The sequence below is a fragment of the Cyanistes caeruleus genome, chromosome 1 (genome assembly GCF_971803275.1).
Source record: "Cyanistes caeruleus chromosome 1, bCyaCae1.hap1.1, whole genome shotgun sequence".
NCBI lineage: Eukaryota > Metazoa > Chordata > Aves > Passeriformes > Paridae > Cyanistes > Cyanistes caeruleus.
Genome location: NC_141701.1, coordinates 109,257,929 through 110,266,905, shown reverse-complemented (window position 1 = coordinate 110,266,905; position 1,008,977 = coordinate 109,257,929). Strand labels below are relative to the sequence as shown.

At 38.9% G+C, this 1,008,977-nt stretch overlaps 18 protein-coding genes and 2 long non-coding RNA genes across 94 annotated transcripts; 11 read left to right on the top strand and 9 right to left on the bottom strand.

The window, feature by feature from the left end:
- Positions 1–7,556: 7,556 nt before the first annotated feature.
- Positions 7,557–27,429, bottom strand: EAF1 (ELL associated factor 1). The gene is made up of 6 exons (XM_086849972.1): positions 27,269–27,429; positions 24,075–24,169; positions 20,506–20,642; positions 17,812–17,978; positions 11,131–11,361; positions 7,557–9,209 (listed from the first exon to the last, which is right to left on the bottom strand). The coding sequence occupies exons 1-6, from the start codon at positions 27,369–27,371 to the stop codon at positions 9,163–9,165; spliced, it is 780 nt and encodes a 259-aa protein (XP_086706098.1). The 5' UTR covers positions 27,372–27,429; the 3' UTR covers positions 7,557–9,162.
- Positions 26,471–36,719, top strand: METTL6 (methyltransferase 6, tRNA N3-cytidine). Of its 4 annotated transcripts, none has more exons than XM_086849962.1 (6): positions 26,471–26,614; positions 29,142–29,525; positions 30,216–30,350; positions 31,551–31,721; positions 33,427–33,568; positions 36,259–36,719. In XM_086849962.1, exons 2-6 carry the CDS (start codon positions 29,244–29,246, stop codon positions 36,414–36,416), a joined length of 888 nt encoding a protein of 295 aa, XP_086706088.1. In that variant the 5' UTR covers positions 26,471–26,614; positions 29,142–29,243; the 3' UTR covers positions 36,417–36,719. The 4 variants fall into 4 exon arrangements, with proteins under 4 accessions (XP_086706088.1, XP_023775080.1, XP_086706073.1 ...); XM_023919312.2 differs by lacking the exon at positions 26,471–26,614 and adding an exon at positions 26,654–26,799; XM_086849947.1 differs by lacking the exon at positions 26,471–26,614 and adding an exon at positions 27,269–27,486.
- Positions 36,720–70,244: 33,525 nt separating this feature from the next.
- Positions 70,245–121,779, top strand: SH3BP5 (SH3 domain binding protein 5). Of its 4 annotated transcripts, none has more exons than XM_023919314.2 (9): positions 70,245–70,702; positions 72,863–72,925; positions 82,984–83,112; positions 101,959–102,123; positions 110,108–110,238; positions 114,123–114,165; positions 116,030–116,249; positions 119,390–119,650; positions 120,321–121,779. In XM_023919314.2, exons 1-9 carry the CDS (start codon positions 70,622–70,624, stop codon positions 120,500–120,502), a joined length of 1,275 nt encoding a protein of 424 aa, XP_023775082.1. In that variant the 5' UTR covers positions 70,245–70,621; the 3' UTR covers positions 120,503–121,779. The 4 variants fall into 4 exon arrangements, with proteins under 4 accessions (XP_023775082.1, XP_086706061.1, XP_086706057.1 ...); XM_086849935.1 differs by lacking the exon at positions 70,245–70,702 and adding an exon at positions 72,581–72,776; XM_086849931.1 differs by lacking the exons at positions 70,245–70,702; positions 72,863–72,925; positions 82,984–83,112 and adding exons at positions 84,865–84,921; positions 85,191–85,293.
- A 2,909-nt stretch (positions 121,780–124,688) lies between these two features.
- CAPN7 (calpain 7) lies at positions 124,689–154,819 on the bottom strand. Of its 3 annotated transcripts, none has more exons than XM_086849902.1 (21): positions 154,569–154,819; positions 150,496–150,604; positions 149,740–149,897; positions 147,426–147,493; positions 146,156–146,356; positions 145,635–145,721; positions 144,811–144,937; positions 144,390–144,475; positions 142,611–142,704; positions 140,851–140,997; positions 139,129–139,235; positions 137,490–137,610; positions 137,092–137,236; positions 135,543–135,642; positions 133,773–133,908; positions 133,273–133,348; positions 130,902–131,047; positions 130,094–130,156; positions 127,576–127,706; positions 126,522–126,614; positions 124,689–126,441 (listed from the first exon to the last, which is right to left on the bottom strand). In XM_086849902.1, exons 1-21 carry the CDS (start codon positions 154,668–154,670, stop codon positions 126,297–126,299), a joined length of 2,442 nt encoding a protein of 813 aa, XP_086706028.1. In that variant the 5' UTR covers positions 154,671–154,819; the 3' UTR covers positions 124,689–126,296. The 3 variants fall into 3 exon arrangements, with proteins under 3 accessions (XP_086706028.1, XP_086706035.1, XP_086706043.1); XM_086849909.1 differs by having other exon boundaries at positions 149,699–149,897; positions 154,569–154,804; XM_086849917.1 differs by lacking the exons at positions 130,902–131,047; positions 133,773–133,908 and having other exon boundaries at positions 154,569–154,798.
- A 134-nt stretch (positions 154,820–154,953) lies between these two features.
- Positions 154,954–238,234, top strand: COL6A6 (collagen type VI alpha 6 chain). Of its 2 annotated transcripts, XM_086849881.1 has the most exons (34): positions 155,014–155,689; positions 179,448–179,527; positions 184,563–184,906; positions 187,842–187,920; positions 188,496–188,641; positions 188,738–188,830; positions 190,166–190,219; positions 190,707–190,778; positions 191,252–191,278; positions 193,741–193,785; positions 194,015–194,068; positions 194,299–194,361; positions 195,515–195,580; positions 196,648–196,701; positions 197,647–197,682; positions 202,024–202,086; positions 202,846–202,908; positions 203,589–203,651; positions 205,303–205,365; positions 205,803–205,853; positions 207,431–207,466; positions 207,594–207,656; positions 207,937–207,999; positions 210,179–210,214; positions 211,084–211,120; positions 211,803–212,290; positions 214,192–214,282; positions 215,798–216,469; positions 217,301–217,394; positions 217,601–217,872; positions 219,552–219,635; positions 226,069–226,139; positions 236,128–236,200; positions 237,645–238,234. In XM_086849881.1, exons 1-34 carry the CDS (start codon positions 155,652–155,654, stop codon positions 237,692–237,694), a joined length of 3,684 nt encoding a protein of 1,227 aa, XP_086706007.1. In that variant the 5' UTR covers positions 155,014–155,651; the 3' UTR covers positions 237,695–238,234. The 2 variants fall into 2 exon arrangements, with proteins under 2 accessions (XP_086706015.1, XP_086706007.1); XM_086849889.1 differs by lacking the exons at positions 226,069–226,139; positions 236,128–236,200; positions 237,645–238,234 and adding an exon at positions 165,543–165,642 and having other exon boundaries at positions 154,954–155,567; positions 219,552–220,304.
- Positions 238,235–248,218: 9,984 nt separating this feature from the next.
- Positions 248,219–270,086, bottom strand: PIK3R4 (phosphoinositide-3-kinase regulatory subunit 4). Of its 2 annotated transcripts, XM_086849496.1 has the most exons (20): positions 269,898–270,086; positions 268,955–269,736; positions 267,605–267,738; positions 266,848–267,430; positions 265,375–265,509; positions 263,251–263,472; positions 261,729–261,902; positions 260,468–260,613; positions 259,155–259,358; positions 258,150–258,351; positions 256,411–256,610; positions 255,211–255,421; positions 254,698–254,863; positions 254,074–254,238; positions 252,780–252,991; positions 252,367–252,498; positions 251,044–251,144; positions 249,957–250,045; positions 249,389–249,497; positions 248,219–248,448 (listed from the first exon to the last, which is right to left on the bottom strand). In XM_086849496.1, the coding sequence occupies exons 2-20, from the start codon at positions 269,682–269,684 to the stop codon at positions 248,278–248,280; spliced, it is 4,086 nt and encodes a 1,361-aa protein (XP_086705622.1). In that variant the 5' UTR covers positions 269,685–269,736; positions 269,898–270,086; the 3' UTR covers positions 248,219–248,277. The 2 variants fall into 2 exon arrangements, with proteins under 2 accessions (XP_086705622.1, XP_023775093.1); XM_023919325.2 differs by lacking the exon at positions 269,898–270,086 and having other exon boundaries at positions 268,955–269,812.
- Positions 270,042–367,072, top strand: ATP2C1 (ATPase secretory pathway Ca2+ transporting 1). 35 transcript variants are annotated; one of them, XM_086849507.1, is made up of 34 exons: positions 292,327–292,760; positions 294,995–295,201; positions 295,781–295,828; positions 296,675–296,828; positions 297,328–297,502; positions 298,388–298,483; positions 299,482–299,704; positions 301,022–301,105; positions 330,729–330,839; positions 331,729–331,845; positions 333,405–333,494; positions 336,244–336,279; positions 337,163–337,224; positions 337,581–337,689; positions 340,881–341,036; positions 341,564–341,632; positions 342,338–342,413; positions 342,921–342,987; positions 344,095–344,219; positions 345,473–345,570; positions 347,039–347,134; positions 347,245–347,334; positions 348,057–348,161; positions 349,845–350,001; positions 351,248–351,418; positions 352,417–352,514; positions 354,060–354,110; positions 354,904–355,070; positions 356,656–356,724; positions 358,441–358,557; positions 359,315–359,462; positions 360,099–360,194; positions 360,974–361,115; positions 361,992–362,820. In XM_086849507.1, the coding sequence occupies exons 7-34, from the start codon at positions 299,597–299,599 to the stop codon at positions 362,126–362,128; spliced, it is 2,952 nt and encodes a 983-aa protein (XP_086705633.1). In that variant the 5' UTR covers positions 292,327–292,760; positions 294,995–295,201; positions 295,781–295,828; positions 296,675–296,828; positions 297,328–297,502; positions 298,388–298,483; positions 299,482–299,596; the 3' UTR covers positions 362,129–362,820. The 35 variants fall into 35 exon arrangements, 34 of the variants coding, with proteins under 34 accessions (XP_086705669.1, XP_086705672.1, XP_086705633.1 ...); XM_086849546.1 differs by lacking the exons at positions 292,327–292,760; positions 296,675–296,828; positions 301,022–301,105 and adding an exon at positions 270,046–270,195; XM_086849535.1 differs by lacking the exons at positions 295,781–295,828; positions 296,675–296,828; positions 301,022–301,105.
- On the top strand, positions 364,111–468,900 carry NEK11 (NIMA related kinase 11). 15 transcript variants are annotated; one of them, XM_086849785.1, is made up of 20 exons: positions 364,111–364,286; positions 366,991–367,223; positions 368,701–368,764; positions 369,777–369,840; positions 372,445–372,531; positions 375,340–375,513; positions 388,890–389,055; positions 393,906–394,024; positions 399,094–399,158; positions 399,628–399,754; positions 405,752–405,901; positions 405,984–406,062; positions 406,562–406,647; positions 410,283–410,402; positions 412,045–412,138; positions 412,990–413,125; positions 428,677–428,801; positions 434,100–434,160; positions 440,790–440,886; positions 454,006–454,911. In XM_086849785.1, exons 6-20 carry the CDS (start codon positions 375,344–375,346, stop codon positions 454,208–454,210), a joined length of 1,800 nt encoding a protein of 599 aa, XP_086705911.1. In that variant the 5' UTR covers positions 364,111–364,286; positions 366,991–367,223; positions 368,701–368,764; positions 369,777–369,840; positions 372,445–372,531; positions 375,340–375,343; the 3' UTR covers positions 454,211–454,911. The 15 variants fall into 15 exon arrangements, 13 of the variants coding, with proteins under 13 accessions (XP_086705911.1, XP_086705939.1, XP_086705918.1 ...); XM_086849813.1 differs by lacking the exon at positions 364,111–364,286 and adding an exon at positions 365,766–365,814; XR_015276023.1 differs by lacking the exon at positions 364,111–364,286 and adding an exon at positions 468,647–468,900 and having other exon boundaries at positions 454,006–454,271.
- ASTE1 (asteroid structure-specific endonuclease 1) lies at positions 366,675–371,685 on the bottom strand. The gene is made up of 4 exons (XM_086849766.1): positions 370,346–371,685; positions 368,529–368,739; positions 367,431–367,626; positions 366,675–367,170 (listed from the first exon to the last, which is right to left on the bottom strand). The coding sequence occupies exons 1-4, from the start codon at positions 371,657–371,659 to the stop codon at positions 366,876–366,878; spliced, it is 2,016 nt and encodes a 671-aa protein (XP_086705892.1). The 5' UTR covers positions 371,660–371,685; the 3' UTR covers positions 366,675–366,875.
- Positions 468,901–506,613: 37,713 nt separating the features above from the next.
- Positions 506,614–534,524, bottom strand: MRPL3 (mitochondrial ribosomal protein L3). The gene is made up of 10 exons (XM_086849487.1): positions 534,383–534,524; positions 532,435–532,613; positions 531,530–531,621; positions 530,634–530,732; positions 526,667–526,766; positions 524,805–524,865; positions 517,218–517,326; positions 515,433–515,510; positions 514,307–514,384; positions 506,614–507,238 (listed from the first exon to the last, which is right to left on the bottom strand). The coding sequence occupies exons 1-10, from the start codon at positions 534,454–534,456 to the stop codon at positions 507,089–507,091; spliced, it is 1,020 nt and encodes a 339-aa protein (XP_086705613.1). The 5' UTR covers positions 534,457–534,524; the 3' UTR covers positions 506,614–507,088.
- A 5,572-nt stretch (positions 534,525–540,096) lies between these two features.
- CPNE4 (copine 4) lies at positions 540,097–808,643 on the bottom strand. 4 transcript variants are annotated; one of them, XM_086849429.1, is made up of 18 exons: positions 808,599–808,643; positions 788,749–788,892; positions 726,270–726,419; positions 716,878–717,065; positions 650,176–650,355; positions 636,582–636,653; positions 632,978–633,052; positions 627,216–627,299; positions 626,182–626,271; positions 593,605–593,703; positions 584,628–584,714; positions 583,992–584,051; positions 578,581–578,714; positions 562,980–563,034; positions 553,910–553,961; positions 549,443–549,576; positions 547,184–547,420; positions 540,097–540,709 (listed from the first exon to the last, which is right to left on the bottom strand). In XM_086849429.1, the coding sequence occupies exons 3-18, from the start codon at positions 726,325–726,327 to the stop codon at positions 540,578–540,580; spliced, it is 1,737 nt and encodes a 578-aa protein (XP_086705555.1). In that variant the 5' UTR covers positions 726,328–726,419; positions 788,749–788,892; positions 808,599–808,643; the 3' UTR covers positions 540,097–540,577. The 4 variants fall into 4 exon arrangements, with proteins under 4 accessions (XP_086705555.1, XP_086705563.1, XP_086705572.1 ...); XM_086849437.1 differs by lacking the exons at positions 788,749–788,892; positions 808,599–808,643 and adding an exon at positions 765,291–765,453; XM_086849446.1 differs by lacking the exons at positions 788,749–788,892; positions 808,599–808,643 and adding an exon at positions 761,753–761,818.
- A 2-nt stretch (positions 808,644–808,645) lies between these two features.
- On the top strand, positions 808,646–829,390 carry LOC111923891 (prostatic acid phosphatase-like). 2 transcript variants are annotated; one of them, XR_015275914.1, is made up of 12 exons: positions 808,646–810,688; positions 812,164–812,259; positions 814,820–814,906; positions 815,525–815,677; positions 817,832–817,930; positions 818,960–819,055; positions 821,444–821,576; positions 822,802–822,884; positions 823,763–823,869; positions 824,335–824,503; positions 826,465–826,561; positions 826,739–826,865. XR_015275914.1 is itself a non-coding variant. In XM_086849466.1 (11 exons), exons 1-10 carry the CDS (start codon positions 810,575–810,577, stop codon positions 824,489–824,491), a joined length of 1,125 nt encoding a protein of 374 aa, XP_086705592.1. In that variant the 5' UTR covers positions 810,466–810,574; the 3' UTR covers positions 824,492–824,503; positions 827,540–829,390. The 2 variants fall into 2 exon arrangements, 1 of the variants encoding a protein (XP_086705592.1); XM_086849466.1 differs by lacking the exons at positions 826,465–826,561; positions 826,739–826,865 and adding an exon at positions 827,540–829,390 and having other exon boundaries at positions 810,466–810,688.
- A 4,562-nt stretch (positions 829,391–833,952) lies between these two features.
- ACP3 (acid phosphatase 3) lies at positions 833,953–852,379 on the top strand. The gene is made up of 11 exons (XM_023919334.2): positions 833,953–834,127; positions 839,900–839,995; positions 841,906–841,992; positions 842,930–843,082; positions 845,569–845,667; positions 846,118–846,222; positions 847,270–847,402; positions 848,793–848,875; positions 850,572–850,678; positions 851,226–851,395; positions 852,178–852,379. The coding sequence occupies exons 1-11, from the start codon at positions 834,014–834,016 to the stop codon at positions 852,294–852,296; spliced, it is 1,266 nt and encodes a 421-aa protein (XP_023775102.1). The 5' UTR covers positions 833,953–834,013; the 3' UTR covers positions 852,297–852,379.
- On the bottom strand, positions 835,239–871,287 carry LOC111923547 (uncharacterized). The gene is made up of 8 exons (XR_015275899.1): positions 870,887–871,287; positions 844,207–844,302; positions 843,893–844,024; positions 843,635–843,728; positions 839,237–839,313; positions 836,923–837,151; positions 835,944–836,543; positions 835,239–835,402 (listed from the first exon to the last, which is right to left on the bottom strand). It is a non-coding gene; the product is annotated as an uncharacterized LOC111923547 (long non-coding RNA).
- A 2-nt stretch (positions 871,288–871,289) lies between these two features.
- On the top strand, positions 871,290–928,684 carry DNAJC13 (DnaJ heat shock protein family (Hsp40) member C13). Of its 8 annotated transcripts, XR_002861150.2 has the most exons (58): positions 871,313–871,410; positions 879,635–879,715; positions 884,004–884,079; positions 884,557–884,706; positions 885,054–885,095; positions 886,157–886,357; positions 887,421–887,627; positions 887,713–887,808; positions 887,949–888,040; positions 888,798–888,964; positions 889,064–889,143; positions 889,223–889,392; positions 890,224–890,323; positions 890,579–890,686; positions 891,182–891,337; positions 892,084–892,140; positions 893,392–893,513; positions 894,667–894,742; positions 895,768–895,863; positions 896,004–896,147; positions 897,326–897,340; positions 897,850–897,932; positions 899,087–899,240; positions 901,358–901,461; positions 901,538–901,697; positions 902,629–902,691; positions 903,055–903,156; positions 903,305–903,409; positions 903,807–904,009; positions 904,447–904,531; positions 905,010–905,164; positions 906,084–906,129; positions 906,312–906,466; positions 907,071–907,272; positions 907,930–908,045; positions 908,887–908,965; positions 909,577–909,712; positions 910,810–910,994; positions 912,433–912,507; positions 912,712–912,831; positions 914,065–914,244; positions 914,593–914,760; positions 915,379–915,492; positions 915,828–915,944; positions 916,463–916,640; positions 917,673–917,764; positions 918,128–918,227; positions 919,114–919,188; positions 919,351–919,463; positions 919,912–920,081; positions 920,445–920,487; positions 921,425–921,598; positions 922,529–922,708; positions 922,960–923,100; positions 923,533–923,676; positions 924,526–924,625; positions 926,320–926,431; positions 927,841–928,684. XR_002861150.2 is itself a non-coding variant. In XM_023919332.2 (57 exons), the coding sequence occupies exons 1-57, from the start codon at positions 871,388–871,390 to the stop codon at positions 927,936–927,938; spliced, it is 6,774 nt and encodes a 2,257-aa protein (XP_023775100.1). In that variant the 5' UTR covers positions 871,313–871,387; the 3' UTR covers positions 927,939–928,684. The 8 variants fall into 8 exon arrangements, 5 of the variants coding, with proteins under 5 accessions (XP_023775101.1, XP_023775100.1, XP_086705399.1 ...); XR_015275861.1 differs by lacking the exon at positions 897,326–897,340 and having other exon boundaries at positions 871,290–871,410; XM_023919332.2 differs by lacking the exon at positions 926,320–926,431.
- A 1,390-nt stretch (positions 928,685–930,074) lies between these two features.
- ACAD11 (acyl-CoA dehydrogenase family member 11) lies at positions 930,075–959,196 on the bottom strand. 5 transcript variants are annotated; one of them, XR_015275863.1, is made up of 20 exons: positions 958,750–959,140; positions 956,859–956,958; positions 956,508–956,633; positions 955,002–955,163; positions 954,412–954,576; positions 952,580–952,727; positions 951,881–952,002; positions 951,362–951,468; positions 951,104–951,227; positions 949,351–949,428; positions 948,838–948,976; positions 948,618–948,725; positions 947,409–947,507; positions 935,888–935,954; positions 934,320–934,405; positions 934,053–934,124; positions 932,364–933,510; positions 931,419–931,535; positions 930,891–931,000; positions 930,075–930,435 (listed from the first exon to the last, which is right to left on the bottom strand). XR_015275863.1 is itself a non-coding variant. In XM_023919335.2 (20 exons), the coding sequence occupies exons 1-20, from the start codon at positions 958,884–958,886 to the stop codon at positions 930,321–930,323; spliced, it is 2,337 nt and encodes a 778-aa protein (XP_023775103.2). In that variant the 5' UTR covers positions 958,887–959,196; the 3' UTR covers positions 930,075–930,320. The 5 variants fall into 5 exon arrangements, 1 of the variants encoding a protein (XP_023775103.2); XR_015275865.1 differs by having other exon boundaries at positions 932,364–933,571; positions 958,750–959,108; XR_015275864.1 differs by having other exon boundaries at positions 933,356–933,571; positions 958,750–959,108.
- On the top strand, positions 940,358–945,498 carry ACKR4 (atypical chemokine receptor 4). Its single transcript, XM_086849405.1, has 2 exons — positions 940,358–940,650; positions 943,514–945,498. The coding sequence occupies exon 2, from the start codon at positions 943,533–943,535 to the stop codon at positions 944,592–944,594; it is 1,062 nt and encodes a 353-aa protein (XP_086705531.1). The 5' UTR covers positions 940,358–940,650; positions 943,514–943,532; the 3' UTR covers positions 944,595–945,498.
- Positions 959,197–959,207: 11 nt separating the features above from the next.
- UBA5 (ubiquitin like modifier activating enzyme 5) lies at positions 959,208–969,030 on the top strand. 2 transcript variants are annotated; one of them, XM_023919337.2, is made up of 12 exons: positions 959,208–959,427; positions 960,472–960,517; positions 960,611–960,700; positions 961,458–961,567; positions 961,983–962,069; positions 962,723–962,807; positions 963,610–963,714; positions 963,893–964,020; positions 964,608–964,743; positions 965,188–965,263; positions 966,029–966,135; positions 966,702–969,030. In XM_023919337.2, exons 1-12 carry the CDS (start codon positions 959,282–959,284, stop codon positions 966,783–966,785), a joined length of 1,200 nt encoding a protein of 399 aa, XP_023775105.1. In that variant the 5' UTR covers positions 959,208–959,281; the 3' UTR covers positions 966,786–969,030. The 2 variants fall into 2 exon arrangements, with proteins under 2 accessions (XP_023775105.1, XP_023775106.1); XM_023919338.2 differs by lacking the exons at positions 959,208–959,427; positions 960,472–960,517 and having other exon boundaries at positions 960,614–960,695.
- Positions 969,031–970,276: 1,246 nt separating this feature from the next.
- On the bottom strand, positions 970,277–994,872 carry NPHP3 (nephrocystin 3). Its single transcript, XM_023919848.2, has 27 exons — positions 994,291–994,872; positions 993,569–993,694; positions 992,171–992,321; positions 991,252–991,404; positions 989,785–989,918; positions 989,364–989,524; positions 987,826–987,973; positions 987,207–987,281; positions 986,542–986,721; positions 985,072–985,175; positions 984,293–984,407; positions 983,106–983,249; positions 982,467–982,564; positions 981,885–981,987; positions 981,187–981,269; positions 980,032–980,170; positions 979,041–979,205; positions 978,481–978,578; positions 977,519–977,641; positions 976,994–977,183; positions 976,610–976,851; positions 976,137–976,212; positions 974,873–975,000; positions 972,998–973,238; positions 971,852–971,977; positions 971,413–971,528; positions 970,277–971,254 (listed from the first exon to the last, which is right to left on the bottom strand). The coding sequence occupies exons 1-27, from the start codon at positions 994,642–994,644 to the stop codon at positions 971,074–971,076; spliced, it is 3,954 nt and encodes a 1,317-aa protein (XP_023775616.2). The 5' UTR covers positions 994,645–994,872; the 3' UTR covers positions 970,277–971,073.
- A 496-nt stretch (positions 994,873–995,368) lies between these two features.
- Positions 995,369–999,550, top strand: LOC111923551 (uncharacterized). The gene is made up of 3 exons (XR_015275906.1): positions 995,369–995,454; positions 998,347–998,388; positions 998,972–999,550. It is a non-coding gene; the product is annotated as an uncharacterized LOC111923551 (long non-coding RNA).
- Positions 999,551–1,008,977: the final 9,427 nt, after the last annotated feature.

Sequence of the window (1,008,977 nt, the reverse complement as noted above, 5' to 3'; positions counted from 1 at the left end):
CTCCTGAGGATACTCAGTTCCAGAAAGCAGTCTGTGTTTATCTTGTCTATCATGAGGAGCACAGCTGTGGCTGTCCTCTTTTGGTTTGGGTTCCCTTGCTTGGTTTTTTTTTTTTTAACCCAATGGTAAATGGAGTTGAGGAAAGAGCAAGAAAACTTTGAGGAATAATCCAAGCCAAGAACATGTTGTAAAGGGAAAGTGAGTTAGAAATGCACAGTTTCTCAATTAAATTATAATGTTAGTTAAAAATCTATATAGAATAAAGACCCTGCTGCTCCCACAAATCCTCCTTTTGAAGTCAGTGGTTGAACATCCTATTGCTTTGGCAGTAAGAACTTTAACACATAAATATGAAGATCTGGGCTATGAAAAATCCACTTGCTTAATTAGCAGCTTTCCCTGGTGGCATTGCCAGCTCCAAATTATGAGCTTAAATTTTTAAAAGGCATCAGACAACCCCTGCATCAGTTCTCCTCCTAGTCCCTGCTTTTCAGGAATAGGAAGATCATGTGTTAAATGTGAGGGAGCATGTACTGATGCACTGTCATCTTCTTGGTCTTGCAGGCAGGTGTTTTTGAAATCTATGTTGCTGTTGACATCCAGGCCAGCAGTATCACACCACATTGCTGGGTGCTGTGCAGGAACAGCACAGTGTCCCTCCACTGGTTTGATAGTGCCACGCACTTATTAGCAATGTTACATTTGTGAACAGTGCGCTAAAATAGGATGGAAATATTTGATGGCTCAGCAAGTGGAGGCTGATACGAGGCTGGATTAACTGGATCCCTTCACCTGAAGCTTTCCATCCATCTTCCCTTTATTCTGACCCTCAAAGCCTGGTAGAAAGCCCTCACCCTGCCACATGCTGGTAAAACCAACACCAGCTGATGTTGAATGAAGTTGATTTTTTTTTAAGCTTTCTGAAGCTTAGGCTGCATACACATTTAACATTCTGCGTCCTTTTGGAAACAGTGTATTTCAGACACAGACACAAAGGTAGGAATGAGGAGCTGTGAACTTTGTTTAGGGCTTGCTCAGCAAGCAAGCAGCCAACATGGCAAGACATGAGGCTTAGTGAGCCCAGACTGGATAGAGGGATGGAAGAAATTGGGAGCAGAGCACTGGATAGCTTCTGCTCTTGCATCTTTTTTGGACACAGAAGCTGGTACATCACAGTTCCTGCCTTTTTCACCAGGAAGTATCTGCCAACACTCTTGTTTATTGCTGGATCTGCGTATTCATGAGCAGACCGTAGCCAGGAAAGCCAGGTGGGGGAGACATTATGAATTGGCTTATTAAGAGCCAAAAGGTGACTTTTTAAAGACCTGAATGTCATAAGGCATAATCTCTTCAGGCAAATAAACAGGATTTTTTTTGTCAGTTTGTGATCCTTTATGATATTGAGAGGGCACAGAGCTGCAGACTGTCCCTGATTTTCAGATGAATTGCTCTACTAATATAAAAGATATTCTCATAATAGTCACAAATTAGTTGATTGCTTGAAGTGCCAGAATCCTTAATGCTCTGCTATTTTAACATATGGAAATTGATTCAACACTTATCATCTATTTAGAGATGTAAATTTATTGAAAAAGATGCCACTTCTTCTTAAGCTTTAGGCAAGCTCTGATACTTAGCTTTCTGGGCACAAGCGGGTTTTTATGAGGACTTATGATTTTAACTGCAGCGATTTACTTTCCTTCTAAAGGAGGGGAAAAGCAGAATAAAATTGACTGTATTGTCTATGAGGGGAAAAAAGAAGATACTGGTACAAGCACTGGTGTGAACTGACACAGATAGGGCAGTATCTGGCACATCATACCCTGAGGGTCTTTTCCCAAGCACAGCACAGGCCCAGACCTTGCCCTAACTTCTGCTGCAATTGCTCTGTGAAGTCCACAGTGATGCTGGAAGCATCCCTTATTTCTGACACAGTCACTTGCTTTAGGAGAAGAGTAGTGAAAAATCAAGCATGGGCAGTGACAGCAATGACATTGGCCAGGTCAACACCCCATGGAAAAGAAAGCTGCCCTCCTTTCCAAGGTTAGCCTAAGCTTCTAAAAGCAAACAGCCTCCGTCTCTTGGGACGTCTTCCTGCATGGGCAAGCCCTGTGCTGATGTCATGGGCATTAGGCTGCTGATAGGATTAGGTGGGAAAGTCTAGAGCCTGGTCCTAGCTGTGCTGCTGACAGCCTTCCTTTTGATTTGGCATAGTCACTTAGCACCTTATAAGATGGAGATTTGTGTGTATTAATTAGAAATACTGTTCGTGCCTTAGAGCTTGTGAAAATATGAGTTTCTCATGTGGAAAAAGATTTTTTTAAAAGAAATGGCTTTCTTAGGTATTTGATCCTGTGTTATTATTATTCAGTATGATTCATATATTAATGTAATACCACAAATGTTTCCATAAGGACTAATATTATGCTTCTGGGATTAAGCAGTATTTCTTAATGTGTTTCCTATCCCAGTATTTTTGCAGAGAAGCTGGAATGGGGCCAGTTCACGCAATGTGCCTACACATTAGTAGTTAGACCAGGTCAGGAGAGCACTTTCAAAGTGAATGCCCCAATCATCCCTACTTACCCTGCTGTGGTTTGCATCATGAAGAGGGCACAAGAGGTGGCTTCCTCTCAGGTGAAAGGCAGGCAGCGTGCACACTGCAATCTCAGCACTCTCCTGAATTATGGATCTGCTCCCAGGCTGTACTACTTGCTAGCACAGACACAGCTGCAGTATATTTATTGCACCTTGAAATCTCTTGATAGCATTTGGGAAGTGAGTTCACTGGCTGGATTAATTAACCACCAAGCCTGGTATTTTGACTGGCTAATGGTTAATCAGGGGCTTTATTTTCCAGTTTACACCACCTTGTTTATGATGTTGAGTCCAGCCTCAGTAGTATGGAAGAAAAATATGGCTCTGTTTCTGAGGTAAAGCATCTTAGTGTCTTGCATAAACCTGAAAAATTAATTTGGAGTAAGACAGGGTTGTAACAGAGCTGGGTATGGAAATCACTTCCTGGTGTCTGGCTCAATCAGAATCTTTACTCACAGTGGGAACTTGTGATGTCCCTTGTCTTAAGACTCACTAGCTCCACTTTGAAAAGAGTAGGAAACTACCACATCCTGCAGCTGCTGAGTGACCTCCATCCCTACCCTTTCCTTCTGCCATCACTTTCCAGCACACAGACCCAAATAACTCTCTCTCTTCCCTAATTACAATGGCTGCATACCCCAGTAACTCTCAGGGGCATTCAAAGCTTCTCCATCATAGAGGTGACCTCTCACCTTGGTTGTGCTGGGCTGCTATGAGGCTGTGGTTTGACTCAGCTGACAGAACACTGTGGCTGCCATCGCTGGATGATCTCTCACCTTTGTGTACTCTCCACCTGAGTTCCATCAATGGCCCTGCTGCCATCTCCTCTCTGTGCAAATCACTCCTAAACTTCTCCTCCCATCCAGCTTCCCAATGCACATGCAGCACAGCCTGTGGCTCCAGTGTAATTCACCATTCTGGTACATGTCCCACACACTTACACAACTTATTGTCATCTTTGTTATGTGTCATGAGCATGCAGGGCTCATATCACAGGCTCTGTGTTCCTGGCAGACTATCACAATCTTGACACTTATTTGAAGCACTGGAGTAAAACCCTTGATGCTCACTGAGGTACTTGATAGCTTTTTTGCTGAGCAGGTGCTTGTTCAGTTTTGTTATGTTGTTAATGTCTGGCAGTAGGAAAATATTAAGGAGGTGTCAGAGCTATGGAGGAAAAAGCCAATTCCCAAGTTATGGAGGGGTGATGGAAGAATTTTTGGGCTGACTGGAGTGGCAAAGGAGCAGACAATTATACTTTACTGGCAGCAAGCAGCACATGTTTTCCTTCAGAGCTGACCCTGTACAAGTGTGCCTCAAAGACTTTCACACAACATCCTACAACAAAGCTAGCTGGTCTGGGGAGAAACACAGTTCAAAGTTTTAATGTAAAACCTTCAACATGATATTTAGTGCATTTTGACACTCTGCCCTTCACAAAGCCCTATTTTTACAAAATTTTATGAGAATTAAAATCTCAGTCTGAGGTACCAGAAGCTACAGGTTCTGTGGGGTTTCAAGTTAGATTCATGTAATTCCTTCTGAGATATCCCATCAATTGCCTCATTTAGTCGTCAGTGCCATTTAAAAAGCATGCAACTGAACAAAATCCAGCAGCACACAGAAAAACAAAACATGTCAGCCTCACTTCAGTCCCTGCTTCCACCAGCATCTGCCTAAAAAGTTAGGGAAGTGTTGGTACCCCCACTACACAGGGCACACAAAAACTCACTGACAGAGCTAGACAAAACTTAGCAAGGCAAATCATCCCCTCAAAACTTGCATAAATTCCTTTAACAAGGTATTTTTAACCTAATTTTTCTCCAGCCTCCACTCCTCCCAGCCACAGGGCAATGGTAGCAATGAATTTTGTGTTCAGTTTACAACAATGGTCTGAGATCAAGTCAGGCTAGCTCAGGCCATGGCTCCATGACAGCATCCTCAACATATGCAGCATCAGCTTGAGGTCTTTCACCCTCTGTCATCTTGCTCTTTCCCTTGTCCAAAGGAATACTGTTTAGTCCTAATAAAGGCAAAGACAAGGAAGAGAGGAAGAAGATGTGTCCATTCACAAGGGTTTTGTCCTTTACAGTAAATTTAGAGCAAGGGTGAATAAAGCTGGTGCATTTGTAACGTTTCAACACCTACCCCTTTCCTGTAAATTCCTGCAGAACTTTTTGGCAGCAGAAAGCATAACTATGCTAGAAGTAATGGAATTACAAAAGAAAGAAAGGAAGGGAGTGTAAGCAGTGGGAAAAGGAAGCAACAGCTAAACAGAGACTTTTCCATTCATATACACACCCTTCTCACATAAACCAGAGGCAGCTATTGCCTGACTATTAGTTTTGTTGATCATCTTATCTTCTGAGAACAGGGTTTGGGTGTAGGACCAACAACTTCTAGTTCATCTGTCTCCAACATGGCAGCTTTTGTTTGTGAGGTAAGTGTCAGCAGTACTCTTTTCCTTTTGATAGCACACTTATTTGTGTGGGTATAACAAACTATAACAAACTAAGCTATCATCAGAAGCCTTTATCCCATAAAGATGCCCATTCCTGGGCAGCTGTGTTTTCCACAGGATCTCTCTGACTCAGCAGCTAGCACACTGAATAATGAAGCATAGGCAGTTACTGAAAATAAGTGCTTTCCAACACATGTGTTTCCAGGCTATGTTTCTCTTACTTTTCAAATGGGGGGAAAAAAAAAAAAAAGTTAGATGTGCAGAGATTGTTGAACTTTTTTGTGGTTTTTTGACAACTCAAGTAAATGGACTTCAAAGGAATAAAAAAACTGTGAAGCTTGGCACATCAAACTTTTTCTATACATATCTATAAGCAGGCCTATATGTAGTCTAGAATACAGGAAACTGTGCAAATCAACTAAGGCAGAGCATCTTCAAAATAGATGTACTACCCACAGTCAAATGCAGAGCTATTCCAAGACATGCTGAAGAAAAACCTTTTTCCATCAGTCTGCCTTCTCCACAAAATCAGTTCAGCCAAGACTTGTGAGAGGAGGGGAATGCTTTGGTGAACAAGAAAAGGCAGTGCCACCCGCTCTTACACATGTGACTCTCATCAGGGGACTGGGATACCTTTTGCCTGGAGGTGGCTGCTCCTGTGGTTTAGCTGGAACGACTCAAGCTGTGCCTGCTGGCAGGGCTGGTCAGCCCTTGGGGCTGGAACAAGGGCAGAGGTGGAAGTTTTTCTGCACATGACTAAAACCTGAAACATGAGCTTAGGCATTGCTGCAATTGCATTTTAAGACATCCCACCCAGACAAGCACATGACTGCATTTATCCCTTTGGAAATCAAGCGTTTTTATGGGGGGGGAAAAAAATTTGTAACAATATTTGAAATTGTGACAATCTACTTAGATCAAATCATTATTTTTTATTACTCCTTCAGCAATTCTAGATATGAATAGTCATAAGCAGGCCATGTTTGCTGGTGAAGTTTAAGGAAAGCCAAACCACTGAAACAGATGAAGTCAATGAACAGAAGAAACTGTCAAAAACCAAAGCTGCCTTGAACTGCTCACCCTGCCATAGCCAGCAGGCAGCTCTCCATGAATGCAAAGAAATCCTTAGTTTCAGTTAATTCTCTTAACTGTACTTCACATACACTGTTAATCCACATTTTAACTAACTGGCATATAAAAGACATTCCTGCTTTATGTGGAAAAAATACTGTGTGGTGGTAAGATGTGCTAGTGCTAAAATCCTGCAGGATTAGAACCTACCACGAATAATCAGGAAAAATTTATTTCATTAACAGGCTTAATCAAAACATTTTAGTCATCTTATTTCTCCAGCATGTTAAATATATTGCTAACTAATTAAAGAAAATTCTAAATAATTGCTTGGATTACATTTTCCATCCAAATGAAACTTACTGCAAATTATGGACCAATGAACAGGCATCTAATAGGAACAGACAGACAATGTTTAGTGTCTCTTAATACATGAAACATAAAATTTCAAGGGCCTCAATCAAAGTGTCAGGCTCACAATGGCTTTAAAACACACACGTGTATTCAGACAAAATCAACATATTGCTGCTGCCAGTGGCAGCCACGTCTTCTGGTCTTAGAAGTTGCCTACTGCATGGTTCACCTTCACAAAATACATTCCTAGCAGCTGAGAACTGTGGGAAGGGTGGAGATGCCAGAGGACTCCTCAGGCAGGAGATGCCAGGGTGTTTGGGACAATGGCAGGGAGGGAAGAGCTGCTCACACCCTCCAGCAGGCTGTGGTTGCTAACCTGGGTGTGGAAAAGGGCACATAAACAACTGATGAACAACAGGCCACCCTTGAGATGATGGGCCAAACAGACTTTAATAGTGGTGCAGTTGTGTGAAAATGTTAATTTGGTTACCAACAAACAGAGAGGGGTGGGGGGAAATCTGTCAGGGAGGGATGAGCATGAAAACATGGCCTAGAGCACAAAAACAAGGCAGAAATCGATTATCTGAATGAAGCTTTCCCAACTGCTGATCTAATCAGCAATTAAAGCAGCAATTCAAATCAATGTAGCCTGGTGCTATCTTACTCTCTATTTCTAAGTTTCGTATCTTTTATTTACACATAATTAATAAACTTCCTATGACATGTCCTGGATTTTAGAGTACATGAGAAGGCAGTGGATGGTAAGCAATGAAAATGCTGCACTCGGCTGCTTTTCCATTTGAGTGCAAATAGTATCAACAGAACTCAGGCATTCGCCCCAGTAATGGGGAAATGGCATCAGAAAAATGTCTCCTTGCATTATTCAGATCTTTAGCTGGGGGAGAGTCAGGAACAGCATTAACATTTATTAGACTGCAAACCATACCATGCAGATCTCCTGTACCAAAGTGTGAAATCCCAAATTGGTACAAGCTTGTTAAAACAGACCATTTTTACTGTTACATGAGGAATAGGGAAAGAGAAAAGAAAAAAAAAAAAAGAAGAGCAATTGTAGCTTTTCATCAAGTATATTTCATAATTGTCCATTAAAATACATACCTGCATCACAAAACACTTTAAAAAAACCAAGTATTTTTGAATGTATGTACAACAATGCAAAAATATGCCTAAATATGTATCTAATGCAAAAAAATAAACCATTTAATAAAATCTCCCTTCAAATGTCCCCTTGCTCTTCAACATGTTAAAAAAAGGACAGAACTCAGTAAACGAACAGGAGTTAAAACACAAACTAACAGATGAGAGCAGTGCAAAGCAGACACCTGAGAATGGAGAGGCATCTGATTCAGCTTCCCATTCCCCAGGATTATACACCACAACTATGGTGCAAGTTGTCCTATGTCAGCAGAATTTTAATTTTAAGAAGTCACCCTGGTGTTCAAGCTCCAAGAGGCTGCCTGTGGCGCTCATTTTCCATGTGAACAAAAAAGTTAATGATAATCCAACTAAGCACCCTTTAAACCCCCTTTAAACAGGGGTGAATTTCACCCTAGGCAAATGTTTCATGTTCTGTGTACTCCTGCCAAGCACAAAGAGGTCTTGTCCAATGAAAAATATGGACTAAGTCTACCTTGACAACTGTGGTGGGAGAGAGACTTCTGCTGTTTCATGGCTACTTGTTTAGTCACCTCTTTTTGCATTCTCTAGGAAACTGTAAAGAGGCCTCTACTCTTAGAATTTCAGTAAATCAAATAATTTGCATTTGTGGTGTTGCAATGTCACAAGTAGCTGGGCTTGTAAGTATTTCTGAAGACTAGGTCTGAGTGTCTGAGTTAAATGAGACTTTCCAGTTTCTAAAGAGAATGCTGATCTGATTCTTACTCGGATGAGTTTAGGTGATTGATGTGTATCCTTTATCTTGCTAGAGTCATCGCTGCCCTCAGAGCACAGAGGCTGTATGTAACACACAGCTCTTGCTTGCAGAAGCAATCTGAGGAGGTTTCAGTATTGCTCCCTACAGGGAAGGTGGCAGGAATTGAAGCATTATTAAAAAAACCTGCTTATAAGGCACTGGTGCAGCAAGGTTTGTGATGAACATGGTTTAATCATTCCTATTTTCCAACTGTTTAAAAGTCAGTCTATTAAATCAACCATAAATAGCAATAAAAAGGCATTAGAAAAGTCCCAAACCAAAGAAATCAATTTAGTATTGAAACTTAATTTATGGCAGTCCCACTTCAGTGCACACACTAGCTCCTGCATGTTTTTTTTAAACTCATTGTAGGCACATGCTCACACTATATACAGAAGTACCCTGACAAAGTCATGATGCGCTGAACATCTACAAAACACAAATTTTTAGATGACCTCATACAGTCACATGTTAAACTTACAGGTGGCAGACAGGAACATTGGTTCACCCACTGTACATATCTATCCAAAGCTTTAACAGAATAAGAATATACACAATATATACACATAATTCACACAGTAAAACAGTCCTCAACATCTGCTATTTTGTAGGCCTATGCATTTCTTCTATTAAAATTCCACACGTGGAACTACCACTGTGCCAGCTCCTCTTCATAAGCAATAGGATCACTTCAGGTAAATTAGTTCTTCATGTATATGTAACAGAAACAGCAAAAGCGCAGCCTCTAGTCATCACTGTCACTCCCAGACTCACTCAACTGCAAGTCATTTCCTATGGAAAACAAAAACCAACAAAACACAACTAGTGAGTAGGCGTTAATTCACATTTCATGGCAATCAAACCAAAGAACAGTCCCATTAACACTGGAAGATTTAAATAAGAATAACACATGAAATGAATGCAAACATCATCTATGATTTAATCAAACTGCCCAAGAACATCAAGAGCTGCATGGGGCTAATACACAGCTGGATCCAGGCCAAACCAAGCATCCTTGTCTCCAGAGCCACCAAAGGTGCTCCCTGGTGGGACAACAGCCCTCTCCATGCTAGCAGCTGCAGAATGCATTCCACAGCCTCCACCCATCCAAGTTCCCATATATGGGTCTGGGACAAGGCACTGGGGAATTCCTTGGCTTTCTTTACTGTTTAAAAACAAATTATTATTTTTTTTTAAGGCCATTTGGGTAGCCAAGGCAAGGCCTCCACATGTCAATAAACCAAAAGGACTGTTAAAGCCATCACAACTCAAGACTGAACTAAGCTGACACATGCTGTGACGGTGCAGGCTCCTCTCCAAAGTGCAAAGATCAGATGAAAGGCCAGGATACGGATCAAACCTAATGGCCCTGATCCCGTTTTGCAAAGCACTTGTGATTTGGTGAGGTGGAGGGGATAAAAAGGGGCAAGAATCATGTTTGTGTTGAGATAATTGAACCTAACTCTTCCAGCATTCTCCCATGGCCCTCCCTTTCAAAACAGCTGCAGGCCATCTATGCAAGAGCTATGCCCTGGATTTCTCCATCTCCTCCTCCCTTTTGCGAGACAGGAACATGGGTTAGGGATGAGTCTCCCCCCAGCAAAAGTATTTAAAACCCAAAGGCAAAAAGCATTGAATGAAGAGAGTAGCTACCCTTGTAGTTCGCAGATTCTCCTGCAGTCAGAGGCTTCAGATCCTTAAACCCATGCAGTATTGTCATGGAGAAGCAGGAGGCTGCTCACAACCAGAAACAGGGAAATGGACACAGTCCTAATGACCTTGCTGAACTTTGGTTTTCACTTAGTCCTTCATTAATGGCAGGAAGACTGACAGGCCTCTAAGTTCTCCAGCAGGGCATTTCAGTATGGTCTGTACAATATACCTATTTTCTCAAAGCTGGAAACCCTACACATATCTGCATTCAGACTCCACCAGCTCCCTATGAATGGGTGCCAAGAGATGTGTGCAAACATGCCTCAGGAGGAATTAAGAACAATTTACAGTAATTGCAAATGCAGTATTTTAACTCCACCGAGTTAGAATACACCTGATGTAGCCTAAGGAAAGAGCAACACAGATGCAAGCCATGTCCCCAGAGTGAGTCTCATGAGACAGAACTGTGCTTTAAAAATACTTCTGACACTTTTTAAAGGGTGAAGTGAGCTTGTACTGATTAATGCTTGCAACATCATAGCTGTACTGTTTTAACATAATGTTAATTTAAATTTCCCTTCCAAATGTGATATTTGTGAAAATACAGCTGAGACCAACACAATAAATATGTTGACAAAGCAATGCTCAAGACCATAGACTGCGCTTAGGAACCCAGGACAGTCTTTTGCTGTTCAGAGTTCTTTACAGATCTTTAACTGACATGTGTCAACCCCACTATTTCCATTTAATCTGTGCATTTACATGAATATAATTCCCATCCTCCAGTGCAGCCGATCCTCCCACACCAGTGGATACTTGCAGGCCTGAATCAAAACCCAACAGGACCAATGGGGGCCACTGCACTGATGCCCACAGGCTTTCCACACCTTCAGTCAAGTCTCAGCCCCTGTTCATAAAATCTGCTCATGTATTTCAGCCAGTGCAACTCCCTGGGACTACTATTTGGCAAAAGGCATTTCATGAAGTTAGCCTAACATGCTAAGTAAATGAGTGGTCATAATCAGCTTTCACCAGTGGTAAGACGCAAGCATTTACTTACGGAGCGTGTTCATGAGCTGATTGCTTCCTTGTGGCCTGCTGGTGCCGTTAGCAACAGCATTCCTGTTGTTATACTGCTGGTGTGGTGGCTGGGAAGGGGAAACATGTGCTGGCTCTTCCCCCTCGCTGCTTGAGCTTTCATCTTCACTCCCAGATGAGCTTTCTGAATCCGATGAGCTGCTTCCACTGCTGCTGCTCATCTGCTCAATAATTTCAACCTCTGCTCTCAGTTCTGAAATAAAAAGGAGTTCATCTGGTTGATAGCATAAACAGGGCCCCCTGGAATTTTGGAAAAGAATGTGCAAATGCAATAGTTTTATCAAGTATAGTTTATCACCCCAAAATACCTCACATGAAAGAGCAAGACAGGAAGGGAAACCAAAAGATTCTGAAAACCATTTTACTTATTGCTGTAGCTAAATTTAAAGAAGCAACAGCACAGGTTAGTATCATAAAACCTTCTCTTCCACAATTATTTTTCATGTACTTCACACTTCCAAAAGCACTTTCAGCTTCCTTATTTTTGACAAGCTATATGGTCTGCATACAAAGTACATTAGCTGATCAAGAAAATCTGAATCTGAATTGTTAGATGCTGGTGACATTTAAACTTTTGGAAAATACAAAAAATGGTGTGTGGGGGGCTCGGTACATGGACATGGGCAAATGATCGCAACAGAAACTGCCTTGATTTCAGATAATGCATGAAACTGCTCTAGTGCAGTCAAACAGCCCATTGTAAACAAACTTCAGAAGCAGATGGATGACAGGAAATAACTTTGCAGTAGGGCAGGTGAGAATTGCTGAGAATTTTCACATACTGGGGAGTGGCAAAAATACCATAACCTGCTACAGAGCTTACAAGCAGCCAGGAAATAATGAAACTATTCTGAAACTAGGAAGTTACACAGCTTATGACACTGCCCACTTCAGGGTTTCCAGTGGAAAGAAACACTAGAGCACCATGGCAGCAGCACAACAGCCTCATCAGCAACAGCCAGTGTCGGCCGAATGACCGGTTACTAAAGAGCTATTAAGGTATGCCACCCCAAATTTTACAATATTGTTAAATTTGTCATAATTATAACTGGCCTAAACACTAGCAGAGAACAACTCTTTTGCATCCACCCACAAGGCTGAGTATTTAATGACTCGGTTAATCTTGGCAGGTTTCCATGAGAGAACAACATCCACACATATATTAAGCATAGGATGTGAAACCCTCAAAATTTAGGCAAAATTGTGCTGAGTTCTATACCCATAGTGCTTGTCCTGGAAACTCACAGACTAAAGGGACAAGAATGAAAGAAGGGAAAGATGAGGTATTATCACCCCTATAACAAATAACAAATGGAGAACTGATGCTGGGAGTAATTCATGTCAGGTCAAATGTGCGTCAAGAGTTCCTTTTTTAATAAGACTCATTTTCCTTGGGCTGCCTAAAATAAAAAATAACAGCTAAGTTTTCAGCCTCCACAATATTTGCTGGAGAGAATTCCTCTAGCTCAGCATGAGCTTGAGAAATTGTGGGTTTTTTTCCAGATTTAAAATCACTTTTTCACTTTCAAGGTTTAGAGCTCAATTTCAAGTGCTACAGTTATACTCCAGCTGGGTATTTAAGGATAGCAGCGTTGTTTTTCCACTTTATTTCCTAAATCTAGATCCCTGCCTATACCATCTGTGCTCTGTGTAGTTCACCAGGATGCCAGGTAAAACCTACCTTTTCAGCTTGAAGACTTAGCATAAGAGACCACTGGAAGAGCAAGAAAGTATGACTCAACAAAATCATGTATTGATTCAGCAGGCCAACAGAAGATACTACTTTGTACTGTAATATCTTTCTCTCTTATTGCCTCTTAACACAATCTTTAAACACAGTCTTTAAACATACATTTCGGGCCTGGAGTCTCGTACACAAACAAATGAGCACCTGTGAGTCACTGCTCTCAGCCTACCCATAGGAGGATTTCAAATTATAAATATTCCTTGTGTTTAAGGCTAAGAAATTAATAGGGGAAAGCTAAAGGAAAGGTAACCAGGAAAAAAAGGTACTTTCTCTTTAAAATGCTCAGGTTTAAACTTCTTTTCCCCCAGCTCAATGATGTAAAATTTCTGCATTCTTGTAGTGATGGAGTTAGTTGCAAATTATAGTGATGATAGTAGTACAGTGTTAGAATACCCTGGACTGCAGCAAGCACAATCAACTATCACAGCCCCTACTGCAAAAAGATACAAGAGACAAATCTAATACAGGACAAGTGCCTGAGAATTACACATGTATGCCTACAGAGCTGGAGTCCATGGTTGAAATGGGGGAATGTTGGCACAGAGTCTGAGAACATAGAGTTCACATGTAAAATAGAGTGAAGAAGGTGAAATGATCTTAGGCATTAGTGGTGAGAGGGAAAAGTTAAAACAAAAACACACCGCAGAGAACAAGGAAAAAAACCCCAAACCTATGCAAGTAGTGAGGACTCAACACAGTAGGTGAGGAAATAACTGAAGGAAGTGATGTTGTCTGACCAACGGGAAAGGAAGATTAGCCTGGCCAGTTTTAAACAGAATTGGAGATTAGTGTGAGAATGAAGAATGGAAGGTTTCTGCTGGAGAAGCAGAAAACTAAAGAGCCCATAAAAGAGGCTTGATTATGAGAAAGGAATGAGAGAATGCCTTGGAAGTAGTGCTAAAGCCCACTATGATGAACAGAGGCAAGAAAAACCAAAACAGAACCAGTATCACGAGCTTCAAGGACTGGGAAGTTAAGGCTGTTGTCAGTGACAGTAGTCACGGGTAGAAACTTGGTCAGAGCCCATGTTCTTGTCAACTTTTGCCTCACAGGCTGATTGACAGCTTCCCCTCAGATCTCTGTTGTCTCTTGTTTCTTGAGCCCAGAATTCTAAATATCTTATCTGAGCAGATGAGAGAAAAGCAATTGTTTTCACTAATGTTCTGGTGGCTGCTGCACCAGTAGAAGTCTATCAAGAGAAATTCAGCAGGACCACTAAGGAATTCTCTTCAAAACACTCTTGTCTCACACTGTCAGTGACTAAGCCAATGATGACATCAAAGCCTTATAGGAAAAACACATCTGCTTTATGATGGTTCGATTTTGCATTTTCCCAACTGACTGCTATGCTTAGTAGAGTTACAGGTACTGAAGATGTGGGTTAAACATTTCTTTATGGTGCTTCCAATTAAAATAGCTGTGTGTGTATGTGTACATATATTCTAACCTGAACAAGGAAAGAATTTGACCTTTCCTAGATCTTTCTGCGCTGTAAGATCAAACACCTCATGTCGATGCGCCTTTGCAGTTTAAAAGATGACAAGAGCCAGGATGTGCAGCAGCTACTTTTTAAAAAGCTTTCCATACAGTACAGTTTCGAACACTTGCCTTAATTGAGTCTACATCATCTGAAAAGGCTGACACTGCTTTGGGAACCTTAACTTCTCTACATTTCATGTTACTGCTGTAAAATTTTTTTCAAGAAGAACCAAATGACTGTTTTACACTGACAGGCAATACAGGTTTTAGAGTAAAAAAAAAATGAATCCAAGGTCAGAAATAATTATCCAAACAGAACAGCCTTTCTCAACAGGGCTATCTTCTGTATATATTCAGCATCAAATACCATAACAGTGTTTAACTGCTCCTACTTCTTCTCTCAATTCCAATGGGTTATGCAGATTTTTTTAACTAAAGCCTTAACCTTAGGCTGCAAGAATACCAAGGACTTCCAGAAAAATGTCATTCAGCTTTAGGGAAAGATAAGTTTGAATGCCTATAGCAGAGCATTTACTGCTAATAACAGAATGTAAGGTGGAGAAATCAACTTGATACTGGCACTCTGAGCATGTGGAGATGGCAGCTACAACAGGCAGTATTTTATACTGATGCACAGAAAATTTAATTGAGGTGTTCTTGAGAGACAAATACAGTGCTATGGCATAATCTTCACACACCACAACTACATTCCAGGTAAATAAAATCTGCCCAGATTTTTAAGCACTGAGTCTTCAAACCTGAAATATATTTCTGTGGGCTTTTTTCTCAAATGTTGTAATTATGTCAATATTACTGACATATATCAATAAGTTGCATGCTGTAGTTTTTCAGTACTACTGACATATATCAATATGTTGCATGCTGTAATTATGTCAGTGGTGTTGAAAATATTTCTGGTGTGGTAAAATATGTCTGATAAATGTCAACTATTCTGTGCAAATAAATGGCTGTACTGTGGTATATGTGTGCAAATGTCCACAGTTTAATGAGACATTTTCAGATGTAGCTGAGTGTTCTAAAGAACAAGCTCCTACCCTCTCCTATGCTCCCTTCAGGCACGAGGACAATATAGAAGCTTGTAGAGGAAACGATTCCACTTGTGCAAAACCCTCAACACAGCCTCCCAAAAGCCTCTGTCCATAAAAGAAGGGACTGGTTCAATTCCCAGGTGCTCTGTCCTCAGACACTGTTGTTTAGACAGCTGTGTAACAGCACAGAACTGACCTACCTGAAAGTTCATTTCCAGCTCATCTGTAAGGGAGTGGTGGAAATGCACAGCTGAGGGTACCAGGGAAAGCAGAAATGTGCACTGGGTTACCTTAAAACCACTGTGCAACATCATGAGGGCTGTGTGTATCACCACACCCGTAAGTAGGGCATACTGGAAGCAAGAGAGTGTCAGCATGCCAGGGATTCTTTCAAGCACCTCCTTTGGGAATTTTAAGTTCTGTGCTGTGTTCATTAAACAAAATCCACAGAATTTCAGCTTTCTGTTTATCTTTCTTTCGTACAGAGGAAGTACTTCAACCAAAACGTAAGCTACTGCTTGAATGGAAAGAACACAGGCTCTTCAGAACTTTCAAGTCTGTCCTCATAAAAACACGTATTAGGGGAAGATAACAGGATTGCAGACTACCCTACAGGTTTTACAGGTCATTGTCTACATTTCATTGTGGGATGGTGCCATTTTAATTTTACCTTTTCTAAGTAGGTTCTTATGATATAAATGGTTTAGCAAAGCTGACACTCTAGATCATCAATGCTGGAAAAAGTTACAGACTGTAAGCAAAAAATACCCCTTGCCCAGGCTTTTGGATCTTCTGGGGCCTTGTACAGTTCTCCCTGTAAAGCACCAAATTAAAGTCCTGTTTTCAGTACAAGTCAGGTGCTCTAATCCTTGATTTTAGAAACAAAACCCCACAGGTTATTTATTTGGAGGCACTTTCATATAAAAGATAATCAGGTGGCAAAAAAAATATTAGGACAGCTCTGAACAATGTGACTTATACTTTAAACCACTAGAAAATTATCTTTTAGAATAAGTGTTACCCCAGACAAATGTAATTATTTTACAGTAGTACAACCTTTACAAATTGCTGTATGGATACAAATGAGTGCCCCAAAGGTTAAGTAACTTATTACACCCTACAGGAAAAGACATTTAAAACCCACAACTGATTGAATTAAAAAAACTGATATATCACCTATTATCTTTTTCCTTACCCCTATTACACAGAAAATAAAAATAACAATAACAATGCAGCTAAGGGAAGTGTAGCTAACAGAATTTCCCAGACGTTGATTCTGGCTGCTGACCAGCATCCAAGTACTGAAAACACTACTGCTGCAGAAAAGTGAGACCAGTCAGCACCTATGCAAACACATAGCTTAGCAGCAAAAATGTCACCTAGTGATTACCATGAACTGAAAAAATACCCTGCTGAGTAATTATCTTCATCTGGGCAATTAACACAGGCTAAGTCTACAGGCAAAAATAGCTATATGGGACAGAGAAAAATGAGAAAGAAACCCAGAAAAGCAGACAGAAAGAACAAGCTTAAAATAAAATAATGGTGCCAGTGCCAGAGAAGAATCAAACAAAAATTAAAATCTTCCTTATCCTGGCTGTATTATCCACAGTAAAACCAGGTATCACATCAGTAGGAAAAGAAGGCCATGGGCAAAGAAAGTGCATCCTACCCACAGCAGAACAGGAAGCCAAGGTGCTGCTTGAGCAGAAGAGTGAGTTGAGCCAGTCATTTCTTTAAGGTACTTTTTTACTAGAAGTTTAGCAGCCATATGGCAAGTGTGCCAAAGCTGCAAAGGAGTGGTGGTGGAAGAGGGTAAGCTGCAGGTTTGTTCACTCATTTCTCCCCTACTAGCACTGCTTGGCATGGTGCAAACTTGTCTTGTGCTGGGAACACAGCTGCCTAGCCCTTCCATCCCACCAACCTTAGTCAGTGCAGGGTAACTTTCTCCAAGTGACTTGACTGTGTAACAAGACCTTGGACCATCAGGCTTTGTCAGTGCTGTTGTGGTGGCCTAATACACCTGTGCAATAGGTCCAGCACTAAGCTGCTGGTTTTTGAATTCACATTATTTTTTTTTCTTCTTTTCAGAACAGAGGAATAGTTTGGAAGAGAGAAAATTATCCAGAAAGAGGAAGCTTTCTCATGTCAGAGAAGATGGCAGTATAAATATCTCTTCTAGTAGAAGAAAATAAATAATCACTTCAGTTAGATGAATAAAGAAACGAGATATAAGGAAGAAAACACAGCTGTCAAGTACCATCTTTGAATCCCCGAATGTTTTTAGAAATTGTACAGCCAACATTTTTATTATAAAGAAGAAAGACAAAATCAACCAAAACTTAAGAAACTACAAACCCTTCTTTACCTCTCTTAATATCATCCAGCTGAGGCTCTGGTGAAGGATTATCCTTCAAAGGAGAAGTTTTAGGTCCAGCTGCTGGCTTGGTTGGAGCTCTGAACTGTGAAGGAGGCTGAGATGCTCGGGCAGACTGTTGCTCTATTCGGGCTTGGATCTTACTGCTGCCCTCTGCTCTGAAGAAACAACCAGACACATTCAGTGGTACTGTGCAACTATGTCCAGCTTTTTCAGTATCCTTGTGCTAATGCATCATCTGTGACATCCTTTTGTACAGATCTCTACTCTGTTTTACAAAGATGAGGACTGTATTACAGCTTTCTGTATGCAACACTTCCTTTCAATAACAAAGAAACATACAACTACACTGCAACACTCTTACAAAATGTACTTTCAAAACCAGATGTGGTTCAGTGATGTCAAATTCTCTACTTGAAAAACAATGAAAGCTTTAATTTAGCAATTAGTACTTGTATTTTTATCAATCATAGTAATTTAAAGTAACTACAAATCCATTCACAACAAAATCCTGCTTAAAACAATCACAGCAAAAGAAACAATTTGCTCACTTGCAATTAAATCATCTCAAACTAAACTCTCTTAGAGGTCAACTTGACTAGAGTAATCATTCTTACTGCTAAATACAGCATACAAGCATTTAATTCATGGTTTTTATCCATTTGCTGTTGGCCTTTCAAAACAGTTCAAGCTGTTTCCTTAGTGGAAAATAGTCTCCAGAATAACACTCTACCAACCTGTTCAATTCAAACCAGGTATTTCTGCCATTTACTGAACTTCTGATGTGACTGAGATTGCAGAACAGTCAATACCCTTGGCAGAAAAAGAAACCCAAAAAGCCAACCACAAACCCAAAATAGGTTCCTTTACAGTACACCATAATAAGGTTAAAGGGTGTGGTGTATTTATTATGTAACACCAAAGCCTTTGGGGTTATGGCTTTATGCAGTGCAGCACAGAAGTAGCTTGTGGTTATTAGAGCTCAGTTTCTCTTTTAGGAGGGTCCCAGCTCAGCAATGTTACACTCTGTGACTGGAAATTAATCCCACTGCCAGGTAAGTTAAACTAGTCCAGGCTGAACTTCCTGGGAATTCATCTAAACCACCTGTGGTACTGGAGCTGGTACACGGAGAATTTGCTGGGCTATCCCTGTGCCTCAGTGAACTCTAGATTCAGCCTCACAGAGAACCCTCTCTTCATTCATCAGTGACATGCAGCTGTTGGATACCACATTAATGCAGTTTACAGTCAATCTACAGCAGAAGTGAGGAGTTGGGAAGATACTCACTGTATCAAGTGAAAGGTAAAAGCCAAAAATTTCCACTATTAATTATGCTCTTGGAACTACAGATGGTTTTATGTGGAGTAAGGTCAGTTACCCCCTTGTGAATGTCCTCAAGGTGTTAACACTAAAAGCCCTGTTCCCACAGAGTGTCAACAGGTCGTTAAAGATCCGAGTAGCCATGGAAAATAAAAGGCACTTCTGATCTAGAAAATCAGTGACTTTGCAAAGCACTGTTCATCAAAACAGGGATCCCCAAATTTTTTACTACCCTCCCTCTGCCTGAGAAAAATTGAAGTATTTTTCCCCACACCAGAGTCAGAACTCAGTGTAACCAAAATCTCACTGAACCAAGGCCCTCCTGCACTCACTTGCTCCCTTCCGACTTAAGCTTCACCAGACAAAGTCCAGCAGAAGAGAAACTGGGATCTCAAATCTCATCTCTGATGTGCTCATATCCACTGGATAAGATGAATACTACATGGATGAGTTTTCTCATTACTGACTCAGAGGAGTGTTACAGTCCATTTACCTTTAACTCAAGGTATTCTTGGCAAACATCCAGCCAACTAGTGATGAGCTGCAACCTACATTTCTAGTAGTTTTAGCAGCTAAGGATTCTACACTGCAATAAAATGTTTTTTAACATAAAACTTCTAAATTTATTTGAGTTTCTTCTTCAAGAAGGCATTTGAGTGACTGCTTTCTTTTTAGATCTCAACCTGTGGTTCAGTGATGCTGAGAGATCCAGACACTTCAGGTACTTGCAGAGCAGTAGGACTGCTATAAAGGTCCCAGCTGCATACTTCATAGCATTTGTGCAGCAAAATAAGAGTATTGGGTCAGAAAGGATTTCTAGCTTCATCAATTCTTCTAGGCAAAACACCATAACCATTATTTCTACAGCTCTGCCCACCTTCACCAGCTGGAGGCTTTGTACTTGCGTTCCACTTAATATATTGCTTGTCCAATATGGGAATGAGCGTTTCTTGTTCACCAAGATTATGTTATTGAAACATCATGACTCCCACAGGAAGATGTAGGGAACAAACCTAGAAAGTCCAATAATCCTTTTGACAGTCTAATATTTTCATGGGCTTTTTGGCTAAACAGAGATTCCTGAAACACATCCCATCCTTCAGCCAGCTTCTAAAGCCTCAAATCATACAGGTGTTTCACTGCAAACTATAATTATGTCATTTCAGCAGTGGAGAATTTACAAATTCTTTACTCTTGGATTCACACTCCTATTTGCATTTTTAGGCATGATAATTGGCCATGTAAAGCTAAGGCTTAGTAATTAAACATGACTACAAAGTAAGAGAGTTCTGTTTCAAAACCCAGTCTTAGTAAGAAACTTCAGCAGTAATTAATCCTGTGAAGAACCCTGTCCCCAGCTTTACCTTGTTTTCTTGACTTGAATGCTGCTACTAAGCTTTTCCAGCACATACTCCCCAGTGTCATGATTGATAATAAGCACACAGTCCTTCTGATATGGTCTTTTATTTCCTTTAAAGACAGTCATTGGTGGAGTTGAACCCTGGTAAAAAGAAAAAGCACATATTTGTTTGGTTATATTACCCTGTCCAAAAATTTATGAATACTAAGAGAAAATAACATATGAATTGTTCTGAAAAAGAGGCTAAGCATTTAATGTTTAGTTCCTACAGAAAATATTCATTCATGAAGAGAAAAATACAGAGAAAATGTGCAGTAGATCAGACATTTCCTCATAGCAATATTATGCCTTTCATCATTTTAAGTGTCTCTGCAGTGACAAAACATCTTCTCCATGGCTGCCTTTATTTACAACTCTCATTCCCAAAATGGCAGCGTAACTAAATTTGCATAGCTGTCCCTGACAAGTATCAGAAATCTTCTTGATGTTTCTGCCCTGGAAATCATGGGTTTGGATAAGAAATAAAGTTCTAATTATTTGCGTAGCAGAACTATTGCCCAAAGAAATATGTGGTCAATTGAAAAATAATTTAAACTGCATCGTATATTTTACATAAATATATATGACAGTATTTTCACTGGTTTACAAGTGGTTTACAAGCAATTGTCACTTACAAACTATGTAAGAACAGCTGCCTTCTTCAAAGTCAGATTATGTATATGCCCATGCAATTATACTGAAATGTGTTCTCAAAAGCAAATGGGCTATTTTGATGCCTTCCAAAAAGTCCCCAAGTCCACAGAATGCTGCATAGAGCCTTGAGAAATCTAAAGGCTTAGACTGAGAAGCAATAAAGGCCACAAACTCATGTGGTGGTGCACACTGGCTAACTGGGAATGCTGAGATTATGCTCAGCTGTACTGCATCCATGCACAGGCTGGTTCACACACTCAGTCTTGAGGTTACAGACAGCTGAATCCATGGTCTATCACCACATAAGGGCAGGGATACACCTGGCCTTGTCAGAAAGCTGTTACTCAAGGGATTATGTTCTCAGCTACAAAATATTCTCAGGCTTCTCTGTAATGTATAGATACTGTATAAAGGAATTTGTTTTTAAAAATAAATGTTTGTTCATATGCACCTTTGCACATACTGTGGGAAAGCAACCAAAATCAGGGAGAAAATGAAAAAACCCTGCACTCTCCTGTATTTTATTAAGAGTAACAAAAATGAACAATCACATTTTAACTACTTTGAAAGCAATTCCTATTCTCCATGTTGCTAATAGATTGAATATATTTGAATTTAAAGTGGGTTCTGAACAGTAAGTGTGAAAAATCTGAGCTCAGAACAAAGACACAGTAAGAGAGATTCAGAAATATGATTCAGAAAGGAAATTGTCTCAGGAAAGTCTAGTCTTCAAAGACATGTTACATTTTTATCGTTCCTACATTTAAGAGAGGAAAACAACATTTAAGAAAGTAAAAAGAAAGCTGAAAGTCAAATCCTGCTTGCTGTTGACAACTAAGCCAGGAAATGTAAAATGCAAACGTAATGAAAATTGATCAAAGTTTGTTGGCTACCATTCTGCTACCCAGAAGCCTCTTAACTCAGTAAAGACTGTGATTTTGGCTAAACAAGAAGTAGAAATATAAGTGCTTAAGCAAATTAAGTCCCACTCTTCTACTTAAAATGTTTAGGCTTTAGGTTAGTGCCTAAGTAACAGTGGCTTACAAATTTTGCTGATTACAGGAGGAATTGTTTTCACCTGTGAGGGTTTTTTGCCTGAGAGAGTTTGAGAAGTGCTTGGACAACGCTCTCAGGCACATGGTGTAATTCTTGGGATTGTTCTGTGCAGGGTTAGGAGCTGGACTTTGATGATCTTTGTGGGGACTCTTCCAACTCATGATATTCTATGATCTTCTTCTGTAGTATGCTAACAAACAGAAATTTTCCCTTCCCCAATCCAGACTGGTTTTCAGGTATTAAAATCACTAAATCCACACACAGAAATAGTACTTCAATGTATCCAAGCTGCAAGAGACACCACAGTATTTCCACCAAACAAATTATCAGAGATATTCTCAGGGATTAGGCAATTTCAGAAAGAAAACCTGAACTCAGAATTTGAATCTTATCCAATTGTTGGACAACTGGGAAGCAAAGCATCCAAGAAATTCAGTGAAACTTGTCAGGGATGAAATGATCTCAAAACCTCTCATTCTTTTCCAGTATGCCAAGTGTTTTCCAGCTCTCTGTCCAGAACACAGGCAGCACTGCCTTGGAACAACACACACAGAGTGTCTTGGCTGCCTCAGCCTTTGGAGCATACCATAATCTCAAGGCTGTTCATATTGAGGGGAAGAGAATCAAATTGACCTCCTCAGTACAGAGATTTGGAAAGGAACATTACAAGTGATTCCGCTCAACACAAAACATGAATAAGCAACACTGTTTCCAAATAATCCAAGATGAATGCTGCCCTTAGTTGTGTTGTTACCTACTCTCCAGTAGCACTACCACAGTCATCTTTTCTACAGACAAAAAACAGTATGTGACCTCCTGCAGCAGTGAAGGTGACCAAAGCCACATAAAGAACAGGAGCAGGGTGAAGCAGGCTACAGCTTCATTCAGTGAGAATTACCACAGTACCATCACCTACCAATTAAAACCATGGGCCTGCTGGGATGAACAATACCAAAAGGATCTGACACACGGCTTCCAAAATGACTGGTACCCCCCCTGCAGCTACCAGACCCATTGATGTCTGTGAATTGTGGTTTATTGGTGTGACACATAGCATTAACTTCAGCTAATAAACAAATCCAGTTCCAGCACACGAGCACTTCCTTTTGTTTTGGTAAGGAAACCACTGAATCTTCAATTACAAACCAGCTGCACCTATAAACAGATTGATCACTTGTTTTATTGCTTTTTGACCATCATCTTCACACAGCAGATTTTTATGGCATCATTAGGGAAGGAAGTGGATGGAAAACTACTTCATGGCAACTCACCAGGACCGCCCCCTTGCTTCCACTGATAAAGCTAAAGGCAGGGAACCCTCTATGCCCTATCTGTACATGTTTGACTAAGGGCAGGAACACGCTTACAGGTCAGCCTGGGGGTTCTGAATATCCAACCTTGACTGAAGCCCGAGTTACATTGCCTTTCTTCAGCAAACCATAGCACTAAAAATGGATGGGAAGCAGGTGTACAGCTTCAGCTAATAGTAAAATTCTCCTTGTCTGGGAAGGATGGGAGGAAAGGAAGGATGGGAGGAAAGGAAGGATGGGAGGGAGGGAGGAAGGAAAGGAAGGAAAGGAAGGAAGGAAGGAAGGAAGGAACCAAAAGTAAAGAAAATTTTGGCAACCTCACAAATACAGCCCTTTACAAGATCCAACTGTATAGTCCTTTCCTAAGGACTGCAAGGGCAAACTACAAGTCCGGCTGCTTAAATATTGAAGCCACAGTGTTAATAAAGAAAGTGAAAATAGCATTTACATTAGACTGTAACAACACTGCAAATTTACTGGAGAGTAAACAAGGGAACATATATAACAGACTTACTGGAATATGTGGCAAAGTGATGGTAACATCATCTCCTTTACCCACTTGCAGGTCTCCCTCACAAGACGTATCTATTGATGCTGGCTTAAAATCATCTAAAGAGGAAAACAAATGTGATTACATTTGTTAGAGTTGCCAGAAGAATCACTGTGCCCTGCAAAGAGCCACCACACATTTACTGTGATTACAGGGAATGGTAAAACACACAATAGTGTTTACAGCAGGGGTGGAATAACACACCAGTACATTGTGTCTATACGTAGCAACCCAGTCATGTGGTGGTGCCTTATTCTGAACCTTCTTTTTAAAAAGGAAATAAGGTTCTAGATCATGTGCTTGAACACCAAAAGCAGACTTCTCCAAACCCCAGGCTTTGAGTGGCACTTGGTTTTACAGGCCAGTGTAAAAAAACTGTACCAAATTCAAGAGAGTAACAACTTCCAAAATCCTGGGCTCTGCTTAGCTCTTTCCAATTCCAAACCTGAGGACTCTCTGTGATAAACACTAATTTAATGACACCCACTCATTTAGTCTTATAGATAGATATTTCAGGCTCTTTAACAGCCATCTCGCCTACACAATAGTGCTAAAAGCTACACATGGGTGGAGGAGATCTCAGCTCTCACTTCTGAGGAACGAAAGAGGTGCTGATCTTACTTCAGCAATCTCCATGCTGGTCCAAAGCATCACTAAGGAGAGGCACTGTACTGGCTTTAAACTAACACTTGTTTTAGGTATTTTTGCTCTGTTGTACAGAATGCTTTGTTTCCCAGCCAAGGCACTTCTGTTTAAAGCATGCATTTGAACTGAGGACATTTTAAGTTGAAAGTATTTTTCCGTCATTATTCTGTTGTGCTGGTGAGCCATAAAAAAAAAAAAAAACGAAAAAAAAACCTATCAGAACCTCTAATAACTTGAGAGAGGATTTAGACAAAGTGAAATAAAATCACACAGATATAGGCTAGTTTGCTCTGTGTTTGTTTTTAAAAGAAGCCTGCATTCAATTCTAGCAATCTTGCATCTGAAGAGGTGCAATTATATTCATGATCAAGGCTTTTAATTACTGCATTAGTTATGAAATTAATACCTCAGAACAAATTTAAAATATAATTCCACTATGAAAAACACATTTGCAGGAAAAAGAACCCAAACCCTGGCTTGTAATAAATTCTCGTTAAGAGGATGTTAATGTTTAATTGGGTTTTACTTTGACAGCACAACAAGCAGAATCAGACACACTTGACTTAATCCTCATGCCTTAACTGCCAGATCAAATCATAGCCTTCAATTTCATCTGAGCAATCTGTTTCTAGCTATTGTTTCCCACCTACTTTATGTGCAAGCTTGCTAAATAAAACAAACCAGCTGTACAAGAGCTAGTGTCTTTGCCAAAACGGGATCAAGAGTTTCAACAGCACAGTCACTAACCTAAGAGGAATATCACTATCAGTCTTCTTTCTTAGCTACAGCAATATAGAATTACTTTAAACAAACACTCAACTGATTGTTTTCATTTTGTTAGCACGTGCTTGCCTAATCCTCATGTAGAACTAGAGCACATACTTCCCTCCAAATATACCCACAGCTCTTTTCCTAAAAATCTAATGTTTTTAAGATGTGTTTTCCAAGGATAATCCAGTTTCTCAGTACGGTATTTCAAAACCATTATGATGTAAAGGAAGGAAGTATTTTAAGAAGGTTGAAACAAACGTAGCCTACAAAATCCTCTCACTGTAGCTTGTGTGAAGAGGATTATGGAAATAATATAATGCTGGATCCCAGAGGAATCATTTCAGAACAACAGTTAGGGGAAAAAAAACAAAACAACAAGACAATGAAGAAATCTCATTTGAAAGTCAGAGATGGAAAATAGAGCATTCAGAAATATCTTCTGAAATAAGACTGCATTCTTCCAGTTGCAGTCTGAAGAGCTTTGGCTTTGCAATCCCTTGGAAAATTGGTTATTGAAGCACTTTCCATTCTAGAAATCTAGTATATTTCCACCTGGATATGGCTTGGGTTTAACTCAAACAGGACCAGGCATGCAGGTGACCAGTGTGCCTGAAACTACTATTTGTGGTGTATGAATATGGACAATGAGACCAGGCCTATATTTATGCTTCATAAACCAAAATATCCTACTGTTGTCTGTATAAATTCCCCTTTTATAGAAAAATACTGAATTAAAAGTTCAGTATTCTTAACATTTAGTCTTGATGGTTTACCAGTCACTTTAGTAAAAAAAAAACCTGGATTCATTTTACTCAGATTTCTTGTCCACAAAATTCAATATATACTACAATATAGTGAGTTCCTCTTCAAAACGATCTACCTCAGGATTTATCTTGCACTTATTAGGCTTTACTGTTTGTGTCTGAGTCCTTTCTGCTTGCTTTCCCGGGACAGTGATTTACAACAGCTGTCTGGCATCGGGACAGCCAGGGACAGGTCTGCTGGGCTACACATTGCTTCATCGGGAAAATACCCAGTTAAAAACCAAACTCCGGATGCTCCCGCTGCCTCTCCAGGCCGGGCCTGTGGTGGGTTCTGTCCTGCAGTTAACTGCCAGAGAGAACAACACAAAATGGCAAAGCCACCCCTTTACGGGGGGAACTCTTTATGCTTCCAAGCGATTAATGACAAACTTTCTAAAGCTGCTCCTTCGCTTTGGCCTGACACGCTCAAACCTCCTCCCTGCCAGCATCCACCTTCCCCTTCTTCCCGGGTTAGACCCCTCTGTGGGGAAAACACTCGTGGAGAGGAAAGACGGGCGCTGAGGGAGCGGACGGGGGGGAGACAGGTGCTAGAGGGGCGGTAGGGAAAGGGGAGGAGAAGAGCACTGAAGGGAATAGGAGGGAAGAGGAGAGACGGGCCATGAGGGGACAGGAGGGAAGGGGGGAGACGGGCCATGTGGAGATAGGAGAGAAAGGGGGAGACGGGCCGTGAGGGGATAGGAGGGAAGAGGGGAGACGCGAGATGACGGGCCATGTGAGGACACGAGGGAAGGGGGGAGACGGGAGATGACAGGGCAGGAGGGAAGCGGGTAAGAAAGGCGCTGAGTGGGGACGAAGCCCCGCGATGGCGGAGCGAACGAGGCGAGGAGAGCAGTGGGGTGGGCGCGGCAGAAGAAGCAGCGCAGCCGGAGGACGGGACGCGAGCGGGGAGGAAGGGGCGGCCGCGGGGGAGGCGCTCACAGCGGATGGTGTGGAAGGAGGCTTTGGGCCGCCGCTCGAAGCTCTCGCCCAGCTGCAGCGGGTGCTCCTCCTTGTCCAGCAGCGAGTTCGCCGAGCCGTTCATGGCCCCGCTCCCGGCCGGGCCGGTCCCTTCCCTCTCCTCCGTGCGCTGCCACCCGGCGTCCTCCCGGAAATTCTTGACTTTCCCTTCCGGGAACCCTCTCCGGGGCTGGCGGCGGGTACGGCGGGACGAGGCGGGGGCCCGGGGCCGGGCTGGGGCTGCTGCCCCGGGGAGGGTCCCCGGGGAGGTGGGAGCCCGGCGCTCCCCGCCCTCGGCAGGGCAGAGCAGAGCACAGCAGGACAGGGCAGGGCAGGAGGGGCCTTCCTTTCCTTCCCTGCCGGGGTGTCCGAGCCCCGGCTAGGCTGGGACAGGAGCTGCTAGAGGGAAGCCGGTTCCGTGTGGGGGGACCGGGAGATCTCATAGGGGTGTTACATGTTCGTGGGCTTAGCTCTGGATTAAACACCTTTAAAAGGTTCTTTAGCTAAGCATGGGCTGTTGCAACTGAGGTTATCATCGCGCTGCCTTCCCACCCCAGCAGACGCGTCACTGAAAGGACTGGCTTGCGTGCGTTTGTTTTCCTCGCTCGCTCTGTGAGGAAATAATGGAGCGTGCCTAGAATATAGGCGTGTGTAGAAATAGGGCAGAAATTTTGATGATTAAGTTTTTGTTTGTTTGTTTCGAGACTATGGTTTGTTTGAAGAGACATCCTTTCAAAGGACCCTCCTCTCCATAACCTCTTCTGCTGTTTTTGGTGGAAAAAGGGGTGTGCCTATGAAACTGGACCAAATTCTGACAGTTCTTTTTTTCATTTACATGCTTACATATTTTATGTTTGTGTTTGAATCGTGACATGTATATATCATGATAGCATCATATCTAGCATATATAACATGTACCTAATTATCCATTATATGTCTCATAGAATGTATTTTATCATAAGACAAAATGACTTAGTGGAGTACTACTCTTTTTTGTTTGTTTGTTTTAGGGTGTGTGTTGTTGTGTTTTTCTCGTTTCCTTTTTGGTAAATTGACACCAATGCCTGGCTCTGAGCCCTGATGTATATGAGCAGTGTGTGTTTGCTACCTAGGCTTCCCTGGGAATCACTGGGCCATCCTAGAGGATTTGCATGCTTAGGACAAGGCAGATGTCAGAACCAGTTTAACATCAGAATAAATATCTGTGTCCCTTTCCAGCCTATGCTGGAAATAAAGCTTTTTGTTAACTTCTGAAAATAAAACCACCTGTGACTGCTAAAACCTGTGTGAATCCTCAGGAAGAGGCAGTGGGAGGGATGCTGGCACAGGCCAGCTCTGGGTGTTTTGGCCACAGTACTGATTTTGTTCTCTTCTTTAGGTGACATGGTGTTATAAATGCTGTTGTTTTCAGCAGTGTTTTCTCACAGAGCTGAGAGCAGGAAGGAGAAATGCTAACATGAATACACTTGAATTAACTTCATTAATTTTAATGTGACTTTTAAATGTCATCTGTTCTTCAGTAACCTTTTTTTCTAAAGTGTTCTAACTGAGGTTAATGAGAAACAAAGCCCTTGCTTTTCCTCTCAAGTCTCTTTTAGTGAAAATAAAGTTAGAGCTGCACCATCTTTTTCTTGTTGGGTAGCTTTCTAGGATGCAGAGGGAAGACCAGGAGACTCTGAAGTATCTTCTTTGACTTTGACATCAGTGTGATGTTGTATATGGTTCTTAGTTTAAATTAAGGTTTTCTGAAATTAGGAGAAATCTGGTGACATGTAAATCCATCAGGTAGGAGAGATCACTAAAGTTGTAGTAAGTGCATACTGTAATTATTTCTCATTTTTAATTCTGCTTCTAGATCCTCACTTATTTTACCTAAGTTAAGCGATGGAACCATACACTAAAGAAAAAAAATCGTCCTTGGGTCTTTGGTGTTCATGTTTGTGTGAAAGAATCTAGAATGTTCCAAGAAAAGGTGTCAGCCAATTGCTTAAATATGGTAACAACATCTACTGAAGATGGTGCTTTCCAAAAAAAAGGCCATAGTGCTCGAGTCCTTAGCCCAGAAGAAGCAGAAAAACTGGAAAAAGATAAGGTTTTGGTGTCTGAGTTCAAACAACTAAAACTGGAGAAAGAGGCACAGAAGAACTGGGATCTATTTTACAAAAGAAACAGCACCAATTTCTTCAAAGACAGACATTGGACAACCAGAGAGTTTCAAGAGTTAAAGGCATGTCGTGAGGTGAGATCCATACAATTCTGCTGTAAAAGATGGGATTGATTGTTTCCAGTCAGTTCTTTCCAGGGGAGTTAATAATACTTAGAACAAAGCCATTTGGGTAAGAGCTGACATACGTAGTTTGCAGTGCCGTGTGTATTTTCTTTTAATATCAAAGATGATTTCTCAGAATCAGATGCATCAGTTCAGTTTCAGTTTATAATTGGCCCTTACTGGATGGGGATGCTGTTCATAGAATCCTGCATGCTGAGAGTGAGGTCTGGAATATTTGGTTTTTGAGTCCTAAAGTAGACAGCTTGTCTCTCTGTGTGCAAGCTGGTGCACTTCAGTACACTGCTTTAAAGAAGAACATCCAGAATTGCAGGCTAATTGCTGAACACAGTTAAGGGGATAGCCAGATGCATCTGTTGTTCTTTATAGCTGAATCCAAGACAAGACAGAAATGGCACAAGTATGTTGATTACTTAAGGAGTAGATGACTGAAGAAATATTAATATGTTCTAAAATGATTTCTAATTTTGCAGAAATCAGGATGTCTGTGTTTAGTGTCAGATTATGCAGTGCCTGTCTACTTTGGTTTTTTTGAAGAATCATAATTAAAATTGATTATAGCTTTTAAAATGCTGGTTGAAGAGTGTCTCTGCTTATATGATGAGAAAACAAATGTTTTGTCTTGTATTGCTTCCTCCCTAGTTTGCAGATCAAAAACTGACCATTCTGGAAGCAGGCTGTGGGGTTGGGAACTGCTTGTTTCCACTCTTAGAAGAAGATCTGAATATTTTTGCATATGCCTGTGATTTCTCTCCTAGAGCTGTTGAGTATGTGAAGGTTGGTGTGACATTTGAAACTTCTTTCAGAGTGTTTTTTAGTAGCTTCTAAAATTCCAAATGACTGTAACAACAGACTTCTCTTGGCTTCTTTTTTGTAAGAAGGGTAGAATGTGCGTTGCCAAAAAAGTTGAGACTGATGCACTTCAGTGGAGATCCTATGTAAGAAGCCAAATCATTGCTCAAGACTTGGCTTTTCAGTGTCAAATTAGAGCATTGTTGTATATTACTTGAATGATTTATGAAGATAGTGTTTTTTGGGAGCACTACTATGTCTCTGCTGACTGTGCGGTAAAAGCAAAATTTGTTTGTCATGGAATTTTGCCCTTAATAGAGGGAGTCCCAAGGAGAACCCTGAAAACAAGGCTGGGAAAATTATTGTTAAAGAAATTTGTGACCTGATTAGGAGTAGGTGTGTTTACACTTAGTAGTGGGTACTTCAGTCCAAAGTTGAGCCTTGCAGCAGGGCTGGTGGGAGCTTTGGGCTTTAAAAGTCTTTAATAAGTTTGTAATGACAGGTAAATTTCTATATATCTATAATTGAAAGCATTGTTACCAAGAACCACAAGACACAGACAGCATTTTTCATGGGGAGGATGGGAAGAAATACCTGTGGCAAACAGAAAAGGACAGCAGCTCCCTGGGATGTGGCTGCACTCCAAGATGAGGTTGGGCTGAGTGTGTATCCTGGGTTTTGGATGACTTAACAGCATCTGCCTCCACAGCTCTTTCTGAATTTCTTTTTTGCCAAGACCAGGTTGTTTTTTTTTCAGCAGCAAAACTGAGGGCTACAGCAGCCCAGCTGCAGGTTATGTGACAGGAACCCAAATTGTTTGCAGTCTACCTGTAGATCAAGAGCTTTACTTTCATCACCCTGTAATAAGTAATTTCTTTCAGTAGTATTTATGTTTTCTTTAAACAGTAGAAGCAGGAGTAAAACAGAAGTGGTATGTTTTCTGAATGGCCTTAATGCACTTTCCGTCTTAAATTAACGGGAACAGACTATTCCACTAGTTGTAGTTTCACTATTGTAGTTAGCAGCAAAGAATTTCTGATTGCAGTAGCCACCTGTTGGAAGTTAATATTCTCTTGTCACTGTGTTTTATGTCTCTCTACTGATGAATTTCACAAGATTTTTACTTTATTGTAGCAACAAATGCTGTTGATTTTCAGTGAAAGCTTGCTCTTTTAATTTCCCTAGAAAAATGCCTTATATAGTACTGAAAGATGTAAAGTGTTCCAGTGTGATCTTACCAAAGATGATCTTCTAGACAATATACCAGCAGATTCCGTGGATGTTGTCACACTTATATTTGTGCTTTCTGCCATTCATCCTGACAAAATGCATCTTGTCCTGAGGAACATTTACAAGGTAAAACCAGCTGAATTTACTGCCTTTAAACCACTTCTTTTTAGCTTGAAAGTACATTTTTTTTCTTTGAGAAAATCACTCTCTTGCAATGGTGATTTTTCATATTATATTCCATGGATGTATTTTGTTAGTTCACCAAGTATGCAGGACTAAAATATGTTTTATAATGTCCTTTTTTCTTTTTCTCCTGGTATTGTGAAATGGTTTGGATTGAGGCTTAATTCATGCCATCAGTGTAACAAAAAGATATATAAAATATGGCCTTCATGTACCTGAAAGTAGCCTACAGGAAAGATGGAGAGAGATTTTTACAAGAAAGAGCATGTACTTACAAGGAAAGGGGAAATGGATTCAAACTGAGAGTGGGTTTAGATTAGATAGTAGGAAGGAATTCTTTAGGGAGGTGCTGGCACAGGTTATCCAGAGAAGTTGTGGATGCCCTACTCCTGGGAGTGTTCAAGGCCAGGCTAGATGGAGCTTTGTGTAAGCTGATCTGGTGGAAGTTGTCTCTACCCATGGCAGGGGGATTGGAACCAGGTGATCTTTCAGGCCCCTTCCATCCCAGGCCACTCTATGGTTTTAAAGCTGTAACTTGGGTTGAATGCTATGAATGATGTTTATATATTGCAGAGATGTCTGTGTTCATAAGGTATGAATGCTAGTGAGCCAGAATTAACTTCCAGAGATCCAGTGACCTGCAGTTAGGATGTTGCTGGTATTATTAAATGTATTTAACCTGTGGTGATTTAGAAGTGGAGGTTCAGAAGTCAACATTAATCTAGAGAGACTTAGCCCCCCAAAATGTCTTTGTCAGTTGATAGACTAGGATAGGCCCATCTAAAGGGTGGTTTAAACAACCTGAATTGTGATTGTTCTGAATTTCCCTGAGATGTCATGTATTGACTGCAGAGGAAAACAGTCAACGTATTTTTTTATTTTTGCATATGTGTGTATTAAGGGTCTTGTATTTTCTGATATTATTTGGCTTGTTATCAGTAGTTTAAAAAAGTAGTACTAGGGGGTTTTTGTATATCTCCACTTGTTTTCCAAAATCAGGATTGGTTCTTAGCTCATATAAATATTTAGATATCTAAAATCAGCATGAGCAATGACCATGTATATATAAACTTTAAACTCTTTATAGCTTGCTTCCTTTACAAAAAGCAATTAAAAAAAAATCCATGATGCATTTTCCTAGAATGTTTTCTTACTTATTTCTCAACATATTGCAACATTCTTCTTTCTCCATGAAAAAAGAAGTGTCACGATATTCTAAATTTGATTGTTTACCATCAAACAAAATCAGATGCTAAACAGGATAATAGTCAACAGAAAAAGTCGGGAATTTTTGTTAAACTGTATGTTTTCTTATTTTCTTAGTGTTTGAAGAGTGTTTCTAATTTAATTTATCAGCACACAAACAGGTATTCTAAAACTAGTTGTACTCTTTTGTTCATGGGGAAACATTTTTAAGAGTCAATCCAGTTTTTACACAACTTTTTTGTTGCACAGAGAATGAATTATATCTTTATCTATCTATATCTACATCTATATATAGATGTAGATATATTTATCTCACTGTTGTATTGACTGTGTTAGTCTACCTTGTCTTAGTTACCTGTGTCTGTATGTGTACACAAATAAATATACCTATATATGACTAAATCTGTTTAGCTTATTAAAGCATGTGTGTATTATGTGACAGGTGTTAAAACCAGGCAAGTGTGTCCTGTTCCGAGACTATGGCCTGTACGATCATGCAATGCTCAGGTTTAAATCTGGCAGCAAACTTGGGGAAAACTTCTATGTCAGACAAGATGGGACAAGATCGTATTTTTTTACTGAAGGTAAGATATACTGTAGAGTGCTTTCATTTCTGTGAAGCTTCTGCTCCAACTTTCTCCAGAGAACTGCCAATATGCCCATGGAAATTTTATTTTGTGTGGATGAACTGTTAAATTGTGGTTTATTTAATTTACCATCCTTTTTGGGAAGAAGCAGTTATTTAGACTGGCAGAACTTTGTGGAGCACTTTCTTGTTTACAAGCTTGTTGTATGTGCTGTAATTCTCCAAGAGCAGTAGTTTCTGAATTTGCTGCATTTCATTCAGATTTGTTACCTAAGGGGAAAAGACCTATGTTCAGTAAGAGGATTGATCATCTTCATGAAGCAAGTAAGCAGTTCTTTTGGCATCATTCTTTGTGCAGGGCTATTTCTGGTGAGCAGGATGAGGTCTATTGACTTCTAAAAGCAGAACCACAACTGCAGCACTGAGAAGCTTGTGTATAAATCTTGCTGGGATAGCACTGACTAGCTGTGGTCAGTCTGTCTTCTAGGGCTTGTTTTTTAGTGAAGACAATGCAAAAAAAACATTTCCATGTGATACAGTATTTAGTTTTTGTTCAGTGCTCATAATGGTTCAGGAGGAAGGGTGGTTACTGCAGTTTACTGGTGGAGAATTGAAGCACAGAGATACAAAGGAATTTGCTTAGACTCTCACAATGAATTTGGATTATAGCTTGGCTATAGCTTCTAACTCCCAGTTCCTCGTGCTAAACTCATTACTCCCCCCTATCACTTGTGGAGTGTTATGTAATAAGAGCTGTGAATTTATTTCTGTGGGGCTCTTTGTTCTTAGTCTAAAGCAAAATACAGCCACTGAAGAGATGAATTTGGAGCCAAGTAAATGTTATTCATATTTTATGCCATAACATATTACCTAATTGCTTCTGATTTATAAAAAACATTAATCTTGCCTGAGCTCCCCCTATTCTTCATAGGACAGTGATGAAATCTAAGATAATGCAGGCTGTGCTACAGCTTCACTGAAGCATTTCTACAGCTGTTATTTATTGAGTGATGTTTAGTTCTATTTAAACAATTAGCTGTTACAAAGAGAATGAAAGCTAAAGGGAACAAATAAGGGACTGACCTAGCAATGGAATTTTAAATCTCATTTTTATTGTGTTTTAGAATAGTTTCTGAATAAGAGTTCCTTGCTACTATGCATGTTTCCCTTGGGAGAAGAATTGAGATAGGGACCAGGAAGAGGAAGGAAGGAGAAAAGAGAGAATTTTTTTTTATATTGCTTGTGTGAGCAATTGTTTTTCCATGGGCTGGTCTGTGACTGTCTCACAGATCACCTCTACTCCCATTCTTAGTCATTGTGATCTTGTTCATTTCGCAGATTTTCATATAGACATTTCTTAATGCTTGAGAATTCTTTTGTTACTGGAGACATGACTCCCATCATTTCCACAGAGGCTGGAACCCTTGCTATTTTTCATTTCTTTTGCACTACATTGGTACACCAAGTAATTGCTACATGGGGTGATTTGAATTATACTTAGTTATAATATGTCTGGCCTCGGATAACAACACAGAATTTCTCCCATAGGGAAGAAAATCCATTCTTCTACTACTTCTAATTCTACTTAGTAGTACTTAGTAGTAGTAGTAGTAGTAGTAGTACTTCTACTACTAAATCTGTGGAGGAATGAATGGTTGTAGTTTTGTATTATGAAATACGTGCAACTTCCTTATAATAAGATTTCAGTAGGTCCACAATTGAGTGCTGCTTGTTTATATTTCATTGGTGTGGGTCCCCCATTTTACATGAACACACAGTGTTGACAGCCATGGTGGGCTTTGGTTGATAGAATCCTGCAGTGCCACCGAAGTGGGTGGTCTCATCTTCCTCAACATACTATCTCTAGTGGTGCTTCCTGTATCCACATGATCACTGTTTGATCAAGGTAATCCCCCTGGGCAGTGAAATATGGAATGTCTTTGTTTTCTATCAAGTAACACAAGTTTAGAACAGCTTAAATTTACTGTGAAGTTGCTGCCTGAGTAAGTGAATTGAGGTGCAGGAAAGGAAAAATGATGATTTTTAATTAATATGACTAGTCAATAGCATGAGCAGACCTTTCTGCTGCACAGGTCACCCTGTTAGTGAAGTGCTTCTGCCTTCCTTAAGGGAGATATGCTTTGAGTAAAATTTTTTTGTTTATGGAGAATACTTTCAGTTCAGTTTAGTGGACTCTTGGTACCACCATATCCTCTTTGCCATTTTGTCAGTTTTTCTGTTGAGCAATTGCATGTACCATAGGGTGTTATTCTCCCCTGAGCAGAAGTGCATCTGCACAGCTGGATTACCTTTGAAATATTTATGGTAAGTGATGTCTTCAGTTAGTGAAGGTCAGCTACACAAAGGGAAAATGCACTGGTATCAGTCACAATGAGAATGACAAGGCTTAATAAAAATAAAAGATGTAGCAATTTTTGGAAATTCAACTGAGTAACTAGCTTAAGCCCCAGTTTTACAAGCTGTTTTGCTTAGGTTGATGTTTCCAAAGGAGATCTTTATTGATTTTTATTCAGCAGTCTGCCCACATAGAACAGCTTGAAATCTGAAGGCCTGCGTGATTTTCATGCTGTAACACATAAGAACATATGCTTATATAAATGCTGTCTGGTGTTTTAAAAATAGCTTAAACATAATATTTAATTTATTTTTTTTTCCATTCTCTTCCAGAGTTCTTATTTCAGCTTTTCAAGGCTGAGGGATATGAGCAAGTGGTCAATGAATATGTGCAGCGAGAAACTGTGAATAGGAAAGAAGACTTGCGTGTTCCAAGAGTTTTTCTTCAAAGCAAATTTCAAAAGCCTTTCAGTGAGACAAGTTCTTGCTGATTAGCAACAGCATTGCTTGTTTGAAATGGAAGCTAGCACATCAGCTGTGTACTCATCTTTCTGGTGAACCAAAAATGACAGCACCCAGTATCTCTTGTTGGTTTCCTTCTTAGGATACAAAATATGAATGCTATTTTAATTCAATTTAATATTTAATTCCATTTTAAGACAGTTTAGTGATGCAGGCAGCCTGTTGAGCATCTGTATTCCTGGTTCTAAAATAAAACCTGTGCAACATTGTTGGAGGATGAGGTAAAGCATAAAAGTAAACTTCCATTTTTATTAAAAACTATTTTAAAATAAGTCTCCTGTATTTCCTGTCACTTGTGATTTTTGAGGCTTGTTAAATTTACGATATTTCACTTACTTGCAGTGCTTTTAGGACTTCTGAGTGTACTTCCTCAGATACAGAAATGAAACAGACTCAGTGAGCAGTGTAGTGTAAGCTGCCTTAATATTTTAATAATGGTATCTTTTTAATATGCTCAGCATTTAGATGTGTAAACAAATGTTTATATTCTAAGTAAGATCCTAATTTATCTGATTTCATGCTTGAAAAAGCATGTTTGTGGATCAGGTTGTATTTATCCCTAATTAATTTAAGATGTTCTTAATTTAATGTGCAGAAATATTTGAAGTTTTGCAAGCCAGTTTCCTTTTTGAAACTGAAATCAGCAAGTCAGGAGTATTTTCTTTGATATGAAGTGTAGTCACCTGCTTCTTTCCTGGGCAGAGGACTTAATTCTTTTCTGTCACTCTCAGGAAAGTTGTGTTGGTCTTTGTCCTTGCTGCCACTAAAAGCCATTGTACTGTTGCTGCTGCAGACATAACTGCTTGAAGGAACTTCATCTTTTCCTTACAGCTCTTTGCACTGTGGCGCTTTGCACTGCAGGACCTTTTCTGTGTTTTTGGATGATGTAGTTTCAAAATCATGCCTGGGGTCTTTAACCTGCATTTTGAACTGCTGCATTGCAGCAGAGGAAGTCCAGAAGTGTCCTGTGACTTGTGCAATAGCCTGCGTTGATCCTGTATAATGTACACAATTTGCAACAGGGGAAATTCCAGTGAAATACTAAGGGAAGACCAAATACTGGGCCAAGGCCCAGAGAAGTTGTGGAGCTTGCATTCTTGAGAATACTTGGAATAAGACTGGCCAAGGCCTTGAGCATCCTGTGACTTTGAGGGGGCCCTGTTCTGAGTAGGGATTCCATCTCTGGCTGTATATATGAGAATGTGATTGCTTGACTCAAGCTGTCATTCCACTGGACTTGTGTGCTGTTAGATGACCCAGTCATACACATCTGATGTTGACCAGAGGTGACTTTTTTCCTCTCTTTTTGACATAAGATATAATATTTTTTTTTTTTTCCACGCTCTTAACAGTGAGTGTATGTGCATGAAACGAAAGAAATAATAATTTTCCGGCCTGAAGCCTAATGTTACAAAATTAACCAGTCAATTTTTTTAAAAAAATTGGAGCTGCCAAAGGTCTTATTCAGTTGATATGGTTAGAAATAAATTTGCAACAGAACACAAGTCTTTGACCTCAGAGGAAAAAATGCCTAAATCACTCACAATTCTCCTAATGACTTTTTGAGGAGGGTTATTACATGTCATCTCCTTTTTTTATGGAGAGTATTATCCCAGAGATTTATGCATTGCTGGCCCCTGCTGTGCAACCCATTAGCTCTTTCTGCCATGCTAGTAATAAATATCTAGTAACATTTATAGTAAATGAAAAGCTGTGCTGAAAATGGATATAACAATGACAGCACTATTCTAATCTGAGCTATCATTATTTGCTGGCTTTCATCAGCACATGTTCATCTTTAGCACAGCAGTTTTCCAATGACTACAAGTAGTCAGAACTCTGTTGATATTTAGTGGTGTTTGCAGCCTGTAAATCCAAGTGCCTTTCAGGACTGGAGGCTTGGTCCTTTTGGAGTATTCAGTTTATAAATGAGACTGAAGGAATGCCTTGCCTTATCATAGTGCTTTGCATTTGTCATCATATGCAAAAGCAAGTGGAATGAACTGTTCATCCCCAAAAAGAAATGTGAAGTAGGCAAGAATAAAAAATATTAATCAGAAGTCAGCCCGATAGACTTAGCTTCAGACTGCCACTGAATTCCATTTTACACTGAACTAACTATTGCCAGAACAATAATACATGTTTTTGTGTGTGTCTACAGCTTCATTATTTCTGTGTACACTTTATTGTGTAGCAGCATGTTAAATGGAGAGCAGTATTTCTGACTTTTTTATTATATCTTACTCAGTCTCATTTGCAGTCAGACCTTCAAAATAAAGTAGCATGCATTAATGCCACTGCCAGAAAGATCTTCTGCTATAGTTCTCATAAAGCAGATGTTATTTGGAGATGAATGGCAGAAAGGTTAATTTGGTTTCTATGACTCTGCTTCTGCGGACTTTAAATCATGGCAATTTTTTGTAACTGTGGTAGAGTTTGAGGAAGTTGAGTCAGCTTTAAGAAATCCTTGCCTCATCATGTGAGACACAGTAACTGATGGGTTGCATGTGGTTGTTGTAGTGCTGAGTAAAGTGGATCTACTCCCCCCAGCTCTTCAGCCTGCCCAAGCTCAAGTAAGCTCAGCAGCAGCACAGGCCAACAATACCTGTGCCTTGTATCCTCACCTGAAGGATCTGCAGTGATAGGATAAGGAGTTACTGGTTCAGACTGAAAGAGGGGCAACTTAGGTTAGATAAGTGGATATAAGAGATATTAGGAAGAAATTCTTTACTGTGAGGGTAGTGAGGCACTGGAACAGGTTGCCCAGAGGAGCTTGGGATGTCTCATCCCATCTCATCCTCACCCCTGGCAGTGTTCAAGGCCAGGCTGGATAGAGAGACTCTGAACAACCATGGCAGGGGGATTGGAATTAGATGATCTTTAAAGTCCTTTACAACCCAAACTATTCTGTGTAGAACTGTCCTTAGGGAGATGTAGTCATCAGGGATAATGGTCTTAAAATTACTTGAAAAAAGCATATATGCACTGAATCATGCTCACCTTGCACGAGCAAGCTACTATGCTGTGATTGAAATAAATGTCCTCATTGTTCTTTGATTTAAGCTGTCTGCAATGAATGAAGGGTGCTGAGCTGACTGGATTGTCTGTAGAAGACCTGCTTTTTGTTCCCCTTAAGATGAACTAGCTGCTGTATCTGGCAAGCATAAGTAGTAAGTTCCTTTATGCCAACACCCTGTTCTGAGCAATATTTAGGATAGAGGAAAATAATTGTTGAAGTAATGGGACTGAAAAAACACATTTTTTTTAAAATGATTTGGTGCCCTATGTTTACATTTTCTGATGTTTAATAAAGTATGAACTTGGATTAAGGCTTTTCCTGAAGTCTGGGAATCCTAAATGCCACTTTTCAGTGGGGGATTTTCTGATGTCTCCTCCTGGAATTGGACAGCATGTATTAAGGAATGATGTTAATGAGCAGTGCTTCAGTGAGGACATGGGTAAGGTCTGACTGTCAGATAGTTTTATCAAATTTACAGAAGTATGAAGTCTTTGAATTATCTGACATTGTGTGTTCTTTCTGTCCAAGGATGGCTTCTGTCAAATTTGGTTGATATTGTCTGATGTCTGACAACAAGCTATGACTGGACAGAAATCCACACAAGAATTGTTTCTGTACTATATGGATGGGTGAGCTTTCTTTCCTTAGAAATATACACTACTGAGAAAAAAGCACTTGAACTTTAAGGTGATAGTATTACAGCAGGTTTTATGTGGTTCATTTGGTAGCTAAAAAGCTATTTCAGGTGTATCTTTCAGGTACCTGAAATCTCCTTGGGTTCCAAAGGCAGAATATTTAAGTAATACAATACTAGAGCCATGGTTGATTGTGCATCACTTCTATGAAACCAGCTGCTATAAAAGTGGGACCTGAAACTCCAGCAGCTGTAAGCATCAGCAGTCAACTGTAAAACATACAGCCTTGGTCTCCTAGGAGAAAACTGGTATATAAAATCAAAAAAGGTCACTTATATGCTCACCTGTTATAATATTTTTTGCTTGATCTGTTGAACAGGTCATACATCGGAATATACTGAGAGATACAAATTACAAATTAGGAAGTGCTTTATGAAAGAGTTGAAAGATATATATATATATATATATATATATATATATATATATATATATACATATTTGGAGAGGATATCAGTGTTGAGAATTAGTATGTGAAGGAAAAATGGTGAGATTATGTTTAAGTTTCTGGGGAAAAAAAAATACCTGTGTTTCATAGACCAGGGATGACATAATTGAATAAGCTGTTCATTTGAAAAGTGAAATTTTAGAAATGGAAGCCTGCAGGTTCCAAAACTAGACTGATGTTCCAGGGAGGCAGAAAGGTAGCATCTGATAGTTTGTGGTATTAGTAATACATACAAGACTCTGTGGGAAGCAGAATTTTATATTGGAAAGATATTGCTGAGATACAATTAGTGAAAATAGGTAAGTATTTTTTAAGGAGTTTTACCTTACCATAATGTAGCTGTGATGAATTTTTCACTGGTTATGATTGCTATTAGGAAAGACTGTGAGCCATTTCAAACATTTGCTAGTTATACATGCTGCAAAAACATTTGACCCTTGGGTGCAGTAGGCTCAGGATATGAGTATGTTTGTGCTCTGTGTTTGTAATGTGAGTTCATTTATTAGAGCAAAGGCAGATGGTGTGCCTGCACTGTGGGAGGCACACAGAGGCATTGCTTGCAAAGATAGAAGCTATTAGCCAGGTAAGATGTTCCATTAGAGAATCTTTTTCATTCCCACTTCCTAGGCTCATGTGCACCATTCACTGTGTTTGCAGCAGGGTGCCATGAAATCAGGGAAGACAAGGGCACAAGAAAAAGACTACATGATTCTTCCAAATGAATTGTGATTTTGTGTATTTCTACTTACATGATTCTGTTTGTGACCATTTACCCTCTTTCCCAGCAAATTTTAGGTCTCATCTTTGGAAAATTTGATTGCTTTTGAAGGTCTTTCCCAATGACATAGGCTTAACTTATCTGCTTGAAAAATATATGATGTGAAACATTTAGAAAGGCAGCTGCGTGACTGAAAATACAAATCCAGCTCTGTTTTCCTCCTTTGACTTGTAAGAAGCTTTATACTTCACTGTCACTTCAGTGCCTTTTCACAGTTCCCACTTTGAGGTGCTCTGCTGTCTTAAGTTAGATGGCACCAATCACCTGCATCTCTGGTTTCTGATGCCTGTAGCATCCAGAGAACTTAGAATGGAAATAACTGAGGGTAGTTACAGAGAAAAGTCAGAAAGCAGCCAAGCTACAAGTAGACAAGCCTAACTACTCTCTAGGCTCCACTCTGTATTTTTCCACAGCCCATTTCTCTGGACCCTTGGATTGCTGTGGTAAACTTGGTAGAGTAGAGAAGCTGCTGTTCAATGGGATAATGATATTTTCATACATACAGGATTGTTGTGCATCTGAAATTTAGGGATATTCATGTGTTTTTTGGGGGTTTTTTGCCCCCCAAATTTGGCTTCAAACTTTTCTGTGAAATTGGACACTTTAATTGGATTTTTTATCATTTAATAAAAGCCCCTTTCATTAAAATGTAGCAGACCTGTTGCTATTTTGCTAAAACCAAAGTGTTCAAAAGCAGGATGGAAGAAGATGACTAGGGGGGAAAGGAGGCTTGTTTTCCTTACAAAACCAAGAAATGTTCTGTTCTATTTATTTTATTTGCAAACCAAAATTCATAGGAACATGAAAATAGTTTGAAGAAGCCTCAAAACCATTGCCACCATTTTTTCAGAACTACCTTCAGAAAGTTAGTTCTGAAATCTTATACAACTTCATAAACTTGGCTGCGACCATCTGGGTGAAGTCTCTAATCACAGATCTCACATTCAGAATTTGAGGGTGCTTGGTTGTGTCCTTTAGGATCTGGCCTCAGGGAACATCACATTTGTGACCTCTTGACCAAATGAATCTGGTCACTTAGTGAAAGCTGAATGTGCAGGCGTTTGGACTTGCCACCTGATACAGCAGCATGTCCTGTTTGCTCCATACAGTGTATGATAATAAGACTTTTGCTGGCTTTGGATCAGCTTCCAGTAACAGTTTCAGGTTTTAGTTTTGTTTTTGAAAGCAGCTAATAAATTCAGGATCAGCAATTACCTATGTGTTCTTGACCTGTACTTGGCTGGGAAACAATGGCCAAGAAAAAGCCTGTTAGAAATAAAACTCAGTAGAGACAAGAATCCATCACAAAGTAAACTGAAACAATCAAGCTAATACAGAGCCAGAATGTATTTTAGAAATAGTGAAAAGTCTTCTTCTTACAGATTTTCCTCTACACAAAATACTAACCTGCCCTTAGGCTTAGAGGGTTTCTTTCCAAGACACTTTCCAAGTTCCAAAACCCATAAACCTTAAAAGAAAAGAAAATACCACAAACAGAGCCTACAGTATTAACCACATGCATCTTCTAAAGTAGGGCAGTGATGTTCTCAAAAGCCCACTGAAGAGGGGGTAAGCTTAGCAACTGAGAGCTTTAACCTCAATTCTGTAATGCAGTTTGTACTTCATTTTCACAGACTTCTGCATGGGAGATCTTTGCCTGTTCAACCACCAATAGTAGATCAGTGAGATAAAATGATTGCAGTTAGAACACATATTAAGATATATTAGTACCTCTGTAAAAAAAAGATTACCTTGTGAATGACTGATGAAGGAGCAAGACTGTTTTGTTAATTCTAGCAGCAACATAATTTGTTCATGTGCCAGGCCAGCCTATTGTTTGGCAAGAAATTCAGTGTCAGGCAGCATTTTGTAGTACTGTAAAAAAAAAAAATCCAAAAATTAATATCTTTGTCATAAAATAAAATAAAATAATCCTTCAAAAATTTTAAGAAAGGAGCTTGAATGTGCCTGGCATGTTCAAACAGCATGCAACTAAAACTGTAGCTGCAACAGTGGTATTATTCATATTTAAATACCAAACAAAGCTGAAGATGTGCAATGTCAGACTTTGCTCCAGTGACACTCAAATGGTTTTGCAGCACAGGTAGCAGTAGTGTAACTCTGTTACTGTGATGATACGGTTTTTGTTTCATGTAGCCTTGTAGAGAGTTGTGAATATGTTACTGCTGATTACATTCATAAATATGAGTAAAATATGAGGCATAAATATAAGCAAAGTATGAGAAATGTTCTTTTGTGGCTTGATTTGACAATTCCTGGAGCCTTTTATATCATATATCCTTACTTCAGCTAATTTTATATTGCTATTGATTTTTATGGTGCGTGTCTTGAATATTACAGGATGTGGAAAGAAAAATAAATTACTGGAATTGTAGACTGTACTGTTCGACAGGAGAGTCTCAGAAGCCAGGGTGAATGGAGCCCAAATGCCAAGTTTAACATGTCATCTTCAAACAAGGATTCTATTGACCAAACCCCTTTAAAAATGTTCATTACATACTTGTTGTGGTGATGTCTGGGAGCCCTTGAATGGGACAGCATTTTTCTAGGTGCTGTGGACTCAGTAAGAGACAATCCCTGTCCTAAAAATTGTAACTATTCATTTCTGCAGGATGGGTAAGAAGAGGAAGAAAGGACATCCCCCTTGTGGTAAGACACAGAGACTGATATTTTCTTTACTCCAAATATAAGTTAGTGTGAAAATGGAACCGGGGAAATTATCTCCTATATCTTGGTTCAGTATCTGACTAGCAAGCCATCTCAATACAGAACAGATCCTTTATTAATGAGAGATACTGGCTCTGATGATGGAAAACCTGGTTCCTGAATGACTTGTCATCACAATTTGAATGACGAGTGCCATTCCCAGCCTTGCTGTCGGTTTCCTGGGTGACTTCAGGCCTTTGCTCTCACTTTCTGCCTTGTAGGGAAAAGGGAATGATCTTAGAGTGAAAAACTGAAGAATCATAAAATCATTTAAGATGAAAAAAATTCTTAAGATCATTCAGTCCAAATGTTAACCCAGCACTGCCAAGTCTACCACTAAACCACGTCCATACATACCATATCTACAAGTCTCCAAAATGCTACTAGGCATGGTGAATCCATGAGTTTCCTGAGCAGCCTGCTCTAGTGCTTGACAACCCTTTTGGTGAAGACATTTTTTGCTTATATCCAAACATCCCCCGCTGCAACTTGATGCCAATTCCTCTTGTACTATCACTTTTTACTTGGGAGAAGGGACTGATTCCCACCTGGCTAGAACCTCCTTTCAGGCAGTGTTAGAGAGTGATAAGGTGTTCCCTGAACTCGCTTTTCTCCAGGCTAAACACCCCCAGCTCACCAGCTGCTCCTCATAAAACTTGTGCTCCAGACCCTTCACCAGTTTTGTTGCCCTTCTTTGGACATACTCCAGCACCTCAGTGTCTTTCTCAGGGGCCCAAAACTGAACACAGGTTTCAAGTTGTGGCCTCACCAGTGGCAAGTACAGGGGGATGATCACTTGCCTAGTCCTGCTGGCTCCACAGGTCCAGTGGTTCACTGACAATTTTCCCATGGATTATGAGATCTTCATTCTGCTCCCTGTCCCTGTCTTCCACTTCAGTGGGTACATGGAGACCAATGTAATTCAGTCTTAAAGACTGAAGCAAAGGCAGCATTAATTATGTCAGCCTTATCCTTTGTCACTATGTTTCCTCCTGCATCCAGTAAAGAATGGAGATTCTCTTTTTGTTGCTAATGTATTTATAGGAACATTTTGATTGTCTTTTTGTCGCTCCGATTGGGAACGGCTTGAAGGAACGACCATGGACTCTCATGGGAGTCACAACACGAGAGAATTCCTAGTTTATTGCTTCAGCTCTGTCTTATAGACAGATACCTGGAAAAGTACAGAAAGGAAACTCTTATTGGTTAACAAAGTACTACATTACTATCATTGGTCAGGGGCACTTGCCCCCCCTGACTGTCTCCTGCAAGGAGAAACAACAGGTTGCAAAACAACACCTGCAAGGCTGTTTAGTATCTCTGAGAATTGTTTTAATTCCTTCTCATGAATTTCCCAGGCTAGGCTTCAGTCAGGCCTGAGAGCTATGTGGCCTGCAATAACTACAGGCACTCTGGCTCAGATTTAGCATCCACAATTCACCTTTTTCGCTTTGGAAAAAAAAATAAAAATGTACTGTGTTTGTAATTTTCTGTTGGGCTCTTCAGAAAAGGAACAAACACAGCACAAGAGGTTTCTTTTACTAGAAATTGGAATGGATGCTGATTTAGAATTAATTTAGAATTTTGGTTTATGTTTTGGTATTTAGGATTTGTTCTCCTTGCAAGGATTTGATGGTTGAGTCTAATATTTCTAATTCAGTGAATTAATACACACACTATACAAAACTATATACAACATTGTTAGTCTGTTCGAATTGACAGTCTAACATGTCAATAGAGTAGTTTGAAGGAACACTAAAGTGATAAAAACAATGCACAATGCAATTTATATGCAATTTGATCCCCTCTTCTTATCCCGCTTTTTTTTTTTTTTTTTTTTTTTTTTTTTTTTTTTCAAATACAATTGAAGGATTTTTGAGGGATTTATAAAGTTTTCATAGTTGTTCCTGTTATTGTTCATCAGGTTTGAACAGTAGTTCATGAATTCCAGGAAGGTTTAGGGAATTTGAAGTTACCATCTCTTCACGGCTGTTTGTCAGTTCTGTAAACACAAAATTTAAAAGATACAAAATGAGTGAGTAAATTTGGGTCCCGCAGGACGCTGGCACGGCTCAGGCCGCTGGAGTTGACAGACTTCGTCGAGGCATCTCCTCGGGTCGATGCAGAAAGTCCCGGTGGAGCGGCCCGCCGTTGTCTTTCTCTCCCCCCGCCACCTTTATGGGTGCGGGGGGGCCGCTGCTAGAGCTCAGATCGGGAGCGGAGCACGGCAAGCGCTCTCTCTCCCTCCCGCACCTCCCTGCTGGAGCGCGGGGGGACTGTGAGGGCGAGCCGTCCCGCGCACGCGCGGGGAGAGCGAGGTCGCCGGCCCCCCCCGCCTGCGCTTTCTCGCCGGTGTTTCGGACGCGCGGGGGGGGCGATGCCTGCCACGGGCCTGGTCCCGACTCCAGATTTGGGTTTGAGTTCGGGTTTTTCGGGGTTTTCGCGGCCGGCGGCGGCGGGCAGGCACAGGGGGAAAGCAAAGCTGCTGCTTTTCTTCTCCCCGCCGCTCCTCCGCCCGCGGTCGGCCGGCGGCCGGCCGGACCCCGGCTGGTGGCGGCGGGCAGGCGCAGGGGGAACGCGGTTGCTGTTTCCCTTCCCCTCGCCGCGGCGGCGGTGGCCCGCCGCGCTCTGGAGCCGCGCTCGGCCTCTCCGGCGGCGGCGGCCCGCGCGCCGGGCGCGGGGGAGCTGAGCGCCGACTCTCTCCCCCTCCCCCGCCGCGCCGACGGGCTGCAGCGGGGATGTCTGCGCTTTTGTTCGCGGCACAGAAGGAAGAAGCTCGGACAGCGCAAAGGCGCTGGAGAAAGCAGGTTCTGCGGCGGCCGGCGGTAGCGCTTTTGGCGCCGGCGGAGGCTCTGCGGGTGGCACGGGCGGAGGCGGGCAGTCTCCCGTTGGCAAAGCCCGCGCGCCCAGCTCCGCGGATGGCGGCCGCTCAAACCTCTCTGGAGAGGGAGATGTCTGGGCTGCGGGTTGCTCTCGCTCGCCGCTAAAGTCTTCCGAGGGTCTGGGCAGAGCTAAAAGAGCACTATGCAGCTCATCCACGGTTTCATCTCCCGGTCCCTTATCTTGTACAAAGGAGGCACTCCCGGCATCTAAGTTTTTCCTCCCGGTTTCACTGTCCTCAGACTGGCTCTGTTTCAGCGCTTTAAAAAGCACTCCCCAGGTGGCTGCTAGGCTACACACGCTGATATCTCCGTTCATGAATTTTGACCGTAAATGGTTCTCTATTGACAGCCAAAGTTCGAGATTAAAGGCATTGTCTATAGTTATAACAAAACCTTGCTCTTTAACCCACTGGAATAAAGCACGCATGGCATCTTCAGAAACACTGAGTCCCATGCGGGGCAGGGCATCCTGCCATGCAAGGTAGACCAGCTGTTCATCAGCTGAAGTACAGTCCTTCATTATGAGGACTTTATCTTGGCGGCTCCGCGAATGCAGTAATGCACACGCTAACGGCTCGGACCCGGGGTTTTTGAGCTCTGCTTCGCCAAGATATGCCGTTCCAAACCCACTCACCGGCAGGCTCCACTATCCCGTTGGTTTCCAGAACCAGCTTCCTCTTGGAAAGCCCGGGAGAATTCCACTTACCCCTCTAGGGGGAAGGGCTGGCTTTTTCCCGCTCGCTGCTTACCCTCAGGGGATTAGCAGATCACGTCGGTTGCTTTCTGACCTCAGGGGTCGGCTGCAGTTTATGTCGGGTTACCGGACCTCAGGGGTCGGTTCAGCATCACGTCGGGGTCACCAGATGTCGCTCCGATTGGGAACGGCTTGAAGGAACGACCATGGACTCTCATGGGAGTCACAACACGAGAGAATTCCTAGTTTATTGCTTCAGCTCTGTCTTATAGACAGATACCTGGAAAAGTACAGAAAGGAAACTCTTATTGGTTAACAAAGTACTACATTACTATCATTGGTCAGGGGCACTTGCCCCCCCTGACTGTCTCCTGCAAGGAGAAACAACAGGTTGCAAAACAACACCTGCAAGGCTGTTTAGTATCTCTGAGAATTGTTTTAATTCCTTCTCATGAATTTCCCAGGCTAGGCTTCAGTCAGGCCTGAGAGCTATGTGGCCTGCAATAACTACAGGCACTCTGGCTCAGATTTAGCATCCACATCTTTTACAGTAGTGTCCAGAATAAGTTCTCCTTGGGCTTTGGTCTTTCTGACTTTCTCCCTGTATAACCTTAAGATATCCTTGTAGTCTGCCTGAGAGGCTTGCCCCTTCTTCCAAAGCTCATAAAACCTCTTTTTTTTTCTCCCTTGAGATCCAGTCAAAGCTCTCTGTTCAGCCAGGCTTCTCTTCTTTCACTCCAGCTTTTCTTTAGGCATGTGGGGACAGTGCACCTTAACTTTACGATTTCCTTCTTGAAGAATGCCCAACTTTCCTGGGCTCATTTGCCCTTCAGGACTGCTTCCCAAGTGTCTTTATCAACAGTCTCCTAAGGAGGCCAAAGTCTGCCCTCTGGAAATCCAAGTTAGTCATTCTGCTGACCTCCATCCCTCTCTGAGAATAGAAAACTCTATCATTTTTTTGTGTTCACTGTACCTAAGATGGACTCCAACCACTGTATCACCCATCCCTCCTCTGTTCACAAGCAACAGGTCCAGTGCCTTCCTTAGCTGGCTCCCTCACCAGCTGTGTTAGGGTTACCTTCCACACACTCCCATCACCCTCCTACACTGCTTCCTGTCTGCTGTGTTGTCTTTCCAGCAGACACCTGGTAAGTTGAAGTCCCCCAGAAGAAATGGTTCATAAGAAACCAGGAGCTAGATTTGGTGTGAGTTCTAATTCTTATTTTCCTACTGCTATAAACATCAAGTCTTTAAAGTGTAGGAGATGAAGAGTTAAACACAATGCAACCTTGAAAAGGAAAGGATTGGGTAAAAGGACAAAACTGGAAGTACTTTCCCAAATTAGAAATGGCCATGGTAAAAGGCTCCTTCTGTCAGAGTTGAGGGGGAAATTAATCTGACTTCCTTGAGAGCTGCTTGCACCTCTAGGATGGCAAAGGGGCTTGCACTTTAGGATGGCAGATCTAATGCATCCCCCTCCTTGCTGACCCTTGATATTTTGGAAAAGAGGAACCACTGATACAGACAAACCTGATCAAAAAAAATTATGAAGTAGGTACTCAAAATCCGTGGGATGGACTGGGGGTGTAGGAGAGTTGGGCAAGGAGGAGAAAAGTGTATTGAAGTGCCTTAAGTAATATGAAATAATTTTAGTTTTAGTGGCACAGTTTCAGTTACAATTGCATGGTGCCATTTGCACACCTTGTAATAAAAACTGTTTGGATGTTATGTGAAGTGTCAGTGCTGTTCTTTGCTTGATCTCTCCTGTCTTTCCTATCTGTTCCTCATCAGAACACTGCAAATACCACTCTTGTGGAGTCCATAGGGAAGCTGGAGGGTTGGCTGTCCCTGTGCTTGTGTTTGAAATGCAGTGAAAAAGGAATAGCTTAGTTTACCATCAGCTGTACTGTAAAATATTTATCTTTTTTCTAGACTGTCTCTATTTTGTCAAGCTCTTGTCTGGCCTGGTTGAGGGCTTAGTCTCATGTTTTATCCCTAAATATGGAGATCTTACCATAAAGTTACTTACTCGTGCAAAAGTTGGATTTTATTTTTTTACTCTACTTTGCTGCATGAGTAGTTTGGTTAAAAGGGTGAAGGAAGGGTGTTTGGGATTTTGTTCACAAGGTGGCACTAGCCACTAACCAGTGCTACATTCCTTTTAGTCCCAGAACTGAATTGTCTAAATCTTTAACGAGGTGATAGGAAGAGCAGGTAATAATTAGCTATAGACCAGACAACTAAGAGTATTTTCTTACATGCAGTCCTCTTTTTGTCTAAATAATTTGTCTTAAACAGCACTTGGATATCAAAGAAAGAAAAATTTTTATTTTTTTTTTTTAAGAAAATATAGTTGCATGTCAGAGATACTTATTTAGAGGGAATGTTCTTAGCACAATGTGAGGGAGAGTAAGGTGAAATACTATTACTCTTAGTGGCAGCTGGGATTCTAATTGTCTCTACCCATGAGGCAATAATTTGTTGCATTGACAACTTGCTGTTTCTTTCTGTTTCATTTGTGTCCCGTTCTATTAATACCTTAGAAACTGCAGTGCTTTATACAAATTTCAAAATGCAGTGCCTTAATACAATATTTCTTTAATTCCACAAAAATATTAGATATATCTCTGTTTATATTAGCTTCTTTCATTTTTTCCCACTTCTTTTGTTTTGTAGATGAGCTGCTCTCCAGTTGAGCAGCCGTTCAAGCAGAGATGCATAGGATGCACATGACCAGAGAGGCAGTATCTCCCTCATTAATTACTGTGTAAAGTCAGCTGCAGTTTAGTTTGCCATTTTACAGTTTCTCCTACTTTAGTAGTCCCCATTTTGTCTCTGGCAAGCCCTTCTCATTTCAAGGGAAAGAGGAAGAATAGAATAAAATTACATTTACATATTGCTGGCTTTATGTCTCACTTTAAGCGTGGTGTGTTCAGTATAATCCATTACTGCTAATAAGCTACATGTAAAATTGCCTCAACTGCATTTTATGCAACAGTAATTCTTTTGGATATTAAATGTTTGAATAAGTGCAAATGCTAATTAGCTGCCAGTGCAGAAACTGATTTGTAAGAACATACCTCCTCTCCTTGCCTTTCTTACACATTCCCTTCTCTTTATTTGGAGCTGGCTTCTCCTTGCCTTTTGCACAAGTGAGTGGGATCTGCCAACCCCAAAATAAGTGACTTCATGGAAAGGCTTCTATGAATGAAACTTACACCAAGCTAAGTGCAGAGCCTGCATCCAAATGGCTCCTTCCCAGCAACTGGATGATAGGCAGAAACAGAGCAGACTGCTTTTTCCTACTTCCCAGGACAGTGGTGAGTGGCACTAGCAGGTATGTTCAGCTCAGGAGAAGTGTCACAAAGGACCTGCTTCCCACAGGCTGCTTCTTCTGGCACAGTTCTTTCCTGGCCCCTCTCCAAGCACTGTGCCTATCTACTAATGCATCTGGTGGGTTTTCTTGCTCAGAACCATCTTACTTGTTATCAAGGGCCTGATCTTACAAAATGCTGAGTTGTGCCATCAGATTGTACTGACTCTCATGGAGGCCAGAGATTTGGGCCTTAGCACATTTCAAGGAAAGGTTACTTTGGTTGGGAACTACAGTAGGGGTTAACAAGTGAGTATTAATACCGTGATACGGGACTCCTGGTACATCATGTTATTCTTCCTTACCTTTCCACCAAACTTGTCCTCACTTCCACCATGAAGAAGTAGCATCTGGCCTACCACTTCCTCTATAAACACCCAGTGATCAAAAAGAAAATGTGTCCTTGTCATATCAAACTTTAATTTGTCTGTGCAGGCTGAGAGAGCAGCAGCTCAGAGTGTACTGGTGTATTTGGGCAGGGCAAGAGGTTAAGCCTTGGTTAACAGAGGCTGATGGGGTGTCACAGCTGTGGGGCTGTGAGGTTCCCCTAGTTATGTCAGGACTGTGCTCAGCCTTGGCATCTTTTTACACTAGACACTGAAACAGAGGTGCAGCAGGGACATAGAGTGTTACCCTGTGGTGTTTCTCACGGTAGGCTGGTCTGTGTCACTGCCTGTGGATTCAAGGAGCTGTGGCCAGCTCACAGGTGAGAAGGATGAGACTGGATGTTTGCATTCTACAGTGCTGGCATCAAGGTGTTCAGAGCCAACAACTGTACAGCCTGCCAGAGAGATACTAAAACTGGCATCTGCCCTTTGTTCAACAGGTTAGATAATCTTGGCTCATATTACTGTGGCTGCATCCAATACAGCACTAGAGACAACACTAGAACCCCAGCCTTCCTATTCCCCACCCCTCCAGCACACTTTAGCACCAGGCAGGGCAGTAGAATCACTGGGACAATTTCCATCCAGGATGTGCAGTGCTTTCCTCAGCTCCCAGTGTCCCAGCCTCTTCCTTTCTGCCATGTTCTCAGCGTGAAACTGAGAACAAAGGGCGTCTGGAGGCCTGCAGCGTGGCTGCTCCCTCCTGTCTCCACAGCAGGTGAGTGGGAGCACGACTGTTCCGTGTCGGAACTAATCGGTGGTCACAGCTGTCTCCGAGGCTGTGCTGGATTGTTGTACCCTGGAGAAACCGTGGCACGAGCAGTTGGAATGGGATGCTGTGCTATGTGGAGGCTCACATTGTGCCAGGCTAAGCAATTAGGGCTCGTCCACTGAATAAAGCAGACTGTGACCAGGCTTCTTGGCACGGTGTGACTATTGTACGGCAGATGGTACACGGGGTATAATGGACTAAGAAAATATTCTGAGTGGGGAAAATGTCACAGCTAAAAATGGCACCACAGCTGACGTTGCTCTGGAAAAGCAGAGGCCAACTGAAAAAGCCTTTTATGCAGACAGTGAGTACCAGCAAAAGATGAAGACAGTCATAAGACTTTTTCTTTCCTCCCATTCTGAATCAGTTGATATGTCTCAGACTTTTGAGTTGTGACCAAGTGAGGATAAGAGGCGAAGAGTGCATTTTCTTGTTCTGTTTTTAATAGGTGAGTACAAATTGAAAATTCAAACTGAGTCACCAGCTTTTTCCATCAAGGGAGGTGGACCATTCACAGGGTCCCTGATGCATTGCCATACACTGAGTGAGGTCTGAGACAAGGCCATCAGAGAACATTATTACTAGACAACACAAAACTGACCAGTTATATTGATCAGTTATAGTTTACAAGGCAGAGGGAATCCCCCAGGCTGGTTTAGGAAATTTAAGAAGGTTGAACAACTGTCCAGTACTGTGGAGGTACTAGAAAATGGAATCTAAAAACTACAAGAAATGCAGAAAGGCATGCCAGAACTCAAAATGTGCTGATGTAGAGACTTCAGCAAACATTGTTAGGCAAGACAATGCAGCATTTGAAAGAAGGATGCAAAACCACCCATGGGTTGTATTATTTGCTAGTGGAATGCAAAGAGTATGGGTTGGACTGGAAGCTAGTGAGCCTTCAGGAAGAAAGGAAAAGTGGATACTGCTTTAGCTGAAGCAAATCCCTCCTAAACCACATAGCTGCGTTTGCAAAGAGTTAGCCACTGAGTCACAAGCTGATAAGAACCACAAATATAGGAATATCAACACAGACACAGTGCTGATATGACTGAATAGAAACAGATAAAGCCTAAGTGATGGTGGTAAGGGATGCAAATTGACAATCTTGGTAAATTGTGAGTGGGCTCTATTAGTTTGCTGGTTAGACATGGGGAGAATACTAATTATGGGAATCTGGGACTTAGCTACTTGCTGATCTCCTCAGATGAATGTGCCATTAGAGAGGAAGGAGGCAAAAAAAAGAATTTAAAAAAAAAATAAAAATTGAGAGTGTGTGTTCACAGATCAGCAGTATTTGTAACAGAACCAAGCAGAGACATCCCCACTGTCCCATACCATTAGTACAGCTCTCCTTGCCCTGGGGCAGAAGTCTGGGGAGAGACAGGGAAATTGATTACACTGTGAATCACAAAATCAATAGGGAAGTTAACAGCATAGATACCCATTTGCTCATTGTTCTGAGAGAAGGCAGAAATCCAGAATTATCCACTTCATATATGAACTCAAAGAAATTTAATAAGCATTTAGAAAGGGAGAATTTTTTCATGACCTGGAAGAAAAATGCTTGAAGAATTAAAACTTTTTTTTTTTAAGCTTGGTGCACCAGCAAAGTTCTGAAAGCCTAAAAAGAGTGCATACATGCATTTAAACCTTGTGCCTTGGTGGTACACTGCTTTCTCAGATAAACTGTACTGGACCTGCAGCATGGCCCCCAAATGACTGAATGTTGGGATAGGCTTTTTTGACCATTTCCCCTTCTCTCTCAAAGTCCTTGTTTTCATTAAAAAAGAGAATAGCTGTGCAGGCAGGGAGAAAGCCAAAAGGGTCTCCATGGGTACTTCCCTGTAGTATGGAGTATACCCATCCTGATAGCCTTAAGATCCCTCTTGGGATTTTTTTGGCTACTGAGAAATTTCACCAGAAAGTGAAAAGAACAGTAAATGGTAAGGGAAGCAAATGTTTCTACAGAGCAGTGCTTTGGCAGCCTGGATCACTGCCTGGATCTCCTTCTGTCAGAGGCAGGGGTGAGGTGGGTATTCTACTAAGTGATGCAAGCTCTGGGTGATCAGGCCTGTGCAGTGTCACACACAATGGATGCTGAAGAGCACTGGCTGGGCATGGTTGGGAAGGGAGCAGTGCTGCACTTTTTGGGAGGTTCCTCTGCAGAGTCCCACATTGCACAGGGGTACACGGTTGCAGCCAGCAGACTGCACGAGGCAGACCTCTGTGCCTGCTTGGCTCAGGGTGATTTCTGAACCAGGAAATCAGGCCCATCAACAAGTCATCTCCTATCCAGCCCTTTTCCCCATTTTCCACAATGTCCTTCTTTATTATCCTCCTACCCTTAAGTAAATTGACTTGCCTGGCTTTCTCCCTTCCATGATGCAAGCTACCATGTAACTAACTCTAGTTATGTGTATGTGATAAACATTTCCTTCCTTCTCTAGCTTATTGTCTTTAGACTGCAAATATTTAAGGTTTGATTTCCTGAATGTTTACATGGTACTTAGAACAGCAGAATCCAAATTCGGGCTGAAACTATCAGGATTTAGTCATCCTTATCCGTATTTATAATTTATAAAAGATAAGTTCTACTGGTAAATGCTCTGTAAAAAGCACTGCTTCCTCCACTGGCCTTGGTTCCTGCTGTGCCTCATTTGCGTTGAGGATATGTTGGAGGAAATTGCTCTACACGCAATATGGAGTTAATTGCACTTTATTATACCCTTATTCAACATCTCCCTTTTATTTTTTTCCTTTTAATTTCTCCTTTTTCTGTTAAGCCTTCACAAAAATGTTGACAATTCACATTATTTTTCTTATATGAGCAGTAAGAGCCTTCTCTGTCATCTTGTTCTGCTGACTAGTGAGTTCAAACAGTTTCACATCACTCTTCACATACAGCTCAGCAGAGTATGTCATCCAGCCTCTTCCCTTCAGCCATTTGCTGCCATCTCAGCAAGTTCTTAGTCTAAGAAAGATCCTAAATTGCATTAATTGGTCTGTGAGCTGACATATAATGCAGCCTGGTTTGTGAGGCTGCACAGAAAGAAGGGAAACCTCATTCACTGCAATCTAATGTTCTAATTTCTTTTAGCCAAGTGGTGCTTACAGATATTTGTGCAAAGAAAGCACCTGTGCTCTGTAGATCCAGTCCCAGGGCTTATTTCCTAATTTTGGGTCATGTTCCCTTCAAAAAGTAGGTGTGAGAGGAAGAGCAGCCCAGCTGAAGAGAAGAAGTGAGAGATTTGAGGACAGGAGAATTATGTTTGAATTAATCTGTGACATGTATGAGAAAGAACACAGTGGCTGTTTGGCTCCTGCTTTGGCTCCAAAAAAAACCAAAAACTGTGGAATTTTAAACAGAAAGAGAAGCACAGATAGGGTAAATCATTGCCTAGAGAGTTGATTTGGTTGAGGATCCTTACTATGACATGAGCACAAAGGTCAACAATGGTGCAAGACAACATAGGTGCTCCTGCTCTCTGTTCTCCAAACAGTTTGCTTTGTTCCTTTGAGTGACCTGGACAGTACAGGATTTTCATAAACCTGGCTAGGAAATGCATGGTAGTGTCTTCCACACCAAAAATCTGTTTGGAGAAACTTAAACTGCAGGTCACATCCTCAGTTTCTTGAGGCAGAGGGGGATTAAGCAGTAGAGAGTGATGGACAGGCTCACTCGTGGGTTTGTACCACTGAGCTTGGATACTGAGACTAGCTAAGGCTAAATGGCTACATAACAAAGATGAAAATGCTGAGTTAAGCTGCTCTGGATGTAATTTGGCTACTCTTGCAGCCTGTTTAGGATATGAACAGAGCACCAGAGGGAGGTAGGCTCTGGTTTTCCTTGAGGCTGGAGTTTCAGCTATGTTTGCTTGCTTTTAGCTCTGTTCTCTGTGCTCTCAGGCAGAGCATGGCCTGCACACGAGACTCGGCTGAGAGCTTCAGGCAGTCAGAGGTGACTTCCTTCTTCTTGTATTTCCCAAGCATCTCTGTCTGACTCAAGGCTCTTGATATAACATACCGTACAGTAGTGTGAGGCTCAAACTCCTAATCAGTATAAATAATAAGGATTGCTCCACTTGGCATGACTTGGCTTTAGCTCTCATTGTCTTGCTTTGAGTTCCTTAAGTCCCTACAAAGAAAAGTTGCTCAGTTGGCCTTAAAGTAGGGAACTCATGCTGTAGAAGAAAAACTCAATTTGGACACCAGTAGAAGAGAAAGTAAGCAAGGAGTGTGGAAATAAGGCTTTGTGTGCAATGTCAACTCTCTATGCTGTCTTCCCAATATGCAGCCCTCTTTCATTGTTCCGTTTTTCTTCTTGAAGTCCTGGTTCAGGCTGTTGTATTAAAAACTCAGTTCTCATTACCAGAAACAAAACCTCAGTTCCCAATCCTCTGAGTTGCAGAGCTTGAAACAATGGCATGATAGTAAGAACCTTAAATGGAGATTCTACTGTGAATCTATTTTAAGCCATTTTGGGAGGAGAAGGAGGAGGGTTTGACAGGAGGAGGATATTCAGTTATATTATGTAGAAGCTGCAGAATTCTCTTCCTTCTCTTCCCCCACTTAGAGTTCTTGTAGATGAAGAGGTGGGAAATGTACCAGATTACCTGGAGTTGATGGAGGAAACCTGTCTAGGATTTCTTGATTTAAAAACGGCAGGAATTTTTGTATTGTGACAGAAATACTTTACAAAACTCTGCTGTGTTTCATGTGCTTGCAATTTTTAAAGATGTCCTAGATATAATATATAGTAGATAGATATAATAGATATAAAATAGATATGGGATACTGCAGACAAGAATGCATGTATGTAATGACTGTTAGGATTTGCAGGGTAGGAATCTAAGTCAATAGGTGTATTAGAAATACTTAGAAGAGAGGTCTGCTCATCTGAGAAACCCCACAGAACTACAGACTCAAAAGCAAAATGTGTGGCAGATAAAAGCAACTGGTGTCTTTTGAACTTCTCAGTGATTTTTTTTATTGCTTGTACATCTGTGAGATAACTGTGAGACCATTTTAATACGTCTTTTGGAAGGAAGGTCAGTTTTAAACATGAAGTCTTCTTTCTTGCTTGCATTTATTCTTCCCCTTCAGGGTGTACAGGTGTTCCTCTGCTGTCTCTGTACCTGCTTATTTCGCAATCTTCCATGGCAGTGCTTGGGGCAGGGGTGGCAGCAGCAGCAGCAGCCGGGCTGTGGGTCAGGCTGTGGCAAGCACACAAGGAGGTACCTGGCAGATCATACACTCACTTGTTCTCCACCTCTGCTTTGAAACAGGCAGTGGCATAGCTCTAGCCAGCATTCCTTGAGTTGGGCCATGTGGATTTGTGAAAATAGTAATTTAAAGTGCCTGGATGAAAACCATAATTTAGTAGAAAAGTGTTTCAGTGTTCTTACTGCATTATGCCAATGTAAAGAATTCTGGCAGTTCTAATAATAACCTTCCTTTACATAGCTTAAAAAAGCTCTCTAGTCTTTCTTTTCTAATTTTTTTCCTAGGCAGTTCCTAATTGTAAACTAAGTAATGCAGCTTTCAAGACAAACTGTTTCTATTTTTTCTACTGGCTAGAAGAATCAGTGTTCTTTTCTGCGAGACCAGACTCTAAATATCTAACTCCTGAAAGCTTGAAGTATATTTCTTACATGAAAAAGCAAATTCAGATTAAAAGTCCAAATTTCAAAGTTTTCCTTACCCTAAGTTTTGAAGATCAGGATTCTGGAAAAGTAGGAGGATATGAACTAACAACATTTCAGGGGAGAATTTTGAACTCTGAATTTGGCATTCATTGCCACTGTCCAAGTTCCTAAAGTTTTTCTTATTTTAAACCATTTATTTGTTTATTTTGTAGTTGAATTATCATAACATTAGGAAACACATTAGTCACACATCTGTTATCAGAGTGGTTCTATCAAAGTCTGATTACAGTAATTTTTAAAATCAGAGCCTGCTAGTGAAGTCTGTAGTATCTGTTTTCATCTGGATAAAAGCAGCACTTTTTTTTGAAGAGAAATTGATCTGACTGCACACTTGGATACCAATTAGGAAGAAATTTTCACTGCAAAAGCACAAGAAAGTGTGGGCGGAAGGTTGTACATCTCTTTAAAAAGAAACTGTAATGGTACCCTTTTTACAGTCATGTTCATCTTGCCATTTGAATCAGAGAATATATGATTGTCTGATGTCTGAACACAGGCTTTTGGGTATGGGAAAGGTGCACCAGAAAACAAGCCATAATTGATGAAAGGGTGCTCTGCTCTGCTCCAGTACTGAGATACTGTTAAATGTTAACGCAGTGCATTTGTTACAGGTGAAGGTGTGATATGCAGAGGTTTTGTACCCATTTATGTCTTTTTGGTAGAGAGCCTGTTTCCTTCTAATACAGCTGCAGCTACTGTAACCCTGGTGTAAAAGGTACCATTATCTTAAAAGGAGCTTAGAATGATGCTGCTGCTTCCTCTGTGGGTGTAAAGTCAGATCCATCTTGCACGTCCTGCATGAGACTTAGGTTTTTGAGTCTCAGGTGTCCTCTGCTGTGCTGCCTTTATCTCCAGCCTTGCAGCAGAGGAGAGATCACAGTGTTATGGTGCAGCTGTGTTAGGTTGTGGAGCCAAGGAATCTCTTGCTAGAAGGTGATTTTCTCTCATAACTTCATACCATGGCCTTTTCTCCATCCTGTGCTTGGGAGTCAGTAATTGTGTACCTTGCCACGTGATGCAACTGGTGAAGCCTTGTGTGCTGGACTGAAGGAAGATGGGAAAGGTGCTCATGGGCTCAGTCCAGCTATGATGTGTGAGTGGCTTGGAAGCAGTTGTCTGTGGGCATGCTTCTGTCCTTGGGGATATACAGGAGTATTCAAGCTAACTTTATCCTTTTTCTAAGTTTTGTTGTTTTGGCTTTTTTTGTCTGTACAAAGAGAGTTGTGCTACATTATATCATGATTTTTGCATGTATGCAAGTCATGACTAAACCCCTTGCTTCTCTATCATAAAATTGCTGATGACAAGGCAATGGGCAAGTCTTCACTGCCATAAGTGACCTGAAGGAGGTTGCTCTGCACCCTCACTCTCTGGGGCTCTTCCAGCTTCTGTTTCCCCAGCTCTGGCATGTTGGACTGGCCCCTCAGCTAGGAAAGAGGCACAACTCCCTTGAACTCAGGGGAGCTCTACTAACATGTGCAAATGGCAGATATTATCCATAATTGTTAGTGTTCCCAGATGGTGAAATGTGTGCAGATGCTGTTATTGTAGGCAGGGAAGAAGAAGCCACAGTTTTGTCCTTAATCTGTATCTTTGTAATGCTATGGAAGGGGTAAAAGGTGAAGAAGCATCTTGCCTTCTCATGGATTCTCATTTACTCATGGATGTGACAAGCTGTCATTTTCTAGTTTGTGTGAAAAGTGGCATTTATTTCCCTTCCCCCATTTGCAACCTTGCCAATGTATTTGCTGCATGCAGATATAGATTTGTGTTCATTTCCCTAGCAGATGTCACAGTGATTCAGTGCAAAATCTGCTTGGGGACATGATGATAATTGAACTGTCCTCCAGGAAGGGGAGATGAATGCTTCCGTTACAATAGTAGAGCTTTATATTTCAGATCCTCGGTTCAGAGCTTTAATTTTCCATTTTGCCCAAGCAGGCTGGGTGAGATGGACTGACATCCAAGATGATGTTTAAACTGTGCATTACCTAAACTGTTTAAGAACTGACTTTATATGCAATGACATTATGAATGATAATGTTTGATATTTACATGCAAGAAAGCATCTATTAGTAGAATGTAAATACTACTGTTATTTAAAGTAAAGTTTAATGAAATGCTGGCTCCTGATACTCAAAATTTACTGAGAACACTTATTCTTTCTTTCACTTCTGCATCCAATTTACATGTAAAAATCATTCACTGCCAAGGAAGAGGCTCAAGAAGGTTTGGTGTTCTTGTTATGACAACCCAGGGGCACCACTTCCCTCTTCAGAGTACAAGTTGATTATATAGCTGCAGCAAAATAATACAGGAGCCAAATTAAAATAAGAGTACAAAGCAGTAACTACCTGCTCACATTGCTGCTGCAATGCAGTTGTTTGATAGCTGTATAACTGATGTGTGTGGCTGTGATATGCAGTCTCCAGTTTGTGTGCATGCTTGGTGCCTGTATATTCTTCTGGGAGTTCCTGACTGCTATTTTCTGTTGTTATGAGTGGATGTTTACATGCAGTGCATCTCCAGCTGGCTCTTGACCAAGCCTTCTCAGAGCTTGTGGAAATACCCCTCCTTTAATAAAGTTAATGTCAGTGGAGATTGCCGTCTCCAACCATTTTGATATCCTTGGCACAAAGGAAATGCTGTTTCCTCTCTCTGGAGGATTAGATAGCATTAAAGCTGCTCCATCTGTGAAGATTAACACACTGCTGGGTGGCTGTTTTTTCTCCCCTTCCCCCCTTGAAAGAGTTACTTCTCCAAAGGGGTGCCTGCAAGAGGAGAGCTGTACTGCAGACTGCCTGACATCTGCTTTGTTCCTTTTTGCTCTGTCTACAGAAGGCCTGCACCTGAAAATCAGTTTCATCTCCTTCTGTTTGGAGAGGGTGTTCCTGTGCTGGTGTCCCACTGCTCATCCCAGCACTGTTCAGTGGCAGTGGAAATACTGATTCTGTCCCTGCTGTTATACTGGGGTACCCTCCCACTCCTGTTTGCTGGGACTGGGGAGCAGTGTGGATGCCAGACTGCACTCGAGCAGCTTGTGTCCCTGTGTGTCAGCATTTCGTTTGCATTACTGACACTTTTCCCAATTCGCCTGGGAAATCCGACAGACGTCTTCTGCGTCCCTGCGGTGTTGAGCACACCAAACCTTCTTGTGAGCAAGGAGGCAAATCCCTCTCCTTTCTGGTAGGTTGGCTGTTGGGAGATTGATATGCCAAACATCTTCTCAGCTTATTTTACAAGGTGTGTATGCTTCTCCAAACAAGGCCTGGATGAGCCCCACACACCCATCAAACACAAATCCCTTCAGCTACTTTCCTCCACGTTGATTTCCTAAGTCCACTTGATGAAATGGTCCTGACAGAAAATCACCTAGACAGCTTTTCCTTTTCAAGGCCTGAACACTTTTTTCACAAAAAGCAATGTGAAAAACTTAGAGAAATGAAGGTACGTTTTTTTTTTTTTTGACATATGAAATCATATTTTGGACATAAAAAAATCCCACTGTCCTACCCAGAATCTCCTCTAGGTATCCAACATGGTTACTACTTCCAGGAAATTCAGATACTTTGCATAACAGGAGATTTGTTTGTGCTTTGGTGGCTCGACAGAAGTGTGGGTGAAGGGGTGCATGTGTGGCTTCTGGTGTGAACAACTCACTTGAAAGGAGTTACCCTGTGGGAGGGTAGGAAATAAAAGGGTGGGAGTAAATTGGAGGAAAGGCCAAGGAGCTGAAAAGGAGACTCAGAGGTCACATTTTAGATCAGAGGAACACAGTCCCCAGTGTGGAGTGATTTGTGTTCATCTGCATCTTAATAAAAGGACAATCTGTCAGGCTCCACGTGATCCTTTTGGGCAGGATTTTCCAAAGGGCTGAACTGTGTTCCCTTATCTCTTCCTGCTGTTGTGGAACTTGCTCCTGACATAGGTAGTGGCTATTACATCTAGGAAATATACCTGTAATTTGATCTGGGAAATTGCTGCTCTGATATAGACACTGGAAGAGAATAAAGGAATTGTCATCTTACCTTTTTGTGTCAACAGAACAAGGAAAACAAAAGAATGAATGCCCTTTCAAACAAAAGGGAGTAGTTTTTTAATCCAGTTACCTTCACAAAGTGAATCCAACTCTGGACATCTAGAGGATATATAAAAAAAGTAATTTCTGACTGCTTGGGGTATTGCAGGGGCTCTCAAAGTAAAATATTTCATTTCTGTCATTGTGACCTCTTATTTACTGGGATTGCAAAACTGCTGTCACATTGGAGAGATGTCAGTGGAGAGGAATTTGCAGCTAGGGTCGAATGTGTCTCCTGTGGCAAAAGAGACTGTTCTGCTCTGGGGTAGATCAACATGTTACAAATAGTACTGCAAAAGTTTTTAGTCTCTGCAACAGATGAGCAAACCCAACCCCAAAGTGGGAGGTGAAATGATGAAGCTGCATCATTTTGACAAATGGTGGTGTTGAACCATAGCTAATGGCAATTGCTATGTAACAGGTTATACATGAAAGAAGGGAAAAACAGAAATTAAGGATAAATACAAATTAAGGAAGGAGGGAAACAATGGGTTAAGCAATACTTGCAGTGGTAGAAAGGGAAGGTATTGAGACTGGGGAATAAACAAGGCAGAGCTGGATGGTGAGGGAGAGGTAGAGATGACAGACTTGAGGAGTGGGGAGCAGAGGTGAGATCTGCATTGCTATCCAAAATGTTTATTAAGCTCTAGGAGATGTGAGGCATTTGGTCAGGTACTGCTGCAGTGTAGTTATGCCAGGAAGGCTTCAAAACCTGCCCTGTGTGACTGACTTTGGTTTCACAGTCTTGGTTCTGCTGCTGCAGGCTGCTCTTGGGCACCAAGATGGAACTGCAGGGATGTGGCTCTGCAGCAGCGTGCTCCTGCAGGTTATGGCATGGGAGAAGGAAGGAGAGGGATCACAGTTAATCACTACATCTTCTCCTGACATACAAAGCTGGGTGCTAAAACAGATTCTGCTTCACTCCTACACACAATGTGCTCAGTCATTCCATTTTTAATGTAACAGGAAACACTGAAAAGTATGATTCTGCTAGGGCAGAAAATCTAACTATTAATGCTGGGAGTGGGAAAAAAGGGGCTTTTTACACAGGAAGCATTTCACTTGTACAAATCAAAGACTGATATTTTTAATTCAAGTATTTTAAAGGTCTGAATTCCCTATATATGTGGAAGGGCACACTTGAAATATAGACACATCTTGCAGACATCAAATTCAGATTTGTTAAACTGGCATTTTTTTTCTGAATCTAGATACTTCATAAGCTCATATTTTCTGGCACAAGGTAAAATAGGGTTATAATGAATCTGGAAAGGAAACTAAAGAGGAGGGTATAAAAAAACATTTCCTATTTCTCCTGTTGCTGCTTATAGGCAGTCAAATGTTGTTAGGAAGCAAATAGACAGCGCGAAGACCTTTCTTAATATCTTGCTAATGAGACTTGGCTGTGGAAGGGCCTGTCCCCATCTCTGGGCTTCCCAGCTGTCTCCCTCTTGGCTGCCAGTCTGCCTTCACAACTCACAGGCAGGAGTTCCCCTTTGGTTGCTCATCCCTGTCTTTTTTTTTTTTTCCCTCTAGATATAGACCATGATTCCGCCTTTTCTCTTTGCACTTGAGCTGTTCATGATGATAATGAAATCCCAAATCTTCCTGTAGCTACCTGGTCTTCCCAGCCCTGTGTGGAAGCTTATTTTGAATAGGTATTAATTTCCCTCATCCTCTGGGCCATGCTTTTATTTGAAATGTCTATGCTGTTTCCCCTCTATTAATCAGTTGGCGCTTATAAGAAACGGGATTTGTGCTGGAAACCAAAGGGAAAGGTTCTTTCATCAGATAACTGATGCTTGAAAGGAATGCTCTGAGATCTCTGACGGAAGCTCAAGATCTTAATGTGGTGTGCTCAACAGCTTAAAATAGGGTATGAGTGAATTTCCTGCCTGATAACAAGATTAGTAAGAAGCAAAGTCTGTGGCTGGAGAGCCTTCAGCAGTCACCTGGTTGCCTTTGCACAGAGCACTGCTCCAGCCCGCACACAGCAGGTACCTTACTGCAGGAGATTACTCACTGCAGGGAGTGGGTGTCACAAAGCATCTGTCAGGAGCATTGCCTGGGACCAGGAGGCACAAGGAGACCCTTTCCTGGTGAGCTGGAATGTGCCAAATGCATAGAGCAGCCATGCTGCGAGAGGGAAGGGTTGTGGAATTGCCAGCTTTAAGCAGCCCTTTGGCTCTCTCACAGAAAGTGCACCAGACACATGAGTACCCTGAACCACAGGAACTTCACTACCTGGCCTTTCTTGTTTGTCCTTACATTTTCATAGGGACTCCTGCCTTCATCAGTGTTGCATTTGGTTTCATGAGCAGCATGGGCTGATGGCAAGAAACCTGTGAATGGATTTTATCCTTTAATTTATCAGTGAGAAACCAACTGATACAGTTAAATAGCCACAAATATGGAACCAGTCTGAACACTAAGAAAACTACTGAAAAAATGAGATGCATTCTTGCACGTGGCTGATGTTATTAGAGATTCAGAGGTGGTTCTTTAAATAAGTGCTTTAAATGTGGTTTACATAGATGTCTAAGTATAAAGAATAAAAGATGAGGGTGGGTGTTTTTATACTGAATAGTAATGATGTATCCACATCCCTGCAAAGTATTAGGGAATTGTCAGGCTGTGTTGAGGAGAATGGCACTTGCATCACATTTTGGCTCTCACGAGCCAATACCTCTTGTCTAAGGTCTCATTTTGGGTACAGACTAACACCTTTGCATTTGATCCTGCTGCCATTGAAACTGATGTGAGGCTGCTTATTAATGAAAGCGGATAGCAGGACTGGGACCCTGAAGTGGATATATTCAACTTTAAAGGGCACAGTATAGGGTTTTTCCCCCTTCAAGTATGAAGCACTGTAAAAGAGATCTTCCTTATCATTCAGCAGCAGATCTGAGGAAGAGGCTCATGTTATTCTGTTATTTTCTAAATCTGCAAAAGCAGCACACTCTGCATTTTGGCCAGAGGAGCAGCAGGACTGCTGCAAGTGTAGTGTCATTGCACGGATGGCTTTTTCCAGTGGGAAATTCCACCACCACCAGCCTTGCCAAAAGACAGCTTGGAGGAGGAGAAAATTGCCTGTGATGATGGCGGTTCTTTCACAATGAAATAAGAATAAGCAGGGAAATCCATCAAGCTGTTAGTCACACATTTTTTACACATATATATAGCATAGTGCATGTGAGTGTGTCTATGTGTGTGTATAAAAAACTATAGTGCACTCACACTCTCTGTATGAAGCATCACCAATTTCAGGCTTCAAAATGATAAGAAAAGTAGCTCATGATATGATGTGAGATAAAAGTATATGCAATAGAAAATGGCCCAGCAGATAATTTTGTTAATAGTCTTTGTATTTCGTTTTTATGGAAGATACTAAGATTAGTGTGGCTTGAAAATAGATTGTACCTCTTTAAAATGAGCCTTCTTTCTTTGTAGCCCTGTGAAGCCTGGAGGTTATTTTTAATTTTAAACAGCGCTTATTAAAGAGAAGTGAAATCAAAGGGTATTTTGGAATGTAGCCTTTTCTTTAAATACATTCCTTGTAGGTGGGGAAATCTAGAAGTTTTTTGTACCACAGATGCTCAAGCTCCATTAATATGTCTTTGTGTGCAAGTTCATAAGGCGATACCATCTTACAAACTGGTGTAGGAGAGATAATTGATTTTTAGTGCTTTCTAAAATGCAGAGCACAAACAGGCCACAACCATTGTGAGTATGGAAGCGTGAAAATTTGCTTGAGAAATAAGCCAGGGGAAGTTTTGATTCTGACCCCTTTGTGTTTAATACCCTGCATATGCATCCATGAAGTTTAAAATCTTCAATAAATGCAGCGCATATCTGCCATAAAAATTTTGTGCTCAGCTTTCTATAAAAGATTAAGTGATAGAGGCCCAGGTCTTCAAATGTACTATGACTGTGGGGGAGATCCCACTTAATGTTTAAAAATGTTTCCAACACATGCAGTAAACTTCTGAAAAACCAGGAAAGTACACAGGACTTGAACAATGACAGAGCAATGTGTTTGCTGTAGCTTGGAAGATAGAGATGGTGGCTCTGTGTTTAAATGAGACATTCCCTGAGTTAAATTAATTTCTGGTGTAACATTGCAAAAGTCAGTGTAGTAAACTGCTCTTCAGGGTTAATTCAGCTAAAAAGCTACGTGGTAGAATCTACTATGGTAGATTTTATGCTTATAAATGTATTTTGGGAACCTTGTTTGTTACTCCTTAGAATTGGACTGTTTATACTTCTGTGTTTGTTTGTTAGCAAACTATTTAAAACCAAATTGCAACAGCACTTAGACATTTGAAGCCAATTGGAAGTTAGCCTCTAGCACCATCATCAGTGGAAGCAGAAGAACTTTTAAAAGCAGAGCTGTTTCTCCAGTCCCCTTGAGAAGAGGTGCAGTATTCTGGAAGCAAGGCTCTCTCTCTTAGGCTATTTTCTCCTTGAACACTTCCATGAGCTGAAATGTGTGTTCAGTGATCAAATGTGCATTAATTAGTCCTGAACTCTGCTTAGTTTGCTATCAATGTTCAAAAAGAGAAGATACATGTTTATGAGGAAGGAAATGCAATTTTTGATTTGTATTTTGGGCTCTTGCCTCTAGTGCTGGGGCAGAAGCAAGCTTTGAGGGCAAATATGAGCAGAAATTTGAATGTAAAATGAGATTCGGAAAAAAAAAACCAACTCTTCCTTAAATTCCATTCAGAATCTACCATTATCAAATATATGTAAAATTACACAATCCATTCCCTTTGAATTTTATCCCTAAATTAACTATAGTCATTAGGATGTTTCCTCAGGCAATTCTTCACTGATGCATACTTCTTCCCAGCTGATTTTATTTAAAATGCAACTTCAAGTTCCCCATCGGCTGTTCAGCAATGTAATACTGAATCTACAAACCATCTTCCAGAATGAGGAAGAAAATTCTGCTCTGTATTCCTTCCTCAAAGTACAGACATTTCAATCTTTCCCTTGCCAAATCTTTCCCTTGCCTGTACACTGAGGATTTCTGTGGGACCAGATAATGTGGTTATGTAGCAACTTCCCCCAAAAGCAGAGCTGTAGCAATTCTCTCAGCCTGAACATCACCCTTGCCTAGGGATTTCTGAGCTCTAGGGCATGATGTTAATGATAAGGCTTATACCCTTAAACGGCTGCTGTCATGCCACAAGACAGGGGTGTTGCCTGGTACACTTAAATTGGTTGCTGAAGCAACTTGGATCGTGATTTTTCCTGCACCAGAACCTCTCCTTGTGCTTTTTAGTTGAGCTGTACCCTCTTCAGCATAGCTGATGTTAAGCTGCAGCCCAGCCTGACAGGTCTGGACTAATTCTCTGCTGTGGCCACTCTGGAATCCCATTAGTGAAAGAGCAAGCAGTTTCTTCCTGCCTTGGCTTCAGAGTGCTTTGCTCAAATATTGAATACTTGGGACTAGGGTTTTGAAATATTGATACAGGAGAAAGTACAGACTGTCTCGGTCAGGCCTCGTGCAAGCTTTGCTCAGACGCCTTGGCGTGGGGGGAGCGGAAAGGTCAGCATGACTGGCTTTCTGGGTGTGGGGTGGGGCTGGGGAGCAGTCTGGCCTTTAACAGATTGTGTAAGAGGGATTTGATGGGATGAGATCACTCATGATTTGGCAAAAGTAATACCCAAATGCCATCTACTGCAGTTCACGTCTTGCACAGTATTGACCTAAACAGAGCATAGAATCACAGAATGCTTTGGGCTGGAAGGGACCTGAAAGATCATCTAGCTCCATCCCCCTGCCATGGGCAGCAATGTCTTCCATTAGACCAGGGTGCACAAAGCCCCATCCAACCTGGCTTTGAACACTGCCAGGGATGGGGCATCCGTAAGTTCTCTCAGCAACCTGTGCCAGTTCCTCACCACCCTCACAGTAAAGAGCTTCATCTGATACACCATTCCAGGTGAGGTCTCACCAGAGTGGATCAGAGCGGGAGGATCTCCTCCTTCACCCTGCTGCTTGTGCTTCTCTTGATGCAGCCCAGGATGTGGTTGGCTTTCTAGGCTGCAAGCACACATTCCTGAGTCATGTAGAGCTTCTTGTCAACCAACACTTTTGTTCAGTACATTCTCCACCCAGCCTGAATTTGTGTTTGGGATGGCCCAGCCCAGGTGCAGCAGCTTGCACTTGGCCTTGTTGAACTTCAAGAGGTTGGCCCAGACCCACCTCTCACACTTGTCAAGGTCTCTCTAGATGACATCCCTTGCCTCCAACTTGTATCACACCACACAGCTTGGTGTCACCAACAAACCTGTGGAGAAGGTGCTCATGTGTGAGGCCTGCCTATGTGATACTCAGGTTTGTTCCTCGGGTGTTTCTTGGGGCCTGCTGCCCTTTGCACAGGACAGCAGTTTCAGCAAAAGCCATTCCATGGTGAAGAGAAAGAAAATGAACATGTAAATAATAGCCTTGAGTCTTTTATTGATCTTTATGTGTACTGAACAGTCTCCCTTTCCCTGCTGTCAAATCTTTTCCTTCAGGCCACTTTTCTGTTAATGCTTTAGTGATGTCTGCAGTAATGACAGATGTGCATTCTTCACTGATTTTATTATATGTAGATCTTCCCAATGTATTGGTTTGATATAAAATGATCTCAAATAGCCTCAGGGCTCTATGAGAGATTTCAGATTCATGGGAAAAGGGGCTTGTGTAGCTACACCATCTCTTGCACAGTGCTAAGCTCTGCAGGCAGCTCTCCCAGCTCTCTAAATCCACTGTGCAACTGAGGAGAGACACAGCTTGCTCTGCCTCGATGGTAGCAGATTGACGAGTTTGGCTGGAGGTTTTCAAGCTGCAACAATCACAGGGATTGTCACAGCAGTAATGGAAGAACAGGTTCCTTTGTGCAAACATAACAAATCCCTTTGGGAGTGCATGTGTGTGCAGGAGCACTTCTGTACCCCAAGCAGAGGGCAGTGCTTTTTGTGACATCACCGCGGGTCAGCCTGGGTAGGTTCTGGAGGAACATGGCATAGCTGCAGTAAATCTTTTAGACAGTCTTGCATTTTAGAAATCAAAGTGGTAACAGCAGGACTGTCCACATGAAGTCTTCCATGTGCAGCTTTGTGTTTTCATGCTGTTTTAGGATGATGGGAATGTTGGACATTTGACCCCTAAAGTCTTGATATGAGCCACAGCACACCAGGGAAGAGAAATGCCGGGGCCCTGGGAACCTCTGGCTGTGTGTACACATTGGATTCCCTTAATGGACAGCAGTAAGAGTAAACACATGGCTTTGGCTGACCTGGTTTTTGGTTTGTTTTTATTTTTTTCCTCCCCTTTACATGATGATTTCTTCTGCTGTGAGCAGTGAAGATGTTGCAAACAACCCATCTGCGTTTTTGCAACACCTCCTCTCTTCCTTGATTATTTTAGTTTGTTGGTGTCACTTTGCATGTTTATACTATTTTCAAATGTTTATGTCACTCTCTTGCCATATTTTATTTCCACCCCCCTGTTGCTTTATAGCATTTAAAAGAGCTTGACTGCTTTTCTTTTCGCCTCCTTTTTTACCTTAGTTACCTTAGCAATATTAATTTTATCTTCTTATTTTATCTCCCTCCTTTTTTAATCTTATATAGAGATATGAGATTCTTTTTCACCTTCAGTCTCACAAAAGAAGTTTTTTCTTCACCACATCAAAATTTTTCATTTTTTTATTACCTTTTGAGGATTTTTCTAACAAAAAAAAATGAGATTACATTAATAGCGATATTTTAGAAGTGGAAATATATTCCTCATCTGTTCAAAATTACTTGTTATCCACCCCTGTGATTAGGTAGACACTAATCTGAAGTGCTCTGCTAGACATGAGCCATGCATGTACATACTTCTTTTATGAAGTTCTTTTTTTACTGACAACAAAAGGATGTGTCTTCAGTATGTCTTCTTCTGCTGCATGCAGTAAGTACAATAGTTGCCCGCTTAGCTGCCACACAATAGAAATCTGGGTTTCATTTGAATTTTCAAGGTTGTTGAAAGTGCCTTTAGTATTTTTCTCTTCTCCCTTTCCCCCGATTTCTTTTTTCATTATTTTTTTTTTCTCTCCATAGGCATGTCAGCCTCCAGCAGAGCTTGAAAAAGAGGAAAGAAGAAGGGGGGGGGGGGGGGGGAAATAAATTAAAAAATCCAGCAAGGTGTCCTTAGCTCTTCCCCGCACCTGGAACTGCTCATCCTGGTTTCACGCAGCGCCGTTGCGGGGGGCACCCAGGAATTAGCACGCCAGAAAAACGGGGTGTGAGGGAAGGGGGTGTGAGGGAAGGGGTGTGAGGGGAGGGGGTGTGAGGGGAGGGGGTGTGAGGGAGGGGGTGTGAGGGAAGGGGGTGTGAGGGAAGGGGGTGTGAGGGAGGGGGTGTGAGGGAAGGTTAGGGCGGGGGGGGGAAAAATAAAAAAATAAAAGGCGGGGGCGGGTGTGAGGGGGGGAAAGGAAGGAAACCCCGCAATTTCGCGCTGCGAAGGCACAAAGAGACGGGGGCGCTGCGGGGAGGGAGGGGTTCCCCGGAGGCGGGGCCGGAGCGGCGGCCGGGAGCGGCGGAGCGGGAGGCGGCGGCGGGAGCAGCGGGAGCCGCCATGGAGCCGGGGGGCCGGCGGGGCCGCCCCGCCGAGGAACCACCGCGCCCCGAGGACGAGGAGGTGGACCCCCGCATCCAGGTGAGGGCCTGGCTCCCGAGGGGCGACTGCGATGTTCTGGGGGGGGGTTCGCTTCAATGTGTGCGTTGTGGCTCTGTGTAATAATGGGTGCCTTTTATTTCATTGCTTTTCAGGCGTAGGTGCATGCATATATATATATATATGTGTGTGTGTGTGTATATATATATACATACATACACTTAACGTGGACACAGGCATGCATATAGACACACATTTATTTATTTATTTATTTATTTATTTATTTTAATTATTTAATTCATTAATTATATTTATGTAGTTAATTATTTTCCCCCCGGAGCAGCCCCGGCTGTCTGGGCGCCCCAGCCCTTTGTTAGCCCGGCTCTGTTGGCTGTCCCTCCTTCTCCTCCTCCTCCTGCTGAAATTCACCCCCCCCCCCTCCCCTTTTTAGTTTTGACCATGACACCGTGACCTTGCTTGTGGAGCGGTGCTCAGAAATTCATAAATGCGGGAAAGCGTAGGTTTAAAAAATTTATTTCGTTGTTTTTATCATTGTTTTTTATTTGTTTTAAAAAGGAGCGTTAGTGGAATATGGTGCTTCCTCTCTGTGAATGCCTTCTGCAATGCTTTTTATTCTTGCGTGGTGTCTCAACAAAGCTTTTCACCCCAAAATCATGTCTCGACCAATAGCCTGGTGCAAACTTCAAGCATGCTGTGGTCCCTGAAATGAAATGTATTTTTAGGTCTCTGCAGATTTATGGCTTTTGCCTCCAGCATTGCTGGGACTGTTTGTCATGAATGAATATAACATGTGTGTACATTGCTGAGAGGTTCCTTGGCATAGATCCCTGCTCGCTGTAATTGTCATTCTTCTCTCCATCGTGAGCATTTAGTTTTCCAGGGCTGCACAGAGCAATTGCAAAATTCTCAAAACATGGTTACACAGAACAAGGCCCTCAGCCAAAAGCCATCCTGGTACTGCCCTGATTTTAAGAGGCTGAGCTTGGTTGGTGTCTATTGATCTAATTTTGGCCTTAGGTTCTTCAGCTTGCAACACGTTTCCACATATACAATTTGTGAATGGTCAGCAAAACAATTGTTTTTGTTAAGTTTTCTGTTTGGTTGGAAAAACAGGCTGCCGTGTCTGCTTCCATGAGAGCCATCAGGTTCTGAGTAAGCGATAGTAAGAGACAATTAGGTAATTTTTGGATGAGTGTTTGTTTCAGATAACATGGATACTCAAATAGGTATTTTCCAAATCCTAGGAGCAGGAAACGAAATCTGACCTCTGAGGATAAGAGAGCTAAACTGTTGTAATTAATTCCTTTCTGGTTGTAACCAGAGTCATTCTTGTAGTCTAGTGGGAAACTGCTCAAGTGACAATCAATTTACAGCGTTCGGTTTGTACGGCAGAACATTTCAAGACGTATTCTGTTACACATGCTGACAATTAAATAACATTTAAATTGGAGAACACTACTGTTAAAAATCTTATAATCTCTCATGAAGGAACATGTAGCTCAGATAAGGAAAGCTATCAGATATCCTCCTGAGGGTTGCTTTTTGTGGTAAGAAAGTCAATAAGAATGAGCTTTATTTTTACAATAACTTCATTCATGCCAACACTACTCTACTACATATTTATTCAAGGGATTTAACACCTTTGTTTCTGATCAGAATGTTGGCAGGAAGGCAAATTACATAGACATAACTGTATGTCCCATTGACTGGTTTTGTTATAAAATGATTTGCCAAAATCCAAAATAAAATGCCTCTCATGTGGCAAGATGTGTTTCTTATCGATTCTGTCCTTCCACTGCGTGTCTCCTGTGATAGGGCAAACTTTATGCTAATCTTTCGGGGTGGGTGTGTCTGTCTCCCCAGTACCTTACTGATACTGGCTGTAATGATTAAGGAGACAGAGCTTACTGAACCTTGTGTTTATTTGTAATAGTGAAGAAGTAGCCAGAATAGGAAATGTATTGCCTTAACATAAAACTATAGAGCTTCTCTGATTATTTTTTCTTTTCAGTAGTAAAGTAGAAGGCCGGTGGCAAAGTTAGGCTGAACACCTCAAGGTTTCCTCTTTTCACTAAATTCATTAGCCAAAGCCCATGTGAGCTTTCAGTAGGGATGCTGAATGAACCTTCTCAGACATGTTTTTTCCCTGATTTCTTACTATGCATCTGACTTTCCTTCTAGGGGGAGCTAGAAAAACTGAATCAATCTACTGATGATATCAATCGCAGAGAGACGGAGCTGGAGGTACAGAATTTATCCTTGCATTTTCCTTTTGTGCATGTTGGATTTTGTGAACAAAAGGGACAGTGTTTTTTAGTAGGTTGCCTCCTGAATGGTAATTTTGCAGTAGGAGTCTGGTGATGATTTTTTTAAAGGTATGAGTTGACCCAACAGCTGAAAAGAAAGGGAAAAGGCAGAGGTATGCTGACAGTGTAAAAACCCTGCGTGGAGAACCTCACACACAACCACTGCCAGAACTTATTTTTGCGTTTTGACACTAAGTGTAGACAGGTTTTATTTTTACAAGTCACTGTTTTGTGTTTGTTGACTATAGACAGGGAAAGTTTATTTGGTTAAGAGGTTTTTGCCATACAGCTGTCTGCCAGGATCTTCTCTTTGGTGGCTGTTTGGGTTTTTTTTTTAGCTTGTTATCTTTGCCTTTTTTTGTCATCACTTCCTGAGCAAGGAAGGTGGTGAAGGAAAGTTGAAATAGAAGACTTCCTGGTTATACAGTGAGGTTTTCTTGGATACTTAAAAATCTAATAGCAAGTTTTGAATACATTGTTTCTAAATCCCCAAATTTGAGCTTTATCTACTTGGTAATTATTCTGGAAGGCTCAACATTATTGATCTAATAGTGAAGCAAACCAAACTGTCCTATTTGTGTGTCTGAATTTTCTTCTGTTTGCAAAACAGAGAATATAAACCCGGTGGAAGTATAAGATGAATATGCTGCTAAAGAAAAACTGGCATAAAATATGACTTGACATCCTAAATAATTTTGGTATCATTGCATAGTTTTGAATACTGTATCAAAACAGTTTGAGATTGCAGTGAGGAACATACTATAAAAGTACATCTGTAGGTTTCTGTCTGTACCTTCAAAATGTCAAAGTTTGGTTTGTTTGTCTGATTTTTACTTTTTAAAAATTTATTATTTTTAAATTTTTTCTTTGTGCGTATCTTTTCATGAGATGGGCACGTCAAGCATGGGGTGGTTCTTGGTGGAATTTTAGAATTCTGAAATATCCACTGAGAGCACTGAACAGAAAATGGGGTTATGATCTTTGGAAACAAAGCAGCCTTGTCCTGTAGCTTTTTTCTTCTCCCCACTTGTTTGCATTTTCTGTCATTTGTGGTACGTAGATCATGAATTTATTGGTAAATAAACTTAGTTAAATGGGGAACTGTTTGCTGTACAAAATTACACAGTATTTCTGCGAAAACTGTTCAGTGTCACTAGCATGATTAAAATTTTATGAGTGAACTTTAAAAATCAGCATTCTGGTCTGCCACAGTAGCAATTAAATGGACTTCAGGAATCTTTATACAGATATGTTGAAAATAAAAAATCATTATATGTATCTTTTCAGTCTCCTTATTTCATGCTGAGGTACTGAAACTGAAAGATGGTGTTATGGATAGTTGCCTGGATTTCATTAATTTTGTCTTAACCTTGCGCTGAGGACATTTTATGAAGCAGATGGAATAGTAATAATAATGCAAAGGCATCCTCATGAAATAAATCCCAGTGACTTTAAGATGGGATTTCTCTGCTTGATTAAAATTATTCATGTGATTGAGTGTTTGTCAAGCCTGCAGATTTGTAGCTACAGTGTGTGTAACACGTGCTGAGCTGTAGAGGCTGACAGGCTCCTGGAAATATAATTGTAAATAAATGAGCAGAATTTCCACATTAGCTTGGACTTACCTTGTTGCTTACTCAGCCTAGTAAATACCAGGTAGGTTAGATAGACAGAAATCATATAATCATTCTCTGCACTTTGCCATTAAGTGTTTATTGCAGATCTGTGTGTAGTACTTACTGTAATCAGTTTTTGATGGAATTAAGGTGAAATACCGCCAAGAGTATGCTTTCTTGAATGTTTCCTCTTCACTTTTCATCCAAAAATCTTACTGGATGGATGCCAGTTTGTGGTATCATGCAGCTGCATAATTTTTAACCCATAAAAATTTTCATTAGATTTGATCTGCTTAAATATTGCGGACAAATGCAGTTAGATGATGTAAGCAAGGCTTAATTTATATACAGGTCGATAAATGCATTTTAAATGGACTTAAAAACTTTCTGGGGAAAGGAATAAAAAATCCCACAACACCCAATGTGTGTGGCTAGCAGAAAATCTGCATTCATACTCTGGACAAGAAAGAAAGACTTGCCAAGCAGCCTTATAGGATAAATCCAGAGTTTAGAAGGAGGAGTTTGGAATTGAGATCATTCTGTTTCAAAGGCTTTCAAAATCCATGAATAATGTTGAAAATGTGGGCTTCTGGGAGAGCCATGCTGAGTTTCCCTTTGAAAATTTGCACTTTTGGCTCTTATTAGCTGCTTTGGGTCCTTCTTGCTACCCCTTCCTAGTTTGTGGTGTTCTTGCTATATTTCGTTGGAAGAAAGATGTATGTAGGTGTTTTTTAACCAGACAATGGAGTTATATTTATCCTGTTTTGCTAGCATCATTTTCTTCATCTTTTCAATATCTTTAATGGGAACATAGATGTATCCTTCCATTATTTAGAGCACAAACTGCTGACTGCCAGCTTCCTGTAGCATTACTTTGTGGTCCATACATTCCCACTGTTGATTTTTTTTCCCCAGAATAATCTGGAAAAGCGATGGGAGTGTTTGAGTAGAAGGTATATTTCTTAGAAGGAACTTCAGAAAAATACACCCATGTTTTTGTGACTTGATGTACTCTCTGATAAGCAGGAAGTGTAACCTTGTGGCATCTGAGTTCTGCAAGACTTCTGGACTTCCTGCATATAGCTTTATGTAGGTTGTTCTAAGTGGGACTGCTGGCTGTCTCCAGTTCCCATTAACTGGAAATATAAAAGCTGTTAAATCCTTCTAAACCCATGCTTCTATTCTTGCTGTGCCTCAGGTCTGCATCTGCAGAGTGGAAGCAATAATGCTGCGTTACCCAGTGGAAAATGTTGTGGGGCTGAATTCAGTAGAGGCTTTTAGGATTTCGTGGCTACGCTGTCTTGGTGTAGCCACAGGAATGTCCATGTTTCAGCAATGTAGAAAATACCGGTGTCTACTGCTTACAGAGGTGATGAAATGGGGAATTCTGTTTTAAGTTGACCAGCCAGCCATTTCTTTAAGTTCTCCACTGAAACTGCCACATGATCTGTTTTTAAGTTGAACAGCCTGGGTTTTTTAATCTTTTAAAATATGTTCTGCACCCACACTACCTGTGAGAGCACTGGATGTACATGCATGGCATGACTTGAACAGATACATTGAAGTTGGCTACATCTATTCTTTTACTTGGAAGAATTACTCATTTTTTGCTCTTTTGATCTCTCCTATTAAACCCTGAAGAAATATCCTGACCTGCTGACGCTCGCAGCCTGTTCAGGAGTTGCGGAGCTGCTGAAGGGCACCGAGTGGCTGGTAGTTATATGTTGTGTTAATGTATTGCCTGTTAATGAATCTTTGATTAGACTTGATTTAAAATCCATAATGCTGCTCCTACTAAGTGCAACACTGAGCATTACTGACACAGCAGAAGGATGATGAGGGTTCTCTGAGGGATTTAACACTTGGCTTCTCTAATGTCCCTGTTTATGTTTGAAGTGTCTGTGAAGAGCTGGGGGAAACGTCTTGTAGGGGAGATACAAGTGTGTTTTGGCCAGATGTAAGAAGTTTTTTCCTGTTTATTGGAAATGCATCTCCATCTGAACTCGCATCAGGAGCTGCAAATGTACTTAACAAATGTGCAGGACTTGCCTGTCCAGCCAGCTCTGGCTCTGAAAGTACAGCTCAGATGTAACAAATTAACCCAAGGACCCTCTGGCAGCATTGCGGGGAGGGGAAATGCAGCACATACCATTAAAGTTACCACTGGAATCCCAGCTATCCCAAATGTGGTTTTTGTTGGAGTTTTTTGTGTTGCTGGAGCTACAAGCTTGCCAATGTATGTTGGGAGATACTGCACAGGAAAACTAGAGCTGAGCAGTGCTGCTTTCAGCCATGCTCATTATTAGAGGGCCTGGTTGGGATCCTTATTGTGTGCTTGCCTAGATTCTCCAGTCCTGATCTGCAAGACTTTGTTACTTTTAGTTCTGGATTTATCATAAAGGTCACCCTGGGCTGTTGTTGGATATAAGGACAGGGCTTTATTAGCTGTGGTGTTCTTCCCCTTGTGAGCCTTGTCAGCATTTGAACCCTTCTCAGAAGGGGGAGGACTTTTTCTCATGGTTTAACCCCAGCTGGCTGCTAAACATGACAGCTCCTTGCTCCCTCCCTGCCAGTGGGACCAGAGGGAGAACCAGAAGAATAGAAGTGAGAAAACCTGTGGGTTGAGGTAAAGGCAGTTAAGTAAAGCAAAAGCTGCATGCACAAGCAAAACAAGGAATTAATTCTCTGCTTCCTGCTGGCAGGCAGATATTCACCAGTTATTTAGATTGGCGTCTTACTTCTTCACTAAAATACGTGGTTTTAGGGAAAAAACTTGAGCTGTTGACCCTGTCACACATAAAACATGTAAGTAGATTTAAAAAAAAAAAAAAAATCCTGCATCTTTCAGGCTTTAGAAACATGACCTCTCAGTGTTTGGAATCTCATTCTGAGTGTGCCTGCCTGGCTTGAGGAAACATCTCTCTGTGGAAACATCCGCCACCTTATCAATATCCCTGTGCAGCATTTTCCAATGTCCACAAAAGAATGCAGAGATAAGGACAAAGCAGCTCACTGGCTGGTGTTCCTGCTGGCTTTTGGAGCAGGATACATGCGTGATAGATTCATCCAACGCTATCAGGACGTATCTTTCCGCATTTCTTTATGATCTACTTGCTTCCATAGGAAATGGCTCCTGTGTGTGAATTGCTTGTTATTTTGCCTTCTGCTTTCATCCAGGGATGAGTAAGGGAAGGCTTCTTCCTCTGCTGTGGCTCTGGAAAGATTTTGTCAACCAAATGAGTCAAAGGGCTTTACTTGATTCCTGTTCTTGACATAGAGAGGAGTTTCCAGCCTGGGAGAGGAAGGCTTAGGTGGAGAAATCTTGCTTTGAAAGGAGCACCCCAGTACCCTCCCATGGCTGCTTTCTTCTCTCTTCTTGTAAGAGAATTAAAAACATTTGTAGTAAAAAGTATTGGTAATCTCAATTCGTAACTGCAAACGGGAGGTTAGAGCAACTTTCAGGTACTGAGTTTTTAATAGTTCTTAGATGGCATATTAGTATCTGCCTGAAAAAACAACAAACCAAAGACTTTTGCCTTAAAAATTGAGATACTACTTATCCACTGCCTTGCACTTCGTTTTTAAGGTTTGGTTGCCAGTCTGGCTTACTTGAATTGCTCAGGTACCAAAGAAATGTTAAAAGTGTTTTTAACTGGTTCGAGGCTTGAGGGTAGATTTCTGAGCTCACCTTGTGCATCTGTTTGGTGTGGATGTATGATACTGGTGCTGGTTTAACTTGGAGGTGAGCTGCTGGTAAGTCATTGTAGCAGAGAAGGTGGGTATGGATACTGTCAGCCTCTTGGAAATAGGTGAAGCCTGTCTCTCAGTCAGCAATTCCACTTCCCGTGCACCTCCCATGCTTGCCAGAGGTTCTGCACACCAGACTGGCAGAATGGTCATGGGACAACCTTTGTAAATGAAATTTAGATGTGCTCAGAATGAAGACGATTCAGACATGGATGATATGTAATGCTCATTTAAAAAATAAAATAGTTTGAAAATACCTGTTTCATTTGATGGGCAGAAATAGTTATTTGCTTGTCATCTGGCATCTAACACCAGCTCATCACCGTCATTCAGGAGTGAGGAAAACAGACATGCTTTTTTCTCTGACAGGCGCAGTGTAGGTTGAAAATTGTATTTTAGTGTTTCCCCCACTTTTGAGGATGGATCTTCAAAATGCTGCTGTAAGGATGACCTGTCCTTAAGTGTGGTCCCTCTTTCTGGTGCAGTATCAAAAAGCTGCCCAACAGCATGGCATTACAAACAAAGTCTGCTTTTAATAATGGACTATTGCAGCAAAAACATAGATGGAGTGGAAGTCTGGCATGCTCCCTAAGATGGTGCTAGTGAAATCTCTTTGGAAAAAAAGTGCTAAGGATTTCCAGGAAGAAAGTTGATGAGTGTGGAGCTCTTGCAGCCATAGATCAAGATGTTGAAATATGAACTGCAGCTGTCCACGTGGTGCATTAAGTGCTCTGCCTGCTAGAGTGTGTGTATGACAAACATCTAGCCAGTGAGAGTCTACTTACTAAGGCTGTAATTTAGGTGAGAAGCTCCTCCTGCTACTTTTTGGTTTTTTAACCTTGCGAAACACATTGAGGATAAAGTGCCTTAATTGGCTTTTGTCCAGCTTGGAAAAGGTTTATCATCACCTCATTTAAGCAAAGAGGAGGGAAAAAATACTGAAAGCTGACTGGCTAACATTTTAAATGTTACTTTTCTATTTCTAAAGTCAGAAGCAAGGTGTTCTTAAAAATGATCACAGAAGATTAGGAGCGAGTAGATGGGAAAACATGCTTTAAAAGTGTCAGCATGTTTGAGATGTCTCATGGCAGTTGCATTGCTTCTGTTAGAGTCTGTGTATGTATTCAGTGCAGTGGTGAGAAAAACACAATGTGTTTTTAAAAACCAAAAAACCCAAAACAGAAAAACCCACCCAGAAATGATGAGTGTGACTCACATATTACCTAAGGCTGCATACTTGCTGTTATCAATGAATAGCATTTCTGCTGGAATGAATTATCTTTCAAGAAACTGAAATACAGAAACTAGAGATTGAGGACTATGCTAGAAAATTTCTGTGGCATATTTTGCACTCTCTTGGTTTTGCTCGTGACTAGTTGCAGGAATTGACATATTTTCCTTTCTCTGTTATCCCTGTGTGCTAGATAAAGGTCTAAATGAAGCAAGAGTTTGGTAGTTAAATAGTAACGCTAGTATGGAGGGGCAGGTCATACCAGAGGATTTGATAAGTAGCTTGAAAGTGTTGTGGTTGTCTTTCTAACATGGATGTAGGACTTGCCCCGCGCTGGGACCCTGGATGAGCTGCAGTGGTGTGCTGCTCTGAGCCTCTGAGTTTCTGATGTGAGTGTCCTTACAGAAAACACCATTAAGAGGATTTATAGCTATGAGCCACTTCACATGTGGGTCAGAGTGTCTCACTGACAGTAACATGGGAAGTCAGACATAAAGCAGTGAATTAAATCAGCTCCCAGGTTGCTGCCTTGACCACAGGCCCATTCATTTCCAGGAACAACAGATGTACTTCTCGTGTCCCAGAAGGAGTAAGTGCACCAAGCCCAGTCCTACTGGTGCGATTATCTTGATGCTTCTGACCTCCCCATTTTCACATGAAGCATAAAAATAACTGCTGCACCTGTAGCTCTCACTCAGACTTCCCCAGGACTACCTGCCAGGGGAGTTTTGCGCTGTTCCAAGGGTGATGACTTCTGCAGATGCTCTGCCAGCGCGTGGCCGGGTGTTTGCAGGGGGGAGCTGTGACCCTGCTCTCAGGAGGTGTTCCCGTGGCTCCCAGGTCAGGGGCATGGTCAGGAGAGCTGGGTCACTTTGGGTTGAGGGGGCTGGGTGGTGTGGAGGTGCTGCTTTGCCACAGGAACACACACTGTAGATAGACAGTGTGGGATTGTTTGCTTTGGTAGTGCAGTTGGGGCTGGTGGAGGGTAAAAGTGGCGTGTGGAGGGCTGCAGAGGGCATGGCTTTGGAATCTCACCTCAGAGACCTTGGCATCCTGCTCCTGGGATGGGATGGCTGGAAGCCTTTGGTGGGGGGACTGATCCCAGCAGAGAATTGAGCATCTGCTTGTTCTGTCATGCAGAAGGTGTTGGAGCCCGCAGGCTTGTATTTCTGACGGTCAGGAGCCTGAGAATAAATGTCATTTAAAATAAGTTGATGACACAGACACTAAGTTCTGGTGTGTTTTGGTTTTCATTACTGTTCTTCACTGCAAGAATGAGGGTGGTCAGACCTAAATGAAGCCTTAAAAGGAGAATCAATCATCTTTGGAGGAAAAATGATAAACTGGAATTTCTCACCAGTGTGTTTTTCAGCTGAAGCTTCCAATTCTGTGTAACTAACTACTGTGTGAAGTTGTGCTCATGGGCAGATGTGTATTTCACCATTTGTAAGACCTGTGCTTCAGGCACCAGTTAGAGGAGCACCTGGAGTTCAGTAATTTGCATCTGTTTCATCAGAGTTAAAGGGGGATGAATAGGTACAGAAGTTGCTGTTAATTTGACTGCTTTGTTCTTAGTGTCTTTTGGTTTTTGGTTTTTTTTTTTGTTTGTTTGTTTTAAACTCCTAGTGGGGACTAGTCAGTCATCTTTTTCCTATTGGATAGGACTGTATATAATTATTACATGAATAAATTTGGGGTAGGTCTCCAGGCACAGATTTATAGCAATGATTTCTTTGTTCCAAGTGCTTGTCTTAAAAACATGGGAACTGAACTTTCTGATGAATCACTGCACAAGGCTTTTTTTACCTAAACTGTTTGCTTTGCATAACTAGTATCCTTATATGCAGCTTTCACAAAGAGAGTGAAATCTTCCAGCTCATTCATTTAGAAATAAGCTTTTAATTCTGTTCCTACACCTGCAAAGAATTTTTCTCTTTGTTAAATATATTTCAGTACTTAATACTTTTCTTGCAATATAGTCATCGTACTTGGAATGTTTTTTTCAGTTACTACAAAGCTCATTTTGAGCAGTGAACCATGTATGGCCCAGTAATTTAATTGGAAGTATTCAAATTCTTCTCACTGAGACAATCATTGACTCAATTAATATTGTTTAAATGATACTTTTCAGGCTTTCACTGAGAAATGAGATTATTGACTGGATTTGAGTTAATGAAATAATAAGTTAATGTCCATTTAATTCTCCATTTTTGACCTTGTTATCCATTTGAATAATTCCTTAGAATAAATTGGAGTACCTTAAGAATCCAAAGCTATTTGCCCTGGACTAAAATAATGCTGATGCTGGTTCAGGTTTTACATAACACTAAAAAGGCAGCAAAGCTTTTGCAGAAATATCTTTTTTCTATAAAAACTGATATATTGTTGCATTTTTTCCACTTCTGAGAGCACAGTAGCAACTTGCAATGTATTTTAAATCCTCCAGTGAATAAGCAGTTTTGCGTTCTAGAAATCCTTAACAATAATGACAAAACCCTCCTGAATTAGGGCACTTCTTCAAGCCAGCTGCTTCCTGATTATCAACATGTCACTCCAGCAGTCTGCATAAATGCAGCACTCTAATTAGAGCTACAAGCCTTGTTGAGAGCTCACATGGCCCTTCCTCTTCATCTCCTTAAATCCTGGGCCAGGTCCCAGTCTGAATTTGCATCAATCTGCAATAATTTCATATATTTCAAGCCTGTGGTGGATTCTGAGATTGGAATCAGAATCACTTTGCTTACATGTGTGGAAATTTCACTGGAGCAGAGAAAATATTTTAATTGCTTTAGCTAATCATGTAAGGAAGGAGCGCAGCTCATCCCATTTGGAAGGTGCTGGATTTTTTAAATATAGAAAATATTACCAGTGAAGTGGAATGTAGGTGCCCTTCTTCACTGATAGAAACCATAGCTAAAAAGGCTATGGAATTGGGCTTTCTGTGCCAATTCCAGCTGATTTGCCAGCCTGCTGTGGGGATTTGGCCTGCCTGCTAGCACCATTCTAGCATTATCTATATGAGATGTCTTTGCCATTGAAGTCCCTCTCAGAACTTGTTACACTGCTGTTTGACTTCTCACCGAGTGAGTAATTTACAAACAATTCCTCTCTGAGAAACCCTGCCAGAGGTAACATCTAGAACAGGCTATTGTAGGCTTTATATAAAAGCTGTCACTGAAAGAAAAGATTTGGTGTCCAGGATGTTGGCTTTAGGATTTGGCTCTGGGTTCCAGGGTTCCTCTGCTGAAAAATTCTTAGTCCAAATGCCAGTAACTCTTTTGGATGTGTCAGCTCCTGTATGAATCTAAAGAGGAACCTGAAGGTAGGAACAAAAAGGTAGAAATAATTTTTAAAGCTCTAATCTGCCTTTGCCCTTTCTTTCTTCCCTGCAATGTTTTGAAGGATGCACGCCAGAAGTTCCGCTCTGTGCTGGTTGAGGCAACAGTAAAACTGGATGAACTGGTAAAGAAGATTGGAAAAGCTGTAGAAGACTCTAAACCATACTGGGAAGCTCGGAGGGTGGCCAGGCAGGTAAGAACTTTTTGCCTTATAAGCTTGTGGTGGTAGTTGGAGGGCACACACTGTTGGTGTTGCTTTCCTGCTATTAATAACATCCTAAGCATATGAACTTGGCTGACACTGCTCTGTGTCTTCAGTTGCATGTCAGCCATGGGAATTGATGGCAAAATGGATTTCTTCACAGCCACAGCTGCACATGCTCTTCAAACCCAGAAGAGCTACAGCAGACACAATAACAAAAGACTGCTTCTATTCTCTCATTATAAATGGCCTTTCAGAGCCCTGCTCTTTCCTATCAGTGGTTGTACTTATTTAAAAATACAGTGTAGACATTGTGTATCTGGATTTTCTTCTTAAAGCAAAATGTTCAGCAGCTAAATGGCTGCAGCTGGAAGCTGCAAGGAAGAAGGCTAGAGTGGAGCAGGTTTGGGGAAACACGCAGGGTTTGGTGCTGATTGGGTTGTGATGAAGTAGGAATGTGCTAAATGTGACTCTGAAGTGTTTATGGTTTGGGGACAAACTCTTTCTCTGTCATCAGGGCTTACTTCCCATGCCCCAGCTACTACTTGATTATTGATAGGCCTGTTTAGCTCAGGGGAGGATGAGGTGTGGAAGGAAGAGTGTGACCTGGTGGATGAAGAGAAAGCCAGAAAGCTTATGACATGTCAGGCAGCATCCCATTTTAGAGAAAAAGCTGTTGAGAGTTGGGTGTGTGGTGGCTTAGGCAGTGCTTCTGGTGGGTGTTTGTGGTGGGGCTTGCTGGTCTGTGAGGCTTTTTGTTTTTTCCCCAAGGGAAGTGTGTTCCTGGTTGCTATTTCTATTTTCTCTTGAGGCAGGAAGAATCAGGAAGAGCTGCCTAGAGCTGCTACTTCTGTGTTTGGCTTGAAGGATGTGTGGGGTGGCATCTGTGGCTGGGTAGCTGTTGTGTTCAATGGGAGAGTGAGAGATGGGGCGGCATGTGTGAAATACATGAAAACTGCAGAAGGATTTTGTTTGTAAAAGTAGGTAGAGGGATGAGAAAAGTAGAGTAGGTTTGTGCCAGGAGGCAGAGAGTAAACTCTCACAGTAAGAGAAGAGGAGGGAAGAGAATGCATCCTCAGAACAGCACACAGGAAAGGGAGGAATGAACAAGCTTTATTCCCGTGAAAGCTGATGAAGCAGGAACTGGATTGATGGGGTGTGACATACAGGATAATATGTGACTATTGTGATGCTTTAAATTGTATAACATTGTTTTGGAGGCATTGTCTCAGGCGATGGGGTGTAGGGGGTATTAGGCTTAGTCCTGCAGACTAGAAGTGGCAAATAGGTAAACTCTACCCTGCTTGCTGTGCTTTGAAGTATCCACCTCTCATCTGTAATTGCTCTGAAGCCCTGCTCATGAGGACTATGGTGTGTGCTAGAGATAAACCAGTGGTGAGCTACAGAAGTTAGTGATTGTGTAAACTAGTATGTGCAATTTGGAAAAACAATCCCTGTGACCCTGCCTTGAGCATGATCTTATACTTCTATTGCTATAAATAGCTGGGTAAAGCACAGCATGCATAGAACTTCAGGAGTTACACTTGGAAAAGTTAATGGTAGAAGCACACCCTTTGCAGTACAAAAAAAACAAAACCATCAAAAGATCAATGGACTTTGAAGTTTGTAACATCACAAACTCAGAGCAGTGAACTTTGCTATCTGTCCTGAAGCTGGCAGCAGATTATGTTCTGGAAATGGAATTTTGTATTGTTACGTCTCTGCTACCCCTGAAATCCATTCAGTCATTCTGGTTCAGAGATACTTTGCAAGGCCACTAAGAAACTGAAGTTCCTGGAGGTCCTTAAATTAGTAGAATCACTGTACCAGTAGTAGGCTTGTTAGAGGGAACCGTATTTTTCTCCCAGTCCATTCTGTCACTAGCTAAGTTTAATGCTATTTATCCCAGATCTGTTAATTTGCTACACGTTCAATTGTCTTTTAATTCCTTGATGGCATTTCATTTTAAAGCAGGGGTTGCCCTTCTAACCACTCATTTCACCTTTTTTTCATTTTGTTTAATGAATCTGGTCATGGAACAGAGTTTCCACTTTGTATCTGCTCAGCAGACAGAGATAGAAGATGGCCTCTGGTTTCCCTTTCACCCTTTGTCTAATAACATCTTAAAATGGAAAATGTGAGAGCCAAGAGGAGTGCAAGCACTGAACGATGGTGAGCCTATCTGGAAGCTGGGAGATTGATGCCAATTATCACTAAAGTACTGCCTGAAGAGTTTTTCTAGTTTTAATTTAATCTAGAAAAGTTCCACTTAACTGGGTGTAAATCCACTATGATAAAGCATGGAGAAGGGGTGAATAGGTAAGGAAATATGAAACTGGAGGAATGTACCAGGGTATTAACATGGATAGGTGCCAGTTTGCATCTCTCTCTCTACTTTGATTTGCAAAACTGTAGAGAAATCATGGGAAGGGCTTGTTTTTGTTTTTTTTTTTAAGTTAATAACAACATCTAGCTATGAGGAATTGTCTTCCTCCTCCTGTCTTTATAGTTATTTTAGAGCCATTAGGCTGCCTCCAAAAATATAGGCACAAAGTTCTTGGGGGCTGAAACAGCTTTAATTAAACAATAAGTGGAAAATGAGTGACTCTACTGGTAAGAGAAAGGGAAGTGTTAATTCCTGTTTGTTGCTCTCAATAAGGGGAAGTAAAAATATGACCTATACATTTTAAGCCTTTTGGAAATACAGAATTGCATAATTAATGACTCTTAGTTTGGCAGAAATGCAAATGAGTAACTCTGGAGTTGTCCAGAGTTACTTGAGTTTAAGATGTCAGCGGCAGGGTAAGTTACTTGATGCAAGCTGCATTAAGTCACATTGAGGAGCTTGCTTTCACTTGGCAGCAGCAGGAGTCTCTTTTGGAAAGACGTGTTTCATCTATTAAGATAAAAAACCATTAAGGAGGTATGAGGGCGGTGATGTGGGGTCATCAAAAATCAGGTGACCAGCTGAAGTATAACACTGGAGAAGCTTTAGGATCTCAAGCCCTTTTGTCTACTCACCCTTATCCCCATCTTGTGCAATCCTGTGTTGGCAGAAGATGGGGAATTGAAAACAAATTAACTCTCCTATGCAAAAGTCCTGTGGGATCTTGTTTGTGGAGTGTTTGCCAAGAAAGCCACGGCTTAGCCTATCTCTGGGTGAAACTTTGCTTTACCAGAACATTGGTCCCCTAGTGTTATGATCTGAGTACTTTGCCCTCTGAAATCGTGGCACAGGAGGTCAGGATGCTGTCTGTGGGTAACAAAGCAGTAATATTTGGCTTTTGCTGAGACTCAAGTGAGATCTAGCTAATGTTCTTGCTCAAGGAGATAACATGTGACTTCTGCCAAGACAGAGCTGTTGTGACTCCTCATTTGGTACAGCAGTGGGCCTTTTGTGTTGATTGAAGACACACCTTACTGTTTTGGAGCATTCCAATTTGTTGTTTAATCAGATTTTGAAGTACTTGTGCTGTGAGAAGATATTTTGTTTGGTATATTGTCTTTTCATGTTGTTCTTTGACTTACGCAGTAATGCAAATGTTCAGTGGAAGGACCTTGGCACACAGAGGATTGTGCATGTACACAAGCAGTGCCCACATTGCAGCAATATGAAATTCCTGTAATCCAGAAGGTGGCACAGGTTCTAAACGTTCAGAAAATCAAACTTTCCATGTCTGTTTGGTTTGGGTGGTGGTTTCTTCTTTTTTCTTTTATTTTTTCCCCACTATTAGCTTCTTCCTTAGTTGACTAGTCAAAGAATTAGACTTTTCTTGCCCAAAGCTAATGGGGAAGAAAGGTGAAGTTCCCAGGAAACATTAATAATGTAAACAGAAGTCCTGAGCCTCTGAGGTAAGGAGTGTCTTAAGCCACTGTTGACTTAACATTTTGCAGGGCTGGGGCTGGAAAGTGCCTACGCAATCGTGTTCACAGTAGTGTCTGAGCAAGTGACAGAGCTGGGAAGTGTGTTACCTCCCTGGTGACAGGATGCTGTGCAGAAGCAAGTGTGGTCTAATGCATAAATCACTGGGCTGGCAGGAGCTGATTTTGTGCTGCTGCATGGCACAGATGAATGACTTCATCTCTCTCTTGGTTCCCATGTAAAATGAAGCTGTCAAGCTACTGTGAAGCTGAGTTCATTAAGGGAAGTAAAAGCGCTTTGGGGTCACTGGGTGAGAGGTGCCATTAAAACACTGCTATCCATATATCATCACTTGTGAACCCATAGACAAATTGAACAGGAGATGTGCCTTTCTGTTTTGCTTCTGCTGGAAAAAGAATCTGATAAAAGTGTGTTCCCATCCCCACAAATGAAACAATCCATGCATTTTTAGTGACTCTAACCTGCTAAAAGCCCTGGGAGTATTGCTTTTTATTGAGTTTCAGCATTTTTTTGGTTCATTTTTATTTGGTGGTGGGCTGGTTTGGTTTGGTTTTGTGGCAGGGTGAGGGGTTACATTTTATTGGTTTAGATTGGGAGTAGGTGAGGACAGTACTCAGCTTCGGTACTGAGCCTATTTGGGAGAGACATGGTTTTGCTTTGTGATACTCCCGTCACCCCTCTGCCCCCCCTGCCTCATTTACCTTTTACAAGAAAGTGTCAAAAAACTTGCTTCAGGCAAAAATAGGTGAAAGATCTGTGCTAGGTCATACCTGTCTGTACCACTCACTAAAGGACCCACCTGAACCACGTGTTCATATGGCAGTATGTTGGGGGATATGCATGTTCTGCTTCCTCTTGGGTCAGTCTTCCTGGGTTTTAAAACTAATTCTTTTTTTGTGTTCTTGGCATACTTAAGCAGCACTCTTTTATCTGAAAAGGCTTGGGAAAACCCGCTGGAATGAATATTTACAGCAATTCTTTTCCCTTGATGTCCAGGCATACCCAAGAAGAAGTGCAGTTCATAGACAAGTAGGGACAGCTGTCCCATCCTGTTCACTGCAACTTTTTATGTTGTAGAGCTCCTTTCTCTCACCTCACTAATAATCTTTTACTCATGTAATATTTTGTAACTGGATTGCCACATCTGTGTGAAGAAATCAGCTGAGAGAATAAAGAATTAGAGGTGAGCTTTCAGATATTCAGATCCTACACCTCCATTCTGCTTGTCTTCACAGAACTGAGGGGAGCCTAGTTACCACTGGGAAATTATTTTCTCTCAAATGTGAGTTTTGATATGATTCAATGAATTTTTTATTCAAAGTGAATCAGGATGAAAAGCAGCTGCTGTAATCTTGCAGAACAGGAACGGAGGAGGAACTGAGCCACTTCATGGTGAAGGTGGGAGGGGTGTGAGCAGATAAGAGCACACCTACCTAGCTGGAAGAGTCTTCCTCAGCAGATGAGACTGATACCCTTCTTTGTAGAGATCAAGCCACTAAATGAGCAAAACTTTTTGCAGTGGCCATCTCAGCTTCTAAGTGTACAGCTTGAGATGTCTGAAAATAGTGTGGCAAGTATGGAAAGTTACAGATAGTAACTTCCTTAGCTCAGAAAACAAAATCTTTTTAAATTCATGTAACTTGGAGGTTCAAAACTGCCAAACATGCTTAAAGATTAATTAGGAACTGGCAACTGTGGTCTTGCCAGTGTCAATTCCTGCAGCACCCAAGTTTTCTATCCAAATTCACTCAGTGAGTGAGAGCTAATGGGATCACAGCACCAGCTGGCTCTGCTGGGAAAAGGAGGGCAGCATTGAGTGTAGATGACAGCTCCTGGGTCCAGTTCCAACAGTCGTAGATATCCAGGTCTTTCCCTCTAGTTCCTAGAAACTAAATGTTTATTATTATTATCCATCTATTACAGACATCTTTAATGTCTTTTATGATTATCCATCGGTATATTGACTTCCCATCTCATAAGGAGTCTCCTTATCCGTCCTACTTTTATGAGCTGAAGTCCTGATGCTCATGTTTAGGACAACAAAGAGTTAAGACTGATTTATCTAATCTGTTAAGCTTAACTTGGCAAAAAAAAAAAAAAAAGGTGGAGGGAGAAGGAACTTGAGAAGCAAAAATTAAATGTCAGCAGAACTGTGACAGACTTGCATTCTTGTTTGGAGACTTGCCATGGAGCTAGTAAAAAGCAAAATTACTGGCACAGTTACAGTGGAACAACCAGCTGACCTTTCCTGGCTGAAGGAATGTTTCTGGTTAACTGTTCATAAACCAAATAACTATCATGTGGATTCACATTTTGAAAGGAAGGAATACAGAAACTTGAAAATAAACTTTGCCAAACCTTCAAATTTTTCCAAGTGTTTAATGAAAAAATCAAGCACCCAGAGCACTTGACTGCTTTCTGTGGCTGAAGTTCCAGCCCACCTGCCATGGGCACAGGTGCCACCCACTAGACCACGTTGCTCAATGCCCAAGTCCTCGAACACTTCCAGGGATGGGGCTTCCACAACTGCTCTGTGCAACCCGTTACAGTGCCTCAGTACTCCCTGAGTAAATAATTCCTTCCTAACACGTAATCTAAATCTCTCCCCTTTCAGTTTAAAACTGTTTCCCTTGTCTGATCACTAGGACTTGGGTTTTTTTTTGCATTTTGTATTATTTGTATTTTGGATGGATGTTGGTGCTCTGGCCTTTTGCAGTAACCAGTCTAGGCTGGCAGCGTAGGTTGTGTTGTTTGTGCCCTGCCTGTGCTGTTTGCCCTTTTAACTGAGGATGCTGTCTTGCAGCTGCCCAGGTGGGTCTCAGGAAACCTCTTGGCAGTGGGAGATGGGAGGGAACGATGTCTGGATTAGGAAGGTGGGGTGAATGGCTTGAGAAGCGACTCACTCTCCAGGTCAGTAAGTCAACCATATGGAAATGGCTGTGATTTTTAGATTTACTTGGATTGGTGGGATGATGATGCAGAGGAGCAGCTCCCTTCCTGAACTGGGACTGTCCTTGGTGGTTGAGAAAGCTGTCTGTGGGATGGAGGCTGATGTGATGGCCTTGGTTATTAGAGCTGCGGCAGGCCAGGCACGGGAGGGAGGCAGGCAGCATGAGCCTTGCCTGGGAAGAGATGGCTGGTGTGCTCTGAAGGGAAAAAGACGTGGAAATTTCAGTGTGAGCAATCAGGAAGCTGTGAAGAAATGGTAAGGGAATGAAACGTAGGTGAGCTGTGCAAGAAGTGCCTGAAAGTATGACGCATTGAGGCTGTCTGTTGTACCTGTTTGCCTACAAAGTTTTGTGTGTCCTTTTTTCCTTCTTGCTCCCTATGGGCCTGCTCTAGGTCTGAACCCCTTCTTCCCACCAGTGTTTTTGGCTTTTTTATTACAGAACACATCATTAAATCTTGGGGAAGCCATGTCGATGTGACGTCAGTCCTGTGGTGAAATGTGGAGTTCCCACTGCTGTGGTCCCAAAGGGCATTCCCAGTATATTAATCTCCCTTCCCACATGATGCATGGCTGAAGAGGGCATTAGCCAAGCAAGGGAATCTGGAACTTTATTGTTGAGGGTGATGAGTCACTTCCTGGACTTTCACCAGGGAACCCACTGAATTTTGTAAGCTTTTTCTAAAGCAGGATATACTTTGGATTCAGTCAGGCAAATGTTTTGCCATGCTCAGAGTTCGATGGAGTGCCTCGGGTGCTCTCCTGTCGTGTTTGCACAGTTGCATCTGAAACAGGGTGAGCAGTGTGTGGGAGTCCTTACCCTGCCATCAGCACTCAGTGTCTCAGTGCTGCTGCACAGAGCTTGTGCTTGGTGTGCTCTCGTTGTTCCACCTGAATGCTTAGAACTTGAAAACTGTATTTTAAGTCTTGAATCATGGTTCTGCTGCATTTTCCTTCAGGCCAAAGTAGAGACAAAGCCTAGGAAGCAGGGAACTCAGGGTCATTTACCTGGGTCAACAAGCTCTAGGTTTTGCCTGGTTGATTTAACATTATTTACTTAAAGCCTGGATCAGTGTGACTTTTGTATTCTGGCTCTGTCACCTGGTTGAGCAGTGTGATACTGGAGTGTATCAAGCTGGGTGTCCTTAAACTGCCAAGAAGATGACAGATGTTGCCTGGTTGGCTTGGGAAAGTTATGCCAAAGATCTGATCTGTGAAAGCAAGCTCCTTAATGTGTTTGTCTTCCCATCAACCCTACTAATGCAGGACAGTAGGTCAGTGTGGCTAGCAGGGTTTTACCCTCTTAATCTGTCCCATGTTTGGGAACACTGACAACTGCTACTTCTCAGATGAACAGAAAAAAAAAATCCTTACCTGATTCAAATTTACTGCTCTGTAGCTTATATTTCCTGCAGAGGAGGTGGCATCTGTAATAATATCCTCTGCAAGTACCATGTTCCTGGCACATTTGGATACTGGGAACTAATTTTAACCACTTGCTTGTTGAAACACCTGTGTCAGTAAGTTCTGTGTGTATGTGTGTCCCCCTCTAAAAGTTAGATCACCTGTATCTCTGAGCCTCTGTGGCTCAGTGAATGGGTCCAGTTACTCTGGGTTGGTATTCCTACATCTTACATTTCTGCTTTGTGTGAGCACTATTCTGTTGAGGGATGGTTGTATAAGCTGTTGATACAAAACCTGTAATTGGTTTTCTAATGGTTATTTGCTGATATGCTTTGCACGGCTCCATCATGTAGATTTGTTGGCTGCACTGTAAATTAGAGGTTCTTCCTTCTGCTTTTCTTCGCTGAAGTAGAAGAAAATACTTCTAATGAAGTATTATGATTAAACTGTTTTGAAGTATTTATTTAGGAAAGATGAAAAAAAGTTACTCTTTCTTTAGGGATCTCTTTCTCTGACTTTTTCCAACCCTACAAAGCTTCCATCAGTTCTCAGCCATAGATGATGGCTGTAGTTCAAAGCCAGATGCCTTTTCAGCCTCTTCTCCATTAATTGTTGGGAATTAAATGACCTAATTATTTTTCCTACCTTCAAGAAAGCTTTGGGGTTTTTTTCCTGTTGTGAAATACTTAAAGTATTGTGCAAGTAGGTCTGAAGTAATGGAATACTGGGTTAATTTGGTGTGGAAATACCCTCAGTTCTTTGGAGTAGCAAGGAGAAGGCTAGTGCAGAAAAATTTGGGGGGTTTTGATATATCTCAGATGATTTAGGCAGAAAGAAGTGATATAGGTGGTTTGGCTATTATGCTTAGCCACAGATGCAATAACAGATGCTGGAAATGGCAGGAAGGTGTAAGCAGCTCTCAAAGGATGCTGGAATATGAAAATAGAATGGAGCCCCTTTTTTCCTCTACTCTTGTATGGAGATTTGAGTAACACCATTTTGCACCCTTTTCAGTTTGGAAAAACCTGAGAGATTAGGTTGTGCATTCCTTTGTGTGGCTGTAGCACTCGCACAGCTATTGCCAAAACACAGAACTACAGGAAAAAAACAATTTAAAGGAAAGGTTGCTTTCCTTTGTTGTCTGTCACCATTTCCTCCCCTGATTTTTTTTTCTGGCCTCTAGTAAAGGCTATTTCAAGGGATTGTAAACCACAGACAGGATAATCTGTTAAAAATAGTAGTTGTCATCTGAGCCTGGGTGGCTTGAGGTCGGGGTGATATCCTAAGTACCTGTTTTGTGTGATAATTGCTCAGGGATGACTGCTGAAGGCAGCACAAGTATTGCAACTTTGGGGAACTTTTTCAACCAACCAAGTGTTTATTGTGTACAGTGGTCTAAATAGGTGGGAGTTTATTTTGGAGTGATAAATGCTCATGCTAAGGTCTGCCACCAAAACAGATGTGATATGGATGTTGGTTATTGCCTTCTGGATGTGTTTTGTTGTGACTTCTAGTAAAACAGTTTTGTCCGTTCTTGCTGGAAAAGATGGCTCTGCATTTACTTAGTTTCTGTAAGAAATACATCTCAATAGCAGCAAACAAAAAGTTGTACTATTAGACAAGAAATTTTGCTGCCAGGATGTGGAAGAAATGTCTGCCTCTTTTAGCTGTGTCTGTTTCTGGCAGTTGTTTGTTTATTGTTTTGTTGTTGTTTGATTTATCTTGGTATGTTCTTTTAATTTGGTGAAGTGTGCTAATGGCTTGTTCTCAAAGGAGGATTTTATTGCTCTGAAGTGTAATTGACATATTCCCTATTCCTGCTGTTACCTAGACTCTTTCCTTCGAGGAATGGACTTAGCCCTTCATTAGTCCAGGATACCGCCTGCAACTTTTTTGTTTCAGTGAAGCAAGCCTGTTATTCACCTGTGCTGTGGAGTTGTGCAGTTTGACTAGGAAAAATATTGAGGGGTCAGTAGTTACCTTCAGTGTGTCCCTTCGGAAAATTACTGTCTCAAAAGTATCTGTGAGCATGCAAAGGCGGACAAGGTCAGCCTAGAACTTTCTTCCAGAGCGTATTCCTGGTATTGAGGACAGGCAGTTGCTGGTGGGTGTGAGGCTTTCTGGGAACTGGGAGAACACATCCGGAACAGGCCATCAGCCAGGTGAAACTCATACCCATGTGCCTTGTCTTTGCTTATGCCAGTATGCATGCACAAGGTGAACCAGAACCAGGCTGCCAATCCATTGCCAACACTCTGGAAATTTCTACTTAAAAACATTTGTTGCTTTGGTGGCAGTTACATGAGACAACGATCCAGATGTTTCTGCTGAACATACCTGTTGCATCTGTATGTGCTGAATGTTGATTATCTTGGACAGTTAACAAAAGCCACTAAAGCAGGTGGTGTACCTCTTGCAGGGTGTATTTGTGGGAGTTGTTCCTTGCTTCTATATTTAATTCCAGAAAAGCAGGCTGCTGCCAGGTGCAGATGAGCATGTAGAGCCTCTGTAAACCTAGAAACCGGCTGTAAGCCCTAGCCTCGCTGACTCACTGCCTAAGCTGTCAGAATGCAGGTGCACAGAGCAGGGAGGATTATCTCGGTGTTTTTCTCTCTTAATAAGATCTTTTACCTTGGAGATCAAAACTGGGACATATTCTATCATCCCCTCTTCCAGAAAGCAACAGCTTAATAGTTTCGGCCACAAACAATTGACACAAGTAATAAGCAGACGTCAGTGAATGCCCAAGAAGGCTGTGCCTGGATGGTTCTAGACTGAACCATTTGTCATGTTCTGGTGCCATAGAGTGGTTAATTAGCGTGAGTAACTCCAGGCACACCAGCATCTCTCAACAACCACATGAAAAACAAAGGAGGGGCAGAAGGCTTGGTCTCCCATGCAACTTCTGCACCCAAGTGAACACTGCCTCCCCATTCCTGTAAGGGAAGGAGCTACATCAATTAAAACCAGTGAGGAGACCAGCAGGTTTCAGATGACTGACTTCACTGTGGCAGTGATCAGCTCAGAGGTGATATTCTTGCCCTCATTTCACAAGATCCTGGTTACAACCTAGATGGGAGCTGCCAGAGAATAGAGAAGAGCTGGCAGCTGATTGTGCAGTCCAGTCCTGGACTGGCCTTAACGGTGTTTGAGGGAACTGTGTGTTCAGGTATTTTCTTTCTCATTTCCTTCCACAGCTCCCAAAGAAGGGAGGTGGGATTCTGCCTTTGAGTACTCCAGCTGTCTGCATGCTGGTAAAAGATGCAGCTAATGAATGAACTCTTGGTTGTGCCCTGAATCTTCTGGGTCTTCAAACACACTCGTGATCCTGTGTTAAAGGAGTTAAACATACAACCTAACTTTAGCACAGAGCTAGGTGTCTCTTGAAACATGCTTTGTAGGTCTGCTCATATTTCCTGTGCCTCTTTATAGACTACAGGAATGTAACGCAGAACCGGGAGTCAGGTCAGTTCTACAACAATCTGCTGTTAGAGGAGAAGGGCTGGATGAACGTAGGGGACCAAAAAGCCCAGCACAAGAATAAGTCACCTAATCAAAAGCAGAGGCTAAGGGACACATGGTTTTGGTGTTTCACAGGCATTTCACTAGTTATGCAGCAGGGAGGAAATGGTTTTTATTTCACAGAACTCTAGTTAAAGTCTTGTTTTCACCTTTTCCTCCCCTTTGCCTTCTCCATCTAGTTAAAAATCTTTGAATCTGCTTTTGAAAAAACAAATTCTAACCCATGTTCAATTGCATAGCTTCATAATAAACTGCTTAGGGAATACAAGGGAAATTCAGACTAGACTCTTCATAGACTATTTTTTGATGCAAGCAGTCATTGTAGATTATATCTATAGCTCAGGCTTTGTACATCTGTCAAAACGGGGTCACTCCCAAGGCCTTGGATTTTAGAAGTTGTGTATAAAAGAATAGTTAGAAGGGGTTTTGGGGTGTTTTTACTACTTTTCAGTTTTGGTTTGGATCAGAGTTTTTAGGCTGTAGGGAGAGGGAAAAGGAAGGTCATGGTCCTTAAAAAAAGCAGACAGAACCCTTAACCTCCCCAGTTGCACCATTAGTCTGTTTATTCAGTAAAATAAATGCATCTGAGCATGTAGGAGAATGTTCAGCATCACTGCAAAGTTTTTGCAAAAATATTCTTCAAATTTTGAGAAACTAAAAAAAATATGATGGTATGTGATAGAAATACTGGTTGTACAGGACCTTTGGAGGTCATCAAATCCCAACTTTCTGCTCAAAGCAGAACTGTCACATTGCTGGATTGCATCAGCCATGGCTTTGCCAAGTCTTGAAGACTGCCAGAGATGGGGATTTGAAACCTCTGTGTGTAACCTGTCTGCAGGATTGGCCAGCCATGGCTCTCTTCGTTTAGCCTAGGACATGGTTTGCATTACTCCAGTGAGACTGCTCCTTCTCAGCTTTCTCAGCCTGACACCTGTTGTAACGTGCAGGCCCTTTTTGACAGGGCTGACAGTGGGATTATTCCACCCCAAGTGCAGAACTCCACAGGTCTCCTTTTAAAGTGTCTCTTGACCCTCAGGTTTCACAAGGCCCATCTAGGTTGAGGTTCTGCCTTTTCTACCACGTCCTCTGACTTAATGTCATTTGCAGATTTGCTGTGGATGGAGCTGTGCCAATGTGAAGGTTGTTGTTATTTGTTTGGATGTTGAGCATTATGGACCCCTGACATCTGGGCTGCTGTTCTTGTTCCTGCCTGCCAGCTAAATTAAAACAGGTTGAGGAAAACTGAAGCCGAAATAGCAGCACTCAGTGGCTGGTTGCTGAGAGTGGTGCAGCGAGCACTCAAATGCTTCACCTTGTAGACTTCTGAACTACTGAATCTGCTGCAGTGGTGGGTAAGATGAGGATGCTGTGTTCAATGAGTGGTGATCTTGCCATCCTCATCCCTGCCAGAAACATGTGCAGAATGCTCTGGTGCAGTCCCTGCAATTAGAGGGATCCCTGAAGACGGGCAGTGCTGCAGCAGCTCTGGTGGGCGATTGATGGAGTAAAGTTCCTGTTTCAAAATGTGTTCCCTGTTGTAATTTGCACAGCACATTAACGTGGGATGTTGATAAAAGAAGGAAAAGGGGCCAGAGAAAAAACATCTGAAACTTGATTCCTTCTGAAGAGTGGAACTGGAGCACAGATAATCATTGTCTATTTGCTAGTAAGCCAGTACATGTTTGCTGGTAGCAATTAAACTATTGTTTTAAATATTAATGGGTGGGAGAAACATTGATTTCACAGTAACAAACAAGTGCTTTCTAGAGCAAAGGCCTTGGGCCAGCATGTGGTGTGCTGGTGCCTTGTTCTGAGCAGCATCTGTGTGTTCCCTTCCTGTTCCAGCTTATGGTGATTTCATAAACTTTATTTTTCATTTTTTTGATTTTTTTTTTTGATGAAGATTGTTCATGTCTTTCATTGGCAATAACTCAGAGATGCTGAAATAAAGTGGATGTCAAGGCCTTGGCAGTGCAGGATGAGATAAATTCACCTGGATAAATGAGAAGCCAATTTTGAAAATACCTGGTCTTTGCTGACTGATGTTTCTAATGGGAAAATTTCTAGTTGTGTTGTGATGTCCTTTTCATTTAATATCAGTACTTGAGGTCTGGTCCTCTGGTGAGGCTGGCCAAGGGAAGACATTCTGCATAGTCTTGTCTCCCCAAAATAAACCCTCTGCATCTATTTGGGGCAGCCTGGCTGGGCTGTTAGCTGTGTGCAGGTGTGCTCATGTGTCAGAGGCTGAGCAGTGCCTACCAGGGTACACTAGATGCTGGCTAACCTCAGAGGAATGTTGTATCTGTGTTGTACCATGTTTCAGTGTCAGTGATACTGTGCAGAAACAAAAACAAAAATCAGAGATGAAGTGAAACGCAGACATATCATGGCTTCAAAATATATACGGGAGGGTGGGGGAAAATCCTCTATTAGCAGCTGGGCAAGGGCTTGGGTCAACAGAAGCTATGTGGACTAATCAGAAAATTGTATTTAATAATAAAAGAGTGCACAGTTCTCTGCTCTGAAAGTGGACAAGCAGATGTCTGTGTGCTGCTGCTGGTTCCAGGAGGACTACATTTTAAAAAGTGCCTAATTTTGTTTTCTTGTTAGCTTACTATGGCCTAGCACTTATTAAATTTCCAGCTGGTAGCATAATCTGGCTGTTGTGCATGTTTCCCTTCTGTGCAGGGCCCTGTGTAGGGTGAAAGAGGACTGCCCATGAGGGTGCAGCTTTTATTCCCCAAAAGGGATTTGTCAGGACTGAGCACCTTTCAGCAATATATTAATAGCTTGCAATTATGAACCCTGTCAGTAACCCTTTAATTTTACATAAACATGTCATCTTAGAAAATAAATTTATACCACAGTGCACGATTTATTTCTGTGAGTGGTGCTACTGCATGTCAATTCTGAGTCTTTGGGGGTTGTCTGGGAAGTTCAGAGCTGTGCCTGTCAGAGCCAGGGAGATCAGGGAGACAGATGAGCTGATGAGAGGAGGTCACACATGCGGAACAGCACAGGGTGGGCAGAGGTGTAAAAAGAGCTCTTGGCCATGAGGAGGGTGCTGAGTGGGCAGAGCAGGACTTCTGGATGTGCTGCTGGTTGTAGGGAAGGGATTTACTGTTATGGGAGATGTGTTTGTGGCTGGTTGCTTGTAGAAGTCTGAGTTGCAGAGGAGGGACAAACAGAGTGGCGGAAGAGTTGATGCTCTCTGTGGACGGTGTGTGACAGATGTGCTGTGGCAGTGGGATTCTCCTTAGCTTCAATCTCTGTGGCTGCCTAGTCGTGTTTCTTAAGGACTTCCATTTTTTATTTTATAATAATACAGGAAGGGTCTGCAGTGGTGAACACATTCATTTGAGTTTCCTGGCAGAAAGCACTGATCAGGAACCACAATTAGCAGTGTCACTGTGGCAGTGCGAGCTGGGGCACAGGTCACCCAGTTCCCAAGATGTCAGGAGTCACTCTTTATCAAAAAGAACTTTCACTGGACTGGCTCTTCTGACTACAATGAAAGAGACTCTCACTTCTGTATTGGGTAGTCTTCATCAAGCACCAGCCATGTGGATGACAAGCTAGAAAGCTGACATCCTACTTGCCTCCAACCTCCCTCAGCAATTTTTGTCCTCATCCCTAGTACATGGTCTCTTGTTCTACCCCAAGGCTAAACCTCTCTCAACTCAAACACGAGTTTGTGATGAAAGACAACCTGGTTTTCAGCCATTCATTTGAATTTTGGATTTTAGTCTTGAGAGAAGCAGCCACTGTCTAAAGTGGTAAAGTTTATGTGCAGTATAAGGAACTGGATGGAGACGCGAGCTCCTGTTGGTTTCTCTGTGGTTTTAAAAGCACATGAAGAACATGACTGCTCTTTTTTCCACCAAATGGAGTGACTTGTGGGCTTAGGAATGAGAGCAGCCTGTTGGTGATGGTGCAGAACAACTTGTATGCGCTGTAGGGAGTTTTAAATGAAGGGTAATTATTGGGTAACTGTACAAGAACACAAAAGAAAGTGTTTGAGTATCCTTTTTCACATTGGCAAAGCCACAAAATTGTTGATGTTTTTCTAATGACAAATGTGACACTCTTTAGCCTAGCATTTTTTTTTCTTTCTCAGGCTTCCAGTAAGCTGCTTAAAGTCAAGACTGCAGACTGACTTCAGATAACTGTTGAAGTTAAATTGCTATTTGGACTATGTTGCTCAAAAACAGAACAGTGGTTCCAAATTGCCACTGCAGAGCAGGTATTCAACAAATGCAGCTGCGAGGGAGTGTTTAAGTATGGCTTTGTTTTAGTTTTCCATTTACCCACACAGTTAGAGGGCATGAAGCTGAATGGATTATGGGCCTAGACTTGTGGTCCTGCCTGTTAACAGCTGTGTTAATGTCCTACAGGTCCAAGTGCAAGCAGAAATCTAAATTTACAATTTACAATTCTAAATGAATTGTAGATTTGGCTTCTGGTTTTTTATCATAAAGGCAGTTTTCCTGTTTTAGAGTCAATTGTCTTTTAAGGCCTTCATCAGAGGAACTGTGAGTACTGCAAGCTGCCACTAAATGTTTTTTTCCATGGGGATTAAGTATCTCAGCTTCTAATGCTCTGCAGGCTTTTTGCTGGCTTAGATGTCTTGATCCCTAACCCAGGTATCTGTGCCAACAGAAACTTTCAAGTGCTGATGCAGTTACGGTGAGAAAACCGTACTTCCGTGCTTTCTTTGCCCCTGGGATCTGGTTGTACCGAGTTTCCAAAGCAGTTACTTGCTGATGAGGTTCTGGCTGTGCTAGGAATGGGTCTCTAGTCTGTTTTTAAGTTATTTCTTGCATGGGCAGGCCTGCTCATGCAGCCAGGGCAGCCATGCAGCTGAAGCTGCCTTCACAGCCTTCTTGCTGAAAGCTACTGGGACCTGGCTCCCTCTCGTAGAGCCTTCCATGAAAATTGGTCTTGCTCTTCATCCAAACATCCTCAGCGTTGTTCTACAGTACTTGGTGCAGCCTCTTACTGGAGTCTTGCATTTTATTTCCCGTCTTAAAATCCCATCTTAGACTACTTCTATGGGAAACTTTTGGCCTTTATTTGTATTTGATTCCTTTACTAGCATAGGTCAAACTGACTGGATGGACAAAAAAAAAAAAAATGGTTATGAATTTTTAGAAAATTTAGTAGATATTAGGGATGAAGATTCAGGCTTTTTGCTTTTCTTCTTTGTTGGAAGCCTAGGTTGAGCCTTGTTTAAAGATCCTCAGATGGCTTTTGTTTGCCATGGCTTTTGTTTGCTGGGTATCATGGTTTAGGTTAGTTAGTAGCTAAATAAAAATATTCTATAGTCAGGCTTATTCTGAATTAATAAAATGTGTTAATACATTTGAAACAGGGAGCTGGTGAGTGGGGTGATGACGAGATGTAACGTGGGGGTTTTTGCAGAGAGAAGAGATAATGTTGGCATTGAACTTGTATGAATGATGCTGTGCATACACTAATCTTGGCCCAAAGATCTGTGCTGCCTTGGAATGTGCAGTTTTGCATGGAAATTAACACTTTAGTGCTCTGGCTCTTCACAGAGGCTGTAGGCAGGGTGATATGGTGTAAACTGCCTGAAAACAGTGAAGGGCATGGTTAGATGAACTTCTCTGTGGAAAACACTGCCAGCCACTTCAGAAGGAAATGCATCAGGGACCTTGGTTGGAAGGAAATTACTGCTCTGATTGTGATGACTTTTATTTCCCTCTCTAGCTAGTAACTGAAGGACCTCTGACACATAACTCCTATTTTTATATGGTTACCTTGGGGTGAAGTACTGCCATGTGAGAGAGGAAAGGAAGTAAGAAGAGCTTGCTGCTATTTCAGGACATGGTGAAGGAAACTTAGTGTGCTTTATTTCCCTTTGAGACTTGTGTTTAAATTAGGAGTCCATCTCCCCTGCCATGGGGCAGGGAGGGAGGGGTTTTTTCCATTACCTGTACAAATAACTGTGGTGTCTCAAGTATGGAGGTATTTTCACGTGTTGAGGGGGTGTAGCCAGCTGTTTGCTGAAGAAATGCATTGTTGTTCAACTAACTTTGTATCAGGCATTTTTAGCCACTTCCCAAATGACCACCATTTCTTCACACTAAAACCTCTTCCTTTATTCATACGACTTTATCTTCCTCAGTGTAGTATTCTGTATGTCAGAGTCCTTTCTCATGTTTGGGTCTCAGACTCCTTCTGTGTATATCATGATACGTAAAGTTTTATTCATTATTTTGTTCAGTCAGTCATGTCTGGTCAAAGACATTTTTCATAGGTAATTTCATAGACATTTTTCATGGTCTGGATGATTACGGTTTATTTTTGAAAAATCATTGAAGTATAAATGAAAACTGTCTTCACAGTGCTGGATGTTCAATTAATTGAATGTGAGGCTTACATTTGAGCAAAGTAGCTCAAAAATACTTCTTTAAATAAAAATCTATGAAATATATAATGTAGAAAAATACAGGTAAATATTTTTTTATAAAAATTGCCTTGATTATTCTTGTGTCTCTTTGCTGGGGACTTACTGCACCAGTTGTGTTCCAGGGATAGCAAAGTTAAAAACTGCCCAGAGTTAAGCAGTCGCCATCTCAGAGAACTTGTTTATTCTTTATAGCAAGGTAATAATTCCAGCATATTTCCTCAGCATGATTAATGGCGTATCAGATAAAAATCCACCCTGACTAAACTCAGGGAGTGCCATTCTCAGTGTATTCTTGACATGCCACTAGTTTGCTATTTCATTTTCTTTTGATTTGTTTATCAAGGATTAAACCTACATCATTAGGTATTATCTCTCAGCCAGGTGCTTATTTGTAGGCCATTAGCTGTGAGTTTTTTGACCAGGAACACCATGAGACACTTCTTGGCAGATGACATCTTTGGGTGGGGACTGCTGCCTTAGCAGGACTTACTACATTGAAAAATGCGTTATTTCAAGTAAAAGTTTGAGAAACAGTGCGTGGCTGTTTTAAAAAGTCTTGGGATCAGTGTCATAGGTCTTCTAAATGTGACTGTGAGGGTTCCTTTGTCTTACTCTGATCCCAACATTTGGTTTTTTTCCCTTTAGGCGCAGCTGGAGGCCCAGAGGGCGACTCAGGACTTTCAGAGGGCCACTGAAGTGCTGCGTGCTGCAAAAGAGACCATTTCGCTTGCTGAGCAGAGGCTGCTGGAAGATGACAAGCGTCAGTTTGACTCAGCCTGGCAAGAGATGCTCAACCACGCTACTCAGAGGGTAATACAAACTTCCCCCAGCACCTGCCTTTTCCATGCTTTGTGTTCTCCTGTGGTGTATCAGGCCCAGTTTCTGAAAGACCAAGTTTTTCTTTTGGTCCAGGTACATGACATGTAGGAAAATGAAGCTGTGAAAATTATGAAGCCTAAGGTTAAATGATCTGGACCTTGGCTGCTTCTGGGACAACTCTAGTTCTCTGTCTGGTGGCGCTATACTTGTGGAGTAGCTCTCTACAGAAAATGAAAAGAAAGTTACTGCCATCTATTTTACAGGGATAAACAATGTCTTAAAGGCATGTCTGCATTTGGAGTTGTGCCAGAATAATTGCATGGGGATGCCTGTTCCTGAATATGTGTGTTATGGGAGTGTTTACCCTGGAAAAACAGGGACATGTTCCTGTTTTATTATAACCTGTTCTCAGTATGGACTATATTGAACAAGTCACTTTGCTTCAGAAATGTGTGTTTGAATGTAGAGTTACTCAAAGTTGTGTATTACATTTAAAGGTTGCATGCTGCTTTATCCTAAATTAACTTTGTAAGTTAGACAAGGTCCTACCTCCTTTGTAAAGTCTTTTTAAACCTACAGAAGAGATGCACTAACAAAGAAAGACAGTATTCTTTCTAGCAGATGTCAGGAAGACTTTTCCTGTCATTTGTCTTCTCTCTGTTAAAAAAAGAAAGGCAGAAAGGCTTACTTTAACATAAAAGAACCAAAAATTGAAGTTAAAAACCTTTGTTCTGTCATTTCCTTAATATGCCAGTGAAGCTGAACTTGCTATTCCAAACATGCTATCATGCCATACAATGCTCATATTGTCTTTCAGTCCTCAGTGCAACAGCTCTGTTCTGTTGCAGAAGCTTCTCAGTCACAAGAAAAGCCTCTCTTTCAGAGTGAATTTTAAAATCCAGCTGACTGAACAGAAGGGATGTTGACTGTGTGTAGAGGAGAGATAGAAAACCTGGTATATATTAAAGAGAAAATGAACTCCAGGGTACTGTTTGTGTCATTGTCCCTGTTACAATTTGGTATTTGCAGATCTGGTGACCTCTGTGTTTATGAGGGGAACTCCTCCTTTGCAGTGTGTGTGTGCCAGCTGTTATTTTCCTGAGCTGTAATCCCTGCTCAATATGAACAAAGTTCTAAAATAGATAATTTTTGATTCTCAGAATTGATAGGTGGGAAAACCAGAAGTGTCTAAGGAGCTGCTTAGAGAACCTGACTGCTGAACTGCTGAGTTTTAGTGAACAGTGACAGCAATCCCATCTGCCACCTACTTCCCTCTAGCTGGCATAACAAAAACTTGTGTTGGGTGGGTGAAGAAAGAAACAATGGCAACTTGAGAGTACAAACGAATTCTTTTTTTTCCTTGGCTATTTCAAAGGCATCCTTGTGTCCTCCTACAACCCTTGATTGTTCCCTGACAGTCTGTGAGAGGTGTGCACCTGAGATGAGTAAACCCAGTGATTCAGAGCAGCAGATGGCTGCTGGCAGTGTTTGGTGGAGTCCTGCTGGTGGTGTTGATAGGTATCATCACTGATTGCTGGATACCTGCTTGTTGGGGGGCTGATTCAAGCCTTAATGTCTCTGGTTTGTTACAGCTGAACAGTAAATGGGGAACTTAGTGTACTTACTGCAGCTGTAAAATCTCCTAGGCACTGGCTGGAGTGTATAGAGCAGCTGAGGGCTCCATGAATTGAAAACTTGACCAGCAGTTCCTGGTGTTTAAAATAGTCTGGGTAAACTCAGTTCCCACAAAGCACCCATCTGTGCCTTGCCATGGTGCAGCAGGTTTTGAGTTCCATGGAAGCTTGTCTTGGGATTTTCATTGGCTGTGGTGGAGGTCTGAGGGCTAAGGCCAGAGCCAAAAAAGGGTGAAAGTGGTGTTGGAAGTCTTGACTGAACACACCCAACTTGAGTTAGTTTGGAGTGCTTAACTGAGTTTTATATCTTCTCTAAGAGCGGAGTGAAAACTTCACTTGGCTTCAGTGCATGCAATTAATGAAGTGCTTAGTGCTCAGTGAGGCTGAACTGGCATCTCAGGGAGCAGAAAACATTGACATTCCCCACCAAGCTATGGATGAAAAGAGGTTAGAGGATGAGATCTTTTAGAACAAAAGTTCTTCTTGACTGCCACAGTGTTGCTGACAACTCAGATCATTAACTATTAATTATGTTTGAAATCACTAATGGAAAAACTGTTTCTTGGGGTGAAGGCTGAGGATTAAGAAATAGACAGCTTCTATTTGCACATATTGCTCTTGGAGAAAGCTTTTGCACTCTGGTTATTTGGATTTTCTAGCTTTTTTTGCATGCATTTATAGATGATAGTTTTATGGGGCAGAAAGTGACCTTGCAGTGGGTCTTTTGCAGCAAGGACTCAAGTGCAGAAGAGCACCTTTGAGCTAAATCTTAGGACTGGCCTAAGATTCATTTGTTTCTCCTGATAGAAATGTCAGGCCAGAGTAAAGTGTTTTTATTTTCTGTTCTTAGGCAGAGGGAGCAGGCTTTACTGAATTAATCTGAAACTTGGAACCAAACCTGAGCCCTGTAGCAGCTTGGTAGCTGACAAACACCATAAACAGAAAGCATAAAGAAAAAGGGCAGGCAAGAGAACAAATGCGAAACTGATTTCTTACACAGCTATGTGTGCAAATGCTGCCAGGTTACATCTGCACTTGACCTAATGGATATAGACAAAGACTTGGGTTCCAGGGTAGCAAACAGGAAATGCTGTTTCCAGACCTTCATTGAGAGGAAATAGAAATAAGGGTTGTATGTTGTAATTGCTTTTTGATGTCTTGATGGTCTGAAAAGCCATTAACACTATTTTTAAAGTGACAACCTAATGGGCTTCTTTAAGCAAGACTTTTGTAGCTACTGATCTAGAAAATCATGCAATTCAACTGATGTGAAACAGGAGAGGTACTGAAATTTTATTTTTCCTGGGTGAGCTGGAAATATAATGTGTAGAAAGTCGTTTCATGGAACAGATAGAACCAGCATGAACATGTACATGGAGTATAGGCTGTCACTTGAGAATTTCTTTGCACCTTGCAATTTGAGCTGTGTTTCCAAAGAAGGCTGTGAGCATAAATAGGAGCTGGATTCCTGCCTACCTGCCTGTGAAGATGCAACTAATCCCTGCAAATGTCTGTGCTTGAGCTAAGTGTTCACAACAGAGAAGCACTGGACTATGGTGCAATCCTTGCAAGTCAGGCAGCTGCTTTGCCCACTTCTACTCTTAACTTGATGTGTATTTTGGGGTAAAGTCCTGTGTTTTTTTCCTAAATGTCTGTTTTTCCACAGATCTCAGAAGTGTAATGACACTTAAATTGGAATTTAGCTCCTTAGTGTCTAGAACCTGACTGTGTATCAAAATTACTTGCCAAAAGCTCCATTGTGATGGAAGGCAACTTGATCAATAAGTGGTGTCTGGAGAGCAATATATGTGTCCAGAGGGGCAAGTTCATTGCAAGATAAATTCTCTGTTGATTATAATGGAAATGTAGACAGGCTTGATGAGCTCTTAAGCTGCCTGGGGAAGAAGAGTACTGTTCCCTCTTAGCCACTGGCTTACCAGGATTTTGGTAACTGCAGTGTCTCTTTAAAATTCGGAGATGATGTTTTTGCTAGTGGGTTACCAGCCTTTTTGTACCTCGAATTGTAATGCTGCAGTGTGGGGTGCAGAGAGCAGGGCTGTGAAAGAGAGTCCTGTGGAAGGACCAAAGGACGTTGAATTTTGGATGGATGGAGGAAAAAGATCTTCACATTTATGCTCCTATTGAAAATAATTCATGAAGATGTACAAAAGGAAAGTACTGACAGATGTGTTACCTCTAGTTTGACACAAGCTGGAGCAGAAAGGAAGACCCTTCATGAATTTCAAGAGAAATTGCTAATTTCTAATTGCTGATGGAATCTGCAGTCTTAAAAAGGTCCTGTTTTTGCAGTCTTCCCTGAGATATGATGAGTTCATAAATTCTGGCAGGAAGAAGAAATGTTTTGGCTCTTGATCATGAGACATTTTAAAAAGAAGAGGATGAGGGGAGAGTTAAGAGGGAGGAGGCATGCTCCCTCTTGGATTAATTTGGCTTGTGAAGCTCTCTTTGATATTACACTGTGAAGTACCATCTGTCAGTGTAAAATGTGTGGGTGCTTTCATGATGTAGAGAGGAGAGATACTTCCTGCAACTAGAAAAACTTAGGGGAAAAAGAGGGAGAAGAAAAATTCGTGAAAGAAACAACAAAACCCCCCCACATCTTTCCTTGTCTAGATCTCTCTGTCACTTTATCCTGGAAATGCAGTGGTTTTTTGCAATCCCTTGTATTGTTGATTCTCTCCTCCTGGTTTACAGATACTGCATTGTCTCTTTCCTCTTTTAATTCTTCCCCTAGAAGAACAATCAATTTAATGTTTTGTGAAAGAAACAGTCCCCCAGAGTAATTCTCTGGCTTAAGTGGTCAGCTTTGCTCAACTCCACTGAGAAAATGGGTTTTTTGCATTTGTTGTTGTTGCTGAAATTTTGCCTGGCGTCCATTTTTACTTCATATGTAAACATAATGGAAACATTTTGGGTGGAACAAAGCTACCTGTACAGACTTACTGATGGTAAATACATACTCTACACTGACCTTCCTTTTCCAGACAACTGTGTATGAAATAGAGGGTAGGGGGGAAGAGGAATTGATTAATCCCTGTGTTGTGGGGTTTTGCTTGCTTTGTTTTCCATTATTTGTATTTTATAGCCTGTGCTACCTGGGAGTATGTGATCCAATAGTTAGGGACAGGCAAGGGCTGCAGGAATGTCTGGTGGTTGTGTGGGTATCCTGGAAATTCATCCATTCTGGGTGTTTTTGTCCAAGAGTGTGTCCCCTCCTCACCCCAAGGGTGAGCTGGAAGGCAGGTATGATGTAAGGAGGTGAGATGTGTCTTGAGCAGCCTTTGTCTGAAAAGTTGTCGTCCTCACTTCTTTTTCTGCCTTTTTCTGAGTGATGCTGTTGCATCTGTGATGGCTTAGGAGCATCTACAAGGGAAGGTGGGTGGTAGAAGCACTTGGGTTAGACAAACCAGCTTGTTTGGGAACGGTGACCTAGAGCTTGATTACAAGTCCATATGACACTGCAGTTTTTTCAACAAATATATTATTAGCTCTAATAAAAACTACTTTCCTACAAAAGCCTGTCTTTTTCTAAGCCTTCTTAAGGAGGTGAGGGGTTTGCCTAGCTGCTCTTGCATTGAACTTGCCAGCTGTAGATCTGGCAGCATCGTTTGTAGTTTGTTTCTGTCCACCAGCCCTGGTGGACAGCTTCTCCATTTAAAGGCTGTTTGGCTTTTGCGGAGGGGTGGAAGATATCTCTTGTTTCTTCTTGTTTAAATGAAGTGCCTAAATGCATCCTGGCAAGTGGTGGACCTCTGCAGAGGTACCTTACAATCCCCCAGGTAATATCCTCAGCTTTGGGCATGCACCTTGAGCTGCTGCCTCAGGGAAAGCTGCTGTCTCTGCAGGCTTGTGCAGATAATGTGAGCATGAGGACAGAATTCCCACAGAAAAACAAGGGTGTGGGGGGAGAGAGAGATTTTCTTACATCACTGATTTCTCAAAAGGATGAAGGATAGCCTGTTTTTCCTCTTTCTTTCTGGAAAAGGGGGTGGATTCATTTCCTTTCTGGAAATGAATGTGAGTATATATGGCCAGCAGCAAATTCCACGTTTTGTCAGATATTTTGAGGCGATTGCAATCTGTCATCCTCAAATCCCAGTTCTGCAGGGTTCAGCATTTCTGTGGTGTTTGATATGAAACATTTGAAAAATCAGCATGATACTGGACACCTAACCTGCTTTATGACCCTGGTGTTGGTTGTACTTACTAAGTGATTTATCCCAGATATCAAAGTTTATGCTAATTTTGCCCCAAGAAGGGATGTGAGGGACTGGCATGTAACTGAGCACTGGCAAGTTCCAGTTGCTCCATTATTTTGTAGCTTACGGCATTTTTAAATTGCAGCTTCCTTGCCAGACTAGAAGGAAGATGAACCACCTTCTGTGCAGTCTTGGGAGACTGCAGTTTAATTTAAGAGACTTCCACGTTAAAACCAGCCTTGTCTGACATGTTTCACTAAGGCAAGTCATTGCACCAACTGGCTTTAAAACAGTTGTTTGAGATAAGAGGCTGCAGTTTGTTTTTCAGGATGCAGGAGAAAATATGTTATGAGCCTGATAGATTATTTTTTTTTTTCCTTTTCTTTGAAAATGGATGCCTTATGTATATGAGAAGGTTGAAGGGTGTTGGAGTTGAGTATATTATTTTGTATCTTATCAGAAGATCCTTTGAAAATCTTTATTTCTCATAGGAATTTCTACAGGATTTTAAATTTTCTTTAATAATGAGTTGTATGTGTGGATAAGCAAAAGGTGGCCTCCAGTTGTGGCAGCTGACAACTCTGAGTTGATGCTGATGGCTTTAGCAGTTTCACTCCTTCATTTAGGCATCAGAAAGGACAATATGACAGTTTTCCTGAGAGGAGCAGTGATCCAAGTGAGTCAGAGCTGACCATCTCTTTTCCTTGTTCGCTTCTGCCTGAGGGTCATGAGAACTAGCATGGTTTTTCAAAAAATTAGAGCTTTATGGGTGGGGTTATTTAAAATCAAGCTATTTTGAATATTCTCTCTGCATATGAGAGCTCAGATGCACAGTCTGGTGGTGGGAGCCAGGTGGAACTAATTTGCATGAGGTTGCAGAGTAGTTGGTATCACAGCTGAGGCATTTCAAAACCCAGTACTGGAGACAATCAAGTCCTACCATTTTTTGTATTAATACCTTCATAGCTGCAAAACAGGAAGCTTAAAAAAATTGCCTAAAAATATTGACTTTAAAAAAAATCAGTTGCTTCCCTGTCTGGATACTGACTGCTAATGCACTAAATAAAACACGTTTTCTGACTTACACCTCTAACATCTCAAATTTGGACAACAAAAGTACCCTGCATAAAATTACTGGCGAAGTGTGGCTATGGGATACTAACAGTGCAGCTAATGGAGAGACATTTACCTTCCTTCTCCCAATGCTTGACAGCCTTTTTCAGTGAAAAAATTTTTCTTAATACTCAATTTAAGCCTCCCCTGGAGCAACTTGAAGCCTTTTCCTCTTTCCTGTAGCTTGTTGCTGGGGAGAAGAGGCTGATTCCCACCTGGCTACACCCTCCTTCCAGGGGGTTGTGGAGAGCAGTAAGGTCTCCCTGAGCCTCTTTTTCTCCAGGCTAAACACCCCCAGCTCCCTCAGCTGCTCCTTATCAGACTTGTGTTCTAGATATCTTGATACATGAGGATAGGGGACTGGTCATCAGCATAACTTTTCTTGTCTGCCTAGTGGGGGTGTCAGCTCAGGGCTTGAACCTTTGCATTTTCAGTATTGAAATTGTGATTTCAGGCATGTCAGCTGTTTTAAGAGAAGAGCCATCTCGGACACAGTGTTTTCTAGTGATTGGTTATTCAGGCTGAACTGTATTTGAGTCCTCCCTCTGCTGTGGCTGGTGTTCAGTCCTTTCCAGAGTGATGGGGCTGCACTGGGAGCTGAGCAACCAGCAAGCTCTCTGCAGGGAAAGCCAAGTTCCCGGGAGAGACGCAGGAGGAAACAGAAACATTACTGTTGAATGTAACTGGGTGACTTCTGCTAGTGTTGCTCCACTTGTGAGTATCTAACTGGATTAAAAAATGGATGGTCCAAAAGCTGAGGGTCTTCTGAACTTCCTGTGAGAGAAGACTATGCGAAAAGCTCTAACACTTTTGTCATAATTTACAGTGTTTGAAGACCTGCTGTTCTTTTTGGGAAAGACTTTTAAGTAGGTTCACTGGGAATATTTTTTTCTATACCCTCACTTTCCTGACATGAGCTGATTGGAGAGATTATAAAGTTGTTGTTAATTGAAATAAGAAGTCAATCATTGTGCCTTGCTGCTCAACCTGTTTTTTCCCCTCTTGAAGGTCATGGAGGCGGAACAGACCAAAACGAGAAGTGAGCTGGTTCACAAGGAGACTGCAGCCAAATACAATGCTGCCATGGGAAGGATGAAACAACTGGAGAAGAAGCTGAAAAGAGCCATCAATAAGTCAAAGTATGTTTTATGTTTGGAGAGTAGTTTAGTGGTGAAAACTGTTTGGGGGAAATACCTATATTATGGGGTTTTTGAACCTGTGAAAGTGTACTGCTCTTTGGGTTCCTCTCTGTGTGTAGCAACCTGACAGCACAATTGGTACTGGTATTTGTCCTTGTCCTCCTAATGAAACACCTGCTGAACTACATGGGATAAGAAACCTTTTCTGAGCAGCACCTTGGTCTTGTTCGAGTGCACTGAACTCTTTGGTGGTGTGTGATTTGAGGAACAGGTGATTGGGATCCACACAGGTGCTGACTGCAGAGCTCTGTGTGGATGTTTCACAGCCTGGGATTGTTCACAGTTCTTATTTTTAGTCAGGAGAGCAACAAAGCAAGTGACAGCTGAAAGGTGTGAGACTGCATGGGTGAAAGCTACTGTACACGAGGCTTGTTTACTTCCTGCCACTGCCATAGCAAAGCTGTGTGAGAGCCGTTCTTGGGGAAGGAAACACCCTTTGGAAGGCATAGCTAAGCAGCTTGTGTCATTAATAATTGTGTCTGCATTTGCTGTGCAGTTTGGCTCTGTTGCAGAGAAGGGAAACAGCTTTTTGCTCAGAACTTGTTTAAAATTTTGGCCCTGTTTACAACCAATTCTTAATCCTCTTTATATTTCACCATCTTTTTTTTTTTTTTTTTTAATATTTCCAGACTGTGGCTTGTCTAAACAATCTGCTTGCTGTACTTAGCTTTTAATCCCTTCCATTTAAAAATGACTTTTTGGTGAAATCGGTCAACTGAAAATCTATTTTGACTGGTGTTTGCTCAATTCAAGAAGGGATTAGCACTTCTCAAGCAAGATTCAAGCGTATTTGCTGAAATAGTGTAGTGGTGTGACTTCCTAGAATGAGCTGCATGCTGTTTGTCTAGCACTGCACAGGGGCTGTGAAAACCATCATCAGATCACTAAATGACAGATTCCTCTGGATAAGGCCAATATCTGAGAACAATTTTGGCTGCCAGGAGTTCCTTCCCTGCAATAAGATTTAAAATAAAGACCATGATTAAGTTGTCAGTGGGGTCCTACATAGCTTTTTATGGTGGTGTGGAGTCTGGTGTCCCTGCTGCCTCTTGTGTGACATGCCTTTGAGTTTCCATTTCTCTGCTGGAACTACCTTTGAAGGGGTGTCTTGTGTCGTTCTCTTTGGGCCAAGCTGTTTGCCACTTCTGTGGAAAGATCCCAGTGTATTCATCTGTCTCACAGCAGGGCTGGCTGCAGCATAAACCATCTAGGTAGGGTGTTTTGGAGATCCTTTAATAAAGGCTGTACAGAAATGCCGCTTCTAACCTAGCACTGATGTGAAAGATGCCTGGTGGCACAAATAGTCATGGATGTCTTTAAAGTTATGCTACATAGGGATGTTGGAAAGGTCAGTTGTCTTCCAGCATTGCAATTTTCACATAAAGGAGAATTGCAGCTGAGCTGAAAACATCCATGATGTCAACTGGCTACAGAAACTGGGAAATGAGGATTTCTGCTGGATTTGCAGCTGTTTGTATTGTAGGGTGTAGCTGGCCTCTAGCTGCTTTTCAGGAAGGATTTAACACCAACATCCTGCTCTGACCTTCTCCCTGGGTAGTGTGGGAGCACTGGCTCTAACACCTAGGCCTTTTTGGCCATTTTTTCATCTTCTCTTTAAACTTGTGTATAACTCACTGTTATCCACAATTAAACTCACTGAATGAGTTGCTCTCTTCCGGGCAGGAAATGATTTGCATTTGCTCCTTGCTTCAGTTGGGATTAAGACGCTTAAAGCCTTATTATTTTGAAAGCAAGGCTGGGGCATCCTGGAGGAAAGTAATTTAGATGATTTGCCCTGTAAAGTTGATGAGCAAAGGATTATTGGATAGTTTTGTTTTGGTTTTGCTTTTAATTTAGTTTTTGGGTGCCTACTTGCTTGTGATCTGCGAATGTGCATACGGCTGCATGTTCTTAACAGTTACCAGATCTTCTCAGTGCCTCTGAGCTGTAGGATAATGAACCCTCCTGTGTTAGCTGTTTTTGGGAAGTCACTTTCTGCTCTGGTGGCTTGGGCAAAATGCCTTTCACTCTTCCTGTCATCTACTTGAAAAGCACTTTGTCTGTGCAGTGCCCTGTGCTCAGCCAGCTTATGATGCTTGTATCAGTAAGCAGTTCCTGCCCTGCTGAGTTCCAGGCCAGCCCACAATGGTTACGGGGCCATGAATGTCATGGAATGAAGGGACCCTGGGACACGGGAGTGCCTCCCCTGCCAGTGCCCTGGTTCCTGCTGGCATCAAGTGCCTGGCTGTGTGTGAGCCATGAGTGAGCAGGAGCGTTTATTGCGAGCTCCTGCTCTTGGTCTCCTTCCAGTGGCTGAGGTGGTGTTTTTCCTACCTGTTGCAAGTAAACATTCCTGTTTGTATGTGCACATATGCGTATTTGTGTATATACACACATGCACGTATGTATTGTTTTTTCACACCATGCAAACACACATATGCTTGTCACTGATAGAGAGGGGATTTTTCCCAAGGCTTGTGGAAGCTGATAGGAAGTTAGGACTCGAGCCTGGGTTGTTCCTCCCAACTGGCACCAGGGTAAGGAAGGTTGAGAATCAGGTCCTTTGAGGTGAGTGGTTTTCACTGCGTTCCCTGTGCGTGTTTCCCTGCAACACCATTCTGTCAGTATCTGTCTGCTGCCATTGCTTTGGGGTACAGCTGTAGCAGTCCTTTGTCTGTTGGATCCAAATTCTCAACTGCAGTGTTTTATTTGGCCTGGCAGGTGCATCTGTGTAGCCTTTGGCAGGGTGATGTCCCACTAAGGGAAGGCAGAGGTGCATTTTGATGACACTGGAAGCATCAAGACTTGGCTGTGTGCTCCTGGTGATGGTGGGAGGGTGCTTAAAAACATCAGAACTGTAAATAACCTACTCTGATGGAAACACAACTCAGTTATTTTGTGCATGACTGTGTAGTGAATTCAACCCTTCAAAGAACGTAGGATCAGAAAGCCACATTTTCACACTCCTGAATTCCAGTGCACAGTCCAAAATGCAGCTGCAGGAGGGCTTACAGCTCAGAATGGCCTTGCTGTCAGGGTAGAAACACAAGGGTGGTTCACATTCTGTTTTGTGTAAAGCCATATCCGATTGCTTATCTCTCCCCTACTTTCCACGAGAGCTGCTGAGTGGGGAGGAGGGTAGTGAGCCCTGTTGAAATTACAGTTATTTTTTTTTGTATCTTTTTTTTGTGTTGTATCAGTTGATATTGGTTTGTGGGCTTCAAAACTTTGAGGGTGGAAAGTGGTTTCTAGGCTTTGTGCTGCACCTCCCATACCCCTGTCCTCTTGCAACCTTACAAGCAAGTGTAGGGAAGTGCCTGGTGGGCCACTGTTGGGAACTGCTGTGCCCTTGTGTGTGGTGCTCTGACTTCTCTTCACACCCTCTCCTTCACTGAAAAATCCAAGTACTGCCCCACCACCCCCCACACTTGAACATGGAGCAGGTTCACCTTCTGTAGGAATTTACATGTGCTGTGGGCTCAGAAATTAGCTGGGTAGGGAGAGGATGTGTGTGCCTGAAGCTGGATGTTACATTTAAATATCTTGCAGAATGAAGGCCTGGAGGAATTAGACTGTGAACTCCAAAAACTGGAATTTTGCAATTTGAATTTAGGTCAAAAGACTCCTGAGAAACAGATGCATTAGGGAGTAAGAGAGAGACACTGAGAGCATATGTAGGTGTTCCATCATCTGGATAGTGGTCTCTTGGGATTGCAGTGATACACAAAATAGCTGTGTTAATGCTACACAGAGAGCAACTCCCACGCCAGTACACTGCGTTCAGTCCCAGAGATTGTAAACAACTGTTCTTTGTATTTTCACAGACCTTATTTTGAACTCAAGGCGAAGTACTATGTCCAGCTAGAGGTACGTATATAATTCAGATCCATCTGAAACTCTTTACTGCTTACAGTAAATACTGAAATTACATCTCAAGTGCTCTGACAACTATGTTGTGTTTTTATTCAAAACCTCTTGAGCAATTTGCTAAGCACATTTTAAAGATAAAAGTCTAAGATAGTCTTTGTTTTTTTTGTGTGAAATAAGAGCGTTTGAACTCTGTCAGAACCAAAAGAGTACAGTTTGACTGTCTTTGCTTATTGTAGTTTAATGTGTCTGGAATTTATTTGTTTGTTGTGGGTTTCATTTTTCCCCCCCATGCTTTATGCTTCAGACTGTTTAACTGTACTTGGGGTGCTCTTTTATGTTCACTGGTTGGATCAATTAACAGAATAAGTAGCCTGCTTGCAGTGCTCAAATATTATGCAGATGTGAATTTCTGATTTGGGGTTTGCCATAAGAGGAATTTGGGATTTGGCTGGATATGCTTTCAGGGCTTTTTGGCATCTCTGCACTGCATTCTGTGTGGTGCAATGATGTCTGGCCATGCTTGGGAACATGCATTGCAGAGCACAGTGGCCCTGGGGCAGGCATGGCAGTTCTGTGTGGGATGGCAATCCCTGCTATTACAGCCAGTCTTGGAGCTGCCAAAGATGGGGGCAGGCAGAGTAGCCCTAGAAATTCAAATGCAAGAATCATTCTCTTTCTACTCGAGTGAATTTTGCTGCATGTGGCCCCCCAAAACTGGAGCCTGGCTCCTCAGAGTTGGAGGGTAGTGGCTGGTGCTGTTGTGTGGCGCAGGGTTTAAGTGGAGCACATTGCCTTGGACTGCTGGCCCTGGGTGCAGGAAGGCTCCAGTGGGGTGCTGGGTCAGTAGGATTCTACCTAGAAAAGGATTCCCATTCATTTCTGGGGTTCAAGGCATATCCCACAATGGTTTTGTCAGCCCTTCCCTGGGCCGCCTGAGACTGAACAGCATTTTGTAAGCCTCAGAGACTCTGGTGTGCACCTTTCTCCTTGCCTGGTTCCAGGCTTGGGTGCCCTCTCCTCCTCTGCCTTGCCTGCCTGCAGCTGCTGCTGCATCAAGCTGAACCCTTGCCTGCCCTGGGCTGGGTGCCAGGCCAGTAATCCCTGCTGCCTAGAAGCATCTTTTGAGAAATTCCCTTTTTTCCATGGGCAAATGCACTGTTTGTGGGCCTGCTGCTTCTCCATGGCAGCTGCTCAGTGCCCTCCTGAAGCAAGGTAATTGTGTAAACTGTATGAAAAAAGCACAGATTGCTTTTAATACACAAAAAAACAGCTTTGAGAGAGCTACAGACAAACAAGCAGTGTTTCCCCTTTGGGAAATAGGATGTACAACACTCCTGTCCTTGCTGTAGGGTGGTGTTTGTGCCTGGGGACACAGGAACTGCTGTATTACAGCTGCCAGAGTTTGGGGTTTGCTGCATTCTGTTCTGCAGGTTTAGTGAGCAGAAGTGACAGGTTTGGTGCTCAGCAGAGAGTGAGGCTCAGCCCCCTCGGGCTGCCAGCAAACCTTAGGGGTTCTGGGATAAGCAGTGACATAGCTGAGAGCTGCATTCCTGTTAAGGAGACATCCTGCAAGTTCACATCTTAGCAGGGCCTCGGCTCTGTGCTTAGCCAGGGGCCATGACCACACTCTAGAGGCAATCCCAGTCCCTAGCTCCTGTGGTTGGCCTTGCTGTTGTCTCCTTCACAAGTGCCACTACTTGTGCTAGGGTGCTTCTGAATTCTGAGCTCTCCCATCCCACAGATACCAGCCTCGGTTTGTGCTTGCCTGTGCAGAGCCAAGGCACCTGGACACATAACAGGCAACTGTGTGCTGTGTCTTGTTTGTAGTGAAAGTCCATCTAATACCTGTCTCCCTTGTCAGCAACTGAAGAAAACAGTGGATGACCTGCAGGCCAAACTGGCCCTGGCAAAGGGAGAGTATAAGACTGCCTTGAAAAATCTGGAGATGATCTCAGATGAGATTCATGAGAGGAGAAGGTCCACTGCCATGGGGCCCCGAGGATGTGGCGTGGGTGCCGAGGGGAGCAACACCTCTGTGGAGGACCTGTCAGCGAGTAAACCGGAGTCAGACACCGTCTCCAGTGAGTACAGAGCATTGTTGTGCTTGGGAATATCCCATGGGCATTGTAAGAAATGCTGACATTAGGGCTGCTCTGCGTATTCTGCAGTTTTGAAATTTGCTGGCTGTTGTGGGACTATGGCTGAGTTGTGACGCTTCTTGTTATTGCAGGAGTTGATTACATTCTTTAATAGCCAGTTTTCAAGGGAAAGGGTAAGGAGTTAAAGTGCATCAGCCATTCCCTTAACATCTCAGTAGTTTTTTGTATGGTGCTGTATGAAAGGAGCAAAATGAACAGAGTTCAAAGTGTTTGTCTAATTTTATGCCAGTGGTGCTGCTGTCAGTGACTGGCCTGGGGTGGTCGCAGGCTGTCACAGATGATTCAGCCAGTGTGGGAACAGACCCTTTGAATCAAGTGCTTGTGTTCCAGTGCTGGGCCTGTGGCAGAGGGAGCTGAAGTTGTGGCTACAGTAGTACAGAAAGGTGTGATGCTCGCATGGAAGCGTGTAAGGATAAGCTCCTTTGTGCTGCAGAGTCTTTTGCCAAGGTGTGATTTCAGCAGAGCAGGTGGGCTGTGAACAAGGGAAGTGAAGAAGCAGCAATATGCTGCTGCAGTGTGCTGAGGGGCTCTGTAGGAGAAATGGGTGACAGCAACAGCCTCCAAGGAAGCTCCAAACAAGCAAAGTAACCTCTGCTTTCTGATGGCACATGGGGACCCTGTGCTGCAATGTCTGTTGTGTGGTGAGTTTGCATTTGTCCTGGCTCTGAGTGAAAGTGGAGAGAGAGATTACATGTGGCCTACTTTTGCCTCCTTCCTGGACACTTTTTCCCCTTCTTGATGCAGAAAGTCTTTTTCTTGCTCCCCAGTCCCACAACCACCAGTTTTATTTGTATTTCAGCTTTGTTTCTGCAGGGAAAAGTTTAGGTCAGGATTGCAGGCTTCTGTGATTGCACAGCCCTGGTGCCCAAAGGCAGAAGATGCAATTTCCCTACAGACATCAGTGTGTACTGGCACTGAGGCCTTGTAGGTCCTTGTGTGAACTGGGAGGCAGCCCTGGGCTGGCCTCCACCCTCTGCAGTGGTGGGAGTTTCTGCACAATGTGTTGGAGCTCTCTCACTCAGTACTGCACAGCTGGGACCTGAGTTGCAGCAGCAAGTGGGTGCTGTGTCCAGAGAGCTGATGCAGCCAGGTTTCAGTATGGCTGCTTATCTTCTGCCACCCTGAACTCCTGAGGCTGACCCTTTCTGACCTAGGCAGGAATTACCTCTTGGATACCTGCAAGTCCACCTCCTTGTGCAAAAGGCCTCGTGGAAGCCTTAGCTATAACTGAATTTTAGGGTATTTTATGCTTTAGGAATTCAGGGATCTGGGATATAGGGGCAGAAAAGTTAATATTAATTAATTAATTCATTAAAAATTAATTAATTTTAGTTGGTGGCTCCCCTGGCTGCTGCTGAGGCTGCAGGCAAGGACCAGCAGTGTGGGCTCATCCCCCTCTTGAATTGCACAGTCTGACATGAATGGAAGGAGATCAGCTTGTATCTGGTGCCAACACAGAACTGGGTTATGACAGGGCAGCACTAGCAGCCTGGATTAAATAATAAAATAGCCTGGATTAAGTTCTCATTGTAATGTTGGGGGAGCTTTCCACCAAGGTCCTTTTATATCTTGATTTCTGTCTGCTGGAGTTGGATAAAACACCTCATCATCAGCAAGTTCCTTGGCCCTTGCAGATGCTCTTGTTACAGTGAATTTAGATTGTGAAAAGGAAGCTACAGTTAAAGCTGTGCCAGTTGTATACTGCCTGATGTCACTGCTTCTTGCCAAGCAGAGGACTCTAATTAGAAACATTTTTTGCCAGATTTTTTATTGCTTTTGCCCCCCACAGTTATCTGTACTGCTCACCATATATTGATGCACAGCAAGTGAAAAGGCCCCTCTGCAGACTTAGATTTGAGATAATTAAAAACAAAACAAAACCCCAACCACAAGAAAAGCTGTGTCAATATGAAGTGCCCTGGAGAGGACTCAGGAAGGTGAATAACGTTGTTATCCACTTTATGTTTGAAGCCTTTTGGGTCAATTGTGCAATGTGTAAATGCAGTTCTGCAATGTGCAAGTCCAGCAGAAAAAGGTTGATCATCTCTGCCATAACCATGGCAGTGGCAGCCTCTGTTGGCACCTTTGTGTCCGAGCAGTGGCTGCGAGCCCCAGGTTCCCAAGGTGACAGAAGAATTTCTTTGAAGCTTCTCCTTTGAGCCATTTTGTTAACGCTGCTGCTTTGCTCCTGCTGCTCTTCCAAAGCGATTCTGAGCCTCACAAACAATGGCAGGAATCACAAGGAAGAGGAATTGAAGATAACCTCAGGTCACTGTGGATGTCTTGCTGTGTCTGGGACTTCTTCAGGTCAATGTGATTCCAGCACACACTTGTGTGGTGTAGAGGCTGATGTGTGTAGAGAACCTTCTGATCCCAGTGGGACTGCTTGTGTGCAGAAGTCTTTGGTCCCCACCCTGCAATGAGCCTCTGAAGTGCATTTAACTTCAGCAAAATCTACACCCTTGTGTTGTACAAGATGGAACCTTCTTCAATGGGTCCCTCCTCTTCTCCCTGCAGCTTAATCTGGACAGACAGTTTTGGTTTGCTTTAATTAGAATTCAGATCTGTGCAAACACAAGCAGGGAAAAGAATATGTGCTTTGTTTTGTTTTGTTTTTTTTTAATTTGGTGGTGGTTGGTGATCCTCATTCAAAAATAAATCCTGGGACCTTTGTCTTTCTAATTAGTGCCTTAAATAACCAGGAGGCTGCGCTGGGATCAAGATAGTGCTGGGGGAGGCAGACACAGGGAATTAGGCTCTAACCTAAGTTGTCTGCTGAAGACCACAAGTAAGCAAGGCCAGCAGAGCCAGTAAAATCTAAGAGCTTCTTAGCATGAGGCGCGGTAGCTGCGGCAGAGCTGGCCTTGCATGGCCTGGCTGGCAGGTATGCTGCTCCTCTGGGCAGAACCAAGCTAAGGCTTTGCACAGGGGACAGAAAACTAGAGGGGGCAGCCCATGGGTTAGCAGTGTGTCCGTGTATGGAAGATGAAAACCTGAAAAACTGAAACAGGTGCAGGAGGGGAGGCTTAATTACTAACTGGAATATTCTTTGAACATTGCAGTGGCTTCAGAAGTGTTTGAGGATGATAATGGCAGCAGCTTTGTATCCGAAGAAGATTCAGAAACTCAGTCAGTATCCAGCTTCAGCTCTGGTCCTACGAGTCCCTGTGAGGTGCCCACTCAGTTCCCTCCTGCAACACGACCTGGAAGCCTGGATCTGCCCAGCCCGGTCTCCCTCTCTGAATTTGGGATGATCTTCCCTGTCCTGGGCCCCCGGAGCGAATGCAGTGGGGCCTCCTCCCCTGAATGTGAAGCTGAAAGAGGTATGCACAGCTGGATACGCCCTGGGCCAGTGCTTTTCAGCTTTATAAAGGGAGCAGGAAAACCTTCCCAGCCTCCCTAGGCATATGCCAGGGAATGCTCTGCGTTGCTGGCCACTTCTTTGGGGAAGGCCCAGTGTCTCAAAGTTAACAACAGTGTTTATAACATTATTGTTCTCCTGGCTGCGAACTTTCCCCAGTTTTGTCTTAGTGCAGGGGTTTGAGATTTCGTCAGTGGGATTCTCATGGTACATTTATTTGGAGGAAAACTTGAATTTATTTATTTAAGTTACTGCCCTGCATTATTTGAAATTTTGATTGATTTGATGATTTTGAAAATCTTGCGTTCCAGGGGGGGAAAAAACCCCCCACAAAAAATAACATGCCAGAAGGAGCTTCTTGCAGGCTCTGCCAGCCTTGGCTGACTAATTCAGACTAGAGGATTACCACTGCCCTTGTCTGCTCCATCCTAAGGCTGTTCTCACTAATTTGCTGATGCAGTGCACAAGACGAGCACGGCTTGGAAGGCCAACTTGGTTTTGTTAAAGCGTCTTGCTCCCGCTCCTGTAATTTCTGTGTGCTTTGGCAAAGGAAGCTGCAGAGGCACCTGCTTGAAGCTTAGCTTGCAGAATGAAATCCGGGTTTAACGTCCAGTCTAATCCTTTCTTTGCAGGGGATAGGGCAGAAGGGGCTGAGAACAAGACAAGCGACAGAGTGAACAAGAACAGGAGCAGCATCAGGAGCAGCTCCACTGAAGGGCTGGCTCTGGATAACCGAATGAAGCAGCTCTCCCTTCAGTGCATGAAAATCAAAGAGGGAATCTGCGCGGGCAGGAAAGCTGCCCAGATTGGCTGAGGCCTTCTCGTGCCCCGTCCTGAATAATGGGAATCTAAATATTTATACATGAACTTCTAAGTGTTTGAAGAACGTTGTGCCAATAATATATGCCAAATCTTAAGCGTTTACTCTGAGAATTTAAAAATGCACTAAGAAGTTTAATTGATGTGGAGGGCTGAAGTTTTTACTCAGTAAATCCTTTGTAGGCCGGACGAGTTATCAAATGTTTAAGCTGTGCTCATATTTCACAGACTTTGTAAATTGTTTTGTAGCAGCCTGGCTGAAGCAATAACTAGTAATGTTCCCGTGTAAATTCATGCCAGTCGGGGGTTTGAAATTCAAGCCAGACTTTTGCAGAGAGCGGTTTGGCTTCGGTTTTATAGAATGAAATGCTCTTTAGATACAACCAATCTCTTGAGTACAAGTGGCATAATCTTTGAACATCTGTATTGGTCTGTATTATGCTGAAACTGTAGAAATATTTTGTATACAGGAAAGCTGTTGCATGTGTGGGGTCTGAAAGCCTTCACTCTTCCCTTGGTGCTCACAGAAAGGATAAAACGAGTCATGCCTCTAAAAGCCTATAAAACAGATGGATGTCAGGAAGGGGATGGTAATGCCCAGCAGTGGGAGGCCCTTTCTAGACACCTTCCTGAGTCTGGCTTGGACTCTGCAGGTGATTCCAGTGACCAAAAAGAGTTGATTGGCCCCTTGCCCTTCTGCTTCCCTGAGAAGTGAAGTATTATTTTTCAGCACTTTAAGTGTTTTTTGTTTTGTTTTTTTCCCTCAAAAATGGGAGTCATAGATGTTTTCAGGACGATTATGATAAGGGGTTTGCCCTTGAAATATGCATGAAGAAAAGGAATTGCCAGTGTAGATTGACAATGTGTTCTTAAGCTTCTCTGTAGGTTGTACTGTGTGGGGGTTTATAACTGTTAAAGGGACTTGGGATTTTAGTATGCCCTAGACAAAGTGTTCAATAAAACTAGAAAGGGCACGGGGCATGTTTTGCCAGCAGCTGTTAGGCAGTAGTAGTGTCTGATAATTATGCTAATAAGTGGTAGTAAAAATCCTAGGACTCTTCAGTTTTGGTGACTAAGCATTTCTGAAAGCACCATTTTATCTAAAATGTCAGTTTCTATTGTTAATTTGATGGGAATCTTAGTATTGCCCAAAGTATTTTCTATTCTATGTTTTTGCAGTCCTGTTGTATTTCATCCCTGCCACAGCTTGTGTATCTATTCTCAAAGTTAATGTAAAATTCTTCACACTACAGTAAACATTTTTGTTTTCCACCTTTTGAGTCTGTGCAAGTGAAGTTTCTCTCAAGTGCTGGGAACCAAATCTTCTCCCACAGCAAGTTGAGCCTCCAACTATCCACTTCCAGCTGGAGACTGCAGGCTGAGCTCACATATGTTAGAATCCATTGCAGTACGTGGGCACCTCTTTCCAGCTTTCCAAATCCCTGCATATGTGGCTCACTTTTTATTCTGAACTGTGCCACAGGACCAGAGCTTTAGTCAAGTTCTCCAAAACCCCCTTAGTGTGCAGAAGGAGGAGAGGTATTCTGTTACTTAAGACCTCTGTACCTAATGATGCTGAAATTGGCTGTGCAGAATTGGAGGCAAAGAATCCTATTTTCATTAAAAATTAGCTTCCTCACATGATGGGTGTTAAGCTGTAACTGTGTTAGACATTTATATGTTTACATCTTCTGAAGACCTTAAGGCTGAAACCTTCTACTGCCAGCAGTTCCCAGGCCCAGAAAATGCTCAGGAAAGAAATCTGTAGTTCCAAGTTCTGATGTAACCATTACTTGGGAAAAAGCTGGGATAGACTGTATTAAATATGAAAAGCAGTACAGGAGTGCCACACTGTATTAAGTGTTTTTACTTAAACTTTCATAGTTGAGCTATTGTCTGTGCTGCATTCTGTTAGAAAAACTAGCCAGAGGTCTTTGTGGTTGAATCTCACTTTTGCAGACCTCCCCAGTCAACACCTGTTACATTTCCCTGGGTTCTCTGGATGGTTGTTTTGGTAGTGATTTTTTTTGTCCTTTTTTTTTTTTTTTTTTTTTTAACCTCCCTTGTAATTAAATTTCTTCTCATCTGCCTGGAAACCCAAACTTCCCACAGCTGGGTGCAATGAATTAATATTGTGGGTGTGCTGCCCTGCGTATGTCCTGATTGGGTAAAACCATTGATCTGGAAGTTTGAAAGGGTGTGGAACCCACTCTGCCCTTCCTTTTCTACCACCCTGCTGCAAGATTTGCTGGAAGATCATGGTGCAGGCCTTCCTCCTTTGGGGTGAGCCATGGATTTGGCAGGTAAATCACCCTTCAAACATGCAAGCAAACAGGCAGAACTGTGTATCTAATAAATTAATGGAAAACTCTTTATTTCATACTTCATAAAAGCCATAATTATAAATATGACAGACTTAAATGAACATACATTGCTATGGAGTACAAGCAAATGAACAAGCTTTCTCCAGTTACTTTTTAGTTAAGCTCTTCATGGATTCTGATGTGTAGCATGATGGTAGCTGCATTCATGGGTATAAAAATAAGCCTCTGGTGTATCAAAGTATACATGATTGCTTCAGCTGCCCTGATGTGAGGATGTATAAAGCAAATTTTAACCTAGAACTTCTACTTTTCTTTGGTATTATCAATCAAGTTCTGTGTCCTTTTAGATGAAGCGATGAAAACCTCTACTGTATGTACACAAATGTAATTCTAAATAGGTGGCTCCTCAGAGGCTGCAGAGATTGTGTGGTTAAGTGCATAATGACTGTACAAAATAGTTACGTGATGTTGCAGCAGGACTGGACTCAGACTCACAGTCTGGGGCAGCTGGGCTAGAAGCTGTTGATAGCATTCATCCATGGTACTACATCTCACTGAATCTTTGAGAACTGAGGGATTGGATCAACCAAGGGCTAACCTGTATCTTCCTAACAAAACAAACAGAACAAACTATGTTCTCTGTCATGTGGCTCAAAAAATACTACACAGTACAGGGGAAAGAAAAGTTTAACTTAGTGACCTGAGGTTGTGTTAAAATAGAAGGATCAGTTCACTTTGCAGTATTTTTTCCAGACTTGTGGAAAAAATATAAAAGTATCTATTTGGCAGAAAATATGAAAGCAAATCCTAAATGCTTACATCAACGTTTTTTCTTAAGAAAAAAGGGCAAGAAAACTTCATTGCAAAATAAATTTGCCAGAATCCCTCGGCTACAATTTATATGGATATTGTGTAGTACCTCTCAAATACTTCACCTGAGTGTTCTGTCCTATAGCTGAAGGGAAGTGCACAGTGATGGCATTCTAGTAGCCTATGCAGGTGCAATATTTGAATAGAATTTGCTATATATATATATATATATATTTATATATATATAAGATTGACGCTAAGCCTAAATCCTGTGCATTAATGGGGATGAGCCCAATCCACCGACTGTTCTGAATGTGTAAGAAATATTAAGTGTATCCTGGTGGGGACAGGATCCTTTGGCCTTAATGCCTTTGCCTGGCATTAGGAAAGTGAGTACATTTCTTACTTTTTAGTTCAGTGAAGTTCAGCACAGTACGGAAGCTGAGCCTTATGCTCGTTCCACGCAGCATAAGTTTTGGCACTAACTTGTGCTCAGGGGAAAAGAGAAAGAAAAACTCCTTCCTGCCGAGTGGAAACCAGCTACTGAAGAACAACAACAGATTTTCCTGTAGGCAAGTCTACCAGCTTGATCTCAAACAGCAGAGAGTGTGCAAGAACTTGGTGCTGAAAGCCGGCACTTCTGGCATCTGTTTTTTGTACTGTCAGAAAGATATTCAGTTGAGACTTCCTCACTACCTCTGATTTTAGAGGTGATAAGATACGTGGAGGACTCCACTGCTATTCTGGTTTAGCCTCAGCAAAAAACTTAACAGAAGCCTGTAGGGAAAATGGGAGTTGAATGAAATTTTCATATTTTAGGGATGAAGCAGTCCTTGGCACATACTCCAAAAGCAAAGCATAACCACAAAGAACCTAATCTGTTTTTTTCTCAGCTTGTGCCCAGGCTGTTCCCTCTGTTGATTTATTGCAATAATCATCAGAAACTTCCCTGCAAAAGAAGGTAAGTCACTCTGTGACAAACTTGTCACAAATTCCCTAGCCCAGATGGTCTCAGAGAACTGCAGTCAGCAAGGTGTGTGTTTCCCAAGACAGGAGCTATCACTGCCCTTTCAGCACCACACGCTTGTTAAGCAGCTGTCTGACAAAGCAAATGAAACAAAAGGTTCTCCTACTTTCTGGAGAGGACTTATAGCAGATTTCTGTTGGAATAATTTTAGCCCACAGATATTTCTGTGGGCTACTGTAGAATGTGTGTTCAGTTTCCCAATGGCCAAGTGACACTTGGAATCTAAAGCAAGATTTAAGTGCTAACTTTTTGCTTGAAAACTACCAAACCAGTGTGAATGGCAGAAAAAATTCCTATGGCTGTTTTTAAAATACCCTTTCCCCCAATGGTGAAATATTGTAAATTTTGTGAAAATTACAAAGTTTAATCCATTTCAGGATTTGTGAGGCAGTTGGCATTAAATAAAAACTTACCATGAATCCTCTTCAGATACAATGTATGCAGATCTAGAGGAAGAGCAAGTAGAGGAGGGACACTTCGAAAAAAGTAACTTGTTCTGCATTAATCCCACCTCCACTATTTTCTTAAGAACTCTGACCCTGCTTCTATTGATGAGAGGGGCTGTGTGCTCAGTTCCCTCACTGGCTTCAACTTACAAGGAAAAAGGTATGTTTTCAAAGATGTCTTGCATAATGGAAGCAGCAAGTGCATTCCTTGCAGCTGTGGTGTATTGGGGGAGAGGTTTAAATGATCCTTTCCTACATGACGTATACTTACAAAAGTGATGAAAAGAAAACATTTCTTTGCTGAGTTGCTGATGGTGGGCAGTTCCCCAGCTCCTTGCACCAGCAACTGAGACTACCCTCAGTAGATAAAGTGAATCTTACAGGGGATCTTCAAAGGAAAACCTTTCATAGCTGCTCGAGGAAGGCTGTGCTGCACTGCCTGGACACTGCTGCTGGATAAACTCATGGCGTTCCTGCTCATCAGGATCAACCTAGGTCTAGCAGATGGCAGGAAGAAAGCCACAGAACCTCATACTCTATTAGGTACTAAAGTCAATTGCTTTACTTTTAGAAATAGCTAAAGCTGGAACCTTCCTTTTCCTTTACTCCTATATACATATTCCAGATAAGATGACACATGGAATACTATTGGCTCAGCAGTAGTACATTTACATTTAGATGTGAGAACCAGTTCCATGCTGAAACATTATAGATAGCAGCACAAACATGTAATAAAAGCTATTTGGTCCTGAGACTGAATAAGCAGAATACACAAGAATATTTTTTTTCTTACATGTTTACTTTTAAGAATAGAATCTTTAGCCCATATACCCTGTATGTTGGGAGGAGGGAATTTCAATGTTAGTTTTTCTGATAACTCACTAGACTTTGATTCAAAGTGTGGAAAAATTGAAATAAATCGAGTTCTGCTGGTTCATTTGAATATATGCATTTTAGCCTATTCCCAAGCCTGTTGAACAGTGCTCACTCCTGGACCATAGCAGCAAACCCACAGCTAAGTGCCCGCCACAATTAACTGACAATCCACGATTCTATGCTTTTGGCTATAACTCAGGATGTAATTTTCTTTTGTGCATGTGTAGTAAAGGTTCTTCACCTGTTCTTAGGCTGTTGGATAGATCAACTCTATCTCCTTAAACAGCACTGCACAGTTCTGTCTCCTCACTGCAGCTGTGACACCTTAAGAGGAGTAGTACTGTTAAAATCTAAGAAAAAGGGGCCCTCTTGTTGAGGCAGGAATGTGGTGGGGATAATGTTGTAAACTCCAGCAAATGTGTTCTCCACCTCCAAGTAGCAAAATCCGCACCTATGATAAAGAAAACTACCTGTTAGAAATGAGATCTAAAGCATGTTTCAAACCTCTATGCAGACTTCATTAAGTGTTACCTGTAGTCACCACTGCTTTTTTTCTGAAAGCCATAGGACCCAGGATCTCCCACTGTTGAGACGGTGACAAGTTCAAAACCAACACTGTATTGCCTGCAAGTGACATGACAGACTTTCTTTAGTTATTTGTGCTCTCAAGCAGAATTCAAATAGTTAAGCTTGTGACACACTCCTGTGCCACATGGCAGAGATCCTGTGTGATCAGATTGCTATCAGAGGACTTGGTGTCAGTGATCCCAGTATAATTTCTCATGTTGCAATACAACTTGGGACACTTTGTCTGTTCCTGTTAATGCATGTGACAGGCACCGCTGCCCCTGTCCTTCAAACTACCCAAATATGATGTCCAAATGCAGGAAAAAATGCAAAGAACTGTTCAATTAATGGAATCATGCAGCCACACCTCTGCCTTCATCTTCATTTCATGAGAGGAGTTTCCTCAAAGAGGGGAGGAGAAATAGAAAAGTTCTGCCATTTTGTGGGACTCACTGTAAAGATTTGCACAGGATAAACACTTGACTGCAGGTCAGGAGATGTTGCAATTCAGAAGTGCTGAATACTGGTATTTTGAGGTAATCATTAATTGTGCCAAAGCAATTTGGCCTGCATGAGTGTACTTTTTTAGGACATTGTCATCCAGCACTTCTTCTGGCCTGCTAGTGGCAGAGTAAATGCACATGCAGAGGTGTTTGAGAGCTGTAAGGGTTTAATCTTGCATATTAGCTCTACTGCAAAGTAAAACGAATTATGATCATAATAGTTTTAAGAGGAAGCCCTTTATACCTTCTTCCCTAACTCTGCTCAGACTCCAAAACTAAAGAGAAAGGAAGGCTGCTGCTTTCCTTATAGGTCAAGAATTTCCCTCAGTAGTTAATGTGTAGATTTAAAACACTATTGATGGTAAAGATAGAAACATAAATAGTACTAAATCTGAGTCAACTCCCACACCTTGTCTTCTGGATTTTCCATGAGCTTCCCACCCTCCCAGTGGATACCAACAAAGCTTTATATTTGGCATGCAATGCATATTGATGCACAATTATTTTCTACAAACCTTGGCCCCCGTAGTTCAATTAGTAATGGTCCATTCTTGTCTAGCTGGAATTGATAAATGGGGTTATTTCTGTAAGTGTCTCTGAAGTTTCCACATCCTCCAGCACTGTGACCTTTCCACTGTCCATTAACCTGAAAGAAGTCAAAAGTACAGAAAACAAATCCTGAGGATTTGTATTGCTTATATACATACACAAACAAGACTAGAAGGTCCTCTCATCTCACTTTATAGGTTACTGACTTTAGTGACCTCTCCTGATTTTTAAAGTGAAATGAAAGGTGGTGTTAAGCATTCACAAAGTCTTGTGCAGGTCCCCATCGCTCCTCAATCAAAGCCTTAAATCCCTGAGACGTAGTGTGTTTTTCCAGCCTACATGAAACAAGCACTGAGTGACTGTTTCTGACTGTGACAACTGCAGCTAACAGAAGACCCACATTCCCATCTCTCCCACGCCTACTAGACTACACAGATTTTTTTTGTCCTCAGACACACCTCTGTTGGGTTAAATGAGAAACAGCAGTGATACAGGCAGGACACTAACAGTGTTATAACCTTTTCCTCTAAAGATCTCTGCCTCCAGCCCTGTCCATCACCTCCATGCACTCTAAGAACCAGCACTGCAGTGACAAGATAACTATGTTCTGCAAGGATAAGACACACAAGAGGAAAAATGCTGCTCAGACTTTGAGAAGCAGGCCATCTGTTTCCAAGTTCCTCTTGCTAGTCATTAAACGGAAAGGTTAGACTCGTAAGACATGCCAGGCATTCCCACAGATTTATAGCTGAGATTCCTCTCTCCTATTACTTCTCTCTTGTCTCCGTCAAATCAGAAATGGGCAGCATTTTCTCTTGTGATTTAATTTCTTCACTCAGTGCCCAAACCCCTCAAACACAGTAAGTATAGAAGCAAGGGGAACTTATCCCGCCTGCCATGCTGCTACCCAAGAAACTAAAACTGCTGTGTGCTGTGGAGCTTTCTAGCCCTTTTCCACTTCTGTTACACTTCATTCCAGGAATCACATCAGGGCTTGGTGAGCTCCAGAGGTGACAACTTGACTCCAGTACAGGACATCTAACAGAACTTGCCTTTACTGCTGAACTGTGAATTAGTTCTCTGCTTGCTTTTGAGTGTGATGACTGCTAAGCAATCACCAAATGGGCATTAAATACAGGCAACTAACTTTTTGTATTCAATCCTAGAGACAGAATTGGACATGGATAGATAAAACGTACCTTTTTTATTTCTTTGAATACTAGACAGAGATGTTCAAATGAACAGGAGTTTTCTATATACTTAATTCTCTTTTCAGACATATTACAACATAAAATGGACGTCCCTCCTCAAACAGGTTTTTCACCTTGAATGTGTTTTTGACCTCTTAAAGCACTTCCTCCAAGTAAGCCCAGTTTTTAATTGCTGTATAGGACAATGGTTTCTGGCAGGACCAAACAAGTCATCATGCTCTTCCCAGGCATCTCTATTCACTCACCATTCTCTAGAACAGGCTTCAAGGGACTGTTCCAGAATTAACAACTGGTATGGAATATTGTCTGAACTTGAGAGCCAAGCTGCAAGCCAGAATCTGCCCCTGACCACACAAAATAATGTAATCCTGGGCTTCAGGCACGAGTGTCCTAGAAAATGGACTGCTTCACTGTGGCTCAAACTCGCTTGTTTCTCTCTTCCTCAGTATGTTACTGTTTGGACAGAAGACTTCAGACTATAATAGGATTCCCCATGGTATGCATGGTAGGTACAGAGATAAAGTTAACAGCTGCTGGTTTATTCTTTCCTGAGAATAAAATTGCTAAAACATGAAAATACATGCAAGTTAATTTTCCCTGTGAGCTCTTGGCTATATTTATACTTCAGCTGAAGGTACAACTGCTGCTCATGTTGACAGCTGAAATATGAACAGCAGCTGGCCCCAAAACTGCCTGAGCTTCTGACTTAGTTTCAGTCAAGTTTTTCACTCTCCCCCCTGTTCCTATACTCTCAGGGAGCATTTCTACAGGAAATGTACAATGGATTTACTTTCTTTTTATCCTGTCTGGCAATGGAAGTGCTTATTCCAACTGTTACTGACCCTTGAGGTATCTTTGCAAAATTTAAGAATGTGTTGTGATATTGCCATCCTAAGTTTGTTTCTTACGGTCTTATTACTGGTGCCTTTGGTTTGGCATTGCTGATTTTGTCCCATCATGGCAGGAGTTTTTCCAAGAAAATCATGCAATTCTCCCAAGAGGAAATGAGCAACACTTCTGGGGGGTTTTCACTCTGCACCATTACTAGCATAACCTGATTTCTGCAGAGTGATGACTTACTAGGGTAGGGGTTGTTGTTCCAAAGGCCAATCAGTTCTACAAAGGCTTTGCAGCACGTCTGCAATGGCACAGCTGCAACAACACACTCTGTGGTGGAGGTGGGGCAGTAGTATCAAAATATATTTAAAAACCTTGTATATCTTAAATATAGAAAAGCCAAACCAGTGACCTATAAAAGAAAATGTTTCTTTACCCGTTTGGAAATGGTGTAAGGTGTAGGAATCTTGGAAAAGGTGAACTTGCACAGGGAATACACCTATATTGTAAAAGATGCAGCAGGTTACACATTCATCTTAAACTTTTCAAATGGAATCATGACAAATTAAAAGAAAGCAGAATTGCTTACACAACATTATTAGATAGTTGTTCGCTACATGCCTGTATTACCCATCAGATGACCCAAACACAAAAATTCAAACTAAGGGACTGGGACTAAGACTTAGTTTTACTTAATTTTTCTTAACAACCCCTCCCCCCCAAAAAAACCCCACAAACAAACAAACACACACCCCCCAAAAAAAAACCCTACCAACAAAAAAAGCAAAATGGAAACAAACTTTTTTTTCAGTGAAAAAAAATCTAGCATTGATCATTGTGTGACTCACCAGCTAAGAGAAAAACCCAAATCCTAAATCAAGACCTAGAGATGTCAAAAGTCTTTAAATCTTAACCAGGATCTAAAATGGCTTTATATAATAGACTTTTGGATACAAAGAGAGACAATGTATACAGATACTGTATACAGATACTTTTTTATTCTAGGAAATAAGAGTATTTTTCAGCTGATTTTGTTACTAAAATTTTGTTACTGAAACCACATTAATGTCTTAACTACAAATAGAGAACATTATCAAACACTTCATCCAGTGGTTCTGCTCCATCATTCATAACTTCCCTCCCCAAAATAGCAATATTCAGAAATACCCTTTTTATCAAATATAAAAATAAAGGACTCTTCACTGTTCAATTGTTTACCTTCATTGTGAAACAACAGCACCTACCCTGATGGTGTAATGGATGGTGTTTTGTTTCTCATACTGGGACACCACTAAGGTGAATGTATGGGAACCTGGAGAGGTCAGCTTTATCTTGGTCAGATAATGAGGACTGTTGATCCGAATACCATCAATATAAGGAGGAGGATCAGCTGAAAAAGGAAAGAATGATAATTTTTCCCTGACTAAAAAATCCATCAGCTTGGTAAACTTCTAAGATTAGACTGAACAGACCCAAGTGCTCTGAACAGAGGAGAGCCTCAAGACTTACCCATAAAAAGGACAGTCTTAACATCAACTACTGTTTTCAAGAGAGGTATATCACACATAACAAGACACCAATTCTGTGCTTGAAAGTACAGCTTAAATCCTAAGACTTGCAAGGACTGCTTATCCATCTCCCACCAATATCACTACTCCAAGAAGACTACTGTACTTACGCTGAAATTTCAAGAGAAAGATAATGAATGTTTAAGCATTCATTTAAAATCTCTGAAGTGTCTGCTCTTTCTTCATTGGCTGGACAGTTCCAGAATGCCAGCTGCCAAAATCTTTGGCCGACTCGTAAACAATACTTCAAAACATTAGTTAATTCCTTTAACTAAATCACGCACGCTTTCTCCCCCTCTCTCTTCAAATTCTGTGATCATTACACAGATGCAGTTGCATCCCAATACCAATGCACATGTGGTACTTAAAAAGATCCCAAATGTTTGCTTTTACAATTAGACAGTGTAATTTGTTACTTGGCCTCTAATTGGTTCTTTCCAGACTTCTTTTAATTTCAGTGAAGCAGGACCAAGTCTAGCCAATTACTTCAATAGGTCCAGGATCAGGTCCTTTTATTTTCTTCCACAAAGCAACATGGGAGAGGGGAAAGGATTAATATAAAACAATAAGAAGCTTAGGAATGGGAAGTCTCGGCCTTGCTGCCAAAGGATTAGGTTGCTTTGTTCTCATCTTATTTTAACAGATGGTTAAAAATAATACTGCAGCTTGACCAATCTATTTCTACGGAAAAAGGTTTTAAACAAGTTTGAGCTCGTGAGATCAGAAGTTTTTAAAAGAGTTTGTGTAGCAAGACAATACACATCAATCATTCAGTTTTTGCTACTGGTCTTGCTAGGCTGTCTGTTTCAAGCACAACTGAACAATTCCCTCTACTATACAATTGTGTTTGGTTTTGCTCACTTAAGAACGTTTGCAGTGAGACACACATGTAAAATAAGCACTACTACAACTACCAAGAACACCAGAAGCAACTTGGGCAGTTGCTTCTCCTCACAGAGAAGCTCTTGTAAAAACAGATGATGATTTGGTCAGGTGTCAACAGATCTTTCCACAGAAAGACAGGTCCTAGGGGAAGTTTGGATTCTGGGAGAATTGGTCAGCAGAGTTCACTGAACAAGATCACATGTGAACAATGCAATGCTCATTAGCCATTCCAATAGAAAAAGTCCCACAAATTTCATTCTGGTGAAAAAAAGCTTTAAAATCTACTAAGGGAGTTGTTGCATGAGCAGCTACCTGAATGCAAACCTGGTTCTAAAGAGGTTCCTATCTGTAAAAGCAACAGGCCAAATCCTACTTGTTTTAGGATGCACCTTCACTAAATAATTCCAAATAATATTTTTAGCAATCTCTAACTTAATGGAAAGAATAAATAAAAATATGATCTTATTAGCTCTACCTTAAAGTTTCAGTCTATCCATTCAACCTGGGCATTACCTTTACACCCTGTGTCTCAGCCTGTGTTTCAGACCTGCTATCTCTCTTGAAATAAAGCATACTTGGCTACTTCACAGCTACAGCAAACCTCTCCTCAAGGTAAAAAGAATCTGACATATAATGACCAAGAGTAAGATTTTGATAAAATTGGAACATTTTAAACATTACATACCTGATACCTGGAAATATGCTGTTCACCTATATTTCATAAGCTTACTTAGGTAATTTACTAAGCTATGTTCATGGGACAATTAACCCTGATTCTTTTCATTTTGTGGAACCTGTAGACCTTTAAATAATTTCACAAATGGGAAATAATTATGCTATCAGAGAAACTAACACAGATCATCTTCTAAGCATTAACTTCTGGCACTGAAAAATAAACAGAAAAAATAAAGAAAATGTTGCATCAAAGTAAGTGTCAGCAGGACTATGTAGACCTCTTGAGAGTGCTTATAGCATGTGTAGAATGGCCTATTCCTTCAGTGTGGACTTTAAGTAGGATCAAACAGAGCAAAACAATGATTTCAGAAGACTGACCCCTTAATGTGACATCTAGATTTAAAGCAAAAAGTGCCTTTCCACAAAATTCTGTGTGCTTCTTCATTTATTTATAGCATCAGTTTCTTGGCAATTAAAGTACACTAACCTGGATAGTAAACTTTTTTGCCATCAGTCTTGTATACAACCATTGTAATGAATTCCCGATTGTGTGCAAAGTCATCCTATAAAAACAAAACCCACAAAAAAAAAATAAATCAGAGTTGTGCAATTCTGTGAAAAATCGTGAATGCTTAATCAGCGTCAAGTACACCTTCTACCATCCCTTTTGATTACCACACAGTATGATCTGATATTTGTATTTATTTGGATACCCAACAGCATTCTTTTTCAAATGCTTGAAGTAAACAAACATCCACTAATTTAATTTATTCAGGCTCCAGGAGTCAAAGTTACTTCAGAACCTTTATGGTGGAATAGAATCACTTGGCTCCAATTTTACTGTTTCAATTGGAGGTACATGTACCTGCTGAATTAAAGAATTCTACATGTACACAGGCATACACACCTGAACATAGGCAGTAATATACTAATAAGAGAAAGCCATATAGAAAGATTTAGAGAAGCTCTGCAGTGCAGAACCAGCACCTTGTCAGTGATGTGCCTGCTGAGCAGGACCCAGACAGCAGCACCACCCTGTGGACACTGCACCTCCAGCTTGTACTGAGGGTTGTTGGCCAGGCTGTAGGCATCCTTCACCGGGCCCTGCTTTGCATCCCACGTACTGAAAGTGATACAGACATGTTATTAGACCAGTAAGAAACTAATCTGTGCTTTGAAACCAACTCCAAATCCTACACATACACAGATATTATCAGTAACAAGTTACCAAAGCCTAGTTTTCTACTGGAATCTGTGGCAGTGGTTACATAACACAGTCACATCAGAAGCATTATCTTTAGAACCTTGTTTTGTAAATGAGTTCATCACAATGCATGTATGATAATAAAAAATGCTAAACATAAATAGTCTGGCTGGTGACTGCAACCACACAAAGGACAGAAAAAGCCGAACCATTTAAGCAGCCTGGGCTGCACAACCATATCCATGATTGCACACACCAGTATTAAATGAAAAACACCTACACTTTTGTAACTGTAGAAATCTATCTTTCAAAAGCTTGCCAAATCTTTTCCTCCACTAATTTTTTTTTTTTCCTGAGGCAATTTTTATTTTAAAAATTGCCCTGTTTCATGCTTGGAAGGGTGTACTGCCAGAAATGTTAAAGACCTTTGAGGTGCCCTGCTGCAGAATCTGCCTGCTGCCTTTTGAAGTGTCTAGACAAGAAAAATACAGTGAAAAAAAAACCCAAAAGGTGCTGATGACTGAACACAAAGTGTGGCACACTGGAAACAGAAGTGTATACAGCTATTCCTTAGTCTCCTTGTCCCTATCACACTTGTAAAGCTGAATAGCATGTGTGGAAGGTTGCATTAACAAAGCTTCAAATTATCACTGTTGTTACTGTGCATTTTATGGCAACTGCCACTGCTAAGGCTTTTCCCTAGACAGAGGGAAGACAGTCACTGATGATGTAAGGACAGACAGACCAGTAGGTGAGCTCTGACTTTAGCATACACATTATCTCATCTTGCTACATCACCACAGTGTATTTTAGAAATAATTGGAGCACAAAAATGGAAGGAGCCTTTACAGATAAGCTCAGCAGTCACGCTGTGGATGAAGGAGCTTGTGCAGAGCTAACACGTGCAGGGACAGTGTGGAAGGAGGGGCAAAGTGCAGCCTAGTGGAGTGGAAAAATATAAAACCCCTTGCTTTCCAAAACCAAGACACAGATACACACACTTATCTTCAAACTGGGAGACAAAACCCCTGAATGTAATAGATTTTTGGTAAGAGACAGATATCCCATTCAGAAAACAAATCAGCAGGCAAGGAAGATTATTTATGATAAATACAACTGCTAAAACACATAACTGGTTAAACTACCCTGATGTCAGTGAACACACCCTATAAAGACAACATATGCCACACAACTCACTTGCAAGTGGCCAGAAAAATGAATTCCAAATAATAACTAGGTCACTTAAGTTTCTGGGCACTGCTTAGAGATAGACTGCACAAAAATCTGATTTTTATTCTGACAGGGAGATGTGGGACTGAGGTCAGAATCTGGTTACACAATTACAGTTCCACAGCAACATCACAAGGGTCACTGAGCTCCACTGATGTTACAGAAGTAGTCAAAAACAAAGTCTGGGCTGAGAAAGTCAGGCTCAAAAAAACAGGGTTGGAATTCCAACCCCTAGCTGTAACCTGGAAGAATGGAAGGAAGGAAACATCACATCAGAACACTTACTGAGATTTTGAAACAAAAAATTTATCTTTTGGACCAACCTGTGAATACATGTAGATTCTTTAAAAAGACTTGGGTTCCAACTCAAATAAATAACATCATAGTACTGGCAGAGGTCCTCCCAGGAAATCCAGAAAATGCCTAAAAAGGAAATGCTGTTATTATTTTATTAACAGATACCTTGATTTTACTTGCGTCTCAAAAGTCTCTTTCTGAGCAAATGGTACAGCTTTTATAAGCCAACATTCCTGCAAAATGTAGTAGTAATGTCTGAACTGCCAAAATTGCTTCATTTAAACTTGCCCCCCATACCAAATTAAAGCAAGAAAACACAAGCTAATATCTTCTTATTATCAGGGACTTTTTGAAGCTGTCAGAATGCTTTTCCCTTCTCAAGCACTAAGCAGAAGGTATGAGAAAATCTGCTATTTTGAGACATCATTAGGTGATTCTGACCTGATTTCCCCTTTCCTAGGTTTCTTAAAAACAAAACAAAACAAAAAACACAGTCAAACAGGTTCCAGAAATTCAACAACTTACATCAGCAGTCATCCAGCACAATCAAGTATTCAATCAATATGTGAGTATGCTTAAATGTATTTCTAAGATACTTCATCCAATACCTATGTCACTTGTTTTTGCACCCTAAATTTGCTCTATCTTTGCAACATTCTCATGCATTTATTCTAGTTCTCCATAGCTCACTTAATTGCAACTCCAGCCAACAACAGTGCCTGTTGTAGCAGCCTTATAAATGATGTCTCTGACACAGGCAGTTGCAGGGCTTGCAGCACTAAAGAACAGTCACAATAACTACACAGAAACAAGAAGACCAAAGTGTAAATCCACTTTGAAGGAATAACTCCATTAGAGTAATTTCATATAAAATTTTAACAACTAGATGCTACAAATTACTTACAAAATTAATGGGTAAATAAATAACAAGCTATTATCTCGTAACTGTCACAAATCCAGGGCTGCTATTTTTATGTTTGAATCAGAAGTTCTCATCAGGCATCTGCACAAGGCTTATCAATAAATGCTATAATCTAAAGGATTTGGAAGTAACGGTGTTGTAAAAACAGTGGCACAAAAGAGCTCCCTCGGGGATTTGCAGACAGCAATGAGGACACAGTGAAAAAGCAGAAACATCTTTCTGAAAGTAAAATGCAGCTGTTGCAGCAGAAAGACTGATTTAAATACTGATTACAGTAAGCATGTGGATACATATTTGAAAATGCTGGAGAGGAAAAAACCCACAAAAAGTCCATTCATGTATTAAAAAGCAGCATTACACAGTTTATTGTCAGAATGTTCTCTTTGCACAGAACTCCCACAAATTGAGACAGCACACTTAACCAAGAAGGTACTTTCTTGTCAATGAATTTGAGATATATATTTAACAGTCTAGATTACCTAAATCTCAGAAAAACCTGAAATGACAGATTTAAATACATAAATACTTCCTAAACTTTTGGGCTATTTAGTTTCTAGTATTTGTTTTACTCTCCTTGTGTGTAAGCATTCCTTTCCACCTTCCTGCAGGGGATACACCACAAAGATCTATAGTAAGTTTTAAAACCTTATTACCATTGTCTATTTTTTGAGCTGTCCTGGGATCAAAGTTCAAGTATTTTTGTAAATCTGGGGTCCAGTTTCTTGTGTCATTTTCACTGTATCGTCCCTTCCAACGTAAGTGGCTCCAGGGATTTTTTAGCTGAAGAAATCGAAGTCCCTAAAAAAACCACACAAAGTAAAATTGTCAGTTCATCTTGTCACAGTAATTTTTACATATTGAAAGTGGTTTTTGTATGGATCATGAAAACACAGAATCATCAAGTTTTCTGAAATTTCCCAGTGGAGTCCAAGACAAAAAACACATTAGCCATTAGAGAAAAAAAATCAGTAGCTACCCATCTAGGGTAAACCTAGAAACACATGCAGGTTTAAAACAGGAGTTTAAAACCACCTTCAGTTTCACTTGATACCTTATATTCTCTTATATCCAAGACTGCATATGCATGGGTTGGAACTAAACCCCACTTTTCTCCTTCCTCTTCAGACATCACCCCTGTTGCTGTTGTGATAAGGACATCTCCCTTGTGAAATCTGTTGAAAAAGAGGTGAAAAAAAAGCTTAATTAAATCTCACAAGTTGCAATCTAACATTTTCCAGACACTGCAATAGCATGTTTGTACACTGTCCATTATCAAGATCCTGTTTTATAAAAACTGGGATACAGGGGTTTTTGTCAGCAGAAATCACTCCTGAAGAAAATTTGAGAAAGTGGAACTATTTTTCTTTCAGAATTAAGTATATAGTTTAAATTTAAAAAAAATATTATTTTAATATAATTTCATATTCTCTAAAACAAAATTCAGCACTTATCAACCTGAAGCTCAGCCTGTGTCAGTTTTAAGATACTTCACAGATCCACAGCTGAGCACAAATGTGCTTCCATCACCACTTACTTGATGACTATAGATAGCAAATTATCAAGTCTGTCATAGCCCTGGGATCCTGAAGAATGAGAAATTCTGCAGCTGTTTATACTCAAGTTTAGTGTTCTGAATAGCAATTGTTAATTTTGGAACAATTACTGTTATGAAAACACACTAACATGTTTCCAGCCTACATTAAAAATGCAAGTACATACTCAGTGTCCCTAGATAGATTACAGGATCACGGGACTATATGGATCAACACATTTTCACTCTAGCACAGATGAACAACAGCAATGCTCCAATGGCTAGATCCCATCCTAACTTCAGTCACACCTTCAAATTACAACACCAGAACATGTGAAAAATTATTGACAGCTCTGAGAGCTCCTAAGCAACTGAAAAACACTGTAGAAAGACACTTCTATTGTGGATGCAGATGTTTCAGTCAACAGAATAATCCCCTTCTACTGCAGTGAAATATATAAGACACTGGCTGCACAAAACTGTTTTGAACGAAATCAAAGTACTTGGTATACTTGGCATTTATAATTTACAGCTCTTACACCATAAGCAAAATAACAGAATCATTTACTTCGGACCTTTAAGACCATCAAATCCACCTACTGTTGCTGTAGGTCTGAAAACCAGTATTGCAGTTTTGATGGACTTTTGTTGCTCCTCCAGGAGATTTACTGATGGGCCATAATCTTGTGATACAACTAGAAATACTGTATAATATCTGCTTGCTAAGGACAGCAGACATAATACAGTTCTGGGGAACTGTGTGGAAACTCAACGCACATATCCTTCTTCTTTTTAAACACTTAACTGGTATATATTATAACTGGTACCAGATATAACTGGTATATTGGTTCCAAACTACTCTTCTCTGACTCTATATTCTGTTTTCTTTATCAAGGAAACGGTTATTTTTTTATTCATACATAAAGAAGAAGAATTCTGTTGCACAAAATTCCCCAGGATTTTAATCTTCTGTTCTGTCAAAGCCACCAATACCTCAATTTTTCTTCTTCCAGAAAGCACATGGAGGTTTTAAAAGCACAATTTGTAGCAGTACCAAAATGCTGTTGAAGTATCTGTGGTGACTGTACTTCTCTTACAATGGTAACACAGCTAATACACAGCAAGCATTTTAATTACTTAGGAAAGAAAAAATGTTTACCTCTGATAAAGCATTCTGAAAGTGCTGTCTTTATTGAAGGCTTGATTGTCAGAGTGCATAGCAATTCTTTCTGGTATCCAACCTGTCAGTGCATGAAGATCAATATTCTGAAATGAAAGTATTCAAAAGAAATCAGAACAGATAATCCATATATAAACATATGATGTCTGTACACAGCTTATAAAATGCCTTGGAAGGAATCAAGTACACAGAAGTTACAATACAGCTCTGCACATAAAAGGGTCAAGATTAAGACTAACAAACAAAAATTCTTTGATTAGACAAGGACATCATTTCCAAGTAACTTAAAAAAAAAAAAATCAACAAACAAGCTGAAAAGAGAACAGATGAAATTCCAGAGCAATGGAAGCATATCAGAATCATCAGTCATGTTCAACTGTGTGATGTGTTCTATTTATTTCATTGATTTACAGATTTGGAAAACATATCTCAGAAGCACTGTTTGGTACCTTGCTATTAGATATGCATTTTAAATAATTTATGGGGTTTTTTTCTAAAGCTCAGGGTTTGGGTTTTTTATTATTTTTGATAAAGCTGACACTGACATGTATTTCCATAACAAGGTGCTTTAATTTCTCAACTCCTTGAAATATTTCTTAATTCCTATTCTTTTGCTTTGTACTCCTCAAAGCAAAAGCAGAGACTGTAAATGCTTGAAGTGTCAATAATCAGCACTGTGAGGGTGGGAATTTGAGGAATTAAAAGTACAAGACAGTCTGATTGTAAGTAACCCTGATTACAGAAGGAAGCTGGAATACAGTAGAAAGTGGAGGGGGCAGGAAGGGTGGAGATTAAATGTCACCAGTCAAGCTGCTTTTCCAGATAGCAAGTTAGAGGATGACAATGGGAATAAAACATAGTTATTTTCACCAGCTTTTGGCCTTCAAAGCAAAGCAGCCTGACACATAAAAATGTGTGCTACATTTACCCCTTATACAAAGTCACATTTGTCTCCATAACAGTTTTTCAAGTGGTGATGATTACCAAGTATACCCAACAAGAATGTGATTGTCAAGACACCAATTAGCACCATAAATTAAAAAAAAAAATTAAAATTTTAATAGTATAAAGGAAGACTTTCTGATTTTAACTAAGTAACAAATTATGTGGGCTACTCATTTCAGCAAACCCTCTTTAAAGAACAACCTGCATGTCACTTGTATGTAATATGCTGTTTCTTTGGTAACCACATTATAGAAACCCAATGCATATTTATGGAGATGAGTGGAACAATCTGATAAACAAACTTGCACAGATCAAAGTACTTGCTCCCTCTATACAGACCTTCTAAATGACTAGACTCTTCCTTTCCTAGCTGACTCCATTAACTAATGAGGGAGAACTGTCCTATTTATTGAAAGAGTTAGAAACCAAAATCAGCAGTATTGGCATGGCCAAAGAGAATTTATGACTTCACCCAACACCTCCATCTAGAATCTATACATACAAGCATCAATACTGAAGTCTGAGAACTAAGATTAACTTTGACCATCAAGATGTCTTGCTCATTCTGTTTTGATGGAATAATTTCATTAAGTACAGCTAAAAATATTTGTGAAAGAAACAGAAAAAAATTTAGAGAATGTCTAACCAAATACTTGTCTCCCCAAGCTGTTCACTTTGATTTCACTAGAAGGAAATTACTTTATCCATTATTATTTAAGTGTAATATTTTCCTCTTAGAAATAATCTCATACTTACAGAATTTGATCCAGGAAAATCGTATCCTCCCATGACCTTCATGTAAGCCTTTTCTATTAGTGACACCCATAATTCATTCTTATTATTGGAATAAGAGCAGAGAAGTTCCCCACTATGATCAACAGGTAACTGGTCATCTATGATTACCTGTGTGAAATGAATGAAAAATCATCATCAATCTAATAAAGTATTTTGAAAGTAATCAGAGGATAAAACCCTCATTAATACGAAGCTTTTCAGACACAGCCAGACCTGACCATTATTCTCACATATGGACACTTCCATCAATCCTGCAGTGGTTTGCCCAAGTGAACAAGAAATTCTACTGCCAGTTCTTGATTGCATTGGTCTAACTGTGTGACATGTGAGTGGCTGCCTTGAGTGATGGTAACAGTACACTCTTATAAAGTGTGCAATAGTTACTGCAAAAGGCACTTGTGGAAAGGTTCCATGAAATTACAAGCATAAAAAGTAAAGAAAAGCCTAATAATATTACTCATCTAATTAGGAATCAGAGCATGGACAATACTTGTTAGGAAGCAGAGAAATAAATATTTATTTATCTTTAAGGAAACAAATAGTGTCATGTCACTTTCATAGCCTCCAGTTCCAGATCTAAGTTTCTTCTCTCTAAAGAGAAAAAACACCTTAAAGCAGCAGCTCAGGCAGTAGTAACATTTCTTCTTTAAGTTAAGTACTATATACTCATCATCATTACATATTCTTACTGCATATTTGCAGTAATCTGAAACAGCTCCTGTGAATAGGAGTTTCAGTTTCCTGTTGGCACTGGTCCTTTACAAATGCAAGCTACCAACACAGCACATTCTCTGGTCAAATCCTATCTGTGCAGGAATGAATAGACCTTTTCATAGGAGAGTAAATGGCCATTCATCCTGACAAAAGGCAGCCACTAGGAGATATTTTGGAAAGAAAACTAAGAGCAAGGCAGACACAAAAATGATACTTTCCTGAAACATTCAGATTCTGGAATTTTGCAGCTCAAGGACTTCCTGACCCAGAGGTTATACCTTAACAATTAAGAGCCTTTAAGGAGTTTCCCTCTACTTTTCCACCCCATGAATATAACCACTCAACTTCTGAACTCTGATAAACATTCATCAGTCACTATGATCTATGCTACAGTTAAGTATTACAAGGAAAAATACATTATTTTATGTTTTTATTTATTGCACTGGAAAGAAAATTAAGTAGTTTGTGAGTTTGTTAACTTTTATTTTCATATTAACTTTTATATTCATATTTTCTTTTTATTTTTATTTTATTTCCTCTTCTTACTAGAAATCTGTAGTTGAGCAAGGCCTTGCTTGAGTTATCAGTTGAGTTATTCCTCTTTGGTCATTTCATATCCATACTCTTCCTCATACCTCCCTCTATATTTTTTAATTCTTTCTAAGAGTCAGTGGAAGAGTGAACATCTAATTTATAAATAGGGGATACATAGCTTTGTTCCTGTTTGGTTTTCACAATTCTGTTAAGTAATACAAGGCATTTAATTACATTAATTTAATGTAAGGCTACTTTTATGAACACCTATAGAAGAACAGACAGAAGAAGTATGTGGGTGCATACTTCAAAATGAATCTTAAAAAGGTTTAATAATTAAAAACTTTCCAAAACTTTCCAAAAAACACCTGCCTAAAGTTTTTGCTATGCAAGCACTTCATAGTGAAGCTGATCAAGCCTTTAAAACCCATGACTTATGCAGTAACAGTACTAAGATCCCCAAAAATATTTACCTTTCTAGGAACACCATTGATATGAAGCTTCACCATGTATTTACCACATGGATTATATTCTGGTTCTCCTTTCTTATTCTGAGGGTAAATTATACTGTTAATAGAAAAAAAAAAGAAAATGAGGAAATTATTACATAAATTATTTGGCTGTACACTTACAACAATAAAAGCAGGATTATCACAGTCTGTTTATGGAATTTACACTGAACAGAAATATGGAATTTTTAATGAAGAGAAACTCAAATTTAGCAAAAATAATCATGTTTAAATAGGTTTTATGTTTTTTCAGGCCCTACTCTTGCTGCAGCTTTCTACTAATACAGTAGCAAAAAGAACATAAGTAACCTAATTGTTTCACAAAGAGAAGCACGGCAAGCAAACTTATCTTATGATTAAACAAGCAGTATTTACAAATCTACAATATAAATACAATGTTTGTCTGAATGACAAGTCCAACTTTTGAAGGAGAAGGCAGTGCAGAACTTGCTGCTCTTGAAAATACAAGTTCAGTTCTAAAAAGAATAGGTTAAAATGAAACAATCAAAAACATTCACACACTGGTCTGGCAAGAGCCTCCCAGCAAAGTCCAGAAAACCCACGGCAAACTTATCATAGAATGCCAAGTGAGTGGAGGTGAGATAGTGTTGTTAACATTCATTCTACAGTGAGATGTAAAATGCACCACCTGATGCACAGCAGCTAACAAAGTAGAAAAATGAGACTAGAGAGCATTATAAATAAAGTTTATACTTAAAAAATCCCAAACAAATACAAAATCCTTCCAAACTAATCTTACTCCTCAAAGCACATCTGAAGTTAGATTCTATTGTCTGTATACATATGTATATTGACAGTGAGTTATAGGTTACTTAGACAGGAGTTTTGTGATTTTTTAAAAAAAATTTGTAATGAACTATGCTTAATTAGTCAAGAAATGTTTGACTGTGGTTTTAGATGGCTTTGATTTAGACCTGTGCTGGCTAAGTGTCAGTAGAAAACCCTGAGAAATTATCTCACAGCACCTGCAGAAAGGAACTCTGTGAACCCATACCTCTTAGAGAACTTAATCAACAGTTGAAGAACAAAATTCAATACAGAACTGTTCAATGGTTGTCATATAACTAGAGATGAATAAAATGTCATAGAAAAAGAAAGCTATCTTGAGCAAGTTAAGGAGTCTAAGGCCTATACACCCCAGAAAACCTGATTAATACACTGCAGGTACAGTAAGGGAGCCAATTCATAGGCTTGCTACACCCCAGAAAACTTACTCAGTGGTAATTGTCTAACCAGGACAGCAAATTTAATATAAAGTGCTGCTTAGCTGGATAAAACTTGGGTTATCCACTAAACAAAGACAGATGAGATGTTCTGGTGGTAATAAAGAAACAGAATACCTATACCATGATGCAATAAATTGGGCAAGACTTTTGGGAGTGTCTATAAAAAAATCTCAGATATTAGAGCATATATAAATGTCTGAAATTTGTTGTTTCTTTGAACATGTCTATGGTGAATAAATCCATGATCTGTTCCAAATTCTGACTCAAAATTTTTATTAGGAATGTTTGTCTAACAGCTTTTTGCTGTTAGACTTCAAATCCTTTGTTTCAATATAAAGTTGACTTCCAACTTAGAAGTACTGAAACCACATGAGTCCAAGGGAGATGAAGGTGAAACAAATGCTGTTTTTTCACTGTGTACAGCTGCCACAGAACATGCTGCAAAAGCCTGGCAGTATTAAGTCTGAAAAGATCTTATGAAGCAAGAGCTACTTACCTTGTGATCAGTTTTTTGTTGTATCTTCTTTCATATGCTGCACTGATAGCTAGTGATGCCACAAAAGAACAATCTGACACTATTGTCTACAAAGAAAAGAAAACCAGTGAGGACATTTATGACTAACTCAGATATTGAGAGATGAATGCAGTGTGAAGAAAGTGGAAAGTGGGAAGAAAAACAGTTAGTAATTCCCTTCAAAAGGGAAGGATTTAAACCAAAAGAAGCAAAGCCACTATTAAAGAGGCAGAAAATGTATGCTTGCTTGATATGAGCCCCCTAGAGAGCAAAATTTGTTCTAGTTATTTGAACTCATAAGAGCCAAGGAAAGCACTCTCATATTTGGGCATTCCTCTTTGAACAGTAAAGTTCCCCATGATAAACCACTAGCAGCACACAATTTTCCTTGGGAACAAATTACCTGCTTTATGCTGAAACTTGATACAGTATAGATCATCGTAGGGTTATTTGTTATGTCATCTGGTCGCACCCACTTGGCGAACATTGCTTTCTGTTTGGGGGATAATGGTAGCTTCCCACACTTATCACTAGATTTAAGAGAGAAAAAAAAAGTAGAGTCAACAGCAGTTTAAAAGAGCTTTTTATGGTATCTGCAGTCTTAAATATGTCTGATAGATGGTGAAAAATATGCACAGAACAATTATAAAGTTGTAAAACAATTTCAAGAACACTGCTTCTAATTTTGTAATTTTTAAGGCTGAAAAAGGCAAAAATGTTAAAAAAATTTAACCAAACCCAAATGTCTTTATCTATTCTGGCTGTGTAATCTTTTTATTATTGCTTATGAATAAAAGTCTAGCTGTTATATATCACTCTTCCTTAGAACAGCCCTTTACACAGGAAACAGCTATCACCTCCATATTACAGGCAACAGAGCTAAACTCATTAGCATGGAGCAGCATCAGAAAACAGACTGAAGCTGCCAGCCAAGCCCAATAATCCAAAAAGCCAAATATAATATTATCTTTATAGGCTTGAAGACGCAAGTGCAAAAGTACTACAGAGCAGGATCAGCTTAAAATAAAGTTTTAAGTTCAGAGTGGAAGAAGGAATTGGTAGTATTTAAATATCTCTGCCTAAATTATGCTTAAAAGCCTATGTAAACAATTTTAAACCCTGAAAAAGAAAATACAGAAATACTAAATATTTTGAAAATTTGAAAATATTTTGAAAAGTTTTGAAGATAAAAACAAAAATGAAGTTCAGCAATTGAAGTATACTTACGAAAAAGGCATAGGGAAGGCAAAACGTTCCCTCAGATCAACACTCATGAAAGGTACATATTCAATGCCATTAATCTTTGAAGTCTTCCTGCAAGTCAGAAGAAAAACAAAAAAGAAGAGTTATAAACCTATCAATCATCTTCTAAAGATTAACTTGCAGAAGGTAACAATAAAAGAAGTTTTTAAAAACTAGTAATACACAGTGCTTCTGAAAACAAGACAACTACCTCTTGAACATTATAAATTTGATAGTTTTCCAAAGTCACGATTTAGGTTAATGGTTTTATGGATTATTTGAAGCTTATTTCACCTCTAATAAAAACCAAAGTAAAAGGAACCAGATGTAATAGAAGGCGGAGTAATGTAAAATACTACGGTCCTTCAATTTCCAGTGAAGTAGCAGTTGTATCTTTACAGATGTATCAGTATAAATCTTTTTAAAGATTCATAAAAACAACTTTGCACTTTGGCTTCTCAGAGCCAGACCTTTCATGAACTCATTTTGAAAAGTCTTAGACTTACCTGAGTACTTCTATCTCCTCTGCAGTGTATCTCTGACGCTGAGATTCACTAGCTTGTACTGCTCTGATTGTCTGTGGTTTATCATTTAAAGAAAAATCAGGTCCCAGTGGAAAGAATGTTCTGACTGGCTGATTTGGTTTTGCTGCAGCTGGCTTTTCTTTCTGAGATGACTTTGACATAGATTCCTTCAGTGCTTCTGCTCTAAAGCAAATAAAGAACGCATTTTCTTTACAACAGTGATAAAAATATAATTACAGTTCTTTTTCTTGGTTCAGGTTCCCACATACATTAAACAGAATGAGCAAATGCCCAAGTTGACCAACAGTACTTTCCTCTAAAGAACAAAAATCTATTTCTGATGCTGGTACTTCTTTATTCTTCTGTTCCTGAATCAATTAAAATATAGCATTTCCAACTCATACAAGCTGCTTTTGACAGAACTCATTAGATTTTTACTGCCTCTAAATTATGCTGATAGGAGAATTTGTTTAAGTGTTCATTATGTGGAATCTCAGAACAAGACCACTGAAACACAGAGAGAAAACTGATCTGTATCCTTTCATACCTTCCAGATTTATTTTGTCTAGCAGGTACAATAATAGTAAAACCCATGGGCATTCTCACAACCCAAACTTTCAACTGCTTGAACACTGTGTATGCAGGAGCCATATTTTCTTACTGCCACATTAAGCTGCTGGATAGTCATACACATGCAAAATATAGGGATTTTTTTCCTTAATACAGATTGAGAAGTGCTAAAACCCAGTTTATACTGAAACTTAGCCCAACACAGCCTGGGATTCACCATTATAGAGCTGATTTAAAAAGAGGTATGCTGAACTTACACTTGTGTAAATTGTTTCAGACAGAGATTTCACTACACATATACCACGAAATTAGATTGCTATTGTAAAGAAAAGTGTTTCCCAGTTTCCAAGCTGTCTTCCTTATGGATGAACACTGACACCTTGACTTCATGCTAGCCTAAATTCAGCATCTTTTATAGAGGCCAATAATTATAGTACTCTGGATTCTATCTCCAAAGTACTGAATTTGTTCTAAGAAGCACACAGTTCTTTCCTGATTCTGCATGTCCCAAGATTCCCAGAGGGTTGCCAGCAGTGAAGCAGCTGGCAACTAGCTCCGAGGTGAACTCTGCAGGACATTAGTCTACACAGAACCCACACAGACATGTTAGACTGAGAATCCAACTCAGAGGGTGCACTCAGACCTGACAGCAAGTATGTTTACTAACAGTAGCAGTACTCACCTATCCAGTGCTTGTCGAGCCAGCTGTTTCAGTTTGGACTGGAGGCCTGCTTCTGAGGTTTCAGTAGCCTAAAGTACAAAATAAAAGAAAAATCTACACATCCAAAAACTACCAACATGTTTTATAACCTCAGTTGTCATACTTCTAGATTACAGCTAAGATTAACTAGCATTCTCTTTTTGAAATTAGCAAATATTTTGCTTTGTTTGTTGTTTCTTTTTTTAAAGTCAGCATAAAAAATACTATGTAAGCAAATATCATTTTGCTGTTCTAGTGAAATTTTGATAGGATGGAAGTTGTGACTAAAATTCTTCAGCATGGAAAACGGTGCATATACAAAAAGAATTACCAGAAGAATTAATTGTATTAAAACACTATTGGCAGAAAGAAGACAAAACAAAATGTTGCATATACTTCTGGACTTGTATGTGTTCCAATTCTTTTTCCCACATGTGTTAAAATGATCATCGTAACTGAGGAAGAAGATTTTAAGTGTTTACTTTCAGAAAATAAGTTTGTCTTCCAACAAACAAGACAAAGGTGTAAGAACAACATTTTTAACTTGCAGTCCAAAGCATTAAATAACCTAGGACAGGGTGACAAAGGTATGAAGTGTTAACTTCTGTTCCCATTTGGGAGGTCATCTATGACAGTTTATAATTTTCTCTTCCTTACAGATGAAGCAGGGCTTCTGCAGCCAAACAATGTGCAGGAGACACAACATGAGGTGTGGCCTCTCCTGTAGCACCCACATGCAGGTTTCAGGTTCTAGCTTTGTGCCTAGACCAATTATTCCAGGTCAGGGATGTCAACTGAGGATACAAAAAGCAAGCTACTTTCACCCTAAGAAACAAAACTTGAAACACCCTCTGTAAGCAACTAATTTCATTTGCAAATAAATGAAGGTTCCTGGTTGGAAAAGACTTTTAAAGATTTATGAAATAAGTAGTGGAGGTGGAACACCAGCACACTCATCTAAGAATCAGCCACAGAAGAGGAGTAATGGCTGCTCTCTGAGTACCTCAAGGATAAGGAAGAAACAAATCTCTCCCCTGAATATACTGAGGAGAAAGGAGAAAACCTTCAAGATAGCAGAGTTCCTTAAATCTCCTTTCATCCTGGGAAGAAGTAGGTACTTTTGGGTCACCCTGAGGGACAAACCTTACTGTCATGCCAACAAAAGAATATGCTAGTCAAGATTAAAAGAAACTTCAGCAATATCGTGTACCTAGTAAAATGCCCAATAAATGCAGTTGTTAATATGAGATATTTTCAGACTAACTTCATTTTTCAGACTAACTTCAGTAATATTTGCATGCACTGAGACAACAAAAGGAGGAGCACAGCAGAGGAAGAGAAGCATGCTGCCACAGTAAGTGTTATGTAATAAAATGAAAATGTTCTGCTCCAACAGCTCAAGTGGAAAAACTAGAGCAGCTCTACTAACTCTTGATCTGGTTACACTGTATCACCAGGGGTTTCAGCCTAGGTAAAACCTGTTAACATAATTCAGAGGAAAGGATTTACTCAAGCATGTAGCAACAGGAATACAATACCCTTAATAACCCACAAATATTTTTACAACATTGAAAAGAAGAGAAAAATAAAAACAGACTTGGTGGAGTTACATTATGATGGTGAGCTCTTCTTGTAATGAGTTAGTTAAGGCAACTGGACTTAAGGGAGAAAAGCAGTACCTGTAATTATATTCTTCATTGTTTCATGTAATGGCCAATTCATCCTGATTAAATTTAGTGTGAACTGAATTTACTCATAACACCTATGCTGTTGAACACTTGAGTAATCAAGTAGTATTTTTAATAGTTTTGGCATCAGAAGACTGTTATGTCTTCAGAAAATGTCACACACACCAATTTCCCTTAAATGATTTCTTTTAATGTCGTCAGAAATTAATACAGCTGACAAATTAGCAAGTCATCTTCATTTTCAACAGTTTTTAATTTCTGTTTTTGTGGTATTTGCTCCAGGGCAAAAATCAACATGAAAAATATTTCAAATATTTTGAATAATTTCAAAGAATATTTTGAGCTTTTAGTATAATCCAGTTCAGGAAAAAAAAACACATAAATGACAAGTCCCCAGAAATTTACAGTGTTGTATAGCAACATAACAAAGACTGGAAGAAACACTAAAAAAAACCCAGTGAAATAGACAAAAAAAAAATTAAAAGGTAGTTTTTACAAATACAGGTACTCCATTTTCAAGCCAGCTTTTATGAGTCAGTCATTTGTGAGAGTGGAAGAATTTCTTACCATCACATAATTCCACCAAGTTAACCTGTAGCTTAACATACTGTTTTCAAACAGAGTTCCACGGCTTCTGTGTACAACTCTATAGCTTCTTCTGCATTGCCTTTATCATCTTCATCAAAAGCCTGTGTAACTAGGAAGTGAGCACGCTCCAAGTCCAACTGTTGTTTTGACTTCAGAGGGTCTGTCTTCTGTGACTGAACTAAATGAAAACACAACTATTTAGCTTTCTACAGCAGCAGACATGTAAAAACATCCTGAACATGTCACCAAAACACTAGCAGCTCTAATCAGATGCAAACATCTACGCAAGGACAGGGAAACACCATCACACTTCCCCTGAAGCAGAGATTAGCTGTCAGGATATTTCAGAAGTTAAATTATGTAAATAAAATCTCTTTCATACTACATTGAGAACAAGGATGTTTAATTACATAAAATATTGCATCATTTGTGAAAATACATCACCTATGACAATATACAATTCCTTAGGTCCATGTCTCATAATACCTTTATTAACAGCCTTTCTCACATTTGCTCTGCAGTTGTGGTTCCTCAGAATATTTAAAATCAAAGAATACCCACACCCAAGTCCTTTGAAAGTCAGTCTGCACTTAATTTAGGATGTCTCAGAATTCAAATCATTGACGTGCTCATTGTATTTGTGGTTCTTCACAAAGGACAAGAAAATCAGAATAATAAAAACAGAGCAAACACCATTGATATGTATTTCACAGCAGCAAACAACTTTCCACTCAATTAATTTAAGCAGAGGTTTAATTAGAAAGCTCCTTACCCACCTGCTGAATGGAGAGCTTGAACTCTCTCCAAGTACTCATTTATTTTTTCTTGAATATTTTCCAAGTTGGACCCAGCCATTCCAGCATAAATCAAGGCTTGTGCAGCTTCCTGCAGGGAGAAGAATTGGAGACAAAGTTAATGTTTGCTGCCTAGAAAATTACTTACCATAAACAGAGGGCGTACAGCAGCCATGAGTTGCATGAAAGCAAGCCCTTATATCTGCAAAAAGACTCAGTGGCTGCAGGGAAATTCTGCTCAAAAGAAAAAGTTTCAAGTTATAAACTACATTATGTTCAATTTCTCACATCTGGGACAATCTATAAGACTATAAAAACATTCAGAAATTCTGTAAGACCAAATCATTGGCCTGTTTATATAGTAATGTATGAAATTAGGAGATCTTAAGTAAAACTCTTCAAGCATGCACTGAAATCAGTTTGGTTTTAAAGATGAAAATTTAAAGTTAGGAAAAGCATGTAGCTATTCCAATTACTTGAATTTAATCTGGTAATAATGAAAGTAAAAAAAAAAAAGAAGAAAAGTTTTTTAAAATCACACACCAATGATTCTTGTTTAGAAAGTATTTTTTTAAACTATTATTACTCAGATAAAGCTATCCAATCTGGAAAGTCTACAAATGTGAGGCTTCCTAGCTTCTCAAACTTGCTTTTTTAAATGTTTGTATGTACACAAAATACTGGATGGAAGTCTCCTTTCAGGAGGGAGCATAGGCCTCTGGCTCAGGAGCACAGTACATTACCCACATTAAGGCTTTTTCCATGTACAAATCTATTAAGAAAAAATGCCTTCAGTTGCATAAGCTGTCTATCCCTTCACCAAATTTATGAAAAACACCTAAGGTTTGGCAGGGTTGCAATAAACAGCCAGAGCTGACACAGTCTCTGAACCATATGGAGAATCAACATTTGTCACCCCACAAAAATGAGGACAGAAACCTTGTTTTGACCTCATTATTGTCATGAGAAAACCCCCCACTTCTGTGGCAGTGCTTGACTTCCCACCAGCAGTAGAGAGGAGGTGGTCATGTAGCAAGCAGGCTGTGAAGGCAGAAAGCAAAAGAGTAACTAAAGAGCTGCTTCACAGAGATGGTGCTCAGAGAGGCTAGATCTGCATAGATCTATGGCCAGAGCTCCCTTGTGTGTTCTATGGCCATTATTTTGGCCAGCAGTTTGCTCCCATATCCATCTGTTTACTTTGCCCAAACTTAAAACCGATCCTGATAAAGCCTATATTTGTTACCAGGATAAATTTTCACTGAGAAACATCACAGAACAAAGTACCACATGCTCCCTTGCCAGCATCAATCTCCATATTACATCACATAAAACATCCACAGACACTGAAGGCTAAGCAGAAGTACCTTTTGTACGTAGCAATCAACCACCATTAAGGTCTAGCACATAACTATTTTTTTGCAGGGGAAAAAAAAGCGCACTACAGCTACATGTTTAAGGGATGGGTATATTTGTCTGTGACATCCTGCAAATACAGACTGACAAAACAGGTGCTGTATCACAAAGGTATGTGGTCTATATACGATGCAAAGAACAAATGTGGATTTCCAAACCAGTGCTGCAAAACCAGTGTATAACTGATGTTGCTTCTATGATTTCAAGCACAATTGGTTTTGCCTGGTTTTAGGAAGCAAACACAATGGAAACAAGTATTTTATAAACCAAACCTGCAAAGGACTGAAGCAGTTGACAGAGTGCTTGTGAAGCTAGCATGCCAGCTGTTTCCAGTGACCAGATGGATGTGCAATTCAGACTTAGCATTTATGATCTCTCCAATGTCACTACCGTTTGTCACAAGTGGTGTGGCACAGACACACTAAGCTAAGTACTGATCATCAGCCTGCAAGCTGCTAACAGCTGGTCAACAGCCAGACTTAGCAACAGCCTTCAGCAGTTTTGGCTGAAGTCATCAGGGTCCAAATATGATCCTGACATTTCTGCAGAGCACCATTAATTAGCAAGCTGCTCAAAGCTGGTCCACACGCAACACTCCTCTAGGCTTCTATCAAAGCTGCATGGTAGCAGGAAGCCAAGCACACTTGCTAACCACAAGAACTCCATTCACACAGGTCTGTTTTGGTGCTGTCTATGGCAAAAACTGTAGCATTTTCCATATTTCATCCTTAAGCTCAAGTTCCTCCAGAAGCCAGTTCAGTACCCAAGCTTTCCCCCATGCTTACTAGTTGCACCAGTGGGCTTTGAACTTCTTAGAGCAGTTGGCAAGAAAGCTGTGACGGGCTGGAGCTTACTTCCACTGTGCTGGAATAAATAAATAAATAAAGTATCCCTGAAATAATAAATGGCATTTTGTAACTATTTTGTATAATCTAACACAGCAGATATCTTCAGGCAACATCTAGAAAGTCAAATGCATCTAGGTTACACTCTTGTCTCATGTAGCTTCAAGTGCACCAAGACTACCAGGGGTGCATTTTTCTACTATTTTAGCAAGAATATCACCTGTATACAGTATGTGAAAAAGATTTTCCACACACATGTAAGTTCAAAACCATACAAGGGTGACTATTTGCGCAAAAAGATATTTTTATTCTGAATAGCACTGAATAATTTCTCCCAGATAAAAGGAGAAATACACAGTACTAAAGCAGTACTGCACATGGTTATCAGACCATGCACACACACTGCTGCTGATGAACACAGAGCTTATTGGTGTTATTATGGGTAATAATAACTTTTGCATATATAAGGTTTACATATATAAATTTAGCCCCCCCAAAAATTAACAACTGAGTTGAAAAAAAAGAAAAAAACCACTCTTCTTCCTATTCTTTCACATGTGCATAGGCCACCATGATATTAACACCATACTTTTTACATTTCACAGACATCTCATGAAATAAAAGGCCAACTACAGATCCCTTAACAAGTTATTTATCAGGGTAATGGAATTTGTGGAATGATTACTGTGATAAGGATAAACAGAGGCTTCACAGAGATACCTTCTTGCAGGTGAGAAGTCAATGGGATACAGAACTTTAATGTAAATTTATGACACATAAAAACACAAAACGAGACAATTAGTTGGAAAATATAGGTACTATATTCATAGGTGGAAAATGCTTAATGGTTGCACAAACACTACTAAATACCAGTAGTAATCCTACAGATATCAAGCAAGACACTGAATCATCCCGTAGCTACATCAACCTGAAACTGTACGGAAATGATAAAATCTGTTTTCATATGGAAAGAATATTCACGCGAGGTTGAAAACCTATCACTGATAGCTTGTGATCTGAAACTGTCTTACTGCCGAGCATCTTGTATTTCACCACAAACCTCTCTATTTACTTGATGACTGTACAACAGAGTTGCTCACAGCTGTACACCCAGGAGCGGCAGTCTGACCACTTTTAGTTCTCCAAAATGCCCAGGGCTTACATCGCCAGCATAAAACTGATCAGTCTTTCTGGCCCGGCAGGGCTTGGGGACAGGCCAGGAATAAAAGTGTAGAACCAGCCGGGCCGAGACGTTTTTAGGTTATGATGAACCTTCCCAGAAGCACTACAGGGGCTGTGTCTCCAGCAGCTGGAAGAAGCGCCCATTCCCGTTTTTTAAGCGGAGTACCTGCAGTGCTACCCCTAAGCCTGTCGGTAAACACCAGCGCACGGCCAGCGCTCCTTCCCACCTAGAAACAGGACGCAGGGAAAAGGCGTTTCGCAACCCGCCCTGAAGGACGCGGCTCCTCCGGAGAGTGAAAAACTTTCGACGCTCACGCACGGCCTTCCGCTCTCGTCTCGGCGGGCACCGCCTCGTCTTCCCCGGGCCGAGCAGCTCGTCCCCGGCGCACACCCGCCGGGGGAGGGCGGGGGCGGCCGCACTGACCCAGCGCCTCTCTCTCCGCCTGCAGGGCCGTGCCGGGCCGCGGGGGTGCCCAACACCCCTCTCCGGCCCTCGGGGGACCAAGCAGGGAGAGCGAACCCTCCTGCAGCTCAAGACTCAAGAGCAGCAGGCAGCCCGCAGCGAGGGGAAGGAGACACCGGCGCCCCGAGGGAACCGGCGCGTCCCCGCCGTACCTTGTAGTAGAAGACCGCTTCCTGGTAGCGCCCGCTCTGGTCCCGCTGCACCGCCAGCTGCGCGAACTTCACCGCGTCCAGCTCCAGCGTGGTGGCGTCCATGGCCGGCGCCCTCCCGGTGCCGGCGGCAGCGGCGACAGCTCCCGTCGAAGCCCACCTTGTCCCTGTTCCCGCCTCCTCCAGCAGCCCCGCGCCCGCCCGGCCGCTTCCCCCGCCTCCCTGACCCCGCCGCGCCCGTCGGGCGCGCCCCCATGTCTGGCCACGCCCCCGTGCCCGCCTCGTCGCGCGCATGGCCACGCCCACCGGCTCCGAGAGCGGCCGGGGTGCCTCGTTTGGCCACGCCCACCGCGAGCCCTCGCCCACGCGCCCCGGCAGCGGCCGCCCCGCCCGGGGCCGCACTGCGCGTGCTCGGGCGCGCGGTGGCGGTGAGGTGGTGGGCGGCCGCAGCGCGCGCCTGCCTGAGGCGATGGAGGGGCGAGCGCGCGCTGGGAGCTGCGTGATTACAGAATTGCAGAATTAGTTCGGTTGGAAAAGACCTCTGAGATCATCGAATCCAACCCATGACCGAACACCACTGTGTCAACCAGACTGTCACACTAAGTGCTACGTCCAGCCTTAAACACCTCCAGGGGCATTGACTCTACCTCCTCCATGGGCAACCCAGTGTCTAATCATTCCTTCGGTGAAGAAATTCCTCTTAATGTCCAACTTTAACCTCTCTTGGCACAGGTTAAGTCTACGTTTTCTCGTCCTGTCACTGATAGACCTCGCCTGGATACACCCTCCTTACAGAGAGTTGTAGACAGCAATAAGGTCTCCCCAGAGAGAGGAGAGGCTCCCCTCCTCAAGGCTGAGTATCTGCAGCTCCCTCAGCTGCTCCTCATAGGATTTGTGTTCCAGACCTTTCACCAGCTCCGTCGCTCCTTTTGTCTGGACTCACTCCAACACCTCAGAGTCCTTCCTGAACTGAAGGGCCCTGAGCTGGACACAGCACCCAAGGTGTGTCCTCACCTGTGCCGAGTACAGGTGAAGAATCACTTCCCTGGATTCTCTTCCATCCCTTCTCTCCCGTGGTTGTCAGTCATGAGTGAAGGAAGCAGGTGCAGCTCAGGGGTTACAGAGTAAGGTTGTTCTTTTTTTTTTCCATTTCTCAGTTTTTAATAGAGATGGACATGGTTAATCCCCTTGAAGCTAGGTTTTCTAGCCTTTAAAAGAGAGCATTTTCAGTGTGCACCTGTTTGTCATATAGGTGTAAAGTAGAAAGCAAACAAAAAATCCTGGGTATTGTACTGATCCTCGTTAAAACAAAAAAATCAGGCTAGCAGTTTTGCTTAGCTAGGATGTTCAAAATTTTCTCTTTTTTTCTACCATAAGAGGCAGTTAGGGGAAATCTGAGGGATGGGATTCTTGAGGAGTGGGGAGCCTCCACAAGGAGTCACATGGCAAAGGATTATGGGAACAGGTTGCATTATGGGAACAGGTTGCACTGGGATAGGTTTCATCTTGACTTAAGAAAGAAAATGTTTATAGAAGCATCAACCATTCATTGGAGCAGCCTTCCTGGGGACATTGCTGGAGGTTTTCAGGAGGGTATAGACAGGGTGCTAGTCTCATCAATGCTCCTCTTTCCACAGAAGGTTTGATGAGGTTCCTTCTCACCTGAACAACTCTCTGATTCTACAGGCTTTTACTTCGGCCTGAAAATACAGTTTATTGCAATGCATTGTTTTCATGAGATATAAAAATACTGTCTGGCAAGTTATTATGCAGCTCTCCTTTATGTGTGTCTTTTCAGCCTGTCTTCTGATTATAGATTTAGTTCGAGGTACAGCTAAATGCAGGAGTACTAGGTACTGAAATACTGAAATCTATTATTTTCCCTATAATTTTCTTAAGTACAGAGTTAAGTGTTCCCATTCCATTTTCTTCTCTTCCTTATCCCTTTGTGCTTTACTGACTGTATTTATATAAATACAGTAATGTTTAGTGCAAAAAGGAACTCGGTTTTTGTGATCTGCTATGCAGGGGGAAGTTCTTGTATTCTTCATAACTTTCCTTTTTGGCTGTGCTCCTTATAAAGTTGGTAGTTTTGAGTTTTCTTTTTCTTTCAAAGTATATTTTATGGGTTTTGTCTGAGCACAGCAAAGATTCACATTACAGTAAAAGGTTTTTCTGAATAAAGCTCTATTTGTTCCATATTCCCTAATGATACCATGAAAATGAAAGCGTTTCAGTCAGGGTCTGCTTCAATTTGATGTTGACACATAGTGGTGTAACTTGCATAGCCTAAAATTAGTTTGTGTATCATGGCTTCAGACTAAACCATTTATGGATCAAATACAACTCTGAAGTATTCAGAGTGATGAAAAGGAGGCTGAACTGGGCAGAACCACAGATAATGCTGTTCCTTACTTAAATCTACATGCCAAAACCCCTTATTCTGTAACATAAGCTAAGGCCTCTTCCAGCTAATCTGGATTCAAAAATGTCACTTGGAAGAATTATTTTTTCACTATTTGATGGTTACTCTGATTGGCCCTTTTCAGGTAATAAATGGTGTGTGTGTTTCTGTTTCTTACTGATCCTCTGTAAAATTCTACAAAAGACTTTTAAATGTACAAAAAGCACAGTAAGATATTAAGGTCATGACTGCACCTAAGACTTCACACACATAAATTTTTTGCCTTTTGCTTGTAGTACTGTTTTACTTTTGGAGCCAGATATTAAAATTGGCCCATTTTCTTTCTAGATCAGGAAGAATAATTTCTTTCAATTGACGTTGATATATCCCAGACATTGAAATTTTTGTATGGTTAACTCTTGCCTCCCAAGATACTGTGCAGAAAACCGCTTCCACTAAGATTGTTAAACCCCTTTTTCCATTGTCACAATTCCACATCCAGGTCCTCCTCTGCCCCAGTTTTTCTTCCCTTTGGTAATATTTGCTGTGTGAGTATTCCTTACTTCCCACCTTTTACTTACGTTATGTGCCTTCCTTCCTAATTTCATCTAATGCTTGCTTTCTTTCCTTCCTGCCTGCCTTTTGCAGTCAATATTCTCTGGGAAGGTCATATATTCTATATGTTATCTTAATATTATTCCCTCCACCCCATGCCTTTTTGCAGAGGCAGTGTCAGATGATGAAATTCAGGTCTCTGTTTCTGTGTCATAGTTTTTCATTGCTAACAAGACAGAATCAGTTCATTCTCATTTGTCCTTCCTCTGAAGATACTTTCATCCCCCTTTTTCTTTTGTGTCACATAATGCTGTAATTTGCTGTCTCCAAGCTCCTCTTCCTGCCTCCTAGTTTTGATTATTGCTTTGCTGCCTTTTCTCCTCATTTTTTCAAATGTGTTATAGGGATAGAGGTTTGCATGTTGGTGATGCTTCTTACCTAAATTTTGTTTATTGCTATACCCATTTGCATTTGACTGAAGCCAAGGTTTTTTAATGCTTTATAATGAGACAAGGGAGTTAAAAATTTAGGCATTAATTAGGAATAGCTAACTTGGAAACATATATTATCTTTAAAATGTATTCCGTTTGGTAGAGAAATGTATATTATCTCTGTAACCTCTGCTATGCTTTCAAAAGCAGGATGAACATCTGCTAGCTGTGCTAGCAAAACAGTGTGAAAGAATGCAGGACTTTTGTGCAAAGGAAGGAGTAATAACCCAAACACAGGATGAAGGGAGGCAAGAATGCCAGAAGACTGAGATAAAAGGGTTGGTCAGACCCCAAAACTGGCCAGGACTAGTCTTGTGGCTTGTGACCATGACCAAGGGGCCAGGGAGCATGTGTGAAGAGGAAAGTGCTTTTAGTGATTCCCCCCTCACCCCAGGCATTGAAAACCCCAAAGATACAAACCTTCAATATGATTTGGTCTGTGAATTCCTCCACGATTTGTCACTCTATTGGGAACGGCAAAAGAACAACACAGACTCTCTCGTGGAGTCAGAACTGGAGAAGTTTCTCCCAGTTTATTACCACGGGTCTTTTTTATAGACCGATACATGAAAAGTACAGAAAACTCTTATTGGTTAGTAAACTAACACATCACCATCATTGGTCAGTGGAGTTCACCACCCCTCGACCTTCTCTTGCAAGAAAACAAGGAACAGACAAACAGCACCTGCAAGGCTGTTTTCTATCTCTGAGGATTGTTTTAATTCCTCCTTATGAATTCCCAGGCCACTTTCCCAGGCAAGACTGAGAAAGCTATGTGGCCTGTAATTTCCACAGGCACCTTGCTCCCTGCTTCACAGTTAGCATCCATAATTCCCCCTTTTTGTTTTAAAATAAAAAAGCAGTGTTTGTAATCTCCTGCTGGGCCTTGCAGGAAAGAGAACGAACACAGCACAAGAGGTCTCTTTTAACAGAACTTGGAATGGATACTGATTTAGGATGATTTTCTCTAAGGATTGTTTTCTTTGCAAGGACTTGATGGTTGACTAATACAACTATTTCAGTGAACTAACACACATACAGGAAATAAAACATCGTTAGTCTGCTCAGAACTGACAGTCTAACTTGTCAACAGGGAAGTTTAAAAGAATACCAAAGTGACAAAACTCTAGAACACCCAGATCCAAACTCAGTGAAACTCTACTCAATTCTACACATGCAAAATCCATAAACTTTTTGCAGATCAGCCAACAATGCAATTCACAATGCTTTGAATGATTACTTTCCCTCTGTTGAGGCAATACAGAGTCAGAATAGGAGTTACTCTGGTCCTTTATTCCTCTGACTGGAATGTAGTTGATGCCTGTTGAAGGAGTATAGGAATAGGAAAAAGCCAAAGTAGTGTTTTGTCTCAGCTTCCTGTAGGCTGTGAGTTGAACTCACATTATTGCCTCTGATACTACTTGCTGAGTTTATTTTCAATTAATTAGTCTAATTGTTGCTTTAGCACATTTTGCTTTTGACATTCAAAGTATTTTGTGGGAATGTTTAAATTTGTTGTATAACATTCCATTAAAACAAAACCAAAACCAATAAACCAGTTTCCATACTGTTTCTCAGTGCATTTTTTCACCTTTTCTCCCTTGCTTATAAAAAAATTATGATCCTATCACTCATCTTTTATTTTGCCCATAAATTTGTGTTCTTTACTATCTCTTTCTACCATTATTTATTTTGTCACACATTCAATCTCTTTTCAGCCTCACAGTGTTTCCTTTGACATGGAGTGACCAAAATGGTGTGCAGTTTTAGAGTTGTCTTATTAATTTTGTATCTTTGTGCATTGTTTTATTCTGTTTCATAATGATGCCTAAAACTCTGTTTGCACTTTTAACCACTGTTTAGCATTGACCAAAATTCTGAGCACTCTCCAGAGTGACTCAGCTTTTCTGAGAAAAGATTAATGGTTTAGCATCTGTCATTATGTACCTAATATGGTGTTTTTTCCCCTGTGATTTAACAACATTTAATTTTGCAGGCTGTTTACTACATACAGAGGAGAGATCCTTGTACAACTTTCTATAGCAGGCTTTCACAAACCAGACTATTTGTATCACTGGCTGTGGAAAATTGCCAGGCTTGCTGCAGAGAATTGTCAAGGCTGGTTGAGCCAACGTGAGCTGAGACGCTTGTCTTGCACCTGGCTAGAGCAAGGCTTAACAGCTCAGTGTGTGGGGTGAAGCAGAGGTCTCCCAGCCCAATGTTGTCTCAGTGAAGCAAGAAGAGCACTTGGCACCTCTGTACAGGGATGTTGACCCTGAGATGTGAATCTCCCTCACCCAGGTGTAACAGGGCACGTTAAAAGTGTGCATATGGTCCTTTGAGGAGACAATGGTGTATGGTTTTAACAGGTTGATGGAAGCAGACTACTGGGCAGAGATCAGACAGCCTTTACTGCTGCTTTGACTTTTTTGAAGCAATGCTGAAGTGTCAAGGTTCTATTCTACCTTTGATTCATCTGTAAGTCCCATAACTCAGCTTGCCCAAAGGTCAAAAAGCCCCTCATCATTCTTCCTTTGCACGTGAAAAAATACACCCATCAATATGAAAATGAGAAAGGGGCTTCCCCCCTACCTATGATAGCAGCAACATTTGACCAATTATATTTGACTACAGTCCACCCCCATTCACCCAAGAATATAACACTGACATTTGGAATCTTCCATGTAGAGGATGAAAATATGACCCCAGGTCACTGACAAGTTGTTGGGTTTCCTCCTCTCTCCACCCCAAAACAGGTAGGGCTTTTTTTTTAAGATTTGTGATTCTGACTGTGTCAGGACATACTCTGGTGAAATCAAACTGATTAACTGAAGTTAAGTTTAGTGAAAAGCTGATTTTGTTACTTTAGCTTGAATTGGTAATTTAGCTTAACTAATTGCCAGCTTGCCTTGATATATTTATCATTAATGCAATAAGTGCATTTATCAATGGCTATTCCAAATCTTTATTTCTGTTGCTCAGATAAACTATACCAGTCATGAATTTGTGATTGTGAAAGTTCTTATTGAATGTGACTGGACTTAGAGGGCCAAATTGGTTATAATCAGAAATTCAGCGTAGCTGCACCCAACCCTTCTGATCTCTGAGGACTAGCTGAAATGCAAGGGTGTTTATTTTCTCCCAGATTGCATGCTCTAATACAGCACTGGCTCTTCTCCTTATTATTTCTTGCCATTTTTAGGTTACTTGTGAATTTTTTCAATAGGTGACCACCTTGTTCAGAAACAGAAGTTGGATATGCTATGTTCAGGTTTGTAGGGGCCTCCCCCTTCACCGTTTTAAGAACTGGCATCCCATATATTTTACCAATGGTTACTTTTTCCTCTAGTTGTTAAAGAGGAACACTGTGTGGGAAACTTTATGTGCCCCTGTATGTAACTGCCTTCCAGATTTCTACTCTCTTATGAGTGACATAAGAGACATCCTTTCCCAAGTGCTCTCCTTTTATAAATTGCTTCCCACCTTCCACCTGAGATGCTGTTCATGTTTCTACACTGTTGCTTAGCCAGGACATTGTTCTCTTGTTGTTTCCATAGACTGTGCTGTTTCACATTTAGTCAGACTATAGGTAATCTCTTCCTTTTTTAGGTCCAAGTACAGCAAGAATACGGTAGTTGTCACTACTATAAAATAAATAAAACTAATCACTCTATTGGCCCCTTCCCCCTTCATGTAATTTGCATTATTTTAGTCATTTAAGTATGTTGAATAGTCTCTTCATCCTACATTAAAAGGTTGTCGGTTTGTGTTTTCCAGTTTGATTCACTACAGTAAATATCAGGTGAATATATTTTAGACATGTGATGATTAATATTTTAAAGAGTTGGGGAGATCTAGAACTTAGAGGCAAGGAGCGAAGTGACAAGAAGCCAAGGAAGGTAAAATAGCTCACTAAAGAATGGCTGCTGTTTGTTCAGAACATCTTTGAATATTAATATCTGTTTTGTCAATAACTTGTTGAATGTGTATGCACAAGTGTTAAATGGATTCTGCAATAATTTGGGGAAATGTTACCCATATTTTTCAGCTATGTAGGAGCAACTCCTTATATCTATATTTATGGGCCTGGTTTGCTTGGCTGTTCCAGAGCAAATCTGTTTATATGCTCCAGTGCATAAAATGTTTTCTTAAACAGACAACTGATCTGGGTTTATTTTTGTGCCAAGTACCACAAATTTATTGTTACATAGGCTAAGTATTGTATTTTCAGGACTGAACCACTACCTATTGATTATATTAAAGTCTTTTTGCTACAAAATTAATTTTTTCTTCATTGAAGGCTTCTGAATATTAACCCAGACCTCTGATTGCCACAGATGGTACTTTTATGAAAATAGGAAGTCAGGGAAAGCATAGGTGAAAATTTAAGCCTTTAAGTTTGTATATGATATTTTAATTTTTAATATGCTAGAAATCCCCTCTATTCATAGGGCTTTGGATTTATGAAGCTATTTGAATAAAGGAATCAGTTATATTATACCACTAGGTGTCCATCTATGATTAGATTGAATCTAGAATTTTTTGCATGGTTAAAGGAACGGAAATTGAAAAAGTACATTTTTAGTTTGGGTCTGATTTACCTATGAGTGTGGTTAAAGTTGCTTAAGTTAATTTTGATTTTGAAGTTTTCTTGACTCACAGAGAATTAGATTTGGTTTTTACAGTCAAACATCCAGTATTCAGACTGGTCACAAATTTTGGGTCCCCTTACCCCTGAATCACTAGAGAAATAGCAGTCTGAAATATAAAATCATGTTAGTATAGATTCTGTAGGGTTTTTTTTTTTTAGTTATACTATTTCAGCAGAGATTATTGCAGTCCTCCAAAATTTCTTAGTTTATTGCATAAAGTAATACAACTTTCTAAAAGTAAAATGTTCCTCCTTACACTTTAAGAACAGTTTCTCAGGTTTCTGGGCTGTAATTTGTGGCATCTCTTTTGAAACAGTCATGGTGATAGGGACCTTATTATAGAAAGAGGGAAGAAAAGAGATAAATTCATCTTGATACCAATATATCAAAATCTTTAACATAAACCTAGTTAATTTTCTCAATTTTAAGGGCAGAAAAGTTATAAAATAGATGCTAAAATGTGTCTCTGTCATCTGTTGAAAAAAACATTTCTGTAAGGAAAGCCTAATTCTTCATAGGATATCAAATTTTTACCAGAAGCAACTCCTGAAGGGTTACTATTGGCTGATATTTTATTTCCTTTTTGAAGAAAAATTAAAATTCAGGCTCTATGCATTGTGTGATATGGGCCTTTTTTAAAAGTGTTCCTTTGATGCTATTTATTTTCTCGTGTCCGATGAAGGCATTTTAATTAGCATGACTAATGTTATTTTCAAGAAACTTGAACTTAATCAAGGAAACCCTTTACTAAAACAACTTGTTATGCTGTCAAATTTGTACTCCCAGGTAATTAAAAATTTAAAACTCTTGACACATTCCTCAGTGTGATGGGTTGACTTCAGCTCGCAGCCAAGCTCTCACACTTCTACCTCCACAACAGGACAGGGCTGGAAGAGGAACAGAGAAAACAGGAGAACAGCAGTGGGAAAACTCATGAGTCAAGATAAAGGCAAGGAAATCATTCACCAGTTACTGTTGACAAAACGGACTCCAGCTGGGGATTAAAGTAATTTATTGTCCATTATCATAAACATTTAGTTAGTGATTTGGGCGTTGGGAAACAAAGATAACAAACATTTAAACACTTTGTGAAAACACTTTTCCTCCCACTTTTCCAGGCTTAACTTCACTCCAGACCCCTCCCCTCTTGTTACTGGTGGAAGTTACATGTAGTACTTTAAGAGAGGGAGATGTATGATGAAGGAATTAGAGGTCAGTATGTAACATTTTGTCCTTGCTGCTACTTGTTCCTCTATTCTTCTGCTATGTTTACTTGTGTGCTTTGTTCAGGTCTGGGTTCTCCACTGACTGTAGTCCCTTTGGGGTTGTACCTGCTCCAGCATGGACTGCCTTCTACTGTGACCTTGTTACTCTGTTGGTACCATACACTGTCCTCTCAGTCTTATCTTTTTCTGCCCTTTCTTGAAATATTTTTCAGAGAGGCGTGACAATCTTTGGCTGGCTCAGATTCAATATACAGTGGGTCCATTGTTGCGTCGGCTGTTTTTGACACAAGGTAGCCCCATACTTCTTTTCGCTGAGACCACTTCTGCAACCCCATCACCACTACCAAAACCCAGTTCTTTATACCCCATTGTATTCATAAAGGTATCAGCTTGAAGAGAAAGAAGAGATTATTACAAATAAGGATTTTTCCTCCTCAGATTTATTAACAGGCAACTCTGTAGAACTCAGCAGTCGGTTGGACTGAATTAGTTACTGCTTGATATTAGATATGTAAGGCACAACTGGAAACCTATTGGAGGTTAACAAGACCCATATAGAGGATATGTGGATTTCAAGTTCCCTTTCTAGGGTTACCCTCTTCTATTTGCAGAGGGCGTACCCTGTGGTGCTGTTTATGGGCTAAACTAAATCCATATCTGCAGAAGGAAACAATCCCTGCTGCCTCAGCTGATATTGCTGAATCTGGCAGGGAAGACCCTTGTTGAAGATCCTTGTTGGTGATCAGGTATAAGAAACTATTGATGCCTTCTGTGGGTTGTCCTTCATGTACAGGTTGTGTCTTTCTGTGGCTGCTGCTCTCATGAAGGTTTGGGTATTAAGAGTGCTGTCTTCTCCTGTTGGGAGAAGTTTTGTGTAAGAACGTATTTTTGCTATTTTGCCAGCAAAATTAAGTTTCTGAACTCGATTTGTATCAGTTGTGCTGTGCCAAGTACTGTGTGAAAGCCTAAATACTAAACAATGAGATCAGTGAGAAGGTAAAACTCCTTTGTGCATACTGTCTTTTGTAGGGTAATGTACACGAGGCAACTGCTCATTGAGTTTGTACTTGACCTTCCCAAACAGTAAATTTGTTTGCACATCATACTCTTAATTGAGACTGTGTCTTTCAGGTGCATGATTGGTCTCTCTTGATTACATTCTTCATAACCCCCACCCCCCCAAATCTCACACTGTAATCAAGTTCTGATTGCTCTCTCTGATTTGTTAGCAAGTTTAACAGTTCTAATAAATATAGATATATCAAAATGGGTTAAATTTCAACTTTCGTCTAAGTACGGAAATGTCCAGCAATGGGGAAAGTTTGAAGAACATCAGTTGGACTTGATTAAAAAGGTCAGCTCAGTGGACTATGGGGAGGTTGATTTTTTTGATTTTTTTTTGGAAAATCCTTGGGATCACTGTAATGGTTTCTGTGGATTATAAGTAAGATGGTTTGACACAGGACTGGGTAGTTTATCCTCCTGCCAATACTGCTAATGAATTAAAAATTCATTCTGATTATTTTGCTTGATGTGCTTACTCTAATTAAAAACTAAAATTTTGCTTTAATTAAAATATTGCTTCTCTATTTAACTACATTCTTGCAAGATTTCATCGAATAACCATACTCTTTATAACTGTCTTCCAGGGTGAGCAAGATATTGGATGCTTGAAAAACCTTTTCCTTCATGAATGAACTTCATTACTGTACTAATGACATCTGACTGAATTTTGGAGATAGCTTTGTGGTAAAAACATTTTCATGACCTTAAGCTATAAAATCTGGGTGAAAAGAACAAATGTATATGAAGGAATGATGAAAAACTGCTCAGAATAATTGTAGTGGGAGGATGGTGTACAATTGCTCCAAGGTAGTTTTGACCCATCTTGGTAATATACCACTTTTCTGAGAAAGCTTTTCCTCATGAATTGATGCAGAGGACTAATCTGATAGCATTTGAAGTAGATACCAAATGTACATCTTCAGCTTTCCCCAGTCTTTCCCTGCGTGCATAAATACACTTGTGCTCAGACAATCTGGTTTTTGCTACAGATTTTTTCCATTTTCAAGTCAAATGACATGATTTCATCTTTCATCAAATTACATGATTTGTTTGAAAGAGACCAGACATGTTATAAGCAGTAAGTAGGGAGGCATCAGGCAGATTCCATTACGAGTGCTAAAATAATGCCATTTCTGTTGCATAGGAGTGCAGCAGAAAAAAAATAATGACATTGAAGTCCTGAGGACACCAATGTGTATGTAATGGTGGACCTTGTTAGGATATTGCATATCCTAAACTTTTACTTTACCTTTGAAAATTTCACTAGTATTAAGTTGTTCATGGGCATAAGTGTTTGTACAGCTGGAACAAGATCAATTATAAGTACACTACATTTGAATCCCTTAACCTGACCATAACTCTCCAGCTATTAATAAAAAAATAGCATGCCAAAAATATTGAGTGTATTTTCAAATGAAAACCCAACTATTATTTTTTCCTTCTGCATGTAACCAGAGTCTCCCTTTAGTCCTGTGGGACCATTTTGCAGTATTTACCTCTGTGATAAAACAACACTGAATAAAGTCTAGTATGTAGTGGATTTTATAATCTGCATTGTTGCAGCATGTCTGCTCTGAGCTACCAAAATAAAATGGTTGAGTACAATCAGAAGGAATTAAGGACAGAAAACCATGACCTGGAAATGTCACTTCCGATCTGGCTGTCATGTTCCATAACCTTTCCACATGGTAATGTGACCTGTAGAGTCTCATTTTTGGTATGTTCTTACTTATACATTGAGGGTTTTAAAAGGCAATAAGGTATTTATTTTTCAACAAAATTGTGTCTGCCTCAGACACGTGAGCAGCATGATGATATGAAAGCATCCATCAGAGCTAAGACAAATTCCTGTGCTTTGTTTATTTTTAAAGTACTGCCAGCAAGGAAGTTGGCAGTGAACATAGTCTGGAAAACAGAGCTGGGGCCTCCACCAGTACTGGTGGATGAACATTTCTTTGACTCTTTTGCTGCCTAGAAACAAAGAACCAGTTTAGAACTAGAACTGGAGCAGCCTGGAAGTTATAGCTAAAATCCCCAGTGTATCTTGCAGGAAATTGTCTTTCTGCTGTTTTACAAGTGATATGTGCATACACTTTTTTAAAGTGGATCCTCTTGTTAGAGCTTAACTTCAGGCTCTCTGTAATGATCTTAAACTTGAGTCCCAAGAGGAATCCTTGTGTTCTGTATGGTAGATAAATTTTTCATCAAAAAAATGAGCCAATCCTTGGTTAATCAAATTTTTTTCAAGTAATTTTTCCAACCTCCCTGAAAATCTGTGTGAGAGAAGAATAAAAGAACCCAGCAGAAATGTAGTAATGCTCTAGGATCAGAGACTTCTAGAGCTAAAAGGTGGATTTTTAATGCCCTCTGATTTATTTGCTTTCAATTCATTGTCATAATTCATGGCTCTTTGTGCCTATCCAATGTTTTAGCAATCCCAACACACTGCTGCAAAGCATTCCACAACTTAAGCACCCAGTACTTGAGCCTCCATTTTGCTAGCAGTGAATCTGCGAGCATCTGGCTTCAGTTGATATCCTGTCCTTTTGTTGAAGAACCACTTCTTTTGTGAAGAGCACACAAATACAAGTTGTTCATGGCTTTGTAAACACCTACTGTATCTTTACTCAGTCATCTATCTTTTTGCAGTAGTCTGAATAGTCAGTTTATGCTTAGATGTCTTTCCAAACTTATAATTTATTCTTTTTACCCTGCTTTGTGCTTGGATGAATCTGCAGAGTTATTGCTGATCTCTGAAATCACTATTACTTCAATGGAGACATGGTTGTTTGATCATGTGAGAGAAAAAAAGAGCAGGAAAAGGAACACATGGGTTTGAAGGGTCTGTGTTGTCCAGTCAAATGCAGACATTGATGTTTCTGTCTGTGCCTCATATGACACCCTGCAATGAAGTTAGGCTCTTCAATAGATCAGGATCTTCAAAACCAAACAGCATGTCACAAGAACAGAAGTAAAACCCAAACAAAACAAATGTTTAGGTGAGAGTGATATATGTTATGAAGTAATAAAGGGAAATCAAGAAAAGTAGTAAAGGTGTGCAATTGTGCATGTTTTATTATTTGTTAACTTGATCTCATCTTTATGTATCAGCCAAGTGGGAACTATTCCAGTTTATAACAGAGCTCAATGAACCCTCCATTCTTAGGAAAATAGCAGAGTTCACTTTGCCAGATGTTCTAATTTCCTTTCTTTTGTATGAGAACTGGTGACTGCCAGAGGAGGAAAACATATTTCCGTAGAAGGTGAGTGTGTCTTTGAGGATTTTCTTTATGTGTCCTCTGATTGAAATCCAAATAATTTTCACTAAATACCAAAATTGCCACAGCAAGATTCGACTCCAGTAATGACCAAAGTGTCAAAGCCAGGAGAGTAGAGATAATGCAGACTCTATAGCCTTAAGGTTTTATATTATTTCTTTTGAGTGTTAAAGATTTACAGGTTTTACTTTTTGCAATTCCTGTTTTGAAATACTCAGACTTTTCAATATCTGTAGTAGGACACAAAATTAATCAAATGGAAGTAGAGCCTATTTAGAGCTCACTGTGTGTTCTTCTAGATAGTGCATACACATTCTCTAGACAGTGCACCCACATTCAGATCAAAACCCTGAAAACATGATGAAGATTTAAGCCACTGGAGTAAAAAATTAATGATGCAATGGTGGCATACTGGGACAGCAGAGTTTTCACCATAAGCCTGAGCTTGAACCCTTTAAAAATAATCACACAAAAAATGTATTGTGCGAAAAAACTACCTTCAGCTACAGCAATGTAAACCTGCTTCCTTTCCCTCCATCTCCTCAGTTTGCTGCCTTTTATAAAGTACCTTAATGATCCTAGCAATGCAAAAAACCCCAAAACAGGTTACCAAGAGACCTAGTTAAAAACTTTGTAGTTCATCATAAGAAAATAAATTATATAGTAGCTTTCTTTTGACCTGGAAAATGATCTTGTGCTTGGGTTTTAATAAGGAATAAAGACTGATCTTGCATTAAATTTTGAAAAGGTATACAGATGCAGTGATTGACTAGACTGGAATGGGTTTAGTCCTCAGTTTTGACTGAGCATTTTGATATTTTTTCTTTCTAAGAAAATTTCAACTTTATTAATACATGAAATTATCCACCTCTTGCTGGGGTTCTGCAATGCAGGTATAAAACTCCCTGTAATGATATTCATATGATGATTCAGGCTTCTTAAATTAAGAGACTGTTTTTTGGTTTTGTTTTGGGTTTTTTTTGAGGTTTTTTTCCTCCTTTTTATTTACTTGAAGAAGGTGGCTATTTAAGGCATCTATGTCTTGGCATGGTAGCTTGTCTGTGTTAGGAAGGGTAGGAATCAATTTTTCCAGCAGTTACTGCTGCTCCTCTGACCCTGCTCCTTAACTTCACTAACCCCTGCCTAGTTCCTTGTAATTTTATTCTCCACTTCCATTCCATCCTTTTATTGAAAACTGGCATCCTTGACATGGGATGCAAGCTTGTGTACAAACAGATGTAAGTACCCTGTAACAGGCAGCATAGTGTATTAGCTTTATTTGGGAGGATAAATGAGTCTGCTGTTACCACCTAATGGGGTTAGATTATCCCATAGCAGTGCCAGCTACCTTTTCTACATGCAGATATTTGAGTTCCTCAGTTTTGTCTGTGTTCTTTGACAGCATGTGTTCACTGCTGGAACTATTATGGAGCCATGAGATGTCACTGCAGTGTTGTAAACTGAGCCCAAGATATTTGTAAGAAGTTTAAAAAGTCAGGTTTTTAAAATGTGTTTTTATGAAGAATTCTCACCTTCCTAGGGAATGAGAATTTTTTATCTGTACAGGATTAAGTACACTACCTGTGTACTGTCATCATGTGAATGTCCTACAGGATCAGGATGATCCAGAAACTTTTTCAGATATTCTGCATGTAGGTTTAGTTTGAATGCTGGATCAGGCAAACATCCAGCAGTGTCCGTCTCATATTCTGACCAGTGTGTTCCCTACCCCCAGATGCAGGAGAGTCTATCAAAACATTACAGTATTTGATGCCTGAAATCAGTTTTTCAGTAAAAAGTTCAGCAAAATAGAATTAAAGCCACTACCTCCCTAAAACCACCCCAAACAGTGCCATTGCCCCATTAGTTGGTGTGGTCATCCATACTGTGTAGAGCTCCTTGTAACTGGAGCAGGGATAGATCTGCAGAAATTGTTTACTCACGTGATCTCTGTTCCAGCATTAGCCTTGCTTACCATGCTATTAGCTCATCCTGCTTTTAGCTTTTACATCTTTCTCAGTTACTGTGTTCAGAAGGGATGGACTTTCCTACTGAATCTTGCTTTCACTGGAAATAAAGCAAAATATCTCTTGTATCTTGACACTGTGTGACCTATAAAGTCACTGTTACAATAACTGGTCATTGCCTGTGCCAGGCAGTCTAAGTGCAATAGCTTTTCCTTTTCCTTCTAAGGAAAGACATTACTGGGGAGGTTGGAATGAAAGCCCCATCTGTACACCAGATCCTTATCTACTGTAAACTGTGCTATTGAAGTCTGTGGTTCATTGCTGATTTGTATCCCAAGGGATATGTTGAATAGGAAATAAATTGAAAGAAAAACGAAGTTGCTCCCTGTCTTTCCTGATACACCTGATTGCTATAAAGCAGAACAAATGGTGTGGGTTTTGAGACTGTAGGATACATAAAAGATGTTTCCTAGGGAAACAACAACAGCAGCAAAAAAGGATGACACAGCTGTAGGTTAAAGCAAATTAAAAATAAAATTAATACTGAAGAGAAAAAGTCAGGGTGCGTGGAGGCAATCAGGCAAGCCAAGACACATCTGGAACTGAACCTGGCTAGGGAAATGAAAAATAACAAGCAGGTTTTCTTCAGATGCTTAGGACAAAAAAAGGAAGAGAAAGAAACTGCACCCTGCCTGATCAGTGGGAAACAGGGGACCTGTTTATGACTGACACATACAAAACTGAAATACTCAACAACATTTTTTTGCTTTGGTCTTCAGCATTAAGTGCTGCAGTCATGTCACCCATTTCCAGGTTCCAAAGGTAGGGACTGGGAAAATGCCCACTTAAATGCTCCTTAAGAAAAGATCAGGTTTAAGACCAGCTAAGGAACCTGACTGTGCACAAATCCCATCTTTTCCAGGTGTCCTTGCCTTCTGTTCCCCGCTTTCCAGATTCCCTTGCACAATAGGTGGGAGGCTCTACAAGTGGAAGTGAACAATTACAAGGATGATGATTCATCTTGCATGGGGGTGTCCCTGAGGTTAAGTTGCTCTACTACCTGCATCAAAACTGCTTCCATACAGAAAAAAAGATGGGTGACTCCCTTCTGAAGGGAACAGAAAACTCAAAGCCTTGAATGTGGGCAATTGAGCTTTTAGCATTTTTTTTTCCCCATTTAAATTTGTGACATCTCAAACATTTCTGTAGCATGAAGAAGCATTTTTCTTACCTACAATGGCTCCAGATAAATTTGGTAACATAATGGTTGCTGTCTTCCTTTCCCTGAAGGGAAATTTGCTGTCTGTTGAGGCCAGTGTCTCTGGGTGGTAGTTCAACCCACTTCTCAACTTTCAGAGGATCCCAGAAGCCCTGCTTGCAGTGTTTGGAAGTAATTAGCATGTTTTAAAATGGGGCTGAATGTAGTTAAATTATATGTATGTCACTATGTTGTGCAAGATTCTACTTCTTTTTAGCTTTCCTGACACCAGACAAAGTAAAAGCATTTGTTTAGAAGCCCTTTTACATATGAACTGAACCTACAACCTTCAAAGGTAAAATTAGATTGTAGAAACATTATGGCTCATGCAAGAATTCTAATCAGTAAATAATTAGAGGCATATGGTAGTCTTGAACTGAAACATTGTCCAGGAAATGTTATTAGTGCTCAGGGAAAAAACATTGATATACTTGTTTTCTTTTGTGTGGTCCTAGGGAAACAGAGAGTTCTTTTTCTAGATGATGTTGTAAAAGCCAAATTCCATGACTATTATTAATTGAATATTATCTCAAAACACATTTTTTACATAGGTTATTCAGTGTGTATGGAGTGAATTTCAGTGGGCATTGTCAATATAAAAAGTATGGTGAAAGAATTTATGTGCACAATTCTTGCTGGTTTGGAACATCAGGGACAAAGCCTTGAAGGAACAGGACCCAACACCTTCAGCAGTAGTCTGGAGATTCAGATGATGTTCTTTCATCTGCCTAGATAGTCCTATGTAATACTGACTAACCATGTATGACAAAACCTTCATTTTGCAAGTGTGATCTAGCTCATTTCAGTGTTTAAAAGCTTGGTATTATAGTATTTAAAAAAAAAAATAAAACAGAAAACACTGATTTTTTTGAGAAAATGCAGCACTTGAGAGGTGCCAGATTGTATTCAAATTAACTTACCTTCAGGGAAAAATTTGAATTTTTGTCTTATTTTGGTTTTGTATAAAGATACATTTTAAAGTTTCTTAGCTCCTCACAAAACTGTTTTTCAAGATCTGCTGTAGTGAGATACCATTTCTGAGGATTATCAATGAACATTTGCATGTGGATTAAGTTGCATTTTATCTGGTGCATTCTGACTTTAGTGCATAGCGAATGTCACAAAACGCATTTTCTGTGTTACCAGCATAGGCACGCAGACACCTAAGAAAGTGTCAGATTTCCACACTTACTTTCCAGAATTTATTATGGGTTCTTCTCCCAGTGTGGCAATATATAAAACATGCTGTTTAATTTTCATTAGTTTCACAACAGCTGCAGTTGTAAAGATGATTGTCACAAAGTTACTCAGCTGTAATTGGCCTGTACACAATCATTTACATAATTCTTCCACATATTCAAATCCAAATACAGTATCATTCAGCCAAACAAATCTCCTTCATGTCAATGAATAAGAAAAGAGCCTTTGGATAAACAAAATGTATTTCTAATGATTCAAAGTAAAATATGCACCTAGTAAGAATATCAGGATGCTTCAGAAATGCGTATGTCTCTTTGCTTTGTTCATTTTACAAAGATGTTTTATTTGACAAGACAACATGAGCCTAGAACTAATTATGGGCGATGTAGTCTTGGGAAGATATTCACAAGCAAAAATCTTGATTTTTCCTAGCTTCATATTTTCCTGCCCTCAAAAGTGATAGATTCTGGTAAAGATGCATGATTTTCAGTGCTAGAAATGAGAGGATAATTAGGTGGGATTGTTTAAGCAAGTATGTTGGCAGAAGTTTTACTTCTATCGACTATTGCAAGGTAAGATTTTTTTAACATTAAGTTTTTATAAAGCAAGAATCTGCATCTTGCCACCACCAGTAAGCTCATATTTTTAGAATCCTATCTCAAAGGTACATCTAGCATATGTTAGTGAATAATTGATGGTTTAAAAATTGTGTAACGCTGCATACAAACTGTTGTCCTCAATTTTAAATTCCCCACTTTGTGGTGGCTCAGCATGAGGTGACTTACACTATTTTTTATTCTAGAAAAAGACTTTTTATAAAATTAATTTTTTCCAGATGAGTTGGAGTACTTACTCCTGTGGATAAGACGCCTTCCCACTCAATATTCCTGGAAGTAAGAGAGTCACATCTGCTGGTTTTCTTAAGAACTTTTGGCTTTGAGAAGCTGCTTTCATGAATGAAATGTTTGTGCTTAGTTCACTTAATATCCTTTACTAAATGAGTCAGTGAAGCACATGTGGGTAAGGTTTAGCCTTTATGCTGTTGACGTTTGTCTACTTTCCAGTCAAAGGGACTAGCAAGGATATGAAAAATTAATTGTATCATCCTCTGGGTTTAGCTGGCCCATTTTACAAGGTCTGTGAAATGGTTTTGGTTTCCTGCTTTAATGCTTTCTATTGATTGCTTTTATACTCTTTCCTGTATGTAAACAAACTTGATCTGTGGCACTGGCATGATACTACAGCAAAGTAAGTCTAAGGCCAGAACAGATAGGAAAGAGAGAGAGGAACAATAACAAATGTATCTCTAGTTCATAAGAACTTTCTGATGTGGGAAAACTACTCCTCCATATGAAGGAGCTATTCTTTTGGCCTCCTTTACCCCTTTTAACAGCTCCCTTAGTAGGAGATACATTACCTTCATGTGAAATACATATATACAGGTTATTGGTTAGAGTCCCAAATTGTCATAGGAGGTCCCCTTCTGCTCTTCTTTAATTGAGGCCAAAGAACAGAGTGTTTAGGAGTTTGAAAGGGAACTTACTCTGGGTCAAGATGAGTCATTGCTAGGTAAAACTCATTTAACAAGGTTTAAAGACTCTTAAGTTTCACAGCTCCATTTACTGGGTTTGGTTTTAATTTTTTTTCCCCCATCTGGGATGAAAGGTGAGATGTAACCTTTCAGCTTGACTTCTTTCTTAAGAAAACTAAGGCAAGAGTAAAGTCTAAAGCCATAGTAATGTGCACAGTTATGTTCATATGTGAGGTGGGGTGCAACATTCATATTTTAGTGACAATTTGGGATAGTCTAGTTGAATTCATACGCTTAGAGGCAAGCTTTAATTAGTTTTACCTGAGTATAGCAGTTTAAATTAGGGTGTGATTAGTAAACAGCTAATTACAGAATGTGCAAAGTGAAGAAGTGAAAGCTTATCAGACTCTCAGAAGAGCTAACTGTGGTTTTAGGTAGATGTTGTAAATATGCTGGTTAGAATTAATTTTTAACTAATGAGGTTATCAGCCATTTGTGGGTTTTTTTATTCTGTGTTAAAAAATAGCTTTATGAGGAAAAAAGCACAGACTTTTCAGTGAAGATTTCCCTAAAGCAAAGTATTGGGAGTTGGGACAGGCAACATAGCAGTGTCAGAAAATTTGTTATCTGAGTCTTACAGAATTTTTACTTCTGGCACCTGGCAGGCAGCAAGGACAGCTCTGCTTGTCTCACTGTCATATGTTATGGAAGTCACAGGTTGCTCATGCTGAGCTAAGGGAAGGTGCGTAAAATAGAGAAAGATTTTTAGAGGATCTCAGGACTTCTGAGGGAATTGTCCTAATCCTAAGGGAATATACATATGTACTTGATACATTGAACACATTTGACTTCGGGGGACACTAAAAGGGTATGGTTACAGATATGGAGATATCATAAATAGTTGGGCTTTCTGATAGAAGATTTGTTTTTGAGGGATCTTCTGGACTGAAGAGAGAAACTGTAATTTTATTTTTAATTTCATGGTAGGTTAGGAAATGTTTGAGGCTGCCAGGATACCAAGGTCTATTTATAAAATGTTGTTAATGTGTACTTATTGCAATTTGTTCTGTTTAAACCATCAGGAATATAGAAGTATGAATTATAAGGAATATCTACTTACAGGATCATAATGTGATAATTATTAAGCTTTACTGAGAAATGGGAAAATAGGCAAAAGGTTTATAAAAGGTACACCAAATACGGAAATGGAAAATCATTACATTTCTTCATTCTCTAAGATGAAGTCAGCAAGTAAACATCATCCCATTTGCTCAGAGACAGGCAGACACTGATTTTAACTGTAAATGAAACTGATTTTAAGTGTCAGTCAGTTTTTCATTGTAAGACTGGGTGTAAACTCCTCATGGTTGGTTGTGTGCTTATCTGTACTTACGTCTGTCTGTGGGGGTGTTCCTATCCTGGTGGCCACATCCTTTCCAGCTGTGTCTGCATGCCCTTCTAAACAAAACCACCCCTTGAAACATATTGAACCTCATGTTGTTCACATTGACTTCTTAAATCAGGTAAGTCACCTAGGGTCTCTTTGCTTGAATTGGTGCCTGGTCCTGTGATTCTACCTGGTATCATTAGGAAACTCCTTTTTCTCCAGAAAACCTGCAGCAACTTTCTTCCCGAGACATTTCAGCACTAACAAGAAGATAATGTACTTGTAGGAAAAAAATATGTGCCTGTAGAGAGGAGATAACTAACAAAACTATTTCATCTTTTACATAAAGAGCTGACACCTGGAAAGTATTTTGTATTATTTTTACAGCAACATTTATCTTTCTTCTGGTACAATGATTTCTCAGTATTTAAAGTTCAATACCTGGATGTATGAGGAGAGTGGTAAGGTGGGAAGGTGGGATAGACTTCTCCTGTTTTACTGTTAGGTAAAACTAGGAAATTCCACAGTGGAAAAATGGGCTTTAAATTAGCTTTAGTGAGAGAAAAGGGGATGATGGAGGAGAGGAATAACTAACTGGGGCATGTAAGCTGAAGCTTTCTGTCTGCTGTATTCTAGGACATGAGCTTATTTCAAAGACTTCAGAAGGAATAATGTCAGCATGTAGAAGTTGAAGTAATCTAACTGGAGTACTTCTGTAGGTAGGAGAAAATTATGTGATCACATTTGTTTGCACTGGTAGAGAGGGGATTTTAAGTTAAGACAAGAGAGATTGTGTTCCTATTGTTAGTATATACCAACACAAGAGGGAAAATGTCCTCAGTCAGGTGTGCAGGGAGATTCTGTATACAAGATGCTTATAAATCATAGGTGAAAAAGAGATGTTGCTTCATGATCTCCATGATGTCATTTTCACAGTGTGCTTAAAAAGCATATTATCATTTGAGAGTTCATTTTGCTCTGTCAACAAAAATCTACAGAATAACTTTTTTACCTGCCTAAAACTTTGAGGCAACTGAAGATAAGACTGGGACATTAGATGGTTAAAAAAGGAACACAAAATATATTGGCAAGTAAGCTTTGCAAAGCATTTAAAGTATTCAGGAATACTGTTGATCTTTTTCTTCCTTTGAGATTTATATACATATTTGTGCATCTCTGAGAACAAATAAGTAAAAATGCTGGCAGTAAAATGAGCTTTAAAATATGTATTATTTTATACTGTTTTCTAAGGACTTCCAATAATTTTCAGCTCTTGTCTCCTAAAATAGAATTAAAGTGGAAAGATGTCTTAGATTTTGGTGAATTGCTGCCTTAGCATCTTGCATAATTATGCTTATATATATTTATATAAGCAACTACAGATATGCAAGTATAAGTACCTTATGCTAAGACCTTGTATATACTATTTTACATTCAAATAATTTTTAGAATTAAGATATTGCTACTGTAATTGCTACTGTAGCACTGCATGTTTCTGAGTGAGTTTATTTAGGCTTTGATCCATGGTATCTATAAGCTGTATGATGTGAATTTTCCATTAAATTATTTCTCATTTTGTGTTAGTAAGTAATGAGGAATACACATAGAAGGCCTAAAGCGCCTATATCTATGCAGCTTGTAGTGCATGATTTGAATTTTGTATGTGAAGATAAGGCAAAATAAATAGTACAAGTAGGAAAATTACTCTGCACATGTTTCTAAATTGCAGTGTTTCTGAGTATTTAAAGAAGCTGCCTGATGTCACTAGGGACTAATTAAGGGAAAACCAAAGCAAGTGGTAAATATGTTCCCATCCAGCATTTACTGTTTAGGAAGAGTGGGAGAGATTTTTCAGGTCTAGGGTATCTGACCCAAAGAACAGGGAGCTTTCTTAGGGAACATTCTTGAGTCATGGGGCTGAAAGAAGCTGAAGGAGACAAACAAACCATAGCTCTTAGGAGGCATGGAAATAGATGCATAGCTAAACAGTCACAGATTATTTTGTATATTAGAATAGCAAGAGTTAGATTTTGATATAAAATCTGAATATTTAGGTAATTGAGGAAAGTCTAGCCCCTTGCTAAAACACCAACTGTATTTTATTCATCTAAGTGAGCAGCCATATATACCCTGGAAGCTTGCTGCTGTTTGGTGCTCTTGAGTTTTTCATATATTCATAGTCATGGAAATTTCTGGAGCAAAACACTAATTGGAGGCTTTGGAAATACTGGCAGCAATTTACTTATCTGCCCTTGAATATGTACGTGTCTAGCTGGGTCTGTAGATCTGTTGCAATTTATTCAAACAAGAGAATTCAAGATATTAATGCTGCTCTGGCATAATAACTGTGCAATCCAAGCAGGAACTGTGTAACACAGTAATGAAAATTAGTAAGCATTATTTTTTTGGCTAATTAATATACTTAATTGTCAGAGTAAAATGTTAGCTTATTAACAACTAAAAAATAGGCTCTTATAATTAGGTGTAGTAGTGAAAATAGATAACAGGATTAAATCTTTGTCAAAGTGATCAAGGGGAACTCTTAAGACAGTCATTAACTCTCAGGAATATATGCAGAAAACTTAGTCAAATCCAAGAAAAAATTTAATTGTGAAGATAGCATGCAAAATGGTTGCAAACCAGTTTTCTTTGTGTTAGTAAGGCTTATTAAAGAAAATTGTGATGTGCAGAGGCATGAAGGAGGTTTCCTCAATGCACCAACCCCAGCATTTCTTTTTGCTCCTCTTGAAGACTACATAATACCTGGAACCTCTTTGGTTGCCTAGGGACCTCAGTTGCAGCTGCAATTTCTGTGCCACTGCAGTTGTAATAAAAGTGAAAAGTTCCTGTATCTGTTAAATGTCTTGAAATACAAGAAATGTGGTGCTTTTTTTCGCCAAAGGTTCCAAAGAACTCTTCAAGAACTTCAGTGCAGCTTGGTGTAGTGATATTAGGAAATGAAGTTTTGCTCTTGCCTGAGGTTAGAATATAGATTCAATCAGATAATTTCTATTCATTGCCTTTTGTTATTTACAAGACCTAGGGTAATATTACATGCTGTTACCCTAATGTGCTATAATGTTAGATCAGCTGTAGTCTTTCTACTAAGTTGTCATTGCAGATCCAAGATACAGAACAAACAGTTTAATGGGTTGTTAAAGGCAGAATCAAGTGTGCTTTTATCCTAGAATAGAAAGTTATTCAAAACTGTTTTGTTCCCATTTGTTTAGTGTGCTTAAGCTCAACATGACTTTATTTTGTACTTCCTGAGAGATTTCATTCCCATTATCCACAGCACTGAGTTTTGGCTTTTGGGAAATTTTTATACTGTATTTCCATTTCTCTATGACAATTGTCTTTATTACTGGCCCACTGGTGTATTTCATTTGTAAATGAATGCTTGTTCTTATTTATGTGTATCATATATAGCTAACACCACCAAGCTTTCCATTAATTGATGTGGGGGTGGGAAATTTCAAGGCTAGAAGGGAATCTTAAAGGCATAACTCCCATTAATCTTACACTATGAATAGCTTGCTTTTAGTTGAGATTTAGATCATGGTAAATATAGCTGTGTGAATCAGAACAAAGCATGATTGTGAGAGCAAAGCATTGAACAGTTCCTGCTGGTTATATGCTGTACATCAGTGTCAATCTCTTACAATGCTGTGTTCAAAGCCTGTATGTTAAAAACTGAGGGGAAAAAATATGAATTTAAAGTGCTACTTTAATTTGCATACAGGTAGAAAGCCTGCATGTTGTTAATAAAATACACTTACCCAGATCCTCCACAATTAAAAGTCTCTTTTTTAGGGAATTATGCTCTGTGTTCATTTATCTTTGATTTTGAATTTTTTTTTTTCCCTAGGAAGGTTTTCAGCATGGATGCCTGGAAACCACTTCTTCTTCTCTACATTTTCACCTTCTCTGCAGAGTCAGAGGAAACTGGTAATACACTTAAGAAATGGCTCTTCAAGTTGATAGCAAAATTGTTTTTTTACATTTATACCCCATGTTAGAGAGGGATAAACAACTGATGAAAATTTTTTTCTAACTATGAATTCTATTAGGGATAATGTGGTATGTTTTTTATAAAACTTATAACTGAAATAAGAGAGTTTTCCTAAAAAAGTAATGCAAAATTTAATGCAACAGCTCATTAAATTTTGAGTTTGTTCACGCATGCTGTGGTTTCATATTTGCAAAAGCAATGTAAAGCTCTTACAGTTGCAAGACTTCCAAAAGCAAGGTAAGTCACAGTATTTAGCAGTTCCATTTTGGTAGTCAGGTCTTCTGGAAGATCTGTTTGAGAACTGTTCTGCCCAGATGAACAATATTTTCTGCATGACTGTCGATTTGAGGAATCTATTTGGAAAACTGTTCCATCTATGCTCTGCTAGTGTTATATGCTTCTGGAATTTGTGGAAATATGTGAGTTTAATACATACTACAAAGAAATGTGCTTAGTACTCTTTAAGTTGGTGTGAACTAATTTTTTTCCCCTTCAGAAAATAAATATTAATTATTAATGTATGCATATAGAATGGAGCTCAAAGTGCATGACTAACTTTTCCTTTGCTCTCTTGAGAGCAGGCCAACAATTCTTATGGGTATGTTTCACATACGGAACTGTTTAATATGCGTCTACTACAGATAATTTCTGAGCAGACTGCGAATTAAAATTGTGTTGTGGATTTCAGCATCTCTCCTTTTTCTACTAATGGTGTTGCAGAAAGATGTGTCTTCTGACCCTCTGCATGATCAACAGGGGAAAAGAAGGAACTAGTGGGTGATGGCAATTTAGCAGGATAGATGGAAGGGTTTTTCTGCAAAAAGCTAATCCAGTCTTGGATTCTGAAAAGCAATTAGGATTCAAAATTACTTTTTCATTAGATTACACAACCTGTAGGGAAAGAGGAAAGTTACAACATATTTCTTCATTCTGCAAGAAAATTTTCATTACAGGCATCATTTTCCTGGTAGATGGATCCTGGAGTATTTAGGGGGCAAAGAACTTCAAGATCATGCACAATGATCAATGGCAAGACAAAATCTGTGTTGGTGTGATTGAGCACAGTGATGTGGCATACAACGAATTCTTGTTGAACACTTTATATAACAAGAATGATTCATTATAGAAGATACAAAAGTTACATTACAAAGAAGGAGGCACCAAAACAGGGCAGAGCCTCCAGTGCTAGAGAATCACTTCATAGTAAGTGCTGGTAGCCAAAAAGAGGCTTGTGCAGAGCCTTTTTCAGTGAGTACTCTGCTGACAGGGAAGAGGATGCAGCAATGGCTTTGAGGAGGAATTGGATCTATGTTTTTGAAGCTGATATATCCCCCTTGAGAGCTGTTTTTAATGGCTGATGATGCAAGGAGATTTCACAGTGGAAAATCTTGATGCACTGAAAACCATCAAAAATAATGTCCATCAGGTCTATTAATGCAAACATCTCCCTGGTCAGGGTGAGGAACAAAACTTTTGTTGTGTGTACAAATATCCACACAGCTTTCTGCAGTCCCTGATAAAAGCACCTGAGCTAGCTGCACAGCAGTGCAATTGTTTTACCAAAGAATACTGCCCATGTCTGCAACTCACAGCTTGTACTTGGCTTCAGTCAAGAGCCACTACACTCCTTGGTATGGTAAACAGCTTCTGAAGTAAGACAGTGCTTCACATTAAGCCTTCATATTCATAGTTCCTCAGTGTCTGAAAGGAGCCAGAGCAGATACTTCCAGCAGGTATCTTAATAAAAAGGGAAACAGACAATTCAGTGATATTTTAAAAAGAACCTCCTAGAAACATAACTTTGCCATCTCCAGCTGACCATACTGCTTCAGTGGGTCTGTCAGCAGCCACTTTCTGTCAGCAGCACTGAAGTCTTACAGAGGCACTGTGCAGAGGGAGTGTGAGGAAATCCATCCTTGGATATGTGGGAGGTATTGGCAAGATGTGAACAGCAAATCCATGGTAATTCTGAGGTGCTACCCAAAAGCTTTTCCTAGATGAGAAACAGAAAGTGGTATCTCTTACTACATTTTTTAGATGGCAACAGTAGCTTGAATGCCATACAGCCTGAGAATCTGCCATCACCCCAAAGAAAATAAATGTTAGGTAATGCCTTTAGTTAACATCGACTTTTATCAAATGTCACATGCTGGTTTTGAGTCTGAGTTTATTCTGATTTGGTGCTGCATTACCAGGTGCCTTATCATTTTGGAACACTGAAGTACAGAACATACACAGTTGCTCTTTTACATTACATAGTCATACTGGCTATGTAGCTTGATAATATCATAGATGTGTTTGTTAAGTTGAAAAAAAGAAAAATGGAATGCATGACAAATCAAAAAGCTGATCTCTTCTGACTGTGGCATAAGTGCATGACATTGATTGAAGAAGAGACAGTTCTGGAGCCTTTCTTCTCTTTTTGCTCATCATTGTAAGGGCTGTGACTGTCCTTTAAGGCTCCTTGTTTTCTTCCTGTGTGTTGTGTTCTCATAGAGGTGATATTTTACATGTGTTGGATGTATGCTTTTTGTTCTCCTTTTTATGCCCTGACATTGATCCAACCCAGTTTTCCAGGTTTCACTCCCTTTGTGATCGGAAACTTACTGAGAAAGGAACACTGGGATGACCACACTGCTTGTCTAAGGCATTTTTAAACAACAGCTGGACCTCTCATGCGTCCTAGCCTACTGAGATCTTGAACAACCCAAAACTGTCTGGTGTTTGCTGGGGTGTTGGAGGCCAAAATGAAGGGCTGAACCTTTCTTCCTAAAGACAGAAGTAACTTGTGTGAGTTAAATCTGCTCGGCTGGTTTGCAGAGAGAACAGCTGGGCCTGATTCAGTATGAGCTCTGCACTACCACCCACTCTTTTCCCCATCAAGAGCTGAGCAGACTCCCAGATGAAAAAGCATTCTCTGACTCCTGCAAGCAGAGAGAGGGCTGCTGTGGAAGTGGAATATGCTGCCATGGAGAAACATGACTATGGCTGACACAGTAGCACCTCCTGGTGTTTCATGGCAGGGAACAGGGAGATTTAATGGGAAATACAGCAGTAAATTTAATATATATACAGGGACACTTGTTTAGAGAGAGAGAAGTCAAGGAAAGCATGTTGGGTTTCACCTCAGTGATGCATATATTTATTGCTAAGATCTGCATAAATTTATCTCATAAAATGAAGATCAACTTTCTGTGAAGCCTGTTTCATCTTGTCCTGTCATCTGTTTTAATATGTTCACTGACCTTCTTTCCTGTAATAAATCTATTAATTCCCTTTCTCCAGTCATCTTCTTTTAAACTGACAGATTTGTCAATTTAAAGAATTGAATTTCAGGGACAGCATGTTGTCAGGAGAAAAAAGATACCTTTGCAGCAGTAAGACAGGACAGTTAACAATGTGGATGTTCATAGGAGAGCAGGTGGTTCCTGCAAATAAATAGAGATTACCAACAAGGTATAGAATACCTACCAGATGATCTACACATTCTCATGCACAACACAGTAGCACAAAAAGTGAACTATTTACTGCTGTTTTGTTATTCTTGCTCATACACTGGAGACTTGACAGAGAACGTTTTAAGAGCTGAGCAGTGTGGGTGACCAATTGTCAGGGCAAAGTTGCTGAGTTCATGATTACCCTTCACACTGCCCCCAAACTATGTGACTAAAAAGACCCAGGTCTTAGAAGATTCTCCTTGTGAACACATAATCTGTGTTCTGTACAAGAACACATACTGGAAGAAGTATCCATTAGATTTTGTGTTCATGTATGTGTGTAGACATATGCAGGTATGCAGGTATAGATATATTTAACTGATTGCTTTGTTGTGACCTAAGAAGATGAGACATAGATTTTTGATGTTGCTCTGAGGTCTGAATGTCAGATTTTTTTAGCCATAAAATCGTGTTCAATGTGACCTTTTACAGTCAAAGATTTTGACACTGCTTTCCAGGAGATCATATCCTCTAGGGGGCAGTTTGTACCACAAGTGAAAATATTGAAACATGATGGTCCCTCTGAGATGAAATTATTTCTAGAAGTATTTGGTTAAAGAACTGAACACATTTATCTTTTTCATGAGAGAGGGAAAACTCAGAAAACTTATGTGGAATAATAGGAACAAGCCCAAACTAGCAAACACAGAAAGCAATCTTGTGATTGCTAAGTGTTTCAGAGTCAATGAGTGAAAAGAGAATAAATTTAGGTAGAGTTCTGTTTTACAGCTAAAATTGCATGCCTCTGACTTCCTTGCAGAGGTACAACAATGAATAATAATGCATCTAGGATCTCAGAATAATATTCAACATGAGAAAAAATCAAAGTAGAGAAGGAAAAAAACATGGGGTTTAGCTGAAGTTTTAATGATGGCAAGATGGTTGGGGCGGGGGAGGAATTAACCATGTCACACTATTGGTTGTTATTATAAGCAGCAATGCAAGCAATTCCATAACTGAGGTAGCCATCACCTTACAGCAGCTGTTTTTCACATTGGTTATGACATTTCATGTAGGCAATGCTGCCTCTCTCTCTCTCATGTTTGTTTCTTTGGCCTGTTTTTCTACATTTGCATGTTTCGCCTGGTCTTGTGACAGAGCACAGCCAGTCATCAAGGTTCCCTTCACAGCTGGAATTTGTGTTGAACATTCTTGGTTGGTAGCAAAGCTCATGGAGACATTTTCAAGATTAGGCCCTTTGAGGACACTGGGCAGCTGGAGAACAGATACGATTTGCAGTTTGGGTACGTGCAGGTGTCAGGTTATTTAGTTCTTCGTACTTGCAAGTTCACATGGCCACACTGAAGCCTGTGGGCTGATGGTGCTTTATATTTATGGAAAACCTATCTCACTGGTTCTTACTTCTGGCTTTAAATCAATCATGTCGAATTTTGTTCCATGATTCTGGCAGAGAACAAGATCACAATGAATTCATGTTTATAGTTCCCTATTTCCTATTTCTTTTTTTTTTCAGAATGCATCATAGATCTTTCTATAGCAATTGATATTTCAAGGAGCATGCAGCCATCATCCACAATGCTTCTGAAACAGAGACTGCAAGCATTCCTCCCCAGACTTCTACTCCAGATGAAATCACTGCCAAATACCAGCTGTAATGCTCCAGTTGACATTGGGTTTAAGTTCCAAGTATTGGCACAGAACAAACAATTAATCTTTGACTCTGGTTTTGAAGACTATAATGAAGAGATCATCCAGAAGTTCTTAGATACGCAGAGCACTGTGGACACCTACATGAATGCAGACTTTTTGCAGGCACTTGAGGAGAACTTCTTTAATGCGACCTCTGCTAAAGTTAAGGTAACTTAGTGGTATGAAAATACATCTTGGAAAAATTAGGCATTTTGATATTTACAGACTCTGACACTGAGTACTCCAGGAAGACAAAAAAGTAGTTTGGGAATAGATGATGCTAATATGCAGAATCACAGAATGGTAGAGATTAGAAGGAATCCCTGGAAGTCACCTTCTTCAATCCCTGTGCCCAATGAGGAACAACTAGAGTGGGCTGTCCAGGGCTGTGTCCTGATGGCTTTTGTGTATCTTCAATAGAGACTTCTCAATGTTTCCAGTCAAGCTGTGCCAGTGCTCAGTCACCCTCACATTTTCTTAAGTTTATATAGAGCCTCCTGTTTTTTCATGGATCTGATATAACTTGATATATCAATTCCAATTCCTTAGGCACTCCTGTAGTGAGATGGTACCTAGAACATTTGGTTTAACACATGTGATGATGAGAATTCATACAAACAACCTTCTTATATATACCATGGAATGATTGTACTTTGGGCAGTGGAAAGTGGTTTTCTTTCAGGAACTCCTATTCTTAAAAGGAAACTACATTCTAATTCATGATTCTGTGTCTTTGTCCAGAATAGCGGCAGCTCAAAGCAGAAGTTACAGAAAAAGGCCACTTGAGAAATTTGTTTACAGAAGTTTGTTCATGTCATTAACTTGTCAAATAATTTCAAGTAACAAAGCTAGGTTCTACTTACAGATAACTGATGATCAGGAAAATCTGCTTAGATACTGCAGTTAATTCATCCATCCTGAAGTGAGGTGAAGGGAGAAGCATAAAGCTTCATCCAATCTCTTCTGAAATGAATGGGGATTCTTTCAACTTGGGTTCAGGAAATTCAGATCTCATTGGACTGTTGCAGGGTCAATGCCTTAACGATTTATTCTTGATAAGGCACTGACTAAAGCACTGAGCATGTCCTGTAGTAATTGAATATTAGCACTTACTAAGGTCTCCTTGCAGGAAGACCTTCCTACTAAGGAAGGACTGGTTAGTTATTGCCAAATACATAAGAGGTTTCCTCATCCAACTTTATTTTAATTTTTGTAAAACACCAATTTTAATCTGGCATGGAGTGAGGAAGCCATATTACAAATTCCTCCTCTTTCTGGTGAAAGTTGGCATTCTATTTTTTACAGCATTTGCATAAGTGTGTGTGTGACTTACCAATTTAAGTAATTAATTTATTTACCAGTTTGCATATTTAATGTTTTTTTTCCAAAGATTTCTTAAAATGTCTGAACAGGGAACATGACCACAAAAGATTTTGTTTGTTCTGAGTCTCAGAGAAAGACCTTGTTTGACATAAAAGTAAAAGCATTTTTTCCTCCTAATTGCCAGTTCTGGAGATCAGTGTCAAGCAAGGCTTCTTTCTGCTTAGGCATTATTATTATAAATAAATATGCTACATATCTCAGCACTTTACCAGTGGATTAATATTCTTCTCTGACACTGTTTATATACAAATTGAAAGTACAAGAATTTAGAATGTGCATGAAATTGTAATTTAATCTTCCTAGGATCCTGAGCAATAACATGCTTGTTCTGTAAAGATTATTCATTATAAAACTCATCAGGGACTATGATTCTCTATTGGTTGAATTTCTTCTTTTCTTTTTTATTTGTTTGCTTAGCAGCAAAAAAAGTTGTACCTAATTCCAGCATTTTCAACAATGGATGTGTTCCAACAAGAGCTTGATATAAACAGATGCTTTGTAAAAGTAATATCTTTACATATATTTACATATAATGCCCACGATACCACCCCACATTTCCTGTTCCCCATGTTTTTAAAATGGAAAGATCATATTAAAAACAACCAAAACTGGGCCTACAGTGTTGTCTTTAATAATCTGTGATGAGTTTACCCATCCATGGTCCAGCTCTCTGCTGTATCACATGGTACTTGAGTTAGCATAGAATTTGTACCAGTGCCTCCATGTTGTGTATTTGGTAACTTACCAGTTTGCTCTAGCTTTAATTGGTGTGGCAGTCACTTCATTTGCTTTTGTCACTTGTGGAAAAAATTACTTTAACAGAAATAATGGTGTTTGCATTGGTCAAAGCCATGCCTTGCATATGAAATGTAAAATATGAAGGTAGGAGGAAAGAAGCTCTAGCTGTGCTTGCTCACTTGCTGGTCAGAGAGTTTAGGAGGATTTTAAGTCATTACCGCTGGGGAAAGGACACAATTTACTTGTGCAGCTTCTTTCTAGGAAAATCCACTGAGTGAGTGGAATCTGATCTTCTGTTGGTTTGAAGAGGGAATTGGAGGAGAAAAATGGAAAGGGACTGATAGCTTGAGGAAGAACTGTAAGAAATTGTGCTTTCCTGGAAGAGGTCTTAACTATAACTCTTTGGCCTGAAAAAATGGAAATGTAGCAAATATAAATTATGAACATGCTGAGGTGAGCTAAACCTGATGTCTTAGGAAGGAAACACAGGGCAGAGAACAGAGCAGGGTGATAACATGCCTATCTGCATGGGGAGAGGACTAGAACCAAAAAGGTTGCTCTTATTGGTGTGCCCCAGTTGACAGCCAACAGGAGCTGCTATTGGAGAAATGGGAAAATTTGTTTGCTTTAAATGATTCTCCACATCCACATATAAGAGAATTCTTCAGACATCAGAGAAAGTTTTTCAGTGGATAAGTTAAAAAAGAATTTGTCTCCTACCTTGCATGCTAACAGATATAATAGCCATGCTATATTCAGCAAGAAAAATCCCTCAAATAGAAGTGCTACCAAGGAAGAGAAGCTTTTGTGTTCTGTTCTCATTTTTCCTCACTACCATTTTCCAGCACACATTTCAGATCTACCACAGTCTAATGCAATTTGACTATCTCAGAGCCATTCCTCAATGTGAACTGTACTTTTTACAAAGACTGAACTTTCAGTCCCTTTGCAATTGATTTGTCATTACTCCCTTTCCTGACAGGTTCTGTTAGTATTTTCAGATGGACTGGATGATTCACCGGAAGACCTGAAGAAAGCAGCAGACTCACTTCGCTTTAAAGGTATTACACTACCACATGGATGTTCCAGCCTCCAACTACCACAGGCCTGATGTACAGCTCCCCCATTGCAACTTTTCCATGTAACACTGCCTCTCCATGCTCATGTGGCATTGCCCAGGAGTCCCTGGGAGAGTATTTACTTCTTCAAGTGAGTGTATGTGATGACTTGTCACTATATGGCAGATGATGCCAGAGACATGCCTAGGGGTGCAGAGGTTCTTGTTTCTGGAGTCTAGCTCCAACACCTGAAGCAATTCAGGATGAACTCCTCTCATCAGAGGTTAGGTACAACTCTGACTTCTCTAGGTAAAAAACAGGCTTGAACTTGTGTTTGGGCATCTGAGTAACAATCTGGTCTGACAGCTAGGGAGAGAAATCAACTGGAAAATTATGGTCTCGATTTTCCTCCTACAAATTTTTCTCAATAGCTTGATTTCTTTTAGCATTCTGTGTTGAAGCCATGAAATGTAAGTCTTGCAGGGAATTGCTGTTATTAAAGTTTGTATTGTTGGTTAAATAGTATGTTTTTTAATAGTGGTTAAATTCACTAATTTTAGTCTGTGCTTATGTTGAAGGTCTTGATGCACTTCTATTAGTTGGCCTGGACAATACACAGAACTTGACTGAATTTTGGGAAATAGAGTTTGGCAGAGGGTTTGGATACAATGAACCTCTGAGTGTTGGGTTTGAAGATATTGCAAACATCTTGCAGAGAAACCTTGTAAGTCCTTTTATGATACAAACAAAAGGAGGGGAAAAATCAGTCTTTGTTTTATGATTAATATATGTAAATGAAATGTTTCTTGTAATTTTTCAGGATACTGTTGCAGAAAGAAAATGCTGTAAGGTTATTTGTAAGTGTCTTGGAGAAAGTGGTGATCATGGTGTCCGGGGAAATCCTGGAAGGAAGGTAGGAGGTCTAAGATAGACATTAAATAAGAACAGCTTTATTTTTCAAAGTGTTTCTGGTTTTTGTAGTATTTGAGAGCATGCATGCATGTCCCCGTGATATTTTATGTTAGGACAGATGAAGGAGAAACACTGAATATGATCCTTTCTCTGCTTCATGCTCCTATGTAAAAGTATTTTTGTAATTGAAATTATTTGTACATATAAAAATCATTAAGCACTCTCCTGCACCAATTCAGCAGAATATGGAGAGGGATTAAAAAAATTAAGTCTGATTAACCAAGAAACTTATTATCTATTGGGAATGAGAAATTTTCAAATGACAAGCTGAGACTAGAAAATAATCCTTTTTCACTACGTACGAGCCTTATCCTTTTGTGACTCGTTATTCCAAATATCCTCTTCTATAAGTCTGTTTTGATCCAAAAGGATTACTTCTTTTAAGATTTTAAATTGTTTGTTTTAAGCCTTTTGATATATTACAGATATCACTACTTCTACAGCATACTTGCAGAAGTAATTATTAAGGTTTTAAATATATGTAGTCTCCATTAGACTACTATTCATTCCATTATTTCTACTCATTCCAGTAGCATGTGAGATAAATTATATCTGCAGTTCAGTTATGTGGTTGTAGTTAATGACTTTTTGGTTATCTCTTAACAAAAGTATAGTCTTCTAATACTTCTTCATAAATCAATTTACTGGTATCTTCCATTACTCTTGTTGATTTTCTTACACCTTTCTATTTTACTAAAAGTATAGATTAAGGTGCTAAGACAGTGTTGAGAATGTAAACAGGGTTGTTTTGCTACTAAAAATTCCCTTTGTTCCAGTTTCTCTCTGCTCAAGTTTTTGCCCTAAGGGTATGATATTTACATGATTTCCAATACAAAGTTGAAACATTCCTATGTGTTTGCAAGGCATTACAATAACTTCATCCTAACAAGTTTCCAACTCCTTATATTTTTCATTTCACCTTAGAATTTCATTACTGTATAATACTTTCTTTTCCAAATCACTGGAAAGATGTTTGATTTGATCAAGTACTCCAATGAGCTTTTTTATCAGAGAGTATCGTGAAAACACCAACTGAAATTTTATAATAGCCATTGGTATTTTCTTGGGGTTGTGTTTGGGGTTTTTTTCACAGCCATGTCAAACACATAGGACTGTACAGTGACTGTGTAAATGTGGGGAGCCTGTTGTCCTCAGCATAACCAGATCTAATTTTCAGGAAATGTTTTCTATCTCCATGTGCAGAATAATCTGATAGAGATGAACCCGGTGTGCTTGGATAACATTGTTACTTATCTTTTAAATTGTCATTTTTCAGGGAAGTTCAGGTTACAGAGGGTCTCCTGGCCATCCTGGTGAGGAAGGTGGGATTGTAAGTAAACATTTATCTTCCTGCTATGATGTTGTTATTTGGTGCCTGAACCTCTCTGCACTTACTCACTGAGTACTTATCAGTGTTAACCCAAAATATGTTAAAGGAACAGGTAGATACACAGATCTGTTTCTCTGTGCCTCTGCATCTCACCATAGATAGTTACTCAGTGAAAAAACCAACTCACCAAAAATGCTTTAGTTATTCAGTTAAAAAAACCAGCCCACCTTCAAATACAGGCATTTCAGTTGGAGATAGGTAATGCACTATAAACATGGCATGATACTGAGAGCAAAGAACCAGGTGCATCTCAAACTAGTAATTAATGTTCTCTTATGGCCCATATGAAAATTTCCAGGTGACTTTCTTTTGTGTCCTTTGTGCAGTGAATGGTGATGTAGCTCTGTCTTGCTTTAATCTTATGTGATGCATTAAGAGGTAATCATCATTTTATGGGTGAGATTGAACATTTTCTTTTGTTTCTTAGGGGGAGAGAGGCCCAGCTGGTTTCAGTGGGACTCAAGGAGGCAGGGGATGTCCAGGTGCCAGAGGCCATAAGGTAAGTATGTAACCTTGAAATGTTTCCTAATTTTGTTTTCCACAAACCTGTTTTCTGTACTGGGAACAAATCCTTGTGCTGTCTTCCTGAAGCATGGATGAACATCAAGATCCAGCTGTAGGAATGGCAGACAGTGTTTGCTGTCTCATTTTGAGAGTTATTTTGTGTAACCCAAGCATGGTTGAATGGCTCAGGATTTTGCTGACTAAGCAATTTCACGATGACTTCTTCACCACCAACTCCAGACTGGCCTTAAAGCTGTATAGTTTTATGGAGTGGGAATGAAAATTAAACCTGTAATGTGTTCCTAGAGGAAAGGAGGAAATCCCATACATGGAAGTAGAAGGTTTTACAGTAGGGACTACCAATAGTGATCTCAGCATACTTCTACACAGCAAGCTATTGTGCCCTGCTTTTCAAGCTCAATAAAAATACTTTTACCAAATTTCACCTATATTTATTTTAAATTTCAGGGGGCCAGAGGCTATAGAGGAACCCAGGTATGTGTTTTCATGTGTGATCAATTTTCTTTGAGAACAGAGTCCAGCTTCCTTTCTTGTTACCCTGTAAAATGAAATTATCAATAAGGAAGGAAAATAGTGTAAAAACTTCTCAGTATTTAATGTACTTTTGCTATGGTTCTATAAGGATGGATTCAAGATACCTATCACATTAATCAAAACCAGCAGTGATAATGGTGTTTTTATGATTGCAGTCATAGTTGATTTAGTCTAACTGATGGGAAAAAGATTTATTTACTGACTAATTTGATAATCTGTTAAGGTGGTGATTTTGGTCATCTGAATCTCATTCTAATTGTGAAGAGGAGCAGAGGGAAAAAAGGTTATAACTAATATTTATTGGGTGCTTGACAGCATTTTCACTAGATCGTTATTGATATGTCTTCAATATCCAAACTTCTCTTCAATCTGTGTTTGTCATCTCGTCTGCTAATATTTCAAGTCTGCTTTTTAACCTTTTTAATCATACCTGCTCATGAAGGGGATATGGTCAATAATTCAGTAATAAATGTGAGGCCTGGAAGACCATGATCTATTATGGTAATAATTTCCATGCTACAGTGATTAAAAATAATTAACTTGTATTGAAAGCTTTGATACAAAACCACTTCTAAAAATTACTTGTGAGCCTCAAAGATTCAGAAGATGTTTGATGTAACTGAGCAGCTGGGAGAAGTGTTTCAGAGAGTTTCAGAGAGTGTTTCCAAAACCTCAGCTTTATTTAAAGTACTGCTCTGTGCTAACTTTTTAATGTTCTCATGCGCTTCTCTTTCCTTTTCCATTTTCTGCTCTGTTCTCTGAAGTAAGTTGTCCTCCTTCAAATATCCAAAATATCTGATTGTAGAAGAGGGAGAGTACTTGCTGGTGATATTGATTTGTAAAAGTTAAATAGTGCAGTAGGTCTTACTAGTTGCACAAACCCTACTGAAATCCAGTGGATACGTGAATACCTTCATTATGTTGTGTCATTGCATCCACAGATTTTATTTTAAATAAAAATATGAAACTTTCAGCACATAAAAAATGTGATTAAATTGTGCCAACTTAGTAAGGTTGAAGCAGTTTATTGAAGTTATTGAAGTCTGCAAGGCATTTTATTATAGCTATTTGAATAAAAGGAAATACTGAATATTTAATAGAATGAAGTTTGGCTTAGGTTTTCTGAGGTAGGAAATGACTGATGGAAAAGAATAACACTTCAATAAAAATCATGATTACTTAGTGCTCAAATTTTTTTCTGGAATGCTTATTCAAGAAATTCTTGTTTGTGACTTATTAATTTAATCAAAATGTACAGTCAGCTGTTTTTTCTTGTAGTAGATACAGAACTATTTTAAATTAAAGAAGTTCTTCCTCAGGAATTTTAACTAGGTGGTTTTACAAAGTAAATTTAGCATCAAAACCTCCAAAGCAATTGTATCTGTGGTCTCTACCAGAGCTAGACTGCTGATTTTAACTTGTTCTTGTGCCACTTTCAGAGTCTGTTGAATATCATTTCATCTTTCTGATTAGTTCTCTCTGCTAATTTAATTTCTTACTACAAATTAAACCACCACAGTTAATCCTTTCATTTTTATCCTAGTAAAATAAGATGGAAGAGGTTTCAAAATATCCTGTAAAAACTGAGTGTGTTATTTGGCTGGGTCTGAAACATTGTGGAGCATACATACATGAAATAAGAGTTGCAAATTAATTTAGATTCCTCACACAAGTTAACACTGCAAAATCCTTAAGTCTGGGATGGGTATTTTGTGGGAAAATGACTTCCATAAATGTTTGCAATGTGCTGTATCATTTTTGCAGGCAAAGGGAAGAGAAAAGCAATGTAGATTTGAAAGGGATGGTGACTGACATTTATGTAGCATTGGTATTTATGTACTCTTCCTGAAAGAGTTATGAAGTTTCTTTAAAAATCCTAAAGTTTAAGATCAATCTTCTGTAATTATTTTTTAATCATGATTATTCTTTCTGGTTTTTACAATCCACTGTTCATGTTATAAAACTATGTAAAAAAGCAAAGCACAGTAGATACACATATGATGGTTGAAATCAGAATTACAAGGTTATCAGCATGATAGATCAAATACTAGTAATTTATTTTGGAATATATTTGGATTTTGAAGGTCCTGCAGCTGGGAAAATATTTGAAAGCTAAAAGAAAGAAAAGGAGAATTTAAATCCTTATGGAACTCTATAATTTAAATAGCTGTTTTCCTTAATAAGTGTTAATTAATTAACAGTTGTTTTAGACATTAATTAATGACATTCATTAAAATATTAATTAGTAATTAAAATTTATAGTTATTATTCTTAATTATTCTTGCTAATCATTAAAACCACAGCCCTTATTCAAGTTTCCAAATGCAGGGGGAACACTTCTTTCTTTGCTCAAAGACAAGTGGACTAATGCTAATTGGCTTTTTTTTTCTTTATTGCTACAGGGTGAACATGGTGAGAGTGGATTTGATGGCACTAATGGAGAGCAGGTAAACATTACTTTAAATGTGCAGTGCTGTTAAAGACACCAACCTCAGGGTTCAAAGGTACAGATATTGCACCTTGAATGGGCTTTAATGCTGAACAAAAGTTCTGTTGTTGGGTTTTTAGAATTGTATATCCGATTGAAGCTTGATTCTGCCAGAAAAAACTTGAGAACCTGATTTAGCAGAAAGAACAAACATTATTTTTTTTATTCTTTCCCCTTTCTGAGTCTAGGGAGAACGTGGACTTCCTGGACCTTCTGGAGAGAAAGGCAGCAGAGGAAAATGGGTGAAGTACCCCTTACAGTAATGTTTAGATTTTATGGAAACATCTTTCCAAAGTGTAATGGTGTCTGTAATGCATGTGATTTGTTTTTAATAGCTGCCTGTTCTCTAATATGCTGTCACTCTTGCTCTAAATCAGTGTAGCTCCACTGACTTCAACACATCTGACCTCTGCTGCCACAGATACTATTTATACTTGGACCTGAATTGTTTGTGCTCTTTTTATGAATTTAGGGCAGAAAAGGCCACAGAGGAGAACCAGGTGAACGAGGAGAATCTGGTCTAAGAGGAGATCATGTAAGTGATCTTTATTTTTATTTTATTTCACTGATTTGCACCTTGATTTTGTGATGGAGATGTCTGAAATATATGTGATTTGAAGAGTTTTTCACAGTCCTAGAAAATGCAGTACTCTGCAAGAAAAATGGCATATTCTAGGAGTCCTGAACTCTTTAGATGTAGATGGACTGATGTATTTTGATGTGTTGCTTGGAAGCAGGTGCTTAAGTGTCAGGTTTCCTGCTTGTTTATGATTTTTTGGTTGGTTTGTCTGTTTTCACTGTAGGAAACATATCTCCTTTTGGAGATACTTATCATAGAATCATAGAATGCCTTGGGCTGACAGGGACCTTAAAGATCAACTAGTTAGTTCCACATCCCTTGCCATGGGCAGGGATGCCTCACACTAGACCAGATGGTCTGGTGAAAAGACCAGATGGACTAGGTCAGTCTTCCCTGTTGGTTCCCACCCTACAGAGGAATTCTGGATCACTTAAAAACCCTGTGCACTGACTCTTGGTTAGTCATTTATAATGAGGCAAAGGAAAGTTACTTCTTCATGTTCACATTTTTCCCTTGCATGCTCCAGAGACCTGTATAAATGCACTGCCTGAGGACTAAAATTCCAGTGCAGACACCACAATTCTTGTCTTGAAAAGATACAACTTTGTCTTTTCACATAAATTTCAAAGACTTTGTTCCAAGCAGTCATATTTTGTGCTGACTTCTGTCTTTAAAGCTTAAATTGAATAAAAAAAATGCTCAAGTGTCATAGTAATTTGCCTCTTCAAAAGATTAGAATTTCACCTGATCTAGCATTAAGTGGTGAAATGGAACTCCATTCTAGTGTAACCCATCATCTGAAACTCATGAATTATGATCTTAACTCAATTAACTATATCAAATCAACCAGAACAGTTTCACATTTTAAGTTTAATTTGCTGTCCATTAGTAATTTTACTTTTAAGCTCTGTGGAAAAGAACTTTGTGGACTTTAAAGAACTTCTTATATCATGTTCTTACAAGTATCTTCATTTAAAACAGCCTTTTTATTTCTTTGCTGTCTGCAATTACAAATCTAATTAATTCTATTTCTGTATCCTTCTGCAGTAGTCAAAGTAATAAAGGTATGGTAATGGGAAATAATGAGCTTTCCATTGATCTTTTTCAGGGAGATCCTGGGGCTTACAATAATGTTAGTGGCCCTAAGGGTGAAAAGGGAAGCCTAGCACCACAGGTAAGCAAGTTGTTCTATTTTGTGAAGAGAGGATTTACCTAATTGCTAATTTCTATTGGCTGTCTAGTGACCAAGGAGGTTTCTGTTTGCATTTTGCCTTTAGTGTTTGTCTCCAACACAGAAAGCTTTAGGAACTGCTTGATACAGGAGGAAAAATAAAATAAAAGTTAAAATATTTACAAAGACTACAGAAATATTCTCATAATATAGGGTTAATGGAAAATATGGATTTAGTGTAAATGTATTATTCTACCACAAATTTACATTAGTAGCCTGAAAGGCTTCCAGTAATGGATTGTAAGAACACTGTTAAAAATCATGCTGGGAAAAATGCACAGGGTATCAACAGGCTGTACTCAGTATGTTATGGGACTGCTATTGGCTCAGCATGGTGGGTAAACTCCATTTTGATTTCTAAATAGAATATAAGAGTTTGGATATGTGCTTCTATAGTGATGCTTGAGTTTTTCACAGGTGTTTTAGCAAAACTGCAAGGAAAGAAGCATAAAAACTTGCATTACCATTACATTTTTTGGGGGAAAAAATAAGCAAAACTGACAAGTAATTGGGCAGTACAAAAATGATGGTGAATTAAAGTTTAAGAGGGTGGCAAACATGTGAGAAAAATTCACTGTTTTAGAAGTCTGATTCTCTCTGAACAAGTAGGGTTGTATGCATAGATGTATGTCTCTGTAGACTGCTTAAAGCAGTAGAAAAACTCTGAGAGTTACTTTTTGGAGAATAATTAGGTTTTGATTACTCTTTGGAAGCAAATATCATCTTAAGTAGTCTAACTGAAAGGCTGAAATCAATAAGAATGATTTCACAGAAGCCTTTACTTAGTATTGGCTCTTAGTTATTGGAAATCCAAAGCAGATGTGATCTGTCTGGTTCATAATTTTTGAATATAAATGATTTGCAGAAAGCAAGAATCAACATTAGTATGACACAATTGCAATGAAAATACTTAGAAGAAGAAACAAAGAAAGAATGTTTAAAGGAGAATGTGCATGTACTAGAAAAAGGAAAGAGTGTTTAAAGAGCATGGTCATTACTTTGTTTTTCAGGGAGACCCAGGCCCATGTGGACTCCAAGGAGAGCAGGGTTATGCTGGCCTAGATGTAAGAATAGCAATCAATATGGGGTTCAAATAACTGATAAAACATGCAGCGGCGCTCCCTCTGGGAAAACTAATTTTTGTGTTCTTCCTGTTATCCCACCCTTCAAACTCCTGCAAGGAGAAGGAACAAAAGTCTTCTAAAGTTTCATAGTGAAACATATTTGGCTTAAATTTAGTAGCTTATATATATTGCAATGTGTTTTCTTTAAAATCAGGAATTTGCATTCCTGTTAAATTCAGATCTGATTCATATGAAGTCACAAGCCTTAAACTCAATTTCTTTCTCAGTGAGCCTTAATTGCTTCACGATTCTACCCCAGAGGAATCTATCTCTTGTTTCTGCCTATAACTACAAGTTTTCCATGTCTGTTCAAGCATATAGATAAGCTCACTGGCAGCTGAGCTGCTCTTTTTTAGTTCACTGGAGACTGGAAATTGTGAAGGCCCCTCTTCTAGTCTGTCAGAATGGTGCCTAATGCCAAAGTGGGGCATGATCACTCCTCAGTCATGCTGCAAAAACATCCTAAAGGCCTCTGGTGATGTGAGGTTTAGCAGTAACATTGACTAGAGCTGCTGAGCAGTGTGCAGCAGGAAGTGGTGCAAACCTCTGGGCTCACAAGGAGAGGAGGGCACTTGTTCTCTTTAGTTTAGCCCAAGGGCAGCTGACTGGGAAGATGTTTTCCATCATTTTGTTGAAATGCCTTCTCTCTGCACTCATTAAAAATCCAAAATATATTTTCTTTTTGGAAAGACTTACATGTGTAAGAATTTCTGTCCCAAATCCACCTTTTTCTCATTTTTTTACCTTAAATCTTTCTGTGGAAATAATCTCTGCTTTCTTTAAGCTGCATTTGGTTTTATTGTATATATAATGTTTTATGATAAACTGCTGTTTCACATATTGCTCAGTATTCTGGATGTAATCTCTCATGCCATTCCTTCCTAGGGTGCAGCAGGTCGAAGAGGCCCTCCAGGTATAAAGGTGAGTGGCTGACACTGCTGCTATTTATATGCAGCTACATCTCCAGCCTGAGTGTTTGCTCCTCTTAAGGGAAAAACTTCATTGTGAGCCAAGACACAAGTATTTAACAATCAAAATCTATTTCAAGACAAGGCAGCCTTTGAATCTCAGGTGGATGTAATAGAGACCCTTCTGACTTGAAAGATTTAGAACTGTGAGTTTTCATCAAAATAAAAGGACAGTTAATTTTACTATTAGGGCAAGTACGGGAATGTATCTAGAGAAAAGACTGTCACTAAAGATGACAGGAATGAGTAGTCAGGCTGCGAAGCCTGACAGTTTATTCCTCCTTTGCTGCATGCACACAGAGATATGTGTCATGCACACAGAGATATGAGTGGATACACACATGCAGCACAGATAAAATTAGGGCAAGTTCTACACGATGCTTTGCTCAAAATAAACAGTGTTAATTGCGGCTCTGAGAATTGGCCAGGATTTTGGAAATAATTTCCCAAGTCAATATCTAGAAGAATATAGGATGTACTGAATATGTCAAACCCACTGCATGCTGACTGATCATTCCAGGAACAGCCTATTGTAGAAAAATCTCTTATGTTGTTGAGAGATGACAAAATCTCTCTCATTGTTGGGTGGTAGCCCTGCTTTACCTAAACTTATACTGCACAGAGTCACAATGAAAGAAAATTTTCCTGAGATGTACTTAGTAAAGACATCATTGCAATTCTCTTTAATGGTCATTCAGATAATGTTCTTGGAAAATAAAACTTGTTTGTCCCAGGGTTTGAATTACAAAATACTGTTATCAAAGCAAATCTAAAAGCAGCTATATTCTAGTGCAAGTAAAAATGAAATTCTGGGTATTCTCAAGTAGAGGTTACATGATCATTCTAGAAAACCTTTCTTTAGCACAAGTGGTCACATTTAATCCAAACTCTCTTCCAAGTTTCTAACACAGATAAGGAAGATGGTATATGCCATGATACAGCATTTCCCCCTTTACCTTAGCATATAAACCCAAGGAAAGAATACAATTTTGTGTAAACATTGTCAGTACCAACAGAGTGGAATATATCTTGAAGTCCTGCTGTGTGTTGAGTCTGGGGAATGGGCAGAGTTGTAGCTTCTGAGTAAAAGTGCCAACCAGCATTTTGAGTGTAAAATGTTAATAAATGATAGCAAGAATAACCATAGTGATGCAATATAGAACATAAATTTCAGTGAAGGAAAAAGATTGTCTTTTATGGCAGCAATATTTCTTCAGCAGCAATGTGTTTGATTTCTGAGCTTCCTGTCCCTCTCCTGTTGAGAGGTTTTGCTATACCTTTATTGTGTGACACCAGGTAACACAGGTTTTTTGCATTTAGAATGATTCAAATTAATATTTCACTAGGAAATGTCAATCAGAAGTGAGAATCCTGCAAGTTCCCTAAACTACAGTCTGGTCACTTCCCAGGTTTTTTCAATACACATGTATACTGTGTGCCAAAATCCCTGTTCCCACCTGGTTTCTGAAAGCCCCAATTTGGATTTCACTTTGAGAATACAAAATTTTCACTGAGGCATTGCAAATAGGAATATACTGGAAGGTTTTGATACTATTTGCAAGCAGGGAGAAAGCACCATGCTTTGGCTATTGCCAGGATCAGCATAACTTGAAAGAATATGAGCATTTTGCAACTGTTTCCTATTTCTATCTCAGAAATTCTTTATTAGGTTTATGAAGATATTTTAGATTAAAATATTGAAGAATATTCATCAAGTTTGCAACTTAATTAATCCAATTCTTGCGTGATAATCTCTTGATTGGAAATTAATTTCTTAGATAATTATGAAACTTTGTGCTTTTTTTTTCCTTTTTCCTGTTGGATTGCAGCTGGTATCTCATGAATGTTTGCATTATTCTGTCAGGTGCCAACACTAAGAAATAATCCAAGTAAGCTATGGGCTTAGTGGTGGTAACAGGACCAAAACTGAAGTCAGTGGAAATGGATCTGTACTGTATCTTGATTGTACTAACAAGCACAAGAACTCTTATGTGGTTAGAAAATAAGAATGTTCAACTTGTTTAGTAAATTCACAGAGTACAAAGTCAGTTGAACCTTTTCAACTAATTGAACCTTAGTTGAGACAGCCCTCTTTTGTCCATGGAGACACGCCTCAGCCAGTGATGAGGCCACCCTTTTGTAAAATGGCAGGGAACAAGAGAAATGACTGAAACTCACAGCAACAGAGAACTTTCAAACTGTTTTCATTCAAGTACTTGATGATCAGCTTTGACTTCTAGAAGCATATAAAAAAATTTGTCTGGGTCAATGAGCATTGAAAGGTAGGTACCAATCAGTGATCAAACACAGGTAATGTAGATATCCTTCCCTGAAAAGGTGTAAAAAGTGAAAGGCAAAGAGAATTGTAACTGAACTTCTGTCTTCCACATCCCCTGGTGAAACAAGATGGAATAGAAAACCCTGCAATACAACAGTGGCATCCATCATTGGGTGAGATTGTGGGTGTTGTGTCCTTCCACTGAGATCTCTTGTGTGGCAGGGTGTTACAAAGCTGCCACAGTGCATAACTCTATCAGTAGAATTTATGAGAGCTTTACTGTGAAGCTCTCCTGATGTCCCTGAGCCAGGAAGCAGATCTATTTAGCCCTGATGTTTGTGGGGTCTTCCTTCAAGGGTCCTTCTGTGGACCACAGTATCCTGCTTTGCAAGGAAATAGGATGTGATGAATAGGATATGACAAATCCCTCTGGAGGAGGAAGGCTTTGTGCTGAAAAGGGATAAAGAAGAATCCCTCTTTCAGGTAGATAAGAGGGATATTGTTAGTAATGTACTCAGAGACAAATAATCAAATTAGAGACAGTGAGCCAGACTTCATCCACCTAACACAAAAGGACTTGTTTCAGGTTTAGCTGTTAATAAAAGGCACTGAAATAACACCCTTATCAACAAAGTCATTAACTTCCCATGAACACACTGCTGTTCACCATATCCTAAAAAGGACTCCTCCCAAGACTTGTAGTTCCAATTGTCTGTGCCTTTCTGTGATAAAAGGAGACTAATTTTTTCAAATAGTTAAAACAACATAAAGAAGCACAGTTAGCCATTCTTAACAGTCAGAAGTAGTCAGCAGGCAGAAGGAATAGAAGGTGTGGTATCAGAGAGGTGTTTGTCACAGACAAGAACAACACTGCAATCTATGTGCTGGAAATAAAGCAAAATAGTGAAGAGGGAAAGGAGACTAACTTAAAGGAAGGCAAGAGAGAGAGGAAAAGGCAGGAGAGAAAAAAGGACAGCCAATTTTCTGGATTTTGATTCAAAGTAAATGTAAGTAGCTGAAAACTTTAAATTTGTTTTAGATTTTAATAGGGTGTGCCTAAGAAATATATCCATTTTTATTATAGCCAAAATTATTTTTGTGGAAATCTATTTCTATTTAATTTTTTTTACATCTGGCAATATCATATACTTACTGATGTACCATTTTACAGTGTTCTTTCTCTGGCTATAAATTAACACTGTTTTTTGCTTTTGGCTTTTTTTTTTTTTCTTTTTCTGTTATCTTTTGTTTAACTCATATGGTGCAGAATGAAAGTTCAACCTTTGAAATTCATTTTTCCTCAGAAGATTCTTTCCAGAACCATCTGTTTCCCAAGAATCTTCAGACATATATTTATTATTTCTCCAGTGAAAGGGGGTCTGCAAGGCCTGTAATACCTTGATGCTAATTGTCACCATTTTACTCAATCCAGAAGGCAGTGAGTATTTCTTGTGGACATCAACTAAACTGACTCATCCTCAGATAGCAGCTTTATGGAAATGGGAGCTGGAATTCTTTTTTTTTTTTTCCATCATCAAGGCAGATTTGATTTGCTTCACTGAATAACCAGAGTGAAAGATGGGGAGTAAAAAGGAGTCTAATTCTAGTGCCATTGTGAAGTCATTATTCCCCCTCAGAGCCATTACCCATGGAAAAGGGGAAAGAGGATCTGCCCTTGTGACCTGACTTTATGACTTCTGGTCTCCACAGAGAACAAGGGTAAAGCACAAATATGGCTGAGACATGGAGTAAGAAGTATTCAGCAAAATAAAACTGACCTCTTCTGCTGCAGCTTTTATATTCATCACACCCCCTAGAAAACCAAAGAAAAGCTATTCTTCTGCTTTTGAGTTTTCTTCAACAGGAATTTGAAGCTGTTTGAAAACTGAGTGCATTGAAAAGCATTCTATCAACTGATACTCTGTACAGATATAAAATTATTATCTTTTGATGTACAAATGAGAAATACTAATTTGTTTGTGTTCATTGTTGTTTTCTTGGGTTTTGTTTTGGCAGGGTGAGAAAGGACATCTGGGAGAAACAGGTTACACAGGAGAAACTGGTCTTCCAGGCCCACAGGTAACTAACAGAACTTCTGAGTTGATTGTATGTTAGTTATCTTGAAAAGGAATTGTCAGCCTTGATGTTTTGTTTGTATTTTGGAAAGCTTTGTTAATTTAAAGTAGTGATTATTATGAGTAAGACTCCTTGGAAATTTTTTTCTGTAACCCTGAGGAATTAAATGTGACAAGTTATATGGGTGCAACTTCTAGTGAAATTAAAAGAGGAACATGAGTAGCAAAAGTAAGTAATTTAGTCAACACACCTCCAACTTACATGATATTATCAAGCAGAAATCTTCAAAATTAATTCATTAGAAATTGTTATCAATAAATACATAAAATCTATTGCATAGATAAAAGCAATGGGAAAAGCTCTGTGTTGAAAAAAATATCTAGGTGGAGTAATTTTGAAGAGAATTATCATGGTAGACATCTTACAGTAGCTTCTAGTTTAAAGATGCTCTTAGATACTCTAAAGATGCTTTTAACTTTGCATTTTAGGATGGAGACAGTGTGCCTAGTTTATAGTAGGCTGCTTATGGCTCCCTTGTTATCTTAGACACCTCAGTGGGTCTCTGAATCAGGCTGGCAGGCAGTGACCATCTCAGGTGCTTCACACAGGGAAATCCTTATAACAAAGCAGCCAGAAGTTTTACCTGTAAAATAAGGCTTGTGAAACAGGAACTGGGTTTCTGGTCATTGCAGCAATGTGATTGTCATTGAAAAGCTGTCAACATTGAATTGACTTTTTGTTTCAATGGTTTCTTTAAATCAGGGGCCAAGGGGACCACAAGGGATCAAAGGACCTCCAGGACCACAAGGCATGCCAGGACCTCTGGTTAGCTTTAAATAATATATTCCAGCTGAACCCATGAAAGCTTTTAATTCTCAGTGTTGATGTTGCTCTTATATTAATTAAAAAAAAAGCTTAAAAACTAGAAATTTAAGGCTTTTTGGTGTAATATTTAGAAAACTGATTTGTAGTCTTGTATGATGAAATAATAGCCTTGAAAATAAATCTAGGTGCATGAATAGCAAGTGCTAGGGTGTGATGAGGTTGTAATTACTGAGACCTGTCTGCTGAACTTCTCACTTTTGTGATGCTCTTGATTTTGGGGATTCTTGTTCTGAAATGACACCATTGTAACTCAGGACTGGAATGTCCTATGCTGTCAGCCTTGGTCATCTCTTTCAAGTAACGATGCTCATGCTTACATAACCAATTATATATGTACACTAATATTTTTGTGCACATATGCATGTATTCACTAGGTATCTATGTAGATAGAAAATAACATTTATGTCATACTTGATAACATTTTGAGAATTTTATGGCAGTTGTACAGATGACAGGAGATAAGTAGAATGATAGTTTGACCGGTAACTCTAACTCGTGGTCCTCAAAAACCTGATATTTTTACCAATTCTGTAGTAATTTCAAATGGCAGTGTATCTTTGAGTGCAGTGAGCCCTTGATTTTTTCATGGTGCACCTTTTAATTGATACTTCATATTGCAGGGTAGTCTGGGGACACCTGGTTCACCTGGCTCTGTTGGAAAGTTAGGTGCAAGAGGAGCAAAGGTAAAGATTTTCAGAGTATCTAATTGCAGCAATCTAACAGTGTCATTCATTTAAGACTGACCAAAGAAGCATTGACTCTAGACTAACAGAGTTAGTTCTGTGCTGTGAAACATATGTAGAATGTTAGGTTTTTAAGATATTTTTAGCTTGCATGGCAAGACAAGTGATGTCTTAGAAGTGATTACCTTAAGAGGTAATCTTACACATATCAGAACGATACTAAGAAGTGCTTAGAGTTGCTATGACTGTTGTTGTAATTGCTCTTGTGGTAATGGTTCTGAATGGGACGTGGCTTCTCACAAAACAGAGCAGAAATACGGCAGTGCTGACCCTTGAGTTTATTTTAAGATTCCTAGAGTCTGTCCAGCCCATTGAAACTAGTCACCAGTGAATCACAGAATATCTCATCTTGGAAGGGATCCACGAGGATCATCAAGTCCAATTCCCTGCTTCTTGCAGGACTACTTTAAACCATGAAGAGCATCATTCAGATGCTGCTTGAAGTCTGACAGGTTTTGTGCTGTGACCTCTTTTCTGAGGAGCCTGTTCCAGTGACCAGCACTTGATCAGTGACTTCACCCTTAGGTGAAGAATTTTTTCCTATTGTCCAATCTGACCTCCTTAGTTCAAAGAAGCATAGCTGCTTATTTTAACCTTGTTTTTCTAAAGATTCCAAACCAATCCAAGGAACCTTGACTGCTATGATGTCTATTTTGGAGGAATGTACATGTTGAGAAGAACTGAATAAACATGAAGTCAAACAGAAAGGCTTATACTAACAGGTTGTTCACATTAGAGTTCACTTACTTATAATAAATGTTATCCTTACTTGACTTTTATTTATGTGTATTGGTATGTGAGATTTTATTTAATAAAAATAACTGAGTTTAAATGCTGTTGCATCTTTGAATCTAAAAATCACAAATAATACCAGCCAGCTAAGCCTTTCAAAGCTAACCCTTTGAAAGGTTGTAAACTTTAGTGACAGAGAGGTATCACAAGGTCAAAGTGCTGCCGTGAAAAGAATCACTGTCTAAAACAGTGACAAAAAATGGGAAGATTTATAGGAATTTCCATAATACATTCCATATTGTCAGTCTGGTTTTGTGCTGTTTAATATTAGGGTCTTTGTTAGAGGAATGTATAGTTAGATAGTGAAAACAAAAATGGAACTGAGGAAAAAAACCTTGCAAGAGGGCTAAGAGCACAGCACAGACAGCCTGCCTGAGAAATATCATTTGTTAACAGGTGCTTCTGGCTGGTAAAATTCCAGAATATGTCTTTCTACCACTAATACAATTTTTAGCAAAGCCCACTTTTTTTTTTTTTCACTTGTAATTCTTTATTACAATGTGAGTTTTATTGAACAAAGCCTTTGGGGTTCAACTGCATGAATGCTCAGCATATTCTGATTTGCCAAGTCCTTTCCAGTTCTACCACCAGGAACAGTCCATGAAGCACGGTATGTAATGGAATGCTTTTGCCCAGCATTAAGTAGTCTTAATGTATGTAAGACTTTAATCTAAGACTTTAATTTAAGTAGTCTTAAAATGTATAGGCATACTTCAGTTTAACAGGCAGGTTTGCATTTCAGAAAGAAGAATTCTCCTGAATGAGCAAACTTAAGGCTTTTGTGTTTCAATTGTAACAGGGTGAACCTGGTGACCCTGGAGAGAAGGGCTTAGCTGGACCACCTGGACAGAGAGGCATTCCTGTGAGTCCTATCCTAATTCAGGACCCCTGTATTTTAATACCTATCCATCTGACTCAGTAATGCTCATTCCCTTATATTTTCTCTATTTCATACAATTAAAATTATTTCACCGTTGGTTCTCAGTTTCCTTATGGACACCTGATTTTTTGTGGGCTAGAGGGAATATCTTTCCCCTCAAATTCTCTAGAAGAGAGAAAGTATGATAAAGGTAGGGCACACAGTAGAAAGGAACTGTGACCTCTATCCTTGTTTTCCCTCTACAGTATTTGCCATAGTTTGCTAGTGGTTTTAGATTGTGTTTTGATAACTTGTCCAGCTTCATCAGTCTCAATAGCTTGGGCACCTCATTGTAATGGGACATCTTGATTCCAAAATGAAATTGATATAACCCATATCCTCTATTAAAAGCTAACTCACAGTATATTTAACCTACACAGGGCATGGATGGCAGAGACGCCTATGGTCCTGAAGGAAGCAAAGGAGCAAAGGTATGTGCTTCATGTCAGAGAGACTCTCAGACTCCATTCTACTGTGTTATCAATCATGACTATCCATATTAGATTAAAAAGAAATGTAAGACATACAAAGTGCATTTCTAAGGTTCAGTGGGAGCCTCAGGCCTACCACAATCCTTGTGAGACATCCTTCTATAGGATTCTCTTTTGAGGACCACTCAGTCTTACTCTTTCCCTGATGCATGTATGTACATGTGGTGTATTGTTCTTGTAGTACACAACGCTTTCTTCCCACTTCAGCCCACCTGACTGAACATTGTTATTGGCAGGTACTGGTGGGCTAGCCACCATGGGCTCTTTTAATTTTTCTTGTTTCAGAGGAGAGATTCCCTAGCTACTAACGTGGGGGGTAATACTCTCCAAACATCCTCACTGTTCTCATGTGAAATATTTTTTTCTTGTACTCCTACAGTCAGCAGCAAGATCTGAGGATTAACCTCTGGATTGCTAAGAAGTTCTTATCATTCCCTTCACAATGCTGAAAAAAAACAGTAAAGAAATGCCTTCTTCTCTAAAATTGTGCAAAAATTCAGCTTAAATAAAAAGTATACAGAAAGTATGAGGTCAAAATCATGGCACCAGTGAATCAGCCCATGAGTAAAGTGGTCAGAATGTTGAAAACATCTTCAGTTCTCCTTTCAAAGAGTTTGCGCAGTATTGCCACACTAGTCCTTTCTTGTTGCTTGTGAAACAGAAAGGGTCCAGTGAATCTCACTGATAAGCCCATCTGTTTCACTCTCCCTTTCTGTAGGAGAAGCAGAGTGCTGCAGAAAGCTGCAGAAAAGCTATGAAAGGCTTTCTAGGAGCCACTCCAATAGATGAACTCCTTTTTCTTAAATAGCTTTTTTGTAAAATGGCTCTTGATACTTCTTATTTCCCAATCTCTTTTCTTAACTTCTTAGCTCTAACAATTTTCTTCAACTGCAGGTTTTCATAGGTTACACATGAAACCTATAGGTTATATGCAAGAGGACAAGGACATATATAAGAGCGAATTCCAATATTTAGGAAAGAACATTTCTGGTTGGTTTTTGTGAGAGTTTCCATATTTCCAGTGGGTAAACAAAGAACACACTAAAAATGGAAGTAACTGAAAACAGTTGATGAATTGACCTCTAGTAAGCCAAGAAAATACATGGTATTATTGTTTAGTCTGGGTGGTGTGAAATTTTGTAACTACATTCAAACACTGAGTTCTGAATCTGAATTCACATGCTACATGGGAATTCCTCTGTCTGTTATTAGGAGGCATGAATAAGTTTTGATAAAACACTTACTTGAGAAATGGAATATTCTTGAAAATTTAGAAACTGATGGAAATTCTTAAAATGCTCTTCCTTTAGATGAGCAAGGTATTAATCTAAAGTGGTGTCATTTGGGACAAGAGTAGCAGCCACTACTAGCTGCTACGAGCCAGTAATTGCTAATTGCTCGAATGAGTTGTAAAGCTGCGAAAAAATTTGAAACTGTTTTTTGTTTTAAGACATCCATCACTAAGCAGATCACAAAGTTCTAGATTCTTATGAAGTCTTTGTCCTTTCTTTTCATAGGGAGAATCTGGATTCATAGGACATCCTGGTCCAGAGGTACGACTAAATGGGCATGATCACTTTCTTTTTGTCTTGTTTTATGTTATTCTTATTTGGAAGAGGTTACCTGTGTTTCTATCTGTCTTCTTCTTTCCAATAAATTCTGGATTTCATTTATTTTCAGGGAGAAGAAGGAGATCAGGGCATTCCAGGAGGGGAAGGACCCAAAGGAATCAGGGGTAGAAGAGTAAGAATGATAAATCTGCTAACTCTGTGAGAATTCTAAAAGTAAAACCCTTACACCCAAAGTGTTTCTTATCAAAAGTTTTCAAACTGGTTGCCACTCTGATCTTTTATAGCCATAATTTGGGAAATAAGTCTTGAGAAAGTGCAGGTCTAAATCTTCAGAAGTGTTAGTTGCTGAAATGCAGATCCAACTCAAAGTATCATCACAGTTTTTTTCCCTGATGAAATTTGGTACCAGTGCATGCAACTCTAAAGAATAAAACTTGTATTTCTATTTTTAGGGTAATACTGGAGCACCAGGTTCCCTGGGAGATCCAGGTGACCAAGGACCATCAGGACCTATGGTAATTTTCTTTTTTAAATAAAATCTTTATTTTTAAAAAATCACCCTAAATTGTTCTTCAAATTACTATTAAATTGATGGAATATCTAAAAGTGTTTTGCATCATAAACTATGCTTCATCAGCCTGGCAGCTGCACAGTTACGTCTTCCCTGTAGATGTGTATGGGCAGGAGCACCTGCTACTGGAAATGGGACAACAATACAATGCCAGTCAGAATTTCTTCCGCAGTATTTGGTATGGTCTTTAGGCTGCATGCATATCTAATGAAAAGAACAGAGAATACTGAAATATAGAACTGAATAGATCAGCTGAAAGCCAATGCATTTTTTTTAATTTAAGAAGAAAAGCCATTTAAAATCAAACTTGCAGTGACAGGCACTTACTTAAAGCTTAAATTGACTACAACCCGTTAATCCATAATACAAGTAGATGTCTTGATGTACATTTCCAGTGTTCTGCATTTTATACAACAAAATGTTTTCTTAAAGAATTGTGGATTTCAATAGGATTTAGGACTAACCCTTTAGGTAGTTAGGAGAATCCCCGTGTGTGTCTATCTTTATCCTGTGGTAATTCTGAAAATTAGCTCCCTAGTGACCAGAAACAATCCCTACTGTCATAAATTTTCTTGTTAAACTTTCTTAAGTTTACTCTTTCAGTTTAAATGTGGAACATTATTGGTAACGTTGTCTTTACCTACATAACACAGCCCACAGGATGTGTGCAACTTAGGAAGCATTTTTTCCCTTCTCATTACATTGTATTGGTTAATGAATGTACCCATCCTAATTTCTTCTATTATGCTGGGCAAAAGAATGGTAAGAGTACCAGCTGCAGTACATTTCCCTCTCTGCTGCTTGGCCACTCACAAAATTTATAGAGTGCTCTTTTGAGTTGATGAGCCACAGCTGTAGGCCTTGCCAGTCCATGGTCCAAGAAGTCTTCAGAGGTATTTCAAGTTCAAGATCTCCTCTTCAAGTGAAAGTAGAGCTTGAGTTGTATGGGCTTGGAGGGATTATTGCTGTAGAAGTGCATCAGTGAAGTGAAAAAGTGGGAACCCTGTAAGAAGTGGAAGAGATAGAATGCAGGAGGGGTAGTAGGCAGGGCCAGCCAAAACAGGCTTGTTTTACCCATCCTTGGTGATTTGATTATCCATGTGTCAAGTCTGCACAGCTCAGTCACCACTGCTCAGCTGCTGTAGGTAGCATTCTTTAGGACCCAGACAATTCAAAATTAACTTGCTGAACAGTACCAAAGAAGAACATGGACCTGCTAGGAAACATAAGAAGAAAGCAAGCATGGAATGGCAGTGATGGTGCTAGTAGCAAGACAGCAGAGGAGGTGAGGAAGGTAGCTCAGGCAGATGGAGGAATGTAAGGTTAACTGAAATGGGAAAGAACAAATATGGAGACAGGCTGTAATTTGGAGAACATAAGGAAGTATATAATTTTGGTAATCTGTAGTGTTATGGTAGAGAGAGTGTGAGGAAAATAAGTGGGATGTTCAAGTTTTTCTGGTGTATCTCACTGTAGCTCCCTGGGAGTAGGGGAAAATTTTCAGTAGTCTTCTTATGCATCTGAAATGCACACATGATGGATACTCAAGCTCCCTTGAAAATTAGTTATCCTTGCTGTATTTCATTCCTGTTAAAAAGATTAAGCAATAGTTTTATTTGGAAAAAAAAAGATGCTTGGAGTGTTGTTTTTTCCACAGCTCCCAAGGAAAAAGTTGCAGAGTAGGCAAAGGTGTAATGATATGTGTGTGGTCTGCAGGATCTTTCAAGGTAGAACTGTGGGGATTGTACTGTGCAAGAGGAGAGGGAAAGCTTGTCACACGCCAGATGTTGGAAAGTGTGTGAAGTGCAAATAAACAGCAGAACCATAGGACAGAAACTGCTGTTTATAAAGGAACCCAATTCTGAATTATACTTCTCAAGGGCAACAAGTATTGAACATTTAAAAACCATTAAGGAAAATGGACAGAGAAATAAATCTGATGAGTAGCCTGCAACTCTGAGCAGGTCCAGAGATATCTATGCTGGGAACTGCTGTCTCCTCACAAATTCATAAATTACTGCTGGTAAACACTGGTTGCTTGCATTTTCTTTGGGCTACAGAGTAATACATGGAAATACATTATCAGGGTCTGATTTTTTGGACCTGTGTTTAATTTGTTACAGGGTGCCAAGGGACCAGTGGGCACCATTTTAATGGAAGTAAGTAGTCACCTTACAGCTAACTATACTGTATAGAATTATCTGGTTTAATATCCATTGATAATCACTGACAGCAGTGAGCACAATTAGCTGTTATAAAGTAGTATCTTTTCTGTGTGCTTGTCAGAGTGTGCAGTGGGTTCTTCTGTTCTGCAAGCAACTAAGGAATGAGAAACATTTGTGCATGTGGATTAACACCATGTCCAAACTTTTACAAACTGTTGGACAATTAATATTCGTTTATCTGTTTCTTTGCTCCTATCAGTTTACACACCAGCTCATGGCCAGGGTTACTTTTTCCCCTCCTGTAAAGGAAGGCATTTCTTCAGCAACAGTTATTTTCACTGGGAATGGAAGGATTTCTTAATAATCCTAATCACACGGAAAATGAATACTTCTGAGTAAAGGTTTTGTTAATTTTTGCAAGGATGACTACCTGCAGGCAGTACTATTGCAGGTGTGTTCTATGTCCAGAGGGCATCCTCACCTTCATGGACTTCTCACTTCCTATCTGAGTCACTATTGGAATGCCCATTGACTGGTGACATCTTAGATCAGTTTATTTCACAAAATAAAGAATGGATGGCACTCATTCATAAAGAATGGAATGATTTCTTAATACTTCAGAACATCATTAAGTGGCAACAGAGCATGTCTAAAAAATGTGCCTAGTTTCTGCAGCAAGGGAACAGAGTCCCTGTATTATCTGTTATAAAAAGGAACTGGACCATGTGATTCTGGATTTACTGTAATGAAAGTTATTTTAGGAGCTGGGATACAACCTTCAGCTCAAACTAACAATAAGATTCTCAGTTTGGGGTGGTCTGGGATTTTCCATTTATTCCTTTTTTTTTGTTTTGAACCTGCAGCCTTGTGAACTTGTGAATTTCACCCGAAAAAACTGCCGTAAGTGGGGAACATCTTCTTTTACCTCTGATTTCACCTAGTCACTCCTCCTAAATGGAATAGCCTTCCTAGGAAAATCTATAAACTGGTAGTTTGTATCTGGGTTCATTTTGGCTGGTAGTTGTTAATTGTGAGGGGGTTTCAGCAGGTGTATGAAGCAGACTTATGCTGTTTGCTCATTTTTCCTATCTGTTTATTACAAAAATCATAACAAATATCTCTTCCTCATTAAAGATTAAATGAAACTTTGGCATTGTGCCAACAGCCTTTGGGAAGCTCTCTGAGAAAAGACAGTTTTGTGTATCAGCTATCCCCCATATTAGGTGTGTTCATTCTCAGTTATGTGCTCAGCAGAACCCAGGACAAATTCAAAAATTCTTACGCAGTAAAATTGCACTGTTTTGAGTATTTGATTGTAAAAGAGGAATGTGGCCTTGCACTGACAGACTGTCAGTTGTTTGAACTTTGAGCCAGGCTCTTCATTGAAAGCTAGTGAATATGTCACTATTTTATTGCATGTGAGTTTAAAATAATTTAATTGCTCTTCCTCTCTTCCTTCCAGCATGCTCATCAGGTAAGCCTATCTGATCTCTGCACATCCATTCTTTGATAGACTTGATAAAACTAACAATGTTTGAGTTGTGTAGAGGTTCTCACACAACTTTTCTGCTTTGATATACAGAAACATGCCCAGCTTATCCAACTGAAGTGGTTTTTGCCTTGGATATGTCTGACGATGTTACACCAGCTGCATTTGAAAGAATGAGGAACATTGTTATGTTATTGCTGAAGACCATTAAGATCAGTGAAAGCAATTGCCCAACAGGAGCTCGTGTCTCAGTTATTTCTTTCAATACCAACATGCACTACCTCATTCGATTCTCTGAATTTCAAAAAAACAACTTGCTGCTACAAGCAGTCCAGAGAATCCCGCTAGAGAGATCCAGTGGAAAACGAAATATTGGGGCAGCCATGAGATTTGTTGCAAGAAATGTCTTCAAACGTGTTCGTCAGGGCATCCTCACAAGAAAAGTTGCCCTGTTTTTTGCCAATGGTCCATCACAGGATGATGTTGCCATCAGTACTGCTGTGCTTGAGTTGAGTGCCTTGGATATCACTCCAGTGGTTATTGCCTTCAGTGAAGTGCCAAATGTCAGACGTGCCTTCTCTGTAAGTAGACAGCCTATCGAAAACTGAGTCAATCACCCACTTGCTGAGCATCTGCTAGGATTTGAGTGAATCCAGCTCTCAAGCCTAAATTCCACAGGAATTGTCCAATCCCTTACTAGAAAGGGGTACACTAAAGGTTACTATTTTAACAAAGAAACAGTGATTCACTTGACCATAGTAATCACCATCTGACCTTTTTCTGAACATGAATAATTAATCACTTGTGCTTTTAGGGAAAAGCAGAGAATTTCCATAATGTGTTAATTTCACTTATTTACCTATGCTATTGTAATTCTGAAGTTGTGATATGTGACATTATTTAACTAACAAACTAACAAACTCTGGTTCTAGTTTCTAGAAAAATTAGCAGAACGCTTCAAGCACACTAGTTTTTTCAAAAGAAAATTAAATTAGCAAAACCACTTTTGGCATCTTTATTGCCATTTGTACAGGAAAAAAATATGAAATTTTGTTTTAAAATGTTACTTCATCTAAAAGATAGTAAACAAAAATAAACTGTGCATTTTACAAGGTACAAAAGGAAAGCAATTCTATATTTATTTAAGGTTTCATAATATAGATTGCATGTTCTCTGTCTTTTCAATTTAATATCATCTGTGCTCAGTTTCAACATTTCAAAAGAAAATTCTTTTCAGCTGCTGTTTCCTCAAAACCTTCCTTCTAAAAGGAAATATGCTCACTTGTACATGATAAAAATTGCAAAACTTGGAGTCTGAGTTCTGATCTAGCAACATCTAAGTCAGTCTTTTATTATTTATACTACATTTATTCTTATGCAGCCTCAGATTTATTAGTTGATTTGTGTATTTTTCTGTCTGAATGAAAATTTAGCAGAATAAAAAAATTCTGCTGATATATGACAAGGAAACTTATGGTTTATTGCCTGGGGGGTTCTATAGGATGAACAGTAGCAAGAATCAGTATTTTCTTTACTTAGTATAATGAGATTAAAACTCTGAATGCATGTGATGACATCTGGTGACTTTACATAAATCAGTTTTCAGAGCAGAAAAATTTTAAAGATCTGCTTAGCAGGGGATAAGGCAAAAAATTCACGGCCCAGCATTCCTTTAAATTTACAATGATGGCAAGGCAATGAATGTCACCACCACCCCCAAGTAAGCACAACTTCCCTTTTCCTTTCAGATGGACTTCTACCCTTGCCATTGAGAGATGGTGTAATCTTTATGATCCTACCAGTCTGTAGCCCCAGATACTTGCTGGCTTTACTTTGGTTTAGGAGCTTCAGATTAGAGACCACACACAGTCATTGACAATTCTAATTCCTTTGAAGAGTTCTATCTGTAACATTCTTTACAGATGTTAATCAGAAATTTATTGTGTGGTGTATAACACACAAAGCCAAAGTTTAATGCAAAGAAGTAATTATTTCTTTGCTTACCCTTATAGCTTATTCATATATGTTAATTTCCTGTAATGCTGTGATATTTTAGAGGCACTTTTATTTATCTTAGTCCACAAGGAAATGCTTTTCCATTGGATCACATCTGGAAGGGGTTGGGTGGTGGTTAATGAAATTGTAGAATATTGGAGCATCTTCAGAGTTCCTTGAGCATTTCTGTGGTCAAATCTTCCTCTGTGAAAAATTGTCTTTCTTCAGATGATCTCAGGAAACACATAGGTTTCTCTCAAGCTAAAACTTTCTAATGCTAAAATTTTCTCTCCCAAGAAATCTTTGTCCCAGAAACAGCTGAGATATCCGGCCATTTTCTGTTTAGAAAAACAGCACCCCATTAATAAAAGAAAAAAGTGATAATCCTTCCCTGGCAGAAAAAAAAAAAAAGAAAAAATAGAAAGTCTTCATATATTTTTCCTTAATGTCTTCTTAATTTTCCTTTTGTGTCTGCTTTAAAACACAGATTGATGACACAAGAAGATTTCAATTATTTGTCTGGGAAAGTCAACAGGATGAAAATTTGGAGGGCATCACATATTGTACTCTTTGCTTTGGTAAGACATTTTATGAATTGCATCTATTGTATTGGTCTATTTACCATTTCAATAACAAATTCTATAGCTTTTTTTTTTTTTGCAATGTGGTCCTGGGGAATTTTAATTTTTATGATACACCTTAAACACGTCTGTGCTTAAATATAAAAGAAAAATATTAGTGAACAATGCACTGGTCAGAATCCTTCTGCCATAAATTGTTCTACAAGGAATTTGCAGAAATGTGTTAAGAACTGTATGGATGGTTGTGTGGAGAAACTTGGCCCAACTCTGCGGCCCATAGGGATGTCTGAGTGTTCCCATTCCAGGATGGCTTCAAGAAAGTGTTGTGGATGTTTCTTATAATTTCCAAGAGAAAGAGTGGAAGTTTGCAGTGGAAACTTTACTTATTTTTCTGTCTCTGACATTCCAGCCAGTTGAACCGTTCTGCAACTGGGCCTTCTTGCCCTCTGTGACAGATCATTTTGTGGTTACAGAATACCACTGCTGAGGAGTTACAATTTTAACTTCCTCTTCAGTGGATGGTAAGAATTAGAATCTCAAAATCATAGAAGCTGTTTAATTAATTTCTGTCTCAGCCATGTGAAATTAATTATTGTGTTTAGCATTTCCCTTTTAACAGAAACACACTTAAAATAGAAATATGATTTTTGGAAACTAGGCTCATTTGCTGTAAATTCTACACTGTGAGAGGGGGAGAAGCTACTAAATTATAATATGTCAAAATGTTGAACAATGATCTGAGATGAAAAAATAGATTTTGATTCTGGGTCCTTTACAATGTTTAGATTTCAACAGAAGACAATTTCTCCAGGGAACTCTTACCTATGAAATTTTACTTTATGAACTTTTTTCTGCTCTCATGCATGAATAATTTCCCGTGGTATCTCAAAACCTTCTTCAGCAAGATTCATCTATTGTTCCTTACTCGAACAAAAAGATTTCAAGCTCCTGTTACAAGTGGAAGCAGGAGTTTAGAAAAGTCCTTGCCTTTTGCCCAGGCCTCTGTAATAGCTTTACTGAGGTGGCCAGCACCCCAAAACCCACTCTCATTCACAAGTTCTTTAATAAGGACTGACTCAGTCTATTATAGAATGAATTATTTACTTAACAGACAGAAGTCTGTTAGTTAACAGATGTAAGACTTAAACTAATACTACACAGGAAGAAGGACAAAAAGAGAAATTACTCATACAGCATGAGGTTGAAGGTACCTATTAATGTTACAGCTAGCAAAGAAATAATATAACTTAGGATTCAATGTACCTTACCATCCAGTTGTTGGTGGGGCACACACACATTGAGACTTCTTGGAGCTAGCTGGTATTGGTTCTGCTGGACATGGAGGAAGCTTCCATCAGCTTTTTACAGAAGCCACCCCTGTAGTGCCCCCCACTACCAAAACCTGGCCATACAAGCCTAATACAGATCTACAGGACTGTGTGAAATTTTTATAAATCATTGCTTTTATTGTATTGTTAAATAGTTCACTGCCTATTGGCTCTTCCTCTCTAGATAAATGCAACCCAAGAACCAACTGTGAGGTGCCTTTTTCTCCCCTGGTTCAGATGGATATGGATATAACATACATCATGGAGAGCTCTCGCAGCATTAGCAGTGAAGAATTTCAGAGAGCCAAAGACTTTGTGAGCAACATGTTGGATCAGTTTGTCATTTCCTCACAGCCAAATGAGTCATACGGAGGCATCAGAGTGGCATTGGTGCAGCAGGCTCCCAGGGGCTTCCTGCCTGACAGAAACCAGACACCTGTGGCCTTGGAGTTTGACCTAGTCACATACAGCAATAAAGATTTGATGAAGAAACACATCCAAGAGTCTGTTCACCAGCTGGAAGGGCCATCAGCCATTGCTTCTGCTCTACAGTGGACAGTTGAAAACGTATTCTTTAAAGCCCCCAGACAAAGAAAACACAGGGTGATATTTACAATAGTCGGAAGCAAAACAAGCACGTGGGACAGAGAAAGGCTGAGAGAGATTTCACTAGGAGCCAAGTGCCAAGGATTCACCTTGTTCACTCTTGCACTTGGCAGTGGTGTGAGTGACAGTCAGTTGATGGAGCTGTCAAGCTCCCCCACAGACCAGCACTCACTGACACTGGGCAGGGTTTCCACACCGGAGATGGTGTATGCTCAGAGGTTTAGCCGGGCATTCCTAAATCTTCTACAACGTAAGTATCACACAGAGGCATTTGCCTCAGCTGTGGAAAGAAAGGCAAATGTTGTGTAGAAAAAAGTAGTCAGTATATATGTGCTATCATTCAGTTCCTGGTCATAACTTTGCTGCTGATCTTTCATGATTAGTTTACCTCAGATGCTGGACAGTAATAAAAGTGCCAGTAATGACAGAACAACATTCTATTCTAGTCTTAAGTAGTCTTTTCCCCTTAAGTTTTTATTTAATATGTGGCTTTAGTACTCCACTTACACCAAAGACAGACCATTCTTCAGCTAAGAGAACACTGTCATATTCCTGATTAAGGCTCACATTTCTCCTCAGACCATTGGCAAGTCCAGATCTACTGAGCTGTATTTATGCCTGTTTAGGCTTTGGGACAGGTACAAGATAAATATTTTGCACATTTCACCTTAACCTCTCTACAGAGCAGAGACATAATTTACTTTTCAAGACACATTAATGCAGATTAGCAGGTCTTAGATGCTTTGACATGGAAGCAAGAGAATATCCAAAGGAAATTGCCACTTAGTTAAAATCCTCCTTAGAAGCATATGCTTGGAGATGTCAAAGTTTCTATAGGTTAATTTATTAAAGAGCAAGACAAAAGAATAAAATATTGGTTGAGGCATCAATCTCATCTATCTGATCTCTATAATAATTTTCATTTTTCTGGGCATAGTGTCAGTCACTCTGGGTATAGTTTGTTACTTATTGAAAGATGCAAACTCCAGTTCACAAAAACAGCTAGGTAGTGGGTTTTATTAACCATACTGCCATTTTGAGGACTTTAAAACTCACCCCTGCTACCTGTGCTTTCTCACAGAAGAAATTAACAGTTATCCTTCACCTGAGCTACAAGAAGAATGTGAAAACTTGGATCAGGGAGACATACATCAGGAAGCACCCATGAATGAAAGGTTGGAAATTGCCTACTTAACTTTTTGAGTGCATAACTCAGAATGTAGGATTTATCCCTTTGGGTTAGTTGTTACATTGGAAGTATTTATGACAGAAATGGGATTGGGGTCAAAATTTTTTTTCATGTATTTCAGAAGGAATGAACCAGATGCATTTTCTAAGGTCATATTGGTGCTTAAATATTTTTCCCTCCTCTCCTTGGAAGGATACCTTTTCCTGGAATGTCTGAAAGTGGTTCCAATCAAGTTTTAGAAGACATGGGGAAAAATGAAAGTAGAATCAAGAAGAGTATGAAAGAGAACACCAAAGAACCTCTATCTACAATGCCAGAAATGAGAGATGATTATGAGGAGGATGAGTATTTCACAGAGGAAAATGCTAAAAGGAAAAAGCCTCAAGAGTGTGAAAAAGCTCAGGAGAAGAACAAGAAAAACTTAGAGACAACAGTAGAAACTAGTGGTGCCTGTAATGATTATGGTATGATTCTAGAATATGAAAATCTTTTTTAATTCATTAAAGAGGCTAAACTGTGAAGGACTCAACTAAATATTTTTACAAGATGAAGGATTTCTAATTACATTTTTCCAAAGCTTTTGGTCACCATATTCTAGTATTCAGTCCAAATCTATATAGTAGTTAGACTGAACTACAGGTGTCATTAAAACTTCAGTTTTGATTTATAACTTTTTGTAATAATATTATATAAAGTTCTAATCCCCCTTACTAAAATAGTTGATCATTTTAAAATTCCCAAGTTGCACTGTAATTAGTAAGTTACTCCTGCTGCTAATTTAGCTCAACATGGAGGAACTAAATATATCTTTACTACAGTCTGTTCCTGTAGGAAGAACAAGATCCATCAGCAGAGTTATCAAAATACATATTCTTCATGTTTTTAACTGTGCTTCCTAGTGATACATTTTTCATCGCAGATTTGCCATTAGATATATGTATGGGAAGCTGAATATGAGATCATTTGTCATTCTTTTAACACTATCGAGTGTTTTTATTGTTTAAATTACAATTTGAGAGAATTCATGTGAAAATAAATGAAAACGTGTCTGCATAGTTTTGGTCATGGTAGCTCATTTCTACAGCTGTTATCTCTTTGTTTTTCATCCCTCTTCACTCAAGAATGGTTCTGAAAATGTCTGCTAGCCTCATTCAGGATAGAGAGGATCAGTAACAGGAAGATATGTTACTGTTTATACTTTACAAATAAAATAAAATAAAATATTTCATTTGAGGATGTAGTCATGGTCACTGCACTTAAGTGAGAAATTACCTAAATCACTCATGAGAGATGTATGAACTGCCTTCCCCAATCCTGTGTTGTAATTAGTGACCCAGCAGTTTACTTCTAAAAACATGTAGCCCAGGACCAGAATTTGCCTTTTGAGAGATGTACTTTGTGCTCATCTCTTCCTTGAGACTTTTGCTTTCCAGTTAATTAGGTCATGTAGTTTTATATCTTTAAGTTGTATCATTATATTTCTTTATATCTCAGTTCTTCCTCTTTTATGCTGTACTGACACCAAAGTCTAGAGCTGCCTTTCTGTCTCCTTTTGAGTAGCTCTGACTTTACATTGGTGATAGAAGATTAGATCTGTTCTTACTGAATACCAGATTGCTACTAAGTATGCTTCTCTCACCTACTTTGCTAATTTATGCAATTTAAATCTGTAATGCTCTTGGATTTGGCTAAGAGACTACCATGGATAGTTTAACAACCTATCTACACTAATTTATGAAATTTTATTGATGGATACCAGTATAAGAAGTTGGTATAAAGAAGAGGGGAATTATAAAAAAGTTTATTTTCCAAGTCCCTATGGACTAGGTATAGTTATTTTACAATCATTTTAATAAAAATTTTATGTTAGAAAACTAAACACCTTTCAGCAGTCCTGTTTATGGCAATGAAAATCTAGTTGTTTCAGACATTCCTTCTGGCTAAAGCAATCATAAAAAGAGGGTCTTCACACTGGCACTGTGAGGTTATAGATGAATACTTAGTGAATCTCTGTAAGACCTTGAACACTGGCTACTCCTTTTGTCTGACAGTTGGTACCGAATGTTATTTTCCCCTGAATTTACGATGCTGAGAAGGGTGGATTTTTCTTTCATTAAATCTGTCTCTTATTTCCCTTTTCCAGATGCATGTGACCTTGTTCAAGATAGTGGAGAATGTCAGAATTACATTTTGAAGTGGTACTACGACAAAGAGCAGAAAATGTGTGGTCAGTTCTGGTATGGGGGCTGTGGAGGCAATAAAAATAGATTTGAAACACAAGAAGAATGTGGATTCTTGTGTATGGAGTCCTCCTAATGCAGAGACACTTAAATTGCTTTTACTCTTCAGTTAGACTATCAGGTTGATTTGGAAAAGGCATTCAAAGAGGAAGCTTTACATACCCACTCAGCTCCCATATTTCAGTTGAAAGAAATGCTTGATTATAAAGTTATTATCTGGTAATGTAATTGTGCAAATAAAAATTAGGCTATTTCTCCATTGTTCTAACATTTATTGAGAAACTCTTGTTAGCCAACAGTGCATTGTTTAAAAGGCATAAAAGTATTGAAACTTGACTTTCTTCCATAAACACCAAAATGTGTACTTTCTGAATATACTGCAGAAAACAAAGCAGTGCCTCAGAGATTTACACAAAATAATATCAGATGCAAGACACTAACATCAAAATGTTTTGATTTGTTTGCTTACATTTATCCTGCTAATAGAAAATACCAGAATGCATTTAGATCTCAAATGACAGAATTCCTAGAACTTAATTCACTTAAAGGATTTAAAAGATGTATTACCATAGCATCATTCTTGGTTTGTTTTTGTTTTTTTTAATAATCCAATTATTAAAAATAAACGTGTGTGAATAAAATCAATCATTCTCAAATATTTTACTTCTGCTATTAGTTCTTGAAACAGGTTATGATGGTTTGGCATTTAGGAAAAAAAATAAGTAGAAAGCTAGTGTTTTATACCACAACACAGGTGTAGGTGTATTCTCATGGTGTGTCTTCCCACCGGTAAATATGCATTGGTGCCCTTTCCTTGTTAACAGATATTAGACCAGTGCTTTTATTTTAGAACATTAGATTTTCATGTTTGCTGGTGAGTGAAAAAAAAATCCTGAGGACATCTGATGAAGATAGCAAATGCAAAGCCCTAGAGAAGGGTAGGGTTTAGCTGAAATTTCATACTCTGATGACTTACCCAAATTCTGTTGTTGCCCATTTTATGGCTGTAGAAGTCACAGTACATTTAACTTTGTCAGCATAAGCCATTCTGCAGAGGTGGCTGTACTTACCTGGCATTTTATTTTTCTCTGGATTTACTTACAAGATACAAGAATAGATCTAGCAGTATCTTTCTATATGCTCCCTTGAAAAAAAAAAGAAAAAATACTAAACTGGAAGAAAAGCTATAAAAATTATGCAGAAAATGTTTCTTACTGAAGAAATAAAGTGAAATAATGACATATATTCCATACATGAAGATGGATGCCACTGGATATAAATCAATATGTGCCAGCTTTCTTTAAATAAAATTTTAAATTTCCCTTTGAAAATATAGGCCTTGCTCTGATTCAGAGTAATCTCATGTACAACAGTGAGCCCTTCCTAGCAGAATGGAAGAGTTGGTTATACTACTGACTCTATGGGAAGAAGTTCTTGTCCACTTGTAGAATAAATTAGCAGGGAATTTTATGAATGAAGTCATTCTGGTGCCATTGCTCAGTGCCACTGGACCAGACATGCTGAACTTCCATGTGGACTGTAGTCAAAGGCAGCCAAGTGCTGTACCACACTTGATACAGCTAATGTTTTTTCCTCAGTCCCTTTGGTGCCAGTGCCACACTTTGCTTCCACTTGGAGGGATGATTGTACACCTGAAATCAATTGCCCCAGGGTGGGAACAAAGTCCTACTGCCATGGATGGATCCAAACTCACTGGAACACAGTGAAGCTCCAAAACACCTACACTGATGATACCATTGTAGAGGACAATACAGCAAAAAAAGTTTTTGAGAAAGGGAAGAAAATAGTCCAAATCCTTTTGAAAGACAATTTTACTGTAAAAAAAAATATAGTGAAGGGACCTGCACAGGAGATCCAGATTTCTAGGTGCTTCTCCTGGCATCCTGATTACCTGTGTTGGATTGGATGTTCTAAGGGAAGCTTTCCTCGGCACATCATGCTGCAAATGCTACATGGAGTAAGTGGGTCACACTGATGACATGATGAGTTCAGATAAGAAACCCCAGTCATCCAGGAATCTTGGATGTGATCATGGGACTGGCCAGAAGGCAAAAACTTTGGAATGTCACCTGAAGAGGAGGGAGCACATGCTGATAATACCCCACTATATAATAAATAAGCAGAATGTGAGAAGCAATATGCCTTGTTTACTGCTGAGCCCTGCCATCCTATGGGAAGGCATCAGATATGGAAAGCCACTGTATGGAGTCCCTGACTACAAGCCACAGAAACTACTGAAGGAGAAGGTGAATCGAGTCAATTTGCAGAGGCCAAAGCCATCCAGTTGGATTTAGGTGCTGTTGAATAGGGAAGTTGATTTCTGGACGTTAGCAAGTATCCTGTGTGCCTGGCTGTAGCAAAGGAAGTAGAATAACTGGCACCATAGGGCTAAGTCCATCTGGGCTGTCACATTGTGGTAAAATATTGCTGCCTGTGTGGAGAATCTGGTTGTGCAGGTACGTCATGTAGATGCTCATGTACCCAAGAGCCAGGGCACTGAAGTACATAAGAATAACCAGCAGCTGCCAAGACTGGAGTGGCTCAGGTGGATTTGGATTGGCAACATAAATATGAATTATTACTATCTCAGTCCTTTACACCTCAGGACATAAAGGAAGAGATGCAGCATATTGGTGAGCTCATGACTGAGGAGTGGACTTAACCGTAGACACTATCCATGGATGTGAAAAATGCACTGCAATTAAGCAAGCCAGGCTGTTAAAACCTCTTTGGTGCAGAGGACAAAGACTGAAATGTAAGTATGACGATGTGTAGAAGATTGACTATATCATGCTCCTGCAAACAGCAAGAGCTCTGTGCTTTAAATGGTGGCAGCAACCACCAGATGGCTGGAAACACACCCTGTGCTTCATGCCACAGCCCATCCTGGCCTTGACAAGCAAGTCTTATGGGACCGAATACTCCAGAAATAAATGAATCATTGGAACTCATTTCCTAAACAATCTTACAGATGCTTGGGCCAAAGAACAGGGCATTTGAGTGGGTGTATCACATTCCCTATCATGCACCGGCCTATGGAAAAATCACACTGTGTAATGGACTGCTAAAGACTACACTGAGAACAATGGGTGGTGGGATCTTCAAATACTGGCATTTAGCATTTGGTGAAGGCCACCTGGTTAGTGAATACTAGGGAATCTGCCAATCAGACTGGCCCTGACCAGTCAAAAATTTACATACTGTAGAAGGGGAGAGAATTCCTGTAGTGCAAATAAAAATGTGTGGAGGAAAACTGGGTTATTCCTACCTCAGATGAAGACAAACTCATTCTACGTTAGTCCCAGCAGCTAGAAATAATTGCCATGGTTTAACCCCAGCCAGCAACTAAGCCCCACAAAGCCAATGAAAAGAACTGGGAATGTAAAAGGGAGAAAATTCAAGAGTTGGGACTAAAGCAGTTTAATAGGTAAAGAAAAAGCCATGCATGCAAAGAAAGTGAAACAAGGAATTCATTCACCACTTCCCATGGGCAGGCAGTGCAGCCATCCTTAAGAAGGCAGAGCTACCTCATGTGTAATGATTACTTGGGAAGTAAAATGGCATCACTCTGAACACCTCCCATTTTGTTCATTCCCAGCTTTAGATGCTGAGCATGTTGCCATGAGGTTTAGAATATCCCTTGAATCAGTGGGGGTCGGCTGTCGCAGCTGTGTCCTCTCCCAACTTGTTGTGCCTCTCCAGCTTTCTTGATGGTGTGGCAAGGTGAGGCCTTGATTCTCTGCAAGTACTGCTCTGCAACAGCCAAAACATCCCTGAATTATCAAGACTGTCTTCATCACAAACACAAAACAGACCTCCATACCAGCTATTGTGAAGAAAATCAGATTTACCCCAGCCAACAAACACCAGAACATTCTCCACCCCTACAGGTGGTGGGTTGACCATGTCTGGATACCAGGTGACAACCAAGCCACTCTTCATACTCTTTCCCTGCTCCAGTGTGGGGTCCCACAGCGTGCAGTCATTTGGGAAGAGGCTGCTCCAGCATGGGACCCTTACAGAGTCACCAGTCCTGCCAGCAAATCTGCTCCAACATGGATTCTTCTCTCCAAGAGACCAGCTTTCTAGATGTTCAAATTTCTGGTCTATTTCTAGACCAAATAGATTCTCTGTGCCCTCTTGACAGTCCTGCATAAAATTGCACTTCAGTAGATGGATTATGTTATAGTTGTCATCAGCTATTCCTGCCTGTCTCACCTGTCCCCCTGAAATAGGACAGATCTCTGAGAAAATTTCGAGTTACTGTGGAAATCTGGCAGCAGTCTTTGATAGAGTTTTGTAAGGCTGTTCATTTCATGCCTGGATAATCATAGTCCAGATCTCTGTCAGATGAAGGAACCGTCCAAGTGCCTCAAGGTGTTTTAAATGTTGTATCAGTCTGTCCATCAATGACAAATCCAAGAGTTTTCATGAACGGAGAAACTGATTTGACAGAATAACACCGCTCTGGAATCCTTGGTCAAAGGAGGCTTCTCTGCAGATGCAAATTCGTCTAGGAGACACCTTCTACTCATTGGTATCATCTTTGTTTTGTCAAGGTCAATGTTCCCTGACTGTTTTATCTTCATGGAGTACCCTTAGTGCTCATTCCTGCATGGTATGTCTCTTGGGACCTGACCTTTCTCAGGACATGAAAGAAGAGAGAAGAAAATGTCCAGCCTCTGAAACTCTGGAGCAAGTTTTTTGGCAACCTCTTGGCAGTGCTGCTCTCCAACAACTCTGCAGGACATTCTGTTAGCAGGTGTGTGTCACTGTGTCTCTGACAGGAAGCAAAAAAAGATCCCAATGACTTCAGAGGCAGCTGGCATACTCCAATTCACATCAAAGCTGAATGCACCTTCTCTGGACAACAGACACCTTTGCCATGTATATCCACTGTTTCCTGAGTCAAGTAGTGTAGCGAAGCATTTTGTGTGACCCTTTTCTGTCCAGATTGCTTGCTTGCTAGGTGAGTGCATGTTTCATATTCTAGGACTGTGTATCAGCAGTTTTTAAGATCTTAGGAAAAATCTTTTTACTTCCAAATCCCATTCCCGCTTTTTGAAAAAAAAAAAAAAAAGTAAATACATAAGAAAAATGAAAGTCTTACTGCTAGCTCTTAAATGTCTAATGGAAGGTCATATCAGTTTCATCTGAGAAATATGGTATTTAATTGTGAAAACCAGGGACTTCTTGATGCCTTTTTCAAATTAAAACACTTTTTAGAAGGAAGCTGTGTATTACATCTTTCCAGATAGTTATTGCTAACCTGTGAAAATATCTGAGAACACAGGAAAAACCAATTAATTGCAATCTACAGCAAGGGAGGTCAAGGGTTTACTGTAACAAAGATGTGAAGGACAATGTTCTCTAGCAGGATCTAAGGGGGAAATACCATATAACTCTTCTTCTTTAATTAGTTTTCTCATCTAATTTAATCCACAGCTTTAAGTTCTGAGATTCTCTTATCTTTACACTTTCTTTGACAAGAAATCTTTGAGCTGCCACAGAATTCCCAAGGCAAGGCAGTGCTAGCAGCCACAGCCCCAAGAAATGTCTGAAGGTCCATCAAGAGCAAACTCTGTAATTACTAAAATTGAAGTTGAAAGTTAGAACTGCTAGTGCTGTCAAAAAAGAAGATATTCTCATAGCTGAAGACCATGTTGCAATTGTCTTATCCCTGTTCTTGTCCTGCCTCCCTATCTCAGCTGTGCCTAGTATCTATAATGGAAGATTATAGATACCATCAGCAGAGGCTGAGCTCAGGAGGAAGTTAAGTGCTTGGCTGTAGCCTTGCTGAGGTTTTAAAAGAGCTATCAGCTTTATGTCCAGAAATATTGCATTGCAGTACTTTGCAATTGTTTCTTAATGACTTGAATACACATAGATATGCTTTTATATGCATATCTTTAGTAAAAAGTATACTAATAATCCTGAAAAATAAATGTTTTCTTGCAGCAAGTGTTCTGTCATCAGTAAACTCATAGGAATGGATTCTTTGCAGCTAAAATAAGTTTACATAAATCAAATATCAGAGCATAGACTTTCTCCCACTAAAATTAGTGGAACTAAAATTACCACTCAGTATTCTGTAAAAAGATTTTAATCACATATTACTTTAAAAAACAAGATGAAAACCTTTTTTTGAAAATAGTGGTATAGCAATATAAGATATCCAACCTTCCTGAAATCACAAAAATGCCTATTTATTAAGGGTTAATAACTGTTCAAAACACTTTTTGTTTAGTAGTTACCATTTGAATAATAGTGTCTAATTAAATGTTTTCCACTTTCCTTTGAATTGGGAAAAAAAATCGTCATGAATCTGGACTTCAATAGAGCTGGCTCTCTGGTTAAAACCAGCTTCTTCAGTTTTCTGATTGTTGCCAATCTTTTCAGCCCCCTCATGGAGGATGCTCAGAGAGAACCATCAGGACCAAAAGGAAAACAAGATAACATGGGATATCCAGGTAAAAGAGGTCTAAAAATTAAACAAAAATTCTGAAAATCCTGTTTAATTGTGATTTAGAGTAATTATTCAGTGATTTTATTACATGTTTTCCTAACTTTTGGCATAATTTTTCTTTTCATAGATGCAAGGATTTGTTGGGAAGAGGGTACAGTATTACTCTAGGCAATCTGAATGTGTGAATGCAGTATTCCTTAGGGTTCTCTCTTGCAATAATTGAAGATTTTGAGAGTTTTGCAGAGATGTCAGTGAGTATTAAGTCAATGTTACTTTTTTTTAAGCTGTGTGCAGATACCTGCCATGTGCAGATATCTGCTGCGATGCCCAGTTTGTGGTTTTGCCTAGGAAACACGTTGAAAATCCAACTGCAAACATTAATTCCTGTGTTTAGGGGTTTTTTCCTTCCTCCTCCTCCTCCACTTTTCTTTTCTGATTGGTTGGTTGGTTGGTTGTTTATGTGAAAAATTCCTTCACATTTTTATTATTTCAGAAACAATTGGGAAAATGGGAGGGATGGAATTAGAGGAGAAGAGATACATTGTTTCCTTTCTTTTACCTCCTTGACCTCAAAGTTACTGAGTGGTAAAAATGAAATAATATACCATATTTTGTCTCTAAGAGATCTCTTGGGGTTCCTGGAAAGAAAGGAGGAAAGGGTGACTTTGGATATCAGTAACACTTAGTCATCTTTTATTGGTCAGGGCTTGGATTTAAGGACAATAGTATGGCTATTTCATGAAACTGTCCCTGTGAGAAATGTCTTTAATAAACTCTTTAGCAGAAGGCAAAACTTTGTATCACAAAGTTATTTGTACGTCTTTTTGTTTAAATTTCTACCAGAAGAGATATTATAGGACTTAAAATACTTTTTGCTCCTCTGATAAAGAGCAAACTACTGATGAATAGCCAGTGGATAGTTTTGAAAATAGGGTATACATTCAGTAGAAGAGGTCAGTGTAGAACAGGGGGAAAAAACAGACAAGATTGTCATAGTGGTCTTTATCAGAAGGCAGTTTTTAATGCATCTGCAATGCTCTAAAATAACTACTTGGTACTTCACTTTCAGATAAAACTTTCTTACCCTTTTTGTCCTTATAGAGGTGCTGAAGGATACATAGAGCTATATATGTTCCAAATATTGCTCAGATAAAACTGCAAGTTGTAGGAGGTATTTATTGCTTGCATGTAAGTATTGTTAGATATATAAAATTTCTTCTTTCAGTTACTTGTGTCAGCTTCCACCACCAGACCTAGTGCTCAGCAAGTCTTTCCTGGTGACTACAGTATTGAATGATTTTTTAGTGTCAAGATTTTATTTCAAGAACATTACCACTGCACAATTTCAGGAGTACTGTCTTTGAATTGTTTTTGCTTTGTGGATTGTTAGTTCTTTCTGTGTCTGCAGTGTTCAGTGCTGAAATCAGACTGAATAGATAGATCCTCTGGAATCTTCATTGTCATCTGTAAATGCAAGAAAGTATGTTACACATAGGAGGAAGATGTAAAGAAAAAGTTAAACCTTTTTGATACAATGAATTACGTATTACTGCCTGTCAGGTCACACAAAAAAGCCTTAACAAAACAAAGATTTGTTGTCATTTAGAAAGAGATCAGTTGTGAACAGCCTGATTACAATGGTTTGCAATGAAAAAAAGGGTACAAAGGACCTGAGGTAAATATTTTTAATATTCACAAGCAATAAAAAAAAAAAACAGCCCAGAATTAATAATTTGTATGTGTTAACTGCACTTTTTTGTACACATTGATTTTTAGGGTCAAAAATGACAGAAAAGCCAGTAAGTAAGAGTCTTCCAATAATGAATATACTGAAAGCATGCTATGTTGTTTAATTGTAAGGTACTGGACATGTAACCAGCTGAGGATTGAAGTCTGAATGATTTTCATAACACTGATTTTTCAAAATTCTTATAAGTACATGATTTTAACCAGAGATACATATTGCTAAGAGACAAAAGCAATTAAAAATTTATAAAACTTCATTATTACCAATAAAATATCACAATTATAATAATGCCACTTTACTAGATAGTATAAAGCACTTCTCCTGCACCAGTACTTTTTTCAGGCTGTGGTAAATTCTGCAATTATACCTAATAAATTGCTGTAACAAGCTATTAACAGTGGCCTTGCCAGTTTTATTACAGTAAGATAAGACAGAAAACAAGATGAAAGGTCACAGATTTGGTCATGCAGAAACGATCAAGCATGAATTGGTGTTATTAATCTAATAATTATCATAATTTTAGTTTCTAGGAATTCTAGTTATTTCATTAGTGAAAACCCTCCCTAAAAAGGTTTTCTACCTTTGCTCCTTGGTCTCCTGTCTGTATGTGTCTCTGGTTCCAAGTGATGTGGCATAGGGTCTTTTGAAAGGATTTGCTTTCAAGAGCAGTTGGAATTTTTGTGGGTGTGTATTTACCTTTTTTTTGTTCATGCTCACACTTCCTACAACCTTCATGGCATTTTCAAATATTCTGTATGACTGTGGTTTAGTACTTAATTAAAAAAAAAGAGTAAATAACCTGATTTTCACAGTCTGATGGAATAATTTAGCTAGACAAAAGACTGACATTTATTTCAGGCTGAAGGTGAAGTATGAAACCCCAATCAATTCTCAAAACAATGAAAATTACATAAATAGGGCTGATCTGTGAAGTTGGTACTACACTTTAGGTTTCAAACAATAAGGCTGTATAACATCTATAGTCTGTGTGGATGCAGAGCTATCACCACAGAAAAGCAGGCTTGCTCTACTGAGCACCATGGTTTGGTGACACTGTGGGCAGACCTCTGACCCAAAGCCTCCTGGTAAGCTGTCATTTGTATATGGGGTAAAGAAGAACAAGAAATACTTCATGTTCCCATAGTTTGCTGACTGACATATGTTCTCCCATAGATGCAGAAAATCTGCCAGAGGCTTGCTCTTGTTGATATCTCTGGACATTTTCAATGTTCTGTGTACAGAAATTGCCTGTTAATATTTTCTCCAATATTTGTGCTTACACAGCAATTAGGGAGCAATTAGAAGTTTTGTTAAATAAATTGAACTGACAGCTCTCCACTGTTCTCATGGGAAATCAGTGTGCTTCAGTAAACAAGTAGATAAATCACACTTTGGAAGCAGCCCATTTCTACCACAGACAGTATTACTTGGAGAAAATACCAGCCAACAGGATAGCTGTGGCGGATTAAAAGGAAGAGTACTTTCAGTTGTGTGAAACAAGATGTTGCAAGTCTTTTGTTACCTTATGATGCAGCAGTAAAGTAATAGCTGCATCTCATTTTCCTTTTCTCCAGTAAAAAAATATTGACTGGTCATTGTGTAAATTTGGTTTGAGATTTTTACACAAATCTATGACTAATTTTCTTATTCCATACCCTTGTGTTTCAAGGGGAAAATGCTGCTATTTCTTAAGAAGCTTGCATTTTTGTCAGAACTTCTTGTCAGATTTTAATTCCATTTTTTCCAACTAACTTGGGTAAAGCTGGGAACAAGGGACTTGCAGGAGAAAATGGACTAAAAATATATTGAGGCAGAACGACAAGTACATCATCATCGATATTCTTTAATGGATTTTGTTAATAGGTTCCTCCTTTATGTGTGCTGATTTCACGCTTGCATTGATTTTTAAATATTATGTCTCTCACTTGCAAAAGCTGTTAATATTGTGTCCCTGTTTAAGTCACACTAAACAGAAGCAATGACCATCTCTGAATATCCTACTATATGTGTTCCAGTTCATCTTCCTTTTTTTGCCTTTTTGGTAAAAAAAATATTGTAGAAGAAATAAGCTGGTTTAAGAGAAGGGAGATGATCACTTTTATTCCATTAAATTCTTTGATCTGTTTTTTTCTGGCTACTTATCTGTTTCTTTCTCCCTTTTCTTCACAAGCTTTTCAATGGCTGAATAGTAACTTCAGATGTTCTATGCTATGATAGGGACTGACAAGGGCTGGCTACTCCCTGCCAAAGCATGTGCTAATTTTATTTTAAGGACTGTATTTTTAAATGGACTTTGAACATATTGGATGAATAACTCAGTTAACAAAGATGAGCTGAACTACTAGAAGAAAATTGGTGCTTTGATGTTATCCATCCAAGTTGTTCATATCTTATAATTGAAAATGGTGTCAGACCTCATGTTCTTCTTTCTTATCATTCATTTACCATTAATTCAGTGGAACTGAAGAATCTCTTAAGCATGTAGCAAATAAGGGAAGAAGGAAAGAAATCTGTTAATTTCAAATAGAAAATAAAATGTTTATGTTGCCTCTGTGTGTTGTTTGAATACCACATGTGTAACATGTAATTATTCACAGAACTATTCCAGGACCTGCTGGTCTGGAAGACAGTTGAAGTGACAGGGGATCTCCAGGATGCAGGGCCAGACCTAGACTCCAAATATTTTGCCATTACTGGAAACTATGTTTGTTCTTTTTCATTTTTAAGGGAAAATAAGGAATGAAACAGTGTATTTTCTTCCTGTTCTGGTGGTCTGTAGTAGTTATTTGTGCAGAGTTCTGAGGACTTCCAATGATGTGTTGCCCATATATTGTAAATTGCATGACTATATTACCCTGTGAACTTCAATATTTTATTAAATAAAGAAGACAGGGAATCCATCTGTATGTTAGCACAAATCAGATACTTCTGAATGCAAGTGGTTAATAGTGTACCTATAAATGTAACTTCCAGAATTCACCATCTAAATGCATGATTTTTGCATGTTTGAAAAGTGTTACCTGACTCATACTTTGAGCCTCTCCTTTTAACTAATGCAAAAGAGAATGATTACTGTAATTTTTGGTTGTCAGTAGAACCATAAATTTTGCTATTATGTATTTCTAACAAACTCTTTAGAAGTGTTGTGGGAATTCAACGGTATGTACCTTTAGTGTCAAATGAAAGAGACTCAATTTAGAAATATTTCTTTCCTCTTTGACTTTCAGTCAAAGACTTTGCAAGTCCAACATGGTATAAAAGTCAGATTGGGTTCATTTTCCTCTCATTAATTGTTACCATTGCTAAGAAGTCTGCAGTTCTTGCTAAGGTGATATTTTCCCTGTACATCTTTCTACAGATGATATACTGTGAATTTCTTACAGCTTCAAAATAGGATTAAAGGTGAAATGAATTGCAGCAGTCATGTTCAGAAATTCCTGTACGTACTACAGACCGGTCCTTGTAAACAAAAAAAATATGTTTTCTGAGCCTAAATGGAATGAAGATAATATATATACAAATATATAAATATATGTATATACACATATATATGTATATGTGTGTATATATACTATATATAAAAATATATAATTAAAATAGCAGTTGACAGCTAGTAAAAGAGTAGTATTAAGGGTATTATGTGGCAATAATGAAGTAGTATGAGTTCCTCCTTTGTCATTTCCCCCCCTATTCTCTATGTTCCTGTGCTTATTATTTTTTATTTCTTTCTACTTTTCCCTTAGAGATACAGTTTGCATTATCCTTCTCTGACCTTTCATAATTCTAATTGTCTTGCAGCTTCAGCACTGCAGATTGTCTTCCTTGTCCCTTCTCTGACCTTCTTTTCTGTTTAACTTCACTCCCACCAGTTCCTCCACTGCTTCACACTAAGCTGACAAATAATTTTATTACACCCATTATTTAAAACTTTCTCCTCTTTATTTGTTCTAATTTCAATACTGCTCTCCTTTCCTTTGCTTTGCACTTTTATTTTTTTCCCTAACTATATTTAATATTTAGTGTATTCCATGCCCAAATGTGTTTGATAACAGTAATGTACAGGAAATGATAATGGAACCCCTGTCCTATGCTGAATTTGGCTGGAATGGTGAGTCAGAAGTCTCCTCCCTTCATGAGTGCTAGATAAATGATCTTACTGTTACTGTAGTTATGCTGCCTGCTGTAGCCTGTGATTTTTAAAATTACATCTTTCTCCATGATGCAGCAGATTATTTTCTTCAGCACAATTTCTGCTTTTAGATGTAATGTAATGGCTGGGGTAATTACCAGATGAAATGTGTTTTACTACAGAAATGTCACATTCATTGTAAAACCTGAACAGTTCTGTTAGTAATAATGCAGTAATAATAGCTTCAAATCAGTATCTGAGCCACACAGCAGTACTTGAATTAGTGTAGGCCCACACTGTGCCACAGAGGAGCTTTGAAAGGGAATATTGTGTGCTGAAATTGCAGGGTGCAGCTATACACCTCAATGCAGAGTGTTGCAGGCTCAGTCTGCACTCTTAGTAGTGCAAATCCTTCCTCTCAAGGGGGCTCAGGCTGCAGCAGATTTGCATTACCAGAGGTTCAGAGTGCAGGTGAACGTGAGCCTGCCAGAACTTGGGCAAAACCCAAGATCATTTCTACCCCTGTTGTTGTCCTGTGTTTAGGAGGTGTTGAAAAAGCAACTCCTTTTCTCTGCTGCAGCTTATCCACCTGTGAATAGTGCTAATAGAATTCAGCAGTATTTTTCAAACATCTTTGTAAAACCTTTTCACAAAAACAATATGTACTCTTCTGTGGTTCACTTTCAATATACATTGGGCAGATTTTTGTCTAGCTCCCCATTTTTCTTTGATCTTCTATCAAGTTTGGGATCTAGTTTATCATTGTCTTACATAGCTTTCATGTGTATTACTCTCTGTGTCTGGGATGCAAGAGAACAAAATAATTTGGGGATGTTTTTTGTTCCCTGAAACTGTGTTACCACATCTACTCAACCTACTCCTCTACTTCTCAGTGTTTCACAACAAGAATATGATACTCAAAGCAGTAAAAAATATTTCTCACCAGAGTTCCTCCACTGAACAGGACACTGGATGTGCGATGAGATCCGTTGCCATGAGTGTTCTGTACAGGAGAACTGTACAAGGTGCTAAAGTGAAAAAAATTGCTGAGACTTACAGCCATGGAGCAGCTGCTTCTGTTAAACCAGCTGTTATGGAGAGCTGTTATGGAGATGAGTGCAGTAGAAGTCATTCCAGTAGTTACTATGAAGTTTCTTGTTTTGAGGGACTGCATGAAGAATGCATGGGTGTGGAGCTTCTGCTTCATGAGAAAAACTGCAAAATGCCTCTGCTTGTCTGTTCTGGTGCAGAGCCATCTTCTTATATGTAGATGTGTCTGACCTACTTTTGCCTATGAGTGAACACAGATTCACTTTACAAAATGAGCTTTCAGAAATGAGTCTCATTCTGCCACCTGATGTGCTTTCCTCTTGCGATTGAATTTCTCACTCTCTGTCATTTATTTTAAAGAAAAGGAATGAAAGACTGATAACTGGGCTTCCTCCATCTTGCTTTAGGAGCAGAGTTCAGGGAAACTACACTGAGAAAAGGCACCCTGTGAGGCAGTGAGACTGGCACAGTTCATGCAGTTTCCGCAAAAGAGTAACTGTGAAAGAGCATGAGCATAGGAAGTCTTTGGAACTGGAAGATGTGGACCAGCTGAGTAGCCTGACTACTTAGTTGGACATTGTAATCCACATTGCAAATCTCATCTATCCATTGTTGTAAAAATTCCATTAGTTACTTTGTTAAGGTAGACATTCCTTATCATCCTTCAAAATCCTTAAGCCAATGACCTGTTTCTCTTGTAAAGTTTGAGGTGAAATCAATAGCACCCATAGCACAGCTAATGAAAACACCAGACCTCTTTTGAGGTGTTTTCTACTTTTTTTTTTTCCTTATATTTAAAGTAATAAAACTCGAAATTATTAGTAATCATGTTGACATTGATATGGCATTTTGTAGAATTACTATAGGTACACTGTACTTCTAAAATAAATTGCTGCATGCTCTAAGTTCACTAAAGTATGGATTACTTTTTATTATTTTGCTGTTTAGTTTCTGGAAGGACTTCATACTGTTGTCACAGGCTATAAAAAAATGTTAGAAATGAGTTCATAACTGCAGTGGTTCATTTAATACTGACAAGTGGCCCTACAGGGAAATGTGATCTGTCTATTATAAATGTCCTAGTAAATAAAGTAATTTCATTTTAGATGAAAAAGACCAAGTATAATAACATATACTTGGCATTAAAGAACATGATGTGGAATCAGGATGTATTTCTATGAAAAAATGTACAAAATACTGTACAATAACTATAAATATTGTGTTGAGAGTAAGTTACTATTCTGTCTGATTAGGAATGGGTAAAAGGATATATGAAAAACTAATTATAAGAGGGACATGGAATATTTTTACATTCAGAAAATTGAGTTCTTGATTTAGAGTCAATGTTCACCAAAAATACTATGTGATCTTGCAGAAATTATAATAATACTGCTACATAGGAAGGATTTTATGAATTTAAAGGATGTATTCTTCCTTCTTGCCCTATATTATAGAGAAAAGCTTTTTAAAGAATTTATTAAGTGATGTTTCTCTAGCATGCAGTTGAAACTCATGGAGCAATGTCCAAGATTATTTTAAGCTATTAGATTTTCATTCTGTCTGGCATAATTAAATAATGTTATCTGGGAAAAAAGTCTTCCATGTCACACATAGTCTGTGAAAAGACTGTATTAGGTACAGTGTAACTCGTGTGAAAAACCCCAAAGGGGATCTGTGTTTCTCATTAAGACTGAATTATTTAGTCCCATTATGGTGGTTTCTATTGCAGATGAGTTATTTGAAATGGAAACCTCTTCCTTTTCCTCAAGTGTCATGCTCAGCTTAGAGGTTACAGGATGAGAGATTGAAGCTTACTGAAAATCTCTGTTCTTGTTCATATGCCTCAGGCCTCCTCATGAGAGCCAGTTCAGCAGAATCTGACCTGCCACTTCTTTCTCATTCACTGGATTTAACTTATTTTCTAAAGCACTTTTTGTCCTCATACAAAAAGATGTCACTTTTTTCTACAACCAAAATGCCACAATGAAAGATTATGTAATTTGGTAAATTTTTGTGTTACTCTGGAATTCAACACAATTTTAAACTTTGTTTACCTTGCAAAATCACCACAAGGTGCCAGTGATCACTGCTGCTGCTTCCTCTGTGTCACATCCTGGGCAGTTAACAGTCTTCTTTTTCTTGTAAAAATGTGAGGAAGTTAATTTCAAGCTGCATCTGCTAGAGCAGAGTCAGTGGTGTGAGAGCAGACATAGACAGGGCACTAGTTTTGCTGTTTCAGATCTTTCCATAAGGATAAACAGTTGTCTGGAGACAAAGTTCATAAGCAAGAACATAAGTGATCCAAAAAGCTGCCACCAAATGATCTGGAAACCTCACAGGGGTTCTGTCCCAAACAGGTGATATTCTGGTTACATTCCCTGTAGATATGATAGTGAACTCAAAAACATTGTCTTTGTTTATTCTGAAGGGTTGTTGGAGTAACTCCTGAAAGATGTTCCCTCAGATATTGGAGATTATATATTGTAGATTCATCATATAGCTAAAGAAATTCAGCCATCATCAGGATAGTTTAAATACAGAGAATGTTTAAATACAGGATTGTTAAATACAGAGAATGCAAATGGGACTGAATTCAGAATTCTAACACCTAATTTTCTTGCTGCTGTAAAAACATAAACTCTGCCTGTCAAATGAGAGAACAGTCTAGTGATTGTCTGTATCCTCTACAAAATGTGTTAAATTGTGAATATAGACCATATAAAAAGACAATGAGCAATAAGTCAGAACACTGTACTAAGGAAATAAATAAGCAAGGTATAAATATAATCCTCACATTCATCAAAATTTAAGTTTATTTAGGTCCTTTGGTTTTTTATTCAAATTTTCCTATTGATAAGTGCAGAATCTGACCACCATAGAATTCGTGTGTATATATATATAGAGAGAGACAGAGAGACAGACAGACAGACAGAGAGAGTTTGTTATAAGTGTATAAAAACAATGAAGTCACTTAACTTGCAGGTATTCTTGGATAAAGCGCAAAACTTTGCCAAAATCATCAAAATCCCATAAAACTAATGAATTTTATTACTGTTTTTGGAACAGGAGAGGACAACTACACAGCAGAAGAACCCAAGGAAAAGTGCAACAGACTCCACTTTCAGAATAAGAGAGCTGTGTAAGTCCATTAAATAATTATTCAGACATTAAGGGTTAATAGTGGATAAGATTTTATTTCAGAGCACTGTCCTTCATAGGTTTTTTCAACAAGTTTTTTGTTTGATTGGTAAAATTCTGCTTGATTTTCAAAGAGAAAGAGTGGAACTGGCTATAAAAAACACATTAGAAATTTATGTCATACCATGTTTGAAAAAGTTTTAAATTGTTGTGCATAATTAATGACATACCTTGTGTTATTTCTGTGTTTTAAATACAACTTTACAGTGGCATGAAATCAGTCATTGTGACTTTCTGAAAATTCCCACGTGCCATAACATTTTAATATTAAAATGATACCTTGTTGTTGTTGTTGTTACACAAAGGCATAAACAGAATGAAAAAACAGAAGTCAAAACTGAGGAAAATAGTCACTGGTGCAGCCAGTTCTGTGGTTTCTCCTGCCAAAGGCATTGGTTGATTCTGAACCTGATTCAAAGTGCAAAGGGCTCACTTTCAATGCAGAGATTCACTAGAGAACTGCCCACTAGGACAAACACTGGAAAGTGCTGCAGAGCCAGAGTTCTGATCAAAGAAAAAGATTAAGGCATTATGAAATATCAAGTTTCCAAGCCATTGTCCTTGGGGTTATTTCCCTGAAGCACAGCTAAGAACTGTGTGAAAGTTCCTAACATTTCCCTGGTTCCCATTACTACTGTATAGAAGGATCTCTGTTAGGTAGGCAGGCACATTGTCTTCTTACAGCTACTTGTTAAAGCAGCTTTAGCATGAACCGGAGAAGAATTTGAATTCTTGCATTAGAAAAAGTGGTGATAATAATGAGCAAAACCAAAGATTTTGAAAGCCTACTCTTGGAGGAAAATAGGTAGAACAACTGGTTGAGAGTTCTTGTTTCCATTTTCTTATGTTTAGAAACACCATCTCTTATTTGCAGTTACCCTGTTTTGAGTTTTCTCTAGCAGCAGCTCACATTACAACGGATTATGGCTGATAATAATACTATTATTGACTTGTAACAAACAACTTTGGTTTTGCCCCTGCTTCAAGCTGTTCTTTTCATTACTTTTCTCCTTCTCTATTTGCAAGTGAATGAGTCACATAAGCCTCTATCCATTTTGTGAGTGAATCCTCTCTAAGGGGGACAAAAAACCTGATGCTTTTCCACTCACCTGCTGAGAGCTAGCCTTTTAAAGTACAAGATTGTGTTTTGGTTTCTTTCAGCTGCATGCTGTTTCCAAGATTCAGGTGAATAAAAGCTGAACTACAGAGTAGGTGTCAGAATGGTCAATAGCTACTTAGCTAGAAGGAATGGATCTTCTTCAAGAAAAAAATCCTACAAATCATTCTTAGCTTTTTCTTGAATTGCATTTCCTGGGAATGGGTTTTGGGGTTTGCAATCAAATGTTAAAACATGCTTTGTAACTTTTATTCTGAATTCTTTCTAGCTTTCATTCCTTTCCCAAGGTGTGAATTCCAACCACAGATACTGCTATAAGAAGAAAATCGCGAGCGCCATAAAGAGATGAAATGTCTTTTCCTTGCAATTTTCTGCTATTCGTTGTCCCTTCACAATGCATCAGCAATGTTTGCTGAAATCATGATCTGATGATGGCTCTTTTAAAAACTTGCAGACAGTAAGTAATTTTCAGCAGTTGTCTATGAAAAAGGAGACCAGAAGGCAGGGATTTCAGGTCCTTCAAACAGAGTATATCAAATTAATTGCAAGTGAAGTACATGGATTCTCCAGTTTCCATATCGTCATATCTTGAACTTTTAATTTTTCTTTTCTCATGCAATATTAAGAGCAGAAAGGGGGGTATGTTTTGCTGTTAGGGACTACAGTGTTCCACAGTGATGAGCGATGTTTTATTCCCATCTATTTCCATCAGAGGCTCCTACAGGAGTGCTCTTTAAATCTACAAGTTCATTCTAGTACATGAATTGGGAAGAGATTCCCTCAACAAAATATTTAGTATCTTGAAAACAGAAGATGGGGAGAAATAACCAAAGAAATAAATTTCTGTCTTCATAAGCAGATGTTTGTGTTTGGTTTGTCAGATGTCTTGGAAGGGGAGAAGGAAAGTGCTTAAAAGGCACAGGGTAACCTGAAGACAGTCAGAAGCCATTCATGACTTTACTCTGAAAGTACCCTGCATTCCAGAGAGATTCTTCTTCAATGTTTCTCTTCAATGTTTCCAAGAGTTACAGAGACCAAGGTCACTAGAAAGATACTTTAAGTACAGTATAATTTGGAAATTATAGTACCTGTTCCTCATGCCTCAGAGATAACAAAATATCTCCATTGCTTTCAGAAACATGAAAATATACTTGAGCTCTGATGTTAATAAGTAGCTTCTGTACTGCACAGGTGAAACCATTGAGAAGCTGCACCCTACCACAGTGTTCATCCATCAGGGTTCTTTACTGGTATTAATTGATTTGAAAGGTGTTGTGAAGTTTGCTTTTTACTTTTTGCCTGGTTGTCACTGTTGTTAATAAACTACATTGCAGGATTTCCATTTATCCTGATGGCTCTGCTATAACATGTATATCCTTCACTATTAAAATCTTCTGCACAAAAACTATCTATGGGACAATTTCTTTCAGATGAAAGAAAATTGTGAATTAAAAATTAAATTTGGCATATTTGTGAGACAGTATGTGTGTATCCCCTTTGCAATTTACAGTCTCATCTATATCTCACAGTATGGAATTGTCCCCCAGAGGTATAGGAATCTAGGAAATTTGAGGATAGAGTGAAAGGAAAAAAAGAGGTTTATTTATCTTCCAGAAAACCTTGTGAGGAGTTGGGCTGTAATGGAGTTCTGAGACAGAAAAACAGAAGAGATATGCAGGGAGACAACACTGTGGTTTCATTTGAGTTTTGTAATTTCACATCATCATGAAACTGGAAAACACATTGAAAGCTCAAAGGTTGCACTTTTAATGAAGCTTCAGATAATTATTTTAATAAATTAACAGCAAGAAAGGAGCATGTACCATGACTCTTTAGAGCCTATTAATTATAATACATTTGACACAGAATATCAGCTTCTTCTTATATATTGATCAATTCTGATATCTTTAAAATTACCAGCCACTTCACATATTAAACTCTTTAATGTGGAATTTTGCTGTACCAAATATGACATGGAAGAATTTTACTACAAAACAAAAAAATATTTAACTATCAGTATTGCCAGTAAAAATACTTTAGATCTGTCATATATGCTGGGTTTCTTGCTGATCTAAACTTCTCTTAAACATAAACTACTGAGTCAATTTTACAGAAGGAGACTAATATTAACTTAATAGAAGAGATTAATTTTCATATAATTACTGTGAAAGAAGAATTGGATCTTGATATTCATAAAAGACTGGCTACTGTTTCCTTCATTAAGCTATAAGGTGAGTATGGGGAATATAAGGATACTACACATTCTCCCTTCTACAGTTCAAGAAATCTTTTCTGAAGTATTTATTATTTGTTCATTCAAATAGGGGGGGGAAAAATTTAGTACTCTTATTGAAACAGTTGTGTCCTTATTCGCCATGCTGGGCAAGTAAGGAGGAAAAGGATTGAAAGTGGGGCTCTCACGCTCTGTCCTCTGCCATCACCCCAGCTGTCCTGATTCTGCTCATGATGGTATCATCAGCATCCTTTCCTCTTGTCTCTCCTTGCTCTTTCACAGTTCAACATTGAAATCTATTCAGTTCTACCAGTTCTTCTTCAGTTCCATTTCAAACCTTTCTATTTTCTTTTCCAGTCAAAATACTTTAAAAAAAGAGATCATTTATAGGAAGAAATTTGCATCTAGTTTAACTATTTCACAAAAACCAAAACCAAACAAAAAAAAATCACCAAACTACTTGGAGACATCTTAATTCTGTGACACAGCTGAAGTTGTTTGATCCTTCTGCCACTTTCTTTCTGAAGTTTGCCTTCGATACTTACTTTGTGTGTCTTAGCAGGTTTTGCACAGAAGTATTTGGGCTTTCTTGGTAACAGTTGCACTGTAAAATATAAGGAAGTTCTAAAATGACATGGTTGCATTATCCGTTACCATGGCTGGGTATATGTGTGTATCTCCTGGACAGCACAGGTTTTATCTGAGCTCACACCCTGCTGTTCCTCTTAATAGACCATTAAATTTGTCTCTAACCTCTGTACTATTGTTATCTCGCTAAAATCTGCAGGAACTTCAAAACTTAGGGACCTCTAAGTTTCTGTCACATTTGGTTGAAATGGGCCAATGTATTCACAGTTCTACCGTGGCAAGAATAAACAGACACTGTAAGAATATCAACCTAATTTTCATTGGAAAGAAGGCTAGAAAAGAACCGTAGAAAAACAGGACTGGTACACTCCACCCTTCCTTCTCAAAATGGCCAGATTTTCATTGTACATGTGGAAAACTTGCTTTAAAAAACTTTCTTTTTAAAACTAGCCTAGATTATGAAATTGTGAAGAATTTTACAGGATGCCATAATTTTAAACTGAAAATGAAACAAGAAGTAAATTTCCAGCTAATCTTCTCTGACTAAACTGTCAAATAGAAGGTGTCCCAGAAATTTATTTCATAATTTATACCATACATGATTAATCGTGTGGTTCTGGATCTTGAGTCCTTTGTACTTGCTGTGAAGGTAACCACAGTACTACTTGTGGCTCTTACCAGTTCCTGTTGCTGCTTTGTACTGACTAACTCACTCTGGCTTTTTGATTATTTATTTTCCTCTTTTGAAAAGACTTTCACAAAATACAATACAGCATAAAATGCTCATTTTCTCCAAGCAAAACAGAAGTAAAGACAATAGGTGTTCCTGCATAGCCTGTCTTGTAGTATGATACACTGACAGGCATGGACTTCCAAAGCACATGTCACTTTTCAGTATGAGGAGTGAACTGGGCTTGTGTATGATGGAAAACTGCCATCAAATGCCAGGGGCCTTTTCTTTCACTCAGCCTTTTTATGGCCTAGGACATAATGGCCTTTTCCTGTCTCTGTCTGGGATTAAAATTTTGGCTTGTGCTAGTTAATACAGAGCTATACATTTATGTGTGTTACATTTTTATTGCAAGATGAGGATTTATGAATTTTAAAAGTCAAGTGTTCTGTCTCCCTTGGCAGTATTTTTTTCATTCTGCCCTGCATAGTTAACTCAGCTGGCATTTAGAAACAGATTATTTTCAAAATTTGCTTTGCATCCAGGAGAATTTCCTGACTTTACACATTCTCTTTATTTCTGTTTTCACTTTTGCTCTTTTTACTCTTTTTTTCTTTTTTCTTTTTTCTTTTTTTTTCTGTTCAGACGCTAAAGTGCTCTTGCAAATTTTGTTTGAGAAGTCAGTCTTTTAAAACCATGCACAAGTGAGATATCAAAAAGAAGGATTTAAAAAATGTAATTTGAAATAGATGCCTGTACTCACACACCCCAAAAATTGCAAGAAGTAGTAATTAAAATGGGAATGTCCAAACCTGGTTAGTAATATACTCAGGAGATGAAGCAGAGAAGAATAAACTACATTCTGGTGGCTGCTGCCAGCAGATGGTTATGGCTCAACTTTCATTTCCAACCTTTTCCTAGGCATTCTGCCTTCTTTGGCTCAAGCACAGATTCCACTGAGATCATATAAACTGTGCCAGAAGTGGACCCTCTAAACTGCATCTCACAGACAGATGTGATATTTATGTGGAACTGCCAATGTAAATCTCGTCTTAAAGAGATTAGTGGGAAGGCCAAGCTTCTATTTTTTAATGAAATTTTGACATTCTGAAAACAATAGATGATTTTGTCCTTGCCATCACCACTCCCAAATATTTACTGTAACTCATGTTGATTCATGTATTTATTAATTCATTCAGATTCAATGGTGATTACTTTAATGAGATAAATAACAAAAAAGTGTTTTCTTCTTGCAATGTCACCTTTTCATACGGTGTGTACATGAATGAAGTCAATTTCATTTGCAGATTAGCCCATCTGACCCAGTTACCTTCAAAGATGTAATATTCTTCTTCTGATCATCTGCAACAGTAACATCAACCATCCTTGATTTGGGATTTTAGAGCAAGTTGTTTCTTTTACTCAGCTTGCTTGCATAATTCTCAGGTCTTTGTATCCCCTGTGATTTTTAGACATACCCTTCTTGTCCTTGCTTTCCATAAATCCTTGAGAGACCACTTTCTTTGGCAGTGCCTTTCTTTTCTGTGTACTTAAGAATATTCACTTCTTTCTCCTTAATTATGCTAGCAAGGTCTCTTGTGATATAGTCTCTTCCCAAGAGACTGTACTTGGTATCTCTTATCCAATCACTTCTATGTAATATCAATGTAATGTATTGTAATAATATTCTGTTTCAGTTTCTTCTAGTCTCTGATTCACTCGTTCAAAACCCGGTTTTTACAGATGTATGTAGATGATGATTTAATGAGTAATTATCTCCTTTGAAGCTGACACTTTGAAGAAATCAATGAGCTATGGAAATAATAAGGTGAGAAAACGGGCTTCATTTCAGTCATTATCCCTACACTGCATTCTAGAGGATGGCTGCCAAAGTGGTGTCAGCTGGAATAGAAGAGTCTCTTGGAGGCTCCATCCGGCACAGCACAAACTCATTACAGTGCAGGATGAAAAACAGTGATTTTTAACACTTTGCTTTTCCCTCTCCTTCTCAGAGAAGAAAATCTGGACTGTTATCTTCACAGGTAAAAATAGAACTTTTCCTTCTACTTTCAGAGCTGGTGCCAGCTTTACTTTACTGGTAGTGCTAATGGTTTTCTGCCTTCCAGAACCCATGGCACCTTTGTGCCTTATGCCAGCTGGTCTAATTTTGACAAGTAAATCATCAGAGCAAAGCTAAGTCTTTGCTTTTTCTGCAGTCAGGATACACTACCCCATGAGAGTTTAAAGTAGTAAGGAAAGGGAATTTGGGATTCTAGCTGGATTTTTAAAATCTCAGAATAGTCAGGTCATTCACAACAGTCTTGCTAACATAAAACCATTTCTGTTTTCATGGAAACTGAATTCTGTTCAGGAAGTTATTTTAATAAAAATAAAAATTTCTCTCCCATTTTACAGAAACCTGTGTGCACACAAATAAATTTTATTATATTTTCACAGGTCACCTCTGTCAGAAAATTCATGCTGGAGTTATTGCAATATCACAACTTTAATTTTCAATGTGGCATTTTTGTATACAGCAGTTTTGTTATCAGCAGCCCTTAATGGATTCTTTTTTTCTCTGGATGTACTTAAGTACTATTTGAACACAGGCAAACATTGGTGTTCACAGAAGCCCAAAACAATGAGTTTCATCAGTGAATTACATGCTTTATGAAACAAAACCTTATTTTGTACATGTTTATCTCATTTTTTATGGGATACTCTGTAGTTCTTGCATTAAATGCATGAACAAAGAGTTATTGCCTATTCAGTGTTTCCTGCCATTGCTTATTTACAGATCGGCTATCTCTTCAGGATTCTGTTTCCCAGATGCTGACTCCGAGTCTGTTTAATGGTTCTTTATGTGGAAACCATTCTTTACCCACAATAGGCCTCTGTGTGCCTCCCACAGTTGTATTATATGTATTTTCATCATTAAGGGGAAATGCTACACACATTATTCATAGTAAGAGGGCACCATGGATTTGTTCACTGGTGTATTATCCAATTCTTTCCCTTATAATATCTAACATTTGTTTCAACTTCTGGATCAATACCAAGTACTGAGTTAATCTTGTTATAGGACTGTCTGTCATAATTCCAACATTTTTTCCCCTGAATAAGACTATGTATTCAGGACTCTTCATTATAAACACAAAGTTAAGAGTGGGCTGTATTTACCATGTACACCTATTTTTATCTAAAATTTAATTTTACTTGGGTTTGTTCAGCCATCCACCATAATGAAATCCTTAGGTAAAATTTTTGCAGCCACTTTTTTGTTCCTACTGCCCCTAATAATTTATGATCTTCAGCCACTTTGGGCATTTTGTTGTTTCTTTTCTAAGTCATTGATAAACATTGTGCAAATAGAGGTCATCTATCTCTACTGATAGCTTTACTCCACTGTGAAAACTGATCTATTTGTGGTATCACATATTGTGTCTTAACTAGTATTAAATAGTATTTCATTTAGCAACCGTCTTTAACAGTGTTAATCAGTGGGAATATTTTGTATCAGATGACATTAATTATTTTTGGAAGGCTTTCATTGGGGAATCTGTCCAAAGCCTTCTGAAAAGCAAGACAATCAGCCAGACATGTATTGTTCACATAGCTGGCAATTCTTTCAAAGATAAGCTTATGGTAAAAGACTCCACCTTACATGTTGACTCTTCCTTGATAGAGTACATTTATTGATGTCTTTACCAACTTTGCTTTTTTTATATAATTCATAATAGTTTGCCTACTGCATACATTAGGCTGGTCTCAAAACTCCCCAGGATTTTTCTAAAAGAAAAAAACTGCCAGTTTCAACCTTTCTAATACTAGAGCATTTTTAAGCAAGAGGCTTCAAACCATAGTTAGCAGTTTGGCCATTTCATTCCTGATGCCTGTTAAAATACATCATCTTGTAGATGAGAATTTTCTGCTCTTGGGAATTTACTACTGACTGAAACCTCTCCTACCAACCTGGCAGATGTTTCAGGCAAAGAGATCCAGTGGCACATTACATACATGTGCAGAAAAGGGACAGGATTTTAGCATAGGAACCCTCATGAATTCCTCCATGGTGAACACAGGCGAAGTACCCATCTAATTATCTGCCATGGCCTTGCTTTGTTTGAAATCTTCTTTTACGCCTTCCTCAATTATTGGCCAAACAGAAACTGTCAGATTCTCATTCCCAATGTATTTAGAAAGGAGTTTATTATTTGTTTTTATGTTTTGCAGAATGCTTTCCTGAAAATATATTTTGCCTTTCCATATTGTATTTTACACATGACTTCCAAAGTTTATTTTTCTGTGTTTCCCATTTAGTGTAACTTATGAAAGGTTTCCTTTACCTCATACTAGTCTTCAACATGCTACAGTGAACATGTTATCTGAGAACAATATCCTTGCTTAAATGCCACACAGCAGTAGGATGTCATCATCATCATCATGGCAGTTAAATGGAGTCTTTCACGATTGTGCTCTCCACCTTTGCAGCCTCTGTAATTTCCTTCAGCACAGATGGAATTGCCTTTCTGGTAAGATAATCCTTGCCTTCTTTTGATGGGATTCTGCTGCTTCAGCCTCCCTTTAAAGTTTTGCCAAGCTTTGCTCCAGGCCTGATCTGAGGATACAAAGCTTGTATTGACACAAACCCAGAGGAAACGTCACTGGAAATATCATGCCCTTTCACATCCGTTCTCCACTCCCCTTGTATTTCCTTTAAATATTTCACCAAAACTTGTTTAATTGTAACTGTCAACAACATGGTATAATCTTAGTTTAAGATCACCTTTCCTGAAGGAGCTACAAATGATTCCCCTGTACTCACTGAATCTCAGTTCTGCCTCTGTACACAATGTCCTGCATCTTTGTGTAAATTCTCAAGACAGTTTTGCAATTCAGGCTTTGGGACTGGTTTAGCCATCTGCTTGAAATGTGTTTTCAGCTGTGGGTGAAACACCAAGCTTCTGTGAGTTCTAAGATTCTTTTGATTAAATATTGATGAAATGGCTGAGTTTTATGTGCCATTTCTCTAGCTTTGGGAGGGAGAACAGGGACTGAACCAATATTGCTACTCTGAGAAATACTAAAATAAAGACATGTCCTGAATTATTGGGTAAATCAGCACTTCCACTTAGCCAGAAGCCTTCATTTTTACAAGGAACAGTAAGTCAGTTGTTGAAAAATCCATGCTACTAATAGAATACTATTCTATAAGATGTAAGAGTTTTGAAAAATATTGAATATAATTTTGTTTTCCCCTTTTTGCATCTCTATAGTGCAGCAGCGCAGCATGGTTGTCTTTTCCTCACCAGGATCTAAAATTCACCTAAAATATATTAAAAAACCCTTCATATTTGATCTAGATATTATTAACAGATTGCCATATCTTAAGCAAAATGCTTCTGAACTGTCTATAAACACCAAGAGTAAAAATAATCAAAAATAAACACAAAGGTGTATTATAACATCACAGATAGAGGAACTACTGAAACCATAACCACTGTGCTGCTTGGCAGTACTGTCATTTCTCAAGGCTGGGCCAAAGATCATTTTTCTACAAGTGGTCCCACTGAAACCACACAAAATTTCTTGTAAAGATTGACATTATTTTTTTCCTCTTCAACATTACTGTATATGGGCAAAAGCCTCACTCATAGTTTACTGGTTATGGTGGTTCATTGCTTACCCTGGTTGATGACTTTTTAATGATGACTAGAAATTATTGTAACATTGTGGAGATAAGATTATATTGCAAATTCTTTTTAATACTATATCCAGTTCAAGTGTCCTATGTATTTCATACTACTTAAAATGTCTTGTAAATTTCATATGGTGTCAGTGTATTATAACACCTGAAAATGAAAACCTGATCTGCTTCTTTCATGAAACTATTTTGTGGGCAGAACCATTAACCAAGCAATGCAGTCAAAGAGGTGATTCCCTTCTCCAGGTGTATAAGGACCTGTTTAGAATACAGCAGCAGAACAAGCTTGACTTACTACCCTCTTCCTTGCTGATCTGCAATACCAGTGGACTGAGAAAACCTTCCTTATTTCTGAATTCATACAGCATAAAGGGACAGCACCAGCTCCTCTATACAAAGCAAAGAAAAAACCTTTTTCAACATAACAGGGAGCAGCAATGACAAGGTCTGCAAAGAAGTGTCACATTGTTCTTGAGCTCAATTCCTCTTTTGCTACACTTGGGGCAATGTCTACTACACTAAATTACCCAAGTAATGCACTCACTAGGGAAAAGCAGGCAGTCTCTTTCCATTGAATTCTGAGACTTTTTAAACAATTCATTACTTCATGTGTTGTCTCTTCAAAGAGCCCAGTTCACAAGTTAAGAGCATTCCCTGCTTCTATCAGATACTCTGAAGAGAAGTAGGCTTACATTTTTTTCCAGCTACACTCAAGAAACACATGTCAAATTAGTGCTGTTTGCTGTAAGTGACCTTCTGAGCCCATCCATGCAGAGGGGGTCAATCACCTGTTCTAGGGGGAAAAGCAGGTAAGGGAATGTTAGTAAAGCTTAAGTCTGAAAAGTATTTGGAAACCTGAAAAGCTGGATCAGATAGTGAAAGAGTGGTGGGAACATTTACTGCACCTGTCTGACATTTAGAACTACGTCTCACATGAACATTTCATGATGAAAAAGTACTTCCTGCTGAAAGCCATATTTTGGCTATTTCTGACAACCATACTGAATAACAGAGATCACCATCCCAGTGGTGCTGCTTTAGGTTCCCAGGACAGCAGAGCTTAGCCTTAGACTCAAGTTTAAAGAAAGCTGGATGCAAGGCACAGTTGAGGATCAAGGACATAACTGTCAAAGGGCAGCTGAGGACTGACACAACACTAAGCTGATCTCAAATGACAATTAACAGCCCATTGGCTCTAGCATCTGAGAATATGGAATCACTGCAGTGTAACCATGGATGTAAAGAAACCCAAGTATCAAACAGGGAAGCTCAAGTGGACTTTATTATAGTTATTAGAATGTACAGGGACATCAGTGCACTGCTTCTTATTTCATTTCTCAGATTCAACACAGGAGCAGTTAGACACCAGCTCTTTGCTTTGTGCACATTTAGAATGTGTCATGTGGGACGTCCTTAAATAATTTTCTGAAAGGCTCTTGAAGTACAAATCAAGTCAAAACCAAACTTAGTGACTTCATATATTCCCTGATATTTCAAGGAAATGCTATGTATGCCAAAAAGCTTTAATATAAGAAGTGATTAGGATGTGCCAACAGGGTGGTAGGATACAGATACCTGATTTTATCATCACTTTTATAATTTTTAAAGTCCATTCCATTCCATTAACTGGAAACAGTCCTTGAAAACTTCATTATAACACTATTTCTTTATTACAAATATTTACATACTATATATTAGTACAGTTTTTATTTCCACACTTTAACGATCCCATCCCTTGACGCAGTCACTATAAACCCTTGTGTGGTCTGGAAAGTCGCGATATCTGTGATAATATCATGATGCCCAACCGGGAGAGACTCTGGACCCTTCCGAGGGGTCTCATCAGTGGGCCCCAGCTTCTGCTTGTTCTGAATTTCCTGTATAAAAACAAAGTGAGAAATACTATTTACGGAAGGGTGAGCACTTGCAAAGAGAGACTGTCATCCATATTAAGTTGTCAGTATAAGAAGACTGCAAAACCTCTTCCACCAGAAGAAACAAACAAACAAAAATGCCCAACCATACAACCTCCCACCTTTTGACAGTTTCTTTTACTCCTTGGTTCATTTCTTTACATCACACACAGCCAAAGTCTTAATCTGAACTGACATTAAAACTCTTGGATTAGGTTAAAAATGGGGGGTTTTCTCATATTTATTTAAATGACAGTAAGATTTGATATTCCAACAGGGGGAAAAAAGCTATGGGAACACATACATCTTGGCTTCCCAAAGCTTTTATAAAAACTGCTTCAATAGCATGAAAGTGATTTAGAAGTTTGAGAAAAAACACTAAAAAAACAGTGCATTGGGTAGACCCCTACTGACTTGTTTTAGTCACCTTTGAATCAGCACTCAATTTGTTGAACTGAAGTGAATATTGTGCTATTTAACAACCAGCAACACTGCTAGCTCCCAAAGTCACTCTGAAGGATGTAACAAAAACTTCAGCATGCAGCTACTGTACTATTCTGATGCCAGTACATCTCACATTGCCTGGCTAAGATGCTACTTAAAAGATATTCCAAACACTGATGAAAGCCAAAAGCATTAAAAGTCTAAATTTCAATATACCAAAAGAAACACATGACTCTGGCTTCTGCATCTAAGTAATATTCGTTGAGTCCAATTCTGTCAAAAACAAATTATGTTTTTCTTTTAAAGTAACTTCTTCCCAACTGCCCAAAAGTGCAATGCTGACACCATCCACAAAAGTAAGAGTGAGCGAGTTATAATTCAAGATATTATGCAAGGAATATAACCTATAGGGCCATCCAAAGGCAAACAGAATAGGTGTCTATCAAACAATGCAAAGTACCTGAACCACCTCTGTGCCCTCAATTATCTTCCTGTAGTAGGAAACAGATGGGCAATTAGAACTTCCAGCAACAACATATGATCTCTCAGGGTAGGCTAGATCCCAAAACCTAAAAATGAAGAAACAAAATCAAGGTAAGATGTTCAATTTTATCAGCTTAAAACAGCTGCTTAAAAGTGGTTTCCCCCTTATGATGAAAATGAATGGGCACAAATGCTATCTGCTTTCTACACTTAGCAGAAGGGAGCGATGCAGAGAAATCTACACTCATATCAAGTTCACACATTAATTATTTTTTGGTTTTTGTCATCAAGCTGATGAAGAATTTTACAGATGGATACACACTGTATTTCAGAGTACACACTGTGTTTCAGAGAAGCACCAAGTTCTGCATTCCTTTTTTTGTGAACAATTTCCTCAGCTCACTGATGTTCACTAATGAACACATGTTCAGTATTATTGTTTCAGCTTCTTAGAGATTACTTAGGCAATACTTGGCAAAATTTAGAGCACCAGCAGGGATGTGAAGAGGAGGGTGACAAACAAGAAGGTTGTTTAGTTTGATTACCTTATTTTCATGTCTGATCCTGCTGTCAGTAATATGGGATTACCAGAAGCTGGACTACAGTATATTCCGTGGATGCTGTGAGGAGAAGGCTAGCAGGAAAAAGGGACATATAAAAATAACTTCTCAGCAATAGCTGTCACCATGCTTCAGAAAGGAAACTCATTCCTAGCCACATTCATCCACCCAGTTTCCAAATATTTCTTGCAAATGCCAAGTCACTTTAATGGACCACATCTTATTATATTAAATTTCTCCCTTATGCTTTACAGAGCAATGCAACAGAGTTAACCCTCCATAATGCTCTTTTTTTTTTTTGAATCTTGGAAATTACATTCTCAGTGACAAGAGATTAATTTTAAAAGACTCAGGCAGGCAAATCCTACTGAAAAGCACATGGATGCTTAAATTTTTAGGCTATGAAGGCATTATGGGACAGATACACAACAGAAAACTAAGATCATGGAGCTACCTGTGTAAAAAAAGGCAGGATTGAAATGAACTCAACCTGTGATCCTTGTAGCACATACAAACTTAGGTTTAAGTAGATTTCAGACATGCATTTACAACATTTATAAAAGCAAATGGGTAATTTTTGTCTATGTATTTGTGAACGATATTCCAGGCTGCTCCTTTCCCAATTAAGTCCTTGGAGAAGAGCTACTTCATGCTTTAAACTAGAAGTTAAGTGTAGTAGTAGCATTATATTACAGAAAGGATGTGTAAAGGAGCAGCTACTTACAGAAGTATGCATAGCCCCAGGAACAGCAAGTAAAAATAAATACAAGAAGCCACACCTTGAATTTTGGCTTTCTCATAATTTTCACAAGAGTGACCAGTTCACTGGTTTTCTAGGAACATGGATGGGTATAACAAGTGAGTGTTACAAGTACATTCCATAGACAGTGGAAGGTACCAATGAAGATTCGGGTTACACTGTTGTTTTACAAAGGGGATTTAATTCTGACAAGTAAAACAGTTATAGTGCCAAAATGAATCCCAGGGCAAGTTCTATACTGATGCAGCATGGAGTCCAAGGTTGTTTTAACCCTGGCTACCCAACAGAAACTGGAAAAGAGAGAGACCAGACCTGCAGTTCTGAAAGAGGTGGTGCACTGCTGGCCCACAGAGTGAAGCGTCGATCACCAGTTTCCATATCCCACATGGAGACTTCATTGTTGCCTTGAACAGCTACAGGAAAGATAAAGCCAGTGTAGTAAGTACCAAACAGGTTGGCTGGCTCTTGCTATTTGCTCTACTGACATCACATGGAGGGTATGACATAGAGATGTCATATGACAGAGAGAAACACTCTCTGTTCCCTGCACCATTTGTGTTAGTCTTGCTATAGCAATTTGGTTTTACTGCTTGAAAGCAGCTTCACTATAATTAAAAGTGCTTGGTATAAAAGAGTTTAAAGGAAATCTTATTTAATTCCCAACCCTTTTAAAAATGTATAAAACCCTTGGTTTCCTCCCTAGATAACTTCTCAACCCTCTTTGAGAAGCATAGATGCTCTGTTCAGCATAGTCATCAGGGACTTCGGAGAATACCCCTATGCAGGTAAGAAAACAATCCAGTTAAGAGCTCAGTAGCTACAATGAAGTTCCACACTCATGTGGACAAGTAAAGAATTATGTTCAAGGGATTGCTTGCAAGCCTGGCAGCAACCTAACAGGCAAGGACTTTTTAATAATAATCCAAAATTATGAACTTAGTCATTCATTTAGTCTTTCACAGGGAGGAAACAAACTAGAAAGCACAGTGAAACTTGCTTTATTTGTATTTTTTTCCAAGAAATTTGTCTTTTCTCCCAGGGTGGTTAATAACTCAAAATAGGAAGTGAAGCCTAAGAAGTAAGTAAAATATGAAACTCAAATTACTCTCATTTTACAGCAACTTGATAAATGTAGTTATTTTAGGATTAGTTTAAGGTACTTGTCCGTTTCAGAATGTGTTCCTGACACAAGCATATAAAAGCCTATGACAATGCCACATGCAGTGAGGATGAAGCAGTCGTAAGCATATCTGATGAGGAATCTTGGAGATTTCCAAAAGTTCTAACCCATGATACAGTTGGCTTAGACTGGACAGGGAATTGGAATTCAGTCTCTGCTGTACAGAAGGTGGTGGCTGATTTTCCATCAGCTTCAATGTATGAGTTTGAGTTTAATCTTTTGTAATATTTTGTCCTTAAAAAGGGATGGGGTAGACAGCACATAGGGAGGGCCCCTCATGAGAGTTGCAATGCTCAGAAGATGAGAACTGTAAAGGCTGTCTGTCATTTTGACAATGGCCAAACCCTACGTTTTTTATTTTCAATCCCCACCGGGGCTTGAAGATGAAGCTGAAAGTAAAACTGCTTTAATCACAGCCTCTGGGAATTGTGAGGTAAGTTTAAGACATCTTTTACCTGCTATTACCCATGACTGATAGACAGGATGCATGAGCAGGCGTCTGATTCGGGCCTTGGAAGGATGAGAGTGGCTGGAGATAGGTAACTGAAACCTCATGTCCCAGCATGCCATGGTACCATTGCTCGTTCCTGGTGAGAAAAAGCTCCCCTTAGTCAGAGGAATAAATATATGAGTTTTTGTCCTTATCTTTGTGCTCTGTTCCTGGGGAGATGGCCTTCAGCCTCAAGCACTCGGCTGGCAGAATGCTTCCCAAAAATAGATGAGAAGATATTTCTCTCCTTGTTTGAGAAAAGCATATGCTAGTAAAATCAGATCAAGCAAAAGCTTGAGCTGTAGTTACTGTAAGAGAAAACCACAAGGAAGAGGGGGGCAGGGAAGAGAGAGAAAATAACAAGAAATATAGGCTTACCAATACACAGCCAGCACTGGTGTATGTCCACAGCAAATGAAGTTATGAGGCCTAACTTCAAATCATGTTTCAGCGTCCAAGCATTGCTGCTGGATCGCAAATCCCAGCCAACCAGAGATCCATTAACTGTTCCATAAGCCAGTACTGACTGGGCTCCTGAATTGAAGTGATGCATATCTACCACACAGCCATCATCCTTCAGATCTAATGACCTGGGTTAAAAGAATAAACTAATTTAAAGACAGGTATGACTCCCTCCAAGTTTAAGACTCCTTCCCACAGCTTATGCTGAGCAGCTTTTTCCTCTTTGTGTCACTTCTCAAGGCATCTGCCAGAAACAGCTTTCTGATTTTAGTACCAGGGATGCTTATGCTCTCTCAAATCTCTTTGCTCATAGATCCTGCAAGGCTGTCAGCAGCCCTTTGCAAACATAAACACAGCTCTGTGCCCTGGGTCAGGGCAATCCCAAGCACAAGTACAGGCTGGGTTGAAAATACACTGAGAGCAGCCCTGAGCAGAAAGACTTGGGGGTGTTGGCTGATGAGAAGCTCAGCACGATCCAGCAATGTGTGCTCACAGCCAAAAAAGCTACCCACAACAGAAGAATCAAAAGTGTGGGAAGTAGGCTGTGGGATGTGATTCTCCCTCTCTGCTCCACACTTGTGAGACCCCACTAGCAGTACTGTGAGTACTTTCTGAGGCCTGGATATATCTCTCGCTCAAACAGGAAGATTAAGCTGTAGCTTCAGTACCAAATATTCACACACTGCTCATATGGAGGTAAGAAAGAGCTAAACCAAGCCCAAAGACTCCTCTAAATAGTATCCCATTACCCATATCCCTACCCCTTACCACATTAAGAGCCTAGGAGGAAAAATTGCAGGTCTGAGGCCACATCATATGCAGTACCTCTGTAAAAATTTATCTAATCACCAAAAGAACCTTCAAAATCACTTTCTTAAGATCTTAACAAGGGAACTAACCAATCCCAGTACACAAATAAAACAACTAAGAACTATTCATAAAGGCTGTTTCAAGCTCATAATGTGTTTAGTGACACAGGAAGTACAAATATCCTATAGGTAAGAATGGTCAGCTCTGCACAGTGCATTTGAACCCTTCTTTATGAAGCAGGGTAAGAACATAGATTGCAGCCTTCCAGTCTGGGAAGGGCCAGCCAGCAGTCTGGGCTCAGCCAGCAGGAAGCCTAGATCAAACTTAATGATCTATCTGAGGAATACACTAACAGCTTGAGATCTGTGAATGGTGAGATTTAACCTCTTTAAGTACATACCTGCTTTGTATTGGATGAATTTTAGGAGATTTAGGGAGCTTTGAGGCTTCAATACCAAGAAGCTGGATGGCACCATTATCTGAAGCTATAGCCAAGTAATGTGAGCCTTGGCAAAATGTAAGTGTCTTTACATGTCCTCCAATCCGAGAGTATGTCAAAATTGATCTAAACAGTACAGAGAGAAATAGGGGGAGAGAAAAATGAGGTTATTTTTGGTGGCACTTAAAAAAAAAATTACTTCTCTTAAACACCTACTTGAAACAAATGGCTCCTGAGAGAGCTCTGAAAAGAACATTTTCTGGCTGTTTCAGAATGAGAAAGCAAAAAAGCCAGTGTTGTTTAAAGCAAAAAAGCTTTAAACAACAATACCAGAATATATTTATATATGTACAGAAATTAAATCAAAAGCCTGTAACTATTATGGCTACAAAGCAGTCCCTTTGTTTATTTTCTTTTATTAACTAATTGAAACAGCAATATAATATTATAGATGTAAGCCAAGAGGAACATATCTCTTTATTGATATTTCCAGCACATCCAAAAGTGATTCATATTCTGCTCCCTGCTCTACTTCATTTTTCACTCGAAAATTGCAGCCCCAAATACCACAGGTTTTTAAGCTACCTGGTTGTAGTTGTTTTTCCTTCCATTTTTTGGCTGTTCCAGACCTTCACTGTGCCATCATTTGAGCAAGTGGCAAAAATTGAGTGTTCATCAGAGACCCGAATGCGATTCACTGCAGACTTGTGTTCATGAAGGTGAGCTACCAACAACCCTTTGGGACGCCATCCTACAGGGAAAACAAAAGCACAGTCTAATTAGGAACATGCAAATTCCCCTAGATCCATACACTAACTATATCAGGATACAGTCATTACAACTGCAAAGCACAGACAGCACTGAAAACAGTGTTAAGGCATTTTAAATATTAAAGGCAAAAGCCTACTTGCTCAATTCTTAATTAGACACTAGGTCATAGGTGTTCTGCGCAGTAAACACATTTCCTAAACTAGGAATTTCTTCTTTTCCTCATCCTTTGGGTTTTTTTTACATGAAAGGATGATATCTTGACTCAAATTATACATATATATACACATAAAATTTTTTATGTAATAACCTCAGTGGCCTGTGATGTACCTGGAGGTGGGGGCTTGCTCTCCCACTCAGCATTCTCCATCATCTGTTTGGCAAGTCTCTCTGCATTACACTGCTCTCTCTTCTGCTGGATCAGCTGCTGCAGCTCAGTTTTGCAGGTGGTGATGCGCAGCTGGTGTGCAGATGGGGACATTGTGCTGCCCAGAGCCTGCAGGGTCGGTTTCCTGGGCTGGACAACTGCTCCATCAGATGCCTGTAAGTAATTAGCCCTTAAAAAGATGTGCCTTACATTCTATACACAGACAAATCCCCTTCATAAGATTTCTGGGTCACACACAGTGAATAAAAATGGAAAAAAAAAATCTTTTTTTATTCAATCAATTAGCAATTAATTAGCATTAAAAAAAATGCTTGCATGAAGACAATTAAAAATCATGAAAATTATTATTTATATAAAAGATTAACCATTCTCTTATTCTACTCTGTTTGCCTACTCTGTTCTCTATTCTACCTAAAGAAATTGTAATGTGCTGTGCACACCTATTAATGTGACTATTACAGAGGCAGTTATTGCTCTCAAGACTGACAAAACTAAAGGTTAGCTCTAAAATTCATTTACATTGGGCTTTAAAAACCAAAGTGTGAAGTGTTTCCCTTATACTTCAGGGTAGACACACTCATTTAAAGCTAGCAGAAGTTAATCTCCAACTAGAAGCCAAACAGAAAACAGTGTTTATTGTCAAGAGATGCCTCCACAGCCTGCAGAGCTCCCAGCCTATCCTTCTCTAGCCAGTACTAAGTATTACAGGTACAGGATGTCTAAATGCTGCTGTGATCTCTCTAATCTGCATGTGATTAAAACCATGATTTCTCTTCCTCACAACATGTATCAGGGCATGCAATTTGAGGAAAAGTCTTCCTTGCCAGAAAGGTTTATGTAATAATTGTCTAATCTACAAAAAGCCCCCACCTCTTTGTGCAAAGCATCTATTTGTTAGTGAAGCTCTTCTGTTCAAGGGCTAAACTTACTTCAGTCCTCTCTCAGTTCCTATTTTTAAAATAAGAACTTGAATGTCAGCAACTCTGCTGAAGAAAACACCAGCCAATAGCATGGCCAGTGTCAAATAACCTCCAAAACGAAACAAGAACATCCCATCCATACAGTCCCACTTGACTTTAAAACAATCAAATCATTTCAGTTTAAGATGAGAACATAGTATTTTTCAAGTATTTTCTCCTCACCTGTGGAGAGGATGACAAAGTGGCACAAATACCAGCTGAGGACTCTGAACGAAGTGGTTTCCCAGCTTGGATGGCTTCAGGATCAGTAGTTTGCCCATGTCCTTTGGATATTGGCTGGGAGATGTTTGTTGGTTCCAGAGACCCAAACATGCTTTTCCATTCTTCATTTACATTTGAATCTTGTTTTACATGCTTTCTAGCTATAAGTAGATTGGAGAGAGGGAGGAAAGGAGGAGGTGGCAGGAAAAGAAAAAAAAAAAAACAAACACCCCCCCAACATTACCATGACAACATTCACTCAGGATTGTCATTACTTTTGAGACTATATGGAAGTCTAATGTTTACACGCCAGATTGTTATTTACATACAGAGAAAATCCTATTGCTATGCTGTGGAGATCAGCTGACAGGCATTTATGAGGGAAACCAAAGCAAGCACCTGCCACAGGTATTCACATCTTCTTGATCCTATAGCTGACTCGTGATAAATCACTTCACTAGAGGGAAAGCTTACATCTAGAAGGCTGCAGGATTGGACTCCACCATATGATATATTTTTCCTATGGAATCATGAAAGGGTTTGGGTCATTTAGTCCAACTGCCCTGCAATGAGCAGGGACATCAAGAATAAATTTGTAACAGCACTGTACACAAATCATTGTTAGTGTCAAATACAATAGTTTTCCATCATAAGTGCAACATCACCTGTAGATTCAATTATGTGTTTTTTTTAAATAGGAAATGCATTTATTTTCAGCATTTCTTTGGAGTCACTTAGAACTGTAAAATATAGACAGAAAAACATGGGACAAATTAAATTTGGACAAAGTCAGTGAGGAAAAGTTAAAAGCATGAAGACTTTAAGGGTAACAGCTTTGGGTGAATTAGTTCAAGTATAGACTTCCTATACACTAAGTTTTAAATCATGTTGACTCCTGATTCAAGGATGCAAAAAAATAAAAAATCCTACACTTCTGTACTTTCCTTTACAATTATATACAAAACACCCTAATCCTAGAAAAAATATATTAATAGGTATAGGTTTTACAGATATTTTTGTATTTTTATATGTAAAAACACAGAACATACCACTGGTGTAATAGAGGAGGGAATTACAAGCTTGAGAGAATAAAGAGGAAGCTCAAACTATCTGGTAAAGAAGAATTTTGAGGTTACAGAGAACTGGCATAGTTAGTAGCAAGTGGATTTCACATCTGAACAAGGAAATGTAAGAGGGTTTTTAAGCTGAAAGACGAGCACGTAAAAAAACATAAACTGGGAGTGGATGAGAAGCTGAAAAACCCTAGGGCCAAAAAGCATGTACTTGGGTGAACAACAGTTGGCAACTCCTCAGTGCCAGCCTGAGGAGTTTTGAGTTTTCTTCAGCTGCCTCAAGAAAACACTATTTTCACAGTTAAAGAGCTTAGCACTTGTTAAGAGCAAAGAGCAGACATGAAGCCTTCAAAATTTACACTGCTGCCATGAGTCACTAGAGTCCTGTTTGCCACAACCAGCTGAACAACAGCACATGCAGTCAATTTAAAATATTCTCAGGGGAAAAAATAATCCCCATTTTTCAATGATCAGAGAACATTCCACCACCTCATATTTCAAACAGAAGTAGTAATTTTCCTATTGCATACTCAGTGAGAATGGTGAGGTAGGTGATAGGCTGATTTACTGAGAACACCCTGAAAGGATGGCTATACTTCAACTATATAGGTCACAAAATATACTAACCACGTTTGTCATCGGAATCCTGCTTTGTTTTAACAAGATCCACTTGTCTCCCAGTTATTCCCAGAGCTGACAAGTCAATCACCCCTTTATGACTGCTGTCATGCAGGTGGCTCTGATCCACAATATTGGCTTTAGCTTTATTAGATTTTAGCATAAAGTCTTTAAGTGCTAACAGTTTGTCTTCTTCCTCCTCAGTCATCCCCTAAAGAATAAAAGAAAAGGTAATATTACTCTCTTTTAACAATAACATGCATCAAGGCATGAAGATTTAAGAAGCAATAAAATTAATGACTGGCTCAGAAGTGCAAAAGAGCACATCCCCAGAATTCAAAGCATTGGTCCATTGCTCATACAAAACATAAGGTAAGCTACTGCAGCGTAAGAATATCTTTCCTCCTACGGAATGGGACAAGGAAAAGTGAAAGGGCGGAACAGAATTTAATGCTGGATCACTATCTGGTGCAATCTGCTTAGCTGCCACCTAGACCATGCTTACAGCCCACAAGCCATAGTGGGGAAATAACCCCACACAGCTGCAGTCCTTTCTCTTCCCAGGTCTCATTACTTTGGGTGGGTGATTCTTTATGTTCCCCTCTTCACACATAAGCCTCAAGACTTTCCAGCTCCATTTGCTTTTGGCACACAAATCTAGCATTTTGACAAATACATACTCCTTTATCCAGCACAATGCACTTAATCCAGCAATACTCCATAATGCTGCCACATCACGGATGCATCACATGTTTGAGACTTACGGCCATTTTTTAAAGACTTAGGTGGTATTTGTATGTCTCCATATCTGGCAGATCTTTTAAAAATCTTTAAGTTCTGAACAACTTGTCCAACAAGCATATACTGAAATCAGTGAAGTTAATGGCTTGGAGGATGAGAACCTCAGACTGGGGGAGTCCCTCACAGCAGCACTGCAAGGTCAGGGTTTATGGAGGTGTACAGAGCCCAAGAGTCTCAAGCCTGACTTTTAAAGTATAAATAAAACCCAATTACTTGTGAAAGAAGCTTCTTCAACAGCTGTGCAATGGCAGGATCCTCTGGGGGTGGGCATTCAGAGAGAGCTCCAGTTCTCTTCTTTTGACGCAAGTGAAGGTGACGGAAGAGGCTTGTGATATCCTTTGATCTTAAGACATAATCAAATATGGAACGGCTGACGGGCTCCTTAAGTACACTTAACAGGACTATTTCTTTGTCCACCTGGAATTCAAAACAACAGACCAGTCACCATGATGATATCCATATAGCTTGTACAAGTCATTTAGATTCAACTTGTCTCCTTTCTTGAAAATAAGTTGTGTGTTGGTCCTGTCAAACTTTCTCCATCCTCTTTCCCTCTTTCCTATAAAGTGCTTCTCATAGCTTGCTGTCTAGATGAAAAACAACTTCAAAATGAGTCTAGAGTGAGAACTTAATATTACAATCCAACTTAATGTTACCCACTTCTCGCTTGCTAAATACAGTGTTGCATAGCAAAGAAAAGATTTATATACTAAAACGAAGAAGAAAAGATTTATATACTAATATGGCACAGGAAGTGAACAAGACAAATTTATCAATCAATGCCTAAAAACCAGCACAAATAACATGTAAACAAGGAAAAATGTTATTATAGTTAAGTTCCCATCTGCCAGGTTTACAACAAAATGTTAAACATAGGATGCATTTCTCAATGTACATACTGCAATTATTTCTTATCTATTTATCCATCAGAACAACTAAGAGGTGCAATCTACAGGTCCTGAAGTTGTATGCAAAGATGCCTACAAGATCATACTACCAGCGTCATGCAGGTCATTCCTGGACATGCACTGATAGTAAATGACTTAACTCATCCATGCTGAGCATTGCACCCTGACCCTTGGCAAAAGCACTGAAACACAGGAGAGGTGCTGGTGAAATCACAAGCACAGTAATCACTGCTTAACAGACTGGTCTAGTAGATGAAAACAAAGAACATAAACCTACTTGTTTCACAGCCAACTTTTCATGCCTTTTAGACTCCTATAAACCAGCACAATATTGAGAGAGTTTGACTATAAACAAGGCAGAAAACCAAAAACCTGTTGATTTCAGGCTTTGTAAAATGTTTTGCATTTTGCAACAAATTTGAGACAACAGTCTTTAAAACATGGAAAGCAATGGCCATTCTATAAATCTGCCAGCAGAGATCAAAAATCTATAATCGCCTGTAATCTTAACTGAAAAAAGAAGTATATATGATCCTTAAAGCCAGACCATAGACAAAACAAACTTAAGAATTATGGCTAGACCAGACATATTCCCACTAATATTATTGGAAGTATTACCTGTATTATTGGTTGTGTGATAAAAGGATGGAGGTATGGCATTAGCTTGCAGTAAACATCAGCAATATTCAAATACTGTGCCACCACAGTGATAAATCCAACTGCTCCATAACATATCCAAAGATTAGGGTGACACAGGAACGGTGCTGAAAGAAAAACAGGCTGTTACAATACATCATTCATATAGGAGAGAGAAGATCATCCTGCATATGACAGCCTGTGATATAATTTCCTTCTAATAGAATTACTCCCAAACTGAGCTGTCTCTACTCCAGAACACCAAGGTTAAAACATTCACATGGAGGAAATTATTTCATGGATTTCATTGTACTCATGCTGCTCAATTTCCCTGCTCTTGCCAAAAAGCATATTTTCCTTATTTGTTCATTTCAATCCCCAATTGTCAACTACAGATTTGCAATGGAGACTGATCCAGAAATAAATCTCAATACATTCTAGCAATTACAGTGAATACATGATTTATTTTTTTTAAGTAAATACTCCTTCCTACTTTCTCTCTCTTCCTTGAAGAGTCACTACTTATATTCTAAGATTATGAGACTCAGAAGTCCCCCTAATTATGTGGGCTTTAAGAAGTTGTTCTCAAGGCACTGTATCTAGCCATGAGACATAATCACAGATCATCTGCCTCAAATTCTGAGTGCATTTGAAAAACTGTAACATTAAGAAGAAGCAGACTACATCTCAAAAAATCATTTGGTATTTTTTTTCATAAATATTTGTTAAATCTTGGACACAACTAAATTAAATTGATAAGCTTGATCAGGAAGGAGAGACCTACTCTACCACCAAGGGTGAATTGAGTTAATGGGTTTTTATGGTGTTAGTATAAGAAAGGATCCCAATTGTCTGAATTCTCTCATCTTCAAAGGCTAATGTGTAAGTGTCTGCAAGTTATGTGCCTGATAGACTACCAGAAGCAACCAGGATTTTTTATTCACAGCAGGTTGCCAAATAGACCAAGGAAAAGTCTTAAGGCAGAAAGTTTTTGGAGTGAATGTTTTTTTCTGCTTCCAGCCTATGTAAAATCCAATTTGTTCCACCAAAACTATTATTTTAGAGTCCTGAGCACTAACATGGTTCAACTAACAGTAGGTCCTTACCACAATTTTGTTTAGATTCTAAAACAGAACTACAGGTTTGTATTCTGGACAGCTAAGCTGACAGTGTAGCTTTATGTAGTACTGAGATTTCTTTTCTTTACTAGGAAAACAGGGTATTTTCCAGTATTCCAACTTACCAATATCACACGCAAACTCATAAATATGGGGCTTTTGCAAGAGCCCCAGCTGGCACATACAAGTAAGAGCATTGAGGGCTTTATAAATGACAAATTCTTCAGCATCACTGAGACCTTGTTGAAGCAGAGGTTTGAGTATTGATGAGCTTTGCCAGCCAACATAAGCAGCAACACCTGAAACATAAAAATACAAAACAAATTGATGAACACCAGAAAACTCTACGACTTCCTATCAGAATTGAGAGTAAACATAAAACAATTTTATCACTTCTAATATCATAAGGTAATAATCAATATACTTGTTCATGTCTTATTGCTGGACTTTGCAACTCTTTAATAAAAAGAAGGGAGGAAGAGGAGAGAAACAGCACAGGTAGGAGGAATTCCCTCAGCGCCACTGCTACAAGAAAGGCATCTGCTCACAGCCACAAGCAGCAGTGCCTGCATTTACTTAAATAACAGTTAGAGAGCTCAGTCTTAAAGATGTGCAAATGCTTGAAGTAAAATAAAAACGTAACTTCAGAACTTAATCTGAATTCTTCCGTAGATATTTTGAATGGATACTGGGAGAAGAGTTAAAAATAAAGGTTACATATCTTCACTTTAACTCTCAGTTGCCTCATGCATCTCTCAATGTCCTGCAAGAAGTCAGGAAACTCTGACCTGCACTTTGGCTGCTCCATTGCTCCTTCTAAGCAATTTCTGGTAAGTTATCAATATCACCTCTTGGCAGTTTGTCAGCACAGCATTTTGTGGCTTCCAGACACAATGGATTGTGTAGCTATCATAATGGCCCCTCTGAAAGTTTGATCATGATTGTTTTTCTTGCCATGCACCTGAAGCACCATTTTTAATCTCAGGAACTGCACTTGGGAAAGTTTTCCTAACCCACACATCCTGAGCACTGACTCTCAGCAATGGTCATATGGATTTCCAACATAGAGCACTAGATATACTTAAAACCTGATGTCATTATTAGTAAGATTTTAAAAATTGTTATGAAGTATTCTGAAGTGACAGGAATCTTTAGGTGAGGTTTTAAGGCATTAAAAAAACTTTTCCAGTTATAGCTTTAGTGTTAAACAATGCCTAGTTTTCATCATATGAACAGATCTGAAGTGAATGGGACCATGTGCACATGGTGAAGTGATGCATCTACTGTAGAGCTTACAGAAATCCCAGTAATCACTTGCCATAATTTAGCTTTTTAAGTTAGTGGCTGTAGCAGAGACTCAAAGAAAAAAAAAAGCATTTAAATCCCTATCTTTTAATGTTAACCTACCCTAGACTTAAATTACTTAAATATTTGGACTAAAAGAAGTATACATTTGTATCTACATTGTTTCATCTTCATTCCCTAATGAAACATTTCCACCCAATAATTCAGAAAGCTCTTTTCTTATAAATTCTAGAAAACTTCATAAGAAAAGACTTATACGACTTATTTTTTTATATCCTGGAAACTATTCATTTATTTACATTATTTTCTTTCCACTCTGTTTGGCTGAAACCAAACACTTACCAACAATGCTGTCAAAGAAAGCTCCTCGAAGATGCCAGTCATTCTTGTCATTTAAGAAAGTGATCATATGAGACAGAAGAACATCGTTGGCTTTTTGCCGTCCAAAAAAGACACACAGACGTGTTATTCCATTTTCCATCAAGGTTTGTTTCACAATATTCTCTGGGTCACTTAGCAAAGTCACAACTTTCTGCTGGACCATTTCATGCAAGGCTTGCAACTCTGCAAGGGACAACAGGATGAACATTTTGGCTGAGGAGAAACAGAGTGTGCATGTGTACCACCTGCTGCTAAAAGAGTTACAGTGACAGGTCATCCTGAACAACACCACACTCAGTAAAATTAACAATGCAACAGAACCTCCACAGTTCCAACCAGGGCTCAAAGACTTCAGGCTAAGCATGAGGTGATGACAAAGGTAAAGAGTAGAGAAATATGAGACATTTTTACCCATTTTACCAATTTATTCCAAACTTGTTGCAACTTTCACTAAGACAATTCCACTCATTTTATACATTTAGGTGATATGCAGATGTGAGGAAGCATCAGAAGGAGTCAGCAGCAACATTACCACAGTAAACAAAACACTTTGAGGGAATTTTGATTTGATATATTTACTTTACTACGAATTTCAAAATTTGTGAACTGATAACAGATCAAGAATATGTTTTCAGTTATAAATTCACTTCATTAAGCATACAGAGAGGAATATAAGAACACTTGAAAAAGGGAGTGCTTCCAGTTTCATTAAATTTCTGTAGTTAACGTAACAATACTGATGAAAAATTTGAAGATGACCTTGCCTATGGCTTCTACTTCATGATACAATTAAAAAAAATCTATTAAATGGAAATTACTGGCTGTTAATGCACTACATACTATTGAAAACTACAAGGCAGGATCTCAAACAAGCAACACAAAAATTTCAGCTACTGCTGCACCAGTTTTAAGGGGTGATTATCATTTGCCTGCAGTCAGAAGTCCAGCTAATTTGCTTTCTATCATGACCCTGTCTATCAGTCACATGAAAAATCTCCTTCCTGGGTTCAAATTTCTCATGCTTGGTTTCTAAAAGGGTGAAAAGAACAGAACTACTCAAGCTTGTTTCGTCCTTGTGTTACTTCCTTCATCTCCAAGCTATCTCAAGGCCTAGGGGACAGCATTTCCTAGAAACACAGCCCATACAATGGAACTTCCTCTCTGAGTCTTCAGCAATTCTGGGCACCCCACACCTTACAAGAAGGAATTTTAAAAAAATCTTTTATTTTTTGTTTTAGTAGATTCATTGTTGTTTTATTTTAATGTATGACCCTGCAACTACTTAAGAGATACCTGCCTCTTCCCCAAATGGAATATATGCAAGATGTTTACCAACTCTGATTAGTCACAGATGGATCTACTTAGCCCAGAAGAGAAATGCCAGTTTTTAACCACAAACTCTTCCCAGCTAGGAAGACTCGCCCAGCATTATTCTGGGAATTTATGCAGCACTACAAGGGACTGCATTTGACACACAGGTCACTTATTACCATGTGTCTTTCTGAAGGAAAAGGAAAAGAAAATCCATCCTTAGGATTTTAACTCGTTCTTTGCGCTAGTTATAATACAAAGTTACAGTAATGTTACTGGCAAATGGCATCCACACATTTAGTTTTGCCAGGCAAACAGACAGGAATTGGGAGGCACAGGGACAGAAAAGAATGACTGAAAAATACAGTACAAACACTATGCTAGAATTTGACAGGTTTTCCAAAGCTAATGCTGCTTCCCACTCCAACAGAAGCAGTATTTGGAAAACAGGCATGTTTTTGCAGCTGTCTTGTTTATGAGACAAGCTGGAAGTGAAGCTGGACATGCAACCAGGAAGCCAGCATCGCAGTCAAATACCTTGAGGACTTCTGGAGAACAAAAATATGCTCATTTATATACCTTTTTTATCTCTCAAAACATTCAGAGCAGAGGTGCCTGTTTTTCTGTGAAGCTGTAACACTTTGATACTGGTCAAGGCAAATCACTCTTCCTGTTTAATAGGAAGGCTAAGGTTTGAGAGATGAGATAGATCAGTGCTACCTCGGAGCTTTGGGCCATGATTTGCTATTATAAGCAGGCATTAAGTGACATTACCTGTGTCATAGTTATCACTAGGGTGAGATGTTTCATCCGTTTCTTCACCATTTGGTTCATTTTCCATATTCAGATTTTTCAGCTGTACTAACTCCAGAAATCTCAGAGCTGTTTCTGCCAATAACGCTATGTTTTCTGCAAAGGAAAACATTTTGGTTATGAATTGTTCTACTTTGCCAATTTACACCAGTCGGATGATCCCCCTGAAGAAAGATTACAGCCACTGACAACACTAGTCACCATGGGCATAAAGGAAATTACACAGCATGCTCTGGTCAACCCACTTCTGTTGACTCCCAGCAAAGCTGGGAGTTCATCAAATCACGCAGTACATTTGTCGTGTAAACAAATGGAAAAATCCGAATAATATTAGGTGTAACAAAAGCTAATTTAATTCTTCTAGAACTAGCTCTCAATTCCACTTAATCTCATTTTAGCAACTAAATAACTTGACAGAAAGTAAGGGCAAACAGACTGAATTAACTAACATTGCCACATAGTAGACTGCAACAAAATAACAACAAGCCATCACACCAGGACATGTATCCTAGTGAATAACAAGTCGTTACCCTGGAATTCACTTTTAGAGCATTTGTCAGGGTATCTATCCAGCCAATTTGGCACAGTTCTGCACCATTTGGAAGCTGCTGAAGCAACTCAGGCTGCATTATATGGGTCAGGCCACCGCTGGCACAGGAGCAATAACATCAAGGCAGAAGTCCCACTTAAGCAGTCGTTCTGAGTGTCATCCAAGACATCAGCAAATGCCAATGGAGCCTGTCCACAGCCCAGACCAAATCCTCTTAAGTCACCAGTCTGACCACTTCCAAAAGTGTACTGTAGTAACAGAAGCTAACTCAGTTAAACCACCTTTAAATACATTAATGTATTTGAAATTTAAATTGATCACAGTGACCACAAGCGACCGGTCCTATTCATTAGCTATACAAAGTCTTCAATAAGTAGTTTCATTAATTTACTTAGTAAACAAAAGAAAAGCATCACCTAAGACATTTTCAACTGAAAATGTCATTTATAACTAAAAAACCCAAAACTAAAACAACAAACCTGAAAATGTGCTAGTCATAGCATAGTAAATAGCAAACATGGGCATGACTACAAAGCTTCTTCCTGAACCATGCAGAACTCACACATCTGAATAACATCTAAAGAAAATGTCTGTTACAGTATAAACCAGTCTATTACAGAGTAAATAATCTCATTTCAGCTGCTGCATATCAAATTTCATTTTGTCAGAAAACAGCTCTGCAGCCCAGCAACACACTGATGCATCAAGTTAGTTTTGTATTTATTCAGTTCCATCGGGCCATTTTAGTTAAACAATCAGAGCTAATGAAATGTGAGTACAGGTGTCATTACCTGCAGTCACTTCTGGCGACTTTTACTGACAGAAACAGCAAAGAGATTACAGAAAAGCTCAAGATTTACGGTTTTGACTAGATGTCCTCTTACCAGCATATGCAAGTCTGACGATGGTGGCTTCATCCTGGGCCAAGTGTGCAATGCCTGGAAGAATGTATTCTGGGTAAATGTTAATATCGTTGCGTGGCACCTCTTTGACGAGAGCAAGAACTTTAGTTAGTGTCCTCACAGACTCTGCCCTCACCCTGGGCACAGAGTCATTGCTGAAATGTAGCAGATAAGGAGTAATACGATCCAGAAGAATCTCTACACTTAATCTTGGTGCTAAATGAAGAATCAGCTCCAAAGCAGCCAGTTTTGAATCACAGTACTTGAGAGTCTGTAAACAGGAAGTTATCACAGACACTAGAATAACCAGCCCATTCTCTTTTGTCTCTCCCTCGACCTTCTCTGTGCGATCCTGCCCACAGAGATTGTGAATGATGTTGTCCAGATCTTTACGTATGACCAGTATACGCTCATCTGCTGACACAAATGTTTCCTTGGCAAACTGGGCCATGTAAGGCTGAAGAAAAGTGTAAAATATTTCAGGAAATGCATTGTTACGTTGCTGTTTCAAATAATCTTCAGCTGCTAAACGTTTATCTGGCTCTCGATGGATCATCTGAGTGACCTTGAGAAAGGCAGAAGTAGGAGAGAGTGGGAGAGAAAAATCAAATGTTTAGATATTTGTAATACAAAAACATCAAATCCCAAACCCAAACAATAAGCAATCTGTCACCAAAGTAAGTGAAATAAACTGCAAACAGTACACACAGATGGTTCTAATTATGTAGTCCATCCTTACCAGTTCTCTGATACTGTGGTCTTCAATTTTGTTTAGGACTTGATCAGGGGAAAAGAGGCCATTTCTGTAAGCCAAAAGTTGAGATAAATCAAACAAGGGTACACCTTCTGTGAAGAGCTCTGCTATTACACAACCTGGGACAGAAAGAAAAAAAGAAGTCAAAGATTGCCAAAGGATAATAAGCAGATAGTTTAACTTTGTTTTCTGCATGTAGACAAGAACAAGCCCTAAACAAGCCTTTGCTCAATTAAAATAAGGCAAATGAGTTGCCAAATTCGTTTGCAGAAAGAAGACAGCTCAAACTCCAAAACCTGGCTTTTGTACTTGATCCCTGAAATATGTTCCAAGTAATTTATTTCAAGCAGAGGAGTTTGCAATTAGAAAACATGAGGCAGTGACTTCAGCCACCTGCCAGCTGGAAAATCCATCACTAGAAATGGAACCCACATCACTGTCATGTGTTAGAGTGTGGTAAGTCAGCACGGACCGGGTAGTAGCTCAAAATTAAGCAGCCCTTTTAAAGAAGGTAAAGAAATAACTTCTGCTTCCACAGCTGATGCTGGGATACAGCATATATTCACTCACACATGATTGCCAAAAACAAACCCCCAGTGTTGTGTACATGACACAAGTCTCTCTTCAGAGAACCTGCTCCAGCAGTTTGCTCCCAACAGTCTGCTTTATCAGTGGAATGTTCTGGAAGTTTGGCCATAAGAGCAACTTGTAAGATCAAGTAATCAGTTCCTTTAAATTCATATTTTTAATCACTTTAAGGGGAGAAAAAACCCAAAAAAATCAAGGGCTAAATTCATAACTTTCAAGACAAGGCCAAGACTCAAGGCAGTCTCCCACAGTCAAACTCTAACTAAACTGCTTGTGAATGGGACCATAACAGGACTTTGCTCCCATTTTGTGCCTGTGGGGAAAATGAGAAGGGGCTTCTGGAGCCAGTATTGCCAAATTACCCTGAAAGTTGTGTCAGTCCCCCCACAGCTGGACCACTGACTGGTTTCTCCTCTCAGGCCCCATGAGGCACATGCTTCTCTGCCAACAGAAGATGATGGACTGTGCCTTGTGCTCTTTCCTAGAGTATAGTTGAGCCATAACAGAATAGTTTGTGATTTCTCTCCTCAGATAACAGCAGTACACTTAAATTACGTAGCCTACTATGTTGTCTTTGTATTTTTCTGTAAATGAAAGAGGGTTGGGTCTTTATGTATAAATACGCAAGTTTTTAACATGCTGTTCTCCAAGCCCACTGTAAAATTAGAAAAAAAAAAAATCAAAAAATTCCAGTTAAGCTCTTCTGCACTGCATTAGTCAGAAACAACACCTGATAGCTCCAAGTACCTGCAGAAAAGATATCCATTGCACGTTTTAACTCCCCTCTTGTTCGCTGATTGCTGTTTGCCAAGTCTACCAAAGGAGTGGAAGGGTCCCGCATGTTTTCCAGCTCCGTGGCAAACATGCTGCCATCGACAAAGCGCTCGGGAGCGATGTAACACGTTCTTCTCCGGGATGTGTCAAAGAAGTAGTTAAAGTCAGCAGGATTGTCTTCAGGAAGGTAAGTTGGTTTAAAACTGGCAAAGTCAGTTAGAAGAACCCAGTTCCAGCTGGTCACCATGATGTTCTCTGTTTTAATGTCACCATGGCGGACTCCAGATTTGTGCGCTTGGTCCACCGCAGTGAGGATCTGGAAAGCGATCCACCTTTTCTCAATGTTGTTCAGGAATGGCCTGGTACTAATTCGGTCATAAAGGTTGTCCCGTACGTACTGTCTGAAAAGCATGGCGGCCTTCTCGGACAGGGTGGCTTTCTGGAAGGGGAGGCAATTCTGTGCCGAGTGTAACCTTATCTTCAGCTCCTCGAGCTCCTGCTTGTAGCTCGTCAGGGGTAAGGTGGGATCCTGAATGGCAAACACCTTCACCACCACCAGCCCCTCCCGGTGCTTAGCTCGGGCCACCTTGAAGAAGCGGGTACTGCCCAGGCTCTTGTCGTACTCGAAGTCGTGGATGTCCGAGAAGTAGCTGTCCACCGAGAGGATCTGCGAGGGGGCGATGCCAGCCAGCTGGTTCCCCATGGCGGCACCTCCTCGGGCCGCGGACACCGCGCCGGGGCTCCCCCGCGTCCGCCTGCGGACAAACACAGCGCGGATCTCACGCAGCCCCGGGTCCGCCCCGCTGCCCGGGCCCGCGGGCCGCGCTCCCCGCCCCGAGCGGGCCCGGCCGCCGCCGCTGCCCAGGCCCGGCCGCCCGGGCCGGCCCCAGGGGCGCGGGTCCCCCGCAGCACTCACCGGCCCAGGCGGAGCCGGGACCCCCGGCCCCGGAGGCGGCGAGAGGGAGCGAGGCGGGACTCGGGGCGGCGGAACCGGCACCGCCGGGCGGGCGGGGAAGGGGCGGTGCCGTGAGCTCACATCCTGCGCCCGGCCGGCGGCACCGGCTGTCCCCCAGAGTCCGCGGCGGTGCCTGCGCGGGGACACCAAGCCGGCCCTTCTGCCGCCCGGCCTCCTGATGAACTTTTCCCCCCCGCTCTGGCTCCGTTCCCTGGAAGGGTTTCTTTTTGTTCTTTGCTCTGCAATGGGAAGAGGCTAGGTGATACGTTCAGGCCGGTTTTGAGTCGTTTTCATCTATTTGTTTAGCCGCGTTAGGGACGGGCCGTGAGGGTGCAGCGTCTCCTGTGAGCCTGGTGCTGAGCCAGCTCAAGCAGTGCGGGTCGGAAGGTGCCTGCAGGAGATGGGGGTGCTGGTGGAACCAGGCCTCAAGAGCATCAGTCAGGAGCTTCTCTCAGCAAACGGGAGAAGAGCTGCCATGCTTCCTTCTACTGGTGCTTAGCACTGGGTGGCTCTAAGCTTTTTCAGGAGGCTTCACTTCTAGGTCTGTCCTGACAATGGTGGTATATCTGAAATATGAGGGAAAAGGCTTTTTGTGGCAAATAAAATTATTGCCTTTCTCACAGTTTAGTCTGAAAGTGCTTGAGAGCAAGGAGAAGCCCAGGGCAGAGTTTGTTCATTCTTCCCTTTGCCTTTTCCCTTTGCCATGATCTTTCTTTGCTATCCATGAGACATTATTACAATCGTGATATTTGAGTCTCACAGACCAGTGCCTATATACTCAAGACTTTCCTTAGTACAAGATTGCCACCAGCCATGTGTGAGGTCACTTAATCTTCAAAGTTGTTTGGCTTGTCCTAGTCAGGGTTTCTTGCCAGCAGGACTCTCACATCATTAATGGACACCTGGAGAGTTAGCCTGTCCCGGGGCAGAAATCTTAGTCCAGGCCTAGGATTAGGTTAGGACTAGGATCAAGGTGAGAAGCAGCGAACATTTTGGCATTAGACTGATGCCTAGGCACAGTTCATTCCAGGGTCATAACTGTCATGCCATTTTTTCCCTTGGAATCCCACGATCTGGACATAACTTCCATTCATGAGACCTTTTCCTGAAGGGCAGGTAGGGTAGGCATGAAATGCGTGGGGAATTTGGGAAAGAAGGCACATAACTCAGTTTTCTGCTCTGCTAGAAGCTTGGCAGGTTGGCTTCATGCTGCAGCACTGTAAATAGGTAGCACTGTTTAGCTCCAGTCATAGTGGATAGGGAAGGGAATGTGGAGTGGTGACTATTGTGCTTCCTTTTTGACTTTGAAACAGACAGTATGCTAATGGAACCCTGGTAATAATCCTTCCTAATCACCTAACACTTAATTCCCTCATTTTTAGGGCATAACATGGGTGGAGAAAGCTGTGTAAAGAGACAACTGCTGCTAAGAGTCTGGCTAAATCAGATGTTGATTGTCTTGTAAGTTACTAAAAGGGTAATCAGAAAATCCCCATGGACTTGTCTGCAAAACAGTTACATAGGTGTTGCTCTCTAATGGAAAAAGCAAATGGATTTAAAGCAGAAAGGTTTTCTCAATTGCATCTGTCAGCCCCTGCAGCTTAGCTGTGCTCTCCAGCCTTTGACCGTAGGAGGTAGGTTCCCTTCCCAAAAGAGGGCAGGGTTTTTTCATAGCCAGGGCTCTTTGTAGCTGCCACAGGCAGACTTTGCTCAGAGCTGAGCCGTTAGCTGCTGTCTCTGAGCTAAGGCATATTTATTTATTGCCTGTTCACACGGTTGTGATGGGCTAGAGTCAAGCTTCAAGACAGTTTTTCAGCCACCTATATCAGGGTGACAGCCTCCACAGTACTTCCAGGTGTACAGTGTGTGGAAGCACAGGTGCTGAGAGAGATACAGCAACACGTTTCCATGCTCTTTATTTGAAGTTTAGCTAAACTGGCCACAACAAATAGAGGAGGTGCATTTATGGCTTTGGAGCAATAAAATGGAAAAAAGAGTGAATTGTGTATATGCTCTCCTCTCTCAACTCCTCTTCTTCCTAGGTTATATATTGTTTAGGTGCTCCTCCAAATAAAAAACAAATGGGAAGGAAAACTTATCATTTCACTGTGGCATTTTTGGTCAGCATTTATTCAGAAGTATTCAAGAAGTAAAACTAGACACTTTGTTTTAGCTGTTGATCATGCTGAAGTTAACAAATTATATAGGCTGCCGAATATGTTGTCATCTTTTCCCTTGTTTCCCAAATCTGTTTCCCTTCTAAAGCAAACATCCTTGGGTATCTATGCAAATGCAATGCCTTTCATCATTTCTTGAAAATGTCAGAAGTCTGCTGCTTCTGCAGAGCTGAGCTTAGAAAAGCAAAGAGCATTGTCATATCAGAAATCTCCTTTAAATCATGGATGAGTACTGGAAATTGCCTGGAAACTGCTTGGGTGCAGTGGTGTGTCCTATGGATCTCCAGTGCTTTTGCCCCAGTACAAAGAATTCATCCCTATTTACTCATTTCAGGGCTTAAGGGAATGTATATGTTGTGTGAAACCAAAACTGCTTTGAAAAAAGAAAGGTGATTTAATAAAACTTCAATATAAAGCATCTTGGAATAAGAACAAAGCTTCTGAAATGCTCAAATTTGTATGTTTTACTGAAAAGGGCTTGGAAGGTTTTAATTTCTTACAATTCTCTAAGCCAGCATTTTGAGGTAGTTTTTTGCTTTCAAAACGGTTCATTAATATGTCAGTTGACTTTCTAGGAATGGTGCTTTTTTAATTACTAATTTGCAAAGGGTCTCTAGATCTCCACATGTCACCCCTGATTAGTATGTGTGTACATTTTAAAACATTCTGCAGCACCATTCTGTGCTATCACATCTTGTGACAGTCTGTCCTGCTGATTTAGCAAGACTTCACTGCATGCAATATGGCAGTGATCCCAGGGACTTAAATGGGTGAGAGAAATGGTTTATAGAACACTTTCTTTAAAAGTGCCTAAGGTAGGAGAACTGCCTCAAGTTTAGTCTCCAGACTGATATACTGACAGATTTGTTCCCTAGTCATGTGCTAATTATTTTGGAATGAGAATCACTTGCTCCTGGATCCTTCTACCAAAGCAGCATGTACAAAATTAATTTCACAAAACTCAGTAAGAGACCATATGGAAGGGGAAAATGGTATTTATTTTAAACAAAGTTGATTTCAGTCACTAACACATTGTGTTGTAGATGTCAGTCCCTTGCACTCCCACACCATGTAGTCAGAAGCATCCAGTCATGTGTGATACTTTCATACACAGTCTTCTATTAATGTTTCATTCAGACCAAGTTCTGTATCTCTGCCACACAGCAAGCTAAATTGCACTAGCACACATGCTCACCATTAGGTTACACTGGTGCAGTTTTCTTCTATGTCTGCAGCTACTTTCAACTTTGGGAATTGAAAATTGAAAGATGGAAATTGTAGAAGTGAGTTCTATTATATCCCTTAAAAACCTATGCCTTAAACATACCTGCAAGCTGTGGGTAGTTTTTATAACCACCCCCTTGCAGAAAGAGTGAAGCAGGAAGAATGTTTTGCTTTTTTTTTTCTTTTGCAGAACTGTGGAGATGTACTGAGGAAAATGTTGCTCTGTTTTGAGCTTCATAAGAACTTTGGGTAACTCTTCTCAGGATCTAAACTGTGTAAATTTCCCCTTTCCTACATTAGATTCCTCTGCCTGAGACTCAGAAGTGGCTCTTCTGTATTAGACACAAGTCAGCTAATGATCATCTTTTATTGGACTAAGTCAGCTCCAGTGCCAAATACCTCATGCTTTTTGTTGTCATGTATATTAGTTTAGTTATTCTAAGCTCCAATGCCAAACACCTTATAGATTTAATTAAATTATTTTAATTTAATTTTTGAATTATTCTATTTTACTTTTGTTTAGTGTATTATTATTTAGTTTGGCTTATTTTATTTGATCATTTCATTTCATTTCATTTTATACAGTGATTAGTTAGTCTTCCTTTGAAATCCAGGGTAGATATCCCAAACTGTGCTCTTGGGCACGGATTTAACATGTTCTTCAGTAAAGGTACCAGCCCTGTGCTAAATGAGCTGTTCTCTGCCAGATCCAGACTCAGTCTCGGCTGTGACCCCACAGAAATGCCAAGTGTTTCCAAGGAAGCAGGCCTCTGCTGGAAGCTGAGACGTTTGTGTGTTTCATCTGTTTATTTTGTGTGCTGATGAGAATTTGGGAGGGTCTAACAGAGTGGCCAGCACATTTTGGAAATATGTTTTAGATAGGCAGATTTTGTGGAATGCCTTCCAAAGTGATTATAACTCACCATTTCCAGGGCTTTGGTTTCCCATGCCCCACCTGTTCCTGTCTCAGTAGGAAATAATTTTACCAAGACATAGAGGACACTGTTCAAAGCATATGCTGACAAAAGGCTGAGTATCATATTGCAAACGCATGTCCTCATTTGTTGGAATTGTAGAGGCAAAAGACAGCAGAGAACTGCGGTTGAATATTAAATTTCCCAGTAAAAAACAGCTAGCAGGTGCTAGTTGCTGTGAAATCTGGATGAAATTAAAAGTGATTCCTCCCTTGCAAGGGAGATGATGATATGAGAATGAGCTCTTTACGAACAGGTATACTTAGGAGAAAGCCTCCTGAAAAAAGGTGTTAAGTTTGCCTGGCACACAACTGACAGGAGAATTGGAATGGCAACATCTGGGGAGGTGATGCAGGGCTGGGAATATCTGGCTGGTCGGTGGTGTTAATTATGGGAATGTCAGGTGGGAGGACAGTGAAATAGTTCAGTCAAAAGTTCAGTGAAATGGGTCAGTCCCATAACTGAGTATTATTGCACTCCAGGCCTGTGTGTGAGAGCAACCACAGTGATACTGGGTTTGTCCACAGGAGAAAGGACTGACAGCAGAATCACTTCTCTTCATAATCTCCTCATGTGGATATACAGCATTAAAAACAGTTGTACCTTATTCTTTCGATGACAACTTTCTGGCAGAGACAGAAGCAGTAATGTTTATACTGTGATATCAAACAGTGCCCTTTGTTCTCCACTCTTACTCTTCCCACTGAAACTGTAAAATATCAGGGAAATTCACTGCTAGAGTCTCTGTCTTGCTGCAGTCAGATTGTTTACCTTCAAATCCTGGTCTGAATACAACTAATATTGTCAAAGATTTTATTTTTTCAAATTTGAGAGAAAAATGATAGACTCAGGCCCATCTTTATCACATCTATTGTCAGATGTCAGGGTAGTTACATCAGAACATAATTACGTACATCAGTGCAGTATTCAGTTGTTAGTCATTCTTCTCTAATGGTGAAATGCGTGACAGTTTTGGGTTTTGATTGGCACCTCCATTACCTGCTCTCAGTAAACAGACTATTGGCCTTCTTTTTTTTTTTTTTTTAAATAGAAATTTGCCATCTTCACCTTGCACACGGTCTTGTTACCCAGCCTGCTCTAATGTGTGCTGCAACTAATAAATGAGCAGCTGCCATGGCTACTGTAGCCATACAAAGAAAAGCTCTTTAGCTTTTAAGGAGTGGCTGGAGGCAGGTAATTAACCATGGCTTCACTCCTTGCACGCAAAGTGCCTGGAAAGCCACACACCGGGCTTCCCTGTGGATTTTCCTTTTATCAGCACTTACTTCAAGGATTGCAATGTCACTGCCAGTTCTGGCTACAGCAAGAGAGTGAGAAAAAGCAAGGCAAATCCAGTTATAATTAAGCTGGTGATAGCAAAGGGGTCTTAAAAATATAATAGCAGATTAATCTCTGGAGAACTTCCTTCTCCTGCTTCCTTTCCCCCATTTCAGGCTTTATTCCTTTGTGCTGTTGTCTGTTCACTGCTTCAAGAAATGTGTCTCTAACGTATCCAGGAGGGTGCAGGAGGGTGTTCACCAAACCATCTTGGTTCTTTTCATATCAATGCATTGCCATTTATGCATCTTAATCCACTGCTCCTCCATTTCTGAAGAATCCCTGATATTACAGAGCTATTTAAACTCGTTTTTTAGGATGCAGGGCAAATCACATTCTGCTATATAGCAGATTGTTATTTGTCTGTCAGCCTACAGTAAGAGGTCTGATTTCTGCCCACTGACTTCACTGCAAAGTTCTCTGTTGCCTATAATTAAGGTAAAATTTGGTTCAAGAGTGTTAAATTATATCTTCTCTGGCACAGAGGAGCATACCCTGACTTTCAGCTGTATCAATCTGTTTGCATACAACAGTGAAATTCTTTTTGGGTCTCACTGAGCCATGACAACGTGACAGTCTCTTAGAACTATAGATTGGATTTCAGGACAGAAATTGCTACTATCAGCTAGTTTGAATTCTTGTAGAGAGAGGCAAAAATTCAGCCAGAAACTTGCTGCAAACCCATACATCCTGGGTGAGCTGTAGGCCAAGAGCTGCAGCCTCTTTGTCTTGATAACAAAAAATTCTTACCAGGAAAGCTACTGGTATTGGTTTATTGGAGTGTATTTTATCTCTCTCTCCCTCATGTCTAATTCAGAGCTTATTCACTTGTCTCAGAAATTCAAGCCATTAGTAGTTGCTCTTTAAAGGTCAACAGTAACTTTAAGTTGCTATAAAATTAATCTGGAGCTGAAGTTACAATTTCACTCATACTCTTACTGTTCAAGTAGTATATTTTAAAGTGTTTGGGGCCTTATAAATCAAAATAAATACTTGCCTGACTTGCTTGGGTATCTTCCTTTGGCAATCTGTTTCTAGCTCACAGTCTGGCTTTCTTTGCAGCTGAGATACCTGGTTCTTTTTCTGCCCGCTTTTTTTTTTTAGTGGGGTTTTTTTCTGTTGTTTTTTGTTTCTGATTTTGCATCTTCTCTCTGAAGCAAAAAATTATCTTGGTTCAGCAGTCTAACATTGCACTTTGTGATTTCTCAACGCTCCAGTCAAGAGTTTTCAAGCTTCCTTGACTTTTACCACTGCAATCCACGTGTTTTAAAAAAAATATTGCTTATTACCTATCGTATGTAGTTCTCTATATATAATTCATTTCTTTCTGAGACAAAGAATTACATTGATAGCTGCTGGCATTGAATCACACTGCTGTTTGTGCCCAGCCTGCCTATCTGTTGACTTCAGTCAGGCTGCTAATGTAAGGTTTGCAAGCCTCTGCAAGAAAATAAGCTTCTTATAGATGCCCTTTTAAAAATCCTCGTAGCCTTCAGTCCATCTTTGTCCTTTCCCCAACTTGTCCTGATTCCCTAACTGTGTTTTCTGTGGCTTCACTCCTAAGGCGTGTTTGAGCCTTGCATAATGCCTAACTGGGGAGGAGGGAAATAGTGATGAGACAGCCAGCTGCCTCAGCCAGCTGGGGAGCTGAGTGCTGGGGAAGCAGATTTTGTCCTTGGTCTCCACCACCCCCTTCTGCACCAGTACTGAGTGTGGGAGCCAGCTCAGTAACCAATGAGGAACTGCAGCTGACTTGGGATGACTGGATTCCTCTTGAAAGCTTAAGTTCTAGCTCTGAGCTTCTGCAGCCTTTAGAAAGGATGAGTGGGATGTTTTGTAGTCCTGTTGTTTTCAGCTGATTTAAGCATCTTTTAAACTTGGGTACACTTGGGGATAGCAAGTGAAGTGAAATAGTTGTCTTAGCATCTTTTGAAAATACTCTGAACAGCAGCGGACTGCAACTTAGAGGGAAAATATTTCCAATTTGGGGGTGAATACGTTTGCAACAACCCTGGGTCATTTAGAGAATCTCTCAGCATGCAAACCACCAGAAAAAAGAACAAAAACAGAAAGCAAAGGAGGAGCTAAGCATCTGGATTTTCTCCTGTAGTAGCATCCACTGGCTGGCGAATACAGTCAGTTTGAAGAACAGTTTTATTGCAACTCATCCTGGTCAAAATCTGAGTGGTGAAAGAGAAGTAAGACTGAACTGGTGGGTAGGAATTGCATCTGCATGGCTCAGTGCTGGCAAACTTGCTCCAGCTCTGAGACTGGGAGGAGACTTCAAGCTCCCCTTGGGCCATAGTTCTGTGAAGCCATCTGATGGCAAAAACACAGGAGGAAAGACCACTTGGAGAGTTATAGCAGGTTATTAAAAAATGTGCCTGTGTAAGAAAATTCCTCTTCTTTGCACCACAGAGCCAGGCATGCTCCTTGTCTTTGTGCTTTTTTGACTACAGGGACAGGTTCTGCTTCATACAAGAGCAATGCTGATTAACTCAAAACATTTGCAGAGGAGTAAAGCACAGCCATGACCCACTCTCCACCTTGTGCTGCTGGTCAGCTGGAACAACAGCACTGTACAAGGAAAACATCACTTCTTCCTTCAGTAAAACACCCATTCTTCCTTCAGTAAAAAGCCATTACATTAGAAGCAGCAGGATGAATTTTACTATGCTTCCATCTTATACTAATTGTGTATTAGAGTATACACAAGATAATTTTAAAGTGAGATTTTTCATTCCCAGCTTGTGAAAGATTTTGTTTTCCAGCTGCTGGAAAATAACATGAGCTGATCCTGTAATGAACTCTCTCATGTAAGAATTGCCTCATTACCACTAAATGTTACCAGCTCTTAGATTTGTGTTCTACTTCACAAATTCTAAAAAGGAGTTTAATGTATTTAGAAGCTATTTCCCTGTTTTAAAAGGAACCAGAGTCTATTCCAGGACCCAAGCCAGATCGCATACAGTTTAAATGAAGATAGATTGCTGTGAGCTTATTCCAAAAGATGAAGAAAAAGTTCTTGCAGAGCAATTTCGGTCCATTTTTTTCTTTTTTTTTTTTAAGGAAAAAGAACCTGTGCTTTTTGTGTTCCTGAAGAACAGTGAATAAATCCAACAAAAATGCACTATTGTCTGCGCCTGCTAGTCAAGTATGAATATAATTTTTTTTTCCATTGACAGAAGGCAAAAAAGGGCCAGAATCCATTCTCCATGATTCTACATACCAAGTCCATAGCGTTCAATTCACTCCAAAAGAAAAGGGAGCTGCTTTGGAAGAACTGATGATAAGGACTGGAGTGTTTCTCCCATCAATTTTTAATTTGAATATAATCCATGTCAATGTTGAGCACTTTAGGTCAGCTCTGTGTTGCTTGACTTCTAGGAAATAATGAAAATCTCTTCTAATCATGGTGGGTGGTTACTGTGATTTTTCATTTTTATTGGCAACCTGAAGTAGTGAATAAGACAAAGAGGCAATTTTATTTTCTTACCTAGACAGGTATAGGCAGAGCAGCACAACAAATTTTGTAACAAACTGTTATTCATTTTGCATATACTCCTAAGAAATAGAATGGAATTTGCTATAGGCGGCAAAAGTAGCTCACAAAAATGAAGTTGCCAAGGAGAACATCAGTTCTGAACTGTGCACCTTCCAAATATCTGGGAATTCTGCCTGGGCAAAACAGTAATGTTGGATCTTAGTAGACAGTGAGACACATATGTTTGGTTTAACCAATGGATCTTTCCAAAGGAGCTACAGAGGGGAAAAATCCATAATGCAGTTGGGCACATTTCTCATTTCCCATTGAAATCTGTCTGTTTCCACCATGTCCAGGCAAATTTAAACAGACGAAAACATCAACTAAATAATGATTCTATATGTACATAAATTAAGATATGAGAGTGTTCAGTAATTTATTTTAGCTATTACAATGCTGCTGTAATTTTGACTTTGAGAGAGTCTTAGAAGGATCACAAGACAGTATCTCATGGTAAACAACCAAAACTGGACAAGTTGCAAAGATGCAAGAGGATGTGTTCAGTCAAACATGTATTCAGTCTGTTCAAGAAGGAGCATGCAGCTGTGTCCTAATAAAAAGAAATAATTTGATATTAGATCTTCCAGGGTTCTTTCCTTCATAGTTTATCCAAGAGAACATTTTTTGATGTTCTGACTTCTTTTTTGCATAATGTCTTTCAAAACCAGGCCTCTTTTCCAAATGTCAGCTCTGACATTTGGCCATTGGTAAATTCATTGCATTGGATCCCTTCTGCACTGCTCCTGGAAAATTGCACAGCTGGGAAAGCCGTGGCTGGACCTGGACTGTGGTTTCCCATCCATATAGGACAGAAATATGCAGAGGAGGAAAGCACCAGGTCTGACATGACAGTGCTGAGAAAAGCTTCTAGCTAGGAAACTGTTGAGCTCTCTACATGGACTTGTTTTATTATCTAAACCCAAAATTCAATTTTACTTGTCATGTCCTAGCTGGAAGTAGAGTACATAAAACAGGCTGAAATTCCAAGCGTAGCTATAATGAAATATTTAACTCTAGTACCCTATTCAGCCATTGCTTACTGTTCCTTTCAGTTTGGTTTTTTTTTTAAAGTTGATTTTCTTACAGTTTTTCCTCAGAAAACCTGTTAACAGTTATCATTTCTTATTTCAAGGGCTGAAAAATTTGGTATCTCAACCTGATCACCTCATGGCATGTTGTACCTGAGCAAAAATTTACCCCCCCACTCTTCACAAAAGCAGAATGCATGGAAGAAACAGTTGTAGCACTTTGAAGTGCTATTTAGGCTGTCAGTTCTCTTTCCATAAATGTTTTTAAATCAGGGATTTAAATTAAGCACTCACATTACTCACTCTCAAACTAATCAGTGAATTGATTCCAAATCTGGCAGCTAGTCAGTGTTGATACAAGATTTGCTGCACGTATACTCACAAATTTTGTTTGCACAGTGTTTTATTGCAAATATAAAAAGGCAAATTCAGTTGTCAGTTATGAATGAAATTGAATCAGGATAAACTGAAGTATGAAAATGGTGTATATACACTCAGTAGTCTGTCAGTATGGACAAAACCACCTGTGATTTGACATCTTATTTGATAGATCTTCTTGTAAATAATAAATCACATTTTCTTTCTGCAAACAACCTGAACTGTGTTCATCATTTGAGATCCTTTACATTATTAACAGCTTGGCAGAGAGTTCAGAAACACAGCAAAGAAAATATTCAGAAGATCCTATATAGTTTATATTAAGATTCCATGCTGATCTTTTGTACATCGCCTTCCTATTTTACTAGCAAATTTACATAATTTAATATTAGAAAAGTCATGGTCTTCTGCTTCTTGGGGCATTTCCATACTGGAAGTATTCTGAAATATGATTTGAATGACAAGACTCACAGAATGTGTTGTTGAAAGAAACATTTAAAGATTGTCTAGTCCAACCCTGTGCCATGGACATGCCAAGGACACCTTTCATCAAACTGGATTGCTCAGAGCCCATCCAACATGGCCTTGAGCATTTCCAGTGACAAGACATCCATAACCTCCCGCAGAAACATTTCTCAGTGCCCCACCACCCTCATCATTAAAAATGCCTTCCTTATATTCAATCAAAATCATCCCTCTTTCAGTTTAAAGCTATTGCCCATGTCCTACCACTACTGGAAGGCTGGAATCTTTTTTACTGTATGCATTTTTACAAAATGCATACAGTTTGCTATATATTTCAGAAAGTGAGACATTCCCAGCAGTGCTCTTACATTTTTAAAGTTCCTGAAGCTGATGTGCCAAGAAACAAATTTCTTCTCGGGTGCAGTCTGGCTCAGCATGGGTCCTGAAGATTCCATGGCAAAACAAGGGAAGAAAGACAAAAGGTACAAAGAGCACACAGACAACTCCTAGGCTGCAAAATAATCCTATTCCTTCTCTGAAGACAGTAATGCACAAAAATGTCTTTGTAGCTAAAGCTGGTTACTTTCTAGCCTTGACATAATTCAAAATATTATTTCTGTGATGTAACCACCAATAAGATGCTGTTATATGTTGAAGACAATGGTACCTTAAAAGCCTCATTGAGTGATGAAGAGCTGGGCCTATTTACTCCCAAAAATGCCAAATGTTCCTATGCATGAAGGAAATTCCATATTCTCACTGCAAGAGTTTAGTGGGTAAAGAGAGGAAACCAAAAAATCTATCATGAAGGAAGGAAAGAATTCTGAATTTCAAGAAGCACAAGCCAGATAGTGTACTCCCTTCTCTCAATCCTTTTTGTTATCTGAACGATACATTCACAAAAACAGAGGATTGCTGAGGCAGGGGACAAAACTTGGCAGGAAAGGATTCTTGTCCATGCCTTTTTCCTGGTGCTGTAGTGAGCATGGGAGGGTGGACATGGAGATGGGGGACAACGACACAATCAGGGTTCTCTTGCACAATGGCCACTTAATCTTTGGCTTTAAAGAAACTCTCCTCATCCACTACAAGATCCAGGGTCCTGAGTGCTCTGGGGCAGGTGTAGGTGTTTCAAAAAAGATGAAGACCATCCTGTTCTTTCGCACCCTGAAAATCTTCATACAAACTGCCAGCTTTGGTTTTAGGTCTTTAAATCACACGTGGGCTGCTGAAAGTAAAGCTATCATTAAATATTCATTAATTCCTTTCTAGAAGTAATTTATTCTTCTTACTTTTTTTTTTTCCCCTGTCTCAAATAGACATCTCTTCCTCTGTTTTTTGTGAGAGATAACCTGCAGGGCTAAATGGAAATTGAGTTTGTGCCCTTATTTCTAGAGTGATTTGGATTAGGAGAGTATCACTGGAAAAAACAGCCGTCCTAGCTGCTAGGCAATTTTAATAGTGATTTAGCCACTTTTCCCTTATTTATTGTGGACTTCTTTTCTTAGTTTCATATTTCCTTGCTCTTTATCTAAACATCCTGTTCATAGATATATAATTATTTACTGTAAACAAAACATAGATTTCTTTCAATAGTGATTTGTAAATCTATATAAAATATAAAAGAAAAACAGTTTGGTACACTAAGGAATGTAAAATACCTACTACACATCTTCATTGCATCAACCTGTACTCTTCAACAAATAAGCTTACTGAAAGACCTGCAGGAACATCACAACTGCACATCTGATTAGCTAAAGCTAAACAAATCTGAGCATTAATTCAGTAGAATCCTCTGGACTGGTAGACAGCCAACTCAATTAAACATTTATCCTGATAAAGAGACACAAAAATGCTTCTGAAAAGACTTGCCATGACATAAAGTAGCCATCAAAGTAAAAGTACAGCAAAAAGAAGATTACTCACAGCATTTAATTTGTCTTTGGTATTTATTTCTTTACTATGACTGGAATCTCTGTTTGTGATGGAAGTTTGGCATTTCAAACTGATTTAAGAGCTTGAGATACTTCATTTCTGTACCACTAAATGAATATAACCCTGTTAAGCAGTTTCATGGTCATTAAGTATAATTATGCTAAATTAGCATCCATGGAGATGTCCTGGTTAAAATTTTTTTTCTGTACCAGTGATTGTATACAAATAACATAATCCTGATTAAAAAAAAAAGAAAAGAAAGAAAAAAAAAAAAGAAAAAGAAAAAGAAACCTGGGCAATAGCTAAGAGAAGGAATTTTTAGTTGCTTTTCAGAAGAGCAGTCAGGGAAGTGGCTTCACACCAGCCTCTACTGGGACAGGGAGGATTCCATTTCTCAGCTAAGCCAACAGAGTGGTCCCTGAGGACTGCTGTTTGACACAGCTGTTTCTCTAAAAGAGACACATGGCCATTGCAGTCCAGGCTTTGGCAGAGTCCTGTTTTCCACAGTGCTTGGCTCTCTTGCTAAATAGAAATTACCTGCAGTGCTGGTGTTTCTTGGGCTTCCTCTGTGAGCCCTGCACAGGAATGGTTTGCCATACAAGTTCTTCAAATGATCCTCTCAAGAATTAATGTTGGGAGAAGGCTTTTTCCTTTTTGAGCTGTTATGCTTAACATCTAATTAGTCCATGGAGTCAAAGCTATCATGAGAACTCTGCAGGCCAGACACTTTGCATGAGGAGTAAGGAATAATTTAAAACCATCATTAGGAGCTGAAAGGTCTTGAAAATAGAAATTCTGTTCACTTTATCTATAACTTTAGATAACTGTGCTACAGTATTCCAATTTAGTGCTCATTTCTGGAGTTACTAGGTAAAATAACAAGCTGACATCTGTACTGTTTCATATGCTTGATAATGTGTATGCAGAAAATGGCAAAGAACTATTTCAGATAACCAAGTGATTTAATGCTTGGAGGAATTTCCGACATAATTAATCAGCATCTCAGGACTTTAAACTGTTTGCTTAAGAAGGATTTTTGGTTAATTGAGGTTCACTAACTAAGGTTACATAGAATGCAGAGCAACTTTTAGTTAGGCCTTGAAGCGTCACAATGAAGGGTGTTTCAAAAGATTGTTTGAAAAAATGTTTTTCACATCTAATAATTTTCCTCTTAATTATCCTAATTACTAGCCATTTGATTATCTTTCTTATTGTGTAAGCTAAACTGAGAGAAAATTATCTTCCTTTTTTATGCAAAACAAAGAGTAAAGGTTGGTCCTTACCTACATACAGAGAAACTTGAGTAAAAAATCTTAAGATTCCATTAGTGCTGAAGCATGTTAAAGTATTATTGATTCATATTCATCTGCACAAATTGAACAAACATGTATTTCAAAACTATCCTAATACAATCTGTCTTTAGTTGTATGCTTCAATCAAAGCATCAGGAGTGTGTTAGAAGGGAAGAATGAATTCCAGAAGGAAGACTCTTCCCTCTTCCCAGCCTCTGCTCAAACCCAGATACCTGCAACCAGCAACTTCACAGCTAATTCTGACAACATTCTTGTTTTCATTTTCTTAAGAAATTGCAGGATGAATGAATCACAGGGGTCACATTTTGACCAACAGATTACTCAGTCAGCTTAACTGACCACTAGATTGGTCTGTGTGTTACTGAAGAAATCAGTATAATTTTCATCCCTGACAGTCTTTGGTTACAGAGTAAGCATAGTGAGGAATACTACACACAAAATTTAGGACTCAGCAATAGTCTGTGTTAATGTTTCTCAGCTTTTATTAGTTGAAGTACAAGCCAAAATTTAAGCAAATATTTATCTTACTTGTTTTGTCATGATTGTTTTCTTGTGTAACTAAACAACAAGTGCATTGAAATGGGATCACTTATGCTTTCATTTTTTATACCATAATTTTTATTCCCTTTTTTTTTGCTTGTATTTGGCTGTATATTTCACTAACATTATGGGACTTTAAATTGTTTGGAAAATGTGTCATCCGAGATATGATGAGACAGTGGTGAAAAGCTGTTGAGAAGCACTCAGCCAGGAAACTTCTACATGTCCTTTCTATCCATTTGGTCTACAGTTGTTTGGTATGTCATTGTTTGCAAGTAGCTGTTTCTTGGCATCCAACTTGCATTTTCACCTCTGAGCAGTACGAATGAGGATTCAAACTCTTCCCCTGCTCTGTTTACACTGTTAAGATACCAGGGCAAACAAAAATGTTTACTGATGCTGTCTGCAGCCTCTTCATCCAAATTTCATGATTTCAGTGACCTTTCTTATAGTAGTTGTGCGTAATGTTTGTAAAAGCAAATTTTGAGGCAAGGGACTGCTCTATAAATTCTTATTTGCTTCTACCTGTTTTATTTCTGATGAAAGGTTCTGATCGACAAATTAAGTGTAATTGCTTTAAAAAACAGCCTTGATACATGCTGCCTTACAACTAATACTTTATGAGGTGTTTGTGAACTCAGAGTCAGTATAAATGTCAACATGGGAAATATATTTAATCTTTCTGCACAGCTGTTTTTATCAACCTTTTCCTCAACTATTAACAAATAGCTGATAAAGCCCTCAGGGGAACTTGCCATGACACATGCTGAAATTGGTTTTCCCATCCTATTCCTCCTCTTGCCGAGTGGAAGGTTAATGCTTTAAATTGGTCAGAGAGTTTGAGAAGATGGACTAATTCAGGAGCAGTTACACAAGTGATAAGAGGTCTGACCTTGTCCCACCATCTGGTATAAAATTAGTAGGCAACTCATTTCACTGGAAACAAGACCCCTCTTCTAATGCTGGGATGAATTTTGTGATTTGCTAATTTATAGCAATGGCTCAGCTGCTCCAGATGGAAATTCTGACTCACAGCTAGTGGGGTTGCAGGTGAAATGAGGGTAAAACATTTCCCACCTATCTGCAAGCTCCAAAGGAAAGCTGTAACTTTGTGAATGTTATTCCTGATGCTATTCCTTTAAAAAGAGTGTGTTAAAAACCTTCTCTCAAAAAATTGATAAGAGCATTCCCATTATTTTCAGTACAATCAGAATTTTATGCTGAACAGGAAGAAATGTAATTTCAGAGTGACTTCCTTGACAGTAGAGACTATATGCCCATGATTTACCTAGGAAATGATTTTTCTAGTGCCTGGGAATTTCTGGTTTTCATTTAGGTCAAAATTGCTCTGTTGACAATGTTTATTCATGACACATTGCACTATAGGGTAGTCTTTGTTTGCTGTGTTTACCTGACAAAAGTGACTCAGTGGGACAATTGTGCTCTTGAGTAAATGATATTTAGGGCAGAACATCTGAATTGTCCTTTGGCTGAAAGGGCATGAGAGCGCTGCTGATTGTTGCTCATTCTGGCCATTTTTGAACTTAAAAGGTGCTGAGGAGTGCTTCAGTTCTGGAAATACATATGCTTTTGAGGGAAAAGAAGGATAATATTGTAAATTACCTTTTCATTGGAGTTCTGTGACCTAGGAAATAATATTACAAGAGTGACAAGTGTTTTCCAGTGAATTCATGGCCATGTTCATAACTGGCATCCCTCACAACATTGTTTGAGGTATTGTGGATTTACACAGAATTGTTTAAGTTTGGAAAAGACCTTTAAGACCAAGTCCAGTCATTGCAGACACATGCAGGAGCTGTAGAAAGTAAAATATTTTATTTGCAGCCAAGGTGTAACAAGTGCCATGTTCTTGCAAAATGCCTGTTTTCCCTTCACCTTTTGGTAGAGAGCTGAGTCTATGACTGGAAGTAAGGTTTGGTTTGCATGCTTTTTTCAGAAAATGCATGTGGCAAACAGTCCTTATGTTATCTGTATGTCTACTTCTATGCCACTTACATGTGACCTGTATATACGTGATCACCACTGGACAAAATATATCAGTTAGTTTTGCAGCTCAGTTACCTTTCATATTTAAAAGCTGGAATCTAGTGGGCAGAAAGAGTTTTTATATATGACTGTTCCGTCATCACTATGCAATGAATCAGTGATGACAAAATCCACTTTACGGAACACGATGTTCATCTCATGACAGTGGCCATGATGAGGCTGACTGGATACTGGGACTTAAAGATCCTCTTACCCTTGAGAGAGATTTGGCCTGTGTTTTTAGCTGCCTGAGATTCGTATCTCCTGTGTAGACAGCTCCTTGCAAATGCATCAAATAAATTATGCACAAACACTCTGTCTTGTGCAAAAAAACCCCAGATACAAATGCTGCTTTCCTTTCCCCCAAAAGTGCTTCTTTCTATCCACACAATCTTCTCCTATCTCACACAGGACATTTATTTTATTTCCATTAAAAGGCAATCTGTGAACTCATTTCATCAAGGGAATGAAACAACCCAGCACACTGTTGAATGAAATACTGATACAGTAGAAATAAATGCAGATGTTTCCTATATGTAGGCTTCCCAGCTGGTTAATTGACAGTCTATACAAATGTTATTTTCTGGCACTGTTAATAATTTTCTTTTGTGATTTGTGTCATAATCCATTTATTTACAGAATCTATCATTGCATTGAAGCAGGGAGTACAGTGTGCTTTTTGTAAAGTCAGTCTGAAGAATGTTATTTAAAGCAGAGTCCGTGGCTTATGAAGAAGATATCCCAGGAGGTGATAAGGGAAATTGCATTGAGACAACAGAGCAGGAGGTTAGCTTACTATGCTCTGGAACAGAGAGATATGAGAAGCAAAACAGGACTGTAGTAAATCCCAGGGTAGTGGCATCATGTTATTTCATGGAATGCCATGGAAAAACAAATGGAAGGAGAATAGTGGTCTTACACATGCACTGTAAGCATCTGTAGGCTAATTGAGTGACCCATGTGCTGAAGATGGGTTTTAAATAGAAAAATGGGGAAAGAGAAGGGTGAGATGGCCTGCTAGCTCCAGTTGTGACTCCACTAAATCTACTAGAAACCTTGTCTTGAAATGATCTCCTGAGAGTAAGAAATGCAGCTCTTCATTTTCCCACTCAAAAGCCATAGCAGCTCAAAAGCTCAAGAGCAATGTTCTGTGTACAGGAAGCCCTTGAGAGGACTCTTGAAAAAGAACACCTGTGGAATCATGAGGAAAATGGAGTCTTCCTTTTTCTTCAGTGTTTTAAAGCCAGCAGAGCACCTGGAATCAGCTTTCTGCATCAGATAGGGAAGTGGGTATCATCTCTTACAGGATAAGCTGCTGTTGGGGAGCAGCAACAGCCTGGAGGTGCTTCGAGCAGCTCAGGGTAGGCTGGGAATGCACAATATGTGCCACCTTAAGCTGGGCCCTGTGGCATTCACCTCCAGCTACCTTTTCCAAGAAGCTCTCATGCTCCATCCCTGAACAATTTTTCTTGGTGTTACAGGGTTTCCTGCACTTCAGAAGGCAATGAAACTAAGGTATAATAGCAGAGTGTCCTCATCCCATTGCACATTCCCATTGCGGAGACATGGGGAAAAGTCCCTGTGTTTGACAGCATCAGAGGATGATAGCATTCTGCTGATATCTTGATCTGCCTCAGCTCTGCAGTGTTATTTTTCAGGTTTCCCCACAATCCATAGAGTTAGTGAGCATTTCCCAGTTGTATGCTGCACTGGATACCCCAAATACAGTGACTGTTAGGTAATTTTCTTTGCTGACTGAAAAATTGTGTACTGTTTCTCTAACATGGAAGCTTGACTGAGTCTGGAAACAGCATCTGAGCATATTTGGTGTATTGTATCAATCAAAACTGAAAGCCAAAGAAGGCGTTCTCCATAGAAACACAAGGTTACAGTGGGAACACCAAGTCTTCTCTTGGTGATAAATGGCACTGACACTGTGATTGCTCTGCTTTTGTGGTCCCTGGAGGTGTCTCTATGCAATAAATTTTTTAGTAACATGCCCCTTACTTTCCTTTTTTAATCTGCTCAACATTTTGGCTGCCAGATTTTACGTAAGTGAAACACACTGTATCATTTTTCCCAAGAGTAGTTTTCTTAATATCTCTAAGCCCAAAATTTTATGTTTGCATGTGAGCACATTAGTATCAAATCATTCAAAGCAACTGATACTTGTAGATCAACGTATGTTCTCAGTTACCAGTAAGAATTCAGCAGTAATTTAGCTACACAAATTTATAGTTTCTGCTATGCAGGAACTCTGTGACCTGGAGATTGCTGGAAGCTGACCGAAGTACCTGGGGGAAGCAATGCTGTGTGCCTGCTCTGCTCTCAAGTATGTTGTGTGTGCATCTGCTAAAAGCCCTTGCAGGAAGCAGCTCTCAGGGGACATGTCCTCTGCCCTTGTGAATGGCTCCTGGCAAAGGGTGAGACCTGGGAAGAGAAACCCCAGAACTGTAACCTGTAGTAGAAGAACACAGCAGTATTCTTTCTGTTTGGCAGAAATGGATGAGGACAGTCTCTACCTCACATCAGGGCCCTGAGGTCACCCTCTGCCACTCTTGGGGGTTTGACTTCCAGGGCTCAGAGCTCAGTCTAATGATACAGCTACTGGTCTTAGGGAGAAAGTGAATAGGACTCAGTGAGGTCTCTCCTCACCTGCCATTCAAACAGGATCTGGTTTTAAGCTCAGGCTCTGGTTCCTTGGGTCCTGGCCAGTCTGCATTGCAGCTGCATTATGGCCATGTTTGGCTGTGGACCCTTCTGATGCACTACCCCTGACCCATGAATTGGCTTACCAGCCTGATCCCAGACCTACCTCATCACCCATGGACTTGCTGTGCCTGGCTGCCCCCTTCCATCCTGCCCTGCTCCCTCCAAAAGGACAGTGGGATGAGCCCTGGCTGGTGGGGCCATCTCCTGTGGCTCACAGCTACCCACCTCTTACCCTGGGAACTCACTCCCTTGCTGGGCCACACCAGTGTCCTGTGCCACACCAGCAGCCCACACTGGACTTGCCATGAACAGGTTGTTGACCTGGTCTGTGAGCCATGTAGGAGATGAAAGGTCGGTGTTTTGTTCACCTCTGGATTTTATGCACCTTTAGCTGTGGGGCAGAGGCACACCCTTCAGCTGTCACACACCCCCACTCCCTGCCTGCTTGCCTTTTGTCAAGTGAATCTAGCACATGTGGTCCCACACACTGGGAGAAAAAGTAATTGGTCTGACAGTAATATGCTTGATCATGTAGCACCATGATCTTATAATTCAATTAATCTTTACAGAGATTCTCTTACAAGAATTTATAAGGTTGAACATGTTAAACAAAAAGGTTAAGGGTATTTATTTATGAGCATAGATGCTCAGTGAACTTTAGTAATAATTGTAAAGTGACTCAAACATGGTTTGCCCGGGGTTTCTGGAAGTTTATCTGTGGGTCCTTTTGATTTCAAACAAACATAATAAAATGGCCTGGACTGAAACATGGCTTATGGCTCACTTGTAGAGCCATAAGCTAGGATAATGAAGGTCACTGCAGCTACCAACAGGTTGTGTATCAACATAGGCGTGTTCAGAGTTGAGAGAAGTTAACACAGCAAACTCTTCAACTAGAATCTGTTCATCTAATTTGCCTTATGAGACAGAAAATCAGTTGCAGGTTTTCTCTTCCTGCCTTCCTTCCTTGAGAATTCATTTGCAGAGGAAGCCAGTGTCAAACAGCCCTGATAAATTATCATTTCTATGCACAAAACACATAATTCAGGTTTCATCACCATTTCCTGTCAACAAGTTTCAGTCTGTTGGGGAATGATCATTTCTATGTTACCTTCCGCCTCTGCTAGAATTGAATCATGTTCAAGCTCAGGAGGAGAAAGTACATATAGCAAATCATTTAGACAAATTCCCTTCCTGGTAAACCATTTTGTTATATTAACAAAACTTTCAAACGTTTAATATTGCATCTTCTCTGAGATGTTTGTTTTAATAAAAAATCCATTCATTCATCTCTTCAATGTGTCACATTTCTGTTTCACCCTCTCTATAAATATGATGCTCTTTTACTCAAGCATTTGGAGCACTTTTCCTGTCTTTTCACAGTTCCACCTCATTGGGCCTAACCTCAGAACCTCAAGTTGTTTCCCTTTGTCTGGTTAACTGATGTTTCATCCCTTTCCTTTTTCTAAGGAGTAAGTTGGGGATTTTCTTTCTAAGTCACTACATGTTGATTTGTCTGTTTGCTAATTCCATTTCTATTTCTTTTTTACATCTATATCCTCCCCTTGTGTTTTAGGTCAAAGGCATTATAAATGAATTAATAATACTTTCCTTGCCTGCCAGAATAACTGCTTATAAAAGTCTGTTTTCTAATTCCTTAGAGTTGATGAGGGACCTTTGCCCTGAAGCATACAGTTTGATATCCCAGCCTGCACCCTTTCTAATGAATGTTCCCATTATACACTTACTGGTTCAATCTTCCTTTGAATCTGAGTAACATCTGACCCCTGAGATGGCATGCAGAAAAATAAAAAAAAAAATAAAATAAAAAAAATTCCACATTTTAATCACTTCCTATTTTATTCAAAAGAAAATCTGATTTAAAAACCAGACTTCCTTCCTGTGTTTCAGATATGCTCTACCTAGTTCTTCCACTGTCTTTCATTTCCCTCTGTGTCTGTCTCCTGCCAGCTCTAAACAGTTTGAATCTTTTCAGTCCTTCTTCATATAAAAGCTTTTGTAGGACTATTCATGACCACTGTCTGTCTCACGTCTTTCCATTCTCGTAGCTGGTTTTTGTGAGATGATGATACATCTGGCTATGGGTGCTCTCAGTTAGACACATCCTGAGCTTATAAAACAGAAAATAATACAGCCCTCTATTATTCTCTAGACACACTTTTTTGATCATCTGTGCATAATGTGAGCAATAGCTTCTTCTTGATGTCTTTAGAGTGACTGTATATCCTCTGCATAGAGTTCCAGGCTATCCAAAACTGACAGATAATTCAATCCTAAAATAATTTTTGGAGTGTGTACAAGGCAGAAAGAAGAGATTGACACATAGCTGCTAGGAAGAGTGTCCTTTGATATATAAACAGATAAAGTCTAAACCAGACACAATTTTTTCAGAATCCATTTTCTGAATGCCTTTTTACTTTCAAATACCTCAAATACCATTCTTCAAGTCAGATGTTTGCCAATTTACAACATGAAACTCAGAGCCTGTTGAGCAAGCTTTTATTCTAAATTCTCATGCTGGTTCTTGCTTTTAGCTTTCCAACACATTCTTCTTTTAATCTGATCAATAGATAAATGAACTGCCCTGAGAGATAGATATTTTAAAATGGAATCTTTTATAAATTAAGGTATGGGGTTTTTTTTCAGTAGATTCAGCTAAGCAGCTGAATTATTAATTGCACCTGGAGTTTCAGGTGCTCAGCAATTGGTCCTTACTCTCCACCAGCTTTCAAATGATATATGTGCTTTCAATTAGAGCCTTTACATCCTTTGCACTGGCAGGATTCACATTCTCCACTGTAGGATAAGGCACATTTCATGCACTCACACCATTTCCTCTCCTTGCTTGCTTAACTCACATGCCTCAAATCTGAGATCTGCACAGAGACAAGAGGCAAAAAATCTAGAATTGCCTAGCAGTAATCTCCTTAAACCATATACTGGGCTAGGTGTTTTTATATGAGAGGAAGGGAACCTAAGGCAAGCTTTTATAAAGCAAACATTGCAATCCTTTCCCTTTCCTCCTCTGTGGTGTGCAGTATTCCTGTAAGAGAAATGTTTCTAGGGGAACATTTGGAAGGGCCTTGGAAAAGGAAAAGAATTACAGACCATGAGAAGATGGGAAAAAAGGTTAGTTATTTTTATTTTTCAATTGTTGATTTGTCTTGAGAATGGTAGGTACATTCAGAAATAAAAAAGGTTTTGCATAGGAATAAAGTCACAAAAAAATGTAGCAAAAGAAATTGTGCAACAGGTTTGAGGAGTAAAGTTAAATTGCTAAAAGAGGCTACTTTCACTTGAGTCAAGAGACTCCTTAATTTTGAGTAGAAAATTGTATGTGAAATCTGGCAGAATGCATGTTGGATTTCCATGTTATCTTTCCCTAGTCTGATGAAGGGAATATTTTGAAAAGCTAATGCTAAGAGATTAAAGGTGAATTGCTGGAATCAGGCTCAGTTTGAGAAAGAATTTCCTGGTTTCCTACAGTCTCTTATGGGGCTCTTCGCAAGTACAAATCTTGTATCCCTAAGTACACCTGCAGATCTAGTCCTTGGTGTCCAGGATGTAATTTCTGTAGAGCTTGTACTTGAATAGGAGAGGGTTTTCTCAGTAATCTGACCCTGTGTGTCTTTGATTATGCCTTAAATAAGTGCACTTGTTTAGAACCTGGACTGTATTGTAAGTGTTCTTCACCTTAAGCAAACCTCCAGGGGAAGTACTTTTGCTTAGGGCACTTCTGAGTAAGATGTGGAAACTGTTCAGATGAGTCCTTTTTGGAGCTGGAAGAGCTGTGTGTCTGAAAAAATGAAAACTAATGAGTAAAGCCCCCCTCCTTCCCCCCTTCAGGCATTTTCTCCTGGCTAGGAGCTTAGTGGGTTTTTGGATGGGCTGCTATCTGATTTTGAGTGTTTGAAGGCAAACTTGAGGGTAGTAACAACACTATAGGAAGATAACCTGGGCCAGACAGATGAGACTGTGGTGATGTAATGAGTTAAACCTCGGATGAAAGAGTTGGAGGTGAGAAAAAGCTCAGCTGGCTGCCAGGTTCACAAGCAGTGAACTTCTGCCTTTCTAGCCCCACTGCTCTGTGAAGCACCCTAAAACTAAACCACAGTCCATCAGTGCAGTGAAGAAGAGGTTTTCATGCTCCTTTGAGACATGTGTGAATAATTAGTTGAACTTTTTTGTTCAGACTAAGTTAATAAGCTGCACTGTATTATGTGTTTAGCAGACAAGTGAAAACACAGTGGATTTCTGTTATCTAACTCTACCATGGCTTCTTGTTGCTATGTGTGGGAAGCTCCTTCAGGAAGAATTTGGGAGGAAAAAAGCCCTTCTCGGCTTCATCAACCTGTAACGTGAATACAGAATTGCTTGGGCTACAATGTGTCAGGATAATTAACAATGAAACACCCAGTGGTGAGGGAGCTATCAAATGGCATATCTCTGAATCAGTATTGGGTCTGGTATTAATTAATGAAAGCACTAATTAAGGTTTCTATTAAACAATCTGGAAGACAAAATGAAGCACGCATTGATCAAATTTGTAGAGGCTAGGCTGAAACTACAGAATGATTGATCAAGAGATTTTAGAGCAAGAGGCAAATTTTAAATAGGGTGTGATTTTAATTTAGATAAATTTAAACAGTGCACTAGAGGGTGACACTTTATAAAATGGAAGGCTGCTGATTAGAGCTCATTAACGCAAAGAACTAGGAGAGTGGGTAACAAATGGGGCCCAAATCCCAATACCATGGAGCTTTAAAAAGACAAATAGCTTTCGTGGCTTTACAGACAGTAAAAGGTAGGTCGTTTGTAGGACAGTGGCTATAAGAATATCTATTCTGGACTTCTAGTGTGGCAATAAGGGTAAAGCTTCAGCCTGTTATCCACGTGAAATTAACTCTTCAATTGTGACCTCGAGGTTGGATATTAAAGAAATTAAGTTTCTGAAAGCAGTGCTGGACTGACAGGTCTGGGTACACAGCCTCTGAGAGGCATGTGAGCACAGCGTGTTCCACTGACAGCCACCTCTCAGCCATGTGACACCTGATCACACACTCTGCTTATGATCCATTGACTCCTGATGCATTCCTTTGTTTGGCATAATGGAATGGGAGGAAACTGCTTTGGTCAAGGAGAATGCAGCAGGACATAAGCATAGAAGTCTCATCCTCTGTCTACCAGCTTATCAACCTGGTCCTTCCTGTTACTGCAAAACTGCAAAAAAATATTTGACATTATCTTCTGACTGGGAAGTGGTAAATCAGGTGAACATGAAGAGAATATCCAAGGAAAGAAATTTTGAGAAATGGGTGCTGTGTTTTGAGCTTTATTTTACAGATGGCGTCTCTCTTTTCTAGGAGTGACATCATCTAGATTGGAGCCCTGGTACAGCAGAAGTACTTTTGCAGTCAGTTGCTCCTCATGACTTTGTATTCTTGGGAATTAAGGAAGAAAAGGGGGAAGCTAACTGCTTCATGCATGCTTGGGAGAGGAAGAAAAAAGTCTGAAAATACTACAGCATCTAGGAGAAATTATGGACCAGTTATCTGGTCCAACAGTTTCAAGTAAGCTATTGGCAACTACAACTACCAGACTTGTAGTATATGTAGTTATTTGATGCCTGTGTGAGTATTTCTACACAAGAGTGCTGTATTACATCTGAGAAGCATTCTGGAAACTCAGGCAAATTTTCTTGCAATAAAATGAAATATTTCCTGGCACAGCACTAGCAATGAATTCATATATTTGGGAATCAGTTTACTGGTGACATTTCTTTAACTGTATCTTCTTTCTTTAAAAAGCACTTGCTTTTACACAGAATTAATGATGCCATTTGATATCCTTAGGGGTTTTTTATAGTAATAGCTTATAATTACACAGAAATATAGAGTAGCTGAGGTTGGAAGGGACTCTTTGGAGATCATGTAGTACAATGCCATGCTCAAAGCAAAGTCAGAAAGAGCAGACTGCTTAGGATGGATTGCAAGGCTTTGAACATGTCCAAAGTTGAAGACTTCACAACCTTTTTAGCAGCAGGTTTCAATGCTTCATCACTATAACAGTGGTTTAATAAACAAATAATTACACTTAGGTGGAACTTTCTGCATTTCAGTTTCTGCCCATTTCCTCCATTCCTTTCACAGGGCATTGCTGAGAAGTCAGGCTCCTCTTCCTTCATTTTAGCCTCTCAGGTATTTATGCATATTAAGAAAATCCCCCTGAGCCTGTCCAGACTAAACAGTCCCAGCTCTCACAGCTTCTCTTCCCATAATAGATATTCCAGTCCCTTAATTATCTTTGTGGCTCTTTTCTGGACATGCTCCAGTATAGTCATGTCTTTTTTTGGACTCGGGAGACTGTTACTGGACATGGAACTAAAATGGAAGCATTAAAATCCTAGAAAATCTAAATTAGTGATGCATATCAAATGTAAAGTTTGCATCATTCAAAATAAAAAAAAATAAAAATAAAAATAACTGGAACAGTTTTTAACTAGAATTGAACTAATAAATCCTGCTCAAGGGTACAGAAAATTAGATTAGTTGAAAATGTTGGACTAACAGCTCTGCTGGAGTTACTGTTATTTATCAAAGTAATGAGGTGGGGGGAGATGGGGGAAGAAGCAAATTCTTGTCCTGACAGTACACAAAGCCAAAATGCAATGCTTTATACATATAGGATATGCTTCAAGGACCCAAATGCCATGGCTTCCTTGGGATAGAAGAACTTTGCAATGAAAGGCTTTAGAAGGTGAAGGGGTCTGGCTGAGATGCCAAGATGGTAGAAGACAATTAAACAGATCACAGTGAACAAGAATTTCATGTTGCTGAGTGTCCTGCTGCCAGCAGCTTGCACTGAGTAGTAGGACAAAGTCTGTGTTTGTTTGCTGGCTCCTTAAATGTATTTTCAGGGTGGGGGCATTGTGTATAGATGTGGTACCTGCATCTATATAGACACATAACCTGTGTGGATGTTATGGTGTGGTTTTGGGGTTCTTTTGCTCAGTGAAAAGAGAATTATTTGCTACTTTTACACAGGATCTGGATGCTGTTTGTGGATTTTGGCTGCTGGCAATGTATTATATTCTGTCATTAGAAAAGCTTATAATACAGGGCAGGGGTTGTCCAACTGCTGTGTAGGAGATGCTCAATTCACCCTGACTGATACTGCAAGAATTAGTTGAACAAACAGGTTGGTGCTATTCTTGTTGTTACTGGATAGTTGCCAGGCCAGAGCTGAGGAATTTAGTCTCTGTTATTTGCTTTTTTCTGAGCACATTATAGATCATTATTTTAGTATAAATTTGATTCATTCCTAGGTAGAGTCAAAATGTTTAAATTTCTTTCATTTTCTTTTAAACGTAGTATGGCATGAGAAGTGAGGGGATTTCTTTAATAAAAACACAGGGCACAAAGAGAAACTGTTCTTTCAGGTGTCAGAATTCACGTTTGGAAATTTTGTCACATTATTTTACACCAGAGCAAGGAGACATTTTCATTAAAACCCTTAAACTAAAACATTCTGACAGCTGATATTGTATGTTGAAAGCTTGTCTTTGCTTTCCTTGGCTTATTACTGCTTTTCTTAAACAGGGTGGAGGGAGGAAGAACATTTGTGATATGTACCCACTGACTTTACCCTCGACAGTGCAAGTGTTTCCTAGCTAAGAAAACTTTCTGTTTCAATAAAGACTTCAGGTGCTAATCAAGGAAATGCAGAATTCTGATATTTGCCAAGGCCAAGGTATGGCTCAACCAGGTGATGTCATCCTACACTTCTGAGGCTCCATCCACCATCCAGCTGTCTCTGATACTGCAGATGTCTCCCTTTGTGCTCCCTAAGCACCTATATGCAGCACAGAAGAGGTGAGTGTACAAGTGCCTGCTTGAAACACTGTTAGACCAATCTGAAACAAGCCTATGGTACTCCATTCCTCTGAAAGAGCTTGGTCATGCACTTCAGAACTTTGCAAAGAGGCATCTTCAGCCTGGCATGATTTTGCAGGGAATGGCATAAACATAACACTGTGAATTTAGGTAAAAGTCTAAGGTTATACAAAACAAATGCATCCTAATATATGCCGTTTTTAAGGAACCACTACAGCAAAGTGGAGCTCAGAGTTTCCTCCCGCTTGACTCTTTTATGCCTGTGGCTTGTGTTTTTGACTTTATTATTCTTGTCCTTCTGCTTGGGGTGATCCTGGCTTTGCAGAACAATTAAAATTCTCAAGCTACGATGTGTCACTGATCTTTGTAACATCCCCCTGGCTTCAAAGTAACAAGTGTACTTGGCAATTTACAGTGCTGACAACTCCAGTTTTCTTCCTCTGCTGCTCAGGTGGTCAGAGTCACTCAAGTGCCAATGAATTTTATAAAGCTCAGGAGCAGTGTTTCTGACTCAGCAGGGCTTTGTACCAAAGTGAGGGCAGAAGAGGTATTGTGCCGAGAGCTCAGAATTGGCTGGCCTCTCTAGATAGGAAGTGAAACAGGAAGATCACCTTGTGAGCAGGCTTGGTGCCATCCAAACAGATGGGCTGAAGTATAAGCAGCCAAACAGTCATTTAGGAACACAAAAAGGATTTGTTGAAGGCACATTTCCAAGCATGAAATGTCAGAATGTTTGCCTGTGTCAAGCATCAAACCTGAAGGGAGGGATATGTGCAAGTAGTGTGGGACGAGTTAACACTGAAAACAAACATGTAAATCTGTCTTGGATTCTTTCCTGAATCTATTGAAAGATTTTTTTTGTAGCTGTGAGACCTAGAAAGGAAGAGTGGGAGAAGAGTCCTGCAAAGCAGTATTATTTCCCTACCATATGGACCGCTTTCCACAAACTGTGCTGACAAGGTAAAGAAATGATTTCTTTTGCCTCCCACAAATGTTGTTGTGCAGGAGGCACATAACATTCTCTGGCTGGTTAGTCTTTAGCAGCTGTATATAATAGCTTCAGGATAAATTCTGTAGTATTAGCCAAGATCTAAATAATAGAATCATAGAATGGCCTGGGTACAGAGTGACTTTACAATAATTTATTATACATGGAAACACACCTTAGGAAAGACTTAAAAAACTAGGAATTAATGGCTGTGGAGTTGTAGCGAGGACTGAATTGCTTTACTGTAATAAGAACCCAGCTCTGTGACTTCTCTGCATAAAAGGCCAACAACAACTAGAGAGGGAGACATCCACTCTAACTTCCATAACTCTGAAACTCAAGAATTTAGGATGATAATTGATGTAACTATGCTTTGCTGCTTTTCCGTCTGCTACAAAAGCCAGACAAGCACTTGTCTGCTGATCAAAGGTGCAAAGAAGAGAAGGGGTCATAAAGACAAATATAATGACTTGAAAGGAAATGTTTTTGCAGGTAAGATTCAAGGCAAAGCCCCCAGTTGCAAGCAAAGCTTTATCTGAGCTTGCACTGTTTTGCTCTGTAACTGGTGCCTTGCAGTTCCAGTTTAGAAAGCAGGGAATGAAAGAAAGCATTAATCTGAAATCCACATAACAGGATTGTGTGCGAAACAAAAGTGAAACCAGACAGTGCAGTCGGTGAAATACATCTTGAGGAGGAGGGGTGAATGTGCTGCAAACAGCAGTTTTCTAACCTCTTTACTGCAGCTGAACAAGCTTTAAGAGGCATCAGGCATTAGGAGGGGTAGTAAAAAAATCAGGACCTAAGGATGAATGTTCTTACCAGAAGTAGAGCTGTTTGAGCAGGCTGCCAGGGAAATGATTTGCATTTGATAGAACTGCCCCTCAGTTCTTGCAGCTCACATTGCCCTTGTGGCACTTTAACACTAGTCATTTGTTGGACGCTCTGCATTTGATGTTTTGATTTTCACCAGTTGCTCTGCAGGAAAGGATTGTGCAACACTCGAGGACTACGAGTCTTTGGGAAGAGGCAGAAAACATGCATTCAGAACTCCAGAAAGGGAAGCAGTAAGAGAAATTGCCTAAATTATGGATAATCTGCTGCATAAGTCTGTCTTCTCCTGTTTTATAAAGCTTCCTATACATGCAATTTGGAAACTTGTATCGACAGTGAAAGCCAAGAGGATTCAAGAAAAGGTAAAAGCAAATTTAAAAAAATAAAACTGCTTCAGTTGTAACCCTGGGGATGACCTAGCTATATCTTAAAGGGGAGGATCACAAGTTTAGCTGCACAGTTTTCTAAATGTCAGTACCTGTGAGTAATGATTCTATTTAGGATTTTATGAGAGCACTGTGAATTTGAAAAAATTTGCTCTGAGAACAAGTAATTTTTGATTCTGAGGAAAATACTGGGCACTTAAAGCGATTGGGGCCTGACACCATGAAGCTTTAAGTAGTCATTACCTGCCTCTTGAAGATCACAGAAGCCCATATTTCACTGCTGTCATGAGTTGTTTTCAGTGTAATTCCAGTTCATCTTGAACCACTCATAATAGCTGTGTAAAAAAACTGTTAAACTTCCTTGTGTTCAAGATAGTCTTGAATCTGCTTGTTAGGCTAAGGGGGGATATATTTGACAAAATTAACTTCTAAATAGGTATATAAAAGAAATAAAAAAATAAACCAGACTTTCCCTCTTTTAACTCTTCTCTTAGCCACAAGTTTTTGCTGTGCTGTTCTCTGTTTTGTAAGGGCTTTATCTTCGCTAAGAGATTTTCATTCTTCTGAGATCAGGTGTAGGCACTGGTCAGTATTTGGGCCCTTTGTCATGTAAATCTGTGTTAAATAAAAGGTTGCATTCTTGGAAGTAGGGCTTGTAAACAGATTTCTTTAATGTTTTGGTAGATCACGATTTCTTGACTTAAATGCAACATGAATATCCTTAGGAAAACAGAATTATAATCTGAAGCTGTTGCTGTTTCACAAGGAGATGGAAGCTGTTTAGCATGGGCGGGGGGAGAAGGGGTGAGCCTGGAATGAGGCCGTCTCTGCTGAGTTACTGTTCCTTTTCATCCAATATGTGCCGGATATTAAGCTGTGCGATGAGCATTCAGAACTCTGTAACAAGAGCTGGAATTCTGCATTCCTTTGAAACAGTTAAACTTCTTTGTTCTGTGTGTGCTAAATGATGCTGAATAGCATACTTCTCCAAATCAGAGGTCATCAGGCAAAGAAAGACACATTCCTTTGCCATGATACATTTTGGAAAAAAAAAAAAAAGTACCAGGGCTGTCTGTAAGAGGCAGGGGGTGGGTGGGAGGGAAATCTGCTTTTCCTGTTTTGGTACAGTAATGTTCATTATTTTCTTTCTTCCTCCTAATGTTTTTACAATGGCTAACATCTCAAGCACTACATGCTTAAAGAAACATCGTGTTCATTCTCCTTGGGTTTGTCAGATGTTGGCAGGGCTGATACCACATAGTAACACTTGCTGCTTTGACTCTACAAACACAGAGTGCAGTTTTGCTCTGGAGGCTGCCCTGCATGGTGTTGAAAATAAGCTCTATTTCTGAGGATCACATTCTTTTATTTAGCAGGGTAAGTCCTTGGGATGGCTTGCTTAATACTGACTGAATGTCATTTAATAAATGCTATCAGTAGATAAATGCTTTTTTCTTTGAGGGTTTTTGTTGTTTTCTCACTGTTTACCCTTTTCTAATCTCAGTGGGCATTAAATTAAAGTTCCAGAGAGCTTAGCACATTCTAACTGTGCTATTCTGTTCTGATAGATTTTGTCTGATGCACATGGACATGCTTGTCCAGTCACAGAGGAAAAAATTCACAAGTAAAGGATAAATGCAGGGTTAATTGGCTAATAACTTTTAAATTGTTCAAGATTTGTCCTGACAGCTGAACCTCTGAAGATGCACAGGCCAGTTAAGTTGTAACTTAAACATTCATTGGTGGAATTGAATGAAAGAATTAGAGATTGAATTAGAGAGCAACCTGTAACTTGATGCTAAATTTAATCATCCTGCTTGCATAAGGATGTGAATATCCTTAGTGCAATATACTTCTGGCCCTGCTGCTTCCACTGCTGGAAGAAATCCATTTAATCAAAACAAGTATTGATGTGGTTATTAGCATGTTAGTCCCGAGACACGAAGCTTTATCAATATAAAATGAACTGAATGTGATGCTACTATTCATTCTCTTTACATTGCTTGATATTGTGCATGGAATGTAATGAGGCTTGTTGAAGAACTGCTGTTCACTGTGATGTTCCAGAAAAGTTATGCATCCTAGGAGACTTGTTCTCTGATCAAACATTTTAAATTAAATACATTAAAATAAGTGTAATGGCTACAATCTGAGGTTAGCTTTGCATGCTCACTTTAATGAGTTGCAATTTCTTCTAGAAACTGACAACTAAAAAATCCTGTTTACCAGTTGCTTAGAAACTGATAATCAGTAAGAGCATTAGACATCAAATATTTCAGTAAAAACTAAAGCTGAAATAAATGTGTATTGTTCAGAAACAATAGATTTGGAAAATTGCCACAGATTTTCATGAAGTCCAAGACATAAACACATTATAAGAAGGACATGCATATAGATGAGAACTGGTACTAAGAAGGATAAACTTGCTTTCTTCAGGTATATAATATGGTTTAAGGAAAATATTTCAATACTGGCAGTGTATTAAATATTTCCTTTCTTGGATCACCTTTTGGAACCATTCCTTAACGAACACACAAGGCCCAGGAGCATGGACTTGAGGGAGTATGATCCAATAATGGAATTATTTATGATCTTTGAGATTTTTCTCTTATTTTCAATACAAACTTGAATGTTTTAAAGTAAAGAAATATGAAAGCTTTTTAGCAAGCCTTATAGAAATGGTATGAAAAATTTTGTGGCTACGTGGCAGAGTTTGAGACCAAGTGACATTTTAACAGCATAGTCAAGTTTAGGAGGTAATTCTAGCTAAATGAGGCTTTTATCTAGACCTCTACAGCTCTTTCTTAGAGGAATATGTATTTTTATGAGAACAATTCTTATCTAATTCTATACATTGAATTTTTCCATTAAAATTATTATGATTAAGTTCTTTGGAAGGTTTGAGGTTTATAATATTAATTCAGTTTGAGCAAGGAAATGAAACATGCCACTTATTTTCTTGTCAAACATAAAAGGCCTTTTATTTCAACATGTTTAAGCGGCCTCTCTGCTTAGATAAAAAACAATAGAAGGCATGTATGTGGCTTATTTAACGGTGTTGATGCTGGCAGGATTATCTCCTTTCCTTGAAGTCATTTTTCAATTCATTTGGCAGAGCAAGACATGATTTTCTTTTGCCTTTGCTGGTAGTTAGAGTATATCTCATTAACATTTGAGGAAATTACTTTTCAAGAGTATTGTACAGTTACCTCTTTCCAAAACATGGCCATAAAACTTGGACTTCCTGTTGAAAATTCCAGCTGGACTCAGATAAAATCTTTTCCTGGAAGAAACTGCAGGATACTTTTTTCATTCACAGTCCATTTCCAAAGGGTCTGGGACCAATGCTAAAGGAAATGGAAGAACCATCATTTTGTCCTGAGAAATGCCACCATTTTTCCTTCTGAATCCTAGCAGTAAACAGACATTTCTTACATCCTTTCCAGCCAATGCTTCTTTAGAATGATTTCTCAGCTACATACCAGCCACAAGATGAATGTTAAATTAATTTCTTTAGGTATTAATTCATGCATAAGAGTGAGATACCATCAATGAGGTTCTATCCAGGAGAATTAACAGATGGGGCATTGTCCTTTAGGGAACCCACCAAAAGAGCTTTGGGAATTCAGAACTGAGGCAGGACAGAGTGATTTGTACATTGTGCTTGGCATTGAGAGAATGTTTCTTTAATAGTTAACCCAGCTGCTTTGGCAGAACCCTTTTTAGCCTCTTTTCTGAAGGAAGTAAGCTGTATCTGTCCCTTTCCCCCAGTAACTGCAGAACTCCTGGATAGAGAGTCTCAAAGCTGTGAAACACCCACATGCTTAATGAAAATGAGGTTGGTTGGTAAGAGGGGAGGCATCCTATTAAAACTGCCTTTTAGAGCAGCATTACATCAAAGAGATCACGCAGGGGAGAATAATCAGCAGTACTTCATGTACTGGAAAAGCTCGCATTGGTGTTTGCACCTCTCAAGTATTCAAAAGAACAATTCCCAAAGCCTGCCCTGGAGAGCATAATTGAGAACTTCCTTGACTCCTATCCCTGGTAGTGGTTGACTGCTGCAGCTCAGTCAGTTTACAAGTCAGTCAACCAGAAGACACCAGAGGACACCAGACTTCTGGGGACCAGGCAGGACATTCCTCTATTCATGAGAGAGCTATTGACATTAAAGCATATTTGGTTTTTTCAAGTGTACCAATCAAATTAATTTAAGAGACAGTGACTGAATTGAGAGTCAAATTGGATAATAGCATCTATGTCGAGTGGCATTAAGCTGTCTTTCCTTTGAATCTCTGTTTTAACTGTGATGGGCAGGATTTGTAGGTCTTTCTAAGGTCTGAGTAGGAACAGTAAGTACAAATCCTCTTGTGAGGATGTTCTCCTAACAGAGCTTATCAGACGCTTGCTTGTTAGGGGCATTGTTCTTTTGCCTTATCTTTAGTTTTCCTCAAAAATGGCAATTCTGTTCAAGTCAAGGTCTTATCTCAAAGTAACTGAGGATTTAACACTATCTTTGAGGAAGACAGTGCTCACAAAGGATGGGTCTTTAATCAAGGAGAAAAAAGCTCACAGGCTGCATGCAAATAGGATATAAGGTGCCACCTTTCAATCTGTATTTAACGTTTGGAATAACTTTTTGGGTTGCCAGCCCATACTCTGAAACTGTGATTGGGAATGCTTATAAAAGACTTTATACAGATGAAATAGATGTTATAGTTCTTGTACATAATTTACAGGTGGAAGTTCTCTGTTACACATACAGTAGACTGAAATAAATAATTCCTTACAACTTTAAAATCTACATTAGTTGAATGAAACTGGTGCTGTTTAAGATTGCCTGTAAATGTAGCTGTTATATGCCAAGAAACTAATGTAGCTGAATCTGACATATATTTGACACACAGTTCCTGAAATTACAGGACTACAGGCATTTTAAAGTACGCATTTCATGTGACAACCTAAGACTTCTGCAAGAATCGGCTCTTCCAAGGGGAAAAGACTTCAGACATCTAGTTAGTTAGCCTGGAGAAGAGATGCTGAGGATGCAGCTAAAGGGTCTGAGCAGGACATGACTTTATCCATTAAAAGATCTGGCAGCTTTTGCTGAAATAGCTGGCACTTGATCTCTGCTCTGAGATGAACAATACCTCCCATTCCACACAGGTTAACCTCTAGCTGGAAGTGATGCTGTCTCTTAGTGTGGAGAAATATATCTCTCAGGAGAGATGGCATCTGTGGTTGCTAGTGTTGTAACACTGATAATGCTTTTATTATGGCTATGATAGTCCAAGTGCTACTGCTGGCTTACCAAAAGAAAAAAAAAAAAAAGGAAGAAAAGAGAGAGGCACTCTGGCTTTGTTTTGCTTTTCTAAAGATTCCTGTATCTAAAGATACATTTGGTGTAGGTGCCTCAGGTTTACAGTGCAAGTTCTCTATGAAATTCATGGGTATTACAAATGACATAGTACTTCTCTACTAGGACAGCTAAGAAATCTGTATAGCTATTAATGAAAAGTTCATTGTAATGGCTTTATTAACATATCTGGTTAATTTTATTTAACAACAGTGGTATTTTTACTTTTTGGTATGTAAAAATGAATGTATATGTTAAATTTGAGAAGACACTTTAAAACTGCTGCTTGCTTTGGATGACTAAGGCACTCTGACTTTTGTGGTTAAACAGAGGCTTGACTAATTTTTCTAATGAAACATTTTCCCTCATTTCTCTTATTTGTGTTCTGAAGCACAAAAAGCTCTGAGTGCTGTGTATCCCTGGGATGTGGTAATCTCCAGAATGGAAAATACTCCAGGGCTGACTCTCTGGGGCTGATGGATATTATGTTGTTTAATATTTTATATTTAAATCCATTGTGTCAGAACAATTACTATGATCTAACTGTTCCTTGCAGTTCACAAATTTGTTTGGAAAACTCTAAATCTTCTGATAAAGATGGGTATCTCAGGTATCTTCTTTGTCACATTAGCTTCTCCTAAGCTCAGATCAATATTTGAGAGACTGCATCAGAACAAATCCCCATTTGGTCCAATTTGGCTTTGTGCTAGACTTTCTCCTGTAGTCATATAGAAATTCCTGTCAGGACTATATGAAGTTTTCCAATGATGTGTAGATTCTTCATTTTTTTACCCAAAGCAGATTTTCTGCTTGAATTATGATCAGTGGCATCAAAGCTTGAATGTTTTGCCTCTTCAGATAAACATCTTCATTGAATCACCATCTTATACTTCAATCATAAGCTCTCCACTGCTTTGTGTCAGACACAACCAGACAAATTTTCAAGCATATGCTATGTCTATCTATGAAGACACATTTTAAGATGAGCAGGTCTTGGTGTTGCCATAAGAAACCAGCAACTAATACAAGCCACTTGAAGAAATCAGTAGGCTAAGCAAGGATCCTAATCATAAGGCACTGAGATTCTGCTTTTCACAAAAACAAAAATGAGCTGTTTTCCAAATACAAATCATTGAATTTATCTAGCTGCTGATGGACTGTGGCAGCTCTTTCCTAATGGTTTATTCAAATTCTTATTTTAATATGTTGAAAAAATATTAATCTAAATGGTCAAAGCTTATTTATTTTTGGTCTCTAAGTCTGAGATGATCTTCTGAAGAAATCTTATACCACTGATGTTTTAAATAGGATTGTAGTACATTTCCTGAAATACTTTTTCATTTAGGCACTTTCTGTGACACACATATCATATCATTCAGATATGGCAAGGTTGGATGGAGCTCTGAGCAACCTGCCCTGGTGAAAGGTGTCCCTACTCATGGCAGGAAGGTTGGAACTTGATGATGTTAAGGTCCCTTCTAACCCAAACCATGCTGTGTTTTAACAGCTTTTCAGTTGAGCCAGTATCAAGACTGAATGGTTGCTGCTGACAGCTGTTGCTTGGGAAGGGAGGGGAGTGGGGCAGGCTGACTGCCACTTCTCAAATCTAGTGAAATGAAAAACCTTAACAGAATAGGCTGTGCAGTAGAAAGCCTATTCTCTCTTTAATCCTTAAGCTCAACTTTTACAGCTTTATTTAAATATCTGGTAGAACAGTGCATGTAAACACAAGTATGTGAAAGATTGAAAACCAAGAGAAAAAATTTGAAAACTAAGATATATTCAATTACTGAAGCTTTATTTGATTACAAATGAAACAGATTATTTGTAACTAAAAAAAAATCTGTCTTATCCCACTGTTTCCTCTCTTTTTCATATAAGAATATGTCTGCCAGATACAGATGGATTAGATTTAATTTTTGGAGCCTTCATGTTAGCATTTCTAATGTCATGGAAAGACAAGAAACCCAACAAAGCTTAGGGAGCATTTCAAGTTCTGAGACAGTCAAAAACAGATGCTTGGTTCCTGTTTTCTTAATTGAATTTCCTCAGCTCTGCCCTGTCAAATTAACTTCTTAGATGTACCAAACCTGTGCTACAGTTAAGGGGTAGTCAGTAACACATATATTTATTTACGTTTCTCCCCAGGAAATCAGACAGAAATATAGCAGAGCTACTTTTTAACCATATTTTAAAAATAATCAGAGCAGAAACTGCTCAAGAGGCATTAAAAAGGGCTAGGTGAAAATGCTTTTGAGAGTTAGAAATTCCAGGATCATCAATCGCAACCATTACAAAAATGAATTACCCTTTCAAATTCTGATTTCTTTTCAGAGAAATTTCATTTGGCCTTTCTATTCAAGTTTTGAGGTTCATGCTTTCCAGATTTTCTATTCAACTAAAAGGATTAGAAGCTTTTTTCAGCATAGGCAAACTTCTTTAATATAATGGTGCCGTTCCACAAACCAGCTTGTAATATCAAACAATACAATATTAAAGCCCAGGAACTACAAAAGCTTAAACAGGCAGTGTTACAGGCATCAAGCTTTGGGTTGTAACCTTCCTCTGGCATTCATGCCATGTCAAGCCTCTTTATGGTATTTGCTTTGCATCCACAGGAAGTTTGTTATGAGCAGCTACAGCCTATAGCTGACGACAAAGCAGGAAACCTGAATTAGTAAAAGCAATCTTAGTAATAGTGGTTGTCTTTCATAGTAACACATGGCATTTCCCTGAGAGCTAAAATTAAAAATAAAAAAAAAATTGCAACCATCTTATTGCAGCTGGAAACTTTTAAACCTGACCAAATTTCATGTAGCTGCTCCTTCAGTTACAGTGCTGCAAAAGGCTTTGTGTTTGGGCAGGGCTAATTTCACATGGAAGGACAGGATGTCATGCCACAGCTATTTTAAAAGGTTGCTTGGAATTACTGTCACCACTGACTGAGCTACTTCAAAATCATTTAAATATATCAAAAAAAGAGAGAAAAGAGTTCTGCTTAAAGAGAAGTGATTGTGAAGCTTGCATACCTGCAATAAATCTGAAACTCATCAGAAAATATTTGCTAAGAAGTTCCCATTGGGCTCAGAAGCCATTGTGTGCAGGATTGCAACAATGAAGTCACTTGCCTTTTTTCTTCAGTGTAGATGTACCTCTTTAGGTGGCCTGGGGGTTGGTAGTATTCCTTTTGCTACAAACTGCAAAAGGAAATGCTGTTTTAGAGGTCTTGGCAAGTCTGAAAATGGACTTTATTTTTTCTCACAATTTTCAGCTTCTCTGCTACAGTTCTGTACTCTTTATGCTTTGACCCTAGGAGCAGTATCTTGATTACGCTTTGTAGGATGTAACAGCTGAATTGATGCAAAGCTTAATTTATTCAAACCTAGCTCTCTCTCTTTAGATATTGAAGTGAGGTTTTGGATAAAACAGACTTTATAAACAGGAAATATTGCAACACCAAGGTTAGTTTATTCTACATTCTCTATTATCTGTCCCTGGAAGTGAAAAACAGCATCACTGTACATAAATGTTGAAGATGTGAGGCTGTAAACAGACAAAGATCAAGTTTTCAAAAAGGGAAAATAATTTGGGGTGAAAACTGTGGGAGACATGAAAGATGAATTCTTAAAAGCACCTGGCTCATGAAATCTGTGTCTAATGAAGAAAATACTCCAGGAGTCCTGTTTTCCAACTCCAAGGGAAGCAAAATCAAGATTTTGGTTCTCAATGCATACACACGTAAGTGATTTCTGATTAATCCATGTTACTACTACAATGTCAGAGGCTTCCAGTGATTGTTTTGGTTTTTTCTCTGGATGGATGATTTTCCACACTTGAATGACTGATGAATCAGAAATGTTTACATCTTAGTATCTTTTTATTTCTGCATAATTAATAAGTCATAGATATATGGCTGGATAGATTTATTATTTGGTATAAATAATAATAAACGAATGATTAGCAGATATATGATTCAGTAAATCATAGATATAATAGTAATCATATAAATATAAAATGTACCATATATTTGATGCAATGTGATAGGTATGTTCTCATAACAGTATCTTAATACAACCTAAGATAATCCTCTGACCTTAAATTTATTATATGACATATGAAAGAAGTAGGATAAAAAACATGCCTCTCATTAGATATCTAAATATTCGGGTCAAGTTTTAAATTGTATATGGGAAATTCAGAGTTAAAATTTACTTTAAGCTGAACTTCAAATAGGAAACAAGATTTTTGCTGATTTATCACTACCAGTTTCTCTACTCTATAAATAGAGTTTTATCCTCAGAACTCCTCAACAGATATGGATTAGGCTGGAGGCCCTCAAAGATGGAATGGGAACTGCCTAATTTTTTTCCTGAATAAGAAATGTTTTTTTTCCCTTCCTTCTGAAAAGGCAGTTGTCATGCTGAATTGTACTGAATGTCCCCACTAGCCAGATGGTGGGGAGGAGGGCCTACGATACGAGTTTCAACTCTTTTTAAATTAAATCCTCCTCTGGTGCTTCTTGGCTTGTTGCAGATGCACAGAATGCAGCTGACATTAGCTGCTGAATTACTGGGAGACAGAGGGGCACCTCAGGGCTCTTTTAACCTTCCCGTTGCGACAGGCTGCTAGAATATACTTTCCCAATTCATATGATACAGCTGTGGGGTTTGTCCCTCCCATAGCCATTCCTGTCACTTTCAGCTGGGGCTGTATCCAACCTCTGGTGATGCATGAACTGAATATGTGATCTATTATTTAGAGTCAGTCTACTAAAGATGGTGATGTTGCTGGGTAATATTTTAGCACCTATTTTCAAGAATGACAGGAGCCTCCTTTGAAATGTGTGTTTGTTTTTTAATTCCCTTGCGCTGAAGTTTGATATTCATTAGCAGTGGTATGGAAATACTCTTGAGCACTTGCTCCCACCTCCACTTTGTCCTAGCACAAGCTTGTGCAGTTAGATAGGGAATGAGGTCACAACAACCTTGTTAAATTTGGGTATTTTCTCTAAGTGTACTTTACTAAGTTTCTAAATGTTACATAACCTGTGTGCACAGTTTTTATTCCTCCCCCCTGCAGCCTTATTGTTAACTTTGACTAAGAAAGCATCTGAATATAGATTTAGACTCTGATTTCACCATTTGGACCTATCTTAAAGTTAAGGGTCTTTATGACAGAGAACATAGTTGCAATAGAAGCATGCTACATTAATTGCTTTTATCAATAACCTTTACCAGCTTTAAAAATGTGACCTCAGACCACTCCTTTTAAGACATAAGGGAGGAAAAAATTCTCTGTATATTTGACGCCATTTACATGAAAGTTGTAGTAATACTAAAAATAAAAAAGTATATAGACTCTCCTGTAAAACAAAAGTTTGTAATGAATTCCTCCCAACCCGAAAAGCTGTCACATGCTTTCACTTGATAACATTTTTTGGCTCTGAGTCTGAATAAAATTTCATAGCCCAACATATTATGCTTAAGTGTGTTATCAAACAAATCATCATATTCTTGCCAGGAGCTGAAATTGTATAACTATGTAAACATCTGTTTATTAACTGCCAGCTCCTCACTGAGTATCACCTTTGCCCTTTTTTACTCTCACCCATAGTCTTGAAGAACAATTTCCAAGAGTCTTGGCAAGCTTACTTGTCTGTAATATATGCAGCATTCCTGAAATTCTTGGCACATTAACCTTGAATCAATTCAAATGAAAGTACTTTGCTATTGCTGGTTTTTTTAGCTGTTTATAGTTTCATTGCTGAAATGTCTTTATTCTCCACCACAGACAGCTTGCTATAATGTAACAGAAATAATTTACAAGTAAATGGGGTGCCTTCTTTGCCATGTAATAAATTGCAGTAATCCTTCAGAAAGACATAAACCTTTACTAGGGAAGAGTTTTCCACCTTCTGCTGTATTCAGGCCACAACATGATGGTAGCTGCAGCTGGCAATGCAGAGGAGTGCAGTCTTTGTCCTGTAGCAGACATCCTAGCACGGCATTTTGCTTGCCTCAGCCAAGACTCCCAATAGTAACTTGCTTCACAGCATATTCCAATTATAGAGCACATGGTTTTTGGCTGTCTTTTACAGTCAATGTGAAACTAGATCTTTACTTCACAAAATGTCTCTGGAAATGTGAAGCCTCCAGTAGATGGGATAGAGGCGCTCGTGAGAGCTTCCACATTAGCAGTGAAACTTTTACTGGAGTAGTTAGGTTTGAAAACAGCCACTGAGGTGAAAACAGAAGCAGCTGAAGAGCTCTGCGAGTCCTAAATAAAGGGAAGGGAAACCTCTCTGGGAAATGTGCAATTAATATTTTTAACTATTTCAAAATAGTGCAGCTGAAGGAAGAAAATAGCAGATGAGTATTGAATATGTGCATGAGATGGAAGGTATTAAAGAAGAAAAGTATGGAAGATGAAATGCAGGTTTGAGATAAGGAGATGAGTGCTATGGTCAGAAAATGAATTAACTTTGTCTCTCCCTGAAGGATAGATCAAACCTGATTTTCTTGAATGCTCTGAGTATACATTCACAACAGTTCAAAATGATTAAAGGTTTTAGTCCTGGCACTGCTCTACACTGCCTTACTCCACTAGTTCTGGGAGTTCAGCAGTAGAGCCTTTCTTGAAGTGGGCTTTCTTCTTGGCAAACCACTCCTCCTGAGCTGGGTTATCAAGAATGGAGAATGTCAAGGCCAGCGCAGAATCAGCAGAAGGGCAGTCACAGAAGCCTGATTTTATGTCAACTTTAATTGCTGTAGTGCTGCACCCCTTCTCTGAATGTACAATATTGGTAGTGATGCTGCCTAGGGATGGGATGACATGGTTAAATTCAAGTGTTTTAAAAATCAGCGAAATGTAATTTAAGACTCCCATAAACCAAAGTTCCTTAATTAGCATAATTGCACAGTGTCAAGACAGGGCTGAGCTAAGGTAATTTGAAAATGTAGTTATGTTTCATACATCTTAAGATGCTCAGAATTATAAAATTTAATGAGCACTTATTTCCTCTGGGAAAACTGTACCATTTTTCTTCTTTTAAACTTGAACTGATTTTACATACACACACACACACACACAAAAACATTTGAACTTTAGGTGGTCTTGCCTTGGGTTTTTCTCAGGAGAATTCAATTTGGAGATGAGGTGATTGCTTCAATCTGCTATCAGTTGAACAGCATGGATGGAAAGGATGTGGAGATGAAATTTGCAACACAGGCTTTACAAATGACTTGCCATTTAAAGCATCTAAATGAAAAGCTCCAGTATCATCCCTCCCCTGTCCTGACTCCAGTCATACAAGAACCCTATAGAGGACTGTAAAAGCACAGTGAGTTTTTGACTTCCAGATGAAAGACAACAAAAATTGTGATTAAATCAAATTAGTTTGTCTTACTAGAAACCAGTTTTTTTTATTCTATGAAAGCAAATTTATTCTCAGTGTATTGAGGGCTGTTTAAGTTACACCTAAAGCAAAGCAAGCAAGTAGTGGAGAAGCCTGTTTTGACAGAAGGATCATATATTAACCCTTTTGGACCCAAACTGAACTGCTATAGAAAGCTTTGTCCAGATTAAAATATTATCAATGATATGGCTCAGGAAAATACCTCTTGTTGTAATGTATAAATAAATTCTTATGAGATTAACAGAATTTGTAACAGATTTCAGTAGCATGACTCAACATTGACAGGCTTTAAGCAAATTCATCTTGAGAAGGACACTATAAAATAATACTTTAAAATAATCTGTAAACTCACTTCAGAGCAACAAGTATTTCAAGTGCTGTTGTGGTCTGACAAGTGACTTCAACAGAATTCTGTGTAATAAATCTCTAATCTGTGAACCATGCAGTTAAGGTATCCTTGTTATGTTTAAAATACATTTTACTGCTTTTGGTAGTGCTGTAGTACATGGGAGACATTGAGATGAAGCTGAATTGATTGAGACTAAAGCAAACCAAGTTCAGCTTCCCTATAAACAAGCTGCAGGTTAAGGCCTATCTGTTTAATGCCATTAGAGTAAATTCTCCCTTTTTTGCTTCCAACTGATTGATGGTACTTCCTGGACTGTAATGAATTTTCTACTTTTTAATTTTTCCAAGCTTTCCAGAGGCCTTTAATTCTTCTGAAGAAATATAAAGGCAGCTAAAAACTGGGGAAGAGGTGGTGGTGGTTGGGTGGCAGGAACTCTGTTTTATTGATGCAGAATACCAAGGTAGTGCTGTGTGGCATTAAAACCTGGTAACACAGCAAGAGAAGGAGAATGCCTGGGGCAGGAGGCTGCTTAATTTACCATTGAACACTCATGAAACTCTGCTCTCCTGAGTGTAAACCTATTTCCAGAAGGTTTGCTTGCTTTTATGAAGTATTTTCAGGACTGTGAACTAGAGAGAAAAAATGCTAACAATCACCAGTGTTCAGTCTTTTTTTCCCCCAAACTCATCAGTGTTGCATATCATTTCAAGTACTGCTTTTTTAAAAAAGAGATTCTAACTGTGTCAGTTAAAGACTGTTTGTGTATGTTTTTCTAGTTTGTATATGTATTTTCATTGGAATTCTTCTGTTTGGGCTAGACATGTTTGCTCACTGGAAATTCAGAGGAGCATTTCACTGCAAGATTTTTTTTCAAGATTAGAAGAAGTAAAACAAATATTATTGTAATTTGTGAGTGCAACTGGCTATGACAGGTTACCGTAAGCAAAGCCTTGTTTTAATTTCAGACTTATCTCTACAATCATATTTTAATAATGTGCTGTAGTTTGCCAAATAATGCCTTTGCCACACACTTTAATGAGGCTTCCTGAAGATATTAAGGCTGTCCTTATACTCTTGTGTATCAAGCTCACATTAAGGATGGGATTTTTTAAGAAACAACATTTAGCAGCAGTTGTAAACAAAATACTTTGAGCATTTTTTATTAAACAGCCACTGTTTGCAGGTGTGGAATATGGCAGAAACTGTACTATAATTTTCAAGGATGGATATAGTCCTTGTATAATGCTGAAGAGGCACTTCCCAGCTGTCTGGCAGCATCACAGGCTGTAATAATGGCAGATGTACATAATGTGAAAGAGATTAAGCCTCAAAGATGAAACTTTTTCAGTTGTTGCTATAGAGTATGACTTGCTTTTGACTTCTTATGAGATACCTGAACACAGAAAGCTTCTCAGTATGCAGACTTTGTCACACATATTTAGGTCTCGTTTGTGAACAATCTCAGTAATGTTCAGGACCTCTCGCTCTTCTCCCCAGAACTTTTCACAATGTAAAGAAGTCCAAACATCTTCTGGATGTAAACAGTATTAGGATCTACAGGCTTTGTTTTTTTCTTCCATAAAATATTTACCTAAGCTTTTAATATTTAATGATAGCATATGATATTGAAAGCAAGACCTACCTGTTTTAACAAAGTAACTAAATATTTTTCTTGTTGGGTGCATCGGTTTTGTGTAGAAATTGTGGCATTATAACTGTGGGTGTGTCATGAGTATCTTGAAAGGGTTCTTAGTATGCTTACATATAAATTAACAGAAGCACTGTCTTGGAGAACAGTCACTGCTACTTGTAGTGGGATACTTCATGGAGTAACCATGGAGATACTCAAGTAACATGGCAACTACATGGGACAGGCCAGGTAATCTCAAACTACTAAACCTGCCTGTCGTCGCCTTAATTTTCTGAATATAAATATTTGGAGCCTTTACTTTAGGGTGACACTTCTAACTCTACTGCTCAAAATATATTGACGAATCTATATTACATTAATACTCAAAGTTATCATCAAAAGCTTCAAAAGAAGCAAGGATGCTCTTTAGCTTCAAGAGGCACACTATTATGGGTTGTGAGATTAATTTGAAATGTTAAAATTCAGTTCTGTTAAATGCTGCTTATGAACTGACAAAGACTGAGTTTGGTTTCTTCTGCTGCTTAAGAAAAACAAAGTCAAGGTGACAGATCATTAATCATGAGATGTCAATGCAAGTGCTTTTTTCAGACCATGTTGTCACAGCTCCTTTAGAAATGGGATGTAAAGCCTACAATTAGCACATCTTCATTAGATTTTGACCTTGAAAGTTGAAAGGTATTTTGTTCTCACTAGTAGTGCACATCAGACCTTAAATTAAAATTAATCATCTCAGTGGAAGTTACTTTTACTTAAAAACTTCCCCAGCTGAAGAACTCAGCATTGCAACTATAATTTCAAATAATATTTCTTTGGTGTCTAAATGAACATAATTGAGTTGATAAAGCATTTTTTCCCTCCAGAATTCAGCTAGTTATTAGGGTTGGTGGTTCCATAATTGGTAGCTAAAATCTACCTTTAAAAGTAGTTACCTGATGTGTTTTAAGATTTTGTACTGAGTCGATTTTTTTTTTTTCTGCTAACATTTACAACAATATGATAATTTGGTGGCGCAAAACCAAGCAGGGTTGCCAGCATGTTCTGTAACCCAAATAGGAACTACCGAAGGCCTTAAGATGCCACTGGGGAGATTCTCATTATTAGAAAGGAAAAATTCACTTTTAGGGCGATCGGGCGTTCAAATAGGCTGCCAAGGGAGGTGGTGGAGTCACCATCTCTGAAGTGCTCGAGAGGAGTCTGGACTTGGCACCAAGTGTTACCGTTCAGGGGTCTCAGAGGTAGTGCTGGGTGCACACTTGGACTGGATCATCGAAAAGGTCTTTGCCAGCCTCGGTAATTCTGATTCTACCCCATGTGCGTGACCCCGGTTTTCATGGGAGGGCAGCAGAGCAGCGCTCTGAGGCCAGCGGGAATGACGGGGTTGTTTTCCCACGCCAGGAGGGCCGGCCTTGGCTCCCGGCGCTGGCGCCGTGCCCGGTGGGGCCGAGGGCGCGGGCCGGGCCCCTCAGCACAGCTCGCTCCCCTCGCCGGCCGCTCAACGCCGCTCCCGGATCCGCCTTCTCGCGGCACCGTGCGGCTGCTGCCCGGGCAGGGGGCCAGGTGGGCACCGGGCGGGCGCCTCCATGGCTCCCTGCAGGGGCCGGGCGTTCAAACGCGTTTATATTCCACCGCGGCGCGGTTGGGCTTCCGCAGCCTGCGGAGCTGCCCGGCGCTGCGGGTGAAGCCGCTCCGCCGTGCGAGGGAACCGGGGCTCGGCACCGCGCGGCTGCCAGCGGGGAGCGGGCGTGTGTGGGCTCCGCCCGCCCTTCCGCCGCGGCGCCCCGCCCCGTCCGCCGCCTCTGCCCGCGGAAGTGAGCGGAGCGGGGATGCGGCCGCGCCGCCCCGGCGCTCCGAGGTGAGCGGCGCGGCCGGGCGGTGGGGCCGGGCGGCGGCCGTGCCGGAGCCGCCGCTTGTCCCTCTCTAGGCCGCCGCGGCCGCCTCCCCCGCGCTGCCCCGCGGCCTGCGCTACGGTGCGGGCGGGGCCGGGGCGGCCGAGGGGGCTGCGGGCGGGCGTCGCTTCGGGCAGGCAGCGCTTCCCTTCGCCGCTCCCCTGTCTCCCGCCTGGCGCCGAGGATGCGGGGTGCGGGCAGAGCGGGGAAGGGGGGTTACTTGGGGTGAGGGTTTATTTTTAGGAGCGAACGCCCCTCCCCGGGCGGGACGAGGCTCTCAGAGGCGCTGGTGGCGAGGGGAAAGCGGCGGCGCTGCTCCTCCGTGTTGCTGGAGCTGCTGGGCGGCTAATTAATCCTAATTCTCATCCTCGGTGGTCTCTGACAGCTCTGCGGGCTTCATGTGTGTGCGTGTGCCGCTCTGCGCTGGGCAGCCTATACGGTTTTTTATTTATTTTTTAATTTTTATTTTTTAATAATTTTTCCTCTTTTAGCGTTGGTTTCTCTTGCAGATGTTGCTGCAGGTGGGGGCAAAGGGAGCACTGTGATTGCCTGGGATCTTGGGGCATTTCTGTCTTCACCTTTCTGCTCCCGCTCCAGCGCTGCTGTTGCTAAAGACTTTTGTAACTATCGACTCAAGTACAATTTCGATGGAAAATGAAGGTAAAGGTCTCATCAGACTCACTGACTTCATTGGAGCTAAGAGGATTTTTGCATGCAATTTGGTGACAACTCCTACTGGTGCGTGTGTATGTTTTACCGTTCCAGGGGTTCGCAGGGTTGCTCTCGTGTGTTAATCTTGTGGTAGGGATTTTGATCTGCATTTCGAGGTTTAAGATTTGTAGCAGCATCGTTTTTCTTTATTTGTGCTGCTGCTTGTTGAACTAATTGTCAGACAGATTTTATTGTCTCTTGACAGATACTCAAAGCATCTATTGTGCATTTCGTGCTCTGTGTGTTTGGAATAGAAATATTTCATTTAGACAGAAGCTTCCTAGTATTAGTTGCTTGGTATTTGCTTAGATTATATGATTCTCTGAAATTTATATTTCAGGGTGAAATTTAGAAACATTAGTTGCATTTTACTTTGAAATATTTTGTGTATTTATATGTTCTTGAAAATGACTCAAATTTGCTGTCTTGCACAATATTTAATTAAAAAGTGACAGTGAAGTTTTGAATACTGAAAGAAGTTGCTCTATTGTGCCTTCCCTTTCTTGTCTTGTTTGGAAATTACTTAACATGGGGAATGGTTTCAGTTTTTTTCCTGTTGGGCTTCACTTTATGCTCTGGGAACCTTGAAAGCCCCTTTGCATTGTGACAGTGACTGTGAACTTCACTGATTTTTTTCTTTTTGTTTGTTTCTATGTGACTCTGTATGTTAAAAATCTCTGAAATTTATTACTTTTATTACTAAAGATAAGAAAAGAACCATTGATACCCCTCTCCTTAGGTCATCACTGTTCTTTGAGGATGGGTGGAGGTTTAGGTAGCTTCTGGATTTCCTTTGCTATAGATTGTTACATGTCATGTTAGGTGCCTCTTTACCTCCCACTCATGTCTGAAAAGAGGAGTGGTTTTTTTATGGTTTGACTTGAATGAAGAATTGAACTGAGATTGAGAGGCAGACCTAAGTTATTTTTTATGGTTGGTTATTTTTCTGTTTCAAAATATGGTTGTCATGGATGACTGAAAGCTGTGGTAATGAAGTCCAACCCATGTTGAAAACTACATAGGTTGCTGTCACCTGGCATTTCTGAACTTTCTTCTAACTTTAAAATCACATTAGAATATTTTAAATTCTATTGATCATGGCCTCCAGCTGGATAATTGTAAAGAAGAGCGTTGACCTTTTTAGGTAGCAGGAATTTTGAAGTGCACAGAGCAGCTCTAGAATATTGGGGTTTTTTTTTAGAGGCTGGATAGCTGACAGAAGTGGGGTCAGTGCCTTTGAATTGCAGTCACTGTTGCAAGTAAGAGGGTTTTGAATGGGCAACGCCCAGGAGCGGGGGCAGGCAGGCAGAGATAATACCACTGAATAGAATTACACTTAAGGGGAAAAACAGTGTCTGTGTGCAAAACCCAAATGGCAGAAAGACTTTCAATGCCTTACAATTCTGTTACCAAATAAATAGTATATCATAGATGTAATGTACAGTTGAGTTGTGTGTGATAGTCTGTCTCTATTCTGTTCTTCCAAATGCACAAAGATGGCATTTCTTATGGAATAAATAAACTATATATAAAAATTAGTAATATTTGTATGATTGAAATATGCATTTGATTATATTTTAATGTATTTTCTCCTAGCTAAAGCTTTTTTAATATTATTTCTAAGACAGAAATAAAGGCTGTGATTTGTAGAGGGTTTTCAAAATGGGGTAAGCTTATGGGGGTAGGAGAAAATGATGTATGATAAAAAGACTGAAGTGGTTCTCTGAACACATGAATTACTTCTTCTCCACTATTTCTGCTCCCATATCCCTCCATCTCATAATTAATTGAGTCTCCAGATGGGAATGGATATTTACAACTGTGTACTGTCTGTTTTGGTGTTCTTGGTATTTCTGAACCCTTCTTTTTCTATCAGTGTGACATTTTAAGGCAGCTAGACACCAACACCTTCCGTATGGGAACTTTTCAGCACTCTTGACGTTGCTTAATGTATTTTTTTCCTGGCAACAGCTGAATAGTCTTTGTAATCTTGTAGAACAAAGATTGCATTTAGAATATTTTAAAGCTTTTTCTTTTTTTTTTTGCTCTTCAAGTATGTGTTTGGAAAGTCTCTTAGGTTTGGATATTGAGCAAGAGATGGCAGATTGTGGTTTTTTCCCTCCTGTATTTGAATGAATATTCAAGAAGGGGAAGTGATGAAATTGTTAGGAAAACTGATGTTTTTCTGTGTTAATTCAGTACTCATAAGCAGTATTATGTGTTTATGTCCAGGCTAGTTAATGTTTTGTTCTGAGACTTCGTGGTTCCTGTTGGGTTATTGAACTTCCGTAAAAATTCATGTTTCTCATGGTAAATGAGAAAGACAGAATTTCCCATCATAGGAGGACTTCTGCTTGATCATAAAACTATGAGTTAGAGGATTGATGTTTGTATTTCCATTTGGAAAGATGGAATTTTGTGACTTCTTTCTGTAAGATTTTTTTCTTAAACTGTAGGCAGTTAAGAAAATCTTGCATAGGTGAAACATAATTTTGTAATTTTTGGATTTCTCCATTGGTACCTCTGGGCCATTTAAGTAATTTTCTGTAGTATAGTCTTAAATTTTTTTTCTTCCTCGTATCAACATGTTTTACATTGTGACTTAGGCTGTTTGTTTGAATGAGGATTGTCTTGTAGAAGTCTGCCTTTTAGTCAAAAAGAACACAGGTTTCACAGGTTTTAGGTTTCATAGACTTTGAGCTCCTTTGAGATCAGACTGTGATGACAAATACAAATTGTTAAATAGGAGTACTGTTTTGTTATCAAGACCTTAGGTAGGATTTGTTTTCATATCATTGAGACCTGAATAGACGAGGTCAAAGTAACATTTTCCTGCAAAAAAGGTTTTCCCAAAATGATATGGAGGGTTGGTACAAAAACTCAGACCAGACTTGCTGCATGTAATGAAACATTGTGTGGTGATTCGAAAGTCCTCCTTAATCCTCATTGTTTTGAGTCCTAGTTAATTTTAGCTAATCTTCAAAGATGATGGTTGACTTCAGCCTATGGTCCATAGTAATTTCAGGATAATTTTGATGTTTGGATGAAAAGGGAGATGTAAGTGAAGACTGTTTTATTTCTTAGAAAAAGGTACTTTAGTTCTTCATAAAATCCTGACAAATTAATAATTTTTTGTTTGTTTTGCACTTGAAGTTGAATTTCCTAGTGAGTTTCATGGGTGGTGGTTTTTGGTGTTTTTGTTTTATATTATGGAAATGGGCTTAGGTGCTGAGCTATCAGATTGAAGATCAGTGCATAGATTTTGGGTTTTGGGGGCAGTGAGTTTTAACACCCTGGACTGGCTCATCATGGATTAGGCAGCTGTAATGAAAGGGTGGAGCGAGTGTACATGCAACAGACAAGAGGAGGAGGGGAGGGATGCCTGCGGCAGCAGTGGCTTGAAAACAAATTAAATGGTTCCAGAGTGGCATCATCAGTTGTTCATTAAGTAATATCCAAAATAATCAGACTGAAATTTGTGATGGAAAATGTCGGAGTTTCTGAAATGGACCTGGAGTTATCACAACAGTTCAAGTTCATTTTGGAATGTAGATGACTTAACAAATTAGTGGGTGAAGCAAGAAATTTCATATTCATTGATTACAGTTTTTTACTATTTACAGCTTGTAGAAAGCTAAAAACTAATACTTTACACTTACATTGGCAGAATTTACATCTTTTGAGTTTAGAGGTTAAGGTGAGAAAACAGAATTTTACTTTCTTTTTTTTTTTAAAAAGTGGGAATCTTCACTCAAGACCAATTCTATTCCTATAGTTAAACAGTACTTTGATAACTTAAATAACTGCTAAGGTAATATAACTCAGTTTTGCATTTGAAATACATATTTCCTTTTTAAATAACAGTCAGAGTCTTCTTTTAAAATGGTTGATAAAGCATCAGATAATTTTAGCCTTTTCTTTCCCCTTTTTTTCCCATGCAGATAACTTCGAAATGTTTATATATAGTAACCTGGAAGTGATTTAACATGGTGTCAGTTTGAGTTCAGATGTTGCAGAATGTATGTTTAGTTGCTTTGCTCCCTCTGTAACTTCTTTACTTGGAGTTTATGGCATAATATTGTGGTGAGGCAGGAGTAGCATTGCTGAAAGGAAAATGCAGACAAAATTCAACAGAAGAGAAAGAAACATTTTTGCTTGTGTTTTTGTGGGGAAGATTGGCAAATAGGTAGTGATTTTTAGCATCTTGGTGTGCTTTTCTGTAGGACTGAATAAAAGGGTCTCCTTATTGCTGAAAAAAGATCCTGCTTCTGAGCTGTGTTCCTGCACTAGAGTTGTGTTGACTCTTACGATTGTTGAGTTTGTCTGTTTGTTATGGTTGTTTGTCTTTTACAGGCTTGGCAGAAGGTTAGTCCAGCCCTTCCTTCCCCTTGCCCTTGCTGGGCAGCTTTCTTTTGAGTTTGAAAATTTAATGGGTTCATGAAGTGTTCAGGTAATGTTGGAAAAGGTGAGGGGCAGAGGAGTGAGACCGGTTAGCTTGAATCATAGTTCCTTATGTAATTATGTCTTCCATTCTGTATCAGTTCACCCACAGACCATGGTGGAATTTTGCAAGAGTGGCATAAGTTAATAAATAGAATTTTAATTGTGAGATCTGCTTTTGATCTGGTGAAAGAGTTCAGATGATACCTAATTGACATTGGGTGATAAAATTGACATTTGCAATGTGGTTTGTAGAAGCTGGAAGGAATGACAAAGTTACAATGAAGAGAAGAGAGGGAAAATAAAATGCAGTAATTAAGGTATAAATTTGGGACAAGCATCTGTTTCTAGTTATTTGTTTTGTAAACATTCTTCACCAAACAATTAGAAAGGATAAAGTGGATAATGGGTTAACAGATGCTATCTACAGAATCTTTTACAAAGGCTTTTAAAATATTTGTAGATCATAAATTTTCTGCAGCACTTTTTTCTGAATACATTAATTCACCAAAAAAAACCATTGTGAATACAGTGTTGCTGCTTTCTTGATACTAATCATAAGAAAATTTATTACCATAAGTAGAGTAATTATGCAGTGAGTTATGTTTGCATTTAAATTGACACTGACATAGCTTGGCCCTGAGAAGTGTTGTAAACAGTAAGTTCAGTATTTTTTTACTTAGAAATTTATTTTGTTACATTATGAAGAGACTGTACAGCTGTCAAAGATATCATCAACTGTGGGGTCTTGAAACTTCATTATTTTAAACGAATACTGAGAGAATATTTTTATTGGTGTTTTTGCTCAATCCCATTATATGGCAACTAAATTCTGCATGTCATGGATACATTAGTAGCATATCACAGGGTGATAAAATTCTTCATTTCAGTGTTTGCCATTCAAGTGCCATCCTTGATTCAGAGAAGCTCAGCACTTCAGAGTGTTATGAGATACAAGCAGGCTGTTGGAGAGCAGCCATATGATCTTATTTCTAAGCTTAAATGTTCTCTTCTAGAAAGTTAGTGACTCTCTGGTAAGATAAATTACTGATACTTAGACTCAAAGTTTTTTGGCCTTTAACTTCTAAAGGGCTTCCTGTGAATCAGGATTTAAGCTGAAGCAGAAGCTATTTATAGAGTCAAATGAGGTATGGCCAGCAGTGCTCTCTCTTCCTGGGTTGATGAGTTTCTGAACTGGTGAGCTTTGATTTCATCGAGGCACTAGCATTGATTTGATCATTTTAGTGTGTGCTTAGGATTGTTTATCTTTTTGTTCTTCTGAATGATAAGTAATGACAAATGTAATAAACGTCCAAGCAGACTTTTCCAGCGTTCAAGGAGTTTTTTTGAAACCTTTCTTGAAGAAATCTTTCTTGAAGAAAGATTGAAAACTGAGTATTTTGGCCAACCAACTACAGATAGGTCTGAGGTGTTTGTCAGTGCCTTCTTGATAAAGCTGATGGCATCTCCAGGCTGTCAGAAATGAGGCTTTAAACTCATCACAGTACATCCTCCAGAGTATGCATAAATGCTCTAAATGGTAAATCTTTTGTAGAAATGAAACAGAAAATGTGTTTGGCATTCTTAAGCTTCCCCTGCATTCTACATTAAATAACCTAAAGGAAGATAAAGTGGTGTTGGAGGTTTAGTTGGACTTTTTTTGCCATTACTCTGGCGGTCCACAGCACTGCAATCAGGTTATGGTATGATTATTTTTGTGAAATGTTTTCTCTAGCTAGAGAGTGGGCAGTTGTCACTCACAAGGTTTGCAAGATAACCACTATGATTACAGCAAACTGTCCATCTTTACTCTTTGCTGCTAGTCTCAGTTGAACTAGATGTCCTACTTTGTTTTTTAAATTAAAGAAGATGTGGGGAAACATCTTGAAAGAGTGAAATGTATTCCAGTTGTGGAGACATGTTTCTCAGAGACTGTTCTTGGAAAGTATTTTTAGGACTTGAAAATAGTTCTTGAGCTTTATAGACTATTGTAGAGTTAATAAATTGCATGTTAAATGGAGCATCTTAGTCTTTATTGCACTGCCTGAAGTAGATGGGGTTGGGGATGGGTCGCTTAAATATTTTATGACTTTTAAGGTAGGACAGACCTTGAGATTTAAAATGGTCAGTGCCAGTATTCAATTTCTGTTTCTTACTTGATCAGAAATGCTGAAGTGTTGTGTATCAAAGAATATGGTTCTTCATTATGGTTGTTTTGTGGCCATAGTGAAAGTCCTAAGCACTGCTGAAGTGGTACTGGAATATGAGGCAGGGGTTTTTTCAGGCTTACAGAACAGCTTAGCAGGTTGTTCTCATAATTTGGGTGTTTATATTTCTTTGGGTAATGGGTGGTGTCTTGCCCTTTTTCTAGAAAGTATTATGAAATGATACACAATAGCAAGGGGCTGAAACTGTGACCTCCCAGGATAAAATTACTCTTCAAGGAGAACTCATTAATGTAAATTAGTGTTTTTCTTTCCTTCTGGCTTTTTAAGAGTCAGAACTTTCTGTGTGAACTTCCTTTGATGTGGGGGCTCCTGGTAAATGTTTTAACTAGAACACTGTTGAATAGAAGCAAATGTTTTTTGACTGTTAGAATACAGGGTTGCTGCAGCTGTTTCCCCAGAAGTGAAAAATCATCACACTTTTCCAGGGGAGTACATTAAAAAAAGGACAGTAGACAGTAACTTCAAAGGCTTCAAAAAGTATTTCTTTTTCTGAGCAAACAGTGCCTGGTAGAAAACAAGAGGCTCATTAGTTTGCAAATTTCAGTGTCTCTTGGGGTGGGAAGGGACAGCTCTTTGCAGTGACAAGTAAAATACTATTTTTGCAAATTGGTCATGGTTTGTGTTGAATAAGTGCTGGCCCTTCTTGTTCTAAAAGCCTTACTTCCCATGGAGGTATGTGTCAGATTTTAGTGCTCTCTGACCAGGTTCTTTTGGATAACCCACGTAAGGAGAGTGCAACACTGAATTGTTGCACAAAGTGGGCAGCAGAACTGGTGAAGGTCTTGAGCACTAGTCCTGTGAGGAGCAGCTGAGGGAGTTGAGGTTTAGCCTGGAGAGAAGGAGACTCAGGGGAGACATTATTGCTCTCTAGAACTGCCTGAAAGGAGGTTGTAGCCAGGTGTGGTTTGGTCTCTTCTCCCAGGCAACTCATGACAGGACAAGCGGACATAGCCTCAAGCAGTGCCCAGGGGAGGTTTAGATTGGACATTAGGAGGAACTTCTTTACAGAAAAGTTGATTAGACGCTGGAATGGACTGCCCAGGGAGGTGGTGGAGTCACTGTCCCTGGAGGTGTTTAAGGAAAGACTGGACATGGCACTCAGTGCTGTGGTCTGGTCACCATGGTGGTGTTTGGTCGTAGGTTGGGCCCTGATCTCAGAGGTCTTTTCAGCCTAATTGATTCTGTGGTATCAAATGTGTGTGTTTGAAGCTATTTGATGTTATGTGGGTTTTTTGATTTAGCAGAAGGACACATTTATATTATGTTTTCAGTATATTTTGTAAGGATAGGTTGCAATTAGTAAAATGTAGAAATTTCAATACAGTTCAAACACAATACCAATGTGATTCCCATTTCCTGTCTCTGTAATATCTGTGCCATTGTCATGCTGGGCATCCCTCATCGCCAGAAAGGATCATGTGGGTTGAGACCCCTCTACGGTGCTCCTGAAATTTTGACAGTGGTTGTGTGCATGTGATCACTGAGCAACGTGAGCCTGACCAGCATGGGAGGGGATGCAAACTCAGAGATTAGCATTCGTTTGATGAAATCGGGGAGAAACATTCCCACTACCAGCGGATCCACTGAGCTAACTGAGGTGTTTATCCAAACACAACCCTTCAGTCCCACTGAGTAGAGGTCAAGTCAACCTCTTTGCAACAGTTGTGTTATTTCCTGAGCTTCATGGGTGCTTCACCCTTGCTCAGCTCCTCCTGGTACAGGGTTTTATTGGTCAATCACCTTACTTGAGTATTTATCATATCTAAATTTACAGGAGTTAGAGGCTCATTGGAGAAGTTACTAGTTGCTAGTAAGTCATAGTTGGTCGTCATGATTTAATCACGTTTAAGGTGCAAACAACTGTAACAGTGCAGTCTATAGAGATAAAGCCTTTTTCAATGTAAATTCCAAATTTATCCACATAATTAAAATACAGATAAATTAGTTCAAAAGCCAAGAATAAGACAGTAAAAATCAGAGTTTACTTAAGGTAAATTGTAGCTTAACTGTATTTATAGTTTGCGAACTTGATTGCACTGGATTTTATTTCATTAAGTCTCTATTTGCCATACTCAGCTGCTTCCATGTGCTTCTTCTGTTAGCATAACTGGTTAATTTCTCTGGAGATTTAATTCCTGTTAAAATCTGGTGGAATCTCATAGATAAAATCAAGTCATAGTCACAACCATGTTCAGTATTTCTGGTTTCAAAATGGTCTGGTGGCTCTTTGTGTGTTCCTCTCTGCCTTTCCTCCTCTTTTGGAATCCTGCTGTTGCTTCAGGGGTTTGCTTCTGGCTGTACATTTGGTCTAGGATTTACTGTAACTATTAAGTGTGCCTAATGCCTCTTTTTTTTTGTGTGTGTGCTTGGCTTTTTATGTCTTGTCATCACTTGGCCATGGTTCTGTAGCTGGGACTTGGATTGAGGTTCCAGAAGCACTTTGCCTTCTAGACAAAAGGGGGATGAAAAGATGGCATAAACATCTAGTGAGATAGGTATTTTTAAGGTCATTGTTAGCTAGTGACTCTGTGGAATCACAGTTCACTATTGTGAGAGAGAACTGTGATTCTGAGCAATTACCTTTTGAAATAGAGAGCTTGATGATACATAAAACAGATAAGATAGTTATGCTTTAAAGAAGACAGTTAAAAACTTGCATCTCCAGAACCTCTAGCCACAATGTCATAATCAGCAGGAGAGGATTTTGGAGTGCTTCTTCATATCTGATGGAACTGATGGAAAAAAATGGATTACTTATATTCTGGCTAGTCCTTTCCTTGAAGCTGCCTTTTGAATCTAGACTAGATACCAAGACTAGAGTCGTTGCCTAGTGGGAACTGTGTCCAAAGTCTGTGTGCATCCACAGGGAGAGTCAGATATCTGTGCCCACTAGTTGATCTCTAGTACTGTGTGCTTTCAGGATTCCAGGCAGTGCAGAAAAGGTAAGCATTTGGTATTTAAGTATCTTACTGTATGCATGGGTGTCTGTGTTGCCCCTGTGCACCTTCTTATCCTGGTTCTGAATTATACAGACTTGGAGAAGAGCAGGCTTTTTAGGATCTGAGCTGTTTAAATCTTTTAGTATCACATAGAGTTTGATCATATAGAAAGTTCAGGAAATAGGAAGCTTGTACATGTCAGTCTGGTGTTCAGTGTAATACCTTTTATTATGTTGAATGTTACTGTTTTTTTCAGTGTGGGGAAGGTAGATAAAAAATGAAACCTAAAACATACAATGGGTGAAGAAGACCTTGTTCTTTTGGGATCCCAGTAAAGAAAGGTGTGAACACTTGAAAAGCAGATCACTACTAATAGCTGAGAAAAGGCAGTGGCAAAGTATAAAATCGTATGTCCTTTCTGATGCTGGGAATCCCCAGATGATATGGCTTTGGAAGGATCTCTGGTCAGGGCATGGCACATGGCACATTTTTCATTAGTACTGTTATGGGGTTTTACAATACAGAGTCATCCATCACTGATAGTAGTCGAGTCTGGAATGAGAGCTTTGAAGTGTCCCGTGGACTACGTGCTCTAATATCCTTACCTCATTAATAAAACTGCAGTTCCTGAACAAGGTGCATATAATATTTCAAGTGGGAAAGACAGCATACTGTACACATACTGAGAATGAAATGCACATTGATTAGTTACACATTGATTACGTGGACATTCATTAATTGTGCTATTGATTAGACACAGCATGACTCAGTAACGATCACATGGTATCTGCGATAATCATGTACCTGAATGTGGATCACTGACTGCTCACACAGTAATAATCTTACAGGCGGCTCATTACAAACAAGTTGAAAGGTCTTTGTAGTACTTGAATTGGCTTGAAAGGGGTTCAGTTTTACAGGGATTGATGGGACAGATTCAGACAGCTTTAATGAGCTTTTCAAATGGACCTGAAGATTCAGAAGGAATCTCAAAGAATCAGAATTTCTTTCAGTACCTCAACTTAAATTCCATTGTTTTGTGAGCATCTGGGGTTTTTTTCACTTTTGTTATTCTCTGTAGATTTCTTTTTCTACTACATTTGTATTTCATACTTGTAGGTCAGTTGAGTAGCTTTATGTAACATTTGCAGGGCTTAATATTAGCTAATTAGCCAAAGTGTTTTGGTCACCAGTTTGTCTAAAAATAGATTTTGCAATGAGAGTGTTCTAAATTTTTAGACTGTCCCCAGCGAATGTGGGTCCTGCCATTTGCATTCTCTGAGCAAGAAGAGCTAAAATTCCCTTTAAAGATAATTTTAAAAGTATATCGATGTCAGTGAGCCCTACTAGTAGGTAATGGGTTCATCCTGCTAAGCTGAAAAAAGCAGTGGTAGAGGTAAGCTGTTGATATTTCATATTGGTCCTGGTAGAAGGAAGTTAGGTAGGCTCTTGTAGCCTATGAGGAAGAAGAAACAGTAACACATTGCTGTTAACTAGAATTTTCTTCAGAGAAAAAAGAAGGGTACTCTGGATTTCTGGTAGTTTAAGCCTTCCAGACAAATTTGTATTAATTTTGATAAACATCCTTTGGTCACAGTTCCATGGTCGTATGATTGATGCATATTTCTTGGCCTAGAAATTATGATGTGTACCTTGGAAGTGGTCCAAGAAAAGCCCTTCCTGAGGCAGTGATTTATTTTTGTTAGTTAGCATCCTGCTGCTTTGTTCCTTAGCTACAAGTGGGGAATAGAAAGCTGTAGGCATAGAAGCTTCAGTGGTGATGTGTGTGCTCCCTATCCAATACTTGACATTGGCCAGTATAATTTCTTAGCCTGCATTTTCTTTATCCATAAAAAAAACTTGGCCTGCAATGAAATACTGAACTATTTTAAGGTATCAACCAATGAATGATGGAAAATTAATTGCAGCATGGGACGGAAAGGAAATTTGCTCTATGTGGGTTGTCTCCTTTAATGCAGAGGTTCTGGGAATAGCTTCTGTTGGATATCTTAAAAGGTGTTGCGGAGGCCCAGATATCTGGTGGGCAGCAGTGCAAAGGACTGTAGAGACTGCTTGCCAACAGTATTGAATAAGTCATTTTTCTAGTTTTGTGGAAGTAAAAGTAAAAGATGCATAGTAAAAGCAAAACAATTCGCTTGAATACAGTTATTGTGGTCCAGCAGATAGCAAGCACAGCTGCTTTTTGGCCCTAAATCTGTTGGTATAACCCACTTCATATTTTGTGAGGGGAACAGTGATTGATTTCTCATTGGCTAAGCAATTGAAATTTAATTTGTGGCAGTGTTAGATATTTGAAGCTGTTCTTTTCTGAACTACAAGTATAGTTTAATCTACAAAGATTGTAGAGGGTTTTTAGAAATTAGATGGGGATTCACCCAGAATTATTGTACAATGTGTAATTCTGCTCTGGTGAAAGGAGGTTATAAAAAGACTTTCTGAGCCTTTATCTTTCTGATTCTGTATCAATTTTTTTTTGTAGATTTTTTTTTTTTCACCACATGCAGTACAGCATTCTTCATAAAAGTGGGGGATAATATGAATGAAATAAGTTCAAAATGACTGTTTTTTTTGAGTCTGTCACAAAAATGTCAAAATAAGCTTTGTTGTTGCACTGTAGTTTTGTGTTAATGGAGATTTATTTGGAAAATAAATCTGGTCTCTGAGAGAACCTTAACATTTCTTTTCAAGGATATTTAAATAACCTTAAACATGTTATTAGACTTCGTGAAGTCCTAATTGATAATAATAGGGAAATGACCAGTTATGTGTCCTTTTTTTTGGAGTTGTTGTTTGTGTTTAGCAGTGCTGTCAGTTGCTACAGGGAAAAAGATTTTTGTCAGCACTAAAATTTGTAATGGCTGTCAGTTCATTTCTGCCTGCCCTTTCTGGGAAAGCATGGTTGCTCAGCATTTTTGTTGAGAATGTGGAGTCATCTTGGCCAAAGTCATATATATGTTGGTGGGCTTGTTTTGGAACAGCACTTAGGCTTAATGGTTTTCTGCCCTAAACTGGTGTTTGGTAGCTACAAAGAAAATGAGCTATAGTAGCAGAGTACATGGCCAACAGTGTGCATTATAGAAAATTAAGACTGCCATACCTTTTTTGGGACATAAAATGCTGGAATCTTTTAATGTGTTGTCATCTTTAGGTACTTGTATTTTAAGTCTCAGCTCCCATAGAGGAGATATATACAATACAGTAATTATTTCCAAAAGCATAAACCCACTAGTTGAAATTCTGTGCAAGTATAATGTAAATTATACTGTGGCCATTTCTGTGGTCTGCACGTTTGCATGTTAGGTCTCTTCCAGTTAATGGTGGGGGGATGTGTGTGCAGCATGATGTATTAATTGTGAGTGCAGTGAGACACCAGGAAAAAAAGACTATCACTCCAGCTTCTCATGAATCAGGAACTCTGAAGTTTCATTAAATATCAAAGCAGTGCTGACCTATGCAATCAATGTTGCTATTGTGCTCTACTGCAGTTCACAGAATTTTAGCTTCCTGAAATTACAGAAAACATTACTTTTTATAGCACTGATTTGAAGCTTTTGTACTGTAGTCAAGTTTTATGGCTTCACTTGCATCTGTCCTCTTGTTTGAGGTTTTCTTACTGGTGTTTCTCCTTTCTTTATGTACAATAACATGTAAATAGGCCTACTTAGAGCACCTTCATTAATGACTAGAAAGTAGGAGCAGGAAGTGAAATTTATCTGGAGCGACTTTCTGACTAGATATTGATGATAATGAGCTAAAGAATTATTAAATTAGTTTGCTGTTGGGATCTTTGATTGTTACAGAAATTAGTGTTCTCACTTGAATGTCCAGTGTTTCATTATTGCAGGTGGTAACTGCATGAAAATAAGCTGAATTGTAGATTATTTAAGTGTGACTTTTATAAAAAATTGCCTTTGAGTGGTATTAATACTTAATTACTCTGGCATGTGTTGTTTAAAATAAGAAATTAGCACTGTCCTTCCCTTCAGACTTTGGTTTTGTTTCTAGGTTGCACGTCTTCAAAAAATCCCTGATGGTGACAATGAGACAATGATTCCTGTACTGTCTTCAAAAAAAGCAAGTGAATTGCCAGTTGATGAAGTAGCAAGTATTCTGCAAGTAAGTAACTTCTTCATATCTAAAGAATTTCCTGATGCTGGCAAACAAGGACAGATCTTGTAATTGAAAGCTGATGCATTATCATGCAGTTTGATGTTAGCTTTTACCTCCTTCTAAAAGCAAGTTGATTTTTAAATTGTTACTAGAAACGCGCTAATCTCTTAATATTTTTAAAAAAATTGGGCATTTGCAGGGGGAGTGAGATTCAACTTGAAAATGTTTGGATTTGTTTGCTTTGAAAATTGCAGTTTGTTAATAAAAATCCTAGAGCCAATCTTGCTATAAAATTCTGTTCTGTGTTTTTCTTTTTTTATTGCTTTCATTTCTCTAAGGAATCTTTAATGTTCTTAATTTATTTTGGTAGCCTTCATCTTAAGTGGAGAAACAGGACTGAGAAAGCTACCCATTGACAGATTTATGAACCATTCAATCTGGGTTAATTTTCATGATAGATGATCTTTTTTCATTTTCTGTATGCTTGACTGCTTGAGGAGTACACTATGATAAATGTTGGTCACTGACAACTCAAGATTTTTTCGCTGTTGCTGTCATTTGGCTGAGTCACTGAACTCCTAACATAACCCTCAAGAGTCTGAAGGATGCCCACAGTTTGGTTTGTGGTAGAATTTTTTGCAGGGAATATCAGCAGTCATTTACAGATGTGAAGCAACATCTGCTTCTGTAGTTCTTCTGTGAATTTTTGATTGAATCCCTTAAATACTGCCAAACAGAGTTTTAAAATAGTAGTTAGTTAGCTTCTGTTGTCATACAGACATTAGTACCAAGCTTGTCTCTCTGATGTTGCCCAAATTTGTATAATCTAAGGCTTTGTATTTGAGTATTTCTCAGTGTAATTGCTGAGTGTTTTATTCTTTGCATATTTTAATAGGCTAATCTTCAGAATGGCTTAAAAAACTGTGAAGTTTGTCATAGACGGGCATTCCATGGATGGAATGAATTTGATATTAGTGAAGATGAACCACTGTGGAAAAAATATATATCCCAGGTGAAGATTTTTGTCCTTTCTGCTTTTAGGTTTTAATACTTTTCAGTAGTTTCGATCTTTATTTTGTTTTGCTTAGCTTTTGTGTACATGAACATATTTTGATAAAAGTGAGAAAAATCTAGTAGAGTGGGAAACTACAGCTTATATAATTTATATCTAATTTACCTATTGAAAAAGCTTTTATTTAGGTATATACCTATAAACATCATGGTGTTTTGATTGTGATTTGTTCTTAAATGTGTATTCATAGCTGTCCAAGGGTACCATTCATAACTAGCCTGAGGGCTATAAAAGCAGAACAGACTTCCCTGTAGTCAAATGTGGTCCTGAATTGTACTAAGGTCAGAGAACAATTCATGTGACCATTGGTAAATATTTAAATGGAATGTGAAATATGAAGAACTTGATAGGAAATTTCAAAAAGCGAAACCGCTGCCTTTGATCTGAGGGTGGAGGTGGGACCGGCCTTGATTCTGGTGTTAAGCAGAACTGGCAAGAGTGAAGTGTGAATTTGTTTCTTACCAGTGTGATGTATCTCAAACACATATATACATACCTGATGTGAAGGTGTCACTACTTTCTCCTGCCTACCCATTCTGCTCCCTAGCTGTACAAGATATTTACACAGATGATTCTTCTAATGAATTTGTAACATTAAACATTTTGGTCAGTGTTTGCTGCACCTTGGCTGTGCAGCAGTGCAACCCTGCAGCTGGAGTCTGTGGTTGACTGTGTTCCTTGGGAGAGATTAAAAAGATATTCAGTGCTCTGATGATGGTAGTAGAACGGGAACACATCCCATCCTGGCTGTACTCTGGCATTAATTCTTTATTTTCAAGAGTGTAGGGTCAATTACTCAGATACATCAGAACACTTCTAAGGCATATTGCCCAGGCTATTTTCAATGGGATTTATTAAGATTCATACTCGCTTTGAGTGTGCTTATCAGATCTGCTTTTGGAATGTTCTTCAATTGAATCGTAGCAATGTTCTTTTTATGTAGTGTTTCTCAAAAAAATCACCACGTTAGCAACCAGCAGTCATAGAAGCAAGATCATTCATTGTTTTACCCTTAAAAATCTGTGGAAATCATATGATCTGAAAGGAAAACTTTTATCTCGGAAAACAAGAAATCATGAATTGAAAATTAAGAAATATATTGCTACCTTAATAGTGATTAGTTGCTGGAATAGGATCAATCTTTTACCTCAAAGACATTTTGAATGTATTTCAGGCTTCTTTTTGTATGTTTAAATGCAGTATAAACAGTTATAGGAGATTATTCTTTTTGCATTTAAAATGTGAATCAAGAAATGTAAGAAACATTTTCTTCCTGTTACATATTGAACACAGTCTATTCAAGATCTTTGATATTTAAAAGAAAATGCCTCAAGTAAGCATCTGAACTGTAGAGCTAGCTTTTCTTTGCACTGGTAGGTTATAAATATTTTAATAATAGAATAATATGTTTCAAAAATAGATCTGGTATGCTTTGAGGGGTAGGTAAAATGGCCTGTCTGTCAAGAGTGTGGCTGAATTATTCTTCTATTTCATTTCAGTTTAAAAACCCCCTTATTATGCTTCTCCTGGCATCTGCAGTCATCAGTGTTGTAATGCATCAGTTTGATGATGCTGTCAGTATTACTGTGGTAAGCAACTAAAATTCTGCCTTAGCTGGGAGTACTTGGGAATGTGTGACCACAGGTGTGTTCAGCATCATGTGCATGCCAGTGTGGGGTGGGATCACTTGATTGCAGTTACTGACTTTGATTTGTGTGTTATAATTAAATCAGTTTAGTTCGAGACTGGATTTTGTTGTTTTTTTCTCCTTGATTGATAGCAGCAATACATATCAAAATACATCCATGAATAATTTTATGGCTGCTTCTTGCATCTTTTCTATTGGTTAAAATGCCTGTCTTTAGCCATTTGTTCAGAGAAGCAATTTTTGGCATATTCTGTGTACTTCTAATCTTAAATTATGCTTTAATTAGCAATTAAACCAACAGAAACCACCTGTGAATTTACTTGAAAGATGTAATCTTTTAAAACATGAAGAAGTAAAGCCTGAGCTGTCTAGAAACCCCAGAAGAAAGATAGAAGCTGAAATAACAGATTTTTTGTAGAAGGTTGCAGTTAAATAGGATGCTAAACTAGTGAGCCAAATATAGTACTCACAACTGTTTGTCGCTGCAGTTGGCACAGAGAGGAAAACTGTAACCCTTTGACCTTCTAGGGGTGATAGGTGGTGACTGAAAATGACTGAAAATCATGATTTCTGTATGACTAGAGGCCAGTTCTAGCTGGCTTGGGTTTTTTCTGTTTTGTCTTATCTCTGCACTTTCTGTGTTGACTTTACTTTGGTACATAACTCAGAGTAACTGGATATTTGCTCCTACTCTAATTTTTTATGAAGAGTAGTTGCCTTTGAAAGATAAACTGTGTGGCCTCGTAAAGATAAAACTTGCATTTTTTAATTTGAGTGTAGTGTTGGTTTGGAATAGTTCACTGTGTTCCTAAGTTGGATGCAAGTAAATTGTTTTATTATGAAATATATTTAATTATTGGGGCTGAAAATTGAATTATTTCATGTTTTTTCCCCTTGGTTAGTGCCCTTAACTCTATTTTTTAACCCTCTTGAGCAGGGCAGTGAGAAAAAAACCAAGGCAGTTAGTATAAGAGAGCAGTAATTTCTGTGTTCTTTGTTACAGCCTGGGAAGAAGTCTTGTAATATCCTTGTGAACATTGCTAGAAGTATCTTAAAATACAGAGAAGAAGTGTGGTTGAATTGAAGTTATCAGCTGTGGGTTTTTTCTAACTTCTGACTAACTTGTACCATTTAGTCTTGTTATTATCAATAATGCTCACTTTATCACCAAGTGAATATTTGTTTTACTCCATTTTCAAATGATAGTGCAGCTTTTCTGACTACATTTGTGCTCAGAGCCTTGGCAACAAAACTTGTTTGCTACTAAAGATCAATGACATATATTTCTTTTGGTGACACTGCTATCTTAAGCTGCTTCTGCCATCTTTTTGGCTCTGCTGGTACAACTTCTTGATCTGGAGTGGGAACTGGTGAAGATTAAAAGAAAAATGAAATCATTAAATACGTTCCATGGCTTCTTATGCAAGCAAATGGCTTCTTAATGCAAGCCATTACACACAGACACAAGCTGAGACACTGATGTGAGGCTAGGAATGCAAAACTTTTTCAGGTAGCATGGTCTGTGGAATATACTACAGCCTTCAAAAAACCATGTAGCTGTGGTGGAAATATTCCATGGAAAGATTAAATATATATAGTTATTTCCTCATATTCAGTTGGTGAGGCTAATGTTACTATCACAAGTAAGGTGGATTTATGTGGATTTATTGAAGAATTCAAAAGAGTTTTTCACTTGCAAAATGGTAATATCTTGGTTATTTTTAGTAGCTGCAGTGTGTACTTGAAAGGCTTAATTAATGGTTGTTGTGTTATGGTTCTGGAAGAAATCACTGTAACAGCTCAGCTTGAGTAACCAATTCAGTTAATGTAGCAAAACTCAATTTGAGAGTGTATTGAAGGAGAAGATGAGACTTGCTTTACAGCAAACTGATCTTAGTTGTTTCTTGAAATGGATTTATTTCATTTGCTCACTTTCACATCACATGCTTAGAAGCCCTATAATGTTCAAGTTGAAGTGTTGCATCCAGAATTGTATGTGATAGAGGGGATTATGAAGGCTGCTCTTGAGGCCTTAGTACTTATCTTGGATTCTTCCTAATGAGCAATATTTTTTAGCTTTTTTTGTTTGGGGTCTCTGACGTCCTGTCTGTTTGGGTTGTGCCCAGTGTCCTGTTTCACTCCGTGGGTGCCTTGGGCAAAATGTCTGAGGCTCATCCTTCTCTCATTCTTGCTAGGATGTTTTATGGCTCCATACAGGTTCTTCAGCTTGCTGCCTCATCTAGTCTTTCTGTTATCTTGGTATTTGAATGAAACCACATCTGTGATGCCCTGTCTCAGCAGAACACCTTTGTTCTGGTCACAGAAAACACCAGTCAGGTTTTCCTTTTGTGTCATGGGTCTCTTTCCATTGCTGTCTCTTATTCACTGTTCAGAAACAGGAAGCAGAGGCAGTTTTTCAAGTTTGCTATCTAGTTATTAATATTATTTTTATTAAAATCATTTTATTGCATTCTTGGACATCACTGAAGCCGGTGTAAATAGATAATGGCATTGCTTTCATGACAGACCTGAGAGATACCAAGTGATTTTGAGCATGGGAGAATTAGTTTGTTTCCAAATTATCTTGTTAATATGTAGCAATAAGTATGACTGAGCACCATCAAATATGATTGCTTACTTTCATGGTCATTTGGAATGCTTTTATCTCACCCACTTCTGTTCTCTTTCAGGCAATAGTCATTGTTGTTACAGTTGCCTTCGTTCAGGTAAGACAGCTGTTGTCCAAGTAAGATCATTGCTTTTATGTAAACTCTTTTATGAAAAAGATTGAAGTGGCTGTCTTGGTGCATTGTGCTGTGAATGCTTGAGTAATGTGCTTTCATCCAAGTCTTTGCCTTTTCTAAAGTGCATGATTTGTCCTGCTTTAACTGTGTTGACATTTATGCACCTGTATCAGTATTATACTCAGCAATAAGAGTACTTGTAAGGAAGCCTTTGTAATAAACAGTGTAGGAGTACTTAAACATCTAATTTCATTGAAAAGATTTTGAAAATGTAACTCTTGCTTTAATTTTGTGCAAAAATGGAAAAAAGGTTGTCTTCATTTCCCAAGTCATAAAAAAGTTGTTTTCATTCTGTAAATGTCAGCTTTAGGAAGGGTGTGCCTAAACCAGAATTGGTTTGTGTGTTTGTGCTTTTTATCTTTAATTACCTTAATTTTGTAACCTGTTAATCAAGTTAAAGGTGAGCTGTGTTACCTTGGTTCTCCTGGGGCTAAGAGCATGAACACAGTATTTTTGGTACTAATTGTTAAACTGGAGCATTCAATAATGTGTCTGATCTCTGAATTTAGAAGCATTTTAGCAAGTATTACAAAGACCTGAAGATGTTGAAGGAAAATGCAAAGGATCTCTGCTGTTTTTTTCAGAAGAAACATGTGTAGGCAAATCTGTAAATTTTTCAGGGTTTGGACCATATTTACTTTTTAACGTAACACAGAACTGTTGAAAGTCATATTTTATCTGCTTGGAATATTACTTAATACAACTTTTTTAATGAAATAAATTTCAGTAACTGTATTTTATGTTGTGTAAGTCTTCCCAGTTTAAAACTATGATCTGCTTTATTTTTAAAAAAATGTCTCCGCAGGAGTACAGATCAGAAAAATCTCTTGAAGAGCTTAGTAAACTAGTGCCTCCAGAATGTCATTGGTATGTAGTTTTGTCCTTTGAGTCCTAAAGTAAATCATAAGAAGTTTAATCTGAAATGAGTAAACAGGAAAATTTTACTGAACTTAACTCCTTTGTATCAAGTTCTTACGCTGACATAGAACACACTTCGCTTTTGCTCATTTTTAAGATTGTTTTATGAGCCTAAAAAAATGACACTGTGTGGATGTGTGTCTGAACCCTTGCAATGATGTTACTGATCTCAGTAACATCAGGTCTCAGAAAGTAGCAGAAAATTAGAAATGTTTTGCTGAAATGTGTAGCATTGCAATGTGCAATCAATGGTGGGAATGCTTTTCTCAGCCAAAATTCACTCTTACTGCTTTTTGTGCCCACAGTGTGCGAGAAGGTCGGGTGGAACACACACTTGCAAGAGATTTAGTGCCAGGTGATACAGTCTGCCTGTCAGTGGGAGACAGAGTCCCAGCTGATCTACGATTATTTGAGGTATATTCCTAACTTGGATTTAATATGTAATAACTTTACTTATTGTGGGACAGAGGGGAAGGAAAGATAGCCACTGAGTACTGAAGTGCAGTAACTGGGCTTGTTTGGAGTTCACAACTGTCTTGAAAGAAAATTTGCAATAATTACTTTCCAAATGTCAGATACGTTCTTAACCATTGTGTGTAGTTTCTTACTGTAGGACAGGAGAAGAAAGAATTTTTCAATTTTATGTATAATGTATTGTTGAAAATGCTATTTTCTTTTCCCTCTAAAGTTAAATATATTCTAAAAACATTGTTTTTAGTCTGAATGCCAAGATATTTTGGCATCTGGTCGAAGCTGGTTTCACTCTTTATTTGCATTAAATTTTAAGATATAGTTCCAGTTTTCTCCAATAGTGGAATGTCAGAAAAACTTGTGGAATTGTGCAGGTGTAATCTTTTCTCTCTGACACTTTTTCATCAGTGTGTGTCGTTATATCTTCTTGTTTACTAAATAATTAATTTGTGGTATTAGGTGGAAGTACTTGAGTTGAAGCAATTGCACTATAGCAGTACTTGAACATTCTCTAAAAATTAAGTGGAATGTGTATATATATTCATCTGTCATATTTTGGTGGTTTTAGTTAATGGTTTTATATCAGATTGGGCATCTTGTTTTGCTCAGTATCTGGGCTATCCTGTTAAAGTAGTGTCTGGATCTAAAAATCTGTGTGTCCAGGTTATCCACAGTTGATAATTTATTAATCAGTGTTCATTTCATAGACAATTTCTAAATTAACTAGTTTTCTGACAAATTTGTTTGGATTGTGTTGTTAGCCTCTGTGGTGTAGTTGGTACTTCAGTGGGTTTATTTTTTATGACTGCAAACACTGCTTCCCTTGGCAATTGTGTAGTCCCTGCATTGTTATGAAACTACTGTTGCAGCAGCACCTACTTGCTCATATCTGATACCATGCTATGATAGCAGCATGCTCAGGCCTCTTGCAAAGGAAAGCAGAAATGGAATTAAAAGTTTCTCAGCTGTCTGCAGCCCTGCACTGGATGAGAATTTTTTCCATTGTAAGCTACTCTTGCAGCGCATTTGAAAATAAGAGCATGTAATCTTATTTCCCTCTTCTGTCTACTGGGCATTGCTACAGGGTGGTGTGTTTTAAAAAGAAATTATATGGAGATCATCTTCTCAGAGAAAGAACAGATTTGTTCTGTATATTCTTAGTGATGCTGTCCTAGAAAACAGTAGAAGTGGTAACTAAGCACTATTTGTTTTGGGAAGGCATTTGTGTAAGTGAAAACTTTTCTTCACTGATCTGATTTTTTGGGGACAATCTTGATTTTCAAAATGAATTTGTTTTCTGGTCTAGGTTTTCTGTATGTTAATGAATGGTCCATCAAGTTTCCTGATCATTTTCTCTAAAGCCAGCGTATTGAATCAAGAACTAACATACCTATAACAGTGTAGACTTGAAACACGATTTCTTTTTGGTTGTAGCGGTTCAGATTCACCAATTTGAGTTTCCTGGCCAATGCACCAAATAATGTTTTAGTGCTGGCTAAAATCGCCAGTGCACTTACTCATTTTTTACCATGAGATATGGATTAGGAGAAGGGCAAAACAGGCTTAAAACTTAAAAGGTATAAAGAAACTTTATTAACAGGACTTCAAGAATAAGAAGCATCAGAAAAAAACTCCCAGAACACCTTTCCTCCCCCTGCCTAACTTTTTCCTTTCCCAACTGACCATGTAGAGGCAAAAACTGGGATGTTAAAGCAGTACCAACTATAAAATGGTCTTTCATGAGTTCTTGTAGGGACAGTTTTCTCTTGCCATGCCATGGAGATACCTCCACAAGAAACAGTTTTCTTGTGACTTTTCATTTCCATGAAAAGAAGCTGCCTGGGCAAAAAAGTTCTCCACTGTGAAATTCCTCCCATTTTCACAGTCCTGCTAGAGGTGTGTCCATGGGCCATGAACTCATTGGGTATTATTTTAAGGATGAGTTGTTCAAAGGCAAAGATTCTTTCCATCTGTCTCTGTTATCATGTCTGGGAACAGAGGTTTTCTTCTCTCCCTGGGGGCAAAGGGTCTGCATCACTCTCTTCTCTCTCTCTGTTCAAGCTTCTCATGGGACCACAGCTACTCCAGCATCTGCTTGGCTTCATCAATGGATACTCTCATGAATTAAAGGAGTTATTTCAGTATATCATTATCCAACTCCATGGCCCTACCAAAAGAATATTTCAGCCCCATTCAGCATCTCCTCATTCTCCTTCCATCTGAGGCTTGACTCCCTCTTTACTGACCTTGGTGTTTTCACCTTGTCTTTCTACGTGTTGTCACGCTGTCCTTTTCTCTCCCTGGAGAGAGGAACAAGGTCTGCAGGTCTCATCTGTGTAGTGAAAGTGTTAATATTTCACCCAGTGCCACAGCAGTCACGGTGTTGGATTTCAGGCTGCGCTGGGCCCCTCCCTCTGTCCGGCAGCCGCTGGGAGCGGGGTCTCAGCTTGGGGCCATTGGTTTGGGCCAGGGCAGGTTTAGTGTCAGCGAGATGCCAGCAGCCATGGGCCGGCCCAGCCTGAGCCAGGGCTCCCCCAGCCTCCATCCCCTGCCCGGGAGCCGCTGGGGTCCGGCCCGGCCTCCCCCAGGCCGTACAGGCCGCGGGGAAGTGGGGCTGGCCCCACCAGAGCTGCGTTACCTTTCGAGGCTGGAACAAAAAAGGAGAGAGTTCCTAGGCTTGTGTTTTTAAAATGCGGATCTCACAGAGGTGGATCTAATTTCTAAATGGTGCAAAATGTCATTTCTCAGAACTAGCCAGGTATTGGCCTTTCCCAGGCACAGAGGAAGCTCCCAGCAGCTTCTCTCAAAGAAATCACTTCTGTGGGTGTTTTTTTTTACTTCTTCCCAAAATGTCAAACAGTGTGAAACCACCATGTTGGTAGTGGTGTTAAATATTTCAGAGCTCATGGCTAAATTTGAATAGTAGCAAAGTGGCATCTTCATCTTCCATCTTTGATTCTGGTGAGAGTTTTGTAGGAGTGCTCATTGCTTTGTCGATCCTTAAAATATTGACATGTTTTCTTGTTGTATGAATAAATTGGTTATGTTTTATTGGCAAAATTGTGAAAGTTACCTTTACACTTCTGAATACTTACAAAATATTGTCATGTTTTTTACCTATTTTGTTTTCAAAGGCTGTGGACCTTTCTATTGATGAATCCAGTCTCACAGGTGAGACAGCTCCTTGCTCTAAATCTACAGCTCCTCAGCCAGCAGCAACCAATGGAGACCTTACTTCTAGGAGCAATATCGCTTTCATGGGGACATTGGTCAGATGTGGAAAAGCAAAGGTAAAATCATTGTTGCGAGAGAAGACTATGTTCCTTGTTTCAACTATTTGAAGGCATTTCTTACTTTTTAATTTTACCTCCCAGTAATTAGTGTGATACTTTGAAGAGCTTTTCTCACTTGCTTTTTCATACACTAGTTTAATAAAACTATGGCCATAAGAGCTCAAATTCATAGGGATGTGAAACTCCTCTGTCGAGGTTGTGGTGTTTTGCTTCTAGAGCTACATTCATGTGTTTGAAAATACAGTTCTGGCTAGTGTTGGGTGTTAGCAATTTGAGTTTTGCTACTGGTTATTAGTAAGTACTTTAGCAGTGCACAGAAAAGCAATTTGTTTCACTAAGGCAAAAGGTTTTTTAGGAGAAATTCCCTACTTGTGACAAGAGCTAATTCTATAAGCCAGGTTAAAATTTTTGTTGGGCTAAATGGTATTTGTCCGTGATTGGAGTCAAATCTGTCAATGACAACCACTAATATTACACCTCAGATTTCATTTGGCTTTATCTTTATGTTTTTTGTTTCTTTTTAGGGGATAGTTATTGGAACAGGAGAAAACTCTGAATTTGGGGAGGTTTTCAAAATGATGCAAGCAGAAGAGGTAAGAGAAGATATTTAGCAGCAAAGACATAGTTTGAAAGTGTGTTTCATTCATTAAAAGTTTGAATTTATTCCACAGGAACTTAGTTGAACATACATTGCTTTCAGTATTTTCCTTTCCTCTAGTGAAGCAAATCTTAGCTCTTGGACATGAAAGTAATAATTGAATGCAGTGCAACAAAATGTCTGTAGCTGACCCAAAGATACTAACTGTGAAAATAATACTCTGCACCTGTCTAAATATTTACATAGCTTTCTATTTTGCTAAATTGAATTTTCTGTAGATCATTAAAAACATTCATTCTGAGATATAACTGGCTTTCCAGGGCTCTAATGCCTCTGTTTTGAAAATCAGTTTTATTCTTGCTACCAAGAACTTTTTTGGTCTTGGAGGAAGTGCAGTGGCTTGTAGTTGGCATGATGTTTTGTTTTTTTTAATAAAATTTTTGATAAGACCTTTTATATTAGATTTGTTATTGCTATCACAAAGCTCTAGAAGAATATTTCTAATAAATATTTCATTTCATTGAAGTATTTTTGAATCTCGTTGAATTCTGTGAAAGAACAGTCTGTTTGCCTAAAGTAAATATATGGAAATATGGGGTATAACTTCATGCTATTCCCTGACTGTCTTGAATTTTGCATCTGTGAAGTAAAATGTGATGCAGTCCGTTTGTTAATTGCTGCATGTTTGCCATTCTTCAAGGCTCCAAAGACACCTCTGCAGAAGAGCATGGATCTCTTGGGAAAACAGCTTTCCTTGTATTCCTTTGGTATAATAGGTAAGATAATTTCTGTAAAATAATTGCAAAAGATTATCTAATGGAAACTAGTGTGTGTAGGCCTAGGAAATAGAAAACTAAATCTCTAAAGCTCTTTTGGCTCCTATTTCATTGGTGACTTTGAGTTCATGTCACTAATCATCTGAAAATTGCATAATGTGACATAACTCTAATCATAAAGGTGTTTATTTGCTTCTTCCTGCAAATGTGCTTTACTGACTTTCTGTCCTCCAAATATTTCCTTTTAAATTGCAATGCATCTTGGATTCTGATTCAAGGTGTGCATAAGTGAGCACCTCACTTAGAGATGTGATTGGGCAACTTGACTGGCTGATACTTTCTTCATCTTTGCTGTACTAATGGAATCATGACAGTGAAATAAATAATATATTTTTATAGGTAGCACAATGGAAAGCTATGTTCTGGTTATTTGAGTTTTTTCTTATCCCCATGAGGCTACAGTACATTCTGGTTTTACATTAATCCCCTTGACTGTTTTCTTTATAGGAGTTATTATGCTAGTTGGCTGGTTGCAAGGAAAGCATATCCTTGATATGTTCACAATTGGTGTGAGGTAAGATTTATGGTTTGAAATAATGTAGATCATGCATTACAGCAAGTGTTTGAAATCTAGTGGTCTGTATGCTTGCATACACTGCTCTTAACTTCATGGAAGTAATGCAAAATGAAAATAAAAAAGCAAATTCATACATATTTTTAATGATGCAGAGTGTTCCTGTCAGTCTCTTAAACTTTACATTCATATGGTGATTTCTGAGTGTCTTGTGGAACATCTGCAAACAGACAGTAGAGTTGTACAGTTCGAATTTTTGTTGCTGAGTAAATAAAGTAGCTGTAATTTTACAAGGCATATGAAAAAACTAAGTTATTGCAAGCTTTGTGTCATGTAGTTCAATAACTCATCTTCTGCTATATTATGCAAACTTAATCCCAGTGTGTTTGCTGAGAACAGCACTGAATTTAGATGGTTTAGCTCCATACTCCTAGAAAAGTTGTTGGGTTGCTGATTACATGGGTAGTGCATAAAGCAGAAGGGTTTCTTTAAGTGACAGGATCATTCTCTGAAGAATTACACATTTGTGGAGGGGAGAACAGAAACCCAGGAACTGCATCTTTGAGCATTGCCTAATGAGTTGTGATCTTGTTTACACTGCATCAAGTTTTTTATTTGTTTATTTTTTAAATGACCTTCAAAGCCATTCCCTCACTTAAATTGCTGCCACATCATGATCTGACAGTAGCAATTGTGGATCAGTGACGGCATTTCTCGGTTCTGCTTAGTGCTGACAACACTTATTCTTCACAATAAGTAGTAGTCAGCACTAAACTGGGCTCCTTTGCACAGCCCTAATTAGTGTTTTGTGTAGGCAAAACAGATGTACAATTGATTTCTCCCTCTCCCCTACATTTCTTCATACTTTTGCATAAATAATGAGTAGAAATTATCTAATTTATTTCATTTGTTGCTGTCTTCAGCAGATTTCTTATAATGAATGCTATTCAACTAGAATCACATGGCAATCACATCACTCCTTCCTTTCTGTTTTAATCTCAGTGACCAGTCAGCTACAGAAACAATTTTCTGAACTGTAAATTCATCACTACTGTGTATTCCTGTATGAAATTCGAAAACACATCTGTGTATTTACTTTCATTACAGTTTGGCTGTAGCTGCAATCCCTGAAGGACTCCCAATTGTGGTAACAGTGACACTGGCCCTTGGGGTGATGAGAATGGTGAAGAAACGGGCAATTGTAAAAAAGCTGCCTATTGTTGAAACTTTAGGTATGACTAGACTAACTTAGAGATATAAATGTTTTTGATATAAATGTTAGGAAATACTGATGACTAATGAGGAAAACAAAGCAGTTATTCTTATTTTGTTAGCAGTGTGGTGGTATCTAAAACATTCTTAAACTGAATGTGTGCTACACTGGAGCAATTCAGGGAGAGTTTCTGTGGGCCTCCTGACTACTTTTTTTTGAACTAAAATAAAGAATCAATCTGCCAATTAATAGCCTGCTGTGCTATTAATACAGTAAGCTGAATGTTTGCTGTAAGATGTTCCTGTTAAATAAGACTTGTAAAAGGGTTTTTTAAGTTAAAACTTTCTGGTGTAAATTTAGGGGTGATACTGACAGCTGAAAACAAATCCATATTTGGATATTAGAAAAAGTTTTGTAATCATAATGCACCTTCAGATTTTTATGCTGCTCACAGTAGAACATAAAATCATTTAAAAACTTTAAAGCTCAAAGAATTTTTATATGCAGGTTGAGTCATAAAACATGTAAAGCACAGAACATGGAAAAGGAATAGAAATACGAAGTTAAATAATTTTGCTGCATCTGAATTCCTTTTTGCAATTTGAAGATTGGGAATTTTTTTTTCCAGTGCCTCTAGCAGAGTTTCATTAGTGTTGCAAGGTATTTTGTTGCTGGTACAAGTCCTGCTGTCATGTCCAGAAATGTCAAGATACTGCAAAACTCTTTCCATCTCCATTCCAGAATTAAAACGGCACATACACATCTCACATTTTTGTAATCTTTTCAAACTTATTAAAATTTGCAGGTTTATTAGTAAGTCACACTTGTGACTTAGTGGTGTAACACTTGTGTGACACAAAATACTGTGGCTAGTGTTAAATGCATGTTGTAGTTTTTAAGAAAGAGGGGCGATTCCTTTAAAGCAGGCTCTTAGTTTTTCTCCTCACCAGGAATCACAATTGAGATTTCAGTAATGTAGTTTGAGGTACAGCAGAATAAAATAGAGATGAAGTTGTGGGTAGACACATTTTGTATAAGTTGCCAATTTGGGATTTAAATTAGTTTGGAGGGGTTTTTTTTATTTCTTGGACAAACTCAAAGAACCTTGTACAATTATTCATTAGTAGTTGAAAATTTGCTGTCTCTCCCTTGTGTTTAGTCACAGACAGCCGCAATATTTCGAGAACTTTGCTCAGCTTGCATACTTTTCTCTTTGTTCCTCAGGTTGTTCTAAACAAGAATTGTTTTATAAATGTTAATTTATTATTTCAGGTTGTTGCAATGTCATTTGTTCAGACAAAACTGGAACCCTGACAAAGAATGAAATGACTGTTACCCATATTTTTACTTCTGATGGGCAGCATGCTGAGGTATGTAGTATGACACTTAGACTTGAATTTGCCTTTTTATTTTGTTGTGTGTATCAGCTGAAACAGGCTGGACTATACTGCAGGTAAAGCATCAGTTAAGAAAGCATAAATTTGTTGTGTTAAACTCCTGTCTCTCAGTTCATTTACTATGCAGCCTTTGAGCTGTGCTATCCAAGCCTTCTCTGGTTACAGAAGCATTTTTTTTATATATGTTAAATTCTTAAAAAATTTAGTGACTGTAGGTTACACACAATGAGAGTCAGATGCTAAGATACACAGACAAGTTGAGAGATTTTTTTTGTCAGTATAGAAAGTTGAGACTATTTTGCTCTTTTAGGTACAAAGAAAATCCCCTAAAATTTACATTTTCCAAACATTTAAAGATATCCAACTTTTTGCCTAAAAGGCAGTTTATTGTGTGAACTGTTCATACTGAATATGCACTGTCATTCTTGCTTTTTTATAATGGATGGACTTGCAAGTAGGAGCAGGACATGAAACAGTGATAGTTGAGATTAGGGAGTTGCTGGAAAGACTGATGGTGTAAATCCACAAAAGAGGAGCAAAAGCAGCAGGAATAGAAAAGCAGTGAGGTGTGGAACTGGATGTGGGTTCATAGGAATGTTTTAATCAAGTTCTTAAATTCTCAAACTCCTTAATCATGGTTTTATTTCCACAATAGAGTTAATAGATGGTCTTGTAATTTTGTTCTGTAAGCAAAAATACTGGCATTTTTTTCAGGTTTTTTTTTTTCTTTATATTATTTGCCTGTATTTTCTTATATAGCCTGATACTTGTTTTTTTATTGCTAGAAGTCTGTATGAGTACAGCAACTAGCATGGCTGCATCTGGGTCAAATAATCTCCTTTTTCCTAATGGAAAGAGAACTTAAAATGACTGTGAAATATATTAGTTGTTAATGGTGTAGATAGGAAGACTTTTTTGGGATCCTAGTAGGATGCCTGCTTTTTATGCACTAAAAGTACAGTTTTATTGGTTTTAACACCTTTCTGAGGTCTAAACTGAGAGGCTGTTCAACTGTTTCTTTTTTCCTTTTTTTTTTTTTAATAATTTGATGGAAGTAGGACTCTGCTCTCTAATTCCATTCCCCTGCAGGGGGTATGCATTATTAATCAGGGTAAAGACAAATAGGAGGAAAAAGTTAGAAAGCAAAAAGAAGAAGAAAAAAGAAAGCTTGCCTAATACTGTAAGGAAACAACATACTACATTTTTTTATGCTAAGGAATAAAATTGATACTGTTTAAAGAAATTAGTCTCTAATATATTTTATTGAACTCAGAGCATTGCTGCGTTAGAAGCTGAATAAGAAGAATTCATGCACACTGAGTAAAAGCCATTATGAATGGCCTTTTGAAATTCCTCTGTAGTTTATAATAAAAAGCTGAGAGCAGTTAACCTGGTGAACACTACATTCATTGCATGCTGCCTCTGGCTGCTTGTCTTGCAGGTCACTGGTGTAGGTTATAACAGGTTTGGAGAAGTGATGCTCGATGGTGAGGTTATTCATGGTTATAACAACCCATCCATTAGCAAAATTGTGGAGGTAAGATGTTAACAAAGAAAGGTGAGTTTTAACTGATGATGTAGCATGAGAGCTTTGTATGGCATTTTACTTTGTGTTCTTTTTCTCCCCTTTCCTTCCTCATCTTTTAGGCTGGCTGTGTGTGCAATGATGCCTTGATTAGAAACAACACATTGATGGGGAAGCCAACAGAAGGGGCTTTAATTGCACTTGCTATGAAGGTGTGTACTTGATGGTGCTTTTTGGATTCATGGCAGGTGGGAAATGTGTAGAAATAAGTTGTGGCTTTATTTTTCTCATTTTCTTCTCTTTTGGATCTCCTAGATTTGTATTGCAACTGCTCATCTCCTATGTTTCTTTCTTGTAAATCTTGGGCGTTCTGAAGGATCAGAAAAAAAATATTTACGAGTGAAGTAAAATCTCTATTTTCATCTTTTTGCACTTAGTACTGTCTTTTTACCTGCCACAAACTGATTTACCTGTTGAATATTGACTGTGCCATCTTTTTCCCAGTTTCACATCAGTAGCAGAGGGAAGTTGTTAACTGATGTATTGGTGACTGCAGAATTTATAGTGCCTCTCAAGTGCAGGGCTTTTGAATTGTTTTGAACTGTGCTGAAGTGTTTGGTTTTTTTCTTTTGGGGACGGAGGGGGTTGTTGTTGGGTTTTTGTGCAATGCTGTGACACACACAATTACAGCTACTGAGAAATGTAGCAAGGCTCATGCTGTAGCCTGAAAGAAGTTTCTAGGTATTTTCAGTGTTAGTTTGTCAAGAAGTCTGTCTAAATTGGAACAGTGTGCTCAGAAGGCAACTTTGAATATGAAATTGTCCTTTAATTAAGTGATGTTTGCTAACTAAGGTGTTTCAACAAGTCATTAAATTTCATACCTATTTGAAAATAAAAGATCCTGACATTGTGGTGGTATTTCTGTTTTATACAGATGGGTTTAGATGGAGTCCAGGAAGACTACATAAGGAAGGCTGAATATCCCTTCAGCTCAGAACAAAAATGGATGGCTGTTAAATGCATTCACAGAACGCAGCAGGTAAACTTCAATCACTGTTTCCATGAGCACTAGCTCTGTAGGATGGTTACCTACCTTGTTTAATATCTTCATTTTTCGCTTCAGATGTTTTAGAAGGCTGGCAGTAGTGTACAGTCCTAGAAATACGGTTTGATAATAGACACAGCTTTAGTTTCAAGCTCTGAAGTAGAGAAAAGGAATCACAATAAATAATTTCCATAAAAGGCATCCTGGGATATTATTTTAAGTATTTTGAAAACTGAGACCTTGAATGTATACTTAGCTATTTTTTCTTCCTTCTTCCTTCTCAAACATCTAGAGCAGTTCTGCCAATCTTCTGCTGTTCCAGTGCTGCATAGTTACATAATGAGTTAAGAGCAAGAATATTCATTGGTGTTCAACAGTAAAATTTCATTTGTTTGAAAATACAGGGTTTCTGGTTTTGCTGCAGGCATCACATCCCCAGTGTTGACAAATTTTATTGATGTCAACACTAGCACAGATTATCAATAAAACCTACTCTTTAACCTCTTTTTCTGTCTTCTGGTACTTTCACATACATATATGCATTCATGTTTCATTTAGATCCATATGAATGTTTTTGTTACAAGTATTGACATAATCACTGCCAGTCTGATAACTGGAGCCTCCTAGACAATATGTGCAACACCAGACCTTATATTGGATTTATGAAAAATTGTCCAGTGCTTGGACAATTTTTTTTTCCAGACCAAAACCAAGCTTGCTGACAGTGTTCCAGTATCACTGTAAAATCTTTACTTTGGAAAGAAAGTATTTGACTCCTTTTAGCTATATGGGTTATATTGTTGATTATCTTTGTGTAAAGAACAGTGAGCAGACAAATTGGTATAAGATTTTAATCCATGTAAAGACTTACTATGTCTGTGTTTTGAAATCAGTAGTTTTAAAAAGAATGTTGAAAAATTGCTAACAGATTTAAAGGGAGCATAAATTTTTTGAAGACTAAGAAAATACTGCAGATTTAGAAACTTGGAACTCTCATCAGTTAAGCCTGTCATGAAAGATTGAGATAACTTGACTTCTGTGCATATAAATAACTTAACAGAAAAAAATAGGTATATTAAAAAAGAGCTTTTTAGTTCTGCTGGAGAGAAGATGAGTGATCAGTGATTGGAAATTTAGCTGAGGCAGCAGTTCTTAATGGAAAGGATGGAAGTGAAGGAATGAGTTGATTTAGCATTGGAGTTAAGTGTTAGAGGTAGGTGGTGGACTCTCAGTCCCATGGTATCATATCAAGGCTAGATGACTATCTGGAAAATATTAGAGTGATTAGGCCTTGTACAAGAATGGAGGGGCTGTTTAATGACCGGTAGAGCTTATGGTCTTTCAGTTCTGATGTCCTGTGTAGCTTGAATTTCTGTCCTTTGCGTGGCCTCTTAATCTGTAAACTGTGACTTACAGTGCCTGTGCCTGATATCTGCTGAAATGAGATATTGATTATTATCTTGGCTCTGTTGACTTTACCACTCCTGAATGTACACTGTCTAGAGACAAAAGAACAGATTTTTATGTTCAGAAATGTAAGTTTCATTTTCATTATGTTAGTAAGATCGTTAACAAAAGGACATGTCTGTCATTCTTATACATCCATGTGTGTATACACTTGTGTATGTGTAGTTATGCATATACACACATGCACTCAACAGCTCTTTTTTCTTTTAGGACAAACCTGAGATTTGCTTTATGAAAGGTGCTTATGAACAAGTCATTAGGTACTGTACATCATATAACTGTAAGGGACAGACCCTACCCCTGGTGCAGCAACAGAGAGAGCAATACCAGCAAGAGAAGATGTCTATGGGCTCTGCAGGGCTTAGAGGTAAGGCTGTTTCAGTCTCTCAAAATAACAATTTCATTTAAATGGCACTGCTTGTTGTTAAAAAAGAAAACCCTAAACCAACGACAACAAACAAGAGCAACCCAAAACACTAGAATCTTCTTTTTTTTTAGATGGTTGGTTTTTTTTTTTTTTGTTCAGTAAGTGCCACTGTGTTGTTTAGTTTTTAGGCCTGTATAATAACATGATTAAACTGCAGAGGGTGAGAAAGGGCACTGTTGCTTCCTTTTGTCTCTTGCATGTGACCATAACTGAACAGTACCTTGCTACTTAATGGCTTCCATACCTTATTATAGATGTCTGTGGGTTTGTGTTGTTCTTTTTTTAATCTGAATGTGTTTATTTGTTCATTGCTTTGGCTCCCACCACCTTCATGAGTTAGGCTAGCACAACTGATTGCAGGTCAGGAGATGTCATTAGAATTGTCTTCTATGTTAAGAAGCTGTGTAGAATTTTAGATAAAACAAAGTATTTTTCACAAGATGATTGACAGAAGTTGATTATGGGCCAGGATTATACATGACTGGTTTTCTTTGACCTCTGTAAAGAGATCTCTAGGCTGTTAAGTCCATGCACAGCTTTTAAATTTAAAACAAAAATTTAAAGGGAGGGGTACTGTGTCTCAGGAAATTCCTAAGATGCAAATTATTAGAAGCTGCAAGAATATGCTAGGAGTGGTATTTTTTTCCCGTTTCATTTGAACAGTCATTTTTTCTGTCTGTCAAAAAAATCAAGGGTAATGTTTTGAAAAAGGCAAACTTGCTTTTTCCTTACAATTAAGAATCCTGCTTTGAAAGTCATTCCAGAAAGTATTCAGCATGTACTCCATGAAGTCTTCCTCTCTAAAGGTAAAAAAAAAAAAAACAAAGCAGAAAATAAATACATTAACTGATCCTCCCTTTCATCCTAATGCATTAAAGAAATGCACAGAGAAATCAGAGCTAGATGTGGTTCCCTTTCAAAATATAAACACTTTATAGTGAGAACAAATAGGAAAGTTATCTGTAAAACCTGGTTGTTTGGTAAGAAATACTTCAGAAGACTAGAGTGTACATAAGTAGGCTATTGTGAATGCTCAGCAATGATACTACGGAGGTTTAAAAAAAGGAAAATGTCAATTCCAGCCCTTTGCTTTATGCTGTCCTGTTAGTTTGAAACAATTGTTTTAAATGCTGATGTAAATGTTAATTTCAAATCTTAACATGTTTATTTCTTTTTCTTCTTAAAGTTCTGGCATTAGCTTCTGGTCCTGAATTAGGACAGCTGACTTTTTTGGGGCTTGTGGGAATAATCGATCCTCCACGGACTGGTGTAAAAGAAGCTGTTACTACACTCATCACCTCAGGGGTTGCAATAAAAATGGTTACTGGAGATTCACAGGAAACTGCAGTTGCCATTGGTAAGAAGAGTTAATTTCCTTTCATATTTTATTGTTTTCTGCTTAGTTAATTGTTATGAAGTGTGGGTGCTAAATCTTTAATGTTTGTGAGTTCTGTATTTTGGGTTAATGTATGGCACAGTGGAACTAGCAGGGAGAAAGACCCAAAAAAACCAGGACTGTTGCCTGAAGTGGTACTTTGGTTTCAGCTGGAGCAGTGGCTTTTCTAATTTGGTTAGCATATGACTTTGGCTGTTTGAAACTATTATTTTATGGTGTTTCCTTATTACGTATGCTTGATTTCTGATTCTTCCTGTTACATCACCGGTTTCATTACTACCCTCTGCTTAGGATGCCTCTCTCTGACAACAGGAATAAACTAAAAGAGCCAGTGATGAGGAGTAATGATGTATGCCACTTCAGTGCTATCCAGTACAGTTTTGTCCATGTAACTAAGTTTGAAACTTAAGTATTATTAATAAATATTTGAACAAACTGTTTTACTTCTTTTTACAAAACAATGCATTAAATAACAAGCGCTTTAGTTGAAATATGAATGCTTTACGAACAGGATAATGAATAGCTGAGTGGGCATATAAAAAATATACCCCCAAATTCACAGTATTTTATCAGAGGTGTTTTTTCTTTCCTTTGTCTTTCTCTTGTTATTTTTCATTTTCTGTCATGTTATTTTTGAACTTTAAATTCTTTGAGAGGGCTGAATTCCTCTATTTGTTTATATGACACCTGACAGAACCAACTACAGACCTTTAGACCTAAAAAGACTAAGCAAATAAATATCTGATTTAGGATAGACTTTGTAGCATGTTGTTATTACTCAAGAGTTCATCTAATTTACTCCAACATACCGAATCAATAATGTAGTAAGATGTTCTGCTTCAGGTATTTCAAACCTGAAATACTGCAGAAAATACTAGGACTAAAAATAATAATTGGGTACTTATGTCTTAAAAGGATAAATTATTATAATAAGTTTTTTTTTATGACTTTTTTTATAGCTAGTCGTCTGGGATTGTATTCCAAAAATTCACAAGCAATCTCTGGAGAAGAAATAGACGATTTGGATATTCAGCAGCTTTCTCAAATAACACCAAAGGTTTGTTTTGATATACTACTTACTGAAATGTGGCACAGGATACATTTACATTCTGAGAAATGATTTTTTTCTGTGCCAAGCTAAAATATAATTTCTGAGTTACACATAATGTTGTTGTAATAAGTATCTTTTGGTCTGACATAATACCAATATGGAAATCTATTTCTTTCAACTTACACAGTTACCTTTTTAGGGAATTTATTACTTCTGTCTCTTTTAATGATTCAGGCTTTTGTCTTTAACTTTCATTTTGTCACCTCTTGGTGAACATCACCTTTTTGTATTAGGCCATTTTATTTCTAAGCAACTCAGTTCAATTATATAATTATAGTCTGCTTGTTCAGACAGTCCATTCTTTTGCAATTCATCAGAGGATTTGTGTTTTTAATGATTTTGATTGATCCGAGGTCACTAGTTGGGAATTTTGAAAGGGTCTATTTATTAAGTTACTTCTTAATACTTTTTAGTTATTAAATAACTAAATGGGTTAACCAATGTCCAAGTTATGAAAGTGAAGACATATTCAAATGCAATAGAGGTTCAGGTTTAGCTATGTTACAAAATTCATGCATCAAAATGCTGCTCTGTTTCCAAAGGACTGCAAAATTAGACTGCAGCATTCTTGAGTCTGATGTAAGCAAGCCAAAAGCCCATGTTTGCAATCAAGAAATGTGCATGTCAGCTTTCTGTCTTTTCTTAGTGACTCACAGAAACTGAGAAAAAGAAAGAATTGTGTGGCAAATAGTAATTTTTGGTTTATTTGGTAATACGTGTCCTTAAGGGTTGTCTACATTAAATAACTGAAATAGATTCAAATTTACTCACACCATTTTGACCTTTGACCCAATTGCTTTTCTAGGTGTTTGCTTAAAATCTTATTATGAATTAATTAAAATCAACCAATAAGATTGATAGCTGTATACAGTCTAAACTGATTGTTGAGAAATCTAGGTGTTTTTCAGGCATCTTGAAAAATGGAAACCGGCAGTTATAGAAAACTAAATTCCACATGCTCAATTTTCAATTTACAGAAAAGTCGAGAGACCAAGAAAAATCTGGGTCCTCCCGAGTCGGAATTTTTAATTAGCTTTAAAACTTCAATGGTTGATAATATGCTATAAACTAGTAAAATTGAAATATCCTGAGTAGCCTGTCACTTGTGCTCACAAGGGAAAAGGATATTGATTATAGAGTCAGCATCACAATTGTCTGCGTGAATTTAGTCAGGGAGGCCAGCAGCAAGCCGTTATACCTCAGTTGCTTCATTATTTTAGAAGACTTTTAAATTGCATGTTCTATCTTGAAATAACTTTGTTTACTAACTAACTTTGTTTGCCAGAATAAACTTTGAATCTTCTCTGAAATTAATGATTTCACTCAATTAAAAACACAGCTCACTGGCACTTCACCTCAAGAGCTAACAAGAATACAGTTGGCCTTTGATTGTATTTTTTAACCTCTACTTTAATAGAATCCAGTGCAATTCTTTATATTTCTGAATTTTTCACCTTCATTATTCAAATTACTTCATTATTCTTTTAATAGGTTGCAGTGTTCTACAGAGCCAGTCCCCGACATAAACTGAAAATTATAAAGGTATGTCTTTTAGAGGCTCAAATGCTGGACTGTTGCTATGAGTATTGCCTGTGCTGCCTTTACTTAAAGCATAACATGCTACAGTGTGTCAAGATGAAATCAGAAATACATCTGATTTAACAGTGAAATGTACTTGAAAATACTACCTAGAAAAATGCTTAGTGTCCACAAGGATTAGGTAGGTAACATTGCACTTTCTTCTATGTAGGGAGCTGGGGATTGATTGAGATTTTGTGTCATGTTGCAGTTGAATTGACTAGGAACTTGAAAGAACCATATTTCTGATACTTATCAGATGAGATAAAAGGGCATGAATTTCAAGACATGTCTGTGGCAATGCCTCTATTCAGAAGTTAACAAAAGAAGGTAGCAAAGAGGGACATACTCAGTTTAACAATTGGAACAATCAGAAAAGTAACAATAAAGAGAAGTCAAAACACTGAGACCACAGGGATGCATGCAAGACTTATAAGAAGGTGATAATGGAAATATGTAAATATATCTTCTCTGTCTTTCTCTAGAGTTTTTTCTTTCACCTAAAGGCAAATTTTATATATCCTAGCTTTAAAATTTAGGTTGTCTGAAATACACAAACTGAAGTTTAACCCAAAATATTGCATAAAAATTATTTAGAATAGAAATAGAATAGAAAACCTGCTTTTTTCTTTAGGATATTAGAGTACAATTATAAGAAACGGGGGAGGGGGAGCAATGACACAAACCTTGTATCTAGAATAATTTTATAGAATGGGTTATTTCAATCCCTGATTTAAGCTCTTTTCCCTCTCTTTAGTCCCTGCAAAATAATGGTGCCGTAGTAGCTATGACAGGAGATGGAGTGAATGATGCTGTTGCTCTGAAGGCTGCAGATATTGGTGTAGCAATGGGACAAACTGGAACAGATGTTTGTAAAGAGGCAGCAGATATGATCCTCGTGGATGATGATTTTCAGACAATAATGTAGGTGGCCTTTACGTACATATCTTGTACTATATAGCTTCAATGAGATGTTGCCTGGTTTAAAACCAATAGAAGTTTCCCTGAACTTGTAAGTGTAGCAGCTGTAAATGAGTTTTCTGCTCAGTCAGGAGTATTAGCATGATTGAAAACATAACTGAGGTGAAATTGTGAGTCTATTAGCCGTTAGTAGATGTCATTCAATTTCTTATTTCAGAAGTATACAACTAATGAAAAAATGACAGAGCATTCCACTCAAGGTTGAAAAAAATTTACGTAGTTCTCAGTTTGTTTTCAGCTCTTAAATGTAGTGGTTTCAGAAAAGGAAAAAAATATAAACTATTTAGATGTCACAGGTGAAAATAGGTTGTTAGTGTCTGGTAACCAGCTGTTTGTACTTGTTTGGTGTTTTTGGTTGGTGTATTTCAAAAAGAGATTAGCTAAACTTATCCTATTTTGACTTTAATTCATCTGACTTTTAAAGGTAGTGATTGTTGACAGAGCTGACCTGCTGTCTGGTGAAATAGCCTTCATTTTGAAATTATGCATCAGTCTCAGAACACTTCAGTTCCAAAGTATGACACTTAACCCTTGGGAAGAAGTGAAGTGGAGGAGTACAGTATAAGAAAATGTAGCAGTATGTCAAAGGATGATCTGAGGTTGTCACACTAATTCAGCCAACAGAAATGTGCTGTTATGCAAAAACATAACACAGAAGGGAATCATTTTAACATAGTCAGAAGAGTACATAGGAAGGACATCTGTAGTAAGTACTTTACATGGGCTTGGTGAGGTTTTCGCTGGAATGTATTATCCAGTTTTGCTCACTTCATCAGGAGAGCTCTCAACAGGAGAGAGAGAAGAGTGGTGAGTTCTACGGAAAAAAAGAAGTATGAACTTGTAGTTCTGCATCTTTTTCCCACCTTTTAATTTTTCTTTCTTTTAAGTAACTGAAGGAATGCTATTTAATTATCGGGGGAATGGAAGAAAAAAGTTACCTTTATGTGCAGCAAAGTAGGTCTGATTTGGGTATCAGAAAACCCTTTCTTGCTGCAGTAATTGTGATAATGTGATTGGCAAGTTGTGACACATGCTAGGGGTTTTGAAGATGTTCTGTACGTATTTCATTCTGGTACAGGAAGAATACATGCTCCTCTAAAGCCATGCTGCATTTCTGTGCCATTTTAAAAGTGAGGGTGGAGGGTGGGGGGGTTGTTGGCTTTTTGGGTTTTGTGGTTTTGGTTTTTTTTTTAATTATCCAACTTGATTTAGAAGCTCTTTTCAAGGATGGGGGTGAATTTTGAACATAGAGGAGATCTTACTAATAATTACATTTTGAAAGTTAAGCATCTGGAAAAATAACTTGTGATTATTCACAATCACAGAATAGTTTGGGTTCTTATGACTTTGGGTCAAGTCGAAAAACAATGACTGCCAAAGTTAAAAGAACCTCAACTCCATTTGTTTCCTGCTGTTTATTTTCAGCTGTTTATTGCTGCTTAAATTAATAGCTTTTTTGGTTTGTTTTAAGCTTTTCTTGGCAGTAGATTCATTTGTCTAGTAATGAAATCTTTGTTTTTAATTGCAGGTCTGCAATTGAAGAGGGTAAAGGAATTTATAATAACATAAAAAATTTTGTTAGATTTCAACTGAGCACGTAAGTTTGAAAAGCTATCATTATCAGAAGTTTCTTGTGAATGAATCAAAGCATGAAGCAGATGTATAAATTCATGTTAATACTGTAAACTTCAAGTAGGATGCTGATATACTGTGCTTTTGAGTTTTCACTGGTTTGTATTTGGTGGCTTGGTTTATTTTTAAAGACCCAGAATAGTGCAATGAACAGACATGTAATTTTGTCATGGTTAATCCTGTTGGAAGTGTGTAAAGTCAAAGGGATATATATATATATACCAAAGGGATAATGAGAAACAGCATAGCTGCCTTTGGGTCCCTGTTTAAATGAGAAGCTTGTAGTCAGTCCCTCCTTAACCAGAACATGTATTCAAATGGAGAAAACTAGGCAAAGAGGAGGTTAGTTTTTCTGAAATCCGTGTACTGGTTTGTGGAATGAGCTCACTATATGAAGCTGACTTCCTTTGCTTGCACATAAGGATTCATGTGCTAGCTATATAGTGTGTGTGTAAGACAAGAGGATGAGAGTTTAGTAAGCCTTAGTTTCAAATTTTTTGTGAATTTGTCTTATTGGATCTGGATTCAGGGACATGGTTTTTCTCTTCACCATGTCATTCATGTACTTTCTTGAAGCCTTCATGACATTTCAGAGTGGTCTGAAATTTGCAGAAGTGAAACCTAAACAACCAAACCTAAAACCTCAAATAAAACAAGCCCACAAAATCCCCACAAAAACCTCAACTCACAAACAACTACAACCCAAAAAAATCCCCGAACAACAGCAAAAAAATTCTCCACAAAAAAATCTCAACACAACAAAACCCAGAAAAAGACAAATTTGTTTACCTGCATAAACACTGTAAGAAGTGGCATTTACTTTCAGTCTTACCAAGTGTCCTGTCTAGTCTTACCAAGACTAGAGTAGGAATCTGCTGCTGAAAAATAACTAAGTGTAGATGTTCTAGGAAAGTGTGCTTACCTGTTTTTGATGAATCAGTTACCCTTTGGTTTTTTTCTGTCCCTCTTTGGAGGGAGAGCATAATAGGGTTAACAGTGCTAAATTTGGAATTATTATAAGCCTTGCTCTCTTCTTCTTGGTTATGAAACCTCTTAATCTTAATCTTAATCTTGCACTGAGAGCAATTAGTGCATACTTGTTTACAGAGGTTTCTAATGCTGAGCTTGCAGCCAGCTAATCTGTTTTTCAGTCTTTGGCCTGGCCTTCTCATGTTGGTAGTAATGAGTAGTGGTTGTAGGTATTTTTAGGGAGCCTGAGTAGTACCTTGCCTTGACTGACCAGGCAAATCAGTGACAGGTACACAGAGTGAGTTTGTTTACATCAGGAATGGAAAAGCAGTATGTTTTTCAAAACCATAATGAGAAGTTCCACTTCTGGCACAGGAAAAGTATCAGAACCAGTTCCCTATAAAAAAATCAATTAGGTGATGGTGAGTGATAATTCTGAAATGTTACCTAAAAGTTTGGGGGCTTTAAAATGCAAATTTTCTGCCTTTTTATTGCTAGAAGGAAGCTGTTTTAAGTACAGACTGTGCCAGAATGAATATTCTGAAGGATTTCATGCTCTACGTTTTAAGTTCAACTTAATGTCAGTCATGATTCACACTGACAAAATCTGTATCTACTCTTAAACAGTTGAAGTGTTGATTACAAAGCAGTTATCAGTGGATCTCCAGAAATGTTCCATGCTGACAGTTGTAAAAATGGATTCTTTCAACAGGAGTATAGCAGCACTGACTTTAATCTCACTGGCTACATTAATGAACTTTCCTAATCCTCTCAATGCCATGCAGATCTTATGGATCAATATTATTATGGATGGACCTCCAGCTCAAAGGTAAGTAATTACTCTTAACTCTTTTAGGTTCTGTAGTCCTTTTATTTCAACAGGGGAAATGGTTGCTCATACAGGAAAGTATGAAGTATTAAACTTCAGTGAGATGTTTCAGAAATAGCAAACTTCTCTCTACAACTTCCTGAAAGATGGTTGTAGTCAGGTGGCGGTTGGTCTCTTTCTCCAGGCAACAGCTGACAGAAAGAGAGGACACAGTCTTAAGCTGCACCAAGGGAAATATTGGTTGGATGTTAGGAAAAAGTCTTTTATGGAAAGAGTGATAAATTACCGGAATTGTCTGCCTGGGGAGGTGGTGGAGTCACCATCCCTGGATGTGTTTAAAAAAAAGACTGGATGTGGCACTTGGTGCCGTGGTTTAGTTGAGGTGTTAGGGCTGGGTTGGACTTGATGATCTTGAAGGTCTCTTCCATCCTAGTGTGAACTTCCTCTGTGAACTTCACTATCTGCAGTATGTTTCTGTGTTAATTCTGTTTAGTTTGCTTTAGTATCTAACTATATGAGGGCAGCAAGGATACCTAAAGATCCACGGATATGCCCATGAAACTTGCATGCAGGATTCTGGCTTCTCTCTGGGTTCTTCTTCTGACCCTCTTCACTGCAAATAGATGGTGGAGGGAGAGATGGTGAGGAGCTAACATTAAATCCTCTTTTGTTTAACTCAGAAAATTTAATCCTTAAGTTAGAAGCAGTGAATTAATTTTATTATGATAAAAATATAAGATGTTCTTTTAATTGAAAGCCTTGGGGTGGAGCCTGTGGATAAAGATATTATTCGAAAACCTCCAAGAAATCTGAAGGACAGCATTCTTACCAAAAACCTGATTGTTAAAATACTGGTTTCATCAATAATTATTGTCTGTGGAACACTGTTCGTCTTCTGGAGAGAGGTACGACAAAAATGCAAAATTAGAGCAGTAACAACCTAATTTAAAAGAAATCCTTTTTGTACCAGCAGTTGAAATTCAGAGTTAATATGAACTTAGTCATGACTTTTGGTCATGCTTGTTTAATAATAGCAGAATAGAGAGGAAGATTTTCAAAATAGTGTTGAAATGATAAATACGGTTTTATTCCCCAATCTGTTTTAACATAGATTTTTTCAGCTTCCAAATCTACTTTGGAAACTTTACCCATAGAAAGTAATTATGTAAATTTTCTAACCAGATTATTATGAAACAGCCATTTGACTTTGTTTTCCCAGTAGAGAAAAATGTTGTGTGAACATTTGGTAGTGCATCGTAGAATTCCTGCTATTCCACATGCTTGAATAAATGTTGGTCAGGAGGCTTCATTTAATCATAGCTTGGAATTATAATTTTTTATAAGTTACAGGTGTGTAATATTTGATGTAGATTTCATAAACCAGCTTCTTGGGGCAAACAAGTTACTTTTGCTTTCATTTCCTAACTAGTAATACTTACCCTATTCAATTTACTTACTGTAACAGTTTTGTTTAATTGACCTTGTTTAATTGTGAAGGGTTTAAAGCATGCTAAAGCCATTTCATTTTATTTTGTTGGCAGTTAAGAGACAATGTAATAACACCACGAGATACAACCATGACTTTCACCTGTTTTGTATTTTTTGATATGTTCAATGCTTTGAGTTCTAGATCTCAGGTAAGTCATTCATATTGTCCATTTACACAGTAATAACACAATAATCAGAGTTTTCTTTGAGGGAAGATTTTGCTGTGTTTGTTTCAAGTGTTTTCCTGCAGATTTACTTCACATCTGCTATTAAGCTCAGAGTTTCATGGATTTACTAGGTAGAATTTCTTAAATTACAGGTAAGTTAAGTAATTAATTTGTTATATGGTGGTGTCCTGACAAAAGCAAGCAAGTTGTTACTAAGAGCTGAAGTGTGATGGGCCTTTGTATTGCTGCATATACTTGGTTGTTTTTTTTTCTCTTCCTGGAAATTCTGCCAGTTCAGCAGCCTTACCAGAATATGAACTTTCTTGAAGGCCTTTGCTTTTATATTTTGTAATCCTAAACCCATAGTCCAAGGAAAGTTTCAGAAACTGTTCTGTATTTTTTTATCTGTGTATATTTTTTTCATTTCAAGGAAACAAGTCTGAAATTTTGAGATAGTACACATTACTACATTTACTGTAATTTGCAGTCTTACCTGTTATGGAATAGTGTAGGGGAAACCTTTTCCTGATGAACTGTACTTCTGGAATAGTGAGCTCAGTATGCAAGTTGTTGACTATGAAGACAAGACTTGTACTCTATTTACCAGGGAGAAAATGCAATTAGCCTGTTCAAGAAGTTGTTCTGGATTATCAAGGAGGTCAACAGTAATTTTTCTAAAAGTCTGGATGAAAAGAAGTTGTAGTTTCTTGTCTAGATAATTAAGATTGCATGTACATTGACATGTATTTTCTTTTTTACAGACAAAATCTGTGTTTGAGATTGGACTTTGCAGTAACAAAATGTTCTGCTATGCTGTCCTTGGATCTATAATGGGGCAGTTATTGGTCATTTACTTTCCTCCACTTCAGAAGGTTTTCCAAACAGAGAGCCTGAGTGTCTTGGGTAAGAACAGTTCCCTTTTCAAAACTGTGCATTAAGGATTAAAAATTGCGTTAAGGATTAATTCATAAATGTGGTGGGTGGTGGTTCTGTAAGAACACTTTCTGACTGTTTGTATACAATAGGAATACAAAGCCTGCTGATACTTCTTGTTTTGTGGGTAGGGTTTTTGGGGGGGTTTGTTTGTTTCATTGATTTGGGTTTTAGTTTTTTGAATTGTTCTAGCTATTTTCTTTGGGAACCATGATTTAAATACTTATGGTACATAACTGATCAACGTGTTCTTAAATTTTTATGAAGGTGCTTATTTATTTAGGAGTTATTAATATAAATTTTGTTGCAGACTTCGTAGGTTTCTGAGCACCGTTAATTTAACTGCTTCACAAGTTTTTTCTCTAAATATAAACACCTTATTTAGAAATCCTGATCCTTTGATATTGATTGCATTTTCATAGGGTAAATAAATAGGAGGATTTTAGGAAGGTATAGATGCATAATACTGTTTGCCTTAATAAGACTTGGATTTATTACATTCATGGTTTTCTGGAGTTAAGTGATTGTAATGAAATACATGTATTTATTGTAGCATAATTTCTGATTCTATTAATATTTTTTTTTCAGGATTAAGTTAATTATGTTGCTGAAAATAAGCTTATGAAATGCTTTAAAAGCTTTAAATATCTTGTGTGTAGTTGCGATTTGTACGTAAACCATGCATGTTAATCTTCTGGGCCTGCAAAAAATTGAATTTTGCTTCGTTTCTCCCAAACTTTCCCAATGACCGGGAGAAAATTTGAAAGTTTTCTAAGTCTTGTTCTTTTGTAAGTCACCCCTCAGCCTTAAATAGCAATTTTAAAGAAAGCTAATTATCTCTTCCAGATTTACTGTTTCTTCTGGGACTCACTTCCTCTGTGTGCATAGTGACTGAGCTAATAAAGAAGTTTGAAAGAAGCAAGGAAAAGATCCAGAAACGTGGAAGTACTTCTTCATCAACTTCGTCTTTTCTTGATGTATGATGCATATTGCATTCTTGTGTTTGCAAACTTAGCGATTGCTGTCTAAAGATGTTGGAGAAAGCAAAACAATATCTGGAGGATAAAGAAATCCTAAGGGCTTTTGACAAGTCCTTTGTTCCACTGGCTAATGACGAACTTCATGTTTCAAGACTGTTTAGAATTTAACTTCCAGCTGTGGAAGTAACAAATGAAATTATGCAACTTTGGTAACATTTTTCCTCAAACATAAATTTACTTTTAAGATTGAATGGTATTGTGGGGGGGAGGGGGCAGGGGTTAATTTAAAGGAAGATCTAAGCCCAAGTCCCATTTTCTGCACTTAAAAGATATAACTGTGTAAAATCCTTCTCTTAGATATTAATATTTTAGTTTGTTTTTATTTAAAGCATTGTACTATTCTACTTTTATGGTGGTGGGACTTTGCTACTAATACAAGGATAAAAATATTTCAGAGGCATTCCACTGGGTTTAGTCTGTCACAAGAGTGCCATATTCTAGCTACTGTATTTATTTACTTTATTCTGCGATGTATAAGCGGCTCAAGTACCTTGTGCTACAGTTTTTTTGTATCCCAAGTTTGGTTTCTTTTTGCACAGGATGTGACCGCTGTCGGATCACTGTTTTTCTTTTCTTTTTCTGTGATTGAAAAGCCTATACTGCAATTTGAAGTAAATGTTTGCTTTTCTTATAAATGTGTTGTCTCTTTGTTTTAAAAGAAACTGGCATTTACACCAAATGAATGAGCTTGTTCTGATATGATTGCAGTTGCAGGCTTTGTTTCATGTCTTGTTCCAGATTTACTGTAGCTTATGACTGTTAGATCACTTGAGTGATTTTAAGACAGTAGTTATGGAAATAATTTGTAGTGCACTGAATTAGAAAATTAATGCAGGCAAAAATACCTCATCCCTCTCAAAGAAGCTTCATTTTCCATCCTTCTTCCTTCCTTCCTGTTCATAAAAAAAAAACTTATTCCTGGTAGGTAACTTTAAATTTTAACCCACAGAATTACTTTTGGAGCTAGAAAAGCATTATAATAGATTTATTTTGACATTGTAAAAGTATTTTTAATCTATTACAATGTCTGAATACTCTAATATTCACTAATTGGAAACAGTATTTTTCTTCAAAATAGTCTTGCCCTATTATCATCAGTGTCATCTCATCAGAGAAGAGAGTGTCATCGGTGTCATCTCATCTTCCTTTCAGGAAATTCAAGGAACTATCTCCTAAAGAATATTTAGAAGAGGATGTCTAAAGATCTCTGGGGGGAGTCAAAGACACACTGGTATCCCTTGTAAACTTGTGCATGTGCATCTCTCCGCACTGTAGCCTGAAAATGTGGCAGTGGCGTTGGCTCTGGCCCATGCTGTCACAGTGGTCATCCTGTCACTTGAGGAGGAACTGTCATGAACAGACACTGGGATATTTCTGCATTTTCCATTGTGACTTGCCCATGTGCCATGCTCAAAAGTGCAGTGTGAATTTCTCTGCTTATGTTACTGGAATTGTCTTCTACTTTTTGCCTGTGGGATTCCTAGACTTTGCCAGGAAATGGGGCTACAGAAACAGGGCATGAGTGCATGCTCAGCCTGCTTTATATATGCAGTTCATCCATGGCTCTTCCTGACCCTCAATAATACCTGGACTACCGATGTGCTGAGATGTGATTGTGTAAAGACAAAGATCCTGCAGCACCTGGCTCTCATCTCTTCCCGGGGTTACCACTGAGCTGGGAGGGCCTGAACAACATGACCTCTTACAGGAATGTTCTCGTGTCTTCAAGCAACAGTAAGTTCCTTACTTACAGCAGTTCTGCCTTTCAGAAGTTGGACAAATTTGACAGTTTTTGAACAGTTAATGTCTTTGGCAAGTAAGTCTTTTGGCTGGGGCTGTAGCTGTTCAATATTGTAGTGTGTTCAGTACTTCAATACAATTTCAGAACACTTCATTAATAAAATCCTTAGTATTCATTAATAAAGACAAATAGCAAAAGCTGACAGTGCATGCTGATGAAGAATCTCAAAGAAACTTTGATTTTGGGAAGAGACAGCAACTATACCTTTCACATAGTAAGTCTTAACTTGTGGTTGATACTCTGCCGTGGGATTCGACTGCTTTGTGCTCTGCTCTTGCTCTTGGAGTCCCAGAAATCTAGGTAAGTACAGATAAGTACAGATGAATGCTAGATTATTGTCTTAGCTTGGAAGTGCCATTGCAAAGTGTAAACAAATGTGTTACCAAGTGTCCCTTTCCCAGCACAAGTCCCACTTTCTGAATAAGGTGTATCATTTTAGACAAGTAAAATAAATTTCAGTCTCCTAAGGACAATTTTGCCGTATTGCAGGGTGGGCTTAGTTTAATGTAATTCACTTAAATTTGCCAGAAGTTTTGCTGCTGTGTTTTCCAATGGAAAGCAAAATACTAACAAGTAGTAAATCTAGTTCAATGTCATTATATGTAAAAAATGTCTGGACTGAATTCCATTGTCATTATTTTGGTTCCTCTTGTGATTCATTACCACTTTTACAGCATGTTTCTGAGGTTTGTTTTTTTTTCCAGAGCAGTTGAATCAATAGTGGGAACTTTCCATAACAATTAAGAGGCATTTCTTATAGGGTGGAAATAAACAACAACCAAGGAATTTACAAAGAACTTTGGTTCTAATAAGTAAAGACCCTTTTTAAAAAAAAATTCCTACAAAGACAATGGGAGACCTATAATGAGTCAAAAAGAAAAACTCTAACACTTTAAATTCTGCATGGTACCTCTAGAATCAGTAATTATTTTCTTCAGCCTACAGGACTGGGTTTTGCAATGAGTGTGTATAATTTCATCAGCAATAAGGAACAGCTGAATTCTGCATTGCGAACATATTTCTCCTACAGTAATTCTTAATAATTGAGGCAGCTTTCCCAAAGGTATTCTCAAAATGTCACGTGGTCACAGCAGTATTTTTATCCCAAAGTGGAATATTTGACCTTATTCCAGTCTTCTGAATTATCTAATTGAAAATATGACTTAGCAAGTCTCAAGAATTTTTATTATCCAGCAGTTTTCTGATGTGGGATTCAGAGTAATGAAGATCTCTTTTCTCACCAGCACTAATGATGTGGAATCAAACACACCTGTGTTTTTATATTTAAGACCTATTTTGCATGTGACTATTTCTGATGATTAAAAACTCCAAGGAATTACAAACTTGGGAAAATAAAACATATGGGATCATAATGGAGAAGAGGATGATTTGGACAACTAAGAATTTCAGTTTTAGTTAGTAAAATCAGTAACTTTAACCCCTCTCAACTTTTAAATAAAAGTAATCTGATGGAAATGTACATAGAAACCTAGAGAAACGGGCTGTGAGGTTCTGGCTTGTGGTGTGGTTGGGTGTATGTGCCATCTGCTGGTAGTTCAGTAAGCAGCAGCTTTTGTACTGGGAAAAAAATTACATCTTTCTAGGACAGGCTGTACCTCAAAACTAGTTTTCTCTTTAATGTAACTTCTTACAGATTTTTTTCTCATTGACTACACTTGGGCAGTATCAACACTCACCTGTACGATATAGGAGATCTTTTCTCTAAATCCTAAGATATGGTGAGTTACTTCCATGGGAACAGTTACTAGGGAGCATAAACAGGACTGAAAACTTGAGCACACAAGGCAGGAATCAAGTTTGAATTCTGGTAAGTTATGGGCAAAACCTGGATGATTAGAAGAGGAAGTCAGGATCTGCCTACATGCAATACAAGGTTTGTGGATTCTTGAGAAGAAAAAATCCAAATGTAACTGTATATTACACAGGGAAAACCAATAGTTTCATAAGAAAAGCATTTCTAAAAATTGACTAATTATGCTGGAAAGTTTGCTAATACAAAGCACTGAGAAGTAGATGATGTAGGATTCCAAAAAAAATTATAAACTGTTTTTCAGTATTACCATGTTGATAGCAAGGGTTTGTCAAGTAATTAGTGTACATAGGGGAAGTCAAAACAGATCTGGTTTTTAATACAGCCATTGTTGAAAAAATAAGAGTGACAACAGCTTAATAGCAGAGGATTATACACATTACTGTGACAACTACTGAGAATTAGCAAACCTGTAGAAACTTGCTCCCATGTGACAGCTTTGTGTGTGCATGTAACTCTTTCTTTAAACATATTAGGGGGAAGGGGGAGAAATAAAATCTGATGTTTCTCCCTGAATATTGACAGAACCTGTAATATTTCAAGCACAACTTAGTTATCACTGAGCAAAGCTACCTCTCCCTGCAAGTAAAAGTACTCCACTAGTAATGACAGATTTTACAGTATTTTTAAACCTGTCAATTTCTGTTTTAATCTCAACTGTTAGACTGTGACCACTGTGTTGTTCCAAGTTTAAAGTTGGATTTTTTGTAAATGAAGTATTCAGGGAGATGAGGCAGAGCCAACCAAATGATCATGAAAAGAACTCCTCTAAAATAGTCCTGCTTTGAAATGCTAAACAGCTTTGTTCTAATTTTCAATTAGACTGATGCCCTTAAAGAAAAACAAAACAACACAACTTTTATACGCCATTTCTTTTATACAAATGTTAAGTTACAAAAAGGTAAATAATAAAAATAATCCCCTGAAGCAAGTTTTTTGGTGAAGTTTGAATCAAGAACTTGTGTGGAAAGAGTTGAGCAAATTCCAATACAGTCACATATTTTAATGTTACTTCTTCCATCAGCATGGCATTAGAAGTTATTCCAAGAATAATGCTTTCAGTCATCCACTTCCAGTGATGCAAACCTATTAACACTGCATAAATGCTGAGTTTCTGGCACAGCACATTGGGTGGCTGTTTTTTTCTTATTTGATGCTTTCCTCTTTTTGCAGGACTCTGATCTGGTCTTGGTCATCTTTTGAAAGAAGTCTGGAGATACCACTGACTCCACTGTATTTAACAAAACCAGATAAAGATGAGCCATTTTTGGAGATAAGATAAACAGATTTTCCACTGAAGGTGCTGATTTAAGCTCTTGATACAGTCTGTGCACAAGGGTCCCAGTGTAAAGCCTGCTCAAAAGAAGGAGATAATCTGCATTTAGAATTGCACCTCAACAGGACAGGTACAGAAACATACTACTTGATGACAGACACATACAGCATCCAACAGTCAACTCCTATACTAAGAGTATTTTTCTTAATAATTCCTTTAAAGGAGGGTATTCTACTGTAAGTACTGGCCAAAGGAGTTTGACAGAGAAAATGGAAACATGTTAACACATCCCTTCAGGGGCTTGTGTGGAAAGCAGATCTCTGGAACACAACCTTACCTACTTAGGTCTGGCTCAGAGAGAGGAGTACCAAGTAGCTGGTTGAGATACAATCCCATCTGAAGACAGCACTGCCATTGGCAAAAACTGTGTGCAGCATCTAAATCAAAGTCATTATTTTGCAATTTCTTTTCCTTCCATTTTAGAAATTCGTTATATGCCACGCTGTCATCTTTGGCAGGTAGAACTGTGGGATCTAGGTTATAAATAAAAAAATAACTTGGAAATAAATGTTCTGCTGTGAACAGTACAAAACAGTACAAAAGGTGGGTGGAGCCAGGTGGGGTGGTCTCTTCTCCCAGGTAACAATTGATAGGGCAAGGAGAAATGGCCTTAAGTTGCATCAGGGGAAGTTTAGGTTGGACATTGGAGGAATTTCTTCACAGAAAGGGTTAGTAGACACTGGAATGGGCTGTCCAAGGAGGTGGTGGAGTCACCATCCCTGGAGGTGTTTAAGGAACACCTGGACGTGGCACTCATGCCATGGTCTGGTTCACAAGGTGGTTTTTTTTCAGTCATGAGTTGGACTCTGTGATCTCAGAAGTCCTTTCCAACCTAATTGATTCTGTGTGATCAAACCCCAAGGTATAAACCCCAACAGGTATAAATATTACTGAAGCTTGAATTACTGAATTTCTGTGATTGTTTAATACTTTCAGATTTGCAATGCATAGGCAGGGAAAGTGTGCCTGGGCAACTCAGCATTTTTAAGTACAAATGATTTTAGAAAAACTCAAAAGCAAAAAAAAAATAAAATTAAAACACTTCAAAAGTAGCTTTTTAATGCCTGAGTACATTAAGCTTACTTTTTGTAACTTTTATATCTGAATTAATATTTTGATCCTAAAGAAAGTACTTATAAATGCAAATTAATGTTTTACATTGTGGTAGTGGTTTACCTATACAAAATGCTAAATTTATGGTAAGCACTTTTTCTTTGTGTATATCACTGCAAAAAGTGTGACACCTCAGAATATAATGTAAATCAAGGCTAATTCCTCTAAATTTGGACAACTCCCTATCAGGGCAGAAAAATTAATTATGGTCTCGATTTCTGTAGCAGCTGAACACCTAAAACTGTATTCTTTAGAGACATACCTGGATCTTCAGTTATCCTCTGCAGTTCTCCAGAAACTATCATTAGAAGCAGAGCCTTTAATTGGTTCAGCTTAACTTTTGGTTCTGAACAACATATCCAGTAACATGTTACAGCAATAGGGAGTTGTAAATGACTTGGGATAGATTCTAAGAAACTCATTTTCACTCCCAGAGTCTCCAGCAAAAGCATCTGGCGGCACAACACAGGCACCTGAAAATAAATTTAAAAATTGAAGGTAAGAGATTCACTTGTGAGCAATTTCTAAAAGGCCAGTAAGTTCCTGGTTAAATTAGTTACTGCTTTAGGTTTTTGACAAACAATTATTTAATTTTCACAGGTATTCTGAATAGGAAATATTTTTTTAAATACTACTTAAAACTTTAAAAATGACATAGTTAAATATCAGGTGGAAAGACAAAAGTAACTAATGAGTAATTAATTCTTAGCACATGTTTCCTTTTTGCTGAGCCATTTAACTTCCACGAAGTGGTGTTAAAAACCCTGTCCATAACTTCATGCATGCAGAATTACAGCAGGCTGCTCAGATGCAATCTGAGCGCTTTGTAAACCTTGATTAGGATTGTTTTGCCTACTCTTAGGCAGAAGTCAGTTTTGCCTGGAGCACTTTAAATGCTGAACAATATTTAGTTCTTCTAACCTTTTGCTCAATTGATAATTCCCATATATTCACTAAGGAAAATTGTTGTAGTAGCAAAGCTCAAATTCATTAAACAAACAGCAGACACACACCAAGGTTGAAGTAAGGTGTCATTAATGTCTCTGAATACGAAACTTGATTTTTCAAACTCATAAGTGTTTTGTATTGTTTAAAAGGCGTGTGCCACTAACCTACGTAAAGTAATCTGTACTTTGGACTAACAGCTATTGTAGCATTTAATGGTGTAGCAGTTAAGACAGACTAACTGTTAACTGATAGACTTGGTTCCTTTACAAAGGAGCCAGCAGCAAGTGATAAAAACATTCAGCACTGTCCACACACAAAGATGTGTTAACAGTCAATCTGAACTCCAGAACGGATAGAGCATAGAAAAATGCAGAATTAAAACACACGGATTGTATTTCAAGACGTCGCAGATATTTCTGCATACATAACCTCAGTTATGCAGCTTCGAGAATGGGAGACTACTTCCCATTATGGCAACAGTTACAGTCTTAAACATTAGAATTTACACAGAAGTGCTACTGGAACTGGAACTAACCTAGGACAACTTTCCTGTGATTTTCAGGTGCTGTTCTGCTCTGTCTGGCAAGCTTCAGAGGTTCATGTTAGCAGGAGCATATTTGGGACAGGTAAAACTGCTGGGCAGCTGCAACATTCACACGTGGAATATTGACTTCTAGTAAAAAGGCATAGGTCAGATTTTGTTTCAGAACACTGCTATGAACCATTCCACAGCTTGATCAAATACAAATTAGATTTTGTAATGTTAAAATTGGACTTTCCTAAACTGCATGAAACTGAATTCCTTCCCATAAAAAGCAAGTATTATTGTTACAAAATACAAAGGATGAAATAGGGCCTTCTAATGGAAAATGCAGGGAGTATTGCATATATCCACACTACAACTTCTCATATAACTTGTCTTTGTACTCTTGGAGGGGGGCAGGAAGGGAGATGAAGACAACCTGGTATAATTTCTTAAATATCACAGACACTTTTGTGTTAAGTAGTTACTTACTGAGGTGGCTTAGTTCAGACATCACATTTAGTGGCCAGATGGCAAAAGTGAGTCCCAACTATTTTTGTGTCACTCGTGGAACACTGTTACTGTGATCTGTCCTGACAACCATTTACCTCCATTAACTTGTCCAAAGGAAAACGATCATCACAAAAATCTGGGGGTAGGCTTGCTGCTTGAACAAATGATTTTTTAAGTGTCTTTTGGCATCTGTCAAATTCACATACAGTGGGCAGCTCGTTGGTCTGCTTACTTGGAGAATCATCTTCGGTACTGTGAGACACTCTCAGCAGCAGTCCATAGATAACTTGTCGGATGGGCAAAGCTGTGCTGTGAGCACTGGGTCTCTGCATGTTCTCCACCTGAACGCGGAGGAAGGTGCTTCTAAGTATCAGGGCATTGATGACGAATGGGGCCAGCTTACCTTTTGCCAAAGCATCGAACACCCACTGTGGTACGTCTGCTTTCCTGGCAGCCTCGCACTCATAGCTCCCATTCTGAAAGAAGTCCTCAAGATTCACGTCAGACGGAGCATAATCCTCCATTGAAGTGCACAGAAGCTCCCGTATTTCTTCCCTCTGATGTTTCTTGAGGTATTTCAGCACGTTGTCGACGGCCTCGGCGGGCTCCGCGAACTGCGCCAGCCAGTTCAGCAGTCCCTGGAGGCGGAGGTGCTTCCCGCCCCGTCCCGCCGCGCAGCCCCTCGGCAGGCGCACCTTGCTGAAGAACGCCTCCAGCGCTCCCAGGCCGATGTAGTCGTTCCCGTTCATGACGGCAAAGAGCGGGAGCAGCGCCTTGCTCAGGTGCCCGAAGTGCCCGCAGAACCTCTCGGCGGAGAAGCAGCGCGCGGGCACGTAGCATCCCTGCGGCCCGGCGGCGGCGCGCACGCTCTGCCACTGGAAGTGGGACAGCGGGCAGTACCCGCCCGCCAGGTCGAACACGAAGAAGTCGCTGTCTAGGGAGAGGACGGGGCAGCCCCAGCGGTTGGCCAGCCCGGCGATCTCCCGGTCGGCCTCGGCGAAGCACTGCACGAAGGGCACGGCGAGCCGGCCCAGCGCCTGCACGAAGGCCTCGCGGGTCAGCAGCGGCACCAGGCAGCCGCCGGCGCCCCGGGACAGCCCGTGGGCCGCCCGCAGCTGCTCGGCGGCGCGGCCCCGCAGCGTGGGCAGCTTCCTGTCCTCGGCGCCGCGCCCGCCGTCCAGCACCACGAAGGGCGCGACGCCGCAGGCCCGCAGGACGCCGAAGAAGTCGCGCACGGCCGCGGCGAACGCGCCGTAGTCGCCGCCGCGTCGGAAGTCGGCGTCGGGAGCCAAGCAGAGGCGGTGGTAGAGGCTGCTGCCGTCGATGACCAGCTTGGTATCCCGCACCCGCAGCTCGGTGAAGAACACCCCGCGCTCCTCCACGAAGCCCGTGAGCCCCTGCACGCCCATGGCGCCGGAAGCGGTGCCGGCAGTGACACGCGCAGCCCTCCGATCCCGGATCCGCTTCCTCTTGCTCCTCCAGTCCGCCGGCTCCCGGGCGCGCGCGCGCCGTCTCCTGGCGACGGGGCCGCCAACGGCGCGGGCCGGGCCGGGAGCGCCGCGAGCCCCCCGGGAGCGCCGCGAGCCCCCGGGAGCGCCGCGAGCCCCCGGGAGCGCCGCGAGCCCCCGCCGCTGCCGCCCTGCCAGCGCCCGGCCTGCCCTGGGCCAGCCCCAGGGGACGCGGGACACCCTGAGGCGCCACAGCCCCGCTGTCAAGACGGGAAGCGGCGGGGACGCGCGGCACAGCCGGCTCCCGGGGAGTCCCGCAGCCCTCCGGAACGGGGACGCCGCCCTCGCCCCTTGCTGTGGTGGAATGTGGGTGCTAACTTGTGTTTTGGGTCTTACACGGTCTTGTAACAAGGTAATAACATCGTTGAGGTTATCCTAGGGGATCTGGGCTTCCCGAATGTGCCTCAGGGAGATACTACATTTGATAGCCGAGTACATTTGACCCCGTTTTACCGTCACCCTCAAGTTAGATTGCCTCCAGCACTAATAATAAAATGTAGTTATCATTTCCCTAGGAACAGTAAAAAACCGAGCTAAGTGACATGATGTCACTTCAGTCTTGGATAAGTTTCTAAAGATGTTGCAGAGAATAATCATGGAGCCAGTGTTAAAAAGTTTTTTTTTGTTTGTTTGTTTGGGTTTTTTTCGGTTTTATTTGTTTTTTGGGGTTTTTTTTCCCTATTAAGGAAAAAACAAGGAAAATCTCATTTTTTGAATTGTCAAAACATTTGAAGGAGTGGGCCAGTGAAATCATCGTCAGGAAAAATATCAAGGTAGTAAATACTGAAGATACTTAGAGCTAAATATAAAGACTTTAGAATTTGTGCTGCAGGGGGTGGAGGCTTACAAATGTTAAAAAACACCCGATAAAATTGGAAAACGGCCTTGACTGGCAAAGAAGTGATTATCTTGGAAGCAGAAAATGTCAGAGTATCACAGCTGTTGCTAAAGAAACCTGAAGGTTAATTTTTCTTACAGAAACTAATAAAGGTCAGGAAAGAAGTTGAGGTGGTTTGCGCTTTCCATGTGTAGGTGGATCTATGAAACACTAACCAGCAACGTTCCTTTAGTTTGCAGCACAAAAAAAGAAGATTTAACTCTAGCCAAGGAAAAAAAAAATATTAAAAATGGTGATCCAGACAATGTAATTGCATTGAGTTAGCAGCAGCCAGCTGCCTGGCTCTGGGATGGGACTTGGGAATGGTGGATGGGACTAAGGAAACTCCTTCCCAAAGGTACTGGATAGGGAATACTGAGATTATTTTTTAGGAAAAGAGAGCTGCAGACGTGATTGCTTTGTGTTCAGCTGTTTTGAACATTAATGAAGCAATTGATGTTGCTGCTTGGGAAACAGCTGTTCAGTGGGAGATGGACACTGGTGCAAAAGGAGCACAAGGAAGGTTGGGCTAGAGGTTTTAGTGAGGTTGGAGAGCCTGTACTTCATATACTCCTGAAGAATCCATCAGTCTTGTGGTTGAGTCAATGTTTCAGCTCTGTTGGCTCTTAAAAGGCATTTCTTTCAGATGCAGTGCCAGCAATTCACCTCTTCTATTCCATTAAAATGCACCTGTTGCTACAATGGCAGTCACTGACCCCTGCCTTATAAGACTCTTCAGCAGTAGCCTGAAGAGTGTTAAATGCTAAAGCATTTCACAAAGTTACATGATAATTATTACTATTATTATGTAGGGAGGGAATTTGAAGCATAGAGAGTAAAATATGGGAGGTATTATTAGAAATAAAGCACAGAAGTTAAACTCTGTGAGCTACTTGATCTTAAACATGGTTTTGTGGTCTAGAGGATTGTCATACATTCCTAGGTAGGCCCAAGAAAGTATGAAAATTTGAAGGTGAGCTGTGTTGACTTCAGAAAGAAGAAAAATAGGTATAGATGGCTCAGCAGTTTTTCTAAAGGAATTTATGAAGGCATGCATAAAACAGAAATTAGGAGAATAGAACAGTGAATGAAAATTGCATAAACTTTATAGAATTGGTAATATAATATTTTATGGAGGTCATCATTCTGCCCTCCCCTTCTCTACACCTCAACATGATCCATTTGGGCTCCTTCAGACAGATTTGGAGTTACAGAGAAATAATTTTATAGCTGGCATTATTTCCTTAGCATTGGCATTTCAAAATTTTTGTCAGTGTTGCTGAAAGAGAAAAAACAAACACTGTTAGGAGTGCTGCAGTTTAAGAAACATGCAGGATTTGTATTATTAAGATGTCTTGTAGTAATTAAAATTTATCTGTTTAACATGGTGACAGGCTTTTTGGTGTAGTGAGACAGCAGCTCAGCAGATGGGTATGAAAAGAGGTTCTTGTGCCTATACACAAATACACACACACAAACAGAGTTTGTTGTTGCAAGATACAAATCTGTAATCTTAATTTAGGCTCTGCATTCATTTGGAAGAGAAGCCAATGACTTGGAACCTAAAGTTGTACAGCTTTTAAAATTAGGCAGTTTATCTTTGCTCTTCCAAAACCACCACCGCCACAACGAAAATCCTGTTTATGTGTTTGCCTTGGCCTTGAAATAATGTGAACAAGGCCAATGTGGGCCTGCTGCTCTGCAGTACTGATGGATGGTGACAATAGTAGCACTGACCTTGCAAGACCTTTACTTGCTCCAAAAGATCTTCATGCAAAATGATGATGCACGTAGCATTATATAAAGACAAAGTAATGAAAGCAATATTGTTTTGTTATGAGCAGTGAAACACCTCCCCTTTTTCATTTGGAATGAGGAAGGCTGGGTTACTCTAAACAAAGTAAACAAAGTTACTCTAAACTCATGAGTTTATATTGAAAACATAAAAACAAAAAGCATAGAAATGCTAGAGCTTGGCCTTTGCAGACCTTTTGTTTGCAGAATTAGAACCTCAGACTAGAATTCCCGACCAAAGCTAACTTGTTGGAAAGGTGAGTCATGGAAGAATACAGTGAAAGAGAAACGAGCTTTAAGGAGAGTTGGGTTTTATTGAAAGTCTTGCAGATTTTCTGTGAAACTAATTTGCAGAAGATACTAGTAGTGAGTCACAGAAGAGCTGTGAGGTCAGCACTGGAACAGATGGTGAAATCTGAGGGGTAAATGAAAGAGGAGAGAAAACAGAGATGGGAAAGAAATTATGGGTGGAGGTTATGCTTCAATATGTACAAAAATCTTGAATTTAGTATCCTGAAATGCAGATACTTTTGGTGTCAGGTACTGTGGTGGTATAAAGACAGGTGGTGAGGAAGAGTGCCATATCTAGGGGAACTGTGCTATTAGTTCAGTGAATTAATTTAGGCTTGATTTAGAGAAAGACTGACTATGTCACATCTACATTATCTGGAGTTTGTTTATCAAGTCTGCTGCCTGCAGTTTAACAGCTAATGATTCCACTTAATTTGTGTTTGCTGCAAGCTGGATGCTGCAAATACTGCCACAGAATTAAATGAGAAGTTTAATAAGAATAATACATTGACAAATCAATATATTTCTGTTTGAAGTGATTTCTGTGAACGTCCATGGAAGAATAAAAGGATTTGAAAGCTACATCCTTGAGAAATGTGTGTCATTTTTTTTTGCACAGAGAAATGCTGAAATTTCAAGAAACTGCTAAGCATGTCACTGTTGCCAGATTTAATTCTGCTTGCTCAGATGCTGTGATTGCCAGAAGATACACTATTCAGAGGAAACTTGGTAATGGAAGCTTTGGAAGTGTGTATTTGGTTAATGACAGAAAAGCAAAACAAGGAAAAGAATTGTAAGTAAACCCTTCACATGCTTTAAATAAAAATGTTGGGAAGATATTTCTTGCATTGTAGATATTTTATTTGTATTTGTGTCTCATCTCTCAGTTTGTTGTTATGTTGCAACCTTAACTGTCTAACTTTAGTGAGTATTTAAGGTAGAAACAGACTTTTTTTGGTAACATTTAATTGGATGCCTTCAGGAATTGATTCTATGTTACTGTAAAGATTCAGGTTGTTAGAGGGTCTCAAAAAAACTAAAACTGTACAGTATTGATGACTGAATTTTTATAACTGAGTTTTCTAAACGAAACCTGAGAAGGAAGAGTTACAGAAATTCCAGTAAACACCTTTCTATTTGCTGTATACCTAACTGGTAGGAGGTTTGATTTTTGTTATGTTGCCAGCAAAACTTGATTTTTTTTTAGCTTGCCTGAATTTGGACTACTCTCATCAGTTTTACTGATAAACCCTTTGGGATCCTGAAGCCACAATGACAAAAGAACATTTTCAGTGTTGACATTCCTGTATGTGGGTTTGATATTGGGTTTGTGGCTGGACTTCCAGTTGTGTAGAACCATGTTTGTCTACCTTGATACTTAGACCAAGTGAAATTTAACTATAAATATTTTTGTTTTATCCAAAAATATTTGTAAGGCTCTTTGTCTAAAGTCAGAAACTTCTAATCAAATTGCTCCTCAGCCAGAAATACATAATTCCTTTAAATAGGGGTTCTATTGGTCCTTACTGATGGACACATTAATGAGCACTTAAATGATTAAAGCACTTTTTCTGATTCATATGTGCCTCACTTTTGCTACTTATGGCCGCACATTATTGGCAATATTGCTTTAATAAGTGTGCAACTAAGACATAATTGGATTGCTTTCTATCTACATCAACTGACAGTTTCTCAGGACCTTGAATTAGGGTTAGGTTCCACTAAGCTTTTAGCTTTTTTCACATTGCTTAAACAGTTTTGACTCTCTCATTGCCTTAGCTATACTTTTCTCAAAAAAATGAAATACTTCATTAAAAGCAATAAAGAGTACTTTTCATTTTATTTTTATATTATATATTTATTTATATTATATTATAATATATATTTATATTATATTAGTCTATCATGCACATGGGGTGACAGGAACTACCTGAGCTTCTAAGATGCTTCAGAATTCAGATGTTACTAAGCTAATTCTTGGAATATTCACAGTACAGTGAAATGTGGGTCTCACATATTTGCTGCTATAGCACAACCTGCCAAACCTCAAAAACAAGGAACATGCCTTAAGCTTTTAAGTGGCTATTTTAATTCTTTTTCTGAAGAATTATGAGTGAGCACTTTGAACCAACATTCACTACCTGCAGCATTTCATGCCTGCATTTTGTTAGGGATGAGCCTGAGTGCATCCTCTGCTATCTTCAGGACAGAGACTGAATATCAAATGACATATTTTTGGTTTTATTTTAAATGTTTTTTTCAGTTTTTGTGACCACAGTACAATAGAAATACACCAGTATTTAACCAGCCCAAATGCTCTAAGGTGTGCAATGCTGTATTTAAGCCTTCCATCACGAGGTGGTGCTCGCCTATCACAGTTCATTTCTTCCACGCCTCAAGCGTGGATCAAGGAGGGGATCCCCCTAAATATCTTTATATAAATATCTATATATAAATATCTATATATAGATATCTATATATAAATATCTATATATAAATATCTACCACTTATATGCTAATGGATGACAAAAATACTTTCCCAGGTGAGCATGAAAACACAGGTAGCATAGTGATATTGAGTAGGATTTAGAAATACTGGTTTCTTAGGGTGGTAAAATATGCTAGAAGTCACATTCTCAATGCTGCTTTCAGATAATCTCATATGGAACTGTACTGGTTGCTAATTGTGTTTTATATATATTTTTGAATGAAAATTTACATGGTTAAAAAGAATAATCTTAGTAAGCTCTAAAGGCACTTTGACAGAAAAAAACCACAAACAACACAACTGTGACCTCAGCAGAGTTAGAATTCTATTTTTATTGTTTTGGAGATGATTTTACAAAATGAAAGGACAGAGTCTTAAGCTGTGCCAAGGGAAATATAGGTTGGATGTTAGGGAAAAGTTTTTTATGGAAAGAGTGATAGAGTACTGGAATGGTCTGCCCAGGGAGGTGGTGGGGTCACCATCTCTGGATGTATTTAAAAGATTGGATGTGGCACTCGGTGCCATGGTTTAGTTGAGGTGTTAGGGCATGGGTTAGACTCAATGATCTTGAAGGTCTCTTCAGCCTAGTCACTCTGTGATTCTGTGTGATCTAGAACATGCTGAGACAAACGTTATGTACAGTGTAAACTCAACCACAGATAATTTCCTGAAAACTGCTATAGTCTAAAGCACTACAAAAAAACATAGGAATAAATCATAGGAATACAAACTCCCAAGAAAAGTGACATATTGATACAGAAACTGTTCAGGGATATCTTTCTTGATTTTCCATTAGTGCAATGTCTACAGAATGAGTTAATGCAGAGACTAACAGTGTAATTTCAAGTATGCTCAGCAAAACTTCTGCATCATTCTAGAAGCAGTTTTAGGTTGTGCTTTGTATATTGTTACCTCTCAAGGATCACACCTGGAGTGAGTGAAGTGTTACATACAGAACTGCATCAGCTGGGAAGGAGAAAGAATTGTTTATTTGGGGCATACCTCAAACTAACAGATTTATTTCACATAAAACTTTCAGGGCTGCTCAGTCCAGCAGTGCCTGTCTTTCTAAGAAGTACATGCCAGCTTCATGCTTCTCTCCAGTTCTTTGTATGGATGAGATCAGGACTATTGACTTCTCAGATCATACTAGATCAGTATGATATGGTTGACTTGCCTACCCTATAAACAATAAGGTTATGAAATACCACAAGTATAGTAGCATATGTAGATCCCTTACTATAAGTCCCTTTTAAGTGTTGAGTGTTGCATTGTATGACACATTCTTTGCCTGTTGCTTTAACTTCCTAACTGGTGGTATGGGTTGTTTTGTGGTTTTTTTTTTTTTCTTTTTAATTTGTTTGTTTAGTTTGTTTTTTTGTGTTTGTTTGTTTAGGATTTTTTTGTACATTCTATTTTCTGGTGCAAGAACTTTTGATCCTGTTATATGATTCTCATTGAGTATGACAGGGTTAAATATCTCAGATAGAGGTCCCTGCAATTTATGTGAAAGCAGCAGAGAACAAAAAGAATGCCCTCAGAGACAGAAAGGTCAGAACCTGGGAGGTTCTTCACTATGAGCAAAGCTTTTTATGTACTAAACAATCTATACAGGAGAGAGATTATCAATTTCCCGGCTTCTTTTGGAAGAAACAAGAATCAGAATTCATATCTTAAATCCTGAAGTCAGTTAAGCACCAGAGACATATCTGTACAAAAGCGAACTTCTTAGTTCCAGTTTACTTAGTTCCACGATGTCTTAGTTTGTGGATTACTTGATATTTATTTGTTCCTGGACATTATGGACCTAGACCTACCCAGAGCAGATAACTTGGCTTATATAAAGAAAGAATCAGGATTTACCAGCATTTTTATAACTAAATAATATTCCTGCAGTCACTTCTATGCTTGTCCACCTGAATATCTTCTCAGTTAATGATAACAGGTAATTCTGGTTAAAGAGAAAGTTTTTTACAGCAGACATAATTTCAGCAGTAGTCTTGAGGGACAGTGCCATCACTTGAAGAAAATGAATGTCCTAATCAATTGTGCCAAGGGAAGCTCTGGGTTAAGTGTCACTGATTCATAACCATGTATGGGCAAGCAGCTGAAGTACACAGTAGGCAATAGGGACTTCTAGCTCATAAATATTCACATGGTATTTATGTGTCCCTGTGGAGGAAAGGACACACTGGCAAGTGCCAAACTCCCTGTGGGGTGTCAGCTCAAATGCTGCATCTGACTTGCATTATAGCTTTAATCCAGACTCATGCTAGGATTCCTTGGAAACTGTGCGCTTAGCTGAATAATTTATCACGTGACTTTCAATTATTTATGACTTCTTATAACAAATGGTATAAAATCTAAAGGTGGGAGAGATTTGTTCCTTATGAATATCCAAGTGACAATCAGCAGATTACTGTGTTGTCAAATCCCTGTGTTTGCTACCTGTTTGCTTCTCTGAAGGTATTCCAAGGAAATGGTCATTCGATGCTGAATTGATTAAAACAGAAACAAATTCCTCCCTGCCAGTTGTTGTGTGCACATTCATCTAATTACACTTCTTTCCTTTATTCTTCTCCTTCATTTAATAATAAAACCTAGAAATTAAAGCTGGAATTTATTAGGGCATTTTAGATTTGTGAAAGAATATTCACGACCTCCTTGAAAACTGATCAAAGGTGCATTTGCTGTAGGACCTTCTTGATTGTGGCTTTTTTTGAAGTAACCTTTTCTTAGTGAACCATCTTTTGCTTGCTTCAGTCACGTGTACCCATGCTTCTTCATGCAAGGCTCAGCTGCCGTGCCATGCCTGCTGACTGGGTACGGTCATGCTTGGCCCAAATAAGAGATCGTAAAAGCAAGAAGGACCTTTTGAGGCCTTGAGAAATGAGCCTTCATGAGCTTTCCACTTGAGTGGCCAAGCATGACTTTCATATTCTGTGAGCAATGTTACAGGAGTCAAGTCCTAAAGCTAAGTGTCCAAGCAATTTCCATGCTGAACATCTGTAAGGGTGGCAGGTGCTCTCATGCTTTACTTCAGAATACACCTGCAATGGAGGTTGTCAGGGAGTGAAACTGTTAATATTTTGCTTCAAGTTTAGCAGGCGGTCCCAGCTATGGCCACAATGGTTTCAGATCATTTCTAGTGCATGCCAATATGATCCTGATTAAAAGACAAGTTTGATAACCTTGGACTCACCCAAAGCAGATCTCACTGGAAACCATGTGGGAAGGAGCTTTAGTCCCTACCTCCTGCATCCCTGTCAGTGCCCAGCTTTTCCTGCAGCCCAGCAAGGCACAGTAGGGCTCCTCCAGCTCAATATAAGAAAGTTTAGGAAGCTCCTGTGCCAGGTAAGGCTCTGTGGGTGCTGCAGGGTAGCTTGGCATTGAAGCACAAAAGGATTTCACCCTGCCTATGTTGGCGATGGATTTGGCAATTTAAAGTCACAGCCGTGCTGCAATCCTTTGCACAGGAAATTGCTGTGTTAAATTTCCTAGTTCCCTCATAATCAAAAGCACAAAACCTAGCATTCTGTGACTTCTTTGGAAGCAAAAGACCCATACTGGAACATGTTGAGACCCTATGTTCACCTTTATGAGCGTTGGTGGTATTGTTACTGATTTTTCTTTTTTGTCTTTTTTACTGTTCTGCTTTTAATACACCTTTCTTAAACTAGGTAGCCTACTTTTTCATTTTTGGTGGAACTTGTCTTTTTGACTGGGGAGGATTCTAACTAGGTTTTTAATGTATGTAAGTGGGAGGCAGCGTGCCTTAAAGGAAATACTACCTGGGTTTACAATAAATCTTGTCCCCCACAGAGCTGAGCTCCCAGGTGTGCAGTGCTGCAGCACTCACCACATTCTGGTCTGATGTACAGGCAGTGACCAGTGCTGGTGGTTGAGTTCATTGTCTTGAGAATTGTTTACAAGTAACATTTTCAACATAGGGTGGAGAACTGTGCTTAAGGCATTATTGTTGAATTACCTTTCTTTGAGGTGCACAGCAGAGACAGAATTTAATGATTTTGTAATTAAGCAAATGCCTTGAGATCTTTTCTTTCTCATTCATTTTACTGAAACTAGTTTTCATGCATTTGTAAGCTAGTTTTAGTAAGAAAATTTATTATTTAGGTTGAACTGCCTCAAACATAGGTGTTTGAAATATTTGAATATGCTTGTCTGTATGGGCTACCCTTGTTGGCAAGGGTGTTTCCTCTGAAGTCTGCATCAGGGTGGTTTGAACTTCTGTTCAGAATGAGCCCCCAGTTTTTTGTTGCTTTCAGTATATTGTAATGATAAAACTGCTGATAAAAAAGTGAGCGCAATAAATTCTGGATTTTTCTGGACAATGTACTTTTCCCTTTTTTTTTCTGTCTTCTTTTGTTTTTGTGCTTATGTGACTAACTAGTAACTGTAATTCCTAGTTCATTGTTTCCCTTACACCCATGGTGTGCCCTTCAAGTGTTATAAAACTTTTTAATGTTGCTGGGTAGTTGCTTTAGTTTTGAATTGCATATGTCTCAATGATTCTTAAGATCAGAGTATCATACTCAGGAGGGCTTAAAAGTATTTAGATATTTTTATCTAACAATGAATGTTATATAAAATTAATTTCCTCAGCATTGCTTGATTCCCTTTGCCTTTGATTGTAGACTACTCAATAATGTGCTTTTTTAAAGCTATAAACCATGCTTTTTATCTTTTTCTACACTCCTTTTATTTTTTTTTTGGTACTATAGATATTTGAATGCATATCAGAAATAAACATTGAAGGAGATGCCTGATGGGAACAGACATGTAGGAACAGTGAATTTTCTCATTAAAGTTGCAGCAATTACTGTTTAAATTACTTTTGGGAATTAGGTCCACTGGAAGGACAATACTGTTGACATAAATATCCTTGCAACAGTGAAAGGGACATAATTCTGCTTACAAATATATTTAAATTCAGAAGAGAACCAATTAAATTTTACATTAACAAGTGTTTTAGTTGAATTTCTATGGAATGCATTCTTACAGCAATTTTTAGTGTATCTGATTTCCCTTCACAACTCCTATAGTTCAAAATAGTTTGTTTTCTGTGAACTGATGAATATAGATCATGATATGAAGGTCTTTCTTCAAAATTTCTAATTGCAACTATTTTAAAAATTCAAACAAATTCCTACAGAAGGAAAAGTCATTTTTGGCAGATGCTCTTGCTCATGGCTTCTAATTGAAGAGTTATAACATGGCAATTATGAGATATTTAATCATATTAAAAAGCTTGAAGGCAAAATGCTACATTCAGTCTTGAGTTCTGTAATGGTGTCTCATTTTGTTTGAAAGCAAATGTTAATTAGTAGAGAGCAGTTAATTGTTAAATATATTGTCTGTGTAATGAAATCACAATGCTGGTTTATAAGATTTGTTGTATGATGGAAATCTTCAAAGATACTGAGAATAAACCAATTATTTAGTCCTTGTTGTATTTCTCAAAAATCCCATTTACATTAGGGACAGCATGGTGCTCAATTTCATTCTTAAGCAAGACTGAGCTGTAGGAAAAAGGTTGGATGAACAGCAGAGGGGGATAATGCAACATGTAACCATAAAATATTGCTAAATATAAGTACATTCACAGCTATTAGTCAGTATCTCATCATCATTTTTTAGTAATTTTTCTGTTAAAACACAAATTTCTTCTGTTCAATCACAATCTATTAGTATTTGATTTAGAACTGAACCAGTATGAATGGACTATAAATGTATTTACATTTTATTTTTCCATTTTTCTCTAGAAAAAAGTTCTAATTTCAAAAATATGGCTTTAGAGAAAAATTAATCTTTTATTAATCAATGCCTATTTTTATTGTCATTTTTAATCAATATCGATGGCTACCCAAAGTATCTCAAAGAATTATTCACAATAAATGCATTTTTATATCTAAATAAATAATTTCATTTAATCACTTGTTCAGTTCTGTGGATGATAACACAATTTCTCTGCTTTACATTATAACTACTGATTTTTTCCAAAACTGGCACATATGGTTAACCAAAAATAATTTAAGTTATGCCCCTTTGTATAAATGTTTGCTCAGTGCAGAAGAAAATGATATAAGCTATATTCCTTGAGGCTAACTTATTTCAGCAGTTATTCTCTTTTCAGAAAATATATTATACATTTTTTGGGATACTAATTAGGAACTGTTAATTTTCAAATAAGCATAAACTGTTTTCATCATTAGTTGGCCTGTTCAATGTTAGTGCATATGTCAGAGCATTTCAAAATTTGGCATCTTGAAAAATATTTGTAAATGCTATAATGGTGACTTGCTGATGGAAATGGAAAGTGAATCATCCATTTCACTTGCAAATTTAAGAAATCTCATTGCCATTCAAAGATATTAAAGTGAAGTTAAATTAGTTAAAGTGCTTATTCAGAAAATGAAATTATATTTAATCCATCTGCAGATATTACAGTGCTCATATAGCAATTGAATTCATAGTGGTTAACTGAGGGATTAGTTCTCAGTGTCTGTAAATGTTCACAAACAGTGTGAATAAGGATGTTTTGGAGAACAGGAAAAACAAGTTGCTGATGACTGTTCTGGCATTACTAGGAAATCAGTTATGTCCAGGGGGACAACAAAAGAAGTGCAGCATTTGATTTAAGAAGCTGTGCAGTGATATTTGGTCTGACTAGCAAATCCACAGTGGGCATGGGAAGCCAAGATTCAATTTTAGAAGTTCCATAGTAATATTTGAGTCTGAAATGCTTTGGATAATTTGGATAATGCCTAAGTAAGTATATGTAAGGAGGAATACCAAACAGCACTTGTTTGTTTTGTTGTGGAATTGTGGTAATCCTCTTCATTTTCCCACAGAAATCTCCTAATTTATTGTGTTTCTTTCCTTAGCTAAAACCAAGAATTCTTTTGGGTAGGACTGACTTGTGTATGATGACTTACTGTATTTCATGGATTCACCAGCTTCCTCTTTCTCTAACAGATAGATGCATGTCTTTAAATTATCAATCAATTGAAAATTTAACTTATCAAGCAATTGATAATTTAAATTATCAACAATGCAGACACTGGTGTTCCAGATATTATGGATAAAATGTGAAAAATGACTATTTGAATTTTTGTTGCTAAGCTGTCAACTGCAGAAAAGAAGTAATAATGGTGGGTGACCTCACCCTGTCTGTAGGAACCTTGGTGCCTTTGTTACCAAATTTCCTTTACAGTTTTAATAGTGTGGAAGCTTCAGGCAAACTTTCTGCATGAAGGTTGTCACCTCTTCATTTTGGTTCCCATTTGCTGAGCTGTACCTTCTATGTGATGAGTAGAAGGCATCATTAATTGGACAGGCACTCCTTTAATTTTATTGTTTGTGACCAATTTCAGATCCAATTACAGACCCAGTAAGAGGTGATGCATTTTTACAGAATTGCACCTGGCCCTTGTACTGAGATTTGCCAGGGTGAAGTGGTAGTCCTGCAAAGGCCAGCATGGATAGAAATACAGCACACAGTTATGGGTTATGCTACAATTCTCCATAGTGGCTACTCAAATGAACTAAATTAAATTGTAATTAACTGCAGTTAACTGAAAAACTGCCTGTGTAAAATAAAGTTTGTTTCATTAAAAGCTTCAGCTTTTGATCATATATTCCTAGATCACAATTTTTCTGTTACTTTGTCAGACCTATTTGTTCTTGACATTAACAGAGTTATATTTCTTTTACTTCCTTCTCAGCAAGCAAATTTACCTAGGCAATAATTCATATTTCAATTTAGTGAATAACAGAGTGCATTTTGAGAAACACTGCCTTTTAAGAATTGCATCTGATCCAATAAACCAAATTATATAATAATAAAGTATGTCACTGATGTAAACAAATACCAGATGGGTTGTAAAACATTCAATTTTAGATCAGTGCAAATAGACTGAGATACACACTGCTGTAGTGTATTGTCATCACTAGTAAAGCTCAAAAAGGGATTCCCACTGCATGCCTGAATCCTGGAGGGTTCCACCTTCATGTTTGTTTTTCTCTTGCTTTAAGTCTCACTCTCTTTAGCCCCACTTGCTCCCCATTATTGCACTTTCAGACTCAGTGCTTGGCTGCTTTTCAAAGTGTGACAACACAAGCCAGCAAGGTTTTATCGATGAAAATCAGAAGGTGTTCCTAGAGAAAGTGTTCCCAGGGAAGGGGTGTGGGCCTGTTGAGGTGTGGGCTCTGCAGAGTCTAGGATGTTGCTTTCTGTATTTTGGGAAGTGGGAGTGGGCTCAGCTCTCACATTATTTTCCCACCCTGAAGGGATGGATGTTACTACCTGTAGCAGACACAGCTTCCTCCAGGATGGTTGGACAATGCTGGCAGTTGGAATGAATGTTTTACTCTTCAAATATGAATGCTTTCACAGTAAGACTCTTTAAGTTGTGGTCAGTTTGAGATAAAGTTTAAAGTGTGTTTCCATTATTGATTGAGTTGTAGGTCTTTTTCCACACAGTTAAATTCCAGAGGCTGTTGTTCTGTATTTAAGATATCTGCAGGTGCTTCTGTAATAAAGTTTTCTAATTGTGTGACATCAATAATGTATGTTTCTAATCATTGACATTTTATCTTATCTTTAGATACATGGTCTAGTGGTGGACTTGGCAGTGTGAGTTTTTTGGTTGATCTTAAAGGTCATTTCCAACCTAAACAATTCTATGATCTGCTTATGTATCATATTCTGCGCTAGGTCAAATTTGTAATAACATAGAAATTTAAATTAGCATATGTCATTTAGCATTCTATCAGCAGGGGAAGTTAAGTATTGTATTTGGAGGATATCCAAATATCATTTGGATTTTTTGTGGCTTTATGTGGTTTTCTACATATGCAACCTGGATCTTCGTTTTCTTTGTTCATGTGATAAATCGGAGGTTTCTTAGTTCACAGAAACAGCTTTAGACCTTTTAAACCCTGCTTAATACTTGAACCTAAGGGCAGAAAATATAGGGGCAGATTTTTTGAAAAAACTTGACTTCAGGTGGTTCTCTTTACTCCAGATGGGATTTTGATAAAATCTGAACAAGAGAGTGTATTATTCCCAAAATCCAGAATGAAGGTTCATGAAACATTCTTCAAAATGTTTGTTCGAAATACTTCAGTTTACAAAAAATAGTTAAATAACACAATACAGGCAGATTTTCAGCAGATCTACATGTACCATGTGTGAATTATGACCAATGATGGCTCACTCTTTATTATTAGCTAACAAATGCAGGTTGGATTATAGAAACAGAAACACTTTCTCCTTCAAAATGTAGAGCTGGATTTTACTGGTAGAGAGGAAATTCAGTCAGGATAATTTAGCTAAGAAAGGTTTGTTTTCTTCTTATGAGTACTAAGCTTTTATTTGTGGATCTATCAGCCTATTTGACATTGCCAGGGGTGCCAAATTTGAGTTATCTTAGGTGCTGTAAAAAGCACAGAATGTGCCCATTTTAGCTGCCTGTTCGGGTAGAATTTACTTGTTTAAAAAATACTGAACTGGGGTAGGGTGAGTTTAAGCATTCTTTAGGTGTTTTATGTATTAAAAAGTATAGTTAATTTATATAGATGAATTTCTGGCTGCAGATTTCTACTCTCCTTGTTGTTCTAAAGTGAACAGAAAAGAACCACTTCAGGTCTGGAGATTCAGATTTTCCGTTTTCTCTGTGAGGCTTCTGAGTCTGACATAACTTCTTTGTCAATACTTAATTAACACAGTTTTTTTAGTACATACCTTCAATTTTTAAGTGTATTTACTGAAATATTATGAAAAGCTTTGCACAAAGTATGAAATCTAGTTAGGTTCTTTATATTTAATGCATTAAAATCAAACCTTATCTACATATAGACACAGTACACACATATACCAGAGGCATGCAGATATGCCTAATCTTGATTGCATCCAAAAATTTTCTTTCTAGAAGCAAACACCTTCCAGCTGTGGGTATGAATTAGAATTGTGTTTCAGAAAACCAATACCTTATTTACAAGAAGTATAGTTTCTTGATTTCTTCTCCTGGGAATTAGTTTAAATAAGAAAAACACCTGTCATCTCGTCTGACAGCTGATGACAGCGTTAAGATCACTGAGTGACTAAAGATGACAAGCTATCCATACACATCAACACATCAGGCTTTTATCACTGTCTTGGGCATGCAAGAAACATGTATTAAGTGGTCTTTAACAAGGACTCATCCTGTTTGTCAGTTCTGTGACATTATTTTTATGAAGGAAGGGGTAATGACCCATGTCAGCTGAAGATGAGGAGATTGCAGTAGGTATTGCCTGTCTGTGTTCCATGAAGCTTGTCTGCAGAGATGGAAACAGATCAGAGGGCATGTTTTTTCATCAGAATTCCTGATGGGGATTAGGCAAGTTTATATGAAAATTCAAACATTGCTAGTCAGAAACTGATTGTTCAGACTTAGGAAAAAAATTATTCATGAAGAAACACAGATTTTATTTTTTTTTTCCCCTTAGATAAGGTGAATTATTGTAGTTTTTATCACTGTCATATCATATCACTGTTTAACTACTATAACTTTACAACCATTCTCTATTGAATGGGGAAACTACTAAAAGCACTGTGGAAGCTTTCCTTCAGTGTGAAACTGGCCTTTCATGTACTCAAAAGTTTAGGGAAGTTCACCACTTTGTTTCAGTAAAGAAACATTATATTCTCTAATAGTCTTCAATATCTCCTTCAGAAAAGATCTATGATCTATTCTTCATTAACTGGTAAAGTAAATGGAACTGGAATGTGTTGTGTTGTCTTTCTTAAACATTTCATCCAGAAGATCTTGGCAAAAAGTGTTTTCTTATAGTGCCCTGCACTATATTTTTCCTTATATTTTTCCAGGACAAGTTAGCAGTAAACTGCCCTATTCCAGCTTCTGTATACAGCTAATGCTGAACTCCAAATTCTCCTATGGCACATTCCTGTGTTAAGGTTGGAGAATATTAAAAATCCCTACATTTTCCCAGAATTTTCCAGGGGATTTAGGGTCTTCCTAAAGAAATATTAAATACTAAAGGATTAGAATTAATTGAAACAGTATAATTAGATTCCAGCCCCAAATCTAGATTTGTACTTTTCACTTATGTGCTCAGGTGAAGGACAGGCTGATCTTTAGGAAAAAAAAAATGGACAGCCTGAGTTTATCACTAGAAAAACAGCCACAGAAATATTACTTTCTGTGATTTTTCTCATGCCTCCATGGAGAGACTTGGGCAGAAGCTGCGAATGCAGTTTCTTGCTACTCCTTTTTTCATGCATGAATCTTGACCATATGCTCTGAGTGGGTTTGAAATCACTTAGATTTGATTTTTTGCTTATGTTTGTTGTTATGCAGTAATTCATAGCACTGAAAACAGGTTTTAAAGAAAACAGTGCAGTCGGTAATTAGTGGAGAAATATTTCAAAACTGTATTTTTAATATGTTGCTTAATCTATATGGTGACTAGCATATTTGTTTGGTTTTTAATGCATTCTCATTGTTTACCCATATTTTCCTCATCATTTCATGTTGCCAATATTTGGTCAATGTTACCGTTTTGCATTTAAGGAAATTTTGATGAGATTTTAAATGTTACATATTGTTATATTTTTCTGGTTTTATTAATATAAAAATTTCTTTTTTTCCCTCTAGAAAGGTCCTAAAGGAAATCTCTGTTGGAAACCTAAAGCCTAATGAAACAGTTGAAGCAAATCTGGAAGCACAGCTACTCTCCAAATTAGACCATCCAGCCATTGTCAAATTTTATGCAAGCTTTGTGGAGCGAGATAGTTTCTGCATTATCACTGAGTATTGTGAGGTGAGACTGAAGAAATTTGAAAAAATGTGTGTATTAAAATAGGGACTTCTAAGAAGCTATTTTATAAAATGTTTTAGTTTGAATTTTAGTCTTTATTTGTTGCTTGTGGCATCACCTGCTACTTGTTAGGTGTGTTCCTTTCAGATAAGGAGTGTTACCTGCTCATGTGAGACTCATAGACAAACCACAGAAGAAGAAATAGGTAATTTTACGTGCAAGATCATTTGGGATTACAAGTGCCACAAGAAAGGCTTAAATGCAGACACACTGCCAGATCTGTGGGAGACTCAGAAAGGTTGTACCACCTGTGTGTGATGTGCTACTGATAGGTGAGAGAGGATAAGATTGTGGGTGTGGGGGCATGATATAAAATCTAATATAAATGAGGAAGGGAAAACTCACTTGATTTGGAGTTGGCTTAAGCCTGATCACATGGATGATGAGTTTGGCAGTAACATTGGCTTTATAGAATGAAAATCAGTGTGAGTCAAAGACCAGAGTGTACTGGATACAACAAATATTAAAGCAGGATGTTCTACCATATAGTTACCATTAAAGTTTTGACTCCAGCATTTGATTTAAGAACAAATTGCTGGAATCTGTCTTTAAGCTTTCAAATAAGAATTTAAGAATATTTAAGCCATTTTTTAGTGGTTTATATAAAACAAGTGCCTACTTTGTATTAAATATAGATGTGCTCTTTCAAAAAAAAATTGTCATACAAAAAGTGATCTTTTTATGAAACTGTGAAGCAAACTCTTCAGTTGTGCTCTGCTAGACATGCTGAAATTCTTTGGAAGATAATGAACTTAGACTACTGAGCTATGGGTACACAAATCAGATTTGACTTAACTAATCACACTTCTTCAAGAATTTAGCTTTCATGGGAATAATTAAACAAGTACCATTCCTGTTCTTTATTTCTTCCTTGGAAGCTTTCTTTGGTGACATATAAATGCATATTTATTGCTGGGTTATTTAAAAATTGAAGCTGAAATGTTCAGTTCCATGATACAGTCTGAGTATTTGCTCACATACTATTTTAACACCCATTCAGAAGCTTTTTGTGCCATTCCTTGAATGTCTGACAGCTGGGGTTTGAGAATATTGTCAACTCTTTGAGGAAATTCGGAGCTCAGGACTGAAGGATTATTCTAACTGTCCAGCTATTCCCATGCACTCATAATTATCTCTCTACTAGCAGTACAAAGTGGCCCAATACAGATCAGTTAAACATGTAGGAATAAAGGAGCCTATTTCAGCAGCACTATAGTGTCTTTTATCTATCCACTGCTTTTCACTCTTTTTCTTTTTTTTTATTACTCCTTGGAGCTTTGGGGTTTTTTTTTTATGCAGGCAGTATAAACTACCCTACATGAAAATGTTTTGGTACAGAGTTACCTTAGGATCTGGGAGTCACATCCTCAAACAGGTGAGAATATATTACAGCAAGGAAGAGGAAATGGATTCATTGGCTATGTGCTGAATCTTTTCAGTTTTGAGTCTGCTAGGTGAGGTCAGGATGATACTTGATCCAATAGGATGTGCTTCTGACTTTTTCCCAAAGGACATGTTCTGTGCATGTTGCATTTAAGTCATTACAACGTATTTCACTGAATGTTCAGACAAGGAAAAATACAAAGCAAAGTTGCGCACAGTGCTATGAAGTTTCTTTTCTGTTTTAGTCGAGGTATTTCCAGAAGGTATATTTTTGTATTTGCTTATATATAGCCTGCCTTTGTATGTGGTGGGATTTGGGTGTTTTGACCTAAAAGATGCCAGTTTAAACCGTGCATAAGTTGAGAATGAGAAAAATGTAGTGCTACCTGATCCTTGCTTGGAAGTCTAGTGTGTTCAGTTTCTCACGCATAGAATAATTACCAGATTGGCAGTAATTGCTACTCTTGGGCAGACTCAAAACAAAGAGCACACATTAAGTTGGCATGGAAACGGAACTACCCCCCTGAGCTTTATTCTGTTTTCTCCAAAGTACTGTGACTTACTCATTAGCCACAGTGCTTTGTTCATTCTGGCGTGAGTAGCATAGAGCGAGCCTCCAGCACAGCTGCCCCGTGCTATACCTTGTCCTGTGAAAGAAAAACAGAGAACATTGGTCTCCATGGCTCAGCTTGACATCTTTTATTACAACTGAATTAAATCAAAATTATAGAAAAGTATATTTGTTCTCTTTTGATCTTACTTGTTGAGCTTCTTAGACACTTTCCCCAAATCAGAATCTTACAGGTAGTATAAACATTATCAGCTAAGACTGATTTCAAACCAAAATGCCTTAATGAACCTTGAATTTAATTTTGTAGTACAAATTTGACTTCAATAAAACACAGTTTTTACAAAGCAGTTACTTCAAAAATTGCATCATTTTAATGTATTATAAAGCAGAACTCGTTGTACTGTTCCCCCAGACAATTATTTATGTCTCTTGACTGTGGTCTCAGCTGTGATGTGAGTACACATATGCTAAGGAAATCTGAGTGAAAGGAATAACTAAAGCAGTCAATGCCTGTTCACGTTATCAGCTCTAGATGCTAAGCTGTTTTAAATAATTTACTGGTGTGTTTGATACTCTGATATTTAAATAGCAACTGCAGCTTGGAAACTCCATAGGTACTTAATTTGTTAAATTGTTGAATTCCTTATGAACTTCAGTAGACTGACCTTCCAAAATGTGAAATTGGGTTAACAAATTTTTTCAGAGTTTCACAGCAGCAGTATTTCAGCAAATCTTTTATGATGTGTTTTTGTTTTCCTTTTTTTAGACACAAAATCAAGGGTAAATTAATTGTAGGACATTGAGACCACTTTTCCCTGCTTGAAGGTAATAAACTGTACACTTATGTGAAGGCACCTGTAGTGCATTATTCAACTGCTTTTGTTTTCCTTAGACCTTTTTCAGGAGTTGTCCCTCAGCTTCAGTATATTCACTGCCCTAAGTCTGTAGGTGCTGCACTTACTTTATTTTGCCTTTTTCATGGCAAAGTGTTACTGTGAGAGGGGACACATTGGGACAGGGAGAAACGGTGACTGGAGCCTGCTGCACTTCATCTGTCCTCACCTGGATAGTACACAGTCCCCTGAAGCAAATAGCTAGCAGCCAGCTGACACATGTTTGAGCATCCCCTCAGTCCTGGGCTCTGGATGATCTGGGGCATCTGTCTAGAAAGTTTATTTTATAATAATGACTCATTGTTTTTGAGGTGCGTGAGTAGATTCAGTCACAGCCCATCTGGCTGCCACACGATGGAGTACCCAGCAACAATTTTTCTTTCCTTCCTCTTCTCTTCTGCAAGCAACCAGGGGGAAGCTGCTGAACATTTGGAGTTGCAAAGGGGAAGCAGCTGCTTAGAGTTCCAAGTTCCCAGAAGAGCTTCTCTCTGGGCTGCAGTAGGGCAGCAGATGGAGAGCTGAACCCATATTCCCTTCTCTAGTGTATGAAATGATTCAGACATTCCAATTAAAAAATTGCAGGACATTGTAGGGAACACGTTTTTGATAGATGATGAAACAGATTTGCTTTGTTTTAACATATTTTTGAATGCTGTAACTTAGAACCAGAAAGGCCATAGAAATTACTGTAGACTTATGTCAGAAGCACATGAATATATAGATCTGCAAGGACAGAATCTGCTTATTTTGTAGCATCACTATGAAGCACTGTGGTGCTGGGAACAGAATAAACAAGAAATGCTGAAGACATCATAAAATGGTGAGAGTCAACAGTGAGGAAGAATAAAGGGATGATGATGGGAAATGATGGTACTGGTACATCTGTACAGGCAAAATAGTTCCTTGTATATGGCACATAAAACTTCTGATTTTATGTAGAATGTATAATGTAAAAGTAATGATTTATGGCTAATGAGCTTTTCTGATGTAAGGTAATTAGTCACTAGAATGTAATTAGACTCACAGTCCCTTTGCTCTGGGGTTAGTTACCACAACACATTGCTTACCATTAATGTGTGTGCATTCTTGTATATAAAATGAATTTATTTTATAAACTGGATAAACAATCTAGATTACAGTTTTCAAGTAGTCTTTTTCTGGTTTATTGGCATTCTCTTCTGTATGTTCCATTCCAAGTGCGACTTCAAGATCAATTGTTGATTTAATGAAGTATCACATGTTACATATTCTTGAGGCTTTAAATCTGCTTTGTTTCTGGCAAAAGTTTGAAAGAGGGAAAAGCATCATAATTAAAGAGACTGTATTGTAATTCTCAAGAGAACAACATGGTATCTTTGATGTTGACATGGTTATTATAACATAATAAATGAGTGTCGCTCGAGTGTGTGCTTGAGTGTGGCTTGACTGTGGAGTGGAAATGCTTTTCTCAAATTTATTAACTTATTCAGACTGATCAGGGCAGATTAATTTACCTAAATATCGATATTATAGCCTGTCAATGTAGGCCTTCATCATAAATCTCTGCAGAGAAAGTGTTTCTACAACATGATCCATCACTTCCAAAGGCAGACAACTAGATGACAGAGGTAATTGCACTAAACAGGTGTGTGTTCCTTTCTGTTGACTATGAAGGTTTGGGGTGACCAGCTCAGTTGCTGAAGTTTGGTGACATGAAGGAAGAACTTTGGTGATCTTGTGTAACACTAAGAGAAAACTACAAAGCCAGAGTGGTTGATACCATTTTCTTCCTCACTTGTGTATGCTTTTGGTGCTGGGAGAGTTCAGAATTCAGAATATGTTGATTTTACAGACCTACATGATGGGATGCCTGAAGGCCTAAGGAAGTGGGGTCCTGTACAATGATGAAGGAAATAGCATTTTGAAAACTTTCTGTAAGTGTGCAAATATGTTGTGATATTTTTCAGGGTGGAGATCTAGACTTTAAAATTCAAGAGTACAAAGATTCTGGGAAGATGTTCACTCAAAGCCAAGTTATAGACTGGTTTATACAGTTATTACTCGGAGTCAACTATATGCATGAAAGGTACAGTCATTTGATATGAGAGCATTTAGCTTGGGAGGGGAGTGATTGACTAGTTAGTGGTATTCAAACAGAAATGAAAGTTCTGATCACCAAACTATTGTAGTAAGTTTATGTCAGATACCTCAAGTGTAATTAATTATCTACCCTGCAGGAACATTGTGCATTCCATCTTTTAGCAGGACAATGGTAAATGTCTTCCAGCATTAGACACACTTTTTTTCAGAGCCAAATGGAAAATGGAGTACAGAAGAAATAGTTCAATATTGCTAGAAGAAAATGGATTAAAAGGCTAAAACAAAGTAATCTTTTTAAAGGGGAGTCAAGAAGCATGTCCTGAACATGTTTAATGTGAAGCATCCAATATATATGCTTGATATACTCCCAGTAAAGTCAGTGGAGTTATATACACGCATTCTTTGAAAAGAGATGTCACTTTTAACATCACATCAAAGACTGACTTAAAAAATTACTGCAGGTAATCCAGATATGAGGAGATCACACATGGCTGGAGCAGGGGCGGTGTATGTAGATGAATACCTACCTGGTCATCTGCATGAGTGTAGCTCTTGCCTGCAGTGTGATTTAGGCAGGCTGACTGCAGTGATGGAAAGATTTCCCTTACTACCAGTGTGCTGGACATGTACAATGCCTGTCTGGTCCCTTTCTGCATCATCCTTTGCAGGGCTTGGCCAAAATTTGCTTGCCTGAATTTTAGGTGTACCCAAGCAGTAGGTAGAGAAGTCACCTGTTGTCAAGAACAACCACTCCTTAACTGAGCTGAAGTTAAGTGTGTGGGATGTGTTTGATCTAAACTGATGGATGTCTAATGAGTTTTTGCCAGTGTCAGACTGTAGAGGGGAAAAGGGCAGAGTGAATTGCTGCCCAAGATGCAGGAGCATTTTTGTTCCTAAATGCCAATTTATCTAGGGCTTCTACATGAAATGCTGCCCTGCCAGTGATGGGAGGACACAAAGAGAACTCTCTTGGGCTGCTGTGCTCTTCAGCATTCGCCTCAGGCCAAAAGGACAGAGGGAAGTGGAAATAAAAATCCTGACAGTTTAACTGAACTATCAGTGTGACTTGGGTTTTTTTCCCCTCTCTTGAACTTCAATTTAACAACTTATCATTAAAAGTTTTGGTGCTCGGAAAGTCCCCTTTTGGCAAAATCCTTTCTTTAATATATGTGTTTAGAAGATGCATTGTGCAGAATAATGCAGCATAATAATATAAACATTGTGTTTGGGCTGATGGTCACTGTAGACCCCTTCCAACTGACCTGCTTTATTTTATTCTGTGAGTTATTCTTTTTGTCTTTAATTTTATGAATTTTCTTATGCCTCTTTTATCTCTATTTTACTCATCTTCTACTTGTTCTCAAACAAATGTTTAAAACCAAATAAGATCCTAAAAATAAACTTTAATTGGTTGTATATAAAATTTGGTTTCGTGAGAAGTCAGTTAATTCTCCAGTTTAAGCAATTTGATTTTCCAAACAGGATTTTATTTTCTCCTTTTCAGTCATAGCTAATAGTACCTCTCCAGATACTTAAAAATAACTTGACAGTTTCAATTTTTATATATTTATGTGTATTTTGTGTTATTAGGCTGTATGTACATTATGAAATATAACCTTTTCCTTATTAGTATAGAGTCAAACAATAGCTTAAGTGGAAAAGATTAGGCTTAAAAGAATTTAAAACTACCTACAGAAATTTGAAATACTAAAACATAATAATAGCCCTCTGTTTCTGTATAGAGGAGTCATGCATGATTTCTTCTCTACTGACATGGAAAAAAGCTGTAATATATGTTTGAATTATGTTCTAATGCAAAGAAAGCTTTTCTCTAGAATTAGAAGCTTGAAGTGTTTACAGCCTGTGGGTTGGTCCTTCCCCATGACATTCTTAAGAAAACTCAGCTTCTGTGGATGTGAGTTTTTTTTTGCCAGAGCAGCAAAAATTATTATTTATGGTTTTAAACAGACTTTTCACTTGTCCTTCTTGCACAACTTTAGTTGAACTTATACACTTTTTGAAAACTCTTATGCTGGAAAATTAATGTAATTTTTTTTAATTTGAAACTTGAAAACAAAATTATCTAGAAATAAACAGATTCAATCCTTATCTGTCTTTGATATAAAGAAAGGGAGAAGTAAAGGGAGGCACCATAAGAGCGGTCTTATCTTCACAGAGACCTTTAGCATGAAACCATCCTGTAGTCTCTCGTGTTACACATAGCCCATTGCATGTCAGTGCACAAAATTAATCCCACAACAATCAGGCAATGATGCCATTGATTAATTTAACCTCAATTTGAATAAGGCTGACCATTATGTTACCCATCATTTTGCTAATCATTATGAAAAATTTATGAGCACACATTTTTATAAGGTTATTCTTTGTGCAAACAGCAGATAATACAGGGTTCAGACTTACACAGAACCTCTTACTCTTCTCCAGAGTTCTTCAGATAGAGGAAAGAGAAATTAATTATGTGTTATTTCACAGCAGTAATATACTTCTGCTTCCCTCAGCTTCACTTGCAGCTCATTCTGTTGCAGGCAAAGCTTCATTCAAGGAGGCTGCCCACTGCTCTGGGCATGTCCTGTTCTTTTATGACTATGAGCCAGCAAGCAGGTACTCTGCAGAACATAGATATGGGTGTATTTACAGCCCAGATTTGAAACTGTCCTTACATGTTAATTTCTACCCAAATTAGCCACTCAATAACCACTTCACAGTCCATCAAGTAAAGTTTTGATAGAGCCCAGTTAATTCATGTTCTCTTTATAGGTCTGTCTTTTCCTACAATAAAGAAATTGTTCTCTTTCTTTAACTGGATTTACAGTGCAGTCCTGGTATTAATTTCTTACTAGTATTAAAGGATTCTTTTCAGGCAGGATTTCAGCTGATATCTTGTTTATCTTCAGACATATCATAGCAGAATAATTTGCATTGCATTGAGAAATATCATGGAAAGCTGAAAAAAATTATCCCAAATATTTCCTTGTCATATTAATATATGAAAGCATCTTATAATTACTGGTAATGCAGATAATGAATTTTCATCAATATGTTGCAAGATTACAGTAGCATTACACTGCAATTCAAACTAATGTGACCCAAACATCTTTTTTTTCATCTCCTTTTCAAATAATATGCTACTGAAAGCTTTCTGGATCATTCTTTTACTTCAATATGCCTGTTACTAAAGAAGTAGATAGTCAGAAAAATTTCAGGTTCAAAAATTCTGTGGTTATATTTCTACAAAGGAGTGTGATTAAAAGAAGGTTGAAATCCAGCAATTCTCAGCAGCAATGTACAAGAATAAGTTAACACAGTGAAAGCAAGTTCTTTCAAAGGATCTGTGTGATGAATGGTAAGAAAATTCCTTATGAATCTCAATTAACACAGCAATATTTCTATAAAAATGTGTGTGTGTACATACAGACATATATATACTTATGAATGAATAGCAAATATCACCCTAGTTTAATTTCCTTCCTGATGTATTGTATGACTGTTTATCTATTGCTCACAGAAGTTGTCAAATAGAGAACAAATTATTTATAAACAATATTTTATAAACATGGGTGGAGCCATATGAATAAATATTTTTTATAAATATATAAATATATGAATAAAATTTCATTTTTCCCAATGCAAAAAACCTTTTTCTAATGAAATTAAAAGCATTACTTTCAGGACAAAAAAGTGAAAGAAAAAGAAGTGAAAAACAATTGCTATAAAAAACATGAAGAACTCTTTTCTTTGACCCATAAAAATAGAAATGTTTCTTTTTCATGCCTAGTCTATGTACATACTGCAATGAATTCTACTGTTATTTTTCATGTTTTTTTCCCCATTTGTGAACTGAGTATATTGAATTGCATATTTTTTTCTCATCTTGCAAAAAATATTTTCAAATGACTTGTGGACAAAATTGGGTATTTAAGCTGCAGAATGTATATTTTATAATGTTAATATAGAAACTATTTTGGAAATAATTTCATTATGTCAATGCCTAAGACTTTAATAATTCAAATTTGAGATAATACTTGAGGATTGCACAAAAAAATCAAAATTGAGTGTTGTATTCATTTTAGCTGCCCTCAAAAATCTCAAACCATCACTTTCTTTATATGATCTATTTGGCTGAATGACTAGTGTATTTGTATTAGCAAATACAATTTCTGCAGCCAGTATGTACCAAATGTTATTCTAACCTCCTCCTGAGCAGAGCTAATGATTAATCCTGTGTGTTAATAATAATTTCAAAAGTGGATGAATTCTAGTTTAGGTGAGGCTATAGGCAACAATGCTTTTGGAAGTGTTATTAACAAGAATTAATTGAGAATATGTTTTGTATACCGCAGAGATACTTTGTTTTCCTAAGGGACTGTAGAATTACTGTCACACATGTAAGACTTACAGAAATTAAGAAGATTCTGTATATCCTTACATGGTGTGTAGCTTATAATGCTTTTTTTTCAAACTCTCATGGAAAAATAAGTCTGTAGAAGCTAATTGTTCTGTTCCTTTTCCTCTTCATCTTTGTAAAGTTCTTTCATCTTCCATGCTGTTACTGTAAAAAATTGAACTACTAGCTTACACTATATACATATTTGTCTTTGAAGTAATACTTTTACTCTGTAGGAGTCTTCCTATAGCTTTGAGTATTTTATGCTTTTTTACGCCTCTTGTAAGGCATCTCATTCTGCTGGCAGAAAAGAAGATGTAATGCTTTTCAGACGAGTCAGATAGGAAGACTTGTCTTTCTCTCTTCCTCTGCAGCTTGTGCTATGTCTGTATCTATGTTCTTAAGCTGGGATCCCCAGGTATGTTTTTATTATCCTGCTTAGGCTCTCACCCTGCATGTGGGTTCCTGTGAATGCACCTCTGTGAAGCTCCTTAAGGCCTCAGTGCCATGGATTGTCACTGGCAGAGTTAGACTGTAGCAGTGGTGGGCTGGCCTTTCTGAAAAGGGATGAAGTTAAATGCCTGAAATACTTAATACACAACTCTGAATGCTTCCAGTTGGATGAGGCTGAATTTCCTTTTCTATTCCAGACGGATACTTCACAGGGATTTGAAAACCAAGAATATATTTTTGAAAGATAATCTTCTTAAAATTGGTGAGATTTCTATACTTGTTAAAGATATATTTTCATGTAATAGAACAGTCCAGCAGACATTTTGTCAATAAGGAGATTTAAAGAAAATTGTGTCCGAAATAGCATTTTGATTTGTAGTCAAACATTTATTTGACAGTTAGACACTGGAGAGGCAGTGAAATCTCTAGCATTGAGGGTGCTTCAAGCTTGGCTGGGCCTGGACCTGAGCAGCCCCATTTAACTTTGAGCCAGGGGTTTGAATCAGATGACCTTGTGAAGCCTCTTCAAACCCACATTGTTCTGTGATATTATGCTTGTGTGGTGTTTTATTTTGAAGAACTGCAGAAAATAGTTTTTCCCATTTTTTAAAATACTAGCAGAATTTTCTGGATGTACAGTCACTTTATCATATCCGACAATAAACAAAAAAGTTTATATTAATAGATATATGTTAGTATTAATACATTATTCTTTCTACTGATATTTTTAGGAGACTTTGGAGTTTCTTGTTTTTTGATGGGTTCATGTGATCTTGCAACTACTTTTACTGGGACACCACACTACATGAGTCCAGAAGTACTGAAGCACCAGGGATATAATACAAAATCTGACATTTGGTGAGTGGTTATAATGCTATTTTGGTTGGATTAGGCATTTATCACCACTAAACTATTTCAGGACATTAGAATCAAATGTTGCAATTTGAAGCCTTGCCCTTTTTGTTAAGAAGCATGTAGTTGACTTTTATTCTAGGTTATCTGAGACTTTAAAGGAGAATAAGATTCGGCTCCAGTCTCTGATGTGGTACAGGATGATTGTAGACAAAGTTCAGGTTTTTCTAGAAAGGGGGAAATCTCTTTTTTTCTCATATTGAGATAGATGAATTGAAAAAAAGCAACTTTCTGTGAAACTTTAGATGGATGAGCAAAGAGTGATTCTGGCTGCGAGGATAGAAGGACCTTCTTAGGAACTAAATTTAAAAACATTGGCAAATGTTAAAAGCAAGAAGGTGTTTGGAAGTGAAGCTGAAAATGAGAATAACTGCAGTGTTAGAACAGAAACAAAAAGGCACTCTGTTTTAGAAGTGACTCAAAAGTAGAAAGAAAAGTATTGGTTCCGCATTTAGATGGCACAAATCCTTGAAATCAGGACTTCTGATGTGATGATTAAAGGATCAAGTTTAGGAGCTGAGGTCTGTTGAAAGACTTTGGGAAACTTGTGGGTGTGCAGGTACTCATCCAAACTAAGATGAAGAATGATTTTTTTGTAATGGCAAAAATATCTGGCTTGTTTATATGTGTGTCTTAAAGCATTTCATGGTTTAAGATTATAGTTAAAAGTGTTGAGTTTTTAAATTTTGTCATAGTATTTTATTTAAGGGGCTTTGTTTCTTTTATGAGGTGTTTTGTTGTTTGTTGGGTTTTTTTCCTGTAGGTATATGTATCAGAAGATTAATTGTTAAATAAGTATTTCAAACCAGGAAAGTTTCTTTGTAAAACATTTGGATTATAGTTTGATTGCTTTGTCTCAGTTCTGACTTTTCAAAATATACTTGTGGCTGCAGGATATAATTCTAAAAGTGGAGGACAGTTATCTATATTTTCAAATGGTAGCAACCATTTTTCACAGTTGACATATTCAGTCCAGTCAACAGATATGTCAGGAATCTCATCTCATGGCCTGTGTGGCTGACTGCTATGGATTTGATGTCAGATTCTTTCTTGTTCATCTGTAGCAAATATCAGCTAATACATGTAGTCAATAAAAATATATTGGGAGAAGATTTCAAAAGATGTCAAAACAAATGAAAAGGCAGGGAAGCCTGCCTTTTGTGCTCTTCTACCCCAAGGAATAATTTCTTTTTTTGCAGTGCAAATAGGAAGTAAAATACATGTTTAAGTTCTATTTGTCGTTACTAGTGTCAATCCATATAGGTCATTGAAGTTGTATAGAGTAAGCATAGTCAGAGTTTGGTCCAATAGTTTTATAAATCATGTGTTGATCACCATTTCAAAATTTACAAAAACACAGAAAGAAATCCCCCCATCCCAAATTCAGTAGCTACCAGCTTTCTGCTATACTTTCTGCCTCTTGTGATCTTTCCAAAGCATTACCAAGTACACTCACCTGAGGGTGAAACTGCCTTCAGCAGGAGCTTCTTGGCCCTCATTGTAGTGGCACTAAGGAGGAGGTGTGCCCTGATCAGTACTTCCCCAGCGCATAAACCCGTTCTTTTTTTGAACTCATTCTTCTTTTGATCAGGACTCATGTGTTTGATTGATACTCATGTCTTTTAATCTTTTAATAATGATTCTTTGAATCATTATTAATTCTTTTAATTATGAATTCTTTTAATCTTTGAATAATGATTCTTCCAATGATTCTTGCTTTTTTTCCACTATCCCCATTTAACAAAAGACAAGAGGTCACTGAGCATACAGGGGAGCCCACCCTGGAGGCTCCAGATAATATTAAGTCCTTGGGCCACTGTGCAGGAAGTTTGGTTGCTCATGAAGGATCAAAGACTCATAGGATGGTTTGGGTTGGAAGGATAAAGATCATCTTATTCCCACCCCCCTGCTGTGAGCAGGGACATCTACTAGACGAGGTTGCTCAAAGTCTGAGGTTGCTCTAGCCTGGCCTTGAACTCTCTCTCAGCTTGAAGTTGTTACTCCTTGTCCTATCATTACATGCCTTTTTACAAAGTCTCTCTCTCTGGCTTTCTCTGTGGCTCTCTCTCACTTTATGTGCTGGAGGGTGCTCAAAGGTCTCCCTGGAGCCTTCTCCAGGCTGAACAGCCCCAACTCTCTCATGGAAGGGGTGTTCCAGCCCTCAGATCCTCTTTGTGTACCTCCTCTGGACTTGCCTCAACAGGTCTGCATCCTTCTCATCTTGGGAGCCTGGATACAGTACTCCACGTGAGGTCTCAGAATAATGAAGTAGAGGGAAGAATCTTGTTCCTCAGCCTGCTGCTCACACTGCTTCTGATGCAGCCCAGGATGTGGATGGCTTTCTGGGCTGTCAGCACATGTTGCCAAGTCATATTGAGCTTTTCATCATGCAAGTCCTCCTCAGGCCTGCTTTCAATTCATTCTCTGGCCAGTCTGCATTTGTCACCTAAGTGCAGGACCTTACAATTTGCCTTGTATTCCATAAGGTTGGCATGAGCCCATCTCTCAAGTCTGCCAAGATCCCTCTGGATGTCGCCTTCCAGCATGTCAACCATACTACACAGCTTGTCAGCAAACTTGCTGAGGATACACTCAGTCCCTCTGTCCGTGTTGCTGACAGAGATGTTAAACAGCGCTGTTTGTTGACCTCTGAGGAATTTCAAGGAGTTTCCCAAGTCTTTTATATGGAGCTGAAGTGACATTCCCTCTTCAGATGTTTTTTTCTGATCTCTAGCAGGACCCAAAAATTCACACACAAAAATTCAGACTTGCAAGTGTTCCCATATTAAATGTAAGATAATGTAAAATATCTTCTGGAAAAAACAATTAGTGCTGTCTCACCTTGTTATCATGATCCTCTCACTATTCAGTTCAGTTCATTGGAAAGACCTTAATTTATGCTGCATTTATGATGTGCTCTAAAGAGATGCTGTGCTTTTCAGGTTCACTGAAACATTCTGTACTGGCTTTTCAAAACTGGCTTGAATATTCACAGTGCAGCAGCTGATGCAGGAAGTATTGTCCTTTATAGCCCAAGGTAAATAGATGGGGAAAAAAACTTCATATTTTACAGTTTCTCCCTATGGAAGTTCTGCAGTTACGCTCAGAGAAGTGGCAGCATTTATGTTTTTCTTCAGTTGAAATGTCAGGGCTGGAGTTCTTTGCCATTCCATGCTTTATGTCAAATCTAAATCCACAGGAGGCAAATTAAAGTTGGCTCACATGTTTTCCCCAGCATCCCTGAGCCTGGACTGGCTGGGCCATGAGAGAAAACCTTTGCAGATGACACAGTCTGGGGTTTCCTCCTTTCCAGATAAGAAGCTTCTTCAGGGAGCTGATCTCAGTTTGGCAGTTCACGACCCCTTCTTCCCATCGGTGCTTCCCAGATCCAGCAGGGAGAGGAGTCAAAGAGCCCAGGAGGCCAGGCCAGGTCAGGGGTCAGTCAGTGATGGGTGTGTGGGCAATTGGGCTCTCTGATAGCCCAGCACAGCCTGACCCTGTGGCGCTGCTGTGCCACTGTCCTGCTGTCCCTTCCTGCCCTCACAGCCTGTGGTGACACTGATGCTGTTGGGACTCAGCTGACATTCCCATGCCTCCAGTGCTGTGGCAGAGACAAAGCAATGTCACAACCACATGTAAACCCGTTGTACTCTGTCTTCCATCAAGAACTGTCAGATTTTGACAGATGGTTTGTCTGTTGTGTTTGGCTAAATTGGGCTGCTCACACCACAGATCTGGAGGCTTTCATTTTATTGTGCTTGCTTGTCTGTGCTTTCCCTCCACTTTGTCTTTTTCTTTCATATTAACAATCAAAAAATGAAGCAATGAGAAGGCTGGGGAAGACAGCAGCAGGGAGTTCTCATTTAAGAGCTGATGAGTGAGTATTGAGGAAATTAAATTCAGGGACACATTCCTCACAGACTCTGAAGCCAATTAATTCATAAGACCTTATGATATGATCAGAATAAGAGATATAGGCCATAAAGGTATATGCATTTACATTATCTGACTTTTGAAGTTGAATTTAAAGCTAACTTGGATCTTAGAACCTTTGAAGAACTGTAATTTTTTTTACAAAAGATCAGAAGATGTTAAAAAGATGGCAATATTTATGTAAGCAACATCAAAAACCTCAGGGTGGTTTTTCCTTAGAGGGAGAAGTTAGTGGTCTGTCAGTTGAGACTGGGGAGAACACACTGAAGCCTGTCTAGATGCTCCATTTTCTGATGTAATCAAGCACAAGTAGCTTCAACATGAACTGGTCATGCCCAAATTTTGCTGAAATTATGTGCCGTTCAGGAACTTTGTCAAACCTATTCATGAATATAGGGATTTGTCAAACCAAGTGTGCTGGCTGGCTGGTTTAATGACCATTCTAGAATTTTATAACATTGGAACTTATTCAGGCTAAGATTATAAAAGTAATTAAATTATATGTTTGGATTGTGTGCAGATCGCTTACAGGAACTGGGAAGCAATTTCCTCTTGCTCCTCAGGAGGTGCTTAGACCAGAAATGTAGAAACTGAGAAACAATGAGAAACAATGTAGAAGCAACTGAGAAAGGCAGTTTTGAGCCAAAAGCTTGTCTGTTACTTTAGGTGTTTGCAGCTCAGCAACTCTCTTGGGAGGAAGAAATAGCCTTATTCAGGAATCCAGGGCAGCATTTCTCAGTTTAGGAGATATTTATATTATTTCAAAGATTTTGATCCTGCAGAAGGAAACTTTATTCTTTTTCCTTAATTTTTCTTTACTTTTTTCCTTGATTTTTTTCTTTCATGGAAAAGATGGGATTTTCCCTGGGTAGCCTGTTCACAGCCCTGGCTACAGCAGAATGCCCTGGGCATTCTTTTCATCTTTCTCCACCTCAGGTGTAGCCAGAGCACTAAACTAGATGAGTAAATCAGCTTGCCTGATGTGTCAAATCCCATGTTCCTAATGGCTCATTAAACAATTTCTAGCTGCCAGAATCAAGCAGCTTCCAAAACAGATTGATTCTGCAAAAAAGAAGTTATAGTACAGTCTGTCAGGTTGGGATTTTCCTTCTTGTTCTCTCTGGCTGATTTCCATTTTTATTTGATGCTTTCAGATGCTGTGTGCATAGGGGGTTTTTTTGTTGTTCTTTTTGCTTTAAGTATTTTCTCATGTAGTAATTATCCTGTTTCAGAGTCTGAACATACATCATGAATACAGATTATCATCTGTGTATTACTGTTTACTGATTTTTAAAGTTCGAAAGCTGTTTGACTGTTTAATCTTTAACTATTTATTTACCTCAGTAGTTGTTCTTTAGCTGATTCTTAGCAAAAATGCTCTGCTAATGGTTTTGACATACTTGCTTGAAAAGTACCAGTGAGTGGAGTCCCTCCCATTCTCTCTCTTATTCCTTATTTGCACTGAATGTAGGCCTTTGGTTTCAGCTTTAAAATTATTTGCTCTTGTTTTTTTTATTGCTAGATGTGCCTCAACTCCTCTTCTTTAACCAAAATGAATAATTTAAACTTTATTCATTATTTGCTTTCAAAGATTTTTATACCCCTTTCCTGAAAGCCATTTACCTGTACATATTTCTTATCATTATGCTTTATTTTCTTACTTCTTATGGAATCACAGATTAAATTATAAATACCACAGTCAAATATGAAGATATTTAAGCTGGTTGCTTAGATGAGCCTTGACCTGTATCTGGCTCTCACCAGTATTTTCTGAGATGCCCTGACTGGAGAAAGAGCTGAGCATCCTCCAAGGCCTGCAAAACTCAACTTCCCTATTTTTAAAAAAGCATTTGTCAGACAGAACTCAGATGAACTGCAAATTGTTATGAATAGTCATTATATAAAAATATTATGAGAGTGTTTATTTTAAAATGTTCAACATGGTGACCTTTTATGATGGGCATTAGGACTGCTGAATAATATGCTATCCCTATTTGTTTATTCTTCAAGGTCTCTGGGATGCATTTTGTATGAGATGTGCTGTATGAACCATGCATTTGAAGGACAGAATTTTTTGTCTGTTGTGTTAAAAATTGTGGAAGGTGAAACACCTTCTCTCCCTGATAGATATCCAAGCAAACTGAATGCTGTGCTATGCAGGTACGTTATTTTCTTGTTTAGCAGATTTTTCACTAAGTTTGGACAATTGCTTAATTGCTACTTTTGGTTTTTAATGTTTCAGCATGTTAAATAAGAATCCTTCATTGAGACCAGCAGCAGCAGAGATCCTAAAATCCCCTTATATTGATGAACAACTAAAAGTATGTAAGAAAAAGCAGTAGCTGTACATTTGCCATTTGAGTATGTATTTTGCAAAAGCAAAATGGAGGCAGGGAAATCATGTTGAGAAAAAATACTTTGATAACTGTTGATGGGAGCATTTATCTAGGGGACTTTCAGAGCTATAGTACAAATATGATTGAGGAATGAAGCCCTCATCACTTGATATGCTGAATGTATCCCCTCTTTAATGTTATGAGCAATAAGTAAAACAGGCATCTATGCATAACAAATGTAGATCATTTGGCCCTGGGTACATATATCTCTGAACTGTTCTGGTTCATCATAGTTTTAATGAAAACCAATGCCTTTTTCTCTTTTTCCCAGGCTTCAGTGCCTGTATTATTTGGCTTTCTGAGAAGCTGGGGAGGGAAACTCCTTGGACAGTTTTTATGTCAGGATGATATTAGGTAATAGCTGAAGATTCTGGATAACTTTATCATCAAATCTTGATACCCATTCTGTTTTATTTCCTTACAGAAAACACAGTACAAGTTCACAAACATTACTGTGAAAGACAAGGCACTTAACTGGCAGAAAGAAACTGCTCCCATTTTTGGTGCTGTGTAAGTATTTTTAACAGTTTTATAGGCAGTAGTATATGAAATTACAGTGTTGCCAAACAATCTCGTAGTGCTTCATGTTTAGACAAACCTATTCCCCTGAAATACAACAGAGCAACCACATTAGGGAGATGCATGATTAATATTTAGGGAGTAAAAAAAGATTTGCAGATGAAATATTCTTATTTTGTGACTGTGTAAATTGCACATGCATATGAAGGGTATGTTTATGTTAATTTAGTACCAATTGGTAAATAAATCATGACCTTTGTCTTTAAATTTTGGAGGTTTAAGCTGTCATTTTAGATAGGTCATCATCATTTATAGTGCTGCTGTTTTGGTAGTTACTAAAAATTAAATGTGGAAGCTATATTTCCTAAATTACACCAAACTAAAAGCATATACACTTAAACTAATACTCATCTAATACCTCCATAGGTATTTTTTTTCTTGTAACTACAGCGAGAAATCAAGAGTAGCAATGTTTCTTGGTGCTTATATCAGCAGTATCTTCACACATGATCTCTCTCTTAGGCACTGAATATATATTGAATTAATTGCATTAAATTACAATGCTGCAATGTTTAAAGCAAATTCCAACATGGACATTTTAATTTTGCCTTTGTAAATTAGCTCTGCAGTTTCATGGGTAGCTCACCCTCCCCTTTGCTCCTCATCCCTGAGTTTTCTGTACAGGTTTTGTTCTGAGAGCTAGTAAGAGCAAAACCAGAAGTTTGTGATCCTGTGAGGAAGCAAATCCCTGTTTCTTTTTTCCTCTAAATAACTGTCCAGATTTTAACAGCTCTCTGAAATTTATTTTGAATTATTAGGTTACAGCAATGAAGATTAAAACAATCCAGAACTGGCAGTGCCTTTGAGGCTATAGGACTTTCACCTTTGTTTTCTTGTGATCTCTGCTCTTGTACAGGACCCACAGTTTTGCAGCTGTGATCACTTTGCAGATGCTGGTGTTTCTGCAGTTTGCAAGCCTCCCTTCAGGAGAGGTGACCACCTTCAGCTTTTCCAAACAAAGTGTACTTTGCTGCCAGTGGTAGGAAGAAAGCAGAGTACAGACAGTTGAATTCAGCATAGCAAAACTTTTATACATCATTTTATCCAGTTTAACTGCCGTCAGTGTATCTGTAGGCTCTCATCTTTACAAATTGTGTTTTGGGTTTCTACTCCTCACTTCTGTCCTTAGTGTCTCTTGTTGACAGATGAGTCTGTCTTTTTGTGAGACCAAAGTTTTCCATTTTTGTACGAATAGGTACTTCTAGTATAAATAGTTAAATGGACTTTGCAAGCCTTGATGTAAAATGAAACAATAAATATATATATTCAAGTTAATTCAATTTACTTTGAGAGGATTGCTTCCTTCTCAAATTAAATATAGTTAACTACAGAGATAGTCCTTAGAGACATTCTGTAGATAGTTTTGGGACACTGAAATATTTCCCAGATATTATGCCAAGTCTATCTGAAATATATGCAGTAATTTTAATGCTTGTTGAAACACAGAATATGAAAATCTTCAAGAAACTTTTAATTCTTGCCATTTTCTTGTGGGCACAAATTTTCAGATTATCTATACGCACCAAAACCATTGTATCTGCTTTGGGGAAGCAGGATTGTTACTTGCAAAATCTACATCCAGACTTCAAATATCCTCATGCTTTTAGATGAGACAGATAAAACCATTTTGTATTTTTTGTAAAATACATACTGTATTGTTCACCTGATCCACTGTCATTAGCTTGAATGCATTGAGTCTCATCACCTTCCAAATGGAAGAATCATTTTCTGACAGAGGTAGCATGTGAGAAGGATCTGTAAGTACACCTTTTCAAAGTCAAGTTTGTAGTCTCTAAGAGGAAGAGCAAGTAGTTCTAACTATAAACACCATGCTCTTGTACTATTGTTAGAAGGAAATAGAAAGTCTGCTACTCTGCAGAGGTCCAGAGTTCCTGTAAATTGAGAAGCAATGAATGGCAATTTATCTTGAGGTTTTAAAATTCAGGACGTAATTAGGGAAAAAATCCTAGGAGAAGTTTTACTTCATCCTTACTTGTTTTACAGTGTGATTATTTTGGCCCAAGTGTTTGGAATATGCAAGAAGTCATAATCTTATAATGACTCTCATTGTGCTAATGGCATTAGCTGCCTGTATTGTCACTGATAAGCAAAATACCAAATAATTCCTGATATCCCAGATCTAAACAGGTAGGTAAAATGAACTAAAAATACCTGAAAAATGACAGAGAGCAGAAAAGGTAAGGAGAAAAAAAATAAACATAGTGAATTTCCCGCATCTGCTGTCTTGCAGCAATACTCTAGTCCCAGTGACTGTACAAATAATTTCTTGCTATGGTGTTCTCCTCAAGCATTTGTACTTTATATTGATGTTTGCTTTTTCTCACCAGGAATTCTTTTTGCCATGGAAAGCAAAAAGGTTGAGTCTAATTTCTTCTAGTAAAGGCCTCTGATAGCTTATTTTAATCTATTCCCATTCAAGTCATAAATTTTAAATATTTAAGTAAGTATAAGGCTGTACAAGTTCAGTTTCAACTTGAAGGAAAAATTGCTTTTTTCCCCATGAGATTCTTTTAATTTGAATTAGAGTTTTTTACAGGAGAAAAGAAATATGTCTACATTATTCATACTTGAAGAGTTAGTTCCATTCTTATGAATAATTGAACTCTTCTTGTCTTTGTCCTTAATCTTTCATATTTCACACTAATATTCATATCTTTGCACTATTTGAAAAACATAATGAATCTTCCCTGCTCATTTATTAAAATTCAAAATGATAGTCCAGGAGTGTTACAATTTGTACAGTTACAAACCTGGCCTCTTAGATTATCAAAAGTGAATTTATCTCATAAGAGTAAAAACAGTAATTTGAAATGAATACTTGGTATTATAAATACATTGTATAATAAATATGTAATGTGTAAGTGAAAGGAGACTGCCAAGGCATTTCAAACTAGGGTTTAATTTTTGTTTTAATTACTGTAGAATGTGAGATAAAAATCTGAGATTAGTATCCTTTTTGTCATAAAGGACTAATATTGCTTTCTTTGGTTGATAAATACAGCTTAAATACATAAGTCAATAATTTATGCTCAGGTTTCAGAGATGGTCTGTGAAGACCATCTTAGCTGTGGAATCTTATTATTGATTAGGACCAGAAATTCAAGAGGACATCATGATAATTATATCTGTCATTAAGGACACATAAATATTCTCTTTTGTTCTAGATAGTTTGTAACAATCAATGTAAAATGTACAAGTGGTTTTATGGCTCTCATTTAAAGACTGCCTTTGTACTTGGAATATGTCCAATAATGAAGCCTGACAGGGTAAATATTTCACTGTGCTTCAGTATTTATTCTTTTAAGGAGATGAATCTACCTATTTCCATCCCCACCTGAAATGATTCACCTTCTTCACAAATCCAAGTTTAAATATTTCAATTTAAAGAGGCATTTGCTTTCCAAACGAAGGTCTATTTAGTCTGCTTTAGTTCCAGAGACTTTCTAATTATTCCATTTGAAATGTCAGTGTGTTTCAATATCCAGTCAAAATACTGAATATTTACATTTTTATATAAAGTTGGGTTTCCTTGCATTCAATTTCAGACAGAAGAAAGTTCATTTGCAAACTCTGCAGGAACTTTCTGAAGTACAGAAAATGACACCGCGGGAACGAATGCGGTTGAGGAAGTTAAATGCTGCAGATGAGAAAGCAAAGAAGTTGAAGTAAGTTGTGCCCTAACCATGCAATTTTTCCCACCCAACAGTCTAATTGGAGAGTTAGAATTGTCAAGGTAGAAATAAAAACAGTATGGGTCTTCAGCTACTCAAAGTCAATGAGAATTTTGGATGACAATAATCACACAAATTATTTATGTAGGAAAAAAATTAGAATTTTAGCCCAAAACTGGTGCTTTGAGTACCAAAGTTCTGGTCAAATAAGTATATGAGAGATTTTCAGGTGTGTTACAATAGGAGACATTTTTTTAATGACTGTTTATGTTAAGAATTGCCTGGTCTGAGGAGCTGGACATTTAGTTACAATCCAGTGCTTGTCAATTGTTTTGGCCTCAGAGGTTTTCCAATAGAAGTTAATAGCTGGAGGATAGATAGTCTTGTCAAAGGATCAAAGAGGGGTAATGGTTGTATTGTAAAGGATTTATGATTTATGGGCTTTTTTATTAAGTGAGACATAACAAAATATTTTGGAAGAGAGTAAATACAGTTTCTGATGGAATATGAGAAACAACTGGAAGGTTTTGTTTGGGGTTTTTAAATAAAAACCAGAATATATAGTTTTGATGACACATTTGAAGCAAGTAACTAAAACCTTCATGTCCTTTTGGAAAATATGTCTGAAGAGTACTTGTGCCTGACTGGCATTTGCTACATAAATCGATTCTAATTTTAGAAAACCCTCTCCTTGAACTTATAGAGAAAGTATTAACATCTCTTCTGCATGGTGCCTTCAGTAATATGGTAGGCAAATTCTTGTACTAATATGAAATTTGTAAATAGGAACAGAAACTGTCTCTTTCACGTTTTAAAAATTAATGGAGAAAGATTAAGAAATTAATTAGTAATTAATTAATTATTAGGAAATAATGCTAATTGCAGGATAGTTCTAGTTTGGTTTTAATTTTCATTGCTTTCTTCCATTTTGGTGTTTTCTGATGAGATTTTCACATTTTTTCTTTCCCCCAAAACCAAAACCAAATATATTTATTTTTCATTATGAAGGGAAGATAAATATTCAGACCTTGTTTTCAGGCATGAGTTTTTGAAATGGATCAACACTGAGCTCTAGACCATTGTCAGCTGACTCTGGCTGAAAATGTTGGAAACAATGCAAAAATTATACCTTCTCAGACTGGAGATCTAGTTCCAGCAGTGAAAATCTAGAGATGGGTGGGAAGGGAATATATTAATGGAAGCTGGCAAAACTTCTTAATGTAGCACCTGTCTGAAGTGGTTCCACACAGAAAAGCACAGTTATCAACTGTCCTCCAGGGGAAGAGTTTGTAGCACACTAATGTCCCATGTCTGTCTGAAGCTCAAAGGTCTCTGCACTACATGGTGGAATAAAGCCCAAAGTATTTAAGACTGTTGGAAGAACTAGAAGAGACTGGGACTAATAATTTACTATTTCCTAATTATGTTATGCAAGTTGTGAAAATAAAATATAATAGCACTTGGAGGTAAGGTCTGAAAACTCTTTTTGCATTCATTAAAACCTGAGTAGATACCATGAATATTTGACAACATGAAAATCTCAGCACAGAATTTGTTTTTCCATGTTTGCTTTTAGAAGATCCCTTTGTGCATGCTCTGAAATCATATTCTAAATACAAGTGTTCTGTATTTACAGGCAGCTGGCAGAAGAAAAATATCAAGAAAATATCAAAAGAATGCAAGAATTCAGATCCCGTAATTTTCAGCAGCTGAATGTCAATGTCCTACATGTAAGTATGGGCTATTGTTTTGGAGGTCTCATTTATGTGCACCCAGTGTATAACACTTTTCTGTTTCCCACATGGCTTCTTTAGCACTAGAGGCACAGGCCTGTTCTGAGACTCGTAGCTGGGAAGTGCATCAAAATCTGGACTGCTTTGCTGAACCTGTTGATCTGTGATGAGACAAAGTACATTCAGTTATTCACATGTGGTTCAACAAGCTCTCTATTCATTGCACAGTTTTATTTCTTTAAGTTACCCTTTCTTAATTTACCCTTAAATCTAAATTTGCTCTCTGAAATGTTTTTACTGACTATATGACATCAGAGTTCAAAATACATTTATTTTCAAGATGTTTAGACTTGTAATCCTTTAAACATTATAATTTGGCATGGCTATGGGTTATTTTCATTTGGTTAAGCATATTAACACTTCACCTGGCTTTCTAGTAAAAATGAAGCCTTGGAATGACTCCCAGAATAAGTTGTCCTTTGCTTTTAAGCTATCTGCAACAGAAAATGAGCCAGTTCAATTCTAGCACCACATCCTATTGTAGAAAGAGAAGGGTCAGTTTGGAATAGTTGATTAATGCAACACAGAAATATTTTTTTTTCCACTTTGTATTTTATCTTTTCTTTTGTATGTCCTCTGGTTTCCGTTTTCCATTGTGTCTAGAGAAAAAAATACATTAAACCTGCTTCTTATGGCTGAGTCACTACTGATCATTTACAAAAATGTTAGGATTTTATTTTAACATTTACCTAATACAAGTCCCAGGAATTGTGTAGCTCAACCCCTGTGTTGTGATCCTGCTGAAATCTCTGTTCTGTTTCTCCATGCTGCCTCATCATTTGACTAAGGAATCTGATGAGCAGACTTCAAAACATCTCATTCATTCTCAGCCAGCCACTACGGGGAACTTTGTGTCCACAGGACATGATGAAGCAAGAGGGAATGGGACAAGTGAAATCAGCGTGTCTGAACTTACAGACCACGGTAAGAATTCAAAGTCTGATATTAAAGTGAAAATTCCTATCAAGAAAGAAAGATTTGTCCCTTGTAGTTCTTATGCAGTGGGGAAACTGGTTTAAAAAGTGGTCAGATTTGTAAAGTTGTCAAAAAATGACAAAGAGAGAAGGAAATGAATCTGGGTGAATGTATGTACAGCAGATGTGTAGCAAGGTTACGTGGCAGGAGGTCTGTGTTCCCAAAGTTTGAGTGACCTGTGGGCAAAGATAGAGGTGAATGTACTTCCTCCAAATGAGATGCTGAATTAGAACGAAATAGCTTAAAGTTTCCACATATGAAATGACTGGCATTAGAAAAGTTTTTTCTAACTTACTTCTCCAGTGAAAAAGAGAGTACAAGAATTCAAAGTGTTTGCACCTTTGGTACACTTTGATGTCATTTTCTTTAACAATGAGAGAAGCAGATGGAAACTCTTTAAACTCTGCTTATCTATATTGTCCACAAATACTTAGCTAGTGTCTAAAGAATATTAAGTACTATATAACATGTATTTTTCTGTTATAGACAAAAAAATAGTCAAGCTTTTTGAAAAGGGTCAGACTGTGGAAATCATATGTTTAATGAGGAGAATATTTTAAAGATCACATTTATGTGTTTTTGTCTACAATGTTCTGGAGTGGTGTCTTACTCTTAAATATTTAAAAATCATTGTGTGAGCACTTATTATGGTGAAACATTTTTAATCAGATTAGAATCTTGCAAATATGCATCAATATACTTTGAAGTAGGAAGACTACTTTTCTCTAATAGCACTGCCTTTTAGTGTTGGTTTATGTACATCTATGAAAGTATAGGTCATTAAATTAAAGGCATCAGAATCAGTTCACTTGTGTTTTGGGTTTTTTTTAATTGCAAATGGCACTCTTTTCTTTCAGTGTACCCTCATTTGTGACTATGTGGTTGGTTTGCTGTTTCACAGTATGAGAAGAGATGACCTGTGTAGGAGAGAACCCAGCTGCCAGAAGTACATCCTGGGGGGAGGGCAGGGAAACATGCAAAGGGAGGAGTGAGAGAAAGCAGTGAACGTGGGTGGGAGATGGACTGGGAGAAGCATACAAAGACTCCTAAACAGAAACAGAACAACATGCTTGGAAGGAAAGAAACAGATTTTTCTGCCTTTAGAGGTCGTTAAGCTGTTAAACTATAATGACAGGAATGAGATGCATTTATATCTGTGCTGCAAAAGCTGGGTCAGTCCATTGTACAAAACTGAATGCATGTTTAATTGCTTGTGCCAGAGTCTCTGACGGAGGAGTGGTGGGTTCATGACAAAAAGGAGTTATGGATAGGCAAGAGAAATTACACGGTTTCTCTTCTTTGCTTTGTGAATACCTTGTTATTCCTGAAGCTGATGTCAAAGCTTGTTCTTACTCTATTCAGTATTCAGTCTCTTCTTTTCTTTAAGCATTTCAGTGCAACCATGCATATCCTACATGTCTAATTATTAAGTTATTAATTGCACCTTTGTATTTGAAAATGTAGAAACTGTTCCAGCGATTGATTTTCCAACAGAATTTTGTTCTTGATCAATGGCTATACAATAATAAAAGAAAAAAACTTGAAGCAAGGTTATAAAATGGTTTTAGCAAGTTGTCTTTCATGTTAATTAATCTTGCTGACCCTTACTGTGTTAACAGAAGAAGTTAGCATGTGAAAACCAGGCTAACAAGCTCCCCTGTACAACTAATAACTAAAAACTGTTTAGGAGGGAGAGAAAAGGGCAGACCTAAAAAAATCCTCTCAAGAAAACCTGGCGAGGAATAGCTAGGGATAGTACCCCAGACCCCACAGGTATGGAGGAAAGGTCAGAGTATCTGTAGCTTGTAGCCTGCAGTCCTTTTAAAATTTGCAGCATGAGCTGAAGGGAAGAGCAAGGTTTGGAGTATTGAAAGATCAAGCTATTAAAGGATTAAGGAAAGGAATAGAGAATAAAACACCTTGTACTCCTCTTTCAGTGAAAATTATCTAAACCATTATGAATCATAGTTGTATGTCATTGCGGAAGGTGTCAAATACAAAGCTTAGCTTTAGTAAGTTGTTTTGAATCCTGTGGCATCTTGAGTCAGATGTAGTAGTGGTAGTTACACTTAACTGAAAGTTGGGAAAAACAAGGCAGTGTAGTTAGATAAACAAAACCCACTATGGCAGTTTGGGGTTTTGGACTTCACAGTGGACAAGTTTTAGCAATGACGAAAGCATTAAACTGCTGTAGATTTCTCTGGGGAGTTTAAGCTTCTCTCCATGTTTGTTTTATGTAATCAGCAATGATATTCTGAACCTTTTTTTTAATTCTAATTAGTAGCCTTGTACAATTGAGAGACATTTGAAAGAGTTCTTTTAAATCACCTGTAGCTGAACAATTTTTTAGTTTCCAAGCAGGCTTATTTTCTGGAATATGAAAGATGTGCGTGGACCCTGTGGTTTTGATGTGCAGATGAACTCATTGAACTACAGAAAAGCTTCCTCAAGACTGTTTACAGCTAGTACAAGTTCTTGAGAACTTAAAGAAATGATCTGATTCTTATTCCTAAAGAGAAATGCTTCAGGCAATGTAAATACTGTTTTTTTAGCATTTTTAAAATGCTTTGCCTTATATCCTAGTAGCTTAAGTACTTCTCCTGTGTATAAACCTTGACATATCACTTCTATATTGTCCATATGTTTTAACACTGGTCATTTTTAGCATACCTGGGCCTTCCATCCTTATTCTTTCCTTAAGGTGCTTCCTAGCTCTTACCTCAGAATTTATAATAGATTATTTTGGTTTTAATGCTGTAAGTTTTGAACTCACAGCTATGTTCTTTGGGTTTCCTCATTTTCCATTATTCCATTTTTCAAGGTCATCTAGTGCTTATTCTTATATTATCCTGGTTCTGAGACTTGGTGTCTCCAGCTGACACACATACTAGAACAAAGGATTCTTTTGGTTTGCCTGTTTCTTTTCACTGCACTACAGATTTTCAGAGAAGTGGGCAGGGTAACATTACTTGCAATAATAAAGATTTTTATTTTATTTTATTTTATTTTATTTTATTTTATTTTATTTTATTTTATTTTATTTTATTTTATTTTAATTTCTGTTTTAATTTCTATTTTATTTTCTATTTTATTTTCTGTTTTAATTTCTATTTTATTTTCTATTTTATTTTCTGTTTTAATTTCTTTATAATTTTAATTTCTTTTATTATTTTTTATTATTTTCTTTTTTCTATTTCTCTGAGGTTGCCATAATAAGTTTCGGAACAGTTTTGCATCTTTAATCATACTATCTAAAGTAAACAAATTTTCTTCTTTTATGTAAAGAGACAGACAATGGAGTGGCTAAGAAAGAGCTAGAAAAAAATTACTTCTATGATTACTGTTAGCCATATTAAGTTAATGATGTATGTTGATTGTATCATTGGAATAGTAAATGTTCTTACTCTATTGTTTCAGCTAGTTAGACCACTAATGTGTTCCTTAGAATACTAAACCTTTGTAAATAGAAGAAAATTAAAAGTATTTTTGCTCATTTGCAAGGCTTTTATGTAATAGCTTTAATCTGCATTAAGTTTTTCGATTGGTTAATTGGAAACAAAAATTAAATTTTGCTAATGAGATACTTATGAAAATAGATTTTATACTTATGTTTAATATTAGTTGAAAAATATTGATATCTCTGTCTTATGTGTTTCCAGGAATTTATGGAATTGTCATCATACAAATAATTTAACTCTATGGAGCAGTTAAGAATACATTGTGCTACTAGGAACAATTTTGGGTTACTGTAGATATCTTTGTGTCTCTTCCATCTTCAGTTTCTCCAAGTACAAGCAAGAGACAAAAAAGCTGAAATTAGATTTCTATAGAGAAAAACACAGACACAGAAACACTGAGCCACTGTCAGTGCTAAATTCAAATATTTGTGTGTTGAACATATATATATATATGTACATATATATATATATATATATGTACATATAATTTGTTTTCAACAATCAGCATAAAATGGAATAGCTAATGATTAGCATTAGGAATTAGCTAATTCCTAATAACAGATATTCCTAATATTCCTAATAATAGCTAATGATTAATAACAGAATTCTCTTCATATTTTGATTTGGATGTTTTGTTTTCTGCTTCATTTCATAAAGTTCATTTTATTGATTAATTATTTCTAAATGTTAAAAAGCATATTTTGCCAGTCATGACAATGACACAGGAATGAGCAATGCAAAAATGTGTCAGGATAAACTTTTACCTATATTTCCTGTTCTTGCTGAGGGTTACCTACAAAATAAATTATTCATCTTCTCATGTTATCATCAAAAAGAAAAGCCACGTAGCAATAAATTGCTTAACATCACGCACAGCCCCCTGTCTCTTGACCAGTTTTTTATAGAAGCTATCTCCATTTGGACTAGGATAGATAGGCCAATGTACATTTTTCTGGAGATTACTGCATTTTCAGCACATGTACTTATCTTTCATTTGTGGGTTTGTGAAAATACTGCTGAGGCAAATTACATTGTAGTGCTGGCAATCAGAGGTCAGTTCATCTAACAGAAAAAAACCCCCAAGCTGTGATAAAGAGCTCTGCATGTTAAACTGCTCATTTCCATTAATGATAATGAGTGCAGATGGAATAAAATCATCCATTTTATAAAACATAAGCAAAAAACTATCAACAAGATAATAGGACCATGCATGACCTACAACCCAGCCTCGTTGTTATGGATGAATACAATCAGTGTCTTCCTCTGCCAGTTCCAGCAAGGCAGTTCCAGCTGGGCAGGTTCATTACATGTTTAATGTTTAATGATGTGGCCTCCTAAAAAGCTACTGGAACCATCACAAAAATAATGCACTGCTTCCTAATACAGCATTATAATTCAGCTTCATCTTCTAATTCACCTGACTGTGCTTGTTTTTTCTCATTCAGAAAGAATAACCAGAGAAGCAGATACCCCCTTTTCCAGAGAACTGGATATTGACATTTTAGGATGCAGAAAGTCGTCTTTGCCCTAGATTTTCCCCTGATAGACCACCTCAGCTTTTCTGTGTGTGCTACTACACGCTGGGCTAGATAATGGCAGATCTCTCACTGCATCACATTAATTATTTGAGTGCAGGTAGTTTCACTTTGGTTGCAATGTCTTCTAATGAAGCCAGATTTTACAGCATATTTCCTCTCAATTCTTTGTACAACTTAATTCCTTTTGACTTGCCTAAGTTTGCAGAGACATTGAATAAATTAGGAAACACTACTTATGGGGACTTACTGTAAAGAATCCAGGGAAATCTGTATCAGACCATGCACTGTACCCACTTATGTGGGAAAGTAGTGTGAAATATCAGAAATTTCTGAGTTTACTAGATAGGAAATCGTCTAGGTAGAGGAGCTCAATTTTGCAGCTAAAAATAGCATGAAGAGCAAGGCATTATCCTGTTCTACAACAGTAATATTGAAGGTTCAGGGTTTCTGATTCAAATTCTACAGTAGAGCTTGCCTTGAAATTGGCTACAGAATTATAAGCTGTATCTAAAAGTGCTTCTACATAGTTCAATGCAATTGCAGATGCAACAAATCTACCATTTCCTTACCATCATTTTTGATCCTTCTGATTTGGATCAGTGTTTACAGTTGAAAGATAAACTGCATACAAAGCTATCTTCACTACCAAAGGCCCAGACCTTTTACAGGAACCATAAGGAGTGTTAAATTCAACAAGCCACACTCTAACAGGCATGAAAACTTAAAGCCATGCACTGACATTCATGGCTAAAATTGCCACTTTTTATTTGTATCAATTTCACAGCTCATGAGACATGGTAAACAAGGATGGAGAGGATTTATTTTTTTAAAAAGGTATTCAGGAAATGATATATGTATCTATATTTTTAAGGGCTTGTCCTCATTGTACCACTTCATTGCCTGAAATAAAAGAAAGCCGAAGCAAAACAACACTGGACATAAGGGGCACTAGTAAAATATTATATCCTGCATTTTTGAATTGCCAGCTGGGACATTTGTTGTGTTCACATCCATTTTTGTAAGACTCCCAGCTCTGCATAAACTGCTACTGCAGTTAATAGACATATTTTTGTGTGGGAAGGGGTCAAGTTAAAAGAGGAGAATAGCTTCAGTATTTAACTGTGGTGTTCAAATTCTTTGTACAGAAAAAAAATATAACAAATTAAAGCCATATGAATAAAGGGACATATGATCTCTCTGATCTGTATTGTATTGCTTTTTATTTCTGTATCCTGCAAAGCTTATAACTTGTTAAACTCCTTTGCTTAATATCTTGCAAAACATTACACCTGGCAAACCCCTGATTTCATTACAGTTTCAAAATAGTTAAGTATGTTACAGTAATTGTGTACATTATTTCTATGTCTTCATGGCTAATTTTAAGTTATAGATATATTGCTTTGACTTTCAAGTGGGCCCTCAAATAGGAAATGTTTACTCATAAAATACTGTGCTTCTTTCATAGCCTGTTATTTTTACAAGCTGTGTTGAAGGATTTTCACAGTAGTTTTTTAAGTCTTGGAGGGTTAAAAACCTGTAATATTTCTGAGCAGATCTTCCAGCATCTATGCACAGACCCCTTTGTTTTGGCCTGTAAAATGGTACTTATTCATACTCATGAGTAAATGAGTAACTCTAAAGGAAAACCATACGCGTGATCGTACTGCTCAAAGGCTTTAAGGAATAATGAAATCTTGTTTTGTTTTTCAGTCTGGCAAGTCAGAGCAGAATAGTACTTACAATAAGTGACATTAAGCACCTTTCTGCATTATTCTTGTTACATTATCCTTTGTAAGCAGGAAATCTTATCTCAGTTAAGAGGACAGCATTGCTGTGAGTTCTGCTGTGGTTAACCATTGGTCTCCTCTTTCTTGTGGTTACCCTGCTTTCCACGATCATAAGGCTTATTCCCTGACTTGCTGCAATGATCGCATGGGATGCTTGTGGAGAGAAACGCACTGGTTTAGTTCTGGCATTTGCAGTTACCAGTCCTACACTTGTCCTTGGAACATGGGGTGACAAACTCCTGAGACTCTTGCAGGATCTGAGGGTGTAGCATGCTCCTCTGACCTCCTCATCTGTCTCTTGTTTTCGTTGCTCGGTTTCACACTGAGCCCAACTTGTCCCAGATTCAATTAAAGGAATACTAAATCTGATTTATTCTAGCAAAATCAAGATTTAATGAAGTTTTAGCCAGAAAGTGGAAAATTAATGGTTTGTTTTTTTATCATTGACAAAGCATTATTACTCTTGTTTAAGGAGTTCTTCCCTAGAAGTGTTGCCTTTGGAGAGCAGAAGTTGAACTCTAGCCATAAGCTCCTTAGGAAAACTTTTCCAAATCTATCTACTCTTCAACATGCCTAGCTACTAAAATTTTTTCAGATTCACAAAAATTCATTTCTTACAAGAAGTCTTGCTCTTGCAGATTCACAAAGGGAAGCTTGCAGAATAAAGTCTTTACACAGCAATTACGTAAAAAACCCCAATCACTTCCAAAGTGTGGGGAGAGCAAATTATATTACTATATAGCTCCTACTTGTTTTCCCTTATCTATTTTTCAGACTGGTTTATTTTGGCATTGATAAAGAGAGTCTGCTTCAAAATTAACCTTGGTCAATGACTACAGTTCAAATTAGTCTGTGCTAGTCTTTTTTAAAAATGGCACAGGAATTCCCTTCACTCCTTCCGAAGCATTATGTTAAAAAACATTTATGAAACACTCTGAATTTAGGAAGCAATTAGAAGCAAATGCACTGAGATTGTATAAGTAAAAAAAAGTACTGCATACTGGATTCTATAGCAGATATTTTCAGATAATTTCATTGTTTTAAATCTTCCTTAGAAAGATGCTAGTTTTTATTCCAAGTTGTCCTATTTACAGAGCAACATAGCTTCACACTGCACCTTAGACTCAAGGTTAAACTGATGAAAATAAAGATGCACTAGGCTTTTGCTTGCAAATAAAGCATCAGTGAACAGGATGGTGTTGAAAAAATTTTGAAAGGATTCCCAGTCCAGCCCCACTTGCAGTTTTATGGCTTACTTATCAAACTAGAGGGCATTTCTCAGGAGCTGAAACAGTTTATATGGTGATGCAAGAAGCTGGAGGCAGTTCCAAGTGAGGCAGAATTTGCTCTGAAAGAAGCTGTAAATGCTGAATTAGATTGTATATTCTATCAGTTTAGCTTTCACTGCATGTGACTGTCAGACAACTGCATGGAGTGAATTAGGTGACAGCAGTGAAGGTCTTGGTTGAATTCTCCTGCTTTATTTTCTGCTTCACAGAGCAAAGTGTGCCCCTGTGATCTTGCAAATATGTGCTTTTGCAAGTGAATTTCATCTAGGTGTTTAAGTGCTCAATACCTTTTTGCTTGGTTGCAATTATTTGCTTCTTTTTCTTACTTGTTCAACATATAATTTATATTATTGATTATATCCAAATTAAATGCATTTTGTGTCTTTGCTACATCCAGACTCTTGTGTGCACAACTGCTTACACCAAGTTTGGATATGAGCCATCCCTATTTGTTTTCTTCTCTTTCTGTAAATTCTGGTTGTGAAAATGCCCCCAATTTTAGTCTTAAAAATGGCATTCTCGGACCAAATCTCAGGGAGAAGGAAGCAAATCTCTTAAGGGGCAGATTTTGTATTAACATGCGGACTTTTTGCTGTCCAACACTGTTGGCAGACTGAAAGGAAAAGTGTCAGGAGGTCGGTATCTGCCAGATTCAGGAGGAAATCTGAGGTTTTATTTGAAAGTATATTTTGACTGATAAAAAAAGTTTAAAATAACTCAGGGAGTAAGATAGTTTTAAGTTGATGTCATTAGGTCACTTTTCCTTCTGTTTACATCTCTTGGTCTGTTCCTGCTAGAAGCAGTGCAAATAGTAGGGCAACTTTTACAATAATAAGGACAATTACACATATATGAAATGGCTTCCAAAACTCACTAAATGCTCCCTCTTATTGACTAAATTACTATGTTGTTCTTTCTTTTTATTCACCCATCATTACTAAAATGATTTTGGAATATTTGGAAGATTTTTAGATTCGCTGAACTTTAAACCATGTTTGAAAGGTGTCTTCATCATCACTGCCTACCAGAGCTCCCATTTCTGTATACATGACTAGGAAATCAGAAGAAAAAACAACAAATTATTCAGAAAACTAGGGAAAAATGTGATTAAAGTCTTCCTTCTTGCTGTTCATTTTTGTTAACCACTCCTTTTAAGAATTTCTTTTTTCCTCTCATGCGTTGTCTATGTACTTGCTGATAAAATATCATGAGGTGGAATGTTTAGGGGAAAAAAAAAAGATGTCCTTCAAATAAAATATTTCTCTTAGAAATTTAATTTTGGTTAAAAAAAGGTAATTTTTCCTTGGATAAACACTTTGAAACTTGCTATTTTCTTTCTAACATCCCCTGAGGCCACTCTGATTTACACCCTCTGTATCTCTTTTTCTAGCCATTTCACAATAGGTAGTTCTTTGCCCAGTGACACCCATAAAATAATTGAAACTTTTTACTTTTTTTGAAATGCAAAGAGGAGAATTATAAAATATTAATGTTTAAATTTGGTTATATTTCTAGTTCTCATTTAGAAGAACTCATTTTACTTTATGTCTAAGCTGCACAAGGCTGTGTCAGAAGATGATTCATTTAACAACTTCGTAGTCCTGTTGTGCTTCTCCAGAAGGATTTTCATGGGCACAAAATTCCTGTGCATCACCTAGTTCATTTCTTAAATGTATGTTCTGAGAGTCTGTTTCAGCCTAATTTAGAAGAGATAGACAAAAGATTCCACTGTCTTTCTGAACAACAATCCTTCAGAGCTTGAAAATGCATATATCATCTATACCCGACCATAGGATGGTGATTCTCTTTTAAACTTGAAGGGTTTTGTCTTGCACAGGGGAAAAAACCAAAACACCTCAAACCCCCAAACCAGTCTGAGCTTAGATCATAATAAAGAAGTTTTTTTTTATTTTTTCTAATAATATGTGTATTGTCCTGAGCTGCAGAGGGGCACAGAACCCTTGATATCCTTGTGGTAGAATTTCTCATTTAGGATGATGTAGCTCAGGGGAACATCTCTGTGTTTCAAACTTCTCTCCTACGGAGAGTGCTTGAGCTCTTTAAATTTTCTTCCTTGAAGGCAGAAATCCCTTTCTGTTTTCTCCCTCTGTGGTAACTGATGCATGGTTCTGAAGAGAGCTGTCCAGCCCTGGGCACCAGCTCCTCTTGACAGCTCCTAAGTTTCTACTTAGCTTGTTTAGTATCTATGTTAAATATGTGCACACGCACAAATAGATCTGAGGTGATTCTGAATTGTTTTTGAGGAATCAAATAGCCTCAGCATTATAAAATAATTTAGGATGGAAGGAACCTCTGGCAGCCTAGTCCAATCCCTTGCTCAAAGCTGTTCTTTTCAGATCAGGTTATTCAGGGCTGTCTGATCAAGTTTTGATCATCTCCAAGGGTTGATTGAGCTCTTGCAGCTTCTTTAAGCCCTGTTCCAGTATTTGATCATACTCTTTTTCTTTTTTATTCATAGTGTCAAATTGGAATTTAGGATGTTTCAGATGTTTGTTGTCTCTTGTCCTATCACCAGTCACCATCTTCCTTTTATCCTCTGATCAGATGGTCACAGACAGCAGCAAGGTTTCCCCTTTGCCTCCCTTCTCAGGGCTGAAGGGACCCTGCTCTCACAGCCCCTTTTTGCACCCAGGTGCTCCATTGCTGTGCCCAGCCTGGTGTCATTGTGGCATCTGCTCCAGTAACACCTGCTCGTAGAAGATCAAACTGGTATTTGCTGATGCATTTCTACAGAAAGGAAAGGATCAGGGGCACCTTTGTATTACTGACAAGGTCCTGCCAATGGGCTGTCTTGTGGCCCAGTGCAGCACAGAGGCAGAAGGCAGAGGAATGATTTTCCCTGCTCTTGCCTCAGTGCCCAGTATGGCTCATGTACAAAGCCTTGCAAGAGGGGCAGTACAAGTGTCTTTGTCCTGGCCTTGTCTCTCAGTTTGCTGAGCTCTCTGTGTCAGTCTAGTATCAGAGATGTGGAAACACTGCTTTCTGGCGTCCTGGATCACGACACCATCTTAGGAGTCCATTTTGACATAGGTACATATGACAGTACATGTCAGAGCAGTTGAGTGATTTGCTCCTCACTTTCCTGTGTGTGGTACTGTGCAGACCGAGGAGTGTAGCATGAAATTGGTAGGCATGTGGCAGCCTTATGGTAGGAATGTGGCAGCTGAGAAAAATCTGCCTTTTTCCAGAGATGCAATGTGTTGCTATATTTTATATATCAGTAAAGGCCTGTCTGCACAAACCAGTCTTTGAAATAAGTCGTGATATTTAAGGCTAAAGTCCTTGAAACCTTCCTGCAGAAGAGAGGGTAAAGCAAAACAATATCCTTGTGGACAGGAGAAGAAATGTAAACCTGTGTGCACTAGCCAATAGTAACTTGCTTAGCCCACAGACCCTGCGGAACCCTATAAAAGGTGTTCTAAAGATAGAAATAAACGGCATTCATGGTTACTTCTGTGAAGGGTTGTGAATAGCTGGCAGTCTCTCAATAGCAATGAAGCCTTTGGATCAAAAAACTACAATAGTCCTTAAGAACCAAGTGTGACTCTGTTGCTGTGAATACAAATGGTGAAAATTTACATATGTTACACCATTCTGTTTTCTTTTTTACTTTTACTATTTTTTTTTTTTTAATTATTATTATTAAAAGTGGCCTTTCTTATTCTCTTCTGCATGCTCTGGAATGTGAGAATGCCACATCAATGCAACAATGACAAGTATGACTTTGAGGCACAAGAAAATTAAACATATTTATCAAAGTATTTTCATCTCTTTGAAGAAAATTGTTGTTGCTGAGTTACCATGCTACCTGAAACAAGCTTTAGGTGGATTTAAGCAAAATATTACAAGTATCACATTCCTATGTTTTCTGTTTAGCTTGTCTTCTTGGGAAATAACCATGCTTTTATGATTTTTTTAGATAATGGGTTTTTACCCTTCATTCCACTATTAGCATCAAGTTACTGTATAGAAAGAGATCTAAAGAGGAAGGGTTTTATTCAAAGCTTGTTTTCTTTTGAATATCTTAATAGCAAGTATCAAGTGTCTCAATGCTGTGCCTAAACCATCTAGCAATACCAAAGCAACAGCTGAGTTTGTTCTGAATTCAGTGCTTTGTAAGCAAATAAAAGCTGTTGTGACTGGCCTTGGTGCAATACACACAGCTGGATAAAGCACTAAGTGCTTTCAGAGACCAGCTGAGAGATATGGGGGTGTGAGTGGGCAGAAGCAGCTGTACAGACCCTTCCTTGTGCTCCCTGTGGAGAATATAAGTTTACTGTATCAGAGATGTTTAGCTGGATGTCAGTCCAGCTGTCAAAACAGAAGCAGGGTCCCCTGGATTCTGCAGCAGGAGTTTTGTTTCCTCTTTCAACATGATAGACTTGGCATTGCCCTCACTAGCACCACTTCTTTACCCAAGTACCGCCCAGGCACAAATAGGCTTAATATCTATTTTATTTATCAGAAAAAAGGACAGGGTCAAGGTCCTGCTAGGCTTTGCAGAGGTCAAACAGCCAAGCCCAAAGACCAACATTTTAATTAAAAATACTTCTCTGAAAGCACAAACCAAAGAATTCTCTTCTGTGCTACATTACTAAGTGTGCAACTTCACTGGTGATGTTCAGGAATGGGGGCAGTAACCAGCCTTTTGTCACCTGGTTTGTGGAAACTGGGGGTGTATATGAAATCACATGGAATTATGGGAAAACTCAGGTAGAAAATATTCTAGAGGATGGACTGCAGACATGGAAATGGAAGCCTGTGGGGCCTGAATTCCCCTGATAGTACCTGCCCTGAGCTGAAAATACCAACTCGCTCAAGCTATCAGTGCTTGGACTTTACTAGGCAAACACAGGTACAGCTTGCCATGTTGATTTATGGTATCTGCTGTGCCAAATCCACCTTATCTATTCTTGAAATTCATCTGATCCTGGGTCTCAGCTCAATAAGCTGTTCTGTACTCAGATAATTCTGCAACGAACCAGAGATGTTTTGTGCATCTGTAATACATGGAGGACTGGGAGCTGGCTCTGCTATGGTAAGACTCAGAATTGTTATATGGAAACAGTTTAAATAAATGTGTAAGTGCTTTGAAGGCTCCTTCTTTAAAGATGGTAGTCATAAAACCAAAAAGTTTTAAGAACTTTTCTTATGTACATGCCAAATTCCTCTGCACTGGACATGCTGGCTTCTCTCAGAAATGCCACTTGGAATTGGTTTCTGAACTGGGGCCAGTAAACTTGATGGAACATCTCTAGCATCTGAACTAGCATTTCAAATTGTATTACCAAGCTCAGATTAACTGGCTGTCTATGAACAGCTGTCAAACCAATTTCACAAATGGTGAGGTGAATAACTCCAACAAGGATGCAAAAGCTGGCATGGAAGTGGAATACAGCCACTGCCAGCCTCTCTGCATAGTTCAGGAGCATCACCAGTTTTGTATGGTCATGGGCTGCTCACAAAGTATAGAGCTTACAACAGCCAGAGCAGACATTTTAAAATTACAATTATGAGTAAAAAGACTGATTTTGATGCCTGGTTTGGTTGGAAATGGGGAGCCTTGCATTTGTTAGTACAGCAATAAACAAATGCAGAATGTGGGAGGAGAAGATGACTCAGAAAACAGCGGCATAGTCTGATGTTTGTATTACAACATAATAAATGGGCTGTTTTTTATGTATTTGAATGCACATAGACAGAATGCAGATGGGCCTAATAAAATTATCCTAATCACTGGGATGACAGCCTCTCTGCAAGAAAGAAAAATTGATCACCTCACATGGAAAAGGAGATGTATCTTAATTTTGTAGTGTTCTTTCCACATTGAAAAGATGATATTTAAGATTCCCTTTTTAATGAAGTGCTGGACTTTTCTGTCAAATGGCACTTTGTAGAACTCAAGCAATTAAATAAATGCTTTCTTTGTGAGAAGACATTTTTGGGTTGAGGATATTCTTCTTCTGGAAACTCAGATATAGATTAGTTGTTTGTTTTTTCACACTAAGAGAGGTGAAAAATAGAAACAGGAAGGATTAGGATTAGGAATTATCACAGTGAAGCATGGGGCTTTTTTTACAGCTTTCATTAATATCTTAAAGCAGAAACCTGAGTGAAAACGTGTCAGCATTTTGGAGCTAAATCAGGTTTATAAAGAAAGGAAGTATTTTTGAAATTACTTTGGAGACAATAGATAGTAGACCTTATATCTCAACAGGAGATCTTAACCATCTAATGCTGCAGATAGCTACACTATTTTTCCTGAGTTCTCTTTGTTTCACCTTAAAGATTAGAATTATTGTTCCTGCCCAAATTCAAATGTCTTTTAATGGATTTTAATTGCATTCCTGTTTGAATCCTTTTGGGTTTTTATCCATGTGAAACAGTTAAAAATTGATTAATAATTTTTATGTCTTATTGTTTGTATTTAATATATTTCAATGCAGTAATATTTAAGATAGTACTTACTTCTCTAAAGGGACAGACTTAATTGAGAAGAGTGGTTGAAATTAGCATTAGCTACAGTTATGACAATGACAGTGATGATTTATGATAGCTGAACATTAAATATTTTTTGTCTTCAACTAACATTTCTTGTAGTAATATCCCCCTGAAGGAGATGCAATCAGACTTCAAACTGTTTCACTAATTCTTTTGTACAGAGTCTGGGATGCTAAAGGATTTCACCCAGTGCAGAGTGTCTGGAGTGTCTTTCAAGCTATGATGAATGTGTTGAGTTTTAATACCAATTATTCTACTTCATGGGCTCATTTGCTATATTAGTATTTTACTCACTGCTGTTACTAAAACTTGTGATAATAATAAATTGAGAGAGCATGACACCAAAGCATGCATAGCTTGACTTTATACTAGTTTCTTTTATTGTATTATGGTTTTGCTTCAAGAAAGTCTTAAAAAATATATAGATTTAATTTCACATATCTTCTAAACCTGTACCTGATATGTATTATTTTCTATTTTAGCTTAGCAGTTGTATTCACCACAAGTTATGTGTGTTAAAGAAAATAAAACTGTGTTATAATTTCAGCTCACAAAAGCTGGATTCAATTCAATATTAGCTCTGCTTTGAGTAAATGATCCCATAAGGTCACTTCCAGCCTGATTTATTGTACAGTTTAAAGATTTCAGTGCCATATCAATATAGATCCCTTAAGTTCATTAATTATCATATGATGAGGATTTGCCCTTTGCCAGGGCAGCTTTAACAGTGCTTATCATATCATTAAAGACAAACATTTACTGTTTTTAATATTATCCTTTGCTTTCAATTACAGAATGCATTGCAGAATTGCAGAATATTGACATAACACTGGTGCTATAAAGTTCATTTATATCTTTTTCAGTTAATACTTTTTTCTCTAATTTTTTTCTCATAATTGCCTTTAGAGATCCCTGAAGACCCAGAAATTGCAGAAGAATATTATAAAGATGAGTTTGAATCCTATTCAGAAGACAGTGAAGAAGAGGAAGATGCAGAATTGTCATGGACAGTCTCTAAGACAAATCACCAGGTATATGTGACCTTTGAGAACACTGTATACACTTGATGCTCATTTTCCATGAGAAAACTGAGTTCCTTCCCAGAATTCATCCTACTGACACTGCTGATTTTTTTTTCTTTTATTAGGACTGTGTGTATGTAATAATAACATGAATTAATTATATGTGTATTATAAGATATTGATGAGAAAGGTTTTTGCATTCCTTCAAGATTAAAGATAACACTCCCATGAAGGCCATAAAGTAGATTATTGTCAGAAAATATCCTTGTAACTCCAGAACACTCAAAATGGGATCCTCTCAAATCATAGCTATGATTTAAATTAAATTAAAGCTGAAGGTATACTTCAAACATAAGATCCAAGTTCCAGCTCTAATTCCCAGGCAAAGATAGTCACCTCTAGTTCCTGCCTATATTAGACATATTTTCTAGGACAGTGTGATGAATGATGAGCCTAAACATCTGCAAGACTTGGTCAGCAAATCTATAGATTTTCCCACCTTACAGAAACTATCAGTGTAGAGAAAACTTATTGTTGAAAGGCTTAAAGTAGCTTTATCAGTTAAGGCTGCCACAAGAAAGTCAGGGACTGCAGTGTGAAAGTTGAAGATTATTGGAAAAGGCACCTAATTTAAATCTGATCAGAATGAGCTGAGATGAATCTTGTCTCCAGTGATCAAGTCTCAGTGAAATCAATAAACTTAAGTGCCTGAGGCAGTTCTGAAAATGGATCTTCCTCAGCCATTCAGGAACTATTAATTTCTCCCATGGGCCACCAGTTTCAAACATGTTCTACAGTGCCTCTGAATGGTACTATCTGGTTCTGCCTAGGAGCAGTTACTTTATTCTGTGATCATGTGCAAAGTTTGCAGAACAGAGCGTTATGGTTTTTGAAAAATTTGAACTAATAGCTTCTTTGAGATGTAGTTTTTAAGGCAAAAATAAAGTGTGAGAAATCAGAACTCTACTTCTACAACAGTAGCAGGGGATTCTGAAATTGTCCCGCAAGTAAAACTTGAAGTTTACTCAGAACCAGCTTCATTCAATCTAGACATGTCCTCTTAACTTTCAAATTGAACACACGGGGTGTCTTAAAATTCAGGAGCAATTTGTGCAGTATTGGTCTAAAGAAATTGTTATTCATTTGTAGAACAGTGGATTATCTTAGACAATACTTTTTTTGAGTTTGCTGGGTTTATGCTTACCCACAGCACATAGACATGCAAAGAAACCATTGCCCAGAAAGTCTACCACAAGATACCCTTGGAAACAAAATTGCTGCTCATTTTCATCAGACTCTGAGACAATTTTTCTTTTTTAGAATGCCTTCTGAAATTTTCATTCAGCTTTCATTGATAGTATCATTAAGTGTCAATCAGTAGTGTTTTTGAGCAGGCAGACTGCTGCTTAGAATTAATGAAGGGCAGAAGACAGAAATAGATTTCTCAGTAATGCAGAATAAATTAGGTGTTTGCATTCAGATGTGAGGTGCAATAGTCCCTCAGGTTGGACTGACTAAAAATCCCATGATAAGAAGCAGCATGGTGGGCTGGAAGAGCCATCCCACTGGCACCCCATTGTCTCTGTCCAGTCCCCGTGGTCCTGAGGCTTTGCTCTGCCAGCTTACAGAGCATTGACCCTTTGTGAACAGTCCTGCACAGGCTGAGTGGAATGCACCCCTGTGACCATTTGCCTTTTGGGACTTCCTCTGTAAAAGAAGATAATTATCTGTGCTTTTCTCATGTTGACCCCAGCACCTTAAGATATTCAATGAGTGTGTTTCTGGGTATTGACACAATTTCCTTTTCTATTTCTTGGGAAGAGAAAATAGGTGATTTTTGCTTTCTCAAGTGAAAAATTCTGCCTTGAATCCAAGGTGAAAGCAGACTGAACATAGCTGTACGAATCTGAACATCTGTGTCTGAACTCAACAAACAGAAAGGCAATACTGTGAGAGGAAGTAAGCAAGCATTATCAGGGAGTAAACATCTAATGCAGGTTGGATGGAATATGCAGATAGGTCCCTCTTTGGTTATTATAAAAGGATTTACAATTATTAACATGCACACAACACTTTCCTTTGGATATCGATGGTTATGCGAGATGAATCCCACTCAAAGGTAGGTGGGATCATGCTCAGTATTAATAATGAGCTTCAAATCCTTCCAGAATAGCAAAGGTTTGCTTCTGCAGTCATTTACTTAGTACCAAAACTCCTATTTCTATGATGGGATTCATACTCTTAAACTCTCTTCAAAGTATATACTCTTTCTTCAAAGATACCTTAAACCAAGCTTTTGGAGGTGTGTGCTAAAAAAGAAACCATTCTACTGCAACACAGTAAGGGCTTGTAAGGTAATTTCTGCAAATCTCTTAAATTTCCAATCCCAAGATTGCTTTACTAGTTACTTCTGTGCAGAGAGTGCAGAAATGCTGCATCTGGTGGTGCTCTCTGGTGACCCCATTATTTCAAACAAGGATTAAAAAAATTTCCAGTGTTCATGCAGTAGCATGGGGTCAGAAAAGTCATCTTTATGAACAGCATATTAAGGTGCAAGATGTAGAAAGGGATATGAGCTGTTTATTCAAGCTATATTAGGCTCCCATCGATGTCAAGACAGACTGAGAAGTAGCAGCCTCACATGGGTTGTAAGGCCACTTAGGAAGGTAGAGTTAGGTGCTGAAACACTGTCATTTTAGAGGTTTAGGAGAGCAGCTGAGAGGGCTTTTTTTCTCCTCTTGATACTTTCAGTACAGCCTATCTGATTTCATACACATTGGCCAGAACTGGAGTTTAGTGTCCTTTATTCCTTTATTTTGGAGCAGAAATGCACATTTACAGATTTCAAGCAGAAGTTTGACAACTGCTTCTCCAGACCTTTGCCTCTTCAAGCCTGTGGCTCTTTTCCCCATGTTTTTTTTTTTTTTTTTCTAGGAAGACCAGTTCCTGAATAGGGGGAAATCATGAAATAGAGTGGCAAACTATTTTTAAAAATATTTTAATGTGTGATGCTTAAATGACGTTTCATCTTGAAAAGTTAGTGGGTATTGAAGCTTCCATTGTCTTTGATTTAGCCGAGATGCTAGTGGATGCTCTTTACTGCAGTTCATCACCATGCTCTTAGTGGTTTTTCTCAGTGACCATAGTAACAAATTTACCCTCTTCATTATGACAAAGTCTAATACTGTGGTGCAGTAGGCTCCTATTTTCAAATTCCAAATTGCTTCTGCGATTGTCAAGCCAGACAATAAGACATAAATTATCATAGCTCCAGCAGCTCTGAGTGGTCTGTGTGCTGTGACCCCAAAGATGCTCTACTGGATTCCCAACACGTTTTGGCACAGCTTGTTGCTGTTAGAAGTGGAGTTGTTTGTTCTGAATCTGAAATGTGCAAGCATTCACCCACACTGGCCCTTATGCATGGGAGTGCCTCTCTTCTAGGCATCCATCACAGTCCCTTGTCCATTCCATAGGGCTTTGCTTTCTCTGAAAAAAAATAAATAAAAAAATAAAAAGATTAAAGAAATATATTAAATGAAACAGCTAAATCCTCTTCCAGTGCTAAACCCAAGTGGGGAAAAGACAGGAGTGATGAAAGAGGTGAAAATATATCTTTTGCCTTACAGCATAATAAGAAACCAGCTTTATTGTTATAATTGGAGTAAATATGGTGTCCTGTTGTGAGAAGTCAAAGGTTTGGGAATTACAGGCTTTATCCCATGAATTTTTTATTTTAAAAAAGTTTTTATTAAAGCAATAGTGTTGTATATGGTTATTTACTATGTTTTGTCTGTAGATTTGTGATTAACTGTTAGTGATAATGAAAATAAAAATAATTACAAAGTAATATTAGAAGAAAATCAATATAACTTTTTAGTTTTGCATGACAAGGATTTAATAATTTTTTAATGAAGTCCTGATGGTTCTTTTTCTTAGAAGTACAGAGAAATTATATCTGTAATACTAAGTCTGTCTTAATTCAATATTCAGTATGTACTGTGTATATTAACGTTATGCATGCATTCCCTAGCATTTCCTGGCTGCAGAATTGGAAACCTTTGTACTGACTTGATCCAATCAGGACCCCACAGACTGCTCCAAAAGGGCAAAAAGGCTCCTTTGAACCTAGGAGCTTGTGGGCTACCTGCTGCAATGGCCAGCCAAGAAGCTGATTCCTGTCCTGCAAGTCTCAGCTGAAGTAGCAGAGCCTGTTTCAGATATAAGCCCATGAAACAAATTGGGGTGAAGAAAAGTTAGTTTATGCTCATCCATAACAGTTCCCACTTGCACCAAAAGGTCTCTAACCAGCTGGAAGTCATTGCCAGCAATTATTGCTGTCCTGTTTAGGTACACTGGCAGTTCATACGTTGAGAAATTTAGAATGGGCATTTTAGTAAGATCACTGAAGAACACAAAGCAGATTGTAGAAGTGGAGGTCAATAGAGTTTCTTTTTATTCCATTAAGTCTTAAAGGCATAGAGTGCTGACTATTTTTTTAATATGCATTTTTGACATATTTTTTAGCAAGGTCAAGATTTTGACTGTCAATTTTAATTTAGTCAAGAAATGCTGTGCTGTTAATGTAATATGGCAGCATCTTCTATACACTCAGAGTCCAAGTTTTTCTTGGACTTCCATAAAACTGTGATTTACTTCCTGGACAACAATCATTGCTTAATGGTCAGAACTTTAAATTTCATCTGTGTACACAAACAGCATTTCATATGAAAGATATCATGGCAAAACTGTTAGCCATCTGTTCGGTAGCAGAAGACTTGAAATATAAAAATGTTAAAATCCCTTCTTAATTAAAATTTTTTCAATTAGTTGTTGTTACTAGACATGTAAATAGATGCAATTACGTGAAAGATAAGTATTAATTTGCTTTGGGCAACTATCATAAGCATAAAAAATTTTGGTATAGTTAAAAAGTACATACTTGCCTTTTTCAATGTCATATTGTTTTAGATATTCCAGGGCTAACTGATGATAAAATGCTGATGTATTTTCAGAGACTGCACACCACCCTCCACAGTAAATGTATATTCCATGCACAGTTGTTCTAAACACTTGTGTTTTACAAGGAATCTGACTTAAATAGTTTGGTTATAACATCATTCCAAAACCTGATGCTTTAGGAGCAGAAAACACAGAAAATATTCTGGGCAATGTAACTTCTTTAAAGGCTAGTCTTGACACTTACTGGTGTGATATCCTCTACATTTGTGGGATCATACCCCTGGAACATAGTGTTTGTGTTTAGGTTTGTGCTCACACTAATGCTATTCCTATTTCATTTTTTCACAGGACAGTGATATGGAGGCAATGGTTGAGCACTTGGAGAGTGTCCTGAATAGCAGCTCATTGGGTAAGATGATATATCTTCTTTAGATAGCAACAGTTATTAGCAGTCTGTATGCATCACTGTCCAACTATTTCCATTTTGTAACAAGATAACTCAAAAAATGTGATCTCCTTGAAAATTACTTCCTTTATCTACTGCAGAGAAGTATAACTGTGCCAAAAGAAATGGCATAAGTATAGTTAAGTGCTTTTGTTGAAAATAATAAAGCCATAAAGCATGATAGGCAGAATGTTATTAAAAAAACTTTTAAAAACTTGGCTACTGTCATTTTTTCTCCAGAGGAAAATATTTGAGGATGTGTAAGCTATTTTATAGTTTTTAAGCCTGGTAACAATAAGAGAAAATGAATTAAAATATTTGTTTTTTTAAAAAATATGATCAAGGTTTGGATAATACTTAATTTATGTCACAGTATCTCATTACAGGTACAAAGGAAACAGTGAGAATTTAAGTTTGTAATTTAATCTAAAAATCTCTGGCAAAATATTGTCTATAGATTTAGAGTTTGAAAGCCTGGGTTCTTGTGGTCTGCTTAAAAGCTAAAAAGAAAACTTATGTGAAAGAAGGCTATTTACTGTGGCTGCCACAGTCACTGTCCTCAGAGGCCACTGGGTGGGACTGTGCCGGTGTCTAGGTTTGAAAAGACAGGTGTCTGCTAAGGAAGGCAGCAACTTTTCTTGAAATGGAAAAATGTAAACCTGTCCCCCTCCCCTTTTTCTGAATTATTATAATCTTGAAATCAAGGGGAATTCAAGCAAAGATATGGGAATAGGAATAAAAGCTTTTTATTAGGAAAAATGAAATAAAAATGCAGTATTAGAAAAACGAAACAAAACAAAACCAACAAAAAAAACCAAAAAACAAAAAGAATACCAAAAAACACACACACACAAAAAAAAATCAAAACAAAAACCACTGTCAGTGTCAGAATACAACCTGACACCCTGTTAGTCAGGGTGTTGGTAGCAGTCTGATTAAATGGTGGCTGCAGTCCTCTTGGAGGGACAGGTGTAGTTCTATTAAAACAGTGATCTTGTAGAAGAGCATAGTTTTCTTCTGAAGGTCTGGAGGTGTAGATGGGTCTTGTTATCTTCTGGGAATCCAGTGGAGAAAGGCTGACTGCAGTGCTCCAAGTCTCCGATTATATCTGGGTAGGAATGCTTGGCTCCTCCCCCTGGGTGGAGCATCTCCCAAAGGGATGATGTAATTTTATCAGTCATGCAGTGAGACTCAATGGCCCATTAACAGCAGATATCCCCCTGGAGGGAGGATGGGTCATGGAAGAGATAAAGAACACTGCCCTACTTGGTTTTAACAGATGGTAATAGAATATGTGCTTTTGGTTACATCTTGCATTGCAACCCTAGACAGCCAGCAGCAGCCTGAGTGTGAGCGGCCTGAAAGGCCAGCTGAGTTCCTAAAGGCTCCCATGGGAACTGCAGTTTCATTTAGCTGCTTCATTTGCATTCATTCAGTTGGGATAAACCTGACTTGGTATTATCTAAAACCACAACACAGGAGACTCCTAGGAAGTCTTCCTTCCAGAGGTTCTTCCAGTACTGAGCTCTGTTTCACCCCTGCTTGTGAGCATGGACAGATGGGGAGAGCCAAAGAAGGAGGATGAAAGGGAGTAATCAAAGTTGTTGCCATCACAGTCTTGTAGCCACTGGTCACCTTCTGGGACCCATGTCAAGAAGACCCTCAGGACTGAATGAACACTTACATCCAGTTTCTCTTCACACTTAAAGAGAACCCCCTGCCTCCAAATTCTGCACTCATTTATGCATTTGCAACATCACTGTCTGCAATGGGTTTGCAGATGTTGAAATAAGAACAAAATTTTGCTTTGTGCTTCAATATTCTGTCATTTAATTAAAGAAAGGAATTGCCTTGGAGGCTGCTGAGAACATACAAGAATATTAGCTGAAGACAAACAGTGGAGTTTTAAAACCAATCTTAGTATTAGAAACTCCCTGATCTTAATCTTTTTCATTCAGTATTAGGGACAAGAAGATGCCCTTTTAAAATTTTTAATATTAAATAATTAAATTGTACTTTTATCACTAAAAAATCTTCAACCAGTCTGTGCTGAAACTTATAGCCTTTCTCCAAGCTAAGGTAATAATTAGGTATGATTTTCTTCAGAGAAATATATGTGATGATAATAAGAGACAAATCTCCTTTTTTCTTTTATCCATTTTTTTTCCCTTTTATCTTTATGCTGTGTGTCACTGAGAAAGTTTAAACTTTCATTATTTTAAGTTCTCCCAAAATCAAGCTATAAACCTGCAGCTGGGGTAATTTTTTTGTGTTTGCTCATGTTCATTTATACCTTGCATATTCTTCACTGGGCTCTAAGTTCCCATTACATTAAATTTTTTTTGTATATGGTGCATTTTACATAGGTTAGATGTCTTTTTCACCCTAAAGCTACTTTGTCCCCTTCCAGGTCTGCATTTCTTTAACTGACCACTTGCACACTGTTTTTAGCCATGGCTTTGCCCGTACTAGCCAGAGCCTCCCTTCTTGTTGTCCCATGCCTGTAGTTCTTCATATCTCATCCTTTGTTCCCACTTTTCAAGGCATCTGCTGTTGTACCAGGCCTGTGCTTCTCTACATTAATTGAATTAACTTAGTTATAAATATGTCTTTCTACACAGGATACTACTATCCATCTAAAAAAATGGGTTATACTTTACAAGAATAAGTGAAAATTAAATAAAATAGAACACTACATAGTAATTAGAAGAACTACTGCTATAGCTTAAGCAATTAAATCAAAATTTCTGTCAGGACAAGACAAGATCAGACAAAGCCTGAAGCATTGCAGACTCAGTTCCAGGTGTGTGGTCTGGTGCAAGCAGTGGCAGGACCATATGAGTGGGCTACAGACCTACAGCAGAATTATAATGGCTGCTCCTGCAACATATGGATTTCATGACAATAATAGGGCAATAGAAGCAGGAATTTGGCCAGGACAGGACTCTTTATAGCATCTTTCATTGTTAAAGTATTACAAAATATTATGAGTAATTTCAAGCAGTTGTTAGAGAATGACCAGGAAATAAAACTAGAACTTTTATGTCAGCAAAGGCCAAGATAAAAAGGATGCAATAAACATACATTGTTTTTCAGAGGAATTTGTTTAGAAACCTCAGTGTTCAGAAAAGGACTTGGGAGGTAACTGAGTTTTCTCCTCAAGAGGTCCCAGAATCATTCCAAGTACCAGAGGTATTGTGGTTCACGATTGCATTTGTGTTGATTACACAGGTCCATGTGAAGTTCATTTGAAATAAGATAGGCCATGCTGATAAACTGAAAAATTGGGAAGATCCCAGAAAAAAGCTGCAAAAGATAAGGGAGTTTGAAAAAGCAATTTTAAACTTTACTAAATTTGCTTGGCATTGAGGAAGACAAGGTTAGGGGCAGTTGGGTCACCTTTTATTGTTTATGAATCTGGAAAACACATCTGATTCTAATCCTTTATATCTTGTACAAAAAGGCATTGTAGGATCTCATATGTAACATTGAAAGCTAAAGAAAAGAAATCTGGAATACAAACAGAAGTTTGTGATTCAGTGGAGAAAACAGCTTCACAACACATCATGGCTTATGAAGAGATGCAGTAGATGTGTACCACCAATTCTATGGTCATTAGCAGAAATGTTTGTAGGAATGCCTTTGGACCATAATTTATGAAAACTCTTACCAGATAATGTACCTGTGAATAAATTCCTTTCTCTACAGATCCTCAGAGAAAGCCTCAAACTGGTGCTCTATCACCTGAGAGGACAAAGATCTTTTGCTCTTTGCCCTATGTTGTTTCTGCAATATTGGATTAGACACTGGGAGATATTGAAATACATTTAGAAAGTCACAATACCTGGTTTTGAAAAGTCAGTGCTCTTGTTGTTTCATTTGGTTTTGCTTAATGGATCAAGAATGATATCTTGGATAGAAAATGCAAATAATTATCTGGTAACTTTTTGAAGAAGCATAGCTCCTTTTTGTGTGTACATGTGTGTACATGTGTGTTCCTTTATGTGGGTACACAAACTGCCTGGAGCTGGGTGCAAAATATATTCTTGTTCAAGTAACTGCTTCTAAGAAAATACCTTTGATGTAGAAGTTGGTATGGCAAAATTTGTTGAGGTGAGCTGTAGCACCAATGTATCAAGCTCTTAGCAGTCTTCACTGAGAACTCTTTTTTTTAATGATTAACCACACCTTTGCAGCATCCTACAATATTCAGGCTGTGCTGCCTTGCAGTAGCCAGAAAATCATATTAAATGGAGAAGAAGATAGAGAGTTTGCACAAAGAGATGAAGTTTTTCTTGGCCAACTGCCAATGTGTAAAATAGACAAAATATTGTTTAGCCAGAAATCCCAGGGGAAAAAAAAAAACAAAAGAAAAAAGCAAACAAGAAGAATGTGTTTAATAAGGAAATGTCAGAGGAGAAGGAAATTTTGTAGCAATAAATATACTGAATTCACTAAACAGAAAGAATATGCTGAGCTCTTACTACAGTGATATATCCTGTAATAATAGCAATGCCAGAATTTATCTGGTGCCCCTGGTTAAATGTAGTCTTTCTTCAGAGACTGCAAGGTTTGTATTTTCCTTAGGCCACTGGTGTTCAGGGCATCAATTTTTAATTGGTTTCAGAGCACCAAAGCCCTACATCTGGGCCTTAATACTGCCCCAGCTGAGAGTGGAGCATGCAGCCAAGTCACGAGCACTGCTTTGCACAGCACCTGGGGTTTCCTCAGAGCTATCCTGAGGATAGCTGAATTTTCCAATGTCACTAAAGGAGTTGAATGCTTACAGACTCCATGTAAAAACATATGGATATGCATTTTCACTGTTACAGTAAATGATCAGGGAATGGTTTTTGCCTTAATGGGTGAAATAACTGGTTGCCTGTAAGAACTGGGCTTGTCATTTTTTCATTTTTTAAACTACATTAATTATACCTGAGTTGTGTAAGGCAACAGAAAACTCCTAGCCATTAGGTGTAAAGATAAGCTAGAAAAATATTTTTAAATGTGCCATTGTTTGTCCATCCTGCTAACAGAATCAAAAATCCATTTCTTCTGTGCTTCTAAGCTTCTGAATCCAGCAGACACTCACTGTGAGTGATTCAGTAGGATCACTCATGATGGAAAGTTTTAATCTCAGTATTCAAATGGATATGATCAGGGTCTAGAATCATGTAAGGCATAGGAGCTTAACTGTTGGGAGAGCCATGGTTACACACTCCAGGGAAACATTTAGTGTTCTCTGGGGGTGTCTACACCAGCTCATAGAGGGAGTGGAGCTGCAAGCTCCCTTTGGCTGCATGTGATCCCTTTAATGCAGTCCAAACTAAGCCAAATCCCAGCTGAGTCCCAGCTAAAAACCCCTGGTAGGAGGGAGTATGTGTTCATTTAGACAAGACATTGTGTTAACATGTTTGACTTTTGTCTTGTTCCTACCCTATGCAAAGCCCTCCCATGCCTGTTCAGAACTTGGGCCCTGTGTGGCACAGCCCACTCATTTACACCCTGATACATCTCCTGTTTTGGGAAGTGAAATCCTAACGCCAAACAATTTGCAAGAAGAAGCTAAAATAGCTGCTTTGTTCAGCTTAACAAACTGAAAGCTGAAATAGGATCTCTTTTTCCAGTTATAAAGAAATGAAAGGAGTATGCAAAAGAGAAGGAAAGAACTACGTAAGCCAAGGGAAAGTACTGGCACAGGAAGAAAATGAGCATGAGTTGCTCAATGAAGAAATTTTATCAGGAAATAAGAAGGGAGATTTTAGCCACTGGCTCCCAGTGAGGCTTTGAAATTGTCTTTCAATGATAGCAGTCAGGGAAAAAAGTACATACATTTCTTAGGAAAACCACAGTCTTATATGATGGGATGACTACATGAAATTGCAGCATATTTGAGCTGATAACCCTGACAGTCCTCTGTGATTCAGCACTTCTGTGTTCCTGTGGAGGAGTGCCTCAGTGGTATGAGAGCCCTAAGTCCTGAAATAATGCAGCAGCTCACAAGGCCTGCAGACAGAAAGAGTGGAAATGTGTGTGTTTATGCATATGTATTTCTTACACGTACATATGTATTTACATATACAGTATGTTTTTATACATATATATATGTATTCATTCATAAAAAGAGTACCTTTATCTGAAGGAGAAACTGACGTTGTAAGATAAATCCTTCCAGTTTACAGTAATGATCAAGCTCAAGGAGAGACTTTCCTGTTAGGATGAATGTTCTTGTTCTTAAAGATAAGTAAAAAAATAATGGGAGAAAATGCATATGGTCTCAGAAAATTTAATTTTATTGGATATTTATCCATCCCAGCACTTCCTCGAGTGATTGTCCTTTCTGTTGTAATTCCTTGTGTATTATACAGAAGGAAAATTATTATTATTATTCTGGTGCCTATAAGCTATAAACCTACTTAGCCCTCAGAAAGGAGTTGCCCTCAATGTACATTTAATAATTTAATCTTTAATTAATGTGGCACTGCCTTGTGAGAAACAGGAATAGTCTTCCTCCTTCTGACTGCCCTTGATTCTGCAGTAGAGCTCATGGGATGAAGGTGAATAAGCTTGTGTGTCTGTGCATTGATTTGTAGGCTCGAGGACTGTCACCGGAGTGTCTCCAGGGGTGCCCCAGGGATTCAGAGCTCTCAACAGCACAATGGCTGAGACCAAGCTGAAACACATGAGGGAGTAAGTAGCATATTTATGTGTTACCAATGTGCAGGCAAAGAATATGGATTTGAAAAACTGCAAAGCACAGCAAATAAAACCCAAAAATACTATCAACAAAAAGAAGTGGATGGTAAGGTGTTTAGAGACTTGCTTTCTTGCCTCCAGAGAGGATGAAAGCTGACCTTCACTTCTGATTGCTTTCTTGTAAGCTGAACAATCACTGACATCCTTCCAGGATCCAGTTTGCCTTTCCTGCTGTAGTTGTCATTCTGAATTTCACTTGCTGTATTAGCACAGCCCATGCCCATAAATCACCTGCAGATGTACACATTACCGTCACATTTGCTCCCTCACCCACACTTCATTCTTGCCTGGAATGAAAAGTAAGTGGGTTTGTTTCCCATGGTGATATGATGTTTTAAACTAACCAAAATTGCTGCTGTTTTCCGGGATTTTCAAATGAGAGAGAGGAATGTATATGGGCAGTTCCCTTTGAAACTCATTGTCTACCTGTTTTCAGCATTGCTGAAATCCAGCTTTAGTTATAAAGGTTTCAGTGTCTTAATAAAACAAAGTTCTGTGCTTCCTTTCTAGAATATACTGGTTAATGTACCTTGAGCCTTTATCTTGATTCAGTAATTTCTGTCCTTCCAAGATTTATTGCATCCTAACTTAGGTGCTGATCTGATAATCATAGTGATGTGTATTATTTTTGAGCTCAAATATTCTTTGCAATGTTGCAAGATTCAACTGCTCTCAGAATGTAAACTCTTTAAAAAAGGGCAGTTTTTTCTCTTGTGTAGGTGGACAGTGCCAATAATGTGGTGGATGTTACTGGAATACAAATAAGTTCAAACAGTAGATGCTAATGGTTATTTAAGTGAGCTCTCTGAAGAAAATTAGTAGAATTCCAACAGCATTGATAGCAATCACTGTTTAAAACAAATCACCATGTAGTTCAGGAAAATACCAATCACATTTACTCCTGATAGGAGTTGTTTTGTTTTATATTATTTCAAGATGCAGCAGCTCCCAGGGTTTCACTTCACAGCTTACCCTTTGTTGTGCAGGTCTCACAGCCTTCCACTTACACTGCTTTCCATTCTCCTTTCATGGAAACTACTAATAAAAATAAATTAATGCAGTTTGTTGTCCCAGCTACTTACAAGGTGAGATTTTTAGTCAAAATGCCTACTTAACTTACAGATTTCATCCAGTGTTCTCATGGTTCCTGGATAAAACTTAAAATATTTGAACTTCATGATCATTGCTTTTAGGGCTGAGGTATGATTAGATCACTTCTTTCTGATTCTTTTTTTCCAGTACTGTTTCATGGTTTTCGTGGTTTGTTGTGACTCACAATATTGTCTTTTCTCCAAAATATAGCATGACTTTTTTTATTTTCTAAATACATAAAGGTGAGAAAGGACTTAATTGCTTGGAATGTGAAGTGTTAAGGAACAAAGCAAGGAAAAGAGTACCCAGCATGTGTAGTCAAGGAGATCCCTGCAAACTCTGATCCATGGCCAATCTGCACACAGGGCCCAGTAGGGTTTTCACTGGTGAGAAGGAAGTGCATTTGGTTATGAATCAATACTTAAAGCCACAGCTTCTCTGCTCATCCCTCAGCAAACCTCATATGATGTGTTTGTTGAATGCTATCCACACAACAGTGCCACATAAGCAAGGCTAATGTAATTTAGACCTGTGCTATTCAGTTTTACTCAGGTAGATGCAGACTCTGGGAGGGGGGGCGGGGGTGGGGGCAGCTCTTCCAGATGACAGCTTCTGATGAAAGAGAAAATGTTGGGGATTTTGGGGATTTGTCTTACAGAAACTGAATAGCTGGAGTTCCTAAAAGGAAAGGGAAGAGCAGAGCAGGAGAGATAAAGTGGAGGTGCAGTGAAATCTGTTTGGGTGTCAAGTCACTCTGGAATGAGAGCTGTGAAGGTTTGGGATTTGCACCATTTTCAGATGTTAGGAGCAATAGATTCCGATGAGGGAGACTCCTGTGTCATGAACTGCTCATAAAGAAAGTTTGTGCCCACACATTACAGATGACATTACCGGAAGAAAGTGTCAGTAGCTCTGATAAAATGGTAGATTAATCTAAAACAACACAAGGTCTAACAGTGAAAGTGCCTTTTAACCATTTACAATTGATGCGTGAATAATGTTGGCTTGCAAACAAGTGTAGCAAGGCAGTCACTTGACAAGATGTTATATGCTCATTGCTTGAGTTACTGCAGCATAATTCACTAAATGCCTTCTTTGACTTGCTGTGTATCAGAGCATCAATTTAGGAGGTTTCTACTGTATTCTTATGCAGGACTTGACAAGGATACTCAGGTGAGAGCAAAGCTGTGCTAAAAATCTTTATGGGAATATAGAAGGAAACCACTGAACCCTGGTAGGAGTGCTTGGTGTCCTCCTATTTTAAGTGAAAAGAAATGGCTGTTTTTTCACTACAGCCCCTAAATATTTCCCCTGACTTTTTCTTTCCAATTCACTCTCTGTTCCAGTTGATCACATGCAGCATCAATATGAATTGATGTCTTCTCAGTAAAAGTCATGCTAAAATCACCAACTCCAGTGATAACAATTTCTAATTTGTTATATTTGGCATCAGAATTCATTATAGAATTTATAAGAGCAGAGATTTAACTTTACTTTTCAAGCAGAGTTCATTGACTCCACAAAAATCTCCACTTCAGTGCTAAGCATTTCAATACTGGGATCTGTAGGGTTGATAAGAAATCTCCATTTTTTGAACTAGCTCCCACCAAGGCTACCATTATGCTCCTTCCCAGCCTTGAGTGCTAGCAGCGAGAAATCAACCAAATATAGAAATGGGAGCTGTGAGACTCTTATTCCTCATAATGGGCTTTGAAAGCAAGGAATCTTGTTAGAGGCAGGAAATGGGAGGAGCCATTTCCTGGCATTTTCTGTCCTGGCCACCATCTAATTCTCGTGGTGGTTCCCATCCTTGGTGGTACAAGGTAACGTGGTGGATGCCGAGTCTGAGAAGTGTTACTGCCACATGGTATCCAGAGCCAAGTTATCTTCATGGAGAGATCCATGAAGACAAACAAATGACTGTTCCACTGAGGTTCTCCTATAGAGATTTTCGAACTATGCATCTCAGGAGAGAATCACACTGTTCTTCAGAAGCAACTCCTCATGCCAAAGCATTTCTCCCCTGTCAGATTAAATTGTAGTAGCACCTATTAATTTTTTTCCCCTGAGGTCCATACAAAAAGCTTAGTGCAGATGGTTTTGTGCTCCTTTGTAGAGATATCCATGAATATCTACAATGAGTCATTTTAATAGCTATGAACTTTAATATGCACTTTAGAATTCAGTAAAATGTATGGCAGTAAAAGGAAAAGGCTTTTATGCCCCAAATTTTAAGTAAATTAAAATCCTTTAGCCCAGCAGTAAGCACCTCTTAGTCATTCCCCAAAGTCTTATGCACAGCAGCATACCACGATCAGGCAAAAGACTTCATCATCCCCTGCTGAGTGTAAGTAAAGCAGTCTTTCAGAAGTCATGAAGAAAAGGCATTGGGTGATATTTTTATTCTGTTCCTGTGAATGCTTGTAACATTATTGGTTTAGACTCATGAGGAGTATGTATATATGCTTCTTGTGCTTTGATGCTGCCATCAAATGCATCATCTATCTTAAAAATTCAGAAATAAAGGTCATTTTGAGGTCATTCAGTAGGCACTAGATGTTCTTGAGGTAGGTAGTCCTAAAATACCAGAAGTATAGAAGACTTTTTGTACATTTATTTGTGCAATTAAAAAAAAAATAAAAATATTGCAATAAAGTGTTTACTTGATATAGTATTTCAATTTATGCAGAGTGGACCTTTCTGAGCCAACTGAAACTGGTTTTGTTATGGAGGTCATTGAGGGCAGCTTTAGTGAAGACAAAAGCCACAAATACAGAAAAGCTAATTGTTTTTTAAGATTTTGATTTAAAAACTTATCAGTGACCTTTTGATTGCTATTGACTGTCATGCTGAAGGTATCATGATGTAAACTTGCTTGAGAAATAAGATATCTTTTCACAGACAAAAGACATATTTGGTAAGGAAGTTTACTGACACTATCTGAGCTACCATGTTTTTGCAGGTGAATAGAGTAGTCTTGAAGGTATTGATCCTGAAATGGTCTTGAGCATTGAATTTCCTCTTACACACATAACAGCATTCCATTTTCAGGTAATAATTTCTGTCTGGTGATCCCAAGACACCTTACAGCATGACTATAGTTTTCTGCATCTCATGGGCTAAGCCAAAATTTTATTTACATGTCCATCTTCCTTGTCACAGTTTCTCACACCTCATTTTTAAAGGCTAGTCTCAAATGAGTGTAATGAGTTCATTATGGAAACAAATTAAGCATCTTAGTCCAAGAGTTTCTCTTTCTTTTACTGAAAATCTATTTTAAGGTAATTGCACCATTACCTTCCAGACCCAAATCTGAAGAAAGTATTTTGGGTTTGCTGTTTGCTTTACAAGCAAGCGAGATAAACTCAGTGGGAACATTGAAAGATTGAACCCTGCCTGAGTGTGACCAAGCTGGGATATTGGTTCTTGGTTTCTGTCAGGGAGACATGAGTTCTGCATTCTGGGGTTGCAGGATCATGTCCAGGGAGGCTACAGTTACCAGCGATGGACATGGGACACCAACGAGATGGGCTTCTGCTCAGGAAACCATTTATCCAGCACAGGAACCAACTCAGCTTAGATCCAGAGACAGAGAGCCCCAAACAGAGGCAGGGTGATGGTTTTGTGGGACAGAGATAGGGTTTCAGGAGTTTCAGGTCGGGGACTAATAGGGACAGAGTAAGGGAGAAACCCCAGGGGCTCAAACCCAATCAGAACACCCTGGGCTGCCACTCCATGAAGGGTCCAGCGTGGAGAAATTATTCCTGGGCTCACAGGGCCCATCCCCCAAGGCATAGGAATGGAATTCATCCTCCCTGGGCTTTAAAGCTACGCCTCTTACTTTAACAATGCTTATCTGAAACTAAATCTCCGGACGCCTCACAGATAAGTGAATGCTCCTGGCTCAGGAGTCATTGCTGTCCCAAAGCAATGACTGAAAGAGAAATTTGGAATAGATAAATCCTGGGCTTCTCCTGCCTAGGAAGAAATTAAGCTGAGTGAGACAGTGTCTGCTGCTCAGAAGCATAGGAGTCCTCTGCAGCAGAAGCAGCACTAACCCCTCAAGGCCAAAGCTGGAGCTTTGGCTAATAATAGTCTAATTCCTCAGGCATTTTCTATGGGTCTTTGTTCAGCTTCTTCCCACTGTCCATACTCCTCCCCTCTCCATGACAAAAATGGGCTGCTTCTCTTGTTGGCACTTTGCCTCTTAGGCTGCTCCTCTCCATCCTGCATGTGAGGATGGGTAGAGCACATCACCTGCCAACACCATAATTTCAGCAGTTCTTAGCAGCTTTACATTTGTTATGATACACTTTGAAATGAATAATGAGAACAAGCTTAGTAGTTGGAGAGAGTGAGTATTGGGGCACAATTAATGTTTGATACATTTTCTTGGGATGCTCATCTTTTTCCCATTTTACTTGAACCTCAGGTCATATCCTTAAAATGATGTGCAATATTTTGCAAATTTGCTTAGATACGTAAAGAAAACACAGATTTTTTTACATCTTCTCTGCTCAGCTGTATGCCAGCCATAGATCCATGAGTCATTCTGTTATTCTGAATTTTTAAGGACTTTTTTTTGTAAGGGGACAGTAACAGTATGATTCCTTTAGCACTAGAGTTTTTATTTACTTTGAAAATTGCATTTCAGTAGCAAAACTCCTAAAATTTTAAGCATAGATGCACTTATTTTAAAATGTCAAGTGGCCCCAAACACTCAAAAAAATTCAGAGAATTGTACTTCTTTTTGTTTTGCACACAGAGCATAGCTTGCCTAGTTTCTTGTGCTGTGCATACATAATGCAGAGATTGAGCTGTTCAGATTTCCAGCACCTTGACTTTGTCAATAGTTTGCAAACGTGAAAATGCTTTCACGCAGCATTAATTATATCGTCTGTTTTCAATACGGAACCACTCGAAGAATTTTGACAGTTTTTACTAGAATAGTATTGCAACCTTGGGAAGTTTACTTGAGAGAAATAAAGGTAGGGAACTTTCCAAGCGATTTGATGCAGGAATGACCAGAGCTCTCTTTTGAAAGATATAAAATGTTTGTTTTTTTTAAAAAAAAAAAAAGTACTAGACTTCTATCTATGTCTTTAAATGCCTGAACAACTCTGTGAAGCTTGTCTTCTTTTGATGCAGACCCAGAAGAAACTGATTGTGTAAATCTTTCTAGGTCTTTCTGAAAATCACAGATCTACTGTCCATAGTTGCTAATTGTTTTCCTTTTTTTCTCTTTAGAATGGTGTCATCGTGGAATTGTATGGCTCTGCCAAAACATGAATTTGCCTTAGCCCTGTTTTGTGCTAGGAACTTTTTAAAGGACTGCAGATGTGAAAAGAGACTTGAAAGAAGTTGTGGACTTAATCCACTTAGCTTCAGACCCCATTGGGTGGATATAGATGTGAACTTACCTCAAATGGTTGATGTTCGAAAAACTGTTTGCATAAAACCTTACGTAAATGGTTTGGGAGTCTTTTTGTGTATATGTTAGTGTCTATTTTTATGTATATGGATATACTGACTTCAATATTTGTCATAATTAGATATCTCACATTACACAGCAGTTGGTATTTTTTTAGCTTTAAAATGTCTTTTTGATTGGATTGTTTAATAGTATTTTTACTGTAACCTTGTATGGGTGTTTAGCATAGCTCAGAGCTTGAATGCTGCTTCACTTCCCTCTGTGGCTGTACAGTGCTCAAGCCCAGCAGGGAATTTTGTGAGTAAATTACTGTGGTGTTCGTGATATTTCTGTCAAGAACTGTCCATCTCCATACCAGCTGATTACATTAATCTCTCCATTGAAGCACCTGACTCATTGACAACTTTTTAATGAGACTGACTTATTGCTAACTCAGAAATGCATTCTTTTAGATCCAGTAGTAACACTTCATAGAATATGGCTAAAGATAATGCTTGGATTGAGAAAGAATGCATATATAGTTATAAATATTCTGATTGTTTCTTTGTAATGCATAAATACTTTTTTTCTTTCTCTGATAGGCAAATTGTTGGTTTTAAAACTATTATTTTGATATGAAATCCTAAGTCAGGAGAGACCCCCCTCCCAATATTAAGCCATGTAAAAGGAAATCAGCATTAACTCTGTATTACCACACATGAACAAAGGAGAATGCAGTTATATTCTTAAATTCATACAAGATCTGCATATAGTTATTGAGTTTTCAGAGGTAACTACTGTATCCTCACATGCTCATATTCAAGAATTAGCTGTATATTGTGCTGCTTTTTAGACACACCTTTATAAAACAAATGCATTGATAAACAAAGCAAATAACATCAAGTATGTGTTAAGTGTGCCATGTATTCCAGCTTGATCTTGATCAGTGGTGCTGAAGGAATTAAACTGATGACTTTTCAAAGATTCTTTGAATGCCATGGCACTGTTAAAAATCAGAATGTTGTTTAAAATAATTATAGAAAGACTAGGAAATCTCAGACTGTGTATAAAGCTGCTGCAGCTCAGGGACTTGTGTTTCAGGTAATTCCCCATGGCCACAGTGGAACACAATGAAATAGTGCCCACCCTACCTCATGAAGAATAGCTCTATAGAAGCAAATATATTTCCTCTTATTTTTAGTACTGGTACTATATTTCTTTATATAGGAAGACTTTAAAATTGCAGTATTCAGGTTTGATTTAAATGACTGTGTTTTGTTGTAATTTGTTTCCTTCGGTGGGAAAAACTAAAAGAAGCACATTTTCTCTTATGATAAAGCATCTTCTAAATTTGTAGTAGCTAGAATTCAACTAGCAGCTCTAAATTTTAACTAGCACTTCTTCCAAGAGCAGTTGTCAGCTTCAATTCCTATTTTATAAATTCATTTATCTCTGAGCATGAGGTGCATGGAGAATATTATTGTTGATATTTCTTCACCTGTGTGTCTACACCTTTTAATAATAAGATCCTTCTTAACTCATGGGAAAACATGTCCCAAATATGCTTTAGATTTTTCAGGTCTTTGAAGTAGGGCATCAGAGAGTTTTGTTTGCAATCAAATTATGGTGCTTTAATTCAGGAATTATGAAGTAATTAAGGATGAATTAGGAAAATTATCCTTGTGTTTTCAAGTGAAGAAACTTTCATTCAGCAGTAATATGAGGATAGTCAAAGTCCATTGAGGCTTGAAGGTGAAAATGGAGGCTAATATTAGTAATTCATATGTCTTTACTTACTAGCATTTATATCATAATACTTTCCATTACCTTTTCTTTTCTTTTTAATAAGCTCTTTACTTACTTAGCCATTTTTTTCACATTCCCAAGACTGAACAGCTGTCAGAACTAGAAAGTTTTGCCCTACTTTTAGATATAAGTTCCTAAAACCTGAATCATGGAGCTTATTATGTCCTTCTCCTAGCAGATCTCAAGGGGTCTTTAAACAGCACAGAGAAGTTATGTTGGAAATGAAGATTTGAACCCAGAGCCATTTCTTTCAAGTGTCAAAGTTTTAATCATTCATAGTCAGTAAAGCCAGCAAACAGAATGACAGAAAGATAACTTGAGAGGACAGAGATCTTTTGTGTTCTGACTGAGATAAACCTGTTTGTTTACTGAACCATGAGATGCTGTAGCAGATATCTTAAGATTTTCTGGTACAGTTAGAAAACAATATTTTGTATGAGACTAAGGATATGTAATTTCCTGATTCTTTTGCAAAGTCATCTCAAGAGATAAATGTAACAATCTTTTTCACTGAGATTCGTATCAGTACTGGTTAGCTGCAAAGTGGCATGATTGTACTGTTTTAAAGAGAAATATGAGGTTAATAAATTGATGCTTGGAAATACCATTAATTCAAGGACAAATCATTGTTGGATGTATTGATGAGAATCCTAAAGAATACTGCTGGACTCCATGGGGTTAGCTCCTTGAGTTAGGAAGAACAGAATTTAGAGGCCTCTACTGAAATTATTCTTTCCAAGATCCCTGCTCATGATTTTATTCCCCATGAGCCAAAATCAACACAGATTTGTGCTCTGCTTTACAATGTGCTTTTTGGTGGTGGATGCAGGTGACCTGGCTGCATTCAAAAGGATACATAAATGCCCAGTGGAATGGGTATTCCATGTCCAGAAAGTTTCTTTGTTAAGGTTTGCATTGATGTGGGCATGAGTAACTGGTATTTTGAAATAACTGAATTTTCTTAGGAGCAGTGTGTTTGTTGCCTGCTATGGCAGGGGTGAGATGGTATTGCTGGTGCCTGATCCAGAGGGACTTTCATGGTGTTACTACTCTGGTGTGTTCAGTAGTGGCTTGTGCAGAGCCTGTCCTTGCATGGACCACACACAGCTCTCTGAAGGGGATCCCAGTGAGACCAGGATGGCTTTAGATGATAGCTGCCATCGTGTCAAATGGCACTGGAAAGTGAGAAGCTGAAAAACCCCGTAGCTGCTGATTTGTGTAGTAGCTACCCTTCAAGGCAGGTCATGACAAGTTGTTGAGAGATATTAACCTGGCTGCTAACACCCATGGAGGAGCACAAACTTCAGCATTAATCTTGTTTTGTGGCTTTTGTCAGTGTGGCATAAAGGTAGGTGTATTGTAATTGATCTCTAAGCCAGAAAGGAGACACTAATAAGTAGCTGGTAGCAGAATAGTCAAAATAAAGACCTGTGGGATAATAGAGAATTCTTTGTTCACTTAGGAAAGATTTACAACTTCCTCAGCCAGCTGAGAATACAACATTATTATATTGTCAAATTTTAGTAATTTTGCACTGATGCATAGAAAATCAACTGCAAATCACCAGATAGCCTGATAAATTCATTTAGGTCCAATGACTTGGAATGGTTTTAGACACACTGTGTCTTAAAATTGCAGTTCTCAAGGTTCCTATTTAGCTCCCCTCTAACTCCAGGAGTGCCTATGATTTTGCTGATGTTCTTTACTGCATCTTGCATACTCAAAAGTGCCTTATCCTTGATAGAACCAGGTCTCTATTTTATGTCCATGCTACATAATTATCCACAAATCAAATATCAATATGGTGTTTGGGTCTTGTTGCAGTTAATTTTCTCAGGCATGTGTTGTGTGCTGCATGAGAGCTGGCAAAAAGAGGTTAATTTTTTTTCAGGCCACATCTTCTATGGGTGACAGCGTCCTCAGACTGGCAATATCTGCTGTGCAGCCAGTGGGTTGATGGTCACAGCGTGTCCCCAGCCCTGTGCCTCCTCTGCCTGGAGCACTGGGACTGCTCTCTGCAGCCAGGAATGAGGGGAGCTGAGCTCAGTGGGTCCCTCCATCTGAGACTGTAACAAGGAAAGAAAAAAAACAATCTGAGATATGACATTTAAGCACATTACTGAGTATCACCTGAAGCCAGACCCTTGATTGGTAGAGCCTGATGTAATTTCTTGGATTTTAAGACACTGAAAACCGATTTTGGCCAGTGTGGGATGGAAGTCTGGCCCACAATTTTTCACAGTAGTGAAATCCCAGATGTCAGGTATCCCCTTTGTTCGTGTTGTCTTGGCTAAAAAAGAGATGATGACTCACAGTGAGTTTGTAGCAGATAAGCTGTAGGATAGCATGAAGAGTGTGCCAGTAAATCAGAAAACATGGATGGCCAAATGGGACTGTAAATGAGAGTTCTGCACTTCTTCTCACACCACATTTGGTGGTAAGGCTTTGGTTCTTTTCCAGACATTTAGTGCAGGTATCCCATATTTCATGTGAAATAGCAACCTGTAATTGTGCCTCTCCAGGATTTTACATGGGTGGACAAATAACCCCTAGGACAGGATCAGGGCCATAATGGACAAACCTCACTTTCCAGGAAGCGCCTTCCCCCCTCCCTCCATCAGGATGATAGATTCACTTGGTGACGCCTCTCTGGCATTTACTCTCTGATATCCCACACTTCTGCCTCTCAAGACCAAACAGAGCCTTATGTCTTCTTTTGTAAAAGCAGGTTAGAATTTTTGTTACCTACCCTGTAATTTTCAACCTATGAACATTTTCCCCTTAATTGTATTGTATCAGCTATTATATAGATTAGCTGGTTTGTGTGCTCTGCCAAGCTGAACAGAGAAGATTCAAGTCTGCAGGTCACATTTGTTAGCAGAAGCAATACTCCCAAGGTATATGTTTGCTTAATTTTTCATCTTGAAATAGACAGGACTTCCAAAAATTAAACATACTTGTCTAAGAGGGAGAGAGGAGTCATTAGAGGCACTGATGAAGTAGCAGTGATTTCAGGATAGCTTTTCATGTATTGATTTTTAACTATTGGAGAGAAATACTGATATTTGTGATAATGTTTTCTGAAGAAATGTACATTGTCAAATCTCTGTTTAGCTTTCAGTGGTAATCCAATCTCTAGGCTTCTAGCATCGGAGAATTCATTCTTTCCAACAGTTTTTATTTTCTCCTAAACAACATTCTTGGTAGAAAAAAAGGCAATTTCTAGTTATAGGAAGCAGGACTGAGTTAGGTCTAGACCTGTAGAGATTCCAGCTTGGCCCTTTGACTTCTGATCCTGGGCCTTGGCTTTCTCTGCCCCAGGTTCCTGATCTGCCTCTGTGTCAGGAGCCAGCAGAGGGGTGCCCTGGAGTCAAAGGGGCATCACACCTGGGCATGATGGAGGTGCTAGAAAAGCAAAGAGCAAGTGGGATGGGAGAAGTTTGAGGAGCAATAAAGTAGAATTCTTTGCAATGTTTTCATAAGAATTGGGGAATTTATATAATATGGAACTCTTACTGGCTGACTTTTCACTGTGAGGATGTTTTTCCTCAGCAATAACAGGATGACCACTGATAAAAAGCAACTAGGTTGATTATGCTATTGGGTGAGAAGAGTTGACCTTGCCCTGGTGTTAGACATGTAGCAAAATCAGTACAAAACTAGGAAAAACTACAGCTGCAGTTTGTGAAGTTGTTGTTGGGAGTTAGGTTTAACTATTTAAACTGCTATGGGAAGTGTGCCTGCTCCCATTTGCACATTTACTGAGGTTCTAAGCCTTAATGCTGGCACCAGGAGACATCTCTGATCCCCTTCTCTGCCTGTGTATAGATCATCCTTTGTGTAGCCACAAGCTGAGGATGTCCCAGCTCCTGCTGCCTCAAGCATTGGCTGGGAAGCCTACTGCTGGCACCATATGACATGGTTCTTTTCAAGTATCCCCTTTTTGTCTAAAAGACAACCAGCTCTTAACTGCTCTAACATGTAAAGGCTCAGTGAAAAAATCCAAGTCAGAAGCATGAAGAGCAGGCAGATAGTCTCTGATACACTGAAGGAAAATTACCCTGGTATTTTCATCAAAATATGAAGCCATCACTGAGTGACAAATTGTATGTTACCTGTGATACATGAATTTAAATATGTTTTGCCTTTAGGAGAAAGAAAGGCTGTTCATTGTCTTGCAGTTTTCAAATGGGTCTTTTTTATAAATCAATATTAAGATGCTGTGTGTGTTTTGTCACTGTAGAAAAGAAAAAAGTGTCAAGTTAGCTCATGCTGAGCTTGTACAATGTTTTCCTTGTATTTGATAGAAGCTAAAATAAAGAAATGAATAACAAAGTGTGCTCACATAAAATGCCACTGGTGTTCAGCTGACTGGGGTCGCTTCTTTTGGTTTTGATGAAATCCAGAGGCACTAATACACGTGTGTTTACCAGACTTGTAGATAAAATCATCTGTCAGACTCAGCATGAAGAGGATTCTTGGATTGTAACAATGAAGATAGCCATACTTCCCATGATTTTGCTATGGCCAGGTTTTTACTCTTGGGCTCTATGTATAGTGAGTAATCACGGAGAAAGTCACCAGAAAACTTTAGTTCCTTTCACTGTCAGGTAAATGAGGTGCATCATGATATAATTTTAAACAAACCTACAACATTTAGAAGGAATCTGCACTAGTCGATGCTTGTGTTACTATATAACATGAATTAACTTTTACTTGACTTTTTCTATAATATTTATCCCCAGATCTGCCATTGGGAAGCTGGGAGTGGAGACATTTGAGGCGGTGTACAGCTGCCTCAAGGAAGCGAGACAGCAGAATGCCAGTGAGGAGGAGATCAGGAGCTGTTTGGAGAAACTGGTTTCTAGAGCAAGTGATTGCTTCGAAGTGGATCAGCTGCTCTACTTCGAGGAACAGCTACAGGCTTCAGAGCCACACCTGCAGCTGTAACAGTGTGTCAGCAACAGCTGGAAATGGTGTGAGGGGAAAGGGACCTCCTTCAGGCCAGCAGGCAAGTACAGAAGGTGTTTGGAGGACAGTGCTGAAGAGTACATAGGCATGTAGGTAAGCCTCATTTGAGAGTCCAGACTGCAGTGAGAAGTGTGTAAATATGGATTGAATTTCAGGGGCAGGAAGAAGAACAAATGTTTGGGACAGTGGAGGGGAGGATTCACCGTTACCCTGTCCCCTTTTTCTGCCACTTAAAACATAAGGAAGGGTGTTCTAGGCTGTGGCTGGATGCCAGTTCTGCACTCAGAGCATCTCTGGCAAAGCTGCCTCTGATGGAATGATGCAGGATTAGACTCCAGCTGCTGTTTATTTCTGGTCCTTGTGATATTTAAGTCCATAATTTTTGTAATTTGGCAGATTTACTCTTAAACATGTATGTATGGCCACTCAGCCCCTAATTGTCTTGTTGTTATTGATTGTTCAAAAGGCCTGCTTTTAATCTGAGCTTCAAAGGAATTGTGGAAATACATACATATGTGCATATTTAAATACATATATGCATGCTCACATACACAGGGATAGGTGTGTATATTCATAATGGCAGAAGTATGTCTGGTCATACACTGTACTTGTATAGAATTTTGGATTAAATTCATTCTTCAAAAATGGAATAATAAACGGATTTTTTTTTCTGCCTTGCACATTTTTCCTGTTAATGTTCTTTCTTAGTGTTTATGTTCCCTTCTTCATATGCATCCCACTCCTGCTGATTTCAACTGTATATCAGGCTCTGATTATATACCTGATGTTTTCCTCTACCTCTTCCTTCCTTATTCTGCATTCTGAGCTCCTTCCTCTATCTGTGTAAAGGACTAAAGGTTAACAAAGTAATATGATTGGTAAAGGAATCTGAAATTAATTGTCGACCAAATGAATTTTAGGCATTGAGCCATTATGATAATCCTTGTGCTTCCTGCTTTTTCACCACAACTCTGAAAGGACTTTGGGACTGTATTAAATAAATTGGAGGAAATTCTTATTAAGAATATCAAAAAACCATTTCTATTTGACCTGAGTTATTTACAGTGAAGTATAACAGTATTGATGGTTAATTAAGCAGTGCTACCGATCCATCTTTATGACATGTCTTAAAAACAAAGCAAAAGGCGAGTAGAGTCGCCTAAATCTATTTTAGCAGCAGCATAAGCTGAGGAGGCAAAAGGCACGTCCAGCTACAGATGATGTGACACTATACTTCCAGCTCAAAGTAATATGAGATTCTGGCATATTTCATCTTTTTCTAGCTTCAGCTTCTGTTTATAATACACAGAGTTACAAACCAGAGACTGAAGTCCACTATGATGTTCACTGAGGTAGGGAAACATTTGTTTGTCAGGTTTCAGTCTCTTTCCTGTTATTTTTTTCTTGACTTACATTCCCCATCCTTCTCAATGTTGTGCATGTGTGCCTGATTCCGTACTTTCTACATAACTTAAGACCATTTTAAAACAGAAGTGCTGAAGTCCAAGATATAGGAGGAATGCTTGGATGTTGCAGGGACTATAAAGTCCAAAAGCAAACAATGAGTAACTGACACAGTGAGAATAATGTCAGAAGAAGATAATCTTCACTCCTTCATTTATCTCTGCTGCAATTCAAGGTGATTTACCAGGAAAACTTCAAAAAGAGCTTCTGTAAGCAGTCAATACTTTTTTTATTAGTGACAAAGACTTATTGAAGCTTTTTTTCCATGCAGCTTGCAAGAAAAAACACCTGGGTAAGAATGGGTCAGGCTCCTTAAGGCAGTTAAGGACTCAGGAGATCATTAAAGGGAAACCTTTAAAACCTGAAAAACATGGTTTAGTCACTCAGATTGACTTCAGGGAAATGGTTGCTCTCTGATGAGCATTATTTTCTTTCATTTGTTGCACAGGAAAAAGAACTCACAGTGCCTTTTACACTTACTTAGTTGCTTTGGGCTCTCTGCAGGGAAGGACCTTTGAGGCACCTGAGGATCTGGAGGTTACTGGTTTACTGCTTATATGCTTTAAACCATACCTTGTTTCATTTTGTGGGTTTTTTACATGAATCATAACACAATTAGCCAAAGCAGTACATTAAACACAGTGGAAATTTTTGCCTCTGAGCTGTAGTAAAAGTACAGAAGTACATCACATGGATTTGACAGAAATTTTTACATTACTGTTTAACTTGCAAAATCCCATTGCTGGTGGTCATTAGTAGAAATCTAAAGGGAGGAGGAGGATTTTTGATATCAAGGATCTTCAGTAGTAGAAAAGCAACAGAACTGCTGGAAGTGTGAGGAAATTAATGTAAAGGTATTAAGTTGCTATGTATAAATCTTCATAAAAAGTCCCATTTAACCTACCTACTTGTACCAAAAGCTTTGCAAGCGTGAGGCAACCTTGCTGCCTTTTTTACTAATTCTCTTTAAAATGCTACAAGATAAATTGCTTGATAAAGAGATATTGAAAACAGGAAGTGGGGTGAGTACTTTTTTTAGTGCTTTGAGGGCTTAAACCTAGTATAAAGGTGCTTGAACTATAAAGGGAAAAACATCTGAGTTTTCTGATAAGAAGTATAACCGTCAGTTTCTTGTTGACAGCTGGATTAGGATGCAGATCAATTCTATTTTTCACAGCAAACAAAAAGGAAATCCTTTCTTAGAGGTTATTGTTCTGCTGGACAAGTTCTAGAAAACATCAGAATCCCCTCTCTGCAAGATGAAATAGAGGCTTCCAGTACCTGAAAACCCTGCCTGCAGGAAAGGACTTTCCTTCCTCGTGGACCTGGCTTTGTGACTGTTACCCTGTGATGACCAGCTCCGAGGTGCTCTCACAGCCAAACCACAAACCTGCACCTGGCTCAACAGGAGCTCAGCCCTGGCCTCCAGCTGGATCTCCAGCTCCACACATAACTGGAGCACTGGAGCATCAGGCAGATACACAGGTGAAAAAAGGGGTAGGAGGCAGCAAAGTGTCCATATCAATAATGCAAAGGCTGACCTTTCGTCTTTGGTATAAGTCAGCTCAGACTGACCTGTAGGTGTAACCACTGTTACCTGAGGGAATTTAGTGGGCAAGAGAAGAAAGGCTCAAACAGGAGATTTGTTTGGAAACAGCACCAATATGCATGGAGGCACATGGAAAATCTTCCACATTTTGTTTGTAATATGTGTACAAACCTGAACCTGCTGAACCTGAAAACTCCTTAGCCTGTGTCCACTGAATACTCTGTTTTTTCAGGAGGGAGAAGTCCAGCAGAAGGTTTCTGCATGTGATTATTGGTAGTAAGTAGAAGTTCAATGAAAATACAGTCTCTAGATGGTAATTTGGCTGATGATTATTCCTGTTCAGGAATATGACTACCTTGGAAATAACTATCCAGATGTGCTGGACATAAAAAGAGCTGGTTAACAGCAAAAGCAAATGTATTTATGTACAGACTGGTCAGGCACAGAGGGTGGAGAAGGGATTGAATAGGATGAAAAGAGTTGTAGGTTCCTTCCTCTTATACCTTCTCCTCATGTACTTGGTTACCACCCCCAGTTGTACTTGTTTTTGTCACTTTTTATGGTTGGGGGAATAATGGGGCAGTAAATGGCCTTTTCTGAAGGCCACTGAATTATCTAAAATGAGACTAAGAATGAAAACCTAACAGGAAACCTTGATGTTAGTGGTCACAGGAAGAGAAGACCATGCAAATGCTTCTGGTTCCATAGAACTATGGGTCCAGTTTTCTTTTGTCTGGACTGGAATATGGTCATCATGGCTGGAAAGTTAGTATTTGCAGATAATTTGCCCTGCTAGCTCTGCAGACAGGTTTCAGTCCTCAGTTGCTCATGAATGGTTAACTACAGCCTCCTGACTTTGATTATTGCCACACTGTGGAGTTGGTCACTTCCCCATCAGGTCAGAAAACAGAAAACAGGTCCTGGGAAAACTTCCAGCAGAAAGAGCAGTTGAGGAAAACAGACATTTAGTCAGCTGGTTTAAAAGTACACCTCTTGGGTAAATATTTTCCATTCCACTTGATGACACCTGGCCAGGGATTTCCAATGTTTTGAATTTCCAATGTGCCAGAAATACACACCCTGTAATTATCATCCCGTAGAAGAAATGGGCTCGGTTTTATTGTCATTTTTATTATTACATGCATAGCTGTAATCGAAGTACAAAGGCAGTGGTGTGCAAACAATTAGAAAAAATACCTCAGAAGAAAAATGGCAAATGAAAGAGAAGATTACTGCTTTGTACTAGTTAACTGTCCTACATATTGATACATTTTAACATTTAGAAACTGCAGTCTGTCTTAGGGAGCTTGAGAATGTTGTATCTATGTACATGTATCTACACAGAGAAATTAATTGTTACTCATGAACTGTCTATCCGTCCGTTATCTCCCTTTACGTCTATGCAGGCATACACAAACATATTTCTATACATATGGAAATGTATCCTTATGTATACAAATGGAAATATATCCTGATGCACACCATGTCACCAAACCTTCAAGAATATGTTTTCTGTCTTGGAAAATGAAATATCTGCTAGCTGCTCCAAAAAATTCTTACGAGCAGGTAAATACACAGTTGAAGGCACCTTGAGTAGAAAAAAACTTGAATGTTTTGAGCAAGTACTGCACCATGCACTGTACAAAGGAGCTCCAAGGCAATCCCAACCTCCCAGGCCTCCCAGCTGAATTTTCCAGCAGGAATATGAGTGGAAGATGATTCAGAGAAGTAACCTGAGCTTGTACAGCAAAGTGCAACAGGAAGCCAACCAAGGTGAGCACTTCTCCTGATCCTCACCTGACGCTGTGTCAGGCAGTCAGCTGTGGCTTGTGGGTACCAGGGTAAGGCACGACAGAAAGGAGGATGCAGTGTTGTGAAATGGGCATTAATACAGAAAACCAGTATTTCATGAAATACCACTCTGTGACTGTGCATGGAAGTGTGAGTGTGATGGACTGTCTGTCCCAGAGCTGTGTGCCCTAGAGGTGACCGAGTGCTATGAAGAAGCTGGGAGTCTGTGAATTGCTCTCCTCTCTCCATTGCCATCTGCTGATCCCTCAGGGACCCTGTTATTGTACCATGACATGCAGATATTCCCTTGGGCTGTGTTATTTCCTCTCAGCATCTCTAATATGAGTTCTATTTCAGTTTTTTTCATGTGGAACTTTCTTTCTGGCAAAGGCTGCTCTATTGATCTGCATCTATAAAGGGTCAGCAGTGTGAGAGCAGTCTTAAGTAATGCATTGGAGTTTTCTCCCTCTGCTTTCAGTGAGTTCTGGGGAAATGCTCCATAGAACTGTCATGGAATCTTCCTAGCTTAAACTGTCTCAGTTGTCTTCTCTTGTCCTCTTTCCTCCCCAAATCCTCAAGGACTGAAAGCAAAGCAAACTCAAGGTGCTAAGTGTGTGTAGAACAGATGCTGTTATTTAATGTCCAGAGGCAATCCTTTAAATGAAGGGAGGCTGCTTCTCTTGTTTTGTAAGACAGTTTTTGAGTGTGAGCATTATTTTATTGATGCCTTTAGGCATCTGACAGTCAGTGGCGTACTTTTGCCATCCTGTTTCTGCCAGTGAGTTGTATTTTTTTCCCCACCTCAAAACGAAGCCTGCTTGTTTTGAGTGCTCTTTTGTCAGGAGCTTGGCTCCTGAGGCTGACAGCGAATGCTCCTGACTCCCTGGAGGCCTAATTTTTCCAGTTACTCATGTGTGCCCTTCTACAAACTGTCTTGGCAACCGGGGACTGTATTTCTGGAAGGGGGTGGTATTCCAACAAGTGTAAGCAAGGCTTTTTAAATGATTCTTCTGTTGCCTGAGGATGGCAGGAATCACTTCCAGATAGCACAGTGGGACTGGAGGCAGCCAGAGCAGGCCCTGGCCTGAGCATCTCCCTGGTGCTGCTGGAGGAGCCCCCAGGGTTTGCTGCATCCCAGGTGGGCCAGGAGACTCGAGACCCTCTAGATTCACATTCATGTTGTGCTTGCTGTTTTGAAGTAATACTGCAGAGAGGAGATTTATGGAGAGCAAACCCTTGTAAAGACAATGAGTCTCCAGACTACCTAATGACTACTTAATGAGTGTCTAAGCACTGCACCATTATTGAATTTTAATTGCCTTCTTTCTGGCCTTGTGCTAGAAAATGAAAAAGGAGCAAACACTACATGTAATGAGGGTAGATGATTAAAAAGTAATACCTAAGAGACACCCAGGCATTCGTGGAAAAGACCACAAGAATAATGTGATGAGAGAAACCAGCATTGCTGTGTGTCTGCCACCTCTTTGGATTTTTACAGCTGTTAATAATTGAGGTTGTTTTCAGCATGATCTAGCATAAAAATAGATGTGGTATCAGCAATGTAATTAAACTTACTGATTTTATTAAATCAATAAATACTGATTATTTACCATTGTATGGAAAATCCAGTCCATATCACCAGATCACTGCAGATGGGCTTTTCAGAGGTTGCTCTTTAGCACTATGCCCTTTCTGATGTCTGCTCAGGTTATTTTTGACTGCATTGAGTGAATGTGCATTACTTTGAGCAGTAGACAGCAGAAAGGCCCAGTTGAGAGTAGACCTAAATCCATCAAGCATTTAAACGTGTGCTTAGCTGTGAATGCCAGCCTCACTGCTGCACAATTGCCAGGGAAACAGGGAGCACTGGGTTGTTGTACAGAGCAAAACATGGCACAGGGGCTCTTTGCTCATAAAAGAGGTAGATCTTCAGAGCTGGAAGCTCACCTTTGAAGCTATATACATCCAGAAGTGTGAGAAGGCCTCCAACCACTGAGACAGTGCCTCAGCCTGGTGGTCCAATCAGCTGAAATAAATTAATATAGATCTATATAGTCAAAAGATGAATTTAATTAAAATGTACATAGATTAAATAGGTTCCTATAAAAAGAGCTAAATGGCAGAAAATGTGGTTTTGAGGAGAAACTTGCATAATTTCACTCTTCATCTCTGAAGGATGTGCATTTGTTGGGTATTTTAACCTGAACCAACAGAAAACTCTGGCCAGATGTTAATGTCTCTAATTCTACCCTTTAGTTTCTCTCTTTCTCTTTCCATGCCACACATTTTGTCACAAGGCACTAATGTGACAGGTCTCTCTTGTGCAGCTTCTCTTTTGGCTTCTGCTCTCCTAGAGTTTATGGGAACTCTTGGTGAAACATTTTGTAATCCATCATTTTCATAATGAAATCGCCTTTTTTCCTTTCCCTTTCCCTTTCCCTTTCCCTTTCCCTTTCCCTTTCCCTTTCCCTTTCCCTTTCCCTTTCCCTTTCCCTTTCCCTTTCCCTTTCCCTTTCCCTTTCCCTTTCCCTTTCCCTTTCCCTTTCCCTTTCCCTTTCCCTTTCCCTTTCCCTCCTTCATTTGACTCTCAGAAGCTTTCTTCTAAGTACATACTGTGTGTCTACATCCCTGTAATATCTCAGAAAATTATCCCTTCAAATTTCTGACAGGCATAAAGCTTATAGATAAAATTATTCTGACATTTTGGATCAATTGTTACACTTTTTATGTATTTAGTACCAACCTCATCTTCAAAGACACCAGAACTATATTTCTATTACATCCCTTCTTTTTGCTTTCTTTCCCTTTTGTAAGGGCTGAATTTCTCCTTTATGCTTTCCAGTGTTCCCTACATTTTAAATTAGTTTTGAGCTTTTGAAATAATTACAAACAAGATTCTAACTAGGAATGAAAGGTGAGCATCAAGCAATATTTCATGGCAAGACAAAACCACCCTTCTGGCTAAAGAGACTGCAGAGCAAAACATCAGAGAGACAAGTCATAAAAAACAAGTTTTTTCAGCTGCCAAAAGGAAGGACAGGCTTTCAGAATTCTTGCTATGAAATGAAGTGTCTGGAAGGCAATAAGAAAAATGAGAAGCATCATTTAGGCATTATTCTTACAAAAAAAAATATACAGTATTTTAATATTATCAGGACATGAATCTAATTCTTTGACATCAAATCACTTTTTTTATTATTGCATTTATATTCAGAAGAAACAGGAGAAAGGTCATCCCATTATTGTCATCTGAGGAAATATACAATTTTTTCATCTTGCTAATCTACGTTTGGCAGCAAAAAAGGTAAGAGACTAAAAGCCTGGACAGATGACTTTGAAGAAAAATACTTTTCTTCGAGATTTATGTATTTTTCTAGGAAACTGAAAAGAATTTGAAAATGTCTAAAGTGTGAGCTGCAGCAGCTGATTGTGTGAAAATGAGCTTCAATCAAACAGGCTTTGATTTCTCAGAGAAGGAAGCACACTTTCAATATACTCATTTGCAATCAAAAAGCCTGGACAGATTTGACTTTTTTTTTTGCAGCAACAGATTCAGGGATTTGCAGAACCTGAGGATGTGTTGATTTAATGACAATTCCCATGAATTATAATGAGTGGCATTCTCACACCTGTGAACATTTCAATTTCACCACAGTACAGCACCAACTCAATTTCAAATTGCCCAAGAGCAGGAAGACATTCCTTGGGCAGTCACTAACTAGAAGAGCCACAAAGCTCCTTGTGTGGGCCACATCTTAGGTTCAGGAAGATGGAACCTGGTCAGGATGAGTAGCAGCGGGATCACAGGCCAAAAGCAGAGTCTCAGTCCCGCCTCCACCGTAAGAGCTGCAGGCGCTATGGTTGGACCTCAGAGGGGCAATGCACCCTGAGGCAGGACATGATTCTGTTTGTGCCAGGGTGTCTCACTGCAGAATCAGTGAAAGGAGATGATCTGGAGAAATATGAACCCAAGGGTGCAGGTGGTGTGATTTTGTTGGATCACAGAGCAAGCACAGTCAAGCACTAAAACTCACCAGTTTCAGATGGTGAGGATGGGACCGCTGCCTGAGAGCCTTGAGCTGGTCTGTGCAGCCTAGCACCCCGGTCCAGGGCCAGCAGTTTTCAGGCTTTTTCCAAAGGGTTAAACCTCCAAGTTAGTGCTATTGTGTAAAAGAAACCTGCATTCCTACTGCAAACATCTGTCCATAATTCCAACAAGGCACCAGAGACTCATACAAATGAAGACAAAGCTAGTACTAAGATGCAAAGTGTTATTGTTGCTTAGTGCTAATGGTTTCTGCCTTATTGTAGCCATTTATCCCTTTTCCTTTTCTCTTTGTCATATCCTTCTCTCAGATACGAGTTACTGTCACCAAAGACAGGAAGCAATTTGCTGGGGCTGCTACCTAAGCATGTGTTGCTAATTATAGACTAGGAGCAGGGAGAAGGAGTCAGGTACATTGTGAATCTGTCTTGATTAATGAGCCAGCAGCTAGGCTGAGGGTCTCCAATTATGTTCTGTATGTCAGCTGACTTGCTTCTCTCTTGGCTGCAGTCCTGCTGGGTAGATGGGTGTGTTCCCAGAGGGAACTGGCCTGATTAGCCAGCAGCTAATCAGGCCTTTTCAGAGGCCTGAAAGCAGCACACCGTGTGCCATTGTCCACCCAATATGGCCTTCAAACACCCATTTAAACCCACTGTCCTCAACATTCATTGTGAAAACAAGACAAAAACTCATCTGGAGGTGAGGTGAGTTTTATTCTCAGAAAGAGCTTTCACTCTTGGATTTGTGACTTTGTACTGCCTGTCCAGATAGGGCAGTGACTTCTCAATCACTGCAGCTGGCCATGCCACAGCTCTCTCTGTCTGTGGTGGGTTGGGTGGGGAGGAATGCTTTGTTCCACTTGGACCACACAGCCCCCACTGGGCTCAGTAAATGGTTGTATTCCCAAGAATGCTGTGGGTGAAGATGTATTAGGAAACTGTTTCTTGCAATGGGATGCATGAAGAGAGAGGCAGAAACTCCAGATGTGCAGAGGATAAAGAGGGGAAGAAACAAAATTCCTTGAAGAGAATTGTAGACCTCAAACCTGGCCTGGTAAATGAAGGTATCTCCCTTCAGCATGTAGGGACTCCTGAAAAAGAGACACATTTCTGAAAAAAGAAGACTGTGCTGCCATCCCTGTGGGTGTATGCCAATGTTTTATGTGTTTTAAGTTCTCTTTCAAATAAAACAACAATCAAGTCTTTTGAGTATCAATAATACCATAAACCTGACAGCCTCTCTAAATTCTGAGAGAGCTGATGTGGCTGACCTCATGTCTCTGATAGCTACTGGCACTAGGGCCATGCCTTAAGTAATCTGATTCAGCCAGAGCAGGGCACAGGAAAATACTGGAGAGAAAGTGATTTTCCTCATCCTACTCAGCAAATCAAATATGAATAAGTGATTTCACAGTGTCAGCCCTTCTTTAATATCTGAATATTGCTAAATGTGTCTGAGTTTACACTTGGTCTGACGAATTTGATATCAGCCATCAAACATAATGGAGCAGACTGCCTGAGTTCCCTTCCCAGGGTAATAAGATACACCAAAGTAGGGAGGATTCTTTTCATGTTAATAAGCCAAGTGCCTTTCATTGTACTGGCACCATGAGGAATTTGAACTGAATTCAGAATAAAGCCCCTGATCCAGAAATGGGCTGACTGTAAGGATTTTTGAATGACTTTTTTTTTTAGGTTTGCCAATGTGAGGGTGAAGCTTCAGTGTGAGTTCTTCAGCAAATGGTTATCAATGAGATATCAGCTCCTTCATTAAGGGAAATTAGGGAAAAGGCACCATGAATAAACAGTGTGCTGTGAGATGTTATTCTCATTAAATAAGCTTTGCTTTACCCTGAGGCTGGACCACAAACAGTGTACCTGTTTGGCAGCAGAGCTACCTCCAAAGAGTGTAGAGTTGAAAAAACAATTTATGACAGGTGGTACAATGTCCATAATGAGCAAGAGGTGATGTGGCAAGAGGGCAAACCACCAGGATACATCAGCAGAGGTAAGCCCACGTGCATCACTCATCTCCCAGAGAAGCACTGAACTGCTATTGCATGACTGCAATTAGTGTGCAAGTTTGAAGAGGCTGGGGAGTCAGAAAATGGATGTTGGCAATTGAGAAAGTCGAAGGTACTGGCTGGACAATCAGACAAACGTGACTGCTCTCATCACAGGGATAGGGAGAGAAGGCAAGAACATGAGGTGGTAGTGAAGGAATTTGAGATAAAGCACATAACAAAGCCTACAGCTGACAAGGTCTCCAGACACATTCAGGTTAACATGTTTAACCACAGGGACCAGAGAAGACATTGATTCTAAGCCTCTACTGGTCTGAAAATCAAACCTTGGCAAACAGGCTCTAGCCCTCCACTAGTATGAGTATGAATAGTGGCAGCTACAAAGTTCCAGACACTTGACTCAGTGCAGAGCTTGGTAGGTGAAATAAAAAGATCTGTACTGGGTAACCTGTATATCACAGTAGCAGTCTCTAGTATCCTTTCTAGCTTCCCAGGCAGCTCTGCAGGAATGTTTTTTATTCAGCAACACAAGCAAGAAGCAGTTATTTTCATCAGCAAGGTCTTTCTGTGTTTGAAAGTGCTTGGGTGAATGTTAGTTGATTGAAGCGATGCATTCCTAAGGAATATCCCACTGAGAGTGTCAACCAAGTGACTGCCCATCTTTTCCAAGCAAAAAGATACAGACTGACTATATTTCTGAATTCTTCTACAGTGTCCTTTAGCTAATCAGGGAAAAATATGTTCAGAGGTGTTGCCAAATTTGATTGCAAAAGTAGAAATCAATGTCTTCTGTAGTTTCAGTGTATTTGCTTCTGAAAAATTGATTGCATTACAATGACAGTGCACCAAAACATGAAGAGCTGAAGTTATTCAGTTAGAAACAACTTGCTGCTTCTCCTGTCTGTTTAGTCTTCCCCCACTCAGCTCATGTCACTCAGAGAAGGACTTCCATTGAAAGGAGATGCTTGCTAGGCTTTCCAGATTGCTGTTTAATTGGCTCCATTCCCCAGAGACTAAGACTCAGAAGAAGTTTTCAAAGTTGAAATGACACTGGTGCAAGAAAGTGTTTCCTCCTTCTCCTTCACTTCAGCATCCCTGCATGCAGGTCCCTTCCCTTGAGAGGCCCACATGCTGGGGAGCATTCAAGCCTCAGCTCATGTCAGGAAGGGAGGGCATGCAGAGGTGACAGCATGCCACAACGTGATTCCGTGGAGATGCAGATACCCTGGAGAAGAGCGATTCCCAGCTGGGGCAGGAAGATGTGTGTGAGCTTGAGCAGAACCGAGGAGAGAGGCAGGCGGGTCTCAGCTGGGTGAATACAGAAAGACTTCTCAGTAGCTGCCCCCTGACAAGCTGTCAGACAGAGTTCCCTTGCTAACTAGAATATCTCTAGTATCTCCACAGTGGGCATGACTCAGACTTTGAAAAGCATTTCAGAGCCACAAACCTGATTTAGATATACTGTTCCTATTGCTTTCTTATTACTTCTTTTAATTATCTGCTTAAATTAATTTATTAGATTAGACTTATTAGATTGAGCCTATTCAGATTAAGACAGTGATGATGTCTTAGTTCCAGTAATTCAGACCAGCTACTATCTACAACAGGCTCCTTGCAGAAGCAATGGATGGAATATCCACTGTGGAGGCCAGAATCGTTACTTACAATAGCTTGCCAGAATATACCCTCTGATCACTGTCAAGCTGAAAAGCTCTAAGTCCATCCACAATTCATGGCTATTCCTTGAGACAAGGACCAGATTCTGGGAGCTGAAGTTGTTGCTAACTCCCAGCACAGTAATGCCAGAGATAAAGACTACCAGATCAAAGAGGGATATGTGGGAAGTGAACAGTGCCTGGAAATTATACTTTGAGCGCTGCAAACATTTGTTTTCTGTACTCTATATATACACCAGGCTACCGAAGGCAGCCCAGACCAGATTCCTTGCCTGTTATCTGCTCTTTCTTGAACCATGGGCATTTCAGCCCCTTGTCCAGGGAAAGGCAATAGACAGTCTTTCCTGGCAGCCCAAGGAAAGAGGCTCTTTGTAGAGTAAATACTACAAACATCCCTCCCCACACTAATATCTGGATTTCAGGCAGCACATTTATAGCTTCCTCTGAGAAAAGCAGAATGCCTTAAGAAAACAAGTGCCTGGCCCACCAAATTATCTCCTCTCCCCTCTTGTTCCAGACTGCAGAATTGAGAAGTGCTAATTCCTGCTGCTTGTTCTTTTGCTTCATTTTCATGACAAGCATAAACCAGAGTTGGAAAGAAACATAGTTATGGACAGAAGAGGACAGGACAGGAAATCTGAGAGCATTGCAGCATCGGCACTGCTCGACTGCCACAGTTGTCACAGCCCCTGGGAAGGTTTTGTTGAGGTATTGACACAAATACACAGTAGATGCAGCCGCTTTTACCCACAGGTATATTGGAGCAACTCCGCAAATTGCTACGCTTCACTGCTGATACTTTCACTTGTCCACAGCGGTGTGGTACTCACACATTATCTAAATGACCCAGAATTAGCAAGTATTTCATGTATCTGTTTTAGGACACTTGGTGCTCTCTCAGCACCAAGTCTTTCTTGGGATGGCAGTGCATGTCCTGGTTCTCATGTTCTTACCACAGTGGATCAATGCATTGCTGAGCACACCCAGCAGGCAGGTCTGCTTTCCATAGTTGTGCTGCTGGGCTCTCTCGTAGCTGATTAACAGGCAGCTGGAAAGGGCAGCTGAAAAAAACAGCTCCATAAACCCTGCTAATTCATCTAACCAAGCTTTAATAAGCCTATAGCACCTTCTGCTTGGATTTGGCCAGTTGGGCAGAGGACATGCTCTGTGTGTGGTGTCCAGGAAACAGCAGCACATTTGCAGCTTCTCTCACTGCTCCATAAAAAAATAAGCAATCTTTAAGGGTGACAGCTTACAAAAGATTTACTGCCTGATTCCTGATCTCGGCATTCACACTCCTACTTCAACTGCTGCTCAGTCCTGGAAACCTCACTTTCCAAGTTTAACCCATCTGCCAGAATTCAACTGGCAACAACAAGGCCTGCACTCAAACTTAACAGAATGAGCCAGAAACAAGTAAAAGATTTTCTACTGGGTGAGTTTATTCTCCACTTGTAAAGAAAAAACAGATATCTTAATTAATATTTTGTTAAAGGGTACAACAAACCTCTAGCAAGATTGGTAAGCAGTAACAATTGCAATTATTTTCTAAGGTACAGCTAGAATTTAAACAATTTTTACTATATTTTCTTTTGGTGAGGCAGCTTCTAGGACAGAAGTTGGCTTCCTTCTGCTTTCTTGCACTAATCTAGGTGAAAAAAATAAGATTCACTCTTTTGCGTTACAAGACCTATACTGACCTGTACAACTTGACTCTGTCAGCTGCTCCATGCTTTGCCAGCACCCCTCTGTTTGGCCAGTCCACCCTGGGCAAAGTATGTTCCAAGGCTGTTTGCTGGTCATTCTCAAGCATCCCTCTCTGCTTGAGCAGATGTCAACAGGCACTTTCTCAATGTTTTCTTCACAGGGAGTTCTGGAGAAGGGAAGCTTTGGAGGGAATGGTGATGCCAGACTGGAGCTGGCGTGGAAAGCTGAAGGAGTCTCACCAAACCACACTGGTGTGAAGTGTCTGATCTCTGTGTGGCAGCCATGTGTGGACGTGGCCAGCAAAAACCTCCCTCACTAAGGAATCTCCAGAGGGAGATTTGCATTCCCACTGAAGAAAAAAGCAGTCACATAATTAAAGACAAAGTGCTTGGGCAGGATGGCACCATACTCTTAGGTGGATGCATTATCTCTGTTGGATTTATTTGCTCTGTTTTCCACGTCTCTTTTCCAAGGAACTGTTTAGCAAATTCCCTATGTCCTTCAACTCCTTTCCCTCCATAACAGCAGTCAGATGTATGAACTGCTGATAGCATTGCTGCACTCCATCTATTCCTGAAAACAGAGAACAAGTTGTGAGGCTACAAAAATCATCAGAAGCCAAAAGCAATTTGTTTGGTTCCAAGGGAGAAATGGCTTGTCCCTTTAACTGTTTCACCATAACATTAGCTTTTAGCAATGGAACAGCCCTTGCTGTTCAGTTTGCCTAGGTGAAATTATATTGTTCCTGCTCTCCTCACTCTTCCTCACTGTAGCCCTCATGCTGCCTTAGCCAAGGTACTTAGCTGGGGCCCCCTTTGCTGTAGTGAGGCTGTTAACTGCATTGTTCTACATCTGTCTTTCTTGGGCTGCTCCCCCATGGTGCTCCAGAGATTAAAGGTGTCTCTTTCAGGGATTTGGAGTGACCTGTGCAAGAGTAGCATTTGTTCTTTCTGAGCTGTGATGAACTCACTTGCTAAGGGAACAAAACCAGAGTACCACTTTTCTCCAGCACTGCTGGTTAAACAAAAACTGCTAGGGAAAAAGAAAGAAAGGGGAAAACAGAAAATGAAAATAATGAATAGGTGCCATCCTGAACCACATCAGTTCTGTTACACTGGTAAAGGAAGAGGGATGACTGAAAAACTGTGGTGATAAGGATGTCCTGGTAAGTAACTGGTAGATTTTCTATCTGCTTTCCAGAGGATTCATTCTTAGGAATACAATAAACTTCCTTCTTTTGCACTGTCAGCTATGCCAATGTCAATCACTGCAAATCCACTGCCCTCACTGAAACTTTACTTCCTTATGGCAGTTGAAGATCTGACTCCACCACATTCTGACTCAAGAGATAAATCCAAAAAGGACTTGACAATATTTGAGAGTTTGAGCCTCAAAATAAAACCAGAGGTTCACAACCAGTGCAGATGGTTTTTCCCAAATAGCCTAAAGGAAACTGTATTCCTGCATCTCATAGGCTCCCCTCATAGGTTCCCTGGGGGTCTGAAGGGTGTGCAGCACCGCAGGTCCTGGGACACAGAAGCACAGAGGAGTGACAAGCTGAGGGGATACAGGTGCACACAGCTTTAGATCTCAAAGCTGGGTTTAGCCTGAGGCCAAAACAGCAGTGTTAGTGATGCCAGCGGTTGAAAGCTCACTCTTTCTCTTGACATCCTGTCCCTGCATGAGGCCAGTGTCACATACATCCCAGCAGTGGAATAGCTGAGCTCTCCCAGGCTACACAAATGAAACCTCCTTCCATGTGCTGAGCCTCACTCATAGCAAACCCTAATTTCCCTGTACTCAGTACCCAGCAGCATTACAGACCACAGTGAGGCTTGTGGCAGGGAGCAGCTGGTGTCTGAAAGGGCCACCAGGCCATCACTATGGCCAGGGATCTATACAGGAGAGCATAAATGAACAAAGAAGAAAATAATAACAAAAATAGAGTAGGAAAAAATGAAGCCAAAATAGCACAGGAAATAGCAGCAAAGAAAAAGTGTTGGGAATAGAGTTGTTGAAAATGTCATTGCAAAGGTCAGGGCAGGCTCAGAAAGACAGCAATGACAGGAATACTAAGCACGTCAGGAAATGTAAATACGTTCTTTTTCCAGAGTTCACAGAGGGATAATGAGAGCAATGCTGGGGACAGCCTTACACTTTCAGGGGGAATAAAAGAAATAATGAAGGGACTCTGGGTAAAACCAGAGAGAGTGATGAAGGACTTGCTCTTGTTGCAGATTGTTGAAGTTTCAGGGCAAGGATTCAGCTCCTGGGGAATTCAGCAATGAGCTGTGAGGAATGGGGGCTGTGCTAGATGGACGGACCTTGTTATGCTGCCACTGTGGTCTCGTGGCAAGGTCAGGCAAATGACGCAGGTAGTAATGAATCAGGGTCCTTGAATTCAGCAGCTAGGGGGTCCAGCCAGATGGAAAACACCTGGAGAAGTGTAATTTGATTAAAAATAGTCTGCAAGGGCTAACAAAAGAAAATCATGTTTAACAAATTCTATGGGAAGTTATTGTTCGTGAAGTGGATGACTGGCGGATTCCGTGGGTGTAATTTACCTGGCCTTCAGTACAGCCTTCAGTATAGAATAAATGAATGCATTAAATTTGCATTTATATAGCTCCTTTTTGTCCACACAAAGCACATTGAAAACATCACGTGGGCCATACAAAAGATACATCCATGATAAATTTGGACAAAGAAATTATTGGGAAAGCAGGTCCTGGAGAGGCTGTGGGTTGGAGTCATGGATGTCTCCTGTTATAGGTGTATGATCCACACCTGGGAACCTGTAGTCTGTCCATAGAGAGCCACTTAATGATTGGAACATAAGCCTGCAGACCCCTTGGAAATTTATAGAAGTGAATTCCTGCTAGCCAACTGACACAGCCCCTCCCTCCCTCCCTCCAAGGGGAATCCCCAAGCAAAGGGTGTCCAGGCTGCCCTTTACCTTCTTTTAACTTTTAGGGTGTACACGGGTCTGAAGTAGCCTCACACCTCCCAGGTCCTGCAGCAGCAGCTGGAACTACATTAGCCAGTACATCCTGCTGCTGATGAGGATGGCTCATAATGAACAAGTCCTTCAGCAAAATGCACATAAAAGCTTCCTTGAAGTGTCCTCTGCTACAGCAACAAGGCAACATACTGCACTTTGTGGAAAAACCTAAAAGCCTTATTTCAAATTGACCATAATATTTTCCTAGATGATGAGTGTTTTTCTTTAGTGAAAAACAGCAGATTGTTTCCAGAGAGCTGAGATGTGGTTTATATTAACCTTGTAAAAATATTAACATTTCTTTTTTATTTTTAATAAAGATGGTTGTTGCACAGTTGTATTCACAGAAAGTATTTCCGCAGTTGAACCCTGCTGGCAATCATTTCAAGGTTAAGAAAGGCAGGAAGAGGGCTTAGAAAAAGTCAAAATCATGACTAATGTGGAAGAGATAAAGATGACTTCTATGTCAGCCAGGCTGCTCATGGTCTCTGCCCCCTCCTGCTCCGTGTAGCCTTCATTGCCCTAAGTAGTAAACTTCACCGTAATTGTGTCAGCAAGGATTTCAGCAGCATGTTGCCATCAGGGCTGCACAAGACTTTGCAGTTCCTGGTTGTTGGTTTATCCTGTGGGTTTATAACCCTTTCATTGTCTCCAGGACTGATGTAATCCCATGCAAGCAGGAGGCTATCCACAGCCTGTGGTACTGCAGGACTATCTATCAGTAACTTTAATGGTGCTAACCAGCTGGTTGTAGTTTCCTTGTAGCCTTTTTTTTTTTTTTTTCTGTTTTAAAGCAGCATAAAATGCTTTGACGGTATAAATAACAGTAACTTAAAAATCTGCCTCAAAGTTTTCTCTTCTTCAAACAATCCCTGACTTATTCCAAAAGCATTTACTATGTGAAACAATTGTGAGAAATTACACTGGCAGCCAAAGACAAGCTGTCTCCAGAGTCTGATTTTAACAGATTATTTTTATTAGAAAACACTGGGTAGTGTCAGTGAGTGACAACTTGGAGAACTGGCTTATGGCAGTCCTTTCAACAGCTATCTCTCTGCACTTACTCCACATCAATCTTAGATGAGTGCCTCCTTCAAGGCTTATCTCATCTACTCCAATTTTAGAAACAACTTAATAAAGTGCATTTATCCCCTCTTATCCACATGGAAGCTTGGCTAGTTCTGTGTTCATGTAACTTTTATGTGTATCTCAACCTTGATCAGCTTTTCCTAAAAATACACTTATCAGCCTTCTGATGAAGGGCATTTCCTCCTCCTTTTTCATTCCTCGATGCTAACGTCTCTGAGCCGTACTCATGCTCTGGCACTAAACTGTTCCATTTTCACAGTTCAGCTTTTAATGAGGGTTGGTAATGGTTGTAGCAGGGTATTTGTGATCCCACTGCCTTCATGTTTTAGCATGTAAGGCATGAGGCACAGTCCCAGTGCTGTTTGGCAGGAAGGCAATGTGCCTTTCTCCCAGGCTCCCACAACCACTCAAGGTATGTGCACAGTGAATTTAGGACAAGCTCCTCAGATGGAGAGAGAGTCTGTCTAAAATCCCAGCTACCACATATATATTCATTAACATCAATATTGTTTAATTGTAACCAATATGCATTTTAATAAGACTTGGCTCTTTACATGGGCCAGGCTTAGGCCAGGTTTTGCTTCCATCTGACACTCCACAGAAGAAAGTCATACATTTATGATGTAAGAGAAATGTGTTTTGGCACATTGCAAAGAATTTGTTTTCCTTCTGCTTTGGATTCAGGAATTTGCATTTGCAGCAGAAATATTGATATTCTTGTTTATAATGAGGAACAAGGATTTGTAATTTGGACTGACTCAGCTTCCAGGAGGTTTTTATACAGTCTCTGAATATTTCTCTGCAATTTTTTGTTATTGACTGGCCCTGGGGCCTCTTCTCTCCAGCCCTGCTTTCAGGAGCACCTGGCTGCAATTTTAACTTCTTTGCTCAGTCCCTGTCTTTCAGACTCTTGAGGATAGGGACAAAGGGGATCCACCTGGAGGAGAAAAAACCCAAAGCTGTCTGCCATCATGTGAGGAGCTGAATTCTGCCTGTGTCTGTCCCACAAGGGATATTGGGCAATTCCCCAGCCCTCAGGGCGCCCTGATTCTCGAAGGGCTTCACAGAATGGTACCATGTGACTGTAGTGGCAGTGCTCTCCACTTTAATTGAGCTGCTTTACCAAGTTTATTTTTTTTTTTCTCCTTGATTTTGCCTCTCAGGTCATCATGGTGACCAGTTCTCTGCTCTCCATATATCCCATCAGTATTTTACACAAGACAGGCACTCCCAGCAGAGCTGTGCACCCCTCACTGCCACCAAAGCTGTGGGTGCACTGGAGCTGCACTGGAGGGTTTGTATGATTACACCCCAAAACAGATCTTGCCTCTCCCTCACCTCATCACTGTATCCACTGCTGCCAGCCTTTCTTTCCCCTGGGACCTTGGGTGCACATTTGCACGTTTGTTGCTTCTTTTTCCTAATATCAGCAACTGTTCCAGATGTCACAGATGTGTATCAGGGAGCCCACCCAAGTCTAAAGTGGTTAAATGGTCTCAGGAATAAGCCCTGACTGAGTTTCCAGGAGGTCAAAAAAATGGAGGCATCTCTCTCACGTATGGTCTTGCTTGGTTTGTGTTCTGTTCACTGTCAAAAGCTACTGCTGCACAGGTCTGTGTGGACTGGTGGGATCTCTAGCACTCATGTTTTTATGCATTGGAATAATGTCTGGAGTGACCTTCTGCTAGCCCATGTGTTGACCACTTTTGAAAATAATAAATTCCTTCTGACCCACCAAAACAGAGCAGAGTGTGATCTGCCTGGTGGCATTAGCAAGATGATTGAACAACCAGTTGTCCTTTCACCACAGTGATGGGAATAGGGGAAGAGCTGAAGAGGGAAATTAATTCTTTTCATGTTGGAATAGGTAGCATATAATAAAAAAAGAAGACATTCAGAAATAAATGAGATGGCATTTCAAACAAAGCAAAGATATACACACTCACCTATTACCACACAAAACTCTGTAAGACTTACTGGGCAGAGTGATCTTTGCTTTGTTCTCACCACAAAGATGCAAATGGCATGAGAAACATCAGGAATTTAATCTCATGACAAAGGCAAGAGTAATATTGAACTGCTTTATCCCTGTAATCCAACTTTATCCGTTTTCCTGCGTGACAGTGCTCAGTGCTACATGCTCAGGCTCTTCCTCACGGGCTGCCTTTTGGAATGACTTTGGCTGGGCAAGTGTTGTCAGAGGATAACCATGATGATCTAACTTCACAAGATCCTAATTTCAAAAGAAAAATTTTAACCCCACCATCCAGGCAAGTGAAGGCTGCTGGCAACATTAGAGTCTGTCTTTGGTCATTCCAAGGAGTCAGTCTTGTGTGTCCACAGAAATCTGATCACACCTTAGAGAGTAGAAAAGTGGTTTTTAACTGATTAATTAGCAATGGTGAAGTGGATTGGGCAGATGGCTGGTTAACCTCTACAACAGTGAAACCTGAAGAAAATTCCCTGCAGCACTCACAGGCTCATGGGACACTCTGATGGGGGCCAGCACACTCCACTGCAGGTACACAGAAATCTGCTGAACACCTGAGCTCAGGCTGAAGCACAGAACTATGGGACCACACTGTCCCAAGCAGGCCTGTCCAAGGCTTGGGAATAAAATGTCCCTCACCTTTCTTACAGTGGCAGAGCCCAGTCCCATCCTTTACATGCATTTTTCTGTTTAGGTGCATTACATGCTGAGACCAAGCTCTGGTCCTCCCCTTTGGTGTGCCAACCAGTGTTTTTTTCTCTTAGAAGTATAAAGCCAGAGACTAAAACTCAAAGCCAGGTGCTTGGGGCAAATTATTTTATTTCTTTATATATTCCAGTGGTTGAGCATTACAAATACAGCATGTGTCACTGGTAGTGCAAGTCCTCAGCACACACACTGCAACTCCCCACAGTTAATGGATTGAAATAATACCACGTCAGTTTTAAGAGAGGTATCAAAATGTACAAGAGTCTACATTTATGTCTGAAAATATCATGGTCATGTCACGTAATTTCTTAAAAAGTGAAGGACCCAAGTTACTTCATTCCACTTCTAATCCCACTGGTCTATCAGCATATTGTAGCAGGACTCTTTGCCCTTGCATTGTGGTCAAACAACTAAAAAATGTCCTGTTTTGGAAGCTACCAGTTGTGGACTGAGAGGGGGCATCATGTGCTGCCTTTGGTGTTGAATTATGCTGAAACCTGTTCACTCACCAACCCCAAATCAACATCCTAATAGTGAGGCAACCTGAGATATAAGACTGGGTAGGGATGCCCCCCAAGGATAACTCTCAAGACTGGGTGAAAGAGATTAAGCCCACAGTCATTGGTATGGGTACTTTACATTGAGCTCTATTTTAAAAATTGTTCCTTGTCTGCTTTAATATAATTACTTTAATATAATGGCTTTGGTATAGTGCACTATCCTATCCTATACAAACACTACTAATAGTTTTAGCTGTGCAGTAGATAATTCTGATTAAGATCTTTTTGCCTAATCATTAGTCACAATAAATAATTCACTTCATAGAAATAAATCTGATTTGCCATGCTTAATCCTTCTGTATTAACTAATTTAAACCACTGACAAAGTCAGGGGCTAAAATAGGATCCAACTGCACCCAGACTTTTCTATGAGAAGTTTAGAAAACAAGGGAGGTCCTTTATGTACTTTGTGACTCAGTGGTAGGTCTTCTCTAATAAACTGTCTGAAGCTCCCACTCACACCCATGACACACATGTATCCTAAAAGTAGGGAGGTAAAAGATTATATAAAATCTTTCACCTTTACTGTTTGAGTAAGATGCTACCCAGCTTGTCACAGTTGTCCTTCTGTGCACATGGGGCCAAAAGGAGAATTTCAGTGGACAAAGAGCTGTCTACATTAACACATAATGCAGTGCAATAGGAGTACATCTGCAGAGTGATGGAACTGATACCAAGGACCAAAGTTGGCACCATCCATCAAATTACTTTACTTTGGAAGAGTTCCAGTCTGGTCACATCAAAAAAGGTTGGAACTCGTTAGGGACACCCCCACATCTTCCATTTTACTTTCATCTGAAATAATTCCAGTTTGTGCACTCTGTAATCATGCCATGATGCAAAACAATGCATAGGAAGTCAAGAGGATCAAGATATTTGCTTTCAAATTTCACTGCTAATTTGAGATAGATTTTGAACCAAAGCAGGACAGCTTCCATACTGATTAAAGCAGCACATCACATACTTTCAGTCTGTACATAGTTCTCATCCAGAAAAAAAAAAAAGTGACAAAAGAGAAAACTCACAAGTCTGTTCAGCACCTGTTGCAGCATCTCCTGTGTTTTCTAAATGAAGTAGAAAGCCACTTCTTAAGGAGGTCTTGGGCAGTTGTGCACATGTAAAAGTCCTCCAGGACTTGCTGAAGTTCTGAAGCTTCTTGTGACATTGCATGAGCAGGGATAAGCTGTCCTAGGAGCATTTTAGCTTCAAAGTATGGCTATTTAGTAAATGCTCAAGAAATCTTATTGTACGATATGAAAAATTAAGTTCAGGTTCAGCATTTGCATTACAGTTTTCTCCTTGCTTTATGTACCCATTGCTGTTACCATCCATCTCATCTTCAAACTGAACAGATGAGGCTGCATTCTTATTTCATGAGACTAAAGAAACACATATTGCATTGATGAGAAATCTTTATATGTCCTTGAAAAAATCCAGAAAACCTCTGCCTGTAAGGACATGGAAAACTTAAAACAGAGAAGATAAATTGTGGCTGACAAGGGGCTGTAGGATGAGGCCTCTCTTTGAGGAAAGACCTAATAAATTAAAGGTGACATATGAAAGTTTTCTTTTCAAAAGGAGATAAATTCACCAGAAGTGTGCGTACCAGGGAACACAAGAAGCCTTCCTGCTGACCGGGGCAGAGGTGACCCACCTCCACCTTCTTTCACTGGAACTTTCTGCAAAAGAACCTATCCTCATGTCCTTGTGAATTTACCTTGTGTCCTCACTCTTCATGTGACTTGTCTCTTTGTCCAGTGTGGTTTGTGCTGTGGATGCATCTCCTGACAACTTGGTGCTGCCCAGTGTTCTGGCAGCCTCTCGTGCAGCGCAGCCAGCCTGAGCAGTAGAAGTGCTGAGGGGTCAGTGGGATCCATGGGAACAAAAGCAGTTGAATATTAAGATGGGGTGATAAGGTAAAATTCCGTGGCCTCAGCCACTGAAGGTTGGGTGTATTTTTGGCTGAAGAACTTGGGATAAAGCTTGACTCCCTGCACAGCATGACAGAGAGAAGGGAGGGAGGTCAAGAGTAGAGTGGAGCCTGGCTGTTGACTGGCTGGGTGTTGGGGTTTGCACCAAGGTATGTAACTAGTTTTGAAACAATCCAGCAGTGAGTAACAGAAAAATTCAGACCCTGCACATGTTTCATGGATTATAGAATAACAGAGGTCAGAAAGATTGGAATCATTTGGTCCCATTTCAATCCATAGCAGGGGTAACCAACATCAGTCAAAGAGCTGATCCCTCAGGGCCTTGTCCAGACAGTCACTGCAAAATCTATGCTCCAGTACTTGAGCATTCTCATGGTGAATTTTTTAATTCCTCTGTCCAAAGTATGCCTCATTGCAGCCTGTGCCTTGATTTTATTTTTTTTTGCAATGTCTCAGATTCATCTGATCCCCTTCAACAGAGCTGCTCCTCACAGTCCCCAGGACTGTCCCAAGGAGAGGATTTTGCATCTGTTTTTGCTGAACTTCAGGAGGTTACTGCCAGGTCTCATGGGTCCCCAGCCAGCCTTTTTAGAGCAGACCCCAGCTAGTATAGCTCATAAAGGCTTACCAATCAGCAGCAAAACCATTAGGACCTATCTTTGAATTTAGAGAAAAGTACTAACACCAAGGCAGTCCTCTACAGGATGTCCAGAAAGAGAAAAAGGATGTGATAAAACATATAAATTGCCCTGCTCCCTTCAATCTTTCCTTGGATGATTAGCCCTGAAAACCATGGTGAGTACCAGTATCTTACACACCATGGCTACACACAAGCACACGAGACCCTTCAGCAGGACCTGATGCCCTGGTCCCTGTAGCAGAGACCCCAAATCCCTGCCTTGTGACAAACACAGCAGAACAGGAGGAAAGTGTCCACTCTCAGGTACCAGCCACTTGAGGGAGCCAAGATGACATACACCAAGAACTGGCAGATTATATAAGCATTTTTGGAGTGTTTCAGCTGGAATCACCTCTTCTTTTGCAATATTAAATCTGTTGGGTCAGAAAACTCTGAGAACTTCTGTCCCAGATTTAAATGGTTTTTTATTTGGCTTCCAAATGAAGTCTTGCACACTTGTGCTCAGCCTGCCCCCTTTGATAACTTTTGATGGTGTGTGTTTGTGTCCAAAAGATTTGACAACTAGTAGAAAGTTTAACTTTCTGCAGGTTGCATGAAAAAAAATAGAAAATAGTAATGAAAATAGGTGAGTTTTGTCAGTAAATCAGCTAGTACAGTTGGAAAAAACACACAACCACTTAGCCTGCAAAATTTCTTTCAGTACCAAGCCTACTGTCACTATTTTAAGCATTAGAGACTCTCCAGAGAAGAAAGTTACAAGGAAGTTATAGGAAAGCAGTTATATGCCACAGGAAATCAGGATGCAGTGGTCAAAGAGGTACTCATTTAGATATCACACAGCGACTTTTTTAGTATGGTCCACTTTTCCTCTCACCCCCTCCTCACAATTTCCTTTCCCCAAGACCCAGGGACTATTTTCTTCCATCTCATGAGCTCCAACTGCTACCTTCATCTTAAACCAACATTTTCAGTAACATTATGACTCAAAGGAGAAAGCTCAAAGACTTGTCTTAGATTTTATCCCATGGTATTTACCATAGAGTGAAGACTTCTTCATGGAGCCACGAGACTTCCCCTTTTTTGGGTCCCACAAGAATTCTTGCCTTTCCTAATAAGACTCTGTACTACCCAACTCAAGAGTTTCAGTCTGTCTGAATTCCAAGCTCCTCAATGACCTTGCATGAGGGTGGTGGGACCTTGTATCTATGACAATCTTGTTCCTGAAGGACTGTGGTGTCTGCAAGTCATGACATGAGCAAAGAAGAAAGAAAATGAGGAGTCAAGGGGAGGCAGAGCAACCTAAAAGAAAGGGTTACATGCAATGCTTACCTAGCATCTAAAAGGACCACTACACTCCTCCCTCCCAGATTCTAGTAGTAGTAATTGTAGATTTCTGTGGGTTTGTTATGGACAAGACTGGTTCTTGCAGGGAATCTTAAAGGAAAATGGCAAAACAGAGTTTTGTAAACCATTGTTCGAGTATCCTTTAAAAAGCTGTTTAAGTTTCAAAAATTATTGCTGAAAGTCTACAGAAGTGACAACAGAACCCTTTGATTTTACTTGTAATGCATCTCCATGTGTTCTGGAAAATAGCATTAGAATCTTGGCAATGGTGGTACATTATGAGCTCTCATTTGTGTTTCCTTTTCCCCCAGGCAGATTCATTTCTTGCCCACATCAAAATACAGAGGCTGTTCCATCCATCAGGACCATGGCACACAAAGGAGGCATTATCAAAATGCATCTTGCATCCTAGCATGGAAAACTTGGTGTCAGTAGAGATATTTAGCAAGTGGACAGAAACAGAGTTTTCATATTAACAAATACTGTATCAAATAAATAAATAAAAATAATAAGGAGTGACAGCACTGACATCATTGAAATACTGAAATACAGCAGCAGCAATTCATTGCCACTTGACTGTAAGAATAACCTGAGAAAGAACACTTGAGGATGCAAACAGGATTAGCACATGACAGCATGACAATAAACATCATGCCTCTTGCCCAAAACAAGCCTTTCTTCTGAAAATACAGGAGGTATATATCCCAAGAGCACTAAAGCCATGTGCTTTTTAAAAAGACCTCCTTTTACAGTGCATGTATGCATGTATCTCTTTCTCTCATATCCCTATACACATAAACACTCATGATTTCTTTCCTTACCATCAAGGAAGGTGAAATGACCTATAGGTAAAATGCCTAATACATGAAGCTTCGTGACATAAAAATCTGTCTCCTCACGGCACTGCCAGGTTCATACTAAGGAAGCTGTTGAAAAGAATAAAAGTGTCCAAGTACTATTCACCTTCTGCTGTCTTGTCCTTGTGTTCAGGAAAAAATGTGCCTTTATTTAGAAAACAGAATTAACACTGAAGCAATTTTCACATCACTGGTCCTTCAGCCTCCTCAGATATTGTTTGTGGTATCTGCTTTCGTGCAAGAGAATGGGGCCACATAAAAGCAATCACAAGGATGAAAATGTTCTCAGCAGGAGGAAATGGGATTATCAAAAAGCAGAGGAACAAGGCTTATGAATGTTTTGTACTCTTGGGCATCCATATGCCATTTGAGCTATGTGGAGTGTTAATAGATAGATCTAAAAATAAAGAGTACATTATTTATTAACTTACTAAGCTTTCATAATCAGGAGCTGAATACATTTGGCTAATAAAGACATCAGACCACATCCATAGGAAGATACATGGGCATAAGTTGGCTGAAGTGGAACTCTATGGGTCTTTGGGAGGTCATTCAGGAATACAGACACTGAGTTACCTTTTTCTAGGGAAAATACATAGAATAAGTTTGATGGCATCTCTTTGACATCCTATACCTGCCCTTGCCTTGTTTACCATTAGTAGATATGAGTAATTCCAGATTTTTTTCAGAACCTGGTCTGCCCAAAGGAAAATATGATTTAAGGGAAATATGATAGCGAAGAGCAAATTAAATGCAGAAAACAAACCACCAAAGGTTCTTTGTTGGGATCTCATGACCTTCCAGGCCTTTGGCTGACCAAAACAAACTGCTGGATGCCACCAGAGTAGAGAGTTAATTTACAAGCTGGAGAGCCTGGACCAGCTTTCTCAGGCCACCTTCTCATGAAGGTTGCATCTTTATTTGCATCCTTGTCTAGCTATGCTGAAGGAGGTTAAATTCCATTATCTCCAGATGGCCAAAAAAAAAAAAAAAAAAAGGGGTAGGAGTGTGTGTTTTGAACTCATGAGTTTAAATTTTGTATTTTAAGAGAAAAAAGATTTTTTTTTTCCTGTTATACCTGTAAAATCATATTATGTCTCTGTGTTGAAATGTCACATCTCCCAATGTAGTAATTGCATGCAGCTGCTATGTAATTGTTCCACATATTTCTATAAAAGATTTTATTTCTATACTTCAAATTTGTATCAAATAAGCAGTAAATGCAAGATTTTTTTGGAAGTTACTATGTGCCAGGTACCTCTTGGGGACAGGCTATTCATCTGGTCTCAACAGGCCCCCAAAAGGCAGCTCAAAACTCAGGAAGTTACATCCTCCAGCTCTTTGCTGTGCAAGACAACATGGAATGCCCAGGTTGGAACCAAACATCAATACCTTAAGGGGAAAACCCGCACCCTCATCTATGTTCCCTGTTGCTGTGTGCAAAGCCCTCTTTTGTCCTCAGCCTTCCCAAGCCCACAAAACAGTCTGCTCTCTCCAGCTTCACCTGGAAAGCCAGGCAGTAAAACATAGGATTTGCCTGTTGCATTTAGGTTAGAAAACTGACTTTCAATGGAGTCTTGTACTTTATAACTCAGGGTTTATGAGTGCCTGTTCTCAGAGGTTGAAGAGAAGCAACACATTTTCTCTCCTCAGTTGACTGAATTGAGTGTCACCAATTTCCCTCTCCTGAAGGCAGACAAGAACAAAATGACTGATGTATACAGGAGCACCCCCCCTCACGGGAGTAAGTGCCAAAATAACTCATCTGAGGAGCTCCCCTTCACTGGAATGCCACCTAATGCTAACCATGATGCCAGAGTTAATTGCAGCAGTCAGCTGCTGCATTTCATCTACAAGTCCTGCTCAGTTTAATTAACCTTTGGGGAATTAGCATTTTGTTGACTTACAGTACCTGCTTTGAATTTCTGGCAGCGTTAGAGAAACAAGTGACTTGTTTCACTCAGAGAAGAGTGATGCCCAAAGGCAATGCCTTTAAAGGATGGTCCCTGGGCAGCAGCAGGCTGATCTTGAATCAAAAGAGACTGGAAAGAAAGAGCCCAATACATCTCCTGCCACTTGACTCATGCCCCACTGTTCTGGAATTACTCATTCACCCCCACCATGGGGGTCAGGTGTGAATTTCTTACTCTTCCCAGAGTCTCCTGAGCATTTTTCATACTTGTTCATCACTTTGTGTTTGCAGTAATTTCCAAGCCCTCCTTCCAGCTGGCAGTGCTCTGCCTCCATTTACCAAATAACATCCACGTTCTGCTTTTGAAAAGTCACCAGGTGACCATCTGCAGGTTGAAAGAAATTATGCCCACCCTGGGAGAGTGCAACCCACTGGAAACATCCATATGTGCTCTGTCCTGGTGCAGTGAGCTGTTGGTAGCTCCAAGGAAGCGCTGTCTGGCCAGGAATGAGAGTTGAGTTTGGCTAAGCAATGTATGTCTTGGAGCTTGCAGCTATCTAAGAGGCAGCCTGGCCTCAGAAAAGGTTCTTTAGCTCAGGTTCTTTAAATCATGCTGGCAGGATTATGTCCACCAAAGAAGGTGTTTCCAGCCTCTCTGAAGAGAGCTGTACTCCCACCTTCTACCTGCCTCACCTTTTTGACCTACACTTGTTCTGTGGATTTTTCCCCCCACTGTTTATCTCTGGGCAACATCTGAGGAACCACTGCAAGGGGCATGAGGTGAGGTTATTGCAGGTTGCCAAAGGGAATGACAGCTGTGAGAGCTCTGGCAAGTCAGACTGGTGCTTGGACTGGAAGGGAATGATGCAACCCTGGGGTGCTGGGAAGGGAGGATATGTCGATGCTGAGTCACCAACCCTGGAACTGACAGACCTGTGGATGTGGTGCTTAGGGACATGTTTACTGATAGACTTGGCAGTGCTGGGTCAATGGTTGGACTTGATGATCATAAAAGTCTTCTCCAAATTGAATGATTCTACAGTTCAGTGATGTGGCACTGGTTGGTTGCAGGCTGAGGATACAGGACACAAGAGGTCTGTGAATGCTGCTGAGTAGTGTCCACACTGACATGACTGACTGCTCCCAGATCTTGCTGCCACTTACTGCTTGTCCTGTTTTTACCTGATTCAGCCACCACAACCATATCTGAGAGGAGACAGCAGCTAGCCAGTGTGTTTGTCCCAGAAGATGGGGGAGCCCAGCCCAGCCTTGCCAGCTGGTGAGCAGTTCCAGCAAGGGAAGTGGGCCTGGCCTCCCAGGACTGGCCTGGTCCTCCCAGGACTGACTTAACCAGCCTTGTACCATGAACCAATCTCCTACTGTTCTCCATGTCAAATGGATACCAAGCTTCTCACCTGGGGATTAAACACCACCTGTCTGAAAGTCTCCTTCTTCCAACAAGGGAGGACATCTTTAGGGCAGCAGAATGCAATGCGCCCTCAGCAACTCCCTCTGCAGCAGGCTGACCCTGTCCTCTAACCATCCACTGTGCTTGGCTTTCTCCTCTGTCTTTGAAGGGTGCTGAGAACAGAGGAAAATCAATGAGGTTTTGTGAAATAACTCTGGATTGTGCTCTGGGCAGAGAACTGAGAAAGCACATTATCAATATTCTGGATCAATAGGATTCATGTAACATTTGGGCTTCTACCATTAGCTCTTGTACTAATGTCCTTTCATCTTTACCTCTGATTTGGGGGACTTTATTGTAATCTACTGTAAAAACTGTTTTCTATGAAAAGGGCAAGAAGGGTTCCATCTGTGAGAAATGGGAAGTACTGGTTTTCCCATAATCACTTTTCTTCCCCTATCAGAGATCTATAAACTTCTTACTCAGAAGTCTGACAGTAGTTTAAGAGCACAATTAACAAACACAAGAGACAAAATATAAAAAAAGATGGATGGACGTTATTTGGAAAGCTGATGCACAGGCATCCAGACATCTTCCTGTTAATTTAGCAGTCACTTCAGAAGACAACATAACATTTACATCCTTTGCAGCAGAAAAAAGCCCAAACCGCCTGCTATCAAAGGAATTGTCTCTGGCACATTTTTTAACTGAGGTTTGGTGAGGTTTTTTTATCCCCTCTACAGGTGTATCAGCCTTGGTGTGAAACAGAATAATTGCTGCTGGTTTGTAAGAAAAGGTGATAATTTAAAGCATATTTTGGGCTTTTTTCTTGAGAGGATTTAGTTGAAAAACTGTTCTTTTCAACTGCAGTTTTCAACATTCCTAAACTACTATAGCATTCTCCATAAGAGTTGCTGCCATGTTGTCTGAGACTGCTTTTACCTGACTGCCTATTTATTTATACTTGAAAAATTCTTTGGCAGCAAATGATACCATTAATTTCATACCAACTTGTCATTTTATAAGAAAGTGAATGAGGGTTATTTTGACTGTTTCTGTTCTGAATTTACAGGGTTTGGGGGTTCAAAAGGGCCCTTGCTTCATCCAGCTGTTATATTTCCTATAAACAGAGATGGTCACAATTTCAGAGATTGAATCTGTATTAGTTACTTTGCATGGGAAAGTATTTTATCATTTGTTTGTTTTTACAAATAAACACAAGGTTTGATTCACCAGTCCACCTACACTCTATTTCATCAATGGAGCTACAACAGAACAGCACTGGTTTTATAAAGGGAGAATCATGTTTGTTATAGTCTAGTACTAACTAACATTTTTTTCCCACTCCCTCTAGCTAATAAAATTCTCTCATTTGGGTTATTATTCATCCCTCCCTGCCCTCCTCCAGTCCAGGATATTCCCCATACTAGCCTGGGTAAGAGTGAAGGTTTGCACCTTAACAAAAGCAATGGGTCACTTCTCTTCCAAAATCCAGCCCACACATCCCACCCTGCCACATATTTCTTAGTAAGAAGCATTCGTCTGGGCTGTTCAGGCCTTAGTTTTTCACCTGAAATGCAAGGAAATGCCCAGCTGAGATTATAGTGCCATCTCCATTAATTATGTACCTAATTCTCATTGCTCTGGAAGCAATGAGAGAGAGAGAAAATCCCCTGAGCTCCCTGGAGTTCATTCCTGTTTGATGCTTGTCTGCACTGGCTCCTTCTGCTTGGCTGGCTGTAACTCCCACCCTGCCAAACCTCTCTAGCCCTGTGGCAGGGACCAGGCTTTCAGGAAATCCTTTCTGCACATCAGCCATAACAAAAATCCCTCAAACCATTAGCATCACACTTGGCTGCAACTGCTTGGGTTAAACCTCTGCCTTCCTGAAACATTTTGTTTATGACCTTTTGCATTTCACTTCACATGGTCCTTCAGTTAAACAACAGCAGAGAGCGTATGAAAGTGAAGGCTGCTCTGGAGATGATGGATGAGGCTCCCCCTGCTCCCCACCACTTGCAGCCCGTGAGTCATTTGCTAATTTCCTCAGCTAAAACTGACAGACAATTACCTGGCATTTCGTCACAGATTCTTTTTTTCCAGAGCTCACTGTCTATCTTTCAATAGCAATAACTACTGCCTACAACATTGTCTCTCAGATCTTTAATATTTTATTGCTATTGCTTTGAGTTCTTGCTCTCTTTCCTCTCTCAGGGTTAAGATAATTTTAATGTAGTACTGCACAATACAATGTGTTTTTGCTGCTCCAGATCTTTCTCTGTATCTGCTTCTCTACAGCATATTATTACTCAAGAACTGTTCTGTTAACTGCTTTATATAAATATTGGAACAAATGATGGTATTAAAGAGTACTTTTAAAGGTTGGGTTTTTTGTAAATGAAACTCAGCGACTCCTAATTACTTCCTTGTTGCCAATGATGATAATGTTTAATTTAAATGTAGAATTTATAGTTTTGTGCAATATCTAACAACAATCCCAGAGCTGTCCCCTTCTCCAAACCCTTTGGCTGGACTCTCAGCTTCACTAGATGGAGCACTGCACTGCTTGCAGACAGCCCAAGTGTCAGAGGGTCTCTTTTCCCCTCAGTGGGAAGGTCTTCTCCTTCAGATGATCTAGGCCTGGAGTAAATCCCTCCTCAGCATGCCTGGGGCTCAGGGCAGCCCTGTGCTCTGTAGCTGCTGCCTCTGATGGCACCATTGGCAGATCCTGCCTGTCTGAGCCATTGGCTTCCCAAGGCTCAGGGACCTCTCTGCTGACCATATGTGGGACTGGGACCAGCTTTAGAGATCGCTGCCCCAAACAGCAGAGCCACGGCTGTGAGGGAAGGACCTTGTGCTCTCCCAGCAGCTGATACAGGGGAAGATTTCTAGAGCCCCTCTAGTTCAAACTAATAGCAGAGGATAATTGGCCTGGGGTCTGCTGTAACAAAGGCCAGGGATGTTTCATGCTCAATGAGAAAGCCTTCAGTTACTCTGCCCTTCTAATGACTTTTAGGAGATTTTAAAATAGTCATCTGATGTTCAGTTTTGATTCTTTTCAAACTGATCAAATGTCCTATCTTAAAACCTAAGATCTCCCTTGCAGAGATTCTCCAGCTTCAGAGAAACGATGTATCACACTGTTTTAAAAAACAACATCATTTTGGCAGTGTGAAGAAAGTACACTCTTCCCAGAGAAGCTGTGGATACTCCATCCCTGAAAATGTTCAAGGCTAGGTTGGATGGGGCCCTGAGCAACCTGGTCTTGTAGAAGATGTTCCTGTCCATGATGGAGGGGTTGGAACTATATGATCTTTAAGGTCCTTTTCAACCCAAATCATTGTATGATTCTACATCTGGGCAGCCAGTCAAAGCTAAAATGGTCTCAGGAGCTGATGATATTTTCGCTTCGTAGGAGAGCCCAAAGAGTCCCAAGCTCTGTGCTTTCATTTCATCATGTTCTCATCTCCCTCTCAGCTTTTTAACCTTTTTATGTGCTAAATCCTGTCATTTATAATGCATTGGTTAGCTGTGAATGCAGTTTGGGAAGTGACTGCATAGCCCTGGTAAGTGTTGCACATGAGCCAGGTGGGCTTCATAACCTCAAAAAAGTTGTGTGTTAAAGCTGACAAATACTTTAGTGCACTCCTTTACACCTTTTTCAGGCTAAAATTTATTCCTGGCCATCTTAAACCCGTGTTTCTTTCCTGGTAATTATGTCCTCATCTTCTGGCATTAAGTGCTAGAGAACAAGCATATCTACCCTAAAAGGGCCCTTCTTCTCATTGACAGCGATGTCTCTATCCCTCTGCTGGTCCTTGTGGCCCCATCTGCACCTGCATCCACTGAGCTGCATCTTCAACACCACAATCAGAGCTGTGGAAAACACGCCAGGCTTTGGAACACAAATCTTAATGTAAGGCATAAAATGTAGAAGAGTGGAAAAATGAACCAAATAAGTTATAATTCAGGAGTAAAAATAAGATGTTAATTAATCTATTTTCAAAACTTACATACACCTCTTGCTCTTGGCTAGATCTTAACAGCTGGCAGGAACTCAGACGCCAGAAATATTTCTTGCTCTTATTTACTCAACTAAAAATAGCTGTGAGTGTTAAACCACCCTAGCACTTCAACCTAGTACTTTTGCATTCTGTACGTGTGCATACATAACTATATATATATAATGTTGCATATTTCATATATATTTATATACACACATATAAAATGCATATGAAACATGTATACAACATACAAATCTGTGCACACATGTATGCATACACACACATGAACACATAAACATACAAAAACGCTTTGTGGTGCTATTTTGTATGAAGCAGAACATCCAGCCAAGAGCAGCCACATAAAAAATTAATGTATTATTCCTGCAGAACTAATGGCTTATCTGTATTGCACTTGTTCACTCCAACTTCTGTAACTTTATAGAAGTTGAGCTGTCACTTAAACTATCTTACACTAAGGTGATTAATTCCACTCCCCCCACCTGCAATTCCAAAGCAGCACTTGGTAGCAGCGCGGGTTCGTAATCATAAAGTATTGATGTCACAAGCATTTATTGCCAGGGTAATCAGAGGAGGAAAGGTTACTGTCTATGTATGTGCACATTCATATGTATGACTTCTGCCTATTCTTTGTGTCTCTCCCTTTGATTCCCCAACACATCAAAAGCCTTGTGGAGGACCCAGCTGAGCAGCCACCCGTGGCGGGGAGGTGCTCCAAGATAGTTTGCCATCTTATCACAATGGCCCAGGGAAGGCAGGTGGTCTTCCCATCTGGGCTTTCTGAAAAGGACTACCCAGAAGCAATTGTTTAAATTTCAGTGCTCCCCAGGAATATGTTGAGCCTTTCCTTTAATGTGCCTGCGTTTGTTAACACGCTGTCCCAGGCTGGTGAACGGTGCCAATCCTCTGTCATTTCATGCAGGCTCTGTGCTCGTGTGTGCCTGCCGAGCACAAGGGGTGGCCAAGGACAGCAGAGAAGGAACTGGATGAGTCCCTCTGGTCCTGTGTGAGCCAAGTCTGTCTGTGGCTTAGAGCTGCCAAAGGAGCTGCTCTGGCCTACAGCCCTCAGTGGATTTCTGACCCACTCTGCCTTCGTTTGTCCCATGTTTCTGGTCTTTGAGACACACTGCTGGGAAACATCCTTGCACCTTCTGAATTAAGCAGGCTTCTTTATCAAGCCAGAACATGACAGATCCTTGAGCACAATGAATCTCAGACTCATCTCACTTTGTGAGAGAGGTCAAATGAAGACAAAGATCTGGGGAGCTTAAGGATGCCAGGGAGAGCAAGACAAATAGGAGGGCTTTGTTTCACCATGGTTAACATCAGCTGATGCAAGTCACCCTTTCACATACTGTGGGCCAATGCAGCTGGTGACCCCAGTCAGACGATGAATACATCCTCCTCTGACTCATCTTTATTCCTGAAGCCTCTTTTCCTCCAACCTGGTCTATGGGCTGTCTGTGCACTTAGGTCACTTCTACAAGGATCAGTGCAGATCCTGGCAGCCTTCAAGTTGGGAGTGCCGACCATACCCTGGAGTGAAAACAAGCCTCGCCTTGATAAATACATCATTATGAAATAAAAACAAACCAAACCAAACACAATTGTGTGAATCTAGGAACTGCTCTTCTTGGAACTGGCTTCAAAACAACTGATGATCAAATCCAAAAAGTTTGTGACTGTAAGTTATGAGAATGGAAAAACACCTTGTTTCAAGAAGCCCCATTCTCTGCAACAGCCTAAAGCAAAGGCTCCAGGAATCAGAGGGAAGTGTTTACTGACTCTAATGAGAAGGCAGACAGAGGCACTGATGGCTGTAAGATAATATTGTTTTCATTTGATCCAATTAATTTAGACAAAGAAAAGTCCTTTTTTTAAAGGAAGAAAATGTGCACATTATCTGACATGGCTGACTCTAAATGCTGAGCCACAGTGATCAGAACCTGTGCCATTATTAGTGACATGAATAAAAAACAAGAGCATGAGGCAGACATAATTCTCAATTATTTTTGTACACAACCATAAAAACTTATGTATGAAAAAACTAGACAGAGAGAGTTCAGAAATAGCAGAAATAATCAGTTATCTCAAATCCTGTAGGAAAAAGAGATGTTGTTACTCTTAATGAAAAATAGTATTTTCTCTGTTTTTTGCAGTGAGTAGAAGGTGGATGGGGGACATGACACAAAACAGCCTCCAAATCCACATCCTCACAATAAAAAAAACAAACAACCTATGCATAAATGCATAAGAACAAGATGCAAACACTAAACCTTCTCTCTTCAGAGCTGTTGTGTGGATTAATATGGTCCTTGAACCACAGCCCTGTACAACAGAACTCTCTTAAAGACAACTCTGCAGCCCAGTGGGCATTGGCCTGTCTTCATGCCCATCTAGATGAGCCTCTTTAGCAAAGTGCGTTTTCTCTGAACTTCTGTCCTGAACAGATGTGTTCCTACAACAGGGCTCTGGGAAAGACATTTTTCTGGCTCTCCTTCAACTGTGTTTTCCCAGCTGTCTCCACATAAGCAGGATCAAATTACATTTGTAAAAGGGGGGAAAAAAGAGGGCAGAAGGTGTTTCAGGCTCAGAAACACCTGAGCTCCTTAAAGTGCTGCATTTGCACCAATACCAACTCTGTCCTTTCTTAGTGACCCAGTACCATTTAAAGAGTTTTCACTTCCACAAGAGCCTTTTCAAATGTCACAACATGGCTCCAGCTTCAGCTCCGATCACAAGCTAGACTGAATTGCCATTGAAGGATGTGGAAAAATCAATCCCCACACACCAAGCAGGTCCCAGTTAAATATGGGAAGGGAACATCATCCATTGCAGCAGACACCCACAGCCAAATTCCCCAGGGACATCTGCATATGTAGCCCTCCACTGACAATGGATAGTTCTTAGGCATCTCAGTGTGCAAGGATGGCAGTTGCCTGCTTTGGGATAGATGGGTGAAATTCCCCTCTCACCTAAAGGAGCTTGGCAAAAATCTTGCAAACATCCCACAGAGCTTTTCTTGCTTTAAGGCATCTTGAGACATTCACAGAAAAAGGTGGTTCCTGATAGGAGAAGAGGAAAGGATGAAATCCTTGGGAGAGCATGAAGGATTCATAATTAAGCAGGGCACTTGCTAGCAACAACTAAAGCAATAGAGAAAATTAAAGATGTCTCTTCAGAAAGTTCTTTGCAGTGCTATTTCCAACAAATCCCTGCAGCAAAAATGTTTTTAGGATCAAGTATTGAATACAGCCATAGTTTACTCCCAATTTATTACTTGTTGTTGTATCTAAGGTTGCACAATACACAACTTTCCACGGTTTTACCACACCAGGTCAGTGAGGAGGCATCAATCATCCATGTTTTCATTGTGTGTTGATAAGCCTCTTGCTCATCAATATTTCTGTGCTATGCAAAATTAGCCTCTTTAGTCATATGTCCCCCCCTGCCAAAAGGCCTGGCAGCAGTATAGACACAGCAAATCAGGAGTATACGTGTGGGGGCAGAGGAGGAGCAGGGAACATCAGCTCCATGATCTCATCCATGCAGTGTCTGCAGTAAAATGGCACCCAGGGCACACACCAGCCCTGATGCAGGGACACATTAGAGGGACACACCAGGCCTGGGTGGCCTCACAGGATGTCTCCTTAGGCACAGCCAGACTTTCCTCTCCACTCTGCCTTGATTCCAGCTGATAATTCTGCATGGCTGAGCATTCTGAGGTTGTACTGCATGCTAGAGGTTCAGGGACAAGCCTACAACATTCCCCAGGCTTTGGCCACTCTTCCCTGAGGCAAACACAACCATCAAGAAGATCTGGGGTGGGTGGCTGCCTCCAGTGACCGAGCTGACCTCTCAATCCAATCAGACTGCTGGGGAGTGATGATGGATGGAGGGGTCAGCAGTGCAGAGCCAGGGAGAGCCTCCATTCCCCAGAGCCACACCAGGTGTCTGCCTGGCACCTTCACCTGAGGTGTCCATCCCACTTGGCACAAATCCTTGGTGCTCCCTCAGAGCACAAAGGATTCGTTTGGGCCCCATGTAACACAGGGGGAGCTGCAGGTCCCTTCCAAACCCTCCATCTGGACTTGGCAGGAAGTGAGTTTTCCTGTAGGATTTTGTACCATGTACATTTCTCATCAGGAACTAAAAATAATTGCTATTTACAGAGCAGCCAAACTGCAGAGGGCTTTTACAAACAACCAAGGATGAAAACACACCCACCCAAAGTGTTTATGGCTTTAGGGGGAGTACACAAAACCGTCTGCTGAAGATGGCTGAGATTTTCTAAGGAGCAACCAGTGTCCTCTCACCAGGGCATGACATTTATGACATTTTGCTGTGCTTCAGGGCAGTGGGTGCACTGTGGCACTCAGCCTACAGGATCTTTCCCACAGCATCCTGCAGGGCTGCCCAAGTCTGCTCCATAAGCCCAAAAACCAGCCCCACACCTGAACTCCTTCTTTGGACTCTGCAGACAAGCTGTGGGGATGGGCATCTCAGCATCCCCAGGGCTACCGCCCCAGCCCCCACCTGGCAAGGCAGGTTTTTACAGAGACTTTGAAAGTGGCTTTCACAGCAACAATTGAGACTCTCTCTCTGCACCTCCAGATTGCAAAGCCTAAATTATATTGCATTCTTGCTCTTCTGCTCCTCTAAGAAGAATCCCAGCAATCACCAGCACAATGGTGATTTCTGTTTTCTGATGAGCCTGTGGAGGAAGCTAAACTGCAGAATGAATGGAAATTTAGCACCCAGGTAGAAGAGTTTATCTGCTTTTTTTAATATTAACTGTATTTTGATTAATGTGAGTTGATCCGTCCGCCAACAGACAGGGGAGTTCTGAGCTGCACCAACGGAGCCAACAAGCAGCAGCTGCCTTCCTGTTATTTTCATCTCTCTAAAGCCTCCCACACCTCTCATGCAGACATGCATTTGAACTCTGCTTAATCTACACATATAAAAGCGGGGGAAAATGGACTTTGACACTATAAATAGTTCACAGCCAGTTATGGGTGAAAATCAGAGAGAAGGAATCTCCAGCCTCTGTGTGTTAAGCTGAAGTGGTTCATCAGGAGAGGAAGAAGTAAACATTATGGGTGAGGTGCAGAAGTAGAGAAGATGGATGTCAGTGTGCTGACACTACACTGAAGAACCAGAGGTGAGTGTCTGGGGATGGGAGCCTTGTCACAGGGCACGCACTTGGAGACGTTACCGGAGCTAGGACAATGCTGGTCAGCCAAGGCTGTGTCCCAACAGTTCACAGTGGCCCAGGCTTTGCCAGTGCACAGGACTGTTTGTGAGGGCTGTCAGGCCCTATTCACATGGGGGAAAAACAGCTGCTCTCCCTGGGGGAAGATGATGGTGCAGTGTCTTGGAAGAAAAATTTTGGTGTTTGAATGCAACTCAAGGCCTGGCAGGTCAGAGGTGACAACTTATCAGGGACTGTCACAGCAAATGATAAGTTATCAGTAACTTCTCCAGGGACATATCTCATGGCATCTAGCAAAGAATCATACACCTTGGGAATCCTACAGGTGTAAAACCCCTTAGGAGCTTCCCCAACCTGTACACACATTCCTCCTGCTCAGAGCAGGAACTCACAGCAGCACCACTGCTCCCCTTCACTCACACATCCAATGAAAGCCTGTCTGGGGAAGGATCCATTGATCCAAAACCTGGGGACAGAACCCAACGAAACAGGTAGATACATCAAGTGTTGCTGAAGGTTATTGGCAGAAACAAAGCTAACTTTCAGACTGAGTTTATGTTTGAAAACATGATTATACCATATGGCTTGTTCCAGTAAGAAACAGCAAGTGATTAAGCTGCAGCTATAGTCAGGAGCAGCAAGATTGGCAGCAAGATGGACAATGCACAGCAAGAATTTTGATAGCACATTTCATTAAAAATCAAAATAAATCCCATTCTCTTCTGAATACATAGTAGAAAAAGCATTTGTTTTGTTTGTTTTTGGCCATTTCATAGCCACAAAAATCAGTTTTCTGCTTGTACTTGAAATATAGACAGTCTAGGGTAGTTCTTAGAGTCCCAGAAATGTTGGCTGAGCACCACTAGTGCCAACGTGCAGCAGTTCCACATTTCTGACTCTCCCTCTGCTACTGGTCTAAACTGGACACTTAATCTACAGCTTCTCAGTAACTTCTTCCAGTGTGGAGAAATTTCTTACTAATGTCTAATCTGAACCTCTCATGCCACAATTTGTGGACATTATCCCAGCTCAAACGACTTTGAGGAGCAAAATGCAAAAATCTTAGTATAACATAGCAGGTGAGACTGTTTTGCAAGACTGCCATAAATTTCTTACATCTAAATTGTAGGTATCTAAGTAAGTAATCAAATAATTTAAACATCTAGGGAGGTGGCCATAGTTGGAAAATAAGCAAAACTGAATATAGGAAACTAAGTTTAGGTGCTTACCACAAATACACAAGCAGAATATGAAGTGCACTCAGGGTCTTAATTTTCATCGTTTTCACATTGTTTGGTATTTCCATTCTGTTGGTTTGCTTCATCAATCCCAAAATTCATGCAGGTTTAACATCAGGACCTGGAGAATGCAGCTCTTCCATAGGAGCCACCAGCCTCTGGGACTCTACTTCACCCACCTGTGGCTCAGCTCAGTTAGCTCCACAGAAGGTCTGACTAGCAAAGAGCTCCTGTGGCTCCTCTCTTGCAGATTTCTGTAGCATTTCCAGGCAAATATCATCTCAGAAGTACAATAAATTCCAGGCAAAGACCACCCAGAAGCACAGTGAAGAAAAGGGCCACTTTGCACTCATTACTGATGCTGCAGCTGAGATTATTGAGAGTAAATAGTAATATTAGGCTCAGAATAAGGATTTCTAGAGAAGACCCTCAACAAGCAATGAGAAGATATATCAAATTAGCTTAAATGCTCAAAAGACAGAGGTATCCCAGGGTAGGGGAAGCCCACTCAACCTAAGCAACAGATGATGTATGAAAAGTGAATACTTGTAAGTCGAGGGCCACCCTCTGCACATTGTTTTCCACCTCAATTAGACAGAGATGATAAGAAAGAAAAAAGTGTGGTCAAACTGCAGTGAAAAGGAATGGATTGATTATTTAGATTTGTTATGATAATGAAGCTTGCAAAGAGAGCTTGTCTCCCACTCTCTCGTTTTCTTGCCTGGGACACTTATGGGACTGTGGGACTAGGACTGGATGCCAGTTGCATTTAACAAGATACTTCATGTGCTGTTTGGATTTCAAGGTGTCTGTGCAAACATGAGATTAATTAAAGGGAAAGATGTTGAGAAGCTGCTAACAGTTTACTTTAAAAAAAAAGAAAGTTTAGCTTTCTGGTTCTTTCAAAGACTCAAGTTTATCTCTGCATCTAAGTCTATTGTAGCTCCAGTAGTGTGGTTCTGTTGTGGCTCCGCAAAAATCTTTTTTCTCAGCAAAAATCGATTTTCCTTGTACCAAGAGACTGCATCACTCCCTGCTCTGCTGGAGGAATTTGGATCCAGGGCATGAATACAAGACAGCACAAGCCCTCCTATGCAGGAGGAGGCCATGCAGGATGAGCTGTTTCATTCACAGGGAGCACCACTCTCCAGTCTGGGCGGGACCTGTAGCACAGAAACATCTTGGAACAGCCTAAGAGGTTCAATTGTCACATACCTGTTTGTTTAGTGGAGCTGGTGAATAAGATGGTGCCAGCAAACCTTGAGACAACTCACAGGGCAGTGGGGGCCATTTGTGGGCTGTGAGGAATGGGAAACAGCTCTGAGTGCAGGAAAGAGCTGTCAGCACTCCCCATAAAGTCAATAACTGGCAGCAGCTTCACTGCTGGGGCAGCTGATACCAGTTCCTGCACATCCCACCTGAATCATCACATGCTGAAGCACTGGGTTAGATACAACTCATCTTGAAGGTTAAAACAGGAATGAGGAAAATTTTCCAACAAGCACTTGTTTTCCTACTGTCACGGCTGATGGTGCACACCCCATAATTAGATGACCTAAAATTTTTTGGCACTGAAGAATAGCCTGCTCTGACTTTCTGAGTAGTAACTGCAAGTCCCTTAGGACTGGCTTGGCTTTGCTGCTTTGCAGTCTGTGCCACTGAAACTCATTTGAAAACAACATTGCCTTTGTGCACAAAGGAGAGCTGAACTACATCTGTCCATGCAAAGTACATACATGAGGTGTCATGCTTTTGTTAGTAATATATTATCAGCAAAACCAACCTTCCTTCCTTCCTTCCTTCCTTCCTTCCTTCCTGCCTCCCTCCCTTCCTTCCCTCCCTCCCTCCCTTCCCTCCCTCCCTCCCCTCCCTCCCTCCCTCCCTCCCTTCCCTCCCTCCCTCCCTCCCTCCCTTCCCTCCCTCCTTCCCTCCCTTCCTTCCTTCCTTCCTTCCTTCCTTCCTTCCTTCCTTCCTTCCTTCCTTCCTTCCTTCCTTCCTTCCTTCCTTCCTTCCTTCCTTCCTTCCTTCCTTCCTTCCTTCCTTCCTTCCTTCCTTCCTTCCTTCCTTCCTTCCTTCCTTCCTTCCTTCCTTCCTTCCTTCCTTCCTCCCTCCCTCCCTCCCTCCCTCCCTCCCTCCCTCCCTCCCTCCCTCCCTCCCTCCCTCCCTCCCTCCCTCCCTCCCTCCCTCCCTCCCTTCCTTCCTTCCTTCCTTCCTTCCTTCCTTCCTTCCTTCCTTCCTTCCTTCCTTCCTTCCTTCCTTCCTTCCTTCCTTCCTTCCTTCCTTCCTTCCTTCCTTCCTTCCTTCCTTCCTTCCTTCCTTCCTTCCTTCCTTCCTTCCTTCCTTCCTTCCTTCCTTCCTTCCTTCCTTCCTTCCTTCCTTCCTTCCTCCCTTCCTTCCTCCCTTCCTTCCTCCCTTCCTTCCTCCCTTCCTTCCTCCCTTCCTTCCTTCCTTCCTCCCTTCCTTCCTTCCTTCCTCCCTTCCTCCCTTCCTTCCTCCCTTCCTTCCTCCCTTCCTTCCTCCCTTCCTTCCTCCCTTCCTTCCTCCCTTCCTTCCTCCCTCCCTTCCTCCCTCCCTTCCTCCCTCCCTTCCTTCCTCCCTTCCTCCCTCCCTCCCTCCCTCCCTCCCTCCCTCCCTCCCTCCCTCCCTCCCTCCCTCCCTCCCTCCCTCCCTCCCTCCCTCCCTCCCTCCCTCCCTCCCTCCCTCCCTCCCTCCCTCCCTCCCTCCCTCCCTCCCTCCCTCCCTCCCTCCCTCCCTCCCTCCCTCCCTCCCTCCCTCCCTTCCTCCCTCCCTCCCTTCCTTCCTCCCTTCCCTTCCCTTCCTTCCCTTCCTTCCCTTCCTTCCCTGCCTGCCTGCCTGCCTGCCTGCCTCCCTCCCCTCCCCCCCCCCCCCCACTCCATCTTCTGTCTCTGCACAGGACTATTCCCAACAGTCACCACGTTCCTGACAGCACTGTTCAGATGCTTACTGAGCTCTGCCAGGCTTGGTGCTGTGACCACTTTAAGACAGAGCCTGTTCCAGTGCCCAACCACCCTCTGGGTGAAAAACCTTTTTTAATAGTCAACCTAAACCTCCCCTGACACAACTTCAGGCCATTCACTTGGGTCCTGTCACCAGAGAGGAGAAATCAGTGCCTGCCCCTCCTCTTCTCCTCTGGATTCTCTAACAGTTTAAAGCCTTTTTTATACTGTGGCACCCCAAACTTCCCCCAGCACTTGAGGTGATGCCACCCCAGAACAGAGCAGAGCAGAGCAGGACAATCCCTTCCCTTGCCTGGCTGTGCCTGATGGCCCCAGGAGATGCTTGTCCCTCCTGACTGCCAGGGCACTGCTGACTCACATTCAATTTACCATCAACCAGGACTCCCAGGTTCCCTTCCACAGTGCTGCTCTCCAGCCTCTCATTCCCTGGTCTGTCTGTACTTGCAGGGTTGCCCCAAACCAGGCACAGAATTTGGTACTTTCCCTTATTAAACGTCATACAGTCAGTGATTGCCCATCTCTAATTTGTCAAGGTCTGTCAACAGGGTCTCAAGGCAATTAACACCTCATCCTAGTTTTGTATCATCTCCAAATATATTATCCCTTCCAGTCCTGCATCCAAGTCATTTCTGATGGTGCTGAAAAGAACAGGGCCTAAGATGGAGCCCTGTGGAACCCCACCAGTGACAGGTGCCAGTCTGATGTTATTTAGCTCCAAAGGATTTCCTGGGCCGCAGCAGGGAGGCCCTTCCAGGATGTGAGACATTTGTGTCTGGAGGGCTCACCCCAGGTTGCACTGGGATCAGTTTTGAGGTTGAAAGCACAACCCTGCTGTCACCTCCTGGTGACAGGAAAGCATTTGGTTGGAGAGGAGCACACATTCTCTGGATCTGGAAGCACACATGGTCCTGCAGTCCTCCAGTACAAGCCGTGTCTTAGAGTCACTGCTTTCCCAGTCACCCCCACCTATCGCAGACCCTCAGGTGAAGAGCTGCCTTGGAAAAGCCTGCCCTCCACTTTCCTTTGCATTACTGTTGCTGTGGAGATGGTACATCCACACTCAATCCTTTCATGCAGGTTCACTTGCTCTGATTATGCAGAAAAACATGCAAAAATGTGTATTTCTATATTCAAGGATATTTTTAAGAAGTGTGTCTTTGCACTGACACTGTAAGAAATCAGAAATTGTATCTAAAAGGTAAATTTTAGTTAACTTTGACTATAGTTACTTAGTCTGTGAACCTGGAGCTAGATTTTATGAGATCCAATCTCCAGCCTGTAAAATCCTCCAAGGCTGATCAGTTTAAGTTTGGCTTTTGAATACTTGAACCCTCAAGGTGCAAAAATGGTTGGATTTTAAACACAAAGTAAAACTGGACAAAGTAGAGTGGCAAAAAGGCAACTGAGGACAAGCAGCTTACGTTAATGTGAAATAAAAGCTATCTTTGAGTTCTGCAATGAAGCAGGCAAGCATCTTGTACTTCTCACAGGACAAAAAATACTTGAATTCCATGTGCTGAACAGAGCCTAAGCACCACTGCTGTAACACCAAACCTGCAGTACCTGACAACACCTGATCAGGGATTACTGACCTGACTGGCAGTTAGAATGAGGTACTGAAGAAAATAAAAGATAGGAAAAAGAATGAAAAAAAGAAAAATTACAAAACCAAGGGAGGGACCAAAAAAAAAACCCCAAAAACAAAAACAGAAGAGAGAAGAAAGCTGAGCTGTTTTCAAGATATTATCACCTTTTAGAATTTTGTCTGTCAACAGCTTTCTGGAGATGTTAACACAACCTGTGCTGCATAAGAACTGCCAGGAAGGCACAGATGTGATCAGTTACAGAGCCTGTCAAGCACACATTAAATTCCAAGTGAACCTCCAATATTACACTTCCATATTGCATTTGGTATGTACTTTTGGGTACATACCAAATGCAGGATGAAGTCTTTTCTCTGCACATCTCCTTCCACAAAACCTTCTCTTCCTCCACCAATCTAACGTGTTGCACCTGAGTCGTTTTTTGCTGGCTGTTGCACTAGGTTCACTGGCCACGACACACCCAACAAGTCACTGGCATTAATTAAGTTTGTTATTAATAACTGGCAGCCACTGCCACAGGGAGGCAAAGAGACAGATGAAAGGAGAACAGAGGCAGAGGTTGATGGAGTCCTTGGCATAGATCATCCTTCCAAATGTGTGGTCTGTACATCCTGCTGGCCCTTTACAAAATATTCTTGGTACCAAAGAATACACAGCAGCAGGCAGAGCAAGCAGGGGATTACTGAATCCAGCTAAGGATGGAGCTTAAATTTAAATCCTGCCCTTAATCAGGGAATAAAAGCCTAGCTGCAGGCAACCAGCAGGCACTTTCCCGAGGAGATAATTCAGTGCCTGGATTCCTCTTCTGAAGATTATGTGCCTGAATTTCTCGTTTCAAGACAGTTGCTTATCTTTTCAGCTGGGTTAAAGCAGGCTCACCCTGTGTGTGGGGCATCTTTATCTCCCCCATCTCCCTCCAACCTTCTCTCCTGAGAGCTCATCTATCTGATTTTGTCAGCCTGCTCTCCCAGATGATGCCCAAGCCGGATCCATCCAACGCAGTCCTTAGCTACAAACACTTCCTAGGTTTGCTACCCACATCCATCCTGGTTTTGCAGCCTGTTCCCTTGTTCCCACCAAACTGCAGCACGAAGCCATGTCTCTCCTGTCAGAACTGCTTTTCTGCAATTTCCTCAATGCTTCCTTCCTCAGTTGCTCATCTCCACACCATGTCCCCAGTGCCTGCAGCGCTGGGCTGCTCACATTCCTTACACACATCTTCCCCTTCCTCCCTTGTCGTTCCTCTCTCCCTATCAGTTTCTATGTGTTGCTCCTGGTGCAGAACAGCTCCAACAATGTTCCCAGTCCTCGGCTGTTAGATGTTTACCTTCTTCTCCTTCAAAGCCCTTTCAGAGCTTCTCCAGGACCTCACACACACTTGTCCTGAGTAAAGTTTCATTTAAAATCCACAGTCTGTGGGATAAAACTTGTGGTATACTGACATCTCAGACTTGTGCTCTCCTGAAGCCACTACCTACTGGTATAAATTTAAATGCACATAAACAGCAACTGGAAAGGTAAGAGTCTGTAAAGAACTGGACACTAGTAATGCATTAAGTTTCTTACATGTGAATTAACAGATGAGATACTTTTACATTTTTAAAACAGCAATTATTTTCACCTGATGATTAATAACTATGAAATCGCTTTATCAAAATCTCTCCATATTTAAAAAGAAGCAATAACTTTTAATCATCCACAATAAAGCTCATTAAGTGATTAACAGAAGATGACCAGTTAAAGCACTGGCTTCAGATGACACCACCTAGTATTTTAGATACGGTCTGCATTTCAGACATGAGCAAGCTTTGTGTTCACATCAAAGCACTTATTTTGGACATCAGTAAACATGGTAGATCTGACTGGGGGGATGCACAATAGGAGCAGGCCAGCACTTTTATTATGCGTCTACACTGAAGTTTCAGGATTACATTTGAGTTTACTTCAAGTAGTGCAGAGAACAGACTGTTTTGCCAACTGGAGCAGTTGCACTGAACTGTAAACAGGTGGAGCTTGAAAGGCTGTCACTGAGACTCCTGATCAGAAATAACATACAGCAAGCATTGGAGGACAGGCACGTACACACACAGTTTATACACTGTGCTGCTTGGGTTATTCGGCTGCTAACTCAGAGCTGGTAATCATTCAGTTTTAACAGCCATTGTGCAGGGCACTCAGCAAACTGTGCTTCCAAAAGCACTCCCTGGCTTTACAGTAGCACGAGAAGAGAAAGCCTCCCTGAAACTTCTTCCATGGTGTGTGTGAGTGCCCTCAGCACAGCCCATAAGAGGCAGGATTCAGCAGCCACACCATTTAAAGGGTCCAACAGCTTCAAATAACAAGGCTTGAAACATTCTGTCTCTGGTGCTTGCTGTGCCTGCAGGATGATAGCCTTTGGGCTCACAGCCACGGCTGAATGGATCCAAGATTGTGTGACAAAGAGCCGAAGGACATTTCACGGCACCTTGATCTGAGAGGGTGAAATAGCAGGTTAGAAACCAACTGGCAATTTCACAGAAAACAATTGATTTTCTCTTTAAGTGCCATACAGGGAAAGCATTTCTCTCTCAACTTGTGATCAAGGGAAATGAAAGATGAGAGAAATGAAATAAAATGTTTCTTGTCTATCAAGCTATTTCTCATATGCAGCTCTAAAATAAAGGAAATGTTCCAATAAAGGAAAATTTCAAGCTTGCCTAAGGAAGAACATGGTAACTCCAGAGAAAAATCTCCCTTTGGGAAGAGGTGGTGCAATTTGAAACAAACCAGTGGACAAAAATGCCTTTCTGGCTTGCCACAGAGAAAGGAAACATGATCTTGAAATATGTACCATGTAGTAAATCTCTCATTGCCCACTGCCAAACTTTTATGTGTATTTTGTGTGGTGCTGTGTGGATCTATATTGAGCAGGACTGAGGCGTCAAAACTGTAATTTGTGCCGGAAGCTCACTGTTGCATGGACCAACAAAATATTGGTATTCCCACCAGGATATGGTGGGAATTTGTGGAACATCACTTCAAGAGAGGCCACGTGCAGAAACGACTCTGATTCAGCAATCTTGATCTTTCATCTTGATCTTTTAGAAATTAAAAAAGAAACGTATAAATGACTCTTGCCTGTGAATTATGAGTCATTCTGCTTTTCAATAGAGCATCAGGTTGCCAAGGGACCTTCAAGGTTTTGAGTGCCTGAAAAAATCCACGTTTTTAAAGGTTTTCTACTACTTAGAACGGAAGTGGGGAGATGAAAACAGACAAATGAAAACTTAGCTGACTGGAAGACTGTGTCACCCAGAGAAATGTAAAGCAAATTATACAGTACAACTTGATTGATACAAAATTGGTTTAAATCAATGTTTTGTTAACATCCCCCCTTTGCAATCCTGCTTCTTCCAAAACCCCAAATCTGGATTTGTGCACAATTTGACTTTGATATGTACATCTGATCTGATGCCAGATTTTACACACAGGAATTTGAGAAGCAGCAGGAAGCACCACAGCACAGAGGGCTAAATCTCCAGCATATACTCATTACATTACAGCAAATAATTCAAGCCATTTTCTGTGTTCACACTAAAAACTGCACTCATTTTCCCAGCTGACTTTCTCTTCTGGGTTCTGTGGTAGTGTTCAAAGTTACTGGCATGACAGTGAATACAAATTTAACCCCCAGATGGAATTCTTCCCAAGCAGTGATTTCAACTCATGGGCAGTGGGTGCCACTTAGATGGAAAAGCAAGACCACAGCTCAGGTCTTTGGTATTCCAACAGAAATAATTCTAGGCTGTATCAACCATGCTTAAAGGTGGGACCCCAGATGTAATACCTTATTGGAATGAGGGAGGACTAGCACATTATTATGGACATTGATGCTGCTGGAAATCTTTCATGATGCCCACTCCAATTCCATATTCCCACTTACCATGCATATACTTCAGTGAAATGAGGGGAGAGATGCAAGGAAGATACATTGACAGAAGGGCAGGGGACTGGAGCAGCGTGAGTTTTCTACAGTTTGCATCCCACATGTTTTTGGGGCACTTAATGAGGAAGAAGTCAGAAGGCTGCATTAATTTGGAGACGACTAGTCCTGAGGTACCTCCTTCCTACTCGACACCAAAACTTGGCTGTGCACATTCCTCAGGAAAAAGTGCCATCTGTCTGTTTTGCTGCCACACTTCAGACACAGCAGAGCTGCACCCATTGAAATGAATTCTTTTTCTGGTGTGATAACATTAAGGCTACATGTAATTAACTTAAATTCCTCCTCCAGAAACTGCATGCTGTCTCCAAAACCAATAAACACCCAAGGTCAGCATTCCTGCATGTTCTTACTGCTGTTAAGTGCCTTCAAGCGTGTTATATAAATAAATCATACTAAGCTATGCTACATGCTAAGGTGTGCAACAGAGCAGGGCAATTTGCTGCCGGTGAGAGATGCTCATTAAGTGCAATTAATAAGCACAACTTGTGCACTGAAGGGCAGAGGAGCTAATTATTGGAAGACACCGTGTACAAATAATGTTTACAGTTATGAAACCGAGGCATTCTCATGCAAAGTCTCAAGGAGGAGGGGAGGAATGACATCAATCAGAAGAATGACCCAAGCCATAGCTACAGACACAACAATCCTAAAATTAATGAATCCCACCACTGTCCTCACTGTGGTTACTGAATTACTAGATTTTATGCAGCACCTTAGGATGGGGCCAGCAACTTCCTTTGAATAGTATTCACCTTTGCATTCCAGGGGAGCACCAGGCTGCCAGTGGGAAGCCTCAGACTGGGGTTTGGGTTATGCACATTAGCCCCCTCACACTTTACATCCTAATCAGTTTTCTTTTCTTTCAATCAGTCTTCAAGGTTGGCAAAGGCCTCTAGGATCATGGGAGTCCTACAGGACTTCTGGAATTCAGCAAGGAAACAGTAAGGAGGGTGGAATTTTACACATAAGCTATTGTCAACCCTTCAGTTCACTAGAACAATATTTGTTAAATGCTAACAGAGAAAACTACATTTTTCTGCACGAAGTGGAAATAGCAAACGAAAATGTTTATCGGTCTCACATAATGACAGAGCATTGGTATTTGAAAGTATGGTATTTCAAGAGAAATAAACTCTCCTTGTTTATCATCAATGGCTGCAATTATGTTGTCAAGTGATACACGAGTGTTTTGATTTCCTTTTCCTGCTGTCTTTCTACCTTCAACTTACATTGTAAACTTGACACTGTTTATTCACGTACTATTACAGAACCACTGAGAGGGGTTATTATTGAATAGTGTTTATTTTTCAAAGCAGTCACGCCATGAAGCCACAGATACAGCTAAAGCTTAACCCTACATCCTCCTCCAGAGCAGCATGCTCCTGATGTTAAAAACACCCCACTAACCCGAACAAACACAACAGCGTAAGAAGAGGGTTAATGAGCTCCTGGACATGCAAATCCCAGATCAGTGCCTCACCCACAGCACAAGGGCATGGAATTAGTTAATAGAGTGACTCCAGAAAAAGGCCACAAAGGTGATCAGATGCTGGAGCTGCTCCCCTATGAAGACAGGCTGGGAGAGCTGGGGTTGTTCAGCCTGGAGAGAAGTCTTGGGGGAGAGCTTGTAGCAACCTTCACAAGTTACAGCACTGGTAGCAGAGCTTGCCAGCAATTACTTCCTTGGGCAGCATAACAGCTCCCAACACTGGGTAGGATGCTGTCCTACAGAACTCAGATTCCTAGTAACATGTTCACAGAATTCACAGTGACTAGGTTGGATGAGACCTCCAAGATCATTGAGTCTAACCTATGCCTCAACACCTCAACTAAACCACGGCACCGAGTGCCACATCCAACCTTTTTTTAAACACATCCAGGAATGGTGACTCCACCACCTCCCTGGGCAGACAATTCCAACACTTCATCACTCTTTGTGTAAAAAACTTTTTCCTAATATCCAACCTATATTTCCCTTGGCACAGCCTGAGACTGTGTCCTCTCATTCTGTCAGCTGCTGCCTGGAGAAAGAGACCAACTCCCACCTGCCTACAACCACCTTTTAGGAAGTTGTATAGAGTGATAAGGTCACTTCCCTCTTCTTTAGTAACTACAGGTAATATGGAAAAATAATTTATTTTTGTTGCTGCTATTGTTTGCCTGACCAAATGTTGCCTGATGGCTCTAAACTGTCATTACTCAGACACATTAACAAAACACAGATACATCTACTTGCAACAGAGATCTTGGTCTGCCTTTTCACAAAAATTAACACATCCTTTCACATAAGAAACTGTTGGCTCACCTGAGACACGAGGACTTGATATTTGCCTAATTTTGTCTTATTTGAAGCTTAAAAGCATTTCTCAATTAGCCACAACCTTGGCCACATCAAAGAATAAATATTCAGGTCCAACACCTTTGACAATGTCTAAAAGCAGTTCATTAAATATCCTTAGCCTTTTCTAAAAACAAACTCATAGGTGGGCTTAAAGCATTTGGTGTCATTATACTTAGGAACAATTTTGCTCCTAGAAATAAATTCAGCCTGGCTTTCTCCTGCTCAAAGTCCCCTCTTTACTCAGAAGAGCAGAAAACAGAGATAGGAACAATAAGGAAAATTAAAACACCATAAGCCTTCCAATGCCTGATGGAAGAATGGATCTAATGGATGTTTATGTTCCAATCTGAGTTGCACTAGTCTGAGCTCACATCAGCAGATCTTACCCATCTCACCCTGCATCTGCTCTACAGAAAATACTTTGGGACATCAGTCTGCAGTTGACCTATGAAAGCTCTTGTCTTTGATGTCCAAGCACTCTTGATGAAGATGGAAAAGGTTTCACCTGCACATCTCAGTAAAAATGGAACCTGAATAAAACAGCACCTCAAAAAATCATACAGCTCACACCCAGCATACATTTCAAAATCAAAACTACAGTGATTATTCTGACAGAATATTGGCTTCAATAGAAACTTTAAAACCGAACAAATGGAAAACAACATTAACTACAGCATTCCCTGGCTGCAGTCATTCCCTAGAGCAACATGATCAGATCATTGGAATTTCACTTTTTATGCCAGGAAAAGTTCTCTTACCAAAGAAACAGGAATTGAAGTACTTTGTTGATTTTCCCCACACTGAAATATTATCTGATACAGAATTCACCTTAATGTACTTCCATAAACGTGTGGCTTCCTTGGAGTTCACAGCCTGGGATGAAGCTGCAAAGATGAGCAGACAGCACTGCCAGGGTATTAATTTAACAGTGTATGCAAATTCTTGAACTACTGCAGGGCTTGTGAGTAAAGTGCTCAGCCAGCACTGACAGTTACGAAAGTACTTCTGTATGTGAGAGGATTTACAGAATCCAAAAGATCAAACTTATAAATAATAAATCATGCAAAATGAAAAGTAGAAGGGGCATGATCTCAGATACTATTGAAAGATGGGGTAGAATAGAAAAATGAGCACTATCATAAAGACAAATCCCTCACATTTGGCCTCTTTTCTTTGAAATAGCTCTCCCGTAACAGCATAAGAATCCACTACAAATCTGTTGGATATCTGCTTTAACATTAAACAATACAAAGGCAAAAGGAGAGAAAGAGCTCTGGATAAAAGAAGGAAGCAAAACAAGCTCATTCTGCAAAACAGTGCTCATACATTTTCTTGTTTTATTTTGGATTACTATTCATGGATCCCCCCCCACCTCAGATGCCAAGGCAAATTTGGAATCTTTTTCTGATTGGTAAGATTTGCCCAGTATACTTCATATAAAAGAGAAACAGAATTTGTTCACATTCAGAAAATGAACTGGAACCATCTTCAAAACAACAGTTTTTCAGGATTGTGTAGGTTTTCACAGCCTGAGGCAGAAGACAAGAGGTCATTGGAGACTCAGAGTTTGGTGTGCTTTACAACCTGTCCCTCAGACTCACCTGTTGCTTTAAGTACAGGTTTGAGACTGACAGTGGGAAATCTGATTACCTGACCAAGATAACAATACCTGAAGTGTTTAAGTCAGTTGGCCAGACTGCAATTCATCGGCTTGCTTTTATACAGCACTGCAATGTACATGAAAAGAACAAAACTGTGTTTTCCAAGATGCAAGGAACATTATGCGAATGTGACAGATGGATCTGTGAACTGGAAAATCTCCTCATCAAAAAGGTCTTCTGGCAGTTCTTCATCTCCATCAGCAAAAAACGTAGGGAATGGAGGGTTTTTATTGCAGTCCTTGTAAGTAGGCAATTTGCTATCTCTGACCTGAAAAGCAGGAGGGGGAGAATACGGTTAATAAATCTTACAGAAGGTTTTCAGACAGTGATACACTAGAATTTAAAGAACTCAGCTTGCATGCATGAGAAAAACCTAACAGCATTCACATTGCACTTGTTTAAAGAATTCCAGGTATAATCATCAGGTACTTTAACATCAACCCCAGCTATTGAATTTAACCTTTTGTACTCATCCTTAAAGAGATTTTAAAAATCAGCAAAATTAAACAAAAAAAACCCCAAAAACAAAACCCTAGAATTTGTCATTACAGTGAATCCAAAACCTACTCATGAATTCATTGCTCAGTATTTTAAAATGTTATTAATATAAGGGGCATAGAATTATAGCCTTTTTTAACAGTGCTTACTTCCCACAGTATGCTCCTACATGACATTCCAAGTTATATTATGCAGTGTAATCACCTCTACAACAAACAAAGATACGTGCTTGTATCTGTGATGCAAACTAATTATGGCAACTAATTTTGCAAAGATATGTTCAGGTACTGTATCGAATCCCTCTGGCTATTGCAGAGCTGTTCAGTGACTGCAGAGTTAAACATCTAAAATTCTTCACTCAGAAATCAGTACCTAAGTTTGATAGAGGCGAGCATCTAAGACAGTTCATTTTCAAGAACTGTGGAGCCACAGAGAAATTCCTTTACTGACCTCTCTACATGTGGAAAGATTTAAAATCTAGCCCCTGAAACTCCAATATCTGAAGAAAATTAGAAGCTAGAATTATCAGCAAAAAGCAGTTTGTCTGCAGTAGCAGATAGAAGGCTGGTATCTCTGAATAAAAAAAAAAAAGAGCTACAGATTCTTAGATTTGATTTCGAATTAAATTCTTCTTTTCTATGTTGTTACATATGGTCTTCCTCCTGAGCTGTAAGAATCCCTTTTAGGCACTATAGTAAAGTGGATTAAAAAAAAAAAGTGCAAATAGATTAGACAAAATTTTAGTAGAGAGAAGATAACCTCTTCCTCTTAGTTTTTGGTGGGCTTTTAAAGAACAGGACACTTGTTCTTACTTGGTTGGACAAAGACTTCATTTAGGACAATTCTGATTTATGCCAAAAATTAAATAAAAAAAAATTATGCCCACTGAATGCTCTGTTCTGACAGCACTGTATATACCAAATTCATATCCACTATTAGTCAAATCTTTCCCAAAGTCCATGAGGATTCCTGCAGATGGCATTAAATAAATCAATGTCAAACAAATTTGACATTCCAATATTTTTTAAGGGCAGGCTTGATAAACAAAAGAAAATCTTTTACTAATGAGGGGATGAGGGGCTCAACGTGTTGCACTGGTTAGGATGGCTAAGTAGCTTTTCAAGTAGATCATTCCTCTTCTGCAGAAGTGTTCTCTACGGCCTTGTGAACTGCCAGACCCCTAGGTTCCAATTTACATTGTATATCTGGATGGAATGAACTGGGCTGGGGTCCAAGTCCACAGACCTTTCCTGAAACAGTTCCAGCACCAGTGAGTTCACAAGAAACAGTCAGAGAGCTTCAGCAATTCCACCTGAAGGATGGCATCTTCAGAGATGTCCTTCTTTCAATATGCTGTGGCTGTTTCTTTTACTATATGGAACCACTTTTTAATTGTTTCGCTGGTTTTCTATTATTTCCCCTGCTAATTTCTCCTTTACTCTCTAATCTTATTACACACCAAAATATTTCTCTGCCAACAGCAAACACCCCCATGATCCCTACATGTACTAGTATTAGAAAGATTAGAATACATGATTTTACTTATGATAACTTACTCATTTCATGTATATCTTATTTAAATGTTTTTCATGTCTAGTTTTTGTTATTTTTGATTATTTTTATCATGAAATAGAATGTGCTATATATAGGCTGTGTCACTGCAGGCAGTTCTGGACACCCAAAAAATGAAAGGAATTGAAATGCTTGTTTTCCTTCTATTTTCCTTCCGTTTCTTCTTAAAACAGTTTCTTATGACAGGATTTAGCAGTAAGACATCAGCTCTTAACAGAAGGCGAATCCAACAGTCTAATATTAGTCCTGCATTAGTTAACTTAAATGAATTTAAGATTTCTGTCAGGACTTCACATTGTATGAATTACATATAAATGCCAAGGGGCATTTTGGACATAGTATCTCCACTGTGATATGGAAAATTCTCAAAATAGTTTTAAGATTCTCATGAAACATCTTCAACAGACCATTGCTGCTCTCAGAGGAGTACAACACTGTTTCATTTTGTCCCTTCCAAACTCCTCAAAGGCTTGACATATCCCAGAAGTACAGGCCACCTCTGATGTTAAAATAGTTTCCTTCTGATACGCTCTTTCTTTTGATTGGTGTAATTGATGCAGAATTTCTTTTGAGTGGTGTAACTACTGCTCTTTTCCCATATTTTTCTACATTCATAGCTTTCAAATGCAATTTAAAGCAAACAAGTGTTATTTTAGAGCATCTCTACCAAACTAAATGAAACTCTTTCTCCTTGAAATTAAAAAAAGTTGGATATTATTATTCTATTACCAGGTATTATCATTATCATTCCTATTTAAAGGAAGAACGCAACTTCATTTTACATCTGAAAGTATTGATTAGCAACTAAAACATGGTATGATTTATCTGTCTGCTCAAGAGAATTATTTAATTACTCCCTTTACATTTATGAAGGGCCTAGCATACCAAAGATTTCCTGTATCTCTTACCTCAGATTCCTGAACAATAATTTCACAGCATATAAAGGGGTTCACTGGTGTGCAGCAGCAGCAGCTACACTTGTCTATATAAGCATGCACACATAAAAGAAGTGCAGGTGAACCAGCACAGCTCTTCCTGCTCTCCTACAAACCTTCTGAGAACATCCTTAATAAAGGAGTAAGTTTTCATGCCGTGTTACTAAAATCCAGTGGAAATTCTGTGGAATTTCATCCACAGAAGGAATCAAGCTCACAGTCCAAGCTGTTACTGCAATCCATAAAAGCATTTGCTGTGTAACTCACATTGTAAATGCTTGGCTTACTCAACTGCTGTGTTAATAGCACTACATATTACAGCAGACTATACTACAGATAGATGGTATATACAGATGATGGTATAACCACTACAGTGTATTCTCTGACAGGTCATTTTATTAAGAAAAATACTAGAGAAAGCTGAAATTGGAGCTGGTTGGGTTTTTGTCACTAAATCCTTAGAACAGTCATAAAGGGTTTTGCACACAATTAATAAACTGCACTTATGTATGTCCCCTATACTGACAGCATAATGGGTAGTATAAACAAATACAAACTCAGAAATCTATCATCAAAAAAGGCTTAATGTGGTCTTAAGCATTAAAAACTGATGCTTAAGCTACAATTCACATCTGTAGTTTAACAGGGCTTCAGGCTGTGTTAGCAACCACAGCAAAGAATGCAAGCTATTTGGTAAACATAAAAATATGTTTAAATATAGAAAATTATTAGAAATAAGCTCCTGAAGTGTCATACATCACTTAACTCAGCTTCTCTGCTATTTTTGAAGCTAGACATATAATTGAACCCAAGAATTATATCCATTTCTGACCAGCCTTATTTTGTCTTAAAAAATAACCCAACCAAACAAAATGCCCCCAAACCTCCACACAACTCTAATGGTCTACAAGATTTGCCAGAATTTCTGCCTTCACTCCAAGTGATATACTCAAAGTGATCAACCCTGAATATCCTAAGAAAATCAGGTGCCTTAAAATTAGGGCAGGTATAAAACACTATCAAAGACAAACTATAACATTGTAAATTATAATATACTCTATTACCCTCCACTATAGGGCATCTACTTAAAAAGGGAGTTAAGTCTTGTGCATATCTCTCAAATGACAGAAGAGAGAACTTCTTGGTAATATACTTGGGAGAGCAATCCAGAGCCATAACCTTTAGAAAGAGAATGCTATTACAGATGGTAACAACAGACCCTGAGATCCAAGATACCCCAGAAAGAAACAGGTGTTTCCTGAGGTAGGCAATCTTAATAGACCCAACACAGAAACTTACAAATGCTTACTCCACAATGTTACTCTTGTAAGAGAAGAGCTCTGTGCATTCCACCACACTGCTGAAGTTCCTTTATTTTATTAGACCTTGCAATTGTGAAAAAAGCTAAAGTAAGCTTTTTTATCATTAGTTTTCCAGTTGGCTGGAAACATTACTGATGTCAATTATTTACCTGCATACTTCAGTGTGCAATATCAAATGAAAGCTGATTCTAATTAAAACCAGAAATCCATCAATCTTAGTATTCTGCAATTTTATTCTGCTGAAAACAAAACTTAAAAAATTTAAGTGCTTCGTCTCTGTCTGAATACAGTGCTGATGCACAAAGTTTCCAAAAATACAACATACAAAATAAATATATGCTTTAAAGGTGCACTATGGTTTTAATGGTTACCAAGCAACACAGAGTGGGTACTGAACACAAATGCCTTCCCCTTGGAGGCACACAAAGAGGAAAGCATTACGCAATATTTCACTCTGGAGCTCAAAGACAGATGGATTCAAATTCCCTAGATATTATTTCTACTTAATTACAGGCAGGTAGTTAGTGCAGTGAACAGTAATTAGAACAACTAATATCCCATAATTCTTCTCCCCAACTACAGATCCAAACAAATATACAACAATATATTGGAAGTCGAAGTCTATAAGCAAACAAGAAAACATCCCTGAAGAAAGGCATAAGGCAAACTAAAAAACACACAGATGTGTGCAGCAAGATTAATGGAGAAAAAAATCCCCAGAAACTAGAGGAAACCAAATAGTATTGCTTTACCTAATTTTATAATTAAAGCCTTTTCTACTCTTCGCAGATATATTTGAAAAAATAAGGGAAAAAATCAATGTAATGATTCATACAGCTCATGCAAGGAAAAAGCCACAGAACGGATCCACCAGGTCAAGGAACTGGAATGAAATGTTGCTTACTACATACTGCCTTCAATCTCCAAGTAAGACTGGAAGCAATTTTTGGAAACCTATTTCTAAATAGCAATAATACCAACTGCTGTGTCCTTATCTCAAACAGTGTTATATATTATTAAATGTCATGAAAGTTTGAATCTGGAGCACTTTGGTCAACTTTCATATAATCTATTATCTTAAGCAAGGAGCTCTACAGAAGAAAAGCTTCATTCTTCCCACGTATGTTCTTCTCCAAGCAGAGTGTGCAGTGTCTGATCAGCAAGGGAAGAAAGATTTGTTTGAATGAGATCATGGTGTACATAAGAACCTGGAGCTTTGTTTTTAAAAACAATTTATATTACAGGTGTGTAATAAATGTTTATTTTCTTAACTCACTTAAAATCAGAAATAAAAATTAGTTTATTGAGTCTAGTTAGATGAAAGTTATAATCTGGTAAAAAACAGGTACTGTATTCAGTCTCAGCAGCTTCATAAGATGTTGCATCCTTACAGATAAAACATGTGAGATGTGTACCTGCATTTGCCACCAAGTGTGGATTTTAACAGCATGACTAGGGTAACAAGATGCACAACCTTTTTCAGCAATTAACTCTTGCTCAAGCAAACAATTAAGATCAAAGAATACAGTCTGGGCATCAAACATTTCTCAATTTTTCAGCTATATTATGCTGTTTGCATGCATACATTATAATTTAAAACTAACATCTTAAAATAAATTCCCAGTTAATTAAATTTCAGACTGACATAGAGCAATCAAGTTCAGATTCATGCCTCAGGATTAGAAAAAAATACTTTGAACACAATTAAGAAAAGGTAATTCAGTCCAATATACAGATGAAAAGCCAGCCAAACTACACTTAATTCTATGTCACACCCAGTAATTTTGCAGAAGTTGTCCTGAAAACTACTTTTTGTGGACATCTCTTAAGCAATTTTCACTATATTGGAAGAGAAATGTGTAATGCATTCCCCAGGCTTGGGCTGGACATTGAAACAGAAATAGTTTAGAGATACTTTGCCCAGGAAAAAAGGCCTTATTTGCAGTGAGAGAAATATAATTTTTCTATGGTAAAACACCTGTTTGAAAGCAAGGTTGCTGTATGTAAGGCCCAGTAGCTGCAGAGTTCTGCTCCACAACTAAGAGACAAAAAAACAGATGTCCACAGTAAAATAGAAGATAATGAACAATTTGAAAACATCTGAATTTGATGAACACTTCAACTTTGCAAGTCCTGAACCATTTAAATCCCTGCAATACCTCTGAGGATTTACAACTGTCAGATACACAGGTATATGCATACCAAACTCTTTATAGTCTTTCACTGAGTGATACCCTGCACTCTATTCAGTCAGAAAGAACTTCCTCCAAGTAAATGGTGTTTGCAGGTGTGTAGAATATACCTAACTAGAAAGAAAAATCTACTTTGAAAACTACCCTTAAAAAGCACTTTTCTCACATTGATGTGAATTATTCACATCATAAGAACACTTATTAGACTCTTCATTGTTTCAAGACTGCCTATGGAAAACTGAAATAACCTCCAGAAAATCTGAAATTAATCCTGTAGATTGCCACAGAAAATACTACTGCCACATTTATACTGATTCCAAAGGTAACTCAGATCTTTATTGTGAGCTCCAGCTGTCTCTTCCTGTACCTCAACTGCTTCTCGGAAAGCTAACTGCTATAGGAATGCTTTAAATAACCTCTAAAGCAGGACTTGCTGTGTATCTCTGATCATTAATACAACACTTAAGTAACACTGGAAATGTTTTAACATCTGGAAATCTCACCACCATGTTACAGGCTCATGTTAGCATTCAAAGGGGATGGACATAGCCTGGAGACACTTATCACAGGGCTCAGCAACTGTGCTGGTGTGTCATAAGGTACGTGGGTACAAATCTAAGAAGGAGCCATTTAAAGTGCCCACTGCCCCTGCTGACCACACTCTTTAACAGAATTGATTCCACTGCCCTTTAATTCAACAGTACAAGATTTGTCAGAAGAAATGAAAATTGCATCCTACCAGTGTTTTTCCATTTGTAAATTGATTAGTAGAATGCTTAGGAGTCACTAATACCAGTATTGAAACCAGCAAACATACCTTCACCATACAATTGGTGTGTCCTGGAACAGATCCATTTACATAAATAATGTCATGTTTTGTATTGATCCTCCACACCTAGGAGACAGAAACAAAAAAATCAGACACTGAGTCCTGTTTAGAGACTATTACCAGTTTTATAAACAGTAGTCCAGCAAAGCTCAAACTGAGTAATTGGCTGTGATACTATGGGAAAGAAAAATGTTCTGCACAGGCCTAGACTTGCTACAAAATTCATTCACATGCCACTCTGGGTGAAAACCCTCCTAATGCAAGAAGCTGAAACAGTTTTAAAGGGCTGTATCTGGCAAAGCAGCTCTTTGTTCAGTGTAACCCAAACCAAAGCTCCTAGGTCTCTTTTCCCTCTAACAGCAACATGTTGAAAAACATGAAAAACATCACAGGTGACAAAGTAAAACAAATGTCCTCATGAAAATGTTTCTGTGACCATATGTTAATTTCTTAATCAGGTGCTCCACTGAATTTTTCTGTTACACAATTTCTCCACACATTTTCTGTTACAAAAAATTAGTTGTAGTAAACTGAGAACAACAACTGCACTTTTCGGCAACCTAGAGGTCAATATGCTTTTCATTCAAACTGCAGAGGCTGCCTTGAGAGACAGAGTAGTTTTAATAGCCCAGGAGCTGCTGTAGCTATGTACAAATCAGAATCAGGACAGAAACTACAACTCCCTTTTCACATATGAAAGTGAAAAGCCATGATCAAGTTAGAGCTTCAAACAACTCAGATTTGGGTTGGGTATGAACCAACGAATAGTTTATGTATGAACAACAGAATAGTCATGGAGATATTAACGGAAGTCACCAAAAGCCTGATGGTTTTTCCTCTTCAAAGGCAGAAGTCAAGGGACATAGTGAAAAACACACTGGATATAGAAGTATCACCTGAAATCCCAGTTCCCCGGGTACCACAAACACAAAAGATGTTTAGATAAGTTATTTGCAACCCACAAGAAAGCAAGACAACACATTTGCTGCTCTGGTCCTTCCAGCTTGCTTACTTCAAGATGCTGCTGTCTGGATTCTGGCAGAGATGACAGAGAGGACATCACTGCTTGGCAATGCCATCACCTTATACACACACAGGTATACCCAGAACTCACCTTCAATCCAAAAGATGTCCTGTAGATGTTACCCATTTTACCAGGCATTTTCTTCCCACGATAAACTTTGGAAGCTTTCTAGATAAGAACAAGGCCAAAACCACCATGTTAATTGCAAGAGGTACACTTACAAACTCAAGAGGTGCACCAGAGAAAAAAATATGCTGGTATTTCCAAGGCTGAAAATATATAATATCAAAAAAATGTAATCCTGATAAGCATTTTAAATACCTCCTGCTAGAGGTTAGGTTCTAGTCTACATGTGTTCTGAAATATTTGACCACAACATTTTTTTTATAAATATATATACACACACGCACTGTAGCTTCTCTCCTTCCCTAATCAAAAAGTTTTTACACTGATGTCAATCAGATCTTTTAAAATGCATGTATTCTTGAGAATGGAAGTTTTAATTCCATTACCCAGTATTCCTTAGTTTCTGTACCCCATTTTTGATTGGCTGGGCATAAACTGGACAACGAAGGTGGGGAAAAAAAGGCAGGAATAAGTACAATAACTTTTAATTCTACATTGTTATCAAGGGATTTGTATCCTGCATCTCTGTTATTCATTAACAATGTCTCTTGGGAATTTTTCTTAATTCTTGTGAAAATCATGATTTCAGGAAATCAGTTGCAATGCAGTTCTAGGAAGAGGACTCTCTACTGAACAGTCCTGGATTACAAAATTGTCTGAGATAGCCAACCATGGATGGGACAGTACTATCAAGACATTATTTTTGCCCTGTTGCATCCTTTCACCTTGTTTTGTTCCCATCATACCTATTTCCAATACCACTTTTCATTCTATATACTTTGTGAAATTACATGCAACATTACTGCCTAAGAAATTCTAATTTAAAGAAAAGATGGGTTATTTTTTTAATGACAAATACCATCTGCTAAAATAGTGTTTAGTGTTCAAATATTTACATTCTTCAGTGAAAACAAGTGTCAGGTGTAGAATTCTTTTTCCAACTGAAACTGAGGATTATAAATCAGTAACACGTGCTTTTACACTCTCAGTTACTCAAACTTCATTGACTGTTGCCTTTTTGCTTTTACTATTCTCTTGAGCATTATTAATCCTTTTTTATATTTTAATTTCTCTAAGAAATTTTTGGACAGTACATGTTCAGTACTATGACTCAGTTGATCTTAATTAGTTTGCAAAAAATTCCTCATAATTCAGTCTAAATATTGTACAGCCTTTATAAGACAAAGTCTAAAATTAACCTGCTCAAAGAGCTTTTATACTAGTATTATTTATAGTTTGAAATGTAAAAATATGACTCTGTACTCTGCTTAGAAATGCATAGAGGCTTACACACTTTTGGGAATAATTCCCTACTAAATTATGGGGATCAGTTTATTAAGCAGCTACACATGCCAGGCAAGGCGATAAAAAGAACTAGGGTTCCAAAGAACAGTACAATATCAGCAGTATAAAATAAAAGAGGCAAATCCTTTCCAATTTATAAATGCCATGATAAAAGCTTCTTAGAACTCTCTTTGAAGTATTAAGACTATTCCTCTCACTATATTACAAAATACGCCAATTAGCTCAGTTAAAATATATGCATTTACCAGAAATACAGAATATTCATAAATTGAGGTGTAAGAGAATAACATTGCTCCTCATACAGGTTTCTGAACTTCCTTTGCTGTTGGGATTCCCTGCTAGCACAGAGTAAACATGGCAGCCAGCTACTGTACATTTTTTCAGTTTTAGTAAGCTGTTCTAAAAACACTGAAGAATGTTTTAATGGTAAATGAGAATCCTCACGTTGGTAGATATTGCTCCAGGTCGTCTGTGAGTTTTTGTCTGGCCGTGGCTTGCAGGCTGACCTTTAAATCCCCACCTTTTCATGACACCTTGAAATCCTTTACCAATTCTGAAAACAAAAATAATTTAGAGACAAACATGGGTTAGTCAGACATAAAGCTTCTAGCCATAACCAACAATTTCAGTCAGGTTCATGGTTTTTTTTACCTTTAACAACACTAGCTTAAGGAAGAATGTATTTAAATAAAATCCGTGTTTTATACCATAAACATATTTTAGCACAATGCTTAAAGATTGCTTTAGAGAATAAGAAGCATTAGAAAAGAGTCAAATAGGCAAGAAGACCAACATAAAATGCTCCTTGCTGTGACTGTCCTCAATAAAAATTACCATAATGAATCTGTTACCAAGTGAGCACCAGCATAAACAAACAAACAAAAAGCCAGACAAAACCCCAAATAATAACATATACCACAATTTAATATCAGGCCTAAGCACCGAGAGAGGAAAGAGATTGACTACTTAGAAGGAACATCTCTTTTCCATACTATGACAAACTCATCTCTTGAGAGCAGCTTTGTGTATAGTGACATGTAATTCCCTTGATCTGTACTCATCCAACAAATAAGTTCTAAAGCACAATACCAAATAAAATATATTTTGAGAGTACATGTCCTTCATCTTTGAGCCACATGACAGCATTACTGGCTTTGGAATTCTCTATTTACTGCAGGGACAGACTCAATAGGAAAAATCACCTTACCACTGCACGAAGGAAAAGCCAAATAAAGTGTGTGTTAAACTGGCATTGTCTGTGTCCAAAAGAAGAAGTCTGACCACAGTGTTTGTGGCTGCACTGATTATTAAATTTAACCTGAAACTGGCTCAGCTGGTCAGAGCATGGTGGTACTAATGCCAAGGTTGTGGGTTCCATCCCTTTAAGGGCCTTTCACTTAAAGAGTTGGACCCTGTGATCCTTGTGGCTCCCTTCCAACTAAGACTATCCTGTGAATCTATGATTTTGCAAAAGAATAATTTTCCTCTAATTTGCAGAAATCCTTTCTCTGCTAATGCACTTCACATTAAAAATAATAATAAAAATATATATAAAATATAAATATAAATATATATATATATATAAAAACATGCTTTGTGCAGGAACTGCACTTGGCTGACTGCCTGCTCAGCATGCCACTGAACTGAAAAACTAGAGAACACACAAACACAGAGAACACCAACACTAATGAAAACTAGATTCTTTCCTCTTCCCACTTGATTCAATTCTCCTCTAACTGCTGTCCTGGTTGCCTTGAACACATCAAACCAGAGTCAAAAATAGCCATGAAGAAAGACTCTCTAAAGCTACAGAACTGTAAGGGAACATGAGCTGTGCAACCATGGTATCAGTCTCCTGGTCTTCCCCTTCCCTACTCAGAACCCACAGGTCAAACCCAGTTCAATTTAGCAAAGAAACACATGTAATTGCTTAAATAAAAAAGTTCTTGCTTAGAAGCTCCTGACTATTTCTTGCTCCTTACCTACAACTAAGGAAAAGCTAAAGTTTAAATAAAGTAGTGATATCTTCCTTTGACCAGCTGGCTTGTCAGTCATGCAAGTGGCTGTCACCAGCAAGACAAGTCCTTCCAGGCCAGCAGCCAGTGATGGGACATGAGAACATGAAGGGGGTCAGGGCTATGAGAAGAAGCCAAATGAAGGCACCTGTGGAAGGAAGGACCTGTGGGATCAGGAACACAAGACAGGAATCCCAAGGATGCAAGGCTTTGTAACACCACTTTTGGATAGAATTGGCTTATTTTAAAAGCTCACAGTAGTTAAACAGCAATAGTCGTAAAAAGTGGTTTCAAAAATACACTTTAAGAGAGGCTCAAAACTTTTGTTTTTCTGTTTTTGTACTGCTAGGGAGCAGTAACTATGAAATACATGCAGAAACTAAGCTATAGGGAAACTCATATCTATTCTGCCAAAATGCTATTTTTTTCTTTTAAAGTACCTATTACTGACTATGTTTTCCAAGCAGATTACTTCTGGCATCTCTAGCTGGAAGATGGACTTAGCAAAGTCTCCAAAATCAACTGCATGAGGGTGGCAGCTGTGCAGTCAACAGAGCGAGCAGGCAAATTCTCTCTTTAAATGATGAGGCATGATAAATTCTTTAGCTGTAGAAATGCCCCTGCAATTCAGAGAAACCCACACAACCATAGAAAGCTACCATTTCAAAAGTAAACTCTACTGTCAAACTTAGCAAAGAACAATAAATCTCTGATGTCATGAAACCATTTCAACATTTCATTCAGCTTACTCATTTTTAACATGACCAATTTAGAATACTGTCAAATCGTGCTTTAAAAAATTGAAAACATAAATACTTAATACATGCAAGAGATGCATTTTTAAAAAGAGTTTAGTACATCAAATATTATAAGATATCTTCCCAAAAAAGTGATTACATCACATGACAGAGTTGCTAGTGTTTAATGATTCATGCAGTAGAGAATGAATGCTTGGTTGCTTTTTGGTTCTTCCAATTACACACACATTTTCTGTGAATGAAGACTCAGATTTTACAATACTGAAGCCTTAGGAAATGTATAGAAAGTGTGATCAAACTAAAAAATGAGCACTCTGGTAAACCTGAAAGCTCTCCTGCATCTGTTGATCTGGAATATGAAAACAAATCTTCAGACTGAAATATTCTGAAGTCAAGGGAAGATATCATAATGCTGAAATTAAGAGTATTTTATAAAGTACAATGCCTTACTATCTATCCAGGCTTTTTCATCATACTACATCAATAATGTTTCAGATTAGTTTCATTTTTTATTTGTTCAATTACCTAGAAGGGTACTACCTTATGACCTTCTGACATTAATTTCCTATTTAATATGACACAGCCATCATGATTAAAATAATTAAATAAGAAGCAGCTGTATCTTTTTTTCATTTTGGAGTTTTTTACTTTAAAAAAGAATACATGATGTGTAATTTCTTTAAACACATGTCAAGAAGACAAACAATTACAGTGTATATTTCTTATTTAATTCATGCTCTATATGAAATAAAGCTGGAACCAGAGTAAGAACAGAATAAGATTATCTAAACTGAATGTAAAGTTTAAAATAAAGAAAGGAACTACTAGCATTCAGTTTATAATAAAATTAAGAACTGGTCAACTAGGCAGTTAGTAGCTCAGCCAATATACTTCAAGCATCCTAAAAAACAGTGTTTTTCCAGCCTAAGTTGATGTAAATAAGATTTGTTTTCAGACAAGTGGCGGATTTCTTCATTATATGAAAATAAAATATGAGTACATTTTCCATGACCCACAATTTATCTGTATTTCTAACACATTTTGATACATTATATGTTGATTTTACATTCATCCAACTGCATGAAATGCAACATGCTTTTGAAACTAATATCTATCTTATATAAACAAGGAAGAGAACTTAAGATGCATGCTGTTCAAGACATATGGAAAATCAAAGAAGAGTTTAAACAGTGTATTGTACAGTTTTCTTGATTTTTTTTTATTCTGACAAAAATAATGAATATCATATAAGATTATACTCTTGTTGATTTCTGAACAGACATCAGATGTCAGCTATTAAAATCTTTAATTTCAAATTGTTTAATTGCTCCCTTTGCCCTTCTTAAAAATTACTAGGTGTGAATACATTCAGCAAGTATCACCAATAAAAGAAAAATAATTACTGAAACTCAATCTAAGCCAGTCAAAATTTTCAAAGAACATTAAGGTCTGTCAAAGCAGGATGTTAATCCAGTACTATATATTAATTCAGCAAAATAACTCAAATCTACTCAGAAAGAATCAAGCTTGCTACAGTATGTGAAATATGACAGCCAACAACCTACATTGAAGTACAATGCTTGACATCCTACTTATCCTGTTGTGATATCATGCTAAGACACCTTCTACGTGTTGTCTTGCTTTGAATCAAGGGCTATACATTTTTAGTGTTTTAACAGCAACATTAGACAGCATATCTGAACAGAAAACTCTACATGCATGAGCCTTATAAAACTAGATATGAAATATACAATATCCCTGCTCTTCAACAGATGCAATTCAGTGACTTAGTTTACTTGGTTCACTGAGCAAAGCATTACCTGATTTCCAGAAATTAATCACAGGGAGCAATGATGATATGAAAAATTAAGACACGCAGGAGTTAAATAAAAGGGAAATAATCTTTCTATAGAGCTAAAAATAGAGTTTAATTACAGTTGTTCTGGACTCACCTGCAGGAAAGCAGGTGCTGAGGTCAACCATCTAATTTTGTACAAAGCCTAATTTTCCAGGTTTGATACAAGTAAAATGCCAGTACCTAATGAGAGAACTTTCATTTAGAAAGCTACTGGAATAAACCACTCTAATTAAGCAACAATTTATTTTGCTAGTAACTCTTCAAATGTAGTTAATTTAAAAGAGCATTATTTTGATGCTGCAGAGGAAAAGTATTCCAGCTACTTAAATAACTTGGGGCAAATGGAGAGTTCATATTCAGGCTCAGATTACACCGTTAATCGAGCAAAACCTAAATAAACCATAAACACTTCAGACTCACCACTTAACTCTAGCCCATTTCCAACAAAACTACTGTCAGCCTTTTCTTGAGAGTGACAACATTTCTGATGTTCCTTACCACCCTCACAGAAAAGAATTTCTTCCTAATATCTAATCTAAACTTACTGTCACTTTGAAGCCATTTGTCCTGTCACCACATGCTTTTTTGAATAGCCTTTCTCCACCTTTCTTACAGGCTCCCTTCAGGTACTGGAAGGCTGCAATTAGGTCACCCTGACACCCTGAAGCCTTCTCTTCTCTAGGCTGAACAATCCCAAATCCCTTAGCCTTTCCTCACAGGGGAGGTGCTCCATCCCTAGAAGGGACCACAGAGTTGGATGCAGTACCCAAGGTGGGGTCACAGAGCTGCAGCCTATGAGAGAAGTGCTTCTGGATGGTGTGCGCTTTAGCTCCAAGCTCAGCAGGACTAAACTTAAGGATTGAGCTTTTAAATTGCCAAAAATAAGTACTGAGGAAAATATTTCAGCACTATAGAAGAGTGACAGTATGCAGACATACTGCCTACTCTCCATGCTCTAAAAGCCACTCATACCATACTGAACAATTATGAGATTTCAAAAAAACCAAAGTGCATACATAAATCTTTAACTGAACCCTCTCATTCCTGTGAAAGTGTTTTTCTTTACAGAGGTATTAAATGAATCAAAACACTTCAAAAGACTTTGACAAAAACATTTGTAGGGAAGATTAAAAGAAGACAGTCATAAAAAACTCCCCTACATTTTGGTAACCAAATGAAGAGGCCAACCCAAGACTTCTGAAATGAAGTTTGAAGTTTGCTTATTTATAAGGAGTTATTTTACATTATTTACATTTTGACAGAAGGAAGCATGCAAAAAAGTACCTTTTGTATCATCCTTTGAACAATTAAAAGTTGGTAAAAATTAAAATATCCTTTATATTCCACTGTATTATCTCCTCATTGAGGCGACACTAATTTTCTTTCTTTCTTTTTTTAGGACTCATTACAATTCATCAGGCTATTATCAACAGCACTGCTATTTTCATCCATATGATTTCTAATATTGTACACTCTGGCATTTCCTTCAATCAAAGCAAAATTACTGTAAAACTCAAAAATGTAAAATACATGTTTATGTAAATATATTTCTAAAAACTTTACTTGACAGCATGTTTTTAGGAATTACTGTTTTTCAAGTCCATAATGGTTTGAATCACAAAGATCCAGGTCCTTCCTCCAAGTCCTCCCCCAAGCTGGATGGGACTTAGCTGGATCAAATTGTTTGGAAAAAAGTAAAAGAATAGAAGAAAAACTGAAATGTAGTAATGTAACTTAATTCTTGTCCAAGAAGTAAGGGAATATGATAAATGAAGCATTCCAAAGAAGTAGAAATCAGAATGTGAGTGAACCACAGAAAAAGGTTAAATTTTTTTTTATATAGAAAGACTGGAATGATTAGAGAACCACACTGACAGAAAACCCATTTCACCTTTCTCTTTAGTTAAAGAACGTTTCCTTCACCTTTACAGAATGATTACAAGAAATATGCTACCAAATTAGCAGTACATACACACAGCCAATTTCTGAAATGGGATAATACAAATATCTGGAGAAGATATATCAGAAATACTGAATTTCAGTCTAGGATGGATTCACTGAACAGGACCAAGATCCCAGTCTATTTTTAGCTTGCTAGTATTTTCAAATACTAAAAGCAAGATACAAATCAATACCCTGTAGCTGTTGACCAGTATCTTCTACACTGCTAAAAAATCCCTTCCCTAGTTCTTGGAAAAACTCCTAGAAAAACAAAGCTTTTCTGCATTAACAAAGACTGATACATAATCTCCATTAAATGCATTCCTAATGACCATGTGCTTTATTTTGCAAACAAGCTATGGTCTCTTACAGGATGCTCACTGAATGCAGTTTAGAAGCAGAACGAGTAATATGCCAGGTCTAAGTATTTCATAAGGAAGTCTGACATAGAAAAAATACTAATTCAAGTCAATTCCTTAATTTTCTCAACAGAGTGCCCTCACAAATGCAGTGAGGTGTAGTTCTACTAGAATTGCATACTCAGCTCTGTTGATATGGCTGGTTTCCCCACATATACAAAATCCTGTGAACAGTATTGGACATTTATAGGCATTACACCCTACATGTGAGACAACTGCAGCTGGGTACTATCTCCATTGCAGAGAAAATAAAACATGTAATGGCAAATATTATCTTTGTATCACAACACTGGAACACGCAGACAGGAGTTCTCTTGGTCAGGGGAAATCACAGATATACAACATGAGTCAGGACCAGTCTTTGCCAAAAGATGCCAGTTTTTCTTTTGAACACTATTACTTGAGCTCTAATTTGGCATTTGCAGTGGTCTGAGAGGAAATTATCCCTCCCACATTAGAGTAAAAGATCTTTAGCCACTGCTGGCAAGGACATGAGCTGGAATGTGAGAGAAAACAAAAAAACAAAATAAAAAACAAAACAAAGCAAAAACAACAACAAAAAAATAATTAATTTGACAGCTCTGTTGTACTGCTAAATATATTCACTAGCTTTTCGCTATCCTTTCAGTCCACATCTCTCTTCCCATCTCTTCACCAAATTAAAATTAAGCAGTCTTTTTGGGAACTGATACATTTCAGCATTTATTCTCCATTTTTACATACTAGAGATACTGCATTAAAAATCTCTTTGTCCATGCTAATCATGGGCACATGAGAGACAACGAAGGCAGAACCTCAGCCTTAACAGAATTAATAGTCTACCTGCCATGTTCAAAACCAAGAGTAAGCCTCATCAAGAAATGTAATTTGATATTTTTGACCTAATGAGTGAACAGACGTCAATTTCCTGTCACTACCACTGCAATTGTATTTCAGCTTTTGTGAGCCATGGGTTCAAGCCAAATTAGAGGGAGGGAAAAAAAAAATCAGCCAGTCTCTTTGAGAGAGATTTAAGACACAATAAATCCTCATGCACCTACGTTTTTGCAGTAACATCCACAAACTGCCCGGGGCGGAAGTGAGCAGCATACAAAGGAGTACCTGTGGGAGAAGAGGACAGATCATGTTCAACTTAGTGCTGAAATCCTCAAACCACTACCTCATCCTCCAGGGTAGGCTACAGTCACAGGAAAGGAAAGAGAACTTCTTATTTACACCTTCTTTGTTCTTCTTTATGAACCTCACTGACTGAAATAGATGCTTTGTATTTACTGTTTAAGCACACTTCTTAGGAAATTACCCAATTTCAGATGAGCAGGAGGGAAGGGTCAAGGCTTTATATACATACATTGCCAAAGGCCAAAGTGCCTGATTAGTTAAGACTCATAATACTTATGCTTAGCAAAAAAACAGGATATGCTGCACTTAGAACTACTGGCACTTCACAAGGTAGAGGGTATAAAAATAAAATAAAATAAAATTTTGCAACGGTTCCTCTATTAAGATGCAGCGTTTCCCAATTAAATTCTGTGGCAAAAGTACAGCTTCCTCCACTGGGGAATTGTCTACACACTAACCTTTAACAGAAACAGAACTACTGTAAGTCAGTGACATCATTCACCTCCCTGTAATTACACTAATTCCTTAAGTACTTGCAGTATCAAAATTTTAGATTTGTTTTGTCTTCAGTGATTTTTTTCTTATCCAAGTGCAAATATTCTTTCATTAGCAGCTTAAAAAAAACCCAACAAAGCAAAACTGGTAACTTAGTTTATGATAAATGAACTTTAATCTGAAGAGCCATGTGGCATCATATTTCAGTTTGCAGTTTGTTAAACATCCATTAAAAAAATGAAATTTTAATTGCTTCATGTTTTTTCAGTTGCTTTCATGCCTTCTCAAATCTGTATGAATGTAAACTGAAATGATGTAAAACTCTCATAAGTTTCAAGCATAAAAACTTTCATAATATTTCATATTATATTTACATAATCCACCCATTTGGATAAGATACCTGCCAACTGACACAAAATCATGCACATAAAGGATGTTATGTATAAAACACATACACTGCAAAATCATTTTATCAAAAACTTCTAATTCTGCTTTATATCAAGCTATTGTTTCCATTGATCAGTCCAGACTTCATGTCAGATTTGATTATTATCAGTTACTGCACTGACTTAAAAAGTAAAAAAAAACCCTCCACTAATGTCACTTAAGATGAACTATATTAGAATTTCCTACCCTACTTAATTCTTCAGAAAATACTTGTAACTGCCAAAAACCACAAAATAAACACAACCTAAACACACTACCTAATAAAACCTCAGAAACTTAAAAAATTTTCATTTGATCCTCAAACTCCCAATACTGATTTTTAGTGAGAATGTTAGTTATAAACACGTTTTAGTGTGTTTTACTTTGCAAGCTGTCAGAAAAAGCAGCCATTGTCCTACTTTTGAATGCAGCAAGAAGAAACAAAACTCAAACTGCTATTTCAGGATCCTGAGAAACATGACCACAAAATTCAGTGTCCCTCTCATTAGAATAAACACAGAACTTCCTGTAACTGCATCCATATTCATGCCCAATAAGTGAGTCAAGGTTACAGACATTTACTTCTTAACTCAATGTTCAGATTAGTAAATTTGGATTGGATTTATTTTCTCATAGATGGAAACATGGAAAAAGCAAAAATCCTACATCTCATCAACTAAAAAGTAAAACCCATCTTCTAATTTTACCTATATGAAAACAGTTTGCTTGTGCTTAATGACAACAAATTCATCAATTTCTATAAAAAACAACACTGAAATACACATCAAAATTTCTTTTAGGTCTACAAGTGGCAGATGCTAAATGACTACGCACGTAATACTCAGTAGCTCAAAAAGATTACCTGGTTTAATTATGGCATCATCTGTTACATTAAATGTTGAAACTTTCTGCTTCCGTGGCACTCCAGCTTCTTTAAAAATTTCATGTGCAGACTCTGGTTTCTGTAACAAAAAAGCAGCCACAAAAAAAAAGTAATCTTAAAATACCCAAGAATTAACCTAGCACAGAAAACAATTACAGACCATTAACATCACTCAGAGAAACAGATAGATCATACTAGAATTTCATCCTGAGGCTTGTATTTTATCTCTACATAAAACTTATTTAAAAACTCCTGTGTCTTATTTAAAAACTCCTTTAATTTTCTGTCAAGTAGTTACCCTACAGCTACCTAGTATAAACAAGAGATATATGAAGATTTCAAAGATCAGAAAAGGGAAACAAATCATTTAGAATGTAGATACTGGATGATAGATGTTAATTTTCTTTATCATGGCTTACAAGGAGTTTTGTAGTAATTTAGAAGTAGGTTCTCTTTTTCAAAGCTTATGATGACTTAGTTCCACACCACGATAAATATAATTTATTTAACTAACAAAACCATGGAAACAAATTCTTGTCTTGCAGAAACTTCTAAAAATGCTTAAATTTCCACAGAAGAAAATCTTGAGTCTCTGGGCAAACAAAAGAAAAATTAGTAACAACAAGTTTACAGTCCATGTATTTTTAAGATATAGCAAGTACACTCAATGTCAAACCATTGCTAACTAAAGCAGGGATTTTCTTTTCAGATGAGTCTGACAAATTTAAAAGTACTCAGAATAATTCTTAGCTGTTTTAAACAGGACATCTCACAGAACAGCAGAACTTTGAGATAAAACCAAGCAACACAAACAGTGATTCACAAGAAAACTGTGGCCACAGGAAAAAGAAAGCAATGCAGCTGACTTTCCTTCAAATGATTTCTGGGAGAAAGCAATTTAAGCATCTAACAATACTGTCACACTTGGATAATCTCATCTCTGAGGTTTGCTTCTCAAAACTCCTGTGCAGTTCACTCTCTCTCAAAAATTATTTTGTGTATTTTAAGAGCAAGCAATGTGAACAACTTTAAAAATGCTACTTAGTGTATCTGAAAACAGTTTTGAAAATCTCCCTGTTGCCCATTCTTTTCTTTTCAAACATTTGTTGAAAACTGTTAGAACAGAGAAAGTTTTATCAAAAATGAGGAAGCAAAATGATGAGGATCTCTCATGTAGAAAAAACCCAGAAATTTTAAATTTATCTGTCTTTGAGAGTGAAAAGTGTTTCTTGAGAGATTTGTTAACTCGATGTCACAGGACGAAATACGACAAATACCTTCAAAAAAGGTACACAATCAGCTACATAAAAAAATCTCTCCTAAGACCACAAATATTTGAGGGATCAGTGGAGCACCTATATTAATCTGCAGAACTATATGTGAGAATGAAAAATGAAGATATGGACTTCCTACTAAGTGCCTGTATATCAATCCTTTATTTCCAGCTATGTAAAACCGCTGCCTTAAGCTACGGCAAGGGGAGCCCTGTGCACAGCTGAAGAGGAGCATGATGGAGTCGAAGGGTAAAATTCACTTACATCTCAAGAGCCCTACTCTAGGCTGTAGCCTTGCACTGTTCTACTGTAACACCATCTCCTCTTCAAACAGCCAAGTCAGAGAGATGTATTTTTACAAACAAAACACTGCTACAAACCCTTCCTAAAAAGCAATATTGAAGAGGGGAACACTGAGTGAACTCTCAGATGTTCTTTATTTTTAAAAACACCAACAACGTCTTCCAGTATTGTAAGAAAATCATCAATATGCCCTCACTTATAGGAAGCATATGAAATATTTTTGACAAAAAAAAAAAAGTTTGAGCACTGGCAGAACTGCACTTTTGAGCATAATTTTGCATTAAAAAATCATGAAAAATCTGTTCGCTTATAACAGAGTGACATACATCAGGGTAAAAAGGTAAAATAAATCTTGCTAAAAATGCAATACTCCTTATAAGTTTTAAAGCAATTTGACACTCCAAAGAAACACAGGAAATTCTTTGTTAGAAAAATTACTGAAGGAATCTTTTGATTGAATTAATTAAAAATCAGTAGCTGTGAGGAATCTAAAGAAGACAAATGTTCCTATGAAGAATTAACAGAAGAGAAATTGCTTATGCTAATACATGACAGTATCATTCACCTTTCTTTTAATTCTCACTTCTGACAGTTCAGAGAGAAAAGAAACACATAAAAAGGCTGATAAATATAGGAAAACAATGATCCAGACTTGCAGCTAAACGAGATAAATACATCACTTGTTAGTACCTTAACAAGTAAAACTGCTCAGAATCAGTATGCCAAATTCTTCCTTAGGAATTGTCTAGTTTATACAGTAGTGATGACAAACATAATAATACAGAGCTCAGAAGAATAATAATAATACTACACAGTTCAGTCTCAGGTCAGGACCTCACCCAAAAGATATTTAATTAACATCTTCATAAAATGAGTCTAAGTTCAACCAAATTAATAGAAGCTGACTTGAGAAAAGTTATGCCCGAAGAAAGTCCTTAACATAACTCACACTACTAAAAAGTCCATGAGTTGACTTTTTAGGTAGCTCTGCTTTGAAGAAATTTTCATAGGAGCTGTTTAAAAAGAAGTTTTCTTTATACCTCCTTACTTCTGGCATGTTTTTATTCTGACAACATACTGCCTTTACTGGTAACATCATCTTTATGAAAAGATCAACTCTAAGGAGTCTAATGGGAAAAATACAACTTGAAAATTATTATTCCCATGCCTCTTGCATGTCTTAGACCAAAGTAACAGGAAAGAAAAAACCACAACTGTCATTTTTCCATGAAAAATATCACACCTGGAAAGTGGAAATGGACTAAAGTGACAGGATAGACACCTGAAATGCACAAGCTGTGACAGTCAAATATGGCATAAACCAACTGAAATAGAAGAATGGTACCTTGAAGTATAAGCCTGTTCAAAATCAGCAAAATATACTAAAAAGCCAACAGATCTATCAAATGAAAAAATTACCTCCACTAAAGCAGAAACAAGTACACAGATTAATTTTGAGGCCCTGGGACAACCATCTGTTTGAAAAATGGAAATCTAGGTCCTCAAAAAGCCATGATCATGAACCGAGATAATCTGCTCAGTAGTCATGAGCCCTGGGATTTTTTTACTCACCTAAACCAGACAAATGAGTGTCAGGATATTGAAAAAATTGAAAAATTATATTTTACAGAAATAATGCACCACATCAACTGCAATCCTTTGAGGGAATGCTTTGTTCCTGCTTGATCTATAACTCATCCTGGGGAATGACAGCTCTGCCAGACAACTTCAACCACTAGAGATATCTGGGAATTCCACATCAAGCAACCGGGATGTCTAAACAAGTGAGTGACTTTGATATGGCTGTTGATGAGTTACAATCGTGAAGTTATCTTCTTGAAAAGATATGTCCTGAAGTTCTTTATCAGCAAAACTACAGGCAAATTAAACAATGTCAGCAGACCTCGGGAAAAATTAGAACTATAGCTAGGAAGACAGTAAAGAATAGTAAGCTAGAACACTAAATTGTAAACAACTGATGAAGCTGAGTCAATTTAGAACAGGCATCTGAAGTATCTTGCAGTCCTCATCTGAACTGCATCTCAGACCTGAAGAACAGACACTTCTCCACTGCTCATGGTCCTTCAAACCCTTTCATCAGCATGGTACACTGCACATCAAAGCAAATTCCTAAACCCACAGCTTTCCTAGAGAATTATGAGGCAAAACTTTCAAAAAGTTCTTCTTGCTATTCTCTTAAACAAGAATTTACAATTGCTTTAGGAAAAGGTGAATGTGACAAAAAACCAATTACAAAGCATGCTTGTGTGCCAATAAATCTTTCAGAGAAGTCTACTTATGCTACTTTTGTACTGAAATCACAACAGAAACAACTATTCCAGCAGAGACACCCAAAGTGCTTCACTTACAGAAAAAGGAGATACATTTTTGCCTCCAACGAGCAGCTTAGCTGTTTTTCCACCCGACTCTTCCTTTGAAACGTATCTTAAAACATGGCAATCCTGAACCTAGAAAAAAGAGAAAGCATTCATCTGAGCATAAATGTGTATGCTTTAAGACAACAAAACACCAAAGTCAGTCTCTGTTTTCATAACAGAAGATACAGCCTACAGTAAGACAGTGTTATGTTTTTACCACTGACATTGCTTTTCCAATGAACTGAAGGCTCATTTTAGAAAAAAAAAAATAAATAAAAAAATTAGTAGAATGCAAACTAATTTCATAAATGCTCTAGAAATTATAATCATCTTTTTCACACAAGATCTGCAAAATCCCTATTGTAAGCATGAAAAGCACATGGTAACAGCCCCCATTTTAGACTCCTGCTCCTTTGCCCTGTAAACCTGATGGCCTTCACAGCAGTGGCTCCTCTTATGGCAGCAGCCAGTCAGCAAAAGGCTTCATCACAAGAGCAGCTGCTGGAGAATATGAAGAATATGAAGAAGCAGCTTGAGAGCTACAAAGGCTCAGAAACCAAGGTGAAACTAATCCCAGCATGCCTGCAGGTGGAAAAATAAAAGAAGTGAAGTGGGATAGTTAACCCCATTTGTTGCATCACCTAGGTAACACCACTCACAGCTCTGCAGCATTTGAATGGCTGAGGCAGCAGAGCAGATCACTCCTAGAAAGTTTGGATATAAACAGAATGGGGCTGGTGTACTATACAGGAGTGAAAGAAATCTTCACTTTCTGTCAGGATTTCCTACTCTGTACAAGTAGTGAGTTTCACTTTTCCTTGAAACAGGAGGTTTACAATCTGAATACAGTGAGTGCAGGAGATTAAATTAATTATGTTTTATTTCACCTTAAGTAGTGTGACAGCATGTTTTTCTCCTGATTTGGTCCATATTGGCATCATTCCCAGTTTTACTGCAACAAGACCAACTCTGATGGAATCTGTAGATCAAAACAGAACATGGATGCACCTTCACACATAATAACTGAAAGAGTTTATCTAATAATCTACAAAGTCCCGTTAACTCTGATCTTTCCTAAGGAGGTGAAGAAGAAAAAACACCACTAAATCCTTGCATGTAGACTAGGGGTTTTTAACCCCACCAGCAGTAAAGTTCTACCTGTTTCAGCTATGTTTGATAGAAAATGCAACTACCCCTGGTTTTTTTTGTTTTTTTTTTTTTTCCAAAATAGAACACTCATGTATTAGAGCCAAACTAACTATTGAAAAGTTTATTGTAGGAAGTTGCTCCAACCCCAATCTTTGCAAAGGCAATCTGTCAAGTTTGCCACACAAATGATGTGATCCTTCTGAAAGCTCAGAAACTTAATTCTGTGCCTAAGAATTTGTAATCACAGACCAGAAGTGGGATGGTACTATATACTACACTTTCTCTTCAGACTCCAGCAATATTAACAAGAACATTTTCAAGTTCATACGCTTTATATTCTAAGGACACTTTTTGATGAATTCTTAATTTATACCTTGTTGTTGTACAGTAGTGGGATGGGCCAAGTGCTGGACTAAAAACTAAACTTAAGAACTTTAAAGGCTCTTAACATCTTGTAATATTTGAAATGCTTTTTAGATAACTGATGTATTACATTTACTTATTTACTAGGAGATTTATTGAATGATTGTTGTGAAAGCCAAAAGAAGAATACCTCACAAGACACAATCCTGATATTGAATGCAACAACACAGCAACAATAATTTCAGCATGAAGAGCTATTTCAGAGGAGATACTTTCTCACCTGGCGTCCACTTATTCAGTGGCCATGGCTCATCTTTCAGAGGGCACAGCTTGCTGGCTGTCTGAGCTTTGTACTCCTCTGCAGTTATCTTCTTGAGGAACTCCACATTCTCTTCAGAAAGATTCTCACGCCACCACGTTGAACTGTTGATGTGTCTGACTACAAAGCCCAGCTGACCCCTTTCCAGAGGTGGGAAAAGGTTTTGAGTGTCTTATCAGTACAAAAAGTGTCTCATAACATGTACTTTCCATCTAATTTATAAAACACCTAATTATCTGTCATTTGACTAAGTACTCTGAATTATATCAAAGGGGAGCAAGCAACAACCACCCACTACTTTTGAGATAAAAAACCAGCTACTTCCATGAAGAAACAGACAACAGTAGGTACTGTTTACCCTAACTTCAGCAACACTTTTAAAAACAATCTTTTGCACCATCCTTCGATCCAAGATGGGATGTTATGATATGGATGGGTGGGCTATCAGCTGAGAAGAAACCTGGCTGGATCATCAGCTAGAGGAGTCACAGCTGATGGTTTGGACTCTACTAGAATGCCAGTTACAAAGAGAGCTCCTCAAGAGTCTATTCAGGAATTTGTCCTGTTCAATATCTTTATCAATGGCCTCTGAGAGAAGATGAGTGCACCGTTCTTAAGTTTGAAGGGAGCGGTGAATGATGCTCAAGGGTGTGTCCCTCTGCCAGTTGTAGGGACAAGCCAACAAAGAACCCAGTGAAATTCATAAAGGAGAGATGCACACTCCCATCCACAAGTGGCATGGAATAATTTGTGAGAAAGCTACTGACAAGACCGAGGCAGGCCATGTCAATGAGGTGCACACCAGGCGAGTGAGAAGTGCTATAAACTGAGATTCAGGTTTGACATAAGGAAAAAAAACGTTCAGCCTGAAGACAATCACTGGCACTGGTCTAGAGGGACTGTGCAGATTCAGTCCTTGGGGGCTTTCAAGGCCCAAAACCACAAAGCCCTGGGCAAACTAGTCTGACCTCAGGGCTGGCCACATTGTGAGAAAAAAATTAGATCTCAGCTTAGAACTTGGCTCCTCAGCTCCTTTCCAGCCCTAACAACTCTCTGGTTTTCAGCCAAACACTGTCAAACAGCTCAGTGTCCTGCCATAAATTTTATGAGGGCTGAAAAAGGCTTGAATTCTCCCCAGTCCTCTGCAACAAAGGAGTATTTAACAGTACAGGTATGGAATGCACGTGGCCAGTGGGCCAAGGTGACCCAAAACATGGCAGGTCAAGTCGCTCATATGCTGCAAAGACGCTTTGGATGCGAACACGCCTGTCCTGACATAACTCCCACGCAGGCTGGGGCTACTTCTAAGACCGGGGCTATTTCTACGGCTGGAATGCCCCAGCAGTAACCCTTGGCACCACGATCAAAGCTTCCAGCACGCTGCACAGAGGACTCTAAAGGGCGGCGACCAGAGACGGCGCCCAGGGGCAGGGAAAGGCCGCCCAGGGAAAAGAGCCGCTCAGGTGCCCCTCACCTTCCAGTACCTGAAGGGAGTTTACAGGAAAGACCAGACAAACCTACTTACAAGAGCATGTAGTGACAAGACAAGGGGGAAGGGGTACAAACTGAAAGACAGTAGGCTTAGATTAGATATTAGGAAGAAATTCTTTGCTGTGAGGGTGCTGAGGCACTGGAACAGGTTTCCCAGAGAAGTTGTGGATGCCCCATCCCTGGCAGCGTTCAAGGCCACGCTGGATGCAGCTCTGAGCAACCTGGTCTAGCTGAAGGCGTCCCTTCCCAATAGGGGGGCTGGAACTAGATTATCTTCAAGGTCCCCCTCCAATCCAGGCCATTCTACGATTCTACGACCTCGGGGCTACGACAGTGGCCGAGCCCCGCTCCTCCTGCCGCTTCTTCTTTCCCTCCCCTCCTCCGGAGCAGCCCCTTGCCCTCCCAGCCGTATCGCTACCTGTGTCCGGGAGCCGGCGCCGCCGCCGCGCAGAGGCGCCCGCCGAGCCGGGCCAGCAGCCCCCAGCCCGCCATGCCGCCAGCCCGGCGCCGCCTTCCGGCCCCGCCGCGTCCGCTGCTGGAAACCTTCCGTGCTGCCCCGGACAGAGAGTTCCGGGTAAGAACTCTCTGTCTTCCGAGATCAAGAGTGACATAAAAACACCCGAATCACCCCAAAGTCGTGGGCGTGGGCTGCAGCACCCGGGGCCCGTGGAGCTACTCTGACCCGAGGGGAATACCTCACCCAAGGGCGAACAGATCCAGAAATAGCCACGGGCCCCTTTCCCTCCCCACCCCCCGCAGCCCTTCCATCGCTGCCTGCATTCCAGCCGCGAGCGAGTGAAATCCAACATACAAGTGTCTAAAACGGGAAAATGCCAGCGGCTGCTGGGGTTGATCGCTGGCGAACACCCCTTAGGCACTCAGGGTTGCGGGACAATGGACTCCAAACCTTCCCGCAGGTGTTGAGCAGATGCCCTGGGGGTGTGGTGGTGTGTGGGAAGAAGCGACTCTGCTGTCTCAAACCTCCTCGGGGTGCGGAGCTTAACTACTTCAGGGATTTGCTTCCATGGAAATGAGTGACAGGACGAGGGGAAAAGGCTTCAAGTTGTGCCAGAGGCAGTTCAGATCAGATATTGGGGAGGATTTCTTCTCGGAAAGGGTGGTTAAGCATTGGAACAGGCTGCCCTGGGAAGGTGGTGGGATCACGGTCTCTGGGTGTGTTCAAAAAGACACACAGATGTGGCACTTGTGGACGGGGTGATGTCCCTGGCAATGCTGGGATAATGGGTGCACTCGATGATCCTAGAGTACTTTCCCAACCTGAATGATCCCATCACTCTATGATTATGTGGAAGTGGCTGGGCGGGTGGGCAGCATTTATGGGAAGTGTATTTAATAGTGCAGCCAGGGAACGTTCCTGCTAAAATTAAAATGGGTGGGTCAAGCAGAGGGTTCTGGACAGCCTGACACAGGTATGGTACCTGTGACACTCTGGCTTTGGTGTGGTCTGGCTTTCATCAGTATTCGGGTTTGACCTTTTTTTTCTTTTTTGAGCAGGGAACCAGCACAGCTGAGAGTGCATGAGTTAGGATGGTGAAGGAGTATGAACCCAAGATTCCCGTCTGTTTTCAGCAGACATCCCTTTTTATAAGGACACAAGAGCTTTCAGCCTGTCCTGGTCAACTGGAATCTGCCCCTGCTTCTCTTTACCCCACTACTCCCATCTTCTCCCCTACTATGGTGTATGTGTGTGGGGGGGGTGTTGCACTTGAGACAAGTAACTGTGATATTTTGGTGTTCACACCCAAAACTGTGATCCAGACACTTACTTACCAGTAGCTTTCACATACATCCTTGTCCCGAATTTACTTCTTATCCTTTTAAGAAGTAGCCACATAGTGTGTTCAGAAATGCATCTCCCAAGTTTACAGTCCAACTGACATTCCCTCTCTGAAGCTGGGTGATCATCTCCGCTATCACAGCGACCACTGCATCTTTTTGCTTTCTCCCTGGCATCAAGAACAGCATCAGGGATGTTGCTAAATTTCATGCGGACGTGTTTTCTAATTAGGTCCACTGGTAGCTTATACTGCTGCTCTGACAGGGACCTTTATAGCAGGAGAAATAAAGGGTCTAAAAATGATAAAGGTGTTATGTCCCAATTTCTGTGCACTGTGGCAACCCTGCAGTGGTGCTAACCCAACCAAAAGTCCCCAGGAAGTAGCAAAATTCTGTTTGCCCCCATTTTTGAGGTCTGGAATCATGGCATATGGAAAGATCAAGTAACTTGCCAAGCCATGGCAAATGTTCTCAGCCAGAGAAGAGCGCTCCCTTGATCCTAGAGAGCCTTGTTGCCACAGTATGATGCTTTTCTCATGTATCATCTTGCACACCTGAGGTGACACAGGATTTCATGCAACACTAACTTGGAAGTAATACACAGGGGCACACATTTCTAAGAGAAAAAATTCAGTTCTGTACTCTTCCCCTTTTTATCATGATGCAAAATCAACCTTTTTTTTTTTTTGTGGTTGTTTTTTCTGGTTTTTAGGTGCATGCAGCTTGTCATGGTGCGAAAGAGGCATGAACTCGTCAGTTTTGTGTGTGTAAGGGGGAGTGGGTGTAGCAAGATCTCTGCAACTCTGAATGCAATCAGATGGCAAACTGCCAGCTCTAATCAGTGGGACTCCAATTCAAGGACCTCCTGAACACAGCAGTAAAAGGCTTTCTGCACAGCAGTGGAAATGGCTACCACTTTTTTTTGAGGAAAGGAAGAGTACCCATTACAGAAACCCTTCCCACCAGTCTGCTGCCTTGGGTAGTCCTCGCCACTGCAGGAAGTGAAAACACCACTTTTGAACTGTCAGCCTTCACAGGAGAGGTCACCTGGGTTTTACCTGATCAGTTTGGATGATCTTTCCAAGTCTGCTATGAAATTGGAAAAAACAACAACAAAAAAGAGGGGGTGGGAGTGCAGCCAGCTGATGGTTTGCAGTGAATGCAGCAAGCAAACATGCAGCTGGGCTGACAATTATCACCCATATGTCTCTCTAATTGCTGAAATTGTCGCCAGTATAGTGCAACTCCTCAGCTCAGGACCACAGGTACAAATAAGACCTCTGTGTGAAGGAGGACAGGTGGTGCTATGAACTATTCATCTTGTGGCAAAAATGGCACTTCCTGTAAAGGGGAAAAAAAATAGCCTGAGAAGTGTAAACTTACCCTAGGAATCTTCTAGCTCATCCTTCCCTTAAAAAAAAAAAAATATAGAAAAAGTAGAACACTACATAATTCATCGTGGTAAAATCTTCATATGGAAAGGTTTTACCTTAGGGTAATAAGCACTTAGAAGCACTTAGCAGTGTATTAGTGCTTTTTTCAGATCACTTGTGGACTTAGTTTCCTCTAAAAACTAAAAATACAACTTATCCCAGTATCTGGCTCAAGAATTACGGATGTTAATATATTTTGGGATAATAGGAGTTTTCTGTGACTTTTTTGGTTTTTGAATTGGATTTGAGATAAAAAGGAAGGCAGGGTTGTAGTTGCCAGAGAATATATTTTAAATCATTGGTTATCTCAGAAGGACAAGATGTAATTTATTTTAAAGCGGTTTTCAGAATTTAAAATGATCCATCAAAAGGCAGCAGAAGTTTAATTTTGCATAAAAAATCTGCAGGAGAAATTGATGGCAGTTCAGCCATCAGCTGCAGAATAGCCTTGTTAAAACCCTAAGTAGATAAAACAGGAGAAAAATATCCCATTTTCCCCTATATCAGGAGATATAGTCATATGTTTATTGAGGTTACCCTGCACAAAGGCCACAGTATTTTATTGCAGAGAGTAGCTTGGAGCAATGAAAATAACATCCAAAGCCTCATTAGAAAGCCTTTACCATATGGCCAGTTGTCTTCAGTGCATCCTACACCAACTCACCACACTATTACGTGTTTGTCTTACATGCTGAGATTTGTACAGACTGAAGGAGATTTCCAATTGATTTTTCAATACCATGAAGGTATCTTTCCAAGTACTTGAGGGCTGCTACAGAATTGCTGACTTATATCAGTAATACTAAAAAATACTGATTTTTTTTTTAAGTAGAGAGCATTTATAACTAGGATTGTGTGAAGTAAACAGAAAGATCTGCAGCAGCTGGGGTTCTAAAGACACTTATATAGACCATGTACACACATGGAAATAACTAATGGTTTATATAGCTCAGCATACAATAGCCTGTGGATCTCTGCATTTTATGTGATGCCACATTATAGAAGCACCTTGTAACACCTCTGGAAATGAAGAGCTGTATCCACATGTAAAATTTTTTATGTAACCATAAACACTTCAAAAATTAGTTTAGTCAAAGATCACATGGACCAGAGAAGAACAATTTACCCGATTCCTAATTTTTCTTGCTGAAAGCTTTCTTTTATTCAGCCTGGAAAATGATAAAGAAAAGGCTGAACTTTTCCTCAGCTGTACATGACATCCCCTAATGCAGGTCTCAGGGTAACGTAATACTCTTTACATGGTGAGAACACCATCATGCCTCTGAGGAAGGATCTCAAATCACTTTTCAAGTATTAAAGTCCCCCAGTACTACTGAGAGATATTTATGATACATGACAGTGACCTTCCTTTTACAGATGAGGAATCTGAGGTACAGAACATTTAAAAATCTTGGGTAAGAAAACAAAATGAGATACTGGAGGAAAGAACACAGAGTCATTGATTTTTCAGTCCTGGGCTTTAATGGCAAGAAAATGCTCCTCCTGAGAATAGGCAAGGAAATAAAATAGGGGGGAAGTGGGAAGGAGAAACTAGAGGTGTTGTATGTAAGAATTAAAAGTCATTGGCAGAATGGTGTATGACACGTAAAGGGAGATCACAGTAGCTTCCAGATGAAATACACCCACGGAGGGAGAGATGGGCAGCCTGACAGGTAAGCTCTCAAATGAAGTGTCAGCCATTCCATGAAAATGTGGATTTGAGATCTATCAGTTTGGACATCTCCAGACAATTTATACCCATAACCAAGTAGTACTGGCTGCCGCTCAGTATCTGATCAGCTGAAGAAATCTTTACAAGCAAGTGTGAATGATGGCACTGCAGGATAGAGATGGGGCAGAACAAATGTGCTGGGGAGGCAGCCCCATGCATCTTGGCTATCCCACTGCCTTCATTCAAGAGTACAAAATCATCAATCAAAGCTGGTCCTTTGGAAGTTACCTCTAAAGGAGAATCAGGGAGCTCAAGTACTACATTACCTGCAAACTCATTTAAAAATATGTATTTCTTAACCAAAACCCCCTTGCTCACAGGGGAAGATTTCCAAAATATTCAGCACTGGCCCCAAACAGCTTCTTCAGGATCTAGCAACAAGAATGTTTTCAATTTAGTGGGAGTACAACTTACCCAAAGTTGTACCTTTTGGACAATCCCACACAGATTATTTTTTGTCAAATTTTCTCCTTAGTTTTTAACATGTCCTTCAAACAAAAATTTAACATTGATCTAATTTCTTCATTTACATACATAAATATTCCAATGGAAAGTGTAATTTACATCATTCTGTTCTTGTGTGTCCTCTTTTTTTTTTCTTTTTTTTTTTTTTAAAAAAAAGAAAGGTAGCTTCAGTATTCCTTGGGTTAAAAACAGTTCTGTCACACACGCAGGTGATCTGTGTGAGGAAGAAGTTACAAATTACTGCTTGTCACAAAATCAGACTCTGCAAAATTTCATTTGGATAATGTGCCACATAGGGTTGGATACTGTGTGTGAGATTTAAAAACACAAATGAAACAAAATAACATTCCCAAACAGAAAAGATTATAAATTTGGATAGCCAAAATACATCCTGTTTGAAAGCCAGCCAGACTGTTTGGATTAATTAGGCATGTTTTAAGACATGCAGTCCTGATGGGTCATGCTCTCCAAGCCAGATCTTTTTACAACTGTGGTCTGAACACTTTGTAAAAGCTGGATTTGTCAGGCTTTTGAAAAATTGCTACTCAGGCCACAGACTGAGTAGGCTTGTTTGGGTGTCCATGTCATAATGTGCTAACATTAGAAATGCCCATGCTTCATGTCAGGTGTCTCTTGAAACACTTTATTACCCTTCCCTTGGAATATGGAAGTTGAAAACAGGCAGCCTTGTGGCAGAGAGAGAAATAAAGACAACTGCAAAACTGTGTTGTTTTTATTTTAAACATGCAAAATACAGTTCATGCATCTGCCATTTTGAAAAATCTCTCAGTTCATAGCAGATTAAACCAAAGACATTTTGGCTATCGACTCTCAATAAATATTTAAAATGCTTTACAGTGTAAATATAAGAAATTTAGCAAAATTTCAACAAACCTGTATAAAAACCAGATACAGATAACTTTTTATTTCAAGGCAACATGCTGTAATGTAAAGAGTTCACTTTTTTTTTTTCTGGATTTTTTTTCTCATAAAAAGTTTTCAACAATACAACCGCTTAACAGATTTAAGCCTTTAGGCTACACATGCAAAAAAAAAAAAAAAAAAAAAGTTATTTTAGTTAAAAATCACCAAAACGTGCTATTTTTTTTGTTTCATTTTTTTAAATACAGTAGTTGTAGACAGTAGCATTTTTCTTTTTTAATTTTGTAAAAGAGTGCAGGCAGGTTCATGGAGCTAGTGTCCTGGAAGACTCGTATTCTGACATACATTTTGGTTTTATCCCTTTGCCATTGTAATAGTCCACGACTTGGTTTGGAACTTCAGCCAAAACACTTTTTGCTAGAGCAGCTGGGGATGCCTGCAGGAAATGGTAGAAAACACAAGCATTAACCTGTGTCTCTGCTAGAAGTGCCATGGGTTTTAGAGGCGTTGGTGCCATGAGATTAAGGGAGGAAGTATGAAACAGAAATGGAAGGCAAAAAAGACTTAAAGTGAATCAAACTATTGCTGGAAACTCATTTTATGAGTCAGTTTAGACTTTTACGGAGCTGTATCTGCCTAAAATACACTAAAGCCAAAAGTCCTCTGTGTGACTTCAGGTCCATTTTGTCTATTTTAAGTTCAGGGTAACTGAACATCTCTGCACTCTGGGAGAGCCCTATATCACAATAAAAAGCTGCAAAGACTTCATTTATCAGTGTTCAGCAAAGAACCCTGCAGAGCTCCAAGCTGAACATGAATGGACAACACTTGTGAAAGGGAGGCCTTCATCACCATTCTGCTCCTCAGAATCTGGCATGGTGATTTAATGGCTGGGAATGCTTTTAATTCAATAAAAAGTACTTTTTAAAAAATTGGAATTAAGCTGTGATTACAATAAAGGTTCAAGGCTTGGTGGGGGCTTTAAAGCTCTTCCTGCAATATAAAAATGGGTGGTGTCAACCAGACTTAAGACCTGATGGCCCTGAAAGGTAGAGATGGATATAGGGATGACCAGTGGCTTTCACCCCAGGCAGGGGGGAGGGCTCCCCCTCAGTGTAGTGAGAAACCCTGCCCTCCATCAACAACACAGAGCTGCTGCCTCATACCCCAACAATGCTTCATTTTAAGCAGAGGGGCTTTTTTTTTTTTTTTTTTGTGGATGTTTTGTTGCAACCATTACCTGCATGTGCTGCACAGCTGTTCCTCAGCCCCTGAATACAGCAGTGACAGAGCTGGACTCCTCCCACGCACCCTGTGGCCCCATGTTTTAGATTTGCTTGTTTCTAAGTGTTTGGGTAGAACTGGTTCCAAGTACTCTGGAACCAGCCTGCTTGGCAATGTTCCCTTTGAGCCCACTGCAAAAATGCAGTAAAAATGCAAACACTTAAGTTTCATTTTGAGAGGGTTAAACTGATGTATTTATCTCCACAGAGTGCAGACTGAAGCTCAGGTGATGCATGGGAATTCAGCTGGTGGCTGGATCACACTTCTGCACACCAAGTACTTTTTCCCAAATTAATGAACACTTTCCTCCTCATTGTCTCTTATGTTATCAGCCAAGTTTCAAACCTACCATGTCCCAAAGCAGTTGTATTGACTGTTTTTTGACCTACTCTGTTTTATGAGGTGGCATCCTTATCCTTACAGACTCTTAAAATTTGGTTTACACAGAAAATAAATGGTAAGCTATTTGTAGGCAGGCTAATCCAAGGGTTAAGAAAACCCCCAGGCTATTAGAAATTCCAGTATCAAATAAAAAGGTAATGCTAGCAAAACCAGAAACACATTTTTTTTTTGTTTTTTAATGTATTTTTGTATTTTGACTCATGTATGGGATTAGTAACAAATAAAGTTAACTGCTATTTCCCTACTGTGACATTTGTACCAAAATATTTGTGCAGCCAAAAAAGCGTGGAACATTTCTGCATGAACAAACTGGCAAAGCATAGGAGCATACTTTATGTGACAGTGCAGCAAGTGTTCTAAGGTGTTACACAGTTACAGAACCCATTAATTTTAATCCTGAAAAGTGAAATGCATGGTTTTGTGGAGTTGCCCTGTTCTTGCTGTTTTTATAGACTCATGGAATGATTTGGGTTGGAAGGGACCTTAAAGTTCATCTAGTTCCAGCTAAAATAATCAGAGAATACCCCTTGGAATCACACAAATGGCTGATTTCTACAATGCTGTTGAAAATTACTGTTTTTTTAAATTCCCTTCCCAGTGTGTCAAAGCTGTACATACCTTAGCCTGCTTCTTGCAATCTTACCAAAATTACAACACTACACAGGGGTAAAAACAGGCAGTGGGAGAAGAGCCCCAGGCTGGTGGTGCACACACAAGCTGTAGCAACCAGGAAACTTCACTCTGCTCTGTCTTTAAAAATGCTGGGCAGGAGCACTGGCATCAGCTTCTCTGGATCTGTGTAGTTCATGTGTTCTGAACTTTGGGCCAACAGCACTCAGTGCTGTACATCATCCTCCCTCCTTCTCTCTTCTCATGCCACATCCATTCCTCCCGCATGAAGGGTGCGCCCTTCAGAACAGGCTCTGCCAGGGCTCAGACGCACAGCTGAATCCCTGCTGCTTCAGCAGTCCTCAACTGAAAAGCCTTTCACTGAGGTTTAAGTGGAAACATTTACTGTGCCCACAGGCTCACAGGCGATATGTGCCCCATGCAGGGTTGCCCTGGGGCAGATGGCTTGATTCTGTGCTTCAGTCTGAGCATGAGCAAGTGTTGCTTTACTGAGTTTCATCATGCCAGTGATGTCTCCTGGTCCTGGGGCTCTTTCTAGCAGGGAACATCCCAAAAAAGGCTTGGGGTTGGTTTCCTCTCTGGTGATTTTGACTGCCTGTACCTTACATACTGTTTTGAGGTGGTAAAGCACTCTCATTTCCCTATCAGATGGTGCAAAGCAGTATTTTTATGAGTGAGAATTACACTCAGTAACTTCTAAGCTAAAACACAGACCCAGTTCATCAGTGTTGGGTAAGGATTACCTTTGCTGGGTCTTTAACACAGATGGGACAATAAATTAATGTTTTACTGTAACATTTTCTCCACTTCTTGAAGAGCATTCTAGCAATAATATACTCATGACGAATAGTTCTCAACTGATAGCTGATACACAACAATCAGATCAGTCAGCAGCAGGAAAACAACCCTCTGTGATTCCATAATTGGTGTGTATTATAAATGACTTTTGGTTCAGTTCTATAGCTTCACAATGCTTAACCTTTAACTACAATGCATAGTGCAAAACATTGCTCCATGAAGTGGTTACGAGCTGTGCTTTTTTGTGATATATGTTATGAAGTCACAGCTGTTAACCTTTGTGATTAAATACAATGCAAAATGGAATACAATCTACCCATGGCATCAGATTTGTGCCCAGTAAATATATCATACATCCCAAAGGCAGAAGATTTCATTTCTTAAAATATGACAGTGAATGAATTGAGGCAGTGATTTTCTTCAATACATTTCAGTGATGGAGCATCACTGTTCTGCACTTTCAGGTGAAGGACACTCACATTACTGGGGTGGTGATGATTACAGAGAAAAAAAAGTCACTTGGATTCACAGAAAATGTATTTCCTTTGTTTGCCATGTTCCCCTTTAGCAAATGGCATATGTCACCCACTATACAATATTTTTAAGTGTTAATGGTTACCTTGATTTTATCAAGCCTCTACAACTACAGTATTTGCCAAGAATCACTTCAGTTGCTATTATTATTTTGATGTCTTCAAACATACTCCTTAAAGAGAAAGAGCTTAGATGTTTTACTGAAGTACTTCTGCTGCACTGTATTGTGTAGGAGATTAAACCTCTATAACAGAGCCTGCTGTCTACACTGAGTCTTAAGCCAGTAAAACATTGACATGGGTATAAGATTTTAGGTGTGTGAATAACTAATTGAAATGTGTTAAATGCCTGTATGAGTGCTGTGCAGGCTCAGATCCTTCTCTGAAGTCAAACTTATAAAATAAAAGGGATTCGTTCTATAGGTTATGTTTACAACTTCCTTCTCCCCTCCCTTTCATTTTCTCAAAGGGGAGGGGTTTGCACAGATTATTTTTGATCTCTTTGGACAGATATGAGATTTTGAGTTCTAAGCTGACCTGAGAATAGAAGCAATGAAAAAAATATTGCTTTGTTAGACTCCAAGGGAATTTTGGTTTGCTCTGCCAGCAAAACAAAAAATAAATGGTCACACATAACATTTTCTTCTCTCCTTCTGTCATTAATAGATATAATATGGATTTAGGAATAAATAAGTACTTGACTTATCAGAAAAGCCTATAAACCTTACACAATTTGATTTTTAATCAACAAAAAAGATCCTTCAATCTCTTTTTCTACTTAAAAAATTAATTCAAGATACATTTACAAAAGGAATGGGATTTTAGCCTAAATATGTATTTTGTTTAAAGCTCTCAAAAGTAAGATGCTGATGTATGTAAATTCTTGTGTTCGGTCAGAACTGATCTGACAAAAATCTCCCAATTGTGTTAAATCTGCATTTCCTCTGTGGGGAAAAATAATTTTAAATCAAAACATCACACTCATTTCTCCCATGAAAAATTATTTTACTAGCTGATGTATGGTCTTTTGTTTGTGCTAAGTAAGCAAGGAAGCTGTGAATGTCACTTTGTTGAGAAACAGAGATTATTTGGGATATGACAATAAAGAAATTCAACCAGAAGTGGATATTTTTATGAGCACTCATCCATTACACTGACATTCGTTGAAAAGCTGAAAGATCACGATAACAGACTAAATATCAGGTTGTCTAAGATATATTAACTTTTCTGATAGAGCAAATACAAATCTATCTCTATACCTATATTATCTTTGCTACTGAAAGAGGGAGAAAAATATCACTATTTAACAAGAAGAATACATAAAGATTGCTTTCCTCTCCCAGTACTGGGGAAGTTAATCTAAATCAGCTAAAAAAGAATATATGCTTGTCATTTGTCCAGTGTTTGCAATAACAATGCCACAGATTCAGTCAGAAATTAACACCAGGGGAACAATATATTTAGAGTCCAGAACTGCAACTGTCACTGTTAATCTATTAAATCCAAGATGATTTTAGCTTTATTGTAAAATACAAAGTGAAACTAAAAATAACAAATGTAGTTGGCTTTGCCAGTTCCTTGCAGAAACATGTTTTCACCTAATTAAAAGTAGCTCTCCCACTAGCCCATAAATAACTCAGCTCTGGACACTTTCCCAATGACTAGAATGCAGCACTACACACTTGTGATTATGTGCTGAAGGAATCACAAGCTATGAAGTGGTTGTGCTCACACTTTGATTCAGCAGGTAGGTGACTGTGTGCTCCTGTCAGCACAGAGAAGTGCTTGTCTATAACTCAGTAGTCAGTCTGCAGCTCTTTGGCATGGTGGCATCAAACTAACAGCATAAGTCAAGTTTTCCCTCCTGTGTGCATCCATGGCTTACATAAAGCTAGAAGGAAAAGAGGAACAAGTATGTTTCTCTTGCTCCTCAGTAGAGTTTGTGAAAGTAAGAAGTGTGTCTGGATCTAAAGCAAATATTGCTTTAGAATTGAATTTTGAAATGAAAAAAAACCAAAACCAAACCTTGCAAAGAGGAAAAGGAAGGTATTCTGGAAGTAGCAAACAGAAAATAATCTCTTGTGCTGACAAAAGTCTCAGAAAAACTAAAAGAGGAGCTAAATTAAAAAAGAAATATAAGCAGTGCAAACCCATATGCAGATCAAAACCTGCCCAGAGTTGAGAACTTTGCTGTGACATATACAAATCTAACAATCTCTAGTGTATGGGAGCAGATTGAAAAGAGCAATCTCATGAGGAGAATGAGTCAGTTGCACTGTGAGGTACTGAAATTCTCAAATCAAATACTAAGGATATCCTTCCTAGAGAGAGCAAAAAACCAGCCTGGAGAACCAAGTAAATGTAACAGAAGTGAGAGGAAAGAAGAGAGAGAAAGATGGAAAAAGGGAAGGAAAGGGATGGGATCAGCATTGCAGAGGAACACAATGCATGCCTCCATATGGAGGAAAAGGGCTCTGAAAAACCCCTCTGTGTGTGGGAAAGCCCCTTCTGCTGATGAACTGCCTACCCTGCTGCTGAAAACTCCCTGGAACAGATGGTACAATGTAGGGCAAGTGACTGAGAAGAAAAGTTCAAGACCAAAGCTTTACTTTAGATTTGGAAATTTAATGTTGGTTCTGTTCCTTTCTTTCCTACAGAGTGCTTTCTACACCACACTGGCCTCAGTCAGGAACAGCTGGCAGGAGGGCAGAGGGAAGCTCTCAGTAATGCCACTTTCTTGCCCGTTTCTTGTATAGAATTTGGGAAAGGGTTTGGAGGCAGCCAGGATGCAGTGGGTGGATAGTCCTGCATTTGAGAACTCCTGGGAGCAATCTTCAATAAAGAAACAGCCTCCTTGGGTACACACCATGAGGAAAATTCAAAGCCATTTCATCTGCCTATGGAAATGAAGGAATGGAAAGCAGAATACAGTAGTCCTAATAGAACAGATGCAAGAGAGAATGTGAAACAGACACCATGAAAAATTAGGCAGGGAAAGTAACCAAATTAAATGAGAAAGTGGAAGCAAGGACTGGCAGCACAAAAAGCACATGGATTTTGTCTCATCTCTTCCTTTCCCACCCTCACCAACTCACTAATGGGGCACACATTGCATTCTGATTCCTTTTTTTTCACTATTTCTTACACAATAATGCCATAGACTTACTCAACACTTCATGCATATGCAAAGTTAAGCTCAGCCTCATGAATCATTCACTATACCCATTCACCCTTCTGTGGCAAGGATGGAAAAATCAGCTTACATGTTTGAAGTTCCTAAATGGCACAAACTGGACAATGTCTCGAAGCACAGGCTCGCCCTTGGGAGACCTCAGGATGCCATCATCACCATCCAGCATCTGCATGTCACTAAAATCAGCGTTGCCCACCCCGACGATGATGACTGACATGGGGAGGTGAGAGGCGTGGACGATGGCCTCTCTGGTGTCAGCCATGTCTGTGATGACGCCATCCGTCAGGATCAGCAAAATGAAATATTGCTGAAGTTGTTGGACAAGAAGTGAAATATTATATCATTAGTTAATATTCCAAAGCTGCTTAACCTTTTAAGTTAAAAAGTATAAAAGTGTTTCTGGTAACTCACTCATGGACCTTTCTAAAGAGAAAAAAGTCTTTATATTGACTACATAGAATTTTCCGTTCCAAGCTCCTCAGCTACTAATCTCTCCTTTTCAGATTAATGGGGTCCCTGAGGAGAGCAAGGCAGGAATATATCCATCTTCAGATTCTTCATACAGAGCCCCAGAGAGAGGTTTTCTCATTCTCCAGAGGAGAGCAAGCAATTTGGTGAGCTTGTTATTTCTTTCCCAAAACTCCAAAGCCCACTGAACCAGGATCATGAGCTATGACATTTCTTCACTTGGTAATGCTGAAGAGCAGCCTTACTTGGATCCCTTATGAATTGTTAGGCAGCTGGAGTAATTTAATAAATATACATTAATAGCAAAAATGTACAAATCATAGGATTTGGTCACTCTGCATGAGCAATACCAACATTAAACATCAACAATAATTATGTATTTATAGCAGTATAAACTCAAAATGTTCCAATCATCTTGTCCTGTCACAAATAAAACAAAACATGCAGGGAGAAAAATTTGTCTTGAAGATTCATCCTATGAATTGTTTTTCAGATAGAAAGGGGGAGGCTTAGATATAGAATGAAGGAACTCAGTCAGTAGGGCATATTTGATCAGAAACATCACTGAGAATAGAGTAAGCCACCTCAGGATTAGGTGAGTATAGAAATTCAAAAATAGCAATTCCCCATTTTAGGACTGACACCCTAAATGCTATCAAGGTTCTGGAAACAGTGGAATCACAGAATAGTTTGGATTGGAAGGGACCTTAAAGATCATCTAGGCTGAAGAGATGATGAGGCAGAGACACCTTCCATTAGACCAGGTTGCTCAGAGCTCCTGTCCTTGAACACTTCCAAGGATGGGGTAACCTTAGCTTCTCCAGGCAACCTGTTCCAGTACCTCACACTCTCACAGTAAAGAGTTTTTTCCTAATATCTTACCTGAAGTTGTCCTCTTTCAGTTTGTAGCCATTACCCTTTGTTCTGTCACTACATGCTCTCGTAAATATCAGTCACAAGCCCAGACTCATGAACAGAAATATTTGGTAACTGCTGCCCTAATAGGACTTAAAAAAGGCCCAGCACATGAAGAAAGCTTAGAGAAAGCTCTAGGCCAGGTGAAGAGGCACATGCCAATGCACAGCTCTATTCTGTTCTGTACTTGGCACTTTTTGTGCTGCAGTGCATAATGTCTCTCTTACATCCTTCACTCCTTTACAGCACTGCTCTTCTAAATGGTTCAGAGCTACTCACTCACATGTTCCCTCTTTCTGTCATCAAGGCAGGATCAAAATTAACCTAATGCATCTCAAAGGTGTACATATAAAACATGATCTATGTGTCTTTTAGCCCAAGAAATCTGTCCTAGGATTTTTATCAGGTGCAGGCTAACAGACTTGTCTTCTAATTTCTAAAAGGCACAAATTACTTCATCAGTAATAACACAAAGCTGAAAACTGTATCCTTACCATTTTCAAATGAATAGTTGGAAAAGTCCCCTAGGTGAACAGAAAAAAATTAGTACAGCCTCTGCAGGAGACATAAAATTGGGTAGTCTGAGTAGGGAATCATTTGAACTCATCTCCTGGTACAACCAAGACTTTTAGGACTCCAGTGCTCAATTTTTGTAACCTTAGTAGTGCCATTTCTGTTTCCACAGTGGAGAACTGGGTGTGCTACAGTAAAACAGCCCTAAAAGCAGGAAATAGATCAGTGGTGAAAGAGTTTAAAGCTGTGACAATTGAAGCTATAAAGACTGATACACTTTTCCAGCTGACACAGGTTTAAGCTGTCTTCTGTAAAGGCAGTTAATAAAAACTGTGAGGGCAAAATCTGCATTAAAAGGCCTTGTTTTCATGGCCTACAAGAGATCCACCATAAGAGAAGAAAAAAAGGCAAGCACAGTTTTTTTTTCCCTTACCGAGGCCTCCTTGGTGTTGGTCTCCTCTGATGCAGATTTTGCCACTTTCTGGATGATGGGAGCAATGTTTGTCGGTCCATACAGCTGCAGCTTGGGAAGGCAGCTCTGATAAGCTTCCACAACACCTTGTATTCCTGACATGAAAAACCGAAAAAAAAAAAAAAAAAGAAAAAGGAATGTGGAGCACATTGCCAATATCAGGCTTAAAATGTAAGTTTAAGTTTAAAATGTAAATGAAAGGTGGGTTCTTAATGAACAAATTAGAAATATTACATGATTAGCATGGACTAGCAACTTCAGATAATTGCCAGGAATCTGTCTCTAGCTGCCTTGAATGTAGTTTGTAATATATAATTAATTATACCATGCTTCTCCTTCCCTGCAGCTTTTAATGTCTATACTTCAGGTATGAACTTGCAATACCATAGCTTCCATTCTTCTTGGTTTAAGATATGATAGCTTCCTGATCAACAATTAAGATTCATGCTGAAAGGCTAGACACACATTAAGAAACACTTCAACACTTCTTTCTCCTCTTCAGATAAGTATTTTTGTTTATCATGACAGTTGCCAACAAATTTGTCCTTTGTACTTATGCCCAAAAGTTGTTGAAGAATTCAAAACATATTTTCAAATACCTGATGCCCCTGTGCTAAGAAAATAATTTTTCAGGGTTAATTTGCATAATCACTCACAGGTTGAATTTGACTATGGCCAAAAGCTGTGAAATCTTGGAAGAAACAGCAGGATGCTTTGCAGCCTACAGAAAAAATGAGCTTTAGCTGAGAAATTTTGATGGAGAACCAGCTATTTTTGGCTTTTTCATTTCAGGATATATAGTCAGACCAGTGAGCAAAGATTTCTGCTGACACACTTGACAGATCACAGAATGGAAATTGGTATTTTCAATCATTGAGAAGAAGGATTTCTTGAAGTGATGCACATTAGCCTCCCCATTCAGAACTCCCAGCTTACCAGACCTAAAGGATTAGAGGTCTAATGTTGGAAAGAAAGAGATAGACTGAAAAGCTTTACAAAGGATGCTGAAGAATTAAATTACTTCAGTAAGATCCTAAGCCAGTTTCAGTTTGTATCGAGCCTCCTGAGAGTCTCACTCTCTCTCATGAGATTTTTTAATAAACCATATTTACAGGATAGATGGGTGGAGACTTACTACTAACAAATGACAGGGAGTTGTAATTGTTTTACAATGACACACCTACACTCCTATGAAAAAGTGGTGCAGAACAGTTTTCTCTCTTTTAGAGACAGCTACAGATATATTTTTTCCATTGCAGTGCCACCAGACTAAAGAACTTGCTCCAGTTATAGCTGTGATTGGCTGAAATGTTAAGCAGTGTTGCAAAATTTCCCTGGGTAATTCCAGTGACTAAATTACATACTGCAAAACTGACCTTTTGTTAACTCCCACTTTTAAACTTGCTAAGGATTTCATTACATATACTTAATGATGCTGCATGAAGGCCTCATAAATTTTTCCTAAGTTGATGACAAGATACACTGTATTTTCTTCTTACGCAGTAAAATAATGTAAGATAAACCTTACTCCCTGCATTCCACAGAGATTTAGTGTTGTTCATGTCAGAAAGCTGCTCTCATCTTAGAAAGAGACATGTTCTAGAAACATAATTTTGTATTTGCTGTCTCAGATTAATATATTTTATAAATATCTACTGTCCATCCAATCCCAACTCAGCAGGATATGTAAGTGGATTACTTTGTAGGTTGCCATTCTTGTACTCCTTTATCTTAGGCAGAATCAATGTGATTTCTTTTTAACAATTCAACTCTCTACATTTTTATTTGGAATCGACTTTCAGTATCTCCAATGAAATACAGTGTATGCATACATATAAGGGTTTAAGACAGATGTGTAGAAACATTCATTCAGACTAGAGGTTGTTGCCTACTTTCTTCCTCAGATAATAAATGAGGTATTAATTGTAAGACTATTAAAGTAATATACTATAAATATACTAAATTTAAGACTATAAATACTACAGTTTTCAAGAATGGAAATGGTAACAGGGGAGGATGTTCATATTTTATGAATTCCAGTGCTCTTCATCTCAATATACAGTCCCTGTGTGTAGAGTGATGCTTCACACTACCTTGTGCCAGCAAAAGCTCTACTTCCACAGAGAAAAGGATTTAATTCCTCAAAGGCAAAATAGACACATACTTCTTATATTGCAACTGCTGTTTCTTTGTTTAAAACAAGATACTCGTAAGCAATTTTACTTTATTTTCGGGCAAGTATGCTAGATATTACAAGGTAAAATAGTGTAATCACTAAGCACTTTATCTCTTTCTCACTCTTGCATCCTTTCTCCACATGACTTGCTGATGTTACTGTTCCCTGTGACACCTAATACAGTGAGAACATCTAGAAAACATCAAGAACAAGCAAGCACCCATGACAGGCAGATGAGTGAGCTGCAGCAGATGATTAAGCAACACATTTTCTTGTTTGTCTCCTATTCCTGCTTTCGCCCAGGTGGATATTATTTTAAAAGGTATAATTTAAGACAAACAAGTGCTTTTAATATCTTGCAGATACAGGTGCAAATGCTGCAAAATTTCTTCTCTGCCATTCTTTCATGAGAAATCCTTCCCTGGCTGCAATGATTTTTTATGTTTTCTTAAGCCTAGAACTCCTTTCAGGTGACGGGCTAGCTTATCAGGTAACTGAGTCTTATGCAAAGACAAAAATAAAGTTTAAATTATTAAGTGATATAAGCCCAGCCTCACATGGCAGCTCCTTCCTGGTTTTTTCACCCCCTTTTATTTCCACTGTTACATTTAGTTTTGCATACAGAATGTGGTTTGGATAGTAAATACCTTGCTTACAGGTTTGTCTGTCAGAACTCTGTTGCTGGCACCACCTAGATGTGCCAGCCTTTTCAATCAATAAAAATCATTATATAGCAATGCCAGTGTGATAAAAGCATTAGCCTTGAACTCAAAAGAACCAGCAAAGTAGGGGGATAAAAATAAGTGTTCTTTGAATGGAGTACTGGAGCTTTTCTCTGTAGTTTCCAGAGGGTCACAAATATCCTGTGGTTATATTGGGAAACAAAGCTCTATTTGAGCACTACATGCATAAATATGTTATCACCTAATGCTGACCACTGTTAACTGTTTTAATGACACATTATGAAATATGATGGTCCAGATGGAATTCTGAGGTCTCTTTTGCTTCCCCACCCCATTCCCACACTGAAGTCTCAACATCAAACTGGCTTACAAGCTTATAGGCACTTCTAGATGCATACATGTAACTTCTGCTTCATTGGACTCCTTAAAAGCAATGTAAAAAGCTGTGTGAGCACATCAAGCAGCTGTAGGACTTATGCCCAATTGCATTTCAAACATATGACCTGCAAAGGCTGGGGCAGTCCAACAATTCAAGTGCAACAACAAAGCAGGAATACCCACTGAACCAAAACCGGGTCTTGCATTTGAGACACATGAACTCTGAATTCTCTTAATGTCTCTTTCCCTTGAATTGCCTGTCCTCTCTTCCTCACTTCATTTCTTAGCATCTTAATTTTCATCCTGAACATGCCCAAAATAAAGCCACTAATAAGCCTGAGAAGGGCTAAAATGAGCAGCTAGAAAATTTGAACTGGAAGAGCATTTTGAAATATCCAGTTCAGTATTTGGATGGAAGCAGAAAGATAAGGGAGAATAACAACCTGTGGATTTTAGACAATGATCACCCAAACAAGACTCTTAACTGTTACTCTGTTTAGAGATGGTTTTCTTGTTACTATCTTTTACAAAATGTGTGAATTGAGGCAGGAGATTTTAGAAAGACAGCATCAGTCACTGGAGATCTCACTCACAAATACAAGACATACAGCAACATCTACATAAATCTGGCCTCTGATTACAAAGATGATTACATCATTGATGTTAACAATCATTAATATCAATGATTGTTAACAAAGAACATGGCAACATCTTACACTGTAGCCTCCTGCTGCATTTGCCCTCAGGGAAGTAGGATTCTCTCTACCACAACCGTCATCAGCTACTTTCCTGCCCTTGACTTCCAGCAGGCTATAGGTCTGGTCAAAGAACTGGCTCTACACTGAGGGAATTTTTGATCACAGAGGTTCACAGCCTGCTTTTTCATATCCTGCCCTTCTTAGCTGCACAACCTATGATGTTGAGGTAGCTGAAGATTTTCAATTAGTTCAGTTCTCAGAAATGCTAGTGATTATAGGAAGTCTAAGTGCTGAATGTCCACCTACTTTTCAGGAAATTAATATATGGTACTTTCCAAGATTTCTAAAGTTAAGCTCAATGGTTTGGCAGGTCCCCAAATCCTAGCTGCTTTCTTTAATAAAACCACTTTGAATAATACTCAGGTGATACAATAAAAAATGCACATTTTGCACACAGCAAAACTATGACAGTCTGTCCTACTGTGAGCGTTACCTGCACATTCTGGGTTGTCTTCATTGAAATTGATTGCAAAGTCATGAGAGACCTGCAGTTAAATGGAAAGAAAAGAAGACTGTTGTCAGAAAAATTATTCCAAGAAGACTTGTGGTTAAAATATCCTTGACATTTTTTCTGTGGCAAGCCTGAGACCATTCAAGCTTTCAGCCATTAAATGTGAAATACAGTCCCAGCTGGAGCTCCCCACAGAACCAAAGTAGGAAACCTGGAATCAAACTTGTCAATAACAACAACAAAACAAACCAAACCAAACCAAACAAAACAAAGTAAGGCACAAAGAAAACCCACCCAAATACACAAAAAAAATCATATAAACATGGTGTCAGGATTGGGCTACCAGTACGGAAGAGGAGTCTATTGATGAGGTGATTTAGGTGCCAGCTCTCCCTGCCTCAGCATCTCAGACTGCAGGAATGAGAAGACAGGTTGTGATACAGCACTGACAGCAGAAACTCAGCTCACTTCTGCATACTGACCTCACTGTGTGAACAGTTCCTCATCTAAGGCCGAGGAGTATGGGGAAATCTCCAGAGAAATCAAGGATCTGCTGTGGAATAGTAGTGTAAGAAGTATAAGGAGTCTAAGTTGATTAAAAGCTTAGGTTAGTCTGGGGGGGTAATAAAATTCCTGAAGACTCTTGGTTTTCCTCGTATGTAGTGAATATTGCAATCTATCTCTCTCTCTCTCAATCTATCATTAAATCCTACAGAGTTATTTTTTTAAAAGATATCACTGTGGATCCAACAAAGTTGCTGATTTTGCAACAAAACAAAAGATTTTGTCTTTAGTGCCTTGGGAAAATAAACCAAGATTTTTGTACGCTTAAATAATGTTAGGCACTGTAAGTCTCCAATTTCAAAATTCCTCCTTAAGTTTTATTCTTGCCTGCATTTTTCTTTTACAGATTCCTTTTTATTTCTTTCTTTGATCACTGAAAAGTCTCCATTTCTTTTAATCTCTTTGACTCTGAAGCCCAGCCTCTCAATTCTGTTTGTCTAAATTTTTCTTGAATGAAAAAGCTCAGATCTTGTCTTGCAATGCATAAGATCTGTATATATATATATATATATATATATATATATATATGTATATATATGTATATATATTTGACTTGCAAAAAGTGGCTGAGAATTTAGCAGGTAATTTGCATAAGCTGAAGCTGAATTTAGGTGTATCATCCCAGTTTTAAGAAGACATTTATATAACTGCAATTATACACATTTAAAGCTTTATTGGTCTCTGTAGGATCTTCAAAAGTTCCAACAGTCCTAGAGATATGGAAAGCAACCTCCTGCACAATGGAACCAGGATTATTGCAGGAAGAGACCTGTTTGTTGGATGTTGCTGTTTCATTTTCTGGTTCAGATGTCTTGACAGCAGAGTATGGAAACTGGTCTATGACTAAGGGACACATATATCAAATATGTGACTGCAGAGAAGCTTCTGTGAAAGACAAGTGGTCTAAGTTGGCTAATTACTGCCAAAGAGAGTTCTTCATAGAGAAAATTAATTTCCCCATCATGTGCTAGTCTTGCTTACCACAGTGATGCCTGCCAATATTGCGAGCTTAAATAAAGCAGTACTTCTACCGCGATGGGAAAGGACTGAAGCAAAACCTCACTGAGAATTCTGCAGCTGCCTCAGCCCAGCCAGGCATTCAGCATGCCCACACCAAGCACCAGTCTTAGAGAGGGTTTTACATGGTCCATTCAGACTATCCTACTTGGATAGATATTGCAGCAAGTCACTATTTATGTTCCTCACCAAGCAGCACAGAAGATCAGCCTGCCAGATACACTTCAGAGGTGCTCCAGAGCCCTTCTGCCTGGTTGCTCTGGATGTCTCTCAGTGCACTTTGCCCAGCTGGTATCTGCCAGCCTCATGATCAGCTGCAGGCCAAAGGTAATTGCATCTGTCAAGAACTGTTATGGGAGTTTTCACTCACTAATATTTTTTGTTGTTCACTAGCCTTTCTCTTTCCTTTAGGGTTTCTGTATTTTGCATTAACTGTATTATAAAAGCAAGAAGGATGGCAATGCTTGTTTATGTGTTGCAGACTGATTCTTCCACCTCTGTGCCTCTTCAGAGATTTTATTTCTTTATTCCAATGCATTTGAAATTATACCTGAAGGAAAATACAAATCTTTTCAAAAGCTAAGAATACAGTTTTTTAATCTCACATGTAAGCATGGTTTGGTTGCTTTTGTTGCCATACCTCTTCCAGAATCAAATAATTCAAACAATTTATCTGGTTCAGAGCTATGGCACCCAGGCTATTATTTACGAAAAATGCAGACAACAGTTCAGGCCAATAAGGAAAGCCCAAATCTAGTCAGTGTGCACACAGATCCAAAAAATAAGACTGTCTGAGCATCGGCTGCTATCCTAAAGCCAATGGCCCTCATACATTGTCATCCTGATTCACAAAGAGCAGTGTTAAAATGTACCCTGAAGGCAGCACAGGAAACACAATGAATGTGCAGAAGCACTGGATTGTTTCCTATGCTCTCTGAGCAATATATCACAATTTAAACAAGATTTAAGTATAATGTGAAGGAGAGAAGTTCTTTGAGCAGCTCAGTAATGGTTCACAAACAGGAAATCATCACCCAAGGCAAGCCAACAACATATATTTCTTAAGCAGAGCTTCTCCAAATGCTCAAAACTCATTCCCTACCCTATTAAGCAAAGCCAACTGTGCTTCAACCTGCCCCTTTGCTGACTTCCCTGCGGTGGCCAGAACTCAAGAGTGTCCAAACCAGCAGAGACCTCACACTTAGACCACAAACTGAAGGCCTTACTAAAGTTGGGCTGATACCTGATAGGACTCCATGTAAAGCTCACCCATGTCAAAAGGTGGTTTGGATCAAACATTCAGTGCTTTTGCCTTCTAAACAGTGCAAGGTGATGAGCCTACCTCCTTTTTTATTTTATTTTTCTTTTTCTAATTAAGCATGCAAGGGCTTTATGACTGGAGGACAAACCATGCTGATGACAGAGAACCAAAAGCTGGTATACTCAATGGCATCTTCCTGATATTGTATGACACAGCCCTTCAGTGACACTCCCAGAACTGATAAGCTAATGACAAAAAGGCGGCAAAATTTGAACACCTAAGATGCTGAAGACTGAGAAATCCTCAGGGGAAATAAGAAGACACTTTGCTCTTCAGAAGCATGCATGTTTATATAATTTACTAGGGTGGTTTGTATTGTGGATTGATCTAACAATCAGGAAATCCTGGAATGTGTCAAGTCACACAAATACAGAACTACTGCTTTACATCAGTAGCTGGCATCACCTGGCCAAGAACTGCAGACCATAGTCTGTGGTGAAGTCAGTCTCACATTAAGGAATGTCCTCCTCACAATCACCCTGAGTGTGTCACAGACCCTAGACTAAATTTCAAATATATTTCAGTCCTCCTCTCTTAACATTGATCCATGAAATCAATCCATAAAAGGGAAGGAGAGAGAAATGCTGGCATGCTGAGGTGATTACATGGGATCAGCCTGGTGTTACTTCGGCTGCTGCACAGAACTGCACTCAAGGCTGCAGCTAAAGACATTAAAGAACACTTGCACTCATTTGCACTTGGCTCTGTATTAATCTTTTCCCTCTGCAGGGCTCCAGGTACATTCTTTATCAGACACCATCATGGATACGGGATTGTTAAACCACAGCTGTCCAGGAACTTCCTACACCAGGAACGTACTCTTTCACAGGTAATTCCTTTGAGGTTTTTAACAAGCAAATTAACTAGCTCTACCATCCATTATGATATAGGTTACAGTGAGAGCACTTCTGAGGACGTGACAATTAAATAAACAGTTCAGAATATTTTTGCTAAGACAGGTTGTAGAAATGTTGTTTTCTACCACTGTACAATGCCTTCACTATCTGTACATATACAGTGACAAACACCAGCAGTTTTCCATCAATGTGATGGCACCCATGAGACTCTTGGAAAAACCATGACAATACTTCCACATGTTTATGGCCATTTTTGTAGAAAAATCACATTGATTTTTTCCCTCATATTAGGATGCCATGAAATTCATCCTCATAGCATGGCCCTTGCTAAAAATGTTTCTAAGGCTGAAAGGAAAAGGAGAATTTTCTAGCTGAGAATTTTTGAGATTTCTTAAAAAATATTTTATGAATTCAGATAGAAACCTCAAATCACAAATAAAAATCCTGCCTAGGAATCTGAAAAATAATAAATCCCCCAGTGTTGATAAAGCAAATTGCTGGAAAGCTTTTGAACTGTGCAAAATCATTTTTTTTTGAGTTTCATTGATACTTGTAATTCTAGTTTGGCCTACACTTTTTTTAAACCCCTTTAACTGAAATTCCATTTTTTAAAAATAAAAAGCTATGGTTTTTATTTCTTTTCAAATGCTGAATATGGATGCCTGAATTCTGAAAATTAGTAATCCTTTTTTCCCCCCCTCTCTAGATTGCTGAATTCATTGAAAATAACCTTCATGTCCCAGATAGCTCCAGCTTTCCTGTATGGTAATGGTACTAGGACTATTTGACAAACATTCTGAAAAATTCAGATGTTTAGGAATGCTTTCTTAATAGTTTAAATAGAGATTGTCAAAAATCCATGAACAATAGATGCATACAAGTGTAAATGCCAAAATGCACTATGTTGGACACTTATCTGTGAATAAACTGAACCCTATTAAGCCACTGCCAGTCAGAAAACTAAATAGGAAATATTTATGAATATTAATATGAAAATTATATTTCATTATTTATGAATATTTATAGGAAGTATTAGCTTTTGCATATTTTGCAAAAGCTTAAGACACTAATGAATTTTAATGAATTTGGTCAAAGCCATTATTTTCTGGAGGCTCATTAATCAAATAGTTTGGGAGCCGGACAGCTTGTGTTTCTCACTAAGATACATTGTACACATTTCTGCTCAGCAAAGCTGGGCCATGTATTTCCCTTTATACTTCATTTTTGTGCATGCTGCCCAAGTTTCCATGTCTAAATCCAACTTGCATGGATAAGGAGACTAATTCTGTTTTGTTCCTTGGTCTGTTACACATGCTTTTTTTGTCAGGTTTGCACATATTGTAGCCATCAATCTCCTGAAAAGTGCAGGAATCACAGAGACCCCAGCACTTCTCAAGTCCCTCACCTGCCCAGCAAACCAGTGCAGGGTTGTAAAGATGCTGCACTGTGTCTGTAACTGCAGTGAGTTTGTCTCCAGCACACATTCATGGCAAAAGCAGGGAATGAAGCTTTCACTAAAAGTACAGAAATAACCAGGACTCTCTTAAAACAAACTGCAAGTTGTTTAGTACCTATTCAGGTGTCAGCTTGCAATTCTCCTTCAGGAAACAGGCCTTCATTAATGGCAATCCACCTGTCACGGGGCTGACATGGTTTGAACTTGCTTTTCATTTTAAAAGTAAGTTCTGTGCTGCTGTGTGTTTTTTCAGCTCCTTTGAGTCCTGCCTGCTAAGAAGTCAGTGTGTGTGGTTTGCTTCCTTTCCTCCTCTTCACTGTGACCTTTCACAGCTGTGTCTGAGTCCATATTATCTACCACCTCTTCACTTTATATCAAACTTCTCAGATCCTTCCTTTCATTGCAAAAAAAAACAACCCCAAAACAACCAAAAAAACTCCCCAACATTCTGCAACTTTTTTATGACAGAAACTCACAAAGGAAATATTTCTCTCAGAGGTTTACTTAGATCAAGGAGCAGGGTGATGTGTTTGTCAGGTCTTGGTGGAAGAAGATCATATTGTCAACGATATTAGATGAAAGATCTCTAGACTGATGAGGAATGATATATATGGCATGTCTTGCTTCCTTCACTCCCACAGATTCCTTATGCCACTAAGAAACTGCTGGTTTTCTACTAACAGCTGAAGTGTGTCATTTGGAGCTGAAATGAGGGAGAATAAAGTCAACACAGCATAACAGTGTGCTCTTGAAATGGAAATTCTGTGGAAAACATAAATAAAAACAAGTTTTAAAGGGATACAATATCAAGATATTTATGAAGAGCCTGCAGAGATAGACACTGACAGCTGAGGAAGGAAGCTATGTTGTTCAGATGTATGGGGGCTCCATAGTTACTTAGGAACCCTTGGCAATGGGAGAAATTTCTTCCATAGCCCTAGCAATTTTTTGTCCACTGAAAGAAATAAAAGACCAGATGCTGGAATGCAGAGACCAACATGCTATGAGCAGGTTAGATCACTTCATTAGGACTGGAGGCTTGAAAACAGATACCCTAAATTAATGAGAAGCTGATTTATCCACATGATGGGGTCAGAACTTAGAAGTTCTCCTAATGATTCCACCTAAATTTCTCATAATGAGTCAACCTAAATTTGAAGATATAAATTGTTACAGTAGCGGCACTGCTCTCCTTTAATTAAAAAAATGTATGGTATGTATGACTTGTAATACTTGTGATTGAAAACATGAAAAGATCATTTGAAGAGCATGAGATCTTTTATCTGAGCACTGTTGCTGTGGTGTCTAGAGTGCTACCATACTTTTGCAGCAGGAAATAAGAGATTAAGGAAGAAGCTTGGGAGCACTTTTTTCTACAGTCTCTGTTACTTTTAGTTTTATCTTCTCTGTTTCCTATGCATCTTTGCTATGTTCCACATCAAACATCAAACACATTGTTGGGTTTCAATTAACTTCATACCAGTGTAGACTAAATTACTGAAGGATTTTCAGGTTTATTGGTCTTGACTTATTGCATCAGGATGAAGCTGACTCTTCACTCTTAAAGGATTTATCTTTCAATTCAGAAGTGCAGTCAAAGCCAAGCAGGGACTCAAAAGTATCGATATAGCTTATTTATGAAGCCAGATACCTTTATGGACTGTGTAGAGTATCACAGGGAGGGACTGAACAACAGCACAGATGACTGTTAATTCCTCATGCAGTTCCAGCTGGATGTGCCCATGACAGACACCAAGCTGATTATTTGTCCCCATCTGCTTCACAGAAGAGTTAGTCCCCCTGCAACATGGTTCTTGTCTTTTTCAAAGTTTTATTATATTTTTGAACTGATGTAATGTCATTTTGTCTTTGTCATTTTCTGTCACAAGTTTCCATAGCAGAGATTAAAGATGTTCTGGCCTTCACATGCATCTCCATTTACTCTGGGACTTGTTTGATTTAGTCACACATATGTAATCCACAAGGAAGCAGCCCCATCTTCTGAAGTTTACCCTTACTTTCCTGAACTTTTCAAAATCTGAAGGTCCTGAGTCACATTCATTTTCTTGGTTTGAGAAGTTAGCAACAGACTTTTCAGGAGAGCTCATACTACAGGATAAGACTTTTCATTCATGCATGGACTACTAAGTTCAGTGAAAGTCTCAGAGTTTCTTAAGAGTATTTGTCAGGAAATTATCCAAATGCTAATTCAGCCAAAGTGGAAAATCAATTGGTGGTGGTGATTGCAGGAATATCTGGTTACACAGACCCCTGAAGTTACTTTCTGGCAAGACATCTGTTTTCCAGCTAGCACCTGAAATGTGCTCTCACAATCAGGTGAGAAGGATGATACGAAGTCTAACAAAACTGGGATGTTGCCAATAGGTTCATGTGATCTGAAGCATCAGTGCTACCAACTGATTATTTTGGCTTTGTGCTGGGATCTTTATTATATTTCTGTCACCAGGAAACCGCTGAAAATACTTCAGCTGACACAGTAACACCTTCCTTCAAGGTAGATAAGGATGGCTGTCTACAACTGGAAAAGTTTTAAGTTCTCCCCCATGCACTGATGGTCACTTCACAGGTGATGGAACAAGCAGGCCCTGACACACCACCTTAAGTAGCAGTGATGGTTGTCAGCTGCTGCAGTCGGAACAAACATACAACAGACACAGATGCTCTGAGCTCATAATACCACATTAAAATATATATCAAAGCTCTGGAAGCTGTCTCTGACTTTGGAAAGCATTAATGCTGGTGTTACCCTTGAGGAACAAAGCAAGGCAAAACACCTTGCTGGGCACAGACAAGCTTAGAAAGCAATGTTGATAAAACATCCATTAACTTACCTTAGACATCTGTTTACAAGACATGTGTCAAATTTGCTGTACATTACTACAGTTATTCCTCTGCAGCTATCAAACCTACAAGCTGTGAGGAACACACACACTGGTGGTGGTTTTTTTCACCTGCTGATTCATGCCTTACAATGCTGAATGCACACAGTCCCTCTCAGAAATTCTTACCTGGCTAGCGTTCACTTCCCTACCTCAGCCACAGCCCAGAGACACAACCCAGAGCAGGACACACAGGGATACTGGATGAAGTCTGCATGCTTAGATGGCTAATACTTCTCCTTTCCAGACAGCATCTGAGTTGCAGAGTCCCCACCTAGATTTTGGTTACTTATCTGTGCAGAACTACTTTTCTGCCCACACAACCTCTGTGAAACAAAGGATTTGAATTTCCACTTATTTCTTCTTGGGCCTTTCTCTGTTGGATGCTCCTTCTTTTACTTCACTCTCTCCACTCCACAACCCCACCAGATGGCATATTTATGCTCAGAATTGCAGCATCACTGCAGATCACTTTCTTTTGTACCTTTTTTTTTTTTTTGGGGGGGGGAGTGGGGAGTGTGGGGTGTTTATAAATACCACTTCTCTCTAGTATGGCTACATGCTTTAGTATTTCTCATCCTGGTATTGGCTGTGTCCACCTTGACACAGAAATTTGCCACAGTGCAAAATTCTTCCTGTCTTTATTTTCAGGATGATGTTTGACAAGGGACATTCAAAACATCATTTCTCCTCTAAGAATCCAATAACAAAGCTTTGCCAATATCATAAAATATTTTGGGTGTCATCAAACAATTATTTTAAGTCTAGCCCTGCCTGATTTCTGGTTTCAGTGAGATGTCACTGGGTGAGAAAGCCAGAAGATGAAAACAAGCAGAGGAGCTGTTCCCATATGCCACTGTCCTGCCTTTCTCCATTTCTCCCCTTATTTTGTGCCTCATAACTCAAGGAAATTAGAAAATTACACTTAGGCACCTACTTTGTATTCTGGGGGTATTCTTGCTCCAAATCCAAAGGCTGGGAACATTTTGTCACTGGAAAAGAACGAAAAAAATATAAGAGTACACATAGAGAAATATTGTTAAAATAAACATTTACTCCTCTGTATGCATTCATGAGAAATGAAAAGCAGAACAACAGCACAGAAATGGCTTTTAAGTCAAGTGATGGCAGACTGAAAGTGTACTGGATTGGAGAAGTAGGGTTGTGTGCTGAACAGGTTTGGGGGGGTGTTTTGGAAGATTTTTCAGGTGAGCTCCTAGTATTTTTGGGCAGTTAAAATCACTTGGAGAATACTGAGAAATCAGGATGTCTTGTACTTCCCCCACAAATGCAGTAATAAGTCTGTATTACCCACTCTTTTGCATTACCTGGCTGAAGCAAGAGACTTTGTTGACTGAACAGCCTGTAACAATATTTATTTCATATAAATATGGATGTGCTCCCCCAGCTCAGAAAATGGGTCCAGAGAAGATATGACTCAGATTAAAAGTGTTTACAAATTTGGGTCCTTACAGTTGTCCAGTTGCTCAAAAGGGACTTTCTGGAATATCTGAAAGAGGCAATTTCATGCTTCCAAACCTGCAGGTTCTGTAAAGCTTTCCACCTGCATCTTTAGTAGCTCCTCTATTACATGGGATTATTTTAATTAGGCATAGATTAATTGCTAACCTGCCAAAATGCCTTGGCATGGTCAGTTTGCTTTCAGAGACTACAGTGAGGTTATTCTACCCCAGTTAGATCTGCAAGAGAAAAAATACCTGATTCAGAGAACCTGGAAACTTCAAGGCTGTTAATACCCTTTCAGAAATGCAATAATGTCTCACACAGCCCACATGCTGTCAAGCTGCTTCTTCCCAGATGGCAAAGTGGAAAACAACAAGCTGCAAGGAGTGTCTTGTCCCTGAGTCAGCAAAGCACTTGATCATACACTTGAGGTTAATAATTCACTCAAACATATGCTTAATTCCAGACATATCCTGAAGTCTCACGGATGTCACTGAACTCTACTCCAGTCCTCTGATGAATCAGACGAGGTTTACCCTAGTCTACTTACAGGGTTTCATGGCTCATGGAAAATTTGAGTTCCAAATACCATGATTGGAACTTTCAAAAATTCCCAGGAGAAGCCAGCAGCTTCAATATTTTTGGTGTATTTCAAGAGATGGCCACTCCAAGTATCAACTGAATAATTCACAACCCAGACATATTTCAGGAAGATAATAGCACCCATTAAAGCTGCTTGGTTCTTTTGTCTGGCATAGGCTGCTAAAGGCACCATGATATTTCTGACGCAACCTAAAGAAAAACTGAAAGGCTTAAAAGAAAGCAGAGCTGTGTCCACTCTGCTGCATAAATCTTGGGAGCACAGTTCTGTGTACCATATGTTACTACACCATGTGACAATGATCTTGGAAAGGAAGACTAGCATCATTTGCATGGTAATGAAATATTTTTTTCCCCCAAGAGATGTCAGAAATGAAGACGCTTCTGACATTCGATGCTAACCACCTGCTGACAGCATCCTCTTTGATTAAACACTCCTGGAAGCGGGAAAGCCCTTACAAATGGATGCAGAGAATTCAGGCACACACTTTGAGGGCAAGAAATCATTAGGAAAGAATCCGAGAGGGGAAAAAAAAAGTCTTGTTTTACATCAGTGATTAAGCATGGCTGGATTAAAAAATCAAACTCTGTGGAGCTGCAGTTAATTGATTTGGGGTAAGAACAAACAAAGACTAAAAAAGAGTTTTACTTAAAATTTTACTTGGGTAGAACATAAGTGTCTAAGTTCAATGTTGGCATCAATTATGCAACTGGGAGATGCCTGAACCCATCCAGTGCCTGAATTCTACTGCAGTGTTTCTGGAGTGTAAACAAGTGTAGGCACTCTTGTATCTACAGCTCCATCTTCTGCTCTGCAGAAATTCAGAGACAGCAGTAAGTCATACTTCCAGCAGCCTGGATTCTCCTTCTGGTGGCGAGACTCCCACATTCCCAGTCACAAAGTGGCATAGCCCCCACTGTTATTCTGCACCCAGAATACCTTACCTCCACAGTCAGGACACTTGTCTTTATGTTTGAACCTCCCACATCTCCTTTTTGAGTAAATGCAACCATTACATTATGAAAGAGTAAAGCAGGATCATGTACCCCCTCGGAATGGGGCTCCATATGGCTGCTTTTTAGAGGGAAGTACATGAACTCTAGAGAGGAGGGGTGTCCTGGGGTCTTCTGAGCTTAGTACTTTCTGTTGCCTCAGCCAGAATAGCTCCATACTCTCATTAGGTAGCTCACCAGAATTCAGGTCCATACCTCTGATAATCTGATTCAAGCTGCTGGGACCAAGAAATTAACTCTCACATGCTACTGGAGCTTGATTTTTAAGGTAAGAAGGGAATCTTTTTACACTCATGACATCCCTTGCATAACAAAGATCATCATGTTACCCCTGACACACCTCAAAAATTGCAGCTGATAGCTTTCAGAATAAAAATAAAATTTAGATATATGGCATACTTTTCCTTCTATCACACAAAACAAAGTGCTTAGCTAATATAAAGGTCTCACTCTTCAGTAAGTGAGCAGTTTAATGGCTTAGTGGTGTTTTGTAACATAACCCCCTCTAGTCTTCCCATCCACTCCTCACTTTATTTATGAGAAACAAATCCAACAGCTGAGCCTGCTGGCCTCATTCTGCTCATCCTGCTCTACTGAGACACAGCAGGGAAAAAGTGACCCAGAAGGGCAGACAAGAACTCTCTCACCACCAGGATGATCCTTTATGGTACAGGGGTGTGAGAGAGCTGCTCTAAAAGACCCAGGGCTATCATGGCAGCATGCAGAAGAAAGCAGAGCAGCTTCCCAGCTTCTGAAGCTGTGTCAAGGGTTAGGCCCTCCAGGCCAAACTTAAACTGCGGTCAGAAAATGAAAAGAAGGTTTTGTCCTGCCTCAGGGGTGAATCACATGCATCAGAGACTCCAGCCCTGTTTCCTAGCCTGGCATTTCAGTAGGAAAGGGATCTGCTCTAATGACTTTTCTTCCTTTGTAATTTAAACTCACTCAAAAGAAGAAAAGTGAGAACTAGTTTTCTTTTTCTTCATGGTGCTTGCTCAGACATTTGGGCCTTGTTTATAGCAGGAAATAGGCCTGTGACACTGGCTGAAGCAATGGGACATGGCCACAGACACCTTTCCTGCTGCTCTGCTGGCTCCTGCCAACCAGCACCCCCAGAGAGTTCCCAGGGACAGCGCTGGGTCCAGCTGTGCCTGACACTGCACCCAAATGCAGTTTGGGCATCACCAGTCTGTGCTGGGAGGAAGAAAACTGACACAAGAGGACATAGGCAGTGTCATGTCCTCAGCCTCAGGATCTTTGACTTGTTTTGTTTAAAGCTGGCCAGAGTGCCCTTGGCACACAAAAGGAAGCTGCCTGCACTGTCCTGCTGGAGGCAGATTGATAAAGGGAGAGAAACATGCAACTGGATACACAAGCTGGTTCTATAGGAACTGAAACTTAGAGAATCAAGTAAGAAAAAGGGGACTGTGACTTGGCAGAATGTTTACAAAACTACTCTGTCATATCTACTTCACCTTTTACATTTTCTTTGCTTTACATAGATTCCCTTGAAAATTTAAATGTGGCATAACTTTCAAAAAGCTGAAGTAGTTGGCATGAAGATCAAAAAAAGCAAAAGCATCAGACCCTGAATTTTATACCTGGTTATTTAAGGATCATGAGTAGTCATGCAAGCGTTGATGCTATACGGCTTCTGGTACTTTTTCAGTCAAACTTGCATTACTGAAAGACTGAGCAGATCTATGTTATACCCTGAAAGAAGATTCAGGGAGAGGGTCCAGGTTCAGTGTTCATATTGATAAATGTGAATTAGTACACACAGAAATTAATTGTCAGAGCTCTAAGACTGCAGTCTTCTGAACAGAAATACAACCAGTCAGAAAAAGCTTTGTCAGTAACCTCAACTATAACATAACATATAGCAGAAAATAATATCTGAAAATATCCCATATTGTCCTTTTGGGACACTGCTCAGTTTTAAACACCCATCCTTCAAGCTATCAACTGGAAACAGAGCAAGAGCAATGACAAATCAAAACACTAAGAGGGGCAGAGAGAAGACAGGTTTCAATGAAGTGTACTGCACCTACAGGAAAAGAGATGTATAGAGGTAATACTACAGGTTTGTAAATTCGTAAAAGAGATACAGATAATGATCCCATTTTCTATTTCACTAGGAAGCATAGTGCTACTGGAAGAAAAGAAATATGCTTATTTTAAACAGACAAAATAAAGAACATTTCAAAATCTTGTCTCATTAACCACTGGTGCCCTCTGACATGTAGTATCATTAAAACCAGGATATTACATTTATTCTGGAAAGGATTTTCTATTCCTATTAATGAGATTGAGAAAACTCTTCCAATAGGTAAAATTAATTAGTCAGACATTAAAGACATTTTGCAACCTCCTCAGAAGCCTTAGGGACAGACAGTGCTTGAGATATTCAGCAGTGCAGCAATACCTGAATTCAAAAAGGTTGCCAGGACTATGCTCTCTGAAAATCAGTTGTGTTAAAAGATCAAAATTTGGAATCTGAGTTCTTAATTATATGGAGAAAAGAGGCCTAAGCCATTCTATATTAATTCTGAATTTATTAGTTCTGAAAGATTAACTCCTAGCTAGCCACTTACACAACTTGATTGGGACTAATTTTATTGGTTCCCATTACAGCCCTTTGGTATGTAGCTGTAACTGTGCTTCAGTTTATTCTCCTGAATTCAATGCAGCATTTGTATGGATGCTACTTAACTGACCTTGGAGACCATCAGCATGAAAACCTGCTTACTTTATGCCAGAACGACACAGTAGCACAAACAGTACCAATGATGCAGTGAATGGGGGGAAGGAAAAAACATGGAGTGAGGAGACAGAAACACTAAGAGCTCTCTTTTAGTTGCAAATACCTGAGAAACTTAAATTTACAGCTTGCAAGAAGAATACCAGACCTGAATCCCTGGATATTAAGCTTTCACTTGTAATTTTGGTCTTAGGTCAGATCAGAACTACCAGGGAGGTATTTTAAAAGAAATGGATGCAGCAAAATCAATTATTATGCTTTTCATTTTCAATTCCAGTCTTAAAAGAATAAATTCTGGATCTGCTCTGCTTGACATACTTTTCTCATGATGAAATGACATAATTTTCCTCTGTTAGAAAAAAAATTTTGAATTGACAAAATTAAAAAGGGAGGTGTGTATCACATGTGTAATTGAAAAAGGTGTGAATCTGAGGAGAGAAAGAAGGAGAGGGAAAAGGGCATGGAAACAGGAAGGAGGAGAACAGAGAGGAAAAAGAAAAAACAGAAGAGAAAACAGAAAATGAAAAAAAAAATAGAGCTATCGCCAAACTCAATTGTAATTGTAATCTTTCATGTTCAGGGACTGAACTGGAAGACTATGAGCTGAATTGCTCCTTTTCTAAAGCATATGAATGAATCATGTTTCTGAGTATATTATTTAGTACTTATCTGGGAAGGGCTTGATGCCAGTAAATTCTGAATCATAACAGCTTACAGGGATTAACAGCAGTTCCAAAGAAAATACAGAAATCATTTGAAATATTTAAACATTTTCAGCTCCCGCTTTGCAAGCAGAGCTGGGCAAATAAAGGACATGATCTGGCATGGGAGCTGGAACTAGATCATCCTTAAGGTCCCTTGCAACCCAAGACATTCTACAATTCTATAATCAAATAGGGCTAAATAAAACTATTTCAGTGGAAGGCATCACAGCCCATCCATTTCACCACTTGCAGTCCTGCACAGCCACCCGTGCTCCTCCAGGATGCAGAGCCAGGCTGCGGTCCAGCTTTCAGCCTGCCCCACTCAGAGTCAGAAGGACCATAAGAGCCCAGCAATAGCAGTGTTTCCACCCACTGACCTGTATTCTTCCCTAAGGGATTGCTACTCTGTCGCCACGTATTCCCTGTGTGGTTATGTCCAGTTCGATAGAACCACATCCCTGGTTTTGGCCAGGTTACTGCGTGTGTTTCATCAAACCTCCTCTGTGCCTAACACAGCCTGGCATTCAGTCCATAATGCACAGTGATTTCTAGTGGAGTGGCAAGGATGATTGTCATACATCTTGGTCACCAAAGAGATCTGGGAACATGCAGATCAATGGTAAATCATCACAACAGTACGCTGTCTGAGCTGTCACAGAGATGCTACGTCATTGGGTGCAAAATCCTGACATTAAAATTCACTATCTTTAATTACAGCTCTCAGGCACCTTAGGGGAGCTGGAATCTGCTGAATACTGAGAAATAGATACCATCACGCAATTGTGTTTCAAAAATATGAAGCAATGCCTATCTGACCTGAGGGAAAAATAGCTAATGAAGCAGGAGAATATAAATTCCCTGAAACTAACCACCAAAAGGCATCAACTTATGAAGTAACTAACAAAGCCAAATCCAGGTACAATGGATTTAAATTTACCCTTTTTAACATTAAAAGAATTGCAAAAGAAGCTCTGCAGGGTAAAAATATCAACTAAACTCAGAAATTCCTAGGCTGGGGAATACACACAGAAAAAAAAAGTCATTAGAGCTTGAGGGAGGAGTAGGTTAAAGCAAAAGGAAACGACAGTGAAATCTATCACTTGCTAGGAGGATTGCCTAATAAAATAACATACTCAGGAAGGTGAGACAAAATGTCAAGCTTCCCTGCAAGATAACAAATAAATTGCAATGACCTGATTTATGCCTACATGAGTGACCTAATTCAGTAAAATGCATCTTGAAAAAGAAATAAGACTCTGCAACTGGGAATAAACTAGGAAAGGAGATGCTGCAAGAGGCTACCATGAGTTGTCTTTAACTTCTCAAACCAGGCAGTTTTCAGACATCCTCGTATTTTAAGGGATTGACATATGTTTCTATACCCTCCAAAACCCTAACCCTATATATAGTGATTTGGCTTATCTGTGGGATTTTATATAGAAAAATGTACCATCACTGAAAAGGTAAGTCTCACACAAACTATAATCTCAGATGTTTAAAACTTGACATCTCTTGAAGGTGATATTGCAGGAAGAAGGCTGAATTCCATCAAATAAGGTACAGGTTGTGAAGAAACCCAGACTGAACAGTGATGGGGTCCTGCCCTCCTGAACCACGAGTGTGGCTTACACCGTGTACTGCACTAGGCAAGCACAAGAACAAAAGCTTTGCCACCACATATGCGCATAATTCTGTCCTTTTTTACAAATTACATTGAATAGGGCTGGTAAGAGATCTTGCTCTGCAACAATTTTGTATCAGAAAACATCTGTCTGTAAGGGGTGTGCTGGGAAGAGGGGATAACAGGACTGCATTGGCATATATATACACAGAAGAGTTGCTGGGAGAGGAATTTCTCACCAAATGCTCTCAAGATACAACTTTCTAGGATGAACAGGATAAAACCTTTATAGAGATGATACAGTGACTTAATGTGATCAAATAAGCTGTTGATGTAATTTTACCAAAATTGGAATTGTATTAAGTCAAAATGAAGAGCACTAACAAAATAAGTTAGAGCAATACCATAATTGAAGTGTACTGATGACTACACATTCAGCTAGACATCACTGAATATGCAGGGGGAAATGGACAATTATCTTCTGTTCATCTTATAATTTGAGATCTCTGACCAAAGTCAATTTCACAATGAGTCAGAGGTGATACTAAGATAGTAAATACAACCTAATTCACAAGAATTGCCTAGCTTTAACTGAGAGCAATTGGACAGATAAACCTGTTAAGGTCAGCTCAGGCATGGTGTTCATTTACCCACAGATGAATTTCCAAATGTGAATAATTTACTTCTCAGCTATACCCTAATCTAATTGAGTGGATGACAAAACTAGCTATATCCTTAACAATGCAAGGAGGAAAGTCACACTTCCAAAATTGTGGAAGTTATTGCATTGACTAAAGGTGCACTAGATCAGTATCAAATGGTGAAAATGACAACAGAAAATTCTCCTTTACTTATGTGTATTTACTTATTATTTAGGCAGATGTCTAGTTTCTATAGCAGTAGGTGGAATGCAATTTTTGCAGGGCTTTATATGCTATGTTGTTTTTTTCAGAAAGGTCGTTTGACAGAGAAATCTCTACAGTATCAGTTTGTACAGTTGTAGGACAGTGTCAAGTACTGCACTGACCAATGCTCTTCAGAGGAAATTTCAAGCTGAGTTGAGAAATAGGAAAGATGGCACAGAAAAGCCATGTAAAAGGTTCAGATTTTGAGGTTTCTACCAGCTGACAGAGTGCAGCAGAGGTCTGAAAAGCATTTGGAGGAAATTGCAGCTAAGCAGTTTCTTAGCAAAAGAAACTTGTAAGGGACTGCTTGTGGCTGGTGCACAGGCATAGAGACTGAGTTCCTGGAAGAAAAGGCACAAAGAAGACATAAAGATGAAAACATGGCAATGGAAAAGGCAGAGTTGTAAGAACTGACAGGATCTGCCTGGATAAAGAGCCCGCACAGATGTGTATAAATGTGTGTGCATGTGTTTAAATACATGCACACACACACACACACACACACACACACACGTCTGTGTGTACGTACATTTGCAAAGAAGACATTATGAAGTCATCTTCCCAATACAGTTGGTGTATGAGACCGATTCTCCTGTACTGGCTCTTGGGATAAAAAGTGACTGTGGAAACCCATTGGTGATTGTGGAAACCCTTATGTGGCAGCAGTCGACAAATGACAGGTTCTACAAGGTCAAATTCTGAGTGTATGTTTGTATTCATTATGCAATTGGGCCAGTCAAGGTCCTCAGCTGTTAAATCCAAGGATTTTCACTCCAGTTTGAAAATAGAAACTATTAGTGATTCCCTTTTGCCGGTGCAGTTCTAGACCTGGGTTATCCAAACACTTCAAAATATGTTTACCCACACCTGAGCGTCTTGAAAAATATAAGCTACAAGTTTTTCTGTATAGGTTACTGTTTCTCTATTTTTCTTTTGTTGTATGCCTATGCAAATTTGGTCCTATTAAAGCACTAAATAAAAAGATTCATGTATTTTCCCAGAAGATTTTTAAACTTGTTTAGATATGCTAATCAGCTTTTCTGCTAAACAGCCTCCAGAAAGGTTGTTTCTGTAATTAAAGTGATAAAGAGAGATGCTTAATAATTAAGTATATTTTTATTTATTGATCTGCATGAGCAGATAAAATTTTAACATCCACAGTTCTATGTAGGGAGTTCATGAAATATTTAATGCCAAAGTGCCACTAATTCTAGGCATCATTCTTTTGCCTCAGTTTTAATAAACTACTATTATACTACTATCACAACCAAAGCAAGTCTCTGTTTTTCTCTTTGTGTCTGGCAAAATTACCTCAGGGTATTATTTAAGGCAGATCCTTCCAGTCGAGGTAACTTTCTGCGTCTTCATCCACAAACCCAGACAGAGCTTCAGGATGAAGTGACCTATTCAGGGGTTCTTAGGGATAAAGTTCTGATTACTAAAGTGAGGTGTAAACTCTGGGATCTCCCTCCACATAAAGCCTTAATTGAAACCACAGTATTTAAATTCGGACTGATATTTGTATTTGGGACTAATTGCACTGATTCATGCACAACTTCTATTACAGGTACTGTGTTACACATCTCTTGTTCTCTTTCTCCTCCCTAACTGCCCTCTGCTGGTACCTCAGGAAAAGTATTTCAGGGACAGTAGGAACTCCTCAGGCTTATATTTTTTTCACGTCTTAGAACTACACCAAAAGCAACATGATGGGCTGGGAACCCTGGTCCTTTTATTTTCTCCTTTCATTTTTTTTCCTTTTAAAGTTTGAAGTGCAGTTTACAGGGAAGGAAGGACTTACATAGAGTTTTCAATCATAGTGAACATACTTGCTCAGGCCTAAAATTTCAAAAAGAAACCATAAAGAGTAATTTTTGCATTTACTCAGCAACTGCTGCAATTAATTGTTCACAGAAGGTAATGATGCAACTCAGACTGACTTCAGTTTTCAGGACACTTTCAGGAGTTTCACGTCTTTTGTGGAATGTGGCCTGGTTTCTAAATTTTCATTCTTAAGTATTTTGTAGAGCTCTGTACATAAGTTATTTCTGCCCTTTGCAGGAATAATGTACTCTTTGTTCATTAGTGGCCTTTGGGGAGGTTGCTAGTCCAGCAAGCAGTTTATTTGTTAACATATGATCTCAGTGTGAATGTCGCTTTCAAGGAGCTATTTGAGGATTTAGAGTTAAGGAGACTATTTGCCTAAATGAAAAGAAAACATTAGTGTCAGGAAACAGAGTTTATCTTCCATGTGTTTCAAGAGCTCTTGAAACTGAAGAAAGATCTGCAATATCTTTAAGAGTGAATAAATAAACAGCGATTTAAAATAATTTAGAACTAAGACTATTTTGAAACAGATTTTGAATAAAACGAAGATCAATTATACAGGATGTTACAAAACTATGTGGTCAAATATATGGAATCATGCATTAAGTGCCTAGGTAAGAATGGGGATGGCCCATCAAGAATGGGAAGTTCCACAAATATCCAGTGCAGTAAATGGTTTTACATTTGATAATGCAATAAAAGCATTAAAATTTGATAAAGTACACCTAACCCTGTATTTTTCAATGAATGAGTATTGATTTGACCACAAAAAAACTGATTCTCCTACTTTTTTGTGAATGCTTTTTATTAATCCAATTTAGAATTCTGAATGTATGCGCAAGTATAGAACTAGGTGTAGAAAAAAAAAAATCAAAAAAATCAACCAGGTAAATGGGAGGCACTGGACATTTGTGTGTGAGGCAAACAATTAATAATAAAGTTCAAATTCAGTAAAACTCTTAATTCCATTTAATGCCATCTATACTTTGCATAATACCTCAGGATTTTCTTGAGTCAGACTGAATTCAATGGGATTAGATAATAAGCTTTAGTGTCTTGCTGATTCAGAAGTTTTAATGCAAAGATAAATATTTAATGTAATTTAACAATTTTCTTAATAAGCACAAGCAAAAGAAAAACTACTAACTGTAGAAATCAGATTTTGAAGTGAGGAGCAGATTTGCAAGACCTGCCATGGGTTTCACCCACAATAACATCATTAAAATTTGCAATAACGTAAGATCATTTAGGAAGGATTTCAGCCTTTAGCATTGTGTACTAGTAAAACATTTATCCTTACAAACAAGCTATTTGCAGTCCCATTCCAGCCCATTTTTCCTTTGATAGAAGCAGCAATCACTGCAGAATGGAAGATGAGCTACACTCATGACTACTTGTATTCCAGCACTGGTAAAACAAATCATTAGGATCAAAGCACCAGCCATTTTAATAAACTGTGTGCACTGTTGTTACTGTGACTTATGGCTTTGCTCTGCACAGAGGGAAGATGTAAACAGCACATTTTTACTGAATGGCTCTGTATTAATACTCTAAAAAAGTATATTTAATACCTCTATGTTATATGCATACTTATAAATTAATATACACACCGGAGTAGAACTCTAGTTTTATATACAAAGAAGTAGTTCAGGTCCTGACTTGCAGTCAGGACATGGTCAGAGATTATACTGGGACAAAGGGGAAAGCAAATGTTCCCTGATTCCCCAGTTTCACCACAGGCTTCTCTGGCTTCCAAAATGGTGTTGTTGCTCCATGCCAAGCAGGGCGCAGTTTTATGATACAAATTGAAAAGCTTTGGGGAAGAGCTGCCATGCAGAACAAGACACATTCAAAATTATGATATAACTTAAGAGAGCTTCATGGCTTTTATAAGCTTTTAGTTGCAGATCCTTTATTTCAGCTGTTGAATGAGTTTGCCTTTCCTCATATCTGGGTATTCAACCAGCAAAGAAACCTGCTACCTACCCTTTGAAAACAGCATTCTCTTGAAGGGGTCTCCACCAGGCTCCAAAACAAATCGGGGGACAAAACCATTGTTCAGCCAGAGTTGTTGAAGGTTAGAAGCCCTAAGCCAGCACAGACAGTTGGGCTTATCCCCATCTGCTTTACGACAGCTTGCTAACTCATTGTGCAAAACATGTCGAGGGAATATATGCATATATAGTAGTGATCAACTGATTTTTCAGGATCCTGGCTAGGCTGGTATTGTTGGTCATCAGAAACAATTTTATTTTACTTCTGATACAGAGAACTCAATACAGAAATTACTGAGGTAAAAAAATAAACATGAAATGATACAGAAGCAGATCTTTTAATATTAAGCACTTCAGTGCCTAATGGTTTTTCACATTTTTCACCCATTTCTCTGTTAAAAAAGGTGGAGTAGACTTGCACAATTTCAAGCTAAAATTATACCAGTGATAAAACTTTTATATTAAAAGAAAGCTTCTGAAAATATTTAAACAGAAATACGTATTTATCGCTTATTACTTCATGAGGTTCTTTTTAAACATTCATGAGTCATTTATCTTAAAATAAATTCCTCTCCATGAAGCTGTCTGATTATTTTTAAGCTTTTGTTTTCCCCTTTCCAGTTTTTCCAACTACATTTCAGAATATAATTCCTTAAAACTAATGAATGTTTCTCCTTCCTTTATGATCCACTGCTGCTGTTGCTTAGCCACTGGTTATATCACCTACATACTCTATCTTCTCTCGTATGAAGAACGTTGTTATAGCCTGAAACAATTCTACCATATAGATAAAGTATTAAGTATTTTGTGCAGGTGAACAGCTCTTCCATTTCCCGTATCATTATCAGATTGGCCTATTCCTACAGGACTGCAGCAATTCTACAATCAGGATAATAATCAGTGTCTCTCTCATTCTCTGAATATTGCTGATAAAAGAACGAATCTTATTCTTTCACGCTTAACTATGCAAAACGGTGCTACTCATTTAACTCTCTCAGCAATCTCTGAACCATACAGATAAAAGTGCTTTTGGACGAGCAGGGTTTATTCCACTCGTACCTAGGGATGTGAGGCAACACTTAATTTTGAGCATTAATTGCTTACAGATGAATTCTGTTAGGCTGATATGTACAGAAACATAGATTATAAGAAGATTTGGCTTGATTGATCGAACTACCTAGAGTTTATAAAAGAAACTTTTGCATTTTCAGTGTAGTCTCTCTATGTATTACTTGCCAATCCAATTCTTCCCAAAATACAAATAAATTTGTATGTTTCTAATGAAAGAAGTATTTTAAATAATAACCATACGGGTTTGTGGGGTTTTTTTACAATTTAAAAAAGCAGTCTACTTATATAAGTAGCAAAAGTACTTAGAATTCTACAGCTCAGCTACTGGAATGCAAAAAGTATTGCAAACAACAGATTTTACTTTAATCATTTATTCTTTCATTTGATGCAAATATTAATCCTGAGAGTGAGTTAAAACCACTCTATTTTTCTTGATTTGGATTGAAATCAGCTGGTTTTGTCTATTTAAGATAATTGATGGGTACAAACTATAAAACTTCACATAAGAGCACTGCCTTTGTGTGATCTCATATTCTAATCTTAGTATACACACGACCCCAAGCAAATGGTGACACTCTGGCTCTAAACAGCCCTTAGGTTCAGCAAGTCTGTTTCTTTTTACCTCTAGTTTGTCTTAATCTGGAAACAGATGTCCTGCTCCATTATCTGAAGCACAACTGGGCTTACTGGAGCAGTTATGGATCTGCACTGCATTTCAGATTTTTACTGAATTTATGGGGGTTTTTTTAAGTGTATATATAGAAGATTTGCTTTGTATTTGCTTATATTGCTTAAATATGGTTGTATTTACTCAGACATACAAAGGCTGCAACTCAACACAAAAAAGGTCTATAAAGAACCCTCATTTTGTGTGAAGGTTTGCTCCCCTAATTTCTTTCCTTCTTTTGAAAAATTCGAAATTCTCTTTTCCAATTTACTGGATTCAAAATGTGCAAGTATGAAGAAAAGGTCCACACTTGACATTTTGATCAGAAAGCACTGGCCATGTTGAATCAACTTGTCCATGGGAATATATTGATAGTGCTGCAACTTGAGAACATGTACATGTCAAACACATGACCAAGAGGTGACATCTTCATGGGAAAACAACTGGCTTTTGTTCAGTCCTAGTTCATAGCTCACAGACCCTCAGTTGTGCTGATTAGCATCAATAGGCATTTTCTGCAGCACAATAGAACAGAATGATGCTGATGATTCCATTTAAAAAATAACTGGCTATTTTTTTTGGTACTGATTGAAATACACCTATTGAGAGAAAAATACTGATTTGGAGTTAATATCTCTGTATAGAAGGGACTATGCCACTTAACTATTTAATTTTCTAAAAATATACAACTTAAGTGATAAAATCAAAAATTCTGTGTGTATAAACCAGCCCTTTTTACTCCTTTCCCTATTTTTTGAAGTTTACTAATAGTCTGAATTACTGCTAATAATTATTAAATTACTGCATAATCACTGGGGAATTCTCAGCTCACTTACAATAAAATATTAATTTTCTCAGACTCATTGACTAAATCTGACCACCAAATTCTTACAGAACTCATATGAGAAGCGTATTTTTGTCATTCTTTGAGAAGACATTTCATTACCATGCAAATGCAAGTGCCTCTGAGCAGGCTAGTTGGTATATGCAACATGTAACATGCAAACCATAGTCTGTCGTCACTCCACAATTTATACAGAAAATATAACTCAAATTTGACTGGAAATACCATTGTTTTCTTGAGATCTGGCATTTACATATGGCAAACTGGTGAGTGGACACCTCTCATATGTGCAAATATTAGAAAGAACAGCTGTGTAAGATACTGTGTCTCACCACCAGAGAAAGAATATTTAAAGGAAATGCACTTGGTAGCTAAATTGCACTTGGTAATTTAATAAATTAAATAATGGGCAATTAATTTGATAGAAGCAGGCAGCCTATTTGAAAGCAATAGAAGTACATAATGTAATCAAAGCATATTTGGTCCAATTACTTGCATATGTTTATTTAAAGGCATGTTGTGTACCCACACTACCCTTCAACATATATTTCAGAAGGGAGTGCAATGTTCAATAGGCCAGGAGAACACTGAAAAAAGACCATGGGTTTACTTCTAATAATAGACATCATCAATAAGCAGTTTAAGTGACTACAAATTCAGTTTCAAAGACAATGTCTCAGGAACACTCTTCAGTAGAATGGGACACAGACTCCCAAGTGTATCAGAAAGGATGCTGCCAGCATCTGCAAAACTGGCTCCAAGTTGTTAATCTTCAACACATGAAAAATCCACTCTAACATGCAACTTTAACATGAGAATACAAACCTGAAACTTAACACACACAAATCAGCCAAACAGCCAAGAACTGTGCCTTTCTTTATCATGAAACTAATCTAAACCCAGTGTCACTCCCAAAAGCAGGTTGAGGCAGACTAATCTTTGTGACGTGCAGTCATTCCTCGTAAATGCCTGAACACGGAGCCTCTGCAGCCAGCCACAGGCAGTCATTAATTTCACACTGTGAAAACACTTTCTAAAGACAACTCTGTAATCAAACGTGGTTATTTACCTGTCATAGTCTTGGCAAATCTCCCCAACAGCTACCAAAGCTTTCAGGTACTCATTGGGCTGGTAGGGGTGGATGTAGTGCAGCGAGCAGCTGTTCCTCGGATCGCCGTTCGATGCAGTGAAATCTATAGCTACCTGGAAAAGAAGGGAAGTCAATGTCTGGCAGAGCTCTTCTGAGCATAAAAACACCTACATCAACTATATATCTTTACCAGAAATAATCTGCTGCAGCAAAGAGACAGCAGCCTCTCAGCAAAGGTCATTTTACAGTGTACTTAATGAAATTGGAATTAGGATTGTACTGGTAAATATATGTAGAAACAAATGATAGTTTATAAAATAAGAGATAATAAAACTAAAATGGCATAATTAGATAAAAAATTACCTGCATTGCTATTCTATGGGGAATATTATGTTCTAATAAAAATGAATCAAATTAACTATCCCTAGGTTTTCATATTTAATTAAATTATTCCAGCTCAGGTGATGTTCAGGACATAAAAGCTTTGCAGCAAGAATATCCGTAGAGAGTTACAAGTCCTACTAAAACTATAAATTAGAACTCCAATTAGGGACATTTCTTAGCTATTTTAATCCTTACTGTGGCTGTAGTAGTGGATATTGCTTGTCTGGTATCTTTTCTCTTCAAAACATCCAAGCAATAAATAATTAACCCTCCCAATTTCACAGTTGATAGCAAGATTAAACATGAGCTGCAGGGTGAAAAATAAAACTTGAATCCTGCAAAGATTTTTTTGTTGTTGTTGTTTCTGAAAAAAACCTTAGCAAAGAGTGTGGGAAGCAGTCAATGCAAAAGCAAGTATTAATAAATCATCTTAAAATTAATTTCTCCCTTTTAAAATGTTCCTTAAATTTCTTCTCACTGAAGGTAGGCTCTGGCATGCATCTTCCTTTGTTATGGATCAGAAAGTCCTCTGCTGAATTTGTGATGCTGCTTTATAGGAATTCCTAAAAGAAGCAACAAGAATCCCAAGGGTCTTACAGAGGGAACAAAGCCATTTATAAAATGTCCTTGTGTCCAATAACCTATTCCTCTAAAAAACCCATTACATCTGAATATTCGATAGACAAATGCAGCAAGTTCAGATTTCAGTTCTACAGTGTAGCTGAAAGGTAAGAAAGGGTCTTGCTAAAGGCTGCAAAAAGAACTTTGAAGGCACAGCTTGCTCTTGCAAATGTTCAGCTTCCTCAGCTGCAGCCTCTGCTTGGCACAGGGAACACTACTTTATGCAGCTTCAAAATGAAAATGAAACATGACATTTTCATGCTTCCTTAAAAAATTTACACAGCCCTTCTGAAACTTATTTTTGTTGCTAAAAAGTGAAAGGGAAATATCGTACTAGGTCAACCCAACGTGGTTTTCCTCCACTGGTTCTGATTTCCCACCTCTATATTTTAGCTGCACAAACCAGCCTCTAGTAGGCTTGGAAATCCCCTCTTTGCCTTGATCATTTATGAACCCCTGGCACCTCACCACATCCAGTCAGGAGAGAGATGAGCTTTTTGGCTTGCAAATAAGAGTAATCTTTCACCTCTGCTTCCTACTCGCTGTTCAGGCACCAAAGCACTGAGTTTGTTTTCCACACAGTTCTTTTTCCAAAAATGGTATCTGGATTTAACTTGAATAAATCAATGGAGAACCTCTCATGACTTCACTTGCAAGGGCACATAACTGAGGAACACTACACATATTTAACCGAGGAAGAAAGCAACACTAGTGGTTTGTGAAACCCAAGATAAATCCATGAATGCTTGTATGGACTAGCTTAGTTTTGGGAAATTTATTTGTAGAAAATCTTATTCAAGGGATGCATATTTCTTTAAAAGTAAGTATATTTTCTCTGATATTAATTCAACTTTAATTTGATAATAGAAGGTGCAAAAATGCCACTGTATGATAGGGAAACAAAGGGGTTTCCTGTAAAATTGTTAAAAGCAGGTGTTTTTACTGACAATCTCAAAATACTAAAACACATTAATAGGACTTTAGTGACACATCAAACAGAACTGGACAAACCTTCCTTTATGGCTAACTGCTTTGGAAATGAAATCAAGAACACAGAGTAGGAATAAGGAGTGGGTTTCATGAACTTGGAAAAAAGCCTGTGGCTAGTGTTTGGGAAAGCAAAAGAAAAGAACTTCCTGTAACAAGCTTCCTTTTTGGAAATGGTCCTTGCAGTAGAGGTCTGCTGATAAGTAAAAAAGTATCCTAATTTCCTGTGATGAAGAATTTATGAATATTTGTGCTTGGATGCAGTGTGCTTGAATTTGATCCAAATCTCTGTTTGACTCCCACAGGGAGAGCTTATAAGAAAGATGACCGCTGTAAATTGCCACGATTCCAAAATAACAATGCAGAGCTCTGCTCCCTTAGCATAACCCAACAGGACCAAGGCCTTGTGCAAATACATTGAATAAGGACTTGTAAAAATAAGTTAATATATGACAGAAGTTATGCTAATATCACAGCTGAGCTTATCTTTTGGGCAGTAAAGTAGGAATCTTTCTCATAGTGCGTACATTTGATTTTTATCAGTGTATCTTTAACTGTATCAGCTCCAGTGTAGCAGCCATCTTCCCTCAGCTAAATAAGAGCATAGCAGAGCAATAATTACATTCAGTACCAGCTTCTTTTTTTTTGCTCAGACTTGTAAAAGGGTGATTTTCACCACACGCAAAACATCCTACATAGCTGGGACCTCCTGCTAGATCTGTCAGCAACAAATCAGGCTGCCCAATACTGTGACCTGCCTGAGAGAGCATCTGTCCAATATATCTTCCTATTACAGTTCCTTTTATACATGTTACACATCCTTTCTGCTGTATTTCCTAAAGTGATGAAAATGTCTTCAGACTACAGACCCATTTGCACTGCCAACCTCTGAACATTTCTTCTGCAGCAGGGTACTGATAAGAGATACAGTGTTTGGCAATAAACTGGGCATAAAAATAGCGAGCTGGAATCAGCACTATTGATCTCTATAGATGAAAGCTTCTTAATAACTGGTTTTAAAGCGAAGGAAAAGTTTACTTTCATTTTTCAGAGACATTCCTTCGAACTACAAACTATGTTTCTACAATCAAGGTACAAAGTATCCCAAGAACACACAGCGTGATGTTACCAAAGCTTTCATTAGTGCTTTAAATTACCAGGTACATCATATTACAGCTTTTTGTTATCAAATGTGTGTGTAGCATCCCAATTTCCCTCCCTCAGCAAGTGCCCTTTCAAACCACAGTTGTATCATACTGCCTGTACACAGCATGAGCTCAACAGAAATCACATTAATACTGGGACAATGACAACAACAATACACATATCAGGAGTTTTATACAATCACAAATCCATTATAGTTAAAAAAAAGGAAATCTGGGAAAGCCCAAGGAACAGGTCTCCTCTGTTTCAGGGGTCTGAATTAATCAGATTAGGACTATGTGAAGAGATTATACAATGCATGCAGAAAGCAAGGGAGAATGGAATATCTCCCCAGTAGGCTGCACCCATTTGTTTCAGAGACTACTGCAGCATTCATTTTGGGAAACAACACCACATCTCACAACCAGCCTGTGCTGAGGACTGCTGGAAGAAGAGTGAAGGAAAACATGTGGAAAGCCAGTTTGTCACAATGTTTATAGGTAGAACCACTAAGTTATACACACAGACAGCCATAGGTACAGAGACATCACAATGGCTTACCCTGGGTCCGTGAAGGTTGAAAATTGATAGTGACGAGCTTACACAATACTGTGGATTTACCATTAAGGGCAACAGTAATTCAGGGATCTCTGTGGCTGACAGTACAATGAATCTTTCATTTCCTTTATGTCCTCACTGCCTGTCCTTGAAGATTAGCTTGCTTAAGCTTTCTATTACCAACTATTTTGTTTCACTTTAGTAAAATAAAATACATTAAAATACAGTAGAAGCCACTATCCACTTTAACCCATTTTCCCTACCACTTTTAAACTTATGTTTCGCAGCCTGCTAATAGGAAACCTGTAACAAGTAAATAAAAGGCAAGCAAATTGCCATAACCCTTTCTTGCACTAAGAACTTGCTCTTCCATTGGAAAACAGTTCTGAAGAACTGGAGTTTGAAAAGCTGTAACTTAATATGTAAATCCCTAGATACTTTCTAATGGCAGCAGTGCTCCTGTTCTTGAGCTGGAGTTGTGGGAAATACTTATTAACTGGTCTTTCCATGTGCCTAACCACATGCCCTAATTAAAAAAGACTTTCAAATATAACATGAAGGCATTAATGTCTTTCTGATGATGACTTTGAATACATTTGATAATTGAGTTCTTCCAGTCATATTTTAGGGAGGAAATGTCAGTAAAGATAAATTAAAGGGGTTTCCGGTGACTGCCAAGTTTCAGACGTGAAGGAGAAATGTGCATTGCTAGTACATGAGGATAAAAGAAGCAGTAGCCAGGTAAGGCAGAGAGGTAATTACACAGTACACTTTATACAAGAGAATACAATTATAAAGTTCTTAGTCCACTGCAGAAGGTATTGCCTTCAAAACCAAAACAGAGCCCTCAGTTCTGGATGTTATCCGATGAGTTTGTGATGAGTACAGGCAAAGTCCATGTTTAACACTTGAAAAAGCTGATCTGTACGCAAGAAGACAATTCACTATTGTCTATAGCTGCTGCTGGAACTTTCTGGTACAATAAAAAAATCTTTATTTTTTTGTCAAATCTTTTTGGAAAATGAAGGCTTGTCTGGAAAATGTGAAACAGAATATGTGAGTAGCATCTGGTGTCTGAGAATTTGTGGGAGCAGAAATAGGGCTGGATCCTACAGGAAAAGAAAATATCTCCAGAAGACTATTACCTTTGTGCATTAGATTTTAGCCCTTTAGCTGGCATAAATTAGAAATCACATAAACCAGATTGGAACTGAGCCACAATCCATATTCCTATACTACGGGAAAAAACTGATACATCATATTACATTATATTAAGTATATTAATTTTTAGATACATTCTACAAAAAAATGATCAAACCCACACATTAAGTGTTTCTTAATTTATTAACTGGAATCACAAAAAACTGTTCTTGTGTTTATGAAGAGCCCCACAAATCCTTACTTGGTAGCTATGGCAGAGATATGAAACACCAGCATTTACCCCAGGCTGACAGAGAAAAGCCCCTGGCTGGATCCCTCTGTGACTTTCAATACGGCACCGTTTCAGGGAAAACAACTTGCTTTATTTAACAGAGGATTCATTCTGGAAAGGAAGACTGGCCCTTAATACATTTTGCAAGAAGAATTTAATAATTTACCAAGGAATGGCATGTAAGAGTCATTTCTCTGAAAGTAATGAATTGGTATCTAAGGGGATTCCCTTTCTTCAAAACAAGTTAGAGAAGTAAGACACTTACTGTAAACTGTATTTGGCAGCCTCCCATGATATAATCTAAGAAAGAATGCATCTTGTGGATCTGCAGACAAGAAAGAAAGACATTCAACTTAGCTGTGTACTGATAAAACATAAGAGAACTGCCTGAAAAAAATAAATTGGAAGGAGGAGAGGGACCAACTGAAAAATAAGGTAAAGGAAGAATTATTAAATACAGTTTGAGACAGAAAGAAAACCATAAACAGAAAAAAATAATCAAAATTCTAAACCTACAGAACAGAAAATTCACATAAAAAGTAGAACCAACTTCTCAGCGGGAAGTCAGAGGAAATTTTGCTGTTGGTTGAGGAGGAACAAGAGCAATTTTGTAAAAATAACAGAAGCATTAAAAAGGATACACACAAAGTTGGCAAGTCTTTAGGTGATAGAGTTTAGCATTGTTTTTTCCATTGTACAAAAGCAGGAATAGGGCAAGAGAAATGAAACGAGAGTCCAGGAAGTCAACTCACTTTTGAGATTCAAGTCCTTGTCTTTACTATTTGTAGGGGATAGTTTCCATTGCTATTCTAGAGGCAGTTCCACTTTGTTTCAAGCACCATAAAAATGTATCACTGAGAGCTTAGAAAAGAAAGAGTCAAAGAGCAAAACATACATTTACCTTGCACTGGTTAAGGATGACAATGCCTGAGTTCTTGTAGTTCTTCTTCTTTGCTTTGTACTTGGGGTTAATGCATTCCCATTGTACCTGTGAAAAAAATAGCAGTCACTCTGCAGGAAAATTTTATGTACAGATTGAATAATTAACAAAAACTGCACTGCCCAATTTCCACAGTTCACTAAATCATAACAGATAATGGTGCACAGAGAGGAAAAAAAATGAAAACTGTTAACTATGCAGAGAATAGTTAATAGAAAAAGGCCCAGGGCAAACATCCATCTTTGAACATATACACGTGAACGTGGCACTGAGGGAGACATCCAGATTCATTTGTTGCCATCTTCCAGTCTTGTAGTTTCAGGTGTTACATAAGCAAGATAGAGGATCTTTTGAGATCATTTAAGAGGAAAGAAGGAACTTAATAAATATTAAAATGCTGGCGAGAGCAACCTGATGCACTGTATTAACTAGAAAACTGTTGTCACAGTAACACTGAGTTTTGTATTAAACTCATGATTAGAAAAATTCTGGCCAACAATCATCTCACTTTCTCCTTTAAGTCTGATAGCAAAATAAAAAGTTAAGGAAATCAGTAAAGTGTTCACAAAGATGCAGCTAACTAATGATACACCTGAAATTTATCCCTAAGAATATATTAAAATCTCTTTTTGAGGTTTTTTTTATAGTTTTATTTAAAAATAGTTAATTTTACAGAAAAAAACAGTCATACCTTGCTACTGAATTACATCTCCTTGTTCTCATCATAACATCTCCCAGGTTCTTAGTAATTTCCACTTGAAATGTTCTGCCTTCCTCTGGTTTCAGGCAGAGTGATAAGGCCAAGCTTTCAGACCCTCACCTCTAATGTTTACAGTATTATTCATGGCTTTTACTGCAGGACTACAATGTACATTTGTACATGTAGGTGTCTGGTGGCATTTGTATATACAGATTTTTATCTGTAATATGCTGTTAATGTCGTTAACAATATTACTATTTCCCTTCAGGGAGCTGTTTTCAAGTGTGGAGACAAAACATGTGATGCTGGGTAACAGAATGAAATACAATTCCAAAATGAACCAGGATGTTCCATTATCTAAAAATCTCTTTCATGACATTTTGAAATGAAACATGTCTTAAATGTTACAGAGTTTTGCCTACAATGGAAACCTGCCTGCCTAAGTATTACAATACTTTGTCTACAGTGAGGTACATATGTGATATAACTTAGCAAAGTGTTTGAGCACCAAAAACTATTTTTACTTTATGCTCAGACCCAGAAATTTCATCAAGCTTCAAACCACTGTCTAACAGCAATTATTTGAATGCCTCTGAAGCAGTCCAGGCTTAGAGATTTTGTCAAACATCAAAAAAGGAAGGCAAACCATATAACTTTGGAGCAATATGAGACCATTTTTGCACAGGGAAGGAGGGGTATCTTCATCACTATGAAATGGAGACAGGTGACAGTGAAGAATAGGAAAAGACAAAAACACTGTTCCAACTGCAGGAAGAACATCTGCTTGCCCTCCCAGCTAGCCTTCAGCTCAGTTACTTGTCTTGTGAAACAAATTTTCCAGCTGAGAAGACAGGCAGATACAGGCCCTCGTGTTCAGGGGAAATCCTCTGTAAACGTTTTTTCTCTACTCAGAGAAGGCTCAAGAAATAAAAGCCCTTCTCTCCCAGCAAAGAGAATGCTCTGTAACACAACACATCAGTGCAATAAGCCCATATTTGGATCTGAAAGCAAGGCAAAAGCACTGCCTGCTCTCATCTTGATAGGTTACTGTCAAGCAAAATGGTTTAACACACAGTTGTCTCCACACTTACTCAAAGCATTCCTACAAAGAAATCATGCTGTCTGTGTTCTATGCATAAACTGGGATATAACAAATAGAAAGAAAAAATAGGAGACAGGATTTGCATTCCTCCCTTTGATACTGAAATACACTGGAGAGGTGCAGCAGTTTTCCCCTGAACATCCAAGGTGAACCTCCTTAATTTTAGCATCCTCCAACATGAATATTTTTTCAATGTGCATATTTAAACAGGGCCTGACCTATATGAAGCCATATATTATGCACATAATTTCTCTCCTTAGGAAAGGGATTATTTAAGCCTGAAAAAAATATTCCATGATATTTTTATGGAAGAGGTTTACAATAAATAAGGACCAAAGTGGCATAGAACATTACTTCAGGAGAGGAAAAAATATCTCAGGTCCCCTTTGCTAACTGTAAAATGCAACTATGAATGTTCACCTACTTTGCAAAGCATTTTGAGATGTATGGATAACAGTTCTCAGTAACTACCCAAGGCTCACTAAAATATTCTATGTGCAAGTCACTAACATTTTTGGCTTATGTGGATAATAAAGCAAAGGCAAGAACAGATTAGAAAATTTACAGGAAGCAGGAAAAAGCAAGAAAGCAAGAAAGCAAGAAAGCAAGAAAGCAAGAAAGCAAGCAAGAAAGAAAGAACAATTTTGCACTTATTCAATCTATTGATAATAGTATAACAAAGGGAGAGGAATAAGAGAGGACAGAGAAGACATTTCCCAGTTCATAAGATTAAAAAAGCCAACAAGATTGTTTTACATAAAGCTCAATCTTCACTTACCCACCAAGATCCAGTTCTGACCTTGGCAATTCCCACAGTTCACGCTAAAGATGTAACAAGTATCATATGAAGAAAATTCCCTATACAGGTCTCACTGTTCATCCAGCTTTTATAATGAGAACAGAGGTCAGAATACAACTCTAAGCAGGCAAGCAATCATGAGAAACAATTCTCAAATATTTTGCTTGCATTGTTGAGGCCAACCTCAATTTCCAGTCTGTTCCTACATTCCCAGTATTGATTTGGTATCTGACATTGCTTTTTATCGATCCATTTTTGCTTTTAAATTAACTTTTCAGTTGTGAGGAAACTAATGCAATAGTCTGCAATCTGACACTAATGGTAAACAATCTGAAGTTTGGATTCATCAATCTGAAAGTCACTTAGCATTTCCTCCAAATGCCTGACAGCTCTGGGCTGTGCAAGCTCTTTCCCTATCAAACAGCACACAGAATCTGAAACAGAAAGCAACCTGGTTTTAAACTATCTACTCTTAATTTAAGTAATGTTGCAAATATTGGTAATGGACTCCAAGACTATACTGTGCTGGCATTCCTTTAATACACTTAAATTTAAACCACCATGTGGAGAATTTCTGAACAACCTCCTTTCAGCTATTCTTCAATGAGAGTCAGTGAGCTGATGCTGACACTTGGAAGGTCCCAGTCCTCTTGTGCCTGTGATGAGGAGACACAGATCCCTCAGTGGGAGATGTTACTCTGCAGTGAAGAGTAACACCCTCATTCATTCTCTTACAAAACCTTCAGAAGAGAGAAAAGCAAACAATGCAACCACTTCTGCCACACACCAGCAAAGGGGAGGCGACTACATGAAGGCAACCATTGTACAACCAAAATCTGGACAGTGGCACAGGCTATTCAGAGAAAGTTCTGAAGGTGTCTGGAAAGTTTCATGTACCCTAAGGCAAGACAAATGACAGCAGCTGCTTTCATTGGGACAGTGCCTGCACACCAGAATGTTGGGTAGGCCTGTGAGGAAAGGGCTAGAGAGCTTGCATGGCTTGTTGTACGCTTGTGGCATAGCTTGTGTTAGCAAGATTAAGTTTTCCTGCCTCCCCTGCACTTCTTTGGTTTCTCTCTTCTTTCCTGTTCAGCTGCTGCAATGAATTACACGGTTTGTAAATGACAAAGGAGGCACTACAGTCTAATGGGTCTAAAACCCCCAGTTGATAGCAGGCAGCATTATATCCTGCATTTTCTCTTTCTGATGCCTCAAGAAAAACAAGTCACTTTTAAATGCACTGAGTCTCCTCCTGCATAAAAGGCTATTTTATTCCTGCCATCCCTCCAGGCAAGAGGACAGGATAGTTTTGTGGTTTTATCCTCTTTCTGTCACAGAAATACATTGGCCAAAAGTGAAGGGCTGCCTTTACTCACTATCAGAGATTTCCTCTGGAAACTTGCCCCTGGGAATGAAGTGGAAATCAAAGCATTTCTTGCTTCCCCAGCCAAGCCTGCAGCCTCCCCTGTGCCTCTGAGGCTCTACCAATGGTTGCCTCCTCGCAAGGATTTGGCAGGTGCCTGGTGTGGCTGCACCCCCTGTGAGGCCTCTGCTGCCCTGTCTGGGGCCAGCAGCAGCTGCTGATGTTGCAGAGAGTCCTGGGAGACCTGGGCTGTCTCCTGATAAAACTGGAATTGTCCATAGGTGTCAATAACATTTTGGTCCATTACCAAGAGCTTAAAGGTCTCACTGTGTAGTCATCTGAAGAGCTACCAGATGGAAAAGCCCTCCCTAATAAAACCCTGAACTTGTAGGAATGTCAGTGGAGATGGAAAGTACAGCAGGGTTTCTTCTCTTTCCATTTGTGTGTGTGCAAATGCACACGTGTCCATTTTTTATGTAACACAGGAACAGATTCTTCCCTTACATAACTCCTGTGCTGCATGAGGATCCAGGTGATTTCTCTGGCTTTTTTTCTCTCAAATCCCTCTGGCTTTATTGCCTTGATTAAAAAAACCTAAGAAAGTGATTTTTTTTTTCCTCATTAGTAGGGGATTTCTCCTTTCAACTATGATAAGTTTTAATAGCATTTACATTTATATAATCTCAAGCTTCTTCTTGTCCTGTTTAAATATACTTAGATAGATTAATACTAGAACACCTTAAAAAACTGCTACTGTACACATGTATTAAAAACATCATTATATGTATTCTTGGAAGAAATCCTAACACACAAACCCAGAGTATTTATTAGTATTTTACTTAAAAAGGATGGACTTATTCTTACTGTGGTTTTTTTTTTTGTGTGTCAAGATTATGATGAAGGAGTAAATAATAAAGCTTGGAAGGGTGGAAAGTGTTAAGAGAAGATTTAGAAACCACAGAATTACACGTTGAGAAAAGACTTCTAAGATCACTGAGTGCAACTGTTAACCCAGCACCACCAATTTAAACCATGGGTCATGCAAGGGCTGCTTCAGATGTGCATTTGAACAAGATGTCATTGTACCATTTTTTATTGGTGGTCAGTATGAAAACAGGGTAGGTGTCAGAACATAACAGTCTATGACTATAAGGTAATTTTTATGGAACAGAAACACATAAAGTTATTCTCCTGAGGTTGTTCATGATAGAAAGTCTTCTTAAAACAGAAGACCAGCAAGTTTTCCCAGAATTCAGTCCTCTCAGTCATGGAGAAGCACCTAACACTCTGAAGGAGTTGTAATTCAAGATTTGTGAATCTCACCCAAGACATACCACATTCAGAAAAGAAATTCATAAACAACTTATGCCACTTATGATCAAAACAAGTGATCTCATTCAGGTAAGGAATTTTCTCTTCTCTTCACACAGTACTGGTTCAACCACTCAGATGATACCAGAGCTAGATTCACAGCAGTTTTCTAAATGGTGCCTATCTCAAACATGCATTTCTGAGAAATCTCACAGCCAAGGCAAGCCAGCAAGCTCATCTGAGGCTGACGCTCAAAACTTGAGATAATTAGTACACAACCCAGGGATGGAACAGTCTTAGATCTCTTACATCTCATACTTACATCTCATGTAAGTAAGCAAGCAGGTGACACATATCCATTCTGTCCATCTCAAGTGGTTCTGTAGCAGTTGACAGATTGACTACAAGACAAAAATATCTTTACTTTCAGAGAGGGAGTTTGAAGGATGGGTCAGAATGCTCTGTGCTTTCTGACAGATGAACTATGTACAATTAAAAGGCAACTTCAACATCTTTGTCAGCTCCCCCAGAGATGAGGTGAGCTGGTGAAATGGTGAGAAGCACTAGCAGATCACAGTTGCCACACAGTCCATCCTGCTCACCAGCACCAACTGTGGTACTCCCACTCTCACTGCTTAATGCATTTATGACAACTTGTGCTGCTGATTCCAACCAATACAGACCTTGCTGATGGGCAGAGATGGAGATCTGAGCCTCCTATAAAACCACACAGACTTGCAGCTGAAGCTTAATCAAAGTTCCTGGATTCCCTATCAATGATGAATATTCTTTCCAATTCTCTCCAGTTTCCTGGGAAACTGAAAAACCCTGACTGACAATCACTAGTGTGTTTTGATTATCTTTGGACAGAATTAAAGCAATGTACTGTAGCTGGCTGTAAAGTCACAAAAGAAAATACAACCAGAACAAGAAGCTTCACTGCATCTCCTAGCAACTCAAATAGGGATGTCAGACCTGAGCTCTGCTCTTTACACAGGCTTCCACAGCATTTGAGATGAAGTTCCAGGCTTTGGCCCTCCTCTTCAACATTCACCACTCACTGTTGTGATGCAATGTGAAAGAATGTTAACACCAGGGGCTGGAGGATGTAGTTTAATTCCGCTGTCTGAAAGGAGTACTACATGGAAAACAGTACTTTTCTGGTCTGAGACCATGAAGGGGTCTCTTCTAGGAACAAAGAACTATGTTTAACCTACTCATCTCCCCACCTACATATGTCTCATGTCTCTGATACGGCCTTCTTTATCAGAAGTAGCTAGCAACACATCTACTTGAAGGAAAACACCTTCCTTCTCTGTAATTTCCTCAAGGTTCACTATAACCTCTTTATTCAAAGTAAACACTCCATTGCACATGCTTTTTCTTTAGGAAGGATAAAACTAAAGAAAAGAACTGATAACTTCTAATCACATTCCTTAATGTTGCACAAAGGATGTTGACATAAACTATGCACTAAGATGTTTTTATGGGGTCCACAGACAATGGCATATATTTTCTTTATCAGCAATAGTTCTTTCTACAGAATAAAGAAAAATGAGATAGGATGAGGGAGCAACAGGGAGAGAGTGAAGAGGAAAGGGAAATAGCATTCTGGCTCCAGCCAAGTGACGTGGCTTTCCACACAACTGACCTCTCCTGTGCAACATGTGATCTCTGTATTGTTTTCTGTAAGTTCACCATCTCCACCAGGACCTGCTCAAACTCCTAATGCTTGTTCTTGTCTATCATGCAATTAGTGCTCACCAAACCCTGTCTTCATCTGGGGCATCTAGCATGGCTGTTTATATTGTTGAACCGCTATTTATCAGCCACTTAAATGACTAATACTATCTTATCCATTCAATCTTATTTCCCTCTAGAATAGGCTAAAAAATAAGGATTAGAAAAGAGGAGAAAGAAAACTGATTCCCACCTTGGTGGTAACTATGTCCCATGAGAATTAGTTACACCAACTGCACAGTTTTGCAGGTGCAAGCCCACAGAAATACTTCACAGCCACAACAGAATGAGAGGAACAAGGAAGATAAAAGAAGTACGGTTCCTAGGGTGTGTGGAGGAAGATTGCAGGTTAAAAGTTACAGGTAAAAGACAACCTGCAGAATGGCAACTGGCAGGCCCATAGCAAGAGTAAGATTCAGGCACTTAAACCATGGGACAAAATTAAAACATTTCTGGACAGCACTCTGATACTTCAGTAACAACCTAGAACAAGAACTGACAAATGGCTGCATTAACTTCTTATGCCCCTGAAAGAGTAATCATCCTTTCTGCTAGCTGAGGTTGAAAAGAAGCATACTGTTTCTCCATCATAATAAAGAATACATAGTTTATCCTGCAGATCCACTCCTGGCATTCTGGACTACAAGGCTCTTTTCTTGGCCAAAAAGCTGTCTCCTAGGAAGGACCATGATGTGGTTTTAAGACATATATGTTGAAGATACACACCCTTTACCACTCTCACACAGTCCCTTCCTGAGCCACAGGTATTTGTATACAAATTTGGAGTGTTGACACGTCACTGGCCTTGTTAATGTTATTCATTCTGGGATTTGTTTACCACTTTATTTCCACTCAAATTTTGTTTGATAAAGTTTTTATCCTCTGACCTGATTTGAAAGAGCAAACAGGGTTTAATTTACACTCAGTGTTCAGAAGTTATTTATAATGGACTAATATATGACTGATACGTATCAGCAGCATTTTACACACATGAGCAGCATTTGCCAAACCTTAGTGTATTCTAAGAACTTCAACAGAAAACATCTTGAAGAGCCATAAATGTTTCTTGACCTATGGCATAGACTGACTACTTACCTTTTATCAAACACCTCCTGACTCTGTTACATTTTTACTAACACATTTCAATACTATAAAGCTTATTGGGCATTTGTGTTTTGGGTTGAGATTGTAACAACAGTGGAACAATGAATACAAATTATCTGCAGGATCAGAAAATTTTTAACTCCCCCTCAGAGAATTTATCAAAACTAACACCTTTAGAAGTAAGTAATAATAGAAAACGACAATTTCTGTAATTAGATATGCCAAACCACTTATCATATTAAGTAATTACTATCAACTTCAATTTGAAAAGATCAGGCTGACATAAAGAAGTGAAATTATTGATAAGCTAACAATTTCATTTTCCCTTAGGACTGTAAATCATGAAATACTTAGAAAACCAATTAGTTTAATCATGAGGAGTTTTAGTTAAAGCTGTCAGCAATGAATGCAGCACATGAGAAATGGAGGAAGATGGAGAATGACCCTCACCCAACAGAGGTCTTTAGGCCAGCAGGGAAATGCTTTGAGTAGCCAGAATGGGTATCTGCTTTGCAGCTCAGCACCTCATGGAAACCATGTGCTTGGGCTCAAAGGAAATAAATCTTAGCAGAAAGAAATGCCTGTGGACTGGGACTAGAAAAAAACTTAAGCATTTCAGGCATGAAAGCACAGAAACAAATGCTTTTTTAGATTTTCAGATTATTGTGTCCAGGTAACAGCAAAACCTGTGGGAGAGGTCAACACAACTAAATTCTGGGAGATGACGAGGCAATGTCACCTGCTTTATGACAGGATTGTCTGGGGAACTCTGCTCTACAGAGATTACATCTTGAGATTGCTCAGGTGGTTTCCACTTACCTGTCTTCCCTCCATAGCTCCTCGCATTTCCTTGAAAGTCGAGCTAAATTCTCCAATGAAGTCATGCTTTCCGTTGGAATCCCAGTCCCAAACTATGCACTGGGGAGACAAAGGGGAAAAGAACAAACCAACACATTTTTTTTTCAGACAGAAAGGAGATTCTATTGAAAAACACTGCAGGAGAAATTATGATATACAATGGGTGGAGTGTTTTATCTAAAACAAAATCACAAGGCATATTAAAACCCAATTCTTGTTCAGATCAAAATAAAATGGCAAGTGGAATCTCAACACAGCTTGCTGCTGATAGTTCTGTCTTATGCAGTTTGCCTAATGAAGCAAGTCATAATTTCAGAAGGAAAGGATTTCTTGTCTGCATTTTCCTGTGAAAATACAGGATTATGTGTATTTGCATATTCATGGTCAAACTGTGTCCTGACTTACCTGGTTGATGTGTTTTACAAATACAAATTAATATTCAAAGCCCTTTTTGCCTTGGGCAAACATTACTTTTCTCATTTTTACAGTCAGTGAAGGTAAGACAATAGTTACAGACATCATTTTTTGAAATAGCTTTGAAATTATACACATCAGTGTTTGCTTCCCATCTCTTGGCTCTCTTCCAGTGTTGCTCAACAGTGACTATTCAAACCAAACCTCACTGGTAGTCTTGCCTAAATTCATGCATAAGGATGAATATCACAATGAGTTTGAGCTTTGAGAATTTTATTTTACAGATTTTGCTAAATACAACTCAGCTAGCCAAGACTGAAGCACATAGCAATAACTACATGCTTCGCTAAATTGTAATTTTAAAACAGCTCCAAAGACAACAAAGGGGCTCACAGCTTTAAAGAACAAAATCCCAAATTCAGCCTTATGTTCTCTCTAGATAAAGGTCACATACATTGACTGAATCAGGAGACCTTTACTGAAAATGTCCTGCAGATAAAATATCTTTTAGGGTTTTTTTAAAAGCAGAAACGTGCCAAAGTCATCTGTCCTGTCACACACTGTTATTATCAGATGGTTCTGAGGGTAACAACAGTGGGTTTTACCTGGCTTCTTTGTCTCAGTGAGGCTCAGTACTTTTGACCCAGCACTGGTGGTCAGACAGCACAAGAACAAGAACAAGGTTTGCTTCTCAAAGACTTCTCAAGCCATTTGAAGTTTGCTTGGTCCAAAGGGGCACTGAGTTCACTCAGAAGGAAACTGAAATAATTTGATGTCTACTGGATTTTGAGTGTTAAATATGTCCAAGAAAGCACTTTATTAAAACAGACTTCCCTGTCCACCAGTTATGCTTTCTACTCAGCCCAGATAATCCAGTCAAAGCTGGTAGGTGGACATTCCCTTTTGAGGGTGTGGGAAAGACTCTAGAAACCTTGGGATCTGGACCATCCTTTCACCTCCTATTTTACTTGCTTTTTTTTTAAAATTGATTTTTTTTTTAAATGCAGGAATCCCAGACTAGAGGAAGATTTCCAGATCAAAATGTGAAAATATTTTGCTCTGAGACTTGGAGATACTTTTTTAGCAGCTTTGACATTGAGGTGGTGGGCAGAGGGAAAAAGGGCAGTTCCTGCATGCGTTTGTTTACTGGCTAAATTTCAAATAAGAATAATCAAATGAAAGTGGGTGTCTGATTCTGATAGTGGTAATACTGCCTGGAAAAAAAACTAGACACAGTATTTCCAACACTAGCAGCCCTGGAGTATTCTTTCAGATGAAATCTTGCCTAAAAATTACTTGCTGTTTCTTATCAACAGAAATTTTTAGATGAGCTGGTAACAAGAAAAAATATCCAAGAAAAACGAATTTAATTTACAAAAAAATTCCTGAAAGCAATTTTGTTTCATTCAGCTTGAAAATGTAATTTTATTTTTTCCGTGAAATTCCTTGCTGATATAAAATGCTTATTTTTTATTGAAATTACTTTATAAATATTTAATAAAAAATTGATCTCACGGGTGAAGTATCACTTAAAATTATTTTTTTCTGTAATGGTTGCAAAAATCTATTTAAGATCTTAGACACAATACTAAATAAAAATATTTATCAAAATGCCATAGCGAAATTGTTATAGATGTGCAGAAAGTGTAGTTTTAGTAATCCTGGAAACTTTGAAAACAAAGTTTTTGAAAAAGTTACTGTTTCACAAAGAGAAAGAATAGAAAAAGAACCCTTATTATGAAATAATCTAACCAGATTTCCTTTTCAGGTTAAGTCTCTAAACTAAACTGGAGCATAAAAACAAGAACAGACCCAAGGTTATCAGAGTCCTCCAGGAAAAGATACTTTGAAATACTTCTGTTAGGGTGCCGACTTACAAAGAGGATAAAGCTCTGAGTGCTTATTTGTGATTAGAACTTTGAGAAGAGACGAGCAAAGCTAAATTACATATAAAATGTCCACTCAACAGGGATCCAACTGCTTTTTCTTTCAAGCTGGAGGTTTTCTAACTTTGGCTTTCAGAAAGCCAGATGGTACTTTAATCTTCATATTGGCTTCATGGAAAAGGCAAACAATTACAGTATTATCTCAGTGCCATTTGTTCAATTACAGCTAAGGGAGAAAGGGGATTCCCGCATACACATCCATTATGACTTCTTTTTTTCCCCCTGAGTTTCACATCTGGCTGTATAAATTAATTGTTACTGTCTAAAAAACATGTTGCACACAGTAATGATCCTGCATTTCAAATGTCTGTCAAAAGCATTTCTGAAACATAGAAATAATGTGGTCCAGACATTTTTATAAAAACCCACTCAGACAGATCAAATAAGCAGGGAAGGATCTTTGCAAATAATCCCTATTCCATAATCAGGTAAAGACTACAGATGATAACCAAAATATTATTTCACTGTAAAATACTTTAAAGGGTTTTTTTGTCTCTCTTCAAATCAAATCCTCCACAATGTAAATCATACTTATCTTTAAGCAAACCTTTATATGTTCTTTGGGTCTCTACTCTTAGAGGTTGCTTAAGTAGATGTTTAACAGTATACCTACACTCTATTAAAAATCTCATTAATTTAAGGAAGGTTTCCATATACTTAATTTGAATGCTGGTGAAAGAATTCAGTCTCCTACCTACTGCTTACAAGCTCAAATACAGGGAATAAGAACCTCTGCAAATGCTGCATGGTGATGGAATAGCACTGACTGGAATGATGGAGAAATCTTCCACCCCTGCATGATCCTTTCTTCCTCCTGAAAATACCCGCTGCATGCAAGGAGAGGGAACACTGTTCTATCCTTATTAGAGCTAACCAGTAGACTAAGTTAAAATGACATCAGAGGATCACTTCTGGTCATCCACATCTTCATTCCTTCAGCTTTTCTTGTAAATAGTGCAAAATGAAAGATTTCTTTCCAGGCTGAAATTGAACCTTTCACTGGAGAAAGGTCCATTTTAAAAACAAAAAGATATCTCAAGTGAATTCTGATGGAAATTTTCCCTGGTTTAATTTCAATTTTTTCACCAAGATTAGATTTTGCCAATACTCTTGCTACAAAGGTCATTCAAGAAAGATTGCATTGGCACTGGAGCTACAGCAGCACAGGCTTCTCTGGCTGATTTTCCTAATGCTTCCCAGAAGATGACAACTAGATTAATCTTGCTACCTCTGCATGATCAAGGACTCACAAGATTTCTGATTTTATTGAGACTTTTTCCAAGTGTCAATACTAGAGCCAACAAAATTCCAGTACAATTGTCCTAAAATAATTCTTCCCATAGTCATAATCCTGGCCAGCTTTAACTAAAAGAACTAAGTAAGAGAAAGGACTGCCTACAGTAAGCACGTGTTTGTTTATGGGTGTCTGCAGATACTGAGGTTATTTTCCCTATACAGCTTCTGAGAAATGCTTATAGTGATTTCTCCCCATTAGATTTTCACAATGAGAGAGTGATTATATACAGCACCTTTGGGTATGGGTAACGGAGAAATGTGGAACTTAACCATGCAATTTATGAACATGCTCTGAAGGTTAGTTTCTGAAAGACTGGCAGTGAGTCTCCTGACTAAACCCTATCAGGAGGCAGCTGACAGTCAGACTGTGGAAATGTACTTTTTGAAAATAATCCATTCAAGTTACCCTCAGCTAGCCAGACACTGCAGACTATAGCATGCACAAAGCCAGTAAAAAACCTGAAAATTCTCATTCTTGCCAGCCTGAATTTCTCCAGCTGTGTTCAAAGTCCAGTCATGAAATGTTAGCCTCACTTGTGCTGGTACTACCTTGCCACTTAGTTGGAGAGGAAGAGTGTTAGACAGCCATCCTGACAACCTAAGAGCTTACCTAAATTAAAACACTTGAATAACTTGTGACCAAAAGATACTGGCTTGGGTGGGAGAGAAAACCAAATCCTTGTCCTACTCTCCAGCTGCTCCATGCCAGCAGAAGTGCCAGACAGACAGAAAGGCAGCAGCCTCAAGCAGTCAGTGAAGTCCCTGGAATAGGAGGCTCCCTACCCTGATCTGGCTCTGGTCCAGGTGAGATTCTAGTTCATATGGTGCATCAAAAAGTAGATTTTTCTCTGTGTTTTTACTTCAGTATGTGTCCCCTGACACTCAATAAGGAGTGGAAGGGATACCTTTCAAGGAAGAGAACTCTCTTTGTCCATTAATAGCCTGCTGTCCCTAGCTATGTGGTAGGGTAACAGCACTGAACAAAGTGGCTAAAATTCTGAACAGAAACTGTCTTGAATGGCTCTTCCTTGCATTTTTGCAACAAGATATGTTGTGGCTGGGCAAGAAGGATTTGTGGTTCATTGTTGGATTTGAATGAAATAAATTACAGTCCAGTCAGCCATAAAATTTTTACCACTTAACTCTAAACTAAAATAACACCACAATAATTTTTATAGGCAGAGTTTATATGACACTATGTCTCAAAGAAATGAGGTCTAAGACAACATCAGTGACCTGCTCTACTTCTTGTAGCCCTCTGAACTGCAGGTGGTATGAGGTGGCAAAAGGCTACAAACAAGTGCTTCTTTGGTTCATCCTCTAGGATCTGTGAAAACTTAAAAAAAAACAACCCTAAACAAACAAACAAAAACCCCAACACATACACAAAAGCCCAAACCACCCCCCAAGCCCTCTCCCCAAAACCCAACACCAGAAGACAAGGTGAAAAAAAAATTCAGAAAAAAATGTACTTGATTATCAAAGTGATCTTTCCAGAACAGTCTGTCTCTCAGGGTTATTACTATTTGATAGTGAAGTAAATATCCTCCTGTACCTCCCTAAATTATCCATTAATTAACCAAAAATCCATTACCCGACTTGGAATACTGAAAAAAGGTATCTTTTTGTAGGAAGACCTTTATCTGCTACCTACCCATTATCTGCTACCTACCCATTCTCCCCACTTGGGGTATCAGAAAAGTTATGATGTTCCGAAGCCAAATTCTACATTATAAACATCACAATACAGAAATTTGGTCTTTTCTGATGTCTATGAAATACTCCACTCTTTCTTCCACCCAAGTTGGTCATCACAATTTTATCTTTTCAGTAGCTGTGCTTCTCCAGAAAGTGAAAATCAACTTTTTAAGTCTCATTTCAAAATTCCTCTGAAGTTGCTTCCAGTGAGAATAGTGAAGCAGCTGAAATGAACCAATGTTTCTTGGAAGTCTCTCAGTGGTTGAAGCAAAGCCTTCTTCAGAGCACGGCAGATAAAATATTTTAACTTTTTCTTCTCAGAGAGATTAGCTCAATTCCTCAAACTAAATTACTCAAAACCCCCTGAACTAATGGAAGGAAAAGAGTTCATACATTATGCTGTTAGAATATGTGAAGCTGAAGTAGAAGCGACTTTCAAAGTTTTCTTCTTGAACATATATAGAGACACATTTTTTTTAAGAAAACAACTTCTATTCTTCTGAACCGGAATGGACTGACACCAGTTCAGTCCACCAGCACAGCTGAGTTTTCTCCTTAAATATCAGGTGAAATACTGGCTCCATTGCAGGCAATGAGACTTCTCATATTATCCTCAACAAGTGCCAGGATTTCATTAACAACTTTGCTCCTCCTGTACATAGATGGTGGCAACTGATATGTTAAAAGTTTATAGCGTTCTACTGGACTCAGGTCCTTTGCCTATTGAAGGACACTTAAGACACAAACTCAACTTCTTTTTGGTTAATGGCAAGAAATTCTGCATTGAATTTAACATGCTGCAGTAATTATAGCAGTCAAGACAGACCCAAAACACAAAGAAAATAATTTTCCTGTGTATATAAACACATGGGAAGTTTGATTTTAAAATTGTTTGCCTGGAGAGAAGAGTGAAGGGAAGGAGAATTCTTGTTTTTCTACAAAATGAGGTAGGTACTCTGACTCAAACTCAAAGCCAGTGAGTCATTTTTGTTGACAGCTGTGATATGACACCTGCCTGAATCTACTTCAGTTCTTGAAAAGTGAAAACGGAGACTGTTTACAGAGCCACTTCCACTGAGCCAGTCTCTACACCAGCACTAGAGATTTAAGTACCTCAGCAGTGGCTCAGCAATGACAGGAATCCTCACAGTTGGATGTTGCCCTTTCTTGACAGCTCACAGCACGGAAGAATCATCAGGGTCATTTCAAAACCAATTACTTAAAACCATAGCTTGTTGATTACCCTTATTTGTATTACAAGGGTGCCTAGGAGCCTCAAACACAGATCTTTCTGCACTGACTAATGAAGCCCACAGATATTTCTCTAAAACAGAGAAATATGCTATAAGTTAAATTATGTGAGGGAGAACTTGTAACTGGATTTTCAATGACTTTCTAGGTTTTTCATGGTAAAAACCTAAATAAGCTTCTACTTAACAGTCACAGCTAGGTTTATGCAACAATATCCTCAGTATACAAACAATCACAGTTACTAAACAGGTTCAGCATGGACACAAATGCATGCACACTTCCATTTCTGCAGATGAGACCTAACATACAGATCTGTGTAGTTGTATTACACTTTCTTTATATTAAAGAACTCCATGTCAATAACAGCTTCTTGGGTATGTGTGTATTCCCCATCCAAAACACCCCTAGTAACTTAATATGCAACACAGAAATTGGGCAAATATTTAGTATCCTGCTTGTGGTCATGAAGACTTTAAATTGTGCAACAATTAAGAGACCAGGCTGGAGCATTTTTAAAGTAAATATAAAATGTTGACTTTCCATGTCAATCAACCAGATTTAAGTTTTTGCAACTGTCTTTGGCCGTGTCGCCCACAACTTAACATACAACATTTTTCAATTATGATAAACCAATAGCAAAAAATAGTAAGAGCAAAAACTTCTTCAAATAACTCCTCTGAGTTGTAATTGTGAGATTATCAATATGCCTCCAGTAGCTCTCTCCATGAATATCCCTTCTTTTGGTTCACAATCTTATTCTTATTGTCCTGTCCTTATGCAAAATAGTACTTCTAAACTTTTGTGAGGATGATAAACTAGTGCACTGACCCAGCAGTGCCTCCTCCCATTAAATGTATCTGAGATTTCTGCTCATTGAAGTTACCAACAATTCCCTACATAGCTAAAAAGGGCATTAGTCATTGGCAGGCCTCTCTGGGTTACCTTTTGGAGAAGCTGCAAACACAGCTGTGAATATGGCTGCATATTTAAAAGATCTCAGACAGAACAAGACTCTATCCAGTTCCCACTACCTACTTATTAAAAAAATACAAAACCAAAAAATCAGCCATTGCCTTGTATGTCAAGCAGGAAAGGAAGATGATGATACTTGGCAGAAAGAGTACAAAATGTTCTTCCACACCACAGCAGCATCAACCTATCCCCAAACACCAATTGTAATAATGATGAGTGTTTACAGAAAGTAACTGATGACACTGTTTGTTCTGTTGTCAGTCAGTGGGGGAGTTAATAACACATCTCTTGGATATCATTCCAAAAGAATGACCTGGCAAACAGATTTAATGGCCCTGAACTGGCCACACTATTCAGGGGATGATAACACAGTGGAGGTGGGTCTTGCCAATGATGGGTAAGTTCTAAAATGAAGACCAGCAGAGATTTCAAATATAGAAAATTTTTAGTATAATGTGGACAAGAAATCAATAGAGAAACTTGAAGCAATTCAAAATGTTTATTAAAATAATATTCTAAACCATGTTTCCTATGGAAAATTAAGAGATATAGGTAGAGACAGAGAAGAGGCCATTATAACAGAAATAGCTAAAGTAACCTGAGGGGTCAATGTTAAAGGTTAAACCTAAGCTTAATTTAAGGGTAAAGGTCTGAGATTAAAGGTCACAGCTCCTTATCTCATAGTCACATATTTAATTTTTTAAATCCTTGTGAAATTTCTACTGAATACTTCACACTTCTTTTAGCAGTTGCTTCCAGATGTAAAGGGCTTCACATCTGGGCTGGACTTTTTGTTTGTTTTATTTATTTATTTTTTGTTTGTTTTTCTTATGTTTTGAGATTCAGCTGGTGCCTTCACAGAGGTGCACTGGTGCTTCAAGCACCATATATTGTCCATATAATGTCTCACAGTTAGTGCACAGAACACATAGTTAGAAACAAAACCACCAGCCTTTTTCAGCACAGTTTTAAAGTTAGTTTTCTGTCCAGAGTTTTATTTTATTTCCTATGCTGTGTTTAGTGTTGAATTCATCTCCTGTATGGACACTGAAAGCATCTCCATAAAGAATCTAAATCCCTGCAATGCCACAAGCACCCAAGGCAATGTATTATTGAAGATTTCCAGTGAAGAGTTAAATTAAGATTATGACATGGTATCTGGATCTTCCATAAAACAGCTAAACAGCAGATATTTTCCTGTTTCTTGGAAGCTCACAAACCTGCCAAAACTGTGAAACAGCAACACTTGACAAATATAATATTTTTATGTAACTGCTCACATTTTTCTGGGATTTCTATACACATTTAATAACTTGGTTTCTGATTTTTGTTCTTGTGCTGAGTAGAAAATAACACTTGAACAGAATACTTTAGAATACCTGTTTAAGTCTATGCAGACTTCCTTTCCTGGTCGTATTCCCCTTGCATCCATTCAAGTGTTTAATAAGTGTTCTCCATAATTACGAGTTCTTAGAAGCTGCTCTATGTTTTCCAGGTTTATCTCTTTCTGTAACAATGGGCATGACAGCTGGTATGAAGAAGCAAGTTGCATGGTGGGGTGGGAATGTGAGGATGAGCTTCCTGGGAAAGCTGGCACAGGAGCAGGGAGCTCTTGCACTTGCCTATCAGATTTGGTTCCAACATCTCAGGAGGAAACATGCTGAAAACACCAAGTGCTCAGCATCCTGGTTACCCTGGATGATTGGCAAACCTGAGGGTGAACACTGCAGTCTCTTCTGTAAAAATATTTTGTAAGGATAAAGGCATGGAAAAAAAGGAGAAAAACAGGAGCAGAAAATTCACTGTGGAAAACAGAAGCACTGAGGTTTCCACATGGGTGAAATGATCTAGAAATCAGGTGAAAGCTTAAGCTAAGTGAGGTAATTGAGTGCTTTGTTGTAGCATCTTGGGAGGTGAGATTCTTCCCCCATGAAGAAGATGAGACACTGTGAAATATACATATATATAACAATATAACATATTATATAATTCTGTGTTCATGAAAGAATATAGAACTAATTTATCAACTATGGTATATATATAGAGAATATATATATAATATCTTATTATACATATTACATGTATGCATGTAATATATATGTATAAATAATAATATATATTCTGTAATACACATTCTAGAATATATATGTAGTCCAAATAAATTGAAATACCATTTTAATCTTGCCTCATATGATTCCTTCCCAGCTTTTTATCAAGGAAACATGATGCTATGTAAACATTGACTCATAAGGAAACTCAGCTACATACGTTGGAACTAAAAGAAGGAACCCAACAGCTTTCTGTGAGTGTAACAATATTACTAAGACACAAATAGTCTGCTGCACACAGAGTGCTCCAGAAAGTAGTTGCCTTAAATCAGTACTGTGATTTTCTTTTGCCAAATATACAAAGCAAAGCATGTGCAAACAGTAATTAATTTGATTAATTTTGTCTCCCTTTCTCCTCTGAACCATCTAAAAACAGATTATGATTGTTGTGAAATTATATATTTATTTTGAAGAGTTTCTGTGCTTATCCTGTTTCTCACTCAAGAGAAACATGTTGTGACTTAAGTTTGGTTTGAAGTTTGGTACTAAGCAACCTCAACAAAATTCTGACATATTCACAACACAGCAAAATGAAGAGCCCGAAATGCCCAGAATCAATGATGAGAAGCCCAACATTAAGATTTGCAGGAAGGAAATATTCATTCAAATTCTGTTTCTTGGCATGTTTTCCAGTGACAATAAGAGGTGATATTGATTAATATCAGGTTTATTTTTGGGATTTCTCTTTTCCATTGCATAATCAGATTTCTAACAGATATTTGGCAGTTTTTTAAAATAAAACTGTATCCAACCACCTTTCTTTCCTTCAAAATAAGCAAACAAACAGAGTGACACATGGCTATCATCAGTGGCATCTGAATGGGGCAGCAGAAATCTTCATCCCAGCCCAAAGAGACAAGATTTTTGGCAGAATACACTTGTGAAGAGAGTCACTGGCTTTATTTGGGTAAATCCTTAGGTTACAGGGTGGGCTTTTTGGTACAGGGAAAACCCTCTAGGCATAGGATGTATAGGATGGGATCCTATTTTTTTTTGCCTGCTGCAACAAAAAATTTCTGCTGCAACTCCAAGTGCTGCTGCTGCCTCTGTGATGTGCCAGAATACTTTATTTTTTTTAAAGGACAAGAGAGCTGACCCTGTTTCCTGGCCTGATTCCAGCACAAGCAATTAAATTTCTGCCATATCAACAACCCCTGCAGTTCAGGCTGGCACAGAGTTATTTGCTGCTTCCTGCCCTGAAGTGTCGCAGAGCATTTATGCCAGCTCGTGAGGAGGTGCCAGAGTGAATTCTGGAATCGGCTGCCCAACAGCAGCGTGTGAAGCCTCACTCACATCCAAGACATTGCAATTATCGTGTTGAAGGCAACTAAGATCATCACTGCTTGTCATTCCACCATCATCTCTCAGCAGCTGAAGAAAATCTAGCTGCTTTTGGTTGTTGAGAATGACTAAGTACTGAAGAGCAACTTAAAATAGATAGACTTCCATGGCATAACAGCATAGAGGGATAAAATGTAAACATTCGTACATATCCACCCATGTTAAGTTTCCTCCTCTGCATTTCAAATCTGTTCTCAGGGTGTCCAGGAGGAATGAGAATGAATGAAAGAAAATGTCTGATTCCATGAGAAATTTCTGTAAAGATAAACCCCATAATTTCTTGTACGGTTGCTCTCAAGTTACAGGTACCCACTAACACACCCCAGACTGAAGAACACAAGAAAAATAGTAGGGTTACCATACTAGGCTATTTTATAGCACATAAACCCAGCAAACAGTTTTGGAAAAAAACAGTAATGCCTGTTTCCTGGGTTAAGCAGAGGACTTCTGTGTTTTGAGAATGCCAAGAAATGCAGCATTTTGGAAAATCAAGAACTTCAGTAAAGAGTGGAGCTGGTACTCTAAACCCAGACTTTCAATAGCTGATCTCTGTGTTTGTACTCCAAATAAGTGGTAGGAAGTAACAGTGCTCAGCTATCTAAGTATCTTCTCTGAATATGCAATCAGGATTGCATATATTACAAAATCATACCAAGAATAACTGAAGGTGAATAAAAAGAAGTCTGGTTAAAACCGAGCTGGCAATTCATTCCCTAATGTTAACATTATATCAGATTAATGTGCAATTTCCTTTGCATTCAGGAAAATCATGTAGGTGCGGACATCCCTTCATTACTGTGCTAGGTGAATTATGAAGCTGTCATTAAAATAATTACCAATGGAAGAAGAAGGGGAATCAAACATTTACTTCAATGTAATTATAAACCTTATTTCCTACTAATGTGGGTAATTTGTCTCGCTACTATTAAACGAAGTAGAGTAAAACATGGGCCTGTATCAATACCCTATTAAACAACAATCACATATCAGTGAAAAAGAGACCCTACACTGAGCAGCATATTCAGGCAGAAAGAAGTGGTTATTCCATCTGGTCTGCAGATAGTCTCTGAAGACTACCCACAAGGAAAAGTAATTGAAAAAAAGATCCAAGTCATAAATACCTTAGTTCATCCTATGAGACAACTCCAACTGGAACTAATAGGATTTTCTAACATCTTCTTTATTTCACCATGTTTCTTCTCCCAGACAGTGTGGTATGTTTTCCCATTGTCTCTGTACAGGTTGCCACTTCTTATTTTCATTTATTTAGGTAAAGCACTCTATTTTTAACAACCATGAAAAGGAGGTGGAAGAAAAACTTGTGAAAACCATATCAAAATCCACATATTAAAAGTAATAATAATAAAGAATTCCTGTCAGAGAATACTTGGTAGTTGGACATCCTTCTGTACTAGGAAATAGGTCCCCCTATAAAACTGGAGAAGAGAAACCAAGTAGATCAGAAATACACAAAAGAACAACATTAATCAGTTAATCATTCTGATTTTACACTGCTAAAAAAAATATATATCTCTCAGATTCAAATTGAGTTTACAGGGTACAAGCTTTCTTCATTGGTGATGTGTGCACATGGAGTGACATTTGCAATGAAGTACCTTAGCAGGTTCCAGAGCATTTGGTATCATGAAGAGAATACTGTACTGACCTTCATTGGATGCCTCTGACAAGCCACCAGTGCAAAGATTATTGCTGCAGTGACTACATTTTCAAGGAAAATAGTGTGAAGTTTAAGGTCTTATTATGGTAGCTGAAATAAAGCATCTCTTCTCAAAATGCAGTGCCTTCTACAAATAATTGATGATTGTTATCCTTCCTTGTTTCTGTTTTTTTCAGTGCTTTATTATTGTGAGCCACATTATCTCAAACCACTTGTATAAGGCTGTGGACTGCAGGTGGCACCATTATGTCATCATGAAATGAAACAACATTATTCCTGAGACAGGTAGGCAGAACAGAGTACTCTAACCTAATTGGTGACGTACTCTGTGAATATGAAGTATGCAATCTAACACTAGTCCTATATACACACAGGAAAAACAATTCTCTCAGAGGTAAAGATTAGGAGGTATCATCTATGCACACTGTCAACATTAACTGAAGTAAATGGAGCTGTGTAATTTACACCAGCTGAGAATGTCCCATTGACCTTCAATGGCCTTTGGATAGGGCCCTCAGAAGGAACACCTGAGGAAAAAACCCCAAATTGCAAGCATAGTAGTGTGAGAAATCTATCTTTAAAGCGGCTGGTGAGGCGTAAAGCAGATGCCACACTGCAGGTAAGTCTGCTATGCCTTGGATAAAATGAAGAGCATAATGACGAAAAAATCAGCCTGTGATATTTTCAGGAATGTTACTGAAAAGAAAAAGGTTGCTTACATGCTCCTGATAAAATTGTATAAATTCCACACTCAACTTACAGAAGGAGTAAGCAGTGTACCAGAAACCCATCTGGTACACAACTCTAATCCTCCTAGGAGCTGACTCTATCCTATGAACAGATAACAAGACGTTTCTGGTGGATCTGGAAAGAAGCTGGAGATTGGCTTCACAGAGCTACTTGGAAAGAGAAGGAACTCATAACACCACTTACCTTATTTTGTGCTATAACTTATGTGAAAAATACATGACATCCATGGCTACATCTGAATCACTAAACACAGCACTCTAACCATGGAAGCTCTGCAGTCAAAAAAGATTTTTCTCTGCCTTTCACATGCATACACAGAAATATCTCCAATTTGTGATGACTCTGCTGTGTACAAAGACACTGATTCCCAGGAGACTTCTGCTGAGCACTCAAAAGAGGTACCACTTGCTGGCAAGGAGATCAGCATGCAAGGTGTACAGCCCACGAAAGTATCCATTTCCACTAGGTGTGCACCAGCATGTCGGCAATTCCCTGCACTGCCTTACTGCAGTACCGTGGGGAAGAGTTTTTAAGTCAGTTATAGCTGTCAATCTCCCTGTAAACTAGCCCCCACCTACCAGTTTGATCAATTATTCCAAAGTCACACAAACTGTCCCTGGTAGACCTCCTCTGGATGCAGAATAAGTATTCTTGCTTAGCAGTCAGTCAGTTGATAGTCAAGATACTGCTGGCGGGGCTGAGTAGTCAGTGGGGATTCACAGGTGGAAAGATGAAATTGAGGGTAGAATCTCTCAGGAAATACAGAGAGAAATTGGTAAATTTCCTTTCAGATGAATAGGCCTGGGAGTACTCAAGGCTCAGAGAAATCTGTATTCCAGGAAATCAAACATTATTTCAGATAGAATTTTCTTCAATATTTGTCATACACTTTGCTTTCTGACTCTACACAGAGTAGTGTTAGGCTTAATTCCAGCAGTGTATAAAGAGTTGGCACGGTCCTTAATGGAGATTCAAATTACTGAAAACAGATCTCGAACTTGAAAGTGGATTTGCTCATTTTTGAAGTCATAATTTCATTTTAGTATTGCACTGTGCAAGTGCAAGCTTGTACTCACTGACATTTGAAGAAAGATGTCAACTTGTTACACATCATTAAAGGCTCATCATTATACTGCTGCATTTGGTTGGGAAATATATGTACAAAATGCCTCATATTCTGAAAATGACCTAAGCACAACACTCAGTGTCTGGAACTCCTAGAATAATTTTGGGCCAAGAGTTAACTTCTGTGGATTTGTTTCACTCGTCTGTTAAAATAAAATAACAATAATCAGGCTGGCTAAGAACTTTTTCCAGATATGTTAATGAGGGCTCCAAGCAGGACTTGTTGCACCTCATAAAGGGATTTTTATTAAGACTTGTTGGCTCTTCATGCTATAATTCTAATAATTCCTCTCCTTAGACAGCCTGGATATCCTGCATATCTCTAAGATCCTGCCTGCTACACCTGTCCTAGTAAATAAGAAACTCTTTTCTAATGAGAGCATGGGAAAAGTGTTTTTCCCTCCCTGGAGGTTTTCAGAAGATTCCCTCCTCCTGTATCAGGACAAACCTAGGACTGTTCATATTTATTTTAGGAATGGAGGGAAGGAATAGAAGAAAGTGTTTCTGGCCTGTGGGTAAGGGCCATTTTAATTTTGACTTATTGCTCCATAATTTTCCTGGCATTTTAGGCATGGGTTTTATCCACAGTTATAGAAACTATTCCAGGCTTCTGCACTGTGCTTCTCTGTTGAAGCTGCTTTGTTTTGAATAAATCTTTAAATATTTTTTAAGGCAAGGTTTTGAACCTGAGTTTCCCATATGAAGGAAAAGCATTTAAATATCACATGATGGCATCAGCCTTTCTCTTGTTCACTCCCCCCATCTTAATTATACAATGTGATCTTCTTCAACAGAAAAGATTGGGAAAGACAGCTTGCAATTAGTCAATAAGTGAATGACTTGTATTCAAATGGCTTCTCCACATCTCAGCCAGCTGTTCTGGGCCAGGGACACTCGCAGTGCTAATTGCATCCTCTCTTTCCTTCTGTTATTCCAACCAGAATTTCCCATCCTGCTTAAAATATTTCTCAAAGAAAGTATTCTGTCAAAATACAAGTTTTCCCATGGATTTCCAGATGCAGTTAAATCTATCTTTTCTGGTAGAATTCCCTTCATCTATGGAAAACATCTTTTGATGCTTAGCAGCCATCACGAGTGTTAGTCACAAGCGGCAATGAGCCCTGGTTCTGCTACTGATGACATCTCAGTCAAGCTATTTCATTACAAATTATCACTCTTCCCATCCACTGGCACTAGGAAAAATATGGACTTAAGGGGCAGCACTTCTTGGTTGTGTAACCTGAGTGACAGTGTCCCTGCATTAAACCAGAAATGTGCTGCAACTTGTCCCAAGTATTGTAACATTTTTTAAGCTTGACCTCCTGGAGTTTCATGACTATAGCTCAACTGACATACAAAAAATGAGCCTTTGTATATGTAGAATAATTTTAGAACTTGATCATAAGGTAATAAGCAATAGTATTTTAAAATGTTATGCTTTTGTTTTACTTCTGTAACTTGCTGAGATCTAATTAATTGTTTTGGACATCTAATTCATTGCTTTGCAGTGTTATCTGAATTAAAGGCAGAGTTTAGACTTTGCTTTCTCTAGTTCTCCTCAGGGTGGATATATTGTTATAAACCAGCTCCAACACCACAAATATATAAAATAATTCACTGTAGGGTGTTCAAACATCTTGCAAAGAAATGCTCTGAATAAATGCTCAATATTAAACCTATTAAGTAAATGTGTTATGAAAAGATTGGTTAGTTCCACACATTGGAACTGTGAAATAAAGAAGTACATTTAATGAGTGCACAAGAAAGCAGGAATGAAGAGGAATAGCTTCTTTCAGTGCTTATAACTATAATGTTCCATTCAGTTACATAAAAATGGCTATTTATCAACACAACATACTAGCAAGAGTTACAAAACAGAATGCAGTTAGCATAATTCTCTTTAAGTGATGTACTCTTCACTGTGTTAGAAGATCCTGTCTTTCAGCAGAACTGAAAAATACCACAGGAATTAATCAAACATGACAATACACTGTTTTCTACCAGGAGACATGATCTCTGCCTCTGCTTTGTAAAATTTAACAAGTCAGTCAATTTAACAGACAGTTGAGTTCAGAGGGGGCCTAGATGTATATCTATACAAAATAATAAAGTTGAGCTACAGAACTAACTTCACAAAATAAAATTTTCATAGGAGACTTGTGATTTTGATTCCTCCAGTTAAGTCTCTTCAAGAGATTTTCAGAGAAAAGTACTGAGAACAAACCCCTTTGAAAAATCAAATCTTCCTAGACTGCCTCAGGTTAGGTACATAAAAATAATTGGTACTTTTTAAAAATCCCAGCCAAAAATCCCAAGTGAATTTCAGTTAAAAGCACTTGAATCAGGCTTAACATCATTTTACTTCCAGTTTAGGGACAGGGCTTGAAGACAAAAACTTTTTCACATTTATTCTCTAGTTCTACTTACTCATCTAAGAGAAATACTGTCAAAAAGGTCTTTTGAATTCAAAATATTAAGGACTCTTCCAGGCTAAATTATTCTATGGTTTTGTATCTATCTATGGGTATCTAGCTCCAAAAGAGTAGCAGAAGACCACATAATTACTCTCATTTTTCCAGGGGAGACTCCTGAGACTTAGGGAGGTCTGTTATCCAAAGACTCAGTACAAACCCAGGCCTGAAGAACACCTGCAATTTCATCATGCTCAGAAAGCCTTTCCATGCTTTAAGTCCCTGATATGCTTTATTCATGCTATTAATGCAGTAGGTAAAATATCTTAGGAATTCTGAAGGGAATTTGGAAGTAAATGCAACGTTAATAAAATCTTGAGGAAAAAATGTGCTTTAGGATTGACAATATCACATTGGCTAACCCTGATATCAGAACTGAAACAGAAATGGATAGAAAAAAGTTAAGGTACCATTCCTGAATATTATAATATATTATTTTGGATATGTGATTGTCCTTCTTCAGTTATCAGTGAAGAGAAAAAAATAAAACAGTGAGTGATGCTCAGACATGTATTTGCTTTAAAGTAGGTTTGATACATAATTCAAAGCAATAAAGGAATAAAGATAGATACTGAAATCAAGTATTTCTTGACAGATCCAGCTTCACCCGTCTTTCATTACCTGAGATGTGATAACCATTGTCAACAATTGAGAAATGTATGAAACAATTAACCCCTTTTTGGAAATCACTATGAAACAATGGAAATGCCAAAGGAAAAGGAGATTCTCATTAAAAAAAAAAAAAAAAAAGCTTGAAAAAGGGAGTCTCACTGAAATGTCTCTATTTCTGTCTCTGTGAGTTAAGTTTCCGAGAGCAGAGGGAAAAGTGGGCTAAAAAGTACTACAAAATCAAAAATAAAGCTGTAAAATAATTTTGGTTTAGCAGAAAATAACTTGAAAGTATGAGCAAGGATACTGCTTGAGTGCTCTTTTCAGAGTGAGAGGATTTTGCACATTTTCTGTTTTAAAAAGCCTAAAACCAAGGCTTAATCAGAAACACCAGAAAGAGTTCTTAAACATATGTCCATCTCTGAGATGCTTAAGATTAGCATTGTCAATGAGAACAACTTTTCATTAATTGCAATGCTCTGGACATGGGTCATAGGCTAGAAAGAAAGCTTATGAAAGAAAGATTGTGACCATTTTAATTAAAAGTATGTTTTTTAATTGGAGAAAAGAAGGAAAATAGGTTGATAATTTGTTGTTTGGGGTTTTTTTCCAGCAACTACTACATCTTTTTTATAGATAAAATCACTCAGGTCTGGAACAGGAAAAGGCACTAAGAAATTATTATTAGTAGCACCGCAATGTCACATGAAAAACTGATTTTCAGGGAGGAGAAGCTTTAGGAATCTTGTTTAGCCTTTTACAAAATCAAAGTGTAAAAGAGTATAAAAGAAGTAATCTATTTTTGTAAGTAGTCATTTTTATAAACTCCAAGCACAAGTAATTTTAATATACCAGTCTGTTCATGTTCATTGAATAAAATCATTCATGCTTAAATATGGTTATATTTCTCCATTGCAAGAAAAGAAGCTAAATGGAACATGCAGTTGCTCCTTGTAAGTGCTGTAACATTCATTTTAGAAACACTCTCCTCCAGACAAAAACAGTGTTTTATCACAAAGCCCATGACTGTAACATCTTGACTAACATTTCAAATTTACAAGATAATTTAAGATTCCCAGAATATAATCAAGATGCACCATTTACAAACTACACCAGGTAGAAAATGAAAATGACTAATCAATGGCCCCTTTTCATACATGACAGCTGGAAGGTGCAGGTCTTACTTTTATGAAATGTATTCTTCCAAAATACGGTTTTCAGCAAAACATGAGTGGTCTTGGATCAAGCACCTGAACAGCAAAGTTGCTGAATTCATACTGCCTGTTCCCCAAAAATGTCACCCTGAGCTCACCACTATCCAGTTTCCTGGAAGTGGAACAGAACTGTGGAAAGTGCTGCTTTGACTGGAGGTTGCAAAATGTATTTCAGCAAATTGCTCTGTTTGATCCAAACTGATAAAAACAATAAATAAGATAATAATAATTAATTAAAAAAAAAAGTAATGGGCTTTAATTCCAGTTTCAAAATTTAAACTAAGAGAAGAAACTTTATCTATGAAATGCTGTCTTGAGTAACAAGAAATAAAGACATTTAGTTTGGGGGGCACTTCTTTTGATTAACAGTCTGGTAAAACTGTGATAGATTTAAACTGTTTTATGTGAACCAAGCAGCGTGTTTTTGGGAACAAAGTTTAGATGCAAATCCTGACCAACTTTAGCCCTTTGTATTTATGCTTGCAAGAGGTATCTTCAGCATTAAGACAGCAGAAGCAGAGGAATGGGTGAAAAAGAGATCTGAAAAAAGGATGGGTGAAAAATCTGCCATTATCCTGAGGCTTTTCTTCAGCACAGCATTATGTTGGCAAAAACAGACTATTCACTACGTGCTCTTGTGGTACTGCTATTGTAGGACTCCTATTGCAGACTTGCACAGATCCTTCTCTTTCTCCACGATAGCAAGTGGAAGCACATACACCTGTAAGTCAGAAAAGGACCCTGGCATCACTGGATTTTGTGGAAACTCCTAAAAGATGCAGGGCAGTATTTTCCAAAAATTATCAGTAATTCTGATTATTTCTGACATGTTAAACTTGTGCAATATTGAGATATTGAAAAAATGGATATCCCAAGATTGGCATAAATTGATGGAGAGACGAATAAGGAAGGTGAAGGATGGAGATCTTTCCTGGCAACAGTTTATGGAATAGTGCTTAAAAAAAGTGCTTCTTTTCATTTTTCTTAGACCTAGCAAACAAATAAGGGAAGCTTTCCGTCTAAAAAATATGCCTACATTTTGCAGAATTTGTTGGAATCTGCAGTGTTTGAGGTTCTGAAGGATCCCTGCATCTACAACTGGGAGACATATATTCTACATCGAAAACACCAGAAGCAGAATTGACTCCAGTACTGGCCTCTGCTAATGCTGCACCCTTTGAAACAGAAGCATTAAAAATTAAATGAAACAAACAAACAAACAAACTCCCAAAAGACCGACTGACCAACCAACCAACCAACCAAAAACCCCACCCTGATGAAACCAAACCAAATCAAACCTAAAAGAAACCAGAGGCAAACAAACCTCTGTATGTCTTTTAAGATGAAAGAGTGCTTAAGAGTAATATCCCGTAGAGGAAACACTTGGTTTAACAAAAAACTTCAGCTTTTTTCCTATAAAGGAATGCTAGTCTATACAAGACTGACAAATGAGTATCCTCTTTTGGTTTATTTCTTTTCCCCAGACTTCACTTTTACATCCTAAACTCCTCTGAATATTGAACCTGTAACTAATCTTGATCTTAAATTTGGTGGCAAGCCTGTCCCTGGGCACAGGGCAGTGACAGTGACAAAGTGGTGATCAGAATGATGGTTTGCTTTCTGTAGGAATGAAGGAAATTAACAGCCAAAGGAATCAGCACAGGAAGCTGTATAGAAGACAGATCAGGCTCTTATTTCTGTATCATTAAAGATCGAAGGAAAGAACTCAAATGTCAACAACTTTAGGAGTACATGTGTAATGCTCTGAACAGCCAGGAAAATGGGAGCAAGTCAGACCAGGAGAGCAAGCAGTGAACATCACATTATCAGGATCCTGTATTTTACTTTTGCAGGTCACCTTAAAGCTATGTAGTGTAGAGGATTTAAAGCTCTTAAGGAGATTAAGAGTTCAAGAGCTGTGAACAAACAAATTTAGGCTACTAAAATCACAATTCTAAATTTCAAAATGTGCATGAGATGATTATGAGTAGGAGTTAGTGATTTTTAATTATTTTGTGCAAGTTTTGCATATTCATAAGTCAGCCTGGAGAAACACACACTGCATTCTGATGAAGAATGCCATCATCTCACACTCTTAACACAGCCTCAGTATAGCACAAGACAAGGTTTCAGGGGCAGGACATGACACTGCAGCAGGCTCACATTTTCAAATGTCCACAGCAACACTGGGGACTGACCCTTCCCACAGCCTCAGTTCTAAACCACATGTGGCACCTTCTGCTGCCCAGTCTGCTTCACCTCTGTCCTCCTCAGGTCTGGGAAGTTTTAACATGCCCAAATTCCTCATACCCAGAATGGCATGGAGAATGGCAGGAGCCAAACCATGCTTCTGCTTCCCCCACCTCAGCCAGCCTCTGCCAAGTGTCAGAGCTGGGGAATGCAAGGCTCCCAGGAGAGGGGCAAGGGATGGAGGAGGTATGAACTGCAGCAGAGGGATCCCACACTCAGGAGGAAGTTGGAAGGCATATAGGCTTTGTTACCATGCCCAAGACAACCACAAGGTGAAATCCCCATGGCCAGATCCCGACTCTTCCCAGACAGCTCAAACTGTGTGTAGAGCACACACCTAGAGAGGAAGAACACACTTTTCCCACAGGTATCTCTGTCAGATTATCTGTCTGTGTCCTTTCACATTTCTTTCTTAGTGGCAGCATCATGAAACATTTAGGTGATAACTTTCAGCACTGCTTGGATCAACATAACTGATTTATTAATAATATTTATCATCAATCTGAAGCAATGTTCACACAACCCTCACCTCCCAGTTCCATTTTATTCATGAATAATGCTTGTGGTATCATGAAGAAAATACTCTTGAAAACTGAAAATTGGCAATTTTTTTTACTCCTATATTTTATCCTGGTCAAAAACTGAGGACTCATTTCTGGCACGATTCTAATAAAGCAATTTTTATCAATATTTTGAAATGCAAGGGTCTGAAATACTGCTGTCTGCCTGAGAGAACAATTGTGTCTCCTTAATGTGAGTAACCTACTTCTCAATTAGCCTGTAAAAATAAACCTGCCTTTCCAGACATTAGTCACCAGACTCTCAGATGTTTTGCTTGCAACTAGAAATGGATTCATTAAAAAACCAGAAGTAGCTGATATCAAATAGGGATTCTGTTGAAGGGCAGTATTTTTATGAAAAATGTATAAGCTGATATGTACAAGAAAGGAAGGCAGCAGAGGGCTGTGTGTGTGTAACCAGGGTCAGTATTTGAATCAGGATGAGTTCTTGAAGGCTTACACAGAATTCTCTATGCTCTGCTGCTGCTGCCACAAAATAGTAAAGGACTAGACTGGCTTATCTGGCTTATATATGTGTTTATACACAGTAAATGAGACACACTTCAGCCCTAAATAATCCATTTACCTTTTCATAAAATTTTACTTAAGGAGAAAAAAAAGCTTTGCAGCATGACCTACTAGCAGTATGCACATCACCTTGTTATGAATATGCAGTTTCTCAGACAGTAAAGCCCTAACCATTTAAAGGTTTTTCAAATGACAGTCAGTGAAAAATGAAGCTTAAATTTTATTCTGAAAGCTTCAAGCATTCTTCATATGAAAATAATAAAAGTACATGATATCAGTATCATCTTTCTGTCAGATGCTAGTGAACACGTAGGGGAAGGGATATTCCTCTTTACTTCACCACATTTTACTGGCAGTGAACAACTTTGTACTCTTGTGAAGCTGGAAAGAGCATCTAATAGATGCTGTTAAAAGCCAGCCATAATGCAATAACCACTCATGAATTTGTCTACTCAGATTTTCATCATATTGACAGATTTTGGCCTCCCAACATCCTTTGACAAAATATCCCTGTCCCATCACTGAATTGCATTGTATAAAAAGAGAACTTCCTTTGTGTCTGGTCATAGGGATTTTCACATTCATGTGCCCTGAGGACAAATAATCAAACCATTCTCTCATCATTTCCCCTAAGTCATTCATGACTCCAGAGCTACCTCTTTATCTTTTCCTACCATAGAAAAAAATCTGCTATCAGCAAATCCTGGAATTTCTCAGAAATAAAATCCGTAAGGAGAATCAATAGGAACTCTAGGGTAGTGATGCAACAGTCAACAATGTAAGAGGTGATAAGCAGATCTAAACAAACCTTAGACATTTGATATCTAGGGTTGTCTAAGAGATCAGCTGCTGATGCTGTTCCTACATTTTAACTTCAATCCAAGGCAATTTGGAGTCTATGAGGCAGACCAGCCATAGCCTTTTGTATCACCTCTTCTAAAAGCAGACTGGAAGACTTGACAATCTGTACAGATACTACTGAGAAGTTATTTCCAACATTACTCCTCTTCCACTCAAGGATATATGGGCAATTAATGTGCTCTTCAGGAGAGGAAGGATTATGTATGTTTGTGAAAGGAAATATTGCCACTTTGCTAATCTCAGGCAAAGCAGATACAGTGGCTGTCATGTTCAAGACACAAAAACATGTCTGCAGTCACAAAGTAGCCTTATGCTCCAAACAGCTTGCACATCCTTTGGGGTGGTCTTTGGCAGCAATGACTTAAATACAACAAGCTTTGAACAATTGTGTTGAGCAGAACTTCTGTGACTAGCATGGTGGAAACAGCTAAATGGAAAGGGGAAAGGATTGGTGCACCTCAGCTGGCTGCTCAGTGAGGGGCTCTGAAGAGCACAAGAGTTGAGGCTGACACAGCAGATGAGGGGCCAAGAGAAGGTCACCATCCCAAGCTTCCTGAGGAACACAGCTGTGGTGAGCCAGCCATGTCAATAACTCCACTGGCCCTAGGGAACAAGCAGCTCTTGATTTCTCTCTGTCTGAGGAGGCACCCAGGATGGAGGTGTCACAAAGGAATTTTATCCTAACATCAAATCCTGCTCAAAGCTCTGAGCCAGTGATAGCTAACACTGTGGCAAAACTTCCCTGGCGTGCTTCAGCAGCTGTAACACTGAAAACAGAACAATAACTACCCATGAACACGCTGAAGTCTCCAAGAGCTGTGGTTTCTTCTAGTATTACCACAAGGAGGGTGGGTTTTTCGTGGAATCCTGTAGAGCACTGCCATCGAGCCATTTCAAAATCATTGGGAAAACCAGCATACATTACAACATGACAACCATGCTTAATTTAGGGTTAATTTAGATGTTGTAAGGCAGACAAAGCTTCCCTTCCCCCACCCCCAAACTTAACTAATTATGTAAGGTGCATATACATTATACACACGTACTTACACATTCCAAAATGTGTATAACATCTAGCTGGGAGAAAACATGTTTTTGGTAAACTAAAAATGTAGATCTAAATTTTAACAGAATGAGTGTTAGATGAGATCCCTGGGTGCAGAAGGGCTAAATACGTATTTTTAGTGTGAGACAAATTTCACACTTTTCAAGTAATCACTGTGTAACAAGACATCTTCTAAAATACTTGCATTTAGACACTTAATACCTATTTCTGCCCTAGTGATGCTTTGAATATAACAAACAACTTATAATTAGGCCCCTAAACATACTTCTAATTTTTTTAAACAAATTTATTATTGTGCCTTAAATTTGACTCTGCTAGGTTCCCTGAGAGTACTACAATTTAAAATACACATATTTGATTATCTGCACCATGTAGCCATTTTTGCATGGGGTATGTTAGCACATAAACTATCAAATACAATTTAAGAGTAGAATTTTAAGGTAATCTTTCTGTTTAAAGTAGGTATTTCATAGCAATGACTACATTTATTACAAGATTTAACAACAAGGAAAGAATTTCCGTGAGTGTCTAATTTTCAATTTACACAGTAAAAAATATATCTGGAAAGAAACCAAAGGCCTCTGTAAGTTGATTATATGTCAGCCAATGTGAGGCTTTGCTACTTTATGAGACTGAAATGAGATTCTCTAGAAATTGCCTTCCCTATTTTTTCCAGGCTCAACAGAAAGAACTGAAAAAAAGAATATGAAAAACTGGTTAGACTTCCATTTTTAGTATCATGGATGCTGTAAGGCATACAGTAAAACATCCTGTAGACACAAAGGCATGAAAATGATGGATTTTCTTTAAAATATGCAAGACTTAAAATTCTCTCACTACAGCATTCAGCTGCTTTACAAGGTTACAGCTCTGTGTAATCCTGATCTGTTTTAGTGAAAGCAGAGCTTCATTCTATTATTTTAATTCAAAATGGTAACACTTGTTTCTAAACTTACACAGTAAGCAGCTCTGAGCTTATTCTGGGGTCTGTAAGGATGTGCAGTGTGCTATCAATACGGAGATAGGAAAATTGGGAAGAATGTAGAGGTCATTTAATTAACTGGCATCCCATATGCCCACCCTCCAGTATGGAATGATCCTCATTACCAGGCTGTGCTTTGTTTCATTTTAAATGGTCCCAGGGATGGGATTTAGTGCTCTATCAGCTATTCCCCTGTGAAGGAATCAGACCTCTGATTTAGCTTACAGTCTAATAACTATAAGCAGCACTTACAGGAGCCTCTGCTTCATTTCAGGGGATTAAAACTCAGTTCCAAAGATAATGAGAAAGAGCCCTTCAAAACATTTCTCCCACTGATGACTAGCATAGCAAGGCTGTAGAAGCCTCTATTTATTTGTCTTGGGATGGAACCATGGAGGCAGTAAGCAATCTGAAGGAAGCTCACAAAAAATGCAATGTACAAATTATTTGGAGGCAATCCTCTTATTTGCAAAAGAGAAACAGAGAAAAAACTCCTCAGATCCCCTAAATCCAGGCAAACATATTCACACAAAATATTTTTGTTTGTTTGCTGTCCTCTCTGCCCTTGTTTCAGACTATGAATTCTCCTTGCAATGTCAGAGGGAAATTTCATTTCTACCCAAAAGGTCATGGAACTGGGGGTTCTGGTAAGGAACGGGAAGTAAAAATCTCTTTTTATGGGGTAAACTCTAAAATTTGGTCTGTCAGAGTCATCCAGTGGTTGGGAGAAAGACTCCTGTCCCTTTCTACCCTGCCCATTTTATTTAAATATACCAGCTCTTCAGCCTTCTACCACCTTCTGCCACCTTTTTCAGCAGCCAGGCCCTTGGTGATGTGAATATCACCTCTTTTCTTTACAACCACAGTGTATCAGATGATCTCTTCTTGTGCAATTCACTTGGACCCTTAATTATTGTGACAACACTTGTTATTTAGAGAGTTCTTTCATCTTCAAAGCACTTCATAAACATCAATTAACCCAAATCTAGATTAATTAATCTGACAATTAATTTGCTATATAGCCAGCAATTCCTGTAATGGAGAACAAACTAGTGGCTATTAAAGTCATCAAAATGAGTTCACTTGACTCCAACAGACATGGGATCAATCTCATTTCTTGAGTCTATTTCTCTCTCCTAAATCTTGACTGCAACATGGTTTTTTTCTTCCCCAGCATCTTCAGTTGCTTTATCAAGAATACAGCTAAGGAATGGCAAGAGGGAAAAAAAAATAAAAAAATCTGCTAGCTGAGATCACGTATAGTTAATCAGTTTTGTTTTACGGGTCATCTTAAATCTTACGCTCCACCTGCATAGAGTTAATGAAGATTGATCAGGTCAGTCCTTGACACAATCAGACAAATCAGGGTTCCACACACCGTGCTGTAATTAGTGAATTCAGGAGGCACTCCTATCATAAGCTGATTGCTAAATTATAGTTTAACCCAAACAGACAACAGGGTGAGTGATTGCAGCAAATTCCCCACAGTTGCTTTAAGTGCTTATGAAATAGGCACCTAAAGTTTTTAATAATCATTGTAGCGCCTGTGGTAGCAGTTCTCTCACTCATGTAGAGAAAGCAAGAGGAATGTAAAAGAAAAAGGAAAAGAAACATTTACTTGAAATGAAGGCTTGGTGGTAGTTAAACAAGAAAGTCTCAGACACTGCATTTCACAGTATGTTGTTTAATTTTATAAAAATCCTCAAAATAATGCATCATTCTCTTGGAAGACTGTATTAAAACTTCTATGTGCATGAAGCAGTATGCACTTAAACAAATATTTCTCTTAAGTTACTAAATATACACCTCATCCTAATATTTAAACCTTTTTTTTTTTTCATTTCAGCACCAAGAAGGAACTTTTTATTATCCAAAATTAAAAGCACAGTTAGCTCTAGAAGAACTTTGCTGAAAATTCACAACACAATAACATCCTTGAAATGGCTAATAAACAAATGTTATTCAGACTATAAAGAAAGAGCAGCATTCTCCAAGAGTGAGGCAATTATTCTACAGATTCCAGGAAAATGCTTTGACCTAATGAAAAGGAAACAACTTACTGAAAAACAATCTTGAAAGTATCTTTTGATTCATACTAAAGGCATGTAAATGTTGAGCCCCCTTTCTTATTTTTGAACATTTTCTACAGGGAAGACTCCATTTGCAAATACCTCTACAACAACACCAGAGTAAGAAAGCAGAGAATGATTGGCTCCACTGGCATTAATTTGGTGAGTAAATTGAAGGGAAAATGTAGAACTGCTTAGTTAATCAAGTATGACTGAAATCACCCAATCAAGTAAATAACCAGCAAGTCTAGCCTGTGCTCTAATTTGTTCTCGGTGCCAGTCTCTTTCTACATGGAATTAAAAGCCCAAAGAAAACAGCAACAATAAATGAGCCTTCCCTTATGGAACAGAATAAAATCCTTCAGTTCATGCCTTTCTAATCATCATTTGACACTGCTTGAATTGCCTTTTAAGCCACATGCTTTTTAAAATCCTGCAGAAATTATTGCTGTTGACCACAAACTGTATTTTTTCATACTAATGCTTCAAACGCTCTGACAGGTAAACTGTGAAAGAATAAAAGCACTAATGGATTTGTCTGACTATATTATTCCTTGTATTTAAGCTTTATTTGGTCTTCTTCACAGGTTCCTCTCAGTTACTTTCACTAGTGGCTTTCAGAGGTACTGAGGGTTTATTGAAGGATTACAGTTTATAATATACCTGTATAAGCAGAGCTGCAGTCAAGTATTAAAGGTCACTGAAAACGTATTGATCTAGAGAACGCAGCAGCAATAACTCAGAGACTATCAAAACAGCCACTGCTATTTGCTTTTCCTTAACTCAGAATGGAGCAGACCATTTATAAGAAGCAATTTCTTCTTCTAATGATCCATCATTTTGCATGAAAGAGTCAACACGCTTAAGAAATCAGAAGGAAACAGAAGGTTACAACCATCTGAAGAAGACCCAACACTCCACCCCCAAAAATGCCATAGCAGACACTGGGGAAGAGATTATGACATTAATAATGAATTCTCATGTAATGATTTTAATTAATAAAATTAAAATAAAGTGATTACCTATTTACATCCAGAATAATGTCAAGATCTTTCTTGTAAGCTGTGGAGCTTCTTCTATTAATATTGTAATGAGGTTCACATTATATAATAGTATCAACAAAGCAGAAGCGGCACTGCATAGATTACTAATTTAAGCAAAGTGCAGGTCTCTCAAGAAGACCTTGTTAACAATGACCTACCAAAAAATACAGAAAATCCATGGTCTATGAAAATTCATATTGGAAAGGGACCTTTTTATCAAGATCTTAGTATGGAAATAAATTGAAAATGACCTTTAAAGTCCTGAGTGCACCTTGCTAGGACTAAGAGCATCATAGGTACTTTGGGGCTTGCAAGAAAATGTAAACAGACTCCTCAGCAGAAATGCAAACAATTCCTGTGCTAAGACACAGCTACTCCAACAGGTCAGGTGGACAGAGCCAAGGGAGTCAACTGGACACAAAAGAAAACAGAGAAGAATGGCAGAACCAAGTTTTAACCTCATTAGAAGTGGACAGGAAGAGGCAACCTTCCCATGGTTACCAAAAGAAAGCACTAGTACTCTCTCCTCAGGCTGCAAAGGCCGTTCACAGGCACAGAGGGAGCCTCATGCCCCGGTGTATGGAACAGCCCTGGTAACCGTGGCTGTGTGTCCCACTCACAGCTGCACATCGGGATCATCACCTGTCAGCTGGGTCATGCCAGGATGGAGCAATAAACAAACTGACAGCAATGATACAGTTGCAACATACAGATTTTTGAAAGGTAGAAAAATACCTAATGGGCATGCTTCTTTTGAAAATTTCCCCTTGTGTAGGTGGAAGATGGAAAGGGCTTTCTACACAGATATGACATGTGCTTCCCACTCTCCTAGCAGCTTATCAGTTCACCTCAGCAACATTTTTATTCCTTTTTTTTTTGCCTCAGTTCCTACTTTTCCTTGTGAACTGCGCTTCTTTTGGGGTGGTTCTCCATACAACCTCAGCAGGAGATGGAATTATTGTATGTCATACAACCTGTTTGGACTTTGCCTAACAAGCACCTTGTGATTATTTTTCTGTATACATTACCAGGACTTTTCTAGAAAAAGAAGAACCCTGCAACTATTAGATGGGTGGGCAGTAGATGATCCCTACCAGAAAATAGCCACAATAAAATCTCGTATTTCAGATAAACCTTTGACAGCAACATAACCCACATGCTGAAACCAGATTTGAATGCCAAAAGTTTCACAATTTACAGGACATTCAGCACATCAGACTAGGACAAAACCTGCCCTCAGAAGGAGTACAATCCTCATTCAGATTTGTCAGTAGTTACTGTTGTGATTTGAAAATCTTTACATATTAGGAAAGCAATGCACTACTTTTGGATCAAAGAGATATTTTGTTCACTTCAATGGATACACTAATTGCTTGTCCTGTTAGCATTAAAAGAAGGTATGATTGGCACTGAAGTGTGACCAGACTTCTTGGATGGTTTCAGTGTCTGGGAAGAAAAGCTCAGTAGGTTCATAAATCTAATATAATATTTTCATAATAAAACCTAGAGCAGCAATAATTGTAATAAAGTTTTACAAGATGTCCTGAGAGGAATAAAATGTTCATTATTCTTCGCACCACAGCTAAATAAAGCAAAATTAGTTTTTTCTTTAAAGCCCATAAGGAATTCAAATTAACAGACTTTGTAAAGAAAGCTAGCAAAAGACTTTTGGCAGACCCTAACTATTGGCTGCTTTGATTTTAGTGACCTAACTCATCTTATCTTTCTAAACAGGCATTTTAAAACTGAAAGTTTCAAATGCCCAGACAGTGTAAAGACTGCTTGGAGTGCAAGACTTATGAAGAGAAAACTTCCTGTAAGTTGAAAAACTTTCTGAGAGTTTTTTCAGCTTTTCCCATGTTAATCCTCATTGCCCAGAACAAAAATCTGACCACTAAGCTCAGTACTCATGTGAATTCAGCAGCAGAGATGAAGGGCCAGGACCTCAGGCTTCCAAATAGCCCACAGAGGTAAACCAAAGGTAGGCACAATTGCAAGGTGTCTGCAGTTGAAAATTTCCACAAGCTGCTAGCTCCCTCTGAGCCCTTCTGTTGCCTCTTTACGCCTTAACTTAGGTTATGCTTTCAGAGTATGTTAAAAACTAACAGCAGGAAGAGACACAAAACTACCCAGCCTTATGCAACTACTGTTCACAGTGATCAAACCATCTTGGCAAGAAGCTGGTGCTCAGCAAGGCAGCTGGAATACTCTAAATCTCCTCCACATTAAATAAGGCACAGGGAACTCTTCCAACACTTAGCTGTAACATATTGCTATATACTTTATGAAGTGAAACAAAGCAATTGAAGGCAAATTTTCCAAAATATGGTAATGCAAAAAGTAGAATGCGTAGTCAATCAAAGTGAAGTCAAAGTAAATCAAAGATAAACATTGATACAGTTCTATACCAGTCACAGACACTTCAGATCTCTAATTATTATCATTTTCACTCTTCTGTCCTAGATGCCATCCAATTCCTAGGGTATAGACCATATAGAAAAGAAGAAAATAATTATCTGACAAGTATTATATGCTATCTCTCAAATACAAGTGATTTGGGTGGCTGCTCTAACCTAACAGCCTTATCTTACACCCACAAAAGTTATAAAGGGCCTGAATTGGAAATAAGTATCAAGCTTTTTTCTTATTTTACAGCCATAATTAGTTTTAAAATATTCCTGTACTCATGAATGATCTGATGCAAATCTTAGTACTTTTAGCTTTTCTGCAAATGGCTGAACTGTAGCCTCAGGCAAATACTCAGATATCTAAAGCAAGGCTGCCAACATTTGCATACACAAAAGAAGAACACAAAAAATTCTCCCAGAAAGAGAGGGAAAAAAGGACTGTCTTGAAAATTCTCAGTAGGTTCAGAAGACCCATCTTGCTCTGGTTTTCTTCCTTAGCCATCCTTTCACTGACTTTCACCTCATCTTCTTAACAGACAGTCCTAAGGGACTACGCTCGTTCCTCTTCACTTCTCCCTTTTCAGCCTTTTGGCCGTTCATTTGCAAACAATTTTGACTACTGTCTCTGCTCATAGCTCAAAAGATCACCTTTATTCCCAGACCCATTTTCTTCTGCCCACACTGAAATCTGAGCCTTTCTGATACCTTCACACCTCAATTTCAGAGCATTTTTCCCCCTGGAACCTCATTCCTCTACCATTATGGAGTTGCCACTTGTTCTCACATTCTAGACTTTATATTTTGTTTGCTTCTCTTCCTAGGTTTTCTCACCTGAGTGATTTAAAGACCTCATATACACAATGTGATGAAGGCAGTGCTGCGCTAATTCTGCATTTCATTTCAGTAGCAGAAAACTGATCCATCTCTTGCCTCAAATTTATATGTTGTTCTATAATAACAGGGCTAATTTTGTAAATCCAAGCATTCATAAGACTGCTTTTTACTCTTTCCACATATCTGTGATATGCTTTGCAACATATCCACACCAGCATTTTCTTTTTCTATCTGCTTAGTACATCCTACAGTAAGTAATGAGTGAAAAATGACAACACCCCTTCTGCAGGATTTTGCAGCTATAATGATGAAAGAAGAAATGTTTGCAAGGACAAAATAAAATTCTATTAAGCAAATAGGTATAGTAAGAAAAGAACCAGTCATACTTTTGAGTTCAATATCCTTTCATCAGGTCTAAGAGTCTGAATAGACACTGGGGACAGTGGCCTTTGTTCAATGTTTTTAAATTTAGTATTAGCCTTAAACCTGGTCAGAAGACATAAACAATTGCATAAAGACTTGATTTAAGCCAAATTAGATGGATGAAGATGATTTTTTTTTTTTACAGAAAGCTCCAGGTTCCAAATTATCTGTCTTTCTGCTGACTAGAAACACTTCCATTACTATGGCACATGTCTTTTTGTGGCTATCCTATTCTTCAAGTATAAAAATAAATCTCATATTTCAGTGCTTCTTTTACAGAAGGTTTCCAGATATAGAAGTGAGGAAATAGTAGTTAAAACTGTGGTAGGGCTGCCTCTTCCCTTGAGTATACTTTCACCAGTTAAATGATGCTGGATTTAAATTATCCAACTGATTGCAAAAAAATAGCCCCATCATTTTTTGAGATTACTTTAAGAAATATAGAGCATAATCTACTGATTACAGTGGATTACCACTTCTCTGCATCCTTAATTTGATTATGGAAATCGTAATGCAGCTGTGTGATCATCTTTTCCATCAAAGAAGAGGCAATTGCAGAATAGCAATCTACAGTCAAAAAAAGAGAGACCAACTTTTGTTTTCTGAGTAAAACTATTAAAAAAGTAGGAATTACTTCTGACCTTTAGCCTGCGATCCTGGTCTCCACTGCACAGAGAATTTACAGACACTTTAAAAGTCTTCCATGCTGGATTTAAGTTATTCATCACAACCTGTAAGTGAAAAGAAGAAAGAGAACCCTTAACATTTTCAAATCTCTCAGCAGAATGCTAACAAGAGCCACAATTCTCAATACACTACATTCACCAGCAAGAGAAGAGAGCAGAGCTCAGCTGGAGTTTTCAGAACTACATCCAGTGAGATATGAGCCCTTGAGCAGTTTCCAACAATCTTCCTCTGGAAAGCCCCCAAAAAGAGGAGCAGAAATGGAGTGGGAAATGGACCCATACATTCCCACAGATGATGCTACAGACATTGCTCTGGCACTGCCATGCCTCAGTGGGAGATAATTCACGGGGAAAAGGTTGTAGAACTGAACTGGAAGCAATGGAAGATATGCAGGACTGGGCAATGGGGATAGGCAAAATCAGTTTACTCGCACATTGTTTGCCTTGCTAGGAAAACTATGGAGTCCCTAACAGGTTAATAACCACTAACACCTGCCACACCTTTACCCTATACACCTAAATGCCATTTTTTTAACACAGTTCCAGTCATTACCATGGAGCAATAATGTTACTGGGTGGTAAAAAACAAATGTAAAGTGCCCAGATTACAATCATTTTAGCACCAGAAACCTGCGAGGAGGTGGGGAAGCAGCAACACAGTACTAATGGGAAAACATGATACATTCTGTAGCCTGGTTTTGGCTAAATCTAGTGTTTATATCTCCTGACCTTCCAAGAGAGTATCTGCTGGTTTAATCAGGCTTTGACTTCATCTCCCTTTACTGTAAGATGACAATGTAATGTAAGTCAAGACCTGATACACATTAGTTAATAGTAACGCTAGAGTGTAATACTAGAAAGTGTTTTTAAGTGTGGGTGTTTGCACACCTAGATTTAAAACCACTTCCCTTTATGACATGGGAAGCATAAACTATGCCTCCTGACAGCCATCTGTTGCCTTGGAAAGTAAATTCAACTCTACTCCTTACCTCAGTCCTGTGAACAAGTTGTTGGGTTGCATCATCATTCACCCGAAAAATCTCCAAAAAAGGATCAGATTTGCTGAAAAAATCCTAAAATAAAATATAGGACAGGTTACTCTTGGGGCTTCTTTTTCTTTGAGCTTTTCAGGCACAATGCACAGGTGCTTCCCTGACTGCTAATGAAAAGGAAGAGCCAGAGTAGTTTTAGTTTTGGTGTTTCTCAGCAATATTTTATTCTTGTCCTTGTCTCACAAAGATTCCTGTTGTTGCTCTCAGTTTGACTATTTAATCATAGCATGCAAAAATGTAAAATGTCCTTTTACAACCCCTTTCCTTCTTACACTCAGCCCAGCTTCCTGAGCATTAGCTCCATCATCCACCTAGCTTGTTTCTTTCTGTCTCCATACCTGTTTGGTCTTTTGATACCAGTTTTCTAACACATTGCACTTTGAAGCATATTCCACACTGGGGTTGAATTTCACACTGTTCACCTACCTCTGAAATCAGAAGTTAATTGGCCAAGACATTGTGCTGCTACCAACTAACACAAGTACTGTCAAAATGGATTAGAGCTGGTTAGAGATGCAAGTCCTCTTCAGGGTGTGGTAACAAGCCCATGCTACCGTGACAAAGATGACAGAGCAGGGTAATGAAGGAAATAACCTGATATCACTAGGCAAATCTCTGACAGACACTGAGGTTCACATTCACACACTGCAGAACACTTCCTCCTAGTCTTGTATCCAGCTAACAACCCCGAACCTTCTTACACAAACCTAAATTAAGTTGCTTTCTATAGTGCTGCTTCATTTGACCACAGGCTCTTTTGTTTCAACATCTCATTTACTCTGGACATGCTGGCTGAAGGGGGGAGAAGAGGAACTGGCTGCTAACCCAGCAGGGGGAAAGCTTCCAATTTCTAACTGTGCCATGCTGAAAGAGCAGGATTTAACAGCACTAAGTCCATTTCCTGTAGTTTCAAGTCCCATCCTAATTTTCTTCTTCAAAGGAGCCACATGATTAATTTTGTGCATATTAATATTATTCTTCTTTATTGGACATATCCAAAACTACAGACCCACATGTCAATTTGAGGAAGTGAGAAATTCTGTTCAGTATCCAGGTGTCTCTATGATAGTGTTAGTGTAAAAATTACTGTAATACATATAATAAAATATATACTATTTAATATATATATAGATATATATATACTCTAATATATATAATAATTATAATTATAATTATAATTATAATTATAATTATATATATATATATATAATTCTACAAATTTCTCCTCACCAAATGTCCCCCATACCCATTTTTGATTAGCTGCACAGCCCTTGGTTTGGGAACAACTTTGGATAAGATGCTAGCCACAGTCTGTGCTTGGTAAAATTTATTTTTAGGCCATTTTTACAATTCCACAAGTTCAAAGAATTCAGGGCTTTGAAAAAGGACACTTGAATTTGAATGCCTAGAGAAGAAAATTAGTCCCTATGGACCACAAAGCCTAGAACAAGGCTCAAGGAACCTAATGTCATGTCATACCCTAAAAATGGCATAATTTTGTGTTGAGAGTGCTGTTTTGTCATTGATCTGCTGCTTTACTTTCTAGAGAAAACTTAATGGCACATTTAGCAACTGATGGGAAGATTTATTTGTTAAATCCTATTATGGGGAGCATGGAACTATATGTTTGAGCCAAAGTATGTTTAGAGCAAAGCTGTGTGTTTGGCTAATTGTTCCAGCTCCATGGTAAACAGGACATTTATGTCAAACTGTGTAAAACCAGTGCAAAATTCAACTAAGTAACTCCAGGTTTTGCCTCAAGGCCCTGATGTAGATTCAGTATCCGGAATCTACTCAAAATTTGAAATTGCTACTATATAGGGGGCTTTGGTGATCAAATTCTGCCAGATTATCAGTGTATAGGAAAGAAAACAAGCAGAGAGAGGGGGTGCTGGTTTAATCATAATGACACAAAAATCCAGAGCACATAGGATTAAAAAAAATTGAGCTGCCTCTTCTCACACGGAAGCATTCTGATTGAAACTGATTAAAAGCTTAATGTTAAGAGTTTCTTTATCAAACACAAATTTGGTAAGTTATTTGAAAGGAAATACCTCAAAATGATACATCCAAAGAATGCACCCTGGAGTGCAAAAGAATTCAGAAAGGAAGTCAAGATTTCATTTAAGGCTCAAAATATAGTATCATTCCTAGCTGAGTATCATAAAGGTACAACAGCACATCAGCACAAAAGAAATAATTTTTAATAATTGGTTTTAACTACCAAGATAATACCACATATAAGGAAATATTGTAATGCTGGATGGTGGTTTATATCACTCCCCCTCCTTGCAAAAACAAGGCCTAATTACTTTCAGAATTGAGGTACAAACAAAAAAAATCCTTCTCTATTGGAATTGCTTTGTAATAAATATAAATTTGTAGCTAAAGAAACATTTGCTTTCACAATTAACATTTTTCAGTTGTTATGCTGAATCTAATATCTTTGCATTATCCCCCAAGGATATCTTCTGAAAGAAGAATAGCTGCAATATATCCTGCTATTTTAATAATATTTAAATGATTAACATATTATATTTGCTAGAGGTATAATGCACATTGTTCTTTCAGTATGTGCAGCAGTTACACAGTAATAACATAAGTACATGGCCCAAACTTGAAAAATTTAGCTATATCTTTTTCTAACCACCTAGTCTGATAAATTTTTAGTAGATTAATTTCAGAGCACAACAGTTTTTAAAGTTCAGGATTGGGGATCAAGTCAAAGCTCCCTTAAAAAAGAGGAAAGTGGTCAAAAACCTAAAAGTTTGAATATTATTCAACAGCTAAAAAAGGCCATTTGAGGAGGGTTTTTTTGGTAGTAGTTTAATACCAGGGAACTATATAAAAAAGCAGTATTAGCTTGTATTTTGCAGATATTTGCTGCATAATATTTCCCAAACAATGGTAACTGCTTCTCTCAGAACAGGAGAAGCAGTTTGCCTGCCTCAGTGCCCAAAATTTATTATAGCTATCATAAAAAACGTAGCTGCTTGTTATGGTAATTGTGACACAGCTATTAATGCAATAAAACCTTTCCAAAAGTTATTGTTCCACAGCGAAGTGTTCTCAGTGGATCTCTTGAAACAAAGACGTGCCATTTGAGCTGACAAGGCTTCAATAAAACATGAAAAAGCAGTTATACCTTCCAAATAAGCACTGTAATAAAAAAGTATAACCGTTATTTCTGCTAAAGTCAGTTAACTAAAGGAAACTCTCATATCCATCATTTTCCTATCATTTTCACTGAATGTTTCAGCCACTCCAGTAGGAAAAAATTATTAGGCTCTGTTTTGTAGCTTCCCTAAAATTCTTGCTGTTTTATGTCAAGAGGAAAAAAAGCAAGCAAAAAACATATCCTGGCTGTTAAATCTTATCGACAAATTTTGTTTAATTACCCAAAAACGTGTTGTTCATGTATTTTCCTTAGTGTCAGAAATACATACACTTAAGGAACCCAATCTGGATTCTCTTTCAAGGATATCCTTTAAGGGATGAAGGAAGAATATTCCTGTCCATTCAAGATGATTATGGATGGAAAGAATTTATTTTTCTTTTTATCCTGAGAGCACATACATGACCTCCCCCCACCCCTCCCATTATCCACAAGTTGTGAGGCATTGGGATTCTACTTATCTGCTGCTACTCCCACAGCCACCAGCGCAGGAACCCCAGGGTATACAAAGGTGACCTCACAGCAGAGCATGAGTGACTGCTTCCAGAGGCTTCCTCTGTTTTTTGGGAGACTCCAAGGCCAGTTTAAATCCTCAGTTTGTTTCTCTGATGTTACATCTCTAACATCAGGTGTTACTGATTCAGGTGTTCACTTCTCTGAATGGGGAGAGGCATGCAAACCCATGCTTTGGATTTTAAAAAATGGACTCTTCTCAAGCCTTTGATTTTTTTTTTCCTTTTTGTGACATCAGAGCACTCATTCTTTTTTGCCAATGGCTGAATTATGTGATTTAAGTAATTTCAAATCTTAATAAAAATAATTACTAGAAGTGCCTTTCATTTAATGATGTCAAAGTTCATTATAAGCCATACTTTTATTATAGAAGAAGTAAACCAAGCTTCAGCCAGGTTTAGAGCCACATCTTTAGCCAGAGGAAATTGAAAGACTTCTTTCAAAGCAACAGGCTTCCAGAGATTTTCATCAGTTAAAGAAAGGAGGTTGGATTCAGATAAGACATGATGAGTCACTGCTTGACTTGAACACTGCTCATCTAAGAATTCTGTATTAGATGAAGCCCACCTTGATTGGACATGTTAAAATGGCAAGAATGACAATACTGTTGCAATATTTCAGACTGATCTTTCTCACTTTATTCCCACAAAGTGTTTCAATCACTCTCTAAGACTGTTGCCCAGACACCACTGACCTGGCTCAGAATTGCACTCTGGCAGTATCCTTTAAATTTATACCAATAAGAGCTAGAAGCAATCCTAATATTTAAAGCAGATTACATTTTGCATTTGTGGAAAAGCAATGACTAAGTCTTATTATGTTGTTTATGTCCTTTCCTTTTTCCTAGATGTGACAGCATGTGGATCAAGACGAAACCTGTGTACAAGTTTGGGAATTACCTCTAAAGATATCTATCTAAAGAAAGGTTGTTAAATTTACATTTTGACACCTAAATAAATTATGCCACTCAAAACCATTAAGACTCCAGCAACTCTGAAAGAGGAAACTAATTTATCATTTAGATGAGAAGCAAATTCAGGTTCCAATCATTTATGATTGTTAATGATCCTGAGCACGGTAAGATTTTATAAATTTTATTTAAGTTATATGCCTGTACTATTGATCTTTCTGTGTACTTTCTGCTTGCCTGAGATTTGCTGGTAGTTTCAACTGAAAATATTTTTCATAAGTTACAACCCAAGTTTGAAAACCTGATGTATATGTATCCAAAAGTAGTCTCACTGATGTGATTTTAAGCGATCCTCATGTCATATGTTTACAAGAACACACTTGGGGCATCACAATCCTAAACCTTTGTACAGAGTTGCCATGTGCTTCTAATAAGAAGCACCTTCATATATATGAAAGCACATTCATATATAAGAAAGGGCTATATACCTCAAAGAATTCTATGCCTGCTGTTGCACTGAAATAACAGAAAGTGGTACAAGCAGTTATCAGGGCTGTGAGTTGAGATGCTTATTATATGTAAATTTCTAAACAATAACATGTTTTCAGAAAGAGGTACTCCTTAGAATACTGAGCAGTGTTTGAGTCAATGTAAAGTTTTCTTCCTAGAGAGGGAAAAAGTTTTTAACAAAGATGCAAGTATTTTTCTCACATTTGAGCTACATTTTGTCAAACAAAATGTGTATCATGACCTAGCTGTTATGAAGTTTTTAGCTGTATTTTAGGAAACTTCAACGATAACATCATTGACTACTCACAGAAAGTTCACTTCTCTAAACACATCTGATCTGTGACATTTTACATAATTAAATTGTCTTGGTTGTAGTGTAATTAACTTGTCTTGGTTTTAATTAGATTCCCTTGAGTTTTTTTTTTTTAATTACTTCGCAACTCAAGGAAAGCCTCATTGTGCACATTCATCTGAAAACCCTGATATGTTTAATAACACAAGGCAAAAAAATATCTGTCGTGGAAAATCTCATCAAATTATATTTGCAGGCATCCTTATATCTTTCAGAAAGGTTAATACCAAGCAGCTTACCTTGTCATCCAATTTCCGTGCACTGAATGAAAGTTCAACGTAGTCGTCATTGCCAGACAGTTCCTCAGCGATCACCTAAATGGAAAGCTACATCTGAGTTGTGCATGGTGTAATGGAAGGGGAGAACGATGCCATTTTTAGGTGTGTGAAGACTGCAGACCCCATTTAGGAAACTGAAATGTGGAATAAGTTAATGTGCTTCTCTTTGCCAACTGGAAGGACAACACCTGGGTCAGCCCACAGACCTGAAACACTTTGTGTGAGCCTTGTCAAACACCTGTCAATGGACAGACATTCACATCCACCAGGGACCCCATTCCTCTGACCAAGTACTCCTCCTCAGAGTGGAAAACAGAGAATTCCACAGTCTCAGTGTCCAAGGCGACAAAAATGCTCTACAAGAGTTGGATTACTCAGCTCTAAAGCCCAATTATTTTCAGGCCACTTCAGCATCATTTGGCAAGATAAATGAAAAAAGGAGTGAAGTCATCTGGCATTAGTTGCCATGAAAAGGACATTTACAGCAGGAGAGCTCTCCTGGTATAATTTTTCTGCAATAGCCACATTGGCAAAACAATTTGCTATAGATGGAGTCAGAAACAAGTAATCCTAAAATAATATAGCGTAATAGATTCTTTCAGATGGTGTAAGCTATATCAATAATGATATCAGTTATTGTGCTGTGCAACATTATAAGAAAACCCATTATAAAGAACCAACTAAACCAGTTTCCTAAGTAAGCCATTAAAATACCTCAGGGGAGAGAAGGCATTAACCAAACCTGGGGTATTTCACTGAAAAATGTTCTTTGAAACAAACCACATTATATTCAATTTCAAACTCAAAACTTTTTTCCCTTTTGTAAATGTTCTGCACAGGGACCAAATCTCCAAAACAGAATCTGTTTCCTGGGTATTTCATGTTCATGACCACACACATGGCAGCCATGCCAGCTTCCCAGATAGGCTCTGACTGTCTCCACCAACTGAAGTCCTTCGAGGAGCTGCTGGGTAAACCCAAAAATTTGCCAAACTGGCTTGGCAGCAGCTACTGACTGCACCCCAAAACATCAACCCATCAGAGGTGCATATGGCACCTCTCATGAACCTATTTCAGAAAGGGCAGAGCTGCCAGAGGCAAGAGACACAAAGGAAGGAGAGGTAGGTGGCCTGCAAGGCTACCCTAAAGAAGATCCAGAAGGAGGCATGGAGAAGGCCAAGCTGTGGGGACACAGCTGGAGATTCACTCTCAGAAGGAGGTGCTCCATGCTGGAGGAGACATCTCTGTGCACACCCTCAGGTAACACCCATGCTGGAGCAAAGATGCCCCTGAAGGCTGTGTGAGTCCAGAGCAGAACTAAGAAAATGAGTGAAAAAAACCTCAAAGAGCAGAAGAAAAAAAATAAATAAAAAACAAACAAAAAAAAAAACCCAAAAAAACAACCCCAAAAAACCCCAAACCACTGTTTTTTGTTCCTGACCTGTGTCACACAGCATCTCATCAAAAGGACTGAGAACAACATGAAATGAAGGCAAAGGGAGTGAAGACCATGAAGGAGGCAGGAGAGGTGTCAGAAGTGGAGTTGACCACAGGGAAGGGGCAGGAAAAGTATTTTCTCTTGGAGGTTTTATTTTTTTTTTGTTCTATTTGTTTCCCAGTAGTTAAAAGTTTACTTTGACTGGCAATTCATTAAGTAAAATTCCCTGAGTTGAGACTATTCTGGCTGTGACACCTCCCAGCAGTGAGCTGAGGTGATTCTCCATACATGCAGCCACACAGAGGCACAGAGGCTTAACTGGGCATTAAAGTACCACAGGTACACATGTGGTGCATCACATCTTCCAGGCAAACATCAGATTGCTGGAAATCTGACCCATGGAGTCTGACACATTTCTCTTCCGTGTAGTCTGATGGTTTAAAAGGTCTGGTTAAGCTGTGTATGACCAACAGTGCTCTGGGATTTGCACACCAAATTTCACTAGCATTTTTACCTGAAAATAATGAACCCGCTCTTACAAGGTTTATGGACTTGCAGCTGGAGAAGCAGAGCAATGTTCTTTTTTCTTCCCACAGCCATATTAGAAAATTGTGTGGATGAGACATTACACACTCAAAAAGCCAATAAAATTCCAGCAAAACTTGCTAAGATAGGAATTTTCAAAATCTTATGAAAAACCCATAATTCACTATACTGAAGGAGTTAGGAAACCAGTGTTTCTAACTTCCATATTTGATGGACACCTGGTATGTCCCCAGGTCCAGAAATAATGATAAATAATGAGTTTTTAATTATTCTGTTGAGACAACAAACTTTTCACACAATATTTTTTGTCTGGGTTCAGTTTTTTCCCATTCAAGTGAAGTCAACTTGCTCTTTAATACTGCTGTTTGGAAGCCAAAGCACGTAACTAAGGTCCATATTTCATGGTTATCATCCAGTGTGAGGCCAGCAGGGACTATTAAGTCATTTTCTCTCATCTTCTGTTTATCACAGTGATTTAATTTTTGCCAGAACACTCTCCTAACAAGCCTAATGATTTTAGTTGTACTAGAGCATTTGTGTTTTCACAAGACTAAACCACTTTGTGTACCTCAAAGAACAGAAGGGAGGTCCAGAACACCACAGGGATGTGTGAGATGAAGTATGCCCAGATTATCCCAGCAGGAAAACCACACCAAATTATTTAGAGAACAAAACTCTCTACTGGTTCTATTCAGCCAGAGGAGTGAGGGAAACTCCTTTCCAACCCCAGACCAAAACCAAGTTTACTGTATGCACTCAAGCAAATCAATTCCCAGCCAAGCACCAAGGAAGGTACCTAAGAAATCAATCTCCCTAGGCTCTCAGAAAGTATCTCACAGTCTGCTATCTCTTTTGTGGCTGAAGGCAGAAAAAAATCCAGACAATCAAGCCAGAGGAAGTCCATATGGCAAATCACACATTAAGGAAAAAAAATCCTTCTTGATCTCATGAGGCAACAGAGCAGAGATTCCCAAAGCAGAATATTTTATTACAGCCCTCATCTTAATGCAGAGCTGCAAAAGTCACAAGCATGCCAGGTTCAGTGCAGACAAGACTGAGCTCCTACGTGAGCCAGCATAGAGAAAGATGAAAGAGAGGTAATACAGTGATCTTCAGTTTTCTAAATACACATGGGGCTGACAATCCAGTCCTTAGTTGCCTTACAACACATCTAAAACTAATCTCATTGAACTTTTTTTTTTTTCCTGAGAAACTGGAAAAAGCCCAAGGGAAAAGAAAGATGAGGCTCCTTTATGTGGCAAAGCAGGTAAAAATTAATTTCAGAAGGTTCTAGTCCTTCAACTAAAAGTATTCAAGCAGCAGAAGTTACTTGCTGTCATCCAAGTACCTTGAAAGTAGTACTAAGTATTGTGAATTTTTTACAAGTCATACATTATTTGTTGCCATTTCCTTAAAACAAGGAAATTTGTCAGAAACAGTGCAAGTCATCAAATAAAAAAATTTAAAACACTTCTCAATCAAGGGATTTTGGTGGCTTAGCAGGACGCTTTTAGAGAGAATTAGTCACTTTGGATATTTTTAAATAACATGAAAACAAAAGCATATTTAAGACTGACTTACTGTTATAGATGACTTTCCTGCTGTGTTGCCATGTTTGAGCAAGGACTTGGAGAGCTTCCTCTGAGAAACAATCTGCACAAAAATAAAAACAAAGGGGAAAATAATTAGAATCTGTAGTAAATACATGGTTTATTGTGATTTCAGTTTTATGTTGCTTTCTTTTCCTTTTGTATCAAGGTACTTTCTCAGTCCATGATCAGAGTTATCACAGTAAGACCAAAACTGAGAAGAAAGGTCCCCTAGGAAGCCTGCACAGGATGCCATGGAAGGACAAAAAAAGCTGTTGGCGTCAAGCAGAATGGGGAGAACACAATTCACTGCATTGAACAGAATAGTGAGAAACACTTAGATTTTCCTCAAGTCTTGCAATGATGGTGACAAAGGACAGAAGTAAGGTTTAACTGGACTTGAAAGACCTTAAGAAGAGATCTGTACAAGCAAATCTATCAGAGATACCTCCAAAACTCAACTCATTAATTTTTATTGGAAACTGAAGTCCACTTACAATAAGAAGGAATTTATTTTATCTCAAAATATCAACAACTCTAAAGTCAGGGCAGAAGCAACCAAGCAACTTGCCCCATATTTCAGCTCCAAAATTGTCTCCTTTGCTTACCACATACCAGACCTCCCCTAGAATGCCGCATTATAGACAAATTTGGTCACTAGGCACATTGTACATATACTTCAAATAAATGACATCAGAGGGACACTGACAAAAGATGTTATTTGCCATATCAATGGCAAACATCTGAAACATTTAAAACCAGACCAGTAAAAGTATTAGAACAAGAAGAACCCTTACAATAATGCAGAACTGCTAAGCTACAGTGTTGTTCCAGTGTATTAGTCAGCAGTAAAGTTAATGCTATATTAATTTATTTAGTTATTAAGTGGAAAATTTCAAAATGTAGACAGATGTAAAGGTAACTTGAAACACTTCTTAGAAATCACAGTATTATTTGTAATCTGACAAAACTGTAATACAATTGTGTTGTGCAGATACTGATTGTGTCCTAAGAAAAACCCTAACCTCCTGAACATGGCTTTTATACAAGAAGTAGTCCTTTCCACTTTTCCACATCCAACAGTACTTGCACAACTTCATCTGGACAGCTGCTCTAAATGATCCACAAATAGACATCCTTGTCAAATATGCCAAAATATTAGTTGTGAAAGAAAGGCAGTCACCAAGCAAAAAGGAGAGTTCCAAACCCTTCATGAGAGTCCTGGGCATCACACAAATTTCAGCAATAAAACACAACAGTAGGTAATGGCCAGACCTTAAATGCTCTGAGTAAGTTGCAGCCAGGCAAAAAATGTGCTGTGAGACAGGAGTGAATAGGATGCACATTTTACCCAACATTAGTCTGGGGAAACATGTTTGTCCTGCCCATCAATTTGCTGAATTCAACAAAAAATCAGAAGCTGCACCTCAGATTATTCTCAGCTACAGCTGTAATACATGCAGTAAGACAGAAGCAAGTTTTAAATAGGCTTTAAATGTGAGACAGGAGAACCATCACAAGACAGGACAGCACATCTGGAATCACTGTGACCAGCTTCTTGTTTCTATTGCAGCTATACCTGACAGGTATGTCTAATCAGTTCTTCAAGAACTTGAAGGGAAACATTCTCCTCTGGAAATTTATTGTATTCATGATCCTTATGCAAATATATTTTCCTAACAGCTAATCTAATTCTCTGCAGTTTAAGTCCATTATTTCCATCTAATGCACCATGAAGAGGTAAAACAATCTTTTTCCCTTTTTCAGGCAATCTTTATATTTGAAGACTATTACCAGCTCCCCATAGTCATCTTTACTACATAACCTGAATTTGTTCTATCTTTCCTTCTTGACTAAATTTCCTAGCCCTCAAACCATTCCTTCTACTCTCAGATGAGCTTTCATGGACTGACTCATAAACACTCTCAGAATAATGCTCACAATTGGGCATAATGGCCCCAGTCCTTCCCATGAGAAGTAAGAAGAGCTTCTCATTGCAAGGCTGATACACTCCAGAATTACATTTGCCTTATTTCAAGAACACCATGATACTGTTAACTAATGTTCATAACAGGACCATTTCAGATTGCCAGCTGCATTTTTGCAGCTGGCTATTACTTAAATGAATAATTTAACACTCCTGTTTGGACAGCCTTCCATAACACTATCTGTTGCCAACATCTCACTCAATTTTCCAAACTAACTTTTGGATTTCAACACTAGTGTTGGTCAGTGGCTACAGCAGACAGGACTACAAGTAAGATGACAGTATTGCTAGGATTTAGGAGGTTTTTTCCTCCCCTAGAATCTTGGGAATACTGTTTGCGTGACCTTTTAAGTCATCCCTACATTTATTTTCTTGCCAGCTAAACAGGTTTAAGTACAAATCATTGCATCCTGTGAACTGTGGGGTGCAATTCAAACAATCTTGTTTGAGATTCTCAGACAGGAGGTAATACAGACATATGACAGATTATTCTTAATATGTAATTAAACTACAGTTTTTGTACCAGCCAGACAATGAATTATGGCAGCTGAGAAGCAGGGCCCATTTATCTCCATGGCCTCTCCTCCTCCCCCAAGATATTCAGGCAACTTCGTAAAATACATTAAGCTTTTCCACTGAAAGCTGTATTGTCCATCAGAAACCTTTTCAGACATCTTATATATACAGAGCCATGGTATGAGACAGAGCTTGGGTGGGAACCTGTGCTAGAGTAGCCTTCTTCAGAGACAGTAGGACTTCTCCCCCTGAACTACCCAAACTTTTCCAGCTCCCTTTGCTGCTTTCCAAAGGGTCACAGCTTTCACGAGGCATTGCACAGCTTGGGAGCTCCTGTGCAGGTGGCAGATAGACGGCTCAAAGATCCAGAGAAGATAATTTAATCTGACGTTCTCATTAGTAGGCTGCATTAATAACTCTTGCTCTCTAAGCCAGAAGCATCATTCTGACACAGTAAGCACTCTGCATATGTAAATATGTGTATTTGGGTGCAAGTGTTTACCAGTTGTTAATTAAGTGGCCACTAAAACCAAGCCTCCATCTGGCAACAATGTGCCAACATCGTTGCCTCAAACTGTAATTGTAATAACTGTAAAGGAGTCTGTTTTCCATAGCTGTAAATTGACTTTTTTGTTCATGCACTGTACAAAATAGGTCTCACTGGTTTAAAGAACCACTCCTATGGAACCTGCCATTAATTACCTATCATATTTTTGTTAACGTCTCAATGCAAATCTTCTTCTGAACATTATTATACAAAGCATTTACTGACCTGGTTGTCAGACAGCAAGTCCTAAACAATGATAACTTGAGGGACTAGCAAGCATTAGTCTTAGTTCAGAGTTACCGAGACAGCTGAGCTGGCAAAATGTCTTACGAGTAGGTAATTGACTATAGGTCTTTAATTTGTCAGGAGTCTTTGGCTTGACTCCAAAACCTTGCAATTTAAAACTTCTGCTTCAGAGAATAAAGAGTTTGTCCAAAGCTGATGTGAAGAAGTACAGAAAGTAAATGTCTCTCTTCTTTCTAGAACACTGATAGTAGAACCCAGTTCAGCCCTAAAAAAAACACATTTCCAGAACATGTATTTTCACAAACATTTTATTAGAAACATGAGCTACCCGTCAGCAAATGGATGTAGAAAACAGTCCTTGTTCATGCTGGAATAGAGCTAATTTTCCTCTTAGTAGCTGGTACAGTGCTGTGCCTTGGATTTAGTATGGGAATAATGTTGATAACACGTTGATGTTGTGGTTGTTACTAAGTAGTGCTTTCTCCACATCAAGGACTTTTCAGTTTCCCATGCCCTGCCAGAGAGGAAGTGTACAAAAAGCCAGGAGGGAAGATAGCCAGGCTTGCTGACCTGAACTTGCCAAAAAGATATTTCATACCATAGACTGCCATGTTCAGTATATAAATGGGGGAGAGTTGGCATCAGCCAGCAGGTGGTAAGTGATTGTACTATGCATCTCTTCTTACTCTTGGGTTTTGTTTATTTTCCTTCTCTCTCCTTTGCATTACAGCTGTTGTTATAATAATAATAAAATTTTATTTTGTTTCAATTATTAAACTGTTTTTTATTCAAGCCACGAAGTTCACCTCTTGTTTCTGATTCTCCTCCCCACTGTGGCAGACACAGGGCAAAGGGGGTGTAAGCAAGCAGCTGCATGGTGCTTTTGTTGCCAGCTGGGGTTAAACAACAATAATCCTTTGTTCAGTGTGGGGGGGCTCGTACAAGGGCCAGACCTCAGAGATATTAAAGGTGAGACTAAGAAAATTGAAGTCAAGTTCATTTTCAGCTACATACAAACTACTACCCAGTTCTGGCCTAAGAGCATCACATGTCCAATAAAAATGTCATACTAATATGTTTGCATAAGGTGGAAATAAGAATGTAAAAACCATTGCTCTGTTTCTGAGAGGGAGGATATGCACATGAAGTTATTTGTATTTATCAGATATGCAATCATCTCAACAGAACATCATCTCAGCTGGATTTCTGGTCTGTAGTGATAAGGGATGTCAGTCCTGTGGTAAGATGGGAGTGAGAAATTCCCTTGAAGATGATCTTAATTTTCTTTATTACATACAAGCCCTTATAGGTTAAGGACAGATACTCAATACTGTGGAAAAATCTGGCCTTACATCTCCATTTGATCCTATTTCCAATTTAAAATAGCTAAAAGAGGCTTTGCACTTTTTTTTTTTTCATTATTTTAAAAGTATGAACAGATGCAAGACTCGAGATAAAAGCACCAAGGCGCTGACACCAGCTGTGTACCGAGCATTGCTCAGCAGTCACTCAGAGACAAGGACTCTGATGAAGGTTTCCTCTCTCCTGTGCCTGAGTCGTGACTAATCAGCACTGTGTAAGATGAGCTGTGAAATATAATGACTTGTTTTACCTGGCTTGTTTAAGAGACTTCTAAAATGTCTTTCTTAACCAAATATAGGGATAACTTCCAGTAATATCATGCAGAATTCCCAATGCTCATAAATTGAGCCAACAAGTTTTCAATATGGCTTTTTAACCAAGTTATTTCAACAGCATTGATTCAGTTTTGCAAGGTGCCACCCTGAGCCAGAGGTCAAGTGTCTAAAACTCTTCATTTGGACTGTCCTCTTCTGCACATTAGACTTCCTTACAGGAACCCCAAATTTAGTTATTTACACAGGCAGATTAAGCACAAATTTCCCTCAAACACAACAGTACACAACTTGAAGAAGTCTTTGTATCTCTTCCTTGCTAGCAGGGATAGCCAGAGAAATAACTTTTATTTCCTAGCACCTTTGTGTTAATTCTTCTCCCAGATGTGTTATTCCTGCTATATGGACTTTCGTAGTTGTAAAACTTTCTTCTAGCCAACCTAACTGTTTTCAGGACTGCAAAGAGCACCTAGTCACAGTTTAGTAGCATTTTTTCCTCTATCCAAATGCCTTTTTCACACACTGAATCTTCATGATCAAATATATTTAAGTGCAGAGCCCTTTGTGGTAGACACACTTCAAGCCTGGAGAAGCAATTTCCCACCAAACAGCATATAGAAACAGTGTTTTTCTAATAACATCCTCTAGAGCCATGTTGATATATCAAGGAAAGAAAAGTAGCAATCATACTCTCTCAAAAAAAAAGTCTCAAATCTTGCACCAACCCTTATGTCGTGGTTTAACCATGCAGCAGCTAAGCCCTGCACAGTCACCGCTTCACTCCACAAAATGAGATACTAGAGAGAATTAGAAGAGAAAAAGTGATAAAAACTCACAGGTTGAGACAGTAACAGTTAAACAGGTAAAACAACTGCTATCTTTTCAAGTTTGAGTGGGGATTTTAACATATACAATCAAAATGACTTGACTGTATTCACAAAATCCTTTTAATCCTTGATGCACAGCATGAGAAGGATTCTGTGGTATGTAAAACTTGAGACAACCATATCAAAAGTATTTGCCAGTCATGCTACATACTCTCTTAAGCTCTTCCATTCTAGCATAAAAGTACAACCTTTAAAGCGCCTTTTTCACTCTTACAGAGTCTCCCAAATGAAGGACAGCAATACTTTCATGATACTGCTGTAAGTGGAATGATGCAACCAGAGTAAGTTGACAAATTATTGGAGATTTAACATTTGCAAAATATATTCTGAAGCTTGTAAATCATTAGTGCCCTCTTACTATAATCAAGTCAGCTACTGTAAGCCTCTAAACACCCACAAATATAATGTCAGACCTTAATGACATTTCACCTGTATACATGAATAACGAAAGACCAGTTTTAAACACAGGCAGTAGAAGTAGCTCTGCCTGACAGTGTAAAAACTCTCTCCTTCATGCATTCCTCTTCAGCCTGGTTTGTGACAAAACAAGGTTCATACAACTTGGATGTGCTTGTGTTTATCTTATGATCTATCCCTCCCAATGAACCCACCAAATAGTTTTCATGGATGGTGGCACATAGTTGCAGATGCACCAAGCACGCTACATTTCAACATGATGAGATGCCAGACATTACATAAATATCAGTGACTGTACTCCCCTCATGGAAAAAAAGGGTTTGGGGAATGGGTCACAGATACTGAGAAATCCCTTCAAGTGATCAAGTTCAGGTGTATACATCCACAGTGAGGAAATGTTTCATTCTAACTGCTCACAGAATTCTTGCTCCTCTGCAGAGCCAGTTTTAGTGCTATAATCATCCTCTCTGTACATATAATTCATACTCATCACTCTTCAAGATTTCTTTTGTTTGTTATGGTATTGTTCTGATCAGTCTATTTACAGCTGAATTATACCTCTCCTTGTCTTTGTTAAAGACCTGTACCTGAAAATAGTCAATCAAAACAGAACACTGAGAAAAAAAAAAAGACATGCCTGTCACAAGAGACATAATGTTATTACAGGAAATATCTTACCGATAGCTTAAAAGGTCTTTGAATTTAATTAGTGTGTAGAGTAGCAGCCCTTTTAGAATTAGTCATAATAATATCTCATTATAATAGCAAACTAAATTTAAATTACTTTTCTAAAGACTGCTACAGTAGTTCATACAAAACGATATAGCATGTGAAAACAAAGCAGTACAAACTGTACAAGAAATTCTATTAATTATGGCAAAATTAATCTAGAAAATTTTAAAGCTTCAAAGATCATGCTGCAATGGCAAACCAAGAGCTTCCTGGGGATAACTGAGGTGCTGAAAGGGTTAGGCCAAGTTAGGGAGAGTTCTGCATTCATTATTTGCTTCTGCTCTGAGTCAGCGCTGGTAGAAAATGACATTCATATCTAATAAAGTACATTATTCATCCCACTAATGAATTGAGCAACTTCATTTGGAGGAGATCAAAGGCCAAGTATTTAAAGGTACCTAGATACCTAAGGAGGCACACAGACATCTAATGAGATTTAGGAATTCAAATACCTTGAAAAAAGATGGTCCTATGTCTTTTGCCCCACAGAAGCAGTCAACAGTCTATTAAACAAATATTCTCATGCAAACTGTTTCAGTTTAATTAATTCAGGTGCAATCATGACTCTTTTAGCCTTTCTCTAATTCAAGAGCAAGGGGATTTGCAATGGCTGAAACTGAACTAATAATCAGCCAGCTTTTTCAAGTGCATAATCTGCTAATGGCATATAGTATGAAAAACACATGAGAAACAATTAAACTCATTACTGAGAAGGAAGATTTTAAATCCAATTTGTACACAAATGTGTGTGGGTAATATTAAATTTCAGAATAATACTTGAAAACATTCTTGACAGCAAAAGATTTATATCTCTGCAGTCTTCTTCTGCTACTAGTTGAGCAAATAAGGGAGTAACAATATTTTAACAGTTCTATAAATTGAAAGAAACTAAACAAGGGATGGAATCCAAAATTTGAAAATAGCAAAGACCAGCCACAGTAGAAGTAATATTACTTCTATTAGTAGTAATAGAAGAAAAGCCATGAAGGCTATTCCCACATAATATGTAACAGAGAATAACCCAACCCACAGAGATGGGGCAGTTCACAGCATCTAAGAAATAAAAACTTTACTGGTTCCCATAGTTGGGATGTTGCATGCAGAGCTGAGCAGTAGTTAAGAAAGTTTTGGCAATGTGAGTTTGGAATAGTTTTTGTGAGCTCTTAAAGAGCAGACTAAAATTTCTGGGTGAAACTTCAGAGGAAAAAAGTTTTTCTAAGCCACCCACCAGATAATTACTGTGTGGTTAAGAAATTAACTTTAGTTATTAGGAAGTTTGATGCCTTACTGTACTATATGATGCAATTTCAATGTTCTATATAATTTATGGAGTATACATATGAATGATTCCAATAAGGGAGCTTTAGAAACTCATGACTCATGAAGGCATTAACATATAAACATAATAGGACCTGGGTTTGGGGTTTTGCTGTCTGTATTGGGTTCATTTTCCTACAGCAGCCCTCACAGGTCTGTGCTTTGCGCTGGTACTTAGAAAGGTGTTGATAACACACCAGGGTTTGGCGACTGCTGAGTAGGGTGGGCACAGCATCGGCGCTGTCTCTCAACATTTCCCCTCCTCATCAAGGGGCTGAGGGTGGGCAAGATGCTGGCAGGCCAGCTCACCCAAATTAACCAAAGGAATATTCCAGACCGTGCACCCAGCCAAGATCAAAACACCACGCTATCCCAACTGAATATCATGAAAATCAGACTGTTAAATTTATGACTATGCTTTTCCATCTAATATTTCCCTGTTGTTTTTTCCATGTACATAAAGCCCTGACCCATTAAACAAAAACCAATCTATCTCCTGACACTCAAAACAATTACAGATTTTGTGAGCAACCAAAAAGCAACAGAAGTACCACACCCTCAGTGACTAGGTGAGGATTTAGTTGGAAGTCATTAGTATGGGTGAGTGGAGTGTCTGAACGCTTTTCCTAGGCACAGGGAAGGCAAAGAGAAAAACAAAGAGGAAAGAGGGAAGAATCTCTCTCCAAAGTTACAGACATCTGTAAAACCATGACAAGGCATGAACTGATTCATAGCATCTAAAACACCTGTAAGAAAGCATAAGATCACCTTTATGGAGTGGCAGCCCAAGACGCCAATTAAAATATTACCAGTTGTGATTTCACTGCTTATAGCTGCAAAGCTGTGTATGTGTGCCTCTTCTTGCCAGTGCCTATGCAAAGAACAGCAACTATTTAGAGTGAATCAAAGAGTTAGAAGATTAGTGGTCAGATGCACAGCCTGGTGGAGCATCCCAAGCCATTTATGCTGAAGCAGGAAGCAGAATGCCAAACCACTGCTCTACCCCAACAGTCCCACTCCAAACAACAGCTGTCAATCACAGCAGCAGCTCAAGAAGGCTGATACTGCTGCCTTCCTCGCTAAGCAAGACCAGCTAAAACTAAGGCATCCCTGCTCTGGTTATTTTTACCTTGTAAATACAAGCTTGCTTTTGCCACTTGAAGGCTACTAAAGGTATTTGCACATGATATAGGAGTGAGGGTTCATTATGTTTCTGCCTACACACAGGAGGCCATCACTGCTGTGAGGGTGCCAAACACTGGGACAAAGCCCAGAGGCTGTGACAGCTCCATCCTTGGACACATTCGAGACCGGACTGGACAAGCCCCTGAGCAACCTGCTCTAATCTATTTTGAGCAGCAGATTGAACTGGAAACCCCAGGGATCCCTCTCAGTTAAATGACTTTATAATATGCACAGGAAGAACACACATTCCCAAATGTCTGCGCCATTCCTTGTGTGGTACTTCAATTAAACCCCAGAAAGGATTTGCTCCAGAGACACCACCTGGAGTAAAACATCCAGTTTTGGGTCTCCAGAGAAGGGCCATGAAGAGGGGGTCAGAGGAGTAGAACATCTCTCCTTATGGAGACAGGCTGAGAGAGTTGGGGTTGTTCAAGCTGGAGAAGAGAAGGTTCTGGGGAGAGTTTACAGCACCTTCCCGTACCTAAAGGGGGCTACAGGAGAGCTGCAGAGGGACTTTTTACAAGGACATGGAGTGACAGGACAAGGGCTGATGTCTTTAAACTGAAAGAGGGTAGGTTTAGACTAGATATTACGAAGTAATTTCACTATGAGGGTAGTGAGACACTAAACAGGCTGCCTGGAGGAGTTATGGATGCCCCATTGCTGGAAGTGTTCAATGCCAGGCTGGATGAGGCTTGGAGCAGCCTGGTCTAGTGGAAGGTGTCCCTGCCCATGACATGGGAGTTGGAATTAGATGGTCTTTAAGGATCCTTCCAACCAAACCCTGCTGGGATTCTATGAATCTAATTTCACAATGATGCTCCCAATTAAGAATAACCTTTGTGAGTTTACAAGCAAAACATGATACATTTTCCTTGATTAAATAGCTACCATATGACTGTAAAACTTAATTGGTAAACTCTGGTATTATTAGATATTAGTTTTTTGCATTTAATTAGAAATTAAATGCAAAATTTAAAATAATAATATATTTTAAAAAATTGTAGTTTTTAGTTATGCACCTTAACCTACCATTTAACAGTGTCACTTTATTTAAACAATACAACACAGGCAACTTAATTGCTTGGAGTATGGCACATTCTTTTGATGTAAAGTTCCTTGAGAAACTCCATTTTATAAACAACATGTAATTGCAGACCATATTTTAAGATAATGCTGCTAACTGAGATAAATTTGCTTGCACTTTTATCTTTCCTACCTTCTCTAATATTTTAGGGTTTGGTGTGGTTATCATTCCAACCGTAGAGAACATGTTTGTTCTCTATTGTATTATAGAGATATAATATATTTATATTCTGCCAGTCTGCATGTTACCAGGACACTCAAGAAGCTGGGAAACTGGAATGCAGAAAGAGCCTTTCTCAGTAGAAGAAAACTTTTAAAACTTTTAAAAGAAGAACGTTTAGTTCTTAAAAACACACCAAAAAAAATCCCTCCTAAACACCTCACACTAAGCCTGCTCCTGTCAAACCCTTCAAGAGATAATCTGCTACTGTTTTGTTTGGAAGGGAAACTTCTGAGTGTGATGGACAAAACAAATCACTTTGAGGAAATGCCTCTATTTAGCACGTTAATGTTTATGTAATTACACTCATCAGGTGCCTACCCACAACAATTTGCTCTACCATGTTTAAATGCTGTGGCATAAGAAATTCCTGTTGATGAATCTGCTCTTCACATCCAGGTATGAGATGCTGCCAACCACAGTATTTTATGAGTAGAGGCACAGAATTGACTTGTCCTGGCAAGAGCAGTACAAATAAATCTTGCTGAAAATCCAGTGGGACGTCTCTAGGCAGTATATGGCTCAGGATCTAGCAGCCTAGAGCACTGCCCTCATCACTCTCACGGAACACAAATTAATTAGAGCATTTGGAAGAGATTACTGACACCTTCCACAGGAACGCATTTTTTCAAGATTCGCATCCAGGACCCCAAATTTCTGACCAACTTGCACCTACTGGGTAGGCTACATGTAAGACTGAAATCAGAATAATGATAAAATTCACTCCTCTCTGTGAGCTTACTGTATAACCATGCTATTGTCTTTCCCAGCATTTATTTTTCGTAGTAATTTTGGTTTCGACAGAAGTATTTCATTATTTGGGTAAGCATGCAGATTTACCACACATCTAAGTGATCATCTACAAACAGGTACAGGTAGCAGTGAATCTCTTAGAGATCAATTATTACCTAGAGGAAAGCAATAGAAGTTGGCACTTTTATGGGGGGAGGGAAAGGCATCAGTCTCTCAAACTATGCCTAAAAATCTACAGCCTTCCTGGATGTCTCAGTGAGACCTACTTGTACTGGGAAAGTGAGCTGGGAGGCAGACACACACTCTCACACAAAATTTTGTTTTATTTGGGCATTAAAGTGATGTAGACAACAAATTCATGTCAAAATTGTCTGTACAATTGTACAGACACAATTGTACAGCCTGTGCTGTACAATTTTCAACTTGGAAGTCTTCACAAAGGCTTGACTTGGATGACAGTTCCAGTGCTACTACTCTGGAGTTTCCTAAATCAGTTTTAAATTCTATAAGGGTAAAAAACTAGAGGGAGGGAGGGAAAGAACACCACCAAAAAAAGTCTAAATATGAGATCAGAGTCCTTCAGGCTACATTACTGTGAACAGAATTCACACTGTTATTTTCTCTTGGTTACCATTAAAATTACAGTGCAAACAACCCAGCTGTGTGCTATTTATAGAGATCAAATCATTATAAAGACATTTATGCTACAGGCAGCAACAGTGACATTTTTCCCCCCTTTTTTTCAAGCCAATTAAGCAAGAAGAACATTATAATAACATTTTGCTTTGGTGTTATAGGATAGCTTATTTTCTTATTTGATTAAGACCACAAGAATTCTGTCAAAAGGAATAGACTTTATAGTGCACTTTAAATATCCTAAATATCAACATCTTTATTTTGAGCTTCCAATTTAGTAAATGCATATATTTCATATTATTTCTCTTGCTGAGAGGGCTTTTCTAGCATGTTCAGCCTAATAGCTGTGGGAAGAAAATCAAAGTCATTCCAGTGTGGTAGGGCTGAGGGAGGAGCAACAAAAGGTGAGAAAACAGGGAATCAAAGCTTTGCAGCATCTCCCATGACACACTATGCTGTTCATAATAGAAACTTACGTGGAACCACTGCAAAGGATGAGCTAAACAAAAGAATTTCCTGCTCTTGGCACACAACACAGCATGGAGAACAAATTTGCACTCAGATAAGTGAAATTTGGCATTGTTGTTATGGACAGAGCAGAAATCTGTGCTACAAAACCCTGCATGACAAAAACTCTGCCAGTCTGAAATAAACTGCGATGCCTGGGACACTGTAGCGTGCCACCAGTCAGCAGTATGGGAACTCACCACAGACTTGGTTATAATGACATCTAGATATTGATCTTGTGGGTAGGACTCATCACCCTTAAATTTAGTAATCCCAAAAGTTAAGTATCTCCCCTAAGCCAGCTGCCTAGACTCTCTTGACAACTGATGAGGAAAGACTGGTATCTCCTGAAGACAATTTGTCCTAATCTGTGATAGGTGTCTCAGGCAGAATGAATCAATGGTTGGAACTGTCTGTTTTTCTCCACTGAACTAAAGATGGAAATCAGAAGAGTAACTTAGCCTAGACACAACTTTTGGATGAGTGAGAGTCAGGGAAATGAATCCAACCCTATCTCTCTATTTGCCACATCACCAGGCACCACCCTATGTGAATAAAGTATAGTTTTAGGTGTTTATTTGACTTGGAACTTGCTTTAAATCCCATGCAATGTTAGGAACAATAACTTTCTTCAAAATCAGTCTATTTTCCAGCACTGGTGTAATTATCATGGGCTTTCAGTATCCAAGGCCAATCACTGATCTTCCATTTCCTGTAAGTAGTGGCTGACTTGAAGCTGTACTACAGCAGTAAAACAAACCAGCAGAAGTTCTCAATTATCCCATTCAAAGCACCAATTAAGAATTTTGCCACTAATTATAAATCTCACCCATCAATCAATCAACAAGGAACATAATCCATATATATATATATACAAAAAGTGTGCAACAAGAGGGAAAATGTCAGTGACACTTACTTGTCCAAGAGTACACTCCATGCCACCGAGGAAATCTGCTTCTTTCAGCCCATTGTGGTTGCTGCTAATATCATGGACCTCAAACCGCAATCGCTGCACCTCTTCAAAATAGAAATCCACCGTGAAGAGCTTGGAGAAGACGGGATTTATACAGGTTCGAATCACTTCCGTCCTGTCAACCTGTCAAATCGCAAAGAGGTCACATGAGTGGCTTCTCTTTCCACCAGTGATGGATAGCCATGAACTCCTCAATTACACTTTGCTCATTTATCAGGACTGACAGCTGGGACTGTGGCCATGGACAATCCTGTTTGTGCCATCAGCAGCAGCTGCCCTTTCTGTGCTGGGCTGGCCACAAGCACAAGGTAAGACCACCTGCCCTTGCCTCTCCCGTTCAGCAAGTCTTTAGCAGAATGGCTGGGAAATTAACTATAGAATAACTACAGAATTTACACCTCCAGCAGTACCCATCCATCACTACAAAACAGCAGTGGAGTGATACAGTTTCATCAATCTAAATAGAAAAAAGAGTAACACGGCCAGTAATTACTTATTTCAGACAATTTGCATTACTAAGGAGAGGAGAACTGGATCCACAGCAACAGCTTTTCTTAAAAATATAAAAAATTTCCATCCTGCTAAGTTACATCACAAGAATATGATTATTTTATTGATTATATAATACACTGTTTATTTCCCCCTCTGAGTTTTAAAACTTCTAAAGAAACATCATTAAATCTATAATTGCTGTTTCTTTAAAAAAAGTGCTCACAGATTATTTCTAGTTCTCTTAAGACGTAGTACTTGGGTTTCCTATTTTTGAAATATCTCTTTGCTATTTTTCATTATGATGCATCATTGGTGACAATGTAAGCAATGAAGCAATTTCCTTTTTTCCACTCTCTTTGCCCTGGCACCGAAAAAAACTTAATAATTCTGTAAGATTAAAGGAACTGATCCTGAAATGAAGTAGGACTTGGGCACATCAGTCACTAGATAGGAGGTGGCTGGTGCGCCATGGAACAGACAAATTAAATTGCTCAGAGGAAGAGTGATGAGATCCTTTGTCTGATTCCTGATCAGGAACATCTGTTGTGCAAAAAATGACAGCCGCTTGCTTCACTTTTCATAGTTTCTAATGCATTAGCCTTTCTGGTAGTTATCGGCAAGGACACAAAGAGTCAAGCAAATCAAAAGCAGGGTAAAAAAATGAACGGTTTCTGGTAGAACAGGTTTATTTTAGTGCTCATCAAAGGTGTCAGATTGACAGCTCTGACAGCTGAAATCCTTTAGTTAATCATCTAACAGATGCTACCACTCATGGAAGAGATGCAAACCAGTGTTACCACTGCTGCCTTCTCACACAGCTGTGTCAATGTGTTCTGACTATGCCAGGAGGAGACCATCACAAAGAGGAAAGCATTATGAATGCTTACATAGTCATTCTTAATAAATTTGCATAGACTAGCTGAAAATGATGGGTTTGTTATCAGTCATGCAAAGAATAATGAGAATAATATAAGGTGAGAAAGGATACCAGCTACCTTCATTCAGATGTTGGTCTATCTCAAAATTTTTTGTTATCTCCACTAGCAATCAGTATGACTCCAAATCACAGTTTCTGCTACAACAAAAAATATTTCTCATGTCAGATAAAGATGACTAATCAGTTCACTGAGACATTCCTGAGACATCTTCTAAGTGACAAGTGATCTGATTAACTTCAGGACAGTGGTCATCTCATGAACCAGTGCTTCAGCAACTGACCAAATAATCAAAACATTTAAATGGATGGTTTTGAATTTTTTTTTCATAGCTCAGCAATCTCCTAAACTCCTTCATTGTGTATAAACTGTTAATTCAATGGCACCATTTTAATTGCCTCATTGGTACAGCAGATCTCAGGCAGTAACTGAAATTTCTGTTACTGTTTCACCTCATCTCTTCCTTTCTGCTGGAAAGGGTTCTCCACTGTGAAACACATCAAGATTTACACTTGCACTCAACACAGATTAAATATGTGGCTGCTCAAGGGTGTATAGTGCCTGAAAATGGAGGCATAGGTCTGCACACTGGGACATTAAGAATTTCAGTCTCACCCAGAGATAAGACATTGTTTGCTTTTTCCAGCCTGTGATTGACTGACATCCTTCCCTTGACAGACACTGTACTGAAATATAGCCATTTCACTGAATTTCCCCAGTCTTCCCACATTATTGAGATGATACATCAAGCCAGCATGTCAGAGCATGGGATTTGAAAGAAGAAATGCCAACAGCTCCACAAGCAATATAAAATTCTTTGTGCCTCCCTCAGCCATCAGCAACAGCATTAACCCCTATTAGTCTACCTTGCCTCCAGTCTGCTTTGTCAGCATATTTCACAGTTACCCTACCTACTCCCTGGCTAGAGAGTCGGGAACTGGACTCAGAATGGGAAGCCTGGCTCCATTCCCTGCCTTTGATTACTGTGCAGCAGGGCTGAGCACTGATAACCAGCTGGAGTGACCTATGATGAAGCAGCAGTGGCAAAAAGAACAGCTCAAAAAACTCCCCAGCTCACATGGAATTCCCTGTTTAAGAGATGCTAAACACAAGATGCAATGTTCACTTGACTGCTGCCACTTTTTAAAGGCTGTTCTTTCTTGTTCTTGCTCTCACATTCAATCATAAAGCCTTAATATGCTCTTTAGAAATGCTGGATGAGTGTGAAACTTTAATGAAAACTGGTGGAAATACTATTACTAAGTGCAGTTTCATGCTGATAAACATCAAAGAGTTCATGATCTACAGGGCTGTAGACAAAAAAAAAATAAAAATCAAAGCAACAACAAAAAAAACACCCTGACCTGGTTTTGACCACAAGTTATCCTAATACCTGCAGAACCTGTTTCATTTCAATCAAAATACAGTGTCATCCTCCACGCTGACCCAACATACAGGTTCACAGCAGTCTGACAAGATGTCAGCCTCAAGCCATATGCCCATAATCCTGCTGTCACCCAAAATCACTTACATCACTTTCACTTATATGGATGATGAAGGCTGGAGTGCTTAAAGAAAACACAGTTAAGCTTTGACCAGCCTCATTAACTGAGCACTCAGGAAGTTACAATTTCTCAGCATGAATGTTTTCCAAAGCATAATGAGGAACACTAAATCTCCATTTCTTTTGGAGAAGACAGCTTTAAAGTCCAACAACAGCATGATATAAGCGAGTGAAACTTACACTTTTGGTCTTGTTACAGAAAACCCTGATCCTGACAACAGGCAGATTTTTCAACAGGACATGGATAGGGGTCATGCCCACAACTTTAGGATTTGCTGATGCCTGACATATGAGCCATCTGTTATTTTGGGACTTTGCTAGAACAAGGAATTTCTCCAACTCACTGAAGCAGAAAAAAAATTCAAAAGAAACAACTGACAGCTACATGCACCTTTGGGCTGTGTCAAGAAGTAAAACTGACCTTAGAAAGAGCAGCATTCATCTGACACCACGATCTGAACATCTGCTTCATGGTGCAGCTTCATCTGCACTTCCCCTTCAAGGACAATTTAAACAGAGAAAAGGACTTGCATCTTCACCTCCTGGGATGGACTCACACTGCTTTCCCTCTTCATCTCTTTAGGTCCTTGTCACTTCACAGAAGGTGGCACCCTGCTGAGTAGCCAGGATTACTTGGCAGGCCCATCTGGATGCAGCCACCCTGTGAGCTTCCCCTTGGGGAACTATGAATGACATACAAACACCAAAGTTGGCATCCATAGTGCAAAGTGCAATCTCAACAGCAGGAATTAAAATATAGGAGAGAAAATGGGCCTTCTGAATCTTCTTGTCAAACTTGCAGGGAGTTGGAAGCTGAGTCTGAAAGCTGTTTGCTCTCTGTACTGTTGACACTGATGGACAGCTGTCAGAAATGTTTTACTGTTTCCCTGTTTGCCCACAATCACTGCTCAAGAACTGCAAACTTGTCTTTGTAGTCAGAGAGCATCAAATTAAGCAAGGCATAAATAACAGATGAGCAAATACTAAAATTCAGGCTTCTTATGCTGTTAATATCTTCTGCCTGTGAGCTGCTGAAAAGCAGTGAGTTTTGCAGAACTGTGATAAATATGGTATCTTCAGTGAGGAAACAATCCTTATCCTAGAAAAAAAAAATCACTGACAAAGAAGTTCAGTGGCTGAAGAACTGACTAAGGATCTCCATTCCATCTTCCACCATTAGTCAAGACGTGAAGTCACGGGAAAATATCAGTCTGAGGGGGATTTTTTATCTTCTTCTATCAAAATTAGATTAAGATTAAGCTACTGTATATACAGGCATGAACAAGGATTACGTAGAAGCTTAGAGTCACCTGGTATCTAGGGCTTTCAAGTGATCATAAAAACAACTTTCTCATTATGTCCTTGGGAATTAGGGGAATTATCTACAGTACCCAAAGCTCTGCACCTCAAGACCATGTTTGAGTGTTTAGCACAGATCAGTGATGTGGAGAACTCCATGTCCCACACAGATAATCTGCTCTCCGCTGTATTTCTAGCAAATATGCAACTAGCACAAAAGAAACACATCTTCACTGGTTGTTTCTTGGCATCTTTGATGTGAAGAGCAGCCAAAGGCCATGAAGAACTCATGGTGTTCTCACCAAAAGGACAATTTTAGGGGGGAAATTTTAATCAGGTTTATGAAATGGTATAATGCATCATGAACTAAGGAAGATCTTTAGGTTACAAAATGATGGTCTGAAAATTTATACAGGTGCTGCAGTTCCTTCAGTGTCTGTTGTAAATACCTTGTTGAAGAGCCATAAAAATGCAAATTCCATTAATGAGAGAATGCGTGTGCCACCAGAATGTGTTTTTTGTGGTTGTTACATTGTTAGCAATTTCTCAATCCAACAAACTGACCCATTGTTCCTGACACATTTTAGAGGCCAACAAGGGAAAACCAGCAGGCTCTATTTTCTGTGGAAGTCATTATAAAATGCTGATTAAATTTAGTAGAATCACATTTGTCAGCTGAGATGACAAAAAGTACAGAGGTGAAGGGGTAGCATTATTTTTAGGTCATCTGAATCTTAACAAGACTGGAAATTTCCATGATACAGTACCTTACATGAAAATTTGATACCAAGCAGAAAGCAATTTACACTTTGCTTGCTGGTTTCCGAGAAAGTTATTAATATATTTTTTTATTATTCACAGCACTTTCACAGCACCACATTTCTGTCCCACAAATGATAAGTTAGTGCAAAGGTCACCATAATTTATAGCCCTTGTTTCCAGTTTAATTGATAATTGAAAGCAGTGGAAAGAAATTAGTAGATCTTTAATTCTTTTCAGGCTGTAGAGCTCAGGGCTGAGCAAAATCTTCTCAATGTCAACAGAAATCTTTTGCCACAGGCTGACTTGAAGACAAGCATTTAATGCAAATGGTCTTAAAATTATTTGCAAATTAATTTATTTTACTGTGTATCCATATTAGTATTAGATAGCTTGTAAACCCTTAAGTCACAGCCACGAAGACCTGCTTTCCAGCACTGGAAAACTAATAAATAGAAACAACCCAGACAAATGAAATTACAGGAAAATTAGGATTATCATTTCTTAGTTGAAAAGTTCTTCACTAAGAAAGCCCGCTTCTCTGCTAACAGCCACTGACCAGCCTCTGCTTGATTACTTTTCCTTGCTCAATTACTTCTCATGGCTCTGAAGCAGGAAGCGGATCATTTATTATACTCATTATGCAAAAATCCTGCAAAAAGCTGACAGAAGGAGTTGCCTTACATGCTCATAGCTTTTCAAAGAAGAGAGAAATGAGATTTCTGATAGGTACTTGCATGTGGTTTGTCTCATTCACTCAGAAACAGCACACACAACAGCTCTGTCACTGCACAGTCACTCAGCACCTGGGAGTCTGTACCGAACCCTGTCAGATTTGAAGCCTGTGCAGGTTTCAGAATCTCATCTGAGCAACTGCAAGCTCTCACAACTAGAAAACATGAAAAAAACCTCTGGGTACAATACAGGTAAATTCTAGTGCCAGGCAAATTGTGGCAACATTGTTAAGGAGAAGAATGGGGAGTCACAGGACTGGAGAGAGTGCTGCTCGGTCCCCAGCATGTTGAAAGCAGGACCTAAATTGGTTGAGAGACCTTGTGCCAAAGGAATCACTGGCCTTCTGGAACAAAAGAGATCTCTGAGGAAGCTAAACAGTCCCCTTTAGTTTTCACACCATGGGCAGTTGTCGTCACTGATTTTCTTGGTAAGCCTAAGCTTTCTAGGCTGCATAAAAATACTGGAAAGTGCATGGGTACCCCTCCTGCGCACTGTCCTTTAGGAAAGCTCAAATACAAGAGAAAAAAACAAGAGCTCTGCTAGCACATTAATGCACAATCACATTTTTCTGACTGCATTAGTTACCAGATTTTAGTTTACTCTTCTCTGGAAAGAAACACTGTCATTTCATTCAAATAGTTCTGGGTGTTAGTGAGCACCGAAAGTCCTCTCAGCTTAATGTCATGAAACCCAAATATTTTGAGTGATAATTTTTAGTCACTGTATGGATTGCTATGAAAGCAAACAGATTAAAATTGTTATCTTGTTGGACTTTCGTGTAATTCCCTTGGATTTTTAACTGTTTTCCTGGTAACATGGCAACTGGGATTCCAGCTGCATCACAGGGAGTGAGCCATAGCTGCTGTGTCCCTTTAGTGAAGAGATGATCAGGCACATCACGGGGAAAGAACCTGGGTTAAATAAGAAGTCAGGTTAAACAGAGACTTGACAAAAATTTTGCTTAGAAAGGTTTGAAAATAAGCCAGCTGCTCCTCCTGAACACCAGACTCTGTCTGTTCTGATTTAAACCAGAAACACTCACTTTCATCCCTCACACCATTGGGGACCATCTGAGCCACCAGGCCCAGCCAGTCCAGGCTCCCATGGTCAGGGATGCTGAGGAAAACATGTGAGCCAACTTTAATTTGCCCCCTGTGAATTTAGATTTGACATAAAGCACAGAATAACAAAGAACTCCAGCCCTGACATTTCAACTGAAGAAAAACATAAATGCTGCCACTTCTCTGAGACCAACTGCAGAACTTCTACAGGAAAAAAAAAACCTGTAAAATATGAAGCTTTTTCCCATCTATTGACCTTGGGCTATAAAGAACAATGCACCAGCTGCTGCACTGTGAATATTCAAGCCAGTTTTGAAAAGCCAGTTGTAGAACATGTCAGTGAACCTGAAAAGCACAGTGTCTCTTTAGAGCACATCATTAATGTAGCATAAACTGAGGCCTTTCAATGAACAATGATCAACTGGACTGAAAAGTGAGAGGACCATGATAAGGTAGAGAGATAGCACTGTCTTTTTTATAGGATATTTTACATTATCTTACATTTAATGCAGGAGAACTTGTAATTCTGAATTTTTTTGTGTAACATTTTGAGTCTTGCTAGAGACGAGAAGGACAAGTTTGAAGAGAGAATGTCAAATCAGGTATGCATAATAGATTTGGGAACCTTCTTGACAAGCAGTGGAAATTCCTGCAAAGCAGTACAAGGATTTAATCTCATGGGTTTAGCCTCCAGGGTAGGCTCACCCCAGAGGTTAAGGAGGGAGGTCTCAGTCTTTTGGCCTTCTCTATTACTGTACAGAGTAGTGCTCATGCCTCAGAGAGCCCTTTTTTCCAAATCCCTGCTTAAGCCATGAAGGTTTCTTCAGAATTAGCTATGAGCTATCACTCAGAGGTGACCTAACACTATATCCTCTTCCGTACTGAAAGGTTTAGGCTTACATTTCCAAATAACTAGTTACTTTTAGAATCTTTTATAAAAAACTTGAGCATCTGCACATACAGACTCCTAGTGAGGAAGCCCAGCAAACTCCTTGACTCCCTCTGCACAAGGCCAGCAGCTGCAGGGGCTGATATTTTGGAGGTCACACCTTCCAGAGTGACCATGGCCATGCACCAAGCTGTGCTCTGGAGCAGGCAGCAGTGAGAGTGCTGCACCCTTGCCTGCACCAGATTACCTCCTGCAGGGTCATTAAACAGAGACAAGCAACGATTATGCCAAAGCCCTTTATCTTATTCTGGTAAGTTTTCTGAGCCTAAATCGACACAAAATTGGCAAGTATAGATTTTTTGGGATGAAAGAGTGCATCTTTTGAGGTACTCAACACATCCTGACACAGCCATAAGCAACACAGAAAGACCTACTAGAAATCACACAGTGGCAGGAGTTACCCATGTGCTGTGCTCCCTGAATATTTAACAGCTGATAACAAGTGCACTAAGCAACAAGTGCATAGTGACCTGCACCAACTCATGGGACAAGGTGCTATAACTCACTCAGATGTGATTACATTGGCATAAGAAAGAAGAGAATTAATTTTTTTCACTGAAAACTCTTGAATGCTATCTCCAAGCTGAGCCCTGAAACCTCAATTCTAGATCTTTCTTTACTTGACACCCCAGATAGAGCCTGGGTATTCAAAGACTATGATGACTGCCATTTACTATTCTACAACCTTCATTTGATGTTGAGAGCTTCAATCAAATCTAAATTTACACGTCCCTGAGGACACAGGCTTTCTGCAGTGGACAAAACTGGTCCTTCCAAGTGGTAAAAAAATTATTCACATATTTTACCATTTAGCTCCACTTCCAATTTGCCACGACTTGCTAGCAAGCAGTCTGCTTTCTGCAGCTTTCTGAAAGTCAGAGCACGATGCAGCCATTTGGAAGCTCTTCAGCCACGTATTCTCCACACAGTTTACCTCACAGGTTAGAAAGTGAGCCTTGGGAATACAGGTTTTCACCAAAGCACTTTCAATTTCACTGTTACTTGGTGGCTCTTTTTAATCTGCTTCTATGGAGAAACACGGTTTTGTTGAGTATTTGTGTCCTAGAAGGGAGAGTTTTTTACATGTCAAATACTTGGCTGCTTTTCCCCATACAGATGATATTTTAATGTCTCCAGATAGGCTAAATTTTAAGTTCTTTACTATAAAATGAAATTATTTTAAATATTATTTTCATTCACAATGCAATAGATAACCTTGCCTGCATGACAGTAACAAAAAATGCAAAAAATGGAGCATGATTTAAAATTTGCTAAGCACCTGATGGTTGAGTTTTTCAAATGCCATTACTTGGGAATCCTCAGTTCATGAACAGAATATTGTACTCACACAATTAGATTCTGCTACATCATGAAAAGAAATTCACGAATTTGTCAAAGAAATTAATTCAAACTTACTCTAATCAGGATGCAAAGCGTTTATTTGCTAATTCCACCTTTCATTACTCCAAAACTAACTTCCAGAACAAATTTTTAATACAGACATATAATCTCATGTCTAGGGCACCAGGCTTCTACAGCATTTACAGTCATGTTTCATCTTTTCCTGATGCCCCGGAGGACAAAAGATTTAGTAGACTGACAAATATGTTATAGTGCCAGCCCATCAGAACAGTAGGGCAGACATTTGCTGTTGCTGAACAGCAGCTAAGCCTGCACAGAGACCTTTAGAAGTGTTCATAGTGGCACAGGATTGATTAGAAGAGAAATCTGACATTATATAATTTTCAGGAATTTACACATGATTGAGAACAGAGAAACATCAAGTGATGGGATGATCTTTGCTTCCTGAATATATCAGTAGGGCTACATTATAATATGCAAGAAGTCTATGCTGCTTCAGTAATTTGCTCTTTAATTAACTGACTATAAAAAAGTAATTTGATAATTTATTTATCTTGAGAAAGATTTCCTGTCTCATACACCCAGGTAAGTTAAGCATAACTAATACAGATTCTCAGATGGGTTAATGAATTATGTCAATTGATATAGGCCCAGTCAAGTTGTTAGTTTAAGAAATTAATTTTCTAATGAAGTGTTCATAATTAAAGATTTAATAATTTGTTTTTAATGTTGTATTTCAACTGCTAAATCAATTACATCATGGAGTCACTGGCTGCAGAAAGGCAATGTATTATTACACTACATACACAGTGCTTTACCACTTTTTTCTGAATTCCTTTACCAGAAGTAACAATTTACAAGGTCCATTTAAACCAGCTTCAGTCTTTGCACACAACTGGGGAATTTGGGCCATGTGTTCGAATGACAGTACAGAAAAATGACAGATTTGTTGTGACTAAAGTCCATTAAAAGTACTCTGACTCCTTCTTTTATACATGGATCTTTTGAAGCTTCTCAACAGGGTTACCATTTGCTGAAGCCATGGCATCCCAATAGCTTGATCCACTATGTAGGAACATCAGTGGAAGCCTTTCTGTCAACTACTGCAAACTCCAGGAAAATAGAATAGGGCAGTGTTCTTCTTCCAATTATACTCACAAATACACATTCTGGTATTGAATAGTACAGAATGAATGGTACAGAACTAATTTTAAGTAAAGAACAAGTTTAGCTGAGTTGTATTACAGTCCTGCAGACTGTAATACATGAGCATCCTCTTAGACTCCTGACCTAGGACCTGTTTGGTTTGTACTGCAAGGATTTCAGTAAGTTAAGGCTGCTGTACCTGGTAATATCTAATTCAAAATGGTTTCTGAAAAACAAGATTGTAATCAAGCCTCATATACATTCATGCTATCCAAAGACACATAAACTCAATCTGAGACGATCACAATTTTCCCTTCCCTGAGAATGACCTGTGTCTGGGATATACTACATACAGGGATCTTCTTTACTACATCTGACTTGCCTACACAACAGGAAAACAAGGAACTAGGAAATAAGCAGCTAAAGCTGTTTCTTGTAATGGCTTCAGATCCTCCTGGAAAGTGTTATGATCTTCCAGGAGATATTTGTACATGATATGTCCACATACATCAAATACGTTCAGCACACATACACATTAGTCCCTCTTACATTCACTGTGATTTATAAAAGCTGTGAAGAGGTACAAATGCTCAGAGCATACCAAATCCATCCTGGTACAGCTCTTGGCAACAGCAGGGATGCTGAATGTGGACTTTTTTTCAACCAGTGAGCACAAGATTTGATTGTAAAAGTGTTAGTCTTGCAGTACTCCCACCGAGTGCAAGTATTCCATGTATCTACCCTTGTTTCCTACTATCATTTACATGTTGGAAATACAGTTTTACAGGTGTAAATTACACATGCTTCCTAACCATGATTCAGTTTGTGTATATCCCACCAGGATATCTTTCAGCCCTGGCACTCAGGGGTTTTAACATAGGATGAAACAGCCAACAAAGAGAGCACAACACCCTTAGGAAGACACTGCCCACTAGCAGCGTGGTCAATACAGGTATGCAAGAAACCTAGGGCAAAGATATCACAGAATAGCTGCATCTAGGCAACCTTCAGACAGACCCCATGGAACTCCCAGGAAGCCATGTGAAACTGCACATACTACTGGCCACAGTAAATAAGCAGTGCTAGCAGGATTTGGTCCTCCTGGTAGACTTTAAAATTGAGCTATGACTGAAGTTATGAAGAAGTAGCCTTGTAGAAAGGCAGGTTTTGATGGAGATTCGTCCATGCGTAGTTCATGGCTTCCCTTCTGAGGGAAGGATGTTAAGGATGGCTTTAGGGACAGAGACATAGACACAAAAAAACCAGCTTCAAAATGAAAACACTGCCCAGGCTGCTCTGTGAGAATAAAGGCAAAACACTCTCCACACCCCAGCAGTTTAGCATGCTCAGACCATGAAAGAGGATCCCAGTTCCCACAGTTTGCATGCACAGCCCACCTGGGGTTACAGCCTGGTGGTTCAGAAGAAGTCAGTCCTGCCCAAGCCCTCACAGCTTCCTGCCCCTGCCTCCTGCTCTGGGAGACCACTGCAGTGGAACGTGCTTAATTAGTTACTAAGTAATTCATAAGCCATTTGGTGTTTATGCATGGGGTCCCAAAATTTGATTTTGCTGACACTTCTGAAAATCTGTGGCTTGTGTCAGAGATGAAAGGCATCACCAAGAGCCATTTTGACTAAAATCTCCTGAATTTTATCTTGCCTTTTTTTAAAAAAAGAGCAAAAATTAATGCAGCTAAATATGATCATGTATATTCTTGTCCCTAGAGAACGCTTAGCTTGACTCACAGAATTACGACATTTGGCAGTGAGGTTCTTCCACTTTTAGGGGCTGTAAAATTGTAATAAGCCACAGAAAGCTTTCATTGAAATTCAGTGTATTTGAGGTCTTTTTCTAATACCAGTAATGTTGAAGTCAACAAAACTCACACATGTGTTTTCATGCCTTGCTAAACAATGGAAATGAAAAGCAACAGAAATCAGCAGCACTGCTACTATGTATCTGTAGTGTTAAATGTGTTTATTTTCTTTGCATAAAATAGATGGCATTTTATAAACTGGCCTTTCAGCTTAGCTAATATATTTCAGGCATGCTTTTTGCAATTGGTATATTTGGGCCATTTATCCAATGCTTCCATCTTTAAAAAAAAAAAAAAAGGATTTTAATACCCACTCTCCACATTACCTTGTCTAAAATTCCCTTTGACCTTCTCTGTGCATCATGGCATTTAACAAACATAGAGAAATGAGAAATGTAAATAATGTCTGACAAAGTCTTTAGACCTGGAACACTTTAGTAAATTGTCTCTGTTGTAGATGTTTGGGGAGCAAACAGACTCTTGCACTCTCTCTGTTCCAAATTATGAGAATTAGAGCAATGCACTCATTTTTCTCTGTATCAACAGTCCAACCCCAAAATTTGTGAAGGCTGGACTGGAGGATGCTCTTGGCAGTAGTTTCAGCTCAGAGCCTTGTGCAGCCTACAGGTTGGGCTTTTTAGGGCTAGATTTAAACAAGGGAGGGGTGGGTTCAGGCACACTGTGTGTTGTCATTGGGGTGTACTTTTCTGAAAACCACCTACTCAAACAACCCTGGCACTCTGATATGGGTTGGAAAATCTTTCAGCACCTTACAATGATTGCAAAAGTCAAAAGAAAACTCTCACTTTAGCAACTGAGTGCAAGAGGGATTTTGGCTGAACCATGCAGTGGAAACCAGGAGCAGTATGTCAGGGTCTAAGTTGCACTGATCCTATTGCTCTAATAGTCTGCACATAGGTATCACTGAGACAGCCCTTAGGCCATTTGATCACTGATGGGACACAGGGAGGTTGCAAGCTACGTGTGTAAGAAGTCCAGCCTGTAATCCATTCCCTATCAATCTGCCATGTGTTTGGAGCTCCAGGTGACAGCCCTGAAAGACACATAAACATCCTCCACTAAGTGACTCATCCCAACACAGCACTTCAGCCTAAAATATGGAGCCCATTCTTCTTGCACACTGAGAAGCAAAAGCAGGACTTGGTTTCTGCCAGGTGGAAGCAGTGACATTAGTGATCTAGCAGAGTGATGTGTCATGCAATGGGAAGAACAGGTGAGTAGCTACCATGGCTAAAGGAAAAACCAGCAGAGGAAAAAGTGACAGCTGGAGGACAAAACTCCCATTATATAACCAGGAGTATTGTTCATCCTGCTACCTTATAGCACTCCTGCAGAGTAAAAAGAGGGTGGTATGAAAGAAGAATTACCACAGACACACTGCTCTCTTCAGCTTCAAATAGAGAAAAATGAGCAGTAGATACCAACCATGCTAAAACACATTAATATTCAGATACAGTAGAGACAGAAGTGGTCTTCAAACATTCTGCATCTCCAGAAGGCCAACTTATTTTAAATCAGGAACTACCCCTTTTAATAAATTCCTGCTGTAATTTTTTGTCAGGAGAATCCTCCTATTACTCAAGTAGTTCAAGGAGAATGCCTTTCTTTATCTAGACACGTTGAAAAACAGGAAGAAAATTGTATAACCAATCAATTATTCATTTAGGTCAAGTCCTATGGTCTTTACCCCTCTTTGTCTGCTTCAGACTGCTACCTTTGCTTTTATTTTATCAATGCTAAGGAATAACTTCACATTTCTACCAGTTAGCAGATTTTATTTTGTCGTTAACATCACTTCTTGCATTTGCAGAAAGCAAATACTGTAGGGATAAATGTATTTAGCAGTGGCCTTTCACTTCAGGGATCTTTGTTTCCGTGCCTTCCCATCAAGATCCGTACAGTCTGATTTTTAAGGCTGCTGTGTTCCTGGTGCTCCAACTGATTCCAGCAAAGACTGTAAACACTCAGCACTTTTGAAGGTCAGATATAAAGTGGTGAATAGCGGGACAGGCACAACCCAGCTTGGAGGTTTCCCACTAGAAAATGTAGCTCCTCTGAGCCATGGGGGAGCACAGGGGTTAAAAAAGCAAGAGGATTGCATAAAATTTATCCTGAAAGTTGTGCTGGAATGATGCTGAGAGTGATGGAAGACAGGCCAGGGAATTGGTAAATGCACAGAAAACTTACAGTAACCTTCTCCACCCTTACAGTGTTTCCAACTGCAAGAATCACGAGTTCTGGCACCTCTCATAAAGATCCCTACTACAAAAATAACTGTTTTCTTAATTAAAGCTATTCTCCTTGTGCTTTGGGGAAAAGTTCTGAAACACAAGGAGAATTATCTAGTAAATTGAAAACTGGATGATAACAAAAAACTAAAATGGAGGTAACATTGATTTTTCTTAATCCCTTTCTTTTTAAATGATCTCATAAATTGGGAAAGTTGATACAATGCACTGAAATGTGTGAACTTGTTTTTGTCAAACTTTGTAATTCCTGCTGTAATGCCATGATTGTAACATGTAGGGAATAAGGCAAGGATTTAATGCTTTTAGGTTTTGGTATCTCAGGTTTCAAACTCTGGCATAAACTGCCAGAGCACAGCATCCTATTTGGTCCTGTGAGTTACAATATCTTGGATGAGCATGAAACCATTAGTGAAAAATTAAAAAACAGAGCTAGCAGCCATTATAGCTACAGAGTCTTGCTGAAAAATGCATATGTATTAGCAACTCCCCATTATAATTCAAATTGATTTAATGCTAGCTACCAAAAAATCTGCTGGAAGTTGCATGCAACCATCAGGATGTCATTAGTAACCTAATCCATAGCAGTCTGATGGTTAATGAGCCTTTTGGAATGTAAATCACTTATCTCAATTTCAGTATCAGTCTTGGTGCAGGGAAGGGCAATCTTCTGCTAATCCAGCTCAGCACTAAAAAAAATTGGTTTTTCCATTAACTACTTAATGATGTTGGAGAGAAATCTAAGTGTTAATGTAATATGTGGAAACATGGCTGTACAAGCTGTTGCCACCAAATTTTTAAGGGACAGGTACACCAAAACACAGAGAACAGCTGAGAAGAGAATATTTCAGCCATGATTCCATTAGGGATAATGAGCTGCAATCCTTATGGAGCAAACAGCTTTGATAAATCAGATGCATTGGATTCACAGCTTTGCAGAATGAAAATTGGTATATCCACTGTTTATGAAAAAAATTCAAACAAACTCACAAACCAAACAAAAATCCAAAACAACAAAATAAACCAACTTTGAATCAAAAAACTATAAAACAAGACACATGAGTTACAAACTCTATCTGTTGCTTCATTTCTCCCCACGATCCCAGCCTTCTTCTTCCTAACCATAAACTCTTCAGGGATAGAACTGACTCTTTCAAGATATGGTGAGGATGTTTCTATAATCTAATTCAGCAGCAGATTATTTCCTCACAGGCACTCATATAACAGGCGTGGAAGATTTAAGGACATCCACGCAGCTGCACCCTTGTCAGCTGATATGGAACTGCAGATCACACACATCAGTGACAATGTGACCTAAACTGTTTAAACATGTTTAATACTGCTTCCTTGCCAGTAAATCCATGCTTGATATATCAATATTCAGAACATATGTAAATCCACAATGCAGAAAGATTGTCTTCAATCATTGCTAAGCTTTTCTGTCCTTCTACAAATACAAGAGCAGTGCCTTTTTTCCAAAAATGTCCTTTTTTTTTATTCATGGGCTGCTCTATTTATTCAATGAAAATTGTTTATCAGCATATATATGAAATCTTCTAGACTTTGCAAGGCTTGTCAGAAACTAAATTTTCATGAAATAGTAGGTAGTCCTGCTAGTTTAACCCCAATTCAATAATGCATTTATGTGCCTCCTTTCATGCAAGCTTAGAGTTCTTCTATTTTAATGGATGAGCAGACTGCAAAAAGGTAATGAAGCACCTAAGTGTTCCGTGAATTGGAGCACTTCATAATACTTATGTAGCAATGTAACCCTTAAAAGTCTTTTCTAACCGTTACAATACTGCTTTTTAAATAGCACCAGTCCTGTTTTAATTACCTATTGCTAGGTAGAATTGTTAAAACCTCTCTGAAATGACAAAGACCCAACAATTATCTCAATAGTTTAAATCAAGCTTATTTTTGCTTGCTACAGCTGCAATTGGGCCTTTGTTTAGTAATGCTACACAAAAATGGCAGCAGTATTTTCCTAAATGTTTGAGCACTGATCATTCTAGCAGGAAAGCTTTTCTGTTCCTTATTTATTTATCATTCTGGCTGAAAACTACTGCAGCGAGGCAGGGCATGTGGACCCTGGCTTCAGCACACCAACTAGCATGGTCTATGAAGCACAGAAAGTCAAAGAGACCTAGGTACTCCCAGCAGGTAGCAGGTCTGCCATTTTTGGCATTTTTCTGAAGGACTTCCTCAAACATACTTGCTTATATGGGGGAAAAAAATCCAATGATAAATCACAACATATTAGTCAGCAGTAGAAAGTTACGGTTCTTAATATCTGCTCCTACACCATATGGAGGCAACTGGAATTTTAATCTAATTTTTAACCTTTAAAAATCTCTCACCTGTGTTCTAGAAACCCTGTAACACCCTCTATGGAATTGTCACCAGGCAGAAGATCTTTCAGCATCTGTCTTAATCATGGCAATCACCTTAATGGAAAGGGGTGCTGTTTCATTTGCTTATATTCCTTAGGGAACATTTGTATTTTTAAATGTGATTTCTTAATTGTAATGTGGCATGGAATTACTGTAAGGGAGAGGCAAAAAACCCCACCTAATTACAGATTCTTTAGAACATTATCTTGGGTTTTTCACCCCTGCAATACAAACCCACAACACTGTACACTCAAACTCTCAATATATCACAATGTGGCACAGCTATGTAAACAAGCTAGTCTCAGAAAATGAAAGGTTGGGGTCAGGTTATTTTTTAGAAGGTAACTTACATAAAGAGCTCCAAATGAAAGTGTACACTGCAGTTTTCCTCAGCTGTAAGACCAATCACAGAATGAAAGAAGAAAGGAAAAAGTGCCAGCATATTTAGAAATATCAGCAAGTTTCTGAAGTGGGTGTTTTTGTCATGCTACTCAGTTCTGAGACGTTCCTGGGTTAAAAACTGAGATCTAAACTTGTGCTGATGATGTTTGGATGAAGCCCTGGAACCACTAGGGAAAACTGCACAGGGTCTGTGCACTACACATTTCAAAATTAAGTTGAAATGTTGATTAAGTAGTAATTTCTCTGGCTAAAATATCACAGAAGTGATTGCTATGGTGAACCATCCAGAGGCTTGAGAATCAGATGGAAGGGACCATGTCAATGTTACCTGCTGAGACATACTTCCTAGAGCCACAACAACAAAAATAAGAAACTAACACAGTGCCCATGTTAGATACCACATAGTCTCTTCTAAGAGACTTTTTGCTTCTGTAGTTACCTATGGAGGCCGCAATGCTGGAAATACAGCATGGAAAAAGTGCCAGAAGATCTAAGGGGCCAAAAAGACTAGAAGATAATGTTGGCTTGTGGTGGTGGCAGACTACTCACTGTATACTACAGAAACCTGAAAAACCAAATCTTTCAGGAAAGGCACTGCTCATCTCATGAGAAGGTCTGAAGCCTTCATGAAATATTCTGAAGGGCAAAACATTCCCAGATGATACATTTTGTTAAGACAAGTGGGAGTTATTTCAAGGTGGTATAAAGTGCCTTGGAAAGCTTGTCAGGTGGCATATGGAAAATTTAAGCAATGTGTGCAGGAGTGCACATATGGCTGGGAGGCTCTCAGAAGCACGAGCAGAAGTGTCCAACAAGCAGCAAGATGATGTCTCTGACATTGCACTCATCAGTGACAAGAACAGAGTGGTTGAACCTGGCTTTAGGTGCATCCTGTGACAAACAACAAACCAAACCACCAGCATCACAACAGCATTGTTCTGTTCTCACCAGATGTGCATTACAACAGGGGTCCTCAGTGACAGAGTACTCAATCCAGCATACACTCTCCTGCATGTACATCCTTCTGGATGCAGTCAGGAAGGTGCTTTTCAAACCTGGACCGGTTTTGACAGTATTTCATGAAACTCCTGAAAAGCTGGGGGGCTGAATGCTCTCCTCCTGAGCACTAAACAGCTACCCACACCTTCTGTCAAGTACATCTGTTATTGCCAAACGTATTGTCAACACCTCTATTTACAACTTAACACATTTTTAATTCATGCCACTTCCAAACTGTGTGCAAATACTACTATCCCCACCCGCTCCCCTAAAACTGAACCCCACACAACTAATGGAAGAGTTTCTTTTGAAATAGAGAAGTGGATTCTTGGGGAGCTGGTGATGGATGCCACAAAGAATTGGGCTCCTTTATCTGAGGAGTCTGGGTGGCCCAAAACCAGTTCTCCTCAAGAAATCCAGCCTCTACCTTAGGGGATGAGTTTCTAAAGAACAGATGCTGAGAAGCCATACAAAAAAAGGACTAATAAATATTTGCCTTGTCTCCTGTACAGGGCACTGTAGGTGACAAGCAGTTGAATTAGGTCGATCTTTGGTCAGACACTGGTTACTTTTTGTGGTGATGCCTTAAGTGTTATCTTTCATATTATTCAGATTCTACACTGCGTTAGTATATAACTCTCAACTTCATATAAAGTGTTAGCAAGTTCTCATCACAGTTTAGTTAGACAAAACAATGCTTTTCCAGCCCGAGAACCAAGGACACCATTGCAGCTTCAGCCCCAAAAAGTATAAACAACAGGGAATGGAGGAGAGCAATCTGGGAGGATGGGACTTCACAACCTGAAGCTGTAATTGGACAATTAACCCCAATATGTAAATGCACCAAAACTTATAAGAGTGTGAAAACTTGTGACTGGTTGTCCTTCTTGGGTGTAGCCTCGGCCAGGCTCTTGTACTGCCCAAGGTGTAGCCTTTGAAGGCCTTATTAAATATCTACTTTATTCCTGTAACACTGTCTAGCTCCTCTTCTTGGTAACCTCTCAAGCCATCAGTAGGATCTGTTATTGGCATAAAGCTGTGGTATCCAAACACAGCTAACTCTCTGTGGGAAAAGAAAAGCAGAATCCGAGCAAATCCTATCATATCCTGACTGGTCCAGGGGGCTTTGGGTAGCCCAGAGCCAAAATGGTGTGTCCTGACTTTAGAGGAAGGCTGTTCACCCCACAGTTCCCAGCTGCAGGCCTGGGCTGAGCACACACCACAGGCTCTACTTCTCTCAAAGAAGTAACAGCTAAGAGAAGTCAGGATTGGCAGAAGAGCAGCTGCAAATCCATATGCACATGCAAGTTTATTTAGATGTGTCTCTAGATTTTCACATATGTAGAATGTGCTCTGAAATCTGCTTTTCTGAGTGTGAATCTGCTCTGAAATCTGTTTTCCTGAACAACTGCTAACAGAAGTGATATTAGCCATCCAACATAACACTTGCTAATTATACACGCTGTTTACTAACATCGCATCTAAACACTGAAATTTTCTTCCCATTTTCTGTTTACAGTTAGAGCATCCTATCACCTTGATACTCATGTACTTCAGGAAGCGTCCGTGTAATGTGAAGGATTTATAGGAGGGGAAGAGTGGCATTGCAAGATGCTGAAACAAAACTGTATCACTTCTCTGTAAAATGGTCAGAGCAGATGATGACTGTCCTAAAGAAGTGGTAGTAAAACATAAACCAAACTCCATAGTGTTTAGTGGATATCTAGCCCACTTGCAATAAACCCAAGACCATTCAATTTGTTTTACTTTTTAAATGTCTGTCTCTGTGATGACACTGCAATAACAGGGACCTTTCTGTTCAATCCCATGTTTAGATTATTTTCTGCTTTAAGTGTAATGTCTTGTCTCACAAGGATAAGAGGAGAATAAGCCCATCATGCACATATTAAGCATACAATAATAAAGTCCATTTCAACAAATCATAAAATATTTCTCACTGCTTTTATTATACTTCAAGGAAGATGATAAAGTAATATTTGCAGAAGTCATTTAGCCACAATGATTTACTCTGATGTGTACCATCAGTAGGGAAAGAGCTGGACCTAAATACAGATATGAACACCATGGGCATCAAGAGACAGCACCAGTATTAAACAGGGCATTTGATTTTGGATGGAATAATTAAAACAAATCCAGAATTGCTCTAGGGTTGTAAAACACTCATGAATCCAAGAAATCTGTGGTGTAGCTTCTGTGAGCTTCTGATTTCTCTGCAACGGAGCCATTGTACTGCGTGTGGTGAATTTTGCCATCAGAAGCTTAAGACATACGTAAAACATTGTGAAATAAAAAACAAGAGTCATGAGAACTGTAGGGATCCTTTGAGGAGATCTGTCCATACTTTCCCTTCCTCCTGACCTCAAATATTCCTCTAAGAAATTTTCCTTTGGATAGTTCCTGGTGAACAACGAGAAATACTAATAAAACCTCTGAATTTCTCAGGAAGCTTTAAGAAAATGGAATATGGAAAGCAAGACTCTTAAGAAAAATAAGGACAGCCTCAGTATTACTCAGGTTTACATGGTTATTTGGCTAGGGAGTTAGTGAAAGTAACTGATATTTTCTAGTCTGTACTTATCAGATGATAAATGAAAGGTGGGGTTTTTAATACATCTTTATTTATATATATATATTTATATATAATATATTATATATAATATTATATATATGCTTTATATATATTATATATATGCTTTTAGAAATATTTTGGTTATATTTACAAAGAATTTGAGCATTTCAATCAGAGAAGAAAGCTTCTAGTACCCCTGAACTAAATCATACTTAATATTTTTTTTTCTCTTGTTTAATATTTCAATTTGAATCTGTGTTCCTTCTTACAGGGGCAAACCTCACTGCAAGGCCCTTACACAGTGCAGGTTACCAGCACATTTGTCCATTTCAGAGAACAGACATGAGATGCCAACAGGGCTCCAGATATCACTCTTCATAGTTTAAGTGCACTACCATCCCACCATGAAAGATTTCCAGGAATTTTCAAATTCATTCAGAGAAATATTCATCTGTTTAAACAACAATTAAGAAGCAACCAAAACACAGAGGGGAGCAAAGCCAAGCATTCTCAGGGTGCTCAGAACCTTTCACTTGTTGTTTTCCATGCCATTATTCATCTCTCATCGCTCTTCACATCTTACTCATCCCACTCTGAGGGAGGAAAAATACACAGAAATCACAGGTTCACCATGAACACCCATGTGGGCACATCCATGTCTGAAGTGAGATTTCAGCTACACAATATTCTCCTCCCACCCCATCACAGCTGAATGCAAAGGACAGCAAGGTAAAATGAAATACATATAAACCTTTCCAGTGTCAAGAAATCAAAGGCAGGGTGTCAGGGAGAGGAAGAGAGGTATTTTTCCTCACTCTTCCAATCTAGCAAAGGTACTACCTGACTCCCACAGTGTTTTCACCAGCTGTCAAATATATCTCACATTATGTGGCTGTTATAAAAGATATTAAATATCAGCATGTTACCCAACTTCTAAGTACTGATTGCTGATTTTTCCCTAACAGTAATAGGGGTTTAATGAGAAAGAAATATTCTTAGTATTTAGGCTCTAAGTCACTGTAACATTTGTTACTACAGACTTCAAGAGGAAAGATTTCAAGACAAAAGATTTCCAAGTTCAGCAAATGTGAATGACTGAGAAAAACTAAAATGGGAAATATGATTAAAAGGTTTTGTAAATAAAACTGCTTTTCTGTGAGAGCTAAAGGAAGAAATGTTATTCCTTCTCCCTCCATTCACCTCCCATTGCAGGATGAAATTGATTTAACCTCATTTACTGCTCTCTAGGAAGAAATCATTCAGCCATAAGCCTCCTAGGGAGCTTCCCTAGGCTGAACAAAAGCTCAAAATGTCACTGCATTTACAAATGAACAGAGCCTCTTACTCAAAAGGCTTCAGTGGAGCCACCAGGAAGAAGTTGTGGCCTACAGGTCTGCTCCTTTCAGGGTGAATTTATTAGCAGGATAATGTGCATGTTTCTCTCAGCAAGGAGAGGTACCATGGCCTTGGCAGATAAAGCAGTTCCTGGCTTAGGTTCAAAGGCATTTATAGCCAGGTGTGACCTTTCAGTTCTACCTGTGTGACCTGGTTTCAGGAGCACTATCCATGAGGTTACCTAAGATCAAATGTACTTGGTCTCAGTTTTGTTCAGAGACATTTCCAACTGTTTGAGTCTTTTCCTAAAATTACAGCACACTATTCTCAGTCCCTGGCAGTAATGGTGTGGTGGGACCAGGTCACTCAAGAATTCAGGGCACCAAACGATGCTGAGCTTCCCAATCTTCCCCTGGCTCTGAAAATCTGTTCCAGTGTCTCTATTACAGTGCTAGCCACCAACAGAGGGGACAAGAATGAGTTCCCTTGTCTCACAGACCCATCCCATGACACCTCTTGCACACCTACTGCCTGCAGACACACTTGGACCTCATTCTCTTTAGTCCCACATAAATGCATGATTGCAAGCAATCTCAGCTACAGTGAGACATCTCTTTCACCCTTCAGCATCTCCCCGCTTGGTTTATCACTGCCTTCCCCATGCACGCTGCTTCTTGCCACAGAGATGCACACACGATGCTGTTAACAGAGTACAACCACAAAATGAGGATGGTGGCTGTTTCCAGCTTGGTCTAGACTCCTATAGTTTAATTTGTATGGAAAACTAGGATGTTGTTGTAGATAGACACATGCAGAGCTGCTCAAACCTTTCTGGGGAAAAGAATTAAATACACCTTTCTGAAAATTTTGGTTCTTGTCTCACACCTTCCTCCCCTGACCCTTTGTTGATGGGTCTTTGCCCTGACCTTGCTCTGATTTAGCCCTATCAGGTGTGACCTCCAAGTAACACAGATGTATCCCAAGTGCCACCAAACAAACTTCTACCAACAAAATTCTTCTTTGCCAGTGAGGATATTGAGTATTTTGGATATTTTCTGGGTTTGCATAGCAAACATTAGCTGTACCCCCTGGAAGATGCTTGATGGTAGAGCTACTCAGGAAAAACACTGGTTACATTGATCTGGCCTGTGTTTGTTCCCTACTGACATTGCTTTGCCTTGAAATGGTTTCGCTGGGGGTGAAGAGCAAACATATGTTACAGCAATATCACTTACAGCACTACACAGGTGGCTAAATCCATCATCATATGGCATCCACTGCAGGCAAACTAGCTGTGAAACGGCACAATGCCAGCCAAAACCACACATGAATAGACAAATTTAAAAAAACCACAGCAACCCACTACTTAATCCAAGGCCATGAAATACACAATTCATGAACAGTGTATTTATAGTATGTGAATTCAAAGAAGCAATTAAAGGAAGAGGGACAGAGAGCTGGGGATGTAAAATTCAGAAGGTGCTTTTCGCCACTCCCCATTGCAAAATCTCGCTGCACAAAAATAAATAACCTGCCTAATTTGTATTTCTTACTTCATTTTTATTGTTTTGTTTTTTTTAATTGTGTATATAGATGCTTCATGAGCATAAAGTACATATGCAGGTGGCCATTTAGAACTGACACACTTGGCAATTAACTGTGAATTCTCCACAGACTTGTGCATGTGTGTGCACAGTTATGGAGATTTCACACTTTGGATACTTGTGCCTTTGAAATCTAGGAAGTCATGGGTACTTGATGTTGGGCTGAAAATAAGTGTGACTGGCAAAGGGAATTGGTTCACATAAAATACAGTGGAAAAGGTAAGCAGCTTGTCACAGTCAAACAAGTTCTCACAATAGCACTTCTAGGTCTCTCTCAGGAGAATAAAGAGAAAATTAAAAATTTAGAAGAAACATAATAGAAAACAAAATGAGGCTTTGCAGCCTCTTCTGTTCAAGTGATTTTTCATCTGGATGAGATACAAACATAAACAGTTCTCTCCTCACACGTTCTTCTCCATCAAGCTCCTCTGCACTTGCACAATGCCATTTTAAAAAGGCACAGTCCCACTTCTCACCAAAAATCGTTGGTACAGCAAAAGCATGCACCTAGGAGATGCTTCCCACCAAACTGAGAGACTTGCTGAAAACCTTCAGAACAGTGCCAGTCATGAAGAGAAATGCAAAATGGTTACACTTTCTTTTGTAAATGAACTAGTTTAACATGAAAACATTTTAAAATTGCCTGCTTCCTTACATGCCCTACTCACAGAAATTTTAGTGTAATGACAATCATACTTAGAACACCACACTAGCTGATCTCATAATCTGTGTTCTTCCATTTCCGTATGAGCAAAGTCTATTACCTTCCTTCCATAATAATTAAACTGCAGTTTAATTTACTGATATAGACCACAAATACACTAGAAAACCCACTTAGGCACACACCACGCTATATAATCTGATTAACAAAATGGTATAGGATTGTAGCATGCAAGGACTTTATTCAAGCAAATTCTGTCTCAAGCACACTCTTAGGTCTGTCTTGATTCTGTACAGCATATACTCAAGCCCAGCTGATACCCAGGTGGTTTACTTAAATTCTTTATGAAAGAAGTTGAGGGGAAAAGCATTATTTAATTCTAAAATGAATTATTCTTCAGTTCAGACTGTGTTCTCAGGAATTTGATTGCAACAGTTGCCAACTCCATGGCGAAAACCTCACACTGCTTTTAACATCAAAAAGGCCCTTCTAGGTGTGTTCAAGGAAGAGCTGTTGTCATCTTGGTACACAGGAAGAAACAGTGTAAATGCTCCAGCAGAAAAACACCTTAGGCAGGCCTTCTTTGCATCTCTGCTAAATGGCTGTGCTCTTAAAGCTCTACTGCCTTAATTGTAGAACATGAGCTCCACAGAAGTATCTAGGCAAATCTCAGAATTTCACTTGGATTTAGCAAAAAAAAAAAAAAAAGGATAGATGTATCTGATAGGTCATGAAGAAATTCTGGTCAATGCTGGAAAAAAAATAATCCATATGAACAAAGAGAAAAAAATCAACCTCATTCAATCTACATAATGAAAATCTGGATTAGTGCCTTATACAGGAAGATACAATTGAGCATCTCTCTCAAAGAACCTCTGAGTACAAACTAATTCAAACTATAAAAGGTTCAGCCAAGTCACATTTTGAATTTAAATTGATCTTATTTTGTTGGCTTTAGTAATAATTGTTTCTGAGATAGACTGGAAAGATATTACCTGAAAGATTTCATATGCATTCATTCCCTTATCATTTTATTTTTTCAGTTTTCTTAAAGCAAACTCTCTTACTAAATTTATGCCATGTAACCTCTCTGCTAGGCTTTCACAGCACGCATTTCCCATTAGCCTTCTAACACTCGAATCAAAGATGATGTAAAAATGAGCAAGTAACTGCAGCTTTCAGTTCCTCAGATTTTGTTAAGGCTGTTGCCTGAAATAAAGAAAGAAACCACTCTAAAATCCTATACAAATATAATTCAGCTTCTGCTTAAGCCCCAGTTAAACCAGGCTTCTGATTTACCTTTGAATGACTTTCCTCAGCAATGCAGTCGGAGTCATGTTCAGTAATGTGGTTATGTGCTGGTAATAATATAGGTAAGTCCAAACAAAATAATAGTTATGTGCAAATGAAATCAATGTGGCTTAAAAAACAGCACATAAAAGCTAGTGCATATTATAGCATTTTACTAAATATATCTGATTAGCTGAAATAGATTTCTCCTCTAAATGAATAGAATTAGGCATATATGTTATTTAGAGGCAGCTTACAGAAGCAGTAACTACAAAAATCTTCATTTTTATTAATATCAATAGCAATGAGTTAAATAGTTAAAAATACGTATTATATAAAAATGAGTTATGTTCATTCAGATAGAAGTTAAATCTTCTTCATCTAGTTTCATAATTTTATAGTTCTTTGCATGCTTTTTTCCTTCAAACAACCTCTAATCTAAGAACCTCATAAAACTGTCTTTGCAGAGATTCCATAAGTCAAACACTGCAGATAGCAAGAGCAGGGATGTATCAAAAAATGTATACCCTGAAAGAGATGTCTGATCCCAAACAGAAACCTCTGAAATATTTCTGCAGTGTGAATTTTGGCCAGATGCGCAGAGCAGGTATTCACAGTTTTCTCTGAGTGCCTCTCCCCTCAAAAGCCAAATCAAACAAGTCTAATTTGGAATCACAGATTTGATTCCAGCACAGCTGAGCACCTTCCATAACCCTGTTACAAACTACATTACTTTTTAATAAATTGAAGATGAAATATTTATTTCTTCTTTTCCTAGAGCTGTCAGTGGCACTGAATACCTGCTGGATGACCCGAGACTCAAAGGGATGGTGATAGCATATCCTCGGACCTGAAGGAAAAAGCTGGCAGGGAGGTGAAGCTGCAGGAATTGTAGCCTTGCCACATTAAAACTGGACATTTCCAAGCAAATGGACCATATGCACTATTCTGTGCGGCACCTGCTGTTCCATTAAAGTCTAATAAAGCCAGTTCAGAGTAGCTTCTGTCTCATGTCACAGAGGCTCTCTGACCTAGCACTTTCTAGTACTCAATAATTTAAATATTGTATTAGCACATTTAGTGAATGTTCCCTGAACGATAGCATGCCACAGATCACTGGTGATTTCAAGAGCAGGCAAGCCAAAATTGTTGTGACTTGTTCTGAAGACAACATATCCACAGGATGGGGAAGGGTTCACATCCCCTACATGAGCAAACACAGGATACCTCAAGAGCCAAACCTCTTATCTTCAGCCTTCAAAGGTTACTTTGATCGAAAGAACTCCATGCCAGGTCCTGGTCAGGAGTCCTTCTGTAACACATTAGCTGCAGCACCGACAGTTCAAGCCTGCAATGACAACCTAAGGTTCAATACCAGTAAAGAGCTTCCAAGTGCCCAAAGGGTCAGAGAAGCTGTGGAGAAGAGTAGCCTGTGCAAGGGACTGATTTCCACAAACTTCCACATCATAGGGATCCCACCAGTTCCTTTTCCCCTCCCCTTCAGGCCCTAGAGCTCCACAAGCCAAGGCAGGTGGCTGAGGGTCAGCTCTCTCTCCGAGAGGATGAGACCTCAGATCAGACTGCTGTACCTGCAGCCACAACCAGCACCATGGAGAAGAGATTCAAGAGCAGGTCTGAGCTGCTAGTGCGTGCTGAGGTCCCTGCCATTCCCTGCAGATTAAAGCTATTGCTGCTAAGCCAGAAAAGCTGTCAGGGAGAGTAGGGTTGAAAAATGAGTCTCATTTACACTGGAAAATGGGGGCAGTACACAGACCAAACACTCCACCCTCTAACCTACTGGATACCCAATCTGAGATGTGTAAGTGTACAACAGCTCAGATCTTAAACCTATAATACTGTTCTGATGCAGTGGGGCTCATTACCTTGCTTCTTAACCCAATCTGTTTTAAACATTATGTCTCCATCTTATAGGCTAGTTGAACAGACCTGGCAGCTATGTACCAAAGGACAGGAAAAAGGAGCAAATTATCCCAGCTCTTACAGCTGGCTAGCAGCAAAATGAGAGGAGAATCCTAAGCCCACTGGAGGGCCACTCCCCAAACTGTACTTACTCCAAGGTAACATTCAAGTCTATCTGGCATGGCTCTTACAAAAAGAAATTCTTTTAGGAATGCAACAAAGTAGTGCTGGTACAACTATAACACTTGTGGTAAGTGGAGCTAGAGAGAATCAGGAGACCTTTGGATAATTCAGAAATGGTGAAAAAGTTTCTCTTAAAAAATGTCTGACTACAGCAATATTTATTTTGGAACAGTGAAAACAGTAGGAAAGCAATTCACAAAAGACTGGAATCCCCACGGAATGGTTAAAGTGGGGATGTCTCTTACAGTACAATCTAAGTAGAGTGAGGAAAGGTCCAGCATGGTATTTTGGCACTGGAAATTGCCATATTCATTTCACTCTGGACTTCATTAAAACCCAAAGTAAAATAAAAATATTCTATCCTGAAATTACCCTAAAAACTAAGAACACTGCCAGCCACAGTACTCAGGAGCTGAAGGACCCAAGTGGAGACCTGTCACCCAAGCTCAGAGCTCCAAAGAAACCTGGGATTTCCTAGGCCCAGGTCTCATGGCAAATCCCATCCCAATATCAACATGAATTATAACATTTAATGTGAATCATACTGCATTCCCTTCGAGAGAAGCAAAAAGCTTCTCTGAAACAAGACTGTCATTTTAAGCCTAATTCCAAGCAGATGCAAACACTGTGCTTTTGTGCCAAAATATACATGATGCCCAGGGCATTGCACTTCACAGTAAAAACCACTACATACAAAGCTACATGATCCCCTTAAGGAAGTGGTTTTATCTGCAGTGTCTCTCTAAATCAGTAGTAAGACTTCCAGTTGAGTTAATACTAGAATGGGAGAGAAAAGCAAGCAAGAAGAAAAATTGCACATGGTAAACACAACTCACCACTGTTGCGTAACTTTGCCCTACTACAATACTTTTCACACAAAGATTTCCCTTTACAAGCATTAATCAGCAGGATTTGTTCTTGCTTTTAAGTGTACAGATCTGGAAGGAAATTATCTGACTGTGATGCAATTTTAATTGCATTAATATGCAGTAAAAGTATGTCCATGGCAGAAAATGTTATTACTATAGTACTTATTTGTTTAAATATTAAATACGACTCTCTTCTTCAGAGCTCCACTTCTAATTACACTTTTTATTTTCTAGCATATATTTGTCTTCCTAAAACCATTTTGGAAACTAATGACAACTTTCAGGTCGGCTGGATTCCATTCTTTTTAATACAGCCAAGTGACTTTTAATTTGAAATCTGACACAACTTTAAAATATTAATAAGATTAGGGTAGTTTCACAGTGTATATTAATTTCAGTGATTGAAAGGAGCTTCATAAAGTTAGTGCAGGCACACCTCAAAATGTGAAAAATTTGTATCAATATGCAGATCAATCTAAATCTATAGAGACAAAAGAATAACACAAACTTAAGCAGAAGTGCAAAATTTGTTGCTAATTCTTATCAAAGCCAGAAACTCCCTGAAAGCTACCCAAAAGGAGGCAGCTCCTAGAACTCTCTGTAAGAGAGGAAGGATGTTATCCTCCCATATTCCTGGAGCAGCTCCACACACAGCTACTGCCAGCATCACACCTTCAGCGTCAGCTCCCTTGCTGACAAAAATTAGAGTAGTCTAAGGCATCATTATCGATGTGGTACGTAATCACTTGAACAGCTGGCAACTCTTCTCCTAGGGAAACAGTGACATTTCCAACTCACCCATTTAAATCACTCCATTTTCATCCAAATTCACTTCAATGGCTTGGACCGTGGTGGACCAGCAAGTGAGAAAAAAATTGTTAAAGTTGCAGCACAATAGCTGTTGAGTCTGAGGAGAAGCTCTTTTTTCGAACCATGCTAATTTGAACAGTAGGAGCCAGGACAAAAAAGCAGAGTGTGTGTGCAGGAGCAGCAATGAGAGGGTGGATAGAACTCCTCTGAATGACTGAAAGAAAAGGTAAAAAGTGGACTTTGCTTTAATGGAATCATGTATGTTAATACTTAACACCAGAAAACAACACTGTAACACAGAAAGGGCACAACACCTGGGAAATCCATGGAAGCATGTATGTATTATGACCCCAGGAGGGAAGAGGAGCTGAAACACAGCTTTTTTCCTAGAGTGCCAACACAAAGAGAGCTGAGTTTTCAAATCTGAGAGAAGAAAAATGCCTCCTATGTTACAATTCCTAGTGTGACTCATGAGAGGAAGCTTGGCATACATTTTTTTCACAGAAACACGGCCAGATCAAAAATGTACAACTGAACTGACAGATTTACTTTTTCCAGAACATCAGGTACCAAAGACATACAGCCTTAAAACTGCAATAGCGACAGACAGTTCAATGCATTCAGTGCAAGACAAGAAGGATGGCAATGGCAAGTGATGTGAAATCCTAAGACTGGCAGAGTCAAAACTCAGTTCTATATTTATTATTTTAACCGCATACTGTGCCAATCCCAGCCATCTTTGGAGGTGATGGTGCTGCTTAGTGCTACAAAGCAGTATAAAAGTTGTGCATTAGATACATAATCAGACTTGAAGGGGCTTGTAGAGTCTTCCCTCAATTTCTGGAGGATGGATATAGATTCTTTGCCTGAACAAAACTGAATATTGTATTTCTCAGGAGTTCATGAGTTATCACTAAAACTGCACTAGACTCTCATTACACTTAATTTCTGTATCATGCATAGCAGTACTGAATTTTCATCTCCCCAGTCCTACACTCCTTATAACAAGAAGATGAAACATACTCTGAACCTTCATAATGGAGTACTCTGTTGCAACAATTTCTGTCTCATTATTCTGACTCTGCCTCATCTTTGTCACTCAACGACGAGACGGCAAATGAGTTTGTGTGAAAAAGACTGAAGAAAGTATAGCATGGTGCTCATTATGCCATTGAAAACTGCTGAAGGTTCTGAAGGAAAACTATTTTGAATGTCAGATTTTCAAGAAAGCAATCAAGTCCAGACTCTAGGCTAGCTGAAAGTCCAAGTACTGTCACATGCAGTGATGACACAAGGGATCAGAAATTTCAATATAAGAGTTATGCAGCAAACAGAATAAGATTAGAAAACTCCATTCAATCTCATCTTTTCATGTTGTGGAGGATATTTTTGCTTGTTTATCTATTTGGATTTTTTATGGGAAGCCATGGGGAAAAATAAAATGGTTGGTTGACAACAGTTGACAATTGCTGTTTCAAACACACAAATATTGTAGTTACTTCAAAGGTACTGATTGTCATTTATTACACATTTATTAATTTCTTTCCTCTTGCAATAAATCCTGGAGACATTTTCATGTAAATGTAAGCACTCTTCAAAATTTTTCATGTACCACTGTTTCATTCTTGACATTTTAACCCACTTTATTGTCAACATTTTTTCATGCCAGCAAAACAGAAAAGAAAACAGGTTTTGCTATGTTCAAACACTTCAGTGGTACCTAGTCCTTCTTTGCACAAGTAAAACCAATTAAATTACCCTAATTTCCCAAAGAATGTAAAACCAGAAACAGTGCATTACTTTTTCCTTGCACTTGCTGAAGTTCAGGTGTGATCAACTGCCTTAACATGAGATAATGCAGCCACCTGACTTACTGTTTTTATCAGTGGAAAATTAAAGGTACTTGGTCTTCAAAAAACCCTACCATAAGCACGCTATTGCCACTAGAGGTATAAAAAAAGACAGCACAGATCTCAATAATTCTAAGTAGACCAACAGACAGAATGTAAAAGACTGAGGCTTTATAGAAAGAAAAAGACTTTTACTCATGCAGCGTCCACTTTCATAGTTTTTGCATTAAAAAAAAGCACAGCTCAGATGATCACTCTTAAAGAACAGAATATACTAGAGATGGCTAAGAGAACACTGGTGATTTAACACCTCAGTCTTTCTGTTCTGTTAACAATAATAACTAATGTTATTTGTCCAGTTTTCACAAAAGCCTTTTACAGATGTATATCAGGCAGAAGCAGATACTCAATTTAATTTGCCTAGGATGATTTTCAGTTTAGCCCACCAAAGCCAAAGGATACTAGCACCCATCCTAAAATGTGACTTACAATCTAAATGCAACAAATCTATCTCTGAGCATCAGATTATTTTCTATAGAGAAGTTGAAAAGGCTAAATCAGATGAAATAAAGACAGCAAGGATTCTCATCATTCCCTCCACTTGCATTTGCCATTTACATGACTTTCCTTCAAAGATAAATGCAACTACATATGCTAAGGAGAAAACAGGTTCAACATTGAAGAAAAAAATAAATTGTGTGTTATCCTATGTATTCCTTCAATCCAGATCTGCATTTAAACTTTTTGGTACTTCAGAAGTAAATGCTTTTACTCATTGAATATTCATATTACAAGGAAATTATTTTAAGACAATATTTAAAAGTGCAAATTTGGGTAAACTAGGAAACAATTAAAAACACTAGTAAAAAGTGGTATAAGATTATGCTTTTACTAGACCCCATCTGGTTACAAAAGTATGTATATACAATATTGAAAAAGATATTTTTCTCTCTCAGGAATGCCAAACACCATTCTTCATGAATATGTATAATTAGATGTTCTCTGTGAGTGAGAAGTAGTAATTAATTCAGTGTTAAACATCACAACCTATTACTTGAACTCCATAGCAACCAACATTGCCAAAAGAGAAAATGAAATTTCAAAGCCTATTTTTAAGTTATTACAGTTACACATTTCCCAAAATTTCAAAGCAAGCTCGTAGTGTTTTTGGATACAGACAATTTAAGTTAACTTCTCTAATTGAGAAAAGATCAAAGTGACAACTAATGATTTTTGCTCTTATTTTAAAAATGGCTTGATGTCAGGGAACAGGAAAGTAGCCAACATTCACAGTATTTACTCTGTGGCACACGCAGCACTCCAAGGGATTTAATTCCAATGGTTTTCACAGTTTGGGACACCTTGATGTCACTGCTCTGAATGAACAGGCTCTCACTGGGGTTTTAGGTTCTGACCTTAATGTTTAAACCAGTGATTTTTACCCCTGAACCCACCAAGATGCAGGTAGGCTGAGGAAAACCTCAGAGAATCAGCATACTTCCAAAATATGAATAGCCTGGCTTAGATGGTGATGTTTGTACCTTTGTGTTTTCTTCTTTATTCAAACAAAGCCTTAAGGGACTTCAACAGAGTTCAAAATCTTTGGCTTAGGAAGATGGGAACAGCAAACTAAAAATCATTGACATTCAGAAGGGCAAGTTCCAGCACACAGGGAGGTACGACTACAGCTCCCTAGGAATGCTGGTGTAAAGGAAAAGGGTAGTAAAGAATGGCATTTCCTCAGAGAAAGCACAGTAATGGCAGAAATACGAATCATCCTCTTGGTGGAGGTAAGATAGCATACATAGCTACAGGACGGATTTGATCATGCACTGAGCACAGGCTGCACATTAAATTCAGGTGTTTTAAAAGCAGCAAGTCAGTCTGTTGGGGACAGGTAAATAATACAGTATGAGCTGATACTTTTCAAAATCAGACAAGATAAGGCTATAGATGCATTTAACAAAGCATCAGGGATAACAAGAAAGGGTCAGTAAGTATTTTAATATAAGAAAAAGCCAACAAAAGTGTCTGTCTGCTACTCAGTGGAACTGCTACCTTGCTTAGCAATATCTCTTAGCAATGTCAGAAAGCTTAAACTGGAATGCCTTTTTTTTGCATCATCTTTTTATTAAACATCAATTAGCTCTAATACTTAGTATCAGCAATAGATATTGTGAGATGTCAGACTTGGATCAGGAAAAAAAAAGGATTAAACAATCCTTGGTAAATCAGACATTTTCAGTTTGGTCTGGCTTTTTTTGAAGAGCTGCTGGATGAGCTGCTGGCATTTGTCTTGGAGGTCCTCTGGGATACACTGAGTTACCAGAATACTGCAAAATGGCAAACAATTAAAGGAAGTGCCACCGACCTGTAAATCCAACATCTTAGCTTCAATTCCCTGAACTGTAAAATAATAAAACAAACCACTTCTAAATTCCTAGAAAAGAACCCAAGAAGATGAGTAACAGACAGCATGGATTTTTCAGGAAGAAGACCCATCAAACCAACCAAACTTCCTTCTCTGACAAGATATTGGCCCTTGGGGAATAGAGAAAAACAGTAGCTGTCCTATTACTTTATTAAGTAGTTTTGACTTTGATTTCATGTGACATTCTTTGAAATAAGTTGGAAATATTAGGATGCTCTCGGAATGTTTGGAAAAGGCTATTAAGAAAACATACTTGGCTCATCATAATTAGAGAGACGCATGCATTCAATAACATTCCACAGAGAAGTGTCCTAGGTGTCGTAATATTGAATTCTTGTCTTAATGAACTGAAGGATGGCAAAAAAAGTTTGCTAAATAGCCCTCAGCTATGAGGGACTTTATATTAGAAAGTAAACTTCAAAATTTCACAGCAAACTGGAGAATAGGCTGAGTTGCATGTGCTGCTTGTGAGCAATATAATCTTCTATACCTCTGCAGAAATAATTAGGTGTATCACAGCAAGTGAGGAAACACATGGCTACAGGGAGACAATCTGTAGATCAGAAATGTGCACATGACAACTGCTTCATCACACTCTTAAGAAGATTAAAAGAATACAGCTGTGTATGAGGAGAGGTAGAGCTTATGAGATGCACAAAGTAAATCTTTCCACTCAAATTCAAAAAGATGCTGGAGCAACTGCTCCGTTTGGTGCATTGCATTACAAAACAAGAATGACCACCTGAAGCAAGCTCATGGGCAGACTAGTGAAGACTGATCACAGCGTTGGAAGATATGACTTAAGAAGAAAGACTGAACAAACTGGGTTTACTGTCTTGAAAAGACTGACAAAAATTTATGAGCAGCAGCTACTTCAAAAAGAAGAGGAAAGTCTGTTCTTCATGCTCAGGGGATTTAAGTGCTGAAACTGCACAAAAAAACCCTAAGGTTAGATGTAATGGAAAGTAGAATGAAATGAACTTAAATAGAAACAGTGCTAGAACAGGATGCCTGGGGAAGCTCTGGCATTTCCATCACGGGAGGTCTGGAGGAATAGGTGAGAGCTTTTAGAGCACAAAAAGTGAACATGCTCTTGGGACCTTTCAAGTTCTGTGAAGGACAGACAAAAGGATCCAGAACAGAACCAAATGTGGATGACCTTTTGAAACTACTCAGTTTCATGTCTAAACTCATGTTTAAACTATTAGACATGCCTCTGTCCTTACCAGAATGTGGAAGGAATAGCCACAACAATTCTGCAAAGAGAGGTGCTTTCTTTAACACACAGCTAAGGCTAAACCAGGCACTGCTGGGTACTTTAGTGATTCCTACTGCTACAGTCAAAGCACGTTTTGTGTGTCAGAGATTGCCAGATTAGGTTTCATTTAAGAATCAGACCCAGGCAGAGAGGGAAATTTCATTAGGCACAGGCAACAGGTGAGTATTCAAATGAATAAAACACTCAGTTACCAGGGAGCTCACACCATCTGCTGGATTGCTGTTTCTGCTTCCTGAGCAAGCCAGCACTGCCTGAGAATGCAGAAGCTTCTACCTGCAGTGATCTAAAGATATGAGTAATCCACTTCCAGCCTCAAAAGGCAGCCCTTTGGTCAAGTTCTCACTGCACCTCTGTTCTTTCTAAATTATTCTCAAGAAAGTTTAAAAGACAATTTTCCTTTTCAACTCACAAGATGCATTTTATCAGAGAAGAAAAGACTTTTGACAGTAAGTGGACGAGAGTCCGAATTCTCCCAGCAGGCTACTGGATGAGAAAAGAAATCATGGAACTAGGCAAAGCTTCTGCTGATTTCCCTCTCAAGCAGATCTATGAATAAAGAGCTGCAGTAATTACGTAGCTGCATTCTGCTCAAAATCAAGACTTCACCAAATAAATATTACCAGCTGAGGTTTAAAAAAATGATCAGCATTCTCCCCATGTTCTGAGACAAAGCTATTTGGGGAACCTGGAGTTCAAAGTAATTATATTATGGATGCACTTCATATACCAACAAAACTACAAAGCATCCCGCTTGGTAACTTGCTGATATTCCAAGGCTGCTCCTTAGCTGATAGAAAATGGCCTGACTCTGCTTGTTGCAGGGGAGCTATGAGAGTTTAAACTGTTGATGATGAGCATTTACATTTTCATTAGACTACTGAGGAATCTCCAAAGTACAGAAGCAATGAGTCAGGGAGAACATCTGCTGAACATGCTAAGAAACTGATTGATATTGTGCTGAAAAGGAGTGACTGAAACATTCATCCATGTATGTCATTTGTGCCATGAGCAGCATTTTATATGCCTTTTAATCTAATATTCTCACAAAGTTTAGGCTAAACCCTTGATGGTTAATCTCACTGAAAATATTTTCATACAAATAAAATGCACAGCATTCATTCAGGAGACACCACTAAAATTTACCACCCAAATGATACCACTGTCATCAGAGCCTAGGAAAAAAAATACACCACACCAAAAAAACAGGGTAAGGAAATAGAAAATGCTGGCAATGCTGGGCAGGGACGAGCCTGGCAATATGAGAATATCACCAAGTGAAGTGAGATGAAACCAGTGGACACATCATGAAGGTTTTGACACCACTGTTTCTGATGCTGATTTTTACACACCTAAGACTGGCTCAATAACAGTGACCAAATTTTGTTTCCCAAAGCATGCAAAAGCAAGCCTTAAGTACATAACTGGGGAATAATTGTCACATGCAATAAATAAGGCAGTTTGAGAGTGGCACTCAGTCTCTGAGCTGTGATATTTCTGATCAAAAGCAGTGCACTCAATGAGAGGCTACCCCGTTCCCTGCCACGAACCACTGCTTTCACAAGCGGATCCCAGCTTTCAATTACCTACCATGAAATGAGGATTTTAATTGGTATGACTCCAGCTAGTTTATTTCAAGAAAAGATCTTAGAGCACCCCTAAGATGTCCTGTAATAAAATCCCATAAACTCAATAACATAATCAAAACCACACTGGGTGTTTCCCAGTCACATCTGTGGCTCTCAGGAATTCTTTCTCCTAAATGCTACTTGAACTTTTACTGCTTATTTTTTTACTCATCTGGCAGCTCAGATGTTTAGGAAGCCTGTGCTATGTGGTGTGAGAAGCTTTTAAATCAAGGAAAGGCCACTGCATGCACCACAAAGGCAGTCAGACCATACAGCTGAAAGGGTAGGATCCTTCATTTTCAAGTCACAAAATTAATTCTGTTTATACTATTCCTTCTCTTACCATGCTGAAGAAATAACTCCAAATAATTAGAAATAAAAGAGTTTGCAAAAATTGTACATATGAAGGATACAGATAAAAACACAGAAAAAGTAGGTTAAAAAACCTTACTAAAAATATCATTTCTAGAAATACCCCTTTTCTCCACAGAAACACAAGGCCAGTGTATTTTAATGCAGGTCTCTCAAACAGTTCCCGATTTCCTAAATCAGTTCGAGGGCTATTTTAAGGTTAATTTGATATTCTATTGCTATTTAATGACTGCCTAGAAATTGTGCAGAAGTGTCTAAAGCAATAAAGCCATTTCTGAAGTCAGGAAAAAGTAAAAAAAAAAAAAAAAAAAAAAAAAATTCAGATGGTGGTTGGAGAATACTCATCAGAAGAAAGATAAAATTATATTAAGTTTGTTTTCTCCCTTAAACTAAAATCTGTTTGCTGATGGTGTGAGGTACATAATAAAAAGACATCAGTTATCACATCACACATTCTTCAGATTCTTATTTTTGTGTTCTTAAATACCATGCTACAAAGTGTAAAAATAAGTGATATTTGCTTAAAAGAGAATGCATCTTCCTGCATCAAGTACTGAGAATACAACAGATAAGGAGAAAATATAACAATTTAAACCTGTTTGGAAAGTAATTTTTCAGTTCTTAGTTCCAAAGATGATGCCTCGAGCCACAGACATCACGAATCCTGTGTTTGCAGGAGTGGGATTTATCCTGAAATTGAAGATAGTTCAATTTAATATTTGTGTGAGAGATAGATTATGGATGCTAGCTTTGGAACAGGCTGCAGGGAGCTGCAGAAACTGCAGGCCCATGGCCTCTCAGTCCTGCCTGAGAAGCTAGCCTGAGAACTTCATAGGAGGATTTCAAAACAATCCTCAGAGACAGAAAACAACTGCCAGGTGCTGTTTGTCTGTCCTCTTGTTTTCCTTGCAGGAGAGAGTCAGGGGGGTAGTGTGCCCCTGACCAATGATGGTAATGTAGCACTTTGCTAACCAATAAGAGTTTCTTTTCTGTACTTTCCACGTATCTGTCTATAAGACAAGCCTAGAGCAATAAACTAGAGAGATTCTCCTGATGTGACTCCCTTGAGAGTCCGTGTCTTTCTTTATCGCTGTTCCCCATCAGAACGACAATAGATTTCTCTTTCATCCCCTCTGAAGAGGCCAGAGAGCCATCACCTGGTGTGTCTCCCTCTGGGAGTCAGATGGATCTGTGTCTCCTTGCTTTCAGGGCTGGAGAAGGCAAGGGAGGAGCAGAGTTCAGCACAGTCAGAAAAAAACCAAACCCGAACAGCCAGCAGCTACACAGGAGCCCCAGGGCCACTCAACACTGGCTGCTGCCACAGCCTTGTCCATTTCTACAAGTGCCTCTTGGTCAGCTTTGGAAGGCATTGGTAAGCTTTATCCAAGCTTGAAGGAGGGAGATAAGTCTTCCAGCCAAGTGACTTCCTGCAGGTTTGGTGAAAATGAGACTTGAATTAGTTCTCTAATTCAAGGACAGTAATTCAAGGGTAGTAAGGACATAAGTATTTAGTTTTCTTTTTGTTGGTATTTCCATTTGATATGATGCAGAATTAATATTTGCCCTCACATAGCAGGGAAAAAAATTGATGGGAGCACACCACATATAATGCTCAGCACTTCATGATGTGCAATAATGTTATTGCATGTTAATATTGTTTATGTAGCACTGTCACACAGCTTAAGTAGACACACACAAACCTTGCATTAGGAAAGCATTACTAAAGTTACTAAATGAATCAGACTTCTCTGCTTCTCAAGGTTGCCTGTGCAACCCTAATTTTGGCCCTTTTGTCTACATGCTTTATAATACAGCCCTCAATCACATGTCCACATCCCCATTTTTTAACCTAACCTTTGCATTATTCAGCACACAAAATAGAACATGTTCACTTAATGAGCAGCTGTCTTCTTCCTTCCTTCTTGTTGTTCAATGTATGACCCTTTATCTTATAAACTGAAGGTTATTCAAACTGGGCTCTCAAAGCAGCATTAACAATTTCTTGGGGGTTTGTGAGCTGTATGATATTCAATTTGTCTATTAATCAGTGACAAGATTATCCACTAAAATCTAATAAATCTTGACTAAACATAAGCCTACTGTTTAGAACATGGACATTTCTTTCACCAAACTTCTGGTGGGAGGCGTTGCCCCTACCCAAAAATATGAATGTATCTTTGAAAACATGAGGGACAGCATACTGCATACTTGGTTCACCTTAGCAGAAGGTTTGTTGAGAGCAGAGCTGTGTTTGGGCTGGTGCAGCTTACACCATGCTGTGTGGCTCAGGTCTGATCCTGAACGTTGGTTTGGGGATCTGTCTAAAATTCTACATGGTGAAATAATTCACCAGCAAGCATATACCAATCTTGTAGCATGTCAACCCAAACAGAAGCAGTTTGGCAAAATTGTAAGCAGCTGAGAACAAGCTTTTAACATGAAAGCATGGGATGTTTATAGTCCTAGCAGTGATTTTGTTAACAGAGGAGCGTGCTGTTAGCATTCGTGGTGGGCTGATTACAGTATAAAGCACTGTGGTGAACCGAACTGTGACGCCTTCTTGGCACAGAAGCAACGACATCTAACCCAAGTGGTGCTCATCTTGTCAAACTGGAAATTGAATAGCTGCCACTGAGGACAGCAAAGGCAAAGGGAAATGCGAACCACAGGCAAGCATAATGCTCCGACAGCTGAGAATGAATGAAAAGGCAAAGCTGAAGTCAGTTCTGGGCAAAGATGCCTGCTATTGCTAAATCTTGCTTGACCGGAACACAAGACAAGTAAGGAGCTGAATTTGCTCATCCTTTGCCTTACTAAGCTGTAGTCTGTAAAGAATAAATCAGTCCCTGGAATCTGAAATAGCAATGGTGGCTTCAAAAATCATAAGTTCTTGATTTTGTTTTTGTTTTAAAACAGGTACATTGTTCAACAGTTCTTAATTTACGTTGTTTTGTGACCTTATGGATATATTCTCTCCTGCTTTCTCCACACCAAGTGAAGAAGGGAAAATAATTTTAAAAGTAGACAGTCTTTGTGTCAGGAAATTAATGCTGGGCATTAAGTAAAGCAATGTATTTTATGTAATCTTTTCCTGAGGGACTCAAGACATCCCTTTTCCTCATTAGCATCCCTTTGTTATTAAGTTGGCCTTTGCCTTTCCAAACTGTTAGATATGGCAGTGATGAGGTTGAAGAAATCTACTGAAAGAAGATTTAGTAGCCCATTTCTTCTGACCTCTGTCCCATTTTCATAAAACTCTGAACTACACATTTGCTACAAAGCTGCTTAGAATAGAGGCACAGGCACTGAGGTTCAGCCATTGCACTTCTGAAACTGAAGTGGATGGATTAATTCAGAAACACAGATGTCTTTGAATGTGAACCATTAAAATTCTGCCCATAGCAGGAATCTCCTGCAGCAGGAAGCATAAACTGGTAGAATTTTGTTTCATATTCATTTAGATTCCAGTAGTTACAGCATTGTACAATGAACTGGCTGTTTTCCAGAGAATACATCCTGGGAAACTATTCAAGAAGGAACGATAAATAGATCAGTGAACTTATATTTCCATGTCAGTAGGAGGAAGACAAGTGAGAAATCGGTCTGACAGTGTTACTGGGGTGATAAAAGGATATTTAATAGCAACCAAGTATAAAACCCAAATTAAGGATTTAAAAGCCAAACTGGAGTCAATTTGACAAATACCAATATAGCAATGTAAATGTAAATCATCCATTACTCTCATTTCCTAGGGGACTGAGAGTTTATCAGATTTATGCATCCTCTTGGTAAGACACTGTGCCAAACAGCAGTTAGGATTTCTAAACAGCCAGAGCTACACATGGTGTGACTAATGGCAGCAAGGCACTGGACCAGAAGCCCAGAAGTTTGCCACCCACATTGCTACAGCCTGCTTGGTTAAATCAAGCCTCAGACTAGGAGGCCAGAGAAGCACTCCACCCTTGTAAAACAAAAGCAGCTGACTTTACACCACACAGGTTATACATCTTTGATAAACTGTGTTTTCTCAAGCTCTTTCAGCACAAAAAACGCAGCTGTAATGCTCTGGATTTGCACTGAAGCTGGCAGCTGCTCCACTCTCTCCCTTCCCGTGTCTTCTCCCAGCAGCTCCAGTGTGTGAGCAGTGGCTGTGGTAATCCAAAGTTTTTAAATAATACATGTGGTAAAGAAGAGGTTGTGTGTCTGGGGGAACACAAACAGATCCATATCTTTCCTGTACTGAGAACTCCAGAGCTGGACACAGTACTCCAGGTGGGATCTCACCAGAACAACACGGAGGGGGAGAATCACCTCCCTCACCCCGCTGGCCACATTTCTTGTTGTGCAGCACAGAATAGAGTTGGCCTTGTTGAACCTCACCTTGAGCACACGCTGCTGGCTCATGTCCAGCCTCTCATCCCTCAATCCCCAAGTCCCTCCGTGCAGGGCTGCTCTTGATCAGCCCCAGCCTGAGCTGATACTGGGAGCTGCCCCAACCCACATGCAGGGGCTTTGTACTTGGCCTTGTTGAACCTCACAAAACCTCACCCACTACTGTGTATTTTCCCTTAGATTAGTTTAAATGGGTATTTATTTGCAAAAAAGTCCCTGACATTTTATTAGGCTGTAGAATCATCTGAATTCCAGTTGATAGGTAAGAAACCACAGCAGCATACGTACAGTATAATAAAAGGACAGGAAGCCCAAGTTTGCTACCATCAGCTCCTCCAATTAGTTGCTTAATTGACTATAGTCCTTGATTTTCCTTTCCTTGCAATTCCAAACACAAGGCTGCTTTGGTTCCTCTGTGGTCCCAGCTGTGTAGAGGCTCCAGCAGAATGGATGCCACTAAGTGAACACCACAACATTTTTACCTCTCGATCATCTTAACTCCAGACAGTGCTGATGTACCAAAGCATACACCTTTCATAGCACCCAAAGGTTATTTTTCCATAGGAAACACCCTTGAAGAAAGAAGAGAGGTTGTTACCCAATACAGGTGACATTTCATAGCCACTGGTCATGTTAGCTGCCCTTGATCCTCCCTGGCCTTGGGACCTGCAACCATCCTGCACCACTGTTCAGAGTCACAAGACCCGCCAGCAACAGAAGAGCTTCGCCACTCCTACATGTCTGTCTGTCCTGCAAGAGGTATTTCAGCCTCTTTCAGTAAAAACCTTCCCAAAATGACAATGGCAGAGCAGCAGGAGAACACCCTCCTCCCTAAGCCAAGTGCCATTCTGCACTGCAATTTTTACCAGAACAAAATCTACCACTTTCAGATCCTGCCCTTTAACTGCCTAGACTTCTTGCAACCATCCAGTCCCTCTCTGCTCAGCTGGCACTGTGAAGCAGAAATTAATGTTTGATTACTTTTTCTCTAATTCTGAGGAAGGTAGGTAGGCAGAGAACCAGAGCTTTTCTATCTATCCAGAATACTTTCTTATCTATTCAAACAGACAATTAGGAAACTTGAGTGGTAAAAAGCTTTAAAATGTAGAAAATACAGAAAGCCAGCAAACTTGACAAAGACACAATTACCTTGCACTTGTAACACTACCCTCTCATATTCACACCAATTTTAATTCTGCTTTTCTTTTAAGATAAAATTCCAATAAGTATTCATGCCTATTGTATTTTTCAGAAAAACTGATAAAAGGTGTTTGAGAGACAAGTGGTATTTCATTGCCCGGAAACCCATTCCACAATTCAGAAAAAATAATTTTTACTCTTTTCCATACTTATTTAACAGCGTTCAGGAGACCAATTCCTTGTTGCATATTTGGAAAGCAGCATTTCTTTGCTACCTGTTTTGCTCAGTCTGCTTTGAGATGATAATACAGAGTGAAGGGGAAAAAATCATCACTAATTATTTCCATTTCAGTTTGTTTAGTGATTCCCAGCTGAGGATTACATACAAAACACACTGCTCTAGAGGCTGAATGTCTTTAGAGAAGCAGCATGGAAATGAAATATATCTGGAGCAATGGACATCTTGGTTTTCCCAATAATTTAAATCATAAAATGGTTTGTGTCATTGCAGAGAGCTTTATGGGCATCGTAAGAAACTTATTTTTGACAAGAATTGTCCTTCATCATCATTTAGGCATATTTATGGGAAGGAGACAAACTTTACTCATTGTTTATGTCTGGCTCTCCTTCTGCTTGTAAGTTTCTAGTTTGGGAATGGGAAGAAACAACACTGCCTCCAAAGATTCCCTCATCCCTGTAAAATAGTTTATTATAACTTTTAGTAAAATTCACACAAGAGAGGTGAATTTCAAAAATTTTTACTTATATGGGCAGAAAACCTCAACAAAATAAACCATCCCTTCTAATATTCACTGAGACAAAATGTGGCTGAACTGCCTCCAAAAACAAAAAAGAATTTTTTTACCTCACTTGGATTCAGCTTAGGACCCAGAGGGCCCATAAAAGCAGGTGTTTGGGAGCACACATTGAACTGTCTTTCTCCCTCTTCTCCACACTCTATGAAGAGGGAACACAACTACAGGGAACATGCCTTAGGATACTGCACCAGACACCTGACATACACCTGAGGTAAAATGAAGGCCTGCACCAGTCAGGACTGCAATGCTAAAGAAACTCCTCCAATAAGTCTTCATTTTGTGGCAGAACAGCACTCTGAAGTGCATGCCTTGAACTGTTACCTTCAAGTAAAAAGCTCTTTTATTCAGCTGTATCACTATCCATATCATGACAAACTTGAGGCACTGCTGCTCATTTCAATGGCCCAATGGCATTTTTGAATTCTGCAACTCGCCTGAAATACTCATGTATAAGATAAGGTTTAAGAAACAAAAAAGGAAATTTTACAGTCATTATAGCTGAGTATTTGTTTAAAGTAACAAAGTTAAAAATTAGATAATGAATCCACCAACTCTTGCAGAAACTGGATCCAAAACCACATTCAAACTTTAGGTTCTGTCTTACTCTAGAATCCATTTTTCACCCAGATCAGAAGTAGCTCCTGAAATGCTGGGACAGGTTTGGTGGGCTCACTGTTTTCTCTGGTTATTAGAAATCAATCTGCAAACTCTCTGCTTACAAAGCCCACAAACAGAGGCAGACATCAGTGTTAAACCACAGGCAGGTTATTCCAGAGCGTGTGACACAGGAGGGAAGGTCCAGTGCACTCTCATAAGCACTAGGCGCCTCCACAAAAATCAGATGTAGCTTAAGCTTTGCCATGAAGAAATCTCATCTACCCTGTGTATGGCTCTGTGCCACACCTCAGAATCTCTCTGCCATTTTTGTCTCTTTCTCTTCTCCTTGATGATAAGACAAGTCCCTGTGGTATTGTGGGACAGGATATGGCATCCCATGAAGTCTTTGTCTTTCACTGATTGTGAAGCTTTACAAAATGACATTTCACACTATCTTTCCCACTTTGTACTTACATTCACTTTGATTCTTATATGCAGAATGATATGCACATGTAGAGAATCCATACTGAAGCTCTTGAAAGCATTTGAGCTTCTTGTGGCAGATGCTTTCTTCATAGCCATGTATTTATGTCTGATTTATAGGATGAGAGTTACCTGTTCCTTCAGGCCAAAGCAGGCTACGCTTAGCTGGCATTTGCACTCGTAACTCTAACCACAGTGTCAAAATGAACCCATTTCACTTGTCCAGTTCCTGAGCAGCTACAAAAAAATTATTATAAAAAAATATTTTGAAAACATCCTCTAGTTTTATGCCCCCACCATTGTAAGGGCAAACAGCTATGGATATCTGGTTACCACAGCATATTAATATTAGTTTGTGCCTTCAGCTCAGATCATTTACAGGTCACAGAGAGGCATAAATCCATCCTAAAATACTTTGTGCTTCTAACTTGTGGGTGTGAAAAAACCAGCACCTGAAACACATCTTCTTGTTCATGCTGTATATATTAAATGTATTTACCAAAACTGCCTTCACCCTGCAAAGAAACAAGGGCACTTATAAACTTCAGTATAAAACTAAACCACTGCAAGATGCTTATTCTAGCAAGTGGACTTCATCTGAGAAATCTTACTTTTAAGTCTAGTAAATGACTATTATTTCTAAGACACTGGTTGGCATAAAGCCACAGGATTTGCTATTAAAATATACAAAACCAGAGTGGAATAGTGCTGTGTGTGTAAATTATGCATGTTTCTTATTAAATCAAATCTCTTTATCTCCTCCCCTCCCCCACTTATTACACAACTTGTCATCTCTTATTTACATGCCATATGATACACAACCCAAATAGAGAGGGCAAACATCCACAGTATGTGAAGCAAAGGGAGATATTTGCATTTAAGACATGAATATGCATTAGTAGGCAACACATTCAGGATACATATTTTAAAAGTGAGACTGTTTATTTTGACAGGCTTATTGCTAGAAATGCCACTATGTGCTCCCCCATGCCTCCCAGCATGGAGTTTGTTCTCTGAATACACAACACCCATCCCTAGAAAGAGATCCTACTAAGGCAGTTTCAAAGCCACAGAGTGAGAAGGAAGTCACAACACTGGCAGGAAGAAATTCTTGGGGAACAGAGGGAGAATCCAATTCACAGCATTCCCTCCTTCTTCTTAATGCAACTTCTCTGTGAAATCAGAGAATTTCTCTGCTAGAAATAAAAGTACCACTTATGCAATTAGCATTGAAAAAGGCTGGTGTTTGCTTCTGAAATTAAAAGAGGAAGCCAGCCTTCCAGGGAAAAAATGATAAGCCCTTCTGTCTTCCTTTTTCTTTTCACTCTCTTTTTGTCTCTGGCTTTCTCTCAAACAAATGGGTAAGACCTAAAAAGTTAAGGTTATTACTTGAGATATAGGTAAGTTTTATGCAGTCCCTTTTATTACATAGATACTTTTATAAGCTTGTGCATTCAGTTAGATCACCTGTTCTTGGATTCTACATCTATATAAAGAGCACAACAGTGCTGTTCAGTCTCACAGAAGTGATACAAGTATAAATCAAGCTGTAAAAGAATGATATATGAAGAAATACATAAGCTAGGCAGATAATCAGAAAGAGAAGCCTTCTGGGTCAAGGCACTGAACTCTAGAATCCAGTCTCTGCCACTGACCAGACTTAATTCTCAATTCCATTTAATTCTCAGTTCCTCATCCACGGGTACAAAGGAGTGATGCTTACCCTCCTCCCTAAAATGGCTGAAGGAATTAGTTTGGAAATAGCGGGCCAAAGCTTAGACAGGAGGTGCCATGCCTTGTTTTCATAAAAGGGAGATGACAATTTTCTCATTACATTTTTCAAACATTTATATAAAATTATAAAAAACAGTCAAACACACACTTCACTTTCAGCCAAAACGTTATAACATATGGCTGCTTGTATTTTCCCTTCAAATATTTTAAGATAGCAGCTTCCTCCCAAGTCTGTCTCCCCCTGTTCAGAGATTTTGTCAATGCTTTGTGAAATGCAGGAAAAAATGAAATATTATGTTTTCTACTCCTCTATTTTCTTTTTCTTTGAGTTGATAAAAACTTAGAGCTGCCTCTCCTTTCTGCACATCTGCATGGGTTTTTTTGCTGCTTTGTTCAGAGTATCTGAGCAGCTGTCTAGAAACAGCATTTAAAACAGTCAAATACGCAAGGTTCTGAATGATGGGACTTACCACATTCACCAGAATGAAGGAACTGAAGCACTTATCCTGTACTTCTGCACAGTCTGGACTGTGCAGTGTGAAGCAATTTTTAATGTGACAACCCCAGAGAACTTGTCAGATGTACTAGAATTTTATAAGGGATTTGCTGCTCTGTGGGGTTTCTCGATTTTGTTTAGTTTTAGTTTGGTTTGGTTTTTATGTTTTGGTCTTTTTAACCACATACAATGTCACCAAAATCCATGGTGTTTTATAGAAATAAATTGACACTACTGTATAAGGCTTACAATATGAGGGGTTTGGTCAGTTGATTTTGTTTATTTTATGCAAGGACACGAAAAGTGAGATGTAGAGAAGGACTGGGACAGAAAAGACATGGTTTGCATAGGAATGTAACCAATGGTTTATTGACATATAACCAACATATTCTTCACAGACTTTTAAAATATAAAGTCTTACAGGCTTATTGCCTGATCAGAATCCAAAAGGGTATACAGAAGATAAATTTATAGAAACATAGAATTGTTTTGGCTAGAAAAGGCCTTCAAGATCATCAAGTTCAACCATTAAGCCAGAATTGCCAAGTCCACCACTAAAACATAAACATCTACGAGTCTACTTAATACCTCCAGGGACTCTACCACTTCCCTGGCCACCCTGTTGCAATGCTCAATAAGCATTTTGATGAAGAACTTTTTAATAATATCCAATCTAAACCTCCCTGGCTGCAACTTGAGGTAATTTCCTCTAGTCCTAGCAAGAGTTACTTGGGAGAAAAGCACTAATTTGAAGTGCTTACACTTTCTGGCCACCAGGAGAGAAATGTTGTGCTATCTATCCTTAACGGAATAGCTGAACTTCTGAAAATTTGTATCGTGACACTGATTTCACATATCACTTACTGTGTTTTCTGTTGTTCCACTTAAGGAGTTTGAAACCATGTCTGACACTGGTTTTAATTCATCTGAAATTCACTGATATTTGCTTGCTAAATTCATGATGCAGAACAAAAAGTTTGCAAAGCAGCAGATACCATGGGACTTTCAAATATGTCAAAGGCAGAAGAGCCAACACTACCGAACCAGAAGACAACACAAGAATTCAGGAATATTTTCTCTATGTAAGTTATGAATTCACAGTTAACAGTAAAAATGTCACAGTATAAGGGAAGGTAAAATGATACCTATTTTGGTTCTTGCTATGGCAGAGTAAGTAGAGACTGTAGTAGAGCTTGGCAATTCTATATCTACATATACATATGTACATATCTACAAAGTTTTTGAGGCAGTTATTGTAGATCGAAATCCCTGTTCCAGTCTCCTAGTGCTGCTCAAGGTGCCACTGGCAACTGGAAGCAGGACCAAGGCTCAAAGGCAAGGATGGCTTCAGTGCACTGGGGGATGCACTGGAACAACAAAAGATATCTAACACTAAATAGGCAAGATCAGCCTTTGGGAAATATCAGGTCTTGAGCTGAACTACTGAGAAGGTCCTCTGGGACTGGGTTCCTGATAATGGCAAAGGGAAGATGCAACTTTATCAAACAGAGGATGCCTTCTGCTCTTCTGGATAGGAAAGGGTATCTGATATATCTTCACCAAGTTTTCTAGTGCACACAGAATACTCAAGGGAGCACCATATTTAATTCTGTGAACCAGTAAGGCCACAAAGTGACACAGTCCCACCCTGCAGATACACCACATTCCATTTTATTTCAGTCTTTTTTTTGCAGTATCTGCAGTTCTGTACACTATGATTACTGAAATCCTTCCACAGCTTTTGCTGAATCACATATTTTTATGTTACACCCTGTACTGCATGCCAAAAAAGAGATATGAAATTAACCAAAGAACAGTAAAAATAATAAAAAACTCCGTAAGTTTTCAATTCTTTCTGGCCAAGAAAAATGAAAACCGTAAACTTTCTTACACCATTGAATAGAACAGAATCTACTGTTACAGTCAATTAGACTACCAAACTACACCAAAGTACATTAGCATGTTACAAGAAGAAATTCTTAAACATATGCCTAAATATGTTTACAGAACCTTCTTTTGCATTAAATTTGCTATCTGTCATATAATCTCAGGAAAAAAAATAATTTTGACACAAGAGACAAATAAGGAAAGGAGAACAAGACTCAATGTTACTTTCTTAAAAAACTGGAAGAACCTAAAACTGGTACCATTAGGCACTTAAATGATAAATCACAGCAAAATAACCAACAATAAAATATATTATAAAAAAAAAACCAAACAAAAAGCCCCAAAACCCAAGCAAAAAAAACCCCAAACCCTCTTCTGGGGAAAAAGGGGGATGAAATGGTAGTATTTGTCAGTATCTACACTAATTTCTCAATTCTTTAAAAGCTTTTTCACATGGAAAACCAAAGCTACCTAAACTCAGGCATGCCAAGCCCACCCCAGGCCCATTCTTCCACACAGCTCCATCAACTTCCCATTGTCATTTCTCGCAAGCTTCAAAAGGTGTGCAAGCTTCAAAAGGTGTGTGCACAGCCACAGGCTGAACCTGCTCCAGGAAATGATCCAGCATAGTTCACAAGAAAGGATGAACACAGTCTTCCCCGTGGTTACTACAACTGGGTCGTTTCTCCACAGCAGGAGAAACACAACACAGTGGTGCCAAAACACCCACAAGACAGGACAGAGGAGGTCTCCCTTTAGAGACCAAGGCACAAACAGAGCCACAGAGGACATGCCATCACCTGGTCATTCATAGTTACTGTCCTTCAAGAACAAGCAATTGCTTAAGGGGGAAAGCAGTTCCTTACAGAAAGCATCCCTAAAACACTGGACTTGCCACAAATCACATGGTCACAGAGAAATGCTGCCCAGTGGTGAGGCTCAAATTCAGAAAGCCCCTTAGCTAAAGGAGATCTGCCTTTCCCCACTCAATGGGATGATACTGATTCATGCATGCTGAGCTAAGAGCATGCATAGATGTTTGCAAGATCAGTATCAAATAACCATATTCCTCTTCAAAACCTCTCTATATAATCTGCAGGAAGATTCACACCAATTATATATTTCATGACTAATTATTCTAATTAAACTGACTGGTAGCACATTAGTGATTCAGACAGAAAACAAAATATTCAGACTTTACATTCTCCTCCCTCCACACTCCAGTGAAATCTCTAATGTATCTTATGATTTATTTATCTCAACCCAAAAGCAAAAATACACTGAGAATTTTTTAAAAAATCATCAGCTTCCTCCAGCCACTTACTAGAAATCCACCATGTACAGGGAGATGGCGATGCTATTTAATGCCATCCTCACTGTTTCACAGTTCCAGTTTATAAAGCCTCTCTGTACTGGTGTACACCTCCCCACACCATCTCTGAGCACCACCATAATTAGCTGTAATCTGTTGCCATGAGCTGCCTATTGACAGCTTCTCCTATTGCAGCTCCTGTAATGTAAAGTTTCTCACTGATGGTTCACATCTCAGAGAATTTCCAATGATTTAATGACTCGCTTTTGTAGCCCCACCTGCACACGAGCCCAACTACATTTGCCTGTAAAGAGCTGAGTGCCCTATGGAGAGCAGGAACAAAAATCCCTAATCCCTGCATTTAGAACAGCTACTACATCTTGCTGAGAATGGATCTTGCCATGTTTTCATACTTTGGAAAATAAAGCTAAGAAAGGACATGGTTGTCTTGTGTCACTTTAGATGAGTAAAGCACCATTATATCCCTCTATTTGTACAGGGCTTTCCAAAAACACCATTAGGGTGAAGACTTGTAGTTCAAAGCCCAGTGCTCAGAGTATTAATTTCCAGAATGGAGATGACCAGTCACAGTTTCTCTTTTTGCCTGTGAATAATGATCAGCCTTCATTACATGATGATTCCCTGCTTCCCTTCACTTCATTCCCACAGGTCTTCTGTCTCACATGGGGCACAGGGCAGATCATACTCCCAAATGAAATATTGAATATAACTAAAGAATTTTTTCTTTCTTCTATGCGCCTTTACCCTGGATAAACCAATACACAGAATTTACTGCAGTGCTTACAAATGTTTTACTAATGAAAAGGCTTTCTTCAGATACTGAACAGACACGGTACAATTTTGCTACTTTATGTCTGCATTTTTTTTGCAACTTATGTCTTCCTGTTGACCTAAGGAACTTTTTCTATGCATAAGCAAAAAAAAAAAAAAAAACAACATTATACCAAATGTTTGATAAATCAAGAGTCAAGATTCACTTCTTTGTCTGGGTGATACTCTTAAGAAGCCTGGCATTGTAGAACCAAGAGAAGATCATGATCTGCAGCTATATGTGACTGGGAACTGGAAGTACTTCAAAGTTTGAAGAGCTCAGCACCATGCTGTTCAAATCAATTCCTTACCAAGTACTCAAATAAAATAATAAAAAAGAAGAATCTAAATTGCCCTACAAGGTGCTGGCCCAGAGTTCCATTTGCTTCTAAAATAAGATCCAGGTGCTCTTAAAAGTCTAAAGCAGCCTTTGCTTAACACAGCAAGCTTTAATTTTAAATTGCTCACTGCATGTGCCATGAATGCTGATCTTTAAAAAGTGTGTCTAAATCAAAGCACTCCATATTGCAGGGTAATTGTTTATATAATATAAAAAAACCTGCATGAAGATAGCCCCCTCTAAGTTAAGTGGTAAGCCATGTTTAATATTTTCTCTAAGCAAAAGATAACAAAAAATAACCAACAGTATTTTGCTCTCTTTTCTCTGTACCTCCAAATAAGAAACTTTCACTCCAAGGTAAGTTACTAGTTCACTTCAACTATATCAGACTTACTACTACTCAGAGACCCATTGTTAAAATTATTTTATTGCAGTGTCACCTAGAAACTTTGGAAAGGCTCTCACTATTCTTTGCAAATAAAACAGAAGATGTATTTCCTGCCCCTAAGAGCTCAAAGCTAAGAATTTATAAACACATACAACAGCAGGGCAGGAAACTGGGGACAAAAAAATCACCTCAGCAAAAGGACTATTTTCGGTCTGAATTTGCATACATATATTTTTTAAGAATAAAACTGCAATTTATGAAATCAGATAGAAGGTCCCTGAAGAGTTTAAGAGATCACTTTTAGCAGTGATGGTGAAGAATATGTCCATCACACCTATACCTGCTGCAATCTGCTGCAGCAAACATTGCTCTACAGACACACGATGACTGACTGGGGGTATTGCCATTTTGGCAAAAAGGATCAACAGCAAGAGCATCCATCCAGGTATAAACCTCAGTGAAGTATGATCCCACTGAGCTACATGCCAAGACTTGGATCCTATAAGATAATTCCGTTGAGAATGAAAATAGAATAAAACCATAGGATCATCTAGTTTAGAAAATATCTTAAAGATCACCAAGTCAAACCATTAACCCAGCATTGCCAAGTCCACCACGAAACCATAATCTTAAGCATCACAACTAAAGAACTTTTAAATAAGTCCAGGAATGGTGACTCAATTACTTCCCTGAGCAGCCTATTCCAATGCTCAATAACTACTTTCGTGAAGAATTTTTTTTCCTAATAACTGACCTAAATCTCTCCTGGTGTAACTTGAGGTTATTTCATCTTGTTATCTGAGAGAAGAGACTGACACTCAACCCTCTACAAACTCTTTTCAGGTAGTTGTAGAGAACAATAAGGTGTCCTCTCAGCCTCCTTCTTTCCAGTCTAATCAAATCCAGTGGCCTCAGCCACTCCTCAGTGGAGTTGTTCTAGACTTGTTCACTAGAACAGAGTGGCTTCCTAGAATTCTCTAGAGTCAGGAAGCTTTAATGCAACTATTTTAAAGCACTCATAAAGAAGTCAAATGAACAAAATTTTCCTTCCTCACAGCTACAGATGTCCTTTAAATTCATTTTAGATCCAAAAGCCTATTCCCTAGGCTTCACTTGGAACATCACTCTGCTGCTCCCCAAGATGTATTTAAGTTTCCATGCTACTGTTTTTAGATATAATCTCATTTGGGTTCTACATTAATGTCTGTTTCATCTTATCTTGCTCACCACTTTCTCACATTCAAAAATACATACCATGCCCAAATAAAACTTAACATGAGCCCTTCCAGCCAGGTCATCCAGGACTTTCAGCAGCTCCCTGCTGGAGGACCCCCACAGCTGTCATACAGGAATACTGCTCACAAAGTAAGGTGTAGCCTGGGATTTTCAATATAGTCTGAAGGCAATATAGAATTGTAAGGAAATCAACACTAAAAAACCTCAACAAACTGCTTTTGGAATAAACAAATCCTTCATAACTACTTCTCTTCAGTACTGTGTGACACAGACCAGCCCTCATTTGAATTTCATATAACAGCACCAACTTCTGGCAGAGAAAGGATTTCTGAATGACAACCACGGTATGTAACCTGGTCAGCAACCAAGTTCTACGTATGTGTTACATCACTGCCTTCTTTTCAGCTTTTCCTCTCCACATCTGTAATGCAGGGAAAAGGCAGGCAGATGGTCATTAAATTATGTATTCTCGCCACAAAGATCCCCAGGAGTAGCCAAATTATACAATGCTTCACAGGAGACATCGAGATAAAAGTGTGGGCTCTTTAAATAGACTGACCTTCAGCTCCAGCTAAATTCAGCAGAAAAAGCAGAGTGATACAATGAAAAGGAGGAAAAAGTAATTAGCCTGCATCCACTGTGCTCCATTTAAATGGATAACAGCACGTGGCTGCTTTGAAAGAGGATATCCAGATGGAAAGATGCATACTATGACAATGTAAACTCTGTGAACTTTATCATTATGTCAGAATCTTCTTTAAAAATATTCCCAACTGATACAATTGTGTTCAAAACTACGGACTTCATTGGTTTCAAAATTAATTCAAGATGCATGTATTCCTTGGGGTTCATAGTATTACCCTTCTAAAAATAACACAAACATGAATTGCTGATGCCCAGCTTAGGAGAGTATATGTACAACTCCTCTAAATTATAAACAAAAATTCTGAATGGTTCCTTAAAGTGTTAAAATTATTCCTTTCATTTTTTAATTCAAACTCCGCAAATTGGAAATGTTTCCATCATAAAAGCTCAGAGACCAAAATATTACCAAGGTGGAAGAGTTATGCTAAGTGTGTTGTTTTCTGTGAAAACTGGGACTTGAAACCACCCTCCTTCCTGCAGAAAGCAAGGGCACCTGAAGGTCTGGACATGGCTACTTTAACTCATGACAACCTCAGATCAAACCTGAAAAGCCATGTCTAGAACATAAATTGAAAATAAAAGCATGCAAGGCCTGTGAGCACTTTATTTTTTGTGCCAATGCAGCAATTCAATGTTGAGCAGCAAATTCAAAACCAATCGAAATCTGGGCAAAAATCTCCAGAAGCTGCAAAAGAGCATTACATGCAAGTTGAATTAAAAAATAACAGTTTTGGGTAGAATCAGAGTTGTGTGCAGAATTTTAACTTGTAAATTACAAGTCTCACTCTCTACCACACAGATAGTTATCATCAACATTTTCCAATATTATTAAGGAATCTCAATAAATTTCCAGGGAAAAATATAAATTATATCTATGAAAAAGGAAAAATTGTCATAATATTTTGGACATGACTTCATTGTGGAGCTATAAGGCTAAATATGGCAGAAGACCAATTAAGTCCCACCAAACTAAGGAAGAAAGAATGGACACTGTGGGAAATGGTCACATCACCAAGCCCTGGCAGAGTTCAAGAAGCATTTGGACAATGATCTCAGGCACATGCTGTGACTCTTGGGGATGGTCCTGCACAGGGCCAGGAGTTGAACCCCGTGATCCTTGTGGGTCCCTTCCAACACAGGATATTCAATGGCAAGTCTTTTATTAAGAGAAGGAGTAAGACTAATGCATAGATGATCAAGGATCTATTTTGGTATTTAAATTAAAGAATCAAGGAATCAAGCACAGGACCTTCAACACAATTAGGCACATACAGGACCATAAAAAGAGTATTGAAACATAGGATGTCAATAAACATAATGCCAATAACTTCAAACAGAAAAACAAAGGCATGGGTATTTATATTGTGTTGTCCTGTGCAGAATAGGAAAGACACACACATGGCAGCTGAAAAGCCCAATATAAGCTGGAGAAGTGCAAATACAGTTTTAAAACAGCAAATGCTGCTGTCAGTGAAGACAGTTCCTGCATCCATGTGGAACCTGAAGGGCAGCCAGGGGAGCAAGGCTGTTGAAGTTAGTCCAGTTCATTTGGCAGTGACACAGCATAAGCTTTTAAGTTTACCCCGCTTACAAGGCAACAGCAGACTAATCAGCCCTCAAACAGCATTTAAAGTTAAATACAACAAGATACAATGATCAACCTGATGTTTCCCTGAGGAGGCATATAGAATGCATGTACTGCATCACTTGGTTCTGCACCTGCAGCCAGTTCTACACCAATGGCATACACAAGCCAGCTGGTGCCCTGTCTAGGCGATGAGTTTTTCCAAATATTTGAAAAGCAAAAGCTTCAAACCTCATATTTTTAATTGACTTGTTTTTTAATTGAAGTTGACTTGAAAAACAAATCTCAAATCCCTCTGATTAAGTTTATCATGACAAATCCAGATTACCACAATGGACAGTTTTCTGCTTCAAAAGCACAACATCATGGGTTGGTGGTGTGGAATAAAACTAAACATCTCACAAAATTGTGACATTTACCTCAGATAGTTGCAGTTAATATGTTATGATGAATTTCAAACTAAAAACTAGCTGAACTACACACTGCAGGCCTTTTGAATACAAAAATTATTCACAGGGAACTACAGCAATTATTCCAGTTCCAATGACTTGCAAGCTTTTGTAGAGGAGACTGTTCAGCCTAAGAACTGGCTTGTCACATATTTTTATTCTGATCTCTTTAAGTGTGATATTTGATACAAAAGGCAGGTAAATTTATACAGATCACCTACGAATCCACACCCATACATTATGAACTTTATATGGATTGTCCAAAGTGCCCTAAAATTTTCTTAGTAAATAAGCATCTTTGTAGAGACAGGACTTGTATAATTTTGCTTTGCTGTCAGCAGCAGTGGAATGGTGGTGGTGGTAGCAGACACTCCAAGCCCTCTGCCAGAAACAGGGGATATTTTCAGCCCTTTTCCTCTTCTTCAGAGACTAGTCTTACTAGTTTACATCTAGGATCTTCTTTTAGAGAACACTAAGAGTGGCAAAGAAATGAGCAGAAATCACAATTCTGGTAGCTGATGCAATGTGGCTCTGCTTTGATTACCTGTTTTTACATGCAAAATTGTAAAGTTCTCAAGGGGAGAAAGAAAAAAAATCAATCCATCCCATTTTTTGAAAAGAAGTAAAAAAAAATCAGGCAATGATTTATCTGTCTTTTATACCTGAAATACCTGTTAACAGATGAGGTCAGTGCATCTATACAGAAATGTAGTTTGGACATGTCAATTCTCAGATTTCAGAGAGTCTGTATTCTGGCCTGGTTACAACTGATACAATATATTTTTAAGCTACTACCAAACATGAAGGAATATGGAAAACAGCAGTTCCAGGGAAATTGCTCTTACTTTCCTTTGCATAAACTTGAATTCCATCAATCCATGTCACCAGAACATTCCCTTATTATGTAATGGTTTTAAGCCTAACCAGTTTTAATGAACTTAGCATCTCTGGTCAATCAATACTGTCTTTTCAAAACACATTTGCAGTAGTTCAGACTGTTTTTCTAAATCACTTATTCTCAGAGTTTCATAAGTCTCTTTTCCTTCAGGAAACAATTTGTGTTAGACCCTAAAACCCCTCACAGTTAACACAGAATAGACTCATGCTGCTGACAATCTCTCAGTTCCATTCTGATGTTACAGGTTAAAAATCAGTATACTGAATCAATCAAGTGAATTATCTATTTACAAAGCAGCTCCAAAGATTCCTGTTTACTGGAGGTTTATCACAATATGTCAGACTACTGAAGTCAAACCAGGCTTAAAATCTGTCCTGGAGATGTGTGAAGTTTGTGTATCTGTAAAAAATAGCTCACGAGAAGTAGGCATATTACTGAGGTAATCTGAAATGTGCATCTGCCTGCCCATAACAAAAGCAGACTTAGACTCTCCATCCAAGTTTAAAATACTACATACCTGATAGATAATTAAACTGCAGGGAAAGAGAGCAAAATAATTTTTATTTGTTATGTTTAGCTGCTGACAATATAGAATTCCTCTGGTATATATTCTTACCAACCAGTTACTCAGGGTTAAGAAAGAGTGGAGGGACTGTAAAACTTTGTTTTTCTTAATATATTCCTTTGAAAATTTTGAAAAAAATATTGTTTTATTGCATATGTATATATATATGTATGTATGTATGTATATATATATGACTGCATGCATATATCTATAAATGTGTGTATATATATGTGTGTGTATGTATATACATACACACACACATATATATATATATATACATGTGTATATATGTATGACTGAGAACAACTGTGCAAAGGTCATAGCTTTCATGGAAAACTATCCTGAGAAAAAGTTGTGAGAAGTTAATGAAGCATGAATAAAGAACCATCAAATAGATAGCATGGCTAAAAAGCAGTGTTTACAAGAATGTCTTAGGATGATTAGAAACACTAATGAAAGAACATTAACAACAAAGAAATATCTAAAATCATATGGGAAAAGGAAATAATTCAGCTTCCCTGTTAATGATGTAAAAAACCACTTTTATTAATGTAGAGTAAAATATTTTGTCAGCCATAGTATTTCAATATTTTAAATGACATAAATACAAGAACAGATGAGAACTCCTCTCAGTTCTTTCTTAGTATTTCATATCTGCAATTCAATTATTCAAAAGCTAAGATTAAGGCAAAATTTTCAAGTAGATTAAAACCATTCAAATCGTTCCTACCAGCAACAATACACAAATGTTTGCAAAGCCAAGAAGAAATCTAAGAAATCTGACAACAAAGCACCAAACCTGCTTCCTCCACAGGTGCACATGGCAAGGTAAGTGTAGAGAGCTACTTGCACTCTACTAACACTCTGGCTGAAGACATCTGCTGGAGGAATGGCTACAAAGAAATTGTTCACCAGGAAGGAACAGAGTTCCTCAAACACTTCCATAATCCCTGATCCTCTGGACGTTGAAATAGGATGCAAACAAGTACAGATCATTCACATTTCCATCTAAGCTAGTGCAGTACTGAACTGATTTTGAAGCATGTAACTATTTCCTAACATAGAAAAATGACTACATGATCCCACATTTCATTTCCATAGCTCTCCTAGGACCTGAGGGCTCCTGGAAATCAGCCCCAACAGAAGACCTTCCTGGGAGAGGATACTCCAGACCACAGGTTCAGGGAGAGACCATGTAGCTTTTACCACATAAGCACTCTCTCCTGACTTCTCAGGAGTGCACTTGGTTTTATTCAATTATGTAAACTATAAGAAAATAGCTCTTCACTCTCCATAGCTTGAAGACAGGGCACCTGAAGAGGTTTAGTTGGACAGATAGAGAAGCCAGCTTCCAGCTCCTATAGAGAGAAATCATCCAGCCCAAATATGACCACTCTCAATACAAACAAAGACATCTACTTTCTTTCCTTTGCACATACATTACATTTCACAAACTGCACTACAGAGGCAGAAAATTATGTTTGAGCTAGTGGAATAATATGATATTTCATATATATTGACTCAACATGACAGTATTTGTTTTCAGTTGAGACAATCTGTCTGATTCAAATGAGTTCAAGCTGAAAGACTAGCTGATTTAAAAAGACAGGGGAAAAAAGCACCGTGGCTGTCTTTAAATGCTGAGACAAGAAGGAGGGTCAAGAAAAAGCAGCAGTGATGGATGAGATGAAAACAAGAGGGAGTTATTATAAAATGGATTTAAAATAAATAGGCACATTACTACCTGGGGTCTAAAAAGAAAAATCTCATCAAAACCTAATGATGTTCATATTTCTGAACTAGGCACAGGAGAAAAAAAATTCCCAGTACCAATTTCTTATCAAATATTTGCCAACACAAGAAAATGACAGCCTTTAGTTTTCAGAGATTCAACTTTGCGTAAGCAGCTCAGAAAGACCTGGGAGATAGGTGTCTTTCTTTTTATCAAGAAAGGTAATATAAATTACAGTTCCAGGTTTTGAGCTTACACATATATATTTGTAAAAATGTCCTAAGTGCATTAGGGGCTGAACAGAATATTATGAATGATGCTCTGTTGGATATGGAGAAAAACTTTATAGCAGATTCCCTCCATGTGGAGAACTTTTCTTTTTCCAGAAAGAGTTAATGCCAGGAGGTCTTCAGCAGGCAAACCCTTGGAAGAAAGGGTGCCTCCAAAATATTAAGGCTTGGAAAGGAAGATATCAGATTAGATGAATTCAGGCTGAGAACGGACCAAGATAAAACATTCAATTAGCCTGCAGCCTGACCCCACAGACTTCCAGTGGTGCTTGAAACAGATGAGCTGTCTTTGACAGTCACACCATACAAAAAGACTTCAAGGAAATGTACCAGGAACAGAAAGTAAAAGCTAAAGGCAAATCTTGGCAGCAACAGAGGTTACCAAGTAGTTTTGAGTAAAGAAACATTCATTAGCATCAACAGAGACTTGATGGAAAAAGAAGAAAAGTATGATATTGAATTATGAGGATGAAATAAACCATAAAGGCATATACACAGGCACAATGCTGTGGTGTAAATAAAATCACAGCTTTCAGTCTAATGAGTGAAAATGAGGTAAGTCTAAATAAATAGCATCTAAAAAATCCTTAAGCAACATTATCTAGGAACATCCACTGGGAAGTGAATGCAGCAGGACTGCTCCCATTTCTTCCTAGGTCCAAAGGTCAATAATCAAAAGCTGCACTCAGTTCATCACCTGCAAGCTATGCAGGGAATTGACCTGTGCTCATACAAGACCAAGTGCTCTGAAGGCCTGAATGATCTGGGCAGGAGGGGCCAATCAACTTGACTGCCCTGAGTCAGGAAAGGTAGGACTTTGGCCACCTTGTGGCTTAATTAGAAAAAAATCCCATTGCCTTTTTTTCCTGATAAAAGTCTTGATCATTTGAAATAAAGACTCAATTCTTCCCCATTAGCTTTCATCAACCATGTACTGCATGAATCCAGTTTTACAATAGATCTAGCATTTCATTACAGATTTTGATCTAAGCTTTGGCCAGAGAAAACTTGCAGGTAGCATTTCCAATTATCAGCCCTCTTCTACATCCAGAAGAGAAAAACTCCCAAATCTGCAAATGAATCAGAAGCCTCTTCACAAAGAGAAGAGATAGTTTCATTACCTTTATTTGGTGAAAGCATCTCCTTGCCACCAAATTTGGCATAATCTGATGAGATGTTTTATAACTTCCTCTCTTTGTCAGAGAAAAATCTTCCTAAGATGGTATGATCATCTTACGGTAACGCCATTACTTACAATTAATTTCATACAAGATGTTTTCTCACCAACTTGAAATCTTAAGAGTGAAATCAGAAAGATAGTATCTAGAATCTGCTCTAGCATTGACTAGAGTATTTTAAAAAAAAATAAAAAATCCCCAAACCCATCAAACTTCCAATAAACCAGCCCACTGCAAAGCCTTGCAGTTCTTTAAAGCAGAGAATAAATCCCAAATCACTGCTCAGAAATCTCTGGAAATGTGACAACAGGTTATGGTTCTACATCTCTGCAATGCTCTGAAATAAACATAGTTCAAGTAACTACTCAAACAAATCCATGTTTTGTGATAGGTTATGTATGCTGAATCTTCAGAATATAGGTTGCCTTTTTATACAGTCATGGACAAATCAGAAGAATAAAATCCAAAATAGCATTTAGAAAATGAACAGGAATTTTCTCAGTGTCTCCTTTAATACAGGAAAAAGGAACTTAAAAATAATCAGCAAAAGGCAAGTTCAAAAACTGCAAGTAATATTACTTTCTTCAACCTCCACTTAGGCTGCTGAACCCTTATGTCCCAGGATATCCCAAAATTTTATCTTTTATATACAAAAACTTCTGAAATTAGTTGAACTAAGTTATGGAAGTTATTCTAACAACATTTTTTTTTACAATTACAAAGGCATAAACTCCTGTTTAAGAATTCCCTGAGCTGCAGATCAGTAAGAGCTGGAAGAACAAGCTGGAAAGACACTTTTATATTTCTCTGATTCCATATTTCTTCACTGTAACCAACTAGGAACCAGATGCAAGATGAGGTTAGACAGCCTCAAGCCTCATTCTGTATGGCTGCTGGTGGTAGTTCTTGTTTCTGATCACTGAAACTTCCACTTCCATCCAAATGCTTCATCTATTACCTGTTCATCAAAATTAACTAAAAAGTATGTATTTTTTCATGTGTTCTTAAATGTGGGGGGATTTTTTTCCATCTTCACAATATTTTTGTGTATATTTTGGAACAGTTTGGTAGAGTCATGGAGTGTATCATCCCACAGACTCCCCTATTTCATGGCTTGTTGGCTTCTGCAGTGGGCTGTAACAGCCACAGATGGATAACATGAAAGCTACTTTTGGGTATCTATGGAAACAAATAGCTTAAGTCTGCCTCAGGGTCTTCTCTTCAGATCCTTTGCCCATGCTAGGAAGGGGCAGGAAATTTCCCCCACTCTCCAAAACAGAGAGGAGAGAAACGTGGCAGCAGGTGCTGGGAATGTAAATGGGGAGCTGAGGTAGATGAAAAGGCAGAGGAAGGAGACGGATGCTGGAATTCAGAAATGAAGCAAGAGAAAGCAGGACTAAGGGAAAAAGCAAATACAGATGAAGAGCAAGACTGTCCTTCCTATAGCCTCATTCCTATGTAGCCTGTTTAGTAGGCTCCACTGTGTATTCCATACCTTAACTAGTTCCATGCATTTCCTAGCCCACTGGTCTCTACCATCTGTTTGCCTGAAGGTCTGCGTGGATGTGCAGGTTGATGTGAAAGGAAAAGGAAACACAGAAAACTCAGGTTTATTTGTTTAGTCCTGAACAAGCTGATCCTTGAAATGTCATGCTGAATTACAAGTGAATAACTTTTATTTTAAGAATATCAACACATTTTTACTGAAGCTCACCGAGTTTTCCACAAATTGTGACTTCAGAAAACATTTCAACAACAAAAAAACCAAAAAAAATCTATTTGTCTGCTGCTTTATTTGCTCTGCAGTTATATATATATATATAGAGAGAGAGGTTTAATAAAAGCTTTGGGTAAAAAGCAAAACCTCCAGCTACCTGTTCAGACCCACAAAGCAGCAGACACTCTCTGTCCTGCTGCTGAAAGCCAGAAAATATAACCACAGGAAGCCCTCCCTGATTCCCAAACATGGCTGCTTGTCTTCCTGAGCTCCTCTTCTCTTTTCCTAGCTCTAGACATCACATTCCATCTGGCTAAGTCAGGCTGTGTGACACCTCCTGATCTCATGTAAATCTTGTATGACCAGCCACAGCTCAGCACCTCACTCAGCTTTCAAAATAACACGTACTGTGGGTACTTGCCATATGCAGATAACCTGTGAACAGGCCCAAGCTACTTTCTTGGAAATTAGGAGTTAACAAGAATGCCAGTGCCAGCAAATCTCAGCTGAAGGCTCCAGTACTATACATTAGTTAACAGTTAATATTTATTACGCATGGACATTCATGCTCTAGGTGGGTAAAATAATCATTGGAGCAAGGGAATTTATCATCATGTACCTCAGTCATTCACCATCTGAAACTTAGTACAGTATTTAAACTCCTTGAACACGTTCAAATCAAGATGGAAAAAAACCTGTTGAATAATTATCTTAAGCGGTTTAAGTGCAACATCTGGCCACCCTGCAAGTGTGCACCTGCCTGAAATTATGGCCAGAAGTGCTAAAATTCAGCCCTGGATCAGCAAATTGGCTTTTAGTACATAAATATAGTATAATCTTAAATTCTGCTATATCACATCCTGTCTTATTAGGCTTCATGTGTGAGAAGGAGTAAACTGCCAATTTTCCTATGAGACACAATGTGATAAATGGATAGTAAATGATAGATAAATGGATAAATGGTGTAGGCTCTAGCGAATGTTAAATGTGCATTATAAGGTCGAAAGAAGTTCTGTTAAGATCTGGTGTTTTTTATCTAAGTTTTGTAATGTTAAAAGTTGATCCGAGAGGAGGGATGGAGAAGGAGCTGGGTTGGAAGAGTGACACAAGTGCAAGTGTGGGGAGGGCTGGCTTACCAGGAGGTTGGCTTCTCACTAGCAGATAAAAGGATTGTTACGGGTATGAGCGGTGTGCCCCTGTCTGTAGCCAAGCACCCAGCATTGTCCTTTTTTCCTTATTCAGTCCCTTGTTGTGGTTCAAAATTTTAAAGTTTTTTTTAATTTTAAAAAATTTTATACATTTTAAAAGGTGAGGCGTCGTTTCTCACACACAGCATACCATTTACATTCTAGCTTGGCTTTTCAGCCAGCACCAACATACATACAGAGGGAAATGTAGGGGGGGAGGTGTGTGTGTGCACACTTGTGCGTGTGCCAGTTTGTTTATGGAGAAACATCTACCCAGACAAGAGGAAAAAAAAACCAGCAAGCATATCTGTCCCAGAACCGGGGAGAGCACAAAGAATTCTTTGAGTATTTGTCCAAGTTTCCAGTGGTTTCACTACTGGAGTTTTGTGCCCCTCATCAAATCATCTAGGGAACTACAGGCCCACCAATTCCACCTCAGTTCCTGGGGAGTTGATACAGCACTTAATCCTAGGCACATTAAGGATAAGAAAATCATCATGAGTATCTAACCAAGAAAAAGTCATGCCTGAACAACTTGACAAACTTCTAAGATGAAGTAGATCTACCTGGCCTGGTAGATGAGGAAGGAGCAGCAGGTATTTTCTACCTGGACTCCAATAAGGCCTTTGACACTGCCTCCCACAAGATCTTCCTAGAGAAGCTGTTCATACAGGGAATGGATGAGCAGACAATGAGATGGACTGAAAACTGGCCAGGCCCAGAGGCTGGACATCAGTGAGACAAATTCTAATTTGGATGCCAGTGACTGGCAGTGGGGCACAGGGGTCAGTACTGGATCCTGTTTAAGATCTCCATTAATGACCTGGATGAGGGGGCAGACCACCTTCAGCAAGTTTGTAGGTGACATACCTGGAGCACTCAGGGAGCATTTTATCAATGTAATACCTGAAGGGAGGGTCCAAAGACAAGAGAGGTGGGCTTTTTACTGGTGGCTAGAGACAGAACCAGAAGTAAGGGACACTAGTTGAAACACAGGAACATTAGGAAACATTTTTTCACTTGTGACAGTGACCAGGCACTGGCACAGGTTGCCCAGGGAATATGCAGAATCTCCTTCCTTAGGGATATTCAAAACCTGTCTGACACAGTTCAGGGCAACTGGCTCTAGGTGTCCTCACCTGAGCAGCACACAGGCCATGAGACCTCTAGAGGTCCCTTTCAACCTCACCAATTCTGTGTCCAGGAAACAAACCAACAAAACCCCCAAAACTAAACAAAACTGGAAAACCACACTTAAAAAAAAAGAAAACAAAAAACCAAGAAGAATACTTAGATGTCATTTCCAATCTCTGGAAACAGCACCTACCCACTCTACAAGAGCATCAAGACATTTTCATTCTATATTTCCATGTGTAGGTGGCATAATTTACACAAACACACACACATGCACACACAGAACTGCAAAACTGAAAAAGAAAAAAAAATCCTCAGCAACAGGCTGACATTTTTATCAAAATTCTCCCAGAGATAAAAGTGCACAGATTACTCACTTTCAAGGATTGTCTGCACCTGCAGAGAGGCTCCTTTATATCCCAGTATCTCTAACTTCATGCACAATGCAATCCCATCAGCCTAAGCCCACATGCTTCAGCTGCACCTGGCCAAGAGTCAGTACGTTCCATGGATTTCAAAAGCACTTATATGCAAGAGCACAACCTGCATTTTGGACACCTTCAATCCAGCTACTTCATGCTGAAACCTCCAGACAAACGGAGTATGTGATCAGTATGAAAATCTCAGCAACACTGTATCTTGCTACAGCATGTTTGGATCTCCACGGGGTTTAAGGTATCTGGAAATTCAAGATAATTTATGAAGGCACTAAATCCATACTCAGTTCTAACTCCTTTTCTTGGGTTGCCATTTAGTGATTTCTATGTTGAATATACTCACTTCACTGGTAACCGGATTTTATTATGTTTTAATTATTACTTCATCTGTTTTTTCAGGTCTTGCTGGATTACTGATTGCCATCAGCAGAAGATTCTTCCAGCCAAATTATGTCTCCAGCTATACCTGAGTGACTCTGTTCAATTTAGTTCAGCAATTGGGACTTAATTAAAAATTCTGTTAAGGTGCTGGCCAGAAAAGACTCATCATGGCAGAGTGGCATTCACTTTGCAGCACTGATAGGAACATGAACTAATAAAAACTTTTTTTCATGCTAAAATGAATTGCCTGGACTCTCACTAGACAGCAGGAGCAACTGACATAAGATGAGAATCATATCAGTGAGCAGATCTGTTCTACAAGAATCACTTTCTTCAGTCAATCACTTTCCAAATTAAAAACCACATCAAATAAAGGGAATCTCCATTACTACGTCAGAATATATAATTTAAATCTACTTACCCTGCCAGAGACAAACTGTATGTAAATGCACCCAAAGTTATTCAGAGAACTGAGAGAGCATGAAAGTTTTCATTGTGTCCTTTCCAAACAGGGCCATTTATTTTATTTTGACCTTTAATCCATTGCTTGGTTAATTTCTCTTCTTTGTGTCATTACACACAGTGCAGTTAAATGCTTTTTTCTACACAGAGAGCTCAAAATACCCTTTTTTAGGCTATTATATCACCCTAAATTTCAATTACATTGAAACACTGATTTTGTAGCACTAAAACAATGGTGAGAGTTTTATTTATAGTCTGGTTTTCTAACAGGGATATGTCTAGTAGTTCCACAAGAGCAAACTAAGAAAAGAAGAATACCATCAAAAACCCTTAACTTTCCTAGGCTGGCCTGAACTGGAAAAATTTCATAGGTCAGAACGATTGGAATAAATAGAACAAAATCCTCAAAGTCTGAAAAACTTGGCTGAAAATGCTAAAATTTAAAAGACCCCTGAGTTTAAGATTTTGCTTTCTGCATATGCTCACCATTATTTTTATCTTTCCATACATAGATAAGACAATCCTATGCTGAATGCTAAAACTCTTGAAAAGAGAAGGATGAATATGCACTCAAAATTAACTGGATTAAAATAATTCCTAATTATCTCTTACATACTTTCTATTCTCTTTTTAAAAGTCACACCTTTTAGCTTGATTAACCACAAACACTCAACTGTAACTTTGAAGTAAAATAACCAACAAGATGTCACTAAAAAGATTACATTCCTTTCTATGTTCTATAGTTACAATTTGAATTTCTTTAAGATACCATGTTTCCAGTTATCAAAGAAATTATTTCAATGATCAGGCAAAATAACACGAAGCAGGATTTTAATCAAAAATGCAAACTGCAATACAGGGCAAATTGATAAGGCAAATACATTAGTTTTACTGACTTCAACAACGAATGCAACTGTAATGCTCAAAATTTGCAAATCAAGCTACTCTGCCACCAAATCCACTGCCACCTAATAATAAATCCTCCTCTCTTCCACAATATTCCTTGTCATTATATGGTAATGCCTGGTGGTCACTATCATTGTCTCTCCTATTATATAGCTTTTATGAAAAAATAAGGCCTAAAGGGAAAAAAATTATGATGCTTCATTATTTATTCATCTTGATTTTTAATCTAGATTCCAAAGAGAAGTTCAGTTTCTGATTCAAAGTGTGTTGTGGTTAATGGAAAATCTCCCTTTGGTCTTGCAAGATTATGCCACAGGCTTCAAATTGCTGCTTCTCTTTACTGTTCTTGCTATTTCAATTTTGCCTCACTATGTCTATGCCATCCTAAAGTGTCAGAAGAATCAATTTTATTTTATTAAACACTCACCTCAAACCACTGGCCATGTGACTGCATTTTAAGGATGACACAAGGATCTGGTTTTGAGAGGGCATCCCTGTCTGATATGCCTTTGCATGCAACTCGCAGCTCCACTTTAGTCAGGCATGGGCTGTTAAAAATTCCCAGGGTATTGGCTGCTGATTCATAGATGTTGCTCATTTTCTTCATTCCTTGCTCTGAAAGAGAGAAAAAAGTTCTATTAAGGATGGTGCACACACGGTACAGCCCCTCCTTTCACACAGAAGCCAGTGTAAAGTTCTGCTAGACAGTAACAGTGAATGAAAACCAGAGCAGGAGGGGGAAATAATAAAATCAAAGAAATACCTATAGTAAAAAGAAATAATCATCTCATATGTTGAGAAGTAAGACGAGTTCAGAAGGAAATTTTCCACCTTGTCTCTGAACTCTGGGGGAGCTGTGACCTCGACTTCCAGCTCTGTTTCTGCTTACAGGGCCACATTTCCCTAGGCCAAAAGATAGATAGAGAGGATGGTAATTCCAAATTTCTTATGGTTACACCTTAACAAGGGTAAATTAAATTTGTTCAGCTCTCCTCCAATCTACTTTTATTTCCCTCTATTTCTTCCAATGAGTATGCACTTCTTCTTGCACAAACTTTTGGTACAAATGCCATAAATGGCCCCTTTCATGCTAACCTTAAACCCCTGAATACATTTCACTGTTTCCACACTTAATGCAGAAGATTACCTGCCTCCATTCCTAAGCAAGTAGCCAAGACTGATGTTTTAAACAGAAAAGCAGGATATTTATGCTGCCATGTCTTGTTGTTACAGTGTTTGCTCTTTTGGGTCAGGAATCAGTTACTTGAGCACAGATACCTGGAATAACAGGGACCTCCAACCCTTACTTCACTATGAACAACACCACCATCAATCCTGTAGCTCAAGAATTTCTCTCAACAGAAGCAACAAAAATATTTTAACACAGAGCTTACCAAAAACCCCTATATGACCATTTTTGCATCAAGAAAGAATATGGGAACACTCCAATTTGCTCATTTGCTCTGAGCTTCACAGTCTGACCCTTTAAAAATCTGCTTCCTAATACATGGATTAGTGCCTTCATCACTTTATCCCATACATAACAGCCACAAAAAATGAATCTCATACTTTTAGCAGGCAGATTTGTCTTGCCATTTTATCAGTAAGATATTTTAGTGTCTGTCTCAAACCTTTTCACTGTCTATTCCACAACAGTCTTTTCTCAGAGGTTAATGAGTTTTGAGAACTGTTTTGATAAAAATTACATTTCAGAGATATGGAAACGAAAGTGAAGTTTTCTTTCCTCAAATCTGTTAAGTTAAAAATAAACTCAAAACCCACAAAATCATGCCTATCCAGTTTTCCTATGAATTCAAAAGGTAAAATAAGAAAGGTTATTTCTCAATTCAGAGTAAGGGGAGTTGGCAATAGAGTGCGAACCTCTAATACATACAGACAAATTTCAGGAATGTAAGTCTGTATGATGAGGCAGATTATCTGCTCCCCTGCCAGAAGGGATAAAAGCCTGTTAACAATTTACAATTCTTCAAATCTATACAACAACTTAGTATATGATCATGGATCTGCTGTGACTACCCCATTCAGATGTAAGTGAAGTGAGCCCAAGTGGACACCAACCACTGAACCTCAGGCCCTACAGGCATATTTAAAATGTAAGCCCCACCACAAATACAGTGCCTGACATCCTAAGATCAAAACAGTCACCTTCAGCCCCTCCCAGTTACTTGTAAATACTGTCACCTAAACTACAGTTCCTTGGGTTTACTGCTAGGAAAGAAACATGACTGAGAAATCAGGCAAAACGAGCAAACACATGGAAAAGGTAATGATATGGGGCTACGCTATAAAGCAAGGGACTGGAGAGACTGTTGTCTAATTATTCATCATTTTGTAATCCCATCTCCTTCAGAAAGCTGCTCAACCAGCTCATCCCACACATTTACAAGACATTTTTACATGTTGCCCTTTCCAAATTGAAATCCATTTGAAAATTGGGTTAATTCTGTCTCATACACATCATACATCATTAATAAAATGTCATCCTTTGTGCAGAAATAGGCTGGTGATTTAATTAAACTGGATGATTTCAACACTGAAGAGAAGAGGAAAAAGTAGCAGAGTGAGGGGGAGAGATGCATTTTTCTTCCTCCTACAATAATTATATATTGGTTTTTCAGAACAGCAGGTAAGTATAAAAATTATATTTCTTTTTATCACTACAACTATTATTTCAGCTTTTGCAAGTTCTAAATTTATCAATGAAAAAGATCAAGCCACAGCCTTATTCTTTTGTCTCATTATATTCCTTCTTTTAATATAATCACTAGCTTGGGCTGTTGTGCTGATGTCACATCACCAGGAAGCTGGAGGCCTGGAAAATAGATTTTTGAGCCCACTGAAAGTGGCTAAAAACAGTATTGTTTTGCACAAACATAGACAAGTTAGATTGCATAAGAAGCTTTTTGTCAATTAACTACGTAAGTTATTGACGGGGGGGGAAATTATTCATTTATCTTTGCTACAAACTTTTCCTTTCTCAGTTCATTAGAACCTTGTTATTCCTTCAATGTCCACACAGTTTCAATATTCACTGAACAAGAGCTGAACCCATTAGATGAAAGCAATAACACAGACAGAAAAAAGTGAAATAAGCGATAGGTCACATATTTCTAAAGTTTTCATTTCATCATTGCATACATTCTCTCCTATTTCCTCTGGAAAACAGGAAAGTGGTGGATCATACGCTTCCCACACAAATTTATTAGGCAGTGCTAGACTGAACAGAATGGGGAAGCAAAACCAGGCCTTCTGTTTTCACCCCTCCATGGTGAAACATCAAGGAAACAGTACTGACTAGAAAAAAATTAAAACTGCACTATGCTGAAATTGAAACTTATTAGGCTACAAACCTCCACCCCAAAAAGCAAGAACAAAAAAAATCCAAACAAACACAAAAAACCACAAAACCAACCAAACAACAACAAAAAACCAACATCAAAGAATGCATCAGCTACAAAGAAAAAGTGAGAGCCTTGAAGACAGATCTCTGTCTCCAGTGTCTCAAACATGTTCTATATCTGGCATACTTAGGGCTAATTTACTAGAAGTAAATATGCCCTTTTTACCTTTCTAAAGAGATTCATGGCTCAAAGTGATCTTACTGATACATATGATGAGATGGGGAATTAAGGACATGAAGCCAAATTCTTGTCTGTAGTACCCAGTGACAGGACAAGAGGCAAATGGCACAAACTGAAATTCAGGAAATTCTGATTAAAGAAAAGGAAATTTTTTTACTGGAAGTTTGGTTGAACACTACAACATGCTTCTTGGAGAACTAGTAGAGTCTTCATCTTTAGAGACATCCAAAACTCATCTGGACACGGCCCTGAGCAACCTACTTTGAGCACAGGCTTAGAATGGATGATCTGCAGAGGTCCTTTCCACCCCTCTTCTACTCTGTGACTAAGCAGTAAACAATCAGATTACAAACTTTTTAGGGTACAGATTGTCTCTGTGATGTATTATTGTACTAGTTGATTATTTGGGTCCCTTGGCTCCAAAGTCATGCAGAAAATCAAAATATAAACATGACCCCAGCATTTCTGGTACAAAATAGTGCTACAAAGGCTCCTATGAGTAGATATTTCATTAACAGCAAAAGCACACAAGTTCAGAAAATTGTGCCTGCCTAGGTAACTGGATTACAATGACAATCAGTATTACACATTTGACAGCTACATCTTTCTCTATTCAGGGGCACTAAATGGCTTAAAAATGTTCAGTTGTCTAGTGCCTGCAGAAGGAATGATCTTTGTGACACAGAATACAGCCAGTACATGCCTCTCTCTGGGAGCTAAAAGACTTGAATTCAGCTCACTAAACCAGATCCAACTCATTACAAAATGGTGATCCACATAACCTCACCACAAACCTATAACCAGGCTTCTTAGATTCACCATGAAATAAATATAAGATGCTATCTGAATTCAGATTTCAAGTTTACTCCATTGCCCACAGTATCATTTTGCCCTTCAACACACCCACAACATGCAAAAAGCTTTTCTGCAAGTTGTCTGGGTGAAAAATGAAGAGACTGCTCTCTATGGCACCTTGAAGAATCAGGGAAACATTCACACTCAGCCTCACCTTCAGTTCAGGTAATAAGTGAGCACCAAACTCACAAAAGCAGAAAGATGCTGAGATTAAAAGCAGTAACCAGTGTTCTTTGCATTTACAGAAAGGTCTTGTTATTTATAAACCTGTACTCCAGACCAGACTACACACAAATGAATTTGGGGGTCGCAGGTTTCTCATCACCCTATCTTGAGAGCTGTGTCTGAACTGTTTTACTGGCACTTTAGTCATAAAATGAAAATTAGCTAATAGCATCTGTCTGCTTCTGCAGAAGTAAACAGCAAGAATCTGCTCCTGGAAAGGTAAATTATGTTTGCAGTATGTACACATGGCGGGAAATACTAATAGTAGAGTTACATGGAATAGGAGCAGTGAATAAGTGCCTCCAAAAGAGAGCAATCCTAAAAGCACTGGATGTTGTGGCACTAGCTGCTGCCTATGTATTTATAGTTATAAATTTTATATGGGAGAGACATTTAGTATTCCAAACGCATGAACAGCTTAACTCTCTAGACAGAAAGCTTTGTACCTACAGTTTCTGGATCTTCCAGGGGTTAAAGTCTAATAAAAGGAAGTATAAAACCCAAGTCTACAGTTAGAAGCTTAAAATTCATAAAAGATCAAGTTAAACAAAATATAGTAAGAGCAAGATTTATAGAAAAGGCTGAAATTATGTTAGGTGTTCATGTAACAGAGTTTTTAAAAGTTCCTCTGTTTAGTAACTTGTTCAGCTCCAGCAGAATGTAGGCCATGGACCCCTTCAGGGAATGACAGTAATTGAGATAAGTAATTATTTTTCTTTTAAAAAATTTATATAATTGGGAATTCCCAGTCTCTAATAATTACTGTATCAGCTGTTGGCACCAAGACTCCCTTGGCTGTGAAAAAAGCAAGTCAAACCCTTCACATTCAGCTGTAAATAAAGTTTTGTACAAATGAGGAAAGGTGGGAATTCATCAGGAGTTCTTGATTCAGCAATTTCATTAAATTAATATTCCATGTGCTTAATCAGGAGCTCACTAAGACACCTGCCTTGCCCAGGTCTGAACAGAAACTCCAGCACAGCACTGAAAGCAGACCTACCTTTATTATAATATGTATTAAGTTTTTTTCATTGTGGATTTTTTTTGTTTTTTTTCATTGTGGTTTTTTTTTATTGTTCATAATCTTTGTTGCTGCTGTAGCCATTGCCTTGGCCATTCTCTGTGTATCTCTGGAAACTGCTCATGAACAATCAGTGCTATCTTAAAACAGAGTCATTCAATTACTTATCTTTGACCATGTTCCTAAACTCCTGGTTTTCAGCCAGATCTTAAATCACTACACAAGACTCTCAGCCTGTTGGCATTAAAAAATTATCCTGGTCAACATTGATTATATTATAAATTGCTACAAAACTGTAAATAATCATAGATAATACAAACAAAATGCAAGCTGCCAAAATTAATTTTAATATGAATTATTAAGTAATGAAAAGTCAATAGGTTAAGTAGACCCCTCCACAGAATAGTTTGTGCAATTAAAAATACAATTTTGCCTCCTCCACTTTGATTATCTGACAACTATTAATGAAGATTTATTTGAAGTTACACCTACCGGAGTCTGATAAAGGCCTCTGAAAAATGAGCAATAAACTCAGTAAAGAAGGGGGATCTGGAGAATCCACAGCAATGCTATGGTGAACAATGAGACAGGTCTGATAATACAAGTAATCTATTTGGACAGAAGGGGAGAAGGTTCAGAACAAAGTGCCAGCAGTGTAAATGAAAATACACAAACACTGACAGTTCAAAGGGACTCATTACCATAGAACCAACTGTTTCAATTATAAGGGGAAAGGGAAAGTCACTGGAAAAAAATTGAGACAGCTAATGCATGACAAAACACTATACAAAAGCGTGCTGCACCTATACAAACAACCCCATTCCAACTGAGAGAAGGAAAATCCCCATGATATCTGGAGCACTGGGAGTTGCTTGAATGTGCCCAGTTCTGGATGCTCTGAGTGGCTCCCATTGATTTCAGACTCAGTGCAATGCAAAGCACCTGTAAGAGTCAGTGCTAAAATACATATATTTTATTATCCTAGACTGGCAGAGCAAATCTAGGATTTGCCCTTACTCTTTTAGCATGTAACTAATGCCATGAGTCATCTCTTACTTCACAGAATTCCCACTGTCTTTCTTCTTACAATCCTGTAAAATATGCAGGGGAAGAGAAATCAAAAAATTCACTGATACAAAAAACAGGAGACTGAACAAATACAAGATCAAATAATCTTCCTAGAGATAAATATGGACAACTCCCCAACTAAAAAGCAGTCTTAACGCTTTTTACTGGAAAAGCAGCAGAGATTTTTTTTCACAGAATTAACCAAAGTCTGCTTCATTTACATTCACTGGATTTGTACCAGTCACAAGGAGTGTGCCTCTCCTGCAGCAAGGCTGGATTTCAGGCTGGCTACAGAGGGTGTGTACTCAGTCTTGTTTGTAAAATGACACCTTCTAAGACAGTGTGTTGGTTTAATAGGATAACAAAATGTATTTTATTTGGAACACTGTGGAAGCTAGAGAGAAAACAGACTGGCTCATCTGTATGCTGACACATAGTAACACACACAATTGTCCTCTTATCCAGTCTTGTTTTCTTAAATATGCCTGTCCAAAGCCTCCACTTGCAACTCAATACTGTCAAGCAAAAACATTAAATAGTCCAAATTTTCCTTTTCCAAATCATGAAAATGGCATATTTTACCTTAGAAAACATTAAAAAAAGTGGTTTTGTTCTTCATTTCATTTAATTTCTATTTGGAAAGCAATTAGAACTGATGTTCTACAGTCCTTTCTCAACATTATAAAAGTTTAAAATGTATTTAAAAAGCAAGAAAAAGAAATGCCAGCAAAGTTCACACTGTTCTATACCATGACTCCCGGAGCTGATGATTTATAAGTAGGACTGAATAATATGAAACCCCAGCAGAATTCAGGCTGCTACCAGTAAATTATTTGCCTGCTGGTCTGGGTTTTAGTTCTCAGAGTCTGGCTTGAGTCTGTGCTACCTCTTGAGAGAATACCTGAAGCACAGGCAGCTGTAAGAGCAGGGATTAAGCATCGATACATGGAAAGGCTCAGGACCATTGAATCCACTTCAAACACTGAGGAGTCACACACACACACAGAAATCCCAAACCTACAATATGCAAGCAGTTTGCGAATGTAAGTGACATGTAAGCCTAGGAGATCAGAGAAATGTAATTGAATCTCTCTAATCAACAATTTCAAGGCTACTATCATGTGATACTTATTTGACTGCTTATCACTAAAAGCCATTACGATTTTCTTAGGCTTGTCATTTCAGTTTGCTGCTTGAACTGAGTGATACACCAAATGAAACACAGGAATAAAAGTATATTCACTATGAGGATATGTGTTTGCTGCTTTTTTAAAATTGGTTCTCCCAATTAGGTATTAGAGGGAAAATAAAAGTGTCTTAGCAAGAAACAAAGCTTTACAACAAGTTACTTATCCAAGAATCTTAAATAATTGGATATTGTGCTATACTTCAAAGAAAGATAAGCCTGGAACAAAATCAAATGCCAGCACTCTTAAGGTGTAGCAGTCAAAATTCTGATATCACATAAATCCAGCTGAGAACCTTCAGAACATGTTTCAGAACATGTCTGAGGCAAAATAATTCTTGAAATAATTAGACAATTCTGAACAACATCTCTACAACATTAATCCTTGCCTCATCATCTGCATTTGCACAAAATACATTTGAAATTAAAATTACCCTTATCCACCCTGCACAAGCATACTGTCTATCAGCTAGAGAGAATCACAGAACTGTCTGTGTTGAAAAGACCCCTATGACTGAGCCCAGTTGTTAGCCCAGCAGTGCCAAGTCCACCACTAATCCATGTTCCTCAGCACCACATCTACACATCTTCTAAGTATCTACAAGGACACTGAATCAACCACTTCCCTGGGCAGCCTGTTCCAGTGCTTTACAACCCTTTTGGTGAAGAATTTTTCTCCTAATAGCCATTCCTAGTGCAACTTGAGGTCATTTCCTCTTGTTGTATGGCTCATTACTTAAGAATGAAGCAGCAAGTTGTGTTCCTCAGATATACTCATTTACACCAGAGTATGTATATAAACACATGTAATGCCTGGAAGAGTTTATCCATTTACAGATGCAACATATTGCAAGCTGCTAATTTTCCTTAACAGATGGCTTTAGTGGCTCTTCCTGCAGCATGAAAATGATTCTACAAGAGAAGCTGCTTCCTGCTCCTGATCCAAAGACAGGCACACACATAGAGGAGCAGTGAGGAAGGACTTCCCATTTACTGTTTAGCTACTGCATTTGCAATACAACCAGAAGGTACACCTGCTGTAAGCTGGCTCAGGGTTTCCTAGCAGTGTGAGAAAAACTGAATTTATAGATTTCACAGGGGCCAGGTTGAGCCCAAAACCAGGACAGAGCTTTAAAGTCAAGTTGCTCTGTCAGGTAGGGAAGGAGAAGAAGGAAGGGAGCAATGACAGTGCTGCAAGCAGCGGCTCTCTCACTTCATAGTTGCTCCCTCAACATGCTTTACCCCTCTCAGCAACAAGCAGAACTCTTGAATGGCCTCTCCAGGCTCTGACAGACAAGAGCAAGCTCCCCACCCTCAGGGGGTTTCTGGGCAATGAGCACATTTACCTGATGTCTGGAGCCAGTCATGAGCTCATTCCCTTCGCGACAGAGGTTCAGCGACAACACATTGGGGTTTGTACCACTAGCTAAGTTAGACCCTGAGCCTTCCTTGCCTTCTTGTCATTTACTTACTTTCTATTTTCTTTCCAAAGTCCTTGATCAAGTATTTGAAGAGTCACCCATGAGACTTAGCCATGTGAGCCAAGCGCACATTGCCACTATCTCAGCTAAATCGGCAAGGGATATATGATCACATTGCAGCTCCAACTGCAGGCATGAGAAGAGCCAAGACAGCCAAATTGTATTTATATGGAGAGTGTTAATTTCTTTCCTACTTCCATTTGTACTAGCTTATTTTGACTTTCCTCTAGGGACTTATAGCCTACTCCATATTGGGAGTATTTTGCAATCACAGTACCACCACACCATGATAGACTCAGTTTCTGAATAAGCCAGTAGCTATTTTTGGTATCAAATTGATTCACAAAAGAATTGCAGCATGCTGTCAGCAAAAAGTCCTACCAGTGCCAAATGTACCGCTGGTGCCAGTGCCGTGCCATTCCTCTGCTGGTGTGTCCATGCTTCCCAGGAACTGTGCTCTACTGAGCTACCAAAGATGGGTCCTAACGCGTCAGGACACAGCGCAGCCTCACAGAGATCCTAACCTGGACCCTGGAAGCAACAGAGCTTTGTCAGCAATGTTACAGTAGACCTACCGCCTTCTGACACAGTGCCAAGACTTTGGCTAAATAACACTTTCAAAAACAAGCTCTAGAAATCCAAGCCACCAAGAATCTTCAAGAGTTTCTCTCCCTTGGAAATTCTTGCGGAGTGAGAAATATCCATGTTGTCAATCAGCAATAAAGATGAGAAGTGAGATACTTGGAATATATTTTATAAAACTTTGTCTGATATGAGGCTGTCCTTTAAGCACTTCTAAGAGGAACCTAGGAGTTTAAATAAGAGTTATGTCTTTCTTTTGAAATTCTCATCAGTCTTTGTTAGCATATGCTGACAACAAAAGGGCAAAACAAACAATTCAGCTCTTATAGTGATTACAGAGTTAGAGGGAAGGGGTTCTCAGTTCCTAAAATGATGCACACAAAAGAATCAGCTCACATAATCAGTATTGATGGGCATCCTACTGCCACCTGCAATGCACAAAACACGTGCTGGTCTTGACACCACTGCCTGGTAGAACATTTCATGAAATTCACATTAAGTAAGCAATACCCTTAAGATTTAGGCACATATTGCACAGGATTCCACCTACATTCATCTGTCTTTAAAGGACAAATTTATACAAAGTGCAGTAAAGTTCATGAATGACCCACTGCTAACAGAGAGAAAGGAATGCCTATAAGCCAGAAGTGATGGCATTCAAGGGAGAGGAGACATAAGAGGCTAGTATTGAAGTCCCAGCCAGATGTTTCCACTTCACAAATGCAATCACTATGGTCAAATTATCTAAAGCATAGTTCTTGTACGAATTAGGAGTTGAAAGTCATTTCCAGGCTTTCTCTCCAGACCTGTGAAACTCTTAATTCCTTCCCTCACCTGCCCTCTACTATGATTGCTCTTCAAACAGAAATTTATCTACTCTCTTACAATGTTTGTTGAAGGCCAGTTGCAAAGCATCAGGGACATAAGGAATGGTAAGGCAGAGTCACCACAATATTTCCTAAGAGCACAGAAGAGTAGAATTAGCCTCATATTCCATCATGCCAAAAAGGAGTGTTGATAACTAAACTGGGTCCCAAACATCCCATGAGAGAGGCCACAAAATTTAGAACATGCTAAAACCTGATTGTTGCTAAGAGCATAAAGCAATGTTTTCCTTGTTGAAGTATTTATATCTCTGTTAACTCTGAATGGATAGCTACCAGGCTTCTCTATACCTGCATATATTTAGAATTAGGAAAATGCATGTTGGCATTAACCAAAGTGCAACTATACCAACAAACAATATTCAAATCAATCTTAGAACTTTTCAGTGATAAAAGGCATTTCCCATGCACTGTGTGCTTATCTATGTCTTATTCCTGATCTGCATTGTTCCAGTGCAAACAGATCCAATAGTCAGTGATATTTTTCACAACTTAAAAATAATTATAATTTCATATAATTACTGGTCTAATGTGTGAACATGTTTCAATGTACACAAGTATAGGGTAACTCCAAAATGAAGAGATTTAAAAGGCCTTCATAAGCATAGAACCCAAGATCATCATTTTTGCTCCTCTTAACTAGTAGAAGATTTGGGTTTTATTTTCTTCTCTAATGTCAACAAATCCCTTAGGTAAAGGTGCTTGGAGAGGAAATGAACAAGCAAAAAAACTCATAAAAATTAATAATAGAGAACATGGGTTGTAGTAAATGCATGTCCTCACAAATCAGCCCACCCAATGCATGTCCACCAAAATCTCAGTGACAAATGTCTTTGTAATTTCTTTATGGTATCAAATCCAGCCTTGGATACCTGTGGAAAAGATGTACTAAAAATTTCTAAAACATTTTGAAAAGATATGGACTTTGACAAGAATTTTGCTGTTTCAGTCGTAAGCACTCTTTTCCAATTACAAAGATTACAGCAATTCAGATCTGACCCAGTGAATGATGGATGACACTCTTTATGCTCTGGAGTCAACATGAAAATTTTACACCTATAATTTCTGCCGTCTACAAAAATTGGGTTATACAATAATGAGGTGCTTGACTGCTGTTGCATTAAGTCTGTAATGAGACTGAATGCACAGTCACACCATTTAGTGTTTTAAATTGCTTCAACTTCAGAGTAAATACATCAACAAAGACCGAGCTGGGATATTAAGATAGAGCAGTACATCAAAATACGATGTTCACTTGCTGATGGTTACATGAAAATTATTTCCGTGTTTCACTGAAGAATTCTTCAAATGATTCACTTGTGTAATATGTTATTAAATGAAGCACATAGAGGCATCTTAAACATTAACTTAATTGAAGGTAGGCATAACACAGGCAAATATTTAATACTTGCTGTAGGAAAACATCAATTCTTCTCATGAGATTTCTACCATAAGCTAAAAAGCCTGACGTGAATTACATTTCCTATGTATGCTGGCTCTTAATTTTTCCTTTTAACAAGAACTTGGGCATTTTACAATATGCTAAGAAAACTGTCTCAGTCAAATGATTACTGCAGTATTTCTTATTTAGCTACTTCCAGTGTGAAATTGCAGCTTTTTTTTTCCATTCCTCCCCTTTTTTGGCCTCTGAGCATCCATGTTCTTTCCATCTATGGTAAGTACCTATGACCTCAGACTTCTGTCAAGATTATGCTTTCAAGTGATAGGTTGCCCAATAAAATTCTCAGAGCAGTTTGAATATACCTATATCATATTTCCCAGTGATATCACAAAGGAGCTCTTTCTCGGTCACTTCAGTGTCTGACAAGTGCTGCAGACAAATTGCACTGGGTCTTCAATACAGTTAATGTAGGCCAGTTGTCTAATAAGAGTAATTTAGGTTGAGAGGGATCTCTGGGATTTTCTATTTTCCATCCTTAGATCAAAGCAGATCTGGTTCAGGTAAGCTCTGGCAGTATCCAAGGATGAAGATCCCACTACCTCTCCGGGCCTCTCTTCCAGCATTTGACCACCATCTCTGACAGCAATTTATTGTTCGTTTTCCTTGTTAGAGATTATTCCTGCTGCCAAACATCCTACCACTGCTCCTCCAAGAAAACCCTCACTTCACCTTCTCAGATAACAGCATTAAGATCACATTCCCTTAGCCTTCTCCTTGTGACACTGAACAAAGCTAGGATCCTTCCAGGACTCCCTTTGACTTCACTGACTTAGCCAGCTAGTGTGTCAGAAGGTCTGGTTAACTCAGTTAAAATAATTTAGGACTAAAAAGAGGAAAAGATCACTGCAATTTCCTGCATGTTATGGGCAGAAGACAGGGTGTAGGAGACCATAGTTACATTAAACAAGCAAGCATACTCCAGCTGGGACCTGCATCCATAACTGGCTTTTCAGAAAGCCATTCGCAGTGGCAACTTTGGCTGGTCAAACTCTACCTACAAAAATGCAAGCTCTTGAACACCTCACTTACACACTGCCTACAGAGTAACTATTAATACAGAGACAAACATCTTTTATGGGGGTGTAGTACTTCCCATGCATTCCTTCAAGGGACACTCCAGAAAGGTTGTACAAATTATTGCAAGTTGAGTCTGGTTGTTATAATGATGTTTCAGAGCAGAAAGGTGGCTTAATAGAATACAGGGATAAATAGGAAGGACTGTTTGAAACCTTATCTTTCACTCCTTGGTATTTTGAATTTCTGAATAAGTCCTTTCAATCAGTGAATACATTTTGAACTCAGACAAATGATATTTTGAGATTTTTTTTCCCCCTTAGAATTTTGTTCAAAGAATGTACTGAGAAAATTAAATATTTAAAGTTGCTTTTACTTCCTGACTGTTTAAAATGGGTTCTAAGTTCTGTCTGCCATTATTATCAAATTAAAGCTTTAATTAAAAATGCTGTGCAATTTTAAGGGTACTATCCTTTTTTGTTTCCTCAGCTTATCTATCTGCTGTCCAGTATAATTAGTATTTCTTATTATGTGAAATTTAACAGTCCGCTAGAAAAATTTCTGTCTTAGCTTTAACCTGCTCCCAAATAGAAAACACTTCGTATCTGCCCATTGCATGAAATTGTCTAGAAAAATTAAAAGTAGTTTAACTTACTGAAACAGACTCTGGTAAAGCCCTAGTTTGTTATCAATATAATGGGTTTCTTAATTGCCTCAGAGATTGCAATTTTTAACTTGCTGGATTTTGTGTTTTCTGTTGGATGCTGTCCTTGCCTTTCCCCAGCAGCTAAAGCAACAACCAAAGAGATAGCTCAGAGAAGACGCTGTATTTCCCACTGCCTTATTTCCAATATTCTCATCATCAGTTTCTTATCTTTAAAAATTGCTTCATGTTTTCTAATTTTCAAAACAATAGCCTCAAACTCCCCTAACACTAAGATAAAAGCTCCAAGATATCAAAACCTAATTTTGTTGTCTCCATCTACAAACAGAGAATACTATCCTTAGAATTAGACAGAGGACCACACAAAATTTTTCTGTCAAAGAAAAAAACCAGAAAATGCTACCTCAGAAACAGCTTTAAGTAAGAAAAAAAAAAAAAATAGTTCTGATTATGCTATGTTTAGTCCAGCAAAGGTTAAAGGCCCCAAAATAATCTTTTTAATCTGGCTGCATGAACACTCAAAATATTTTGTTCAAATATCACTCCATTTCTCACCCACTACTCAGGCATTTTGATTTTTTCCATGTATAAAATAATTTTATTTAAGCTGTGCCATTTGCAGTGGTGTGTTTCAGGAAATGCTCACCCTTCATTTATAATGACCTAAAGTCAGGGAGCCCTTGATATTGCCCCTCAAGCACCTATAGGCTGAAAACTCCTAAGCTGACACAGCACAACCCCAGATGGGAGGAACTCATCCTTGTTCTGTCACTCCAATGTCTTCTTCATTTATAGTAAAACACACAATAGTGCATACAAATACCAAACAAACAGGTAAAGCTGCATTGTTTACCTAACAGCCAGCAGCCAGCCAGCTTCCATGAGAGCAAACCCAGCACTTCACAGGAAAGAAAATACCATTTCAATGTAGCCTGGCCTAGCCAGTTGTCTGACGTGATCTTATCCGTTCAAATAATACAATTTGTTTCATCCTAAGAGGATGAAAGAGACCACCCAAAGAGTAAACTGATTGCAACCACCCCAATGCACAATGCCAAACTGCACCTCAGCTTCTCAGCCACCAACCTCTGTGTCCAAAGACCTGATATTTCCAAACAGCAAATAACTCAAACACCACACTGTTCCTCACTTTTCCTGTTAATAAGGATGGAGTGATCTGCTTCTAATCCTGGCCTGATGCTATTGGAAGATTAGGCTGAGGAAGCCACTGATGAGATGCTACACTTTGTTATGTCATTCTAGTCTCTGCCCTTTCTAGTTGTAAGCTTTCTGCTTTAATTTCCTTTATTTATTTCCTCATCTTAAATGTCCCATCATACACAGCTATCACTCAAGGTCAAGCCACACAGACACAGGCAAATCCCTCAGAAAATTAAGTTTTGGCTTCATATAGAACTATGACTATCAGAATTCAAACATTCGGGCAACACAGTTTATGGTGGAAAGGAAATTATGTGGAAAATAGGAGAGACATATTTGTTGGTGGTTTGTTGCACTACAAAACTATTAGCACTCACTTGTCCCTGCCCAGTTCATTCCAACCAGTGCTCAGATAAATTCACAAATGCCCATATACCCCTGTCTGATTACAAGCAGACCACAAACATGCCTGTAAATACCGTATTTACCAGTGAACCAGAGAGAGAAGCAGCATCTCTGGCCAGCTGTCTCCTTGCTGATCATGAGAAGTCAAGACAGGCATCTGTCTGACAACCTGTGTTTTAAAATAAGGGAAAATACCATCAGGTGGAAGGCCAATTCCACATTGTCCTTCACACAGTCTGTGCTTACCCGAACAACCTGTAGGATTTCCCATACTCTTCAACCTTAGATGAGCAAATTTTAAGGTACAAATTACTGCACTGGATCCTATTTCACTAATTCCAGTTCAAAACATAGACCCCACAACAAAGTAATGAAGTTTATTTATCAACCTGTTGCCTGAGGGAGTCAGAGATGACCTCCAAGTAATCACAAGACCAACAATGACTCTGCTTATTCAAAAACAGGACAGTCTTTACAAACCACAAAAGGTAGGCCTAAAGCCAGTTTCTCCTTTTTACCTCAAAATAAAAAATCCAAATCAAAACCACACACAACTCTTGTCTTCAGAGGGGATATGAGGTCTAAATACACAGTTGCTGTGACTGACCAAGCTCCTGTGAAACTGAAGAGGAGCTACTCTTTTTCCAGTAGCCAATGTTTTTTCCCAAGGGTAAGATTTGGAATATTCATTTTATCCTCTACTGCCAACAGAGTTGCTGTACCCACATTGCTCTTTGGTTAGAAAAGAGGTATTTGGCACAACAGCTCACCTTGCCAGCTATCAAAAGAGACCAGCTGCTTCCCCCTTGGAGTGACAGTGATGTTGGTGTGTCTGGGACTTCCAAGGCCACAATGACCACTGTCAAAATCCTGGTCACCTCCAGAGCCAATAGCTTAGATCTGATACAGGCAGTATTTTTCCAAAGTTATACTGTGCTAGAAAAGCACAAACTATCCAAAATACACCTTTTAAGTCACCTAGATCAGTTATTCTATGGTATGAGTACTATTACTGACACTTTGGCAATAGCATGGTCAAAGAGGACCACAAAAGCCATGAGAGAGGTAAAAAAAGGACATGGACCATTAGAGATTGGTTATGAACACAGTAAGATGTTCCTGCTCCAAACACCCCTCTAGTGGGAGCTCAGACATGTAAAATGGAGAATTGAGGCTCTTGAGAAGTCAGAAGTCAATGTTCCCGTCAAAAAAAACCCACAGTAAGCAATGCTTTCTCATTAAACCCTTTTAGAAACTGTCTGCCTCTGACTTTCCTTTTCTATTTCTTTTTCTTTGGCAAACTTGTCACAGTCCTTCTGTCCCAGCTCCACCTTGGCCAGCTTCCCAAACCCTTTTTGATAGCACTGCAATGTCACTCCTATTGCAAACTACGGACAGCAGACTCTGCTGCTCTAGAATGAGATTTACTAGAAGAGGGCTGGAATGAAGAGAACACATACACAGTGTGGCCCTAATGTTCACTCTCTCCAACACAAATAAGAAAGTAGATCTGGACTGCTGAAAATGTATCCTGTATACTTTCCCTGCGCAGAGTCTACATCTGCTCCAAAAAGGGTGATGATTACTGCAGGTGACCATAATTATAGCAGGCCCCCCTGTCTTCACTCAAAAAAGAGAAGAAATGTCTCCCTATTCTCCCTTCAGACCACCAAGGAACAGAACTTTAAAACAGATATTTTTTTTAATGCCAGTCTAAGAGAAAATCCTCTTTCCATGAGATTTTGGTCATATAAGGTCAAACCAGAAAGAAGAAATAACACCCACTGGCTGGTCACAAGTATGCAATAAAAGTGGAAATCAATGTTTATGGAAGAATGTTGTTTGCTACTTAAATTTTATTGAACAGCAAATATACTGAGCATATTACCACTTTCTTCGTTGACATTCTGCAAATACTGGAAGAGACATCACATAAGGCATCCATTCAAAGCTATTTGCTCAGTTAATATCAATTTATGGCTATGGAGGAGAATTTCTTCAGTGTTTCTGCAGGGTTCTAGTGGCTCTCTAAAAGAGAGTTTTTGCTCATATATCAAGGTGTTCCAGTGATTTATGTGAGAGCCTCATCCCCAGCAGATGTGCTGTGCTGCTTTGGGCTGGGATTAAGCTAATTTTCCTCACAGTAGCTAGTATGGGGCTGTGTTTTGTTTTGCAGACACAGTGTTGATAATAACAGAAGTTTTGTTTATTGCTGAGCAGGACTTACACAGATTTCAAGGCCATTTCTGCTCCTCACATCACCCCAGCAGCAAGTGGGCTGGGATTTACATGGACCTGGGAGGGAACACAGCCAGGACAGATGACCTCCACTGACCAAAGGGATGCCCATAGCATATGGCATCATGCTCAGCATGTAAAGCAGGGGCAAAAAGAAGGAAGGCAAAGGCATTTAGAGCAAAGGAGTTCATTATCCCAAGCAACCATTACATGTGATGGAGCCCTGCTTTCCTGGGGATGGCTGAACACTTGCCTGTCCACAGCAAATGGATTCCGTATTTTCCTTTGCTTGTGAGTGCAGCTTTCACTTTACCTATTAAACTCTATTCTTCTCAAACCATGAGTTTTACTCACGCCTACTCTTCCAATTCTCTCTCCCATCCCACTGGGGTGAGCAGCTGTGCAGAGCTTAGCTGCCAGCTGGGGTTAAACCACGACAGCTGCTGCACACTGAGAAAGCACATCAGACCCTTACAGTGAGTCTGGAACATACATATGCAAGTAGTAAGCACATATCAGAGGAAAGACTCTCTTGAAGACACTGTTTTTAAAAAGCTCAGAATAACTTTATGCTTCTTTTTACACCAATAATGTTTTAATTAAACTACAAAGATTTCCAAGATCCTGAACGTTCTCTCAAGTGATATCCTAAGGCTTAATTATTGTGAATCTTCCATCACAATTACACACAGCTTATACTACTTACCAAATGCTTTGTTCCTTGCAATTCCCCTGATTATGAAAGGAATTGATTGATTTTTTTTTTTTACCTAATTTTAGGTCCTTTACATCACTTTAAATTGCATTACTAGATTGGAACATAAATCTTTACTGTTTGTGGGGTTTTTTTAACCTACAGAGAAGTCTAATAATTGCATTGAAACCCACACTTGAACAATGAAGCAGCCAAATGTTTAAAAAAAAGAAAAAAAATTATGTAAAACTTTGCTTTATATTATTTTGTGTCTGAAAAAAATGCAAGAAAAAAAGTTTCTGAAATTAAGGGAGCTGCACTGAAATCCTTCTTTTATGTGTCTTCCTATCAGTGAAGTCATTGGAAAAGGAAAAAAATTCAAGCCCAAATTTTTTCTGAATTTGAAGCCCAGTGTACAGATGTCATTCACATCACCACACAGGGCTAGGTATTCTCGTGCTTTTGCAGCATTTGACCTTTCCTACAGGCAAGCTAAGGAGTGAGTCACACACAAACCCATTTACTCTTTAAGAGAGAGGTAAAATTGCCACCAAAGATGGAAAGATTCTCCTGTTGCAGTCCTGTCACAGAAAGGCATATGAACACTTCATAAAAATCAGTGTCGTAACACACACAAACAAGAAGGCTCAATTAAGTAATTAACACAGCATATTTTGTTCTGGCATTTCCTGACCCTTGAGTGCTTGCTGCTTTTTTCAAAGCAGGGAGCTACTACATGAAATATGCCAGAGTTATTCAGAAAGCAAACCATAAGCAGACAATCCATCCAACAAACACTTGATGGTACAAAACACAAACATCAACAAGACAGAGGGGTTTTTATCACACAGATACCTCCTGCTCATGGTGAAGTGGAACCCCGCAGCAACAATAGACTCTCCTGTCTTCTACAGGCCATAGCAAAGTAAAGGCTGTGCCAAAACACACTCCATGGCAGCGGGTATGTGCAAAGGAGCTTTGCCCATCCACTCTCAGCTCCTGTCAGGAGAGCAATTGCTCTCAGCAGACAATGGCTGCTGGCATGGGCAAACAGTACCTGGACCGGTGCAGCAAGAACAATAAATGCAAAAGCTCTTCTGCCAGAAAGCACAGCAAGAGCAGCAGAGGTGATAGGAGGCAAGCATTTCATTAGCAAAGGTTTGTTCATTGGTAACTCTGCTATAAATTATAGATGTAGAGCAATACAAAAAAAAAAAAAAAAAAAAAGAAAAGAAGAAACCTCAGGCCCTATTCCAGACTGTAGCACAGCTATACACTGCTCATTTATGCATCCTTCCTGTTTGCTGCCATCTCTGCCTGCCTGTCTCTTTTCTACTCTTAGCTCAGTTTCCATTTCTGCTCTTCATCTGAGCTAACATCACCAATCTTCTACCAAATTTCTTTTTTCAATTTTTACTTCCAGACTTGAGTGCTTCTCAACCCACTCTGCTTTCTCTCCCACAATAGTTCTTTTGTTTTGGCTTGGGGTTTTTTTGATTTCTTTTTTGGGGTGAGGTTTTGGGAGGAAGGAGAACAACACACAGGCTGGTTTGTTTCAAAATGAAACCCTTGCTTGCCTTTTGCTCCCATCACCCAAATCATCTTGATCAGGAGGCTCCCTATAATCATCCCATCCAACCCTTTAGGACTCTATTTCACGAATATGAGCTCAGACCTCATCCTTACCATAGTACCAATCTCTCCTCTGTTCTCATCCAAGCTCTTCCCAAATACAACCAAAATGTTGCCTAGCCCTTCCAACTTCCTTGCCTAGTGCACAGCTCCCCTTTTTCCCAGAAGTCAATCTTTAGTTTCTCTTCTCAAATGCAGCTCTCACTCCTTTTTGCCAAGAGAGGAAAGACAAACTTGAACTGGTAACAGACAAGGAGAAAGTTGATGTACTCAATTTTCATTTGTCCAAGTCTTCATTGGCACTCTGATCCTGTATCCTGTATGGATGGCCTGCAAGACAGGGATCGAGGGAGCAAAGTCCTTCCCATTCTTAGAGGAGGTCAGGTTTGTGGCCACCTGAGGACAATGAACATACATAAGTCTGTGGGAGCTGAAAGATGCATCCCAGAGTCCTGAGGGAATTGGTTGATGTAGTTGCCAAGCCACCCTCCATGAAATTTGAAAAGTCATGGCAATCAAGTGAAGTCCCAGGTGACTGGAGAAAGAAACATCATACTCATCTTAAAAAGGGTAGACAGGAGAACCTTGAGGCCTATCAACCTGTCAGCCTCACCTATGTGCCTGGAAAGATCTTGGAACAGATCCTCCTAGGAGCTATGCTTAGGCACAGGGAGAACAGGGATCTGATTCAGGACAGCCAGCACTGCCTCACCAAGGGCAGGTCCTGTCTGACCAACCCAGTGGCCTCCTGTGATAGAATGACTACTTCAGTGGACAGGGAAATGATCTAAGGACATCAACTGTCTGGAGTTCTGCAAGGCTTTTGTCAGGGTTCCCCAAACATCCTTCTCTAAATTGGAAAGATATGGATTTGATAGACAGACTATTCTATGGATGAGGAATTGGCTGGATGGTCACATCCAGACAGCAGCGACCACAGCTCGATGTCCAGATGGAAATGAGTGACAAATGGTGTCCCTCAGGGGTCTCAATCTGAACAGAGACAGAGGAATGGAACACCTCTCCAGCGAGAAAAGACTGAGGAAATTCTCTCACCTACAACACAGAGAACCTAGTCTTGTTCAACGGCAAGACCATTGTATTTTATTTTACTTTATAAATATAAAAGTGTCACTTTCTTGGAGCCTTACTTAACCAATGTTTGGGCTTTCCTTTGCAGTTAGGAACACAAATTCCAGCATAAAAGTTTTTTCAAGTCAGTAGGCAATTCAGAATGAAGTAGTACAGTGTGAATTGTCAGAAAACCTTAATAATAACTTTGGTGTCTCTTGAATGTAAAGTGATGCAAAACAGCTTCATCCCAGCTTCATTAATATTATAGGTGCTGAAGACAAAGTGTGGTAAAATCCGCAGTAAGACAAGCATAAATGTTTTCTGAAGAAAAGTAAATTTTAGGTTAACATCAGATTATGCCTATATTAAGAGAGGCATTTGTCTCTCCCACCCAAAACATCAGAAGGAAACCAACTCCTCAAAGCTTATCAGCGCTTTCATTCCTTAAAATACATTTATACTTGATTTCAGTATCCACCAAGATGAACTTCTGCATTACTGACTGAAATATTTTCATGTCACTCATCACTTTGCACAGGACTCTGTAAAAGTTCTCCATATTCTGAAGAAAGGAATTACTTAATTCAATTCCTATGTCTTTCTATGAGTTTTCTTAATTATTCATTTATCCACAAAAACAGAAGGTTCCAGGTCTGGAGTTATGTATAAACATAGAAGCAGAGGACTGGAAATCAGTCATTTGCCCACATTTACTTATTTTGCTGAGAAAACTTGACACTTGAATGAAGGAAGAAAGCTGCTAGGACACTGTTTTTCCCATCCCTAACTAAAAGTCCAAACAACCACACACATTCACAAAAAAACCCAACAAAAACAAAAAATAACTTGGTAAATAACTTGACCTACTCAGTCAAGAAATCACATTCCCTAAGGCCACAGGATCACCCAATGCTGGAATTGTCCCAGCTTCCAATGCTGGAAGTGTCTCTAATGGCACCTGGCAGCTCAATTAGTACCACTCAGTCCAGTTCACACACTTATCTACTGATAAGCACCAAGTGATCAATCAGTCCCAGTGGGGGACCCATCAGATCAAATGATGGTGATAAAAGCTATCTGAACCCTTCACAAACACAGCATATCTCAATAAATCTTTTTAGTGTTAAGGTATTTGACAGTTTGGCTTCTCTACAAAGATAAAGGGGAGCAGCTCATCCAAATAGTTCCATCATGGAGGTATGGCCCTGGCAACATCCTCCCTGTTAAAAGCTGGCCAGGAGGCCAGACATCTTAATCCTTCACAAATATTCAATGAGCTGTAATATTCATTCTCAAAGATGTATTGCAGCATCCTTCAAAGAGCCCGTGACAAGAGGAGATTTAAAAGAAAACCGTGATTTGTTTGTTAGATGCTATGTTATTTTTTTCCCCTTAATATTACATTTCAGCCATTACATTCATCAATAAACTTAGCAGGATGCTGCCTGACATTTTTAAATATGCAATCAATTATGAAAAGTCATGCTGTTTCAGAAAAATTTATCCCACACTGAAAATATGAATTTAGTGACTCTCCAAGCTTTTAAGCTAATCTTATTAACCACATAATAATGTCCAGGGGCATAATAGTCTCCAGAGGCAGCAGGCCATTGTGTTAGTCACAGTGGAGTAAGTCTATAGAAAAAAAATAATTGCCTTGACCTTATCTAAAGTTTTCTGATGGAAACATCTGAAATCCAGCTTTTCAGCCACAAGTGTTTGTTTGCACCCTTTTTACACTGGCTCAAGGACAAGAGGAATTCTGGCCTCTGCTCTCAAGTCCACTCCAACCAAACTACTAACCCACAGAGCTTGCTTAGACTACCAAGGCCAGTCTTCTCACACAAATCAAAGAAAGCATATCCTTGGATGATCTGGATCCTCCTCCTAATATCTGTGATTTTTACACTAAGAGAAGATTAGTTACTTTTATAAATTATGTGCAAAGAGCTGGCTATGCAGTGAAAAAAATCACGGTTACAAGTGTAGCCCTGCACCCAGGGGCACCCATCCTTGCTGCATCTTATTTCAAAAGATCAGCTGTTTTAGATGTGAAAGTGTTGGCAGCTCCTTTCATCTGAAGTGAAATGAGCTTTACCAGCAGTCCTGTGACCAGGCTTAAACGTTTATGCAAACAAGTCTTGCTTAGAAGAGCCTAATTCCAATCTCACTATTGATCACCCAAGGCAGTTGTTACACTTGATAGGCTGTGAAGAAGAACAGCCATATTGATCCCAAGATTGTGGGACTGAAACCAGTAGGAACTGTTATAAAATTTTAATATATGTAATCTTCCAGACAAAAGCAGACTCCAGGGAGAGCTGACCTTTGAGTGCAGAAACCTTAACAACACGTCAACAGTGGGGTTGTATTTTCAACACAAAAATTAATGACAAGATTAGGGAGATTGCATACAGTTGTACTGTATAGAAACAAGAAGGTTTATGCTAGGCTGAAGTGAATTTGTGAGTTATATAAATTGAAATAATATGAAAAAACATAGAGACAAAAAATGCTGATGTAGTTGCCATTGATTTCAAGCAAGGCTGTGCCAAACAACAGTTCATAGTTGATGCAAGTGTTATCTCATCTTAACTTCTGACTATACACCCACAGTATTGACACTGTTTTTAGCAGTCCTCCTTCAACCTGTACCTTTCCATTCACACTCATCATTATTACGAGGGAGGAAAAAACACCCGCCTGCTCAAAATAAGCACTATAGTCCCCACAAACAGAATTTTATGCAGAATGAAACTATTTTGAATTAAATTTGACAAACAGTTTTGGCCAGTAGAAAAAAAGGTGAAGAGTCAGAGTAAGTTAAAACTTCAAGGGATCTCAGGAGATCATCTAGTCAGACCCAAGGGATGGAATATTTAAAAAGCCTAAAAGCCAAGTTTTAAAATGTCAGAATAATTTTGCATGTGAAAGAATCTGTGACTGATGACATGCTTGTTTTTAATATTTGCCTTTAAAAACATGCTTAGAAAATCGCTCCTTTCAAACTGATCCTGCTCTGTTCTATCCCAATTGCTCTGTTCAGGAAACCTTTGGCAACATTATTCATCACTTACCCCCATCCCTTGATTATGGGGCTCTACCCAGATTTTACCCACTGATTTAATTAATTATCAGTCTTATATCCCCTTATTTTACTATCACCCTTAATTCTTCCCGCAACAAATTTCAATTCTCTCATGCATCTGACAGTAGGAAAGGCATTTAAAAAAAACAACAACAAAACCCACAACAAACCAAACAAAATCAAACAAATGCCATGATCCTCAAAAGTGTTCCTCAAGAATAAATTCAGTGTCTTCACAGAAACAGCATTCCAGAAATGGATATGCTTCAGAATGATCAATAGTTCCTTTCATATTAAGAATATTTCCTCTCTAGCTGCTCTACAAAATATGTTCCATAGCACTGCACAGTACTCCCAATAGTTTTTATTATAAGTTCAGACCATAATATGACAAGTTTATTGATTCTTTTTCTGGTGTTTGAATTTCTTATGACTGCGTCTGGCACCCTCCAAGGAGGAGCTGACAACTGACCTCTGGTAATAATGGAATTATACAAGCATACGCAAAGAAAAGGCTGTGACCACCATAAATTTCATTTAATACTGACCTGGAAAATACTTTATGCATTAGACCTACAAGAAACAAAAACTGGAATACTAAGCCCTTTGCTACAAAATCGTATCAAGACAACATTAGCGAGAAAAGTCCTTCCACTGTAGTCAAGCTTGGACACATTCCTGAAAAAGCAGTGGAAAGAGAATATGTATGTTTATACACAGCTTTAGAGTAAGGCCGTGTACTTCTCTGTTTTTACCAGCTTTGCACTGGTTGTCATGGGATGACAATGATCCTACACAAAGTCTGTACAGCAGAAATATTTCTGTCTTTGCACTGTGTGGAACCATTTGCAGAGGTTTCCTATTTACTTTCCTGGTCAATTATTCAGTCACATATATCTGAATAAAATGAGAGTTTTTATAGCACACAAAGCCTGATTACTGTTCTAGGTTAAATAATTAAACTAGGATGGCCAGAATGTTTCTCTGGGTATTTGCATCCAAGAAGGGCTGGTGGACAACCAGCAAACTCCAAATATTTTTCACATAAAAGCATTTTCAGAAAGGATAATGGTATTAATTTTCAGGACCCAATACTCTTCCTGTTCTGCCAGCTCTCTCCTGCCAGACCTCATAGTGAAAATTGAGAAAATCATGATAAGTCTTTGTCACACAATGGGCATCATGAAGATGATTTCTGCCAGCTCTATTTAAGGCACTCTAGAGAGGGATGTGTCTTGTGAGCTCATGCAAAAAATGAGCAAGAATTAGGGCTTAGGCAGGCTTAAATAGAAATATTAATATAGATGTTTTATTCATTAAATTCTTGTAAAATAGGTATTACTTTAACTGATTGATCTAGCAAGACCACAGAGCTAGTACTGTACACTCCATAGCAGATTTAAGTAGAGCTCCTCCATGTTTGATGTTTTCTTTTGTTGAGAGGTTGCTAAATGGATTTTTGTACTCAGCAACCCAAAACAATCTCCTGATATAATTAATTTCATTTGCCCTTTCTGACACAGGATGTCTGAAAGTTCTAGAGTATTTTAAGCCTTCCAGCACAGATACAGTCCCCCAAAAGAGTTTCAGCCTTCAAGATGAAACAGTTCTAAGGAGCCATAGAGACAAACTGTGTGCCGCTTGCAATTGTTCACATTCTTCCTCCTAGTTAAACAAGAAATAACTTCTATTAGAGGATGTCAAAATTACAGTTAAGGTACTTTGCTCTTGTACCTGCCTCTTACCTCCTCTTAGGGTCACAGCATAAAGTGCACTGATGAATACCTCAATACCGGAGGAAGTTTGATGCAATCAGCTTCGGGTGGCTGCTAATTTTTTTTTTTATTTCTTTAATTAAAGATAAGACTAACTAAAGAGTTAGGGACAGCCCCAGCCTATTGGTTGCCTAGTTTCCCACTAAGTGCTGGTGGATTTTTTTTGTTGTTGTTCTCTGCTCTGTGTACTATACTGTGGTTGCTGTATTCTGGCAGTCAAACTGCACACTTTATTTTAGTTTCTACCTGTTGTTTTTTCACATGACACTTTTGCCATCTATCATTCTTTATAAAAATACTCAAACTCTAGGAGACCTATCTTTTTCCCGGCTAAAAGTAGTTTTTCATCTCAACAGGAATCAGTGGCACAGTATTTAAGGCGACATAGGAGTGTAGCTGCAAAATGTTTTTATTTTTATTTTCCTCTTCCCCCTTAAGTATTACAAGCACATTGTAAAGCAGCAGCAATTTGTAATGTTTATTTCAAATAATTTCTTAAAACTCCTAATTCTTTCATAATTTCATTTTTCTACACATGAAATATGTTATAAAAAATCTGTAAGTTAAGTAGAAGACCTGTTGGAAAAACAATCTCAACTTCATAGTATATAAAAAAGGAAAATATTGTATGAATGTTGTAAAATGATTATGAACTGCTGAGCATACGCAATAAGCCAGAACCTTACTGTGTTTGCTTCAATAGGGAGAGTATGTAACCTTTGGATGTTCTTACTATGGATGCAATGACTTCACCATCATTTTAAGTTGTATCACAATTTCTGTACTTTTAAAAGTTTGTTCTTTGACTCAATGATAAATCATAGGCTCACTTCTAAACTTCAATGATTCTGATGCAGAGTAACAAACCTCTTGTACACAGTGACCTGTTCTGTCCTTAAGGCAAGGGCTGGTTGCTGGATCAGCACTTCAGGTTGCTGTCCTTGTCAGCGGGAAGGTAGCCTATGCATGTTGTGTGTTACATTTCTTATACTGCACTCCCCTAGTTGAATCACATCTGGATTTTGGTGTAATTGATGTGCCTCCCTGTTTTTCACAGGCTAAACCAGACTTTTGCAGCTCTTGGGAGAAAATGAAGCTCAGTACATGGCACTGGTTAGGTATTAGACTAAGGAAGATCAGATGATATAGTAGCAATGATACAAAAAATACCAGAAAAAGCATTCTACAGTGATTAATTTTCTCATCTCTGGCAGCCATAGAAACAGATCTGAGAGCCTGTATTTCTAGTTACTGCGTCTAGAGAAAATTGGATAAGATGATGGGAAAACAGATCTACCCTAAATAATACTAGTCTGTAAAGTAGTGAGAGATTTTTGGATATAAAAATATAGAATGGATTTTTAGATATAATAAATGTACATATCTATTTGCTCCCTGTTTTCTGGATGCTCTACTTAGAAGGGCTTCTGCAACTCTTCTCCACCCCTTTTGCTTTGCTGGTTACAGAAAGTCAAGTGTGACTACCTGCAAGTCAGCATTTTGTTTATGGGTCTGTGCCACACACGCTACGGGGAGGAGACTTCTATCAAGTATATAAGTATACTTCTATGCAAAAGGAATCTCTGCCAAAGGTTTCCAAAGCAGCATGAAAACAAGTGTGTTTAAATCAGGTCTTCTTGAGGGTGTGTTGTGGTGAGGGTGGGGAAGGGCACTAACTACTTGTTCACTGTGTTATCTGTGGCAATAGTGTCCCATTTTAGACTTTTCCTGACCTGAATCTGTCATCTGTAAGGAAAGGCTGTTTAAAAGAGCATGGAGTCCAAAGAATGTTTTTTCCCAGACTCTCCTGTACATTATTTAATTCTCCTTTGCATTAGTGGATGTAAGTATAATACAAACAGTTTGCAAACTGTAGTAGCTGAATTAATGTTATGACTGGTGGGTGTTTTAAAAAGAAAAGGCATTCTTAGGAAGGGCTGGTTTTAATTTGCAAGATTATAGTTTGCAAGTTCTGGTGAGTATCCTAGACCTGTCAGATGCTGTTCATGAATCAGAAATGGAGATGGGAGAGCTGTTAAAAGGCCTAATTCTAAAAGACAGAATACGTGCAAGATGAATTTTGAATGACGAGGCAGAGCTCTGCTTCAGGTCACTGATGCTTACATGAAGGCTCATCAGTGTTGTGCACTGGAGGGAATCTGCTGGTGCCAGGAGCTCCCCGTGCATTTGTGCAAGAGGCTGCAGCTGGGAGCACGTGTGTTGGCTGTCAGCAGGCAGAGCTGGGCACACAGCTGCCCCCAGGGCTTTCCACTGCGGCTACGTGGGACAGCCAGCAGCACACAGAGAGGCGCTGCAAGGCAGGGCATGTAAAGAACTGAGATTCACCAGCCCTGCAGTGACACACAGTAACTCAAAGTGTAGGGGGTCGCTATTTATTTTAGAAAACCCAAACCAAATGAATAAAAGAAAAGCCAGAAATTACTCCTCTAAGTCTGAAAAATGTCCATGTTTCCTCACAATTATTTCTGTCTCACTCCATCCCTGGTTCTTGCTTTGGCATGTGGTCCAGGAGGACTGCTATTTCCCTTGTTCAGCAGAAGAGGTGGGTGCAAAAGATGCCCCTTGATGGGCCTGTCAGCATGGCCCATGAATGCCCATTATATGTCAAAAACTCCTTCCTGAGCTCTGTGCAGTATTTGAATGGCACTCTCTGAATGCCTCAAGTGCTGGTATCACATCTGTTCTCATTTAAGGCATATCTAGATAATGGCGATGGAATATTATGTGACTAGTCAAGTAAATGTTGTTAGTAATGCACTGCTCCTAATACTGTGAAATTGCACTGCCTCTAGAATAAGGGTGGAGAGAATTGCTGCTAATTCACACAGAGATTATGATTTGCAGTGTAGTCATGCTTGAATTGATCTTTTACTTGGCTCTGGCAATGCACTGATTGCTTCACAGCCCTTTTATCAGGGCATCTTGAATAGAACCTGGAAATGTGAAGCGGGGGATGTGGAAACAGGGGTCTGGAAATACTGGTGTGAATACTTGAAAATGGTAGAGGCAGAAGGAAGTTCCTAGAAAGTCCTAGTTTTGACCCTGTTTCCCTCCACAAGAGGTGCCAGTGCACCTCTGAAGTGCTGATATGATGGGCATCCCAGCACATACAGTTCTTCTAAAGGAGAACACAAATATCATTCTTTCTATTCAAACTATTTGCTTGTTTGCTTGCTTTCTCAGTTCAAGTTCAGGCACCTCTAACTCACTCATGCAAGTCCTTCTGTTATTTTTTTTTTGCCCTTACTGAATGTCATTTTAAAATTAAAAGGCTGGTGCATGAAAGCTTCAAGACAGGACCTTTGCTGGGCCTATTTGTTGAGCAGCCCAGTCCTTTTATTCAAGTTACTGAATTGCTCAGTTCTATCAAGCATGGTCTGGTCTCCTGAGCCTCAAGGAATTTGGAAGCAGGAAAAGGAAAATGTTAAACCTATTCTAATTTAATGATCTATATTCAGAAAAGGGTAAAATTGCTATTTAGCTAAGTAGATAATGAGAAACCAATTTTTAAAGGAATTATTAGGTCTGGAAATATGCTTTGGTGATTTTTCATGGCAAATTGAAGTATTAAAGTAAAGCACCTCTCAAGGCTTTGACTTGCATGGCTGATTTTACACCTTTGCATTACTTTGTAGAGTGGGGTAGAGTGCTGTGCAAAAGTCATCCTGGCAAGTTCATTTGTGGAATTATATGAGACAGTACTCTCAGCCCAACAGACTGCAAAACAGAGGCAGTGCACCCTTCTGGAGGGGAAGGAGAGCATCTTGTTTGGTACTGTGAAGAATGGAAAAAATTAATCCTGAAACTCATAAATTAGAAAAAGAATGGATGTCACCCCAGGACACTAGGATAAAAAAAAATAAATTAAAAATAAAAAAAGTCCATGAATATAACACACACAAAAGACTGCAAAACACTATAAAGTCACCACTTGTGTTAGCACTCTTCCATAGACACATACTGAAAACTGACTGGATAATTGCTCACTGTGGCTAAAGTTACTGCTGTCACACAGAACTGGGAGGGAAATACCACTTGACTTGAGAGGTCAAGTGGTAAACTTATATGTGATCTCCGAAATGGAAGATCCAAAATTAAGAACCATCTTTTCAACATGTCATTTGAAGGATGTGCTCTATCCCTTACCAGGGGTTTTAATCATCAGGGTGATTTAAGAAATCAAAACAATAACGAAAAAGCCTCAAACACAAACCATCACCAGGGTGATAGGGTGATTAGCTGAAGCTCTGTTGGGGAGACTGAATTGGAGTTTCCCAAGTCCTGTTCCTTTAACCTGTTCACTTCTTGCTGTAAATCACCTTTTTTAAAGGTATTTCATGTATAGAAAAAAAAATTATTAAAAGACATAGGAATTTCATGAAATTATTTGAAATAAGCATTCCAAATTGCTGCTGCTTTATGATGTAGTAAGGTATTAATTTATCCTTTATAAGGGGGAGGATAAAGAAGGGAAAAAAACCACAAAACAATGAAAAGTCTTTTACAGCTACACTCCTATGTGGCATTCAATGCTGTGCCACTGATTCCTGTTGAGATAAAAAATTACTTTAAGCTGGGAAAATAGGGTTCCTAGAGTTCAATTTGAGTATTTCATAGAGAAAGGTAGATGGAAAAAGCATCATGTGAGAAAACAACAGGTAAAAATAAAATAAAATCTGCATTTTGAACTGAGAACTGCAGTTTGACTGCCAGAATTTAGCAAGCACAGTAGAGTACACAGAGAAGAGAAAAACAAAATAAACCCAGCAGCAATTAGCAGCTTCTAAAGCCAGGGTCCCAAAGTGGCTTGACTGGGCTTGTTGTATGTTTACAGAGATAAATCTCTTTCATAGATCTGCATGCTTTAAAATAGCTTTAAACTTTTGCAGCTGGACTCAGAATAGCAAGCTAATGCTACATTACTTGATAAGAGGAGATTCTTATTAAGCAGAGCTTTCTAAAATAATCAAAGCTATATGAGGTGGAACAATCAACGCTGTGCCATTGTCTACAATGAAAAGACTCTGCTGGGACACCAAATTTAAAAATTCCTCCACCATGGTCATACCAGATATAAATCAAACCAGACTTGCTAGCAGAGTTTGGACCAATTTGAGCTTTTACACATTTCAACTTCTTCAGCCTGTAGGGATGTAAGATACATGAACTGGCAAAAAATCACAGACTAGCAGACTCTATACCTTCCGTAGGTAGCTGTTCTACCTATCATTGTCCCTGCCCTACAGCTCTGATGGTAAAAAGTACTCCCTATTCTCCTTCCAGCAAAGTCAGTGAGCTAACTCAAACCTACTTCCCCATACAAAGCAGGTTAAATGGGTCTAACAGATACAGACTGAAGCAGACTGGAATAATCTCACACATCTGTTCTGCTCGCAGACCTGTACAGAAACATGGTGCTGGTAAGTACCTGCAGATGACATCAAACAGAGTAAAAAATGAATAACGTTTTTGCAGCCAATGATTTTAGTTGGAGTTCCTTAAGCTGGCCAAGTTAGGAGTTCAGAGCATAAGCAGGGAGAGTTAGTGTGCCTCACCTGGCTCACAGCAACTTGTGAGCCCTCCTTGCCCCAAAGTTTACATCCTGGTATGGGTTACTTGAATCTCCCTCCTGTGCTTGGTAAGAACTCACTAGGAAGAGGGTGGCAGGGGACTCAATGAAGTACAGGTAAATATTAGCTTTAATGGACAACTGTTGGAATGAAAAGAACAAAGAATCCTTGCACAAAGTCCAAGATTTATTTTTAATTTTGTCTCTTAAAACATCCTCATTAAAAAAAAAAATGTTAGCTACAGAGGAATACCCAATCTGTTAACATCTTTGTAAAGTCTCCTTAAAAAAATACAGTAGAGAGTAAGGAAAAAATGTTCCCTGACTTCACTGGGCTGTTGTCCCATCCCTTGGATATCTCCTCAAGTCTGACATGCACCAGTTTTTTGTGCCACTTAATGACCTATCCCTTAATAACACCCAAAGGAACAGTAAAGTTCAGTTCTAAAAGAGAGGGACAATGGTACCACAGTAAGGTTAGGATACCCCAGACCCTCTCCACCCACAGCCAACCCAGCACATGAGCTCAATCCCTCCCGTTTCCCACCAAGGCCCACAACTCTGTCAGGGCTGCATCACCCTCCTTCCAACCCCCACAAGCTTTCAGCTCAGCAAGCTCTGCGGTTCAGCAGCATCTTTTCTCTCACCTTCAACCCAAGGTAGCTGCTTGTCTTCTCAAACAGTAATCAAATGCAGTGCTAATTCTCAAACATCATCCACTGCTGCGGGCACAAAGCTTTTAAAATAGTATACAGCATTTGAAGTAAATACCACACAGGCTAACTGTGTATTGCAACATGATTTAAGTCACTGTCTTCAGCGTTGTTCTACACATCCATTTGGCTGCCAGGCTGGAAAATGCCAAAGCTCTAAAGGCTATTGTTTATGACAATGGGAGTGTGAAACTTTGCAGTCATAATAACATACAAAACTTAATAGAGAAGAAAATTGAAAACATCATTCCAAAAACCCCTTACATACAAAAGATTTGACTGTCCCTTTATGCAGCTGACAAAGGAGCTTTCTTCCCTCCTACCTCATAAAAAAAAAGGAATCTCAAGATATAATAAAGACTGAGAGGAGCAGGAAAAATAATTTTATGGATTTTTTTTCTACATGCATTACACAGAGCAATTTTTAGCCTAGAAAGAGATATTGCAGTTTACCTAAATTGACTCTTGAGGGTATTGTACCTAGAATGAATGTTTAATAGACATTAGTTCAGTTGAAGTAGTAAATAGCTCATGGAGGAGAAATAGCTCTAAATCTCTCCATAAACAGGATTTTTTCTACAAGGGCCTCTGCATGGGATAAAAGCATACATGCACTACTTATCTATCACAAGCCCATCAATTTGTTTGAATAGAAAATAATCATAAGTTTGATATTTCTGTTCTTTTTATCCAATATGCACAAAATATTGAAAAATGCTTTTTTAGTATTTTGTGTTAGCGTGTGTGCTGGACTGGAAGTCCAGACATCCCTCTTCTGGTGCCTCACTGCCATAGGTCGTTAGTGTGATTGCAGACAAATCCCATAACCTTGCTGCCCCTCAGTTCTCAGTCAGAAAAGCTGTAGTAGCATTACTTCCCTTCTTTACACAGATTTGAAAAAGCACAGCAGCAACGCTTGTGAGTCATTCACCACAGCACAGAGGAGCCACACTTACGCAACGGTTGTAAGAATTCAGGGGCTGGTTCAAAGTGTGACTTCAAAGGCAGTTTTTCTTTTTAATCTTCCCTTCCTGTTTCAACCTTTCATATTGGCTCTTCCTTCTCAGGGGGTTAAAACCAGTTCCCAAATGCACACCTCAGGTGAGCAAGACCATGACAGGGAGATCTGTTACCTGGCCTTGCTGCCCAGATGTACCTCATACCTGAGCCTTGCTTTCCCAGAACACCCTACAGGAACAAGAGCAAAAGAAGCTGAGAGACACCACTTCCCTTGACAGCTGGCAATACCCTGCACAACAGCAAGAGGATCCCAAACAAGTTGAATAGGATGGGGAAACAGCTACCAAAAATGTTTATTCAGATAAACAATCCAATAGCCCAGAGCTTCAGTCCCTCTGATGCACCACACTATTGATGATTTCCACTCACTTAGCTAAATCCCTTCAACTGAAAATTGAATAACAATTTTGTTCCAAACACTAGTGCTATTTATGCAATTAACTGATGCTGCCTCAGTCAGTGTGCCCCTGCTAGCCATGTACTCCACCACCACATGAAGCCAGGCTGAAGCAGAGGCTCTGCACCTCGCTTGCCCTGCTGCAGCCAGATGAGCAGGGAATCCAGGCAGTTCTCTTGTCCTCTGGCCCAGCTCCAAGAACAAACAATTTACAGAAAAAGGAAAGTTTCAATTTACCCACAGAAAGTTCTCTAACCACCAGCCCATGCACTTAAGGACCAGCAATCCTTGCTATTGACTTTTAAGGCCACCTATGTGTTCTGTACAACACCTGTGTGTTGTAGCCATGAAAGCTACTTCAGAAAATAAATTTTTCTTTCAGGAAAAGAATATTTAATTTGACCCTCACAAATATTTTAAATAAAAAATAATTCATTGTTCTTTCAAAATAAGTAACAAGTTAGATGAAGATTTGCATTAGAACAAAGCAAGCAAGCATTTATGGTTGCTTGGTTCAGTAGCCAATTAAAAATCAAATACTTTATTCCCCTGACCCTGCAAGCAAAGACAAATGTTTCCTGACAAATGAAAGCCAGAAAGAACATCTGCTTCAATTCAGGTCAATGATTTAGAAGTATAATTCAGGTTTCTCATATCTCTCTACTCCCTGAACCTCTAGGCTGGGCTTGGGGTAGCAACGTTTCTCCCACTGTAAGCAAAGAGCAGGTTTGGGACCATTTAATGAAACTGAATAGACACAAGTCCCCAGAACCTGGTGAGATGCATTCCAAAGTCCTGGGGGAACCAGGACAATGTTGTTGCCAAGCCCCTCTCCATTATATTTGAAAAGTCATGGCAGTCAGGTGAAGTTCCTGGTGACTGGAAAAAGGGAAACTACTCCTGCTTTTTAGAAGGGAAGAAAGAAAACTACCAGTGAACCCACCTCTGTGCCAGGGAAGATCACAGAGCAGATCCCCTTGAAGCAATGGTAGGTCACACACAAGACAAAGAGGTGATCCAAGACAGCCAGCACACCTTCACTTGGGTCAAATCATGCTGACCAATCTTGTGGCCTTTCATGATGGAGTGATGTCCACAAGAGAAGGCCAATCGTTGTAATCTACCTGGACTTCTCTAAAGCGCTTGACACAATCTTAAATGACATCCTTATCTCCAAATTGGAGAGACATGGGTTTGAAGTATGGATTATTTTTTGGATGAAGAAGTGGCTAGACTGATTCAGCCAGAGTTGTGGTCAATGGCTCTGTGGCGGCTGATGACAAGGTGTGTTCTTCAGGGCTCTGTCTTGGGATCCCAGCCCTATCACATCTTTATCAATGACAAACACCAAGACTGAGTGCACCCTCAGCAAGATGACACAAAGTCGAGCAGTGCTGTTGATGCAGAGAAAGAAAATGATGGGATGCCATCCAGAAGGACCTGGACCAGCATGAGAAATGGGCCCATAAGAACCTCATGAAGAAGTTCAACAAGCCAAGTTGCTCAGCCTAGAGAAAAGAAAGCTCCATGGAGACTTAATTGTGGCCTTTCAGTACTTAAAGAGCGCTTATAAAGAAGAGTGACAGCAACTTTTTACATGGGCAGATAGTGGTAGGACAAGGGGGACAGGTTTTTAACTAACCTAAATCTCTGCTTTTTCAGATATTAGGAAGAAATTCTCAGCTGTGAGGTTGGTGAGGCACTGGAACAGGTTATCCAGAGAACCTGTGGATGCCCCATCCCTGGAAGTGTTCAAGGCCAGGCTGGATGGGCACCTCAGCAATCTGACCTACCAGATGATGTTCCTGCCCAAGGAGAGGTTGGAACTGGGTTATACCTAAGGTCCCTTCCAAACCAAACTGATTTATTGTTCAATGACGATTTTAAAATTAGAAAAATAAGACTTATTATACAAATATGAATTAATTAGAAGTAAGATAGGGGTTTTTTTAAAGTTTTTTTTTTATCTTAATAATAAGGTTAAGGAGAACCATAAACTCCTTAAAGTCTGTTTTAAAATAGCTAACAAGAAGAGCTAAGTAGAGCCAAGAACTAGATATTTAATAAGTACTAAAAGCCTATCCTCTTCACCGCTGAATAAAACAGAAAAATACTTAGTTGAAAATCTTTATACATAATTTGTTTAAACAGAACACAAAAAAATCTGAAAATTTTCAGATGTTTACATTTGATTTTGAGATACTAATCACAACTTCCTTTTTCATTTCCACCACTAACAAGAAAACAAGATGACAGTGCAATGTAAAATATTAAACCCTGTCACTGTAGTTTGTTTGGTTTGCTTTCTTTCCTCATCTTCTACCCAATTCAGTGTTGTTTGGTGTTTTGTGAGCATATCTTATGATGGAAAAAACCCAAATAAAGTCACAATACCGGTCTCTGCAAATGCTGTAATTCTGCACTGAGTTCAAATAACTGAAAGCTAAGAGAGCTTGCGCCTCAAAAATTATACCAATAGATATTTTATCCTAGAAAGGCAGCTAAGTCAAAAACCAACTATACATTTGGAGCCAAACCCCACACTATGCACTGCATAACAAACCCCTAGAGAAAACACATACTAGAAAATAGTGTTTCCCATCCCACTTTCCCTTTTTCAAAACATCCCAGATGCATGAAATCCTTAAACCCCACACCCCACAAGAATTAATGAAGAAATCCCCCTTAGCATTTTTGCCTTATATTTCTTCTCCATGACATGTCATGAAAATATGGAGTGGGGCTAATGCTTCAAATTGTTTCCTTGGGATTGTTTGGTTTGATTTTCAATCATCTTTGCTTCTTACTTACAATACAGAAAAGTTCTGATCATCTCCTTTCTGAAAAGTCACCAAATCAGTGCTCTGAGACCCCACAGCCTTCCTTTGTGTTCCCTTAAAACACAGGGGTGATGACTAGTGCAGGACAGGGATAGAGCCAAGTGACAGCTGAAGAAACCTATATTGCTATGTCATGCTAAAAGTTTTTAATCTTCTCTGTTTAAAGTCTGAGTGCATCTCTGAAAACATACATGGATGCTTGCAAGCACCAAATACAATCTAGCAAACTATTTAAAACAGCTATGGCCAGCTTTCCTTGTCACCAGAGCCTCACAGCTTCAAGCCTTGACCCACACCACTTAAAGAGAAACCCCAGAAACAGAGAGCGTTCAACAGGAAAGGGATGACAGGAGCTCTCGTTAATCACGCCTTGGTAACACAAGTGATTTCACCATGGGAGCTGTCACACGGGGCCCTTTCAGACGTTCATCATCTACATAAATCCAACTGTACAAGCACGTAGGGATTAACAGACAATTCTGGTAGGACTTCCTGCAAAATTCTCAGCAGCTCCATCCATCTCCACCCTTATCAACACATTTCAGTTCCTCTTCTTCAAAGTTTCTGCTGCCCATGCACTGTTTGCTCTGCAGAGGACTCCTGGCAACCCACTCTCCATGGTGGATTACAAACAAAGCCAAGCAAATGTAACTATCTCACTCTTTACAAGGCTCACAAGACATTTTACACTGACAGCTAATGCACTGCCTTTTCCACAGAGGTCATCTTCTGTGTTTTCCTCCTAACACATGGCTAATAAGAGCATTTAACACCCATAATTTACTCATTCATAAGCTTTTAGCTGCATACTAATTTTCCCTTCACTTCAACACAAGTGACATGAACTTCTACCTCATTTTCCACCTGTAATTTCACTCCATGGTGTTCTCCATCTGCTTACAGCATCCATAATCAATTTAAAATAAATAAACAACAAACAAATGCAAACAAACAGAAAAAACCCAACATAAAATCCAGACTACAAAACTTCTTCACTAAGAGAGCCAGGGATAGGTCACATGTGAACCACTTCAGAGAAACTGAATTTGTGGTCTAATATATATACCTTCACTAAGCCAAGGAAACCACAATCAATACAGGTTATGTTCAACTGAAATTTCTTGGTAACAGCTGCATGAAAAACATTAGGGCTATTCTCCCCTTCCTTTTTCCCATATCTTTCAGTAACCACTGGTCACTGCCACTTCTATAGAACTTCTGTATTCTGCTGGAAGCCTACACACTGGTAATCCGTGAAAATTCCTGGAGCGCAGCTCATATTTTGTCAGTGAATTTAAGGAGATCAGTTACACTGCAAGTCATTTGCTGCATTCATCTTCCCTAATTGTCTTGAACTGCAGGAGAAATGGACCATTTCAAATTGATCAAATCCTCAACATTCTCTCTTTGCTATTTCATTCAACCCCAACTTAGCCTCCAGTCACAGTTAAAAACAGGACTCTGAAAAAATTGTATCAGACAATGGATGGTCACTGAGAAATGGAGGCAATAGCATGCAAGAATTATTCACCTGCTAATTAGGTGGTTAAACATATCTACTTCCTTAATAAAACACCACCAAGACATAAGTGCAAATAAGGAAATTAACTCTGGGTATGCACTTTAGAGAATGATTACAGACTAACTGCCCACAGTGAAAGGAATTGTAGCAAAGAAGGTAGTAAAATTCAAGTCGTGCAAAACTGCTTTAAGCACATTATGATCCTAAATTACTACAGAATATCTTTATTTGGCTTCACCATTATCACATGTTTCATCTTAAACGTAGTACAAACCAGGTTTAGACCCTCTTAATGCCTAATATGTAGTGTTTATGTAAGAAACTGTCAGAAACAGATTTATTCCAGTAAAAGGACCAGCATAGTTTAATAGGACAGGAAAGCAAATCAATATATTAACATCATGAGTATCAAGGTGCAGAAATTCAAGATTTGTTTAAGTCAGGAAACAAACATCTTCACAGTGAAACTACTTTTTGTGAGCACCAGTTAAAACTTCAATTCAAAGCAAATCCACATCCATTCCAGATTAGAATAGCTAATTTTTAAATCCTCTCCAGTCAACCCTTATGAGAGTCAGTGCTTGCCTTCAAATACACTTCTTTGAGCAGCAAACTCCAAAAAGTTTAAAGGAGGCTGCTTCAAAAGAGATTTTAGAGAAATTCAAAACAAATTGTATCTGATATTCTTGACTATTTTTAAACAAACCAACCAAATCCATTTACTTAGGTGACAAATTAGAGATACACCTGGGAAGAACATTGCCATAAGAGATTTCAACTGGATAAAGAGCCCCTGCAAATTGTTGTTTTGCTACAGCAGGAAGTAAAGATGGGATGGGGAAAAGTCATCCTTCAGCATCACATCCTAATGGAAAAGAGAATTTTAGCATGCATGCAGTCTTGTCAACTAATTAGTTGATTGCTTTCAAAAACAAAACTAGCAGAAATCTTCCTATAAAGACTTCTACAATCTAACTGGCTCTGAACACTTCACAAAAAAGCCACCAACCCACAACCAAAATAAAACAACAAATCACACAATTCCCCCCTCCACAACCACCACCACTCCAGTGCATAAAATAATCCTTAACAAAACAGTAAGCAGAGGATGACTGAGGTGCCAGTCACTTTGATAACACCTGATGAATGCTTATGCCACCATGTCTGAAGCTTTAAGTGGCATCTCTTCAAGGAAACTAGCACAGTGTCTGTCCCCCTTCAAAAAGAGCAGTGGGAAGTTATCCACATCACAATTTACGTATCTGCAGCAGCAAGAGGGGTGGCACTTTTCAAAGGTGCCAAACCAGCACTTGACTAGCAAGTCATAGAAGCCAGTTCAAGTAGTCAAATATCTAAATTGCAGCAGCAAATAGATCAAAAAGCACTAATAAGTAGGCACTTTACAAAATACAACCATTACCAGTTGCACACTATCAGAACTCTTAGTTCAAGGAAAAAAACATCATCAAAACCAATCCCAAACAAACACTATTATTTTCAGAGTTTGTTAATTCATGTGATTTTCTGTCAGAAATATGTTTGCTTCCTTCATGTACTGCATAGATGTTAACAATTTAAGAAAGCTTTGTCTCCTGTGCAGAAAGGATCAAACAAATCTGAAAGCCTACTTTATGGAAGACTTCATAAAATCATAAAAGGTGTGGCTGAAATACCATTTGTCCCCAAAACTGAAATAACTATCTGGAAACTTCACAGTAGACATTCTCTTCTCTTCAAACCTTCAACTAAATCAAATCTCAGTTATTTCAGTATTTTTTTCTGTCACACTACTGTTCCAATGAGAAAGTTTTTCCCAGTGTTTGAACTGATTTTCCACTGTAGATACCAAAAGTTCCAAGTCTGTAATCTTATAAATACAAGCAAATATTTCGCTTCTTCTGTGATTCTCTCTTCCTTTCCTGACATTCAAGACAGGAATGATTCCAGCACCAGTGAAGGCAATATAAGTTTTGCTTTGTATTTCAAGAGAGTGAGAACTTTACTAGCTGTTTTTGCATTAAAATGCACTTGTAATGTTTGATCCTTCTATCCCTTGGGAAATACTCTTCATAAAACTTGTTCTTATTTTAAATTTCCTTCTAATTTTACCTACTGCACCACCCTTTCCTGCCTATAACATAGCAGGCCCATGTCCTAATTCTCATTCTCAGTCCATCACTCCTCTACAACTCCTGTCAAAATTCTGAGCTTCACCTTCCTCTATTTCCTCTTTTTGATTGTTTTTGTCCTTTTTTTTTTTTTTTAGAATTATAGAATAACTTAGGTTGAAAAAGACCTTTAAGATCATTGTGTCCAACAGTTAATCTAAAATCTAACACTACCAAGTCCACCACTAAACCATGGCCTTCAATGACACATCTATGAATCTTTTAAAAACTTTTAGGAGTGGTGGCTCCACCAGCTCCGTAGGCAGCCTGTTCCAGAGCTTGGCAACCTTTTCAGTGAATAAGTTTTTCCTGATATTTAACATAAACCTTTCCTGGCACAAAAATTAAATAGTTTTCCTGACCACAGGCAATCTACATCAGCATCACTTGCCTCTAAGTTCAGGCAAAGAGCCAATTACAAAGCACATTAGTGTCAGAAATATGTACAAAATCCCACTGACAGGTAAAAGTCCAGCACAGAGAAAGGTTAAGTTACAAGGCTTTTCCTGCAAACATCCAGTTATTTTGAAAGTAGTTCAAACAATCTTGCAGCTACTATTCACTGTGTGTCCTCCTAAGGGAATTGGCACAGCTTAGCTCATACTGATTTCACACCTCAGCTTTGTGTGAATCCTCCTCCTAGGGGTTCAGCTATCTGTGCTTCAAGGCCTAGTTTTGACACAGCAGAACTACGTAACCTTGAATGAAACTTCTAAGGAAACTGCCAGCTTGCAAGAAAGCTGTGTAACAATACTCAGACTAGAGCCAGGATAGACAGGAATGGTAAATCTGCAGCTAGACATAAAATCCCTGAAAGATCCTAGGGTGTTAAAAATTCAAGGACTCAAAAAAAGAGAAACAAAACCCAAAAAAAACAACCCCACACAAAAAGCTGTGGAAAAAAAACCAGCAATACTGAGAATCAGCCCATCTAAGGCACAACAGAAGTGAACTTTCCCCAATACTCATGACTGTGAGGCCAGCAATGGTGCCAGGATGTCAGTGATTTGCCAACCAAATTCACTGAATAGTTCATAAAATTGTATGATTATGAATGCACTGATGAAATCAGAAAGTTCATAGTAAGTCCCTACGAATTAGATATTTTAGCTTTGAGCGCAAAAACTGAAATATCATTTCCCTTGCTAGTCCATGGAAAACATTTAAGAATTAATCACCCTAAGAGTACTTTTCCAATTAACTTATCCTTGCAATCTATTTTAGGTAATGTTGCAGTTTTTATTACATACTGCATTGAGTTGATGGGGAAGCAATGCATCAGCTTATTCAGGTATCTCTTCCTTAAGTCCACAGCTGAACATAATTCATAAATAGGACTATTAAAATTCAACACACAAAAAATATTTTCTTGGATAATCAGTCACATTCATATGATTATTTGCACTTAATACAGAAGTGAGACAACATTTAATTCAATACTAAGGGATAATCTCATAAAAATATTTAAGCATTTTCATGCCTTTTTGTGTATACCTAATTTTAAAGCAGCCATTCATTGCAAATCTATGTGCAGAGATGAAGTTTTAGTCTCCTGTTTCTAACTATAATAATAAACTGCATCTGACATTTCAAACTGCAGTTACAACCTGCATATAACGAACATTTATTCTGCTTCATCTCCCAGTCCCTGATCGAGAAAGATACAAAGTATCTGAGCTTGGGAAGAAAAAGTGACTTTCAAATATAGTTCACCAGTTTCTTCATTTCTGATTACTCTGCAGTCCTAACCCAATTTTTTCTTATGGAAGATAAGATTTTGATGGATAGGAAAAGGAAGGATTGATATTGTCAGTTTGCCTATAAGTTGCACTTGATCTTTTAAGATAAAAAATCAAAACGAACAGAAATATTTATTTGGGATCTCCAGCAAAGTTAGTATGACTGCTTATGTCACAAAGAGAAGCAAAATTAAAATTACAGATAGTCAGGCACCACTTAACCCAGATGAAAAGCCAAAAGGACTTTTCCTAAATTCAGAAAAAATTACAGGTGCCTTAAAGGTTTCTGCTTGATCTTCCTTTGCTTGACTGCGGCCTCCTCCAGCATACACTGTCATCCCCAATATAAAGAGCTGGCACTGTATTTTATACATCTGCAAAATCACAGACAGCAAAAGAAATATTAAAACTTAAGCTTTAGTACAGAAAATTTGTTCAGTTTTTCCATGCAAGTGAAGCCAGACCTCAGCCCAGATCTTGAACACAAGCTTAAAACTGAAAGCTTTCTCTGAGTTCAAAAAGAATATCCCCAAGCAGCTATAAGCTGCCTGCAGTCCCCCAGAGAGGAACTGGACCCTACTTAAAACATTCTGGACAGGCAAACTATTCCAATTTTCTACTTTCCCTTCTCTCACTTTTCTCTTTTCCTTCAAAATAAAGAACACTCATTCAAAATAAAGAATTCAATACATTTTTACATATTTTTCTTTTCTTCCTCCTTTCTTTGATCATTATGCAAAGATGAGCCCATCTGGCCAAACGTCTGGCAGGATCCCCAAGTTATCTTCTGTCTTTTTCAGTGAACTTTAATGATCCCATAAAACTTGCACTACAAATTAAAAGTAAAAGCACCTGCTTTTGTCAATGTATGACATACCAGGGCACCATTTGCACCAGAAGTATATAGATGATGTGCAACTCTTATCAGCTCACAAATGCAATGGTAACAGCAGCAGCAATTAGTGTAAAACCAAATCAGAAACAGCTGTCTAAATTACTCAGCGCACTGTTAGCTGCAGGTTATTCATTTGTCCACGTTTCTGAGGATTTTACTGGCAATGACTTCAAAGTGCCAGTCACAGTCCTCACATAATTGTACATATATTACCTTACTGCAGATAATGGACAAGATATTTTTAAATCAAGAAACCAGTTCTGTTTTTTTCATGGTACTCAGTTGATTTTAGCAGAGTTCTAGCTGGCTACTAACATTAGCAATCCTAGTCTTTCACATTATGCTGAGCCACAGTGGCAAGTATTACTAAAGACAACAATCTTGCCAGAAGGCTCTATACAACACAATACAAAAGCAGAAACTTTCTCAAGTAAACAGTCAAAAAAAGAGTCAGAAATTAATTCTGGAACTGCCCCTGAGCTGCACCCCACAGCCAAATTACTGTTTTTTTCCAACTGTGAGAAGGGTGCCTTGCCCTCACCAGATGTACAGTGAATATGTACCTTGCTGCCAGACAATTTACAATCCAAGGACTTTATAGTGATCAGTTCACAGGAGGAAATTACGGAAGGCAGCAGATTAGAAAATCAGGGATTAATGGTCCAAGCAGCTCCCCAGCTCAGTCTTTTACACAAACTTTTCCTACTCAGGGCACACCTGCTTTCCATTTGTCCCCCACACAACTAAAGAGAATCTTCCTACCTACTATTCCACTTTGTAGTCACTAACAAATAACACTGTGGGTACTCCCCCTGTATCAATCAAACATTATTGACAATAAATGAGGAATCAAAGTCACACAGCCAGCAACCTCTGCTTTAGCCACAGAAGGTTGGTCTAGCCAAGAATCCTCTTCGTGCCCCATGCCAAGGTGCTTCTTGCACTGCCTGAAGGCTGGCAGACTACCAAAGAAGCTGGTAGATATTTCATTTCCAGCTTTGGAGGACCTGGGCTGGCAAAGTAGGAAAGGTTAGTGGAAACAATAGGGCGGGTGGAGGGCAGCGAGCTAAGTTAGGAGAGCAATCTCCTGCTCAGACCAGCTCCTATTCATAACGAGGCTCACAATGAAAGAAAGGGCTGTGCTGTCGCAGGACACCAAAGTATGACCCAGGTAAAGGAGGCGATCGCAGGGAGGGCGCGCAGGATGTTCCTCCACAGGGGAGCGGCCCGGCTGGCTCGGGATGCGGGTCCAGCCCCGCACACCCTCCGGCATCCCGCGGGGAGGATGCCCCTGGCCGGGGGAGCGGCCCGGCTGGCTCGGGATGCGGGTCCAGCCCCGCACACCCTCCGGCATCCCCGCGAGCTCCGCCGGTCCTCGGGCGCCCCCCGGCGGCTCCGCCCCGCCCGCCGGGACGGGAGCACCGGGAGCGCCCGGACCCCCGGCCCCGCTCCCGGACCCCCGGCCCCGCTCCCGGATCCCCCGGCCCCGCTCCCGGACCCCCGGCCCCGCTCCCGGATCCCCCGGCCCCGCTCCCGGACCCCCGGCCCCGCTCCCGGATCCCCCGGCCCCGCTCCCGGACCCCCGGCCCCGCTCCCGGACCCCCGGCCCCGCTCCCGGATCCCCCGGCCCCGCTCCCGGACCCCCGGCCCCGCTCCCGGACCCCCGGCCCCGCTCCCGGACCCCCCCGAGTCACCGCCGGCCGCCGAGGTCGCGGGTGGGTTAATGGGACCAAGACCGGGTCGGTACCGGGACTTGCACACTTAGCGCTGGTCCCGAGTGTGGAATCAGTTAACAGGGACTGACACAAGAACGCCATTCTTGGGCAAACCCCACCGTTTCTGCCGGCCGCGGGTGGAACTGCCAAGGCAATTTGCTTAGACACAGCCTTCAGATAATGATTTTCTTAAGGAAACCAATGGGAATTGGGTCATTTACTGCATCAATTTTCACTCAGCATTTGAGTATTCAGAGAGAAAGGGAGAAGTACTGGTAAAATTTCCCAGTAAAGCGACTTGCAATGTAATGTTTCCAGTCCTGTCTGTAGCATGTACAGCCCCACAGCTGGTTAATTTTTGCTGTCCAGATGGTCTCCAAACACCTGCCTGAAATTCACTCCAAGCGCTGCACAGAGCCGCAGCAGACAATATAGGTGTAGTATTTCTGCATCCTCAGAGCTGTGATTCAGCAAAGCATTCCAGCTTATTCACCAAAACACTTGGGCATGTGCTAGTTTTAAAGTATGCATGTAGCTTCCCTTATCCCTGTGCAGCTTTTTTCTAGGCCACAAATGCCACTTTCAGACCTACCTTTCTCTGAGAATTCAGGCTGTTTGAGGAATGCACACCACTGGGAAGAAGAGTGTGCCCTGAGTCAAAGCTGGATGGCAACTTCACAGCTGTGAAGCATTCACTTGCAGCATAAAAGGGCAAGCAGGAGCAAATCAACACAACTTCATTGACTTAAAGACAGCAACTACAGTTGCCTGATTAATGAGAGACAACACGAGGGTGTTTAGAGACTCAAATGTGAATTTAAACCAAATAAAAACCTCTATGCCTACAAGTAGCATCGTTGCAGCTGCACCAGCAAAGGATGCTTCAGTTCCAAGGGCAGACAAAAGCAGGACTCCACAAAACAGCTACTTTGTGTGTTTTGCAATCAGGCATCTTGCAAAAAGACTAAAAATACTTAGCCACCCAAAAGTTTTACTTTACTGCAGTTTTTAGGAGCAAAAATGGAATTAAACTTTTGAGTCACAAATGCTTAAACCCCAAGTTACCATCTTCACATCAGCTTCAGCACCGCTCTTTGTAGGCATGCATCCTTCACCCTCCAGTTAGAACTTCCTGCTCACTTAAAGTCACCTTTCCAATGAGATACACTACACTACTACAGCGGATGATATTAAATTTTAGATTGGATATTTATGCAAAGTGTTGCTGACTAATGGTTGCACAGGAACCATAATGCTGACCGCTGGCTATCTCACATTCAAATTTCACCACTCTAGCCATCCATTAACGGAGCGTTGTTTTTACATGGAGTCCAATAGAGGGTTTTAAGACACTAAAATAATAAATCCGGGAAAAGGGAAGTTATGGCAACATAATAAAATACCAATGCCTACCAAATACCACATGCATGCAAAGAGATAGAAATGAATGTAATAGAAAAACACTTCAAATGTTGAATGTTGTCAGCCAACCATTGAATGCAATACCTTGAAGGAGCTGTTCAAACAATCTACAGCAAACAAGGCAGACAAGCCAAATTGAACTGCGAGTCTAGATCTTTTACAATCTGGCCTCAATGTTCTGCTCTTTCAAACTCAGCAAGGCACTTAATCTTTTCACATCCACGACACATTTTTAGCCCACTTTGTGAAAACAAATCAACAATTGTGATACATAAGTATAGATATATACAGATAGCTGCCATAGAAAAGTCTCCCTTAAACCAGCACTGAACATGGAATACCAGAATGTGCACCCCTGTGCACGTTGATTCTCTGTGTATGGAGAGCTCCAGGATTTGGCACACACTGCTAAGATAGTTTTGGTGTTCAAGGTGCAAATAACCAGTCTCTTGAGCAGAATTGGTTCACCATAATTTGCTTTACTGCAGTGTTTCAAAGTGGGGTACATTTAAGCACCCTGGTTTAAAAAATCTCTGCCCAAAGATTAGGAGATGGACAGTTAAGCACAATAATTCAGCTGCATTCTAGCTACTGAGCTACACAAACTGATAATGCTCTTCACATGCATTAAAGGATCTCCTTTTGAACATTATTAACAGCTTTCTTGAATACTTTTAACTTTAGTGATACACAATTTGTTTTCCATCATCCTAGCCCTGGAAAGCTGTTCATCACATGCCTGAGTTTTTTCCATAGACTTATCCTTAAAAATATTAACCTCCAGTGAGGTTAGCAACACCAACTCATGTATCTGCAGACACTGAATTTACATGCAACAGATTCATTCTGGATTGTGATATCAGTTTGGGAACACCAGTACTGAATACCAAAGCTAACAGAGCTATGTCCTGCTACAGAAACACTCCTATTCTTTTAAACTGAAATGCAATTGTCCCAAACATAGCAAACACACCTGCCCCACTAAAGACTATTTCAAGGCTATTTGAAGCTTTCCAGTAATGTGCATTTGAACTTCACAGACCACAATATAACACCTTTTCCTCACTTGAATAGCTAGATCCATCAGACCTACACCACCCGAAATTTCAAGGAACCAAGAACAAACTTGAGAAGTGCCATCCCAAGGGAGTTTTTCTCATCTGAAATTAGTTACAACCCTAAAGAAAAACGTTGGGTTTTGTTTTTTAAACCCTCCCCAAGTTTGGTCCTTTGCTGCTTCTACCTGAAGGGCAAGAAAATTTCCATTTATCTAACTACTTTCCTGCCATTAAAAAAAAAAAAAAAAGGCAATTTGACATAAACTCCTGCAGCAAGAAGAAAAGTTCCACAACCAAGTGACTGGATTCTGTAAACTGCTTACTGTCAGGTACTTCAGCAGCACAGAAAAAAATAGAACAGTAACTGAATAGTCATCTCACATGTGTGGAAATTGCAACCTCCAAGCTATTCCGAGAGCAATGCTGTTTTCTGTAACGTTTCTGCATAATCACACCAGAAAGCATGCTCTTTGCTGGAGAGACTATGATTATGTGCATGTCTGTACACCTTCTGTTACAGCTGAGTACCTGGATATTAAGTAGAGCATCTGAGGCTCAACTGCAACACAAGTGAAACAGAACACGTTCAGGATGAGAACAGTTAACCTGGCGTTGCCAGCAGAACACATGGAGCATCTCTAAATTGCAATCGCTGTCTCTCCAAAGGATGTCACCGGCTTCCCTGTTTACCCAATACGTTTAGTCGCCTTTAAAGCACTACCTCGTACACGTCGAGCGGAGAGAGCTTAAAGCAGAGAAATTAAACAAATTTTACTTGAAAGTACTTCAGCTGGACCAGTGATAACAAGACCCAGTTGCAAAGTTACCTAACTGAGCCCATACTGCACAACTACAGCCAGTTGTGTAACAAACCTCAGGACAATTTTGAAGCTCTTAATCAGGCAAAACTCCCCGCTGATTTCCACGAGGGAGATCTAATCAATCAAAAGCTCTGAGAACTGATTCGGGTTTTCTCATTTTTAATGAAAAGGTTTATTTTGAGCTATGAGAACTCAGGCTATATGAACTCGGCAAACCCATAGCGCTCACTTTAACGGCATAAAGAATTCGTCCTGTGTTTTAATCTACCAAGTGTATTTGGTAGTGTACAGGAAAAAAAAAAAAACAAAAAAACTCCTGAACTGACATAGAATAATTTCACAAATAACGGACCTGTTCTCCTGACAGGTAAAAGAAAAGATGGAATAGAAAGAGGGAGATTAGCGGCTCTTTGATTAAACTCCATCCTCTTTGGGCGAACGAGGAAGACCAGCGTCCCCGCCCGGGTTCCTACCTGAAGTTGCGCCGCTCCCCGCGGCAGCCGGGAAGAGAATCCCGCCGCGATGCGCCCGCAAGTGACGGGCGGGGGTCCCGAAACCTCGCAGGGAAGACCCTGTCGCGAAGCCCCTGCCGGAGCGGCGGCACCGAGGCTGGGAGGGAGGCGGGCGGGATGCGAGGCGCCCGCTCCACGTGCGCTCCCTCCGCGCCCGGGGCTGCAGAGCCGGGTGCGCCCGTCCCGCCGCCGCCCGCTCCCCGAGTCCCCTCAGGTGCGCCGCCCGCCCCTACCTGCCCGCCCCTACCTGCCCGTCCCTACCTGCCCGTCCCTACCTGCCCGCCCCTACCTGCCCGCCCCTACCTGCCCGCCCCTACCTGCCCGCCGGCGGCAGCAGCGACGAGCGCCCTTCTCCCGCGCCGGCTCCCTGTCAGCGCTCGGCGGGAGAGCAGGAGCGCTGTCCCGCCGGCAGGGCGAGCCCCATGTGAAGAGGAGCGGGGGAGCCCGGCGGCTCCAGCAGCGCGGCCGAGGGGAGGGGACGCGGGAGGAGGCGGGAGGGCGGGACGCGCCCGGCGCTGCCCCCGCGCGGAGCCGCCCCGGCCCCGGCCCTGCCCGAGGCGCCGGGCCCCGGCAGCGCCCCCTGCGGGCAGCGGCGGGCACCGACGGGAGCGGGAGCAGGGCTCCTCTGTGCCCTCCCTGCGGGCAGCGGGGGCACCGACGGGAGCTGGGTGCGCTCCGGGGCTCCCCTGCACCTCTGTGCCCTCCCTGCAGGGCGCACCGAGCTCTTCTCGAGAGCCCTTTTAGCAAAACCGAGCAGGAGACGCAGTTTGCTTGTACTGCTAAGGAGCCGCCTGTAAGGGGCTAAGTCCAACCAGTGTTTCCAGCGGGTTAAACGTTGTGGTAAATTCGCGCTGTAACATCCACATCCTGGCGGAATTGAAAATGCATCGGGGCTCACAGGGTACAGGAGGCAGCAGTGCCAGCCTGAGAGAGTGAAACAAGCTTGGATGGCTGCTGTGGGACCGTGGATTTTCCTGGCATCGGGGCTTTTGCTGACTCTGCAGTGCCTCCCTAAATGGCCTAACAGGGAGAAGGGATAGGATGGCTCCAACTAAGGCAAAAAGAGAGTTCTTACAGTTAAAACACAGCACAAAGACTTGGGATATCAGGATTCACTATTTGACTTTGCCCATCCATGGCAGCCACTCAGTTCTTCATCTACCGAGCAACTGTGGTGATGCCGGAGTTCTTGTTAAAAGTTTGGCTGGCTTCCCAGAAATCCTCAGATTACGCAGGGAATTGGATTCACACTCGTCAGTTAAACAAGTGCCCAAATATTTGCAGAATATGGCATCTTTTTGCCGTAGCTCTCCATCTCTATTATCAAATCCCCCTCCCTACCTCACAAGAATCTGATGAAGACCTGCCTGAGGCACAATGATTTCACAACGACACAGCTCCCAAAGCATATCCACTAAGAGATAGATGCTGCAGTTTCATCCCCTTCTCCTCCAAACAGGCATAAAGATATAAACACAAAATATTTTGAAAAGAAGGTATCTCCAGGGATGCAAATTTTTCAGGAAAGGAAAGGAGTGAGAGACAGAAACAAACCAGTGTGTGCTGTGAATTTGATGCCAGGTGTTTGCTGAGCTGGCAAACCCTGGAGTACTGCTCCTGACACTGTAAGGTGTGAAATACAGAACAAGCAGGCAAACACATTTGCTAGCCCAAACCAGGAACACTCATCACAAGTCTTCCAAATTAAAAATTTCAAGAGAAACCTCGTGGTATAGCTGAAGTCCTCTGTCAGAACCCCATGACTGTCTAATTAGAGACTTCAACATGATACTGGTGCAAATATTAAAACTTTACACAGTCAACCTGATCTTTTTTCACATTGCTGATAAAGTGCAACAAAAAGCAGCATTTTACTGAGCATATTATTCAAAAAAATCCTGATGATCAGTAGTTTATTAATTAAAATCAAAGTAGTTTAGCATTAAAATCAAAAGTCATTCTATTTATGCACTCATATTACTTTCATGGTACAGTGAGAACTATACATCAAAACTCATCTAAATATAATAAACATTATGATTTCCCTCATCTTTTCTGCTTATCTCTTCTCTGTTACTGTTTTGTAAAGTGTGATTTTTAATTTTTTTTTCCCTTATGTACCAGTATTTAATAGCATAACCATAAAGGTAATAAAATTCTCCAGGAAGCCAAGATTTGCCTTAATTTTACTTGGATCTGACAAGTCTTTAGCTTAATAGCAGCAGGACCATATTGCACAGATATGCATAGGTGAAGCCTCCAGGGAAAATCTGTGAATTAATACAAAGGCAATTTGTGCTGTCCCAGAATAACTGCTGGGCGAGGCTGCTTGGCTCCCAGACTCTGCATGCTGTGTCATGGCTGGGAGCTGTGACAGCACACTGGCACTGCTTCCTGCTAGTGGGACACAGCCTCTTGCACACCAGGATGCTGGCTGTTGTGCTCGGCTCTCTAGAAAACAGCCAGAAACACAGGATGCCCTGTGGGAATAAGGGAGACCTCATGCATCTGTGGCTTTGGCAGGACTTTCACAGAACATATTTGTGGTGTAGCTGTAGGCTGGAGCTTAGCACTGGGGTAAGCTGCTGTAGGGGGCTGTGAGAAGGAGCAGGGTCAAACCTCCATCTGTGTTTGTCTACGTCCAGAAGAACACGAAGAAGGAGCTTTCTGTTCTCTATCTTACACTCCAGCATTAAAATAATACTTCTCATTCTGAGGCACAGATCCAATAAGGGCTTTGAATATCACCTTGTAGTTATGTGCCCACACAGTTACATGCTTTGACGTCCCCTCTGCTTGCTAATATTACCGGCTTGTATTGCTAAATCACCCTTAAAAGGGCAGAGAGCTGCAGTAAATTAGGACAGAACTGCTGAAAGTACCTGAGTCCTCCTGCGGGTGGCATCAGAATGTCTTCAGTGGACCACGCCGTGCCGAGGAAAAAGGAGAGGGATGATACTCCTGCTTGCCAAAGCCAGAATCATTACTGTGCAAGCGCTAAGAAGCTCACATAAATCAGATCTTTAAATTAAAAGGATGATTTAAATTAGTAAAAATTAACATCACTCCATCAGCCCTTTTAATTCTGACAAGGAAACCTTTATTAAACCTCTCAGCCAAGCTCTGTAGAGGTTACGGTTATCACAAGAGAAGGATGCCGATGCACGGTTTAAACTCACAGCTTCTACATCTTCAGCAAAATGGGAACTTTATCACCACCAAAAGTAGTTTCATACTTTTTCATGTAAGCCTCAAGGAGTCAGTTACAAATCGATGAACACAAATGAATCACCACAGTTGCCCAACAGAACACAGAGGGGTTAAGTGTAGCCAGGATAACAAAGGCTACAGATGTAACCAGAGTAGAGTTGTTCAGTGTTTTTAAACTGTTGTGTTACAGTTGTCATGCTTGTTTCTGGTACCTATATAGATCAGGAAAGACCCTTCCACAGGGACAGGTCAGTGCATACTCCCAAGCCAATACACATTTTGCAAACATTCAAGTGCTATGGGTCTAACTACTGAAAAAATGACTACCTTACCTGCAGAGTATCTTGTGCTCATTTTGGAATACATTTTTTCAGACTTTGATCATGCCTTGTACTGCTCAGTTGCCCATATGACTAAACTGCGCTGCCTGATTACCTGAGATGCTGGGAAACGCGAATCTGAACTACTGCAGACCATAATCACAACCAACCTAAGTCAACTGGAACCCAGCAACCACCATCAGACGGAAAAGGAGGAAAGCATGACCTTCAAAAACACATCAGGAAAGAAATGTTTCATTATTTTTTGTCTCTCTTTTTTTTTTTTTCTTCCTCTTCTTTAAAAGCATTTTAGATTGTTTAAGTTGGTGTTTGTTGCCCTCACAAGCACTGATCTACTCACCTGACATTTACATCTGACTTTCTTGCCAGAGAATGTGATTTTGCTTAGGAACTTCACTGACACTGCTGCCTGCAAAAGACCTGGATTAATTTCATTAGAGACTGAATACTTGATCTCTACAGCAACTAGTGAGGTGGGACACTTTTGTTTATTGAAGTTTAAGTATGTGAAAGAAGTCTGAGGTTCAAATCATCTGCCTTCTGAAAAACTGTGTTCTTTCAGGGTATTTCCAAGAAAATAAATCCCATATGTTTCCCTAAAACTCATCTCTGATTTGTACTGATAGAGCATCAATTCCAGTTTACCATTTCCTTCCATTAATTTATTCTTAACAAAGTTAGTATCGAAAAAAAAAGCAAGATCCTTTCTCATGAGATTTAGAGTTATGAGTCTGTGTGTACAATAACCATCACAGAGAATGAATGTGTTTCTTTCTTGTCAGCAGTGATGCTATTCTTAGTTTTGTATGTGGTCCTTATGTGTGTCATAGATAGGCACAATAGATACACATTGGCAGCTTTGATCATATTCAGAGATGGGCTGATCTCCCAGTCCAGGAAATTATCCGAAAACGCTCATCATCTTGGCAGCAGAGTTTTAACCAGCAGCTCCCAAGAGCCTCTGGCAGCACATTGTTGCCTTTAGAGGACTCAGAACTACTAAACATATTAGAGGAAATGAGAAAGACACAGGAATTATGTATTAAAAAAACCCAAGCCCACAACAATTACAACAAAATCTACTTGGGCTACAGCTATAACTTTGTATCGCAAAGGTTTTAGAAATCATTCATGCAGATGTGTGATGTGTGACACTATTGGAACCCTCTCACTGGACCCTTGGCTTCAATCTATAATCACCCCGTGGTCCCTTGGCACAGTTTTGTGGCACCGAATAGCAATAATGCTGGCACCATTGCTGACACTAGGATGTGGTATTGAGTAGTGTGACAAGACAAAGTGCACATTAGCCTGAAGGCAGGGCTGTGCTTTGTAGCAAAAGAAAGCTAAGTGGTACAATCTCTCGCTGCCTGCCACTGCTGAGTCACGGTCACTCATGCCATGGCATGACTGTGAGGAGCCTGAGTAGTGCCCAGCAGCTCCCATGAAACAGTTGTCCCAAAGAAGACAATCATAAACAATAATTGATGCAGAAATTGATTCCAGTGACTTTTCAAGACCTTATTATCTTCAGTGCCACCTGCTGAGCTATCTGACATCTCTGGGAATTGACACCAAGTGAAAGGATGTGAAAAAGACAAAGATATTTTTGTTTCTCAAAAGGTTCCCTTCTTCAAGAAGATTATTTAAAAAGGAAAATAATCAAAGAAAGTGATAAGGGATGAAGATTCTGAGGTACACAGAATCACCTCATCTTTACCTTCCCAGCTTGCTCAGGGAAACTCATGCCATTTTGCCATGGGTGGTACAATTTCCCTTCCCCAGTGTATTGATACGCTTGTGCAATCTCACAGCCCTGCTTCGTGCCATTAAATTGATCAACAGAGAAAACAGTAAAAATAATTCTACCTCTGAATAAAAACATTTGCCACTGCCCAAAACTTAAAAAAGGAAAATTGTATCCTCCCTCATCCTCTCCAGAAAAGTCACAGGGGATTTCTCATGGCTGGTGACAGTGGTCACCAGTGATGGCAGAGAGCATCATTTACAGCAATGCAGTGCAAGTGTAAATGAAGTGCAGTGTGGAGCTCCATGGCAATTATGTGGGGTTTAGGTGTACAGTTCTACTGATTTCAGTACCTTTCTATGTAGTTCTGGCTTTACTTGCTGGTTAATTTTTTCCATGTAGCTCAGCAGAAATCAGGATTTGCTTTGCACAACTTGCAGGGTTTGTGGCCATGTTCAGACTTAGTACTGCCTGCAACAAAGGAGTCCATTACAGAAAGGGACATGTGGCTTCTCTATAGGCTCTGTAATTATAGTCAAAACACATTCAGCTACGGCTGAATGCTGCATATTGCAGACAGTCAGTGTTAAGGACTTGCCTTATATGCAAGTCCCACAGTGCCACACCTTCCATATTTCATGAGTCTTCATGTCAGCAGACAAGTAGTTTGGGGAAGCTGTTCCACCCTGTCACTATGGGATCATGATTTTGGCTCCATTTACCTCTATATGGATCTTCAAGGTCAATACAGGCAGCCAAAATAGTCTTTCCCTGGCCAATGGTGTGGTGATGCAAGACCTATCCAACAAGTATGATGCTGTCATTGGCAACACTGCAAACTGGCATTGGTCAGGGTGCCATAACCAAACTTCCACATTGTGGGAAGGGATGGAGAATATGAGTTCAGAGCGTGCAGAAGGAAGTTGTTTGAAAGCTTTTGGTCCTGTATGAATTTAATGTGGGGGAATTTAGAAGATAGTTAAAAATATAATCTAGCTGACAAAATATCATAGAAAAATGAAGTTAGATCACAGCATCTAGACAGAGATATAATGTTTTAAAGAGATACCGCATTATTGAATAAAGTTTTCCTTATAGCAATGGTGAAAACGGGAGGAATTATAGTTGGACTTATCTAATACACTTTAGTGATAATTTTGCAAGGATATGTTAATACACCAGCAGCCTTTTCTGTGTTTTGGCAGCCCATAACATTTTTTCTGTGCCACCTCCACTGCCCCCAGAGCAGAGTCGAGAGTGAGAAAACATTCCAACCTAAACCAAGCTGAGAATAATTGGTCCATCATAACATTTTTTTCTGAATGAAACATGACCTTTCACCTAGAAATAAAGGTCCAATTTAGTGTGGTTTTTGGTCCATTAGTTAATAAAGGATGAAGATTACACTTTGGTCATACTGTTGCTGACATGTGCTTGGCCATGATGTTTTTGTGCCATTCTGGCTGTCTTTGGACAGATTTTTAACTACTGTGTAGCATGTGCATTTCTATTGCTGTCAAATAGCAATTGATTATGCCAACCTCATGCTGTTTTCCTTGGAATCAAAAACTCTAAAGCTTGTTTAACAGTAAGAGTTTGATGCTTTCTCTCAACAATAGTCTGAGAGGGGGAAAAGCATCTTTTGTTACAAATGGTGTGCTTAAAAACACCCAGCTCCTTTTGTGCTGAAGTTTCACACACAGCAGGAGACTATCAGTGTTTCAGTAATAAAATATCTCTACTGTCAAGGTCAGAGGTGGTTTTTTGCCAGGTACCATGGTTCCTGGCAACACTTAAAGCCTTGATACAACAGAAGATATTTAATATCCCTTATTCCCTGTATCCTACAGATGGTGATTTTTATTGGCTTTTATGAGAATATGAATAAGGAGGTACTGTACCAAATGGGAATTTACCAGTAAAAATACATTTAGAGCCCTTGAATAGCTTGTTATCGTCAACATTTAAAGACATCATTAAGCCTGTTCTCTATAATAAGGTAATACTATATGAAAGTAAAAATCAGCTTTTCACCATCACAACAGAAAATTCCTCTTCACGTATCCTCTTAGTATCCTCTTAGCAAGAAACAGAGGAAAAACAATTTCGGTATGTTCTGATGCAAAACTAAGGCTCCTAATTGCTCTGTACAGGTTTTCATAGATAAAGGGGACACCTTAATGCAGTTGACAAATTGCAGTTTAATTTATAAGATTCTTTAATATTTCACCACAGAAAAAAAATGTTAACTTATCTAACTTGTTCCTACATTCTCTTAGTACATTTTTTTTTTTATTTAAAGCATCAAAAGCAGCTTTTCTAGGCCAAAAAATGTCCTCTTGTGCAACTCTCTTCTAGTCATGCAATTAAGCAATGCAATCTTTTTAGCAGTAATGATTATGGAAACTGTTGCTTCCATCTTCTTGCTATGGAAAGCCAGTTGTGATGTCCAGGACAAACAAAGACAGGCCACAAAGACTAGACTCTGAACAGGAAAAGCTTTGGCTTCACAACTGGAAGAGAAGGAAGAATATCCTGAGGTATTTTCTCTTTTTCATCATTTTTCAAATTTAGAAAGCCTTTGAGATTCCCTGCAAAGTAGCTGGGGACAAATGTAGAGAAGAACATCATTTTAACATCAACCCTTGCAACTAGAAAATCAGAACTAAAATCACTGATGGCTGGCAGGGAGCATTCACAGACTAGCCACAATGACATGATTTCCTGCTTCTTTCAGTAGTTGACCTAGAAGCAGCCACAGCCTGGTTTTCATTTCTGTATTGTGCAGTGGTATTAGTCTGGTCATCTGAAGTGTCATTATTACACGTCTGCTCCATCTCTTTGCCCCTCACTTTTTTAAAGGGACTGCAGGTAACCTGGAACAGGTTAAGTATGGCAGATTTCCAATGAAGAAGCTGCCAAATGGGCAGCTTCAAGAGCTCATAGATAAATGTATTAGAAGGAATTACATGAGAAATTCAAGACTAATGAAAAATTAATTTTCTCTCTCTTAAAATATTAGATTTAATTCTCTGAAACTTGAGGTTCAATTTTTATTATTGCAGAAACTGGTCTGGACAGGAGCTCCACTTCTGCAAAGCATAAATTAGTAAAATTAATTGTTGAAGTGAGGGATCCCAGCTGGAACTGAAGCCCCCTTTGTTGGGACTTTGCAGGAATAAAATAACCAGCTTGTGCCTAAAAAGATGACTAGAGAAGGTGGATGTGAGAGGGAAAACTGTGGCACAGATTAAAAATATGAAAGAATTTATTAATGAACTGGTGTCAGAGCCAACAGTAGACCCAATACTTCTGATAATAAATAAACAAATAAACAAACAAACAAACAAATAAATAAATAAATTCCTTCCCAGATCAGCACCTGGAGTGCAAAAACTCCACAAACAACCAAATGGTCTCAACTCACCCAGAGGTTTTGAGCCTAGGGAAGTATTTACTATTAAGCAGCTGTTCCTTATTCAAGAAAAGGATAAACCTTACATTTCCATGTGTGTAGTGAACCCAGTAAACATTTCAGGCAGTATGAGCAATGTGCCATACTGCACCTGGATAAGCCCCAGGTTTTCAGAAGAGAGGCAGAGAAATAATATAAAGTGTGTGTGTACACAACATATTTTCCACAATTGATTAGTAAGAACTATAGCGAGGGCAGGGTAAGAAAGTGTCAGATGTTAACAGAGAGGCCTGAACCATTCTGCCAGCTGCTCTGGCTAGTGCTAAGGGAAAGAATTATCACAGTGACAAGGGTAGAAGAGGCCTTCAGTGGTGATGAAATATACACCAAAAACATTTTACACAAAAGGATGCTTGGAATGTGTTATTTGCAGTTATTTTAACTACTAACATGCGAAGCAAGATGCAGACCATCTTCTCTCTTGTTTCTGCTCTCCTAGCAACAGAATAAGTGTTTTGACAAGTGTGAGCCACAGAAATTCAAACAGAAAATAAAATTTGCTGAGTGAAACAAGAATAAGGTGCTCCTTACAGGGAGATTCCTGCCTTGTCAGATTACAAGGATGAATTTAATGCAGAATTAAGGGGTCAGTCACAGCAAATCAGATGATAAGACAAGCCACTATATTTGTAACTGCATATTTTAGAACTTATGACTGTTTAAAAATCTACTTGTTTAAGAGTGCAACTTTTCATACAGCTCAGCAAATCCCAAACCCTCTTTGATAAGATTAGGAAGAAATTCTGCCTATGCTCAGGTTATTCTAATCACCTGCCCACCAAGGTAATGGTAGCCTTCAGAAAGATAAGATGTCAGAACAAGATGAAGCACTGGTCTGATTCAGCATGAAAAGTTCTCATATGCTGGTGCCTAAGGTTTTCCCCAAAGTGCTGACTTTTATCCTCACTGACTAACTCACACACAAGTGTATTAAAAAAAATAAAATAGAAAGACTGTCATCCTCCTTTCTTCAGGCTGCTGTGCATGCATGTGTTTTTTTTAGCCTATAACAGGGCTTCCAAAAAATGGGGTCTGTGATATTTCAATGTTTCAGCTGTTTTGCGTCATAAATAAAAGGGTTGAGGAATCCTTAGATTTCCTACAGAAAGGTTTTCTTTTGTACTGTGACTAACACTGCTGAGCTGATATTTTTCTGCATATTTGCTGAAGATGGAGGTTAAAGGTAATGAGGAGAACTTCAAGGGCACTGTGATTTATACCTAAGTTTTAATGAGAACAAGTTATCTCCTGTTGTGTCCCTTTTCAACTTTTTTTTTTTTTTAAGTTAACAAAATATTTCCAAGAATTTACCCTGATTGACCCAAACTGTTACCTGTGAAGACATTTAACTATCTGCTAAAATCATTTTTATATAGCACCTTGCTTAAATAAAAAATATTAGCTGAAGTTCTAATTCATGACCAAAGTGAAAGGGCTTGTGCACATCTCTGCCTCAGAACCATTCAGATGGTCTATGCAGGAAGCCTGAAAAAAATCAGAAATTTGTGGGTTTATCCTTTCTAGGATCCTTTTTTATCTTCTCTCTCTGTGTCCTGCCTCTCTTCATGAATCTTACCACTGGCACATCATCTGGGCTTCCACTTTTTTTGTTTTCTGTCTCTTTACTCGCCCCCCAGCTATAAACTCTTCCAGCTCTGTTTCACTAACCTTAGGCTTGGTTTTATTTTCATTTCTAGACAATATTCAGGACTACCAACATTATTCTTAATGACATAATTTATCATTTTATTAACAATATTTCATATGCATCTGCTGTAGTGCTGAAGCCAATTAGAAAAATAATTACCTTCCTGTGCCTGAGCAGAAAGTTGGCTTAGCTCCAAAAAAAAAGTGTTCTCCAGGAAGGTTCCCATTAAAATGTAGCTTACTACATGCAGTAACCTAAACACTATTGATTCTATTTACTGAGTCCTACCTAGACACAGTGTTTATTTCTCATAGCAAATCCATCAGTGATGAATAAGTGGGTTCAGCAGCTCCTGTCCAAAGATTTGCACTTGCTTACTGGAGGGAATCTTGCATCATCTGTTATCCACACGCTGGCCTCAAGGGTCATCATCAGCTAGGAAAGAGGTTGTTATTTCTCGTATGCCATTCTCTAGACACACTCAAGTCAGCTGCTGAAGGCTTGTTGGGTTCTTGGAGGCCACCCATTGTAACAGCCAGGCCCCAAGGGCATCACCAGCCTTGACTGTCTCTGTCTCACTGTGACCACTGCCCAGCACACCTAGGACCATCAGACCCTGCCCCAGCAGTGAGGCAGCAGAGCCAGTCTGTGGCATCCCACAGCCCTCACTGGCCAAGGGCCCCACTGAGTTGGGTCCATATCCCATCCTGTCCCATCCTGCCCTGTCCCTGCTGCCCAGGGCTGGGGCTGCCTCACTTCTGGGATGAAGGGCAGGATGAGCCCTGACTTGTGAGGTCCTGTCCCGCTGCCCTGGGAAGGAAGTACCCTCAGGTCCTTGTCCTTTAGGGAGTAGCTGGCATTTCTGTGTGCTGAGAGTAACCACTATAAAATCTTTATATGTCAGACTCACTGTAGTGAAAAAAAAAATCCGACTATTTATTGATGTTGAGAACTAGAGATTTTATTTCCAAGGAGGAGTTAGTAAGCGAAGTATTTGCCCAAGCTACGGACAGAAACAAATATGGGTCACCAAGAAGTAATAAAAGGTGCCAGGATAACAGCAGCATGAAGATACTGCAGCCATAATATCTTTCCATGCTCCTGTTTGGGCTGTTTTTTTATTCTTGACTCCACTTTGGCCTCCCTCTCCACACTCTAATACTCCATACTTCCTCACTGCAAGAGCAACAGGACAGAGGTCTCTGTAAGAGCCCTGACAGAATCAGATGATCCACCATTTGGTGTCTATACAATTACAAATATTCAAATACAGTTTGTTACGTCTGTTCCACAGCCCAGACCACTGTCTGTCTTGATTCATCCAGGATTTAACCCTCAGCTGGAACATGCTGTGTGTCTACGAGAGGGAAAGAGCATATCCACCATACTAGCCACATCTGTGATACAGTCACCACTTTGGCAGCACATTCCTACCTTTGCTGGAGCTCTCCTCCCCAGGCCATCCATCTTCTGCTTTCTTTTCTGTGACTTCCCAAGAGCCTGGAGTTGCAGGGTCTTTCATCTCCACTGTACTGCCTATCAGTCATATTCCCAGACATGCTTTTTGATCTTCTTTCCAGTCTGCTGGCCTGCTAACAGGAGCTATTTTATATCAGTGTTACACAGCACATTGTGAAAGGTGAGCCTTCCATACCTCTGCCAAAGCCACCCCTCACAGCTTTCCATCGAAGTGGGCTCTCCTCTCTGTACAGCCTGCCCATGCTTGGAGAGCACCCCATTAGGGTGGCAGCAGGTAAGTTCTTACCACCTCTGAATCAAACACATTCAGCTGTTGCTTTCAAGTTTTATTAATGTTTATTAATTCCTGTTTATATATTGACAAAAGCATTTTTTCAAGAATGGCAAAACAGTTAGAAGGTATCCACACTTTTTTTTCCCCCCCCGGATGCTGCACAAATTGATTATTAGAGAAAGAATAATTCATTATCCACAAATAGATCATAACCCAAATGCACTGACACCTGAACACATTTATTTTCAGCTGAAGTATTCTTTTCTGTTGAAGTATGCTGCTTCAGAAAGTCCTTCACTTCTAAAGCATGACAACAAGAAATTGCTGTGTAAATCTGGGGGCAGAGGATGGCTAACCCTTAACCCCTGCACTTGGAAAGGTGGCAGGTCTGTATTTATTTTATTTACCAGTTACAGCATGGCAAAGTAATTGTTTACTCCCTTCAGTCTGAGTTTTCAGCAGAAATTGGACAATTCTCTGCATTTCTAAAGAACTTTAGGCAGTACTACTTTAAGCGTCACAATTTCTCAAACGTTGTTAACAGGAAAGAAAACTACAGCAACTTGCCATTTGAGAAATCACCCAAACCACAATTATCCTTCAGGAGCTCAAAATGCACCACACTTTTCTCTTGACAGTCTGTCAGCTGCCCAGATAATGCCTTTATTGTCTTTTTCATTCTCCATATAGATAGGCACATCATCTGCAAGGAAAAAGATACATTCTAACAAGGAATCTGGATGAACACTCTCCAAGAAATAAGATGTGGCCAAGTATTACTGAAAGAAAACAAACAACTGAGTATAAAGAACAAAGTTGAGAACATATGCCATGTCAAAACTGACAGGTGTCTACCACCCTGTCATTGACATTTTAAACATGCACTCTGCAGATGGGAGCTGGAATATAAATCCCAAGGTAACTCTGAAATATCCTTACTTTTATATTTCTGTTTCACCACTAACCAAAGGTATTTACCTATTCATAAAACTCAGACCTGAGTGTACAAAGCAATTCCCGTTCTCAGTGCAACAGAAATCTAAACAGAACCCCCTCATTTTAATCCTAAAAAAGGTTGCTACACAAAGACTCAACTCACTGACAAATTTCTGGTGAAGAAGTAACAAGTCTCCCATCTCCTCGCACAGCATTAGAGAATGACCTGCTAGCTCTTCCTGGCTGGACTTAGACACTGGTATTGTCACAGCCATGGATCTGATTGCACATCAGTGTTGTCCCAGGGCATGCCAAACTGGTGAACGTGAGCAGCGGCAGCATAGCTACCCCAGGATGGTGTGCAGAGCACTTCACAGTACATACCCCTTTCTCAAAACCATTATGCCTCTCCTTCCATGGGGAAATAGATATTCTGAAATACTGCAACCTTTACTCAGAGGGTTCACACAGAGGAGCATTCCAGTATGACTATGAAGGAATAATTTATGCCAGTTTTGCTGGGGAAGTCTTAAGACTCCTGTAAATTAATCACACAGTTCTGCAAAGAGAAAGGAAATGTAAGATACCATTAGCAAGTGGAAAACCTTTCACATCAGCTCTCTGGCACAAAAGCAACACTTTTTGAGTCTGTCCAGAAAACAAAACAAAGCAGTAGTAAAGCATGACTAGGTTGTGTTGTTTTTCTATTTACTATTAAACCTTACCATGCTGACAGTAAAACTCTGCTGCGTGCTCTCCAAAAATCAACAGGACACAACAGCAAATTTTCACTTTCCAGAAACAGAGAAGAGGATGAATAAGCACAGAGAATATGTTTTCTCTCGAATTGACAATGCTTTCCTTAACTCTACAATGATGCAAAGTTTCAGTTACTTTAGAGTTTCATTTTTAAAACAGGAAGTTCCTTTTCTTAGCCATTCCCAAAGAAAAATAGGCTGTTTAATCAGTAAATTATTGAGGTTTAGTCAAGTTACTTAGAACATTAGTTTTAAATCATCTAATGTCAACCAGATCATGAAACTCTGACAATATTCACTGGCATGGCAACACCACAAATGCTTATTGTAATTCCAGGATGGATCAATGCAACTCAAAGGGCTTTCTGTAATGTATACAGGGTAAATTATATTTATTTCAGACCCACAGACTAACTAAGGAAACTAACTGAGACTGAGGAAGAAAGCAGCAACATCATGTCATTACTTGCAACGGCAAAGCCATTATGTACAAAGATTTGCTTTTTTAATCTATTTTTTCTTTTTAAAGGACAACCTGTGTTCCAGAGGTTTCGGAGACACAGACAAAAAGTTTCTGGGAAGGCAAAGTAAGGCAACATAGAGGATCTGTCTTCTATTCAAGGTCTCACATTTAGTCAAAAGTGTCACCAAAAATAGCAGAACTTCCCAATTCACAGTGAAGGACTTATCTTGGTTTTGAAGACTGTAGTGTCTACATAAAATAAATTTCTTGTTATGAGCCCTGAAAAATCTCTACCATTCCATACTATGCAGATACAAGATGACCAGGAATCACACTGCATATGTTGTGTCTTCTGGTAAAGATGGTGTCAGCAAGAGGTTTGTATTTTTTGTTAACAGAAGAAAAAGTAGGCAATATACAGATAAAATGTTAACCTTAAAGGAGAATAAAAGTTCAGAAGAATGAAATATATGAATTTCTTACTCCATGGCACATTCTAATAAAGTGTTTCAGTCTTCTGAGTAATGGAGATAAGATGGACACCCTCAGAGGATCCCTGATGTCAGATCCTCACTGAGGGGCATTTTAAGCATCCCTGGAACTGATGGCAAAATTTAATTCAGAGCCCACAGGAATATGCCCCTGTTCTGTAATGAATATCAGACTGCTGGTGACCTCATCACCACCCTATCAGAGCAAAAATTAGACAAATGACTTGCAAAGCAAAAATATGCAGAGAATGAATGCAGTAAATTTAAGATTTTTCAAAAGGAAACATTTTTACTTGCACAGAAGTGCTTAAATTTATCCCTTTTCAGGACTATAGTGCACTTTGGGTCTTCTTGTCAAGCAAAAGATAGTAATTGAGGTGTTGCCCCCAAACAGTACAGTGAGCTGCAGACAGTCCTGTACCATCAGATAATAGTTGAGATGGAAATTATATTAGTGTGGTTGATGAAAAGGTGCAGCACATTTTCATACTTTACAACTTGGTCAACTTGTCTGAAGAGTGAATAGAGGAAGGAAAAATAATATTCAGTTCCATACTACTATCCTGCCTGCTGAAATATCTGTAGATGCTGTACTTCTTTTAGCTTCATAATCCAGATAAATTTGAAGAAAGCAAAATCTGCCCTCCTGAGCTGGCACAATTTTCACAATTCATTCAGTGCAAATGCTAAATATCCTGGACTAGAGGAAAGCACTTCAGGATGATGCTGGGGTACAGAATTGCAACCCATGATTTGTATGGTTTCCCTTGAGCAATGATTTTTTGCTTACAGTCTGATCTTGAGTCATTAATGGAAGCTTTGAGTTTATATAATAACAGGGCAATATTCTCTAGGGGATGGAGTGAGTACCTAGTGTATTGATTCACATATCTCTCTGTGGGCATTTCCCAAACCTACTTCCTCAGAGTATCTAAGTAGTCTAATGTATCTTCCTATTCTATTGTTCAAAATTGCTAAAAATGCTTAGTAACTTCATTACAAGTTTCTGCTAATAATGCTGTGGTTTTTTTCATGTAAAATGATAATGTGTCAATACTTCATAACTGAGATGTGTTGGAGAGGTTTTCTTCCTTTAGCCAGATATTTAAAATAGCTAGTGATGTGTGATGTATATTTTTAGAGGCTGTCAGGCAATGCTATTTTTGATGATACAATATGTCTGTTTTCCATTACCACATAGGAAGACAGTGATGGTGGACTGAACATGTTTTTCTCCCCAAATAGCATGTCTTTGGGGAAATATCAAGAGAAGTGACAATACCTAAACAAGACAAACAGCATAATTTTTATTATGTTATTATTCTATATATTCAGTAGAAGAATTGACTGTGTTCAGTCAGATCCCAGGCAATGCACTTATTAGTGTTGCTGCTAGTGGGTTAGAGAGAAGAGTCTGCTAATAAGTCAGCATGCTAATACCACGATCAGTATCACAAAGTAGCAGAGAGAGGCTGTAATTTGTGAGCTGGTTTGTGGTGAGATAGCCGTAGGTGTATGCAGTAGGAGTATAATACAGGCACCAGGACTGTGTTGTGATTCATGTTATAGGTCTTAATATAAACTAAGAAGGAAAACACATGTGTTAAGGACTACAGTGTGCCTACCCCTTGCAGGGACCAGAGAAGTAGAGGAGGAGTGTGGTCTCTCTCTATCCAATGGTCTTGGGATTGTCAACTAATGCTGTGCCAAAGGTGTTCATGGCAGCACTGCCTTTTCTGTTTAAGACCAGACGCAATAGACAGCTAAGTTCAGCTTTGCCCTTTGCACACACAAATGTAATTATTCTCCAATTAAAAAACAGACAAACAAACAAAAACCAAAGAAACGAAACCCCAAACAAAACAAAAATCAACCCACAGAATTGGAAAGACTTCTACTAAAATGAAATAAAATCCCAGAAGGACACCACGACAAGATGAATGCTAACATCTGTGAGAACAATAGCTGTTACAGGCTGAAGATCTTTCAGTTTCTTCAGTAAAATTAAAGAACAGAATCTGTCCATGACATAAAAGCCCTTCTGGGTAACAGTGCTGGCTCAAACCCTACTTAAACTGTGATGGTCTGTAGAAAGCAAGTAGCTGCTTGTGACCTGATTGACTTCTACAGGACTGAGCATTTGCACTACAAGCCAGTCTACTGCCTTCCAATATCATCCTTTAACAAAATAACTGGCTAAAAGACTGTTCTGACAGAAAAAGAATGAGCCTTGGCAGGCACATGACACCTAGCAAAGTACTCCAATTCTGAATTCTGAAGTTAATATTGTTCCTAATTAACCCCAACCAAACCTTCACAGACACCCTGGAGCTAAAATAAAAATGAGTTTTTCCCATTGTGTGGAAAACCAATAGAACCCAGAAGTCAGATGAAAAATTGTTCCGGGTTGGTGGCAAGTAATGAATCAGGGCTCTTCCCATAAGAACCCCACATAGTTACAAACCTTCTGGGACACCAAAACTGCTGTTTCCTGGTATAGCAATCTGCTTCGGAACAGGAGGGGTGTTAAGAAAAAATAATTGCAAAATAAATCATAGGGATTATCCATAATCTGAATATGAACAGTGTCAGGAGTCAAAATATTATAAACCTATTACTCCTCCAGTGTAGTTATGAAAACATAAAAGACTGGATTTCTATAACTGATCCTTATCACACAGAATATGGTCATACTAAGCTGGACCTTGTGTGATGCCATTTTGGGTAAGAATATGTCCTACAGATGACTAGAACTGAGTATGGCCAACAGCTAAAAAAGATTCCCTCTTTTCTCTCTATTTCTTGGTACTCAGAGTTCCAGGTTCTCATCCAGTTGATGGGAGAAGAGAGACCAGAGCAGAGGATTTGCTTCAAAGGTGTGAGCAGTAGGACTGTCTTCTGGCCCAGCAAATGAACCACCCTCTGCCCTCCAAGTGTCCCTTACATGTCGTCAGGGACCTTATTGCTATGTTCAAATCCAAGTTCCTGTGTGTTGGACACTTCAAAAATAGTGAAAGACCTTGCCTAGGGCCTTGAAGCCTAAAATAAGAAACCAGCAATCATTCAGTGATGCCTTCACACTTGGTTTCCTTGTTACACATGACTGTAACTGAGACATGCTTGCCAAATTGATTTTAAGTGTGAATTAGGTGAGATGTTTTCATTCTGTCATTGCTCCTCACTAAAGATGTGGCCCAAACTGGGTTTATTAGGAGAGAAGGCTCAGATATTTTGCCTAGGTATCCTCACAATGCAGAAAAGAAAGCTACTTACTGCATGATTTTCCCCGGGAAGAGCGAGAACACTTGGTCCAAATGCACAGAGGACACAGGACCAAAGAGCTACAGGTATGGGGAAGGGACATATAAGTTTCAATGCATCCCAGAAAGGTGAAGGCAGATGCAAACTTCCTTGCAAAATTTCCAGTCTCCTCCACCAAAAGCAAATTTCAGAAGTTGAATTTGCTACTAGGAAGTTGCCAAGTTCATAATGCCTTAGGGTGGCTTGGTACAGACAGTCCTTCAACACTAGCTGAAATTCCTTCCAGGGAAATAAATTCCTAACTTTTTTAAAACAGCTGATCAGCCTTGGCCTCTGCTTTATCTTGCAGAGCTGCAGTATGGTAAACTGCCAGCTTCTGGAGAGCAGCATCAAGCTGCTGCCAAAGCAGAAGGTAAAGAAGCTGCAGTGAGGAATGACCTGCAGCTTGTATTTAACTCCTTTTTCTTTTTTTTTTTTTTTTGTTTCTGCACTGGCTTGAAACAACATTAGGGGTCTGAGATGAGTAGGAGAAAAGAGTAGGAGAGAACAGCTGGAGAAAGCATGAAGGATTAAGTTCTGGAGCAAGGAGAAAGTGCTGAAGGGGGAATGATATTTCCATGTTTCCACTTCAGACAAAGGGAAAGGGATGGTAGAAGTTCTGTGAAAAAGTGATATATGTCTGCAAAAATTTCCAGAGTGGCATAGATATATTTGGTCAGTTCCATATCTTACAAAGTATCTTCTACATGTACCTTTTCCCCACAGAAGAGTGAAAAGATTTCACTGGGCGCAAAGTTATAGAGGAACAATTTAATAACTGACCCAATAAACCAACTTCTGGAATTCTACATCTACCTTTCCTTTCCTGCTATAGAGCTTATACTTTCTGTGTATGTGGTGATAATTTCTTTTGCAAGCTTTCTTGGACAGTGAGGAAGTATCTCAGATGTATTTCCACTTATAAATGATTCTACATTCAAATGTTCTGAATGATGTGCTGCATAAAACCATCTTCCCAGGACACTTTCTGTCAGTGTGGTTACTGTCAATGTGGAGCAGACATGAGAAACTCAGCAATCACAGATGCATGCAGGCCAGTGCACATACTTTGTACTTCACACAATTGCTTATAAAGCCTGATTCTCCAATAGGCAACTTTCCACATTAGCTATTTTATTTTATTATTCCTTCCTAAATGAGTTTCTTTCTCTTTATTTCAGTGGGCTTTCATTATTAATTTTTATAGGAGAGTTAGAAGACTGCAGTTATGTTCTCTTATTAGATCATCTATTCAACCCACTGTACCTTACAGGATTAGTCAGGAAACAGGAGAGCACACACTATTGAATTTTGGGCTTTGGATCTCTCATGTGTAGCTCAGATCACTAAAAGGGCCTCTACAACTTAATTACTCACTAAAATCAAAAAGACAAGTGCTGAGCAGTGATGAGCCACATTTTTTCCCAAAGTCCCCACCAGCAGTGCTTTATTGGTTCTTTTTCTGGCAGGGAATAAGCTGCATCACATCATTTTAAGGTCCAAAGTACTTCTGCTTGACACCCCCAAGTCCCTCATCATTTTAAAGTGAGTGAAAACTTAATTTGTCTGAGTAAGCAAGCATCAAACTCCCACAGCCACCTGCGACCTTCCTTCTATATCGTTCCATAAGTACCTATACACATATAAAACATTTCTTTTTAGTTGTACTAAAGTAAAATGTGACACAAGCATTTGGTTTAGGCAATATATCTGATAGAACCATGCTTCTGGAAATTTCTAGCAGCCATTCTTAGACATCTGTACGCTCGTGTAATAAATTGTTTCCAGGACACAGAAATTACCAAATTTATACCTGATATGCCCAGTTGTCTCATTGGAACGATACAAGAGATGATGCTCACTTTTTCCCATTGGCAGTCTCATGGAACATCTTAGAAGAAAAAGGAAGCTATGAGTTCATTGCTGTATCTTAAAGCATTGGACAAACTTAGCATGATGGGTGGCATTTCCTTCCTTACCACACACAGAAGGTCCATGTAAGCTGGTTATTTTGCCAGCTCCTTCTTCACACACAGATCTTTTCCATGCACCAAACTAATTTGAGCAGTGACCAACATAATGGGGATATACCACTTTCTCCTGGAAATACCAGTCTTGCCTTAACTGCTGAATCTCATAGTCCAACAATAAATAGTCTTCATTCCTGTCTAGTGAAATTCTAATCTTTTTCTGACCACCAGCAAATTAAACATTTAGCACAGTCCCATGTAAATACTAAACCTCATTTGCTCTTCATAGCCACTGTTACAAACAAATCCTGTTACAAACACATCCTCTATTCTTCTTTTCAATAATTCTCCCTGCAACTCTACCTCTCTCTAGCAGAGGAGCGATGAAGCTGCTCAAGCTTCATATGTAACATTGACTCACGGGAATCACAGGTTTATTTCTAGGCATTTAAGAAGAAATTATTTCATTTAGCCTTCTAATACTGATTAACTGATATTAGCCCCTACCCTTTCCTTGGCAGAGTGCCCCAGTCACCTTACAAACTGCAAATTCCACATTGACTTGCAGAGGAATGAACTTTCACCCTCAGCTTGGGGGCCATTCCAGATCGAGCAACGAACCACATTAGTGTGGTCTCTACCTCCCACAACCTTATCAGAAAACTCACTTGGAGCTTTTCTTGTCAGAGTGAACTCAATATTAGAAAACTTTTGGGCTCTCAGAATAGACTGCTAGGGGAGGGCTGTTGCCTCTGACCTCATATTTTTATTTCTTCTAAACTACATTTCTATTTCCACATGTTTGTTTTAAAAATTAAGTTTGTGCTCTTCAAAATGTGACAGCCTGATTGTAGAGAAGTGAAATTGTTCTGTCCACAGAAGGTTTACCTGTCGAGGCTCATCACCTCAAAAGCAGAGAAGATATACCCATGCTGTTGATTAATTTCAGTGCAAAATCTCAAGGGTAAAACATTTCAGCCTGCATAATTCCTTCAGACAGAAGTGTTTACTTTTTTTCAGGAAATCTTCAAAGTGTTTAAGTTGATATTCTCATATCAGGATCTAGACTTTCACTCCTATCTTAAAACTGCTCAAATAGTTCAGCCATCTGAGAGCTTATGAAAGGGGTTTATCACCACCTGAATGCAATGCATAGCTTTTGTTAAAAATTACGTGTCAGAACCATCCTTTTGCTGTTTTGAGTCAAGAGGATCCATTTGAATGACATGACCACATTCCAGGCTTTGGGTGAACATGTTTCAGGATCTTGTTTAGAAGTAAATACTTGCATAAGAGTCATCAACTTACAAATTAAAGTTTGAGTAGGATTTTTCTCTCATATAATTATAGCAGGCAAACTCCTTCTCTTTTTTTTTTTTTTTTTTTTTTAATTATTCATCAGTCAGTCAAGTCCAGACATGGAGTAGTATTTCAGAAAGAACAACTGTTCTTGGGCACAAAATCTTTTGTGACCTTTACAAACTCTTGCATGGAATATCCTGTGGATACAGATGTAGCTGCCAGAGTTTTTGTACCTTTGTTTACTTAAGACTGGCACAGATTATCTGCAAAATCAAAACCTGCTAACCATACAAATGTATTTATTTGCTTCCTTCTCCAAGGATGCAGTATTTCAGTGAACAACCTCATAAACTTTTAAAGAAAGCTGAATGCAGATGGAGCTTCCACTGCATCACTATGCGTTGTAATGCAGATTCTCAGATGGATGTTGCTGCTGTAAGCAGAATTTTCTGGTCCTCATTATTTCACTCAATCATATACCAGGAACATGAAGTTGTTCATAAATAACAAAACAGAACAACAAAAAACCTCATAAACTCCCAGCCCCCAAAACAAAAACACCACCACAAAAATACCAAACAAAACACAAAATCCGAAGAAATAAAACAGTGCCACAAAAATCCCAGATGAATCTCAGCGAAAAACCTTTATGCTCACCTGTGCCAAATAAGAGTAAAAAAAATTATTAAAGTAAAAGTACATCTTATATCATCCCTTCTCTTCCTACAGATTTTTTCATAAATACACAGTGCAGCTCAGGACCAATCTAATACAAAGTCTTAATGTTAGAAGGAGATCTGCAGATTTTGAGAATACCTGTTCCTAACTTATCTTGCTGAAACTTGTGCCCATATTTCAAATTCCCTATGCTGGAGCAAATATTTGCAACCCCCCCTTGATTTATTAGTGAAAGAAGATGTAGGATTAATTTGTCTATACACTAGACACATCAAACTTCAAAATAAAACTCACATTTTGTGTCATCCAGTGCCAAAGGAAATTCAGATTTCATTAAACATAATTGATTTTTTTAGAGAAAACCAAATTAATGAAGATTTTTTATGTAAAATGTGGGACAATTAAACAATGTTCATTTTAACAAATACACTCAATCAATTTAAACCAAAGCTATGTATTAGTTTTCAGCAGTATCTCATAGGAATAAGATTGAACATATAAAGATAAAACAGGTAATTTTGATTTCTGCTTACCTTGGGGAGAAGGACAATCATTCATTGACTTCAGTTTACAGTTATTCACTCTTATACACCAAAGGAATACATTCTTCCAGAAAGGACAGACACAAAGCAGTCGAGAAAAAGCAAAACTACTGGCAGTCCATATAGGCAGAAAACAAACTTAGCCCTGAGACAAGGGCTAAAGAGTGCACATCCTTACAGTTGATAAAGACAGTTTCTCTGCAAGGGCCTTGCAAGAAGAGGTGGAGGAAAACAGATAAGATGCATGATATTAGCCAGCCTTGCAAAATTTCATCACACCAGACTGAAGAAACATAGAAAGCTGAAGAGATTGCAGCCTTAGTTATAGTCTTTGGACTTTGAGGCCAAATTTAACATAAGCATTCAATTCAGAGATCATCTCAGTCCATCTTTCAGAAGTGCTTTCCTCTAAAGGCAAGATCAACTTCTTATGCAAGTATGGTCATGCCAAATTGAAGCAGGTGAAATTTTTTAAACAGTGTTACTCATGGGACCTAGAAGGTACACTTACACTTGTATGTATGTGTGTGTATATATATATATATATATGTGTGTGTGTGTATGTGTGTGTGTGTGTATGTATGTATATATGTATATATATATGTATGCATATATGTATATGTGTGTGTGCGTATATATACATAAATACAACATATATATATTTTTTATTTTTTTTTTAACTCTACATTAACATCTACATTTTTTTTAATCTACATTAACTCCAGCCCTTGTCCTTTAATACAGGAGAGAAAGCTCCAGTAACCAACAACTAGCAAAGGGTCATATGAAAAAGCATATGAAATAACTATTTGAAATTACTCTTTGTCAGTCAAATAGCAATCATTTCATAAGTATGGAGTCAGCTGGACAACTTAGAGGAAGAACTCTCATGAATCTTTCATCTTCATTCAATTTTCAACACTGGGTTCAATAGTGTCTTAAAATTATATGAAAAATTATTCATCTTCCCTTCACCTACCAGGTCAGCAACCCAGATCCTGCCTGATGATACTGACAAGGGGATGAGAAGTTACAAGATGATCTATAAGGTTATATTTCAGCTCTAAAAAGAATGAAAGGCATTTCTACACATAACAAAATATAGTGATATAAATGTCTTCAGGTAGTGGTGAGAAACAGCTGTTCTGTACTGCTAAGTACCTTCATTTGGAGTTTGGATTTCCACCTTCAAAGCTGATTTGGGAAGGAGCCGAACAATGATTTGAGGAGCCAGCACAGATGTCCATATCCAGGTCTTTTCTATTTCTTCCAGTGAGTCAGTGATCATGGGAAGCTACTTTGGATCTGAAAATTAGAAGAGATTTGTGGAGGGTGCCTGAGAAAGGATACTGTAGTCAGAAGACCTGCAACAGTTAATAGCAGTTGAGACACTGAGATTTTTCTCCCAGTTTTCAGAGTCCACCCTTCTTCTGCTTCTTAAGCACGGAATTTCTCACAGGACAGCAGAGAGAATTAACATCTCTAATAAAGACAAATGAATTACCTGACTAAACAGCCCATGGAAGCAGAGAAAGGAATATTTCACAAGGCAAAAGGAAAGAACAGTTCCCCTTCCTGTCACATTGCCCACATGACGTTTTCCTTTAACTGTGGTGAGAAGCCAGCTCTATAATTCTAATTGTGCTGTAATTTTCTGCTGTGTACGTTTAACATCTGCCTGTGCCATAGTGATCAATACCAGTTAACTTTGTTTTCCTTTTCCCCCTTTGTGTGATAAGTACTGTTTCTTTCCAGCTCGTGTCACAGTTTGTATTATCTTTGTTGACAACCCAGCTTGTGAGGGAGTCCGTTCTTAGTGTTATGTTAATACTTTTAGAAGGGAAATACACAGTGCTAATTCCTAAAAACAGGGAAATGAAACCCAACTGTGTACCTGGCTACAGCCCTAAAACTGTAACGAGAGGTATTTTGTCTGAGTGCAAAGGCACTGATCTCTCTCTTTCCATAAAATTATGCAAGCATACATCAAGACAGTGGTTCCATTCTTGGAATATCTATTAAACAAAACTGGACATTATATCCTGAAATCTGAATGCCTGCTGTATGGACAGCTACACTAAACGTTTGGCTGCTGACAGACCATCTGCAAGACATGTCTGTATAAATTGATTTATGGGGGACAGAAGGTAAAATTCTCTGGAGACAGAGAGTAAGTTACACTTGCAGTTTCAGATTTTCCTCCTTAACTACTGCAGTAATACTGAAGATTGGCAAGAAAATGCAAACACAGATGTTCCCTAGTTTTGGCTACTGCTTGGTGATTGGCAGAATACAAAAGTCCCAAATCTGCCTTTGGTAAAAAGCCATGAGAACTCTGGGTCCTTGTCTAAGTTGTAAAGGTGATTCCAATAAAACTTCCACTCTAACCAAGTATTTTTCCAGGTTGTTCTTACATAGAGAAATAAGCTAAAACTTTGAAAGAACAGACACAAAGTGGTCTGTATAATTTATTTTTTTTTTAATGTTTGAATGAAGCAGTGACAATCTCAAAAATTTTATCTATAAAACATAGCATTTAAAATGTCTTTTAAAATCTCCCGTAAAGAATATAGATCACATGAATTATTATTTACCTGTGAAATCAAAAATTTTTCTCCAAAATTAAGAGTGAACTAATACTATATTACATACTTTCATATGCCTGTTTTATACAGGATAAAAGTATTGAAATATTAAAAGGCTCTACTCAAGATAGTCCTTGTTGAACAAAAAAAGTTATAAAGATCTATTTCTAGTTAATGGAGTTTGAAAAAGTTTAAGACAAGGCATCTAGCCTCCTAAATATTTTTTTAAATCCAAGCTCTGAACCATGACAGGTAAAAGCATTCAAGAGTATAAAATATATTAAAAAAACCAAAACAGCCAAAGCCAGTGGGTAAAATATAAAGGCTATGTAAGATCCAATAGTTATCTATGACAGCTTAATGGCATTTCAGGGATATAACAAATATTGTAAAGATTTCTCCAGAACATTAATTCTTGGCCATACTAGCTCAAAAATGAAATGAATTATTTGATATTGATACCTACAGAAAAAAACTTACAGCCTTTTCCTCCTGTCATAAACATTACACATCTTCCTTACAGGAATATCCTTAACAGCCTCATCCTCTCAAGTACCACTTTAGAAAAAAAAAAATGGCCATAGGGTTGGAATATAGCCTGTGTTATCCATCCATGCAACTCCTACTTCTGACATTAATGTTCATGGGAACTAGCAGAAAAGAACAGTAATAGAAGCCCATGAATGTGAGAACATATAACACAATTTTTTTTGTTCTTTTTGATCCCTTTGCTGTTTGAATTTTGTGGTTATATATTGTTTTCCTATGTTAGGAGAATGACATGACAATCCTTTTAGTGTATTTCTTCATTCTCACACAAAACTAGCTTCACAAGTTAGCTAACTAAATAAAACCTAACTCAGAGATAAAAATGGAGAAGGTGAGGTGGAATACTTTTCCCTAAATAGTTGAGCTCAAAGTAAAGTCTTCAACAGCTCTTCTCTACAGTGAAATATGCACCTTCATAGCTTTGTGTATCTCTTTGTTCAACACTAAGCTAGAAAGACACACTGACAAAACCATAGAGGTTTTGCCACACTTACAGCATCTATCTGCTCCAACTAAAACAAAGAATTCTGAAGAGAAAGTATCAAAAGTATTTGCATTAATTACATACACTGATGCCAGAAACTGTAACTTCAAAATTGTTAAATAGAATTTAGTAAGAGAAACAAAAGCAGGTACAACCAATTCAGAAATGAGCAAGCACTCCAACTGACTCTTCAAAATACTAAGTCATAAACCCCCAGAAATAAAAGATAATTGAACAGATACCACAAAAGAATGGTTGAAGACTATGAATGCTTGCAGGAAGCAGAACAAAATCTTTGTGAAAAACACTGCACAGGTAAGGGCAGTACTGCAGATACAGCCAGGTTTAATTAAAGGGTAAACACATCAAAGGGTAAAACATTTTGAGGATAAGCTTAGTGTTAAATGCATGATTCTTGTGAGAAGCTGCATTTTGCGGGTGGCAAAATCCAGATGGCAGCAAATCATGACTGTAAGAGAAAAGTGACTTTATACATTTGATCATTTTGATCATTATCACCGTTACTGTTTTCGGTAATAAGCAGCATCTTTAAAAGTGAGCAACTTTAGGCTGAGATACATGCACAATAGACTACTATCCCTACATCTCTAAGAGCACATCACTTTCCAGCCTTCAAGATGGACATGGTGCAAAACAGGTGGCCTCTTGTGCAATCTGCTATCAGCAGTACTGACTTCCATTTAGGTCAGGCTTTTGGAGATGGTCAAAACTCTTAAGAAGGTTAAAGGTTTATTTCAAGCTGCTTATATAGATAGGCTTCCTTAAGAAGAAGCTAGAGGGTTTCTCCTAAGGTGCTTCCCTCAGAACCAGTCTCTCTGGAGGCTCTTGCCCAGATTCAGAGTTCCCACAGAAAAGTCCCATGGATCACTGATAAAGAGCTTTTTTGTTTCCACTTTGTGCCAGGCCTGCCGTTGTAACGACCACCTCACACTATTCCTGACTCTATTCCTGACCAACCAAAATTGCCAGTTTCAGTTATTAAACCTAAAATCTCAGTGTTACAAAATTGCTTCAGAGAGAGTTGTCATCAAATCAAAGGGAGCTAAGTGAGGGCATAGAGTCATCCTAGTCACCACACAGACTTCTCCTGGAGGATGTGGGCTGTATAATTAATTCCTCACGCAGAGAGCAAGGAGGTAATTAGGATGTCTTGCATAAAGAGCAGTTGAGAACATTAGTCCTGGCTATGATTCCCTGTCTCTGTCCTGACACACAAATGCTGTTTTCTATCCTCTCATCATTTACCAAAGGCTAAAGCCTCCCAGCCTTTTCTTTGCCTATAACTAATCATTACTGGCAACTGGCCACAAATTTAAAAACATCCAGTGGTAGTGCTCCATGTAGTTTCAGGAAAAAACAAAAACCAAAAAACTTCTTAAAAAATTATTTGGTGAAACACCAGGATACAGAGAATAAGAATCATATTTTTGGCTCTGGGATCCATACTATCATTTCACAATACCACATTACTCCATTGTATGTATTACTGTATATACCTGCACATGTACTTACAATTGGTAGGTGCATATCTGGACACAGAAGCTACAACTCTTCAAAGAAAGACAACAAGAAGAAAAGCTTTCTTCCAAACACTCAGTCATTTACTTGAATCTTTCATTTCTTTTTCCTGCATTAGCATTTTGAGAGTAGGACACAAAATGTGTCTTGATTTTGAAGGGCTTACTTATCTCTGATGTGTGTGGTCTTTCATATGGAAATCTGACAGTATTTATTCCCTTGAACAAAACCCAAGTTCAGTTTATACAAAATCTAGATTTACATGCCTAGAAGAAATATTACCCCCCATTTATTTCCAAGCCCATTTTGAAGTACAATCCAAATTCTGGTGATACAGAGACTGACCCACAACCACTTAAAATTTGTCCAAATTTACCCAGCTTTGGCAAAACTGCTTTGCCTACTCTTCCGGGATTTATGTATGTTGTTTGGACTGAAGTTCACTCAAAAGGTTTGCTACAAATCAGCAGTGCACAGCTGGTGTTTTTTTGTGGGTTTTCTATACAAAACCTTGAATTCCTAAAGTTTTTGGCTTTCCACACATTGTGAAGATACAATGCTGATTTAACAGCACAGAATTGCCCAAACCATTCACTTCTGTGAGAAGAATGAATAAGCTGTAACACATCAGGACAAACTAGCATCATCTGTGCCAAAATTCACACTATTTACATTTGCTTAGCACCTAAACTTTGACCCTAATATCTTGATCCAAATGAGAATTGGATCTGAGAATGTTCTAGTTCAAGCCACCCACTGGTAGCCTTTCAGAAACACATAAAACACATTCAGATCAGCTTTCTGTAATATGAATGTTTAATCCTAGACCCATTAAATTCAGCAGCAAAATTTTAGCTGCTTTCTGTGGTATTGAATAGTCTGAAGTAAATGGAAATTTTCTGCTTACTCCAAGGTGGCATTCTAATACAATCGCCGACAGAGACTATTAATATAATATTAAGTTTCTCACCTTCAGGCTCACTCTTTGAAACAAACAAAGACTATTGGTCTTACACAGCATTTTTAGCATCAGTAAAATATAATCTAGAACAGGGAGAATCCTGGACTGGACTGGACAAAGTGGGATGGATATCTGTCAGGAGCCTGTTTTGTCCAGACTTAAAAAGAGAAGACTTGAGGAATCCTTGTCTACAGCTGTCAGATGGGAGGGAGTAGAGAAATGGTCAGACTCCACAGAGGGTAGAGGAGAAGCAATAGACCCAAACTACAACTTAGGAAACTTCCATTCAAAAAAACCCCACACTGTCAGAGTGGTCAAACACTTCGCAGTATTCAGAACTTCAGGTCTCACTGTAAAAGTTTATGCATGCTATAATTTTGATGTTCGTATTTGTAATTCTTGCTCTGGGTAAAACTTAGAAGGCAGTGTTACACGCAGAAAATATTTTTTTTAAGATGCTATATATGCGTTTTTGCCAAGGACACCTGAAATTTTACAAGCTATTTATTTTTTCAGAAGTGTCTGATCCTTTCATTTGTTCGACACCCGAAATCATGCTGAGGTGCATAATCATTCCTGCAGAAAACAATTGATTTCACAGATAATTCTTTCAGTTGAGAAATAAGCTGGAGATGATGAAACCTGCAGTGAAAAAATGCATTCTTGAAAACTTTCCCCTCTCCCAATCTAAAAAAACAGAACAGCAGGTGAACTATATATGTAAAAAACTTCCAAACTTTTTTTCCTGAGAAACAAGTAGACAAATGAAAGTCCTAATTCAGCAAGTAATGAGGTATCTGGACAATCTATGAGTTGTGAGTGTTAGCCAAGAAGATGCCTCTCTTGAACTTAAACCAGTGTTGAGTTACATTGTGCCCTCTCCTTTTGTCATTTTCCTTGACCAAAGGACTCCTTCCTATGTGGCAGATACAGCAGAAGAGCTAAGGAGGCTTCACAGGTACCAGCAACTGGTGAGTGCCACTCACAAGTGGAGTGTTTGTATAACACCATGTAGTTCTGCTCTCCCCACAGCAGCTGAGTTAGGCCAGTTCTAACATCTCTAGAAGGCTATTTAACCCAACAGTCCATGGGAATAAAGTTGGATTATAGCCCTCTGTACACATCTGCACTAAGTAATGGAGGCACCTGCAGTAGAGTCTCTTCCAGCATTACATCCCTTCTCCAGCTCTTCTGCTTCCTAGAGTAAGATATCACTCTCTTATTAGATAAAATCCTGTTCATTACACTGACTGAATCAGAAATACAAAGAGCAGGTGCTTTGTAGCAACAGCCAAATGCAATGGCTCTAAATCTTCTACGTGCCACTTTCATACATGGTCAATTGCACCTATAATTAATTTATACAAGCTGAACCCTCAGCTGCTACCTTACACAGCCTTGCAAATGCACAAGCTGCACAAAACTGTATTGGCAATTAATTTGTCAGGCAAATGCTAGGGAAGAACAACACTGGCAATTTATACCATAGATATTCAAATGAAACATCTCGCCTGAGTAATTTAATGTCAGAAAGGAGGAGAGTTGCAAAGCAGAACAAAGAATTGCAGTCTTCCACCAGCAATTTCTTGAAGGGGCATTACTGTGATGTGTTATGAGCCAATTCCAGACACAGTAGAAACACATGCTTCTTCACTGAACTATTCTGGACAGGTTTTGGTATTAAAAATGGTCGTGAAATTATAGATGCACATCCTACAGACAGCGATTAGGATGACAGAGGATGATAGAACTCAACCAGAAAAGACCTGTAAGGAAGGCACTCCTTACAGGAGTTATCCTGAGAAAGTATGGGCTAGCTATTGAAAATGTATGTTACATTTTAGTTCTTAGGAAAAAAAAAAAAGTGCAAGGCTGACCCCACACCCTTCTTATTCTGCCACTCTTAGTATATTGTTGTAGGTATTGGGACCCTCATCATTTTTTATCAACACTCCTCTCCAATGATAACACTAGTGATCATAGTTGTTGTAGTGTTACTTTTTGTGTTATGAAATATAAATAGAATGAGTAGAATTTCACTTAAAAAAACCCCAAACAAACAAGTTGGAGTGATATTGCAGTGCTATGCCAGGATATTCTAGACACAGGAGACTTCAGGAAAACCAAAAATAAGATACCCTGGCTTTGTGACTATGCACTGTAAGATGGAGTGACCAAGTATTGGAAATGCTTTTAGTGCTTTTAGTGCTAGAGGACTGTGCCTGAAACATCCAGAAGCTTCAATTTCAACTTGGTCAGCACTTCATCTCTGCTGCAGCAACTTTGGGAGCCTTGATGAGAATTGTAGAATTTCTGATCTTGAATAAAAACCAATCTCCAATCCTGGTGTTACAGAGTTCCACCCTGCTGAATGTCTTCCTCAAATCATCTGCCTCTGCCTTTTAGAGGTCTGGATGCACTCACTTAAGGAAACAAAAATGTCTCAGTCCAGAGTCCCACACAATGTTTCTTGGTTTCTATTGCCTGGAAAGCTCTCACCTCAGCAGTCAAGAGGAAGGGGAGAAGAGGGAATTCCTCCTGGTGGCAGAAGTTAGGTAAAGCATTTGTTGTTGACAACAGAATATTTTATTAGTTAAACTGTAAGAAACATATTTTTAGATGTATTCAAAACAGATGATGAGGAAAAGTACACTTCTACGTAAAAATAATTAATACACAGTACAGAAGAGCCCCTTCATTTTCTGTGAGTATTGCCAGTTAGGCCATTACAGCCATCTGAAACAGGCATCCTTAGCACCAAGATGATCCATTTTCCTGACCTGTGTGTCTTAGGACGATTCAGTGGGATAAACAAGGGTATTTCTGAAGGAGCAATGATAGAGCAAGCAAAACTACACAAAAAAGCCCCAAAATCCCTTAGCTGTCTGGTTATGAAACTGCGAAGAGAAGTAGGTCCTCTGGGGAAAATATGAAAGCAAAGAAGCCTAATTTGGAAATCACCTGACCACTGTTAAAACCTCTTTCTCCAAGCAAAATTTGTTGCTAGTCTTAAAAAAAGTTGTGTTAATATAGGTCTGATTGTGGGATTTGCCCCTTGATTTTTTACACAAGCCATTTGACAATAAGACATATCACTACTAAATTTTAATCCGGCTGTACTTTACTCTCAGCAATATTTCTGAAATATATCCTGCTGAACAGAACATGATAAAACAAATGAAAGATGAGATGTAGAAGCAAGGAGAATATTTAAAAAGAGGCAGGTAGGAAATATAATTCATACAGAGTTGAAAAGTTTTTGACAAAAGTGAGAGGAGATGAGGAGAGCTCTGCATACAATTTCTGCAAAAGCACAATTAGTGGATCTCCAAAGTGATAAAAATATCACTGTTCACAGACACTCTAGGTGTACTTCAGCCATACAAAAGAGAACAAAAGAGCTGTATCTCAAGCAGTGTGAAAATATATACTTAAAAGTCAAAAACAACAAATAGAAACCCCACAAGATCAGCTGGAAACAGTCTGAGGAATTGCTCAGGGGGGTGAAACTATCATTGTTTAGAGGGTACAAATTAATTCAGTCAAACAGTTCGATAGTCAAGGTAGCCAAGCTAAAAAATACAGGATGGGTGAGATATAATCATGAGTAACTCATCCAGAGTTTTCTACAATAACTATAAAGCAGTGGACATATCTCATTATTGAAATATCACTCAACTTTTTGGCCTCTCTCTGGTGCCATCAAAGGACTGAAAATAAGTCGTGTTCCCAGCAAGTGAAAATACGGATAGTGTTAAAAGGGCAAAATGTGGTAGAAAGGATATATCAGCTTCCACAACACAGGCTTTAGAACGGGAGAGAGAACTGAGAGCCAACATACCTGGCTTTGAAATCCCACCTTTTTCATTCATCTCCTGGGAGTCCATGAACAAATCACCTCTTCTCTTGCCTTCATTTTCTTGTGAAGAAACTGAAACTGATGCACGAGTGATGGGAATTTGACAGTTCTAATGTGATCATCACCTTTAAAAGCTTTTTAAAATGTTGGGGGTTAGGTGTCCTTCCTTTTGTTCCTTCTCACCGATAGAATTTTCGCCATTCGTTGTGAGGAAACCTGACTGCTGGTTATTGGGTGCTTGAAAAGACAGAGTTTGGCTGGGCCCAGGGGAAAGGGGGCAGGTAAGAGGGAGGGTGTGGGCAGCTGCGGCTGGGGCTGTTTTGGGATTTTTTTCAGCTTCAGAGCAGGGCACATTTGGAGCTATTGTGGTTTTGGGGAAAGGAATTCGCCATAACCCAGAGGGAGCTTCTTTTTCTTCTTTGTTGGCAGGCCCCCTGCACTCCGTGTCTCACCGGAACGTCCTGAGGTGCCAGCCACCACTGCGGAGCTTCTGAGACATCTCGTCCACCGGCCCGCAATTCTTCATTCTCCATTCCTGCCACCCCAGCTGGCAGCTCCTCAGAGCCCTGCAGGAACACCGGGACTGACTGCCCGAGAAAACCTGAGCGGGTTTGTGAAGCAAAGCCTCTCCTCCATCCTTTCCCATCTCGGCTGAGAAGGCTGTCAAGGGGTCCCTGGCTCTGTTTTGTTGCTAACGCTGTAGTTATTGTTTGTTTTCCTCATTCTACATACTAGTAGGGAACTGTTATTCCTATCCCCATATCTTTGCCCGAGAGGCCCTGAATTTCAAAATTATAATCATTCGGAGGGAAGGGGTTTACATTTTTCATTCCAAGGGAGGCTCCTGCCTTCCCTAGCAGACACCTGTCTTCCAAACCGAGACAAATGTAAAATGGGAATGTTGGAGAAGTGCTGCAGTTGTACCCGTCCCAAGTTTCCATTCACAAGAGTATCAGAGGGAGGACCAACCTAGATTTTGTTGTTTCTGTTTTTCTTAATTAAAATTGTATTTATTTCCAACTTGGATTAATTATTTCTGCTTTCAAGAGAGAAAGTTTGAGTTAGTAGTTATTGGGAAGCTTGAAAATTATATCAGTGGCCATAAAACTCATCTCCATGTCCATTATACTATTGCCTGATGAGAAATGCAGTGTAGGCACTCCAATTTACCAGCTGACTAATGCTTCACACCCAAGGACAAATAGTGCATTAGAATTCACTAGGAAAGGAGACCATTTCTACAGCACAGTAATCTCCACATAGTAATTGTTTGATGGTTTTCAGCTGGAAAACAATATGCTAATAGGATTAATAAATAAAAAGATAAAAAGCTTTGAAACAATGATGAATAAAGATAAAACAGCTCAGTGAAACAGAGATTTTCCAGATGGCAGCTGAGCATGAGCTAGGAAGCATTGCACTGTCTTTTCTGAATGCAAAGAAAAAAGAAGCAAATGCTCAGAAATAAACATTGCAAGGTCTTTTCTGAATGCATGGACAAAGAAGCAAATGCTCAGAAATAGACCCTAAAGTTGTACTTAGAGAGAAAAACTCAGTATTAGTTAGGGGTGAGGATTGTGAGGTTGAAGCAGACAAATCTATGTCAGCTCATTTACTGTCTCGAAATATCTCTTTTTTTTTTTTTTTTTTTACACTTTGGCCAAAAGTGTTGACTATTCTGCTTTAAAAAAGAACTGTAATCTGTCACAGAGGTCACCTTTTCTGGGTGCTGTACTTCATTATTTACCTGGGTACCTTCATTTCACACTTTTTGCTACAATTTTAAAAAAAATCTTCAGGAACTGTCATTATTCTGACTGAGTTTCCCTGAGTAATTGTGTTCCTACTTGGAGATTAACAATAAAAATTCCCTCATCTCTCTCTGGGTTCTCATCAAATGTTGCCTGAAAATTCCACAGTGCTATCCATCCATTCTTTCTGCCCCCAAGTTATCAACCAATATTGCTGACCAGAAATAGGCCCACAGATAGCATGATATGAGAATTTATATTCCAAGGTTGAGAAAGAGCAATGGCAGTGTCTGCTGTGGTTCAGTGCAGTGGTTGAATGTTAGCTTCATTTCATGTGAAAACCTTACCTGTTTAGCATAGCAGCTGTGAAACTGAAGACATGAATCAGAAGTGTCTTTGCATTAGATTGTAAAACGCAGAGCATGCCAAGAGTAGTAAAACAGGAGAGAGGATCTTCTCCTTAATTTTTTTTTTTTTTCACCAGAAAACCAGAGACTGGCCAGGTAATGCCATTGAGTTTTTGAGTACAAAGTAATTTCCTGATTCTTATCAGACCACTCTGGCTTGCAGAGTTACTGTACAGGCAATTCCATATTTCAGAGTATGTAATGTAAAAGTTGGCAATGCAAAAGTTGCAAAGGTGGGTCATTTGTTATTCAATGGATTTCAAAAGAGGAATGGTTTGAGGAACAACAGCTTGGATGCTTTTCCTAATATTATGTAATTTTTGTTACACAAACACAAGTTTATTATTTTCAGTCACAGTTCAGAGCTGACGTGAAAAGTGCATAAAAAAGGTCCATGAAAGTGTCCATGAAAGTGTCCAGCAGACAACCACTGATGTTACTTTGTTTACCTTCTGGAAACCACATATTTCACTTTGATAGAACATTTGTCTGAAAAGTAATCACAGGTTGAGCTGGTGCTTTGAGATGTGCATTGTACTAACACAGAATAGGCTCCAAAAAGATGAAAATTACTACAGAAGCGCTGTGAGCAAGATGAGATTGTCGGGTGGGTCCCATTTGACACAGGGAAAAGTGGTCACATACAGCATGAAATCATAAAGGTTACAATTGCAAGGACTTCAGAAAGGCGGCACTTCAGAGAGATTTGTGCTTTCTCATTCTTACTAGTTTTTTTTTGTTTTGTGGGGTTATTTTGTGAAAAGAAGGAGGGTTGAATAGTTTGAAGGCTGCTCTTGCTTCAGAACAGTCTACAACAGCATTTTCTATAGTGCTAGATACTCTAGTATCTAGTATATAGTGTCAGATACTCTGCCATAGTCAGAAAGGACACCATCATTGGAAAGAAAAGAAATAACCTAGAAAAGAAACACTAGTTCAGTTATAGGACCAACATAAAGCAGTTTTCACACTGTTACTGAAATGTGGATATTTCAATCTGGCATGCAGAAGTAGATTAAAAAAAAAAAAGTCAACCCAGTAGTTTTTCATCCAAATACTAAAAGAGAATGTGGTACTTCACTTTCTCTTCCCTCATAGTTTGTCTCTTACCAGTCATTTCCATTTCCTTCACTGTAACACAGTTTTTATGCTGCAGCTGCCTCTAAGAAATGAAAAACATTCAATCAAACAATCCCTGTTACATATTATACTACAACTATCTACTTCTGCTGTCCTCTTCAAGTTTACCATAGACATACTTCCATTTTATGCTGGCAAATTCAAAGGAAGATTTTTCTCTCCCAGGGTAACTCTCATCATTTATATGCAGCACATATTATGGACAAAACTGAAATCCTAATATTTTCCTCTAAAATGCATGAAAAGAAGAAGACTGTTTGGACCAAATAGTAGCAAACTATATAATTTATCCAAATTACTTTAATCACTGCGGTCTACATATAAACTTTTATAAATTAGTACAGAATATTTTTTGTCATTTAAACACAGACGGGAAATCTATGCTTGCTTGCTCCTCTTTTCATTATTTGAATGTTAATCCTGGAAAATAATTCTAAAAATATGAACAGTTTGCTGACTTTGCAGTATTATTTTTAATACTGCAAAAAGGAGACAACTATATGTAATTTAATGATGTAGAGCATAAAAGACCAAAAGGGTAAAATCAGATGAACCAGACTAGATCCTTTTGTTAATGGGTTGCATTTTTTTGCTCCTTAGGGCAGGAAATACACCTGCTTTCATAACTGTATGTGTCCAGTGAAGATATTCTAGGCCTAAATATACCTGTAAGGCAGCACAGCAGAATATGCATGTTTTTTCAGAACTTGAAAATCAATTCACTGAATTATGCATTGGTTAATTAACTTGTGATTCTTAAAAAATACTTAAGAATATAAATTTTTGTATTGAACATGGTAATCATCAGTAAGAGATTCATGTTTGATATTGCACAGCCCCACTTTCACTGAAATTCAAGAACAACACAAATCTGACCTGGATTTGTTTACCCAGAAAGAGAACATTATAGGCAGTCTGATCTTCCCTGAGTGAGAAACCCATCAGAAAGAAACATGTTTTACAGATCAGAAATGTCAGGATCTGAAGCAAGTAATCATCAGATGTTTCTATTCAACCCAGCAAAACTATTTACAATTTCTTGCAAGGCAGGTCACTGAAACTTTTGGAGACCAATGGTTTAGATGCATGTGAGTGCGTGTGTGTGGCATTCATAGCACGTAATATAGACATTACAGCTGTCTCACAGATGGGATTAGAAACACACACTGAGAGACACAGTGCAACATTCCAGGTCAAAACTTCATCTTTTAATCAACAGCAATGAACATAAATGGTGTGAATTTGTCCAAATATTTGACTATGTGAAGACACAAACCAACAAAGCTTCTAGCACAAAGAATGCTGAGAAACAGTTGCATATTTTTTCTACTTTCTCCCCCAGCAAAATGGGTGACCCTAAGAATGAAGCTATTGTCCCTTCCCTCTGAAATACTCACAGAGCTCTAAAGTCTCTGACATACCCATCTTCTGGCTCTTTGCCATAGGAAAATCTCAGTCTATGGCTCATAGGAACTGTGAGTTTGGCCATCTCTTTTCCTACCTTACCTTTAGGAAAGCAGCAACAGTCTCTGCCCACAGCTGACCAAAAAGGACAGGGAAATTCATTTATCCAATGCACAAAATAGCCAAGTCAAAATGCATTGAAAGTACATTGTAATACTTGCATCACACTTCTGCAATATTCCACTGATGTAGTAGATAGTAATGTCATTTACTTTACAGAATACATCTGGAGCCATTATAAAACACAGGTATGTCCCTGAACATTGTGATTGTCTCATGGGTTTAGATACAGATGGTAACAATTAGAAATGCATGATCTCTGCCAATGGGATCTCTCCTTTTCCCATTTTCTTAAAGGGAAGTAATATATATAAAATATAATAATATATATTATTTCCCAAACTGCATTTACTTTGAATTTACCCAAATGTCTAAGATTGTCTTTGCTATTATCAAAACCTGGTGTGTGTGATACAGTGACTTCAATAAAACACAGATTTTCTTGAACAGTTTAGAGATAAATCAAAGCCATACCAAGACTTCCAATACTACTTCCAAAACGTTGTTTCCAGGAAAATGAAATTTAAACAGCAGGAGGGAGATTGGATATTTGTAGCTGCACAAGGTGATAATGAAGGAGAAAAAAGTACAGAAACATCTTGGAAGTAATTTTCTTAGAGCATTATTGACAGGAGGTGGTCAAAGTCTATGAAATCTATGAAATCAACAAATGCTAGTTGCTTGAAAAAGAGTAAGTAAGGATCAGAGCTATGTATCAGAAGAAAAAGTGAAGAAAATAGAATATGGTAGTGTATCAGAAAAAAAATCCATTGCAGCCATGCTTTTTCAAAAACAAAATTTAACCTGAAACCAAACCAGCTCCTTAAAATGGTTTAATCAAAATAGCAAGCACAAGAGAGACTGCTAACTTGATTTGGACAATTCTGTTCAAGTGCAGGCACAAAAACTATGCCTGCTACAGAGTTAAGGATGCTTCTTCATTCTTGGGATGACAAGAACCCACCTGTATTAGCAGTCCAGTAGTTAATTATACATACATACATAGCTAGGAAATTATTAGAACTCCGTATTTACTTTTACCTTTCCAAGGTGAGCAGATGGTGAAATGTACAATAATCTTCTCCCTTTTCCTTTTCTTTGCCTACTCAAACTTTTGGCAAATGGTTCCATGAAAATAAATTGGTCTGAATGGTTGAAAACTGTTTCCTCCCATCAGTTGAAAAAAATGTCTTAACAGAGAAGGCAGTGTTGCTGGATATACTGGAGCTTTCTTGACATGTTTCTAGATGAAAACTCTTTTTTTTAAACATCATACAAATAGGAAATTACAGCTTCAATAACCAAAGTTCAGCAAAGTTTTATACAACTATAAAGCAGGATGTCATGGAGGTAAAAGTTCTTTTTATCTTCAGCTCACTATCTGAAAGTCATTACTATTAATCAAATGAGTTCAAATGAAAAATAAAACAGAGTGATGTGAAAGCCATGTCATATTTGAATACCATCGATAATAAAACATACAGAATTTCTCTCTTTCACATTAAATAAAATTAATCCAAAAGCCTCTCTCTTTTGCTGAATGTCTATAACACAGATGAAAATACACAAAGAGTGAATTATTTACGAGTTAATAATATAAGTATATAAAAATAACTGCATTGTTTTTCACCACTTCTCATAGTGTTGAAAGAAGACACTGACTTAAACAAACTCTTAATTTCTGGTGAGTACCCATATATTGCCAGCAACCCTGAATATAGGAGTGAAAAATTATTGAAATTAATTTTTATATAAATTTGGAAATGCTGCCTTTTATTCTTGATGTCTGATTGCAATAATGCTTTTCTGCATTTCTCAGCACATTATGGGATTTCCAATGATTCTTATGAAAGTGTCCATCAGGAGCCTACTGCACCTACAGCAGCCCAACATACAATGAACAGAAAAGAGTTTAACACTAGATGGCAATATGCTTTTGTAAAATATTTGTCTGAGGTGCCTGTAGATAAAGGCAAATATTCTTCAAGCTATTGTACTATTTCTTGGTTCTCATGTATGTTTAGATATACAGATTTTCTTTGGCTTGCACTGAAATAAACTCACATTTCATTCTATTTTATTATTCTCATTGTTTGCTTTAAATTAAGTTTAGACAATGCTCTGATCCAAGCAGAAGAGATTCACAGTTTAACTGCAAATATTTTACGAATTATTCACTATGGAGTGTGTGTGGAAAACATATGAAGAATCACATGTAGAATATTGACCAAATCTCTCCTGCTTGGCAAACTAAATTAAAAGGAAGCTTGTTTTGTGGGCTACCATCTTCCTTCTACTGATGTAAATCAGAACATGAACCTGTGTATCTTTTAAATTCAGGATTCCTTTGGGTAGCATTTTTTCCCATTACCTGAAGCATTAAACTTGCTTATCCACTTTTTGCTCTCACCTAATCAAATAGCTTCCACCAAAGGCCAAGTCTGTTATGCCACTGGAATAGCCTGGATTGTGCTAGAGTTATCCAGTTACTCTGGGTTAAAATATCAAAGCATTCTGTACTTTGTGTAGGGCTTTTCCCAAATCCTTGGAAAGCTCAACATGTTATAAATCAAACCAATATACCCACACTTTGTAAAACTAAATCCACATTACAATTATTAACTAAGTTGCTAGTGGGTAGTTTGGTTGTTTCCAAGAATTATCAGTATTTCAAGGTAACATTAATCTGTCTCAGCAGTGGCAGCAGCTTCGAAAGGGCTTGGTCAATTCCCTGCATGATTTTAGCTGCATCTGCATTTTACTGGCATTTCTTTATCTATAAAATTGGATCCTTGAAGCTATTACCACTCCAACATATAACTTACTCCCTCTTCCCTCTCCCAAAACAACAAGGTGATTGCCAGTACCATTTTGTCTGTTCTCCATTTTAGCTACTGCCCTCCAGATAGTTTGTCCCATATTTCTGCAAAAGGCAATTTTACGTCTTTTGTGGTCTTTATGGGTACGTCTGTGAATACGAATATGGAAAACACAAGATTAAAGTAGGCAAGAAGATGGGACATTACTCAAGGTACTTTGTTGAGGCCGATCAAGATACTTCTAAATTAAAGGAAAGTTTGAAAATTTCTATTATCCTGATATGCAATAATTATTTTAATTTGATTTAAGGTGAGAGAAATGGAAGGCAAAACATACAGTTTGTTTCTAACAGCCATATTGACAGTCAATGCAAATTTCCTTGGAAATGCCAAGGAAACCTTGGAAACACACCACTACCAGACAGTCTAGTCAGTATTAATACACACAGTGTAGCGACACAAAAGCATAGTCATCCATTTTAACAGTTCTGACAGGTTCATTCAGAAAACTTTTGTGGAAATATTTAAATAAATCACCAGCCTCTCAAGAAAACAGCTGATTGAAAAAGATTTGAAACATGCTATGAAAGCATGCCTATGTCCTAGCATAAAAAGCTTTGCTGATTTAAATGAGAAAGTGCAAATATAACCAAAAACTCCAAGAATCTAAAGATCCTGAAAGATGATAACAGTATAGGAACAGAACAGAAAGTAGGAGGGGGAGGAATTAGCTCTGAAAGAACTGCTAATTTATTAATTCTTCACTACTAATTCAGGATTTAAGTACCAAAAAGTAAATCACTCACAGGGGTCAATGACAATGATTAGCAGAAAGATAAAATATTTATGAGAAATTATTGGCTTATATTTTACCTCAGCTGGTATTTTTATAGAGGACTTTTTGGTTTTTATTCCAAAAGAAATAAAAATGTTGTTGAGAGAACATTTCTTCCCTCACACATATTTGCATTTCAAATCTTGCAGCATTTTGCTAGGGCATGATCAGAAATCATTCCAGCTGAGGAGAACAATTGCTTTAATCATAGTTATTGTAGCCTATCTCAAAGTTAAATACAGTTATTAAAATTTAAAGAAAGCAGCAACCCAAACCCCTCAGGTATTCTAAGGTGCACAAGGACAATAGCTTGATGCTTGATTACACACAGGGAGGTTGTTTGGACTGAAGTCAGCACCTGCATGAAACACTTCTGCTTTATTCCCAAGCTAGACAGCTGTGGCGATGGCTGGCCGGAAGAAAATGTTCTTTCAGTACAAGTAATATTTCATCTCTCATTGTCAAAACAACATGATCCTGTTGGTCCATACAACTCATTGGCAAGTCTAAATAACTAGACAGTGTAGTGTAAAGGCCTCAATCTCCTAGCCATTTGCTACAACCCATCTTTCCTGCAGTGGCAGTCTGGTTATTGGATACAGCCATCCATCACACTCAAGCAAGGTTACATGAATTTGTTCACAGAATTTGGGGGAAAGAAAGAATAATGTAATTTTGCACTGCACAAAATTCAGGTTTGTGGCTCACTGATGGCCCAAGACCAAAACAAGCAACACCACTCTGTGGAATACTGTCAGCTATCCCTTTGTTCGGATATTATTGTAATCATGTAAAAACAAAACTACCAAACTGCATTTTAATTGTCAGTGTATTTTATGACCACAAAGTTGATGAGTCATAGAGAACTGGAGAGCAAGTGCTCACACTTGAGAGGAGGAGATTTTACAGTCCAGCAAAACTTCAGATGAAGGTGCTGAGAGCATCATCAGTGGAAAAACAGCTGTGTAAACCTAAAGGAAAATATAACTGGAATAAATTAATCAGCTTCTAAACAGTTACTCTATATGTGCATCAGTGTAATGGAGAGAAGCTGGCCACTGTGCAAAAAAAGTACTTTGTCTCAGATGACATCAAGAGTGCAGCTTTGAACCCAAAAAGAAGACAATTGCCTAGAATGCTGAATGGACTGAGAACAGCCACAGCTGTATTCCTTACAAGCCCCAACACTGACTGCTGTCTCCTCTTTTCTGCTGCAATTCAAGGAAGGATCAGAGAATATGGGGCAATAAGTGATGTATTCTGCCAGCAGTAACAAGGACGTCATGCACAGCTCTTAAGAGCCCCAGCTACCAGTGAAGATCACTTTATTTGCAGGAGAAAGGTACTCCATTTTGTTCATATTCATAACAAGCCTTAACCCAACTCCTCAAAGCAGCTGGACATGCTTCTAACTCAGTCTGAAAATGTGCAGAAAAGAGTATTATTGCATGAGTATTCTTGCATGCCAGCACTGAAATCATTAACAGAAAATGTGCATCTGATTGAGGCAGAGCTAATGTTGAGGCAGGGGTAGTGCGTCCCTAAGGCAAGGCATGGTGACATGACATTGTTTTCCTAACACAAAGGACTGAAGAAGTGCATGCTATGTTAAGCATTAGCTAAATAAAAGCAGCTGATTCCTATCTATTTACCTATTAAGCCAGTGGCCTGGAGCTGGATTTTTTTTTGTTGTTCTGACTGTTAGTTTTTTGCAGCTGAAGAAATGATACCATCACTTTTCATCATTTAACCATAGCGTGGAAGCAGGAGACAAAGAGGAACACTGTACACCAGAGCAAACATTGGGCTCTCTTGACACATATAGCTTTGATCTGATTGGAGATGAGAAAAGAAGATGAGGAAAAGTCATGGAAGAAGATATGGACATCATAACTGTGCAGAAGCCACAGAATTATGACTTCAACACCAAAGGCTGGAATAACAATCCATCAATTATTTCAGGCAGAGGAAAGAAGGGGAGGCAGGGTGGACAGGTTGAAATCCTTCACCTGCCTCCTTCTCCCCACACTAATTCTACACAGAAGTCCTCTTTTAACATGCTTATCACTATAACCAAATCTGAGCCTTCTCCACTGTCAATGAAGAAGTAGCATCTCAAGCTGCAAGTCCAATCCTACCCTGTGTTTACATACCAAGCAGATTTAACTCTGCGCTTGAAAGTGGGGGGAGCCTGGAAAGAGTTCTTCATATTGTAATTTGGGGGTAAAGGGTCAAATTTTGTCCTTTGGGTTAGTAGGCTTTCAAATACAATACTACCACTTAAACCATGAAGCAATTTTAACACATTTTAACATGTTAATGAATATTTGCATTCCCTCAACAATGTCAAAGATCCAGCAGCATCTCTTAACACAGTCTTCAGATATCACAGTACAGAATACAACACAAAGCAGCACTTTTACTTGCTTAGTAATATTATGGTTATCATGATCCTGTAAATATTTCATCAAGTTTGTTGGTAAGATAAAGGCATGGGATCTACACCTCATATATTGTCCTTTGTACTCCCAAGGAAGTGAGAGAGGTACAGTTATTACCTTCATTATTATCTTCTCCTCTTCCACCTTCAGCTGTTGCTTTAACACAGGCTGCAAGCATATTAAAGAAGCAGTTAGCTTGACTTTGGAAAAGCTATAGTTTGCACACCTCTCACCACAGCACACTATTTCATTCTCCCTCTGTGACCTTCAACAGGAACAGAATTAATCAACGTGGTGTACTTAAAAACAATTCCAGCCCTTCACATATCTTTTCTCACAGAATTAGAAGCATCAAGATCACATCAAAGGAAGCAAGTACCAGGTTTAACACTAATATTTTTTTCCCATTTCATTAATATTTTTACACCAATATTTTGTCATCCTTAAGTAAGAGTAATTTTGCCTTCCTAGTTATAGAAGTCTCACATAAAGTGTGAGACAATGGATTCTTGAAAAGATGAAAATTAAATATTTCTGCTCCTGTTGAAGATCTGCAATCCCTCCTAGACATATCTACAATATATGAAGAACCTGAATGGAACCTTGCAATTCTGAGAACTAGCCTATTTTTTCTGAGCTGGTCTATTTAAAAATCTTGTCTTGCAGAGCAGTGTATTTTAGGAGTACTGTCTGACGCCATGTTCTCTAGAAACAGCATAACACAGAGAAATTTTTGAGGTATAACATGTACAGGGTGTGAATAGCTTTCATCAGTTGACCCATATCTCCCCCAAGGTGCCTCAAAATTAAAAAAAAAAAAAAAAAAGCGTATTCTTTCTCAACAAATGTGGGTATCTCCCCACATTTTTCTATTTCTGAATCTCTTAAAATTGTCAGAGATAAAAGCACAAATGAAAGTGTGACCTCTGGATGTTTCACAGAGGAATCTCTTTACCTCTGACAGATGTGAAAGACACAACATTGTTATGTCAGGAAGGAGAACAATTCCTCCTAGACAAGTCTATATCTAATAATCAGAAGAAAAGTTTTGTTATGTGCCTTAAATTAGTTTGAGGTTTTATAACCTTTTCAGGTACCTTTTTTTTTTCAGTAATTTCTCTTAAATTCTTACAGAGAGATTCTGATGACTAAGAAATCACCCTCAATTTTAACATATTAACAGGACATTCATTAACACATGGATGGGACTGAACATAGACCAATAACTTGCAAGAGCAATCCTGTCTCACAATGGTGTCTCTGAGCTAGATTTTTTTCCTTATTTAAAATATACTGGGGAAATGACAAAAACAAGTCTTCAAATATGCATATATAACAATGAGAGTGTTTGCAACAAGAGAAATTTGAAAATTAAAAATTTACCTAACTATGAAATTCTGGGGCATAGTTCTAGAAAACAGTGTCACATGCTTTGCCAATAGAAAGAGTCAATCTACTAAAGAGATCAAAAATTCATTCATATATCTTTATATTTTTTGTGATGAATTTAGGCTTATATCTGCTCCTTTGCAACAAAACCTTCTGTTTCTTATTCCTCCTACAAATCACAGCCAAATCCAGGGAAAATTCAGAGATACTTTATAAAAAGGACATTTGTTAGCACTGCTCCTTTTAGCCTTCTAGTACAAAGCGTTCAGACAAGACTGTGAGCACCAGGAATGCAGATGGTTTAGTAGCTCTTTTGCATACAGTAAAATATCCACAGCATTTTCATATTTGGGAAGGCTGACTGACCCATACTAAATTGTAGTTAAATAATAGAAGGCAGCCTCTCTCTCTTTACATTCACCTTTCTTGCAAGGGGCAGGAGTTAGAGGGCTCAGAGATTTCACTCCATGCTATACATGGGGCACAGAAATGGAGTACAAATGTGAAATGCACTTTTCATTTCATGAGTTCCCTGAAAAGCACTAACCCTAGAAGGGGAGAGAGGCAGGAGACAACAACTTCACAGCCCACTCTCAGATTTCACTATGCACAACTGACTCCACCTCTCTTAGCTACATATCTACTGTATCACCACATCCAGCCAGGGACCTTGGTGTGCAAAACAGTTGAAAACTAGCCTCAGGATGAGAGCAAGGCAGCTGGTCTGTGGAATTTGGAGTCTGTGTTTCATGTTCTGTCTTTTCTGCATCTTTCTTCATCAAACAACAGCTAAAAGAAAACTGAAGTTTGTGTCCCTAGTAAGTATGGAAAATTTCTTCAAAATTTCACTTACTGAAATTTACTGTCACTTGCTACTCTTCTTGTACTCTATGGTAGGGAGGAGGGGGTACCTTTTCAAGAATTTAAATGTTTCCTCCATATTCAAAATTCATTATTGCATTGTCCAAAAAAAACCAACTCAATTTTAAATAAGATTTTATCATTTTGTCTTCTTTGTGCACTCCTAGATGAACTTACTTTCTGGATGGATACAGAATGTTTATTTTATAGCACTAAGAGAAAAATAACACAGGATTCTGTTTCAAAATGTAAAAGAGGATTTCATAACTAAATACCAACTGTGCAAATCCCTCTTTACCATGGAAGAGTTTCCACTTTTCCAGTGGTTTCAATGGACTAACATGCAAAGTAAATTTCAGTATGTGAAACTCAAACTAGAGTACAATGACATTGAAGAAGCAACACAGAAACCAGAGCTGTGAAGCTAATGCTGTTTGCAATGATTATGATGCACCATTTGTTTGCAGGAAACCTGAATCTTATTCTGAACATCACACACACATAAATCATTTATATAATTTTTGTCCTGCAGCTTTTGATTTCATTTCTCCCTGCTTGAATTAAGAAATTTAAAAAAAAAAATAAATCTGGTGGTAAAATTTTAGAGTCATATAGCACATATTTAAAGGAGTTATGCTGCAACACATACAAAGCAAAGAATTCATTGTACAAATTTAAAAAATCCAATGTATCTTTAAATATATAGAGATATGTATAATATAAATAAATATATATATTAATAGAATATATTAACATATATAATATAGATATCATATAGAGGTATATCTATATATAGATTTATAATATCTATATATAGATTTATAATATCTATAAATACATCTTTTATCTGAAGTGAAATTCCAAAATAGGTTCAGTGTTTTCAGAACAACTATTTACATATTAGATGACACTTTTGTCCCCTCTTGTGATGAAAAAGCCAACATATAACTTTTTAAGGCTAATTTCTTCCATGTCAGAGAACTTCACAGCAGTCAGCCACAGAACTCTTATCTTGAGTTTAGGTTTCTTCTTTCTGAATTCCAATTTAGCCATACCAAAATACTCATGTTCAAATATTTCTGCAAAATTGCTTACATGATTCTGGTTTTCTGTTTATTTCATATTATGATCTATACCTCCTAAAATACCTAAACCTCTTTAAAATATAATAGAGTATCCTTTAGTTTTTATAACTTACAAAAATTTGCTTGAGCTAATTTATTCTCAAACACCAAGTAAAGAACCAATTCTATTTGTCTAAATAGATTAAACAGGAAATGTGGCTATCTAGACTTAAGGCAAGCACCATTAATATACTTAGCATCTGTCAGATACAGTACTCACTGTCATTGCATATTCCTTGTGACTACACTAGTTATAATTACCACAAAAAATACCAGTAACATGAAAGCAATTTCATCTATTTTATCAGGTATTTCGCCATGGTGATCATACCCCACAGGAGTTTTTTCCAACTGATAAGCACAGAGAAATTGCAAGACAACAGGGATATGGCCAACTTACCAAGGTGAGTTTGTTTACCTGGGCCAAGAATTGAAATACTGGAAGATGGTGTGTTGATATCTGGGGGTTAGAACTTTGCTTTCACCTGGATAAAGCCCTTAGTAAGTTGCCACTTAAGGACAGCCAAAGAACTTACTCAGAAAACACAGCAACAGCACTCACTAATTTTAAATAAAGCTGAGCCAGCCTGTTCTGGTCCAGTGTCAGCATATGTTGAGCTCTTTGATTGCAGTATAGGGTCTTCTGGGAGGAGTCAGACACTGGTGACCATCTCAGTTCACCTGTGACTACAGAGGAAGCTTTAACCATCAGTAGCAGAAGGTGGTGGAAGTGCTTACAGACACAACTCTCCCTCAATCTTTGCTAAATAGGGGTGCTTCCTAACTCATGAACTGTTAAGATCCATCTTAGCAGTAACTTCTTTCATGCAATGCCCAAGAAATTTGATTTCAAACTCAGCTATTTTAGTGCAGGCATTTGTGTAATCAGCTGTTGGTAGTAACCAGAAGCAGCTGAAGCAACCAGAGAGCAAGCAGTGTCTGACAGATACTGTGCTTGCCTTAGCAGTAACTTCTATTAGCTGCCACCTCTTACCAATGGAGCCAAGGGTGAAGTGTACTATCAGACTGTGGGGCAAAACTTGGGCACTGAGTGGTTTTAACCCCAGTTCTGCTCCCCTCCCACCAGAAGGACCCACTGTGTCTGGGTGCTTGTGCTTCCTTTTTGTCCAAGATGTTATTTGGGTGGAAAAAAGCTGCTAGTTATTTGCCCAGTACTCAGAATCAGGCAGTCTCCCTGAAGTAGTTTAGGAGGGCCAGAAATCTGATTGTCCCAGATAAATGACTACAGTGCACGTGGAGGCAGACTGTGAGATGTGTCTCTTTGTTAGGCACACAGACCTTACGTGCATAAGAGGTCTCTCCCCTAGGGGAACTTGCCATGTCTTCATCAAAATCAGAATAGAACAAACTGCCTGAGGGGTTCCTTTTCCCCACTATTCTTAGGAGGCAAAACTGATCTCCAAAGCAAAATCAGGCTTGTTTCTGCTCATGTCAACTCCCTTGAAGAAACAGGAGTAGCAGACCAGCTTCCCAACTCAGCTGTGACTCAATCATTCCATATAAACGCTATGCAAATTCAGCAATCCATGCCAGCTTGCTCCAGGGTATGGAAGACTACAAGACCCAGGTGTCAGGACTTAACAACATGCATATTAGGCAAGTTGGGACAGAAGCCTAAACCACACATATACCCTAAGAAACTGTATGCACAATCCTAGCAAAAGAAAGAGGTGATCACATGCACACACAGTGGGTCCTGAGTAACTTTGTCTGACCTCATAGCTGACTTGGCTTTGAGCAGGAGGTTGGACTAGAGACTTCCTGAGGCCCCTTTCAGCCTGAATTATCCTCTGATCTTAGAATCAGAGGATATTATTATCCCCTTAGAATTATCCCCTGACTTAGAAAATTGCTTTAGGAAGCAATGAGTAATCACTGTACTTGAGATCCCAGTGTACAATAATGATTACATGAGGAAAGTGGAACCAGGTACTAGTAAAAAGATGGCAATATAGAGACTATTACAGGGACATTGTGTGTGATTGTGTTGGAGTCACCACCCCTAAGGGTGTTTAAGGAAAGACTGGAAATGGTACTTAGTGCCATGGTCTAGTTCATGTGGTAGCATTAAGTAATAGGTTAAACTCAGTGATCTCAGAGGTCATTTTCAACCTAGCTGATTCCATGATTCTGTGATTCATATGTCATGTGTTCACAAAATTATGTAGGTAAACTGAAATATGTTCAGCTAAGAGCTACTAAAATGGTGGGACTGGAAAACCTATTTTGCTTTGTGACCACAGAATTGTCATCAGTTTAAGACAGAGATAAAGTGACTTGATTCCATTTTATGGATTATTATTTAACTGTGAATAACGTCTGTGATGGTGAATGTTATTCAAAAGTGTAACAAGATTCAGTGACTGAAAGTTGGGAACATAGGCAAGAATCAAAAATCAAATGTTTCAGACTGTTGATAATAATTAACTATTGCAGCAAAATGTCTTGGAAGACTTTTACTTCAAGTCTTCTATTCTGAAAAATTAGATCTTGCCCAGGCTAAAACGGTAGCCTCCATAAGGAATCACTGGTGATACTCTATGGGATTCATATCCTGGATGTGTCTTCATGGACAGGTGGCTGTCCTATCTGCACTCCCAGTTAATCAGCTCTGAGACAGCAATAGAGTAGAAACTAGACAGATGGTGTTGGAACATCTCTATGCCTGCTTTAAGTCTCACTAGCTCAGATAAACATACACATAGCTTTCCATAGAGCAAAACAGAAAACTGCTTCCACCAGGAGTCATATCTAACATTATCTAATACCATACATCCAGCAACTTTACTACCTTTTTTCTCCTTCTTCTTTCCTACTTTGCTTTGAAATGGAAAAAAGCCTTTATTAAAATAATATCAAGTATTACTGCATTCTTTTTTGGTTGTAAGAATGGATGCATAGCACATTTCTTTAGCCTCTTACGCTCTTGTGTTACTTCTACAGCTTGGCATACAACAACAGTATGAGCTTGGCCAGTACATGCGGAGGAGATACTCTCATTTCCTGAGCGTTGTTTACAAGCAGTGTGAGGCAAGTACTGGATCTGGGCAGGAAGATGTTTTTCATGGTTGTTAATAGGACTTCCTGGATGCATAAGAGTCTAAACTTGGTGCAGCTGGAGAAAATTTATTACCGATTGAAGTAAATGTAATCCAAAGTATCCCTGAAACTGTGGTTCAGCTTTTATCCTGATGGTTAACTGAAAACCACATGAAGGGCTTTTTGGGCTGTATATAGTTTCAGCTCCCTTGCTGCTGTATGGGAGAGCATCTATGTCAAATACCTCCAATGCCACACTTTCATATGGAAGTGTAGATATAACTCGGTTTTCATTTAGGTTCCAGTTTTTCAGTGCTCATATGATGTCCCAAAGCCTAGAGGGTCAAATGGAGTCAATCTCCTGCTCTCTACTAAGATTCATAAGATAATTGTTGCCATGCTGCAGCTCAGTTGCCCAGCAAAATTGTATTCCAGCTGCAGTCTTTCTCCCTCTTCCTTCTTTCTCATAGTCCTTCTTCATACTACTCCATTTTAATGACAACTTCCCCAGTACCAGCCCTTTTTTTCCTACCAAGAAGACAAAAAAGTAAGCCTAGTGGAAGATACTACCTTCCAAAATGTTTCTTTTTTTTTTTTTTTTCTCTTCAGATTTATGTTCAAAGCACTGACTGTGATCACACACTTATGAGTGCTCAGGCAAGTCTTGCTGGACTGTACCCACCAACACAGAGTCAGATTTGGAACCCCAGAATCCTTTGGCAGCCAATTCCAGTTCACACAGTGCCTCTGTCACATGATAATGTGAGTATAAACTAGGGATGTCTGCTTTCCCTTAATCGTATGTAAAGTACATAGGATATGAGATGAAGGTGAGCCTAAAAGTTCATGGTAAAAGCAATGAAAAGTACTTTGTTACAAGCATTGTGAAGAAATGCCTAATAAGCTGAATAGAACTATTGGCAAGATTTTCACAGGAATGGATTTATGTATCAGAGACATGATCTTAACAAAAGAGCAAGAAAAATGGGAGTACTGGGTATAGAGAAAAAGAGTTAATTTATAAGGTGAGTAAATTACTGTAGAAGTAGATTAATCCTAAATTTAATGCAAAAATTACTTTCTTTGTGTGAGAAAACATACTTAATCTCACTAATGCTTCAGTATTTTTTAGTCCACAGCCAACAGAAAACACAAGATAATCATTCTGGGACTTACATTATGGTGAGAATTGAGTTACAGAATTATTTTTCATGCACTTTGCTGGCCAGTGCATTCAGTTCAAGGATTGGTGAAAAAAGTAAAAGGGAAAAGGAAGGAGGACTCAGAGCTTTAAGCATGGGTTCCTAGGGCAATGTAGTTATTCATCTCCTTTCCTCAGCTCCTCACTTTGGAGCTGTAAGGAATCCTGTGGATAGCAGCTCTGTAGCCTGCATGTACTTGTCCTAGAGGGGAAAGCTGTGCAGCTGACTGGAGCTGGAATCTCTTGTGTGTGGAAAATTTATAATAAAATATTAGGAAGATCAGGAGTGTGCAGTGTAAGTCCTGGTTTGTGAGAGCAGGTTTGCACATGTGATGCAAGATAAATTGTGTGGGCTTTAGAAGTCTAGTCAATACAGTCTGTGAACAAAGGAATCACATTAGATAGGTCATGGAGCAATGGTTCTCATCTCGGGGTGATGAGATCATGAAGATGGAAGGTATGGAGACATGTCTTCCTCTTCACACACACAGCCAGGCACAGAGCCAGGAGCTGCTTCTGGCACTGTCACAGGTGGGGATATCTCAGCAGACAGTCAAGAATACCTGGCCACTATCAACACAGATGGCAAACTCAGCAAGCTGGTGTTGCACCTCATTCACGTCTAGGGGAGCAAGTAAGTCTATTCAAACAAACCATAAAGTCATGAACATATGCATAATTTTCATACTTTTTTAAAACTATTTGTGTTTTAACTTTATTCATCCTTACTACATATACAGGCTAAACCTGAGACCACAAGTATCCTACAACACAAAACAAATGCCCATCCTTTATTGGTAAAGTTATGCCTGTTCATGAACTTATGGCTATAATTGACAGATACCTTCCCAGCTTGTGGAATACATGCATTGTATTTCTAAAAAGATTGAAGAACTGCTGTGAAGCATTCCAAGCTAATTAGCCCTTAAAAACTCTCAAGTTCTTTTCAAAGTTCTTTTAACTTTGGGACTATATAGATGGAGCTACATTACTGGGAAAAGGACAAAAAAACACATTAGAGAAAAGCACTAATAATATCTCAGTGTCAGTTTTTAACTTTTGCTTTAAATTTAACAGAAAACAAGAATAAACACAACTTAGCTTACATATATATGAATACACAGAAATGAAATAACAAACTCTTAAGTTATTCCAGTCATATGTAACCTTTAACATTCATATATCTTAAATTAATGAAAGACAAAACCAAGTTACAGAAAGTTGACAAGTTTTTACAATGTAGCTGAACTAAACAAAGCTATGTTAAATAGACTCGATGCAGCTGAGTATGCACAAACACTCCTATTGCAGTACAGCTGATGTTTGGTAATTTGTTGTAAAAATGTGATGGTGTGTTTAAAGAAAGACTGAATACAGGGAATGAAATCATCCCTGGAGAAGCTAAGAACAAAGGAGTTCATGAGGGCTTGTCTGTCTTCTGTCAAAGGACAAATTTCATCTTGTGTAAATGAATCCTTTAACTTTGAACTACTGCAGCTATTACTCCTCTGAACATTTAAAGATGATTTTGTATGTAGTCATCACTGTGACTCCTAGAGTCCTGAAGATGAATATCCTTGAAACTACATTCCCAAATTATTTTTCAGCTTGTCCTAACCAGTGCAGCCAATCGGAACAGCAATCCTGTAAGGGTATATTGAATTGCAGAACCAGATGCACCTTGCCTAACTAGAATTTTGCAATTTTCTTTCCAGTTGCTATACCTACCTTTCTCACACTGCCCAAAACACAAGGAGCTTCTGAGAGAAACCTTTGCAACAAGGGATTTCCAAAGGCAATTCAAGCACTACAAGGTGAAGTATTTTCAGTTCTGGAAATCCAGTTAAAGTGTATCACTTCTTCAACATCATCTGACACATAGGATTAAAAAATAGCAGTTAATATGCTCCTTTCATATCTTTAATCTTCACAGTAGGTGTGGACAACATATCCAAAAAACAATTACAACATTACAGATCCAGCTGGACTGGGTTCCTCCCAACAATTGAAAATGGCAAGTCTTAGAAAAGAGAAATTATTGACCTACGTGCAAAAATTTATTTTCCAGGAGACTAAGCAAAAAAAAAAACCCTTCAAATAAAATCAGTGACATTGCTCCTCAAATTATTCCATATTCTGTTTACTCCCATGTAAAGCAACTCCTCTGATATCTCTGCCTATATAAGTCTGTGAGTTCAGATTCATTTTCTCAGATCAATTCCCCAGAATTTCTTTAACAGTCTCAGTGTTTTCCTCAAGTACCTACTCATGTTTCCCACCTAAAATTTTACTTTAGGTGTTCTCTTAATTTTTTTGCTTGTCTTCATACGGTATCCTTTCCTTTCTTTCTCCACCATCAAAACCTTTGCACGACTATATAATTATATTTATTCTACTGCAACCTTCTACTTCACACATGTATTCAAAAGGACACTATGAACCTCACCTGTTTTTCTATTATCTTTCACCACTGACCTCAGTCATCCATCTGTGGCTCTGCATCTGGGTATTATATGCAAGTAAATCACATTTCCCATTTTATCATACTTCCTTTTTTTTGGATTTCTGCCAGACTTCTTCATATATATATGTTCCCTCTACTTCCTTCTAAATATTTCCACCAAACATAAACAATCACCATACTTCAAATTTGAACTAACATCACCAACTTTGTCTAAATGAATAGGCCAAATTCTCTTACACCTAGGCAATGGTTCATTGCTTAAGTGCAAAGTGCAGAGATTGACTTCTTTCTAAAAATTCTTATGTACTAGTATGGCAGTGTGTAGAAATCATGCAAAAAGGCCCTCAATACTACAACTTTGGTCGTTTTTGTATTCCAGCAATTTCTTAAGTTTTTAGCCACTCATACAGGATACCCATTGAAGATGTTGACTGCTGAGAGGATTCGGAAGCTCTCTGACACTTTACAATATGAGGTAAATAGAATCATAGAATCATTTAGGTTGGAAAAGACCCTTAAGATCTTTGAGTCCAATAGAAATTCCTTCCTTTAACCTGGTATTTTTACTTCATTTATTTTTTATTGTTAAGTCATAAAAAGATTGCAGATCTGTGCTTCAAAATTTTTTTAAACATAGACTATTTTCAGCTTCTTTCCCAGAAACATCAAACATTAACATCAAACTTACAACTGAAAATCCTGTAAACACTCTATGTGTGAGGCTGCTATGGGTCATCCACCACTATAAGGAACACAAACTAATGGACTTTCTTATTCAAAATCCAGCCAGTGACTGCATATGGAGAATTAGGCAAAAGCATACCTTTGGATAAAATGGTCTTGTAACTAATCCAGACCCCACTAGGAGATACACAGGGATAAAAATATGTTTCTGGCAAAGAAACATAAGCATCCTTCCATGAAGATTTTATGCAAATTGTATGAGCAAGAGAAGTCATTATTTGTACATGGCCAGCAGTGCACAGAGTATTTTCAGGAATTAAGCAGCCATTGGAATGACAGAAACTGCTATTTGTGCAAGTTTGGAAGCTTGTTCTAAGCAAAGGTACCAGGCATATCACAAAAACGCATGGATTTTATAATGAAAGGGGTATTGTGGTGCCAGACTGGCATGGATATCTGGGTTCCAGAGTCTGGAAATGTCATGATTTGAAAAAATCCTGACTGCTCGTTATTTAGGAAGAAGTCCCACTTCAAAGTCTAGACTCACCTCAGCTGACACAACTGAAAATTGAAGAGTTTTGAGTTAAAAAGTTATTTTTGAAGGCAGCTTTTGCTACACTTTCATGCATAACTATAAACTTAAATATTAATGATTGGTCATCAGTAGTACTGGGATATTAGTGAGGGAGTTTTAAGGTGGGTTTCAGAAGCAACATGTAATATTTTACAAGGTGTGATGCTAATGAGTTTACCTTAATTCCTGCAGTTTTTGCAAAAGTCCAACTTTGATCAAAGCAGACTTGAATAGAATGTTAGCCAGGGCATTAAGTTAAGTGAAATGTTAACATGTTGGGACATCTCACTGTAATTTCAGTGAGGTCACCCTTCCATGTTTTCTGAATGCAGGACCACAACTTTCAGTAGTTAAATCATACCGAGAACCTGTGTCACCAGACAAATACACAAAATCCACATCTCCCATCAAGAATCTAGTTAAACACTGGAATTAAAAAAAAATAAAAAAGAAAAATTGTGTTTCTCCTTCTAGTGTTAAATTTGATGAGCTTTGGTCTTTGATAGTACTGACTGAGGACTCTGAAGGTATCAATTAAGACATTTGCCATAAAAGCCACTCTCATTTTTCAAGCATGCAGAGAGAGCGTCCTTACACAGCTTTTTAATGCAGTTCATGAAACTAAAGTAGCACACATCTTTCTGTATTTGTTACTTTCAGCTGTTATATGACTCTCACGTAACTTGGAGACTGAGGTGTTTGCTTGCCTACAAACTGTCTTAAATAGCATGCAACCAGCCAATTCTTTCCTCAAGACGTAAATCACATTTATTAAAAGAGAAATGGATAACATTGTGATCTGAGCTGGTTTGTGATCATGAGCCTTGCTTGTTCTATTGTTTTCTTGTTTAAACAAACCCTTAAAGTAGTTGACATTTTCCTTTGAGCTGGCTTGTTACAAGAACACTCCTTTTGGTGATCTCAGTCCAAAGGTTACATTACACTAAAGGAAAGTTACCAACCTTGTTTAAACAGGAATTCAGGGTAGTGCAAACCAGGAGTGCTGTGTATATCTTCCCTTTTCACAGTTGTGATTGCTAATATACCTTGGGCTGCATCCCCAAGGAAACACTAATCCACTCCACATTAGCTTGAGGACTGTGACAGTATCCAGTAGACCATAATAGGTATGAATTTCATTTATATCTCATCCTTATGCATCATACTTATACATACTTATACATACTTCTATTTGATCTCTGTATTCCTCTTACACCTGAGAACTACCAGCCTTTAAAATCCTGATGTTTATGTAGGATTTGTTTCAGTAAAAGTATATCCCAGAACATGACTGAAAGTCATAGAATGATTTTTCTTCACCTGACAACATAAAAATGCCGGTTGCTTTTTGCAAAATTTTTAGTATTATATTTCCTCTTCTTGTTGAACACTGCCCCTCAAATTTCTTTAAGAACTATGGTGCTATAAATAGGAATGCTACAACTGTCTAAAAGCAAAATACAGTCATCATTTTATTACAATGAAAAAATGTTACTGGAGTGAAACATTCAGAATTTGTTATGAAAAGTATTTTGTGTCAGAATAAATAACAGTTAGCAGTAGGAATCAGTAAGAAAACCACCATGTTTTCTTTCTTCACTGCAGGACACTAACAATTACACTCTACCTGTTTGGGCTACTCATGGTGTCAGGACCAAGCTGATGAAGCTGTCAGAATTGTTACTGCAGGCAGAATTCGGGATCCACAAACAAAGACAAAAATCACGTTTGCAGGGAGGTAAGCTGAATTCTTACCCCATTTAAAACCAAAAGTAGGATGGGAAAGAAGAAAGGGTATATGATAAACACTGCTGCTTATTCCATGGCAGAAGGGTGAAAGATGTTATTGGTGGGCAGCACTGAAAAATTTTGATTAATGCGGAGGGAGATGGTGAGCATATAAATCATGAATATTCTAATCTAACATTACAATTGAGATATCATTTAGATTACACTCTATAAGAAATTCAATATATTATACAGATCCTCGTTGAATTTAATTAAGTCTGAACTTAGTGTAAGCCTCCATGTGTAATTTTAAAAAAAAATATTTGTAGTAATATCTATAACGGTGACTTTGTTGCCTAACAATCTTCATATTCCACTATTGAGAGTCCTAAAATGAGATTACTAAACTGCTTCTTCTTATTCTGCTCAGAAAACAGTGGCTGAAATTTGAAAATATACTTTTTTAATCAATCATTCTCCTCCATTCATCCACTGTCATCTTTTGAGCCTCCTTTTTGTTTTATATGGGCAGTGTGCAGGCAGGATCTGTGAGCTAGGAAGACAAATAAACATATAAGCATGCATCAATTTATTTCATTTTTCAAACACCAACTTGCAAAACTTGGCACAAAGTTCAAACCTCTGCTTTTGCTTTACTAACAATTGCTATTAAAAATGTGCCAGGAGCTAAAGACTAACTCTGCCTAATTTCCTAACTGGTACAGTTCTACTTCTAGGATTTTAATTTGTTGACATGTCAACCTTATATTAACATACTAGTGCAGCCATTGATTTAAATCAAGTAGTTTGTCTTACAAATTTTCAGCGGTTAACATTAATAGACAACCACAGAATTTATAAAGCCCTTGAGTCCAGAGGATATGCTCTTTCTTTTTTCTCTGGAAAGCAGGGAATCAATCAAGCTACACACACAATGAGGTAGTATTCATTACTGTGCTCTTCTTGCACTGTTCTGCTGGCACAAAGTAAGTGTCAATGCACTGTTTGAAGCTGTAGAGGCTATTAGGGATTCCCAAAACATTTTACATGGAAGTAAAATAGGTCCACTTCTCATTTGAAAGATACTGTCACTATTAATCAGGGCACAAATTACCAATTAAGTCAATTGAATGAATCTGGTGCATTTAGTGACAGATTGCTAAAATGGCAACAATCGATACAGATGTTAACACATGCATCTCTTTCATTGTCACTGCTTTCCCATTTTCTTTCAGGTATTCTTTTAAAAACTATTCTAAAGCATATCTTAGATGCCAGAAAGCCTTCATATCATCAAAAAATGGTTATATATTCCGCGGTGAGTGCTTTCTGTTTCCCTTGTGTTTCCTTTCTGCAGTTATTAAATGCAGTGAAAGCCATGAAATTTCATTTCCTTCATGAAACAGAGCTACAAGCAATTTTTATTTGGTTAACCTTAAATATCTTCAGGTTTTTAAAAATTTTTAACAGATACTACTTTGGAACCTGAAGCATTCCATTTTCCACTTCATGTCATGGTTTTTTCATTGTAATAATGTTTTGATTGAGCAGGGAACTGGAAAAATCATGACCCATGTTTTATTAAATCTGGATCACAAAGTTAATTTAAAACAAAATCTCCTTCTTCCTGCATCTTTTTCAAGTGCAAATGGGAAAAAACCAGAAAAAATTAAGTTACAGTTATTTTAGAAGGCCTTATGAAGGCAGTTACTCAATTGTGATGTTATATTTTTGTTTAGAATGTGCCAATGCTGTCATTGGAGGAGGAAATTTTTGGATTGCTCTCATTAAAAACCTGTTCTTTCTAAACTGCTGTTATAAAATGACCTATTGGGTATATATCAGCTAAAGAGCTTACTGATCTGATCTCAGATACTGTTTACTTAACAGGCAAAACCGCTAGTTCTTCTTAAAAGAAGTTTTAACAGCTCTCATTAATTTTGTAAGAGATGTAAGTGACTAAGACTTCTTAAATATTTACATATATATATATACACTTTATACATGCAGCACTTCAGTTTATATAACCATAAAGGGACAATATTTGTTCAACAGTGCAGAGGGCAAGTATTAATGAGGCTACACAAGTAACATTAATGTTGAGTGGACAGACGATGTGCAGGAGATATTGTTAAATATTAGCTTCATGCAATGATTTTCAATAGCCCTTTAATTAAAGGTTTCCTCTGTTCACAGCATGCAGCTACCATTTCTGCCTTACAGATGGCACTCAATGTCTTCAATGGGAAATTGCCTCCTCACAGTGCCTGCCATTTTCTTGAACTTTACCAGGAAAAAAACGGGCAAGTATCTGCAAGCTGTACTACTAACATCTACTTTTTCTAAAAAGGAATTTTCTGATACCCACGACTGGATCTGTGAGATTTACTATTCAGGAAAATATTGCACATTGATTTTATATTTGTAATTGTATTCAATTTATTAGTCAGTAGCAGAATAAGCCTGAAAACCACATACACACACATATACACACACACACATACATATATTACAGTTATGAAAGGCTTTTCTCTATACTTTTTATCTATGTAACTCCTTAGCAAAGGCAGAAAACGACACACAAATTGGTGTTGACCCCCTGTTGCTTAAAAAGCTCTTTTCAGAGTAGTAATTATATTAGTAAATCATAAGCACATTAGCAACCAGACAAATAATCTGGCTAAAAGTTTGTCCCCAAGTATGATAACTGAAGCACGTGTGATTTTGCATACCTAACTTTATTTTGACCCTTCTGTATTTTGAAACAGGCAATACACCATAGAAATGTACTACAGGAATAATACTTTGAGGGAGCCTCACCCCCTCACTCTCCCTGGCTGCAAATTTCGCTGTCCCCTAGAGAGATTTACTCATCTGGTCTCTCCCATCCTCGTACACTACTGGACAAGAGAATGTAGAATGTAGGACATCAAAAAGGTAAGCTAAGGGCTTTGGGCACATCTACCCAAAAGTAAAGCCAGGATTACATCTTGAGCCAACAGCCCCATCATTTTCATAAGGGTCTGCTCTGAAATGAAAAATACACAGATCCAGGAAAAGAGAATTGTAACCATGGCTGTCATTTCTACTCCATCAATACACTTGTCTATTCCAGACCAACTTTCTGGTGAAATGAAACCAAGGCTGATCTGACTTTAGGGTACTGTTTTTCATGTGGGGTTTTTTTGTTTTGGTTTAGTACAGTCAAAAATCTCTTCAGTTACTAAAGAAGTACATGTAAATGCACTGACTTAAAACAGTCCCCTGTTCTTCTCTGCAGAGAATAACTGCAGAGTATTTGTCCAAGCTTACTAACAACAGTCAACAATTATGCTTTCTCTTGATTTTAGCAGGCATTCAGAGATCAAAACAGATGAATATTGAATAGTACACCAGATTGGTACTTACAGAATGTCAAATGTATACAGACACACATTGGGATACTAACTCATTCCCTCGTAGGTTGTCTATATCACCATATTAGGATGTTTAAATTTCCATTTTGACCACTTACAATATTTAGTTTTGCAGAATGAGGGAACAGGACAGCATTGTCTATCTTTTATCTAGCTCTATGTTGCTTAGGGAAATGAAAAGCTAAGAAACCTCAGTTTCTAGTGTTCAAATATTGTACCCAACATTAAAAAAATCCCATATGGCTTTCTGAATCACTGATCTCAAGAAGAATTTGAATTCTTGGAGATTATAAGAATGTAGACCAGCCAACTCATCTGGTTGAAAATAATTTCCTGTTAAATATCTTGAATCCATTAACAGAGTGGAGATAGTCTGGTCAGAATAAATGAAAAATTAGCAACTAATGATTCACTAAACAAGTTTCTTCTCTATAGTCATTGCTCACAAATTCTCAGGAAATATTTCAGGAAATTACCACATTTAATTGCAAAAGGTAATTTGGCAGAGGAAGGGAGAGGTTGTTTCTGATGAGGTTTTTTTCCAGCCACACTACTAATACAGTCATGGAAGATAATGATAAAAACTTCATATTTATACTGTGGTGCTTAATAATCTAAGATTTTTGGAAATAAATCCCCCTCCTTCACAAAGCAAACTGTAACTGATCAGATAAATAAACGAAAAAATCTATCATATATCAAAATTTTACAAAAATAAAGACACAAATATTTAGCCTTTACATAAAGGCTGTACTTCGTTTCAATCCTCAAATTTTGCTGATGTAGAAGTTAGATGGCATTCAGCCATTTTACACCAAGTCCAGCATTACTGCTTTCATTAGCAATCCTGAGTGTTGAAAACACACATGGACCACAAGAGAGGTTACAACCAAACCTGATACTCCAATAAAAATGTTGCCTATATTGTCATACCAAAATTTGACATCTTCTACTATTTTATCCTGGCTCAGAACAGACCTATTGGGGCCATATCCTAATTTTTTTGACTAATTTAGAAAACATTAATTTCACTTTACCTGCAGGCAGTTTTAAACTCTCTGCTGTGCATGGGTGGCACTTGGGAAAAGGCCAAGGCACACTGATCCACAGGCTGCACAGTGCAGCATGCTGACAGACTGCCTTGTGCTAAACCACTGTGCACTACCAATTCTCAATGAATGCAGACAGCCTGGAACAGATGACTTTTAACACCAGGAAGCTAAATTAAGGAGAAGAGTGGTGCAAAGAGTTTAGAGGTCACAATTACACTTGACACAGCTGCAAAATCCCTGATTTCAGCTGTTTCCAATTCTGTTAAAAATCATCTCAACTATTTTTATTTGCTAATGCATATGTTATTAATTTGATTATACATGCATGAGAGCATTTTATGAAGCCCATAGATGTGATTATTTTAAAAAATAAAATCCAGGAGTGTGACTGAGCTTAAAAGGAAAGTTTATAGAAATAACTCTTCTACAGGGAGACTCCAGTTTGCAAAACATACAGATGTTTCTATAAAAAGCTTAATTGAAGTTTTATGGAGAGGACTTAACGTTCTCACTACAGGGAAATAAAGGCAAGTATTGTTATTAAAGGTTGCGCAGTACAATAGCAGTATTTAAGGGTGATTTAAATCATAAGTTCCTCCACATCTCAATGACCAGAGGGTGAAACATAGGAAATGAATAAAGCTCAGCATATTTGGGAGGGAGGTAAAACTGTGAGCTCTGCCTCTGCTCTTTTTGCTGCTCAGGAAAATTTCAGCATGGATTGACTCAACGTTTCAACAGACTTTTCCTAATGCTGTCAGAACGGGAGCAAATGTGATAACTCCTCTCCACTTAGTCTGAACTGCTTACTTGTAGAGGTACTATTAACAGGTTTGCCATGTTTTCAGAGAATGCCATATGCTAAGAATGCATCCGCCTTTTGTCCTACCTTTAGGTGTTCCCTCCATTATCTTCAGTGTGGTTCACTTTATGAGAGAATTCTCCCCACACTGTGACATGACTGTGGTGCAACATTTCTCATTAAATTCCATCAGCATGACCAACTGAGTTTCCTGATCTCTATCAAAGCAAAACATTCCTTAATACTACAAACAAAAATTATAGAAAGCAGGGACTTATTCTTCGTGAGTATTTGCTTTACTTTATCACCTGGTAAAACCCAAGTGAAATATGAAACCAGTGGAATTTTTCAAGAGCTATCCTTTCAAAAGGGACATTGTCAGAATTAATTCAACTGTGTAATTATAGGGAGAGTGTTTTGAAGAGCTATAGCCTAGATTTACAGCAAAATTGGAAAATACCTCTGAAGGAGTGTTGCCCTCTTTTGAAGAATGAGACAAGAACTTACAGAACTGATGACAGAAGCAATGTTTCAAATGACTCCTAAAAGAAGGAGACATTCCACTGTCCTTAGACTTTATTTTATTTAAGAAGTAATAAATCATTTTACATCAACAGACCTCAGAAGCCACAAGAATTAGGATAATGCCTGATTACTTACCTAAGAAATGTCTTTCTTCTTCTTTTCTCTTTTACATGCACAGATATCCCGTCTCTACGCAGAAGGAAGATGAGACTTAAGGAAAATTTGGACTGTGACTCTAGACCTAAAAGGGGCTTATAAGCAGCCAGGTTGGCTACCATGAAGACCTAGCGACAACTGGTTGACCCAACAAAGCTTTCAGATATTCTTTCCAAAAAGACAGCAAAGACAAGTGTTAATTTTGGAAGAAAAATAATTTTTGGTTTCAAATAGCTTTTTTAACACCTTCCTTTTGTAATGTTACTTTGATTGTATATTCTGATCTGATCATATAAAGTCTGTTCTCCTGGGAAATCTGTAAGTAGATGCTGTTCTTGACATGAACAACAAAATGGCAATACAAAATAAAAAGAAAAAATCAGAGCTGCATGCTCATTAAAACACGCAGAACATGTTGGGCAATCCTTCGCTAGTTAAATTTTCTAATATTGCTATTGCAAAAACAGCTTACGTTTTAACTATACAAGTGAGATCAGAACTATCAGATGCAACTAACTTCTGAAAACAGTGGACATGTCTTTTCTTGAAGAACTATGATTTCTTATTTTTTTGCTTTCTCACAGCTGGCAAAAGACCTTTTGCCAACAGTCTTATTGCCCACAGGTCATTCCAAAGAGAACTAGAGTAGCAGCTGAGATACAGAAAATTTCACCATTCTGGCTTCCTTTCCTCAGATCAGGCTTTTAAAATGGATGCTAAACCTATGAAAAGTATATTCCTTACAGCAGAAGCAGATAACTGCCACTCCACAAGCTAAAAATGAATCAAAATAATAAAAAGATCACTTTTCCTTCCAACAAGAATCTAAGTTTCAGAATTCTCACTGTAAATGCCTATTCTCTTCCCAGCAGGTCCAAATTTCTGTACTTCTTAAGCCACCATAGGAAATACAGTTCACCAGGAAAGCTGTAGTTAGATTTTGAAATGCAGCCCCTTTTACCATTGCATCCAAACAATGGTAAAAATGTTTTCTGACAATGCGAGACAACCAGTTCTAGCTGCTTCTTAATGCAAAGAAGAGCAAGCTTGTTTATTCTATAGTACCTTCATGTACAATGGACCCCAGAAGAAAGTCTTCCCAGATCTGGCAGCCCTCACAGGAAAGTTAGTGCAAGCTCTTTAAGTTATTCATCTCAAAGCCACGCTGATCATCACACCTCCCTTCCTAAGAATTAATTAAAAAAAACCTGCTAGACGAAAGCAAATAGAAAGGAAAAGCCAAGACTCCATCTTTATCAGTGTTAGACTTCTAACAGATTGTAGCCTTGGCTGTCAAAACCAAATTTCTAGGCACTTTTTCTTCTCAACCTGTTGTGGTTTCTTCATTTTTGAACTCGTGCCATATTTTGGTGCTTGAGCTTCTTTTAATGTTTTGTTTGCCAGATGTTTAGAGGTGAAAGTTCAAGAGCTGTAAAGGCTAAGTTTCATGCTTCTCCCATCAAAAGTAAGGATAACTTTTCTGTTGGTTTTCTGAATTGGACAATGCTCACACACAAAACGTGATACAGACCTGAGAATTCTTCATTATTCTCTTTAGTCTCCAGTTCCCAGTTCCTCCCCTCCTTCCTAACCCAAATCCATGTCTTGAAAATTTTCAAAACTGCATGAAGACCCTTTGTTCCAGAGATTTGTCTGGCATGGGGGATCGTGGACCCTGGCCTCAGAGCTTCTGTTCAGTTATGGAAGTACATCCTATGTGAGGTCACTGCTTACAATACAACAATGTAAGGTTCCCCCTTTTCCATCACATGTTAAGACAATGTCTTCTTCCATGCTACATGCACCAGTGTATATACCTTGAATAATCTAGTTTCTGCTGAGAAAAAATAAAATTTCAAATCTAATTTACAAATGAAGATATTTCTAAAGTATTTTATTCCCCCTATCCCTATTGAACAGAAACCCCATCACACACATTCTTTGTAGTGCATTTTGTTTCTAAGACTATCAATGTAGAAACACAGAAAGGAAGATATCCTTTATATCTATCTAACTCAGAGGGAAAATGAGCATCAGTGTTTATAAAGTCTGGAATATAAAGCCCAGATCTATTGTAGGAATATAAACTGGGATGTCAGTGAATGAATAATAAACTGCTCTGTGTTTTCCTACAACTTCACCACCTGACTTAATTTGAAAAATGTCTTACAGTCTTTTGCAGGCATGAAGTCATAAACAGGTTCATTTCAGTTCCTCTTAACGAAGTGAGTCAAAATAAGTAAAAAACCCATACAGTTTGGCTTTGGAATTGTTTAGATTATTTACTTTTAAAATATGTTGCAAACACAGAATCAGAATCACCTGGATATGGCAGTCCCTCTCTTCTTTCACAAACAATGCTTAGACAGACCAGTCATATTTTAAAGAAGACTTGCTTCAATAACCTGGATAGTCACAGATGCTGAAATATAGCTGGATATAACTTGTGATCACTGTTTTCTTTTAATATGCTGAAGCAGTGTCAGCAAAATGGGGAATGAACAACAGAAAAGCAAAAGTAATTTTGTGCTGCCCTGAAAAGTTGACACTGGCAACAGCCTGACAGCCCGAACTATCATTTTCTTTAATTTCATTAAATAGAAATAGAAATAATAAATTAATTTCTATTAATTAATTTATAATAAATTAAATAGAAATTCTCTTTAATTTCATTAAAGAGAAATAACCCATTTCTCTTGGGGTTATTTACTGAGGTGACTATCAAAAATGAATTAAAGAAAGAATCCCAAAACAATCCAAATGCTGATCAAATTAGTCAACTAATTTAGATTTGTTTCATGGTAGTACTTTGTGTACTGGTAGTACAAGAGATCAGGCAGCACTGTGTCTGTGTGAAACTAAGTCACATAACTTTCTCACACTGGGCTGAGAAAGTATGCCATGAGAAATTGTGAGGAGGAACTCAAACAGTCCTTGTTTTCCTCCTTAACAGAAGGAAAACAAGCTTTGCAGGTGTTGTTTGTCTCCTTGTTGTTTACTCGCAAGAAACAGTCAAGGGGTGTTGTTCTTAACTGTCCAATGATGGTGATGTGTTGGTTTGATGACCAATGAGAGGTTTTACCTTTCTGGACCTTTTCAGAACTGTCTATAAAAGAAGAAAATCTGGAAGAATAAAAGTTGCTCTCTTTTGCAACTAAGCTGGAGAGTTGTGTCGTCACTATTACTGTTCCTAATACAGTGTGACAGTACTAGAAGTAGGTTTTCCTTCTTTTTATTCATAATTTATTCATAATAAGTTCATAGTACTTATCCAAGATGTGGCAAAAAAATTCAAATCCCTCCTTTGGTAAAAGGATTTGTGTCCATCTCTACCAGAAAATAAAATCACCACCAAACTGCAGAGCTTCAGGGGATAAGAGAAGAGGAATAGTGCTTTCTGTTTCTTTCCTATTTGCTGTTCACTTTGTTTTTTGCAAACCCTGCAAATTAGGTTTCCCTTGTCTCAGGCAAACATCTTAATCTTGTAGGATCAAGAAGAAATTCTGAGTGCCCTGTTACAGGTGCATATTACAAACTTGGGACAACTAAGAAATTATTAAAAGACAGTGAATAGACAGTGAACAGGCACTTTCTTCCCCCCACCTACCTTAGATCAGTAACTTTGGGCTTAAGACATTTTTTTCTGTAGTGTAAGATACAGGTTCATGTTCTGTCAGCAGTACAAGTAAGTGAATTCTTTGTGTGTCACAAATTTACTGCCTTGTGGCTTCCCACTCCCCACAACTGGGGTAAAAACACCTCCCCAGAGGACAGTGAAAGTCTTGTTTCCCTTGTGTTTCAGAATGGTGCTTGAAAAATGTCACTTCGTTTACTGAAACCAAATATTTTCTTTCTTTCCCTTTTTCAGCTCAAAAAAAAAGCTTGGAAAAAATAAATTGGAGATAAATCCAAATTATGGTAAGTGCTGATCTGCACATGCAGTCAGAAGCAGGACCTGAGCTGTTTCCCTGTGTGAGCAGCCTGGTACTTGAGTGCTGGCAGCAGTTTCATCCCTGGTGCTTTGACTGCAGTGACTTCCACCCTTTCAGGGTGTAGGTTGTGCTCCACCAGCAGCGGTTACCTCATGTAACCCTTTTGTACAATAAAGTACAGGTTCTTTTGCAACCAGCCACTTCAAAGCAAATCAAGGCTTCAGCAAGCATTTAAGATAGGTACGTGCACTTAAAATTTGTAATTGTATTTAATTCGACTTAATGCCATAAAGTCATAATTAGAACTTATGACAAAAAGCCAAATTAACATAAACATGATTTAAATTGTTTAGGTTCACTTGCAATATAATAGTTCAACAACTATAAATAGATTAAGAAGGATTTTATTTTTGTTGTTATTTTGAAGCAACTTTTCCTGAAAAAATGCCAGGATTTAGTTGCTGCATAATATGATGAGTTTATACCTTCCAAATGCCCAGTAGAAATGCAGATAACTCCAGAAAGGCAAGAAAATATCCAAATTAAATGTGTGCTACTAACATACTTACAGATTGCATACAGGATTTCTACATGACTCTATCTTAACCAGTATGGCACATAAATGGGGATATTTTTCCATTTTGGAATGTCTAGACATTCACTTAAGTGCTGTGGTACCTGTTCTTTTGAGCACAAAATATGTTCCCTAACAAAGCATACATGCCAAGGGTAGAGTGAAACCACAGAAATCACTACTACTTACCATATGCTTGGTCTTGTGTTGAAGTATCATCTTTAAGAGACATTAGAAAATATTTTCTATAAAATGTCATTGTCATATATTTTTAAACATTCTTGAATGATGCTATCCAGAATCTGCGCCCCCACCCCCAAAAAAATGAGTTCAGGTTCTAAAGTGAAGTCATCAGATTTACTTCAGTGATCATAGACACTCATCAATGAAACACAATAAAAAAAATCTTACAAAAAACTAGTCAGTTATGAATTTCATGGAAAGGTCATCAGAAGGATAAGAAAAGATTCCAAGAGGCAACAGTGATCCTTAATCGAACATCCTAGGAACCATTCATTACGCAGATTAAAAAAGTAGGACATCCATTCTGAGTTTTGAGATATATTAAAGTATTTTAAAGAAAGTGTATTTTATGACCTACACTCTTAAATAATGGAGGAAGATGATCAGCTTATGTTTGTTTTCAGAAAGACAACATATTATATATTTATGAAGCGTAGATTACTCTCATACACCTTCTGCATAGGCAAAAATCACACCAGGAGAGATCAAAAAGGAGGGTGGGGACCTAACAGGGGAGGAAGAAAGAAGTTCAGCTGATGAAAACTTGTAATGGACTGAGAAGACAGACAGGAAAGTTTGGGAGCTGTCATACTCCTCCCATCCAGTCCCATCCATCAGACAAAATGGATACATAAGGACATTCACACAACCCAGAGGAGAGAATACCTGAGGCTTAGTGGGCTTTAGGGCCCTAAAGACGGAATTTCTGGTAAGTGGTAAAACACCTGTTGTAGAAAATACTGCTGAAGAGAGCTCAGCAGAAGACCTGAGACAGGTTTGGGTGTGATAGTAATGTAATGAGAATACATAAAGGACCTAATGTTTTAGCATTTAAAGAACTCTACTAATAGATCTCTGCAAACTAATTCACTCAAAAAGTGCTTTTGAATCAAAGTCTACAGGTATCATTCTTCTTATTTTATAGAGAGAACGTCAGCAGAGACAAGATTAGCAATCTCCTCAAAGCCACTGAGCTACTGTCAGAAAGAGGGTTTTTAATCAGTAACAGTAAAAATGTGAGATCCAGGGATTGTTCACAAGAAATTTCTTAAAGATTTGAGGCCAAAATAGATCTCAACATAAGCAGCTCCAAAGGGGAAGTACAGGAATACTTCAAGGGAAAAGAAAAATAACACAAACAAATTGAAGAGCATATAACTGCCCAGCAAGGATCTTAAAGAACATACTTGTCACAAGATCTTTTTGAGTATTTTATCTGAGGGACTGGCAATTTTAACCCACATGAAATGTTGTTTTTAATAGTTATTCTGATTTCACAGGGAAAATGTTGAAGAGGGGGAAAAAAGGGAGGGTGAGGTAGCTGAAAATTGGACTAGCTGAGCAGCAAAGAGAAACAATATTGTCTGGTTTTGGTTCTTAGCTCATCCTCGTGGCCATGATATAGTTTGGAAAAATTCCAAGTACTGAGAAGTTGAAACAGAACAGGTAAGTTGAAACATTAGGAATGCTTAGCAATTTCTTTGTATTTTAACTTCACCTTCATACTCTAAAAGAGAAAAATACTAGAGGAAAAAAGGGAACTGAATAATGATTTGATTAAAAAGAATGTAAACAGTAATTTGAAAACAAAGGGCAATGCAATTTGTTGCGTAGTCACACAACATTCCTCTTGGATTTGAAATGCACCAGCGGCAGTTCCACCCCTTCTGAAAGTACAGCCTGACGTCTTGCAGTTTAGCCTGAGCAGCTGCTGGAGCTACAAAGTCTTTTTTCCTCTTCTGTCAGGATGGGTGCGATACGGCTTCCCAACTTGTCTAGGATCCTGTGTTTTTCTTTTCACATTACTCTCATTCTGCTTCAACAGACTACTGCAGCACGAGAACTGAAGTTCGTGGTTGTAGTAAGTAGATTTGTTCTATGTTTTGTTGTGGGGAATACAGGGACAGAATTACATGCCTGTTGAATCAGACAAGGTGTATAGTTTCTTTGCCTGTCTTCAAACTTAGGAATAAGTACTGCTGCCCTTTTGCTAACTGAGTTTAAAGACGTTACCTTAACAAGGATAAAAATGTCTCCAATTATTAGAATTTTCTTTTCCTAATCTCCAATTATTATTTCAAGATAACTGACTGTGGTAGAAGCATACTGCAGAGGAGTTAAGAGATGTGAAGTCCACATTTACCTATTCTTCCTTAGTTTAGCTGACAATCTCTCACTTAGTGCATAGTGTGAGAGCTCATGATTTTGGACTACCTCTTCTATGCTTGGAGCTGAAGCTTATGCTTTTACAGAAGTTACTACACATCAGCACACAAAATAAATATTTTCCATTTCACAATAACTGAATTGTCACAGCAATATACTGAGAAGCAGAAATAGACAGGCATTTTTAAGTAGAGATTTGAGAAACGTGTTGCCTTAACTTCAGTTAGGCTGAAAACAGCTGTAATAATTCTTATGCTGGGCCATTTCTTCTTTCAAAGCAGCTAAACACGACTTAAATGTCACTTTCCCAAATACATCTAGAAAAAGAGACATTAATTCAATGTAATACTTTGAATTATGAAGGTGAACCATAGTCCTTTCCATTCTTTTTTTAAATAAAAGGTATAATGATAAAGAATAGTTAGTCCAAATGAATATTTTCTGTACAAAGTTGAGGGGATTGGGATGAACTTTTATAAACAGGCAATTGAAGATCTTCTACAGCCTTACTCTAAATGAGACATTATGTGTGCATACTGCTGTGAGGCAGAAATACTGTGTCCAAAACATATCATCTGACTCTAGATAAAGTATTTCATGTGTAGCCACATGCATTGTGCACGCACAGCTTGGAGGAAGGCCAGAGTGCACAGGAAAAACCAGTTCCTACTCCTGCTGAGACACCACACATAGCAGGGACCTGACGCTAATTCTACTAACATTCTGTATATAGAAATACATTTACATGTTTTTTCAGTGATAACAGGAAGAACTAGACAAAGCTGAAAACAGGTAGACAGCAAGCCTTGGAGCATTAACTCCTTGAAAGGAATGAAATTTTTATTGAATTGTAGCTGTTATTGTGTTACGACAAGCAATGGTTTTGCAGAAAGTTACTGGAGATGGTTACCATTATGGAGATGGAGGCTTCTTATCCAAAATCATCGGCTTACCATAACTGTGCAGCCACCTAACAAAAAAAAAAAAAATAAACCCCAAACAATTTATAGGGTAGCTTATCCCAATAAACACTAAAATAGTAGGTAAATTTCATTTAAGCTGTCTTCCTTTTACTCCTGTTACTTTTGCTTAGGCTGACCAATCACATAAAATGTTACAATTGGTTTAATCTTATCACAATATACATCTCTTCTCTCAAGGCATGGTTTATGTATGCTCGATTGAATTTTCATAGAAAGAGACTTGCTAGTACAAGTAAATAGCACAGGAATTGACCCCAGAATATATCACTAATATAATGGGATATAATGAGAGTATTGGTACATTTGAGGTAAGTCTAAAAGGCATCTTTCTGACATACTTCAATAGCCATTGTCAGGTTGTCCTTTGTAAGTTACTATGTTTTCACCTGGGAGTATTACTGCCTTGTGAAAATTGTCATAATGACTTTCTAAAACTTCCTTAGCAGAACTGCACAATAGAAAATACTGCAGGGGAGAAGAAATACAGATAAAAGTTTGCTTTTGCTCACTTCTAGAATTGTACGGTACCTAGGATGGGGTCTCACTTTCTTCTCACAACTTCCAACTTTGTGCTGATTCTGTGCATTTTGATTATTGGCCACAAGCCCTTTTCTCTGAAAAGCTCTAATTCAAGCCAATTTGTCAAAATGCTTTCTCAATTTCTTTGCTTACATGAAAACATCAGCTTTTACCGTAACTCTTGTGCACTGAATTTAAGATTAAAGGCAGAGTTTAAATAACTCAAGTTTTAAATTTAAAGAAAGAGGAAAATAAAAAATATGTAGGACAATCAGGCACCTAAGTAGAAATGAAATACTGATTTATCGCCTCTGTTTAAAAAAGTTCCGACCTGGACCTTTTGCCTCTACACACACACACACACATTTCACCTGTCACATGTACAAAGAGGTGTGGTTTCTGAGGCACTGTGGTTTCATCATGTCTTTGTTCTTGTAACTCAGGATAGGAAGCGTTGACTGAGCATGTTATCTCAGCGTGATTTGTCTAATCAAGCCAAGCCATCTGAAACCTTGACTAAACATGTCCAGCATTTCTACATCTCTGGTTCCCCTGAACTGGCAGCATGATGGTTTCACTTCACTTTTGTTTCTTCACTCCTATTGCTGGCTGCAAAGCAAGAAATCATTTTTTTGCAGTTAAGTGTGTCAATAGAAGTGTCTGCAAGAGGCTCACTATTATTCAGAGACAGATACTTTGCTGTATTTCATGACATTTCTAAAGGAAGACATTATGTATATATGTGTATGCCACGCATGCCATATTCTCAGTGCACCCTCTCCCCTACATCAGTTTGTCTCCAATATGATTTTTCACCTGACAACAATGGAAGCAAATGCTGGCCAAAGTCTGAGTCATGTGGCCATTTTCATATGAGCGATCATGCTCACAAAGTTACCAAGAGTACATGGATGAACCCAGATACCAAATCAGGTTCAAGCTGTCTCAGAGTAGGAGAGGGTAATGGGTTTGGTAATTATCCACCTACTGCTTTTGAGAACTGAGGTGAAGCGCTTCAACAGGAGTGCCAGCATTAATATACCAAGCAGATGGGCTTTGCTCTTCTTGTGTACATTCCCATTACAATCCCCTCCTTCTTGATTTCTGGTGTCTTTTCACTATTTATGATGCTTCCTTGCTCCTCTTCTCTCATTCTGCCATGTTCTGTGTCTCCTGAAAGGCCAGGAAGGCAATCTCCAGGCCAGGAGTAATAAATGCTAGAGCACACATATTATTAAATTAATTGGAAGAATCAACTTATTTTTAACAAAGTTGAAATTATGAGTGTTGAGAAACAAATATTGATGAGTAAGGCAAGATCTGTAGGGATACATTTTCTCTTCCTATCAGGTGTTCTAATGACAAACACAGTTTCAAACTTTGGAAAAAGTCTCCTAAGATGTAGCTGTGAATGAACGAGTTAGTCTTTCAGGTTAAGTGGTTGTTCATATGGTTGTTTCATTTGCAGCTGAAGCAAGGAGTAGCAAAGAGGTTGGAACACATACAAAAACCAAGCTAAACTTTGTCCTTCAATTCCTAAAAATGGGGCTCTGCTTTTTTAAGTGTTTGTTCCCTTCTTGCTGCTTCCAGCTTAGTGTTCATATCATATTTATGTGACACTGTACAATGAAGGTGCAGAAATATGAACAAGGAGCTGAATGATTCCTATCTTGTGTAGACTTAAAGGAACGGTGCTTCTTTTTCGAGGAGCACACCCTCCACTCCTTCAATTTCTTAAGGTTACAAAGAAATAAAATACTTTTCTTTATATCTCCTGCTCATATATTCAATAGATCTTTTCATCTTGGTTCTTTTGCACACTAACCTCTATTCAGATAAAATGCTGCTATGTTCTGGCTTATTGAAAGCTGTTAGGGGTTGACTGTTGTGACAGTGACTGTTGAGACACACTCAGGGTTATGTCACACATTAAATATAAAACATCACAAACCAGTTTAAAAATCTAACACATTGTCAGTAATGTTTCAGTAATAAAAAGGGCATCTCTATGGCCAAGCATTGATCTATTGTTAAGTATTGCCTAAAATATGCATAAAAATTAGTCATTTAAACATGTTAGTTTGAATAATTGTAAGTTACCTATAAAAGTTCTGTGAAGCTGGATAATTTAACAAGGGAGGATGCAGCTATATTGTAATTGGGAATGTAACCTCCATTCTTGACACAGGTACCTGCTTGTCCAGGAAAACTAATGAATCCTACCTGACACCTATGTACATCAGCATAAGGAAATGAGCAGTAGTACAAAAGCCCTTCTCACTCATTTTTCTTGCACTCAACTGAATCAGCTACCAGACAATGTAGCTCTTTATTTGGTCTCCACTTCAATACAGGTGAACTGAGAAATTGCTATTAAGAACCAACTGAGATTCCAAATTAGTAAGAAAAGAGATTTAAAGAGGATTAAAATTTGCACAGAGAAGGAAATAAAAAAAACAAAACCCAAACAACAAACTTGATGATGAGGGGTAAAAACCCTCCTTGATTTGCTGCAAAATATTCATTTCAGGTTGGCCACATAGTGAAATTCAACTAACAAAAACATAATAAGCAGTCTCCTGCATGTTCTAATGATAACTTTAGCAAACCTTGTTGTCTATTGTAGAAAATGAAGACGGAGAAATCCAATTCTATTTGCCTTTAATGGACAGAATTTTCCATCTCTGAAGTACCTGCTTTAGCACAGGTTCATATACATTAGTAGAGAAGGCTGATGGAAAGGGTGTGTGTTGTAATTAAAACATTGTCACAACGCTGGTGTTTACTTTGAAAAATATAAACATGAAACATCTCCAAGTGGGAGTGGCAAACTAACTTGTGTGTACAACCCTCTCTGAAGTCTGGGCAAGAATGATGTGGCTTAATGAGGCAATGGAGAGTATTAATTATAAGCAAGTTATGTACCACTGAGGTATTAGGGCATAAATGTCATTTTATTAACAAATATACCATGCTGCTACATTGTCATTTTATTGTGCTAAATCAGGTGATGGGAACATTGATAAGCAAAGGTTACTTTTCCAACAATTTGGGTCAGCATCCTGGAAGGTTGTCTGGATCCCTGTGAATTTGTATTCCAGCATTTCCTTTCATGTGAAACTTCTGTGGATTTAATTTTTCTAATCCCATGCAGCATATGCTTCGGGGAGATAATTCAGTTTTTCAGAACCATTTAATCTAGGGTTGTAATTTTCTTTGTATGCTGGAATAAAAATACAAAATGTTCATTTAATTTTTCTGATAAAAAATCATATGATTGAATGTATCACACTAATACTCACCATGCTGGAGTGTCCAGGACAGTAAAGCAACCAAACTCTTTGCTCTCACTGAATTTGATAGAAATAAATCCTACAGACTTTAAAAAAATATTTTTATTTATGCATTTAAAAATTTAATAAGGTAAGTATTATTTAAGTAAGCTAACAGTGCAAACATTTATACTCTTTAATCATTATATTTTTGGATGATTGAGAAACTGAGAATAAGATCTGTGTGTACATAGAACTACTTTTAAAGACACTGCTATGAAAAAAAAGTTACCAAAAAATTTCAAGCCTTTTGTCTATGACAAAGTTACTATATACTAATCTAAACACATCAGTAACTGGTTCAATATGCAGAAGCACTGAGTTTCCAAAATTCAGTCATATTTCCTGTCCATATGCCTAGCTGTGAACACAATCCCAACATTAGCATCTTGGGTGATTAATTTCATGTTCTAGGAGGAAGAATCACCAGGCTTATGCCTACTTAATTCCTATATAAGTATACATATTCTTGACTGTAAATAATGTATTCACATTCTACTTGACCAGGTTTCTGCAGACTCTCCGATATTTTAATTTGAAAAATTTCACTGGAAGTATAATGACTTCTAGTTAGATACGGAAGGAGTGTTGAAAATAATGAACTCAGGGGGTTTTTATTGCTTACATTGTCAGCTTTTCCGACATGGTGACCGAACACCAATTGTAAACTTTCCAACTGATCTACACAAAGAAAGCGAATGGCCCCAGGGATTTGGACAACTCACCAAGGTATGTTGACTTTCTTAGAAGAACTTAAAAATGCTACTAAAAGAGGAAGTGGGAAGAGGTTTTGTATGTGTGTCTCAAAAGCATTAGCAAATCCTAGGTTCTGATTTTTACTATTAGCAAATACCAATACCAGCAATTCATAAACATTTTTGCAATGTTATTCATTCAGCTATTGCTAAATTAAAATCCTGTTCATCGTAGCTTTAGAATTATCTTCCTAAAAGCAAAAACTTCTTGATAGTGTGTCTGCATTCAAATAAAAGGCAAATTTAAACACTGTACTGTTAACACTGATGACGTTCTAATGAACATTAAGTACTGAGCCCTGTGACAGTGCAAAGGCATGACACCTGCCCACCAAGTCAAGTGAGGAATCCACATCTCATCATTGGACTGACAACCACCAATTCACAAAACAAGAGAAGCCTTGCAGGAGAAGGTTGCTTCTGGGGACAATGTGTCTTCTAAAAAGGTCACTTGCAGTCCAGAGTTTCACTAGGATACACTGTACCTACTTGTTGCTCTGGCATTTTAACATCAAGCCTTATCTCTTTGATTGTATTTGACATAAGCTCTGGAGCAAAAGGAAGCCAATACATATCCTAATAATACTTTGTCATGGTGCAGAAGTACAAACCAGACAGTTCAGTGTCTAATGTTCGAAGGGGGGCTTGAAAGATCTGTAAAATTCAGATAGTGAAATAATGCATTACTATCTTATTACTAGCTTATGTACTAAGATATTCCTGCTTTGGCACTGACTTTTTTGAGAGCTTTTTGCTATTCTGCTATCTTTTTAGCAACAGAAGTAGTAGGAATGTACTTCTTTGACAGTAGAAGTTAAAAACTTCAGCTCAGGCTTTAGAAATTAATAACAGAAAAGAGTGTGCAGCCTAAGACAGCTGCAGGCCCACCAAGGCAAAGACTGAAGAAGGCTACTTAAGGCATGAAATATAAGCCACAAATTTATAAGGCTGAACAAATAACAGAGCAATGACAATGATAAACACTAGGTTGTCAATCATCCTCTCTCAGCTGTCTCTATATGATATATATTGTAAAGGACAATGTTGATGGATGTCTACAGATCTACATCACTGTGGATATTTGTATAGAATCAGGGGTATTGCATTTCTGTAGCAGATGTTGCAATCTTAGCCTTTCAGAACGTATTATTTCTTCATAGATATAAGTGAACATTTCTGTTAAAGATTCTAGATCACCTGCAACATACGCAGCTGTTCTGATTTTGGCTTAGAGAGAGCTGGTATGGAGTTCTGTTTTGAATTTGTGCTAAAAACCATGCTGATAATGCAGGGATGTTTTTGTTACTGCTGAGTTATGTGAGCATGGCTTACATAGATTCACAGGATTTTCTGCTTCTTGTACCATGCTGCATTTGTCTTGGGGTGCACAAGAAGTAGGGAGGGGATACAGCTGGGACAGCAGATCTCCAGTGACCAAAGAGTTATACTGTACCATAGGATCCCATGCTCAGCATATAAAATGGTGGAAAAAGAGGAAGGTGCAGACATTCAGCTTGATGTCATTTATTTTCTCAAGTAACTGGGATGGAGCCCTGCTTTCCTGGAGGCTTAACACTTGCCTGTCCATGGGCAGTGGTGAATAAATTCCTTGTTCTGCTTTGCTTGCATGTGTGGCTTTTGCTTTGCATATCAAACTGTCTTCAAACCCTGGAGTTTTCCCACTTTTACTCTCCCCACTTTTACCAGAGGTGAGTGAGTGAGCAGTTGTGTAGTGTTCTGTTGCCAGCTGGGGTTAAACCACAATAATATTACATTATACCAACAGTTAATGATCACTTAAAAAGCTCAAATAGGAAAGACACTTCTACATTAAAAGTTTGTAGTCACCTTAATCTAGTAGTCACCCATATGCTTTCCTTACAGACTGGAATGCAGCAGCTATTTGAACTTGGACAGTACATGAGGAAACGATATTCCAGCTTCTTGAACAGCACATATAACCGGCAAGAGGTATAGAGCAGATCTGTCTGCAGCACATTTTTCTGGCATAGCAGAACTATGGACTTATAAAAGCACATTATCATACTCATTTCATTAATGGAAAAATTAAGGTAATAGAAGGACATTTTTGAAAGTCATACCTACATCAAGGTGAAAACACAGAATAAAGTCTAATTTTCAGCGCTTACATTCTATTTGGGCCTTTCACAACCTAATTTTCTCAAACTGAACAGCTCCAGGATGAATGAGCTGGGAATTTATAAAGTGTATTGACTATTATTGTTTTTCCCTGTTGAAAGGTAAATGCCTATCCAGTCATGTGATGGGCCATGCTTACACACTTCCTCCTGTAACAGAGAGCTCTAACAGCTGTTTGGATGTACTTATACAGTACAGATCCACTGTAGGGAAGATCCCTTTAACATATGTTAACATATGTATATCACATATAACTATAGGAGGCATGCATTGTGAAAAGGTATGAAAGACCTTTGCTATGCTTCCAAGACAAGTTTATGTTTTTTGAGTGTTTTAACATTCCTGAGGTATCACTGATAGATCATAGAATCATTTTGGTGGGAAAAGACCTTTATGAATTTCAAGTCCAACTGTTAACCCGTCCACCACTAAATCACATCCCCAGGTCTACACATATCACTGTTCCTCTGAATCTTTAAAGAGGGAGAACATCCTTCTTTGAAATCATGCTTTCTTATTCTTTCAGTTGAGTCTGAGGGTTATATTCCAAATTAAAAGACGCCTTGGCAATTCCATTTGTGAAACTGAAGTAGGGCCCTGGAAAGCTGAGTTACAATTTCACTGTTTTGACTTTATGCAAAAATATAAAACTGAAAACAAAAAGTCAGTATTGACAAGTTGGGTAAAATTCCCCTATTATTTTATAGTTTTCATTTTATCTTTAATTTTTTTGCCATTCTATTTTCAGTTTTACATCCAAAGTACAGATTATGATCGCACCATTATGAGTGCCCAATCATATCTTTCTGGCCTCTTTCCACCAACTAGCAGCCAAATTTGGAACCCTGAACTTCTCTGGCAACCCATTCCAGTTCATGTTTTTCAAAAAACAACAGAGCAGGTGAGTACTGACTAGAAGCATTCTATAAAATCTTAATCTTTCACAGAAGCAAAAGATCAGAAAAAAGGAAAATATCTAAAAAACATTTTTTAAGCTTTTTGAGTTCAATATAATAGAAAATATCAAATGCAGCTACTGTCTGAAAAGTATGTCATAGGTCAGCTGTAATAGCTACATGAAAATCCTCCTTCCATACTTGCAGAATACCTGAATTGGCATACACTCTACCATTTTCTCCAAGGTCATTTCTTCTGGCTAGAACACTTTTGAACAGTATTCTAGGGAAGTTGCCCTAAATCTTTACAGGAAACAAGTGCTTTTCTAAACACCACTCAACTAGGCAGACCTCGTCTCTTTGGCAAGTATGTTCCACAGTTTATTCAAGGAATTAAATTTTCACCAGCCACTGTAATGACCTCAAAATTATTACCTCCCTATTCTGGTAGCATTTAGACATTTTAATTACAGACAAGGGCTCTTTTATGCTCAGTGCTATAGAAACATTTAATGAAACCCTAGCACTTCTCTTGCAGATCATAAGAGTAGACCTACCTGAATAACAGGTCCTGTAGAAGTTTTACTTAATGTAGCTCTCTCTGGCTGACTCAGGTTCAGATTTTAATTTCACTTGCTCTTGTGACACGGACTGTGTAAAGAACAGTTTGGCCAACAAGGATAAAAAGCTATTGAGTGTAATAACAGAAAGCCTCATTTACTTCTGGCTTTGAGGACAGAACTTGACTTTAAGGAAATTTGTACAAATCCCCTACTACATAACTGCCCGTCACCAACATCAGAGGATGGACTCACTCATTAGGGGGCTGTCACACCTCTCTCCCTTTAATGTTGCTCCATATTTGGAGACCATGCTTGAAAACATGAAAAGGTTCCCCCAAACTGGATTAGGCAACGTGTGATTCAGCCAGAAACTTAACCCTGTTCCTAAACAGAAAAGAACATGGTCACTGTTATTTAAATACAGGACACCAGAGGAAGTTCTTTCACCAGAAGACCAGAAAAGTATCAAAGTGGCCATATAATACCCCAAAGCCCCTAGGGGAATCACAATGAAATGAAATAACCTGTTTGATAAAGACAAGCTTATTAGTAGGAGTCTCTAATACCTCATCACTTCTGTGGCTGCTTCAGGAGTGGGTATTGATGCTTCTCTCAAACACACCTCTGCAGCAACTCCAAATGCCCTTTCTAATGCAAACCACCTGGAAAAAAACATTGTTCCCTTGTTAAACCAAACAGATGTTTGAAGGTATTTTCAAGCCCCAAGCAACACAAAGTGGGAAACTAAACCCAGCTGCAGTCCTGTAAAAAACCATAATCACAGTTTATTTTTAAGCCACTGAGATCTATCAAAAGTTGACAGACAACAGTACTGAGTACTGCTTAATGAAGCCAAAGGGAGTGGCTTAATTAGTAACACCTAGAGAGGGATAATTAAAACATACAATAAGAGAAATATTTGTTATCGTGTAGTTAAACAACGTTTCCCAGTTTCATATTGCAGCTTTTGAGATTTCATCCTCCAGTGTGCTGCTGTCACAGAAAAATTGCACCCTTGGAAACCTATCCAAGTGAAAGTGGGCTAGGGTCATTTGGTATCTGCTGCCAGCTTCCCTCTGGAGACTTGCAGGAAGTGCAGTCTGTTAATGGTATAGGATAATACTAGTGCTGGGTCAAAAATGCTCTAGTGATGTGACATAAAGTGCTGAACCAGCACAAGTTTGTTTTGTTTACCATGGTTTTTCACTGACATTTTATGCTGTATCAGGTGTCATTTGTCTTTCTGCAATTGATATAAACCATATTTGCCAGAGCTCAGAGAAGGTTATTTACATGTTGTAAATAGTAAATATGTACTATCATGTGACCTTGTAATGCACACACTTGTAGTAATTAAAAGTGAACCACATCCCTAAAGAAGAACAAGCCCTCAGACTCATAGCTTCTTGATATTTCAGGAGAACAATTTGTCAGTCTTGTTTCAAGTTCTGTCTATTAAATGGTACTTAAAATGCTTACCATAATCCAGTGGTTATACCCAAACAGATGAGACCTGAATGTGTAAATGGAGAAGCAATTTGAGTTCCAGTACCAGGTGGAGTTAAGTCACATCTGGGGGAATGCAGAAAATGAGATGGAAATGGTAGCTTTTTTAAATTTCTGATCATGGACCCTGACCCATTTCTCAAAGCAATCCCCTGACAGGCATGTGCAATTTCTTTTTGTCAAAATTAGTAAAACTGAGGGAAATCAAGTTATCACAGACACAAGTAGCCATTTGAAAGTCAAGTTACCACAGTCCATCACCTGTGTTAACTGAATTAATGATTAACAAACAATTATTGAATAGGTCTAGCGCAGCCATGAATCTGTCTAAAAAATATTACACCATTAATCTCAGCAACAGAAAAAACAGAGGGGTGTTGATAATTTTAGAACTATTCTATGTTTTGTTTTTCATGTTTCAGAGGCTGAATTTTCCTCTGCCCAACTGTCCTCGTTTTGATGAACTTCAGCATGAAACACAAACATCTAAAGAATTTCAAAATAGAATACAACCATACATGGTAAGAGAAAAAAAGCAAAACCAAAAAACAAGCAAACAAACAAAAACCACCAAGATGTGAGAAAAACGTAGATAAGTCGTAAAAGTTATGGAATTGCATTTTTTCCTTTTGTTAAAATGCAAAAACAAAATGAAAAAAATTAAACTCCTGTTTAGGTAGATATGAGAGAAAGGTTCTTAACCCAGAGGGTGGCTGGGCACTGGAAGAAGCTCCCCAGGGAAGTGGTCACAGCACCAAACCTAACAGAGTTCAAGAAGCATTTGAACAATGATCTCAGGCACATGGTGCAATTCTTAGAGATGTCATGTCCAGGGCCAGGATTTGGACTCAGTGATCCCTTTAAACTCAGCTTGTTCTGTGATTCTGTGAAAAGGTTGGGTGTTAGTGAATCTATCTGCATGTATGTTCCATATGTATTGAGTATTTGTGGTATTCACTTTTTCCCCACAGGATTTTTTACAAACAATGGCAGTTAACACAGGGCTTGAACTAAATCACCTTAAAATCCTGGACAATTTCCAGCTCTGGAATACATATGATACTCTACATTGTGAGGTAAAAAATAAATCAATAGATGCTGGGGAAGAATATAACTCCAACTCTGGGTTTCAATTAAACCATGATAATGTGTTTTCACAGGAATGAGTTGTATTCTCTCCTACATTTTCTTTTTCTCTTTTTTTTTTTTTTTTAATTTTTTTAATTTGAATCTAAATTATATTTTAGTGCTTTGGTAAGATTACTGAAAAACATGGTCTACAGCTTGGGAGACTGTCATTTCCACTTCATGTTTGAAGAAGTTACTATTCCCATTATTCCCTTTTTCCCTTTCCCAATATGCTGCTATAGAATTATTCAGCAAGATGGCTGTAATATATTTGTGATTTTTAACAGAGAAATTAAATTATTAGCTTTAAACTATCAACAGGTAAACATCAAAATACTTAAGATTTTGAACACAAGAGATCATGAAAGATCTATCAGTTAAAAAAATTTGAGACAGTTATTGCTACCAGTTAAAAAAAAAGCCCAAACTGACCCCAAGCATGGAAAAATTCCATTTGGCCCCAGTCATTACCAGCAGTGCATGAGGGATTTTGAACATATCCTCCACAAACTGAGGTAATTAAACATGATGAGACACTGTCACTATTACATGACAGGAGAGTGACACTTGTCTCTAATTGCCCAGTGATAGAACTGGTATGTGGACAACTGTATGGAAAGGAAAAAAAAATTTGATATTTATAACCTGAAAGAATTTATTAGAATTTATTAATTAGATCTTTATGACCAGAGAAAGGAAGAGAAGAAGACATATATCTGCAACATTTTCTACCAAAAACATGTATCTCTATAGCAAGAACACATTATACCTACAAAGAATCTCCTTCACACAGGTGCTTCTGCTCTGCCCATTCACTCACTTCAGGCTGCTCCCCATTTCCACAAAATGTATTTCAGAGCATGCTCTGGAGTAAAACCATGTTGTGCAAAGAATGGCAGGACAGCCTCAGAAAGTCTAAACTAAGTAGCGTGAGGGTAGATGATAAGTTGACGGAAACCAGTGAATTATAAACAGTTTTTGTTTTCCATCACTAGGATATTCACAATTACACTCTCCCTGTATGGGCCACTGAAGATGTAATCAACAAGATGGAAAAACTGGCAGAATTGTCCTTAATGTCATTATTTGGTGTTTATAAAACAGAAGAGAAATCACGATTACAAGGAGGTAAATAAAAAATGCATAGCTCTGAGAAATGAGGAGATAATGCAACATCCTGTCACTTATTAATGCAAAATTATTCAAACAAACATTTGATTCAAAACTATGGACATTGGATACCATACTAAGAATTTAAATATGTGCTGAACATCAGCACTTGCATGGATAAGCTACTGCAACAAGGTGTAAAAATTAATATCTTCAGGTTTTCCATTTTTTTTTAAGGGATTAGGAAATATTATAGAAAACAAAGGGAATAAATCAGGCCTTCATTACTTATCATGATCATTACTTATCATATAATGATCATTATGATCATTACTTATCTTATAGTAAATTAGATTAAGTTGTTTCTCCAACATTTCTTCCAGTTGCTTCCTGTTCTTCGTTTTCCCCTTTTATGTACTGGTTATACATTGTGTCAAAACACTGGCAACACATTTGTAGCTCTCTGAGTGATATAAAGCTGCTCCAAAACATTAGAGAGGTTCCAGCCGTGTCCATGCTGCAAGAATTACAAGAACTGGGAACTACTGCTTAGCTCCAAAACTGAGGCATGTAGACTGTGCTGCACATTCTGACACTACTTCAGGACATAACCCAGGAATTTCTCTTTTGATCCCCAGGTATCCATGAGCAGGAAATCCAAACAATTGAGCTTGAATCAGGAACATTTGAGGCTAAGGCTTTCTAATACACCTACTGTGCAGCCTAGATCTAGGTAAAGAGTTATTAGCAGACCCATCACCTAGGCATACGCATGTCTGGATCAAATACATAGTAATTACAAGCTCCAATCTGCAGTAAAGCCCATTAGTTAGCAGATGACCATGTCACATGGTCAGGACTATCCACCTAATGCTCACTGGCATACCAGTTACATCCTCTTTCCTTAGAATGACATAAATTGTGCTTCAGGGAATTTCTGCTGTGCTTACCCATTGGCATTAGAATACCTTTGGACTGGAGAAGTACAAAAGAGCTTTGGAAAAAATGAAGAATCAATAACATGTGACTTGTTGGAAGTAAATGGTTAAAATATTTCTTTGGCATGTAGGCAGGAAGAGACCAGCACAGCTGTCACTATTCCAACACTACAAACAAAAATAGGACGGAAGGATCTCAGCATAACAGAACTGGAAGTGTCATTATCCCCAGTTCTCAGGATGGTTCTAGATGATTTCCTGTGAATCCTGCTTCTTCACTTGACCTGGATGATGAATCATATATTTCTCCTCTGTAACATCTTCTCTGTAGTTATAAAATTGTTGTAAGCTAAAAAAATGAGTATGAGGTCTGAGTAGATATCTTATATTTGATACTCACAATATTTTGGTTTTTGTTTCCATTCAAACATTATACCTTCACTTGCCACATTTTTTTCCATCTTTTTAAGGTGTCCTTGTGAATATTATTTTAAACAGTATTAAACAAGCTGTCAACTCTTCAAAACCAAGAAAAATGGAGGTCTACTCTGCAGTGAGTATTTTCATCTTTCATAAACCTTGCTTTTATTTTGCCAGTAAAGTAAGTTGAATGAAAGAATAATATAATACAGTTTAATTCAGTTAAGAAGCTGAACACCAATCAGTACAAGAACACAGTTTAGGCATGGGTCTCACCTCAGTTTTAGTTAAACTATATTTGGCAAAGAAAACTCCATATTTTATCATTCATTATTCCTACAACCTAATAGTGAAGTTTCTATTAGTTGCACCTTTCCTGAAGTGCTCCAAAACTGGCACATAGCAAAACTTCAGCTGTACCTCCAAACCTCTCCTCTGTGGGTTTTTTTTCATTACTACTATTATTATTTTATTTATTTTAGAGGGTGAAGAGGGCCACTTTCATCAGGCCAAGATCTGCTTAGCTCATTCATTATTCTGTCTCTAGCAAGGGCCAAAGGCAGGGATGAATGTGAGAATAAAGCCAGCAGAGAGTGATAAAACATTCCAGAAGTCTGTGTCTTAGGGACTTCCTGAGATAGAATTTATCCCTGTGTTTAGTATCTCTGGACAGACTATCTTCCATCAACTGGCCTAATAACTTTCTAGATGCATTTATACTTTTGGACTCTGCAACATCCTGTGACAAAGGATGTGTTAAAGAAAAAAACTACTCCCTCTTTTATTCACTTTTTCTGGGTCTCTAATGAATTTACTATTTTCTGTCACTCCTCTTCCATAATTCCTTTTCCAAGACACACTGATACCTTATTTAATCTTTTCTCCTATAGAAACTACTTGATACCTCAAGTCTTTCTCTCTGCCCTTTCTACATGATTCTAGTGCTACCATGTACTTTTTGAAAAGGAAAGAGCAGTACATCCAGATTTTTCACTTCTGCTTTAATACTCTGAGTTCAAGTATACTGTTATTTTTGAAACTTATCAGCCTAAAAAATTCCGGAACCTGAACAATAATTAAACCATAGCTGCTAGACGATAATATAAATAGGTCTAGCGCATATATATATATATATATATATATATAATGGTGCTTGCAAAATTTATGCACCAAAGTACCAAAATGTTTGGACTTCCTGACTTCCTGCCTTCAGCTCCTCTTCCTATGATCCCTGCAAATGTAGGGATAATGACTAGACAAAGAATCTGTATGTGGGTGGGTAACTGATTCCATAAAAATAGAAGCCAAACTGAGATTTCATTGTATGAGTCTAAATAGAAGGAACAATTGGAAAAAATCTGAAGTGGAAATGAGGAGAATAGTCTCTGCACACAACTATTTGTCTGGTACACTACCTGAAAAAAGTACTTGTACCTTCTCTTGAAATGCCCTAGATTATACTACTTTACACTGCCTTAATCTGACCTTGGACTAAAAAACACCACTGAGGGAAGGAAAAGAAAAACTGGATTGAAAAACTAGATTTATTACTCAAACCACATCTTGCTTTCCCTCAGTGTCTGTCTCCAAAATCCTGCCAGATGGTGTAAGACACATACTGCAGTAACTCCTTGGAAATGCCTCCTGTTGTCTGTAGTAATCAGTTAACATGTTTTTCCCAATGGTGAATATACTGAACACATTTTTATGATCAAATTTACACAGGTTTTCTTTTATCTTGATTTCCACTCTACTCTTGTCTCACTACTCTGGATGAATGCTAGTTGACTTAATTGACTGTAAAGGATGAATTTTTTTGTCTCCAATAGCATGACACCACAGTGGGGGCCCTCCAGATTGCTCTCAATATTTTCAATGGAAAACTGCCACCATATGCTGCTTGCCAGATTTTTGAACTCTACCAAGAAAGCAACGGGCAAGTATCTTCTTATCTATGCAATAAATAGTGTTTAGAATTTGCTACCCTCTTCTCCCAAACCACTTTTCTCTCAAATATTGTGAGAAGGTACAATTTTGATTTAAATAGATACATCACTGACCAACCCATAGGCAAAAAGTCATATTAAAATTAGGGAAAATTACATTTTCTGGATGTGAATATGTGCTCTAAAAGACAGGAAGAAGAGGTAAAACAAGCCCTCCTAGAATGAAAAAAATGGTAAAATATTTTTTCCTGATTCTTCAGGTGATAGCAAGAATACTTCCAAGACGTGATTCCCACAGTAAACCAGTTGGCTTAGAACATAGTGCTGGTGCCATTCAAGGAGCCTTCAGAAGGACTTTTTCAGCTGACCAATAACCAGCTTTGGCAAAGTGGGCTTTGCAGATGTCTTCACAAAGCCTCCACTCTTGGAGAACAGGTTCTAGAGTAGGATGTTAGAGCCTATTTCCAACATGCTGTCTCAAAGTAGGAAACCTATTTGAGAACCTTTTTTAAAAAGCTTTTCAATGTTGTTAATCAGGCAATATAGCATCGAAATGCATTATCGGAACGACACTTCAAAGGATCCTTACCTCCTCACTTTGCCAGGGTGCACCTCTTCTTGTCCACTTGAGAAGTTTGCTGAACTAGTTTCTCCTGTGATTACAGAAAACTGGTCAAAAGAATGTGGGAAGAAAGACAAAATGAAAGGTAGTGTAACAGTTCTGTATTTTCCCCATAAGAGATGGTGGCAGATATTTTATCAGGGGCTCTGAATTTTGTACCTTTCACACAATTAATAGATTTCCCTTTAAGTGTGGGTCAGATTTACTATGGACAAAGAATATCAGTAGAAATTAAATTAGTATATTCACAAAAGGAGCTACCTTAAGGCTGTGGTCAAAACTAGATCTCCACTAGTTGAAAATGTCTAAGAGAAGTGTGGATGTGGGTGTTATATAAGGGTCCTGTTCATGTTGGATACATTAGACTTTCTGCAAATGCAAAGCAAAAATAGATTTCAAATTCATGGTAAGATTTGTGCATCTGTGTTTCTGCAGTTGTACTGAGCGCAGCTGATCCATGGTCTACTAGCAGCTGAGAGATGATAACCTCTTCCCGCCTAAATATTATTTCTGGGAGGGAGGAGAAGAACAAGGCGATACATGTTACTTTTCAATAGTCCTGTTATTTCCCCTGACCTGCATTTTGCTGATCCCTGAAGAAACTACTTTTCTTTTTTCATTTACTACATATAGTCCTTCCTGCCCTATGGAAACCTGGGAGTAAGATTTACTTATGCAGAGGAAACAATCTATACATTTCTAGGACTGAAGTATATGTTCTTACATTGCATGTGCCAGTAAATGTTATTTTGCCAGAAATATTTCCATTCTACGTATATGTAATTAGACTGTTAGCTTTGCATATAAAATGGTATACATATATGTCTTTCACTAACTCCCTTCTCAATTATTTTTTGTTCTTGACAGATATTTTTATCGGATTTAATGTTGCGGTTGGCTTGTTGTCCATTTTTAACCTTGTACTGCTCTACCTCCTTTATCATTATGGACGCTGCAGGCTCAGAAACAGCTACCAAGACATTTAGAGTGGAAGTAAAGAAATGAAAGAGAGAGCAGCTAGACATCAAGGAATACTTGAAGTTGCTGGTATCGAACAGTTTGCTATGGTCAGAATAATCTCCAAAGCATATTCAATATACCTGAACAGCTGAGGTATCTGCAGCCTAGCTCCTAAAATTCTACACATCCGCAGTGAGAAATACTGTAGAAACACATTATTTTAGGAATTACTGGATGGATGGATGGATGGATGGATGGATGGATGGATGGATGGATGGACGGATGGATGGAATTACTTCAATTTATATCTTTATTCTACTACTACTATTAATCAATTTTACATCAATCAGTGGGGTGCAGGAATGCTATTGACTCCTCTTTTTTTTATACTGCCTATTACCATTTAGCCCTCTGCTGCTCAACAAGTCTTTCTTCAAAACTTCATTCTGTAATATCTACCTTACTTCCTGTAAATGGCTATTTTGTTGATGGAGAAAAACAGATTTAGTGAGCAGAAGTTTCAATTGCTGGATGAAAAATACTCATACCAGCATTTGGACATACTGTTCCCATGTTTATTTATTCAAATCTATGCATGAGTTTTGACCTTGGCCTTCAGCTAATAAAAGTCTTCAGCCTGCTCCTTAAAGGAGTTAGACTACTGTAGCTCTCACTGAAATTAGTAGAACTGGGATTATCTCTGTCACATATCCAGGTACTAAGCAAGAAGCTTGCAACAGCATCTTGGTCAGTGTCTGTAACTTTAATAATATGGATAAGTAAATACATTAAAATCTATTTTCTGTTGTTACCCTGTTTTCCTATTTTTCTGAATATTCTCCCAGTCATGAATGATCCTTTGCTCTGCATTTCTTTGAGCCATTCTTAGAACAATTCCTCAAGCTACCACTCTTTTCATTATCTTTTATTTTAAATCACAATAACTCCTTTAAGTCCTTGCTCTGTTCACAATCCTATATATTAGCAAGATGTACACTAAAAGTAAGAAACCAGCGATTCTGCTTTTTGTATGTTGATCTCTTCTGTGCATTATATTTTGTTTAGATTGTAAGCTTCTAGTGTCAGGGAGTGTGTTTCTGTAACTGCTTTTGAGTATTCCAAACTATATACATAATAAGCACTAATGCTGCTGTATAAAATCCTACTTATTGTCATATGTTTCAAGACTGAATCAAGACTTTTTCATTCTGTAGCCCTGCAGTGGATAGGGTGAATGACAATACCATGGAGAAGTATCTTTAAAACTTAAGACAACCATACAAACAGGTGCCAACAGCAGGGTCAGCACAACAGATATAATGTGTTCTGTTGAGATTCAGAAAGAGAGAAAGCTGAGGGATGGGGAGAAAGCTGATGTCTGCTTAGCTCAGACACAGCATCACAGCAATGTGGATACACTGCTTCTGGACTGACTTTCACGCACATTCTGTGGGTTGCAATGCGGAGCTCAGAAGCCTCAATAAGCTATCACTGAGATAGTGATCTAGAGATCAGCCCTCAATATTACAGCTGAAATGTGATAAAATTATATATTAATTATGTTAATTTTAGTGATATTAAATACCATACATTAAATACATAATATATCATGATATTAAATATCATATATTAAATAGCATAAGTCAGAGTAACAAATGCTTGTGAGAATATAGCACTTCCCAAAGGTATTTCTTGTAACAACTTCAGTTATTGAACTGTCCACCTTTTGAAAATTATTTCTTACTCAGTAAAAAGCTTGTAGTAATATCCACGACGTTTCCATTTTATTTATTTTAGGAAACATCATAATCAACTGGTCGATTTGAATTTTATATGTTCAGGATTTTTATTGTATAACAAGTTGATGCAAAATTGTCAAAAAGGTGAAAGGCTGTCCCTAAATCAGACAGTTCAGATGTACAATTTTCAGCTTGTAAGTAGTCATTTTGATCCTCATGCAAAAACTTGAAGGAATATCTACATTGCAGTCAAATATATTAAAGCAGCTCTAGGAAAAAAGCCTGAGGTGGCTTGGTTACTATTAGAAATGTACTCACAGTGGAAAAAAATTCAAAGCAAACAGAAAAACTTTTCTTGGCTCCTGTATCTGCATATATATATATACACACACACACAGTCAGTGGTTACCTGATACTGAACTCTGCATTACCACAGCCATAATGCTGCTGGTATCCACTTAAGGATAAATTATGTTTTTTATTAGAGGAAGTCAGATACTTGACAAATGAAGATGTATTGACTGATAATGTGCAGTAAGAACCAGTTTTGAAATATTAGAAAATCAGTCAATTGCACTCCTCAAGAATCAGAATGGGATGTGTTTTTCCAAGATTGCTTCTTACAAAAAGAAGCAGATTCAGACAGAAAGTAAAATGTGAAGTGTCTGAGACATCCTGTCTGGTTTATGCTGCTCAAGCCTAAGCTGTAAGAATTTCAAAAGATAAGGCAATTCTTTTTGCAGCAGGAGCTGTCAGGAAGGAGTTTTATTGTAGGGACACCTTTCTGTTAACAGATAGTCATACTTGAAAATGCATATGCACTTTTAGAAAGGATCCAGTGAACACAAGTTACAGAGAATGTGATGACAAATTCAGATGATGTAACTTCAGAATAAATGAGTGTACATTAAAGATGTAGTAACTTAGTGAAGTAGGCCCTGAATCTCACTTATAGAAAAGATGTTTTGTCTTGCTGTGTTTAAATCAAGTCAAATTTCTCCAGTGGAGTAAAAGGTTGTACATGTAGACAAGTCCATAGCTTTTTTATTTTTTCAGCTATATTTACAATTTGCTTAGTATAATCTGCAGACTGTTGATGATTAGAAAATATTTTGTCTCCAACCAACTTGTGGCACTGCAATAAAGTACTTTAAAGAAGCAATTCAACATTTTCAATTTTATCTTATTGAAAAACAATGGACCTTTCAGTACATCAAGAATTTCCAAGCATAAGTAAATGTTCAGATTTGTTGCTTCTGTAAGAACAGATTTTAAAGCCCTTCTGCTTTGATATGAATAAAGTTGATGACATGAAGCTCTTCAATTTGTCCTCTAGCAGTGACATAATCTGTCTCTACAATAATTACAGTAGCAACTAGACAATCTGCAGCAGGATTTTCCGGTGTCTATGGTAGACAGTAGTGCACATACAGCGCTTTTCACCTCAGCCAGCAACAACCTTCTCTCACTGAATTGATTTTATTTGGGAACTTCTTTTTTTCACAGGCCTGAATATTGCACACAGTGGGTCAGCACAGAATAGACATCTGACTTCCAGAGTAGTATCAGCTCAGCCAGGAGCACTCATGTTAATTTGTACCAGTAATGTAGTGACATTGGATCCAATTGACAGTATTTCCTCTCACTGTAATGTATTTTCTTAGCTGTGGTAAGAAAGCAGAATGACAAATGCACTCTATTTGAATAATAAAAAAAAAAATCTATTTAGTCCAAAAGTTCTTAAACCTAGATTAAACCCAAAAGACAAGAGTTATCTTCCTAAATTTTCCTCCATTAAAAACAAAACAAAACAAAAAACTTCTACTCTACAAATAATATTAATGATTCACTGTGCTGGAATTTGAGAGTGATGATGAAAGAAGAAACACACTTATTCTTAGGCACATAACCTTGGCCCATACAAATCCATGCCAAGGTGATGTCAGCAATTATACACAGGATTGTATTCTTGGCATGGAAGAGTTAAAATTACTGTAGTCCTTATTGCATTTCTTATAAAGATGGGGATGAAAGATGGACTTTTACCTATAAACAGTTAACTTTATTGATTTAGACACTAATGCTTCATCAGAAATTGCCAAGTATAAATAGTCAAATGGATAAACACTGAGTTGCTATTGAAATAACAGTGTTTCACTTGAACTATTACATTACAGGGTCTCTTCTATGACTAGGCAACTTCACCTCCAAAGGTGGTGCTAATCCAAAGGGATTAGAGCACTGTAAAGGCCTGCAAGATCATGTGTAAGAGATCAGGTATAGTTGGAAAGACAGTTAAAAAGACTGCTTTGCTAATTTCTGTAACTTCACTTAATATGACCCTACCTTTTCTCCTGAGACTCAAAGCATTATCAAGTTTTTCCATCCTTCAGACTGAGGTTCCAGTGGTCTTTTAAAAAATCTGTAGAGAGCAGAATAATGCCATTTATCAGTTCAAAGTAGATGGAGGCAAAAGAAATTGTCCTGGCTTCATCTCTGTATATATTTATCTGCAGTCATGTGCATATCAAAAAAAAGGTAATTTCTTTGTGCTCTGTTTACAGCAGCTAAATCTCTTCTCTCTTCCTACAGTGAGCCCTTGACTTCAGAGGGCACATCAATTTTTCTAGCTCATCTACCCTATAAACTAAAACTATGGAAAGAAAAGTTGTAAAAGCAGTCTGATCATAAAGTTTTTCTTTAGGAAGATGAGAATAAATGTGGACTGTAATTTAAGGTCCAAACAGGATTCAATTCACTAATATACAAGTGTTGAAAGTATTTGGACCAATAATTACAGGCAGACTAGCAAAATTCCATAATACCCACAACTACTGAGCTATCTGAGGACAGTACCAGTACCTCTTGAAAGTGGACCTCCTTCATTCTTTCCATTCTAAGGCATTCTCACAGTTTCTCCTGGTTGCGCTTCAGGGAGCAGCAAGAGCTGAAGCACATCTGAAACCTACACCTTGTTTAGAATTTTTGAAACACGCACATTTAAGATTAAAATAGATGTATTAGTGAATTACTGTTGTACTTGTTGTACAACAGTTTCTTCACTTGTTTGATTAGAATCTATATACAGAAATATTTTTACAGTACAGGCTGACTCCTCAGTCAAATGGGCAGTCAAATGAACAATTCAGACATAGCATGTTACACATGCATATAGATGAGATTACTTTCTACTGATACAAGCAGCTCTACATAAGAATCTTATTTATCCTCTGCAATATGGTGGTGGAAGTGAGCTTCATCAATCCATTATCCACAACAAATGCATCAGCTTCTTCAATCCAATATCCAGACTCCTCTTTCTTGGTAAAAGAAGATGTAGATGAAAAATCACAGTAATCTGGAATACTCTTCAAATAAACACAGAAATCTCCTGTAGCTAAATGAAAGCCTAATTTTCACTTAACTCAATTACATGTTTGATAAGAAGGATCTGGTAAAGACAGGCTATGTTGTGGTTAGCCCATCTCCAGCACAGTTATTGTCTCCTCTTGTAAAGCCATTTGCTCTCACTTCTGAGTTACTGATAGGATAGAGGCAAAGGAGAACAATACAGTAATATAAGCTTACTTTTACGTATTTTAATGACCAAAGTATTTGCCCATGTATATGAACCAAATGAGTCATTAATCCCTTTGACTCCTCATTCTAACTATCACACTGAACCTCAGTGTATGCATCAAGCAGTCTCTGTTGATTTATCTCTCTCCCTTTATGATCTTTCTGACTATTCATTCTGTAATATCAGTGCTATTAAAAAAACACTAGCTGGGCTGCTTGGTCTGGCTGTCTGGTTGAAATTTCACTATGGTTTGAATACCAACCCTCAGTAGAGACCATTCTTCACCATGAAGTGCTGTTGACCTTAATAAATGCCTGATTTGAGCCTAAAGAAGAATTCTATATTCTATAAAATTGCAGACCAGAGTACAATTACTTAATATTTATTCACCTGATGCTTCAAACAAGTAACTCTGAACAAAATGTTAGGAGATTTTCATAACCATAGCTTCCATTATCAAAGCAGACTGAGCACTCTCAAACTTTCTTCTTAATTTCAATGAAGTAACTGCCACTTCAGAGAGTGCAGACATCCTCTGAATCTTTTTAATTGCGTTATTTATAATGATGTACCTCTCTGGTTTATGATGTATTTTTAGAATGTAGTCTGTATTTGTCATCAGAGAAAACAGAAAGTCTAATATGAGGCTCTTGATGATGATAGGTCTTGACTATTCAAGAAAGAGCTGTGTATCCTGTAATAACAATGATAAAATTTAAAAGAACTGAATTGCAGAGCAGAAGGATGTTAGAGTCTCTTTTCTGTTTCAAATAAATTCCAAGAAAACTGGAAATACTATAGGAATGGTCATAGGTATTGGTTTGGGAGATTTCTAATAATAAAATAAAAAAATTTGCAAATGGGCTCTTCTGTCAAGAAATGCTTGGGGTGGTCCTGAAGCTTCTCTTTCTGTTCTTCTCAGAGACGTTTTTGTCTTCCACCATGTGCTTACATGTTCACTGAGCCCTTGTAAATGTTACTGTGACAAGACCACTTCTTCCCCCTGAGTCTGAAAGAGTGCACAGGAGGGAGGAGGGAGGGGAACTCTGCATAGCTGGACAACAACCCATTCTCAAATCAATGTTTCATTTATACACTAAGCAACTGATGAAAAACTGATAGCAAGCTAACATGCACATGGAAAGGAATTCAGAAAATGCTTCATCATGTATGATTTCTACAGGAATTCCATCATGTTTTAAGGAAGATAAAAGCAAGAGAAAGCATCATGAAGATGAATTGCCATTCTTAGTCTAGCCAAAGCACACAGTAGAAATGTAACGTAGACTGAGCAGGAAAGCAAACCCAAAAGAATTATGATTCTGCGTATCCATGAGATGTCCCACTAACCATCAGCTGAGCCTAAAGGATCAGTCTCAAGAGTTAGCTTAAATATAGAAGCAACTAAAATTAGCATGATCTTAATAAAAATATAAATTCCATAATGTTTGGTTATTTTGTATTTTTATAATGCCTTTCCTAGTATGAAAATCTATTTTTTTTTTAGATGCTTTTGCTTTCAAATCTTGTCTGGTGACAAAACAAGTTCTAAATAATCTGGTGAATGCTAAACAGATCATTCTGTAAATCAGATCCAACATTTTTGCATAGTGGATGGGCAGCTCCCCCAAGTGTTTACCAACCATTGGATTGTGTGGTTTCCAGCAGTCTGTGGACAGTCCTCCAGTTTGATACAAGAGCCTAGTTCTAGGTGGGTAATTAAATGTCTTAAAGAGGCTCTGACAGTCAGCAAAATAATGCCATAAGAAACAAGTGTAATGGGAAAGGAGGTTTGTGTGAGCACCACACACTTCTCTAGAAATGAAACATATGAGACAAAGCCAATGCATAAGGTGCATCCTTAAATACAATTAATTATTATTAGCAGCAGGGCATTGGGAAAACCCCTCAAGGTGAATTTAAACTCAAAATAAAATCTGCTATAAAGAGAAAATATTTGCTCCACCTTAAAATTATTTGGGTAAGGGTAAGGACAAAAAAAAAAAAGTTTTGCCAAAAGACTGAATCCCAGCTTTTTGGGTACTGTTCAGAAACTACTCTGTGTTTGTAGAGATCAACAGAAGCTGTGGTGTATCCATAGGCATTCTCAGATATGTAATTCCATGTATTAAACTCTATTTTGTTTAAAAAACTCCTTGGGGTCTCTGGAGTTAAGAGGGATTTCCAAATGGTGACAAAACTACAGGCATACTGTTGTGTAGAGGTGTCAAAGCCATGACAGCACTGGTTTTTCGTCAATAGTGGCAAATCTTCCAAAACAAGGTCCAGGTCACCCAGCTGCTGCAGGGCAGGGTAACCGCCACAGTTACTTTAGGAACTGATAACACAGGGTGTGTAGGAGCAACATCCCCTAGCCTGGCAAGTGCTGACTCGAGTATCCCTGGCATGCTCTCTGAAGTTAGGTAGACTGCTTGAACCTTGGGAATCTCCACATCTTTAAATCTCTCTTCTCATCACCTTTAGTTACAGCCCCGTGGGCATTAAGGGCTGGGTCACAACTTCCTAAGGATTACTGGGAGCAGTCTGCCACCTACTGCTTAGACAAGATCTTGGTGTTTGCAGCTTCTCACATCATAAGAATTCCTGTTTTCATAATCATAAGAAATCATAAGAAAGTTTGTTTTAAATGGGACCTAACCCACTCTGATGCTTCTGAATCTGCAGCTAAAATCATCATTCATCGGATGGGAAAAGGTCAGTTCTGCTCTTCCAGAACTAACTTTAGTTTTAAAGGAGTAAAAAAGATATTAACAATTTTCTTCTAGATAATATGCAGAAAGTTGATAGGCAAGTTAGTGTCAAATGAGCAGCTCTTGCTGTCTTAGAAAATACCAAACTTCACTACTACACTTGGCTCAGGGATTAATCTGTATTCCTCTTTCTCACTGACAAGAACTTCTATTCAGTCATATCCAACTGCAAAACTTCAGAAGATTGTTTTTCTGATCTCTGTTAGCCTGTGCTCATCTTGATCTGTGCTTAATTCCCACAGCCAGCTAATACAACTGACACCTTAAACGGAAGAACAGAGGAAAAACATCTTTGATCAGTTTGCTGTTGATTACAGGCTTAGCTGTGCTGTATTAAATTTCCAAGCTGACCACAGACTTTCCACCAAGATTTTCTTACCTCTTGTTGGTTACAGTGATGAATCCAACCATTGTATTTGGACACTTCACCTAACACTGGGAATTTCAGTTGGGGATTTTTCAACACTTTGTTATCTGAAGTCCAATACTGTTGCCACACACAGATACAAGCTTTCTATCAAAACCAACAAAAGACATAGATGTTCTAGAAACTGATGTTTAAGGCCTAGCAAGTTTGAAACCTTGTGTATTTTCAATTCTGGGAAAATCTACAACATTAAAATTTTAAAACCCCAAGCTATTAATGGGTAAGACTGTAAAAATTTAAGAAATAATTTGCAGCAAAGAAATACCCACTTCCAAATTCTCCCTCAAGACCTTGTACTAATGTAAGTACAAAAATAAAGATACACTGAAAGCAAATTTATTGTTGTAAGAGATTTATATTTTTAATAGTAGTATTCACATTTTAAAAAGGTATTTATTGAGGTAGATGAAGTTAATGATCAGAAATTAATTATTAACTTTGTGTTGCCTCTTGCAGTACAGAGCAATGCTGCTGGAGGCACATTCAGACAAGACATGAAGAATGGACACACAAGGGTACATACGAGATAAAAATAAGATATGCAAAACACTTGCCTTGAAGCCATCTCCTGGAAATCCTCACCTGTGGAACTACTCATTACACATGCATAGTTCCACTGACTGATCCCTCACACTGAGCACTCACCTAAGCAAAGGCTGGAAGAGGTAGTTCCCTCTAGATGGTAAAGGCAGGAGTAGTGAAACAAGAACAATATGGTAAGCTGCAAATATCCTGGATTTTGGGCAGGGGTTTTAAGTCTTCCTAGGAAATCGAGAGGAAGAAATAAATTCTCCTAGTGGGAAGAAAATACACAAACACACAGTAATATTTTACAGAGGGATGCCGGAAGCCACCAACTAAAAGGAAACAGAATCCAATGTGTTGAGCTGGTTACAAATTGGAACACTGTCAAATGCAGCTTCAGGCTTTTTAATTCTGCTTTTAATCAGCAAAGTCCATGCTGTGTCCCTGTTTACTGGTGGAACTAAAGTAAATTTAGGGCCACAACTGAACAGTTTGTCCTTTGTCTGCTATGTGCCAAGTCATCACTTTGTGCTTCTGTCAAAAGCTATATTAGTTTTCCTCAAACACTGGATGCACCAGCTCTCTAAGCACTGGTCAGAGAGAAAACCAAATTTTATTCAAAGACACAACTGCTAGTCACTTTTATATAAGAAAAGAACAGGAAATAAATTAATTAAATGCTTTATTTTCTCTTAATGACTACCAAAATGTTAGTTTATTCAAATATAATAAATCAACTTTAGTCTATTTCTGTATAGAGTACTCTAAACCTTACTTGACCTCAATCTTATTTGTGCAGGGAAAAGTTTTCTTGTAAGGGTCAGGTTGCTTCAGATGATAAGGTTCACACAGAAATAATTAACCAGCTTATTTGGTGTTATGTAAATAATTACCTCTTCATAAAAAGATTCAGTCTGAACATGATCAGTAGTAAAAAAAACCCAAACAACTCAGATCCTTTTTTGCTAACAAACCATTTGTTTTGCAGATTGTGGGTGAAAACCATCACCATCACCAGTAAAAAGCTTAAGCAATTATGAAATTGACTTATATATTAATGAATTTTATTCTTGACTTTCCAATATTGGAAGATATTCCTCCTCCCAAAATGCAATTTGGACCAGAAGCAGAAACAAAAAAAATATGTGATTTTATAATAGTGAACATTGTTCTTTCATGGCTGTTATAACATTATCCCTATTGAGGGACAGTTCAAGCATTTTTAAAGTTAGTCTACCCTCCTCTCGAGTGGATAGCACTTACTTGCTGACCAACTAATTCAATAAGCACACTAGCTAATTTCACTCAACTGTTAACTAATTCATCAAAAAGCTGATTAATTCATATAATCCAAACCTGGTTTATTTGTATAGTACAATAATAATTTGTATTTTCCACAAACTAAGAGGTATAAATAAGGATATATTTGAGCTTCTTTTTATTACATGCCTCTCTGCCATAACTAAAAATAGGACAGCAGAAGTTAAGGGGAATTTGGCCAAAAAAACAAACTAGCACTAAATAAGATTACATAACTGTCCATATGCTTATGCTTAAAAACAACAGCATATGCCTTATATACCACTTGATGGTCACGATCTGTGTCAGAGCAAAGCAAAAAGAGTGGGAAAATAATATGTATAATATACTGCCTGAAATGGATGCTAGAAGGGGTGTTAACTTACTGCATGCATTTCTGCCTTGCTGCTTGTGCTTTCTCACATTCATCTACTTCTGCTTCCATTAATTCAGCCAAATGACCCAGTGATCTGGATATTAAGGGTGAAATACTTTTTCCATCACCAGAATCTGAAATACCAGTATCCCTGCAAGACTGAGAAATTGGTAAGGGACTCAGTGATTTGGTCATAATGAGAAAAACGAAACCAGCAACAACATGAGGGAAATGAAGGTGAAACCGTAACGATCTAAGAAAAAATATCTACCGACTCAAAAGAAAACAGAAATTTCCAAAGTACTGCTTCTGCTTATTACAGGAAATGGGAAAGAGGCTGAAAATCATGCTGACTGATGCTCTTTTTATGACTCACTGTGTCCGGCAATCTTAAATTGTAGCTGTCATTCAATAACAGAGGAAGGCAAAATATCGGCTTCTCTATGTCCATGGTTTGCAATGCATTTTAGCACTACTGCAGCATATGCTACACCCTCCTTCTGTTGTTAATGTGGATTTAATCTGATGATCACTCTAAATAGCTCATAACACGAGCTTTATAAGCACCTGTGCCCATCTCTTCTGAGCCTTCTTCCAAGGAGAGGGTGTGTTGCCTAGGAATATTCCCCACCCTCCTTCAGACCAGCACTAGCGATCACTGATGTTGCACAGAGAGCTTAAAACATTTCTCACATAAATAAAAAGAGACCTCTTTCCTGTGAGCAATAAAGATGAGAATATGCCTATAGGGAATACCACCCACCTCCGTGGGTTCAATCACCTTATTTTTCCTTGTGAGCTCCTCAATGTTATTTGGAAATTCAGAGTCAAGGACTGCAGGGTAATTGCGCGTGGCCTCTCAGATGTGAGATCTGTCTGCATTGAGGAGGAGGTACAGCCCCCAGGATCAAGGCTTTTCCTGGCTCCATCAGGAGTTTCAGGTTCAAATATCAATTAAATCAGATGCACTTTGTGCCATCAGTGTGTGACATGCAAGCTCTGCCATGCAGGGACAGGGTGTCTTTGTGTGCCATTCTTTGCTGTGGGAAGCTACACCAAGATGTAAATCTACATATAGGAATATAGCCTGAAATACCATCACTGACAATTTTTAGGCATTCTGACTGAAGTGAGCTGAAAGCAAAGTCATTAATTTCCAGCTTTTCATAGCAAAAGAGGGACAGAGGATGGGGAGAGAGCATCTTAAGTAGCCTAGTAAGATGTGTACACTACAAATCACATACACACAAAGCTACACTAACTTTTGAAATAGTTGTAAACAGTTTCTTTGGAGAACAGGATTAGATAGTGAGCAGCAGCATCCAAAATGTGGAAAGCAGCAGGTGTTGGGCATCCCATTTTCTGTGCTATGGTGCTGGAGCTAGGTGTGCCTGGTGTAATTTCATAATGAAACTTCTGAATGCTTTGAGAAATTCAACACTGCTCAGTAAAACAGCTCTTGAACTAACATGGAATTTCTTGTCTTTCAGCAAACAGATAATTGCATTTTGTTATACTTTAGAATGTTCATGAAACCAAAATACATTTTTGTAAAATCCACCATGAAACTATGTTTTAGTTGTGGATCATGCATATAGGGCATTAAGCTATTATTGTGGTGGGGGTCTCTAACAGGTATACAGTTAATGCTTGAGATTAAATTGTTATAAAAACAATATATAACAATTGTTATAAAAACAGCCAGAAGCCTTTTCATTGCTGCTGCTACTATTGGTAGTGATCTGTTCACAGATTAATTAGCTGAGGAATGTTATTAGGCAATAAAATGTTCTTTTGTTTTTATGATAACACCTTACAACTAGTGTTAATTCATAAATGGTTGGTCTGCATTTCTCAGCTAGCAGTCATTCTAAATGGTAAAGAGAATATTACTGGACTATGGGAAGCTTTAAAAAAAGAAAAAAAGGAAAAATGAAATATTCTTTCTGATTCACATTCTTTCTCACAAGACTATGATTTCAATGGCTTGGCCTTCGAGTTATAAAATCATAATTTCCTCTGTTCTTCTCTGTGCTTCATGAACAAAAACTAGATATGCTCAAGAATCTCTGAAAATAGTAAGACTTTTAGGATCATCTGAGGCACTGTGGGCAAGGTTAATAATTCCTGTTTGTTGTTTTGCCCACAATTATTTCCATTGGGCATTATTTCTAATTCTGGGATTTGACCCCAGGCTATGGAATCAGAGAATTAGTACGTACTTTTCCCCTACTGCTCTACAGGCTGCAGTGATGAGTCAAGAATATATAAGTGACTCCTTCGTAACTCTTGCTGATGAAAACTGTATTTTGTAAGCAACAGGAACTTATTGCTTGGTTTTCAAAAGCCCTCTTGGTTTGAATGACCAAATTTAAATACCTGCACCGCAGGAATCTCCCTGTGATTCTGAGTAGTTCTACCAAAAAATTCCAATGACTGAATTTTCCTAATGTCACACTAATTTACTGTACTCCTGAAATACTTCAGTGTTCAAAAAGCTTTTTTTGATGGTTTTTGTTTCCATTTTTTTTTTCTTTTGCCGCCCTAATTGCTGAATATAAATTTCATACACTCTGCCACTGTCCAGTTTCTCAATTTAATAGCATTCCTACTCCTGGACTAGTATTTAAATTTAACTTTCCACAAAAATCAACTTTCAATAAATAAACTGACAATGAAGTTGACAATGCAGTGTCTTAAGTACATGAATTTTATAAGATAGGAGCATGTACTAAAATATGTAAGACATATAAAAGTTGACATGTCACACTGTCACACAGATCAATACATTGAATAAGCCTGCAAGGTACATTGTCATCTGTTTTTGTTCTCATGTCTATAAAAAGAGACATGGAGAGATCACATAGCAATTTTATTTTTTTTTAATAGGAGAAGTGTGCTTTTGCTAGAAAACACATGATCTTTAAAGGTTGTTTTAGGATACTTGAAAATTGTACACAGGAATATACAGAAAAAGAAGCATTAATGTACTCTCAACTAGTCAAATATTAGAAGCAGAAGAATGTTGTGAAAATAAATTAATTCACATTCCTGGAGCACTCAGTGTACTGAACAATGTCACAGAAATGCCAATATGGAAATCAGTAAGCTTGAATATTCTGAAGCTTGAATAATAGAGCTGGTATAGTGTACACTAAATAAATCTTGGGCCAGCCAACTGAGCAATGTGAATAGAACACAGCACAGCATCCATGTGGATTCAATGAGTCCTTTCATCTTGTGGAGTGAATAAGGCAAAGTTCCCATGGATAAAAATTATACCCAAGCATGCAATTATTTGCAAAGGCAATCCTAATCTTCTGGAATTTTTTAACTCAAAAAGACTTTTGGGTTTACAATGTCAATACTGTATAGTTACTTATGTATGTAAATGCATAATTGTCTAGGTTTATTTTAAAAATCCACAGTTATGATGTGGGATTATATCATATACCACATCTAGAGCTGCAACACAGATCTCTGATTTGTATTAAGAGTAACTAGCAACAGAATTAAATTGAGATCCACTAGAGAGGATGTCAAATATCAGTGAGCATTAGGTTTCTCAACCTGAGTTATCCTAGAAAAACTGTGCTTTCTAGTTTAGCAGACTATTGTGGGCACTGCCTCTTTTGTCCTGTCTTTTGCAGTCTGCTGCTCAGCTAAGCCCTTTCTCCCACTCCTTACTTCTACATTTGAATTTTTCTATCATCCTATTCTATTCCTCAGATCAATCCCTGTTTCCTTCCTAGACATTCCCAGTCTTTCTTCTCAGCTATTTCTATCATTAACAATGTTTTGCTAGGCCAGATAGGTATATCTTCTCCTTGTGCTTTCCCTCTTCTGTGAGTTGCCTGTATCAGTTCTCTTGAGAAAAAGTCCTCTTGTCCCTACATATGTACTTCTTCTGTTCAGAGTAAAATTTTCAAAAATCATAGCCTCGCAGCTCTTCCTATCTTCCCAGTTTCTAGGTCTAACCTACAGAAGCTGATTACTCTCCTTCGCTCTCAGTTGTTCAAAATATTTGTCCATCCCATGAGTTCCATGTGCAAAACCCACTCCTACCACACTGGCCAGTTCTGCTCTTTCAGAACTCCAATTTCTTTTTTGCGTAAGCCATCACATAAGCTTTCTCACAGTCTGCTCCTTCTGCAGTGCCTCTTTGTGTTTCAGGGCACTTGCCTTCATGGACTGTGTGTCAACAGTGGGAAGAAATATCAGTTGGGACATCAGCAGTATCTTTTATCACAAAATGGTCCATAGGAGTTAGATAGTTCAAAGAACAGTTTATCTTAAGCAGGCTTGCAATGCTAAGGTGAAGCATTCCCAAGATGAATTAAGTATATGGGAATTTTCATTGTCATTTTATAAGGTTTCCCACTGAACAAATGTGTTCATTTGTTTAACAACCTTTTTTTTCTCAACATTTTTTTTTCAACAACCTAAGTCAAAGACTGCGAATGTAGTTAAAGACTTCTTCTATTAATTGGTCATTATTTTGTTCTATATGCAGTAAACAATACATTTCTCCTTTATATTTTCCTTTGAAAAAATACAACCATGCATTTTTTTAAACAGTGTAATTTCATTAGGAATTCTTACATCATTGTGCACCACTATTTAGTTCAATGAAAAGATTATTTCTACTATGAATGACATCTGAGATTTTAAGCAAATCTGTTATATCCACTTTTCTTGCACCAGATGTACCCACGTAAACTACTAAGACTAAATTGCAACTTGGAACTTATCTATTGGAAGGTAAAAGAGATAAAAGATAATTTGTAGATTATCTTCAAAAGACTAACCAAAAAGACCAGGTTATACAAGGGTATAGATGGATTAAGAGATCAAAAGTTAATATGTGAGTATTTACTGCACGTAGGCCGATGCCAAATGAAAGGATTATCCAAACAGAAGAGGAATTATTGGAGGAATACTATGAATATGAATACAGATTGGCATGCATTACTGTATTGAAGATACTTATTAATAATTAACCAAAATTTATCACAAAGTTAATTAGCTCAGGCTACAGTTATTATCAAGCTAATAGCTAAGATAACAAACAAGTCATCATTTAATGAGTCTATCAGGAAATATAGAATTATTAATGGGGAGCATGCAAAAGATACCTGTTAATTGATGTCACAGAGAAGATAAATTATCATTATTATCTGCATTTATTTTTAGACAAAATATGTCAAGATACATAAAAATTTGATGTGAGCTTTGAACAGCTGGCAGATTGTCAGCATAGTCTTAATGCATCTTCAGGATAACAGAGAATAGAACAAAGATTGATGCAGGAATGTGGGTCTGATTTCCAGAAGGCCCTCTGTGTAACCTGCATTTTGCCATTTACAACAATTTTGCAGTAAAAGAGACAAGATCCAGGACAGAGGTTTCCAAAGGCATGTTACTTAATTAGATTTATATAGGACTTTTACATTTGCTTACCTCCATTCAAAATCTTTCTGTTATTCCTTCTCAGTCAAGTACTATAATTAATCATCAAAGGACTACTGTTATTGTTATTTGGTTATCTAAAAATTAAAATTATTTAGCATATTTTCTGTTTGCTATTCTAAATTAATATTAAGCTGAGGTGTATCTCTTAGATCCAGTCTCTAAGAAGATCCCCATTACTTCATGGCAGAAAAACAGCAGTTGACCTTAGAGTGGATGGTCCTGCACCCTCTAATGCTGAAAGTTAAGCAAGAGGGTAACTGTTCCCAGTTCTAGCAGGAACTTGTTTCATTCTAAGACAGGAAGGGTGGAAAAATCTCTTCTTTGTCTGAACAGAGGATCCAGAATTCTGCCCTACTATTAGAGACAGTACTAGGAAGGGAAGCTAATTTGTCCACTGCTTGCTGCTTGCAGGCTAGGTAGAGACTTGTTCTTTTTTTATTGCTATAAACCACAATAAAAGTAATAGGATCTCTTCTATTATAGGTTGTATTTAAAATCATAATATTTACTGTTGCTGCAGAGAATCTTAGCATTGGCTCTACAGTACCTGTACTGTAGCTTGCTTAAAGAATTCAGCCATCCTAAACCACAGTCTTTCAGAATAGGTGCTGATCACAGAAATAGCCAGTGGACTATTAATTATTTAGTGGTGGACTAGAACTCTTCATTCCTTCCAGATATCAGTAATTGGATGGTAAGGAGAGACCTTGCTCTCTAGACTGGAGATGGCCCGAACTCTTTTGCAAATGGAAGCATTTAAATGGACAAGGTCAAATTGACATTTGGAGTACTTCAGGTGAAAGATCTGGAAGTACTAAACTTGGTTTTGCTTCTCCAAAGTGGATTGAAGCAATTTAACATTTTATCTCCCAAGAAGGCATGAAACCTGTGTTTTGCTATTGTTATTTTCATAATGGGAATTGCTCTGATACAATTTCTGATTCTGTAAGTGACTGGGAAAACTAAGGGCAAAACACTACCTGTGTTAGACACGGGTAATAACAAAACTGCCATTGACATTAATGGAGTGAGGATTTTGTTCACTTTCCTTTTAAATTAAAACAGCAATCTTTTAAATTTGAGGTGTTAAAAATACAATTTTTGTATTCCAGCATTTTCACAAACCTTTATTTAAACAGAAAAATTAGATCCTATCTCTAAAAATATCCAGTAGTATCATCTCACAAGAAAAAATGACCGAGCAAAGCAGAACGCTTTTTTCTGCACACAAGGTAACTTAACACATACTTTACAGTAAGACAGTAATGAAATCCTGGTCTGCTTTAATTTCTGAAAGATTTCCTACCATATTGTACAATATAATTTCTATAACTTCCTGTCACACCTTCCTTGTTCAGTTTTTCTCTGAATAATTTCGAAATTCTTATTTCACTGTCTCTTAAATTTTCTGTCTTAATGTGTCCTCCTTTCATCAGTTGTTTGCATTAGATCGAAAGTTAATACCACTACTTATGCAAGAGCATGTCCAAAAATAGAGGAAAACACAGTTACTGAAATACTAGCTTGAGCTGAATAAATATACTGAAATATAATCTGTGCTTTCAGATTAAAATCCATCCACAAAAACATCGATTACTACTTTTTTACATCAATTTCATTATGCAAGTGTCATTCTTTGTTCCTAAGTAATAAACAGCTAACAAACTGTTGCTTTATTTGATGTACTTTACCTACTTGTATTAATGCAAAATAAGTACTGAAACAAAATCAACAGCCCTGAACCAAAAACCCTCTGAGCCAACTAATCAACAAACTCAGAAATCACTCCAAACCTGTCTAAAAACTCTTCCATGCGCTCAAAGAAACTCTTCTGAATCATATGACCTCCCTCTGAAATTAGTCCTACAATTCCTAGTATATTAATAAAACATTAAATCTTTTTTTTTCCTCTCTTGAAGTTCTGTAACCAAAAGCAATTTATCAGCTTCCCCAAAGTACTGTTATTTTCCCATCAGTGCTATTTCATCACAGTGCCCCAGATTCAGAGGACTAGATTCATCAAAAGGATGACTGACTAGTATTTAAATATCTTAAGCAATATATAAGACAGATAGTTTGTCATAGAATCACAGAATACCCTGAGTTGGAAGGGAACCACAAGGATCATTGACTCTAACTCCCAGCCCTGCACAGGACACCCCAGGAATCACACCATATGCCCAAGAGCATTGTCCAAAAGCTTCTTGAGCTCTTTCAGTTTGGCGCTGTGACCACTTCCCTGCTGTTCCAGTATCCAGTATCATCCAGTATCAGGTGAAAATCTTTCTCCTGATATCCAACCTCCCCTGACTCAGGTCCATGCTGTTTCTTAAGAGTCCATATGATGATGAAAAGGATATTTAAGGATATTTTAAAAATTTAACACCTGAGATTTTTTTTTTTTTCCTGCAAGATAGTTCCACTTACTGTTTTTTCCTCATTTTTCTCTTCATCTGCAGACTTTAATGACAGTGTTTTAAGGGAAAGGCCATAGTATTCTAATGCAAGTCATTTAAAAATATTCGAAATATTTATGCCATTCAGTAGGCATTTTAAGGAGCTCGTGTTACAATGCTGCCGTAGTTCACAACATTTTTGGGAAACCTTACATCTGGTGCAGAATATAGGGAAGTTGACGGGGAGCTCAAGAGTCCAGTAACAAATCTGGAGCGCCGTTAGCCAACCACATAAATCAGTGATTCAGTCTCCGCAGCCTTAATGTGGCATTTTAACATGGCTTTTAAGGCCACGTAAGTAATGTGCATAATTAAACAGCGTACTCTGGCTTTTTAACTGCTCAACGCGCCTTTCACGGCCTGGAGACGCTCGGGCAGGACCCCACCGGTCACTGTCAGCCCTGAGGCGACGCGCAAGGCGGGCGCCGGGGACACTTTGCCCCCCGGCTGCGCGGCGCCTGCGCAGGGAGCCATGCCGGTTCCCGGCAGAACAAGGCAGGGCAGGGCAGGGCAAGGGGCGAGGGTAGGAAGGAAGGAAGGAGGGAGGGCGGGCGGCGGGAAGGGGGAAGGCAGCGCGGAGCACATCAGGTGACCGCGTCCCGTGACGGCCCCGGGCCGCAGGGCGGCTGCGCCGAGGGGGCGGTCTCGCTGCCCGAGCTAAGATGGCGGCCTCCAGAGCCAGTCTCTGAGGCAGTGGGAGCGGTGTAGCGGCTGCCGCCCGCCCGGCCGGCCGGAGGGTGAGGGGTGAGAGCTTCGCTCGGTGCCCCTTCGCCCTTATCGCCGGGGAAGCGCATTGCTGGTGGGGGCAGGTCCGGGCAGCGCGGGCTCCCCGGCCAGGTAAATGCCAGCGGCGGGGGAGGTGAGGGGGCGGCGGCAGCAGCCCCCGCCTCCTTCCACGGTCCCGGGCGGTGCTCGGGGCCGGGTGGGTTGGGCGGGCGGGGGGCGCGCCTGACCCGCGGGGAGTGGGGTCGGGGCTGGGGCAGGGCTCGCTCTGCCGCCCGGGGGCTGATGCTGCCCGCTCCTGCCCCAGCCGTGAGGGGCCTGGGGCTGTGAGCGGGCGTCCCCAGTGTGGTACCTGTCAGCAGCCGCTTCGCTTCCTGTGTCCGAGCAGAGGAGAGGGCTGGGGTTCTCCAGCTTCAGCCTGCCCGGTGCTTCGCTCGGCATGCCCCGCACCTGCTGCGGCTTCTGTAGCCTCCGGGCAGAATTTGTCCTCTTTATTAGAAGAGTATTGATGTGTCTATTTAAGAAAAAGGAACGTTATTTTTCTCCTCTTGCCCTCAGATCAAAATATACCCGTCAGGAGATGCTTTGGGAAATAATTTATGAAGGGTGGGAGAGATGTGGTGGAAATACGCTTTCACAGAGATGAGATTTTGTTTCTTTTTTGAGTGCTAACAGTATGCCTGAAGACCATGAGCAGAAGTAAATGCATCTTTCAGAAAATCTTCCCTTAATGTTCTTATTTTTCCAAGAGCTTTTGAATTTCTTCCATACATGCTTTTAGCTTGCTTTTTGTTTTCTGAAAGTCAAAACAAGTGGTCATATTGGATGGTTTTCTGTCTGCGGTGAGCTGCCAGCAGTCTTTGGGATAGATTTTCCTGTCTTGTGGTGTGAAGTTTGTGTCTTCATAGCTGTGCCGCTACTGAGGGCTGGGTTCTGGGCCATAAAAAGGTTGTCTTAGCACTTCAGTTTGGGAGGGAGAGATCTTTTTTCTCTTTTTGGCTTGGTGCTCTCGAGCTGAGGGAGTGTTTGAGCATTCTGCTAGGGGGGAAACATAGGCCCAGAAGTTTATTCACAGACTTCCTGTGAATGCACTTAATCTCTGCTGTGTGGCTGCTTTTGAAGTTAATCTAATCTGAAATGTGTTTTCCCTTTTTCTCTTTGCTCTTTCACGAATAAGATCTGTGATGGTTGGAGTAAATGAAATTGAATAGACAAGTGCTTGTTTCATGTTACTTAGCACTGGTTAGATAATACTGCATTTCAGAAAATAGTCCTTGTTTAGAATTTAAGTTCTCTGAAGGTGAAGTCTTTTTTTTGTTGTTGATTACTAGATTTGTCTTCATAGGCTACTTGCATGTAGTGAGATATGTTGAAAAGGAGGAGGCTATTGAAGGAACTACTAGTGACTTGAGTTTCATGTTAGGACTGACTTAGGAGGATACTCTACAGTCTGATGAATAAAATCAAAATAACAGGATCAGCATTACAGATGTGAAAATTATGCTTGGCTCTAGCCTGCTTCATTTCATATATATGCAGCTTGGTCTAATTCCTGCCTACTATAGGCAGCCAAGTGCCAGAACACTTAGCTAGAAGTTACTGGCGCCTTTCTATTATTACTGAGAGTTTTTTCCACTTGGAGCAGATATCTGAGTGTTCGGAGACAGAGCTGCATTTCTATCCGTGTGGTATAGACTTTCCGGGAACTTTAACCTTGTATTTCAGCCTTGTTGGAACACATTTTTAAAAAGATTTATTTCGTATGTATTGCTTGCTCCTGTGGGTGTCATGTGGCATTTTTCATAGTTTCCAAACACATACTTGTCCTGAGGGACTGAATCACTTTGTATTTCCAGATTTTAAGTGTTATGCTGAGGCTTGGTCTATAAAGCAAAGATCTGTTTTTCATACTAGGGAGGTGACTTTGCTTTTGACTTGTTTGAAGCTCAGTAAGTGAAACTTACTGACTTAATAATTCTTCTGCTGGCATTCAACCATATCTTGAAGTGTTAACCTTCAACTGCTTAGCTTCCTGATTTGCTTCCAAAAAACTATTCTTGGGTCAAAGAAAATTAACAACTGTCTTGCTGCACTAGTAAAACAGAACATTATTCTGAAGAAATATGACAGGATTGCTAAACTATGACTTAAAGGAACACTTCTTTTTTTCTTCCTCCCCTTAGTTAGTGTATACACTTTTGTTCTGATACTCACCTGTCTAGCTGGTTAATCAGATTGGTTGCCTTTTAAATTTATATTAGCATTCTGCTTTACCAGTGAACCAGAGTCTTCCACGCTTTTTCTTATCCATAATACTGGTCCTTAGTGAGGGAATGGGGCACCTGGAGGATGGACTCTAATGTTGTCACTATCATTTATGCAGCAGTAAGGCTGAGATTCTCAGCCTGTTTCTGTTGTGGGCCACTAAAGATGGGATTGCAGCTATCACTGAGGCAGGTTGCATGTAGCTTCTTTTAAAGAGCTGTTGGGTCTCATCTCCTTTCTCTCTTACAGAAAGGACTGGGAGTTCCTACACTACAGATGAAATATGTTTCTACAGTTTATTAGGCTGTAGTACTTCAGGAAAAGAGTACAGTTCAAGGAAGAGGAAAACTTAATGCTTGCTATAAAGAGTCTGTTTGAAGTCAAAACTCTGCCAGTTAGTGACCACAGCAATGAAAGAGGAGGCTGAAATGTAGACAGCTAAAACATTTCAGTGCAGAGAAACTCACTTACTTAAATTTAAAGCTACAGAGGTGTAGATGACTGGAAATCAGGCTCCAGGCCTTTAAGCTAGCAGTCAGGTATGTAGAACCACAGAATAACAGAAACTTAGGGGTTTTTTTAGTACTTTGCTCTCATTTCTTTTCAGTTGGTTCCTGTTTTTATGCTCACAAGTATGTCTTCTATTTCTCAGAAAAGTCACACTTGAGCTTGCTATGAGTATCTGTCCCTGTGTAGTAAAGACTTTCCAGGAACTTTAGCTTGTATTCAGCCATGCTGGAAGAAACCTTTAAAACAAAATCACACTTTCTTATCTGCATTTCTCTTTTTCTTTTGCCCAAGAAATCTCAGTTTCTTATCAGCATTTCTTTTACTCCTCTTTGCAGTAGAAGAGAATAATAATCCTGTGTGGGGCTCTGAATCCTACCTTTTGTTTAAGAAAGGTATTGAAGTTTTGTAATAATAGAGAGATAATGTAATCAGGAAAAAACTGAAATCTGAATTCTGCACCAAACTTTGAACCCATGTCCGAACTTCTGACTTCTGACTGTTCAAACTTCAATTTATTCAATAAATCGAAGGAAACGTACATGTAATTACAGCTGTGCTTATTGCTTTGATGTCTGCAAGGTCACAGTCTTTCTTCTGACTCCACAAGTGCTGGTTTGGGACTGACTTGTCTTGGTTTCCTGAAATAGATTGTTTTCCCAGATGGTACTTTTGTCTAAAGAATGTGAAATCCTGGAAAAGTGGAAAGTGCATGCAAGTTGAATATAGCTTGTGTAATATACCTACTTGTATAAAAGGTCCTTTTCAACTCAAACTATTCTATGATGCTGTGTAGCTTAAACTCTGAGGCAGGGGGAGTCCTGAAAGCAGTTCAGGCCCTTTAGTTTAAGGGGTTGCTATTTCTGGTACATGAGACACACAAAAATGTGGTTTCAGCTCATCCCCTAAAGCCATTTCACTGCTATTTACAGTACTACAGGAACCAAATAGGAAAGTGTTGTTCAACTTCAGCCCTGTGAAAAAGCTGATTAAAATATTGGGAGGCTATTTTGGAGAGTGCTTTAGTTGGGCTCCCAAAAGAAATTGCAAGTTGTTGACCACACTTTGCCTGCAGAATTCTTGGATTAACTACAGTCTGCATTCAGCATGCCCACTCTCAACCAAGCAAATCACATTTACAAACTGCTACTTTCAAAGTAGGTTTTGCCTCTGCTCCAGTGGAAATAGAACATCTGGGTGTTTATCTAGTATCAAACCTTTGAAAACCATCAGTATAGGATATGCAATAGCTGTGCTGCAAAGTATTCAAAATAACCTTTGAAGTTGTGACTTCTCTACTCCTAGGTACCCCAGACCATTAAGATGACTGCTCTAGTTAGTGCTTTATTGTCCTGGATGCTTTTATGAGTGAGATAGCAAATTTCACTCAATTTTTATGTTAAATCGGTCAACTTTTAAAAGCTCTATTGAATGCAGGAAGAAGAGGTAAAGGTAACAAGAATGTTGTCATTTTTTTGGAAATTAATATGTAACTGAGGAGGCCACTATAGCTTACACTGGCAATACTTGATTCATGGTAATGCCTGATGTATTCTGCAAAGTCAATGGTTATACTGTTTTAGGTGCTAAAATTACAGTGTATCACACTGTAGATACTGTAGATAGTACAAGAGGGATGCCACACTGGTTCTGCTGGAATGTGTAAAGGAAGAGAGCTTGGTTTCTTCTGAAATATCTTTGCCTTTGGTATGAAGTATTTTTTTCATCTTGCTCTTACTGTGGAATCAAAGACAACTGGAAAATAATTGCTGGGCTTTACCACAGCAGCTCAGAACACTAAGCTATTGTTTGCCTTTTTTCTCTGTTAAACTGCTGGAAAATGTGTACAAGAATTAATTGTTAGTAGACTTGGGCATATATTGCCCCTGTGGTAAGTCTCCTCAGTGGGAGGGATAGTTGCAATCGCTGCCCAGAACCGTGAGTAAAGCATCAAAGCTAAATGATTTTATTGGTTTTCATCTAAACAAAAAAGAAGTCTGGTGAATTCATCACTTGTGTTTCAGGTACAGTACTTCATGCATCAGTATCCTGATTCTAGTGAGATGCTAGTGTTAAAAATACTGGAACTGCTGGTAGCTCATAAATGAGTGTTTCTTACTTTTGTATTATTAGGAGTAGATATTTGCAACACTGAAAACATCTTGCTTTAAATACTCTAGAGCAAGTGGTGTTTAGGTTTGGGAGACCTCCTGGTTAGAGGAGTCTGGTATTGGTGAAAATGGAATTACAGATAAATAGATCTTTTAATCCTGTGCTTAGTGGAGCTAGTCTTGTTATAAGCATCTTATTTTATTTTTACTAATACTTTAGTCAATGTCAAGAAAATGGCTTTGAAAGAGAGGCATGAAGAGAGTTTGAAAAAAGAGAGGTTGCATATATGGCATGTTGCTTTGTAAGATAACTTTAAAGCAAAACTACCAGATCTAAAGTGTGCTGCTGTATAGTAAGATCAGTGTAGTTTGGATATAGCATATTGTTTTGATTCTTATACATGGTAATAATAATAATAATAGTTCTTAAACCAAGCAAAAAGGAGAACTTAAGGAGTAATCATAGCATGCTTTGGGTGGGAAAGGACCTTAAAGATCATCTAGTTCCAACCTTGCTGGCATGGGCAGGAGCACTTTTCACTTGACCAAATTGCTCAAGACCCATCCAACCTGGCCTTGAGCACTTCCAGGGCTGGTGTAATGGGGTGTCCAGAACTTCTCTGGGCAACCTGTTCCAGTGCCTCACCATCCTCACAATAAATAATTTAATCCTAACATCCAGCCTAACCCTCCCCTCTTTCAGTTTAAAGCTGTCACTGTGTCCTGTCACTACATGCAGAAAGCCCTGCTGGCTTTCTTGTAGGTCCCATTAGGTACTGGAAGGCTATTCTAAGTTCTCCCTGGAGCTGCCTTTTCTCCAGGCTGCACAGCCCCAGGTCTCAGCCTGTTTCCATAGGAGTGGTGCTCTAGCTCCCTCCCTGGCCATCTTTGTGGCTCTCCTCTAGACTCACTCCAAAAGATGTGAGGTTCTCACTCCAAAAGATGTGAGGTTCTCACTCCAAAAGGTCATTCTTATGTTGGGAGCCCCAGAGCTGGACACAGTACTGCAGGTGGGGTCTCACAAGAGCAGAGCAGAGCAGAAAAATCATCTCTTGGCCTGCTGGCCAGTTTTTGTTTGGTGCAACTTAGAATGTGATTCTGGGCTGTGAGTGTACATTGCTGGGTTGTGTCAAATTTCTGATCAACCAGCACACCCAAATCCCCCTCAGGACTGCTTTCAAGCCATTCTCCACCAAGCTTGTATTTGTGCTTGGGATGGCCCGGCCCACGTGTGGGGTCTTGCATGTGGCCTTATTGAACTTTGTGAGGTTGGCACAGACCTACCTCTTGCACCTGTCAGAGTCCCTTTAGATGTCATCCCTTCCCTCCTGCCTGTTGATGGCACCACACTGCTTGGTGTCATCAACAAACTTGCAGAGAGTCCGCTGTCCATATCTCTGACAAAGATGTTAACACAGTGCCAGTCTGAGTCTTGACCCCTGAGGAATGCCAGTTGTCACTATCACCACATTAATGTTGAGCCATTGACTGCAACTCCTTGAGTGCAACCCTCCATACAACTCCCTATCCACTGAGTGGTCTGTCTGTCAAATCTGTGTTACTTCAGTTTAGGGGCAGGATGTCAGGCTGAACAGTGTCAAATGCCCAGGTCCAGGTAGATGATGTCAGCAGTCAGTTGCAATAATTCTGCTGAATATCCTGCCCCTCATAAAACTTTGTTTCCAAAGACTGGCTTTAGAGAATTTAAGTTGCCACAAGTCACTGGCATATTAGCTTTGAAGATTTCACTCAAAGACTGAGTCACTGAAACACGTAAATACTGTTCTCTCTTCCCAGAGGCAGTACCTCAAATTTCCTTCAGTAGGTAGTGATGATTGTGCTGGTTCTTCACCTGAGGGAAGGAATTCTAGAGTTCATTTGGAGCAGGTTATCCATTCTTCATGCTTATGACTCCATAACTGCTACAGCCTTTGTTCAGAAAGAAAATAACCTGAAGTTGAAGAGGGTAAAAATTAGCGATGAGCTAATGTTACAGGGCATCCATCTCAAAAGAAGAAATCTTTCTTTGCCAAGTCAAGCAGATGTAAAAAGATAATGGGTTGTTATCTAACTTTCAGTGGGGTACTGACTGGGATTGGGTTACTTGGGAGTTGCTTCAGGCAAGCTGTGTTCTTTCAGGCCAGAGTTAGTGTGTTTTTAGATGTTTTGGGGATGCCACTGTGTTACTGGTGCGAACCTGCGAGTAGTACCAGTCTTCAATCAGTAACAGGGAAACCTGATTTAACACATTTGAAAATAAAGCTAATGCTGTAAATGGAGAGTGACAACTTCACTCTTGTACTTAATCAGGGAATGTCTGCCTAAGTTCCTTGTATATGCAATGACAACATAGTGAAATAAAAGGGAAATGAATTTCCTAACTACTCAACATGCATTTGTTCCAGGCATTGAAAATAGGAGTACTTAGAAGCATTCCTTAGAACTTAGCAGCTCCTAAAGCAATGATCCACTTGAGCATTTTTAGGCAAGTTTCACTAAATTCCTCTGTGTGTGTTTAGGGAATAGATATTCCTGTATGAAATAAGCATGTCAGGATGTTAGTGGTGAGATTGCTTAAATTTTTACAGCACATGAATGGTACTTAGTCAGCTCTTTAATGCTCTCACAATGCTTAGCTAGTAAGTAAGTTTCTCAACCTCAAATTCTGTTTCAGACTGGAAAACAAACTGTTCAATGTATCCAGGTATCTCTTTACTGTTTATTTGCAGAATTGCAATAGGGCTTTGGTTTAGCTGGAGTTACAGGTAGAGAGGCTACTCAAATAATTTTATATCATACAATTTTCAGGAATAAAGTATTTTGGAGATGACATAAAATATACTTGAATTTGAATGTGCAAAGGTGCAGTGAAAGAGTGATTGTAATATGACAAATAGGATATAACTTACTGGAACCTGGTACTGTTAAGGAGTAGCTAGTATAAAAAATGCAGTGAAGAAACTAATAATTCTTGTGCAACTTGGTCCATGTATTGTTTGGTAAAGATAAGTTTAAAAACAAAGTATTTTTGTCTTGAAGCATATTGATGATTAGTGAACTTTGGTTTTAAATAAGAATCATGAGTACTAACAGGATGTCTCCTTTGTTTTCAGGTGTTGGCACAGAATGAATATAATTAGAGAAAACAGAGATCTTGCTTGTTTCTACACAACAAAGCATTCATGGAGGGGAAAGTAAGTAGTTTGTTAATTTCGGGTTTTTGTTTTTAAAGTTGTATGTGATGTTTTTCCTCTTTTTTATTGGATTTAACTGCATAGTTTTAACTTCATCCAGCTGATGAATGAAAATTGAACTAAAGGCTCCTGGTGCTCAGTGTCTAAATTAAATGTATCTTTACTGGAATCAGTTTGGATTTTAAACACTGTGGTTTAGTCTTCTTCTGCTTATGTTCCCACACTGCAGTGTAGCTCTGAAATGGACCATCTGACCTTGTCACCTTCTGGGTCTCTGGAATTTAGTAATAAAACACTAATTTTAAAGTGGAAATGTTTCTTCTCAGAACAGGTTTATGGAGGAGTAGTGTTTTATGTACGTTAATAGATGAGTATCACATATACATACATACACCTAAGAAGTTGTGTAACAGATTATTTAAACAGTTAAACTACTAACTGAGATAATTTGAAAAATTTTGCTAATAGAAATAAATCTGATCATAATGCGGGTTTTGGATCTAAAAATGAATTTTTGGTTATGCTTCTGTCTGTAAAAGCTTGGGAATGTCTAATAAAATTATCCACTAAGTTATCATAACTGCTATCTGCTATGCTATGTCTGAAGTCAGCTGTTACAGAACTTTATTTGGTATGCTTACCCACTTTTCCTTTTCACATGCATAGTATCTCTGTAGAATGGGGCTTTTCCTTGCTATCTAGACTTCAGCATAGCAAAGAGGGTGTTTTATCTGCACCTTGGGAACATGAGACCTGATTGGTTTCTAATGGTTTTATGAAGAGGTATTGTCCAAATCTGTTGGTTGACCAGTAAATTGAAATTGGTTGATTTTTTTTTTATTATGATTTTTTTTTTCCTTTTTGTCTGACACATTCATCCTATCAAAGACTGGGAATACTGAGAAGGAAAGGAGAATGGGTTTGCAAGGAGCGGCAGTCACGAATCTTTCACAGTTGTGCTTTGAAGAACCATGAGGTTGCTTCAAAGTCTAATCAAAGAGCTCCCTGCTTTTTTGTCAGCAAAAATTAAAACTCTGAGTAGTTCAGAGTCCAGACTAGACTGAGCAGCTCTCTGAGTGCAAAATCTTTCCTCTACCAAGTCAGAGTTTCAATTGACTTGAAAGAAATTGTTTAGTATTTAGTTTTATCTCAGTAGAATTGTATCCGGTACTTGTGTAAATGGAGTCTTACCTGAGTTATGATCCATGCGTTTGGAATCATGTGGGCATGGGTGAATAAACTACTTCTATTAGTAACAATAAGATACTATATTGCAGTAGAATATTAGAACAGTTTGTTCCTCCTAATCTTTCTGTTCCCCAGCAGAAAATGTCTGGTCTCTTCCTTAGAATTTTCTGTGGCATATGTGCAAGTTTAGTGTGCATGTGATTTGAGCCAGTTGGTGAAAATCAAATACATAAACCTCAGATTTCTTCTTTTGCCCAACTTCTCTCATTTAAGAGCCTGAGGCAAGCTCGTGAAGTTATGGTCTTGAACCTTGATTGTAATGTTCTGGTACACTTAGAGAAGTCTTATAGAGCTTTAGGCTAAGTCTAAAGTCTAGAACAGATTTAGTTTACAAATTTAGTGGCGTGTTAATTCTTTTATAGTGAGGGGGAAAGAAGTATTTAGTATGTAGTTGCCTCTTGTTTGTTGCAGCAGAAGCTTATTTGGTTTTCAGTAATTTTCTATTTGAATTCTTTAGTCCACTCAGTTCATAGTCATACATTCTCAGTATAATCTATGTATAATATTAAAAAAACCCAGTAACTTAATGTGTGGTGCTAAATGAGACTGAATCATTTTGACTGCTCATAGAATTTGTCACTTTGAATATGGCCTCTGTGTGTCCATAAAGTATTTTCCAGTAGTGCAAATGATGATGCTCCAGTGTTAATCTGTATATCTGTGAAATTAATGAAAAGTATTTTTTTGTTGGGTGTGGTGGTATGACATTTATCTGCCAGGTTCATTCTGATTTTAAAGGTCTCTCTGGTGCTTTGAAATAACCAGTGAACAGGCCTTTTTGTGGGGAAGAGAACATTTGGTTGAACTCTTCTCGAAACAGCTTGGTATTAGACAGTACTGCAGAGTAGTTTGAGAGATAATTAATAGTAAACTCTTGAAGTCCTGGAGGTATGAATACCTTTCTTACATGTTTATACATGAAATTCTGGACAAGAGTAGACCACATATAAAAGCTGACTTCTGAATCTTCTCTGTTAGTGAAACAAAACTTGGGTCTTCTGAGTTTACCTAGGGAGAGGAAACAAGGCAAATGGCAACTCAGCAAAACTGCTGTTCTCTCTTGTGTTCCTTGTCCTATTACATATTAAAAACTCTGGATAATAAATGCTTCCTGAATCTTGAAATGTAGGCTTGAGCATAAGGGGAGAAAAGGAAGGGGCTATGATGTTTGGAAGCTGGTCTTCAGTTTCGTGTAATGGTTGCAAATCCTTACTCTGTGACAAAGCACTGTGCAGCTCATAGCAGGCTAAGTAAGTAAACAAAACCTTGAGCAAGTAATAAAGAGCTTTATTACTTGTGATATGCTGTTCTAAAGAACTTAAACCTTATTTATAAGCTGTATAAAAGACAGAATACTTACCTACATTGCGCAACAAGAGGAGAAGTTGGTTTCTTCTTATGAACTAACATCTGGAGCATTCTTTGACAGGCTGAATGTAGTGGAATTATTAGCAGGTAGAGTTGCATCAAACGTTTTGCTTCATTGCTTCATGACTTCTTTAACCTGCATCCTAAATAAGGAAATTTCAACTATGTGGAAAAACAAATAGGTTTTGCAAATACGTTAAACATCATTATGGTGGCAGATCTGTTCAATGCAGATGTTCCTAAACTTTGAAGAAAATAAGCACTTGTTTTAGTTCCTAAGTAAACTCTGGGACAGTAAAGGTTTCAGCTCGCACTGGTTATTTGAATAATAATGGAAAATGGAAGGGTATTAAGTTTGTGAGATTACCTGACTGTCAGATAGATGCTCCTGACCTTCCTGTTATAAGGGATATGTGGGAGCTGCTCTGAATATATTTGAAGCCTGAGCAAAGTTTGACTTTTTACAGAAATGATGGCTTGTGCTGCAAACCTGTCAAGTGAGAGAGGAGAAAGGACTGCAACACAAGAATGCAGAAAAGGATGAAAGTGACCTGCTGGCTCTTGATGCAGTCTAATGTGGCACATACTCAGATTAATGAAGCATCTGGTTGATAATATCTTCTCCAAGCAAACCCAGTTTACCCAGAATTGAAACTTAAAGTCCTACACTGAATCAGTTTTAATATTGACAGCTAGCCAAATTATTTTTATTTGGTTCAAGTTCAAGAAGGGCATCCATGTTCAGATGCTGTTGCTTTACTAGCACTGGCTCTGGTTAGGTTTGGCTTTACTTTTTGGGCTGGATGGCTTCCAGATGGAGCGCCCGAGAACATGGTTTGTTCAAGTAATAAGGTATTATTAATAATCTACTGTTCCAAACTCTGCTTAGCTGTTTCAAAACTCCCAGATTCAGAAATATGTAAAGAGTCTGTTTTGTTCAGGGTGTATTTTGAAGATTATCTAGAAAATGAAGCCATGGTAAGGCTTTGATTTTGCACTTGATGCATCTAAATTTTGTAGCTTTAGCTCATTGCTGCTTGTGTCTGATACATTTGAAACAGAAGTAAGTACCTTGCTATTCTTTAAGCCCTGTGACAGTTAACTTGTCTGTCATATTAATGTGCAGTGACTGTAGCTTGGTGATCTGAGTCTTTCTTGAGTTTGGTATCTTTGGTTTCCCTCAAGATAAAGAAAATCAGACTTGGCTATAGTAGTACTTTGACTTGGTACAGTATTGTGACAAATTGTGTAAATTGGATTTTGTGTTAAAACTGATGGCTGAGACAGCTTCAGACAAATGCTTCTTTAGACTATTGCAGGAATGCTTGAGGTTTTTTTTCCTCTACCTGTGTAGCCTTCTTAGAATTTGTTCTTGTCTGGTAGTACCTTTCAGTGCAAGTTCCAAGAGTTTGATCCTGACTTAGCCACTAACTTAGAAAAATGTATGCATAAGTAAATCTGTTTAATAGTATTTAGCCTGTATGTCCCCTTTATGGGTATATAGAGCAGAAGAGCTTAACATATTATAAGGGTAAACTGGAAGCTAACAAAAAAGAATTTCATATCCATTTCCTAACAAAAACCTGTATATATCTTCTTAACATCATTTTTGCAGCTCAGTATGGATTTTCCTGTGACTTCTGGAGAAACTTAACACACTTTTGTATTCTAGATATAAGCGAGTCTTTTCAGTTGGAACCCATGCCATCACCACGTACAACCCCAACACGCTGGAAGTTACAAATCAGGTAACTGTCCTTTTTGAAGCTGATTTTGACTTGTGTTCATTATCCAGAGTGAATAGTGTCATTCAGGCTTAAGAAACCATCTAGTCTGACGAGATTTCAGAAGAGCCAGAAGGTGTGGCAGCTGTGTACAAAAGCACACATAACAGAAGGTCTGTCTTGCCTTTGTTTACTCTACAAATACCCAGTAGGGTTTTGTACTTTTAAGCAATTTCTTTTTATTGGCCAACAGGTAGTAGTTTGCCTTTGGCTGTACTGTTCTGAAGGAACTGGGATAAGTTTGATCACTGCTAAGCTATGTCTCTGAAGGGAGTTGGGACAGTTAGTTACTTTGCACAGTATCAAATAGGAAGCTAAAGCTCATGCTGTCACATAGCATCCTTGCTGTCATCTTGTTACAGGGTTATTATAGGTTTTAAGGGCAGGAGATGTAGCTTTAAAATTACTAACGGTATAACCTAATTACTTTCATTTGTCTAGTGGCCTTATGGAGATATCTGTAGTATTTCTCCTGTTGGAAAAGGACAAGGAACAGAATTTAATCTCACTTTTCGCAAAGGGAGTGGAAAAAAATCCGAGACACTTAAATTTTCCACAGAGCACAGAACAGAACTCCTTACAGAGGCACTGGTAAGATTTTTCTTTTCTTCAAGCAAGCAGTAAGTACTTGGTTACCATTACCATGTAGTTGTGGTAGTTTATTATGCTTTCTTTCACTGCCTAAAAAGTAGGAAAGCAAGTTTTTTGAGCTGTTATGTTAATGATCTTTATCTGGTGTCAGTTGGAGCAGGTACTGTATGATTTGTAAAGAGTGAGTAAAGCTACAAATATTGAATATATTAAACTGCAGTGGAATGGTGAGCCTTCTGAGGAGGCTTAAAATGAGTCCCATAAAACGAGTCAGCTTAAATGTAGACATTCTGGATAGATAGGTTGTCATATTTGCATTCATTCACTGTTAACTTTTTTAAAAACAGAGATTCAGGACAGACTTCTCAGAAGGAAAAATCACAGGACGGGTGAGTGTCTGGCTTATCTGCATCATGTGTGGTTTAAGGAAATGATCTAAAGACTCAAACTTCTACTTTGCTCATGTATTTTATGCTTGTGCTATGTGCTGCATAAAATAGCTTTTGTGAATTTGGATCCAAAGTCTTTGAGGAGAGAAAGTGGAGTTTGTTCAAGAGCATTGGGAGCCTCTTCACCAGTAGAATATTTGAACTCTTTGATTGGCCTGAGCCTCATACTTGTACATGGAATGTTACTGTTGAAATACAGGTCTGTGCTATGTGAAGTTCTTACCTGGAGAGGAGAAAAACATTGATTAATTAGTCAATGTTTGCTTTACTTTCTAATTAAATATTTTCTGCTTAACATCCTAAATATTTGATGCTTCCTGGAAGGATTTCTGTAAGTCAAGATTGGCATTTACTGCATTGTGGTAATACAGCAATAAGCAGTGCAGTCTACAGAGCTGGACTTTGTATTTGTCTTCTAGTCATAGAAGATAGTACTTCGAGTGCTTAAAGTTACTTTACATAATTTAAAGTACTGCATAGAATAAATCTTCAGGCATGAGCATAGTAATGCTGCTGGAATATGGGGATTCCCTTTGTCTTATTGTAGTTTAGAACAGACCTCTAACTTTTGCTGGTTTAAGTAAGTTTGTATTTGTAATGGAATATGACTGCAGGAGATGAAAAATGTTCACTACAGTGACAAACTTAGCTTAACTTGATTTAATTAGCTGAATAACAGTATTTGATGTAAATGCTATTTCCTCATCTAACCACAGTGTTCAGAAGTCAGTGGGTAGACCACCTTCTGCAACAAGAGAACTTACTTCCTTTGGGAGTGACTCTTCTGGGATTCTGTTCTTGCTTCAACATGCATTGTTTAAGCTGTGACCTCCTTGTCAATTGACATCTACATCTACTTTCCTTTCCTTCATAGTTTTCTTAATATAGATAAGAGCATTAAGGAAAATTATATAATTTTTTGAACTTACTAGCTAAGTAGAGAAGTACTGCTGTGTAGTAATGGAACATATGTAGATGTCTAAAATTAGCTCTCTCTGCAGAGGTATAACTGCTATAAGCATCACTGGAGTGATACGAGGAAACCTGTGATTCTGGAAGTGACTCCTGGAGGTATTGACCAAATTGATCCTGCAACAAATAAGGTCCTGTGCTCCTATGACTACAGAAATATTGAAGGCTTTGTTGATATTACTGGCTATCAGGGAGGCTTCTGTATCCTCTATGGAGGATTTAGTAGATTGGTAAGTATTAAATCAAAATATCTTGGTATCGTTCTTAGGATGTTTATAACTGCATATTTGATAATGAGACTTCAGAATAGGTGGAACATATAAGTATGTGCATCTTTGGGACCCAGCTGTGGAGCCTCAAGGCTTATGGACAGGTCCTAAAAGGAAAGGAAAATAGTTAAAACATTTGAGAGTTATGTATGAGTTTGGTTACGGTTTTTGGTGTGAGGGATTTTTTTTTGTGTGTATTACATGTTTAAGAACTAGAAAGGATGAAATATTTAGGTTTTTTCAGATAGTAAATATGTAAAATGTAATGTGGATGTGGAATTTCCTGTCATTTCTCAAATTTACAGAAGTGACAGGCAGTGTGTTACTAATCTACCTAACTGATGGAAGGATTCAATTCAGAAATAGACTGACCAGTGATGCCATTGCCTCTTTAGACCTGTGATCTGATTAATTGGCAACTTTGCTTGGGAAATACTGCAGTATAATGTTGGTTCTAAAATGATGACAGGGTTTCTGTGTACTGTACTTCAAGCAGCTGAAAAGGATCTTTGCACTATTAACCATAAATTAATTCTCATATATAACTACCTCAGTCTCTACTAAGAAAATAGGACTAGATGAGGGTTTCCATGTCTTTTGTTCTGCAGCATGCTTTTCTCTGGCATAAGACTAGCAATATGTAGCGGATCCTCTAGAGCTGCCCTAACCTTGAAGATCACCTGTGGTAGAAATTGCTTTCTCAGGGTCCTCACTCCTGCCAGGCTGTCAGGGTCTGTTGCCAAGGGTAGACAGGCAAGTCATGCAGACCACAACTTTAATGGCACACTAATGTATAGCAGGGTATCCTTTAGGAATAGCTGCTGTAGATATTTTTTTAAAGGCAAATGTAAAGTTAATAGTGGATCTCTTGTGTAATAAATACATGTCTATACTATGCACTTAGCAAAGGCCAGTCCAGCTACTGTGCACATTCCCTACTGTTAGGTATACAGAGGAGGATTGTTTATAGAACTGTGATTTTCTTCAGTTGTGATGTATTTTTTTTTCTTTACAAAATTTGCAGCACTTGTTTGCCTCTGAGCAGAGGGAGGAAATTATCAAGAGTGCAATAGAGCATGCTGGCAACTTCATAGGCATCTCTCTGCGGATAAGGAAAGAATCCCTAGAATTCGAGCAGTACTTGAATCTTCGCTTTGGAAAGTACAGCAATGATGAATCTATAACATCTTTAGCAGAGTTTGTTGTTCAAAAAATAACACCTAGGCACTTGGTAAGGCTGTCAGACTGAACATACTTGGTTCCTACTAAGTACTAAGTGTTCTCTTTCCTAGCATGCCTCTCTCTTGTTTTACAAGGAGCCTGTGAAAAGAGTACTAGCTCTTACAGAAGCTTGCTTAGTTGAGAGGGATCCAGCTACCTACAACATTGCAACCTTGAAACCTTTAGGCGAGGTAAGGGGCATTCTTTCTCAGTACTACTTCTTCAAATAAAGGCTCTAAAAGGGAGGAATTGACAGTATATGTAAGCCTTAATTTGTGGAGTAGCTAAATAACACTGCTTCATGAATGTTATACTTGTCCCTTATTTTTAGGTATTTGCAATAGTGTGTGACTGTGAAAACCCCCAGCTTTTCACCATTGAATTCATCAAAGGACAAATTCGGAAATACTCTTCAACAGAAAGGTAACTGGAGCTTCTGTGCATTATAGATTCTAATGGGAGTTGCTACTTATCGTAGTGCTTATTGTTCCTCAGCTTTTATAAACTTTGACCCTTGCAGGGGTTAACTCCAAGCCTTGCTGTTCTAGCAGTTTGCCACTTATAAATCAAGAAACTAAATCTCTCCCATTTACCTTCATCTTAACTTTGAGAAAATCTCTCCAGAGGTGTTCTGATGAACATAAAAAGGTGTTGGACTATTAGATGTTTCTCCTAAGCAATATAGTTCTGTGTATGCAGTACTTGGTTAAGTAGTATATCTGAAACAAGGGAAGAAAGCACAGTCTAGGTAGTATGGAATTGTGGAGGCTGTGAACCCTTTGAGCTCTTTGCTTGGAACAGTCTTAGTTGATTCTATTTAAAACAACCAGTAGAACAGTGCACTTGCAGTTGTAATACAGTCTAATCCTGCCAAGTGAGGTTTTGCAGAAAGCACAGGGATCAGTTGGCTGACAGTATGTGTCACTCATTAACAGGTAATCTAGAATTGATCCCATTAGTGAAAGGCTGCAGCTGGCTATACTGAGTTCAAGTCAGCTCTCTCCTAACAGTCAGTGAAGGAACACTGAAAGTTAATGGTTTCTTCCAGAGGTGTAGCTGTTTGCAGTAGTGTTAGAGACTCCAAGTATTGCTGCCTTTCATGATGTGATTTTTTTCCCCCTTGGTTCTTTGTCACCACTTCTGATTTAAATTCTATTTGTGTGTCATTGTCCCAACACAGAGATTCTCTCCTGGCTAGCTTGCTGGATGGAGTGAGAGCCTCTGGTAATAGAGATGTCTGTGTGAAAATGACCTCCACACACAAAGGCCAGCGTTGGGGGTTACTCAGTATGCCTGTAGATGAAGAAGTAGAGAGCCTTCATCTGAAGTTTTTGGCTGCTCCTCCAAGTAAGCTAATGCTTCTTAGCTGGGTTTGTAGTGCTCTTTAAGGCATCCAGATATTGAGTCAGGTACTGTACACTTAACTTTTGGTATGTCTTTTTTCAGATGGTAACTTTGCAGATGCTGTGTTCAGGTTCAATGCTAACATTTCCTACAGTGGAGTCCTACATGCAGTCACACAAGATGTAAGAATAGAGCCTTTACCCATCCTTTTAAGATGTTGCTAATGCATAAAGGAATTAATGCTTGTTATTTTTTAACCAGGGTCTCTTCTCAGAAAACAAGGAGAAGCTCATTAATAATGCCATAACAGCATTGCTCTCCCAGGAGGGAGATATTGCAGCATCTAATGCAGAGCTTGAAAGCCAATTCCAAGCAGTAAGACGACTAGTGGCTTCAAAAGCAGGCTTCCTTGCCTTTACTCAGCTTCCAAAGTAAGTGCAAAGTCTCTTAAAGCTTGGAGGTAGTAGATGAAAATAGGTCTTGAGCTTTTGTTAGTAACTTATGTCTAAAAGTAAGAAATGGAATTAGGACTCCCTTCTGAAAAGGACTGTAACACTGTACAAGATTGTTTTCAGTAGTATGAGGCTGTCACCCGGCTTTTGTGCAAATTGACAATCCCAGGTAATAATTTGCAAGTAAAGCTAATTCTTCATGTGCTAAATACTCTGTCTTGAGGCAACTACAGTTTAATGATTTTCCTAGTGGAAAAATTTTTAACATGTACCTTCATCCGTCCTTGAAGTAGGCAGTTGTTTATTCTCAAAGTATGCTAATGTCATTGCTGTCTTCAGTTCAACACAAGATAAAATGATGTTAGGAGGTTGCACTTCTGTAGTAAGTACAGACTGCTTGGAGTTTGTCTTAAATAACATAAGGAAGCAGAAAAACTGTCTGTTGTTCTGAAAACAAAATATTATTAGAAATATTTATGACTAGGAAATATAGAGCAACTATAATATAGAGAATGATGAGAGGAGTAACAGAAGCACTTAGTCTGAGACCTTTATAAACTTCTGTTTCTCTGTAAATAGTCTCCTGTAACTACACAGATACATCTTTATTTTGGTGAGTGTGCTTGGCATGTTGCTAACAGTGAAGTCAATATTTTCCTACCAAGAATCTCAAATTTATGAAAATATCAAGGTACTGGCTTGCTAAATGCAATGGGAGCAGACCCCTCTTGGCTGCTGACTAGATTTAATCTTAATTTTAAGATTTTAGTTTCTTCTCTGATCTTAGTGGTTTTGCTTTCGTTTCAAAAGATTTCGAGAACGATTAGGAGTGAAGGTTGTGAAAGCCCTCAAAAGGAACAATGATGGAGTAACCCATGCCTCTATTGACATGCTTTGTGCTCTTATGTGTGTAAGTATTAAATTTCAGGTTCTTTTACTTTGGAATACGTGAACTTCAGGCTACTGAAAGATGTGGAAATAGGGATTGCCATTCAACCTGCAGTGTGTTCAGACATGGAATAACTTGTTATACAGTGATTTCTTGCTGAACTTGAAGGGGGATGTGGGTAGAGAGAATAGCTTTTGGATTACAGAGTGGATTTTGGAGCTGTTAAGAGCTTAGGGTTGAAATATGGCTACATAGTGAATATTTGTTTTTTTATAGCCCATGCATGATGACTATGACTTGAGGCAGGAGCAGCTGAACAAAGCTTCCCTTCTTTCTTCAAAGAAATTTCTAGAAAATCTACTAGAGAAATTTAATTCCCATGTGGTAAGTCAAATTTTGGAAATAGATTTAAGCTTCTTTAAGTGCCTTTCCTAATTGTAATGAAAATGCTTTTGTCATACTTAGATGTCTCTTTGAAGGTATTTGCACCTGCAGTTGAAAATACAGCTGTCTGGCACTGAAGTTTGTTCTAATTAAGCTTGGATCTTGACAGGTTAGGACATAGTTGTCAATACTTCAGAATTTGAATATCTTGCAACAAATGTTTGTATGTTTAATATGGAAACTGGATAAGTAAATGAATAGCATAAACTTGGATTTGTGGGATTAAACTAGATAAAAGTAGTATGAATCTCCAATACGCTATAGAAACCAATTTTTTTACCAGGGTTGTGCCATACACCAAATAATGGAGTATTCTAAACTCGTAGTTTTTGTTTACAGACTATTTTAATGCCATGACAAAGAAGAGCAGCTTCAGCATCATGAATACTCTTGGACCACTGTATCTGAATTACATACCTGTCTTCCTAATTTCAGGATCATGGGACAGGTGCCCTAGTAATTAGTTCACTTCTGGACTTCCTGACATTTGCCCTATGTGCTCCATATAGTGAGACTACTGAGGGGCAGCAGTTTGACATGTTGTTGGAAATGGTGGCATCTAATGGAAGAACATTATTTAAGCTCTTTCAGGTAAGACTTACTTTTCACTATTATTAGAGGCTTCAGGTAATCAATGAACATGAATTTTTTCTTGTGTTCCTAAAAGACAGATTTGTCTTCAGCTGGTTAATGTGCCTGAATCTTTTCTATCTTGGTGAATGTTTTAGCAGCCTTTTATTTTGCCTTCAGATATCAGATTGAGGTGATTATTCTGTGGTGAATGATACGCCAAATCATTGTAGAATAGACTGCCTAAGACCTGTTTAACACAGGTTGGACTTCCAGATAGATTCAACAGATGCAGAGATCTTCCCCTGACTGGAAAGTCTTCTGCCTTTTTGTTTCTTTCTCAGTAAATGAGAGTTAAGAGATAGAACACCAGAGTAACATCCTCTTCAGTAATAAACCTGTAAGGATTGTAGCATTTTTAGCTAAAATATCCATGCCTTCTTACTGTAGAAGTAGTATTTTCTTGTGCTTTTTGATGAGTGTCAGCTTGTGTCAGCCAGTTTCCTCATCATTATTCCAGTTTCTCTGATAAAGACTGCTGTTCAGTGCCAGGAATTCTGTCTGGGAGTTGCATGAGAGATGCTTGTTCAAAGATAGGGTATGAACCCTTAAGGCTAGTTTTCACAAAACTGAATTGGAGGTAGAGCAGCCATGTACATTAGTTAAGGAAACTGAATCACAGATGATCTAATCTTCAGTTTTTGCACTTGGATGATTTTTTTTTTTTTTTTTTTTTTTTTTTTTGGTTTGTTTTTATTCTGTTCTAGCACCCTTCCATGGCAATTGTGAAAGGAGCAGGTTTGGTGATGAAGGCAATAATAGAGGTGAGATTTTATCAATGTTGACTGGGATAGCATGCAAAATATGTATTGTCTATTTTGGAAGTGAAGTTGCTGACCAGGAGAAGTTTGTTATATTAGCTTCTCAAAGTGGGAAGTGGGGAGGGGGAATTTGAAAGGTGAGGAACAGAACACCTGCTTAATTGTGAGTGGTTTAATATAGCAACTTGCTTTATCTTACACTTGGGGGTTTGGAAAGCATGTGATTTGGGACATTAGGTAATGGCTTGCATGTCTTCATATTGCAGTCAAGATTTGGCTGTAAATGTTGTATGTAGCTCAGCCACATACCTCAGAGCCACCAGACTTCTCCTGCATGTTAGAGGTATCTCAAGGAGGAGAGGCTGTATTTCCTAGGGTGCATTGCCAGATGGAGTGGGACTGGGATTAGCAAGTAGTAATGTCCCAGAGCTACTGATGTCAGCCTCTGTTCTTGCTTTGGCTTTAAGTTTCCATACCATGTAATGTATGGGCCAAGTCCATACTTCTCAAGGGTTGCTCATGGTTGTTGCAGGATGTCCTTGCTAACTTACTCTTTACACTTCCTGGGTTGAAATTCAGGGTTTAAGTTAGTGCTTCTTTGAATCACAATGGCTTACGCATCTGAAACCCATCTACTACTTTCTTGGAATGGAAGTGAATGAACACTTGAAATAGAGATGTTCCAAATCTTCAAGTTTCCATCAATGTGTACCTGATAATGTTAGCTAAAAGTTACTATGGTGTTTATTAAAAGTCCTGTCATCTAGAAGGGTAAAAGTGCTGCAAAAGCTTTTTCTTGTTCATTGCAACTAATGTATCTTGACTGAGTGGCAGTCTTACCCATGTGGCTGTCTAAACTGAACAGCAGCCATCAATCTTAAATGGTTACTGTTGGCAAAAGTCAAGCAACAAGCCCTTGGCTGCCATTTTTCATTTAATTCCAATTTCTAATTGCAGTGTGAAAATGGTACTTCTACTACAACCTCCTGATGTATGATGTGAGACAGGCATCCTGCCCTCTTCAGTTACTGTCCTCATAGATGTAACTACCAGTTATTTGGTCCATGGCTTTACTACAGCATTGAGCAGTTGCTGTGGAGAACTTTTATTTAAAACCTATCATACTCTAGCTTCTGGTTTTTTAATATTAGTTGGCATAATTGATGGTCAAGAAGGCCTTGGAACTGTAGACTTAGATAAAAGCAGCTTAACTAAGATGCTTTGTTTAGTAACCATATTGCCCTGTTTCCAAAGGAAGGAGACAAAGAGATTGCTACCAAAATGCAAGATCTTGCCCTCAGTGAAGGTGCCTTACCTCGTCACTTGCACACTGCTATGTTTACAATAAGCACAGATCAAAGGATGCTTACAAATAGGTATGTCCATCTCACTTGATATATCATGTTTAAAAAAATCTAAGTAATGGCCTAGGGAACACTGGGAGGTCAGGGAAGAAAAGTTGCAGTTCTTCAGGAGAATATTTTCTTTAGCAGCTGGTATATTTTAGTAGACCAAGCTTCAGCCAAGGCTGCAGCCACTTAATAAATCCTTGATTATTCGTTTGTTAAGGTGGGCTTGGGTTGGTTGCTCATTAATGGCTCGAGTTTTGGTTTTTATTTCTTTTAATTCAGGGGAAGAAAAGGCAAGTAGAATGTTTGGAACTTGTAAAAAGTTTCAACTTGTACTGTACAACTGTATAAAAAATGTGTGCACATCTCAGACATCTTGCATGCAGTTAGGGTCACCCATCCTATTTGACAGAGAAGTTTCCTCACAGAAATTATTTCCTGAATCAACAGTCAACTTGTGATCTCTGAGAGAATGCTGTAGTGGATGAGCAATGATTCAATTTTTTTCCATTCAAATACAAGCTTTCAGAAGCTTTTGCTGTGAATTCCTGAAATGCTTAGAGTTGTTAAGGAATGTAGGGACAAGTGGAGCTTGTTGCCACTGTGTATCATTCAGGAGAGAGCTGGTATGAAACCAGCTGTCATGCTAGTTCTGTTTGGTGCTACTGCTTACAATGTGCTTGTAGCAGTGCTTCAGTTCAGTGCAGTAGAATCCTAGTGACAAATGTTGGCAGAAAGCATCAGTTGGCATAGAAGGCAGGCTTCCAGAAAGGCTTTTCTAGCCAATAAGAATGATACTAAGAATTTCAAGTAGAGCATGTAGCAGTTCTTTGTGGCCTCTGGTCTCTTAACTTTAGCTGTAAATTAAGGTTGGCTGGATAAACTTACACTTGGTTATTAGATGTTTCTGCTCTATTGCTCAAGTGTTCTTTGAGGTCTAGATCAAAAAGCATGTGCTGCTACTGTTCCACTAACTTCACTGGAACTTCTTAGAGGCAACACTTTAAAGCATGCTAAGCATATCCTTGAAGAATGTAATGCTTTGTGCTCTTACTCACTCAAGAGCACGAAGCTCTTGCTCATCTTCATTTCATCAGCTTGGTAAGGGTGACAGTTTAGCGGTTTAAAAATCTGTTTAAAGTAGTAACTAGCAGTTTATTAATTTCAATGGCTTTTTCAGGCAGTTAAGTAGACATTTGGTTGGCCTCTGGACAGCTGAGAACAAAACTGCTATGAATTTGTTGAAACGTATTTTGGTAAGTAAAATCAAAGTATGGAGTAGCAAAAGAATAAAATATGAAAGCTTGCAGTATCAAAGTTGGGACAGTCTATATAGTAAACGTATTCCCTTTTCCTTTCAAGGGAGAAGGTCTTGCTTGGAAGATCAGCAGTCTGGCATCTCATACTCTAAAAATTTTCTGTTACCCCCCTGACACTTTTTAAAATACTTTATGTCACAAAACTCTGAAATAAGGTGTCTTGACTTCTTTTTCTTGATTAAAAGGACAAAAATGTGGGAGACATTGTAAGCATGTCTCTAATATTTTGTGCCAATAAGAAATTAAGATATTAAGAGTTCTGTCTATGCGTTCATGTCTTGCCTGTCCAACTTTGTTTGCTTGTAACTTGGTTAAATTTATATGTTGTTAGTTCATATGCTGATCATTAATATGTTCTTCCACCCTTACAGCCTCCTGAATGCTTCTTGCTTAAGTTACTTCAGTGAAGTCAGTTTAATGAATAGTGTTGTAAGAAATTATTCTATCTGGGAAGTTAACAGCTTTGAATTTCAAAATAGCAGTTCCTTCCTTTTTGGCAGAGCAAACTGTCCTGATCTTGGTCACTATTCTTATGGAAAGCTTAGTCAAAAAAGACTATCTCATCTCTAATGTCACATGTAACATTTAGTCCATATCAGAGGATATGCATGGATTCTACTGGATTCTATTCATCCCTCTCAGTATAGCCCTATTTTCTTCCTGAATTCTTTAGGTTCATTAAGTGCTGCTTGAAGAAATGGGATATAGCCCAGAGTTCTGCTTCACTGAAGCCAGTAATATGTCTCTGTTGAGCAATTCTGTTGAGGACGGAGGCATTTTACTAATCACAGCAAAAAAAATGTTGTAGCTTTACATACTTACTTCAGAGTAGAATATAAATACTTGATAAAACTATAAAATACAAATTTTGAAATCTCTGATTTAAAGAAATTGTTATTACCTAATGTGATGGTTTCTGTTCATTAACCACGTGTGTTTACATTGGTTTTAAATGTTTTTAGCCACCAGGTTTGCTGGCATACCTTGACAGTACTGATCCTGTTCCTGAAAAAGATGCTGATAGAATGCATGTTAGAGATAACTTAAAAATTGCAACTGTAAGTAATTGTAGTTGTCTTACCTCTTCCATTATATAGATGTACAGTCTTAGTGACTTTTCTAATACAGACACTTGACTGCTGCATTGACCTGCAGCAAAGATAACCCACAACTGTAAATAATTAGTTTTATTCTGCAGGATCAGTATGGCAAGTTTAATAAAGTGCCAGAGTGGCAGAGACTGGCTGGAAAAGCTGCAAAGGAAGTTGAAAAATTTGCCAAAGAGAAGGTGGATCTAGTCTTGATGCACTGGAGAGATCGAATGGGCATAGCTCAAAAAGAGGTAAAAGTATTTGAAACTCTGTTAGAGCAACTTGACTAAGTCACAGTAACCAGTTGAGTGTCAGAATACACACTCAAATAAATAGTAAAGAAGTGTTGTGATGTGAGAGTTCTCCTTCCTTTTAGCAAACTCTCTACTTCTTGCTATTCTTGGGTTAGAAATGGGTTCCAGGGAGAATGTTGAGCAGACAAATTAATTCCTTCAGCATATGTATTAAGCTTTAGCCGACCTTATCAAACTGCAGTGCAGCCTGTGTGCATTTCTTGTAAGATACAGGAGAAAATTCCTGGAAATATGTTGAAACCAGTTTTTGAAGTATATTTAAAAGAAATGGAATATTCATTGCATACAAAATGATGTACTTTCCACCAGTAATATTTTAGTTATGGAACCTGCTTGAGGAATCATAGAATAGCCTGGGTTGGAAGGGACCGTAAACATCATCTAGTTCTATTCCCCCGTCCAAGGACACCACCTTAGGATTCACTTGAATATGGGTGTCTCAGTGCTTAAAGGGCAACACAAGGCTGTAACTAAGGTCAGTATTGAGACTGAAGTAATAACTGTTTTGATCTGTTGTTATTAGAGGAGAGCTTAAGCGCTGGTTGAGTTTTTACAGTTGGTCTCCTTTTTCTTTTAGTTTTATTGCCATGTTCTAAATGACAAACTTTCAATTATGAGGTGTTTCCCTTAACTTTCTGTAGTATAAGCTTATTTTTGTACATTCTGGAAGTGAAACAGTCTGTTGTACATGCAAAGAAGGATGAAAATGCAGAGTATTGAAAATGCCTGTCTTTGTAATTGTTTTGATGTAGTAATAAGCTTTAATTTAGGAAAATCTAGCTCATGTCCTACACACGGTGCAGAAGTTTGATAGTAATATTTCTGAAGTAATGGTGAATTAAGTTCAAAAGAGGAAAATTGAAGAAATGTGAAAAATAATGGAAGGTCAAATTTTAAACTTTGCTTAAAGGACTTTAAACAACTTGTCTAGGTACTGAGTTTAAAGAGTAATTTTTCTATGAGGAGTTCTGAGCTGTGTCATTTCGCAGTAAACGTGTGCAAGTGTAGCTTGGAGAAGATAGTAGCAAGTTTGGTGTTACAGCTTTAAATTACTTCAGTGACTCTGGAGTGTTAAATGTATTTTTCTTTTTCTTCCAATTTTTCTTCATAATCAGGACAGAAACAATATGGTGAGTCTGTATATCTCTGTCACTTGTGTGGACTCTATTGCTCAGACTTCTGCTTGCATGTGATACCTCTTGTAGATGATAACACTGATTTCATGCTTCATCAAAATAGGGAATCTTTCAGTGACCAAGTCAGGCTTGGTTTTATTTTTGTGACTTCCTCTAGTTCTTTCAAGAGCAAAACATTCTTAATGTGGGCTTTCACCTCCATCAGCTTTGGAGCTGATGAATGCCTATGGTGGTGGAAATTAAGCTTTTTTCAGGGAGAACTTGATTCTAAACAAATGATTTATCAAACAGCTGAAAGTTTCTCTGGCATGATTTAACTTGGTGCAAATAACACTTGTGAAAAAAGTCTGTTGCTGCTACTCACTAGAAAAGGAGACATTATTAATGATGCTTAACTTATTATTGTTTTTGAAGGAGTGTAAAAAAATCCAGCATTTTATTTTAAAAGGGAAAAATGGGAGGTATCTGCCTCTACTAACTTGTGAAATTTGGTTTTTTTGCAGAACATTATTCAGAAACCAGTGATATTAAGGAAACGGCGCCAAAGAATAAAAATAGAAGCAAACTGGGATCTCTTCTATTACAGGTGAAAATGCTAAAGTTAATATTGTGGTCTCAGATACAAGTGACTTCCAATTTCTGCCTGACTTGAAACAGTGCAAGTGTTTTCTAGCAACTACATACTAAAAACCCCCTAAGCTATAAATAAGGATTTCACTTGTGTTCAGGGAAAGGAGGAATTTAGAAAGCTTCTGAAATATTATCAAACTACATAGTTTTTTCCCTTGAACCAAAAGGAAGAGTAAATAACAAACTGCAGGTGCAAATCTGCATGGTATTGAAGGCCAAGTGAAGTACCACTGGAAAGCATTGTAGTTTGATGGTATGTCAACCTGTGAGCTACTTGAGATGTTGTAACTTGAATTGGAACAAACATGACCTTAGAACAGGGCAAGAGAAAGCACATGGATACTGGATTTATATAAAATAGTGCCACAGGTCCTAAATGAGGTCCTAAAGCTTGCTTGCCTGTGAGTTCTTACAGCTGTCAAAGTTACAAGGGAGGGGCATCCATCTGGGAAAGATATATCGCTTTGGCTAGGGCCATTGTGTTAAGTAGACTAATGAAACTTGGTTTGGCTAACAAACTATGTAAGCAAGCTTGGGGAAATTCCTTAAACTTAGCTGCTTGATGTTTCTAAATGTCAAATAGTTCCATGAAAGGAAGATTTGTGTGCTCCTAAACCTTTGGTTTTAAAGTCCATTTTCAATCTTTGGATCCGAAGGCTGTGTTGGTAACTGCTACTAAAGAACGTCCACTGACTGTTTTGTGACACTTACAGCATCAACTTCTATTTTACTACATGAGCTACTTAATGTTTTTGTTGGTTTAAAACACAGCTGGTATGTGCATGTCTGCTGCTCTGGATTGTTTACCTGTAGCCTTTACTGGCTTACAGTGAATTGCTTGCCTTTCTCCTGCTCATCAACTACATGCAGATGGCAAAGTGAGCCCAAAGGGATGACATGGGCGTGCTTTAGTCTAGGCTGGTGTCCATGGCTATGAAAACAGTATACAAGTGAACAACTGTAATTACTGTAACAAATTCGAGACCACTGCTCTCTGTCTTTTAATTAAGGTCCATTAATGCTAACAATCTCCACTAGCTTGCCAGATGAATTTTATCTGCTTTTCAGATAATGTTTTGCAGGGTTTAAACTATGTAACTTCTTTTTTAGATTTGTTCAGGATCATGCTAGATCAAACTTGATTTGGAACTTCAAAACACGAGAAGAACTGAGAGATACTCTTGAGTCTGAGATGAGAGCATTTAATATTGACAGAGAACTTGGTAGTGCTAACGTTATCTCATGGAACCACCAGGAGTTTGAGGTAATTGACCTACTATAGGGCAAAATGCATCTGTAAAATATGTCTACTTGAAGTGTCACTTCTGTCTCTTATTCACACACAAGAGTGAATCTTGTGTGGATGATCCCTGACTGCAAGCTAGAATTTTTTTTTGGGTTATGGAATCAACTGTTAAGGCTTGAGTCAGTGAACAGGTACTACTGTCCAGTGTCACTGTGCAAAACAGAATCCTCTTTAACCTAACAAATGGTGCTGTGAAGATGAAACATTTATCAGAACCCATGGTGTATTCTTGCATTAGGTCAAGAGTTGGTCCTTACACTGTTGTCCAGATAAGTCATAATTGTTTTTGTGTGTGTTCTGTCCAAATTGTTTTGGGTAGTTTCAGAAGTCACTTTTTTCTGATAACAAGTTTATTGTCTTTATTTCCATCATGTTTCAGTAATCCTGTGTCTGTTAAATGCTGTATTGCCAAATTATGAATAGGTTATGGGGCTAAAATATGCTGCATTGTAAATTATAGATGAAGGTCATTGTCATCCCATTCTAGGAACAGCAGAACCAAAACTAAAAAAAAACTTGGATGCTTCTGCAGAGCAATCTGTATGGTCCTGATTGGCTTTCTCAAAACATCTTGCAAGATGTTTTCAAGTAATGTGCTAATAAACACTTCCTTTACTGTTCTCTTATCTCCAGTATTGTTGTGGTTCCAAACAACAGTGTGGTTTTAATTAATGTGTAATGCTTTAGCAAAGCAAGGCCACCCTTGAATTCAACTGCAAGATACTCCTTAGATGTTCCCATTGCCATCCTTGAGTATGGCTTTCTAGTTACATTTGAACTGAGAACTGTTAGTGAAATGAAAACAAACTTGGTTTGGGGAATTTCTTAGCTGATTACTCTGAAAATCAGGAAGAACTGCAAGACATCAGGCTAATGCTCTATGCAAGAGAACAATTTTACATGTACAGTTTATCCTTATCACACAACTATAGGTTGCTTCTTACACTGATGCAGTAAATAGGCTGGGTTTAGATAGGTATTTCTTGCACTTCGGCATTTGTCTTTCAAAGTTTCCTTCAGGTATAGGTCAGGCACAGTGTCTGCTATCCCAACCTTTTAGCACTGCAAACTGGGACAGAATCAGAAGTACAGATTTGAAACTTAGTAATAAAGACTTCCCCCACGTACTCTGTGCTCCTGTGTGGCTTTAGGCTGCTGGAATGTATCAGTAGCATTCTTGCAGCTATGACCCGGGATACTCTGGGACTGGATTGAACAGCTGCTGTCCCACAGATTTGCTTTTAAATAGTAATGAATATGTTACTGGACTATGCTGTAAGTATTTGAACTAAATAGTGGGGACAAAGACTTTCCTATCAACTATGAAATCTTTGGCAAGGGGGGTGGTGGATTGAGACTCCTCTGAAGGCTATGATCAAATCTGTAGATAACTTTGTGGCCTCATGAAAAATCTGCAAAGTATGGATAAAAAAAGCACACTGTAGAGTAGCTTTGTTGTATGTTAGAGGTACCTCTAATTAAGTGCTTGCCAAGTGCTTGTTACCACTGAACATTGAGGCATTTATTAAATTTAATGCAGCTGCTCTGAAGTTAATGTTGGTTTTTATTGTGCAATTTTATTTCGGCTTCTTGTTTTGTGAACTGATGCCTCTAGGCTTTTATTATCCAGCACAGCAGCAAGCATAACTAGTAATTAGATTGTGCTTGTGTTTCACACTTGCAGTAACATTAAGTGAAATACCTTGCAATGGTATAACTACTTATTAAAACCTGAGTCACTGAATGCATCATGTGCTACTCAAGTTTAGTTAATAAAACCAGCTGGTATTAGAAACAAGTTTGTTGAAGGCTGGAAATAGAGATTTCAGTAAGATAAGAAGCTTCATTTATTCATGAGGGCAGCAATAGTCAGTGGCTTTTATTTTGTAGATGTACGTTTCTTTAACAGAAAACTTGCGGATTTCAGTTTTCCTACATCTTAGGAGAGTTTGCTAACCTTGTTGGGTTTTTAGATGCAATTGAGCTCAGTATTGTTATGCAAGCAAAAACTTACTGAAGGAGAAACAATATATATTGTCAATATATATTGTTAACTAAGGTGTTCTGTGTTACAGGTGAAATATGAGTGCCTTTCTGAGGAAATAAAAATAGGGGATTATTATCTAAGATTGTTGCTGGAAGAAGATGAAACTGAAGAGAGTGGAGCAATCAAAAGATCGTGAGATATTATTAAAACCTTATCTCATTCCTAAGGTCTGTTTGTTTTCTTTACTAAAATCTCATTTCTGTTTTAGATATGAATTCTTCAATGAACTCTACCATCGCTTCTTGCTTACCCCAAAAGTGAATATGAAATGCTTATGTCTGCAAGCATTGGCCATTGTTTATGGAAGGTGTCATGAAGAAATAGGACCATTTTCTGATACCAAGTACATTGTTGGAATGTTAGAAAGGGTAAGAATTATTTTAAATTATTGCATATAGTAGTTAACATACTGCTAGTCCAACATATGTTCAGATCCTTCAAGTTACTGTGAAACCCAAGTTTTGTATTTACAGTATGTGAATACTTTTTTCCATGCTGTCCAACAGCTGTTCTTAGTATCTCCCTTTGTTTTAGTTTCATTAAAGTTTAACTAAAAAACCTGCTGATCATAGAGATATTTCAAACTAGTCTCCTTAAGACCAACAGAATGCAGATATAACTTCAGCTTGCTTTTTAAAAATGCAGAAGCTTTATAAGAGGAGAATCTTTTTTCATATCACATTGTTTCAAAGTACTGACTTCAAGTCATAGTCCCAGACCTAGGGAAACGATAGCTCCAGATGAGCACATGTGGTGAATTAGATTTGTAGTAGTAGCTGATTTGTCTATTAAGTGTCTGTTAAGTTATGTCTGACAACTGATTCAGCTTGCAAAAATAAATTTCTGTTAAGTCTGAAGGAAGAGTTCTGCCCCTGCATCAGCATGGGTTTTGGCTGTTGCAAGTGAAACTGAACCAGTGTAGTCCCTTGTTATTTTGCTTTGAGCCTTGATAATCTCACCAGGGATGTAACTGTCTGCTGGCTAAAAGCAATTTCTTTTTCTCTTGTGCTTATTTTAACTGGTTCACTGGGATTGCAAACATAGTCCTGACAGAGCAGAGACTTGGAAGAATAGTGGGTTTGATCCAGGGCAGCAACAGTGTTGCAGGGCCTTTGCTCCTTAGTGGCAGAAAACCAGCTTTATTAGCTGTGCATGAAACTGAACACTTAATAAATAGTCAGCAGGTTTTCTGGGCATGAAAAAACAATATGGGGCTTTGCAGCTGCAACTGTGTTGATTTTTGAAGGAACTTTTAGTATGTGCTATGAAATACTAACTTGTTCTTTTCTGTTGCAACAGTGCACTGACAGGCTTGAGCGGGACAGATTGATCCTGTTCCTCAATAAGCTGATCCTCAATAAGGTAAGGTGGACATGTACAGCAGTTTATCAGTCTTTTGACTGGGTAAAATAGTCTGAACTAGTCTTTCAGGATTAACTTGAACAAAAATTCAAGTATTGAGGAAGTTTTATAATAATGTTTGATACAGCTTTCTGGAATGTGATAGCTGTTATTTACTGGTGAGAAAGCTGAAGGAAATATGTAAACATTGTGGTGATTGTATCATTCTAGTCACTTTAGAGAATGATTTGACTTGCTTTGTGGTCACTTCTTACTTGAATGAAGCTTACTTGAATAAAAATTGATGAAATAAATTATCATTGCTTAATTGCAGCAATGCTTATCTAGAAAATTATTTTAGTAATTCAGTTCATTTATTAACAGAGAAATGTGAAGGACCTTATGGATTCAAATGGTATCAGAATTCTCGTAGATCTTCTTACTCTGGCACATCTTCACACGAGCAGAGCTACAGTACCTTTGCAGGTATGGGGCCTTTGTTTCTTACTACTCATATGTTGCTCTGCAAAAGGGACAGTTCTTAAAAAAAATCAATGTACTTTTCACATTTCCTGTAGAAATGTGATATTTGCACTGTGAAGCTGAAGCTATTCTTGTAAACATCCACTTTTAGAGCAACGTGATTGAGGCAGCACCTGATGCGAAGAGGGAGAGCGAGAAAGAATGGTACTTTGGCAATGCTGACAAAGAAAGGAGTGGTCCTTACAGCTTTCAAGAGGTACCTGGCAGCTTCAGACTCACAACTTGACAAATTATTTTTGTCCTGGTGACTGGTGTGACTCAAACAGTGAGAGGGACCATAAACAATGCTAAAGAATGTTCTTCAAGTAACTCTTTAAATAAGGATTAAAGCTAGATAAAAGACTTGATGTAGTGCCAAGAACTACAACCTTTTTGGTAAGACTGCCTACCCCTCCATGCCTGTTAGTTGCAACATCATCTGACACCTTCTACTTTATGATTCTGTGTGACAGTGTTATAAACACATTGAAATTTCATTCAACAATAATAGTCAGCTGTACAGCAGTTGAAAACTTGCCATGAGTGTGAGTGTTTAGGAGCAAAGGTGGTTCTGCATGCTGAATAAACTAAATTCATCTCTAATCTTGCAATAGATGCAGGAACTATGGAATAATGGAAATCTGACTTCAAAAACTCGTTGCTGGGCTCAGGGTATGGATGGCTGGCGACCCTTACAGGTCATCCCTCAGCTGAAGTGGTGCTTGCTTGCCAGTGGCCAGCCTGTGTTGAATGAGACTGACCTTGCCACACTTGTCCTCAACATGCTCATCACCATGTGTGGATATTTTCCCAGCAGGTAAACAGGGATTTTTTAGCAGAAAGGATTAACTTTATCTGACAGATGCATGAATTTGTAAATTCTGTCTTAAAGCTTTTCTTAGAAAGTAGTACATTAAGGAACTCTATTAAAGAGCCTTTTACATGGTAGTAATTCATTTTGTGGTCAAATAGAGAGTTTGTAAATGAGACAATACTAATATTGTGAAAGGGACGGCAAGAATGAATGCACAAGCTATGTGCATTTCTAATGCTATAGACAGGCTCTTGTTTAACTTTAAACTGCTTTAATGCAGGACACTAAACCACATTTACTAAGTCTAACAACAAACTTTGAAGCTAATGAAGAAAGACAAAGGGTGTGGCTTCAATAGTCTAATAATTAATAAAATTGTTACTTCTTGAAAGAGAAAAGGCACTGATTGTGCTTACTGCTCTACTACTTGATTTCTTTAGGGATCAAGATAATGCTATTATAAGACCTCTGCCTAAAGTGAAAAGGCTGTTGTCAGATAGTACTTGTCTTCCTCATATCACTCAGGTAAGTAACTTCTAAAATGTACCTAAATGAGTGAAAGTTTGACTTTATCTTCTGCATCCAAATACTTTAGGTGGGGCAAACACATCAAAGAACAATTGTAACATTGTGCAGATCTCTGATCATGCAGTTGTTCCTTTCATAGGGTGTTGTTTCAAATTTCATGCTTTGCAGCCAATTTTGTTAAAAAATGCTTCTGTTCTTGGAGATACTGAAGAGCCACCTAGACCTGGACTTATAAAGACCCGGACATGGTCTTTATCAACTAGGTCTAGAAGATCATGCTTTTAGCAGAGGAATTTGAGGTCTCTTTCAACTTAAAATAGTCTTTGATTGACACTTGCTGTTTTCAAGCTGAAGTATTCTTTAACTATAATTTCTGTAAGTTTCTGGGTTGTCCCAATAATTAGTTAAAGCTTCAGTTTTGGCCAGATAATTTGCACTTCTTGCAGTTAATATAAATGCTTGTGTTTGATTTCAGCTATTACTGACTTTTGATCCTATCCTTGTGGAAAAAGTTGCTGTATTACTCTCTCATGTCATGCAAGACAACCCTCAGTTACCTCGTTTTTATCTGAGTGGAGTATTCTTCTTCATCATGATGTACACTGGTTCCAATGTACTTCCCATTGCAAGGTGAGGAAAATGAACAGCCAAAAGTACCTTGTGACCAGTCATGCTCAGGACTGCTGCTCTACATACATCTCTACATGCTCTGGGGGAGTGTGGGTAGCTAGAACCAACATGAAATTCTTCTAAAAAAATTTCCTCCCCATGATCTTGTCAGTCACTAAAAAGCAAATAGCTTATGATCCTTCCAGAGAGGGAATGAGAGCATGTCCAATGATACAGTTTTAACAGTATAGCTGGGCATGCCTTATTGTAGAATAAACATTAAAGCACTAAAAAGCAGTAACACAGGCTACATATATGCTGATATAGCTTTTGATAGTAGGCAGCTATTTAAACGGTTTAAAAAAGCTAATAGCCTCTTTTAATATTGAAGCCTAAAACAGTTAAATTAATCTGTACTGCCTGATAATGCACTGCACATGCAGGTGGCTACTGCAGTTCATTTCAGTACTTTCCTTATAAATGCAATAGTTCATAAAAAGCTGTCCTACAATTCCAGTTAAGTCTCTTGTACAGTGAAATGCATTGGGAAATGATTGCATGCTTCCATGATGACTCTGGTGTAATAGACCTGTCAGCTGTTAGTATAAAATCATCCCTGCAGTGATGATCTAGCAGCACAGAGGTTGTCTGTGTCTCTATCAGCATCTTTTTTTGTGTGTGGAGAAAACAAGCTTTCAGGAACAAGACTGAAACTGAAATGATGAGCATAAGGCAACATTTATAACGCAGGAGTGCTTAGCTTGGTGGAGTTCCAAGGATTTAATGAACTTAGTGCAGAAATTCATACAGCTGTTGTAGTTACTCTTCTATCTCAAAGTAAATGTGCAGTACCTGCCAGCCTGGACTATGTTGGTCTGCTTACTATTCTAGGGTACCATAGTATCAGACAAAAAGAAAGTAACTGCTGTTTCTCTTCCAGGTTTTTGAAATACACACATACAAAACAAGCTTTCAAGTCTGAAGAAGTGAGTAGATTGCAAAAGTAACTACCTCTGTTTCCAAATAGTTTTGCAGACTACCTGTAGTAGTTTTTTAACTAGAATTTAAAAGAACTATAAGGGAAAAGGGGGAGAGCTTTTTGGTCTCAAATTAATTAGCAAGACAGAATTCAATTACCTTTGAGATGACCATGTGATCTCTTCTGTAGACAAAAAGTCAAGATATAGTTCAAAGAAGTATACTTGGACATATTCTTCCTGAAGCAATGGTGTGTTATTTAGAAAACTATGAACCAGAAAAATTTTCTGAGATATTCCTTGGAGAATTTGACACTCCGGAAGCAATTTGGAGCAATGAAATGAGGTAACTGTTTTCTGTCAGAGGGACAAATAAATCTGAATGGCAGGTTATGTTGAAAAGGTATTTGACATTCTTAAAGAAAGCTGAAAATACCTGGATTCCATGGCTTCCTCTTGTTTACCTTCTGCAAGGGCAATGTCGTGCACTGCACTCTGCTTCAACCAAAAATAATGAGGGCAAGGGAGAGCAGAATTGGCACTGGGAATGGGAATATTTCTTAGAACATCTTGAGTAAATTATTTCGTCAATGGAGATTTGACTATCTATGTGAAGTGCTTATACTTACTCATTTATATGAACTTTTTTATTACCAGTATCTATCTCTGTGATATACCTCTAATATTCAAATACATATTAGGCTCTCCCAGAAAGTAAAGAGGTGTTGAGAAAGGCAAAATACCATTTTAATTGTTTTCAATAAACTAGTTTTCATGGTGTTTAAATAGCTCTCTGATAGAAAAGGACAGAATCTAATTCTAAACCCCTCCTGAAAAGTGGGAAAATTCCAAGCAAAACCTTTGCAGAAGAAATCATTGAACACACTTGTACAATGAGTGAGGATTGAGGACAGCTGGGCAAGTGGTAAACTAAACTTTGTGACTTTCAGGCGTCTAATGATAGAGAAGATTGCTGCTCATCTTGCTGACTTCACCCCTCGTCTTCAAAGCAATACAAGAGCCCTCTACCAATACTGTCCCATCCCAGTTATCAACTATCCCCAACTGGAAAATGAGCTGTTCTGTAACATTTATTACCTCAAGCATCTTTGTGATACACTCAGATTTCCAGACTGGCCAATTAAAGATCCGGTAAGTAGGAAGTATTTTAAGATTCATTTAGTTCCTGATTTTTCAGTCCTAAAAGTTAATGAAAAGTCCTAAAATGTGAACAAAAATCAAATGCTAGGTTTGTTTCAAGTAACTCCTTTATTGTGAATTTTGGTCTACAAGTAAATACTTTAAACCCTACTTTATCTTGAAGCACCATAGTGTTCTTTCCACATAGCAACCCCATAAATGTGTCCTTCTTGTGGTGACTACTTAAATAGCAAAATCAAGCATCCAAGAAACTTCAGAGAGTGTTTCAGTGACTCTTATTTTGGGGATGGGGAGAGGGAATGGAAATCACGACTTTGGGGTTCTATTTGTCCACACTGCAGAAGAAACCAAGCTAACATGTCAGTACATTAACTGAAGAGATCTTTTTGGTACAAGTCTATGGACTAGATTTGTCTAAGCAGCTTTATTTATTCATGCAGCTTTGCAGTTTTTACAGTACCATGATGTGAAGTGTGTCTTATTTAAGTGATTTGCCATCCTCTAATTTGACTCTTACATAGTCATTTTAATCTCAAGGTGCTTTTATCTTCAAAAAAGACAGGATTAATTAATAAAACAGCATTTTATTAAAAATTATGTATACTGGTGTCAGCATAAATTAAACACTAATAAATTGTAATTCTTGAGGTTAAACTGTTGAAAGATACCCTAGAGGCTTGGAAGAAGGAGGTGGAGAAGAAGCCACCTACCATGTCAATAGATGATGCTTATGAAGTTCTTAACCTACCCAGAGGACAAGGCCAGTAAGTTGTCTTCAGGATTTAAAGTTGTATAATTACTTCTATATAAATTCCATGCACTAAACAAACTGAAGTTTCTTGTCTCTGTACTTGAGTTATTGGTACCAGCTCAGTCATGTGTAGCACCTTCTTTCACAGTGGAGGATTGATTTGCTAAAAAGAAGCAAAGCTTGGAAATACAATTCCAGTGTTAGAGAAGACAGTTGTTAAAGTGTTTAGATAAGCTGAAAGTGGAGGAAAGAATGCTTTGAGCTTTGCTCTTTTAAAGGACAAGCTTTAGATTCAACCATAGTGAGAAAAGAATATAGCAGAACTTGAATGTGTTCAAAGAAGCTTTTTTCTGTAATCATCCTTCTCCCTCCCCCATATTTCCCTTTTTCTCAGTGATTATATCCTTAGAATTTCTTGTGTCCTGTCTTGCCACTGGTTTCTGACTTCAGATCCCTAGAAGTGAACCAACAGCAGTTTGTGTTTATCCTTCAAGAACAGTACATTTACTGCAAATGATGAAATACTAACTTTTAACACTTGTAGCTCATTTAGATTCTTCATTTAAAATATTGAGGGACTTTGAGTGCCTTCTGGTTAGTATATTAGGTACAAGATCTATTAAAATACTTTCAGTCTCTAAAACTCCTTCCTATTGTGAATACCTGATCACCCCTGATTCAGTGTAAGATGACGAAGCAGGGTTTTAAAAAGGAAGTAGGAGAGCTCTGTAGTTTTCACTCAATTGCAGTTACTGTTAGTAGTGTTGGCAGAACCCCAGGCTGGTTTTGCTGTGGGTTTTTTTGTTGTTGTTTTTTGTTATTAAATGTAATTGATGGAACTTGTTTTATTGTAGAAATGATGAAAGCAAGATCAGGAAAGCTTATTTCAGGCTGGCTCAAAAATATCACCCAGACAAGAATCCAGAAGGCAGGGTATGTACAGCACAAATTTATGGTGTTAACAAAATGGGGACATACTCAGCTATTATGTATATTAAGAATTTTGAAATGCACACTTAAATTGTCTTTTTTCCTTTTAAAAGCTATGCCCTAGGTAAATGCTAAAATACAGATTAATGCTACAGATGAATAACTGAAATAATCTCATTCAAGGTTTTAGAATTTCTACAGTAAACTGTTATAGTCAGATCAGACTCACATCTCAGAAGTTGTCTTGTTTAGAGAGTTACAAGGACCTAAGTAAGCTATTTGTTCCTTTTCAGAGACTAACTGCATCCTCTGCCCATTCTCACAATCCAGCTATACTTACTGCTTTTGTCATAGTATGATTTACTTGAAGTCTTTTGCCTAGGGCAGGGTTCAGGAGACAAAAGAAAACTGATCTATGAACCAGTGTTGTTTGCAGTGTTTCCTGAAGTGCAGTGAGGCACCAAAGCTAGTGCTGTCACTAATAACCTGAAATGCTCTATTTAAATTTATTTAAATGCTCTATTTATTTATCTACTTAAACTGATGCTCCAGTAATTTAGAGGGTTCTAGAGGATTCTTAACAACACTTACAGGCTGTTTATCCTTATTTGCAGGACATGTTTGAAAAAGTTAATAAAGCATACGAGTTTCTATGCACAAAGTCTGCCAAGGTGATAGATGGGCCAGATCCAGAAAACATAATTTTGATCTTGAAAACTCAAAGCATCCTCTTCAACAGGCATAAGGAAGGTAAGCATGCTGTCTCAGTGTTTTATGTTAATTTCTTTAGTGTTCATTTTGGTCAGCTTTAATCTCCTCTCTTCTTGAGTCTCTGCTCTGTTGATCTGGTTTCTGACTTGTCGCAGCATTGTGTAGCTATGGTATAGGGCTTCAAAATAGGACTTTTTCTTCCATGAAATAAATTAATCTGCAGTAAGACTTAATTCAAAACAGCATGAATATCTCTTTGAAGTGCTCTGCTCCAGCACTAATCAGTTTGAATCTTCCTCCATATGGAATTCCATCTATGCAGAAAAATCCGCTAGTACTCAGTCACCCAGATGCTGATTATACATGGGATTACACTCACTTGCCTATTAACAGTGAGCCATTCTTGCATAAATTCTGACCAGTGTTAAGAGTCCTCAGGTGAGTGTGCTGCAACACAACCTCTCTCACTGCTCAGCTGGGAAAGAGGGATAGCTGGAGCACCCTAACCCTTGGCTCCAGCTACAGTCTCAGGCTTCCACCATGTCCAAGTCTTGCAGAGCCAGCAGTGTTCTGCTGTGTGTTACATTATAATGGTAAACCAAGAATCTCATGTGCAGTCATAGTCCTGTCAGTTATGTGGAGCTAGGGACAGTATTGGTATAGATTTAAACATGTTGGCTCCATATGAAAAATGAAATTATTCTTTAGCACTGCTGAACTCTACAGGAATAAAAAATGCAATTTAAAACTTAAAATTGTTGTGTCAAACTGGACAAGGTCCTTATAGGCTTGTTAGTCAATCCTGGCCTAAGACACACAGACCAAGCTATACTTGTGTTTCTCTGGAGAGAGACAATCATCACTGGCAAGTCTCTGAGCTAGGGGGTGTACTGAATTGGAGATAAGCCTTTTTGATCTTAAATGAGTTCTTCCTGTGAAGCTCTGTTGGCTTTAAGCATGAACAGTTCTATGTGATAGATTTTGTGGACTGTTCCATCTTGTTCTGGATTCCCCAGGTGTTGGCTTCCTTTCCTAATCCTTATATATCTGATATATCTTCCACCAGTAATTTTGTGATGGCTTAAATTATTTAGACTCTGCATATACATAAACTTGGACTTTTTTTCCTCTTTCAGATTTGAAACCTTACAAGTATGCGGGCTATCCTATGCTGATAAAGACCATTACCATTGAAACATCAGATGACCTTTTGTTTTCCAAAGAATCTCCACTGTTGCCTGCTGCTACAGAACTTGCTTTTCATACTGTCAGTTGTTCAGCATTAAATGCAGAAGAACTGAGGAGAGAAAGTGGAATTGAGGTAAATCTAAAGAAATGTGTTGAAGTGCATGCTTTTAGTGTAACTTTTCTGTAGCTAGAAAGCTTAGATCCTCAATGCCTGGGAAATCAGATGTAATTGTGAATCACTTTTGGTTTTGAGACACCTGTTAATCTAAACATCTCAGATGTTCTTGATACAGTAGGAGAAACATCTTGCACAGTATACTCTTTTCTCGACCTGGGCTTGTCTAGTGAACTGTGGATAAGCAAGGTACATACGAAGTTTCTCTACTCCTTTACAGAACTGCTGCATTTTTTATGTGAAAGAATAGATAAATGTGAACAAGTCTTGAGCAGAAAGCCTTTTCATTGTACATATTGCCATATTAGAGCCATCTAGGTTGGAAAAGATGTTGTAGATCACTGAGTCCAGTCACTGATCCCAACACTGACAAGTCCCACTAAATCATGTCTCCATGCCTTTTTAAATACCTTCAGGGCTGGCAACTCAGCCACTTGCCTTGGCAGCCTGTTCCAGTGCTTGACCACCCTTTCAGTGAAGAAATTTCTCCTAATATCCAATCTAAGTCTTTCCTGGCATAACATGAGGCCACTTCCTCTTGTCCTGTCTCTTGTTACTTGGGAGAAGAGACCGATCCCCACCTAGGTACACCCTCCTTTCAGGTGCTTGTAGAGAGTAATAAGCTCTCTCCATAGCTTTCTTTTCTCAAGACTAAACAATTCCTACTGTCTCAGCAGCTGCTTCTTGTCAGATCTGTACTCCAGAATCTTCCCCAGCTCTGTTGCCCTTCTCTGGAGATGCTCCAGCTCAATGTCTTCCTTGCAGAGAGAGGCCCAAAAAGGAACACAGCATTCAAGGTGCAGCCTCACCAGTGCTGAGTACAGTGGGACAGTCACTGCCCTGGTCCTGCTGGCCACGCTGTTGCTGAGCCTAGGATGCCATTGTCCTTCTTGGCCTCCTGGGCACACCCTGGCTCACGTTCAGTGGCCGTTGAGCAGCACCCCCAGGTCCTTTTCTGCCAGGCAGCTTCCCAGCCACTCTGCCCCCAGCCTGTAGTACTGCATGGGGTTGTTGTGACCCAAGTGCAGAATCTGGCACTTCACCTTGTTGAAACTCATACAGTTGGCCTTGGCCCATTGGTCCAGCCTGTCCAGATCCCTCTGTAGAGCCTTCCTGCCCTCCAGGAGATCCACACTCCCACACAACTTAGTGTCATCTGCACACTGGCTGAGGTATTAGCTCACATGTGAGAAGATTGTCAGCTCTTAAAGCATCAAAGGGTGTTACTAGCGCTTGCAAGGAATTTTGCACTACAAACCATTTATGCTAGCAGCAGACTTCTGTCAGATGTTTACCTTCCGACATTAAAAATTACTTTACCAGCTAACGGTTTGGTTTTGCTGGCTTTTACCCCTTTCTGTTGTGACTGAACTTGTGCATCATCCAATCCTCACAGGTATTGCAAGAGGCATTTAATCGTTGTGTGGCAGTCTTGACTCGTTCTAGCAAGCCAGATGATATGTCTGTACAGGTGAGTTTAAAGCAGCTGCTTTAACTGAGTGTATTGTCTTCTCAGAAGACTACATGGTGTATGGATATGTACAATATGATAATAAACACAAATGTGTGTGTATATATAATAAAAACATTTATCTAGTATTGTATATATTAAAAATACAATTGTAAACATGCATTTTTCCTCCACTTGGAACCAATAAAATATTGTGTTTTGTAGGTATGTGGATACATTAGTAAGTGTTACAGTGTAGCAGCTCAGTTTGAGGAATGCAGAGAAAAGATTACAGAAATGCCTAACATAATTAAGGACCTCTGTAGACTACTGTATTATGGCAAGGTGAGTGCTCCTTTTCTTTGTCCAAATGGGTGTTTAAATATTATGGGGAATATTCTGCTTATAGGGTAGATAAGAGTCATAGAATCACAGAATGGTTTGTGTTGGAAGAGACCTTAAGTTCATCTAATTCCAAATCCCCTGCCATGGGCAGGGACACATTTCACTAGACCAGGTTGCCTAGACCTGCATCCAACCTGACCTTCAAGACTTACAGTGATGAAGCATCCACAGTTTCTCTGGGCAGCCTGTTTCAGTGCCTCACCACTCTCACAGTAAAGAATACTTCCTAGTATCTGATTTAAACCTACACTCTCTGTTTGAAGCTTTTTCCCCTTGTCCTGTCACTCCAAATTGTTGTAAATAGTCACTCCCCTTTTGTGCAGGCTCCCTTCAGGTACTTGAGGGCCACAGTTAGGTCACCTTAGAGCCTTCTCTTCTCCAGGCTGAACAAACCAAATTCTTTTGGTCTTTCCTCATAGTTCTAATTGACTAGTTAAACCCTTCTGTAAGATCCCAGCAAATCATGAGGTACAGAGCTCAACTGCCTGGTTTCAACACTTGTTTGAATCCATTGAAACTGTAGATTTAAACTGCAACCACTCTAAACATTCAGCTACTTTTGCCTTTTAACTGACACATCAGGCAGCTTGGCTTACTGTACTAAATCAGCAGATAAAATTGCTACAACTGGACCCTGCATAAGCAGATAACTTCTTGAATACTGTTCCCAGAGTTTATGCTGACTGTAGTCTTTCTTGCCATTTACCTCTTTTGAACTTGCCCCCTGTTATAAAAATGCTGAATTTTGTCTGAATTAAGAAAAGAAAGCTTGTCTTCAACTTTTCATGTGGGTTGTGGGGAAACAGGAGACTAAAACCGGATTCTAGTAATTGATTGTATATGCCTGTGTGTTCTTTAGACCCTGCAGGACACATGTATTGCTGTAAAAAACTCACCTGGGAATCTCTGCCACAGTTCACCAATGCTTCTTTCTAATCATACGAAATAACTATTCAAGTACTCTTCCCCTTGAAAGGTGCTGGCTAATTAGCCATGTTGTTCATTACCAAATACTTCAGCTGCAGAAATTATGTCTACTTCAGTTTTCATCTCTGGCCTGCTGAGATAGTACTGCAGAATTAGCAAGTTTTGGCTTTTAAATCTTTGGTACAGAAACCAGTTGGCATTCTTTGGTTACAGGTATTAAGGCAGACTTCTTTTTTCTCCCCTCAGACCATACCACGAGTAGCTGCTTTAGGAGTAGAATGTGTCAGCTCCTTTGCCTTAGATTACTGGCTACAAACACATTTGTTCCAAGCTGGAGTTCTGTGGTACTTACTGGGTTACCTCTTCAATTATGACTATACGCTGGAGGAGAGCGGGATTCAGAAAAGTGAAGATTCAAACCACCAGGTAATTTTGCCAAGGTGCTTTCAGCAACCAGTGGCTGTTGTTTTCCATCTCTTACTAGGAGTTAATTTACTTACCAAGAATAAGTGTATTCAAGTGTTTGTTAAAATCATTGAATTGCATGAAGAGTAACATTAACAGAGAGTTTTGGTAGGGAATTTTTGTATAGTGATGAATACTCTGAGGTTTTTTTGGTTTTTTAAAGTGTTCAACTGTTAAAGCTGCCAAAACCCATAGTTTCTAATGGACTTCATGCAAGACACTTTTAATCTATAGCAAGCAGTATAAAAGTAAGTTTTTGAGACGAGAAGAAGGCTCTAGGTTTTCTCAAATGGCCTCTGTATTTTTCAGGAGGTAGCAAATTGCCTTGCTAAACTCAGTCTCCTGGCCCTGAGTCGCCTTGGAGGATATCTTTCTGATGAACAAGCTACTCCTGAAAACCCAACAATCAGGAAAAGCTTGGCTGGAATGTTGACACCCTACATTGCAAGAAAACTTGCTGTGGTCAGTCCTACCGAGGTAAGCATCTGCTGGCCAAAACTTTCTCTAGTGATTTATGAAAGGAATAGCTGGTCACTTCTAAAACATTCAACTTTCTTAGACCAATTAACAGCAATATGATTTTTATTTGCAGCTGAGGTAACTGCAGGGGAAAACTGGTTCAGCCTCAGACACTATGGACAGGAACAGTGCTTCCTAGAATAATATTTGCAAAACAAATACAAGAACAAAAAAGTGGAGTTAATTGTTCAAGGCTTTAGGATATAATGATGATGGGGAGCAAAGTTTTAACTTAACTCTTTAAAAGTGGTGCCAAGAAAGCCGTCTGTAAACAGATAGTGCAGGTAGTTGCTGCTCACTGTCAAAAGTGGATGGAGAATCTGAAGTGTGTCTCAGAGCAGAATAAAGAGAAAACTAAAATGTAGGTTGTACTTTACCTCATAACTTGCACATACTGTTTTTCTGGTATGTTTTTCCAATATGGTAAATTTTACACTTTAAACTTGCTTCTGTAATTAGTCTAGCTGTTAATGAGATTGGATTGACTGATACCATGAAACATGCTGATTAATGTGCATAATGATCCAAAAATGTTGCAAATGTAAATTGCAGCATCATGTAAATTCCTTTTCTTAGACTCTGAAGATGCTTAACAGTAACACAGAGAACCCCTACTTGATCTGGAACAATGGGACACGAGCTGAATTACTGGAGTTTTTGGAATCGCAGCAAGAAAGCATGATTAAGAGAGTAAGATACTCTTTACTTTAAATCCCAGTACTATTTTTTTAAAAAACTGTTCCGTGTTTTCCTATATCCTCTTGGGATGAAATTGTATGATTAATACAAGTATCCATTGTTGTCTACCCCAAAGTCACTTTCTTCATTCCACAGTTTTTAAAAGAAAACAAAAACCCTATGATTTTGCTTGTTCACTTCATGTAATGTTTCAGTCTGAGCTTCTGACTTGCTGAAGAATTAAGTTTTCTGTTCAAGTATTGCTTATTTCATTATCGGATTATAGCTTTACACTTTCTATAAGATTATTTTCTGTCTGAGCTTGTGCTGCTTATCTCTGCTTAAAGGGTGATTGTGACAAGAGCTATGGATCTGACTTTGTCTTCAGTGACCATGCAAAGGAACTTATTGTGGGAGAGATTTTTGTTAGAGTCTACAATGAGGTCCCTACCTTCCAACTAGAGGTGAGATGTAGCTAAAAATCTTCCCGTTAAAACTAGTGTTTGGAATGCTACTTCTTCCTGTTTATCTATCTGTCAGTACAAACAGAATGGAGAAAATAAAAAAATGTTATGGAAATTTACTTCAAGATCAACATGAGAAAAAACTTCACTGGAGCAGAATAAATTAAAATAACAAATCTGTCATAAGGTGTGGTCTTCAAATATCTTAGTGACTTCTCTCTACAAGCTTGTGATGCAGACACTTGGGCTGATTCAGTATATCCAGGAAGTGGTGATTCTGCCTATTGGCTTTATAATCAGTATATATGGGCAAACACATGCCTGTTGGAGTAGTGGCAGCTTTTTAAATGTATGTTTAGATAGGAATAGGGTTTAATATGATCCAGGTGTTACAGTGATCATAGAGAATTGTTGCCTATCTGGAAGAAAGGAATATGTGAAATGTAGAAGTTGGATACATTTTCTACTATGTACTGTTGCATTACACAGTTAAAAATGCTGTCATCTCTACTTCAAAGCTTCCTAAAGCATTTGCTGCAAGCCTCTTGGATTATGTAGGCTCACAAGCGCAGTACCTTCATACGCTCATGGCAATAACTCAGACTGGGAAAGTGGAGTCCAATCAACACGGAGATCGCTTACGGAGAGTTGAAATGGCCTTGGAGGCTCTGAGAAATGTCATAAAACACAACCCAGGTAGGCTTAAAATTGAACTTCCCCAGTATACTTTTCTGTGGACAGCCTTAAAAACTCAGAACCTCTGTAGTCTTTATCTTTCAGTGAGAAGGAAGCTTTTTTTTGCTTTGCTTAACGTTGTCGGTAAGCCATATGAGCTTGCCGGTTTTTTCCTTACCAGGAGAGCACTGTCAGTAGATGTAGCAAAATTTTGAGTTAAGTTCAAGCTTTATCTGTTTTCATTTCTGAATCATTAGGTTTTAATTGTAATTTGATCCTGCTGTTGCTAGGAAGACTTAAACCTCTTTAAAAAAAACTTTCTGTAATCCTTCAAAGAATCTTCAACTGATTTTTAAGTTTCCTTGTGTCAAAAAATCCTCCTTGAACTGCATACTGTGTGCTAGTAAACATCTAAGTGGCACCCATGTTAGGGCCATAGTAAAGCAAGAGGAGAAGGTGCTCTTCAAAGTTTAATGAGCAGACATCAATGTACAGACTGGAAAAGCCTGAGACAAATGATTATGATGTTATGCTACTTCTAGAAGCAAACCATGTTACTATTGTGGCATCTAATAATAGCCGGTTAGGATGTTCTCAGTGTGTTATAAACCTGAAGGCCAACTGTTTCTGCTGGAGATAGTAATCCTGCTCTGAGCTGGGACATTCTGAAAGGGCAAGTGTATTTGAAGACAATAGGTTTTGATGGTTAATGATAAATAAAATTAAGGAATTTGTTTTAAAATTAAGGAACAGTTGTTTTCTAAGAATGCAAGTAACTAAGTGTAGTCCAAGAACTGCATCAGTTACTTTCCTTAGAGAGGGGAGTTACCTTCTGTTTTTGAAATGTTGTTGACCTGAAATTCTGTGGAAGGTAGATTAACAGAGAGGAGTTGATAATTTTCTAACTCTGTAGCAGCTGCTGTCCTTTATGAACTGTTACAACTACATATAGCTGTGTAGTCTTTAGCACCTCTCTGTATAGTGAAATATGGGAATGGCCCTTCAGTGACTGCTTTGGCTAACATGGAGAGTAACTTACTTGGTCTCTTGCAGGTTCTGAGTGTGAATGCATAGGGCACTTCAAGTTGATATTCTCCCTTCTGCGTGTTCATGGAGCTGGCCTGGTGCAGCAGTTGGCTCTGGAGGTAAAAAGCCCAACCAACCAAAAAACAAACCAATCCCCACAGACTCTCAACCTCCCTGTCTGGATGCTTTACATAATCGCCATAAGCAAACCTGACTGTGTAGCTGTTAGAGTAGCATCTGAAAAATACTAAGAGTGCGGTTCTAAGGTGTCAGCTCCTCCTTGGAGGAGCATGTGATACTTTGTGCCTGTGTCTTTGCATCCTTCTTGCCTGAAGAGACAAAACAATTTGGTGGCAGGAATAACTGTTCTAAATATCAGGTCTATTGGCCCGTGAGTTGGCTGACTTCATCCACTGGGGTTTTTTCTGAAAAGTGTCTGAATAGCTGAAATATAATCAAGTACTGTTTCTGTTCTTTTGCAGGTAGTGAACATAGTAACAAGTAATCAAGAATGTGTTAACAACATTGCTGAGGCAATGGTTCTTGCTAACTTATTGGCACTCCTGCATTCCTTACCTTCAAGTAGGTATTGTAAGATTCTCTATCTTGCAAAGGCAAAGGGTTTCTAAGTCAGAAATTTATAAGAATGCAGCTGGCTGAAATTAGCACTGAGTTTTAGGTTAAAATGGTCTTGTTAGCTTTATAGGATAGAGAGCTGGGTTATGAAGAGAAACTACAGTAAGAACACATATACATTGGAACAAAGCTTTCCTCAGACTTCTCAGCTGTTGCTGTGCTCTATTCCAGTTGCACAGCTATTAATGAGAGCAGTAAAGACAGTACTGCAATACATCCTCAGTGAAATACTGTGTTTCTATGCCCAGTCCTAATAACAATATCTTCAGCTATCAGTTGATAGCTAGGTAAGAAAAGCAAAGCGACCAAACAGATATCACCTTTTTTTTTTTTTAAAGGTGACAAGAAGCAGGATTAGAAATAGTTTTTTAAACAAATGCAAATTTTAGACAATCTCTGTCATCACATAGGCCCTATGATGTGCTAGTAAGTCACTTCTGTCTGATGATTTTAACATTAGATGACTATCATATCCAAAGCTAACAAGGATGGCTTACAAAACTGTTGTGTGTGACCAGTTTTTGGTCTTAAATGTGTGACCTGAAGCATATGAATGGCAGGTACTCTGATTACTTCTGAATTGTGTAGTGTTCCATTGCCTAATTATTTCTGAGAATTTAGCTAATTAGCATCTAAGAAGTTATTCTGTATTAGAATGTGTGATTGATTTGACATTCTTTAACTAATGTACTGTAGCCAGAAATCCCTAAGCTTGTAATTGTTGGAAGCTTTATTGCACTTTTGATACAGGTTTCTGTTAAGAACAGTTACATTTATCTTGGCTTTTTCATTCTGTGTGACACAAAGTTCTTAATGCTCTTTATTTTGACAGGTCGGCAGCTTGTCCTTGAAACTTTGTATGCTTTGACATCTAGCACAAAAATAATTAAAGAGGCCATGGCAAAAGGTACAGTACTACACTGAAAGCAAATGTTTCTGCAGCAATGGACTTAAAGTGAATAGAGTGGCCACTCGCCCATTTCAAATAATCTGTGTTGAATTGGAGAATTTCTACAACTTGTGACCAGAAAGAAAAAAAATTTCAATGTTCCCTATCTCTTTGTTACAGGTGCTTTAATCTACTTACTAGATATGTTTTGCAACTCAACTCATCCACAGGTCCGAGCCCAAACGGCGGAGCTTTTTGCCAAAATGACTGCAGATAAGCTGGTGGGACCAAAGGTAAGAATCTTAACAGCTCATGTTGGAACTCTTTCTTGATATTACCTGTATCTCTCTAAAGATGAGCAAAAAAATCATTTTCTGTATCTAAAATACTCATGTAAGGATCAGTCAGGCTTTTTCAAAATAATTTAACTTTTAATCTGTGAGCAACTTCACAACTATTGCATGTAACTATATAAGCAGTATGTAACTGGTATAAGCAGTTTGGTTTCCATTCATTGTGACTTTAACAGTATTAACAGTAGAGACCTAGATTTCAGTGTCATTGGCTATTACTATTTGAAATGGTGGCACTGTTTTATTTTGTGGTGTTGTGGTCTAGCACTTGACAATTCTAGCATTAAAGATAGTTGGACATTGTGGAGTTTTCTATTTTTGTCAGTTTGTCCTGTCAGTTAGTTTGTCATACGATATACTAAATGTCATTTATGTTCATGCCTTCTAGGTTAGAATCACACTAATGAAATTTTTACCTGGAGTCTTCATGGATGCCATGAGAGACAACCCTGAAGCTGCTGTTCATATCTTTGAGGGAACCCATGAAAATCCAGAATTAATTTGGAATGACAGCTCCAGGGAGAGAGTATCAACAACAGTTCGAGAAATGATGCTTGAGTATGTGGAAACCTTCTGATTCAGTTATGTTTAACTGAAAAACTCTCTTAGTGGCAGTAAACTGGAGTTGCTGTAGAAGAACTGTGAGACAGAGCTCCTCCTGTAAAAAGCAGAACTCTTGTAAGCCAGACTTCAGTGAAAGAAACTTGTTCACTGTGTACTGCACCTGTAAGTTAATGATGCAGGTGTAGTTTGTGCACAGTCCCAGGTATTTGCTCACTGCTGTAGGATTTGGAGGGTTACAGTGGGGGTAGAATGGGGCTTAGAAACAGTGCTTCACAATGATGGAGGGAGACTGAAGTGTCAAGTAGAGAAGACAACTCCTTCATTTACTGCTCATTAAAACTTGCTTTCTTTTTAAAGGCACTTTAAACTTCAGAGGGACAACCCTGACACTAACTGGAAGGTAAAACTATACTGTTTCTGCTTTGAGTGTGTCCAGGGAGGCTGTAGGCAACACCATAATAGGTGCATGTATTGGACTCTAAGAGGCTTTTCTCTTAAAGTACTAACAGGGATTCGCTGCTGTGCTGTAAAATGTAACTTGATTACTGAAAACATAACTGGTTTAATGTTGAATTTATGCTTTTGTTATTACTTGCACCTAGAAATTAGACACTTACTGGTAAAACCACTGTCAGTATACTCTGAATGTTCTGATAGTTCAGGTTACTCTAAAACTCATCAAAAGTCTGCAACAAAGGCGAATACTGGTTTGCTGGAAGAAGTCCTGTCACTACTCTAGCCATTGTAAACTTGCTCTTGGTAAATGTGAAGTAACTTTCATAAGTCACTGGGTCTCAAAAAATAATTAAGAGTCCTTAGCCATTATTCCCTCACATCAGGCACATCAATGAGGTGTTTCAGTATGTAGTGATTCCCAGTACCTTAAAAAAGCTAGACATGACTTCCTCCCAACAGTCCTTTAGTTCAACATTAAACCAGTTTCTCAACGCATCATGATGTCTGTTTTGATCCAGATGAATACTGGAAACTTCCCTAGACTGATGGTGAGAACCTTTCCCTGAAGTGTGCAAGGAAGGAAAGGGCTGTTGTATAATCAGCCTTGTTGCTAGTGCTTCTCTTGAACTAGGGTTTGTCACTGTTGGTAGGTTCAGTTCCTTGTGTTCTTTGAAAGAAAAGTTCACTATAGCGGTACTGCCTGCACTTCACTGTTCTTTCTACTGTCATTTCTTACCTCATGTTCTTTCAAGATGAAGGGTTTATTGTCTTGCACAGCTGTTTTGGAGAATACAGTTAGTGACCCTAACCACTTAGAGACTCTAACAGTTTTAGATCTCTCTAATATCCTTGTCAATAACTTCCACTTTACAATTCAACAGCTGCCTGAAGACTTTGCTGTGGTGTATGGTGAGGCAGAAGGTGAACTTTCAGTGGGGGGAGTCTTCCTCAGGATTTTTATTGCCCAGCCGGCCTGGGTTTTACGGAAACCAAGAGAATTTCTCATTGCACTGTTGGAAAAGTTTACTGAACTACTGGAGAAAAATAACCCCCATGTAAGATGATTTTTTCTGGTTCTGTGCTTTGAATTTATTTAGCATTCTTAAGTCTCTTAGTGTCTGATTTAGATTCTCACACTTTCTTCCCATTATAAATGGTGTTTTCTGTCTGCTTTATGACTCTCTGTAAAAGCATGCTGATATGTTTAGGCAACTTTTGAACATGAGTCAAGGTTTTAAAGTCCCTGAAGCCATAGAATTAGATTCACTTAAGTCTTAGGGACTTATTTTATGCTAGAGATGAGGCTTAACAAGTGAAGTGTCTTTTAATTATTCCAGGACTGACCAACCAAAAAAATGGTACTTGTTCTATACCACCTAAAATTCTTCTGCTCTTGAGACTTCTGTTTCCCTTCTGCAACTCTAACTTCCCACTCATGCTAAATTATGTGGCCTACAGTAGGCTGCAGTTACTGTAATGAGTACAGCAAATGCGATACAGTTTGAAAATTAATTTTTAAACAGTGTCCAGGCAGATTCTGTGTTAGTCTTGCAGGATGGAAACTAACTAGCATGTTGAATAAAACAGGCGTCTTATGAAGATGTGATAGCAGTTTGTAGAGGCATGCAGAATACACAAGGCATGACAAGTGATTCTGCACAGACTGCAGAATACTTTGGGAATTCAGCTGAACATCCATGTTGTCTTCCACCAAACAACTTAGCCAGATACTGGATTCTCAAGATGCTGGAAAGAGTGCTTAGGAATTCCCATGTGATCTGTCTTTGTGCAACTAGTGTATATTTGCCACTATTGGAGCTGATAATCATATTCTTAACTTGTTGTTTTAACAGTTTGAGAGCTAAGTGATATAAAAGCTTTAGGGAAAAAATCTATAACGCAAAGCAAGTGAGAAATGTTGTTGTTATGATGATACTTAAGGCTTTACTGAGTAACACTTTCTGTTGATTTTCAATTTTCTGCAGGGGGAAACATTAGAAACCATTACAACAGCAACTGTGTGCCTGTTCAGTGCCCAGCCTCAGCTAGCTGATCAAGTTCCTCCTCTTGGTCATCTTCACAAGATAATCCAGGCTATGAATCACAAGAACAATGCCATTCCTAAAAGTGCCATTCGTGTCATGCACATATTGTCAGACAATGAGGTACTGAGTCATCCAAGTCCTTGTGGGGAGAAAAGCATAGCTGGAGTTATTTGTATTGTTTAGTAGTGTTCCTAAAAGGGCTTTATTCTAACTATAAATACTGTGTAGCAAGTGAGCAGTGACCTATAGATAATTAATGGAGAATTGCTAGATTAAACAATGAGAAATTTATGGTGTTGGCTGACCATATCTGCAATGACCATTAATCTTGGCATAAAATAAAGTCCTCAGGATGTTTTATCTCTCTACAGCTTTGTGTTAGAGCGATGGCATCACTGGAGACCATTGGCCCTCTCATGAATGGAATGAAAAAGAGATCAGATGTAGTTGGGATAGCCTGTGAAACACTGAATCGAATGTTTCAGAAGGAACAAACTGACTTAGTAGCCCAAGTAAGTAGTACATTTTCAAACTGTAAAAATGTGGTATGTTTAAACTGTTCAACTTAAATGGCACCTGGGAAGCCTCCTGGACACTTAACTAATGTGCTTTTATTGTTGGAAAAGTTTCTTATCTAAAATGTAGACCTGTTCAAGGATGTTACCTGAGCATTGAAGCTTAATGCACAGGGTAGTGTGTCTACTGAGAGAGTGCAGTGACATGTAATGCAACTGAGTTTACACCTAGATAAAGCAGAATTGCTGGACAGTATCTTTGCTTTCTCTTGTTTGTATTCATACAGCTCAGGAAAAATGGACTCATCTTTGGCATTTGTAGTAATAGTTGTTGGCACTTTTGTTTCATACTAATGGTAGTGGTATAAAAAAGATCTCTGTAGAACTTCCTGGTCTGTGTTAAGACAACTCATTTGGGTATGTTTGCAGGCTTTGAAAGCAGATTTGGTCCCTTATCTTCTAAAGCTGCTTGAAGGGGTTGGTCTTGAGAACCTTGAAAGCCCATCTGCAACAAAAGCTCAGATTGTTAAGACTCTGAAATCCATGTCTCGCAGCCTGCAGTATGGGGAACAGGTGAGTACTCACAAGTCTTTATCTGGGGTTTGACACTTGGTAGGTCTAACTTTGAACATCTCTTGTTTAATCTTCTGGCTGTCATGTGCATCATTCTACCTAAAATGTTAACATTCTGCCAACTGCAAAATGATTAGGGCTTGGAATTTCTTAATTTCTTGCTTGTGGAGAAGTCATTGGCTCAATGCATGTGAAGAGCACTAATGAGAATGACAATTTTTATTATTCTTGTTATTATATTAAGTGCAGAAATGTTCTATGAGCTGGTTAGCTTTAACTGACAACTCTTCAGAACTTGTGTTATAAATGTAAATTTCTCCTCTGTTTTTTGAATAAATACATAACTGCAGCAGTATATCTAAGTAAACATGGGTGTATATCTAAGTAAATTTGTCCCAGTAACTGTGCTAGTTCTTAATGCCTTTCTCTTACCCTTTTGTTGAAAGCTTTCTCAAGGGGAGGAAACTTGGAATAGGTCTTTCTTCCTATAGAAAGACCATGTAGTCCCTATCTTGCTCTAGTACAGGAAAAGTCCTCTTCTCCCTCAGCTGTCAGTGACTGGCAAGGGCTGCTTCTAGGGTTGCTTTTCCTTGTCACTTTTCTGGGGAATAAAGGATAAAGTCAAGCTACTAAATAACTTCTTTTGAGCATTGTGTTCAGCTGCACAATTCACATGGAAAAGCAAGTCTCCTTGGAAGTGCACACAAATTCCATATCACAGCCTGAACTACTGCCATGTTCTTTGGTGTAATCCCTTCCGAATGGTTTGGTAATAGAAAATGAGGTATTTTTTGCCTAGAATGCAACAAATGGCACTTGCTCACTGTGTTATCTCTTCAAATACTGTAGGTAAATGAAATTCTGTCCCGTTCTTCTGTGTGGAGTGCCTTCAAGGATCAGAAACACGACTTGTTCATTTCTGATACACAAACATCAGGATACCTCACAGGTTAGCAACTCTTTCCTGTTTTTATCCCAAATTGTACTGAACTGTTGCTTAGTTGTCACAATGAACTCTGGAGTTACTGTTTATCCCCAGGATCTAGTGCCATCAGGTGGTCTGAACATTCAATGCTGTAAAAATACAGTATGTTTTTAGAACACTTGCTAAAAGGTAATCTTCTTGCTGGTTGAGAAGGTATTTCTCTGCACAGTCTTTACTGTACATGCTTAGCAACAGAATCTGGACACTGGCAAGCCTTGCAAGTACTCTGCAGTGATAAAGCAGAGATGTAATTGAAACTGAAGAATGACAGTAGCTTTCCATGCTTTCTCAGGATCAGTCTACTTCAGTTCTAGAACACAAGTTTTTCCACAGTTGAAGGGATGTGTAAACATCCCTTCAGAATCACTCAGACTGTCTGTGTTAGTTTGCTTTGTGAATTAACACAACTTTAGTGTCAGACAGGTAGTTGTACTGTTGGAAGAGTTGGAATGCTAATAGGTTGGAGTTTGAGGCTGTGTTCAGCCAGAATCAGTGGCCTGCCAGGGTGGCCTCACGCCTGTACATGGAGCTTGCAGCATATACTTCACTGCAGCAGTGGCACACCTTGGGTGAGTCCCCTGCTGGTGCCACCAAGATTGAAATGGCACCCCAGAGGCACACCAGCCTCACTGGTGATGAGGAAGAGCATTTTAACTCTGTGTGCACGCTAAGGTTAACAATTGATGGGAACTTCTTTGCATGGTGCAGACATACTCCCAGATCAGTTATGTCACTGCAAATCAAGTCCTGTTTTTCCTTCACTTGAGCAGCACTTGGCAGACACAGAACATCACAGTCCAGAACATCACTATCACATAAAATATTTTCAGATGTAGCAAATAATGACACTGCAGCAAACTGTCTAAAGCAAGACATGATGCAAACTTCTGACTCCTCAGTAGCCTCAACAAACACTTGGTCTTAAAAGCTTTGCCTCACAGGTGAGGTTTTAAAGTCCTTTGTGACAAGCCAGTGTGGACACAGCCATGTGCCACATGGAACTTTCTCATCTAACCCAATATAGGAATATAGGTAAAGCTTCTGAGCATAACTGAAATAATGACATGTAAATCAAATGGCCAAAGTTTTTCTTGCAAGATATTAGCAGGTATTTTGAGAAAATGAAGCAAGAGCCTTTCAAGTCAGGAACTACATCTTCTAGAAGTAGTTGCTTATATTTTGAGAGTAGGTGTTGCAACACTTGATGCATTTTTTCACACAGGAGTCTGTGCTTTGGCTCTGAACAGGAGTTTTCTGGTTTTGTACTGTTTAATGCCAGTCAAAGAACACTGGAACTGATTCAGTTTGTACTGAATTTTCTTGGTATTTCATAAATACTATAAATTTAGTAATAGGAAGAAAATGCTGACTGATTATTGGCCAAGAACTGAGACTACCAGATGTGGTCAGGCTTTGAGACTGGGGGCAATACAGTTTTCCAATTGCCTTAAGGCCCATGCTGCTTTTATATTGCCTAATGTTTAAGTGCTTGCTAATGTAGAATGAAGGTGCTGTACAAATGCAAAGTGTAGATGGAAACCAAACTTTAATCAATCTTTAACCTCTCTTACCTTGTATTCTGCCTTATGTCTTGCTTCAAATTGCTTTGCTATTTGCACTTCCCTTGAAACTTCCCTTGCTTATTTCTCTTCCCTCAGGTGTCTCTTCTCCTTCCCTTCTAACTGGCAGCAGTCCCCTTCACCTGAGAAGTGGGCTTTAGATCTGCTGTGTCAGGCAGCTTGCTAACTTCTGTGTAGCTCTCTAAAGCAGGTAGATACCACCTCGCAGAACGCACGCTGCGCTCGCTGCATTCCGATAACAGATGCATGTCCTAGAGCTGTACAAATGCGTGGTCCCACACTGCCCAACACCGACACACTTGCCTTCCTCGAGCACACAGGATTACTACACTGACAACTGCACTGGCTGGTACTTGCTGGTACTACACAGGAATTCAACTTTGCAACTATGTTAGGAATCCTCCATAATGGAAAACCTTGAGGCACAAGATAACTATGGGGAATTTTTGCACTAGGATGGGTAACTGTGGGTGTGACACTTGGCAGGTTTCACTGATGGGCTGGCAAAGAGAGGTTCCCTCCTGCAGTCAGAGAGCTTTTTATTGCCAGAGGCATTGCTTGCTTTGCTCTCTGCCTTGTAGCAGTGTGGGACTGTTTGCAGGGAGACAAACCATGCTCTGATGTTCTGGCTCTGGGCTGAAGTGTGAGAAAGGAGGGTGGGGCAGGAAGGAATAGTAAATTCCTCCCACTGAGGGAGAACTCAGTGAGGATAGCTTAAAGGGGAAGAGTACAGGACCCAGCAGAACTTAGTATGTTGAATATAGGCATTGTAGGCTGGAGGTCTAAGACCCAAGTCAGTCGCTCTATTGGTGCAGGAACATGTTGTGAGTGATCAGTTTTCTAGTCACAAATATGATAAAAATTACTGTTAAAACACCTCATGCTGCAACCTAAGCTTTTATTGCATGTGTTGAGAGTTTCTATATGACCAAATTTTTAATTCCAGGCTTTGAGGGAGAGGGGCTTTGCCTGCAGTGCAAAACTGATTGCCCCTATAGTAATCAACATGGAAACTTAGTAATGGTGTGAGTCCCGCATCTCCAGTTTGAAATTTGTATCCTAAGAATGCTGTCACTTTATTTCAGCTGAAGGCACAAAATGCTGGGTAGACAAACTTTAGGCAGTTCTGCTTCTTCATGGGGCAGCCCACAGTGCTTTCTGGAACTATGCAGCTGGGAAAAACCTTTACAACACTGAAAAGACACACAAGGAGCCCAGTAGTGGAACATATGCCTGAACTCACTTTGATTTCATGGCAGGGCCTTTCTTTAGCAAAGGAAGGCCATCCCTGCTTTGCTGCTGCTTCCATGATGGATGGTGAGATGGGTAGTGCAGGTGGTTGGGGTTCTTTTTAACTTATGTGGCATATCAGAATAAAATAAAAATGAAAAAGCTGAAAAATGCCCCCCACAAGCTATTCCACTTGGTAGACTAAGAAGCCTTTAGTTTCTAGTGTTCCTAGATTTTAAAGAATTTAAAGAAAAACTTAAATATTCTTGTGTAAGGTATCTGATTGACTTAGATGATGCATATGAGTGTTACCAGAGGGAATAAAATAGAAGGAAAACTAATCACCAGTATTTTTTTTCCTCCTGAAAGGCCCTGGAGTTGCTGGTTACCTCACTGCAGGGACGACATCATCCGTAATGCCCAACGTACCACCCCCGGTAGACAACGAAGTGGGAGATGTCAGCTAAGGACTGGAAATCCTTGTGGAAGAGACAAAGGCAGACTGGCCAGTGACGAGGAACAGCACTTTCCTCCAATACATTGAAGTGAACTTACTGCCTTGCCAGGTGTTTATGACAGTGTTATTCCTTTTTTCTATGACTTTTTTTTTCTCAGAAAAGTCAGTGATTCTAACTACCACACTGTAACACAAGAAAGCACTCTGTGGATCAGCTGAAATGGGTACACAAGAATTTTTTTCTTGTTGTACATAAGCACATTTTGTTCCTTTATATTTGTTTACAAGACTGTGAATCAAACTTTCCTAGTTTTTATATTTTATGAATTAGCATGACTGGAGTTGAGCTACAGTCTAGAGGAATTGGGCTAAAATAACTTTGACCTCACCGACCCCGCTAAAAGGGCATCCCTTCATTTCTCAGTCTGATGTGATCACTCCCATTGAACATGACCTGAAAGGGTTTGTCCCTGCACCAGTTCACTCATGTCCTTAATCATTAACATTATCTTCTTCCTTGGATCAAACAGCATTAGACATTTGTATGTATAACTGGCTTGACCAAATTGACGAAGCTTCAGCAAAAAAACCTTAAAAAGTTGACATGTTATGTAAGAAATTAGTGTAATTGTGAAATGTTCTATACATTATCCAGTATATAAAAACTTTCTATATTGAGTGTACATTATACAGATCATTCATATGTACATAGAATTTTAAAATAAAGGGAATTAAGAGCCTTGTTAATGAGATAAAGGTGGTGTTCTTGTCTAGCTGTTCTTTGAAAGTTCTAATTAGGTGGAACTAATTGGAACGTGGCTGAATATGATCCTGGGCGTTCTTGGTTGAGAAAACACTTTGTGCAGGTTTTGACAGCCTAGAGCAGAACTCCTGAACCACGTGTAGTAGTACAGTGCAGGTGGTTTTGTATTTGAAGTGAATTTCAGCCACTGACCTGCTCACACTCTTAACTTCCTAGAAAACGTTCTTGGCAGAAAGCAAGAGGAAACTAAGGTGGATGTAAATGTAAACAAGAATTACTGCTTTCTCAAAAGATGTTATAATCTTGGTTTTAAGTATAATGAAGTAAGGAACTTCATGGAATGCTTCCAGTTCTAAGTACTCTGCCACTGTACCCCTCAGTGACCACTGCAGCCGCAGCTGGACACCCTTCAAGTGAGCACTTGGCTCTGGGCTCAAGGACAGAACAGGCACAGCCTCATCCTGAAAACAGAGGCAAGCAGAATGTGTTCTTCCTGGGCTCCAGCAGGAAGGAGCTTGGAGGGAGGGGCTTGTCTGTTCATGCAAGCATGAAAAACATAACGTAAACCCTTGTGTCCTTAACTTTTCATTGCCCTTAAGTTACCACCCCTGTGTAAGTTGAAAAGTGATTATCCTAGCTCCAGGAAGTAGAGCTACCAGTGGTGCAGTGTGCTGTGATCTGCCTGGTTCTGTTCCTGCATGGGCAGGTTCTCTTGAAGTAGCTCAGGTCAAAGGGAATTGGAGCAGAACTGAGTAACTCTGACCTTTGAGAACTCCATACAGGTGTATTGGGCATAAATGCCAGAGCCTGTTTTGGTAGCAGCAGAGGCCATGAACTGCACCCTGACACTGCTGCTGCCAGCCAAAACATCAACTCTTTAGGGAGAAAGGTGCCACCTTAGCTTAGGCAGATTCAGGAAAAGGTGGGAGCAGCTGGAACCAGGAGGAGGCTTGTGAGGGTGCACAAAAGGAGGGACAGGAAGAAGGATGCAAAGGAAGACAAAAGGGACATCTGTAAGGGGAAAGGTGGGGAGATCTATTTGGAAAAGCAATGCAGAGTAATAAGCAAGCAGCAGCAGACAATCTGCTACATGTGACACCAGCCTTCTGTGCTGCCCTGAGCCTCACTTGAGGGGAGCTGGGGGTAGGACTGAGCATAGTCTCAGTGCCTACAGGAAAGGAAGGCAGCTGAGAGCTGGGGAGCAGAGAGGGTTGGATTGCAGCTGAGCTTTGGAAAAGAAAAAGCAAGGTACTACCTCCAGTGTTTGTCATTTCACAACATTAGATGTTTAGCCTACCTTGTAATAAATTAAATTTTCTGACTCAAAACTGCTTTGTCTACAATAAAAGGATAAAGGGCTTTGATTCAGCACAAAGAAAGCACTTTAGGCCTGTTAGAAATAGATTTTATTTAGTGTTACAAAGAGCCCAGATAAGTTATTTACATGGCTTCTGCAAATTCTTAAAAAGCAAGCCCATAATTATTAACTGCAATAAGTGAAAATAGTGAGATAATTGCTTCCAGTTAGAATCAAGTTTTTGTATTCATTCAATTTTACCTTGGGATACCATTATTACACTGATACTTTTCCTAATTCTTCCCTCCCTTTGAGAAGGCTTTATGCTGACCTTAGATTTTTGCAGTGAGCTTCTTTGACTGATCAAGGAGTTCCCACCTTGCAATTGTTGAGAGATGAACTTCATCGGGCCCATCTGCTAGGCGCAAGGTGCGTATGGACGCGAACCTGTGTGGGGAGAGCCAAGTTAGGGGTGGGTTCCTGACCTGCCACAGCAGCTACACAGGCTCATGTGGGAGCTCTCAGCACCGCTCTTGCTGCCCTTTTGACACTCCTTGCTTTGAAAAGTCCTGTCACATGGGAGATACTGCAGCAAAATCTTCCTGGCAGGATTGAGAGGGGAGGACTGGGAATTCAGAAGTTTCGCTTCTCCCCAAGGCCATAAGGGATAACATAAAGTTTTAGAAGCACATCCTCTTTACTGCTGATAAGAACTATTTTAGGTCCAGTGCCAGCTTTTATTTTTGTAAGGCTAGTTGAACTATAAAAACAATTGTTTTAAATTTTATAGCTTAAAGGGACACACACTATTATTTCATGCTGAGGTGAAACGGCATGTACTGGTGTTACAAGTTTTTGTAAAAGAAATGCTTAGAATCTACAGGAGATCTCCCTTTACTCACATGAAGGCCAAAGGAAAATCCTGGGAAACTCCAGCTCCACCACACACTTGAACTGCACAGTCAATCACTTTAAGCACAGCTCGTGGAACAACCACTTTGGTCATGGCTACCTGTAGTTAGAAGAACTCACATTATCAGTAACAATTCATGAGCAAGTGAAAATATTTACCCAACACTTCTGTTGAATATTGGTATCTCTGAGTACATTCCTTCCCCTTGGGGTTGGATGAGAGCTCTGCTCTTCCCGTTCCCTGGCTACGGTAAAACTGTTTCCAGTCACCCAAAAATATGCTACTGTGTTGAGACAAGCAAGCAATGCTTTAACAGATTCAGCTCTGTTTCAGACAGAGATCACACCCCTGATCTTCTGACAATTAAAAGCATATCTTAAAGCTGTTTTCAACATGGAGTTAAACTCTACACTTAGAATAATAATGTTTAACAATATGTTCTACCTTGTTATTTTAGCCAGCTGAATGCACAGGCATTGCATCCACCAAGTCCTAGCTACCAAAACATAAAATTTACCTCTTTCCTTGCTCTTCTGTTGCCCAACATGTCAATCTTGCGGGCTGTTTGTAGCGTGAGCAGGCGAGCCTGTTCTATGCTAAGGCGGCATTCTGCAATCCAGTGGGCAACAACTTCCTGCAGAATCCAAAGCCAACATCAGTTAATGCCTCTGAGCACACGTGGAGCTGCCCCTCTTCCTCAGCATGTGCACATTCAGTCACCCTACAACATATCTAATATGAGGCATAATAATAAAAACACTTGACTAACAGAAATACTAAAGACTGAGCCATTCTTCTCCTTCCAGGAAACAAGAAAAATGGAAAACCTGTGGATTCTGCCACCTGATCAGACCCCACTGCATGCTGGCCATTTTCCTGAAGCTCTTTCATGCCTGCTTTTTCCTCCCTGCTTTCCTTTATCTCTTACCAATCCTCACAACCTTCTCTCCATATAATAAGACCCCATATACAAAAGCAGGGGGGGAAAGGGGAGAGGAATTCCTTGTTTTGCTTAAACTGGTGATGGGTGGTGTATGACACATAGAGGCTAACAGCTGCAGGGTGGTGCCTGCTGCCTCTGACTGATGATAAATTAGTAACTCTTTGGATCCAAAACGAAGTTAGGATTTTGGCAGCCCTTCCCTGCTCTTCTTGGCTAACGCCCCCCTGCAGCCAACATACCACAGGAGAAACAAATGTCTGATGCTTGTCAGTGCAAAAACTGTTTGGAGTCTAAGCCAGCCTCAGATGCACTTCTAGAGCTGTGGCTTTTGTAGGATACACAAGCAAATGTGCAGCACTTGCTTCAGTGCAGTCTAGAAGCTCAGCCTGGCTGGTGCCAGCAAAGGTGATCTGAACCTAGGTGGGCTGTTCAGTTCTCTTCAGTCAACAGCTCCTGGGGACAGAAATGATGTCCTGGGTGGGGACAGGCACTGGTACTCAAGGAAGCTGCCACCCTCACCTTGTCCTTAGCCATCCTCACTGTGAAGAACCTGCATGGGCTGTGCAGTTGCCTCCAGGTCAGGCCTGTGGCTTCATCAAACATCACTGTTACTTCAACAAGCTTCTGAGAACCAGAGTGTGCCTCATGCACCTCTTACTCATTGCAGGTTATGGTGGTGAACGGAAGTTGGACAATTACGTGACTGGAAAATAGATATGTAAAGTTGCTCCCTCTGGATCTGCACGAACAATTTGATGCAATCTGTGCCAGATGCTAATTCAATTTCCTCTTTCCATCGCTTTTACTTGTTTTTTCCAATAAAGCCATCCTAGCTGTTGGGTAAGATTAAGGAACACTTGAAACGTGACAGGCCAACTACCAATGGCTGTTGGTTCCTATATAAAGCAGACTATCATACTTTTGTTGTTTCAGCAAGCTCTTGCTCATTAAACAGTATTTTAATCCTGAGCAAGATAAGGGCAAGGATGTCCAACCTGCCCTTGATGTGGTCTGTATTTTCATAAACAACTACAAATATTTGATCAAAGAAGTAAAATTTTCAGTGAAGTGTAGATCCCTGAGTGTCTCCAGTGGTTGTGAACGGAGACAGCCAGGTGACAGAATGGATACACAAAAATGATGAATTCAGATTATAACTACAGAAACATAAACTGCATGCCTGAAAAAATACCCGTCCAAATTGATCAGGAAAAGAGAGAACAACACACAGTGACAAAATCCCTATTTAAATCCAGCAAAGGATATCCAATTCATTGCTCATTGCAAGGGAAAGAAAAAAAAAAAAGATGTTGTAGATTATGTTGAAAAATGGGAGCCTTGCAATATGTTTTGGTTTTTTCCCTTTGCCACCCAAAGCTTTATGAATAGGAATTCAAGGTTAGGGCACAGCTGTTGCCATGTCCATTATCAGAGCCACAAGGCTGTGTGTGGGCAAAGCAAAGGTCAATGTGTGGAGTGTGTGAACCGAGCCAGAGAGGGAAGGTGCTTACGTGCTGATAGAGTTTCTTGCCGAAGGTCTCGCGCTGAGCCGCGCGCTGGCACAGGATCTCCAGAGCAGCCTCGGCCGCTCCGAGGGACCGCATGCAGTGATGGATCCGGCCTGGCCCCAGCCGGCCCTGGGCTATCTCAAACCCCCTGCCCTCACCTGGTTGGAAAGAAAAGCAGGCACTGCAGACTCCATGATTCCCTCTTGAAAGGGTCCAAGTCTCCAAGCAGAAGTGGCCCCATAGCAAAATAAAAGTAGAGGCGAAATAGAAGAAATCAGGATCTATACTAAGCGAGAGAAGTAGAGCAGAGTTCCCCCTGCAGGGGGTCACAGTGCTGGCCTGCTTGTTACTTCTTTTTCATTTCTGCCAAGTAACAGCCATGGACTGCAGCAGAACATTCTTTCTAAAAGTCTGAAAAGTCTACAAGAGCTGCTTTTGTGGGAAGAACACCACTAACAGACTTTGCTGTGCTCTACTTCAGGGCAAAGATATTTGCATGCCAGCTAGAGCTGCCCTGCTTCCTTCTGCTCTAAAGTAAGGTACATTCAAGCAGCAGGTAGGCTGCTAAAGGAAGAGGGGGCTCCCTCAACTGATCAGAGCTGTTTAAAATAACTTACGGTAATTCATGACAGAAACCACTGTCTAATAAAGCTTGGTTCATTGCTGTATGTATTAAAAAGAAATCAGTGCTGAAACTCACCCAGTATTATATTGGAGACAGGTACTCGCACATCATTGAAGTGTATCTCAAAATGTCCTCCGTGGATCTCATCTACAGAGACAAAAAACACATCAGCAGGCTAAAACAAAGGGGGATAAAAATACTGGCCACCAATGCCTAACCTTTTTTCTATATATCTATTTTACTGATTTATTCCACATACAATATTATTAGCATAACTGCAACTTCTGAGCCTGCTAATAAATTAATACACTGATTAATATAGCTGATAATGTGATCACCTACCCATGTAGCCAAACACTGAGAGAGGTCTTATCAGCTTCAGTCCTGGGGTGTCCATGGGAACAAGAATCATACTGTGCTGCTTGTACCTGATCAAGACAAAAAGCACAGTTAAATCTGAGCCTCCCTTCTGTCTGCCTCTTCCGCTTTTTTTATTTTCCCTCCCCAATTTAGGACTCACATAAAGCCAGTGCTGAGGTTTACCTGTACCACCTGCACCATCCTGTCCACACAGTGTGGCTTCAACACTTCTTAAGCCACCAGTCAACAAGGGAAAATGTATTAGTGGCATCTAATGCACCATGACTGAGAAACTCCTGGTGCTGTCAATTCTGTGCACACAGTTCTGTATCACCCAGTCAGTTCTTCCCCCTCTACCCTTCTGTTTTGTTCTCAAAGCCAGTTTATCAGAATCATCATCTTGGCCTGCCTACAGTTTAGGAAAGAGAAATCCATCCCCCAGTTTACATTCCTTCAGAATATTTAAGGTCAGCTGTTAGTCACACAGAACTGGAGGTGATGCCCCAGGTCTCTGAATGCAGCCTCAAGTTCTAGCAAGTGGAGTGTCACATAATCCCCTCCATTAACTTCTCTTCAGCTTCTGAGAGCTAAACAGATGCCACTATCTGTACAACTTCCAGGCAAACCTTCCTGAGTGTTGTGTGCAAGTTACTGATTGCTTCTGGTGGAACCTAGCCAAACCAAAAAACTTCAGATTATCCATGGGATTTAGGCTAAAATTCTCCTTAGATAAATGTCACAATTCTTTTGCATTACAAGCTGTGTGATGTTAGCACCAGCCACGAAGCATTTTATTCATTACTGGTATAAGTTTTTGCAAAAGTTTGCAATTCTAGTTTGATAACAAGAGTTGAACATATTTGTGTCAAAGAAGAAGAGGTAAAGGTTATATTTACACATAGAGGAATGGAATGAGTAGGTCTGATTTAAGATGTACAGTGCTCTCTCCTTACACAGCTTCACCTTACCTCATGTTTCAGACTTAACTTTATCTACAGATAAGTTTGTGGAAAACTTAATCAGTAACTTCAGGTCGCTGATGTGCTTCTTATACTCATTCTGTTCAGGGAAGCTCTGAAAAGTTTTGGTTTTATAATTTAAGTGTTATTTTTTATTATTTAATTCTTCCTGGTGTTGTTTTATATACTAAACTTACAAATTAAATTGTAAGCCAGGGTTGTTGGTGCAAACTAAACAACTGATGCAGACTAAAATTTATGTGACCAAGATAAAGTTAGTGAAGCCCCCAAAATTTCCTGATCCAATTCATCACAGCTGCACAAACACTAGAGCTGGTGCAATGGAGAGAAGTGGGAAGTGTGCCAGTTAAAGTGGAAAGGTTGGGAGGACTCAGTCAACAGCATCTGACAGCAAAACAGGAACTCAGGCTACAACAGACAGGTGCTGAGGTTACAAACATCTCTCTAATTTAGGAGAACATCCAACTGGTCAAGTCGATTAATGGCATTTCATTTAAGAAAATTTTCACAAGCAGTGACTCCTCCAGGGAACAAGTTTTAGGGAATTCTGAGTCTCCTAGGAATTCTTACCTGGATGCTGATGAGTTTTTGGTTTTGCCCATTACAATTGCAACTTTGCAATTTGGGTTCCCAGCACCTTAAAAAAAGTGGGAAACACAAAATTGGTTTTTAGTATAAAACCTCAAATCAAACGAAGTTTCTTTACAAGAAAGCCTACTCCCTTCCTTTTGTGATGCAGGAGATGCAATCTACCCCTGTGTTTACATTCTGAGTATCACACTGAAACAAAATACACATTAGTACTTAACATGTAAAAGGGAGCTGACTTGTGGGAAGAGGAACGTGAAAAGCCAAATATCCAAACCCTCTGGCTCCATCACCATCCCCTATTCCTGTGAAAAGGGAACAAGAAGGTACTTGAAATGGAATCTAATTACTTCTGTCTCCATTACAGCTAAGCAAATAAGTGTGATAAAACAGCACATCTATCAAGGTGAGATGCTGCCATTTCGAAAGTAAAACTTAAAGAAACTTTTTCAACCTATAAAGACTGGAGGGTCTATGTGGGAATGAAACACCAACCACATTATAACCAAATTATGCAGATAAGGCTGTCAAAGGGTTACCACAATAATTTTGCTACTACTTCAGCATAACTTCTCTGGAATGTAGGATTTCTTCCCCCTTTATACACAAATTATTTTAGATTGCACTTTGAAGAAAGATCTGAGTGAAAATTATTACCTGAAAATAGCATGCTAGCATTTCAAGACATTGATAACATCATTTGAGATGTTTCTTATATGGACATATTTATTAAGCCTTTGTAGCATAAAGAGAGCACTTTAATGTACTAGTCCTGAAGAAGATTCTACCATTGATTCAAATAACATTTCTATGACCCTTAATCCTCCCTGTCTTTTTCTTTAAAAGTTTCTTAGTACCAAAGCATGCTCATTCCTTTCAAAGCCTCCCACAAACAAGTTAGGGAAAATACCCAATGGGTGTAGCAATCAGTAATTTTTTACTGCTATCTCAGTGCAGATGACAAGCTTTGTAGAGATTCAATTCAAGGCTTGATGTGTAACAGTTTGGTTTTGTTCTGAGGTTAGAAGCAAATACAACTTTATAACTTCTCTGCCAGCTGTTCTCACAAGGTTTGGGAGACTGATCTGGACAATACAACCACCTGGCTTTGAGCTGAGCCACTTCCTCCTACAAACAGCCACTGTGATGGCCAGGAAGTGGGAGAGAGATTTATTTAGTTGTGACGAACACTGCCTGTTTGGAGGGCCAGACTGCCAGCTGTTTGCTTTCTTTCCTCTTTTGCATCATGGTATCCAGCCATTGTTTCCAGAGGGGGCTTACAGAGTGGCCCACGAGCTGCACAATGCTGACAAGCTAAAAATCCCAGTGAAAAGCTTTAGGCAGGGGCATAAAATCAACTTGGAAAAAAACCCCAAACAACAAAAACTGGCTCATTTGGACATTTGGCTCATTTGGGCAACTGCAATAAGCAGGTGATCAACCCCAAATGACCCAACACATGCTTTGTGGGGTATGACCCTGCACAGGGAAATATCACTCCTGCATAAGGGGTATTTTGACTCTTCTGCTTTTCCATGGAAAGTAAAGAATTGCACAAGTGCTATTTTCTAGACCAGACCCATTTTCAAGTGAGGTTTACAATAAAAGATATTTTGACCTCCTGAAATCTTCTGAAAAACTGTTTTGTAAATAATCCTCAAGTCACATCCCTGCTTCAAAACAGAGGGCAAATTTAACCATGTTGTATGAAAAAAACCACCCAAAACTCAGGAGAAGCTTTCATGTTGAACTCAGTGAGGAGTTCACTGAGAGCTGCACATCTGGTTAGATGTTCTAAATCATTTGTACACATTTCTGGAAGGCAAATGATACCTCCAGCTCATATGTGCTTGTTCTTATCTAAGCCCAGCAAAGGACGACAGATTCCTGGCCCTTCCACTCCTTAGAGTCTGAAGTCCTGAAAAACTTAAACAAATTTTATGTCACTTTGACCTATAAAAGACAGGAAACAAGTTCTGGTCTAATGCAAGACTCTGAAAAACTCCAGTGCTTTGGATGGATTGCAAACATCCTGGATGGAATAAACAACTCATTTAAGTGACATTTTCACATCACTTACAGAATTCAAAGATGTTGCTGGAGGATGGAGGGGTAGAGTCAGAGAAGCCAGTTATTTTGGTAGGAGTTAGAAGTAGTTTTGTGAGAAACTCACAATTGAAGAAACACTACACATTTTAGAAGGTAATTTTTAATTATATTTTCATACTGATGAGCTTTCAATAAAGTTTTCAATGTATATGACCACACAACCTGTCCAAAGCTTTTAGACCACAGTGCTCCTAAACCAGCAAACATCTTTGATTTAACTAACTTATACTTTTGAACTCTTCATGATACTCACTTGCATAGGCAAAGATAGTATTTTAAAATGTGCTTAGAGCGTTGATCACAATCTTATTAGAAGCCTAATCTTTGCTATCGGGGTATAACACGCTTAAGTTTACTGATCTTCACACAATCAACTTATACAGGTTCTTTCTGGTGAAGAGACTACTAAATGTGGCAACCTCTGAGGACCATCTGTTCTTGAAGAAGCTGCCACAAAGTCTGCTTTCAGAACAAGCAGCACTTTAAACTCCTGCAATCTATTTATTTTTCAGTCTTCAGTCTAAGATAACTGAAGCCAGATAAACTACTGCCTGAATGCTGAATACCTATGATTTTTGCCACATTGGCTGCTGCACCCCTCAGCCCAGCAGGTTACTTTCTCTGTTAAAGGTCAAGGGTCTGTGGTGTCTTACAGACCTGACAGCTTCCTGGCACTGACAAACACAACGTTCTGGACTCTTCTACAAGAAGAAACTGATCTTAGTAGGGTGGATGGCAGTGTGGTACTGATTGTTGGAATGTGGGAGCCTCCAAATGGAGAAAAGAGACACACACAGGCACACCCCACCAAGAGCCCACTGTAATTTAATCCATAAGCATATTGTATTCCACAGTTTTATCTCATCTTCTCCAGACAACACTGCAGGCAGTTGGTTCATGGAGGACAAAGACTACACTGTAGCTGCAAGCAAAAAGGCAATGCTGGGGCCATGCAGCTGCAACATTTTGCAGTCTTGTCACTGAATGTGGCTGCTGGTCATTCCCAGCTGGAGCTCATGGGCTCTGATAGTGCCAGTGAGACCAGCTGCTCAGCCTTTTTTTTCCTTGCCCTCATGCCACTTTTACACAGCCACAAGGTTTTTTTACTTAGTAGGATCTGTTTCTTATTCATTCTTACTTACTAAATAATTTTTGTTACTTTTGACCCTACTGAAATACATACATAGCAATATTATTTCTTTACCCTGACTGGAAGGATCAGTCCTTTCCCTGCACCTCTGGAAAGTTACGAGGAGCTGAGTAACTGCAATAAGCAAGGAAGGATTTGCATGAACAGCCTGCCCACAGAACCCCTTGGGCACTTCTGTGAGCAACACACAATTCCCTGGGAGAATTCCCAGCTCTAGTCTGATTATTCCATCTGGTTGTAGACCCCATTGAGACAAAGCCTATTCAGAACTGAAAGTTTCACTTGTTTTAAAGTGATGTGGCTGAGGCCTCAAATCCATGACATGACCTGTGAGGAGATGGCTGGGAAGGAGCCCGAGCATCTTATCTGCCACTGAGAGGAGCACCACTGAAGTACTGTGATAACTGAAGATGAAAGCAATACAGAAATATGCACAAATATTGTGGCACTCTTCCTCTAGACTGCAATTCCTCTCCCAGCCCATTTTATTTTGTCATTCTGAAACAGAATATAGCATGTAGAAATCATCTTCCCATTACATTCTTAGCTGCCCATTTTTAAGAATCTTTCCTTCCACATACTTCAAAATAATTGATGCACAGATAGAAGGTAAATCCAGTTGTGGCAGGTGCACCAGAATGCCAAAAAACCCCAAAATCTGACCTCTGGTCTGCTCCATCTCTCTGTTGTTGGGCTTCAATATTGCATTTACTGAAGCTCATTAGATTGCTATCTAATCCATGATAGTTCAAACGGGTCACGAATTTGATTTTGAGATTGACTGGCAACATTCAAGCTCCTGAGAACTCTCCCCTAGGACGCAGGACTATCTGCTTGTACTCTGGTTGACAATTTGCCACTTGCATTCACATATTTTCTTTACCATCTTTCTGGTTTCACACACTGAAAGAACCCCTTTCCCCACCTCACAAAAAGTAACTCACCTTTCTATTGTATCCCCTGAAAGAGTTATATAAGGAGAGGATGTAAGTATCCCTTAAAACCTTATACAGTCAGCCATCAAAAACACAGTAGTGCCCTCAGGAAAAAATAGAGTGACTCCCTGTGGTATCTGGAGCAGTAAATCAGCCCCAGATGGACCTTCTTTCTATTCTTTTCACCTTTATAATGTGTTGTTTGATAAAAGCCTCTTGGTGATGTATAAAACATTTGGACTTCCAGGAATAAAACCACAAACAACAAAGAGAAGCAGTAAGTGTCCTGACCTTACAAAGAACAGTCACAGTCTGGTGGGAACAGGGAGGAATGTAGGAAATGTACACATTGAACACAAGAGGAGTCTCCAGGAAAGCACAATTTTTAAAAGGTTTTTTTTAAACTGTCAAGTCAAAATGAAAGTGCAACAGACTTCCACATGAGGGTGTGGTGTTTGAAGACAAAATGCAATGTGTCAGAGCAATTCAGATCACTTCACCGAGGCACATTTCAATTGCAGTACCTGCTACTCGTCTGCTGACAAAAGAAGGTTAGTTTTGTTTTAATCCTTACTGCTGTGTATGTATATTGTATGATATCTTCTTTGCATACCTTTAGTTAAATATGATTTACAGAGATTCACTAAGGCACATCTCCTTTCCAGTATCAAAATTAGATTTGTTCAGTAGCAGGACCGAATACTGCTTAATTTATCAGGGGAAAAAATTTGTCTGTCTAAACTAGGCATATTAATTTAATTCAACATAATTCAGACAATTCCACATCAAGTTAAAGCACACTGAATTTCTATCTGACTGGAAAGCTGAAATAATTCTGCAAGAAAACATGCAGTTGCAGCTTTAATATATGTATTAGTATACCTCCTAGAAAACACTGTTTGAAAAACCAGCAGCTTCTGAGCTGTTTGGGTACTTGTGGGCAGTTTGTTTATGATAAAATTCTTTTCTGTCATAACATCCTGAGAAACTCCAGCTGGAAGATGCAGTGTACCCACAGCAATCTGCTTCTGTAAGAAATGCCACATGGGCACGGCTCGCTGTGTGGGATGGAGACTAAACTAAGCTTTTCCACCACTCTTCAGTGCCCGACTCCCACGGGACTGCTTGGCTGTTTGCAATGGGCACATGCACGTGTGCCTGAGAAACAGCATTACCAGGAAAGACAAACGTGAACAGCCATGGGAGCCAAAACATAACTGTGCTTTTAAGGGAGAAATGTCAACTGTTGCATTTTAGATAACTTTGTTTCTGTCACAAACTCAGGGCAAGCAAACGCTTATCAGGCAGCGGAGCACAGAGTCACAGCCAAACTGGTTTGTCATACACAGACCTTTAAAGTTTGCCCTGAAACGTTTACTGGTTTGCTTTAAAATAAATTTGCCAGTGATCCAATTTGATTAAATGCTCCTTGATGGGTTCTGTATTATGTGTTTTAAGACCACCACCAAATCCTCTCAATTAACTTCTAATTTTCCTCTCCTCTCAGCTAAGTGGATTAAACTCTTCTTGCTGCAGCTTCTTTTCTACTAAAAAAATTAATAAAAAAAGGCTCTTTTGCTGCTGACAACTAAATCTCTCTTCAAAGTACTATAAAGCTGCAAAAGATTACTGCTGCTGGAGAATCTTACTAACACAGCTTGTTAGGCATAGAACAGACATCCCTTTGCCAAAGTATTAAGTAGAGTGACTGTACTTTTCCATTCTGCACATCTCATTAAGGCAACAATAAAGAACAAATTGCAAGACTTAAAATAGGACTAATCGTTCTTTTTAAAGTTTGATGGGGAGAGTTTTGAAATGTTAACAGAATAGTACAACAAAGTCATTAAAGATAGAGCTAAACCAGATAGTTAATTTCAAACTAATACACTTTAAAAAAAAATTGGCTAGGAGAATCATTAAAAAAAAATCAAAAATAAAAAATATTAATTTCTTTCTATTTAATTGGCTTTCATCCCTTATTATGAGATCAATCAGTAACTTCTCTTTCCTAGTAGATAGATATATTCAAAAAACTTTAAGAGACACTTGGCAGCCCTACATTTAAACAACTGTCTAAGAAACAGAAATGGTATTTGCATTTTTCTTTCCAGCTTGAAAAAGCCAAATTGTAGCTCTGGGGCAGAATATCAGATAACAATCTTCTTTCAGCAACATTGACCTCAAATTCTGAACACTGCATATGATGACAAAAAGGGGATTTATTTTTTATTCTCAGCTGATTTTTGCTACTGCTGCTAAGAAATCTTAGTACCATTTATTTTGAGAAAACACGGTACTGCAGGACTGTATTTTACAACAGACAGAATTTCAGCACATTAGTCAATGAACACGGTTACAGGAAAAGAAGAAAATAATGCAGGACATGAACTTGCTTAAGACACAACCTGGAGATATGAATTATTAAACTTTAACCCTAAGATGGCAGTGAGAAGCCAGCCAGTACTCACTTACAGAGTAAATCTGTCATAAGATCGTACTTGAAAAACCAGCAGAGTTTCTGAGCTGTTTGGGTATTTGTGGGCAGTTTACATGTGATAAAATTCCTTCCTGTCATAACATCCTGAGAAACTCCAGCTGGAAGATGCAGTGTACCCACAGCAATCTGCTTCTGTAAGAAATGCCACATGGGCATGGCTCACTTTGTCGGATGGAGAGTAAATTAAGTTTGTTCTGCTGTTGTTCAGCAAGTGACTCCCCTGTTGTACTTTTTGTAATGGGCATGTACAGTGTGCCTGAGAAACAAACAAAAACACTCTCCTTGTACTATACTCATATCCAAAATTTGTCAGAATTTATGACAGCAGGCACTGAACATTTTTAACAGCAGGCAACTGCTTGCCTCAGCTGTAATCTGCTCATATTCCTTATACACGTGATTGTAACAGCATTTACAGCCTTCAGCTGTATTCCTTTGCATTGCCGAGGCTGGAGAGAGGAGGGTTCAATTCCAGCCCTAAAAAGGTACAGACACAGTTATGTGCAATGGAATATTGTCAAGCATAACACAGTTGGAGCAGTTAAAGCAATGATGGCTCTTTGACTCAAATGTGGAAATCAGTGAGAGGCACTCCAAGCATTTTATAATCTCAAATGCTAAGGGTAAGGAAACCCTTAATGGTTTAAACTGAAACCATTTTGCATGTATTGCCCACACAGATGATGTCAGTTACCCTACCTCACATGAGAACTTGAGATGGTCTGCTCTGCCCCTGTTACTGTCTAGCTTCACTTTGATTATTCACAAATGTATTCTGAATATCCAACTTCTTTAAATTTGAGATGTGTAAGCAGCCCTGAAGAAGGGTTTTAGGTTTCAACAGAAATTTTAGAACTTAAGCCCAATATCATTTATTTGACGTTTCCTTCTTTCCACATTTTTGTGTCTTGTAGTTTTGCCAAGGTCTGAGATATGAATAACTCAACAGATTACTGGATTGAGGATGAGGAGAATGATCTCAACCCTCTTATAGATTACAATACCTATGAGCTTCTCTGCGAAAAAAATGATGTGAGAAATTTCAGAAAATTATTCCTCCCAGTTTTCTACACACTGGCTTTCACAGTTGGAGTGGCTGGAAACTCATTAGTGGTTGCAATTTATGCCTACTGCAAGAAACCCAAGACCAAGACGGATGTGTACATCATGCACCTCGCCATCGCTGATCTGCTCCTGCTCTTCACCCTCCCTTTTTGGGCTGCAAATGCAGTGCAGGGATGGGAACTTGGAAACCCGATGTGCAAGCTCACTTCTTCTCTGTACACCATGAATTTCAGCTCCAGTATGCTGTTCCTGGCCTGTATCAGTGTGGATAGATACAGGGCCACTTCTGAATCCCAGGGCCGTGGAAGAGTTGGCAAACACTGCGGTGTTACCTGCATCTGTGTCTGGCTGGCTGCCATCTTCCTCAGTATCCCTGAGCTGATATTTAACCAAGTCAAGAAACACAATGAGAGGAATGAATGCCTTCCCGTATTTCCAATGAACATGGAAACACTCTTAAAATCAACCATTCAAATCCTGGAAATTATCCTGGAATTTCTGCTTCCTTTCCTAGTAATGCTGATCTGCTATTCCGCTACTGCTCGGGCGATCTTCAGGTCTGCAAATGTGAAGAAGTCCAGGCCTTTCATGGTTCTGCTGGCAGTAGTGGCTACTTTCATTGTCACCCAGCTACCCTACAACGTCGTGAAGCTGTGGCGAGCCATTGACAGCATCTACATGTTGGTTACGGACTGTGGCACCAGTAAAACCATGGACGTGGCGCTCCAGGTCACCAAGAGCATCGCTTTGTTCCACACCTGCCTCAACCCCCTCCTCTACGCCTTTCTGGGCGCCTCTTTCAAAATGCACGTCATGAAAATTGCAAAAAATTATGGGTACTGGAGAAGACAACAGCAGGATGGAAGACCTGAAGAAATTTCTATGAATCATGAAGAACCTACTGAAGAAACAATCAGTTTCACTATATAGGCCATCCCTTGCTTCCATCATCTTACAGAACCAAGGGAATTGTTTACTAATTCCAGGGGGTATTGTTTCTGCAGCTGTTTCTCTGCAAGTCAACTTTCAGATTAATTTCTGAACCTGCCAAGACACTACAGAGCACTTCAAAATAGAATGTGTTTATCGGAATCAAGCAAGAACTGAATACTGAAACTAGAAACAAGCCAAGATATTTACTAAACAACATCAAGCAACTCAAACCAAAAAACCCACCACAACAAAACCTAAAAGCACCCCCAAGATTTAAAATTCAAAGTGTCACAGTACTAGACAATTAAGAAACTGCGTAATGAACAACCTGTACATATCTAAGTATGTAATTAAAACAGAGAAAAAAAAAACAAACCATCAGCAATCAAACAACAGGAACCTTTGTACCAGAAGTTAATAATCGTGTGTTTCTCCAACTATTTTGTAAAACTTTAGAACATTTGCCTAATAGTTCAGTTCCATTTCTCAACTCAACTATCATTCAACAGATATCCTTGCAGATTGAAATGAAGTATAAGCTTATGGCTGAGAACTGAGAGGAAGAAAGAGGTGGGAAAAGCCATTTTCTATGTGTTTCTACAAATGTATAGCAGCAACAACATCCTTCACAAAAACACCCCAGCAATTCCTTTTCTATAACTACAGAAAAAAATGACCTTTCATCTCTTCTCTCCTGCTCACCCTAAACTTCAATAAGACCAGTACTCTAAGGGTGGCCCAGTCTAGATTTTTGTAAATGTAATAAAAAGTTCAGGTAATCTTCAGATACAAGGCCTGGATTTTCTATTCAGAATTTTTAAAATTAATCAAGCACTGCAAAAACTGTATTTGCTAAAATATATACAGAGATACAATAAAATCAAAGAATGGGAGAAGTGTACCGGCTTTTGTTTTTCCTTATCTTTATTTTTGTTTTGCTTTAGTAAGTGCTGACATTTCTCATTGTAGACCAACCAGTAAATGGGAGAGGCCTTGCTTGACAAAAGAGAGAGGTTCCCATTCCATATGGAGCTCATGGATTTACAGTTTTTACACAGAGAGGTACCAAAGCCGTCCCCTGCCACAGTGTTGGCAGGGATTCCAGGAAAACAGCACTTTTCCATGAGACACTGGAAGCATTTCAAACGTACTGACATACTAGCTTAACCTTCAAAATGAAGAAGTGGTGTTACAGCACTTATTGTCCTTGTCTTCAAACATCCTGGGGGCTCTGATAAAATGTCTCATCTATAGATTATGAAAGCCAACAAGAATTTCTCATTTTTAGATACTGTTCCTAGTTACACAATTATGGACTGGAACAAAAAGTTCTAAAATGGTAAGACAAGAAACAACAGTAGCATAAACAAACATGAGCCTCTTCTCCCTGTTTGGATGACAAAAGCTTACAGAATGTCTGCCCAGTGTTTTGAGAAATACTAGGGCATGAACAGATAAGTCAGAAGTGCTTGACTGGTTTTCTACACAAACACCATAAATCTGACATATTTAAGCCACACTGGATTTACTGTACACGTGCAGAGCACAGTAAGAAATCCCACTTCTTCCATGAAGTAACTGACTCCTTGCATGTGTGATTTACGATTTGTCTTCACAAATACAGAGTGACATTCTGATCAGGCTGTCAGGCTTCTGGAATTCCCACACATCCAAGGTTTTAATGTCCCAAAAGTTAAAAATCCCAACCAAAACAAACAAACAAAAAAACACCTTCCTAGCCAGGCAGAAAGAGAGACTAACACAGAGCCAAATAAACATGTTTCTCAAACTTCTTGGAATTGCAGTGCCTTTTGTGCATCTGTCTCTATGCAAATCTGATTGCCCTAACTGTATCAGAAATAAGACAAACCAAATCATGCTGTCTCATGTCTACTCTCCTTTTTATAATTAACATAACTAAGTTTATTATTTATTATTTATTATTATATTATTTTGTGTGTGTGACCCTCTAAAACCTTCTCATTACTTCCTCAGGGACTGCAATGCATAGCTGGGAGACACTGACCCAGAGCAAGCACAAGTAGTTAAGCAACACTCTTGGGTCAGGAGACAAGATTCCATGCCTTTTTTTACTGCCAGTTTTACAGGAGCAGAACAGAGAGAGAGATCTATCTTCTGGTGACTCCAGGTATTGCACAAGCATGTATCAGCAGGCAGCTGTCACAATCATGCATGTAAATGAAACTTTGAAGTTTAACAACTCAGTTTACTTACTTGGATTCCAAACTCTCAGGGAATGATGACTTTCAAGTTTCTGTCACACATTTTGGCAAAAAAAGTAGTACTACTACAATATTAGGGACAGTTGCCACTTACAGTACAATGCACTGATTTTACTGGGAATTATATCATAAAAAACATCTCCTGTAGTAGTCTAACAGCATCACAGGCTACTTTAAAAGCAGCCACATTTTACTGTAGGTAGAAGGTACTCTCAAACCTCTCACACAAGCTGCCAAAGACAGCTTCATGAAAACTAAGCTATAAATGTGTAAGTTAACTGACAGAAAGAGGAAATGTTTAAAGAAAATAACAGCATTCTCTCTGTGAACAAAATTCAGAGGTTCCAAAAAGGGCCCAAATCCCCAAATTGGATTTGAATCTTGGACTTTGGTTCATAGAACCAAAAGCTGAATTCAGCTCCTTGTGCTGTTTTACGTTCTATTGTTTTTACTCAAGAGAAGACAGAAATTCCACTTCATCTCAGAAATGGAGCACAAATACCTTTGTTCTAATAATTCTTGGAAAAATTCTATCCCCAGCCACTCTTACTTAGGCTTCCACACTTACCACTGCTCCACCACTTCTTGCCATTGATCACGTAGCTATTCCCATCTCGCTCAATGGTGCATTGCATATTGGTGGCATCACTTGAAGCCACATCAGGTTCTGTGTTAAAGGAAAAAAAAAACCACCAGATGAATTATAAAAGTAATACAAGCTCCACAAATACAGGGCTCTAGATATACTCTTAAAAGTACACAGTTTTGCTACCAGTAGAAAAACTCTTTGAAGAACCTTGCTGCTGGTGGTCAAAAGACTTCCTGTTTTCCAACAATCTGTTATTCATAGCCAGTTTAAATGTACTTATTCTTGGGCTTGGACCATCCTTTGCAATCAGCCTTCTTCCTTTCCTTGTGTTTCTAAATCCTTTATCCTTCCATTGTACTTACAGGTAACAGTTATATTTCTCCTCAGCCTGTTTTCTCCTCCTGGGTTCTTCTCAAGCCAAAAGAGATTGAAAATAATTTTGTGGTTGTATATAAAATAGACTACATGAAGTTGTCAGCAAAATGTCATCAGTGATTTTTTGGAACAGGAAAGATCCTCTCTCCTTTCACCATTACCTCTTTTTATAGGCCATCTAACTTTAAAACAAAAGTAACTATTTCCTCTTGGGAAACACAGTGAAACAGAATTTGCAAAGTGTCTGCAAGGCTGAGTTCTCTGGACTCCATCTGACACAGGAGATGAAGATTTTGACATCATGTGTTCCAAAAGCTAACTTCATAGAGCAAGAGCCAGACTTTCCAGAGATGCTGAATGCCATCAGCTTTTTCAGGAGCTTTCAGGTTATACCTTAAAAAAACCTATGACACTGCACAACCACATACTTTAATCACAATAATCATAATTGGACCCAATTATGCATGTCTAGAGAACTCCACAGAACACTAAAAGGAAGGGTAAGCTCTATTGTAAACCTGTTTGGTACCATAAATTGTATTTTACTAGTAAAAATTAGATTTAAAACATATAGAAAGCCAATACTAATTATTGTAACCATGAAAGTTGATAACTATCAGGAAAGGCAGTAAGGCTGCTCCAGATTGTATTCACACCTCATAGATTATTTTATATTCAAAGACATTCACTGATACTGAATTAGTACAGAAATGTCCACTGTAACACACAACTTGCAGTCTTCTACTTTTCCATTCATACACCATGTGACGTTTCAACTAATTGGCTCTAACTTTCTTCTGGAGAAAAATTTACCTGTCATGCAGAAGCAGGAACTAATTTTCCCTTCTAGAAGAGGCTCCAGCCACTCTTTCTTTTGCTCTTCTGTGCCATACATGTGGAGGACCTCCATGTTTCCTGTGTCTGTAAGAAATCAGCAGTCATGCTTACTGCTCAAGAAACACAGCCTGTAAGAAGTAAGATGCTCAACTTTTTAATGAACCCAGTGCTGTAGTTCTGGGACAGGGTTGCTAACCTGGTGCGTGACAGTTGAAAACCTCAGGTGCAAAAAGGCATCTCCCTGTCTCCTCAGCTATTAGGGCATAGTCAAGCTGGCTGAGACCACTGACATCTGGGAGGAAAAGGTTCCACAGACCTTCTGCTTTGGCCAATTCCTATCACAAGAATCAACAGAAAAAATATCAGCAATAAGTCTTAAAAAAAAAAAAATTAAATTCTGGCTTGCAACACATTTTCTTCACTCCTGCCTACCCTGCTGTCCAATATATCTGATGCCTTTTTCAATAGCTATTCTGAAACTGTAGGTTCAGTCTTTGACTTAAAGTTAAGATATACCCCTCTCAGACCTGATTTTGTTTTTCTTCTTTGTTTTTTCACTTTTTCCATACTCCCCTCTTTCTTTCTTTTCACTGTTCCTCACATTGTTTCTTTCCATGTAACTTCTCCAGCAGCATACACAAATCACTCTTGTGCTCTATGTCTGCGATCTTTTACTGCTAGAGTGCTAAAAATATTTGTTATTCCATACCTTCAGTCTCTCCAGCAGTGCTGGCTTCTTCCATTTGTCTTCAGTATTTCTATGTTCAGTATAATATTTTATTATTTCCTTAGAGAAACAATAAAAATATGTTGTTTAAATTAAGAACACATGTAACATAGAAATAATAATTCATCTCTCCCAGATCTATGACCCAAGGAACCAAGTAAAAAATATTCAACACAGGTTTACATTATATAATTGGTTGCATTTTAAAATTAAATATATAATTGAAAGTTCAACACTAACCAATTCATTTTGCATGAAATGCATTTTGCATTTTTAAATATCAGATGACCCCAATCAGTACCTTAACTACTATTTGGGATGGTTTAAAATATGTGATGATGGCACTAGGAGGTCAGATTTTTCTAGAGATAAAAGTACTTGTTACCAACAATACACACAGGAGGCACGAACCCCAAAGTAAAACAACAAATAAAAGCCTGATGTACTGACACTTAAGATTCAGATAGATAACCCAGCTAATATTTTGTTAATTGTGAGGAAAAAAACCAACAACAATAACAGCAAAAAACCCCACAAAAATACATTTTCTCTTCCTGTCAAAAAAATTCCTTAACAGATAATGTAAGCAGCCATTCCAAGCACCAGTCATAGTTTTAAGTGAACCTCTACATTCAGTAATCTTGGTATCTTCACAAGCATGTTTTAGTGAGGCACAGAACTTCAAACCTGGCTCAGACCTAGTTATAAAATGAATAGAAGTAGTGCCCAATTCTGAAAATGACACAATAAAGACAAATGGCCAATTAGAATTTATGAGTCCTGATTCACAATCCCTGTTACCAGAAATAACTTCCAAGCACAACTTGACTAATCTGAAAAACTTGTATGGTTATTTGTGGTTTGTTTGGTTTTTAAAACAAATACTTTAATTATTGCAAGGCTTTCTTGGACAATCCAAAACTACAATCCTAACTTAATCACAGACATACTTTTTAAAAAACTCTGCATGTCAAGAGCTACTGCCCTCGACCTTGTGATAGGCAGATGTATTCATAAATCTTTTAGATTAAGATGTTTTCTGCATTTCTGCCTGACTTGGGAAAAAACTCAACAACTCAGAAAGCCAAAACAACAAATTCTGCAACAAAAGCCTTCCATGAGGCTAAAAGCTGAACCAACCTTCTAAGTGGAAATTCCTAACCTTCCTAGGATAAGATGTAAACTACTTCATCTATTTTTCCCTTCCACTAACTATGGACTTTGTGTATATTTCATTATCTGATTTCAAACCTTCATTGGTATTAGATATATTCAGGAATGAGGCTACTGTGATACATTATGAAATCCCATTTTTTATCACAGCCTAAAAAGCAAGAAACAGAGCTTCATATGGTTAAAATCAGGATTTTCTATTTTCAAATAGGTGTCTTTGGGCTCAGTGTCTAAGAGTTCTAGGTTGTTATTAGTCTAACAAGTATTTTGGCAACCTCCTTTAAAAAGTAACTTCTTCTAAAAAGAGAAGATTTTACACTTCAAAAGTTAAAAAATAACTCTTTCATTAACAAAGCATACAACATTTTAACCCTGAAAAAAATAATGCTGTCTATTACAATTTATGGTAATATTTTGTAATGCTATAATCATGACTGTATGAAAATAAGGCTGTTTGTAAAAAAACCCCCAGAAGACATGACTTCTATATGTTTTTTTTACATTTTTATAAAGTCTAGTCAGAAAATGCTCCTTTATAAGCAGGTTAATAAAAACTTTTTACCTTCTCAGCTGGATAAATGTGCTGTTTCATGAACTGCTTAACCTTCAGCAAAATTTCTTGGCCTTTCCTACTTTGATGGAAGAGCTCTCCAGAAATGCTGTGCTGTGTGCTGCTGAAGGACGACCTAGGGAAGAACATTCAATGCAGTAACAAGACCAGATTTTCCCTCATAGTAACATAAGCTGCCTTAGACAAGCATTTAAATGAAGATGTAGGAAAAGCTTTGCCTTGCCTTTGACCAGTTTAGACCACTCTTACTTTTTTGAGAGCTCTAATCCTCTTTCTGCCAAAGGCTCCACAATATTTGCAAATTCATGACTATTCTCTGCAGAAGCGTTTCCAATGAGATACCTGGCATATACACCCTAAAACCAAAAGAAAGCCATATATGGTATAATTATGCACTTAAAATTGTCTCTTTAACACACAGGTGATTTCTTCAAATATGAAAGTAACACTGAAATGTACATAGTCTTAAAAGGAGAAAACTCACTGGGATATGCTAATACTGGTTTTGGTGCATTTATGATATAATGAAGATGCTTGCTGCACAAGAGTTAACACCATATCCCAGCTAAAACAAATGAAAGGCAAATCACAAAAAGCAGTAGTGGAAAGGTAAAAAAGAAATGTCTGCATGTGATACGGCAAACGAGCCCAGCCTGTCCCTTAAGCCAACTGACAACAGCATAGACATACAACTATCACCCATGACTAAATGAACTACCAACAAATACACAAAGAAATTTAACACTTCAGCAAATATGAGGGTATTACCTGGGCTATTGCTGCCATTTTAAAATGGGACAAAGCAAGAAAAAAGTTAAAGTTGGGTAAAGTAGTGGAAATACGCCGGCAGCGGCAGTAAATGGAAACCAGTTCTTCAAAGGAAGGAGTTTCTACAAAAAAATATAATAGATTTGTTTAGAATACTCAACATTTTCTATGATTTTTTTTTCCACCTTATTCTTCAAACATTTGAACAATTTTTAACTGTATGAGGTATTTCTTTTACATAGTAAACACCACAATTTATCATTTCTTATGACATAACTCTGATATGGAGAGACCAAAGGAAGTAGGAGTTGCCAGAATTTTAGATAATCATAACATTTCCTGCTGCCCTTTGTCTCCACTCAAGTCAGGCAAATAATTTCACCAGTGGGAGAAAAGACTTTTTTTAAAAAAATAATAAATTAATAAATTTACATTTAAATTTATTTTTTCTTCCCATTTTCTCTTAGAAAGATTCAAAATAAGGTTTTACAGAAGTAGCATGTTGTAGCTAAGACAGAGCTTGAAAGAACAAAACTATCTAAAGCCTCATTATCAGCATGCTTGCTACAATGAAAAAATTATGGAAAAGTTCTTTACAAACACAAAATTATATGTTTGTGAATTTACCATTTAATTCCTATAACATTTCAAATAGAAAACAAGCCTAGGATTTGTTTCAAAAAGATTATAGTTTCATACCTATGGTGTCTTTGAATCCCAAGATAGAGCCTTGACCCAAGTCCTTAATAGATGTAGGCCAAAAGTAGAATTGAGTGGTATATGCTAAATCTGCTAAAGGATGACCAGTAGTTGAAAGTTCCCAGTCCAGCACTGCCAAAACACGAGCCTTATATAAAAATAAAAACCTCAAGTGAGTGCTAGAAGACATGTTCCCTCCATCCACAAATGCACAACACACTCAATATTCAAGGGTTTTATTTGGTTATTATATGCTTAAAATATAAACACACACTAGCTGTCTACAGCAAAAAGAGTTCCTTCTGGCACTATCTAAAGATCTGCAGAAAATTAACATTCATATAAAGACAGAAAAATAGGCATTCTTCCAAAGAAAATCTGATTTAAATCTACATTTTCGAGTAGTGTTCCTCCTGTCAGAAACTTCCAAATTTCTCTAGTATAAAAGATGATTGAATTAAAATATCCTAAGGAACAGTAGTATTGAGAGTTGCACAGTCCTTTAGCACAGAAATTCACAGACAGATCATGCATCAGAAAACCTAATTTATCACAACACTGTCCCTAGATTAACATTTATTTGGGGAATTGAATTTCTTAAATAGGAACTCAATCACTGCTCAGAGTGAGCCTCTGATGCAAGCATCCCTGCAAAGGTGTCTTCAACTGGGTGGTCTGAGACTCCCCACAGTGTCATTCTGATGATTCTTATAATCCAGCCATCCTGGCAACCTGAATGACCCCTCCAGCCTACTCATGACCCATGCTTTTCATGGAAAAGTCTTTCCTACATGGTCACTCCTACATATTCAGGAATGGTTTCTACAGGTGACTTAAAATTACCTATGTACAACTTGGTCAATTCCTACAGTTGCATCAGAAACAGCTGGGAGAGTCCTCAAATCTGTCAAATTCCCTGCTCAGGGAATCAATCAGCACATATAAGCCTAAAAATCATGTCTATGAACTAATCAATGCACAAAATCTCTAGGAATCTTTGGGATCAGTTGCTTTGTCATGAAGCAGGCATTGCAGTCATGGTCACAAGCTCCAGGCATGTCTTCTGGTCACAACACGGCAGGTAGCATAGAAAAAAGTAATGAAAATGCAACTGTGTTGATAGACAGGTAGCACATATTTATTTACATAAACTAGAAACAAACAAACAAACAAAAAATCTCTTTTTTTCCCTGAAGATGAATGGGGAAACTTTCAGGGTGTCTGTGATTTTCATGTGCTCCATAACTAAACAGGTTTGGCAGGTTTTCCTTTGCTTGCGCTAGTGTCATGTATCATACATTCAGCTCCTCCTCCAAAAGCCCTTGTTGTTAACCAAAACCATAAAACAGATGTCAGTGGGCTTTGGATAAGATGTTTATGTAGTTTAATGAAGTGAGCTTTCAGTTGCACTGAATCCAATAGGGTCTATGCATATAAAATGCTTCATTCCTGTACTTTGAAGCAGGGACTAGAACTAATGAGTAAATAGAGTATCTCTCAAAGTCAGGTTGGATGGGGTCCTGAGGAACTTGGTCTAGTAAAAGGTGTCCCTGCCCATGGCCAAGGAGTTGGAAATAGACGATCTTTAAGGTCTCTTCCTATCCAAACCATTCTATGATTCCATCAATTCTATCTAGCTCCTTCAATGAAAGCCAGGACTGTATTAGGTACCTAAACACCTTACACAGAGTATAAAGAACAGTTTAGTTTTCTACTTTTTCTTTCAAAGATGTTTCATGCACTAAAATAATCCACATGTAAGTGTCCCATGACATGAGTACAAACAAACGGAGGGCCAAAACCTACTAAAAGTACAAACACATTTCAAATACCTCTGTTGGGTGGAAGATGATGTTATCTATTCTGAAGTCTCCATGAATCAGGCTTTCTCCATTATCATCAGGTGGCAAGTTGTTTGCTAACCACTCAGCCAGCTTGTTCATGGCAGGAATATCTGTATGAGCAGCTGCATCATACTGCTTTTTCCAAGTTGATACCTAAAAAATACAAACACTCCAACAGATTTTTCAGTTGATTGACAAGTTTTTCAAGAGTACAAAATTTTGAAGCACATACTTCTGGGCTTTGGTTATCACCATGTTGCTTGAAAATTCAGTAAAACCCAGTATCTCTGCATTTGCAAATATGAACTATCAAAAGTTTAAATGAAGACTACATCTATTTCAATCCTATTTACATAGCCCAAATCTAGTGTTAGTCCAAAAGCAAATGCTTATCACTCCCTAAGTACAGCATTATAGAATCAATCTGAATGTAGTAGTGGCTTCAAAATGTGCACAATTAATTGAACTAAGTGAAGGTTTAATAGCTAAAATGTGATCATTAATAATTAACAATTTAGCTTGCAAATCAAATAAACATTCAAAGATCAGACAAAAAAGGAGAATGTTAAGAGCTGTACCTGTCTTTTGCAGTATCCTGGTCCTCTACCATATCCTTGGAGACCCAATGACTGTAAATCAAAGGAGTGCAACAGGGCCAGAGTTTCTATCATTGCAAGATACAGAGCAGAACGCTCTGCTGGGCCCACCTCAGGCAGAGAGATGTTTCGGAAAATGCGACCCTAGAAATACCATAAATCAGGTACTTGGTGGGATGTACACATCAGATGAAAAGAAGTAAAGCTATACATTACACAACCAAAAACAAATGCAGTGAACCAACACTCCCTATGCAATCAAAAATTCCTTCCTCAATTATTTTGTTTCTCACCCAGAGCCAATGAAGGGGTTCATGGTAAACCCAGGTCATTAGTCTATGGTGTATCTGTAGATGAAATTCTGAATTAGAGCACTCAATCCAGATACCCTCAAGTTTAAAAGTATCAGGAAAAACAATGTTTCTGTATTGTCCCTAAAAGCTAAATTGCAGAAAAAATACCAATCAAGACCCCGGGGAAAGGAGGGGCAGGCAGTGGAATGGGTGGGTTGTGGGTAAAAAGATTCAAATAATCCAAAGAAATTCACTTGTTTTTCTCCTTAAAAGCAGTTGAATACATTTAGAAGATGGGTTTGTTGTTCCATTTTCACAACTGTTAAAAAGGGAGCAGTGCTGACCATTGTAGAATGGACAGACCGTACATTTACATACTTAGAAATGTAAAATGTTTCTTCTAAAGGAATCACTTTGTTCTAATCAAAATTAGTAAAATTCTCCATCTTTGACGTAAGAAACGTGTTTCAAATTTTTCACAGCTCTTACATTCTATTACTCTTGATTTATGGTTTTTGTAAGAAGGTTAACCTAATCTTCAGAAAGTGGCCCACAAACTTACATTTCTAATTTCCCAGTGAACCTGGTGATAGAATGGAATGCTGTGAAGAGGAAAAGGCCTGAATTCAACTCCTCCTCCCACAGGATAAGAAAAAAAGACACAGTACAGCAGACTTATGCTCAAAATCACCAAAATCTAACAAAAAGTATATCAACTCAGCTACAGCACCCCCAGAGTGCAGACAGAGATATGCTGTGTTCTTTCTGAAACTAGTGTTCAAACTGGAATTCTGCTTTGTTTTCAAGAAAAGGTGATTTTATGTCAGTTCCTATCTTCAATACAGGCTCCAGGATGTCCAAAGATTCAGTTTACAGACAGAATTTTTTCCCTCTGATTTGTGTATGCTTTCCACAGAAGCAATATTGCCTCATTTCAAGATATCCTTCCAAGAGCTCAAACAAGAACAAGAGGTTAAATACTGTGCTAAAAAATTCAGCAAAGTGTGAAATAAGCCCTGGAGAAGCTGAAATCTGTGAGAATTACTGATAGCTAGCATTTCTTTAAAATATCAGAAGATTATTTATGCTCATATCACAATACTGTGCTGGGTAAGGCTCTAACAGAAAGGTTTTAGACAATTCAAAAGCAGCTTGTAGGAGGGAGAAGGAAAGAATCTCAAACTGAAGGACCAACCTTCACATGCTGCATTACATAAAACTCTGTTCCAATGATAGAAACATCACTGCAATACAAAAGGGGCTCAGGCACTGGAAACCCAGCTGAAAATAAGGCTTTCTGCACACGATATTCTCTGTCGACCTGAAGGAGACACAGAAATTTAGGTTCAATTAAAACCTCCCAAACATTAATGAGTACAGTGAATCCTCTTGAATGTTTAATTACATGTAGAGCACAAAACATAGCAAATAATCCAGCAACTCACTGCATTTCTGGACACATTCTTCAATGTGCTTGACCATCACATATAGACACTGTTCACCTGCAATACAAAGTGTATGGAGCTCAGTGAAGAACGTTACTTACCTTGTGTGCTCTAGGTAAAAGGGGACCATGGGGCTTCTTCCTGAGCACAAAAGCCTGCCCACCCTTCTCAAGGTAAAAGGTTGGGTTTGACTGGCCTGAGCTGCAAAGAGAAAGATTATAATTACTCAAAAATTCAAGTACCTACAAATTTGTAAACTTCTAACAGAAATGTGACTTGCAAAATGAAGTGTGACTTGACCTAAACAAAACGGCAAGATGGAGGAAAGCATCTTCTCCAGAGCTGTTTTGTGCTGTGGGTTTTTTTCAAATCTCAACTGAAACAGGCTGCCCAGAGCAGTTGTGGATGCCCCATCTCTGAAAGTATTCAAGCCCAGGCTGGATAGTGCTCTAAAACAACCTGGTCTAGAGAAAGGTGTCCCTGCCCATGATAAGGGAATTGGAACTAGATGATCTTTAAGGTCCCTTCCAGCCCAAACCACTCTATGATTCTATTCTATGATTATATTACTGATTCCAGTACCAAGCCCCTCTGTTTGACAGCCTGATTATCATGTCCAAAGATTATGCTTAAGGGACAGCCTATAGGAACTGTAAAATTTTAAAGGATGCATGTTCGAGTCATAAAGAAAATTAGGCATTTCAATCACATGTGTAAAAGAGAAGGAAAACACAGTTAAATCCTTCATAACACCTTGTCTATCATATTGCAATCAAACCCATTGATCCTTATTTTCCTCAAGGCTCTAAGTTAATATGCATGCTTTTCTCCCCTTATTCTGGTTACTTTTTAAGATGTATTCTGACATAGTTGAATAAATGATTAGACAGCTATTGGAAAATAAAAGTCAAATGAACTTTTGCCCTCATTCCTCTCATTACATTTCCATTCTCCCCAAAGTAGTTAGGGCATAGTTTGTAATAGTTTAAAAAGTTTATCTGACAAATACTCTGCCCAGAACAAAAGAAATTTAGGTCAGCTGAATCCCTAAACTGTAATTACAATTACAAGACAAAGTAAAAGCACAAATACTAACAAAATTTTAGGAGACTTTACTATTAGCTCTTCTCCTAAGGCGCCCCCTAAATTCTTCTCAGCTGAGGTACATAGGAAGATTAGGGAAGATTGAATGAATTAATGTTTTATATTTACATCAGAAGACAATGAAAAATTGTTCACTGTTGCTTAGTGATAGCATACATATGTTATGGTCATGACTACAAAGGAACGAATCCTTATTTTTGGAATAACTTTGCTTCTAATAGTTAGTTCCTGACATGAAGTTGTGCAGCCACACCACTGATTTGCTGGATGCAGATGAACTCAGTTCTCTCTGGAACAGAGGCTCCGGAGCCCGGGTGTAGCACCTCCTTGGCACACCGCATTATGCTCCGCGGGCAGTAACGGGAATATCGGCACACCTTTGCGCGGTTCCCTGTGGATTTGCTTACAAATAGTGACAGCCTAACGCTTTTACCATTGATTTCTTAAGCCATGTATGTGCTTCTGAACGTCACTATTTGATGTGCAATTGAAGATGGAGCAGATCAATTGCGATTTATGTCTAGGCAATGAAACAAGAGCGGGTGTACTCTGAGGACAGCGGTTAGTCCACCCAACACAGCCCGCCCACAGACAGCCACAGACTGAGCCTGCCAAAGGTCACTTCGGCCGCCACCGCGAACTTTGTATTCTCCAGCAGCTCAAGGGACGAGCTGTGACGTGCTTTTAATTGGAACAACTCAGAATGCATCTTAAAAATCCACTGATGGCTGCTGTCCGCCATCCCGACAGCAAAGGGCGCTACCCCTGACCACCTTCCCTGGCAGGCGGCAGCGAGCGGCTCCTCTGCTCGCCCCTACCCGGGCCAGGGGAGCGGCGGCTGCCCCGCCAGCTGAGCCAGCCACCTGTCACCAGTGTCACCTGTGTTACCTGTACTGCCTGACAGCCAGCGCGCCCGCGGGCTGCCGAGGGAAGCCGGGCAAGCGGCTGCTCAGGTACCGCTCCAGGCTGTCCTGGTCGAAGCGGTGCTGCTGCCGCACCGCGCTAGTGCCCGGCTCCGCCGCCATCCTCGCAGGCCGGTCACCCAGAGGCGCCTACGGTGCGCCAAGAAGAGCACTTCACCGCCCCCTGACTGTCGGCCCCTCTCGGAACACGACGCTCCCCAGCAAGCAAGTACCACCCCGGCGGCCACCGCCCCTCAGTCTCCTCCCTCAGAAGGCCCCGGGAAGGGCCGGCCCCGGGAAGGGCCGGCCCCGGGAAGGGCCGGCCCCGGGAAGGGCCGGCCCCGGGAAGGGCCGGCCCCGGGAAGGGCCGGCCCCGGGAAGGGCCGGCCCCGGGAAGGGCCGGCCCCGGGAAGGGCCGGCCCCGGGAAGGGCCGGCCCCGGGAAGGGCCGGCCCCGGGAAGGGCCGGCCCCGGCGCTTCCCGGCAGCTCCCGGGGCCGGGCACAGACGTGTCGCTGGCATGGCGGATCCCGGTCGGCTGGAGCGGCTGGAGCGGCGCGTGCGGGAGCTGGAGGAGGAGCTGGCCCGGGAGAGGCGCGGGCGGGGAGCGGCGCGGGCCCGCATCGACACCATGAGCCCCGAGGTGACGGACTCCAACCCCTACAGGTGCGCGGAGGGGCCGTGAGGGCTGCGGAGGGCTCTGTCAGGATGCGGAGGATGGGGAAGGAGGGCCGGGACGGTGGGTCTGGGTGAAGCGGGAGAGGCACGCGGAGGTGGAGGAGGCTCGGACCGGTGGGAATCTCAGGGATGGGGCTGGGTGTGCTCAGAAGGGTGTCGGGCAGTCCAGGAGGCGGGTGCTCCGTGCGGAGCAGGGCAGAGATGCTCTCGGATTTCCCACCTGGCTGGGCTGGCAGGGGTGGATGTCAGGGTTACTTTGTATTATCTTGCTTTACAGTACAGGCGGGGAGAGCGAAAGAGAGGAAATCTTGTGAGTTTTTCAGCTAGGTTGCTGATAAATGGGACAGGTATTACATGAGGTCTTATCCTCATTCCTCCAAATTGCCTATTTTAGAAGTTGGTTTATAGAATTGTTGAGCTTTAGAGACCCTTCCCCTTCTAGAGATCTGATGATTTTTTGGTTTTTGTTTTGTTGATTTGGGTTTGGTTTTATTTTTCCTCAGTACAAGTTGATATATGTACATTCATGAAAAATGCAACAGAGGTATAAAATGTTACTTTAAAATCCTTTCAGTTATCCTCAAAACCAGATAGTCCCTGTTATTTTTTTTTAATGTTACATTAATCTAATCAAGTCGATCAGAAAACAGTGCAAGTCTTCACTAGTTTGCTGCCATATGGTTCATTACCAAAAAAAGTGTCACCTTTCATTCTGTAAGTCAGGGATTCATTTAGAAAAATAGCTGTGTCCTCCTGATGCCATCGATATTACATGTACCAGAGGAATAGGTACATGAGTGCATGAGTTTCTGCAGGGTTAGGACTCTAGTGCAAATAGGAAAGCATCTACTCTGTCACTCAGAACGTACCTAGCTTGCAGTCACAACTGCAGTGGAAATAGCAGGCTTGACTTTATTGCTTGGTGAGGTTATTTCTAAAGCAGAAGTGATTTTAAGTACCTGAAAAGCAAAATTGTTGTTAGAAACATAAAGAACATTTTCTGTGTAATGTTGCATTTTTTTTTCTTCGTAGTCGCTTGATGGCGTTAAAAAGAATGGGAATTGTCAAAGACTATGAGGTAGGATTCTATCTGTAATGAAATATTGCTTGCATTTTTTCCCTGGGAGGACCACATTTGAGATACTGATCTGTATATTATTTCTTTCTACAGAAAATCCGTACCTTCACAGTTGCAGTAGTAGGCGTAGGGGGCGTTGGCAGTGTGACTGCTGAAATGCTGACAAGGTGTGGCATTGGTAAGGTAATGAGAGTTTTATTTATTCTTCAATATCTTTTAGTAGATTGACCAGTCCTCTTTGTAAAGTATTTGATTTGATTTCACCCTGTTGATCACCAAATAAAAAAATATTGTGAAGAAAGCACTCAAGAACAGCGCTTGTGTAAACACACATGAAGAGTATGTATTTTTCTTGCGCTGGTAAAACTGATTTATTTAGAACTTAATCCTGTATCATATGGATGATTTTTGTTTGGATGTTTGTCACTTCCATATGACCCCATCTCACTAATTTTCATGCTGGATTACTGCAAAAGGAAAACAAAATACAAAAAAAGGTGGGGGTATTTCACATAAGAGATAGTGTCTCATATGAACCAAGTTTATCTCATGCAATTGAAATGTCATAGTGGCATAGATGGCAAACAGATCCCTTTATCACAAACATTGGTTTGTCACATGGCAGCAAGTAGGGATGTGATAATAGATGTGATACTGTTCATCTAGGTTAATCAGTTTAATATTCTTAGTTTAGCTCAAATAAAGAGTTAACGTTTTATTGAGTAATTTTAATGACTTAACAGATTGGTTCAGTTTTCATGTCCTTATGATGTGAAATGATGATTCTTGTATGTGAACTGAATGGATCTCTGAGGGAGGGAGTTTGGTTGGGGGAGTTTTCTATGGCTTTGGTTTTAGAATTAATTTTGTTGTTCAAAATGCTTTGCCACAGTGCAGAGTCTCTGGAGATTCACACATGTTAAAACAATCTTTATTCTAGCTGCTTCTGTTTGATTATGACAAAGTGGAACTAGCAAACATGAACAGACTCTTCTTCCAACCTCATCAAGCTGGATTAAGTAAAGTACAAGCAGCAGAACACACTTTGAGGTATAACTTGGAGAAGTGGGTATCAAAATGTATTTAATGAGGATGCTGCTCCAGAAAAACCAATGTTTCACTCTTAATCATTTGCAAAGGAGCATGATCTAATTTGGGAATTTGAGTATGAAATATTTGTGGGGATGATTGATACTTCAAAGACATTTTTGTACTGGCCAATAAACCTTAATGTGAGTCTGCTTTTTAAGTATAGCCAGTTTTGCTCAGAAGTTTGGTATAAACGATGCCACTTCCATACGTTGCGGGTTTTTTTCTTATCTAATCTGAATTTTTGACAAATATGGGTGAATTCTAGAGTTCAGACTGGAAACTTAAGACTGTAGCAACACTTGTGAAGGTGGGAAGTAGAATGCAAATTATCATTGTATTCTTTATTACTGACTCCAATTATTTCCTCCATAAGGGACATTAATCCTGATGTTCAGTTTGAAGTACATAACTACAACATCACAACACTGGACAACTTTGAGCACTTCATGGATAGAATAAGGTAAAATCCTCCAACTTTATCATATTGCTGACTTCTGCTGATGTGTGGCTCTATACAGCCTCATGTCTTTCTTGTTGGGGCTCTTTTTCGATTTAATAACTTCCAATTGAAAACCTCTGGGAAACATATGTATATGAAGACATTCCTCCCTAGATGCGTCCTCTACAGCTGGCATTTATTTCTACTGTTACATAGTTATTTTTTATGAGTGCATCTTTAGATTTCCATCTAAAACACTAGGTTTTCCATTATGGAAAACAGATCAGATCATACCTTGAATGCTCTGTAGTAGTTTCAGGTATGGTTTATAGAATGAAGAAGAAAGTAGTTGTAAGTGGTTCTTACAGAGATCTGGAATAACTTACACCATTTGCAGTTTTGTTGTACAAAGACACAATTCTCTAATACTTTGTACTGTGAGTGCATACTATATAAAACAGTCTAAGATGTCCATATATTTAAATCCCAGGTTCAGCATGATATTGTTTCTACCTCAGATCTAAGATGCTGGTTGTATTCTGTACTGCATTTGCATAGCTTTTGTTAGAAATTCACTTTTCTTGGGCTTCTGTACTCTAAAGCAGCATTTTGATTGCCATGTTGGTATTTTGTTCTGCCAGAAATTTCATATAAACTTCTGATGCTTGTTTCAGTAATGGTGCACTGGAGGAAGGGAAGCCTGTGGATCTGGTTCTAAGCTGCGTGGACAATTTTGAAGCTCGCATGGCAATTAACACGGTAGGGCCACCAAAGGCATGAGCTTCTGGAAGTCCATTTTCTCCTATAAATAATGTTAGGAATTGTGGAAGTATAGAAAAGACAGGAACTAAAAAACAATCTCCTAAGAAATGTCCTCCTTGGCTTGAGAAATCTGAGCTTTTACTCAGTTCTTATCAACTTGTTTAATGTGTATACATATCACTGAAGACTTTAAAATTACTATCAGCTAATGGTTAGTAAAAGATTGAAGTGTCATAAACCCTGTCTTTTCAAATTACTCTGTTTATATAATGGTATTTTCAAAGGCTGGTATGCTAAATCTTAGAAACTTAAAGAATTTTCTATAGCTAATTGTATACTTTACATGACTTTTTGTATACTAAAAATGCTGTTTATTTAATCAAACTCTTTTTATTTATAGTAGCAGCCAGTGTAGGGTATATGCCAAATGTATGTTTTCTGTTACCCTTCAGTTGACTTGGTCCATAAATTGCAGGTAGGGAAGGCACACAGATACAGAATTATACAGAATTATATTCTGTAGTGTGCTGTAACTGGGTCACTAATATCTGTATTTGTTAAAACATCTCAGGTCCTCAGGAAAGCACAAAGGGCTGGCTGGCTTCATGAGGGCAACTTTAATTCTGATTTGTCCTTTGATAAATAATTTCTATCTCTTCATGTCCCTTTTTCTGACCCTAGCCTTTTTGCCTGAAAGCAGGGAGATGAATGTGTTTCATCACTCCCAATTTATCACATTTTTGGGTTCCTTTTCATTAGACTTCTGCATTGCTGACATGTGTGTTTATGTGTTTATAAGGCCTGCAATGAACTTGGACAAATCTGGATGGAGTCTGGAGTGAGTGAAAATGCAGTGTCAGGACACATCCAGCTGATCATACCTGGTGAATCTGCTTGTTTTGCGGTACGTGGTGCTCTGCTGAAATGCTCACTTGCCTTTCAGAGTGGGACTGGGAATGTGAAGATTAGTTGGCCTAGTGGGTGTGATCCTGGCACAGCTGATGCAGTACTTTAAAATTCTTTGTGATCTGTGGGATTTCTTGAACGCTTTTTTACAGTTTAATTTCTCTACTGCCCCTCAGTGTGCTCCTCCACTGGTAGTAGCTGCAAATATTGATGAGAAGACATTGAAACGAGAAGGAGTTTGTGCAGCCAGTCTTCCTACAACCATGGGTGTTGTGGCAGGAATGCTTGTACAAAATGTTCTCAAGTAAGTGACTGAGTTGTTGCTATTTGATGTGTACAGCAAAATATGAGAAAAAGACCCCTGAAGGAACATTTCATAATGACAGGTCTGGTTCTTGTCCATGTCTTGTTTCCTAATGGTATTGGCCACATTGAACAGGGCTGAAATACACATTGCTTGAATTTGAACTAGAGCCTTTCAGAGGTAAGAAACAGTTTCAGTGTTTACCAAAGAATTTCTGTTACTGCATACACATATGCACATTTTTTTCTTAGTTCTGCATTTAAACATGCTCTGATTTGACAGCATTAAGTTATACATAAAAAATGCTACAGCACTGACTTGTCTTTGAAATTTTGTACATGGAAAATAATTTACTTCTCTTGCCTGTAGCTGAGTTATTCTCACACACTACGAGAAGATGGGATTCTATATTGATGCAGTTATTCTGTTGTCAGCTGACTGCAGCATAACTGGTTTTAAGGCAATTACAGTGACTCTACAACTCCAGGAAAGTGTATTCTAAAGGTTGAGGAAAAATTATTCCTTGAACAACTGAAGTTATAGGTTTGCAGCTGCATTACAAGCTCCTTCTTTCTCTGTGTTTCTAGATACCTGTTAAATTTTGGTACTGTGAGTTATTACCTTGGTTACAATGCAATGCAGGATTTCTTCCCAACTATGTCTATGAAGCCAAACCCCCAATGTAGTGACCACAATTGCAGAAAACAGCAAGAAAATTATAAGGTAAAAATGGTTTGTGTTCATGGGTCAATTTTTTTATTTCCCTTTTCTTAGAGAACAAAGCAAGCTGCAAATCTATAGTAAAAGAAAGTGTTCGTTGCTACTCCACTTCGCAGCATTTGTCTTTAGTGGTTGCACATGTTTCTAAATATACAATATTTACCTTAAATTAAAGGGTAGGAAGAAAGGTTGAGGAATTATGTAGAAGAATATATTACTTAACTGAATGCAAACTATTCCGTCACTCGTGTTTCTGAGTGTTAATGGGTTTGGTGTTTTTCTGGACTCGGTGGTATTCTGTTTTTTTGCTCCTAAGCAGTCACCATTTAGAACTTTTTTATCTTACATATTGAAAGAAATGTGAATATCAGGCTTGATCTTCTTTGCTGTTATTGCAAATTGGACTATTAGATTTTGAGGGGTTTACTTTTTGTGTTTTCCCTCCAGAAAAAGGAAGCTGCAAGACCAAAAGAAGAAGTAATTGAAAAGGAAGAAGAAATAGTGCACGAAGAAAATGACTGGGGTAAGTCATTAACTGGAGACTAAATGATGTTCCCAATACTAAGATTCAATTTGAGGGAACACAGTTTAGGGTACATAGAATTCTTCTAGTGCCTACTTTTTGTAACTTACACAGTGTAATTACTGTTGGCTTTTCACAGGTTTTGAAAGTAATTTTACCACAACTTGATGATACGTTTCTAGTGCAATGTGCAGGTTTTAGTCTCAAAATGTAACTGCTGCTTCAATAAAATCTTTCTCAGAAGATGGTCTGAAGATGAGATATGAGAAAATGTATTAACTGCATATTCCTTTTAAATATACTGAAGAGCAGTTGTCATTTCCATAACCACTGTGCTGAGGCATCCTATGGATTTTTACACTCCTCTGAGGGTTTCAATTTAGAAGGAATTATCTTAAGGAACGGTAAAGGTGTTTTATTTAACCATTTTAACAATGGAGTGTTCTGCTTATTACATGCTATAGAAAATAATCTTATCTTACACTGAGAGAAGTGTCCTTATGGTTAAGTTTAAATGGTAAGGGCAAGGGAGAGATGCCGTTCTGGTTCAGAAGTTGCCTATATAGAATTATTTCATATATTGTAAAGGGAAAATATTTTGTATTGATATTAGAACGAAGTTGTTAAAGTCAAAGGTGTTTCTGCTTTAATTTTTTTCTGTTTTGGGGAAGTACCTGCACCTTTCCTATTACTGTGATAACTTGCTGATTGAAGATCTTTTTCTTCTAACTTTTAATGGAGTTCTTGTTTCCTTTTAATGCAAAGGCATTGAATTAGTATCAGAAATTTCTGAAGATGAGCTGAAGGCTGCATCTGGCCCAGTACCTGAGCTTCCTGAGGGAATTAGTGTAGCATATACTATCCCAGACAAGGTAACATATTTATTCTTTATGAGTTTTTGAAATCCACATTGTAGATTAAATGTATGATAACAGCCAGTTTGGTTACCCTTTAAACCTAAAACAAAATTCCATCTTAAACATTGAAACTTGACCTCAGTTCATTTGAGTATTCCTTTTTATGGTCCAGTTTTGTCTTCCTAGGAAAGATAGTTCTGTAAGTGTGGATGCTAGTCTGAATGCACTGCTGAGATGATAGGAATGCATTTGGGGGCTGGGGGAAGGACAGCAAATGTGAATTTCTAAGTTGGTGTTTTGGTGGCTAATTAATTTTTATCATATGTACCTTGTAAAAGCTGTATGTAGTCAAAGAGCAATGAGAGTACCTGGGGAACATAGAATCTGAATGTATTACAGTAAGAACATTCTAAGTCCTAGTCAAAATAGTTTACAATTGAAGTTTATAATCACTTAGGCCTAGTCTCACAACTGAGTGCCTGGTGCCAGGAAAATGTGCGGTGTAACAACAATAAAGCCAGTCTCTGGGGGTTTTTTGTTTACTTTTTTTGTTGACAACTTTTTCTTCTTCTTCCTAACAGGAAGATAATTTAATAACTGGGGAGACAGTAGCAGATTCTGAAGAAAGCTTAGAAGAACTCATGGCCAAAATGAGAAACATGTAGAAAAACAAATATTGACTACAACTTTCATGAATTTGGATGGACACTGGATTTTGAGAAGACCAGGCTTCTTGTTTTTTTTTCTTTTATCTCTGTTAAAGCCTACCTTTAGCTTTCTGATGAAACAGAACTGTTACAGAGGCAGGACGGACACAGACTTACATTGTTTATATTCTGTTTTCTCATCATGTCTTTATTAACAGAGCTGTGCTACTATAAATTTTAGTTTCTCAGCATTGCTAGTGTCCAGATATTCAGTGGCAAATAAAAGGACCTGGATAAACTAAAAAAGCAGGCACAGCACATTATATACCCTATCATGTGATGAGAATAGCCCAGAGATCAGGCCAAGGGAAAGATGAAATCTATTGGAGTGGACTGAGTAGGTGAAGGCCAGATGATAATGCCTCTCTCATGTTGCTGCTCTTGATTTTCCAGACACTTGTACTTGGTTGTCATTCATTGCTCTAAAGTCTTGGCATGGATCATGCTGTGGCTACTTTTTCTGAGTAATGAGAACATCTAAGCCTTTTCCTTTGCCTTAAATATCTGTGGAATGGAATTTTCTTTATCAATGTCTTACTAATGCTTGTCCTTAAACAGCTGCCTATGTTTTTTATGTGATGTTTTGAGTATACTGTAAGAAGGTGAAGTCTTTTGTTTGTATTACAGTAGCAGACTGCATATCAGCACGCCACTGCTTTGTCTGGCAGATGTTTTTCATGACAAAATTATGAGCGACATTGTAAAAAACTGGAGATTCTGTCTACCTTTTCAAAAGTCTCAATATTATATTTTTCTTGGTTACTGGAAGTTTAGCTATAATTCTGATCACTCCCAATCACATGAGTTATATTAAGGAACATAATTCTGAGTTTGCATAGAAAATCTTCTAAAATCAGTTGCTATAAATTTTTAGTTTTGCAAATATCTTCATTGGAGTAGCTCACCTATTGTATTTGTCTTAAAAACTACATTAGTACTGTCATAAAACTTTCTAAATGGCCACGTGTTAAATTGACCTGTAAATATTTGCATCCTGGAGTGCCAGTACCCTGCAGAACTGGAAGGATTAATTTTAAATATTTTAACTGCTGTGGGCATCTTATCCAGAACTTGGTAGTTATTTCAGCCTTTGCAGTATAATACAAATATTTCCAAGCTGGGCTCTTCAAAAAGCTTTTCCACAATGTGATGCAGCCAACACAGAGCCAGATGTAAATGGCAGTGGTAGTATCCCACTAAAGGGTAAAGAGACAGCAATATCAAGGTGGTGCTTCTGTTTCTTAGGGCAGCTGAACGATTACCTAGTTGCAGTTAGTTTAAAAAATGTTTTATTTCTGAACAAGGGTTACAAACTTCAAAATCAGTTTCCTCCACAGCTGACATCTTATTATATACATAAAGATCACCTCTGAAACGAGTGAGGGAGATTTTGGGTGGGTTTTGAGTGTGGGGCACGATACTGTAAAATCAAAGTGGCTTTTTTGGATTGAGTTCTGTTTTAGAGAAACCAGGTTTTAGAAATGAACTGCAAAGAAAGATAGGAAATAGAATAATGAGACCATTAAAAAGGTAGATACTTCAATCTGTGTTAGCTTGATCCAGCTTCAATTTACGTGTTACTTACATTTCTGTATGACTTTCACCTTTCTGTTGGGAACAATAAAAGTCAGGCACACAGCTGGCTCTGGAGATCCTGAGGCAAATGGCTGACCCATTTCTACTCAGTTCATCCTGACTCTTAACTATGTGGCTAACATGGCTGCTATCACAGCTTCTCAAGAGGCAACTTCATGTCCACTTTTATGAAGGAATTAATACACTTCTGTATGCCCTCTTAGCGAGTACACAAAATGGTTCCTGTGTTACTTTTAGATTTTCAACTTGTATATACTTTCAACTTATATAAGAAGAACTTGAAATAATCAGAAAATAAATAAAAGATGATTATATGTGTCAATGGTTAAAACTATTTAAAAATAAACAGCATCCAAAAAAGCAGCATTAAGGATTTTTTTTAATTAAAAAGATATTTACATGTATAATGTGCTCTAACTGTAAAACACAATAGATTATTTATTGCTTCCTTAGTTATGAACTAACAAATCAAAGTACATCGCCATGATTAAGTCCAGCTTTGTTTGTTTGTCAATCTTATAAAAGTGTTCAGTTTTTAGTGTCTCATGAACATTATTAAGATGTTGATATTCTGACAGTGTAATTAAATCTCCATTTAAACTGGTGACCCTCTGCTTTGAAGTGGAGTTCTATACAGAAGTATAATCTGGCACACCCCATATATATATAAATATATACAGATGGTTTTTCCTTGCTGTCCATGAGGCACAGCTCCATGGAAGCTGTTTTGTAAGCTTTCTTTGGGTTCACATGGTAGGCACGTGGATTCCTCACCCTCTTTGCTAAAGGATGATGGATGGTTGGGGTCTGCTACTTTTTAGGGACCAATTTTTTATTTTAATTTTTTTCTTATTCCAAAACCAGCCCTGCAGGGCTATGAGGAAGTTGGAGAGAAGCTCCAACTGGTCAATGGTCGGTGGAAAGAAGAGAATATTCTGTTCAATGGAAGAATTGTAACAGTACAGTAACATTAAGGATCTAGAAAGTAACTTCTTATTTAAACTAGGCACAGTAGGGGAAACTTTAGGAGAGGAAGATGCACCACTGTTAAAATCAGAACAGTCATAACAAGCTAGACCACACATCTGGTAATTCTTTAGAGGAATTACCAGGTCTAAGAACATCAGGCAACATGAACACACAAGTTGAGTAGGTTGAGGTTTTGGAGGATGGGGGTGTTTAGGTTAGTTCTGTTTGAAGTTTTTTTTTTTTTATGTTTGTCTGTTTTTCCTTTTGCCCCTCTTCTTAGTTGGTGACAATCCTGCAAAGAACCTTCCCATTTTCAAAACTTTTCAAGGTGGCTGAAATAAGGGTTTTACCACTCTGCTTTGCTCACAAACCCATTTTCTGAATAAGAGGAGAATATCCAGAGAGCTATTACAAAATGTCAACTCTTAGTGCTCTGTCATAACAACCTCAAGAGCTGTTTTTGTTTTCAACTACACCCTTATCTTAAAAATAAAATTTGAGTTGTATATTTGTGCTGTCAGTTTTATATACCTCTTCTTTTGCCAAGTTCCTTAATTACCAAAATACTAAATTCCTCCTAATCAGAATTAGGTCTGAAATGAGTAATATTTAATTCTGCTCTAAAAGAGAAAAAACACTGTGGAAGGTAAGTACTCGTTTGAAGTGAAGACCATTTGCATTTTTGAAACTGCATCAAATTAATCTTCATTTGCCTCTGAAATATAGTAGGGTTTCAATTAATTTTCCATTTAGGTTCTGGTTTTTATAAAAAGTCTTTTTTTAGTATGTATTTAAATTGATGCATGTACTTATGGACTGAGAACAGAACTCAGACTGGTTCTTTCAGATGACTCCTGTGTTAAGAAATACAACAGACAGGTAGATTTGATTAACATTTCTTTATCAGATGGCAAACTATTTTGCATCACTAGATTTTCCTAGCCAATACAAACATTCTTGTATTTTAAGGGATTAAATAAGATTAAATAGCAGAAGTATTGCTAAAGGTTTAAGAACAGGAAATCTGGCCATGATCATCTTCATTCTGATTGCTCGTTGGAAGTATTTTTATTGAACAGAGTGGAATCTTACAACAGCTTTAACTGTAGATGATATATTTAGATACCTTACCTTCCCAAGGAAACCAATTAATTTTCCACAAGTCCCCTGAATCAAAGTTTGCCTACAGCTTAAATAACGCTGCAGGTAAAACTTCAGGTTAAACAGTATTTTCAGTTTTTTCAAAATGACCATTTTCTTCAGAAACAACTTTAAAGGCTTGTAAAAAGGCAGGAAGGATTGATGATAGAAAAATACACAAATCCTCTAAGCCATGCCATTACAACACAGAAATAAGAACTACTCCTCAGTGTTTATACAATTTGGTATAATCCTGGCACTTAGACTAAGAGGCATCATGTCCATATTTTTGGTGTTAGCTACAACTTGAGCTAGTAACTAAGGTGTGTACCCACATACAATGAAAGAAGCTCACTTCGTACCATACAGTCTGCAAAGTTAAGGCAGAAGGATTTCAAGCTGAAACATTTGTTTCCATGTCATTCATGAAGACAGGTGTGAGTCCTAGAACATAATCCTTGGAAAAATGGATTTGTTGCAGTAATTTTCTGTCTACTTGAAAATATCAATAGAGACTTCCTTTTCTTGGAGCAGGTTTATATCACCTTTGTCCATGTTCTGGGAAAGCGTTTGGTGATAATGCACTTTTTAAGCTGAATGTGTCTCCACTTGATGAGTGTCGAGAAGTTGCTTTTCCACCTATCAACAAAGTTTCTGCTTCTTTTATTTCCATAGCTCTCTTGTAAAGTTCAGCTGCCTTCTCGAAGTCTCCCCTTTCATAGCTTTGGAAAAGAGCAAAACAAAGTTTCATTTTGAATTGAAATATACACCATACTATCAATGTACTTAAAACTCTCTATTTTCCTAGAAAGTACACAAGCCCAGATGTTTTGTTTCACGCAGTAATTTGCATTTATTGGGTTGAAGCATTTAATCTTACCTTAGCACAGCCAAGTTTTTCAGTGTTTCCCCCACGCGAGGATGCATTTGGCCAAAGCTGTCTTCGTAAATCTTCAGTGCGCGTTCATAGAGAGGCAAAGCTTCAATTTGCTTTTTCTTTGGGTAGCAGAAAGTTTCTTTGTTACAAACGAGTATCTTTGTTACAGATGTGAATTACATTGGCTTTTCTTTTTTTGCCAACACAGTATCAATACATCCTAGATGCAATGTGTTGCCTACCAGTCACAGCAATTACATTTCCTTGAAACACATTTTCTTTGCCAAATATGCTTTCTATACTTAAAATGGAACCCAAGAATTTGCAAGTACTATAAGGAATTTCCCTTTTCAATACGGTCAAGCTTCTTTTGTTTCATTTAGGTACAAGTCATAAAAAAGCCTAAGACAGGAAAAACAAATGTTAGACTTGAGAAACTTACCATCTGACAGTAAAGGACAGCCAGGTTTACTAGAGCAGTTGCTACACTTGGGTGTTTTGGGCCAAATGACTTCTGTCGAATTTCAACTGCTAGCTCATACAGAGGAACAGCCTTGTCAAGCTTTCCCTAGAAATAACAGGAAAAAAAAAGATTCAGTACTCTTGTATCAAGATGGTAACAGCAAAATCTATTTTAAACAAAAGCCTTGGAGAAGATCTAATTGTTTCTAGAATAAGGGGATAACTTTGCTAAATAATATGTATATGCTGCACAGATAATTTATTGTGAATATTTATTAGAACCTAATTTTCCAAAATACTGGGCATATTCAACTCCCAGTTAAGGTGTTTCTCAGCTAGGTCTATTTCTTCCTTTCTTAATTTATTTTTTCCCCACAAGTGTCTCATTGAGAAGGCTGAAAAAAAAGAATTTCAGTTGTACTTTTATCTAAATAATTGTTTCCACTGACTTCTAATTTGTGCTCCTTTAAACTAGCAAAGAGGTTTTTGATGCAAATGTTGAGTGGTTTTTCAGCTTCTAGCAGCATGAAAATTAGGAGCTAAAGTGAGCAGAAAATATCGTGACCCAAAACCATTTAATGCACACAATAGCAAGTAGCAACTATTTAGCAAAAACATGAGCAAATTTGATCCAAGAGATTATCTTGAAGGTCTTTTTTCTCTTTGAAGTACAGTAAAATGTGAAAATAGAAAATAGATAAAATTCTTACAATTCACTGAACTTGATCTTGGTTCAACAGTTGGAAAGAGTACATCACTATTACACTAATAATAGCAAATGGTTAGAACAATCATCTACAAACACAAATATTCATAACCCATTTTGAAATTATGAAATGGAGACGTTTATACTCTGGTTAATTTTACTCCTCACAGTGCATTTTGCATGGGAGTAATACTCATCTTTCACTGAGTCAACATAAACTGAAGGTGGCTCGGTCAGAAAGTTTATTTGTGAAATACTCTCTCCCTCATAAGCCTTCAAATTACCCTTAAGCTGACTGTAAATTCAAGGTTGTTGTATAAAAAGAACTATTCCTACCCCCTAAAACATGATTTTTTCCATTAATACAAAGACATTACAGTTAGTCTAGGCGATCAGAAGAGGTAATAGCCTTGAGCTCACCATCTTTTTGTACAGCACTGCCAGGTGTTTCACAGTATAAGCCAAGGAGGGATGATCTGGAGCCAAGGCTCTCCTCCTGATGTCCAAAGCTTTCTCATAGAGCTCCTCAGCCTTGTCATAGTGCTTCTTCTCATTGTACAAGGCTGCCAGGTTGTTCAAAGACTGCGCGCAGTCTGGGTGGTTGGATCCCAGGACTCGCTCTCGCATTTCCAAGGAGCGCTTCAGGAAAAGCTCTGCTGTCCTACACAACATATTTGCTCATCAATATTTTAAATCTCTATAGGCTGAAGTGCCTGTTAGAAACAACAAATTCAGCCTTGGAAACTCAATAGTAAAATCTGTTTAGAACTGACAAAGTAGAAAAGACTCTGTGTAATGTCACCACTGGAGCAAAGGGCACTTTTAACCTCACTACAGTAGGGTGCTGCTATTTCATTACAGCTTTACAGCAGCTCCCCTATCAAAACTACAGGTGATCCCCCCATAAAACTGACAGTATCCATTATTACTAGGCAGCTCCTCATCCTGACATCCACACAAATCCACTCATGCTATTCTCAAGAGGTCAGCTTAATAAATCAGAAAAATTCATTTTTACATTATAGAAAAAAAAAGACCATTTATATACTGAACTCTAGGTTCAATTCTAGAGCTCTTAGACAAGTGTCAAAAGGTATTCACTCTATGCAAGGCCTGGAGGATGATGTATGACAAATAATTATTCATTAACTCACATATATCCATCTGCCACTGATTTGATTTTAACTACATGAAGTCTTGGCCTTGCTGGTTCAGAGCAGGGATATCCATTTTTAAAAGTTCCTTAAACCTCCACTAGAGCAAAGTTTATAGCTTTTCTCACCTATGTAATAGTGGAGATACAGCTATTCTTGAAGGTTGCATGTTAACAGGAACTATGTATGAATGACATGGAATATTACACAATCTTGTATGAGATTGGATAAAATATTGCTTCTCTATAATTAGTCACTTCATCGGAGTAAACTGATGAAAACCCCACATGCCCAAAAACTGTTAACGATCAATTCCTTCATTGCAGAGATGATTCTGTATGCAGATCCTAAATAATTACATACTTCTGTAATAACTCAAAAGCTACAGGTGCCTTAAAGATCATGTACAGGAAGAATGGTAACAAAAATACTTCCACAACTCCCTCTGTGCTTTTTTGCTGGGCACTTTTGTTCTTCTATGAAAAGATTCAGTTCAGTAGAGTGGGATTTAGGTGACTTTACAATTCCCTCACAACACACAGTTTAGATTCCTCTGTCAGCTAAAGTTGATGTGAAGAGTGGCTAAACATACCATCAGAACTATCTTGTACCTTTTATTCCCCTTCTTCAACACCCCTGCTTATCTCTGTCTCTTTTAGAAACCTTTGTGCTGTTCTGGCCCTTTCTGGCTTTTAACAGGACCTCAGGGTAAAAGCAGAGGGATTACAAGCACAATGAATATTTAGGTCATGACTTCTTGAAATACTGTCATAGAAAAACAACAATCCTGCTGTTCAAAGATGAACACGGCAAAGGAGAGTCACAAAATACTGCAGCTGAGTAGAGGATGCAGAAGTTTTGAGAGGGAACCGGTATTTGCAACAAAGGCTATTAATTGTGGAATATCAATTCTGAATGCAGGAAGTGCACTGACTTGTTTAATACTCACATACCAACAGCACCAAATAAAAAAATAGGAGTGAATTTCACAGTGAACAAAACCCAGTAGGATTTTGAATAAGGGGCAGTACAACCAGAAGCATTCGATCATGTGTCTACATTTAGCGTAGATCTCCATGCTCTTCCTCCATTCAGACATCTGAGAACATTCAGTGCATGTGCCACAATCAGTACAACTCACTCAAGATTATTCTGCAGGTAGTAGAGGACTCCAAGCTCATTGAGGGTTCGAGCATTATCTGGTGTATCCTTGCCTAACGTGAGCTCCTCCAGTTGCAGGGCTCTTTGACGCAGGAGAGCAAAGCCACACTACAGCAAAAAGAAGAAAATGTAAGCCAGTCACCAGTAATTTTAAAGTTTAACACTAGAGACAGAAAAACAAAATACTTAATTTGGTGCCAAAGGTGCACAATAATCCTCAAGTTCTATTTTTGAGCCACGTGGCAAATGCTTACTTACAATCTATCAGCAAATTGCATCAAAAATGTGAAATTTTGGTGAAAATTTCCAGGCAATTCAAGTTACTGTGCTGTCACACTGCTCTCCCTGTATCAGACATGCTAATTTTCTTAAAATCCACAGTTCAAATAACCAATTCAGATCAAATTCTTAAGTTTATATACTCAAAACTTAATATAATCTCCTGTCCTAAACACCATATATATATACACATATAAAATATTACTCAAGGCTTCACATCAATCTTTTAAAATGGGCAGACAAGCTAATTCTTACAAGCAAAATAAATAAAAGTGCAGTTGTTTTTACACACTCTATTTTTGATCTTTGCAGTCTTGATAAAAATATTTTTGCAGCAGAACTCATTACAGAAATAGACCAAATCTTCATGAACCAAATTTATTCTTATTTAATCACTGTGGAAATAGCAACATATTTATGGTTTTTTACTACTTTCATTAGAGCTACAACTTGAGCTCTGGAGTTTTTACAGTACAGGCATCACATGATAAACCCTTAGCTCAAAAATGACAAGGGAAACCCTGCAGTTGAAAAACAACAGAGAAGAAAACACAGAAAAACTCTGTATGTTACCTATACTTTTACTGGGATTTTCCATTGCAAGAAGCACTGTGTTCACTATTAGGATAAAGGCTTCAGGAGAGGCCTATTCTGGAGAACACCTTTTTCCATTGTCACTTTGACACACAATCATAACACCTGTAATTCTGCACTTCTGAAATGTTTATACCTAATTCTTTCTTTTCCATTTCCATCACCTCCATTCCAGTTGCACTGATACATCTCCACTTCCAGCAGAGTTGAAAGGGCAGTTACCAAAGCTGCTGCTAAGGTGCTTCACTACCTATGCCCACAATTTTTAAAAGCCCTGCAGCATTGTCAGCTCTGCAGACACAATTTATCATCTGTTTAGCACAGCTGCAACATGCCCTACACCTCTTTTTAAATATCAAGCACTTCCTTACCAGACTGCCCTTCTGCCTTGCTGCTTTTTGGCGTATTTTGAAGGACTTTTTCCTCAGCTGCTCAGCTTGTTCATATCTGAAAGCAGTCATTCATAGTGTTAGAAGAATGTCAAATGTAGCATCAATAAATGTGCTGGAAAAATTCCAAGTTAAGTGCACAGATTTAGAAATTTAAGATTTTTGAAAATCACCACACATTTTCAAATAAAAAATTAACAGAATCCTAAGGGCCAGACAATGTTCCTCCTTTATCTATACAAGTTTTTTGTTAAACTATGCAGAAAAGTTGGCCCCTCCTATGTGACCTGCTACAAGAATAGAGAGGGGATGCTCTTGGGTGAACTTGAACATATCAAACTCAAAAAAAAAGAACCAAATTAAAATTCTGGCTTCAGAAAGAAAACCTTTGCTGCTATTTTTTTTTTTTTTGTACTTCCTCCACAAAACAAAACCAGCAGTGTAATTAAGCTTACTTGTTCTGTTTTTGGTACAGGGTTGCAAGTGCATCAAGCTCACGAGCCACCCGAGGGTGTTCAGCTCCATAGGCGTTTTCAGAGATTTCCAGTGCCTGCTTATACAGCTGTTCAGCATTTCCAAACTTCTTCCATTGAACATACACTCCTGCCAGCTGGTGGAGTGACTGTGCCACCCTCGGGTGGTCTGGATCCAGCGCGGTCTCTCGAATCTCCAGAGAGCGCTGCAGAGGAGCTACAGCCTGTAACAGCCAAGTCCAGAGCGTGAGGACAGCAGGCAGCATTCTCTATGCTGCAATAACTTAACTGCTGCCATAGAAAGCACACACTGAGCTCTGCTTCATTTGCCTTTTTGCTGTTACAACAATCTCTAAATGTACTTACCTGACTGAGCAGACCTAGGTCCTTAAGAAAACGTCCCAGGGTCTCATAAAGATCAGACAGGCAGATCATACTTTCCTCTCCCTCACTGCTTTTTTCATATTCTTTCAGAGAGTCAAAATACTCAGCTGCCATAGAGCTCTTATCTTTCCCAACCAGCTGCCAGTAACTCAGCAATTCTGCAAAATGTCCCCTGTTTTAACAAGGAAAAGAATCTTATCTCTGATACCCCTCTATTCATACCGATGCTAGCTTAGGAAATAAAAGGCCTACATGCACAAATGTTGTTATGCTACAGCATCTACAGGGACAATCCATGGAGACTAACAGTATTCAACAGCAATATTTATTCCATTACCACCCCCCAGGGTGTAACAGAATAGAAAAAATACATTATTTATATGGAAACAGCATTTAGCACTTCAGCCTCTACTATTTAAGTATCTGAATCTGTCACTTTCTGATTTATATTGACAAAAAATTACTATGAAATGTTTATAATGGCCAAAGCAGTTGCTACCTTTGTACCTTTTGTAAAGGTTTTGGGACACAAAGAGATTCAAAAGACACTTGTGTAGCTTTTGCTTATCACCCTGCTGTTGGAAGAGCCAGGGAAGTTCATCTGCACTTCTCCAAGTCACTCGGTCTTGACTATTGAAAGAAAAACAATGAAAATGAAAACTCTGACAGGCCTAACATCTTGTCAGTTTGATGTAAAAACCAGGCAAGCATACAATTTCCATACCTGAATATCTGAACAGACAGATTACTGTAAGACCTATGTACTCAATTTTGTTATTGTTAATTTTAATATCACCTCAGAAGGCACTGGAACCCCCAGGCACTCCACAGGAAGTTGCTTCCCATCTCATATGGACTAATCTGTGCCTTCCAGCAGGAATTGCAGCCCTGCAGCAGCCCACTGTCCCTTTGTGCCTCCTTTGTCTGGCACACTGTGTCCCTCTTGGCTTACTGCTACCCAACAGTGGATGCTTGGAGGAGCAATAAACAGCAGCCCACAGCTGGGACACAGTAACTCAGGATGTAAATGCAAATCAGTTTTCAAGCTGGATATGAACCTGTAGATGTTCAGCTGTCCTACTGGTCCTTCTCTTATCTATGTGCTAATTTTTTGCTGAACACAAGTGGTTTTTTGCTTCAAGTCCAAAGCAAGCTCAAATTTTGTAGAATTTACTGGGAGTTAGAAATCCAAGGGGGACTGGAGACCACAAAATAAGTGATATGGTACAAATTCATGCCCTACATTTCCCCACTATCACTTTATCATATGCCCATTCCCCTTCAAAAACCTCATTCTCTTTCAAGATTAAAAAACAACATATCAATAAATGAACTTATAAACTGACAATTTTGCGTAATTATTTTGCCATAATAATTTACTAAACTCAAAGAAGGCATAAGAAGAAAACACAAATATCTATGAGGCATGCAATCTGCAATTTAGCACATCTTAAAGAATTCTGACCTACCTTAACTGCATGGTGAAATACTCCACTAGTTTTTGTCTATAGGCAGAAATAACATTTTCACCTGCTTCCATATACTCTAGTTTTACCATCTCCCAAGCCTAAAAGAGAGTATAATTAAAAGAAAGAGAAAGCATTTAATTTAAGTGCTGATGATACACATCTCTTGTAGAACTGAAAATCTTTCAATGACAAAGGTACTACAAACAAATTGTCTTATATTAGACCACAGCTCTGGTTATTGAGGCAATATTCCTTTCACTTTTGATTCTTTGTGGTTTTTTTGGGAAACCAATGTTTTCAAGGATATATGGAGTTAACCATTAATAGATTAGTAATTTTTGAAGGTTTGAAAGGCCAGATTTTCAGCAATACTAGTTTATCGCAGCTCTGGTAGTTTTCAAAGTGTTTCTAAATCAGACCAGATGTTTTAAGGAGAATGGATGAGCAAACATCAACATTTTGTAGGCCTACCTAGCTAACAACAGATCTTAGCTAAAAAACAGGGATTTGAGTTAGGGGTGGGAGTTTCACTTGCACATGCTTAAAACTACAAACTCTACCTGGAGGTGCTGGAACTTCAGCAAACCACAGCCATATGTCAGCAGACGCATTTTGTGCAGGCTGTGAAGGAGTGAGGCCAGCACTGCAGAAGTCAGCTCAGGATAAAGCTCCATCAGCTCTGACTCACTCACCCCATTGTGGCTGACACCAATGACACACAGTATCTGCATGAAGAAGAAAACATGATTTCACAGTTAGCAATATTTCCTGGAGAGCTTAGTTACACTGAAATCTCAAGAAAAATACTTTTTATCACTGTGATAATTTTATAGCCAAAGGAAAAAACCCTGCCTATACAAGCCCTTTCTCTCTTCTCAAAGAAGAGGCCTTAGTATTAATGGTTTAATATTCTAATAGATAAAGCACTAAATAGGACACGCTGGGACAAACTAATGGCTCTTCAAATTTTCCTCTAGAACACTGGGAGAGAGTAACTCCATTATCACAAGGAACTTTCATCTAGATAAAATATGCTGAGAATCTTTTGCTGCCAGAATCAAAGAAGTAGCAAGTGGGAGTATTGTGTCCTAATTAAAAAACGTTTTTGTGTCCTAATTATAAAATGTTTTGCACAAGAGGAAAATCCTGCAAACATAGGAAGAGGAGTGAGAAATGTAATAAGCAATGCTTGTATTCACAAGACACCATGTTTTGATTGCGTTTACTATGTCCAATGTAGTTAATCCCTAGATTATGGCAGTGATCAGCAAAGAAGTGCTAATTCTGCATCATATAGTGAAAAAGCCCTGCTTTATTCTGTGAGACCATAGCTCAGTTGATATTTAACACAAAGCAGTCATACATTCTATAGTTATGCAACAGATGTAATTACATTAATTAAGTTGTCCCTTTTATACTAACAATATACAATAATCTCAGAATCATACATATGAACTAATAAAAATTTGTATTTACTTTTGAGTTAAGGAAAAGTCTTTACAGGGAAGAGTATTCATTACCTGTAGAAATAGTGATGCATTCTCTGCTTACCTCTCTCAAAAGACCTTTCTCTTTATCACTCTGCAATGATTCCTGAATTGATCTCAGAACAAGCCTGTACAGTGACACTGTGTCTTGACACTGGCAACACTGCTGAAGAATCTCATCAATATCTCCTGTATTTCCAACACTGAGCAGAAGGACAAAAAGGGTAAGGTTTAGCATATTAAATCTGGCTGAGTAAGAGTGTTTTGAAACTACAGAAGAGCTCTATCTCAAATATTCTCTGAATTCCTACTGGGTTCAAAAGGTGCACAGCACCTGGTGTGATTTAAACAAAGAAGAGGTAATTTCTTCCAAGACAACTTCTGTCATATTGTCTGATTTTTCGAAATAGCTGCAACAGTTTTATTAAAAAACCTACACTGCAGTGTTATTTTCTCCAGCAGGAGTACAAGTAAGAACATCAGGAAGGGTAAAGATAAAACCACATGCTGCTATTTCATTTAATGCATTTACAAAGCATGTTTTCAGGAGCAATTAAGTCTTCTAGAACATAAAACGTGAACAAAAATAATGAAATCAGTCACCCGGAGTAAATTACCAATTAGTGTCTCATCTTCTGGGACTCTCTTAACTAAAAATGCATCTTTCTCAACAAGATGAAGTCTAGGTTAATAAGAAGCCAATGCACTTATTAGGTATTCTCTTGCACAACAGGGAAGATTAATTTTCTCCACAGCAGGAATTACAAGGCTAAGGACCATATGCAGGATGTTAAACTAAACAGTTGTTTAACTTCCTTGTAGCCTTAAAAATCTATGGGGCAAACTCTCTGGTACATCAGTAAATACAACACACCTGAATTTAACTGTTTAACAACACAATACCAACATTCTCCAAATACCTTTAAAAATCACTGAAGCAACTGATACACCCATATAGAAGAACAAATTAAAACAAAACAGGAATTGAAGAGCTGAAAACAAATAGATGCAACTATTTGGGTTCCCTTAGTATCAAACTGGTGACCATACACTCTGATTTCTGTTCCTGTTGCAGAGTCAGTGAAGAGCAAAACTTCTTCATTGTTTTTTCTTAAAAAGATTCATTGTATGTTAAATGAAAGTATTTTGAAAGGCTAACCTACTTGAATTCTTCTAATCTAGCGATGACCATAGTCATTTGCAAAACACCTCAGCTTACCAAGCAATGATTTTGCCCAAGAGAGTGACATACAAAGCATTGCAAGTTGTGGCAGAACGACAATGTCTCTCAAGCTTCTTCTCCTACAACATTTTAAATAAAATCTGTGAGCTGAAATAAAACTAACCATACAAATAAAATGTTCACTGTTTTATAAGAAAACAAAAGTTCTAGATATTCTTCTATCTGTATCATCTGAAGACTATAACATAGTAAGTAGTGCACGAAATACTACACATTTCCAGCTATAGGAGCATATGAGTGAAAATTCTATCCGAATTTAAGATGAAGAGTTAGGATCTAATATTATCTCAACATGAAGATTACCTTACAGAATTAGTCTCAAGGGCAAAGGTAAAATACTGTTTTTCCCACTCTGTCAATCATTGTTACAGTATTATGCAACAAAAATTAATTAAAACATAATTAAATCTGTTATTCTAAAATAAAATAACACATTTACAGCAGTATGTGCAACTGCACAGTTTTTCTGTTAAAAATTTATGTTGTTCCATATGTGTTTCAGTGCTATAAGCCATGGGGAAAAAATACTCAAACTTTATGCTATCTTGAGCAATCATATTTAGTTAGCTAAATATAATTCTTTATTTTGGCAGCTGGGCTTATTTCATTTTTCCATGTTTTCATTAGAAGTTATACTAGAGTAATGTATTTTAGAAAAACTGCAACAGACATACCTGCTCTTTAGTCAATTTAACATTTGCTGAGTTACATTCTGCACTAATGAGAGATTTAACATCATTGGAATTCAGTGGATCAAGATGAAGAGTGGGCCATAACCTTTGTTAAGAGAGAACAAAGTCATATCTGAACCTTATTAAACAGCACAAAAAAGGAAAAGAAAAGACATCAGAGTTCCAGGGCTTTTTAAAGATTTATATCAAAGCAGTAATTGAAGCTGTTCCCTGCTACTATGAAATTCTAATAATCTGAAGTAAAATTTCCACTTTTAGCCTTGTCCTGAATCTACATGATGGTACTGCAGTTCTTGATGTGAATCTGACTGCATTTAATATCATCTTTCATACAGTCACGTGGATAGAGCCATCACAGTAAAACAAAAATCTGGTTTTCCAACAGCTAAAATCTGTCATTGTAGCTACAATAGAGAAGCTTTCATTTTCCTCATAGGTTGCAAGATCTTATCCTATTAAATCTCCATGTCTTGACAAATCTGTCTGCTCTTCAATGAGTAACTGCAATTTAAAATAATAATTCTAAGCCAGGATACTTTGACACATCACAGAAATATAACATACCTCCACGCCTGCGGACATGTTTCTACGTTCACTGATACAATCACTCTCACGTTCACTGGCAGTGGATCTATCAACCACTTCATATGCTTCTCAGCTTGCTTAAAAACAAATTTTAATTTCTTAGCACAGAGGTAGTTTAAAACAATGCCAGAAGTTTCTATGTTTCATTAACTGTGCAACCTAATGAATGGAGTCTTAAATTCTCCAGTGTCCTTTAAAATGTTTCATGGTCTGGTCCTCTAGACAGTACTAAATGACCCATTTATATGTATCAGCACAACTGTACACTAAATAAAGCAGATAGAATACTATTGTTGAAATGTTCACCTCATAAAAACCAGGCCATTTACATGCCCAATAAATCAGCTCACAGCCTTGAATCTTTGGATAAGTAATGTAACCAGAGTGCCCAGAAATTAAGGCGTAAAGATAAAATTTAAAAGAAGAAAAACCAAAACAACCTCCAAATAATGTATCTACAAAAATAACTCAGCTGCACTTTTTACAAAACTATTTTCTGTATTTTCTCTTCAGAGCAAAGCAAACAGCAATTTTTCTGTTATAAAGCTATGGCTGAACCTATCACAATAGTCAAGATTCCCCTTAGACTGACAAATGGCAAAGATTTTTAAAACATACCTGTATTTGGTCAATAGAGTCAATAATTATAATAATGCTGCCTTGATGGCGTGCAGAAAGTTTTTCCAGCCAATGGGGAAACTCTTCCAGAAGTTTAGCTGGATCGAAAGTCAGAGGTGATACTAACCAAGAGTGTTGCATAAGCTGCAGAATTATAAACATGTACAAGAAATTCTACCTTAAAAATCAGCTAGGATAGTTGAAAGAAGTCCTACAGACACAAAAGAGAAAAAAACCCCAATTCTCTCCCCCTACCTCACCCTCCCCCCCAAAAAAAAACTCTGTGTGATTTGGGTGCAATTTTCCTAGTCAAGGTCACACAGAGTTCTTTCCTTCTAGCATATGCAGAGAGCTGACATATGCAGAACAAAGCATGTCTCTTGAACTCAGTGTTTAAATTCTAGAGATAACCTTTACAAAATAGACAAGAAATATGGAGACTTAAAGGAATTGAAGTTGCACAGATTAAACAGGCAAACATTTAGGATAGATGAGAAAATTGCAAGGATAGCAAAACTGAATTCATTTTTCTACAGGTTTTAGTACTGTAAGGCCCTTAGTACCACTCTGTGGTGGAAAAAGCAAGTTCAGACCCTGGCACAAAAACTATCCTTCTTATTTCCCATGTATTTAGCACACAATTAAAAATGAATTAATATAGGAGTGAGCCTGGTCTAGAAACAAGATGGTGTCAAGTGGCCAATACAACCTCAGGTTTCTAAGTATAGACCCAAGAGGTACCACCTGCCTTTCCCATTGGTCAGATGGCAGGGAATTTTGGAAGGAGTTTATATGGTTTTATAAGTCACTGGAAATAGGTCACTGGAAACATAAATGCTAATGCTGATCTGTTATGAATATCCCAGAGATGCTATTTAATTGAGCTACACAGGATCAGACTCCCCTCATTCTATAACGCCTTACATATCATAGAGTCACAGAAGAGTTTGGATTGGAAGAAGCTTTAAAGGCCACCTAGTCAAACTCCCTGCAGTGAGCTGGGACATCTTCAACCAGACCAGGCTGCCCAGAGTCCTGGCCAATCCAAACCTGAATATTTTTCTCCTACATTTGTATTACTTTTCACAGATGCTAAAAATTTGTAGAAAATGTTATCTTTGCACACACGGACACACACACACACAGACAAAGAAAGATGCAATACAGGGCATACAATACAGCATTACCTTTAGAGTAAGGCGCTTAATTATTAATGCAGATTCTGAACTAGTAGACATGGACCTCCCAACAAAGTGGTAAAGAATTAGAGTGTTTGGTGAATGCTTCTGCTGTAATTGAATCCTAATGAAAGAAGAGAAGAAAAAAAAAGATTCAACAGACCAAAATTTTCCAAATAGATCTCAAACAAAAAGCATCAGTTTTGCCAAAGGAGATAGAGCTACACATGCTCCATGTTTATCTTACAAAACAGGATAGACATTTCCTGAGCTATAACTGAACTTTTAATGTCAGATTCCACTTTTGCTCTCATCATTACTGACAGCAATTAGCAAGTGCCCTTTCTGGCACTGAATAGTCATGTGCCACTAAGCTTTTAAAAAGCAATAACACGATCAATTTATTTTTATGATGGCAAATTCTGTCATAGCGTACAAGTGACCATAAAATTCTATGGTCTATGATAAATTATGACAATTCTTTCTTTATTTCAGAGCCTTCTTGTGTATCAGAGAAGGACAACACTATTGAACTATTTGTAATGCTGTGCAAACGCAGTAAGCGATGCCTTATCATAAGGTGTTGCAGCTGGAGGCAGGGAGCTGTTAAAGGCAGTCCAGATGAAATTAGCTACTCAAATACAACAAATCTTTCCAGAAGGCTTCATTAACTTCAGCACTTTCTAAATGCCCCCGTTTTACCTCTTACTGACACAATGTTTGAAAAGTAATGGAAACATTTTTCTTAAATTTCATTCATATAAAAAAACCAAAACAATTTACAGTACCATTTTGACAGAAGGAGAGATTTCCCAGAGCCTGGTCCTCCTGATACAAGCAATGGTGGAATTGGTGCTGGTGCTGCTACTAGGTCATTCAGACGTTCAAAATACTATAAAAAAGAAGCAATCATTATAAATATTCCAGTGTTTAAGGAAAAAATATAGTACATGGTATTGTAAACCATTTAGATTCAAAATGCATGTACCAATTTATAAAGGAGTGAAATGCAATACAGTACAGGTGTAAATAGATGTTGTAAGGAAACATTTAAACCAAGTAATTTATTACCTCTTTTTAAAAAAGTGTAAAATTAATTAACACTTTATTCAAAAATTTATATAAAATGGATTCTTCAGTACAAATAAACTGAATTAGTGTAATAGTGAAGCAACTGTGCTCTGTGTTTGTTTGGGCTTCCTTGCCCCTCCTTTCCCCAAACTACTCCACTGCATTGGATATGGTTGCCAGGAAGAAGCTGGCATCTGCCATGAATGACTATTTTGAGCATACAAAAGCATACAAAAGAAGGCTTTTTTCAGTATATCAATGTCCAAAAATGTTGCAGCAGATGACAAAATAAACCAAAGCAAAACACCCTTCATCTGCTTGGAAGAAATATTTTGTCTTCAAAATAAGAGGTGCATTTAGACATACATTGGTATCTTTTCTTTAATGCTATATTATGATTGCTTTAGAATGTAGTAAAGATGGTACAATCCTCCAAACCATTACCAGTATAGAAGTGGTGAAGTAAAAGAATATATTGTGCCAGTAAAATAGGGCTACTGTGAATTTAAAAACAGTAACAGAAACTGCACGCTTACATTACATTGCCCAAATAAAACACTGTACCACATTCTTGACTTTAATGTCAATCTTCCTACAATCTTTATATCTTCCCAACATATAACTGTTCCTGATACTCCCAAATTGAAATGTTTTTAAAAAATTATTTCCAGTAATGAGTAAGTACTGAGCTATTCAGCAGCTTTCCACTATAAAGTTTCCTTTGTTCTTCTTTTATGGCTGCATGATAAGATGAAATCTTTTCATTAACCATCTCCTAAAGACCTAACTCCAGGTGTCAAGAAAGAGATTGGATTTCCTTGGGGAAAAATAAAAGAGAAATAAAAAAGAAAAAAAAAAGAAGAAAAGATAGATACTCAAAGTGTTTTCTATTGATGACCAACGTCTAAGAGGATGCTCTGCTTCTGGCACACTGTTATAGGGTTTTTCTCCAGTGCAGACACAACAGCTACTTCTTCATCAATGTCATTCAACAACACAACTGGCATCTCTCCCAGAAAAGAAATATGTCATCTATATCTGACATATGGCTCCTTCCAGTGTAAGGAGTGATAGCCTTAAGGATGCTCTCAGACACAGCTTCTTCTGTTGAAGCGCATCTTGCCCAACAAGGGATAGAAATGAGTGATGACTTTCTCTTCATCTATATACCTTTATAATGTACTCACTTTCTCAAAGCCCAGCTCACATGTTGAATTAGAGGCCTGTTGAAAAGCTTCCATCTGTTCTTGTTCATCGTGTGCATCCCACAAAACATCACCAAAAACTTCTTCCTCAGGAGCAGTGGGGTCTTCCTTACTACCCAAATCCTTGCCTTCTAGGTCTGTGATTTCACACCCCAATATATCCTAAGTAAAAAGAAATTACATGGAGAAAACTGCAACTCTAGTGCAAGTACATTTGCTGTTAGTCTCATTACGAGTGTGGATCTACTAACACCAATATGCTCATTTCCTCGCAGGGTAGCAGAGAAAATAAATAAATAAGCAATTAAATGAAAGTGAACACTGATTTTTAATATCTCATAGTGGAAACAACTCACCACAAGAATAAGGAAAGGATATATCTATGATATGGATAAAGAGAAATTAAAAGCTAATTTAGGCTCATAAATAGAACCCTCTCCCGTGGTCCTGTGCTTCTGTCCACAAAAGCACTGCTCAGTTTGGGGTTTTATTTTCCACTTGCACATCTCCTTGCTTGCCAGATATTAATGATAAAACAGAGGAATACTTCAAATCACATCTAAGTACCACATAGTAATTACACTGACATCATTTAAGATCATAAATCAGCATAGACCGAAAAAACTAAAATGCATCATTTACTTTACCTGTTTAATAATTTTTTCCACGCAATTATAGATTTCATATGCTCCTTCCTCCACACCTCCGACATGGTCAATCATCTGAAAAAGTAAATGGCAAAGCATGACACAACTCTGAATCCAACTGAGAATAGTATTTAGGGCTTTCAATAAAAACATTCTGGAACACATTTAAATTCCATTCTGTTGCCTTCCTTAGGCAAGATTCACTTTGCCCAAGAACTTTAAAAGTCAGGCATCTCGTTTCAGCTGTTCTCAGCCGTTGTTTCTGTAGAGGAAAATAAATCATAATGGATCAATTTTTAGGCAGAAGGAATCTCTCTAGAGTTACATTTCATTTCCATCAGTGGCTTCAGAGGGACCTCAGATAAACAACTTTGCCATTTAAATGCCTAAATACAGGTAAGAAATTCTAACCTTATAGCACAGACATTTTTTTTTCAGTGAAAGTGATGTGGCTTTTTTTTCTCCCCTGCTAATGAAAATTTCATAACATTCATAAATTTCAGCTTCATCGATCTGCTCACAGAATGAGCAGCCAGAGCAATGAGTGCAATGCAATTTCTTCTAAAATCTGGGACTATTAGCATGCAGTGTTGTTTATAGCAATTTTTAAATGCCATACCTTTGCTTTGTTCATGCAAGAAATTTGCTCAATTAACTGTTGCACTGAGACTGAACTGACTCTGCCATCCTCCCTTCTGTGGTAAATTAACCGTGGTTTTTCTTCTGGATTTTTCAAGAAGGCTTCTTCACAGTCCTCCAACAAACAACTAGATTGGAAATCAGCATTCTTGTGCTATATTACACTGCTGTAGTAAACAGTTCAATCAACACAAGCTCCAAAGATGGGTTTCACTATTTATAGCAAAAAGCAATCAAATACTTCAACAGAGAATTTGAGAAAAATTCTGAAGCAAGTAAAAGCTGAGAGAGATTTATGCTACCTGTACTAAAACCAGTAAAACAATTTATTAATTTTTTATGATTATTGATTTGTAAATTTGAAGTTGTTTTTCCTGCCATATCAATATGCAGAATGAAAGGTAATTGCCTTTCATGGAAAGAACCTGGTTTCACATATGATTAATAAGCATCATATATATGCTTTGCTATCAGTTATCTGAAGGTTCTGCTCTATCTTTGATCACTTTAGGAAGCGTCCTTTAGTATCTGCCAGATGTCTTGGGGAACAGTCTTTCAATTTATAGTATGTAAAAAGGAGAATCTGACACCTTCAAATTCAAAACCACTTTGCATTTATAGATGTGTATGATATTCATGGATATCCATTGCTCTTCCACAGAAGGAACTATACTGCTTGGGGATGCTAACAATAGCAGACAGGATTGCTCAAATATTACCATCTTTACACAAGCACTACAATTTTCATTAGAGTTTTTCTAAGAAAAATTCTCGAAATTAATATTTATGGGTTCTTTTTCCCCTGCATATTTTGTTCTTACATATTTGTGCTCCAAATATGTAAAACTGGGTTATTGGCAACAGCATATAAGGCGTAACAGTAACATTCCCAACACAATTCAAAAAGTATCTCTCCTTTGGTGTATTTTCTTTAGTGAATCATGCTTCTTCTAGAAGGTTAAGAAATTACTCACTGAACAAACAGACCACATTCCATCACTATTTGTTATGAAACATCATGACTTCAGTAAATCTAAACTGTCAAAAGCTAGCATAAGGTAACACACGGGAGAGCCATGAAATTAGTCTGAAAGACAGCCAAAACCAGGAGCTAACATGCGATAGAATAAATCCCAAATACTACAGACAGGTGTAAGGCTAGATAAGCAAATGAAAAACACTGAGAACATGCACATCAGCCATCTTGAATTCCTAAGACACAGCCACATGAACAACAGAGAGCTGCTCTTGAAAAACAGAACATTTCTGCATGTTATTAAGATACCGTTCAGGCTGTATTTTAAGAGAATTTGTAGCTACAAGAAAAAGAAAATGGTACAAAGCTGATATATTCTTTTAAGTGTCTGCTCTAGCAAACCTAAAGTTTGAAGGAGTATCACTCTGAAGTTACTAGCTTAGGAAACATACTGAGCAAAGCATCCCATACATTTTAATAAGCTATGCCTTCTGCATAAATTACCAGCTGCCATTTGTTTCACCAGCCTGGAAAATACTCACCTTGGCAAAGTTAAATGCAGGAGCAAAATGACTAATGAACTTTTTTCAATTTCCCATCTTCTTACATCCTGAAGGGGCCTTTCATTCTCTGTTGGAAAATTAACAACTTGAAAGAAGTACCCCATTGTTTCACAGACTCTCTGAAGTTTTGGAGAGTAGTTCTGAAAGCAAATGTGAGCAACAGTGCTTTATTACTAAACATGCGTAGCACTAAGGACCTACCAAACAAATCTGTTTCTTTTCTCTAAGCAGTGTGCTCCCCTGAAGCCCTTGACAATACTTTCACTGATTTCACTGAAATCAGACTACATGTTAGTACATGTAGTCTTTACATACTAAGAAGTATTAGACAAACTTCTGAACCAGCATCACATTCAAACAAGATAGCATACAAGTGAGCATAGGTTTATGAGGTACTCACTCTAATGAATATAGTCACTTCTGGCTGAGTCTCATCAGTACTGATAATATAACATCTTACTGTGTTACTCCACAGAGAGTGGGAAAACAGAGGAGTAACTTGCAATAAACTGGCAACAGCAGCATCCCAATCATCTGCCAATGGAAAAAAAACCCACAATGAAGTCTTAGAGATCTTCACATGTCATTACACTGCATAAGAGGTAAGTCATAACCTCTTAACATCATGAATACTACATTTTATTCAAAATAGTAGTAGTGTTTTTACTTGATTATTTAAATTTTACAAATTTTAAGAACTCATACCATTTGATAATGTCACACAATTTGATAATGTGGCAAAATAAAAGTGTTAAATATATTTATGTTATCACCACAATGATATTTCCTTTAAAAAGGATTGATGAAATGTTTCCACGAAATCAAGCTGACAGTTGTAAAATAAGTAATAATATATAGGAGTAATATATTCATTCATAACCAAACACTTTTTTTTTCCTTCAGATCTACATGTATTTCAATTAGACTATATGAATAAAAAACACAGCAAAACACTGTGGGAACTTCCACTTCTGAAGAAAAATTCCTTTGCTTTCTGTAGCATTGTATGTTTATTCCCTACAGAAGCAGAGACTTTTAAGTTTTAAAACTTTCTTAGACTTCTTGTGGATGGTCATTCTTTCAAGATAGAAATAGGTTCTCTTCTCAGGACCACATAGGTTGATTAAAGGCTTAGTATATGAAGCTGGGGCCATCACAGGGATGACCCACCCCTCCCACTTTGCAGGCACAGACTTCTAAATTAGACAGAGCCTGAAGGATTGAACTGAAAAGGGAGAAACTGACAGAAAACTCAGCTATATGCAGGAGAGGTTCCAGAGCCAGGACAACAGTGAAGGAAACCAGAGTATCAGAAGCCAATTTATAAGAGGCCACTTGGGAAACAAAGTTCAAAAGCAGTAATTATTGACAAGAAAAAATCAAGCACTGATTTACATAACAACACGTACATCCTGGTCTTGCAATCAGATTTCCATAAGTGGCCCCCTAGGCAGAGTCAAAACCCATGCAAAATCAATGAATAAAACAGAGGTATAATTTATTCTAATACAAATATGATGCTCATATTCAGGAAGTAGGGAATCTGAATACAAATGGAAAAAAAGAACACCAGCAGATATTGAAAGAAGAAGCCACTATCTTCCATTGTCAACATAAGGAACATACAACAAAGCACTGGTAACTGCTGTTTGCTAAGATCACTGCTGCACATACCACAGTCACCACATATATTGACCATAATTTAGCTACATTTCTGTTTATTTTTACAAAGAATTCCAAAAAACCCTTTAGCTAAATTACCCAAGAGTGGACAGAAAAGGATCTAAGAAGGAACGGTTACTTAAGCATAGTTGGAAAAATTCCATAGACACCTACAATCCCAGCAAAATAAATTGCCATTACTTACCTCTGTTTATGTTTGCAAATGGTCCCTCGACATCTATAGAGCTATGAGCAAATTCAGGCCCTCTGAAAGACTGCTGAAGTTGCATCATACTACCCATGGATGGCTCACTTCCCAGCACTCCTCCATTCCAGTATTCAGATTGTGCCCCAGTAGCTAAGAATTGGAAAAAAAACCAAAAAAACCCTCTTCACTCTTCATTGTCACTTCACAAGGTAATTATCAGTCCTAAATACTCCAGCTGAAACCTACAGCCACATGCCACTGAACATAATTCTTCCTCCTTCAGCAGTTTTCTAAACAGTTGTCCAAAGTTAATGAGAATCCATGACACCAAAGGCTGAGGATATTTCCTAATATTTGCTATTACATAGATAGCTCACATACTTATCTGAACCCTTTCCATGTTATTAAATTCACCATACAGCATATACAAGGTTTTGTACCTACTTCTTCTTTGTTAAAGATCTAACTCTGCTGTTCTGGAACACACAGCAGCTGACACTGGCATATGTCACCATCCAAAGTGTCTATCTAAAACTTCCTCATGTTTCAGATGTGATTTTTGGATACACTGGAGCATCATCTCTTAGATCGACAATAAGAAAACTCAGAAAAGACTAGAAAGCTCAGAATAGTTAATGAAAAATTTTTAAAAAGTGTTCAAATAACTGTGTCTAGACAGTACTCTGTGTCTTCATTTATCCATTTGTAACACCAGAAATGTGAAGTTCCCACAATCTAAACCAAGTTTGCAAGGTTGGTTGCTTTTACCCTTCAAACTACTTTAAATTGCTTTTCATCTGGATTAATAAAACTTTTTTTTTTTTTTTTCAAAACAACATAACTATCTTTCTTCTGCTTTATTATTTGGAGACTTTAGTCATGTTCCAGCACAAAGCGTTGGGGATGAAATTCTCACCTGTAACATCTGTACAGTTATCATCAGAATCAGACTCTTCAGGATCAAACACTTGGATTCCCTGGGCCTGGAGTCTTTGGAGTTTTGCTTCGAGCTCTCGTTTGGCCCTCAGTAAGTCTTGAATCTCATTTTCTTTAGTTTCTCTAAAAATCTATCAGCAGGAAGGAGAAAAAAAAAATCTTTTAAAATTCAGTATCTGTTCCTGAGCTCATGTTATCTACTTTCAATTTAAAAAGTAAGCTTCTAGCATTCATTTACCAGGCAAAGACATGAAAATATGAACCTGAAGCCACTGTGAATCAGAAATGAGCAGGACACCATTGTTAAAAAATATCTATTTTTAAAATTTTACCATTATAAACTTTAGCATATCGTTCTGAAAGAAGCCTGCATTAGTATTTTTCTTAAAAATTAAAACAACTCTTTTTACTCTTTAAACTTTATTGTCTTCTAAAATTGCTATATGTAACAATTTTTTCAAAGGTTTCCTTAGATTCTTCCATGTATATCTTTACAATTACATATAGTCTTGTATTTACATTTTATTGTTGCAGGAATGTAAATTTTCTATGACAGAAATTGATCAAGCATCTCTAGCTGTCCTGTTTGTAACTTACTATCATCATGTGGGAAAAAAACCACTAATCTAGTTTTAAATTCAAAGAAATGAAATAGTCTTCATGTCTCATTTCTCAAATAAGGTCAGAAATAATCTTCTTTTTATATATCTTCTAAACACAAACTACATGTAACTACAGACAACTAAAATTAAGGACATGAAGAATCTTGAAAATAGTGAAAAACTAGAACCTACTTCCCTGTTTTGGGTGGCAAAAGTATCATCTGCAGCAAAGGAAAAGCAGAAACATGCCTGGCCTTTCAAGTCATCCCTCCATAGACTGCAAAACCGTCTTTAACTTACTATCGTATTTTTGAAGTCAAAAGAGATGCACCAATACACACTTTTCAAAAAATGTAAGCTAGAAGTGTTACACCTTACAATGCAATATATAAAATTTATTCAGAAATAATAGAACTCTGTGTTTATACATTCCTTAAGCATGTGTCAATTTTCAGCTCATGTTTGCTTGTCACTTTCCAATATGAATATACTCCTGTGTTCAAATTCAATGCAGGAATTTAGCTGATGATATATCACCTTATATTCTCTTTTTAATATTAATAAAGTTATTTCATATTTTTTTCATGTTAGTCTTACAGAGAGGTTTCAGTAGGATTATTTTAATGGAAATAGGCAGCTACAGCTATGACACTCTAAGGTGTCTTTAAGGACAGGCCCTCATGAAAGCTATTGGAGAAAGGTTCATTTACGGAATGTGAACAAGTGACATCCATCTCTTTTGGTCATTTTCCGATGAATAGAAAGTCAAACCGTACCTTGAATTGCCTTTTGACCTTGTCTCGATCATGTTCAAAAGTAGCAGCTCTCTCCATGGCTTGGTATTTAGCTTCTAATGCACTTTCTTTCTCTCTCAGTATTTTCTGGTATGTTTTCTGAAGTGCCTGGAAACATTTCATATTTAATTTTTTTCAGAGTTTTGTTGACGGTAAGAGGTTTTAGATTACTTTTCAGGCCTGACAACAGTATTATCTCAGCACCCTACATCTCTCCTTACTGTAGGGCGACCAGAATCAGAGAATATTCTGAGTTGGAAGGCAACCACAAGGGCCATCGAGTCCAACTCCGGCCCTGCACAGGACACTCCAATAGTCACACCATGTCATTGTCGAAACACTTCTTGGACTCTGCGAGCCTTCTGCTGAGACCACTTCCCCGGGGTGCTTATTCCAGTGTCCCAGACCCTCTGGGTCTGGAAGCTTTTTCTAATATCCTGCCTAAGCCTCCCCTGGCACAGCTTCAGGCTATTCCCTGTCATCGGTCGCCAGAGCAGCGCAGGGTGCGGTCCCCATCCCGCACTTTGACAGCATCCCCATGGCTCAGCAGGAGAGCAGCGGGGCACCATTTCCCCAGCACCTTGCCCAGCACCTTGCCTTCCCTCGCACCCGTCACCTCCCTGCCACAGCTTTCCCCAGAAGCGGGACGAGGCAGCCTCAGCTTTGCTGCTCAGTGCCCTCACCCGCGGGGCAGCGGGCTCTACCTGCAGCTCGGCGCGCAGCCGCTTGTTCTCCCTGTCCAGCTTGGCCTCCTTCTTCACCATGGAGGCCACCTCGTTGTTCTTGCTGACGCGGAAGATCTCGTACTCCTTCCTCAGGCGCTCGTACTCGGCCACGCACTCCAGCTCCTGCACCGAGGCCGTCGACTTGAAGCTGGCCCCGATGAGGCCGCCGGGCCGGGAGCCGCCGACGCGCCGCAGGGAGCCCCGCAGCAGCCGCGCCTTGGGCTTCACCTCCACCGGGATCTCGCAGGCCTCGCCGCCGCCGCCGCCGTACGTGTCCTCGATCACCTCCCCGACCGCGCCCGCCGGGCTCACCAGCGACGACGCCGTGCCCATGGCCCCGCGTCCGCCCCGGGCGAGGCTCTAACCCCGAGCCCAGGGCCCGGTGACCACGGCGGGACCTGGCGGCGGGGCCGTGCCCGGAGCGGAGCCTTCCCGGCGGCGGCTGCGGGCCATGGTCCGCTCCTTGCGGCCACCGGACGAGGAAGGGAGAGCGGGAGGAAGCTGCCCCCGGGCCGACTCTCTCCCTCCCTCCCTCTCTCCGCCGCTCCCGCCCCGTCCCGCGGCGGCTCCCTGCTCGGGACGCTGCTGGAGCAGCCCGGTAGGGGGAGCGCCGCCAGAGGCTGGGGAATAGCGGAGAGGGAGAGCCGGAGGGGCTGGCGGCGGGAATCTGCTGCCCTCAGCTAAACGTGACGGCGTTTTTTGGGTTGTGCTGCTAAAAACGAGTTAATGTGAGGTCACAGCAAACTTCCCCGTTCCCGCTGCCACCATCTCAGCTTCTTCGGGGATGCTCCAGCAAAAAGAAGAAGAAAAAAAAGAGTTTCCATTTTCTCTTCACCGCGTCTATTTCTCCTCAAGTGTCCATTTCTGTTCTCTCTGTCACCTGCCCCGGATCCCTCAGGTTGCGCCACATCCCGGGCAGGTCTACGCGATTACCTCGCACTGTTCTCCCTGGCCAAAGAGGGACACGCAGGTTATGTCACCAGCTTTGGTGTTGAGGAGACCTTGGAGGGGAAATTACCCCTCACCGGTAGGAATCTGTGACCTGTGAGACCAGCTGGCACTGCCCACGAAGAAGAACATAAAAGCTGGTAGTGGCACCGCCAAGAAGCGAGCGCTGGGCAATGGTGCCCTGTCGTGCCCCAGGTCAGTGCTTGCGCCTTGTGCGCCTCATACGAAACTTGTGAATTCCCTGTTTGAAGATTCCCTGTCAAGAATAATGATAGCAGCTCCTTAAATTATCCTAATGACATTTCCTTCTCTGTCTCCCAAAAAAATCCTGTTTGGTTCCTTCACCTGTCATAGGGAATTCAGTGTAACATCCCCATGGCAGAGGAGAACATCCATTTGTTCCCAAACCTCAGAATCTGTCCTACCTTTGTCATGAATGACAAAAATGTCATCACTTCAAAACAGATTTTGCCTCATGTATGTGCCAGGTTTGTTAGCCATGACCAAGGCAACCATTTCCTCTTAACAATGAGGAAAAAAAAATAACCTTAGAAATGTCTTTCCAATGAGATAATCCTGAGTTTCAAAATCTACTGAAAGGGGAAACTACTTTTTTTTTTGTACAGTAGTAGAAATAGAATAAAAAATGTTCCTATATTTCCCTGAGTAAAAACTTTGTTTGGAGAATATGTACTTTCTTTCCCCACCCTAATTTTACCTCATTGTTTTAATGAGGAAAAAACAATTCCTTATCTGAATATAATTTATTGATAAATGACATTGGTGATGTATTCTACTTAAACCCTGCTTCACTGAAAAAGACTGATACAGAATTTGTGACAATTAAGGGAAGAGTGCTGCTATGTTTCCTCTAATACTGGCAGTAACATAGCTTGCACAGTATTTGGTGATTCAGCAAGTTCTGTAACAAAGCAAAGCTCTTGATTTCATTTGTGTGTTGGTATCAGGCAGTTTGTCCACTTCACTGCTGTCTGAGCTCCGGGAACAATTAAAAATACATTCATGCTGGTGTTTGAACTGAATTATTTTCATATTCTGGGTTTTTGAATATCAAAATCTCTAAGCTTTAAGCCTGGAATAAAAAGTGTAGTATTGTGAGAGCTCTTGCATTCCTTCTAATAATCCACTTGACATTAACAAATAGATTGGAAGAACTGTAAATGCTGTTTCTCTAATGCTGCCCCTGGGTGCATTATGGAATTTTTATGGATAATAAAGACCATATTAACACAACCCTTTCTAAACAGAAATTTAAACTGCTTCCCTATTGCTTTATGGATTGATTTTCCTGATGTTTAGAGATTAGAATAGTTTACCTCAAAATATAATTTGTAAGTTAACAAAGTTTGTTTTAAATCACTGATTAGGACAATTCAGAAAGCAATCCAGCTGTTCATTGCACAAATATTTGAAACAGTATCTGAAGATGAGATGTCTTAGCTTTCAGAAATGAATGGATCCACAAAATCATTTGCTGGAGAAAACACCTTATCAAGTTATTTAAAAATTTTTCTTCATATTATGCTACTTTTTAAAGTGTCAATTGGAGCAGCCCAATCCTTAGTCCTTTGAGGGTATTGATGTTGGGTGTATTGTGTTATAAAGTTCTTCACTGGTCAGTGAAGATATTTGGGATAGTTGAGCAGCTTCTTATTTACCATTTTTATTATTTACATAATTTATACAGTTAATTAAAACATCCCAGGAGTGAAATGCGCAGGGTTAACCTCAGCCAGCTCTTATTACTATATATATTACTACATCAACAATACATCTATTGTTGAATTTTCTTACCCCTGACTTCATTTCATTTTAGGAGTTGTTGGTGACTGTTGACAAACAAGTTCTATGGATCTAAGGATCTGTCCCATAGAGAAAAGTACAACTGCAGGAATTAGACCTTTGCAAGAAGGTTTGGTTTTTCACATGTATTATTAAGCTCAGCTCCAAGTTAGCAGATGTTCATTTTATAAAATAAAGTATCTGATACCCATGCATTCCAGTAAAATTTAGTGTACGAGGCCAAGATATGGCAAGTAAGGGGAAGCTTAGGAAGGCTGAAGATGATAAATTGCCACAGATTGAGTAATAGTAAAAATGAGAGTTGCTTTAGAGTTGCATTCTTTTGTTTAGAATGAATGATGATAATGACCTGAAAACAGAACGTGCTTTAAATGAAAGACAAGTGACCAAACTTCTGCACAACATCCTTTCTGTTAGCTCAGAAATTGGAGTGACTTTTAAGGCTGTATATTACAGGCATAAATAAAAATCCTTCACAAATCGGTATTAAATTGTTTTTGCCTACACTGAAGGGAGTTGAAAAGACTTTATTATCTCATTCATTATTCAAAAAATGTCTGTGTCTGATGGAACATGATAAGGTAATTCTAGTGAGGACATAGATATAAAATATATAGAATGTAATTCTTAAAAGATTGCTTTTAGATTTGCTGGATTGTACAGACTTTTTACCAGGGCATGGAGTGATAGCACAAGGGGTAATAACTTTAAACTGAAAGAGGGTATATTTAGATTACATACTACAAAGAAGTTCTTTACTGTGAGGGTGGTGAGGCACTGGAACAGATTGCCCAGAGAGGTTGTGGATGGCCCATCCCTGGCAGTGTTCAAGGCCAAGTTAGATGCAGCTTTGAGCAACCAGATCTAATGGAAGGTGTCCCTGCCCATGGGAGGGGAGTTGGAACTAGATAATTTTTCAGGTCCTTCCAACCCAAACATTTTCATGAGTCTATGGTTTTATGATATAAGGTCTAAAAGGAGATTTGCTATTGGGCTGTTCTTTATTTACTTGTTTTCTTTCCCCAGTACTGTACATTGAGCACAGAGTGCTAGTTTGAATAAGCCAAATGGCTGATCTACTTACCTTCTACTTATCTTCTTTGTTTTATATAATGAGACCTGATGATTTTCAATTGAGAAAAATCTGTTTTGAATCTGGTACACTAGCTGTTCCATAAAAGCTTTAAACTGCCAAATCTTATGATTGCTTTGTTGTTTTTTTTCCCTGTTGTGATATCTGCATTTTGTTCATCTGCATGAAAGATATCTGGACATCTGCCTCAGTTCTCCTTGGAGACCTTCATGGTAAGCATCTGCAGTTCCATGATTCACCAGACACGCTGGCTGGTATGTAGGGTTCTGGAGCCATGTGAAGCTGAGGTGATGGTTGCTGGATGGTGGAGAGGTAGATGTCTTCTCCCCTTTTCATGTGTCACAGCATGGCTGTGGCTACATCCATCGTTATGAATGGCTTACACCTTGCAGTCTTTCTGTGACCCAGCATGAAATTGCATAACTGGGATTTGAGTCATTTGAGGTGTTGTGAGTATAAGACACAGGGTAATTACAAAATTGACCACAGTTCATCATTAGCTCAACTAGTTAGAAGTTAACATTCATAAGCAAGACTTTGTCATAAACTTTTTTAGAAGTAGGACTGTACAATTGAAGTCTGAGGAAATGTACTGAAAATCCCATCTAAAGTCTTAAGATAATTTATTTCAATAGGCATGCTTATGAGGGTCTCTAATACATCTGCTTTTTCTTTTCAAGATAAAAAATAATTAATTAAATATACCTGTGGTTAATTGTAGACTGCTTAACAAATGCAACCTTGGGGCATAGTTCTAAGTTCAAATACCTACTGAACTTGCTATGTTTCACTCAGTAACTTTGCTATGGTCTGGCAAGTTGAAATCATCAGCTTCTTTCACGAATCCATTTGCTGCCACTCTTGAAAGTTACCTGGAGCAGAGATGATGAAAATCATAATGAAGAAGAGGACATCTGCTTTCAAATGCTTCGACGACTTTACATGTCATAGCCCTTTGCCACTAGAGGACAGCAAGATCTCAGGAAAAGGACATTGTGTGAGGAGGTGAGAGAAAAGGAGAGAAATTGCTTACACAAGAGTTTAGAAAGCCTTAGTTCAGAAGTTATATTCTTCTAGGTATAATCAATTTTCTTAAAGGTTGGGTCAGTTTTGGAAGATATTTAAAGAGAAAATATGGAGGAGGCAGACAAATAAAAGCTGAAGTTTTAATGTAGTGCTTTGTCTATCAGTTATAGATGATGTTATTTGAAAAGTACAGTACTAATTAGCTTTGAGAGCTGTATGCTGTTTCCATTTAATTCATATATAGTTTTGTATTGATTTCAGCCATACTAGAACTTTTCTTTGAAATCTTAAATAACTCATAGTTGTTCTGATTTTTTGATGAATAAATGAGATACCCTTATGTAGAAAGATTCTTACAGTCTGTTATTTAGAATGGAAATATAGACTGAACACACTGAAAAGGAATCTTCTGCCTCTACACCCATTACTTTAATCATATTTATTCTGTAACTTCTAATGCAAGGACTCATTAAAGGTTTCAACATAAGCTGTAGGAAATGCATTCAGAGCAGTGCAATTCATAACCAAAATCAAACTTTTCACCTTTGTGGCTTTAACATGTCAGACAGAAAAAACTTATTTAATCTTTATGGTAAGTCACTTGGTGATATTTCTCCATTAAGGGTTCAAAAGCCTCTTTGAAGTGACCTTAATTTGTCATAAATCTGAATTGAGTTTTAACTGAAAATTATACAGTGAGTTATAATCATAGCAAGAAGAGCTCCTGAACATCTATTTTATCATCACTGAATCATCACTGAACTGAGAAGGACATATCAGATTTTGCAGTCTCATGGTCATTTCATTCCAGGCCAGTTGGATTAATGTATATGATCACAAGCCTGAGGAACAACTAATCTTGCTCACCAGAAAAGTGGGGAGAAAGTGAAGAAAATATCCAAACAATCAGCAAAACAGAGACACAGCAGTGACAAGCAATCACTGTTGCCATGCTCTTTATTGCTTCAGCCTAGAGCCAGAAAACAACGATGGTGCATAGCAAGGGATGAATATAGAGAAATATGCTGAAACTTGCACCTAATAATTTTGAGGATCACTTAACAAGTGTTCTTTACAAAATCTTATGTTAGTGGGAATGTGAAATTCAATAGGACCCAAGTGAAATTTCTCAAGTACTTTCATGCTGCATTGTTCATCCCTAGAACATCTGCCTTCTTGGCAGGGCTGAGTGTCCCAATAATTTATCCTGTGTGGATACACATTACACATCGTAAATCTGAAGAAAATTTTCTTTGAAAACACATGGAAATGGCACTACCAATATGAAAGTTTGGTATCTGAGTGAGTTTTTTAGTGAGTGCTTTTTTAGACTGGAGCAATTAAATTCTGCATTTTCTGTTTCCCAGAATGTTGACTTGACCAGGGGGCTATAGGCAGGACTGGGATCAGACTTTCTGCAGCTGTCTGGAGAGAACTAGTATGTCATACAGCAGAGAATGCATGTTTTATGGGACCATAATGAACTATAGGAATCAGGATTATCTAAATCAGTGAATAGGATTTCTCTTCTCTTCCAGCAAGCTAAAAAAATATATTCTGTCTCCAGATGTACTGAGCTATACCCAGGTGAGGATGACGTGAACTCTTACTTCATTTTAGATGCCAGATTCTGGGAAGTACCAGAGATTCCAAGAGTGATCAAGTATAAACCATATATGATGTAGTCATTCTTCATCATTCCTTTAGGTAGCTATTGTCTCTGTCATTCTGTATCTGTCTGTGGTCAAGTGTGACTCTGCCCTTGTAGTCTCTAGATAAGTCAGACATTTAAAGCCACAGAGTGCACTGTCAGGGCAAGAGGCTTAAAATTTAGTGTGACAGTGCTAGAAGATGTCATATTTAACTCTCTTTCTAGAATAGTCTTTATTCAGTGATGCAAATGGTTGCAGTTCACTAAGGTACCAATTTAGCAGTGTCCTTAATCATGCCTAATCTGTAATCATGCCATCATTTACTTTGAAATCCAAGGGGCTAATTCCTTCCTGATTTTTTTTCTTGCAGTTGGTGTCAACTTTATCTTCAAGCACAAGCTATTTTGTTTTTAGTCATAAGGACAGCCATAGAGTTGGTTTTTTTTTTATAGACTTGATCAAATGCAGAAGAATTTTTGTTGAAATCCTGTGAGAAGTTTCTTCAGAAATCCCTGCATTGTTAGGCTAGGGTTGAAGTGCCAGCAGAGGTGTGGCATGTGGGATGTTGAATCCCATCTTCAAGAAAATAAATACTAGAAAGCTTCCCAGAAGTTCTTAGTGCATTTGAAACTCTGATTTCAGATCTGAATGGATCTCATCAAAGGATTATATGCTCTGAACTTCCAGAGGCAGTCCTTTTCATCTAGCTGAAAATTAAATACTAAGTTCCTTTAGTTTTCCATTGATCCCCCAGTTTTAATTATGTAGCTTGAACTGCTTATTACAGGGGTGCTGTTATATTTTGTTATGTGTACTGATAAATGGGATGAAGAATGTTGCATATTTTCCATGGAGTTCATGTTAATAGACAGAGAATGTAGTTACTTGTGTGCTACGTAAGTTCTATATTTATGAGCTGAAATGGGCAACAGCATGATGTAGAATTTTATCTCTAAACCATTTTGTGGCATATTTTTGACTCAGTTTATGTAGTTTCTTAAAACTTTCTCATTCTAATAGGGTAGCAGTTCTTTTTAGTACTTCATTTTCTATTGTGTTTAAATTCTCTATATGAGACATGTATTGAAACCAAATTATGTTTCTCTTTTTATAACTGTAGCAGATTCTGAATATCCTGAGGCTATACCTGACTTGCATACAGAAAAATTAGATAACCATTGCATAATAGGAGTGGCTGGAGAACACTGGAGCTGCAAATACTCTTTTAAACTTATGTAATTTTAAAAATGTGACTCAAATAAAGAAGGATTTTGGGGTCAGATATACATTCAATTAAGTTACAGCTTATGACTTGAAAACTTCAAAATAAAGGACATGCCACATAATTATTACTTCATTTCTGATAAGTTATTTTCCCAGTTGTCCTTTACAAATTTATTTTTTTCTCCCTTCCAGTCTTCATTCCCATGTCACCTTTCACCATCTTTCAGTACATGCCAAAGGAATAGTCAGACAACCAGACAGACACTAGCAGGGGCTCTTCACTCCTGATATTCAAGTACAAGTGATGCAACAGTCAGACATTTCACTCTTTTAGGTATTGCTCTGCACCACAAGTCTAACTTCATCCCCTCAGATCCTAATTTAGTCTTCTATCTCTTTAAAGAAAAAAATAACAACAAAAAAACCTTCAAAACAACATATGATTAGGGAAGGGGAAAAATATGAGAGGTATCTTTTTGGTTTGGGGTCAATGTAGATGAAAGTATGTTCTGGCAACTGGAAGACTGCAGTCTCTCATCAATATCTCTGTGGTAGGAAGTAGAGCATAGGTGTTTCAAATCATGGAGAAAAGACAAGGCAAAGTACTTGGTGTGAGGTACAATCTAATACCTGCTGGTATCTCAAGTGCATTAGAAAAATGTCTTTGCAGTCACGAGGGCTAAACTTCTTTTTGACAGTTTCTGCTCTGCACAAAGAAAGCAAACAGTAATGAGAAGAGAGACCTGACTCCCCAGGGCAGTTTCTAAGAACAAACAAAGCAGACTTTTTCTACATGTTTTGAAGACCTTTTAAGGTCCTTTTAAAGACCTTTAAAGACCATAATGAATTGAAAGGGAAACCAAGCTGTAAAATGTATTTTCAAATGTATTTATAAACAACAAAATATCACTTTATTCTCAAGCAAGGTAAATAAAGCCATTAAATACATAGCTCAGAGCTGTAAAAAACATACTGCCTTTGAATCAGAAGAAATATTTCCCACTACATCTTCAAAACAATTTTAAAATTCTGTCTGGCAATGAGACTAGTCTTGAAAACAGTAACCCTACCTAGCTTTAAACTGTTAAATGTCAGAGCTGAGCTTATGTTCACAATGGAACTAAATGATGAACAGCACCAATTGAATGACCTTTATTGAGTAAACAATTTGTTGCAGTCTCTGGTGAAGCCTTTCCATTGACATGCCTTTAGATTAGAGGATACGTTAGAATAAACAGTACTGATTGCTAACAGTAAAGGAAACATTCAAAATACTACTTTATTTCCCCATCCTCCCTAAAGCCTGTCACTTCATTTTCATGTACCTGCTAAAAAATGCCCAAGGCTGCTTGAAACATTCAGAGATTTCTTTGAAAATTAATCTGCATGGAAAAGAAATTGAGAGCAAGGGCAGCCTTCTTCCTGCTACACAGGTGATGGAAGAAAATAACTGTAATTTTTGGGTTAAGGGCCATCTTGTGTCAGGAATTTAGGTAGCAATGAGCTTTTCCCCCACAACACTTGAATAGCTTGGACATTAACTGGGCACAAGTGAAGTACTTTTGCTTTGAAGTATTGTGGCAGTGCTTCCTCAGGGAATCAGGAGTCTTGAGGTGGGACATTCATATCTAGTAAATAGAAAACTCATGTGCTTGGTTTCAGAACCAAATGTCTCCAAATTCCTTTTGCTGTGCAATGTGACAATGCCTTTTTGGAATTGCATTCCAGGGTCCTTTCCCTGCAGAATATGCTATGGAAATAAGGCAATGTCTCTGTTCTCTTCTTGTTGCAGTTTAGGGCATAGTATTAACATAGAGTAATGTCACAGAATTACAGAATATGCTGAGTTAGAAGGAAACCACAAGAATCACTGAGTCCAAGTCCTGGCTCTGCCCAGAACCATTCCTAAAAGTCACACCTTAGGCTATTAAGGCACTGTCTCAGGCACTTAGAATAGTGCCTGAGAGGATTGTCCAAATGCTTCTTGAACTCTGTCAGGCTTGGTGCTGTAACTACTTCCCTGGGGAGCCTGTTCAGTGCCTGACCACCCTCTGGGTGAAAAAGCTTTTTCTAATGTCCAATCTAAACCACCTCTGACTCAGCTTCAGGCCATTCCCTTGGATCCTGTCACTGGTCAACAGACAAATCAGTGTCTGCCCCTCCTCTTCCCCACACAAGGAAGTTGTAACTGCAGTGAGGTCTCTCTTCAGTCTCCTCCAGGCTGAACAGACCAAGTGACCTCAGCCACTTCTCACCAGGCTTCCCCTCAGGGCCCTTCACCATCCTTGTTGCCCTCCTCTGGACCCTCTCTAATAGTTAAATATCTTCTTTACATTGTGGCTGCCAAAACTGCCCCCAGCACTGGTGAGGTGAGGCTGCCCCAGGGCAGAGCAGAGCGGGACAATCCCCTCCCTTGCCTGGCTGGTGATGCTGTGCCTGATGCACCCCAGGAGACGCTTGGTCCTCCTGACTTCCAGAGCACTGCTGACTCGCATTCAACTTGCCATTGACCAGGACCTACACTGGAGATGATATTGCAGTGTTTGGATACATATTTTCAAAGGCCAGTGTGTGCCTTTGGTTAGCCTGAAACATAGAATGGTATTTAAGTGGTTATGGTTTGTTTTTCTGAGCACAGGCAAATACATGTTCCATATGAAGTGTCTCCTTGGGCACCAGGCACTTTCAGAAGGGTGTGAAAGCAGAATACCAGCCTAAGAACGCAGCTCACAGAAAAATGTTCAGAGCACAGATGGGTTGCAGTGCCTGAAGCCCACAGGGAATGAGCAACAGAGTTGAGCATGTGTTTTCTTCGATGATGGTTGGGTAGAGACTGTGTTTGGTAGTGGGTTCTGATTTTGTATTTCAATGCAGTCATGAATTTTCATGACGTTCAAGAAGATACCTCTTTACTTAGTCACACTGTAGGGAAATTTTGCTGAATGTATGAGTATCTTATTCTCTTATAGCATGTTGTAATTGGAGAAGAATTGGAGTCTTCTTTTTTCAGTTATTTAAAATGAATAGTTGAAAAACAAGTATAGTAAGCAATCAGATCAGTGCTAAAAAGTTCCTGAGTTCTGTGCTAATTAATGAGGAATTAACTTGAATCTGTGACAAATTCAACTAAGCAAGTAATCAGTCTTTCCGTGTGCTAAAAAAATTCTTTGTCAACTTGAAACCTATCAGTAAGTTTATCAGTTAAGGACAATTGATCTATGCATGTTCGTTCTTCTGATATTAATCTAGCTGATTATCTCCTTTTATATATTTGCTCCTCATTAGTTGTCACATGCATAATTTATGATTCAGTTTTTAAAGCATAGATTTCTGTACATTAGTTCCTGTATGTCTTCTTGTAAAGCTTTGCTGTAGAAAACTTAAAAACTAAGAGGATCATATTATATTATTGTATAAACCTGTTCAGAGTGACTGAAAGAAACAGCATATATCCCCTGCTAACTGATATTGTTCCTTTGCAGGGTTCCAGCTACATAGAAAGAACATGAAAACTGTTTGACTGATTTTTCCAGTAAGTGATGCATGTATATTTAGTTACCTGAGACATCTAAAGTTAATCTAAAACAAGCTGTGCAAGATTGGGTGTATTTGGTAGGGTGCTTGTCAGTGTTCAAGGTCATGTGGCTGGGTGACCTGCAGGAGCTCTCGGAACAGCTGAGGTATTGGAGTAGGACAAAAGGATGGGAACAGCAGGAGGCTGCAGGGGAGCAAAGGTGGAAGTAGGAGCCTGCCCCAGAGCAACATGTATTGATGTAAGTGGGAAGGTGAGAAGTGGATATTAACAGAGCTTCAAGGAGCTACACTTCCATATGGTTAAACAGCTGTGTGCTTGCTGCTCTCAGAAACATGTTTTCCTATTACAGCTTGGAGCTGATTCATTTAGAGACACACTCCAGACCATAGCATAATGAAGCAGAGCCTTGTTTTCTATCTACGTTATGATATTTTAATTAAATACCAGATAAAATATTAAAAAGTACTCTAGGTGACTTAGAAATCTAATTTACTTTTTCATCAGATTTCTTAGAACAATGTTGAATTTGTCTTAAATTCTGTTTGAACCAATGTAAAAATGGAGCCTAAATACCAGTGTCTAATGTGCAGCCATAATTATTTATTTTAAAGAATCTTAGTGCTTGTTAGAAAATGTAGAAAATGAGAAATATTATTGTTGCTGTTTTCCTTCAAATCACTTAGGCTAGATTGTAGGAATGATGAGTAAACAGTAGTATTGACAGAACAGAGTAGGAATTTTGCTAAAAATGTAAAGGAGAAACTAAAGGTGAAAGAAGTTGAGTGCCCTAAAGAATTATTTTTCTTATTACATGATTCTTTCCTAGACCCATAACACCTCTGAACAGATTATTCTATTCTTAATTTTTGTATCTTAGAAGACATTATAATTTACTCAGACTGTGGAACCTTGCATTTTAAATCTTCACTAATGTCTGTTGTAAATACCATTTTTGCATTGATGAAAGAAATTATTTTTTTTTGCAGAGTTAATATTTTTCTTCAGTCCCTCTTGCTTAACTTTGTTATAATCCTTTAGGTAAGCATTTTAAAATAATACATATTAAAGACAGTTGAAATATGGAATAAATTTGGAAGATTCTAGGAAGGTAGCAAAATCTTAAATGTAGTTGAGATGTTTGCTGACACATCTTTACTGGGTGACAAAAATATATAGCTTTGTTTTGTATAACAAAGCTATAAAGAATGGTGAGATTACATAATATTTGGATTTGAGTTGTTCTTCTGGGATTTAGGTCCTGAGATAAAATATAACAACTTCAGACATAGTTTGAACAGCTCTTGTTTTTCTCCATCTTTAAGTAGTGCAAATATTACTGAAGCATCTGTGTACAGACATAGGTAAGAGTCACTCATCCATGTCTTTTCTGCAAAGCTGCTGCTGTTAACAGGGCTGGCAATCCACAGCCTTCACTCTTTAGACCTTCTTTCTTCTTCCTGTAGAAGTAGTTTCTGTAGACCCAAATCAGCCCAAAATCAGTGAAGACAGAACAGAACCCAAAGAGTTCCATAAATAACATGTCATCATGAGGTGAGGCTGTGAGAAGAAGAGACTTTCTACAGTTTATGTTTCTACTTCTGCAGAGGAAAAGCTCAGCCTGAATGTCAGTAACTCTTTTACATATTCTGTGGTATGGATGAAAATTTCAGTATGATATCACACATGGCATCATTTTCATCACATTTCATAATTTTGTAGAGAACCGCCCACTTTATTTATCCACTTGTTTCAAGAAAACCTGTGTTAAAATACTTAAACTGTGATAGCTCAGTGTCCATATTGCTTATTCATACTTCGACTCAAACCCCTTGTACATTTATGAAAAAAATATGTACTGCATTCCATTTTTAAACCACCTATTCATGCAGCCCCATGTCCAAAAGAAGTTGACTCTTAAAGAAGTGACTCCTAAGTGTTCCACTAAAATACATACCCACTTTGCTATCAAATGTGTATTTCTTAGCAAATCAGATTAAAAAACTTAAAGGTGCTTGTGAAAAACTCTAGAACTTTTCAGAAAAAATACAAAGAATCATTAGCAACATCACTGAATATAATAAAAGATGTAAACAGATAATTGCTTTTCCTTAAAAACAGAAGTAAAAAATTCTCTCCTAAGAAAACCTTCAAAAAGAAAAAGTAGGATTATTTCAATTGCACAGTTCATGTCATGAATTTTCTAAAGAAAGTGTAATCCTGTGTTAATGCAGCTTCTTTAACTTGACTGTACAAGGTTGGGTTTAAACCCAAAAACCTTTACAGAAATTTTAATATCTCTTTGAATCCTCTGGAAGAAGAGTGACATTCTACAATGGAGACTTTGCACCAGCTATTTTAAGTCTTCCAAAAAGAGATTTTACAATTTTCATACATCAGTGTGGTTATTTCTTTTTGTGTTTGCAGAAGCTCAGATTTGTGATCTTTCTTTTTTTTAATCTCTTTGAGCATATATGGTGATAAATCTCTTTTAGAGTGATTAATAATAAAATTCTTGCAAACACAAATGTAAATACGTCAGAACTGCATTTTCTATGTTGCAGTTCTGCATTACTCCAATTTTTTCAGTCAACCTTAGATTTATTTTAGTAAATTTCTTTCAAATACAGTGTTGAGTTAGATTCCAGGACTGCTCTGTAATATTTAGGATTTTTTTTTTTTTTTTTTAAATCTCAGTGTCAGGTGATATGATTGTAAATTATTTTCATGGATACTGGATCTTGAAAGGGGGAGGGGATTGGGAAGGTTGTGTGGGCATGGAAGTTAGAAACCACTAAATGAAGGCAGAGGACAAAATGGCATGAAAGGAGAAAAGTATAAAATAAATGACATAGAGGATATAGATGAGCATTCAGTTTCAGAAAGTCAGAAGAATGGATCAGGCAGACCACAAAAGCAAGTGCAAGGGGCAGAGCTGATTGAAAAAGAATTTGCTACATTGCACATTTTCATCAGAACCAAGCTTTGCACTTAGTTGCCCAAGCCTTCAACTTCTCAGGTACACTGGTTCCATCAAATGGAGCTGAATTGATCCCATCTTTCTTTTGCCTGATAGCAATCAAAAGACAAGAAAATGAAGAAATTCCTAGGGCCCATCAGGCTATGAAATGCATTTTGAATAATGCAGCTATTTCTACAATGCCAAATAAAATTTGTCAGCTTAGTTACTGTGTCAATTAGCCATAAATAGATCTTGTCATTAGATAACAGAACAGCTGTATATTTGATATTATTTACTTTGCTTCTTCTGATGGCAAACACTGCTTCATCATAGTGCCAGATTAATTTTTATAAAGGGATTTCTAGCTGATATAAAATATCATCATTCCACTGACTTAAATACATC

Bases quoted from the DNA above. Each gene is read 5' to 3' on its own strand.
- ACAD11 (XM_023919335.2), bottom strand. From the start codon at position 958,886: ATGGCGGCGGAGCCGGGCACTAGCGCGGTGCGGCAGCAGCACCGCTTC. The intron at 931,536-933,355 runs GTAAGCACCTTC...TGGATTCTGCAG, and splicing joins GCAAGAAACTCTATCAGCAC to GAAGTTGTTGCCCACTGGAT. The intron at 930,436-930,890 runs GTGAGTAAAGGG...CTCCCCACACAG, and splicing joins GATTTTCCTTTGGCCTTCAT to GTTCGCGTCCATACGCACCT.
- MRPL3 (XM_086849487.1), bottom strand. From the start codon at position 534,456: ATGGCGGGCTGGGGGCTGCTGGCCCGGCTCGGCGGGCGCCTCTGCGCG. The intron at 517,327-524,804 runs GTAGGTGCATGA...TTTTGTTTTCAG, and splicing joins GTGGATGTTACTGCAAAAAC to AATTGGTAAAGGATTTCAAG. The intron at 515,511-517,217 runs GTGAGGATTCTC...GTTCTTATCTAG, and splicing joins CTGGAGCAATATCTACCAAC to AAAGCTTCCAAAGTTTATCG.
- CAPN7 (XM_086849902.1), bottom strand. From the start codon at position 154,670: ATGGACGCCACCACGCTGGAGCTGGACGCGGTGAAGTTCGCGCAGCTG. The intron at 137,611-139,128 runs GTAAACATTTTT...CTTTTTCAACAG, and splicing joins TTCAGAATGCTTTATCAGAG to ATTTCACAAGGGAGATGTCC. The intron at 126,615-127,575 runs GTTTGTAGAAAA...TGTCACTTGCAG, and splicing joins ATTGAACTACGGGGGCCAAG to GCAATACAGTGTTGGTTTTG.
- DNAJC13 (XM_023919332.2), top strand. From the start codon at position 871,388: ATGCCGGTTCCCGGCAGAACAAG. The intron at 887,809-887,948 runs GTAAGGGGCATT...CCTTATTTTTAG, and splicing joins CCTTGAAACCTTTAGGCGAG to GTATTTGCAATAGTGTGTGA. The intron at 910,995-912,432 runs GTAAATCTAAAG...CAATCCTCACAG, and splicing joins GGAGAGAAAGTGGAATTGAG to GTATTGCAAGAGGCATTTAA.
- NEK11 (XM_086849775.1), top strand. From the start codon at position 375,344: ATGCTGAAATTTCAAGAAACTGCTAAGCATGTCACTGTTGCCAGATTT. The intron at 375,514-388,889 runs GTAAGTAAACCC...TTTTCCCTCTAG, and splicing joins GCAAAACAAGGAAAAGAATT to AAAGGTCCTAAAGGAAATCT. The intron at 440,887-447,291 runs GTAAGTAGCATA...TTTTCTCTTTAG, and splicing joins AAGCTGAAACACATGAGGGA to AATGGTGTCATCGTGGAATT.
- CPNE4 (XM_086849429.1), bottom strand. From the start codon at position 726,327: ATGGACACACCAGCAGAGGAATGGCACGGCACTGGCACCAGCGGTACA. The intron at 636,654-650,175 runs GTAAGTGTCACT...ATTTTTGTGCAG, and splicing joins TGGAGTGTACTCTTGGACAA to ATTGTTTCTCAGAGGAAGCT. The intron at 547,421-549,442 runs GTAAGGGAAAAA...CAACAACTTCAG, and splicing joins CCAACACCAAGGAGGCCTCG to CAATATTTCATTTTGCTGAT.
- PIK3R4 (XM_086849496.1), bottom strand. From the start codon at position 269,684: ATGGGGAACCAGCTGGCTGGCATCGCCCCCTCGCAGATCCTCTCGGTG. The intron at 255,422-256,410 runs GTGAGGAGAAAA...AATTACTTACAG, and splicing joins CTTTGTCATCCTCTCCACAG to GCATCTGATGGAGCAGTTGT. The intron at 254,864-255,210 runs GTACATCACAGG...TTTTCCCTGTAG, and splicing joins GAGCAAGCCCCCACCTCCAG to GATGGCGTCCCAAAGGGTTG.
- LOC111923891 (XM_086849466.1), top strand. From the start codon at position 810,575: ATGAGAGCAAGGCAGCTGGTCTGTGGAATTTGGAGTCTGTGTTTCATG. The intron at 821,577-822,801 runs GTAAGCTGAATT...ATTTTCTTTCAG, and splicing joins AAAATCACGTTTGCAGGGAG to GTATTCTTTTAAAAACTATT. The intron at 822,885-823,762 runs GTGAGTGCTTTC...CTCTGTTCACAG, and splicing joins AAATGGTTATATATTCCGCG to CATGCAGCTACCATTTCTGC.
- EAF1 (XM_086849972.1), bottom strand. From the start codon at position 27,371: ATGAACGGCTCGGCGAACTCGCTGCTGGACAAGGAGGAGCACCCGCTG. The intron at 20,643-24,074 runs GTAAGTCTGTTA...TCTTTTTACCAG, and splicing joins TCACTTTGCCACATATTCCA to GGTTCAACTCCACCAATGAC. The intron at 9,210-11,130 runs GTAAGTAAATGC...TGTTTTCCATAG, and splicing joins TCAGCTCATGAACACGCTCC to GAAATGACTTGCAGTTGAGT.
- NPHP3 (XM_023919848.2), bottom strand. From the start codon at position 994,644: ATGGGCACGGCGTCGTCGCTGGTGAGCCCGGCGGGCGCGGTCGGGGAG. The intron at 987,974-989,363 runs GTGAGTATTTTC...TTTCCAATCTAG, and splicing joins CTGCATTTAACTTTGCCAAG to TTGTTTGTTGGAGGACTGTG. The intron at 984,408-985,071 runs GTACTGTAAATT...TTCTTTCATTAG, and splicing joins TCTCTCCTTCTGTCAAAATG to GATTCAATTACAGCAGAAGC.
- UBA5 (XM_023919337.2), top strand. From the start codon at position 959,282: ATGGCGGATCCCGGTCGGCTGGAGCGGCTGGAGCGGCGCGTGCGGGAG. The intron at 964,021-964,607 runs GTAAGTGACTGA...CTGTGTTTCTAG, and splicing joins CTTGTACAAAATGTTCTCAA to ATACCTGTTAAATTTTGGTA. The intron at 966,136-966,701 runs GTAACATATTTA...TCTTCCTAACAG, and splicing joins CATATACTATCCCAGACAAG to GAAGATAATTTAATAACTGG.
- ACP3 (XM_023919334.2), top strand. From the start codon at position 834,014: ATGGGTGCGATACGGCTTCCCAACTTGTCTAGGATCCTGTGTTTTTCT. The intron at 843,083-845,568 runs GTGAGTACTGAC...TTCATGTTTCAG, and splicing joins TTCAAAAAACAACAGAGCAG to AGGCTGAATTTTCCTCTGCC. The intron at 845,668-846,117 runs GTAAGAGAAAAA...TTTTCCCCACAG, and splicing joins ATAGAATACAACCATACATG to GATTTTTTACAAACAATGGC.
- ACKR4 (XM_086849405.1), top strand. From the start codon at position 943,533: ATGAATAACTCAACAGATTACTGGATTGAGGATGAGGAGAATGATCTC.
- COL6A6 (XM_086849881.1), top strand. From the start codon at position 155,652: ATGAGTGAAGGAAGCAGGTGCAGCTCAGGGGTTACAGA. The intron at 187,921-188,495 runs GTATTACACTAC...CTTATGTTGAAG, and splicing joins AGACTCACTTCGCTTTAAAG to GTCTTGATGCACTTCTATTA. The intron at 195,581-196,647 runs GTAAGCAAGTTG...TTTGTTTTTCAG, and splicing joins AGGGAAGCCTAGCACCACAG to GGAGACCCAGGCCCATGTGG.
- ASTE1 (XM_086849766.1), bottom strand. From the start codon at position 371,659: ATGGGCGTGCAGGGGCTCACGGGCTTCGTGGAGGAGCGCGGGGTGTTC. The intron at 368,740-370,345 runs GTAAATGGTTGT...ATTTATTTTCAG, and splicing joins CTTTGGACAAGTTAATGGAG to GTGCCTGTGTTGTGCCGCCA. The intron at 367,171-367,430 runs GTAAGGTTGTGT...TCTTTTGAGCAG, and splicing joins TCTGAGCCAGACCTAAGTAG to GCTTTACACTGGGACCCTTG.
- ATP2C1 (XM_086849507.1), top strand. From the start codon at position 299,597: ATGGATAATCTGCTGCATAAGTCTGTCTTCTCCTGTTTTATAAAGCTT. The intron at 301,106-330,728 runs GTAAGTCCTTGG...TTTTGTTTCTAG, and splicing joins ACATTCTTTTATTTAGCAGG to GTTGCACGTCTTCAAAAAAT. The intron at 330,840-331,728 runs GTAAGTAACTTC...ATATTTTAATAG, and splicing joins AAGTAGCAAGTATTCTGCAA to GCTAATCTTCAGAATGGCTT.
- SH3BP5 (XM_023919314.2), top strand. From the start codon at position 70,622: ATGGAGCCGGGGGGCCGGCGGGGCCGCCCCGCCGAGGAACCACCGCGC. The intron at 72,926-82,983 runs GTACAGAATTTA...AATGTTTTGAAG, and splicing joins GCAGAGAGACGGAGCTGGAG to GATGCACGCCAGAAGTTCCG. The intron at 110,239-114,122 runs GTATGTTTTATG...GTATTTTCACAG, and splicing joins AGAGCCATCAATAAGTCAAA to ACCTTATTTTGAACTCAAGG.
- METTL6 (XM_086849962.1), top strand. From the start codon at position 29,244: ATGTTCCAAGAAAAGGTGTCAGCCAATTGCTTAAATATGGTAACAACA. The intron at 30,351-31,550 runs GTTGGTGTGACA...TAATTTCCCTAG, and splicing joins GAGCTGTTGAGTATGTGAAG to AAAAATGCCTTATATAGTAC. The intron at 31,722-33,426 runs GTAAAACCAGCT...ATTATGTGACAG, and splicing joins TCCTGAGGAACATTTACAAG to GTGTTAAAACCAGGCAAGTG.